The following is a 1,130,984-nucleotide window of genomic DNA, read 5'->3' on the forward strand; positions in this document are numbered from 1 at the left end:
TTTCCTAGTGCAAAACTTGAACTCACCGAAAAGTACACCAATAAGTGAATAGTTAAATAAAACAGTCTATAAACATACTGTGAAGTGCCATATGCCAGTTAAAATAGCATAAATTAGGATAAGTACCAGCTGGAAGGACCAGGAGCTGGATTGGGTATCATTTATTCTTTATTTTTCAGGATCTTTCTTTTCCCTCTGGAGATATCTGAGCTCACAATCTGGGACAATATGGCAGAATCCTTTTTTTTTTTTTTTTTGTCAGATTTTGGCTTGTTTTGGTAGCTGAAGCAGCTCAGAAACGAAGAGTTTTTGGAGATTTAAGGAGCTCCTCAAATAAGAACCTTTGAAATTGGAACTCAAGTGAATCACCTGGACTGAGCTTCCAAAGAAGATGTAGCAAAGCTGTTGGACAAACATTATCCATGAAAACAGGCATGGGAGGTGACACTGAACCTATTTCTTCAGATCAATAGGAAAGATCTCTGGATGAAGCCTCAGGAAGAGATAAGAAATAAGCTAAACCCATATAGAAAGCATATGAAAGAAAAATTTCAACTTGTATGGGAAAAGGAAACCTGTCTTCATGTCCCTGAGCATTTCTACAAAGAAACCATGAAAAATGAGTCAAAGTATTGAATGATGCATATACTGCTGAGGCTAGACTATTCACTGTGGTCCTGGAGGGTTCTGATGAAATTGGAAAAACAGCCCTTTTAAGAAAAGTGATGGGCCAGGCGCAGTGGCTCACGCCTGTAATCCCAGCACTTTGGGAGGCCAAGGCGGGCGGATCACCTGAGGTCAGGAGTTCAAGACCAGCCTGGCCAACAGGGTGAAACCCCGTCTCCACTAAAAATACAAAAATTAGCTGGGCGTGCTGGTGCATGCCTATATTTCCAACTACTTGGGAGGCTGAGGCAGGAGAATCACTCGAACCTGGGAGGTGGAGGTTGCACTGAGCTGAGATCGCACCACTGCACTGCAGCCTGGGCGACAAAACAAGACTCAGTCTCAAAAAAAAAAAAAAAAAAAAAAAAAAAGAAAAAAAAAGTGATGTTGGACTGGGCAGAGGGAAACTTATGGAAGGATAGATTTACATTTGTTTTTTTCCTTAATGTCTATGAAACGAACGGTATCACAGAGACCAGCTTACTGGAGCTCCTCTCTAGGGACTGGCCTGAGTCTCCAGAGAACATCAAAGACATTTTTTTCCCCAGCCAGAGCAAATTCTGTTCATCATGGATGGCTTTGAGCAACTGAAGTTTGACTTGGAACTTAAGGCTGACTTGTGTGATGACTGGAGGCAGCAGCAGCCAACACAAATTATCCTGAGCAGTTTGTTGCAAAAAAAGATGATTCCAGAATCCTCTCTGCTTATTGCATTAGGAAAAGTGGGTATGCAAAAAAACTATTTTATGTTGTAGCATCCAAAACTCATAAAGCTCCCAGGATTCACTGAACTTGAAAGGAAGCTGTATTTCTCCTACTTCTTCAGCGAGAAGAATAAAGCCTTGAAGGCCTTCCATTTTGTGAGAGATACTGGACAGCGGTTTATCTTGTGCCATAATCCCTTTATATGCTGGTTGGTCTGTACTTGTATGAAATGGCAGCTAGAAAGGGGAGAAGACCTTGAAATAAACTCCCAAAACACCTTCATTCATTTGTTAAAAATGAATGCATCATTTTTAACAAATGTATTTAAAGCAGGAAGTCAGAGTTTTCCACCTAAGGTGAACAGAGCCCGACTAAAAAGCCTGTGTGCTTTGGCTGCAGAGGGAATTTGGACACATGCATTTGTATTTTGCCATGGGATCTCTGGAGGAATGGGTTATCTGAGTCTGAGGGCTTAATGTGGGTGGGTATGAAACTTCTCCAAAGGTGAGGTGAGTGTTTTACCTTCATCCATGTATGTATCCAAGAGTTTTGTGCCACCATGTTTTATTTGCTCAAACGACCCAAAGATGATCCTAACCCAACCATTGGAAGCATAACCCAGCTTGTAAGAGCAAGTGTGGCTCAGCCTCAAACCCACTCGACCCAGGTGGGGGTATTCGTGTTTGGAATTTCAACAGAAGAAATCATCAGCTTGCTGGAGACATCCTTTGGTTTTCCACTGTTAAAAGACCTAAAGAAGGAAATAACCCAGTGCCTTAAAAGTTTAAGTCAATGAGAAGCTGATAGGGAAGTGATAGGTTTCCAGGAATTATTCCATGATTTATTTGCAACTCAGGAAAAAGAATTTGTAACAGAAGTGATAAATTTCTTTGAAGAAGTTTTCATTTGTACTGGTAACATAGAACATTTGGTAGTATCTTCATTCTGCCGGAAGCATTGTCAAAATTTAACTACACTTCGCATGTGTGTAGAGAATATTTTCCAGATTTCTCAGGATGCATCTCAGATCACAATGCGAAGCTCATCTACTGGCGGGAGCTTTGCTTAATGTTCAGTACCAACAAGAACTTCCAGATGATAGACATGGAAAACAGTAGCCTCGGTGATGCCTCCCTGGCAATTCTTGGCAAAGCGCTGGCTCAGCCTGTTGTAAGCCCCAAAAACCCAAATTTACTTTTATGTCTAACTTTGGAAATGATTCAGAATTATTTAAGGCAGTTCTTCACGACCCTCATCTGAAACTTCTGAGCCTGTATGGCACTAGCCTCTCCCATACTGATGTCAGCCACCTGTGTGAGACATTGAAGCACACAACATGCAAGATAGAAGAGCTGATGCTGGGAACATGTGACATCTCCGATGAAGGTTGTGAAGACATCGCCTCTGTCCTGGCCTGCAACAGCAAGCTGATACATCTCTCCTTGGTAGAAAATCCCGAAAAGGACAAAAGAATGATGTTGCTGTGCCCTGGAGACGCTGATGTTGATGTACTGCTGTCTCATCTGTGTCTCCTGTGAAGACATTTCCCACGTCCTTTTCTGCAGTAAATCCCTGTCCCTCCTTGACCTGGGGTCAAATTTCCTGGAAGATAATGAAGTGGCATCTCTGTGTGAAGCACTGAAGCACTAAGACTGAAACATACAGGAGTTGTTGTTGATGGACTGTTTCCTTACTTCCGTTTCCTATAGGGACATTGCTGCTGTTCTTATTTGCAATGAAACACTGAAGACCCTGAAACTTGGGCATGATGAAATACGAGGCGCTGGTGTCAAACAGTTATGTGATGCTTTGAAGCACCCTCACTGTAGATGAGAGTGTCTTGCACTGCAAACATAGCCGATCACCCGTGCCTGCTGTGAAGACCTTGCTGTGGCACTCACTGCCTGCAAAACATGGAGGAGCCTGAACTTCGACTGGGTTGGTTACCTTGGATGCTGATGTGGTGGTGGTGCTGTGTGAGGCTTTGAGCCACCCGGACTGTGCACTGTGGATGCTTGGTGTCACTGTAGCTGAAAGGAAACTTAACCATCTTCCCTACATCGGAAGATTTAAGGCTGCACAAATCTGCCTTTGATGAAAAAAAAAAAAAAAACTCAGAAGAGGCTGATGTCTGTGGAAGAAAAAATTCCCCACCTGACCAATTCACACGAACCTTGGACCAATGAGGAATACAAGATCAGGGGTGTGCTCCTCTGATGGGGAGCACCCTGAAGTAGTCTTCTCACAAAGGCTTTCCTTGGTCACAATGGGCTCTTCTCCTCCTGGCACCTCTGTCCTGTAATTGCACGTCATGGCAGCAGGTCTGTGATTTCAGGGCTACTCCCTGACGGTGTTCTAGCAATATGATTATAGAGAGTGATTCAGTGTGTATGTGCTGGCTGTCTTTGCCTCGGTTCTTTATTCCCTTATCTTTAGAAATCCCATCCTACCTTGCAATATTTGGAAGAACAAGTACATTAAATTAGTGCTAAATGCTCTGGAAAGCTTGGCTTTATTTTTTTAATGGATGTCTTGGTGTGTATGAGCATGCATTTGCAGGCATCGCAATTCTCTGATACTTCTGACGTAGAAGTGATGATAGAATGAATGTGTCTATAGTTTGTATTGCTAGCACCCAAACTTTCTGTTTCCAGTTTGTCCAGATTTAGATTTGATCAGTTTTCTTGTCCAATTAAAAAAAGCATTCCCAAATCTCTTATTCTTTCATATATGACACTCCAATAGATTTTTTCTAAAAATTCAGTATTACTCAAATGTATCTACACTGTTTATGTATATTTTAAAAGACAATATTAAACACCTCACTGCCATAACTTTTTTTAAAAAAACCAAATAACATAAAGTAGACCTATATGTGCTAACATAGAATTCCATGACATACTGTTGTATAAAAAGTCTCTAGTAGTGGCCTGGCGCCATGGATCACACCTGTAATCCCAATACTTTGGGAGGCTGAGGTGGGCAGATAGCGTGAGCCTTGAAGTTCGAGACCAGCCTGGACAATATACAGAGACACTGTCTCTACAAAAATACTAAAATTAGCCCGGCATGGTGGCATGCGCCTCTAACCCAAGCTACTCAGGAGGCTGAGGTGGGAGGATCACCTGAGCCTGGGAGGTCAAGGTTACCGTGAGCCAAGATCCTGCCACTGTACTCCAGCCTTGGTGACAGAGCAAGACCCTGTCTCAAAAAAAAAAAATCACCAACAGGTATATTTAGTATATTATCATTTATGTTAATTCCCTCTTCTTTATGTAGGTTCCATATAAATTTATAGGAAAGGAAAGCACCAAGTAGTTAGCAGTAGTTACGTGATAAGGCTCAAGCATTCTTTGTTCATCCCTAAACCTGAATCCTGAAACCCCCCAATCCTCATACCCACCCACAGCCCTGGGACTGTGTTATCAATGTTGTCCTAGTGATACAGAATGGCTCCCAACTAAACTCCACCCTCAAACCTGGACCCTCCACCCTGAGTAAAAACAGCTGACCCTGATACAGAAGGGCTGGGCTCCCAGCTAAACTCCACCCTCAAGCTGGAACCCTCCATCCTAAGCGAAAACAGCTGATCCTGATACAGAAGGGCTGGGCTCCCAGCTAAACTCCACCCTCAAGCTGACCCTCCATCCTAAGCGAAAACAGCTGATCCTGATACAGAAGGGCTGGGCTCCCAGCTAAACTCCACCCTCAAGCTGGAACCCTCCATCCTAAGCGAAAACAGCTGATCCTGATACAGAAGGGCTGGGCTCCCAGCTAAACTCCACCCTCAAGCTGGAACCCTCCATCCTAAGCGAAAACAGCTGATCCTGATACAGAAGGGCTGGGCTCCCAGCTAAACTCCACCCTCAAGCTGGAACCCTCCATCCTAAGCGAAAACAGCTGATCCTGATACAGAAGGGCTGGGCTCCCAGCTAAACTCCACCCACAAGTCTGGACACACGGCCCTAAGTGAAAGCAGCTGACCCCATTCCAAATGATTGCCTTTTTGGCTCACCCTGCCCCCTGTCCTGTGTACCTAAAAGCCAGACCAGGTGGCAGGAAAAAAAGAAGAGAACAACACAAGCTGCTGATGGGCCGGGATACAAGCGGCTGAGTGGGGAGCTGAGAAACAGCAACTGAGCGCAGGAGAACTTCAGATGGTGCAGCTTTGGAGGCGAGCTCAGCCAGAGACGGCTGGGCTTCAGGGAAAGATCACCTTCTTCCTGCACCATCTCCTTTCCAGCTCCCCTTCCATCGAGAGTCACTTCCACTGTTCAATAAAGCCTTACACATTCATTGTCTTTCAAACAGTTCATGTGACTTGGTTCTTCCTGGACACCCAACAAAAACTGTGTCAAAAAGGGCAGGTGCAGGAGTCTGTCATCCTAACTCTTCACTGAGCTGTTAACACTTAGCTGTCCACAGACTGCAGGCTGAGTGAAATGTACCACTCCGGGAGGGGGTCAAGGTCAAGGGAAAAATCCTGTCTCCACAGAGTCTTCAACCTGCTCCCCAAGGGTCCCTGATTCTGGAGTACACTCCATTGGGAAGTTTCCTCCTGACACTGAATAGGGCTGACCTGTGTCACTAATAGGGTATTATATATAGTGTGTGACATCCAGGGCCACACACACACTCTCTCTCCTCTCTCTCTCTCTCTTGCATCACTTGCTCTGGGGGAAACCAGCTGCCACGTTGAAAGGACCCTCAAGCAGCCCAGTGGAGAGACCCATGTGATGGAGAGCTGAGACTTTCTGCCCACAGCCAGGAACAGAGGCCTCCTTCCAGCAGCCTGTGAGTGACCCACCTTAGAAGTGGCTCCCAAGCCCCATCTGAACCAATAGTGCAGCCCTGGCCAACATCTTGATGGCAACCATGAGGAGCCCTGAGCTGGACCAATGGCTACGCCAGTACCAATTTTTGAGCTACAGCAACTGTGTGCCATAATAAGTGTTTGTTGTTTCAGGCTGCTAAGCTTTGGAATAACTTGTTGTGTGGATGCATCAGTTATCTACTGCTGTGTAACAAATTACCCCCAAACATAGCAGCTGAACACAACTAACATTCAGTATCTCACAGATTCTGTAGGTAAGAGGCCTGGGAGCAGCTTAGTCAAGTTGCTCTGGCTCAGGGCCTCTCATGTTGCTGGCCAGGGGTGAAGTCATCTCAAGGCTTGATGTGGAGAGGGTTGGCTTCCAAGCTTTTTCACGTGGCTGTCAATGAGCCTCAGGCCTCTGTCACCTGGGCCTCTCCGTGGAGCTCTTTTGTGATGTGGCTCCTGACTCCCTCTAGAACAAGCAATGACAGAGAGAGAGAGAGAGCACACCTGTCACCTGTAGGAGCACGTTCAGGCTACCATACCAAGACACCATTGACTGTGTGGCTTACACAATAGGAAATCTATTTTCTCCCAGTTCTGGAAGCTAGAAGTCTAAGATCAAGGTCCCAGAGTGTTGGTGTCTAGTGAGGATTCTCCTCCTGGCTTGTAGATAGCAGCCTTCTCTCTGTGTCCTCACCTAGTAAAGAGAGAGAGAAAGCTCTGGTGTTGCCTTCTTTCTTTCTTTCTTTTTGTAAATAGGGTCTTGCTCTGTTCCCCAGGCTGGAGTGCACTGGCACAATCATGGCTCACTGCAGCCTCAACCTCCAAGGCTCAAGCAATCCTCTGGCCTCAGCCTTCCAAGTAGTCGGGACTACAGGTGTACACCAGCATGCCTGGCTAATTTTTCTTTTTTCTTTTTTTTGGTAGAATTGGGGTTTCACTGTGTTGCCCAGGCTGCTCTCCAACTCTTGGGCTCATGCGATTCTCCCACCTTGGCCTCCAAAAATGCTGGGATTACAAGCATGAGCCACTGCACCCAGCCATAATTATTTAAAAAGTATTTTAAACAGATGGGGGCTCACTATGTTGCCCAGCCTGGTCTCCAACTCCTGAGCTCAAGTAATCATCCCACCTTAACTTCTCAAAGCATTGGGATTACAGAAGTAAGCCACAGTGCCTGGCTTCTCTTCTTATAAGGACACAATCCTATCAGATTATAGGTCTACCCTTATGACCTCATTGAACCTTAATGAGCTCTGTAAAGGTCCTATTTCCAAATGCATTCACATTGGGAGTTAGGAGTTTAACATATAAATTGTAAAGGGACACATTTCACCTTGCATTGCTACCCAAGGTGGGAGTTACAGCCTTTTTATGACCTAACCTTGGAAGTGACATTTCATCACATATGACATGTTCCATTTATTAGAAGTGAGTAAGTCCAGCTCACGTGTGAGGAGAGGGGATTACACAAGAGCATGAATGCCAGGAGGCAGGCATTGGTGGGGGCATCATAGAGGCTGCCTACTACGTTAGCAGATAACCAGCAGAAATGGCACAAAACATCTTTCTGTAGTCAACTTCATTTCAGTCTTTTAGAAGCATTCAAAAATGTACCGCAGTTTAGAAAATAGCAGTTCTTTCTTTTTAAATTTAATCCCTGTAATAAACAATATATTCAAATGTACAAAAATAATACCTTCCCCTTCCTCTCTTCACCCCCAAAGAGGCCATTACATCTCTTCATTATTTGTGTATTATTACATGGTATCTTTATGTGAACACATGCAAATACAATGTGTATTCTTGTTTTCCACACTTTTTAACATAAATAGTTGCCTGCTGTAATACTGTATTGCAACTTGCTTTTTTTCATTGAAATGTATATCTTTCTACATCAGTACAGTTTTCTCGTTCCTCTTTTTCAGATGTGGTGCATTGCATTATTTATTCTGATGGATAGTATAATGTAATTTATTCAATCAGTCTCCTACCAATAGACATATGAGTTACTTTCAATCTTTTTCTATTACACAAAAAAGCTGCAATGAATATTCTTATGCACAGGCATTCTCACATGTACAAGTATTTGGGTGGGATAAGTTTACAGACATATGATAGCTGGGTCAAATGTATTTGTACTTGTAATTTTAATGGATATTCCCAAATTAACCCATATGGTGCTTGCATTGGTTCACATTTTCACCAGCTGTGTGTGAGAGACCTTGGGTCCCCACAGCCTCGACAATGCAGTGTGTTACTATGCTTTGGGATTTGTTCCAATCTCCTAGGTTAAAAAAATGGTATCTCAATATACTTTTATACTTGTGATATTATGAAGTCAGGTTGGACTCTTTTTTCATATGTTTAAGAGCAATTTTTTTTTCCTTTCTGTGTACTGTCTATTCATGTGAAAATGACATTTCCAAGTTTCTGTGTTTTTTTCATACTAGGTCGTTAACTAGAGTATCTTAGCCTTCATCTTTAACTCAAATACTGCGGCCCTCAAGACTACCCCCAGGCTCAATGACTTCCTAGAAGGCCCATGATTCAGCAAAGTGGTTATGCTCACAACAACAGTTTATTACGGCGAAAGCATGCAGATTGAACCCAGCATATGGAAGCAGTGCACAGGGTGGGCCCAGGAGAGTTCCAGTTGTCCTCTCCCGCTGGAGTCACAGGTACTGCACTTACTACCCCCAGCCATGAAGCATGGCAACACACCCAGACTCCCGCCGGCCAGTGAAGCCCGCCCCCCCCCTCCCCGCCTTGGTGGGCAGAGTTCTGACTGGGTGATGGTCCTGTAGACTCACCTGATCACCCTCATGACTGACCTTATTCTCCAGCCCCTACAGAGGTTGAGCAGATAACTGCATTGTCTAAGAACCCCACCATGGATCACATTGACTAATGTGGGCAAAAGGTCCCAGGTAAACAAAGGTGCTCTTGTCAGGCAGGACATCCCAAGGACTTAGAGGCTGGCTGGTCAGGAGCCAAGCCTTTCTTGGGGCAAGGTTAGCCTCTACTGCACAATCCCCACCCACTTAGATTCTGTGCATGCTTCAAGACCCAGCCAAAAACCCAAAAACCCACCTCATTCATGCAGCCTTCTTCAACATCCTCAATGAGCATGAGTAAGAATTAATTTCTGAATTTCTATGCTCCCAAAGCACTTCCATAACCCTCTGCGACAGATATTAGCCTTGCATACTGAGATGTTGTGAAGCAGCCCTTGTTGATATCGCCCTTTAGGTGTTTTTCATTATCAAAAAAAGTACACCCATCCCACTTTCAATTCCAAATATCTCATCATTCTCTGGTCTCCTCTTCTCACCTGTGTAGCTCACTGGCCCCCGTTCTTCAAATCCTTCAGGTCTTTTATTGCACCTGGATCTGTACTCCGTTGCTCCTACTTCCTTCTCACGTTTCACTACTCTCGGGGAGGAAAGGTTGACCTCCAATCAGAACACACACAGTTCATCTTCACCTCTCTCTGTGCTGAGCTTAGACACTGTGTTCCGCGGTAATCATCGAAGTCTTGTCTATACCCTCAGTGCTCTGGGCTCTCTCTTCATCTGTTAGATTCACTTGCAAAAACAGCAATTCCAGGTAAATCCAACTGCATCTACATCGCCCCTGCATGCAGGCAGCTGAAAGTAACCGGGGAAACACCCGCTCATGCCCACTGGCCTCGCTTAAATCTTCTTACCGTGAATTTCAGTGGATCCTCAGTGCAGTCTAGAAACCGCTTTATAGCTCCCAAAGCCATTTGCTTCCTGTTCACCGAGTACAATAGAAGTAGTAAGAGAAGAATTTTGTGAGCTCTCAGAGCCATATCTCAACCTACAGATAGGTTCCATCCCGTTACAATGGATGAATGGTTTGTGCTCTGATTTGACGTCAACCTTCTCCTTGGTCAGTGCATCCCATCTATCAACTAACTACGTGAGGACATTCACATTCCAGAAGTAGTTCTCTTGTCCCCTTGCAATATTATGTTTCTTCTCACCACTTGATCAGCCCTGCAATATCTTATAATATCTCTAATTTTTAAGAAAACTGCTATCCCACCTTTTCTCTTTCCTCCCCCTTCTTTATTTTAGCAACACCCATTAGAAAAACTGTCCACAGTATTTTCCTCTCTTCACTCTTGTTAAGCTACTCTTTTACTCCCAGCACTCAAGAAAAGAAGTTCCTGTTCAGATGACCAGTGATCTCAGTGTTGCTGAACTTCATGTTCAATTCTCTGTCGTCATCTTGATCTGCCTTTAATCAGCATACAGCACCATTTATCGTTTCTTGCTTCCTGAATCAACTTCTTCCTTTGGGGACCCCACTCCCTCCTGTTTCTTACCTCCCTCCACTAGCACCTCCTTCCCCATCTCCTGGGCAAGTTCTTTCTCGTTTTTCAATTCCTTAGGTCTTTTTTTTCTCCTCTCCTCTCTTCCTTCTCTTTAAATACAATCCACAGGCTGATGACTCTCTAGTCTATGTATCTGGCCTGGACATCTACCTCGGACTCAAGATTTTCACATGCAGTATCTTTTTGGATATCCCTCCTCGTATATCTAGCATAGATCTCACTTTAACATGCTTAAGGCAGAACTCATGAGTTAGTGCGCTCACACAGCCATCTTCCCCGTCTCCGTCAATGACAACTTCATTTATCCCGATGCTCCAGCTGAAGACCCTGGAGTCACCTGGACTCTTCCGCTTCCATCACGCCGCACAGTCAGTCCATCAGCAAACCCTTCCCCACAGTCAGTCCATAAGCAAACCCTTCTGGCTCTGTCAGCCTCTGAGGACTTCTCACCACCCTCATCTCTGGGGATTATTGCACTGATTTTCTACCTGTTCTCCCTTGATCCACTCTTGCCCTGCTCCAGATAAATCTACTAAAAACAAGTCAGATTATGGCACTCTTCTGCCCCAAACCTCCCCGAATTATTGCGATGGTCTGCTACCTGGTCTCTCCTCTTCCGTCTTTGACTCTCTCTCATGTATTTGTTGCAGAGCAGCCAGATTGTTTCTTTTAGGACATCTGCCAGATTGTGCCTCTCCTGTCTTCAGAATCGTCTGATTACTCCCATATCACTTAGAGGGAAAGTCAAACTCGCCCTACCCCATTCTTGGTCCCTGTCTGCTCTCTAATGTCACTTCCCACTGTGTCCTCCTGCCCACCCAGCTCATCACTCTTGCTTCAAACACTCTTTCCTGTGATTCTTTGTGTCTTTCTGCATCATTTCCTTCAGATATCTTCTCAAATACCCCTCTCTGACTACCACGTAAATAAGAGCACCCCTGCTGCAGGCATTCTGCTCGCCTTACTTATTTTGCTTTATAACACTTATCACTCACACCCACACACACTCACACCCACACACATCCACATGCTCACACCCACACACACTCACCCCCACACCCCCACACACATTCACACCTGCACCCACACCTCACACACAGACTCACACACCCACACACACATCCGCACCTCCACACATAGGCTCACATCCCCCCACACCTCCACACTTACACCTACACACCCACACACACTCACCCCGATACACTCACACACCCACACATCCGCATCCCCACACACACTCACCTCCACACCCCCCACATAGACTCACACCCACATGCTCACACCCCCACACGCACTCACCCCACACCCCCACACACATTCACACACGCACCTCACACACAGACTCACACACCCACACACATATCCACACCCCCATACAGACTCACATCCCCCCACACCCCCACACTTACACCTACACACCCACACACACTCACCCCATACACTCACACACCCACACATCCACATCCCCACACACACACCTCCACATCCCCCACAGACTCACACCCATGCACTCACACCCACATGCTCACACCCACACACACACTCACCCCACACCCCCACATACATTCACACCTGCACCCACACACCCACACCTCACATACAGACTCACACACCCACTCACACATCCACAACCCCACACAGACTCACATCTCCCCACACCCCCACACTTACACCTACACACCCAACACACCCCATATACTCACACTCACACCCACACATCTGCATCCCCAGACTCACATCCCCCCACACCCCCACACTTACACCAACACGCCCACACACACTCACCCCCACACGCACACACACATTCACACCCGCACCCACACCCACACCTCACACACAGACTCACACACCCACACACACATCCACAGCCCCACACACAGACTCACTTCCCCCCACCCCCACACTTACACCTACACACCCACACACACCCCCATACACTCACACACATCCGCATCCCCACACACAGACTCACACACCCGCACACACAACTCACGTACACATCCCTTGTATTTGTCTCTCTCCATTAGCATGTAAGTTCCAAGAGAGAAGAGACTTTATATACATATATAGTCTTTTTTTTTTTTTTTGAGATGGAGTTTCGCCCTTGTTGCCCAAGCTGGAGTCCAACTGCACAATCTCAGCTCACTGCACCCTCTGCCTCCCGGGTTTAAGAGATTCTTGTGTCTCAGCCTCCAGAGGAGCTGGGATTACAGGCACCCGCCGCAACGGCCGGCTAATTTTTTGTATTTTTAGTAGAGATGAGGTTTCGCCATGTTGGCCAGGCTGGTCTTGAACTCCTGGCCTCAGGCAGTCTGCCCACCTCGGCCTCCCAAAGTGCTGCAATTACAGACGTGAGCCACCGTGCCCGGCCCAAGACTTTATATTTTTCCCATCACTTTCTTCCTAGCAACCTGAATGGTACGTGGCATGTGGCAGTGTTCAGAACATATTTGTTAAACAAACCAATGTGCTTTATGTTCTTCTTGGGTGTTCTTCAAATTCTTTAAAGGCCCTTTCTTCTCCCTAAGACAGTCAGACTTTTGAAAGAGACTGGCCACTCTAAGGGCAGCAGATGATCAATTCTTGTACACAAGGCCAATGGTACAAGAAAGCAGCAGAGGCACCTTAGCAGGCCAAGCTTTCTCTGCCCCTGTTCTGTGCCCAAGGCAGCATGGCTGGGGGAGGAGCTGGCCTAGAAGCATCCTGTACACAGGAGCCAGATGGTGACCACGAACACCCTCCGTGGCAGAGCCCGGGAGCCAGGGACAGCTGGGTCAGGGTTTGCTTTTCTTCTCACCCTTCCAGTGAGGGCCGCTGACCGAGAGATGGTGGTGAGACTCCTCAGCGTGAGCAGTGCCCCAGACAGGCTCAGATGACTTGCAAGATCACCCGATGTGAGGGCTCAAGACACTTGGAGGAGTTGTGGTGTGAAAAGAAAGCTTCCCATTCTTGGCTAAAGGGGGATTAGGAGAAAACTGAATTCCAACAGGTGTATGAAAAGGTGCTGAACCTCACTAATCATCAGGGAAATGCAAATCAACAGCAGAGTGAGATGCCACCTCACGCCTGTTAGGTGGCTCATATGGTTTGGCTCCGTGTCCCCACCCAAATCTCACCTCCAGTTGTAATCTCCATAATCCCCACGTGTCAAGGGAGGAGCCTGGTGGGAGGTGATTGGATCATGGGGGCCTTTTCCCCCATGCTGTTCTCATGGCAGTGAGGGAGTTCTCGCGAGATCTCATGGTTTCATAAACGGCAGTTTCCCGTGGGCTTCTCTCACTCTCCCCTGCTGTCTTGTAAAGAAGGTTCCTTGCTTTCCCTTCGCCTTCCGCCATGAGTGTAAGTTTCCTGAGGCCTCCCCAGCCATGCGGAACTGTGAGTCCATGAAACCTCCTTGTTTATAAATTACCCAGTCTCAAGTAGTATCTTCATTGCAGTGTGAAAATGGGCTAATACAGTGGCCACTGGTATTAAAACTGTATTAAAACGATGAAAGGTGTGTTGGCAAGGATGGGGGAAAAGGGAACACTTACACATTGTTGGTGAGAATGCAAACTGGTAAATTTGTACAGCCTTGATGAAAAATGGTATGGAGGTTCCTCAAAAAATAAAAAAAAGAAATAGAACTCCCATATGATTCAGCAATTCCACTTCTGGGTATGTATCCACAGGAAATGAGATCAGTGTATTGAAGAGACATCTGTACGCCCAAGTTCACTGCAGCACTATTCACAGCAGCCATGCCATGGAATCAACTCAAGTGTCCACCAGTGGATGCATGGAGAAAGAAAATGTGGCATCTGTATACACACACGGGAGTATTATTCAGCCTTAAAGAGAAGGTAATGATGGTAATGATGCCATTTGGGATAACGTGGATGAACCTGGAGGACATTATGCTAAGTGAAATACGCCTGACACAGAAAGACAAACATGGCGTGATCTCACCCATAGGTGGACTCTAAAGTAGTCAAACTCATAGAAACAGAGCAGAAGGGTGGTGACCAAGAGTCAGGGGTGAGGGAAATGGGGAGATGTTGTTCAAAGGATACAAACTTACAGTCATAAGACGAATAAGTTCTGGAGACCTAATGTGCTGTGTGCTGATAGAGTTAATAGTATTTGGGAAGAGAATAACTCTCAAGCGTTTTGACCACACAGAAGGTAACTATGTGAAGGGATGGGTATGTTAACTAGCTTGGTTGTGACAATCATCTCACAGTGTATACATATTTCAAAACCTCACGCTAGACACATTTGAATATATAATATTTTTATTTGTCAATTATGCCTCCATAGAGCTGGAAAAAAAAAAGAAAAAAAAAAAACCCTGCTGTACTTCCTTCTCAGGAGACCAAATAGGCAAACACAGCCCCTTTGGGTAGGATTATGTCAGTTAAACATGGCCTTGCTGCCCCGAACTGGTGTGTGGACTTCTGGGGCTGAGACTGAGCCCATCTGACAATCTTTGTATACAGTGGCTGCCCATGAGTCTCTATCTCTGTGCCTTGCACCAAGTTGGTGCCCAGTGAATGCCTGATAAACTGCGAGCACCCACAGTGTTTGCTAAATACGTGAAGAGACATATGGTGTGTAGGCTGGTCCAGGTTAGAGGAGTATCTCGATTAGGGCACCTCGGGGGATTCTCCAATGGCTCAACTAAAGACACCTGGAATTTAGTCGGGGCAGCCCTGGGTCAGGGCCACGGTGTTAGGCAAAGTTGACTGCTGTAAATAGCACCTCAACACAGCTTATGTCCTACTCATATAATAGTGCCACTGTGTTGGGGAGCTCCTTCCACACGGTGATTCAGGGACCCAGGTCCTTTCCATCCTGGGACTCTGACCTCCTGTGTGGCTTCTTCATTCAGCTGGCAGATGGTGCAAGGGAGGGATCAGGTCGAGAAGGTGCTTATAAGCCAGGTCTTCATTCAACCATGAATTCACTCCCACTCACATTCCACTGGTGAAACCTCAGCCATTTGGCTTTGCCTAACTACAGGGGGGACTGAGAAATCCTGTTGAGCTGCGTTCCCAAGAGGAAAGGAAGTTGTTTTGGTGGATACCTCGCAGCTTCAGCCACAGCAGTGGAACGAAGCAGGTGCCTCTCCTTACCCCCTATCCACTCCCTGTTAGGTAGGATCCAGGTCGGCTAAGCATGCTGGCTTCAACAGCAGGGATGTGAGGTGAGGGAGGACAGCGATGCAGGAGGAATGGAGATGCGTCTAACACGGGGTCAGACGGCAGATTCGAGGGCTCCCTGATGAATGAGCAAACGCTGGCTCCAGCATATTTACTGCGTCACCTGTAAGTGCATTCCTTGCTGTGCAAACTTGCTAAGTATTTTTAGTAAGGCCAAAAGTTCCCCTAAGCACCGTAATTATCTCGGTTGGAGATGTCAGGAGAGTTTACCGTTAAAGAAGGAGGCGGCCGCTGCAAGCGTGATCATAAGGTACACTCAGTGCTGCTTTTATGGCTGCGGAACAGAACATTCCCGCAGCCGCCTTTACATATGGATAGGGGACTCAAGTGTCCTTTGGGGAGCTGTGGAAGGGTAATTTCTCTTCAGTAGACCAGGGTAAGTTATTCTGACCCACACGGCTCACACCTCAGGAGGCAGGAAAATAAATCAGCACTCTGAAAATCTTCCCTCATTAGGCCAGGCTCTGATGAGACCCCGTGGGTCGTGCTGGTCTGAAGGCAGCAAGCAGGCTGGCTTCCACAGAAATAGAATCAGCCTCATGTGAGAGCTTTCTTGGAATTGGGGGCAGTGTGAGGGGAACAGACCCTGGGAGCTTGGATCTTCTCAGGAAAGGAAAAGTCATTTTTAAAAAAGTGGGCTCATGGCCAGGCATGGTGGCTTATGCCTGTAATCCCAGAACTTTGGGAGGCTGAAGCGGGAGTTTGAGCACAGGAGTTTGAGACCAGCCTGGGCAACATAGTAAGACCGCATCTTTACAGAAAAAATTATAAAAATTAGCAGGTGTGGTGGTGGGTACCTGTGGTCCTAGCTACTCTAGAGGTTGAGGTGGGAGGATCGCTTGAGCCTGGGAGGTTGAGGCTGCAGTGAGCTATGACCAGACCAATGTACTCCAAGCCTGGGTGACAGAGCAAGACCCTGTCTCAAAAAATAATAATAAAATACCAAATGGGCTCAGAGAGAGGTGATCAAGTGTGATGCTCAACAAAGTATATTTGGGATGTAGATTCCCCCCAGTCGAGGTCAGGCATCACCAATGACCGGCTTTGTGATCTTGGGCAGAATTCTTAACCTCTCTGTGCCTTAGTTACCTGCATGGAGAAAGGAGGTGATAAGTCCATATCAGTCAATTTAGTTTTATTTGTGCTGCAGAAACATAGGACCCCCCCCCCCCACCCCCGCCCCACACCATCTCGGTGACTCATCAGAGATTTGTTTCAGGGCCACATTTCGTGTCTATTGTGATATCACATCTTGTTCATTCTGTGAACTGTGTTAACAGAACAGCTCTTGCCTGGGGTGTTGCTGGTCTTATGGGAGAAGAAAAAGAAGGGAAGTGAGGGATCTTTTCATGGCACTTAAAACTCCTGGGAGCAGCAAAAAAGTCACTTCTGTTCCCATTCCAGTGGACTGAGCAAGTCATATGGCTGTGTCAATGTGGGCGGGGCAGTCATGTACGATTCTCCTGTAGGGACTGTTGTTAAGGAAGGAACAGGAGTGAATATTTTAAACAACTGCACAGTCTATCCCAGGTCCACAGTCATTCATTGAAAACCTTGGTGCTCAATTGAGCTTTAAGATTTAGAAATTTAGGCAAGGCGTGGTGGCTCACGCCTGTAATCCCAGCACTTTGCGAGGCCTAGGTGGGCAGATCACGAGGTCAGGAGTTTGAGACCAGCCTGGCCAATATGGTGAAACCCCGTCTCTACTAAAAATACAAAAATTAGCCGGGTGTGGTAGCAGGTGCCTGTAATCCCAGCTACTCAGGAGGCTGAGGCAGGCGAATCACTTGAAACTGGAAGGTGGAGGTTGCAGTGAGCTGAGATTGCGCCACTACACTCCAGCGTGGGTGACAGAGAGAAACTCCGTCTCAAAAAAAAAAAAAAAGATTTAGAAATTTTAAGTTTTATGCACATACACACGCACACACACACAATCTCTATTCATCTATCTTTCTACACATAGATGGATACATAGTATATTAATTTATAGTATCATACTCAGGATTACCTCCAATCTGAGGTAGAACCCTATAATATAAAAACAATATTTCTGTAGTAAAACATGTAAGACAGCAACAGTAAGTGTGCTACAAAAGCATTTTATATAGTTTTGCATTATTCCAGCAAGTTTTCCCACCAAATATTTTGATGCAAACCTATGAAAAAAATTTTGAATTTGAGAGTGATTTTTTTTTTCAAAAAAATTTCAGAATTGTGGATAAGATATTGCAGATCTGTTAGGATGATAAAAATACTGTATAAAAGCCCTTACTGCAACTCTGGCATGTAGCAGGAACTCAGTAAATATCGATATTAATTTTTAAGAGGTAGAAGAGTTTGGAACATCCCCTTAGCAAAATCAACGACAGGTGAAAAGATGATTGAAGTAAGACAATGATGGTCTACAGAACACCATATCCAAAACCCAGGATGTCCTCAGCTTGACGTGCTCCCTGCCCTTAGAGAAAGTATGATGTCTCTATTTTTCTTTTCCTCTGAACAAGGATAGATGAATTCATCGAATTTGTCTCTACTTTACTCTGGGGTTCTTCTAAATTATTAGTTGTTCAGCAAAGCCCTTTCATCATTGCTGGAAAATTGTATCCTCCTTTGGATCTGGGGGCCTCCACTGAGGCTTTCCCTTTCTGCTGCCTTTCTCGGCCCCCAAGGTGACCTTCCCAGTCCTCCGTGCCATGTTTCTAAGGCTTGCTGAGCAATGACAGCCAACTGTATCAAGCTGTTTCAAAAATACTGGCCTAAAGCCGCTCTTCCCTGGAAGGACATTTGCATTCACATAGGACCAGAAGCACCTGAACTTAAAGGAATTTCTAAAGCAGAAATGGCTGGCCTCCAGCTACCTAGATGGAGGGAAGGATCATTTGAGTCTGAGGACTCCCTAAGGTCAGAAAGCTACCTTGGGAGAACATTTGATCGTCAATCAGATCTCTCAGCTTTGCACGAAGACACATTTGCAGCCCACCACCAATGCCGCCCCCTCAGCCCTGGTCAGTGGCCCGGCTTGCAGCTGCTTTGCCAGGGAACCCTAGGGAAACTGAGAGAGAGGCGATTCTTCACAGCCCCTTTGTCCTACTAACAACCAGAAAATCCACTCAAAGGTCACCTTTGTTTTTGAAAGATGTGACATTTTTTCAGCTAGTTAATGACACACTGGGGAATTGCAGTGTGTAGGTCTGTGGTGCTTGGTTCTGGAAAGACACATGGCTCATATTTGAGTTTCAGACTTTGGGGAAATTAGTAGGATTTTTCACTGCACACGCTCAGTCCTCAGTTTGCCTCTGTGAGTCTCAGCTTGTAACATCTGCGTGTCAGTCAGCCCTTTCCGCAGGCAGCTCCCGGGTGGACAGCTGGGTGTTCTGCTTTCCTGTAGGAATTTTTGTTAAGGTAACGTGCTCTCTCTGGATGCACCTTGCAGACACAGTGCTCATATTCTTCCTCTGCAAAGACCCTTCTCAGCTGGTCTCTTCTTGCTGCCCCTCGACAGTGCATGCCCCCAGCACTCAGAGTGACCTGCAAAGGTTGCAGACAAGGTCCTGCCAACCAAGAGCTTCTTGCTGCACTTAGAATAACATTCCAGCTGCTGCTGCTTTTTTTTTTTCTTTTGAGATGGTGTCTCGCCCCGGCTGGAGTGCAGTGGCACAATCAGCTCACTGCAACCTCCGTCTCCTGGGTTCAAGCGATTCTTGTGCCTCAGCCTCCCGCGTAGCTGGGATTACAGTTGCCTGCCACCATGCCCGGCTAATTTTTAAAATCTTTAATACGGACAGGGCTTCACCATATTGGCCAGGCTGGTCTCGAACTCCTGATCTCAAGTGATCCATTCACCTTGGCCTCCCAAAGTCCTGGGATTACAGGAGTGAGCCACTGCACCCAGCTGTGTTCCAGTTTCTATCACAGCCGCCAGGCCCTCTGCATGTGTCCCTGCCCATGGCTTCTGTCTCATCTCCCAGCATGGCCCTCCCTGCCCTCTCCTCCAGCCTCACTGGCCTCCCCAGACATGCTGCCCCTGGACCTAGCACTCCTGACTTCCTTCAACAACCTGCATCCCTCTGCTCACAAGGCTGGCTCAAATGTGCGTCCTCCATGCAGACCTTCATCAACTGCCTGTCCCCAGCAGCCACCAGCCCCAGGACTTTTTCCATAGAGCCACTCATCAGTTTTGAGATGACCTTGTTTATTTACACCCCTTTTCATTGTTTGCCCTCACTCCGCCCCTTACAATGGTGATTTCCCCAGAAGCCTCAGCCTCACGTGCTCCTAGTTTCAATCTCTAAAGAAAGGTTCTCTCTTCCTAGAATTCCCATGAAATGTCTAAGGATTGAGCCTTGTTGGCTGACAGAGTTGTGTGCTTATCCCTGAACCAATCACTGTGGCTGTTTAGATTCTATCTTCTGCTTGGACAGGTAGGAGCCACACCTCCCCTCCGGGTGGTGATTTAGGGATCCCATGCAAGAAGGGGGGTTTCCCAAAGGAAGTCCAGGGTGCTGCTACCAAGAGAAGGGGCAATACTGGGTTCGCTGCTGGATCTTGCACCGTGAGTGCTGCTGGGCCCGTCGTAGGTGCTCAAGAGATTTGAAAGAATGAATAAATGAATAAGCACTCACAGGGTTGCTAGAGAATTGAATGAGATGGCTCATGCAACGTTCTCAGCAAGGCTTTCATGTGAAGCTGGTGTCCCATGAGCATGGACTATCATTATTAAGAGGGTTTACTGGGAGGTAGTGCCTGCAAGCTGGTAGCCTCTGGGTCAAATCTGAGCCACAGACCAATTTGGTTAGGATTTCAGAATGTTCTAAAAAATGGAACCAACATGAAAACATTGGAGGGGTTTATGTTAAATCCTGATTTCTAGATAGTTTTCCATAGGCCTGCTATCCTTCAAAATCAGAAATATGTCAACGCCAGCCTCACCTTTTAGATGACCACCACTGGCTCGTGCCGAGTGGCACCTGCTCTTATCTGATGGCAGTATGTCTCCAGCTCACGGCAGCCCCCACACCTGTCAGTACTTTTTTTTTCTTGCCCAGGCTGGAGTGCAGTGGCACTGGGCTCCAGCAGTCTTTTCACCTTGGCCTCCCAAAGGGCTGGGATTAAAGGTGTGAGCCACCACTCTCAGCCTTTTCACTACTTTTTATCTGGCCCTGGTAGCATCTGAGTTTGTATGATGGATGGAGATGTGCCGATCAGAGTAGGACCTTCGATTCTTTCTTTTTTCTTTTTTTTTTTTTTTGACAGGGCCTTTCTCTGTCTCCCAGGCTGGAGTGCAGTGGTGCAATCACGGCTCACTGCAGCCTCAACCTCTCAGGCTCAAGCGATCCTCCCACCTCAGCCTCCTGAATAGCTGGGACTGCAGGAATGCATACCACACCTGGCTAATTTTGTTTGTTTTGTAGAGAGGGGGTCTTGCTCTGTTGCCCAGGCTGGTTTGTAACTCCTGGGCTCCTTTGTCAGCCTCCCAAAGTGCTGGGATTACAGGCGTGAACCACTGTGCCCAGCCCCTTGATTCCTAAATGTTTCAGTTTCTGAAGCAGAGGCTGCCTTGGGGCATGGGGCCTGCAGTAAACCCAAACTCATTTTCTTGTTCCTCTGCAGCCACAGATATATTTTTGGACCCCACACAGCTCTCTATTCTGAGCTGTAGAGCAGTGTCCTTTGGGTTTCTTTCTGCTTGAAGCGGCCCCAGTGGGTCCATGGATGTGGTGACGGTGGGTAATGTTGGCCGGCTGCCTCCCCTCCAGGAAGCTGTCAGCCACCAGCTCTCTGCACCCAGCTTGCAAGCGAGATGAGTCCACTCTTCCCGTAAATCCTAGTCGCCTTCCAGCTCTCAGATGCCTGGAAGTCTCCCTGCCATAAGGAGGCAGCATCCCACCCTGACCTCCAGCGCTCCACGGTTAGCCTGGAGAAGGGTGGGGACAAATATGAGTCTACCTGCTAGACAGGAGGATGAACAAGAAGCTCTTGGGCACTGCTGTTCCCCATCAGCTATGACCAGGACTCGTCACCCCTCAAAGCAGCAAACAACAAAGAACTCCTCATCCCTAACTTCCAGCCCCTAGATCTCCCCCTAATTCCCCACCGTGCCCCACACATGTGGGCCAAGCCAGCCTCTAACAGCCGAATGATGGTTGTAGCCTTTCCGCGCACACGCAATTTACAGTTCCTGCAGGAACTCCGTGGAGAGCCCCTCTGAGCAGGAGTGGTCTGCAGAGCAATTAGGATGAAAAAGCGTCTGGGCTGCCGATGGCTATGAAGCTTTCTACCTTGTCACACAGGAGAATTTATGTTGCTGCAGGATGTAGCAACTGAATGGCTGGTGCAGGGCTCACCCTGTAACTCTTGGCTTGTTGCAAAGGCAGATAAATGTCTCCCTTTTCTGTGAAAAGCAGACAGGAATGAACAGCTCTAAACAGGCCTATTTTGGCCATGAGTCTTTTATGAAGGGCTAGTTATTATAATTAGCTGGTGTAATAGAAACCCTTAATGGAGGTGTATTCTTTGCAGATATAGTGGGATAAAAAACTGTTTTGTTTGTTTGTTTTGCTTTTCCCCGGAGTCCCATTCTGTCGCCCAGGCTGGAGTGCAGTGGCACGATCTCAGCTCACTGAAATCTCCGCCTCCCAGATTCAAGCAATTCTCCTGCCTCAGCCTCCCAAGTAGCTGGGACTACAGGCGCACACCACCACACCCAGCTAATTTTTTGCGTTTTCAGTAGAGACGGAGTTTCGCCATGCTGGCCAGACTGGTCTCAAACTCCTGACCTCATGATCTGCCTGCCTTGGCCTCTGAAAGTGCTGGGATTACAGGCGTGAGCCACCGTGCCTGGCCAGCACTGGTTTTCAGCAACTGTCTGTGGAGCTGCATTGAGTGCTGCTGGGAGAGGCAGTGTTCCCAGATTTTACTCTGAAATCGAGAGTGAAGGAAAGCACTTGCACAGTCAAAAAAATGGAAGTATGGCCGGGCGCGGTGGCTCACGCCTGTAATCCCAGCACTTTGGAAGGCCGAGGCGGGCGGATCACGAGGTCAGGAGATCGAGACCATCCCGGCTAAAACGGTGAAACCCCGTCTCTACTAAAAATACAAAAAATTAGCCGGGCGTAGTGGCGGGCGCCTGTAGTCCCAGCTACTCAGGAGGCTGAGGCAGGAGAATGGCGTGAACCCGGGAGGCGGAGCTTGCAGTGAGCCGAGATCCCGCCACTGCACTCCAGCCTGGGCGACAGAGCGAGACTCCGTCTCAAAAAAAAAAAAAAAAAAAATGGAAGTATGATTCGTCCTCCTTGATTTGCTACCCTGTCCCCAGACACTCCCCCTTCACACACAGACTTAATGGCAACAGACATGCACACGCGTGCACACACGCACACATACACCCTCTCGGCACCCGTCAGCACCAAGAAAACAACTCGTCAGTGAAATGTCTTTTGTGGCTACCAGGATGCAAAGTGCTAGACTGTTGCCTTAGTTTCAGATTTTCGTTTGCTCCATTTTCTTTGGAGTTTCAATATGACTCAGAGCCTGACAGCAGGACTTCTTACGTTTCTTCTGTTCCTCACCCCATATCACTCCCTTGACTACTCCTGGGCTTGTCCCTGTCTGTCATGGGTGGAATGTCATTCCCCCGAAAGTCATGTCCACCCAGAACCTCAGAATGGGATCTTACTTGAAAATAGGGTCTTTGCAGATTCACCAGTTAAGGGTCTAGAGATGATATCATCTTGGATTTAGTGTGGTCCCTATATCCAATGACTCAGTGTCCTTATAAGAGGAGAAGGCCAGGCACAGTGGCTCATGCCTGTAATCCCAGCACTTTGGGATGCCGAGATGGGCAGATCACTTGAGGTCAGGAGTTCGAGACCAGACTGGCCAACATGGAGACCAGACTGGCCAACATGGTGAAACCCCCAGCTCTACTAAAAATACAAAAATTAGCTGGGCATGGTGGTGCACGCCTGTAGTCCCAGCTACCTGGGAGGCTGAGGCAGGAGAATCACTTGAACCCGGGAGACAGAGGTTGCAGTGAGCTGAGATTGTGCCATTGCACTCAGCCTGGGTGACAGAGAAGGACTCTGTCAAAAAAAAAAAAAAAAAAGAAAAAGAAAGTCCGAAGGCCAAAGCCAGCAGGCCTAAGGATAAAAGAAGACACAGAGGGTTACCCAGGGAGAAGAGGGCCATGGGATGGCAGAGGTGGGGATTGGTGTGACGTGGCCACAAGCCAAGAATTCAGGGAGCCACCAGAAGCTGCAGGAGGGAAAGGCTCCCTCCTAGGCCCTTCAGAGGGATCACAGGGCTCTGCTGACGTCTGGGATTTGGACTTCTAGGCTCCACAACTATGAGGGAACACATTTCTGTTGTCTGTGCCATTTTGTTATGGCAACCCTAGGAAGCAAATATGCTGTCTGAGGAATAGAAGGAGCCTCGCTGGTGATTGGCTTGTCATCCTGGCCACGCCACCACCCTCCTTCACGTGACTGTGTGCCTCTAGGTGGTTCTAATCATGGTGTGAAGCTGGAAGGACTTGGCGTTTGTTGAATGAGTAAGCAAGATGGTGAATGATGAGAGGGGGGTGGCTGGAGGCCTGCTGCACAGGCCATTGTGCAAATGGGGCCACTGGCACTCTGCCTCCATGCCCATCTTTTGGGCTGAGAACAAACAGGGAGAATGAACCTTGCTGCTGGCAGACCCCTTTTTCTTTTCTTTTTTTTTTTTTTAAATTTTATTATTATTATACTTTAAGTTTCAGGGTACATGTGCACAATGTGCAGGTTTGTTACACATGTATACATGTGCCATGTTGGTGTGCTGCACCCATCAACTCGTCATTTAGCATTAGATATATCTCCTAATGCTATCCCTCCCCACTCCCCCTACCCCACAACAGTCCCCGGTGTGTGATGTTCCCCTTCCTGTGTCCATGTGTTCTCATTGTTCAATTCTCATCTATGAGTGAGAACATGTGCTGTTTGGTTTTTTGTCCTTGCAATAGTTTGCTGAGAATGATGGTTTCCAGCTTCATCCATGTCCCTACAAAGGACATGAACTCATCCTTTTTTATGGCTGCATAGTATTCCATGGTGTATATGTGCCACATTTTCTTAATCCAGTCTATCATTGTTGGACATTTCGGTTGGTTCCAAGTCTCTGCTATTGTGAATAGTGCCGCAATAAACATACATGTGCATGTGTCTTTATAGCAGCATGATTTACAATCCTTTGGGTATATACCCAGTAATGGGATGGCTGGGTCAAATGGTATTTCTAGTTCTAGATCCCTGAGGAATCGCCACACCGACTTCCACAATGGTTGAACTAGTTTACAGTCCCACCAACAGTGTAAAAGTGTTCCTATTTCTCCACATCCTCTCAGCACCTGTTGTTTCCTGACTTTTTAATGATCTCCATTCTAACTGTTGTGAGATGGTATCTCATTGTGGTTTTGATTTGCATTTCTCTGATGGCCAGTGATGATGAGCATTTTTTCATGTGTTTTTTGGCTGCATAAATGTCTTCTTCTGAGAAGTATCTGTTCATATCCTTTGCCCACTTTTTGATGGGGTTGTTTGTTTTTTTCTTGTAAATTTGTTTGAGTTCATTGTAGATTCTGGATATTAGCCCTTTGTCAGATGAGTAGGTTGCAAAAACTTTCTCCCATTCTGTAGGTTGCCTGTTCACTCTGATGGTGGTTTCTTTTGCTGTGCAGAAGCTCTTCAGTTTAATTAGATCCCATTTGTCAATTTTGGCTTTTGTTGCCATTGCTTTTGGTGTTTTAGACATGAAGTTCTTACCCATGCCTATGTCCTGAATGGTATTGCCTAGGTTTTCTTCTAGGGTTTTTATGGTTTTAGGTCTAACATGTAAGTCTTTAATCCATCTTGAATTAATTTTTGTATAAGGTGTAAGGAAGGGATCCAGTTTCAGCTTTCTACATATGGCTAGCAGGTTTTCCCAGCACCATTTATTAAATAGGGAATCCTTTCCCCATTGCTTGTTTTTGTCAGGTTTGTCAAAGATCAGATAGTTGTAGATATGTGACATTATTTCTGAGGGCTCTGTTCTGTTCCATTGGTCTATATCTCTGTTTTGGTACCAGTACCATGCTGTTTTGGTTACCATAGCCTTGTAGTATAGTTTGAAGTCAGGTAGTGTGATGCCTCCAGCTTTGTTCTTTTGGCTTAGGATTGACTTGGCAATGTGGGCTCTTTTTTGGTTCCATATGAACTTTAAAGTAGTTTTTTCCAATTCTGTGAAGAAAGTCATTGGTAGCTTGATGGGAATGGCACTGAATCTTTAAATGACCTTGGGCAGTATGGCCATTTTCACGATATTGATTCTTCCTACCCATGAGCATGGAATGTTCTTCCATTTGTTTGTATCCCCTTTTATTTCATTGAGCAGTGGTTTGTAGTTCTCCTTGAAGAGGTCCTTCACATCCCTTGTAAGTTGGATTCCTAGGTATTTTATTCTCTTTGAAGCAATTGTGAATGGGAGTTCACTCATGATTTGGCTCTCTGTTTGTCTGTTATTGGTGTATAAGAATGCTTGTGATTTTTGCACATTGATTTTGTATCCTGAGACTTTGCTGAAGTTGCTTATCAGCTTAAGGAGATTTTGGGCTGAGATGATGGGGTTTTCTAGATATACAATCATGTCATCTGCAAACAGGGACAATTTGACTTCTTCTTTTCGTAATTGAATGCCCTTTATTTCCTTCTCCTGCTTGATTGCCCTGGCCAGAACTTCCACACTATGTTGAATAGGAGTGGTGAGAGAGGGCATCCCTGTCTTGTGCCAGTTTTCAAAGGGAATGCTTCCAGTTTTTGCCCATTCAGTATGATATTGGCTGTGGGTTTGTCATAGCTAGCTCTTATTATTTTGAGATACATCACATCAATACCTAATTTATTGAGAGTTTTTAGCATGAAGCATTGTTGAATTTTGTCAAAGGCTTTTTCTGCATCCATTGAGATAATCATGTGGTTTTTGTCTTTGGTTCTGTTTATATGCTGGATTACGTTTATTGATTTTCGTATGTTGAACCAGCCTTGCATCCCAGGGAGGAAGCCCACTAGATCATGGTGGATAAACTTTTTGATGTGCTGCTGTATTTGGTTTGCCAGTATTTTATTGAGGATTTTTGCATCAATGTTCATCAAGGATATTGGTCTAAAATTCTCTTTTTTGGTTGTGTCTCTGCCAGGCTTTGGTATCAGGATGATTCTGGCCACATAAAATGAGTTAGGGAGGATTCCCTCTTTTTCTATTGATTGGAATAGTTTCAGAAGGAATGGTACCAGCTCCTCCTTGTACCTCTGGTAGAATTCGGCTGTGAATCCATCTGTTCCTGGACTTTTTTTGGTTGGTAAGCTATTGATTATTTCCTCAATTTCAGTGCCTGTTATTGGTATATTCAGAGATTCAACTTCTTCCTGGTTTAGTCTTGGGAGGATGTATGTGTCAAGGAATTTATCCATTTCTTCTAGATTTTGTAGTTTATTTGCATAGAGGTGTTTATAGTATTCTCTGATGGTAGTTTGTATTTCTGTGGGATCGGTGGTGATATCCCCTTTATCATTTTTTATTGCGTCTATTTGATTCTTCTCTCTTTTCTTCTTTATTAGTCTTGCTGTCTATCAATTTTGTTGATCTTTTCAAAAAACCAGCTCCTGAATTCATTAATTTTTTGAAGGGTTTTTTGTGTCTCTATTTCCTTCAGTTCTTCTCTGATCTTAGTTATTTCTTGCCTTCTGCTAGCTTTTGAATGTGTTTGCTCTTGCTTCTCTAGTTCTTTTAATTGTGATGTTAGGGTGTCAATTTTAGATCTTTCCTGCTTTCTCTTTTGGGCATTTAGTGCTATAAATTTCCCTCTACACACTGCTTTGAATGTGTCCCAGAGATTCTGGTATGTTGTCTTTGTTCTCATTGGTTTCAAAGAACACCTTTATTTCTGCCTTCATTTCGTTATGTACCCAGCAGTCATTCAGGAGCAGGTTGTTCAGTTTCCATGTAGTTGAGTGGTTTTGAGTGAGTTTCTTAATCCTGAGTTCTAGTTTGATTGCACTGTGGTCTGAGAGACAGTTTGTTATAATTTCTGTTCTTTGACATTTGCTGAGGAGTGCTTTACTTCCAACTATGTCAATTTTGGAATAGGTGTGGTGTGGTGCTGAAAAGAATGTATATTCTGTTGATTTGGGGTGGAGAGTTCTGTAGATGTCTATTAGTTCCGCTTGGTTTAGAGCTGAGTTCAATTCCTGGGTATCCTTGTTAACTTTCTGTCTTGTTGATCTGTCTAATGTTGACAGTGGGGTGTTAAAGTCTCTGATTATTATTGTGTAGGAGTCTAAGTCTCTTTGTAGTTCACTAAGGACTTGCTTTATGAATCTGGGTGCTCCTGTATTGGGTGCATATATATTTAGGACAGTTTGCTTTTCTTGTTGAATTGATCCCTTTACCATTATGTAATGGCCTTCTTTGTCTCTTTTGATCTTTGTTGGTTTAAAGTCTGTTTTATCAGAGACTAGGATTGCAATCCCTGCCTTTTTCTGTTTTCCATTTGCTTGGTAGATCTTCCTCCATCCCTTTATTTTGAGCCTATGTGTGTGTCTGCACGTGAGATGGGTTTCCTGAATACAGCACACTGATGGGTCTTGACTCTTTATCCAATTTGCCAGTCTGTGTCTTTTAATTGGAGCATTTAGCCTATTTACATTCAAAGTTAGTATTGTTATATGTGAATTTGATCCTGTCATTATTATGTCAGTTGGTTATTTTGCTCATTAGTTGATGCAGTTTCTTCCTAGCCTCGATGGTCTTTACAATTTGGCATGTTTTTGCAGTGGCTGGTACTGGTTGTTCCTTTCCATGTTTAGTGCTTCTTCCTTCAGGAGCTCTTTTAGGACAGGCCTGGTGGTGACAAAATCTCTCAGCATTTGCTTGTCTGTAAAGTATTTTATTTCTCCTTCACTTATGAAGCTTAGTTTGGCTGGATATGAAATTCTGGGTTGAAAATTCTTTTCTTTAAGAATGTTGAATATTGCCCCCCACTCTCTTCTGGCTTGTAGAGTTTCTGCCAAGAGATCAGCTGTTAGTCTGATGTGCTTCCCTTTGTGGGTAACCCGACCTTTCTCTCTGGCTGCCCTTAACATTTTTTCCTTCATTTCAACTTTGGTGAATCTGGCAATTATGTGTCTTGGAGTTGCTCTTCTCGAGGATTATCTCTGTGGTGTTCTCTGTATTTCCTGAATTTGAATGTTGGCCTGCCTTGCTAGATTGGGGAAGTTCTCCTGGATAATATCCTGCAGAGTGTTTTCCAACTTGGTTCCATTCTCCCCGTCACTTTCAGGTACACCAAACAGACGTAGGTTTGGTCTTTTCACATAGTCCCATATTTCTTGGAGGCTTTGTTTCTTTTTATTCTTTTTTCTCTAAACTTCTCTTCTCACTTCATTTCATTCATTTCGTCTTCCATCACTGATACCCTTTCTTCCAGTTGATCGCAGCGGCTACTGAGGCTTGTGCATTCGTCACGTAGTTCTCGTGCCTTGGTTTTCAGCTCCATCAGGTCCTTTAAGGACTTCTCTGCATTGGTTATTCTAGTTATCCATTCATCTAATTTTTTTTCAAAGTGTTTAACTTCTTTGCCATTGGTTCAAACTTCCTCCTGTAGCTAGGAGTAGTTTGATCGTCTGAAGCCTTCTTCTCTCAACTTGTCAAAGTCATTCTCTGTCCAGCTTTGTTCTGTTGCTGGTGAGGAGCTGCGTTCCTTTGGAGGAGGAGAGGAGCTCTGATTTTTAGAGTTTCCAGTTTTTCTGCTCTGTTTTTTCCCCATCTTTGTGGTTTTATCTACCTTTGGTCTTTGATGATGGTGACGTACAGATGGGTTTTTGGTGTTGATGTTCTTCTTGTTTGTTAGTTTTCCTTCTAACAGGACCCTCAGCTGCAGGTCTCTTGGAGTTTGCTAGAGGTCCACTCCAGACCCTGTTTGCCTGGATATCAGCAGTGGTGGCTGCAGAACAGTGGATATTGGTGAACCGCAAAGGCTGCTGCCTGATCGTTCCTCTGGAAGTTTTGTCTCAGAGGAGTACCTGGCTGTGTGAGGTGTCAGTCTGCCCCTACTGGGGTGTGCCTCCCAGTTAGGCTACTCGGGGGTCAGGGACCCACTTGAGGAGGCAGTCTGCCCATTCTCAGATCTCAAGCTGCATGCTGGGAGAAGCACTACTCTCTTCAAAGCTATCAGACAGGGACATTTAAGTCTGCAGAGGTTACTGTTGTCCTTTTGTTTGTCTGTGCCCTGCTCCCAGAGGTGGAGCCTACAGAGGCAGGCAGGCAGGCCTCCTTGAGCTGTGGTGGGCTCCACCCAGTTCGAGCTTCTTGGCTGCTTTGTTTACCTAATCTAGTCTCAGCAATGGCAGGCGCCCCTCCCCCAGCCTTGTTGCCTCCTTGCAGTTTGATCTCAGACTTCTGTGCTAGCAATGAGCAAGACTCCGTGGGCATAGGACCCTCCGAGGCAGGTGCAGGATATAATCTCCTGGTGTGCCATTTGTTAAGCCCATTGGGAAAGTGCAGTAGTAGGGTGGGAGTGACCTGATTTTCCAGGTGCCATCTGTCATCCCTTTCTTAGACTAGGAAAGGGAATTCCCTGACCCCTTGCGCTTCCCGGGTGAGGTGATGCCTCGACCTGCTTCGGCTCGCGCACGGTGCACTGCACCCACTGTCCTGCACCCACTGTCTGGCACTCCCCAGTGAGATGAACCCAGTACCTCAGTTGGAAATGCAGAAATCACCCATCTTCTGGGTAGCTCACGCTGGGAGCTGTAGACCGGAGCTGTTCCTATTTGGCCATCTTCGCTCCTCCTGCTATTGTTTATAAGAATGAGCAATCAAAACAGGCATGTACCACAGTTTCTTAATCTACTTGTCCATTGGCAAACACTTAGGGTGTTTCCATATCTTGGCTATTGTGAATAATGCTCATTTTTGTTTATAGGAGATCAATTTATGGTATCTTCTCTCTCTCTGTCCTTCTCACTCTTTGCCATGGGGTGATGCAGCAAGAAGGCCCTCCTCAGATTCTTGTCCCTCAGTCTTGGATGTTCTAGCACGATCACTAGGTGAGGTCTCACAATAGGCCATTTGCAAGCTGAGGAGCAAGGAAGCCAGTCTGAGTCCCAAATCTGAAGAACCTGGAGTCTACCTTCGAAGGCAGGAAGCATCCAGTATGGGAGAAAGATATAGACCTGAAGATAAAGCTAGTTGCAGCAGACCCCTTTCTCTATCACAAAGTGTCAGATTAGTAAGACTCATTCTTGGGCACAGATGCCCAGGGAAGCCCCTTGAGGTCATTCTATGAATGAAGTAATGTTGCCTGCTGAAATCATGAAAAGCAACCCAGGAGTAAGTATATCTCCCATTGGCAAAAACTGCTCAGACTTCAAAGCACCCCATTCTATCACCATTGCAGAATCTCTATGGGTATGTGACTGCCCCAACCCCATTCAATTCTAAAATTTCCATGGCCACAAGCACTCCTTTTGGTTATTTAGTAAACACCAGATACTTCAGGCATGTTTAGGGGGGACTGGGGACAAAATCACAATATATAGTTGATGCTTCATTATTCTCTATTAGTAGATAATGAAACATCTATTATCTACTGCTGTTTACCTCTTTGGACATTTTTTAGCTCATGATTACTTAGATGAGAACAAGTTTTGAAAGGGAGAGGATGAAGGGAGGAGTTGAGTCTTTGGGGAGTGTGGTCCAAGGAGGCAAAGGGGACTAACAGGCAGGTGGGAAGGTGTGGCCGGTGAAGAGTCTCACACCATGGATGGCATTTGCTGTTTGAAGGAAAGGCACTCAGCAGGAAAGGCTAAGGAGAAAGACCCCTTCTGCTGTGAGGATTTCAAATCACACTTGCTTCATTTTACCCAGTTTGTAGGTGGTAGAGAAATAGGGAGATTTCAGGACCAGGCAAAATAATATTTGTTTCTTCTGCTTACAAGAATTATTGGTCAGGTGCGGTGGCTCATGCCTGTCATCCCAGCACTTTGGGAGGCTGAGGCAGGAGTATCACTTGAGGCCAGGAGTTTGAGACCAGCCTGGGCAACATAGTAAGACCCAGACTCTACAAAATATAAAATAAAGAAGTAATTGGGTGTGACGTGTGTCTGTAGACCCAGCTACTCTGGAGGCCAAGGTGGGAAAATCACTTGATCCTGGGAGGTCAAGGCTGCAGTGAACCATGATTGCACTACTGCACTCCAACCTGGGCAACAGAGCAAGACCCTGTCTCAAAAAAAAAAGGAGAAAAGAAAAATAATTCTTTATAAATCCAAAAAGGCAATTGCTAATAAGCCATTTCAGAAATGAACCATAGACCTCTCGTTCTAGTGTGAAGAGAGGCCAGTGGACATTTAAATTTGCCCTTTTTCTTGGTAATAGCATCCTGGCCTTCTTTTGGGAAAGCTCTCTTCTTGCATGGGGCCTCTAGGCCACCCCCAGGAGGGGAGGTGTGGCTCCTACCTAACCAGTCAGAAGATAGAATCTAAATGGCCATGGAGATTGGTTCAGGGATGGGCACATGACTCTTGTTAGCCAATGAGGCTCAATTCTTGGACATTTCATGGAAATGCCAAGAGGAGAGAAGCTTTCTTTAGAGAATGAAACCAGGAGAACGTGTGTTGAGGCTTCTGGGGCAATTACCATGTTGGAAGAGGCTTCCTGAGAGTCATGCCATTTCAGAGGAAAGCTAAGCCAGACGGCAAAAAGAATCTAAGTCTTGATGCCCTCCAGACACCGTTTTATTTTACATGTGACTATGAATTTCCTTTTCTACTTAAAACCATTTGACCCAAGATTCTGTCATTTACAACTGCCTAGGTGTATCCTAATAAACGTAGGCATCATGAGTATCATTAATAGGAAGTTGAGGGTTGTTTTCATCAGGAAACAGAACAAATGTAGATAGATAGATGCCTCCAAGTATGATCACGCAAGCCTTTGAAAAATAATTTCTTAATAAAACAAGCAACAGTTTTTTCTCCACAGTTCTGCATAAATATTGATTAAATTCTTCCCAGGCCTTATTTGGTCTGAGGCCCACACTTGTGATTCAGTATTGTATTTTCAACAGACATTTAATAACATGTTAAGAGTCTCATTGTTACAGACTTTTCTTCCTAGTTGATGCTTCCTGATGACATAGAGAGGCATTTTAATCTCATCAATAACTTGTCTCCAAGCTGTATTTTCAGGAAGGTTTGCTTTTGGAAGCATTCCTGCAGCCAGTTAATTCCATCTGTGGGATGTAACTTACTATTATCTCATGGATTGACCTATCATTTCTAGAAGACTAAGGGGCTTATATTTTGGGGTTCATCCAAGGTTCTTTGGGTTGCCAGTGACAGAAATGGACTTTGACTAACTTGGAGAGAAATGGGCTTTATTAGAGGGTATCTTACAAAATGGGAAAGTAGAATGAAAACGAGACTTAAAATGGGCAGGAGAAAACCAAGGTAGCAGAGCAGGAATAGGAAATAGAAACCAATGGCTGGGCTCTTGAGGGCACCAAGGAGATATCCTTTAGTGGAGGAAACTAAAGCATCCTGGTTGAGAGCTTCACCAGACTGCGTCTGACAGGGGAAAAGTGGCTGCCCCAAAGGAAATTTGGAATATTGTTGCCAGAAAAAGGTGGAAAAGTTGCTGACAGCAAAACAGGAGCTGACTACTCCATCCTCTTTGACCTCTTGGTTGACAGAGGGATTGCATTCAGAATTTTTAATAACTAGTATGAGCACTGACAAATCAGAATGGAACTGGCCGTAAACATCTGGGATGCCCCTGTTGGTGTACGCGAGCTGAACATCAGTCACAACTGCAGGTAGACATAGTTTTCACTCGTAAAGAATTTAGTTTTCTTTTTCTGAAAGCTGGATAAGTAAAAATAAAAAACACTGGTTTCTTATTTACATTGTCTTTCCTTCCTATACATTCATTTCTGGATAATTTTGGAACCAGTGTGTCTAACGAGGAGAGCCTTGGGCTAGGAATTCTGACATTCTGTCATTTCAACTCTTCGTCTTCAGCTGGGTCCTGCTGTCTTATCTTGATCTGTTTTCCTACCATAAATGTGAGGCTGGGGACCTTTAAATTCAATGAAATTCAATTCCTGTTTGCCTAGCATATCTCAGCCACAAGTGACAAATTTATTAACTGTAAAAAAGCAACAGTCTCTGAATAAGACAGCTGCTTGTCTTTTGGTTGTTTTGTTAGACTGAGAAGCAAGATCGCCCAGAACTTGAAGATTTCAGTCTCTCACATTGATAAAAGTTAAAAGTACACACATGGGCTTCCTGTTTAGCATTTCTGCTGTCAGAGCCAGCTTTAGTTAGATGAAACCCCTCCCCAAAACAAAGCCAAACACTGTCTCTTTTCATCTTAGGGAACAACAGCTTAATTGCCTTCCCCATTTAGTAACCATTTAGTAACCAAATACATTGATATGTTCATTAATGAAATGTTTTATGCTATTTGGATTCTTTGAGAGGAGAAGAAAAAAAGCTAACCCCAATCTATAAATCAAGTTAAATAATTTCTATTCCCTTCTGCAGGCAACTTTTTCACACTCTCTGTGTGTTATATTATCTGTGTGAAACAGACGCTGGCAGAGGGAAAAATGACAGGACATTCTAAGCTAATTTAATGAAGTAGCTCCAAATATTGTATCAAAATAAATGAAGTGAATAATGCAAGAGCTCATTGTTGGGTCTCTCTACAACAGTAACCATTGTGTGAGTCACACACCAGAGGCAATTCAGACGGATGGCTGAGTTTGAAGGTGCCACTGTAACATATTACATAGCAAGAAACAATAGGCAGCCTCAATTGCTATATTTAATTTCAGTAATTATTTGAGTCCAGGAACTGAGAAGAAATGGGAGAGTAGTGAAGAAAAGTTACAACCCTTTCATGTTTAAGTTTTTGCTTTAAATTTAATGAGATAGCAGCAGACCTGTTTTTGCATTTTAACTCTTCTAGATCTCTTGGTGGACTACCCATGGGAAATGTTTTTGCTCTAGGGAAGAACATTGCTCAGAAGCTAGTGCCTCTCATTCCAGTGGGATTTTGTCATTTTTTGACTGTTGAACACCAGTGATCCCTTTAAGAGAGTTGGAAGCTGAAGGTGTGAGATTCTTCTCACAGCTGGGTCAGTACAAGGCTAGGGCTTTGTCAACCTGAGTCTTCTTCAGGAATTCTGATTCTTGAACCAGAAGTGCGGGGAGGCTGGGGGCTATAGGAGGTCACACCCATGGCAGGAACAGAAGTGGCTTTTGTTTCCTCTGCTGTGGTATCCAATATCTCACTCTTTGCTGTTCCCTTGGTTCTGTTCATTTCCCAAGCATTTATCCCCAGTCATTTGTTCTCTGAGCCTCTCATCTCTTTTCAATAATGAGTCAATTTCTGTTGCCTGCAACCAAGAAATCTGGCCATCTCCAACAAGCTTTGTAGTGGCAAATGCTGTTTATTTTGGCTCAGACAAAAAAAAAAAAAGCAAGGTAGCTTATAAACATCCTGAAGGGGCTTGAAAATAAGAAGACAATGTTCAACGACTTCATTTAACTCTTACTTTATTGAACTGTTCTAAATAGTTTATATCTACTCAATCCTCACAACTATATTTTGAGATCGTTCATTATTATTCCCATTTTACAAGTTAGAAAGCTAAAGCAGAGGGATGATAAATAAATTACTTTGGTATATAGGACTGGAAGGAAAGGGCCAAGAATTGAACCCTGGTAGTCTGGTTCAAGTTTGACCTTTTAAGTGCCACATTCTATTACCTCTACAAAACAATAAAACTACCCAAACTCAAGATGATTGCAAACCACATATCTGTCAGTGGGAAGAGTCTCTTACCGTGTGGCCACAAGAATAGTGGTTGATTTGGTGGATACAGCTGATTTTGGTGCTACTGCGGTTCCCTAGACATCCCCCAAAATAAAATACCTGAGAGTAATTCTACTTCCCTATTGCCAATTGTATTTATACTCCATACTATAACATTAATATAGCAAAGTAGACTAGATATATTATTTATTTTGGGAATAGTGGAGAAAGTATTTGCTGCTTTTAGCAATAATCTGGTGGCCATGGCAGTTCTGTGTAGGTCCTGGCTAAGCATGCCATGCCCAGTCCCTCTCAAGCCCTGTAGGATTTGAATTCTTTCTGTCTTAAATAGTTCTTTCTTAAATAGTTGAAGCATAACTTTGCATAGGTGATGCTTTGTCATTTTCATATAATCTGTGGACAATATAGGGAAATACCTATAATCATACTCAAAATGGCATGTGAGATTTAGGAGCTGTGGTTTACTAAAGTCATTTTTGAAACCAGGAAAGGGATTTATGAGGTTGCTACCTCACAGCTACTTCAGAGTAACATAGCTGGGGCTGCAAGAGCCTTGGTAAACCCCATTTGAGACTACCTGTAATCCTGGACAGACAGAACACCATTTCCCACGGGGAATTAAGAGACTGTAATTAATGTCCTCCTGACCAGACCTATATAATCCTTTGCTGACAGTATATCATTTGTGCTTCAGAATTTGTAACTAGCATAAGATTTATGCATCAAATTGCTTTTTTTTCTTTTGATTTTCTTTCCTTTTTCTTTCTTTTCTTTTCTTCTTTGGAGGCAGGGTCTTGCTCTGTCTCCCAGGCTGGAGTGCAGTGGCGTAATCATGTCTCACTTCCGCCTCAACCTCCCAGGCTTATGCAATCCTACCACCTCAGCCTCCCATGTAGCTGGGACTACAGGCATGTACCATCATGGCTGGCTAATTTTTTAATTCGCTTTGTTGCCCAGGCTGGTTTTGAACCCCTGGGCTCAAGCAATCCTCCACTTCAGACACCTAAATTACAGGCATGAGCCTCCAGACACCCTGGAATTACAGGCATGAGCACTGCACACTGCACCCAGCCAAAGAACTTTTTCTTAATTCTTTTTTTTTTCTTTTTTTTTTTAATAAAGCCTTAACCTCTGTTCTTCATGGGTCCACTTAAGCCTTGCCTTGCTACCTTCTCCTCAAATACAGCTTTTGGAAAAGCTTAGCCAACTTCACCCTGATCTGGCTGGCTTGAAAATAGAATCCAATTCATCTCAAGTGGTCTTGATCCTAAACTCCTCCTTTTCAGAGCAAGGGAAAATACCAGAGCTTGCATCTAAATGGGCGGGAATAGCCTTGTTTATTCTCTAGTGAGTTAATCAGCACCATGGACAGATCTACCCATCAGCCCCTGCCTTGCTGTGGTAATGACCAAGTTGGGTGACTTCTGGGCTCAGCCTTGGTATCATAAATGCATGGTCACTACTCACCCAGCACAGTTAACAGATTGAGAAGCTGCAATTAATATGATAACTTTTCACACAGGACATTTAATCTATGGATATAAATGACAGGAAATATGTATTGTTTTCAGCTGTGGAAAACTCTGAATCACTTAGAAGTTGTAGCCTCACTTGAACAGCTGAATGCTTTGTAAACAAAAATGTAAAAAGAGGAAATTAAATTGGGTCCTCTCTGTAGTGGGCATATAGAGATATAAGTTGAGTTTGTTACCGTGTGTGCGAGAGTGTGCAGGCACACCACGTCTGTGCATAGGGTGGGGGTTACGAATGCAGGCTCTGGGGCCAGGTGCACTAATTTCATAGCCCATATCTGCTGTGTATGAGCTGTATGAACTTGGGGAACTTCCATGGCTTTTATGAACCTCAATTTTCTCATTTATAGATTAGGAATGGTAACATTTGCCACCATAGGGTAGTTGTGAGAATGAAATATGTGAACTATCCTTGATCAGTGTTTGGCACATAGTGCTCAATACATTTTGCCTATTTTTCTTTTTTTTCATATTTATAACATACAGTTGTTTATAGTTTATATTATTATCACTATTGTTATATTGATAGAACTATAATTTAGGTTTAGGAAAATGCACAGAACTGCATATTTTTATTTTTGTTAAAATTTGTATTTATTTTTATTTTTGAGATAGGATCTTACTCTGTTGCCCAGGCTGAAGTGCAGTGGCATGATCTTGGCTCACTGCAATCTCGACCTCCTGGGCTCAAGTGATCCTCCCACCTTAGCTTCCCAAGTAGTTGGGACTATAGGCATGCACCACCACAGCTGGCTAACTTTTGTATTTTTTGAAGAGACAGGGTTTGCCATGTTGCCCAGGCTGTTCTTGAACTCCTGAGCTTAAGAAATCTGCCTGTCTCAGCCTCCCAAAGTGCTGGGATAACAGGCATGAGCCACTGCACCCAGCCTACAAATGTTTAAATATGTAACCACTCCTGAAACCACCACCCAGATTAAGATATAGGACATTAGCAGTACTCCTTGAAGGCTTTCTCATACCCCTTCTAGGCAATATAACCTTAACAGTAACCACTATTTGGACTCATATCATTATATATTATTTTGCCTGTTGTTGACCTTCCTACAAATGCAATCATATAGTATATTGCTCTTTTGTGTCTTCTTTTGCTTAACATTGTGTTTGTGAGCACTCAATTCATTTTATCTGTTATTTTTATTTTAACCACACTGTCAAAGAGTATAACCTCCTTCATTTATTATTTCCTACAATCCCAACATGATTTATTTGTTAGATAGCTGCTAAGAATTGCCTATCTGAAGGTTTCACATACAGATTGAAACTTCCTGATTCTTCTGAAAATTTCAAAAGCTTGAAGACACTGGGCTTGCATTTCCACATGCCTGATGTGAAGGGGTGGTCACCCCTTTTGGAAAAACATCTCCTCAGTCCCTACCCCTTTTAATTGTCCTCCTGACACTAAACCCAATTGTCAGTTGCTGTATATCATGATGTGTGCGCTCATGTGCTTCTTATGGGAGAGTCAAGAGGGAAGCCAGTCATGCTTGTGTTCCAAGAACAATGATAGAGAGGCTCATTCTCTGTGCACGTAAAGATTCTGTGCACCTGTTTAATATGCAAGCAACGTGCTTCTGTGCTGAAGAAAATGCAGTCGGGTATGACGACTCACACATTTCATTACCTGGCTGGCCCTGGCAGGTACTTGAGTTTCCTGCCCCAGGGGGACAGTATGGAGACAACGTTGCCATCCAGATTCCAACCTTGTCTTTGCCATGTATCACCACTGGTGTAAACTGATGACACTGACTTCCCTTGTAAACCTTAATATCCCCACTGAAAAAGCCAACCACAATGATAGCCACTGTTCTGCTGCCTCTGGATCACAGCTGCCCATGCCTTCTTCCCCAGAGATCATCATAGTGCCAGAGACACTTATTTCGATGATGGTGAGCTCTGACTCTTCTGCTTCTGAGGCATATATGGGGGTCCTGGAAGCCTGGGGTGACTTTATGTGTCCAGAGAAGAGACTCCGCAGATCCTTTATACTATGGGGCCTACAGAATGCTATGTGATAACAAGAAGCCACATTGACTCTATAATAAAGATTAGGGAACCACCATAGCCCCACCCAGATGTATCAGTTAGCTCCTGCTGCATAATATACAAGCACTAAACCCACAAGTACTAAACCCAGTGTTAATAAACATTTATCCAATGCATGCATCTCTGCATTGGCTGGACAGTTCTTAAATCTTGGCTGAGTTTACTGATGTTTCTATGGTCAGCTGGCTGGGCTGTCTTATGTTTGCAGCCTTGACAAGGGCAACTGTTCTACATGACTCATTCCTCAGCAAGCTAGCCTGGGCTTGTTACTATGGAGCCAGAAAGTTCTAAAGAATGAGCAGGAGCATTCAAGGGTTCTTGACACTTAGGTTTGGAGCTGGCACAATGTTCCATCTACTGTATTTTGTGAACTTAAGGCAAGTGGAAAGGTCAGCTGAGATTCAAAAAGTGGAGAAATATACTCCCCCCAACCGACACAGTACAGAGATATATTGAAAATAACTACACAATGTATATATAATATCAAATTATCATGTTGTATGCTTTGAGTACATAGAATATCAATTAAATATTACAAACTGAAAAAAGGGAAATGATGTGCACATGGGGAGAAGAATTGGTATAATCAACCCATTATACCAGTCCACACCACTAGACAATAGAGTCCACACTGGCATCGAAGCTTGGAGACACTTATGGGGTCCACACAGGGCTGGAAGAGCCCATATCAGCCCTTTACAGCCTTGGAAGCCAGTACTATGTCCATGGGGACTGAGGTGCTGTCATAACCCCACAGAAGCAGAGGGCCCCATGAACTCCTTAGCTAGCTTTCTACTGAAGGCCATTTAGGTTGTTCCCAGTGTTTCATCACGACAGTAAGCTCTGCAAGAAATACCCTTATGCCTTTATCTGTTGTGCAAATGCACGGGTCCAACTGTAGGATAAATTACCTCATGTACTTTGAAGAGTCAAGTCTTGCCTTTTTTTCTGGCGAGCTATCTAAGTATCTGCATGCAGGCTCCGTACAGGAGCGGAGCTCCTTGCAGCTGGCTTCTGGAGGCTCATTCGTCATCGGTGGCAGCAGTGTCTGTGGCCGGCAGCCACCTTCTGCACTGAATTCATTCGCTCGCCACACCTCTGCAGTATTCAGCACTGGTCTTCCCAACAGCATTCTACTGAGTGTGACTCTCATCTCACTCTGCCACGCACACACACAGCAGAGGGCTGCTTTAAATCCAATCGCCGCTGAATGGTTCAGGAACACAGAATCCTGCAGGTCAGCATTATTATTTAAAGAGAAGATTCTTTGCCCATCACTGACCTTGAGAGCCTGCCCAGTGCATGAAGAGGAGTGCCAAATACTAAGAGGAGAACCATTGATCGGGACTGGAAGGAGGAAGGATGACAGAGAGTCGTAAATGCTTATTAATGGCTTGGGAAGGGACCAAGGCTGGGATTTCCAGCTTGAAGATAAAAGGACAGAGAGTGAAGTTAAAGAATTGGAATATAAAATTTTAGCATTGGAAGGCCAGTTCCCAAACCTGGCTGTACATCAGAATCAACTGGGGGAAGCCTTTACAAATACAAACTCCTAGGCCCTGCCCCTGATCAATCAACCGCAAATTCCTCAGAGGGGGGGGGGTGCTTTTCTATCTAGATTTTGTAAAAGCTCTCCAAGTAGGTTTCAGGAACCACTGACCTAGCCCAGCGCTGTAATCCACCCCTCAGCATCCGTGAAGGACTAACCTGGTGATATTTACAGCTGCGATAATTCCTGGTTACTGAGCGCTTCCTATAGCCAGCCAATGTGCACCATTTCCTCACCCCCCCTCACAACTCTATGATGTTTGAACAACTATCATCCCATTTCACATATGAAATAATTGAGGATTAGAGTGAAGTAAACAAGGGAATAGTCATTAAGGAATAGAGAGTCAGTAAACTTCCTCAGCTAGGAATTAGCGGAGCATAGATTCCAACCAGCGACTGTCCACCCTCAAAACCTCCACCATTTAAACCTTCATTGCATCTTCTGTACCATGGGGTTAGCACCAGCAGCAAGCTCAAATCCGTGTCCCTATGACCCCAAAGCTCCTGCTCTGAACCCACTGGCTTTGCTGCAGCAATGGGGAATATACTTTTGCCCATCAGAGATGATGCCCACTGACTTTTCTTACAACTTCTCTATGTTCTAGGTCCCCCGTCCCTAGAGAACCCAAGAAACAGAGTATATATATATATATATGTTAAATATGTGTGTTATTTATGCATATAAGTATAGGTGTACGTGTATGCATTATGTACATGTGAGTTTTCTATGTATATATACATGAGTGTAGATACACATATAACAATGTACATGCATGTATAATGTATATGTGTGGTATGTTACATAAACATAAGTACATGTATGTGTGCCTGTATTATGCACATGTATGCTTTATATGTGTGCTGTGTGTATGTGTGTTAAACACATGTGCATATATAATTATCGCCACATATATCCAGCTGAGATAACCTGAATCCAGGCCTCTCTGCCCTGCCTCTTGTTGATCCCGTGAGAGGGGCATTTACAGTGGTCTGTCAGGACCTGTGACAGACTGCTGTTTGTTTCCAGAGCCTATGACTTCTCCCCGCCATTTAGTAAAAAGACCCCCTGTGCTTTAGCCAGGCCCATGCTGCTCAGCTGGAGGCACCTCCCTGCCTCCCCTCCAGCTGGAGTGACCTGGGGACAAGTTCGTGCTAATGAAGCAGAGGGAGTTGCCTGGCGTAGGCCAGGTCCTAAAGGAGCTTGCTCAGCCACCACTGCCTTTTATTTCCTCCTTTCTCCCTGCGGGTTGGAATGAGGGCACTGAGGTTGTGACACAGTTTTGTCCCAACGGCAGGGGTGACTGGCTCTGGTGGGTGGAGGGGGTGACCAGCTCTGATGGGTGGAGGCCAGGGGTGCTGCTACACACCGTATGATGCACGGGACAGTCCCCCCACAGAGGATCATCCACCCCAAAATGCCAGCAGTGCTGGGGTGGAGCAAGGCTGTAGATGAGGGCAATTCTTGGAGGAGCATCTCGGTAGAAGGAAGTGCATCCCTAGGTGAGCTCGTTGAGTCAGAGGCAGAGCCTCCCCTGGCCATGGACCATTCCTTTCTAAACTAGCACTTGAAATAAATGTCTCAATTTTCTTTTCCCTAGAAGCCTGCCTTGTACCCTATCTGATATGGGGCCTTATCAAAATGTAGGGCATCAGAGATTCCCCAGCTGACTGTGGCCTGGATGTCACACTGGGACAACAGACGTCCTTTTCTTATCAGGCAGCATCTGAGAGGAAGACCAGTTTTATCAGATAGGATGTTTAGTTGTAAGCAAGAAATGGACCTCATTACTAAAGTAAAATACGATTTACTGGAAGGCCACTGGGAACTCGCAGAATCAACAGGGAGTTGAGAAATAGACAGGGAACAGGGTGGCTTTGGAGGCTGGAAGACAGACACTGTGGAATGATCCCAAGCATAAACAACTGGGCAAGTGGCTCCTGGTGGCATGGGTGCATTCTTTTTTTTTTTTTAATAGTATCATTAATTCTTTTTTTTAATTATTATACTTTAAGTTTTAGGGTACATGTGCACAACGTGCAGGTTTGTTACATATGTATACATATGCCATGTTGGTGTGCTGCACCCATTAACTTGTCATTTAGCATTAGGTATATCTCCTAATGCTATCCCTCCCCACTCCCCCAACCCCACGACAGGCCCCGGTGTGTGATGTTCCCCTTCCTGTGTCCATGTGTTCTCATTGTTCAATTCCCACCTATGAGTGAGAACATGCACTGTTTGGTTTTTTGTCCTTGCGATAGTTTGCTGAGAATGATGGTTTCCAGCTTCATCCATGTCCCTACAAAGGACATGAACTCATCCTTTTTTATGGCTGCATAGTATTCCATGGTGTATATGTGCCACATTTTCTTAATCCAGTCTATCATTGTTGGACATTTGGGTTGTTTCCAAGTCTTTGCTATTGTGAATAGTGCCGCAATAAACATACGTGTGCATGTGTCTTTATAGCAGCATGATTTATAATCCTTTGGGTATATACCCAGTAATGGGATGGCTGGGTCAAATGGTATTTCTAGTTCTAGATCCCTGATGAATCACCACACTGACTTCCACAATGGTTGAACTAGTTTACAGTCCCACCAACAGTGTAAAAGTGTTCCTATTTCTCCACATCCTCTTCAGCACCTGTTGTTTCCTGACTTTTTAATGATCGCCATTCTAACTGGTGTGAGATGGTATCTCGTTGTGGTTTTGATTTGCATTTCTCTGATGGCCAGTGATGAGCATTTTTTCATGAGTTTTTTAGCTGCATAAATGTCTTCTTCCGAGAAGTGTCTGTTCATATCCTTTGCCCACTTTTTGATGGGGTTGTTTGTTTTTTTCTTGTAAATTTGTTTAAGTTCGTTGTAGATTCTGGATATTAGCCCTTTGTCAGATGAGTAGGTTGCAAAAATTTTCTCCCATTCTGTAGGTTGCCTGTTCACTCTGATGGTGGTTTCTTTTGCTGTGCAGAAGCTCTTCAGTTTAATTAGATCCCATTTGTCAATTTTGGCTTTTGCTGCCATCGCTTTTGGTGTTTTAGACATGAAGTCCTTGCCCATGCCTATGTCCTGAATGGTATTGCCTAGGTTTTCTTCTAGGGTTTTTATGGTTTTAGGTCTAACATGTAAGTCTTTAATCCATCTTGAATTAATTTTTGTATAAGGTGTAAGGAAGGGATCCAGTTTCAGCTTTCTACATATGGCTAGCCAGTTTTCCCAGCACCATTTATTAAATAGGGAATCCTTTCCCCATTGCTTGTTTTTGTCAGGTTTGTCAAAGATCAGATAGTTGTAGATATGCGTAGATAGCCTTATTTCTGAAGGCTCTGTTCTGTTCCATTGGTCTATATCTCTGTTTTGGTACCAGTACATGCTGTTTTGGTTACTGTAGCCTTGTAGTATAGTTTGAAGTCAGATAGTGTGATGCCTCCAGCTTTGTTCTTTTGGCTTAGGATTGACTTGGCGATGCGGGCTCTTTTTTGGTTCCATATAATCTTTAAAGTAGTTTTTTCCAATTCTATGAAGAAAGTCATTGGTAGCTTGATGGGGATGGCATTGAATATGTAAATGACCTTGGGCAGTATGGCCATTTTCACGATATTGATTCTTCCTACCCGTGAGCATGGGATGTTCTTCCATTTGTTTGTATCCTCTTTTATTTCATTGAGCAGTGGTTTGTAGTTCTCCTTGAAGAGGTCCTTCACATCCCTTGTAGGTTGGATTCCTAGGTATTTTATTCTCTTTGAAGCAATTGTGAATGGGAGTTCACTCATGATTTGGCTCTCTGTTTGTCTGTTATTGGCGTAGAAGAATGCTTGTGATTTTTGCACATTGATTTTGTATCCTGAGACTTTGCTGAAGTTGCTTATCAGCTTAAGGAGATTTTGGGCTGAGATGATGGGGTTTTCTAGATATACAATCATGTTATCTGCAAACAGGGAAAATTTGACTTCCTCTTTTCGTAATTGAATGCCCTTTATTTCCTTCTCCTGCCTGATTGCCCTGGCCAGAACTTCCAACACTATGTTGAATAGGAGTGGTGAGAGAGGGCATCCCTGTCTTGTGCCAGTTTTCAAAGGGAATGCTTCCAGTTTTTGTCCATTCAGTATGATATTGGCTGTGGGTTTGTCATAGATAGCCCTTATTATTTTGAGATACGTCCCATCAATACCTAATTTATTGAGAGTTTTAAGCATGAAGGGTTGTTGAATTTTGTCAAAGGCCTTTTTTCCATCTGTTGAGATAATCATGTGGTTTTTGTCTTTGGTTCTGTTTATATGCTGGATTATGTTTATTGATTTTCGTATGTTGAACCAGCCTTGCATCCCAGGGACGAAGCCCACTTGATCATGGTGGATAAGCTTTTTGATGTGTTGCTGGATTCGGTTTGCCAGTATTTTATTGAGGATTTTTGCATCAATGTTTATCAGGGATATTGGTCTAAAATTCTCTTTTTTTATTGTGTCTCTGTCAGGCTTTGGTATCAGGATGATGCTGGCCTCGTAAAATGAGTTAGGGAGGATTCCCTCTTTTTCTATTGATTGGAATAGTTTCAGAAGGAATGGTATCAGCTCCTCCTTGTACCTCTGGTAGAATTCGGCTGTGAATCCATCTGTTCCTGGACTTTTTTTGGTTGGTAAGCTATTAATTATTGCCTCAATTTCAGAGCCTGTTATTGGTCTCTTCAGAGATTCAACTTCTTCCTGGTTTAGTCTTGGGAGAGTGTATGTGTCGCGGAATTTATCCATTTCTTCTAAATTTTCTAGTTTATTTGCATAGAGGTGTTTCTAGTATTCTCTGATGGTAGTTTGTATTTCTGTGGGATTGGTGGTGATATCCCCTTTGTCATTTTTTATTGCGTCTATTTGATTCTTCTCTCTTTTCTTATTAGTCTTGCTAGCGGTCTATCAATTTTGTTGATCTTTTCAAAAAACCAGCTCCTGGATTCATTGATTTTTTGAAGGGTTTTTTGTGTCTCTATTTCCTTTAGTTCTGCTCTGATCTTAGTTATTTCTTGCCTTCTGCTAGTTTTTGAATGTGTTTGCTCTTGCTTCTCTAGTTCTTTTAATTGTGATGTTAGGGTGTCAATTTTAGATCTTCCCTGCTTTCTCTTGTGGGCATTTAGTGCTATAAATTTCCCTCTACACACTGCTTTGAATGTGTCCCAGAGATTCTGGCATGTTGTTGAATCTTTGTTGTTGTGTCTTTGTTCCCGTTGGTTTAAAAAAACATCTTTATTTCTGCCTTCATTTCGTCATGCATCCAGTAGTCATTCAGGAGCAGGTTGTTCAGTTTCCATGTAGTTGAGTGGTTTTGAGTGAGTTTCTTAATCCTAAGTTCTAGCTTGATTGCACTGTGGTCTGAGAGACAGTTTGTTATAATTTCTGTTCTTTGACATTTGCTGAGGAGTGCTTTACTTCCAACTATGTGGTCAATTTTGGAACAGGTGTGGTGTAGTGCTGAACAGAATGTATATTCTGTTGATTTGGGGTGGAGAGTTCTGTAGATGTCTATTAGGTCTGCTTGGTGCAGAACTGAGTTCAATTCCTGGGTATCCTTGTTAACTTTCTGTCTTGTTGATCTGTCTAATGTTGACAGTGGGGTGTTAAAGTCTCCCATTATTATTGTGTGGGAGTCTAAGTCTCTTTGTAGGTTGCTAAGGACTTGCTTTATGAATCTGGGTGCTCCTGTATTGGGTGCATATATATTTAGGATAGTTTGCTCTTCTTGTTGAATTGATCCCTTTACCATTATGTAATGGCCTTCTTTGTCTCTTTTGATCTTTGTTGGTTTAAAGTCTGTTTTATCAGAGACTAGGATTGCAACCCCTGCCTTTTTTTTGTTTTCCATTTGCTTGGTAGATCTTCCTCCATCCCTTTATTTTGAGCCTATGTGTGTGTCTGCACGTGAGATGGGTTTCCTGAATACAGCACACTGATGGGTCTTGACTCTTTATCCAATTTGCCAGTCTGTGTCTTTTAATTGGAGCATTTAGCCTATTTACATTCAAAGTTAGTATTGTTATATGTGAATTTGATCCTGTCATTATTATGTCAGTTGGTTATTTTGCTCATTAGTTGATGCAGTTTCTTCCTAGCCTCGATGGTCTTTACAATTTGGCATGTTTTTGCAGTGGCTGGTACCGGTTGTTCCTTTCCATGTTTAGTGCTTCTTCCTTCAGGAGCTCTTTTAGGACAGGCCTGGTGGTGACAAAATCTCTCAGCATTTGTTTGTCTGTAAAGTATTTTATTTCTCCTTCACTTAGGAAGCTTAGTTTGGCTGGATATGAAATTCTGGGTTGAAAATTCTTTTCTTTAAGAATGTTGAATATTGCCCCCCACTCTCTTCTGGCTTGTAGAGTTTCTGCCAAGAGATCAGCTGTTAGTCTGAGGTGCTTCCCTTTGTGGGTAACCCGACCTTTCTCTCTGGCTGCCCTTAACATTTTTTCCTTCATTTCAACTTTGGTGAATCTGGCAATTATGTGTCTTGGAGTTGCTCTTCTTGAGGATTATCTCTGTGGTGTTCTCTGTATTTCCTGAATTTGAATGTTGGCCTGCCTTGCTAGATTGGGGAAGTTCTCCTGGATAATATCTTGCAGAGTGTTTTCCAACTTGGTTCCATTCTCCCCGTCACTTTCAGGTACACCAATTAGACATAGATTTGGTCTTTTCACATAGTCCCATATTTATTGGAGGCTTTGTTCGTTTCTTTTTATTCTTTTTTCTCTAAACTTCTCTTCTCACTTCATTTCATTCATTTCGTCTTCCATCACTGATACCCTTTCTTCCAGGTGATCGCATCGGTTACTGAGGCTTGTGCATTCGTCACGTGGTTCTCGTGCCGTGGTTTTCAGCTCCATCAGGTCCTTTAAGGACTTCTTTGCATTGGTTATTCTAGTTATCCATTCATCTAATTTTTTTTCAAAGTGTTTAACTTCTTTGCCATTGGTTCGAACTTCTTCCTTTAGCTCAGAGTAGTTTGATCTTCTGAAGACTTCCTCTCTCAACTCGTCAAAGTCATTCTCCATCCAGCTTTGTTCTGTTGCTGGTGAGGAGCTGCATTCCTTTGGAGGAGGAGAGGAGCTCTGATTTTTAGATTTTCTAGTTTTTCTGCTCTGTTTTTTCCCCATCTTTGTGGTTTTATCTACCTTTGGTCTTTTATGATGGTTACGTACAGGTGGGTTTTTGGTGTGGATGTCGTTTCTGTTTGTTAGTTTTCCTTCTAACAGTCAAGACCCTCAGCTGCAGGTCTGTTGGAGTTTACTGGAGGTCCACTCCAGACCCTGTTTACCTGCATATCAGCAGCGGTGGCTGCAGAACAGCGGATATTGGTGAACCGTAAATGCTGCTGCCTGATCGTTCCTCTGGACGTTTTGTCTCAGAGGAGTACCCAGCTGTGTGAGGTGTCATTCCGCCTCTACTGGGGGGTGCCTCCCAGTTAGGCTACTCGGGGGTCAGGGACCCACTTGAGGAGGCAGTCTGCCCGTTCTCAGATCTCAAGCTGCGTGCTGGGAGAAGCACTACTCTCTTCAAAGCTATCAGACAGGGACATTTAAGTCTGCAGAGGTTATTGCTGTCTTTTGTTTGTCTGTGCCCTGCTCCCAGAGGTGGAGCCTACAGAGGCAGGCAGGCCTCCTTGAGCTGTGGTGGGCTCCACCCAGGTCTAGCTTCCCGGCTGCTTTGTTTACCTACTCAAGCCTGAGCAATGGCAGGCGCCCCTCCCCCAGCCTAGCTGCCGGTTTGCAGTTTGATCTCAGACTGCTGTGCTAGCAATGAGCGAGGCTCTGTGGGCATAGGACTCTCTGAGCCATGTGCAGGATATAATCTCCTGGTGTGCCATTTGTTAAGCCCATTGGAAAAGCGCAGTAGTAGGGTGGGAGTGACCCAATTTTCCAGGTGCCGTCTGTCACCCCTTTCTTTGACTAGGAAAGGGAATTCCCTGACCCCTTGTGCTTCCCAGGTGAGGCAATGCCTTGCCCTGCTTCGGCTCATGCACGGTGCCCTGCACCCACTCTCCTGCACCCACTGTCTGGCACTCCCCAGTGAGATGAACCCGGTACCTCAGTTGGAAATGCAGAAATCACCCGTCTTCTGTGTCGCTCACGCTGGGAGCTGTAGACTGGAGCTGTTCCTATTCAGCCATCTTGGCTCCACCCGGGATGGGTGCATTCTATCTGCTGCTTTGTCTCTGGGTCATTTGTTTGGGAGTCCCTAGCCCACAAAAGAGCATCTGCCTGGTTCCCCTGGATCAGGCTGCACTCACCTGCTGGCTGGACACCCAGTGCTGGCAGGAAGGCCCCAACCCTTTAACTTTGGTGGCAAAACTCAGCCCCTGGCCTTTACTGTTCTATCAAGAATGTGCTCAAGAAGGGCAGGTGATGCCCCAGGGAATTTGTGAAGGTAATAGAAAAGGGGTTTGGCCTGCACGTTGTGCACATGTACCCTTAAACTTAAAATATAATAATGATAAAATTAAAAAAAATGAAGGAATAAACTAGAAAAAAAAGAAAAGGGGTTTGGAAGCTATTGTGCTGTACCCAATAATTGCTGGTTATCCAAAACATGTAGCTTTGCCACTTCCTAGCCATGTGACTCTGACAAAATTCCTTTGACATTTGGAGCCTGAAGATCAAGACTAGAATCTTTAATGGACTAGAATCTCCAGTGATTCATATTCTCCAACACAAAGTTACTGAAATCTTCCCAAGCAGGTGTATGATATGACTAATAGCTGCTCGTAGAAGATTATCCTCCTTGCCAAGATCTATATATTGACACTTAGAGCTCAGGCTATTTGTCTGTCCAATTATATATCAACAAATGGAAAATTTTAATTGCACATATTGATTATGTATCAGTTATTTGAGGAGCAGCAAGACAGATGGGGAATTATTTTCAAAACCTTCGTATACTTTAAAGCATCTCAAAAGTAGGGAAGAAGCAGGGATTTGCTAGGCCATGGACCCAGATGATTTTTTGTTGTTGTTGTTAACCATAGTTATTTTCAAATACCTAAGGGACAACAGTGAGTTTTGCATATTCCTTGAGGCTCTTTGAAACTGGGAGAACTTAGATTTTGTTTATTTATCAAAGGAGAAAAATATAATTTGGGAAGTCATCTCACTTACTGGTGCCTGAGCTCTGCGCCAGGGTCCCTCCAGGCTCAGTGACTATCTTCCCCATGGTAAATCATAGGTGACAGTCATGGCTGGGAGAATGCCCCTTGGGAATGGACAGAACCACCCCAAGAGAGCAGCAAAGTCTACCTCATGTGGTGTCTGAAGACACTGCAGGTGCCAGGGCAGGAGGATGATAGGAAGGAATCTCCTGCCCCTTAAGGACGGGGGGGCCCAGAAAACCCACCCTGAAGGTGGACAGGGATGGTTCTTTTTCATGGAACAATGGAAATTTTGAAAAGGGAAATTATGCACTGAGATATTTAGCTTAATCTGGTGACTTGAGAGATATTCTTGGTTTACATCTTCCTGAAATGATAGGGATAGAAGAAGGCGCTGGTGATTTTGTCTTCTAGGGACCTGCTAGGAAGGACAAAAATCTCTATTTTCATTGGCGTTCATCTCTTTTCTGGGGTGTAGCCTTCACTACCCTTCTTGAGGTTGGAAGACCACGATCTGTTTTGTTACAAGGCCTGGAGTTCAAGAGAAGGCTGGCTTGAGGCCTTGGGCTTAAGTAACTCCAGCTTCTCTGCAGACCCACCAGGCTAGGGGGAGGCCAACGGCTGGCCAAGGTAGAGTTGGCTCCTAGCCAGACGATGCCACATAACACAGTCTCAGGGACCCTTGTGTCCAATTCAAGATGGTCACCTCTGCTGAGTGTTTGTTTGAACAGCTCTTCCTGCATGCATGCCAAGAAGAGGCTGCTGCTTGGTGGAGGTCTTGTGGCTGCCCCTGTAAGGTCACTCCAGCCACCTTACTGAGGTGGCCCGGACTTCTGGTGGGATGGGGCTCACCTGCTCTAGCAAAGGCTTGGCACAGGGAAGCAGCGGGCACAGACTGAAGCCATGGGGCTGAACTGGGGTCATGGAAGTGGAAGTTGGGGAGTAAAAAAAGCTTTGGACATACAGATGAGAAAGGGTGTGTCTTAAGTAGCAGCAGTAACCGCCAACAAAAGCACAGGAATTGGGGTCCACAGAGGCATGCTCAGGCAGAGCCACCGGTATGTTGTGAAAAGCTGGGGGGTCCACGCAGACCTTTACCAGCTGCAAGGCCTTTTCAAGGGGTGCACAGTCCAAGTGACATTCTCTGCACGCTATAGTGATGAACTGGAGGCTCAGGGACAAGAGTGGCTTGTGTTTGTTTCCTGGCTGTATTACGGAATCAACTCTTAACATCATAAAACACTTCAAAAACGAACGGGGAGCACAGGAGCCGTTGGGCAGCCTCCACTTTTCTTTGAGCAGCAGAGGCCACGCTGAGGTTTGAGCTTGGAAGGCAGCTCACATCTGCCACTCTCAGAAGGAGAGGCAGCTGGCACGGAGCTCAGGCCTGCTGTTTCCTGACATTAAGCTGCTTGCAGTGTCCAAGGAAGCTGTGGGGAGGCACAAGGACGTGCAACCCAGAAGAGCCTGACTCTTTGGAGCTGGGTCAGTACCTCCCACACTAATGCACATCTGCATGGAGCAGAGAAGGAGGGCAGGCAGGGCAGCTGGAGGACTGACCAGCACAGGGGCCTTCTAGGGAAAGCCAGGCTTCTGGGCAGCATCACTGCAGACAGAGCAAAGCAGACAGTCAGCGGACTAATGAGCTCACACCCGCCACGAGCACAAGGAGCAAGGCAGGCAACTGTCGCTTTCCTGCAGCTGCTAATAAAAATCACAATGAGGCCTCGGGAGGCCTCTTCACGCTCAGGATGATGCATCTGTTCTGCTCCTTCAGGCCAAGATTTCTTGGGCGCCCAGGTCAGGCAGAACCTTAAAAGGGAAAAGTAACCAAGTTTGGCCTGAATCCAACCCTCGCCTTTCCCACCAAGTTCCCGCTTCCACATGAAGATGTGCTTGTTGGAATGCAGCTACTCACTAAGCCGAGCAGCATCTGATAAATTAATAAGTCTTGTATTCATCAGGTCAGGGGGCGGGCTGCTACAGTAATAAACAACCCAACATACCAGTGGTATTGCAGAACAAGGGTCTGTTTCTTGCTGAAAAGAGTCTGATGTGGACGAGGTGCTCTCCAGATTCCCTCATGTGATGCCACGTGTCAACGTGCACATGGAGAGCTCACACTGGCTCTTACCTGTTGTCATTGGAAGTGACAGCTCTCATTACTGTTCATGGCCGTTCCCAAGAATTGGCTGCGTGCCCCCACCTGAACTGCAAGGCAGCTGGGAAATGCACTGGGCAATACTGTCTGTGCCTCAACTCCCAAGCCCAAACATGTATCAAGTATTGGAGGGGCTATAGAGGAAGAAGAGACCCCTCCCTTTTCTTGGAAACATGAACCAGCCAGGAAAATGTCTACTTACCAGTAGACTGGAGTTATCAACTGTATGGAATATGACTGGCAGAAACCTGGTTAAGGGGAAGGCTTCCATTAAGTAAGCTTAATCTGAGGAGGAAGGGCTGTTTCTTTTAAACCGTGCTTCATTCACACAGGGCTAGGCCTAGAAAGAAAGCCAGCAAGGTTGCTATAGAAAGAGATGACAAGAGGTTTTATTTTCTATGTGTCTCTTGAGGGAAGAAATTGCATCTAATTTATTTTTGTCTCCCCTGAAATGACCAGTACAGAGATGATGAAGGCTTGTCTTTGGCCCAGTGAAAGACGCTAGTGTCACGTCCATATAGCAGAGCAATTGGATTATATAAAATCAATCCTCAGGCAGCATTCAGTCTCCTGGTTCTCACTAGGTGGCTAACTTAAATTTATCAGATTGTGCTTTCATCACTCATGCTCTGTAAACCATTTATTATCTATCTGTCCATCCATCCATCCGTCCACCATCATCCACATCTATCTGTCCATCTAATCAAACTTCATCCATCCGTGCATCCATCCATCCATCCAACCACCCACCATTCATCTATTCATCTAGTGAACTTTCATCCATCCATTTATCCATCCACCATCCAACCATCCAGCCATCTACCATCCATTTATCTAATGAGCCTTCATCCATTCATCCATCCATCTACCCATCCACCAATCCACCATCATCTAGCCATGCAACCATTCATCCAAAAAATGTTTATTGATTGCTGACTCTTTGTAGGCATGACTCTAGTCATAGGGTATATAGCAGGGAACAGATTCAACTATCTCCTTACTCCTCTGGAACTCACATTCTACTAGGGAAGACACACAATAAGCTAAAAGCAAACAGAACAATTTTAGGGCGCTTTAAACGCTATGAACTATATAAGATGATCAGAGTGGAAGAAAGTGGCATGGGAGGGGTGAGGCTGCTCTGATGTGTTCTCTTAGGAATAGAAGTATGAGCCGAGACATGCATGATGGGGAGGGGTGAGACCTTGAGAATCTGGGGGAATAGAGTTCCATAAAGAAGCAGTATGGGCAAAGGCCTTGAGGTGGGAGTACGCTTCTTTCTTTTTATTTTCTTTTTTTTTTTTCTTTTTCTTGAGATGGAGTATCACTCTGTTGCCCAGGCTAGACTGCAGTGGCTCGATTTTGGCTCACTGAAACCTCCGCCTCCCAGGTTCAATCGACTCTCCTGCCTCAGCCTCCCAGGTAGCTGGGATTATAGGTGCCCACCACCACGCCAGGCTAATTTTTGTATTTTTAGTAGAGACGGGGTTTCGCCACGTTGGCTAGGCTGGTCTCGAACTCCTGACCTCAGATGAGCCGCCCACCTCGGCCTCCCAAAGTGCTGGGATTACAGGCGTGAGCCACTGCGCCCAGCCGCGAGTGCACTTCTTTTGACAGAGGAATAGACAGAAGGAAACCGGTGGGGTTGGAGCGCAGTGAGCGAGTGGGCGGGTGGTGGGCGTGAGGGTGGGTGGCAGGCACCTCTGCATCACATAAGACCTTTTGGTCATATGATGGAGTCCAGACTTTATTCCAGGAATTATGGGCCTCTACTGGAGGGTTTTAAGCCAGGAGTGACATGATTTAAATCATGTTTTTTAAAGGTCACTCTGTTAATTTTCATTTAGAAAACATTGACTGCCTACTTAGAAGATACACCCAGGAGCCTCGCAATGCTCTGCCTGCAGGGGGAACAAAGAAGAGCCTGGCGGAAGCTTTTAAAGTCATAAGACAATCATCGGCCACCGGACTCCGAGTCCATTAGCATAATTGGTGAGTCAGGCTCGATTCAACATCAGGAAAAACAGCTTTGAAAAATTCAAGGTCTGGCTGTCCAAAAAAGAACAGCTACACAGAGTGCTGGCCCTGAGGGGGCGCTCACGGGGACTCGGCCAGACAGGACGGGGTCTCTGCAGTGGCCCCACAGAGGTTTTCTGTGAAGGGGCTGACTCCCACTCTTCACCACGGCCCAGCATTCTCTGGGGTCCGTTAATACTGGCTCAGGAGTCTTCTTGAATGTCTAGAAAGCAAAACTCGTGGGAATGGAATCTGGGAGCACAGAAGCCAGGAGGAGGCAATGAAAGGGCGTCCTGGGGTGCATTGCTTTGCAAGAACAGCATACATCTCCCCAGTTAATGGCAAAATGTCTCCATGCTGCCTTTGGAACCTCTCCTCTGAGTCTCTATGCTGTGGTTTAGATGAGGACTTGCTCCTCATTCTCCAGGTGCCAGGGCTGGGGCGAGGTACTTGTGACCAGGCCTGGGCCATTCCGTCAACAGATCTATGTTTAGCCAGTGACTCACGCCGGCCAATAGGAGGCAACGGAGGACTTTTTCTGAACATGCTGGGAGTTAACTGTCTTTGCTCTGCAACTGTTACCCGCACAACTTTAATAACAAGTCTAGAGCTTCCGGAGGCTGCTACGTAGAATGGGCTGTCCGAGAATGAAGACAAATAGGCAAATATAGAGGAAAACAGAGAGAGGAGAAGAGACAGGGAGCCCCTGGGCCAACCATCCGGGATGGATGTTGGATGCACTGCTGCTTGTTCCATCCTAGAAAGTAACACATCCTCTTCCTCACTCCTGCTATTTTTCCCTTAAGCCCACTTTATTTTTTCAATCACTTGCAATAAAAGGATTCTCTTTAAAGCAAACAGGAAGACAGAACTTCTTCTCTGCCATGGGGACTTCTTTTTCCCTGGAGTGGATGGGAATGTGCCCCCCAGGAAGATATGTTGAAGTCTTACCCCTTAATCCCTGTGAATGTGACCTTATCTGGAAATAGGGTCTTTGCAGATGTAATCAAGGTAAGATGAGGTCATATGAATTAGGGTATATCCAAAATCCAGCGACTGAATGTCTTAAGAAAACTTGGACACAAAGACTCGCAGGGAGAGGACCGTGCGATGACAGAGGCAGGGGGTAGAGTGATGTATCCACCAGCCAGGAGACCCCAGATTGTCGCGAGCCACCGGAAGCTGGAAGAGGAGGCATGGGGCTGATTTGGCCTCATAACACCTGGAAGGAACCACCTCTGCCGACACCTCGACTTTGGACTTTCTGCCTTCAGAATGGTGAGAGAATAAATTTCGGTTGCTGTGAGCAGCCCTGTTTGCAGTGATTTGTTATGACGGCCCCAGGAAACCAATACATCTCCCAAAACACATGCAGCCTTTGTACCCAGGACAGACCCTGCATTCTCCTCTCTCTGACTTTCTGATGAACAGATCAGCATGTTTTCCCATATACTCATATCGTTTGGGGTCAGATGTGGGGAAGGCGTGTCACAGTGTGCTTGAGAAGAAGGACCTGTTGGCCAGGCAGAGATTCCTCCGATCCAAGTCACTACTGCATCGGGCCTCTGGCCTGTCGCCCTTCTCGCCTCTGCCTCCCCTCTCCACCCCCTGGATCAGTCATCCACAGTAATCACTGGCTCAGAGGATGCCAGTCTCCACTGGGGGACACCCCGGACCCATCCGTCTTCCTGCCAGAGCATCATTTGCTGCTGCAAGGGCAAAACAAAGGGGGGCAAGGAGCTAATGACTGCACCTTGGGAAGCGCCAGTTGGGTAATTAATTCACAGTTCTGAGCTTTCCCAGAAGGAAAAAGATAAATTGTTCACTTGCACTCCCAGGGTGTCCTAGCAGAGACTCATTTGTAAAACGGGTGTGAAACCGAGGGTAGGGCGAGGCTCTGAGGGATGAGATGCATTCCTGGAAGGCCAGTGGGCCCCACCAGCCCAGTGCCAGGGCAGTCACAACTGGCTGCCCTCGGCTTGTGCACAGGCTTAGCTGCCCAGGACCTTAGGACCAGAGGCTGGTGTTACGGATTGAACTGTGTCTCCCCCGACCCCAAATTCATAGTGGAAATCCTAATGCCCAGTATCAGAGGACAATCTTGTATGGAAATAGGGTCATTGCAGATGTAATTAGTTGAGATGAGGTCATACTGGAGTAGAGTGGGCCCTGGCTTCCTTGGGGAAATTTGGAGCCGGGCATGGTGGCTTATCCTGTAATCCCAGCACTTTGGGAGGCCAAGGCGGGATGATTGCTTGAGGGCAGGAGTTCGAGACCAGCCTGGGCAACATAGTGAGACCCCATATTTACAAAAAATTTTAAAAATTAGCTAGGTGTGGTGGTGTGTGGCTGTAGTCCCAGCTACTTGAGAGGCTAGGGTGGGAGGATTGCTTGAGCCCAGGAGGTCGAGGCAGCAGTGAGCGTTGATCACACAACTGTATTCCAGCCTGGGTAGCAAAGTGAGATCCCTGTCTCACAAAAAAGAAGAAATTCGGACACAGACACACACACAGGGAGTCTGTCACATGAAGACGAAGGCAGAGATCAGAGTGATGCTTCTACAAGCCAAGGACTACCAAGATGCCAGCAACCGCAGGAGCTGGGAGAGGCCTGGAGGAGTTCCCCCACAAACCCTCCGAGGGAACCAGCTCTGCCGACACGCTGAGCTCAGACTTCAGGCTTCCAGAAAAGTGAAGCAATACATTTCTGTTATTAAAGCTGCCCAGTTTGTGGTATTTAGTTAGTTATGGTAAAGTACCTGTAGCCGGAGTCCAGGGAGGGAACTGAGAAGCCGCGAGGGACAGGCCCCCAACGGAGATGCTGATGAGGCCGGCAGCCTTCCAGCTTCCAGCGCCATCTTCCTTGGGAGTTTGGGAAACTCAGTGCCTCCAGGGGCCCCGCAGGTGGCGTCAAAGAGCGAACCAGCCAGGTGCAAGAGAAACCAAGCCGCATCACTTATTTATTCACACTCGAAAAGACACCTCGTGGACATTTCAGTTAAGACTTTCCTATCAGTTCTTTCTCAGATTCTGGGCACATAGATCGCATGACGGTTTGCATCATAATGGCGTCTTCAGTTGTGTTCTTTAGACATGACATTCTATATTTGCCTAGGAGACACACAGGATTTTTCTTCCCTTTTGTAAAGCAATGAGCTCTTTCTGAATGATCTTGAAAACACACGGCTCCTTCCCTCTCTGTTTCCCCCACTTTTGGGTAGAGCTGTGACTTGGGAGAAACACTTCTGTATTAGAAGAGTGGTGAGAGGGAGCATAAATGGAGTTGGTCAACTCTGGGTCCAGAAGACATCGTGGGTGGAGAGGACTCGAAACCTCAGTGCCACTCTGCCCCATCGAGGCCAAGTCAGATTGGAAGCCCCATTTTGCCAGTGTCTGAATTCTTAAGCGATGCTAGAAATCTAGATTTCTAAGGTGAAATCATCAAAGTTTTGAATGTTGGCTCAATTTTCTCCATTCTGCAACCAGTTTCATTGTCTTTTACAAAACTTATGACTGGCTGGGTTCCGTGGCTCACACCTGTAATCCCAGCACTTTGGGAGGCCGAGGTGGGAGGATTGCTTGAGCCCAGGAGTTCAAGATCAGCCTGGGCAACATAGCAAGACCCCCATATCTACAAAAAGTACAAAAATTCACTGAGTGTGGTGGCATGTTCCTGTAGTCCCAGCTACTCGGGAGGCTGAGGTTGGGAGGATCACTTGAGCACTCAGGAGGCAGAGGTTTTAGTGAGCTGAGATTGTGCCACTGCGCTCCAGCCTGGGCAACAAGACAGAGCAAGACCCTGTCTCAAAGCAAAAACAAACAAACAAAAAAACCCATGACTATCTGAAATTATTTTGTTTGCTGTTTATTCCCCCTACCCAAATAGATATAAGTAAGGTTTTGGAGAGTGCATGTGCATTTGCTGTATGTGTGACTCTGTCTCTAGTGCTCACAGCTATTCCTGCTACAGAGTAGAGTAGCTGCTCAGTAAATACTGGCTGAATAAATGATTGACCTATCAATCACTTGCTATTGTTTGCATGAATATAAGGATTCCATGCATCTTCTTGTTTCGTAGAATTGTCTTGGGGCTGCAGTTGATAAAGGAATCTACAATCAACTTTTTAACCCAGTCCAGAGTTGTTGTATGTACACTCGAGACCCAAAGGAAGGACAGAGAATTTTCCTCACCTCAGCCCAAAAGGAGGCTGGAATGCATGCTTGCCTGCCACAGTTTCCACTTACTTACCACCATCAGTCAGCAGGCTTTTAGGAGAGAATTGCACGTGTGATTTATTTGCAAATCCTTTCAGGTCCTGGAGGAGAGATACTTGGTACACAATGCACTTTGTCATCACGTGTCAACATCCCCTCAATGCAGGGAGCAGCACTACACGATGTAAAGGTGGAACTGGATTGTGCTGGGATCCTTCAATCAGCATTTCATTTAGAGCTGCAGCATTTGCAGAGCCATTTGCAATTGATGCCAGCCCCTTGGAGGGGGTCAGCGTGTAGAAGACAAAGGACAGCCATAAAGCCACTGAATGCAAACTTTATATTTACAGTCAGTAAGTTTATAAATATATATTACATTCTTACAATCTACAGTACATTCTACACGCAGATGGATTTGGAAGCGGGCAGCGGCTGCAGTATTCAACAGAACATGACACAGGTAAGAATGGAAAGAAATATGAGGACGTTACTGAAAGCAAAGGATTCTCATTGAAAAGGGGTGACAGCTTAATCACCCAACCAAACAAGGTAGGTAAGCTTGCGGACAGGAGCAGGTGACTTACTGGCTGCAGAAACCTCAGTCTCAAGAGCACCACAGTTGCAGGGGAGAGGGCTAAGGTTGGGAGGGTAAACTGGTGAAATTTACACACACATGATCTAAAGAGAATTCAATTCTATGGAGAGGAAGAAGGAGTAAAGACACACACTCAAAATTACAGAGATGAGATGGAGAGGAAGCAGGGAGAAGATAGGTTCAAAGGAGGAGAGAGATACAGAGACAGACACACAGAGAGACTGGAAAACAGACAACTGAAGAGCAGAGAGAGAGAGAAAATGACCAGAGGGAAAAATAGAAGATCAATTCAACAGCACGGCCTCTTCTGCCCACCACCCGCTGCCCCCGACCATCTTTTGCAGGATCCTATCTGGCTGGCAATCACCCAACACACCATTCTCTACCTTGGAGTGAGCGTGAGATGAGGCAGGAATTCTCTGATGTATCCTTGCCCCCATCTTCATAGGCTTCATAAGTGAAGGGATTCAGGGATATCCAGAGTCATGGCTGGTCTTAAGCAATGCTGAACCTTTCGGGGCTGACTGCAGGACCAAGTGCTTGCAAACCTGCATCTTCACCACATGCACTGATGCCCCTTATCCCTTCGCACCTCCAAGATGAAGAAGGTTTCTGTGCTGTCCGGTGTGTGTGAGGCTGGGCTTCCTGCTGGATCCACCACTTTCACACCCAGAACCCCCCCAACTCCACACGCCCTGCACGTTCCACACAGGCACCCCGATTTGTCTCAACAGCCTCGAGGCCACATCTTTGGACAGGAGATCTGCCATGAACAGTGAAAGACCCATCCCAAGTGGCCCTGTTTTCTTTCTAGTAAAGCAAGGGAATGTATATCCCCTGGTATGGAATTCACCGTGACTACCGCCCATGCCTAGAGACCAGCCTCTTCAAAGACGGACGGCGTGGGACATATGCCCAGGTTGCGGGGGGAGCTTCTCTACAGAATGTCACTTGGGAGTTGACACAAAACCCAGGGGGAGAAAAAAGACCCAGCAAATACTACAAACTGCCCTCTCCCTCCCCCACCCACAGGTGACCAACGGCTTTGGGGAGGATGGCAATGCAGTGGAGGAATAGAAATGGATACATTGTGAACTTGATATGAATCAAAAGAGCGTGGTTCTTTGAACCTGATTCAAATTCTATGCCCAGTATCCTTAGTTTACAAATAAAGAAGTACCCTGAAGGGCTCAGAGGATTTGCGTCCATGTGTTTGTCCTTGGCATGTAGTTACAAAGGTATTTGTGGCCTGTTAGCCCACATGTTCCCTTTCAGTCCTTGTCAGCCACTTCCTTGGCCTGTCCATGATCTGAGACAGCTCTGGCCCAGCCTTTGAGAGACAATGACTCACAATCATGCCTCCCACAGCTGACGGCGGCACTGGACTGCCTGTGATCGCGCTCACAGCAAGATGTGCTGCTCCAGTTTCGATGACACGCTTCCTCCCATTGATCCATGGATGCGATCCATGGATGCTCCACCTGAGTTGTACTTTTCTTCCATAGTCTGCAATATTGAATATTGGAGCCATGTGGATTTTACAATATCCAAATTGCTTTGATTCGAGAGAGAGAGGCTGTTCTTTCCTGGACGCTCTCAGACGCTCAGTGATTCAGAACTCGTTTTTGTTTCAAGTCTTAAAAATCTTGCCATGCATGATAAACCTCTTAAGCAAGACACTGTACTCTGGAATGTGTGCGTCGATGCGGACTCCAGGCCTCGCCGCCGAGCCGGGGTCATTGGCTGAGGCTGTATGGATAGTGTCATCCTTATTTTGTCCTGCTGCTTTGTTTCTCTTCCGGGGGCACCGTTGCTACACATCCTGGAATTAAAGGCTGAAAGGTGAGTGAGAACCAATGTCTGTGTGTGTCTGGCTTACACATTTTCATGTAACCTCTCCATGTAGTTGTGCAGCTCTTTGCAGTCCCCAGGGTCCAGATCCTGGCAGACCCACTTAATGTCATCCTCGCTACTCATCACGATGGAGTTCCTGGTGGGGTACTCGTCGTCTGAGGAGACGGCGGTGAAGGTGGTAAATTTTACCCTTTTCCTTTTTGAGGTAGGGGATGTTGGGGGCTCACTTTTCTGATCTTTCCCATCAATGATGATGGGTCCCAAAGGTTTGAACAGCTGCCCATTGATGCTTTTTTGGGAGTTTGTGCTGAGGAGATATTTACTTTCCTCGAAATCCATGCCCCTGTCAATGGCAGTGATTTGCTCATCTTGCGAGGAGGCAAAGTTGATGTGATTCTCCAACAGCTCTGTCCGGTTGCTTAACCCAACCCAGTCATGAGAGTGACTCATCCCTTCCTGCTCCTCGAAGGGAACCTGTTTGTGTCTGTATTTTAATGCAAAGGTCACACAGTTTATCAAGAAGACCAAAATGGCCAAACAGAAGACTCCCAACAAAGCATACATCCCAATTTCTAAGTCGCTCAGCCCTTTGGATGCCTGCATAAGGTCATTCCCATCCATTTCCCCATTGCTTCTGGGGAGGTCCACCTGGGCTGGGAAGCTGGTGAGGTCGCTGGGGATGGTCTGCAAGTGGCTGTTGTCATCTAAAAGGCTTTCCTGGCCTTTCTTCTTCTGCAGGATGGACCTGTCTGTCGTGGTGCCCCGTCCCTCCATGAGTCCCATAGAAGAACTGCCATAGTACTGTCCTTCCTGACTCCCCCATTCCTGCGAGGGTTTTTTGGGCCTTCTGTCACTGACATTGTTTTCCATGTGAACCCCTGCCCCTGTGTGTCTGCTGTCACTGGTGTTGGGGTTAGCATCGTTTTGGCCAAATTTAACTTTGATGTTTGCCGTTCCAACAGCTAACACACTCTTCCGCTTGGATTTCTGGCAGGATTCACTAATAACCATTTCCACCTTGACCAGGGTGCCTTGTCCTTCTGTTTCCGCAGCAATGATAGGCCACTTGAATTTGGGGTCTTGGTGGATGGAGACTACCTTCTCATCCAAAGATGTGGCCATCAAGGAGAAGTCTTTCCCATCGTAAATATCCAAGGGCGTGACTGAGCCATCACTGAACTGGACCCAGCAACTGATGGCTGCTTCCTATGGAGAAAAATATGTAAGTTAATCAAATGGGCCAAAAAGCTCATTGAGCCCCAAGTCTTAGTACAGTAGACACACAACGGCAAAACTATTGCTACAAGAACAAAGACAAACCTTTCAAACAGTGTAGAAATAAGCGATAAGAAGTACCAAGAGTATAAAAGAAAATGAATTCTCACAAAGATGCAAAAAAGCAAAATAAAACAACAACAAAATGACAAAACAGGGCCAGTATTAAACAATCCGTAAGAAGATTTGCTTTTTTTTTTTTTCTCCTGTAGGTGTTGTTATAAAAGGAAGATGGGCCCTTGGGCTGTTCAGAATCAACTTCTGAACAATAATAAATTGCACGACAAAGGAAATTACTGGTTAGTGGAATCATTTACAAGTGTTACACATTCAAATGAAAAATATTTATTACATTATTTTTAAGTTGTAATACTGAGTCTCCACTGATTACTGGCAATACAGATAAAAGCCTCTGATCTAGATGAGGTCCCACTGCAGGGCTGCAGGCTGTGGTTTTGCCAGCCCTGCCTTTTCTGGGTCTGCAGGAGTGGATCTGTCCTGGCCTCAGGCCATAGTCTTGGCTTGGAGGGAGGAGTTAAGCCTGACAGCAGGAGAGGGAGAAGCATCTTGATTGGAGAGTCTTCATCTCTTCCTCCACCCAACCCAACTGGAGGAAACTGGAAGACCAAAAAGCAGCCAGAGCTTGTTTTCACTTTGTTGATTTAGACCAACTTTCTTTGCAAATAGTTTGACCAGGCAGATCATTGGAGATAACCTCCAATTTCATGCCAGCCTTTAATTTTAGTGAAGATGACATTATGCTTGACAGCAGTGGCAGATCCATTGCTTCCTCCCTCCCTCCCTCCCTCTCAGAGAACCTGCTCCGCCCCAAGCCCGAGATGATGAACAGCACTAGGTGGCCCATGACCCTGCCCGCTGGGCCACAGCAACAGCTGATTGAAATGAGACAGCTGCTGCCATTAGAGCCATCAATCTCAGCAATGCTGAGCCAGCCAGCATTACTCTCTCTCTCTCGAACTTGAAACCAGAAAGACAAGACTGACAAAGTTATGCTTGGGAAGATGTGTAGTGGGGGCACATATAAAATTGGGGAATGAAGCCCTCTGATGGACTATGTATAAGCAAATGTTTGGGCATGGCATTTATCCATAGGAAGACAATAATGAATTAGACCAAAATAAAAACACAGGTGAGAGAGAGAGTGGGCATGAAAGTGCTGACCTTCCCTTTCCTCCAAGGTCTTGCAGCTGGGTTCTGTGAGATCCCTATAATCCTCATAACACATCCTTTGTTATTTAAGCTTTTGCTTGAGTGGATTTTTTTTTCTCTTATGACCTACTGGCCCCTGACCATGACAGAAGTAATTTTACACAGTTGTTGTTTAGTCTTTGGAAGTAAGAAGAAAGTCTCCTCAAATGTGGCTGGTGGCCTCTGCTCTTTCCTTCAGCTCAGCCAAGAAATACTTATTCTGTTAGACACTGGCTTGGACTACCTGCTAAGCGGATAACCTTGCCAAGGCACAGTGCAAAAGCTACTGGACATGACACTGACTTACCAGGTTCTCTCAATCGGCCATGAAATCTGAGCAGAGCATTCAAACGCACAACGGAGTTCTTGAAACTACCACTGTCAGAGCCAAGTTGCAGGCAGGGAGTAAGAGCCCTGCAAACCAACCATGGAGCAAATCTCAGGGTAGCGTGTTTAGCTCTGCATGTCAGGAACGGATTAGCCTTCTGGCCTTCTTCTAGCTGCATCTTATCCCTTCCTTAACGCCTAGCTGGTGGTCCGCTGATGTTATCACCCACAAAGACAGAGAAAAGCCTCAGGTTATTTCTTCATTGCTATCTGTAACTTGCCTCTCGGCTGGCATCCTTCCTTGAGAAAAGGAGGTTTGCTTTGGCCAAGAATTCGATTCTGTTATTGGGATCAACCACTTTCAAGTGTTTTCTAACCCAAAACTCTGCAAACAAAGACTGTAGTATAAGGACTAGGAGATTAGCTCATGCCTGAGAGGGGAGCATTATGTGACAGGTGCAGGCTGGGAAAATGGGAAGGCTCTTTGTGCCCCTTAGCAAGTCCAGTGTGGCACTCCTGCCTCCTCTGAACATGGCCACAGCCGCAGCTGGTGCATGAAGGCAGGGAAGGCCTGGTACCTCACCCTGCCGAGGAAGAGTGCGCAGAAAAGGCTCCTGATCCAGAAGGGAAGCAGTCAGAACAATGTCCCATATGGGCCGGAGGGATTCCAGCTGCCCCACATGAGGATGATCCCTTTTCATGGGGCAAAAGAACTAATGACCTGCAACCACCATGTTTTGTTATTAAGCAAGCTTCACCCAAATTCCTATGTTCTAAGAAATAATGTTTATCCACCTCTAATGAGGGAGAACTTACTACATTCAAAGGTCCCCTATAACAGTCCCCTTTGTAAGCCATTGTATCCACATACAAACACATGCATCACACACATACACACAACACACATACACATATACATGCACACAGGCACCTATACAACACAAGCATACACACAACAGAAAATACACAAGACACACATGCATACGGACACACATAAAGCAAAAACATATATGACACAGACCCACAACACACACACATATGCACACATACAAACAACAAATAGACACATGCAATGCATACATACAACACACGATACATTCACAACACACATATATACATGCATACAGGTGCCTATACAACACAAGCACACATGCAACACACAACACAAAACAAGCAACACAAAATACTGACACAAGACACACACATGCATACACAGACACACAAAAACAACATATATGTACACAACACATAGACACACAACACACATATACATATGCACACAACACACAAAACACACTCTATTAGCTCACACTGGTTCCAAATAAAGTAAAAGAAAATTGTGACTGACATCTCCATGAATTCTCTGTTTCTGCCTTGAGCTGAACAATGAATGGTCTGGAAGCGATCTCCCGCCACAGGCTCCCCACTCAGCAGGTCTGTCACCCTCCGCTCCAGCAGGACCTTGGCATCAGGCTGTGCACCTGCTCTGAGCCTGCACGTGCCCTCATGCCCTCATGGAAGCAGGAAGCGTGTGGAGAGCACAGGTGACCACCTGCATGCACTTGCACTATGGTGGATGAGGGGTGGGCCTTTCCTCCAGGGCTCCTGCCCCTTAATGGCTTCTCATTTTTCACATGTTGCAATCCTTATGTATATATGTATTTATTTTTTTCATCTCTGCATGGGGGAGCTGGGAAACATGAGGCAGAGGAGTCACCTGCTTCAGAAGAGCCCTTTGCAGATGGAGAAACAAACGCCCGATATATGATCCCACTCTATTGTGCGACCCGCCTGGCGTGGTGCCTGCCTGGTGTGTGATCCACTTGGTGAGGGACCCTGCTGAAGTGTGTCTCAAGCCCTCCTCCATACCTGTTTTGGCCTCTGCAGAAGTTCCTGAGCCACTGCAGTGGCAAAGATGGCCCTGTTGCTTCCTGGGCTGAGCTGCAAGGAGAGTGACAGCCCTGTCACCAGCTGCACCCCGAGGTCTGTGATGGTCACCTTCTCGTCCAGCACAGTGATGGTCTTTTCAGCGAGGATGGTGTCTGACAGAGGAGACAGGATCTGGAGGGCAGAAGCGACATGACAAGGAAAGGCTTTCTGTGGTCCAGGCAATGCCTCCAGTCACAGGAGGAAGTGCCAGTGTGCAGGCAGCGGCAGGGCAACATGTGAGCCAGAATGAATGAGAACAGGCCTTTCCCACTCACACCACCTTCTGAATCATATGTATTGCTTGAGAAAATGTAATGCATTTTTTGCATAAAGCAAGGTGGTGTCAAGGAGTGGGCAGGTAGGGCTTGGCCCTCTCCCCACACCCCACACATCAGCTCCGTTTCCCACCATGCTCCATCCTGGACAGGAGGAACTGACGTTTTCATTCGACTATTAGCTTTATGATTCTTCTACAGCACAGTGTGTATTTTGTTTAAAATTATTTATTTTACTTAAATGATTTGTTTTTTTCAAAAGCCTTCCTATCACCAGTGAATGACGGGTTGGGTGTACTGGTTACATATTGATAGCTTTCGCTCTTGCACATAAAAACCAATGTGCAACTAGAAGGCGGATCCTGCTGGTCCATCTCAATCACGCGTGTCACTGGAGGCCACACTGTACACTTTGGGAAACGCAGCGCATGATGCCTGTTGATGAGGAATATCGTTGGGCATATTCTGATAAACGTAGGTTCTGAATGTCTACGCCTGATGCCCACAACCCAAAGCCTCATTTCTCCTCTGGACACCTGGAATGACCTGGAAAATGAGGCTTATGTGCAATTTAGACCCTGAACAGGAAATCCTGCTTTTGAGGAACGTCTGTGGAATCACTTCTTCCTCCTCTCACCCTTCGCCCAAATGATAAACAGCTGTCTTAGACTCCTCACAGCCCCGTATAACAACCTTCCTTCTAGAAGAGATGGGCTTCATCCTCCATTCTCCTGCTTTCTCGACCTCTTTCTCTTTTCAAGTTTTTGGTGATATTTATGATGTAGGTCAAGACAGCAGTTTTCCCAGGACCCTTTGAGACCAGGAATCAAAGCTCCATACTTCTACCCGAATGCCACCTTCACTTTCTGGTCCGATTGGGACAATTTAAATGGTGGCGAGCATGAGAGGTGTGTCCCCAGAAGAAAGTGGACAAGTGAATTTATGACTCAGGAGGACACAGTGAGAAAAAAGAGAAAAGAACCAAGGCTCGCAGGAGTAGAGGCCTCACCAAAATAATGTTCATGTTTAATGTGTGGGAAGCTGGCCCACTTCCTCTTCCCTGACACCTGGTTTCAGAACGGTATGGCTTTTCCCCTTTGCACTTAAATTATCACTTAAGGGAAGATGTTAATACCAAATTCTCATCTCGCTGTGAGTTTCTGGGCATCAGTATCAGTTTAGCCTATAGATTTATGGTAGGGATTCAGGTCTTTCAACTTCTTAGTCAATTGTGGAGGTTGCAAGCTCTCATCTATGAGACAGATATGTTTTGTCTGACATAAATCATATTTTAAGGTAGAATTAATGACCATCATTTAGAGAGCCAGAAGATTGCATATAAAAACAGACTTCCAGCTTTTCTGGAAAATTGCAACATATGGCTGCAGTAGACTTGCGTTTCTTCTTGGCAGCTTTTGGCTCTGAGTAAGAGCTTGCCCCTTTTCCACAGGCACCACCACTCCCTGTTGTCTCTCTAACACTCAGAGGAAAATCAGCTGCTGTCTGTCTTTCAGCACACACCCAGCCTACTCTCCTCACTGATGGTAGCTTCTCAGCCTTTAGAGATCATTAGAGCATGCGACTCCTGGTCTACGGCCCAAACCCATTTATTTTCCTCCTTGGATAAAATGAAGTGTTAGATATACCAGCCAATTTTCCAGAATGGATATGTTTTAAATCTTCCACGATCCAATCTAGTCTCAGTTATAATGATTCCTCATGCACAGCTGTTTTAGAAACCTCACAGATTGCCTGATAAGACAATCGCATTGCCTGCAGATGGGGCAGCTGCTGAGTAATACACTCTTCCTTTGGCTACAATGTACACTATTTGGGTGATGGCTACACTAACAAGGCAGACACGCAATATGTCCAGGTAACAAAGCTGCACTTGCACCCCTTACATGTACACAGAAAGAAAACAATCTCTTGCTTTGTTCTCAGCTGGGAGGTAAATGACCAAACCCTTACAAGCCTCCCAGAACACTGTTTTGTTAAAGTGTTTCAAAACCCAAGTGTTGCCACTGGTCCTCTCCGTCACCCGCTCCCCAGCAGAAGGGGCCCACGAGACATATGGAGGCACAATCACTTCACTTCGTCCTTTAGCACATTTCTGAGTTGTTCAGGTTCTCATCAGGCCCGCGGCTGTGACTCGGTAGGGGCGGCCACAATATCCTGAAGCCGTGGGAAGGTTTAGGTGACCATGCTCAGTGGCGGAAAGTGGCTCAGCAGGAAGTTGCTGGCCGTGCCTGTGATTCAGATCAGGTAAGCTCACCTCAAAAGCTTGTTTACCAAGATGGTAACGCCTACCATGGCTTGGGCAAAATCATGTGTTTCAAGCGTGAGCCACCATGGGAGCCAGCCCAGAGTTTCTCCCCTATAAGTAATATGTGAGGAATTTTGAGATTCTCATCACATCATTACATGGCTTGCATTGTGGTTTTGTCTGAGATGGGGTCTAGCTCCATCATCCAGGTTGGAGTGTAGTGGCACGATCTCAGATCGCTGCAACCTCTGCTTCCCAGGCCCGAGCGATCCTTGCACCTCAGCCTCCCGAGTAGCTGGGACCACAGGCATGCACCACCACACTCGGGTAATTTTTTGTATTTTTGGTAGAGATGGGGTTTCGCCATGTTACCCAGGCTAATCGCAAACTACTGAGCTCATGACCTGCCCGCCTCGGCCTCCCAAAGTGCTGGGATTATAAGCGTGAACCACCACACCCAGCCAAAATCGCTTGTATTGCTTACTCCACAATTTCTTTGAATTTACCCATCCTAAAAATAGATACCATTCCCAGCAATGACAAACAGCTGGTTTCTCCTCTAGGTAGAGCAGAGGTGGGAAGACAGAGAGATCTTGATTTGGGGATTTTTTTTTTTTTTTTTACCTGAATGGTGGTCATCCCAAGCTCCTGCCCCATCAGGATCTGTCCGCCTTGCAGCTTGGCGATCCTGGGCTCCTCCACCTGCATGAAGTCATTTATCAGCTCCGTGATGTCCACTTGCCAGTCTGAGCCCAGCAGGTGGGCCAGGTGTCCCCCAGGGCCGGCCGCCTCAGCCACAAACTGCGTCAGGACCCGCACCATGGCGTGCTGGTACTGCAGGGTGCAGCCGCGGCCCCTCCGCTCATCATCCTCCTCCTCTTCACTGTCCCCGGCAGGCCTGTGAAAGAAGCAGTGCAGTTTGCAGACAGTTACTTGTTGGTCCTCTGTAAGGGGCCGTGTGTGGAGCCTGGTGGGGGCTGCAGAGGTAGGTAGGCCATGAGACTTCAAGGAGTTTATAGCCAGACATGCAGAGGTGAACTTCAGATACTAACCACTGCTCTGGCATGAGCACTGACCCATCAGCATGGCCGGTGCAGCCAGCAGAGTTTAAAGTGTTCACAGTGGCCCCTCACCTCCTGGTGAGGGGTTTACTACTTTGTGTAAACCTCTCCCTTTGAGTGTGGGCTGGACCTAGTTTCTTTCATCCAATGAAAAAGTTATGGCAAAAGTGATTGGATGGTCACTTTCCTGGCTAGACTTGAAAAGCCTGTGACTTCTGTCTTGCTTGTGTTTTCTTTCCTTGGTTCTTTGCAGTTGCTCACTCTGATGAAGTGAGGTGCATGCTGTGAGCCAAGCTGTAGAGATTTCCACCCAGCTAGAAGCTGAGAGTGACCTCTGGCCAGCACCAGTGAGGAACTGAGACTAGCCAGCAACCGCACGAGTGAGCCTGCATGTAGATCCTTCCCCACATGAGCCTTGAGATGGGACCCCAGCCCCACTGACACTTGGACTGCAGCCTGTAAGAGACCCTGCTCAGAAGACCCAGCTCAGCCATGCCTGGATTCCAGATCCACAGAAACTGTTTGATAATACGTGTTGTTCTTTCTCTTTTTGTGACAGGGTCTTGCTCTGTCACCCAGGCTGGAGTGCAGTGGTGCAATTTCAGCTCACTGCAGCCTCGAACTGCTGGACTCAAGCAATCCTTCCACTCCAGCCTCCTGAATAGCTTGGACTACTGTGCAAGCCACCATGCCTGGCTAATTTTTAAAATTTTATGTAGAGATGTGGTCTTGCTGTGTTGCCCAGGCTCAAACTCCTGAGCTTAAGCCATCTGCCTGCCTCGGCCTCCCAAAGTGCTGGGACTACAGGCATGAGCCACCATGCCTGGCCAGCATGTTGTTCTTTTAAACCACATTAACTTTGGGGATAAGTTTTAAACCACTAAGGTTTGGGATAAGCCACTACGTTAGACAGAATGGATAGCTAACATGACAAGGCTAGGGATGAGTGGTGTGGCTCTGTAACCCAGCACACAAAGCAGGTGAATATGTAACCCAAGGTGAGGCCAAATGTGATAAGAAAGGCAGAGAGGGCCAGGATGCTTGGAAGGAGACAGATGTCAGCTGCTCCCTCAACATCTGGTCCCTTCTGTGCAGTTTGCCCTTTGATGGCACCTTCTCGGTCTCCATCAGAACAGCAGCTGTTCCCTCTCACACTCACTCCACTGCCATGTCTGAACCAGGCAGCTGTGACAGCGTGTGGGATGCACTGCAGTGAGACTCAGCCAGGTCTTTGGGGAATCTTCCCCTACAGTTTTTTCCCTCCGCAGCGCCAACGGTCATTCTCTAATCCACACCCTCAACTCAATACCAGAAACCCCAGAGACTGAGAAAGAATCATTGCTGAAGCCAGCTCCCAACTGTCCCTGAGACCCACAGCCTTCGTCCTTGAAGCATCCCCTCTCCCAGGGGCCATGGGACCAAAGGAATGAGCTTGCAAGGAAGGGAATATAAGTTCTCCCTCAGATAAGCCCCAATTCTCCACCCCCTGCTGAGTACACAGATTCCAGGAATATTTCCTTGTCTCATAATGCATATACTTTTAGCAATCAACATGTCCCTAATACATGAATTCTTATACACGGTTTCTCTGAGATGACAAAGTCTGTGAATGAAGAGCCTGAGCTCCTACCACTCTCTTTACATGGTACTCATGTGGTTGCCTGACGGTAGATGGTGGAGACTCCTGGGACTCTACCAAGCACCATCGGGGTAATGTACCAGACACTCAGTGGACAAGCCTCAGACCTCATTTCACCAAGGCAGAGAGCTCAGAGCTTCTGGACTGGAGCGCAGAGAGGCAGTTCAGGTCAGGTTGACCCTGTCAGATGTCCTTCCAGGGAACATCTGCTGCCTCCTCCTTTCCAGCATCAATTTTCCCTTCTCCTAGAATTTGTTCATTCGTTCAGCCTTGGTGCACCTCTTCCTCTAGCTCCTCTGGCTCTAGGTGGGGAGTCCAGCCAGCCACTCAGTGTGTTTGAGGGCCTTGGCTACAGTAACTAGATAAGGGAGGCCACAAAATCCCAGTGAGGATAAGACTTAAATTCAGGACTTTGCTGGAACTAGTGGGAAGGAGAGGAGGCACTTTCTGCTGGAGTTGCAGAGAAGAGAGGATGAAAGCCTGGAACCTCCCGAAAAACGCTGATAAAGAATGAAGCCAACACAGAGCAAATCCAAGCTGAGCGGTGGAGGGAGGCTTGGTCCTTAGGGTACCACATGCATCCTCAGACCCAGTCATGCCCAAATTTACCACCCCGTACACTTCCTCCTTAGCCTGCCATGGAGTTTCAGGGACATACCCACCTCCTGCTGGAGACGATGGGCACTCTCCAACCCTTGATCTGATTGAGCTCGGTGTCGGAGACCTCGATCTGCAGCGGAAGCCGGGGCACCCACACCGTCATCTCCAGGGGGCTGCTCAGGTGCTGGTAGGTGAAGTTCACCACCACGTTGACCTTGCCTTTCATTTCTTTCCCATTGACAAAGACGTAGTCACATCTGTCAGAAACCTGTGAAGAGGTGAGAGAGAAAAGGGGAGGGAAAGGTGAGCTTTCATCCCGTTGCATGGCCCAAGGAGGAGGAAAGGGAAGTGCCCTGGCTGGTGGAGGTGCTTCCCTTTCCTCCCCTTACTATGGGGGAGGAGGTCCTGGTATGGAGCAGACATTGGGTGTTGCTTTTGAGTAATAATAGCAGACGCTGTTATGAAAGGTGCTCTCTGAGTACCCAGGCTTCCTGGGGTCCCTGTGGCTAGGTTGGTGGACTCCTCCCCAGGGGCTGCGTGTGTTGCCGACAGCTCCTGCCACATCTTCCGTAGAAGACTGCCCTTAGGTGAGTGGAGCTGTGTCCCTCAGAGTTACCCGGGAGTTATGTCCTGCTCACCCCGCTTCTCTGCCCAGTGACTACCTGGTGGGGTGAGAAGCCCAGGCTGTTTGCCTCAAGGAGGGACCCATGCACAGCACAGCTCATTCTTAAGAGCTCCTCAAGGAGCTGGCTGTGCTGCACCTGGACCTGACCTTGCTTAGCCCCTCTTCTTCCCCTTCTACTGTCTTCACTCCCATGCGGGTGTATCCTGAGAACGTCCTCAACAGGGCATGTGCAGACCACTTTCCCCTGCAGGCACGGGGTGGATTCTGAGGCCCGTCCTGCAGAGTTCCCTAGAGGGGCTCGACGAGGCACAGGGGTGGATTCTGAGGCCTGTCCTGCAGAATTCCCTAGAGGGGCTCGATGGGACTTCACAGAAGTTGCCCACCATGCGAGCTAGCTCAATGATGCACCTCCTGCTGGTTTTCCAAAATGTGTCCTGTCTTGCTGCTCACTCCCTCATTCTGCCTCCAGAGATCATTCCCCAAATAAAGCACCTGTTCTCAAGTGCACGTCACAGGCTCCGCTTTTCAGGGAATCCAAACATGCGGATTCCTTTCATCCTCAGAACAACCACAACGCTAGGCACCACTGCCATTCCCACATTCCAGATGAGGAAGCCGGCAGGAGTGGGGGAGCCTGCCTATGTTCCTCTACCAGGAAGGGCAGAGCCAGGATTTAGCCCCAGAAGTCTGGCTCCAGAGCTCAGGCTGCCAACTTCTACCTGGTGCAAGAGGGCTCCTCCATGCCAGCGCTGATGGGAAGAAGCAAGTTCAATGTAAGGATTTTGTTCTCTTGTCTTGTCTCCTAGCTTTCCTGGGGGAAGGCAATGAGTCCTTTAGTTTTCATCCTAAACAAGAATTGGGACATGTCTTCGGGAGAGTGTGGGAGACTAAATAATAGCTCCGAAAGGTATCCACATCCTCATCCTTGGTATCTATAAACGTTACCTTACTTGTCAAAAGGTATGTGACCAAATTAAGGATCTTTTCCCCTCCCAGCTTTACTGGCAAATAAGTACTTGGCAGGTACAACTGCATCACTCTAGGCTGTACATCTACAACATGATGTTTTGATCTACATGTGTACTGTGAAATAATTACAAGTTAGCTCACATATCCATCACCTCACATAGTCACGCGCGCGCGTGTGTGTGTGTGTGTGTGTGTGTGTGTGTTGTGGTGAGGACATTTCTTAAAATTCGTATATATTTAGGGCGTCCACATGGAGTTTTGTCACATGGATATAGTGCACAGTGGTGAAGCCTGGGCTTTTAGTGTAAACATCACCCAAATAATGTACATTGTACCTCTTAAGTAATTTCTCATCCCTCAACCTCCCCCTAACCTCCAACCCTTCTGAACATCCAGTGTCTATTATTCCACACTCTTTGTCCATGTGTCCACTGTATTTAGCTCCCACTTATAAGTAAGAATAAGTGGTGTTTGACTTTCTGGCTTTGAGTTGATTCACTTCAGATAATGACCTCTAGGTTCTACTCATGTTGCTACAAAAGAGGTGATTTCATTCTTCCTTATGGCTGAAAAATATTTCATTGTATATTTATATATTGTATATTTATTGTATTATATATACATACTATATACAACATATAATATATAATACAAATTTGTATCATATATACAAACTTATATATACAATGTATATTGTATATTTATATATAGCATTATATACATTGTATATAAATTTGAAATATATATTTATGTATATTGTATATAAATGTTATGAAAAGGTAACGTGTGTATAACATGAGTGCAGGTATTTTTTCAATGTAATGATTTTTCTTTTCTTTGGGTAGATACCTGGTAGTGAGAGTGCTGGATAGAATTTTAGTTCTTTGAGAATTCTCCATACTGTTTTCCATAATTAATTTTCCATACTATGTTATATTCCCATCAATAGTGTATAAGTGTGATAACATTGAAGACCCCCTGTCTTTGCAAATCCTAAGTCTACCATACAGTATTATTAACTAGAGTAGCCATGCTATACATTAGGGCCCCATCATGTATTCAGCAGCATAACTGAAACTTTCTATCTTTGACCATCCTCTCTCCATGTCACCCACTTCCCAGCTCCTGGAAACCCCCATTCAACTTTGTTTCTGTGAGTTGGACTTTTCCCGACGTATAAGCAACGTCATGTAGGATCTGCCGTTTCGCGTCTGGTCTAGTGCACTTAGCGTCATGTCCTCCAGGTTCATCCATGTTGTTGGAAATGCTAAGATTTTTTTCTTTGTTAAGGCTGAATAGTATTCCACCGTATATATACACCACATTTTCTTTATCCATTCATCCACTGAGAGACACTTAGGTTGTTTCCAAATCTTGGCTGTTATCAGTCATTAAATTAAGGGTCTTGAGATAGATAGGGAGAGCATCCTAGATTACTTGGGTGGGCCCTAAGTGGAGTTGACTGTCCTTATAAGAGGGAGGCAGGGAGAGATTTGACTGCAGCGGGAGAAGAAGGTCCTGTGACCACAGAAACAAGACGCTGGAAGATGGAGGCAGAGGCCCAGGAAGGAAGGAGGCAACTCTGGGTGCTGGAAAACGCGAGGAAGCAGATTCCCCACTAGAGCCTCTGGAGGGAGGACAGGCCTACCGACACCTTGATGTCGGCCCAGTGGAGCTGATTTCAGACTTTCGGCCTTCAGAACTGGAAGAGAATACATGGGTGTCCACCATCTCACAAAGCTGCTGGGTTTGTGGTGTGATGGTTTGTTATTGCAGCTGCAGAAAACAAATTCCAGGAGGGGGAGAATGACACACCGCAGAGCCCCGGGGTGTCCTCCATGACCGGGTGTCCTCCCTGACCGGGGTGTCCTCCCTGACCGGGGTGTCCTCCCTGACCGGGTGTCCTCCATGACCGGGGTGTCCTCCCTGACCGGGGTGTCCTCCATGACCGGGTGTCCTCCATGACCGGGGTGTCCTCCATGACCGGGTGTCCTCCATGACCGGGGTGTCCTCTATGACCGGGTGTCCTCCATGACCGGGGTGTCCTCCCTGACCGGGTGTCCTCCCTGACCGGGGTGTCCTCCCTGACCGGGTGTCCTCCATGACCGGGGTGTCCTCCCTGACCGGGTGTCCTCCCTGACCGGGTGTCCTCCCTGACCGGGGTGTCCTCCATGACCGGGTGTCCTCCATGACCGGGTGTCCTCCATGACCGGGGTGTCCTCTATGACTGGGTGTCCTCCCTGACCGGGGTGTCCTCTATGACCGGGTGTCCTCCATGACCGGGTGTCCTCCCTGACCGGGGTGTCCTCTATGACCGGGTGTCCTCCATGACCGGGGTGTCCTCCATGACCGGGGTGTCCTCTATGACCGGGTGTCCTCCCTGACTGGGGTGTCCTCTATGACCGGGTGTCCTCCATGACCGGGTGTCCTCCATGACCGGGGTGTCCTCCATGACCGGGTGTCCTCCATGACCGGGATGTCCTCCATGACCGGGTGTCCTCTATGACCGGGTGTCCTCCCTGACCGGGTGTCCTCCCTGACCGGGTGTCCTCCATGACCGGGGTGTCCTCCATGACCGGGTGTCCTCCATGACCGGGGTGTCCTCCATGACCGGGATGTCCTCCATGACCGGGTGTCCTCCCTGACCGGGGTGTCCTCTATGACCGGGTGTCCTCCCTGACCGGGTGTCCTCCCTGACCGGGTGTCCTCCATGACCGGGGTGTCCTCCATGACCGGGTGTCCTCCATGACCGGGGTGTCCTCCATGACCGGGTGTCCTCCCTGACCGGGTGTCCTCCATGACCGGGATGTCCTCCATGACCGGGTGTCCTCCATGACCGGGTGTCCTCTATGACCGGGTGTCCTCCCTGACCGGGTGTCCTCCATGACCGGGATGTCCTCCATGACCGGGTGTCCTCCATGACCGGGTGTCCTCCCTGACCGGGATGTCCTCCATGACCGGGGTGTCCTCTATGACCGGGATGTCCTCCATGACCGGGTGTCCTCCCTGACCGGGATGTCCTCCATGACCGGGGTGTCCTCTATGACCGGGATGTCCTCCATGACCGGGGTGTCCTCCATGACCGGGGTGTCCTCTATGACCGGGTGTCCTCTATGACCGGGTGTCCTCCCTGACCGGGTGTCCTCCATGACCGGGATGTCCTCCATGACCGGGTGTCCTCTATGACCGGGTGTCCTCTATGACCGGGTGTCCTCCCTGACCGGGTGTCCTCCATGACCGGGATGTCCTCCATGACCGGGTGTCCTCTATGACCGGGTGTCCTCCATGACCGGGTGTCCTCCCTGACCGGGATGTCCTCCATGACCGGGGTGTCCTCTATGACCGGGATGTCCTCCATGACCGGGTGTCCTCCCTGACCGGGATGTCCTCCATGACCGGGGTGTCCTCCATGACCGGGGTGTCCTCTATGACCGGGTGTCCTCCATGACCGGGTGTCCTCCATGACCGGGTGTCCTCTATGACCGGGTGTCCTCCATGACCGGGTGTCCTCCATGACCGGGTGTCCTCCCTGACTGAGGTGTCTTCCCTGACCGGGGTGTCCTCCCTGACCGGGGTGTCCTCCCTGACGGGGGCCTTGCTGGTTAAGCTTAGAGGGGGATGTAAGGGGCTAGGACCCCTGCTTGTTGAGCCCCTAACACGTGTCAGGGTTGGAGGCTGAACGCGCTTCCTGCTCATCTCACCTAGTGTTCACAGCCACCCCAGCAGGCACTGTTATTGTCCTCATTTCATGGGTGAGGAACCAGAGCCCGGAGATAGAACTTTTCACCAGGACACAGGGGGCAGGGAAGGGGCGTAGACCAGATTCAGCCCAAGTGGGCGCCTGTGGCCTCCTGCTCCAGGACAGCTGTCTCTCCTGCCTGAGGGCTCTCTTGCAGTCTGCCTTTTTAGAGGATAAAAACCTCCTTTTAGCACTTAAAGGGGTGTGAGGAAAAGCACAGCAGAAATGACTTGGCTGTTCAAACATTGTAAAGAGCATTTCCTATGCAGGCCCCTTTCACCTTCACGATGAGGCAGTCAATGTATGAGAGCAGCCGCTATGAGCTTCCGTCTCCAGGGTGATCGATGGCGCTGAGGAGAAACGTGGGCCCAGGTCCGGTTAAGAGTGGGTGGTGCTTGTGTCTTCAGTATCTGCCACCAACAAAAGTCCTTAAATCTGATTGAAAAGCTGAATGGCACATGCTCCAGTGGCTTTATTATCATCTGTGGCCTGGCCACAGTTCTCCTTGCTTCAGGGGCCAGGGTGTCTTTAATATGAGGCTTTTCCTCTCTCAAGTGTTCCATTTCTAACTCAGGCTGAATCCTCATAGGTGAGCTGACTTCTCAAAAGAAAGAAAGGGGCTGGGCGCAGGCTCACACCTTTAATCCCAGCACTTGGGGAGGCCAAGGAGGAGGATCACCTGAGGTCAGGAGTTCGAGACCAGCCTGGCCAACATGGCAAAACCCCATCTCTACTAAAAATATAAAAAAAATTAGCCAGGCATGGTGGCATGCACCTGTAGTCCTAGCTATTCAGAAGGCTGAGGCAGGAGAATTGCTTGAACCCGGGAGGTGGAAGTTGCAGTGAGCCAAGATTGTGCCACTGCACTCCAGCCTAGGTGACAGAGTGAGACCCTGTCTGAAAAAAAAAGAAAAGAAAAGAAAAGAAAACGGGTTGCAGAATAGAGAAAATTGAGCCAACATTCAAAACTTTGATGATTTCAACTTAGAAATTTAGATTTCTAGCATCGCTTGAGAATTCAGACACTGGCAAAATGGGGCCTCCAATCTGACTTGGCCCTGATGGGGCAGAGTGGCACTGAGGTTTCCAGTCCTTCCCACCCCACAGTGTCTTTTTGGCCCCAGAGTTGACCAGCTTTATTTATGGTCTACCTCATCACTCTTCTAATAGAGAAATGTTTCTCTCGGGTCATGTCTCCACCCAAAAGTGGAGAAAACAGAAGGGGAGGGAGCCGTGTGTTTCCAAGACAATTCGGAAAGGGTACATTGCTTTATGAAAGGGAAGAAAATTCCTGTGCGTCTCCTAGGCAAATATAGAATGTCATTGTCTAATGAACACAACTGAAGATGCCATTATGATATTCCGTCAGGCTGGTCTCTGAAGACCTTACTTATGCTCACCTGGGCTCTGGGAATCTTACCTCAGTTTACCTGGGCTCTGGGGACCTTACTTCCGTTCACTTGGGCTCTGGAGACCCTACCTAAGTTCCCCTGGGCTCTGGGGACCCTTCCTAAACTCACATGGTCTCTGGGGACCTTATATAGGCTCACAAGGGCTCTGAGGACCTTACCTATCCTCACCTGGGCTCTGGGGACCCTTCCTAAGCTCACATGGTCTCTGGGGACCTTATATAAGCTCACATGGGCTCTGAGGACCTTACCTATCCTCTCCTGGGCTCTGGGGACCTTACCTATGCTCAGCTGGGCTCTGGAGACCTTACCTATGCTCACCTGGGCTCTGGAGACCTTACCTATGCTCACCTGGGCTCTGGGGACTTTACCTAAGCTCATCTCAGCTCTGGAGAGCTTACCTATCCTCACCTGGGCTCTGGAGACCCTACCTATCCTCACTTGGGCTCTGGGGTCCTTACCTACCCTCACCTGGGCTCTGAGGACCTTACCTATCTCACCTGGACTCTGGAGATCTTACCTAAACTCAAATAGGCTCTTGGGACCCAGGTTCCTGAGCCTAGGTGAGCTTAAGAAGACACAAGCCTAGTCCCCCATGAGTGGACCTGGCCCCAACTCCATCCTGGTCTGGAGAGACAATCTGAGATGTGTTCCTCCAACAGCTGGATGGAGCAGAACTTCTTCCAGCATTCTGACATTCATCCTTGCCTTCATAGCTCTGTTCATTGCATTAGATTGTTAGACATTCCAAACTCCCCCTCTGGGAGATGAACTGGAGAAATGTAATGGTCTAGGTGAGCCGGCAAGATCTGTCATTACTTCTCGTTAAAATATGACTAACTGTACATGTCATATAATTTATTAACTACCACATTACAATGCTGATGGTTTGAAGGGATGATCTATTAAAACTCTTGAACCCCTTTCATAATCCATTTCCAGCCAGTCACACTGTTCCGTTATAGGGATATAGTTAATATTTCTGACTCTGGTGTGCATAATCCGGCACTTATGTGAATTTAATGCCATTTCCTTCTTTTCTGTTTAAATGCTGTATGAATTTAAATCTTATTTAAATATCACCAACATTCTTGGTTAAATTTATGTTCTAATATTTCTCTCTTTCCTTTTTTTTTTTTTTTTGTTCAAGAGCTACAGCTACAGTTGTTGAAATTCTGTCTTTTTTTCCCCTCAAACTTTGCAGAAGTAGACATCCTACAGGAATGCTTGCATCCAATTCTCAAGTTAGGTAGCACCTTTTTGTGCTTAGTCTCTGTCTTGGATTAAAAATGTGGATCACCTGAGGTCAGGAGTTCGCGACCAGCCCGGCCAACATGGTGAAACCTGTCTCTATTAAAAATACAAAAAAATTAGCCAGGCTTGGTGGCGGCGCCTGTAATCCCAGCTACTTGGGAGGCTGAGGAAGGAGAATCGCTTGAACTCAGGAGGCGGAGGTTGCAGTGAGCTGAGACTCGCGCCATTTTACTCCAGCCTGGGCAACAAGAGCGAAACTATGTCTCAAAAAAGAAAGATAACATTAATAATAGTGGTAACAATAATAGTAGTGGCTAATATTCATTGTTTGCTACATGCAAGGTACTGTACTGAATGTCAATAACTTCTTCCACTTAATCCTCACAACATATCTATTAGATTGGTACCCTTACCCCCATTTGCCAGATAAGAACATTGAAGCTCAGTGTCCTATAGCCATGAGGGGCCTGCCACACTGGGCTAATCAGAGAAGAACTTTAGCTCATTATACTAGGCTTATTTATTGGAAAACAACTTTCCCTAACTCAGGTATATTTGTTAATGAACAACACACCCTTTTCTGTCAAGAGATAAGCAAGTTTTAAATGGACGCACTGGAGGACACACTGGACACAGTTCCAAATGGATGCCATGCAGGACATGCTGGACCAGTTTCAAATGGATTTACTAGACTGGAAGAGGATGTGCAGGGACATGCCACAGATGGGCTTCGGGTCAGCAGGGATGCTCCATGTACAGAGGGAAAAACAGGCAACTTGAGCCTATTGTGGGCTGAATTTGGTCCCCTCCCTAAATTCTGTTTGCAGATGACATGATTGTATATCTAGAAAACCCCATCGTCTCAGCCCAAAATCTCCTTAAGCTGATAAGCAACTTCAGCAAAGTCTCAGGATACAAAATCAATGTACAAAAATCACAAGCATTCTTATACACCAATAACAGACAAACAGAGAGCCAAATCATGAGTGAACTCCCATTCACAATTGCTTCAAAGAGAATAAAATACCTAGGAATCCAACTTACAAGGGATGTGAAGGATCTCTTCAAGGAGAACTACAAACCACTGCTCAATGAAATAAAAGAGGATGCAAACAAATGGAAGAACATCCCATGCTCATGGGTAGGAAGAATCAATATCGTGAAAATGGCCATACTGCCCAAGGTCATTTATAGATTCAATGTCATCTCCATCAAGCTACCAATGACTTTCTTCGCAGAATTGGAAAAAACTACTTTAAAGTTCATATGGAACCAAAAAAGAGCCCGCATCACCAAGTCAATCCTAAGCCAAAAGAATGAAGCTGGAGGCATCACACTACCTGACTTCAAACTATACTACAAGGCTACAGTAACCAAAACAGCATGTACTGGTACCAAAACAGAGATATAGACCAATGGAACAGAACAGAGCCCTCAGAAATGCCGCATATCTACAACTATCTGATCTTTGACAAACCTGATAAAAACAAGCAATGGGGAAAGGATTCCCTATTTAATAAATGGTGCTGGGAAAACTGGCTAGCCATATGTAGAAAGCTGAAACTGGATCCCTTCCTTACACCTTATACAAAAATTAATTCAAGATGGATTAAAGACTTAAATGTTAGACCTAAAACCATAAAAACCCTAGAAGAAAACCTAGGCTTTACCATTCAGGACATAGGCATGGGCAAGGACTTCATGTCTAAAACACCAAAAGCAATGGCAGCAAAAGCCAAAATTGACAAATGGAATCTAATTAAACTCAAGAACTTCTGCACAGCAAAAGAAACTACCATCAGAGTGAACAGGCAACCTACAGAATGGGAGAAAGTTTTTGCAATCTACCCATCTGACAAAGGGCTAATATCCAGAATCTACAATGAACTCAAACAAATTTACAAGAAAAAATCAAACAACCCCATGAAAAAGTGGGCAAAGGATATGAACAGACACTTCTCAGAAGAAAACATTTATGCAGCCAAAAGACACATGAAAAAATGCTCACCATCACTGGCCATCAGAGAAATGCAAATCAAAACCACAATGCGATACCATCTTACACCCGTTAGAATGGTGATCATTAAAAAGTCAAGAAACAACAGGTGCTGGAGAGGATGTGGAGAAATAGGAACACTTTTACACTGTTGGTGGGACTGTAAACTAGTTCAACCATTGTGGAAGTCAGTGTGGTGATTCCTCAGGGATCTAGAGCTAGAAATACCATTTGACCCAGCCATCCTATTACTGGGTATATACCCAAAGGATTATAAATCATGCTGCTATAAAGACACATGCATACGTATGTTTATAGCGGCACTATTCACAATAGCAAAGACTTGGAACCAAGCCAAATGTCCAACAATGATAGACTGGATTAAGAAAATGTGGCACATATACACCATGGAATACTATGCAGCCATAAAAAAGGATGAGTTCATGTCCTTCGTAGGGACATGGATGAAACTGGAAACCACCATTCTCAGCAAACTATCGCAAGGACAAAAAACCAAACACCGCATGTTCTCACTCATAGGTGGGAATTGAACAATGAGAACACATGGACACAGGAAGGGGAACATCACACACCAGGGCCTGTCGTGGGGTCGGGGGAGGGGGGAAGGATAGCATTAGGAGATATATCTAATGCTAAATGAAGAGTTAATGGGTGCAGCCCACCAACATGGCGCATGTATACATATGTAACTAACCTGCATGTTGTGCACATGTACCCTAAAACTTAAAGTATAATAATAATAAAATTTAAAAAAAAAGGATGAATAGATAAAAATGTCTTCACGTGGAAAAAAAATTCAAATGAATCTGACTGTATTTGGAGGCAGGGTCTTTATAGGGGTGCTTAAGTAAAAATGAGGTCACTAACATAGGCCCCTAACACCACAATATGCCTGCTGGTTTTTTTTTTTTTTTTTTTTTGAGACGGAGTCTCACTCTGTCACCCAGGCTGGAGTGGAGTGAAGTGGTGCGATCTTGGCTCACTGCAACCTCTGCCTCCCAGGTTCAAGCAGTTCTCCTGCCTCAGCCTCCCAAGTAGGAACTACAGGTGAGCATCACCACAACCGGCTAATTTTTGTATTTTTAGTAGAGATGGGGTTTTGCCATGTTGGCCAGGCTGATCTCAAACTCCTGACCTCAGGTGATCTGCCTGCCTAGGCCTCCCAAAGTGCTGGGATTATAGGTGTGAGCCACTGTGCCTGGCCTGGTTTCCTTTTAAGAAGAAGAGATCGGGGCATCAGGGCACACAGGGTAGAGAGACACCAGGGATGCACAGGGGAACGGTCATGGGAGAACACAGTGAGAAGCAGCTGCCCCCAGGCCAGGGAGAAACCAAACCCGCACACACCTAATCTCTGACTTCCAGCATCTGCAACTGTGAGAAAATGAAGCTCTGTTGTGTAAGCCACCTGCTCCTTGGTATTTTTTTTGATGGGAACCCTAGGAAACTGCAATCAACTGTGCAGATAAATACAGTCAGCCATTCAGTCCCTAGAGCCTGCTTTCCTATTCCAGGAGGAAGTTGCCAGCCTGCATGGAGAGGAGGCTAGCTGGGAACCCAGGGGAGAGCCAGCTCCTGGTGGGGGCTTCATAGATCAGAGGTGTTAAAGCTGCCATCGAGGACAACTGTCTACCTGGCAGCCTTCCCAGGTATGCACATGCAGTGAGTTGTTTGATTGTGACAGTAACCCAGCAAGGTAGGCATTATTACAATCCCCACTGTGCAGATGAGAAACTGAGGCGCGATGAGATTAGGTGACTTATTAAAGTTCACACAGCTAGGATGCCTTGGATCTGGGATTGGAATCCAGGCCGGTCTGGGTCCCGAGTCGGCCGTCATATGCCTCACATGCCACAGTGGGATCGTGAGGTCTCTGGGGAGCAGAGGCTGAGACAGAAGGTCCATTAGGCCGTGATATCTGTGAAGGAGGAAGGGAAGGACCCAGGATGGCAGCGGGAGCTCTTGGATCAAGAGGAAGACCCAACAACATTTCTGCCAACTCACCGGAGGGGTCTGGAGCAAAGACTGGGTGTTCAGGGAGGAGCCCCACTTTGGTGAAAGTGGCCAGACCCTTGAACCACCATCTTTGTCAATAGCTGGGGCTATCTGAAAAAGAGCGGGACTCAGCTCAAAACACAGGGACCCCAAGGAGTTAAGCGCTGGGGGCTGCCTGCTACCAGCACTCCTTGAGGCTGAGTGACAGTGCTTTCTGGAAGAAAGTCTGAGTCTCTTTCCCCGTCAGCCACAGTGGGCCTCTTAGTTATGACATGGAACAGGGATATTCTGGAGTTTTTGGAGTCATCTATACCAGAAGATTCCATATATAGTCCATATTCTATAGCCTATTTTCTTCTAAAATCAGAAATTCAAATTCCCAGGAAGCTCTGTTATTTTTAAATGAAAACAGAACATTTTTACACAACCTCAAATTTCCACTTTCAGTCCTTTCCTGGGTCAGAGGAAATAATGCATTCGGTGAATGTTCTCTTTTCTTTGTCCTCAAAACCGTCCATGTGGCCTGGGTCATAAGATCTCAGTTGTCTTCTCACAGTCACTGATGAGCAGTCTGATAGGAAATCATTTTAATAACAAGCCACCCAAGCCGCTCTTGCCACGTGCCAGGTGCTGGTCCTGGCCAGGGTTTCTCTGCCCCTGCCCTGTCCACATTTGGGGCTGGAGAGTTCTTTGCTGTAGGAGGCTATCCAGGGCAGTGTAGGCTGCTGAGCAGCACCCCTGGCCTCCACCTCCAGATGCCAGTAGCATCCCTCTCTCCAGCGGTGACGACCAACAGTGTCTCCGGACATTGCTAAAGAACCCCTGGGCGGCAAGAGCACCCCCGGTTGAGAACCAGTATTCTCAGCCCTGTTTGTAAATGTATTTGTTTAAGCCCCATGACACAGCTTTTATGACTCTCTGTTAGACAGATGAGGGGACTCTCTAAATGAATGCACATTCTCTGTATGTTTCTTTTTCTTTCTTAAAAAAACAAACATATTTATGAACATTTACATCGCCTATATCCATAGAAGAAACTTAGGAATGAGTAACTCAAAGAGATGACTAAAATTTGAGTATATGTAGCATCTTCCACAAAGAACAATAATTTTATAGAGAAATAACAGGAGAAGGGAAATGGCCTTAGGCCTCCAATGGTTGAGAAACTACAGAAAGGTAAATATATGGGGGAAACTCATGGAGAAATGTTTGTTTGCAGATTTTTTCTGTGTCAACTCTGGGCTAATCATAGTCTAGAGTTATCTCCAGTAAAGGAGAGTTTATATTGTCCATTTACGTAGAAAAGGAGAGGGTAGACAGAACTTTTCCTCCCTTTGTTTCTTATTAATCACGTTTAACTCAACATAATTCTTATGTCAAAAACACATATTTTTGGGTAACATTCTGGTTCCCTTCAAGCTGAAAGCTTGTATTCACAAACAAAAACTGCATACGCAGAAGTGTTTAATTTTAATAAAGTCCAGGGAATCAATTCTTTCTTTCATGGATTACACCTTTGGTGTTGTATCTGGAAAGTCATCACCAAACACGATGATATCTAGAATTTCTCCTATGTTATCTTCTAGGAATTTTATCATTTTGCATTTTTACATTTAGTTCTGTGGCCCACTTTAAGTTAGTTTTTGTGAGGACACAACCCAGAAGAATAAGATCAGAGGACTGACGTGACTCAAGTTCAAGACTGCCTGGAAAACCGTAATAGCCAAGACAATGTGGCATTGCTGAAGGAATAGGTAAATTGATGAATAAGACAGAAAAGAGAGCTCAGAAACAGACCTGCATAAATGTGGCCAACTGATCGTTGACAAAGGAGTAAAGGCAACTCAATGAAACCAAAGTCTTTGACAGCCTTTTCAGTAAGTGGTGCTGGAACAACTGGGCACCAAAATTCGTAAGAATGATAGTGATGATGATGATGAGATGATCACAGAGCTTGCATTCTCATGTATTTTGCTTTTTCAAACCATGCAGTGACAAATGTCCTCGTGCCTACCTACTCGGGCACAGATGCCTTTTTTTCTAGGGTCTCTACCAAGAAATGAGTCTTACAGTAAGATAAGGCAGTATTTTAATTCCACTAACTCCACTGTCCTTCACAACAGCCCTGTGAGGTTGGTGTTATTACATCTCCATTTCTTCTAGATAAAGAACCTTGAGACTCTGGGAGGTGAACGTATGTGGTAGACTGCATTTTCCAAAGATGGCCACAACAGTCTCTCCTGCCTGCTCACGTCCTCGCCAAAGTGACCTTATTACATCTCCACTGGAGAGGTGGAGTCTAATGCCCTTGCCTTGAATCTGGGCTGGCCTTAGTGAGTTGCTTGTGTTGAGGTTCAGAAACCAACATCTCAAAATATGTTCCCTTGACATGCTGAACTGAATAAGCAGCCTCAAGGTCTCTCTGACCTTCCAACCATCACCCTCCTACCCTCTCTTAATCCTCTGTCTCCCTTAAAGCACAGGATAAAGTTCTCTGAGGTTCCCTTTTCTGCCTAAAATCTGGACCCCACAGGAAGAAAACAATGGCCTCTGGTGCCTTCTCTGAGTTTTTATCCACTGAATTCATATTGCAGGAAGAAAGATGGAAATCTGTCAACACAGCCGGATAGACTTTTGTCACAAAGCATTTCCTGCTGTGCAGGCCCTACAGACTTTGCCCCAGGCCACTGCCCATTCCTCAAGCCCATTGAATTTCTCTAAAAATCATTTACTACCCCTCTAAAATCATCCACATTCTCCCATCTTCCTTTCCCCTAAGAAGAGGGGTATATAACTGTCTGTACACCTTATTGCGTCAGGTTGGGGTAACAACTCTGTGATTTTCTCTCCATGCACACTGATTAATTTTTATGCCATTTCTCCTATTAACCTGCCATTTTTGAGTTGATTTTTTAGCAAAACTTCAGAGGGCAAAGGAGAAGCTTTCCTTTGGCCCTCTGCACTCAGCCAACAGAATTTGACAGAAGTCTGAGCTTTCTGGTGCCAGGTCACAAAAAAACCTCCCACCTATGCTCCTGGAACACTAGCCCTTCAGATGCCCCCTCACAGAAGCCAGCCTCTGTGTCATGGGAAGCCCAGGCCAGACTGAGGAGCCACATGTGGACCCTTCAGCCCACCAACAGCAACTGCTGTTCACACGGGTGGCCGTGTTGAACATCAGCACAGTTCCACCTCCAGACGGCTCTATGCAGTCTGCAGGAAAATGAAGGAACACAGGAATTCTCAGCAGATGCAGGTCAAGAACACCTTCTTCCATGTTCAGTCCCACCTTGGCAGAAATCTGCAACATCCTGGAAAGGACAGATGTTGCATTCCATTAAAAGTGGGAGCGAAACCCACTTTATTTTTTTTTATTTTTTTTATTTTTATTTTTATTTTTTGAGACGGAGTCTCGCTCTGTCGCCCAGGCTGGAGTGCAGTGGCAGGATCTCGGCTCACTGCAAGCTCCGCCTCCCGGGTTCACGCCATTCTCCTGCCTCAGCCTCCCAAGTAGCTGGGACTACAGGTGCCCGCCACTACGCCCGGCTAATTTTTTGTATTTTTAGTAGAGACGGGGCCACTTTATTTTTTATTTAATTTTATTATCTTTTTTTTTGGGACAGAGTCTCGCTCTGTCACCCAGGCTGGAGTGCAGTGGCACGATCTTGGCTCACTGCAACCTCCACCTCTCCGGTTCAAGCAATTCTCCTGCCTCAGCCTCCTGAGTATGTGGAATTGCAGGCACCTACCACCACCCCTGGCTAATTTTTTGTATTTTTAGTAGAGACAGGGTTTCACCATGTTAGCCAGGCTGGTAACTCCTGACCTCAGGTGATCCACCTGCCTTGGCCTTCCCAAGTGCTGGGATTACAGGTGTGAGCCACCGTGCATGGCCAAACCCACTTTAATTAGGTCATTGAAGGTCAAGGTGACCCCAGCAAGTTGCAGAAGACTTGGAGAGCGTCTGAGAGGCTGACGGGTTGGCTCCAGGCCATGCCTCATGGTGATCTGAGGTCAGTTCAGAGAATCTCCACCGTGGGTTTTTATGTCTGACTGATGCAGTGCAGTCAGCTGAGGATGGCAGTGAATGTGCAGAACTTATCTTTCTGTCTTTCCGAGGACAAAGTTACTGTAAAAAATCAGCCAGCCCAATTCTATCTTCCAGCAATGCTTGACATATAATAAGGCCTCAATAATTTTTTTCTGGAGTGAATGAAAGTATTGCCCATGTCTTACAGATGAGGCAGCTGAGGCTAAGTGACTTGGATAAGCCATCTTGCTGGTTCCGTAGAGGTCTCCTGATGTAAAAAGCCTCATTAGTTAAGAAAACTATCATCTAAGACTCCCTTGGCCAGTAACTTTCTTTTATGCAAAGAGAAAAGGTCAATTTACAACTAAACCTAAATGAAATGGAATTCAAATGGTCAGGGTCAAATCCTGGGGGGAGGCACTGAGGAAAGGACAGCTGTCTGGGGGTCGGTGGCAGGGACTGAAGCTGAGCAGCACCAGGCGGTGGCAGGGATTGAAGCTCTGCAGTGCCAGTCAAGGCAGGGATCGAAGCTCTGTGGCACCAGTTGATGGCAGGGTCTAAGCTTTGCAGCGCTAGGCGGTGGCAGGGATCTAAGCTCTGCAGTGCAGTCGGCGGCAGAGATTGAAGCTCTGTGGCACCAGTTGATGGCAGGGGTCTAAGCTTTGCAGTGCCAGTTAATGGCAGGGATCTAAGCTCTGTGGTGCCAGTCGGTGGCAGGATCTAAGCTCTGCAGTGCCCATGGCCCATTGGTTCATCCTGGCCGAGCCTCCAACAAACAGCCCCGTGCAGCTTCTTTGCCTCGAGCATTTGTCGATTTGCCAATTCCTGTAGTATAAACGCTCGTGATTTCATGCCGCCAACCCAAAGTCACTGAATGCAGAGCTGGGAAGAGATGTGCCACCATGGCTTTTGGTAGCTGGTATGACCAGCTCAGTGGTCTCCAGTTACTGGAGTCCCCACCATTCCCTCTTGTCTTGCCACCAGCACTTGAATTTGCAGCCCCTGGAGATGTGAGCACCAAGCAAGAAAAGAATCAACAACCCCAGCTGGCTCCAAATCCAGCATTCCAGGTTAAAACACTATCTACAAGAGGAAACTGAAACTCCTCACAGTCAGAGCTACACTCTACGTTTCCCGAGGTTGCTTAGTTACTAAGCTGCAGATCTCGGGTTTGGAGGCAGGCTTTCTGGCGGAGGCTTTCTCACTCCAAGGTAGTTGCTTGTTTCATTACCTGATGCTGTTTTTTATTTTTTCTACCTAGGCTGTGACAGTTCATTTATCATATATTCCAGGGACAATGGCATTTGTACTGATAGTGGAATCGTAGAAAATAGGAGGAAAAACACTGACAGCAACCGAGGTCCTTTGACGTATTTCGGACTATAAATAAAAACAATTAGATGCAAACAATATTTTTGAAAATATAGAGAAACCACCAGTCTTTTGGACTCCATGATTCATAATCCCCCGCTTCTCTGTGTAGATGATCAAATTTGTGATTCAAAGCTGCTGTTTTTTTTTTTTTTTCTCTCTCTCTCTCTTCATGGAATGGAATGAAAATGGAAACAAGCCAGGTCTGTGACAGCCTAGACACTTGGGGAGTGAGATGGAGAAGGTGGCAGAGATGACCCTTGCCTGGGTATTTTTTAGTCCATTTCCCTCTGTGCTGTTGGTACCTTTCTAATCCCCAAGGAGCACAAAGGAAAGTAAACGAGGCTGCATTCATGAATCAGGCCAGTGAACTGGCAAATGAGTCTTGCGTACGCAGAGACTCACTCTTCTCTTTCTGAGCCTGCTGGAAAAACACCCTTACCTTTAATCACACACATACACATGCACACACGTGTACACACTTACACATGCACACACATGCATTCACATATGTACGCATGCACACAAGCACATGCAGACACATGCATACACACACAATGCACACATGCACGCACACTCGCACACTGGCATATGCACATACACACATGCAGGCACATGCATACACATGTACTCACACAATGCACACACACACACTTGCATATGCACGCACACACGCACACACACAACACACACACACATGCACACACATACACACATGTATGGATAAAAATATAGATAAAGAGGAAAAACTGGAAACCTCAAAAAAATCTCTAAATGGACTGATGTTTCTTCTGCTACCAGGTGTTGAATTTTGTTTCTCCTTTTGCTAAAACTTTCTCTAAGCCTAATACTCCTTGGAAACAAAACCCACAATCCACTCTGCTGAAGATCTTTTTCTTTTCTTTGGGATCATAAAATATTCTCGACCCTGAACCAGCTGCAAAAGTGAAGATGAAGTTAATACATGCTTCATATTTGGCCCAAATGTCCACTTTCCTGTTTACAGCCCTTGAAGCTTTTGCAGAATCCAGGCTATGCTCTTGGGAAGATAGAGGCTGCATTGCCCAGCACATTTAGGGTAACCAGAAGCAGAGTGTGGCAGCACAGGGGAACAACAATTATTGAATTTTGTTTTGTAGAAATGAGACACAGGAGGCATACATATCAGCACATTTACGAAAGTAAACATCGTGGAAGGCAGTTATTGTCTCTGAGCTCCAAATCCACCCTTCCATGCTCTGTTTTGTGACCCTACAAAATCAGCATATGTTTGATTTACCAGCTGTTTTCTTGTAGGCTCTTCCAGTGAGGGAAATTAGAAGGAGGCCTCCAGGCTGGAGGAAGAGGAGGGATTTGCTCCTTCATCTCTTCTTCCTGGGCTCCTTGTCTTCTTGCTGTTCCCATGAGCATTAGGACAGTAATGCTTCACCCCACAGCATCAGTTCCTTCCCACAGCAGCAACTGGATCCAGTTCACAGTGTCTCCAGCACTTGCAGAACCAGGCTCATTTCACTCCCTCATGGACAATACCATCAGCCAGCCCATGCCCCCACCTCGGAGGCCTGGCTTCCACGCCCAGATTTGGAGGAGCCAGCAACAGCTGAGCAGCAAGCTCTCCTTGGAGGGAGCCCCATCCAGACACACAGGGCATCCATAAGCTTCCAAGTTGGGATAATTCCAACCTACTCTTTGTTCCTTCAGCAGCCGGGATGATGGCTGCTTTATGCATCAGGTTCCAGAGTGTCACCCAGGCCTCTGCTTTCCCTCCTGACCTCGTGATCTGCCCACCTCAGCCTCCTAAAGTGCTGGGATTACAGGCGTGAGCCACCACGCCTGGCCTAGGTAACCATCTTTATGCTAAAATATCTCCGTACAAAATCACAAGCATTCCTATACACCAACAACAGACAAACAGAGAGCCAAATCATGAGTGAACTCCCATTCACAATTGCTTCAAAGAGAATAAAATACCCAGGAATCCAACTTACAAGGGAGGTGAAGGACCTCTTCAAGGAGAACTACAAACCACTGCTCAAGGAAATAAAAGAGGATACAAACAAATGGAAGAACATTCCATGCTCGTGGGTAGGAATAATCAATATCTTGAAAATGGCCATACTGCCCAAGGTAATTTACAGATTCAATGCCATCCCCATCAAGCTACCAATGCCTTTCTTCACAGAATTGGAAAAAACTACTTTAAAGTTCATATGGAACCAAAAAAGAGCCTGCATCGCCAAGTCAATCCTAAGCCAAAAGAACAAAGCTGGAGGCATCCCACTACCTGACTTCAAACTATACTACAAGGCTACAGTAACCAAAACAGCATGGTACTGGTACCAAAACAGAGATATAGACCAATGGAACAGAACAGAGCCCTCAGAAATAACGCCGCATATCTACAACTATCTGATCTTTGACAAACCTGACAAAAACAAGCAATGGGGAAAGGATTCCCTATTTAATAAATGGTGCTGGGAAAACTGGCTAGCCATATGTAGAAAGCTGAAACTGGATCCCTTCTTTACACCTTATACAAAAATCAATTCAAGATGGATTAAAGACTTAAATGTTAGACCTAAAACCATAAAAACCCTAGAAGAAAGCCTAGGCTTTACCATTCAGGACATAGGCATGGGCAAGGACTTCATGTCTAAAACACCAAAAGCAATGGCAACCAAAGCCAAAATTGACAAATGGGATCTAATTAAACTCAAGAGCTTCTGCACAGCAAAAGAAACTACCATCAGAGTAAACAGGCAACCTACAAAATGGGAGAAAATTTTCACAACCTACTCATCTGACAAAGGGCTAATATCCAGAATCTACAATGAACTCAAACAAATTTACAAGAAAAAAACAAACAACCCCATCAAAAAGTGGGCGAAGGACATGGACAGACACTTCTCAAAAGAAGACATTTATGCAGCCAAAAAACACATGAAAAAATGCTCATCATCACTGGCCATCAGAGAAATGCAAATCAAAACCACAATGAGATACCATCTTACACCAGTTAGAATGGCAATCATTAAAAAGTCAGGAAACAACAGGTGCTGAAGAGGATGTGGAGAAATAGGAACAGTTTTACACTGTTGGTGGGACTGTAAACTAGTTCAACCATTGTGGAAGTCAGTGTGGCGATTCCTCAGGGATCTAGAACTGGAAATACTATTTGACCCAGCCATCCCATTACTGGGTATATACCCAAAGGACTATAAATCATGCTGCTATAAAGACACATGCACACGTATGTTTATTGCAGCATTATTCACGATAGCAAAGACTTGGAACCAACCCAAATGTCCAACAATGATAGACTGGATTAAGAAAATGTGGCACATATACACCATGGAATACTATGCAGCCATAAAAAAGGATGAGTTCATGTCCTTTGTAGGGACATGGATGAAATTGGAAATCATCATTCTCAGTAAACTATCGTAAGAACAAAAAACCAAACACCGCATATTCTCACTCACAGGTGGGAATTGAACAATGAGAACACATGGACAAAGGAAGGGGAACATCACACTCTGGGGACCGTTGTGGGGTGGGGGGAGGGGGGAGGGATAGCATTGGGAGATATACCTAATGCTAGATGACGAGTTAGTGGGTGCAGCGCACCAGCATGGCACATGTATACATATGTAACTAACCTGCACAATGTGCACATGTACCCTAATACTTAAAGTATAATAATAATAAAAAAAAAGAAAAAAAAAAGAAAAAAACAAACAACCCCATCAAAAAGTGGCCGAAGGACATGAACAGACAATCCTCAAAGGAAGACATTTATGCAGCCAAAAAACACATGAAAAAATTCTCACCATCACTGGCCATCAGAGAAATGCAAATCAAAACCACAATGAGATACCATCTCACACCAGTTAGGATGGCAATCATTAAAAAGTCAGGAAACGACAGGTGCTGGAGAGGATGTGGAGAAATAGGAACAGTTTTACACTGTTGGTGGGACTGTAAACTAGTTCAACCATTGTGGAAGTCAGTGTGGCGATTCCTCAGGGATCTAGAACTAGAAATACCATTTGACCCAGCCATCCCATTACTGGGTATATACCCAAAGGACTATAAATCATGCTGCTATAAAGACACATGCACATGTATGTTTATTGTGGCACTATTCACGATAGCAAAGACTTGGAACCAACCCGAATGTCCAACAATGATAGACTGGATTAAGAAAATGTGGCACATATACACCATGGAATACTATGCAGCCATAAAAAATGATGAGTTCATGTCCTTTGTAGGGACATGGATGAAATTGGAAATCATCATTCTCAGTAAACTATCGTAAGAACAAAAAACCAAACACCGCATATTCTCACTCACAGGTGGGAATTGAACAATGAGAACACATGGACAAAGGAAGGGGAACATCACACTCTGGGGCCTGTTGTGGGAGGGCGGAGGGGGGAGGGATAGCATTGGGAGATATACCTAATGCTAGATGACGAGTTAGTGGGTGCAGCGCATCAGCATGGCACATGTATACATATGTAACTAACCTGCACATTGTGCACATGTACCCTAAAACTTAAAGTATAATAATAATAAAATAAAAAATAAAAATAAAAATAAATGCAATCCCTATCAAAAAAAAGTTAAAAAATAAAAAAATAGAATATCTCTGTACAAATGACTGATGCAGATTCTGTCTCTTGATTATACTCTGATGAATACAATGGAAACTGCCATTAGCAGGTGCAGTCACCATACCTGAAAGACGTTTGTGGGCTTGGGAGAAGGTTGAGAATGACCAGGCACAGATCTCCTCCCACTTTCCTCCCCTTCTTGGGCAGATTGGAGGAGGGCAGGCTCTGCCTCCTTAAGTGTGGTATGGTCGTGTGGCGTGCTCTGGCCAATGACGTGGGAGTAGAAGCGATGGGTGTCACCTCTGATTGGAAACACTTAAGAGCCAGTGCACACTCTTCTTGTCTCCTTCTCCTGCCCAGGAGGCCCATGATGTAGGTGCCTCAATATGAAGGCCATCTGGGATGCTGAGCCGTCACTGCATGGGGAATGCCTGCCTTGGACAGTCACCACTGCTGTCTTTGCCTGAACAATAGAGGCATGTTGTGGAAGGATGCTGAGATTCTGGTGCTGTTTGTTACCTCAGCATCCCCTAACTGATCCTGACTAATTGAGATGGCAGGCAAGACCTTAGCCGTTTTGTTTATCTACTGTATCATCTAGAACAGTGCTTGGCATATAGTAGGCACACAAGAAAGAGGTGATGAATGAATGGATAAAAGTGAGAATTCATGTGCAAGAGCTCTAATAGGAAAGATGAAATGGCACCAAATTTCTGAAACCATAACAAGAGAAAAACAAACAGAAAGTTTCTGAAACCAGTGGTTCTCAGTCCTATCAGATATGATATCTCCAATGCTAAATGAATGTTTTAAAGCTCCCCTTTTAGAACACTGAAATGGAATTCACAGATAATGTCACGTACATACAAGGTAATTTTATTAAGATTAATATAATGCTCTAACTGGATATCAAATCAAGTAAAATGCACTTGTAATTTAATGATATATATTTCAACATGCCGTTTGAGCATGACCACGTGAGAAAACATCTCTTCACAGTCATTGTAAATGATGCAGATTGAATGCAGGTTGACACTTAGTAGCTGCTGAAGACATTTTCCAGTGTGGGGAAGAACTCTCTATAAAGTTATAACAAAGACAAAATATTCCCTGATTAACCCTGAGTTTACATTTGTGAAAAATTCATGGTTCTGCATATTAAACTACAGTGCAGATAACTACAGCTTTCCCCTCTAGTTTGATGGGAAATTTACAAGTTGTGAATGACACAGAGCAGTTTTTTTGAGACAGTCTCACTCTGTCACCCAGGCTGAAGTGCAGTGGCACAATCATAGTTCACTGAAGCCTTGACCTCCTGGGCTCAAGCAATACCCCCACCTCATCCTCCTGAGTAGCTGGGACTACAGGTGTGCACCACCACACCTGGCTAATTTTTTTTTTTTTTTTATTTGTAGAGATGGAGTTTCACCATGTTGCCCAGGCTGGTCTGGAACTCATGGACTCAAGTGATCCTCCTGCCTCAGCCTCCCAAAGTGCTAGCATTACAGGTGTGAGCCACTATACCCGTCCAGAACACAGGACAATTCTTTGTCACAAGAGCCTGTCCTGGACATTGCAGGGCATTTAGTACTTCTGACTTCTGACCATGAAATGCAAGAATATGCCTTGATCCTTGCAAAAAATAATCACTCCTGAAAATGTGCCAGACACTTACATGGTGTGGGGACAGTTATGTCCCTACTGAGATCTGTGGCTCTAAATAGAATATTCTATCCCTGAACGTCCTTACATCACACACAGACCTTCCACCCATCTTAGTCCACAGAGGGCAGTGAGCCATCACATCGTGGCCACTGGCTTCTCCATGTTCACCGTGTGGCACCTAGAAAACTTCCTGAAAGTTTTATTTTCCTCCTGATTTTGGCAGGTGGGGCCGAGAGAGGCTGCCTGCTTTATTTTCTGACCTGGTTTCTTGGTTGCATTCCTGGGTTTGGGAAGATGACTCAGATCTCAAAGTCCTGGGTAGTAGACGACATACTTGCAGACGATGTCCCTGGTCCTGTTTAGCTTGTGGCTGGGCTGTAATGTTCAGCAGGAGGGAGATGACTCGGCTCAGGTGAATCCTCCCCAAAGGCTGTGGCTGGCTCAGGTGCCAGGGAATGTAATGAGCCACTTGGTTCATTCAGACTCTTCTATCTCCTCTGCCAATTCTGGGGAAGCACTCCCTGGCTCTTATATAGACACACTCAGATGCATGCGGTATTTCCCAAACTTCAGCAGTGCTCAATCTACATGCAGAATTACTGCCATACCCACACATCGTCTTGAGTTCTCAATATTTTGATTAATTGTTTGAAGACTTTATTATGAAAAATGTTAACCAAAGAGAAAGATAAATTGTACAGTGCCTACTCATATACCCAATGCCTCGCTTCCGTAAGTGACATTCTGCTGTGTTTGCTCTATCGCATATCTGTCCACTTCCCAGCTCTCTATTCATCTTCTTTTCTGATTCATTTCCAAGGAAGTTGCAAACATCTGTTTACCCCTCGATGCTCTAGACTGCATGCTATTAACTAGACTTCAATAATCAATTTCTTGTTTTATGTAAAAAACACAACTTTGTACTATTACCAGAGATGGAAAACTACTATCACCGAACATGAACACAATTAAGTCCTTTTAAATAGGGATGGAAAAAGCACAATAGCGTTAGAAGACACCAATAGGATGTGTTCAGAGCTTCTGCGGGAGGAAGAGACCCCAGGCCCGAATGGCCGTGTGAGTTTTTCCTTCTAGATAAAGGTGAGGCATTGCTAGGCTCTGGATCTGGATGTCCTGGGTTAACATTGTTCCAGCTCCTTCACTCTCTGGCTGTGTGACCTTGGACAAGTCACTTAACCTCTCTGTGCCTTGGTTGTCTCCTCTGCAAAATGGGGATGGTGATCATGGTACCAACTTCATTGGGTGGTCTGAAGAGTAAATGAGTTAATATAGATAAACTCCTTAGACTTTTGCCTGCATGTAGCAAACATCCAATTCATGCAGTCACCCTCTGATATGGTTTGGCTGTGTCCACACCATATCTCAACTTGAATTGTATCTCCCAGGATTCCTGCATGTTGTGGGAGGGACCCAGTGGGAGGTAACGGAATCACGGGGGCTGGTCTTTCCTGTGCTAGTCTCGTGATAGTGAATAAATCTCACGAGATCTGATGGGTTTATCCGGTGTTTCTGCTTTTGCTTCCTCCTCATTTTTCTCTTGCTGCCACCACGTGAGAAGTGCCTTTCGCCTCCCGCCATGATTCTGAGGCCTCCCTAGCCATGGGGACCTGTAAGTCCAATGAAACCTCTTTTTGTTCCCCGTTTTGGGTATGTCTTTATCAGCAGCGTGAAAACGGACTAATACACCCTCTCCCTACCAGCGGGTGTAGTCTGATGAGGTCTATGCGGCAGCGTTGGGTGGCAGCCATGGAGGAATGCTGTTGAAATGTCCCTTCTGTCCTCAGGGGCCTTCAGAAGCCACCTGGTCAGTGTCCGAGCATGGCCAAGGTGCAGGGTGGCTGCTGGGACTCCATGCAAGGCTCCTCTATGGGCAACCTCTGCGGCAGCATTTCCTGCTTGGCTGCCCAAGGATTCCCAGTGCTTCCTGCAGTCAGGCACTTCCTGCCCGGTTCTCCCTCCTTCCCATCCTCCTTTCCCAGGGACCAGACCTGCATCGCATCCTGAAGCTCAGCCTGCCTACTCCTTCTCCATCTTTTCTTTATCCTTCACAACTGCAGTCCTCAATTAATCTCTGGTGCACTTAACTCTGTCTGCTTCCTGAAGATGCTCATAGATTCTGAGGATTCCCCATGTGCTGTGATGTGAGAGTTAGGGGCGAGGGAGGAAAACAGCCAGCTCCACTACCTGTCTACCCTCCCTCCCGACCATTGAGAAAGTTCCCTGTTAGAGATTCATTCCTTTGGACCATGAAGCCTTTTGATTCCTATTAACCTTGAGTGAGTCACGCTTAAGCCTTTTAAAAAATTTTCTGAGTTTTTGTTTGTGAAATATAACATATATACCAATGAACATGAGATATATAAATGCGTTGTATGAATAATTAGAAAGCAAACTATATTCCAGCAAGCGAAAACATAACACACTGCCCCAGAAGCACCCACAATCCACGAGTAAGCACCTCCCTCCCCCTGAGGTGCATAAGTAAGGAGAGGAGGGGCAGAGGAGCTGCCAGGGGAAGGACCAAGGATGTGCTCTATAGGTCAGCCCCCTGGCTCTGCCTCTCCTTGTTGGCAGAGATCAGCCTGAGGGCCGCGCCGCACACCACAGGCCCATGACCCTCCATCGGAGTCACCGGGCGCTGGCTGAACAAGCACCTTCAGTGAGCTCTGGATTACAACACAGCTATGAAAAGAAGCCAGCCGGTGCTCTCCCTACCCATATGGAGAGATTGCCAGGCAGATTCCAAAGTGGAAAAGTCAGAGGCAATACAGGAGGGCCTGTGTGCCCAGCTCCCACTGTGAAAACCAACCCAGCTGATGGGGATTCTTCTCTATTGCTTTGTAGGTCGTCGCTGCCCTCAGCCTCCAGATGCAGCCCCCCTGCCACCTTCAGGACCCCTGGCTCTCCCCTGGACTCAGTAGCGAAAGGGTTTATGTGCTCGGAGGGAGACCTTCAGGAATCTGTGCATAGAATGCCATAGTGCAGAGGAAAGTAAGACTATGCAGTTGTATTTGACTTAAAACCTCCGGAAAGATAAATAGGGAAGCAACAAAACCTACAGGGAACAGGGGAGGAAGAGGGATGGGGCTGCAAGCCAGGGGATGCCTGCAGCCACCAGGAGATGGGGGGAGGCAGGGAGGATCCTTTCCCAGAGCCTCTGGAAGGAGTATGGCCCTGCCTACACCTTGATTTGGATTTCTGGCCTCTGAAACTGTGAGAGAACAACTGTCTGCTGTGGAAAGTAACCTAGGTTTGTGGGAATTCGTTACAGCAGCCCCAGAAAATGGAACAGCTGCTAAGTGAGACTCCTCAGCCAGGCCAGAGAATGTGCATTCTGACGGACTGCTTCTCATTTGCACTGATCACTGTGAGTGTCTGATGGGTGGGCATCCGGCGCCCAGAGAAGGAGTTGCTCTATTATCCTGGCACTCCATAAAGAACAGGTAGAAATAAGCGCTTCTTACCAAGATGAAATCCACCCATCATTTCTGAATGGCTCAGTTTTGATTTCATCTCCCAAGGTGGGTGATAACTGATTATGAAAACCTTCCTCCCTCTCAGTCTCTCAACAAAAGCCTAGCTTTGCCGGTTGCTTTGAGCTGGAGGGTTCTTTGCTTAATATCTAGCAATGCTAGACAGTAATCTTTACTAGGCTAACAGGAATGCTGTCCAAAACGTGCATTTCGAACACAACCTCATGCCATATTTTCAGTCCAGCATTACATATTTAATGCGTGTATCCAGTAAGGGTACCATCCCTGGTGGCACGGAGGTCTTGACCAGCAGTCAGGGGTCCCTTGGCACTCTTCATCATGATGCCCGTGTTTTGCTGCTGGTGGAGGGGCGTGACAGTGTCAGGGCTAGAAAAGTCTGCTGTATCTCTGACATCATTCCTGGCTCCGTAGCCTCTTTACCTGGTTTTCCACCCCTCTTGGAGATTCATGCTAGTCAATATCCTTTTAATAAATTGAATAAGTTCAATTTCTGCGTAAATCAGCCAGAGTTGCTCTCTGTTGCTTGCAAATGAGGATTCTAACAGTGACAAAGATTGGGTATATTAGTGAGGCCTGCCTGGATGCATTCTGGGGTGAATGTATGAAAAGTTGGGAAGGACAGGCAGAATCCTCAGGCTTTGAGCCCATGTAGGAACCAGGGTTTACACCCGTGCTGTCCAAGGTAGTAGCTGCTAGTCACATGTGGCTCTATAATTTCAAATTAATTAAAATTAAGTGGCCGGGCACGGTGGCTCACGCCTGTAATCCCAGCACTTTGGGAGGCCAAGGCGGACGGATCATCTGAGGTCGGGAGTTCGAGACCATCCTGACCAACATGGAGAAACCCCGTCTCTACTAAAAATATAAAAAATTAGCCGGGTATGGTGGCACATGCCTGTAATTCCAGCTACTCAGGAGGCTGAGGCAGGAGAATCACTTGAACCTGGGAGGCAGAGGTTGCGGTGAGCCAAGATCATGCCGTTGCACTCCAGCCTGGCCAACAAAAGCAAAACTCCGTCTCAAAGAAAAAAATTAAGTAAGATTAAAGATTTACTTCCTCTGTTGCACCAGCTACACTAGGAGACTAGGAGTGCTCAGAAGCCACAGTGGCTGGGGGCTGACATATTGGTCTGCACAGGTTCAGAACATCCCTGTCATCACAGAAGGTCTTGGTGAACAGTGCTAGCTTAGAGAATAAAAGAAAAACCTCTCTTCCTTGTGACCTAAGGAAGCCCTGAACCTCTTCTTGCTGTGAGTGTGAAGGGAGAAGCCACTTTGATTCTACTGTGTGAAGTGTCCCATAGTCCCAAGGTCTTGCAATCTTTGTGCTATTGCTATTGAGGGCAGATGCTGTAATGATGTATTAATTGACATAGTTTTCTTTTTTCTTCTGAGCCAAATGTTTTTACTTCTACTCTAAAGGTCTTCTTTCTGAAACCAGCCCAACTTTTCTCCCAGAGAGTATCATGGAACTGAACTTTCAAGATCATGGCATCTGGACATCGAGAAAACAGAACCCTCATCTGGCCACCTGCTGCTTTTTGACCAATTCCCATATAAACCGCTAACTTCAGTCAGTTGGAGGGATGGATTTGAGATTTGCCTTCTGTCTCTCAGGTGATGTCACCAGCAATAAAGCCTTCTTCCCTGGCAATACTCAATGTCTCAGTGATTGGCTTTCTGTCCAGGGGGCAGATGGACCTAGGCTGAACCCCTGGTGTTCAACAACACTCCCATTTCAAATAGTTAGCGATTCACTCACTCTTTTAATAAAAACCTCCCAAGAACCAACTATGAGCCAGGATTACATCTGGGCTCTGGAGATACAGGAGGAAACAAAATGGAAACAAAAATATCTGCCTTCATCGAGCTTACACACTGGGGGAAAAATGACAATCAGTAATAAGATACATTAAAAAGACATATTAGCAACAGGTGCTAAGGAGAAAAATAAAGCAGTGAAGGGTGCTAAAGTGTTCTAGGGTGGAGAGTTTGTAGCTGTAGACCCGTCGGCCAGCGAAAACCCCATTGAAAATGTGTCCTTTGAGACCAGAAAGGAGACAGGAAGAAAGCAAAGTAAGTATCAGGGGCAGAGATAAGAGTCATCTCCTTCTCGGTGGGAAAGGGCCGGGCTGGGTGGTCTCTGTAGAAGGAGAGCAATACATGGCCTGGGGCATTCTTGGCTCTGACATTCCAAAGACATTGATCTTGACAGAAGACCAGGGGCCCACTTGCAGCAAGAGTTTCCAGCAGGTAGATGAGATTGAGACTCTCCCAGCTGGGTAGGGGATGGAATGGACAGTAAGGGCTTCAGCAGGAGGAGACCTCTGACCACCACCCAAGCAAGCTCTGGGAAGTGCCTGGAGACCATTCATTTTCCCTGCTGTGAGGGCCAAGGAACTGTCCTTTTCTGGCCTCAGGTACAGACATCCCTCAGCAACAGACAGTCCAACATCAGTTGTCCATGCATAGAAGGTACACCTGCCTGATACCTGGGGCTTCACCCAGCATTGCATACACTCTTGGCCAGGGATCTTTGGATGGGAATTATTTGTTCCCTGTTCCCAGCGGACATATGGCAATGTCTGGGGACATTTCCATTGTTACAGTGGGGAGGGGGATGTTATTAGCATCTGGTTAGTAAGGACAGTGATGCTGCTAAACATTCTATAATGCACAGGACACCCCCACCACAAACAATTATCCAGCCTCCATGGTGTCAAGTTTGAGAAACAGTTGGAAACTCCTTCCTTCCTTCCCTCCTTCCCTCCTTCCCTCCTTCCCTCCTTCCTCCCTCCCTCCCTTTTCTTTTCTCATCTCTTCTCTTCTCCTTCCCTTCCTCCTTTTATTACTGTAAAAAAACTTTTAATTTATCCTTATTTAACTTTTTATCGCATACAGCTAAGTGTACAAATCATGAACGTGCAGCTCAATGACATTTCATGAAGCAAACAAACTTACTTCATGCAGACCCACTTCAACAACCAGAACACTGTCATCCTGCCAGAAGCCCCTCGCATGCCCCTGCAGCCACTACTCTGGCTCTTATCCTCTAAGTAAACTCTAACCTGCTTTCTAATGTCGCCACCTCGTTTTCCCTGCTGTTGACCTTTGGAGTAAATGGAATCACACCAGATGTACGTGTTTTCCTAGTTCCTTTTACTTAATGGAATGTTTGTGAGATTGGTCGCATTGTTGTGTGTGGTTGTATTTTGTTCCTTCTTGTTGCTGGATAGCATTCCATTGCGTGAATATACCACAATTTATTTGTTCATTTTGCTATTTCTGGACATCTGGGTGTTTCCAGCTTCTGGCTATGACTGATAATGCTGCCATGAACCATCCTGTACGTATTTTTTGATGAAGACACTTAGGTATTTCTGTAGAGTATATACCTAGGCGTGGAAAGGGTCACAGAGCTCGTATACATCCTCTTTTATTTTCACTCAAGCTGCTTTATTTCTGCAAAAGTGCCCAGAGCATTCTTTTAAAACATGAACTTATCACATAACTACCAGTGACATCTCATGTCGCTATCCAGACATGGTCTAAAAACACACCAATTGTTTTCCATTGCTTTAGGATAAGACATCAAATTCTTAGCAGGACCCACAAGCATGATCTGGCTCCTGCTGGGATCTTTGAGCTCAGCCAACACGATTATCCTCCTGGACGATGCAATTCACCTTCCTTAGTTCCCTGAACTTGGAAGGATGGGAGAGTGTCTCTATCAAGACCCCAGGATGTGATGAAATCTTTGGGATGGAGGTCGGGTCTAGGGGAACTAGAAGGCTGTGGATATGAGAGAGGCACTGCTTGTTCAGGTGCAGGCATCGGGGACTCAGTGGAATTGGCTATAAATCTCTTACTAAAGAGGGCTGGCGTCAGGGCATATTCCTGTGTTATTAAATAATGATACTCGGAGTATATGAAGCAGGAAGTATGTGTCCTGCCATGATGAAGATATATTTTCAGATGCAGAATAAAAAAGGACAGGGATTGTGAGTCAGGGCTAGGTGGACACTGGGATCCCCCAGGCACACTGGGCAGTCACGACAAGTAAGCCCTGCTCCTACGCCAGTGGAAGCCAGGGCCTGTAAAGCATACGTCACAAACTCCAGGCAGAGGTGACTCATGGATCTCACCTGGATGAGTGTCTGCCACTTTCTGGCTGGACTGGCTGCAGAGGTCAACGCAGGGAGCTCTCAGGGGGCATGTGGTGGTGGCCACATCTCCCCTTGGCTGGATACAGCCTTCTTGAGGACATGGAGGGGCCCTCACAAAGGGGACAAAGGGAGCAGTACTGGACACAGGCATTATTCAGAAACCAAGGGACACACTCTTTTGTGTTTGGCTGAATTCAGGATAAAAATGCCTCCGCAGGCCATCTGCAGAGAAATTCCCCCACTGCCTCTTTGCAGGCACCCCGTGAGACTCCTGCCTCCAGCCAGGGCCTCCTCCAGAGGAAGACCTTACCCAGAGAAGTCTAGGGTTTGTCTCCATCTATGGAGCTGAGAAGCTTCACCTGGGGAGTCCAAGGTGCTCAACTGGCAGGTGAGTGGAAGAGAGGCTGGTTAAGGTGGGAAGACCTGAGGGAACATGGTGAGACCTTATGGCATGGCACATAGAGGGAAATGATACGTGGTCACATCCACTACTATTCTTCTCAGGGAAAGACAACAGCTGGCCAGTCCTAGTCATTTATTAGAGAGAAAGGCACATTAACACTGCAAATCTAAATCTGTATGCCCAGTGGAGAATGATAGTAATAAAAGCAAACGTTTAGAAAGACCCTGGGAAGAAAATGTAAAGACAAGCCACAGATTGGGAAACAATAGTTGCAAACACATATCTGATTAAAAAAAACTAGTATAGAAAACATACAAAAATTCTTAAAACTCAACAATAAGATAACCCAATTAAACAATAGGCAAAGATTTGAACAGACATCTTACCAAAGAATATATACAGATGGCAAATAAGCATATGGAAAGATGCTCAATGTTGTATATATCACCAGGGAATTTCAAATTAAAACAACAATGAGATGTGATTATATTCCTAGTAGAACAGCTACAATCCAAAATACTGACAACACAAAATGCTGCTGAGGATATGGAGCAACAGGAACTCGTATTCACTGCTGGTAGGAATGCAAAGTGTACAGCCACTTTGGAAGACAGTTTGGTAGTTTCTTACGAAATTAAACATATCTTGCCATTCAACCAAGCAACTGTCCTCCTTGGCATTTACCCAAATGAGCTGAAAATTTCCGCAAAAAAAAAAAAAAAAAAAAAAAAAAAAATCTGTACGTGAATGTTTAGAGCAGCTTCATTCATAATTGCCAAAAATTGGAAGCAACCAAGATATCCTTTAGTAGGTGAATGGATAAATAAACCGTGGTGTGCTATATAATGGAACATTATTAATTGATAAAAGGAAATGAATTGTTAAACCAAGAAAAGACATAGAGGAACCTTAAATACATATTACCAAGTGTAAGAAGCCAGTCTGAAATGGCTATATTCTGTATTCTATATTAGATTCTGTATATATTCTGTATGACATTCTGGAAGAGGTAAAACTATAGAAACATTAAACTGATAGCTGGTTGCTAGGGGTTCAGGGGGAGGAGGGGGGAGGAATGAATAGATGGAGAAGAGGGGATTTCTAGGGCAGTGAAAATATTCTGCATTATATTATAATGGTAAATGCATGTCATTACGTATCAATCAAGACCCTAGACTGTACAACACAAAGTGAACCCTAATTTGAGCTTTGGTAAATAAAAAAGGACCAGTTCAGGTCTGCCCCAAAAGCTGACATTTATATAGTATTTACTATTTTCCACACACTAATCTAAGTGTTTTCCACATATCGGCTTACTTAATTTTCAAGACAGCCCAATAAGGAAAGCATTATTATCATGACCTTAAGAAATGGCCCAAGGTCAAAGCTGGGACCCAGCCTTTCTCCTGGGGCTGCACTTTTAGACATCGTATGACCCTGCCCTGGGTATTCTAACTCAAAAAGACCATTTGGCTCTGAAATGATGATGTGTGATCTCAGACTCTATTGCAGTGGAAGGAAGTATACTAATAACAAAGACTACATGTCTCCTTTTAAGGATTTTTTTCTTTAATTCACAAAGCTTTGTCATATTTTACGAATGTTTCATATTTGCTTTTAAAGTCTGAATACCTCACTGGAGACTTTGTTTTCCATTGTTAATTACTATTTGTCATAAAAATGGGGAGTTGGTATCAACTCATGGCTAAAATGAAGTTGAACAGCAGGAAGCATGTGTGGTGACACGTCAGCCCCTCCTTTCCTGGCTAGAGCTCCCCAGCTCCCACCCTGAAAGTCACTGTTGCTACTGGTATTTTGTGCATCTGCCCAGAGAGAGTCTATGCATATACCAGCACTTAACCATGTATTTTCCTCTTCTTTTAAAACATAATGGCCACCTTGGTATGTTCTGTGCTTTTCCCCTAAAAATACAGCTCAGAAATATTGCAAAATTCTTCTCAATAAGTTTCAGGATTCTAACATTCTGAAGTCGAACCTTCAAAACCATACTTTTGACAATGATAGTTAGATAAATGGAAAATGGATACCAATTTTTCTTTAGACATAAGAGATGGAGATGGAAAAGGTGGTGCTTTGAGTTATTATGAAACATCCCTCACAGCTGGGGTAGGAAGCTGCCACAGGGCAGCCTCTGCCCAGCTCTGCGGTACATGGTCTCAGGCAGCACCTGGTGACCAGGATGCATCCCTCGTCAGCCCCAGCACTCCCTTGGAGCCAGGACAGTGTGTCCATCTTTCACTGTGTGTGCCTTCTGCTGTGCTAGACTCCAGGGATGGCACCAAGACAGCTCCAGTTTCCATTAAAATGGCACATTTTCTACAATGCCTACATTTAGTGATCAACCCGTGGGACTTTTAGAGGGCACTGAATGAAACAATGCTACTTCCAATTAACATCAAAGCAAAACGTACCTGGCACTGCTGTTTTGATATCAAAAAAAGATCTTTAGTGAAATGCCCTTAGATTAATGGCCATGAAATGAATTGAATTCATTGAATGTCCTGGCCATTCCAGGCAAGAGTCCAAGTCTAACAGAGTGTGTTGCCTTTGCTGTAAGAGTGTTGGATGTGGCAGGGTGCTGTAGCTCATATCAGAGGGCATCTCTCAGGCCCTGGAGGGAAGAACTTCAAGGAAAGCACAGCGTATCTATTTCGGCTGCTCAGCTACTCACATGCAGCTCATGTGTTCTTTCTCCAACAGAGGGCCTTCTACAGGGCAGATTTGATGCTCTGACAAATGGAGTGCACTTAGAAAGGCTTACCTGCCCCCGGAACAGCCTTCTCAAGAGAGGGGCAATGACATCTACGCTGCCCTTGCCTTTTAAGCATTTTCCATTGGCTGTTTCATGAGAGGAGGTGGATACCATGACTAAGAGAATGCTGCTGAGACCACAGAAATGACAGAAAGAACTTCAGCTTATAAAGTCAAAACTTGGAAATGGTTTTGACTTTTTAAAATCTTTTTATAGATTTAGGGGAATGCATGCAGTTGGATTTAGGAGTACACGTAGATATACTGTGTAGTGCTAAGTCGGTGCTATTAGTGCACATATCACCCAAATAGAGTACATATCAAAAACACACCCACACTCAGACGTTAGCCACGGCACTATTCATAATAGCAAAGTTACAGAATCAACCTGGGTGTCCACCAGTGAATAACGGGATTAGAAATCTAGTGCGTATGGACCACAGAATACTACTCCACCATAAAAAAGAATGAAATCGTATCTTTTTCAGCAACACGGATGGAACTAGAGGCCATTATCCTAACTAAGGAAATGGTGTTTCTTGACCAGGCTTTATACAAAGAGACTTAGTTGCCAAACCTGAAGGTGCTAAAATTAGGAGCAACCTGAAAGCCTGAAAAAGGTAATTTGCATCAATAATATTAATCCAAATTCAGCACTAACTAGAGCTACAAACAAGACTACACAGGGTTAGTGTAGTTTCTTCATCCAACAAATGTCTGATGAGCACCTCAGGGGAGTCAGGCGCTGTCCTTGGTTCTGGAGATACAGCCATGAATGGTAGGGATGAAGTTTCTGATTTCAAGAAGCTGAAGAAAGCTTAGTCAGGGAAACAGATGTAAATTCAACTAGTGGTGGGCTCTAAGAAAAATAAAATAGGGCAACAAACTGCAAAGGTATGAGGCAGGGGGTGCTGGCAGGAGGGGAAGGAGACAGTGGAGAGAGGTGATATTTTCACTGAGACCTGAATCTTAAGTCACGTGTCAACTGTGAAAAACCTAGGCTAAGGGTATGTAGGAAGAGGAAAAATAAAGGGCAAGAGCAGAGAAATAATAAAAAAAAGACACTATGGCTGGAGCCAAAGTGAAAGAGAGAGGAAGTTGGAGGGGCTTGATCACATGAATCCTGGACCATTATGGTGAGGAGGTTGTATATTATTAGAAGCACTGCATAAGACCATTAGGGTGTTTTGTGCATGAGAGTGAAATGGCTTGATTTACATTTTTAAGAAGCCACTACACCTACATGGTGAGGTACAGTCTATGGGGGCAAGAGCGAAAGACATCAGCAGATGCTAACATTAGAGGGTCAAAGTCTGAGAAGGAACAGGATGCTTGCATGGTGTCAGATTAATACCATCATCAAGTGATCCAAGCTAATCTCACCAATAATTAGTCATATTGGTGCCACATCTCAACATCACACAGGGATGTTCTTACTGGGAAAGTGTAAGTCCAGTCTAATCATGAGAAAGCACAAGATAGACCCAAACTGCGAGGCATTCCAAAATCTACCTGGCCATACTCTTCAAAAGCACGAAGGTTATGAAAAATTAGAAAAAGTTGAGGGGCTGTCCTAAATTGGAGACTTAGAAGACACAACTACTAAATGCATTGTGGGGTCCTGGATTGGATCCTCAAACAAAAAAGGATATTAAGTGAAAAACCAGCCTGTGGTTTAGTTAATAGTATAGATAGATAAGTACAATATTCATATAATTCTCCTGGCTTTAACAATTGCATGATTGTTACATAAATTGTCAACATTAGGAAGATTGAGGTGAAAGGTACACATAAACGGTCTGTACAGTTTTTTCAAATTATTTTTTAATTTACACACAGTGCAGTTCATTTTTTTTTGTTTCGGTATTTGTTTTACAACTTTCTATTAGTTTAGAATTGTTTCCCGGTAAAATGCTAAAGAGTAAAATAAAAATGCTGATAAAAAACAATAAGGCTTCTGTGGTAGGCAGAATAACGGCTCCCCAAAGATGCTCACATCCTCATCCTTGGAACCTGTTAATATGCTAGGTAGGTTACATGGCCAAGGAGAAGTAAGGCTGCTGAGGGAATTAAAGTTTACTAATCAGCTGATTTTATTTTATTATTTTATTTTATTTATTTGTTTTTTTTGAGGCAGAGTCTTGGTCTGTGGCCCAGGCTGGAGTGCAATGGCACAATCTCGGCTCACTGCAACCTCCACCTCCTGAGTTCAAGCGATTCTCCTGCCTCAGCCTCCCAAGTAGCTGGGATTACAGGTGTGCACCACCATGCCTGGCTAATTTTTGTATTTTTAGTAGAGACAGGGTTTTAACATGTTGGCCAGGCTGGTCTCAAACTCCTGACCTCAGGTGACCCACCCCCATTTAGCCTCCCAAAGTGCTGGGATTACAGGCATGAGCCACTGCACCTGGCCCACTAGTCAGCTGATTTTAAAATAGGGAGATTAGCCTAAATTATCCAGGTGGAACCCAGGGTCCTTAAAGTTAGAAAGGGGCAAAAGAGTCATTTGGGAAAGAAGATACGAAGATGGATGCAGAGTAGGAGTGAATAATTTTGAGAAGGACTCAACCCACTGTTGCTGGATTTGAAGATGGAGAATGGGGCCCCCGAGCCCAGGAATGCAGAGGGACTCTTGAAATTCAAAGCGGTGAGGAAGCACATTCTCTCCAAGACCCAGAGAAGGAAAATGCAGTCAAAGGAAACCAATACAGTACTACACTACACCCCGGCCACCACAGCACACAGACACAGAAAATATGTGGAGGGATAAAGATGATCAAAAGCCATGGTAAGCATCCAGGACACATTTATGTTGGTGGTTTGGACATTGGACGAGGTGTAGAGATAAAATAGTTTGATATTTTTAGAGGTGGAGTCAACAAAAACTGCAGCTAGACTGGATATTGAGGGTGAGAGAAAGGGAGGGCTCCAGAGTGAGCCTTTGGCTTTTGGCTTTAGGAAGTGGGTGGATGAAAATGGGCAGGTTGAGGGAGACGAGATGGATGGCAGGCTCATGGAAGCCCGCCGATTCTGGCCCTGTTCTTCCGAGGCAGCCCTAGAATGCAGTCACTCATCTCCATGGCTTCCACCACTGCTGCAGAGCGATGCTGGGTGACCCGCCAGTGTGACTCCATGTGGCTGTCCCTAAGTTTAGATGGCTTTAGTTTAATTGTGTCCTCACTGTAAATTTAGCATGTGGGCCACACGGCCTACTGCCCTTGCAGAGCTCACCTTCCTTCCTTCCAGAGCTGAATGTGTACTGCTCATCTCTGGGCATATTGTGCACACCAGACATACCAGATGCTGTGGGGGAAAGCAAAGTGGGTGACATAGAAGGAAAGTAAAGTGGCTTAACAGAGTTTTTCTGCTCTAGCTGGGTAAAGAGGACACACTGGAAATGTCTTCAGAGTAACATTCAACGCTTACAACCTGGTACTACCATCAGTTTTGGCACCTGTGAATTTGCTGCTAGACACCATGAGCTCCTCAAAAGGAGGGACTCGCCTGATTTATCTCTGTATCTCCAGGACTTGGTATATGGCATTCAATAGAGGATCAATAGATATCTATTGAATGATCAAGTCAAACCCCAAGAGGGTAAAAACTGAGGCATCAGAAGCTCGATTCCAGAAAATTGTTCCAATCATGCTCCCTGTGAAATTGGAAGTGGAAGATTCTATTCTCCTCTGTGCTTCGTAAGACATGAATTCCTTCTCATCAAAATTTACTTGATAATGGAGTATATGAAATAATAAATGTACCCTACATTTTCTTTTGTAGTGAGAATTATGCAAAATAGGTTTTATCAGAATTTCTGAGTTTAAATGCCTTACTTATTTGACATGAAATACTGAAGTTAACATAAAACTCATAACACATCACACCAAAGAAACATTGATGACAAACTGGTTATGGTGAATGATTTCCAGGAAAGTACGGAGTATTTAAGATTGGTCGCCTTGCATAAAAAACTTGAAAGACCCTGAAATCTTACAGCTTACATATAAGAAAGATACTTGGTAGATTTTTCTCAAATCTGAGGATAATCATAAAATATATGTAACATTAAAAATATGGAGTTATAAAGCAGAAAGGAACTTTTCTAAACTATCAATAATAAAAAATAAATTTTTGTTGACTATGCTAACATAAAAAATGAGCTATCTTTCAGTTATTTCATGAATAAAGCAGTTATAAAATCATGGCCATGACTGTTCAAAGCCAATTTAGAAAAAGGTATTACATAGGTGGTTCAAGCTGTTACTTAATAAAGACATTGTGTTATATTTTATATATTTTATGATGCTTATAGAATTTTCCAGCTTTTGACAGTTTGTAATTAGTTGTTGATTTTTTTTTCAACCTAAATATTCGGTAATTCCGTGTACATAATTTTGTGTTTATTTTCTTAGACACGTGCCCCCAGGTCAACTGTAGAAGCTTCAACTCCCAAAGAACCTGGGTCTGCCTCCACCACATCCTGCAGTTTCTGGGGATGCTACTCTCCTCCTCTCTGTTCTGTCTATGTGGGGTCTCCAGGGTCCATCCCAAGCCAACTCAGGAAATGATCCTTCAGTGATTTTCGCAAAGGATACTGTGATGGTTGACTTTATGTGTCAACTTGACTGGGTTAAGGGATGCCAGATTCCTGGTAAAACATTATTTCTGGGTGTGTCTGTGAGGGTGTTTCTGGCACAAATTAATTTGAAGCAGTGGACTGAGTAAACCAGATTCATCCTCCCCAGTGCGGATGGGCCTCATCCAGTCTGTTGGGAGACTGGATAGAACACAAAGATGGAGGAAAAGCTTCTCTCTCTCTCTCTCCTTTTACTGGGAAATCCATCACTGTCTCCCCTTGAACAGTGCCCCTCCTGATTCTCAGGCCTTTGGATTCAGAATGCGAGTTACACCTTCAGCTTCCCTGTTCTTGGGCCTTTGGGTTTGGACTGGAACTCCACCACCGGCTTTCCAGGTCTCCAGCTGCAGAAGGAGGATCATGGGACTTCTCAGCCTCCATAACTGTGTGAGCCAATTCCTATAATAAATCTCCCCATCTGTCTATCTATGTGCAGCCGACTGGTTCTGCTTCTCTGGAGAACCCCAACTAATACAGGTAGCCTCATGGTGAGTTTTCCACAAATTGTTAAACTTTCTGCAGATTTACAGGGTTACAGGGAGGGCTCCGTGGCTCCCATGTGGCCTCACAACCTCTCTTTCTCCACTTCTGCCTCCTCCCTCAAAATGACAAGCCCAGAGCTCTCTTCATCTAATGAAGACTAATCTCACCCACATCCAGGACCCCCAAGACTCACCTTGAACGTAGAGGTACTTCTATTTCCCAAAATAGGAAGCTGTACCTTAATACATTTATGTGCATAAATGTTAATTGTGCAACTCAGTGAATCTTTATATCTGTGCAGCCCAGTATCGTCTATGAGATCAAAACATGGAACATTTGAGCTCTCCTAAAATCTCTCTAGTTGCTTACTTCCATCCTTCCCCCATCCAAGTTAACCATTATTTTGGTTCCTCTCACCATAGGTCAGTTTTGCTCATCCTAGAACTTCACATAGAAGAAACTGTGCCACCTATTAGCTTTTGTTTCTGGCTTCATTGCTCAACTTCTGGCCTGTGAGATGTATCCAGGCTCTTGCCTTCAGTGTAGTTCACTCTTCTGTGTTGCTGGGTAGTATTTCATTGAATGGGCACAGAATGTGTTTGTTCACCTATTGATGGAGAATTTGAGTCATTTCCAGCTCTGGGCTATTATGAATGAATTTGCGGTGAACATCCTTGTACATAACTTTTGGTGAGTATATGCCCTCATTTTTTGGAAACTGCTTGGTCTTTGGGAAGACCTATGCATCATCCCCAGAACTTTCAAGAGCTCCCCCTCCCTCTGAGCCAACAAACTCAGTTTCCACTCTAAGAGGAATTCTGGTGCAAGCTATTAATGTAATTACATTTCCCCACCTCATTACAATTAAGCGACTGCCTCTGTAACTAATCCTAAGAGGAAGACCTGAAGAGATGGCATATTTACCTTAGGGATAAAGCCCATTCTGGCAAGGCTGGAGGGGGGATGTCTGGCTTTTATTATTGATGTTTCATGCTCTTCTGCAAGTCTGCGGAGGTGATGATGCAAATACACTCAGAAATAATGTGACATGTTCCTGGAAGTGTGTTCATTTCCAGAGGAATTATGTACTTTAATATTTGAAACATTGAGACCATCTATTAAACACACTTCTGAGATGCTATCTCCTAATAGAAATTGTGTGTGATCAGAAAGGAGAAGTTGAGGAGACATTCTGGATTCCCTCCACCCTTTCAGAATTTCACCAGAATTGGTTCAGCAGTTCTAAGCTATTTTGATGTAAGACACAATTCCCCTAGCTTGAATCTTCTTAATCGTCCTGTGATTAAGAAAAAATTTCCAACCCTGTGTAGACTAACACTTTTGTACAATACAATAAAAATATGTTTAGGTGATGTGACGATGTCGAATTACTATGAGTTTTTTTTTTTTTTTTTTTTTTGAGACAGGGTCTCGCTCTGTCACCCAGGCTAGAGTGCAGTGACACAATCACAGCTCACTGCAGCCTCAACCTGCTGGGCTCAAGCTTCCTGTGTAGCTGGGACTACAGGTGTGTACAAACATGTTTGGTCAATTTTTCTTTTCTTTTTTCTTTTTTTTTTGGTATAAACGGGGTTTTGCTATGTTGCCTAGGCTGGCCTTGAACATCTGGACTCAAGCGATCCGCTCGCCTTGGCCTCCCAAAGCGCACTGTGAACATTTCTAAATACTCACTCTTGACTCTGTACCTGCTGCATTGAGCACCAGTCATGCGGAGCCTGCAAACCTGGGCTCATACACAGAGCATACATTGAAGAGCACTGTGATGTGGCCACTTTCTTGGTCAGAGATTTCCTCTTGAAACAGAGTAAACAGGGTGTTCCTTTCTTTTCCTAATTTTCCTGCAAGTTTATATAGCACATGGTCAGGCTGGAGAACATTCCCGGGGGGCCAGCTATGCCCAACCTGAGCACCCCTCTTTTTGAGATAAGGGGCACTTGGGGATTGCATGTGCTCAGATGCTTCTCTGCCTGTAAGTTTTCCCAACACACTTTCCTTTTGTTCAATGTGTCGCTTAAGGTACATGTCTTTAAAATTAGCCAAGGGAAAATGTACAGGGAACTTAAATCCACTTATGTTAATATCTATAAATCCCTCTATATTTATATCTATGGATCCATATTCATATCTTATCTGTGGCTTCTGTCTCAGAAGCATTACACAGCCAATTAAAAATGTTTTGGTGGCTCTGTCACCTTGCAGCTATCACTTTCATTCTCTTGCCTCAGTTTCTCTCTCTTTTTTTTTTTTTTTAGCAATAATCCTGTTTGCATTTTTTGGCCCCTTCAACCTTTCTCCCAGCATGAAGTACATATAAGGGAGAGAAACATCGAGAGCAGTGTTACAGTGGGTGTCTTCTATCTTAGTTTAATTAGCTCAGATAACATCTCATATACACTAACCCACTCATGGCTGTGAACATCCCATCTGCATTGGAGGGATCTGGCTAATTGAAGAGCAAAAATATGCCTGTGCCATCAGGGTGGGGGGTGAATGGTATGGGAATAAACAGTAACATACATACGCGTTTGGCAGGGGCTTATGTTACGTATGGAATTAGCATTCCTTAAATTAATGCAGGGTTCTGCTTTAATACATTTTCCAGGAGTCAGATAAAATGGGGTAGTAATGCGATGGCTTTCTTGTATATTGCTAGCATAGAATTGATCAGTTAACTAGGAACTTTCCTCCTTGTTATTAGCATCAGGCAATTACAAACAAGGGCCCAGTTCTCCATGAAGGGACATGTCATCATTGCTAACAGCTCTGACACTGGCACGCTGAGATGCCCAGAGGGGTAAAGAGCAGCACGTCTTCAGTGATGTTGGGCATGTGATGCCCTGCAGTTGGGGACAATCAGCTGAGAGACAAGGACGCAGTCTGAACTACCTTGTTTGCTTCAGAGAAACCTTTAGAGGGAAAACATTTTGTGCCAAGGAATGACAGACCTGCCCACCACTCATGCAGTCTGAGAGCGAGAGAGCGGGATTCATCAACGGATTGAACACACTGGCTTCAAGGCTGTCCTATCACACTGACACTACATGTGCCAAAGCACACATTTTCTTGATTGAGTTTTTGTTTTTTTCAATCACTCATAGCCAAAGGACACTCTTCCTCCTCACGTTGTGATCTTTTAGAGAAAGACTAACGCACATTGTGGAACATTGCGCAAACAAACATTTGATACCTCTTTGTGACAAATGCCTCTTTGGCCCCAAATCCACACAACTCCAGAGCAGCTGAGGCTAATTTCATTATAGTGGCTGGGACTCAATTAACAGTCAGATGTGAGTAGGCTTGGCAACCGCCCCTCGCTTCCGGCAGGTCCAGAAGGTTTCCCAAGAGCCAAATTTTGTTCTTTGTTCATATATGAACGAAAGCAAACAAGCCCAATGCACAAGAAAATCTGCCATTTAAAAGTCAATGTGAACAGCCCACTCTCTGGGCATTCGCTAAATACAGGGGCCTTTAAAAAACACGTCTCCATTTGTCACCCAGGTTTTTGGACAGGTTGAATGGAGTAGGCCACATAAACACTACTTCTACACCGAGAAAGAAGGAGCACATTCAACAAAACCATGACGAGTATTTGCCTAGATTGCAGCACCTAAGTTTCCAAATGTGAGATGCCTGTCTGACCGAGGAGCAGAGGACAGTGGTTGACACTTTGCACCCGATGCCTCTTGTCTCCCGTCTCACACTCCCGGATTCACCTTCTAACTGCACTGGTTACTGCCAGGGCCAGCGGCCTGCAGACGAGGCCGGCACTCACCTCTGCGGCCTCAAGTATTTCTTGCTACGCCCTGAGGCTTCTGTGCAGCTGTCACATGGGTGCCTGGGGGAAGCTGCCTAGACCGTGACCAACTGTCCTACGTTACCCAGGCATGAAGAGTTTCCCGGGATGTGAGGCTTTCAGTGGTAAAATCATGTCAGTTCTGGACAAACCGGGACAGTTGGTCTCCCTCTTGCTCAGCTAGAGGGCTGCATGTACAAACTTGGAAGGTAGAGAGTTCACAACTCTAGGCAACCCTGGAGTAGGGGAGACAAGAGCTAGTGAATGGTCACTGCCCATTTTCGTGGCTTGGGCAGACAATTCTTTTCCTTTTTTCCCAAATATTTTTATTTTAGATTCAGGGCTGTATTAGTCCATTTCTACATTGCTATAAAGAACAACCTGAGACTGGGTAATTTATAAAGAAAAGAGGTTTAATTGACTCACAGTTCCACATGGCTGGGGAGGCCTCAGGAAACTTACAATCCTGGTGGAAGGTGAAGAGGAAGCAAGGTGGCATCTTACACGGTGGCAGGAGCGAGAGAGTGACTGGGGAAGGGCCCCACTTTTAAACCACAAGATCTCATGAGAACTCACTCATTAACATGAAAACAGCTTGGGGAAAACCACCCCCATGATCCAATTACCTCCCACCAGGTCCCTCCCTTGACATGTGGGGCTTACAATTCAAGATGAGATTTAGGTGGGGACACAGAGGCAAACCATACCAACGGGATACATGTGCTTGTTTGTTACATGGGTATATTGCATGTGGTAGGGCTTCTAGTGTACCCATGACTCAAACGGTGAACGCTGTACCCAATAGGTAACTTTTCAACCCTCACCCCCTCCCATCCTGCCCCCACCCTTGGGAGTCTCCAGTGTTTATTAGCTCCATTTTTATGTTCATGTGTGCCCATTGTTTAGCTCCAACTTATACATGAGATCATGCAGTATTTTATTTTCTGCTTCCTAGTTCACTTAGGATGATGGCTTCCAGCTGCATCCATGTTGCTGCAAAGGACATGATTTCATCGTTTTTCATGGCTGCATAGTATTCTCTGGCATATACGCACCACATTTTCTTTTCTTTTTTCTACTTTACTTTCAGATGCAGGGGATACATGTACGGGGTTTCTACTTGGGTATATTGCATGATGCTGAGGTTTGGGATACAAATGATCCCATCACTCAAGTACTGAGCATGGTACCCAAAAGTTAGTTTTTCAACCTTTGCCTCCCTTCCTCCTTCTCCTCCCTAGTAGTCCCCTGTGTCTATTGTTGACATCTTTAATTCCATGAGTACCCAATGTTTAGCTCCCCCTTATAAGTGAGAACATGAAATATTTGGCTTTCTGATTCACTGATAGTTCACTTAGGATAATGGCTTCCAGCTGCATCCACATTGCTGCAAAGGACATGATGATTTCATTCTTTTTTATAGCTGCATAGTATTCCATGGTATATGTACCATGTTTTCTTTATCCAATCCACTGTTGATGGGCACGTTGGTTGATCCCATGTCTGCTGTTGTGAATAGTGCTGCAATAAACATGAGAGTGCATATGTCATGTTGGTGGAATGATTTGTTTTCCTTCAGATATATGCCCAGTGATGGGATTGTTGGGTTGAATGGTAGTTCTGGGTTAAGTTCTTTGAGAAATCTCCATACTGTTTTCCACAGTGGCTGAACTAATTAACATTCCTACCAACAGTGTATAAGAGTTCCCTTTTTGCACAGCCTCGCCAGCTCTGTTGTTTCTTGACTTTTTAATACTAGCCATATTCTGACTGGTGAGAGATGAAATCTCATTGTGGCTTTGACTTGCATTTCTCTGATGATGAGCTATGTGGGGCATCTTTTCATGTTCTTGTTGGCCGCTCGTATGTCTTCTGCTGAGAAGTGCCTGTTCATGAATGCAACTCTAAAGTGAGCTTTTTATGCCTCCTCAGGTCCTCAGCAGGATCAGGTCCCTGTTCCCTACAGCATTATTGATTAACACATCCTCATATTTGCTTCTCTCATTCCCTGATTTATTCTCCCTAGCCCAACCTATTCTTTGTGATTATTTTCCACGATAAAGTACCTGCATGCAAGCTCAAAAATCAAAGCTCTGCTCTGTGTGTGTGTGTGTGTGTGTGTGTGTGTGTGTGTGTGTTTATTTATGCAGTGGAAACTAGAAAGACATTTGCTGAGGTATTTATTGACCACTGGGGTGTTCACTGTGATGTGTCCCTGGAACCCCTCTCTAGGAAGGGAGGATGGATTCCTTCAACCTCCAGGAGTTCTGCTGGAGGGTGACACCCTGCAGGCAGCATGCTAGGGATGGCCTCAGCTGAAGAAAACCACCCCACCCAAGGTCCCATCTCCTTCTGGGGATGCCCGTGGAGATAGAGAGGTTCAGCCTCCTCATCCCAGCTCAGGGAGGCTCTGAAGAGACCCCCCCGCCCGCCACAGGACTTGCGGAATCCTTGCTCCTGGTGACTGCATGGCCTCGACTTCCCCCTGCATCCCATCCTGACTCTGCCCCTCCCTTCTGCTGTGGAGGAACCCAAGCGCACTCTGGAATGAATGCCCTAGTGCTAACCACCGTCCGCGGTCTGCTGCCTGAGAGGACCCACCTGCCACGTTCTAGAACGTTCTTGACACTTGAGATACAACAGATAAAACAAAAAGTCTTTTTCCAATGGAACTTACATTCTGGGAAGGGAGACAGACAATAACCAGAGACCAACAGGTTCAGAGCATAGCGTCAGGCAGTGGGACACACTATTGAGAAAGGAGAAGTGGATTTGGGGCAGTGAGAGGAGAGACAGGGTGGTCAGGGGAGGCTTTGAAATGCCATGACCTAGAGAAGAATTAGCACGTCTAGATCAGGAGTACAACGGTGCATATTACAGAAATTAGCTGGAAAACATACCTATGGATTATACCAATGCATGCTTCGATGCTGACCAAAAATAAGATTATGTAGTAGCTTAGCCCACCAAGTGTGGTTCTCACCCATTGGGATTGTCTGGGGAGCTTTAAAAATGCCAGTTCTCAGGTCCCATTCCCAGAGGTTCTGATTCAACCGGGCAGTGGTGGGACCGAGGCATCAGCACTGTAAGTTACCAAGGTGTTTTTCTGTGCCCCCAGGCTAACATCAGCGACCCAAACACTCATTTGGGAGACCTACTGGCAAGATCATGGCATGCAGATCAAAAAGGGTACTAATGAAAATCCTGAAAACCAAGTATGTTTTCACATGTAATTAGATATGCACAGTCATATGCATTACATGTATGTATGCATAAGTATGTATGCACACACACACAGAAACAGGGCACTTAAGGGAGCATTTTGGACTCCAGTGCATTTTCCTGATTTTGGGGTCCAAAGATGACTGTTGTTGGAGAAAACAAACAACCACATACAAGAAATTATCCGGCCAGGTATAGTAGCTCACGCTTGTAATCCCAGCACTTTGGGAGGCCAAGGTGGGCGGATTGCTTGAGGCCAGGCGTTTGAGACCAGCCTGGCCAACATGGGGAAACCCCATCTGTATAACAATTACAAAAGTTAGCTGAGCATGGTGGTGCATGCCTGTAATCCCAGCTACATAGGAGGCTGAGGCAGGAGAATCGCTTGAACGCAGGAGGTGGAGGTTGCAGTGAGCCAAGATCGTGGCCACTGCACTCCAGCTTGGGTGACAGAGTGAGACTCTGTCTAAAAAAAGAAAGAAAGAAAGAAAGAAATTATCCTAAAAGTTTTACTATCAGGTATGAGAATCCAGCATGCTCAAGATTGTTGAGTAAAGCATAAAGAAAGCTATGATAATGGGAGCACCAGGTGATACAGATGATGTCACACTTAAATACCATCACACTCGACTTTTCTGAACTTCAGTAAAACCTGTTAGACCCCAGTAATTCAGTCAAATAATTAAATTCCCACTGAAAGCATACAATATGTGCTCTTGGAGACATTAATTGAAAAAAATTAAAAGCAAATATTTCCTTAATATTTTCCAAACTTTTATAGGAGACCACAGGGTAAACTTTTAGATAGGCTTGACTTGAAGGACTTTTAAACCTAACCCTCCTAAACTGATGAAAACAAGACTGCAGAGATTCACTGGGACAAAGTAATTATCTCTATTTACAAAAGAGTGAATTCTAAGTTTTATCCTCCACCTCACTGTTTTTTTATTTGCAATAAGTAATTTATAAGGCATTTTTACAGGAAAGACAATTTGGTGCAGTTGATTGCTCTAGACATTTTTTCTTTAAATATGCTTGCAGTAACCTGTTTGTTCAAAAGGAGACTCTGTAATATCTATCTATCTATCTACCAACCTACCTATCTATCTGTCTATCATCACAAATTCCTAAATACATAAGGAAGATCTTGTTTTGAGGAAACAAGAATATGGTCCTTAGGCCTTGCAGAATATTTAAATTATGAGCAATCATTTCTCTGGTAAGTTCAAAGCAACAATTTCTATTTCAAAGACAAATAAGGGTTTTGTTGTAAACAAACAAAAAAATAGGCCATTTGGGAATGTAAGTAGGATTTACTTGTGAACACTTGAGATCTACTCTCTTAGCAAATTTCAAGTATATAACACATTATTAACTATGGTCATCATGCTGCACATTAGGTCTCCAGAAGGTATTTGTTTTAAAGCTATAAGTTTGTACCCTTTGACTCCAATCCCTGCATTTCACTCACCCTGGCAACTGGCCTTTTACTCTCAGTGTGTATGCATTCAACTTATAACTGTGAGCTGATGGAAATCTTAATTATTAATAGCTTGATTATAGTAATTGTTTTATAATGTACAGGTATATCAGCACACCACGTTGTACACCTTAACTATGTACACCTTTCATTCTTCAATCAGACTTCAATGAACCTGGGAAAAAAGTAGCATTTAATTGACCCTGGATTAGCAGGCTTAGGCTGTGGTGGCCATGGGGATATGGAGATGAGGAGTCCCTTGGAGAGAGCTTGCTGCAGAGAGGGTAGCTGACTCCACTTCACTCCAGTTGCCGTCACGTTGGATTTGACTCAGCATTCAGAATGTTCATGCAGAGATGGCTCTCTCCTCTGATGTCTGAATGTGGCAGGTGCTGCCTGAGTGTGCCTCCTCCAAGCTCAGTCTTTGCTCCCAGAGTTCTCTTCTGGGTTCCTGAGACATCCTCAGGCTGTGCTGCAGTCGGGGGTTCCTCCCTAATCCTTCTTGCTTCCTGCTGTCCTTTCCCAGGCAGCAGATCTGCATCTATTTTTTTTCTAAAATTGTGATAAGAACACCTAACATGAGATCTACCCTCAACAAATTTTTAAGCACAGAATAAGTCTTGTTAATTGTAGGCACAGGCTGTAGCAAATGTCTAGGACTTGTTCATGTTGCATAACAAGAACTATACACCTGGTGAACAGCAATTCCCCATCTTCTGAGATCAAATGTCCATCAGTAGATGAATGGACCAGCAAAATATGGTCCACACGTATAATCAAATATTATTCAGCCTTAAAAAAGTAGGAACTATTGGCATTTGCAGCAATGCAGATGAACCTGGAGAGCACCATGCAGACCTGCTTCTTGATCTGAAGCCTCCCTTCCCTTTATCCTGCTCTTCCCCCTTTATGTTCCCAGTAAATCAATTAAACATGGAGGTCTGTCTTGGTATCTGCTTATTGGAAGACCTGAGGATAGATATGGGCTAGGTCTGATTATGATGGTGGTGGTGGACATCTGTTGCTTTTGTCTTTCTTGCGTTTATCCCAGTTATTTTTTCAGACATTCTGCTTTCCACTATTTAGCCCAGGAATTTGGTGTGTGGTGGGCCCCCAGTCCCTGCATAGGCACTTGGCTCAGGCCTCACTTAGTGAAGTACCTCATTTCCTTGTACGCGCCAATTAGGTCAGGAATGGGCAACTTAGGCCAATATAAATTATATCCTGGCTATTTTATGAAGTAGTGAAAATAAGGAAATGCTCTTTCCTCCGGAGTTGGTACACTGGTAGAATGCACGCTTGGAGCTACTGAAGACCATCTCTGCCACCTCATGGGGAGGGAGCCCACCTGAGCAAGAAGCTGGCATGTAGGGAAGCAGAGTTAAGAGATGAAGATATATATATATATCCCCAGCAATACCTGAAGCTCATAGGAACCCATAGAGTATTGTGTTGTGTGTGTGTGTTGTATGTGTGTGTGTGTTGTGTGTCTGTGTGTTGTGTGTGTGTGTGTGTCTGTGTGTGTGTGTCTGTGTCTGTGTGTGTGTCTGTGTGTGTGTGTCTGTGTGTCTGTGTGTGTGTCTGTGTGTGTGCGTGTAAACTAGTTTGATAGTTTGAATTGGGTTTTTGTCACTTGTAAAGGAAAGTGTTCTCAAAACCCAAATTACAAATGACACAATTACATCAGGCACTGGACTTTCTTTATCCACTTTTGGATATGTTTGTTTTCTTTAAGGACATGGTTACAGACAAACAGCATGGAACTGTGGAGGGATGTGATTGATTGTTGTCCCCTGCTCACTTTGTGGCTCAGGGCTGGCTCTTCTTCTTTCTTATGTCAATATCCTCAGCTCAAGAGAAGTTTTATTCATTGACCTCGATGGGGGTGGAAATGATTTAGAGCTCCTATTTCTGTCAGGCATTTTTCCAAGGATCTTGTATATATTATCTTACAGAGGCCAGTTGACTAGTGTGTGAAATAATTTATATTATTCTCCCCATTTAATAATTAAAAAACTGAAGATCCAAGAGAACAATTTGTCCAATGTGATTCAGAAAGTAATTGATGGAGTCCAGTTTCAACAGACAGACTGGGTTTGAGGCCTGGTGCTGTCACTTGTTAGAGGGGTGGTGTGGGGCACTAGGCAAAGACCTAAGTGATTCCTCTTGTGGCCATGTCTTTACTTCTCCTTCTTCTCCTAAAATAGATCTCATCCCAGGTGATATCTATTGGCACATGTCACAAGCAAGGTCAATCATCATGGTGCATGTCATAGGCAAGGCCAATCATCATGCCCAGCATCAGTGACTGGTCTAAGGTGTGCCCCAAACCCACACTGGACCAATTAGAGTCCTCACGTGATATATTATTTCAAACTTAAGTCTCTATTTCCTCTTCCTTGTTGCTGGGGACAGGTGGAGGAAATCAATGGAATTGCGTGTGGTCATACCCCCTATGATATGGAAAAGTCTGTTGAATGTGGGAGGCAGCCCTGTGGGCAGAGACAGAGAGTATGTCAAGATGGAGAGGTTGGGAAGAACCACTGAGGCATCTGGAGTTGGGTTTGTGCATCAGGTAACCCCAGAGACAAACTTCAGATCTCCTCTGCCTGCAGTTTGGATATATAAACCAACATATTCCCTTTTTTCTGTTTCTCGAAGTCAAGAGTTTTGAGTGACATGGGAATGATGGTCATGACCTCATGGGAATCACTGATTAAGGGATGACTCCTCTAGAGTTAGACTCCTCTAGAGCTAGTTACATTGTTACCCAGGTAACATGTCAGAGCTCACAGGATTGACTCCAGGAAGGTGGCATTTCAGGGAGGCACTGTTGGGGAGATCATCTCTGCTCCCCTGATATCAAGGTTAGCAATCGCTGGCACAAGTGGGTGATGCATAAGTGCATAAGGTTTTATCTGAGCATAAAGGCCTTTGCTCAGCGTGACAGCTTTATAGATTAGTAAATTGTGTTGTATCAGTTTCTTGCAGCTTCTGTAACAAGGCACTATAAGCTGTGTGCCTTAGAACAAATAGTTTTTTTTTGCTCCACAGTTGTGAAGGTCTAGAATTATGGAATTAGGATGTTAGCAGGGTTGGTTCCTTCTGAGAAAGTGAGGGAGAATCTTTTCCATGCATCTCTTCTGTCTTCGGGTGGTTTGCTGGCAATCTTTGGTGTTCCTTGGCTGATAGACCGTATCAGCTCAGTCTCTGCTTTCATTTCACATGGTATTCTCATTGTGTGGGTGTCTGTCTCTCTACACAGCATTCTCTTTTATAAAGACACTAGCCATATTGGATTAAGGGCCCACCTTATTGCAGTAATTAACTAACTATATCTGCAATGAACCTATTCTCAAATATGGTCACATTCTAAAGTACCTGTGATTAGGACTTTAAAATACGAATTTTGGGGGACATAATTCAACTCATAACAGATGGCACATTACAAAACTCCCTCAGAGTACCTAAGAGCCAGGAAATGTCAGGAGCAATTTTTATTAAGTTCATACTTGGCACCACTTTTTATAATTTTGAAGTAATTTTAGAATTAAAGAGGAGTTGAAAATATAGAACAGAGAGTTCCTATATAACCTCTACTCAGCTCCACCCAAATTGATTGAATAATTTACAGACATTATTCAAATGCTGTTAATTGACACACTCATTCCGTTACTGTTCCAGGATCCAATCTGAGATTGCCCAAGTGTCTTTACGTGTCAGAGCTCCTTATTCACCTTCAATCTGGGGCTGTTCCTCAGTCTTTCCCTACCTTTCTTGACCTTACCAGTTTGGTCAGTTATTTTGTAGAATGTTCCTCAGTTTGGATAGTCCAGTGCTTTCTCAGGATTAAATTGAGGTTAGGCATTTTTGGGAAGAGTACCACAGAGGTGATTTGCCTTTTTCAGTACATCATATCAGAAGGTACATTGGCACTACTTTAACAACACTATTTGAAAGCTTATGGCTTCTATTTAACTAAAACAAATTATCACCATCATCATAATCATCATCACCATCACAATCACCATCATCATCACTCCATCAGTACCATCATCACTGCCATCATCATCAACATCACCATCATTAATATCATCATCCCCATCACCACCACCATTACCATCATCACCACCTCCACCATCATCACCATCATCACCATCACCATCATCACCATCACCATCATCACCATCATCATCACATCAATACCATCATCATTATCACCACCACCATCATCATTATCATCACCACCACCATCATTACTATCATCATCACCACCATCATCACCATCATCATCACCATACCACCACCATCATCATCATCATCGCCACCATCATCACCATCATTATCATCATCACCATCAACAGCATCATCAGCATCATCAGCATCACCATCACAATTACCATCATCACACCATCAACACCATCATCCCATCATCGCCGTCATCATTACCACTATCACCATCATCATTACTATCATCACCACCATCACCACCACCATCATCACCATCATCATCACCATCACTATCATTGTCATCACTATCACAATCACCATCATCATCACCACCATCATCACAATCACCATCATCATCACCATCATCATCATCACCATCACAATCATCATTGTCAACATTATCACCACCATCAACATCACTATCACCATCACTACCATCATCACTATCACTATCACCATCACCATCATCATCATCATGTGCTATGCAAATTACTTCATAGTCACTAACTCAATAAATGCCCTGAAAATCTTACACTACAGGTACTATTACTACCCCCATTATTAAGGGAGAAACTGAGGGTCAGGGAGGCTAAGTCACTTGCTTAAGGTCACACTGGTGGTAAGCGGTTAAATTAGAACTTGAATGCCAGTCTTAGTGAATAAAAATTTCATCCTTCACCCCTCTTTGAGTCTGATGTTCAGTGCTGTGCTGCATGTTTCCAGCTTTCTATAATCCCTTACAGGTGGTAGTGGCTCTGTGATACCTTCTAGACAGTAGGAAATGGCTTATCATCCATTTCCTGGGAATGTTTAGCTTTTCTGATTTATTCTTTGCCCCTTCCTGCTTCATTCTTCATCCTTGGAATGTAGATCTGTGGCTGGAGGCATGATGGCTATCTTGCAACCATGAGGCAACAGACATGAGCAAGAAAACCAACCTGCTAAAGATGGTGCTGCAGAGATTAAAAATGGCCTGGCTCCCTACAAACATTGCTGAGCAGCCACAATAGCCCTGGACTCCTTGTCATGAGCAAATAAGAGGTTTTTTTTTTCTTTTAATGCTATTATTGTCAGGTATTCTGGGAAGTATGTTATTTTCATCCATGTGTGGTGCTTACTGAGGCTTAAACACAAATAAAGCTCTCTTCTGCTTAAGGTTCGAAAGTTTAAAATTTTTCTTTTCTAAAATTTTAGTTTAATTTGGGGATCACAAATTCATACAACTATAGAGGGCAAATAACATAAATAAATGAGTTAAATATGATCTAGAAGGTACCCTCCCAGGGTAAAGAAGGGCAACTGTTAGATCACCTTACCATTGCCTTGCAGAAAAAAAGGGCTCAGTGCTGCCAGGCATTCCATTTTCTAAGAGAAATGATGAAATCTATTTTTAATGTAAATTTTAAAGTAGTAATTTCAGATTTTTAAATGTTGGCCACTATCCAAAACCTTGAAGACCTAACACAATGTATGTATTGGCTAGATATGACCCAAGGACCTTCAATTTGCAAAGTCTGCAATTGCAAAATCATGTTTATTTATTTTAGGGATATAGACTAAAGAAAATATTGCAAGAAAGATGGCTAGGACCAGGCATGGTGGCTCATGCCTGCAATCTCAGCACTTTGGGAGGCTGAGGCAGGAGGATCACCTGAGGTCAGGAGTTTGAGACCAGCCTGGCCAATATGGTGAAGAAACCCCGTCTCTACTAAAAATACAAAAATTAGCCGGGTGTGGTGGCAGGCACCTGTAATTGCAGCTATTCAGGAGGCTGAGGCTGGAGAATTGCTTGAACCCGGGAGGCAAAGGTTGCAATGAGCCAAGATCATGCCACTGCACTCCAGCCCAGGCGACAGAGCAAGACTCCTTTTTAGAAAGAAAGCTGGCTAGAACTTTTTTGATCTTTGAACTGGTAATAAAAACAAACAGCAAAAACAAGCTGACAAATAGGATTTCCTCACATTGCCATCATTCATCAATGTGGATGCTGGAAACCATGAAACATGGTGACAGGAAGCTGGTTTGCCCATGCTCTGCAGCATCTTTAATTGTAGCACCCACCCTGTGATCCTGCCTTCATTCTGATGACAAATGACTACCCACAGACTCAACCTTGACATCCTGACTTTCAGCTCTGGAAGCAGCAGCCTCGTCAAACTATTTCAGGACAAGCACATTAAAATCTTCCCTTCCCCCAGCTTTGAAATCGTGTTTGCAAAATTACGTGAGGCGCACAGGGAGTAGGAGTGATGAATCCCAATTTACAGATAGGAAAACAGAGAGGGGAGAAAAGTCAACCCTCTCAAGTCTTAAAGGAGGAAGTTTGGTGTTGCCCCAGAGCAAGTGATGGGCTGCCTGACTCTCAAAATTCTTTCTTTCCAGTAGAGAGCAAAACATTTCCAGTAGTCTCTGACTTCAAAGAAAGTGTGTGTGTTGAGAGATTTGAATGGTTTTTCAGTTGCTGTCACATGCAGTGGTGATTTACAAAATATTCAACTCTCAGTACAGCATGGGCATCAACCAGTTGAAATGACGGCCTAACCAATCAGACACCAGCCACAAACCCTCTGTTCAGCAGCACCAGTGCAATCCTGCTGAACATCAACCTTGCTCATAGGGTCACAGGGACTCCCAGTGGAGTCAGGACAGCAGCAGAGAAAGGGATCTTTTTACCCAACCAATTCCACTGGCCACTAATAGAAAACACCAAGCAAAAGTACATTTCAAATCTTGTGTCTGCTGTGGATCTGGTGCCTGGTCAAATAAGCAGTTGACTACTCTGTTGTCTTTACACACCTATTTTATTACCTGTTGATGTCTGCAGATAAACATACATCATCATCATAATAATTATTATTATTGAGACAGGACGTTGCTCTGTTGCCCAGGCAAGAGTGCAGTAGTGTGATCACAGATCTCTGCAGCTTTGACCTCTTGAGCTCAATTAATTCTTCTGCACTCAAATGATCCTCCCACCACAGACTCCTGAGTAGCTGGGACTACAGGCATGTGCCACCATGTCCAGCTAATTTTTGTATTTTTTTTTTTGTAGAGACAGTGTTTTACCATGTTGCCCAGGCTGGTCTTGAACTCCTGGGCTCAAGCTATCCTCCCTCCTCGGCCTCCCAAAGTGTTGGGATTACAGGCATAAACCACCACTTCCAGTCAGAAACACGCATTTTTAAATCATCCTTGAACTTTTCCTTCTTTTTCATTTTTTTTAAGATATTGTTCACATATGGTAAAATTCAACAGTCTTATGCATATACTTTGATGCATTTGGGTAATTATACACAATTCTGTGAATGCCGCAGTCAATTGTATGGTGTACTAAAATTTATCAAGGGAGATTTTAGGCGCTGTTACCACACACACACACACACACACACACACACGGTAACTATGTGAGAAGAGGAATATGTTAATTTGCTTGATTGTAGTAATTATTCCACTATGTACATGTGTATCAAACTATCATGTTGCACACCTTAAAGATATACAATAGAAAGATATGAGACGGTCTCCCCCCAGAAACGTTTCCCCATGCACTTCTGAGCTTGGTCCCCTCCCCAATCCCTGACCACAGGCAACTACTCGTTTGCTGTCATGGTAGTTTTATTCTTTTCTAGCATTTCATATAAATAGAATTTTACAGTATAGAGTCTTTTGTGTTTGACTTCTTTCACATTGCATAGTGTTTCTGAGATTCACCGGGCATGGTGGCTCCTGCCTGTAATCCCAACACTTTGGGAGGCTGAGACGGGCGGATCACGTAAGATCAGGAGTTCGAGACCAGCCTGGCCAACATGGTGAAATCCTGTCTCTGCTAAAAATACAAAAATTAGACAGGCATGGTGGAAGGTGCTTGTAATCTCGGCTACTAGGGAGGATGAGGCAGGAGAATCGCTTGAACGCTGGTGGTGGAGGTTGCTGTGAGCCGAGATTGTGCCACTGCACTCCAGCCTGGGAGACAAGAACAAAACTCTGTCTCAAAAAAAAAAAAAAAATTTCTGTGATTCACCCATATTGTTGAAGGTATCAATAGTTCTTTCCTTCTGATCGCGAGGAAGCATTCATTTGTAAGCCCGTGTCAGAACTTGTTTAACTGTCCCTCAGTTATTGGACATTTGAGTTTCTTCCAGGTTTTGGTCATTGGGAATAATATTAAAGGCCCTGCATTTTGGCTTGGTTTTAGCACTGCACACACTATAGATGATCCTGAAGATCTTAAGTTGCATCATTCATATATAGAAATAGAGAAGTGGAAAAAAGCTTTGCTTTCTGCGAACTCAACATTGGCATTGCTAGAACTCTTGCTACCACAAGAAAGTTGATGTCCTCAGCTTGTGTGATCCTTCTCAAGTTCAATGGTCAGCCTGGTCAGATGGGAAATTATTCATTCATCCAAGAGATGTTTACTGAGCACTTTTTATGTCAGGCCCTGTTTTAGACTTTGGGGACACAATTGTGAATTAGACCATGTGTCTAATGCTGTGGCTGTCCATGTGTTTGTGATCACATGGAGATTATAAGTTAAAATAAAAGGTGAAACAGCAGATACATAAAGTGAAAAAATAGATGAACAAGATTGTTTTTGGTGTTCTGTATATGATGGAAAAACTCAAACTGTGTAACATGATGATGAGCAGTGCTTTATTTAGATTTGGTGGTCCAGGAAGGTTCCTTGGGGGAGTGCCAGTAGGAACGAAACGTCAGAGCTTAGTGAACTAAGTTGGCGAGAACCTGTAGACTTTACTGAATTTGACCGAGCATGACCCAGAATAAGTGATTAAAAAGTAGGCCTAATGCAGGAACAGAAAACCAAATACTGCAAGTTTTCAGCTCTAAGTAGGAGCTAAGCATTGGGTACACACATGGACACAAAGTTAGAAATGACAGACACTGGGGAATGCTAGAGCAGGGAGGGAGGAAGGGGGAGCAAAGTTTGAAAAACTAACTTTGGGGTACTATGCTCAGTACCTGGGTGATGGGATCATTCGTACCCTAAACCTCAGTATCATGCAATATACACATGCAATAAACCTGCACATGTACCCCCGGAATCTATAATAAAAGTTAAAATTACTAAAAAAACCCCAAAACTCTAATACTTTATATATTTATAAAGTATTAGATAATATATAACAATATTAAATATATATATAAATATATATATTTTTAAAAAATAGACTGATATTGGCCTGCATTCTAGACTTTCAAAACAAGTACCCATTTGATGGAAAAGACAAGGCTGTTAAAAAATAAAAAGGTTGGCCATAAATAATGAATCACATATTCCCTTCCATGTGAGTATACCGTATCTATAAAGAAAATCCCGTCCAACTGGTCACAGATTTGTGCAAGACCCTTGGAAGGTGCAGCGAACTTTCTGCCCCTATCGTACGTTGATGACCATCATCTGCATGTATGTCTTCTAACTCAGCTGAAAGCAACCCTGATTCTCTGGATAAGATGAATAAGATCATATCCCCCAAAGAAATAAAAACAGAAATTAGAGATAATGAATGCATGGACAGTCACAGCATTAGATCTCATTTATATGCACCCTTGTCATCTATGGGCTGGCTTTATATCCTTTATATCCTTTGATTACTGTGTGTTCTGTCTGCTTGTTAAGCTGTTTCAAGCATTTATGAAGATCTGATATAGTAGACTTGTGATTCTAATTATATGTTTAGAAAATTATGATTAAGTCTATAATCAACACTTAAAACTAATCTTTAAAATTTGTTAAATTCAGCAGTTTTAAACTTATTTGTTGCGTGACTAACACATCATTGTTTAGAGAAATGTTCACTGTTTAACGACTGGTAAGTTGGACAAGAGACAAAATACAGGTAGTCGTGGGGACTGCTTTTCAAAACCAATGATGTCATCAGGAAATTATCTCTGTCCAAGCCTTTGTTGTTCTCTGGTCATAGATATTCTCAAGCAGGCAGGCCCCTTTTGGTGGAAGATGGCTACCAGCAGCTCTAGGTACTTTTCCCAAAGCATCCACTAATTTTCCAGATGGAGTCCCATTGGAACCCCTTGGGTGACATGACCATCCCTCAACTACTCATTGTGGTCTACGTAGGAAAAAAATCTCTCAAACTGTGTTTTCCTCTGCTCTAATCAAAACAAGCATCAACACAGAAGATGTTGTTTTTCCCACCCCCCAAGCAGCAGACACCAGCAGGGTAACCTCTAATTCAGTTCTGACACTGTCTACCCAAAGATAGCATCAGATCCCACAGGTTGAGGGCTCAGTCCCATAAGACTGTCCTCTCCTTCCCACCAGTGGCAAGTCTGGTCCTCTAGAACTTCTGATTGACTGGCTTCGACTTGGGGTTTCCACCATCCCCTCTTTGGGTTTGATTAACTTGCTAGAGTGGCTCACAAAACTCAGGGAAACACTTACTTACATTTACCGGGATATTATAAAGGATATTGCAAAGGATACAGACAAAGAGACATATAGGGTGAAGCATGGGGGAGGGGGCATGGAGCTTTCATGCTTTCCCAGGATGCCACCCTCCAGAAATCTCCACGTGTTCTGTGACCAGGAAGCTCCCTGAGCCCAGGCCTCAGAAGCTTCACGATATCAGCATTCCTTCTCCCAGCATATGCGGCAGGACTGTCTCTGAATGAGGGTCTTTTGACCCATAATCAAGTAGAGTCCTGCCTCTGGCTGGTGAAAAATCGGCAGCAGAGAGATTCTGTTTCCTGAAGCCTAATATATCCAACATTAAAACGAAAGACTGTAACAAAAGCTATGGGAGTGATGAGCCTGAACTTGTAGATAAAAACCAATACATGTATGGGAAACTGAAGAGGAGTGGCCAGGCAGAGTCAATAATCCTATATTTACATAAACTGCAGAAAAAGAGAAAGGAATGCCATTTTTGGGTTCTGAGTTCTGGGTAGCACAGTATACCTGCAGATGGGAAACCTTTTACTGAATTCCTAAGCTTTGGCCTTGTTCTTGCTTTTCTCCTGAAGGTCGATACAATTTGAGAACTCAAATTGTGCCCTTCAGAGTGAGGTGAGCAGGTCTGCTAGAGGACCACAATGACCCTGCTCACTCTTGAACTCCCAGAGGAAATTCCCTGGACCATTCTTGGACCATCTAATTGGGAGCTGAGCAGCTGCCTTGATTTATTATTTAACATTTTTCTTGCGGGACCCTTATCTGCTCAAATAGCGTATCAGTGACCTGAGGGCTGAGATGTTACATCCTCCCCCACTTCTAGCCCTGTGGTTTAGCTTCAGATTCTCAATTAATGAAGTAAGGTAGGGAGAAACAAAAAAGAAGGGTGGGATCTAGGATGAAGGTTAAGCCCCAAACCGCTAGACCAAGCAGAACATGGAAAATATACACAAGGAATTATGTGCTTGTCACTCTGTGGTAGAGGTAAGTTAATGGTTCCAATAAATCATGTCTCCCAGTATCCAGACCCTTGTGCATTTCCTTCCTATGTTAACTCTGGGTGTAATGTCAAAATGATTTCTAACTTGCTTTGGTCAATCTGACATCAGCAAGCATCATAAGAACAGAGGCTTGGTAAGTGCTTGTTCTTTAGGAATCTAGGTGCCATGTGTTGAAGCCCAAGCTAGTCATGTGGTTAAAGCTCAGGGAGAAGAACTCAGACACCCACCCGACAGCCCTAGCTTAGACAGCCCTAGCTTACGGCTAGACATGGTGAGGAGGCACCTGGGACCATCCAGCCCTAGCTGGGCTTCCAAATGACTGTGGTTACTTGAGTCATCCCACATGAGACCAGCCCAAATTGCCAAATCATCCCTCTCTCTTGACCTATCTATTGAGCTTATCTATCATCTATCTATCTATCTATCTAGCGACCTACCTACTGACCTACGTATCATTCATCTAACATCTATCTAACCAACTCTATCTATCCAGCTCTATCTACCTAACTACCTGTCATTCACCTATCATCTATCTATCCAGCTCTCTATTGATTATCTATCTATGTATATATCTATCATTCATCTATCATCTATCTACCATTCACCTATTATCTATCCTGCTCTATCTATCTATCTATCTATCTATCTACCTATCATCTAATCTATCTAAAGTGATCGTTCTTTTAAGTCACTTTGGGGTAGTTTTTCATGCAGTAATATGTGTATATATACACACACATATTTATATATATGTACATGTGCTTCTATATATGGAAACATATATGAACTATTATATTAATTATTTTATGTATTCATAGACTAAGACAGTATACATATGTATAAACACACATAATTAAAAGAAAAGTTATAAAAAGTAAGACTTCCTTTTACCACACATGATGCCTCATAGTAGTTTCTATTCCTTTCCTTTTCATTTCATTGTGTTCTCTCTCTTGCTTCTTCTGTTTCTCTTACTAACTCTGATTAATAACCTACCAAGCTTGTTTCACAACTTACTACTGGATTGTTACTCCCAGCTTGAAAATCCCTGCCCTAGAGTACAGGTTTTTTACTTGGCGGGTGGGGGGTTCAGGGATGCGTTTCAAGGGGCAGTTCCTCCAGTTTCTACACAGTTTCTGTGAGCATGGGCAGGTGCATTTGCTAGGAGAGGCCACGGACTTCTGTCAGATGTGAAGAACTAACCACAGCTCCGTGCACTCTGCCTGGGTATGGCATCCGTGATCGCAACATCACAAGCTGTCAGGCGATGATCCCAAATCTCTGTCTCCTGCCAAGATCTTCTGCCTGAGCTCTGGGCTCAGTGCCAACAGCCTACCAGACATTTCCATCTGGATGTCCCCAAGGCACCCTAAAGACATTCGTTTCCAAATCTTTTCCATTTTTGTGTTACCGACACCCTCTGCCAAAAACCCAGCTTTTTCAGTCACTTTCCAAGTCAGAAGGCTGTGAAGTCATCCTTCCCCCTCCCCAGCTTTATTAAAGTCTCATTAACAAATAAAAATTGTATCTATTTATGGTGTGCCCAGGGGTGTCCAAGAGAGAGAATACAGTCATGGGTTCTTAGCCAGTAAAGCCCCTTCCTCATCTCTCTTTTCCACTTATCACTAGAGACAGAAACTAAAAACCATGGCTTCAAGCGACTAAAAGCCTAAAACAAAACAAAACTGAGCCACAACAACAAAATAAGGTGGGTACACCATGATGTTTTGGTATGCATATACGTTGTGAAATGATTACATAAGCTAATTAGCATAACCATCACCTCCCATACTGATCTTTTTTTTTTTTCTCTCGTAGCGAGAACTTTTAAGATCAACTCTGTCAGTGGTGTTCCAGTCTATCATGTTATTATTAACTGCAGTCATCGTACTGAACCTCTCCAGAACGTATTAGTCCTGCATAACTAAAACTCTCTCCCCTTTCATTCCTGGTATCTCCTCACCACTCAACACATCAAGGCAGTCACCCAAATTGTGTTGATCCCACTGATTCTACCTGCTAGATATCTTTCACATCCTTTTTTCTGATCTAGCCTTTCTGCAATTTTCCTGCTTGTAATTCTCTCATCTCTTTCCCAAATTGTCACTAGAGCTTCCCTACTGGTTTTCTGGTATGTAATTTCAATTGTCAGATCCATTTCTACCATGGCCACCAAAGTAGTCTTTGAAAATTATGTGTTATGACATCACATCAACCCTTAATGTCACCCAAATATAATCCACACACACTACACAGTAACAAATAATAGAAACTCCTTTGCCTGGGTGAGAGGTGCTTCGTAATCTGGTCACACATTACCTGTCCAGACTCAACACACACTGTCATTTTCAGCAATATTTCCCTCAGCATACTATGTTCCCATATGTTTGCACACATTTCCTGCAATGCTCTTACCCTGCTTACCCAGCTGGCAAACTGCTACATATCCTCCAGATCTCAGCCTATGTTTGACCTTTTCTGGGACTAATAACAACAGGTTACGGTGACGAGCATTTGCTGGGCGCAACACACTCTTCCAAAGGCTTCACATGGGTTAACTTGAGCCACACAACAGTCCTTTAAGAGGTACTGCTGTTATCTTCATTCTACAGAGGGGAAACTGAGGCTCAGAGGAATGAAGAAACTGGCCAAAGGTCACACGGTGAACGCGTGGGCATTGCAAAGATTCAAACCTAGCAATTTGGCTCTGGAATCCACTTTGTTAAAAAAAGAAAACTCACGTGAAAATGATTTCAAACCTACTGAAGAGTAGCAAGAATAATGCAAAGAAAAGAATACCTGGAGGCACTTGACCCAGATTCAACTGCCATTTTGCCCATTTGCCTTATTTTTAAAATTATTCTCTCTCTCTGTATGAGAGAATATGTGTGTGTGTATATATATACACATATATATTTACGTATATGTATACACATATACACATGTGTATGTATATATACATATGTTTATGTATATATACATATGTGCATATGTATATATATACATGTGCATATGTATATATATACATATGTGTATATGTATATATATACATATATATTTTTTCTGAACAATTTGAGAGTAAATTACATATATCATGGCCTTTTGCCCTTAGAGGATACGTGAGCATAAAAATCCTCTTATGTAAGTACACACTCTTGCATGACCAAGAATAAGTATATTCTTTCATAACTACTGCAGTATAGTTATTAAATTCGGTGAACACTTCATTTAAATGTATCCATTCCTCCATCCAGTTTCCAATGCTGTCAACTAACCTATCATGTCTTTATAGTTTTTTTCTCCCTCCAGTACAAGACCCAGCCTTGGATTGGGTGCTGTGTTAGACAACGTATTCGTGTTAGACATTGTATTAGTGTTAGGTACTGTATTCTTCTAGGGCATCATATCCTCAGGTGCAAGGTGTCTATTTGACCTTCAGTCATTTCGTTACTCTTGATCACCTGGTCAAGGTGTTGGCTGCTATGTCCACTCTGTAGTTGCTATTTATTTTTTCTTGTAAGCAGCAAGCTTTTTGTGGGACACACTTAAGCCCACAGGAACTCCTGCTACACCAGATTTCCTATTCCCCACCTTGGGTTTAGCATGAACTGACGAATCTGGCCTAAACCAACTTTCGTGTGATGGCTTCAAAATCAGGACATTCCATGTCCAGTACTTTCTCCGTGTTGGCCATGGGCACCTGCAGAGCCCATGCGCTTAAACAGGATGCCATGGTTTCCTTCCTTCTCCCAGGTAGGCTTAGACACCCTCACCTACATCTCCAGGCTACCATAATAGTAATGGGCTGTTTTGCCATTGTTTTGTCTACCTCCTTCTCCATGAAGCCTATGAGCTTATTGAGGGCAAGCACCCCATTTTTTTCTCTTTGTATCCATGGCACCTATGAGGAGCTTGTCCTAAAATTGGTGCTCAGTATTTGCTTTTGACTAAGATAAAATCTATAGCCCCATGTGGGTGGCAGAATAATGGCCCCCAAAGAGGTCTACGTCCAAATTGCTGGAACCGGTAAATATGTCACCTTACATGGCAGAGGGGACTCTGTAGATGTGATTAAGGGTTTTAAAATGGGGAGGTTATCCTGGTTTATCTGGGTAGCCCAATGTCATCACAAGGGTCCTTAAAAGAAGGAGGCAGGAGGTCAGAGAAAACGGAGTAGGCTGTGTTGTTGGTTTTCATGGGAGGTGCCATGAGCCAAAGTAAGTGAAGAGCCTCTGGAAGCTGGGAAAGGTTAGGGACAGAGCTCTCCCTAAGCTCCCCCTGCAAAGGACCACAGCCCTGCCAGTGCCTTGATTTATTCCCCATAGGACCCATGTTTGGACTTCTGACTTCCAGATCTCTAAGATGATAACTTTGTGCATTTTTAAAAAAGCCAGCCTGTGTGTGGTTATTTGTTACAGCAGCAATAGGAATTGAACACACCGACTTCAGTGGGAAATTTTCTCCCCATCCCCTCCTCCACAGCTGCATGCCAGGGCTGGTAAGGTGACAGAGGCTTCCTGGCAGGCCAGGGGACACCCCTCACCCCGCCCCCACCCTCCCCAAGAGGACATCCCTGAGGGTTTCTAGCTCTCCAAATTGTCTTGCAGAACATCAGGCATCTGCCTAAACAGCCCCGGATGGCGCTGGCTCCTTTCTTGTAGGAAGGGAGGTGTTCTCCAGCGTGGGTCTCCTCAGCTTTGACAAAAAGGGACTTTTTTTTAATGAAAAATGCTGCCCCTCATATGCCCCATGGAATACTATGCAGCCATAAGAAAGAATGAGTTCATGTCCCTTGCAGGGACATAGATGAAGCTGGAAACCATCATTCTCAGCAAACTAATACAGGAATAGAAAACCAAACACCGCACGTTCTCACTCACAAGTGGGAGTTGAACAATGAGAACACATGGACACAGGGAGGGGAACGTCACACACCAGGGCCTGTTGGGGGGTGGGGGGCAAGGGGAGGGAGAGCACAAGAACAAATATGTAATGCATTCGGGGCTTAAAACCTAGATGACGGGTTGATAGGTGCAGCACACCACCATGGCGCAGGTACACTTACGTAAAAAACCTGCACGTTCTGCACGTGTATCCCAGAACTTAAAGTTAAAAAAAATGCTGCCCCTGAAAAGTAGAGCTCAAGGCTTTCTGTCCCTGAAACAAAAGCAGGAACATGCATACCCCACATTTTTATGACTGCTTGGGACTGAAGTTAGAAAACAACTCATCGGACAGTCAGACATTGCTGGAGGAGTCAGGAGACGTGTTTCTATTCTGTCCGTCTCCAGTGTGTGCGGCACCTCTCAGGGCACTGGGGACCGTGTAGATTTGCTGACTTTGATAATAAAACAAAAGGGAGAAGAGAAGAGTAAAACAGGGTAAAAGAAGAGATCTGGGCAATAACGGTAGGGCTCCAGCCCCGCTTTTCAATCCTGCCTCACTCACTCCAAGAACAGCTTGAGCTGCCCAACACTGGGGGGCTGGGAGCCAACCACAGTGGGTGGTCACCTCATTCTGGTGTCTGGCTATGGGGGCAGATAGACAGCGGAAATAGAAAAGGAGTGAGACCAAGCTCCTGTGTGTCCTGAACACTCCTCCTGTAGCTAACTACCGGCTTCTCCGGTGTGTAAGACTTTCATGCTTACTGGTTTTTCTTTCTGGGAATAGCCCAGTGCTCTTTGTCTGAAACCTAATGTATGCCCAGCAACAGAGGGGAACAATGACTGACGTATTCATTGCATTTCGTCAGATGTAAATTACAGATGGCAGCAGGCAGAAGCTGCGCCTCCTGCAGAGAAGGGTCATCGTGTCCCAGAGGACAGCACAGGCCAGGGGCAAGCCCACATATGTGGGTGCTGGGGCTCACTCCCGGCAATCTGGGAAGGCCTAAGAACAAAAGGTATATTACAAAGCCATCTACTGCAGCATCTATTTGATCCCAGGGGAGCCCCATCCAGAGTGTGCTGGGTGGAGGAGAAGTCACTCCAGCTTCCCAGGACCCCGTGGGTGGGAGCTCCTAGAACAGCGACGAACAGGGGGCTGACGACAATGCCGACGGCCAACACTCACTGGGGACTCTGTTATGCCAGTCATTTTGCATAGTGCTTTACAAATCATCTTTATAATGTATTTGTGTTTTTATTACTTTTCATAAAAATAACTAAGTATGTTATAATGATTTATGGTTTATTACTTGTACATTATTTCATGTAGTCTTCAGAAAATACCCTGAAGTGAGGTGATTTTACTAGCCCCATTTCACAGAAGAGGAGACTGAGGCTTAGCAGGGTGAAGGAAACCTGCAGAGGCCACCCAGGTGACCAGCAGGAGGGGCAGAATTCAAAGCCAGGTGGTCTGATCCCAGAGCTTGTGCTCCTGACCCTGGGCTTCTCCAATTGAGAGCCACAGACACTGAAGATGTGGCAGGTTCAGTCACAGAGAGGCTGGCAGGCTACGCCTTCAGCCAAGTCTTCACTTCTTTCGTTCAGTGTCCCAGAGCCTTCCCTGCTTCTCTTCTCACTGTCCCCGTGACAGGGTCAGCTGTGGCCCCGGACTAAAGTGATCTAGAGGTGGGGTTTGGCCTGCCAGGGGTCCCTGGGCTCACCCTGTCTCCTGTCCGCCCCAACCCCAGAGTGCCAGCTGGTGTTCTCTCCCCTGGCTGGTGGTGGCCAGGCCTGCCCTGTTCCCCTGCCCTGAGTGGCTGCCGGCTTGTATCTGTCCCCTGGAGGATCCCAGAAGCCCAGGGCTGCTCTCATGGATGTGGTCACGTCACTACCCGGGGTTTGCAGAGCACGCATCTAATTTTCCGACTTCACGAGGCACATCCACCAAGAAGCTGCAATCTCCCCAAGAGAAGACTATCGAAGCCTTTGTCCTAATGCAGGGCATGGACTATGTTGACAAATTAGTGAACACAGCCTGCCTCTGCCACAGCGATCCAGAGGTGTTAATAGTGGAGTAGCTCTGGTGTCCAGCAACATGACTCAGGCGGGGTTATTCGCCTAGGTTATTTCATTAAAGACATTGGAGAGAAGTGAGCCAGGACTCCCTTCAACTGCTGGTGATATTTGTTGGGGTTGCCTTATTCTGGGTTAGATACCCAGTGAGCATGATCAACTGAAGGGGACGTGAGGTGCAGAGAGGGGGCTGGGAGCGGCTGACCCTCGGTGTCTCCGACACCATCACACCCGTCTTGTCTCCCTGACATGCCTCAGTTCCAACCTGCCATCGTCATGCGACGCTCACCACACCCAGGGGTGACATGCGGCTGAAAGGCACCCATATGGTCACGGCGCGTGTAATATTATGGAATATTTCTCTACTAATTGACAAGTAGGCACAGCCCTCCATCTCCCCAAGGACTCCATCCACCTCCTCAGCTTCTTCAGACTCTTTCTTGGGATTCGCTAGACCTTCTCATTACCCGGCAGCTAAAAGGAAGAGCAGAGGGCTTTCCAGATGTTGCCCCCCGTCTTCTGTCTGCTTCTCTTCTGATTTTTCTGTGCTCTTCTGGTTCCTCTGCGAATATTTGTATATTACCTGGACGAATCCACATGCCATTCATAATACTTAGTTAATGTGGACCACGTGATTCAACCTTTTTTTTTTTTTTTTTGAGACAGTCTTGCTCTGTTGTCCAGGCTGGAGTGCAGTGGTGCAATCTTGGCTCACTGCAACCTCTCCCTCCTGGGTTCAAACGATTCTCCTGCCTCAGCCTCCCAAGTAGCTGGGACTACAGGCGCCCGCCATCATGCCCAGCTAATTTTTGTAATTTTGGCGGAGATGGGGTTTCACCATGTTGGCCAGATGGTCTCGATCTCTTGACCTCATGATCTGATCTACCCCCGCCTTGGCCTCCCAAAGTGCTGGGATTACAGCATGATTATGGCCTTCAATGTAGTTTTAAATCAACTCACCTAAAACAAGCAACCAAGAGGCTCTATGGCCAGGCTGAAAAGTTTTCTCCAGACTCCATCACACTGGGTAATGGGGGTGTTGTCACAGAGCATTTCTCCACATCTCTGCTAACCTAAAAATTCTCCCAGCCTGGGTTTTAACAAAGCAGAGCCCCAGGTCCATCTCATCTCCAATTTGTCTTGTAATCAGTGTCAGGGGAGGGAAGACAGGAGCAGCTGGCTTGTTATCTCACTACTGCTCATCACCTTCCTGCTCAGCAACTCAGCAGCATAAAATGCTGCTCGAAAATCCCCCAGATTTGACCTGACATGAGCCTGGGCTCCTGTCTGGAGGCTTTTTAATAATGAGCAGTTTGCCTGGGCTGAGGGCCATTTCCATAATCTCCACCCGCCCCTGCAGGCATTTTGCTCACTAGATGGGGAGAGAGGTCTCCCAGGTGGAGGGAATTTGGAGCAATCTCAAGGAAGAGTCTGTGGGCCTGGGTGTAGGCTTGTTTTGCTCTTCTGTAATTTAGAGATTATTTCCTGGATGCCTGACATTGTTGGTCATTTGCCCTCACGTTCGTTTCTCTCCCTTCCCCTGCTCCGCTCTGAATCCCAGGCTCTGCAAACCGTTTCCCGGGCTTCCTTGTCAACTGGTGTCCTGGTAGTTTCAGCCAACAGGAGGCACTGGTGAGAGAGGGGAGATGCCAGGGTATCTTTCTCCCTCTTTCTTTCTGTGCTTTGGGCAGTGTCTCTTAGGAGCTGAGTCCTTCCCATCCCTCCAGCTCCCACCCGGCACTTCCTGCCAACTCTTCCGAGCTCTGGCAACACCACCTCCTCCCTTTGTCTTTGCAGCCTGGGCAGTCGTATTTGCTTCCTGCTATGACTATCTCTAGGTTTTCTCAGGCTCCCCTCTTTGTCCTTCCAGCCCATCAACACTGGCTCACATCCTAAATCCCAACCCTCGAGTCCTTTGCTGTCGTTTCTGTTGTCCTGACTGGACTTTGCTCCACACACCTATTTTGTGTGCAGCCCTGTGCCAGACACTGGGAGGAAAGGAGTCAGCCGCGATAGAATGCAGTAGCCGCAAGTCAGAGAGCTATGCCTGTGGTTCTTCGGGGAGTTGCTGCTCACCAAATGCAGAATTTAAATGTGGTGTTGGCTCACGGCATACAAAGGTTGAAAACGATGGAATGAGAGATTGCGGGCCTAAATAGATGGGAATAAATGCTCTGAAGGTTTTGCCGTTTCCCCTGTAATGCCGGGTCTCGGTGTTTGGGTCATCGTGAAATGTCAGAACACTCCAGGCTGTGCCGTGAAGAATGGAAGGAGAGCAGTACATACTAATTATTTCTACCTACAGCGTTTCTGTGCCTCTCTTAACGATTTTCACAAGCTGATCTCATGAGGCATTTTCATACTCCAAAACAAATATAAAATATTCCACCTCAAAATTATATAAGTGACTTTTGAGAACTCCAAAATCAGGAGGGTGGCTTTTCATAGAACCCCAAGCTCAGTGGTTTGGGGTGCCTCCAGCAGTAGGGCCAGGGGCTCAGGTGTGCATCAGTGACAGAAGCAGAAGCATCAGGCGGACGTGATTGCAATGGCTTGCTGGGGTGGCGGTTCTGCAGCTTTTTCCATGTGTCCTGGATGACTCTGCTCTCATTTCGGCTGGGAATCATTTCCCGGCTCTGGAAAGTTTCTCCAGAAGCGCACTGATCAGGAGCGTGGGACACCTAGATGGAAGGAGATGACACAGCGTGGCTGAGGCTTTTGTCCATTCCAGGCAAAACCATTCACGACATTCCTTCAGTTCCTGGTTCCTCTTTCATTTTCAAAATCTTCTCTGGAAATCACAATTACTCTTATTTAAAATTTGTGACACAGGCGTTTCATCATCTTTTCTTTGGTAGCTGAGAACAGCTTGATAGATGGATGGTGGTCCCACAGACCTCATTTGGAGATGCTCTGAAGATCCAGTGAAGGGGAGTGAATGTGAGGTGGTGCATTTGTGGGATGACAGCTCAGTGGGACACAGCTCAGAGGGAGGTGAGGAGAGAGCATCAGGAGAAGAACCAGGTAGCAGACACAAGAGGGCTGTGCACTCTACTCACGTCAGAGTGCTGCCTTCATTCTCATTTTTAGAAACCACAGAAAATATGCTTACATTTCCCCAGTTTTGCAACTCAGGGAGCTAGGATGAGAGGATATTGATGTATTCATTAACTCAACAAATATGGACTGCTTAGCACCCATTGCGATACAAGGCTTCTAGAACTGTATAAAAATCCCCTGCTTTCGGGGAATGTGTCTTTGACATCCAGCATCCTGAGGTCATTTAATGAGTGTTTGGCGATTGAGTACAAATCATAAATTTGTAAATAAGATGTAATATTTTAAAACTTAATAACGATGATACTTATATTCCAAGGATGGATCATATTGTTTGTGATTGTTCCCTGTGATATCTATATCTGGTTCAGTAACAGATGGTTGGTCCCCTAAGCCATTTTTCTCAACCACTTGGTTCCTTTTCTTATTATATCTTTTTTATTTTTTAAATTAGAACTTTCTGACTCCTTAGAGATGGCAGCTAGAGTCTGTTGGTTCTCACAGTTCTAGAAGCTTGAAATGTCCACAGACCCAGAGCATTTGCCCTGGCTTTTAGTTGCCAATTGCTTTCTGAGAATTATGCAATTGCTGTTGATTTCTCTGTGCACGCCACTGAAAAGACACTTTCTCAGTATGTTTTAGATCATGTTTACACTTTTCTGGCATTACAGGATCAAGATCAGGAAACATACTGTTGACTAAAAAATAAAGAACAGAACGTGAAGTCAGCCAGCATTTCTGTTTCATAGATGTGCTGTGCACAAACGAGAGATGCTTGGTATAAAGCACACACATCAATGATTCCTTACATTTGTAAAACAAAACATTTGCAAGAATGCACAGATGCCAGTAATTGGTTTCCCACATAGAATGCCATCTGATAAAGGAACTCACTAATACCATATTGCACTTTCTCTGCAAGCATCTCTGGCATTCAATTTGCACCTGACTTTCCAAGCTTCTCCAGGTTGGTGCGATCTGTACCCATTTTATGCTACAGGGAGTACATGCATCTTGATGGTGATTATGGAGTGATTTTATTTTCTTTACCTTTAACCACAATGTTAGTTTTGTATAAAAAGCATTATTTTTGCTTACTAGAGAGGTACTTTTTTTGAAATGTTGTGAATATTGTCATGACTTTATGCTGGTTTAATAAAATCCAATTTTCAGAGAGTCATTATCATTCTTCCTACTCATTCTGGCTTAGGCATTTTGTGTTGCTATAACTGAAGGCTACAGATTGGGTAATTTATAAAGAAAAGACATTTATGTCTCACAGTTCTTGAGGCTGGGAAGCCCAATATTAAGGTGCTGTCATCTAGCAAGGGCCTTCATGCTGCATCTTCCTACAGCAGGGGGCAGACGGCCAAAGGCCAAGAGCAGGTGGGAGAGTAAGAGACAGGAAGGGCTGGATGCATCCTTTTATCAGGAGCCCATTCCCATTATAACCAACCCACTCCCAAGATAGCTAACACATGTACATGCCTATGATAACCCACTCCACAAATAACCAAACCACTGCTGAGATAACTAACCCACTCCTGTGATACCCAACACACTCCCAATATAATGAATCCACTCCCCCAGTAACCAACCCACTCCCAAGATAACTGACATACTCCCAATATAATGAATCCACTCCCAAGATAATCAACCCACTCTCATGATAACTAACCCATCCCCAAGATAAGTAGCCCACTCCTGTGATAACAAACTCCCAAAATAACCAAACCACTCCCGTGATAACTGACCCACTTCTGACATAACTAACCCACTTCCATGATACCCAACCCACTCCCAATATAATGAACATACTCCCACGATAACCAACTCACTCCAAAGAAAAATAACACACTCCCAATATAAACCAACCTATTCCCAAGATAACCAACCCACTCTCACGATAACTAACTCATCCCCAAGATAACTAACCCACTCCCAAAATAACCAAACCACTCCCATGATAACCCTCTCCTGAAGTAACTAACTCAGTCCTGTGATACCCAACCCACTTCCAATAAAATGAACATACTCCCATGATAACCAACTCACTCCCAAGATAAATAACCCACTCCCAATATAATAAACCTACTCCCAAGATAACCAACCCACTCTCATGAGAACTAACTCACTGTTGAGATAACTAACCCATTCCCATGATAACTAGTCAATTCCTGAGATAGCTAGTTCACTCCCATGATAACCAATCCACTCCCAAGATAGCTATTCCGCTCCCAACATAAATAACCCACTTTTGTGGTACCCAACCTACTCCCCAGATAAATAACACCCTCCCAATGGAGTGAATCCACTCCCAAAAGTAACCAGCCCACTCTCATAATAACTAACTCACTCCTGTGATACCGAATCCACTCACGAGATAAATAACACTCCCGAGACAACTATCACACTCCTGTGATAACCCACTCCCTCAATAACCAAATCACTTCCATGATAACTAACCCACTCCCAAGATAACAAACTCACTCCCATGATAACTCACTCTCAAGATAACTAGCCCACTCTCAAGATAACTAACCCACTTTTGTGATAAGCCACTTCTGAGATATTAACTTACTCCTGAGATAAATAACCCACTCCTGAGATCATTAACACACTCCCCAAATAACTAACCCACTCCTGTGATAACTAACCCACTCCTATGATAACGAGCCCACTCCTGAGATAACTCATTCACTCTCATGATAATCAACCCACTCTTGAGATAATGAGCCCACCCCTACAATAATTAATCAACTTCTCCAATAACTAGCCCACTCCTAAAATAACTAGCCCACTCCAGAGATAACTATCCCACTTCTATGATAGCTAACCCACCCTTGAGATAACTCACTCACTCCCATCATAACTAGCCTACTCCCAAGATAACTAACCCACTCCTGAGATATCTAACCCATTCTGGAGATAATGGCATTAGTCCACTTGTGAGGGCAGGGCCCTCATGACCTAATCACCTCTTAAAGGTCCCACATGTCAACATTGGTGCATTGGCTATCAAGTCTCCGACTCATAAACTCTGGGGGACACATTCAAACTAGAGCACATCCTATTATTTTCAATGCTTGATCATCATACTTGCAGATTCACCTGCCTCAGTACATTCCTATTTACATTTGACATCTGTCCACTCTTTATGTTCACATCATCATTATGGACATAAAACTGACATTACTATCTTAGTTACTAGTTTTTCATTTCAGTTAACCTGTGTGAAGCCATTGATCTATTTTTATGAATTGAAAATATGATGTAAACACAATGGAAGCAACAGACACTGCAAACTTTACAAATGCAAATGAAACACAAATTATATAAAATTCCATTAGCTGATAATAATTTTAGCCTGATAACTGAATGCTGGCTGAAAACAAAACCACAGACCATCTGGTCTTTGTAATGCCTACATAACTTTAAAATAGTAATGATTATTAAGAACATAATGTGGCTTCTTTGATAATCGTAATTAATCTTATCTTTCAAATTTATGACATATATAATTTCATTGCTTTTTCCTCTGCAGCTGTCAATCCACTTGCTAGAATGCTAGATATTCTCTATTAGGGAGTGAAGGCCCAATTAGGGGAGTGAATGTTTTAGCATGGCATGCTGGTGGAGGTATTGTTCAGTTTGGATGGAGAGATAGAATTTGTCAGAGGGGTGGAGATGAGATGCGAGATAAAGTAGGGCAACATCATGAAGCACCTGGTGCTGACAGAGGGGTAGGTGAGGTTTATATTTTAGAGAAAGATTACCATATGGAGAGTGGTTTGGGAAGGGTACCATTCAGAGACCAAAAAGTTACGTAGGGAGTTGTAGAAACTGAAGTGAGAGATGACGGTAGCAGGGCTTAGAAGAATGGTGATAAAGGTGGAGAGGAGAGGACTGCTCTAAGATGCATAAGGAAACTGAATACACATGTACATTAGACCTAATGGCTGACTCTGTGTTTGCACACACGTGTGCATGCTTTGCAGGGGAGAGGAGGCAAAATGGATAAGAGGGAGAAATCAAGAAGGACTCCTTTTTCCTGAAATGGAAAACACAAGTGCATGAGCAGGTTTTTGAGAAAAAAAAAATAATGCATTTGCTTTTAGACATCTTGAGTTTAAGTTATCTGTGTGATACCAAGTTGGAATGTGGCACAGACAACTGGAACTCAGAACATAAAAGTGGTTTGGAATTTCTTATTAGGTAATCATCTGTTGGCATAGAAGTATATCCAGGCATTGATTGAATCTATGCAAACGTACAAAATCCCTCAGGGCATCCTGAGAAATGAAGAGGCAGAGGATGGAGGCCTAAAGGATATCTGTCTTCAAGTGTTGCCAGAGGAAGAGCAGCCACATGAAGAAAGTTAGGAGAAACACTGGAAGAGCACATTGGGGAATTTCAGAAAAAAAGAGTCTTTCAAGAAGAGGCAGTGATCAACGGTATGAGTCTATTTTCACAATGCTATAAATATACTGCCTGACACTGGGTAATTTATAAACAAAAGAGGTTTAATTGACTCACAGTTCTGCATGGCTGGGGAGGTCTCAGGAAACTTACAGTCATGGCAGAAGGTGAAGGGGAAGCAAGTGCCTTCTTCACAAGGTGGCAGGAGAGAGGAAGCAAGGGAAATGCCCCTTTTAAACCATCAGATCTTGTGAAAACTCCTGCACTATCACAAGAATGCATGGGAGAAACCACCTCCATTATCCAATCACTTCCCACTAGGTCCCTCCTCTGACATGTTGGGATTACAATTCCAGATGAGATTTGGGTGGGGATACAGAGCCAAACCATATCATCAATTGTTTCAAATGTAGCTGAGACTTCAAGTAGATGAGGATGGACAATGTACTTCTTGGTTTTAACAGCAAGTATTTGGTTCTGTTACCCTGGGAAGTGGAGTTTTAATTCAGTGATAAATAGAGTGCACTAGGTTGAGGCTGAGAGTGGATGTGGATTAGAAGGGACCACATGAGTGCAAGTGATGCATTCATGTTGATGAGCTGTGAAAACCTGAAACCGGGCAGTGGCTGGAGGGACACCTTATATAGAAAGTCAATTCATTTTTTCCTTTAACACGGAGGAAATGTGAACATGTTCATAACTGGGGAAGAAACACACGAAGAGAGATAAATGACATATGCATAATAGAAAAGAGAAAACTGACCAGACACGGGCACTCACACCTGTAATCTCAGCGCTTTGGGAGGCTGAGGTGGGCAGATCACTTGAGGCCAGGAGTTTGAGACCAGCCTGGCCAACAGGGCAAAACCCTGTCTCTACTAAAAAATACAAAATAAATTAGCCAGGCATGGTAGTGCATGCCTGTAATCCCAGCTACTTGGGTGGCTAAGGCATGAGAATCACTTGAACCTGGGAGGTGGAGGTTGCAGTGAGCCTAGATTGTGCCACTGGACTCCAGCCTGGTGGACAGTGAGACTCGGGCTCAAAAAAAAAAAAAAAAAAAGAAAGAAAATTGATAAGACAAGAGTAGTGGGGATTCAGAGGAAAACAGATATGGTTCTAAGACAGGAGGGAGGCTGCCTCCTCCACTGTGATGACAGGGGAGAGTTAGAATGGCTGTGGATACAAGTGGGCAGCCAGGGAATCTGTTTCTGTACAACAGTTTCTCATCTCTCCGTGAAGTAAGAGCTGAGATGCTGCCTGAGGTAGAAGAGATGGGATAGTAAAACTAGAAGAGCATGGAGCAAGGATGAAACACCCTCCATTGAAAGGAGAGGAAAAAGCTTGTTGAACAGGGATGAGCTCTGATTTGGGGGCTGCAAATCACTTATCTCAGTGGATTGTGTTTCTGAGGAATCTATGCTTTGCTACTGCATCAACTCCTGGTGTATGTTGGGGTCATATGGACACTTGTTTTGGCCTCAACCACATCCATTTTGTCTTCTATTTTTCACAGAATTCAATTCACATTTTTCTTGTAGAATCATCTCTCTCCTACTCCCAGGCCAAGTGGGCTGGAATAGTTGGCTTGGGAAGTGGCATGTGGCCCAGGCCTCACCAATCACTAAATCCCATTCCATCTGGTTGCACTGATTGGTTCAGAGATGGACAAATCACCCAAATTGAGCCAATAAGACTCAGTCTCAAGACTTTAGTTTGCATTAGTAGGTGAAACAACATCTCTTTCCATCTTGTTGCTGACACAGCAGATCATGGAACTGAATCTGCTGACATCCCTCTTGCTTAGGAATGAAACTAACATGAAGGAAGCCAGAGACAAGCCATAGAGAGAGACTGATTCCTGATAGTAGTGTTTGAACCCATGTACCCAGCCATTCTATGTAGCCCTTGACTTTTTAGTTACAAGAGCCAACAATTTCCCTCATGTTTAAGTTTTCTGACCTTACAAATGAAGAGTCTTGGATGCTTTAGAAGGACATAGCCTGATAGATAGACAGGTCACAAAAATGGAAAGTTCTTAGAGGTTACTACAAAGAAAAAAGAAACAGGGCTTGGGGACTACTTGAGTATCAGAGATGGAAGACAGGAGTGGTCAAAGGTGACTTTCAGAGTTTTCATGTGTGGGTGACCAAGATGACGATGATTCCATTTAAAGAAATTTCAGGCCAAGAGCTGAGGGAGATGAGTTTGATTTTAGATGAACTGAGTTGAGATGCGGTTGCATCACTCTCTGCAGAAAAATTCATCCAGCATTTGCAAATACTATTTCGATGGATTCTGCCCAGAGCATACTATGCGCTAAAAATGCATTGAATGAGTAAAAAAGCAATGTGATAAAAAACTCATAAAATAATTATTTAAATATCTCTATCTTCTGGTGGGTATGTGCCTGCTTCCTTCCCCAAACCTGTATGGAAACACATCTGAGGAACAGCAGGAAGGAGGGATGTCATTCTGGCTTCCTCCTGGGAGAGTCCAAGAGGAAAGACTGTGTACATATTTTGGGTCATCATTTATTCTAAATAAATGGTAAAAAGGACCTTGATTCCTTTTGTTTAAAATAATTCTGAAAACAAAATACCTGAGCAGAAGTATTTAACTGAACATCTCAGACTTTTAGAGTTGGTTTCCAAATATCAAAATCCAGGACTTTCCAGTGAACTGAGCTTTCCATGGACATTTAGTATCGTAACCGACTTATCTCAAGAAAATGTTTCAGAGGGCTGGGTGAAAACTTAAGATTGCAGCCGTGGGGAGATGGTGCAGGGTTGGAGTGAAGTACTGATTTACTTTTTGTACCCAAACAGCTATTAAAGTAATTTCCTAAATCTATCAAAATAATTTCCTAGACCCATCTTCTCTATTACGGCTTTTGCCTGTCTCTGAGTCCTTCTGCTGGACAGAGATTAAGTTGGAGAGTCATTGAAATTGTTACCCAACTCGTGCCAGCCTCTCCCCTGGCAAGGTGTAGTAGCCACAGGCCCCCTGGAGGCTGACCTATTTTGCCATGTCAGAATTGCTTAATTCTGAAAATATAGTGTGGGCAGGCACCTATGTCCTGAGAGTGGAGCATTGAAAACGCTGTAGTCTTCTAAAGCAGGATCCTCACACTGCCACTTTGTTGCTGGGGAGGAGGCAGACTTTAAAATCATATCGAAATGTTGAATGACCCAGAGAGGGGGATTCCTCTGGAGTGCAAAGCAGGTCTGTGCTTGCAGACCTGTGACTCTTGCTTAGCACAAAGCCCTGACAATTTTGTTGGGAAACATGTGGTTCCTCCTTTTGCACAGTATGATGTCTTGGAGAATAATGGGTGAGGGTTATGGGCTGAACTGTGTCCCCCCTCAATTCCCTATGTTTAAGCTCTAACTCCAATCTGGCTGTTTCAGAGACAGGGTCTTTAGGGAAGTAATTAAGGATAAATGAGGTCATAAGGGTGGGGCCCTAATCTGATAGGACTGATGTCCTTATATAAAAATAAAAGAAAGGCCTCTGAGAGCTTGCATGCTCCATGCACTGAGGAAAGACCCTGTGAGGACATGGAGAGAAGGCAGCCGTGCACAAGCCAGGAAGAGAGCCCTCACCAGAAACCAACCCTGCTGATATCTTGATGTTAGACATCCAGCCTCCAAAACCGTGAGAAAATAAATGTCTGTTGTTTAAGCCACCCAGTCTATGGTATTTTGTTATGGCAGTCGGAGCTGACAAATACAGTGAACATGGAAAGTAAAGTGAGCATTAATATTAGCACCAGTGATGAGTGATGCAGTTTGGATGTCCCCTCCAATTCTCATGGTGAGATGTGATCCCCAGTGTTGGAGTTGGGGCCTGGTGGGAGGTATTAGATCATGGGGTTGGATCCCTTATGAGTGCCTCGGTGATGTGTGCTCTTGCTCTGAGTTCACATGAGATCCAGTCATTTGAAACTGTGTGGCACCTCCCCGACTCTCGTTCCTGATTTTACCAAATGATGTGCCATCTCCCCCTCTGCCTTCCACCATGTTTGGAAGCTTCCTGAGGCCTTCTTAGAAGCAGATGCCAGAGCCATGCTTCCTGTACGGCTTGCATAACTGTCAGCCAATTAAACCCTGTTTCTTTATAAATTACCCACTCCCAGGTATTTCTTTATAGCAAGGAAAGAATGTTCTAACACAATCTGTCATTGTGCCGACTTGCCAGGGACCTGGGCTAGCACAGTCATCCCCCCAGCATCAGCCAAGTGGCCACTGGACTGCGCAGGACCAGCTCTCAACATTGACACTGTGTGGCTGCAAGGTGCAACAGCAGCAGGGAACCTCCGACACCACGTCCTGGGGGTGGATCCCCAAGACCTTACTTGCACCCTGCAGGCCCCTGAAATTCTTGGGCAAGACACAGAAGGGGTGGGCTTTGTACAGAAGATTCTAGACAAACTGATAATAAGGCAGGTGTGCCCTTAAGAAATTAGTTTTCAACAATACAAGTTGTAATTGTGTTTGTGTCTCAAAATTGATGAAGCGTTTCATGAGCTAACAATGCTAAAACAGCTGCAGTGATTCTTGTTTGAAATAGCATTTTTCATTTCTCCCTCCTACATTCAAACAACAGCTATTATGAGTTAAATGAGTTCTGGGACTCTGCTGCTTCCCCATCTTCTGCCTCTGCAGATTCATCCTCTGCCGTTCTCTTCCCCCACCTCCCCAAGGAAGCTGACTTCTATGGGTCGAATCACCAGATCCTCTCTTCCCACTAGATCTGGGGTTGGGTTTGGCCACTGGAAGGCATTGACAGGATCAGAGGAGGACAGAAAGGCTGGTGTGTTTGCTGCTTCCCCTTCCCCACTGCTGGACTGCTGCTGGGCAGTGGTGGGTGCCTCTAATTCTTCATGGACAAAGCTTCCCCTCCCTGGGAGGCTTCCCTCTCTGCTATTGCTGTATTGGGGCCCAGCACCAACTCCCGCTCCCTGCCCCTCCGGGCCTTGGGGTGTTAATGGCTTCCCATTGTTATGAATCCCTGGGTGCTTCCCCATCCCGGCATATCCTCTGAAAATGCCCCTTCCTTCAATTCTTTCCAGTCACCTCTGTGAGGTTCCTGTCAGTCCAGACTGATACAGCGATAATTGGCTACTTTATTCTAATCCAGGCTTATCTTGTTTACTCCTTCATCCTCCTCACCTGGAATTGCAATCTACTCCCTGGGAAGAGAAACACTGAGATGTCCCAGCCGGATGGAAGTTGATACCAAATTATTGTCTTTTCTTTGTTCAAGTGCGTGACACCAAATGGGTTCCCAGGCCTTCCCTGGTGGGAACTGAGGATCCAAATACTGTGCATGACTTTCTCCAGCACTTCAAGGAGTTACCCAGTATGCAGCTCGATTTATATGCAAATTCTTCAGAAAAAAACCAACAAAACAGCCTGGACTGAAAAAAACCACAACACAGCCTGGAAGCTGGTGGGAGATAATCCAGCCCCAGGTTCTGTGCCCCGCAGGAGTGCATTTCCCGGTCAACTCATGTCAAAAGTGGAACGTGACAGCCTTTCCTCTGACCTTAGTCAAGGCTTAGCCTCACTGGTGCTGACTGCTCTCCATCGGCCTGGTATGATTAAAACAGGCTTGTCCCCAACAATGTGATACCACGACCCACCCACCATAATGGCTGCAATTAAACAGCGAAAATAATCAAATGTTGGCAAGTACTTGGAGCAACTGGAATTCTCAGGCTTTGACAGCATGAAGTCTGACAGTTTCTTGTAAAGTTAAACATATACCCAGCTGTATTGGTCCATTTTCATACTGCTATAAAGAACTGCCCAAGACTGGGTAATTTATAAAGGAAAGAGGTTTAATTGACTCATAGTTCAGCACGAGGAACTATAGTTCAGCCTCAGGAAACTTACAATCATGGCGGAAGGTGAAGGGGAAGCAAGGCACCTTCTTCACAAGGCGGCAGGAAGAAGTGCTGAGTGAAGGGGAAAGAGCCCATTATAAAACCATCAGATCTCATGAGAATTTACTCAGTATCACAAGAACAACATGGGGGAAACTGCCCCCATAATTCAATTACCTCCACCTGGTATCTCCCTTGACACATAGGGATTTTTGGGATTACAAGATGAGATTTGGGTGGGAACACAAAGCCTAAACATATCACCAACCTATTCTACTCATAGGTATTTACTAGAGAACAATCAAAACATATGTCTTCATGAAGGTTTGCATATAGAACATTCATACCAGCTTCAGTCATACGAGCTAAAAGCTGGAATCCCCTGAGGAAAATAGATAATGGTATATTCATACATGGGAAAATTACTCTGCAGCAAAAAGGAAAGGACTATTGATTCACAAAATAACATGAGAGAATCTCAAAAATATGGCATGGAATGGAAGAAGCCCTCCATATGCACCGAATGATCTGATTTATATGAAATTCTAGGAATAGGCAGACTAATCTATTATGAAGATGTCAGAATAGTGGTTGCCCCTGGAGAGGGTAGGATGGGCTTGGAAGGGAGCTGAAAGAACTTTCTGCAGCAGTGGTAGTGATGTACATCTGGATGACTGTTTGGGTTGCAAAGGTGTACACGTGTCTCAAAGCTCATCACTGGGCACTCTTAAGATTTGTGCATTTCATGGTGTGTAAAGTCTACATAAAAATGAACTATAAAAAATTGAACTCTACGTAATGATAGACAAACAAGTGTTTATATATAAAGTGTTGTGATGTCTGCAACTAACTGAAATGGACAAAGAAATGGATCAGTTGTTTTAGGGATGAATAGATAGGTGTGTGACAAAACAAGCACAGCAAAATGTTCATTGCAAAATAAAACAAAACTTGAGCCTGTCTCTACCCTGTTTCTCTAACACCACTCTCCACATGTGTTCTCCCCTGAACTGGAAATTGACCAGTATTAAAAATAAAAATTTGGCCATGGGCAGAGCAGTGTCAAACATTTCTTCTTTTTTTTTTTCCCCTACAAAAGAGATACTCTGCCATGTTAAAAACAAAGCATGACAAAAAGTTAAAACATGATATGAAGTGTGTCATCCCACAGAGCCTTGACTCCTTGACTCCTTCTGGCTAGACTTTTTCTAGGTTGTTTTCCTTTGTGTAAGTATAGAAAAAAATAAATCACAAAAAGGATGCTGGCATGACCCCGGGCATGATGCTCTCGATAAGAATAATAGTGGCTATTCACGTGACGCTGACTATGGGCTGAGCCCTGGGTTATCCTGTTTATATGCATTATATGCATCTTATTTTAGTTCTCACAACCACCATTGGAAACAGCAGCTATTATTATCGCTGTTTTGTGGGTGATGAAAGTCAGGTTCAGCGAGGTTACATAAGTTGCCCAGTTACAGAGCAAACCATTATGGGAGCTGGGACTTGACAACTGGTCTTTCTAATTTTCACAGCAGGCACCACAAACTCAAATGCCCACAGGGCTTAGGCAGGTAAAAATAAGTAACGTGGGCTCTATGTAAATGGATGCACCCGATGGGACCTGCTAACTCTCATTCGACTGAGTGTTGCGGCTACAATGGGGATGGGGGACTGTGGGAAGCTGGAGAACCCCTGCTCCGTCTAAAGGGCCACATATGTTTCGTCTCCGGCTACTGTTTGACAGGCATGAATGCGGGCGGAGCTCCATCTAAAGGGCCACGTATGTTTCATCTCCGGCTACTGTTTGACATGCATGAATGTGGGCGGATGTGGCAGGCTTTTTAGTATCTCAAGTAAAGGCCAAATTTAGATTCTATCCTGAAATGTGTAAGTATTTAAATGTTGTCAACTAATTTAATATTAAGACACTGTATGTTAGCCACTGCTATGTGATTACTAAAACACAGAAACGAAGTCAAACCAAATGTGTATTGAAGCAGACTATGCAACCTCCAGTAAGAAGCTCATTACATAAACCGCCAGGCCATCCTGGGACTACGCAAGGACATATATATACACATACACACACACACACACACACACACATATACACACACACACATATATATATATACACATATACATACACACACACATATATATATATACATATATATATATATATATATATATATATATATATTTCAGTTGTCAACTCGGAAGACACAAGTACATTTTCCTGGGCTAGCTCAGCATCTTAGAAACCACACCAGTTGCTGGGCGCAGTGGCTCACACTTGTAATCCCAGCACTTTGGGAGGCCGAGGAGGGCAGATCACTTGAGGTCACGAGTTCGAGACCAACCTGGCCAACATGGCAAAACCCTGTCTCTACTGAAAATACAAAAATTAGGCATGTTGGTGCATGCCTGTGGGCCCAGATACTTTGGAGGCTGAGGTGGGAGAATCACTTGAAACCAGGAGGCCGAGGTTGCAGTGAGCTGAGATCATGTCACTACACTCCAGCCTGGGTGATAGAGTGAGACTCTGTTTAAAAAAAAAAAACAAAAAAAAAACCAGTGCCAACATGGGTAGCAAACAGAGCTCAGGAACCTAGAAGTTTCCTGAAGCACAGAATGCTGAGACGAGGAGGCCTCACCATCTCGCAGCAGGTGGGACCACTGCAATTAGCATCTCCCAGGAACCAGGGGCCCACTTTCCATAGCAGGAAGGGCAGAAACGTCGATTTGCTAGAAGTCTCCAGCTATGTGGCTGTTGGCTTCCCCACGCAACTCATTTAAGTAGCTGGCACCTAAAACCAGACTGTTGGTGCCTGGGCAGTCTATTTGTCTACCAAGTGACAAGGTTGCTTTTACACCTGCCTGGGAAAAAGCTGCAGGAGTGACAGGAGTCAGGGGCCTCTGCAGGAGTACAGGAGCCACTGGTCCTGGCATGGGGTCTCCATAGGATGAAGAAAGATCAGGGGACCTTTGTCTTCTCTTGGTGCTTCTTGATTTATCATTTCCCTCACTGAAGACTATTCCTTAACACATACCTTCTGACACTGTGGAATTGGCACAATACTAGATACAGCTTAGATCTAGAGTATGTACATCTATTTAATATTAAAATAATTTAACAGTGAATTCAAATGGCAGTTTGCCCAATTGGGAGGCCCCCACAACCACCCCACCAAGCCCCAGATTCAGTGTTTCTAAGATATGGGAGCTCCAGGAAGTGAAAAGAACCACACTTTATTCGGAATCCTAAAGGAGGGCTGCACTGAGCATAAGGACTGGTTCACTGTCACCATCGAGAAATGTTTATGAATGGTTGGAGGGAAGCTTTTAGAGGAAGAAAGCTGTCAAAAAGAAGTCTTTCTCTTCTGGGCTTCCTCTGAGTGGTTTCCAAAACAATGGAGCTTTTTGCAAAAGGTAAAAATTATAGCCATATTCACTGAGATAAAATGACAAGTTCAGAGTTAATAGAAGGAACAGTCATGATGATTCTTGGAAAATGTGTTCCCTTTTGAAAACAGTGAAGGTATTGTCCCTGGAAAAATTGCAGCTTTCTCTAAGAGTTTTAACTATGGTTTCCACTAAGGAGTCTGCTATTTGGGCTCCTCAATCCATCTCCTCTTTTGGGATTTTTTTTTTACCAACAAGAGCTTTATTGATATATAATTCACATACCACACAAATTATCCTTTAAAAGTATAAAATTAAGTGATTTTTAGTATATTCTCAGAGTCATGAAACCATGACCACTATGTAATTTTTGCCACACCCAAAAGAATCCCCATACCCATTATGAGTCACTTTCATTCCTGCTCCTGCCAGCCCCTGTGGACCCCTAATTTACTTTCCGCTCTATGGATTTTCCTATTCTAGACATGTCATATACATGGAGTTATATAAGACATGCCTTTCACGTCCAGCTTCCTTCACCTAATATGACGTCCTCAAGGTCCACCTGTATTGTGGTTCCCAGAGCTGTGATGGACCCTCAAGTTCACCTCCCCCAGGGGGGTTCCACCTGGGCTCTACAGACATTTAAGGTTGGATAATTCTATGTTTCGTGGGGCTGTCCTATGAGTCATAGGCTGTGTAGTGTCATCTCTGTCCTCTACCTTCCAGATGCTGGTGGTATCTCATCTTATTTTGATGGGAACCCAAAAGGTATCCAGATATTGCCAAATGTCCCCTGGGTGGGGAATCACCCTTGGTTGAGAACCGCTGACCTAACTAACTCTCTTCTCAAACTCTACCCAACTCCCATCACCATTTAAAGAAACAAAACCCTGGAAGGCTGACTGACTTCCTGAAATCCCACAGTTAGCTAGCGGCCGATAGAGGGACTAGAGCCCTAGCTCTTGATATCTACTTTGTATCACTCTAAGAATCTACCTTTCAAATATACCTTTGCTGAAATCAGGCTGCTTTTTACCCAAATAGCATTTTCGTAAAGCCGTCTTTAAACTTCAACCCACAACCAAACCATCCAAAGAGCTTGTTAAAATGCAGATCTCCAGCCCCCAGCCCTAGAGTTTGTGATTTTGTAGGTCTGTGGTGGGGCCTAAGAACTTGCATTTCTATTAAGTTATCAGGTGATGCTGATGCAGCTGGTCTGGGGGTCCTGCTCTGAGAAGAACCATTGGAGCATTCACTCATCCTTTACTTGTCTGTGGACTGGGAGTCTCAAACACAATTATCTGCTGTGGCCAGGCAGAAAACACAACTGTGAGACATGAATGGTGTGAGGATGTTGTGGCTGGAGCTATGGCAGCCATCATGTGACAGTGAGGACTGAGTCAAAGGAATTCCTGGGAAGCCAGCCTGGCTCCCCCTGCATGGCACTGCTACATAGCTGTATCTAGGACTGGCAATCTCTGAGCTTGATGTCATGCAGAATGGATGATAACTCCTATTATTAACCACTTTTACTTGGTTGTTCTGTTATCTTCTATCTGATTGCATCTTAAATGACACATTCCCCTCTTAGCATGCAAATACAATGGGACAAGCTACTTCATCGATTTTTTTGTTTATCTCTATATTTCCATCATCAAGACGAGGGGCTGAGCAGAACTTCATCAATAAGAGGGGATTCAAGAAGCACTTAAATGAATGAATGAATTGTACTGCAGGGGCCATCTCATGCTTTGAGCATCTGTGTATAACATCTTCACATTTATTTTTATTTTTTCAAAATGCCATGTGTCTAAACACCACTTCCACTATTCTACCTTTTATTCTTTTACAAAAACACCCTTAAGCTTCTTCTAAGCAAAATATTTGCAATCCCAGTTTTGATATGTTACTTATATTTTCTAACACATTACATCAAATACACAAATGTTCTATTTCAACAAGATCTATTTAGCACCTGCAATCCTCACGCTTGCTGTGGTTCTGATCATGTCTACACTTTTCAGATGCCACACTGGACCACGGCCAGGGCTTAATTGGGTCCAGGCAGTCTGACTTCTTTGTGAATAATCGTAAAGTCTCCAACTCCCTTTCTCATCTAGAGCTGCTCCTTCCAGGTCAGGGGTGAGGCAAAGAGGAGGAGCTGTTCCCACATGCTCTTACCATATGCAAACTGTGAATAAATAAAAGATGATGAGATCTCAGGCTGGCAGCAAAGGTCCTTGGAGCAGAAAGTAATTCACCAACAGAGTTGGGGTATGAATTGCAGTGCAGAGAGCAAGCAAATAAGCCCTGAAAATATTTGTTGATACAGGCACACCTTGGAGATATTGTGGATTTGGCTCCACTGCAAGAAAGCTTATATCTCAATAAAGAGAGTTACAGGAATTTTTTGGTTTCCCAGTGCATGTAAAAGTTATGTTAACACTATACTGTAGTCTACTAAGCATGAAATTGCATTATGTCTAGAAAATAACACTCATGCCTTAATTTAAAAATATCTTATTGAGGGCCAGGCATGATGGCTCACACCTGTAATCCAGCACTTTTGTGGGCCGAGGCAGGCAGATCACTTGAGGTCAGGAGTTTGAGACTAGCCTGGCCAACATAGTAAAACCCAGTCTCTACTAAAAATACAAAAATAAGCTGAGTGTTGTGGCGCACACCTGTAGTCCCAGCTACTAGGGAGGCTGAGGCAGGAGAATTGCTTGAACCTGGGAGCCGAGATTGCACCACTGCCCTCCAGCCTGAGCGACCCAGCGAGACTCCAAGTAAAAAAAAAAAGTGTTATTGATAAAAATGCTAATGATAATCTAAGCCATTAACAAGTCATAATCTTTTTGCTGGTGGAGGGTCTTGCCTTGAGGTTGATGGCTGCTGGCTGATCAGGCTGGTGGATGCTGAAGTTTGGGGCGGCTGTGGCAAGGACTGAAAATAAGACAACAATGAGGTTTGCTGCATTGATCGACTCTTCCTTTCATGAATGACTTCTCTGTAGCATGCGATGCTGTTTGATAGCATTTTACCCACAGCAGAACTTCTTTCAAAATTGGAATCATTCCTCTCAAATCCTGCTGCTACTTAATGAACTAAACTTATCTAATATCCTAAGACCTTTGTTGTCATTTCAACGACGTTCACAGTATCTTCCCCAGGAGTAGATTCCATCTCAAGAAACCACTTTCTTTGCTCATCCATAAAAAGCAACTCTTCTTCTGTTCAAGGTTTGTCATGAGATTGTGGCCATTCAGCCCCATCTTCAGGCTCTACTTCTACTTCTAGTTCTCTTGCTGTTTCCCCCACACCTGCACTGACTTCCTGCACTGAAATCTTAAACCCCTCAAAGTCATCTAGTGGGGCTGGAAACAACTAAGTTCTTCCAAAGCCTTGTTCATGTTGATATTCTGAGGTCCTCCCATGAATCACACATGTGCTTAATGGCGAATAGGGAATCCTTTCCAGAAGGTTTGCAATTTACTTTGCTCAGGCCCATCAGAGGAATCACAGTCTCTGGCAGCTATAGCTTTACAAAATGTATTTCTTAAGTAGTAACACTTGGAAGTCAGAATTACTTTTTGCTTTGTAGGCTGCAGAGTGGATGTTGTGTTGGCAGGTGTGAAAACAAGATTCATCTCGCACATCTCCATCAGCACTCTTGGGCGATGAGGTGCATTGTCATTAAGCAGGAATATTTTGAAAGAAATCTTTTCTTCTGAGAAGTAGATCTCAACAGGTAGGCTTAAAATATTTAGTAAACCATGCTACAAACAGATACGCTGCGATACAGGCTTTGTGGTTCCATTTACAGAGCACAGGCAGAGTAGATTTAGCATAACTCTTAAGGGCCCTAGGATTTGGGGAATGCTAAATGAGCACTGGCTTCAATAAAGTTACTAGGTGCATTACTCCCTGACAAGACAGTCAGCCTGTCCTTTGGAGCTCTGAAGCCAGGCACTGACTTCTTCTCTCCAGCTATGAAAGCACTAGATGACATCTTCTTTCCCTGGAAGGTTGTTCTTGCTTAGTGTAGCCTCCTTCCCCAATGATATTAGCTAGATCTTCTGGAGAACTTGCTGCAGCTTCTCCATCAGTACTTGCTGCTTCACCTTGCACTTTTATATTGTGAAGATGGCTTCTTTCCCTAAACCTCATGAACCAATGTCTGCTAGCTTCCAGCTTTTCTTCTGCAGCTTCCTCGCTCCTCTCAGCCTACATAGCCTTGCTCTGGATTAGGCTTTGGCTCAAGGGAATGTTGCAGCTGGTCTGATCTTCTATCTAGACCACCAAAACTTTTTCATATCAGCAAAAGGCTATTTCACTTTCTTATCATTTGTGTGTTCACTGAAGTAGCATTTTTAATTTCCTTGAAGAAGTTTTCCTTTGCATTCACAACTTGGCTAACTGAGGCGAGAGGCCTAGCTTTTGGCCTATCTTGGCTTTCCATCTGCCTTCCTCACTCAGCTTAACCATTTCTAGCTTTTGATTTAAAGTGACAGACTCTTCCTTTCATTTGAACACTTAGAGGCCACTGTATTAATTGGCCTCATTTCTTTTTCTTTTTTGAGATAGAGTTTCACTCTTGTTGCCCAGGCTGGAGTGCAATGGTGAGATCTTGGCTCACTGCAACCTCTGCCTCCCGGGTTCAAGTGATTCTCCTGCCTCAGCCTCCTGAGTAGCTGGGATTACAGGCATGCACCACCACACCCAGCTAATTTTGTATTTTTAGTAGAGACAGGGTTTCTCTATGTTGGTCAGGCTGGTCTCAAACTCCCGGCCTCAGGCGATCCACCCACCTCGGCCTCCCAAAGTGCTGGGATTACAGTGTGAGCCACTGCACCCGGCCTGGCCTCATTTCAATATTGTGTCTCAGGGAATAGGCAGGCCCGAGGAGAGGGAAAATGATGGGGGAATGGTGGGTTGGTGGAGCAGTCAGAAGACACACAACATTTATTAAGTTTGCCATCTTCTATGGGTGGGATTTGTGGGGCCCTAAAGCAATTATAATAGTAACAGCAAAGATCACTGATTGCAGATCACCATAACAGGTATAATAAAAAAGAAAAAGCTTGATATATTGTGAGAGTTGACCAAATGTGACACAGAGACATGAAGTGGGCACAAGCTGTTCGAAAAATGGTGCTGACAGACTTGCCTAACACAGAGTTGCCGTGAACCTTCAATTTATAACAAATGCAATATCTTGGAAGCAGAGTAAAGCTAGGTAAGCCTATATAAGATTAATAAGCCTTGGATATAAGAAAAGTCTTCAAAATGGGCTGTTTTCAGCAAAACTACTTTGAGATGAAAGATATGATACGTTGTACTCCCAGAAATATTTCTTACCTTGTACCTAAAATTTATAAAATAGGATATTCCCTAATGATAGGTTATTTCTCATATAGGCTTAAACAGCCTCTGTCTAGCTGGCTCTTTTTGTCCAAAGTCATGCTTTTTCTCACCAAAGATTTTCAGCCTGAGGGATTCTTCATCTGATGAGTGGATGATCTTTATAACACCTTCAGCTTCTGACTCTCATATTGCATTAAACCAATCTTCTTTTGTGATTTATGTTTACGCCAGTGTTCAATTCTAGCACCTTCTCCTTCCTGCATTCTCAATTTCCTCTCAGATTCTTTTTATCTCGATAATACCATTTTTGTAGCTAAGTCATAGGCTGTCACTTAGCATTTATGAACTGAGAGGTAATGCATGTGATAACTTTATTTTTGTGAATATCCATAATGACTAATGCATTGATTGAGTCCTTAGGATGGAGTCTCAACTTCTAGCCCACCCATCCCCCAGTTGCCAGCATTTTTAACAATCCGCATGTGCTGAGGAGGTGATGAAAATCTGTAATCCTTTTTCAGGGTTTTCAGATGTTCCGAAGAGAGACACGAATATCTCCAAATTGCTCAAATTTTGGAGTAATTTTAAGTTGTGGTTCAAGAAAAGAGGGAAATACGAATTTATTTTAATAAAAATTGGACCAGAACAAACGTAGCCTGGTTACATAAATACTCAGCCAACATAATAATTAGGGCATCTGAAATAACGATGCCCCGCTTTTCTTTATTTTATTTTACCTTAAGTTGCAGGATACATGTGCAGAACATGCAGGTTTGTTACATAGGTATATGTGTGCCATGGTGGTCTGCTGCACTTATTAACCCGTCCTCTAAGTTCACTCCCCTTGCCCCCCACCCCTCAACAGGCCCTGGGGTGTTTTGTTCCCCTCCCTGTGTCCATGCGTTCTCATTGTTCAACTCGCACTTATGAGTGAGAACATGCAGTGTTTGGTTTTCTGTTCCTGTGTTACTTTGCTGAGGATGATGGTTTCCAGCTTCATCTATGTCCCTGCAAAGGACATGATCTCATGTATTTTTATGGTTGTGTATTATTCCATGGTGTATATGTACCAAATTTTCTTTATCCAGTCTATCATTGATGGACATCTGGGTTGGTTCCATGACTTTGCTATTGTAAATAGTGCTGCAATTAACATACATGTGCATGTGTCTTTATAGTAAAATGATTTATATTCACTTGGGTATATACCCAGTAATGAGATTGCTGGGTCAAATGGCATCTCTGCTTCTAGATCCTTGAGGAATTGCCATATTGTCTTCCACAATGGTTGAACTAATTTACACTCCCACCAACAGCGTAAAAGTGTTCTTATTTCTCCACAGCCTCACCAGCATCTATTGTTTCTTGACTTTGTAATAATCACCATTCTGACTGGCATGAGATGGTATCCATTGTGGTTTTGAATTGCATTTCTCTAATGATCAGTGATGTTGAGCCTTTTTTCATAGGTCTGTCGGCTGCATACATGTCTTCTTTTGAGAAGTGTCTGTTCATGTCCTTTGCCCATTTTTTGAGGGGGTTGTTTTTTTCTTCTAAATTTGTTTAAGTTCCTTGTAAATTCTGGATACTAGACCTTTGTCAGATGGGTAGATTGCAAACATTTTCTCCCATTCTGTAGGTTGCCTGTTCACTCTTATGATAGTTTCTTTTGCTGTGCAGAAGTTCTTTAGTTTAATTAGACCCCATTTGTTAATTCTGGCTTTTGTTGCAATTGCTTTTCACATTTTTGTCATGAAGTCTTTGTCCATGCCTATGTCCTGAATGGTATTGCCTAGGTTTTCTTCTAGGGTTTTTATGGTTTTGGGTTTTACATTTGTCTTTAATCCATCTCAAGTTAATTTTTGTATAAGGTGTAAGGAAGGGATCCAGTTTCAGTTTTCTGTATATGGATGCCCCGCTTTTCAAGAGTGATGTGGTACATTGCAGTAAAGGGAGCCCAGGATTCCACACCAAGGGCCAGGGTTTGATACCACCACTTATTGCCAATCTGGTATTGCGTATGTCACTTACAGTATGTATCTCAGTTTCCTTATTTGTATTACAAATATTTTAAGTGAAAAGGTTGTAAGAGAAAATTATTCCAAATCATGTAAAGTTCTTATAAATGAAATCATTATGAAAAGGCCCCATCTCTACTAAAAACACACAAACAAAAATAACCAGGCATGGTGGCACATGCCTGTAATCCAAGCTACTTGGGAGGCTGACGCAAGAGAATCACTTGAACCTGGGAGGTGGAAGTTGCAGCGAGCCAAGATCACACCATTTCACTCCAGCCTGGGCAAAAACAGTGAAACTCCATCTCTAAATAAATAGGCAAAGCCATCTTGCTGTTGTACCTACTTAGCCTGTGTAGCTTACATAATTTATTACTGATGCAAATGCAATGGTACTTTGTCCATCTAACTTCTCAGAGTTAGTGTCCTTAGTTTGCAAAATTTATTTTTTTATGTCCAAAATCCTTCTAGGTTTAGTAGAGTTGAAACTCTTATAGGGTTTAAGACGTGAAGTAAAATGTCTGGCAGAGTCCACATTACCCTTGCATACTTCTTACTCCTCACCCTTGCAAAACATCAAGTGGAGTCTGGAGTAATTCCAACATATGTGTGCTCCCTTCCAGTGAACACACTGGTCATAGTTTCCTTTGGTTGAACTTGGGAGCCACTGAGGGGGCTTATGTTCAAGGACCACGTTGCGTGGAACTAGACATCTTCAAATGCACATGCAGAGAGATGTTCATACCTCCAGAGTTATCTGAGAAGGGAGACTGTCAGGAGGAGAGCAGATTTCAACTCCATTCTTGCCTTTGCCACCAGGTATCTGCTCAGTGTATGAGTGGTGGCAAAATCTCCCTCACTGTTGGGATTATTATTTATCTCCCTGTATATCCCACCCCCCAAGCTTATGTAAGCAATTGGATTCCCACAACAAATTTACATACAGTGTGACTCCACCATACTGTTTAGAAGAGCAGGTGTAATTATTTCACTGAAGAACAGAGGGATGTAGCCACCATTGGGTTGCCATAGGCTGTTGTTGGGACCCGTAATTCTAGCTCCTGGAACTTCAGGAAATTTTCCCTCTGCTTGGCCAAGGCCACAGAGGAAGGCGAATAGCAAGAAGATGGTCTTTCCTTCTCTGATCTAGGGAGGGGACTCCTTGCCTCCTGGGATTTGCAGAATCCTCCCCAAATTGCTTTGATGGCTCTCGCTACCACACAACACTGCAGAGAATAATTACAGTGAATTAAAATCCACTTCAAGACTTTTGCCAGGGCCTCTGAGAGGACATGAAATGTCTTCCTGTTGGTAATTAACTTCGCTGAAGGGCAGCCAACGAGAGCAGGCTGGGCATCACTTATCACAGGTGGGAGGACCAAGTTGAGTGATTAACTCCTAAGAAATAGAACTCTGTCCCTGGCATGTGCCATGGGCATTGCCCAGTGACAGCTGTTAAGAAGTAAAGTGCCAGGCACGGAGGTGTATTTAGTCTGAGAACAAATGCTGCGATTTGGGAAAGATCCTGTTGAGCATATTGGAAGGGAAATGCAAACACAGCCAGGACTGCCCCCAGCCGTCTTGACCGCGCTTCAGGCTGAGAACCTTCTCTTTGGTTTGGTGCATGGCTTGAAAATTCCTTATGGATGGAGGCACTCACAGTGCTGAAAAGTAACAGGCTAGCACAACCACATAAATTTTAGAAAATGGGGAATTAACTAGACAAAAGAAAAAAATGAAAATATTTATAAGTGGAATTACAAGTAAGAGTATCTCATTCTTGCTTATGACTTAGATTTTGAAGTCAGTGCGTTCATCTATTTTAAAAAATCACCAATATTTATTGGGGCCTAATGAATGCCTAATGAGATACATCCCCCTATGGGCTATGTCGTCAATAAAACAAACAAAAACCCAGCTCCAATGAAGCATATATTCTACAGAGGGCAGGGAGACAATAAACAATCACTGAAATAAATCAGCAAATTACACAGTATGTCAGAAAGTGATAATGATAGGGAAAAGTAGATTAGGATGAGGTGGTTGCCAGTGTTTGGATGTTTAAAAGTATATGTGGCCGGGGATGATTGCTCACACCTATATTCTCAAAACTTTGGGAGGCCAAGGTGGCAGGATCACTTGAACCTGGGAGTTCAAGACCAGCCTGGACAACATAGTGAGACCCCATCTCTACAAAAAATGAAAAAGTTAGCCAGGCATGGTGGTGTGTACCTATAGTTCCAGCTACTTGGGAGGCTGAGGCGGGAGGATTGCTTGCACCCAGGAGTTGGAGACTGCAGTGAGCTATGATCGCACCACTGCACTCCAGCCTGGGCAATAGAATAAGTAAGTTCCCTGACTCTTAATTTTTTTAAATTTTAAGTTCTGGGTACATGTGCAGGATGTGCAGGTTTGTTACATCGGTAAATGTGTACCATAGTGGTTTGCTGCTCAGATCATCCCATCACCTAGCTATTAAGCCCAGTGTCCATTAGCTATTCTTCCTGATGCTCTGCCTCCTCCCTCTGCACCCTCTGGTAGGCCCCAGTGTGTGTTGTTCCCCTCCCTGTGTCCATGGGCTCTCATCATTCAGCTCCCACTCATAAGCGAGGACATGTGGTGTTTGGTTTTCTGTCCTGCATTAGTTCACTGAGGATAATGGCTTCCAGCTTCATCCATGTCCCTGCAAAGGATATGATCTTGTTCCTTTTTATGGCTGCATAGTATTCCAAGGTGTGTATGTACCACATTTTCTTTACCCAGTCTATCACTGTTGGACATTTGGGTTGATTCCATGTCTTTGCTATTGTGAATAGTGCTGTGGTGAACATACATGTGCATGTATCTTTATAAGGGAATGATTTATATTCCTCTGGGTATATACTCAGTAATGGGATTGCTGGGTCAAATGGTATTTCTGCCTCTAGGTCTTTGAGGAATCACCGCACTGTCTTCCACTATGGTTGAACTAATTTACACTCCCACCAACAATATAAAAGTGTTCCTTTTTCTCCACAATCTCACCAGCATCTGTTTTTTTTTTTTTTTTGTGACTTTTTAGTAATAGCCATTCTGACTGATATGAGATGGTATCTCATTGTGGTTTTGATTTCCATTTCTCTAATGGAGATCTCTGACTCTTACAAAATTAATAAATTAAATAAAATAACATAAAAGCACATGTGATTTTAAGGAAAAACAAGAAACATAGGCCTTCTTAGGGTGATATTTGGGCAAACACTTCAAGAGGGTAAAAGATGGGGGCAGTAGAAATTACTGCTGAAAATCACTTAAACTGCTTTTACCAATTGTAGTAATATGATGTGGTCAATTGCAAAAATGGCCCCAAATTCCTCCATGCCTATGTATACATGCTTTTGCAACCAGGAGCTTTACTGATTCTCCATCAGGAGGTGAAGTCTATGTCTGCACTCCTTGAACCTGGGTTTGGCCAGGTGGCTGCTGTGGGTCAAAGGAACACCAGCAGATGTAATACAAGCAAGGGGTTACAAAGCACTTGTGCAGCGGGGCTTTTGCTCTCGCCACACCCGGGACTCTGGGACCACTGTGTGAATGGCCCAAGCTAGGCTTCTTGATCATAAATCATACAGCCACAAATCACACCCACACCAAATGGGGCCAAATGCCAGCTGTGTGAAAGAGGACATGCTGCTTGGGGACCGTAGACAAACAGATGAGTGAGCCCAGAGTTCAGAGTAGAACTGCCCATCAGCGTACAGAAACGGGATGTTCAAAGTGTGATCTCAAAGGAGGATGGAAAAAGCCATTTGCAGAAGAAATGGGATGGGCAAGGGGTTAGCAGGAGGAGTGATTATCTATTGTATTGCTCCAACAATGAAATAAGCTTGAGACCCAACTTTGCAGATGTGGGGAAGGGTGGTCCCTCCAGAGGTAGCCTTTTTTTTTGTTTTTTGTTTTTTGTTTTTTTTCTAAGAAGGTCAAGGTGCAAAGCGACAGCTGTAAGGAGATTCCAGAGCCTCCCCAGTTTGGGAGCCAAGAGACAGGGGATCCCTGGTGTCTCTTCTGTGGGAGACAAGGGTGATGGAGTAATTCTCTCCAGTTGTTTCATATCCAGAGCTGCAGGGCGATATTGCTGCTGCTACTTTAACTTTTATTCCACTAAGGCTGGTAGGCAGTTCAAGGGTAGTAAAATTGCTTCCCTATGGAAAATGAACTCACAACGAACCACAAAATTCACGGACTTTTCTACTTTTCAGTGCTCACAGAGAAACTTGGTTATTTATTTATTTAATGAAATGTGAACTTCGGTTGGATGATGGTCTGACAGCTTTTATGTTGTCACCAGCTTCAAAAAAGTGACACCGGCCGGGCCCGGTGGCTCACACCTATAATCCCAGCACTTTGGGAGGCTGAGATGGGTGGATCACATGAGGCTGGGAGTTCGAGATCAGCCTGGCCAACATGGCGAAACTCCGTCTCTACTAAAAATACAAAAATTAGCCAGGCGTGGTGGCTGGAGCCTGTAATCCCAGCTACTCGGGAGGCTGAGGCAGGAGAATGGCTTGAACCTGGGAGGCGGAGGTTCCTGGGAGCCAAGCTCGCATCACAGCACTCCAGCCTGGGCCACAGAGCAAGACTCCATCTCAAAAAGAAAATAAAAAAAAAAAAAGTGACACCATGGAGGTCAGAGCTGCTGTCATAAATGGCAGAATCTGGCCTGCTGGACACCTGCCACATGCTGGGACTTTGACCACTCTCTATGGACCATTAACCCAGTAAGCACAATTCAACGGGTATCCAGTGCATTCGTAAGCAGCACAGATAGTGGGGAGGAGGAGGAGGAGGAGGAGGAGGAAGCAGTCTGCACTTCATATTTGTTCTCACTCTGCATGATTTTCCTGGGGAATCAATCCACTCACATGGTGTCCACAGCCAATTTACAGGATTGCAACGCCCAGCTTTCCATATGCAGTCTATGGTTCTGTGATGAGTCCCTGCCTCACTCACGTACATGGGTTCCTGTGTATGCATTTATTCATTTGCTCACATACTCAGTCATCCATTCATGTGTGTTTTGTTCAATGTTACCTACTGAGCACCCACTGTATACCCTGCAGGGTTCTAGCCATCAAGAATATGATGAATACGAGACAGACACAGTCCTTGCTTTCACAGACCTTATGGGAAACATTTCAGGCAGTGCTAAGATTTGTGAAGGAGATTATGGGGTTGAGTAAGGAGGAGAGTTAAAGAAGCAGGCAGTCAGGAAAGGCCTTTTTGAGAAGGTGACATTTGGACCCAAATGACACGAAGGAGGCCGTTTCCAGATCTGCAGGAAGAACCTTCCAGACAGGAGAAAGACAGGGCTAGTTCCCTAACTCACTTCCCTTGTCTTCTCTTCATCAGGAGTTGGCCTCTGATGGCCAGTGTGGCTGGGGCATGGTAAGCAAGGGGAACGTGGTACGAGTCAGGGCCGGGGAGAGCCATAGGGGCCAGATGATACTGAGCCTTCCGGGCTACAGAGAGGAGTCTAGAATGTTTTCTTGGTGGGATGAGAAGATTTAGAGAATTTCAACAGGGGTAGAGCATGATTCGATGGAGGTTATGGGGCCAGGAGAGGAGATATGGAAACCAGTTATGAGGATGCTGCCATTATCGGGGATATGAAGGTGGTGGCTGGACTCAGGAGTCGCTGTGAAGATGGGGGATGTGGACAGATCCAGGAAATGCAACTGGCACCTCATACTCAATTCAAACCCAACTAAGTCCAATTTTTCTCTCCAGATTTGCTCCTTCTTTGGCTAAATGGCAGCTACTGTTCTCCATCCTGTCTCCTGAGCCAGGCTTCTGAAAACAATCTGAAATTCCTCCTCCTCCATTTCTTCCAACATCCCATCAGTCATCAAAGATAGATTCTATTTTCCCCAGGCCTCTAAAACACACCTCCTTCTCTCCATCTCTACTTTATCAACTCTTGCCCAGACAATTGCAATCACATCCAAATTGATCTCCCTGCCTCTGGTTTCACCCTGCTAGGATTCATCCTCCAACAGCAGAGAGACTTTTCTGAAATGAAACTCTGAACATGTCATTCCACTGCTTAAGGACATTCAGTGGCTCCCCCAGTCCTCCTAGGATAAAATCCCAACCTTGGCTTGATGTACACAGTGCTCCTATATGGATCCTTCCACAGTGCTCCTGCATCGATCCTTCCCACCTCTCCCACCTCATCTCCTTTTGAGGCCCCACCCCAGCTCGAGACAAACCTGACAGGCACAGAGTCCAGGCTCTTTTTTCCCTATCTGTCCTTGTGAAAGCTGTTTCCTCTGCTTAGGATGCCTTTGTTGGAAGAGACCCTATTTATTCTTAGAAGATTCCATTTCCAAGTCATCATCTCTGTGATATTTTTCTTGATCTTCCTCTTCCTCTATGTAGAAGTGACAATTCCATCCTTTATTTGTCCATTTTCTTTCATCTCCTGGTAAAACTTTATTGCACTGATTTGAAAAGCTGCTTTTCTTTCAGTAGAGACAAACTTCTCTGTTTTCTCACCACCACCAGTGTGTCTAATTCATCTCAGTGTCTCTAGCACCTAGCAAAGTATCTGACAATATCAAACATAGAATCAAGGTGGCTACAGGCAAGAGTGAAGGGATGAGGGGTTCATCTGCAACCATTATGGATAGAAAGAGGAGCTGGCCAGGCGCGGTGTCTCATGCCTGTAAACCAAGCACTTTGGGAGGCAGAGGTGAGTGGATCACCTGGGGTCAGGAGTTCGAGACCAGCCTGACCAACATGGTGAAACTCCATCTCTACTAAAAATACAAAAAAATTAGCCGGGTGCAGTGGTGCACACCTATAATCCCAGCTACTTGGGAGACTGAGGCAGGAGAATGGCTTGACCCTGGGAGGCAGTGGTTGCAGTGAGCCTAGATTGTGCCACTGCATTCCAGCCTAGGTAACAAAGCAAGACTCCATCTCAAAATGAAAGAAAGTGGAGCCATGGACAGTTAGTCATCTCACTGCTTCACCCTGCAACCAGAACATAGGCAAGTCTCAAACCATTTGCACTTGTGCAGGTCCACACTCTGCAGGGAAGGCTGGTAGGAGACAGACTCAGGAAGAGTGGACGCTGCAGTGCCATGTGGAAGGGAGCGTGCTGGCAAAGTCGCCTCTTCCTGGAGAAGAGTTGGTTGTGTTTTCTGTGAAGGCCCTGGACTAACTGGACAAGTCCCACCCATCTGATGGAGGCTAATCTGCTTTTCTGAGTCTATGGATTTAAATGTTAATCTCATCTAAGTACACATCTTCCCAGAAATACTTGGGATGATGTTTGACCAAATGTCTGGGCACTGTGGCCCAGTCAAGTTGACACATAAAATTAACTAACACAAGGGAATTGGATCTTCCAGTTGTTTATCTGCTGTGGAGAAACAAATCACCCTAAAGCTTAGCGGCTAAAACAACCACCACTGTATGATTTCTCAGGATCACGTGAGTTGACTGAGGCTCCTTAGGGAGGTTCTTCTGCTGGCCTTTGCTGGAGCTGCTCATGGGGTGGTGGTTAGGTTACAACAGGTGTGGCAGGGATGGCTGAGGGCTGAGGCTTCTCTCTCTCTCTCTTTGGGGCTAAATGAGGCTTCTTCACGTGGCTGCTGGCTTCCAAGAATGACTGCTCCAAGAACAAGCCCCAGTGTGCAAGCACTTACCAAACCTCTGGTTGCATTACGTGTGTTCATATCCCTCTGACCAAAGCGGGCCAGGCCACATGGCCAAGACCAGGGTCAATATAAAGGAGACTCCGGAATGGCACAACCACCAGCAGGCCTGGTTAGTCTGGAACAGCCAAAGTAACAGTCTACCATACCAGTCAACACGTGGCTGAGCCAAAGAGTCCTTCATGTCACAGGGGCCTATTACAGGTGAGAGTGGCCGCTGTCGAGAGGTTGCTCCTAAAACAAGAGCCTGCTCATCCGTCATTATCTTCTGCCTATGGTCAAAGCTCTCTGTGGCCGAAAGCCATTTCTAGCCTTGGTTTTCAACTCTGTCTTGTGGGTAGGAGCTCAACTCACCCTTTCCTGCAGCCCAGGCGTATTTCCTTCTTCACGCCACCTGAGCTCCTAGACAACAGGATTTCTAGAAGGAGCCTTGCTAGTGTTTTGGGCCTGAGGTTGATGCCAACGGTCTTTCAGCCACACGGGACTTGTTTTGTTTTTTAACATGCATTTGTTGCGGCTACCTAAAAGATGAGAGGTTTTGCCTGAAAGTCTGCATTTCTGTTTTCTCTTGAAGAGTCCCTAGGTCTAGTAGAACTGGGCCAGTGTCTTGTCAAAGGGACGATTCTTTGGAGCTGGGTGGTGGCTGTCCCCTTGGGTAGGGACACGGATGATTCTTTGGAGCTGGGTAGTGGCTGTCCCCTTGGGTAGGGGCACGGATGATTCTTTGGAGCTGGGTGGTGGCTGTCCCCTTGGATAGGGGCATGGACGATTCTTTGGAGCTGGGTGGTGGCTGTCCCCATGCTGTCAGTTCAACAGAGACCCAACCACTCACTGTTGTCTCCGAAACAAAGGTGCCTGTCCATTGTTTCTTGTCATTGCAGTAATGCTGTGGCTTCCTTTCAGAAGGGGCAAATCTTTCTGTGGCCATGTTTTTACCACAGTGAGAAAAAAAAAGCTAGGCTGGGAGGACAGTGTGTTCCTTAGGAACGCCCTCTGAAGACCCACTATGTCACCCACTCATGTCACCGTCTCACCCCTGTCACCACCAAGTCTGCAGTTTCCGTTAAGACAACATCTGATCTAGGCCAGGTCTCTGCAGGCCACCCGCAGCAGCCATGCAGGCGGAGGGGCATGGGGAGTCTCTTCTTACTCATGCTCTCACTGTCAGAATTCTTTACCGCTGATAAATTACCAACATCAACACAGAAATCGGTCACCTTCCAAGAGGGCCTGCCTGTGTGTGCATTTAAATAGAGGCTGGAGTTTCGCAGAGCTGTTCTCATCCACAGGCTGTCCTTTGTGCGGGCTGTTTACAAACAAAACAGAAAAGCACCTGCCTACGGGATGGGGTTGATTTCTGGGCCGTCTGGCTGATCTCAGCACCCTGTCGCTCCAGGGCACATTTCATGGGATTCCCATACTCTATGGGACTAGCCCAGAAGGGCTGGGGTGGTGGATTTTGGGCTGGGGTGAGTAGCCCACACTGGATTTAGTCTCTCCGTGGCTATTACAACACGAAGTTCACTGCACTTCAGGCACAATCCACTCTCAGAAGATACAACTTGCGCTCTGGCGCCTGCGGCTGTTTTCTTTGTTCGGTGTTCCTGTCTCTTCCCGGTTGCATGGAGACCATTAATCTAGTTGAGGTGCTGAGCTCTGATCACATGGGACACACTTTCTCTTTCTTAGACAATCACCTTTGGCTGTTTCATCAGAAATGTGATATTCTGGGTTCCAGGGGAAAGAAAGGACGAGTGTTTGGGGTGAGGGTGGGGGTGGGAGTGTGTGTTTCTGCTTCAGGCTCTGGGCTCAAGAATCATGACCCCAGCTGCCCCAGAGCTGAGTCTCACATGAGAAGAGAAGGAACTAATTTGCTAAACAAACCACAGTGGACCTAGGTGGAAATTATTTCACTAAATCTCAAGTCTAAAATCAATTATCGTGAGCCGAGCTGAACCTGCGCTGAACTTATTTATTTTCTAAAATTCCAGAATATTCTCTGAATTAAACTTGCTGCTGAACTGAAAGGTTAGAATTCCCAGTTCTCCCTCCAGGAGAGAAGATCCTGGAGACCATCTGTATGACCTCACAGAACTACAGCAGAGATGAACAGACCATCCAGGGCGTGAGGACCCTGGCATTCCAAAACACATCTCTAAGCTTTCAAAGAAATGAGATTTCTGTGATCTGTCATCACCAAGAATAAAAATGTAGCAGTTACAGAAAAAAAGAATCCTATTTTCAATTCAAAAGAACTTTTGAAAACAAAACAAAATAAAACAAATAAAAATGGGTGAAAACAAGTGAATGCATGTTAAATTCCCGACTAATGTGTCCACGCATAAAGTGAATATTTTTCCCAGTTGTTTAGAAAGTCAGTTGTTTACAAAGTCATCAACAGAAGATGATTTGTTCTTTTATTTTTCATCACTTTTATTTTATTATTTTATTTTAATTTTATTATTTTTATTATATTATTTTATTTTCATCTGACCTACAGAACAATAGATAATTTAGTATGACCAATATTCAAAATTGGCTTCTCAAAGTTGGTTATTTTTCTTTAGGAAATGTTAAAGTTTTATGTCCATATCTTATCTATCTGTCTGTCTGTCTCTATCTATCTGTCTATCTATCTATCTGCCTGTCTTTTATCCATCATCTGTCTGTCTGTCTATCTATCTATCTATCTATCTATCTATCTATCTATCATCTATCTATCTGTTTTTCTCCTTACTAGTGAGGTTAAGCCACTTTGCTTTGAAATGGAGTGCATATAGAACTTCTGATACAATCCAGAGCCCTGGAAATGTTCTTGTTTTAATAAAGTTCTTTTGCTCTGACAACACCCTGGAAAACCTCTAGTTTGAGTTGCCAAAAACCATACTTTCTCAGATCTGCTGGAGGGTTGCACCAGAGAGTCAGAATGTGGCTCTGAGCTCCTTGACCCCTGCTGACCACAGACCACAGAGATGTTTGGATTCTGCCAGACCCTTCCATTAGGAGCCTCTGACTGTTCCGCTGCGGGGAGTCCACCCAAGGCCCCCATGGGGATGCTATCATCTCATCTATTGACAGTGCAGAAGCCTCTGCACGTGTAAAATTCAGGTGAGCAAAAGGCCACCTTGGTGCATCTCCAGCTCACATCCTGCTCATCTGGAGTCCTGTGTAACTTATCCAGGTTGGCAGCTCCCTTGGCAGCCCCTGCAGAGACCCCTCAGCTTTGCCTCCTTCTATGCCTCTGCTGATGCAAGGACTCTGACTGTCATCCCTCCCAGGCCCCCTGGTTTCCTTGAGTTCCACTGAGAGGGGTCCAGATGTCCTCTATGTAGAAGAGGGGGCCCAGGCTTTACTTTCTTGCACCTCCCCACTTGACCCTCTATACCATTCTCCAGTTTTCACTGGGCCCCTTTCCTGGCTTTTCCTTCCTTTGCCTCCTGGGTCATCAAGCGCTCTGCTTATTTGTGACGGGCAACCCTGTGAATCCTGGAGCCAGACTGCCTGGGTTCAAGCTTGGGCATACGACTTCACTTCTTTGTGCCTCAGTTTCCTCATCTGTAACACAGAACCTACCCCATAGGGATGTTATGAAGATGAAATGAGCTAATACATGTAAGTGTTATCCAACAGTGCCAGGATCAGAACAATCACTCCGCAGGAGATTTAGCATTGTAATCATTCTTTGCTAAATGATAATAGCAACTACAACGTCATTGTGAAAGTGACAATTCCATTTTTTCAGAACTGATTTTGTCTAATGCTAACATTTCAATTATGAAATTTAAAAAACCTAAGTAATACATTTTAGACACACTATTTTTGCATATTATAAAAATATGAGGTAAATCATAAATTTCTAACATAATGCATATTGAACACCTATTGTCAATTTAATATAAATAATTAGCTGCTCTGGGCTCTCCTACTTCTTTGATCTCAATCCCCTCCACCCAAGAGTATCTGTGTTCTACTTCTTCCCAGGCACACGGCTAGCCTGGGTTTCCCAGCCTCCTTTGCAGGAGCATCAAACACTGTGTGTGGTTTTCCACCAGAGGGCAATAGAGGAGTCCTAGGGGGATGGAGGAGCCATAAGATGGAAAGAGCTTGGATCCCTGAGTCACCAGGTGGAGGAAGACAAAAAATACTGATATTGGACTGTTATATAAGAGGTAAATCAACTCCAATTGTGTTAGGCCACACACAAAATTGGGAGGATTTATTTGTTACAGAAGCAAGCCTCTCCCTAACAAATACAGGGGGAGGAGGAGGGATGGGAGAACATTAACTCAGAATAACAGCCAAGAACTTGGAGATAAGGTGAGTCTGGGAGGACTTGGCTGAGGGTGTCAGGGATGTGGTAGTGGAAGAGCAGGGGAGAACCAGAATGAAAGTCTGAAATATTATTACTTAAGAGTTACTTAAAAACTACCACAGTTTATCATCCTGTATCACAATTACTAAGCCAGTCATTTAATGTTTTCAAATTGTAATGGACCCAGCTGTGCAATGGGAATGTGTCTTCTTTGTACTGCTGCATAGTCACAGTCAGCAGGACATCCTATTTCTCACCTCCTTCTAAGAAATGGTAAGTCATTCTGTGGCACTGGAACTTCCCTTGTTCCTTTTCCTGTGGAGTCATCCTTCCAAATAGGACAAAACGAAGCAATCACACATTTCCACAAAGAGATTTACCTGCACTTACTGCTGACGGAAACAGTTTCTCCACTCTTACGAAGTCGTATAGTAAAGAAGTATTTTCTGGCCACTTGTGTGTAACCCTCACTGTCACCCTATCCTGTATTATTACTTACTAATATGTTTCTTTACACCAACTACTTTTACAATTTAGTCTGGTCTAAAAGAAGAATATTCGTGAAATCATAGTTGGATGTACCAAATATATGTTGTCTTAACATGACGCGGTAGACTGACAGCAACAATGGCTGCAGTTTTAATCTCTCTCCCACAACCCACCCATCCTCTTTGCAACAGAACTCTGCAGCTTCTTCCAACAAGAGTTGAAGACTGTTTTCTATCCCTTGAACGTGGACATGGAGACAAATTTTGGCCAACAGACTTGTGTCAGCCCTGAGACAAGGCCCCACAAGCCTATGGAAGCTGTTCTTTCTCCAAGACTCTGCTGTTGCCTTGTTAGCAGGTCCCAGCTGGCCTCCTGGAGGGTGCAGCTCAGGGGGCCCAGTCACCTCTCGACACCTAGCCTGCCAAAGCCACCAACGTATGCATGAGGACTTCCTGGATTGGCCAATACTCCAGCTGACTGCAGATTCAAGCATAGCCCAGCTGACCCGCAGGCTTCTTGATGAAATAAATGCTCACTCTTTCAAGCCATCAGAGGTTGTGAGTTTTGTTATGTAGCATTATTGTGACAGATACCAGATACACATGGGCAATATGGCATGCTGGCTTCATGTGCTCTGACCCATGCATATCTTGCTAGCCCTGTGGTTTCCAACTAGGGACAGTTTTGGTCCCCAGTGGGCTTGTGGAGACACATACTAGCTGTCAGGCACAGGTGTGTCTGGAAGCAGAGGATGGATATTTGAAGGGCAAAAGATGAAACTAGATGATTGATAGATAGATAGATAGATAATAGAGATAAATGAGAGAGAGAGGGAAGGAGGGAGAGGGGGAGGGAGAGAGGGAGAGAGAGAGAGAGAGAGAGAGAGAGAGAGAGAGAGAAAGAGAGAGATCTCAGCTTTTATGAGCTTAATCAGAAATGAAAGTGTTGTTAGGTACTAACTGAGCTCCCATGTACCTTGAGTTGATTAAGGCTGTAGCAGAGAGTGTAAGGTTCCTGGCATGCACCGTTCTGACTTCTGAGTGCTTGAGTGGCTGAGACCACCCACTTTCCTGGAGGACCTACAGTGCCATTTGGTTACAACAGAATTGATGCTACTCACCCTTTACTGGTCAACAAGGTCAACAAAAAAGTAGGGATTGCAGGATAAGAGAGGCTATTTTACAGGGAAAGGGAGGAATCCAGAAGGGGAAGTGCGTCTGGCCTTCAGGTCCCCATGAGAGAGGAGGAAGTCCCTGAGAGGTGATTTTCCATGAAGCCGTTGGAGGGAAGCCCTAAAGATTTGCTCATAGCCTTTGGAGGTAGCTAAACCACCACCCTTCAGCCTCAGGGACAGGGGACCAATTCCAGTCTGAAAGTTTGGGATCCCAGGCCATTATAGTACCAGATGCTGCCTGGAGATAATGGAGAGGGCAAAATGACAGGCTGATGGGAAAGCTCTCTTTCAAGTTTCCAATCCCTGGGAAGTAAGGAAGATGGACCTGGCTCAGGCCTCAGAATCAGGGCCAAGAGATTAGACAACTTTGTGGGGGGTGAAGACTGCACATGGTGAGGAAAGAGGGCTACCCTCCGGGGTCACTGCCAGTGTGGCTGGCTGTGAGGGCTGCTGTGGCCTGGAGAGCTGCCCATAGCCCACCGTGCATCTGACCCAGGGTGCGTGAGGTCCATCCGGAGGAAGGCTGGGAGTCCCCACGGGAAATCACAGGAGAATGCACTTCACATTTCCCTCTCCCATTTTGTCACCTCAAAACTGAAGAAGTTAGTCCACAAGGAAGGGTTCAGGTGGCACAACACCATTTAAATTTCAAGAGAAGCAAGTCTGGTCTGCTGGGATATTATTAAGGGAGTCTGTGGCAGGCAGAGTCAAGCTTGGCAAAGACGTCAGTGTCCTCATCCCTGCAGACTGTGAATGAGTTAGGTTACATGACAGGGGAAAGTGAGGTTGCTGATGGAATTGGAGTCGCTAACAGCTGATGTTGAGATGGGGAAGCTATCCTGATTATTCAGGTGGGGCAGTGTAATCAAAGAGCCCTTAAAAGTGGAAGAGGGAGGCAGAAAATGAGAATCAGAGGGAGGTGAGACTAGAGGAAAAAAGTCAGAGATGCAACACGGCTGGCGCTGAAGATGCAGGGAAGGGTCTTGGGACGGCCTGCAGATGGAGGAAGGGAGTCTCAGGCTTGCAGATGGAGGGAGGGGTCTTGGGGGCCTGCAGATGGAGGGAGGGGGTCTCAGGCCTGCAGATGGAGGGAGGGAGTCTCAGGCCTGCAGATGGAGGGAGGGAGTCTCAGGCCTGCAGATGGAGGGAGGGAGTCTCAGGCCTGCAGATGGAGGGAGGGAGTCTCAGGCCTGCAGATGGAGGGAGGGGTCTCAGGCCTGCAGATGGAGGGAGGGGTCTCGGCCTGCAGATGGAGGGAGGGGTCTTGGGGGCCTGCAGATGGAGGGAGGGAGTCTCAGGCCTGCAGATGGAGGGAGGGAGTCTCAGGCCTGCAGATGGAGGGAGGGGTCTCGGCCTGCAGATGGAGGGAGGGAGTCTCAGGCCTGCAGATGGAGGGAGGGAGTCTCAGGCCTGCAGATGGAGGGAGGGGTCTCAGGCCTGCAGATGGAGGGAGGGGTCTCGGCCTGCAGATGGAGGGAGGGGTCTTGGGGGCCTGCAGATGGAGGGAGGGGGTCTGGGGCCTGTAGATGGAGGGAGGGGTCTAGGGCCTGCACATGTGGGGGCCTCTGGCAGCTGGAAAGTCAAGGAGAGATATTCCCCTAGAACATCCAGAAAACAAGGCAGCCCTGCTGAGACCTTGATTTTAGCCCAGCGCAACTCAGGTTTGTTTCTAACCTACAGAACTGTAAGATAACACATTTGTGTTGTTTTAAGCCACTAAATTTGTAGTCCTTTACAGCAGTGGTGGGAAACTAATACAGATTCTGAGCCCATATCCTAGCTCTCTGTTCTCAGTGGAGCAGCCCAGAGCTCTTGCTGTCCTGCCGGTGAGACCCCCTCAGACCTCAGGACAGGCTCCGGGTGCTGCCTCCGCACAAAAGGTGTAGTCTCAGGTGTGGCCTGTGGTCTCCAGCAAGCTGTTTCCCCTCCTTCCAGACCCGGCTCCAGACGCCCCCTCCGGGTCACTGCCAGTGGTGCTGATCTCTGACTCCTCAGACCTGGCTATTTCCTCTCCAAGGGACGTGGGCCTTACTTCCTGCCACAGTGCCTGAACTCTTCTTCCTTTCTGACCATCACATGACTTGCTCAGTTAGCCTATGTGGAATCTACTCAAAGCCACCTTTTCAGTGAGGTACATATGTTTATAACATATGCTATACATATATGTGTGCATACATACACATATCTTGCCGAAAAGACACAGAGAAGGGAAATAGGACACACACACACACACACACACACACACACACACTTCTACATAGGATATGGGATGTATACATGTATATTTAAAATAGGTTATGTATAAGAAATTACACATATAGAATACAGAATAGAGAGATCTATATGAAAATATCTCCCATTTTCCTTTCTATGGAGGAAACTATATATATGAAACTATTATAAAGGATATATATGAAAATAAAATATACATAAATATAGCTATATATAGGTTATATAGGAGATGAGATATATGTGGATGTATGTGTGTATCCTAGTTTTCTCCTCTGTAAAGGAAACTACATATATGATACTAATTATATAAGATATAGGAGATATATATGTATATTTATATATATCTCAGTAGGAGATTATACATATATCTCTATATCTCCTATTTTTCTTCTCTAAAGAGGAAGCTATATATATGAAACTGTATCACAGGATATAATGAACCATACACACACACAGAACACACACACACACATACACACACACACACGAAATATCTCCTGTTTTTGTCCTCCAGTTGGAAACTCATGAGGGGCAGGGACTTTTTTGTTACTGCTTAATCTCCAGCACTCTGATCAGTGGCTTGCATGTATCAGAAACTCAATAAACACTTGTTAAATTATTTATGTTTATGCCAAAGACTCTTCATTCAAATCAGTTACAAACATTTTAATTTTGAATTCTGTACGAAAGCTTCCATCATATCTTCTGAACCCTGGGTCTCTAAAGTCTGAACCTGGCCCTGTAGAAAACAAATTCACATCTAGTGGAGGCACAGTGTTCACTTCTGGTCTTCACCAGGGCCTGAGTCTTACTCTTGGCTGGACCTCGAATGGTTCCTACTACCTTGACCTGCGTCTGCACTCACTGGGGAGGTCTGGAAGAGACCCCTGGGGCCTCCATCCTGGGTGACTTGTCATGATAAATGTTGCTCAAGAATATCAGAATCCAAATAGAAGTTCTCATTTGGAATTTGGAATCCACCGATTGTCTTCCTTGACTGTAGCCATGACCTCCAAAGTAAGAAGTGTATCATCACTAGTTTTACTTAGAAGAACTTTGAGCTTGGTTTTCATCTTGATCACACACACTCATTATGTGATACTTGTTTTTCCTCTCTTCTTGGATCAAAGACCTTCCCATGAGGGGAAAGATGGCAGAAGCTTCTGTAACTGACTCTAACATTGAAATCAAGATTCTGTGGCAAATTCTTATAAGAGAAACTTTAAGGCCCTGAAAGACTAATCATGAAAAATACCCCTTTTGGATAAATATAATCTCAAATTTAGGGTTGTTCACATATTTTTGCCATTGGTGTCTCTTCTTATTAATCTTTATTCTCTTGTATCAGAGGACAGGGCTGGCTGGGTACTAATTATCTATCACTGCCTCCACTGGTGAGATTTTGTGGCACAAATGGGGGGTTTGAATTACAGCGGGTGTGTTGCACACTCAGATACATTTTAACTGTGATGTGCCTGGTGGTAGCTGGGCGCCTCGTTTTAGCACCAAAGGAGGTTCAAATCCTAAATCACTATATACAACACTACCATTCTAATGTTGGGCTTCAAAAATTATATAACAGGCCAGGCGCGGTGGCTCACGCCTGTAATCCCAACACTTTGGGAGGCCGAGGCGGGCGGATCACGAGGTCAGGAGATCGAGACCACAGTGAAACCCCATTTCTACTAAAAATACAAAAAATTAGCCGAGCGCGGTGGCAGGTGCCTGTAGTCCCAGCTACTAGGGAGGCTGAGGCAGGAGAATGGCGTGAACCCGGGAGGCGGAGCTTGCAGTGAGCCGAGATCGTGCCACTGCACTCCAGCCTGGGTGACAGAGTGAGATTCTGTCTCAAAAAAAAAAAAAAAAAAAAAGATACAACAGCTTTATGCCAATTACATGCACTCTGTATGTGATACAGTGTTTAATTGCCTGCATGTTTAGTTAGAGGTTTTAAGGTGACATATGGCATATAACTCATGCTTTAATGCAGCTGTTGCCAATATGTTTTCCTTCTTCACATAGCAATGTTTTTTTTTTGTGGTCACAGAACTGAAAGTAAATAATTCTCCATCGCAGAAATGGAGGCAAATCAGCACGTTAACCCTTACAGGCAGGTTAGAAACCCAGAAGGTGCTATGCCTGCAATTTGGGCTGCTGCCACCAGGTGGCACCATTACAAATCCCTTGACCCATAGTATCTTGCCCATCATGCTTTAGAGCATTTTGCAAATAACACATCCAAAATCGAATTTTACTAAAATAACCTATTAAACACAAAGTATGTGTGTTAAAAAGTCAATTTAACTGGAAATACCATAAAAGGGAAATGAAGGATATAATACTTTATATCTCATTGGATGTTCATCAATTTTTAATACAAAGATGGGTTTGTTGTCCATTCATTCAACAAATCATTATTTATTAAGCAACTGCTACATACCAGGCCTTCTGGTAAGTCCAGGAATATAGAAATGAGTAAGACATGTTCCCCAGTCTTGAATTCCTCCAACGCTATCAGATGTGCCCACTCATGGATAACTGAGGACTACAATGTGTGCTAAGTGTGATGAAGTCACATTTTACCTAAGAGTTAAAGTCTACAGAAAGGTAAAATTTGCCTATAGTGAAGATTTTTCTTGAACGTCTCTTAAACTGAAGCTCTTCTGACCATGTCTCTTGTTTGGACTCTAAAGCCTGACTTTTGGCATTTTGACCTTCAGGGGTTAGGAAGCAATCATTTGCAATCCTCATGGTTTGCTTTCATTACCTACCCAGTACCTGTTAAAGGAACCCTTGGTCCATGGCTCCTTGTTTTCATTTAAGCTGATAAAGAATTTCAATTTGCTGTCCCATTTTTTTCCTCTCCATGTAGAAAACAGAAAATATGGAGAAGCAATTAGGGCTGGGCCCCTCTCTTCCTAACCTCACCCCTGTTTTCTTATCTTTACATCCAGAACACTAACCCTGCAGCTATTCTCACCATAGGTTTACTCTTTTCTGAACTGGACTGACAGAGCCATCTGAATACAATCCTAAACATTACCCAACAACAGAAATCCAAATAATGCATGTTCTCACTTATAAGTGGGAGCTAAACTATAAGAACTTATGAACACAAAGAAGGAAACAACAGACCTGGGGGTCTACGTGAGGGTGGAGGGTGGGAGCAGGGAGAGGAACAGAAAAGATCACTATTTGGCACTTGACTTAATTCCTGGCTGATGAAATAATCTGTACAACAAATCTTCATGACACGAGTTTACCTACGTAACAAACCTTCACGTGTACCCCCAAACCTAAAAGTTCAATAAAAATAAAAATAAACATTATCCATTAATTCAGCTCTTGAAACTTCTGCTTATTTTTATTTGGGCCTGGAGGGAGTCTCATCCAACAACCAGGGTATATTTTCACTTTTTTATGTGAAGGTTCAGGAAAAATTCACCGTGCAGTGAGTATACAGGTGTCTCCTTATCCAAATGAAGAAAATGTTCAGAGTTGTTTCTATGTTTTTTTCTACTGAAGAGAGGAGTCTTCCTCCTCCCCATGATAACCAGAATCCTCTATGTGACAACCAAGAGAGATGGCCCTCTCTGTCCTCATCCACTGTGACTTCTTAGATAAGATCTTTCTTTCAACAAATATTGATAGCCCAGTGGGCAGCAGGCATTTTTCCAGGCACCGGGGAATAAGTAATGATCAAAACCAACCAGTCCTCACCCTTGTAGAGGTGGACAATGAACAGATAACAAGCAAAAAATATAGGAAGGCTTTGGTGATAAGTTCTATGAAAAAACATAGGGCAGGGAAGAAGGATGGGGAATGTCAGAGGTGGGGCACTGCTGTTGAAACTGGGGAGATTTGAGCAGAGACCTGAAGACAGTGAGGGGGAGCTGTGTGCATCCAGTAGGCGGGAGAAAGGCAGGGTGAGGTCTCCAGGCAGGCACAGGCCTGGGAGGTTCCAAGAGTCATCAAGAAGCCCAGTGTGGCCAGAAGGAGAGTTGCAGGAAATGAGGTGAGGATGGTAGGGGCTAAGAGGGAGGGTGGGGAGATGGAATAGGCCTTAGAGGCAGTTGTAAGGAACATAGCTTTCACTGGGCGGGAGACAGAAACCATGGGAGGATTTTGAGTGGAGAAATAATGTGATGTGGCCCATATTTTAAAAGGATCACTTTGACTCTCGGGTGGGGAGTGGATTTTGGGGTGGGGGACAAGATCAAAAGCAACAAGGAGAAGCTCATAGGAAATTCATATTACCTTGTGACCCTGACCCACTTATCTGGTTCTAAATAGTTAAACCAGGGAAGGCTTTGTGCAGACAGTCCTGAAATTAAGAACATAGCTGAAGGCATATTCCTACTTATAAGGGAATTTAAGCATAATTGAAGTGACTCTAATTGATTAATTTTCCAATGCAACCACATGTGTTTTTTTGTGGCCACAGAACTAAAAAGCTGTTAGAATCAAAATTTGTCATGTTAAATGGATCGTGTCCATTCAACAACAGAAAAAAACTGAGGAATAAAGAGTTTACGGGGGCCAGGTGCAGTGGCTCACAGCTGTAATCCCAGCATTTTGGGAGGCCAAGATGGGCGGGTCACTTGAGGTCAGGAATTTGAGACCAGCTGGGCCAACGTGGTGAAACCCCATCTCTACCAAAAATACAAAAATTAGCTGGGTGTGGTGGCACACGCCTGTAATCTCAGCTACTTGGGAGGCTGAGGCAGGAGGATGGCTTGAACCCAGGAAGTGGAGGCTACAGTGAGCTGAGATGGCGCCACTGCACTCCAACCTGGGCGACAGAGTGAGACTCCATCTCAAAAAAAGAAAAAAAAAAGAGTTTATGGATCTTGCCCTGGTTGTTGTTGTTTGTAAATATCAGAGCGAGGATTTAAATCCATGCAATTTGACTCAGGAGCTAAATGCTTAAGCAGCATGTTATAATCTTTTCATGCAGCAACAGGCAGGTAGGATGCAGTTGTGGTTTTATCTCTAGAAAGGGCATGTGTCCCTCAGTCTGTGCAATCCTCATGATTCCTTATTGCTTTCACTCATTTAAATTATCTCCTGCCTCTTGTATTCTTCTGGGCTTGTGATTCCTGGTATAAATGTTCTCCAAAATCCTTTATATAAATTCTATGTAAGTGGGGTAGCATGGGGAGGTCATGTGGTTTCTTTCTAGGTCTAAGATGCCCATGATTGGCAGTATTGGGGATTGTCAACCAATGTCTCAGCACAGTAAAATGATGTGGTGTATTTGACTGGTGATGTCTGCCCTGGGTATGGTCCTGGGAGGAGTATCTTGTGTGAGGTTTATTTGCTGATGCTGTTCTAGACTAACCTAAGATATAGGGTAAGGTTGGTCCATCTTTGACCCATTTTCTCTCATTTTTTGATGTGTTCCCATTTCTCCAGGAGGTATAATCTCTGCTTGTCCAGATTTGACTATCAAAAAGAAAAGTGATCTAAACAATTCATTATGACAAAAATTTCCAGGAATTGATATATACAATCTCACCTAGAAATGCATTAACTTTAATGAAGGATTGTAGGGAGAGATTAATGCCTAATCCAATGGCATGAAGTCTTGTTGGAAGAATTGCATGCATCTGTGGAGGAGTTACTTTTGGCTGGGGAAGTAGGGTGTCAGTAAATAATCATGTAAGTCACCACCCGTGAAGAAAAGGCCCAGTAGAGTCCATGAGCAGAGATTGGCACTTTCTCTACAGAGGACTGGATGGTAAGTATTTTCAGCATTGCAGGCCATATGATTTCTCTCACAACAGCTCAACTCTGCCCTGGTCACATAAAAGCAGCTACTAACAAGATGTAAATGAGTGGGTGTGGCTGTGCGGCAATGAAACTTTCTTTATGGATACTGAACTTTGGATTTTATATAATTTTTATATATCCACTCTGTCACTGTAGCACAAAAGCAGCCATAGACAATACTCAACAGGTAAACATGCCCAATCTCATCCCCAAGCAGGCAGAGTTTGCCGACCCCTATTCTAGAAGATGAGCGATAGAGCAAGATAGAAAAGGGCTGGAAATGGGTACCACGTATGTGATCTCTGATGATGCATCAGAACTCTCTGTGTCTCAATTCCCTCACCCCAAAAATGAGGATAAAAATAATACCACTTTCAATGGAGCAGAACAGAGAGCCTAGAAATGAATCCATGCTTGTAAAGTCCATTGATTTCCAACAAAGGTTCCAGGAACACAAAATGGGAAAGGACAGTCTCTTCGATAAATGGCACTGGGAAAACTGGATATCCACATGCAGAAGAATAAAACTGGATCTTTATCACACACCACATCCAAAAATCAACTCAAAATAAAGACTTAAACACAAAACCAGAAACTGCAAAACTACTAGAAGAAAACACAGGGGAAACACTGTATGAGTTGTGTCTGGGCAATAATTTCCTGGACTTGACCTTGAGAGTACAGGCAACAAAACAAAATAGACAAATGAAATTGAATGAAACATAAACATTTCTACACAGCAAAGGAAACGATTAACAGTGTGAAGATATAACCCATGGAATGGGAGAAAATATTTGCAAGCCATACATCCAATAAGGGTTAACATCTAAAATATATAAGAAATTCAAACAACTCAATAGTAAGGAAACAATCCAATTAAAACATGAGCAAGGGAACTGAGCAGACATTTCACAAAAGAAGAGCTACAAATAGTCAATAGATACATTTTAAAATGCTCAACATCACGAATCACTACGGAATGAAGATTAAAACCATTCCTTGGTTTTAATATCACCTCACATCTGTCAGAATGGCTATTATTAAGAATTGTTAAAATTATAAAATTATAAAAATCATTAAGAATTATTAAAAAGATAGCAAGTGTAGGCAAGGATGTAACGAAAAGGGAACTTTTGTACACTGTTGGTGGTACAGTCATTATGGAGAACCATACGGAGGTTACTCGAAAAACTAAAATAGAATTACCATATAATCTAGCAATCCCACTTCTGGGTATATACCCCAAAGATCTGAAATTAATATGTGAAAGAGATGTCTCACTTCTATGTTCACTGCAGCACTACTTACAATAGCGGAGTTATGGAATCAATCTAAGTGTCCATCAACAGATGGATGGGTAAAGGAAATGCATTACATATAAACAATGGAATACTAGCCAGACATTAAAAAAACATTGTATCATTTTTGACAATATGCATGAAATTTGAAAACATTATGCTAAGTGAAATTCACAAGGCCCAGAAAGACAAATACTGCATGTTCTCATTTGTGGAATTTAAACTAAAACAATGGATGTCATCAAAGCACAGAGTAAAATGGTCACTACAGACGTTGAGGCTTTGGTACAAGGCTTCAGTTAGCCAGAAAGAATAAGTTATTTTTTAAAAATCTATCTCACAGTGTGGACAATATAGTTAACAATAGTATATTGTACATTTCAAAACGTGTCAAGAGAGTAAATTTCAACTGTCCTCACTACAAAAAATAAGTATCTGAAGTGAAGGATATGTTAATTAGTTTGATTTAATTATTTCACATTTTTTCATAAATCTTAACATCACTTTGTGCTCCATAAATATATATAATTATAAACTGTTAATTTATAATAAGATAAAAATTAAAACAGAAAATATGTGTTAAACTATAACTGATAAAAATATCTATTTCATGGGGTTGCTGTGAGGATTAAAGAAGCAAACGCTTACCTGCTATGAAGTAAGCATCCAATAAGTATTAAAACATCACAATTTCTATTCTCATTGCTATAACACGTCCATCTACCTTTTTTTTTTTTTTTTTTTTTTTTTGAAACAGGGTCTCGCTCTGTCATCCAGGATGGAATGCAGTGGTGCCATCATGGCTCACTGCAGCCTCGACTTCCCAGGCTCCAGCAATTCTCCTCCATCAGTGTCCTTAATAGCTAGGATAACAGGCATGCACCCAGCTAATTTTTGTATTTTTGGTAGAGATAGGGTTTCGCCATGTTGCTCAGGCTGGTCTCGAACTCCTGAGCTCATGTGATCCACCCATCTTGGCCTCCCAAATTGTTGGGATTACAGGTGTGAACCACCACGCTCAGCTAACTCTAATTACTTTTAATCTGCATCAGGAGTGAAATAATCCACTAACAATTCTAAAATCACACATTAGGTTTTAGAAACAGATTGACATAGCAGAAGAAGAACTTACAAGATGAGCCTACAGATGGGAACCAGAAATGTTGTTTTCTCTAAACTAATATATTTACTCCTGTATTATCCATTTTTAAACTGCTCTAAAGAAATACCTGAGACTGGGTAATTTATAATGAAAAAGAGGTTTAATGGACTCACAGTTCCACATGGCTGGGAGGTCTCACAATCACAGCAGAAGGTGTAGGAGGAGCAAAGGCATGTCTTACATGGTGGCAAGCAAGAGAGCTTGTGCAGGGGAACTGCCCTTTATAAAACCATCAGATCTCATGACACTTATTCACTATCATGAGAACAGCATGGGAAAGACCCGCCCCCACGTTTCAATTACCTCCCACTGGGTCCCTCGCATGACACATGGGGATTATGGGAGCAACAATTCAAGATAAGATTTGGGTGGGGACACAGCCAAACCATATCAACTCCTAATCCAGCAATAACAAAAATCCTAACGTTAGGAAGTCAACTTTAGGAAAGAATCACCACTATTTGCTGTCCAAATAGAATGCCGTGATTAAAAATCAATAATAATGCCAGGTGAGTATGCAAAGTTTATGTGGTACAGTTCATCTTTATCTTCCCCTAACTCTCCCTGCCATGAATCCACTTGGATCTCCACTTAATGGAGGGGGGACCAAGAGGGCCAATCCCTGTATCCCGCAGGTGGTCACTCCCACTCTGTAGCTACAGAGTCCTTTCCAATATTGAAGGATTACTATCAAAATGACCACCTTTTGCCACATGATGGATTGAAGAAAGTGTCTATTGGGAGGCCAGTCTAATCCATTACCCCTGCCGAATAAAAGAGCCTCAGAGATACTCCTTCACTAATCAAAAGTGCATCTCTTGTGTTAGTGCATCAAAGGTATCATGCTCATACATGGGGGATGCTATTGTTATGTGGCCAGTCTGCTCCCTGAGAACTCTTCCCTGCAGGTGACACAGGGAAAGTCTTCAAAGGCGGCAGCAGGGATCAGTGAGGCGGCGCAATCCCTGCAGCTTCTCCATTCCTGAGCTGAATATTTGAAGCCATTTGGCTAAACTCTTGGGGTGGGGACAAAAAAGCTGATCGGGAGTTATAGGATCTGCAGGTGGAGAAAAAAAGAAGGGACTATTTAGGAAACTGCCTCCTGGGGGCTGTCCCTGTGGCTGCGCAGGTTGTCGGGCGCCCAGCTGGATTGCAGAAAGAGAACTGCTGGGAGCCGGCTCTCCACCACTCTCCTCTCCTCAGGAACAGGCTGCTGGAAGAGGAGCCAGGCCATTCAGGCCCCAACACTGAAGCACTCCACCAGGGATGCTGAAAATAGCTGCAGAAGAGCTTCTCTGATTTTCCACTCGTCTCTTCCTCCCAGTTGTTTACTCAGCTTGTTAAGCGTTGTGCTCCCATCCCCGAAATTACACTCCTTCTCCTCACAGCAGTTTGCTGCACTCACAGAAAGATTCCACTTTGATCCACCTTAGGAGAATGTGTCAAGCTTTATACACCTGATTTCCACTGGTGTGTGTCTCTGGTGCAGAAGCAAGGGTGGATGTTGATGCTGTTGAAATGCTGTATAATAAAGCAGGTTCACCAAGAGCAGCTGTAATCAGGTAGGGCTACAGCCCCCTTTGATTTTTATCAGTGGACATTTCTGAAATATTTGGTGGATACTGGTTTATTCAGGACCTGTTAATGAACACTTGAGTCTGTAAGTTGCAACAACAAAAACAAAAACCTCAGCAAATTTTTCAGGAGTAATACTTGAGCCCACGTCAATCTTCCTCCTAGTGTGTGCAGTGTGGCTGGCTTTAGGAGAGAGTGGCTCTCCCACCAGCTGATCTGTGGGTTCTTACAATGTCCCCAACCCCGAGGCTATCCCACTCCTAAGTGGCTGCAGGGGACATGGGTTGCTTTTGCTGCAGAGAGTCCACTGCCCTTCTCTGTAGTGACAATACACAGGTTGGCCCTGGGGGACCCTACTCCCCAAACTCCTCATTGAGTTCATGTGCTTTGAGATGATTTAGGGCTTGGACAACCAGTATGTTTGGATCCCTGGGCTGCAGTGCTGGGCTCAAGGATAAGGTGACCTAAATAGGTCCCATAAGAACATATCTCAGGATTTATACAGGAATGTCCTAGAAGACAAATACTCTTTTCTATTGGATGTGAACCAGTTCTGAGGCATCCATCTTGCTCCCACAAGGACAGCTCTGTGAGAATGAAACTCATACAGAAGAAAGAGTGTCTATAAGGAAGAAAAAGAGAGAAAGATTGGGGGTAGGGGGAGAAAGAGAGAGAAGGAGGGAGGGAGAGGAAGAGAGGGGATGTTCCGGTGATATATTTTGGAGTTCTAAATAAAACACCCTAAGCTAGCGCCAGGCTGGACTTTTCAATCATGTGACAATTTTTTTTAACTTGTTGATGTAGGTGGCATTTCCCATTATTTCCAACCTCTGAGAATCACAGTGTATATTATTGCAAACATCTGAAATGCTTTCACTGGGGACCTGTTGCCTTCTTGAAAAAAAAAATAAAACAAAACGAGCATCCTTGGGAGGCAGAAGAGAGCATGGCTTGACGCAATTTACAATTCAACGGGAATGAGTTTTCAGTGGATTTCCTGAGAGGAGGTTTTGATGTGGCTGGGGAAGCCCACACCAGCCTGTTGGGCTTTTGGCTGAGGAAAGAAGAGAAAGCAAATAAAAATAAAAAGACTGGGGCCTTTAAAGGCCGACCTTCTCTGCTCAGAGGCTTTCCAGGGGCTGCACAGGTGGCTGTGACACATCTCTGAGAATCCCTTGGCTTTCTTTCTTAACAGCCTCCAAATGACACCAACACATCACACGTACCAGGTGACTCTTTGTCAACATCTGTGATTCACAGAGCACCACAATGACAACTGTATGAGCTGTGGGTTTTGATTTTTAAGTTGTGCATCGGGCTTTGAGGCTTATTGGTGGATGTAAAATAAATGCTGTGAGGTTTTTCATTTTTCGTTGCACCCTCTATATTTCCAAGGGTGGTTTCATGAGTCATTCTCAGAAACAAAGAGAGGAAAAACATTTCTTTCTCAAGAGTTCCTGCCCAAGTCTGAAGCCTGCATCTCATTGGCTCTGACTGGATAATGTGTCTATCCCTGAGCCAATGGCACGTCCAGAATTTGCCATGTTCTGATTGGCCACCCTGAATCACATGGCCACTCCTGGAGACTGGAGATGTGGCCACCTGCAGAAAGAACCGCCTCCTATTTCCCTTCCTCATGCCATTCCCTCTGTCAGCAGGGCATACTGGGTACAAATTCATCCTTCAGGTATTACACCTCCAGGGAAAACTTGAGTAATGCAGTTATGTTTTCCCTTCAGTGTTTAAACTACGTGAGGCAGCTTTAGGCTAAACGTTACACTAGGCACATAGTAGTTGCTCAAGAAATGTTTGCTGTCAAACATATTTAAGCAAATGTTTGCTGACAGCAAACATTTCTTAACCACCTGCTACATGCCTAGTGTTAAGTTTAGCCTAAAGCTGCCACATGTAGCTTAAGTTTGGCCCAAAGGTTTCTCCATGCCTACTGAACAGTAACCTAACTGCACGTTCAACCACACTGTACCTGCTTTTGTATCAATCGCTGAGTGTCAGCCAACTACAGGTAGCCAACACCGCAAACCATGTTCAAATACAGCAGATGCTGAACTGTAACTAACCCGGCTGCATCTGCACCTCACTCTGTTTTCTGTGGTCCACTTTCCTTTTTCTGTCTATAAATGTTATCTGACCACATGACAGCTCCAGAGTCACTCTGAACCTGTTCAGATTCTGGGGGTTCCCTAATTTGTGAATCATTATTTGCTCAATTAAACTCTGTTAAATTTAATTTGTTTAAGGTTTTTCTTTTAACACTAGTGTTGACTGACAGCCAGGAGGGCAATGCTTGCTAGAGCTTCTGGTCCAGTGGCCCTGCTTCTGTGGGAACTCAGCCAGTGGGTGCAGCCTCCTGTGGTCCCAGGAAGCATGTGGAGGGCAGGGCAGGCATTGTTACCCACCCCTGCCACTGGTAGCCAGGCAAGCCACTCCTGCTAGAGCTTCTAGCTCAATGGTCCTACTTCTGCCTAAATTTGCCAAGGGACACAGCCTCCTGTTGCTCTGGAAACATCTGGATGTCTGGGCAGGGAACTCCACCCTCTCTTGCCTCCCATAGCCAGACGTGTCACACCCAGAGAGCTTCCAACACAGCAGTCCTGTTTCTGCCTGAGCTCTAAGGACAGGCGGGCACAACCCCATATTTCCCCAGGGAGCATATGGGCAGCAGATTAGGACCAACCTGGTAAGTATACAGCTTGTCTGCCAATTGTGGCTCCTGCCTGAGGGGGCCTCATGGACCAGAATACTGAACAAAAGAAATATGGGCATGAAAACAGTAATCAGAGGGGGCTCCTCAGAGACCCAGGAGCAGACTAGAATTGAAGCCAGTCAACCGAACCCACCTTATGCCATAATCAAACCCCCTAGAACCTCAAAGAAGAAAAGAGCCAAAAAACCCATCCAAAGGACATCAACTTCATATACTGAAGAAATATCAGCCCACACAAATGAGAAAGAGCAAACACAAAAACTCTGGCAACTGAAAAAGCTAGAGTGCCTTTTTTCTTCTAAATGACTGCACTAGTTCCCCAGCAAGGGTTCTTAACAAGGTTGAAATGGCTGAAATGATATAAATAGAATTCAGAATATGGATAGAAACAAAGATCACAGAGATTCAAGAGAATATCAAACCCAATCTAAGGAAATTAAGAATCACAATAAAATGATAAAGGAACAAAGTAGCCATTATAAAAAAGAAGGAAGCTGATGTGATAGAGCTTAAAAACACACTACAAGAATTAAATAATGCAATTGCAAGTATTAAAAGCAGAATAGACCTAGCTGAAGAAATCTCAGAGCTTGAGGGCTGGCTGTCTGAAATAATTCAGTCAAACAAAAATAAAGGAAGAAAATGAAGAAGAACAAACAAAGCCTCTGAGGAAGGCTTATGGGATTATGTAAAGGGACCAAATCTACAACTCACTGGTATCCCTGAAAGAGACAGGAAGAAAGCAAGCAACTTGGAAAACATATTTCAGGATATCACCCATGAAAACTTCCCCAACTTTGCTAGATATGCCAACATTCAAATTCAGGAAATGTAGAGCACCCCTGTGAGATATCACACAAGAAGAACGTCCCCAAGACACAATCATCAGATTCTCCAAGGTCAAAATGAAAGGAAAAATGTTAAGGGCAGCTAGAGAGAAGGGGCAGGTCACCTACAAAGGGAACCCCACCAGGCTAACAGTGGACCTTTCAGCAGAAACCCTACATGCCAGAAGAGATTGAGGTCCTATATTCAACATTCATAAAGAAAAAAATTTCCAACCAAAAATTTCATATCCAAACTAAGCTTCATAAGTGAAGGAGAAATAAGCCCCTTTTTCAGGCAAGCAAGTGCTGAGAGAATTTGTTACTACCAGACCTGCCTGACAAGAGGTCCTGAAAGGAGCACTAAATATGGAAAGGAAAGACCATTGCCAGCCAATTTGAAAAAACACTTCCATACACAGAACAGTGACATTATAAAGCAACAACACAAACAAATCTATGGCTAACAACATGAAGACAGGATCAAATCTGCACATATCAATACTAACTTTAAATGTAAATGGGCTAAATGCCTCAATTAAAAGGCACAGAATAGCAAGCTGGATAAAGAAACAAGACTTAATGGTATGCTGTCTTTAAGAGGCCCATCTCACATGTAGTGACATCCATTGGCTCAAAATAAAGGGATGGAGAAAAATCTACCAAAGAAATGGAAAACAGAAAAAAAGCAAGAGTTACAATCCTAATTTCAGAAAAAAAAAAAAAAAACTGACTTTAAACCAACAAAGATAAAAAAAAGAAGGGCATTATATAGTACATGGTTCAATTCAATAAGACCTAATTATCCTAACTATACATGCATCCAATTCAGGGGCATCCAAATTCATAAAGCAAGTTCTTAGAGACCTAGGAAGAGACTTAGATCCCTATGCAATAATAGTGGGAAACTTCAACATCCCATTGACAGTATTAGACAAATCATTGAAGCAGAAAATTAACACAGATATTCAGGACCTGAACTCAACACTTCACCAAATGAACCTCATAGACATCTACAAAACTCTCCACCCCTAAACAATAGAATATACATTCTTCTCATCACCACGTGGAACATACTCCAAAATCAACCACATAATCAGACATAAAACAATCCTTAGCAAATTCAAAAAAAAAAATTGAAACCATACCAACCATACTCTCAGACCACAGCACAATGAAAACAGAAATAAATACAAAGAAAATCACTCAAAATCATAAAATTACATGGAAGTTAAACAACCTACTCCTGAATGACCTACCCCTTCCTTACACCACATACAAAATTAACTCAAGATGGATTAAATACTTAAATGTAAAACTCAAAACTATAGAAACCCTGGAAGATAACCTAAGAAATACCATTCTGGACACAGAACTTGGCAAAGATTTCATGAGGAAGATGCCAAAAGCAATTGCAACAAAAACAAAAATTGACAAACAGGATCTAATTAAAGTTAAGAGCATCTGCAGAGCAAAGGAAACTCAACAGAGTAAACAGACAACCTACATACAGAATGGAAAAAAATATTTGCAAACTTAGCATCTGACAAAGGTCTCATATCCCGCACCTGTAAGGAAAATAAACAATTTTACAAGCAAAAACCAACCCCACTGAAAAGTGAGCAAAGGACATGAACAGACATTTTTCAAAAGAAGACATATATATGGCCAATAAGCATATGAGAAAATGCTTAACATCACTAATCATTTGAGAAATGCAAATCAATACCACAATGAGATACCATCTCACACCAGTCAGATGGCCTATTATTAGAAAGTCAAAAAATAGCAGATGCTGGTGAGGTTGTGGAGAAAAGGGAATGCTGATACGGTGCTGGTGGGAATGCAAATTAGTTCAGCCACTATGGAAAGCAGTTTGGTGATTCCTCAAAGAGCTAAAAACAGAACTACCATTCAATCCAGCAATCCTATTATTGGGTACATACCCAAAGGAATATAAATCATTCTACCATAAAGATACATGCACGCGAATGTTCATTGCTACACTATTCACAATAGCAAAGACATGAAATTAACCTAAATGGCCATCAGTGCTAGACTGGATAAAGAAAATGTGGTACATATACACCATGGAATACTATGCAGCCATAAAAGAGAATGAGATCATGTCCTTTGCAGGGACATGGATGGAGCTAGAGGCCATTATCCTAACTAATACAGGAATAGAAAACCAAATACTCCATGTTCTTGCTTACAAGTGGGAGATCAACAAGGAGAACACATGGATACTAGGAGGAGAATAACACACACTGGGGTCTATGGAAGGCTGGAGGGTGGGAAGGGGAGAGGATCAGAGAAAAATACCTCTTGAGTACTGTGCTTATTACCTGGGTGATGAAACTATCTGTAATCAAAGCCCTGTGACACGCAGGTGACCTATTAATATATAACAAACCTGTACGTGTACCCCCAAACCTGAAATAAAAGTTAAAAACACACAAAAAGAAAAAAACAAACAAAAAACCCCCCACTACTGTTGTGATAAGAATAGAGCAGCAAACAAAGTGGACCCAAACAGCACCGCCCTCACGGAGCTTAAGTTCCAAGGAGGACAGTCAGAAGATGAATACAGCACCGCCCTCATGGAGTTTAGATTCCAATGAGGACAGTCAGACGATGAATACAGCACCGCCCTCACAGAGCTTAGGTTCCAACGAGGACAGTCAGAAGATGAATACAACAAACAAAAATATATAGTGTATCTGTGAATACATAAACGTATGCTATGTATGACATATACGCATATATGAATAGAAGTTCAGCAGGGATGGGGAAGGCAGTGCTGTGGGTGTCTGTGAAGATTTTGCTGACGCTGCTCAGAAAAGGCCTTGGGGAGAAGATGAGGCGAGGGAGCCGTACAGGCATCCAGGGAAAGAGAGTTAAAGGCAGAGGGAGGAGAGGGGATGCCTGTCCTGTTACAGGAGTGGCCGAGTCTCCAGTGTGGCCAGAGTGGAGGCAGCCAGAGGGGCTGTGCCTAGCGTGAGGCCAGCGTTACAGCAGGTATGGCTGCAAAGGTTTGATTCTGTCTCTGTAAATACTTTGGCTTTTACTGTGAGGAGGGGAAGCCAGTGAATTTTTTTTATATAAAAAAAGTATTGATCCATAATTAATGTACATATTTTGGGGTCCACGTGGCCATTTAATACATTCATAAAATTTGTGGAGATCAAATCAGTGTAACTGAGATAGCCTCCACCTAAGATATTTGTTGTTTCTTTATGCTAGGAATGTTAGTATTATTCTCTAGCTATTTTGAAATATGTAATAGATTATTGTAAACTGTCATCACCCAACTGATCTATCTAACATGAGGTCTTATTTCTTCTTTCAAACTGCACATCTGTGTCCACTCATCAGCCTGAGGGGCCGAGCAGAGGAGTGACATGGTCATATCGCCCGTGACCGCCCTGGCTGTAGCACTAAAGAGGGGTTATGGGAGAGGAGGTAAGGACAGGCCCTAGGTCACCAGCAAGGTGGTCAATGCTTTGAGGTGATTGTGTCTGGGATTGGGGTGGTGGCAGGACCCGAGGAGGGCTGGATCCTGGCTATCCTTGGAAGGCACTGCCAACAGGATTTGATGAAGGCTTGGGTGTGCAGAGAGGGGAGAAATGTAAGATGAGCCTAGATATTGGCTGGAGTCAGTGAAGGAAGTTGTCCTGTGCTGATGTGAAGAAGATTCTGGAATGAGTAGGTAGGAGTGCTGTATGATGTCATGTGTTCCGCTGCCCTGTTGCTTTCTGACATCTCTGCCTTCTCTCTGAAACCCATAAGGATGGACGTCCATCTCATTTATGTGGTCCTAGAGTCTTGAACAGTACCTAGCACTTAGTGGGGATTTGATTCGCATTTGTTGACTGCGTTTTAAGTGAGCAAAAATGCTCCCTGAAGGTTTGCTTCAGAGCAGAGTGGTTACACCAATTCCTGTCCGGGAATTGTCCTGTGCTCCAGCCATGGCTAGGACTCATATGGAGGGAGTCTCCCGGAGCCTCGTGAAGCCCTTCTCGCTGTCCCGGGCTTTTGTTGGCAGCCTCCTCCTTTGAGGAGGTGCCTGCTGCATCTGTCACTGCAGCCCTGTCTCTGGAGTGGGCGGAGGCAGCCTGGGGAACCCATTTATCTCCTGCAGGCTGGAAGTGTGCTATGAGGTTCCTGGCAGAGCAAGACTCCATCTCCCCAGCCTCCTCCATCCGTCTCCCAGGGTGCCTTTGTTTTGAATCATTTTTGATTTCAATTTAAGAAGAGAAAGAAGAGGCTGAGACGAAGGAAGGAGGGGTGAGCGCTGTTCATCCACATCCCTAGCTCATGTGGAATTTTGTGGGCTGGGCAGAGGAATGGAGAATGATTTCCTCTTCCTCCCTTGGCCAGTACTGTAAATCAAAGCTGGGAGTAGTTGTACACCTTATACCACCATTGATTTTACACGAATGCTGTGTGCTATAGAATCATCCCGGAGTGTGGCCGCATACCCATCCATCTAGGTTCTAGGGCTCCTTCCCTTCTTCTCCCCTGCCTGGGGTGGGTGGAGGGTAAGCGGGTCCCTGCCTCCCACGACAATCTCCCTGGGGATCTGGGAAGAGGCCAAGGGCATTCGGCGAACACAGAGTGTCAAGGGACAGCCTCCCAGACTCGGAGTCACCAGCCAGAGCACTTTTTCATTCTGTCCAATATTTGTGCCACGGAGAATGTCCTGATTTAAGTGGCAGGATAACCAGAATGGGATGGGAGGGATCCTGTGGGACCCAGAGGTCCCAGAGGTCCCAGAGGTCCCAAGCTGGTCCAGGAGCACAGAAGCTGACATGACAGCAGGTTTCTGCAGGGGCGGGGAGGTGTCAACTTGCCTTAATCACGTCTTCATCAGACGATCTACACTCCACAGACTCCAGCAGCTCTGTCACTGTGCCGTCGTCCTCCACGGAGACCACTTTCACCGGGACGGCCACCGTCTTCCCCGTGAGGATGGCTGTGTTCAGGATTTCTGCCTCCTGGAAGACCAAACACACCCTTCCATCACATCCCCTCCTGAGACGGCCCAGTCCCTGGGAGTATGCCGCCTGCCTTTCCTCAGCCTCCCTGCAAACAGCACTGGCCTCTTCTGCAGGCTCAGAAATCCTGGCAGTCCGCACCAGCTGGCTGACCGTGGCAGCCATGAGATAATGTTCTGTCCTCACCCAGATTTCCACAGGGCAACTATGATGGGGAAGGGGTGGAGGACAGAAAAGGTGGCGGAGGAAATTTATTACTAATATTGTGTTTGGCAAACACTTATGTGTCAGGCACCCTTGTAAGTGCTTTACAAATATCGGCTCGTCAATCCTCATAGCATCCTGATAAGACAAACATTCTTCTTCTTCCCAGTTTACAGATGGCACAGAGAGCTTTTGTCACTTGCCCAGGGTCACCCAGCTAGAAATTAATGAAGGCAGGATTTGAACCTGGGAAGTCCAGCTCCCGAGTCCATGCATCAGCTAACTCAAATAGGTCTAAACGTGGACATGACGACGGTAGCTTAAGCCGCCGAAGGATGGCCAGAGGGGCCTGGTGTTGTGAAAGAAGCTTGATGAGCAGCACCGCACCACCAGTGCGAGGTATGTGAGGGAGACAAAGGCAGGGAGAGAGCCCTCGCTCTCTGTGCTCTCTTGCTCTGGCTTGCTTTCACTCTGTTTCAATTTTCTAGGCTTTTATTGGGTCCTGGCCTCCAGACGTGTCTGGAATGTTGCTGTGGCTCCAACAGCACTCCCACATCCCCACTGATGCGACCCACGATGCACCACACACATCCACACTCACCCAAACATGCGTTTTGCTGTAAACCCTTCTTTCATCGAGCAGCTCAAGACAGGTGTCTTTAGGGATGTCCCGGCTTGCCCCAAGTATTTGCTTTCAGAATTAAGAATGTCCTGAACCTTTCCCCTTGGTAGCACCTAACAGTTGCTGTTTTACTTTTACTTATAGTTATTTAATCCCTTTATCTCTCTTCCAGACTCTAAGCTCCATGGGGCTGTATCTGCTTTCTGCTCACCAGCACCCAGCGCAGAGCTTAGCTACAACGAATGGTGTTAATGTTTGTCAAGTGCATAAATAGGACTCAACAGGGAAAGGACTGGGATTTACATCCTCACCTTCTTGCTCCCCAGCTCCTCACACTGTATGCATGAATCTCCTTTTTTCAGGCACACCTATGCCTCGGTGGTGTTTCCCAGACATCGAGCATCTCTGGATCTCATGACACCCTGCATCTCTCTCTCCAGCACACCCATGCTCATCCTCAGTGACTCCTCTAGAATTCTTGTGATTTTTTAACTGGTGGGGGACAGAGAGATCATAGGAGCCCATTTTTCAGATAGAGAAAACTGAGCCTCAAGACCCGGTAAGTGAATCTCATTCTTCTCTGCAGAGATTGCATTTTCTATCACAAAAACGTAGAAGTCCCAATATAACCCCACATCTCTGTATAATACAACTTCCAAGTCCTAGCTCACAATGTTCTTTGCTCAGTTTCAGCTCATTACATTCCAGTGGTGTCCCTAAGAGGTGTTTTATCAACATGCCACATTGCGTTTCTTCTGTTAACTATGAACGTATCTGTCTTTTCCTTGACACAATAACATCAAAAGATCTGGGTGGGTGCTAGTTGCTGGTTAGGGTGGATCTAAAACAATTGTCATTTTACTTTCACTCATGGTTATTCAATCGCTTTATTTTCCTTCTAAGACTGCGAGCTCAGTAGGGCTGTATCTATGTCATTTTGAGAGATGAGCTTGCAAAGATTCTTGTTACTTTGATTCTCATGTGAAATGTAAAATGCCTGTTAGTAGAATGCCAGCAGAAGGAATAGAAGTTTATCATCCTAAAATTACATAACTATTTTCATTATGTTAACTATTTCTTAGATAAGATCTTATTTGTCATTTATGGGATGAGATTTGTCTATAACCAGCTCACTGGGGTTAGGCTTTGGATGTAGCAATACATATATTATTCATTATTTTAATTCTAAAAGACAAGACTCCAATTTGGAATGCTCCTGAAGTTCAGAGACCATGTTTCAAACTGTTGGAATATGCATAGGCCTTCAAAGTCCCATTATCCATACACTTTTTCTCCTCTGTGGGTTCCCAGCCTGATTTTACTTTAATTCGAATAAAAACATGGCACAAACATGAAGGGGCAAAATCAGTATATGATGCTATTTCCTGCTGCCTCTAGGCAGGAAAAATTAGCTTTAATGGCAAAAATCACCATTACTTTTGCACCAACCTAACTTTTTTTTCTACTCTAAAGGGGGAGGATCAAAAGGAACAAGTGGTATTCTGGAAAAAAGTGGAACAATGCTGTTTAACTTGCTGGCCGAAACTGGCTCATCACAAAGGAGAGAGACAGACGAGGGAGCAGTGTGGCCACTTCTGACATCAGTCTCAGGGAAAACAGTTTCTCACATTCGTGGTAAAAACTGAAGAGCATCTCCACTCTAACGATAAAAATCAAAAGGCCTTTCATGTTTTTGCACATTCAGGTTAATATAATGAGAAATGACGCTGGGAATGACTGATGAGCAGCTGTAAGCCCATATGTCTGGGGTGTTGCCTTTTTCTCTGAATAGCATACGTGTTTCTGCCTACCAAGATCTCAGCGTGGCTGAGTGACTGAGCCTTCAGGCTTGGTATTTCCCTGCCTCCTCTGTGTATTTCCAATTCTTTGACGTCACGAATTTTCTGTTTTGGACAGCTTTGCCTTTTCCAGGAGGTGAATGGTACGGGGATGACTCACAGAAGTCTTCAGATAAGAGGAGGACAAAAGAGACCCTTGTTCAGTGGCAGAAGTACCTGTAAAGCCTTAGCTTTGCCTGAGATATGACCTATAACTGCTCTGATTTTTGGACCCCAGAAAACCCTTGAAAGCTCAGCTTCCTTATTGCTGCGTGGTCACCTTATCACAGCACTGCAGAGCCTAGGAAATAAAGGCACAGACTCTCTTTAGAAAACATATCTCCTTCCCGTCAGTCAATCATAATCCTTATTGTCACTTCATACACCCTTTCTGCTACTTGGGCATTATCTGTGTGCCAGTAAGGATCTCTGACAAAGCACTACAGAACTTTAGGCACTCCAGAGTCAAGGAGGAGGTAGAATAGCAGAGAATAGGCTGGATGTGGCACTGAGAAGGTATCACCATTAAAGTGAGGCTTCAGATATTTTTCCTGGGGGCTCACTGTCATCCATTATAGGGAAACAATAACAGCCCCTGTCTTGCTAGAGAAATAATGACCCATGTCTTAGTTTGAGCCAGCCTGGAAGTAGATCCTGGGACAAAGATTCAAGAGCAATTTATCTGGGACATTCAGGAAACTTCAATAGGAGAGTGTGCAAGTGACACGGGGAAAAGGAGGCTACTAACAAGTTGTGTAGATTAAACCAGTTATCACAGTGGGCACCTGGGGCTGATCCTGCAGGGGATGATGTATTTCACGACATATATTGTATATTCTGTGTGTGTGTCTTAGTTCATTTGTATTGCTATAAAGAAATACCAGGCTAGGTGCAGTGGCTCACACCTGCAATCCCAGCCCTTTGGGAGGCTGAGGCAGGTGGATCACTTGAACCCAGGAGTTCGAGACCAGCCTGGGCAATACAGTGAGACCCTGTCTCTACAAACAAATAGAAAAAAGTTTATCCAGGTGTGATGGTACATGCCTGTAGTCCCAACTACTTGAATGGCTAGGTGAAAGGACCACCTGAGCCCAGCGAGGTCAAGGCTGCAGTGAGTCGTGATTGTGCGACTGCACCACAGCCTGGGCAACAGAGCGAGGCCTTCTCTCAAAACAAACAAAACAAAACAAAACAAAACAAAAAAACCTAGAGAGGCTGGGTAATTTATAAGAATAAAAGGTTTGCTTGGTTCCTGATTCTGCTGGCTGAAAGATTGGGCATCTGGAGAAAGCCTTGTGGAGGAGGGCGAAGGGAGCAGGCATGTGCAGAGATCACCTAGTAGTAGAGGAAGCAAGGGAGAAGAACAGGGGAAGTGCCAGGCTTTTAACAATGCTGAGAACTCCATCACTGCCCCACGCCCACTGCCAACCAGAGAGGGACTTTACCTACTCATGAGGGATTCACTCCCATGACCCAAATACCTCCCATGGCCCTACCTCCAACCCGGGGGATCACATTTCAACATGAGGTTTGGGGGAACAGACATTCCAACCGTAGCAGTGTGTAAATGTGTATGTATCTCAATAGATTGAAATCTATTATGATGTATTTCCCTGCAGGGGATTTCTCTAGAATATACACCTAAGAATAGTTTCGTTGAGGGCTGAGGGAGCTGGGGTATTTATACACCAAACCTAAGTGCTGCTCCTAAACAGACCACTGCTTAGCACTTCCAGCCCACTGCATGTGCAGACAAAACAGACTTCTACTATTTCAAAGGAAGCTCCCGATGGATGGTGACACTTGGACCTGGTCTGGAGAACACTGCTGTGCTAGGGTACAAGGGAAATGTGTAGGGCCCTAACTGAGTCTGCTACAACATCACTGAAGTAATCTGTCATGCAGTGGTCTGATGGATTGGAACCAGAATTAGAGTGCTTTTTATTTTGATTTTTGTTTTTTTAAATTTCCTCATGTTTCTGGTATCCTGATGTTATGCTTCAAGTATCAGCATAGTCATTTATTCATGTTGACCTTTGAAAATTAATTGTAAAAGAGACAAGGAAAATAATGGATAGAGAAAAACACTGCACAAGGGAAGCTTTTAAACATCTTAAGAGATTGATCTCTGTGTTAGACAGTTTGTTGCCCATTCAATGTCTGTTCTGCCTTTCTTTCTGACAAAACCCCAATTTCATTTGTGGCTGTAACATGCCTGAATAAAATGACTATAGTTTTTGGCTGCCCTTAATCTCTGACACATTTCTGGCCCAGAAGATATCAATAAAAGTCATTTAGTGAGACTTCCAGAAAATTTTGTGAAAAAACAAACAAAAACTCAAAAGAAGACAGACACACAGACAATACTCACATAAAAAAGCTCAACATCATTGATCACTAGAGAAATGCAAATCAAAACCACAATGAGATATCATCTCACACCAGTCAGAATAGCTATTATTAAAAAGATTTTTAAAAACCCACAGATACTGGTGACATTGTGGGGTAAAGGGAATACTTATATACTGTGGGTAGGAGTGTAAATTAGTTCAACCTTTGTGGAAGACGGTGTGGTGATTCCTTAAAGAGATAAAAACAGAAATACATTTGACCCAGCAATCCCATTACCAAGTATAGACCCAAAGGAATATAAATCATTCTACCATGAAGACACAGGCATGTGCATGTATACTGCAGCAGTATTCACAATAGCAAAGACATGAAATCTACCTAGATGTCCATCAATGGTAGACTGGATAGAGAAAATGTGATACATATACACCATGGAATACTATGCAGCCATAAAAAAGAATGAGATCATGTCCTTTGCAGGGACATGGTTGGAGCTGGAGGCCATTATCCTTGGCAAACTAACACAGAAACAGAAAACAACATACCACCTGTTCTCGCTTATACCACATGTTCTCGCTTATAAGTGGGGGCTAAATGATGAGAACACATGAACACATAGAGGGTAACAACACACACTGGGGCCTATGTGAGGGTGGAGGTTGGGAGGAGGGAGAAGATCAGGAAAAACAACCAATGGGTAGTAGGCTTAATACCTGGGTGGGGAAATAATTGGTACAACAAACCTCCATGACACATTTCCCTTTGTAACAAACCTGCACATGTACTCCTTAATTTAAAATAAGAGTTACATAAAAATTAAATTAAGGTGAAAAAAATAAGAAGAACTAAGCAGATTCTGAAAGATGTCTTTCCTTTCTTCCTGCCCACTAGGCACAGATAATGTTGGAGTTAAACCGCATCTTGTGACTCAAAGGTGGTGGTATGTGGTTAAAAGACACGTGGTTTCAGTGTAGTGAACTATTAATAGTTAAGTGCAGGGACTCTCTCTTGGATTGTGCATTAGTCTGTTTTCACACTGCTGATATACCCAAGACTGGGTAATTTATACAGAAAAAGAGGTTTAATGGACTCAGTTCCAGGTGGCTGGGGAGGCCTCACAGTCATGGCGGAAGGTGAGGGAAGAACAAAGGCATGTCTTACATGGCGTGGGGCAAAGAGAGAAGGAGAGCCAAGTGAAAGGGGAAACCCCAAATAAAATCATCAGATCTCCTGAGACTTACTCACTACCATGAGAACAGTGTGGGGGAAACCGCCCGAATGCATGATTCAATTATCTCCCACCAGGTCCCTCCCACAACATGTGGGAATTATAGGAGCTACAATTCAAGATGAGATTTGGGTGGGGACACAGCCAAACCATATCAGACTGCCTGCGTTTGAATCCTGGTTGTGACACTACCAGCTGGGTGGCTCCAAGCAAGTTACTTAACTCTTCGTGCCTAATTCTCTTCAGCTATAACATGAGCATAATGATGGTATGTACCTCTTGGGTTTGCCCTAGATTTGGTGCGTTAGTATTTGTAGAGTGTTTAGAACAGCACCTGGTAACTAATAAATGCCCTCCCAAATGTCTGATAAATAAGCACAGATGAATGATGACCATGGTGTGTTGAGTACTAAGTTCATGTCCACCTGAATGTGAGCTTATTTGGAATCAGTATCTCTGTAGATGTGATTAGTTGAGACATGGTCTTAATGGATTAAGGTGGGATTGTGGGTGTCCTTACAAGAAGAGAAAACACAGACAGACACACAGGGAGGATGGCACAGGAAGATGGAGCCAGAGATTGGGGTGATCCATCCGTAAGCTGAGGAATATCAAGAATTGGCACAACCCACAGAAGCTGGAAGAGGTAGGAAGGATGCTTCCCTAGAGCCTCCAGAGGGAGCATGGCCCTGGTCACACCATAATGTTAGACTTGCAGCCTCCAGAACAGTGATGGAGTGAGTGTCTCTTGTATTTAGCCATCACGTTGTGTTACTTCATCACTTCAGTACAGCAGCACTAGGAAGCGAATACAGTGACTAGTCAAAAAGGAAGCGCCTGGATGCCAGAAGCATGGCCACACTCACCCTGGGCATCCACCTCCAAGCATGTTTGCAGAGAGAATTAAGAGCTTGCTCATTCTAACCATTGATTTCCAAGTTCTGTTACTCACAGATAATCACCATCTTAACTGATGCAACCTGAAAGGGGACCGCCTCATGATTTCTTATCGGTCTTAAGCCAAAACGAGTAAGTTAAATTGACTTATTTAAATTGACTTATTTTTTTGTAACGGGAAAAAACATTTTTTGTTGTTGTTGTTGTTGTTCTTTTTTGTCCCTAAAGTTATTACAGCCTCTTTAGAGATCACTTGCCATTTTAATATATGGTTGTGAAATGATCCCATAAATGTTAAAATAGATGAGTACGGTTAGAAGAAATAAAAATAGTGTAATGTGAGCTGCATCAACTGATTCCTTCCTAAACAAAAGCATCAAAGTGCTTAACTATACACCATGGAATACTATACAGCCATAAAAAAGAACGAGGTCATGTCCTTTGCAGGGACATGGTTGGAGCTGGAGGTCATTATCCTTAGCAAACTAACACAGGAACAGAAAACAACATACCACATGTTCTCACTTATAAGTGTGAGCTAAATGTTGAGAACACATGGACACAGAGAGTTGTCACAGAGAGGACACAGTGCTTAACATCACAGTGATTAATGCACCCAATCTGAGCACCCCATTGGAGGAGGTTAGAGGGGGCAAACATTCCAAACAGCAAATGAAACGGAGCGCCACCTGAACCTCCAGCCTTCCCTGCCCTGTGCAAAATTGGCTCGGGGAAGGCATCAGAGGAAGATGGAGGCTTATCCAACCAGAACAGCTCACAGCCCAACACCTCAACCTCTAAGCAGTGTGTTCCCATCACTTAACTCTGTGTGAGGCACATTTGAGAAAGGGGAATTTTGAAGAAATGGACATAAAAGCTAACTGGCCCATTAAGCTTGAAGACTTGCAAAAAGGTAGCATTTTTTACAGAGGTTAGCTGTTAATAGACATGAGACAGTAGGCATAAACTTTCAAACAAACAGGATTTGCGTTACATATTGAGACATTTCCTCATAACATTTTTTAAGGAAAACAATGAGTCACTAGGATAGATAGTTTTTGCTTTTCCTACCTCCTTTTGTATAAGAGGACATCCATTTTCCTTTGGGAAGCTATCACTTCTCCTGTGCATGAAGCTTGGTGGGGGCACAATAACGCTCTCCCCTGGTCAAAAGTAGGCAGGCATCTCCGGAGCTAGGACCAGCAGCCTCTCTCCCTGGGACTTGAATTACACTCAAAGGGAGTGAGGCCGGGTCAAGAATAGCTGAATTTCATTTGTCTCATTTGTGGCACCTGAAAAGTCTATGCCCTTTATCCTGATCTATCTCTAGCATTGTCCTGGTTCCTACCTTTTCTGAGGGCTTTTTGTCCAGCTTTTAAATTCATCCTCTGAGAGAGCCCCTATTCTTGCAATAAATTCATTTTTAAAAATGTTAGGTAGTGAGAATCAGTTTATTTTGGTTACAGTGAACAGTTATGGGTCACTAAGGATGGGGATACATTCCGAGAAATGCATTGTTAGGCGATTTCATCGTTGTGTGAACATCATAGAGTATATTCCACAAACCTAGAAGGCAGAGCATACTACACACCTGGCCATACGGCATAGCCTATTGTTCCTGGGCTACACATCTGTATGGCAGGTGATTGCACAGAATGCTACAGGCAGCTGAAACACCATGGTAAGTATTTACCATGGTAAGTATTTGTGTATCTCAACATAGAAAACTGAGAATAAAAATACAGTAGCATAATCTTATGGGACCACAGTGGTATACGCAGTTCATTGTTGACCGAAATGTTGGTATATGGCACATAACTGTACCCTTTTGAATGAAGTTGACCAGCAAGGTGATTAGATCAAAGTATATTGGTTTTTGAGGTTTCATTCTAAACTGTCATTGAGATGCAAACTTTTTGTTTCTTTAGCAAGTAGCAATCTCAGTCACCAAAGTGCAACTTGGACATCTTGTTCATTTGAATTCCCCCCAAAACAGGCCTAAGACAAGTTAATCTCTTTGCAGGAGGCGGGAGTGAGGCGTAAGCAGCAGGAGACAGTGACAGGGGAAGCCAACACAATGGTGTGTTGTCAAGGTTGCAGTGGTGCCCAGAGGAACTCGATTTACAGAGGGAGGATTCTCCCAGAATTGTCTGACTAAAGGCTAGAAGCCTGCATTCCTGGGGTTACAGGTTTCCCCGGGTGTGTAAACTCCATGCTTGGGAATGGGCTCCCATGATGTCAGAAAAACCCTGGAGCAAAACATGGAAAGATGTCCATAATGCCTGGAGGTGGGGCCAGCTCAGGTGATATGGTTTGGCTCTGTGTCCCCACCCAAATCTCACCTTGAATTGTAATAATCTCCATGTGTCATGGGAGGGACCTGGTAGGAGGTAATTGAATCATGGGGGCAGGTCTTTCCCATGCTTTTCTTGTGATAGTGAATAAGTCTCATGAGATCTGATGGTTTTATAAATGGGAATTCCCCTGCACAAGCTCTCTTGCCTGCCACCATGTAAGACATGCCCTTGCTTCCCCAGCCATGTGGAACTGTGAGTCCATTAGGCATCTTTCCTTTATAAATTACCCAGTCTTGGGTATGTCTTTATTAGCAGTGTGAGAACAGACTAATATGTCAGGGAATGACAAGTCTTCGCTCACATGGGTGCAACTGCCCAGCACGAACGAGGGCCAAGAGGGCGTATAAGGGCACCGGAGACAGCAGCTCCAGAAATGGACTCAGTTGCTCCCATGCAAGGAGAGAAATTCCCCATGATAAAGTAGGGAACAAAAATGTGACTTACTTTTTGAAAAGGGGGCACACCTGGGCCTGCAACTTGCATGGAGGTGTGTGGCCAGCATTTACACTGATTTAAACAGCAGGTTTCAGAAGTAATTCTTCTTCACTCATGTGCTTATAAACCTTGGAGAGGCTGAAAGCTCACTTGATAAGATCATATCAAATACTTCATTAAATTAAGGATACAAACATGGTGGTAGCCCTGCAGGTCATCCAGAGATCAAGGCTCCACATGCCCTGGATGAAGGCTCCACATCAGTAGGGCTGACACCATACAGGGAGCTGGCCTTGCACCTTTTGGGAGCACAGTTCGCCTCTGTCTGCCATTTCCAACATTCTTACTCTCTTCCTGGTGTGTGGGCAACTTCTTGAATTGCTAATATATTTGTTCTCTAAAATATGTACTTCATTTCTCATCATATTTACCCATTCCTCAAAACATCTTGCAAATAATATTCAGTTTTAAGAATATTGTATCAGTCAGGGATGTTAGTTGCAGACAACAGAATCCACTCTAGCTCTTTCAAGCGGAAAAGGATTTATTCAGGAATATGGATGGGATTGAAGAAACAGATTTCAGCTGAGTTCCCAAGAGCAATGCCTGGAACCAGAGAGTGGGCCACCAAGAACCTGCTGCTTGTCATGACTAGAAAGCTTACAAATCAGACAGATGGTTCTAGAACCTCATTGCCTCTCCCACAGTCTGAGCCAGCAAAATGGATGCCCACACACTTCCTTTTCCCCACGTTGGAAACGAAATCTCACACAGGTGCATCCAGTTGGCAGGGACTGGATCGCAAGCCCATATACCCTCACAGACACTTTGCTGCCTTTCAGGAAAATCTGAGCCAAGTAGATTTTTGGAAAGTACCTTGTGGGGATGAGATTTACACAGTGGAGAGAGCTCTCAAAGCTCAGAGAGAGTATTTTGTGGGCAGCTGCAACAGTTTTCCACTACATGTGTCAACATTCCATGGCCTCGTGTTCTCCTGATGTTATAGTACAGAAACTCATGTTCTGCTAAGTCTATTCATTCTCTTAAATATTGGAACTATGTACCCTCTATGCTTCACCCCATCTCCCAGCGACATAAAGAAATGGTACCTTGTAAGATTCTTTTGTCCACCACAGACTAAATTTGAGGACATTAAATGTCAAACGGATACAAGAATTGTGAATTTACGTTTCATGGAAAAAGAAATAAACCTCTTAAAGACAGATGTCCAGATCAGGTATAAAAAGATTTTTTTCCTCCTGTTATATCATATTCAGGCGTAATATTTAAAAATGAAAAAAAAAAAAAGCCCAACAACCACCCCTGGGATGGCATAGCCACTGACCAATCAGAGGAGATGCCTGGCCAACCATGCTTGATGGTGTTGGGCCAGCCATGCAGGTGAATTCCAGTTTACAGAGGACAAAGGAATGCTCCGAGAATATGCCATTTGTTCCTTCATATTTTCCAGGTCCTTACAGTTCAGAAGAGACCTGTGAACACTTCTAGCCACTAAAATGTACGGGTCAATGTTGTTTGTTACTTGTGGGTTGAAGCAATACAGCTTTCATGTTCAATTGCCTATTCTTTCTCCTCACCTGACACGGCCACCAAGGAGGCTCTGTGTTCCAGATGATGCAGTGAGGAGATGCTGGAGCCTCCATTAGCCTGGTTACCTGAGTCACACGTGGAGAAGAGCTTCCTCCTGACCCACACAGGACATACAGCAGGAGGAATAATTAGGCTTTTCTTGTCTTAAGGCAATGTGATTTGGGAGCAAGTTTTTATTCCAATATAACCCAACTTATCCTGATTAATACACAACACTTTCCAAATTCAGCTTCAGCAACTCACTCTATACCTAATCATTAAATTCTGGGCTGTCCTTCTGGGCAGCAGGATAGATTGCTCAGATATGAAACCTCAAAATTTCCTCCATAGGCTGGGTGGCTAGCCCTTCATCTCCTGGTTACTGCCCTGATTTCTGCTGTAATGAGCTTGGGCAGGTCCAGCCTAAGTTAGTATGAAGGTCTCACATCCCTTTCTTCCTCAATGTGTCCTCCTAACTGTGGTTGACTTCTTAAAAAAACCTTTTCAATCAATTTCCCAACAAAGATCAGTAACCTAATCAGTAGAATAACAACCAATCACCCTGTCCTTGTCTTTTGCTTGTTTGGCCAAACTCTGTTATTTGAGCCCCTACTCCTACCCCTGGCCTCCCAAATAAATAACAAACGCTGCGACAATGATGGGCTGTGGGTTTTTTATTTCTTCCACATTAAACATAAGAGCTATTAGTTGACCATAGAAATACTATATCTAATTAGCAATAATGCTGTGTTGCTATAAATAACCTGTGTGCTTCTTTTGACAAGTGCAGAGTATCAGTCAAATTGGCACCTGCATTGCAAATAGATTTATAAACCGCTCTGTTTCTTAAAGTACATCAGCTCTTGGGTTTCGTGGCTGTGGTATGGTATGCAGAGGGATTGCATTTTGGCACTCACACTAAAATGAAATAAAATAATAAAATAAAATAATTCTTCTACCTTTGGGGAGGCAGCAAGATTTTATGCTGCAGATCCCACATGAGGCTGGGCATGTGGTCATGCCTTCTCCCTGTGAGGCTGGCTTCTCAAAGCCATTGAAACAGCCAAATGCATGGTGCTCTTCCCTTCCTTTTTAACGTAAATTTCAAAATCTTATCAAGGTTATCCAAGCTCATTGTTAAAATGTTACCCGTCCAAAAGCATTTACAATGAAATGCCATAGCACGTATCCACACTTCCCTAACTCCATTTTTGTTTCCTTCAGGCAATTGTTTTCAACTCTTCTATGTTATAAAGGTCTTCCCCCATATATCTAAATAATATGCTATATTCCCCTTTTTTGATATAGCAGTTTTAGACTTTAGCTACTGATTTCCTGGTATGATCAATGAAATTTTATCTCTGACTGCCTTCTACTTTCTCTCCTTTCTCAGGCAATATGATCATGTTCCCCTTTTGATTTCTCTATTGGCTGTATTTATAATTTCAAGGAAATACACCTCTAATCAAAGACAAACACTGCATCGTCTTACTTATAGGTGATATCTAAAGAAGCTGAACTCACAGAAATGGTGAGTAGAAGGGTGGTTGCCAGGAACTGGGTGAGGTGTTGGGGGAAATGGGGAATTTTGGTTAAAGGGTACACATTTTCAGCTATAAAATGAGTAAGTTTTGTAGACTTGATGTACAGCATGTTTAGTATAGTTAATAATAATATATCACATACTTGAAATTTGCTGAGAGCACAGCTCTTAAACGCTCTCACTACCAAAAAAAGGTAACTCTGGGAACTAATGAATTTATTAGCTTGATAGTGGCAATCATTTCACAATGTATATATGTATCAAGACATCATATTATACACCTTAAACATACACAATGTTTATTTGCCAGTTATACCTCAATAAAGCTGGGGGGAGAAAGAGATAATGCCTTGGTCCCTGAATAGTTTAAGAACATGTCTGCAGATTCTTCGACATTCCTGCCATGTGGAAGTGGAGTCTGGTTTTCTCCCCTTCAACACAGGCCGGTCTTAGGACTCACCTCTAGCTGTATCACCTTTTGGAACCTAGCCCCGGAAGTAGCAAGCATCACTTCCTCTAGAATGCAGTGGAAGTGATGGTTGCTACTTCCGAGGCTAGGTCCTAAAAGCCAAGACAGCTCCAACCTTGTTTTCTTGCTGGGGGCACTTGCTCTTGGAACTCAGTCACCATGCTGTGAAGAAGCCCTGGCCACATGGAGAGGCCACATGCAGGTGATCTGGTCAATAGCCCAGACTGTAATCGGTATCCCCCACAGCAGATGTGTAAATGCAGAGGCTTTTCAGAGGACCACGTAGACTCTACCTTGCTGCACTCAACAGGAGACCCTGAGCAGAAGCCACCTGGCAGAGTCCTGTAGACCCCCGGAGCCATATGGCAGAACATAATATAAATGGCTGTTGTTGTAATAAGGATACTATGGTTTGCTGGTTTCTTGTGCAGCAATAGATAACTGATAACCCCCGCCTCCCGCTTTGCAAGACGAGAATATTAGCCCTGCTAAAGCTCCTCTTTGGTTCATCTCTGGTGTTAGCTTCCTAACTTTTCTCATTTCTAACTTTTACTTTTATACTCTCAAGGATGATAACGTCTACATTGTGTTCTGAAACATAATGAAGTCATCTGTGCTTCGTACAAAGGTTGGATCTCAGAGTTGAAATCCACTAACATATCTATTATACTCTTACAAATATTGTTCACTGTGGAGCAGGCTTTCTCAGACTTGACACTATTGATATTTTGGGCTGCATAATTCTTTGTTATCAGGATGTTCCATGCCTTATAAGTTGTGCATTGCAGCATCTCTGGCCTCCACCCACTAGATGCCAGTAGCATCCCTCATCCCCCTAGTATGACAGCCCAAAATGTCTCCAGTCATCGCCAGTGTCTCCTGAGGGAGAAAAATCACTCTCAGTTAAGAACCACTGCGGTGGGGCGAAGAATTGTCCTTGGATTCTGTTTCTTTTCATTATAATACTTTGTGTCTCCTGGAGTTACTCATTGCCTTCCTTTTTTTCCTCTTTAGTTAATATAATTTACTTTGTTCATAATCTTAGGTTTTGCCAAGCTCTTCACTGACCTTGCCATTTTCCCGGGGATCCTCCCATCAGAATATTTTGTCTTCTGTTCCGATGAATATGTTCTCTAGACCTGCTGCATAGATCAGGACTTCTTTTTACTTGATACAAAATTTGTTTTAAATATACACATTTAAAATGGGAGAAATTTTCAAAATGCAGAAACGAATGCAAAAATTCTTGATTTTCTTGATTTTCTTCATGTCACCAGCAAGTACGGACTCCACTGTATACAGTGAGCTTTGTGCAACCAGAGCTGGCTTTAGGTAACAGACAAACCTTTCAAAAACAGAATATAGTCTATTTAGAAATAATATTTTATTGTACTAGTGGAGCTTGCTATTAAAAATCAGACTAAGCAGGCAGGGCACGGTGGCTCATGCCTATAATCCCAGCACTTTGGACGTCGAGGCAGCAGATCACTTGAGGTCAGGAGTTTGAGACCAGACTGGCCAACATGGCAAAACCCCATCTCTATTAAAAATACAAAATTAGCCAGGCATGGTGGCCACGCCTGCAGTCCCAGCTACTCAGGAGGCTGAGACATGAGACTCCCTTGAACCTGGGAGGTAGAAACTGTTTTTTTCTTTTCCATTTTATATATTTTTTAATTATCCTAAGCAAACTCAAGGCCCAACTCAAATGCTACATCTTCCTTGATCTCCCCAAGTGGAAATAATCAGTGTGCATATTGTTTATATTTTATTAGAGACATTATATAAAATAAATACGGAAACAGGAGAGCTTAGGGTGAGGAGTGCGAGCTTTGGGGCCAGACAGCCTGGCTTTGAATCTCAGTTCCTATGCCTACTAGCTCTGTGACTTTCGGCAAAATAGTGACCGTACTGTACTGCACTGTGTCTGTTTTCTCATCTGCGAAATCGGGACTGGAAAAGTTTCCATGCTATTGGGTTGAAGGGAAGGATTTCATACATGAAAGGTGGTTATTGCCATGACTGGCGCATACTAAGCAAAGCTACATGTTCACCATTGTTGGCGTCATCCACGCTGCCTGACTTTAAGAACTCCTCAACCAGCCTGGGAGTGGAGACAGGCACCTGGCCTGAGGGATCTGAGTCCTAGCTTTACACAGCATCAGATGTGGGACTTTGGCCAAGGTATGTCAGTTCTTGGAGGCCAACTTTCCTCATCTTCACTGTGGAGTTAAATGAGATGCAGGAGAATCGCCACCCGCACAGTCTTTGGACTCGGGTGGCCTGTGTTCAAATCCCAGCTTTGTCACTTCCATGTTTTGTGACTTTGCAAGTTACTGAAACTCTCTGCAGCTCATTTTTCTTATCTGAAAAACAAGGTTCCAAGTAGTATCTACCACAGAGAGTTCTTATGCGGATCCAATGAGTTAACGCAGGCAAAGTGTTAAAGCAGTGCTTGGCATTATTAATTTGTAAATAAGGCTGCTTATTAGTAGTATCCTAACATATGCAATGACTTACATGGATTCAATTACGTTCCTGGCAAAAGGAAAAAGCAAGAGAGAGAGGAAGAGGAGGGAAGAAGACATAACCTGCCGTGCCTTTCAATGCACTCAAGTTTGTCCTGCAGTATAGGAGGCAGGAACCTGCTGTTTACCCAGTGGCCCCCAGCCCCCACAGCCACTCACAGTGTGAGCATCTCACTGCAGTCAGTAGCTTTAGTATTAAAGATACATATTTTTCACACCCAGGATCCCTGAGCACAAGCCAACAACTCCACTTGGTGCTCAGCCAATGAACAATAATGTGTCAATGCTGAAAGAAAGACGGGAAGTTTCGAGCCGTAGAAGCTGTATTTTATGAGTGGTTTGAGGGACTTTCAAGGGTGATGTTGATTGCGTGTTATTTTCGCATCATGTGTTTGCTCTGGAAACTAAACTTCTTTCTGGAATGGGACTTCATTGCCAAGACCAGTGAACTCTCAGTGAAGCATTGGAGGCTTGCGATAAGAAAGGGTGAATGAACTATAGGAACATGAGTTCTTGGCCGCCTTCATTCCTATGCAAATTGACATTTGGTTTCTCTCTGGAGGAAATGCCTGGCCAGGATCACAGGGCAATGCCTGTGGGCATGGGCCTTGAGCATCTCTTCTCATGCACACCTACCTATGCATGTGGGTTTGCAGAGCCCACAGGTTAGGACTTAAGAGGCATCTCAAGGGACAGGAAGGTTCTCATACCATTTGCCCCTGTCTGCCGCGGCACCAGACCTTGGCCCAGACAATCATCCCAGGATGTGGTGTCAAACTCCGGTTCTAACCCGGGGCCTTGGAGGTGGTAATGGTCACCTGGTAACCTAGGACCTCACACCTAAGCCAGAGGGCGAAGTGACAGCTCCAGGTAATTGCTGCCTTATAGGAATGTGAACCAGACTGACCCATGTCCTGATTTTCCCAGAGGAGCCAAGAAACAATATTGGTAGGTGAGATCTCCTAACTTTTACATTTGGCTCACTTTTTGTGAAATGTTCTGTGAAGTTTGAACAAACACATTTGCAGGGTGCACTGGCCTAAGGGCTCCCCTTTGTGACTTCATTAGGAACTCTTGCCCTGCTGTCTGGACTCAGCAACGAGGTGAATGTTTTCCCAGGACCCCCGATTCATTTCTCTGGGTCACCCCACAACCCCTGCTGTCTGGGAATAAGGTCTCCTTCATTCTGAGCCGCCTGAAGAAATCTCCTGTATCACAAAAGCACTGCTTCGTTTTGCATAACTAATTTCAAATCTTATTTAGCGTCAAGTTTCAGAATTAAGAAGCTAAATGACAGCTGTTTAATTAACTCCTTAAGCTGATTAGGCAGTGCTACTGAAATCCCCTCAAGGAGGAATTTCTAACTCTGGGGAGAACCTAGGCCATGTTACTGCCTCTGTTTAAATTTAGTAAGCTGCTAAACCCATCGACCACACGTACCTGACATCCTCAAGCATGTGGCCAAATATGGATTTTTATTTATTATGTTAACTGCTACAGAAGATGCCAAGTGATAATAACAATAACTTCCTTTGATCCACTAAGAAAATCTGTCATCTGTCCTGCGTTAGGAAATATATATATATATATATATATATATGGCGCAAGTCGGAGTTTTTCCGAAGACACTTGATTATGTTATAAATCCCATGGGTTTCAATGCACTGTGTTAGGAGAGGGGTTTGGATTAACCTTGGGCCCCCACATAATGGGTTGTACATCCTTCTCTTCATTAATAAGAGAAAGCCACATGAATGAGTTTAAGACCTTAAGCCAGTTTTATTCTTAAGATTGATGTTTTTAAAGTGGAATTTCCAAGGAAGAGGAAACCACAATATTTACCTGATTTTATTTTTATTTATTTTTTAATATATATATATATTTTATTATACTTTAAGTTCTAGGGGACATGTGCACAATGTGCAGGTTTGTTACATAGGTATACATGTGCCATGTTGGTGTGCTGCACCCATTAACTCATCATTTACATTAGGTATATCTCCTAATGCTATCCCTCCCCACTACCCCCACCCCACAACAGGCCCTGGTGTGTAATGTTCCCCTTCCTGTGTCCAAGAGTTCTTATTGTTCAATTCCCACCTATGAGTGAGAATATGCGGTGTTTGGTTTTTTGTCCTTGCGATAGTTTGCTGAGAATGATGGTTTCCAGCTTTATCCATGTCCCTACAAATGACTTGAACTCATCTTTTTTATGGCTGCATAGTATTCCACGGTGTATACGTTTATTACCTGATTTTAAATGTGAGGCTAAGGCTGCCTGGGCATCCCAGGACATCGACGCTGTGTACAAGATGATGAATTTGTTTCCCCCTTTATAATCCTTAGCTGGGCAACATTGGGTGGATGGTAACAAAACATGGTGTAGACAGTGTGAAGAAGCATGAGACGTGTGTTTTGGAGAACTGCCATTGACCTAAGGTTGTTAGAAACCGCAGTTTAACTTTTGAATTGAGTTTAGCGGGATGAGTCCAGTAATCCGGTGGGGAGTGGTGCGGAACCCACAGATTTTGTGGGCTGGTTTTGCGTGCTGAAAATGTCAGCTCCTTGCTCAAGACCTAGAGGTTTTCCATTTTTGTGTTGTTTTGAGTTTTTGTTTTGGGCAGCTTTATTGAGATAAAATTCATATACCATAAAATTCATCTGCTTAAAGTGTGCAATTCATTAGTTTTTAATATAGTCACAGATACGTGCAGTATTACCACAGTCAATTTTTGAACATTTTTATTGCCTTAAAAAAAATCCTATGTCCTTAGCTACTTCCCCACCCCTCACTACCACCGTGCTTCAGCCCTGGCAATCACAAATCTACTTTCTGTCTGCCTGAATTTTCCAGTTCCAGATGCTCAACCTGAATCGAATCATGTGATGTGTGGTCTTTTGAGACTGGCTGCTTTCACGTACTGTGATGCCATCATGGTTCATCCATGCTGTAGCACGGGTCAGTGTTTCGTTCCTTTCACAGCTGAATAATACTCCTCAAGGCACACAGGTTTAATGCTTTCCATTTAACAAAAATCAATTCCGATGCTGTTATGATCAGTTAATCAACTAGGGTTCCAAGGACCGCATCCCGCCCATGGAAATGATTTGTTTGGACTGTACAGATTTAATTCTTTTTCAATGGATCACAACATTTGAAAATGAGAATATCTGCATAAGATCCGGACTTCTGGTTTGTCTTGGAAAATCAGAAGTTCAGCAATTCCGGGGCATCATTCAGTGAATGTGTCCTTGTGGCCTCTCTCCTCTTCTCCAGAGCTGACGTCTCCATTGAATTGGGAGGTCCAGGATTCTCCGGGAGGGTCTGAATCCAGGCTCCCTTGCTGAGGTGCCTCTAGACGAGCAACACACGTGTGATCCAGCTGTGCCAACGTTGTCCAGTTCCAACAACGGAGGCTAAAACTTATAAGAAATGTGACAGGCACAGGGTAAACACTCAGCTTCGGGTGTAACTTTTTAAAATAACAAGCTACTCTTTGTATCAGAAATACTAAATCTGGTGATTTATCAGTCTCCTTGATAAGAAAAGTCTGACAATATGATGCTGTTGAGTACACTCAGCATATATCAAAGATCGACAACTACGGATGTTGATAATGAAGGTTCTTTTAAGAAACGTACACTTCATTTATAGCTTCCAAACATCAATTCCATGAAACCCAGCATGAATATTTAATTTATGTCTGTTGATAGAGTCCTCTTGATAGCATAAAGCATCTGCTCTTTGAAACTGAGGGAGGTTTTGCCTGCAGCCTCTAAGTAAATGGGTTCTCAGTCCTCTACTATATCACTACAGAAAAATGCATGTCAAATTGTCAAAGGCTACAGAATTTTCTGTAGGCTGGGAGAAGCCTATCAGTTTTATGGGACATGAAACTAAGGAATTAATTCAATTGGTATGGAAAGGACATAGAAAATTGATAAACATCAAAGAGCTGCTCTCAGACTTCATTTAACTAAATCAGTAAACCTAAAAGTGGGTCTTGTTTAGAATTTTAACCCTCTAGAGGCACCGAAAGTGCTTATAAGTCCTTTTTTAACCTGCAAGCCACAGGGATTTCAGCAAGACTTATTGGTGGGGCTGGGAGCCAAGTCTTGATTATCTGTGCTGATGAGGGTGCAGTGGTGTGGCTAATCCCAAATAGTGTAAAACCCAAAAGTCATTTGCAGTTTGGCCCTGGAATACATTAAGTGCATTTTCTTGCCTTCACCAGACAACTTCTTAATTATGTTTCTTTTAGGCTAGTGTAAAAATGAATTTACATGTCTTCTGCCCACACTAATTGAGAAGAGGGTAGATGCAATTAAGATTATTCTGGGAGGCAGGATAAAATCAATCTGGGGTTTTAAATTGGTCACAGTCACCCATGCATTGACTTAGACTTCATAACCTGCTGACCAAGGAAATGCATCTGAGGTCTATGCTTCCCTTTCCTGAGAAAGGAAGAACATCAGCAGTCTCTGCTACTTCCCCAGCCTGGCCATCCCCTTCCTCAGCTCCTTCTGTGTAGGGGTCTCCCCAGCCTAGCCATCCCCTTCCTAAACTCCTTCTGTGTTGGAGGGGGGGGGCTCCCCAGCCTGGCCATCCCCTTCCTCAGCTCCTTCTGTGTATGTGGGGCTGTGATTCTATGATTCATGTCCTGTCCTCCAACCCCACTGATGACAGATGAAAATCATGGGGACTTGGAGAAAATGAAGATGATTATTAGACCCTTCTTCAAAATGTAGCTCTGTGATCAAGATTATGGACACTGGTCTCATTCTCAACTGTCTGAAACTACGGAGAAATTTATGCTACAGCAAAGCAGCTCTGTTTTCGGGGTGTCTACAGGATGGGGTGAAGCCACACTACTGTGGAGACCACACCCTAGAAGATGATCTCATCCAGTCCCAGGGTGTTGATGTTCTGATCAGTTCCAGATTCAGATCTCCCATCTGAGAGCTCCCATGAACTCAAGAGTATTCTTCTGCCTAGCTGATGTCTCCACTGGGTGTCTCAGAGTCACTGGGTTCAAGAAGCAACTCTTGACATCCTGTCTCAAATCTGCTCTGCTAACAGTATTCAAATCTCAGCAAATGGGGCAACAGTGCCCTAGTTGCTCAATCTGAAACCTCAGGAGTGATGGCTTATGTCACATCCATGAGATCATTGGGTTAGCACTGTGCTCAATGTACTGCAAACCTGCCAGCCACTTCCCTCCATTCCATGATCATCACCTTCAATGAAGCCACCATGATATGTAGCCAGGGTTAGGAAAAATCTTTGAAACCACTTATCTTGTTTATTTACTCCATAGCATTCGTCACTCTCAGAAATCCTCCCTTTTCTCTTGCTGTGAATTTACTGTCTGTTCAACCACATCAGAATATAACCTTTAGAAGGGCAGGTCTTTCATGCTGTTCAACACAAAGCCTAGGGCTAAGTTCAGGCAGCCTCATGCAAGCGCTTCCTGGCATGCCAGACTCAAACGTGTCCTTGAACATAACACAGGGCTCTTAGGGCACTCCTTGAATCAGCATTGAAGTCTTTTTCAATTAACTTCCATTTGTAACAGAGAATGTGCATTATGGCCATGTTCTCTTTGATATTTTAATCCACGTTGGAAGCAAAATATATCATTGGTGGGTCCCTGTGCATATCTCCAGGGCTTTACATTTCCTGGCTGGAATTGGCAAATCTTGTCCCATTCCTGAAGCTAGAGGTATAAAATGTGTTATATGTTTACAGCAGTCAAACGTCATCAGATTTCCTCTAGTTCAGAGCAAGAAAATAACCAATTGTTCTTTTATTGGTTGGGAGGTCCACACTATAACCACTTTGTGATACATCATTATTATTTTTTATTTCATTAAGCCGGGCTTTGGCAGAAGCATCCTAACTGACATTCAGCCAAGAAAGCAGCTGTGGCTGATGAGCTCAGCTGGTGGGAGCATGGTGTTAATGAGGCTGAGGTCGTGGGTTCAATCCCCACCGGGCTATGGGTTTGTTGAAAATCAGCCAGCTGAAATGGTGACCCTAACTATGGCCAACAGCTTAATAATTACATGAGAAAACATGAACATAGAGCCAAACTATCTTTTCTTCCTAAGGTCCTGGGGCACCTGAGGTTGGTCCAGAGAAGTGGTTCTCAACCAAGTCTACAGAATATAATCCTCCATGGAGCTCTGACAAAATTTCAATGCCTTGGGCCTGCTTCTTCCAATTATATCAGAACCTCTGGGGAGTGGGACACAGGCACCAGTATTTCTTTTTCATATCTTTGCAGGTAATTCTCACTCAGTGGTTCTCAAACTTAGCTGTACATTGGAATCACCTGGGGAGATTAAACAACACTGGTAGTGGGTCTCACACTCTGATTCTGAATTCATTGTCATGGGTTGCAGCCCGGATCTTGGGAGGCTAAAAATCTTCCCACGATATTCTAATAGGCAGCAAAGTGTGAGCACCACTGAGAGTGAGTTTTGTCCATGAAAAATGGTCACCTTCCTTAGTGATTCCAGAGTGCCTTCTACTCTGCTGGACCTGTGAACACACATGCACTCAGACATGGTTCAAGACATGTGACTGGACAGAGAGGGCAAACTGGCAAACTAGTGTTAGGCAACATGTTTTCTGCTTGATGCTTAAGAAATGTTAAAATACAATGATGGTGCCATAAAGTAAACACAGAAGTAAGGGAAAAACACTCTGCACAGAGCTGAGGTCAGAAAGCACCATGCTAGCTCTGCCTTGCAGGTGAGACTGCCTTCTGGTCCAAGGAGATTCTAAGTTGCCATCCACATGAGACAGGATGCCAGTGCAGAGCATGGCCTCATAGCTCAAATGTCTTCACCTCCCAGGGCTTCTGTGACCACCGAACGATTACTATTTGCCCCAGGTCCCCTGCTCACAATCACATTCTGTATTAGTTTGTTCTCCCACTGCTATAAAGATACTACCCGAAACTGGGTAATTTATAAACAAAAGAGGTTTTTATTAACAAATAGTTCCACGTGGCTGGGGAGGCCTCAGGAAACAATCATGGCAGAAGGTGAAAGGGAAGCAGGCGCGTCTTACATGATGGCAGGAGAGAGAGAGATAAAGAGAGAGAGAGAGAGAGAGCACAAAGGAGGAAGTACCACACTTTTAAACCATCAGATCTCATGAGAACTCCCTCACTATCATGAGAACAGCACCGGGGAAATCACCAGCCTGAGCCACTCGCCTCCCACCAGGTCCCTCCTCTGACATGCAGGGATTATAATTGGAGATGAGGTTTGGGTGGGGACACAGAGCCAAACCATGTCACCTCCCCATTCAATCTCCACCACAATGCCTCCTTTTTCATTTCTGTAGCACCTAGTTAGAAATTATCTTATTCTTATGTTAATATATGTATAAGTAAATGCATATTTATTTTGTTTATTTATGATTAACTTACTTTTAAAATTGTCCATCTCCTGTTTTAGACTACAAGATATATGAGGGAGGGGGCCCTGTGTGTCTCCAGCAGCTGCTGAGTTCATCCCAGTATACGCTATCATCATCTGCACGCAACAGTTCTTGAGTGAATGAATGAATGAATGAATGGTACCACAGTTTCAGAAAATGGTTTCTTTCCCTGAGTTATTCTTCCTTCCTATATTCAAGCCCCTCAAATGATTATTTACCCTTTGAAAATTATGTTCTACTGTAGCAGCTTTGGAAGTTCTTATATCCTGCCTCATGATAAGATGTATTTTTGGTGAGGTCAGGATTGATTCTATAAAAAAACATGCTCCCTCGTATGTTGGAGGAAGTCTGAAAAGAACAAGGTGATTATGTCAATGTAACATGGAAGCATAGCTTGAAATCACAAACTGATATTATTAATTTTTATTTTTTAACTTTTAAATTTTATTTATTTATTTATTTTTGAGACAGAGTTTCACTCTTGTTGCCCAGGCTGGAGTGTCATGGTGTGATCTCAGCTCACTGCAACCTTTGCTTTCCAGTTTCAAGCGATTCTCCTGCCTCAGCCTCCTGAGTAGCTGGGACTACAGGCACCTGCCACCACGCCCGGCTAACCCTGGCCTATAGATGATATTATTATTATTTTTTACACGATTGGGTCTCTGTTTTCAAGGGTCAATGGATTCAGTAAAAAAAAGTAAAGTATATATTTTTTGAAAAAATCACAACCTACCCAATTTTTGGAAAGGATGTTCTAAGCAAAAGAGAAAGAAAACCACATCAAATGTAAAAACATATCCTGACTTTCAAACCACATCTTTAATGAGGGTTGTAAAGATTATTTCATTTTCTCAACCATTGAGTTAGATATGTGCATAAACATAGGTTTTGAAATGTAAATTCTGCTTGGCAAAATATGACTTTAGAAGTTGACATTTAGAAAACTTCATAAAAGTGATTGCAGGAGAAAATAAGAAATGTACTCCAACAGCTGCTTTAATGCAATGCAGGAAGGATGCTAAGAAATTAAGGAATGGAAATTAAAAGGAGAGAACAGGCATGGAGAATGCACTGCTGGTCATTTGCAAACCGAGGGGTGTTTGAAAATGTGGAACCCGAGAAGCTATTATGAAGAGACATGATCTGTCTTGTAATAAAATTCTTAGAATTGACGTGCAAGTAAAGGATTCCAATCCTGTCTCATTGTAGGCTCCGTAGCAACTGCTAAATAGCTAATCTTTTCACACCCGTTCCAGGAGAATTTATGTTAATGCCCACTCTGTGTGTTCAAGAAAATAAATCTAGGCTTGACTTTGGCTTTCAAAGTGTGTGCCTTGAAAAAGCTACGTTTCTCCACATCTGATTTATAATGACCTGCAGGCTTGTTCTCACCTGCCCCAAACACAAAACCAGTATATTTTTTCTGCTTTTACAAAAATGAAGCATAGTGCATGAAGTTCCCTGTTTTGTCTAAATCTCGTTAAAATATGCTAAGCTCACAAAATCACAAATCCACACAGGATGCCAATACTAATGACTTATATATGTTAATCTGATAGGTTTTAATAACTGATAGAAATATAAGTACTATTATTGTGGGAGAGTATAATGATTTTCATTCACAAAGGCAATCTATGTGGGTGAAATCCATTATCTTAAAAGTATTTTGATAAGGATAGATGTATGTAGAAAGAGTTAGGCATCTTATATGCAATTGTTAAACTCCATTAAACATGCTCAATAATTAGTTGGCCAAAGAACCTCATTAGATGTACATTAAATGTGCTTAAGCCATATTTGAGACACTTCATTAAAAGTGACACAGTGAGCTTTACTGCATAACTTTAATAAAAATTCTAGTCAAATTAAAACTAGAATTTAAGCTACTCTCATTCTATCTTTGAGGGCGGACTACTATATTGAGTTTTTTCCCACAGTACACCAGCCTCCGCTATGCTAGGCATTCCATAACTGCTTTATTCAGGTATAGTTTACCTATAATAAACTCATCCTTTATAAATTGCAGTTCAGTGAGTTTTATTAAATTTATGCATTTTTTCCTTCTTCTAAGAGATCACTTTCAATAAAATAAGAATAAATAAAAATAAATGTACGCAATTGTGCAACAATCACCATAATCCAGATTTAGAATATTCCATCACCTCAACAAAGTTCATTCACACTCTTTTGTGGGCAATTCTTTCTCTCAGCCCCTAATGGGTTTTTTTTTTTTTATTATAGCTTTGCATTTTCTGGAAATTACATATATGTGTAATCAAATATTATATAGCCTTTTGTGACTTTCACTTAGCACGATGATGTTGAGATTAATCCTTGCTGTTACATGTTATCAGTGGTTGATTTTTGTGGCTGAGTAATATTTTATTATGTGGTTATATCACAACTTGGTTCCATATTCATCAGTTGATGGACATTTAGTCGGCCTCATTTAGGATATTATAAATAATGCTGATTTGAATACTCAACCTATACGTTTCTGTGCAGCCATATGTCTTCATTTCTTTTTGAAGGTGGAATTGCTGGGTCATATGGAAGTTTATGTAACTTTTAAAATCTGCCAAATGTTAGGTAGTGTGACACCTCTGGCTTTCTTCTTTTTTGCTCAATACAATATTGTTTGGCTATTTGGGGTCTTTTGTGATCTTATATAAATCTTAGAATTAAAAAAAACATTTCTATGAGAAATGCCATTGGAATTTCAAGGGGGACTGCATTGAATCTGTAGATCACTTTGGGTAGTGTGGACATTTTAACAATATTAATTCTTTCAATCCATGAACGTGGAATATCTTTCTATTTATTTGCAGCATCTTCAATTTCTCTCAAATATGTGTTACAGTTCTCAGTGTACAGATTTTTCAACTCCTTAAGTTTATTCCAAATAATTTTATTATGATGCTATTTTGTGTGTGTGTGTGTGTGTGTGTGTGTGTGTATGTGTGTATGTGTGTGTATGAGAGAGAGAGAGAGAGAGAGAGTCACTAATGGAATGTTTTCTTTCTTTCTTTTTCAGATAGTTCAGTATTGGTGTATGGGCCGGGTGCAGTGGCTCACGCTTGTTATCCCAGCACTTTGGGAAGCTGAGGCAGGTGGATCACAAGGTCAGGAGTTCAAGACCAGCCTGGCCAATATGGTGAAACCCTATCTCTACTGAAAATACAAAAATTAGCCAGGCGTGGTGGCGTGCGCCTGTGATCCCAGCTACTCGGGAGGCTGAGGCAGGAGAATTGCTTGAACCTAGGAGGCGGAGGTTAAGGTGAGCCGAGATCGCACCATTGAACTCCAGCCTGGGCAATGGAGTGAGACTCCATCTCAAAAAAAAAAAAAAAAAGAAAAAAAAAAGAAAAGAAATGAAACTGGCTTTTGTATGTTAATTTTGTATTTTGCAACATTACTAAATTTGTTTATTAGTTCTAGCAGTTTTTCGTGGCGTCTTTAGGGTTATCTATATATAAGGTCATGTCATTTGCAGAGACAAGTTTACTTTTTTCTTTCCGATTTGAATGCCTTTTGTTTTTTTAAAAAATCACTTCATTGCTCTAGCTAGGAGTTCCAGTACTATGTTGACTAGTGTGATGAGAGTGGGCATCCTTGTCTTGTTCCTGATTTTAGAGGAAATGTGTTTAGATTTTCACCCTTGAGTATGATGTTAGTTGTGAGTTTTTCATATACAGTCTGTATTATGTTGAGGTAAATTCCTTCTATACCTACAGTGATAAGAGTTTTTATCACAAAAATGTATTGAATTTTCCAATTGTTTTTTCCTGCATCTTCTGAGATGATCATGTGATTTTTATTCTTCATTCTGTTAATGTGGTATATCACATTAATTGGTTTGCATATGTTGAAACATCTTTGCATCCGGGGGTAAATTCCACTTGGTTATGTTGAACAATCCTTTTAATATGCTATTGAATACAGTTTGCTAGTATTTTCTTGAGGATTTTTGCATCTACATTCCTCAGGAATATTAGCCTGTGGTTTTCTTTGCTTGTAGTAGTTACCTCTTCTTCAATTTTTTGAAACTCAAAAGTAAAAGAATTCTTATTTTTCTCTTTTTGTCATGCCCTATCTTCCCTGAAGCAATATATATACAATAATCTCTTTCCTAAGTGTGAAGGATCACAGGACAGAGTTTAATGCCTGAAAAAAAATTGATATTGAGTTAATTTTTATACATGCTGTAAATTTCTTTCTGAGCTCTGCTTTATTCCATAAATTTAGATCTATTGTGTTGAAATTTTATTTAGTTCATGATATTTTCTAATTTCCTTTGGGATTTCCTCTCTAAATCATTGGATATTTAGAAAATTATTGTTTAATTTCCATATGTAAATTTCCCAGATTTCTTTCTGTTACTGATCTTAAATTTAATTTTGATGTCATTGATATTATGCTTTGTAGGATGGCAATTTTTAAAACTGTATTGGTATCTGTTTTATGGCCTAGGATATTGTTTAACTGATGTTTTATGTGCACTTAAAAATTTGCATCCTGGCTGGGTGCAGTGGCTCATGCCTGTAATCCCAGCACTTTGGGAGGCTGAGGCGAGAGGATCACTTGGGTTCGGGAGTTTGAGACCAGCCTGGCCAACATGGTGAAACCCTGTCTCTACTAAAAAATTCAAAAATTAGCTGGGCACGGTGGCAGGAACCTGTAATCCCAGCTACTTGGGAGGCTGAGGCAGGAGAATCGCTTGAACTCTCCCCAAAAATGTGCATCCTGATGTGGTTCAACGGAGTATTCTAAATATGTGAATCAGGTCAAGGTGATTGCTAGGCTCTCACTTTTAGCAGGGAAAGATGATGGGTTTTGCCTCTCCATCTCAGACGAGTTTGTCACTTCTGGCTGATAAAGGGTCTGATCCTCACCACCATCCCCATATCAAATCTGTCTCTTCCCCTGTCCTAGTCCCTGTGAAATCTGTGGGTTTTGCCCTCCTGATGGTGGCGATAATGGGCACTACAGGTGGATGGGTGCACACAGGCAAGACGGCCCCAGACTTGTTGACATTTTTATTCAATGCAATAGAAGGTTTTTAAGACTAAAATCTTCTGCATTTGATATCTGAGCTTAGTCAATTTCCAACTAAACTTTAAATTATTATTTAAAACAATTTTAAAATTACGATAAAATACACATAATATAAAAGTTTCCAATTTAACCATTTTCAAGTGTATAGTTCAATAATGATAAGTATATTCACATCGTTGTGTAACCTATCTTTAGAACTTCATCTTGCAAAACTGAAACCCTACTCACATTAAACAACAACTTCCCTTTACCTTTTCTCTCAAGCCCCTGGCAATCACCATTCCACTTTTTGTTTCTATAAATTTGCCTACTCTAGGTACCTCATATAAGTAGAGTCACGCAGTATTTATCTTTCTGTGACTAGTTCATTTCACTTAGAAAAATGTCCTCAAGCTTCACTTATATTGTAGCATATGTCCAAATTTCCTTATTTTTAAGGCTGGATGATATTCCACTCTATGTATAGATCACATATTGCTCATCCGTTCATCCACTGATGGACATTTGGGTTGATTCTACCTCTTGGCTATAGTGAATAAAGCTGCTATGAACATGGGTGTCCGAATATCCCTTTGTGACCTTGCTGTCAATTCTTTGGGATGTATACACAGATGTGGAACTTCTGGATCATAGGGTTATTCTATGTTCAATTGAGGAATTGTCATACTGTTTTCCACAAAAGCAGTACCATGTTACATTTCCACCAATAGTGCACAAGACTTTCAGTCTCTCCTCATCCTCATCAACATTTGTTATTTTCTGTTTTTTTTTTTTTTTTGGACAGTAACTATCCCAGTGGGTTTGAAGTAATATCTCACTGTGGTTTTGATTTGCTTTTCCCCAATGATTAAGGATGTTGACCATCTTTTCACGTGCTTGTTATTACCCATTTGCACATCTTCTTTGGAGAAATGTCTGTTCATGTTCTTTGCTCATTTTTAAATTTGTTTATCTTTTTGTGGTTGAGCTGTAGTTGGAGGAATTATTTATATATTCCAGACATTAACACTATAATGGTTAATTTTATGTGTTTAAGAAATCCTTGCCAAATCCAATGTCACAAAGCTTTTTCGTTATGTTTCTTTCTAAGTATTTTATAGTTTGAGAGGTTTTACATTTAGGTCTTTAATCTAGGTTGCGTTAAATTTGTAGATGGTGTAAGGTAAGGGCCCAACTTCATTCTTTTGTGTGTAGACATACAGTTCTTCTGACACCATTTGTTGATGAAATGACTGAACAGTGTCCTCGCAAAAGATATGTGCAAGTTCTAACCCTCAGTACCTTTGAGTGGGACCTTATTTGGAAACAGGGTCTTTGCAGATGTAGTCAAGTTAAGACCCTAATCTAATGACTGCTGCCCATATAAGAAGAGAGAGATTTGGGAATAGACACGGAAGCAGAGAGAATGCCATCTGATCACAGAGGCAGAGATGGGAGTCATGGATCTAGGCACCAAGGAATGCCAAAGATTGCTGGCAACCACTGGAGGTCAGGAAGAGGCAAAAAAGGATCTTCCCCTAGAGTCTTAGGAGACAGAGCATGGTTCTGCTAACACATTGATTTCATTCTTCTACCTTGAGAAATGACAGAGGATACTTTACAATGCTTCAAGTGATTCAAGTTTGTGAAATTTCTAATGGCAGCCCTAGAACGCCAATACACTTGGTGTAGAACAATTTTGATTTTAGTTCCCTGGTTCTGGGCCTAGATGTTCACTCTCGATGTCTGAGCAAAAGTGTTCTTCTCTTTGCAAGGAAAAGGGAGAAATGGCTGTCAGTTTTGCAATCAGTGATGTCTGCCTTCCAGTCTAAAGAGGTAGACTTCCATTTTCTAGCATTAGGGATAAAAGTTGACTCAGATTTATTGTAGAACACTTGGAAAATATACGCAAGCATAAAGAATAAAACAGCAATGAGCAGTAATCCCGCCACTCAGAGCCACTGCTAAAGTTTTGTTGTGTATCCTACAGGGCCCTTTTAACATATGTGTGTAATTATTTGCTTTATGTATAAAATGACCCTCTGCCTCACTTTTATGCCGCTGGATACCTTCCATTTTCCAATTTATTGCTAATATAAGTTTGTTCAATGATAGTCTTCAGTTTGAGAAAACTGGTTTGAATATCCCCCCACAGTGGCAATTATTATGATACTTAAGTAGACGCTATATTAAAGGCAGGCTGACGTAGCTGAAATACAGTAAAATCTTAGAAAATTTTTGCTGAATGAATAAGAAGGTTAGAATTGTCCCAAATGAGGATGTATCAACCTAGACCATATATTGTTTTCAAACTATAACAGCATATAAAGGAAGAATGAAGAAGGTTGTTAGGACCAGCATGCAGAATGATTTCTTCGTGATTTAAAAATCATAAAAAGCTTTATGATTTTGAATGTTAAATTCACTTGCGTTATCATTGTCCTTTTAAAGACATTGTCTTCCAAGATAGAACTCTTCAAGGTTGAGGCGCTGGAACGTGTTCATACTTGCACTTAATGTCTAATTCCTAAGGCACTGAGAGCTCAATATACTCATGCCTCAGCCGATGCTCTTCCACCAGAAACTTGGTCCGCTTCAGGTTTTCTGTCTCAGAGGAAGACAACACCTTCTAGCTAGGTGTTGAAGCCATAGCCTGAGGCTTCTGAGACATCTCCTCAATCTCCCTGTCCATCCATCACCAAATCCTCTTTATCCTGCCTTCTGAATCCCAGTTTAGTCCAAACCTTTCCCTCTATATCCATCACGTCCATCGCAACCCACAAACTCCCTCATTCATGCTGCCATTTTCTCCTGCCTGTGTTTGGGTGATATAAATAGTTTACTAATTGGCATTTCCAACTCTAAATCTTATTCAATAATATGTTATTTATACTCCAGCCAGGAAAGGCCCTTACCATGCTTCAGCCCTCTTACCTCAAAAAAAAAAAAAAAAAAAAGGAAAGAAAAAAACTCCAAAACAACCAACTTTCCAATCAACAAGTGAAGAGACAATCCATAGAATGGGAGAAAAATATTTGCAAACTATCCATCTTACAAGGGATTAATTACAAAAATTTATAAGGAGTTCAAACAATGCAACGGCATAAAACAAATAATCTGATTGCCTTGGAACGGCAAAATTCTTCCATGAGACCCTGAATGACACATATGTTTCGCTCTTCTCCATACACACCGGCACAACACTCTTCTTTGCTCTCTTCTTTGGCCCCACCGACCTGCTTTCTGATCTGTGTCTGCATGCCCTCTCCTACGGCAGATTCTTTGTGTATGCTATTTCCTCAGCCTAGAACACCCTCTCCCTCCCCTGTTATCCTGGTTCCCTCCCATTCATCCTTTACATCTCTGATTAAGCACCACTTCCTTGGAGAAGTCTCCTCTGACTTCTCTTAATAAGCCAACCTCAACAATGATAGTTCTTCTGGTTTTATATCTCTCCTTCATAGCACTTGTCATAGATAAAATTTTATATTTATTTCTGTAATTATTTGATTAAGATCTATCTTTCCTGCCAGATACTGTGCTTCACAAGGGCATAGACTATGCATGTTTTGTTTACATTTTGATAACAAAACAGTAGTCTTCAGTTCCTAATAGAATGCTTGGAGAGGAGATTATCAAAAATACTTGCTGAATGGATGGCACATATTAGGTGTCCATAATTATAAGATGTGTGCATGAAAGGGAGACAAAATGTATTTAAACAACAGAAAAAAATGCATTGGACCCTGTAATTGCACTATTCTGAGGGCTCTTCTGTGTGTGAGAGCAAAATCCCTTGAATATTAAGCAACTGACCCTGGGGATTCGGCCAAGGGGCACTTAGTGGCATTCATTCTAAGTATTCTCAAGGATCTCCACTGAGACACTAGAGTCCCTAAACCATAATGCCCTTCCAAAAATGGCCCTTGGCCCTATTTTCTTAGGTTTCTTGGACTTCAGAAGAATGGGGTTTTACAACTTCTCTCATTGACAGTTTCTACAGTTTAACCCTCCATTATTCAATGGGCTTCCTTATGTCTAATAAAGTTGTTTTCAACCAAGAAGAGGAGCAAAGTTGTAGAAGCATATTATTTTGACATTTATGCACACAGTGAGTGCATAGAATGCAGGCATATGGATAGATAGCTAGTGACCATTTTTATGTCTACGTAGACCTTTTGCTTTAAAGTCTGATTTTCTTGATAATTATATATTTACACCAACTTTCTTTTGGTTAGAATTTGATTAGTATAGTATATAACTTTCCAAGCTTTTATTTTCAATATTTTTATGTCCTTATTTTTTAGTTTTTCTTCCCTGACAACACTGGTCTTTTAAATGTAGAATTTAATTCATTTTCATGGGTTATCACCACTTGTATATTTGAATTCATTTTTTGTGCTTTTCAATTTATTATTTATTTTTGATTTCTATTTACCCAGGCTTTTAAAGCTTAATTTATTTCTTCTCTGTTTTGTTTTTCTTTGGATGAAATTTTTCTCTCTTCCTTCAATTTTTCTTCTTCTTTTTTAAGAAGTTACGCACTATTTTTTCTTATTTTCGGTAATTATCCCTGAGATTTTATTTCTAATGAAGTCCACTGATAAGTTCTTTAATCGTTTAAACTGTTATTGAGCTCTTCCAAAATGCTAGGAAATAAGAATATACAAGTGAATAAAACAACAGGCTTGAGGACGGTTCAGTCCAGTAAGAGAGGCAGTATTTCTAAGCCAGAGGCAGCAAGTTCAGGCTGCGGGCTGCCTGCTCCCACATCTTGTCTGTTTATGTCATTGCTAATGGATCCCATTTTTGCTGCAAAGTCTAGATATAGCTTCATAATGCTGTTAAAAACCAGTGGTTGGAGTTAGCTCTCCAACACAAGGCAAAGCAAAGCAAACACGTATGTGTACACACACGTGTGCACACACATATACTTTAGCCTTCTCAGGTCAAAAATAAATGAGCTATAGTACCAATCATTAAGTGCTTTATCAGATGTAATGTAAGCAAATGGACCCTTCTATTTGTAGTGACTGAAAGCACTTTCGTTTCATTATTCATTGTAGTATTTCTGATTCTATTTTACACGAGGATTTTTAAGTTTGTATCCATGAGAATCAGACCTTGGATTTATGAACAAGTCTATTATTATTATTATTATTTTTACTATACTGCAATTGCAGGGTAAGCATACTTTGCATACATTTGCATATGTGGCATAATTACTTGATATCTGTGGATATGTTTGTATAGGTTAGAAGCTCTGGGGGTGCAGAGTCCGGCTTAACCTTGTCCTATTCTTTACACATGCATGCAGCATGTGTAAACAATATTTTTTTTGCAACAGATATATTTTTTGCAAACCAGATTAGAACGACTGGAAACAGTTTGGCCTTTGGCTTATTTCCTTCCTAACACAGGGCTTCATCTCCACAATGATTTTGCTGCTTTCATTATTATCATCTGGCAAGATTTGATTTCAATTCTTGTAAAGGCGAATTTAATGCAAAGTAAATTAGATTCTTTAATGGGATTTTCTTTAGCATGAATGAGAAATATAAAACGTCAATATCAAATAGCAAATTACTCTTGATTAACTTTTTATTGGTTTAGTTAACAACTGATTGAATACACCTTAGATAATTACTTCTATTAATGCTACATCTTGGCATTTTAATTAACTGTTTAAGTGTTCTCATTTTCATTGATTTTATTTTCTTTGGTAAATGAAGTGGGTACCTGGCTTAGGTATATACCTAGAATCTCAGGGGGAGGAAGTGCGTTTGGGGGGTTCTGTGTTGGACGGAGGTGCTATGTTGATAGTCATTCTTCCAAGGACTGGAGCAACAGTGAGGGAAATGAGCCCATGAACAATGAAAAAAATTATTCCGGCCGGGTGCGGTGGCTGACGCCTGTAATCCCAGCACTTTGGGAGGCCGAGGCGGGCAGATCACAAAGTCAGGAGATCGAGACCATCCTGGCTAACGCGGTGAAACCCCGTCTCTACTAAAAATACAAAAAAATTAGCCGGGTGTGGTGGCGGGCGCCTGTAGTCCCAGCTACTCGGGAGGCTGAGGCAGGAGAATGGCGTGAGCCCGGGAGGCGGAGCTTGCAGTGAGCCGAGATCGCGCCACTGCACTCCAGCCTGGGCGACAGAGCGAGACTCTGTCTCAAAAAAAAAAAAAAAAAAAAAAAACAAACAAAAAGGAACAAGGTCTCTTATTCATTTGTTCATTCAGCAAACTTCTTGCTCCTACGGTGCATAGACAATGCTTACGCTATGGCTAGAAAGATAAAAGTTTGAAATTGTAAACACCCATGCAAAGGCCTTGTGAGAGTATTTGTATTTAGCACTCACAAAACCCATCCGACTAAGTGGTGGTGTTTTTTTATGTTTGTTTGTTTTTTGTTTTATTTTTGTTTTGTTTTGTTTTGTTTTGTTTTTGAGACAGAGTCTTGCTCTATTGTCCAGGCTGGAGTTCAGTGGTGCAATCTCAGCTTGCTGCAATCTCCACTACCCAGGTTCAAGTGATTCTCGTGCCTCAGCCTCCCGAGTACCTCGAATCACAGGTGTGGGCCACCACACCTGACTAATTTTTGTATTTTTAGTAGAGATGGGGCTTCAGCATATTGGCCAGGCTGGTCTCAAACTCCTGACCTCAGGTGATCCACCTGCCTCTGCCTCCCAAAGTGTTGGGATTACAGGTGTGAGCCACCACGCCCGGCCTGGTGTTCTTTTGTGAGGACATTAAAGCTCACAGAATTTAACAGGAGCTTAGTTTACTTCAAATTCTAAGCCCATATTCTTTTAATTAATGCTTATTTTACAGAAAAATCAATCCTGATATATTACTAATAACTAGAGTCCATAGTTTGTATTAAGGTTCACTCTTTGTAGTGTATAGTTCTATATACACAAAGCATAGTATCATGTATCCATCATTATAGTATCCCACAGAACAGTCTCACTGCCGTAAAAATTTGTGTTCCACCTATCCAACCCTCCCTCCCCCAACTCCTAACAACTACCGATGTTTTCATTATCTCCACCGTTTTATCTTTTCCAGAATGTCATATACTTGGATCAATACAGTGTGTAGCTATAGCTTTAGACTGGCTTCTTCCACTTAGGAATATGACTCTCAGTGTCTTCCATGTATTTTTATGGCTCGATAGCTCATTTATTTTTAGTGCTGAATATTATTCCATTGTATGTATGTACCACAGTTTATTTCTTCATCCATTAAGGGACATCTTGGTTGCTTCCAAGTTTTGGCAATTATGAATAAAGCTGCTATAAACATCTGTGTGCAGCCAATATTCTTTTTATTATATTAGAACTTTTTTTTTTTTTGGAATAAAGATTGCTCTCTCCCTTGGCGGATTTCTGATATCAGCTGAGACATTAATAACTTCCATTTTTCCTATATTTATGGGTTGTGATGTGTTTGTAAAAGGCAGTGAGAGTGGCCAGCAGGGCAGGCCCCAGCACCGTGGTGGCTAAAAATGAGTGGGAAATCAGACGGTAGAGAAAGAAGAAAACAGACAGAATGCAAACCAGAACGTGAAAACAGGCATCCTGGAAAGCAGATCTGCCTGCAGATGTGTTTTGTTTGGTCAGCCTGGTGTTTTAAAAGAAACAGAGTTAGTCGCCACCCTATAAATAAAGATGTTTCATGTAAAAATACACAATTCTGGCTTTTACGAAAAAACTAGAAAATCTGCCACTCTTGGGTACACTTCTGGCATGACGTCATCTGTCTGCACTGAGAGGCAGCTGCCCCATGAACTAGAAGACGTAGTTGCGTGGTTTGTCATGTTGGACCCTCTCCCCACCCCGGCCCACTTCACAGCATCCACTGGCTCCTATAAGCATTTGAAGTTTTCCTATCACAAAGTAAGTCTGCACATCCACCGAAAGTTATGCTCATGTGCAGACTGTAAACCGAATATTGCTGCTGTCTTGAGTCACAAGAACAGAACCTGTTCCTTCTACACATACTCAACATCAGCTGTGAGTATATAGAAGATAAAAATTAAAAATGAGGAAACAGAGGCAATACTCAAAATCTGGGGAGGAGTGTCCACGAGAAGAGAAAGGCGGAATGACGCATGCTGGCCTAACAGCACCAAGGCTGAGCACCACGGCCGCTCTGCTTTTACACATAAGAGGCCAAAGCTGGTGGAAAGAGAAGCTGAACCTGACGGGAAGGAATGGGTTAATAACTCAACAGGTCACAGATGAAAGTGTGCACCTGGGGGCTGGACACAGTGGCTCACACCTGTAATCCCAACACTTTGGGAGGCCGAGGCAGGTGGATCACTTGAGGTTAGGAGTTTGAGACCGGCCTGGCCAACATCGTGAACACCTGTCTCTTCTAAAAATACAAAAATGAGCCGGATGTGGTGGTGCATGCTATATCCCAGCTATAATCCCAGCTACTCGGGAGACTGAGGCAGGAGAGTCTCTTGAACTTGGGAGGCAGAGATTGCAGTGAGCTGAGATCACACCACTGTCCTCCAGCCTGAGCGACAGAGCAAGACTCTATCTCAAAAAAAAAAAAAAGATAGAAAGTAGGCACATGGTATCAAGAGGATTGATATGTTTTGATATGTAAGACAGACATATCTTCTGTGGCAATAGGAAAAAGTTACATACCCAATGCATTATTCTTCAGCAATATGCTAGTTGAGTTCATTTACTGGAAATGAAGGGCCTTTTTAAGGTTCAGAATAAATTATATACTCATCCAGTCATTTATTTTCTGTTCATTAAGCTGGTATCAAAGGTATGAAAACTGTACCAGCTATAATACGGATTTTCTTGTTATGTTTCTTCCTCCTTAATCAAAAAGATGTTTCAAAAGCCTTCTAAGTAGCTGATTTTATTTTCTGCAAAGTATATATCGGGATATTGCTAAGGTTAAAATTCTGAGAGTCAATGTACAGGTTTTCTTTGGGAAGTACACAAATTGCTGTCAATTTATATCTTTCTAACTCTTCAAATTTGGGGTTAGTCGTTGGGGTTGGGATTTATAGAGTTTTTCTACATTTCGGGCCTTGGAGCATGAGTGGGCAGTTCTCACATTTGCCATGGTGAGTGTCACGATCTGGTTCCAAAATGGTGCCATTTATAAGGGACAACTAGACCAAACGCCCAACTTGTCCCTCTCTGGCTTTAGGGATTCTCAGCACACGACAGTCTATCTACCGTGGGAAATGGTATTGAAATAGGTCATGCTCTGGATTTGGCGACTACATGACTTTTCCAGCATTTGGATGACCATAAAAGCCAAATCCTCAGCAGCTTTCTCACCTGTAATAGTGTTCTGTGGCTTCTCATTCTGTCTTCACAAAGACAGGAGACAAGACGTTGCTACAAATCATGCTGGTAAGAGTCACACGACTGTGGAACAAACGAGAGACACAGTGTTCTTCAGAATGGAGAGAACAGTCAGGTTCTCAGCCCAACGAGGGTTCTGCTGTCCTTTCCCTTTGTAATGTTAATAGGGGGGTGCCCCCTCACCATCTGAAGTCCAGGTGAGGAGGTGGCTGGCAAGGAAATAGAAAACGATATGCCCCATAGCTTTTAATTCTGGCTGGATAGAAAAGCATTGCTGAAGTTGGAGGCTGCCAGCTTCAATGAGCAGGTTTTTTTTTTTTTTATAATGATAATAATAATAAAACTTGAAAAAACATGAAACTCGGGTACTTGGAAGGCAACAAAGCTCCCAAATGGCAATTATACCTTAATAGATAAGTAAGGTTGCAATGATTGAATATTTGCATGCCTTTAGCATAAAATTCAAGCCAAAGCTATCATTGTTCTCTACCTCGATATCATTAACTAAGTCTTCTACAAAGAGTAGCAAAGCGCTTTCACATAGATTGGAATATCTAATAATTCTCAGTAATTTTAACTCGGAATTTTAAAACTGACTGCTGCTGAGGAATCTTTATTTGCTGAAACGTTTGCTGAAGAAAATAGCGTTTGTTCACTTAATGCTGAAACCGTGTCATAGGTGGCTGGTTTCTCTATCAACTTTATGATAATAAACTCAATATGATCTGCTGATCCCACACTAATTAACTGAACTCTCACGAAAGGACTTCTGCAGAAAGTCTTAAAATAGGGATGTCATTCTTCCTTGCAAGTAAAATATCCGAAAAGTAAAACAACGGTAACACTAATGGATTAACTTTCAAATCCAATGCATAACATCCTGGTACTGTAGCATGGAAATTTCTGAAATTGCTAGATCCCCTCAATTGCTATTTACTGCTACATAACAAACATAGAAACAGGGGCTGATTTTTTTTTTTTTATTAGAGTACTCACTTAAAATTTTTTTTTAACTTTTAAGTTCAGGGGTAGAAGTGCAGGTTTGTTACACAGGTAGACTTGGGTCATGGGGGTTTGTTGTACAGATTATTTCATCACCCAGGTATTAAGCCTAGTATCCATTAGTTATTTTTCCCAATTTGCTCCCCCGCTCCACCCTCCACCCTCTGTTAGACCCTATCGTCTGCTGTTCCCCTCTCTGTGCCCATCTGTTGTCATCATTGTGAGAACATGCAGTATTTGCTTTTCTGTTTCCACAATACTTTGCTATAAGGATAACGGCCTCCAGCTCCACCCATGTTCCTGAAAAGGACATAGTCTTGTTCTTTTTTTATGGTTGCATAGTATTCCATGGTGTATATGTACCACTTTATATACTCAAAGGAATATAAATCATTCTATTATAAAGACCCATGTAGGCATATGTTCACAACACCAAAGACATGGAATCAACCCAAGTGCCCATCAGTGATAGACTGGATAAAGAAAACGTGGCACTTAAAATTTCTTTTCAGGTGATGTCGGTGATCAGAGGAACTATCTCATCCTCAAAGATCCCGGGATATTGTATACAGCTCATTAAGCAATAATGAAATCAGCTTGGGACCTGCCAGGAGCCTGGGCCAGCGTAGATGCTTTGTAATGTTTTACAATATTGAATGGGCACTGAATTGTAAATTTAAAAAATCATGTTTACAATTGGCACTTCCTACAGATACCCTAAGGTGCCTTCCAAGTCTCCCTTGACTTCATGAGCTCCCATCCTCCTTCATATCTAGGCACCTTGCAGTTGCTTAAAGAATGATTTTTAGCACATACTATTATACTATCTGCAATTATCATGCCCATTTGTTAGTTTGCTCACCATCGGTCTTGCCCTCCTAAAGGATGCACAGACAAGAAAGAAGGGAACAGAGAACACGCAGTGAGGGAATGAGGTGGCAGGTACTTGGGTGACAGTTGTGTTGTCCAGGTAAGGTTGACATTCATTCATTCATTCACTTATTCATTTAGTCATTCGACAAATATATATTGAATCCCTACTAAGTGCCAGTCTTGGTAATAGCGCAGGTAGACAGTCAAGGCTCCTGCCCAAGGGAGATTTATCCATTTCCATGTCAGTCAGGAGTCTCAGTTACAATAACAGATATTTACTTCGGCCGATGGAGACAGAAAAAGAGTTTAATTGAAAAGACCCCGAGTAGCTCACAGAATCGCTGTGAACATCTGAGAACCACATTTGGAAAAGGAACCGTGGATCAGCCAGGGTCCCAGTGGAAGCAGACGGCACACTCAGGATAATTTGAAGCAAGTTTAACAAGAGCTTAACAAAAATGTTAGCAGGGTGTGACAAGGGCAGGAACAGCAGGCCCCGTGACCTTAAAGGGCAAGGGGAGAATGTCATTACCAGAATCCAGAGACCAGAGAGAGCCTTGTAGAGGAGGTGGGCGTACCCCGCTGAGACCTCCAATCAGAGGAGCAAGCCACCCAGACGAGACTCTGCAAGGAGGTAGGCTGGGTGCCAGATGCCCCAAATGGAGACATCAAGGAGACAGCAATGGAGACGTCAAGGGAAACCCTGCAAGAATGCAGGCGGGGTAGCAAATACCCCAATTACAGCCTCCTCCTGCCCTCACACCTCCTCTGGCTCTTCTCAATGACCGAGCCCAACCAGAAGCCAACAGGGCAAAGGAATTCATGGCTAAGAAAATGAGACTGACATCACAATGTATGTATCACAATTTTATGCAGATACGTTCTAGGTCCTTCAAAGTTCTCATCTGTTTCCATTAAAGAGAAAGTTATCTATTTTATTGCTCAATATATTCCTGGAAATTCTTCTTTTGGAATTACCTACAGAGTAAAACAATTTATTATTCGTGTAAATTGCGTGGAGACCAGCACTCACTTCAATTTCCTCAACAGCGCCAATCCTTCCTAACTCTGATCCTCCTGTATCTCTGACAAGGCTTTGGGATGAACCAGAACACCCCTGTGCGTGGTGGATAAACAGCTGTGAGGACTTCAACTGTCCTTCCTCTTAGATAGAACATCCACTCATGCTTAATACAATGTGTGATTCACTCATTTTCTCTAGGGGTTTGTTCAAAGTGATTTAATGACAGAGCTGCCCACACGCATGGGATTGTTCCAGTGGCTGAGTCTGGGGAGGATGACCAAGCCCTCCAAAGACAAGAACATGAGCTCCACTGGAGTCTGGCTCTGGTCTTTTGGGGCAGTTCTTACCTATCCATGCTCATGAAGTGGGAGAATGTAGTGAGATACCAAATCATACTATTTCCATGCCCAGGATTTCCTTGTGCAGAGGAATAATGTTTTAAATAGAGGCAGTTTATGTCAGCAGGTGCGTACGGTGGTATTGTGTATAATCAAAATTCATTCTGAAGATGTGCTTAGTTGCACATACGTTTTATTTTGCATGGTTCACTGTGCAGCCTTGTGCAGCAATCACCATGCATGCTAAAATTTGGAAACACTGAGCAAGACTAAAGAAGAGAAAGCTGGGCGCCGTGGCTCACGCCTGTAATCCTAGCACTTTGGGAGGCTGAGGTGGGTGGGTTGCCTGAGCTCAGGAGTTCGAGACCAGCCTGGGCAACACGGTGAAACCCCGTCTCTACTAAAATACAAAAAAATTAGCCGGGTGTGGTAGTGTGCGCCTGTAATCTCAGCTACTCGGGAGGCTGAGGCAGGAGAATCACTTGAATCCAAGAGGCAGAAGTTGCAGTGAGCCGAGATTGCACCGCTAAACTCCAGCCTGGCGACAGAGTGAGACACTGTCTCAAAAAAAAAAAAAAAAAAAAAAAAAAGAAGAGAGAAAAGGGAAGCTGTTACGGAGACCCTTGGTCATTGAAACTCTTCTGCTTTGAGTTAATTATCATATCCCTTACCCGAGGAAGGATGGATAAAAAACTCTAAAGTGTTCCTGTTTGCCTGCAGGCATCTCGGCATTCAATTTTATACTAAGCCCCTAAACTTTAAAGCTCGTTCAAATTTGTTTCTTTTTGAAGACTAAATAGGTTAGAGGAGTTGCATGCAGCATGAGTATTTAAGTTAGTGTTTTTGACAACGTATGGCTCTCAATTAACTCCATGCTCCTCTTCTTTCGGGCCACAAAGTTGGAAAACATTTCCCAGCTTCCTTTGCTGTGGGGTGTGGTCATGTGTCTAAGAATGGAATAGGAGGGAATAATGTGTCCTATTTCAGGACCAGGGCCTTTCAGAGAGCAAGTGAGTCTACTCCATGTTCTTTTTCTACTTCTGCTAGTTGGACCGTGGATGCAGTGACCCCTTGATCATCAGGCAACAATGAGGTATTGTGGGAAGGCAGAAACACAAGGTGGAAGGAACCTAGGCTCTTGAATCACCCTGTGGATGGGAGTTCCTTGGTAACTGGAACACCCACCCTATACTTTTATGAAAAATAAACCCCTATTGTGTTTGAGACATTGCATTTGGGGACTTACTTGTTAGAGCAGTTTGGTTTAGCCTAGCTAAAATATGTATATTCAAATCATATACATGTTCAATAATAATTTGTGTATCTGGATCTACATGAGTAGTTAAGATCCTTTCTGGCTTTTATATTTCAAATTCACAAAACCTTAGAAATGCAGGATTGTTTAAAATAAAACCAAAAGATGGAGCTGGGACATAAACATACCATCTCAGCCCAATAAAGAAGGAGGAATAATATAGGCTGTGGGCAAAATGTTTTGTCTAAAAGCAGAGGATTGGGTGTGGGCTTTGCTCCTCCCACCTGAGGTGGAGGAGCAATTTCCTTGGGTGTTGGATAATAAAAGAGAGAAGATGAGTTTTGCTCCTCAAGGTTCCTGGTGAAACTTCTTCCTAAGTGGGAAGCAGCAAGAATCCAGATCACTAGCTGGTGGTGAAGCCAGGAAGATAAGACCCAGAATTGTCTCTCAGAAAGATTCTACATTCTGGCAATCATTAAAAAGTCAGGAAACAACAGGTGCTGAGAGGATGTGGAGAAATAGGAACGCTTTTACACTGTTGGTGGGACTGTAAACTAGTTCGACCATTGTGGAAGTCAGTGTGGCGATTCCTCAGGGATCTAGAACAAGAAATACCATTTGACCCAGCCATCCCATTACTGGGTATATACCCAAAGGATTATAAATCATGCTGCTATAAAGTCACATGCACACGTATGTTTATAGCGGCACTATTCACAATAGCAAAGACTTGGAACCAACCTAAATGTCCAACAACGATAGACTGGATTAAGAAAATGTGGCACATATACGCCATGGAATACTATGCAGCCATAAAAAAGGATGAGTTCATGTCCTTTGTAGGGACATGGATGAAGCTGGAAACCATCATTCTCAGGAAACTATCGCAAGGACAAAAAAACCAAACACCGCAAGTTCTCACTCATAGGTGGGAATTGAACAATGATAACACATGGACACAGGAAGGGGAACATCACACACTGGGGACTGTTGTGGGGTGGGGGGAGGGGGAGGGATAGCATTAGGAGATATACCCAATGCTAAATGACGAGTTAATGGGTGCAGCACACCAACATGGCACATGTATACATATGTAACAAACCTGCATGTTGTGCACATGTACCCTAAAACGTAAAGTAAAATAATAATAATAAAATAAAATAAATAAAAATAAAAAATAATGTGATAATTGAAAAAAAAAAAGATTCTACATTCCTCAGTATTGCCTAGAAACTACCAGAAAGCCTTGAATCATGTGGCCAAATGACTGAGACAGTGGTCGTCCAGTAGCTAAATGGCAGACAACTTGAGGACTAGATGTGCGCACCCCACCCAAAGCCTGAGCACTATGAGCTCATTCACTTCAACCTTTTACATGACCTCAGAAGCAAACACAAAGAGACTGAGGTTAATTTCCAGCCAACCCATAGAAAATAGCGTCTTAGAAAAGTAATTAAGTTGAGTTACAGAAAAACAAATAAATAAATATTTCTTGATCAACTGTGTCTGTCCACTGGGCTTTATACCTACTATTTCTGACACTGAGCAAAGGGGATACCTTAGGCTTACCAGCCAGCAGTGAGTTTTCTCCTCCATGTCTCAACTGAACTCAGCATCTTGCAAAAGAAGCATAGGTTCAGTTGGATCATTTCTGGTGCTATCTGGGGGCTGCCTTTCTCTTTTCTTTTCTTTTGTGGCATGGGGAGGGACCTACTTTCATGTAAACTTAAATATTCCTAACTCAGTGGATGCACTTCCAGGGGAGACTGGCTCTGGTGAGTCCTTCCACGGGAATTAACATGGGGAGAAATACAGGCACAGTAGCAAAAAATTAACTTCCTACCAAATCCTTTTGAATCTAAAAAGCTATCTGAAAAGAACTGGAAGTCAGTGAACAACGTAAAAGCCCAAAAGGAAAAAGGAAACCTTTCTGATTCAGCAGTGACCAGGCATAAGGATGCTGACTTCCTTGGATAAAGCAAAAACGGACTTGGTGTATCAATAGAACCAACGTCTTAATTTACTGTGGGAGATGCAGGGCCCAAGATGCCTAAATACACGTATCCTCTAGCCAGGACTTTCTCCACATTCGGGGAGTTATGGACAACCAAAAAAATCAGAAAATTGAAAGAATACATCGGAATCAAAATAGGAGAAAAGATGTGTAGTGTTCCCAGAGCAAAGAAAACATAAATGTTTGAGGTGATGGACATCCCGATTACTCTGATTTGATCATTACACATTGTAAACCAGTATCAATATATCACATGCGTGCCCAAATATGTGCAACTATTATATATCCACACAAAAATTAAAAAGGATTTATAAAACGGTGTCTGTGCTTCTTAGCGTCCTTGAGAAGTGCAGAGTGGTTAAGCAGGAGGTTCAAGTGACTTGGTTCAATCCCAGCTCTGTCACTTAGTAGGACTTGCTCAAGTTATTTAATCCCTCTAAGCCTCAGATCCCTCAGTAATCAAATGGGGATAAATATGAGTATCTAAATTATAGATTTGGGAGAGTATTAAATGAGATTATGTCTGTAAAGAGCTTAACGCCGTGCTTTGGGACATGCTAGGACTCAGTGAATGTTAGGGGGATTTGCTTATCCTTAGAGGGGTACATCTGTCGTGGAGACGGGTCTCTACTGACCACATCCAGCACAGGCACCGCCAAGGCACACTTCTTTGTTCCTCCTTTCTCATTTCCCCCCATAGCCTCATCCTCTTCTGATTTATATGATATTTCTTTACAGATGTTAGCCAGGTTGCATTCCAGTCTTCCTGGCCTTGAATTTTCATCTCACCCTAGGCTGTCCATATGTAGTAGTTAGGTGGTATGATTTGGATCTGTGTCCCCAACCAAATCTCATGTCAAGTTGTAATCCCCAGAGTTGGAGGTAGAGCCTGGTGGGAGGTGATTGGATCGTGGGGGTGGATCCTTCACAAACGGTTTAGCACTGTCCCTTTGGTGCTGTTCTCACGATAGAGTTCTCACAAAATCTGGTTGTTTAAAAGTGTGTGGCACCTCCCCCGCTCTCTCTTCCTCCTGCTCCAGCCATGTGAGACGTGTCTGGTCCCCCTTCACCTTCCACCGCGACTGCATGATTCTAAGTTTCCTGGGGTCTCCCCAGAAACAGAAGCCACTGTGCTTCCTGTAAAGCCTGAAGAACGGTGAGCCAATTAAATATCTTTTCTTTATAATTATGCAGCCTCAGCCATTTCTTTATAGTAGTGTGAGAATGGACTAATACATCAGGACTGTTTTTGGGGCAAGACACAGAACACCCAGCTCAAGCTTAAACCGACAAGAGAGTTGATTATTTCCTTTTACTGATGTGTTCACTCAAGGTTTGACCCAGTGGCTGAAGCTGGTGCCCCAGGAGGAATCTGATTTCTCTTCCTCTCATGACTGTGCCTTCTACAGTGTCAGCTTTATATAGTTGCAAATTCAGAAAATAAAAATATAAGATGGCCAGTTGAATTTCAGATGAATAATAAATAATTTTAATGCAATTATGTTCTAAAACTACATGGGACATTTTGCATGGTACATAAAATATTTTGTTTATCTGTGTTTATACCTGGCAATCTTATGACTTTACGTGTCCTCAACCTTCACCTGTCCCTCACTCCACCCCCAAACCCATCCCATCTCTGTTCTACAGATTCAGCACTCAGCACTCTTGATAGTAAAACAGCTACAGCATTTCCAGATTCTACATTTTCAAACAACACACTTGGAGAGAGAGGGGGAAAAACAGAGGAAGAGGGTTCTCTTTTACAGAAGCATCAGGAGATATCTCCTTATCGCTCATTGACTATCATTGAGGTAAACACTATTCAAGAACCAATTGCTATGTCCTTGGGGAGGGTGGAGTGGCTTAGATCAGTCCAGGACCACCTCTGCTGTGGGCAGCGAGTTAATACCACCAAACCACATGGCTGGTGAAAGAAAGGAAGAAGTGCTATTCCATAAGGAGAGAGATGGGTGTGGGTTTCAAACAAAACATGTCAGGGGCTTGACTTGTACTACTGATTGATTGATTTATTGAGACAGAGTCTCACTCTGTCCCCCAGACTGGAGTGCAGTGGTGCAATCTCAGCTCACTGCAACCTCCGCCTCTGGGGTTCAAGCGATTCTCCTGCCTCAGCCACTTAGCACATACGATTATACTATCTGCAATCATCATGTCCATTTGTTAGTTTGCTCACCATCTGTCTTGCCCTCCTAAAGGATGCACAGACAAGAAGGGAGCAGAGGACACGCAGTGGCGGAATGACATGGTGGGCACTTGAGTGATATAGTTGTGTTGTCTAGGTAAGGTTGCCGTGTGACATAGCTGTAGCTAATTCTGGGTATCCAGAGTAAAATCCATTTATTTATTTATTTAGAAACAGAGTCTTGCTCTGTTGCCCAGGCTGGAGTGCAGTGGCACAATCTCGGCTCATGGCAACCTCCGCCTCCCAGCATTCAAGTGATTCTCCTGCCTCAGCCTCCCTAGTAGCTGGGATTACAGGATCACGCCACCACACCCAGGTAGTTTTTGTATTTTTAGTAGAGATGGAGTTTCGCGATGTTGGCTAGGCTGGTCTTGAACTCCTGACCTCAGGTGATCCTCTTGCCTCAGCCTCCCAAAGTGCTGGGATTACAGGCGTGCACCATCACGTCTAGCTAATTTTTGTATTTTTAGTAGAGACGGGGTTTCACTGTGTTGGCCAGGCTGGTCTCAAACAGGATCTTGACCTCAGGTGATCCACCCGCTTTGACCTCCCAAAGGGCTGGGATTGCAGGCGTGAGCCACCACGCCCGGCCTGTTTATATTGTTTAATTCTCAACAGGAATTTTAGCTTTGAGCCTTATTGAGATCCCAGGTACCATAAAAAAGCAATTTCTTGAGCAGATTCTTCAAGAGCCCACTCTGATGTTTTAGCAGCTGGCCAGAGAGCTATGGTGTGGCACATGGCATCAGACTTTCCCTGGTCTATCCGAGTGAGGTATATTAGTCCACACACAACATATCATGGGTGTCTGAGAAGAAGGGTGTCTCCCAGAGAAATAAACTCAAGGTAAACTGAGCTGGCCAGTGGCAGATGAGTCAATTGATCATGGAAGTGGGAAGCATTTTTATGGGCATCCAGGCATCCCCTGTTTCTTTCTTTTTTTTTTTTTTTTTTTTGAGATAGAGTCTCACTCTGTCGCCCAGGCAGGAATGCAGTGGCACGATCTCGGCTCACTGCAAGCTCTGCCTCCCGGGTTCACGCCATTCTCCTGCCTTAGCCTCCCGAGTAGCTGGGACTACAGGCGCCCGCCACCACGACCGGCTAATTTCTTTTTGTATTTTTAGTAGAGATGGGGTTTCACCATGTTAGCCAGGATGGTCTCAATCTCCTGACCTCGTGATCTGCCCGCCTCGGCCTCCCAAAGTGCTGGGATTACAGGCGTGAGCCACTGTGCCCGGCCCATCCCCTGGTTTTGACAATGATTTGCCTTTCTTTCGCTCAGGGCACCTGGATTTTCAGCTGAAGAAATACATCCCCTTCCCTTCTCAGTCTAGTCCAAGTGTGAGTGTGTGACTCAGTCCTGGCCAGTCAGGGCTTTGCATTCTTCTAGATGCAGGGGTGGATCTGGGGGTGGATATGCTACCCATGCAGATGTAGGGAAACACAAGAATTTCACTAGGGCTTCCAGGAAATGCCACTGCAGTGAATGTAGGAAGGTGTGAGCTTGACCTACAGAAGGCATCCCAATACCACGTGGGGAGATGCTGTCTGGGCATGGAGATAACTCTGAGAAAGGGAGGAATAGCAGACCCTAGTGACATTGCTTGAGCTCCTGGGTCCAGCAACACCTGGTGTCAGAGGCTCCCCGGACAGTACCACTGCATGTTAATTTACATGAGATGTAGAATCACAGAAGCCTTTTTTGCTCAAGCCATTCTGGGTTGGGTTATCTATCTCTTGCAACTAAACTCATGCAACAATTAAAAGAGGGATGCACAATCCCACCACCTTCCGTCTAAACAGGACCCGTTTGCTCATAAAACTAGACACATGTGCTGGAATTATTTGACTCTAATCCTTTCCGGCTGGCTGATCTTGGGCAAGTTATTTAAATGCCCTGAACTTCATTACCCTCATTTGTAAAGCTGGGCTGGTTCCCACTTCATTTACAGGGTTGTTTCAAGGATTCAAGAAGATAATCTATGTATAGCAGATAGTACATATATAAATATATAAGGCATAGAACATGCTAGCAAAGATAATTATTATTATTATAATCATCATTATCAATAGTAATTGGAGCATCAAGCACACATATTTGTGGAATGATACTATTCTTGATGTTTTCTGCAAAAATAGAAACGTTCCAGTCTATGCCTAGAAGTTGCTTATCCTCAAATTGAGAAATAAATCACTCATAATATACATTGGCTTGTGAACACCCATTGGGAGAAATATCTTTTGAGTGGTGAAGTTATGTGACTGTCCTAAATTAATTCAAATTGACATCTGTGAAGGGAAGGGTAACGACCCAGGCCATGTGTTCACTTTTTACCTTTGTGCCAAAAGACAGGCATTTTGCTAGTCAGTCACGTAATATGTGTGGCTGGCTTTGCATGCAGTCTTTTGTTCATTCTTTCATTTTCTCATGTAATATCATTGTGTACCAAGCACGGTGCTAGGCTTGAAGGGTACTGGACATGGATCACCTACTTTTAAGGAACTTATAGTGAGATAAGAGGACTGAAAATAAGCAAACAAATAAATCTGCTAGATGAATTCAAATAATAATACATGCTGTAAAATAAACAAAAAGAAAAGGTGGGCGATGTGTGCCTTTAGTCCAGCTTCTTAGAAGCCTGGTCTGAGGTGGGGATTTGGGTGTGCATGAGTCATTGAGGGAACACTGTCAGGAAACAATTATAAGGATGTGAGATAATGAGGTAAGCCAGGATGTGTCTTGGGTAGAGTCTAGCCGTGGCTGAGCATTAGGGCTTCTGGAGCATTAACCATACAGCAGGGTTGTAGACACTCCAGGGCCTCTTATCTAGTCATCACCTTTCAGCCGCCCTCAGTAAGGCCATTTCCTTCATGGTTAGGTGGCTCCTGAACATTGCGAGTCATTTCCCAGAGAAGGTGGGCAGCTGTGTGCCCTTAACAGCCAACACTCACTGCAGGAGGATCTAGGCTGAGCATCAGCAGTATCCATACGGTGAGTGTTGGAAGCTCATCTGGTAATGGTCAGCATCCTTGCCTGGGTGACATCTGAGCTGTTGCCTGAAGGAGAAGAACCAGGCATGAGCAAACCTGGGAGAACTTGTTCCAGGCAAGGGAGGAACCCACTGGTTACTGCAAAAGCCCTAAAGTATAAATAAGCTTGGTATGTTAGGAAAAAAAATGATCAAGGTTGGAGCACAGTGAAGTGCAGAAGATGAAGTTGGAAAGGGAGGCAGGATCCAGACCGTATCTTCCCTGTAGTGCTGGGAGTGTGTTTTTAATCTTAGTGGCAGGTTTAGGCATGAAAGTTCATAACCTATCTTACATATTTAAGGAGAACAGATGGTAATTAGAGTCAGGGATGGAGCTGGGAGCGAGGTAGGAGGCTCTTGCAATGGCCCAGGTGTAAAATGGAGGTCATACAGACTAAATTGGCAGCTGTGAAGACAGGAGGTGGAGAAGTGGATAGATTTGGGAACCATTTTAGAAGAAAAGCTAATGTGACTTGAAAAGTCACATTATTTAGGAGCAAAGCTAATGTGACATTTGTGTGTGAGGGATCAGAGAAGAGTTCAAGTTGACTTCTTGTAATTTGACTTGAGCAATGGGGCTGAGGTTGGCGCAATTTACTGAGATGGGAAAGATGAGGGAAAGAGCCAAATTGGGAAGAACTGGAACCAAGTGTTTTCATTTGGCCATGCTAAGTTTGAGATGTGTTAGACCATTAGACATCCTTAAGGAACTATCAGATAGGCAGTTGAGCCTGAAATGAGTCTGAAAGTCATGGGAAAGTTTGTGCTGGAGATAACATTTGGGAGTTAAAGCTTCGAAATGAAAGAGGAAAGAGTCTACCACAGAGGCTTGGGACACTCTAAATTTGGGGGGTTGAGAAGAGATAGCCAAGGAGACTAGGAAGTAGTCCTTGAGGTAGGAAACAGCAAGCGAGTAGGGTGATACAGAAACTGAGAGAACATAGTATGTCTGACAGATGAGGGAGGAACCACTGGATAATATGCCCCTGAGAGGTGGGCTGAAATGAACAAAGAGGAGCAACCACTTCCTTCGGCACCCTGGACAGCATTGGTGGCCATGAGAAGGGTGGCTTCAATCAAGTGGCTGGGGTGACAACTAGCCCAGACTGCACAGAGAAGAACATGAGAGCTGAACAAGTGACTAGAAGCTTGTTTTAAAATGTTCACAGGAAAATGGCTGTAGCTCAAAGAAGGAGGGATCTAAGGAGATTTAATTTTTATTTTTTTAATTTCAACAGTTTTTTAGGGTACAGGTGGTTTTTGGTTACATGGATAAGTTCTTTAGTGGTGATTTCTGAAACTTTAGTGCATTTTCACTGGAGAAGTGCACAGTGTACCCAATATGTAGTGTTTGTCTCTCACCCCACTCTCAACCTTTCCCTGTGAGTTCCCAAAGTTCATTTTATCATTCTTATGCCTTTGCATCCTCGTAGCTTTAACTCTCACTTATAAGAGAGAACATATGATATTTGGTTTTCCATTTCTGAGCTACTTCACTTAGAATAATGGCCTCCAGCTCCATCTAAGTTGCTGGAAAAGACATTGTATCATTCATTTTTATGGCTGAATAGTATTCAATGGTGTATATACACCACATTTTCTTTATCCACTTGGTTGCTGGGCACTGAGGTTAGTTCCATATCTTTGCAATTGCAAAATGTGCTGTTATAAACATGCATATGCATCTATCTTTTTCTTATAATGCCTTCTTTTCCTTTTGGTGGATACCCAAGAGTGGGATTGCTGGATCAAATGGTAGGTCTACTTTTAGTTCTTTAAGGAATCTCCACACTGTTTTCCATAGTGGTTGTGCTAACTTACATTCCCACCAGCAGTGTAAAAGGGTTCTAAGTGAGATTTTTTTAAAAGGGCTGTTTATTAGTTTGCTAGGGCTACCATAACAAATACCATAGATTGTGATGCAGTTTGGCTGTGTCCCCACCCAAATCTCATCTTGAATTGTAGCTCCCATAATCCTCACATGTCATGGGAGGGACCTGGTGGGAAGTAATTGAATCATGGGGGTGGGTTTCCCTGTGCTGTTCTTGTGACAGTGAATAAGTCTCATGAGGTCTAATGGTTTTATAAAGGGCAATTCATTTCCCTGCACATGCTCTCTTGCCTGCTGCCATGTAAGATGTGCCTTTGCTCCTCATTTGCCCTCCGCCATGATTGTGAGGCCTCCCCAGCCATGTGGAACTGTGAGTCCACTAAACATCTTTTCCTTTATAAATTCCTGAGTCTTGGCCATTTCTTTACAGCAGTATGAAAATGGACTAATACAGACTGGATGATTTGAACAACAGAAATTTATTTTCTCCTAGTTCCAGAGGTTGGAACTTCAAGATCAAGGTGCTATCAGTGTTTCTTTCCTGTGAGGCCTCTCTCCTTGGCTTGCAGATGGCCTTGTCCCTGTGCCTTTGCAAGGCCTTCTCTCTGTGTGTGTCTGTGTCCTAATCTCTGCTTACGAGGACACCAAGCATATTGGATTAGGGCATGCCAGTATGACCTCATTTAAGTTTAATTACCTCATTAAAGTCCCTATGTCCAAATACAGTCACGTTCTGAAGTCCTGAAGGGTAGTATTTTAACATAATGAATTTGGAGGGGAGACCCATTTTCAGCCCATAACAGGATACTAAAACATATTTTCTTGACAATAAAAAGGGATAAATCGATGATTCAGGAGAGAGGGAGAAATGTCAAGTGGAGGCATCATTGAGAGAGTATGGGCTTGGGGGCACCTACAGAGGGATGGGTCTTTTTTCTGGAAACCCCTGGCTGAAAATTTGCATCCAGAGCCTGCCCTTGGATGCCCCTGCCTGTGATGGTTTCTTGTGTTCTATTTGTAAAGGGATGCACCGATAAAGCAGAATATACGTCAGTTAATTTCTTATGGTAATACCCTTGATCAAGGCAAAGGACCGTAATTGAATAAGCAATTATCTTTGAAAATATTAGTGCACAGAAAAGCATAACAAATGAATTTGCTAATTATTCTTCCCTGCCAAAAACATCAGCTGATTTAGTCTTTAGTAGTAACATTATAACCCTCATAGATAGATCATTAGCTTGCTAGGTACCTACTGAGTTTTAGGCACTTTTAAGGAATAGGCAGATGTCCCAAACTCAAGTTTTTACAGGGCTGGGAGGGGAGCATGGATGAGGACAGGCAGCCAGGTAAGAGCTGTGGGACTCTGGAGAGCACGTGCCATGTCTGAAGCAACAGCAGATGTTGTCAAGGAAAAGGTGGGCTCATGGCTGTCTGAGTGGTCTCGCAGGAAATGCCACAAATCTGTATTTTTATGCATAATCTCTTATGTTTTGAATACTGATGAGTAATTCCAACTTTTAAAACAAGGCAACATGGCCCAAGTAAGATGAGACTGTCTCATTGTTGTGACCCTAGAGTCTCCAGTTTGTAATCTCAGACACTGGGTCTTTATTGCTACTTTCAGCAGCCTGCAATCTATAAGAAGGAGAGTGGTGTGGTCAGAAAGTCTATGCAAGAGGTGCTCAGAATATAGGACAAAGGATAACAACAACTCATAGTTCAGTTCTAGATATCTTTTCCAGAACACTCCTACCCTCCCCTACCCTGTTCAATGACCAGGAGGCTGACAGCATGAACCATCAACGGCACCCTTGGTCTCTGGCTTCTGGTTGGGGTTGGGGTTGGCCAATGGGGAGCTCCAACAATAGAGCAGACAGGAATGAGAAAGTCGCGTCTGAGAACGTATTCTCCATTTCCCTGAGCACTTACTCTCTGCAGGGTTACCGTGGGCTGGCTGTGTCCTTTGTCTAAAGGCCAGAGCTCCCCTCCAGTGGTGCACTTCACAGAGCAATCTCTCTGGGTCAGAGCATCCTTTACCTTTGCTTCTTCAGACCTCACGGTGGGAAGTCTGCTTGCTGTTCCTAATCCTGCTGCATAACATTCTGCTTTGTTGTGTCCTGATATTCCTTTACTATACTCTGTTCAAATGACCCAACTTGGGTATCTTTTGGTTTTGTTTTCTGGTAGGATCCAGAAAGAACTTGGACAATAAGGTTGACAATGTTCTAAGTGCCTAGCTTACTTCACCAAATGCTATCTTATCTCTATTTTGCAGAAAGTAATACTGAAGTATAAAGAAGGCAAAGAGTTTGCCCAAGATCACCCAAATGTAAGAGGTGGAGCTGAGATTTAAACCCAGGCAATCCAGCTCTAACTTCTGTGCTCTTGACCATATATGGAGGGAAGTTAGGGAGAGAAAGATCTAAGGAGGCCACAGTGATCAGGAGGACCTTAAAGATTAAGAGAAGATCTAAATCGCATCTTGAAGGATGGGCATATAGAGAGGGAGGGAGGAAGGGAGAAGGGAGGAAGAGCAGATGCCATGAGCAGAGGAAGGCATTTTGGGGATGTGTGGCTACTGAGGCACTTGTGCTTCCAAAGGATTAAAATATACATCCCAAAGTAGAGGAAAAGAAAGCAGAAGGTGAGTAGCAAGCAGAAAGACACCTGCAGTCAGGGTTCTTCAGAATGGAAAGGAAGTGTCTGAATGTGAGATGGGAAGTGTATTCAGTACTGTGTGAGCTGCAAGTGACAGAAAATCAATCAAAAATAGATGAAGCAAGAGAAAAAAGGGACTTGGTTCCTGTAACTGAAGATAGCGGGAAGATGCAGCTTCAAGGATGTTGGCATCCATGGCCAAGGTAAGGTCATCAGGCTCCGTACTCTGTCTCTTGACTGAGTGCTTTCTTCAGTGCTGGCCGTCACCTGCAGGCAGCCCCATACTTCAGGTGGACATCATCCTTAAGAACTTTTCTGGTAGGGCAAGATGGCTCATGCCTCTAATCCCAGCACTTTGGAAGGCCAAGGCAGGTGGATCGCTTGAGGCCAGGAGTTCGAGACCAGCCTGGGCAACATGGCAAAACCCAGTCTTTATAAAAAATACAAAAATTAGCTGGGCATGGTAACACGAGCCTGTAGTCCCACCCACTTGGGAGGCTGATGCGGGAGGATTGCTTGAGCCTGGGAGGTGGAGGTTGCAGTGAGCAGAGATTGTGCCACTGCACTCCAGCCTGGGCGACAGAGCGAAATCCTGTCTCAAAAAAAAAGAAATCCTCCCCCAAAACCAGTACATTTTGGCGTGGATGCTGTGATCAGGGAACACTTCTACACTGCTGGTGGGAATGTAAACTAGTGCAGCCACTAAGGAAACAGTGTGGAGATTCCTTAAAGAACTAAAAGCAGAACTACCATTTGATCCAGCAAACCCACTACTGAGTATCTACCCCGAGGAAAATAAGTCATTATCTGAAAATGATACTTGTACATGAATGTTTATAGCACCATAATCCACAATTGCAAAATCGTGGAACCAACCCAAATGCCCATCAATCAATGAGTGGATAAAGAAATTGTGGTATATATATGATGGAATACTACTCAGCCATGAAAAGGAACGAATTAACAGCATTTGCAGTGAGCTGGATGAGACTGGAGACTATTATTCTAAGTGAAGTAACTCAGGAATGAAAAACCAAACATTGTATGTTCTCACTGATATGTGGGAGCTAAGCTATAAGGACACAAAGACATAAGAATGATACAATGGACTTTGGGAACTTGGGGGTAAGAGTGAGAAGGGGGTGAGGAATAAAAGACTACAGATATGGTGCAGTGTATGCTGCTTGGGTGATGGGTGCACCAAAATCTCACAAATCACCACTAAAGACTTACTCATGTAACCAAGGACCACCTGTACCCCAATAACTTATGGAAAAAAAAATCCTCCAAAACAAAACTTTTCTTTCATAATGGTTCCTACAAAATCCAGGAAGGACCTCTGAGCTGCCAGGTGGGTCACACACTCACCTAGGGGACAATCATGATGGCCAAAGGGATGTCAGGCTTCCATGGACCAGCCAGGGTCATGTGACACACTGGAGCTGGGAAACAGAGTTACTCCCATCAGAACCATGTAGACTGAGGGTGGGAGTAGCCTGAGTCAATAAAGAAAAAGTGGTTTGAATGCTAGGAAGCTAAAAGAACAAATGTCCAGTGTTGTGGTAGATGGGGGAGCCAAGGTGGCTCTTGAAAATGGGCAAAATGTGGGGCGGATCTCCTGGGGAAATGTGATTTTGGTCCGAATTTGGCACCTAGAACTATAAGCATGGTAAGTAATCCACCACACCCTCTGAAAGAACTGTCTGCACTTCCTCACCCACACCCTCTCCATTGCCCTGGGGGTAAGCCCCGGTGTCCCTCCCGGCCCTCATGGCTGCGCACGGAGGGTCCTGCCGTTCGGGCTCCCCATGGCTTCTGTGATGCCACTCTCCTCTTCTCCCCTCATGTCTTTCAACTCCAGCTGTCCTGGCCTGCTTGGGGCTCCTCAACACCCTCCCACTTCAGGGCTTTTGCGGTTGCTACACTTTCTGCTTGTAGTGCTCTTTCCCCAGAAATCCACATGCTCAGTCCCTCTCTTCCTTCACATGTCATGTTCTCAGCCAGGTCTTCTCAAACCAGCCTAACCCAAATTTCTACCTCCTCCCCTCCCAGGCACAGCTGTCCCTCTTACAATCTTTCTCTTCTACTTTGTAGCACACATCCCTCACAGGACTCATCTCATTCATGATCTCTTCCCAAGTATAATATAAGCACTGCAATGGGGGACCTTTGTCTGTTACATTTACTGCCTGGCTTGGCATGTAGTAGGTGCCCAATAAATAGGTGCACTGAGTGACTGAATGAACTCCCTTTTCAATCTGCTCTGAGAGATTTTTGTCTTGGCTCCTCTATGTAGACTTCTCTTGTGAAGGCCACTGATGATGGCCTTTGTGCTGCCATATTGGATGGTCATTTCAGTACTCGTATCTTTACTGACCAAGAAGCAGCATTAGGCATAGATGTCTCCTGCCTCCTTGAAATATGTTCTTGGCTTAGCTAATGGATGTCCTACGGCCACACTGGGGCTCCTCTCTCAGCCTCCTTGGCTCGCTCCTCCTCCTGTGCACAGCCTGTCAGGGGCTGGGTACCTGTGGATCAGGACTTGGCTCTTTCCTTCTATCCCTCTCCTTTCCTTTCTCCTCTTCCCTCCTCTCCCCTTCCTTTCTCTTCTCTCCTCTTCTCTTCTCCTGTTCTGCCCTTCCCCTCTCTTCCCTTTCTTTTCTCACCTCCACTTCCCCTCCTCTTCGCTCCTTCTCTCCCCTCTTTTTTCCTTTCCCTTTCTCTTATCTCCTCTCCCCTCCCCTCTCCTCTCTATCCTTCCCTTCCTCTCCTTTCCTCTTCATTTTCTCTTCTTCCCCTTTTTCCCCTCCCCTCCCTTCCCTTTCTCTCCTCTCCTCTCTCTGTGCCCTCTCACCAGTGACCTCATCCAGTTTACCAGCATTAAACAGGACCACTCTGCCAATGAGACCAACGTCTGTTATCTCCTATCTCAACTTTTCAGAGTTCTTATCAGCCAACCTCCTACATCCAATCCATTGCCCAACATTAAGATTGACCTCCTAAATGCACCACAGATCCCTCTACTCCCTCTGTCTCTGCTATCACCACCCAAATTAAAAGAATCATCACATCTCACCTGGGTAAGCAAATGTCTCCAAACAGAGCTCTACCTCCTCTCACTCTTGGACATCCCAGCCCCAGTCTGTTTTTTACCCAGCACCAGAATGACCTTTAGATGGTTACCACTCCCTGGCAAAAAGTCCTCCAGCTGCTTCTGATCACACCTTGGGATCAAACGAAGGTCCTAGCAAGCCCCACAATCAAGCCCCTTCCTAAGTCTCTGGGCTGGTGCCATTTCATCCCTTCTCTTCCTCATTATACTCCAGCCACACTGGCCTTCTTTTATTCTTTGAACAGGCTCATCTGGTCCCTGTTGAGGGTTTTTTTTCTTTTTCTTTTTCAGGCAGGAGAAAGAAATAAAGGGTATTCAATTAGGAAAAGAGGAAGTCAAATTGTCCCTGTTTGCAGATGACATGATTATATATTTAGAAAACCCCATCGTCTCAGCCCAAAATCTCCTTAAGCTGATAGGCAACTTCGGCAAAGTCTCAGGATACAAAATCAATGTGCGAAAATCACAAGCATTCTCACACACCAATAACAAACAAACAGAGAGCCAAATCATGAATGAACTCCCATTCACAATTGCTTCAAAGAGAATAAAATACCTAGGAATCCAACTTACAAGGGATGTGAAGGACCTCTTCAAGGAGAACTACAAACCACTGCTCAATGAAATAAGAGGACACAAACAAATGGAAGAACATTCCATGCTCATGGATAGTAAGAATCAATATAGTGAAAATGGTCATACTGCCCAAGGTCATTTATAGATTCGGTGCCATCCCTATCAAGCTACCAATGACTTTCTTCACAGAATTGGAAAAAGCTACTTTAAAGTTCATATGGAACCAAAAAAAGAGCCCGCATTGCCAAGTCAATCCTAAGTCAAAAGAACAAAGCCAGAGGCATCATGCTACCTGACTTCAAACTACACTACAAGGCTACAGTAATCAAAACAGCATGGTACTGGTACCAAAACAGAGATATAGATCAATGGAACAGAACAGAGCCCTCAGAAATAATGCTGCATATCTACAACTATCTGATCTTTGAAGAACCTGACAAAAACAAGCAATGGGGAAAGGATTCCCTATTTAATAAATGGTGCTGGGAAAACTAGCTAGCCATATGTAGAAAGCTGAAACTGGATCCCTTCCTTACACCTTATACAAAAATCAATTCAAGATGGATTAAAGACTTACATGTTAGACCTAAAACCATAAAAACCCTAGAAGAAAACCTAGGCAATACCATTCAGGACATAGGCATGGGCAAGGACTTCAAGTCTAAAACACCAAAAGCAATGGCAACCAAAGCCAAAATTGACAAATGGGATCTAATTAAACTGAAGAGCTTCTGCACAGCAAAAGAAACCACCATCAGAGTGAACAGGCAACCTAGAGAATGGGAGAAAATTTTTGCAACCTACTCATCTGACAAAGGGCTAATATCCAGAATCTACAAAGAACTCAAACAAATTTACAAGAAAAAAACAAACAACCCCATCAAAAAATGGGCGAAGGACATGAACAGACACTTCTCAAAAGAAGACATTTATGCAGCCAAAAAACACATGAAAAAATGCTCATGATCACTGGCCATCAGAGAAATGCAAATGAAAATCACAATGAGATACCATCTCACACCAGTTAGAATGGCAATCATTAAAAAGTCAGGAAACAACAGGTGCTGGAGAGGATGTGGAGAAATAGGAACACTGTTACACTGTTGGTGGGAGTGTAAACTAGTTCAACCATTGTGGAAGACAGTGTGGCGATTCCTCAAGGATCTAGAACCCAGACATCCCATTACTGGGTATATACCCAAAGGATTATAAACCATGCCTCTATAAAGACACATGCACACATATGTTTATTGGGGCACTATTCACAATAGCAATGACTTGGAAGCAACCCAAATGTCCAACAATGAGAGACTGGATTAAGAAAATGTGGCACATATACACCATGGAATACTATGCAGCCATAAAAAAAGGATGAGTTCATGTTCTTTGTAGGGACATGGATGAAGCTGAAAACCAGCATTCTCAGCAAACTATCGCAAGGACAAAAAACCAAACACTGCATGTTCTCACTCATAGGTGGGAATTGAACAGTGAGAACACATGGACATAGGAAGGGGAACATCACACACCGGGGCCTGTTGTGGGGTGGGGGGAGGGGGGAGGGATAGCATTAGGAGATATACCTAATGCTAAATGACGAGTTAATGGGTGCAGCACACCAACATGGCACATGTGTACATATGTAACAGACCTGCACGTTGTGCACATGTCCCCTAGAACTTAAAGTATAATAAATTTCTTCCCTCTTTTTTTTATTCTGCATTCTGATCTCTGTGTCACTGTTTCTTTCTTTTTACTTGGATCTCAGCTTGTATAGTGATTTTTTAGAGAAAACCTCCAGGCCACCCAGTCTAAGTTGGTCCTTTCTATCCCATTACCTGATGGTATTTTTTGCACAGTACTTTTTCTGATACTTTTCCTCCCTCCCTTCCTCCCTTCCCCTTTGCCTTCTCCTTTCCCTTCCCCTTCCCTTCCTTCTTCCTTCCTTCCATCTCCCCTGTTAGATTCCTAGTTACATGAAAGCAGGACTTTTGCTAGCCCTGTCTCAACACTCTGGCTTAGAATGGTGCTTGGCACATAGACGCTCAATAAGTCTTGGATGAATGAATGAGTGAATGTGTTTGTGAGATGTGAGGTACGTTCACGGAGGCCGTGGTAGTGAGAGACAGAACTGGGAGACAGAGTATCAGGATAGGATGACCCACGAAGAGGAAAGATGAGCCTGGAGACCTTCTCACTTAACAAAACCCCCCCAGTTACCACTGTTCTAGGGTCTGCTTTGTTCCTGCCTGTTCCGCTCCAGCTCACTTGCATCCTGGTCTCTCGTGTCTCGTTATTCGGTCGCAGTTGCATGAGCTTCCTCAGAGCAGAGGCTGGATCTCATTTTTCACATTATATACAGAACCTAGCTACTTGTTAGTAAAAACGTGGGAACAGGGCTTCAGCTATTGCCACTTAATGATGGATAGCAATGCAACCAAGGCGTCTGAAAGGAAAGGCAGTGACGTGAACCTGAGGGATTCCATCTGATGGGTGAGTGACAGTGGCAGGCAGAACAGAATGGGAAAATCAAGCGAGCCACTCGGGAAAAGCCGCAGGCCGAGGACGAAGGGGTCTCCTAGGAATCTGATAAGCTCTGGCTTTTCAGAGTCTCAATTTGTCAAGTCTCGATTCCTTCCTCGGTTCCAGTGTCCTGTATGCAGATAAGGTTGTCCTGCTTCTCCCTTTGTTCTTTTCTCATTTTTCTTCTAGCAATAATTTATCATCTGTATCTCTGCCGAAAAGGTAAGTGTTGTCAAGAGCAGGTTCCTCTAAGCAAAGCTACAAAGCTATATTGAGACCATAAGCTCAGCTCTCACAAATCTGGTCTGGTTACCATAGAAACCCTGTAGAACACAGGGTACCACTTGAGTTTAAATTCTCAGACTCAAGAGTCAAAGATGACTTCTGGAAAATTAAAGTATTTAGACAATTTATTTGGGAGATGACTGTATCGTTATACAGGATGGCATTAGTGTGTCATGTAATCTTACCACATATTTCCCCTGAAAACAATGCGTGCCAATGTACCGTACGTACACAAATGCCGTTTGAATCACGTCTAGACAAATCTCCATCAATTAGTAGAATGAAATGCAATTGCATATTCCAAGGGCTTCCCTTGGATCTTTGGGAGTGCATTACATCCTTACAGTCAAAGTTCCATATTGTGTGTGTGTGTGTGAGAGTGTGCCAAGAGAATGGCTGTATCAGGCAGCTTGCAGTTCAAGTTAAGTCACAAGAATTATGCACTTTTTTGTTTCTCTGTGCAACTGGGTTCTAAAGTGTTCCATTAACAAAAGGCTGTGGTGCTTTCAAATCAGTGCTCATCCTCCAATTTGGTACATGTCAAAATATTGGCATCCCTTTGGAATTCATCACAGATAATTACAGTCATGACAAGGTTTAACTTGTATTGTTAAAAAATGGTTGTTGTTGAGTATCTTGCAATGGCATCTCTGTGTCTTGCTTTCTGATGGGCAGGAATGTTCCTGCCACCTGTGGTTGCACCCTGTGACGGCTGCCTCAAAGGCGTTATTGTTAGGAGCAGAGTAACATAATAACGTTTGTGTTTTATGATGCCAGATACTTACATACAAAGATTTTTTTGGAGTGCATTTTTCCCAAAGCAATAGGTTTTAAGTAATGTTTGTGAAACTCACTTGAAGAAAAAAATCAGGCCATGTTTTGCTGGGACTGACTGATGGGGATTTGTTAGGAAAAAAAATAAGACACCCAGACACCTTGCTGCCGGAAGACTGGGAGCCCCCTCCGTGGATTTTCAAGATCATTAGTCTCAGCTTCGTAACACCAAAGCTAAAATCAGAACAGAACCCTTTCCTGTGATTCTCTGACTTGAAATCTTAGACCTCTCCTATAGAAGAGACCTCAGAACAGTTTTTCTTTTTTCTTTTTGATTTTTTTTTAAATTTTACTTTGAGTTCTGGGACACATGTGCAGAACATGCAGGTTTGTTACACAGGTATACGTGTACCAGGGTGGTTTGCTGCATCCATCAACCCATCATCTAGGTTTTAAGCTCCACATGCATTAGGTATTTGTCCTAATGCTCTCCCTCCCCTTGCCCCCCACCCCCTAACAGGGCCCGGTGTATGATGTTCCCCTCCCTGTGTCCATGTGTTCTCATTGTTCAACTCCTACTTATGAGTGAGAACATGCTGTGTTTGGTGTTCTGTTTCTGTGTTAGTTTGCTGAGGATGATGGCTTCCAGCTTTATCCATGTCTCTGCAAAGGACATGAACTCATCCTTTTTTATGGCTGCATAGTATTCCATGGTATATGTGTGCCACATTTTCTTTATCAAGTCTATCATTGATGGGCATTTAGGTTGCTTTCAAGTCTTTGCTATTGTGAACAGTGCTGCAATAAACATACATGTGCATGTGTCTTTCTAGTAGAATGTTTTATAATCCTTTGGGTATATACCCCATAATGGGATTGCTGGGTTAAACAGTATTTCTGGTTCTAGATCTTTGAGGAATTGCCACATTACCTTCCACAATGCTCCAACTAATTTATACTCCCACCCAACAGTGTAAAAGTGTTCCTATTTCTCCACATAGGACAGTTTTTCTACAGCAAAGTCGGGGTGATTGGATGCCAGGTACTAAAACATCTCAAGAGTGATGCTACAATGAGGAAAAGAATACCCAAGCCACACAGTGCTTTGCTATTCCAAGTGTGGTTTTAGGATCGGCAGGGACCGCATGCCCTGGGCACTTGCTGGGAATGCAGGATCCTAGGCCCACCCCAGACCTGCTCAATCAGGGTCTACATTTTAGACAGATCAGTAAGTTGTGTGTGCATCAAATCTGAGAATTACTCCTCCAGCAAGCCAAGGAACCAAGCCATCAGTAAGTCTTGACTGTAATACTGGAGAGTCACCTACAAGCTTCACTGGATGAAGTCACTGGAAACATGTTTCCATTGAATTAAGGAAATTAGGAATTAAGTTCCTAATCTGAAATTCCACAAATTTTAACAATGCAGTCCCATGAGGTTCTTGATAAATGGGGTATTTCTTTATTTTGTGAAACAATATTGTTATTAAGAGTATTTGCATTTTTTATATGTGTTGGCTGCACGGATGTCGTCTTTTGAGAAGTGTCTGTTCATGTCTTCTGCCTGCTTATTTGTTTTTTGCTTGTTGATTTGTTTAAATCCCTTATAGATTTTAGATATTAGACCTTAATTGGAGGCATTAGGGAAATGCAAATCAAGACCACAGTGGAATAGCATCTCACACTAGATAGAAGGCTATTATTAATAAGTAACAAAATAGGCCAGGCACGGCGGCTCACGCCTGTAATCCCAGCACTTTGGGAGGCCAAGATGGGCAGGTCATCTAAGGTCAGGAGTTCGAAACTAGCCAGGCCAACGTGATGAAACCCCATCTCTACTAAAACTACAAAAATTAGCCAGCTGTGGTGGTGCATGCCTGTAATCCCAGCACTTTGGGAGGCCAAGGTGGGTGGATCACTTGAGGTCAGGAGTTCAAGACCACCCTGGCCAACACAGTGAAACCCTGTCTCTACTAAAAATACAAAAATTAGCTGGGTGTGGTGGCATATGCCTGTAATCCCAGCTACTTGGCAGGCTGAGGCACGAGAATCAATTGAATCTGGGAGGTGGAGGTTGCAGTGAGCTGAGATTGCGCCCCTGCACGCCAGACTGGGTGACAGAGTGAGATTCTGTTTCCAAACAAACAAACAAACAAACAAACAAAAAACAAGCAAAAGAATAATAGACGCTGGTGAAGCTGTGGAGAAAATAAAATGCTTATTCATTGTTGATGGAAATGTCAATTAATTTGTCAAGCACTGTGGAAAGAAGTTTGAAGATTTCTCAAAGAACTTAAGGAACTTAAAACAGAACTACCACTTGCTCCAGCAATCCCACTGCTGAGTATATACCCAAAGGAAAATAAATCAGCCTGTCAAAAAAAAAAAAAAAAAAAGCACATGAACTCATACGTTCACTGCAGCACTACTCACAATAGCAAAGAGGTGGAATCAACCTAGGTGCCCAGCCATGGTGGACTGGATAAAGAAAATGTGGTCCATACGCACAATGGAATATTATGCAGCCATAACAGAGAACGAAATCATGTCCTTTGCAGCCACATGGATGCAGCTGGAGGTCATTATCCTAAGCCAATTAATGCATGAACGAAAAACCAGTTACCAAATGTTCTCATTTATAAGCGGGAGCTAATCGCCGGGTGCCCATGGACATAAAGATGGGAACAGTAGATACTGGGGAATAGTCGAGTGGGGAGGTAGGGAGGAAAAAACTGTCTATTGGGTGCTGTGCTCACTTCCTTGATGATGGGATCGATTGTACCCCAAACCTCAGCATCACACAATATACCCATATAACACACCTGCACATGTACCCGCTGAACTTAAAACAAAAGTTGAAAAAAAAAAAGAGTGTTTGCATCTGATTTCTAATTCAGGAGTCAATATGTTTTTATGTTGCTGCTTGTAGGTATGTGAAAATACCACTAATTTAGACATACCCTATACTTCCTGCAGTTAAGAAGATACATTCTCTTGGATGTGAGTTTCCTAGTTGTAGAAAAAAAAGATTAAATTACCAGATTTATTCTAAAAAGATATGGAGCTGAGATGATGCCGGAAGTCTTATGCGCATGAGAGTTAAAAGGAACTGGGAGAGTCTCTGTTCCCCCTGTGTCTCCATCCAACAAGGGCAGTCTTTCCTCAAACCTGCCAGCTTTTCAGTGGATAGGCCAGAACAATGTGTGCTCTGATGTATGGAGCCCCTGCAGCAGCATTCTTGGGTCTAGAGTTTATCAGCAAATAGAATTAGAAGCAACTTTAGTTAGCACATGGATAGTGCATTAAACTAGCATTGAGATACATGGCGAGGTACAGGTCTTCTCTCCCCGATTCCAGCCATGGTTCTGAGTCTTTTACAGAGGTGGTATCAGTCTGGTGCCCATATGGTCTCACAACCCTTTAAACACTGCTCATCCTACCAATCCTACTTCCTCATCTTTTTTTTAAACAAAGAGCAGTAGGCCTTTTCCTGGCAAGAAGATGCTCTGGAATTGTTTTACAATATATTTATTTTAACAATTATTTGGCCGGGTGCAGTGGTTCACGCCTGTAATCCCAGCACTTTGGGAGTCTGAGGCGGGCGGATCACAAGGTCAGGAGATCGAGACCATCCTGGCTACCACAGTGAAACCCCGTCTCTACTAAAAAATACAAAAAATTAGCCAGGCGTGGTGGCGGGCGCCTGTGGTCCCAGCTACTCAGGAGGCTGAGGCAGGAGAATGGCGTGAACCCGGGAGGCGGAGCTTGCAGTGAGCCGAGATAGCGCCACTGCACTCCAGCCTGGGCGACAGAGCGAGACTCCGTCTCAAAAACAAAAACAAAAACAAAACAATTATTTTACTACAAATGATAACAATAATGAAGGTGATGTAAAATATCTTTGAAAATATATTTATTAAATTAAAAGTTGAGTCCATTGGCCAGATACAGTGGCTCAGGCCTGTAATCCTAGCACTTTGGGAGGTTGAGGCGGGACGATTCCTTGAGGCCAGGAGTTTAAGACTAGCCTGGTCAACAGTGTGAGACCCCACCTTTTTAAAAACTTAAACAATTAGCCAGGTGTCGTGGCACACAGCTGTAACCCCAGCTAATTGGGAGACTGAGGCAGGAGGATCACTTGAGCCCAAGAGTTCAATTGCTGTAGTGAGCCATGATTGCACCACTGCACTACAGCCTGGGTGACAAAGCAAAACTCAGTCTCTAAAAAATATAAAATAAAATAAAATAATAATAAAAATAACTCAAGTCTATTTAAAGAAGAGCACTAAGTTTATAACAGAAATAGGAACATAGAACTACCCCAAATCATGAGACTTATACTTGAATAACTAAAATTTGGGTAATGTTGCTGTGAGGAAACAATGATATATCTATTCACTCTCTAGTAGAGACATATTTCTGTGCTTCTTGCTAACTCTGACAAGAAACTAAAAAACACAAACTACACGCTCAGGAAACTTCATATCCCCTGGAGCTGAGACACACAAAATAAGTCATTCTAGACAGATACCAGGTAGCCCAGACACCACAGTTCAGGGGATGCTGGAATAAGGAGATCAAGGTCAGGGCCGCCTGCATTCCATGTTTGTTCAGCAATCACTTTCTGGCTTCTCCCGGGCTCAGGTCCCATGTGAGTTGCTAAAGCAATGCCTGGAAGCGGGGATCTCACCTGCCTGGAGGAGCACCATCTAGAGGTGTCCCAGAAAAAATAAAGAACGAGAGCAGGTCCCAGAAATAAGAGAGAATAAGGTTGCTACGTTTGGGGTCTTGACATTTTCAGACACCTTCTAGAGTGACCCCAACAAGCAAGCCTAGAGGGCTGTGAGGTCGAGTTGGAAATCAAGAGTGATTTGGTAGATAGGAACAGCGTGGGCCATGCTGCAGTCCAGGCGTGTTTAGCAGGAGTTCAATCTCTTATCCCGCAGTCTGCTTTCCAGGCACGTGGATGCACAGGTTTGTTTGTTTGTTTGTTTGTTTGTTTTCTCAAGACAGAAGCAGGTCTTCCAATATTAACACATGATAGCCAGGTTCTTCCCCCAAACTAGATTTCACCCTCCACCCTCCCTAACCCCTAAAGGAAATTGCCAAGGATTTGCCCACTCGGGGAAAATGATACTTATGTAATTCATTGACCATTCTTCCACGTGGAATTTCTCTTCGTATTATTACCCAAAGATAAAACGCTTGCCACCTAAGGCACCATTTTCTTGAATAGCAGCTTTCATGGGAAACTCAGTTATCGGCAACTCTGAACGTTATACTGTCAAAGCGTGGAGAGCGTGCCAATTTTTTTCTCAGATAGCTTTCAAGGACACTTACAATAAATATATGAAAGAGAGCTACTTATAAGCCAGGGATTTATGGAATTTGTCAGTTGTTTGTGTCCCTCCCTTTGTCCATAGCATTAAGATTTGCTGTTTGTGCGGAATTATCCACTGACCTAAATCCTAGCAAGCTATCAAAGTCTGTTTCCCAGATAAAGTCGTGCAGGCGTGTGATACATTTATCAGTTCCAGGCATGCAGCCACTTCATGGAGGTGGCTTTTTGTGTCTCCTCTCAGCACCAGACAAAGAGGAAACTACAAATGAATCACAGCCCACTTACGCCGATAGTTTTAAACAATTACTAAGTGTTTATTATTTAAAAAGTACAATAACAGGATCCTTGCCTCCTCGTTTCCTGCAAACTTTTAAAGTATAATGACATGCAATTTGTTTACCTAATGCACAGCCCTGAGAATTAATGACAAGGCCAAACGGATTTATTGTTCTTACATTATGCAAAATGCTCTGGGTACATCATGCCTCATTATGCAAAATCAAAACCATTGCTATTCACTTGAGTGTGTCTCAATGTGTCCGCACCAGGTGCCCTTCGTGACTGGCTGCTGTGTCTGTCAGAATCCTGCTGCCTAAAACTTCAAAGTAAGAAAGTAACCCAAGTCTTGGAGGAGATTCTAAGTCTGACCAAAGGCTAAGGCTTCCAAAGCCAGCATAAATGGACGAGCACAAAGGGGCTTAATAATATAAAGGTGAATTTCAGGGCCTTAGAACATGGGTGTGGGTGAGAACAGTGGGTGTGTGGAGAACAAAAACTATGGAAACAAGCCTGGCTTTTTCCTTTTCTTTTATTTTTTCTCACTAAAGATATTTGTGCTTGTGTGTCTGAGTCTCTTTAGAAGAAGAGATGTATTTTCCTCAACAATGAGGTCCAGACTTAGAGGTATTTGTGTCAAATTAAGGCTTCCACTGTATTTTGAAATGTTTGATATGAAAAAGTTGTATTCACACAGAGATCTACTCTTACTGCCACAAAGAATTTCAATATTAAATTTGTCGAGGAAAGAAAAGGATACCATTTCAACGGCTGTCCAGTTTTGAATGCTTGTACAAATGATTTTTAAAATTCTTTATCCCTTACTCATTGCTGCTATCAGGAATTTGAAAGAATTATTAAAAATGATTTGATGTAGCCATTTCAGGAATAAAGCCAGATATTTAAAAGTTGTGCTCAGTCATGCAAACCAAAGTTGCTCATTTAAAAATTTAAAAGATTACATTTGAAAGTTAGAAACAAATTTAGTATCTCAATTTTTTAAATTGCCCGTATTGTGTTTTTCTTATCAGAATCATATCATATGAAGAAAAAAACAACTTTTCCAGGAAGCCTCATAGATTCTCCGGAAGCCTCTCCTATGTCCTCTGGTGACACTCATGATGTGAATATGACAAAGTTTGGAAAATACTGACCCAGAGGATGGATCCTTAGGCTTAAGAACTCCCTGGTTCATCTCACGGCGTCTTTTAAAACTCCACTCTCTATACAGAGAGCAGCAAATGTCCTAAATGACCACCAGTCTTCTGGTTGCCCACCTTTCTTTTGCAGTGAGAAACTCCAAGCTTGAATGAGAGATCGGGGAGCCCAGAACCAAGCCAGGAATCAGCAGAAAAGGACTGGGTCAAGGATGAGTCTTCTCAAAGACAGACCTCGTCTTCAGCCAGCTAGGGTCTGGTTCTAACTGCTCACTCCTTTACATAAGCCCCAAGCTCCCAACTCCAATGGAAACGATGAATGTGCATTGATTTGGGTGTTCCCTGTGGCCTCTCTGAGAAACGCAGCAGCCAAGTTCATATCGCGGTGATGGACTTCCTAGGTGCTGGGCAAGGGAGACCCAGGGCACAATCATTTCCTGGCCTGGGAATTACTCAGTGGTAACTGGGTCACCATGCACATGAAACGCAGACCACACTGAACATATACAGTCCAGGCTCTGCTACATCATGCTGTTATGTAGCTGCTGGGGACATCTGGAAGGTCAGTGAAAAATCTGGAGAAGCAAGGAAGCGACTGGTTCAGAAAGAAGCCACCATGATCTTATCTCATGCCATGCACTCCAAGGCTCCATCTTAACCCCCGTCTTGCATCCGGGTCTCAGCCAGGCTTGGTTTCAGGAGGAGAAGACAGAACTCTTGACTGTCTAGGGCCAAGAAGCCATTTGACTGTGTTTGAATTCCTCTTTAGGAAACATGAAATGACTGCCGTTCAAATGAGGTCCCTCCAGCATTAAGAACTTCTGTGGGCTTTGGCTCTGGGAGGAATAAAGACAATTTTGCCTTTTAAAAGGGACCAAGCTTCCTTTCCCTTCAAGGAAACCGCTAAACGGGTCCCAAACTGTCCAGAGAATAAAAGAAATGCAGAGAAATTAGCAGGAGACAGGATACGTGTCATGGGTGTTAACAACTAGCTTAATTTGGGGCAATATTTAGATATCATTTTCTTCCTGTTGTCTGACTCAAAGGTCACAGACATAGGCCTGGATGGGGCCAAGAATGAAGTGGTTGTGTAGGTCCTGAGGCCAAATGCAAATTATAAGGACTGAGTGGAGGTGCGCCTCCAGGCTTCGGGTGGTTGGTATCAAGCAGGATTCCAGCCGGTGTGGCAGTTTCTAGTTTTATAAGAGAACTCAGAAATGCAAACTTTATGTAAATTTTTCTTATGTTAAATTTAGCCACGAAATTTAATTAAAAACAAAACAAAACACACAAAAAGAACCTGTGCAGCCCAAATACAACATTTCTGACTCATGGGACGGCAGTCTGCAGTTTTCAATTTAAAGGGAAAAGTTGATATCACCTAATTAATGTTTAAGAAACACACATAGGAAATAGGATTTTCTCTTGGAGGATAACAGTCAGTGCCTAAATTCAGTGGAGTGATAACACGTTAAGTAAGTGTAACTCTAATGGACCTTGGCGAAATACTAAATTCTGTGGCAAAGGATTCTTTTTTCTACTTCCTCTTCTTCCTAAAGAATTTTTTTTGGGAATGGGGACTTTTTACTTATTTAGGAAAGAACTGAAACCTGCAACAGAAGTAGCAAGCCACATTTTACATCCTTTGAAAAAGAAAGTAAAAATATCGCTCTTCTCTAATAGCGATATTCTTTAATATTTGATTTCCTTAACTTGATTTTTTTTTTTGAGGGGGGTATAAAATCGAAAACCTACAAAATCTTTCAGTAGAGAGATCTGGTAATGAATTAGAGTGAATCCTTTAAGGGAATACACCCATTGGCAATCCCACCATCCTCAAATGTGGAGCTATATTCTCACGAGCGAAAACTGGGAAACTGAAAAAAATCTTCCGTTCATTCTTCCCCCCAGCACTGCTGCACAACTTAGAAAAATCAAGAACAGCACAAGCGTCCGATGGTGATCTCATGTTTTACGCAGCCACGTGCAATTCACTTCTAAATGACATGACTTCATAAAGGACAGAGTCAGATAATTCCATTGTATCTGAAGTTAAGTATGTTAATGTGGCTGAATTAATTTTCTTGGTGTTAAAGTGCAAACTAGGCTAATAAAAGTGACACATTGACTTTTCCAGAGAATGATGTTCTGCTTATAAGGAATGGCAGCGTAAATGAAAATTAGCCTCAAGACAATGTTAATTACACTTTATCCATTAGTAGGAGGGTAATTGAATCACTCATTTCACAGCAAAGAAAACCCTGCTGTCTTCATAAAGGGAAACTATAGTATTTAATGTTCTAATTAAGGCCTAACAATGTAGCTGAATATAGAGGAAAGAAAGTGAAATACACATAGTACAGGAGAGATAGAAACCATGAGTGCCATCTTGTTGAATTCTTTTAGTACTCTCTTCATCCCTCTAATTTGTAACTAGACATTTCATAAAAGGAGTGAAAGACTGGTGGGATAATTTTAACATAAAGATTCTGATCTATAAAACATGTGCAATATCCATGACACATGCATTTACCCTGGGAATGCACAAAACGGGTTTATTACTGCAGATACGATTTAAAACAATATGATTACACATAGTGTTTGCAGTGGATTCATAATATAAGATTTGCTTTTTTCCAAAACAAATAAATGAAAATCAGATGATTGTTTCCTTATACAACAGACTTTTCCTTAGGACGTTCACTAAGTCAAAAGCACCTTCCATACTCCACCACAGAAAGTGAGAAGTCAGGAACTATATTATTAGCTCTTATGGGTCTCCAGGTTAGTGACTGCATATTTTGGGATTTCTCAGCCTCCATAAGTATGTAAGCCATTTGTTTGTAATATCTATCTATCTATCTACCTACCTATCATCTATCAATCATCTGTCATCTATCTTCTATCTTAGCTTATCTATCTAATTATCCATTTTATCTATTCATCCACCCATTTATTCATCTATCTATCTTCTATTATCTGTCATATATATAATATATATACACACAAACATATATCCTATTGGTTTTGTTTCTCCAGAGAAACTTAATACAGGATTCTAGTATGATGTCAACTTTTGGAACTTCCTAGGTCTCTTGGTGGGCTGGTAATATCTAAGGTCATTTTCGCCACAATATTTTGAAATTTATTTTCTTAAAATGTGGTCCATCTATACTCTTTACTCCTTTCTCTGGTGAATATGAAACCCCCAGGAAATAAGGCCACTTTCTGAGATTCTTCTTACTTCTATAGTACCAACCAGGCCTTCTTTGCTAATCAGAAAATAACTCAGGATAGCAATTGTCTTCGCCATACTCTATTCTCAGAGAAATGGAACAGTCATTAAGGCAGGTCAAGAATTAAGAGCTTTGTCTTTCACTGAATACATACCCAACGGATGCCCCATACTGTCCTGATCCCTACTTTATCTTACCCCCACTTCAGATTTATAGTCTTAACCAGGAAGGTGTCATTTGTAACCTCCATCTGGTCAGGATGTGCACACACACACAACTGTGGCACTTCTATGTTTCAGGTTTTTTTGTTTGTTTGTTTGTTTTTTTACTGTCAATCAATAAATAAATTCTTTTTTTTTTAAAAAAAAAAAGAAAGAAAATGAGAAGTCTGCTGAGCAGAGTTCCTGCCAAGGCTGCTTGTGGTTATGTCTTGACATCCCAGAGGCTTGTTCGTGAATTCTGTTGATGGAGAGGCATTTGTTTTGCACTCTTTGGCATAATATGGTTAATCTACATCATAAACTCATGGAGACCAGAAGGAATCTTCCTGACGCCCCCGTAGCAGACCACACTGCTTATCTGTATTCAGTTATCCTCTATGATTGCATAAACAGTATAATTAATTCTTCCCCACCCTCTCTGCATCCACTGTGAAAGCTGGATGATAACAGCTCCCAGCTCCCATTGGCCAAAAGCCAAGACCTGCCTTTGGCCAGCCAGTGGAAGCTGTTTCTCCTGGTATTACCTGGGAGGTTATGGCTCCCTCAAACCTCCTCAAACTACCGCCAAAGCCTGGTTGAAAGGGAAAACAAAAGACCAGGTGTCTTTCCTCAATGGGGCTCAACTCAGTGATGGCATCTATGCTCCAGCCCTCCCTGTGGGGTTGGTGGAGGGTAGACCTCCGTGAACCCGCTCCATTGCCTGGTTTCCTGCCTTGCCTGATTCCCTTCCTTGTCTCCTTATAGGTTTCTCCTAAGAATACTCCCTCCATCAATCCCTTCCACAAGAAACCTCATCCCAGCCTCCACTCCTACAAAACCCAACCTAAGATGAAGTCAGAGCTACAACATCCACAACCAAAAGATGAGATAAGAGTGAGGAAACACTGAGGTTTGCTGAGAAGGCAGCTACTACTTGTCTCAACCCTGGTCTGAATTCTAAGGGGAATAATGGCATCTCCAGGTGGGATTGGGAATATGAGACCAGAGGGAGCTTATCCCTCCCCCTAGTTCCAACCCAGGCAGAGCCCGGTTGCTGACAAGGCTCATAGTACCCCTGGAAGACAGCAGCTGAGCACATAAAAAAATATCTGCATGAAAGTGAGGTTGGGGACAGATTCAGAGTTTCCTGCAGCTCCCAATGGCATAGCAGTGAAAGTCCTCACATCTGTAGATGGCACAGATCTGAGGTCCAGATGAACACCAGCTACGATCCGGGCTGACTAAAAACCGAAGACCAGGTGGAACGATTTTCCTGGAGATTTGGCAACCCTCTCCTGACCTCCATGTGTGGCAATAAGAAAACTGCACTGAGTTTATATTCAATCCTGAGGCAAGTGTGAGTTTGGATTTTGGATCATCTGGGAGGTAGGTGGAATGTAGGTGAAAATGGAAATTAAGTTGAAAATTAGAAAACTCCACAGAAATTTACATTTCTTGCATATCTGAGTTACTGAGATGACGGTTGTACCCAGGAGACCTCAAGCGTGCTTCAGATCATGATAATCTATTGGAGGACATAGCCAAAAGCACAGGCAATGGAAAAGAAAGAATCTCAACTATGATTGCTGGACTGGTGATGCTTTTCTCACTCGTGGGGCCAGATGAATGCACTCTGGTCAGTAAAGTCTTGTGGTCATCATGTCTGCCTTTCTGGTCATCTGTTCCAGAATGCATGAGTTTTCTGGGTACGACAGGATAAAGAACTTCTGATTCCCAAGTCTTCTCAGGGGCTCTACTTATACTAAGTATCTGAGGGGATTTGCCAGGCAGGAGCTGATACCTATAGATCTGTCATTCACTGACTCATTCATTCATTCATACACTCATCCATTCAATTTTTCATTTGGGCATTCAGGAATCAAATAACTACTTTGGAGCATCTACGATAAACTAGGCATTGTTCTTGGCTCTGGGCATTCAGCAGTGATGACAACAGAAAAGGAGTGACTCTGGTAGAAATTACCTTCGACCTTCTCACTGCAACCTCTGCCTCCCAGGTTCAAGTGATTCTCCTGCCTCAGCCTCCCCAGTAGCTGGGATTACAGGTGCATGCCACCATGCCCAGCTAATTGTTGTATTTTTAGTAGAGACGGGATTTCACCATGTTGGCGAGGCTGGTCTCGAACGCCTGACCTCAGGTGATCCTCCCACCTCAGCCTCCCAAAGTGCTGGAATTACAGGCATGAGCCACCACACCCAGCCTTATATTAGCTATTTTTAAACTCTTGTCTCCTAAATGTTTTCTCATGCTTGCATAAATATAAAAACATATCTCTACTGAATTTTTTTTCCCAAAGTATTGAATGATTTTCAAGACATGTCTTTGAAAATGGAATTGTCCTCCCTTCGACATGATGGGGAGACAGGGCAGGTGAGGCAGTGACTGCAGATGATTAGGGAGCAGGGCTCCTATACTCCAACACTCTCAGGCCGATACACAAGATGAGAATGTCCACTGCCCTAAGACAGAGGCATTTTGTCCAAGTGCTTCTGTTCTCTCCCTCACTGACACTGTGCCTCTGGTGGAAGTGAGCCTCCAAAGACAGCCTCCGACAATTCCTCCTCTCTGTGTACATGCACACTGTGGGGGAGGAGCTAACTTCCCCCTGACCCCTTGAATATGAACTTGCCCATGATCATTTGACCAATGGAAAGCACTGGGAGTGACATTCAAAAGCTTAAGCCAATGAGCAGCTTCTTTCTTATTCTTGAAACTCATTGTTAGAATCCAGCCACGTGGGAGGCACCTGATGGAGGACAAGGCTCTCCTGTGCAGCCTTGGCTCAGCTCACAGCTGGCAGCCAGCAGCTGGATGTGCATATGAGGCCTTTAGACCATCGGGGACATTTCGGCCTAATCTAGTCCCCGGATGCCTGAAGATCCATCTACATCATCTGAAACAGGTGCAGCCTTGGCTCAGCTCACAGCTGGCAGCCAGCAGCTGGACATCCACATCAGGCCTTTAGACCTTCAGGGACATTTCGGTCTAATATAGTCCCCAGATGCCTGAAGACCCATCTACATCATCTGAAACAGAAAACCACTCAGTTTGTCTCAGTCAACTTACAGAATCATGCAAGAATAATAAGAGTCATTTTAAGGCACTCAGTAATATTTAGCTAAAATAACTCTTTAATTTCTAGTGATGTCTCTGAACAAACTTGTAGGTTGAGGATTCTTTGACCACAAAACCATGACATCTGCCACACTGGCCTTCAGTGTAAGATGGAATGGAATATGGATTCGTATTTGTCCCCACAATTCCATGACAAGGTATATACCCTGAATAATTGAAAACAGGTGTTCAAACAAACACATGTAAACATATGTTCATGGCAGGACCATGTACAATAGGCAAGGGTGAAAACAGTCCAAATGCCCATTGGCGGATGCATGGATTAACAAAATATAGCATATAAATACAATGGAATATTATTCAGCCATAAAAAAGGAATTAAGTGTTAATACATGCTACAACATGGATGAACCTCAAGGACATTATTACGGCAAGTGAAAGAAACCAGACACAAAAGGTTGCATATTGTGTGATTCAATTTGTAGGAAATATCTGGAATAAATAAATCCATAGAGACTGAAGGCAGATTGGTGGTGCCAGGGGTAAGGGGAAGGAGTGGGGAAAGACTGCTAAGGGGTGCATGGCTGTACCGTGGAGTGATGGACACGCTTTGGAGAGAGATGTTTGCACAGCATTGTGAATATACGAAATGCCACTGAATTGTTCTCTTCAATGTTAATTTGATGTTATTTGACTTTCACCTCAATAAATTATATTTACAAAAGCAATGGAGGTTTTTTCCTATGCCACTGAGTCAACATCCCCAAGAGGGGATGTGGCCCTTTGTGTAGGAAGGACAGGTAGTGCTGCAATCCAAGATTGAGACCATCATGCAGAAGCAAATCAACAGGAAGATGAGAGAGAGGCTCTAGGCTGGGTGTGGTGGCTCACGCCTGTAATCTCAGCACTTTGGGAGGCCAAAGTAGGTGGATTGCTTGGGGTCAGGAATTCAAGACCAGCCTGGCCAACATAGTGAAACCCTGTCTCCACTAAAAGTACAAAAAAAAAAAAATTAGCTGGGCATGGTGGTGCATGCCTGTAATCCCAGCGACCCGGGAGGCTGAGGCAGGAAAATCGCTTGGACCCGGGAGGCAGAGGTTGCAGTGAGCCAAGATCATGCCATTGCACTGCAGCCTGGGTGACAGAGTGAGACTGTGTCTCAAAAAAAAAAAAAAGAGAGAGAGAGAGAGGCTCCCATTATCATCCCAGAAATGGGATAACCACTTCCAGACCAGCTACCATTGGTGTATTACTTGACTGGGGAAAAAATATACTAAAAGTGGAATGACTAAAATTTACTTTCATCATTGTTTTTTCAAATAAGTTTCTATTTTGATATAGCACAGCCATTTACATTTAAATCAAGCTGCCTAAAATACAGGTGTGAAAAGTAACTTTTTTTTTCTCCCTCCATCACTGTAAAACATGTAATTTCAACCCACATCACTCTTCTCACCCCAGTAGTTTCTCCATTCCACTTCCCCCATCAGTCCATCACGACCTGTTGTCAGAGATGAGTCTTCCAATCTAGATTTGCTTTAGTCACAGTGTGTTGTCGTAACTTTATTAACTACTTCTCACAGCCTCACATTTCTATTGATTCAGATAAGATGCTTTTTAAAAAAATATGCTATTAAATCCATGATTTTCTTCTTGCTAACAAGAAAGATTTATTTTAGATGAACGGTTTACAGAAGGCTGTGGCAACCAACCTCCTCAGTGTCCAATTCTGGAAAGAAAGTTTCTCTAGTTTTAGGTTCATTAGGAAGGAAGTTAAACTAAAAATAAGACAACTAGAATTTGAGTTTCAGACATACCAGCCTGCCACAATCTACTTTAGATCATTATAGGAAAAATAGCTGACGGCAAAGCAGAAGGAGTACAGAACCCAAAATATACGTGGGCATTGGTGTTTCATGTATGGTGTTTAATAAAATTCAGAAAACATATCACCATGGCTATATCTGAAGCTGTGCTCATCTTCTTATAGTTCAGCTGAGATATTTTTTAAGGACACTGGGCATGGGTAGTCTACTGGGATTGTGACCAAGGAGACAGGTTCAAATGAGTACATTGTAGGATTGTTTTTAGGCATGAAAAATTAAGAGCACAGTATATGGCTAAATAAATAGAAAGGTAATCACACTATGAGATTCTGTTGCAGAAGTGATAATGTTATGTGTTCATCACTGTTTCCCTCCTCCTGGGCACCCAGGAAAATAAGATTCCTCAGCCTCTCTCATTCGTAGGTTGGGAGCATGTGCTGGAGCTCCGGGCAATCAGGAATGTGAGCAAGGCTTGACCCATCATTTCTGTTCAGAATCCATTAAGAGCAAATGTGTGATCTTAGCATCTAGACCTTAAAGTGTAAATAACATTGGCCAATAAAAGGAGACAGGGAGCCAAGCATGGTGGCTTATGCCTGTAATCCCAGCATGTCGGGAGGCCAAGGCAGGTGGATGGCTTGAGGCTGGGAGTTTGAGACCAGCCAGGCCAACATGGTGAAACCCCGTCTCTACTAAAAATACAAAAATTAGTCGGGCGTGGTGGCGCATGCCTGTAATCCCAGCTACTTGGAAGGCTGAGGCACGAGCATCACTTGAACTTGGGAGGTGGAGGTTGCAATGAGCTGAGATCACGCCACTGTACTCCAGCCTGGGCAACAGAGTGAGACTCTGTCAAAAAAAAAAAAGGGAGAAAAGGGGCCAGGGATTATTTGGAGCAATGGCTGATTCCAGCCTAAAACAGAAAATGTATGTGATAAGCCAGGACCTCTTATAGCACAAAACAAGGAAAGTGCTCAAAAAAAGCATGGTGGCAGGAGATGACTTGAAGTGCTATGAACTGATGAATCCGGGATACTTCGAGGAAGAAAATAAATACTGATAGTAATGCTCTATAATCCATGGCATAAAACAAATATCCATGAGTTCAGAGCTGATGTAAGCACAGAATTGAAAATGTAAATTAATAAACAGGAAGGGAATGATGGTAATACAAAATCACCACTTGGCAAACAGCACAGCAATAATTGCTTTGGACAAGAATCATCAATAGATGCTAAAATTTGTGGGCAAAATATGGCAATTAATAGGATATTTACATAGCCTCAAAGCATTAGGTTAGTGCAAAAGTAGTTGCAGGTTTTGCCATTACTTTTATAATTATTTTAATTACTTTTGCACCAACCTAGTATCTCCACATTTATTTGATGCATAGGGAAAATAGGAACCTTACAGTGGAGAAATCTGGCAGACAGCACCTGAACCAAATGCTCCAAGTTAACCTCACCTGTAACAGGACATATTGGCATCATATTCCTTTTGATCTGATGCTCCGAGAACTGCCCAGCAAAACTTTCATGGTATTCATGTTAAAAAAGGTTGATCTTTTGTGTGTGGCTATCTACTTTCCCTAGCACCATTTGGTGAAGAGACTATCCGTTTCCCACTGGTATTTTTGACACCCTTATCAAAAAACAGTTCACTGTACATGCGTGTATTTATTTCTGGGCTCTTTGTTCTGATGCATTGGTCTATGTATCTGTCTTCATGCCAGAGACATATGGTTTTAAGCACTGTAGCGTTGTAATATATTTCAAAATCGGGAAGTGTGATGCCTCTAGCTTTGTTCTTCTTTCTCAAGATTGTTTTGACTATTTGGTGTCCTCTGTGGTTCCATGTAAGTTTTTAAAACCTGGATATCCACATGTAAAAGAATTAAATTGGACCATTATCGTGCACCATGCACAACAACAACTCAAAATGTGTTAAATAGTTAAATAGGGGAAAAGCTCCATGACATTGGTCTCAACAGTGATTTCATAAATATGACACCAAAAGCACAGGCAACAAAAGCAAAGACAGACAAGTGGTATTGCATCAAGCTAATAAGCTTCTGCACAGCAAGAAGAAAAATAAACAGAGGAAGAAGGCAATCTATGAAACGGGAAAATATTTGCAGGCCATATATCTGATACGGGGTTAATTCTTAGAATGGTAAACTCATACAGCTCAATAGCAACAACAACGACAACAACAACAAACCACTAAGAACCCAATTTTAAAATGGGTTAAAGACTTAAATAGACATTTCTCCAAAGAAGACATACAAATGGCCAATAGGTGTATGAAAAGGTGCTCAATGTCTCTAATCATCAGAGAAATGCAAATCAAAACCACAATGAGATATCATCTCATGCCTGTTAGGATGGTTATTATTATGAAGACAAAGACAGCAAGCGTTGACAAGCATGTGGAGAAATTTGATCCCTTGTACACTCTTGGTAAGAATGCAAAATGGTGCAGCTGCTATGCAAAACGGTAAGGAGGTTCCTCAAAAGGATTACAAATAGAACTGCTAGGTATTTATCCAAAATAATGGAAAGCAGGATCTGGGAGAGATACTAGCACTCCCCTGTTTGCTGTAGAATGTTCACAATAGCCAAGGCATGGAAACAACCTAAATGTCCATCAGTGAATGAGTAGATGAAGAAAGATTAGTACATACACACAATGGGATATGATTCAGCCTAATAAAGAATAAAATTCTGCAACATGTGACAACGTGAATAAACCTTAAGGACATTATGCTAAGTCAGATAAGCCAGTCACAGAAGGACAAATACTGTATGAATTGTATTGTATTATTTTAGAGACCTCCTGTGAATGGAGGTCTCTAAAATAGTCAAACTCATAGAAGCAGACAGTAGAACGGTGGGTGCCAGGGATGGGGGTATCGGGGGGAATGGGTAGATGTTGCTCAATAGGCATAAAGTTTAAGTTACGTAAAGTGAATAAATTCGAGATATCTGTAAAACCTTGTACCTATAGTTAACAGGAATGTATTGTGTACTTGAGATTTTGTTAAAAAGGTAGAACTAATTTTAACTGCCCTGGCCGGGCGCCATGGCTCACACCTGTAATCCCAGCACTTTGGGAGGCCGAGGCAGGCAGATGACCTGAGTTCAGGAGTTCAAGACCAGCCTGGCCAACGTGGTGAAACTCCGTCTCTACTAAAAATACAAAAATTAGCCAGGTGTGGTGGCAGGCGCCTGTAATCCCAGCTACACAGAAGGCTGAGGAAGGAGAATCACTTGAACCTGGGAGGTGGAGGTTGCAGTGAGCCGAGATGGTGCCATTGCACTCCAGCCTGGGTGACAAGAGTGAAATTCCATCTCAATAAAAAAAAAAAAAAAAAGAAAAAAAAGAAAAAGAAAAGGAAAAGCAAAAAGAACTAATGTTAATTGTGCTTGCTGCAATTGAAAAATCCAAAAAGCACAACTTGACTTCAATCACAAAAAAATTAACCAAACTCAAATTGAGGGGTAATATGCTAATTGGTTAGTGCTGATTAAATATGACAAAGTCAGGGGTCTAGCACCTTCCTGCAGTCCCAGCTATTTGGGAGATTAAGGAGGGAGGATGACTTGAGCCCAGAAGTTTAAGTCCAGCCTGGACAACATAGCAAGACCTCATCTCTGTCAATCAATCCATCAATTAAGACAAGGCCATAGAAAACTAAGAGTGTAAGAAATTATTCTGGACTGAGAGAGACTAAGCAGACGCAGCCACCCTGCACAATGTGCAGCTCTGGATTGGATCACGCATGCCAGAAAAGGGATAACTGTTGGAATTTGAATGGGTCTGTATTTATTAATAGGTTCATATCAATGTTTATTTCCTGGTTTTGATCCTTGTACTGTGGTTGTGTAACATGTTAACATTTAGGGAAGCTTAGTAAAGGACCTCTGAGAACTCTACTATTTTTGAGACATATACTTAAGCTCAACTTATTTTAAAATGAAAAGTTCGCAAGAGAGTCAATGTTTTTCCTCACCTCTTTGTTACCCTTCCAGGTTAATCCTGGAAGCCATGCACTGAGGTGGGAGCATCTTGAAATGGGAAAGCCTAGATCCCTAAGTCACTGCATGGAAGGGCATCCCGACCACCTAGACTCAACTTTACGTGAGTGAGAAACAGGTTTCTGCTGTGCTAAGACGCTGAGACTTCAAGTAACAGGTTATCGAAGCATAACCTACACTATTCTAATTAACACACCTGAGCTGCTGCTAGCAGTAATAAGCTAGGTCTTTGTGTACACACATGCATAGATCTCAAGAATTATTGTTGATCAAAAGAAAAGTAAGTTGCAAAACAACAGCTACAGAGGGAAACCATTTATGTTGAAATAAAATCATGAAAATTTGGTATAGGTTTTATGTGTGCACAAATGTGTATAAAAGTATAGAAAAAGGTTTAGAAGAATATACAGTTTGAAACTGTTCATTTCTAATGAGGGGACAAGGTTTCAGGATGTGGGTGGTAGCCTTATTTGCAATATTTTAAACATGATAATATATTCAGGAATCATTTCTGTAATTAACATTCACAATAAAAGCAGACAGTCTGTTAAGTTGTTGACCTCAACTGAATGATCTGTAACCCATGGCAAGGATACATTTTCAGTGTAGACCTCATTAATTTGGTAGGGCCAGGTTCTCTATTTACTGTATAATGAAGTTGCATTTTCCCAGAGGATTCAGTCCCAGAGTCAGAGCTTAAGGCAGAAATTGCATAAAGTTCATTACTCTTAAAATTTTCCTTAAATTGCCCATAAAGTATAGTGTCGAAGGTTTCATGTATCCAAAGCAATAAAGTGATTTTCCTGGACATGAATATTAAAGAACTACTGGACTACACTGAAGAGAGACACCAAATGGAATTTTCGTTGCAGGTATCTGGACTAAATCCTCTGATTTTAAGTTAACTATAAACTCCCCATCAGTCAATGGGGCACGGCTGGAGAAATACCTCTGCAGGATTTATTCTATTTTGTTTTAATATTATGCAGCCCTAATTTTAATGCATGCTAATAGATGTGTTCATTATTGAGGAATTCAGTTAAATAATGAGGTTTCATCTTCCTGGGTTTCATTTCTAGAGGCAGCTTGTAGGTTAAAAGTAATTATGGTGCAACTTCACTTTACTAGGCTTTCTTAAAGAGGAATTTATCTTATCTATAATCTTTCCATTTGGATCCTCTTTACAATGATCTCAAATAATTGCAACTCTCCTGTTTTCTTCTTGTTCTAGATGTCTTTTCGCCTGAAACTGAGCTATTAAACTGAGACCGAGTCCTCCATCTCTTCCCTCTCCACCTGGATGGGTCAACTTTCAAGGAACTTAATTACTTTTGTAACAGAACAAAGGCTACGGAAAATGTCTGTAAAATTTGGAACACAGGCTATGAAATTAGAATCCAAGCTCTCTGCAAAGAAATATTGATTTAGTTATTCTGACAGCACGTGGTCAACAGGTTTCTCCTCAAGATCCCCCTGCTTCCCTCTAGAATTGTGTATGGTGTGTGGGTGGAGGAGTTGGAAAGGGGAGAAACTCTAGGGGAAAAGGGGTTGGAAATGGCTATGGGGCTATTGAGGTTCAGAGAAAGAAAGCCTGATTTCTGTTCTAAGCAGAGGCTAGGAGGCTGGGGAAGGTCAAAGCCAACATCACAATAATGGAAGAATGGAGAAGGACATAAGGTTTGCTAGGAGCAATCAGAAGGATAGAATACATGGGTTTTAAGGGGGATGGGGGGAGTAAAATGGGAGATCGAACATGGGGCAGGAAGCCTTTTCATATGAGTCCACAGCCCCCACCACCATGGAAGGGAGAAAGTATCATGGGTTGGTATGATAACGGCATGCCTATCATGTTAGGATGAAATTAATAAGCATGAGCTGGAAGAATATTAATAAAGATCAACATTCACATCTATTGGCCCTCTTCACATTTTCCCCATGATTTAGCAAAATAAATTCATCCACATCAATAAGAAGATTCCTAAGTCTTCCTTTTTGTTACACTGATAGGCAAGAAGCTTGGTCTTCATAATAATATTTTCTCTGCTCTTTCCAAAATGTAGTCCTAATGTGGTCAGCAGAGAAACAATGGAAGAAGCCCATTAGCTCCCATTAGCGTATCTGAAAGTAGCTGTAACTGACTCCCGAGGAGCCAAAGATTCTTATAGAGAAGAGGGAGCTATGCAAGCCCTTCATTGCTAATCAAATCACACCCATGAGCGCAAATGAGATTGATCCATCCTTTATGGAGAATCCTGTAATTAGAGAAGGGCCAGGGTTAATGACCAAAGGAAAACAGACTAGCTCACTGCTACACTCCTCATGAGCATCTCAATTCAGTTTCGGATTTATAAACCTAACCTCTGGTTCCTCCTATCCTGCCACCTATTATTGTTAATATAGATGAGTATAGACACATGCAAGGATAATCACTCAGAAAGTGCAATTGATAATATTGAAGATTACAAAGAAATAACTTTTAATAGCACATAATTACCAATAACACAGACATATTCATAGTTAATTATGCCATTGCGTGGGATGAGATTTGAGAAAGTAGAGGAGAAAATGAAAAAAGGAGAGAAAGACCTTTTCTTGGCTTTCGATTTCCAAAAGTCTAGAAAAAAGGTACAGGAAATGCTAAGGATCTGAATGAAGACTCAGTGCCTACTAACAAGGGCTGCTCCACATCCACAAGTTAGTCCTCAAACTAAAAGGGAGGGAGGGTAGTCAGTGGAGAAGTAGAGATATTGGTGGATCTGTTTCCCAGAACGAGCCGAGGAGAGAGAGGATCTGAGGGCAGAGGGGCCCTGTTTTCTGTTCCCAGGGATGTGGAGGGTATCCAGAGAGAGAAATTGACAGAGACTTGACTAGCCTGACAGGGCTTTGCATATCATCCTGGAGATTTCCTGTGCCCTAGGGTGGTACGGAGGCAGTGCAAGCATCCTCATGTGCCCAGGAGTATTGCAGAAGTAGCCCCAAGAGCCTCTGGACCCAAAAAGTCAGTTCACCATGTAGGTGGGGTGAAAGAGGTCATCCTGATGGCTTGGGAGCAGCAGAGCCAATGCATTAAAGCCAGACGGACACCTGGGTCTCAGAAGATGCTTTACATGAAGAAGTTATTCAGTCAGATATTTCCATCCCCACATGCTTTGGAAGTGTATTCTGGGGCAGCAGTCCCCAGCCTTTCTGGCACCAGGGACCAGTTTTGTAGAAGACAATTTTTCCAAAGACGGGTGGCGGGATGGTTTTGGGATGATTCAAGTGCATTACTTTTATTGTGCACTTGATTTCTATTATTCTTACATTATAATATACAATGAAATAATTATACAATTCACCATAATGTAGAAGGAGTGGGAGCCCTGAGCTTGTTTTCCTGCAATGAGATGGTCCCATCTGGGGGTGATGGAGACAGTAACAGATCATCAGGCATTAGATTCTCACAAGGAGCGTGCAACCTAGATCCCTCGCATGTGCAGTTCACAGTAGGGTTAGTGCTTCCATGAGAATCTAATGCTGCCACTGATCTGACAGGAGGTAGAGCTTGGGTAGTAATGCGAGCCATGGGGAGCAGCTGTAAATACAGATGAAGCTTCGCTCGCTTGCCCATCACTTGCCTTCTGCTGTGTGGCCCGGTTCCTAACCAGCCACGGACCAATACTGGTCCATAGCCTAGGGGTTGGGGACTCCTGTTCTGGGGCTTCCCAGAGCATAAACACAACCAAAAATGAAGAGGAGAGGGGGGCCCCACAGTAACTGAGATTCCATTCCTGAAAACGAGCAGCATTTAGAAACTTGAAAAAGAAATTGGGTTGCACCCTTGTAAAGTTATAAAACTATTTATCTTGCATTTTTGTGTTTGTGGCACAGGACACTATTTCCATATATGGATCATCAATATTTATATAATTAGAACAGAGGGAAGTATATGAACTAAAGTTCCATGTTTTTACCATGATTCAGAATACCCTTCAAGATTTTTAATGCCTTGAATACGAATGATGGGTATTGGTAATCAATGGCTGGCAGGTCTTTATGTCTGTCCCCTAATCTGTAAAACAAGGTCATTAGATGAAATATGTTATAAAGTGAAACAATGCAATGAAGCTTGTAATAAAATCATCAATTGCCTTCCCTATCTGTCTTGGTGATTGGGGCTTAAACAAGGAAGGTAGCCTGGGGAGAATCTCACCATCATATATGAATCTTTACAGCTGTGCCCCATGCTTAACACAGGGCCTCTCACCCAGTCTTTCAGCTGGGACAGGTGCCCCGATGCCAGAACATCTCTCATTTACCCTTTCCAGAGGGCTACCTTCAGTCTTCCTGTGGGAGTTTAGGGGACAGGTGACTGGATGCAAGGGCTAAGAGAGGGGATCCGTGGAGTCTAAAATGTTTCTTACATACAGTTCTAACTTGCCTTCCTGTTTTCAGCTCTATCACACACTGTATATTTCCAAGATACCAGGAACCTCCAGGTCCCAAGCATTTTTATTTTCTCTACTTTTTTCAATGTTTGCTCCCATCACCCCCCTGCAGGCAGTTAGCTACCTCTGCTCTGCTAATCTAGTTACCAAATGATAATGTACTTTCCATCTTTCAAAGTTTTCTGAAATATCTCCTATGACTGTGTACTGTTTTCTCCAGTTTGGTGGGATTTTTGATAAATAATCATTTCCTATTGTGATGGTTCATTGTGTGTATCAGCTGGCCTGGGCCACAGGGTGCCCAGATATTTGGTCACATGTTACTGAGTGTTTCTGTTAGGGTGTTTTTTTGATGAGATGAACTTTGAGTAAAGCAAATTGCCCTCCATAATGTGGGTGGGCCTCATCCAATCAGTCGAAGGCTTACATAGAACAAAAAGATTGGCCTCCTGCAAGGAAGAGAGAATTCTCAGCAGACTGCCTTTGCATGTTACCTGCAACACTGATTCTTTGTAGTTCCACAGAAGACGACCACTACGGAACACTGCTGGCTAGACACTACGGAACACTGCTGGCTAGACACTACGGAACACTGCTGGCTAGACGCTACGGAACACTGCCGGCTACACACTACAGAACACTGCCGGCTACACACTATGGAACACTGTTGGCTAGACACTACAGAACGCTGCCGGCTAAACTCCAGGGAACACTGCCAGCTAGACTCGTGCTGCAGATTTTGGACTTCCCTGCCTCTGAAATCATATTAGCCTTTTTTTTTTTTTTTTTTTTGAGACAGTATCTCGTCCTTCTTGCCCAGGCTGGAGTGCAGTGGCGTGATCTCGGCTCACTGCAACCTCCACCTCCCGGGTTCAAGCGATTCTCCTGCCTCAGTCTCCCAAGTAGCTGAGTTTACAAGCACGCACCACCATGCCCAGCTAATTTTGAGCCAATTCTTTATAATAATTAGTTTTGTACACACACTCACACACTCTCACACATAAAAAGTCATCCCACTGTATCCACAAGGGATTGGTTCCAGGACACCATGAATAGCAAAGTCGAGGATGCTCAAGTTCTTATACAAAAGTCTTAATATTTGCATATAACCTTTGTACATCTGATTATACACTTTAAATCATCTCTAGATTACTTATAATACCTAATACAATGTAAATGCTATATCAATACTTGTTATACTGTATTTTTACATCTTGTATTCTTTTTTATTGTTGTACTATTACTTTGTATTTATTTTTCTGAATATTTTCCACCTGTGGTTGGTTAATCCACAAATGTGGAACTCGAAAATACGAAGGGCCAACTATACTCACACACAAATGAGCACACACACATACACTCACATACATATATATGAACATGCACACACATATATACATCTATATGAACATGCACACACACACACACACATATATATATATATACATATGTATATTAACATGCACATACACACATACACACATCCTGTTGGTTCTGTTTTTCTGGAAAACCCTGACTCAGGCAACTGTAAATATAAGTAAACATTCCACTATGCTTCACTAGCTTGAACAACACTCTTCTGATTGCTTTTTATGCACTGCGTGATTTTGAGTACGTTATCTCATTTAAACCTCCCAATGTCATTATGAAGAGATGCTTGGTGAGGTTAAATGGTTTGCAAAAGGCAAAATGGAAAAACAAGTATTTTAATATAAGCACAGTGTTCTATTCACTGCAACAGAGTTATCACCCCGGTTACTTCTAAGTCCATCCTAGAAGCAACAAGATGTTCTTCGTGCCAAATAGGAGAATACTTTGTGTTACAGACTTTGCCTTTATGCTCTTCCTGATCAGCAGACAAGTGTCGGCAGCTTCTGAACCCTATTCCTGTTTCTTTCCTCAAGTGACAGATAAATCTGGATATAGGCTGTAATTCTGTTTTCCTGAAGTTTCCTACACCTTCCCATCCAAGGTGTGAGATACGTTAAAGGCACTAAAGAGAGATGAAGTGCCAGTTTCTCCAGACTAACTCATAAACAGTAGCTCAGTCTGTGTTTCCTGGAAAACAGAGCCTGAAGCCAGCAAAGGTTATGTGCTATTAATGTCTGAGGGGGTGTCAGCCCCCAGAGCAGGGATTGGGGAAAGGAGGGGTGAGTCAGGGAATCAAGGAGGCTGGTGTGAGTATACACTACCAAGCTCATTAGTATTTGGTATCAAGCACCAGACATTGCTCACTGTTGCCAGACTTTCTGGAAGACAGTACAAAGGAATGCTTCTCAGAACTCTCCATTTGGGGAGGAATTTATCAACCAGTTTCCATTTTTCAATTGGTCAGTAGTTTGCTCTGCAGGGTGCTAATTCCTCTCTGCCTCTGGGTAAAATGTATGTGCCTGTCCAGAGAAAGTTTCCTGTTTCAGAGTCTACAGGAGAGCCCTAGGGAAGGACAGCCTGGACACGCAGGGAGACCCCCGTCTTTAGTGTCAGAGGAAAGTCCTCAGAGTCAATGTGGAGTTTGTTGCCACAGTAGCAGGGGGCTGGAAAAACTGGCTGAAGGTCCTGGAACCAGGTGGGGCAGACAGAATCTGAAATAGAGCAAAGCTGCATTTGGTGCACGTTCTTTAGTCCAGTTCTCTCATCCTGACCCCCACAGGCCTTCCCGAGTGATTTTGGCCTGGCTAGGCCTCACAGTGGGTTCAAGGCAAGCCATTTGCTGCCAGCAGCAGAAAGCAACTTCGGATCATTTAAGCAATACAGGGATTTACAGGAAAGATATTGGGACAAACTTGAGAATTTAAAAAATAGCTGAGAAAGCAGGTCTGCAGAAGGGCAAGAACCAGGACCAGAAAGGGATTCCAGCAGCAGGTCAACGCCTCTGCCGTTAGTAAGAATTGGCTTCAAAGCACCCCAGGCTCTGTGGCTTTCCTTTCCAGTTTAAGGTGCTCGGGAGAGAATCTGATCGGGTCAGCTGCACAGGGTGTTTCTATGCCTTAATTACTTATCTGCGGCCAGGGCACAGGATGGCAGATGAAGGGTGTCCCTGTGAGCATCCTGCATCAGACTGGATAAGCGAGGTTATCAGGTCGTTATCAAACGACCTCATCGCCCTGGTGCTTTAACAAAGGTTGATTTCCTCGTCAGGCTGCACACCTGTCACAGGTCGGCTGGGGACGCTGCTCTCCCCAACCCCATGTTCTGGGACCCAGGCTACTTAAGCAGCCAGTATCTTGAACATGGTCAGACACCAAGCCAGACAGAAAGATCACTCTGGAGGCTTTTGAGCTGGTAATTAAATGTTTTTTAGGAAGAACTGGTTATTTGACTTACTCAACCACAAGGGAAAAGAAAAGGATGATGCCACAATCTGGGTGGGGAGACATGGAAACATTTGAAAAACAACATTAATACATATCACCAACTCATGGGTGGGATTCATACATATCATCACCAACTCATGGGTGGGATTCATACATATCACCAACTCATGGGTGTAGAGGGTAGGACTGTTTCCAGCAGAAGACAAACGAATTACAAGGCAGAGAAAATGATCAATGTCTATCATAAGCAACGACAGGCTTGAGGAAGACTGAATTCTTTATCTCAGAATTTTAGAGCTAAAGTAAACCTACAGCTTGCAAAGTCACACTTCTGCTTTTTAATGTTTTTTATTTTTTAAAATGCATCAACACATCGCAATTGTATATATTTATAGGGTTCAGTTTGATATTTTGATACATATATATGTTGTATAATGGTCAAACCAGAGTGTTTAAGCATATCCATCACACATTTATCATTTCTTTGTGGTCAAAACATTCAAAAGCTCTTGTCTAGCTACTTTTTAATATAAAAGGCCTCACTGTTAACCGTCATCACCCCACCATGCAGTAAAACACCAGAACTGCTTCCTCCTATCTGATTGTCACTGTGTACCCATTAACCAGCCTCTCCCCATCCACCCCACAATCTTTCTGTCTGGCTCCCCTATTTCTGGTAACCAACGGTTCTACTTTCTGCTTCTGTAATACAACTCTTTTTATCTTAATTTTAGATTTCACATATGAGTGAAATCCTGCGGTATTTGTCTTTCTGTGTCTGGCTTATTTCACTTAATGTGATGTCCTCCAGGCCCATCTATAGAGAGCCAAAGAAGGAGAATGGCCATTTGGTGGCTTAGTGACAGGCACTGAACAAGATGGCCCCGTCAAAGGCTCTTCTTTATGAGCACTCATTATTAAATGTGCTGACGATAAACCTCCTCTTAGCACGAGACTTAAAAGACACGGTCACTGGCAAGGGCTTTTGCCATTCAAAACACTTGTTCTATTAAGAACTTTGATGTCAGAACCTCAACTTTCCTTCATAAAACCGACTTCACTGCACTCTCAGGCCAAGCGCTTCAGAAGGAAGTTCCCAAGGTCGATCTGTGACTCAGGTATGGCTCATCAGAGCCAAAGTGGTTCAGATATGACATCTGATTTAGTCAACCAGAGCCATGAGATGTTGGCTGGAATTCTCGGGAGATAGGTTATTTTGTTTTCTGCAAGGACTGTGAATGGAAAGAATGGTAGGAACCTGGAGGTGCTGGGGTCAGCCTGTGTGTGGCCAAGGCAACCATACAGGGAAATCCAGAGCTAAAATGTGAGAAGAGCAAAACTGGTGCTGATGATACTGTTGGAGCTCCTGGATCAAGCCATACCTGAAATCCATATGCAGACTTTTTTATGGAAGTCAATAAATGTCTCTTTTCTGTTTCACATAGTTGAACTTTTTTTTTTTTTTTTTTGCCAATTGCAAGAAAAAATTTCAACTGTTTTTCATTTAATTGATTTTCTCCAAAGCACATATGGGTTACTAAACAACTTAAAGACTCATTTACAGATAGCTAAGAAAGCCCAGAGAATGTTTTGTATGTGACAATTCATGGGAGAGCCCCACCCCACCTCTCATCAAACTGGACACATTGAACAATCAGGTTTTTTTTTTTTTTTTTAGCTCTTGGAACATGTAGAGACTATTAACAATGAAATATAATTTTCACTGCTTTATTGGTATTAGATTTAATTTACTGCTGAGAAAAAAGGGAAATGACAATTACACCATTTCAGACGTCCTTCAGGGCGTTCTCATGGTGGTGCTAAAAAAGAGGAAGCTAATATTTCTATGAACCTTTTGTGCCGTAAAGTTAAACAGGTCTCTTCAATGAACCATGCTGGACTGAATCCTTTCCAATTACGCTTAATCATTTTCATAGGCAAACTTCAGACCTCAAGGACTTCCCTTGTGCTTTTGAAATCTGATATTATTCAAAGCCATAAATATATCTTTGGTGCTTAAAAGGTTGATTTCTTTTAAAGGCGAAAAAGTGAAGAAATAAACCTCACACCTTTTCTTTTGTGAGTCTCCGCATATTTGGAGTTTGGGCACAAAGGAGATTCTTGGAATGGTGGCTGTTCTAATGTGCCATTCAAAATGTACTGGGGAACCAAGTCATCGTAGAGGAGATGGAGAATACTTGAGCCAGCTACTTAATTAAGATGCAGGAGTGTGTGGTCTGAATCCAATACTCTCAAGGCCGACCAACACTCAGAGAAGTGATTAACCTGCAAAGCAAGGCAAGTTGCCACATAGGAACCCTATAAGAGGAGAGGGTTCTGAGAGCCATACAAATGGGAACGTCATCAATCTATTGAGATAAAAAGACATTCGATGACTGCTCCGTGGCCAGGACTTGGGATGAAGAAATGTGACGATGAATATCACTGAGCACCCACCTAACTTAGGAGTCCACACACGTGCAATGCACCTGTTAAGGTTTTTGCTATGGATGCTGTAACATGTTGCCACAAACTTAGTGGCTTGAAACAACAAATTACTATTTTTCGTTTTGGGAGGGTAGCAGTATAAAACGGTGTGTTGGAAAGACTGTGTTCCTTCTGGAGACTTCAGGGGAGAATCTCTTCCCTTGTCTTTTTTTCTTTTTCCTGTCAATGCTGAATATTTATTAACAAAGAGATACTGGCATTTTGACATTTCTAAAGACTTGCTTTGGACATTAACATTTGCAGTGGATGCTTTAAAACATAAACACTTTGAAGCTATACCTACAGAAAAACTAGGAAAATGTAATACAGAAACGAATAATTACATCAATGATAGTTGCTGTTAGAAATATTGTGTCAAATGTACCCAGAGGTTGCCTGAATCTCATAGCTCGTGACCCGTTCATTTCATTCCTCCAATCTGGTGCTTCACTTCAACCTTTCCTTTATCCTCACACTCCCTACTGTAGTTACCCCACTCCTGTCTCCCTCTTATACAAGGACTCCTGTGGTTACATACATACAAATGATCGAGAATCATCTCCTCACCTCACATCTCTAGCCACGACTCCAAATACCCTGCTGCCATGTAAGTCAACACTTACACGTTCCAAGGGTTTAGGATGCAAACACTTTGAGGGGTTGCTATTTAGTCTATCACTGTCCCGAGAGCAGAAGCTGGAAAGCAAGGAACTCTCCCCTTCCAGAAAGGACTCTCCCATTGAAAAAACTTCCTGGTTGTGCTGTCCTGTTTATTTAAGCTTCTTGTTAATGCTCGACTTCTTCCAAGATTTGGTCTTATCTAGTCCCTATATTATAAATGTCTGAATCCCCCTTCAGGAGTTTGTATACAGCACACACCTTATGAGCTATGGGGGCTCAAAGCTGCATCCTCTCACCTCCTTCTCTCCCTGTGTTTCCTAACATTTGCTCAGTAAATGTTGAACCAAGATGCCATTAGCAATGCTTAAAAAAAAAAGAGGCTCACCTAGGAACTTTAAATGTCCATGCTAATTACTTCCTCATGCGACCTGCTTCAAAAGCACAGACATTACTCCAATTTTCCAAATTGGGAACTCACACACATGTAGGCAAGAATATGAGGCCTTCAGTTTCATCCATAAAGACAGTCACAGCAGCAATCACAGCTGCAACCATGAGCGCAAAAGCTAACATTTATTGAGTACCCACTTTGTCTTGGGCACTGTTCTAGGTGATTTTATGCATTATTTAATTAAAGCCACCCTCCTCCCCAAGTCTGGTGGGTGGGGGTCATTGTCTCCACTTACAAATGAGGAAACTGAGGTTTAGGGTGATTAAATGAAACGCCCAACACCAGAACAGACACAGGATTCACCATCAGCCTACTCTGATTTCAAGGCTCTGACTCTTAAGCACCATATTCTATTGTCTCAGGTGGTGATGACGCTGAAGGGAACATAATATTTTAGGCACGTACATTGGAAAAGACTATAATAGCACCAATAGATCTTTTCTTTAAAAAAAAAAACGTATTGTCTACAGCTTCTATCTAAAGGACATAAACTACAGCTACTGTGAATCCCAGTGGTTTTCTGGGCTCAAAATCTTGAGAAGCAAGAACAAGGTCTATCCACATCCACCAGGCTTGTCTGCCACTTTATTTTTTTATTTTATTTTTTGACGAAGTCTTGCTCTCTTGCCAGGCTGGCGTGCAATGGCATGATCTCGGCTCACTGCAACCTCTGCCTCCCAGGTTCAAGCGATTCTCCTGCCTCAGCCTCCTGAGTAGCTGGGATTATAGGTGTGCACCACCATACCCGGCTAATTTTTGTAGTTTTCGTAGAGATGGGGTTTCACCATGTTGGCCAGGCTGGTCTTGAACTCCTGACCTCAAGAGATCCAGCCGCCTCGGCCTCCCAAAGTTCTGGGATTACAGGCGTGAGCCACCACGCCCGGCCTCTGCCACCTTTTCTATGGCAAGGCCAGGATATGTCTCCGAGGGCTCTCCATTAGGCAGCCCCTGGCACACAACACGAAGCTCACCTTCCTTCCAGCCCTGATCTGTGGGCCAGCTGCTGATGCTGTACTGCAGGCTGGAGTCTGTGGGTCAGCTGGGCTTAGAAGGCAGTGGGCCTTAGTTCCAGCTTTTGGGTTGGGCTCAGGCCCATTCCAGATGCTTCCTTTTTCTCCAGGACCAGCAGGCCACTGGAGCGTATTTTTCTCATAATCATGGCAGAAGCACCAGAGGGAAAACCTAACCCCATAAGCACGTGTTCAGTGTCACCTCCTTTTACATCCACCAACAGCCCCTTGGCCAAAGCAATGCACACAGCGAAGCTCGAGCTCAAAGTCATTGGGAGAAGGAAAGCCTCCACCCATGTGAGACCAAAGGAAAGTTGTGGATATAAAGCAAGGGACAGAGGCCTGGATCCCAAAGACAACCCACTGCCAGCTGTGCATTTCTAGTCTCGTTTTCCTTGCTGTAAGGCTCTCAATCCCATGTCTGCTCCAAAGGCAGAAGAACCAAGGAGTAGAAACCAATGTCTTCTACTCCACTTACAAGCACGGGTCCTTAATTCCACCTCCCCACATGTGTTCAATCCATCAGCAAGCATTGATGGCTCCATAGCCAACACATCAACCGGTGCCACCCAGTTTTCACCATCAGGGTGTCCCTTGCAGCCTCCACCATCATCACTCGCCGGGACTCTGCAGAGCCTCCACCATCATCACTCGCCGGGACTCTGCAGAGCCTCCACCATCATCACTCGCCGGGACTCTGCAGAGCCTCCACCATCATCACTCGCCGGGACTCTGCAGAGCCTCCACCATCATCACTCGCCGGGACTCTGCAGAGCCTCCACCATCATCACTCGCCGGGACTCTGCAGAGCCTCCACCATCATCACTCGCCGGGACTCTGCAGAGCCTCCACCATCATCACTCGCCGGGACTCTGCAGAGCCTCCACCATCATCACTCGCCGGGACTCTGCAGAGCCTCCACCATCATCACTCGCCGGGACTCTGCAGAGCCTCCACCATCATCACTCGCCGGGACTCTGCAGAGCCTCCACCATCATCACTCGCCGGGACTCTGCAGAGCCTCCACCATCATCACTCGCCGGGACTCTGCAGAGCCTCCACCATCATCACTCGCCGGGACTCTGCAGAGCCTCCGTATTAGTCAGGGTTCTCCTGAGAAGCAGAGCCAACAGGATATACACAGATGTGTACGAGAAGATTTGTTATGGAAATTGGCTCATATGATTATGGAGGCTGAGAAGTCCCATGATCTACCATTGGCAAGCTGGGGACCCAGGAAAGCTGGTGATGTGATTTGGAAGCAGAAATCCTGAGAACTGTGGGTGGGTGGGTTGAGGGGGCGGGTTGAGCATAAATCTCTGTGTCTACAGACCTGAGAACCAGGAGCTCCAATGCCTGAGGGCAGGAGACGATGGAAGTCCCAGCTCAAGAAGACAGAGGGGAAATTCACCCTGCCTCCACCTTTGTGTTCTGCTTGCGCCCTCGATGGCTTAGATGGTGCCAGCCCACACTGCAGAGGGTGGATCTTTACTTGGTATACTGATTTAAATTCTAGTCTCTTCTAAGGAAGAAACACCCTCATACTCATACCCAGCAATAATGTCTTACCGACTATCTGGCTATCCGTGAGCCCAATCCAGTTGCCAAATTTCAACCATCGCAGTCTGTAAGCAGAGTCATTGACACCACACAGTGGCTGGTGTGATCTTTCAAAATGTCAGCTCCTTGCCTGACAACTCTACACTTGCAACACCATGCAAAGACCAGGTCATGGCCTGAGCGATCCCATATCCTCCGATACCGTGCAAAGACCAGGTCATGGCCTGAACAATCCCATATCCTACAATACCATGCAAAGGCCAGGTCATGGCTTGAACGATCCCATATCCTACAATACCATGCAAAGGCCAAGTCATGGCCTGAACAATTACATATCCTCCAATACCGTGCAAAGACCAGGTCATGGCCTGAACAATCCCATATCCTACAATACCATGCAAAGTCCACATCATGGCCTGAACAATCCCATATCCTGGTGTCACCATGCAAAGTCCAGGTCACAGCCTGAACAATCCCATATCCTCCTAGCTCTTTCCCATTTATACGGCGGCATCTTGCAAAAGTTCCCCTGCCACACCCCTAAATACCAAACATACTTGGATCTTTTTTTTTTTTTTTTTTTTTTTTTGATAGGGTCTTGCTCTGTCAGGCTGGAATGCAGTGTCGCAATCTCAGCTCACTGAAATCTCCGCTTCCCAGGTTCAAGTGATTGTCATGCCTCAGCCTCTCAAGTAGCTGGGATTATAGGCGTGCGCCACTATGCCCAGCTAATTTTTGTGTTTTTAGTAGAGACAGGGTTTTGCCATGTTGACCGGGCTGGTCTTGAACTCTTGCCCTCAAGTGATCTGCCCACCTTGGCCTCCCAAAGTGCTGGAATTACAGGCATGAGCCACTGCGCCTGGCCAAGCTCTTTCTTGGCCCTCAATGAAACCTTTGCCAACTACAATATCTACAAAACCATATATCCATTATACACTTTCCACTAACTAGACTGTTCTTATTTTATTATTACTTGGGGAATGCCAGTACATCCCAAGAAAGAAGTTTAACTGAGAGCAGGGACTTTACCAGCCTGATTCATCACTATATCCCCAATAACAAGCACAATGCCAGTTTACATTAGCAGCCCCCTAAATATTGGTTGAATTGAAAAATAATCAGAGACAAATGAACACAAACTTCAAATGCACTCCAGAAAGCTGGAGAAAGAAATTGCTCAAGCCTAAAGAATATTGCTGTATTACTGGTTCAACAAATTCAACACTCTCCTGTATACACATCTGATATTTAGGAAATGGAAGCTTGATTGAGTTTCAGGGAGTCTAAGTGCCACTGCCTGTCCTGAGGCTTGGCAAAGGACCTCATGCCACCTGCAAATAGCAAGACATCAAATTATGTATTAGTTACAATGCAAAGGTAAAGGAATTGAGTATAGATGTATGCCCCCCAAAAACCCCACATGAAATTAGAAAAAGAAGTGGCCTGTTATAAAGCCATCCAAATGTATGGTATACTTAAAAAAATATATGCCCAGCAACAAATAGCTCAAGCAATGTATTGCAATGTTGATGAAAGGCTACATGCTATGAATCTGAGCTCTGGAGCTTGACTGCCCAGGTTAGGATTTTGATCAGGTTTCTTAATCTCTCTGAACCTCAGTTTTGCATCATTAAGATGCGGATAATAGCACTGCGTCTCTCACAGGGTGTCATGGACATTACAAGGTCCGGTCCACGCAAGGTCTTTGTGAGCAGTGCTGGGTGCATAGTAAGAATCCATCTGGGTTTGCTATTATTAGTATAAATAAATATTAATTTGGATCAAATTGTAGATACAAAGCAGAGAGAGAAAAAAATCATAATTAGAACTGTTAAATAACACTTGTTATAATTTCCCCGTGGTGCCTTCTCAAAATAAGGTCTTCTGTAAATGCCACTTCAAATCTCAGAGCTCAGCAACTCACCCACCAGCCAGCTGTCAGGGAACGGGTTTAACTCAGAGAAGTGGTTCTGTTGAGCCACTTCTTTTTCTCTGACAATGTTGTCTCAGGGCTCCCCAGTGGAAAAGTTACAATGCTTATTATAACCACACTATAAACAAGGCCCGGGTTTATATAACACCTCGGTTACCAAAAGCTAAAAAGTACATCTAAGTGTTGTAGTTATGTCTATTTTCACAACATCCATGCAAAATTAAGAAAGTTTGATAATATTATCTCATTTGTAGATGAAGAAATTCAAAAGAAATCAAGTAACTTCTTCTGGCTTATGCAGTAGATAAGTTGGATAGCTAAAAAGAGGTCTGAAGACAAGCTTCAGCATAACATGCCTTCCATAATTTACCCAAATTAACATTTTAATCTATCTACTTACATTTCACCTCCTTCCAAAACATATTAACAAAGGAATTGGTATTATTATCCATAGTTCAAATATGTTCTCCCAGAATGCATTCCGTGGCACAATACAGATGTTGATTGTTGTGGCTTGGGAAACTAGGAATTCCACTGGCAAATAGGATTTTATGATAAAGAACCCTGTGCAACACAATATTTTAATTCCTCCTATGTGGCAAATGATCATTATTTATGGTTCTGAGTGGTCCTACAGCAGAGAAGTCTGCTGACTTTGGTTAACCCAGTATTTCGCATTCTTGGCAGAGCATTTTTTTAAATACAAAGTCAATAATATTCAAAGCACCAGTGTTCTATGTCTCATCCATTTAGGAAATGCTGACTTAGGAAATCACAGGGCAGAGCAAATCTAGACAACAATGAGAACTCCAGGACCAGGTTAGGGCACTAAAGACAGTCTGCAGACCTGGAAGTGAGCGCCCGACTGGCCAAGGAAAAGCGGGAACATGAGCAGTTCTAGGAATCCGCTAGTGAGCGACGGGTAGGTCTGGAGATTGTGGAGTTTTTGGAGATTTGATGAACCTTTAACTCAAACTGCCTCAAATATTTTAAGATTTGACATAAAGAAGTAACATAGGACAATAGACTGATTTTTTTTTTTTTGTCTAAGCAAATTTAGCAATCCCAAATGTAAGTCATGACATTCTTAGAGGTACTATTCAAATTTGTTTTAAACTTAGTGCTACTAGTTCCAAAATGGGTGCATATGTTAATGCAGAAGGATTTTAAAGAGTTTCTAGGAGATTTAGAGAGAAACTCGAGCACCCTATGAAAAGAGTATAATCCAACCAAGTGACAGTGACTGGGAAACACCTATTGAACCCAACGGAAAGTGGGAAATCAGTATCTTATTATCACCTGTCATTATTATTGTTACTATTTTTTCAACATCACTGAAAATACCACAGCTGAACCCTCTGCCTCATGCTTATTTGCTAATTCAAACCTGGAGATTTCTTTTCAGGCAGTGAACATATGATTTAAATGGAGTTTAAAACCTTAGCCCTTCTATTTCCTAGGTTTCTCAAAATGTACATATCCAAAACAAAATGCTTGATTTCCCCCTTAAAACCATCTCATCCCTCTCTTCTCCTGTCCCATACACAGGTCCTCCATACAGCTGTCTGCTTGAAATCAGACACAGAGGCTTCCTCAGACATTCTCTTCTTTCCCTCAACACTCACATAACCCTGGAGGAACAAGTCTCCTGATCACTTCCTTGTTGCTGTAACTGCAGATCATTCGAATCTGCCCTCTTCTCTCTGCACCAAGACAGTCCAAGCCACAACTGGCTTCTTAGCTGGACTCTGCCACAGTCTTTGCAAGTGGTCTTGCTGCTTCCATCCTGCTTTCTTTCAATGCAGTCTCTGCTCACAAATGATTTTTAAAAGCATAAAATGTATGATTTTCTTATTTTCTCTTGATATCCCCCACATCCTAACTATTACACTAGGAATAAAGTCTAGACACCATCTCCAAACTTATCTTGAGACATTTCTCTCGAACTCATTGCATTCTGGCCACACTGGTTACTTCCAGTTCTTTCTCTCCTTCGAGCTTCCAAGGTAAAATTCCCTCTATCTGCAACATCCATATCCTTTGCACCTTGCCTGACACCTCTTTAGTTCTTCAAGCCTCAGTTTATAGGCTGACCCTATCTGATCTTCCAAATGAAGGATTCCTCTTTACCTAATCTTTAATTCTCGATCACAATATTGTTATATGTTAAAGCATGCTGTTTGATACCTGCAATTTTTACTGACTTATTCATTTACTTGTTCCTTCTCTGTCTCCTACATCCTTACTGCTCACTCCATGGGAGTGGGAACCATGTTTTCTTTACCCTACATTCTAGGCATGATACGTAAACATCCATAAAGTATCTGCATGGGTGAATAAAGAAAACTCTACAAAGGATTTTTTGATGTGAAAGGAATCTAATTTGCATTTATGGTACGTCGTGTACATAACTTGCAAAGCATCCATGAAAGGGCAATTCATTAATTAATTCCCTTCCATTTCTCTGCCACAGAAACTACTTTGGCCAACGTTTCAATAAACAAGCAGGGCTTACTTCCTATCACTTGCCTTCAAAATACTCGATGACCCATTGCCTTGTTTAGAAATCATAAATTGAATATAGAGGCAAAATAAAATGATCCTTCAGAAAGAGCAGAACACCTCTTAATTCTTAAATGAATACTAAAACACAATAAATAGCACATACCACTGAGATGGTAAATGGATTTATTAACTGGAGTTTGGGAAAAGAAGGAGCCAACATAATTCAGCCAATTTTGGGGCTATTCTTAGATATACACTTATAGAGAATATTTGATGGAATAAAAATGTCCTAGGTAAGATGTCTTTATCTGCCTGGAAGAGGTAAATAGTAGCTGCAGATGGATATTGATCAACTTACCATTTTGGATGTTAAATGACTGGAAGAGGAGCAAGTAACTATAGCTTTTAGTCTAAATTTGCAAAGAAGGGTACCTTAGGGTAAGCTGCTCATGTGAGCAAAACGCCAAACACCCTTGGTCTTCATAATCCATAGGGTACTCTTCACAGCCTCAGTTTGCCCACTCATGTAAAGAGAACTCTACCCTCCCTCTCTTTATCTTACTTTTGTAACCTCTTGAACAAACACATTCAAAGGTCACTTATGTAGTTTGGTTCTTGATAGCAAAACACACTGTGAATAACTTCTTTAAATAGGTAACTCTTCTTAGGTCCTGTATTATATTAATATATTCCCTCTGGTTCTTTTTGTAAGTTTAGTTGATTTTTCATGTTCTTTCTTTAGTTGTTGGTGGCATCTTTGTTGTTGTTGTTAAATGCAAAGGGAAGGCATAGTCCAATTATCTATCTAATTACTAGTTCAATAATTACTTTATCACTACTTAGGCACCAAATTATCTAAATAGCTTTTGTCTCTACAGTCCCCTCAGATTTGTCCCTTGAATATATGTTGGCCCTTTCTCTTTTATAATAATACACAAGGGAGTGGGTAAAATCCTTAGGAATAAAGGTATTGTAGGATTGTGATTGCTTTTAAAGATCCTATGTAGACAGTTATCCAGCCTACAGTCCCATCTCACCAGAACCCCACCCGGATCACTCAGAGGAGAGTTGCACTTTATGCTGGGTCTGTGAAATGGGATCTTCTTTTCCATTGTTGCTGGTGTTCACTAACCAGCCTGCAAACATTAGGAGAGCAAGGTGTCGTATAGATAGAAAAATTTAGATGTGTTCAATAAAGCTCTCATTGGGAAGAGAAGCATGGTGCGTTTCAAACTCATTGAAGTTGAATAAGTGTGGGTGGTCAGGCCGGAAAATCGAGGAATCCTGAGGGAAAAAAGCAAAGCTACATTTAAAAAAAAACTATAAGAAAATAGATACAAAAGCCATGGTAGAGTCGTCCTCTGCAGCTGGAGCGTTTCCACAAGACACCCGACTGAGCTGGAAGGGCCCGGTGTGGAAAAGTCATTTGTCACAAAGCATGGTCAGAAAAGGAAGCCAGACTCCTAAGCATTTCCCAAAAAAAAAGTGCTACAGCCAGAAAATCTAGATGAGGGCTGGCCGAGGAGGAAAATCTAGATGAGGGCTGGCCGAGAAGGAAAATCTAGATGAGGGCTGGCCAAGGAGTAAGACTCAAGTTCTGATTCACAACTGTGCGTGATTGCTACAGAAAGAAAAGCCAAAGGACTCTACAGGCTAGTGGTGGCTGTGAGGGCAAGGAGGGTGGGTGGGAGGTGGCAGGAACCAGGTCAGGAGGTAGGATGCCAGGGAACCGGTCAGGGCCTCCCCAGAAAACAGAAGGGCATTGTGAGGAGGATTTATTCAGGAACAGGGGATAGAGATGAACCACAGACATGCTTCAGTAACCTGGAGCTGGCAGCAGCTAAGCTGTTACCAATCCTTGGCCTGAGAGGGAGGAAAGACAAATAATTTGCTGTTCAGTTGTGGGACAGGCCCAGCCCAAGGGGACCTTGCAGAGAGAGAACCGGAAAGGAAAGTACTGTGACCTCACTCTCCTCCCTCCCTCTGAGCTCCTGCTGGGGCTTCCAGAGACTTTTCTTTGGCTGAACCCAGGTGGAAGCCAGAAGGCACTGAAATGCTTTAACAAAGATTGTGCAAGAGAGGGTGGAGAATGGGCCTTGGTAAGCAAAGAGAAGAAACTCAGTACATCCGGTAAAAGGAAGGCTTGAAGAACATGGTATAAACCATCCAACTCCTCATTCCCATTTAATTTGTCAGAGTCATCAGATTAGAAGCAATATTGATTAGGAAGGAATTGGACCCCAATTTAATGAGCACTCTGCACACCTCAACCAAGCCTTTTAAAGTGAGCTCCAGCCTCCGGGCTTGCATGCATCGTTGTCCCGAACAGACAGATGGAATTTGTAGTTGTGCTTATTGAACATGCGAGGAACTGGAGGGAGAAAGAAAGGTCCTAGGATAATTCTCATTGAACAAAAAGGAACAGGCCGAGGCAGGCGGATCACGAGGTCAGGAGATCGAGACCATCCTGGCTAACACGGTGAAACCCCGTCTCTACTAAAAATACAAAAAATTAGCCGGGCGTGGTAGCGGGCGCCTGTAGTCCCAGCTACTCGGGAGGCTGAGGCAGGAGAATGGCGTGAACCCGGGAGGCGGAGCTTGCAGTGAGCCGAGATCGCGCCACTGCACTCCAGCCTGGGCGACAGAGCGAGACTCCGTCTCAAAAAAAAAAAAAAAAAAAAAAAAAAAAAAAAAAAAAAGGAACAGGACAGAAAGTGATCAAAAAAACTGCGGATCAATAAACCTGAAGTCAGCATAGACACAGGTATATGTTGTTAAAAGTATCATGAGCACTTTAGCAAAGAACTGAAAATTAGTAGCACATGGTATGCTTCCAGTAAGGACATATTACCTATGAATAATCAGTTATTGGTTGCTTGGATTTTATAGGCACCATCATGTGTTCATTCAACAAATATTTTGAATGCCCACAATGTTCCAGTTGATGTTCTGGATGTTGTGAATAATGCACTGAGAACAGTGGACAAGCTCCCTGTGTTTAAAAAAATTAGAATCGAGTGCAGAAGAAACTCTTCACAGGTAAACATAAAAATAAAGAGGGTAATTTCAAGTAATTAAAGGCATGAAAAGCATATAAGCCACATGACGGGAAATACAATGTTGTGAAGAAGTTGGTGGTGGGGCGACACTGATTACCTCATTAAGGAAAGCTTGCAGAAAGAGGATACCCTGAGTGATGACTGGCTGTGAGGCATGCTGGTAGAAAACCCTTCAAGGCACAGGCCACCACTGATACAAACACCCAGAGTAGGAACAAATGTGGCTTGTTCCAGGAATACCGAAGGAGAGAGCGTCTAGGGCTCACCAGCAAAGGAGTCAGTTTTAGGAGATGAGATCAAACAGGCTTGTGGGGACCAGGAAATGAAGGGGTCCTTGGGCCTCAGTAAGCACTTTGAATTTTATTCTAAGTGTGGACGCAATTGTGTGCAATGGTCTTCAGCAGAAAAAAAGGCTATGTGACTTGTATTTTGGAAAAGATCACCCTAGCTGCTATAGAGGGAATGGACCAGGTAGTGGAGTGGGGTCGCAAGACTGGCGAGGAGACTTTTTAGACAGTGCAAGAGATGAACATGTCTTAAGCTTAGAAAACAGCAGAGGAGATGAAGATAAATAGTCAAATTCAAAGGTGTACTGTGGAGACAAAGCAGACAGCTGCGTTTAACAGTTGGCTTTGGGGAATAAGACAAATCAGCACCACGGAGAACTCCTATCTTGTTTCAGGAACTGGATGGAGTGAGGGACAATTTGCTGAGAGAATGAAGCCTTAGGGGGAAAAACACTTAGGGAAAATAAAAGATTTATTAAGTTTTAGAATATGGAAAGCATGTTATATCTGGAATATTGGACAGGCATGTGATAAAATATGCTGTCTCTGTGGACAATGGGAAGTGAGCTGAATCTGAATGAGAGGACATCTATCATTCATTCATTAACGTATTTATTCATCTGAAAACATTTTTGTACACCTGCTGTATATTAAGAATTTTTTAGAATAGTTTTTTTTGTTTGTTTGTTTTGTTTTTTGTTTTTTGAGACGGAGTCTCACGCTTTCGCCCAGGCTGGAGTGCAGTGGCACAATCTCGGCTCACTGCAAGCTCCGCCTCCCGGGTTCACTCCATTCTCCCTGCATCAGCCTCCTGAGTAGCTGGGACTACAGGCGCCCGCCACTATGGCCGGTACTTGAACTAAATGTGTGAACAAAACAGACACAAATTCTTGCCCCCTCCATCCCCAAAGGACATACATTCTAGTTCAAGCAAACAGACAATAAGCAGAAAAATAAATAAAATAGATGAAGCATCAGATGTTGGCTTAGACCAGGGTATTTGCATGAGCAATAGTCAGATTTGAGGTATATTGTAAAGGTGGAACTATTAGGATCAACCGAGACTGAATTCATGTCTGAGAACAAAAAATTCCAGAGTGTGGGCCTGAGCAACCAGAGAGATATCATTGACTGAGATGGGGAAGGTTCCAGGAATATGTTTGGAACATGAAGATCAAGAGTTTGATTCCGGACACACTAGCTTGAAATGCTTACTAGAGAGCCAAGAGGAACTGTTGAACCTGGGGTTCAAGGAAGAGTTTCAGACAAGAGACATACATTTTATTTTATATTTTATTTTTCCATAAGCAATTTGGGTACATGGGGTATTTGGTTACATGAGTTAGTTCTTTGGTGGCGATTTGTGAGATTTTGGTGCACCCATCACCCAAGCAGTATACACTGCACCATATTTGTAGTATTTTATCCCTTGCCGTCCTCCTACTCTTCCCATAATCCTCAAAGTCCATTGGATCATCCTTATGCCTTTGCATCCTCATAGCTTAGCTCCCACATATCAGTGAGGACATACAATGTTTGACTTTCCATTCCTGAGTTACTTCACTTAGAATAATAGTCTCCAATCTCATCCAGGTCACTGAAAATGCTGTTAATCCATTCCTTTTTATGGCTGTGTAGTATTCCATCACATATATGTATATGATATATATATATGTGTGTGTGTGTGTATATATATATATATATAAGTTTCTTTATCCATTTGTTGATTGATGGGCATTTGGGATGGTTCCACGATTTTGCAATTGTGAATTGTCCCACTATAAACATGCATATGCAAGCATCTTTTTCGAATAATGACTTCTTTTCCTCTGGGTAGATACCCAGTAGTGGGATTGCTGGAACAAATGGTAGCTCTACTTTTAGTTCTTTAAGGAATCTCCACACTGTGTTCCATTGTGGCTGTACTAGTTTACATTCCCATTAGCGGTGTAGAAGTGTTCTATGTTCACTGCATCCACACCAACATGTACGGTTTTATGACTCTTTTATTATTGTCATTCTTGGAAGAGTAAGGTGGTATCACATTGTGGTTTTGATTTGCATTTCCCTGATCATTAGTGATGTTGGCATTTTTTCATATGTTTGCTGGCCATTTGTATATCTTCTTTTGAGAATTGTCTATTCATGTCCTTAGCCCACTTTTTAATGGGATTTTTTTTCTTACTAATTTGTTTGAGTTTGTTGTAGATTCTGGATATCAGTCCTTTGTCAGATGTATAGATTGTGAAGGTTTTCTCCCCTCTGTGGTATGTCTGCTTTTGGATTCTTAGTCATGAAATATTTGCCTAAGGCAATGTCTAGAAGGGTTTTTCCAATGTTATCTTCTAGAACTTCTGTAGTTTCAGGTCTTAGGTTTAAGTCCTTAATCCATCCTGAGTTGACTTTTTTATAAGGTGAGAGATGAGGATCCGTTTCATTCTCCTAAAAGTGGCTAGCCAATTATCTCAGCACTATTTGTTGAAAAGGGTGTCCTTTCCCCACTTTATGTTTTTGTTTGCTTTGTTGAAGATCAGTTGGCTGTAAGTATTTGGGTTTATTTCTGGGTTCTCTATTCTGTTCCATTGGTCTGTGTGCCTATTTTTATACCAGTACCATGCTGTTTTGGTGACTATGGCCTTACAGTATAGTTTGAAATCAGGTAGGGTAGTGTGATGCCTCCAGATTTGTTCTTTTTGCTTAGTCTTGCTTTGGCTATCCAGGCTCTTTCTTGATTCCATATGAATTTTAGAATTGTTTTTTCTAATTCTGTGAAGAATGCTGGTGGTATTTTGATGGAGATTGCATTGAATTTGTAGATTGCTTTTGGCAGTGTGGTCATTTTCACAATATTGATTCTACACATCCATGAGCATGGGATGTGTTTCCATTTGTTTGTGTTGTCTACGGTTTATTTCAGCAGTGTTTTGTAGTTTTCCTTGTAGAGGTCTTTCGACTTCTTGGTTCAGTATATTCCTAAGTTATTTATTTATTTATTTATTTATCTATCTATTTATTTTTGCAGCTATTGTAAAAGGGATGAGTTCTTGATTTGATTCTCCACTTGGTTGCTGTTGGTGTATAGAAGAGCTTCTGATGTGTGTACATTAATCTTGTATCCACAAATTTTGCTGAATTCTTTCATCAGTTCTAGGAGCTTTCAGGAGGAGTACTTAGGGTTTTTAAGGTAAATGGTCATATTGTCAGCAAACAATGACAATTTGACTTCCTTTTTACCAGTTGGATGCCCTTTATTTCTTTCTCTTGTCTGATTGCTCTGGCCAGGATTTGCAGAACTATGTTGAAGAGGAGTGGTGAGAGTGGGCATCCTTGTCTTGTTCCACTTCTCAGAGGGAATGCTTTCAACTTTTCCCCATTCAGTATTATGTTGGCTGTGAGTTTGTCATAGATGGCTTTTATTACTTTAAGGTATGTCCCTTGTATGCTGATTTTGCTGAGAGTTTTAATCATAAAGGGATGCTGAATTGTGTTGAATACTTTTTCTGCATCTATTGAGATGATTATGTGATTTTTGTTTTTAATTCTGTTTATGTGGTGTATCACATTTATTGACTCACATGTGTTAAACCATCCCTGCATCCTTGCTATGAAACCCACTTGATCATGGAGGATTATCTTTTCGATATGTTTTTGGATACGGTTAACTAGTATTTTGTTAAGGATTTTAGCATCTATCTTCATCAAGGATATCAATCTGTAGTTTTCTTTTTTGGTTATGTCCTTTCCTGGTTTTTGTATTAGGGTGATGCTGGCTACATAGAATGAATTAGGGAGGGTTCCCTCTTTCTCTACCTTGTGGAATAGGATCAAAAGGATTGCTACCAATTCGTTTAATGTCTGGTAGAATTCTGCTGTGAAAGTGTCTGGTCTTGGACTTTTTTTGTTGGTAATTTTTAAATTACCATTTCAGTCTTGCTGCTTGTTATTGGTCTGTTCAGGGTACCTAATTCTTCCTGATTTAGGCTAGGAGGGTTGTAATTTTCCAGGAATTTACCCATCTTTTCTAGGTTTTCTAGCTTATGTGCGTAAAGGTGTTCATAGTAACCTTGAATGATTTTTTGTATTTCAGTGGTGTCAGTTGTAATATCTCTTGTTTCATTTCTTCGTGAAGTTATTTGGATTTTCTCGCTTCTCTTCTTGGTTAATCTTGCTAATGGCCTATCAACTTTATTTATCTTTTCAAAGAACCAGCTTTTTGTTTCATTTGTCTTTTGTATTTTTGTTGTTGTTCTTTCAATTTTATTTAGTTCTGCTCTGATCTTGGTTATTTCCTTTCTTCTGCTGGGTTTGGGTTTGGTTTGTTCTTGTTTCTCTTGCTCCTTAAGGTGTGACCTTAAAATGTCAGTTTGTGCTCTTTCAGTCTTTTTGATGTAGGCGTTTAGGGTTACAAACACTCCTCTTAGCACTGCCTTTGCTGTATCCCAGAGGTTTTGATTGGTTGTGCCATTATTGTCATTCGGTTTGAAGAATTTTTAAATTTCCATCTTGATTTTGTTTTTGACCCAATGCTCATTCAGGAGCAGGTTATTTGATTTCCATGTATTTGCCTGGTTTAGTAGGTTTCTTTTGGAGTTGATTTCCAGCTTTATTCCACTGTGGTCTGAGAGAGTCCTTGATATGATTTCAATTTTCTTAAATTTATTGAGGCTCATTTTTATGCCCTATGATATGTCTATCTTGGAGAAAGTTCCATGCGCTGTTGAATAGAACGTGTTTTCTGCGGTTGTTGGGTGAGATGTTCTGTATATATCTGTTAAGTCCATTTGTTCCAAGGTATAGTTTAAATCCATTGTTTCTTTGTTGACTTTCTGTCTTGATGATCTGTCTAGTGCTGTCAGTGGAGTACTAAAGTCCCCCACTATTATTGTGTTGCTGTCTATCTCATTTCTTAGGTCTATTAGTAATTGTTGTATAAATTTGGGAGCTCCAGTGTTAGGTGCATATATGTTTAGGATTATGATGATTTCCTGTTGGACAAGGCCTTTTACCATTATATAATTTCCCTCTTTGTCTCTTTTAACTGCTGCTGCTTTAAAGTTTGTTTTGTCTGTTATAAGAGTAGCTACTCTTGCTCGCTTTTGGTGTCCATTCGTATGACACTCCTTTACTTTAAGTTTATGTGAGTCCTTATGTGTTAGGTGAGTCTCCTGAGGGCAGCAGATAGTTGGCTGGGTTCTTATGTATTCTGTGGTTTTTAGTGGAGCATTTAGGACATTTATATTCAATGTTAGCATTGAAATGTGAGGTACCCTCGCATTCATCATGCTCTTTGTTGCCTGTGTACTTTGGTTTTTTGTTGTTTTTGCTTTTTAACTTGTAGTTTTGTTTTATAAATCCTGTGTGATTTATGCTTTAAAGAGGTTCTGTTTTGATGTGGTTCCAGGATTTGTTTCAAGATTTAGAGCTCCTTTTAGCAGTTCTTGTAGTGGTGGCTTGGTAATGGCGAAGTCTCTCAGCATTTGTTTGTCTGAAAACGATTGTATCTTTCCTTCATATATGGTGCTTAGTTTTCCTGGATACAAAATTCTTGGCTGATAATTATTTTGTTTGAGGAGGCTGAAGATAGGCCCCCAATCCCTTCTAGCTTATAGGGTTTCTGCTGAGAAATCTGCTGTTAATCCGATAGGATTTCCTTTATAGGTTACCTGGTGCTTCTGTCTCGCAGCTCTTAAGATTCTTTCCTTCATCTTGACTTTAGATAACCTGATGACAGTGTGCCTAGGTGAAGATCTTTTGGCCATGAATTTCCCAGGTGTTTTTTATGCTTCTCGTATTGGAACGTCTAGCTCTCTAGCAAGGCCAGGGAAGTTTTCCTCAATTTTCCCCCAAATACGTTTTCCAAGCTTTTACAATTCTCTTCTTCCTCAGGAAAGCTGATTATTCTTAGGTTTAGTCATTTAATATAATCCCAGACTTTTTGGAGGCTTTGTTCATATTTTCTTATTATTTTTTCTTTGTCTTTGTTGGGTTGGGTTAATTCAAAGATCTTGTCTTCAAGCTCTGAATTTCTTTCTTCTACTTGTTCAATTCTGTTGCTGAGACTTTCCAGGGCATTTCACATTTCTAAAAATATGTCCAAATTTCCTGAATTTTTTTGTTTTTTTCTTCAGTTATCTAATTCCTTGAATATTTCTCCCTTCACTTCTTGTATCATTGTTTGGATTTCCTTGCATTGGGCTTTGCCTTTCTCTGGTCCCTCCCTTATTAGCTTAATAACTAACCTCCTGAACTCTTTTTCAGGTAAATCAGAGATTTCTTCTTGGTTTGGATCCATTGCTGGTGAACTAGCATGATTTTCGAAGGGGTATTGAAGAGCCTTGTTTTGTCATATTACCAGGGTTGGTTTTCTGGTTCCTTCTCATTTGGGTAAGCTCTGTTAGAGGGAAGGTCTAGGGCTGAAGGCTGTTGTTCAGATTCTTTTGTCCCATGGGGTAGTCCCTTGATGTAATACTCTTCCCCTTTTCCTATGGATGTGGCTTCCTGTGAGCCAAACTGCAGTGATTATTGTCTCTCTTCTGAGTCTAGCCACCCAGTGAGTCTACCTGGCTCCGGGCTGGTACTGGGGGTGGTCTGCATAGAGTCCTGTGATGTGATCCATCTATGGGTCTCTCATCCATGGATAACAGTGGCTGTTCCAGTGGAGGTGGCAGGGGTGTGCAATGGATTCCATGAGGATCTTTAGCTTTGGCTGTTTAATGCTCTATGTTTGTGCTGGTGGCACTTCCCAGTTGTAGTAGTGTGGAGAGGGACCAGCAGTGGGCGGGACCCTAGATCTCCCAAGGTTGTATGCTCTTTGTGTTCCATTACCAGGGTGGATAGGGAAGGACCATTAGGTGGGGGCAGGGCTAGGCATGTCTGAGCTCAGACTCTCCTTGGGTGGGTCTTGCTGCTGCTGCTGCTGCTGCTATGGGGGATGGAGGTGAGATTCCCAATTATTGGAGTTGTGTACCTAAGAGGATTATGGCTGCCTCTGCTGAGTCACGTAGGTTGTCAGGAAAGTGGGGGAAAGCTGGCAGTCACAGGCCTCAGCCAGCTCCCACACCAACTGAAGGGCTGGTTTCACTCCCATTGTGCCCTCCGCAACAGTCTGTCTCCAGGCGGAGGGTGAGATGGCTTGAAAACTTGCCCTGGGCTACCTGCCTTCCAGCTGCGGAAAAAAAGGTCTTGGTTCTTCCCCGCCTGTGAAGTCTGCAAGCCCTCTCCCGAGTTCTGGCCAGGAGGCTTCTCGCCCCATTCAAATTGTTACAAAGTTCAGCTAAAGAATTCCTTCTCCATGTGGAGTTTTACCCCCTGCTCCTCTGGCCACCCTCCCCATAGATCCTTGTGGTGCCAGGCAGGAATGGGCTGCTTGGGGACCCAGCGAGCTCCCAGGGCCTTTCTGCTGCTTCCTCTACCCCTGTATTTCGCTTGGCTCTCTAACTTGACTCAGCCCCAGGTAAAGTTAGAAACTTCTTCCACAAACAGACCTTCAGCTTCTCCAGTGGGGGTGTGTGTTTGGGAGAGGAGGGTCTCCCTTTCCCACTTTCACAGTTGGGGCACCCACAGTATTCGGGGTGTCTCCTGATCCTGCAGGAGCAGTCCGCTTCCTTCAGAGGGTCTCATCACTTATGTCCTTAAAGTGACTGTGAGTAATGTGATCACATTTCTGAATTATCAATAAATAGATGATATTTAAAGCCACAAGGAAGGATGAGATCACCCAAGGACTCGAAACAGGCAGAAAATCTGGACTGTTCAGAGCAGTCCAGTGTTTGTGGGATGTGTAGATAAGAAGAAACAAAGAAAGGAGATTTAAAAAAGAGAAGCTCATGAGGTTGGAAGAAGATGTAACATGCACATTGTCCCAGAACCCTTGGTATTCCGCAGAAGGTATTGTCCTTTCCTGTTCCAAATGTCAGTTAATAAGCTGAGTGAGGAAATTGATGGCATGCGAATCTCAGTTATACATGATACAGAACTGAGAGTTATAATAAAAATGCTCTATCACAGATCCAAGATCCTAAAATATTTCAACAGGCTACAATGATGATGGACTGTGTCCAGTGAGATGATATTTTAGAGAGAAATGCCAAATTTAACTCTCAGGCTCAAAATCCTCACTGTACAAGAACAATCACCATGAATATGTAGCTGAGGACCAGGCTGTGAAAAGGACAGAGAGAAACTTAGGAATTGGGAGTCAATAATGCAGTGCACCTTTCCAAAAAGAGTCACAGAGAGTTGGCTGGGGTTAATCAAAATAGGGTGCTGAAAATGATCTGCTAAAGTCTAGTTCAACTCTCTTCTTTGTCAATCCATACCTGGAACACCATTTTCAGTTCTGGGACTACAGATTAAGTTTGGGTCCAAAACTGAGACTGATAGACAATTTAATGCTGAAAAGAAGATAAACCATCATCTCTGAGGATACTAATCAACCCAAGAGTATCTGGAGAAGAATGTGCAGAGTAGCTACAGAATAATAATAATTAGTAGAACCAAGAGTTATTTAAACCCAAGAAAGAGACATTCTATGGGACACTGTGCAGGAGACTACTGTGAATTTCCTAACCCTTTTTAAGCAAGAAAAACTATACTTTCCAGTTGTCTCATAGCTAGGAAGGGCTAGAAAAAGATGATACTAGAAGAGACTGGAAATGTAGGCAGGGGTTAGACCACGTAGGCTAGGTTTTGTTTGCCATGTGAAGTATTCTGGTGTCTCATCTAAGAGCCAAAGAAAGTCATAGATATGTTTTAAGTATGAGATAAGGACATCATCAAAAATGAAGTTATAAAAGATTACCATCTACAGTATAGAAAATAGTGTGGAGAGAGATTAAGAGTAGTTGAAACATTTGTAATGGTTTACACTAGAAAAAAGAATAGTTTGGAGTACAATAGGGGCAGTGGATACAGGAAGAAAGGGATAGATTTGAAAAATACATAAATCCATCTTTTTTCAGGTAAAATCAACAGGACTTGGTATTGGGTTGGATATAAGGACATGCGAAAGAGGAGTACCAATAATGACTTAAATGAATAATAAAATGAAAGCGAGCCACCCACTAGACATTATTTATACAAATCTATCTATCTACCTACCTACCTACCTACCTACCTGTCATCTATCTCTGTATACATAACATTTATAGCTTTATTATCTTTTTCTCTATCATCTATATTCATAACCATACTTTACCCACATATTTATCTATTATGTCTATTTATATAGAAAAGCATGGGTTTCCCTAAGAGGTAATGCATTATTTCCTGTCCCCAGAGAAGATAAATGAAAGCTAGACAATTTCCCAGTGGAGATGTTATAGAGAGAATTCCATTATATGATGGAAAATTCATAGGCTGTTTTAAAACATATTATCACTGATCTTCCTAACAAAAAGTCAAGAATTCTATTAAGTAGATGGGGTCATTGTGACATTATTTCACAGATAAGAAGAGGCTGATACCAAAATAGAAACTTCCCAAAGTTACTGTGATCAGGGGTGACAGAAACATAGGTTTTTCGTCTTGAGAGCCTCACTTATTTTCTCTCGTTATTCAGAAAGCTTCTAATATTCCATGTCCATCACTTAGTCATGCCCCAGCTCTGCTTTGCCATCCTCCATTTTGAAGATAAATGTGGTCCTCACGCCTCAGGACCATGGCATGAGGCAGATCTTTTCTTTTTTTTTTTTGAGACGGAGTCTCACTCTTTCGCCCAGGCTGGAGTGCAGTGGCGCGATCTCAGCTCACTGCAAGCTCCACCTCCCAGGTTCACGCCATTCTCCTGCTTCAGCCTCCCCCGACTAGCTGGGACTACAGGCGCCCGCCACCACGCCCAGCTAATTTTTTTGTATTTTTAGTAGAGACGGGGTTTCACCGTGTTAGCCAGGGTGGTCTCGATCTCCTGACCTCGTGATCCACCCGCCTCGGCCTCCCAAAGTGCTGGGATTACAGGCGTGAGCCACTGCACCCGGCCGAGGCAGACCTTTTCAGTCCATCCATGCGTGGGACGAATGTTTCCTTCCTGCTCTTTGTCGGACACACAGATATGTCTATGTCTTTTGCTGCATTGGCACTGTATATTCTTACTAGTATAGTTCCATGCTTAAATCCTGGTGGTGTAAAAGCATCAGTGCTGGAGTCAGACATCCATTTTAGTCATGTGACTTCCAGTAAGTTATTTTCTTTCCACCAGCCTTAATTTTCTCATCTGCAAAATAGCCACGATGGCCATTTCTCTTGATGGTAGAGCATTGATACAATGACCTTTTCAATCTATCCATACGTGGGACGAATGTTTCCTTCCTGGTTTTTGTCGGACACACAGACATGTCTATGCCTTTTGCTGCATTGGCCCTGTATATTCTTACTAATATAGTTCCATGCTTAAATCCTGGTGATGTAAAAGCATCAGTTTTGGAGCCAGACATCCATGTTACTCATGTGACTTCCAGTAACTTATTTTCTTTCCACCAGCCTTAATTTTCTCATCTGCAAAATGGCCATGCCATGATGGCCATTTCTCTTGATGGTAGAGCATTGATACAATGTTTTGTGAAGAGGCTGCATGGTGTGAACCAGGTAGCAACATGCAACAACTGTCCAGACACTTAATAAAGAAGACATTCCGTTTATTTTGTAGAGCTGAATCGTTTCTCGGTGGTTGAATTGCATGTTTATTACTATCTCCCAATTTTATTACTACAAGGCAAATTCCTTTAAATCCAGGAAGGATTTTTTTCTAGAAAGATATGGGTTCTAGGTTCCATCATTACACCAAGGTTGTTACACTAGAAGGCTAAATTTGCCACCTGTTTGATATCTTAGGAAAGAATTTAACTTTTCTGTTTTTCAAAGATGAATCTGTTGCATACAGTAAGAGGTGTGTAATACTTAATACTCTCACATTAAGTAAAATAATTAACTGGCTAGTCACACACATTTTCAAAATGGGAATGACAGATTTAATAGATAGGACTCTCAGATCTCTGTTAACATGCTTTGCAAAATCCTTTCCTTAATCATTGCATTGCTTTTCCATATGTTGTCTTATTATACTTGCATATAACTGCAAATTCATGAGGACGAATAGGCTCCATTTCCATTTAAAAATTGTCAGGAAAATAGATCTGCGTGGAACCATACAGTGCAGTTTAAGTATTTCCTTCCAGTTTGTTGCTGACAGGTTTAGGAAAAATAAGTTCTGTAAAAAGTCACTTTGAACTGTAACTACCATATCCCTTAGGTAGTAATTTTAAAGAATTCTACTGCAGGGAGGCCTTTCTGTTGTTTAATGATACAGCTACCCATAAGGCATTAAAATGTCCCTTCTTCCCATTCCTATTTACCTTACTCGTGTTTTTACAATTTAAAAAAAAAGCGTAAATAGCAACTTTTCCCATCTTTTCTGATCTAGGCATAATATTCTCTGATGCACACCATCGTTTCATTAGAGAAATTGATATAAATCCACCTGCTATAGCCTTGGGGATTAACACCAAACTCTGTGAACATGCTGCAAAGAGAAAAACAAACAGAAAAAAAATATCTAGCATTAGATGAATTAACAAACCAAAAAACCACTGCTGGTGAACCGAAGAAAATTAAATTGATTCTGAAGAAAAGTGCTGATTCTTTAGGAAAATGTGATTAGAGGTAGCCTGGCCTGGAGCTTAAGATTGTCAAAAAACACTGTTACATGTTTGTCAAATCCTTTTTGATGGGAAGTTCACAGGTTATAAAAAAAATACATTTCAAAGCTTTAAATCTTAGCTGAAGCCTAATCCTCAATGTTGCATATCACCAACCAAGCACTTTGATTTAGGTATCAATGACCAGCTACACTGGACAGGTATGCTGGCTTCATTCAGGGTCACAGTGCTAGCCATGTCATCTTGAAGGCAGGAGTCATCTCTTCCCTGTCTAGCCACGTGTGTTTCATTAATGAGGAATAGTGGGTAGGTCCTTTCTTCACATGCCTCTCTATTATTTTGATTTTTCAAGCACATTTTCTATAGGAAGTAGGTTTTATTTTTTTTTTTTGAAGGTTTTAAGATTTGTTTTGTAAATAAATGGAAAAGCAGTTACCTCCTTCACCCAAAATTCCATATAACCATATCTGTCCTGTGATTTTTTGGCTGAGGATTTTCTTTTTTTCAAACTTCATGTGTTTCCCAGCTTCTGCTCCTTTCTATTGGAAGCCTGAATTTATCCAAGTATCCATCTTTTACTGACTGCATTTACAGGAAGCTGATCTTAGTGAGTTATGGTGATACTGTCCCCATGGTTATGATGAGTTTAGGAAGTCTGTCTTAGCCTGGCCTGGGTATCTGGTGATTGTTACCAGTTTAGGGTAGGTTGATGGCCTAATTGGACACAGTCTGACTGTTCGCATAACCAAGCGAATCCAGTCTTAAACAGTGGACCAATACATTCTGATTTCTGCATAAACCAGTTTGGTTTGAATTTGAAAAGGTCCTAACAGATGCAGCATTTTGCCATTTGGTGCCTGCCTGATAGAAGAGTTTAGACTCCACACACACAACACAGCTATTATTACTTACTATGTAAAATATCATAGATTTATTTAGTCTTTTCATCCCTAGAGGACATTCAACGTTACTTTTACCTTAATTTCTTGAAAAACTTGCAGAAGAAAAAAGTGATGGTCAGGGGCAGTGGCTCACACCTGTAATCCCAGCCCTTTGGGAGGCAGAGGTGGGTGGATCACGAGGTCAGGAATTCAAGACCAGCCTGGCTAAGATGGTGAAACCCCATCCCTACTAGAAATACAAAAAATTAGCCAGACATAGTGGCGGGCACCTGTAATCCCAGATACTCAGGAGGCTGAGGCAGGGATTGCTTGAACCTGGGAGGCAGAGGTTGCAGTGAGCCGAGATCGTGCCACTGCACTCCAGCCTGGGCAATAGAGCGAGACTCCATCTCAAGAAAAAAAGAAAAAAAGTGATAACTACTTTAATTTTTTTGCATGTGAATATCCCCAAACATGTCTTCTTTGTCATTGCTGTTAAGAGCAGCACATGTATTTACTGTAAAGCCACTGAGTGTCAGACCCCGTGCTACGTGTTTGACTTCCACACTCATTACAATTTACATCACCCTGTGAAGTAGAGGCACCATCATTATCCCCAGTTTGCAGATGACAAAAGTGAGGTGCAGAAAGGTCATCTACCTCACCCAAAGTCTGCTCAGTTACAGACTTTCAGGCCAGGTATCTGAATTGGCCCCATCTGATTCATTCCCCAGCACCAGCATGGTTACTGAGCTTCTGCCGCGGGATGGACAGTAGTCCAAGTGCTACAAACACAGCATGAACACAACTACCCCTATTCCCTTGGGGATCAGACGCTGGACAGAAACAAGGTTTGTTAGGTGCAAAGAAATACCATGGAGAAAAGGTAAGTGAGGATAAGGGAATACAGAATGTGGCAAGATATTCTTTAGACGGGGTGGTCAGAAAAGGCCTTACTGTTGAGGCTGGATTTTGTGCGCCATGATCTGAACCACACATTACAGAATACCAAAATCAAATTCACCCTAAAACATAAGCCTGGCAAAGCTGGATGGCACCTGCAAATTAGGTGGATCCAAAGGCTTGTTGGAATTTTGAGTTAGGCTTTAGGTGGTTCTTTCTTGTGAGAAATACAACAAGTCTCACGGATACAAGAGAGGACTGTGGGCTTGGCAGCTGGCATAAAACCTGAAATATGAACCCCTCATGCACTCCAGCCTTCATGAAAGGTGTTTTCACCTTCTGGTAGTTGCTGACAAGATTTTAGATGCTATGGAGTGAGTCAGTCCTTAGAAAGCAATTCAAGAGGCAAGGAATCATTGGCTCTGAGCAATTAGTCACAGTAGGAACCTGAGAATTAGTCACAAACATGCCCTTAAATCAGTTTCCAGTTCTCCTTTCAGTTCTGCCTTCAACCCTTATATGAGTTTAATTCAAAGGTCATTGCCAGCTACAGAGCAAACAAGCTCGACACTGTCCAGTGGACACCACCAAAGAGAAAGACGATGAAGTTCACCAAAGAATGTGAGGAACATTAAGAAAGATGAAGGAAGACTAGGCATCATGAGTGCTGGAGGCCCCCCGGGACTCTGAAAGGATGGAAGGCTACACCATCGGGAGGCTTCGCTCATGACAGGGATTAACAGGCTCGGGGCTGACCTATCAAACCTGAGATCCCTTCAGAATGATCAAGCAAAAATGCAGCTCAAGCTACCTGCCTTGGTTAATCCCGTGGACACTCTCCATGGGGTGACATATAGTCAGAATTCATCTCTGTTCTCCGTGGAAAATACACTTTTCTCACGATAACACTACTTTTTTATTTTTAGGGAACCCTTCATTCAAGGAGATAAAAGTTTATATCATAATTGGGGATTGTAGGGGGGGATTTTCAACCCCCAGAATGAGGAACTCAGGCCTGGATAAGCAAAGGCTACACTGACATTAGACCTGGGATAGGCAAATCACAGCCTGCAAAAGCTGTCATTTTTGTATGTCCTGCAGCTACTAATGCTTTATGCATTCATATACGTGGTTAAAAAAAATCAAAAGAAGTACACTGCTTTGTGACACATGAAAATTATATGAAATTAAAGTTTCAGCTCTCACAAAGTTTCAGCTTTTTATTGGAACTGTTACACCCATTTGCTTACATGTTTACGGCTGCCTTCCGGCCCCACATGCAGGGTGGAATCGTTGCACAGAGACCATGTGGCTTGCGAGGCTGAAAATATTTAGTACCTGTCCCTTCACAGAAAGTGTTTGCCAGCTCCATTGTTTTCAACTCTATTTGAGCTATTGCTCCTTTTATATAACAAATATTTATGTAACAAATAAAGTAGCACTTACTTTACTGTCCTGAAATAAGAACCATAATTAACATAATCTACCAATACACATATTTTAAAAATTGGTATAATATTTTCACTGAATTATAAACTATAAATAAAAGAAAATAGTTTATAATAAAATAATAGGTACTCAAATACATAAATTTTGGGGGCAGGAACAGCACCGTAAGTCATAATGGTGCACTCAGATACTTGCGCCTCTATGCAGAAGGGAGTGAATGAGACAGCTGTTAAGTGCAGACTGACACACGTGGCCGTGTTGACAACCCAAACATCATAACCGGCAGTGCTGCTGTTGCCTAGCGAGAGAGTTCAGTGACAATAGTAGGTGCTTCTGATGGAGCGCACGGCCATCGACAAACTGTGTTTATTAGGGAAGGGACTTCTATCTGACCTCCTCTCTCCTCTCAGTGCCTTACATTGGCTGAATTCAAGCAGAAGCCAGTGGGCGGGGCAGCCTGTTCCATGAAATCCGTAAAGGAAAGACCCCAGGGGCACACAGCAGGGTGGAGAACAACAGACAGTGGGTCCGCATGGCAAGTGGAGAGTATACCAACCACCATCATCTCAGTAAACGATGTGAATTTCCCTGATCCCCCCAGCCAAACTTTTAGATACTGTCTAACCTGATAGCCACTAGCACACATGGCTGTTTATGTTAATATTAACTTTAGAAATTCAGTTACTCAGTGACACAATCCACATTTCTAGAACCCAATAACCCACATGTGGCTGTGGCCACCATACTGGATGGCTTAGATTATAGAACGTTTATATCATCTCGGAAAGTTTCACTGGACAGTGTCTAGTCTAGACTCACATTTGCTCTCTGCTGTTCAAACACACTCCTTGTCCAGTCTATAAGCAAGTGCTGGTGCTATACTTAGGAAATACATCCTGACACCTTCCACTTATCTTCACCATCCCCATCATCACCCTATTCCAAGTTGTCATCCTTTCTACCTGGACCACCAAAGGAGCCCCCAAATGGTCTTTCTATTTCCATTGTGGATCTCTCCCTGCAAATCTGATCTCCTCATAGCATTCAGAGTGATATTAAAAAATAAATCATGATCATATCAGATATAAACATCTTGAACCAGAAATCCCACTGCATGTGCCATGCCTGATGGGGTCTCTAGTACCCAGCTCCCACCTACCCTGAACTCATCTCCTTGTACCATTTCCCCACTCACTATCTCCAGTTGCACTGGACCTTTTTCCACTCGAAAGCACTCAGGGCTGGCCCCTGCTTTGGGCTTCGGCACCCACTTTTCCTTCTGTCTGGAAAGCCAGCTCCTTTCACAACTTCCCAGGCTGGGCCCTTCCTGGAGCAATGTCTGAGCTCAAATGTCATCTCTGCAGGAACAACCTAGTCTGAAAGAGCACATCTCAATGAGTCTTTCCCTCCATGATACCCTGTTCTATTTTCTTCCAAGCATGTATTAATTCTGAAATTATCTTGCTCAATTATTTTTGACACATTTCCCAGCTGCTTCCCCTGAGTGGCATGAGCTCTGCTAAATCTCAAGACAAAGGCAAGTGCCCAGCACAAAGTGAGCTCAGGAAATGCTTTTCAAATGGACTGTGCTTCTGCGGTACCTCTAAAATGAGTTACATCATAGCTTATTTGTTCACTGATAGCAACTGGTTGTACAACAGCTAGGGCTGTAATAACCACACGGTGAGCAACAAAAGCAATAACTCTTCTGCATTTGTTTTGTACTATGGGCCTTTAAAAGCATTGAAGTTCAGCCGACACCGCCATCTCATTATAAATCACCTCTGGAGAGGATGGTTCATTAGGGAACATCAGAGGCAACAGATTGGGCTGAAAAGAAAAGGCAGTGGCTTTGTGCATAATAAATAATTCATTTTCAGATGACTTTTTCTATTTCAATAAGACTTCTCAATTTCATATTTTTATGAGTACACCTCCTTGCATTTGCATTTTCCAAAGATCTTTTTGCATATGGAACTGATCAACAGCCTACGCTCTGTTTCCCGTGTGAGAGGGATGGAGTGGACTGGTTATGAGCTTAGACTCTGGAGCTCATCCATCTGGAATCTAATTTCAGCTCAGCTTCTTAGCTGGGTAGCTTGGGGCCATTCTTCCAACTCTGTGTGGCCTCATCCATCTGTGAAATGGGGATAATAGTCATATCAACTTCACTGGTTCATTGTGGAAATTAAATTCTTTATATATATAAAGAATTTATATATATGTAAAGAACATATATATATAAACAATTTATATATATGTAAAGAATATATATATATATAAAGAATATACTTTCATACGTCTGGAATCAGAAATCCTGCTGCTGCAGGTACCATGGCTGATGGGGTCTCTAGAACCCAGCTCCTGCCTACCCTGACCTCATCTCCTCCATATATGTGTAGAAGTTCCTAGAACCATGCATGGTACCTAATGAACAGTAAGTATTTGGTGTAATTACTGTGAATGCTGTTTAGGGAGCAATGGCTACTCAACAAACACACAATGCAAGAAGGTGCTTTAGAGAAGAGATTTTTTCAAGGGCTGTCTTAATTTGCACTTGGTTGAGAAAGTATAAAAATGAAAGCCATAGTGTGCTGTGCAGTGTGACTGAATTTTCGAAAAGTCTGAGTAAAACAACAGAGGGTATCTGGCATATTAATTAACAGGCTCTCACAAGAAAAGAATGCTATGAACAGTCAAATAAAAAGAGCCAAGAATCTGCTTTTATGCCAAAAATTCAACAAAAATATTATTCAAGCCAGGAAAGGAAGCTCCTTTCCCTAATTTGACAGCCTTTTCTTAAGTCCAGATCTTAGTGGGTGACTGTCACCACACATTACTTGTACTGACTTCAAAACTGCAGGGAGATAGGTGGCCTGGGTTACCATCTCCTCGCAAATCCATGTGTATTCCAATGAGGGATAAGGCTGTTCTCTTACACGCCTTTACTGAGCATCTACTATGGGCTGGTCCTGTGCTTTCTGCTGGGGGATATCAGGAGGACAGGGGTTGAGCATAATCACAGTACTGGAAGGATGTAACACAAACCAGGAGAATACGTGTGCCAGGAGAATACATCCCAAAGATTCTGAAGATGAGGGGAGAGTATGGTTGGTGAAAAGGAAGTTCATTTTATTTAAGAAGAGAAATGTACTTGATTCAGTGAAGCTTATTTAAAATGTATTTCATCAGAAGATTTACAATAGTAAAATTATATGGTTCTAAAAATATAAGTTTTGCCTGCTAAGATCACAGAAATGGAAATTTTCTACCGAATCACAGATTTAAAGAACATGCCTTAATCGAGAAGATTTAGGAAGATGCAGCTGAGATAAGGAGGGAAGAGATTCCTTAACGATTACATGATTGTAATCCCAAGAATCATATAAGGAAGGAACTCAGCATTCAACCAAGTAGGTGGAGGGTCAGGCCAAGAATAATCTGCTTAGCTTCACCTGTAGTTACCTGGGTTATGGAGTCCCCTACTCATGCTAATGAGAAAACAGCATCTGAGTATGAAATATCACACGTCAGGAGGGGTTTACTGGAGTCTAGCAGCTTCCAGTTTGGAAAAAAGGCTTGGAGATTGGACAGGTTTAGGTGGGTGCTAAGGTTTGAATGTTCCCTCCCCAAATCATGTTGACACTTAATCCCCACTGTGGCAATACTGAGAGGTGGCCCTTTAAGAGGTGACTGGGCCGTGAGGGCCCTACACTCGTGAATGAATTAATCCATTCGTGGATGTGAATTAATCCATTCATGGATGTGAATAAACCCATTCATGGATGAATGGATGAATGGGTTATCATGGGAGTGAGACTGGTGGCATTGTAAGAGGAGGCAGAGAGACCTGAGACAGCACATTAGCATACTCTGCCCCGCTCCATGCGACACCCTGCTCTACCTCGGGACTCTGCAGAGAGTTCCCCACCAGCAAGAAGGTCTTCACCACCTGTGGCCTCTTGCTCTTGGACTTCTCAGCCTCCATAACTTTAATACATAATTTTCCTTACAAATCGCCCAGTGTCAGGCATTCTGTTGTAAGCAACAGAAAATAGACAAATACACCAAGGATCAAAGAATAAAATGAGACGAGGAAGGACTTAGAGTGCAAATCAAAGGGACATACTGAGCCTATGTCCTCCCAAGCTTCTTGGGTATGGCTCCTACTTAAGATGGCTCCAAACACATGATCTCAGCCAGCAAGAATAACTCAACAGTGTCAGAATCCTCCGACTTGCCCGCTGCCCTCATTGCGTGCAAGGAAAACATGGGTGCACAGAGTAGAGGAGCCAACATGGATCCTGTCTGAGCACGAGGATCAAGGAAGACCCTGTGGTGGATGTGGCATGGGAGCTGGGCTCTAACGAGAGAATTCTGAGATGCTTTTCCCCTTTCCATCAGAATCACGTTTGAGAAAGAGCTCAGAATGTGATATTGAATTGCACTTCCTAAAGAGCAATGGCACATTTGATTCTTCACTTTTGTTTAAGAGCTCTGCGGTCTTCCCCAGGATCTTCAGGGCTGGGTTTGGCAGATGCGTCTGTATGTATCCTTATGCCATTGTGAACGCCACGTAACACCATCAGCACCAGGTCCCTGTAGGGCTGGAGTTCTCCTTTGATTTTTTTCAAGGATAATACAGACATTGTCTGTCCTGACCATGTCTCCTGATTAAGTTTTATCTCAAGTTTCAGATCCATTCTAATAACTAAAACTTAGTGGTCATAGCTGAGACCCAAAGCAAAATGAGAAGCTGGTCAAGAGACCCGCCTGGGAGGGCACATTCTTAAAATCCCACAGGAGAGCAGAGTCATTCACCTCTACTTCCTGCACTTACAACGGTAACCACAAGTATAATATCCAAACAGCCACTACCCAAGAGGAAGAAAAGAGTTTGTTTTATTTTAAAATGAAGAGGACTTGTAACTATGTTTTAAAGGACTAGCTGATAAGGCATTCAAAAATTGATAAAGTATATACCTATCAGTGCCATGACCCCTGAACACTGGTGTAAACTTGAAACACTTGTTTTAGCCAAAACTCAGGAGGCAGTTAGGAGAGAAGGACGTTGAAGAACTTTGAGAAACGGAGACCTTTCTCCTTGGAAAGCTGAGTCACTACAAAGGGGACTCCAACTTTTCCAAGACATGCAAACACCAGGCCGGGTGCAATGGCTCATGCCCCTAATCCCAGCATTTTGGGAGGCAGAGGCGGGTGGATTGCTTGAGGCCAGGAGTTCGAGACTAGCCTGGGCAACCTGGCAAAACCCCATCTCTACTAAAATATAAAAATTAGCTGGGCTAATATCTGGAGAAGAGTAAACACCAGTCTCCAGATTCAGACACTAACGTGGTTACAGATAAGCACTTGATAAATGAATGCTAATGCACCTTTAATGACCTTTTCCCTCAGAATTTGCCTCCCTAAAAACAAAACCATATTTACTTACAACATAGTAAGGCATGATTTCCTGAACTGAAAAAACAATGTAATAAATCTCATAAAAACCTACAACTGGATTAAGAAACTAAAAAGTTTCAAGACCCTAGACATTAGGGGGAAAAAAGGCAAACTATTGAAGAAGACTTCAAGAAAAAAATACAAAATATTAAAAAAAAATTGTTTCTAAAAAGTAGCTTTCGATGCAAGCACCTGGCGGCATCTCATCCCAGAGCTTTCCTGGAGATGAAATTACACAGCACACAAAGAATGGAGAGGCCACCAGCTTCAGCTCAAGTGGACCTCAGATCCTTGACAACAGCCACAACTGTGCTCCCTTCCAGCATTATTTTTGAAGACTGTTGATCTACTTACTTAGTTGTGCTGTGTGTGAATATTTTAATATTTGAGATTTTATGCCTTTTTTGTCTTGGATATAATTAGAGGGAGATGAGGGATTTCCATTATGCAAAAGATAATGGATTTGACTACATACAAATTACACAAACAGACAGAAGTCTGTGCAAGCCAAAAAAGTCTGACCAGCAAAGTTAGCAAATGGTAAACTAGTAAGAGTACCTGCAATATGTCAATGGAAAAGTTAGGATCGCTAATATATAGAAATAGAAATGTGGTTACCGGTGTCTGGGGAGGAGGGAAGAGGGAGGAGGAATTTGTGTTTAGTAGCTATAGTTTCAGTTTGCAAGATGAAAAAGTTCCAGAGAGCCATTGCCCAACAATGAGAAAATACTTAACATTACTAAACTATACACTTACAATGGTTAAGATGGTAGCTTTAATGTTATATGACTTCTACCATAATAAAAAAAGATTTATAACAAAGGTCTAAGAATAAATTGAATTCCCAAGGAGAAGAGAAAATGGGCAAAGAACAAATGCTTAATAGGAAATAAACATGTCATCTAAGAAGGGCAAATTAAAACAACATTGAGATATAAGTTTTGCTAAATTTTAATATTTCATGTTGGAGGAAGCTGCAGGAAAATGGGTATCACTATGCATAGCAAGTGGAATTTTAAACTGGTTAAGCTTTCTGGAAGGCAGTTTGGCAAACATTATGAAAAAGGAATACAATATTGCATATCCTTTGATTTGAATTTATTTCTAAAAGTTGACCTGAAGGAGTTCATTAAAAATGTGTGCAAAGATTTTTGTACGAAAATATAAACCATAGGTTATTTTATAACAAAAAAGCTCTTAAATTTTAATCTTGTGTGGTAGTGTCATGGAGATATACGGGGAACTTTTTGTTTGGGACTAAAGCTAGGATGCATCTTTTATTCCTGTGTTTTCTTCACACCTATATCCAATGCATTGGGAAGTCTTGTCTTCTAAGGCGGACGCTGCTGCTCCACTGCTATTATCTCAGCCAGGACAGTCCAGGACAGCACCAGACATTTCTCCATGTGCACTCCCTTCTCCCACTGTTGCATGCTTGCAGCTGGGCATCTGGCTCCTGGAATAGCTCACTCTCTCCAGCCTCCCTTGCAGCTAGATCTCAGCACTTGGCAGAGCTCCTAGACTGATGGGGTGGGAGCAGAGGTGGGGTGCTCGGGATGGAGAGGAGCACACTCTCCCCTTTCCCACTTATAAAATATAAAAAATTATAGGCCAGGTATGGTGGCTCATGCCTGTAATTCCAGCACTTTGGGAAGCCGAGGCAGGTGGATCATCTTAGGTCAGGAGTTCAAGACCAGCCTGGCTAACATGGTGAAACCCCATCTCTACTAAAAACACAAAAATTAGCTGGGCCTGTTGGCAGGTGCCTGTAGTCCCAGCTACTTGAGAGGCTGAGGCAGGAGAATCGCTTGAACCTGGGGGGCAGAGGTTGCAATGAGCTGAGATCACGCCACTGCACTCCAGCCTGGGGGACAGAGTGAAACTCTGTCTCACAAAAACAGAAAATAAATAATGAAAAAAATTTTTAAATAATGTTTGCCTTAACTGCCTTTTAAATAATGTTTGCCAAACTGCCTTCCAGAAAGCTTAACAAATACAAAATTCCACCTGCTTTGTGTAATGATTCCCATTTTCCTGCAACTCCATCAACACGGAATGTTAAAATTTAGAAAATAGCTGCAATGTGGGTATGGTTGTCATTAATTTGGAGGAAGAGTGATGGATCTAAAATTTCTTTCACATATTTCTCAATAAAGATAGAATGAACAAAAGCAAAGTAATTTAATAACGGCAACCACATCCCCTGCATGACAACACTCTTTTACCAACCAAGTCAAGGTTAAAATAAGGCACCTTGCTCTGGGAAGACTCAGAACCACTACCAATACAAAAGGTAGATCAGACAGCAGTCTGGCTCTCCACTTAGTTCGAAAGGAAGCCACTCAGAGCCCATTGCTAACAACTCAGCCCACCACGTTTTGTTTTGTTTTGTTTTGTTTTTGAGATGAAGTATTGCTCTATCACCCAGGCTCGCTCTGTCACCTCCGCCTCCTGGGTTCAAGCCATTCTCCTGCCTCAGCCTCCTGAGTAGCTGGGACTACAGGTGTGAGTCACCAGAGCCGGCTAATTTTTGTAGTTTTAGTAGAGACAAGGTTTCACCATGTTGGCCAGGCTGGTCTTGAACTCCTGACCTCAGGTGATCCACCTTTCTTGGCCTCCCAAAGTGCTGGGATTACAGGCATGAGCCACTGCACCCAGCCCCACCAAGTTTTAATCCAATACATTTAATTCAGCTCAAGAATCAGTGGGTGCCTACATACTGCCTACCACTCTTCTTATGTTGTAAAATATGGGAGCTGTGGATAAGTCCCTTACCTGAAAAAATTTATAACATTATTGCCAGAGTATTGCATATATTTTAAATTCAGTAGTTAAGTAATCATAATATAGATAACACTTACTGTGTGTTTGCTATAGGCTGGGTACTCTAATAAGTACTTTTTTTTTTTTTTTTTTTTTTGAGGCAGGGTCTCACCCTGTCACACAGGCTGGAGTGCTGTGGTACGTTCTTGGCTCACTGCAAGCTCCGCCTCCCAAGTTCAAACTATTCTCATGCCTCAGCCTCCCAAGTAGCTAAGATTATCGGCATGTGCCATCACACCTGGCTAAGTTTTGTAGTTTTTTTTTTAGTAGAGATGGGGTTTTGCCATGTTGGTCAAGCTGGTCTTGAACTCCTGGCCTCAAGTGATCTGCCCACCTCGGCCTCCCAAAATGCTGGGATTACAGGCATGAGCCACCGCACCTAGTCTAAGTACACTTTAATTACTGTTTTATCCTTACAACTTTATAAGTAGGTATTATCCCTGTAACTCCCTCTACAGATGAGGAAATTGAGGCACAATGAAATTAAGTATGGTTGCATGAATAGCTAGTGGAGACCATAATTTGTTATGTTATTCTTTTTCCTGGGAGACTCGTAATGACCAATGAAAAATGGAAAACAGGTACTAAGATGAGGGACCTCTTTGAGCCTCAGTTTCCTCAAGTGGAAATAAAGGAGAATTGTCGAAGATGCTGTTCATTGCCTTAGAATACCTTTTCTTTTATTTCCTTGTAACAGAATTTGAGCAATCTTTCATGCTAAAAAAGTAGGTTTCTCAGCCTTCCTTACAATTAGATGTGGCTATATAACTAAGTTTTGGTGAATTGGATGCAACCAGAAACTGTATGTTGGATTCTTGTAAAGTTCTTTTGAAAAGGAAAAGAGACTGGCCCTGTTTGAACTTTGGCCTTTTTAAGTTTTGCTGGTCTGCAGAATATAGATGTGATGGCTGGCATCCCAGCAGCTATGTTGGACCATGAGGTAATCATGAGGATGGAATCCATGCACCTGACTGCTGAAGTAGAAGGAAAGATGGGGCCTGGGTCTCAGATGTCATGGAACACCAAACCAGCCCTAGACCACTAACCTTAGGAACTTCTTTACATGAAAGAAGAAATCTGTACTTAACTCATAATTAGCCAGAGGGTAAGTTAGGGTGCCTGGGCAGGGAGCTCTGTTGCTCTCAGCCAAATGCAATTCCTAATTGGTACACATGTCAAGGGGGTCTCCACTGAGATTTTTGTTTCTAGCTCTACCATTATACATTCTTAGAACATTACATAGGGCTGGGCACGGTGGCTCACATCTGTAATCCCAGTACTTTGGGAGGCTAAGGTGGGTGGATCACGAGGTCAAGAGTTCAAGACAAGCCTGGCCAAGATGGTGAAACCCTGTCTCTACTAAAAATGCAAAAATTAGCCAGGCATGGTGGTGGGCACCTGTAATCCCAGCTACTGGGGAGGCTGAGACAGGAGAATCAACCCCGGACGGCAAAGGTTGCAGTGAGCCAAGATCGCACCACCGCACTCCAGCCTGGGCAACAGACTGGCACTCCGTCAAAAAGAAAAAAAAAAGAACATTACATGTAGCATAGCAAGAACAGGTGCTGTAGGATGGGAAATGTTTCAGAGGCTGTTGAAGGACAGAGAGAGGGCTCTTGTGGGACTGAGGACTCGTATAGGCCATGAGGAACGATGGGGTTTAGAAGAGGCAACAGCAGCATCAGGGCCACCAGAGGCAGGAGAAACGCCGAGTGTGGAGTGTGGGAAACAGCATGCAGCCGGGCCTGGGCCGAGGGCAGCAGCAGGAGGTGCTCAGGGAGAGCTGCTCAGTCTCCTCAGACCAGAGGTGTGGAAAGGAGCAAATTCAAACCACTACTTGCTCAAGACAAACGGCGTTGCCATTCCCAGTGACAGAACCACTGAGAGTCCAAAGCAAAGGGCACGGCCGTCTCACACAAAATAATAACCAGGGAGGCCCAGCGCCTCTCAAATAAAACAGTAAGAGCCCTTGTCAACTACAGTAACCCAAACACCTTTACATTTCCTAATGAACAACACAGTAACCAGTTTAGTGTCACCGGGCAGCTGTCCAGTTGCCTTGGACTGAAGACCTGATTTCTGGTGTTCTTTCAGCATGACAGAAGAACGCTGGTCAATATTTTCTAATTGGTGGTCTGGGGGACCAGGCGGGTGTTTGCCAAATGTCTCAGCACATTTCACTCCTATGCTTGATCTACATGGACTCCAGAGCTGTGTGTGTTCGAGATCCACAGGTGTCTACATCATATGCTACAAACACATCTATCGAGTCGTCAACAATTTTCACACAATAGCAGACCCAAATCTAATACCTGGAGTTTATTTTCTAAATAATACGTTAAGAAAATTGGTTTATATTTGTATAGATATAGATATAGATACACACACGCACACACACACACACACACACACACACACACATAACGATTGGCTATTGGCAGTCAACTTTGTGGTTTCGTTTCTCACTGTCCTGATTCTTGGCTCCTCCCCTTTTCCCCACCCAGCCTGGGACTCAGTGCGGCGCCGGCGCCTTCCCCTCCCCCGAGTTCAGTTCTAACAGCCCAGGGCGGGGCTTGCTTACCATAGCCAGCGGCACAACTCCAATCAAGTCCTTTGGGCTCACATAGATCTTGGACACTCCCAAGTCAGACGTGATCTCTCCGGGGTACTCGACCTGCCACGTGACCAGCTGTGTGGCTGGCAGGTCACCAGGCTCTTCCACCTCCACATCGATCTGCATGACCTCGTAGGAGGCGCCATCCGCACTGGAGAGAAGACACAGAGGAGAACAGCTTTCAGGGACTGATGAGGTATGGCACGCTTGGCAGAGAGTGGGCGGCCCTTGGCCATTTCTCTATGTACCTCCACATGGAACCAAGCGCACACATCTCTGCAAAGAGCATTCAGAGATGCCATTCCAAAACGAACAAAGGAGCTTTAATATGCTCTGCAGCATTAGCCTGGGCTTAGATACTGTCACTCCAGGTTCCAAAGTCCTTCTGTTTGTGGGCTGCTCAGCTGCCCCAGAGCAGGTATTTGTGGATAATTATGGGAAATAGTGATTGCATTTCTTAAACACTTCCTTTCCCATTCTCCATTTAGGAGAACACTTTTCCTCACTCTCACAAATTTCTAGGCAACTTCCATTGGATTTTCCAAAGCCACAGCCAGATTGAGTTGGTTGCACAGAATTTTAAGGATGTCTGAGGGTGACACAGTTGTGTTATTGGCAGTGATAAGACAGAATTGCACAGAAACAGGCAACGTGTGCACAACAAACCAGGGTCAAGGGGGTCGCTGTGATGAGCATGGAGAAGTCACCAGATATTACGTGGAGATGGGAGTCATTGCGACAAAGACTGGTTTCTAGACCCTCAATTTTCCTATAAGCATACATCTAGAAACAAATCCACCTAGGACTTTCTGGATTATTTTTACAGCTATTTAAGTAATTAATTAGCTGCCTGCCTCATCATAGTGATTTTTGGTATGATGTCTGCTCTTCTATGTGACAGGTAGAAAAATGTAGATTTGGTGCCTGCCTCTGCCTGAAAAGGAAGTGACCAGGGTGTAGCTGAGAATGAACAGAGGAATCCGCTGAGAGAGGTACTTTTTAAAGCCTCAGTGGCCAAACAACGTCTACGTGTCAGATCTATTTCTAAAAGATTTGAATTTTACACCTTTGAGAAATGATCACTGAACTCTGACATGTAGGAGAATAAGGTTTGTTCTTTTATATGTGACAAAGCTATTGACATTTTTATCACACCGTCAATCTCACCCAAGTTTACCGGTAAGAAGCTCAGAGATAAACGGTGGGGCTTCCAGGGAGCCTTGTTCTCAATAGGAGGGATGAGATGGAAAACTAGAAGATCAGGGGAGATTCTAATGAACAGAGAAGGAGGGCGAGAGAGACAGACAGAGAGAGAGAAAGGAGGGAGGGAGGGAAAAATGGAAGGAGAGAGAGAAGTAGAAAGAAAGGAAAGATAAAAGCGATCACTTGAAGTCAGGAGTTTGAGACCAGCTTGGCCAACAGGGCAAAACTCTATCTCTACTAATAATACAAAAATTAGCTGGGTGTGGTGGCATGTGCCTATAATCCCAGCTAGTTGGGAGGCTGAGGCATGAGAATTGAACCTGGGAGGCAGAGGTTGCAGTGAGCTGGGATCACACCAGTGCATTCCAGCCTGGGTGATGAAATGAAAATATGTCTCAAAAAAAAAAAAGGGAAAAGAAAAAGAAAGATAGAAGAGGAGGAAGGGGAGGAGGAAAAGAAAGAGGAGGGGAAGGAGGGGGCCGGAGAAATGAGATGAGAAGAACTGCCAAAAGAAAGAACCCCAAATCTCTTCCATGGAACGGGGTAGCTGCAATGGGCTGTGAGTAATGAAGGGGAAAAGACGACAGCTGGTTTTTGAATCCTACAAAACGCACTCCCTCTTGGCTTTTGAAAGAAAGTGGTTTAATTCTTTGAGAAGCAGCTGCTGTGATAAAAATCCCCTAGGCCACGGTGGGCTTTTTTCTCCCATACCTTTCTTTACATAAGAAAAGAATGCCACTGTCTCTTTGAAGCCCCTGACTGGCATTTCTAGTCACAGCTAGAGAGAACTTGGAATTAAGATGCTAGAATGCACCTTCGTTTTTGTATTCGAACTTGACAAGAATTTTGGTATGACTTTCCCATTGATGAAATGGGATAATCTCCGTCTCCGAGTCTGTGGGCCTCGCCTTCTGTTTTTAATCACAAAGAAAGGAATTTATATAACAGAATTAGCATTACTTGCGTTTGAGCTGTGTGAACACCGGCATAAATGTAGCTCATTGTACACAATAACTGCCCATATGTCCACATCACATTCTACCCCTATTTCCTTCCAGATTCCTTGACCTCAAATAAAAACCAACAATCCTTGCCCGCAGTAGAATACTGGATGCCTCCCACCCCACAGCCCCATACTTCTGTTTTTAGAGTTTGTTTTATCAGGAAAACCTTATACATCTCTTCATATATGTAAGTTCTTGCCATCCTAGAAGAGCCACCTATAATACCCTTCAATTAATAGAAGGTAATAAGTGCTCCCTTTACTTCATCTAATTTTACTCTTCCTGTAACCTTACGTGATTGTTCTATACATTTAGATTTTCCCTTTTTCTTTAGATCCCTTTCCCAGCCAAGATGTAAAAGCAACAAGGTCTTTTTTCAGCCAACTGCCCTCTCTATGAAGTGGTGATGAAAATATTCTATGTTGGGAATTCTTTTTCTTTTTTTTTATTATACTTTAAGTTCTAGGGTACATGTGCACAATGTACAGATTTGTTACATATGTATACATGTGCCATGTTTGTGTGCTGCACCTATTAACTCGTCATTTACATTAGGTATATCTCCTAATGCTATCCTTCCCCCTTCCCCCCACCCCACAATAGGCCCCGGTGTGTGATGTTCCCCTTCCTGTGTCCATGTGTTCTCATTGTTCAATTCCCACCTATGAGTGAGAACATGCGGTGTTTGGTTTTTTGTCCTTGCAATAGTTCACTGAGAATGCTGGTTTCCAGCTTCATCCATGTCCCTACAAAGGACATGAACTCATCATTTTTTATGTCTGCATAGTATTCCATGGTGTATATGTGCCACATTTTCTTAATCCAGTCTATCATTGTTGGACATTTGGGTTGGTTCCATTACTGGGTATATACCCAAAGGATTATAAAACATGCTGCTATAAAGACACATGCACACGTATGTTTATTGCGGCACTATTCACAATAGCAAGACTAAGTTGGGAACTCTCAATCCAGGACTATACCAACCTTCAGGAAGGTTGTACCTTGAGCTTGTGGGGAAAACGTTGTATGCGCGTGATTTTCTGGAAAGATTCCTTAGCTTGCATGAGTTCCCCAATAGTTCATCTACAGTACGATTATGGACCGAGTTCCTGACAATTTCCTTTATAAATTCTGCACATGGTGATCTCGTTGGAATATCTCATCACATGTATCTTAGTGTGACAGTGGGAATTTGAATTTTAATGCCCCTTTGTAAATATTTAGCACTTAACAGCTTTCCAAACTCTTGCGTAGTAGGCAATATTTATCACTTCTCCATGTTTCACTCTAAAGACAAGGACTGTGCCTTTGCAGTTTGTGTGTCTGACAGATGGTACATGTCCTGAAAATGGTGGTCATATTTATCTTGTTGCATTTTGTGCTTACAATAGAGTGTAATTCCTGATATTCATCAGAAGGGAATCTGATGTATTGTAGGAGATAAATACAGTTGGTTAAAGAGAAGTTTATAAAACATATCTGGTTAAAGCAGTGATTTTTCCACCTCCCATGCATTCAAATTGCCTGGAGGAACTTTACAAATAAAGCAATGTCCAGGCATCATCCTTACAGATTTCTGATTGTTCCTGAGTGGAGCCAGGGTCAAAGGTGTTCAAACCAGAGCGACTCCATCCTGAATGAGGGCTGGAAAATGAGGCTGGCCCTTGCTGGGCAGCATTCCCAGAAAGTTAGGCATTCCTAGCCTCTAGATGTTTACAGTTAAGGGAACAAATTAATAATGTTTACTAAACAGACCCAGACTTGGGAGTGTCCAGATATCCCAATAGCTGGAGAAAAAAGACATTACTGAAGTTGCTTATCAGCTTGAGGAGATTTTGGGCTGAGACGATGGGCAGGATACAAAATCAATGTACAAAAATCACAAGCATTCTTATACACCAATAACAGACAAACAGAGAGCCAAATCATGAGTGAACTCCCATTCACAATTGCTTCAAAGAGAATAAAATACCTAGGAATCCAACTTACAAGGGATGTGAAGGACCTCTTCAAGGAGAACTATAAACCACTGCTCAATGAAATAAAAGAGGATACAAACAAATGGAAGAACATTCCATGCTCATGGGTAGGAAGAATCAATATCGTGAAAATGGCCATACTGCCCAAGGTCATTTACAGATTCAATGCCATCCCTATCAAGCTACCAATGACTTTCTTCATAGAATTGGAAATAACTACTTTAAAGTTCATATGGAACCAAAAAAGAGCCAGCATCGCCAAGTCAATCCTAAGCCAAAAGAACAAAGCTGGAGGCATCACGCTACCTGACTTCAAACTATACTACAAGGCTATGGTAACCAAAACAGCATGGTACTGGTACCAAAACAGAGATATAGACCAATGGAACAGAACAGAGCCCTCAGAAATAATGCCGCATATCTACAACTATCTGATCTTTGAGAACCTGATAAAAACAAGCAATGGGGAAAGGATTCCCTATTTAATAAATGGTGCTGGGAAAACTGGCTAGCCATATGTAGAAAGCTGAAACTGGATCCCTTCCTTACACTGTATACAAAAATTAATTCAAGATGGATTAAAGACTTACATGTTAGACCTAAAACCATAAAAACCCTAGAAGAAAACCTAGGCAATACCATTCAGGACATAGGCATGGGCAAGGACTTCATGTCTAAAACACCAAAAGCAATGGCAACAGAAGCCAAAATTGACAAATGGGATCTAATTAAACTCAAGAGCTTCTGCACAGTAAAAGAAACTACCATCAGAGTGAACAGGCAACCTACAGAATGGGAGAAAATTTTCGCAACCTACTCATCTGACAAAGGGCTAATATCCAGAATCTACAAAGAACTCAAACAAACTTACAAGAAAAAAACAAACAACCCCATCAAAAAGTGGGCGAAGGATATGAACAGACACTTCTCAAAACAAGACATTTATGTAGCCAAAAAACACATGAAAAAATGCTCATCATCACTGGCCATCAGAGAAATGCAAATCAAAACCACAATGAGATACCATCTCACACCAGTTAGAATGGCGATCATTAGAAAGTCAGGAAACAAGAGGTGCTGGAGAGGATGTGGAGAAATAGGAACACTTTTACACTGTTGGTGGGACGGTAAACTAGTTCAACCATTGTGGAAGTCAGTGTGGTGACTCCTTAGGGATCTAGAACTAGAAACACCATTTGACCCAGCCATCCCATTACTGGGTATATACCCAAAGGATTGTAAATCATGCTGCTATAAAGACACATGCACATGTATGTTTATTGCGGCACTATTCACAATAGCAAAGACTTGGAACCAACAGAAATGTCCAACAATGATAGACTGGATTAAGAAAATGTGGCACATATACAGCATGGAATACTATGCAGCCATAAAAAATGATGAGTTCATGTCCTTTGTAGGGACATGGATAAAGCTGGAAACCATCATTCTCAGCAAACTATCACAAGGACAGAAAAACAACCACCGCATGTTCTCACTCATAGGTGGGAACTGAACAATGAGAACACATGGACAGAGGAAGAGGAACATCACACACTGGGGACTGTTGTGGGGTGGGGGGATGGGGGAGGGATAGCATTAGGAGATATACCTAATGTAAATGATGAGTTAATAGGTGCAGCACACCAACATGTCACATGTATACATATGTAACAAACCTGCACGTTGTGCACATGTACCCTAAAACTTAAAGTATAATAATAATAAAATTAAAAAAAAGACATCCCTAATTTTGTTTTACCGATAATAATGTTGCCGGGCGTGGTGGCTCATGCCTGTAATCCCAGCACTTTGGGAGGCTGAGGTGGATGGATCACTTGAGGTCAGGAGTTCAAGACCAGCCTGGCCAACATGGTGAAGCCTCATCTCTTAAAACAAAAAAAACAAAAAAAAACAAAAAAAAAAAACAAATGAGCCGGGCATGGTGGCGTATGCCTGTAATCCCAGGGGAGGCTGAGGCAGGAGAATTGCTTGAACACAGGAGGCAGAGGTTGCAGTGAACTGAGATCATGATCGTGCCACTGCACTCCAACCTGGGTGACAGAGCGAGACCCTGTCTCAAAAAAATGAAGAAAGATAATAATATTGATTCTTGCAAAACATAGTAATTAAGAAAACTAATCCTTTGTCACAAACCCTTGTAGCAGAACACATTTCTCCATATATACAAGCATTGTTCCTAGGGTGGACGCCTTCCTCCTCTTACTTTCGGGAATGTCCTACTCTGTCTGTGGAGTAGCTGTCCTTTCGCCACTTTACTTTGTTAATAAACTTGCTTTTGCTTTGCACTGTGGACTCGCCCTGAATTCTTTCTTGCGTGAGATCCAAGAAACCTCTCTTGGGGTCTGGATCAGAACCCCTTTCCTGTAACATATTTCTGGTGACCACAGATGGGACTACAGTGCAGAAAGCCTGGTCCAAGGACTACCTTTGGGTAAATGTTGGGGTCCTGTAACCTACTTCTGGCAAACCCCAAATGGATGATACTGAAGAGGCCCCCGCCCCAAAGGAAAATCATCTGCATGCACCAACTGGCTAACTTTGGGTAAGTGGGGTGCATATACCTGGGTAAAGAATGGGATTGGGTTAGAGGCCCAACTTAGGGAAGTCAGTCTCTCCTAAGACAGAATGGGTTAGAGGAACCTCTTAATAAAAGGCAAGGATGCTTGACCAACCTTGGCTTAGAGGCCTGACTTTGGGTTAGGAGCTGACTTAGTTGCTTCTAAGATTTAGGGGGTTGGAGGCTCCTCTCAGTAAAGTCCCTCTTGGCTAAGAGCAGGTTTGGCACCGCAGGCTCTGCTCTTCATATTAACCTGCCTTTTTCTCTTGCTGCATGAATCAATTTCTTGGTTGCTGTCTCTGTTTCACTGTCATTTTCAGGAGACTTTATTTAACGGGTCTTAGGGATTTTAACTTACTCTTTTCCTACGTGCCTCCCGATTTCCGTCCGTCTGCTTGCAAAACATTGGGAGCAAAAAGCATTGATGGCTCCGTCTCTAAAATTGCTGATTGAGATTTGGTATTTAACAGCTATGAGCAGTAAGATTAGATAGATGTGGTTACGTTTTGTTGCCACTATGCCGACTAGGTGTGATTGAGAAGCACAAGGATGGAAATCAGGGGACTCTTCCCTTTGCTTTTTGTTTCATTTCGCACACTGAAAAAACTTCTTTCCTTTCTTGGATTTGGGCAAACTGGCTTTGCTCATCCACTATTGCCCAGAACCTGCTTGCTCTGGTCCTTCTCATCTAAATCCTCTTCATTTCCTTTGCCTTATTCGACATTTTTGTTAAAGTCCATGTTGTGGTTTATCTAAGATTCATGGCTCAGTTCACTTACGTTATTTGGATAATGTGAATAAGAGAATTCAATTTTTGGCAGGGATCCCCTCATTAATGCAGCTGGCCTTCAAAACCTGTCTTAACCTTGTTAGTGGAACTCGGCCAGTGGCAATACAATCTCGCAGGTTTGGAACTTTTCTTTCAGCATCACCTGCTTCCTTCATGGGAACCACAGCATCGATTCCAAAGAACTCACCGCTAGAATGTATTCTCGAACACTGGGACCAGTTTCAACGGAATGGGCTTAAGAAGACAAAACTGGTGTTTCTATGTAATACTGGTATTTGGCTTCAGTATTATTTGGAAAAGCAAGAGAAATGGCCTCCTGCTGGAACTATGGGCTTTAATACTATACTTCAAGTGAGTGTTTTGTAAGTGGGAGGGAAAATGGGATGAAATATCATATGTTCAAGCATTTTTGCTGCTCATTCAGGATAAAAACCTGCAGCAGGTGTGTGCATGTTTGATGAGAGGAAAAGAAAAAGAGCTAGACATGGTTCTGTTTATGTGATGGATTACATTTATTGATTTGAGTATGTTGAATCAGCCTTGCATCCTAGGAATGAAGCCAACTTGATTGTGGTGGATAAGCTTTTTGATGTGCTGCTGGCTTCAGTTTGCCAGTATTTTATTGAGGATTTTCGCATCGATGTTCATCAGGGATATTGGCCTGAAATTTTCTTTTTTTTATTGCGTCTCTGCCAGGTTTTGGTATCAGGATGATGCTGGTTTCATAAAATGAGTTAGGGAGGAGTCCCTCTTTTTCTGCTGTTTGGAATAGTTTTAGGAGGAATGGTACCAGCTCCTCTTTGTACCTCTGGTAAAATTCGGCTGTGAATCCATCTGGTCCTGGGCTTTTTTTGGTTGGTAGGCTATTAATTACTGCCTCAATTTCAGAACTTGTTATTGGTCTATTCAGGGATTCGACTTCTTCCTGGTTTAGTCTTTGTAGGGTGTGTTTGTCTAGGAATTTATCCATTTCTTCTAGATTTTCTAGTTTATTTTCCTGGAGGTGTTTGTAGTATTCTCTGATGGTAGTTTGTATATCTGTGGGATCAGTGGAGATATCCCCTTTATCATTTCTTATTTTGTCTATTTGATTCTTCTCTCTTTTCTTCTTTATTAGTCTGGCTAGCAGTCTCTATTTGTTAATCTTTTCAAAAAACCACCTCCTGGGTTCATTGATTTTTTTGAAGGGTTTTTCATGACTCTGTCGCCTTCAGTTCTGCTTTGATCTTACTTATTTCTTGTCTTCTGCTAGCTTTTGAATTTGTTTGCTCTTGTTTCTCTAGTTCTTTTAATTGTGACGTTAGGGTGTCGAGTTTAGGTCTGAACATATCTCACAATAATAAGAGCTATTTATGAAAAACCCATAGCCAGTATCATACTGAATGGGTACAAGCTGGAAGCATTCCTTTTGAAAACCGGCACAAGACAAGGATGTCCTCTCTCACCACTCCTATTCAACACAGTATTGGAAGTTCTGGCCAGGGTAATCAGGCAAGAGAAAGTAATAAAGCATATTCAAATAGGAAGAGAGGAAGCCAAATTGTCTCTTTGAAGGTGACATGATTGTATATTTAGAAAACCCCATTGTCTCAGCCCAAAAACTCCTTAAGCTGATAGGCAACTTCGGCAAAGTCTTAGGATATAAAATCAATATGCAAGTATCACAAGCATTCCCATACACTAATAATAGACATGGAGAGAACCAAGTCATGAATGAACCCCCATTCAAAATTGCTAGAAAGAGAATACAATACCTAGGAATACAACTTATGAGGGACGTGAAGGACCTCTTCAAGGAGAACTACAAACTACTGCACAAGGAAATAAGAGAGGACACAAACAAATGGAAAAACATTCCATGCTCGTGGATAGAAAGAATCGGTATCGTGAAAATGGCCATGCTGCCCAAAGTAATTTACAGATTCAATGCTATCCCCATCAAGCTACCATTGACTTTCTTCACAGAACTAGAAAAAAACTACTTTAAATTTCATATGGAACCAAAAAAGAGCCTCTATAGCCAAGACAGTCCTAAGCAAAAAGAACAAAGCTGGCAGCATCACGCTACCTGACTTCAAACAATATCACAAGGCTACAGTAACCAAAACAGCATGGTACTGGTACCAAAACAGATATAGAGACCAATGGAACAGAATAGAGACCTCTGAAATAACACCACACATCTACAACCATCTGATCTTCAACACACCTGACAAAAACAAGCAATGGAGAAAGGATTCCCTATTTAATAAATGGTGCTGGGAAAACTGGCTGGCCATATGCAGAAAACAGAAACCAGACTCCTTCCTTTATACCTTATACAAAAATTAACTCAAGGTGGATTAAAGACTTAAAAATAAAACCTAAAACCACAAAAACCCTAGAGGAAAACGTAGGCAATACCATTCAGGACACAGGCATAGGCAAAGACTTCATGACTAAAACACCAAAAGCAATGGCAACAAAAGACAAAATTGACAAATGAGATCTAATTAAACTAAAGAGCTTCTACACAACAAGAGAAACTATCATTAGAGTGAACAGGCAACCTACAGAATGGGAGAACATTTTTGCAATCTATCCATCTGACAAAGGTCTAATATCCAAAATCTACAAGAAATTTAAACAAATTTACAAGAAAAAAACAACCCCATCAAAACGTGGGCAAAGGATATGAAGAGACACTTCTCAAAAGAAGACATTTATGCAGCCAACAAACATGAAAAAAACCTCATCATCACTGATCATTAGAGAAATGCAAATCAAAACCACAATGAGATACCATCTCCTGCCAGTCAGAATGGCGATCATTAAAAAGTCAGGAAACAACAGGTGCTGGAGAGGATGTGGAGAAATAGGCACACTTTTACACTGTTGGTGGGAGTGTAAATTAGTTTAACCATAGTGGAAGACAGTGTGGCGATTCCCCAAGGATCTAGAACCAGAAATACCATTTGACCCAGCAATCCCATTACTGGGTATATACCCAAGGGATTATAAACCATTCTACTATAAAGACACATGCACACGTATGTTTATTGCAGCACTATTCACAATAGCAAACACTTGGAACCAACCCAAATGCTCATCAATGATAGACTGGATAAAGAAAATGTGGCACATATACACCATGGAATACTATGCAGCCATAAAAGCAAATGAGTTCATGTCCTTTGCAGGGACATGGATGAAGCTGGAAACCATCATCCTCAGCAAACCAACACAGGAACAGAAAACCAAACACCACGTGTTCCCACTCATAAGTGGGAGTTTAACAATGAGAACACATGGACACAGGGAGGGGAACATCACCCACCAGGGCCTGTCGGGGGTAGTGGGTAAGGGAAGGGAGAGCATGAGGACAAATACCTAATACATGCTGGGCTTAAAACCTAGATGATGGGTTGATGGGGGCAGCAAACCATAAGGCACATGCTTACTTATGTAACAAACCTGCATGTTCTGCACATGTATCCCAGAACTTAAAGTAAAATAAAATAAAATAAAGAAAAGAAAACTGGCCATTGGGAGAGGGATTGCCCAGCATCCCAGAGGGAGCCATTGGCACCTGAACCAATGATGGCCGAAATAGCCAGGCAATCCTGAGTGACGGGGCCCGAGACCTTCCACCACAGCTCCCATTGGACAACTAGCCATATCTCTGGAGGAGCCTCGGGTAACCCTTGATGTGGCAGGTAAGAATAGTAACTTCCTTCTGGAATGCTTAGTCGGTTTTCACCCATTGTAATGGGCCTCAGTCATCCCAAAACTGTACTGTCAAGGGGACAGATGGACAAGTCCATGGATGCCATTTTACTTATCCTTTAAGCTGCTCTTCAGGGACTTTGGTTTTCTCCTGAATGCCCCACTCCCTGTTGGGAAAGGATCTGTTAACTCAGCTGCAAACAGTAGTATCTTTTTGAAATTATAAGGCAGACAGAAATTGCTCCTTCTCCTTTCCTGTGAACAAATAACCAGGCTTTGTTGCTAGATGCTCCGGATATAACACTTGAAGTATGCCAGACTTTGAATCCAGCTACCTATTTGCCTGAACCCACAGGCACCCTAGGTCATTCTTGTATTCAAGTTATGGAGCAAGTTTACTCCAATCATCCATATTTAAAAGATGAGGCTCTAGATAATCCTGAGGTAGAATGGTTTATAGGCAGAAGTAGCTTTGTGCACCAAGGAAAAAGGACAACAAACTGTTAATACCAGGTGCTAATCAGTGGAAAATAGTTAAGCATTTGCATGACTCTACTCATTGGGGAAGAGAGTCCTTGTTTCAATTAATGTCTTACCTTTTTATAGGAAAAGGCTTATTTAAAACAGTAAAGCAGGTAACTTGGGCCTGTGAACTATGTGTCGGGAATAATCCAAATAACCAACCTTCACCTCCTGCTCTAGTAAGGCCTGTTCAGCACACGGGAACATACCCTGGCAAAGATCGGCAAGTAGGTTATACTCACATGCTCCCATGTAAAGAGTTTAAATATTTATTAGTATTCATTGACACATTTACCAGTTGGATCAAGGCTTTTCCTATCCGGTCTGAAAAGGCAATTGAGGTTTCTAAACTCTTGCTAAAGGAAATAATTCCTAGATCTGGGCTGCCTAAGGGCTTACGGAGCAATAATGGCCCATCTTTCCCAGCGACAATTACCCAAAACATATCTTCAGCCCTAGGAATTCAGTACCACCTTCACTTGGCATGGAGGTCAGTCTTCGGGGAAAGTAGAAAGAGCTAATCAAACTCTAAAAAGGACTGTTGCTAAACTATGCCAAGAAACATCAGAAATCTGGCTGTCTTTATTACCTGTAGCCTTATTACGGGTTCGAGTGGTCCCTAAGGGAAATCTGCACCTCAGCCCTTTTGAAATAATGAATGGAAGACCTTTCTTAACTACAGGCCTCCTAATAGACATAGATAATTTCAAGCTACAGATTTATGTGATCAACTTAGGACAAGTGCAAAACACACTCCTTGAATATGGAAATCAAAGACTTCTCTTCCCCAGCTAAGGAAGAGAACCTTGTTACAACCCAGCAGGGAAGTTGGATCCTATTAAATACTTGGAAGGAAAGATCCCCAGCAGATCAACTTTCTCCCAAAATGGAAGGAACCTATCAAGTTTTCCATAGTACCCCAACTGCAGTTAAACTTCTGGGAATAAATAGTTGGGTCCACTTATCTCGAATTCAGCCTGTCTCTTATGAAGTCCCACAGGCCAACGGAACACAAGAGACAGATCCCGTTTATTCCCGTGAGCCAATCAGTGACCTCCGACTCCTGTTCAGGAGAAATGAAGGGGATGGGTAACATAAATACATGGATTTGTATTCTACTTTTGGGTATAAGTTGGAATCAGGCAGAGAGTGACTTATTTACTGAGTGGGCCCAGACTTCAGCCTCTCTGCATAATCAGACAAACTGTTGGGTATGTGGAGAATTGCCACTTTCCTCCACTTCCAGTTGCCCTGGCATATTCAACCAACCAACCCAAGTTCATGGGGATTTTATTATGACTGGGAAACTGAACATCATAAACATAATCCCTCTTTTCCCATGTATCATAGCCACACGGGCCTTAGCCCCTTCCCCTCCTATAAAGAGACAAGAAGGCACCTTTTTAACCTAATTAGAAAACAGCTAAACTCCACCCCAACTTTAGGTTATGCTATACATGACGAATGAGGGCAAATGACAGCTGTTCCAGTGCAGGTATCAGGCAAAGCTCCTGCATGTTTTGAAAGCCTCAATAATAGTCACCACCAGACTGAAACCCACGATATAGGATGGCTGTCACCTCAACAATGTAATCAGACCCTTCTTCTAACAGACCAGATGTGGATGGGATGGCAAGATAATCTGCCAAAAATGGATGACTACCCTTCTCTTCGGGGATGGTTATGGGCTTGTGGAACACATGGCTGGCCTGGCCATACTTACCTTATAACTGGACTGGAAGATGTATGTGAGGTCGTGCTTATCTCCCAGGATGCATCCTCACCAAATTGGACTCTCTCCCATCTAACTGGGAAATGGTAAAAGCTCACCATAGGTGACAAAAACGGGCATCTCAGTGGTTCTATCCGATGGCTATATTTTCCCCACAGGCACCTACAATCAGTATCCAGTTACAAGTTAAAGCCTTAGCCAAGCACACTGCTGCAGCTTTCAATAATACACGCCCTGGCCGTACCTCCTAACTGAGGAAACTTCTCAGATTAGGCAGGTAGGCTTACAAAACCCTATGGCTTTGGACATTTTAACAGCGGCCCAAGAGGGAACTTGTGCTTTGATCGAAGCCGAATGTTGTGTGTACGTTCCAGACTATTCACATAAGATTACCCAGGCTATGAAAGCTTTAGACACTCACATCTCTGCCATTGCTGCACTATCAGTCAACCCTATCTCAGTTTGGTTCCAACAACTGCCCAGTTCTTGGAATGCCTTTCTGCTTAGTTTACTTGGAATGATTTTACTCATCGTGCTTTGCTGTTGTGGAATATATTGTGGTTGTGCTCTTTGTGTAAGAATGAAAGACAAGTTCACTCAACGCTTTCTTAAATTGGAAACTTGTTAATCTCCCAGATATCACCTTTTGTTGGAACTTGGAGTTAAGAACAACCCTCACCATACCAGTGCTCTCTGACTGAGCTTCTCTCTACCCTGAATGCAAGACACCCTCGCAGTTAGGCAGGAATATCATCACTCCTATTCAGCCTGAAGAAGTTACAGAAGATGGATCCTCATCCCTCTGCAACTCTTCAGATTAAGGATCCTGTTGTAAAGGGAAGAGGGAGATATGTCAGAGGCGTTCGAACCAGAGCGACTCCATCTTGAGTAAGGGCTGGAAAGTGAGGCTGGGACTTGCTGGGCTGCGTTCCCAGGAAGTTGGGCATTCCCAGCCTCAAGATGTTTATGGGTAAGGGAACAAATTAATAATGTGTACTAAACAGACCCAGAGTTGGAGTGTCCTGATATCCCGATATCTTGAGAACAAAGACATTCCTAATTTTCTTTAAAGATAATAATATCGATTCTTGCAAAATATAGTAATAAGAAAATTAATCCTTTATCACAAACCCTTGTAGCAGAACACACATCCCCAAATATACAAGCTTTGTACCTAGGGTGGACGCCTTCCTCCTTTTACTTTCAAGAACATCCTACTCTGTCTATGAAGTAGCTGTCCTTTCACCACTTTACTTTTTTTTTTTTCTAGCATCAGAGTGAACAGGCAACCTACTGAATGGGAGAAAGTTTTTGCAATCTATGTATCTGACAAAGGTCTAATATCCAGAATCTACAAGGAACTTAAACAAATTTACAAGAAAAAAACAAACATCTCCATCAAAAAATAGGCAAAGGATATGAACAGACCCTTCTCAAAAGAAGACATTTATGTGGTCAACAAACATATGAAAAAAAGCTCATCATCACTGATCATTAGAGAAATGCAAATCAAAACCACAATGAGATACCATCTCATGCCAGTCAGAATGGCGATTATTAAAAGGTTAGGAAACAATAGATGTTGGCGAGGCTGTGGAGAAATAGGAATGGTTTTACACTGTTGGTGGGAGTATAAATTAGTTCAGCCATCGTGGAAGACAGTGTGGCAATTCCTCAAGGACCTAGAACCAGAAATACCACTTGACCCAGCAATCCCATTACTGGGTATATACCCAAAGGATTACAAATCATTCTACCACTTTACTTTCTTAATAAACTTGCTTTTGATTTGCACTGTGCACTTGCCCTGAATTCTTTCTTGTGCAAGATCCAAGAACCCTCTCTTGGGGTCTGGATTGGGACCTCTTTCCTGTAACTCCAGGAATCAGTTTCTGTCCTTTCCCCCTCCCTCCCTCCCTCCCTGCCTCCCTCCCTCCCTTCCTTCCTTCTCTCTTCTTTTTATCCTGGAAGATTCCAACATGCAAACAGGATTGTGAACAACCATGTTAGAGGTTTATCAAAGCTTAATTATATGGATATCTGTGCTCTTGGAAGTATTCAGTAAACAATAGCATTAGAGGTGGAATGCACTAAGTCTACTTGGGGGAGATGATTGGTAAAATGTATGAAGCAAGGAAAATTTAAAAAACATGAATTTTAGATGTCTGTGAGAATGAATAAAGAGGTGACAAGAACAGAGTTTCAGGCAAGGGGACATAGGGTCTGAAGGAACCCAAACTGTTCAAACATCACTTCCGAACAGTTTGGATTCAGAAACAAGAGTCCCATCCTGCCAGCCCCCCTCTTCTCCTCCACATCGCTGAGTCAAATAGGTAGCTATCAGGGTGAACAGGGCTTGATTTGGGGGCTCCATGGAGAAGGCAGCATTGCAGTTGAGATTGGGCAGGTTTTGCTTGGAGGACAAAGTGCAATCATCAGGAGAAAGGCACGGGGCTATGTCAGACTTGTGAACCTGGAAGCATTCTGGGAATGGGACCTGCCTGTAGTTTAGTTTTGCCCACTGGTGTGGTTGCTATTTTGTGTTTAGCACGGGTAAACCAAACATCTTCCTTCCCTGACCTGCTTGCCATCATCCATTGTATGGAGGGCAATGAAAAAGGAAGCGGAGTAGTGAGCCCAGCCTCTACATACAGCTCAAACACCTCCTGACTGACTCCACAGGTGTGGATTTGGAGGCATCTCTCGGAGGTCTAATCTTCTCGCACGGAGCCAATGAACAGCTCCTTCCCAACACAGACAGCTCTTCTCATTCCCCAATAATGCTCACTAGTGCAGACTCCTTTGTGCATGGGACTCAAAATCTAAACCTTTCCACCAGAAAGGGATGCACTTAAATAGATGAAGTCAAAACTGTTGGCCATAAGCAACAGCCTGAAATGTCCTTTTAGAAGACAAGGGTCCAGCTCAGCCCAGGCACAGACAAGGACCCTGTCCTTCAGGGCTGAGGCACAGAGACCTGAAAACAAAAGCTAAAGTGAACCTTGCAGGCCCTCCTCAGCAGACCTCAAGGCCAATAAGGAATATCTTTTCCAAAAGAATAAGACAAATCTTATTTTAGGATTCTCCTGCATCTATTTCCAGAGTGATGCAAAAACTAAACTTTATTGGGTATATATATATATATATACATATTTTGAGTCAGAGTCTCGCTCCGTCACGCAGGCTGGAGTGCAGTGGCATGATCTTAGCTTACTGCAACCTCCACCTCCTGGGTTCAAGCAATGCTTCTGCCTCAGTCTCCCGAGTAGCTGGGACTACAGGTGCGAGCCACCACGCCCGGTTAATTTTTGTATTTTTAGTAGAGACGAGGTTTCACCATATTGGCCAGGCTGGTCTCAAACTCCTGACTTTGTGATCTGCCCACCTCAGCCTCCCAAAGTGCTGGGATTACAGGCGTGAGCCACTGCGCCCAGTCTTTATTGGGTATTTTTTTAATGTGCCAAACACTGCTTTAAAAGCTTTTTATGTCTTACCCCATGTAATCTTCACAGTATTCCAATGAATAAGGTGACATTATTACTCCCAGTTTCCAGGTAAAAAATCTATTCTCCATGAAGCTAAACATTTGTCCAGGGTTACCCAGCTAATAAACGGAGGAGTCAAGAGATCTGACAGCAGAATGTCCACTCTTGATTTCTGCCTAATATGCTCCCACCTCTTCTTCCAGTGCAAGAACATGCATGCTTATAAGAATGAAGACCACTGAAGCACCTTTCCATCCCCCACTATAAATGTAGGGAAGTATGTTATGCAGAGCTTACCTGAGACCCAGAAACTGATATGAATGCTTCAAATAAATTCTGCAGAAGCAAAGCTGGTACATTTTTGTCACAAGAGACTTTGCAGTTAGCTTTGCCTTTAAAATCTTCTACCAACTCTTTAAGTCCGATACTGTGTCTAAAAATCAAATAAAGCTGTGGAAACTACCATATTAGACAGGAAAGCTTACCATTCATTTGGAGAGATCAAAAATAGACATTGTGGACTTTGTACGACAATGTAGACACTGACCTCTGAGAGTAAGAACTATTTAGAGCTAAGTATTTGAGATGCAAGTCAATGCATCTTAAACCTACCTGTATGCTTTTTTTTTCCAGAATAGAAACTCAACATAGTAGGATAGGTCCTTAAAAAGCACACCAACAATCAAACCTCACTCTGCAACCGCCTACGTGGGCAACTGGGTGCCAGCGCCTGTGTGAGTGCTTGGGGTAAGGTGGAGGGGTGGGTGGGGGAAGCGGAGAGTGAAATTCTATTTCCAACTTAAGTTTTTCCAGATGGTACTCTAAAGCATAAATTGGTAAAATTTTGAAAACAAAAGTGAAGTTAGAGAGAAGGCGAATCTAGTATCTGAACGACCCTTTCCTTGGAGATGTTCTTCCAACAATTCAGAACACCTTCCAAAGGTTATCTGAATGAGAGAATATTTATTTTTAGGCAGCAAATTATGGTGGATAGTGTCAGCATTCCACTCAAATCTCTGCATTTCACTTTAAAAAGCCGTTCCCGTGTTCCTTCACACTGGCTTCAATGTGTGCTTTTGTTCTTAACAATCTGTACCTGCAACTTTCCTTGATGACTCTTTTTAGTTTCTGAAGTCTCCTTGCCCACAAGCGCAAAGAGCCTAAAGTGCCTGAGAGTTCCTGGCCCTTGGAGGGGCCCTCACGCAGAGTCCGATGCTGGAGGTGACAGCCCTGCTCCTGTGCCTCTAGCTGGGGTATCAAAGGCAGCAGGATCGCTTGCCCTCCAGAGCCACCCCCGACGGGATCAGGGTGAAGCTACCCTGCACGCGATTTCATCTGAAACTTCATTTGGGTTCTCCACCCATTCCCGTCGTACTTTCCCTGAGCATTTACTGGGTTCTCCTGGAAGCGCTTCCTTCATAAATCAGTTGCACACAAATCCCAATCTCACAGTCTGCTTCTAGAGAAACTGAAGGGATTTTTTTTTTTTTTTTTTTTTTTTTTTGAGACGGAGTCTCGCTCTGTCGCCCAGGCTGGAGTGCAGTGGCGGGATCTCGGCTCACTGCAAGCTCCGCCTCCCGGGTTCACGCCATTCTCCTGCCTCAGCCTCCCAAGTAGCTGGGACTACAGGCGCCCGCCACTACGCCCGGCTAATTTTTTTGTATTTTTAGTAGAGACGGGGTTTCACCGTTTTAGCCGGGATGGTCTCGATCTCTTGACCTCGTGATCCGCCCGCCTCGGCCTCCCAAAGTGCTGGGATTACAGGCGTGAGCCACCGCGCCCGGCCGGGATTTTTAAAGTAAGGCGGATGCCGAAGTCAATTAACAAATGCTACACGAAAGCTTCTGGCAATAAATAAGAAACGAGGCCGGGCTCGGTGACTCATGCCTGTAATCCTAACACTTTGGGAGGCCTAGGCGGGAGGGCTGCTTGACCCCAGGAGTTGGAGACTATTCCGGACAACATGGTGAAACCCTGTCTCTACAATAAATAAATAAATAAATAAATAAATAAATAAATAAATAAATAAAATAAAAATACAAAAATTAGCCAGGCATGGTGGTGTGTGCCTGTAGTCCTAGCTACTCATGAAGCTGAGGTGGGAGGATCGCTTGAGCCTGGGAGGTCAAGGCAGCAGTGAGCTGAGATTGTGCCACTGCACTCCAGCCTGGGTGAAAGAGTGAGACAAAGAAAGGAAGGAAAGAAAAGAAAGAAACAAAACAAAGGAAGGAAAGGAAAGGTAAGGAAAGGAGAGGAGAGGAGAGGGGAGGGGAGGGGAGGGGAGGGGAGGGCAAGGCCGGGCCTGATGGCTCACGTCTGTAATCCCAGCATTTCGGGAGGCCGAGGTGGGTGGATCACGAGGTCAGGAGATCAAGACCATCCTGGCTAACACAGTGAAACCCCGTCTCTACTAAAAAACACAAAAAGTTAGCTGGGCATGGTGGCAGGTGCCTGTAGTCCCAGCTACTTGGGAGGCTGAGGCAGGAGAATGGCATGGACCCAGGAGGTGGAGCTTGCAGTGAGCTGAGATTGTACCACTGCACTCCAGCCTGGGTGACAGAGTGAGACCGTGTCTCAAAAAAAAAAAAAGAAAAGAAAGAAGGGAGGGAGGGAGGAAGGAGAAAGAAAGAAAGAAGGAAGAAAGGAAGGAGGGAAGGAAAGAAAAAGAAAAGAAAGAAAGCGAGCAAGCAAGAGAGAAAGGAAGGAGGGAGGGAGGGAAGGAAGGAACGAAGGAAGGAAGGAAGGAGAAAGAAAGACGGAAGGAAAGAAAAAAAGAAAAAGCGAGCGAGCAAGCAGTAGAAAAAGGAAGGAGGAAGGGAGGGAAGGAACAAAGGAAGGAGAAAGAAAGAAGGAAGGAAAGAAAGGAAAGAAAGAAAAGAAAGAAAGGAAGAAAGGAAAGAATGCAAGGAAGGGAGAAAGAAAGGAGAGAAAGAAAAAGAAAGAAAGAAGTGAAGTGGCAAGGAGTTTGTCATTATTTCAGATCGAAAGAAAGAGAAAAGAGAGAAAGAAAGAGAGAGAGAGAGAAGTGAGTGATGTGGCAAGGAGGCCATTATTTCAGGTCCCAAGAGGTGCTAGCTCCACTTTGGAAGAATTTTCCAGACTGCGTCAATCTTCGTCGGCAATGGCACTTTGGAAATTTGCATCAGACATACCCATAGGCTACCAAAGGTCTCCCCAGTGGAAGATCTGCTGTCATCCTCTCCCATTCCCGCCTTGACATCTCATTATCAAGATGAAAGTCAAGATATTACTCAAACAAATTGTTTCCTCTTGGACATTATCACAGGATTAAAGTTTCCCATTACTGACATCCTTTTTCTGACCTTTTCATCAGCATTTTCAGTATAAAAACTTTTCATTATGAAGTCAAATATGCATGATCCTTTTAATGTACGTACTTTATAATGAGATTTTTGTCATCATAAATTTGTCTTCTTGTGTCCTCTATTTCTATCTTATAATACCCTGAGGTCTGGTAACCAGAGTCATTCTGGAAAAAAACAACTGGAAAGGTTGTAGCTTGAGCCAAGTCGTGCTGCACATCTTCCTTTTATTTCTGGGTTTCATTGCTCGGTTTTCCTTTATTTTCCTCGTTCATTCAATCGTTCAGTCATTCCAATGACATTTCTGGAACCCTTGTTGTTTGTTGGTTACTGTTCTTGGTGATGGAGATATAGGTTAAAGATGAGCTAAAGAAGATGAAGATCAGGTGGTGGCCTGGGACTGGCTCCTGGGCGCTGATTCTGCACTCTCTCTACAGCTCCACGTGCAGCGACATTACTTTGGTAGTTTGAAATTGGCCACGGTGGAGTATTTATACTATGAAAATTGGCAGACACCACAAATCAGGGCTTCTTTATTCCAGCTCCCAGAGGACACTGCTGAAGACTGTCACTTTTCTAGAGCATACAGTCTGTAGGGGAGGTGGGAGGTGGACATTAAATAAACAATCACATCAACCAACATAAATTGGCAACTGTAAGAAAAGAAGAGCAGAGGTATTTGGTGAAATAACAGTCTATCTCAGAGGACCTGAGTGTAGCCAAGGAGGCCAAGGACAGTTTCTCAGAGGAGACCATGCTTGGGATGTGAACCCCAATGAAGAATGGGTAGAGGCAAAGGGAATTCCAGGGAGAAGGAACTGCAGGCACAAATGCTCTGCTGCTGGAGAGAGGAAAATGGACCAGAAAAACAAAGACAAAAAAACCCAGGTGGCTGAACTACCCAGAGGGCTTGGGATTGAGGAAGGAGATGCTGTTGAGCTGTGGGTAGAAGAAATTTCAAGCTTTTTTTTTTTTTAAATGTCCATTTTAACTTTATTCACAGTATCATAGTAGCCAAAGGTGAAAACAACCTCTCTATTGACAGATGAATGGATAAACAAAATGTAGTATATCCACATGATGGCATATTATTCAGTTACAAGAAGGAAAGAAGTTCCGAGTCATAGTACTGCATAAGTGAACTTTGTACACATCATGGGAAGTGAAATAAGCCAGACACATAGTACAATATTGTATGATTCCACTAATATGAAACATCAACAATAGGCCAATCCATAGAGACAGAAAGTATATTTAGAGGGGCTGGGCCGGGGGACAATAGAGTTATTGCTGATGGTTACAGAGTTTCTGTTTGGGGTAATGAAAATGTTTCGGTGGTGATGGTGGTACAACATTATGAATGTAATTAATTCCACTGAATTGCACACTTAAAAATGGCTAAAATGGCAAATTTTAAGGACATTTCAAGTCTTTTCAAGTCACATTGAGCGTTGTGTCTTTCACAGTCAGCAAACTCTGGCCAGTCAAATCCAAGCCATAGCTTGTTTATGCGCAGTTCCTGAACTAAAAATGGATTTTATATTTTTGAACTTAAAAAGAAAAGAATATGCAGCATAAAAAGTATATGGCTCACAGAGCCTGAAATATTGCTATCTCACCCCTTCCAGGAAAAGCTGGCCAATGCCTGGCCTTAACTGTATAAGAAATGGAAAATTATTAAAACTTTAAAAATAACCAAATAACATTTACTTCAATATGAAATGCTTCACTAGGAGACATTATGAGGTAGTCAAATACTTACTCCCACTGAGAATGAATAAGTTTAATTTTAAGAGTTGACTTGAGAGTATTCTGAATAAGAAGAAATGGAAAATAAATGAAAGGGCAGAAGTCACACAGGCACTGGAATAAAAATTGCCATAAGGATAAGAATTCAGAGACCAGGCTTATTTGTATAGATAATAATAAGCACAAAATAATCTTAATTTAAACAGGAAAAAATAGGCCAAGCTAAATTATAACTTGTTGCAGTGGGAAAAAAATGAGAAAAAAAAAAAACCCCATTTTTTTCAGATGAGCTATGGGTCCTACAAAACTGTCCATAGGAAACTGGAATGTCACACAGAGTAAGGGACAATTCTTCATGATATGAAACCACTGCACATGCTGCAGGACACCTGTCAACCCAGGCCCTGCCTATCTATAATGGCCAACAGGAAACCCCGGTGATGATGACAGCCAGAGACACACCCCACAACCTCCAAAGAGATGATCACAGCCAGAGACATACCCCACAACCTCCAAAGAGAAGCTGAACTTGCTTCATGTCTAAGATCCGTAGGTGAGTTTAACTGTACTTAGGGGGGCCCTTCTCCAGCCTGGGTGGGCTTCTGGTCAGAAGTGGTCATTTTATGTTCTTTCTTCCAGCAGAAAATGCTACTTTTCTGCACTGAGATCTTTCATGTAAAGACCCGAAGGTGGGTTCAATGAGGATGGAAAGCACCAGGTGGGGAGTCTCCTTGAGGAATGGATGGGTTCTTAAAAGAGACGAGGGGAGCAGGCAGGGATTCTTTGCTCTTTTCACAATGGGATAGTGGGACAGGCTCCACATGAAACTTGTAGCCACACCCACCTTCCATCTGATCACCCAGCTGGGGGCTCTGGCCAGGGATCTGATCACCCACCTGGGGACTCTGGCCGGGGATGCTGAGTGGGTTTGCAGCGGGAATGCTCTCTAGATCAGTCCATGGAAGGGTGAAGATCAGGAAAGGCTGCTGTCAGGAAGTCCGTCCAAACAGGGATGAGGTCAACATGGCTGCCATCCTCTTAGCTAAGCCATTCCTGACCCTTTTCCTGGACGTCTCCCACTGTGCAATGGCGGCTTTTTCCTGCCTTGCCCTGATGACGAAGGTGGCTTGTTGAGCCTGTGTCGCGACACATAACTCCTCCTTGTGTAGGCTCACTGCTGGGCTCTGAAAAGGTGTGGCCAAGCAAGCAGTCAATCTGTGAATGGGAGCGCTCTTATCTAGAAACACAAACGCAGCTTCCTGTGTTCACGGCATCCTGGGGTGCACCGGGACACTTCCACCTGCAAAGCAGTCCCCTTGAGTCCTCCATATTCAAAGGGATGTCCACTGAGCAATTAATGGCTTGAAAACAGTGTTTGGAGTGTTGGGAATGTATCAGAGGCAAACCAGAGAGGATGTATGTAGAGCAGCTAAGAAATTCAAATGAAATAAGACTGCAGGAGAGACACAGGTGAGCTTGCATGGACAGCAGGGGAACTGGCAGGACTGATTAATGCTCATGGTGTATAGATATGAGATTCTGTTTAGATCTTTCTAAGCTCATGTTGATAGAATCACCCTCTTCCTGCCCAATGTCTCTCTCCACTGGCTACTGCTTACTGCAGATTTGCAAGGGAGCAGACACCACAGAGATATTCACTGTGCCCAGCCCCATCATCACAAAACTTTTAAAGCATAGAGAGCAGCTTTCCCTGCAGAAATAAAGGGCAAATGGAGAAACTGCAGGCAGGGAAGACATATGAGTAAATACAGGGTTTTCTTGTATCTTAGTATGAGTTATGGAATGTGCCACTGACATAAAGTCAGGCCCCATTTAATGATCTCTTCCCACTTAGTATTTGTAACCCAAATGTCCATGGCAAATGCTATTGTTGACTGCTGCCTCTATACACAAGACAATAACATGCAAATATCACACAACTCTATTGCAAAGGGATATTTAGAATCTTTTAAAAGATGTCATATTTAATAAAAACAGTGAGTAAAATCTTGGAGAAAACCATTTGTACTACTTGATCCCCACATAAAATGATTGACAAACAAGAATAGGGTAGAATTAAATATGTTAGGGTTCAAAAAAGAGGCAAATCAACAAGGATGATGACAAATTTGGCACTTCAAAACACGCGATGTGCCTGACAAAAGCTCAAGATAAGCCTTTTAGAAAACTTGATGAAGACATAGATTACTTTTTCAAAATCAATCAAAATTGAAGGAGCATTCACGATCTTGTTTACTTATTTATTTATTTTTCTGAGAGGTTGCTTCTCCAACGCAATCCATACTGGTTTCACTTAGTCTTTACCTAGGAATAAACCCATGGTTCTAATTATAACTCTTGTTTACGATAAAATACCTTATCTTTTCAGTTTCAAGTGTCATTTCTAAAGATAAGTCATTTCTAAAGATCGGTTCCCAATCAAATCTTGTTGATTCCTGTTTTTATTACACTCTTTCAACTTGTCTTGCATAGAGTGACTTTAAATGGTCTTTCATGGATACCTATTAATCCTGGTTAAAGAGAGTTTCCAACACTCAGAAGTACAAGGCAATTGGGGCTGTGGTGGGAGGAAGAACTAGGAGCCTCAAAAGTGAGGCAATATTCTATTTAAAAGTGAAATGTCCTTGAAGTCCTCTTGGAGCAGCCCCCACCCACCCGCCCACCCCCGTCTGAAAGTGTTTTCCACACGTGAGCTGGAATCTCTGCTACAGACAAATATAGAAACAAAATAAAGCTAACTCTTTCATCTCCACATCATGACATTTAAAAAAAAAACATATTCGCCTGGAAATGAAGATATATTTTATTTTTATATATTTCTTTTTTGTTGGGAGTCTTTTTCTTATTTTAAAAAAACAATTTGTATGCCACAGACACATTAGCATTCTTGCTAGGGCTGCAGACTGTTCGAGATCACATCTTGCCTGCATAAACAGGTATCTGGGATGCCTTAAACTCTTTCTGCTCAGCATCTGTGATGAAGCCCTAGATGAGACTTGGGCAGAAAACACAAAATCAGAATACGGTAGAATTGGCAAGGAATGTAAGCAAACCAATTATACACAATTAGTTTCTGAATATCTAAATCTCTCCACTTCAGGGATTAGAAAAGGGGTCTATCTTTGAAGTACCAGCTCTGCCTGCAGACTCCTTCAACCTTCTAACTTTAATTGACAATTGCACATGGTACAGCATTTCCCAGTTGACTTAGTTCTCAAGAATTTTTAATTAGAAGTTTTTCATCTGCTACATCTGGCAACTCAGTGCTTCTTCATACACTCCTTCCTCCATCTTTGTTTATTGTGTTAGTATTTTTAGAGAAAACACATTCGGAACAATTTCTCTACACTCCATCTAAGCAGAATACGTCACCAGGTCAAAAGAAGGCAGCTTTGCTTGACAAGCGTCTTTGGTGTCTAGCCTTAGGGAAAGCGACATCACAGCTCACATGTGACAGTAACTGGACTGTCTCCAGCAAGCAAGTGAGCTTGTGTCCCCAAACGTCTGCACCTGACAGCTAAATTGCATGTGGCCTCTGAAGCATGTAAAATCTAACACCGTCAGCTCAATACTGAAATAAGTGACGAGCAAAGACCATTTTCCTTATGTAGCCACGATCTCTTTAAGCATGCAGTTGAATTGCTAGAGTAAAAGAAATGCTTTACATTCATTTGAAAATGCAAACAGGATTATTAATTGATAGTGATGATCACTGCTAAATCTACTAATGGTTTTCTCAACTCCCATCTGATATGACAAATGAAAGTGCTGAGAGGCTCAGATGTTTGATTCTTTTGTGGTAAAAAAAATAATTCCAATATGTATCTAGTTGATTCCTCATATGAAAGAGATGATTCTGTTTCTTTAGGCTTAGCTGTTAAATTCCCAAGTGAAAAAGCTATGCCACGTCTATGATCAATACATAATTGTGTTTCGGCCTTCAAGTGCTCAAGGTCTGAGGTTGAAGAATTAATTTGCTGGTTGAGGTTAATAGAATGTCAATTAATTTCTTGGTATAAATGTCAATACATTCAGTTAAGCCTTGTGATTTAAATATAATTAAAGATAAACTTTAAGTCAATGTTGGCTTTTTCGTTTTGGGTATGGTGAGGGATTTACTAAAATCTCAGAAAGCCACAGGGAAAAAGGATTTGATCAAGAAGTTTGCTTTTCTCATACAACCAGTTAGGCATGTTTGTTATCAGTTTCATGTGAAGGAAACAGAATGAACTGCATCTTCTTTTATCTCAGGCTTCAAACATCCATCTATTAACCTTAACAGTTCATGTCACTCACGAAGAGTTTTTAGTGTGGAAAGTCATTTGTTCATCATGAACACTCTCCAGATAAGATAGCAGAATAAGCAGTGAAATGTAGTGGTTGAGTAAATGGACTTTAGAGTGAATTACACTTGGAATAGAATCCCGATATGGTATTAGTTGTGTTATACAATACTTAACTCCTTGAGCCTCAGGTTTTTAAACAATAAAATGGTCAATAATTGTAACTCTCTTTGAGTGATGGTCAGTCCTCTGGGTATAGTGTGCAGATGGTACACTGAACAACTCTAGGTGGTATCATTCACGTAGTTCATGTGGTACATCTTTAAATTGTTCAGTGTACAACCTGTACAACTGTATGAGGCAGTCCTAGCACTCGCAGTGTTGATGAACTGAGATCATTTATGCAAAGTATTTAGGACTATGCCTATGCAAAGCTTGTAGAGGGATTTGGGGAGACGTATAGCGTAATTTTGTAGTTGCAATCGGGAATCAAGCCTGAAATAAGTTTTGTTAGTGTTTATGGGGGCTAAGGTGATGTTAACTGCTATTCCCAGGAAAGTTAGTGCTTTTACCTCACTTTGTCTGGCATTGGATTCTGACATCTCCCCTCACCATGGGCCCTTATACAAAAATGGAAGGAGTAGACCTCTTACTCCTTGAAGAAGGTGCATTCATTCCAGGCATCATTATTGCAGGTGTTGTTCAAGCTGCTGGAATGACCACAATCGGAAAGGTCTCTGCACTCATGGAGACCACATTCCAGTGGATGTGAGAACTCTGATGGAAATACACTGAAGGGAAAAACAGTCTCACCTAGACTGGAGAGGGTAGCTTATGTTTATACAAACACTTTCACTTTCATTTGTCATGTCAGATGGGAGTTGAGAAAACCATTGTTAGATTTAGCAATGATCATCACTATCAATTAATAATTCTGTTTGCATTTTCAAATGAATGTACAGCATTTCCTTCTACTCAGGCAATTCAACTGCGTGCTTAAAGAGATCATGGCTAAAGAAAAATCACCTTTTCTTGTCATTTATTTCAGTATTGAGCTGATGGTGTTAGATTTTATGTGCTTCGGAGTCCACATGCAATTTAGTTGTCAGGTGTAGATGTTTGGGGACGCAAGCTCACTTGCTTGCTAGAGGCAGTCCAGCTGCCATCACAGGTCAGCTAAGGTATCTTATCTGACCTGTGAACACTAAAAACTCTCTGTGAGTGACATGAACTGTTAAGGTTAATAGATGGATGTTTGAAGCCTGAGATAAAAGAAGATGCAGTTCATTCTGTTTTCATTCTCTTAGGTGCCTAATCTTTCCCTAAGATTAGGCACCAAAAACCCTTATCAAGAGAGAATTTGTCTTAAGAGACTTGACTAGTCCTATCCAAAGCTAAGGCCTTAAGAACAAATTGGAGAATAATAAATGCCCGTCTTAGGAGGGTTTCTTGAAAGCAGTCAACGGGGTAGCATTTTGGATGCAAGGTGTTTGTTAGGGATAATCACATGTCAAAGGAAGAAAGAGGAACCAGGATGGAGCAGGGGGAGAAGAGACCCCTTCTGCACTGAGATGCAAGCCCAACCAAGCCCCTGTCACCCCGCAGGGAGCCTTGGAGCAAGAACTGCGTGTAAGAGGATCCCAGAGGGCGAGGAGGCAGGCAGGTCTTTCTACCTTACCTCAATGTGTCAATCACTGGGTGTGTGCTTCTCTGGAAAGGGAATGACCTTGGATGAGGCAGCTCCTGGCACTAGAGGTAGAACTGATGTCTGAGAGGAGCTGAATGGAGGCTGTCTGCTGAGCACACGTGCCGCAGGGGGGCAGCCCAGCCTTCCTGGACAGGGAATCCAGGCAGCGCATCTCCTTCCCCCTGCAATGTCCACCCAGCACTGTCCACCCGCCCCGCACACCCACACCTACCGAGAGAGCAGTCCCTCAGAGGGAACTTCCCTAAACTTTAGTCACTCAGGGCTTGATGTACTCATTCTATATTTTAATAATTCATATAAAAATAATTCTTAAAAACTTCTTAAAATTACTAAATAAATAAAATAATTAAAATTCTTAAAATAAAAAAAACACTCACCCGGATATTATCATATCATCTTGTATATTTTGTTTTAGTAAACACAGTCTTAGGGAAAAGCCCTGTGTTATTGTTTGGTCTGTGTCCCCGCCCAAATCTCCTGTTGAATTGTAATCTTCAATGTTGGAGGTGGGTCTGGTGAGAGGTGATTGGATCATAGGGGTGGATTTCTCATGAATTCTTTAGAACCATCCCCTTGGCACTGTCCTTGCAAATATGAGTGAGTTCTCACAAGATCTGGTTGTTTAAAAGCGTGTGGCACCTCCCTGCTCCCTCTCTCTTGCTCCTGCTCTGGCCATGTGACACGCCTGCTTCCCCTTCACCTTCTGCCATGATTGAAAGCTTCCCGAGACCTCCCCAGAAGCTGAGCAGACTCCAGCGTTGTGCTTCCTGCACAGCCTGCAGAACCACGAGCAAATTAAACCTCTTTTCTGTATAAATTGCCCAGTTTCAGGTCTTTCTTTATAGGAATGCAAGAATGGACTAATACGCCGTGTGAGCTCTAGGACCAGGCATCGCTGGGATGCTCCTGTCCTAAGACGTGATTTGACAGGCATTAACTGAGGTCTTCTGGTGTGAAAGGAGCCACAAGTATGCAAAGACAGGGCCAGCATGGCTTTGAATGAGAGGCAGGGCAGGGTTCAACAGGAGGGGGCCGAGAATCCTTCAGCAGAGAACAAATGAACCTCTTTCTCGGGGAACCACACACACAGAGAGATGGGCTGTCAACAGATGGGATGAATCTCTAGGAAGATGCTGTGGTTTTGGGGATTTAGGGTGGAATTCGCACTATGCCCAGTGGGAACGCTTGCCTGCTCACAAAAGAGCTGCAGTCCCGGAGGAAGCACGCAGCGAGAAGACAAGGATCTTCAGCCTCTGAGACAACGAATGGACTGTGCCACACCATGCTGACAGGCACTGAAAACCAACTGCATGGAGGACACCGGCTGAGCACAGGGTGGCCCATTTGACGGATGCGACTAGCAAGACCTGCACAAGACGACCCTCAGCCAAGGACAAAACATGGTGCTGAAGCCTCAGTACAATTGACGCCTTCATTTGCTGGTGTATAGAATAAAGTGCTTATTGTTTGTGGGATTTATTTACTTATTTATTTGCACATTATCTGTCTGTCTGTCTATCCATCTATCTGTGTACTTACCACTTTCAGGTGGCTAGTGGCGGGCAGGAAGGTATGAGTGAGAGAGGTGGCAAGAGAATAAACACTACACACATTTGCTTTCTTGAGTGTCCATGGATCCTTTCCTTTAGGGAACTTCCCCTCCCTGATGCATGTGCCTCAAATGCAGCAGCCAATTGCATTACAGGTGTGGGCATGGACCCAGGTTGTCCCAAAGACCCTGCCCCGCCAGTCTTCAGAGTCCCATGGGGAATACGACACTGGTGTGTGTGCCGGGGGAGCAAGGGTCTTCTTCAGGTGTGACGGGCTGCAAGGTCAAATGGATGGAGTTGCTTGTGGCCATCTCCGCGGCCAAGAGGATGAGTGGTAGCCAGAGGCAGAGAGAAAGGCCTGGGGACATAATTTGAATACTTGGATCCAGCCAGCACTGATGCCAGTCCCAGCCCTGGATGTTTTTCGTTAGATAGATAGGTTAAGGAAGCTCTTTCTTTTTCCATTTCTTTTCTTTTTTTTTTTTTTTTTCGTTTTTTTGAGACAGAGTCTTGCTCTGTCACCCAGGCTGGAGTGCAGCAGTGCAATCTTGGCTCACTGCAATCACCACCTTCCCGGTGCAAGTAATTCTCCTGCCTCAGCCTTCTGAGTAGCTGGAATCACACGCACCTGCCACCACGCCTGGCTAATATTTGTATTTTTAGTAGAGATGGGGTTTAGTAGAGAGCCTGGTTGGCCAGGCTGGTCTTGAACTCCTGACCTCAAGTGATTCACCCACCTCAGCCTCTCAAAGTGTTAGGATTACAGGAATGAGCCACAGAGCCTGGTCTCTTTTTCCATTTCTTTAAAATTTGGGTTGCTGTTGTTTATAATTAAAATACCGAGTGACACTCCTGTTATCTGTCTGGTGGCTCAAAGCTAAAGAAATGTAATGTCTGTCATATGCAGTTAAAACTCCAACTGAAGATCTACATATGCAAAATGTGTGTGTGTGTGTGTGTACACATACACAAATACATATGTATATATGCACACATCATGTATAAATACACCTTACACATATGTCTGTATATCTGTGTGAAATATTCCTTAACCCCTTCCACATTCTCCATCCTTGTTTGAGCTTATAAACTGTGTCCTATAACCACGTCTTTTGCATTACCATTCTGTTCATTTGTTTAATTTAAATACCTATTTGCATATTGGCTTCTTTTAGCAGCGAGTGAATGCTTTGAGGATAGGGAGTCTCTCTCCCTCTCTCCCTCCCTGCCTTCCCTTCTTCATTCCTCTCCTTCCTTTCTTCTGAACTGTTACTTATTATTATTATTTTTTTTACACTCCACCATACAGACCCCATAAGTTCTGGGTCCTCCATTGACGAGCATTCAGTGACTACCTGATTCGATGACTGTGGGCAGTGTTGCAAACTATTGACTCAAAATCGGCTCCCTCTTTCCTCCTTACCAACAGAGACCAATTCATTCAAGTTGTCAACCTTTCCACCAAAAAAAAAAAACCCAAAAGGCTCTGACATGAGGTCATGTGTATATTTCTGGCCAATCGGCTGTAAGCAGAAATCTACTTCACGTAATTTTCAGAAAACAAGTTCTTTGCCTGATAAAGAGGTGCAGTTTTAGAGGACATGTATGCCTCTTATCCTCCCTGTTTCCTCGTTCCCACCTGGAATACTGATGTGATGCAGGAGGCTCAGCTGCCATCCTGTGACAGCGAGGCGGCACAGCAGAAAGATAGAAGGTTGAGACCCTGTGGTATCAATCAGCTGTGATACCAGCCAAGGAGTAGCTACCTTCATCTTCTTGTCTGAGATAAACAAATCCCAAAGTTTAAAGGCTATTCGACTTGGACCTTTGTTCTATGCAGCTGACTGACATCCAAACAGCATAGAGGGCACATGCCTCTCTCTGTATCTGGGCATATCTGTGGTGTCTGTGTGCAGACCTGCCAAAATACAGGAAACAAAGCTGGGAAAATAACGTGTGTCTTCCACGACAGAAGGTGACAAAGAGCTCACTGCCCACCTCCCTAATCGATGATCCACCTCTTTAAAATTTCACTTGATTAAATTTATCTGTTCCTCATGCTGCTTTTTTTTTTTAAATTAATTCAGATATCAGTCCTGCTGTATTCACAGTCGGACACCTCAGTCTTGTCAAGTGGATTAGGTAGGAATCATGGCACTCATCCTATGAAACACTACATTCATCTTTGCTGGAATGTTTGGGGATATGATGATAGGAATTGACCATCAGGTCTAAAATGCTCACAGGAAGCTGGGTCTCATCAGCGGAAGCTGGCTGCCTCTCTGTCTTTTATTCTTGAAACATCCCACCTAGCCATTGAGAGGCTGTTTGGGGCAGATTTAAATAGTGGGGCTCTGTCTGCCAGAGGGCTAATTTGCAAAGATTGCTGCATGATGAAAGTGACATGAGACATGACAATTGGATCTTTCAGCAGCAAAGAGAACAACTGAAGTACAAACTGTCATCTGAAGCTACAAATAGGAAAAGGGAGGGAAGAGGCTTCTCTTAAAAAAGAGATTAAAGCCAGGTGAGATCAAGCAATTTTCGCATGCTTGTAAGCTCTCTGTGCCTTGTCACACATATAAGGATATGGTACCGGGGAAGGGATCTCAAATTCAAATGCTGCGGAAGCCAGGTGGGTCACACAGTGGGAGCACAGCCAGCGTGGGACAGTGGCAGGGGTGGGGGCTGTGGCCAACTGTGGCCCTGATTCATGGGGCTCCCCTACCCAGATCCACCTGTCATTCTTGGATAGAATATAGGGTCAGTGTCTTCTGGTGTTTTTTCTCCAGGAGAAAGTCACAAATCTAGTTCTCAAACATTGAAAGCCTTGATTTTTAAACACTGTTCACAAATTCAAATTTTCTTAAAAACACCATGCAGGCCAAACAAACAAGCCTTCACACAGGAATTGACACAAAGTCCTCTGGTGTGCAATGTCTTCAGAGAGACATTGAGAAACATTTCATCCTCTGTTGCCCTGGAGCCATGACAGTTAATGATTTTTAAAGAATTGTCCTTATTTTCACAAATCCATGGTTCCCAAATGAGGCCCGCCTGTTTGGTCTTTCGTGTGAATGAATGAATTGCTCCTTCACTCTATAGTGGCAGCTCTGCCAGCTGTGAGGCTTGGTGGGAGGCGGGAGGCTGGGATTCAGAGCCCCTTGCACACAGAACAACTTGTATAGTCAGGTTCATTTATGAATGGCCTCCATTAGGTTCCAGCCTTAGTGTTGAAGGTATAATCTTTCCCCTCCAGATTTTATATGAGTTCACTCTTCTTCATAAAGACTTCTATTCACAATAGCGAAAATATGGAATCAACCTAAGTGTTCATTAATGGATAAATGGATAAACAGATGTGGTTTATAGACACAGTGGAATATTAGCCATAAAAAAAGAATAAAATTCTGTCATTTTCAGCAACATAAATGGAACTGGAAGTCATTATGTTAAGTAAACTAAGCCAGGCAGAGAAAGACAAATATTGTGTGTTCTCACTCATGTGGGAGCAGACATAGTGTCTCTCATAAAGGTAGAAAGTAGAATAATAGTCACATGGGGCTGGAAAGGGAAGATGGGAGGGGAAATAAAGAGAAGTTGGTTAATGAACACAAAAATACAGTTAGATAGAAGAACTATGTTTTAGTATTTGATAGTACAATAGAAAAATTATAGTTAACAATAATTAATTATATGTTACAAAAAAATAGCCATAGGAGAAGAATTGTAACATTCTCAACACAAAAAACAGATAAATATTTGATGTGATAGACCCAATTACCTTGATTCGATCATTATATTGTTGTAGGTACCACCAAAATATGTACAACTATGACAAATCAATAAAAAAGTACAAAAGACTTGCTAAAACAAAGTCACACTGACTAAGTTTTCAAAAATATTACTTTTTAAATTATTGTTGTTACTGTGGTGATGATGGTGGCAGTGATGATGATGATGAAGGTGGTGTTGGTGACGATGATGATGATGATGGAGATAATGATGATGGTGGTGGTGATAACGATGGTGATGATTATAATGATGGTGACAATAATGATGTGATGATGGTGATGATGAATGATGATGGTGGTGATTATGATGATGATGATGGTGATAATGGAGATGATGATGATGTGATATTGATGATGGTGGTAATGACGATGATGATGTGATAATGGTGATAAAGATGACAGTGGCAATGATAATGGTGGTGATTATGATGATGATTATGATGATGATGATGATGATGGCGATGATGGTGACAATGATGTGATGATAGTAACAATGATCATGGCAGATTGTGGTGATGATGATGGTGGTGATGGTGATGGTGGTGGTGATGGTGATGGTTATGATGGTGTGGATGATGATGATGGTGACAATGATGATGTGATGATAGTGATGGTGATGATGATGGGGTGTTTAGAACTGGAAAACATGGAAGTCTATACATAGCTTTACGTATCTGCTGAACCTAGTTCAGTGTGTGGTGATATCAAGAGACTTTCCAAGTCTTGTCTGTCCCCATGTTTCTTGCTGTGTCACATCCATGAGTTGTGAGGCATGTTCTGGGGAATAAGATATATGCTACAGCCCAGATCCTGAGATGCCAGCATTCTTGTTGTTGTGATAGTTAGCATGTGGACCAGTGTGATGGTCATTTTATATGTCAACTTAAGTTAGCTAAGGGATGTCCAGGTAGCTGATAAATGTTGTTTCTGGGTATGTCTGTGAAGATATTTCTGGAAGAGATTAGCATTTGAGTTAGCAGACTGAGTAAAGAAGATGGACCCTTACCAGGGTGGGTGGGCAACCTCCAATCCAAAGCTGGAAATGCCAAGGAAACAGATTCTTCCTCAGAGCCTCTACAAGGAAGTAGCTCTGCCAACAGCTTTCCTTTACCCCAATGAGACTGACTTCAGATTTCTGACTCTAGAACTGCAGGAGAGCAAATTTGTATTGTTTTAGGCCAGGGGTCCCCAGTCTGTGCACCATGGGCCAGAACCAGTCCATGGCCTGTTAGGAACTGGGCCACAAGGTAAGAGGTGAGTGGTGGGCTAGCAAGTGAAGCTTCATCTGTATTTACAGCTGCTCCTCATCGTTGATGTTACCACCTGCATTCCATCTCCTGTCAGGTCAGGATCAGCAGTGGCATTAGAGGCCACATGGTAGGAGGTGAGTAGTGGGCTAGCAAGTGAAGCTTCATCTGTATTTGCAGCCGCTCCCCATTGTTTATGTTACCACCCACATTCCACCTCCTGTCAGATCAGGATCAGCAGTGGCATTAGATTTTCATAGGAGTGCAAACCCTGTTGTTTGCACTACAGGGATACTATGCTGTAGTGCAAACTATGCATGTGAGGGATCTAGGTTGTGTGCTCCTTATGAGAATCTAATGCCTGATGATCTGTCACTGTCTCCTGTCTCCCCCAGATGGGACCATCTAGTTGCAGGAAAACAAGCTCAGGGCTCCCACAGATTCTATATTATGGTGAGTTGTATAATTATTTCGTTATATGTTACAATGTAAGAATAATAAAAATAAAGTGCACAATAAAGGTAATGTGCTTGAATTATCCCAGAATCATCCCCAAACTCCACTGGTCTGTGGAAAAATTGTCTTCCACGAAACTGGTTCCTGGTGCGGTTCCTGGGGACTGCTGCTTTAAGCCACTAAGTTTGTGGTAGTTACAAAGGTCATAGGAAAAAACCCAGGAACCCACTTGTTGTTAGAGAGACCGACTTCCTGGTTCAAAGCCTGGGATAACACACTATTGCAAATACTTAGAAAGTCAGGTGCCAAGCTCCTGTGCAGGTGTGTGTACTTGAACAAGAACATTTGAAACAGACCTTTGGAATATGACAGCACTTCATCCTTTCTGTGAACAAATCCTTCTAATGGACTTGACTCACCCCCACCCCACCTTCCAACCCTCATTCCAATAATAACTGCATTTAAGTGATAAAAGTTTGGGCCTCATAAAAAGTTAGAAACAGACTGGGACCTTGCTCTGAGAATCATAATTTTGTTTTAAAAAATTTAAGCCAGGCGCGGTGGCTCACGCCTGTAGTCCCAACACTTTGGGAGGACGAGGTGGGTGGATCACGAGGTCAGGAGATCAAGACCATCCTGGCTAACACAGTGAAACCCCGTCTCTACTAAAAATACAAAAAATTAGCCAGGCTCGGTGGCGGGCGCCTGTAGTCCCAGCTACTTGGGAGGCTGAGGCAGGAGAATGGCGTGAACCCGGGAGGCGGAGCTTGCAGTGAGCTGAGATTGAGCCACTGCACTCCAGCCTGGGCAACAGAGCGAGACTTGTCTCAAACAAACAAAACAAAACAAAACAAAATAAAAAAAACAACAAAAAAACATTTAAAAGCGGCAGGAAGCATGTTTAAAGCAGGCATACACATTTCCTTCTTATGTTCAGTGGTTCATCTGTACTGCATTTAGGCTAAGTCTGGAGAGAAAAGACCACGTGCATCCTTAAAAACTCCAAGATATAAAATAAAGCCAAACGGCCTAAGAATTTGGTGAAGTAACATTTTGGAAAAACTGATTATCATTCGATTTCCCATTCTTTCCTTTGCTGCATTGGGGCAGAAAAGCTACGTGGTGCTTAGTGCTTCTGGGAAGGCAAGGAAAAAATGAGTCAATTCCTGGCTTCTAAAGCCTAAGGCCTTAGGGAAATATCAACATAATACATAAATGAAAGAAATAAAGAATAAAAAGGAATGTGTAAGAATGAGTTTCCCTCATTCCCCAAAGAGTAAAGATGCTGTCTTAGTCAGTTAGAGTAGCTAATGAAATACCATAGACTAGTGGCTTATAAACAACGGACATTTATTTCTCAGCATTCTGGAAGATGGAAGGTCTGAGATCAGGGTGCTAGCATGGTCAGGTGAGGATTAGGGCTCTCCTGGCTTGAAGGCAGTGCCTTCTCACTGTAACCTCACACATCAGAGAGAGAGAGAGAGAGAGAGAGAGATTGCCCCTTCTAGTAATGATTCTAATCCTATCATAATACTACGGTCCACCATCATGACTTCATTTAACCTTAATTACCTTAAAACAGCTCTATATTCAAATACAGTCACATTGAGGGTTAGGGCTTCAACAGATGAATTTGGGGATGGACACATTCAGTGCATAACAGATGCCTTGGGCTGGGAGTGGAAGGGGATTCATAGGTGAATTTAGAGGGGATTCGGAGGTCTCTGTGGTGAGAAGTGAGAGGCTGGAGCTGAAGGGAGCAGGTGGAGGAAAGAACCACGGCATAGATGTTCAGCCTTGTTTTCAGGAAACAAGGTGCCACCCAAGGGCTGTGCTAGACATTTTCTAGAGGCTGCCCGTGAGTACTTCCCTTGACAGCCACAGCATGAGGCCTTCCACGTGGCCAGCAAGGACACCAAATTTTGCTCCGAGACTGTTAGACACAGCTTGCCTTACTCAACGTATATAACCTGCAGACCCGACAATATGTCAAGAAGCCTCAGAGAAAGAGGATGGAGGCTGGTATGGTGGCAGTGACTTCGAACACACTGGTGTAAAAACTGTACTTGGGTGGGGCCTTAAGGTCACTCCTTGGAGAACAGCCCACCCACAAGCCATGAGAGGTGAAATATTTCTAGCTACAGGACATCAGAGCCGTCCCTACCTGGCACCCTCCCTACCGGGGCACATTTCTCAGGGACCTGACCTAGTCTAAACACTTAGGTTAACCATGTCCCTGCATGGCAGACCAGAGGAATTTTCAAAGCGGGGTAAATCTCAGCCACAACACTCTGCTCCGGGAACTTGGGCTGCAGTACAGCTTTCTTTATTTCACATCATTTCTTCCACAACAAATTCAACAGGAATGTGCCACTTTATGCAAGGGAGATGATAAATCAACATCAAATATGTTATGCTCAGCCTTATAATAATTCAATAAATTATTCAGTACAGCAGTTACTAAACACAGAACAATTTACCAACAGCCCATTCATGAGATTTTATGGTTCAGGTTAAACATCTGTGGTTGTGTCTACACTGCAGACAAAATTCGTGTTTAGAACAGTGGTTTATGATGTTGGGTGCATATTGGGAATCATCTGTGTCATAAGGTGATACTGATGCTTGGAGTCCCACCCTGAATAGAGTTTGACTTAATTGGTCTGGGGTATGCATTGGGCGTGCCTTGGTATTTTAAAAAATTCCTCCTATGATTCAAATGTAAAGCAGTTGAGAACTACTGGGGTTGTGTTTTAGCTGTAAAGGAAATCAAACTGTATGGAGGAGTTAATCTTATGAGATTTGTGGAGTAAGTATGGAGAGCATGCCCTTTAAATCAGTTGTCCTCAACCTGGACGGTCCAGTAGAATCATACACCAGGACATCAGAACATACAGCAAATATATACCATGACTCAGCCTGGGTCTCCATCCCAGAAGTATTGATTTCATTGGTCTGAGATGTTACCTAGCATCAGGATTTCAAAAGCATCTGAGTGACTGCAACATGGAGCTACTGATTTAAACTGTGGTTCTCAGCTCACTCAGCATGTTAAAATAAGCTGAGAGTTTTACAAACTCATGTTTGAGCCCCAGCCCCAGAAGTTCTTATTTTAAATCGATCTGGACTATAGCCTTGACAATAATTATTTTTAAAGCTTCCCAAGGAATCTTACAAGCACCCAGAGTTGGAAACAAGTGGTGTTAAACATTTTTGGGCAGAAACAGTGATGCTTGGTTGGAACTAGGGTGAGAATGTGATGTTAACATTTCAGAGATAAATGTAGGCATCAGGGCTCTGGTTCCTGGAGAAAAAAGACAGCTATAACTTTTCAGGGGGAAATACAACAATCCCATTTTTAATAGGGTGGCCAGGAAAGGTGCCATGGGCTCTGTATTAGTCCATTCTCATGCTGCTAATAAAGACATACCTGAGACTGGGTGATGCATAAAGGAAAGATGGTTAATGGACTCACAGTTCAGCATGGTTGGGGAGGCTGCAGAAAACTTAAAATCATGGCAGAAGGGGAAGCAAACACATCCTTTCTTCTTCCCATGGTGGTAGCAAGGAGAAGTAGAATGAGTAAAAGGAGCAAAGCCCCTTCTAAAGCCACCAGATCTCATGAGAACTCACTATCATGAGAACAGCAGGGAGGTAGCTGCTCCCATGATTCAATTACCTCCAACCAGGTACCTCTCACGACACACGGGGATTATGGGAGACACAATTCAAGATGAGATTTGGGTGGGGACACAGCCAAACCATATCAGGCTGAATTTGTAAGCTTAAGCCCTAACCCCCAGTACCTCAGTATGTGATGACTTAGAGACAGGGCTTTTAAATAAATCAGGGTAAAGGAGGTCATTAGGGTAGGGTGTGTTAAAAGTAAATTAAAATGGAGACTAGTCCTGAATAATCCCTGAGCAGACAGAAGTGGAAGTGGTTAGGCTTCATAAGTGACCTTAATCTTGCTGGGTGTGCAAACGTAAGTGAAACTTAACGAGTTATTTCTTGTAAACGTGTGTTAAAGAAAAACAGAACTTAAGTTCAACCAGTCAGAAGCAACCAATAGATATACAACTAGGGGCTTTCCACTGGAATGGAACAAATAAGGCAAGTATACAAATATAACCCATTAAATGTTTCCTTTGCTTTACTTCCTTGTGTGTCCCATAAGTCTCCACCTTGCGTTTGCTCAGTGGAATTCCTGAACCACTTCTGGTTTGAAGCTGCCCAATTCATGAATTCCTGTTTTAGCAAACAAACTCTTTAAACATTGTATTGTGTCTCAGTTTACCTTTTTAACAAGTCCTGACCTAATGTGACTGGTGACCTTAAAAGAAGAGGAGATTAAGAGACAGGTGCACACAGAGGAAAGAACATATGAAGGCATCGGGAGAAGGCAGCATCTACAATCTTCAGAGAGAGGCCTCAGAAGGATCCAAACCTGCCTGTACCTTGATTTTGGCCTTCCAGCCTCCAGAACTGTGAGAAAATAAACTCCTGTTGGTGAAGCACTCCCAGTGTGTGGTGCTTTGTTTTGGCAGCCCAAGCAGACTCATACAGAAGGCTTCTTTGGGGTTTGGGCATTTCCAAGGTGTCATAATTCAAGATGGGGTGTGAGTCAAGGGGAGGTCTTAGAGAAGAGCATTCCAGGCTTTGAAAAAAGCATATGCAATAATTTCTCCATCTCCATCGAGAAATGCTGTTAAAACAAACAGCAGAATAAAATTAACTGTTCTTCTTACTTGCTGAGATGTTGCCCAGGGGATGGTCTACCATATTCCAGTGTCCCTTTTGTGAGAATCCACAAAAGGAATCTTGTTCTGGTCCTGATATTTAGAGGAACTGTGTATCTCTCCAGGAACCAGTTTGGTTTCATTTTGTGGTGAGTGTAAATCTTTGACTCAATTGCCTTCTTTTGTCTGTTGAGTATTTACAAAGAAATACGTGGTCCACCTTCCATGACTGTGCAGACCCACATGCTGTGATTTCTGTTATGCATCCTGACTTAGTTTTCCTTTTTCCCATCCATATTTTCCTTCCATGTGGACACCCTTAAGTAATTATTTTACTTTTCTATGGTTAAATATGGTAACCTAGTCACTTTAAATCATTTGTGGAATGAAGTCAGGTTTAAGCGATAAAAGATTATCTTAGTATTTTTGACCTGGGATCACCATCTTCACAGAAAGTCAACACATCATGTTATCTTGTCATCTTGACAGCTTCTGCTATTGATGAACAAAGTCCTGAAATTTGCACATACCCCTTTCAAAGACATTTAATCACTACAGCCTCTTTTCTCTTTTAAGGCCATATTGAAATAATCATTTCCTCAAAGTGAAACTTCAAAATATACTGGAGAACAATTAGGTGCCCTGCACCTGAAAGGGGATTGTAATTAAAAGATGAGAAGATGTTTCACTGGTGAGAACATGCACGTGGTCAGCTCAGTTTTGTAGAGGCAGGCGAGGCCAGCCTTTGAGGCATCTTCCATGTCTAACGTGGATATTCCAACGTTGATCAAAGCAACACTACTTTCAGCTAGGCAGCTCTCTGGGAGCAGTTTCACCACCCAGCACTCTTGAAACTAATTGAAAGCTGTGGTCAGGCTGTGTTCTGAAATGCAGACACTTTTAAAGTTCTCAATAGCTAGGAGTAGATTTCTCAGGAGCTAATCAAAGGTTTTAGGGGGAACCTGAGATGAATAATTTCAAAGTAGTTGAAAGCTAGAGAGCTTTGGTTGAAACAGAAAATTAAATAATGGGGTCTCTCCATGCTTTGCTAGTTCCTTCTCAGGTCTGTCTGCCCTGAAGCACATATGGTCACAGCTCCTGGCTGGTTCTCAATGGAAGAGTGACGCTCCATTTTTCCATTCAGCCACCTGCAGGAATCCATTTACTTGCTATAGAAGCTCGGTGAACTGTGGCAGAGCTGAGTGATTTTAAAATGTAGCCATCAGCACCATTATTGCTTCTTGTACTTTTTCAATGGGGACTTAGATTCCATTGGAAAGTTCAATCAACAGGAATGGCGGCCGTTGACGGTGTAAATTTTGAAATGTCTTAAGCAGCTTCAGAGAGGAAAATAACAAATGCAATGTCTCGGCGTTCTTTTCAACCACAATGTGCCTGCGGATTTTGTCAGGAGGTTATCACTCAGGAAGGGGGGGACACTTAATCAGAGAGGCCTCCTGAGAATATGCTTTTAATTCATCAATGGATTAACTTTAATGAACCTGATTATGGGTAATAAATCGTGTTAAATATGTTATCCTGGGGAAAGTTCTCATTCTAATATGTGATTTAATGTCATGGAAATACTAGTTAGTCCTGTCTTTCAGTACTGTTTATTTGAGATCTGAATTTGGCCACGACTCTGCTGTCAATGATAAACACATGCACACACACAGAGTCAGGAATATATGGGTGGTTAAATTACAGGCTTAATCACTGTACTTGATAAGAACAGAAGAAGGAAAGAGACTGCACAGTGTTTACAGCAGTGCCTGTCTCCTAGGAGACAGCAACCACTAATGAACTATGAATAAATGAATGAATGAATGAAACTGTGATAAAGATGTCTCTGTCCGTAGCAAGACATCTGGACTGATAATAACTGGGAAACACAACTGTTGAGCTATTTGAGAATTAAGCGTAAAACCTACATTACCTGACACGTCTGTAGTGGTAATGACCTATGTCCAGATTTCAGTATATCCTGGCCTGTCCTACCCTGGCATAGTTGAGTCTTTAACATCTGAACCTGGCACGATGACGTCTTTGTGCCTGTGTGAGTCTGACTGTTTTTACTGGTGCTGTCACTGGGCAACTATGACCCTTTGACAATGTAATCATCAACCCACTGCAAGGAAACTTTCAGGGAGGAGCACAAGTCCTGGTATGCTCTGAAATCTGTCTACTCACATCTCCTGTTAATACCAATAAAGTGCCAACATCTGACCTGCAGGAGTGGTAATTTCTGGGAAAGAAATTCTGAAGACAATAGTCGAGAATCCTTTTCACAAAATGCTGCCTGTTGAGGTAAGAGGGCCACACTTTGGGAAATGGGTCATGATAATTTACATTTGTGATTCAGAAAAGTTATACTCAACGTGGAGAGGTTGGAAATGCCATAAGCAATTAACTTTGCTTTTTATTTTACTTTCATATATTTATAAGAGTGACATACGTTTTAAGAAGTTGATTCTAAATGAGTCTAAAAGAGACCTTTTATTAAGTATAAAAATAAAACATGGTGTCATAGTTGAAATGACATAACTTTTGTCTTATTGGTGATCAAAGTAACAATGCATTTTATTATTGATGGCATTTTAGATTCAATAGAATATGGTAATAACAACATCCATTTACATGAAACTGCAATTAATAAACACAGCCTTAAAAACTTATACAAATGCATACTAAACTGCTCATTAGCCTCAGAATTCACTTAGCAGGCAAACGTCTAGAAAAAAAACTTCCATTTATTATAGGAAGTGATTTTAAAATGATCGATACTCAAAGTCTCCACTTTCATCATATTGATAATTAAGTTTTTAATTGTAACTTATATTGATATAATTGTAGTTTCACATGATCACGTAAGAAATATTAGAAAAAGACCCGTTTGCCCTTTGCCCAGCTTCTCTCAATTGTAACATCTTCTAGAATTCTAGTGCAATATCACAGTCAGCATATGGACACTAAGATAATCCACAGATCTTAGATTTCTCGGTTTTACTTGCAGACGTTGTGTGTGTGTGCGTGTGTGTGTGTGCATCTCTATTTAGTTCTATACCATCTCATCACGTGTGTTGGTTTGTGTCTCCATCACCACAGTCGAGACACTTGGCAGTTCTATCCCCACAAGGCTCCTTCCTGTGGCCTTTCCATAGTCACCTCGCCCTCTCCTGTCCCCCATCCCCATCCCTAATCCCTGGCAACCGCTATTGTGTTCTCCATCTCTAAAACTCCACCCCATTTCAAAAATGTTACGTAAGTGGAATTATACAGTATGTAACCTTTTAGAACTAGAATTTTTTTTCACTCAGCATAACTTTCTGAAGATTCTTCCAAGCTGTTGCATACATCATTAGTTCAATCCTTTTTTTGTTGCCAGATGAAATCTTTTCAAATAAATAAATGGATATTGAATCCTATGAGAATTGTGTCAGATGGCTGTTTGGATAAGGGTGTAAAGAATGTGATTTGTGTGGGCTCCTAAATAATCAAAGACCTCCTTCAAGCCTGGTAGTAGCAACTTTGATACAAATCATTCCAGTCATTTGATCACTCCAGTGAAATGAGAAAAGGAGTAAAGGATAGGGATAAAAATCCAGGTAATTCCAGAAGCCCACTGTATTCAAAGCCATCGTTGCTGGCTCTGCATTTTCTGTTTAAGCCAAAGTTGATATTAAGAGAAACTATGCCAATTAGTATTTTATTTCTTCTTTTCTCCTATGAGCTCTTATAGCTATACAAATAAGCAGTGATAAAGTTGCCAAATAAAACCTAGAAAAAGAGGGAGATTAGGCTCTGAATGACTGATGAAAGGATTATCTAACTTTGAGAATACTGGAAAACACTTCTTTTCACATTTCCAAGCAACTTGAAATTGCAGCTTTTCACTGTAATCAGGTTTGGGACATCCTTTTTGTTTTTAAAACTTTACTAAAGAAACACTTCCAGAGAGCCTACTGCCATCTCATAGGTAAATTTTTATTGATTCCCATTTTGCATGAAATGTAAACTCAAACACAACCAGGTTGCGAGATTTTCCCCAACATTCTGTGGCTTTGAAGTGGAAAGCCAGGATTAGATTCCACGCAGTCTGACTCAGAGTTCTCTGCACACTCCTTTGTATTTCTGACTTTTTTCTTTTCTTTTTCCTTTCCTTTCTCTTTCTTTTTTTCTGAGGTATATTAAACCTACAGGAAGGCACATGTGGTACAGGTATGGAGCTTGACAAATTTGCACCAAATGAATTTCTCTTGTAATCAGCATCTGCACCAAATCACAGGAAATTACCAGGGTTCCAGAGGCTCCTCTCCACTCACTACCTGCTGCCCAGCATAACCACTTCCTCGGCTTCTGAAAGCATCCACTGGTTCTGCCTGTTTTGGTACTTTATGTAAATGATTACACAGACCGTATGCTCCTGTGATTGGCTTCTTTCACTGAACATGAGCTATTGCTGTGTGCAATTGTAGATCATCAATTCTCATTCTACCGTGTCCTTTAAAAAACTGTTGCTGGTGGTACAAGTCTGAAAATCTATTAAATTTCAGCAGCAAGTGAAATTTCCATTCTACTACCAAAAAATAATTTAAATTCAGCAGTCCATTTAAATATCAAATCCTCTCACTTCTATCTGGTAACCAAACAAATTCAGAGACTGGTTTACAAGGCTCTGTCTTTGAAACTTACCACCTTTCAAGCTGCTCCCATTTTAATCAAGATTAGAAGATGTGTCACAGTTTTTTTAGCACTTAAATTCCTTCCCGTCCATTAAGTTGACAAGGAGTATTCAATTACCAAGTATTACTATAATCGTCACTGGAAAAGCATCTCTAGGCAATACTTACAGCTTAGAGACTTGCTCCAGCAAAATAATAATTGTTAGTTGTCCTTCATATTGAAAGACGGTGCCAGATCTGAGGATCCTCCAGCAAGATGGCTTTTAGGTAGGTGGTTTGTGAAAGGTGCAGCCCGTCTACTGCAGAAATCCTGACCATTTGATAACAGACACCATACAGTCCTAAATCTCAAGTGTAAAAGAAAATATTGATTCAAGTGAACCGGCCAAAGAGGGAAGAGGGAGGCCCTAATTCTGAGCACCAAAAGTCCATTTTTACACCATAGCATCTCATTCGTCTACCTTGCAAGGGATCTAGAAAGCTGGGCTCTTTTTTATGAATACAGAGGCTTTTGAAAAAGTCAAAAGTGAGATTTGAGGTGAACACATGTTTAGACCCCAATCTATTGCACTGAGAGCCATATACCCAAAGACAGGGGGAGAAGTCCTAGTTTGATTTTACGGCTGGTGGTGCTGTTGCGGTCCGTGTTTCCGCTCAGTCTTTTGGTAGAATTGTTATTCAATCTGTACCTTCCTGTTTGTGTTTTCTGTTGGTCTGGGCTTAGTGGCAGAGGACATAACCCACTCTGTTTGTGGAAAAATATTAATGACACACAGGATCATTGGGTCGCTAGGCTGCTTCTAGCTTCTAGGAGTAAGTCCCAAAGCACACTGAGGAGTTTGCTACTCTGCTTCTGACCCCATTACAGAGCTGTGGAGTCCAGCAGGCTACCCACCAAATCAGGAGCTGCCCATCTGAGCCGCCCACTGTCGTGTGCACCATCAACGGAAGATGTGCTGCCTCTCTCCACATGCAACCTACGTTCCAAATGTAAATTTGTATGTGTGCATCTGGTTGGGGAAATCTAAATCACACCCAGAATGCCTCACTGCAAGGGACCCTGGGAAATGCAGTTCTTAGATGCTCACTAGAAAGGCTGAAGAACCCTAAGCCCACCAGCCCTCAGTGTGCAGGATTTAGACACACAATCAACAGAAATACAGAAATGCCCGTTTTAGCACCTCATGTAAACCCTACACTTTTACATTTCATGTCAATCCTCTAGATAATCTTTTTGTTGTTATTGAGGCGGAGTCTTGCTCTGTTGCCCAGGCTGGCATGGAGTGGTGTGATCTTGGCTCACTGCACCCTCTGCCTCCTGGGTTCTGGTGATTCTCCTGACTCAGCCTGGGATTACAGGTGCATGCCACTACACCTGGCTAATTTTTGTATTTTTAGTAGAGACAGGGTTTCAACATATTGGCCAGGCTGGTCTCGAACTCCTGACCTCAAGAGATCCATCTGCCTTGGCCTCTTAAAGTGCTGGGATTATAGGTGTGAGCCACCATGCCTGGCCTCTAGGTAACCTTTTATTTGAAGTTGAGATTTGCCTTGATTAGTACAATGGTTCTTGCCCTCACTGGGCGTCAGATTCACATGGATAACTTAAGAAGTACAGAAGACCGGGTCCCAAATCCCAGAGAGCCTGATTCACTCAGTCTGGGCAGGCCCAGGTCATCCCTGGATAATTCCCATAAGGACCCGGAATGAGGAACACTGGGTTAGACAACACCGCAGTCACCCAGTATCCTCTGCCTCCCGAAAGCTGTAGAACCTCGTAGACTTTGTAGAAGACTCTCATTGAGCTCAGGACTGAATTGCCGAAAATACATAACACATCGTAAAAAAAGATCTGAGAAATGCTCCGAAGGCTGGAACAACACATGCTCATCACGAGCAAAGAGAAGTTGCACCAACAGTGGAGGACATTTTAATTAGCCAAACCTTATGTATAAAAATGAAAATGCAGCACTCAGCTGCCAAGTCAACTACTGAACATTTAAAAGAGCTTATTGAAACTTTAACAGTGACTTAAACAAAACAAAACAAACAAGTGAAAATAAACAAATGGCGGCTGGCAACACATTGTGTCACAGATGGATGGGCTCCACCACGCTGTCCGAGGTAAATCACAAAAGACAAAATAAATAAATAAATACATAAACAACATTAGGCAGAACTCCCAGGGCTGTAGACCACTTTTTAAAGTCTTCAGACAAAAATTAAAAAAAGTCTCAGAACTCAAGGTACTCCATGGTTCCTGGAAAACAAATGAAATAACACTGCTCTGTGCTTTTTTTTTTTGGCTCCGCAGATTGATGATGAAGTGGCCCAGGAGGGACTTTAACCACGTTCGCATTATTTTAGAAGGGAAAGGAGACCCATTTCACTTCTTCCCAAGCTAAGCCCCTGGCTACTCCAAGTGTGGTCCATGGGCCAGCATCCCTAGACCTGGTTAGAAAGGCAGACTTTGGTCCACTGCAGACCTCCTGAGTCAGGATCTGCATTCAAACACAGTCTCCAGGTGATGCGTTCACACGTACGCGACAGTCTGTGAAGCACAGGGCAACACTCTCCCGTATTCCCATCTGTTTAGAGCACATGCTTCCATGTCAAAATCCTAGTTAAGAATTTGTAGTTTAAGAATTTCTAGTTAAGAATTTCTGAGTTTCTATAAAAGGAAGCACCTTTCCCATTTACTAGATTTGAGCCCATCAGCCCACCTGCAACAGAAATGTGTGTTTACTCACGCAGTCTGAAACAGTCCCATTCACCTCAAATTGTCTATTATAACAAAACATCCCTGAATCCACAGTTTTGTCCATCCTGCCATCCAAATGAGCATTTTACACTGTTAAAGTTCTTTTTTTTTTTTTTTTTTTTTTTTTTGAGACGTCGTTTTGCTCTTGTCACCCAGGCTGGAGTGCAGTAGTAGTGCAGTGGTGCGATCTTGGCTCACTGCAACTTCCGCCTCCCGGGTTCAAGCCATTCTCCTGCCTTAGCCTCCCGAGTAGTGGGGATTACAGGTACGTGCCACCATGCCCAGCTAATTTTTGTATTTTTAGTAGAGGTGGGGTTTTGTCATATTGGCCAAGCTGGTCTCAAACTCCTGACCCCAGGTGATCCGCCCACCTCGGCCTCCCAAAGTGCTGGGATTACAAGCATGAGCCACCGTGCTTGGCCCTAAAGTGCTTCTTAAACATACTGGATTATACATTTACTAGGACACTTAGAGGAAAAGACTTTTACATCTTGGTTATTCCCAGTGACCTGAAAATAAACAGACTGTTCATTTACCTCCTGGCCACCAACCAGCCTAGTAAGTGCTATATAACTGGTTGATTTGCAAGAGAATAAAATTGGAATTTCCTTCTTCCTTTAAATATGCAGCAAGAATTAGTTGAAAACACATATCAGATCTTCTGTGTTCTGACAAGAGAGTAAGGAGATAAGATTAACTGCTAAAAATGTCTCTCCACTTTATCTTTAGGTTTAATAATTTAGAGTTTGAACTGTTTGCTCAGAAGGCAAACAATATCTTCTGCTGCATATTTTATGACTGAATTTCAGAAAGCAACAGGCCAGCAGCCAAACCCCTGGTGCATACTTAACTTACTCTCCAGAGAAAAGATCTACTGGGGAAGAGGCTGGGGATCAATTCTGACATTGCACACAGAGGCCCCAGAAAGATCAAAACCTTAGAGTGAGTGCTGGGACCTCTTAGCTAACATCCACTGCAGACGGGGCACCTTGTGCTGCACACAGTTCCCCACCTGCTCCTGCTAGCTCCTGTCTCTGATTTGTCTTTACAAATGGCTTATTGGGACAGTCACTTTCCTGCTGGCTCACAGTGGTAATGGCCTGAGTGACCAGCTAGCTTATGGCAGCATACACCCTTGATCTCATGTTAACATCAGGATATGTGACACTCTTTAATGGAACTGAGAACATTCTCTTGCCCAATTAATGGAAACTGTTATCAGTTACTAAAGTACCATGGAATAAGAACAACATAATTGTCTACTTCTCAACCCTAGGAGGGTACTAACACCAACACCAAAACCAATGCTAACACTAATGCTAATGCCAGCACTAACACTAAAACCAATGCTAAAACTAATGCCAACACTACTGACACTAACAATAACACCAGCTCCAATGCTAACGCTATCACTAATCATAATACAAACACAAATACTATATGCCAACACCAACACCAATACTAACACTAATACCAACGCCAACGCCAACACTAACACCAACACCAACACCACCAATGCTAACAGTATCACTAATCATAATACAAACACAAATACTATATGCCAACACCAACCAATACTAACACTAACACCAACGCCAATGCCAACACTATCACTAACACCAACACCGACACCACCAATGCTAACAGTATCACTAGTCATAATACAAACACAAATACTATATGCCAACACCAACACCAATACTAACACTAATACCAATGCCAATGCCAACACTAACACCAACACCAACGCCACCAATGCTAACACTATCACTAATCATAATACAAACACAAATACTATATGCCAACACCAACCAATACTAACACGAACACCAATGCCGATGCCAACACTATCACTAACACCAACACCGACACCACCAATGCTAACAGTATCACTAATCATAATACAAACACAAAAACTATATGCCAACACCAACACTAACACCAATGCCGATGCCAACACTATCACTAACACCAACACCAAAACCACCAATGCTAACACTATCACTAACACCAACACTAACAATATACTCACACTATACTAACACTAACAGTAGTACTATGTGCCAACACTAAGACAAACACCAAACACCAACACGAACACTAACACCAGCACCAATGTAATACTAACACTAACATGAATGCCAACACCAACACTAATACTAACACCAACACCAGTGGTATGTGCCAACACTGACACTAACTCCAACACCAACACTAACAATAATACCAACACTAACACTAATATAACACTAACACTAATGCTAACACTAATAATAATACTAACACTAGTGCTAATAGTATGTGCCAATGCCAACACCAATACCAACACTAACACCAATGCCAGTGCTGACACTAACGCTAATACTAACATAATCACCAACATTAATACCAACACTAACAAACACTAACATCAACATCAACCATATCACTAACACTAACGCCAACACTAACAGCAATACTAACACTAACAGTAATACTATGTGCCAACACTAACACCACTCTAACACTAACGTTAATGCCAACACTAACAATAACACTAACACCAACACTAATACTATGTGCCAAGACTAACACCAACGCCAACACTAACACTAATACTAACATCCATGGCAATATAACACTAACACTAATGCCACCACTAACAATAATACTAACGTTAATGCTAATGCCATGTGCCAACACTAACACCAACACCAATACTAACACCAACACCAATCCAGCACTGATGATAATATTAACACCAACACGAATCCTAATATAAACACTAATAGCAACACCAATACTAACACCAACACCAATCCAGCACTGACAATAATATGAACACTAACACGAATCCTAATATAAACACTAACACCGACATCAATACTAACACCAACACCAATCCAGCACTGATAATAATATGAACACTAACACGAGTCCTAATATAGACACTAACAGCAACACCAATACTAACACCAACACCAATCCAGCACTGACAATAATATGAACACTAACACGAATCCTAATATAAACACTAACACCGACATCAATACTAACACCAACACCAATCCAGCACTGATAATAATATGAACACTAACACGAGTCCTAATATAGACACTAACAGCAACACCAATACTAACACCAACACCAATCCAGCACTGATGATAATATGAACACTAACATGAGTCCTAATATAAACACTAATAGCAACACCAATATTAACACCAAGACCAATTCAGCACTGATAATAATATTAACACTAACACGAATCCTAATATAAACACTAACACCGACACCAATACTAACACCAACACCAATCCAGCACTGATGATAATATTAACACTAACATGAATCCTAATATAAACACTAACACCGACACCAATACTAACACCAACACCAATCCAGCACTGATGATAATATTAACACTAACACGAATCCTAATATAAACACTAACAGCAACACCAATACTAACACCAACACCAATCCAGCACTGATGATAATATTAACACCAACACAAATCCTAATATAAACACTAATAGCAACACCAATACTAACACCAACACCAATCCAGCACTGATGATAATATTAACACTAACATGAATCCTAATATAAACACTAACACCGACACCAATACTAACACCAACACCAATCCAGCACTGATGATAATATTAACACTAACACTCATCCTAATATAAACACTAACACCGACACCAATACTAACACCAACACCAATCCAGCACTGATAATATTAACACTAACACTCATCCTAATATAAACACTAACAGCAACACCAATACTAACACCAACACCAATCCAGCACTGATGATAATATTAACACCAACACAAATCCTAATATAAACACTAATAGCAACACCAATACTAACACCAACACCAATCCAGCACTGATGATAATATTAACACTAACATGAATCCTAATATAAACACTAACACCGACACCAATACTAACACCAACACCAATCCAGCACTGATGATAATATTAACACCAACACTCATCCTAATATAAACACTAACAGCAACACCGATACTAACACCAACACCAATCCAGCACGATAATAATATTAACACTAACATGAATCCTAATATAAACACTAACACCGACACCAATGCTAACACCGACACCAATCCAGCACTGATGATAATATTAACACCAACACGAATCCTAATATAAACACTAACACCAACACTAACACTAATATTAATACAAGCACTATCACCAAGACTAATACATGAACAGTAAAACCAGTACTAAGAACAACACTAATACTAACACCAACACTGACACTATATTAATACAAACCTTAAGGCTAATACTAACACCAACACTAACAAACACTAATATTAACACAAGTACCAATACTAATACTAACACTAACACCAGAACTACTAACAGTAATACTATGTGCCAACACTAAGTGGAACACCCACATCAATACTAACAACAATACCAACACTAACACCAATCTAATACTAACACTAATGTCACTGCCAACACCAACACTAACACCAACACAAATGCTATGTCCCAACACTAACACTAACTCCAACACCAACACTAACAATAATACTAACACCAACACTAATACAAACACCAATACCAACACTAACACTTAAACTAAAACTAATATTAATATGAACACTAACACCAACAATGCTGACACCATGCCAGCACTAATGCAAATGCAAATACTAACAGTCATGCCATGTTATAAATAATAACAGCTAACAGAGATGGACCCTTTCCTGTATGTGGTCTAGGGCTAGCTGAGTATTTACTCACTTCATTCATAAACAGCTCTTTGAAGTAAGGACTATTACTTCTTCCACTAAGAGTTGAAGAGACGGAGGCAGAGAGTGGCTAGGTTTTTGTCCAAGGCCAAATAGCTGACCAGGAGAGGAGTAAAGATTGAAAAACAGTCCATTTGATTCCATGGTGAGACTTTTAGTTGCTCTTCTACCACGGGCAGTTTGAGCTGTGCCTTCATCGCACTGACTCGTTTCTAGGAGAGCTGTGATATGGCCGTTCCTGTCGGCGCACACTGGCGTTTTGTTGTCATCCTGTCACGGGACCAGCTGGGGAGGGAGAAGACTGTGTGACAGGGATTGTCGCTGTTGTGTGCGGCACTTTCAAGTGCTCCTGGAAGCTCCTTATCTTTCCAGTTGCCAATAGCTTTTCTGTAGATCATGGTCTACACCAGTGGCTGACTGACCTTGGCCCACGGGCCAGTTCGGGTCCTCCGTCTTTTTTTGTGCCTGAAGTTCTATTGGAACACTGCTCCACCCTTCCATTTACAGATCATCTATGGCTCCTTATTACAATGGCCCAGTTGAGTAGCTGAGGCAGGAACCACGTGCCCCACAAAGCCCCAGATATTTACTCTGTGACCACTTCTTGTCTACAATTACCTGGCTGAATGTCCATCCCCTCACCTCCCACCTTTCCTTCTATGGCAAGCTGGCTGGAGTCCACACTCCTAACCAGAAACAGCTTTCTGATCTTTCTGAATTTGCTAGAAAGCATATGGATAAAAGGCCCATCAACTCAACTTAAACTGGCTTCAACCATAAAGAAGAACTGAGTGCTTTGTGTTCCTGAGAAGTTCAGGGTTATGCTGATTTTGGATATAGAAGGAGCCAGAAGGTCCCCTGGTCACCACAAGCCTGCGATTACCTCCTATTTGCTGCTTCCAAAGGCCTCTCTCCTTGGTCCTCCTTCTTCTTGCTGGTGACTCTGGGACCACTCGCTCTGCCCTGTCCATGTCACCTGACCCTACCTTGATTAACCCCCTCCATCCCAGGGTGCTGTATGGAGAGGAGGCCTCAGGAGTGAGGACATGAACTCAAGGGCCTTACTGCATTCTCACCCTGGCTCTATACTATTGGTTGGATGTAGGCTTCATAACTTTCATTATCTCCATCTTAGTTTATTTGTAAAATATTGAGCTTAATATTCCCTCCCTCACAGGATTTGTGAGATTTAAATGATTTAAAATGCACTAGTACTCATACACACTCATGCATATCTAGCACACAGTACAGTACGTACTCTATAACTGTTCATTCTTATAACTATTGAATCATTAGATCCTCATTCTCTTCACAGCTGCTTCCTCCCTTGTTCTAAGTCATTCCCAATCTTTTGTCGTTAATGCACTTCTTGCAATTTCATTGTTTTCCTTAAGTGAGCTCGTTCATTCCCCAGCCCTCACTTTTCCTCACACGATGATAACAATAAGGAAATAATAATAAAATGATCAACAGATCACATTTATTGTGTGCTTGCAATATACCTGTTTAAACTTGAGTGCATTAACTGATTTGATTCCCACAACAAACTTCGGGAGATGAGGGAAGGCAGAGAAAGAGACACATGGAATAGGAGGAGAAGGTCCACTGTGCCTCTAACTGGAGTTCTAGAAGGGGAGAAGGCATGTGAAGAGGGACTGAGAGTTTTTAGAAAGTAAAGAAATGGCAATCTTCAGATTTAGGCCAGAGCAATGAGAGACAGAGAACCTCACCCTCGAAAGGTTCTCCTGCACGGGCGGTGCCTGGACAAGCCCAGTGAGGTCTCAGAATTCAGAATTTCTCCCCCCGCCCTGTGGACTAAGATCTCATCATTTGTTATACCCCAGTCCAGTAGTTCTCAATACTGGTTACACATTAAAATCATCAGCAGTGCTTTAAAAACAAAAACAAAAACTCAACATATCCTTTTGGGTCCTACTCCAAGAGATTTTGATTAAATTATTCTGGGGGTAGAGCCCTGGCATCAGTATTTCTTTTTTTATTTTTTTTAGATAGAGTCTCGTTCTGTTGTCCAGGCTGGAGTGCAGTGGTGCTATCTTGGCTCACTGCAATCTCTGCCTCCCGGGTTCAAGTGATTCTCCTGTCTCAGCCTCCCGAGTATCTGGGATTACAGGCGCCCACCACCATGCCCAGCTAATTTTTGTAGTTTTAGTAGAGACAGGGTTTCACCATGTTGGCCAGGCTGGTCTCGAACTCCTGACCTCAGGTGATCTGCCTGCCTCAGCCTCCCAAAGTGTTGGGATTACAGGCGTGAGCCACCATGCCTGGCCTCAGTATTTCTTTTTTTTGAGATGGAGTTTCACTCTTGTTGCCCAGGCTGGAGGGCAATGGCACAATCTCGGCTCACCGCAACCTCTGCCTCCCGGGTTCAAGTGATTCTCCAGCCTCAGCCTCCTGAGTAGCTGGGATTACAGGCATGTGCCACCACACTCAGTTAATTTTATATTTTTAGTAGAGACAAGGTTTCTCCATGTTGGTCAGGCTGGTCTCAAACTCCTGACCTCAGGGCGATCCGCCCACCTCAGCCTCCCAAAGTGCTGGGATTACAGGCATGAGCCACCGCCCCCTGCCTGGCCTCAGTATTTCTTAAAAGTTCCCAGCTGACTGAACAACAAGACTGGGGGAATCAGAGTTCCCTGGAGCCATTTCCAGAATCTGCACACTGGAGACCTTTCCTCTGATCCTTCCTCCTCAAAGAGATTCTGGTCTCATGGGCCTGCACATCCACATGCAGCATGCGCTTGTTGACAACACCCTCCCTGTAAAAAAGCTGAGAGGTCAGTGGTTCACAAAGTGTGGTCCCCGGGCCAGTGGCGGCTGTGTTGCTAGGAACCTCGTTACAAATGCTGACTCATGGTGCCCTACCATATATACAAAATCAGGGACCCCAGGCCAGGGCCCACCACCCTTGATGGAACAAGCCCTCCCCCAACCCTCACCCCAGTGATTTTGATGCACATATATTCTGGGACCATTGTGATGTGATATTCCCATTTGTAAACATCTGCACTACACCCAATATGGCAAACTCGAATGTCTACAAAAACTACCAGGTAATTCAAGTGAACAGACAGGGCCAGATACAAGGAAAATAAAAGACAAGACCCATCGAGGATGCATGGCCCTCTTGTTGTCAATGTCAATTATGATAAACTTGGAGGGTATGCATCCCACCTGGAGAGAGCAACCTCTACTTGCCTCCAATCTACGTTACAGGTGCAAAGATAGTCCTAGAACGAACAGACTTTTTTTTCCCTAAGGTGCTAGAAGCTCAGATATTTAGAGGGAAAGTTCCTGATTTTTCAAACAAGGCATGTAATTAACATTTCCAAATGGCTCAAACCACACTCTGTAGGCCAGTCAAAGCTTTATCTGTGCAGCAAATTCAGCCCGTGGCTAGAAATTTCTGATTTGAAGGCAAGGGCCATGTCTTCCTTACCATGTTTGCCCAGTGTGTGTGCTTGTGAAGGTTTGCAATACACATTGGTTGAATGAGTGAGTGAATGAGTGAGGTGAGTGAATGAATGAGCCAATGCTTGCCCTATCCAGGATGTTGTTTAAAAGTGTCAATCATCTTTTCTGGGGGGCAACTGGTTTAATGGATCAAAATTTAGATGCAGTGGCTTCTTGGGGATGCTTTCCTGTTTCTTTCCAGAATCACAGGGGCTGAAGGTGGTGGCTGAGAGTGCGTTAAGGGGTTTGCTGAAGGCACACTTAACCCTCTTCAGTTTAGACAGCAACAGGCCAGTCTGTGACTTTCCTGTTTTCTTTTTGAGGAGAGCCAAATTCACATAATTGCCTTAGGCTGCTGCTCAGAAACTTGGCTCAATAAGAACCACTCTCTTTCACCTCCCCTAAGAAACTTTTCAAAAACTCGTCCTGAAAAGTCCTGAGTGGCTTCCGCTCATGAAGATGAATAAATAAACTCCAGCAAGCTTAAACACTTGAGCAAGCAACCCACGCCAAACTGAGGTTGTTTTCCTCTTGCAGGTAATATTCATCACTCAGAAATGCCCATCAAAACTTGCAGTGACAGGTGTACAACAGAAAGAGCCAAGAAATGTTATTGAAGTTACTGTGGCTGAGACATTCCCTGGGAAACATAAACATCCCCCCAGAAACTCCGCCACTCATCTCTCAGGCTTCTCAGAAAAGACATCCACCCCACTGTCAAGTAGAAATATTTTTCCTGACAGGATCATCATTTTAAAATTAATATTTAAAAAAGCAACGATGTTTTCATTGTCACCATTTCCCCCTTAACAAGGCAAAATTAGAAACGGAATTAAACAGCTTCATTCTCAAAGTGGTTTTGTGGCACGGCACGTTTTTCAGCAACAGGCGGAGGATGCTGTGCCATTGATCAAACTGTACAATCCTCAGTGATGGGTGGGAAAAAAACCTGACCTCTGAGCGGGAGTTGCAGCTTTTACTGTCAATTACAGTTTCTGCTCAGATACATGAAGAGATTTTATCCTCTGCTGTCCACTGTTCCCGTCAATACATTTTTGTAAGAGCTGGGAATACAAACCCTGAACATGAAGGGAGCCCGTGAGGACTGCCTGCCTGGGCGGAAACACTACCCTGAAGCCCAAGTCCTTGACCCAGTTGGTCAATACAATTATTGAGATCAGTTGGCTCGAAAATGACAGTAAGTGTTTTTCTCACTGATCTCTACTAAGGAAACAGCTACACCTCTCCGGGCCTGCGTGAGTTCTTAGAAACGATTGTGAGGTTCCTGTGAGAGGTAGAATAAAGAACTCCCAAATATAGGCCATCCTGGAGAAGGGGGAGACAGAGGGACACCCGTGAGGAGGACTGTGAGAAGCAGGGTCTAGCCGCGTAGACGCTGGGTGGCGTGCAAGGCTCAGCGGGGCTGGACTGTGCACATACAATGCCCACAAATGAAATTAATGACATGTGACACCACGCCAGCTCAAACACATCGCATTAAAAAGACCACATACTGTATGATTTCATTGACAGAAAACATCCAGAAGTGGCAAATCTATCACAGAAACTTTAGTGGTTGCCTGGGGATGGAGGTGACAGATGGGCTGCAAAAGCTCACGGGAATCTTTTGGGGGTGACAGAAAGCTTCTGAAACGGAATTGTGGCAATAGGTACACTCCTCTGTAAACACACGAACAGTCTTTGACTTGTATACTCAGAAGGGGTGAATTTTATGGAATGTAAATTATGCTTTGATAAAGCTCTTAAAAAGAATCACATGGAGGCTATCCGTAGTCCTTCCGCCATGCCTCTGTATAAGTGTTCCTCCAAAAATGTGAGTACCCCCAAATTACCTCAAAACTTCCATCAGCAAATATAATGGGAGACACAAAAGAGAAATTAATTTTCATTATGGAAAACTAGAGGTAGCAATTTTTACCCATTAGATGGGTGCAAATGGAAATGTTTGACAGTATTAAGGATAGCGAGAATGAGGAATGGTGCTTGATATGAGGCTGATGGGTTTTTGAATTGGTAAAGCCACTTTGGAGAGCAATTTGTCAGTATTTGATAAAACAGAAAATACTCATAACCTGAAGTCCAGTAACTAAGTATATACCCATTTCTTATGGGCATCCACAATTAAATTAGATTTAATTGTGGTCTTGATGCCCAATCTGAATTATTTCTTATGGGTATATATTTGGTTACTGGACTTCAGGTTATGAATATTTTTGTAATGTTCTTATGGAGATTTGCACAAGGACGTTCACTGCAACGTTTTATCCTAGTGAAAAAGGGATAACAACAAAAATGTCCAGACAGGCAAATGTGCAATAAAAGAATGGGTATTCTTTTCTGTGGATTGCAAATGAATATATATATTTACATATAAAAAGGATATGAGATGTACTTATAAGATAAAATACTATTATGTCTGTATATGTATATCTACATAGATATATCTGTATATCTACATCTACATACATGTACATAGATATCTATATATCTATAGATAAAATATATATCTATATACTAATCTATATATCTAGATATATTTCTATATAGATATATCTATAACATACTGCTATAGATATATCTATATTGATACATTGATATGTACATATGGCTATAAATATATATTTATATAACATTTATAATATACTATATAATACATTATATTATACACATACTATATATAATGTATTATAAAATAATATATAATATATATCATATAAATATATATTATATAAAGTATATAATATACAGTATATAAGATATATATAATTATATAGCTATACACTATATAGATATTATATGTCTATATATTATGTATCTATTATATCTAGATACAGATATAGGTATGTCTTGGTATGAATAAATCTCAAAACCAAATTCAATAAAAAATAGTGGAATATGTTCACTATCATTATTTATGTAAAATTAGCATAAACACACTTACGTAAAGGACACACATTAAACATACTGGCAGAAGTGCCCAATGGAACAGCGGGTAGAGGCATGGGATTGGAGATGATGGTTGTGGCGGACACTCTTAATTATCTCCCACATTTTATTTCCCATCCTCTCTTTTACTACTAAAGCCCCCACATTGTAGACTGGACACACATGCACTACAGTCACGTGGTTAGGGGTGGACCCGTGACCAAGTTCAATGGAAGATGAGAACAAACATTTGTGCAATTTCAAAGTCACATCCATAAGAGAAATTGGCTTGTGTGCTACTTCCTCTTTTCCTTTCCTACTGGCTGGAAGGAAGACTCAACGCTGCTGGGCCATTGTTGTCTACGTGGACAAGGTCACTAAGAGACTGGAGGAGACCCGCAGGATGCAGGGAACTGGGGCTTTGGAAGTGCATGGAGAATAGACATGCTTTCCTTTGGTGGGGGCTTAGCAGCCTGGGTTTCCCTAAGAGACAGAAGTAAACCTGTGATTTTCCTCACTCATTGCTAATGATTCTTTCTTAAAGCACCTAAACTCAACACTCCACATAAAGGCATGGCATGTTTAAAGATGACTTTATACCCCCAATTTTTTATTTCTTAAAAATGTCCAAAAGCAAATACAAAAAAGCCATATTCTTGTTAATTTTTATGGAGGCAATCTATGCCTATCTTGCCTATATGTTTGCTATGTCTTTAGGTTTTTGTAACCTGACAATGTATCCAAGAAGTATGAAGGCAGTCACATTGCTTGTACACCTGAGATGGTGACTTAAAATTTGTTTTCACTAGGAATATATCACCTAAACATACTTACTGGTTTATGGGTGAATCTATTTAATATCTCATATCTTCTCCTAAGTCCCGAGCAGAAAAATAACCCCATTCTTAATCTCATAGGCATATCGACAATATTGTCCTGTTTTTCTGGTTCAAAGATGTAGATAGAGCCCATTTTCTACCTTCAACAGCTCACCTCTCTCAGAACATCTCAACATAGAGAACTTAATAGATGTTTATTAATCTCTTCAAATGGTCTTTTGTAAATTCTTCTTTGCCCTGTGAGCTTTCAGAAGAGAGTATTGCTTGTCTGGGAGACTGAGTTTGCCATACCCATCACTCACCAAGTGTGCGTTTGTCACTTGGGTTCAGAAATTAGATTTAATTGTGGTCTTGACGAACAAGAGTCTTTAAAACATGCCCAGTCTAAATTATGTTATGCATGTAAACTTTCTGACGAACACCGTAAAACTACATGAAATCTAGCTCTGGAAAGCGATCACACTGGAATCCATGAGAAACTTCACATTTTCTCTTTTGGGTCCAGATGATTGCATTAAGCCCATCTTTGGATGGAAGACAAGCAGAGAAAGGAAACTGGGAACTTAGAATTCAGGAAAACTATAAGAATGGTATCTTTCTATTTCTTCTCCGATGCCCAGAAATGTGTCTAACATAATCAGTGATTGTGATTGGTTGATTGAATGATTTTCACAAATAATTTTACTGTCCTTTATCTGTCAAAGCTTTTCTTTCCAAAGTTTTCCTAGAATAGAACTGAAAGGAAAGGTCCACAGTAGTATCCAGTTTTGAGCATTCACACCTGCACTGGCTGCACTGAACTCTACTTTGATTCATCTCAGGCTGTAGAGCCAGAAAGCATTCAAGATACCAAAAACTCACAGGCAGAGGCAGAACCGACGGCCTTTGCAACTAGGGACTTTTCTTTGGGGCCAAAACCTCTCTACATGGGAAAATCCTAGAAAAACAGGTGTATGTAGCATCTGAAAGTTAGGTGCTTCAGTTCTCTCAGCCAGACCCAACACCCCATGTTGCTTTTATGCCACAAACACTAATTGCATTCCTATTGTTTGCTAAGCACTGTGCTGAGGACAGGAGACACGTTTGTGGGCAAACTGATATAAACTCTGCCCACCTCTGACACTTTTGGCTGCAAGTAAGAGAAAGCACAACATATGGTGGCTTAAATCATAGAGAAATTTTTTGTTTAAAAGAAGTCTGGAGATAAATGGTCTCAGCTCAGTGATACCATCATCTTTCCCTTCCTCTGAACTACTATCTTTAGTGCCTGTTTTCCTCCCTGTGAAGCTTGTCACTTCATGGTTGCAAGATGGCTGCCTAAGCGCCAGACATCACTTCTCACTTGATTGTGTCTAAAACTGTAGGGAGCAGAGCAAGAGAGAGCTCTTCCCTGGGGCTCACTTCTTGTATGTGGGAAGCACAATCTTTCCAAGAAGACAATCAGCAGACATGCCTTTATATCTCCTTGGGCAGTACCAGGAAACTTGTTCATTCTATCATAAGGGATGATAGAAAAGTATCTGGGTTGGCCCAAATAATGTGGACAGGCAAAGGAGGAGGGGGTTGGCTATGCATGATGAGGATCACATCTTCACCTTAGGGAAAGACACACGATATATAAATTGTAATTGTAGTAAATATTATAGCTGGGGAAGATTGGATGTCCAAATAAAGATCTTCTGTTACATCCTAGCCACCAAGCAATTCATTCCATGGGGAAGCTTTAATTATGAAAAAATTTAATCTGAGAGTTTACTCCTCTCTCCCTAAGGAGAACACTTCTTAGACAATGCATATCTATTTATGTATTCATCCATCCATCCATCCATCCATCCATCCATCCATCCATCCATCCACTGATTGTCTTAGTCTGTTTTGTGCTGCTATAAGAGAATACTTGAGAATAGTAATTCGTAATAAATAGAAATCTATTTGGCTCATGGTTCCAGAGGCTGGGACATCCAAGATCAAGGGGCCACATTTGGCAGGGACCTTCTTGCTGCATCATCCCATGGCAGGATGTGGAAGGGCAAAGGAGCACACACATGGGACAAGGGCATGGGGACTGAACTTATCCTTGTATCAGGAGCCCATTCCAGTGATAACCAACCTACTTCTGCAGTAGCTAACCCATTCCCATGACAATCAACTCACTTCTGCAATAGCTAACCCACTCCAGTGATAACCAACCCACTTCTGCAGTAGCTAACCCATTCCCATGACAACCAACCCACTCCTGCAATAGCTAACCCACTCCAGTGATAACCAACCCACTTCTGCAGTAGCTAACCCATTCCCACAACAACCAACCCATTCCCACGACAACCAACCCACTCCTGCAATAGCTAACCCACTCCCATGATAACCAACCCACTCCTGCAATAGCTAACCCACTCCCACGATAACCAACCCATTCCTGCAATAGGTAACTCACTCCTGAAATAACTGCATTAATCCACTTGTGATGGCAGAGCCCTCATGATCTTCTCACCTCTCAAAGGTCCCACCTCTCTACACTGGTGCACTGGGGATTAAGTTTCCAAGACATGAGCTTTGGGTAACACATTCACACCACAGAACGTATTTACCTGTCTAATAAAGAATGAGGACGTCTCAAAAAAAAAAAAAATTCCAGTAAGATTTTACAAGGAATTTGAGAAAAAGTGGTTATAACAATTATATACCTGAATAAGATATGCAGTTCTACTAAGAATTACACGAATTTTGAAAATAGAAAGCAAAGAGAGAGGAATTAACATATATTGCAAAGCCATAATAGGTAAAACTGTGTGGCTCAAAGGAACAAATATACACTGATGAACAGGGAAAGCAGTTTGGAAAGAGTTGTGTGTGTGCGTGTGTGTGTGTGTGGGGGGGTATATACATTTTTCATATAATGAATATTTATATTATAGAAGGTGATATCAAAATTAGTAGGAAAACATTATTTCATAAATATTTGGTAAAGTGTGATTGTGATGATAGATCATTATGCAAAAAGAAAAATTACAATTTTCTCAAATTGCATACAACAATACATTCTAGACAGAGAAATATGGTTTCATCTAGTATTTTCCAAGAATAGGTTCCAAGGAATGAGGAGAGCCCTGACAGCTTACCTTGTGTCCCAGAAATAAGTGAGGCCCCAAATTCAGAATGGGGAAAAGGCCAAGTAGAGGGTGAGGTGGGAAGAAACACAAACGGTCAAAACTCCAAAAATAGTATCCAGTCGCAGACACATTAGTCAAGAGCATGTCCTCTGAATTTTAAAACCTGCTGGTATCTGCTAGGCCTGGCAAACCTGTAGCCTGCCAGTGGGTTTACAGCGCCAAGCTTGTCAAACCCAGCTAATTTTGTTCTTGTTGCTCTGTTTTGTTTTGTTTTAGGCTTTTAGCAGCCTGAAGCCATGGTTTTTAGTTTCTGTCTCCAGTGATAAGTGGAAAAGAGGGATGAGGAAAGGGCTTTACTGGTCCAACCAGAAACAGAAACTAAGAACCCATGACTGTATTCTCTCCTCTGGACATCCCTGCCAGACACGGTCCTCCATCCTCTTCACATGGAGAGCTGCCTGGACTATTTTGACGACAAAAACTACTGGTTCTGCCCCTCAAAAATCCAATTAATGAACCTCAGCATCCAATTTACTCAACACCACCATTTTCCAATCAGTATGATAAAAAGAGAGTTGTAAAATTTATACTTTCTTAAAGAAAAATTCTTGGGGAAAATATGTAATCTTTGTGCCAAGCTAAATATATAATATTTTTCAAATTAACTATAAGTTGTTCCATTTGAGTGGGAAAGCAACCAATATCTTGGTGTGAAAAATGTGAGTCATATCACGTTGGTCATTTAGAAAGTATTCAATGAAGAAAAATATAGCAAAATGTATTCAGGTGTGATTTTGCAAAGGTGAAAAAAGTTTAGCACACACGATTAAGTGTGTGTCCATTTGTGGCCCTGGAGTGAGGGGCTGTGAGACTCTCCTCTTCCATTACACCACTGAAATGCACCCTGAATCTCACCATCCATTTCCCTTTCCCACACTGGGCCTGGCCATCACAAAGCTGCATGGTTTTTGGCTGCAGAATTAAAGCATGTCATTCTCAAACTGCCATGTGTGACCACTACAATCTACTGGGGAGGCTACAGTGAAAGGCTTGAGATTCTGCAGATACCCTCAGAGCAGGTGTTTACATAAACGCAACAGTTACAGGACCACCCCATATGCCAGCCTTGGCATAAGATGTGGTTTATAAGGACAGGGCATGGTGGCTCATGCCTGTAATCCCAACACATGAAGAGGCCAAGGCAGAAAGATTGCTTGAGGCCAGGAGTTTGAGACCAGCCTGGACAATATAGTGAGACTTCATCCCTACAAAAGGTTTTAAAAAATTAGCTGAGCATGGTGGCATGAGCCTGTAGTCCCAGCTACTTGGGAGGCCAAGATGGGAGGATGGTTTGAGCCTGGGAGGTGGAGGCTGCAGTGAGCTGAGATCACGCCACTGCACTCCAGCCTGGGTGACAGAGCGAGACGCTGCCTTAAAAAAAAAGAAAAGAAAAAGAAAAAGGTGTGGTTTAGGTACATCAACTCATTTAATCCTCACCCTAACCGTGTGAGGCAGGTTGGCTATTCTCCACTTTGCAAATAAGGAAGTGAAAGCACAGAGAGGTGAAGCTGCTCCTCCAAGGTCACAGAGATAATGAGCTGGGATTGGAGCCCAGCCCTCTCGCTCCAGTCTGTGTGCCCTTCTCTCCACTCCTCAACCTCCACCTCTGTTCTCCTGCCTCCTCACTCTCAGCATCTAGCACAGGGCCCTGTACTCTGGAGGTGTTCGATAACGTGTAAAGATTTGAATTGATCCAGCCAGGGCAGCCTGAGGAATGACATGCTTCCTCTCCTCTCCACAGGTCCCCTGGCTCTGTGACAATGAGTGGCTGCAATTCAATACAACCAGGTACATGAGGGAGGGTGGCACGTTCTCAGTGAAGCCTGGCTACGAGGGCTGCATTTTCTTCCATTTCAACAACCCAAGCTCTCCAAAGGCAAGAAGTGACTCCTTTAGGCTGCCAGGGTGAAATGTGCTGTTGAAGCCTCAGGTTTCCTATGCATACCTCGATAATCTGCTGTCGGAACTTGATGTTGCTGCATGGCTAGAGAATGGCAGAGAGAAAGACGGGGAACTCTTCTGAGAGTCTTGGTTATGAACTTCAGCAGCTTTCCCAGAAGCACGTCCCTGAGGTCTGCACAAAAGAAATCAAATCCAGGTGTTGTCTAGAAACAAACCTTTGTTTGAGCCTGTACAGCTCTCACTCGACGGCATTTTCACAGGAAAGTAGGAAGATTGGCTGTAATCATCCGTCCCAGTAGGAAGATCGGCTACAATCATCCCTCAGAATCCCTCTGAAAAGGTGTCCAGTGAGGGATGGGTCACTGCACTGTACACGGGTCTGTGAGACTTACTTACTTCAGCACTCAGCTGGAAATGTTACATCTCAGCTCATCAGCATGCCCTAACCCTTTGGTACAAGGACAGGCACCATTTCTTTTTCTTTCTTGTCTTGAGACAGGGTCCCGCTCTGTCACCCAGGCTGGAGTGCAGTGGCGCAATCAGAGCTCACTGCAGCCTCAACCCTCTGGACTCAAGCGATCCTCCCATCTCAGCCTCCTAAGTCAGTTTTTTAAATTGAAGGGTAGAGAAATTCTTTCTTTCTCACTGATGGTGATGTCAAGAGGATGGGTGAGGGGTCTGGTGGGACAGCCACCATCTGCAGCAATGGAAGAGCTTGTGTGAGATTGAGGACTGGGTCCTGGGGTGGGACAGCCACCATCTGCAGCAATGGAAGAGCTTGTGTGAGATTGAGGACTGGGTCCTGCAGGGTGTTTCTCACAGCACCCACAGTCACCTTTATTTCTGAACTTTGACTTATGTAAAACAGTAAATTCTGCTTTGTTTTGCTTGTTTGGGCTGTGTTTTCTGCCACGGGCCACTGAAGAAGACTCCACTGACAGAAAAGTTTTCCAGGATTGTGGCAGGCACTTTGCAAATTCAAACTCAGTACTACATACAAATAATTAGAGGAATTAATTATAACCAAACAATATTCTTCATCTGGAACTTTCCTTCCAAACCAACTCAGTGCCCAGAGGAAAGAGGTCCCATGACTTGAGTAATTCCTCTCCATTGATATCAAAGACTTGTCAGCGAAGGTGATTGCTCCAGCCCGCGGAGGTTAGAACATTCATCTAGAATGCCGGAAAACAACTGGCTTTCGAAAATACTCCCAGGCATGTCTCACTTAGGAGAATTTAGACACATACTTTAGAATACACACATAACTCGCTGGAAGAAGAGAGTACAGCAAGGACTAAACTTGCAACACAGATGTTAGGGGTGACTGCAAAGCATTCATGTGGAGTGAGTAGGAAACGGCATTAATGCATTTAAAACAGATTTTAACCTAGGAAAATTCAGCTCACACACAATTTTGGAGGAACACATCTGTTGCGGAAATGCAATGAACTTGAAATGGCAAAAGCAAATCTGACAAAAGCAAGGACCCTTCCTGAGCAATCTGCTAATATTCATGAAATTACCATTCATTGACCCTCTACTTTGTGCCAGGGAAGAACACGGGGAAAACGAGAGCAACAAGGCCCCTGCTACAGACATTCTGTTGACTCGCATGGAGTTAGAAAATTAATTTTAAAAAACTAGTAAATGATAGCAGTACATGTATGAAGAAGAAAGGGAATAATGAGGGTGCTTACTAGGAAGGTAGGCAGAGGAGACTCTGCAGAGGTGACATTTAAGCAAAGACCTAAATGAGGTGAGGGGTAGCCAAGGGATATCAAGAAGAGCTGGTTCCAGGCAGGAGGAGTGGCGAGAGCTAAGGCCTTGAGGTTGGCATGTGCTTTGCGTGTTGGAGGGTCAGCAAGGATGCCCGTGTGCATGGAGAGAAATGAGAAAATAAGAGATGGATAGGTGATGGGGTCAGAGAAAAAATGAGCCAGAAATTGTACAGCCTTGAGAAAGACTTGAGGTTTTACTTGAGTAACACAGGATGGGGATGCAGTTGGAGGTTTTTCTTTCTTTTTTAAAAAGAAAATTAGTAGGGAAGGGTATTAGGCCATTTTGCATCGTTGTAAATACCTGAGACTGGGTTATTTAGTTATTTATTTATTTATTTTGAGACAGAGTCTTACTCTGTTGCCCAGGCTGGAGTGCAGTGGTACGATCTCGGCTCACTGCAACCTCCACCTCCCGGGTTCAAGTGATTCTCCTGCCTCAGCCTCCCAAGTAGCAGGGACTACAGGCACCCACCACCATTTGGCTAAATTTTGTATTACTGGTAGAGATGGGGTTTCGCCATAATGGCCAGGCTGGTCTCGAACTCCTGACCTAAAGTGATTCACCCGCCTCAGCCTCCCAAAGTGCTGGGATTACAGGCGTGAGCCACCATGCCCGGCCAAGACTGGGTAATTTATAAAGAAAAGAAAAAGGTTTAATCGGTTTGTTTCTGCAGGCTGTACAAACAGCATAGCACCAGCATCTGCTCCTGTGGAGGACTCGGGAAGCTCCCAATCATGGCAGCAGGAGAAGGAGCCATCACACGGTGAGAGTGGGAACAAGGGAGAGATGGCAGGGGGCAGGGGGGTGTAGGGGAGATGCCATACTCTTTTAAACAACCAGATCTCCTGTGAGATACCTGAGCAAAAACTCATTCATCACCAAGGAGATGGTGTTAAGCCATTCGTGAGAGATCTGTCCCCACGATCTGATCACCTCCCACCAGGCCCCACCCCCAACACTAGGGATCACATTTCAACATGAGGTTTGCAGGGACACAGATCCAAACCCCATCAGGAAGCTGCCTGACTTGCATGCTAAAAAGATCATTTATTTTTTTAATATGAACATGGATGTCAGATAAGCATAGGGCTATAAGATAAACTGACTGCGGGACCACAGGGTGGATGTGAATGAAATGAGGATAGGACTCCTCCATGTATATCTTTCAATATCATTTTAATTTTTGAAACTTTAAATGTATTTGTGTTCTTGTCAGCTCAGGCTGCTATAACAAAATACCAGAGGCTCGGTGGCTTAAGCAACAGAAATTTGTTCCTTAACACCTCTGAAGGCTAGAAGCCTGAGATCAAGGTTCTGCTGATTTGGCTCCTGGTGAGGGCTCTCTTACTGGCCTGCGGACAGGTGCCTTCTCGTGTGCTTTCACAGGGGAGACAGACAGAAAGCTTTCTGGTGTCTCTCCTTATAAGGGTGCTAATCTCATCACGGGGCTCTACCCTCATGACCTTACCTAAATCTAATCACCCCAAAGGCCCTCATCTCCAAAAACCCCACACTGGAGTTAGGGCATCAACATGTAAATCTTGGGGAGACACAAACATTCAGCCCATAACTATTAGGGATTGAACAAATACATAAATATGAGGATCCCCTGGCTGCTGTGGGGCAAGCAGGCTGTGGGTCCCCGACAGAGGCATGGAGGTGGGTCGGGAGGTCCTGAGTGGCCCCACTGCAGGTGCTGTAGTGTGGACTAGGGGTGCTGTTGGGAGGAGATGATGAATAGCAGACTTGGGGTATCTTTTTGGGAGCAGAAGCAGCAGGATTTTCTGTGGGCTTGGGTACATGGAGTAGTCAGGATGACTCCTTCAAAGACCTCCAGATTTCTTTCTGGTGCCCTTATGAGAAGAGATGGAGGATTTCATAAGGAAGACTAGTCCTGCTTCCATTGCAACCCCTCCCATCGTTCATTACTATAATATTTAGGTGACTGTCCTTGAATCTTAAAAAAACTGGGGGGCAAGATTTCATGAAAGATACCAGGTCTTTTTCTTTAGTAAGCTTTCTTTTGCCTGAAGGGAAAATCTCATCAGATTCTCACTCATTTTTTAGATAATAGCATGTTAGACAAATCAATTAAATCCCTCAAACATCTATAAAACCCAATTCATTAATTCACTCCAAAACCTTACAAAAATAGAAGTATTCTTTCTTCATAAACACACATTCATTTCATGATGATTCGATTAAAATAAAATATTGTACATGTTAAGACATAAGTCAGATATTTGCATCTTAGAACAACTCAACTTCAGCTTTACAACATACACCTTTTGAAAACAGCACGTTTGTATACATTCACCAAGTGAATGAGACACAAAGAAAGTTTTGTAAGTAGTCTTCAAGACGTATTTTTTACAAAAATATATCCATATATAAACACACATACATGAGCATATACATGTGTACACATATGTATATGCAATGTAGATAGGAACACACGTGGGCTGGGCGTGGTGGCTTACGCCTGTAATCCCACCACTTTGGGAGGTCGAGGCGCGTGGATCACGAGGTCAGGAGATTGAGAGCAACCTGACTAACATGGTGAAACCCCGTCTCTACTAAAAATACAAAAAATTAGCCAGGTGTGGTGGCATGTGCCTGTAATCCCAGCTACTCGGGAGGCTAAGGCAGGAGAATGGCGTGAACCCGGGAGGCGGAGGTTGCAGTGAGCCAAGATGGCACCACTGCACTCCAGCCTGGGCAACAGAGCGAGACTCCACCTCAAAAAAAAAAAAAAAAGATATGTACACATGGGTACACACATACACACCATGTACTGGGCAAGCACACGGACTTTCACTAAAGAGATAACAGAAAATGGGCTACTTCGTATGCCTCATAGGCTATGCCTTGTGTAATTAAATTAGACTCCAGTGTGGATGGCAGCCCTGCGCCTCCACTCACTCTGAGCTGTGCAAGTGCACGGCTATCCTATAGCCTGTACGCCCAGCAGAAGTATCCCTGGTTATGCACGAAACTGAAAGATTTTGTCTGCAGCCTCTTAATTTTCCTCCCTGTCTCGTATCTGCCTGCTTCCAATCCACCGTGCATATTAATGACAGATTTATTTTCCTTTGACAATGGTCTCTGTTAGATAAAGCAGAAGGTACTTGATCAAAGAATAACCGCTACAGGAAAAGGCTACTCTGAATGAATTTTAAACCAGGTTCCAACATTTCAAAGTCAAAAATGAAAAGAAATTTTTAAAGCTTTGATTAAGACTTGGACAATGAAGCTAAAATTATTAAATTAGCTTGCTTCATAGCACTTCAGCAACATTAGCTTATAATTACAACCGCAGGCTAATTCTTAGGAAAAACACAAAGACTGCAGCCCAACTCCATATCGAATTAATATAATGAATACAGAGGAGAAAAATGTTAATCTGTGAAGTATAAACCTTTAAAATACAACACAACACTTGTAACACTCTTTGTCACTTCTTCGTCTGTCAGAATTCTGGGATCCTTGGAAATGGGAAGTGATCCTATCCTCTCTCCGTCTCTGGGAAGCCTAGAGGAAAAGTCACCAGGTGGAGCTTTAACTTCCGTTATTTATTTTATCAGAACTAAGTATAAAAATTTCTAAATAACCTTAGTGGAATGACCTTCAATATCACCACTAATAGATACTAAATTATTAAAATACATGAATCTGTTTCTGGATTTTGAAAATCTAAGCCAGGGACCCATTTTTCTTAATCTTTAAGTTAAAAATCAGCTAATTTTGGCCGGGCATGGTGGCTCACACCTGTAATCCCAGCACTTTGGGAGACCGAGGCAGGCGGATCATGAGGTCAGGAGATCGAGACCATCCTGGCTAACACGGTGAAACCCTGTCTCTACTAAAAAAAAAATTAGCCGGGTGTGGTGGCGGGTGCCTGTAGTCCCAGCTACTCGGGAGGCTGAGGCAGGAGAATGGTGCAAACCCGGGAGGCGAGCCGGGATCGCACCACTGCACTCCAGCCTGGGCAACAGAGCGAGACTCCGACTCAAAAAAAAAAAAAAAAGCTAATTTTAAGGTAAATGACCACAGATGGACAGTGGTTTCCATACTGGAAAAGACTGGAGAGCTTTCACCTGTAGCCTAACTTCACCCCACCTCCTTCTTACCCTGGGGCTTCACTATACTCTCACAGTCTTTCTGCTGCCTGCGTCCCTCCGTCTGCCTGTATTAGAATCTAAGTGATCTCCCCCCTCTGGTTTAATATTAGGACCCAGGATAGCACCTGACATGCATTAGCCTTTAACACACATCCACCAAACAGGAGTTTTTCTATCCCTGTATCAATGGCATGAAAGCATGTAGTTTTATAATTTGGAGAAACTGCTTTTTCTTCATTATGCCTATTCTATAACTAATTGTGGCTATTTTAAGCATCTGTTTTTCTAGAGGAATTTTAGAATTATTTTGTTATTTTTCTGAAAACCCTGCTAGAATTTTTTAAAATTATAGTAAGAACACTGAACTGCTAGCATTTGAATGAGTGTCATATTGCATTTATAGATTACTTTGTGGTGAGTCAATCACTTTTTGATAGTAGCTTTTTTTTTTTTTATCATTTCAGAATAGGAAATGCCAATACTGATGTCTTAATCCTTATCCCCTTTAGCAAAGTTGGGGAGTGCTTTTTTTCTACTGTTTTCAAAAAGTTTTTCTTGAGGTTATTCTTTGGTAGTTTAAATTTTTACACAAGGCAATTTTTATATACCATTGAGAGCTATTCAGAAAAAAAAAATGCTCCAAGTCCATGGGTCCTAAAATTTCTGGGTCACGAACCTATTTGAGAATAAGAGGGTTTACGATATTTATGAACTCTCTGTAATAATAAAGGTATGTATATATCTATCTGTGTTTGCATATACACTCATGTGCACAAATGTGTGTTTGTGTGTCATATTTTGTCAGAGTTTCATGGATTCCAAGCCTATTTATCTACCACACTTAGGTAAATCTGCTGCAATACTTTTTAAGGAGAGAGACTGGGACACATACAAAGAGAGAAGTTCTCTCTGTTTTTGTTTTTGTTTTTGTTTTTCATTTTTTGTTTTTTTGAGATGGAGTCTTGCTCTTTCGCCCAGGCTGGAGTGCAATGGTGTGATCTCGGCTCACTGCAACCTCTGCCTCCAGGGTTCCAGCGATTCTTTTGCCTCAGCCCCCCAAGTAGCTGGGATTACACGCACCCACCACCATGCCTGGCTAATTTTTGTATTTTCAGTAGACACGGGGTTTCACCATGTTGGCCAGGCTGGGCTTGAACTCCTGACCTCAGGTGATCCACCTGCCTCAGCCTCCCAAAGTGCTGGGATTACAGGCATGAGCCACCGCACCCGGCCAGAGAAATTCTCTTTTATTTGAAGTGTTCATTACATAGGTCTGTCTGTATTCCAGCCTACTCAGGTCTCTCCTGGGACAAAAGAAAGGCATAAAGCTAAGGTAAAAATCTGTGTGTCGGACACTCACACAACACTACATTCCCTTATACACACACACACATGCACGCACGCGCCTAGAAGAGGACAAGCCTCTGACGCACTTCTGGAGAAAATGTTCAAAGAATGTGTAAAAACTTTCTACGTTTTTTAATCATTTCCGCTCTAGCAGCTAAACACACCATGTGAGAGAAATTTTCATCCTGTGGGAGCTGAGAACCTGGTGGGTGAATCATTCGTGTAAATTATGAATTACCACTTTCAGCAATTTGAGAGGCTGATTTGTCACCAACATTATGAGATGCTCCTATATTGTTCAATTCCTATAAAATAAATAAAAGCATTTCTTTGCATATAGAGTGTGAAAACAAGAGGTACTTATAAACAGTAAAGAGTAAATACACATATTTGAACACAATATTACTTTGTATTGTTATGTTACCGAGCTTCCCCATTGCCTATTCCAGGGAGCGTAAATACCTCTGATCTGCATAATCTTGCATGAGGAAGCTGCATCATGCTTGCATGAGAAAGCTGTTCCATGTCTGCACACGTGCAGACATAGCAGAGACTCTGCTTGATGGGGACTATGAGTTAACGTAGACTTCTGAATCTTAGTATGTGTATGCCTAAGAACGTCACTTAAAGGTTCTAAATGCTTCATTAGAACATAGACCCTCCTCTAAAGAGAAACATGGATTCCTCTGCCTTGTTCCTTCTGGAGCACTGCTACCCAGTGGAACTTTGTCCCATGATGGGTGTGTCCCAAGTGTGCCCATCCACTATGGCAGCCATGAGTTCCATGTGGATCCTGAGCACTTGAGAGGTGGCCAGAGCCACCGAGGATCTGAGCTTTTCATTCTAGTTAATTCTAACTTAAATGACCACAGAGGGACAGGGGTTTCCACACAGGAAAACACAGTACAGAGTTTACCGGCATGCAACATTAGTGTATTCGTCCATTCTCACACTGATGATAAAGACATACTCGAGACTGGGTAATTTAAAAAGAAAAAAAGGTTTTGTTTGTTTGTTTGTTTGTTTGTTTTCAGATGGAGTCTCACTCTGTCTCTCAGGCTGGAGTGCAGTGGCACGATCTCAGCTCACTGCAATCTTTGCCACCCGGGTTCAAGTGATTCTCCTGCCTCAGCCTCCCAAATAGCTGGGATTACAGGTGCGCACCACCAAACCCAGCTAATTTTTGTATTTTTAGTACAGATGGGGTTTCTCCATGTTGGCCAGGCTGCTCTCAATCTCCTGACCTCATGATCCACCCGCCTCAGCCTCCCAAAGTGCTGGGATTACAGGCGTGAGCCACCACCGTGCCTGGCCTTCTCAATGAACTTCTAATGTACTTGTCTGACTCCAGAAAAAAAATTTGATGTTAATTTTATTGGAAGTGAATTGAATTTATATATTTTTTTAACTTTTAAGTTCAGGAGTACATGTGCATACATTACATGTGCATACTTTACATATATAAACTTGTCTCATGGGGTTTGTGGTAACTTAAGAATTGACACCTTCATGATATTAAGACTTCTAATTCAAGGACATGAATATCATCTCATTTCTAGCAGTTTTGTTGGACATTTAAGGGTATTTTATTAGTTTCTTATATTTAGGTTTTCAATTTTTTTAAGTTTATGATGAAGAACTTCATTTTAAATTTTTTTATCATTTTAAGTGGGGTCTTGTTAACTGTTTTGTTGTTGTTTATAAATATGAATGCTGATAATTTCATGCTTATCTTTATCAACTCATTATTTTATTAATTTTTCTGTCTGCTTTTTAATGTTTCCCATTGATTCCTGGCAATTTTCCAGGTACATAATTATGTCACCTGTAAGAGAGATAGCTTTACATTTCCCTTACCCATTCTTATGCCTATAATTGCTTTTAATTATCTGATTGATGAATTCGTTATCACCAACACAGTGTTAAATGATGGTGGAGAGAGCAGATATCTTTGTTATGTTCCTGACTTTAGTAAACTACTCTGCTTTAGTTAGTTATCGGTTTAGCTTTGTTTGGTTTGGGCTTGTTTTGTTTTGTTTTGAGACAGGATCTCCCTCTGTTGCCCAGGCTGGAGTGCAGTGGTGTGATCTTGACTCACTGCAACCTCCACCTTCCAGGTTCAAGGGATCTTCCTGCCTCAGTCTTCCAAGTAGCTGGGACCATGCCCAGCTAATTTTTAATTTTTTTTTATAGAGACGGGGTCTTGCTATGTTGCTCAGGCTGGTCTTGAACTCTTGGACTCAAGCAATCCTCCCACCTCCGCCTCCCAAAGTATTGGGATTACAGGTGTAAGCCCCCATGCCCAGCCTAATTATTGCTATTTTAAACAGCAGATTTCAGCTAGAGTTGATATTTCTGAGCCATAACCTTCTCTGAGGCTCTGAGGGGACAAAACATCTCTCAGCTCTTGTCTCCCCTCATTCTGTGACATCATCATCTCGCTTTCATCGGCAGTCCGTCTTCCACAAATATTTCGAGATCACTTCTTCCCTAATGTTCTCACTCCCATTGTTTTCATCGTGTTATCTTCATTGCTTTCTTCCTTTCTTTCCTATATTGCATATGGTACCTTGGCCGGGTAAGATGTGAATAGGGTTGTTTAATCCTCCTCCTTCAACTAGAATTACCAAATGAAATTTTGACTGTAATGCAATACTCTAATAATCCACATTTTTTATTTTTTTGAAAATTACTCTGTTACCAGTAATCTACATTAGAATGTTAGAACAATTAGCCAAGATATCAGAAAATCCTATTTCAAAGCCACTTTAAAAAAATACAAAATATTTCTCTGTCATTCAAATTTATTTAAAAAAAAAACACCCATTGCTTGTGCAGAGTCCAGATTCCTAACCTGAAGACAATATGACGGGATATGATGGGGTTGTCTCCTGAAGCATGAACAGCTTAAATAAATTGATTTGTTTATTCAGGAACCTTCTGTAGAAGGCATCGCTAGCTGTCTATGCAAAATCCATTTTCTTATTTTCCCCTTACTAAATGAACATTAATTTTGTTTGGGTTGGCAATGAACCTAGCCTTAAGAAAAGCAAACAACAAGTGCCCTCTTTATGATGGGGGGTGGGTGTGGCTTTGCCTAATATTTTAAAATTCAGAAGTCTACTGGGAATTTTGAAAACATTTTGCTTTCCTGCTATAAGTGCCACCCCTCCTCCTCATTCTTCCTACAGAGAAGGAAGAAGAGGGAGAGATCTTAAAACCATGAGGGGCCGGGTGCGGTGGCTCACACCTGTAATCTCAGCACTTCAGGAGGCCAAGGTGGGCAGATCACTTGATCAGGAGTTTGAGACCAGTCTGGTCAACATGGTGAAACCCCATCTCTACTAAAATACAAAATTAGCTGGGTGTGGTGGTGGGCACCTATAATCCCAGCTACTCAGGAGGCTGAGGCAGGAGAATCACTTGAACCCTGGAGGCAGAGGTTGCAGTGAGCCAAGATCATGTGATTGCACTCCAGCCTGGGAAACAAGAACAAAACTCCATCTCAACAGCAACAACAACAACACATGAGGAAGAAAGCCACACTTTTAGGATGGAAGAATGGAAAGGCAGAGCCAACCTCCAATGACATTGAGGAACTCATGTGCCCGTTCTGAGCAGTCCTCACCTGGACTCATTTCCATGAGAAAAATAATCTCTTACGATAGACCACAGTAGTCCAGTTTCTGCCACTGAGAGTCAAATAGTATATAATTAACACATTCTCTAGTAATTATTCAATATTCAATAGTTTGAGATTTAACATTTCTAAGGAACATAAGTGATATGGTCTGGCTGTGTCCCCACCCAAATCTCACCTTGAATTGTAACTCCCATAATTTCCTCATGTTGTGGGAGGGGCCTGGTGGGAGATAATTGAATCATGGAGGCAGTTTCCCCCATACTATTCTTGTGGTAGTGAATAAGTCTCACAAGATCTGATAGTTTTATAAGGGGAAACCCTTTTCACTTGGCTCTCATTTTCTCTCTTGCCTGCCACCACGTAAGACATGCCTTTTGCCTTCTGCTATGATTGTGAGACCTCCCCAGCCATGTGGAACAGTGAATCCATTAAATCTATTTTTCTTTATAAATTACACAGACTTGGGTATGTCTTTGTCAGCAGTATGAAAACAGACTAATATAATAAGTGACGTCATTTCCAACAATTTGGGCATAAAATGGATTTGGGGGATGGTGTGATTTTCTCACCCTAGAGAAATATAGTTGATATTGGAGAGAATTAGATACATCCTTTTCTTTTTTTGGCAAGCACCTTCCTAGTAACATTAGTCTTTTGAAAATGATAACACATTTCCTAAGGTTTTGAGTTCCACAAATATTTACTGTGTGCCAGGTACTTTGCAAAATGAGTAAGAAACTCTTACCTTGATCTTGGGGAGCTTACACTCAATTCTAGGGGACAATCAAACCATATGGTAAATTTTATAATAGAGGTTTGCACAGTGCACTATTGAAATATCCAGAAATAAGTAATATTCCTTTCATGAAAAGTCATACAAAATATTAGAAACATCTTAGCTGGGCATGAACGAACAATACCTCATACTCAGTGTGTGCTCACACAATTAAATGAAATTAAAATATTTGACCCTACTTCCAGCCAGAACACAACCGACACAAATCTATGAGTGCAAGGGCACTGTGGTGCTTTCTTATGCAGAAACAAAATCAGGTCACCAAAATTAAACTTCTTTGCCTTGCTAACTTCAACTCAGTTACCATGTGAGCACCCTGCTGAATCTCTCCGCATAAAGTGGGCGGCTGTGTTATTCTTTCTCTCAACACCATACGCTTTTTTCTTCTTAGCACTTATTGGCAATTTTAAATTATACATTTGTTTTTGTGATCATTACCCTAATTAAATTGAAACCTTTATGAGAGAGAGAATGAATCTTCCGGCTCATTATGGTTTCCTAGCAGCAAACACATAAGATGCATTCAATAACTATACGGTGGACAAAATGAATTAATTTCAAAGTTGTGAATATGTGATAGTCATTTTTTAACTTATTCAGAAGTCACTCCTTCCTTTGCAACTAGAAGGTCTTGTTTGACACAGAGGCCATTTCCCCCAGCTTTACTAAAGAATGATTGACAAATAAAAATTGTATATATTTGGGTTGGCAATGAACCTAGCCTTAAGAAAAACCAACAAGTGCCCTCCTTATGATGGGGGGATGCAGCATGATGTGCTGATAGACACATATGTTGTGAAATGATGACCACAATCAGGATAACTGACATATTCATCACTTCACCTAGTTACCATTTTTCTTTTGGTCTGGTAAGAACACTTGAGATGTCCTCTCTTAGCATATTTTAATTTTACAATACATGACTATTAACTATCGTTACCATGCCACACATTACATCTCCAGAACTTACTCATTTTACAACCGAAAATTTGCTGGACACTTTGACGAGCATCTCCTTGTATCTGTTCCCCCACCCCACCGCCCAGTCTCTGGTCACCACCATTCTACTATTCTACTCTCTGTTTCTGTGAATTCAACTCTTTTAGATTCCACATATAGGTGAGATCATGCCGTATCTGTCTTTCTGTGCCTGGCTTATTTCCCTTAGCACAATGTGCTCTAGGTTCATCCATGCTGTCACAAATGACATTTCATTCTCACTTCATGCTGAATAAAATTCCATCACATGTGCACACTCCATTCCTTTATGCATCATCCACTGATGGGCACCTAAGTTGTTTCCGTATCTTGACTATGGTGAATTATGCTGTGATGAACAATGAGTGTGGGAGTGGAGGTGTCCCTTCAGCATGCTGATTTTATCTCCTTTGGAAGTCCACCCAGAAGTCAAATTGTTGGATCGTATGGTTGTTCTAGTTTTAATTTTGGAGGTAACCTACCTACCATTTTCTGTAATGCCTGTACCAATTTATATTCCCAGCACCAGTGTACAAGGCTTCCCTTTCCCCACATCGTCACCAACACTTGTTTCCTCTGTCTTTTTGGTAACGGCCATTCTAACAGGTATGTGAGGGGCTATCTCATAGTAGATTGGTATACGGGCCATTTTTGATAGAAAAATTGTCCAGGCCGAAAAGAAGTTCTGTTCCTACCATTTGAAAAATACATAAGAAACACAAGTGAGCGGACATAGATATCTAATATTTTCTGCCAGAGATGAGATTTGCTTCTCAAACCACATCTGACCCACAGGAACTGTGACTCACAAGATGCCTGCTGTGATCAGGCCAAAGTGGAAGTGCTTTTCTTTCTCAGCAGAGTCTACCTGTGCACATCCCATCTGCTCAGGTCAGGGCTTAGGTGGTGCCACAGAAACACCTCCTCTGCAATGATGTTGTCTATCTCGGTTTCCAGTCAGGCCACAAAGCTCACTGAGGATGGCAGGGAGGGCAAACAATGCCCATCCTTAAGGACCATCCACACAGGGAAATGCATTGATCAGACTGGCATGGTGGCTGACACCAGCACCCAACCCTCCCTTTCCTTTTCAACCAGAGCCTGGTTCTCCTTTGGGGAGTTCAGATCTTTGCTCTTCTCTGTTAATCATTGGCCATTCTCAGCTTAGAGACACATTCTGCTCGGCTTAACACTGCTATTCTTCCCCCTTCTGTACTGAGGTGCATGGTGTCTTCCAAATAGTCATGCCTACTCAGGACCTGAGAATGAGGCCTTATTTGAAAATAGGGCCTTGTGAAATTTAAAGTACATTTTTCTAATTCTGTGGAGAAAGTCAATGGTAGCTTGATGGGAATAGCATTGAATCTATAAATTACTTTGGGCAGTATGGCCATTTTCACAATACTGATTCTTCCTATCCATGAGCATGGAATGTTTTTCCATTTGTTTGTGTCCTTTCTTATTTCCTTGAGCAGTGGTTTGTAGTTCTCCTTGAAGAGGTCCTTCATGTCCCCTGTAAGTTGTATTCCTAGGTATTTAATTCTCTTTGTAGCAATTGTGAATGGGAGTTCACTCATGATTTGGCTCTCTGTCTATTATTGGTATATAGGAATGCTTGTGATTTTTGCACATGGATTTTGTATCCTGAGAATTTGCTGAAGTTGCTCATCAGCTTAAGGAGTTTTTGGGCTGAAATGATGGGGTTTTCTAAACATACAATCATGTCATCTGCAAACAGAGACAATTTGACCTCCTCTCTTTCTATTTGAATACGCTTTATTTCTTTCTTTTGCCTGACTGCCCTGGCCAGCACTTCCAATACTATGTTGAGTAGAAGTAGTTAGAGAGGGCATCCTTGTCTTGTGCCGGTTTTCAAAGGGAATGCCTCCAGTTTTTGCCCATTCAATATGTTATTGGCTATGGGTTTTTCATAAGTATTTTGAGATATGTTCCATCAATATCTAGTTTAATGAGTATTTTTAGCATGAAGGGATGTTGAATTTTATTGAAGGCCTTTTCTGCATCTATTGAGATAAACATGTGGTTTTTGTCATTGGTTCTGTTTATGTGATGGATTATGTTTACTGATTTGTGTATATTGAACCAGCCTTGCATCCCAGGGGTGAAGCCAACTTGGTCATGGTGGATAAGCTGTTTGATGTGCTGCTGGATTCAGTTTGCCAGTATTTTATTGAGGATTTTCACATTGATGATTATCAGGAATATTGGCCTGAAATTTTCTTTTTTGTTGTTGGTGTGTCTCTGCCAGGTTTTGGTATCAGAATGATGCTGGCTTCATAAAATGAGTTAAGGAGGAGTCCCTCTTTTTCTATTGTTTGGAATCATTTCAGAAGGAATGGTACCAGTTCCTCTTTGTACCTCTGGTAGAATTCGGCTGTGAATCCATCTGGTCCTGGGCTTTTTTTGTTGGTAGGCTATTAATTACTGCCTCAATTTCAGAAGAGCCCCTATAGCCAAGACAATCCTATGCAAAAAGAACAAAGCTGGAGGCATCATACTACCTGACTTCAAGCTATACTACAAGGCTGCAGTAACCAAAACAGGATGATACTGGTACCAAAACAGATACGTAGACCAATGGAACAGAACAGAGGCCTCAGAAATAACACCACACATCTACAACCATCTGATCTTTGACAAATCTGACAAAAACAAGCAATGGGGGAAAGGATTCCCTATTTAATAAATGGTTCTGGGAAAACTGGCTAGCCATATGCAGAAAACTAACACTGTACCCCTTCCTTACACCTTATACAAAAATTAATTCAAGATGGATTAAAGACTTAAACATAAGACCTAAAACCATAAAAACCCTAGAAGAAAACCTAGGCAATACCATTCAGGACATAGGCATGGGCAAAGACTTAACTACTAAAACACCAAAAGCAATGGCAAAAAAGTGCCAAAATTGACAAATGGGATCCAATCAAACTAAAGAGCTTCTGCACAGCAAAAGAAACTATCATCAGAGTGAACAGGCAACCTACAGAATGGGAGAAAATTTTTGCAATCTATCCATCTGACAAAGGGCTAATATCCAGAATCTACAAGGAACCTAAACAAATTTACAAGAAAAAAACAAACCCCATCAAACAATAGGCAAAGGATATGAACAGACACTTCTCAAAAGAAGACGTTTATGTGGCCAAGAAACATATGAAAAAAAGCTCATCGTCACTGGTCATTAGAGAAATGCAAATCAAAACCACAATGAGCTACCATCTCATGCCAGTTAGAAAGGCGATCATTAAAAGTCAAGAAACAACAGATGCTGGAGAGGATGTGGAGAAATAGGAACACTTTTACACTGTTGGTGGAACTGTAAATTAGTTGTTGAACTAATGGTTGCATTGTGGAAGACAGTGTGGTGATTCCTTAAGGATCTAGAACCAGAGATACCATTTGACTTGGCAATCCCATTACTGGGTATACACCCAAAGGATGATAAATCATTCTACTATAAAGACACATACACGTGTATGTTAATTGCAGCACCATTTACAATAGCAAAGACTTGGAACCAACCCAAATGCCCGTCAATGATAGACTGGATAAAAAAAAGTGACACATATACACCATGGAATACTATGCAGCCATAAAAAAGGATGAGTTCATGTCCTTTGCAGAGACATGGATGAAGCTGGAAACCATCACCCTCAGCAAACTAACACAGGAACAGAAAACCAAACACCACACGTTCTCACTCATAAGCGGGAGTTGAACAATGAGAACACATGGACACAGGGAGGGGAACATCACACACCGGGGCCTGTTGGTGGGTGGGGGACAAGGGGAGGGAGAGCATTAGGAGAAATACCTAATGCATGTGGGGCTTAAAACCTAGGTGATGGGTTGATGGGTGCAGCAAACCACCATGGCACATGTATACCTATGTAACAAACCTGCACATTCTGCACATGTATCCCAGAACTTAAAGTATAATAATAATAATTAATAATAATAAAAGAAAAGTGGGGCCTCTACAGTTGTAATTAGCTAAGTTAAGATGAGGCCATGCTGTATACGGGTGGGTTCCAAATCAACAGTCAGTGTTCCTATACGAAGGCCAGGTAAAGATGCAGAGATACAGATAGAGACACAGGGCAGAGGGCAATGTGATAGCAGAGTCATGCCGAGTGACAATCAAGTGAAGCAACGACAGCCAGCACAGGCCAAGGGCTGCCCCACCGCAGCCTGAGGATGCAGGGAAGGAACCTCCCAAGAGCCTTCCACGGGAGCAGGGCCCCGCTGACACCTTGATTTCAGACTTCTAGTTTTCAGAACAGTGAGACACTAAACTTCTGTTGCCTTTTCCCACCCAGTTTGTGGGACTTCGTTATGTAAAAAATGGGTGGAGAAAACTAATACACCCTATTTCTTCTATTTCCTTGAGAGTCCCCAACTCCAAGCTACACCTTCAAGTTTGGGTGGGACTCAGGCTGTCTCCATGTTCTTGGGGGTGGGGTCACCGAACCTCTGCCTGGCCAATCAGTAATGACTGTGATGGGTTCAGAAACGGGAATGTGACCAGTTTCAGCCAGCAAGAGTAAATCCTAGCAATTCCATGGGACCTCCTGCAAGAGGCTCTTTTCCCTGCGTATTAGGGGATGAAGATGAGCGTGCAGGAACAGCAGCAAATATTTTGCCACCATGAGGGAGACAGGTACTAGGAGGGGCACTGTGCACAGTGTAAGGATGAAAACTTTAGCAGAAGGAGGATGGTAAGGGACAGAAGGAGAGAGAGAGAGAGACTGTTCCTGATAACATCCTTTAAAATATTCATTAAAGTTTTGCTGGAAACCAGAAATACCACTTAACTTCTCAGTTGCATAAGCTAATAATATAATTCTTTATGGCTAATCTGCCTCCGGTTGCATTTTCTGCTACTTACAATGAAGAGAATACTAAATATAATGTCTTTTGAATAAGTCTATATTGTGATGTCTTTACTGCATCTATAATTGAATCCTGCCCCATTGGAAGCAGTTGTCTGCTATATGAATATAAAATGCCAAGTCTATGGCCTTTTGTTTTAGATGTGGCAAGTTATGTTTAGAGATTTCATATAATTGTGTCTCAACTGATTTTAAGGTAAACTAATTTATGTGGGAGGGGGTGGGTCACTTGAGGCTAATTTATTTTCTAGGGAAGTTTTTAAAATATTCCCAGTTGACCATAGGTCATCATCTGCCCAAAATGAACTCAGAAAATTAACATTATTGTAAATATACATTTAAGGCACATTGGGTGAATCAGTTTCATCTTAAAAGGCCACACTTGGAGCTTGGTACTGAGGTCCCAGAGGGCTGTGTTGAGGAGGACCTGAGCCCACACCAGCTCAGAGGAAAGGTGTGCTGTGGGCAGTTGCTGGTGTCTGCGATAGCATCAGCAGGAAGAATGCTCCCACCGATGGTGTCCCGGCTATAGAAAACACACAGCCAAGACACTGTACCGTGTTTCATATTCTCTAAGTATCCCAAACAACATTATGAAGTTAATTTCAAATTATTGCACGTTCTCTGTTTTTTTTTTTTTTTTTTTTTTTTGCAGTATCTGGGCCACTGCCATTTGTAAGGATAACTGTCAATCATCTTTCCTACAAAACCTGCTTCTGACAGGTTTACAAATGAGTGCTGTCCGGTCCCAAACCATCTCAAATACCGTGAAGCACAGTTTCCAGACAGAGTATCATCGAAGGCTGTCAAATAAATGAAGAAAACAGCAGGGGAAAAATTCTACCCAACAGGACAGCCGCAACAGGCAAAAGGAAAGCAATTTCTTGTGCTGGGTTGGTTGTGTGCTTCTCAAGAATCTGAAGTCCTGCAGGAAGTTACAAAGGCAAATAATTAACCCCACTGCCAAGGATGTGTGGAGCCCAACCAACGCTCAGCAAGCTGGCAAGCGATAAAGACCCCTGGTGAACACCTTCATTTTTTGCTTCACTCTGAAATCTGTCTCCAACTAAAATCACACAAAGTTAACTGCAACCTCTAATACCTTTTGACATTGAACACTTCGTGGGAATGTATTTGCTGGTGAGACAACCCAGGAATGTTTTTGTGTTTCCAATACAATTGTTAGGTATGGAGTTTGATGTGGGTTTTTTATATAATCTCTAACTGGCTAATTCCCCTCTACTTTTATTTATCTAACAGTCCGAGCTGTTGGTAGATCTACCTTTTTTTTTTTTTTTTTGAGACAGAGTCTCGCTCTGTTACCCAGGCTGGAGTGCAGTGGCGCAATCTCAGCTCATTGCAACCTCTGCCTCCCGGGTTCAAGAGATTCTCCTGCCTCAGCCTCCTGAGTAGCTGGGATTACAAGCTCCCGCCATCACACCCAGCGAATTTTCATATTTTTTGGTAGAGATGGGGTTTCACCATGTTGTTCGGGCTGGTCTCGAACTCCCGGCCTCAAATGATCCGCCTGCCTCAGCCTCCCAAAGTGCTGGGATTACAGGCGTGAGCCACCATGCCTGGCCTAGTGGATCTATTTTTAAAGTGAGGAGATCATAGTATGTATCACAAGACAATTGTATTCAGCATCCATTAAAATAACCAAAGGTTTCTTCATTTACTTCACAAATCAGCTACACTAATCCAGTGGTTCTCATGTGAGGGAGATTTTTGCTCTCCCTAGAGACATGTCTGGATACATTTGTGCTTGTCGCACCCCATGGGGGAGCATGCTATGACATTGCTTGGGTGGAGACCAGAGATGCTCCTAAACATGTTTCAGTTTCCAGAACAACTATCCTCCCAACCCTTAGAAACAAGAACTACCTATTTCAAAAGGTCCACAGTGCTGAGATTAAGAAACCTGAATCAATAGATTTTCTACTAGCAGCCCTGATGTCCTAATGTTGACTTCCTAATGGGCTACATTCTAAAATAAACTTTACTTGGCTATATTTTTGATACACTGCTGGATTTGTTTGTTAATGTTTTATGTATGGCTTTTGTACCCGTGTTTATAAATGACATAGCAAACATTTTTCTTCATTTTTGAATGATTGCCAAGTTTTGTCATCATGGTAAAGATAGACTCATACAGGAATGGAAAATCTTTCCTCATCTCAAATTTATTTAAAGCAAGTTTTAATTAGCATGCAATAAAATTCAGTCTGAGTTGTGGCAAATGCACAGGTGTGTGTCTACCAAAGTGAAGGTACAGAACAATGCCATCGTTCCCCCAGATTCTTTCCTTCTCCTGTGCCTTCGCGGTCAAATCCTTCCCCATCTTCCCTTTTTAAAACTATAGTTTCAATTATAAAATTCACTCATGCTCATTGCAATTAAACCATACAGCAATGTTAAAAAAAAAAAAAAAGCTTTTCTACTTTTCTTCTCATCTCCTACTGACACTAATGTTAATATTTAAGGGAACGTTTACATATTTGGGTTTGACGAAACATTCTAAGCAAGAGACAAAAAAAGAATATCTATACAATTTTTTAAATTTTATTGGCGAAAATCACCATAAACAAAACAGAAAGAGGGGTATATTATTGCTGTATCAATGTCACAAATATTGCTTCTCACATAATAAGAAGAGAACACCTCCAAAGTGATAAAGATAAACAACTTGATAGAACAAAAAATTAGCAGAGGATGTCAATGGGCAAGTCACAGAGGAGGAGTTGCTAAAGGCCAGTAAACATCTGAAGAATGCTCTTTCTCATCAGTGGTCAAATAAATGCAAAATAAAACCACAAAGATAACAGTTCCCTCATCAGATTAGCAAGAATTAGATTAACATCTAGGTCTGAAAAGGTTGCAAATAAATTAGTGTCTTGCCAACAATGTCAGGCAAATAAATTGCATTAACTTTCTGGAAATTAATCTCGCCATGTCTATCGAAGTCAACAATTTACATATTCTTTGAGCCATAAATCTCACTTGTGAATTTATCTACACAAAGAAAATCACCAGTAAGTAAGGATAAGTGCAGAATTATTTATACTGATAAAAATATCAGGAAAAGACTACTGTCAACAGGTAAATGATTGAATACATTATGATAAAATGATTCTGTTTATTATGCAGGTATTTCAAAGAGAAAGAATTCAATCTTTCTCTATACATACATATATGTGTATATATATATATATGTATACATATACGTATTATGTATACATACATACATGCAGAATAAAACCAAGGAAAACTAGAATCAACGAAGGAAAGTAAGCCACAGTGGAACAACATGGCTGTCTACAACCAGTGACAACTGTGTCTTCACTGCCTCATCAGAGAAAGCACATATACATGTATATACATATATATATATGTACATCTTTATATAAATATAGATATTTCTATATATTTACCTGGAAGAGTACACAGAACAATTTCTAAATTAAAAAAATAAATCTCAATTCATATGCACACACATACACACATATACAAACCCTCATTTAGAGTCACATGTCTGACATTTTAAGTCTGAAATCTATCACGTGATGATTTCCTTTGTTTTCCTTTTCCTACACATAAACAGGAAACAGTGCTCTGCAAACTAGAATAAAACTAAGGAAAATCAGCCAAGGTGGAATAACTTGGCTGAGTGCCTATAGCCGCTGATAACTGTGCCTGCACTGCCTTGTCAGAGGAAGCCACTCTCTTCTGCAACATCCGGCAACACGCTCACTGGGGATCTGGTTCTTCTAGGGTTGGGTTAGCAAATGGATTTCAAGAGCCAAATCTGGATGATTTGTAGGGGATGTAGGGGTTGTAGGGCTCTATGGAAAAGGACACCATGATTAATTATCAATGTCTTCCACAGGAGGGGAAGGGGACTGGTGAATGAGAGTCTGTGTCACTCACCTAGCCCAAGATGCTGTTCAGGTAGGCATTCTATGACGGGAAAGGGAAGCGCTTGTACTCATGAGTAGAAGAGCTAGTATGCTAATACGGACAGACCCTTAGAAAATGCCTTCCTCAACACGAACTTTCAATATTATTTATGGTAATACCCATTGACTCGGACTAGAAATATGTCACAGCTTTTGACAAGGAAAGCTACCACCCACTGCTTCCTAATTTTTAAAAAGCAATGTTTTCCAATCAGAGCAATTTAGAGCATGAAATAAATTTCATTAATGACAAAGAAATTATAAATCTTAAATTCCTTCAGTTCGTAACAGCCTCATAGGTTAGGCTGCCCAGGTAGCTTTGGCTGAGAAAATATTTGACATTTTTAGAAAATGACATAAAAATTTTCCAGCCTTTTGTTACCCGTTCAGCAAAGAAGCCTTTATTGTCTTCTATAAGTACTACATTTTTTGATACTAACGACAGTTGACTATTATTAACATATATCATTATAACTATAATTCATACTAATAATTCTAATGAAATGTAGGAGCATCTCTCTGTATGGATGATTTACTTTCAAAGAAGCGATCTGTAAATTTTTTTGTAAAAAAAAAAAAAAATCTATGACAAATATCGCATGAGCGGGAAGCATAGTTTTTAAACACTGTTTCTCAATAAAGTATTAGTTTCTCCTTAGTTCACACCAAGAATGTAGGTGGTCACATTCTCTAGTCACGCACTCAAAAGTTTTCCCATACATCCTCTTTTCCTTCTCCATGATTTTTGCTTAGGAAGGCATTTTCCACCCATTGGATGATACTCTCTACCTTGCAGGATGCTTTCTGTTTTCAAAGACATCTCGGGAGGCCGAGACGGGCAGATCATGAGGTCAGGAGATTGAGACCATCCTGGCCAACATGGTGAAACCCCGTCTCTACTCTCTATTAAAAATACAAAAAAATTAGCCGGGCGTGGTGGTGGGCACCTGTAGTCCCAGCTACTCGGGAGGCTGAGGCAGGAGAATGGCGTGAACCCGGGAGGCGGAGCTTGCAGTGAGCTGAGATCACGCCACTACACTCCAGCCTGGGTGACAGAGCGAGACTCCATCTCAAAAAAAAAAAAAAAAAAAAAAAAAGACATCTCAACACACATAATGAACTCCTCACTTTGAATCTGTTTGAGGATTATAAAACAAGTGTATTGAGACATATTTAGAACATTATTTACTTATTTAAAGCGTATAAAAAGACTTTAAACTCGTCAACTTGTAAAACCATCATCCTAAGTGAATTTTAGGACGTTTTCATCACCCTAGAAAGATTCCTAATGCCAATTTACAGTCCATCCCGCTCCCCACCTGCAGCCTCAGGCAACCACTAATCAATCTACTTTCTGTCTCTATAGATGTGTCTGTTCTGGACATGCGGTCTCTGGTGTCTGCTTCTTTCCCTTAGGGTAATGAGTTTGAGGTCACCCATGTCAAAGGACGTATAAGTAATCCATTATTTTGTATTGCTGAATAGTATTCCATTTTATGGATATAACATACATCAGCTGAAAAATGTCTGTGTTCGTTCCAGTTTTCAGCTATTATGAATAATGGTGCTAAGGACGTTCATGCGCAGGTTTTTAGGTAGATCTGTAATTTCATCTGTTGTGCAGATATCTAGCACTTGAAACTGCTGGCCCATATGGGAAATTTTTGTATTTAATGTTTTAAGAAACTGAGGAAGCTTCCCAAAGTTGCTGCACTATTTTCCATTCCCACCAGCAACATACGTGGGCTCCTGTTTCCCCAGATGCTTGCACTTTTTTTTTTTTTCTAATCTCTGCTTTTGCTTCCATCATAGTAGAAACATTTACAGTCTTCCTGACTTTACGTTAATTGACATGACTGGCTTAATGTTCTTTGCAAAACATCTTGGAAACACAATAAACACGCATATGACTAATGAACAACCTGGCAGTCAAGAACAAAGTGGCCACACAACCCCCTAATACATCCTAAAATGCCTTCTGTTTCTGGAGTGGAATGTTGCTCCTATCTGACACAGCCAATCAATAGAGGTAACACTGGAACACTGATGTTGGGGAGAGGATGTGGTATTTGCAGCTGACATTTATTGAACATTTTCTAAGAGCAGGTTTCTACTGAGGTCATTACCTGCTTCATTGTGCGTAAACAATAAAGATCCATGTGAAGTAGTGATAATCGTCTCTAGTCTACAGACTTGGAGACTAATGTTTGGAAAAGTTGAGTCGACTTCCCAACGCCACATAGGCAATGGAGCAACGAGCCAACATGGAAAGAAAAGCTGTTTTATCACGAAAGCTTTGGCAGGACAATATGACAAATGGCAGATGCTTTGAGAATAGGATGTTGCTATGGGTAGTGCCCAGTATTTGCAGGACCCACAACACTGGCAGCAGAAAGATAACCACTTCTCCAGCCAGCTGCACTGAAGATCGCTATTTGTATTAGATGGAGATTGTGTTCAGCTGCCTGTAACTCAAATCAGAGGAAGAATTCATTTTTCTCGAAGGGTCTGCATGGCAGCTCCTTCTCTCTTCATGTCCTGCTGTCTTCCCTGCATGGTTTTCATCCCATGACTGCCTCATGGTTATGAGATGGCTACACCATCTCCCTCCCCCTGCCAATATTTAGGAAGGGAAATTATGAGGAAGAAAACAGCAGGAGAAAGGAGGTTCCCTAATCAGACAAGCAAAACCTCTCCAGAAACCGCTGGGGAACTGTTTCCTACGACCACACCTAGGAGCAAGGAGGCTCAGAAATAAATCAGTTTAAATGCCTATTATTCTCCTGCACACATTCAGGATTCTGTAAGTAAGAAGAAGGATAGCAGAGTTTGGGGAAAGCAATTGGCAGTGGTTGCCACACTGATGTCTCAGTCAGGTCATCTTCAGGCTCCAAAGGTCCTAGAACTATCTCAGGAATCTCCATCACTGTGCCAAGAGGCTGAGCACACTCCCTCTCCATCATGTCTCAGATGGTTAAGACATTGGAGCAAGCGCTTATTGAGCATAAGGTTCGAAATAATAATACCAACATTGGCAGCTGACACATGTGCTTACTCTAAGCCAAACTCTTTATATATATTAACTACATTTAAATCCCACAACAATCACAGGAGGGAAGGATTATTATCACCGTTTTTCAAAGAGGAAAACCGAGGCACAGAGAAGTAATTCCCCCAAAGTCACACAGCTAGGAGGTGGCAGAAGCGGGAGCTGTGGCACTGTGCATGCAGCACGCCTTCAAAGCGCATGTGTTACTCATTCTCACCCGTGGCCTCTCATAGGTGGAATGTGCAGGCTAGCTTAGAGATACACAGCTAGAGAGCTATAGGGCCTTGGGAAAGTCACTTTCCTTTACTAAAGCTTAATTTGCTCCTATAAGACAGGGGCAGTGGAGCCAACCTCAAAGGATGTTTGCAAGAAATAAATACGATCCCATATGGGAAGCACACATGCTGGATGATCCTTGTCTTGTCAGTGCTCAAATATACTCTTGTTTGCATGTTTACCATCTATATGTATGGATTTGAATCCTAGTTAGAGTTAAAACAAAACTATATGGATGGTAAAAGACAGGAAAACAAATAACATACGGGGTGAAGCCTCAGGTGGGGCATCATAATCACGCAGCATCATTCCTTCTCTTTTTCAGATGAAGTCCAATGCTAAGGACGCATCAAGAAAGGAAGCCTCCTTCTCACTCATAGGTGGAAACTGAACAATGAGAACACATGGACACAGGAAGGGGAACATCACACACCGGGGCCTGTTGTGGGGTCGGGGGAGGGGGCAGGGATAGCATTAGGAGATATACCTAATGTTAAATGACGAGTTGATGGGTGCAGCACACCAACTTGGCACATGTATACATATGTAACTAACCTGCACGTTGTGCACATGTACCCTAAAACTTAAAGTATAATAAAAATAAAGAAATAAATAAATAAAAGAAAGGAAGCCTCTGTGTTGAGACTGGTCCTAGTCATTCGGATGCACTATGCATCCCAGTTTTTGTTAGTAAAAGGTAAAACTAAAGTGCACTTTAAAAAATCACATTCCTGGAAGAAAGAAAATCTTGTAAATTTTCTAGAGGAGGAAAATTAAAAAAAAACAAAACCAAAATCAAAATCAAAACCAAACCCAAACAAAACAAAACCAGGTCTTAGGGTACCGCAATGCAATAGATATTAAAACTGATTTTACTTTAAGGGAAAATTTTACTTTAATTGCTGTATTAACAGATCTTTCAGGTATTAAGTCCCGCTGAGTTGATCCGAAACACCTTATCTTATCTTATCTCTCCTGCAGTTGCTCTGTGTTTTCAATCCTCTCTCGGATAAACAGAAATTTCTCCATGGGAAATTTACACTTCTATAAAAATTCATATATAATAATGAATGATTCCACCTACCCAATAAACAAAAACACAAAATCCATAAAGAGAAGAGAGGAAACAGGGACCACAAGCAAACAAAAACAAAAGAGAAAACCAGGAAGATGAAAGGTCAGAGGTGATGTCCTAGAAAATAAGAAATCTGTTCTTTCTTACAAATACGGAAACCCATTTTAAAATTGGATACTTTAAAAGTTATTGTTTAAATGGGATAATTCAGCATCCAGGTGTGCTTTACATAAAGATGTTACAGCACAACAGCATCTTTTTACTTTTATGAATATTCAGAAAAATCTGTTGTGTAAAACACCAACAACAGTAGTAACAACAAGAAACAAAAACCATCAAGGCTGGAGTGTGAAATTGAAAGGCTGAATGCCAAGGCACTGAAGGATTCCAATTTGCATTTTTCTATTTTGCAACTTTGTGTCTAATGTGACACATGTTAAAGAATTCTTAACCTGTGTTATTACTTGGAGGAGGAATTTCACCACTACGTATGCTGGAGAGATTTCAGAGACTTTGATTTTTTATTTATTTGTTTATTTGTAGCCCTGGGACAAAATTCTTATTTTCCTTAGCTGAGAAATATATTAGCAAGCATCAGCTCTCAATTTTACATATTCATGGTAGCTGATATAAAACGGTATTTGGCTTCCAGAGGCATTATGTGTTTTATGTAAATGTGTGTCTTGGGCATTTTCTCAAGGGAAAAGCTGTTTCATCACTTAGTCCTTACTCCCTAAGAAAGCACTTGATGAGAACCATGAATTAATATCACGACTGAGCGAGAGGGGACCAGGGAAAATTGCTTCAGCAATTGCTTGGAAGGCTCCCAGAATTTGGCCTGGGCATAGCTGCAGAAATCTTTGGAAACAGAAGACTCCGTGAAAGTAAATGAGGAAGTGTGAATTTTGCCACTTAGTTGCACTAAGCAGTTTATACTCACTGTAGTCCACAATCCTTCAAGTTACTCACAGTAGTCCAAAGTCCTTCAAGTTACTCACTGTAGTCCAAAGTCCTTCAAGTTACTCACTGTAGTCCAAAATCCTTCAAGTTACTCACTGTAGTCCAAAGTCCTTCAAGTTACTCACTGTAGTCCAAAATCCTTCAAGTTACTCACTGTAGTCCAAAGTCCTTCAAGTTCCTCACTGTAGTCCAAAGTCCTTCAAGTTGGCCTGACCAAGTAGTTGTGGATTCTGCTCTGCACTTGATGGGAAGAGCCTGGATTCAGAGTTAGACGAGCTGAATCTGTCAGTCAGGGGACAGCTGCCATTCACAGAAACCACTCTAGTAGTGTAAGCAGAAAGGGATTTAATAGAGGAAATTGCTTTATAGTTTTTTGTTTGTTTGTTTGTTTGTTTGTCATTGGTGTTGAAGAAACAGGCTATGGGATTTAGGGATGACTTCTAGAAAAACCCCAAAGAAGAGGCCCCCCCAGGGAGCTGGTGCCTTGGCTTCCACAAGGAAACAGGAAAACTGGGAAACCTTTCTCACCTCAGCCTCCCAAGTAGCTGAGACACAGGTGTGTGCCACCACACCCAGCTAATTCTTTCTTTTTTTTTTTTTTAATATACTTTAAGTTTTAGGGTACATGGGCACAATGTGCAGGTTTGTTACATATGTATACATGTGCCATGTTAGTGTGCTGCACCCATTAACTCGTCACTTAGCATTAGGTATATCTCCTAATGCTATCCCTCCCCCCTCCCCCGACCCCACAACAGGCCCCGGTGTGTGATGTTCCCCTCCCTGTGTCCATGTGTTCTCATTGTTCAATTCTCACCTGAGTGAGAACACGCGGTGTTTGGTTTTTTGTCCTTGCAATAGTTTGCTGAGAATGATGGTTTCCAGCTTCATCCATGTCCCTACAAAGGACATGAACTCATCCTTTTTTATGGCTGCATAGTATTCCATGGTGTATATGTGCCACATTTTCTTAATCCAGTCTATTGTTGTTGGACATTTGGGTTAGTTCCAAGTCTCTGCTATTGTGAATAGTGCCACTATAAACATACGTGTGTATGTGTCTTTATAGCAGCATGATTTACAATCCTTTGGGTATATACCCAGTAATGGGATGGCTGGGTCAAACGGTATTTCTAGTTCTAGATCCCTGATGAATCACCACACTGACTTCCACAATGGTTGAACTAGTTTACAGTCCCACCAACAGTGTAAAAGTGTTCCTATTTCTCCACATCCTCTCCAGCACCTGTCGTTTCCTGACTTTTTAATGATCGCCATTCTAACTGGTGTGAGATGGCATCTCGTTGTGGTTTTGATTTGCATTTCTCTGATGGCCAGTGATGATGAGCATTTTTTCATGTGTCTTTTGGCTGCATAAATGTCTTCTTTTGAGAAGTGTCTGTTCATATCCTTCGCCCACTTTTTGATGGGGTTTTTTCTTGTAAATTTGTTTGAGTTCATTATAGATTCTGCATATTAGCCCTTTGTTTTTCTTATTTTTTGTAGCGATGGGGTCCCACTGGTCTCAGACTCCTGGGCTTAAGCGATACTCCTGCCTGGAACTCCCAAAGAGCTAGATTACAGGATTGAGCCACCACACCCAGCCCAGTTCTACTCTTTAACTAGTATGTAACATCCCTAAATCCCACTCAGCCTCAGTTTTCTCATCTGTGAAATGGTGACATTAGAGGGTTGATTATGAGAATTCAGTAGTCCCTGACATCAGGCAGATACATAATAAACGCTGGTGAACTTGGCCTTCCCTGCGCCTCAGACTTCCCCAGTTGCCAATAATTGCAGTCGATGGGATGGAGGCTTACAGAAAGAAAAAGGTGTTCTTTTATTCACTCCTTAAAATGGGGGAGGTAGATAGGGAAAGAGCTCAGGAGAGTGGGGGGAGACAGGTACACTTTTAAACCAAATTAGTTGGATACCAGCATCATCCTCTGTCTGGGCTTCCAGGCGCATGCCTGATGGAGGGAATCTGCTCTATGATTAAATATCAATCACAGTCAGCTGAGGCCCATTGGGTGCAATCCCAGAAATTCAGACTTGTGTTCTCTGTCTTGGGCAGGGGGCTTCCAGGAATGGAGAAGAGAGCGGCTGCTACGCATTGTTATAACAGCAGCTGAGATGGTTCCCTTCCAGCCTCTACCTCATTTAGTTCTCACAAGTAGCCCTTGAGGTAGCTCCTGCCATTATTCCCTGTTTACCGATAAGGACGCGGAGCTTCAGTAACTTACTCGACAGTTCCAGCAGCTAAGCCTGGAGTCTGTGTTGTTCCCACTGCCATGTGCTACATCTCTGGATTTCCCAAATCGTTCTCCCTCTCTGCTTCAGATTTTCCAGAAGCCAAATTTCTTCCCTGTTTATCTCTCACAGGGGATTTATGGCAAAGACACATCTGTCGTATCTAGGCTGAGAGCCTGCACATCCAGATGCTCGAAGTGTCTCTTGGCTTCTCCAGAACTATGCACACGGGATGCCTTTTGGGGACTGAGTTGCATACTGTGGGCTCTACTTCACAAAAGTAGATCCAGGTTCTAACCACATCACACCAGCGTTATCACTCCTGCCCTGGTGCAAGCCAAGGTCACCTCCCTCCTGCATTTTACAACAGCCGCCTGCTCATGCTGCTTCTACCTTTGAGCCCAGCAATTTACCGTTCATGCAACATCCATATATGAATTCTGATTATGCCACTCTCCTGCTGGAAACCTCCATGGGTTTCCCATCTCACTCTGGGTAAAAACTTAAACCTGCACATCCTGCTCAAGTCCCTATAAGGTCTAGTCTTTGCCTATGTCTTTGGTCCACCTCCCCTCATGCCCTGTTGCTCTTCTGCACCCTCCCACTGGCTTTCTTGCTTTCCTTGAACACACCAAGCACATGCCTGCCCCAGGACCTTTGCACTTGCAGTTTCCTCTGTCTTTAGTGCTCCTCTCCCACATATATGCAAATCTTTTAGATCTCTGCTCAGATGTTGCAACGTCAGAGAGAACTTCCCCTATCACTTGATACAACATTTCACCCTGACCACAATTCTATATCATCACCTTGCTGTACCCATCTCTAGACTCTTATCACTATAATTATGTTGCATATGGATGAATGAATGGATGGATAGGTGGATGGATGGATGGATGGATGGATGGATGGATGCTTGGATGGATGGATGGATGGATGGATGGATGGATGGATGGATGGTTGCATGGATGGATGGATGCTTGGATGGATGGATGGATGGATGGTTGCTTGGATGGATGGAAGGATGGATGGATCAATGGATGGATGCTTGGATGGATGGATGGATGGATGGATGCTTGGATGGATGGATGGATGGATGGATGGATGAATGGATGGATGGGTGGATGGATTTTATTTCCATTTACTATAATGTGAGCTCCACGAGAGAAGAGTGGGTTTTTGTTTGTGTTTTGTTCAATGCTGCATCTACAAGTGCCTTAAATCATGTCTGAGACATAGCAGTCATTTGCCAAATACGGGTGTATAAGTAAGACAACTTTTCTTCATTGGCATGGGCCATAAAGGAATGAGAGTGGTCTCAGCATTCCCTTATGTGACTCTGTAGTGTGAGACATCTTTGGCGTGAAATTCAAGTAATATATACCAAGAGTAGACATTTGCAGTAACCATTTCTGGGCCACCTCCTTTTAATTAATTTAAAAAATACTCAAGTCTCAATTACCCATAGCCCAGGTAAAAGAAATGTGTGTTAATTCTATGTGGGCAAATTAAGGAGGATACATGTTTTCTATGGAAACTTTTCTTTTTGTATAATAAACATATAATGCATGAATCATTAGTGTGCAGATGGATGGGTCAGTGCAAGGTGAACAATGTTACAGATCAACACACATACCTCAAGCTGAACTCTGCCAGAAACCCATGGCCCCTTGGGTCACCTTGCAGGTAGAACCTACCCCCAGGGTAAACATTACCCTGACTTCTGGCAACATAGGGTAGTTTCATCTGTTTAAAACTTTTATAGAAGTGGAATCACATGATGTGTACACTTTTGTATTTCGCTCCTTTGTACTCAACATGATGTCTCTGAGGCTCATCCATCTAGATTCCCATCACTTACACTTCATCTTTGCTGCATACTGTTCTATGCCACAAGTTACTTATTCATTCTACTGGTCATGGACTTTACGTTGTTTCCAGGTTTTAGCTATTACAAATAGTGATACCAGGGACATTCTTGCCCATGTCTTTGGTAAACAAACATACACATTTATCTTGGGTATATATATAGAAGTAAAATTGCTGAGTAATTGAGACTGCCTCTGTTTAACCTTAGTAATTATTACCAAACACTTTTTCAATGTTTAATACCAATTTAAACTCCTAGAAGCAGTGTATGAAGGTTCCAGTAATTCCGCACTCTCAATTAATTGGTAATATTTGATATAAAATTGTTTATTTCCCCTCATTGCTTTCTTTTCCTTCACCTGGTTCAAGCATTTCTCGTTGATCCTCCTTGTGTCAGGAGAGCTTGACACATGGGCAAAAAATAACCCAAATACAATTACAATTTTTCCCTTGCTGGTACTTCTTTCTTCCAGTTTGGGCTTTTGTGGAGATTATACTTGTTGCCACTAAAAGAAACATTTAGAGAAGCAAGAGTATCCCCCAGAAATTAAAAATACATTCCCCAGAACTGGGGAAGCAGAGAGAAGACCCTGGGTCTCCAAGAGCAAGGCCAGAGCGTGGCTGCCAGGAGGTGCTAAGGGAGGTGGTGAAACCCCACGAAGGGATGCCCATCAGCAGGAGGGGACACACGGAGATGGAGTTCCCTAGTCTTGGATAACAGCTGCTCATGGCAGGAGTGCATCTGAGAGTTACTGGGCCTGAAGAGACCATATGCCAAACCAAACTGACAGTCAGAGTCTGGAAGCAGAAATTAATTTGAGTTGCAGAAAACAGAGAAATTGATATTTCTCGCACTGTTAAATTTGTGACTTGAGATTCAGAGCTTGCAACTAAGGAAGAAGAGAAGTGTCACTAGGGATACTTTCGCAGGGAAACAGGCTGGAACGTCATTCCTCATATTATTTCTAGGATTATGCAAACATGATCAACATTCTAGATCTCGTTTATAACAGAGGTGAGCGACCTGTAGGAGGAAAAATGTTCTACTTAGGTTGGAAGAGGAGGTCCAGTGACAGAAGAAGATGGAAGAGACAAACTCCCTCCCTTCTGGGATTTCTCCCCCTAATGAATGAGAATGTCAAATAGACCAACCTGCTTTAATAGTGTACAAGAGATAACATCAGGTAACGGATGAGAACATGAAATTTGGAGTCAGGTAGCTTGAGCACAAATTGTGACTGAATGAACATGGCCGAATGAATATGGACGAGTTACTTAAAATCTCGGTGCCAGTTTCTTCATTTGTATTTGAGAGTGCCAATAGTGATACCCTCCTCATACGTTTGCTGTGACTACTACAAGTTGTTCTACATAAAATTCTTAAAACACAGCCTGACAACAGATGGCATGCTAAGGGGGCGTGTCTCAGTACTGACCCAGGCCACCTAACCCAGGGCTGCAGAGGAGGCTCCCAGAGGAGGTAAGTCCTGAGACGAATCCAGGATTTAGCCATGTAAAAAGGAGACGCAGACATTTTTAAAGTTGTAGTTTTTTTTTTTTAACTGTCACATAATAATTGCACATATTTATGGGGTACAATATGCTGTTTGGATACATGCATACTTTGCATAACGATCAAATCAGAGTAATTAGCATATCCATCACCCATATCCATCACCCCAAACATTTGTCATTTCTTTGGTGAGAACATTCAAAACCTTCTCTTCTAGCTATTTTGAAATATACACTACACTATTGTTAACTATATCACCCTACAGTGCTGCAGCACACCAGAACTTATTCCCCCATCTTACTGTAACTTTGTATTCATGGCCCAATAGCTCACCATCCCCCAGCCCCAGTACCCTCCCTAGCCTCTGGTAACCTCTACTTTACTGTGTAATTCTATGAGATCAGCTTATTTAGATTCCACACAGGCGTGCGAATGTACCGTATTTGTCCTTCTGTTCCTGGCTTATTTCACTGACTATTGAGTCAATGTCTAGGTTTTTCCATGTTGCAAAAGATAGGATTTTATTCTTTTTTAATGGTGGACTAGCATTCCATTGTGTATAATATAGACCAATGTGTTAATCCATTGATCTGTTGATGGACACTTAGGTGGTTTCCATATCTTGGCTATTGTGAATACTGCTGCAATAAAAACTGGAGTGCAGATAATCCTTTCAACATCCTGATTTCATTTCCTTTGCATATATACCCAGAAGTGGAATTTCTGGATCTTACGGGCATACCATTTTTTAATTTTTTAAGGTGCCTACATACTAATGTCCATAGCGGCTATACTAATTTACAGTCCCACCAACAGTGTATATGTGTCCTCATTTCTCCACATCTGTGCCAGTATTTGTTATTTTTTGTCTTTTTGATAATAACCATTCTGGGGTGAGACAATTTCTCATGGTGGTTTTGATTGGCATTGCCTTGATGATCAGCCAGGTAACCTCAGCATTTTCTGCTTGCCACCTCCAGCAAAGGAATCCTGCTTCTGCAGTACGATGTTTACCTCTGTTCCAGGATGATGAATCCCAAGCCTAGTTTTTCTCCCCTGAAGATTCTCCATGCTTCTTAACCTTCATTTTATGGTTAAGTCATTCAGTGCTGATATTTGTTGCTTGTACTTAAAATTCTGACCAATGCACTGCATAAAAAGGGAATGTCTATATTATTTGGAATGAGGACAGTGCAGAGACTACAATATGATTATCAAATATCGTTTCTTCATGTATTTTCTACTAGGAGAATTCTGATTTTACTCTGATCAGCCAAAAACTACATTTTCCAGCGTCCCTTGTAGCTAGGAACAATTGTGATATCATTTTGGTCAATAAGATACAAGTGGGGAGACCACACTGGATGGATTTTAGGAACAGCTCTTTGAATATGGATGACTCAACTGACATGTGTAATTTACTCTTCAGTCTTCCCCTTTCTTCCTGTCTGAAGTGCAGCTGTGAGGGTCGGAGCCACGGCAGCTATCTTGAGGGCACGTGGATGAGAATCTCAGCCTAAATCTGGCAGAGGAAAAAGCCACTATCTTCTCAGAATCTGGTATCCTGATGATTTAATGAAGACCATAAAACAGTCCTGGAATCCCTTGAAAGTTTGTATCCAGACTACTTTCCTACGAGAGAATAGTATTCCATCACTCCATTTTCTAAAAAATTGTTATTTGGGTTTTCTGATACATGGTGTCAAAACTAATCATAGCTACCGCATGCATCATCGAAAGGTATGACATTCTCATATATATATAATTATATTTTATTTTATACTCAGGAGTTTTTAAAACAGGATAATATGGTCTTATTTGTATTTCAAAAGACCAAGCGTAGCAGTGGTGTGAGGCAGCTGGGTGAGGATGAGCACTGATATGCAAGACTTTTAGTTGCAGCATTATTTGTGATAGTGACGATTCAACAACACTGTAAGTTTCCATCAAGAGGGGACTTCTGAGTGGTATTTAAACAATTTATATAATGGAATACTCTTTTGCAGATGAAGGGAATGAATTAGATGCCTTTGTATCCACATGAACAGATCTCCAAAACATATTAGGAGGGATGAAAGCAAGTTTTAAAATATTTTAACACGTCACTTATAGAAAACCAAGTGTGTGCGTTTGTGATTTTTCTATAATGGTACACATACATGTATACCGACATAAAAATGAACTTGAAGTATATACATTCAACTTATCATAGTTACCTCCTCAGCTTGGGTCAGGTGAGGAAAAAGCAAGAATGAGATTTAAAAAGTCTTCATTTTTCCTATAATTTGATACATTTAAAAAATAGTAAATAATGTATTTACCACATTTATACACAGAACAATTACTGAGGATAAATGTCTATCATAGAGACTGCTCCATCACTAACCCCTTTGTTTCTTTTTCCTTTTCATCATAAAACCTCTTGGATTTAAGTTGGGGACATGTCTTCTAGCCAGAGTCCACATTTCCCAGACTTCTTTGCAGCCAGGTGTGGCTGTTGAGAGTTAGGGTCAATGGAATGTGAGAATTTGAATCATTTCATGGATGATAAGGTCCTTTGCCCAGGAAGTTGAGGAGGGAGATGCCCTCTTTCTGCCAGTTGGGAACGGAGCAACTATAATGACTTTGAAGCCACAGGTTAGGAATAACAGAGCCTCCCCACCATCCTGGAGCCCTGAATACTCCCAGGGAGCAGAGCCCTTGCACCTTCCCCCAAACAGCTCCATGACAGAGAAATACACTTTGTCTGCTTAGAGCCACTGTATTTTTAAGTATTTGGGGTATAACAGCCTATTTAAGCACAATGCCTAAATGTTAATAGAGGTTAAGTATGAATGAACGGGCATGGCCAGTGGTTAATTCTACTTTGCACGTTTTCATACTTCTCAAATTTTAGACATAAATTTTGGAAAATACCTTCTGACATGATGAAATGTTGGTAAGGATGTGAAGTGATGAGAATTCTCTTACACTGCTGGTAGGAATGTGAACTGGCATAACCACTTTGGAAAAGTGTTTGGCAGTACTAAAGCTAAACATCCCTATACCATAGGATACAGACATTCCATTCCTAAGTACACACCTTCAGGAGCTGAATGCTCATTTCTTTTTTTTTTTTCTTTTTTTAAATTATACCTTAAGTTCTGGGATACATGTGCAGAACGTGCAGGTTTGTTACATAGGTATACTTGTGCCATGGTGGTTTGCTGCACCCATCAACCCGTCATCTACATTAGGTATTTCTCCTAATGCTATCCCTCCCCCAGCCCCCCTCCCCCCGACAGGCCCCAGTATGTGATGTTCCCCTCCATGTGTCCATGTGTTCTCACTGTCCAACTCCCACTTACGAGCAAGAATATGCAGTGTTTGGTTTTCTGTTTCTATGTTAATTTGCTGAGAATGATGGTTTCCCCTTCATCCATGTTCCTGCTAAGGACATGAACTTATCCTTTTTTATGGCTGCATAGTATTCCATGGTGAATATGTACCACATTCTTTTTAAAATCCAGTCTATCACTGATGGGCATTTGGGTTGGTTCCAAGTCTTTGCTATTGTGAATAGTGCTGCAATAAACATACGTGTGCATGTGCCTTTAGAGTAAAATGATTTATCATCCTTTGGGTATATACCCAGTAATGGGATTGTTGGGTGAAATGGTATTTCTGGTTCTAGATCCTGAAGACACATGTGCAGAAAGGTGCAGAGACAAGTTATGCATAACAGTCCCACACTGGAAGCAACTCAAATATCCACCCATAGAATAGACAAATAATGTGTTGTATATTCATATAATGGATACTATGCAGCAACAACAACAAAATGAAAATACTCATTTATAAAAAACATAGATACATCTCCCTGATGCTATTTTGATGAAAAGAAACCAGGCACAAAATAGTATGTACTATATGACTTCATTTGTATGAAGTCCAAAAACAGAGACACAAGTCCCTGGATTTAGAGGTCGGGATACTTCTTTTCCTGGGGTGGGTGTAGGTACTGGCTTGGAGGGGACATGAGGGCATCTGTTGGGAAGAAGGAGATGTTCTGTCCTCGGATCTGACACCTGTATAAGCGACTGCATCATATGTTCCATTTCATTGCACTGCATATTACGGCTTTTGTGCTTGTGTTGTACATGGGATAGCTCAGTGATGAGTAATTTTAAAAAATATCCCTACATCACCATTCAATTAAGTGTCGAAAAGAAATAAAACTGCAAACAAAACATGAAAAGGATCACTGAGACGTAATTTCACAGAGCAATAAATCTATTCATCAGTTCCATGTACAATAGGACACATGGAATCTGCTTTGAAGGTTTCTTATTGCAATTCTCTGCAGGATCACTTTGGCCATCTCTGCTGTCCGTGATCTTCTCATTCTAAGCCTCCAGGTTTTATGCCCAGCATAGGATTAAAAATAGTCCAGTAGCTACAAGATGTACACTTTCCTTGCAAGACTTTCCTCGACAGTCAATGTTGCTGGGAGCCAGGTAGAAAAGAGAGTGAAGGAGCATTTGGGACATTGGGAATTACTGAATAAATGAGAGTAGTCAGAGAGTTTCTGTCTAAACTAAATGCTCATATCTGGTAACAGACAAATCCCAGTAAGAATAGCTCAGCCGAAATATCTGATGGTCAATATTCTGTTTGTATTTTATTATGAGTCATTATTTTTAAACATTTAGTTTTTCCCTCCTCTTTTTCTCTTTACCCCCTTTCTCTCCTCCATTCAAGCATCAACTATTCTATTCTGTTCTCAATGTCCAGCATAAAGGTGAATGGACATAAACTGTTCTCCAAGCACTGGAGTTGTTTTTTGTTTTTTATTTTTGAGACGGAGACGGAATCTCACTCTATTGCCCAGGTTGGAGTGCAGTGGCATGATCTCAGCTTGCTACAACCTCCCCCTCCTGGGTTCAAGTGATTCTCCTGCCTCAGCCTTCTAAGTAGCTGAGAACAGGTGCCCGCCATCACAACTGGCTAATTTTTGTATTTTTTAGTAGAGACAGGGTTTCACCATGTTGACCAGGCTGGTCTGGAACTGCTGACCTCAAGTGATCCACCTGCCTCGGCCTCCCAAAGTGCTGGGATTACTACAGGCGTGAGCCACTGTGACTGGCCTGGAGTTTTTTTTAAGTGTTGTAAATTTTACTAAATTTTATTTTCCAAATATGTGCTGACCTTTCTTTGGTAGGATTATCCTTTCCTGCCTTGTGGAAATCAGGCTTGGATGTGTGCTTTGCTTTAATCCATGACAGGTGAGCGAAAGTGACGTATGGCATCTGGGGCAGATGCTTGAAGGATTATGTCATGGTTCCAAGATCTCTGTTTTCCGTGTTCCCCAAGACAAACATGTCCCCAATGGGAGGAGCTATTTTGCTCTCATCCCAGAATGAAAAAGAGGTGTTATTTGGCGAAGCCTGACCAAGTACGGGTGTGCAATGAGAGGACAACGCCAACCTCTGTTGTCATGAGCCTCCGTGATTCCAGCACACTTCTTACCTAAACTCACTTTTACCAAAGCTAGTCCAACAGGAAACAAAATGCTCCTGAGCACAAAAGAAGTAAAAGATTTTGGAGTATCCATGATAACATGAAAGTGGGACTTTCTGTTCTCAGGATGAAAAAACACTTCCTCAAAAGGGGCAAGGTGGGTATTTGAGAGGAAAACAAGGGGGTAATGGAGATGGTGAGTGTCTGAACCAAAAGGCCAGTTCTGTTTCTCTGTGTTCCAGAGACTGGATGCTACAAACTCTGAAGAGATCTGGAGAGTGAAAAGACGGCCATTCTGTGACTCACTTTTTACTTAGAAGTCAGAACTCAGACAGGAAATGATCATGTGGCGCGTGGAGGCAAATAAGATCTTAAACAACAGTGTGGGGTTTCTCTAGGCTCGGTGACCTAAGAGCAGAATACACTTCTCATATATCCCATAATAGCATGGGCATATCTAAGAGGTTATTGGGTTTGGAGGTGACTTGTGGATGGGAAATATCCATAGTGTAGATAAATCTGTACCAACCCATAGCTGAAGCCCAGGCAGACACAAGATGCCTGCTGATGTCTGCTGGCTACATGACGGATGCAGATACCCTTTTACTTCCCTCTCGAACGCTGACAATGGCAAGCTACGCAGGATGTATAGAGAGTTCTACACACAGGCTTGAAGCCTGGGTTGGCAGGGGGAGTGCGTGGAAGAACCTGAGAGAATGGAGACTAATGTGCATCTGGGCAACAGAGTGGATGTTTGCAACAGAAATTAAAAATAACCATGGAAACATCATGTGAAGTCTTGCTCATGTGGGTTTTTAGATCGGATTTGCATCCATTATTATGGCATTTACCAATTATCGTTGAGGTCTTCACTTGTCCAGCTTTGATGAGTGCTTTGATGCATTGGGTGACATATAAGTCAGGGTCTAGTCGAGCTACCATCTAGAGTTCAATAGAGGGAATTTAATCCAGGGCACTGGTTTAGAAGATGCTGGATGTTCACTAAGATTTGCAAGATTGCATGCACATACCTGTATATATGCAGCATTTCTGTAAAAACTTCCAAACAACCTCTCACCTGAGGTTTCAGCATCAGGAAAGGGTAGAGTCTCGTGACTCTTAAGTGCAGGATCATTTCTCCATTAACACATATGCAAGGAGCCTTCTCCCAAGAGCGAGTGCACTAGTTACCTGGGTAGATGTAGACCCAGGTGTTGCCCGCACGGTATGAGAAGAACTAGAAACCATAAGAGGAACTGTTAAGGCCACTTGTGAATGGCGCATCTCTAGTGATGAAGGCAACAGGCAGGAGGTGATCCCAAACCAGAAACTAGAGACGCCTGCGAGGAGCTGAAATCAAACCAGAGACTGTTTGCGGGAGCTGGAGGTACAGAGGAGATACAGCCACTGTGTGAGACACTGTCCAAAACACAGAGAAGGAGAAATAGCCTGACTTCTGCTTTCTCCTTGCCCTTTAAACTCCCACTCTTTGATCCAGCAATCCCACTACTGGGTGTATACTCAAAGGAAAATAAGTTGTTCTACCAAAAAGAGCCCTGTGCCCATATGCTCACTGCAGTACTATTCATAATAGCAGCTACGGAACCGACCCAGGTACCCAGCAACAGTGGAGTAAATAAAGAAAATGTCACACATATACACTGTGGAATCTTACACAGTGATAAAAAAATAATGAAATCATCGCCTTTGCAGCAACATGGATGCAGTGGGAGGCTGTTACCTTAAGCAAAGTGGCGCAGAAACAGAAAACTCAATAATGCATGTTCTCGCTTATGAGAGCGGTGCACTGGGTACTCATGGACATAAAGATGGCAACAGTCGGCCTGGAGGCTACTAGAAGCAAGAGATAAGGAGAGAGGCAAGGCTTGAAAAACTACCCATTGGGTTCTATGCTCACTTCCTGGGTGACAGATTCAATTGCACCCCAACCCCCAGTGTTACCCAATATTCCCATGTAACAAACCTACACATGTACCCCCGGAATCTAAAACAAAAGTTGCAAAAGAAAAACAAAAGCCTGCAACGCTTGTCTTTCATTGGCCAAATCTTTCCAGCAGCCAGTGGGCAATGGAGCCTGAGAATCAGAGTTTGCATTGACACATTCTGTTAGATTCAGAGCAGAGAAGGGAAGGTGTGGAGAAGGGATATGTGAGCACCGTGCGGGCAACACCTGGTCCTACATCTACCCAGGTAATTAGTGCACTTGCTCTTGGGAGAAGGCTCCATGCGTATGTGTTAATGGAGAAACGATCCTGGACTTAAGAGTCCCAAGACTCTACCCTTTCCAGATGCTGAAACCTCAGGTAAGTCACTCAAGAGTCCCGACCTCCTGAGAGATGAAATATGCAAATTAAAGGGGGAAGCTAGGACTCCAAAAGTGGTTAGTGAGTGGTAGAGTCTTCTGAATATCTACTGCATATGCATCCCATTCTCCTTCCGTCTTGTCACAGAGTATCTTGAGTGGTATGACCAGCATGGTCATCTAGTGGGATGTGCTAGAAGCGGTTATAGTCTCAAAGCTCAGCAAAATCTAGAAAGGCATTTATCTGATGAATAATACTGGAATCCATGCCCAGCCTCATGTAAGTCATACTTGGGTAAGATTGGATATAGCCTAAAACTGGACCAGAAAGGAGTCAAATACATCTCATGGATGACCCAGAGTCCTTCAAACGCCTTATGTGTATTCATCTTGGTGTCTGCAAGAGGTACTGTTTTGGACGCCATGGTGTGCTGCCGAGGTCACTCCTGTAGGAGGGAGGTGACGGTGGCTGACAACCTCTGAAATTTCCCCCAGCTGAAGACAGCATACCTCGCCCAAGATCATGCTCCCTCCCAGGTGAACACATCCTCCAGTGACTCCTCAGGGTGGGGTGGAGAGGCCAGGCACCCTTGCTTCAGGGTGGGGCATCTTTGAAGGGCCAGCCCACTCCAGAGCTCCCCTTGGGGTCGGCTGAGGCTGTTGTTGAAACTGCCTCAGAGTTCAGCTCCTGCCTCTTTCCAATCCGGCTTCCTCCTCTCCTCTACAAGTTGCTTCCAAGGGTAAAACCCCCAAAGCACCCTGCACACAAATCTCCATCTCAGAGCCTGCTTCCTGCGCAACTCCTCTGAAGACAAGTGTGTCTTTCAGCAATGAGATTCTGAAGGTGAGCCGCCTCCCCGACCGTATCCCACACCTCAAGGTCTATGTCAATCTCTGGGCATCGCAAGTCTCTAGTATTTGAACTGTTAAGTCCCATTCTGATATCATCAAAAACTGCTTTATACACACTCTGATCTGATGATAAATATGAGAAGATAAAAGCTGAGTTTGGTGAGCGATGGCCCACAGCCGAGGAACCGTGACGCAAGGCTGTCCTTGGATACCCTCTCCATCTCCCTCCCTCCCACTCCTGGACTTGTTGTCCCTGGCTCCAGTTCTGGCTCTCCCCCTTCTCCCTTCCTCTTTCTCTATTCTTTCCATCTCCATTTCCTTTCACCCCTCACTCATCTCTCTCCCAAAGTTAATATATTTCTTAATTTCCTAAACAACATTGTTCTCCCTTTCCCTGCTTTCAGCTCCCCCTTCTCTGGAGTGCCATCTCTCCCTGCTTCTGTGCACGTAGTTCAGAGGATGTGTGTCCTTCTCAGATCTGAATATGAGTGTGCAAGCCAGGCCTGATCAATACACGTTTCACATTCTTTGTCGATAATGATTGTTTTTTGGTATGGCCACGTGGCCCAAATGACTGCGGTCATCAAAACTGCAAATTTTAGTTTTCTGAATTGACAAGGAAAAGATTTGCTTTCTTAAGAATAAAGGTACAATAAGGTCACACACCTACAACTATCTGATCTTCAAGAAAATTGACAAGCAATGGGGAAAGGACTCCCCTTTCCCCAATAAATGATGCTGGGATAACTGGCTAGCCATATGCAGAAAATTGAAACTGGACCCTTTCCTTCCACTGCAGAGAAAAATTCACTCAAGATGGATGAAAGACTTAAATGTAAAACCCACAACTATAAAAACCCAGGAAGAAAACCTAGGCAGTACCATTCAGGACATAGGCACAGCAAAGATTTCATGATGAAGACATCAAAAGCAATTGTGACAAAAGCAAAAATTGACAAATGGGATCTATTAAACTAATAGATCTTCTGCACAACAAAAGAAACTACCAGCAGAGTAAACAGACAACTTACGGAATGGGGGAAAATTTTTGTAACAATACATTCGACAAAGGCCTAATATCCAGTATTCATAAGGAAATAAACAAATTTAGAAGAAAAACAACAAGCAACCCCATTAAAAAAGTGGGCAAAGGACATGAACAGAGATTATTTTATTTTATTTAAGTTCTGGGATACATGTGCAGGTTTGTTACGTAGGTAAATGTGTGCCATGGTGGTTTGCTGCACCTGTCAGCCCATTGCCTAGATATTAAGCTGGACATGCATTAGCTATTTTTCCTGATGCTCTCCCCCTCCCCACCCTCCTCTGACAGGCCCCAGTTGTGTTGTTCCCCTCTCTTTGTCCGTGTATTCTCATGAACAGACACTTTTCCAAAGAAGACATACATGCAGCCAACATGCATATGAAAAAGGCCCAACATCACTGATCATTAGAGAAATGCAAATCAAAACCACAATGAGAGGCCATCTCATACCAGTCAGAATGGCTACTATCAAAAAGTCAAAAATTAACAGATGCTGGAGAGGTTGTGGAGAAATAGGAATGCTTACACACTGTTGGTGGAAATGTAAACTAGTTCAACCATTGTGGAAAACAGTGTGATGATTCCTCAAAGAACTACAAACAAAACTACTATTTGACCCAGAAATCCCATTACTAGGTATATACACAGATAAATGTAAATTGTTCTATTATAATGACTCATGCACATGAATGTTCATTGCAGCACTATTCACAAAAGCAAAGACATGGAATCAACCTAAATATCCATCAATGAAAGACTGGATAAAGAAAATGTGGTATATAAACACCATGAAAGAACAATATCATGTCCTTTGCAGCAACATGGATAGAGCTGGAGGCCATTATCCTTAGCAAACTAATGCAGAAACAGAAAACCAAATACCACATATTCTCACTTATAAGTGGGAGCTAAATGATGAGAACACATGGACACAAAGAGGGGAACAACACGCTGGGGCCTATGGGAGGGTGGAGTGTGGGAGGAAGGAGAGAATCAAGAAAAATAACTAATGGGTACTAGGCTTAATACCCGAGTGACTGAATAATCTCCACAACAAACCCCCAAGATACAAGTTTACCTATCCTGCACATGTACCCCTGAACTCAAAATCAAATTAAGTTAAATTTTATAAAAAGGTACTAGACTGTAAGCCTCTAGATTCTGGGGACTGTCTTTTCACTGCCTTGTCTGTTTGTCTGAGACTGAAGCTAACCTAAAGGAAAGGGAGATGAAGGAGAGAGGTGAAATTATAATCTCATCCCATGAACCCCTGGATCCAGCTGTGCCTGAAGCCCCTCCCTCTGAATTTTCCAGGTCATGGGTTCATTAAGCCAGCATGGGTTGGACTTCTGTCACTTCCATCTTAAAGCTCTGGAGTTCACCCAAATAAACCACCCATAGTCACAGTTCACAGTATCACCTCCATTGGCAATTTGTATTCTTACTTGTTGCAGGTCAGGTTCCCAAGTAGCAGACGCTGAGATGCATTTATGTGCAGGAAGTTATTGGGATAAACCTCTGCAGGGGAATGAAGGAAGCAGAACAAGGTAGAGGGAAAAATCAGACTGTGATGCCGGTGCAGCAAAGTCCTCAGCGTATCCCCGGGGAGGTGTAGACCTGAGGTGTCCCTGCAGGGTTACTCCAAATTGGTACCAGGGGCTGGGACTTTATACAGCTCTACCAGTCGCTGGCTCAGAAAAGGGAGAGAAGCTTGAGCAAGGTGGCTCCCTGCTGTTGAGGGCAAGTGCAAAAGACGGGCTCAGGTGATAGGTGTTGGTTCTCAATGCTTCTAGCAGCTGGTGGATGTAGGGGGATTTGAGAACCAGAATACTGAGCTGGTGGAACTGGGTGGTCACAAAGCCACTCACCCATGGTATGCTGAGTCCTTGAGGGCACACAGAAGGGGGCACTGTTAGAGAGGATGTGGTGTGACTTGGTTAGCCCTTCCATCCCTAATTCCTAGGAATATCAGGTATCCCTGCAGAATATTGATGTCAGGCTTTTTGCAACAGGTGTTGTGCACTGTACCCTCCGGAGCTGTGCTAATTCCTAAGCAGAAACACTCTGGCGTATTCATTCAAAGATATTTATGGAGAATACGATGTCTCAGGAATTGGGTCATAGCAGGAATGAGAGAGACAAGATCTCTGTCCTTATGGGGAATAAAGGCATTAAATCCTTACACACATAACCCATGTTTATTAATTGATATTTAATGTCCATTTTGTCCCGTTAACACTTCTCAAATCTCTGCTCTTGAAGATCTCAGTCCTCCCTACCTCCTGAGCAGAGATGAATGATAAAAATATTCACAGCATTACTGCTTCCCATGCCATGGTGAGGACAGGTGCTGTGTAAAACTGATTAAAAGAGGGAAATTAAGAGCTGCTGTCAAAAATATATTCCAGGCTTTGATTTTTCACAATTTCCCCCTCTCTTACTTAAAGGAGGAAAAAATGCTGTGGTGGTGATTTCTTTATTAGAAACAGCGATTGTGCCTGCCAAGTTTTAATCAACTCGCCTGGCCGTGAGACCCGGCTGGCATTAACTGTCTTTAGGAAATAAATGCTTCGGATATGGAGCATAGTATTAGCAAGCACACAGCAAAGTCCCCAAGCGGACCACACAGAGCATTATCTAACCATCAATTCAAATCTAAAACAAGCTAATCTGCAGTGTAGAGAATCCTGCTACTCACACCAGAGTCCCCAGAGCAGAACCTGCCCTTCACCAGCCCAAACCAACCATCTCTCTGTCTCTCTCCTCTCATCTTCCCTGACACTGGGAAAGTGACTTGGTGGAGTAGAAACAATTGCAGCCACACTCTCAATTTGCTTTTCCAACCACCGTCCAAAACCCAGCACTTTATCCAATTTTTTTTACTGAAGAGGCATTTCTATCTCAGGAAATTGTCTAGGTCAGTCTTCTCACTTCAGTCATTGTAACTGACACTATTATGCAAACGTAACCCTTTCATTCAATTCACTTGCTTTCTTTACTAATACATTCATTTTGAAAGGAAGCATTATTACACTACTGTTAAGTGAAAACTGGTATCGTTTGCAATAAATAGAAGGGAGCCCTAAACACAACCAATAAGAAAATAAAGTGATGTTATTAATCCTAACTACATACTGCCTGCCGAGGGCTCCGCATCTGGACTCGTACTCTCCCATGAAGAATAACGTAAGCAAACATGAGGATTTAAAGACATCTTGTATGGAACAAAGCCTTTCTCCTTGAGGTAACCAGAATGATGGGAAAAAAAGCTGAAAAGAGGTTAACTTTCTTGCCAAAAGGTTCATTGCTATCTAAATGATGTCTGTGCACTGTACAAATTAGCTCACTCTCTTTTGAAGAACACTGGGGTAGTAGTGAAGTTTTCTACATATGCAATAAAATAAATGCACGGTCCTTCCGCAAACCAGAGTGTGTGGTGATGTGGAAACAGCATCAGGTTCAGGAGACTTTGGTTCCTTGTCAACTCCACCACTAAGGAGCTGAGTGATGCCGGCTTAATCACTTGGCCCATCTGGGTACTATTTATCTGATTTGTTATAATCTGCAAGGTGTCTTTCAGCCTCCAGCAAACAGTGAGTGCTTGACAACAAGAATTATGTCTTATTTATCTATATCTTCAGGATAAGCATGAAATGAGATCGTCTGTGGCGTTTTCAGCGTAGTGCTTGGCTTCGTAGATGCTCAGGAAGTTTCTGCAGAATGAATGCATGAGGGAATATGGCCCACGGACTGTAGTCTATGTCAGACACTTCAGCAAGCACCTCACTCATTAATCTTTTTATTCTTTACAATCATACAGTGTGGTGCCCATTATGTTTGACGGATGCAGAAACTGAGGCTTAGACTGGCTAAATGATTTTTTCTTCTCTTTTCTAAGTTATGGGGTATATGTGCAGGTTCGTTACACAGGTAAACTCATGTCACGGGGAGTTGTTGTGCAGATTATTTCATCATCCAGGTACTAAGCCTAGTACCCACTAGTTATTTTTCCTGATCCTCTCCCTCCTCCCACCCTCCACCCTCCAGTAGGCCCCAGTGGGTGCTGTTCCCCTCAGTGTGTCCATGTGTTCTCATCATTTAGGTCCCACTTATAAGTGAGAACATTCAGACAACTTGATTTTCTGTTCCTGCATTAATTTGCTAAGAATAATGGAGTCCAGCTCCATCCATGTTGCTGCAAAGGACTTGATTCTCGTTCTTTTTCAAAGCTGCATGGTATTTTATCGCATATACATGCCACATTTTCTTTATCCAGTCGGTCATTGGTGAGCATTTACGTTGATTCCAATTTTTTTCAAAGTATATAATAAATAGTGAAGTACATTTTAAAAACATTCTTATTTTAAAAAACTTTAATCATACAGGAAAAATAAAGGGGCTGATACAATGAACACTTGCCCTGCGTGTTAACAGCCATGAGTTCTACCATGTCTGCTCATCTGATGCTCCAAGCCTAAAGTATTTTGAAGTAATTTACATGAAGCATATTAGTAATTTCTACACTATATTTACTAGTTGTCCCAATGCCAGTAACGTATCATAAATCAAATATTTTTAAATGCTCAAAAGTAGTGAGACATAGTAGGTGTCCTGGATCTCTGAAAGAAAGATAATGCCTCCTGGAATTCCACCCAGGCATCAGTAGTGAATAAGATAACGGTGAAGACTTTGCAGCTCTGCCTTACCTGCAGGCCACCTTCTTGTTTGTTTTTCTTTTATCTTCCGGATAAAGTGAGATTTCATGGTTCACAATGGGAATGGAGTATTGTTAAGAGGGAAGACCCTATGCATTGGCTTTAGGAGCTCCAGAGTTCAAATGTGAGAGCAGTCACCGCATCAGTGTTTGACCTGGGGAAAACTGTGTAAGCACTTGGACCCTTACCTACTCGATGATATAAATGAAAATAAATCAACTTCTTAGGAATGCTTTGAGAATAAGTTAGGTGATGTTTAGAGCCATGCTTAGTCCTGCCTGGTGTTAAGGAATGAATAATTAAGGAATGAGTAACCAACCAGCTCAGCTTCTAATCACCGTGCAGAGTTAGGTAAGGCTGTAGTCTAAGTTTCCACTAAACCCGCCAGACTTTCTGAGCCTGCAGAGCAGGAGTTCTAGGTACTGTGGTGCAACACATATTGACAGCTTCAGATTTTTGTAGTTCTCTCCTTGGTCAGGCTAGACAGCAATATGGGTACACGGAGTCTCTGCACATGAGTGTTTACTTGTCCAAATTCAACTTCAGATGGTATCGACCACCAAATCATACAACACCAGGAGTGACAGGAGGTGGAATTCATGTCCCATTTTCCAGCGTCTCATTGTGTGAAAAATCTCAGCACACCAAGTGTGAATCCAGTATTTTAAAATTTGTAAGTTTGATATCGTGTGGTCCTCAGGGAAAGCCAACTACTTCCTCAGGTACACACACAAAACACAGCAACCCCGACTCCCCAGACAGAAGCAATGGTCTGTTTGGTGCTGGATGACATATGGATATGTTGGATCAGTTTGAAGTGAGTCCGTGGGTCTTGTGATCAAAAGATTTTCAAAAACAATTTTGACTCTAAAAGAGTTTCATTGTGGTTTTGATCTGCATTTCTCTAATGATCAGTGATGAGCTTTTTTCCATATGATTGTTGGCCACATATATGTCTTCTTTTGAAAAGTGTCTTTTCATGTCCTTTGCCCACTTCTGCACGGGTTTTTTTCTCGTAAATTTAAGTTCCTTATAGATGCTGGATATTAGACCTTTGTCAGATGCACAGTTTGTAAACATTTTCTCCCATTCTGTAGGTTGTCTGTTTACTCTGTTGAGAGTTTCTTTTGGCTGTGCAGAAGCTCTTTAATTAGATCCCATTTGTCAATTGTTGCTTTTGCTGCAATTGCTTTTGGCATCTTTGTCATGAAATCTTTGCTGTGCCTGTGTCCTGAATGGTATTGCCTAGGTTTTCTTCCAGAGTTTTTATAGTTTTGGGTTTTACATTTAAGTCTTGAATCCATCTTGAGTGAATTTTTGTACAGTCTGTATAACAAACCCCCATGTCGTAAGTTTATCTATGTAACAAACCTGTACTTGCACCCCTGAACTTAAAAGTTTTAGAAAAGAGTTTCAATGATGCTTGGATTTCATAGTCTAATCCCATGTAAGTGAAGAGGCTACATGAAATTTCAAGTAAGAGTAAAATGCACTCTAGTTTCAAAAGAAAAAAACAAGCAGTACTATGCTTCAAAAAATATTGACATTTATGTGCTATTGGCAGCATCAGCTGTGAAACCAGGATTTGCAAGTTCGTTGGCATCCCTGCAACAGGGTCCCCATGAGAGCCCATTCAGGCAATCACTGAGCACCCAGAAGGTCATTTCAGCAACCAAAAGTTTCCATCGCTTCTTTTTTTTTTTTTTTTTTTTTTTTGAAACAGAGTCTCACTCTGTCGCCCAGGCTGGAGTGCAGTGCTGCAATCTCAGCTCACTGCAACTTCTGCCTCTCGGGTTCAAGCAATTCTCTGCCTCAGCCTCCCGAGTAGCTGGGATTACAGGTGCCTGCCACCACACCACCACACCTGGCTAATTTTTGTAATTTTAGTAAAGACAGGGTTTCACCATCTTGGCCAGGCTTGTCTAGAACTCCTGACCTCGTGATCCACCCTCCTCAGCCTCCCAAAGTGCTGGGATTACAGGCGTGAGCCACCGCGCCCGGCCAATTTTCATCACTTCTTATGAGGCCTCCTTGGGCTCTGGAAGTGTGACGTCTCTTCCTTCCTGATGCACTGAAATCCAAATGACGGTGCTGCCCTCTCAGAAATGCTCAATTCATGGGCTTCCTACAATGTGAAGCTTGGCTAAGGTAAATAAAATGCACAGATGCTAGAAAAGAGTTTTTAAAAAATATACAACAGAAACAAATCTGCCAGAATTTACCCAGCTGGCAAGTTAGAACTCTGATAAGCAGGCATTAATCATGGTAGATGAGTCGCTAAAGCCTAGATCTGTGCAACTGCATAGCTGCACCCCTGCACGTGTCTTGCTTTCTCATGTGAACATTTTGCTGTATATCTGGTTCCTGCAGAATGAGCATTAGTTACAGTGACTAGATGCTTTATAGAGAAGTTTGGGTAGCAATCACAGGGAAATAAATCATGTAAATTAATGAAATGTTGAAAAATAGAACTAGTATGTGGATACTAAGCAAAAAATCTCATGATAAAATATGTGAAGCCAAAGACTAAATTTGAATAATAAAGCAGAGGTAAAGTGGATTTATTAAAGATGTCAAGAACTAAAAACCTGACCACAGAGGCATGCCCAAATTGACGTTATTCTCATGTGACAAGAAATCCAGAGAAAAGACAGCCAGGACTGATATGGCAGCTTCATGATATCAACAGAAACCCAGGCAGGAGGAAAGGGCAAAGGCAGAAAGAGTATGCCACTGAAAACTATCCCTCTAGAAGCCTCACCTAGAAAATTCCACCTGCACTTGATTGGCAAGAACTGGGTCACACGGCTATACTAGCTGCAAAGGAACCTGGAAGTTGTTTTACCTGGGAGCATTGCTACCTCTTACAGTGAGTAAGGATGAAGGGCAGAAAAGATGGTGAGTAGGCAAGTAGCAATCTGCCATAGAGACATAAAGCCCAGGATACACAGGACATCTTGAATCTGGGTTCCTGGAGGTCAGTTTAAAGAGACGAAATGCTATTTCTAAGCCTTGGTGAATTTTTCCTGGCTCCTCATGTCCTCTGAGACACCATGCAGGAATCATGATAGATGATACCTTTACACCGTTCCATCTGGCCCACTTTACAGAACAGTGAAGAGAATGATTGGATTTTGCCTGAGAAAAGGGCAGTGCGTAATAGCGCCTGTCTTGGAAAAAATGAATAACATGCCGAACACCGGAAGAAAGGCATTTCTCTGTTAATTGTGAGGACCACTATGAACGTACTTGGGTTTGGCAAACATTTCAAACTTACTTTCTAGTTGGTCAGTAAAACCTGGAAGCCATCTCTGAAAAAGTAGCTGCTGTTTCATCTTCCGTGCTTACAAAGTGATTTGGCTCACATTCCTTCCTCTTAGTTTTAGTGAATGTTAACTTAATTCTTGCAAGGGGCTTCATCCTTGTCACACCTCATCAGTGATACTCTGGGAGCCAAGTCTACAACTGAGGGTCCCTGTCAATGTACAGGTAAATTAAGGGGGTTATCAGGTCAGCACTAACATTATCCTAATGTAAACATCCTGGGAATTCATAATTTGATAATTGTTCTTTTTCTAAAACCTTTGTTGATCCATGGCTTCTGGTGAGAGTATTTTTAAAAGAAAGGAAGAAAAAAAGAAGAAAAGAAAGAAGAAAGGAGGGGAGAGAGAGAGACAGAGAAAAGGGTAGGCAGAAATTTGCAGATTTTTCTGCCAATTTCGTCTGATTTACCCTTCTCCCTGCACTTCCTTCTTGTGCAATAGTTAAATCAGGTATAACATATAGTTTCTTTCGTAACATTTAAAAATTATCTTTGTATCCCCAATCTTAGTATAAATCCAGACAGGTTGTAGATCAGGGGTCCCCAACCCCCGGGGCCATGGACCCATACTGGTTGGTGGCCTGTTAGGTACTGGACCCCACAGCAGGAGGTGAGTGGCAGGCGAGCGAGCCTTACTGCCTGAGCTCTGCCTCCTGTCAGATCAGGGGCAGCATTAGATTCTCATAGGAGCACAAACCCTATTGTGAACTGCGTATGCAAGGGATCTAGGTTGTGCATTCCTTATCATAATCTAATGATAAATGTAGTGTGCTTGAAACAGTCTGAAACCATCACCCACCTCTCTGCAGTCCACGGAAAAATTGTCTTCCAGGAAACCAGTCCCTGGTGCCAAAAAGATTGGGGACCGCTGTTTTAGATGATCTAAGAAGGCGTGCCTACTAAACGAAGCCCATATCTGCTGGCTTTTGCAGCATGGGCTACTGGCTTTTGCGCAAGGTGTCTCTTTGCCTGGAATTCCCTCCCGCAGGGTCCCATCCTTTCTAAATCCAAACTGCATTCAAAGAAAGGGCTAAGTCTGCTCCTTTCAACTGGAGAGTTCCTTTTCTACTAACAGCACAATTTTTATATTATTTGGCTACAAATGATGGAAACCTCACACTCTCTGAAGTCAAAAAAGTAATTTATACAGGGATTTATTGACATGTGATGAAAAACTCTAGCAGTGGCTGGACCCAAAGGTTCTGGTTGTATTGAGGATGTGCTGTCTTCTCTCCAACTTCACCTGTGCACGAACGCTGACTGCTGTGGGCAGGCCCCAGCAGCTCCAGGCTCCACCTTCAGTGAACTTGGATCCAGGGACTGAAGATGTCTCTTCTTTGTTTGCTCCCTAACAGTTTTAGAGTTGATTCTCATTGTCTCTCCTTGACTTGGCTTGCGTCCTACGTTGACTCTTTGCCTCTTGAACTAATCACTGCTACTACTGTGTGTGCATCTGCGTGTTCCTGTGTCTGTGTATGAGTCTGTGTGTGATGTTCTGTTTGGTGTCACCTTGCTCTCACATCTGCCCTAAAACTTGTTTAGTGGCAGTTATCCCTTAACCAGATGAACTGAGAGTAAGAGAAGGATGGTTTTCCAAAGACCAGTTGGAGTTATCTTCTAAAATGGGTACCAGGCAGCAACTACAGCAATGTTCATGTTATGGCACCACTTGGCTTACACCATGTATTATAAATCTCTGTCTAGTTTGATTATCCTTCTGCCCAGAATTTAATTCTTTGAGGTTAGCTTTTGTGTCCCATTGAACTTTGTTTCCTACCGAGTGCTAAGCAGAGTGCACTGAATACTATGCACTTAACTGAATGACAGGTCCAAGCATTGCTATTGAGACTACACTATGGAATTATGGAAAAGATTAGACTTCAGATTTAGAGGTCTTGGTGTAAGGCACTCCTCTCAGTATCAAAGTTCCATTTCCATGTTAATGGTGTAGAGGGTGTGGCTCAGGTGACAGATGTGGGAACCAAAGCCAACAGGATCAATAATGTCAGAGAGGAAGTCAAGGCAGGGGTTTCTTATTCAGATTTTTCCTTGTGAGAACATCCCATAAGGGGCTGTAACTGGCTTTAAGAAGTCTCCTATTTTTCTTCCAGTTGGGGGATAAAGGAGCTGTCAGATGGTTAAGCTAAGGCATCCAAGACACAATGATACTTTACAGGCAAGTGGACAATATTTTTAACAACATGCAAAACCAAATGGCCCTTGAGTTCATGTGTAAGTCAAGCTTAAGAAGCCTTGCATTTGCATTTCAAAACAGTAAGAGGTTTCTCTTCAGAAATCACCTTTTTAGCTGTTGCAGGAACCAAGGACAGCGGGGTCTACAAAAGAACTGATTCCACCATAAGAGGATTGACTTTCTGTCCGTGTCTCTGCCTCTCATCTCCAGTTTGTCATCACTTAGCTCTGAGCCATCCACAAGTGCCATTACAATCCAAGATGGCAGGCAGTCAGTCTGTTTTCCTTGATGAACTCCATGGCTGTATATCCTGGTAGTGACCTCCCTTCTCTAGTTAAGGACAACCAAATGTAAGTGGAAGAAACCCAACTAATTAACAGTCAACCCGAAGAAAGCTTAAAAAGGGTCCAAATCAACACTCATGGTTCAGCCCCGTCTCTCAGGACCACATGTGGTACTTCTGCAGCAGACAGATGCATGTGACCAAAAGCTCAGAGTGTTCACCAATGAATAATTCTGCTGCTGATTCTGGAAGGGAAACTGCGTCTATCCAATAAGCATGCTATTAGGTTCCAGCATTATGAAAGTGTATTCAAAGACAGGCTATAAAGCCATGGGAATAAGACACTCAGAGCATTGAGACAAGAACAATGCCTTAAAGTAGTAGGAATGAGCAGAGCTCTGGAGGTAGACATCCTGGATCCAGACCCCAGGTCCATCATGTACAGGCTTTGCATCCTTGGACAAGGTACTTAACCTTTCTGAGTCTCTATTTCATCAACTTTAATTAAGGATAATCATAGCATTTATCTTATATCGTGGTTTTGAACCAAATGAGATGATGTATGTAGGATGATAGAGTTACTCTTTTAAAAAACACAGATTTGAGGGGGAAGCACACGTATATAACGTGATTATAATGCAATTTGATGACAAAACATAAATAGTAGTAAAAACATGAAAGAGAATGAAAATAGCTTTGGGAGAAGGAGCTGGGGAAGGCTTCTAAGGAGGGCACCATTTCACTGGGTATTGTATTATTACCAGGAATTCTCCAAGGACAGAAAGGGAAGGAGGGGACTGTAGACAGGATTTACAGTGTGTGCAAAGGCACGGTGGCTCAGGAGCACATTATGTGTCTTGGAAGAAGGTCAATGTACAGCTGGAGCTTAGAAAGCATAAAAGAGCATGTCTGGAGATGCTGCTTGTAAAATGGGTTTAGACCATATTAGAAGAGACCATGTCTAATAAAAAGGAGGTTAAACTGTGTCCTCTGGGGAGCCAGAGAGTTTTAATACAGGGTTATACACTGACTCCATTTTTTAATTAAAGGACAACCCTACTCTCTATGTGAAGAATAGACTCAAGAGGAGAGACAGTGGAGGCAGGGGGATGATTTAAGTGGCTATTGCAATAATCCAGGCAAGATACAATGGCAGGAGGTGAATAGTTTCAGGAGATGTTAGCAGACAGAACCATGTGACCGGGTGGATGGGCAGGTAGGATATTGGAGAAGTTAAAACAAAACCTTTGAAGTAAAATAAAAAATTCTGTTTTAGACTTTGGTTTTGCCAGTTGTTAATCATGTGTGTATATATTACTCTCCCCACTAATGCCATTTCTGAATGTCTAAACTAGAGATAACTTTAGTGGTCCTTTCTCAAGATCACCAATAAGAGAGTATATGAGCACAGTGCCAGGTACAGGGACATCACTCAGCAAACGTTACCTGCTGTTACCACCAATTTTATCACTGTTGTCATTATTATTATAATCCAGTGACCATGGCTGAGGAGAGAGAACAGATGGAAGTTGAGTCTCTAGTTCTCCCACTACTGGTGAAGCTGTCTCCCAGGATGCTATGGCTTGACATTGACCAACCCAAATATCTTCACTTCTTTCTTACCGCTGACTTCCCAGTGTCTGCCAGATTCTTCCAGGGGCAAATGGAGCTGTCCCTCCATGTGGCTCTCATGATGCAGGTAGAATAAAAACTGTTCTTTGTTCACAAAATTGACAATCTGAGTTTGTCCCAGAAAAGGGAAGTGGCCAAATCACCAAGCCATAGGTAACCATGTCTTCTTCATCTGCTCTCTTTTACCCATAAACGGCAGATGGAACTGTTTGTTTCTCTATTGATTCCTCATCCACCCAATGGTCATCCCAGTCCACTCTTGTTTTCTCTCCTCTACGAGCTGCATCTCTCGGGTTCCTGGTTTTGTGTTTCTGGTTGGTTTCAGCCAGAGGAAAATACTAGCAGGATATTAACAGGTAAAAGAAAAGAGAGTAGGGAGCATCGTATTAGACTTTTCTCTACTGCTATAAAGAACTACCTGAGACTGGGCAGTTTATAAGTCAGGAAACAACAGGTGCTGGAGAGGATGTGGAGAAATAGGAACACTTTTACACTGTTGGTGGGACTGTAAACTAGTTCGACCATTGTGGAAGTCAGTGTGGCGATTCCTCAGGGATCTAGAACTAGAAATACCGTTTGACCCAGCCATCCCATTACTGGGTATATACCCAAAGGATTATAAATCATGCTGCTATAAAGACACATGCACACGTATGTTTATTGCGGCACTATTCACAATAGCAAAGACTTGGAACCAACCCAAATGTCCAACAATGACAGACTAGATTAAGAAAATGTGGCACATATACACCATGGAATACTATGCAGACATAAAAAATGATGAGTTTATGTCCTTTGTAGGGACATGGATGAAGCTGGAAACCATCATTCTCAGCAAACTATTGCAAGGACAAAAAACCAAACACCGCATGTTCTCACTCATAGGTGGGAATTGAACAATGAGAACACATGGACACAGGAAGGGGAACATCACACACCGGGGCCTGTTGTGGGGTAGGGGGGAGGGGAGAGGGATGGCATTAGGAGATATACCTAATGCTAAATGACGAGTTAATGGGTGCAGCACACCAACATGGCACATGTATACATATGTAACAAACCTGCATGTTGTGCACATGTACCCTAAAACTTAAAGTATAATAATAATAATAAAGAAAAAAGGTTTAATTGACTCACAGTTCCACAGGCCATATGTGAAGCATGGCTGGGAGGCCCCAGGAAACTTACAATCATGTCGGAAGGGCAAAGAAAAAGGAAGCATGTCTTACCATGGCAGAGGAGGAGAGAGAAAGAGAGTGAAGAGGGAGGTGCCACACACTTGCAAACAACCAGATCTCATGAGAACTCACTCACTATCATGAGAACAGCAAGGCGGATGTCTGATCCCATGATTCAATCACCCCTCAGCAGGTCTCCCCTCCAACACTGGGGATTACAATTTGACATGAGATTGGGGTGGGGACACGGATCCAAACCATATCAGGCATGGATTCCCCACTTCCTCCCTGGTGCATTGCCTGATCTTGGACAGAAGCTGTGCTTCTCCATGGTTAGAGAAACACCTACCCACGGGCACTTCCTCCAGGCCTCCAGCTCTGATGAGCCTCTGATAATATCGTACTCTCCCCTGTCCTTTCAGACACAAAGGAGACAGCTCCTCTAGTCTCTGGTGCCTCAACGTCCCCTCTTGGGTCTTACATGGTGCCCACATCTCTGTAAATAGTCCCTCCACTAAATTTTCCTCTATTCCCTAGCTGAGTGTCTCTTCTCTTCTCTGCTGAGTTCTTGACTGCAACAACAATAAAAGGAGCAAAAGTCTCAGCTGGGCTACTAATCTTTGGGTGTAAGTCCTCCCTCTCCACTGCAAAGGATATAAAAAATTTAAACAATAAAAAATGGTGTTGGCCTTTCACAAGCTAGCATTTGCCTATATCAGAGTGGGCAGAGGTTTTTTTTTTTTTGTCTTTTAGATAGAGTTTAAGTTCACTGATAATGATACCATAAGACACAAGCTAAATTTGTTAAGATTTGCTGCTTTTTCTAAGAAAAGACCGTCTCAAATGGTTTAATCAGATGTGTCTGGTCTGATAAGGATAATTACACAGTGAGACTGTGGGCATCACACAGAGAGAGAAATAGATCTGTAAAAACCGCTAATGAAACTTGGACCTAAGGGGATTTGAACTCACAACCTGACAGCTAGGAATTAAATAGTCCAGGAAATTGGCAGTGGGCTAAACAATGGAATTCAGACGGGGCCCCTAGCAGGTGCTAAATTATTTCCCTGAGCAGGCTCATATTCGGCCGATGCGCCGAAGACAGGGAAGGAACACACACGTAAATCAGCTCTTGATTTCTGACACGGTTTCACCCAGTTGAAGTGGAGAGAGATGACACTCAGCTCACGGGGTGGTATCCAAGACCCATTGAACCTTGGATGTCAGAGCTGGAAGGCATCTCAGAAACCTCAGTCTCCACTCTCTCCATTATACAGAAAAAGAAAAGGCATTTTTCTCAATTACCAAGAAAAATCCTAAGGCTAGCTTTTGCTGAACTAGATTTGGAACATCACATGCTTCCAGAATAAGCACATCAGGGCTCTGTGCTCAGCGGGTTGTAATGGCACCAGGAACACTTCTTCCCTCCTCCCTGAAGGTCTCTGTGACTTTCCCTTCACCTTGGCTCATGGTGAGACCCTGCTTGACTAATGTTCCAGGATGGCTCAGCACTGCACCTGGAAATGAGGGCAGAGTGAGGCCTGGTAATCGCTGGACTTTCATGAGAGGAGCCTGTCTGCAGTGAAAATATCAAGAAAGCATTTGTTTTGTGCAGTCTTCAGGTTTAGAAAATCTTTCCTCTTCTGCGATGATTTCTTTGGACACACTTAACAATGAGTCATGCAAATTCAGTCACTGATCTCTCCAACGTTTATGGAGCTCAGAGAACTTCCCAGGAGTTGTTCTAGGTACTGATGCTATGCAGGTAATGAGACAGACAGAGCCTTTCTCTCCTGAAGCTTCCATTCCAGTGAGCAAGACAGACCATAATAAGATGCGTTCCATTTCAGATGGGAATACTTATTTTGAACAATGACAAAAGTGTGCCAAGAGGAATTCTAGAGAAGTGGCCAGGAGCAAGGCTCTGTGTTCAAGTTAGTGTTTCTGAATTTTAAGGGATGTAAATATTTGGAATTCAGAGAAGAAAAGGAAATTCCCGGGAATTCTCAAGGATTCATGAAATCATGGGTTATTCGTAAAACATTTTTAATGTTTTTCATATTTTTTACTCACTTTTATCCATGTATAACAGATCAGAAATATTCAGTTAAGTTGCATTTACAAATATCTGTAGCCTATAGTGAACAGGCAAACACTGTAAAACACCAGCACGCATTCAAACACAGTAAAACATCAGTTTCTAGAAAACATCCGATTAGGATTTCATATTAAGATTAGCAGTGATGCATAGAAGCATAGAACTGGGTGTCAAAATTGCCAATTTAGGGACTTACTTGCTTCCAAGGTGTGTTATTTTTGATACATCCTTCCTGGAGTGTGTATAAAGTATACTATGACTGCAAGTGTATTAGCTTTTCTTTTATCAGCAACAATGACTCACTTTTGGCAGCAGACAGAGCCACCAGCAGACATCATAGTACGGCCACAACTACAATCAAGACTGACCCATGAAATCATACGGGTTCTACTTCTACGTGCTCCTGTCCCAGTGACCCCAAATGTTAACTTTGATGCTGGATGCCCTTCTCTGTGTTCCCTGTGCTTGTGTATTCCCGTGATGTCCGTGGATTCTTCTGATCTAGACACATCTCTGTGGATAGTTAAGGTTTCATTCACACTTGAGAACTGCCACACATCTCCTCAATTTCTCCACTGATTATTTCCAGGATTGGAGATTTGAAAAAGCGGATAAGGTCCTTGAGAAATGTCAGGAAGGGATTCCTGCATAGGAACATGAACTCAGGCTGCCGGGATCTGAGTAGCAGCTGTGACATCTATTAGAACACACCCGCTTTGTGATGATGGGCTTGTTACCTACCTCTGTGTGACTGTTCTCTCATCCATGAGATGGCATCATAATTAGCACATGTGGCATGAGACTGCAGTAGATTAAATTCTCTAATGTATATAAATGAGTTCTAACTGCATTGGGCATCCAGTTAGCGCTCAAAAAAATGTTAGCTCCTATTAAAAAGTTTGCATTCGGGAGAGCCAAATACCACATGACGATGACCAGGGATGGATCTCTGAAGACAGAGTGCTATATATGACATGTTTCTTATGTGTTTCTATGTGTGTGTGTGATTAGTCCTTATGCAATTCAGTTAGTTAATGGCTTAAGGGGATCATCAAGAACTTTTTTTTTCCCACTGGGGCACTGATGGGCACCTTCATTTACAGATGACTGTGGATTTAAAGGCAATCCAGACTGCCAGAGACAGAGAAGCCAAAGTGCATCTGGGAAGCAAATGTGTGACTGCACATCACTGGACATCAAGTGTGGATTATGTGGGTTATGCTGATACTGGCAGCCAGAGGTGGACTTTAGTGACCCTTGACATGGGTATAGGTTCCCAGTATGGGTTAGAATAATGGCGGAGCTGGAAGTTTTAATGCTACTCTGCTGATAAGGGTTGAGGGTGGTGGGGACCACAGTCAACATGAACTAGAAAGAGTAGAGGTGCAGAAGGAATGAGCTGGGTGGAGGAGGGGAAGAATAGAAAAATCCACCACAGAGGCTTGCAGCTCAAGAGATCTTACCCAGGGTGAAAGTCTTAGTCCAGAAAGATGACAAGAGCCAGGAGAAGGACCCAGAAAGGGGACTCTGGGAACCAAGCCCAGGTATACAATTGTACCTGAGAATCTCAGGGGATGCAGATGGCAAAGAACAGGAGTAGAAATGTGGACTGAGAAACCAGACGGAAAGGCTCTGCTAGCCCAGCCACCTAAGAGGGGAGAGGAAGGGTTTAGTTTGTAGAAAGATGAAGATGGACTGGTATGAAAAACTAAAGAAGACAAAGAGAGCCCAGGAAAACAAGACAGATTATTTTTCCTTGTATCACATGAATAGACTGATCTAGGATCTCATCATTGTTTTGACTTATTCATCTTCTTACAGGTCTTCACATCAAACTGGAAGACTAGAGAAGCTGAACATATGAGTGAGCTCAGCTAAGAGACCAAGGAAAGAGGAGAAAAGAGGAACCAAGTGATAGGTGATTGAAAGATATGACTAGGCGGGAAGGTAGGTAGAGAGGTGGGTGGGTGGGTGGGTGGATAGATGGATGGATGGACGGGCGGACTGATGGATGGATGGGATAGCTAATTAGTAGATAGATAATCAGCAGGTACATAGATAGAGAAATAGCCATATGGGTACACACATGCATGAACACTGTTACCAAATACGGATAAGTTCAGGAAGACTAAGAAAGAACAAGGAGACATTCTAGGAATTCCACAAAGGTTATCTCCTTTGATGATTGAAAATCGTAGGGGATAGGTATTATTATCTCATGTTACACATTTTAAAAATTGGGCAAAAAGATTTAAGTAACTCACTCAAGGCCACAGAGCCAACAGGCTGTGAGCTGTGATTTGAGTAAGTTCTAAATAATAGAAAAACCCAGGCTTTTCTACTGTAAGAAAAGTCCTTAGACAGGAATGGTGGGAGAGAAGGGGAGAAATAAACAAACTGAGGCAGAGTGAATCTTTGGGGTAAGATTATTAAAGGCGCTTCTTGTTCTGAAGTTATTGACGAAAGGGAGTGTCGGGGATGTGGAATAAAGACGCACTTAGGAAGCACACTGCATTGGAAGAGACGCTCAGGGAAACACAGAGACAGGCAGATAGACTGAGTCAGAGATAGGAACACAAAAAGAGACGCTCAAAGGTATCCTGAAGAAAGGAGTATGGCTTGATTTTCACCTTAGACTCAGCAAGGAGTTTTAGAAATTGAAATAGTATTACAGACAAAAAAAAATTGTTACAATCTGAGTTCTAATTTTCACATATGTAAGATAAAAATTCCACAGTGCTTAGGACAGGATTTTACCACTGCTCCTACAAGGACATTATTATCAAAGCTATGTAGTTAACAAACACTATTCACACTACCACTCTGACAGCCCTCTGACTATTGTGGGGGGAGAAGTATAACTACCCAATTAATTTCACAATGGCACTAAATATTCCTCTTTGTTATACAGAAATTGCTTGCACAAACAAGGCTCTGGCAATTAAGTTTTGGCTACCCTTGGGATATGGTAGTAAATAATTATTTTGTCTAATTAATAATTTCAAATTGATTACAAACGAGACTTTGAGAATGGGAGGTTGAGGCAATAGAGAATTAACCCATTGGATTCCAAGCCTTTCAAGTAATAAGACTTGTCTTCCATACGCAGGCCAGTCTCGTGTCTCCCACTGCTTGTATGAGAAGGGCAAAGAGAGAGGTAGGTTCTTTTGCCTGAGACTCAATGAACCCAGCCTGGGAGTCCTCGGAGCCCACAATAAACTCCAGAGATTTCAAACTGACCCTAACATTTGAAAGTCTTAAAGAATCTGATCCAAGGGACACACACAGGAAAACTGAATCTAGACAGCATCACTTGTTTCCAAGACAGTCTATCAGATTGTTCTGGAGAAGAGCGCTGAACCTACACAGTGCTGTCCAGAATCAAACTCTGCTTTTCTCTCTTATGAGCTTCTGAATAAGTGTATCTACTTAGAAGATGCAGGAACTGTGTGAAGTTGCACAACATCTTGGAGCCTCATTTCCTTATTTTATTTTATTTATTTTTTTTGAGCATTCATGAGTGCCATTTTATTTTGGGTCTCCAGAAATACTGACAGATGTAGCAATAATCATTATCTTTAAACTTCACATTCACAGGTAAGCCTATCTCAGCTTTCCATATGGCAAAAAACATAAGCAACCCAAAACAGCCTGTGTCCTGGGATCCCTGTCCTATTTATTTATTTATTTATTTATTTATTTATGTATTATTATTATTATTATTATACTTTAAGTTTTAGGGTACATGTGCACAACATGCAGGTTTGTTACATATGTATACATGTGCCATGTTGGTGTGCTGCACCCATTAACTCGTCATTTAGCATTAGGTATATCTCCTAATGCCATCCCTCCCCGCTCCCCCCACCCCACAACAGGCCCCGATGTGTGATGTTCCCCTTCCTGTGTCCATGTGTTCTCATTGTTCAATTCCCACCTATGAGTGAGAACATGCGGTGTTCGGTTTTTTGTCCTTGCAATAGTTTGCTGAGAATGATGGTTTCCAGCTTCATCCATGTCCCTACAAAGGACATAAACTCATCATTTTTTATGGCTGCATAGTATTCCATGGTGTATATGTGCCACATTTTCTTAATCCAGTCTATCATTGTTGGACATTTGGCTTGGTTCCAAGTCTTTGCTATTGTGAATAGTGCCGCAATAAACATACGTGTGCATGTGTCTTTATAGCAGCATGATTTATAGTCCTTTGGGTATACACCCAGTAATGGGATGGCTGGGTCAAACGGTATTTCTAGTTCTAGATCCTTGAGGAATCGCCACACTGACTTCCACAATGGTTGAACTAGTTTACAGTCCCACCAACAGTGTAAAAGTGTTCCTATTTCTCCACATCCTCTCCAGCACCTCTTGTTTCCTGACTTTTTAATGATTGCCATTCTCACTGGTGTGAGATGGTATCTCATTGTGGTTTTGATTTGCATTTCTCTGATGGCCAGTGATGATGAGCATTTTTTCATGTGTCTTTTGGCTGCATAAATATTTTCTTTTGAGAAGTGTCTGTTCATATCCTTCGCCCACTTTTTGATGGGGTTGTTTTTTTCTTGTAAATTTATTTAAGTTCATTGTAGATTCTGGATATTAGCCCTTTGTCAGATGAGTAGGTTGCAAAAATTTTCTCCCATTTTGTAGGTTGCCTGTTCACTCTGATGGTAGTTTCTTTTGCTGTGCAGAAGCTCTTGAGTTTTATTAGATCCCATTTGTCAATTTTGGCTTTTGTTGCCATTGCTTTTGGTGTTTTAGACATGAAGTCCTTGCCCATGCCTATGTCCTGAATAGTAATGCCTAGGTTTTCTTCTAGGGTTTTTATGGTTTTAGGTTTAACATTTAAATCTTTAATCCATCTTGAATTAATTTTTGTATAAGGTGTAAGGAAGGGATCCAGTTTCAGCTTCCTACATATGGCTAGCCAGTTTTCCCAGCACCATTTATTAAATAGGGAATCCTTTCCTCATTGCTTGTTTTTCTCGGGTTTGTCAAAGATCAGATAGTTGTAGATATGCGGCGTTATATCTGAGGGCTCTGTTCTGTTCCATTGATCTATATCTCTGTTTTGGTACCAGTACCATGTTGTTTTGGTTACTGTAGCCTTGTAGTATAGTTTGAAGTCAGGTAGCATGATGCCTCCAGCTTTGTTCTTTTGGCTTAGGATTGACTTGGCAATGCGGGCTCTTTTTTGGTTCCATATGAACTTTAAAGTAGTTTTTTCCAATTCTGTGAAGAAGGCATTGGTAGCTTGATGGGGATGGCATTGAATCTATTAATTACCTTGGGCAGTATGGGCATTTTCACGATATTGATTCTTCCTACCCATGAGCATGGAATGTTCTTCCATTTGTTTGTATCCTCTTTTATTTCATTGAGCAGTGAGTTGTAGTTCTCCTTGAAGAGGCCCTTCACGTCCCTTGTAATTTGGATTCCTAAGTATTTTATTCTCTTTGAAGCAATAAAATTCAACAACCCTTCATGCTAAAAACTCTTGATAAATTAAGTATTGATGGGACGTATCTCAAAATAATAAGAGCTAGCTATGACAAACCCACAGCCAATATCATATTGAATGGACAAAAACTGGAAGCATTCCCTTTGAAAACTGGCACAAGACAGGGATGCCCTCTCTCACCACTCCTATTCAACATAGTGTTGGAAGTTCTGGCCAGGGCAATTAGGCAGGAGAAGGAAATAAAGGGTATTCAATTAGGAAAAGAGGAAGTCAAATTGTCCCTGTTTGCAGATGACATGATTGTATATCAGAAAACCCCATTGTCTCAGTCCAAAATCTCCTTAAGCTGATAAGCAACTTCAGCAAAGTCTCAGGATACAAAGTCAATGTACAAAAATCACAAGCATTCTTATACACCAATAACAGACAAACAGAGAGCCCAAATCATGAGTGAACTCCTTATTTTATTTTATGAGACAGTCTTGCTCTGTCACCCAGGCTGGAGTGCAGTGGAGCTATCTCAGCTCACTGTAACCTCTGCCTCCCAGGTTCAGGTGATTTTTGTGCCTCAGCCTCCCACGTAGCTGGGATCACAGTCACGTACCACCACACCCAGCTAATTTTTGTATTTTTAGTAGAGATGGGGTTTCACCACGTTGGCCAGGCTGGTGTCGAATTCCTGACCTCAAGTGATCCACCTGCCTCAGCCTCCCAAAGTGCTAGGATTACAGGCATGAGCCATTGCACCTGGCCCTCATTTCCTCATTTTAAAGTGGAGACATTCATAATATCTACGGCACAGGATTAATGTAAAGGGTGTTTGAGACAATGCAAGTAAATTGCGTGGCACATTCCTTAGCACATAACAAGCAAGAAGAAGTCATCACTATAGATTTATTATTGATAATGCTTTTGTTATTGTTATCATTATTTTCTGCAGATTCATTCCAAATAAATGACAAAGAAGAATGTTTCTGCTCTCTCATGCAGGTCACTAGAAAGTTGGTGTTACACGGAGAACTGGTATAACAGTGGCTGGTAGATTTTTCCTTTTTTTTTTTTTTTTTTTTTTTTTTTTTTTTTTTTTTTTTTTTTAGAGATGTGGTCTCACTCTGTCACACAGGCTGGAGTGCAGGGAGTGGCACGATCATGGCTCACTGCAGCCTTGAACTCCTGGGCTAAAGCAATCCTCCCCGCCCCCGTCCTAAGCCTCTCAAGTAGCTGGGGCCACAGGCACGCACTACTGTGCCTGGCAACTTTTCCTTTTTAAATAACAATTATTTTAGCTAAGCCTCAATTAATCATTGCTCCTCATAACAACTGTTATGAATCCTCTATCACCTATAATAACACTTGCCAATAATGTTCACTCATTAGCTCATTCACTTAACACACACTTATTAGGTACATTCCCTGGAGAAGACACTGTTCGACAGGCACTTCAGGCTCCAAGAGGGAACAGCACACAGTCTTCTGACTATGATGAATGACTTGCAGTTTCCCATTCACTCTGCTCATTGCTTACTTGTTCTCATGTATTATTTCCTTAGGCTTGAATGCTCTTTCCATCCTTCCCCTGTAGCTTGTTTCCGGAGCTCATCTTCATCCTTCAACACTCAGCTTCAACGTCACCATCTCCAGGAAGACTATGCAGATATATCCAGGTTTGCATGAACAGAGTAAGTTCTCCAAGGTGTCTATTGACCTACTCTGCACTGCTGTAATTATTTACATCTCCCCTTTTGGTTGGATGAATAGTCCTTAAAAGGCAGGAACAGTCCCTCAGAGCTGAATCTGTGATCTGACACACGGTAGGTGCCTAATAAAAATATACGTCAAATGAATAACAGAATAAAATTTAAAATATGCATCTGTAATTAAAGTCCAACAGATAAAATAAGTACTGTTTTTGTAAGTGCTTGCAAGAAACAGACACTAATGCAACTCTGGCTTAGACCAAAGAATAGTAATTTGTTGGATTATATGACTGGGAAATTCAAAGGGTGGGTCTGGATCCAAACATGGTTGAATCCAGGATTGAAACTTTATCATCAGGACATATTCTTGGCTCTGCTTTTCTCTATCTCAATTTCCAAGCAGACTCTCAAAGATGGTGAAAGGAAGCTGGGGGCTTAAGAGAAACCAGTTCCAGGTCCCCACTGGAAAGATGGGTGGCTTCCCTATAGCTCCAGCCAATGTCCTGGGATGGAATTTCATTGGCCATGCTTGAGTCACATGACCATCCCTGACCAATCACTGTGGCCAAGAGGTTGAGCATTCTGATTGGCTGGGGCTGGGTGACATCACTTGCACCTGCTACTGTGGTGGAACCCAGAGGAGATTAAAAGGGAGGAGGCTCCTCTGCACCCTCGGGTATCACAGGAATTTGGGATGATGACAGAGCAGACATGCCAAGGTCAAGTCATTTGAATTTGGCTTGAAAACCAGAAAGAATTTAGGCATGTGGGGACACTCTGTGTGGGAAGGCATGGCAGAATGACCTGTTCTGTGCTTGAACAGCTGTAATGGACTAAATGTTTGGAAATACAGGTTAGATCCAGGTCCCAAAGGGCCCTGATTGCTAGGCAGCAGGATTCCAATTTGCTCAGAAGGCAATGGAAGGCCACTGAAGCTTTTCACTCGGAAGGAGGCAAGCCCAGAACCGCGCTTTAGAGGGATTAATCAAGCAGCTGTGTGTAAAATACCCTGGGTAAATGTCCGAAAAGCATTTCAATAGCCTAGGTAACAGATAACGAAGCTCTCAATGTGCTGAGAAGAGCACACACGTGACACTTGGATTCAGGAACAGCTGAGGACAGAATTGACACTCCTGAAATATATTTTTCTACCCAGGCCAGCTCCTCCACTTCAGCCACTCTGCATCTGAGGCTGGCATTTAGTAGATAAAGCAAAGACATTTTCAAGGGCTATCATTACTGTGCATTACACAAAGCTTTGTGTGTGTGTGTGTGTGTTTTCTCCCCTGGCTTCTGACTCGGAGGAGTGGCTTTTTTCTTTCTGTTGCAGAAAGAAGAGGGGTGGTGAGCAAAGAAATGAGCTCCATCTCTATCTGTAGACTCTGACCCTGGCTGATTCCTTTGTGCACTGTGACAAATGGAGACACAGAAGATGGAAAACCACATTCCTAATTTCTTTCCCTGACAGACACCTATTAGCATTCTGTATTGCAAAGAAGACCTGAAAGACGTGGATGCAAATATCATCAAGGCAGCATCTCTGCATCCACAGGAAGACAATTAAACACACACAAGTTGCCTACACCTCCAGCCTCAGACAAGCTCCAAGGGCTGCCTTGAAGTCCTTCAGTCAATAAGATTTTTTTTTTTGTTTTACCTTTTTGTATCCTCAAAATAAAAGTCACAAGACATTAATAAAAAAGCAAGTTGATCCATAAATAGTTCCCCAGTTTTATCTCAGTGATTATACTTTTTCCTCTTGATGCCTCCAGTGGCCTCCTCTTTCTGTCTCTCTACTTCGTAAGATATTTTACACAAGATACTTTGAAAACAACTCTTCCCTCTGACAGCCATATATTTCTAAGTGCTCCAAGCTGAAGGTGTTGGTGCCTTTTATTTTGCTTCATTTTTATGATTTGATAAATCAATTTTAATGTCATGTTTTTAAAATCAGGCTTCTTCCAGATGGAAACAGATGTTTTGGTTTCTTGACACTGCTTGTTTTCATATGGCATTCTCTGAAGGAAGCCAAGTGGTAATGACAGGTGGAGTGACAGACACTCTGTCTCCTACACTGTGCCCCAAACCTGCACATCACCTAAGACATTAAAGCAACAACAACAAAATAAATTTTTCTCTTTTCAACTTAATGAAGAAAACTGGTACCCAAACCAAGGACCTTCAGATCTAAGAGAAAGAGCACTGCTGTTTGCCTCAAAAGTCTCTACTACCTGCTCAATAAATCAGAAAGCAAGAGTGACGTTCTGTTTTCCGTTAGTGGAGCAGCCCTTTACTCACTCCTCGAATCAAGAGATGAAAAGTGTCTTCCATTTTTGGTTTTCACTCATGGTAGACATTTCTGGTTCTGACCCTTAAAACTTATTCATAGGATGCCAACTCTGTGATAACCTTTCTCAAGCTCTCAAGATGTGCCCCCCGTGTCACCTGGGAGCTTGTTAAAAATGCAAGTTCTCCATAACTACTGAATCAGAAATTCTGGAGGGGGGGCCAGCCATCTGTGTTTTACCAAGACCTTCAGGTGATATGGATGAATGTTAAATTTTGAGAACCTCTCCTATAGGGTAACTGAGAATTTTAAAATTAGAACATTCTAACAAGATAACACAATGTACAGTCCATCCATCACTCAAGCAATCACTGAGCCCCTGCTCTGTCTCAGGTATACGGCAGTGACCACCTCACCGGACCCAGAGAGTGGGAACCAGTAACTGGTCATTGCTGCCACTCTGGTGTGGCACTCCCTCTTTTATAAGGGAAAAAGGAGATTTTAGAAAACAGAATGGACAGACTTTAGCTTCTGTCCTTTAGTTTTGTCCTTTGTCGTCTCTGTTGAAGATTTAAACCACAGAGTCACCTTCAAAGTGAAATACAAAAAATATTTTGCATTGTGATACTAAGAAACTTGAAGTCAAAACCTTAGGTCTCTGTTGGATGCAAAGTTAACTTCTGTGAATTGCCTGCTCCTTTCCAAAGTCTGCACTGGGGGGTCATAATCCCCTTCAAGCCTTTGTAAGATATGCTGAGTGGAAAAGGTATTGACTATGTAATTTTCCAGAGGGATGAAATATGGCTGCCCGGCCTGTGTACAGTATGTGAATCAACCTAGAATCTATACATGGGGAGATACTGGACGGATCAATCTTTATTCCTAGGCAATCAAGCAGGGAATCATCTCCAGATCTCTCTATAGACAGCTCATAAAATGGGGTTCTAAATTTGTGGTGTGGACTATAAAAGCGATTTGTTTTGGGAGAACAGTCACATAAGATGAGCGCATTTGGATGATAAACTTCACAGACAATTCCCCTGGGCAACTGTGCAAGATTTTGTAGGAGGTTTCTTTGTAAAGTTACCAAGGCAGCTTCTAAGATTTTGTTTTTTTAAATTTTTGGTGTGGTCAGTTATGTTAGGCAACTGAGGAGACTGCCAACACGTGTAGTGTAGTTTATGTAAGAGAAACTCTGAGGTCCTCGGAATGATCATTTGTGAAGCCCTCCCTACTTTGCGCCAGGCATATACTAGGGGTTGGGCTTATGTTTCCTGATTTACTTCATCCTCCTGGTGATTCTCTGTGATGGGTACTTTTTCTTGTCCTTATTTTTCAGGTGAGGACATCGCTGCTTGCACAAATAAAGTGGCTGTATTGGTGTCTCCAAAACTCCCCATTGTTTAAGGGGGTTATAAATATTGTGCAAATCGTAAAGAGTTTCGGCATCATGTCTCATGACAACATGAAATTGACAACATGAAAATTATTTTTACAATTCTATAAACTGCTTCTGACATAAGAAATTGACATTTATGAAACTGGTTGCTCCTCCAAAGGCCTGAAAATGACCCACAAGTTGTCACAGCACCTTTTGTCCTTAGAAACACAGAGGAAGCTTGTCAGTTGTGAGAATTTTGAGGTAACCAGGATGGGCTATGCATAAGTCAATAAATAACCACAAAAGTTGGTCTGTGGAATAAGAGGAAAGAAAGAAGTAGAAGAGAGTAGAGATGACATCATGAGAACACAGAGAGGCTCAGATAGAGAAAATGGGTGCATGAGCATTTCTGGGATCTAGGAAAGCTGACCACATGTCTTTGACTCATGTTTATTATCTGGATCTTTGCTCTAAATCCCTCATGGCATAAGCAAGCAGAAGTGAGTTTCTCTTCCTTGCAATCAAATCCCACTTAATTAGGAATCCTAATTAGGCTCCAGGAAAAGCACCTCTTATTTTGTTGCACTTCACTTTATCGTGTTTTGTAGATATTACTTTTTTTTTTTTTTTAACAAATTGAAGGTTTATGGCAACCCTGCATTGAGCAAGTCTATCGGCTCCTTATTCCCAGCAACATGTGCTCACTTTGTGTCTCTGGCACATTTTGATAATTCATGCAATATTTTAAGTTATTATTATTACAGTATCTGTATGGTGATCATTGATCTTCTGTGTCACTGCAATTCTTTGGGGGCACTATGAACTGTGCCCATAAGATGAAGAACTTAATCAATAAATGTCATCTGTGTTCTGCCTGCTCCACCAACCAGCTGTTCCTCCATCCTTCTCCCTCTCCTCGGGCCTTCCTATTTCTGACAAACGACAGTAGTGAAATGAAACCAGTTACTGACCCTACAATGGCCTCTAAGTGTTCCAGGGAAAGGAAGGCTCCTCCATCTTTTACTTTAAATCAAAACTAGAAATGATTAACCTTCATGAGGAAGGCATGTCAAAAGAGGTGATAGGCCAAAATCTAGGCTTTTGTGTCAAATAGCTAACCAAGCTGTGAATGCAAAGGAGAAGTTTTTGAAGGAAACTAAAAGTGCCACACCAGTGAATACACAAATGATAAGAATGTGAAACAACCAACCTTATTGCTGACTGGAAAAAGATTTAAGTGGTTTGGACAGAAGATCAAACCAGCCACAACATTCCCTTAAGCCAAAGCCTACTCCAGAGCAAGGCCCTAACTCTCTTCAGTTCTGTGAATCTTAGAGAGGTGAGGAAGCTACGGAAGTTGGAAGTTGGCAGAGGTTGATTAATAAGGCTTAACAGAATCAACTGTCTCCATGACATAAAAGTGCAAAGTGAAGCAGCAAGTGCTGATGGAGATGCTGCAGCAAGTTATCCAGAAGATCTAGCTAAGACCACCAATGAAGATGGCTAAACTGAACTACAGATTTGCCATGGAGAGGAAACTGCCTTCTGTTGGAAGAAGATGCCATCTAGGAGCTTCACAGCTGGAGAGGAGAAGTCAATACCTGGCTTCAAAGCTTCAAGGGACATGCTGACTCCCTTGTTAGGGGCTAATGCCACTGGGGACTTCAAGTTGAGTTCATGTCCTTTGCAGGGACTTGGATGAAGCTGGAAACTATCATCCTCAGCAAACTAACACAGGAAGAGAAAACAAAACACCTCATGTTCTCACTCATAAGTGGGAGTTGAGCAATGAGAACACATGGACACAGAGGGGAACATCACATACTGGGGCCTGTCGTTGGGTTGGGGGGACGGGGAGGGAGAGAATTAGGATAAATACCTAATGCATGCGGGGCTTAAAACCTAGATGACGGGTTGATAGGTGCAGCAAACCACTATGGCAGGTGTATACCTATGTAACAAACCTGCATGTTCAGCACGTGTATCCCGGAACTTAAAGTAAAAAACAAACAAACAAAAAACAACCCCATCAAAAAGAGGACCTGTTTCATATGCATGAAAAAGGTGGTTTGTGGACATAGTTGAAATGACAACAAAGGATTTACAATATTGCTTCAACCTAGTTGATAAAACAACAGGTTTTGAGCGGATTCTTCAATTTTGAAAGACGTTCTACTGTGAGTAAAATGCTATCAAATAGCATCACATGCTACGGAGAAATCTTTCATGAAAACAAGAGTCAATCAATGTAGGACACTTCACTGTTGTCTTATTTTAAGACTTTTTTTTTTTTTGAGACAGAGTTTCACTCTTGTTGCCCAGCGCAGTGGCCTGATCTCGGCTCACTGCAACCTCCTCCTCTTGGGTTCAAGTGATTCTCCTGCCTCAGCCTCCTGAGCAGCTGGGATTACAGGCATGTGCCACCACGCCCGGCTAATTTTTGTATTTTTAGTAGAGAAGGGGTTTCACCATGTTGGTCAGGCTGGTCTCGAACTCCTGACCTCGTGATCCACCTGCCTCGGCCTCCCAAGGTGCTGAGATTACAGGCGTGAGCCACTGCGCCCAGCCAAGACTTTTAAGACATTGCCACAGTCAGCCTAACCTTCAGCTACCACCACCCGGATCAGTCAGCAGTCGTCCATGTCGGGTAAGACCTTCCAATAGCAAAACGATTAGGACCCACTGAAGGCTCATTAGCAGTTTTTGGCAATAAAGTGATTTTAGTTTTTGTTTTTTTTTTTTTTTTTTTTTTGAGACCAAGTCTTGCTCTTGTTGCCCAGACTGGAGTGCAGTGGCATGATCTCGGCTCACTGCAACCTCCACCTCCCAGGTTCAAGTGATCCTCTCGCCTCAGCCTTCTGAATAGCTGAGACTACAGGCACTCACCACCATGCCTGGCTAATTTTTTGTATTTTTAGTAGAGATGGGGTTTCGCTATATTGGCCAGGCTGGTCTCGAACCCCTGGCCTGCAGTGATCTGCCCGCCTCGGCCTCCCAAAATTCTGGGATTACATGTGTGAGCCACTGCACCTGGCCTGGTTTTAGTTATTTTTAGCTAAAGTATGTAATTGCTTTTCAGACATAACACTATTGCACACTTGATAAACTATAGAATAGTGTAAACATAACTTTTCTATGTACTGGAAAACCACACACAAAAAATTGTGTGATTCACTTTAGTATGGTGATCTGGAACTGAACCTGCAGTATCTCCGAGGCATGTCCATAGCAGATCTTTATTTATTCACATGCCTAGCAAAACACCTGGTACATAGTAGATGCTCAACAAAAACGTCCCAATGAGCAAATTCATTCATTAAATACACATTTTTGGAAACCACATTCTTGTATAACCAACAAACCAGGCATCTATGAACCCCTGAGCTGTGTTGTTTTTTGGAGACTTTCAACGGCATGGCTTGGGCTTTTAAACATGCAGTGACTGGCAAAGCAGATCACTGCCTTTCACCTGCTCCTTTCTGTAACCCTTCGCCTCCGAATAGTTCCAATATCTGCATTAATTCAGGTCAATGAGCAACACAGTCGGTTTCTGGGCACTAACCAATCTTTTCAAAGGCATGTGCATTGTCACAGGGGACTCGGGAACAGGAGTCTCCAAAACCACAGTAATATTTTTACTATTAATAAAGATGTATGCCCTTCTGCTCCCTCCTAACACATTACATATTTATCAATTTATTGAGTGCTTGCTCTGGGCCATGTACAATGGCACCCTAAGTACTTTATTACAATTAATTCTCACATCAACCCATTAACTGGGTGAAGTCATTGTAATGATTCTCAGCTGAGGGTTGAAGAAACCCAAACTCAGAGGTGAGCTATTTTGCCCAAGTTCACAGACCACAAGTAGGATCACTGGTGCTCAAAGGAAGTTCACAACATCGCAGTCTGCAGGCTTGACTTCCAGCCCAGTGTTCTTCTGCTGGGACTAAATCTGCTGTCCCTGACTGACTGACTGTCAGAAGTTGACAAGACCCAGTGACAGAGCACTGAACTGCCAGCCTTCTCGTCCCTTCGCGTTGACAGCTGAATATCCCATTGACGTGGATGCTGTCATCATTAACTTATAGGCTACAGCGTGGGTGAACTGGGGGAGTGCAAAGGTGAGGGCTGAATCATGGGAGGGCTCTACATGTTCAGTCTGCCCACTCATCTTGTCCAATTCTGGTCTCTGATCATGATGCCAGCAGATATTTTCTGGAAGCGATGACATTGACCTCCAGAGGATGACAGCATATTCTACTTTCTAAGCATCTGAGAGAAGCAGAAAAAAAGTGAGTCCTGGATGCACAGAAGGCTGGGGCTTTGGCCAGGCTGCATGCCATAATCCACTCACTCTGAATATTTATCCAGGACCTACTGTGTGCCTGAGATGGCCTGCTAGATGCAGAGACACAAAGATGCATAAAAGTCCTACCGAAGCTTGAACTTTGAAGGGGTTAACAGAAAACACACAAGAGGACAAAAACTCTATGTATTACTATAAACTGGGCAATTGCTATCAAAAGCCACTGTGAGATAGAGAATAGCTGTAGGACATCCAGTAATCTAGGATGATCAGGAAAGTGACATGGAAATTGAGGCACAAAGAAGAAGTCAGACTCAGCTGAACACATAGTAGAGGTCCTGGTACTGGAAACAGCTGGATGTTTCTGGAACCACAAAGAAGGCCACTGTGGCCGGACCTTACTGGACCACAGTGAGAGCAGTGGGATACTGGACTTAGGCATTCCATCCTTGTGTGAATTTCATGCCTACAACTCTTCATGTAGCAGAATCTATAAAAAAGGGACTCCTTCCACAAACTGTTTCCTCAATCTATAAAAGATAGGAAGGACAGGTCTAAGAAACAGAGACAGAAAATAAAGGAGTCAGGTCTTCTTGAAAAAGAGAATGTGTTTTTAATCTGTCCAAGGCAATATTTCTTAAAGCAGTTGGATCCCATGCCACCTTATTAAAAACAAATATTTTGTTTTGCCTTCTTTTGTCTCTACAATGAAATCTGTAGATAATATAATAACCTGCTTACATAATTCAAAAGAGGTATAACTGCTTCATCGTATAATAATGAGTGAAAGGAAAGTGATTTATAACAAAGCAATGTGCATCCCACTCTGCAGGCGTCCAGCAGAGCTGCAGGACACAGTGAAGGGTCTGCACCGTGTAAAGACAGATGCTGTGAGCATGACCTGGTGTGCAGTGATGGAATATTCTGGAAAGTTGAACAACTTTTGAAAAAGTTCTAGACAAAGCAAAATACAATCTGACCTCGATTTAACCGGCAATTGCATTCCTTGACAATTTGACTGTATTAAAATTATGCAGAAATACTTCCTATTTATATAGAGAATGGAGTCAAGTTTTATGCTCACGTATTTGTAAGCGGGTGTTCCCTCTCCATCAGTATCCTGTGGGTGTTTGAGTACCATGTCGGGAAGCAGGACTGTGCTTTCTGTTGAATGGGACTGTCCTCCACACTGTGGGGGGTTTAGTATCCCTGCTTTCTGTCTGCTCATACCAGTTGGCAACACGCAGCAAATGTGGCAATCAAAAATAATGCCTCCGCCATGTTAATAAAATACCCCCAGGCATGTGTGTGTCCATCCACATGGGAATGTACACACGGTGGGAGGAAACATTCTGGACATTTGTAGGGCTATTGCCTTTGCTTGGAAATCACTATGCTGAGAAGTATTGCTGTCAGGGATCAGAATGAAGAAAGAGACAAGAGCAACTTCCCAAATTCTACAAAACCAAGTCATCCACAGCCATATTTAAATATCATTGCGGACCCACTGCACGTATGCCAAGTGACTCCCAACAGGCTTATCTCTGTCTGACATTGTTGGTGCCCCACACCTTCCTGAGGTCACAGAATTGCTTGCGTGTGCCGAGCCTGGGGTCAGGTCACTCAGACACTGATCTTCCCAACACTCCTTGGGTCCAGGGGATGGCCCCTAATGCCCAAGTTCACGCTGAGGCTCAAATTCTCTACATTAAGAAGGAGGACCCACCTGAGCCTGCCAAGTTGAAATACCATAAGGCGCGCTTTCTCCACCTCGACATTCTGGGAGAGAGATGTATTTGTGGTGGGGGCTGGAGTGCATTGTAGGATGCTCAGATCCATTAAATGGGGACCAGGCTTGACAATCTCCTGGCAGATAAAACCAATTAGGCAAAGTAAGCAAAGCTTAATCTCGCTTCAATCTCAAATGCCAGGGAAGCTTAACTCAGATTATTTCTTATAAATTCCTCCGATAATCACAAACAAAACTTACGCTGCCTTCCAGTATAAGATGATCAATTTCTACCAATCGTTTTTTGTCCAAAAACCCTGATTGTGACAACCAACTTTTATAAAGGATAAACAACTTCCTCGTTCTTGCTTGATAATCCATGCCTCTTAATCATTTTTGGTTTACGATCTCCTGGTTTCAGGACGGTGCTTTTCTATGCACAAGAACTTTAAAAATTAGTTTCATTTGATTTTATTTTTAACAGGGATGTTTAGTAGCATTCCTGGTCTTTACCCATGAGATGCCAGCAGCAACCCCGTCTCCTTGGTCGTGACAATGAAAAATGTCTCCAGACATTGCCGAAGTGACACAAGCTGAGAAACACAGTCGTAAGATGAGACGTTTGATTTCTTTTGAAAATAAGGTAAGCTGACTCTTCAGTTCCTTTAAGACCCCCCTCCTCATCCTGTGTTTTGTAAGCTCAGCATGTTGACATACACCGATCTCATCTAATGCTCTAGACCCAAAGGGAGAGGCCAACGGCAAGACCAATACACTAGGCATTTGTTAAAGTGTCCCTTTTGCTTTACTTGGTCTCCATGCTCTATTCCAAAACTATCTGCTCCTCTTAAACCTTGGTTTTAAGGCCTAAACTTAGAGAGAATCATGTTAAAAATAGACAAACAGGACTGGGTGCCGTGGCTCACACCTGTAATCCCAGCACTTTGGGAGGCCGAGGCGGGTGGATCACCAGGTCAGGAGATCGAGACCATCCTGGCTAACACGGTGAAACCCCGTCTCTACTAAAAATACAAAGAAATTAGCTGGGCGTGGTGGTGGGCACCTGTAGTCCCAGCTACTGGGGAGGCTGAGGCAGGAGAATGGCATGAACCTGGGAGGCGGAACTTGCAGTGAGCCAAGATCACACCATTGCACTCCAGCCTGGGCAATAGAGCAAGATTCCATTTCAAAAAAAAAATAAAATAAAATAGACACATACACACACACATATACAGAGAGAGAGAGAGAGACAGAGAGAGAGAGTCATGTGTTGTTTAATGACGGGGACATGTTATATGTGTCCTCAGGCAATTTCATTGTTGTGTGAACATCATAGAGTGGACTTACACGAACCAAGATAGTCATGTCTACCACACACCTAGCCTATGGCTCCTGGGCTACAAGTCTGTACCACACATTACTGTACTGAATACAGTAGGCAACACAATGATAAGTACTTGTCTATCTAAACATGTCTAAACATAGAAAAGTTACAGTAAAAATATGGTATAAAAGATCTTTAAAAGGTGCGCCTGTATAGGCCACTTACCATGAATAAATCTTGCAGGTCTGGAAGTTTCTCTGGGTGAGTCAGTGAGTGAGTGGTGAGTGAATGTGAGGGCCTCAGAGATTACTATACTCTACCATGGACTTCATAAAAACTCTACACTTAGGCTACATTACATTTATATTTTAAAAAAGTAATTGTGCTACAACATTAAGATGACTAGGGCATCACTGGGTGATAGGAATGTTTTGGTTCCATTATAACCTTACGGAACCACCATCTCATGTATGGTTGAGCTTTGACAGAAGCATCACTATGCATTGCATGACTACATATGTAGACTCAAGGAATAAAATTAAACAAGGCTGACTTTTAAATGGCCCTTGATTTTTGGAACAGTTCAGAATATCCAGCCAAGTATTTCATTTGGAAAGAGACTGGGGCAGATAGGGGTTTCTCTCCACCCCATATCCCAAACCCTCTTAGATTTGCTGAGAGAGAATTTTGGCACGTAGATTGTCTTGGTTTCAGACTTGGCTAGGTATGTTGCTGTGTTCAGTACATCCTTTTCCGCTCTTTAGATCAGAGGCTGGAATGTGCTCTGATCCCCTCCCTTCAAATCTGGGAGAGGGTTCTGCAGGATGCTGACACCTAATTTTAGAATCCGAGCTTTAGTCCCTTGAAAGGGACTGAAGCTAGAATAAGAAGCTACCTGCTTGTCATTTTGTATGTGTATTTGGCATTTTGCCCCTCCAAACTCACACTGACTTTTAAAATATGTTAAAAATAATTACAAAAAAGACCTACACATGCATGAAGATATATTTGTGGACTACTGCTGGAGCAGAATTAATTGTTCCCTCCTCTTTGTTCTCTTACGTTCTGCGTGGACTTCTAGTGCATGATTTTGTACTTTACACTATAGTTAGTTGAGACCATCTGCAGTACCCAGTGTTCAGACAGAGTTCTTTGAGGACAAGAGTGTTCTCTAAATCATTTTGAGCCCAACACAATTCCCAGTATAGGGCTGATGCTTAATCAATGGGCACTAAATGAATTTGATTTCATCTGTTGAAAGGCATGCTGAAGACCACTTTCTTTTCATTAAGGGGAGTAGAATGAGATTGTACCATGTGAAAAAGCTTTGGTGAAAAAAAATTGGCATCAAATTTAAGGATCCTGGGCTATTGTTAATATATCCTGATTTCCAGAAGACAGAGAATCTTTATTACTAGTTGAACTTCTCTGGAGAGAGTGTCAGAATCTGGAATTTCTTGGTGGGGGGAATCCTGGCTGCACACGGCTGGCCTTCATTGCTCTCTGGCATACGTCCTGAGATCCCACCATCGCAGGCGTGAAACTCAGGACACAGGAGCATATAAAAGAGCAAAATGCAAAATATGATAAAAACCAATGCCTGTCCTCATGGTGATTACATTTTATGCAGGCAAGAGCACAGAAAAGAACATGATAAATAAGTTAACCTTACAGTATGTGAGAAGCTGATAGTGTCATAAAAAAGTAAAGCCCGTGTGAGGGTCTGAAGAACGCTGGGGGTGATGTGAGTTTAAGGGAGGAGTGAAGAAAGTTCTCACTGTGTCCTAGAGATTTGAAGAAAGTTCTCACTGTGTCCTAGAGATTTGAAGAAAGTTCTCACTGTGTCCTAGAGATTTGAAGAAAGTTCTCACTGTGTCCTAGAGATTTGAAGAAAGTTCTCACTGTGTCCTAGAGATTTGAAGAAAGTTCTCACTGTGTCCTAGAGATTTGAAGAAAGTTCTCACTGTGTCCTAGAGATTTGAAGAAAGTTCTCACTGTGTCCTAGAGATTTGAAGAAAGTTCTCACTGTGTCCTAGAGATTTGAAGAAAGTTCTCACTGTGTCCTAGAGATTTGAAGAAAGTTCTCACTGTGTCCTAGAGATTTGAAGAAAGTTCTCACTGTGTCCTAGAGATTTGAAGAAAGTTCTCACTGTGTCCTAGAGATTTGAGCAAGCCTCCTGGCAGAGGAGGGTCCAGGCAGCGGGGAATACCAAGTGCAAATGCCAGAAGCCCTAGTGTGTGCAAGGGAGAGGAAGAAGGTGCATGGAGCTGCAGAGGGGTGCAGGGGGTGCAGAGGGCACCAAGCAAAGTCAGAGAAGGAACAGGGGAGCCATACTGTGCAAACCCCTGTGGGCCACTGAAAAGACTTTGGTGCTTACTTTGAGTGCAGTGAGGAATCATTGAGGTCTGGAGCAGACAAGTGTCCTGATGGGAGTTTAAAAGCATCCTCTGGCTGCTGTGTTGGGACTCAAATGCAGGGAGCAGACAGGGAAGGACAAAGCTCAGCTAGGCGGTCCTTGGTCATCCGGGTGAGTGATGCTCTGTGAATGAGCAAAATCATCAAAGTGCTCCGGGTAGAGCTTTGCAGCAATGCTGTCCCACAGACCTTTCTGCAGTAATAGGGACGTTCTCTAGCATATGACCATCTGGTTCTGAGTCATACCTTCTTTGAAACCCCACACTCCATCTTCCTTAGGGACGGTTGGAGGATGACAGTTTCCAGGGACTCCAGATAAATGTGTTCCAAATATGAGAAAGTTGGGCAATGCTAAGTGTTGGCAAGAACGTAGAGAAACGGTAGCTCTTCTGCGTTGCTGTTGTAACTGGAAAAACTTGCTCGAATGAAGTGCATGTGTCCCCTATGGCCCCGCAATCCACTTCTGAGATGTGTCCCAGAACAATTCTCACAGAGGACCAGAGGGCACATGGGCAAGAATTTTCACTGCAGCATCGTGTGTGGAGCAGAGTTTTGGAGACAACCCGGACCCCTTTGCTGGGGAGCAGGTGAATGAAACATGGCGGATGAACACTATGGGATACTACGCAGCAGCTAGAAGCAACTAACCTGAAATGCACACAGGAATGTGAATCAGCCTGGGAAAGCACAGGGCCACATGAGAAAAGGAGGAAACAGAACAAGGTCCAAGGTGCCTCTCAAGTCCAGAATTCTAGAACAGGTCATTCCTTTCAAAGTAGAACTTAAGGAAGAGTTTAACATACAAAAAAAAAGAAAAAAAAGAAAAAATCTGCTGGGCACGGTGGCTCACACTTGTAACCCCAGAACTATGGGAGGCCAAGGTGGGAGGATCAGTTGAGACCAAAGTGGGTAGCATTGTCTCTACAAAAAAATTTTAAAAATTAGCCGGGCGTGGTAAAGCACATCTGCAGCCCCAGCTACTCGGGAGGCTGAGGTGGGAGGATCACTTGAGCCTGGGAGGTTGAGGATGCTGTGGGTTATGATACCACCACTGCACTCCAGCCCGGGTGACAGAATGAGACCCTGTCTCCAAAAAAAAAAAAAAAACCCACAAAACTGTAAGACAAACTAACCTATAAACAGAGAAAAATACAAAACAATTTACAGAAGAGGAAATGCAATTTACCAACACATACTTGAAAAGATTTTCAATCTTACTAATGGTAAAGGAAATGGGAATTTAAAAGATAGTTTTCAGCTGTAATATTGTCAAATTAGAAAAAAATAACATTTGCTATGAGCATCAATTTAGGAAATGAGCTCTCTTATACATTACTGGTGATAATGTTAATTGCCACAACCTTTTGGGAGAGTGATCTAGCAGTGTTTATAAAAATTAAAACTGCACATATCCTGGAATCCAGTAACCTTGTTCTTTTTAGCCCTTAATGAATCAGGCACCCCCTATTCACACCATTAGGTAACCCTCCCAGGCACCCCCACCACCACCTACACACATACACACACATTGGTATTGGGCTTGGCCGTGAGGCCTGCGTTGGCCGCTGGAAGTTTAGCAAGCGGGAAGACTCAGAGGCTTGATTTTCTCAGACCTCTCCCAACTGGAACCCCAAGACCACCATGTTGTTAGGAACACAGAGCCAGTCATGTGGACAGACCATCTGTTGTAGAACAGAGGTACCCAGCTGACAGCCAGAAGGAGGTCCCAGCCATATGACTCTAGCTGAGCTGTCTCAGCCAGCCCCCAGACACACGGGCATTCCCAGCTGAGCCCCCAGGTGCCATGGAGTACGGCCAAGCCATCTCCACTGTGCTTATGCGTTTATTGCATCATTGTGTGTAGCGTGGCAAAACACTGGACGTAACCAGAATGTCCCTCGGTTGAGGAACGGTTGAATTAACTGTGGTACATACATGCTATAGAATTCCATGAGAATTACAGTGATAGAAATCTTTTGTCTACCAATCTGAAGGCATAACAAAGCATACCCATGCTATATTAAATGAAAAAGCATATTGCAGCATCATATACAACTCTAGTTTTGTAACAATATGTTTAAATACTTAAGTAAATGGAAAATAAATGTTTGTAGAAGCGTAGAAAAAAATGGAAGACTTCACCAGGTTGTTGACACCATATTAGGAAGGTGGGATGAGGTGGAGATTGCTGAATTTCTAAAGAAGTTTTTAAAGTACTTTACTCATTATATGTACTACTCTGGTAATTAAAGAAAATCAAATGAAGAAAATGGTACAGCAAAATAGCTTTTTAAAAAGATCAGCATCTGAAAACTTGTCTATCAATTTCAAACAAATTCTGAGAATACATTTGAGGGTACTTGCAAAGTTATTTTACTAATTTTAAATACAACATCTTTTTTTTTTTGCCAACTTTAGATTTAGGTTAATTCTGAAAAGTTTCATTAGCCTTTTTTCACCTGGGTTAATACAGTTAACCCAGACTCATTTAATACAGTTAATTGGCTCTCTTCCTAGCGTGCTCCTTTGAAAAGAGCAAACATCTGGTTTTATCTCTGAGAACATATTTAATCTGTGTGTGTGTGTGTGTGTGTGTGTGTGTGTGTGTGTGTGTGTGTGGAAGAGGATGCATGAGGCATGCCAAATAATCAAATCTTCAAAAACTCCTTTTACTGCGAAATTCAAATGACCTGAGAGCTTAACAAAAAGAAAGAAAATTGTGTTTTCTAAATGCCCTTCTCATTAAACAAATGACAAAAAACACAAAATCCGCTGTCAGATATCTGTCATTACGCTTCTATCGTGAACGTACAGTCTGCATGTCTGATAGAATCTGGCCAAATTTGTGCCAGTGTGCTTGACTTTTTCTTTCTTTTGTCTAATACTGTGGTTCTCACCTTGGGCTTCCTATTAGAAGCTTCCAGAAGGCTTTGAAAAAGTACAGACGCTTGGGCCCCATCCCAGAAATTCTGTTTTAATTTGGATGAAGCTTACACCTTGCAATTTGAAAAACACTGATTCTAACACACACCCAAGGTTGAGAGACATGGGTCTGAGATGAATCTGAGTAACACGCATTCTCGAGGAACTCTTACAATATTCTAACCCTGTGTCTTCTGAATCAATGTGACACCATCAAATTATATTTCACATAGTTTTACTATTAACCATACTTAATTGAAGTTGAGTCATCTGAAAATTGGTAAAAGAAAAAGCCAGTTAATCTGAATATTCGGTTAGCTTGGAACATCATTTTGAGTGAACACAAACGCTGCCAGCAGTTGGCTTTTCACAGAGGCTGAAACGAAACGTGTGGCTTCTGCCAAAATACCCACGTCAACGCTCCCCTTCGTGGTGACGCAAATGTCAGCACAAAACTCAGTGCCCCAATTAGGGGGCATTTCATGGCTGCGTGAGAGCATTTCAGCAGAACTGTAGTGTTTCATTCACAAAATCCCTTCCATAGGGTCATTCTTGATGAAAATATCTGCATTTCTCAATGATTTTGCTCTAATTTAGTTTGCACCTGCCAAAACATATGTATACAAACTATATTTAAAATCTTGAACTTGCTCTGAATTGATCTTTATTCAGTTACTTATTTCTCTTTTTTTTGAGGCAGAGTCTCACTCTGTCACTCAGGCTGGAGTGCCATGGCGTGATTTCAGCTTACTGTAACCTTCACCTCCCGGGTTCAAGCGATTCTTTTGCCTCAGCCTCCTGAGTAGCTGGGATTACAGGCGTGCACCACCATACTTGGCTTATTTTTGTATTTTTAGTAGAGATGGGGATTCACCATATTGGCCAGGGTGGTCTTGAACTCCTGAGCTCAGATGATCTGCCTGCCTTGGCCTCCCAAAGTGCTGGGAGTCAACGTGAGTCACCGCAAGTCACCGCTCCTGACAGTTACTTATTTCTAAAATCTTGGGCACTTGCTTTGTTGCATCAACTGTCCCTTAACTCTTCACCTGGACCAAAAACTTGTCCAAGGGTAACTTTATATTCTCTACAGGGCTAGGCACACAATAGAGTAATTAAATGTCTGCTCCCTTGATTCATATTTTTGCTCAGCAATTTTGTTTGCTATAAAATATCATCTCGTGCTCTAGAAAGGTCGCAAAGATTCTAGCATATTTGGAGAAAAGTCACCCAGCTCTCCATGGATTTGACAAGTGCCATATTTACTTTATCAGTGGTGAAATGGACTTCATTTTGTTACTTATCTCAAAAGATCTAACATGCTCTCTTCCAACACTGAATGTGGAGAAACAATGGAATCTTCTTTCTTTCTTCTGTCTTCAGTTTCTGGAAAAGTTAGAGGCAGTTTAGCCTTCTCAGCTCATTTAAGGCATGCTCTCCATGGAAACTTAAAAGATTATTAACTAAAATCACACCCAAACACAGCTATCTTTTGTTTATTAGAAATAACTGGCGTGTATCAGAAAGAACAAAAGATAAGAATTCAAAACATTAAGAATTCAAAATTTTTTTAAGGTAGCAGTGATTACAAAACAATGACATTTATGGGTTCTTACTAAGCGGTTGGGTGGGGCTGCCCCTGGGCCAATGTTTTAGAGGACTCTGTTTCTTCACAGAGGGCCAAAGGGACATGGTCACCTGCAGCCTCTCACCTCCTTCTAGCCAACATTCCAGGTGCCCAGGCCTGTTAAGACCGTGAGATAAGCTTGCAGGTGCAAGCACTGAATTTGGAAGGTGATCCCAGAAACCAGTGCAGGAGAGTGTGGTGGTGAGATGGGAGGCAAACACATATACGTGGTACATTACTGAGCATGGGGGGTCACTGCAGGGTGCCAGGCTCAGTCCCACGGGGAAACCCAGGAGACAGTGGGAAACATACCTCAGACAACCCAACAGGAGATGAGGAGGCAGGGATATTTATCCACCATCTCCTGTCAGTCACAGGTGGAAGGTGGCTCCAGGAGGCATTACCTCCCCACACTTTCAGCCTGCCCATGGATGAGCAGAATGGATTCCAGCCACCAGGGAAAACTCCCAGGAAAAATCACAGGCACTTGGATTTGGAGTCTGAGGTCCACATTCAGGGCTACAGTGAGTGCTGGGAGGCTACGGGTCAGGCACCATCAGTGTCTGCCATTGCAAGACCCTAAAATGTGTTGTCCAATGGGCCAAACCCACTTCCAAGTCTGTGCATCCCTCTTTCCTGGGTCCACCCACCTGAGGATGAGGCAGGCTGCCAGTGTACTCCCTACAGGAACAAACGCAAGACCAGGTGGCAGCTGTTTGCAGAGGGCACGCCAGAAGCCATCAATGCAGGCAGACCTCTCCACAGGAACATGCCCCTTTGTGTGGCAAGGAGGTGAGGCAGGAAAAGAGGTCAGCCGAGGCTGGTTCTTCTGGGGCCAGCAGGTTCAAAGGCAGAATCTGAGGAATTGAGTCCAAGAATTCTGAATCCTTACCTGGCATCCTAGGTAGTTAGGAAGGTATATTTGTCATGGTGGGAGAACAGAACATCATTTATTTATCAGTTTGTTAGCCTGATTTATAACTTCTGAGTATCTAGACATGTTGTGTGTAGCAGATGCTGTTGGTGAGCCTCCACATTCCCCAGGCTTCTCCACTTCGGTGCACCCAGCCTGATGTCCAACAGCGAGAGCTGCTTCTCCTGCCTCAGGGCTTCCTGTTGATGCCGGAATCTGCTTTACTGCCAGAACAGAAGGTGGAAAATGTAGAGGAACCAAGCTCGTGGGAGCCACCTTCCATGGAAGACTGATCGGTGTCGGTATTACCTGTCCTCTTCCTCACTCCCAGGAGGAGACAGCCCTGAGCTGCTCCAGGAGGAGTGGAAGCTACAGCTGCCCGCTGCAGTCCCTTGCTACATCACACACCTTTTATCAGCTACAGGTTCCTTCTTTGTCTTTTTCTTTCCTTTACTGGTATTTTTCTTCATCTCCATAAAAATTTTAAAACGCCCTCTAACACTTGTCTCAGGTCTTTCTTCTGGGTGAATCCAAACCAAGCTGGCAGAGACCCGGTTATGTACTTGCCCAGACCCCATACATGTCACGGGTGGGCCTGTGTGTTTACCACTTATTCTCCTACTCTTCACTGAAGCCCAATGAAGAGGGTGATACTATGATCCCCATATAAAACCGAGTCTCTGAGCCCTAAAGTCCCTTTTCCAAGGTCCCAAGCTAATAAATAAGATAATAATGATAGTAATAAAGCCTGAAATCTCGGCTCTGTCCCCACTCATTGTGTGTCCAGGGATCATACACCCTAAGTCATACCACGGATGTGAGGATTGTGATGTCCATGTGGACACGACCCCAGCACCATAGAATGAGGTGCTTACCTCCATGCCTGTGGTTCTTCTCACTTGTTTACCAATTCTTTCTTGTATGCTTCCTTCCCTCCCTCCCTTCCTCCTTTCCTTCATCCCTTCCATTATTAAGCACATTATTAAGCACATGGGGGCACCTAGCTATGTGGCAGGTCCTGTTTCAGGTGATAGAAACAGCCTTGAACAAAAAAAAGTAAGTCCTTGTCTTCATAGAGAAATAAATGAATGAATAAGCAAACAAATAAGAATAGTTAGCTACTGATAAATGCCATGAAGGATACGAGAGGCCTGTATTGCAGCGTGGCTGGAGAGTTGATGTCTGCGAATGTTTGCGTATGGGGGGGGGGGTTGTGGGTGTAGCTGTGTGACAGTTGGTTTTGGTCAGATCTCTAAAGAGGTGATGTTTCAGCTGAACCTTGATGATAAGGAGCCACTCCAGCTGTGAGAAGACTAGCAACATTTTACAGGAAGTAAAGGATGTGTAGAACAGCCCCAGCGTGCATGGGAGAGACAAGGCGTGAAACTGTACCTGCAGCTCCAGGGCAGAAGGAGAAGCAGCCCCAGATGCCGTCACAGAGGCAGGTGTGGCTGGATCTCCTAAGGCTTCATACACTGTGGTACGATGTTTGGCTTTCATAATGAATGCAGTGGGAAGTGCAGGAGGAACTGAAGGGACAAGATGTAATTTAAGTTTTATAAAATCACTCACTGTCATATAAAAATGAGAGCAGGAGTGGATGAGGAAGACTGGTTAGGACAATTACCTCACCCTGGGACATCAATCATCCTGCATTCCCACGCTTTGCTAGGACGGCAGTGCCTGGAACTTCCTACAGAACCTGGTGAGGCCACCTGCTATGGTTTGAATGAGGCCCCTCCAAAGTCAGTGTTGAAAGTGAATCCCAATGTGGTGATCTTAAGAGGTGGGGCCTTTTAGGAAGTCATGGAGTCATGAGGGTTCTGCCCTCAAGAGTGGATCTGTAATCCCAGCACTTTGGGAGGCCGAGGCGGGCGGATCATGAGGTCAGGAGATCTCCTGAGACCATCCTGGCTAACATGGTGAAACCCCGTCTCTACTAAATATACAAAAAAATTAGCTGGGCATGGTGGCAGGCACCTGTAGTCCCAGATACTCGGGAGGCTGAGGCAGGAGAATGGCGTGAACCCGGGAGGTGGAGCTTGCAGTGAGCAGAGATTGCGCCACTGTACTCCAACCTGGGCAACAGAGGGAGACTCCATCTCAAAAAAAAAAAAAAAAAAAAAAAAAAAGAGTGAATCTGGCCTAATCAAGGAGGCTTTAGGGAGAACTTTAGGGAGAAACGGCCCCTTGTTGGCTTTTCCATCCCGTATGCCTTGTGAGGACATGGTGTCCTCAGCACAGCACCCAGGTGCCATCTTGGAAGCGAGAGCAGCTCTCACCACGCACCAATGCCGGCACCTTGATCTTGGACTCCCCAGCCTCCAGAACACTCAGAAATAAGTTGCTGTTCTTTATAAATAACATGGTCTGTGGAACTTTGTTACAGCAACACAAACAAGCTGCGACTCCATCATGTCTTACCCTATGCCCCTTTCTGGGTTCATGTCCATGGGCCTGGTTTGTCTCCTGGCACCAGCCCTGCAGCTTCCTTTGGATGCTTGCATTCCAATCACTAAACTATATGATGTTAACATGTACTTTCAATTATCTTCTTATTGTCGGGTGTGGTGGCTCAGGCCTGTAACCCTAGCACTTTGGGAGGCTGAGGCAGGTGGATCACTTGAGGTCAAGAGTTTGAAACCAGCCTGGGCAACATGACAAAACCCTGTCTCTATTAAAAATACAAAAAAATAGCTGGGTGTGGTGGCATATGCCTGTAATCCTGGCTACTTGGAAGGCTGAGGCATGAGAATCCCTTGAATTGGGAGGCAGAGGTTGCAGTGAGCCAAGATCACACCATAGCACTCCAACCTGGGTGACACAGCAAGACTCTGTCTGGAGGAAAACAAAAACAAAAACAAAAACCAGGTATGTTTGGTATTCAGGAGTGTGGCGGGGGAAACTTCTTCAAGATGCGGCCAGACAGGTGGGCAGGGGCTAGGGGCAAGGAGGATATGGGATCTTTCAGGCCATGAGCAAACTTTGCATGGTTAAAAAAAAAAAAGCCAAAACAATAAATTCTCTTCTCCCCAAAGCACCTTCCGCCTCATTTGGCTCCCTGGCCAGCCTGCCTGGGTGATAGATAGGCTCATCTCAACCAGGCCTTGTTTTGTTCAGAGCAGCGGCAGTTCATGGGCCAAGGCTAAAGTTGCAAGCCCTCTTGGGAGTTGTCAGAGTCATCAATAATGTCAATAGTCGTCAATAGCCATCAATAACAATACAGCCAAATGCAAATCAAAGGAAAATGTAAACTGAACACCAGGGGACATAGTTATTGACTCAGAATTTCTCTCATTCTTAACATTCTCCGAAAATTAAAATTATGTTGAAGGATTCCTTTTTCTCCTTAAGTAAGGGATAAGGCAAATTGGTCTTCTTGAATGACTCTTTTTTCTCTGTGTCACATCAATTGGACAAATATTGGGTCATTCTCCACCCTGGGCTCAGAGCCAATTTAGAACTGTGGAAATAGCAGACATTGGCATTTCTGGTCTCAAAGAATCTATGGGGTCTGGGGAATACATATCATCCTTGATCAATGTTTATTGAGTGTGAGGCAGTGTTTGGGCCTTGTGTTAGTCACTGAAACAAAACAATGGTGTAAGCTTTTTTCTCCTGGGTCATAATTTTGAGATACTGTTATATGCCTACAATAAAATGATAAAGAATACTTGCATACATTAGGCAACACACATTTACTGGGCCCTGTGGTAGTGACAATTGCAGCTGTAAATGTTATTTGGCCTTGGCCTTTTAAATAATGTCAGTTTTATGTATTTTATTCCTGAGAGACCATTTGAGGAAAATGGAAATCATTATAGTAGAATGTAATTGTCTCTTTTAAAACTTTTATTATTTTCTAAAATATACAAATACTCTTTCTAAATAGTAAATGAGTTCATAATTACTGATAGCAAGTGGATTTTAAAAATCATTATTATATAATCCTACCATTCACAGATAATTACATTAATATTTTGGTACAGATTCTTCTAAAGTCTTTTCTAGCCATAATACAATAATTTTCCAGACAACTGGTTGACCTACCAATATGAGGAAAGAGACTAAGCTCTCCAGTTCACTATACATCTGTCAATAACAGAGAGGAAGAGAGGGAGAAATTGTCCAGTCAACAGGGACCCTTGGGGACACAGATTAAATCTATATGCCCCATGGAATTAGGGTGAGGGCGCTCTTTATTAAAATGCTCTGGGCTTAACCATATATCCAAAGTATTTTTCCAAATGCATGTCATCACAGCTAATGGACACACTGCATTCTGTTCAATGTAGCTACTATAGTTCATTTAGTCAATTTCGTATTACTGGATTTTTAAGTGGTTTTCTTTTTCTGGTACCAAGCTACTCCACACAATACTCAAAACAAAACAAAACAACAACAACAAAAAACTCTTCTACATCCATCTCAGTGCACTCAATAATATTTGCCAAACTATTCAGTTTAGATGTCTATGTGTTTGATGTCTGAACTAGAGGTTACAAACTGATAACCCACAGGTATGTCTTGTTTGGCCTTGATGATATTATAAATATTTAAAAATTTCACCTGAACATCATAATTTCCTTTCCTTTTTTTTTTTTTTTTTTTTTTTTTGAGACAGAGTCTCGCTGTCTCCCAGCCTGGAGTGCAGTGGCGCGATCTCGGCTCACTGCAAGCTCCGCCTCCCGGGTTCACGCCATTCTCCTGCCTCAGCCTCCCGAGTAGCTGGGACTACAGGCGCCCGCCCACCACGCCCGGCTAATTTTTTTTTTTTTTTTTTTTTTTTTTTTTTGTATTTTTAGTAGAGATGGGGTTTCACCGTGTTAGCCAGGATGGTCTCCATCTCCTGACCTCGTGATCTGTCAGCCTCGGCCTCCCAAAGTGCTGGGATTACAGGCGTGAGCCACGGCGCCCGGCCCATAATTTCCTTTTCATGAAAGAACTCTGGTGACCCATGACCTCAGTCCCAAATAGCAGCAGCTGGCAGATCTGAGTTTCGGCGACCCCGTTAGTCTGTGCCCCCGTTTGCCACGACGCCATCCTCCCTGTAGCTTCACATCCAGTTTCTTTAATCATTTACATTTCCTGCCTACCCCCTACTCTGATCCGGCACGTTGCTCTGTGACCCCTGCTGGTTCCCACGGATTTCTTAGTCCTTTAATGACACCAGCTTTATGGCAGCTTTTGAATGCTGGAATCTGGGCCAAAATATGGGGTCCCAACTCTAAAAGTACCAAATATACGACTTGATACAATGGAGCCTCTTTGAGACTGAATTTTCCCTTCTGGTACCATCACCTAGTTAGGCTTACTTGCATGGGGCTTGTGAGCATCAAATGCGATAATTCATGATGAGCGCTGAAAAGTCGCTAACGAACATGTGGTTCACTCATCTGCCCAGGGGAGGCTCTTCCTGCACTGCCAGTATGCACAGTTCCATAAAAAGCCCACGGCAACAAACAACAACAGGACCCCACTGATTTTATCATATTTATTTCACCAACACTGTTTGGCTGTTCACCAAAAACCATTTTCTTTTCGTTGTGGCCCAGAGCTAAACTCCAGTTTCCAGCCACCCTTGCGGTAGAGGTGGCCCCAGGACTGAGACTTGCGGATGGAGGATGGGGTGGAGGGAAGCCTTGCTCCCACATTTAGGTTGTGCCAACCAGCTTCCCCCGGTCCTCCCCGCTGTCTCCTAACCCTTCACTCCATGCGGTCACTTAGGTAACCATGGAAACTATGCATTGAAGACACTGGAACCAGCATTTGAAGAGGAGATACCATCATCTTGCAGGAGCCTGGGTTTTTAAATCTTTGCTTATTGGGGCCAGGTGCTGTGGCTCAGGCCTATAATCCCAGCACTTTGGGAGGCCGAGGTGGGTAGATCACTTGAGGCCAGGAGTTCAAGGCCAGCCTGGGCAACATGGCAAAACCCTGTCTCTACTAAAAATACAAAAATTAGCTGAGCATGTTGGCACATGCCTGTAATCCCAGCTACTTGGGAGACTGCGGCAGGAGAATCACTTGAACTCATGAGGTGGAGGTTGCAGTGAACTGAGATCGTGCCACTGCACTCCAGCCTGGGAAAGAGAGTGAGATTCTGTCTCAAAAAAAAAAAATTGCTTATTGGAAAGCTATCTCTAAAGAATACTTGTTTCGATTTTATACAAGTTAGAAAGAAACTTTACTTGGGCAAGTGGCATTATGAATTGGGTTTGTTTATTAACACAGCTAGTGTTCCTTACCTAAGAATTTGTAAGGTCTAAAAGAGTGTCAGGTTGACAAACTTCCTGGATGTAGTTTTAGTGTCTTCTCTTTTTCTTTTTTTCTTAAGTTAAAATTAGTACAGAAAATTAGCAAATGTCAGTTTCAAGCCAATTACAAATAGTTTTGGTTACAAATGCAGTACTTGGAAACTGACTGACTAGGAAATACTTCCTGGGAGATGCATCATTTTGCTCACAGAGTTTCCTGAAAAGCAATTAATTTTTATTTTAAGAAAACATGAGAGAGATTTTCAGTACAAAGCAATGAAATCAAGAAAGAAATTTGTCTATAAAGTGATGGAACATAAGTACACTTAAATATATAGTAGAGAACATCTCATTAGACATCAGATCATTAAATACACTAATAGCATGACAATTGGTGCACAAAATATAACTACATGTAGCCCCCATTCTCTAAATCACATTGCACACTCCACCCAAGTGGAGTAATAACATCTTGTAATTTTTTGCTGCTTTGCTCATTAGAAGTTCTGTTTTCTCAAAAGAACAGAGAAAATACAGTATACACACTGTCAAAAGTTGACTTTAGTAATGCTCCTGGTTGAGTTTTGCGCTTTCATCTGATGACAGTACCACCTTCTTCTTTGTATTTGTTTTGGCAAGTGGGGAGTTTTCTGTTTTCCACTCTCTAGAGTCACGCGAGACTGCTTTACCCTCAAGTCACTAAGGTCTACCCATGAACAAAGCACGGGCAATCGGGACTTCCTGTACTCTAAGGCTGGGGTTGGGGAGAGGCATGTGATCCAAGCCAGCTCACAGAGATGTGCATCGAGAACTTTCGCTGGGATGGCTGCTAAACAGCTAATCCCCCTTTTCCTGAAATGACTAGATGGATAGCGGCGCCAAGTCACCCCGCGGAACCTCCTGAGAATAATTAAGCTGACAGGAGGAATTCTCAGCTCGGAAATAGGGAATCCACGCCCTCCTAAACCACCTGTGCCCCTGTATCCAGCTGTACTTGAAGGTCAACATGTGCCTGTCGTTTCCAGGTTCTTGAACCAATAAATTCTCTCTCTCTTTAACTTCATGTCTCTCTCTTAATCTTAAGATTCTGTAACTAACAACCAAAGAATCCAAAAATTAATCCAACAGTTAATGGAAAAATATTTGCTTACAGCTACCATTATTGACAGTCTATTAACTCATCACAATTAATACAACCCACTTTAATATCTAAGACAGCATTGAAGATGATATTAGTTCACATTTCTGAGACACTTGCTACATGCCAGGTATTATTCTAAGTGATTTACGTGGTTAGTAATAAATACACATTACTAAAATATCCAAACAGAACAAATTGGTGTCCCATTAAAAGTAAGTCAGGAGAAACCTCATTTCCTAATTGTCTTCTTCAGAATCAGTACCATAACCAGTTACTCTGTATTCTTGTAGGTCTGTACAATAAATAGGATAAATAAACAAATGCTGTAAATAAATATGCATTATAATAATACAGCTATATGTATGCATGTATTGATTTTTGACACACACAATACCAGCTGCCATATAGATGGACTGGTTATCATGTGCTAGGCTCTATTCTAAGCACAAGACAGTGCACCTATTATCTTACTGAATCCTCACCACATGCAGGAGGAAGGTCATCCTGGAGGAAGCTGGGGCTGAGACACCGATTAATCTGGGAAGCCAAGCAGGCAGGCTGCCTTCAGAGCATGAATTCTTCACAACCACCCTGCTCTGTTGACATGTTTGGGGATCTATAAATAATCCCAATTCTCCACCCGGGTTTGCAAGAAATTGAGAAAGAGAGAAAAGCATCAGAGACTCGAAGCTCAAACTGTGCTGTGTTGTGATTAGGGCTGGGTGGCAGGATGTGCCTTAGGTATAATGTCAAATGGGCATTCTAAGCTTCTTCCCTTCTGTGTTCCCTCCCACCATCCAGTCAGGAGCTCAGGAGTTCCACCTGGTGAAAAGTGAGCATCCACGAACACACGCTCATCCAACAAGCCTGCCTCACATTCCTGGGGAGTGGAGAGGACACTGAAGATATAAATCCCCAAGGGTCAGGCATTTACATGGAAACTTGAACCAGTGGAAGTCAACAATCAAGCATGTTAGAGAGCCGCGCTTCTCTTGTGCCTCTGTGTGGAAACCAGGGTAAGCGATTGGCGTTTCTTTAGCATCATCTTGTTTGGTTTATGAGGAAATAAGGAGCAGAGGACTTAGATATGCCTAAGGTCAAGTGGCAGGATCAGAAAATCTCTGGCTCTAAAACGTGCATTGCTTCTACTGTGATGAGCTTCTTCCCAGAAATATGCTGGGTGGAAAATCAAGGCCACCTGTAGGCACACTTTTTATTGCTGGCATTACTCATGCATCCAATTTTCTTAACATTACAAGCATATGCCTGCCATGTTGACAGGATATGTAAATTTTATAACATTTACATATTAAGAAATGTACAAAGCAGTGTAAATCGGCTTATATATAATAGATTTTTCAGCTTTGATCATTGGCATTGCCCCAATTTCTATTCCTCTGCCTCTGCTGGTCTTTGATACTACTCTATAGTAATTACCATCTCCCCTCAAAAAAAGAGAATGGAACATGATATGTCCCTCCTCCAAAAGTTCTCATATCCTCCTACAACTGAATAAAATCGGAAGTCATCATCCTGGCCTCTGAGTCCCCATGTGATCCAATCCTTACCTACCTCTCTGCCCTCTTTTCCTGCCTCTCTCTCTCCCTCTCAGCTACAATCATCCTGGCCTCTTTGGGATCCTCAAACACTTCAGACATATGCCCTGTACTCAGTAGTGAATGCCAGTGTCTACAGCAGTAATGGCACATGGCACATGCTTAACACATCTCAGCTGAGCAAATGAGCAGTGAGCAGGCACATACGCTTGGTGTTGAGGGAAGCCCGGTGAGTTAGGGCTGACAAGAGGCTCTCTGTGCCAGAAACATAGGCTGCCTGATAGGGAAAAACAGAAGGGAGTCTCAGCAGAGGTTGGCTCTGGTCAAATTTTGAGAAGCCTTGTTACCTTTACAAAGGGGGCAGGAGTTTAGCCTTAAGATAATACAAAAGCTTGGCTCATCTATTAGATTCACACAAACAAGAGATCAAAGCCAATGTTAATAATTTCAAGGATATAAGCAACCCATAAGTATCAGCAAAACGAGGTGCAGTTTAGGGCTGTTGCGTAGCTATCCGAGGTCTTCCTCCTCACTCTGCACACACCTGGCCTAGGCTGACAATGGAGACCTCCCAGTGGTGTCCACAGTGATGTCACTCAGACAGAAGGGGGAGATCGGTCCTCAAGCACCTCTGTTTTACATTCAGAGGGTTACACAGCAGATGGGATTTTCCTAGGAGCCATGCCCCATACATTCACACATTCTAGCTGATGGGGGTGTGCCATCAGCTATCCTGGGCAACCTACTAAAAGCATGAGCTAGACAAGGCCACGCCCACCAGCAGGTACAGAGAGGTGGCATGAGTGAGCTGACAGAAGGTGACCCCGAGTCACGTCCCTTTCTCCCTGAGCTGCTCCCACCACTCCCCTCCAACACTGGGAGAGAACAGATTGTGAGCAATGGGTATGTCACAAGCCTAAGACAATGGGGAGTGCCGAAGGCTTTGACGGGGTGGGGACAGGGGTAGTGATGGGCTCTGACAGTGTTTCGTGGGGATGTCTCTATCAGCGCCTGAAGAGAGGCACTGTTTCAGGTTCCTGGAGGGGAGGGCTGGGTTCCAGGTGTGTCCCACTCTGCTGTAGGATTAAAACCACAGCCTCTCCATAAATGTCAGTCAAAGTGATTCCAAAGTAATGGGGAGATTCAGTTTTACTTTTACAAGTCCATTATGAAATAAATAGCAAACTCAGTAAGGCAGGGGGCTTAGAAATTCAATATGAACACAAAGAGAACCTCGCACCCTTTTTTGTGGTGGGAAGAGATTTGTCTGCAGGCTGCATTCATGAAGATATTGATTGGTTTCATTCACTTCACTATTCCTCATAGTGGAGTACCGGATGTAACATTACATGCAATGAATACTTTCTTGAGTGAGTTTATTAAGTGAATACTCGCACAAGTTTTTAAAAGCATACTAAGCTATTTAAGAATGAGAGCTGAGAGAGTTAGAAGTATTCATAAGACGGACGGCAGGGGTGAGTTTTCAGGTATATGTGCACTCACAGAAATTACTAAGCACCTTAGTGGGGAATCTTTAAAAGCAGAAGAGCCATTCCCGACTGGTTTTAGAGAGCAATGGGCAGGATATCTATCACCGGCTGTGACAAGGCTGGCTTGGTGAAGAAAGAAATGTTTGGCTGACTCAGCTGCGACCCCCTGATGTCTAAAGAGTAAGGGCTTAAGAAGATCATAAAGGAGGAAATTATAATATTCAACGTGGGAAGTGACTCAGGCATGAATAATGATCAAGGTAAGGATGGATTTTGGAAATGTTCCAAAGATGGTAATAGGCAAGTGGACACAAGAAATATTCACATGGGAGGAAAGAGAAATATATGTTTTAGCAGTAACAATATTATTATATTTCCCTATTGCAACTTACATTAAAAAAAAAATGCAAGCAATGAGCCACCAGGAGAGAGAAATAAAAATGCAAAAGGCTTGAATGCCTTTTTCAGAGTGAACACTACCTATGGACCGAACCAGAAGTGCAGAAGACGATTGACAATCACTCGTGCTCACTAATTACCCTGGGCTGCCCCTCACTGAGATTCATCCTCCGCCCTCTTTTGCACCCAGGGAGTAACCCATATGGAAGACACTGCTGGGTGATACCAATGGGTAGGCTTGGGCCTCCAGCTCCCCACGGGACTCTGCCAGTGGGAGTTCCTGTCAGGAGAACAGAGGGCTGGATGGGCTTGGGTTTTCCTTCTTGCGTCTCTGCATTGTACCATATTGCTGGCCGGGCGCAGTGGCTCACGCCTGTCATCCCAGCACTTTGAGAGGCTGAGACGGGTGGATCACCTGAGGTCAGCAGTTGGAGACAAGCCTGGCCAACATAGTGAAACCCCGTCTCTGCTAAAAATACAAATATTAGCTGGGCGTGGTGGTGGGCTCCTATAATCCCAGCTACTTGGGAGGCTGAGGCAGGAGAATCACTTGAACCTGGGAGGCGGAGGTTGTAGTGGGCTGAGATGGAACTACTGCATTCCGGCCTGGGCAACAGAGCAAGACTGTCTCAGAAAAATAAATAAATAAAAATAAAACATACTGCTGCTGGTGCCTGTATTCCTCTGAATTCCTTTGAAACTCTAGCTTGTGATAAGTGGCCCCTGCTCCACGACTCCACCTCTTACTGAGCACAGCAATGCTGTTCCCTCCCTTTATCCCTCCAGGCCTCAGGAGTGTAAGGGCTTTCTGCTGCTGCTGACCTCCAGGCACAGCCATATGGCTGTTTCTCCTCCTTTAACCTCTCTAATTATTCTCTTCACTAAAATCATGTCTGATCTGGAAATGGCAAATGTCTATCTAGGGCTAAAAGCAGAAATCAGTTGTTCATTGGCTTTGAAAAGCTTATTAGAGCAATCCTGTTATTTGATTTTGTTTTTTTTTTTTAAACAGGGTCTTGCTCTTGTCAAGGCTGGAATACATTGGTGTGATCACAGCTCGCTACAGCCTCGACTTCCCCGACTTAAGCAATTCTCTCACCTCAGCTTCCCGAGTAGCTGGGACTACAGGTGCACACTACCATGCCCAGCTAATTTTTTATGTTTTTAGGAGAGATGGGGTTTCACCATGTTGCCCAGGCTGGTCTTGGACTCTTGGGCTCAAGTGATCCACTCATCTCCACTTCCGAAAGGGCTAAGATTAGAGGCATAAGCTACTATGCCCAACCTGATTTTATTTTCCCCTTATACAGCCACAAAATACTGACACATTTCCCAGCTCTGGTTGTTTTTTTCTCCTTTGAGCAGTGAAAATTAAACAGAAAAAAAAATTCACACTAACATCATTCCCTCATGGTTCACTTTCTCATGTGAACCCAGAGAGTAAACAGTACATAGGAAGCTTTAATAATGAAATGTTTTCAATGACTTCTCAGAGGGATAAATATCTCCAAGCACTGTCAGAATGAAGAACTGCAGGGGTTTAAGCTCCAAGATGAGATGTATCTGTCCAAAATCTTTTATTTGTTTGTTTGTTTTTGAGATGGAGTCTCACTCTGTTGCCCAGGCTGGAGTGCAGTGGCACGATCTCAGCTCACTGCAACCTCTGTCTCCTGGGTTCAAGGGATTTTCCTGCCTCAGCCTCCTGAGCACCCGGGGTTACAGGCTCACACCACCACCCTCAGCTAATTTTTGTATTTTTAGTAGACACAGGGTTTCATCATGTTGGCCAGGCTGGTCTTGAACTCCTGGCCTCAAGTGATCCACCCGCCTCAGCCTCCTAAAGCGCTGGGATTAGAGGCATGAGCCTGTCCAAAATCTTTATGAATAGAAACAATGCTAACTGTAATTTCCAACATCTTTTTCCTTCTCAGAATTCTCTACTGGTTAACTTGGTCAGAACGCAGAGTTTTGGATAGATGCGTCAAATCCAAATACACTTTGGGGCAAATGAAATATTCCGCTTGGTGTAGGTGAATGTCTGCATTAAGATCCTCCTGTATGTCTTCATCAGTTAAGGTTCTTTGGTTGCAAGCAAGAGAATTCTATATAAAGTTGTTTAAGAAGTCTAACATGAGAATATAGGACTACTACATTATGGAATCTAAGGTGGGGACATAGGGGCACTCCAAAAACAACTAAAATTTGGAGCTCCAAATGGGCAGGGCTCTCTCCCTCCTCATCTCTGCTCCCTCCAGGGAATCACTTCATTTCTCTCTTTCTCTAGCAGCTCCTTCTGTTACTCTACCTTGGAATAATATGCCTGCCAAATAGGGTAACGTGCCAGCCTGCCTTCATTCCTTCAGAAATATATATGGATTGCCTATCATGTGCTCTGTAATATTCTGGGAGCTGGAACTAGTATAGGAAGAGAAAAAGGAAAATAACATTATTGCTCTGTGAACCTTATCTTCCAGTGGAAGAGACAGACAATACTGAAAAACAAAAAACATATGCAAAATATTGCACTTAATTTACCCTTATAAAACAAATAACATAATAAAAGCAGATAGTAGCATGTTGAAGGTTCACGTGGTCTTTGCATTTGTAAAACCAACATCCCTGGAAAGAGGTGAAGAGGTGAGGGGTGGCATTACTCAGAACAGAAACTTGTTGAACCAGGGGAATGAACATAACAGGATCAGAAATTAGTACATAAAAGGAAAGCCATGAATATGAGATAAAGTATGCTTCAGCTACTCTCTGTGTTTCAGTAATAGAAATGTGATATTCTACCAGTTGATTTTGGCCAGTGAGATAAATGATGACACAGGCAAGATCAGGAGGACACAGAATTTTGACACCCTTTCCCCCATAGGGACACATACACTGAGTGCACAGATGGAGTGGAGTCCCAGTGTGAGATTCCGTCCTAGGGCCCCAGTAATGGGCATCTTCCACAGGCTGGTGACATCATTAGGGAAATGAAATTAAACACATGAACACGTGTTCTGGGACAGTGGAAACATGGCTTGGGAAAGTCCACTTCAGAGGGTCTTTAGGTTAAATATGAGGAAGGAATTTAAGTAGAAAACACAGAGTAAGACCGTATGAGGCAGAGTCATGGGGCGATTAAGGAGTTATCCTGGCCTTGAGGGTTCTTAACGTTCCCCCTTCAATCAGTTACCTCCAACACATACTCTGAGCAGGGAGGCAATTCACCTGACCTCATCTGTCCCCCACTTCAGTCGGTTACCTCCAATACATACCCTGAGTGGGGAGGCAATTCACCTGACCTCATCTGTCCCCCATCAGTCAGTTACCTCCAACAAATACCCCTGAGTGGGGAGGCAGTTCACCTGACCTCATCTGTCCCCCATCAGTCAGTTACCTCCAATACATACCCTGAGCGGGGAGGCAATTCACCTGACCTCATCTGTCCCCCACTTCAGTCGATTACCTCCAACACATACCCTGAGTGGGGAGGCAATTCACCGGACCTCATCTGTCCCCTACTTCAGTTGGTTACCTCCAACTACATACCCTGAGTGGGGAGGCAATTCACCTGACCTCATCTGTCCCCCATCAGTCAGTTACCTCCGACAAATACCCTGAGCGGGGAGGCAATTCACCTGACCTCATCTGTCCCCCATCAGTCAGTTACCTCCAACAAATACCCTGAGCGGGGAGGCAATTCACCTGACCTCATCTGTACCCCTTGTCTCCAGCTGGCTTGAGGCGCCTCTAGCCTGGAGGAAACTGCTCAGTCTATGGATGGCTTAGTAAGCTGCCTAGATTGCTAACAATTGTGTAGACTGCATTCTCAGTTGCTCTTTCTCTACCCTTGGCTGCTACCACAGCAGGTAAAACCTGCCCAAAGGGACCTGGATGGGGTCTACCTTAGACAGAATGTGATATTTACGTCCCTCGTTCAACTTTTGATAAACACAACATGGTATTAGGTATATATGGGCATCACTTTAGGCACAATGACCCGCTTTTCCTCCTTCCCCCGTCCAAATGGAAAAAGAGAAAGAAAGTGTCTAATTGCTCCTGGGCTGCATTCCTCTGCGATAAAAGAAACTACACATTCAGTTTCTGAACAGCCCAAATGACCCAAAAGCTTAATTGTATTTGTGTTATTATGCATTTAATTCCTGCACCGATGACCCCAGTCCTTTGTAGGTACCTGATAAACCATCCACCAAGCAGTAATGAACTTTTTATGACGGATTCCAGTGGATTACAAGAAAACTGGGCAAGTAAAATGAGCTTCGCTTCAAAACATTGTAATTTCAATTATAACAGTCTTTACATCTTTCCTGGTCTGTCTTTAGTCTCCCCTGTAAATGAGGATAAAGTTTGAGCACCTTTTGTCTACGATACCATACATAAAGAACAGAATCTTGAAATTGCAGCATCAAGACAAGATTTATTCCCAGGCTATAGAAAAAGGTGCAAAATGAAATAAAGCTTCTAGGATTCAGGGGAAATTCATATTTAAAATGACAACCAAAGTGAAAAGCATTTCACAGAGATTGAAGGACTCACGATCTATCCCCTCAGATTAGAAAAAGGAGGCGGGAGAGAGAGAAATGGAAGTTTACTTAGACGATCCTAAAATACAATCTCATGTCTCATGATTTCTGAGGCTGCTAAGAAAAGTAGCTTAGGGAACCACCCTGCAATTTCTCTTTTGAAAAAAAAAATCTGATTCTATCGCAGAGATGTGCTCATTTCTCATCTTAAAACTTTCTAAAACTTCCAAATTTCCAGAATATCCTCATAGAAATACATGGGAACAATTATTAAAAGTTAACAGCAGATTTTTTTAATTTTTTTTATTTTTTTTTGAGATGGGTGTCACTTTGTTGCCTAGGCTGGAGTGCAGGGTGTGACCACGGCTCATTGCAACCTTGACGTCCCTAACTCAAGCGATCCTCCTGCCTCAGCCTTCTAAATAGCTGGGCCTATAGATGCACACCATCACGCCTGGCCAACTTTTGTAATTTTTTGTAGAGATGGGGTTTTACCATGTTGCCCAGGCTGGTCTTGAACTCCTGAGCTTACCCAATCCGCTCACCTCGGCCTCCTAAATTGCTGGGATTACGGGTGTGCACCACCATGCCCCGCCAGCAGCAGCTCCTAAATTCAACAGGGGATAACAACCATGTGAGGGCTTGTCATCATCACTATCTTGGGTGTCATCAAAACTGGCTCCTAAAAATCTAGGCTCAGAACAAAATCCTCAAACCGTTACACATTCAAGTCCTCCATCTGTGAAATGAACATCCCAGACTTACAATACCCATTCCCAATTTCTGTGACTTTTTTTTTTTTCTTTTGAGAGATGGAGTCTCGCTCTGTCGTCCAGGTGGAGTGCAGTGGCACGGTCTCGACTCACTGCAACCTCCGCCTCCCGGGTTCACACCATTCTCCTGCCTCAGCCTCCCGAGTAGCTGGGATTACAGGCGTCCGTCACCACGCCCGGCTAATTTTTTGTATTTTTAGTAGAGACGGGGTTTCACTGTGTTAGCCAGGATGGTCTTGATCTCCTGACCTCGTGATCCACCCGCCTCGGCCTCCCAAAGTGCTGGGATTACAAGCGTGAGCCACGGCGCCCGGCCTTCTGTGACTTTCTTAATCCAAGTTCGCTACCATTGCTACCATCAAGGTTGAATATCAATCATCAGACAATAGCTTCTCAATTAGGCATGCTAATTACTTAGCTGATAGTCAGAACTGCAGCATGCTGTATAGGACTGCACATGGCAGAAGCCCAGCGTCAACCAGTTTAAGCAAATACGTATTATTGACTCATGTACATGAAAAGTCTTGGAAAAATATTGACTTCGGGCATAACTAGATCCAGGTGTTCAAACATGGCCATAAGGATTCTCCACCTCTCTTTTAATTTGTCTTTCCTCTGTGAGTACCCTTTTCAGGCAGAGAGCAATGCTATATGATATCAAATTAATCTCTAGAAGCCTCAAGTTTCTATTCTACCAGCTCCAGGTAGAAAAAAGAAACAGAAAGAAAGAAAGTTTATTCCCTGCAAAAGTTCTGGCATTGATATTCATTGGACCTAAATATATCACTCACTCGTCTACAGACCAATACTCATGGCCAGGGGAATTAGCTAGATTTGGATCATGCCACTCCCTCCCCTAGAGTCAGATGGTGAGGTTAGCTCTACCCCAAGAAAATGAACAGAACAATGGGGAGCTGTTGTTCCCAGGCTTATTTATTTGTTCGTCTGTCCTTTGCCACTAGAATGTAACCTTCATGAGGGCAAGAACCTTGACTGTCTATCTTATTGCTATATCTCTGGTATCTGCAATAGTACATATCACACAATAGGTGTCCAATAAATATTTAACGAGTGAATGAAAAGGGGAATGAGTGCTGGTCATTTAAAAGTCATAGATGCTCAGTACTGCAGAAAATTTATAACCTCGCAGTAAGAATGAAGATTCTTGTTACAGCTGACAAACCTGTACTTCCTTCCAGGTCACAGAGGCTAAGTCAAAGTGATTTTATATTATTTACTATTTTCTTGGCACCTTTAATATTTATATGTCACATGTAGAAAGTCGACAGAAGAAATCTAAAGAGTCCACAAAACTATATAAGAAGATAAAAACCCAAAGAAGCAAATGGATTATGGATAGAGTATTCTGAAAGCAGGCAGGAAAAACAAGGTGCTTGTATCTTTGTTTAGGGGACTGGGTGTTGGAGACTCTCAGAAATTAGGAATTTAAGCTGAATGATAAAGGATGAGTATATTTTGAGAGAGAAAGAAGAAAGGGAAGACATTCCAAGCAAAGAAAAAGCTTATGTAAGTACACAGCAACTGTTTTTTAAACAATTTAAAACATTTTATTCACATATTTTAAATCTAGAATCTGCAGTCATTTATAGATTGCAAATCACAGCACCATAATTTAGTCCCCACAGGTCATTCATCCTGTGAATAATATCCATAATAATCTAGAAGGTTAACTTTTTAACCTACTTTACTAATTTATTAAGGATGGAGTTTAAACACAGGTTAAAAACAAGATGGGAGACAAGCAAAAAGATTGACCCCAAGCTTAGGGAACAATTATTCTTCTCTCTGCAGTTACATCTGAGCATCTAATAATTATTTCTTCATTTCTTTCACTTTTGAAACACAACCTTCCAGATTTTCCTCCTCCTCCTCATCTTCTTCTTATCACCATCATCACCATAATCACTATTGCCATCATCATCATCATTACTGTCATCATCATCACCATCATCACTATTGTCATCATCATCACTATTGTCATCATCATCATTATTGTCATCATTACTGTCATCATCATCACTATTGTCATCATCATTACTGTCATCATCATCATTGTCATCATCACCATCCCCCTCATCACCATTATCACCACAACCATCATCACTGTCACCATCACTGCCAACACCATCACCACCCTCATCACCGTCATCATCATCACCATCACCATCATCATCATCCTGTAATTCTTCAGTTGATTCTCTTATGTCCTTCGAGAATTCCAAAGTTTCCATACCTCCTAAAAATTCATCTGAAAGTCTATCGATTTAGGGAGGATTCCTTCTTTTGCTACCTTGTAGAATAGTGTCAGTAGGATTGATACCAATTCTTCTTTGAATGTCTTGTAGAATTCAGCTGTAAATCCATCTGGTCCTGAACTATTTTCTTGGTAATTTTTTTATTACCATTTCAATCTTGCTGCTTGTTATTGGTCTGTGCAGGGTATCTCATTCTTCCTGATTTAAGCTGGGTGGGTTTTATCTTTCCAGGAATTTATCCATCTCCTCTGCATAAAGGTATTCATAGTAGCCTTGAATTATTTTTTGTATTTCTGTGGTGTCAGTTGTAATATCCTCTGTTTCATTTGTAATTGAGTTCATTTGGATTTTCTCTCTTCTTGGTTAATCTTGTTAATAGTCTATCAATTTTATTTATCTTTTCAAAGAACCAGCTTTTTGTTTCATTTATCTTTTGTATTTTTTTGTTTCAATTTCATTTAGTTCTGCTCTGATCTTGGTTATTTCCTTTCTTCTGCTGGGTTTGGGTTTGTTCTTGTTTCTCTAGTTCCTTGAGGTGTGACCTTAGATTGTCTGCTGTGCTCTTTCAGACTTCTTGATGTAGACATTTAGGGCTATGAACTTTCCCCTTAGCACTGCCTTTGCTGTATCCCACAGGTTTTTATAGGTTGTGTCACTACTGTCGTTCAGTTCAAATAATTTTTAAATTTCCATCTTGATTTCATTGTTGACCCACTGATAATTCAAGAACAGGTTACTTAATTCCCACATATTTGCATGGTTTCGAAGGTTTCTTTTGGAGTTGATTTCCAGTTTTATTCCACTGTGGTCTGAGAGAGTGATTGATATAATTTCAATTCTCTTAAGTTTATTGAGGCTTGTTTTGTGGCCTATCATATGGTCTATCTTGGAGAAAGTTCCATGCACTGATGAACAGAATGTATATTCTGTGGTTGTTGGGTAGAATGTTCTGTAAATACCTGTTAAGTCCATTTGTTCCAGGGTATAGTTTTTTTTTTTTTTGAGACGGAGTCTCATTCTGTCGCCCAGGCTGGAGTGCAGTGGCGCAATCTTGGCTCACTGCAAGCTCCGCCTCCCGGGTTCATGCCATTCTCCTGCCTCAGCCTCCCAAGTAGCTGGGACTACAGGCGCCTGCCACCATGCCCGGCTAATTTTTTTGTATTTTTAGTAGAGATGGGGTTTCGCCATGTTAGCCAGGATGGTCTTGATCTCCTGACCTTGTGATCCGCCCACCTCGGCCTCCCACGGTGCTGGGATTACAGGCATGAGCCACCACGCCTGGCCTGTTCCAAGGTATAGTTTAAGTCCATTGTTTTTTTGTTGACTTTCTGTCTTGACCTGTCTAGTGCTGTCAGTGGAGTATTGAAGTCCCCCACTATTATTGTGTTGCTGTCTATCTCATTTATTAGGTCTAGTAGTAACTGTTTTATAAATTTGGGAACTCCAGTGTTAGGTGCATATATATTCAGGATTGTGATATTTTCCTGTTGGACAAGGCTTCTTATCATTATATAATGTCCCTCTTTGTCTTTTTAAACTGCTGTTGCTTTAAAGTTTGTTTCATCTGATACAAGAATAACTACTCCCGCTTGCTTTTGGTGTCCATTTGCATGGAATGTCTTTTTCCACCCCTCTACCTTAAGTTTATGTGAGTCCTTATGTGTTAGGTGAGTCTCTTGAAGGCAGCAGATAGTTGGTTGGTGAATTCTTATCCACTCTGTGAGTCTGTATCTTTTAAGTGAAGCATTTAGGCCATTTACATTCAACATTAGTATTGAGATGTGAGGTTCTATTCTATTCATCATGCTATTTGTTGCCTGAATACCTTGTTTTTTTATTGTAATTTTTGTTTTATAAGTTCTGTGAGATTTATGCTTTAAAGAGGTTCTGTTTTGATGTGTTTTCAGGCTTTGTTTCAAGATTTAGAGCTCCTTTTAGCAGTTCTTGTAGTGCTGGTTTGGTCGTAGCAAATTCTCTCACCATTTGTTTGTCTAGAATCAATATTGTGAAAATAACCATATTGCCAAAAGCAATTTACAAATTGAATGCAATTCCCTTCAAAATACCACCATCATTCTTCACACAACTGGAAAATACAATCCTAAAATGTATATGGAACCAAAAAAGTGCCCACATAGCCAAAGCAAGACTAAGCAAAAATAACAAATCTGGAGGCATCACATTACCCTATTTCAAACTATACTATAAGGCGATAGTCACCAAAACAGCATGGTACTGGTATAAAAATAGGCACACAGACCAATTGAACAGAATAGAGAACCCAGAAATAAACCCAAATACTTACAGCCAACTGATCTTTGACAAACCAAAGAAAAACATAAAGTGGGGAAAGGATACCATATTTAACAAATGGTGCTGGGATAACTGGCAAGCCACATGTAGGAGAATGAAACTGGATCTTCATCTCTCATTTTTATACAAAAATCAAGAGAAGATGTATGAATGACTAAATCTAAGACCTGGAACTACAAAAATTCTAGAAGATAACATCAGAAAAACTCTTCTAGACATTGGCTTAGGCAAGGATTTCATGACTAAGAACCCAAAAGCAAATGCAATAAAAACAAAGACAAATAGCTGGGGCTTAATTAAACTAAAGGCTTTTGCACAGCAAGAGAAACAGTAAGCAGAGTAAACAGACAACCCAGAGTGGGAGATAATCTTCACAATCTACACATCTGATAAAGGACTAATATCCAGAATCTATAACAAACTCAAACAAATTAGCAAGAAAAAAACAAACAATCCCATCAAAAAGTGGGCTAAGGACATGAATAGAAAATTCTCAAAGGAAGATATATAGATGGCCAACAAACATATGAAAAAATGCTCAACATCACAAATGATCAGGGAAATGCAAATCAAAACCACAATGTGATACCACCTTACTCCTACAATAATGGCCATAATAAAAAAATAAAAAATAAATAATAGATGTTGGTGTGGAAGTGGTGAACAGGGAATACTTCTACACTGCTGGTGGGAATGTAAATTAGTACAAACACTATGCAAAAAAGTGTGGAGATTCCTTAAAGAACTAAAAGTAGAACTACCATTTGATCCAGCAATCCCACTACTGGATATCTATCCAGAAGAAAATAAGTCATTATATGAAAAAGATACTTGCACGTGCATGTTTATAGCAGCACAATTTGCAATTGCAAAAATGTGGAACCAACCCAAATGATCATCAATCAACGAATGCATAAAGAAAGTGTTGCACATAAATATAATGAAATACTCAGCCATAAGAAGTAATGAATTAATGGCATTCGCAGCAACCTGGATGAGATTGGAGACTACAATTCTAAGTGAAGTAACTCACGAATGGAAAACCAAACATCGTATGTTCTCAATCATAAACAGGAGCTAAGCTACTAGGATGCAAAAGCACAAGAATGACACAGTGGATTCTGGGGACTCAAGGGGAAAGGGTAGGAAGGGGGTGAAGGATAAAAGACTACAAATTGAGTGCAGTGTATACTGCTCGGTTGATGGGTGCACCAAAATCTCACAAATCACCACTAAAGAACTTACTCATGTAACCAAACACCACCTGTTCCCCAATAACCTATGGAAACAAAAAACATTAAAAAATAGAAAGTCTATTGATTTTCATGTCTAACACTGTATATGTTAGACACCAAAACTCCACCACATATTCTATTTGGTCCACTATCAACTCAGCATCATGGCCTGCAGACTATCCTTCTTTTGTGTACTCCTGAGTATACAATTCCAACCCATCAGATTTGTGATAAGCTGATTTATCCTATCTTTAGGAAGATGGGAACAGCAATGGAAGCTCTCACTAGATTTGGGAACAGCTGGCAGTTATGATGGAATTTATGGGCAAAACATGTTGAACAGAGTATTAGAATCTAGACTGTAAAGCGTTATCAATATTGTGCTATAGAGTTTAACTTATATTATAAAATACTCTCTACAAGTTATACAATCCATTGAAACCATCATGCTTTGGAAATTTTTTCAAGTGTAAGCATGGAAGAAATATCTTATTAAAAAAGAAACTGGGAATATTTGTGGAGAAAATAAATGTGGTTCAACAGCAACAGTGGCAACAATTAGGCATGAATTGTGTGCTAGCTGAAGCACTGGATAAGTGAAAATACAAAAGTATAAAGAAAGCAGACAATGACTATTAGCTCTTATTTGTAAAATATTTGCTCTTCTCCTTCTCTTCCTCTTCCTCCTCCTTCTCGTTGCAAACAGAACGTATCGCAGAAGAGAAAGAGACTATTCAAATTCTACAGCTAGGACATCCTGCCTCATGACCGTAGGAAAATTTCTTCGTTTCTTGTCCTTACATTTCCTCCCCATAAAGAGGAAATAAGAATATCGATCTCACCAGATTATTATAAAAATTAAAGGAGCTATTGCATATATCACACTTCTTGTAAATGTATCCCCCAAAATACACATACTGAATAAACTAAGAGTCTCAAAAAAAATCAATGAGTAATCACATATTAAAAAAATGAGTGGTGAATGCTGGGTCTAAGGGGGATACGCATTGATGAAAATTGCAGTGTGATTTCTCCTACGTAGGGAACTGGACTCCATTCCCACTGATGGTTGCTACAGCATGACAGACCCAGTGTTGCAGATCTTATCATTTTGCATGAGAAGCCAGAGATCTACATTTGGATATAAAATGTCCCAATTTGAAAACATAGTGTGGGTGAACTAAAATGTATCTGAAGACCTGATCTGGCCTGCAGTTCACCATATTGCAATTCCTGATTACACACATTATTTACTGAACCTACCACTTTGAGCAATTGAGCCAATTGAATGATTCAGAATGCCTCAGCTTGCTGTGCAGAAATGTAGAAAGCTATGCCAGCTGAAATTTTCTGAGGCCACTTTTAGAGAAACTTGTTCTCTCCTACTTTTCTCCAAAGTGCCATTCTGAAGTCTCAGAAGGTCAATGAGGGCTTAGTGAAATATTAATTCACTTTCAAGTTAATTTTATTAAATTTATTAAATTAAATTTATTGAATCACAATTTACAAATAATAAGTGCACACCTTAGTTTTTAATTTTTGTGGGTACATACTAGGTATATATGTTTATGGGGTACATGAGATATTTTGACACAGACATGCAATATGTAATAACCACATCACAGAGAATAGGGTGTCCATCCCCTCAAGCTTTTATTCTTCATGTTACAATCCAATTATATTCTTTTAGTTATTTTAAAATGTACAGATAAGTTATTACTGACTATAATCACCCTGTTGTGCTATCAAATATTAGGTCTTATTCATTCTTTCTATTTTTTGTATCCAGTAACCATCCTTACCTCCCCTTCTGCCCCCAACTACCTTTCCCAGCCTCTGGTAACCATCCTTATACTATTTCCATGAGCTCAATTGTTTTGATTTTCTGATACCAAAATAAGATGGAACATGCAATGTTTGTCTTTCTGTGCCTAACTTACTCACTTATAACACAATAATCTCTAGTTCCATCCATGTTGTTGCAAATGATAAGAGCTCATTCTTTTATGGCTGAGTAGTACTCCGTTGTATATATGTACCTCATTTCCTTTATCCATTCATCGCTGATGGACACTTAGGTTGCTTCCAAATCCTGGCTATCGTGAACAGCACTCCAAGAAACAGAGGACTGCAGATATCTCTTTGATATACTGATTCCCTTTCTTTTGGGTATATACCGAGCAATAGGATTGCTGGGTCTTATGGTAGCTCTAGTTTTAGTTTTCTAATGAACCTCCAAACTATTCTGCATAGTGGCTGTATTGATTTACATTCCCATCAACAGTGTACAAGGGCTCACTTTTCTGCATGTCCTCACTAGCATTTATTATTGCCTCTCTTTGGGATAAAAGTCATTTTAACTGTAGTGAGATGATATCTCACTATAGCTTTGATTTGCATTTCTCTGATGATCAATGATGTTGAGCACGTTTTCATATGCCATTTGTATGACTTCTCTTGAGAAATGTCTATTCAGGTCTTTTGCCTATTTTTTAATCAGATTATTAGATTTTTTCCCTATAGAGTTGTTAGAGCTCCTTATATATTCTGGTTATTAATGCTTTGTCAGATGGGTGGTTTGTAAATATTTTCTCCCATTCTGTGCATTGTCTCTTCACTTTGTTGATTGTATCCTTTGCTGTGCAGAAGACTTTTAACTTGATGTGATCCTATCTGTCCGTGTTTGCTTTGGCGTGTGTGCTTGTGGGTTAGTACCTAAGAAATCTTTGCCCAGATCAATGTCCTAGAGAGTTTCCCTGACGTCTTCTTGCAGTAGTTTCACTGTTTGAGGTCTCAGATTTAAGTCTTTAATCTATTTTGATTTGATTTTTCCATATGGCAAGAGATAGGGGTCTAGTTTCATTCTTCTGCACATGGATAATCAGTTTTCCAAATCCATGTACAATTGTTTAAGAAATAGTCTTCTCCCTGTAGTTGTATTCCAGCGTCTAATAATTATTTTTTGCCATTTCTTTCAGCACAATCTACTGAAGAGACTGTCCTTTCCCTAATGTATGTTCTTGACACCATTGTCAAAAACGAGTTCACTGTTGGTATATGGATTTACTTTCAGGTTCTCTATTCTGTTCCATTGGTCTGTGTGTCTGTTTTAATGCCAGTACCATGCGGTTTAGGTTACTATAGCTCAGTAGTATAATTTGAAGTTAAGTAATGTGATTCCTCCAGTTTTGTTCTTTTTGCTTAGGATAGCTTTGGGTATTCTAGGTCTTTTGTAGTTTCACATAAATAGCGCACCCATTTTAAGCATATAGTTGGCCGAACTTTGATAAATGTATATAGTCATGTAAATACATCATAATAGTGATATAAAATATACCCACCAACCCACCAAGTTCTTTTGTGCACCTGTGAATTCAATTCCCTTCTCTTCTCTGGTCTCAGTAATTCCTAACCTGCCTTCTGTCACTATTGATTGGACTTCCCTTCTATAGAATTTCACATAAATGGAACAGTACAGTACATTATCATTTGTGTCTGGCTTCTTTCAGTCAGCCCCAATTTTTTTTGCAATGCATCTGTGTTATGTGCACCAGTGTGTCATGCCTTTTTATCTTTGAATCTTATTCCATTTATGGATATATAGAAATTTGTTCATCAATTCACCTGCTGTGGACACTTGGGTTATTGTGAAACAACTACTATGAATGTGCAAGTATAAGGCTTTGTCAGTCTTTTAAAATTTAGCCATTGTAGTGGATGTGTGATGGTAACTCATTGTAGTGGACGTGATAGTTTAAATTTGTATTTCTTTCACAGCCAAAGGTGCTGGGAGTCTTTTCATGTGCCTATTTGCCATCTGTATATCTACTTTTGTGAAATCTCTGTTCAAATATGTTGCCCATTTTTTAACTGGGTCATTTGTCTTCTATTCTGGGTATGAGTCCTTTGTCAGCATTATGATTTGCAAATATTTCCTCCTGGGCTGCAAAATCAGTTTTAATACTGAAAACAAAAATATTCTGTGGTTTATATATTGTTTTCACTTTTATCACCTCATTTTATCCTTAGAAAAATCTTGCCAAGAAGGGAGAAGACATTTTATACCTTAATGTTTCAGATGAGGAAAATAAGACTCAGAAGAAAGTTGCCCATTTAATGTCACACAGCTGTTAAATAATAAATATGGGATGACTAGCTACATTTACAGTGTGTTTAACTACCCAGAATTCACCCACTTGCATGTAAGCTCTATGAAATGTAGGCATTTTTGTTCTTCTGTTTTTTGTTTTACCGTACAGCATCTGCAGTGCTTAGAACTGTGCCTGACAAATGGTAGCTACTCAAATAATTCCTGATTAAACTCCTCTTTTCCTAATAAGACCATGATCCAACTGGTAGAAAGCTGCCTCTTACCCCACTACTTTCTGAGTTTCAGTGGCTCTCACCCTATTCCTGTGTCTCCGGCATGCACCTGAATTGCAGCAACAGGATTGGCCCAGGGAGAGGCACAGGACAAAGGCTGGTGTCATCAGAGTAAATCTCAAGATTTCTGGAGGAACTACTGGAGAGAGACTTTGTAGTGTCTTTTTTACTGAACTCAAAAATGGGACAGTTTGATGTCAGAACTGTTGTATTCCATTTATCGTCAAAAGAGACGAGCCCTTCTTAGAATTATAGCCAGCACAGAGACGAACAAGATGACAGAGAGACATTGAACATTGGTGACATCTTCTAAGTCATAAACCCAGCAATATTGTAGTGTAACAAAACAGCATAAATATTTATTAGCTATACAGTTTCTGAGGGTCAAGAATTTGGGAGCAGCTTAGCTGGATTGTTTTAGCTCATGAGTTATCATCTGATGTTGGCCAGGACCGTGATCAACTAGGGGCTAGGTGCTCTGTTTCCAACGAGGCTCACTTATGTTTCTGGTCAGCTTGTGCTAACTATAGCAGGAGTCCTCAGTCCATCCCCATATGGGCTTCTCTACTGGCTACACGCATGTCCACATGTCATGGCAGCTGCCTGGCTTGTCCCAGAGTGAATGTCTCAAGAAAGAGCAAAGCAGAAGTAGAAATGTAGTTTAGGATCCAGCTTCAGAAGTCACATGCCATCATTCTGCTAGGAGTTCATTAGAAGCAAGTTACTACATCTAACCCGCATTCAAAAGGAGGGTTATTGGACTCCACCTTCTGAAGGCAGGAGTGTCGAAGAATTTCTAGACGTATTTTGAAACCACCACACCAGCCATATTTGAAGGTCAGTGTCTTAGTCCATTTTGTGTTGCTAGAAAAGAATATCTGAGGCTGGGTAACTTATAGAGAAAAGAAGTTTATTTATCACACAGTTCTGCAGGTTGAGAAGCTCAAGGGCATGGCCCTGGCTTCTGGTGAGGGTTTTGATGTTGCAACACAACACAATGGAGAAGGTCAAAAAGGGAGCATACATGTGTGAAGAGGAGAAAACTTGACAGGCTTTGTAACAACCCACTCTTAAGGGAACCTAACCACTCCCTCAAGAACCAATCCAGCCTTTTGAGGGTGAGAGCTTACTACCATGAGCACAGCACTCAGCCATTGATGAGGGATCTGCCCCCATAACCCAAACATCACCCGCTAGACTCCATCTCCCAACACTGCCATAATGGGGACCAATTTTTTTTTAATTGACCTGGAAAGATGTTCTTCACGTAGTGGGAAAAAAACAAAAACAGGTTTGTTTGTTTGTTTGTTTTTGAGACAGAGTCTCACTCTGTCGCCCGGGCTGGAGTGCAGTGGCGCGATCTCGGCTCACTGCAAGCTTCGCCTCCCGGGTTCACGCCATTCTCCTGCCTCAGCCTCCCGAGTAGCTGGGACTACAGGCACCCACCACCACGCCCGGATAATTTTTTTGTATTTTTAGTAGAGACGGGGTTTCACCGTGTCAGCCAGGATGGTCTCGATCTCCTGACCTCATGATCCGCCCGTCTCAGCCTCTCAAAGTGCTGGGATTACAGGCGTGAGCCACCGCGCCCGGCCAATGGGGACCAATTTTTATTTTTATTTATTTATTTATTTATTTATTTATTTATTTATTTATTTATTTTTTTGAGACGGAGTCTCGCTCTGTCGCCCAGGCTGGAGTGCAGTGGCACGATCTCGGCTGACTGCAAGCTCCGCCTCCCGGGTTTGTGCCATTCTCCTGCCTCAGCCTCCCGAGTAGCTGGGACTACAGGCGCCCGCCACCACGCCTGGCTAATTTTTTTTGTATTTTCAGTGGAGACGGGGTTTCACTGTGTCAGCCAGGATGGTCTCGATCCCCTGACCTTGTGATCCGCCCGCCTCGGCCTCCCAAAGTGCTGGGATTACAGGCGTGAGCCACCGAGCCCGGCCAATGGGGACCAAATTTTAATATGAATTTTGATGGGTGCAAACAAACCATATCCAACCGCAGTAGGCTACTTCAAGACTTTTTGTTTCCTGCACCCATAATTCTATCGCTGCCACCACCACCACCAGCATCTCCATTACATCTTTTTCTTCATTTCTTCTTTTTTCTCCCTTGAATAAACTAGTTGGAGCTGGATTTTCTGTCACTTTCAATAGACAGAGAGACTCTTAACTGATATAGAAATCAAAAATATATCTTCTCACTCTAACTGTAGTGTTCCTACTGATAAACCACAGCTGACAAATTATGGTCTGAGTTTTGACATTGAAGGGCTAGATTTTTATGTTGCGTGTAGAGCACAGGGGATTCTTAGAACATCAATAGTATGTGCACCCATCTCTGATCATGCTAACCTCAGTGAATTGAAATGATTTATCTGTGCATGTGAGCTGAATGAACATGCAGGACTGTTCATTCATCCCGAACATTCATCTTTGCATCCTTAGGGCCTAACAAAGTGTGTGGTGTAAATTAGATGCCTAATATACATTTGCTGAACAGGAGAGAACGGCTGCAATTTCACTGTGTGAAATGATCATTGATGTTTAAGATGGTTAGAATTTTGCTTTTATGATCCATTCTCTTGATAGCTATGATTTGTCTGAAGCTGAAGCCCTCAGGAAGGAATGCAACACCCTCCAACCCCCTGAAATTGCAGCACTGTTCCTATGGGAAAATAGAGTCCAGCGTAAGACAATATACTCCATGATTAGTGATGTTCCAGAATGCCTGGTGATGGAAAACAAGGACTGCCTATAATAGAATTGCTCTTTAGTCATTCAGAGAGACTCATTTAATCAAAGCCTGCTAGCATAAACTGCTGCTTTACAGCATGAGGCCCTTCTGGAAGAACATTAACTCTTGCATCTCCCCAGAGCCCCAGTTCAGCATATTTCCAATCAATATTTGCTCCGTAAGCACTGTGTGTACAGGACTAGCCATTTTATTTTACTTATTTCTTAATCTAGATGCCCACTGACTTTCCCAGAAGAAACCAGGCAACCACAGACTTAACGTTCCCCAGAAATCGAAACGCTGTGTCTTGTTGCTGTCGGTACACTGGTTTTCAGCTCTGCACGGTTTTTTGAACTAATTTCAGAAAAGACGTTTTGTACACATACCTTTCCCCACATATTAGTTACAAATAAAATGAATATGAATAGATAAATGAATGAACAAATGAATGAACAAATTGGTAGGGCACTACCAATGTGATTGAAAGTTGACATTTCAAACCCTTCTGGCCTTATAAAATCTTAGAGTGACTTCTATTACTGAATGTGGTCATGATCCTAGGGCCCAGAACATAATCCCCCAAAATATGGAACTTTGGCGATTGGGAATACTGCAGAAGCAGAAGCAGCAGCAAGAATGCCACTATGACCTCCTCCTCCCATTCTCCCCTGAGCCACGGTCATAAAGGAATTCTCTGACCTACCTCTCCAGAGAGAAGGTTGTAATACCCTCATTCCAGAGGGGTCCTGCCCTATATCTGAAGGCCAGGGGGAATCTAAACAAGCAGTCTTGCTATATCCCCAACCCCATTCCAGTCTATTACCAACGGACCATATCCCCTTCTGTCCAATCACCTTTCTATGTAACTGTCCATTCCTCATTGAACCCATGCATAAAGCCACAGTTTTCCCTGGGTCTTTGGATTTTTATTTCTGAAGGCTCCCGTGACATGTAAAACCTTGGTTAAATAAATTCGTTATGCTTTTCTCTTGTTAATCTGTCTTTTTTCATAGGGGTGTCAGCCATGAACCATGCAGAAAGTGAGGAAAAGATATTCCTTTCTCTCCCCTACAATGACATTGACAATCAGACAAGAACCACGCAAGGTGCTTTTCATGCATTCACTTCCTCCATCCTCAGGACTGCTGGATGTGTCATAATTACATCCATTCCATGTGTGTGGACATCAAGAGGCTACACATCCTAGACAATTGCACAGCTGATTGGTAGCAGGGCATGGACTTGGACTCAGACCCTGTGAACCCACATTAACATTCACTTAATCATTTCACTTTCCTCACTCCAGGGGATCTGACCCAACTCCAAAAGTCTATAAGTGCAACGTCTGACTGAGGGATCCAGCTCTGAACCTGCCTCCCCAGTGTTTGAAACCTAGTTCCACCATGTATTAGTCTGTTTTCATGCTGCTGATAAAGACATACCCAAGACTTGGTAATTTACAAAGAAAAAGAGGTTTAATGGACTCACAGTTCCACGTGGCTGGGGAGGCCTCACAATCATGGCAGAAGGTGAAAGGCACATCTTACATGGTGGCAGACAGGAGAGAAAATGAGAGCTAAGTGAAAGGGGCTTCCCCTTATAATACCATCAGATCTCGTGAGACTTATTCACTACCATGAGAACAGTATGGAGGAAACTGCCCCCATGATTCCATTATCTCCCACTGGGTCCTTCCCACAACATGTGGGAATTATGGGAGCTACAATTCAAGGTGAGATTTGAATTGCCAAACCATAACACATCATCACTGCAGAACTGAACTAAGGGGATGTACTAACTTCTGATGGCTACTGTAACAAATGACCACAAATACAGAGGCTTAACATAATGTGGATTGACTCCTTATAGTTCTGGAGATCAGAAGCCTGAAATCAAGGTGTTGGCCAGGCTGGTTCTTTCTGGAGGCTTCAGGGGAGAATCCATTGCCTTGCTTTTTTCAGTTTTAGAGGCTTCCACATTCCTTGGCTCCTGGCCCCTTCCTCAAATCCATCAAACCTCCAGTTCCATTACCACATCTCCTACTTCTGACACCAAATCTCCCTCTGCCTCTCTCTCCTCTGTAATTACATGGGACCCATCAGATTAGTCTCATCTGGAGGTTCTCAACTTAATCACATCTTCAAAGACTCTGTTGCCATGTAACCTATATATTGACAAGCTATAGATCCCGGACACAGGCATATTTGGGGTGAGGGTGAGGGTGGGAGTGGGAGTGGGAGGTATTATTCAGCCCACCACAGAAAGTAATGTAAGTTACCTAAATTTTGCTGGGACTCAGCTTCAAGATCCATCAAATGGTGATGATATTTTTTTTACTTACCCTTAGCATTAGGAGAATCAAGTTGGTTAAATTGAAACAAGCTCTAGGTAAATCCCTTTGAAGAAGCTGGTACATATTTATCTATTAACAAATGTGATGCATTAGTACTCAGATTACCAGTTCAAAGGGTCTAAAGGTAGATATAATACTTCAACGAAAAGGGGTGAGTCAGAGGGTCTGAGGCGTGTCTACAGATAAAGGGGGTGAGGAAGACAGAGAAGCCAGGGCCATTCAGTGGGGAAGACATTAGCTGCCTGCTGTTCCTACAGTTCTCTGGGATGGCAACTGCTGACCCCTGAGTGGGGTGGACCCATGGGAGCATATTTAAGGGCGTCAAGCTGCATCATTGCCTGATGTTAAAATAGCACTGGACAATAAAAACTACATGAAATTTTCCTTCCCCATGCAAAATTCAATCCACATCTTCTCGTAAATCCTGCCTGAGGTTTCTGATACAGTTTCTTAGGCTCATAAGCCCATCTCAAGGTCATTCCAAAATTAGTTTGGAGGTAGTTTTCTATGTGGCAGGCATGGTTGAATAAGGAACAAGGAGAAATTATGCTTGGCTTCTTTCTGATGATATTTATGCTGTAAAAGAAAATTCGACTTCTAATACCATCCACTGCCTTGAAACTTATCGGTGTCCTTAGTTTCTTTGTATTATTTTAATATACAGCCTAAGATTATTGTACAATAGAATGGATTCATTCTAATTTACCTGGCAAAAAGATAGTCACTTAAATGCCAACACAAAAATGTATTGATGAATATAACTACAAGATCATCACAAGGCAATAACTTTCAAAGAAAGTTTTTTCCCCCCTAAGGAGGATAAACAATTTCATTTTCTAATACCTTGACAGTTCCCTTCATGTTAACCTCAATTTCATAGTTGAAGGAAATGCATAGTTTTTCTGTTGTGAGTTTATAAGAACAATAGAAGAATCAAAACCCCTGCATATATTTTTCTAATTAATAAAACTAAGTCATGCTTATTGCAGTAGATTTGGCAAGTATCAACAAATGAAAGAATGAGACTCTAAGATCATGAGAACACACATTTTGTTTCGTTTGCCTTTGGTGTCCTCCTATACAGTACAGTGCCTAGCACATGGTAGGTTCTCAAAATTTTATGGTTTGAATTCAGGAGGAAATAAATATCAGTCACAATTTCACTGTTATTAAAATTGTGTTCTATTTCACTTTTAGCCTCTTGACTATATTGTGTGTGTGTGTGTATATATATGTGTGTATATACATATACACATGTGCGTGTGTGTGTGTGTATATATATACACACACACACACATATATATAAAAATATGCACATATAACATTTTGGTTATTAACAAAATCAGGTTGCTACTCTATATGTTTTATTTCATGCCTTTTTTAACATACCAGTAAATTGAGAGCATTTCCTCATGCCAATAAATCTTTTAAAACACCATTTTGTCAGCTCTGTTACATTTTGCTTGTGAAACTGCTATAGTTATTTAATCATGCCTGTATTCCTAGCACTTAAGGATTCTAATTTTTTCTATTATCAATAACAATGTGAACACCGTGCTTAGGTATAATACTCCTGATTATTTACTTAAGATAAATCCTAAAATGTAGAAACAAAAGGTTATTAAAAATTTTAATGAAGGTTGGCACACACTGACATATCTCTTTTCTACATAGGAAGTTCTTTGAAGCTTTCCATTGGTTACAATTCCATTCATGTGAAGTTTGAATAGAATACACTTTCCCAGTTACAGCCCAAGGAGGTTTTGGCTTTTACATGTTAAAGATACTTTTTCCCTTTAATTATGTCTTACCTGTTTTAAGAAATCCGAGCTCCTTTTAAGGAAGGGGTTATTAGTCTGGTGTGGATGGAGTTAGAATTCAGGGCTCTATGAACTTGGCTGGGGAAAAACAGCCCTTTATTTTTCCTACCCTGGAACTGAAATTTAGCACGTCCTTCAATGTTGAACCTCGGGGACTACCAGAGTAGCTGTGACTTTTCGCCAACAGAAGCCACAGTGATCTTCATAGTCTATTGGATTTGTAAAAGATATTTCAAAATGTACCCTGCCCTGAACACTTACTTGAAATCACAGTAGTTATTACACATGCTGCTAGGCTTTGTTTTCAGAGTTTTATTAAGGAAGCTCATAAAATACCTTATCACAATTTAGAAAATGTTTTGAAAGCCGCATTTCAATATAGCTGCATTCCTCAGGATTCCTAAGAATTTTATTTTAGGAAATTAAAAACATTATTCTGAGGAAAGATTCATAAATGTCACAGAATTGTCAAAGCAATCTATGACACCAAAAACAGATAAGAATGCTTTTTTTTTTTTCTTTGAGATGGAGTCTTACTCTGTGGCCCAGGCTGGAGTCCAGTGGTGCAATCTCGGCTCACTGCAACCTCCGCCTCCTGGGTTCAAGCAATTCTCCTGCCTCAGCCTCCTGAGTAGCTGGGATTACAGGTGCCCACCACCATGCCCAGCTACTTTTTGTATTTTTAGTACAGACAGGGTTTTACCATGTTGGCCAGGCTGGTCCCCAACTCCTGACCTCAGGTGATCCGCCCGCCTCCGCCTCCCAAAGTTATGGGATTACAGGTGTGAGCCACCGCACCTGGCCAAGAATGCTTGTTTTAAAGGTATCAAGGAAACAACCAGGAGAAAACATAAATTTCCCATATAAAATACATTTTGCAACTTATAAAGGGCTCTAGGAATATGATGTATGTGCACATATATGTATAGATAGATAAGTATCTTGTACAGTACTGTTTTTGTTAGTGTGGGGCATCTGTCACCATAGGTGTGTAAGACAGTGTTCAGTGAGGCCGAACTTGATTTTTGGTGGGTGTTTAAGCAGAACAGACATTAAATAATCTTAGGGCCTCCCAACTCCCCTACTCTCTTTCCAACTGTGCGTTTAGCTGGAGAGAACAATAGTACACAGTGAAATGCTTAATACCATGACATTTTGCTTTCAATCCATTGATTCTCTTAAGGAGAAAGGCTTACTCTGGGGTGCATACGTCTCTAATCCTTCTGTAAGACCTCCCAACTATCTGTTCTAACACAGAAGAAAAAGCCCCAGAACTGGCTGCAAACAATAGTCTCCACATGGAATTCATTAGTAGTGACTCCTTTCATTATTTGATTTTCACAATTAACTTCTAAATCCAAATTGTCCTAGTTTTTCCATTTTTATAACTTCCCTTTGGAATACATTTACTTGAATTCAAAAGTAAAAGGAGTTAAAGGAGCATGTAAGTGACCCTGAAAGTTTGATGTAGACACGATAAATATTGTGAAAAGATTGTTATTGTCAGAGTTTCAGGAAACCTGGACCAAGCTTCACCATTTTTATACCTTAAGCCCTCCAACTTTTTAATGATTTCAGGTAAAAGAATGATCAAGGCACGCCACGATTAAGCTGTACATGTTGAGATCATCTCTGTGTCTTGATATTAAAAACCAAATCCAATCATCCTCTCCCATCAGTGCTTTCAGACACTCACGTGGTCTCATTTCTTTTCAAGACCTTCACACAGGTTTTCTGCCTGTAGATCTGCTATAATAAGGACCTATAGACCAAACAAAATGTTGCTCTCATCCATGTTACACTTGCCTCCAGGAGTGAGTAATCAAAACCACATTCAGCAAGTTTCCCAGACTTTGAGAGTTGTTCAAAAACAATGCTGAGTAATTGTAGACAAAAAACACCCAGTGGCTGAGATTGATATTGACTTAACTGAGGAGATACTTTCTTATATTTACACAGTCCCAGTTGATGTCTCTTGTAGACTTTGAATTTGATCCTGATACAATTACATCACATGTTGGTATTCTGTCCACAAAACAGAAACCCATTTTACTCTGGAGGATTTTCGAATTCAGGTTATAGGAAAGGGGTCACTGGTCTTGTGATACGAGTTGAATTTACACCCAGCATCTCTTTTCTGTGGTAGAAAAACTGGATCTACCTTTAAGACAAAAGATTAAGTGTCTAGAACTACCTGCATTTATTAATTGGAATCATTTGTTTAAAGAAGTAAACGTCTTCAAAATAGCAAGGTGAAAAAGCTTTTAACGCTACCCCTGATTAGAATGGCTGGTGAACGGATCATTTATTTCTTCTACTGCTGATCACAGAGCTTTTAAATGGAAGTTAAGAGTTCCTTTTAGAAAAAGCTCTAAAAGGAAAAGAGCAAGTTTATATAGAAAATAAAAAGAAAATCAAAGAGCAGTTGAGAAAGAATTAAGGTAACCAGGTACTTCGTAACTTAGTGTGTCCCACTGAGAAGCTGAAAATCTATCAATTTAAAATGCAGTCTAGAAACTGAATATCAGCGGAATCATCAACGTGTCCCCTTGTGTCTGGCTTCCTTCAGCGTCACACTTCAGGCCTTATCTATGTTTTCTCAACGCTTCTGTCGCTTGTTCTTTTTCATTGCTGAGTAGTATTCCGTTGCTTAAATGTACCACGGTTATTTATCCCTCACCAGCTGGCAGACATTTGGGTGATTCACAGTTTGGGCTATTATGGAAACAGCAAAATTATAGACAGAAGAGACCATGGCTTGCCTAGAATTGGGATAGAAATAAAAACTTCATGCAAATGGGTAAAAGCTGATTTTTTTTTTTTCCGATGATGGAAAACTGGGTTGCAGTGACGGCTGAACAACCAAAGACATTCTTCTAAAACTCATTTAACTGTGTGCCTAAAATAGGTCAATTTGACAGTATGTAATTTATAACGCAAGAGCTTAACGAAGGTTCTAAGTAGGAATCTAAAGTCATATGCCCGTATTGCCAGTTTCTCTAACTGATGTCAGTTAGTCACCAGGGTTAAAGGACTAAGATGTCACCAAAGAAAGTTCTTACACTGATTGACACACATCATGGCAGGTGAAAGCTGTCAGAAGAAAGTTGCTTTTAGAAATGATAGAAACCAAACTGTATATATTAATACTTAAAAAATAAGACATCCTGTCCATAAGAAACAACACTTAGAATGAAATTTTTAGGACATAAGAAAGATGATACTTTGCACCAGTTGGACTGTAAATAAAGCTTCTTCAGATGGATCCTATAATTTTTCTTTCATTTCTTTTTTTAATGTTCCATGAAATACTATTATCTTTCTAAGCTGTTCCCCAGGACTTCAAGCCACAGATCATCCACACATAGCATTTGTTCCATCAAGCTAAACACACCAGGGGAAACTGGAGGTTTCGGCAAGTTTGATAAAATACTCACGGTAAAGGGTTGTCATGGAGCGTGAAGGGACAGACCCGAGACCGTGCGGCCCACACAGTTAAGTCATCAAAGGAAATGGCTGTCGCAAAGAACACTCCCTCATCATCAAAAACATCGAAGACTATTTCGGAGAGATGCAGAAATCTATTCGCTTGTTGACAATGAACACCCATCAGAAACAGTGACTGCAAATGTTCATGATCCTTAACAAATAAAAAAATACTTTAGATTTTACGGTGTGTGTATATATATTACTAATACATATGTAAATATAGATATTGGTATGGATAAGATATAGATATAAATATGGATCTGTAGATATAGACAAAGCTATACAGATTAGATATATATGTAGACACAGATTAGATATATATGTAGACATAGATTAGATATATATGTAGACATAGATTATATATATATATACATAGATTAGATATAGAAAAATAGATGTATGTAGACATAGATATAGATACAGACATAGAAATTTTTTTCTCTGTAGGACTGCTACTGACGGTTTCCATGCTCAGAGAGGACACTAAGGGCTGCACATGTGTGCATACACACGCACGTGCACACACACACACACAGACACACACACTTATTGAAGCTGCAAGTTCAGACATGTACATGAAGACAGATAGTAGCACATAGTTTTCTACATGGAATGTCATGTGTCACTTTAGATATTTCTGCCACTGCAGGTGTTTTTGGTAGTTCCATTGAAATGGGAGCTTTCTCTTTCCTCGAAGCAACATCTAGTGGCCTTCGTAGGACTCTGAAATCACAAACCGACAGCAACCAAACATGAGCCATGATCTACAACCCCGGAGTGTATTGATGAAGCATTTTGATGAACACCAGCAAATGGCATAATGTAATTATTGTTGCTATTAGGTTATTATTTATGCCACACGCATGACTCTTGTAGCTGTAGCAAGAGAAGCAGTCGGTATTTTAGTATTACAGCACTCTGGAGATCCTATCAAAAAGCCACGGCAGCTCCGGCTAGCAAAGACGCGTGGCGGTAACTCAGTGCCGTTACCCACGAAAAGTGGATGTTCAATAATTTAATTCTAAATTTGGTGCTCTACTTGGAAACAGAAGATATTAAATACCAGATATATGGATATAATAAAAGCAAAGCAATACGAGGGTAAATTAAGGCAAATCTCACACTCCCTCATTGCTACTGTATAATGAGATTGAATGAGCGTCAGGAAATGGTGAGTGAGTCAGCCTGAAGTCTGATTTCACAGAGAATGGGGTTCATCATTCCCCTTGACTGCCAGGCCATATGCTTGAATTACTGCTGCCTCCTGGCTGAGTTTAAATGTTTCTCAAGGAGGCAATGTAGATAAGCTTACATTTACTGGGGCAAAACTCAGTGCTATCTTAGGAAGATTCTAAAGCTCTATTCCCCACAATGTCCAGAAAATATCTTTGCATACTTCACCTGAACTTGCATTTCTCAAACACTGGCTTTGAACAATGAGAACACATGGACACAGGAAGGGGAACATCACACACCGGGGCCTGTCGTGGGGTGGGGGGAGTGGGGAGGGATAGCATTAGGAGATATACCTAATGCTAAATGACGAGTTGATGGGTGCAGCACACCAGCATGGCCCATGTATACATATGTAACAAACCTGCACATTGTGCACATGTACCCTAAAACTTAAAGTATAATAATAAAAAATAAAAAAATAAAAAGGTGAAAAAAAAAGAAAGAAACAGCCATGTCCTTATGCCATCTATACCTGTATTAACTCAGTATTTTTCTCTAAAACAACACATTGCTGGGGGGTTCTCTTCATAATTACATGAGCGGTAACATATCGTACATGCTACTATTCAAGATTTTCTCCCCGTTCAACATTACAGTTTCAGGTTAATTTCTTGCTGATATACACAGATCAATGGCATCCCTCATAATTGCTGCATAAAATTTATTACATGAACACAACTTTTTAAAATTAATTCACATCTTGATGGGCATTTAGGCTGTTTTTAACTGTCTGCTATTACCAAAAAAACGGCTGCAATTACAGCCCTGTATCCATCTCTCCAGATTGATGGCTAAGCTTTTATCTAGAGCATATATTTCTAGAACTGTAATTTCAGGGTCACAGGACGCAGGTTTTAAATCTTATTAGCCAGATACTGACAAATATATCTCTAAAGTGGAAGAACCATTTTACAAATCCCCAGAAGGGTATAAGAGTTCTCTGTTCTTCCGGGAGGCGGAGGTTGCAGTGAGCGGAGACTGCGCCACTGTACTCCAGCCTAGCGACAGAGTGAGACTCCGTCTCAAAAGAAAAGAGTTCTCTGTTGTCCCTCATCCTCAGAAAAACATTTTATTATTTTCATATTTTTTTCTTTTTTCTTTTTTTTTTTTTTTTTGAGACGGAGTCTCGCTCTGTCGCCAGGCTGGAGTGCAGTGGCGCGATCTTGGCTCACTGCAAGCTCCGCCTCCCGGGTTCAAGCGACTCCCCTGCTTCAGCCTCCTGTGTAGCTGGGACTACAGGCGCCCGCCACCACACTCAGCTAATTTATTTGTATTTTAGTAGAGATGGGGCTTCACCATGTTGGCCAGGATGGTCTCGATCTCCTGACTTCGTGATCTGCCCGCCTTGGCTTCCGAAAGTGCTGGGATTACGGGTATGAGCCACGGTGCCCAGCCGGTTTTTTTTTTTTTTTTTTTTTTTTTTTTTGCTAATATAATTAATAGAAATGATATCTAGTAGTTCTGAAAACAACATCTTGGTCTGTTGTATCCCTAATGCAGAAGTTATTAAAACAAACTTGAATGGAAATGCTTCTGACAGATTCTAAATTTAAACATAATGGGGAAACTTTGTTATCATTGATACAGGCTCGGTATACCACTAATGTGATTCATCTTGTACTTTGGCAAATTTAAATTTAGACTCTGGAAATAAAAGCATCCTTCATGGTCTAGGAGGACTTGGGCATGTGTGCTGCATATACTACATGGGTGCTTTAAGAATCTAAAAATGATGAAGAGATGGGTTTCTTTTAATGGTTCTGTTGATTATTTCAAAGTGTGTGCGCATGTGTGACTGTATTTGATTCTCACAACAGTCCAGGGAAGGCTGGCATTGTTATGCCAATATTACAGAAGAGGAAGTTGCTTTTCCTCTCTGGTCATCTGCCAGACAGACATCACTGCGACGCACAGCATAAAAATGAGAACGAAACATCACATTTTCTGGATCTCACATTTATGTTCTTCCCACTCTCTTTGCGGAATCATCATTCGGATGGTAATACATACAACTGTGGTAATCCATAGTCAATAGGGAGGATATGGAAACTATTTAAGGCATCATAAATCACAGTTGCCCACAAAAGGAAAGTCACGCCATTTTGATGACTTCATACCACTGTCTCAGGTTTGTTTTTGGTTGGGTGATACTCAGATTCTGGGTCTCAGAAGAGCTGATTGTTTCATTTAGTGGATAACAGCCTGCTGGAAAATTAACAAGCATTTCTTTAAGTTTCTAACATACACACAACAACTGTTCTGGTAGCGTGCTAATGTGAGTTTCCCCACCCTATTATATTGTACTGCAAATTTCTAAGGGATCCTAATAAAGTGAAGGAGGTAGTGAGGTACTATGCTTTTTTCATCATCCTATGGAAATCCCACATGTGTATTCTTTATAAATTGACAAAATAGAGGTTGCTGGTTGCCCCACTCCCCCAGGCTGCTCTTTTTTTCTTATTTTTTTCCTCGAGACAAAGTCTTTGGCTCTGTCTCCCAGGCTGGAGTGCAATGGCATGATCTCGGCTCACCTCAACTTCTGCCTCCCAGGTTCAAGCGATTCTCCTGCCTCAGCCTCCTGAGTAGCTGGGATTACAGGCATGCACCACCATGCCCAGCTAATTTTTGTATTTTTAGTAGAGACGGGGTTTCACCATATTGGCCAGGATGGTCTCGAACTCCTGACCTCGTCATCCACCCACCTCAGCCTCCCAAAGTGCTGGGATTACAGGCATGAGCCACCACTCCCAGCCTCTTCTTTCTTTAGAACAGAACACTGATTTTGAACTGGGCACACTGCTGGTAATAAATCATGTTTCCTACTTTGTTTTGAAGTATGGTTTGGTCATGTGATTAAGTTCTTATCAGTGAGATGCAAGAGAGAGAAATAGGGTTGAAAAGAGCTTCCAGGAAGGTTGCCTAAAAAGAGTCAACACAGTTAAGAAGACCCTTTTCTGTCTTTTCTTTTGCCTGCAATGCTGATGCAATGACAGACAGTCCTGAAGCAGTCTTGATCTATGAGGATGTAAGCCCTCCATTCACATGGTGTTGAAGAAAGAAAGGTGCCTGGGACCCTAGTGATACTGGAGAACTGCCATTCCAGCTGTGGCCAGCCTTAAGCTTCTTTTATGTGAGAAAGAAAAAACTTCTGTCTTGTTTAAGATATTCCTATTTGTTTCAGAAAACAATCTATTTAAGGCTGGGTACGGTGGCTCATTCCCATAATCCCAGCACTTTGGGAGGCCAAGGCAGGTAGATTGCTTGGGCTCAGGAGTTTGAGACCAGCTTGGGCAACGGGGCAAAACCCCACCTCTACTATATATACAAAAATTAGCCAGGTGTGGTGGTGCACGCCTGTAATCCCAGCTACTTGGGTGGCTGAGGCAGAAGAATTGCTTGAACCCAGGAGGCAGAGGCTGCAGTGAGCCAAGATCGCACCACTGCACTCCGGCTTGGGCAACAGTGTGAGACCTTGTCTCAGGAAACAAAACAAAATGAAACAAAACATTCGTTTTAAAATGAAACGTTATTTACAAAAAATGTAAAATCAGTATGATAATGAACAAATAGATAATTATGAAAATAGATTAAATTTATCTACATACTCTTGCCTATCTATAATGTACCAGCTAAGGATAGAGGCTTTAAAGAGATACTAGCCCTTAAAAGAGATGAACTTCTCTTCAATCAAGTCTTGCTGGAGAACTTAAATAAATGTAAGTTTTTCTCATTCAAGTATACTGATCCTCCTTTCTACGTGACACCTAAAATCATTTACATATCAACCGTGGTGAGCTTTGGGAAACACTTGTCTATGGAGAGAACTACAAGGAAATGAGAACATGTGGCTTTTGTTACATATTTATCTAAGTTAACATAGGAGTATACTGAGCAAGATTTTGCAAATGCAAAATGCAATTTGATGGACACAGCATAATTGGTTATCCTGCAGGCAACGCTTAATCAAAACAGATCTGATAGCTGGGGTAACATTCACATGTTCATACTGTTATGATCAGATTCTCAGCAACCTAACTTCTTCAAACAGGGAAGGATGCAGTTAAACTTAGATAAGAGATCTTCGCTCACTCCTGGTGAGTTCATCACTAGCACAAAAGTGTCTCCTTAATACACAAAATTAAACCTGTCACAGTGACTTAACTTCATTAACACAACTTCCTGATCCATGGCAAATTATTAGCAATACAAAATCTATGACTCTCAAGCTAATTAACACTGCTTCTTTTGCATTATGATGATCAGATTCTGACTTTTAAGAATAACTAGAAAACACTCAAAGAGGGTAGCAGGAAATTATAAAGCAAAACAGCTTCTGAAGCAAAACCTACCAATATTATTAAAACATCTACTCTATAATCCATTTTCCAATTATCCTTAAGAAAAACACATCTCATCGCAGTCCATTCACTATCTGTAATCACGGAGCATGATTTCTCTTTGTTTAATTCTCCAAAGGCAGAAGTAAAATGAAAAGTTTCAAAGCGAGGATAAAAGTTGAATATATGAATGAATACATCATATTTTAAAAATCTCTATTTTAGTTGCAGATGTCTTATGAAATAGGTAATACATGCACACAGCAAAAAAAAAAAAAAAAAAAAATCAAACAGTTCAAATGGTTCACTGTAAAAAGTAATTTACATTCAGCCTTTTCTCCCAGCTTCCCAGTTCTCTCCAGTAGAAATCGCAGTTGCCAGTCCTTTGTGTAGACTTCTTGGGACATAGTGTGCTCACAAAAGTACCCTTCTCTGGGTTTCCCCAAATGCAGCATTATACATGCAGCTATGCACCTTACTTTTTGAACAAGCATACAGAAAACCACTAAATATGTGTGCATACAAATTTGTATCATAATACATACATACCAGAGATATGGCCTAATTCTAGAACAAATTATCAAATTGAACAAACATTTATAGACAGCCCACTGTGTGCCAGACACTGCTGTATGAGCTGGAGCATAACTGGAAAAAGACCTGCTCCCAAAACTATAAGACTTCCGTTCTAGAGCTTCCTCATTAAGCAAAGCCTTCCTAGCTGCTGTGTAAAATCCCTACCTCAACACATTTGTCTATCAACAAAACACCTGTAAAATGTACATCTATATGCATGCATGCATTTGCATACCTATATCACATATATGTGTTCTATATGCATATATAATATGCTGTATGCATGTACACACATATAACATATTATACACATATAACATATTGTGTGTGTGTGTGTCTGTATGTGTATAACCTTTTTCCATCATCCAGACCCATAGTATGAGGAAACATATCCTGGCCTCCAGAAGACAAGAAGAAAAAAGATAAAAAAGGAAACAGAAAACTGGCATCAGAATGTACAAAGAGATAAGGAATGGTCTTCACTTAGAATGAAGAATTAGGGCTTTTAAAAGAAGAGCTTTATATTCTATTCAGGGTCCTCGTTTCTTAAAGAAGATACTGACACAGATGAAAGAAAAATAAATGGCATCCACCATGCATTTCTGCATTTGGATGTCCTCTGAATGTGCTGAGATTCTGGAAGCCTCTGGAACTATAAAAAGGCAGCTTACATTTCAATGGGAAGGAGCCACCATTGGGCCCCCCCATGCTCTCTCTCTGTGTCCAAGATGAACTGAACTATTTGTCAGAAGTTAACAATAAAAAGGGCACAAATATTTTCTAATGGTTCAACTCCCTCAGTCTCTCATAGACAAGACTACAACTACTGCTTCTACTAATACATAAAAAGAGATGGCAAAAGAAATCACAAGAGAAAATGAAAGTTCACCGGTTGAGATTCTTTCCCCTAAATTTATTATTTTCTTCTGATAAAGAATAAACACATCTATTCATCCACCCTCTCATCCATCCACTCATCCATCCATCCATTTGCCCATCAATCTATCCATTCCTCCATCCGTCTACCCATCCGTCCACCCCCGTGTCCATCTCTCCCAATTTTTGCTAACTACAAAACACAAAAGAAATATTTTATTGAGATAGCACCTGATTTCCAAATTATATTACTGGTACAGATGTGTTTCAATTTGTGTATCTATAAGTTCACCCAGTTCACCAGTATGGCACACTATCACTACATAAACATATCACTACATACATATCTAGGACTGAACTCAAATACAGATTTTCTCTTTTCCCTCTCATTTGCTGTACAAGCAAATCTTCAAGAATAAAAAGGAAAGGCCCAAACGAGAGCTGCTGATAATCCAAATTCCTAAAAACCAACATCGAGCAAAGAAGTACAGAAAAGAATCCAAATCAAATCATCCCCACATTGGTTTCAAATGCTCCTTGATCATAAGCCAAAAAAAATCATAATAGTTATCAGCTGAGATTCCTGAGCTCCCTGCTAGAATAAATAATAAAAAATAAGGATATTTTCCAAACACTGAGCTAGGAAGTTTAAAAATGCACTCCAGAAATAATGCATGGCATATCGGAATTCATCCTTTCATTATTGTTGAAATTTTCAATAGAATCCTGAGCAAAAAGCAACATACAGGTGACAAAAATATGTGACCAGACTAGGAAACCCCCAGAGCCACAAATGAGATTTCAGGAAAGTGCAATAAAACAAGAACTACTGAGTTTCCGAGCCTCCCTTTGCCCAGCTGTGAATTGATTGTTTCTAATTTGGTGGCTATCAGAGACAGATTCAGGTTTTAATTTCTCCCTAGAGTGATCCACAATTCCCTGCAATTCTACTGCAGATAGTTCACTGTACCATCAGAAAATGCCTGCCCGTGAATACAATCATATGCATTGTATTTAAATATACACTGCAAACGTGGAATGCACCCGTGTGAAGAGAGACGTATAGGCTCTGGTTTCTAACACTTGCAAAATGGGCCGTTTCATGAGACATGCAGAGTTTCAGTTCCTCCAATAACATGGACTAGAAAGAGGTCATGTTGAAGAGGAACATGGTTTGTGGGTCAATTCCATCTGCATGGTGCAGTCCTTGCAGGTGATACGGTGCTCTGCTGGGGTTTTAAGTAGGTCTGCTGTGAATAACAGCCCACCTTTCCCAAATGAAAGATTCCATTCATCTACCTGGAGGCCCTGATAGAATAGACGACACACACCAAATGCAAACCACAGTGGAAATGGTTGTTAGCAATCTAGGAAAAAAAAAAAAAAATCAGGCCACATTTGCAGCTGATCTGAATATATCGGAGGCCAGTTGGGACTCACCTGTTTTCTGAGCCAGCTGCTTTCTTCTGACAAACGATGACAGCTGGTGCATACTTTCCAGTATAATCCGTGCGCTCCTTGACATCCCAAATGGAAGGGCTGCTGGCTCGCACGCCGATGATGTTCACGCCTTTCTTCACCTTTGCCCTGTTGGAGACAGCACGTGTGGGTCTGAGTCAGCTCTGGGGAATCCCCGGGTCATGCTGGTTCTGGGAACACGGGGAGCTTAATTGCTCACCGTTGCCTGGCAGGTGTAAGCTCATGTATACTAGGATTTAAACACAAATTTGCAGTCGCCTTCCAACCCATCTGCCCTAATTTCTTTCCGTTTTTCCTACCTTTACTAAAGAGCTAGAGATGGTAGACTGACAGCCAGCAAACATTAGTTACAGAAAGAAATAGAATATCCTTGCACTAGCTTGTATCTTTAAATAAAGCCAAGCCAAACACAAACACAGAACTACCTGAAAACCCTTAGCCTGGCCAAACTCAATAGAAAAAGGCAATGAAAATGCAAAAGTAAAGACTGAAATAAGAACGCACATTCATTGAATGTCTCCCAGTGCCAGGCCCTGATGGACACTGTGTCTATATTATCTGATCTTCCTAGCAAGGTTCCAAGCCCAAAATGAGGGGGCTGAGGTTCAGATAGGGGAAGGAACAATGATGGCCTCAAGTGATCCACCTGCCTCAGCCTCCCAAAGTGGGAGCTACTGCGCCCAGCCCTGTTTGCTTTTTATAATCTTGTCTTCTTACTGTATGCTTTCCATTCCATATGTTCTTTCCAATTCAGGTTTCTAAAAGAAACATAGAATAATGAAACCCCATCTCAACTAAAAATACAAAAATTATTTGAGTGTGGTGGTGTGCCCCTGTAGTCCTAGCTACTTGGGAGGCTGAGGTGGGAGGATCACTTGAACCTGGGAGGCGGAGGCTGCAGTGAGCTGAGATCGACCCACAGCACTCCAGTTTGGGTGACAAAGTGAGATCCTGCCTCAAAAGAAAAATAATAATAAATAAAATATAAAATAAAATAAAATGCAAACAGTTTGATTTTGATTTACAAGCTGGCCTAGAAGTTTGAAAAAGCTAATGTTTCCTGCTGTGTTTTCTCTTAGTCCCTCAGCGGAAAATAGGAAAAGTCTTGAAGCGAGAGTACCAAGGGGAACCTGGAGCACGCTGATGGTACCTGACCTAGGCAGACGAGGATGGTGGGAGCGGCCGACTTGGAGTTCCTCCAGACTTGTAATCATTGTGCCTATATAAACATGCAGTAAGGCAATGGTGCCAGAGCCTACATCTCAAAATCCCTCTCTGTCATGCCAGAGGAGAAAGTGAGACCATCTTCTGCTATTAATATTAGGGACAAAAGGCGAGGGGGAGATGACACTCATAGGACCAGGGCTTTGAGAAAAAGCAGGACACGTCTGTCCCTAACACCAACAACGCTATTTCCCATGGAAACAATTTTAAAATGTAGTGTGCAGAAAAGACCTGAGGCTGCAGGCTTGAGACTGCCCTCCTTAGGAAAGCCTGCTGGCAAGGGTGGCTGGGAACTTGGATTTGGGGAGCGTTCCCTCCCTTTTCATGGTCAGAGGGGCTCACGGTGCCTAGACTGGGCAAATGAGGTGGTTTATGCTGGACACTTTGTTGTCTTCTAGGAGCATAGAATTTTGGTACGTGCCAGGCAGAGGGTGCCCCCATGAGCAATCCCCAGTGAAAACCCTGAACTCCTGGGCTCAGGTGAGCTCCTCTGGCAGTGCTGTCCCAGCCATATGCTGGAGGAATTGGAGGAATTAAGCACATCCTGCGTGACTCCACGGGGAGAGGATTCCTGGGAGCGTGAGCCTGGTCTCCTCCCCTGTGCCTTTTCCCTCTGCGGACCATGCTTTGCTTTCCTTGGCGAATACATCGGAGCAGTGATTCTCACCACATGCTGAGTCCTGTGAGTTCTCCTAGTGACTCGCTGGACCTGGGGGTGGTCTTAGGAACCCCCAGGACACATACTGATTTGGCGAGTCCACAAAGAGAGAAAGAATTGCTTCTAGGTGTGGCCCTACTGCAAAAGTCAGCATTTTTAGAAAATGATCATCACGTATAACATTATTTCTGTGGGGAAAATGCACGTTTGATGTTTTAAATAATCATTATGCATGCAAACACTTTGAATGCAGTCGTTTAAAAACTGGGAATCGCATGCAGACGCCAAAAAGCCATCTGACCTTTCTAGATACTCAGGTGAGACACTGGGCGAATAGTTAGGATTCCTGCCTTGCAGAAACTCATTTAAATTGTAGGCAACCAAGATGTGGTAGCGAACAAAAGTACAATCCGCTGTGGACAGCTACTATTATACTAAGATGAATTCTAAAGGCTGTCCCAATTACTCTGCAGTGGAATTTTATTGAATCAACATTGCTTTAAATAAATAGGTCATCAACCTGGCTGTGACAACCTTTTCATTATACAGGAGATATCAGTACATAGGCCTTTTCTGATATATAATGGGCTTATATGTTTCTGAAATTTTATTCATAAGTAGGCTATGTGGAATTCAGATGATGTTTCTCCAATGAATCCTTTTCAAGTTCTTAAGAAAGGACACAGTGGCTTGTTCAACCCATGAAGTATTCAACATTTCTTGCTAATAATTCCACTGTAGCAAATGAAGCTATAGTCGGTAGCATTATTTCTGCAAAAATGTTTTTTCCTGGAATTTTATACAGGACACTGGGAACTGTCTTTCAGAGACACAGAACATTTTCATAATAGAACACACATTTCTAGGGCATGTTTTAGATGTTCAGAATTGAAGAAGGCATACTCAAGAGGTATCCTTGTGTGTGAATATCAAGGAAAATCTATGTAATAAACTGGATGGTCATTCTTCGGAGATGTAGACACGGTATTTACTGAACACGGTGTGTGTTGGGTTAATAATTTTGAAGCACGAATCTCAGAGCTGTCAGTGGCACCATTTGGAACCATTAAAGTAGTTCCTAGAACACATGCCCCTGGGCTCCACTGGGTCTGAGCCAAATACTAATTTCTCCCTTTGTTTATGACAACTGAGTTACTTACATTCATTAATGGAAGTTTTATAACCTACTTGTGGTTCAATAAATACAGGTTACACTGACAGCCTCATTACACAGAGATAAACATAGCACTTGATTTTGAAGATACTTTGCTGTAGATTTATGCTTAATAATATATCTACCATGGTGATGGGGGAAAGCCATAATTTTCCCCATAGTATGCACATGCACTGTGATTGGGTATCAACAAAACCTGCCTGGGGTTAAAGGTATATTGTGTTTTTAAAACATAATAGAACTGCAGGGACTGTGTATATTTTATATACATATATATATAAAAATATATAAATGCAATTTGTATATACATATATGTATACATAATGTAGAATATGTATATATCATCAACACACACACACAGAGTTTCAAGTACAGCATCCAGGGTTCAGAAATGTGGTGCGCAATTGTTGCTTTTGCTCCCCATACCCAATCTCTTTCCTGGATAGCAGTATCTTCATTTTGCTTATATGACCCACCTCTCTGCCATTCTATACCACCATGGTAGACTTGTAAGTCAAGAGTTTCTCCCTCCAACCCTGGACAAAAGGTGGACACATGACCTAAGCCAGTCCAGCTGAAAGATTCTCTCTGGAATATAATCTTGAACAAAGAGACACAGCAAATAAAAAAGGTTGGGGGAAATTCACCCAGCCTTGTGGCCCTGCTACAACTGTCTATTGCTTCCTTCTCTCTGGTTTGCAGGAATTAACACAGCTAACATTTCTGAATCTGGTTCTCAGCCTTCCCTTTAGGCATACAAATATTCCCCATCCTCCCATCCAGTCCCTTCTTGTTTAACGTAGCCTGAGTTATTTATGATCATTTCCAATTATATAACAAGGGGAGGCTAAGATTCAGTGACTTCAAGAACAAGGAAGTGTATTTCCTCCTCCTGTGAACATCCATTGCTGGTAACCCAGGTTGCTGGGTGTCTCTGTTCCACTCAGTCATTTGGGGATCAAGGCTGAAGGCATCTCTACTGTTTTTAATGTATAACTTCTAATGTCTCTGTGCTCATGACCATCCCAGCCAAGAGGAAGAGGGAAGAGCAGTAGACCAGAACAAGGGATTTCCTCTTAAGCAGGTGAGGTGGGCACTGCATGCCCAAATTCACTCACCTCCCATTGGAAGGAGCCTAGTCTCATGGCCACACCTGACTGCAAGAGCAGCGAGTGCTGGGAAGTCAGTCTTTACCTGGACAGCCGTATCCCCACTGTGACCCTGTCACTATAGTGGAAAGAGAGATGGATTTGGATGGAGGATTTGCATCTCCCTCCACCACAACCACCAGGGGACTCCAAATGATGGGATGTGTCAGCCTCCTAAAGTCTATAAATTTGAGTTCATTATCCAAAGCACTGTGTACAGAGACTTAGGCTGATGACAACATTGCCCCAAAGAGAAACTCCCTACTTACGCAATCTTGTCAGTGGAAGTGTTCTTAATATGCAACCTGAATACAGGCATATTCATGTATGAAATTCACACTGGGGCTATTGAACTAATACAAATGTGTGCTATAAAGAACACATAGAGACAGAAAGCAAAATTGATGAGATAAAAGTGGGATAAAGGGGAATTTCAGTGTTTTGTTTGTTGGGAGATTCATTTAAGATTTGTGTGCGTGTGTGTGTGTGTGTGTGTGTGTGTGTGTGTGTTGTTAGAAAAAAATGAAAGAGGAAGAGAGAGCAAAGAGAAAGGAAGGGGGACAGGGAGAGAAGTTTTGCTATATAGAGTTCAAAGCCCAAGAAGAGAAATTTGGATTGTGTGTAAGTCTCAGGCTATTTGTTTATAATGAACATAGTCCTGTTAGAAACTATTATTGGCTAATCAGCTATCCGCAGGCTAATACTGGCTTTAATCAATAACTGACTGTAGAATTCCAGGGAATTGGAGGAAGGAAGATACGAAGAGATCCAAACTTCTGGACTGCTTCTCTCACTTCTGAAATGAAAGATTTGTCTACATGTGTCTCCCCCAGAGATTCATGTGGCCACATAGTCTCTGCATAGATAAAATCCTGGTAAAATCTGATATCTCCATTTTTGAGTCCATATAGGCTCAATCTATGGAACAATACACAGTGTGCACCCACCAAAGGGTGCCACACTCCTACGCATGTAGATTTGGTGATAGCATTCCTCCCAGTTAATTGATGGAAACATGCCCTTTGGGGTCACAGCAAAGCTTTTTTGAATTGCTCTTTGTCTCCATACTTACTTTCTCTCATTAATAGTGACAGAGCATAAAATAAGCTTCATTTTTTTTATAGGTCATAGCTCTATTAACATATTGTGCAATCACTCTTGGCTTCTAATTTCCAGTTGACCAGAAAAACAAATTTATGGAAACGCTACTTTCCACTACATCAACATGTTGATATATCACATAACATTTTGCTTATATGATGAAGCACTTCCAGCCCGATCTGGACGTCTTGGCCCTGCCCTCGCCAGCAGTTACATGGATATGCCTGCTTACAATGCCACTGTCAGTATTTTAGGAATCATGTCCCACTTTTCACTTTGGGAGACACTAGGTCCCTCTTTCTATTACTGGAATATATTTGCTAAGTCTCCTTACTTTGTGACTATTCCACTATAGCCAGTTAAAGACCAACAGTGAAGCAGAAGAAAGAGCTAAGCCTAAAGTAACAATGTGAATGATATGTTTCCAACTTCTTTGTCATGCACCCCTATCAGTAAAAATATTTTCATATGCGGCCGGGCGCGGTAGCTCACGCCTGTAATCCCAGCCATGTGGGAGGCCGAGGTGGGAAGATCACCTGAGGCCGGGAGTTCAAGACCAGCTTGACTAAGATGGAGAAACCCTGTCTCTACTAAAAATACAAAATTAGCCAGATGTGGTGGTGTATGCCTGTAATCCCACCCAGCTACTCAGGAGGCTGAGACGGGAGAATTGCTTGAACCCGGGAGGCAGAGGTTGCGGTGAGCCGAGATTGTGCCACTGCACTCCAGCCTGGGTGACAGAGTGAAACTCTGTCTAAAAAAAAAAAAAAAATTCATATGCAACCTTTATATAGGTTTTTATGTTTATAAACTTTACAGTTGAACCATGGGTTGGACTATTGAAATAATGTGTGCTACAAAACATACATGAAAATGCACATTTTAAACCTTGAGACTAAAAATAATCAGTTGCCAAGTCCTGATTTTAGTTGATCCTCCAATGAATCATTTTACATTCCCCTTAGGATGTGCTCACCCCACGATAAAGGAGACACTTGAATCCCCTAGACCCTTTAATTCCCAAGAACGGGGTGCATGACACACAGCAGCGGCAGCCATGTGACAAGGAAGCTCAGCTCTAAGTGTTCATGTCAATATTCACATGGGGCTTAAATGCTCCTGCCAGCTCTAAGTGTTCATACCTTCACTTGTACAAGGGAATCTGTTTTCCCACTGCCCTTCTGGTGGGTAAAGTTAAATTTAGAAGTAAGACCTGTGACTTCAATGCAACCCATTTTTGCTGTCTTGCTAACTGTGAGGCATTACAAGGGCTCTAAACGGACATAAGGAAGTAGAGAACAGTTCGAGGAGACCAAAGAGAAGAGGAATTGGTTCACAGAAGAAATGGGGGGTCTCCACACCCCCACAGGGAAAAGCCAAGAATGCGGAAGCATGGGGGTGTGGCCTCCACTGCACTGAGGGAAAATGATGAGAACAGTTTTCAGTAACTGGTGGATTAATAGAACATTAAAATCCCTAGAAGCAAAGCTCAGCCTGTCATTAATTAGAAAGCACAAAATACACTAACGTTGAAAACTCAAAACTGCAGAGTCCTGGCCTCATCGACGCGGCACACAGGCCAGGTGCTGCCAAAGACAAATCTTGACTTTTATGTGAAATTCCAACATTTGAAGACACTGTCCAAGACAAAAAGACATCTAAAGATTTAAAGCAGAGCGATGTCCTCTGTCACTTCTGAGATTTACGTGAGCTGTAAATGAGGAAGTTAAATATCTTCAGAATGAATGAATGCCTCAATCAATGGACACACACAAAGATACAAGGAAGAAAGCAAACAAAAACAAAAACAAAAAAACTCCCGAACTTCCATCACTTTACACCTAAGCTATCCATAATTTAGTCATCATTCTTCTGTGTACGTTTCCACACCCAGTCTATAATTTTATATAAATAGGATCATGCCGAGGGCTGCCATATGGCCATGCAACTTGTGACTGGCTAACCCCAGGAGGCTTTATTCATATAGAGTATGATATGAATGGGGCCTCATACAGTGGAGCAGTGTACAACCTGCACAGCTGTGCACAGTAGCTGTGATGACAGTAGTCCCACTCTATCCTTGGAGGATACAGTCCAAGACCCCCAGTGGATGTATGAAACCATGGATAGTACTAAACCCTATACATACTATGTTTTTTTTCTACACATACCTATGATAAATTAATTTATAAATTAGACACAGGAGGAGATTAACAATAATAACTAATAATAAAATAGAACAATTATGAAAATATACTGCAATACAAGTTATGGCAATGCGGTCTCTCTCAAAATACCTTCTTGCACTGTATTCACCCTTTTTCTTAGGATGACGATGAGAGGTAATAAAATTTCTGCACAATGAGATGAAGGGAGGTGACTGGCACAGGCCCTGTGATGCAGCATTCTGCTACTAGTGACCCCTGGCAATAGGTCAGAAGGAGCGTTGGCTACTAGTGACCCCTGGCGATAGGTCAGAAGGAACGTTGGCTACTAGGGACCCCTGGCGATAGGTCAGAAGGAGCGTTGGCTACTAGTGACCCCTGGCGATAGGTCAGAAGGAGCGTTGGCTACTAGTGACCCCTGGCGATAGGTCAGAAGGAGCGTCCTCTGCTGCAAGTGATCCTGGAGCTGAGTCTTGATGTCCATGGCTGGATGTCAGGAAGAGACCATGTGGGTGACAAGGGGGCAGGTGTCTCATGCAGGAGGGTTGCGAGTACAGGACAAAGGAATGATTCATGTCCCAGGAAGGATGGGGCTGGCAGCACAAGATTTCATCACACTACTCAGAATGGCATGCAATTTAAAACTCGTGAAATGTTTATTTCCGGATTTTTTTTTTTTTTTGAGACAGACTCTTACTCTGTCACCCAGGCTGGAGTGCAGTGGCACGACCTCGGCTCACTGCAACCTCTGCATCCCAGGCTCCAGTGATCCTCCCAGCTCAGCTTCCCAAGTAGCCGGGACTACAGGTGTGAGCCACCACATTTGGCTAATTTTTTCTTTTTTTTTTTTTTTTTGAGACGGAGTCTCACTCTGTCACCCAGACTGGAGTGCAATGGCGCGATCTCAGCTCACTGCAAGCTCCACCTCCTGGGTTTACACCATTCTCCTGCTTCAGCCTCCCAAGTAGCTGGGACTACAGGAGCCCGCCACTGGCTAATTTTTTCTATTTTTTTTTTTTCTTTTAGCAGAGACGGGATTTCACCATGTTGCCCAGACTGATTTCAAACTCCTGGGCTCAAGTGATCTGCCTGCTTCAGCCTCTCAAAGTGTTGGGATTACAGGCGTGAGCTACCACGCCCAGCCTGGAATTTTCCATTTAATGTTTTCGGACCCCAGAAAGCAAAACCTTGGATTAAAGGATACTACTGTATATTAAACATGCTGCTTTGATCACAGATCACCCTGGTCTCTTTTCTCTACCAGCTCAAGAGACAAAGCAGCTCAAAGCCAGAAACGGGCTAGCCACCTGCCAACTCAGGGGAGCCCAGCGGGGAGAACGACCAAAGGCACAGAGCAAGTGACATGGCCCAGAGGGTGAGCCAAGCGTGGTGTCAAGTCTCCGGCCAGGCTGGCTGATGGCTTTGGGGACCTCCTGTCTCTCCTGGAATACATCTGAATCCACCTATTTCACTCCATTAAGCCTAGTCTGTGGGCTTTTATTTTTTTTTTTAAATTGCCAGCACAGACAGATGTTCAATGGCTTTTAAAAACCATCTTAGAGCTACATGCTTTCTGCACATCGTCTTTAGTCTTCCCAAGCAGCTGGTTTGCCTCCTGACAGTCAATGCATGAGAAGGGTCCCCGAGGCCAGGCATTCCTACAGGTGCTAGCTAGTTCATGGGAGATGTGGGATGAGTAGAAACAGGGAGAAGGGGCTGCACACCAGCCAGGAGCTGTGCCAGTGCGATGGACAGGGACACCAGCTGTTAGAGGCTCTGAAGTCAATGTCCCCACCCCCACTACTCAAAATAAGTAAATAATAATCCGTGGCTATAAAGGACTGAAGTGAGTAATTCGAGGAGAGTAAATCAATCTGCCTCTGGGTGTGTTTGTTCATTCACTGATTCATTCAACAAACTTTTTTTTTTTTTAATTGAGACAGAGTCCTGCTCTGTCACCCAGGCTGGAGTGCACTGGTGTGATCTCCACTCACTGCAACCTCCACCTCCCTGGTTCAAGCAATTCTCATGCCTCAGTCTCCTGAGTAGCTGGGATTACAGGTGTGTGCCACTACCCCCAGCTAATTTTGTGTATTTTTAGTAGAGATGGGGTTTCACTATGCTGGCCAGGCTGGTCTCGAACTCCTGGCCTCAAGTGATCCACCTGCCACCTTGGCCTCCTAAAGTAACGAGATTACAGGTGTGAGCCACCATGCCAGCCTCATTCAACAAATACTTTAATTTCTTTGCAAAGATGGGGTCTCATTATGCTGCCCAGGCTGGGTCTCAAACTGGCTTCAAGCAACCCTCCTGCCTTGGCCTGCCAAAGTGCTGGGATTCCAGGCATGAGCTATCACTGTGCCCAGCTTCATTCAACACTTTTTGAGTGCTCCCTCTTTTCATATACTCTTCACCCACTGGATATGCAGGTGAGAAGAAACATACGTTTTCTATTGCCATGGAACTAACATTCTAGTGGAGGAGACAGAACGCATGCATGCACACATTTCTTACACTGATAAGTTCCATGAAGAAACAAAGCAAAGCAAGAGGTCAGAGGGCTCAGTGTAAGGAGCGGCTACTTAGAACCACTTACCTTATTTTATTACTCATGTTTCTGAAAAACCATAAAGCCAGCAAGGAACACACGCAGGCAGGCAGAAGGGAAATACGTAGACATACACAGATGTCTTTTATGCCTGATTTGCCCTCTGCCTAATATGAGACTGGAGAAAGAACTCTCCTTGTTCCTACTGAACACAGACCACCACCCAACAACAGTCAAGGATGTTATTTAAATATTTTACAAATTGTTATGTGGGAACATTGTCTATGGATTCATAGGAATCGTTATGACTCCATGCAGACCAGGTTTTCTCATTTGGAAAAACAGAACTTTGATATAGGCTGCACCCCTCAACACACCCTCCCAGAAATGGATGGCTAAATTGGGAGGGGATGGCGAGAGAGGGTAGAGGGACCTGCATTCATTCATCACCATTTCCAGAAACACAGAGCAAACTGTTTGCCTCATTGATACCAAACCAATAAACGACAACACATTCTGAACTGCCCACATGTCAATGATTGGGATGTGGCGGCCTCATTCTTCGCATGTCACTGAGTCTCCCATCATGGGGTCATCAAATAAACCAGCAGACAGGCAAAACCAGAGTCCCGCTCCTGTTGCACATAATGAACCCTAAGCCATGTCGAGTCCTTAACACGGTGTCTGGTAGAAAATCAATTTTAGCTATGATGATGATTATTACCATTATCTTCTTTGTTACACAGAAACCTGGATGCCCTGAATACCTGAATAAAATTTTACCCCTTTTCCATCTCATCCACTCTTCTTAAAAACAAAGCCCTGACTCTTCTTAAAAACAAACAAACAAAAACAAAGCAAAACAAAACAAAAAGAAACAAAGCATAATCCTTGCCTCCAATGGGAGATATCAGATGTGAGCTCAAAGTTCTAATCAGCCTCATAAGTTCCAAATGTAGCCAAGTCAATCACCTCAGCAGAGCCAGCAGGACAAATATTTGCAGACAAGCAGCTCAGGGGGCCTCCCCAGCACCTACTATTTCAGAACACTCAACTAACTTCCATGTTCCCAGGGCTCCACGATTCACAGGGGGCTGAGATGTGCCTAGTTTTCAGGGTTTAGGATAAGACCTAATTTTACTGTCTGTTAAGAACCACAACCCCCTAATTTCATTACATTACATAATTGAACTGTATTGCTATTTTCTCAGCCTTCATGGTTACCAGTGTTTTAGAGAAATTGCTTAAATATACTTATTTAATTAAAGAAGGCATTCTAAATCAAAAGCGGAACTATGGTTAATAAACGTAAATTCTCAGGGATGTCTTTTGGGAGGTTGTTAATTTTTTTATTAACAATTTTTCATTGAAAAATGGTATAGAAACGTTATAAATATTCAAATGGCATGAATGGGGATATAAGAGAAGTTCCTCTTGCTACAGACATCTATCGTCAAACTTCTGAGTTTAGTGGGACATTTTCTAAGAGATTAACATACTTAGATACATGGATTTAAAATATATGTACACCAATGACAACACGCTGTACACACAGTTATACTACATATATGTATATGTAGGTATATATATAATGTATATACACACACGCATATACGTACATGCACACAGTCATGCACTGCACGACATTTTAGTCATCAATTAACTGCATGTACAACAATGGTCCCATAAGATTATAATATTGTATTTTTACTGTACCTTTTCTATGTTTACATATGTTTAGACACACAGATATTTACCATTGTGTTACAGTTACCTATAGTTTTAGAACAGGCACATGCTGTATAGGTTTGCAGCCTAGAGCAATAGGCTATACCATACAGTCTAGGTGTGGAGTAGGCTATACCACCTATGTTTGTGTACTCCATGATGTTTGCAAAATGACAATATCACCTAATGACGCATTCCCCAGAGTGTACTCCTGTCATTAAGCAATGCATGACAGTAAATTGATAGATAGATTAGAAAGATGGATAGATGGATAGATGGATGGATGGATGGATGGACAGCTGGACAGATGGATGAATGGGTGGGTGGGTGGGTGGGTGGATGGATGGATGAGTTGATGAGTTGGTGAGTGGGTGGGTGGGTGGATGGATGGATGGATGAGTGGGTGGGTGGGTGGATGGATGGATGAGTAGGGGGTGAGTAAGTGGGTGGGTGGGTGGGTGGATGGATAGATGGATGGATGGATGGATGGATGAGTGGGCGGGTGGATGAGTGGGTGGATGGATGGATGTAAGGATGGATGGATGGATGGATGGATGGATGGATAGACAGATAGATAGATATTCCTCAACTTATGATGGGGTTACATTCCAATAAAACTTACTGTAAGTTGAAAATATCATAATTGAAAATGCATTCTACACTCTACCTAGTGAACATCAGAGCTTAGCCTGGCCTACTGTGAGAATGCCCAGGGTGCTTCTATTAGCCTAAAGTTTGGCAAAATCATCTATAGTGTTGAATGTCTCATGTAATTTACTGAAAACTGTATTGAAAGTGAAAAACAGAATGGTGCCATGGGTGGTCCAAGTATGGTTTTCACTGGATGCTTATCACTTTCACACCATTGTAAAATAGTTATAAGTTGAACCACCATAAGCTAAGGCCATCCACACAAATATATACATAAAAACATATCTTGGGAATGTATCGATGTAAAGCATTTATAGATCCACTGCATTCTTTTTTCTACACATACTAATCCATTGTGTGCTAGTATCTGAGCAAAATCTGCTTGACTGGTGCCCCCTCGATGGACACAGAGGTGGTTCCTAATCTTTGATACCATAGCAAGTGCTTCAGGAAACTGCCATGTCCACACAACACTGCACACACATATATGTGTAGGATAAATTCTTAAAAAAGGAATTGCCAAGTCAAAAGAGATGCATGTGCTCAATTTGTATAGAACTTGCGAAATTGACATTCAGAAAGATCCTATACACGTTTATATCCACTGACAGTGTCTTAAAGTCCTTGTTTTCTTTCTTTTTGATCTTTGCAATTCTGATGAACACAGTATTTCATTAAGTCTGAGTGGTATTGAACATTTTTTCACATATTTATCTTTGAATTTTTGTTTTTAAGTTAAACGTCTGTTCAAATCCTTTGTCCATTTCCCTGTTGCTTTCTTAGTCTTGTTTTTATTGTTTATTAGGAAATTGATTTGTAAGGAAAATCCCTTGGTCCATTTGGAATTTGTTTTAGCATGAAATAAAGATCCAGCTTTATATTTTCCTGTATGGTTTTTAAAATCACACTATTCATTAAATGATTCATCCAGTACCTGTTGGCATAAATGCCATTGGTAAAATATACTAAGTTTATTTGTGTTTTTAGGCTTATTTTCTTGGACTATCCACTTGCTTTTATTAGTCTGTCTGCCTTCTCATGCACCAGTCCCTAAATGCTTTAAACACAATAGCTTATGACATATTTTAATATCTGGTAGGGCTATTTTCTTCCTATTGCTTCATTTTCAGGAATATCCTAATACCACATATTTCAGTAAGAACCACTTCTGTTAGCACATTTTTAAAGATAACTTTTCAGTTTGCAGAAAGAAAAGAAATGAAAAGAAAAAAAAGAGAAAGAAAAAATAAAAACTCACAGAAGACTATCAAAAGGTGCTACCAGACTTTGGGACAACATTCCTCCTAGAGATTAAAAGTAACACTTATCAGTCAGTTATGTGAGTGACAACCCACATCGGTAGTTCTCTGAGACTATGATAACTGGCAAATGTGTTTTCACAGACATCAGGGTGACTGAGTCACAACACCGCACCAGCGACCTCAGGATAGCTTCCTTTACAACAGCCGCATCCCTAAGTGACTTGTGGTTTGCGTTCATAGTATCCATTTTGGGCAACAGCCTTGGCTCAATGCATCCAATGAGGCTGGCCTCCGACAATGATCAGCTTTCTTCTTTCTGGTCACTGTGATTGGGTCCAAACATATTGATGAATCTTGGGAATTTTCCAGGAGTGACAAGAAAATTATTACTCCCTCCTTCCCAGCTTCCTCATTCCTGACTTGACTTGGGAGAGTGTGAGATTTGATCTACTGCACCACGAAGAGGCTGAGCATGATGTCAGCCCATGGGAAGGGAGAAAAATCAAGTCCTACTGGCATTGGGGCCCTGGATTCAACCATTCCTGAAGCAAGATCTATGCCTGTCTTTTGTTACAGGAGACATCCAGTTCTCTGCTAGCCCACTTTTTAAATGTTTTAATCATTTCAAGTTAGAATTTTTTCTTTTATTTTTCATTTATTTTTACTTTTTCTTTTATTATATTTTTAATATTTATATTTCATTGTGGTAAGAACAGTTAACATGAGATCTATGCCTTAGACACATTTTTAGGTGCACAGTAGAGTATTGCTGACTATAGGCACAGTGCTGTGCTGTGGATCTCTAGAGCTTATGCGTCTTGCATAACTGAGACTTCATGCCCATTGCACAGCAACTCCCCATTCTCCCACTCCCTGCCTCTGGCAACCAACACGCTACTCTCTGTTCTATGAGTTTAACCATTTTCTGACACCATCAGCTGAAAGCATCCGTTTAGGTGTAGAGAGTAAGTGTGGTTTCTTGCTGTCTTTACAACTTCTGAGACTTCTTACACAAGTTCCCATCTTACAGTGAAGTGGGAACAAAACTAAATGTTCATTCAATAGGGTAGTTCCACTCTGGTGAGAACACTTGGTTTAACTCTTCAGGTAAAACCGTCTCTCGGAGCTGTCTCTCTTCTCTCCAGCAAGAGGACCAGGAATATGAGGAGGAACATGGTCTACATGGGAATCATAGCAGAAGGAGGGACATGTCCAGGTGCCTCTTGGACATCTGCACTGTCTGTTCTCAGGTTGTCTGAGCTAGCGTGGGGTTCGATCATCACAGGTGCAATGGGGCACTCTGTTAGCATCTTCTGCAGAAGCCAGTGGCTGGGGTCCCCTGGGGTTTCATTTGTGTTATGGGATCCTCAAAGTCTGGTTAAGACTTCCACTGGCCTGACTGTCCCCTGTCCTGATGCCCAGGTACTCTGCCCTGCAATCATAACCAAGAATGTGCTTATTTTATTTAACAAATGTTTATATAACCCTTGTCATGTACCAAAAAAGCTTCAAACATCCACTTGTTTTTTCTCATATGAATAAAATAACAACTTTGATTCATTCCTGAAACCCTGTTGCTAAATGAAATGCTATTGAAAATACATGTCTGCGTGTGTATATTATTCATATTAATAGGAAAGATTATGATGGTTTCCATTTCAAATAGGCAGCTCCCTAGACATTAGAAACCTAAGCTACACCTGCATTCTCCTTTAGAGCACGTATATTAACATTGTCAAGCCCCAGTAATTCACAGCAAGCAAGGAGAGGATCCATTGCAAGGCTAGGATTTAAATTAAGAAGAAAGCTGCAAGGTGGGTGGATCACAAGGTCAGGAGTTCGAGACCAGCCTGACCAACATGGTGAAACCCCGTCTCTACTAAAAATAAAAAAAATTAGCCAGGCGTGGTGGCATACACCTGTAATCCCAGCAACTCAGGAGGCTGAGGCAGGAGAATTGCTTGAACCCAGGAGGTGGAGGTTGCAGTGAGCCGAGATCATGCCACCGTACTCCAGCCTGGGCAACAGAGCGATACTCCGTCTCAAAAAAAAAAAAGAAAAGAAAAAAGCTGTAGACAAGGGTAGCTACCATTGTAAGGAGAATTTTGGAGACTTCTGAAAGACATCTTTGCAAGCAGCTTAGAACCATCTATTTCCATACAGTTTATTAATAAGCTAATTAGGATTCATACAGGTTATGTTAGTTTTCTAGCCTTGCCATAACAAATTCCCACAAACTGGGTGGCATAAAACCAAAGAAATTGATTTTCTCACAGTTCAGGAGGCTAGAAGTCAGAAATCACTAGCTCTCAAGGCCTTGCTTCCTCTGGGGCTCTAGGGAAGAATCCTCCCATTGCTGCCTCTGCTTCTGGTGGCAACCAGCACTCCTTGGCATTCCTCACCCGGGGCAGCATCACCCCCGTCTCTGCCTCCATGGTTACACAGCTCCCTTCCAGCATGTCTGTGTCTTCACGGGGCCTTCCTTTTTAAATTTTTTCTAGAGACAGGGTCTCACTCTGTTGCCCAGCCTGGAGTGAATTGGTTCAATCATAGGTCACTGCAGCCTCAAACTCCTGGGCTCAAGTGATCCTCCTGCCTCGGCCTCCCAAGGTGCTGGGATTACAAGAGTGAGCCACGGTGCCTGGCCACGTGGCTTTCTCAAAGGAATACTGGACCTTGGGTTTAGGGCCCACCCTAAGTGTGACCTCATCTGAACCTAATTAAATCTGCAGAGAAGGTCACATTCACAGGTACAAGGGATGAGGGCATTTTCAGGAGCACAGTTCAACCCTCAACACCGGTCATTTCAGCGGGTTCTCTGCAAACTTCAGTGGGCAGACTTTCATGGATGCCATTTCCACCCAAACACAGTGCACAATTAAAATGTTGTTCTACAGGATGTTCTCCAACTAGAAAGTGTGAGATGAGTAAATTGCTTAAACCTGTAATGTTGAAAGAGCACTTCTCATAGTGTGCTGTTGGAGTGAAAAATCAATACCCTACTAAAAGAGTCTTGTCTGAAAACTGGTATAACTTTGTAAGAGTTGTTATGAAAAGAAGTTTTACCCCATGTTACAGATTAAGTTCTCTGCAGCACAGAGAGGTTGAGTAGCTTGCTCCAAGTCACACAGCTAGTGGGCGGCCGACTCCAGGAGCTCTGTTCTTACACACTGTGCTGTGCTGTTACTTTTGGTCACTGGAGGGTCTCTGCTGGCAAATGTGACAATTTGTGCCCTATTTCCCGTCTCTTCATAGGGAGCATGGATCTGAGTACATGGATACCGCCAGGCTACAGAGTAGAGTCAGCCTGTGCTGATAGGAATTTACACCTGGCTTCAATAAACCCTGCACATTTAGTTGTCGCTTAATCACCCCGTGGGGCAATTTCCTTCCAGAATTCAGATTACTTAGAGTGGAGGCCTGGCCTTGGGGTTCCCGCCTATATCCCTCTCCCAGATTAGGGTCTCAGCCCCATCAGGGGCAGGGGAGACACCTCCTTCACTCGGTGCTGGAGGCAGTCCGCAGCACTCTTCTCCCTTCTCTCTTTCCACAGTCCCTCAGGCCTGAATTTATGTCTGCAGAGCTGGGGTTTGATCTTTACCCATCCTGTTCGCCTCCTCCCTGCCCTTGGAGTATAATAAAATCTATTAATGTAATCTGCTAGGTCTCCCTTATGGTCTATTAAAAAGGGAAGGAATAGGAAGATTTTTCAAGAGATCCCTCTCTCAGTCACGCCATAAAATCTGGCTTTCAAGTCAACTTTCCTGCTGAGGATGAAAATCCCATATTGGATATTAGGACCTAGGTAATGGCCTGTTCTTTTTCTCTTCAACTTCCTGCTGTAGAACCAGCTATCCAACATCACAGAAGAGCCTGCTGAAACTTACAGAGCTCCCACCTGAATTTGACACATGCCTCTTCGGCTCACACTTCACATGTGACCTCACCTAACATCAAGGGGGGGTGAGGAAGTCAATCCTACCACCCCCTTCCAACCCAGGTGAATGGATGTGTTGGACTGGCCAAGAAGAAAGTGGTTTACTCAGAAATGCAGAAGAGAAAGCACATTTAAGTATTTCAACAAACGACCTCCTTTCTCATTTTACAAACAAGAAAACAGATTATTTAAAAAGCTTCCAAAGACTGGATATTTCCTTAGCTCACCTGAGTAGACTGCCAGACATGTGAAAGAAAGGAGCACCTCTGAAATTTCACATCACTCGTTGGGTGAGGTGATTGGTGAGAATTGTATCACCATTTCCTCCAGACACACAGTGAAATTCACTTCCTGATATGGTTTGGCTGTGTCCCCACCCAAATCTCATCTTGAATTGTAGCTCCCATAATTTCCCTGTGTTGTGGGAGGGACCTGGTGGGAGGTAAGTGAATCATGGGGGTGGTTCCCCCCTACTGTTCTCGTGGTAGTGAATAAGTCTCATGGGATCTGATGGTTTTGTAAGAGGAAACCTCTTTGGCTTGGTTCTCATTCTTTCCTGCCTGCCACCATGTAAGATGTGTCATTTCCTCCAGACACACAGTGAAATTCACTTCCTGATATGGTTTAGCTGTGTCCCCACCCAAATCTCATCTTGAATTGTAGCTCCTATAATTTCCACGTGTTGTGGGAAGGACCTGGTGGGAGATAAGTGAATCATGGGGTGGTTTCCCCCCTCCTGTTCTCATGGTAGTGAATAAGTCTCATGGGATCTGATGGTTTTGTAAGAGGAAACCCCTTTGGCTTGGTTCTCATTCTTTCTTGCCTGACACCATGTAAGACGTGCCTTTACTCCTCCTTTGCCTTCTGCCATGATTGTGAGGCCTCCCCAGCCATGTGGAACTGTGAGTCCATTAAACCTCTTTTTCTTTATAAATTACCCAGTCGCAGGTATGTCTTTATCAGCAGCATGAGAATGGACAAATACACTTCCCTACTCCCTTTGACTTTGGGCATAGTCACGTGTTTGGCCAATGAACTGTGAGCTGAAGGCCTGTTTGTCACCTTTGGTGGAAGCTAGAAGGAATAAAGCTTTGTTATGTCATCTTTTCCTTTACCCCTTGTGACCGTAAATGTTCTCAGAGGTGCCTGCTCTGTTAGCTCATGCCCTTGCTGAGGACAATCTAAGCAAGACCTCGGCAAGTCTGTAATGTGTGAGGGAAGTAAACATTGTCGGCCTCAAAACACGAAGGTCTTCAGGTTGCTTGTTACTGAGGCCTAACCTGGATAAACTGTGTCTTAGGAAAACCTTCTCTGGCTCTCTTTCCTGTTAGGATATAAACATACAAACTAAAAGCTGGAATAAGAATATGTGGATGTTTACCCAGCTCTGATTATATAAGAGACAAATTGACCTGGTTGTCATGAGAAAGATTAATAGAGTAGAACAGAGATAATTTTCCAGATTCTACAGCAAGCACTGGATGAAAAGGCAGAGGGCACATCTTATTTTTGACAAAGCTAATAATTATTCCATACTGGTATTTTTTTTTCTATATTTTTACACTAAAAAACCCTGAAAGAGCAACTTATGGATTTTCTAACTTCAGGAACTAAAGATGAGGATTAATTCCTCTGCCTTTACAACTGTAAAATGGGATTTGTCTAACAAGGGATTAATCACTATGTTCCCCCTCTCTGATTGCCCCTCTGAAATGGTTCTTTCTTCCGTATTTCCCAGCCTCTTGATTGACTCCCAAGCACAATGCTTGGCAGCCCACTCCTGGGCCGCTCCTTTGTTGACATTGCATCTTGGCACTTAGCAGCCCACATGCTCTAATGCGGTGATTTGTCAGAAGCCAGGTGTTCCACTCTGTACAACACTTAAGCAACCATTTCACAGCCATTACCAGTCTGCAGTAATGACACTGGGTGAAAGCTAAGTGCTAAACTGGTTGTAAACTACAAAGAACACCAGGGGAGGTGAAGACAGACACTTTGATAAACAAGAAGGGACAGCTTGTACCTTCTAATTGATCAGTTTAAATCTCCACTCAGCTTTCCTCTCACTACTTCAGTCCACTTGGTGTTCAGCAGATATGGCAGATTGTATTTCCAGAGATGACCACAACAGTATATACCTCCTAACCCTAGCACCCTTCCTCCCAACAGGCAGGAGGAGGAGGAAAGCTTGTGCCTGAGATAGAAGTCACACTATGAGGCTGTGAGTTCTGTTATGAGAGGAAGATCAGCCTCCACCATCCTCTTGTGATACTTGGAGCTCAAAGCCACCACTTAAGAAGCTCAAGGCCACCATATTGTGAGGAAGCCCCACCACAAAGTAGTGCCATGAACCAGTCTGAAACCCCAACGGGGGTCCCAGGCAAGAGCCAGCCTCAACCATTGCACATGTTTGGAGTGGGCCTTCACAGGATCCCAAGCTTCAGGGATCTGCCAGCTCCTCCAAGACTTCCTGGCTGAGGCCCCAGCCATTGTGGAGTAGAGGCATCTACTAACTTTTGTCCTTCCAAGTTCCTGACCCACGGAATCCAGGAGCATAAGAAAATGGTGGTTGTTTAGAGCATTAAGTTTGTGTGCTTTGCTATGCAGCGAGCAAAAGTGGAACAACAGTGTTCTGAAGTGAAACTGGAAAATCATTGCCTGCCTGCCCTGGGTCTGCACAGAGGCCAGGCTGGGCTTAGGAAGGCATGTCTCTCTCTTGGGAGTCATTAAATAGCAGCTCAGGGGTTGAATGTGTCCTACAAATATTGTCCCTAATGTAATTTTACTCCATTTTGATCATCTGAGCCAATAATTTAAAATTAAGACATTTGCTTTAAAAAAATCCAGATTTTTGGCTTGTCTTGGAACATAACACAATAACACTTGACCTATCTACTTTAGTATAGCGCCAATCAGTTGGGGCTGCCACCTTTAAACAGTGCCTGATTTCTTCCATCTGTGCCAGCTCCCACGATTCATGGAGCACCTCCAAACACAAACCTCTCTCTTCTACACGCCCTGCCTAATTCATTTCATTGTATTACCTGCCTGTCTCACTGAAGGTCATAGAGTTGGGAACCTCTGCTTCTGCCCTTAGAATTCACCAAGGGTCCAAAGTGCTAATGCCTGAGTAACCACAGATTTTAATAGTTTGATTATCATCCCCTGATATTAAAAATAAAGAGAATAAAGAGAACTCAACACCCTCTGATATTTTGGTTGGGGTGAGGGATATATCACTGGGAATATGACAAGTAGCATATATGGGCAGAAATGAAGTTGAGTCCTCTTCTGACCAGAAAGTCCTTATACATAGGCGAGGGAAGGGTCTCTCTTGCTCTAAATTCCTTCCTACAAAATCAGGAAAAAGTACTAGTGTTGGGCCTGAGAGTAAATGAATAAGTTGTGTTCAGGAAGAAATATCACAAAGAAATGAGGGAGGTATATCCATGTGCTATCAGGACAACTCCAAGTCAAACCATTTAAATACACTGTATGTAGATCAGCAATTGAAGGATTGAGTTTGCAACAAGAAAGTAACTTTGTAACTGTTTTCTTCCATATTAAAATCTAACATATTGTCTACCTATGCATTTATGTCTATTATCTATCATCAATCCATTATCTATATATCTGGCTACCTATCTACTTATTATCTATATACCTAACATCTATCTGTTTATATCCATTATCTATTATCTACCTATACATCTATCATCTACCTATCTACCTAGCATCTATCCATCTACCTACCTACCTAGCATCTGTTTATATTCATTATCTATTATCTCTCTACATTATCATCTATTATCTGTCATCTACCCATCTACCTAGCATCTAACTACCTACCTATTATCTATCGATCGATCTATCATCTATCTGTTCACATCCATTATCTATTTTCTATCTATTATTTATCATCTATTATTTATCTGTCATCTACCTATCTACATAGCATCTATCTACCTACTTGCCTGATATCTATCCACCTAGTATTTATCTGTTTACATCCATTACCTATTATCTATCTACATTATCATCTCTATTATCTGTCATTTACCTATCTACCTAGCATCTATCTAGCTACGTACCTACCTATTACGTATCTATCTAGCATCTATCTACCGGTTTATATCCATTATCTATTATCTATTTATATTATCTATCATCTACCTATCTATTTATCGATCAGTCATAGCTAGTGACTCACTGTTCTCCAAGTATAAAGTGTCACCTTTTGATCCTGGCATTTAAGGTCATCCACGGTCCAGATCCAACAACTACAACATGGATGCCCCAAGTCCGAGTCTCTGGGGACAAGAAAGGTCACGCCACCATCCGAGCCCCAGCCTTGCTGGTCTGACAGCATCCACCGGAGCAGCTTCGGTTACTCAACCTTTCAAGGCCAGGCTCTTCCCCTTTTGAGACTCCGAGAGTGTTGCGCGTTTGCTCCCAGCTGTGTCTGAGTCACTGCTTGTGGCTCATCAGTCAGGCTCCCTGCTGGTCGCTCTCACCACTGCTGCCCCGATGCCCAGCTCTTCACTCTGCCACAGTGGCCCGTGGTCCCTGGCTGCGTGAGTCCATCCTGGGGCTACGAGACTTTGCACCTGTGCTGCTGCTGTCAGGCTCGCCTTTCCCCTGCCCCCTCACTCTCTGCTCTGTGCGTGTCTGTGCACTGACAGGTCCATGGCTTCCATATGTAACATTTACCCCATGATAGGCACTCTTTTAGGAAAGACTCAAGGAGAAACTACCACGTTGTCACTTGGAAACACTGTACGTCTGTGCCTTCAGGCAATGAGGCTGACTCAGTGGTGGGATGGAAAATGTTTTGCAGCTGGCAGGGAGAGGGAGCGTGGATACCAGCCTGATTTGTAACACCTGCCCATTTCCATGGTGTAAATGTTCCCACCATGACTGTTTTCAAGCTCCCAACATGACAGCATTGAATGTGTCATTGGGAAGAGATGCACAAATTGGGCTCCCCCAAGCTCCAGCACACCACAAGCACTCATCTTCCTTTCATCTCTAAATTTATCACTCTAGAAAGCCCGTCTATTCCGCAGTCCTCTTCCATTTTCCAGTTCCCTGGTCATGCTATTTATGTTTCCTCATGATCACAGACACAACTCAGATTCTTTGCCCATGAGGATCCTCAACCCCTAAGTAAGTTAACGCAAGTGGACTCCATGGGAGAAATGTCACTTCCCATGCTTTGCGTATGTCCAAAAGCCAGGGCCCATCTCAAAGGAAACTCTCCAAGCTTTCTTTCCGGGTCTCTCCACAAATCTTTGATTATCCTTTAATCAACACTATCTAATCGGTCTTTCCTCAAAATTCTAGATATAGTCCCAGTTTCTCCTCAACTAGGTATATGTCGGAATTCCTGTCTTCTCCATACTCCCCCCTGTGTGATTATGTCCCTTCCACAGTTTCTATTCCTTAAAACAGTGGTGCTCACGGCTCACACTGCATCATCACACCACTCTTTGGCCACACCAAGCCAGGGTCAGAGACCTCATCTGAGGACTGCCCTTTCTCATCTGGCTGGTGGCCTGTGGACTGTGATGACAGCTCAAAATGTTTAATCAGATTTGTTTCTCCCAGTAATTTGAACCACAAGGCACTAAGTAACGATGCCAGGTGGTGCTGGGTTTCAATATGGAAAATTCATGCAAGCATGGCCTAGGATGGACAGCCATCTGCAAGTGGAAGAGAAAGGTGGTCGAGAGAGAGAAGCGTGCAGCAGAGACACTGAGAGAGAAAGAAAAAGGTGACCCTTGATTCCTGAGGGCATCACAGTTGCTTACTGTGGGTTCCATGAGGCCTCATGGTACAGTACTTTATGTTCATGAACAGCCATGTGATTTTCTTCCTTCTTTAGACAACCCTCTCTTCTGAATCTTGTCCACCTATAACCACCTTCTCTCTACTGTCACCTCTTACACAGAGACCTATAACATGGGACCACTTGTTGAACTGGATATTTTCCGCCAGTGACTTTCCTTTATTGGGAAGATAAACCTGGAGACCTGCTTTCATGGGGAATCACATCAGATGCTGCAGGAGGGAGGCCAAAGGCTTAGGAGCACCAGGTGGGTCAGACTTGAGTCCAGCTTCCTACAACTTCTCAAAGAGGTGGACTCCAACTAGATCAGATTCTCCTTCATCAGGCCACAAAATGTTTCTGAAATGCTGACGGCCTGGTCTCCTTTGGTGACTTCTCCCTGTTTTTCATGGAGTTCCAGTCGCTTGCATAATTCTCTCTTCTAGCCCTACTGTGGCCTAAAACCTCCAGCCCTCCAAAGAACATATTCTCCCCAGCTATTTTAGCATCTCTCTGTCCTTCCAAGACACCAAATATCCTGCCAATGCTTAGGCTGTCAGTGAAAACAATGACAATAATAGGATTGTAGCACATTGCTAAATTGATTGCAATGCCTTCATTTCCACGTTGGAAAAGGAAGCTGATTGCACAGAATTTAGTCTCCTTTTTATTAGTACTCAACAGCCCGATGGTATTCACATACAGCTTGCTCCATAACACCGGTGTTGAATGCATGGAAATGTACTTAGCCTACAACAGAACAGACTTGAATTCGAGAATACCCCAATGAAAAAGTAAGTCTGTTTCAGGCAGTACCTTTCACGGAACAAGCCTAAGGTGGGATGAAAGTTGGGTCTACAGAAACAGAATTACCCTGGGATGACCCTGCTTGAGCAGAGTTGGATTACCTCAAAAGCAGAAAAAAATGTCGGCCTTATTAACCATACATGTTAAAATAGCTAGGGAAGCAACCATACATTTATTTCGAAGAGTTTCATGTATAAAATGACATTCGAAAGTCATCAGAAGAAGAAAAATGTTTTTGGACCTTCTAAAACTTATTTTGCAGATCATATTTTGTTGTTGGTATTTCAAACTAATTGTCAGGGAAAGATAAGTGTGACATGCCCATCAATGTCCAGGCCTTTTAAAGTTCTTAATGGGACTCTGCTAATTCACCACATATCCTTTTATAACCCAAATACAATAAAAAACAAAAAATAAAAATAAAGAAAACACTCATTGATTATATATATTAGTTGGTGCAAAAGTAGTTGTGGTTTTTGCCACTACTTTTCTTGGAGAAAACCGTAATTGCTTTTGCATCAACCTAATATTTAAGTACAAAGATTTTCTGACAATATGGCTTTCATTGTCTGTGTCTCTCTCTGTAGATAATTTAGGTGCAAATATAGAAATGTATGAGAAAGCTGGACATACACATCAAATTTGACATTCTTGGGTGATGGGTTACACGGGATTTATGTGTTCCGACTTATGGTTTTTCCATGAAAATGCCAGTTTTCTGTCATGAATGTACATGAACTAGACACCAACGCAAAGCATGGAACAGGCCACAGGGTGCTCCACACTCCCTTTGCCTTCACTACACGAGTATCAAGGTTGCTTAAGTCAGTCCCGAGGCAGGTGCAAGGCTTTGGGAAGAACAGTCATGCTCTGTTCTGTTTCATTCTCTAACACAAACATTCCACCGCTGCTCGTCTCACCCAGCAGCTGTCTGTGCACCAACATTAGAAAAAAAGGTGCTGTTTCTGCCTCTGCCACCACCCCTGCCAACACCTGCCCACCTGACACCTGGATCGGCACCGAGCAGAGGCAGGTCCCGAAGACTCTGCTCCATGGGTCCAAGCTGAGCGCAAATCCTAGCATGTCTCTCGCCAGAACACTGGTTCTTATCATGTCTTCCCCTGGCAATGGGGTGGAGCTTTTTTTTTTCCCCCAGAGGTGTTTTAGTGAGAAGCAGAGGGTTGTCTCAGTGGTGACCGAAAATGGTAGAAAAAACCTCAAATACTAATATAATAGGTTGCCTTCCTTTTAAAGCAGTGAATAGAAATAACTTTGCAATTTTACTTGGAGCTTTTTTATACCTGGTAGTCCAATAACCTAGTTACCTTATTTGCATACATCTGGGAAATCCAATGTCCAAAACGATAGCCCCTGATAATGGAAATCTATTTAAATTTCAATTAGTTAAAATAAAATGAAGTAAATTCAGCTCCTCAGCTGCGCAGCATCACTTTAAGAACTCACAGCCACATGTGGATGGGGGTTCCCATATTAGACGGTGAAGTTAGAGAACACTGCCATCACCACAGAAAATTCTATTGGAGAGAAATGCTCCAGAATAATTTTGACAAAACTTTGTATCCCCAGGCACATTTTAAAGTTGACATTTAAAATTTTCCCTCCTAAGCTGCAAAGGTTGAAATTTTCAGTATATTGTAACTATTGACATTTTAAAATTAAACTGTTATATCCTTCTTTTAAAAGTGTTCACTGGAATCTAAATACCATGGTGATTTGATACCCACCATTATTCACTTTTAAAGAAATATATAGACAACCTCTTCCTTATCAGAGTTAAGTTTTATAGCGGTTTACTTTTTTTAGCTTCCATTTTTATTTTACTTATGCCACAGAATTTTGCTCTAATGTGTTCTATTTTTACGTTCAAATATCTTTTATTGATTACTCTGTCATACTTCTCAGCAGTAAAAATATGCATATAGATTCAAATTTATTTTTTATCTGTGCTTATAGGCTCTAAATGTTCACTCATAAATACAGACAGTATAATGGTGACTGCCAGGGTGTGGGAAATGAGAGAAATGAGGAGACGTGTTTAAGGGGTGAAGAGGTACAAACTTTCAGTTATAAGATGAACAAGTTATGGCCGGGTGCCATGGCTCACACCTGTAATCCCAACAACTTGGGAAGCTAAAGCAGGAAAATCACTGGAGTCCAGGAGTTCAAGACTAGCCTGGGCAACACAGGGAAGCCCTGTCTCTACAAAAAAATCAGAAAATTAGCCAGGTGTGGTAAGGCATGCTTGTAGTCCCAGCTACTTGGGAGGCTGAGACAGGAGGACTGCCTGAGCCTTGGAGATGGAGGTTGCAGTGAGCTGTGATCACACCATTGCACTCCAGCCTGAGAAACAGAGCAAGACCTTGACTCAAAAACAAAACAAAACAAAAGCATGGACAAGTGATGGTTCTGACATTGAGCATGGGGCTGATGGATGGGTAAATCTGATTGTGACAATGATTATACAACATACGCATATATCAAATCATTACATTGTATACCCTGGATAGGTACAATCTGTATTTGTCAACTAAATATTTTAAAATACATAAAGTTCTACATTGAGATTTCCTTTTAATTATATTCAGTATACACATAAGCAAAAAGACAGTAAAATAAACTATATATTTTAAAGAGCAATTACTCAACATAATACAGTGAACCATTTATCAGAAATGAGTGCTATCAGGAATGGGGTTACATAGTCAGGGTGGTGTATATGCTGAAGTAACAACCCCAACTCTTGCTGGCTTAACAAAGATGTATCACTTGCTCAAATTTGATGTTTATAGGGACAGGCAAGAATCCAGGCTGATGGAACCCATCTTAGGACGGATGTTGCCCTCACTACACATTGCTTTGGAATTTCCTGACCAAATGAAGAGACAGCATGAAAGATCACATTCTGGCTCAGAAATGCTTCTACATGGAAGTGACACACATCGTTTGGGCCAAAGCAAGTCATGTGACCACAGCCTACTTCATGTGGTCAGGGAAGGGTCCCATTCCTATGGGTTTCATCTGGACAGAAAAACTAAAGCAGCTTTAGAATATTTCAATTAGAGAGTGTTTAAAATGAGGAATTAGAAACCACTGGCAAGCAAGGGGTAAGGATCAGGGGGCTACAGGCGACTAGATCAGCTCAGTGGGTGATTTCGAGCGTGGGCTCCTAAGCTGCTGGGAACGTGAGCAATCTCTGTGAAGCCACAGGACACAGTGACTTTCTGTCTACCTTCCAAAACCTCATGCCTCTCATTGGCAGACCGTAACCCAGGACCACACGGGAAAAGGGAATCTGGGAAAGTCAGGTGAAGCGTGCTCTTCTGAAATGCAGAAGAGAATGTAAAGGGAGTGTCAATGACTGATAACTGATGTTCTAGTGCTGAGGCATTCTCCCCTAAGGAGACGGGTCCATGGACTGGAGAAGCGTTGCATTTACTCCAAGAGCAAGACAGCATAGCCTCAACTCAATCCCTACATTTCAATGTTATAAATGTTGTCCTGAGAAACACTGAATGGAGTGTACTTTGTCATAGTAATGGCACTCAATTATTGGAACTCCTACGACAAAAACTGTACAGTAATCCGTCATCAAGAGTGATATTTCAAGATCTGACAATATGAACACATTCTCCTCCTACTTTGTTGAATGCAAAGAATCAGAAATTACATGGATGCCAAAGGAGTTGATATCCAGTCATTAGAGTAATCCACTTTCTCAAAGACCATTAGAGTAATCCACTTTCTCAAAGACATCAGCATCCCTAAATGTCTTACAGGGCTGTCAGCCCATAAGGTTTTACAACCCAACACAATCCACCTAGATAAGTGACAAAATGGCTTTATTTATAAAGTAGGTACAAAGGCAAATGTGGAGCTGAGTTCTTTAACTCTAGGTATTTTTCTTAGGCAGATCAATTTTAGGAAAGAGAATACACAGAAGTAGAGAACTCAGAAAACAGATACTCTTGAAACTATTTACATCCATATATCCTTTGAATGGTTTTGCATAGCAACAGGTATACACGTAGCCCAATTTAAGACCTCTGCAATTAGCAAATTTCCTCAGGGGTCTAAAAGGAGACGAGAGGTCTCGTAGATGAACAATCACAGCACAACTCGCCCACACAAATGGGAAGACGCTGGTTATTTTTTCCAGCAGGTACAAAAGCCTGTGAGTCTTACGCACATGTAATATTTTACGTGTGTGAGAGGTTTCATAAGTTATTACCATCTAAGAGCATAAATGGTAAATCTCTATTTTAATTTCATTCCTCTTCATCTAACATAGATGTCATGATGTAACCTAGAATTCTTCTTGCTTCCTGAATCAGAAGTGTTTATTAAAAGTCCTTCTACCTTGGGCTCTATGCTGGAATACAATCCCCTCAAAAAGTCAACTTGATAGAATCTTTAATATTAAGCCTGCCTTAATATACTTCAATTTCTTTACAATATTTATCGATGTAAAAATCACAAGCATACCCTTGCTTTCTGTCGTGTGAATCTAATCTAAATCCAACCATCCAAGGAACATGTTCATGGAGAAAACCCCCTGGGAAAACAGGATAGCATGCACGTGGAATACAGCTGCTGGCCTCCAGTGAAAAGAGTACTGTTCAGGGTAAGGAGGGTTTGGATGGAAAACCAACAGCTGTTGAGGCCAGAACAATGTATGAATGTTAAAGGAAGCATATTTTAATTCAATGTGAAAAGTGTAACGCTGACAGCTCTATGGGCAACCACATAAAGTGTGTGGCAATATGTAGATTTCTAGGAGTGGGCTCAACTCTTCATAGGTGGGCACCAAGCAAGACATCCAGGGGTCTTAATGTACATCTTCTTTGAAAACACTTAACATTCAACATGCATCTTCTTTGTGTCTGACACTTGTTTTTTGTTGTAGTTTTTTTGCTTTTGTTTTCTTTTTTTTTTTTTTTTTCAGACAGGGTCTCACTCTGTCACCCAGGCTGGAGTGCAGTGGCACGATCTCGGCTCACCACAACCTCCACTTCCCAGGCTCAAGCGCTCCTGCCTCAGCCTCCCGAGTAGCTGGGATCACAGGTGTGCACCACTACCACCCAGCTAATTTTTTTGTATTTTTATTAAAGACAGGGTTTCACCATGTTGGCCATGCTGGTCTTGAACTCCTGACCTCAAATGATCCACCCGCCTCAGCCTCCCAAAGTGCTAGGATTACAGGCATGAGCCACTGCGCCCGGCCAGCACTTGTTAATTGCTAGAGATATACAAGAAGACAAACTAGTCCTGGTTCATACTCTCAAAGAGCTTAACACCCAGGTAGGAATAAATTAGGCAGGTGAAGGTAGCTTATGCTGTGGTAACAAATACCACCTATAAAACAAACAACAAAAGTTTATCTCCCATTCAGGTACTTGCTCACCAAGGGTGGGTGACAACCTTCTTCAGGGAGAGTCAAGAGTGGCTCTGCCACCGGGAATGCTGCCAGACACCTCCATTGGAGAAGATGAAACTTTCATGTTAGTTCTACTTGTGTCTCCCTGTAAGCCACGCGTCACTTTCACATTTATTTTTCCTTCCTTAGAGAAAATTATATGAGAATTTCTAGCTTCACAGTGATGGAGAAGTATGAACTACTTCTCTGCCCAGTAGATATTAGTGAATGGTGGCAACAGACTGCAGGGAGACAGGCATTAAACAGATAATTACTGGATGACAGATAATGGAGAGTGCAATGAAGGAAGGAAGGAAAAGTTAAAGGTGCCATGAGAAAGAAAATTGGGGACTTAATTTGGTTTGCGAGATTCAGGGAATGCCTCTCTGAGAGATGATACTTAAGGTGGAACGTAAAAACATGTCTGTAAGAGTCTATGACCTTATCATCCTGAGTCTAACCAGACTAACTATCCCTAACTTGGGATAAACAGTCTGAACCACTCATCCAACCAATATGAGAGCTATGCATAGATCCTTCAAATGCCTTGCATGGGAGCCTAGGTTTTGAATCCTCCCTGACAGCAAGCACTGCTTTTCACTTGGCAACAGAGACCAATGTATGTTCTCCAGAACTAATTTCATTCATGGAACGCTAGGCATGGAATCTCAGCTGTTCTTCATAGCAGAGGGCTCAGAGTTTCTTCATGTCACACTAATAGTTTCACTGATTGAAAATCCACAGCAGACAAGAATTGGGACTCCCCGAGATAGTGCTGGAGTTAGAATAATTTATGGAGAGCAGTCTAGCACAACATAAGCTATTTAAAGCTGCATAATATACCCACAAACTCTTATTAAGGGCTGAGGTTTTCAACCCTATGAGACAGAAACCAGTTATCATTATGCATCACCATGAAAGAAGATTAAAATTAAATCAATTTGTTTATCTCTGGGTTCTCTGCCCAATTAACATTTCAGAAAGGGAAACATTCTGTCCAGATAAGAAATCAGCCCTCATCCAAATTGAGATATTAAGAATATAAATCTCAGGAGGTTTTCAGAAATAAATTTAATTATCAAAAGGGCAGAAGACCAGTTAAGGCTCAGCTTATGAATTGTTGCTGCTGTGAGTTAGAGTCAGACTCTTTGGACAGTATCCGTTTGAACTGAAGGAAGGTGAAAAGTTTCTGTGCAAATTAATTCAGAGCGTTTAAGTGGACTTACCTCCAGAAATAGAAATGCCACTTTATTTTAATGACTGTTGTATTTTCTAAAAACCTTCTTGAGGAACATTTTACAGTGAAACACTGAAATTTTGTATAGAATATACTATGTATTGATTAATTAATTCATAAAATTCATGAAGGACTTGGGCTTCAGCTAAACAAGGATTTTTCCAAAATCCCAGGTATTTGAGTGTGGATAATCCATCTCAGTGGATTTTCATCATTTCACCAGATCCAGGTCATATCTGGGTTCATGTGTTTGAAAAGTGGCAATGTATTTGCAGATTATTCCATAGTAGATTGTAATGGATTTGAGGCACACTCTACTCTTAGTGAAGACCAGAGTGTTGCTGCAGACCAAGTTACCCAGCTCGAACGCCATTCCCTACTAGCAAGCATTTTTCCTTCACATCAGGTTATTAAACAGATCATTTTACAGGTAGATAACCTGTCAACAGAGAACAGATTCAATCAGGGAGGTTGTGAACAAGCCCTGAGTCACTGCATGGATTCTGGAACCTCATAGAAGGGTATAAATATCTGTACTCTTACAGAAGGAAGACCCAGACTCAAGATCTAGAGATCTGGCATTTACCAGCTCTTTCTCCTTGGATCATAATGTCTCTGAACCTCAATTTTCTAATACGGGAAATGGTAAGAACTTGCTTAGCCCAAACAACAGGATCAACTAAGACTGTGTGTGCAAGAACTTAACCACTGTTCTCCCTGCCACTCCCCAAATCACCCATGCCCTCTATGCATGTTAAAGGGCCCTTGCTCATGCTATTCCTGGGTGTAGAATATCCTCCCAACCTTCGTTCCACCTGGAGAAACCCCGTGCTTCCTTTAAGACCCGGTTTACAGAAAGTCCTCTTGGGAAGACTTCTCTGATTTAATCTGCTTTGACCAAATCAGATAAGCATCCCCTGTACTCCAGTAGAACTCTGTAGATAATTCTATTACGGCACCTACCATCTTGTGCTGTAATTGATATAAGCAAGGCCTAATTTATCACAGGAAACAGCAAGCGCCTTTATCTGTATACTTTTCATCAAGATAGCCCTGGCCTTGTGTGTACTACGTGATCAACAAGTATGCTGATAAAATCATCACATTTGCATTTAATTTTTTTTGAGGCCAGGGGTGCTTTGGTCTATTCCAAACATACATCTGGAATGCTAAAAGTAGGCAGTAGAGAATAACTGCAAGATAAAACTCTCCAAAGTAATGTTTAAACATATTATTCCGTCTTCTCTTGTCCATTTTCATAAAACCTTCAAGATCTTGTTCAAGGGACACAGTGACATAAATTTCTGCTGTTTTAGAAGGCATACAGCTTTAGTTTGTTCTTTTATGTATTTTTGATCCTCAGTGCTCTTAGTTTTGGGTATGTGTGCACCTGTGCATAGCTGAGGATATAGATGGATATCTTTTCCCAGCCCTCTTTCTTTGATCTCCTTCTTAATCTTTCTAAGAGGGGAGAGTGGGAAGACATGCTTAGACACACGGAGTTGGCAATGTAATCAGGCACTGTGGTCAACCTACGAGGGAGGTGACAAGAGAGATGTGTCTGTTTCTGGTAGATATTTCATTCTGAAAAATCTGAAGTGCATAAAGGCTCCCTCCATATTAAACATCAAAGGTCAAATAAAGTTGTCCTTTTAGGATAGATTCAGGACCCTGAGGGAAGGACAGCCTGGCTGGAAGAAGATCTGGGATTGTGGGGAAGACAAGAGGGAGGGTCAACCCACAGACATTCAACCCACAGACAGACATTCAACCCACAGAGAACACCCATCTGAGATGGAATCTTGTACCCAGTAATAATATTTAAAAAATACTGAACAATCAATACATTAAGAGACCAATCAGGATGGCCATGAATGCTGACATGGCGGTACTGCATTGTGCCAGATAAATGTTAGCCTTGGGACAGCGTTTGGGGATAAAGGAAATGATACAAAAGACAGAATCAAACTCCTGGCTGATAGGAAGCAGCTTCTATTTCTGAAGATGGGCAACAGCTACTTTTAAACATTGAAAATATTTCAGGTATAACTAAGACGTTTCAGGGTATTTTCATTAATTAGTCCCAAAGTATCAGGCACATGGCAGTTGTAGTGAGCACCTAGCTGACCTGCCTAGGTAATCACTAAATCTTACATAGATGAGAGAACTGATACTCAAAGCTGATGACATGCCTAAAGTCCAGGTGCTAATTAAGGGCAGCTCTGGTCTTAGAATCTAAGTCTCCTTGACTTGTCAAGTCTATTAAAACAAAACCAGGGATTTTTCTGATATGTCATGTGGCATAGTTCCTGCAAAACACATGGCAGAAAGTTTCTGCATGTTCATAAGATCTGACAGAATTAACAGACTAAAAGGAACATGATATGACAACCTGGTGCCTTCTGGCAAGGAAATCACTGAATCATCTGGGACAAGGTCATGTTTTCCCTCCTCTTTAAGCACTTTGCGGAGGAAGAAGCCCACAGTCTCCTTGGACAGTTATCTTGAGCGTCTGCTATTTTTGCCACTCAACTTTCTTTTACCCTTCTTTCGTTAAAGCAATTCACTTGTATTTCTCCAGTGAACACGTCCCTCGGCCACTCTCAAGCCATGTGGATTGGCTGGAAATGACCCTACTCTTAATTACAAGTATGTTCTCAATGGCTTAAGTCAGGGATTCTCAATGAAATATCTGTGAAGTCCTGAGGGAACCCCAAGATATTTTCAAGGGTTCTGCAAAGTCAAAACTATTTTCACAGTGAAACCAAGATGTTTTTCACATTTGTCACTGTGCTTCCATTTGTACTGATGGTGCAAAGGCAATGATGGGTATTGTTGTCAGGCTGGCATGACCATGGAAGGTAGCGAAACCCAACTGTGCTAGGAATTGGTGTACTGTTGGAGTAGGCAGATGACTAGGTATGAGAAAAGTGGGGAGCCCCTGAGAAAGGAAGGAGGAGAAATACCTATGCAGGAAGAAATGCCCCCAAATGTCCCTTAAGATGCCTAATTACTCACTCTGTGGTTAAACTGTCAGAATGTGGCTAGCCACATGCTGATGAGAAGAAAAATGGGTGAACGGGAAATTCCTAAGAGACACACAAGTGCAGAAAGTACAGATTTCCCTGCTCTATGCCCTTCCTGGGGTGGCAGCAAGGAGCAACACTGCCATCAGATGAGATTCATATTGATCACCAGCCCCACACAGGTGCATCAGCTGACAGTAAAGAAGAATCCCACAAACCTGGTTGGGAACTAGGTGGGACAAAGATGGAAACCTCACACAGAAGCAGGAAACTAGACCTAGACAAAAGCAGGGACTTGAGATAGAGGCAGGGACTTAAAGAAAGAGTTTGACCCAATAAAAACCACAGGAAAGAACTCTAAGGGCTGCTGTCATGTTGATATCTTATTGCTACAAAGAGTCTGTTGGTCAGTCCTAAGGTGTTGTAAAATTAATGCTCATCAGGTGTGCCTGAATTCCAAAGGGAGGAGGGTATCATGAGGCAGGTGCAAGCCCCTCTTTCCATTATGCCCTGAACTAGTTTTTCAGGCTAACTTTAGAAAGCCCTTGGCTGAGAGGAGGGGGTCATTCAATGGGTTGGGTGGCTGAGAATTTTATTTTTGGTTTCCAGCAGCCCATTCTGCCTGGTCTTTCAGAGCGAACTGTCTCTTTTAAGCAAACTCTGTTACTACTTAACCCTCGCTGCTACTGCAGCTCCCAGCTGGGTCAGCCCGCTCCTTTCTTGGAGAGGAATCTTATTTCCTTAATAAACCTTTTGCTTGGTTTACTGATTGGTCTCTTGGTCGAATTCTTTCTCCTAAGAAGACTGAGAACCAAGGACCCACACTTCCCAGTGATAGTGTTAGTCACGGAAGCACACTCACAATGTGAGAAGTGCCAGTTTCACTTAGGGATGTCCTTGAAGATGCAGTAAACATTATTACTTTTATTAAATATTTGTCCTCAAATGCACGTCTTTTTACTGGTCTGTGACAAAATGCGTATAGCACTATACCGCACACTGAATTCCTATGGCTGTCTTGAAGAAAAGCACTTAGGTGATTGAGCTGTAAGCTAAGTTTGAGTTTTTCAGGGAACACCATTTTCACTGAAAAGAATGACTAAGAAATTATGGTTATTTTGATTAAGTATTTGACAAAGATTTTCTGAAAAATGAACAAAGTGAGCTAGTGATGTCAAAAAATAATAAACAAATAAACTGGCAATATTTGTTACCAATGATCAAATTACAGGTTGAAGGCAGAAATCAGAATTTTGGAAAACTGGTATCTGCTACTGTGATTTCGAAAGCATCTCAACATTGCAAACCAAAAGTAAAATTCTAAGCCATCTAACCAACTGAATGAACCCCCTCCTCTTAGCCAAGGTCCTTCTGAAGTTAACCTGAAAAACTAGTTCAGGCCATTATAAAAAGAGGGGGGTCAGACGTGCCTCATTATACTCTCCTCTCTTTGGATTTCAGGCAGAAATGACCAGCATTAATATTAAAATAGAGACTGTAAGACTGACAAAACAGACTCTTTGTAGCAATAAGATATCAATGTGATAGCAGACTTTGAAAGAAATCAAAGTATTTTACCCACTAATATATTTCTTGACATATTTTGAAATGGCCCTGCAAAGCTGTCTCTGGTGGGGAAAATCTACATTCTGTAGAGAATCCCCTTCCCTTTCCAGGTCTTTTCCTGATTGAGGAGAGAATTAACTAAGAGCCTGGCACCATTTTATGTCTGATAAAAAACATTTATAATCTATTTACCTAAGCCTCTAGGATTCATCTGTCTAGTAAGAACCTTGATTTCCACAACCCCTTATCTTAACTCACACATTCCTGTCTATGGAGTCCAGGTCTTTAAATAATAACTCTTTCAACAAATTGCCAGTCAGAAAATCTTTGAATCTGCCTATGACTTGGAAACTCCTGCTTCAAGTTGTTCCGCCTTTCCAGACCTAACCAATGTACATCTTACGTGTATTGACTGACGTCATGTCTCCCTAAAACGTATAAAACCAGCTTGTAGCTGGACTACCTTGTTGACCAGTTCTCAAGACGTCCTGGGGCTATGTAACAGGTCATGGTCCTCATATCTAGCTCAGAATAAATCTCTTCAAATATTTTACAGTATTTGACTCTTTGTCAACAATACTTGCAAGCTTTCCTGATGACATTGGTGCTGATATTTAAAAGAAAATGTGATTTTTTGATATTGTAAAATGAAATGGGTCAACATTTGGAAGTGCAACATCACTAGTGAATCAATATTTTCCAAATTACCAATTCATGATATTATACAATCACGTGTAGATACAAGAACCATTCAAAATGCAAGATAGACCAGAAGTTCATTGATAGGATTTTAGAATCCACATTGCAACTAACTATAAGAAGCCACCACGTGACAAGTTTTAGTGTAGTATTAAAAAAGTATATATGCAATAATCTGAAAAAGCTATTAAAATATTCTCTTTTCCAACTACATATATATATGAGGCTGAATAGTCTAACTATACTTCAATAAAAACATTATTGCTACAGAGTGGATGCAAAAGCAGATATGAGAATTTAGCTGGTATCTGCTAAGTCAGACATTAAAGACATTTACGAAATTGTAAACAGTACCACCTTTCACAGTGATTTTCTTTTGGGGGGGATATAATTGTTTTTCATAAAATTACATCATTTATGTTACCATTTAATGGCTTTACAATTGCTTTTTAAAATAAATGTATAAATATATATTTTTTAATTTTCTCAGTTTTTGTTTATAATATGGTGCACATCTATAGGTATAACCTACATAAACAAATGACTTTGCAGAATCTCCAATAGTTCTGAACAGAATAAAAGGAGCCAGGGACCAAAAAGATTGAGAACCACCAGTTTAAGCCAATCAGCATATCTCCCATATGTCTTGATGTCTGACCACCATAGGTGGTTTAGGGATGGATTGCCATCTGAGTAGTGAGCAGTTCAGGAGGGGTTCTGGGCATTTTAAAAAGGAAAAGAGTTTTCATTTCTCTCCCATTCTGTTCACTCTGGCATGAGGTGTCTATTACAGGAGCTCTAAGTGGGGAGATGGAAACTGCTTGGGTGGCAGGAACAGTCTGAGGATACAGCAGCTTCCTGCAAAGGCAGAGTTCCTGCAGGTGTGCTGCTGCAGTGTGGAGTCCAGTCTCCTTAAAGCCACCTCACATTTGGAATTTTCAGTTTCCTAAGGCAGGCATTCCCTTGGCTAGTAAGTCCACTTGAGCAAGTTTTGTCACTTGCTACCAGGCAACTTACACGACAACCTGGAGGAGATCCTGTCACCCCCTGGTCCATAATCCAACGCACTGACAAACGCAATTCCCTGTGAGTGGAACTAGAGGAGAGTTTCATTTCTTGGGAGCAGACATACCCCAGAGTACTAAGAAACCATTGTTTTATGACACAATTTTCTGTCTGACTGTCTCTTGGGAATTATCTTTTATTATATCAACAGCATTATATGTGAATGCATCTGTTGCTTTCAAAAAATCTCAAATCGAACTATTCTCTTCTGTAAGCAGTCCCACTTGCAAATCTGTGGAGAGGCAGTTCATTTCTTAAGAAGAGTGTTTCTGAAACAAAGTGTTTAAAGTCCTTGAAACATATTAAGCAACACAAACTTCTTATGTTTGGTTCATTATTCTATATTTCATGTTATCTTATTGGTATCTCCAATTCATTATATTTAATGGTATGTTTGAAGATAACTTGAATTTGCTTGGTTTTGTTGTTTGGTTGGTTCAGCATAAAGGAAAACCACATTCAACCATAGATTTCTACAGTAACTGGAATCACAGGTCAGGAAGCTAAGATGTCAGTATAAATAGGGGCACAATCTCCACTCTTAAAGCAGTGACTCTCAAACCCTGGCATCCATAAGAGTCACCTGGGAGGGATTAAATCACAGAAGGTTGGGCCCCATACCTGAGGTTTCTGAGTTAGCAGGTTTGGGGTGAGACAGGAGAATTTGTACATCTAACAAATGCTGCTGGTCCTGGGTCCACACTTCGAGAGCCACTACCCTGGAATATCTTAGTGTGAGATAACATGGTTAGCTGCTGACTACTAAAGCTGCTGACAGCTACATTTGGAAAGATTTACAGTAGGTAACGGGAAGAACAGGCATCCTAACCTAATAACCTGATCAATGAGATCTCAAATGGGTTTACACAATGCTAAAGATCTTCTGACTTAATAGATCAATGTCTCTGCACTACAAGTGCAAAGATGCTCAGGGCAACCAGTAGCTGGAATCAAATTGAAGGTAAACTTGGATATCTGGGGAGAGTTTTATTGCACAGGTACAAAAAAAATGGACAAGAGTTTTCAGGTTGACATTACAGTGCTACTCCTGCCACCAGGCTTAGCAAGTATGTAAGTGCCACCATCTCCTTGGATTTGATCTGTAATATAAATATTCATTGAGATCCTATCACATGCTAGACTCAGTATGAAGTACATGGTATAGAGAGGCAAAGGCAAATAAAGGCATTTCTCCTTGGTATTAAGACATTTTAGGATTCAAAGGGGTAAACACAATTTTATTAAAATTTTCACAACGTAATTTGCAAAAGATGTAAGCACAAAATACAAGTACTGCTCAAGGTTACACAGCGTGCCGATTTATGTAACACCCTCAACGCTGACCCTGCAGGCTTTATGAAATGACTCCACTGAAGTGCCAGCCTAATTCTACCCAGCTCTACTGTGAGATGACTGGCTGCTGAGAACTGAAATCTGCAAACAAAAGTTAAATTATCACCCACTGGCTGCTACCGTATAAAAAGGAGGAAAGTTTTAATTTTTCTACTGGGGGTTTGGTGGTGGGTGGATGGAAACTGAACGTTTTTAGTTGAAATGGACGTATCCTACTTCAACTCTAAGTCCCTGCAGAACAGTGGGTGTGTGATTTTTGCTGAATGGCAAATAAAGCCAGCTGTTTCTTCAATTCTACGGGAAGAGACTCAAAGAAGCCGAGTGATGGAACCAATTTTTGGTAGTTTTCTGTTGGCTGATTAAATCAACCAGAAGTGCCATAGTGAGTTTAATGGTACGATACAAGAGTCTGGAGCACATGTCAGCAGACCAGTGAAGATGCTTGTGGCTTGAAGTAACAGAAGACGATCTAGAAGTTGCTTAAATAAATAATGGGTTTATCCTCTTACAAACCATAGAATCCATAGGAGGAGCAGTATCACGGTTGGTCAATTCCATAGCTCAATAAGGCTCTACTCTCAGGTTCTCCTCCTGGTCCCAAGATGTCCACTGTAGTTCCAAGCATCTCATGGTGCCACAAGGACATCTACCTTCATGTAGTTTCATTCAAATAGATAGCCTGAGACAAGGATTCGCGTGCAGAAAGCTTTTTTAAGAGGTGAATCCAAGAATCACTGGGAAAGATGAGGAGTAAGACCTAAAAGGAACCACAGGTTCGTGACCAAGAAAATTGCCTCAATGGGTCACTGGAGGTTAATCCCACTGGGACCTCTGGGAGCAGGTGTGAAACACACACCTCAGAGCTACCCTAGGGCAAATGTAACTGCCACAGGCATCTGATCGGGGCTGCTGTTAGGGGTGATAATTCCAGTGCAATTCTGGGTCCTGGACTGGTGGTTAAAGACTGCACCCAGATTAAAATGAAGAGGTGGTTGATTCTGGTAGGATTCCATCTCTGCTGTTATTGGTGGTTGTTATTCGTATTTATTTCTGAAATATTCAATTATTGTTGTTACTGGTGGCTGTAGCATTCATATTATGAAATAAGAAAACATCCCCAGAAGTTGCTCAGGTCACATGAAACTGGACCAATCACTGACATGAACGAGGAGATCCCTGAGACGGGCTTAGTAAACAATGACTCGTCTGCTGTGGCTGGGAGATCATGTTCCCCCAGCACATAGCCAGGGACAGGACGAATGCAGAAGCCAAGGGTGGCTGTGAAGTCACCAAGGAAGGGGGAGGGGCTGATGGGTCAGAAATCAATCATGTTTGCTGTAATTAGACTACGTTAGAGATAATTCTATGCCATCTGAATGTAGCCATACGTTAGAGGTAATTCTATTCCATTTGAATGTAGCCAAAGGGAAGTTGTCCTCTTTCCCGTCCCTGGATGGACACTGTTGAACAGGAATTTAATCCCATTCTTACCGCAGGGTGACCACAAAACCTCTATGAATGCTAGGAGTTATTTGCAGGCTACTCTTTATTGTCTAAGTGTTAGTTTGAAATTTAAGGCCGGGCGTGGTGGTTCACGCCTATAATCCCAGCACTTTGGGAGGCCGAGGCAAGTGGATCATGAGGTCAGTAGTTCAAGACCAGCCTGGCCAACATGGTGAAACCCTGTCTCTATGGAAAATACAAAAATACAAAAATTAGCTAGCCGTGGTGGCGCACGTCTACAGTCCCAGCTACTCCGGAGGCTGAGGTGGGAGAATGGCTTGAACCCAGGAGGCAGAGCTTGCAGTGAGCTGAGACCACTGCCAATGCACTCCAGCCTGGGTAACAGAATGAGACTCCATCTCAAAAAAAATAATAATAATAAAAAAGAAATTTAAAATGCACCTGAAGACGGAGGGAGAGGAGACACAAACAGCAGAAGTGGCTTGCATGTGCACCGTGGGCTCATTTCGAAAAAGGGGCACTGCCAAAGTGTGTCTTTCTGAATTTAGGAAGCAGCCAATTAGAAGTAAATTGACCCCATTTTTGATCTGCTATTCCCAATGCAAAGGGAAGAAAGTACACACTAACTTAGAGAAAGAAAATATTTAGGGATTTTTTTTAAAGACCATTGTGAATAAGGAAAAGTTTTTTTTTAAAAAAAGCAAAAGCTCCTTCCTGATTATGGGTTTTAGACAGCACAATCCCAGAGGGTAAATGCTTGCTAGTGGGAAATGAGGATAAAGCTCAGTTGCTACACGCACCATGAAAAGCAGCAAGGTGTCCCTGCCATGCATGCTAACGGGCTATCAAGAGGTGACCTCATCCGCAGGTACTCACCCTGCAGGAACTCAGGATGACAGACTCCCCTCTACAGGAAACTTCACTGCCTGTGGGTGACAACGGGCCTCACTGCCCCTTCCCGACAGCGCACAGTGGAATCCACGCTGACTCAGACACAGGGCACAGTCACATTTTAGGTGAACTAGAGTCACGTAGATTTGAGAGAAGGCAAAGTAACAAACGTGAGTGAAGCTTCATGCTGTGCACAGTGTCTGGAATAAGGTCGTGCTGCCTTGACGCCGCCTGTTGAATTGTGTGGAGCTGGCGGGCAGAGGGAGGCCTGCCCTGGACGGTGCCCGGTGTCCCACACAGGGTCTAAGGCGGGAAGTGGGAGATGGGATCTGGGAGGCAGGCAGGCCTGCACCCAGGGCAGAGGGTCTGTTTCTTTCTTTCTTTCTTTCTTTCTTTTTTTGTTGAGACGGAGTTTCACTCTTGTTGCCCAGGCTGGAGTGCAGTGGCACAATCTTGGCTCACTGCAACCTCCGCCTCCTGGGTTCAAGCAATTCTCGTGCCTCAGCCTCCTGAGTAGCTGGGATTACTAGGCATGCGGCATCACACCCAGCTAATTTTGTATTTCTAGTAGAGATGGGGTTTCTCCATGTTGGTCAGGCTGGTCTTGAACTCCTGACCTCAGATGATCTGCCCGCCTCGGCTTCCCAAAGTGCTGGGATTACAAGTGTGAGCCAGCGCGCCCGGCCCAGAGGGTCTGTTTGTAAACTGGGGGTGCACTAACCCCAGTACCTCTGCTTGGAAATAATTACTCCTTAGATTCTTTTCCTTGGATTCTGAGGAAAGCCAATTTCGTGGCTTTCAAGTAATTTCTTTCTAAAATCAGTCTGATGAAAATTAAATTAATTTTGTAAATGTTTCTTAGAATGCGACTTCTATACTTCATTGAGAACTGTTGTTTCAGTGAATGGATGCAATGTAGGTAACGAAGGGTTAGATAGACACATTGAAAAGATGTTACTTGGAATATTACTCATATGCTATACAAATAAAAACAATAAATAAATCCATCTGGTGGGCTCAGGAGAGCAAAGCAGCTCTGTGTCGTGGTGCTAGGTGACTGCACAGCCAGGGGCAGCCATGGAGACCCTGCGCCTACACAAAGACATCTCTCCCAGGGGCTCATCGGCCAGCTGTGGACTCACTACTGTGAGGATGGTTGTGGGCCGGGCTGGGGATGAGGAATGAGCAGAGGGCGCTGGAGAGGAAGCCCACAGGGGACCACTCCAGGGAGAGCTGAGATGAAAGCTCCTGCTTTTCAGAGGCCTGAGGAGCCAGACCTGAGAGAAGAGGGAGGCTTGATGCATCCATTGCCCAGACAGCATTCATCCGTGCTTATCATTTCATCTTAGCAGCTTCAGCTTGTGGAGCATCCACCATGCATCTCACTCAGGGTGACCGAGGGAGGTCATGGGACTCACGTGAGCTCACCCAGTTAGTAAGTGGGAGAGGTAGAATTTGCCCTTAGATCATTAGATCTCTCTGAAACAAATTCTAGAGTCCAAATTCTCCAATGAGTTTTTAAAATACAATTGTGGATCATGGTAATTTGGATGTGTGACTGTGTGTAGATTTTCTTTGTTCAAATATTCATAGTGACTTTATTTAGCATAGCCTCAAACTAGAAAAAGCCCACGTGTCCACCAAGAAGAAAATGCATAAACGTTGATGGCAAGGGCAGGCACTGAATAGTTCCACAGCAGGGAAAGATAACAGTGTCTTCCACATGCAACTACATGGATGAGTCTCAGGATATTCCGTGTGAAAGAAGTGTTACACAGAAGCGTGGATATTGTATCCTTCCATTTATAAAAAACTCTAGAAAAGGCAAATCTACTCTAGGATGGAAAAAAAAAGAGCAATAATTTCCTCTGGTTACCTAAGGATGGGAACTGATGAAGGAGATGCATAGAGGAACTCTATGGGGCCCGGGTGATGATCTTTGTCTCAATCAGAGCTTGCATGTGTTGGAACTCATCAATTGGTACATTTAAGATGTCTGCATTTCATTGTGTGTAACGTTTACAATAAGAGGAACAAACATTAAACTCGAATTAGTGAGAGGCATGCTGAGATAGTTGGGTAGAGTATATTTATGCTTGCATCTTACTTTGAAATACATCAAAAGTAAGATGGATTAATAGATGCAAGAAGGATGAACAGATTGATAGATATGTGATAAAGCAGACATGGTTTAAATGTTAATTATAGAATCTAGGTGATGGGTATATGGGTGTTAAGTGTAAAATCTGATAAACATGACTGCACGTCTAAAACATTTTGTAATAAACTATTGGGGGATATATACATGCTGGGTTTCCTCTATTCTGAATCAGAATCTTTGGGAATATTAAAACCCTAAAAGTCAAAAAACAATTAGAGAGCAAAGGCATCCTATGCACTAGAATTTGAATTTCTATTTTGACTAGGGGCGAAATGATGCTACATTAGCCAGAGCAGCGATTGTGTGCAGAGCAAAATGCATTTCACGTTTTCGTGTTTATTGAGTTGTTGAACAATGGTTAGGAGCACAGGGGTGAGATGTTATGAATGCCCTTCTGAGTGGAGAGAAAGCTGAAACTCAGAGAAGAAAGGTGAGGTATCCAGGCTCACATAAGCCGTCAGCATCCACAGCGAGATGAAAACCCGAGAATATAGCTCAGGGCTTTTTCACAATATCACGGTGGGTCCCACACATGAACAACTGGGAAATCTAAGGTTTGCTGCGCCCCTCAGTGTTCTCAGATATCAAATGACAGGTGATGCAATACAAAATAAAGTCAATGAGAAAGACCTCCAACTAAGGAAGCAGCCAGGTCAAAATGATGGAAGTTCAGAAGCAGCCGGATTGCCAGGGAAAAGGAGATGCAGATGCCCGAAACTCCACCAAACACTCTTCCTGCTTGCAGAGACGCAGCCAGAGCAACAATGCAGTCAACGCTCCTAAGGAAGGCAGCTCACTCTCTCATCGGATCTGCTTGGCGCTACATATGGAGTCTAAGAAGACCCTCTTACCACCTGGAACACATGAAGATGCTTTGCAGAAGGATAGTGGAATGTAGGCCCTCAATCCCCTAGACCCTTTCTTATGATTTTCCGAGCGTTCTCTTTTCTCTAGCTTACTTGATTCTAAGAATACAGTATCTAATACATATAACATACAAAATATGTTAACTGGCTGTTTTTGTTACTGGTGAGGCTACCCATCAACAGTAGGCTATTAGTAATTAAGTTTTGGAGGAGTCAAAAGTCATTCCGCCGGTCCTGCTCAGCTTGGCTGATGGCACCTGCGTTATTATGGCTCCCCAGCGGCTGTCTGCTGAAATAATTTATTGCCACTCGCTTGCATGCTGGTGTTAGACATCTCTCACTAAATAATGTGAAGATATCCTTGACTGCAATGGTCAAACCTGAAGTGATTACCGGGGCCGGTTGGTAAGGTAAACAAACCGGGTATCAAAGAGAAGGCAGTGAGCGCTGCGTCCATGTGCCAGACTGAGAAGTCCTGCCTTGCTAAAATCCGTAAATGCCAGAAAGCTCAGACCAATTGCTACCAAGGAGAAACGCGGGCCTAGTGGTCAGATTGGACTTTTTAATGAAAGACAAAAATTCCGTTTTTCTGGAATGAATTTTTTCTGGAATGAAACCTGTAGATTTGTGGATGGTTAATTCAATTATGTCTGCAGATAGATACATTTTTTTTTTTTTTTTTTTTTTTTTTTTTTTTTTTTGAGACGGAGTCTCGCTCTGTCGCCCAGGCTGGAGTGCAGTGGCGGGATCTCGGCTCACTGCAAGCTCCGCCTCCCGGGTTCACGCCATTCTCCTGCCTCAGCCTCCTGAGTAGCTGGGACTACAGGCGCCCGCCACTACGCCCGGCTAATTTTTTGTATTTTTAGTAGAGACGGGGTTTCACCGTTTTTTAGCCGGGATGGTCTCGATCTCCTGACCTCGTGATCCACCCGCCTCGGCCTCCCAAAGTGCTGGGATTACAGGCGTGAGCCACCGCGCCCGGCCCAGATAGATACATTTTAAGTATTTTCCAGGCCAGTCCTCACATGTGGGAGCCAATTTCGGCCCATGCGTCTTTGCATGCAAGCTCCGCTTTCTCTTTGCATACCCTCTACCTACACTGACCATCTCCGCGATAATGCTGCCCGAAAAATTAACTCCAAATGGTGTGGGTTGAAACTGTAGCAATTTCTTCTTAAGTGTTGCTTGGGTTTTTCTTACTATAACGTTTTACAATTAATAATTATCTGGATTTGTAATTAAAATAGATTCACAGAATGAGCTCCATGAAAATGGTGACTGTATCAGGGTTCTCCAGAGAAACAGAACAACAGAATATATATATGTATATATTTGTATATGTGTGTCTATAAGTATGTGTATAGGTGTGTATAAACATATATGCATACATATGTGTACATATATCTGTTTACATAAATATATACACATATATGTGTACATATATCTGTTTACATAAATATATACACATATATATGTGTAGGTGTAGCTACACAAATATGTGGAATACATATTATACACACACACACACACATATATATGCAGTTGACTTGAAACAGCTCAGAGGTTAGGGGTGCCAACCCAAACTCCCCACATTCAAAAATCTGTGAATAACTTCTGACTCCTCCAAAACTTAATTACTAATAGCCTACTGTTGATGGGTAGCCTCACCAGTAACAAAAACAGCCAATTAACATATTTTGTATGTTATATGTATTAGATACTGTATTCTTAGAATCAAGTAGGCTAGAGAAAAGAGAACGCTCGGAAAATCATAAGAAAGAGAAAACACATTTCCAGCACTTTGCAGTATTTATCGATACTGTACGTTTGTGTCGTTTGTTTACAAGATGAATTGTCTGTCTGAAATAGTGGCAACCATGGCTGCAGACCTCAGTCTACAGCACATCCCAAGCAGTTCACCTTTCTCTTGCAATGTCATAACTTTTCTCTGCTTCTTGGAAGCACTTCCAGCATCACTAGTGGCACTCTGTATGGGCCCCATGGTGTCACCGAAGGTTTACAGTATTGCACTAAACACAACGAAAAATACTTGAGAACCACTAGAGATCACTTTTTATTGTGATATGCAATTTACTGGAGATGAACTGCCCATGCCAAGATGGCTAGCAGCACACAGGGATTTAAGCAGATACTCACAACTCTCAGGCTTGCCAAAACAGCAGCAGGAGGCACCCACAAAATTACTACAGTAGTGCAGTGTATGCTGCAGTTAACTTTATGCAGTTGTGATATGTATTTCTATGTATATCCTCTTGGTTCTGTTTTTCTAGAGAACCTTGAAATACATACAATTATATATATATAATTATATAAATATATATCTATATTTATATAAATAAAATAGAAATATTCAACACTGCATCTTTACATTTGTTTACATTTCTTTTGACTATAAATGACACTGTGAAGGTCTGCCAGTGTATGCAAAAGTTTTGATAAATGTTGACTTTTTATATTAGATTTGTATAATTTTGTGGCAGTAAATACTGAAAAGAGACTAGTATCTGCATATATTATTTGCATTCATGACATACCTAACGTTCAGTTTTTGATATTTGCAGGCCACAAGGTTCATGCGCAACTTTTTTCAATTTGTCTCAAATGTTCAAAAAATTTCCACTATGTTTATTTTTAAAAATCTGCATGAGTGTACCCATGAAGTTTCAAACTCTGTTGTTCAAAGGTCACCTCTGTGTGTGTGTGTCTGTAGAGAGAGAGAATAGTTAATCGTATGTGTCAATTTGACTGAGCTAAGGGATACTCAGATAGCTGATAAAACATTAATTCTGGATGTGTCTGTGAAGGTGTTTACAAGCTGGAGAGATTAGCATTTGAATCAGCAGACAGAGTAAAGAACATCATCCTCGCCAATTCACCATCCAATCTGTTGAGGGCCAACGCAGAAGAAAAAGGCAGACGAAGGGTCCATTTTCTCTCTCTCTCTCTTCTTGAGCTGGGACATCTGTTTTCTCCTGTCTTTGGACATTGAAGCTTTTGGTTCTCAGGTCTTCAGATTCCAGAACTTGGACCGGTGCATCCTCTTCTCCCCTCTTCCTCAGTCCTCGAGCCTTCGGTCTCAGGCTGGGAGTTACATCAGCAGCCCTCTTAGCTCTCAGGCCTTCGGACTCAGAATGAATGCACCCCAGGCTTCCCCGGGGCCCCAGCTTGCAAGTGGTAGATTGTGGGACTTCTCAACCAACATGATCATATGAGACAATTTCGTAATAAATTACCTCTCATATTTCTATGTATATCTGATTGGTTCTGTTTTTCTGGAGAACGCTGAGTAATACAATTATGTGTGTGTGTGTGTGTATATATATATATGTATGTATATATATATGACTAATAATATTATATATAGGGGATAATAAAATTATATATCTATTATACAATACACATGCGCACACACACACATACACATATATGTGTACGTATATATATAAATGAAGAGATTTATTATGCAGTATTGGCATATTGGCCCACACAATATGGAGGCTGTTACATCCTACAATCTATACCATCTGCAAGCTGGTGACCCAGGAAAGGTGGTGATATCACGTGAAGGCCAGAGAACTGGGGAGCTAATGGTGTCGTTTCTGGGCTGGGTCTGAAGGTCTGAGAACCAAGAGTGATGAGGGCAGGAGACGACTGATGTCCCACTTAAGCAACTGGTCAGAGTTAATTCAACCTTCCTCAATCTCTAGTTCTATTCAGACCTTCAACGGGTTGGAGCATACTCACCCACTTTGCTGACAGGAGATCTCTACTCAGTCCACTGATTCAAATGCTCATCTCTCCCAGAAAAACCCACACAGACACACCTAGAAATAATATTTAACCAGCTATCTGGGCATCCCACAGTCCAGTCATGTTAACACATCAAAAATTAACCATCACAGGGACTTGGTCTTATTACCATTGAAGGCTCACTATCCAGAAAAGTACTTGGTAGTAGGTGTTAAATATTTGTTGAAATAAATAAATGAATGAATCCCTCTTTAATATTAAAAACAATTTTCCAAGGGAAAAATGCTTTTGAACGATGAATGCTGATCCTATCCTATTAGATGCCTTTTGTAAAGAGAGAAACATTGAATGTATGGGCAATATTGCCACAAGAGAAAGTTGAAATCTCAATGAAACCTACCTTCTTTCACCTATCCTTAGAATTTACACAGATTTTTGTTTTTAGTTAGTGTATTAGTCAGGGTTCTCTACAGGGACGAAACTAATCAGATATACGTATATATGGAAGGGAGTTTATGAAGGAGAACTGACTTACACAACCACAAGGTGAAGTCCCATGATAGACTATCTGCAAGCTGAGGAGCAAAGAGGCCAGTGGTGGCTCAGTCTGAGTCCCAAAGCCTCAAAAGTGGAGAAACCGACATTGCATCCTCTAGTCTGTGGCTAAAGGCCTGAGAGCCCCTGGCAAACCAGTGGTGTAAATCCAAGAGTCCAAAAGCCAAAGACCCTGGAGTCTGATGTTCGAGGGCAGGAAGCATCCAACACGGGAGAAAGATGAAGGCTGGAAGACTCATAAATCTGCTCCTTCTATCTTCTTCTGCCTGCTTTTTCTAGCCATGCTGGCAGTCAAATGGATGGTGCCCACCCACATTAATGGTGGGTCTTCCTCTCCCAGTCCACTGACTCAAATATCAATCTCCTCTGGCAACATCCAGAAACACCCAGAAGCAATACTTTACATCATTCAATTCAATCAAGTTGACACTCAATATTAACCATCACAATGAGAGACACATAAGCCTGGATTCTGCCAAAGGGAAAGCCTACGGTAAAGTTGGGTATGAGTGGTTTATTTGGAAATGTGATCTCAGGGTGCAGGAGGGAGAGGGACTAGCAAGAGCAGAGGAAGAGGGACAATAAAGACAAGACGCATCATCACATTGACCATCCAAAGAGGTAAGTGGCTACTTGGCCCATGGTACTTCCCAATAGGCCTTAAGGGGTCAGTGCAGAGCTGCCCACTTGAGGAACGAAAGGAAGGGAGGTTTATCTCTTGGCTCCAGCTCCCCAGTTAGTCAAGGTTGTCCCAGGAAGCACTTACTCCTCCACCTTTCTGGGATGCAAACACCTTTTCTTCAAGGTGAAAAAAACTCGGGTCGAAAATAAGACACACAGCCTAAGTGAAATGTGAAGCCATCAGATTACACCTGCACCCATCCAGCTGAAGCCTGTACAGGACTGGTCACCACATCCACGCCTGCATTCGAGTTGAAATCGAGAGAACTTGAAATAGTGCCCAAAGGTGTCCAACATGAATGTCTTGTGTTATTAAAGAAAGTTCCCCACATAAAATGTTGGAGGAAGGTTTGGTGGAATCTACAGTCATCTTCATTTAGTAACAGATGTCTACATCTTTTTAGTATCATCTTAAAAACCTACAGAAACAAATACTGAGATCCCTTTAAAAATCACAATTAGCTGGGCGTGGTGGCATGCACCTGTAGACCCAGCTACTCAGGAGGCTGAGGCAGGGGAATCGCTTAAACCCGGGAGGCAAAGGTTGCAGTAAGCCGAGATCGCGCCACTGCACTCCAGTCTAGTGACAGGGTGATAATCCATCTCAAAAATAAATAAATAAATAAGTAAATAAAAATAAATAAATAAATAAATAAATAAATCACTGTCTGTTCTGACCTTTATCCTGTTAGTGTAAATTAGATTGACATAGTTCATCACTGATATTCAGAAATTTCAAATCATGGGCAGGAGTCTGATATGGAACTCTATACCTCCAAATTGACATCAGATAATGATTAATGATTTATAGTGATAGCCATCAATTGTACCAGTTTTCTCAATTGGCATTACTCTGCAATGCACGGACAACATTACTGGCAAATGCTGTAGTTTCTATATCTGACCCTCCAAACTTCATGTTGAAATTTGATCTGCAATGTTGGAGGTCAGGCCTGCCGGCAGGGGTCATGGTGGCTTGGTGTCATCCTTGCAGTATTGAGTGAGTTCTCCCTCTATTAGTTCCCTCGAGAGTTCTTTCTAGAGATGGTTTCTTAGCAACTTTTTCTCTTGCTTCCTCTCTTGCCCACGTGATCTCTGCACAGCCAGCTCTCCTTTTCCTTCGGCCATGAGTGAAAGCCACCTGAAGTCCTCACCAGAAGCAGACGTTGGCACCATGCTTCTTGCAAAGCCTGCAGAACCATGAGCCAAGTGTACTAGGGTTCTCTAGAGGGACACGACTAATAGGATAGATGTATATCTGGAAGGGAGTTTATTAAGGAGTATTGACTCATATGATCACAAGGTGAAGTCCCACCATAGGCCGTCTGGAAGCTGAGGAGCCAGGAAGCCAGTCTGAGTCCCAAAACCTGAAAATTAGGGAAGCCGACAGTGCAGCCTTCAGTCTGTGGCCAAAGGCCTGAGAGCCCCTGGCAAACTACTAGTGTAGGTCCAAGAGTCCAAAAGCTGAAGAACATGCAGCCTGATGTTTAAGGTCAGGAAGCATCCAGCATGGGAGAAAGATGAGGTAGAAGACTCAGCAAGTTGGCTTTTCCCACCTTCTTCCATCTGCTTTATCCTAGCCGAGCTGGCAGCTGATTGGATGGTGTCACCCAGACTGAGCGTGGGTCTGCCTCTCCTAGTCCATTGACTCAAATGTCAATCTCCTTTGGTAATGCCCTCACAGACACACCCAGGGACAATACTTTGCATCCTTCAATCCAATGACGTTGGCAATATTAACCATCACACCAAGTAAACTTCTTTCTTTATAAATTACCCTGCCACAGGTACTCCTTTATAACACACGCAGACTGAGACAGTCAAAAACAGACTTCGTTTGAACATGATTTGCAAGTCATCCCATTTGCCCAGAACACCATCACTACCCACAGCATGTTTAACACTGAGAGCATCAATGAGATACAGCAGGTACAGACGGGAGGGTCAGTATCAGCTGTGCTATGCCAAAGAGAGTTGAGGTTTTCTCTGGTTTTATTTCCCGTCTTGATGAAACACGTCTGCTTTTTACATTGTGTCAGAACAATGACTTACACATCACAGTCCACATGGCCGATCCCATGTATTTTTGACACTGTGATCACAATTTTGACAGCATCCCAAGTCCCTTTTCCTTCCAGATGTTTTGGGAGCACGTAGATGCTGTACTTCTCTCAACGTTGTTGGGTATTTGGCTTGTTTCTGTTTTAATCAGCCATGCTGCAGTGGAACTCATCTGACACTTAGTTTACTTCGGAGTGTGGTCCTGGTACTTACCCCCCAGAGATGGGGTCACAGACCCAGGGTTACAAGTAACTCTATTGCTCTCAATGCAGAGTGTCAGGCACTGGAAACGTATGCACACTCACCCATTTCACTGCTGAGTATCTCTGAGGCAGGGGGTGATGAGCTCTGCCTTGAGGGCTGGCTGCTGGGGTTTGTACATTAGCTTAGTACTTCCTAGTGTTGAGAACTTAGGTAAATAGTATTTGAACTACTTGTAAGACGTGAGACTCATTTTCTTTCTTTCTTTTTTTTTTTTTGAGACAGAGTCTCACCTTGTCGCCCAGGCTGGAGTGCAGTGGTGTGATCTCGGCTCACTGCAACCTCCGCCTCCCGGGTTCAAGCGATTCTCCTGCCTCACCTTCCCAAGTAGCTGTGACTACAGGCACCCATCACCATGCCTGGCTAATTTCTTTTTTTGTATTTTCAGTAGAAACAGGGTTTCACCATGTTGGCCAGGCTGGTCTTGAATTCCTGACCTCAGGTGATCCACCCACCTCGGCCTCCCAAAGTGCTGGGATTATAGGCATTAGCCACCACGTCCAGCCGAGTTTGTTTTTTGTTTTGTTTTGGAGACAGAGTCTCACTCTGTCACCAGGCTGGAGTGCAGTGGCACGAGCTCAGCTCACTGCAATATTGGCCAGACTGGTCTTGATCTCCTGACTTTGTGATCTGCCCACCTCAGCCTCCCAAAGTGCTGGGATTACAGGCGTGAGCCACTGTGCCCAGCCCTGAGACTCATTTTGATCATCTACAGAATGAATGGGAATAATTTAAAAGAGGTTTTAGGAGATTGTGTCCATATGAAACATTTAGAATAATTCTTGGCACGTGGTAAGCCTCAAAAAAATGTTCATCGTGGCTATGTACTCTATGATTACCTTAACTTGATGGTCTAGAAATGGCAAAACTATAGTGATGGGAAGCAGATCATTGGCTGCCTGTGGTCTAGTGGAGAGGGAGGGAGGTGAGGATTTCACTAAGGAATGACAACATGAAGGAAGTTTTAGGATGATAAAATGTTTCGTGTATTGATGGTGGCAGGTACAGAAATCTGTGCATTTGTCAAAACTCACAGAACTATACACCACAATGGGTGACGTTGACTCTTTGTAAACTAAAATCTGAATTTTAAAATGGTAGTTTGCTTTTGTAGCTGAAACAAGCAGTCATCATTCTAGGCACTGCGGGTGAGAGGTAAACACACATGCTTCCACAGAGCTTGCACTCCAGTGAGAACAGACCAACAAACAAGATGAATGCTATGAAGAAAATAACCTGCGCTATGAGGATAGAGAAAGACCCGTGGGGGGTGAGCTTGCCTTAGACAGAGGAATGAGGCGGGTCTGTCTGAGCAAAGAATCCCTTGGAGACATAAATGGCGAGAAAGCATCACCCAAGTGCAGAATCGGGAAAAGGATGTAGCAGCTTCATAGGCTGTTCACCAACACACTGAGTGTTTTCATTTAATTATTTATTTCCTGATTCAACGGACCAAAGGGAAAAAAGGTAGTTTGTCAACCTCTTTGATTATTAGTTGATCAGAGTATTCTTACAAATTTTCTCTTTTATAAATAAATATTTCGGTTTCTGAAACCTGTGAGCCTTTTGTTCAATAGGAAACAGTTAATTTTTTTATTAGACCTCCAGTTAAACATGCCTCAAAAGTTAGAAATTTTAAATCACACTGTGTAGTAATAGAAAGAAAAGGCTAATAAATAGTTGGTCACAATTCATTCCTACTTTGAAAGCTTTTGATTGCTATAGTTTTTGCTGAAGGAGTACAAGGTGAAAAAAAAAATGAAGTTGTCAAAAAGTTTCAAAGAATAGTAAGATCTTTCTTCCTCTTCCACCCAGTATCTCCCCAGATGCAATTTCTGTCTCTAGTGTATTGCTAATATAAGTGATAGATTTCTCTTATTTTCAGTACTAATGTTTTTACCTAATAGCAAACCCTAGTGATTGATACAGATTGTTCATACTGCTTCTTGCTTAAAAGAATAGCCTCCTTTCCACTCTTTCTATGCAAGAGGCATAATTTGCCACTTTCACGACCTTCGAGCATGGCTATATGACTTCCTTTGGCCTCATGGTGGGTGGGAGTTACTCCCCCTCCCTTTGACTTTAGGCTCAGCCATGTGACTTGCTTTGGCCTCTGGTTCGTGGCAAGCATGAAGCAAGCCACCCGGAGACAGGCTGGGGTGGATGGAATTGCTTTATCGCACCTCTGCCATCCCAACGGAGAGCACTTCTTAGCTGGCCCATTGCTCTAAAGAGGACGAAGGAACCAGATGGCCTAGACTAGGCTCCACAGGGCTTGGCTTCAACCTGTGGGTTGGAAACACTGCATTATTTGAAAGGACATTCTTAGTCTAGGAAAGACTGGCATGTTCTCAGACAGTGTTAAAAAGATCTCCAGCCATTCAATCATACATAATGAAATTACCGATGGAAAGAAAGAACGGCTCCACATGTGTTCATATGCTAGCAAAAGAGAGGGGAATCTCTCTCATGTGGCAACAGGAGAGTGGGGACAGAGCCAGCATGGGGTGTTGCATGTGGAGTCTGCTTTAAATCTGAGAGACTCTGAGCTACTTATTTAAAGTGTATGTGGCAGTTTCCTCGATTGCAAAATGAAGAAAATACTAGTATCACTGAGGTATGGATTTGAGAATTAAAGAAATGGATACAAATAAAGTCACTAAAACAGTGCTGACATATAACACTGATCAATACACAGTGTCTTCATTATCATTTTCATTAGGAATTAAGGAGAGGCAATGGCATTTCATCCATATTAAGGAAACAAATGAAATCATCAGAATGGTAGAACAATTTAAAACATATGTTATTAAGGGAAAAAGCCAAGAGTGTTACATACACACTGTCATGCCCATGTTCTACATAGCCAAGGACGCCCACATTCTACATAGCAGGGATGAGGTTTTGTGAGGAAGAGAAAGAAGGTGGCCACACACTCAAAACCACCCATTTGTTTTGGAGGCACAATTCAGGAATCTGCAGAGAAGATCAGCAATTTTTCAACACATTTGAAAGTGGAGCAGCCGCAGGGCTGGCAGGAGCGCTGTCATTGGTTGGCTGCGTGTGGGCCGCGCGTTCCATGCGTTATTAACCGTAACTGAGGCACTTGTGGAGATTATTGGCATGTAAGGAGCTGTCTCAAATGATTCCTCAAATGCACAAATGACTGGACAGTTGTGTGATTTGCTGACATGGATTTCCAAGTTTGATTTTTCAAAATTTCATTAATTTTTATCACATGTTAAATGTTCCCGGAATTCTTTCAAAGGGATTTCAAATTGGCCATTTTAGAAGCATCTAGCACAAAGATGAGAAATATAAAAAGATTGATATTTCCTCAAAATGAAAGTATCATATAATGCATTTCCAATCAAAATACCAATGAGATATGCATGCATGTGTGTGTGTGTGTGTGTGTGTGTCTGTGTGTGTGTGAGGGGGTATATCTTGATAAATTTTAAAAATAATTTTGCAAGAGGAAAGCGAAAAATATTTGGGAGGGGGAAAAGAAAAACATAATAGAGAAAGATTCATCCTATTATATGTCAAAATGCACTGCAGAATTGTAATAATAATAATTAAAGGAGAATTGTGCTGAAATAAGAATAGACAAATAGTTCTTTGGAATAAAATAGAGGGTCTAGCAGCAGAACCAGGCACACATTGTACTGTGGCAGAGACACGGCTATGTGTTCACCTTAGTTCTTCCTGCCTCCATTCACAGGACTACGAAAGCTCCCAGCCTCCTCTGCAGTTAGGTTGGGGACGTCCAGCTGAGTTTTGCCTCCTGAATGTGATGGGAATCATGTAAGCCTCCTCCAGCCTTAGACCTTATAGTCACGACTTCCATCCTGTGGCCAACTTCAAGGCCACCTTCAAGGCCACCTTCAAGGCCATCTGCCACAGATAGAATAACATTAAGATGAAACTGTGACCTATCTTAGATTGTGCTTGTGGGACAAATTCAGGGTGTTTTTGGCTATAGTGTCTTAGTCACTTTAGGCTGCTAACACAATGTATCCCAGACTGGGTGGCTTACAAACAACAGAGATTGACTCCTCACACTTCCGGAGCCTGTGAGTCTGAGATCAGGGTGCCAGCGTGGTCGGGTTCTAGGAGAGCCCTCTACCAGGCTGTAGACAACTGATTTCTCATTGAATGCTCATGTGGCAAGGAGAAGAGAACTCTCTGAGCTACACCGGGCACTAATCCCATTCCTGAGGGCTCCACCCTCATAACCCATCTCCCAAAGTCCCACCTCCTAATAAGTGACGTGGAGTTAGAATTTCAACATATGAACCTGGGAGTGAACGTTCAGTCCATGATACACACCAATGATCTTCAAGGCTTATTTGTTACAATACCATAGCCTAGCCTATCTTGACTAATGCAGGTACATAACATGATGAAGGTGGCATTCCAAATCAATAGGGAAAGGATAGAAGACTCAGTAAATGGCTATACATGTTAAAAATAAGAAAATATGAGATAGATACCATGAACCATAAACAAAGCCCACTGACTTCACACAGTCAAAATACATTAATCCCTCACAACACAGTAGGATATAGGTGTAAAGGCCATAAAATAAGTTGGAAAATGCTAATAAAAAATCAAATGAAATAAAAAATGTAAAAATAGCATGTGCATAGCAATTTCAGCTAGAGCAAAACATATCACTACAGCACTACTCACAACAGCGAAGACATGGAATCAACCTTACATGCCCATCAATGATAGATGGGATAAAAAAAATGTGGTACATATACACCATGGAATACTATGCAGCCATAAAAAAGAATGAGATCATGTCCTTTACAGGGACATGGATGGAGATAGAGGCCATTATCCTCAGCAAACTAATGCCAGGAACAGAAAATTAAATTCCACATGTTCTCACTTATAAGTAGAAGCTAAATGATGAGAAAACATGGGCACGTAGAGGGTAAGGATACACACTGGGCCTATGTGAGGGTGGAAGGTGGGAAGAGGGAGAGGATCAGGAAAAATAACTAATGGGTACTAGGCTCATTTCCTGGGTGATGAACTAATTCGTACAACAAACCCCCATGACACGAGTTTACCTATGTAACACAACTGCACATGTACCCCTGAACTTAAAAGTTAAAAAAAAAACTCGCTCCAGAGCCCTCAGGAAATGCATTCCCAAAGCTGTAAATATGGAACGGTTTGTACTTATGCAGATGCCTAGCTTTCTCCTGAGTCACATTTCCATTAAAATTCAAACGTGACACCTTGACATTCACCTTAGGCCTTCTCGGCTCTCACCATCCCTATTCAATGGGCAGTTTCCACAAAGGAGCCGTATTTGTGTCACCACAAAGTATGACAACAAAACAAACAACAAAACATACCTTCAGTGAGATCAGGATGCTGGCCAGGGGGTATATTATTCTCCTATTGATGATATAAAAAATAAAATCGCACGCATGGTGCCTCAAACCAACAGCAATTAACCACGTTATAGCTCTGAAGGTCAGAAGTTCAAGATGAGTCTCAGTAGATTGGAATCCTGGTGCAGACAGACCTGAGCTCCTCCTGGAGACACCGGGGAAGAGCCACTTCCTCACCCTTCATGGCTTCTGATGGCTGCCCAGACTCCTTGGCTGGTGGCCCCATATCACTCAGACAACTTGCCTTATTAGTCTCCATCTCTTACTCTGACCCTACTATTTCCCTTCTGTAAAAATGCTTGTGATTTCTGTGGATTTACATAAATCATTCAGAAAAGTTCCATATATCAAGATCATTCGCTTAATTCCATATTCAAAGTTCCTTTCACTACCTAAAGCAGCACATCTACAGATTCTATAGGTTAAGCCACAGTCTTCTTTGAGGGGCTCTTTTCAGCCCTCACAGAGGACTGAGCTCGCTGGCTAACCAGCATGACTCACTTGTGCTCCGGAATCACTCAACATGTTTATAATCTCCAGACCTGAATCACTCGTCAATACATATTCACAATTGTAAATGTTAAGTTTGTAATTACTGGGAACCTACTTTGGTGTAAATATAAATGCCTTAAGACAAATAAAAGAAATGAAGAAAATGGGCCTGAAATAGGATGCATGGAGTTGCCAGAGAAGGTGGATGAAAGGTGAATTGTGGGGTTTTTTCCTTATTTTTATTTATTTATTTTTATTATTATTGTTTTTGAGACAGTCTTGCTCTGCCACCCAGGCTGGAGTGCAGTGGCGCCATCTCCGCCCACTGCAAGCTCCGCCTCCCAGGTTCACACCATTCTCCTGTTTCAGCTTCCCAAGTAGCTGGGACTACAGGCACCTGCCACCACGCCCAGCTATTTTTTTCTTTTTTTTTTTTTTTTTGTATTTTTAGTAGAGACAGGGTTTCACCGTGTTATACTCATTTATAAATCCAAATAATGTTTAATTTTAATATATTAATTATTTGCTTCTGGAATCATACCCCAAAATGGAAAGTAGCAACAAAATTACTCATTGGTACCATTCCTGAAAGCATTATCAGAATGCCTTCCTTCAGCCGTGCCTTGTGATACACAATCTGGGGTTTAAAATAGAAGAAACCTTCTTGCAGTGGTTCGAATGGCTTGGAAGCACTCATCTTTTTCTTTCCTTTTTTTAAACAAGTAGGAGACATCAGTCAGAAGCTCTTTATTTTGTGAGGTGATACGGTTTAGCTGTGTCCCCACTCAAATCTCATCTTGAATTGTAGCTCCCATAATTCCCACATGTTGTAGAGGGACCCAGTGGGAGATAATGGAATCATGGGGGTAGTTTACCCCATACTGTTCTCATTGTAGTGAATAAGTCTCATGAGATCTGATGGTTTTATGAGGGGCTTCCCCTTTCAGTTGGCTCTCATTCTCCGTTGTCTGCTACCATGTAAGACATGCCTTTCACCTCCTACCATGATTGTGAGGCCTCCCCAGTCACGTGGAACTGTGGGTCCATTAAACCTCTTTTTCTTTACAAATTACCCAGTCTCGGTTATGTCTTTATCAGCAGCATGAAAACAGACTAATACATGGGGGAAGGGATGGACAATTGGTACCTACCCGCATATGCAAGGACAAACGATTCAAGTATACAAATAAGTATTCACTTCCAGCTGTCCTTCTTGCTATCTCCTGCTCCTACCCCGTGTAGACCCCCACACATATTTCAACCAGCAACTAATACCCTAGAGAAAGAACAGTGATGCAGGTAATATACATTCTCCAGGACAACTAGCTGATCTCCTTTGGTTGGCTGCTTGATGACTTGTGGGCAGGTGGACCAAAGCTTATCGTCATGGGTGGTTGAGCAAATCTACAGCCACAGTCCCTCGGCGAGCAGACAGAGTTATCGCAGCTCAACATAAAAACATTTATTCTGTTCTTACCAGTAGGATTAATTCCATCAAGTAGTGAATCTCCTGCTGCAAGATTAGTGTGATCAAATAGATTTCATCTCCTGGATTGTTCCCTGGACTTTTATAGTACATTTCTCTTTTCTGAATTTCATTGTTTTTACTCACTCCCCTCTGAGACTAAATTAAACCATCCCTTTTCATGTATCTTGTTTCTACCCTCTCAAATATGTTCTATTATGTTCTCTTTTAGTTACCACTTAGCCAGGAGTACATATTTAGTTCCTTTAATCTTTCTTCATAAATCAATTCCTTCAGTACCTTGGTTAAAGTGTTGCTCTTTTTATATTTTGAATTTTTTTCATTCCTCTCCAAACCCTGTCCAATTTATCTGTGTCTCTCTGCTAATGAGGTGTCTGGGATGAAATGTGTTTCTCCAGGTGCCGTCTCATTTGTGAGGTTGAGATGAGCAACCCCCATCCTTGCCATTTTGTCACTTTGCTCCTGAGACACAAAGGGCCACCACGTCAGAACTGCCACATTCTGACACCGCCACGGCTGGAACAGATCGCTGCAGCAGGCTTGCCTCCACCAAGTCCCTTCTAATACAATCACCATGCAAGGCGCTTCCTCCTTCCAATTACCCACTTTTCATATTGCTGCTCCCACAGGTATACTGTTAAGTGGCAAATGCTTCCAAACGTTATTTCACTTTCTGCCCCTGTTTCTCATGGATCTTGTAAGAATCTGGCAACATGTCCAATGAATAGGACGCAGAATTGTGCTTCCATTCTTTTTCACTGGCTGTGTAAATGAAGGGTGAGAAGATCGCTCAGAAGAAAGTTGCATCTGCTGCAGCAAAGACCAGAAATCACAGAGGCTTAAATGAGACAGCCGTCTGTTTTTCCTTAGGCTGTCGGGATGCAAGCAGCCCAGAGCTCAATGGCAACAGGGCTTGGGCATCCTGTGTTTTTGCTTCACTATCATAACTGTTTTGTCCTCCTTCATCCACACAGTCCAGGACAGCTCATTTTCTAACCAGCATGGAGGAGGGAGGAGGTCCTGAGACCTCACCCCCTTGTCATGGTCCAATTTGAAAATTGCAAGCATCATCTTCAGTCATATTTCCATTGAACGGACCACCAGCATCTGACTTCATCTATGCAAAAGAGAAGCTAAAAAGTCAAGTCTTTTATTCACAGTGGTCACGCTGACCATGTGAAGCTATGGATGTGTTATGGTGAGAGAAAAGAAAGAAAAAGAATATTGAAGACATCTGGACATCTCAAGAATCCACAAAAGGAATGAAGGCAGAACGTCTCCAAACCCAAGGCATGAAAGAAAGAGGTATATACAAACTCCGAATAGCAGGCAGAAGGACTGGAATGAAGGTTGAGGAAGAAGGGGGCACTGTTGAGGGCCCAGTGAGTCAGATCAAAAGGGTAGCCAATGGCATATCCTCATCATGGCTTCCAAAGATTCGTGGGTAACCCTTAAATGACAACATCAATTATCTACTATGCATCCCTTGTATCGGAGGATGGTGATGGTGGTAAAATTCCTAGAGCATGCATCATCCATATCATCAAACAGCAATAATTTCAGAACAGAGGAACTGTGCTTTGGAAGAAGGCTTCAAGAAGAATGAAAATCCATGCTGCACTTTGCAACGGCTTCATACATTCCATTCTTTCTTTCTGAAAATAGCATGCCAATGAAACAGAATGGATTCTGTCATTCAATCAGCATTTTGAGTGAAATTGGCTTTTGGGTTTTTTTTTTCTCGGTTTTAGGAACTAGGGTGGGGCCACATCATACATTCACTCAACATATATTTATTTATCAAGTGTTTATTCCAAGCCAGTCACTGAAGGTACAGTGATAGCAAAAAATAATAATAATAAAGAAAGAAAGAGAAAAAAGAAACCTGACCTCACGAAGCTTTTTTCCCCCTCTAATGAGGGGGATTATTTGCAAATACATTAGTTAGAATTAATTCAAAGAGAAATGAGAAAATGTAAAACATGAAGAATTTTGAGTTTGAGAGTGTAGGACATGATGCATATTTAAATGGATAATTCTGACTACTTAATAAATAAGCACAAGAATGAGTAGCAATTCATCTCTTTCCTTCAAAAATTCAAGATGGGTCCAATTGACAGTAAAATACAGCACTGATAATAAAAATAGTATTGAGTTATTAACCTAAAGATTTTGCACTAAATTGAAAACTTATCTAGATAACATATTTGAAAAAAGGCTAATAAAGTTTTTTTCTTTCTAAACCACAATAATCTGATCCGATTTCCATTATAAAAAGTACCATGTTTTATTAGAATTTAAACCCCACTGATTATAAGACATGTCTTAATTCGTGTAACACTAAAATATTCACCAAAACTCTGCAGAATATAATTGTAAGAAACTACTGAATATAATGTCCATCTGATTTTAGGGAGTAAAAAAAATAGCTGACTTGGAACTGGGAAGATATGGTTCTCTCTTCCCAGGTTCCACGGATCATCTTTCTAGATGGACCGAGATGTAGCAAGAAAAACTAAAAGGCACTCCCAAATTATTGCCATTTGAAATACTACTCTTGCCTATTCTAAGTACTATGTCATTATTTTTATTTTTGAAATCTTCCCTTTCACAGGATAATCCAACTGGTCTATAGAATTTGGCAATCTCTTTCTTTGGCTCAACTTCTAAGCATTTAGGAGACAGATATGTGTACACACATACAATATGATATGTGCATAAAATACTTTTTGTGGCATGATATAAAATAAAGATTGGGAACAAGCTAAGCATATCCTAGTAGGAGACTGGTTAAATAAATCACAGTACATGTGCCCAATAAAATTATTTGTACATATTCAAAAGAATGAGCCAGCTCTACATGTTATGATATGGAAATGCTGTGTAAGATGCATTTTTCATGGACTCAAAGTAAGATGCAAAACAAACAGTGTGTGCTATGTGAACGTTTGTGAAGATGGAGCAAGGATTATAGGTCTATGTGTGCAAAAGTGGGTCTCAGAAAGAAGATGCAGACAAAGGACACAGCTCCGAAGCAGGATTTCTGGAAGACACAGGAAAGAGGACTATTTTATTAGTAAAAACCTCTGTAGTTTGTAATTGTTTTCATGTACATGTGCTGTCTATTCAACAGCAATGAGGAGGAGGAGGTTGAGGAGGAAGAGGAAGAGACACAGGAGGGTGGACACCTGGGTAAATTCCCAAATTGATGCCACATGGAGGTATGGAAGTTACAGAGACCTATGAGGTTCAGGTTTTCTGAATTTTCTTCCAAAAGCTAAAATACACATTCTATAAAACTAATCACTCTGGGGAAAAAAAAGGTTAATCGTTTAGAAACAAGGGTATGTAAAAAATCAGGGAAATTAAATGGTTGGAAAGTCCTTCTGACTTTCAAGCTTAGAAGCTGCAAGAATACTGGACTTTTTGTTTGTTTGGTTGGTTTTCTTCCTAGCACCATCATGGTGAAGTAACTTTCTTCAATGGCATCCTGGCAAAACTATCCCAACTCAAGGAAACAGAAGATAAAAAATGTGATGTGATTCCAGATATTTTATTGTACTATACAAATTCTATTACAAGCATAGAAGAAAGACAAGTAAAACTGGTCACACATTGGCTGGGTCCAAGTGTGTTTTAATATGTCCATGAAATGAATCAGGTCTCAGACACTTGAAGGCTGGGAAAAGTTTTGGACTGATTTTAAATGTGCTGAAAGTGGGTGGGGAGCAGGAGGCAGTAAAGATGTGAAGGGTGGGTTAAAAGAAAATTCTTGATGACAAACCCTGAAATATTGCACTTTTGGCTTTTGGGAAAGACCGGTAATTGTCACCAAGGAATTAAGGCCCACCTTGGAGAGGAAGATGTTTTTCCTTTACTTGCTCAATACTCAGTATTGCAGACTAAAATAAATTGGCATTGTGCCGGATGTAAAGCCTGTGCTTCACACCTTTTAAAGCACTGGGAGGTGCAGAGAAATGCAGCTGGCATCAAACGTCACGGGGAACTTACTCCTCTTGACATGTATTTTTTTTAAAATGTCAAATTCCTTAATACTTGCAGGGTTTTTAAAGTTTTTATATTTCAGTTACAATTCACCCATGCCTTTTTCTTCCCCTCATCTTTGCACATATCATCCTGATATTAGGCAACCCCCTGTTATGTATCATTTAGTGTCAGACTAAGAGGTCTCATTTTGACAGATTTCCAAGGCATGCCAACAGAAAACCAAGGGGCTCACTTCTGGCTTCCGTGGTTCCTGTGTAAGCCGGCAGTGCAAGAGCAAATATCCCTTTGACATGGAGGGTACATGAAGCAAACAGGAATGGTTCAGAGCCACAACCACGGGGCGCTTCCCAGCGCTTTCCCTGGTTATGCAGAAGTGGGGTTAAAAGCTTTTTAAAGCTGATTTGGCTTAGCAACCCCATAAGCCATATGGCCTCCTTGAAGATGATGATTCGCTTCCACGTGATTTGTACATTTCAGGTGAGTCAAGAGATTTTCTTGACAGTCATCACATAGATGGCCAGCTACATGCACACTAACGTCACATCAAAGTCCAGGGGAAATGAATATGTTGTTTTCATAGCTGCCAGGAGGAGTGAAAATCAAGAGAGATCCTCAGTCATGCACAGTAAGTTGCTTTTGGTTTCTATGAGAAAAATGTAAAAAGGGATATTTCACATACTGTCCATTAAGCCAAAATGTATAGACTGTTGGAAAGCACAGCCTTTACTCGAAAAGTGGCTAAATAATTTTTCACTAAGATTAGAGAACACATGCATAGTCCAAAATGATGGTAGCAAGCAGTCATACTTGGCATTGTAGCAATGTGTTCAAAGCTCTCCTAAGTCCTGTGGAAGTTCTCTCTCAGTACTGGGCACTTTGCCTTTTTATACTGATGTTTCACATTTGCTATTCCTGTAAGTTCCCGGTAGCAGGAGTGTTGCCTCCCTATCATCCACGGACTCCCCCTCCCCTCTCTAATGTGGCCTCTGTACATAGTAGGGACTTCATTAACACTTGCTGAGAAGGCTTGCAATATCTGGGACTACCGCTCAGTTTGTGGAAATACCACTTCCCATGGCACTCAGGAATGAACACAATGCAAATATACCTTGTTCAATAGACTCAGGGTTTATAATCACAGACAGGTACAGCTGAAAGCAAAGTATGAACCTATATAGGTTAACGGCTTTGTTTTACATAGGAGGAAGCAAATGTGATAAAGAGGTTACTTGCTCCAAGACACAGATCATGTTAAAAGCAGATTCTAGACTAGAAACCTGATCTCCTCATTAATTCTAGGTGAAATCAGATAATATGCAAAAATTAATGTGAACAGGAAGTGACATTTAAACCTATCATCCATTCAGCAACACTGTACTGAGTGCTTATCTTGTACCTACACAGCTAAAGTTCCTCAGGGTAGATTTATGGACCTTATATTCTAGTGAGGTGGGAGGAACACAGATAGTGCATACGTAGACAAGATGATTTGAAGAAATAAAATACAGTGATGTGCAGAGATATCTTTGGTGCAATGTTACTTTAGGATAAGGATTACTTCTGTGAGGTGTCTCAAATGAGCTAAGAACTGAATGACCACAGGGGGAGAGAAGAGGTGTCGTAGCTTGAAACGGTGGACCTGATCCTTTACACCTCTCAGTACCCACAACCCTTGCTACTGTGACTTTCCAATTCCTCCCAAAAAAGGGGCGGGGGATATTTCTCCATCCCTTGTCTCTGACTTAGACCCATGGGTCATGCTTTGGTCAACAGAATAAAACAGGCATGACTCTAAGCTGGTTCCCAAGCAGTCTTGTGCATTGCCATCTGTGTTCCTGCAATTTGTCTATGGCTGTAAGAAGAACATCAAAGGGTAGCCTTCTGACCCTGGGGGCCAGATGATAGGTGTGTGGAACAGAGCCACCCGCAGAGGAGCTGACCGACTGCAGATATGGGACGGAGCCCAGGCAGGGCCAGAAGAGCCACCTCACTGAGCCCAGCCTGCATGAGCCAGTTTCCAGTGGTCCCTCAGCCTCCCAGTGCCATATGAGCTAGAGAAATGCTGATTTTTATGCTGTACACGTTTTGTAAACACTTATTCTACATTATTGTTTGGCCATATCCCACTGACACACTTGGGAAGAAGTTGGAAGCAGGTGTTCTAAAAAAAGGAATCAATAAGTTCAAAGGCTTGAAACAAAGTCCTGGCTAGAGTTTGAAGAATAGGCAGCCAGTATGACTGAGAAGCTCATTAAATGTGTGATAATGTGATAGAGCACAATTTCAAACATGATGTACACAGGAGACAAATTGGGTATGGTTTTGTGGGCCATAGTGGAGATGTTATCAGGAGTACAATGGAAAAACACTGGAAGGTTATAAATTGAGAAAGTAGCTGATCTATAGCTCTTACTCATGATAACAAGCTATTCTGTAGGGCATGGGACACTGGCAGGTGAGAACAGACCCAGGCAGATGAAAGGAGGCTATTATGATGGCTCTGGTGAGACGATGTTCTTCTTCTTTTCCTTGAAGTATATTGTGTGTGTCTATGTGTGTATACATATACATGAATATACATGTATACTCGTATATAATCAGATGTATTCTATGCATTTTTTATATACAGTTGTCCCTTGGTATCGGTGGGGAATTGGTTCCAGCACGCCCTGCAGATACCAAAATCTGTGGACACCAAAATCTGAGGATGCTCATGTCCCTGATAGAAAATAGTGTCGGTCATATTGCATATAATGGCACACCCTTCTGTATACTTTAAATCATGTCTAGATTACATGTAATGCTTAATACAATATAAATGTTATATAAATCATTGTTATATTGTATAGTTTAGAGAATAATGACAATTCCTACTTTTGAATTACTTCTTCTATTTCCCCACTCACTGCTTTTGATTGAATTCCATATGCCTCTGACCTCATTCGAATGGTGTTTTTTTTTTTAAACTCCTGTTTGAATGTACCCATCACCCCATCCACCCCCCGCCAATAAAGCCCTTCTAAATATAGGACCCAGTCTGAACTCGGTAGGAAATTCTGTGATTGTCTGAGCTCCACAGCTAGTCCAAGGCAGATGGGAAAATCCTACCTTTAAGGCATTTGATGATGTGAAGAGAACACTTCAACCAATGCACCTACACGTTCTAAATGCTATGTTATGGTTGAAACGCAGGTGAGAGTGTGAATACAATATTTTGGTTCCCTGACTACACATTTTTATTTTTAAAGGGATTTCTTTCATGTTTCACTTAGGGGAATGATATTTTCGTCCTTGGACTGCCTGAGGGAACATGTTCAGTACAGACTTTTTGTTTCCAAATATTTTCTATCCACAGTTGGTTGGATCCACAGACACAGAACCCACAGACACAGAGGGCTGACTGTATACAATCAAGATAGGAGAGGACATTTTTGCTGATCTCAGTGGGAGAGGTACTTAAACAAACAACAGTGATATACTCCTGTTTACTTTATTTGTACACATTGGTAACCAGAATGTCATAAATTATTCTTCAGGCCCTGAAGTGTTAAAAAAGTATTTATAAATAAAATAAAAACAACTTTCCTATAATGAACACCCCATACTTACATCAAACAGAGCTGTAGCGCTTACCAGCATGGTAAGTAAAATGATTATAAAGGTAAGTGTTCCATCAAGATTCCCCAGAAGCAAATAACATTCACGGAGTACAAGTAGGACAGTCCCCTGAGACAGTAATATTGTCTCTGAATCCATCATATAAGCATGTTCCCTCAGGCAGTCCAAGGACTAAAATATCATTCCCCTAAGTGAAACATGAAAGAAATCCCTTTAAAAACAAAAATGTATAGTCAGGGAACCAAAACATTGTATTCACACTCTCACCTGCGTTTCAACCATAACATAGCATTTAGAAAGTGTAGGTACATTGGTTGAAGTGTTCTCTTCACATCATCAAATGCCCCAAAGGTAGGATTTTCCCATCCGCCTTGGACTAGCTGTGGAGCTCAGACAATCACAGAATTTCCTACCGAGTTCAGACTGGGTCCTATATTTAGAAGGGCTTTATTGGCGGGGGGTGGATGGGGTGATGGGTACATTCAAACAGGAGTTTAAAAAAAACACCATTTGAATGAGGTCAGAAGCATAAGAATTCAATCAAAAGCAGTGAGTAGGGAAATAGAAGAAGAAATTCTAAAGTAGGAACCCAGCCATGACATACTTGCAAAAACAACAACAACAACAACAAAAAACTACAAAGGAATTCAACTACAAATATAAATTGTACACATTTGGAAGGTGTAGAATTCTAGCACACTATAAGCCGGATTTCCTGGACAGATTCTTATAAAATTCAGAAGTGTTTTCACACATTACATCTTCCATGAGGAAAAGGCATCCTATAAAATGCTCCTTATTTTTTTATGAGCTATTGAGAAGCACAGTTTACTCTGGAATAACTCAAGGGACTTTCTTTAAGAGGGCTGTAAAGACAGGCAGGCTCCAGGTCAAAGCCCCTGGCCATATAAACACACCAAGCTTATCTCTGATGGACGTGACTGACATCTGAAAAAAGATTTTCTATGGAATGTCCACCCCAAATGGAATCATCACTTCCTTCATCCTCTGGAGCACGTTCCCAGCTCTACTGCAAAATTAGAAATAGATGATGTGTTTGGATTTTCTGTTGTTGTTGCTTCTAAGTCTTTACCGGCAATAGTGGCAGAAAATAAGTAAGAAATGCTATAATCCTAATAAATAAAAGCCAAAGAAACACTATAGAACCTAATAAATAAAAGCCAAAGAAATACTACAATCCTAATAAATAGAAGCCCAATAAATACTATCAAGAAAAGAAATTAAAAACAAAAACAGGCACGGAATAGTCACACCTCACAGAAAAACTGTATTGATTTGTAAAGATCTATGTTTTGGTAACGATTGCAGAAATTTTTCTGCTTTTCAAGAATTCATTCCCTCTTTCTCTGATACCACAAGCTGTATTTCCACCTGTCCCTCACTGGGAGTACATGTGGATGAGTGGGTTGATTCTATTCTAAGCTGAGATGGGCCTTTGATTAAGGCCTGGCTGCTCAGACCATCTCATGGCACTGCATTGTAACTTGCTTAGAAATGAATATCTAATGACACTAAACCAATCACAGAAAATGCTTATACTTCTGAAGGAGTTTGGAGAGAATCTCTTTCCCCTGGGGTTGTTGAGAGAGAAAATGCAAGCCCAGGTTTCTGGCAGCCAAATTTCCATCAAAGAGGGGACCAAGCTGAGGATGCAGAGAGGAGAGCACAGCTGAGAAGTAGAAAATAATTTATGGCTGTGGCTCTGTTTAAATCCTAGAGCCAGTCATGCTGAAAGCAGCACCACCTTTGGAATTCCCAGTTTTATGAACCAATAAATTCCCCATTTTGCTTAACCCAGTTTGAGTAGGGTTTCTGTCACTTGCAATTAACATATCCACAACTAATACATTTCAGTGAATTATTAGCAATCCTTTGTTTATAATCAGACAAAAGAAATAATAAAATGTGATTTTGAATTACAGAGGCATTACACACCAGCCACTATCTATTCTGCAAACAGGGTTTCCTTCCAGTCAAATGACAGTGAATTTAAACCTAAAACATGACTACTGAGACCACACTTTGTTTAATCCGTCAGAATTTATAATTGCTTTGAAGCTGTCACATTTTAAACATAACCCTACAACCATAAAACTGTTGACTGTCATGAATCAGTGGGATTCATGTATTGTATAATTCACACATTTTAAGTGTGTCACATATATCTAGTGCATTCAGGCATATTTTCTAGATATTGTGGGTTTGGTTCCAGATCATCATAATAAAGCAAATATCACCATAAAGTGAGTCACACATTTTTTGGTTTTTGGTTTCCCAGTGCATATACAAGTTACATTTACACAATGCTGTTGTCTAGCAAATGTACAACAACATTATGTCTAAAAAAACTATGTACATGCTTCAATTTAAAAATACTTTATTGCTAAAACTGATCATCATGACCTGGACCTTCATCAAGACCTAATTTTTTTTGCTGCTGGGAGGTCTTGCCTCCATGTGGATGGCTGCTGACTAATCAGGTTGGGGACTGCTGAAGGTTGGAGTGGCTGTGGCAATGTCTTAAAAAAGGCAACAATGAGGTTTGCTGCATCAATGGACTCGTCTTTTGACAAAAGATTTCTCTGTAGCATGCGATGCCATTTGATAGCATTTTACCCACAGCAGAACGTCCTTCAAAATTGGAGCCAATCTTTTCACACCCTGCTGTTGCTTTATCAAATCAGTCTTTGTAATATTCTAAATCCTTTGTTGTCGTTTCAACAATGCTCACACGTCCTCACCAGGAGTAGATTCCATCTCGAGAAACCACTTTCTTTGTTCATCCATAAGAAGCAATTCTTCCTCTGTTCACATTGTGTCATGAGCTTGCAGCCATTCAGTCACCTCTTGAGGCTCCACTTCTAATTCTAGCTCTCTTGCTGTTTCCACACCTGCGGTGACTTCCTCCACTGAAGTCTTGAGCCCCTCAAAGTCATCCATGAGGGTTGGAATCAGGTTCTTCCACACTCCTGTTCATGTTGACATTTGGGCTCCTCTCGTGAATTGCCAATGTTCTTCATGGCATCAAGAATGGTAAATCCTTTCCAAAAGGTTTTCAACTTACTTTGCCCAAATCCATCAGAGGAATCACTATCTCTGGCAGCCATAGCCTTATCAAAGGTATGACTTGAAAGCCAAAATTACTCCTTGATCCATGGGTTGCAGAATGAATGCTGCATTAGAAGGCATGAAAATAACATAAATCTTCTTGTGTGTCTCCATCAGAGCTCTTAGGTGACCAGGTGTATTGTCAGTGAGCAGTAACATTGTTAAAGGCATCTTTTTTTCTGAGCAACAGATCTCAACAGTGGGCTTAAAATATTCAGTAGACAGATGTGTGCTGTAAACAGATGTGCTGTCATCCAGGCTTTGTTGTTCCATTTATAGAACACAGGCAGGGTAGAGTAAGCATAATTATTAAGGGCCCTAGGAATTTCAGAGTGGTAAATGCGTGTTGGCTTCAACTTAAAGTCACCAGCTGCATTACCCAACAACAAGGAAGTCAGCCTGTCCTTTGAAGCCAGAAACTGACTTCTCCTCTCTAGCTATGAAAGTCCTAGAAGGCACCTTCTTCCAATAGAAGGCTGTGTCATTTACACGGAAAATCTTTTATTTAGTGTAGGCACCTTAATCAATGATTTTAACTAGATCTTCTGGAGAACTTGCTGCAGCTTCTCTGTCAGCACCCTTGCTACTTTGCCTTGCACTTTTATGTCATAGAGATGGCATCTTTTCTTAAATCTCATGAAACAACCTCTGCTAGTTTCCAGCTTTTCTTCTTCAGCTTCCTCATTGCCCCCAGCCTTCATAGAACTGAAAAGTTAGGCTCTTGCTCAGGATAAGGCTTTAGCTTAAGAGAATGCTGTGACTAGCTTGATCTTCTATCCAGGTCATTCAAACTTTCTCCATATCAGCAAGAAGGTTGTTTCACTTTCTTATCATCTGTGTGTTCACTGGAGTAGCAGTTTTAACTTCCTCCAAGAACTTTTTCTCCACGTTCGAAACATAACCATATGATACAAAAGACCTAGCTTTCAGCCTGTCTCCACTTTCAACATGCCTTCCTCACTAAGCTTAATCATTTCTAGCTTCTGATTTAAAATGTGAGATGTGCAACTCTTCCTTTCACTTGAGCACTTAGAGACCATTGTAGGGTAATTAACTGGCTTCATTTCAATATTTTTGTGTCTCAGAGAATAGGAGGCGAGAAGAGAGGGAGAGAGATAGAAGAATAGCTGTCTGTGGGGCAGTCAGAACACACACATTTATAAATTAGGGTGAAAATCTTACATGGGCATGGTTCATGGAGCCACAAACAATAGTAACATGAAATATCACGGATCACAGATCACCATAACAAATATAATAACAATGAAAAGTTGAAATATTGCTAGAATTGTCACAATGTGACACAGAGATGACATGAGCTCATGCTGTTGGAAAAATGGTGCCAGTAGACTTGTTCAATGCAGGGTTGCCATAAACCTTCAATTTATCAAAAAAAAAATCTGCAAATCATAATAAAGCAAAACATGACAAAATAAATTATGCTGATACTTTCATTATCACTTGTTTTGAGTGGTATAATAATGATTTATTTGTCTTTCTCATTGGAGTCCATTCACTTCTACCTTCAGTACATAGGACAGGGTTTAGCAAAGATATGGTTCTTCATTGGCAGAACAGCTACAAGGGCCAACTCTATCATCAAAGACCATCAGGTAGAAAAGTAAAAACTGAAAACTAGACCGCCTGTATGCAAGTATTATATCCACACTATAGGCTAAGAATGTGCAGACACCTACCCATATCTCAGTATTCCACCTTTCCAAAAACAGAGTACCAAAAACTATGATGGATACTAGGAAATAAAAATGTCAATATAGCTATCCGTGAGCTCACTGAATTTTACTTCCTAAAGCAGATAGAAATGTTGCCTGGAATTTCACTGGTTTATTTAAATTGTGGAGAAAAGGCAATGGTAATATGCAAAGTAAGAGAAAAGAGAAAAAAAAAACTGAAAAGTAGATAAAAAGACATAGGGAGGAGAAGATGAACTGAAGATAGTAGATTTATACCTATCCCATCCAACTCCGGTGGCAGAAATGTGTTGGCCTCTGCTACTGATACTAGTCACAGGGGCATATGACTTTTGTTTTCAACAGACCTTGTTTTTCAGAGCAGTTATAAGTTCACAGCAAAATTGAGAGGCAGGTACAGAGATTTCTCATACATCCCCTTCCCCACACATACACAGCCCTCCTCCTTATCACCATCCCCCACCAGAGGGTTAATGTGTGTATTAGTCCATTCTCGCCTGCAAATAAAGACACACCCAAACTGGGTAATTTATAAAGTACAGAGGTTCAATTGATTCACAGTTATGCAGGGTTGGGTAGGCCTCAGGAAACTTACAACCATAGCAGAAGGGGAAGCAAACACGATGGAGAGGTGCTGAGCAAAAGGGTTGGAAAAGCCCCTAATAAAACCATTAGATCTTGTGATAACTCACTTACCATCACGAGAACAGCATGAGAGTAACCGCCCCCATGATTCAATTACCTTCCACCAGGTCCCTCCCTCGCACAACACATGGGGATTATGGGAACTACAATTCAAGAAGAGATTTGGGTGGGGACACAGAGCCAAACTATATCCATTTGTTACAACTGAGGAACCTATCTCTACATATCATTATCACCCAAAGTCCAAAGTTGGCATTAGGGTTCACACTTGGTGTTACACATTTTATGGGTTTGAACAAATGTACAATGACAATGTACCCACTGTTACCATATCATACAGAGTAGATTCCCTGCCCTAAAAAGCCTCTGTGCTCTGCCCATCTCTCCCCAACCCAATTCCTGGAAACCACTGACATTTCTACTGTCTCCGAGGTTTTGTCTTTTGCAAAATGTTCTACAGTTGAAATCTTACAGCATGTAGTCTTTTCTAATGGCCTTCTTTCCCTTGGTACATTTTTTCTTTTGTAAGTTTTCCTCCATGTCTTTTCAGGGCCTGATAGCTCCCTTATTTTTTGCACTGAATAATATTCCATTGCCTGACTTCTCAACAGAAGACATTTATGTGGCCAAGAAACATATGAAAAAAAGTTCATCATCACTGGTCATTAGAGAAATGCAAATCAAAACCACAATGAGATACTATCTCACACCAGTTAGAATGGCAATCATTAAAAAGTCTGGAAACAACAGGTGCTGGAGAGGATATGGAGAAAAAGGAACACTTTTACACTGTTGGTGGGAGTGTAAATTAGTTCAACCATTGTGGAAGCCAGTGTGGCAATTCCTCAAGGATCTAGAACCAGAAATACCATTTGACCCAGCAATCCCATTACTGCGTATATACCCAAAGGACTATAAATCATTCTACTATAAAGACACATGCACACATATATTTACTGCAGCACTATTTACAATAGCAAAGACTTGGAACCAACCCAAATGCCCATCACTGATACACTGGATAAAGAAAATGTGGCACATATACACCAAGGAATACTATGCAGCCATAAAAAATGAGTTCATGTCCTTTGCAGGGACATGGATGAAGCTGGAAATCATTATTCTCAGCAAACTAACACAGGAACAGAAAACCAAACACTGCATGTTCTCACTCATAAGTGGGAGTTGAACAATGAGAACACATGGACACAAGGAGGGGAACATCACACACCAGGGCCCGTCGAGGGGTTGGGGGTAAGGGGGAAGGAGAGCACTAGGAAAAAAACCTACTGCACGTGAGGCTTAAAACCCAGATGATGGGTTGATAGGTGCAGCAACCCACCATGGCAGACGTATACCTGTGTTACAAACCTGCACGTTCAGCACATGTATCCCAGAACTTAAAGTAAAATTAAAAATATATATATTCCATTGTCTGGATGCACCACAGTTTATTTATTTATTTACCTACTGAAGGATATCTTGGTTGCTTCCAAGTTTGGGCATTTATGAATAAAGGTGCTATAAACATCCCGGTGCAGGTTATTTGTGGACATAAGTTTTCAACTCCTTTGGCTAAATGCCAAGGAGCACGAGCGTTGGATCCTACAGCAGCTTAGGTCATTTTTAATTCAGAACACTACAGATGTCATCATTTCCAGACCTGACCCAACTTTCCAGCCTCTGGTAATTGTTTTCAGTTGAATTAGAGAAGAAAAGATGCTTTCAAATCACTGTAATGCACCTAACCAATTGGAAAATGGCATCATGGAAGAAACTCCTTCCCCTCATGCCTGAAGCATTATCATACTTAGATACTGAAGCATGAGATTTAATTATCATTATCGTTATCTAAGCTTGACTAGCTTCAAATGAATTCCAAGTTCCAGTTCCAGAGACCCAGCTAAGACACAAAATTAAGACGCTATTAGCAGACTTAATATTCAACAATACAAATGCATACCTTACTAAGAAAATAGTTTAATTAAAATAGCCTTGGCCTTGAGAGAAGGGGCAGTGAACAAGAGGAGATGCAAGATACTTATTTAGAACCTCTTTCCCACTTTAGTAATCTCTCAGTATGCTAATTTTAGTATTTTCCTGTTCATTGTATAGATATGCATAAAAGTAAGTCACTTACCCTTAAAAATATACTAGTGATATAAATCTGAGACACCTTCGATTTGGCTCATTTTTAAATGTTCTCATCATTGTTCCGGTTTCAGATTTTTTTGTCATGTATTTTGTAGTTTGTGTTCTCCTGTGTGACACCCAAAAACCCATCAGTGTGCCACCAAATGCTTGGGACATGACGGGCATGGTTATCAAACTGATGTGCACTTGTGGGGACATTAGTTTTACCACGGTATTGTAGATTGGCTCATTACTGACTCATGTCTAAAAGATATATATACAAAACACAAAGGAAGAGGCAACTTATTCTCTGGAGAACACCCATGCACCCTACTTTAAATCTCTCACGTTATATGGAAGTTCTATCATCTCTCTCACATCCAGGAAAAAATGGTCTCGTCTGATCTTATATTCTCCTGAATAGTACTTGAATGACACTTGCATCCAGCACTAGAAAATCATACATCAGTTCCCCTTGGAATGATCTTATGCCCCACAAGCAGCCTTTAAATTATTATGGGAAATTAGGCATTATATATATATATATATACACACACATATATATATACACACACACACACACACACACACAAATATACATATACATATATATATATATATTTGTAGATAGAAAGTGTGCTGATGAGCAAATATTCATGTGGAAACCTTGACAGTCATTTTTTCCATTGTAAATTAATAAACTGGCAATGGCGTTTCTCATACATCATTTTTTTCATGGGTCAGAGTTGTGGTTTGCAGTTAACAGCAGCTATATTGCAAGGGACAAGTAAACAAGCTTAGATTCCACAAAGCCAGAAACAATGCAGCCAAGAAAACAGCCAGGAACCTGGCTCAGCCGCCCCATAGAGCTGCTCCAGCTGCAACTCCCCTGCTGTACTGTGGCCTCCAGGGTGGCTGTGTATGCTAGAGAATTAACAATCAACATACCATTGAGGTGGAACAAGAACTTGAACCCTCAGCTACTGTGCTTACTAAAATCAAAAAACAAAAATAAAACAAAAAAGACACTTTCTCTGCACAGTGTATCCTTCACTGGGATGGTGCTCACATCTCTCCCTGGGTCTTCACAGGGGTGCCTTCAGGGTAGAACAGTACCTCGATTCTAGATGGAACCCTAGCTGTGATAGTCTTCGGGAAATGTCATTTTAGTTTCCATCCACTCTAGTTCAGAAAGCTTCAAAGGGGCTTGGGGCAATTGTTGATCGAGCCGGTCCACAGACTCCACAGTCTTCCTTGAGTAGGGCTTGGGGAAATTGACAAAAGATACATGAGGGGTATCTAGGTCTGTCATATGTATGTAGGTAGAGAGTCCCTAAGTTAGCTCAGAGTCTGCCGCAGCCCCGGAGCCACACAGAGAAGCAGCTAAGATCTCTTGCATCCCTGAGATGGTGTGGGCGAGCTCAGTGAGAGAGAGACCTGGCAAGTAACGTAGCAACGATAAGGCTCTGATGTGAGCAGGCAGACAGCTGAGGACCAGGCTGGACAAGATGAACCAGTGACCACACCAAGGTCATCCTCCATCACTCCAACCCCAATACAGGCACTACAGAAAACACCTGAAACTTAGAAGCAACTTTTGGGAAGGATAGGGAGAACTCAGAACTAACAAAAAGACACTAAGTTACTTGTAACTGAGATAATTTTCTGCCCACTTGGGTAGAAAGTGGGCGGCAAGAAAAAAAGTTACATTAAATTGGAGGGAATAAAAACTACATATCTTAAACATCTGAGTATATTATCTGATTCAAGAACTCTCTACCAAAATGCTTGTTATATGATGTAACTCTCAAAATGCTACCTGATTCTAAAGAATGCATTTGCTCATAGAACAGTGAGAGGTGGCAGGTGCATTGTTCATTCTCTTGGATTTCCAACGAACATTTATTATGCTTTTCTGCAATTGTTACTTTCCTTGTCTATCTTGGAAATGAAGAAACTGTGTTCTCATCTCTGTGTCTCCACTGCTTAGTTTCTTTTTCTTTCTTTCTTTCTTTCTTTTTTTTTTTTGAATAGTCACTCTGCAATTGGGGAGGGTCGCAAGATTACCTTGTTCAACAATTTGTTAGAAGAACTCACAGAATGTGGCAAAGCTGGTATCCTCACCATCACAGTTTATTATAGCGAAATGATACCGATTAAAATCAGCAACAAGAAAGAAAAGGTGCTTAGGGTAGGATCTCTGGGAGCCTGGGTGTAGAACTTCCAGTTCTCTCCCAGTGGGTCACGCAGAGTGGGCTCATTCCTCGCAGCAAAAACCTGCGATCGCATGCACAGAGTACTGCTAACTGGGGAAACCCCTCTGGAGCTTGGCATGCAGAATTCCTACGAAGGGTTGCTCCCACGGTCAGGGCTGACCACCTGCAAGGCTGACCTCAACCTCTAGCTCCTCCAGAGATGAGTCAATGTTGGGTGGATCAAGCCTCCACTATAAATTCATTTTTAGCATAGACTATCTGTCTTGGCCCAAGGTCTCCAGATAAACAAAGACACTCTTACAGGCAGGAAATTCCAAGGGCTTAGAGGCTACCACCCAGGAGGCCAGACAAAGGGCCAAGCCTTTTTCTGGTGCAGTTAACCCTTGACTGCACACACTGAGTGTTCATTCAATAAATAGAATGACCGACTACAGGATGAATAGATGAACAGAGACCAATTCCAAAATGAAGACGTATTTTTAAATGCCTTTTTCTGTGTTTTGGAGTACCTGTAGATTTCATACCAGCTTTCCCCCACTACCCTCTAAGATATAGAGGCTGCTTGCTGAGTTTCTCATGGCATAAATCCAGCTTTTAATTCCACCCATCAACTTATAGCATACTTTTCAAGCCCAGAATCACTATTGCTCAAGTGTATTGTACCAGATAATCACACTCAGCCCCCAGTGAATGTGCTGACTGCGGCGGGGGAGGAGCCGACAGATCAGCGTTGTTTCTGTGGAGTCTGTGAAATATTGATTGCTGTGGGGGAAAAACAGATAACACATTGCAAGAAGAATAGAATAATCACCCACAAACCCCTGGCTTTTAAACTAAAATCACTGTGAAGGAACAGCGAAGTGTGTTTTAAGGAGTTTTATCTACCCCTCTTCATCCTGAAGCAGCAGAAATAAGAACTCTGATGTTTACTCACTTGAAGTGCACTGGCTTTTCAATTAACGGACCAGAAGAGTTTGCAAAGACTATCAAAATACCAACTTTTCTGCAGGGAGTGAGCTGTGATGCCCAGACTAGGAGACAGACACTCTCCCTTTAGAAGCCCAACCTAATTTCAGTCTGGACTAGGACTTGTTGCTGTTTTCAGTCTGCAAAAATGAGGCCTAACTATGTAGATGATGAATGAAGGTTCGGTTGTCACTAAAAAGGGTACCAAGGCTCTGAGACAGGTCAGAGCTTAGACAACCAAAGCTCCTATTTGGCAAATATCTGACACTGTTGATGAGAGACTGGCTTGCTCGCTGGATGGAAATGCAGTCAATTTTCTTCTGAAACCTCTAAGCATTCTCCTTGATATCCACTGTTTCTGAAAAAATCATGTCGCGTTTACAGCTAAGAAAGAACCTACATATTCCGTAGAAAAGCAGGTAGCCTCTTTTAATGGGTAAGCCCAAAATATCAAAGTTGATGAAGCCATCAGCTCCGGCCTTTCTCCGTCTGTCATGCTTAGCATCCTCATTTCTTCCTATTCTACAATTACCAAACAAACCTCCTCCTGATTTGGCTGCCAAGGAACCTATAAGAACAGAGCGGTTCTCAAAGTTCACTCGCACTCAAATTGCCTGGTGGCCTTGTTCAAATACAGATTCCTAGGCCCCACCCCAAATTTTCCAGCTTAGTAGGTCTGGGCTCTGAGTTGGGCCCTCAAATTGTTCTTTTTTTTTTTTTTGAGATGGAGTCTCGCTCTGTCACCCAGGCTGGAGTGTAGTGGCGTGATCTTGGCCCACTGCAACCTCTACCTCCTGGGTTCCAGCGATTCTCCTGCCTCAGCCTCCTGAGTAGCTGCAATTGCAGGTGCCCACCAACACGCCCAGATAATTTTTTTTTGTATTTTTAGTAGGGACGGGATTTCACCATCTTGGTCAGGCTGGTCTCGAACTCCTGACCTCAGGCGATCTGCCAACCTTGGCCTCCCAAAGTGCTGGGATTACAGGAGTGAGCCACCATGCCTGGCCAAGTTGTTCACTTTTCATAGGTTCCAAGGTGATGCTAATATTGATGGTTGGGAACCACCTTCTGTGAACCACTATCTGAAAGAGTCATCAACATATCACGAGAAAGAAAATTCTACCCTTCTTAGAGTAGGACATAGTGCTACATAGAGTCTTGCCAAGGACTCATCCCATCCTTTAAAAACCCCCGTGGCATGGTTGGCATCCCAAAAGAGACAAAGGCCTCTTAAAAAGCGACAGGAAAACTGACAATGACGCAATGCCTGGGAAGTCAATCCTGGTCATTAGCAAGGCTTGGACTCAGCCTTGATCAAATCTTGATCAAACCAGGGAAAGGGCTGGTGCTCTCCCAACTGCAAATGCTGGGCTGGCAGGTGAGTGTTTAAGCCAAGGTTCAGCACTACGTTGTTCATGCTCTGGTCCAGACACTGGACAAGGGCCAGTGTCTCCTCATCCCACGAAGAGGTCGGGCCCCTCTTCCCCAGTCAGATGCCCGCCTTTCTGAGCTCTGTATGCTGCCCTGGACAGCAACGTGGAACGGAAACCACACCCCTGTTACCACGTGGATCTTCCAGTAAAAACCCAATATGATTAAAGACACAGACCAGGGCCTCAGGGAACACACTCCCCACTGGGGGTTTATCCCTCAAGCCTTGTCCTAGAAAGGGGCGTGGTCTACATACAGCTCATGACAACAGTGACATCCTCTCTCCTTTAGGACTAAATAAAGTGAAAAGAGAGGGGAAGGCTGGGCACAGTGGCTCACACTTGTAATCCCAACGCTTTGGGAGACCGAGGCAGGAGAATCATCTGAGGTCAGGTGCTCAAGACCAGCCTGGCCAACACAGTGAAACCACGTCTCTACTAAAAAATACAAAACTTAGCTGGGTGTGGTGGTGGGTGCCTGTAATCCCAGCTACTTCAGGAGGCTGAGGCAGGAGAATAGAATTGCTTGAACCTGGGAGGCAGAGGCTGCAGTGAGCTGAGATTGCACCATTGCACTCCAGCCTGGGCGACAAGAGCAAGGCTCTGTCTCAAAAAAAAAAAAAAAAAGAGAGACAGAGAGAGAGGGAAAAGCAGTACATTATTGAATTGATTGAATTGACACGTGCATTATACATTCTTCTATCTTAAACCCTGTACCCCAATCTCCCTAAATAGCTTCAACAACTATATTCCCTAATATATTAAAGAGTCAATTTCCTGTTCTAACATAGGAGCTTCACTTCTACTTTCATCTTGATCACCTACTTCCATAAAGCATTAAAACAACTCAAAATACTGGAGTTTCTTTTTCTAGAAGTCTGGCTCATTCTCGTGGGGTTGGGTTTCTGTTGAAGGTACTCTGAGAAACCACCGTCCAGCCAACTGGCTGGGAGGAAGTAGCCCAGATTGCTTGCATAGAGCCATGTCCAGCATCACTTAAATCGTCAGATTTATGAATATGTGGGCTCTATTCCTTGAATTACAAGCAAGTAAGTAATTGATGATGTTAACATAAAAAAAAAAAACTTTAGAAGGCTGCTCTCTTCTTCCTTAAGTGAATTACGAACTTGTTCCTAGGACATATTAGGAAGTAAACAGCATATAATCGCAGGGATTTACAGGGCAATTAGGTTAAGCACTGCAAAAGTGCATTAGTCTGACACTGCACAAACATTCTGATAACAGACAGATCAAGGCACTGGTCCAAATTGCTCCCCAGAGGGAAGCGTGCATTCACCTAGATCAGGCAGAACCATAATATTCATCAATCCCCAAACTCATGATCTCAGCTGCACCCCAGGAATCCAAAAAAATCTATGGCAGAATTCAAACCAGGATTGCTTGAGAAACATTAGACGCCTGCTTGCCTCACTGCCTTCCTTTCTTTTTCTTCCCTTCTTTATTTTTATTTTTGCATTTACCATGTGTCAGACCCTATCCGAAGCTCTCTCCACATAGTTTAATACTTAGAACATCCTATGAGGTAGGTACTGTAGTGTCTAGATTTTACTTTTAAGAAAACGAAGACATGGAAAGGGGACCTAACTTTCTTTAGCGAGATCAGCTAACTAGTGTATTTTTCATGGTAATTAACACTAGCTACCCTCAGTTTGCATGCGGATTCTGTCATTTGGGAAGAATTCCCTTATCTGTAAATGTCCACAGCTCTTGGCATTTTGAAAGGTTCTTCCTTTTGCTGTGATCCTCCTTGTCTACAACTGAAATGGGGGTTGTGGATATTTTTCCCAGTTACTTCCTTACTCATGGAAGCTTGGGGGCCCAAGGCATATTTTAAGTGTAAGTAGCTTAGCACAACAAACTTTTTCACTTAGAAGTCCAATGGACGTTGACTGGGGCTCTCCTCCATCCAGTGACTTAAGGATCCAGGCTCCCTCTACCTTGTAATGCCACCATCTCAACACAGGGCTTCCAGGTTCACTCCATCATGGGAGGACAGGAATGGAGGAGGCACCCTGATACTGAAGTGCCTTGAACTAGAGATAATTCATCATTGATGCTCACATTTCCATCCGCTACAATGTCATCTTGTGGCCTCAGCCCAATTGTAGGGAAAGTCTGGAGATGTAGGGGAGCACAGGGCTATTGGATGAGCATAAACCCTCAGCAAAGACTGTCTTCCAGCCCCTTCCCACACATTGAGGAATACACTTAACAGCTCCCATTCTGTTCCCACTAAGAGAAACATCCCCAAGTCTCATGCTCTCACTCCATCCAGCTCACAACGCAGACACTGGGCCGTGGCCGGTCGCAGTACCCTATGGAGGTGTGGCTCTTCATAGAAAGGAGACAACTGATCTCCACCCTAGACCCAACATGCAATGGTGGACCAAGGACAGAAGAAGGAAGATGCACTCATTTGCGAAAGGAGAGCTGGGGAGCACACAGCAGACCATGGGCTGTAACATCCATCACATTTCAATGACGGGCCCTGTAAGTTCTCCCTACACTGAGCATGGGGGTGTCCTTGTTCACTGGCTGATCTTACTAAGGGGAGGAATTCCCTGTCCATCACTGCCTGCGGCTCTTTTCTCTGCTCTCCTGCAGCTCTGCCCTTTCCATCCTCCCCCTTGTCAACATCCACAGTGGGTGTAGAGGAAGAAGGAACGCCTCCTGGCCAAGTTGCATAAATTCTGCAGCCTGCTTCTTGCTCCTGGACGCTTGGGGGACCAAGAATTGTTTCACATCTTAAGCAGTAAAAAAATAAAAATAAAAAATCCTGTTAAAACTGGGCTAATGATTTCTTCGACAGGGCAATTTCCTTAAAAGTGTAGTAACGTAGTAGACTTACTCTTACAGGCTTAAAGCTTAGTAACCTTAAAAACGTATTTGCTTCTGGTCTGTTCCATAATCTATTAATTATACCCAGAGTTCTTTTTAAAATATATATATATATATTTCTGAGACTCATCTTATTTCTTTGTTTATCAGTCCCATACTGCTCCCCAAAATGTGGGAAGACATGTTGTTAATTTGGCCCCAGGCAACTCATCTGATGTACGCTTAGTCTGACCTTTTGCCCCTGAATCAAAGACCTGGGCTTTTTGGAAGGCAGAGGTTGCAGTGAGCCGAGATCACGCCACTGTACTCCAGCCTGGCGACAGAGCGAGACTCCGTCTCCAACAAACGGACAAACAAAAAAAGACCTGGACTTTTGTTGCCCAAAGGTTTTGTCAATCTAATATTTTAACATTTCATGTCTAGACAAAGTCTGTTTTTCAACTTTGTAAGGCCCTGAATTTCAGAAATCCCTCTATCCCTCATTTCCTCTTGCAAACACAATTCCGTCCTGAGCCCATCTGTTCTATTTAATAACTTGCCAAACATAAAATACTAACATTCTGATATTAAACCTTTTTTCCTAGAACTACGAGTTGGTTAGGCACAGGGTCCCAGTTGGTTAGACACATTTCAGGAAACAGCTCACCCCGTCACTTTGGCACGTAACTGCCAAGTCACTGCCTTGGTTTAGGTTTTTTTTTAGAAAGCACCTGACTTCTATTATCAATTTCTTAATTTGTCTGGTAATTTAACCTAAATATTATAAGAGATAAACCCCGAATTCCTGCATTGTAACAAAGGTCTCATGTAAGTTGATGGAGCCGCTCCTCTATCCACTGTCTCCTGGATCTGCTCCATCCTCATGCAAACAGAGAATGACAGACACTCTCGTCTCAACAGGGCGTCTTCCCCATTTGCTGTGATTGGGGAAGATAAGACTGGAGAAGGCACACCCATTCTGTCGTGCCCAGGCCCAGCAGCAATATGTCATTTTTGTTCACATCGCTGCTTGACAGAACTCAGTCACATGACCCCAGTTTAAACTATGCAGGAGGCTGCAAATGTCAGGAAGCATACGGATGTGGCTAGTGGGTGTGCCATCGCAGCAACTTCTAGGGAATTGAAAAGTCAGCATCAGAACCGAGAGGACTGTCTCCAGCACCCAGAAGACTGGCTCGAGAACCCAGGCAACTGTCTCCAGAACCCAGGGGACTGTCTCCAGAACCAAGGTGACTGTCTCCAGAACCAAGGTGACTGTCTCCAGAACCCAGAGGACTGTCTGCAGAACCCAGGGGACTGTCTGCAGAACCCAGGGGATCGGCTCCAGAACCCAACCAGCTCCAGAACCCAGGGGACTGTCTGCAGAACCCAGGAGACTGGCTCCAGAACCCAGAGTACTGTCTGCAGAATCCAGGCAACTGTCTCCAGAACGCAGGGGACTGACTCCAGAACCCGGGGGACTGGCTGTAGAACCCAGGCGACTGACTCCAGAACCCAGGTGACTGTCTCCATCACCTAGGCAACTATCTCCAGAACCCAAGGGACTGTCTCCAGGACCCAGGTGACTGTCTCCATAACCTAGGCGACTGTCTCCAGAACCCAGGGTACTGTCTGGAGAACCCAGGTGACTATCTCCAGAACCCAGGGGACTGGCTCCAGAACCCATGCTCTTGAACCCTCTATCAGTGAGGACTGCACTTGTTGCAAACAGCAGAAACCTAAGTAAAGTGGCTTAACCAAAGAGGGACTGATTTTTCTCACATCATTGGATGTCCAGAAGTAAGCTGTTTCTGAGATAGTTCCCATAGCTCAGTGAGCTCAAGGCCAGAGGGACTGATGCCCTGCTGCAAAGAGGACGGGAAGGTGGGTGAACTCTTAGTCATGAATGGCCTGGGTCACCCTGAGTTCATTTGCAAAGGAGAAAGATAATGGAATGCTTAATAACCAAGAGGGTCAGATGCAATCACTCTGCTATAATCCCTCTTAGTTCAAACAGTTCTGTCTGGAGTTTAAATCCCAATCACTAATATCTCTGAAGTATCTTTGCCATAGCGAACGGCAGTCCAAAATTCTTCAAGGAAGAAGCAAAATCTGATCCACTAGTTACAAACTCAGATGTCTACAGAGTCCAGATAAACAGAAGAAATGAGTGAAACCAGGCTGGGCGGGGACTGTGGAAAACGAAGACCCACACACACACGCCCCGCCTAACCACAGCAGCAGCTGTAAGTCACAGCCATGCACACCGGGGAATTCCAGCTCTCCCCGGAATCCAAATGATATGAGAAATGTGGATTTCATGTGATACATCTTGATTCTTAAAAGCTAGCCATGTCTAGTTAATTTTAATGTGCAGGGCAAACTAAATACCTCTCTTTGCCCTGAGAATCTTCCATTTCTAACCTCTAACTGAATCAATACATCTACCCTGGCCCCTGCATTCCGGTATTTATATCTCTTGTAATCAGAAGCACACTTGAATAAATGTCTCATGGATTCAATGACAATAAGCTCCCCTGACATACAATGTTACCTAACAGCGTATTATATGGCAACACAATAGCCATCGTGAGATTGGACACTGCTATCTACTGTCACAGGGCACAAACACAGAACAGGGAAATTTGGATTCTGTCTGGAAATGATACACTGAATTATTTCACTCCTAGGCAGGCTCTAGAACAGGGAAATGTGGATTTTGTCTGGGGATGAATCACTGAATTATTTCACCTCTAGGCAGACTCTGGAGTCCACAGCAACCTCATCATCAGGGATGAATCTTCCGTCAAGCTCACTTCTCCCAATATCTGGCCGTTTGTTTAGGTGAAAGGTTACAAAAGGAGGGTTTTCAGTTCATCGTCACAGATATGGTGACTTTGGCTCAGAAATAGCTTAATTTATAATTACATTTAAATTATATAAAAAAAAAAGTACGGCCGTGAGACCAGGCATGGTGGCTCACACCTGTAATCCCAGCACTTTGGGAGGCCAGTGTGAGAGGATTGTTCGAGCCCAGGAGTTTGGGATCAGCATGGGCAATATAGTGAGACCCCATCTCAAAAAAAAAAAAAAAAGAACAAAAAAACTAAAGAAAAATTAGCTGGGTGTGGTGGTGTATGCCTGTTGTCCCAGCTACTTGGGAGGCCAGGGTGGGAGGATCACTTGAGTCCAGGAGGTCGAGGCTGCCGTGGGTTGTGATCATGCCACAGCCTGGATGACAGAGCAAGACTCTGTCTCAATAAAATAATTAAAACAAAACAAAACAAAACAAAATAAAATAAAATAAAATAAAATAAAATAAAATAAAATAAAATAAAATAAGATAGCTGTGAGAACACAGACTTGCTACCCCCGTCCCAGAGCCAGAACTGGCTTGAGTTGAGTGGCAGCTCCTCTCTTCTCTACTGGCCCCTCCTACATTCCTGTCACCTGCCTGGCCCAGGGAGGCATTCAGATGTGCAATGGCTGGTTTGAAGAAACAGACCACTAAGCAAAGTCAACCATTACAAAACAGGAGAAACAAAACAACACATTAGAAAACAAGAGGCTGAGGCTGGGACACTTTTATTCTACTTCCTTGTTTGGTGGGTAAATACAGAAGAGAGCCAAAATTATAGTTTCACTATAAATGGGATAGATGCCATAATGCCAGAAAACCTGCATGCTGAGACTCACAATGAATTAAGTGAAAGTTGAAGAAGTTGCGGTAGCCTTCAGCCATTTCTGATGCATCAGCGCCCCAATCTCATCATTCAGTATTTGCTTACATGAAACCCAAGGCAGACTGGCATGGAACCAGAGGAGGAATAGATATTATCGGGAGAGGGACACCATGACTGAGGGGTCTTTGGCCTTCTTTTTCATTGAGGGGCACAGTGGTGTGGTTGTATTTGCTGATATGAGAGATGACATTATAGACTTAATTATTGATATGGTTTGGCTGTGTTCCCACCCAAATCTCATCTTGAATTACAGTTCTCATAATCCCCATGTATCGTGGGAGGGACCCAGTGGGAGGAAATTGAATCATGAGGGTGGTTACCCCCATGCTGCTATTCTTGTGATAGTGAGTGAATTCTCACAAGATCTGATGGTTTCATAAGGGACTTTTCCCTCTTTTGTTCGGCACTTCTCCTTGCTGCCGCCATGTGAAGAAGGACGTGTCTGCTTCCCCTTCCATTATGATTGTAAGTTTCCTGAGGCCTCCCCAGCCCTGCTGAACTGTGAGTCAATTAAACCTCTTTCCTTCATAAAGTACCCAGTCTCGGGTACGTCTTCATTAGCAGCGTGAGAATGGACTAACACAATTATGTGCATTGTGTTTTTTGTTATTGTTGAAGTTTGTTCTGTATGAGCAAAAGCTGATGTAAGGAGGCTGAGTAGACAAGGAGATGAAGAACACTGGATTTTGTCGCTGTTGTATATTTGTTTGTGGGTTTTTGTTTCATTTTGTTTTTTGTTTTTTGCATGCATCATTCATGTTCCCTACTTTTGTCTTCCCCAAATCAGCAGGGCTGAAGGCCAGGCAGTGCATTTCTCAGACTCCTGTACTGCCAGAGTTCTGAAAGCAATTTTTATTTTGTCCTTGAGATGCACTCACAAAGAATTTTCTGAATCCCATGGGTGTGAGTGAAGCCTGCAGGTGAGAACTGATGGAGAAAACAAGGCCATGGTACCAACGATTCAGAACCACTGGCTTTGCTTACAAAGGTTAATGGAAAATGAAGAATGGAAAATAATTAAAGGATCCTAAAAACAGAAACCCTAGCCACCTGACTTGGTTGAGTGACAGACATTCCCAGGAAGGTCTTCTCCCACCTACTCAACCCAGTTGTTGTCTCAGGCCTCAGCTTCTCACTTCACCTCCCTGTACCCCAGCTGTTCATCCATGAGATGGTGTCTTAGTCCATTCTGCCCACTTTAACAGAATGCCACAGACTTGGTAGCTCATAAACAACAGAAATGTCTTACTGTTCCGGGGGCTGGAAGTTTCAGATGTGGCAGATCTTGTATATACCATTCCTGAGGGGTCTTGAGGCTTCTTTTTCATTGAAAGGAGCAGCAGTGCGGTTCTATTTGTTGATGCGAGAGATGGAGTCACAGGTGCCATCGATGAACCAGGAGATAAAGTCAAGGTGCTGTCAACGGTGCCTCACACCAGAGGACCTGCTTCCTGGTTCATCAATGTCATCTTCTCACTGCATCCTCTCCTGGTGGAAGGGGGCAGCATCTCTCTGATGCCTCTTTTCATAAGGGCACTAATCCCATTCATGAGGTTCCACCCTCATAATCTAATCACCTCCCAGGGGCCCCGCCACCTAATACATGGGGGTTAATATGAATACTAGGGGGATGCATATATTCAAGACACAGCAGATGGGAATGTGGCTTTGGAAGCAGACTGGCCTCATTTCAGATCTCAAGTCTGATGCTTTCTGGTACCTCGTAGCTCTGTGGCCTCGACATCGGCACTTCACTTGCCTGTGCTTTCACTTCCCAATCCGTGAAATGAAGAAAGCCACAGCTAGTGGGCAGTGTTATGAGGACCAGAGACAACCTAGGGAGCCTGCTAAACACAGAGCCTGGAGGCGTAAAATTTAATTACATAAGCCAACGTGAAATGCCATGAATATAAATGTTACAGATGCGAGGGTCCTATTCCAGTAAGTTTTTAAAAAGATTGTGTGCTCACTTGCTAATCTCTGGACCCAAAATTGTGAGGGTTTTGTTTTTGCTATGTTTTAGAAAATCATAATATCTAAAATCATTCTTAAATTATTAAAGCAAAATAATAATGAGGTCAGAGTAGTAATGCTTCAGCCATCATACCAACATCAGAAAGCAATTGGAACCCTATTCTCTGACAAAATTTACCTGATGTGTTTGTTCGCTTAACAGACATTGCTTTTGCACTATGGTTTTGTACTAGTCAATGTTCCATCCCATGGTTTGGCAAACCTTTTCTGTAAAAGTTGAGTTACTATATTTGGCTTTGTAGACTATATGTTCTCTTAAAACTACTCATTTCTACTACAGATAACCTTCAAAAACCAGAAGAGAAGAGGAATCAAATAGTGAGAATCAAATTCCTTAAAAATTGTACAGCCTTCTGATAAAGTCACTGTGTATTTAAATTATTTAAAATGCACATCTATGTACATACATACAAATACATACTGTGAACCCAAAAGTATTTGAGACAGGTCAGGATCAAATTAGGACATTTATTTTGCCAAGATAAAGGATGTGTCTGTGACATAGCCTCAGGAGGTCCTGACATGTGCCCAAGGCGGTTGGGTACAGCTTGCTTTTATATACTTTAGGAAGACAGAAGACATCAATCTCTACATGTAAGATTTACATTGGTTCGATCTGGAAGGGCAGGACAACTCGAAGCGGGGGCTGCCTGGTCATAGGTGGATTAAAAACTTTCTGATTGGCAATGGGTTGAAAGAGTTGTTATCAGCAGAAAGGAATAACTGGGTTGAGATAAGGGGTTGTGAAGACCAAGGTTTTTTATCATGCAGGTGAAGCCTCCAAATAGCAGGCTTTAGAGAGAATCGATTGTAAATGTTTCTTATCAGACTTAAGGTCAGAGTTGAGGTTAATGCTGGAGGGGATAATGAGGCATGTCCCACCCCTTCTTCCATCATAGCCTAAAATCGATTTTCAGGTTAACTCTGAAATGCCCTTGGCCAAGAGGAGAGGTCCATTCAGATGGTCGAGGGGCCTTCGAATTTTATTTTTGGTGTACAATGCATACATACGCTCAGGAAGAGAATCGATCTGCATCCCTGTTGAAATTCTCTGATAAAAATGGTGCTCTAAAAGGGACAGGTTTTATCACACTGTGATAGCAGAGATCCCCACAGTGCTTTAAATGCATGTGCAGAAATGTCCCTGCCAATGAACGACTTATGACCTAATTAAATATGGGAACACTTAGCCAATTTCCCTATGTCTACATAATTTTCCAAGCTGTCCCTATTCCTAAGGGATTCATTTGTCTCGGGTTATCCACTGGCTCCCCCAGCCCCACCACCCATTTGATTTTTTAACTTCCGCCAAATTGCCTTCATTTAAACTCAATTAACTTTTAACAGAAAAGGTATCACTGTAATCCCATTTGCAGAACTAAATTCTTTTAATGTCCCCATTATAAATTCCTGTTTCCAGTGTTTCAAACATGAGGATCATCTGACATTTGGTTTAAAGGTCTCAATCAGGAGTGTTAATGAAACTCGTTAAACAACACTTCTTTGACTCACACCGAATTTCAGTAATCATTTTCTTCTTAAATATCATCAGAAATAGTTTAAAAGGACATTTCATTTTGCAATTGAGTGTATTATCCTAACAGAACAGGAGCATTCAGGATATGAAAACCAGAGCTTGTCTCTAGAAAGTCATCCAGAATGAGTCCTATTAGGTTACAATACCCTAACCACGGCCCAAAGCCACGCAGCCCAGGTCAGCAGTGTGTCTAAACCATACACATCAATTTCTGCTTCTGTCCCTAAACCTGCTCATCCTCCAAGTGATCCACGGGTTGCTGTCACCACATCGCCAGGGCCATCTTCGATTCTGCACATCCTTTCAAGTCCAAAAGCAGGCTGAAGCTGGCAACTCAACTTGGAAGGTCACCACAGCCACTGCTCTGCCCAAGCTCTGTCTCCTGGAGGCTGGAATTACCGTGGCAGCCACTTCCCTGCTCTTGGGCTTTTGCTTTTGCCCTTGCTAGTGTATTCTCCACACAGAAGCCAAAGACCTCCTTCAAAAATATGTCAGGCCTGCAGAAGCAGTGGCTCAGGCCTGCAATCCCAGCACTTTGGGATGCTGAGGTGGGAGGATCCCTTGATCCCAGGAGTTCGAGGCCAGCCTGGACAACATGGCAAAAGCCCATCTCTGATAAAAGTACAAAACCTAGCTGGGTATGGTGGCACATGCCTGTAATCCTAGCTGCTCGGGAGGCTGAAACTTGAGAATCACTTGAACCCGGGAGGCGGAGGTTGCAGTCAGCTAAGATTGGGCCACTGCACTCCAGCCTGGGTGACAGAGTGAGACCCTGTCTAAAGAAAATGTGGTACATATACACCATGGAATACTATGCAGCCATTAAAAGGAACAAGATCATGTCCTTTGCAGGGACATGGATGGAGCTGGAAGCCACCGTCCTCAGCAAACTAATGCAGGAAGAGAAAACCAAACACCACATGTTCTCACTTAAAAGTGGGAGCTGAACGATGAGAACAGATGGACACATGGGGGAGAAAAACACACACTGGGGCCCTCTTGGGGGATGAGGAAGAGGAAGGGAAAGCATTAGAAAAACTAGCTGATGCACACTGGGGTTAATACCTAGGCGATGGGTTCATAGGCACAGCAAACCACCGTGGCACACGTTTACCTATGTAACAAATCTGCACATCCTGCACATGTATTCCAGAACTTAAAACAAAAATAAAAATAAAAAATAAAGAAGTCAGGTCACATCATGCCCAGATCCAAGCCCGCAGTGTCTTCCCACGTGGTTCCAAGTGGAGGTTGACACCCCTCCATGGCTTTGGTGACCTTCAGTGTTTCTGGCACTCCCACTCCTCTGACCACCATCCCCCATATCCTTCCTCATCTCAGAACAAACACTGTACTTTCTAGAAGGCACCAAGCACACTCAGGCTCCATCTTTGCCATGGCTGTGCGCTCTGCATAGTGTGCCCTTCCTGATTGTCCCTCTCTCCCTTCCAGCTCTCTGTTCCAGGGGGCCTTCCTGCCCAAACAGCACCCGACTGTCCCCACCTGCCATCACCCTGGCCCTCTCATGCTGCCACGATGCTCTCTGGGGAGCTCAGCACCGCCACCCTCCCCCTGCCCCCACTGCCACATGTTGTCTATTCATGCACATTTCTCCTCTCTCTCCACTAGAACGTACACTTGAGGCCAAGACTTTGTCTCTTTACTCACTGCCATATCCCCACTGGCCAAAATGCTGTGCTTGCACCACCGATGCACCCAGTGAATGTTTGATATTAACATTCTCTCCCCACTCCTCTGCCTTGGTGTCCAAATAAAGTGAGTGAATGCTTAGGAAGTGCTAGAGAGTGAGGCAGGTGGTGTCCCAGAGCTTTAAAAGAGCGACATGTTAACTATTCCAACCATTATGCCAGCCTGGTCAATTAACACACTACATCTTCCAGTGGAGGTAGGTACTATCACTATCTCCAACAAAGAGTCTGAGGCACAGAGAGGCTAAATGACTTGCTCAGAGACACACAGCTGTTTACCTGAGGCAGGTTTCGAACCCAGGTGGTCTGGGACTAGAGCCCCAGTGCGGGTGAAACCACCTCCCTTTATGGATGCTCTTCCTTCAAGTTTTTCTTCCTTCTTTTCTCCTTCCTTCCTTCCTGTTACGTCTATGCTATGGTCTGTTCTCTCCCTAGCGCCCATTTGATTTTGGAAAAGGAGAGAAGGTTGTGCTCCTCTCTGGAGGGAAACCCTCAAGTGTTACCCAGTCTCAGTGAGGCAACTTCCTTTCGCAAAAAGAGCCTCAGTAGGTACGTGGGGGAACTCTCTCTTCTCAGAGACACACATAAAATCCAGGGAAAGTGGAAATGGTTGAAACAATAAGTGAATCGTTAGGCCACACAAAGTCTGCATTTCGAAACGGATGAAAAAGCAGAAGCCAGCAAGAGTCCACAAGCCCCACTCGTCCACTAGCCCCACAGGCATAATCTGGAGAGACCAGGGAGCTTCGGTGTGGGCGATGACGAGAAGATGACGTTGCTGTAATCGGCACCGACAGTGGGCGCGTATGGGGCAGTCAGCACGCAGGAGGGGCTCTTACGCCTTGGCAAGGGTCACTAGGGAATCCTTGGATATCTAATATATAATGCAAGAAATTGAAATGTGGATAAATTTTGGGGAACGTATACCTAGGTAGAGGTTCAAGGAAAAGTCCAGCTGACCGACTATATCCTACATCCTAGCCAGATCTAACTTCTCTACATATAGAAAAGTCCAGGTCACCACTCACCTCCCCCAGGAATATGTCCGTAACTATATCAGCAAACAGGGCTTTCCCTCTGCTCTGAACTCTACTATATGGTGTTATACAAGCCGGAGCTCTTTTCTGTTTCTGCAGTGCAGACATGCTTGGTTTCATCTACGTAGAACCTGGCGGGGACCATCCACTTCTTTTCCATGTGGTCCCAAAGGGGCTGTCAATCATAGTGCCCTTCCCACCAGCCACAGGAGTGATCATGTGACTTTGGGTGGCCAATTAGAGTGACCCATTGTCATTGCCATGGTGATTGGTTCATACATGGGCAAATGAGCCAATCAAGGATGCTAAGATCCCTCCTTTAAACTCTCAGTTAAAGCTAGTGTGGTAAACCTGGTTTTGGCTAATGGGGGAATACAAATTGGGGCTGGAGGTGGCATCTCTCCAGATACGAGGTAATGTAAGTTCATCCGCAATAGAAGAAAATGGGAATAACACATAGAGGAAATCAGAGCTGAGAGGGAGGGGGAAGGGGAGAGAGAGATGGAGAGAAAGAGACTGAGATTTCTAAGGATAGCATTGGATTCATGGGATTTACTTGTCCCTGAAGCAAGGAGCATGCTTTTTGCTTAAACCAGTCGGATTTGAGTTTTCTCTCACAGATAATATGTAACAACAACCAACTACCTTAACTACACATTTTATTTAGCACTTTTTGTTACTGTGTTGTTCCTCTGGGTGAATTCTTTGCTTTTTATTTTGTATTTTATTTCAATAGCTTTAGGGGTACAGTGGTTTTTTGGTGACATAGATGAATTATATAGTGGTGAAGGCTGGGCTTTCACTGGACCTGTCACCCAAAGAGTGTGCAGTGTACCCAGTAGGTGATTTTTGTATCCTTCATCCACCCTCCCCTCTTCTGAGTCTCTAATGTCCATTATACCACTCTCTATGACTTTGCATACCCATAACTTAGCTCCCACTTGTAAGTGAGAACATGTGGTACTTGGTTTTCCATTCTTCACTCAGGATAATGGTCTCCAGTTCCATCTAAGTTGCTGCAAAAGACATTATTTCATTACTTTTTTATGGCTGAGTAGTATTCCATGGTGTGTGTGTGTATGTGTGTATATATATATACATATATATACACATATATATACATATATACATATATATACATACATATGCATATATATACATACATATATACATATATATACACATATATATACACACATATATATACACATATATATATATTCCACATTTTCTTTACCTACTTATCAGTTGATGGACACTTAAGTTGATTCCATATCTTGGCAATTGTGAATTGTGCTGCAATAAACATACACATGCCAGTGTCTTTATTATATAATGATTTATTTTCCTTTGGATAGATACCCAGTAGTGGGATTGCTGGACAGTCGAGAAACTCACAATACACTTTTGTATAACTCTCCATCTTAACCCTAGCGCACAGCACAATGTCATGCCTATAGGCCATTCCTAAATCAAATATTTGGTTGAATAATACATGAGTGACTTAGTCATATCCCCTGCCTTTGTTTATCTTGTGTTGCTGGGAAAACTATAGAGCAGAGACTACATAAGTCTCTCTGATCTGCATGTATTATAATCTACCTTAGCTAATTATCACTTGACGAATACATAAGCTGTTTACACTTTTTCACTATTTCAATACTGTTGTGGATATCCATCTCCATGTCTTTTAGGAGTCCAATGCAAAAGCTTCTCTTTAAGAATGAATAATAAAAGGGTCAGAGGGGCTGCGTGCCTTCAACTTTCTTCAGAGACCCGGCAGAACAAAACTGGGACCCCCAAATGGGACAATTGTGAAGACTTTTATGAAGAGCCAATTCAAAGACATGTGAGTGGAACAAAGAAGAACCAGTGAGGGCCAATGAGTCATCCCCAGGTTAGGAGCTGTGTGGGACCCAGAGGAGCTTGGGGAGATAATGGTCATCAGAGCTCAGCTGGACCAGCAGGACAAGACCACTGCAGACAGCACAGTGGCATCCAGTGAAGACTGCAGCCACTGTCAGCCCACGCCAATGAGGAAGGAGATGGGCAGACACCCAGTGCTCACCTTCCTCTGCCTTCTGATCTCCTGCCAGTGCCTCCCATGGGCTGAAAGCCCCAGAAACCAGACAGCAAAAGAGTCCATGCTGTGCTCCATGCAGGTCAGCCTGTCAGGCACAGGGCAGAGTGAACCAGACAGCAAGGCAGTCCATGCTGTGCTCCATGCAGGCCAGCCTCTCAGGCACAGGGCAGAGTGAACCAGACAGCAAGGCAGTCCATGCTGTGCTCCATGCAGGTCAGCCTCTCAGGCACAGGGCAGAGTGGAGAAGGCATCTGGAGGCACAAATGGGGAGTCCCCTCCAGATGCCTCTGGGAAGCTGCAGTGATTCCCTCTGGCGACGTGTGAGCGTTTCCATTGCTCCACACCTCACAACACTCAACATTATTGCTGGCTTGACAGATGCCTTCACATTTTTCAACCTGATTGGCATGGCTACTGCCTCACTGTGCAGGTAATTTTCCATGTGTCCCTGATCATTCCTAAAATTCCTCATCCGTTCAGTCTCATTGGCTCTCCCAGGGCCCTCTCTGAGCTTGCCTATTCATACCTTTTACCCATTTTCCTTTTGGTATTGATACTTTTTCATTCATTTTTAAGAGGTCTCTACATTTTCTCGATACTACTTAGCCATTCTTTTCAATATCATCAAGTTACGGCACAGGTACCCAACATTTTTGTAAGTTTCAAGAAAAAGACACAAAACCTAATTTTCTCAAATAAAGTGACATTATTCTTTTAATCTGTTTTCCCTCTTTACAAAGTATTGTTCTTTCTTCCACCTTTGGCACCTGCACACCAAAAGGTTTGTTTTCATCATTTCCATACCCAGGGGAGCTGGGAAAGTGTAAAATAAAACCTCCTGAAGCCCAGAATTTTTCTCCTGGACTGACATGTTCACTAGCTCTGGTCTCCCCAATACGAGACACTTTCATTGCTCTAGGCTGACGATATGCTCACAGTTTTTACAGGCTGTTTCAGTGCACAGACCAGCAAAACAACTACTGTGTCTCTGACAGAGTGTGGATGAGATCTGTAACGCTTTAGGAATACTAGTCAAACATGAGGCATTTCAAAGGAAGCCCTGCACAGCACTTGCATTATTTAAAGGCAGGATTTATTACCTTCAACACAATTTGTCACTTTATACTTGTAGGATTTTTTTAAACTCCCTAATCTGTGTGGTTGCATTTAAATAATGCCCACTCAGAGGGGGTATGTGTAAAGTCTCAATTTAGGATGTTTACTGTTGATGGCTGCTGTCAAAAATTAGATACACAATTCAGTCCAACTTTAAACAACGTCACGTGTATGACTCTTCTTCAATTTAAGGTTTAAAAGCATAGAATTCACAGTAGCAGCAGGTGGCATACGGCTATTAGAAGCATAGTAACTGACAGTTGTTTTCCAATTGTGTCTTCTGGAAATCTTGTTCCTAATAGAATTTTAATTGGTGTTGAGCTGGGAAAAAAAAAAAAGCTCCACGGTCTATTAATTTTGAAAAACACTGGATCAATAAAGCTCAGCAGGTTCTTCTCTGCTCAACTTCTCAGAGCCTTTACTGGTCCCAGGCTTTGGGAATCTCCAGGAGGAAGATAAGGAATGCACTATTCTCCAAACTTATTTAATGCTAACTTGTTTGTTTTTGTTCGTGAAACCCTTAATATCCCAAAGAACATAATCGAAGACAGGATGTGCAATTTTCCCAGGATTTAGGAATATAAATACTTAAACCAAGTTTTAGACTATTTTGGAAGAAAACATCAACATTCAACAGGCTTGTGTGTACAGTATTTGCATACTACTCAATTGTACTTTTTTTCTACTTTTATGTGCCAATTTTTTTTTTCTGAGATGGAGTCTCGCTCTGTTGCCCAGGCTGGAGTGCAGTGGCACAATCTCAGCTCACTGCAACCTCTGCTTTCCAGGTTCAAGCGATTCTCCTACCTCAGACTCCCGAGTAGCTGCGATTACAGGCACCTGCCACCATGCCCCACTAATTTTGTATTTTTAGTAGAGACGGGGTTTCACCATGTTGGCTAGTCTGGTCTCAACTCCTGCCCTCAAGTGATCCGCCCTCCTCAGCCCCCATAAGTGCTGGAATTACATGCGTGAGCCACCAGGCCGGCCTAGTGCAACATTTATTATGGCAATTGTTAAATTGGCTAATGTTTTTTATTTTTAATTTTCTCATGGCTTTTATTAGGGAGCTATCCTCATCACTAAGGTTTCTGGAACTAAAAGAGCAGTATCCATGGCCCCAAAGTCCATCGACTTGTAAGGTCAGCCAAGTCAGCGTTGGCTAAGACTGATTTTTAATGTGGATACTCTACTTCTTGGCACTCAGAACCACCTGTTTCAAAAAAGGAGGACGATATGCAATGAAGAATTGGAAAAGGAAGCATATTACGTTAGTGATTGTGACTAGTGTGACAGGATCAAGCCAGCACAGGTGAATTGAGACGATGGCATCACTACACCCAAAATACGAGATCTTACACCATCTTTACACATGACGAGAACTAGGCAAGAGAGCAGTTCACCTGACCTCCCCAAACAGTCATGCACTGCACAAGGACATTTCAGCTAACCACAGACCGCCTATATGATGGTGCTCACATACGAATCATGTAAGAATATAATACCATATTTTGACTGTACATTTTCTATGCTTACACATGGAAATATTTACCACTGTGTTACAATTTCCTGCCATATTCAGTACAGTAACACGATGCACAGGTTTGTAGCCTAGGAGCAATAGGCTATACCATATAGAGTAGGTGTGTAGTAGACTGGAACAGCTAGGCTTGTGTAAGTATACTCCGTGATGTCTGCACATCAATGAAACCACATTTCTCAGAGTATGTCCCATCCTTAAGTGACCCTGACTGTATACAAAGTATCCCATAAAGCTGCTGAACACCAATGGGAGAAACCAGAAACCTTTTTTTTAGAGAATAAAAACTAACATATACACACAATATATACACACTAATATATACACAAGTATATACACTTACTATGTTACCCACAAAAATAAGAAAATAAGAAAAATAAAATTTAAAAATAATAATTTAGACCAGGCATGATGGCTCCTGCCTGTAATCCTAGCACTTTGGGAAGCCAAGGCCAGGTGATCGCTTGAGCTCAGGAGTTCAAGACCAACCTGGGCAACATGGCAAAACCTGTCTCTACAGAAAATAAAAAAAATTAGCCGGGCGTGGTGGCGCATGCCTGGAGATCCAGCTACTTTCAGGGCTGAAGTGGAATGATTGCTTGAGCCCAGGGGGTCAAGGCTGCAGTGAGCTGAGATCGCATCACTGTACTCCAGCCTGCGTGACAAAGTGAGATCTTGTCTCCAAAAAACAGTAATTTATATCACACAAAAGATTTCCGATAAGAGGAGGAATAACACATTATTATTGCAAGTGTTTTAAGACTAAATTGTAATTTTGGATTATTATTCATTTTGTTGATAAAATTCACTAGAAATCATTTGGTAAATGAGAGAAAATTTCAATAAAGCAAGTGTTAAGTAATGAATATTTAACAAGAATATCACATGTGTTCCCAGAGGACTGTGGAAAGATCATGACTTTAGAATGTGTACTTCCAGCAATTTCAGAAAACCTTGATTAGAAAGAAAAGAAATTGGTGGTTGCTACTTCTATCAGCCATAGGTTGTGTGCTGAGTTTCTGAGTGACAGATCCAAGGCAGAGCAGGGCAATGTCACAGGAGGCAGGAGGGATGGGTGCATGAAACCCTGTTCAGCCAGGACACCTGGGATGTCTCGGCAGGGGCGGAGGTGTCTGTATCAGGGACGTGTCTGTACCCTGCTGACCATTAGGCAGGAAGGCTTGCCCAGACATTCTCTTGCTTCTTCTTCATTCCACAAATAAACACAGAACACTACTATGTGCTGGGAACTCTGCTAGACTTTGGGGATTCCACAGTAAACCAGACAGACACAGCCCCCACCTTTGCTGAACACATTGCCTCATCGGGGAATCATTCAGTGGACAAGGAGAGAAATGAACAAATAAGGTAACTGTAGAACATGGTAAATGTTACTAAGGAAAAGCACAGTGTGGGGATACTCAGTGTGATGGCCATGTCTGTCTCCCTCTCTCATCTTCCCATGACCATCTTCCTACATACCTGCTGCTTTTAGAATAAAGCCAGAATCCCTTACCATGTGGCTTGGCTTCCACCACCTTGCTATCCTCATCAGTTTCCTGTCCTTCTCCTACTCTGTCTCCCTCCCTCTCCCCATCTTCCTTCCTTCATTTCTATCTCTCTTTCTCTCTCTCTCCTCTCTTTCTCTCTCATGTCTTTTTCTCTGTTTCTCATTTCTCTCTGCCCCTCTGTCTCTCTCTCTCTCCATCTTTACCTGGTTCTCTCCCTCTATCCCTTCTCTCCCTCCATCTGTATGCCCCTTTCTCCCTCTACCCAAGACTTACCCACCTTCGTGCCACCCTTGGCTCTCACCACCTGCCTTCTACCATGGTGCCTTTGCACCTGCCACTCCCTCCATCTGGGATATTCCCTCCTATCCCCTCACTGGCCTCTACTTCTCTTCCAGATCCTGTTTGCAGCATCCCTGCCCTTGGGAAACTCCTCTGTCCGGCCCATCTGCAGACCCTACTCCACATTATCAGAGCCCCAGCTAATGCTCCCTGGTGGCACTTTCCAGAATTATAATCTTATCTTCAAGATTTTTATTCACCATCTCTGTTTTTGCTCATCATTTCAGCCCCAGCATCTAGTCCAGTGTCTGACAGAGTTATACTCAACAGAGATTTCAGAAATGAATCTTTCAAAGCTCAGTTGAAATGCTTTCTCCAGAAAATATTCTCCACCCTCCCCACCTAGGAGGCATCTTCCTTGATCCCATCTCGGTTTAACTCTGCCTCTCCCATGATGTCCGTCTTCCACATTCTTCCATAGAGTTACCGATCTTCAAGTGTTTCATTTCTTATTACTTTATTCGTGGTGTTGCATTTTACTTAGGATTTAGGCCCAACAGTTAATGCCTAATAATAAAAAAAAAAAACTATACAAACAAACACCATCCGTGAAAATCCCCCGGACAGCCAATAAGCTCAGTATGCATGACCTTGTATACAAACCTTTGTGTACACTGTTTCTTGATATGGCCATTATGAAGGAGTTTTGTGGTGGCTGCCACATGACCTAGCTTGGCTTGTGTTTGGCACCTGATTTATATCTTTAAAGTAGCACACAGAGTTGAATTTGTGTAGTCAAATGTGGATCTGGTAAAATTATAATCTATTACTCAAGATCAAGATGTGCTTCTGTTTTATCTTTGAATTGAGCCAGCACTTGAAAAGGAGCTTTGCAGGTAGCAGGAAGTTGATTCATATCTGCTGGATGGCTGGTTCCATTGTTGTTGTTGTTAAATGGCATATGTGAATACAAAACAGACACACAAAAAGAACTTGCACATGACCTCCACATGTAGATTTTCCAGATATCCCAGCTGGCCTGGAACCCCTGGTTCACTCTATTCTCTTGTCAGAAAAACAGGAGCTGTCCACTTTCATTTATAAGAGCTCCAGTATGGAACCTAAGTTATATGTCACGTGTGTGTTTGAGAAAAACAGGCAGCTGTGAACAGTGGGGCTAAATGTTTTAAATTTGGACTTCAAGGCAGCTGGACATGAAGAGAAAGAAAGAAGAAAGAAAAACCACAGGACACAGATTGAGTAGATATCTCACCATCAGATGGGTAGCCAAGGAGTATTAAGGCTGAAAATGGCTCATTTTCACATTCTTGATATGGGGGTTGTTTTACTATAAACAAAAAGGATTGGTGGTTTTCTAGAACATTTCTTGGAGGTTTCCTGGAAGGTTTCTTGGAGTATTTCTAAGAAGGAGAATAATTCAAAACACTGAGAGCTAGCAAATAGAGATAGGAAAAGTTAGCCTGACCCAGAAATTGCCATGATATCTGTTATTCAAGTGATCATGGTAGGAATTAGTCATAACTGATATTTATTCAATACTTATGATATGCTAAGCAAAATAGTAAGTCCACTATGTAAATTATTGCTTTTTATTAACTTTCATTTTAGGTTCAGGGGTACATATGCAGGTTTGTTATATGGGTAAACTTGTGTCATGAGGATTTATTGCTCAGATTATTTCATCATCCAGGTACTAAGCCTAGTACCCAATAATTATTCTTCTGCTCCTCTCCCTCCACCCACCCTCCACCCTCAAGCAGGCCCCAGTGTCTGTCGTTCCCCCTCTTTGTGTCCATGAGTCTCATCATTTAGCTCCCACTTGTAAGTGAGAACATAAGGTACTTGGCTTTCTGTTTCTGCATTAAGAAATGGAATCAATCGGAATGCCCATCCATGACAGACTGGATAAAGAATTATTCTCTTAATCCTGATGGTGACCTACCCCATATGGGGTAGGATGCTAGAATTATCATTATTATTCCCATTACATAGGTGAGAACAATGGGGTGCAGAGATGCTAATTAGCTTGCTCAAGGCCACCTGAGGAGGAGGTACAAAAGCCAGGATTCAGCCTGGAGCTGTCTGACATCAAGAACTGCTTCCTTCAGCGCTACTGCGTCTTTCTCTTTCATAAACGCTCAGGTGTTAATGGATAAAGATTAAAGAACTCTGGATAAAACCATGGGCACCATCCCCAAATTATCAGTCGGCCTATCTTATGAAAAAGAGCAGAAAGCAGCAAAATGCAACCTGCAGTCGTAAAGCCTGGGTTAACAGAGAGGGGCAGAAAGGATCCTGGGTTACTCATAATCTCACAAACCTCCAAAACAACAGAGGAAACGAATCCAGACCTGACTCGAGAAGTTGCACACTAACACATTAAGGTATTCATGAGAATTACTGAGGAAAAATTCTGAGCATCCAAACTGAGTGATTAATTTCCTCATACACTTAGAAAAGCAAAGAATGTCTCATAGGAGCAGAAGAAATGGGATGGAGAGAGAATCACATGACTGATGATCCCCGGTGATGCGTCTGATAAACCCTTAGCTGGGAAAGGATCACCTAGAGACAAAGTGAGTGCCAGTGATTCTGCAAAGTCTTGTCTCCCAGGGAGCTGGAATCGTCACGGAATAGGTGTGGACTGCTAATACCTTTTTGATTGACAACCAGAGGGATACAGAATTGGTGAGCCATTGGCATCCTAAAGAAAAAGATCCCCCCACCACACCCTGGTTAATATGTTGTAACTTGACTGTAACTCCTGTACCTTGAAAAACTCAACAGATCCTCAGACTTACCACATAAGAGCCATATAATTTAAGAGTCAGGTTACATACACACAAAACAGGACCTATTCCAAGGAATAAGTAAAGGCAAAAGGGAACTCCAGGAAGACGTTCACTGCAGCATTATTTACAACAGGAGCATTATACACAACAGGAGCATTTTACATAAATACGCTAGGACTAGAAAATGACTTCAGGTATTTCGGTGCTGACTTATGAAAGACTATTAAAGGGTTTTGGAAATCATAATTAGGAATATAAGTTAGCACCTTAGGAAATGCTTATATGTAAGCGGAGAAGCTGAGCCTGAGCCGTGTGTATATATAATCATGCCTCGGTAAAAATCCTGCCCTCGGTGGCTGAGGACGGAAGGAGAACACAAAACAAGTGCCTACGGCTTGCTTAGTTGGAATGGCAGGATTGGGGGTTTTGTTTTCTTTTCTCTGAAACCTTTTTCGGCAGTAAAAACAAGGAAGACATATTATACTCAGTTCTGATGAGATTAGTTCTCAGTTCAAAAGCTGTTCATGACCCTCTTTTTTGCTTCCTTCCTGTGGAATTAGATCCAGTCTTCGGAGTTCTGTCTTCAAGACCCATTATAAAATGGATCCGACCTCCCCATTCATTTTTACCTCCTGTCTCCTCCTGGCTGTGTTTTCTTCCACCTGGGTGGGCCACTGGCCTGCAGACATGGCTGTCCGCTCTGAGCACTTTGCCAGTCCCTCCCTCGAGGCCACTCCATCTGCTTTCTTCTCTATTCTCAGCTGTGGAAATCCTACCCAACTGTCAAAGATAATCTTTGGATTCCCTTTTATTCCACCATCCACGCACGAGCTCCCTCTCCGCATCATCCCTTCCTACAGCCAACCTGTCTCCTGCAGTATGGACCCCAAGCTGCCTTATTAATACCTGAAGTCACTAACTATTGATGACCTTTGTCATCACTTGGGTGCCACTTTGTGACACTTTGTCAGCCACTTCGGTGCATTCACGCATCTTCTATGCAGTCCTCTCTTTGCTTTGACTGTCCCCCTCTATGCCCCCTAAGTAGACAACAAGTTCATTCAGGGCCAGGACCATGTCTGATTCACTTTAAATCCCACATAGGGGTAAGTAGGATGCTTGGCTTAAATGTTTTTTTCTGTATTCAATACAACTAATTTTTTTATCTTAACAGAACCATCATCTGTCCTCCAAAAGGAACAAAAAACTCCACTTTACCGTCGCATTACAGACAAAGCAAAATTCATGTACAAAGAGACAAACATCTTCCCCCTGGATATGGTTGGCTTTCCTCTGTATTTTTCTCCAATGTTTCATAACACTTATGAATTATAGATCAACCACCTATGGACATGTGGAAAATCAGACAAATCCAAAGTTTTCAAGATACATTGTTTCCAATTCTTACAAGGAGCTTTTACCTATTTAAATTCAAGAAACAATATAAATCCAATGAGCTTAGTTTTGTGGGACTCCCGGCCATAGTAGGTAGAAAACCCATTACAGCTTTCTTATATGTCACCTGAGAATGAATAGGCACATAAGTAGAACCAAATTCCCCAGGAAATTGAGCCTACTAAGGGTTTAGCAAATATTGAGTCTGCTGGTTTGTATTTCCTCATGTGCATTTTAATACCCCTTGAAGTCAAGGGGACCATGATTCACACCCGGAGCCTTCCTCCACTGGATTCATTTTGTCAGCTCTTTGGGAATTTAAGTACATCTGAATGGCATCTCTCTTTCATGGTGAGAGTGTGATGGATGGCCGGAGACTCCCAGGCTGTCAGGACCCATCACTTTCCCCATCCATCTCCCATTTAACGGTCCCCGGGCCTGACAGCTTTCTCTCACATTGGTTCATGTTCTCATTGCCAAAAACCACTAATGTTTTCTTCACAGGGAGCCAGGAACAATGGGAAGGCAAACACAGTGGATTTGGAGCCTTTTGCTCCTGAAACTTAAAAATGTTCATTCCAATGCAGTTAAGCCAGTAACTTCTGAGACATGCCTTCCCACCTAAGTTAATAGAACAATATTAAAAAAAGAAAAAAAGAACAACACCTTCTCCCCCAACATATATCTCCGTGTTGCGGAGGAAGTCCTGGAGCTTTGCTGAGACTATTATGGCTCTCAGAACCCAGCATATTAATTCTTTCCCACTCCAAACACCCGCATCCCATCCTCCCTGGCGTTGTCACGTGTGGGAAGGCCTCCACAGCAGTGGTGTCCCCTGCACTCAGTTCAGTCCCCGGCACACACACTGGGTACTTAAGAAATTGTCCAGGCAGGACACGGTGGCTCACATCTGTAATCTCACCACTTTTGGAGGCCGAGACAGAAGGATGGCTTGAGGTCAGGAGTTTGAGACCAGCCTGGACAACATGGCCAGTGTCTGTCTATACGTTAAAAAAAAAAAATTAGCGGGGTATGGTGGCCTGCACCTGTGGTCCCAGCTGCTCGGGAGGCTGAGGCAGGAGGATTGCTTGAACCCAGGATGTCGAGGCTGCAGTGAGCTGTGATTGTGCCAATGTACTCAAGCCTATGTGAAAGAGTGAAACCTTGTCTCAAAAAAAAAAAAAAAAATGAAATTTTTCAGGATGGCACTGTAGTTTAAAAGTTCTGAATTCATTGAATTATTTGTAGAGTCTTAATTGTATCTAAATCTTAGAAATAAACCTGATGCTTTTTATATGTCTTTCTTGGACTATACTAAATTATTCATGTGATCAATCATTTGTGTCTAAATTAAAATGCCAGAGACAAGGAAAATGAAACGTTGGCAGGTCAGAGTTGGAATATTGTATTTTAAAATTATGTTGTTATTTTGTTTTATAGAAAAGGTTTTATTATTTTTGCCTTCTTAGTATTCTCTGCACTAATTTTTTTAAAATTTTGCCTCTTTTAAAATTTGCCTTATAGTTTTATTAGCACCTAAGAGTTTACAAATATAAATAATTCTAAGCTACTATTCTCTGTTTCACAATTTACTTATTTAGAAACATTATGCTGCTTTGAGGAACTAGAACCATTTTGTGTAAGAATTTTTATTTTCTGGGCTCCTTATACCATTCCTTTATTGAAGTGTTTAAATTTTTAAACAAACTCAAAACTATAATGAAACACTTCCCCACAAAGTACCTACATCATTAGCATATATGTAATTACATCTACATAATAAACATGATCATAAAGAAGAACACTTCTAAATGTTTTGTCTAAATGTAACAGCCTCACCTTCCCTCGCTGTCCCAGCATCCACCACTTTGATGTAGTTTTGCTACCTCATTTGCCTCTGAAAATGTTTTTGACCTGAGGTCTTTAGTAGTCATGGAAACAGCAAACTCCTCATTTCCATCCCTCTTTCTTTCTCTCTCTTTTTTGAGAGCTGATGTCTATAACTTGATCTCTGTTGGGATCTCTATAACGGTAAGTCCTCAGATTACACAAACAACAAACAGACAAAAGAAATGGCAAGGAGAGTCATCCACAGAGAGGTGCAGGATGCTCACAGCGTTGTGCAGCAGCCTGAAAGGAAAGGGAGGGAAAGCACCCCTGTGCAGTCGCCCTCCTTAACATCTCCAAGAAGCCTCAGGTCAAGGGAAGCTGCACTGTCTCTAAGCACCAGCAGACACCTGTTCCCCAGTGCATGCCTTTACTCCAACCACAGCTAACACTGAAACCAGCGCTCAGGGGACTTGTGTTCCCTTCATTTGATGGTGGAGTGCTCTCATTACTCAAAGTCCAAGCAAGTTTTAGTTAATTAAGTTACGCAGAGATGACAATGAAATACTTGGAGAAATAGTATTGAGGAAAAGAGCCAAGCTCTGTAAAATATTTATAGAGGTTTATCCTGAGCCAAATGTGAGTGACCATGGCCCAAGACGCAGCCTCAGGAGGTCCTAAGAATGTGTGCCTAAGGTGGTTGAGGTGCAGCATGATTTGATACATTTCAGGGAGATATAAGACATTAATCGATACATGTAGGGTATACATTGGTTCAGTGCAGAAACACTGGACAGGACAACTGTCCTGATGCAGGGGCTGAGGACAATTACAGGGCATAAGTGGATTCAAATATCTTCTGATTTGCACTTGGTTGAAAGAGTTATTACCTAAAGAGCTGGAATCAATAGAAAGTAGTGTCTGGGTTAAAATAAGTATTTGTGGAGACCAAGGTTCTTATTATGTAGATGAAGTTTCCTGGGTGGCTATCCTTAGAGGCAATAGATGGCAAATATTTCCTGCTTAGATCTTTAAAAGGTGCCAGACTCTCAGCTAACTCTTCAGGAGCAGAAAAAGCCCTGGAGAGGGAAGGGGATTATCTACAGAATGTAGGCCTTCCCCACAAGAGACAGATTTGCAGGGACATTTCAAAATACATCAAAAAAATCTATTTTGGGTAAAATGCTTTGGTTCCTTCCAAGGCCTGCTATCTGTCATGTAATGCTATACTAGAGTCGGGTTAGAATTTGGTATTTCATTGCTACAAACAGTTTGTTTTCTCAGTGTTTATATCTCTGTGTTAATGTTGGTCAGTTGTCCCTGAAAAAAGGAAGGAGGGTGTAATGAGGCCTGTCCAGAACCTGCTTCCTATCACAGCCTGAGCTAGTTTGTGTAGGTTTCTTTTGAAATCCCCTCAGTCAAGAGAAGGGATTCATTCAGTCAGTTGGGGGGCTTAGAATTTTATGTTTGGTCTACATTTGTCAAAGCAAAGACTTTTGTCTAAATTCCTGTGATTTGGTTATTTCCTGACATTTTCCCAGGTAATGACCAAGTAAATTCATACAGAAATGTGTGTGTGTGTGTGTGTGTGTGTGTGTGTGTGTGTGTGAGAGAGAGAGAGAGAGAGACAGAGAGAGAAAGAAAGAGATATCAATTTGGTTCAAAAGACTGGTATGAACCTGACTGGTATGAATCTCCCTTTATTCAGAGTGAATTTTTCTCCATATTTGACAATTGGAATTGTCAAGATTTAGGACTAATGTGGACCAGTTACACTGGCAACCTGAATTTGTAGCATACCCATAATAAAGAATTATGTTATGTACATAGAAGAAACAAAACTCTCATTTCTACCTCCCCCAATATAAACACAGTACAAAATGATACACACCTAATTTTCAGCACGAATTGGAAATATGCATGCTAAATTTCCAGTCAAAGATGACTCACGTGTCGACAGTTTTAACTGCTTTAGGTAAAATCTCCTACATCACCCTACAACTGCTTTTTTCTTAAAGAGATTTAACTATAATAGCCTTTTTGAAAATGTCAACCTTATTGAAATAGAAATTACTCTGTTCATTTGTTTCAGGTATGTTGTATTCAAATCTATACTTTGTCTCTCTAAAATTTACACTGAAAAACAAATTTGTAAATTTGCCTTTGTCTCAGAATTTCATGGTGTTTTTGAATACACTGGGAAGAGTATTATTCACATGGTTTGAATCTGTGTCCCTAATCAGCTCTCATGTTGAATTGTAATCTCAGTGTTGGAAGAGGGGCCTGTTGGGAGGTGACTGGATCATGGGATTGGAGTTCTCACAAATGGTTTACTACCATCCCCCTTGGTCCTGTGTAGTGAGTGAATTCTCACAAGAACTGGTTGGTCAAAAGCGTGTGGTACCTTACCCCCACCCCCTTCCTCCTGGTCTGGCCATGTAAAGATGCCTGCTCCGGCTTTGCCTTCCACCATGAGTAAAAGCTCCCTAGCCATGCTTCCTGTAAAGCCTGCGGAGACTGGGTAATTTATAAAAAAAGAAGTTTAATGGCCTCATGGTTCTGCAGTCAGTACAGGAAGCATGATGCTGGCATCTGCTTGGCTTCTGGGGAAGCCTCAGGAAACTTACAATCATGGCTGAAGGTGCAAGGGGAGCAGGGTCTTACATGGCAGGAGAAGGAGCAAGGAAGGCAGGGGGCGGAGGTGCCACATACTTTTAAACCACCAGATCTGGTTAGAACTCACTCACCCACTCACTATCACAAGAATAGCACCAAGGGGTGGTACTAAACCATTCATGGAAAATCCACCCCCATGATCCAAACACCTCCTACTAGGCCCCACCTCCAACACTAGGGATCACGTTTCAAAATGAGATTTGGGTGAGGACAGAGCAGGTATTGAGCTGTCACTCAATACTCACTCCCTGCACAATTTCTGTGTAAGTGAAATGAAACACAAATCAGCCGTCCAGCCAGGGGCTGGAAGAGATCTTCCATCACCATCCATAGAAATGTCAAAGTGATACAGTACAGCAGAAAGAATAGTGGAGAATGGCTGGAGCCATGTGTCCTTACCCGTTTTATTAATTTGGTCTGTTTGGTCTGTTAGCATCATCATGGTTTCACCATATCACATGGGAAGCCCAAATATGCTGCCTACTGGCTGATAAAATCACCTCCAACCTTTACCCCCAAATTATGTGACACATCGGAGGGTAAGACAGACATTCTTCTAGGTTCAGCTCACTTACCTCGATTACACTACACATAAAGGTAAAGTAATAAGCCACAAATGGCAATTTAAAATTAAATTTCCTACTTTCATTGAAAAAAAATCACACTATATATATAGTGTGATTTTTTATATATATAAACATATATAAATATATATAAATATATAAACATATATAAATATAAACATATATAAATATATAAACATATATAAATTATATATAAATATATATTTTTATATATATATAAATTCAGCATATATATATATATATATGCTGAATCTCTGAAGGCGTTTAGAAAATGGACCCATGGAATTCTTTCTGCAGTTTCCGGTATCATCAGTATCTCTTGCTAAAATGTCTTCTGAGCTTTGGCAGGGGAGTACATCAACCACACAGGTGCGATGTTTGTGAACAAGAGTCCCACTCAGGTCCAATGCTGTAAGCAGTCCCCGCAATTATGAATCTAAAAAGTAATTAACACCAAAGGTGGCCACATTGCTTTCCCACTTAGAGGGGCAAATGAGAGTGCACATTAGATTAAGTACAGACTAACACAGCATATGCAAAGTCGGGAGTTTCAAATGAAAAAAACAAACCTGGATTGAAGTATCCGAGAGGATACATTTCCAACCATCAAGATAATAAGGAAAAAGGTCAACTGGAAATGGACTTCAACAGGACCTGGCAGTTTCTAATTCTTTGAGAAAAATATTAACTTTGAGACACATTAAAAATCAGGGGCGGGCATGGTTGCTCACACCTGTAATCTCAGCACATTGGGAGGCTGAGGCGGGCGGATCACTTGAGGTCAGGAGTTTGAGAGCAGCCTGGCCAACATGGCAAAACCCCGTCTCTACTAAAAATACAAAAAATAGCTGGGCATGGTGGTGGGTGCCTGTAATCCCAGCTACTCGGGAGGCTGAGGCAGGAGAATCAGTGGAACCTAGGAGGCAGAGGTTGCAGTGAGCTGAGATTGAGCCACTGCTCTCCAGCCTGGGTGACAGAGCGAGACTCTGTCTTAAAAAAAAAAAAAAAAAAAAAAAAGTCAGGAAACATTTATATCAAATTTCAGTATGTGCATGAACACAATGTCCTTCTTTACTCCAAGGGCTTTAAATGATTACTTCCTTGGAGTTCCTGCTCATTTTCTTTCTTCATACCTGTTCTGTCCAGCTAAGTGTCCCCAGTGGCCCAGAACACGGGGAGAACCTTCCACCTGTGGCCAGCATTTGCACCTGGGCCCCCTACAGACCATGTCTACACAGCAAACAACAAGCCACATTCATAAAAGTACAAGTCAGGGTGCATCTCCACCTGCTCAGGACCCTCCAGTCGCTTCTGTGCCCACTTTGAAGAATATTCAAACTCCCCGAATGTAGTTTACATGGCTCTATATGGCAGGCACTATGAGAACCTAGGCCCAAAAGTCTGGCTCGAACCTGCCTTTCTTCAGAGTAAATTTTTTTTTCTCCATTTTTTTACTGACAGCTGAAGACCATGTCAAGATTTGGGATAATTGTGAAACAGACAGTGAAGATAGTAATTTGCATTTATAAAGTGTCCATAATAAAGAAAAGGTGCTATGTGCCACAGATGTAAGACTGCTATGTATCAAATCCCCCAATACTAACATAATGCAGAATGCTGCCACATGTTTCTTGGCATGAAATAAAAACCACACGTGTGCACACACACATACACACACACACACACACACGTAGAAATTCCAAAGCAACTAGGCTATATGGTACAGCCTTTAAGGTCACTCGCCTATTAATATTTCCCCTACCATTTCTCCTTCACTTGCTTCAGGGGCCTGCACCCTTTTTCTGGAAAGAGCCAGATGGTAAATATATTAGGTTCTCCAGGCCAAGGAATCGTCTTTGTAACTATTCAGCTCTGAGAGTTTAGCAGGAAAAAAAAGCCACAGACACAACATAAAAGCGTGGATTTTCATAAAATCCACATCGGACAAAAACAAATATGCTTCATATTCACTCTCCTGCTGCTCTCGCTTGCCATAAGAATGGGATGCTTCTTCTACCCTCCATGTTCCCATGGGGGACCCCTTATCATCACCAGATGTCTGCTCAAATTCACCTTCTCCTGACCACATTATCCAAAGAATCTCCTGACCGTGCCACTTTGGAGCTTCACAGTGAGCTATTGGGGAAAGAACCATGGAAATGCTAAGGTGTTGGGCACTCCCAGCCCCTGGGGAATCTAGGAGGGACCTGGAGAGGCCACAGCCCCATCTCACTTCTGGTCATAACCTGCTATATCCACTTCCCCCACTGTGACACACAGACATTAATTCCTACATAACAAGGGTCCCCAACCCCCAGGACCAGTACCAGTCTGTGGCCTGTTAGGAGCCATGACACATAGCAGAAGGTGAGTGATGGGTGAGTGAGTGAAGCTTCATCTGTATTTACAGCCACTCCCCAACGCTCACATTACCACCTGAGCTCCAGCTCCTGTCAGCTCAGCAGCAGCATTAGATTCTCATAGGAGTGCCAACCCTACTGTGAACTGTGCATGCGAGGGATCTAGGTTGCACGCTCCTTATGAGAATCTAACGCCTGATGATCTGTCACTGTCTCCCATCACCCTCAGATGGGACCATTTAGTTGCAGGAAAACAAGCTCAGGGCTCCCACTGATTCTACATTATGGTGAGTTGTATAATTATTTCATTATATATTACAATGTAATAATAATACAAACAAGTGCACAATAAATGTAAAGTGCTGAAATAATCCTGAAATCATCCTCCCCACCCTGCCCCGGTCCATGGAAAAATTGTCTTCCATAAAACTGGTTCCTGGTGCCAAAAATGTTGGGGTCTGTTGCTATGTAAGGCACGACAAAAAGACAGTAGGAAGCCCTGCTCTATCCCACTACTCTTGGAAAAAGAACTAGCACTCACGACTTGTGTATTCATTTTACTTCTATTCATTCATTTATTCATTCTCTACCCACCTAGAAGGTAAGCTCCATGTGAGCAACCACCCTGTCTATTTCAGCTCAGCATCTCCAACACCTAGAAGAATGCCTGTGAAAGGCCCTCACTAAATACCGTTGGTGAGCAAATCCTGAATCCTGAAAGCAACAGAAGGCTGCCATCCAGCAGAGATCACAAGGTGCTACTAACGCACATCCGTACAACTTCCAAAACTAGTCCAGGTCATCTCACAAATTTCATGTCATTTCCAAAAAGCCTTCCAGAGACCCAACAGAAAATGGTTCCGAATCTCATGTTGGCCTAAGGTGGTTTCATCCAGACAAATCCCTCTGTTCAGTGCATCTGCTCTGCCAGGGCCAGAGTGACATGGAGCCCTGAGACTCCCATTCCATGGGCTCTTGTCCCTGCTTCTAGAGCAGAGGGGGCTGAGACAGGCTGAGATTCATCCCACCGCACTTGTCTTTCAGATGAGTTCGACCAGCTTGGAAGGTGCTTTTCCTTTCACAATGACAAGTCCTGCAGCAGCGCATCTGAAGGACCTATTATTCTATTTTCAGATTTTAACAGTGCAAATGTCTCATTGCAGCTCATTTTGTAACTTACTGAGCTGTGTTATATCATGCAAATTTTCCAAATACAAACCGAACATGTCTCATAGAACACTTTACAGCTCCATCCCATCTTAAACCAAGCAGAAAATGCAGCAGTTCAGAAGTGTGGGGATGACAGTATTCCTAGCAGAGAGACGGGACGCTAGCCAGGAGGCCTGCAGCTACACGACCCAGGATTAATTGAGGAAGTCTAACGGAAGGGGCCTCTGCTGTCAGAGGGAGAGGGAAGACAGGAGAGATTTTATGACAGTCTTTGAACAGTCACAAGGGTGAATGCAATCGTTTACCTTCCCAGCCAAACAAAATACTCCTAAATTCCACTTTCTGTGGTTGCTAAAAACAGTATCATCAGATATCAAGGCCAAGGGCCCTGGCAGGCTGCAATGTTATGATAGGGTTAGCCCCAGGTACAACACAGAGCCTGGTCTGGGTCCAGCATGCATAGCATTTGGAAGCGCACCTTCGAGAGCAGCAGAGTTGCTGCTTCACAGTGGCCAGATCAACCAGTAAACTCTCTCCTGCCACCCTGTCACTTCATTTCCACTCCTGACTCCTGGATGCAGCTCTTCCTTCCATCCACACTCAGACCTAGCCTCCAGTCCCCAGCTCAGCTCCCAGTTCACTCCTACAGATTGATTTCTCTCTATTTGGCTCTATCCTTTGGGGTAGGCCACCTAATTCTGAGCTTATTCTTCATTTACTATAAAATGTGCAAATTGGACAAGAACGGTATTTTCCAAACCTTAGCTATTCAAATAAACCCTTCAAGATTTTTGAATCCATTTACTTTGCAACGCAACCTCACCTTAGTTCTGTAAACTAAAAGTTGACAGCACTGTTAGAAAACTCTTCGCTTGGTGATGGTCTATCTTTACCTCCTGTCTTTGCTGCAATCAGAAATTACCCAAAGTCAGAGAAACGTTAAACACATTCTGACAACAATGGAGAATTTCTCCAAGACACAACCAAAGAATTTACAAATCTTTTTTTTTTTTTTTTTTTTTGAGACGGAGTTTCACTCTTGTCACCAAGGCTGGAGAGCAATGGCACAATCTCGGCTCACTGCAACCTCTGCCTCCCAGGTTCAAGGGATTCTCCCGCCTCAGCCTCCCTAGTAGTTGGGATTACAGGCACACTCCACCACGCCCGACTAATTTTCGTATTTTTAGTAGAGACGGAGTTTTACCATGTTGACCAGGCTGGTCTTGAACTCCTGACCTCGTGATCCACCCACCTCAAGCTCCCAAAGTGCTGGGATTACAGGCGTGAGCCACCACACCTAGCCACAGATCATTTTAAGAGGAACTACTTTCTTACTCCAGGCTTCAACTTCACCTATGCTATATTGTGGCCCCATCTAAAATCATGTGACACACCACTAGCGCAGTGTTTGGCAAACTACAGCCCACTCACCAAACCCAGCCCACCGCCTGCTTTGACGAATAAAGTTTTATTGGAACACAGCCGTGCCTATGTGCTTACATATGTTCTCTGGCTGCGTTCTCTGCACAACAGCAGATTTGCTGGCCACAGTAGAAACTGTATACCCTGCAAAGCCAAACCTATTTACTGCCTGGCTTTTACAGAATAGATTTGCTGCCCCCTTTTCTAGTGGATGGACACAATTCTGTGAAAGGAAAATCAATCTTGGGGCCCCCAAATCACTAAGCTAAAGGGAAAAGTCAAGCTGGGCACTGCTGAGGGGAAACCTGCCCCATTCTATTCAAAGTCCCCCCTCTGCTCACTGAGATAAATGCATATTCAATTGCCTCCTTTCGAGAGGCTCATCAGAAACTCAAAAGAATGCAACCATCTGTCTGTTATCTACCTATGACCTGGAAGGCCCCTCCAGGCTTCCAGTTGTCCCACCTTTCCGGACTGAACCAATTCCGAACAGAACCAATGTACCATTTTTTTTTTTTTTTTGAGACAGAGTCTCACTCTGTCACCAGACTGGAATGCAGTGGTTCAATCTCTGCTCACTGCAACCTCGTGCAACCTCGGCCTCCTGGGTTCAAATGATTCTCCTACCTCAGCCTCCCAAGTAGCTGGGATTATAGGCATGTGCCACCAGGCCCAGCTAATTTTTGTATTTTTAGTAGAGACAGGGTTTCACCATGTTGGCCAGGATGGTCTCCATCTCCTGACCTCATGATTCGCCCGCCTCAGCCTCCCAAAGTGCTGGGGAACCTATGTACTTCTTACACATATTGATTAATGTCTCATGTCTCCTTAAAATATATAAAACCAAGCTGTGCCCCAACCACCTTGGGCATATGTCATCAGGAATTCCTGAGGCTGTGTCACGGGCATGCACCCTCAACCTTGGCAAAAGAAACTCTAAATTAACTACGACATGTCTCAGATTTTCAGAGTTCACAATTCTTAGAGAATCTTCGCTTCTTCAAGTCCCTTCTCTGAGCAGGCTTCCTTTGCTCCACGTACATATTTCCATGACAGCCTCACTGTGGCCATAATTGTTTGTCCTTGCAGCTGTAATAGACTATCAGCCCCACGAGGGCAATGTGGACTCCTGGGAAGGCCGTTACCATGGGAGTGAGAGAGACCAGGCAGTGTGAATGGGGACACACTACCCACCCACAGGAGACACCTTAACCCTAAAAGTGGAACTGCAGTTACCATTTTACAGTGCCGTTACAACAATAAGAGAGTACTATATGTAACCATCAGACACAGTATAATCTCCCTCAATGAGTATTCAGTGAATAAAATGAAGGAAATTAAAATATTTTACCCTGGGCCAGGAGCAGTGGCTCACACCTGTAATCCCAGCACTTTGGGAGGCCGAGGTGGGCAGATCACGAGGTCAGGAGATCACGACCATCCTGGCTAACATGGTGAAACCCCATCTCTACTAAAAATACAAAAAAAAAAAAAAATAGCCCAGCGTCGTGGCGGGTGCCTGTAGTCCCAGCTACTCGGGAGGCTGAGTCAAGAGAATGGTCTGAACCCAGGAGGCGGAGCTTGCAGTGAGCCGAGATCGCGCCACTGCACTCCAGCCTGGGTGACAGAGCAATAGTCCATCTAAAAAAAAAAAAAAAAAAAAAAAAAATTAACCCAAACATATTTTGAAACGGCTGCTGCTTGGCCAGCAAAGATAAGTAGCCTTGCAAGGCTGTCTTCTGTGGGAAAGTTTGCAACCCTGGAGAATCTCCATTAATGCAGCCAAGCCCCCTCAGCTTTCCATCCCTTTCCTGGATCCAGGAGAGATTGAGAGTCCGATACCTCTGAAAGTCTGAAAAGACACATTTACCATCTATTATCTCTGAAGGAGGCTTCACCTACATACCAAGGCCACCTATGCTAGCCAGGCCTTTTCCTTTCTCTCTCTCTTAATCTGTCTTGCCCCTCAACCTGATTTTCCAACATAACCTGATTCTGGCTATGCTCTGAGTTTGCCTTCCTTGCTGTGGCCTCAGGGTGGTATAGAAGCTTCTATAACTTACTGTTCGCTTGAGTCTTCATTTGGAAGGCCCCCACATATACATGCTGAATAACTTTGTATGCCTTTTCTCTTATTGATCAGTCTGTCTTATGTCGGTGATTTTTCAGAGAACTTTTAGGGGGCCAATTTCTATGGCCCTCACAAAATGAATGAAGGAACAAAGGAATCAATCAATGTATTTTTAACTCACACTGACTTTTGTCTTCATTTCATGCTTAACACCCTTAGAATTATTGATAATTATAACCAGTGTTGAGATAGGGGTTTAGCAAGACTAGTTTCCCAAGACCCAGTCAGAAGACCCCATTGATAAAAGAGGATGCAATAGAGAAGCCAGGCCAAATGCACTAAAACCAAGATGGTGACGGAGTGACCTCTGGTTACCCTTGCTGCTCATTATATGCTAATTATAATGCATTAGCATGCTAAAAGAAACTCCCACTAGTGCCAGGACAGTTTACAAATTCTATGGCAACTCCTGGAAGTTCCCCTATATGTTCTAAAAGGGGGTAGAACCCTCAGTTCCAGGAACTCCCCTCCCTCCCCCAGAAAACTCATGAATATTCCACCATTTGTTGAGCATACAGTCAAGATGCAACCATATATATGGCCAGTCAGCAGCGTATCGGGGTGCTCTGCCTATGGGGCAGCCACCCTTTTACTCCTTTACTTTCTTAATAAACTTTTTTCACTTTACTCTGTTGGCTCGTACTTGAATTATTTCCTGCATGAAGCCAAAAACCCACTTGGCTTCCCAGGCTGAGCCCCAGCCTTGGGGAACTTTGGCTTATAACAGCTCCCATTACATTTTTCTGCCCCAGAGTTCACAAAAGTACATTTCGCACTGTCTCTTTTATTCTCCACAACCACCTTTCAGCAGGTATTATTTTACCCACTTTGCAGAGGGCGATGCAGTATGTCCAAGAGGATAAGGACTCTGTCTAAGGCAATGCTGGTAGGAATCACCAGTCTGACTCCTAACCTTTCTGCTACTCGGCCATGACTCTCCCAGCCATTGCATCAGCACCTCCTAGAGCTTCTTAGGGTATCTCCCACATAGGCTGTCAAGCTGAGACAGGGACAAAGGCTTTTGTATTAGGGGATATTTCAGGAATACAAAAGAAGTAGAGAGTAGTATAATGAACATTCATGTCCCCACCACCCAGAGATAAATACTCCTCCCAAATACTCTCTGGACTCTCTCTCTCCACTGAACTCTCTATTTCCCCCAAGATAATTACAATCATCAACTTGCATTTATCATTCCTAGCTGTGTTCTTATACAAATGCGTGGGTATGCGTGTATATATACAATATGTGCAAATGTGTGTATATGTATATATATATAAACATGCATTCACGCACAAAGATATAAACACACATATAAATAACATGCATTTTTTTTTTTTTTTTGATATGGAGTTTTGCTCTTGTCACCCAGGCTACAGTGCAATGGTGCAATCTTGGCTCACTGCAACCTCCGCTTCTCAGGTTCAAGCAATTCTCTTGCCTCAGCCTCCTGAGTAGTGGGGATTACAGGTGTCGCCACCACGCTTGGCTAATTTTTTGTATTTTTAGTAGAGACAGGGTCTCCCCATGTTGGCCAGGCTGGTCTCAAACCACTGACCTCAGGTGATCCACCTGCCTCGGCCTCCCAAAGTGCTGAGATTACAGGGGTGAGCCACTGCGCCCAACCACATGTTTTTATACATACATACATATATATATATATATATATACTCACAAACAAAACAGTATTATTTTGCATGTTTTTCAAATTGTTATATTGTCATAACATATTTCTGCAATGTGCATTATTTGCTGTTCCTTTGTTTTTCTGTTTTTTTTTTTTTTTTGCAATTTGTCCACTTGTGTACATGCAGCTCTAGTTTATTTATTTTAACTCACATATATTGCTGTATTGTATGCACATGCCCTGAGACTTTGATGCATTCTTTCCTCGAGGGATGCTTAGGTTGTTTCCAAGCCTTCCTCACGACAATCAGTGAATGTTTTGTAGTTGCTTCTGACTTCAGATGTAGGAGAGCTTCTGGGTGTGTGTCTAGCAGAACTGCTGGATCATGGAGGAAGGCTGCCTTCTGCTTTGCTAGATATTGCCAGATTGCTCTCCAAAGTGGTTGCACCAATTTACACTGCCACGTGCAGAGTAGGAGAGTTCCCAGGATTCTTTTTGTGCGATATTACCTTTGCCAATATAATGATTGTGGAATGGTATTGCTTATTTTGTATTTCCCTGATTACTGGAGACATTGAGCATTGTTTCATATGCTTATTGGCTGCTGGTATTTTTTATGTAAATTAATCCACACATCTTTTGCTAATTTTTCTACTGTGTTATTTTGCTTTTTCTCATTGATTTGTAGAAGATCTTTAAGCATCCTGGGTAATAATTTTTGTCGTTTTGAAACCACCTTTGTAAAGAATATAACAGTGAGAAAATTATGATGGGAAAAAAGATCTGCCCTAACCGATTTGCCTTTAACCTCCAAGCTGCCCTAGTTCATTTCTGGGCATAGGCTGCACTAACTTTGGGAGGAATTAAGTTCGTAGTTTAAATTTGAAACAAAGATGATAATAACCCCTCCCCAAAACAAAGTCCCTCCCTGTTTGGAGACCAGACCGCTTTGTAAAACCAATGCATTTTTCACAAGATTATAAATTACGGCTCAGGAGTCCTGCAGCCAGAGGCCACAAGGCTCCTAACCTTCCCAATCGCTCCTATGGATAACATCACTATTGACAAACCTGAGATTGGTGTTTGGGGTATGTTTCAGCCCTTGCATTCTGCTGGATCAGCTGGCACCACCCAGATTGGTACACTGCCTCATCCTGTCCTGTGACCTCCACCCAGGAGCTGATTCAGTGCAGGAGGACAGCTTTGACTCCCCATGATTTCATCCCGACGTAACCAATCCGCATTCCCTATTCCCTTGCCCCCTGCCCTAGAAATTTCTTTTAAAAAACCCTAGCCTCCAAATTGTTGAGGAGACTGATTTAAGTAATAATAAAACTCCGGTATCCTGTTTCGTGGCTCTATGTGTATTAAACTCTCCCTATTGCAATTCCCTTGTCTTCATAAATCAGCTCTATCAGGGCAATGGGCAAGGTGAGCCCATTGGGCAGTTACAGTTCAAGGCAAAGCCTGTTTTATGCTTCTCTTGTCACATACATTGCACATAGCCCGTGCATTAAAAAATATTTATTGATGAATAATTGTTTCACTCTTAATAATGTATCTATGTTCAATTGGTATACAAGTCAATTTTATTGGCAACAAATCACCAAAGTGGTGCCTAAACCACAGTATTTTATGAATACGCATTTGATTTCAATGAATAATGCATCAAATAAATGGGGAATTCAGCAGTAAAATTTTCATATGATATGCATTTTCACTCAAATACCATCTATAATAAATAGGGTTTTTCCTTTATAAAAAAATATATATATAATTGGTAAATTAAAACCTCAAAATGAAGGAACTGTAGAATGCGGGCCAAACTGGAGAGGTCTCCCAAGCCCCATGTTAAGCACACTTCAGAGTTCCAACTGACTCCGGAGGGAAGGAAAACATCTCCAGATGGCAGGATGCTGGGTGCTTTTGGTTTGGGTTTTCATTTCACCCTCACAATAATCCTGCAAAGTAGATGGTTTTTGACCCCATGTTCTCAAATGAAGAAACCAATATTTAGAGGGGATAAGAAACTTCGCTCAAGTCACTCCATAAATGATAAAGTCAGGATTCACACTCAGATCTCTCATTTCTTATTCAACAATAGTTTGTTTACTCCAGTCAGGTACAGGGTTCTGACAACAGAGACGAACAAGGTGTCATCAGGAATTGAATTCCATATTCCTTCACTTTCTCCTTGGTACCCATCTCCAGCTTGGAAGATGGTACAGAAAAACTTGGAATTGCTTTAATATAAAATGCCTCCACAAGCCACCAAGTAAAGTTAAATACAGATGTAACCTCAAGAAAGCACCCCCACACAGGGTAAAATACGGCATGAAATGAGACAGAAATTTTGTAATCATTTGATTGGGAACCTGATACTCCCCACCACTCTACCATCTTTGCAAAATAATTATGATAACTATAAATATTTTTCTCTCATCTCCAGTAAATTCTTAACTCTCATAAGTTACTGACTTATTTAAATTCTTTTCTTACATTTGCAAAATATTTTAAACATACAATAGGGTATAGAAATATATTCATATATATGTAAAAAACAACCTATAGAATATACTGTTCTATATAATAGAATAAAAAGGTATATATACATGCATAATCCATGTTATTCTATATAATACATAAAGATATATACACATATGTATGTGTATATGTGTGTATATGTATGTGTGTGTGCGTATGTGTGTGTGTATGTGTGTATATGTGCGTATGTGCATGTATTTGTATGTTTGTATATGTGTATGTATGTGTGTGCATGTGTGTATATGTGTGTTTGTGTGTGTGTCTATGTGTACGTGTGTGTGTATGTTTATGTATGTGTGTGTGTGTGTATGTGTATATACAGAATAATCACCCATATACCTAATACTCAGAGGAAATAGAATACAAAATATTGCAAATAGAACTGAAACCTCCATATAACTTGCATGGTGTTTGCTTCCCTCACACACCTCTCTGCCCGCTCTAAGGTATTTTCTATCCTAAACCTGCCACTTATACAGATACAAATACATTGTCAATGCACAATGCACACATATATCCATATCTGATTTTATATATAATTGTTTTGCAAGTTTTCAACATTTACATAAAGGCTATCCTATTGTACGCATCTACCTGTAATTTCATCTTTTTGCTCGATATTATGTTTGTGATATTGATACAGTTACAGTTCATTCATTTTGCTACCATAGAATACATATGGAATGAATATTGCATGATTCAGACGTTGTATTTTTGATGAGCTTGTAAGTTGCTTCCAATGTTTTACTATTAAAAACAATGGTGTTTTGAACATTCTTGTATTTATCATATTTTTTGTGAGCAAGAGTTTCTTCTAGAATAAATGACTAGAAGAAACATCACTGGGTTATTTGGCAGCTGCATCTTCAAATTTACTACACAATGCCAAATCACTTTCAAAACGATTGTAACAAGTCATCCCTTCTCTGGTGGAAGGTGAGAGTCCTGGCTGCTTCGTTTCATCACCAACAACTGGTGTTTCCAGGCTTTTTAACTTTTGTCAATCTAATGGGTGTGAAATGGTACTTTGGCGTGACTTTAATTTTCCATTTCCATGGCTTTCATTTAATTTCTTTGTTAAACTGATCATCTCTTCTCAAGTCTGTTGGCAGTGCAGATTTCCTCTTTTGTGAACTGCCTGTTCATGTGTTTTTGCTCATTTTATTTCTAATATTATTCACCATAGACCAGGTGATGGTAACTTTTGAACCATTAATACTTTATATATAAGACTACTACCTTATTTGCAGTTGGTAATGGCTGACTGACTTTTGGGTGGATAGAAAAGTTAGAAGGAGGCATGTCTAAGCCCTCAGGGCTCTCAAAATCCATATTACCTTCTAGCTATTGAATCCAACACATCATTTCAAAATATGTTATAAGCATCTGACTGTGGTGTTCCTTATCTATTTATCAATCCCGGGTAATGAATGAAGCTTTGACTAGTTGCTGTATTCCTTTCTGGATCTGCCAATAAGTTTGTTATCATGTCTGTGTGTGTATGTGTGTTTGTGTGTGTGATCATTTTGAATACTTAATCCTCTCTCCCATCCAGCAAAGCACAACCATGATGCAAAAAACACAGATTTAATTCTATTGGTTCAAAAACATAATATCCCTTTTTTAACTGAGCATATTCTTTTCTTTTGTGACCAAGTCGCATTGATACTACAGGGAAGTGGAATTGTATGAAAAGCATTGCACCAGTGCTTTTCAATTTATTTTTAACCTTGGTTCATTTAGGCAAATGACTCATGTTTCAGCTTGTTTCTTCATCATTTTGTACTCTCCAATGCGGGAATGGAGTGCACTGAACTAGTAATAACCTTTGTATAAGCAAAACTTGGGGGAAATATATACACACCTCAAGCAAACATGGTACAAATACATTGATATTTAAACCACAACGTGTCTGAAAGAGCACCTAGTGGAAAGTTATAGGCTATTAAAGAAATAGTTTATCTGGCACCATAATCACTTTAAAGTTAAACAACTCCAAACAAATTAAGCTGATAATGGTAAAATTAGCAGAGTTATTCATAATTAAGAAGCAAGGACAGCAGCAACTGGAAAGCACAAGCAACCCAAGACATTCTTTCCCTGCTATCCTGTTCACCTGAGCATCTTTGAGGAGTCATGCATGTATACAGTAGGAGTTCTGGGCATACATGTATACAGTAGGAACTCTGCAAAATTGCCAGGGGTCATGAAACTGTAGCCTTCCCAGGAGAATTGCAAAAGACTTCAGTAAATCGCAGTAAAATACCAATTTTAGGCTTTGAATTCCAAATTTCTGCAGTTCTGACAACCTACTTAGAAGACGCCTAGAAGGTAACCTTTAGTCCCAGGCAAAAATGAAGTTGGTGACACTCCAAATCATTTACCTGTGAGAACTAAAGCGAGGACCTGCAGCTCTCAGTCAGCCAGCATAGGAAGAGGCATGTATAATCTCCAATAGCACTTTAGGACTTTGAAAACTAGTTAATGAATCACTTGCACAACACATCTGCTTTGAATCAAGTCAGTACTTTGGAATCCCTTCAAGGTTCTTCCAACGTAGAAGAACGGTATAGAACTTGGGTATATATTTTCTGATAAAGTTCAGCTGGCAACCGTGGGGCTGGTTACTAAGAATTGTTGATGTAGAGCACTCATTCATTCATTCGTTCAGCAATTTTATTTTAAGCACTGGTGGCATGCAGAAAAAATGACCGTCAAAAGATGCTCACATCCTAAGCCCTGGAACCTGCGAATGTATTATGTTACCTGGCAAAAGAGAATTAAGGTTGAAGAAGGAATTGAGGTTGCTAATCAGCTGACCTCAAGATAAAGAGATCATCTTGGATTTTCTGAGCGGGCCTAATGACAAGGGTGTTTTAAATGTGGAAGAAGGCAGGAAGCTGGAGTCAGAGGGAGATTTGAAGATGCCACCCTGCTGGGTTTTAGGATGCAGGAAGGGGCCACAAGCCAGGGAATGCTTGCAGCCTCTAGTTGCTGGAGTGGCAAGAATGCAAACTCTTCCCTAGAGACTCCAGAAAAAATGCAGTTCTGCCAACACCTTGACTTAGTCCAGTGAGCTCTCCTTCACACTTCTGATCCACAGAACTGTAAGACAACACGTTTGTGCTGCTTTCAGCCACCAAAGCTGTGGTAGTTTGTTACAACAGCCACAGGAAATTAACATAAGCATCACTCTTTGCCAGACACGTGCCAGGAACTGGATGTAAAGTCATGACCCAAGGTGTCTGTTCACATGGTCTCTGCCTGCCACACCACATCCCACCCACTGTCTCAGAAGGCAGATGACGAATGAGAAAACAATCGTACGTATTTAAAATTGTCTTACATCTAGAAAGGAAGAGAACCTGGTGTTATGTTAAAGAATAATCCACCAGTGGACGCATTTTAAGTCAGATGGTCAAGGAAGCTCTGTTGGATGGGGTGGTGTTGAAGCTAGCCCAACCGTGTGAAGGGAAGAGATTGGAATTCCACGCTGGAGGTCATGAGGTGCAGAGTCCTAAGGCCTCAAGGCATTGGGTGATTTGATAACCAGGATGAGGAGGGGCTGCATGGTTTGGGCATACAGGGAGGAGAACGGCTCAAATGAAGTCTGAGAGGCAGGCAGAGATCACATGCCAGGTCAACATCATCATCACACAGCCAGGGCTTCCGGCTAAGTGCAATGTGAAGGTGCTGGAACAGCTAAGCCTGGTGATGGCCGATGGATGGTATGGGGCCCGTGAACAATGACATATCAGGAAAGATATTTCTCCATGGAAGAAGCAGCACATTATCTTTAAATTCACTCTATCTTGTTACTTTTTCTTTGAGGCTAACTGATAAGAGGAGAAAATAGAGAGCAGGAAATCTGGATAAGATAATTCGTATCAGAGAAACCAGCAGCGACTTCAGCATTGGAATGAGTTGCCCAGCAATATGAACAGCCTATCTCCACGACGCCACCAATGGCAACTGGCTGTGTACATATAGTCATGTTTCCCAACCCTTATTGTTGTCATTATCACTCCCTACAGAGCTCCTTTTAAAAATAAACCTTTTTTATTTTGGAACCATTTTAGATCTATAGAAAAATGGCTAAGATAGCACAGAATGTTCCCACACACGCCACACAGCTTCCTCTTCTTTTAGATCTTACGTGAGCCGGTACATTTGCTGCAATCAACGACCCAATAGTGGGAAGTGATTATTAACTACAGTCCATACATTATTCACGTTTCTTCCATTTTTCTCTAATATTCTTTTTCTGTCCCAGAATCTCAACCAAGGTACCAGGTTACATTGAGTCTTCCTATCTCTTTAGGAGGCTCTTAGTTGTGACTGCTTCTTAGACCTTCCTTGTTTTTGAGGATCTACATAGTTTTGAGGACTACTGGTCAGTTACTTTGTAGAATGTCCTTTGACTGGGATTTGTCTGTTGTGTTTCTCATGAATAGACTGAGGTTATTCATCTTTGGGAGGAAGACCATAGATGTGAAGTGTTATTTTCCTCACATTCTATCAAGGATACATGCCGAGCTTTGGCCACTGGGAGCTCTTTCCCTTGGCTCCTGTGTCTCTCAGACATGTTCCCATCAGTCTCAGTCTCTCTCTTTCTCTCTCTCTCTCTCACTCTCTCGTGTGTGTGTGTGTGTGAGTGTGTGTGTGTGTGTGTGTGTTCTGAGCACTTCCTTTTTGCCACTATAAGATGCTCCTGGTCTAAGAAACTTTGGTACAGGTGTTTTTCCTAATCACTCTTCTCGAGAAAATTTTAAGCCTAAAGATGTACCGTATAACTCTTATGTACTATAAATAGATCTATGCTTTGTACATGAAAAGAGTAAGATTTTCTTCCCCCCTAATAACCAATTTTATGCCTTTGGTGACTATTTCAACCCCACTGAAAAATGCATAATCAATATCTATGTTTACATTTACACTTTTTAACAGATATCAGAATGAGAAGCCCCCAACAAAATTCATGCTTTGTGACGCTAGGTCACTGTATAGTTTCCGGAGGTGGCAATCATTTGGACCCTCGGCTTGCTGAAAGTACACAACCTCCCAAGGCCAGTGGATAAATGCTGTTCTCTGGTCTATTTAGGGCTTCTCCTTTTTACTCTCAAGAGCTAGTCAAAGACTTTGGACATTTGACACCTAGAAAAATTGTGTATATCTGACAGAAAGGAAAGGCAGCCCCTTCAAACAGAGAGAGAAACTTCTAAAAACACAAACAAACGAACACATTTTCATCCAAAAACATTGTCCTTCCATTGTTCTCTCATTTAATTTCCTTGAATTCCTTTTCTTTTTTTTTTCCTTTTTGAGACGGAGTCTTGCTCTGTCGCCCAGGCTGGAGTGCAGTGGCACGATCTCAGCTCACTGCAACCTCTGCCTCCCGGGTTCAAGTCATTCTCCTGCCTCAGCCTCCACAGTAGATGGGACTACAGGCGCCTGCCACCATGCCTGTCTACTTTTTTCTATTTTTAGTAGAGATGGGGTTTCACCATGTTGGCCAGGAGGCTCCCGATCTCTTGACCTCGTGATCCATCTGCCTCAGCCTCCCAAAGTGCTGGGAGTACAGGCGTGAGCCACTGTGTCTAGCCTTTTTTTTTTTTTCTTTTGAGAATGAGTCTCACTCTGTTACCCAGGCTGGAGTGCAGTGATGCAATCTTGGCTCACCATAACCTCCGCCTCCCTGGTTCAAGCAATTCTCATGCCTCAGCCTCCTAAGTAGCTGAGATTACAGACATGCACCACCATGCCCAGCTAATTTTTGTATTTTTAGTAGAGATGGGGTTTTGCCACCTTGGTCAGGCTGGTCTTGAACTCCTGACCTGAGGTGATCTGCCTGCCTCGGCCTCTCAAAGTGCTGGGATTACAGGCATGAGCCACCACGCCTGGTCCCTGAATTCCTTTTCTACTTACCCTTCGTGGGGGCGTTGCAGGGGAGTGCAGGGGACTCTGGGATTTCACACTTCACCTAAGGCCACCGAGAGGTGACTCCACAAAACCACAAAGATGCAGTTCTCATCCTCCCAGCCACTGCAACAAAGTCCCTCATTTATTCTGTCATTGGCTGGAGGGCTGCAAATGAGCTGCTATCTGTTGAACCGGAAAATAGCATCATCTTAAAAGAGCCCTTTCTGGCACAGAGCTGCATTTAGTCTTCTTTGGATAATGCTATATTATGAAAGAAATGCAAACACACAGAAGGAAGGGGACATGTTGGTGACTTCCTGCATTCTGAGCCCCTCGGGTTACAGACAAAAAACTGGCCATGGAAATACAACCTGAAGTGACCAAACTTCTCTTTCGGTTCCTCTCAAGGCTACTTCCAGGCGTCAACGTTACTAGAGCTGAAGCTGCTTCACCAAGCCTTCATCAAACCCACTTTATCTTAAGCAATAGATTTCCCATTCTATAATTAGAGTGCAACCCCAACCATTATTCACTTAGAAAGGCCATAAATTCCATTTACTATCCAGCAACTCACGTTTCCCAAACATGCCCTATGATAAGATTTATCTGGTGTAGTTGCTAAGAATAAAAGACGAAAAGAAGGAAGATAGGAAGGGAGGAAGGGAGAAAAAGGAGAGAAGGAAGAAAAGAATGAAGGAAGGAGAAAAGGAAAGAATGAAAGGGAAGAGAAGGAAGGAGAGAGGGAGGGAAAAGAGGAGGGAGAGAGAAAGAATGGAGGGCTTGAGGTCCCCCTGGCCCTGTGGAATCAGAATGTAGAACCAAAATCTTCATGGCAGAAACAGCTGATTATATAACAGCTGAACTCAAGGGTTTGAAAGCTCCATATCTACAGGAGTCAAGGCATTTAAAGCCCTTGTCTCAGGACACAGAGCTCGCTGGTTGCACTCAAGGACTCTAGCCTCATAGTCTGTTTTTTACACCTATACTAGGTGTGGTAAAGCATGACTCTGGCCAGATGTAATACAGTAGAGGGGAAAAGACCATTTGGATGCAGAGTATGTGCCTACCTAAAATTGGCGGCTACTTCTCAGCTCTAGATCACCACTGCCATGTGGAAATGAAAGCCTGGTATTGAACAATAATTATCAAAATTAACTTTTGAGCACTTACTGTGCTTGAAACACTTTTTTTCTTTTGCAAATGAACCCATTTAATAGTTAATCACTTATAAGAGATAGGCACTATTATTTTACTAAAAAAATGTGGTCCAGACAAGTTAAGTATCTCATCTGATGTTACCTAGCTCAGACTCAAACTCAGACACCCTCACTGTCTGATGGAGACCTGTGCTCCTAACCACCACAATACACTATTTCTTTGAAATTTTCTCAAGAAGACAGAAATCTATCTCTTTTTGAAGGGTGGATTTGTAAATATCTACTGTCTCAAAGATATAAAACAGATGAACTGAAATATCATATGTGTCCAAAAGGGTATCTCTTTGATGTTGCCAGTTTGTAATCCCCAGCTTAGACTCACGGAAGTTAAAGTCCTTTAGGATAAACATGTTGGTAACTTCTAGTTCAGCTTTCATGACAAAGAGAATTCTCCTGAGATGCATGTGTTCACCAGCCCTCCAGTAACATGTGCAACATCTGTACAGGAAATGATGTCTCCACTGTGCCAGTGTCTGTGCCACCCCAAGTACAGCCCCAGAGGCTCATGGCTGAACAGAGGTAGCTGGCACTGGTAAGTCAGGGAACAATGGGATAGGATGGGGCTGATCTCACATTTCCACCGTCAACTGGTTAAGTCAGGGAACAAAGGGATAGGATGGGGCTGATCTCACATTTCCACCGTCAACTGGTTAAGTCAGAAAACAATGGGATAGGAGGGGGCTGATCTCACATTTCCACCATCAAGAAGGAAATAAACAAAGTCTCTAAGCAGCCCCTTAACCGTCAGTCAAATACATTTTTGTAGTTAAAATAAATGCTGAAGGTCATCGTTTGAGAGGGCAGCCTCCCCTTCAAGGCAACAATGCCTTGCAGTTTATAAAAATGTACGGGTAAGTTAATGGCAAACACAATGGGCCATTTGCCTTTCTCTCATTTGAAAAGCACTTGGCAACCAGTCATGGATAGCCATGGTCTGCAGGAAAGCAGCTGTGGCCAAGGGAGAGAAAACTTACCAAAGTGTGTCCTTAAACTTAGACACTGGATGTTTAACACAGGTCACTGAGAATGTTTAATTTTCTGAGCTTCTAGCTAAACTGCATTTGTTTCCGAAAAGGAGGCTGGTACCTGCATTTTACTTCATGCAGTCAACTATTAATTCAGAACATAATCATGACATTGCCATTGTGCACTAAGCACAAGGCTAGGTTCTGAGTTGCAGAGTAAGCAAATCAGACCAATTCTACTAGTGGAACTTATCTTCCAGCAGCTTGGGACAGATGAGCATTGAAATCAAACACCATGCATAAATAATGCAATTTCAGCTAGTAACAAGTGCTTGAGAGAGTAGCCAGAAAAAGCTTTTCTGGGGAGGTGACATTTGAAATGGGACCTGCTCATGGAGAAAGTAAAAACTATGCGAAGACAATAGGGAATAAACTTTCTAGGAAAAGAAAGCAGCATCAGTAATCCAGTAAACCCCTGGTTGGTTAGAAAAACCACTGTAGTTTGAGGAATTTAGATAAACAGTTGCAAATAACTTAGATAAAGTAACCTAGAAATGTCTTAGATATTTCTTCTTTCATTTCTCCTACAAAGCTTCAACAAATCCCCTTAGCCTAAGAGGGGGTGTATTACTTGCTACAAAACAATGCATGATTTAATTCTATTCCTGTAAACTTCTTACTTAGTTTTGCATCTTTGTGTGCTATAAATGCGGCCTCTACAAACAAGCATTTACAGACTAGATTAGCAAACACCAAATGGTAGATTAAAGATGGCTTCAAATTCTCTGCTACTCTTTCATCCTCCCAGCAACACGTAGCGTCTGCCCTGAAACTTGGGGTGGCCTCAGAAAACTGCTTGACGAATAGAGTATAATGGGAGTGACATGCTGGGACTTCTGAGACTGCAGCCTAAGAAGCCTTGAAGCTTCAGCCTAATTCCTTAAAATATTCATTTTTGGAAGCCTGCAGGTTACTTGGTGCCTGCATTTACTTTACGCATTCAACTATTAATTCAGAATGTAATCATGACTGCTCTGAGCCCACCAAGCTGTGAGAAGGTCAAGCCACATGGACAGGTAATGAAGGATGAGAGGCCATGTGGAAGAGAGAGAGGCCAAAGAGCACCAAGGTGCCAGATGTGTGACTTTAGCAGTCCTTTTAGCAATGAGACCCCTGTCTGGGGTCTCACTCTGTCATCCAGGCTGGAGTGTGGTAGTACAATCTTGGCTCACTGCAACCTCCAACTCCCGGGATCAAGGGATCCTCCTGCCTCAGCCTCCTGAATAGCTGTGAATACAGGTACATATAACAATACATGGCTAATTTTTTTTTTGTTGTTTGTTTGTTTGTAGGGATGGGGTTTCGTCATGTTGTCCAGGCTGATCTTGAACTTTAGCAGTCATCTTGGAAGTGGGTCATCCTCCACCAGCTGCCCCAGATGATGCCACCTGGAGTCAAGATGAACCACCCAGCTGAATCCTTCCTGAGTTTCTGACACAACAAATTGTCAAGAAAAATCGATGGCTGTTTTAAATCACTAAGTGTGGGGTGGTTACTGATACAGTGATAGATAACCAGAATGCAAGTTTTTCAGCAAGAATTCCAGCATGACAAAGCTGGTTGTTCGATCAAGCTGCCACTCACAAAGAGCCTTCCTCAAATGTCTGGCAGGAAAACAAAAAACAGTCACTTTCTTATATTCAAACTTTTTGGAAATTCTCAAAAGCAAATAAGAGTTTACTCACATCTCCTCTTCTGCTTCGATTGAGCATAAGAGAGTAGTCAGTTTGAAAAGTTGTTATTTTGTGAATTGAGAAGCAATTTGATTTTCTTCTAATAATGAATAAACGATAAATGGGTAAAAAAAAAACCCAGTAACTCTTCTCTGTGAAGTGTTGTGTAATTAGTCATATGAATAAAGAATATCCTTTCTGTAGAATATTTTAATGGCTCTTGCAATATTATCCTAAATGACACAGTGTGATATATTTTGTTCACAAGCATTTTTTCATGAAATATAATCTAGCTCTAAAAAATAGCTATTTTAGAGAATGGATTTATTTAATGGTATTCTCTAAATTTTCAGGGAAGTTACACTTTTCAACTGAGAAACAAAATTGTTCCTATCCCTAGGTCCAGACCGAGGAATTTTATATAAGTGCACCTGAGAGTTATGGGTAAAGTGGATGGGATTACCAGGAGGCACTGATGCAGAAGAAGAACCCCTTGGGCCTGGGAAGACACTGAACTGAGTTATTCAGTGAAATTATTGCTGGGTCATGGTTTTGAGTCACCATCTCTATTCCCTGGAAAGGGGAAGAGTTATGCCTGCCAGGAGGGTGATGGGAAAGCCCTGCGGAGTAACCGGAAAAGGAGATTAAGGCCAGGAGATGGATGACTCATGTATTGTAAAAGAGAGAGAGAGAGAGAGGCTCAAATTACTGTTAGTGATATGATCATATGGGTACATGGGAAAGCAATAAACAAATGGGGAAGGCAATTCATTTTGTAACCAAATGCTCTGAGACCTCCTAGAGAAGCACACAGTGGTTCACTGTGTCTGGGATGCAAGGACAGCACCAGGGAAAGACGTCATGATGCAGCGTTCTTACCATCACCCCTAACACAGCCTCTTCCTTTCTCCTGCCTCCTCTGCTGGCCTCTCATGCTCATAATACTCAAGACGGAGGTCTGATTGAATCAGCTGTGGCCACCTGACATGGAGAACCCTGTTGCGTGGACTGTCACGTCCAATGTTGTCTGTGACATAACTCACAGATGTGTCCCCTTTATGCGCAGTCTGTCTTTTGTTGGTTTCTGTGCTGACCCCAAACTCTGGTTCACTTAAATGTGTCCAGGATGGCAGGCTCAGTCGCCATGAAGCCTGCATGTAAAAAACGGGGTGTCAGCAAAGCATGAGGAGTCACTCATGTGCGGGGGGTACAGGAGCTAGTCTGCACACCTTGTACCAAAATGTACTAATGACAATACTCCTGTCTTGTGGGGCTAGGTGTGTGCCTGGTATTGGGAAGAGGCACACCTAAGGGATTTGGCAAATAACTCTCCATGACAGATAGTTTCTATCCTATGTTCTCAAATTCACACTCTCATGTTCTCAAATAGACACACAGTGGTCAGAGCCTCACTAGTGTCTCCAACAGGAGTGAGGCAGAAGGTACCTGGGTGACTCAAATGCACTCCCAGTAACATCCATCCTACATAATTTATTTTTCCAAAACCTAATGTATTTCTCCAGTCTTACTGAATCACTTACAAATAACACTGCTGAAACATAAGCCACTCCCCTGGTAAACAGGGGAAGCATCTAAAAGGAGGGAAAACGTCACTTCTAGGAGATTCGGTCTGCAGCTGTGCTGGGCTAACGGGACCTCCCAACAGTGGCCATTTGCATACAGTTTCCTGGGCTAACGGGACCTCCCAACAGTGGCCATTTGCGTACAGTTTCTTTATCTTGGAGCTGAGTGTTTTTAAAGCCATGGACGCAGGCATACTGGAGTGGCGATCTCAGGGCTGTTACATTTTCATGGAAGTGAGGCTGCAAATGGTAGTGGTTGACTCCTGTTCCTCAGCAGCTTCTGGAGTTAACAACAAAAGAAACTTACTGAAAACCTAATTTTCACAGATCGCAAAACACATTTCAGAAATGGAAAAGGCAAAGGCAGAAAAGTTATTTGGTGCTCTGAAAACACAGTGCCTTAGTGAACTACTAACCTATTAGTCCCTGCAGCCCCATCAGAAAGGAAAGTGGACCTCCATGTTATTAAACTTCTGTAAAGACCTAACTACTGTCCACATCTAAACAATGGAAGGGTGACTTGATGAATCTGATACTTATCTCAGATACTAGGTTACAGCGCAGCTACACTTGTCCTTAAAACATTCCCTCAAAAGTAGCTCTTTCATAGGTGGTAATATATATCTCCACCTACAAAAATACAAGCGCACTGTCATCAATGGCAAGGAACAAGAAAAATTCAACAATAGTAATTTCATAAAGATGTCTTTGACATTTTATCTCTGTTTTACAAATCTGCCCTCATTTGATTGGTCAGACAACAAGATTTTATTGTGTCTGCAAGTCAGTACTGTCTAGGTGTGTTGTATAGGATATTCAAGTTGTATAAAATATGGCTGGTCATATCTTCATAGACTTGATGAGCTGGAAGAGTAAATGTAATTAATATTTAATAAACAGAAAAATGATTAAGCCTTGATTATTTAATTGATCTGTGGTACAGCTCAGAAGTGTAATAGAAGCTCAGAGTGAGGAAATATTTTGCTTGGATAAGAGCAGGTGGAGTAAGCTATACTAGCAGGGCACATACTCTGGGTCTTAAATCATACATGATCTGAATCAAGTGAAAGCAAGTGTGAGCTTTCTTTTTTCTTTGCAGCCCAGGCTATAAATCCCAGAAAGAGGATGAAGGTATGTCTAACTTTGGGCTTAAATTTAGAGGTCTTTTTCATAGTGAAGATAGAACAAACTCACATTCAACTTGTGTCTGGAGGTGTTTCTGTTACAGGCAAGGAACTTTGCTGACTTATCCATGCCAGGAACCTTCTATTACCTGTTCCACCTCCAATCGCCAAGTTATTTACAAGGAGAAGGAGTGGCGAGGTTCAAGCATGCCAGCCTTCTTACTCACCACGGCTAATGACCTATGTGGATAAAATCCATAATCCTGGCTTTTTTTGGCCAAGACTCAAATCATCTGTCCTAATAATGCAGGTAGAAATACGAGTTATTGGCCAGGCCCGATGGCTCACGCCCATTATCCCAGCACTTTGGGAGGCCAAGGCAGGCGGATCACGAGGTCAAGAGATCAAGACCATCCTGGCCAACACGGTGAAACCCCATCTCTACTGATAATACAAAAATTAGCTGGGCATGGTGGCACACGCCTGTAGTCCCAGCTAATCAGGAGGCTGAGGCAGGAGAATCGCTTGAACCTGGGAGACGGAGGTTGCAGTGAGCTAAGATTGTGCCACTGCACTCCAGCCTGGCGACAGAGCAAGATTCCATCTCAAAAAAAAAAAAAAAAAAAAAAGAGAGAGAGAGAAAGAAATATGAGGTATTAACAGGATTGCATTAGGCTGCAAGTAATGGACTTCAACACAGTGTTTTAACAAAAATAATGATTATTTTTCTCATTTAAAAGAAATTCAGAAGCAGATGATCTAGTTAGACCTACTGAGGTGAATTAAGGAAGTCTTCAGAGACCCAGGCTCCTTCCAGCTCCCTGCTACACTATTTAGATTCTGACTTTCAGTCGCCTGGTCTGAAGGTTATAGTCTTTATACCTAGTCAATAGGACACCGTTCCAGGCAGAAGAAAGGTGAAAGGCAAAAGGCATAGCCCAGCAACGTCTGCCCTTTTTTTTTTTTCCTTTTGAGATGGAGTTTCACTCATTACCCAGGCTAGAGTGCAATGGCACGATCTTGGCTCTCCGCAGCCTCCACCTCCTGGGTTCAAGCGATTCTCCTTGCCTTGGCCTGCCGAGTAGCTGGCATTACAGGCATGTGCCACCACGTCCAGCTAATTTTGTATTTTTAGTAGAGATGGGGTTTCACCATGTTGGTCAGGCTGGTCTTGAACTCCCGACCTCAGGTGATCCACCCACCTCAGCCTTCCAAAGTACTGGGATTACAGGCATGAGCCACCATGGCTGGCCATGTCTGCCCATTTTTATCCTGGTAACATTGGGGTCCACAAAACCCCTTCCAAAGACTTTCACTAAGACTTCACCAGGACATATTGAATCATGCAGTCAACCCTAGCCACAAAGTCCTCTAGGAAGTGGAGATTTTAACTGGACACACTGTTCCCTGGTGTGTAGGCTAAAACAGAACTGTAAAAGCAAGGAAAAAGAGGGAAATGGATGTTGGGAACTGTTGGAAGCAGTTTCTGGCAGGGTGACCAGGAATTACTTCTGAATAATTGATGGCAAAGCAGTATGCCTCCATCTGTGGCGACCCAAGTAAAGAAACAAGAGGAGAAGAAAGACTTCTGATATCAAGCAATCCTTCTATCCACCCTCCACAAAATACGCTGCTTTGCATTATGAGAGATCCTTGGAGAAAAACCTTCTCCATGTAATCATGTGGCACATTTTACCTTTCTCTTTGCAAAGAAAGAAGTTGCATGGAATTTAGAGATTTTAGCCATTATTCTCAAATTAGGAAAAACAAAATCACTGTTTGGGGGCTCTTTAAAAAAGTGGCCTATACATTCAAAAGGGAGGAGAACTGTAACGTTTACACATCTCCTGCATGGCGTTTTTGGTGAAGGAAATTATCATTGCTCGACTATTTCATTTCTATTTTTAAAAAAATAGAGAGAAGTTTGCTAACTGAGTTTAAATGGAGGTAAGGAGACTGTAATTAGATGTATCAACGACTCACTAGAGCAATCTTCAAAAAATCAAGTTGTGATTGCGGAGCACAGCCCTCCTTGGAAGGGCAGCCCAAGCCTACAGCTCAGGCCACTGGCCTCTGGACCTTTTGGGCAAGTGAAGAATCCCACCTTTAAGGGCTGTATGAATGGGAACCAGCTTTAGCTTAGAACCAGATTTGGTAGAAAAAGAATGTGCTAATGGAGGGAAATTTAAACCCTTTTGAAATGCTTTTTCTATCTTGACATTCTACAATTACAAGAATTTTTTTTTTTTTTTTTTTTTGAGACAGAGTCTTGCTTTGTTGCCCAGGCTGGAGTGCAGTGGCACAATCTCGGCTCACTGCACGCTCTGCCTCCTGGGTTCACACCATTCTCCTGCCTCAGCCTCCCAAGTAGCTGGGACTACAGGCACCCGCCACCACGCCCAGCTAATTTTTTTGTATTTTTAGTAGAGACGGGGTTTCACCGTGTTAGCCAGGATGGTCTCGATCCCCTGAACTCATGATCTGCCTGTCTCAGCCTCCCAAAGTGCTGGGATTACAGGTGTGAGCCACTGCGGCCGGCCTAGAAGAATATTTTTAAAATGTCAAAGAGTAAGCTTGTTCAGAGAAGGTAGAAATCCTTAATTTTGGTTGGTTCTGAAATACTGTGGAATAAAACTGCAGACACAGAATCACCCAACCCCTGGACACAAAAACAATGACAGCAATGACAACTAACCCTTACTGAACAGTTGTATGTGTAGGACACTGTTCTAAGTGAGCTGTATGCATTCACCACCACGAATGTAAATGCTATTATCCCTATTATGTGGTTGAGGATCAGGTGTAGAGAGGACCCAGGCATCCTGTCTCCAGAGTCTACACGCTTAACTACTACCACATTATTAACTACTAACACACAGTTAGTGTTCACCAGTCGCAAAATTCTGTCATCCTGTGTGTGTAAAAATGGGCATGGTTTAGGCCCCAGATCCTACCCCAGACCCTACCTCAAACTTACCAGTGAGGTCCCCAGCTTGGTTGATGGGGAGCAGGTGGGGGGGGCATCTTGGGGGTGGCAATTTCCTGCAACTCATACAACAGCAGTGATTCTCCAAGGAAAGCTGGCCCAAACCTCAGCTAATTAGAAAACAAAGAACCAGAAAGAGGTTTAGATGTACCAGCATTGGAAGCTGCTCATGTCTTCAATGGAATTTGCAATTTTCAGAGCGATGCAAGCAGGGTTCAATAGCTACTTAATAAATGTGGGAGAATAGCAGGAAATGAGCGCGTGGGCAAAGACGAAACCAGACAAAAGGCCATCTTTGCGGAAAATTAAAACTAGGAAGCAGAGGGCTTCTAGGCTTTTTTTTTTCAGTCAAAAAGGAAAACATGCTGCATTTGAACAGTCTACTTAAAATACTGACCTCTTTCATACATGGAGTCACTGAAGACTTCATTATTTGCTGAGTCATCTGCAATTGATTTCATAAGGGTTTCTAGACTTTGCAACAAGGCTAAAAGACATCTTTATGGGTAGAGACTTGCTATGTCACCTTTTTCTACCTATCTCGTAGGTACTTTATATTAACTTTTATACTATAGAAAACATGTATTTTATATACAGTGCTAGGCACATAGTAGACGCTTAAATATATTTTGATGTCTTTATTGTCTAATAGTGAAGAACACATCATGATCTGTTTTAGCTATTTTGAAAATAAATCTGAATAACTGACATTTTATAGCTTTTTTTCAGTAATTGAGAATTACCTAGTTTACAATTGGGAAGCCCTGAGGGACCTTTAATATTTTTTCTCTTCTTATGTGAAATAAATTGTATTTTAATTTTCTTAAACTGAAACCACCTAAATGGGCCGATGGGCTTTGGGTTGCCTCGCAATGAAATAAATGCACAGTCGGTAAAAGCACTGCGCTGTCTTCTCCCAAAGTATTTCCCTCCTCTTGGGGATCCAGGATCTGGTATGAAATGGCACCCTTAATTTTGGGGATCTGTCTTTGCCTTCAGCTGCGATTAGACCCCAGAAATGCATGCTTTCTAGGCCCTGTTCCTCCAGGGCTCCACCCTGAGCCAGTAACCAGATTAAGAAACTGGCAAATGAAAAATCTTACAATTGCTGAATCTTCCGTTTGTCTGCATTTATGTGTGTTTTGTGTGTGTCTGTGATGTTTACATGTAAAAGAGCTCTGATTAATTGGCTTAGAAAAATAAGTGCTTAAATCAAGTATTTTGTCAGAAAAATAGAAACTAATGCCTCTGTTCACATAACTTTAGTAATCTTTTAGAAATAAAGATAGTTTTAAAGATTATTGGTAAAATAAAATGTCTTGAAAATGTAGACATTTGGTCTAAATTAAGGTCAGATATCAAATCTGCTAAATGCTTTAAGGTCAAACTATTTCCTTGACTTTTGAAAACTGTCAATTTACCTACTTTGGAGCATTAGATTATAGATGAGGCCTGGGGACCTGTGGATAGCCACGCCCGTAGCTATGCTGAAAACAGTCAGACCTTATCTTCATTTCTATCTGATGTCCTAGGCTCCACCCCAGTACATAATTAAAACTGCTTACTTATCAGGTTTTTCACTAAAAATAAAAGTTGCTAAGAGTTAACATTGTAACATGAAATTGAGTTACTGGAGAAACAGTTTTACATACAAGGTGTGTAGGGAATGTGTTTTTGGTAAAAGATAATAAGAAGGCATGATAATATGGTTTTTGTTAAAGGGAATGTAATTTTATCTAGTTCAGAGGGTTTTAAAGATTTTCTTAACTTAGAGTAACGGGACAAAACTGAAGGTTTAAACAAAGCAAAAAGGGTTTGTAAAGGGTTAATCTTATAAAAAAATTCTGTGGGTATAAACAAGGTGGCTAAGATTTAAAAGAAATTATTTAGGTTTTTTCCATAGGTTAAAACATTAAAATCATACTGATGTGGGGCCGGAATCTGGGCCCATGTCCGAATAACAGGGTTTTCTTAGAAAACTGATCTGCTGTTTGATGGAAAATTGTAAAGGGTTCTAAAAAGTTTATGAAAATCTTACCTTACGGTCAAACTAATTAAAACCAGACAGAGATATAAAATTTTATTTTAAAAACTAGCTTTAACATCAAAGATGCACTAATGAAAACATGAAATTTGGTTTTCTCTTTTGAAGACAATTTTTCTATAATGTTAAAAGATAATGAAAGGGTTTTGTTTTCTCCTTTGGTTAAATGGCAGGGGGAACAAAAGGGAAGAGAGAGAAAAGACAAATTCAGTTGGCCTCATGCTATCTTTCTTGGGTCTCGTTTGGAAAGCTAAGTCTCCTATCAAAGTAAAGGTTTTTCTTTTAAGATTTTGGAGTTATCATTTTGGCCAAATGAATGACTTACGATGACCAGGGATTGTATTTTGTGATCTCTAGTGTTTTAAACCTTTAATATTTGACAAACTTTCCAAAATCAAATTATAAATTATGTCTCTTTCTAACCTAATATTTTAGATTAGCAAAATATTTTTTTCTAACCTAAACTCCTAAAAAATTATTTTTCTAACCTAAAGTCCAAAAATAACATTTATTTTGTACAAAAATCATACAGGAAGCATTGTCAAATATGAAATGGTGCTTAGCTTTCATTGGGCTATATTTGTGCAAATGTGTTGTTGGTATATGGTCCAAAATTATGTAAAACTCCTATAATTCTAATACGACTTAGTCTATGTTATCAGTAATAATTATAATTATTATGTTAACAGACTGTGTACCACAGAGGTAACAAATTTCCTTGTCCATCGTGTCTTAAACTGGTTACCCTAAAATGTTGTTATCCACAGACCATTGTTGTCTCCTTTCGGTCCTCTTTAAAAGACAGTTTTATAATCAGCTATAAAATTTATCAGGTGCTCTTTAAATGCAGGATTCTAATAATACTGGAGATTGTGACATTAGAATAGAGGAAAAACTTTCAAATAGAAAAGCGAATGGCATCTGGTTTACTTTGGACTGTATTTGTATAAATATGTTATTAGTATGTGTCCTAAGATTATGGGAAACTTCTATAATGTTGATATAATTTAGTGTACATTATTAGTGTACCTTATTACACTAAATTATATCAACATTATAGAAGTTTCCCATAATCTTAGGACACACACTAATTATAATTGTTCTGTAAAATTGTTGTATGCCACAGAAATAACCAAAATTCCTAGTCAATTGTAGCTTAAATAGTGGCTATAGACTGTTGTCATCCCCAGACATTTTGTCTTGCTTTGGTCCTTTTCAAAAGACAGTTTATAATCAGATGTACGACCCTGACTGCAGGTCTCAGACAACTTTAAAAATTGTGCCATTGGAATAGAGGAAAAAAACAAACTTCTAGGACTCTCATGGAGAGCTAACGTGTTAAACACTGCTAAACCTTTTGTTTTCAGAGTCAAGAGAACTTATTTCTTTAGAGCTATTTGCAACTTTTAACAAGTGAGTAAAATATACCCCTGTGAACAAAATTTGAAGCATATTTGTTCCTCTCTACCTGATTTCTCCAGAATTTGGAAACTATTTGTGAATATTCTCAATTTATGGCAGTATAGTTAATTGCATACGTGCAATAAGAATCTGTTTTCTTTTGTAACAGGGCACAATTGGAGAAAGCGGTTATTTTACCAAGGCTTTGACTGGAGTGGTATGCTCCCCTTCAAGAATCAAAGTTGACTTATAGAGCCAATTAAAGCTCACTGGGGAATCTGGCCTCATACCTTGTCCACACAGAGTCCCTGTACAAGGTTCCTGACCTGTGATAAGTAAAGAATGTCACTTTCTAACAGGCTCAGAAACCCCACATTATCTTACGTCCTCAAGAGGAGAAGAATTTGCCCAACTCATAGGTATTTGAGGGTACAAACCCATGGCTGGGCTCGGCTTTTAAAAACTCTTATCTGAGATTCTTCATGGAACAGAGTTCTATCAAAGCCAATTTAAAAAGCCTAAGTGAAAAATAAGTACTCTTGCTACATTTTATGTAAATAATCAGGCCAAGTACAGTAAAGCTAAAGTTTATTTTGTAAACAAATATAAGTTTTATCATGATTTGCTTTTAATAAAAATGGGGACTGGAGAGAGAAAAATTATGCTTCAAAAGAAAGACTTTAGTACACCGTTGTTAGCTGTTCTTGAGGTTTTTTCCTGAAGTTCAGACTAAATCCTAAATTCTTTGTGGGTTAGAAGTCCCCAAACTAATGCTTTCAAATCTTTGCTTTTAAAATTGGGAGTTGTGGCCAGGTGCAGTGGCTCACACCTGTAATCCCAGCACTCTGAGAGGCCGAGGTGGGCAGATCACCTGAGATCAGGAGTTCGAGACCAGGCTGGCCAACATAGTGAAACCCCATCTCTACTAAAAATACAAAATTTAGCCTGGCATGGTGGCTCGTGCCTGTAGTCGCAGCTACTCGGGAGGATGAGGCAGGAGAATCACTTGAACCCAGGAGGCAAAAGTTGTGGTGAGCCAAGATTATGCCACTGCACTCCAGCCTGGGCAACGGAGCAAGACTCCATCTCAAGAAATAAAAATAAATAAATAAATAAATAAATAAACAAACAAACAAAACTGGGATCTGTACTCCTCATCCTAGGACTCATTATTTCCCTAATTATTTACTCATTATTTACTACATTATTTACAACCGTGGTCACTTAAACACTGGAGTAAAACTATAGATGAGGGTACTAATGTTTTTGCCATGCAAGTCTTGAACACCCAGCCAGGCCTGCAGGAGTCGCTCAGACAGTTGCAAAGTGGTTTCATTCTTCTCACCTTGGAGTTCACTCCCATTCCCACTATGTCCCCTGTCGACTGGAAGAAGCCAGAGCGATCGGCTGCCTTTTCCCATCTTCACAGCCTACACCTTAAGATTAAGGTGTTATAAAACCCAAAGGGAGGGATTGAAACCACCTTTGCAAAATCATGACTGAGGCAGTGAAAGAGATCTAACTTAACCGACTCCACCTTGCTTCTAACCTCCAAGCTGTCCTTGTTCATTCCTGGGCTTAGGCTGAACTAACTTTGGGAGAAACTTAATTCATAGTTTAAACAAAGATGGTAACAGTCCTTTCCCAAAGCAGACCTCCTTCTTGCCTGAGGACTCAATTTCCTTTATAGGACTAACATTAGTCACAAGATTAGAAATTATGGTTTGGGAGTTATGCAGCTGGAGGCTACAAGATTCTGACCCTCCCTAAGCTGCCCCTAAGATCAGGGCTTGAGACGTTTTGCAGACCCTGCACGTGATGAGTCAGCTGGCACCACCCAGATGCATAAACTGGCCCATATGAACTTGTGGCCCCCACCCAGGAACTGACTCAGTGCAAGAAGACAGCCTCGACTCCCTGTGATTTCATCCCTAAGCAATCAGCACTCCTGGCTCACTGGCTTCCCCCTACCCACCAAGTTATCCTTAAAAACTCTACTCCCCGAATGCTTGGGGTGACTGATCTGAGTAATAATAAAACTCTGGTCTCCCACAGCAGGCTCTGTGTGAATTACTCTTCCTCTATTTCAATCCCCCTGTCTTGATGAATCGGCTCTGTCTAGGCAGTAGGCAAGGTGGATCCCTTGGGTGGTTACAAAACCAACTCTATAAAGAAATAAAACATTTCTATTTTAGGCACACTTCTGAAACAATGGCTCTAAAGTCCTCCTCAAAGTACCACCAAAAATCTAAACTGAGCTATGAGCCGGAGGCAACCAAGAGCTCAGAGAAAGCAGGGAGGATATACATATTTACATTCAGCAGAAGTTCGCACAATATTTCTTTCCCATTTCCAAAAGGAAAAGAAAAAATTTGAATTTGCAAGCTTTTGTTAAAAAATCTTGGAAATATTTTTGATGTTTTCTTCTGTTTTGAGTGAGGAGTCACTAAAAACTTCCTTTGGCAAGACAGGAAAAAAGCAAAGAAAAGATGAATATTGAGATACTATATAAAAAATAATGTTTAATAATATTCCCTGCAAGGAAAATGGAAAAGTAAAAAATTTATGGCCAGAGGATAGAAGTAACTTGTAAAACACTTTTCACCTTCAGGAACTTGTATTATTCTTGGGGGAAGAGAATAACTTAAAAGGTCTTTGGCATATCCTACTTGGTGAAATACTTGTGCTTCCATCAGTTGTAAAACGGTAGTTGCAATAGGTTTCCAATATTAAATTGAAAATGAGTTTCCATGAAAAATATATGCCCTAATAAATGAAGGTAGATACATTTAAGAATAAGTAAATATGGCCAGCACCCTAACCAGGGAAGGTTTTATTAGCACTCTCAGAACTCAAAACACCAGCTGCTTAAGTCAATTAACAAAGGTTAAATATTGGTTAGGTGCCACAGGAAATGTAAGAATATGAGAAAATACAACTAGCCAACGTGGTGAGGGCAGCTATATGGAAAAGATAAGATGAGGAGGGCTGAAGCGTTTTTGAAACTTGGGGCAGGGCTGGGGAAGGGTACATGATGAGAGGTTGGGGTAGGGGAGAGGAAACCCCAGAGCAGAAAGACACAGGCAGAGTGGGAGCACGGAGAGGAAGGCCAGCCTATGGCCCAAGAGAAGGACAAGCTATTTAAAGAAGTGGAAGCTACTTTGTAAATTTAGGAGATATTGTCCTTGATCAGACCTTGAAAGAAGGAGAAAGGAAAACGCAAGGCAGCAAAGGGCAGAGTGGTAGAATGGCTTGGATTCTTACAAATTGCAAGCCTGAGGTACACAGCAGCACAGTGGGAATCAGACCACCTAGGACTAAGGGTAAAATAAAAAGAAATGTTAAGGCTTGGGCTGAGCCTGGCCGCTGCAGACCCCAGGCTGCTCCAGCAAAAGAATTCTGCCTCGTGGTAATGACCTGATCGTGCAAAAATGCAAATAAGGTGGACAGTGGTCAAGGGTGAAGACAGATTCATTTCATCGACCTTGGAAATCCAAGAACATAGTCCTGAAGGATGTGAAAGAGAGGTTGGTAAGCACCAAGCCAGCTTCTCCTCTCTAAGCCCACAGCCAGGCCTCCCGTTTTCATGGCCTGTCAGGTACATGTAGCCACGTGACCACGTTCCAGCCAAGGGCATTTGGGCAAAAGCAATGCCCACTTCCAGGATTGTAAAAATGTCCTACATAACCCTGCGCACTCTCATTTCCTATCTACCAGCTGGATGTGAAGGATGGCAGAGCCCCAAAGGGAGCCCAGCTCGTCACCTTTCCCACGGAAGGCTCCCCAATGAACACTGGACTTCCTGTGCCCAACAAGTGTACATTTATCCTGTTAAGCATCTGAGATTTCCGGGTTGGTGTGGTACAACAGTTAGTGTTCCGTACCTTGACCCAAACAAAGGGGAAGAATACGATTTAGGTAACCAAAGTTCCCCAGAGCCTGTACGTTTGAGGATGAAAGAGAACAGCTGGGTGAGGATGCACTGGTGCAAGGTAGGTCAGTGTCAGGTAATAAAAAATGAGATTACACGATTTAAGAGTATGTGAGCTTTGACAATTTTATAGGCTCATACAATCTACATATGTGCATATATGTATATATAAATATTTTGGTATACTGTTCCATGAGTTTTTGTAGGTGGTAGTTGTTGTTTTGAGACAGAGTCTCTATTGTCCAGGCTGGAGTGCAATGGCACTATCTCGGCTCACTGCAACCTCTGCCTCCCGGGTTCAAGCGATTCTCCTGCCTCAGCCTCTCCAGTAGCTGGGACTACATGCGTGCACCACCACGCCCAGCTAATTTTTGTATTTTTAGTAGAGATGGGGTTTTACCATGTTAACCGGGCTGGTCTTGAACTCCTGACCTCAGGTGATCTGCCCGCCACAGCCTCCCAAAGTGCTGGGATTACAGGCATGAGGCACCACATCCGGCCAGTTCTATGAGTTTTAAGTTTTGTTTAGATTCCTGTAGCCACTACCACAGTCAGGATAGAAAACAGTTTCATTACCCCCAAAACTCTCTCATGCTTTCCCTTTTAGGAGAACCATTCCTCCTCTGCTACGCCCTAGCAACCATGAATCGCTTCTCCATTACTATATATTAACTCTTCCAGAAAGTCTCATAAATGGAATCATACAACATGTGGTCTTTTATGACTGGCTTCTTTCATTCAGAATGTTGCCTTTAAAGTTGACTTTTTAAAAAGTATTTGGAAGAGGAATAATGAAATAAAACTGGCAGACAATGACAATGACTGGATCTGGGTAACGTACAGATCCGTTTTTCCATTCTACTTTCATACATGTATGGAAATTTCAATCATAAAAACTTTTTACATTTTGAGAAAAATAACTGTTGTACATCAGCCATGTACCAATCTGAAATTTCTGCTTGAAAGAAATCTGAAAAAAATCAAACATCCGGGACTGAGAAAAAACTAGCCCCCATTCTCCTAGTCTTCTCGTGTCCGAATAAAATTCAGAGCAGTCCAGGCAAAATGGTGTTGGAATTACACTTACATTCTTGCAAGAGACAGTGAGGAGACAGTCAAAGAACCATATTGACGATTTCTGGGTCTGCACCTGCAGGCTCTGACACTTCCAGTGTCTAATGGAGCAATCTGCAATGTCCTGCTTCTCCTGGAAAAACCAATTTCCAACCTTTGCTCCTTAGCAATCTGAGAGTCCCTTAAGAGTGTGATTCAAAGGCTCTGTAGAACAGAAATAGGCCATTTAATTCTATAAAATGGATGTTAACTAAAATGATGGAAACCTTCTGTGAAAAGTGGGTTTTGCCCCTTTTCCAAGGTGACACGGGTAGGAAAAAAGACCTAATTCTAGGCACGAGTACGGTCACCCTGTCAGCTCAGCACACAGAGAAAACCCCCGCTGACAGTTTGCAGATGACACATGAAGACTGAAATCAGTGCCTCCCAGCAATTCTCCAGCTCTCCCTGTCTGAAATGCAAGCCTCCTTGAGTTTTCTTTGCTGTAATACAGTCAAGAGTTTGAAAAGCAGAATTAAAATGAATCTTCCTCAAACCCATGCAAAGGGGCATCAGGTGCTAATTCCGGAGGCATCAAAGATTTGAAATAGGCCCTGGAAGGGACTCATTTTCTGAGCAGCACACTCAGCCTGCATAGATCTGAATCGAAGCAGTCTGCACAGATGTCCCTTCTGGCAAATAAAATGGATAAATTCACCTTAAAATGTGGCTCTTCATGCACTTAGATTTCACTTAGGTAGAGAATGTCAGAAATTTCATTTTCTTCTGAGAATGTATATTTATCCTCACCAAAGTAACCCTACTTTCAGACATCTTTTCCCAACAAATCATGTCCATCACAGCAAAATTATTCTCTTATTTGTATAATTTTTGGTTTAAAAAATGTATCAAGTCTGAACTCTACATATGTTTTATGTTTTCTGTTTGTTTGTTTTTGAGACAGAGTCTCAAAACAGTCACCTGGGCTGAAGTGCAATGGCACTATCTCGGCTGACTGCAACCTCCGCCTCCCAGGTTCATGCAATTCTCCCGCCTCAGCCTCCCAAGTAGCTGGGATTACAGGCACACACCACCACACCTGGCTAATTTTTTGTATTTTTAGTACAGATGGGGTTTCACTATGTTGGCCAGACTGGTCTCGAACTCCTGACCTCATGATCCACCCACCTTGGCCTCCCAAAGGGCTGGGATTACAGGCGTGAGCCACCACGCCTGGCTCGTTTTATGTTTTAACCCTTAGCCATATTAGTTTGGGGGACTTTCTCATGTAGGATTTGTATTGCAGTTCATTATAACAGAGCTGAGATTTTTCTGTTAAATTCTGATTGTTTTCAGCATGTATGTTTTGGATCCTGAATAAAGTTTACTCTATTTTTGTTTCCTCTCAACAGCATCTAGAAAATGGATAATATGATTGTCTTTAGAGCCAAATAAGCTTTACTACCAGTAAGGAGTAAGAAATGCAGAGAAAACACAGTGAGATGACAGTGGAAGAATTTAAATCACAAGTAGAAGCAGCAGCAAGAAAAGGGATACAAAGCTTATTGAAAATTATTGTATACATTACTGCAGCCATAAAAAAATGAGTTCATGTCCTTTGCAGGGGCATGGATGAAGCTGAAAGTCATCATTGTCAGCAAACTAACATAGGAACAGAAAACCATACACCACATGTTCTCACTCATAAGTGGGAATTGAACAATGAGAACACATGGAGACAGATTGGGGAACATCACACACCGGGGCCTGTCGGGGGGTGGGGGGCAAGGGGAGGGAGAGCATTAGGACAAATATCTAATGCAGGCAGGGTTTAAAACCTAGATGATGGGTTGATGGGTGCAGCAAACCACCAAGGCACATGTATACCTATGTAACAAACCGGCACATTCTGCACATGTATCCCAGAACTTAAAATTAAAAACCTAAAAATAAAATTATCGTGTATGTTACAAAAGGAATCTGGAATTCAACTATTTCATTCCATGATAAGAAGGAAAAGTTTCCTCAGGGCAATGATTTCCAATGAGGATGGTGTGGCCCCAGGGGACAGTTGGTAATGTCTGGAGACATTTTTGGTTGTCAGGACTCAAGGGGGAGAAAGTAGTGGGTGGATTCCAGCAACGCTGCCTAATATCCTACAGTGCTCCAAACACACCCACACACAGACACAACCAGGAATTATCCAGTCCCAGATGTCAGTGGTGCCGAGGTTGAGAAGCCCTGTGCTGGGATGGACTTGCAGGGAAAAACTTAACCATAGAGTCTGAGATCCATGACCATGAGTGAAAAACAGTGACATTTTCACATCAGCAAACTCGGGCTCTCTTAACACACAGAGAATCTTCCGGTGCCTTCAAATTTGTCATGGCCTTTGGCTTTAAATTAATCAAATCTTTCAGTCAACAGACACTTAGTGTGTGCTATGTGCCCAGCACTACACACTGTGGCCTCGAGAATATGCAAGGAAGACAAGGTCCCTGCTCACACAGAGCTCAGAAGGAGACCACAATGGCCAAAGCACAAAGGAGGCAAACCGCTGAATTTCAGGCAGTGTTAAGCTCTAGCAAAAAATAAACCACATCAAGATGATGGGGGCAGGGAGGAATGCTACTTGAGATGTAGTAGTAGTACTTGATATCTACCTGTCTGTCAGTCTGTCTGTCTACCTATTTATCTATCTATCTATCTAATCTATCATCTATCTATGTATCTATTCATCTAATCATATCTATCATCTATCTAATTTAATCTATCATCTATCCATCTGTCTGTGTTAGTCTGTTTTGCGTTGCTATAAAGGAATACCTGACACTGGGTAGTTTATAAAGACGATAGGTTTATTTGGCTCACGGTTCTGCAGGCTGTGCAGACATGGTACCAGCATCGGCTTGGCTTCAAAGCTTTTGCTTACAGAGGAGGGGGAAGGGAGCCAGTGTTTCACATGGCGAGAGCGGGAGGCACCAGACTCTTTTAAACAATCAGCTCTTGTGTGAACGAACAGAGTGAGAACTCACTTATTACTGCGGGGAGGGCACCAAGCCATTCATAAAGGATCTAACCCCATGACTGAAACATCTCCCTCTAGGCCCCACCTCCAACATTGTGAGTCACATCTTAACAGGAGATTTAGAGGGGACAAACATCCAAACTGTATCACTATCTATCATCTCTCTATGTAATCTATCATCATCTATCTATGTTTATCATCTATCTACCTAATCTATCTTTCTATGCATCCATGTTTCCATCCATCTACTCACTCACCCACACATCCATCCATCCACCCATCTACCTATCCATTCAACTATCCTATCCCGCCTTTTGCACTTCACTTTTTTCCACCTAATGTTTTAGAAAATTTACATATCAGAATAGCTATATAGTATTCTGTGAATAGTATCATGTGAATGTACATAACCGAAGTCCCTTTATGGATCACTTTGGTGATTTGCTGATTTTGCCCTATTATCTTCTGGCATTGAATGACAGTTAATACGGTTGGGCTGTGACCCCACCCAAATCTCATCTTGAATTGTAACTCCCACAATTCCCACATGTCATGAGAGGAACCTGGTGGGAGGTGAATGAATTATTGGGGCAGGTCTTTCCTGTGCTGTTCTCTTAATAGTGAATGAGTCTCACGAGATCTGATGGTTTTAAAACGAGGAGTTTCCCTCCACAAGCTCTCTCTTTGTCTCCCACCATCCACATAAGACGTGACTTGCTCCTCCTTGCCTTTGCCGTGATCATGAGGCCTCCCCAACCATGTGGAACTGGGAGTCCAATTAAACCTCTTTCTCTTCTAAATTGCCTAGTCTCAGGTACAACTTTATCAGTGGCATGAGAACAGACTGATACAACAGTGAATGTTGCTGTGAAGAGGTCTAAAGCCAGCATGGATTTCTATCTCTGGTAAGTGACAACTGACTTGGTTTTTCTTTCCAAACTTTAAAAATTTTGACATGTATTATATAAAAATAAACACACACAAACACAAGAACACACATACGTATATACGTATTAGAACATTAACAGAAATTCCATATCATATATGAACAGTTTAAAGGACAACAATAAACATCCCATGAACTTAGCACCCAGGTGAGAACTAGAACACGTTTAGTATTCTGATGTCCCTGCGTGACCCTCCCCAGTAACACCCTTCATCCTCCTTACTGGCTTCCTGTCCTAAATTTTCTAGTGATTTTGTCTTTTTTTTTTTTTTTCTATAGTTTTACCTAAATGAGCATATTGGTCCATTATCCATGAACATTATATTGTTAGTTTAATGCACATTTGTATCTTTATATAAATGTATTTTCTGCAAATTTTAATTAAATATTATAATACAGAGATTGCTCATTGATGTGTCTAGCTGTAACTGAATTATTTTCACAAACATGTAAGAATTCTATTGTAGGAATATGTCAAAATTTATTTATCCAGTACCTTCTCAATGGTCATTTTGGCCATTTTCAGTATTTGTTGATATAAACAGTGCTTCTACGAATATTTAAGTATATCTTTTGGTGAACAAGTGTAAGAGTTTCTCTCAGACACCTTAGAAGTGGAAATATGGGGTCATATCACCAGGTCATTCCCAATTATTTTCTGGAAGAGTTGTACCATTTGTTTCTCCTACCAGCAATAATATTATGGTTTCCTTTTTCCACATCCTCAACAACTTATCTTGCTATTATCAGATTGCTTAATTTTGGCAATATGGTAATTATAACATTGAAGCATTATGGTTTCAATTTGTATTTACCTGATTACGAATGGGATGCAGTACATTTTTATATAGTTGTTGGCTATTTTTGTTTTCGTTTATAAAATGTCTGTTCATATTTTTTGCCCATTTTTATATTTGGCTATTTGCTTTGAATTATAGGTTATTTATTTGAACAACAGCCATTCTTCATACATACTGCATTCTAATTGTTGGTTTATTTATTACAAATACCATCCCTAAACTTACGGTTTGTCTTTGATTTAAAAAGGGCTTATTTTAAAAATGTAGTCAAATTTATTAATTTTCCTTCAGTGCTCAGTGTTTTGGTAGATTAAGAAAGTCTAAATCCTTTTCTCTCAGAGGATATAAAGATATCCTTTGGTATTTTCTTCTACACTGATTTACTTTTTCCTTTTAATGCCCAATTGATACGACATCAATGCCTATAAATGGCATGAAGCAGGAATCTCATCCCTTTTTTCTCATTTGGATAATTAGTACTCTAGTGTCATTTTTGAAAAATATATTTTTTCTCACTGATCTGCAATAGTAGCTTCGTCATACAAAATCTCACATTTTCATAGGTCTGTTTTTGGGCTTTTTCTGTTCATTTGTTATTTATCTATTGTATTCCAGTATCATACTATTTTAATTTCTATTATTTTATAAAAAATTATAACCCATCTATATATTTTTCTCTTTAGTGTCGTATCCATTAACAGCCCTTTGATCTTCATATAAATTTAAAAATTAACTTGTCAAGTTCCCTAAAAAACCTAGTTTTTTTTTTTGTTGTTGTTGGAGTTACATTGGCTCTATGGATTAATTGGAGGTAAACTGACACTTTTGTGTCATTATGCATTTCTATCCCTGAACATGGTATATCCATTTCTTTAATTTTTTGTGAATGTTTATTCAACCTGAATTATTAGCAAATTATTTATTTTTAAAATGTTATAATCAAGATATGTTTTGTATTAATATTTTGTCATAAATTATTTTTCTATAACACAGGATACCCCTTCAATCTATAGATTTAGCTCTTCCTTAATACAGCAAAATCAAAGAAATAAAAAACAAAAATCCAAAAACTTTTATTCGTAAATATATTTTTTATTTTCTTTCTGGGATTCTCAGCTCCAAGGTCAGAATGTATTCCTATATTGGATCATCTCTGTTATTTGTGTCTGTCACCTTCTTTCTAATTCTTTTAATCCCTTTGCCTTTTTGCTTAAATTAACCAAGATTATCTCAAATTTTCTTTATGTCAATAATTCTATTTTTCACCAATGGCTATTCCTCAGTTTCAGTTTTTCTTTGGCACTGTTTTAGTCCTCAATGCATGTACTGGCTCTTTGATCTACTTTACTATCTCCTTCTTTGTTTTCTATCTTTGAACTTTCAGTTTATTAAATTTATATTTTAAAAAAAAATTCCACCCACTCTAAGAAGTTGCTTTTTTGTTTTTCTTTCAAAATCAATTATTTTTGTCTCTTATATGCTTTGCAGTTCTTCCTTCCTTCCTTTCTCTCAGCAATATATTTATATAAATGGGCTGCCATCTTCATTTTCTCCTGGTTCATGCTCAACTTGAACAACTCTGCTCAGAATTTCTTTTTATGCTGGTATAATGTGTATAAATTGCACTTGTCCATGCTTTATCTTGCAAAACATGTATCAACACCGTCAATTATACTGTTTTACTGTTTGGTATAACTAAGTGCTATTCTCCCTTTCTGTAATGTTTTCAAATGTTCTGTGCCTGAGTTCACTCAACTCTGTGTGTGCCCATGTGCTGAGAAGGGGAATGGAAATAAGGGCAAAAGGTTAGTATTATATTTCTTCCACGCGCTTGGATAATCTTGGGCTTCAGATTATCATTCCAATTTATCTCTCTGTCTCAGATCCCTGCTTTTGATAGAGAAATACATCCTTGGATGATCTCTTTTTTTATTATCAATCCTACAACTACCCAAAAAGATAAAAGGGAAAAGAAATATAAAAATTGATTTCTCACCTTTGCATAACAAGTTCACAGAGTAGAAAGAAAAATATTACCTGTTCCCTCTGTGTTCTTTTTCCACTCCCTCTGGGTCTTTCCAAAGTTTGTATCATATTTATTATGTCTTCTGTTTGACTATACTCATTTCTGAATGCTTATGATCCATCTGCCTTTGATCGCAGCTGGGATTGACACAATGACAAGCCCAGTGATTGTCTCTGCCTCTGGCATAAGATAGAGTCAATCAGAAAAGAAAATATCTCCTCAAACTGTTATACCCTCATAGCCAAGTCAGGGAACAGGACCCATCCCAGATAACTGACAAGAAGAACTTTAGTATCGGTAAGTAGTTACAGAGGTGCTGGAATTGCTGAAACAGCAACTAGAGGATGGTGACACAGCCCAAGTATGAATAAACACAGGAAGCCTCTGTTCTTAGGGTCAGAAGGACAAAGCAAAGAGGTTGTGTTAAAAGAGGCCAAGAGTAAGGTCTTCATGTAGGAACTGGAAAATTGGAGGCATGGCAAGGGCTACCTGGTGGGAGCTGGACCCACAGGTGGAGGAACAATTTGGCATGAGTAGGGACAGTGGCATGAGAGAGGAGAGAATTATCCTGACTCCACCCCTTTTCCAACCCACAAGTTTCCTATCAGTGGCTTCAATTGACCAAATGTAATCAAAAGCCAGAGCTGGGTGATGTAGAGAACCTGTGAAATGTAGATTGCAGAGGTGTACTCAGTGAAAAGCACAGCACAGCAGGGTAAGGGTAGAAAATAGATTGAAGACAGACCACCAGCTGGTGTATCTACTCTCATCTGTCTTCTTGCAAGTGGGGCTGATTAGTGACACTTTTCATGACTACTGTTTATTTATCACTACTTATCTATTGCTGCTTCAAAAGCTACTATGAAACCCAGTGGTTTAAAATGCCACAGCTTTATTCTATATCATAATTTTGTGTAGCAGGTATATGGGCAGGGCTCAGTTGGGAGATTCTTCTGCTACACATGGAGCTTGACGGAGGTCACTTGGTGGTATTGAGTTGCTGGATGGTCTGGTTTAAAGGATCAAAGACAGTCTTACCCAAGTGTCTGGTTGCCTGACAGGAGAGGCTGGAAGACAGCTCACCTGGTTCCTCTTCCTCTCCATGTAGTCTCAGAGTCTCTTACATGGTCTCCCAGAAAAACAGCTGGATTTCTAATATGCTGGCTCAGAGTTCCAAGACCAAGTGATCCTGGAGATGCTGGGAAAAAGTCAAAGCTTCCTTTGATCTATCCTCAGAAGCTCCAGATCATCACTTCTGCTACAGTCCACTGGGTAAGCAATTCACTAAGGCCAGTACAAATTCAAGAGCAGGGGATCAGAACCCACATCTCAACAGTTAGAGAGGGTCAAAGAATATGCAACTATCTCCAATCCAACACACTCTCATCCCACCTTGCATGAGGCCTTGAGTGGGAGGGGACTCTGCAGCTGTGATTGGATGCACTGAGCTGATTTTTGGAAACATCTGTCTCACTATTTAGCTGACTCCCTCCCCCAGTCTTTGTTGATGCTAATGTGTTTTTCACTTAAAAAAATCAGTTTACTTTTTATACCTTCAGATTTGAAGGAGGGACGGGAAGGTTACATCTCACTTTGCTCTGCTATCTTGCACTAGAATGTGCTGAGTTAGGTGTTTCCCTGAGTTATCAAAGAAAATGCCTCCTAAGCAGCTTTGACCATGGTCCTCTTTTTGTTTCTTCTTTATAGTTTAAGTCAGAGGTAATCTGCTACTTGTCAACATCAGCCCTCTTGGAAAACGAATCAACACTGCTTAGTTTGAAATGGCCTTAAGTAATCTGTTCACATTTCAGCTGGTCCCTGATACATTTCTTGGTAGATGGAATTGATCATGTACTGAAGCAAATGTGGTGCCACCAAGTGTGCTCAAGGTTCACCTTACTCTGTTTATACTCCACAACACCTGGACAAGGTAAGACCCCAGGAACTGAGGCCCAGTGAGCTTCAGTGACCCTCCCAAGTTGCATAAGTAGTGAAAGTGTCACGACAGGTGCCCAGAGCTGCAACTCTGTGACTCTGGGCTCTTCCTCATAAACCCCATGTGGTCTCCAGCAGGCAAACACAGCCCTTTTGTTTTGAAAATGCCATTTCTCCTGATAATTATTAGGGTGTAAAGTGCTTGGAAGGGTCACAGCAGTGTTTAATGGCCTTTGGATGTCACTGTAATTTGCAGTGACAAATAAGACTTGCAGATTTTGTTGGGAGGCTGAAGTGGGTGGATCACGAGGTCAGGAGATCAAGACCATCCTGGCTAACACAGTGAAATCCTGTCTCTACTAAAAATACAAAGTATCAGCCGGGCGTGGTGGCGGGTGCCTGTAGTCCCAGCTACTCGGGAGGCTGAGGCAGGAGAATGGCGTGGACCCAGGAGGTGGAGCTTGCAGTGAGCCGAGATCGCGCCATTGCACTCCAGCCTGGGCAACACAGCAAGACTCCATCTCTAAAAAAAAAAAAAAAAAAAAAAAGAGACTTACAGATTTTGGTCATGGTAGATACAACTTCACTTGATCCGCTCTCAGAAGCGCTGACTTAAGTTGGCACCTTGTCCCTCCAATGCAAACACCACATGCTCATCCTCACAGCATCAGTCACTCAGGAAAGGCCCTGGCAGCGTGCTTTATTCACTGGTAATCCCCAGCACCAAGCTTAATCTTCAACAAATATATGTTAAATAAAGAAAATATTTTAGTTAGCTCAGTCACTTTAGTGCTCTTAAAGAAAAAAAAAAAAGGAATCTCGCAGTATCAGTGACTGCCTTCCTATTTCGCATTTATGAAGAAGAATTTTCCAACACATGTGCTCTGGGGCTGCATGTTAGAAAGGGTAGGCTTTCAATATCTTAAATTAAATTCTCTTATAAACTATAGGGCCTCTGGCCAGTTGTTTAACCTTTTTTGTATTTCAGTTTGTGCCTCTTCTGAAAAATGTAAGTAATAATAGCACCTACATCATAGAATTGTTTTGAGGATTAAATGTGCTTAAAAAATTAAGCACTTAGAACAGTGCTTGGCACAAATAGATATTTAATGAGTGCTGGCTATCATTATTGCATTGAGCAATCTCATAAAATTTCCCAAACCAAGCCCATGATCCCTGCGTTCCTAAGAGTAACCCAGAAGTGGTACACAGAAAAATTAAACCTGGATGTGATGAGGGGATATGAAGACATTCCATCTACAACCTGGGTGGACATTCCCATGAGTGTCTACATGGACAGATGACATGTAGGACCCAAGCCCACCCCACTTCCTCCTTGCCATGCCACTATATAGTCTTCCACCACTCCCAACCCCTCACCAACCCAGAATGTAGTAATGTACCTGAGGTGGGGGCGAATTAAACTCTGATGACTGAGACTGAGTTCTCTCACCAAACACACATCTATCCTTGCCCACTCGAATCTGCAGACCAGAATTCATACCAGCCATCATATTAGTATTCTACTGGATGCAGTGATGACCCAAGAAGGAACCAAGGGCCTTTTCCCCTCAGTTGCTTTGAGTCTTGTTGAAAAGCAGACTATCAGGTAGACCTATAGTACAGGGTGAAGCTATGATGAGCTACTCCTGCATAAATGAAAAGTCAACTCAAGGTTACAAAGTGCGAACGTCAATGACTGGATGTGGACATAGCCAAAGAAGACCATGAAGAACTTTAGTTGCAAAGCAACCTCTTCTGTCTATAAATCCCCCCAAATAATTATAATAATAATAAATTCCATTTAAACAAAAAAAGGCAGATATGGTTTGTCTGTGTCCCCACCCAAATCTCATCCTGAATTATAGTTTCCATAATCCCCATGTATCATCAGAAAGATCCAGTGGGAGATAATTGAATCGTGGGGGTAGTTACTCCCATGCTTCTCTTCTAGTGATAGTGAGTGAGTTCTCATGAGATCTGATGGTTTTATAAGGGGCGTTTCCCCCTTTGCTTGGCACTTTTCCTTCCTGCCATCATGTGAAAGAAGACATGTTTGCTTCCCCTTCCACCATAATTATAAGTTTCCTGAGGCCTCCCCAGCCCTGCAGAACTGTGAGTCAATTAAACGTCTTTCCTTTATAAATTACCCTGTCTCAGGTAGTTCTTTATAGCAGTGTGAGAATGGACTAATAGAATAAACTGGCACCACAGAGAGTGGGGTGCTGCTATAAAGATATCTGAAAATGTGGAAGCTACTTTGCATCTGGGTAACAGATAGAGATTGGAAATGTTTGGAGGGCTCAGAAGAAGAACAGGAAAATGTTGGGAAGTTTGGAACTTCCTAAAGAGTTGGAGGGCTCAGAAGACAGGAATATGTGGAAAAGTTTGGAACTTCCTAGAGCTTTATTGAATGCCTTTGACCAAAATGCTGACAGTGATATGGACAATGAAGTCCAAGCAGAGGTGGTCTCAGATGGAGATGAGGAATTTTTTGGGAACTGGAGTAAAAGTCACTCTTGCAATGCTTTAGCAAAGAGACTGGTGGCTGTTTTTCCCTGCCTTAGAGATCTGTGGATTGAGAGATTGAAATGATTTAGGGTATCTGGAAGAAGAAATTTCTAAGCAGCAACGTGTTCAAGAGGTGACTTGAGTGCTGTTAAAAGCATTTAGTTTTATGTATTCATGAAGATATGGTCTTGAATTGGAACTTATGTTTAAAGGGAAACAGCATAAAAGTTCAGAAAATCAATGACCTGAAGATACAATAGAAAATAAAAACCCATTTTCTGAGGAGAAATTTAAGCTGGCTACAGAAATTTGCCTAAGTAACGGGGAGCCAAATGTTAATCACCAAGACAATGGGAAAAAATGTCTCCATGTCAGAGACCTTCACAGTAGCCCTTCTGATCACATACATGGAGGCCTAGGAGGAAAAAATGGTTTCTTGGGCTGGGCCCAGGGCCCCCCTACTGTATGCAGCCTAGGGAATTGGTACACTGCATTCCAGCCACTCTAGCCAGGGCTAAAAGGGGCCAAGGCACAGCTCAGGCCATGGCTTCAGATGGTAAAAGCCCCAAACCTTGGCAGATTCCACATGGTATTGAGCCTGCAGGTGCACAGAAGTCAAGAATTGAGGTTTGGGAACCTCTGCCTAGATTTCAGAGGATGTATGGAAATCCCTGGATGTCCAGGCAGAAGACTGCTACAGGGGCAGGGCCCTCATGGAGAACCTCTGATAAGGCAGTGCAGAAGGAAATGTGGTGTTGAAGCCCCCACACAGAGTCCCCACTGGGGTACTGCCTAAAGGAGCTGTGAGAAGAGGGCCAACTGTCCCCCAGACCCTAGAAGAAGACCACCAACAGCTTCTGCCACATGCCCTGAAAAGCTGCAGACACAATGCCAGCCCATGAAAGCAGCTGGAAAGGAGGGTGTACCCTGCAAAGCCACAGGAACGGACCTACCCAAGGCCATAGGAGCCCACCTCTTGCATCAGTGTGATCTGGATGTAAGACATGGAGTCAAAGTAGATTATGTGGGAACTTCAAGATTAATTACCGCTTCATTGGATTTTGGACTTACATAGGGCCTGTAGCTCCTTTGTTTTGACCAGTTTCTCCCATTTGGAACAGGTGTATTTATCCAATGCCGGTACCTCCATTGTATCTAAGTAGTAACTAACTTGCTTTCGATTTTACAGGCTCCTAAGCAGAAAGGACTTGCCTTTTCTCAGATGAAACTTTGAACTTGGACTTCTGGGTTAAAGCTAGAATGAGTTAAGACTTTGGGGGACACCGTTGGGAAGGCATGACTATGTTTTGAAGTGAGAGGACATGAGATTTGGGAGAGGCCAGGGGTGGAATGATATGGTTTGGCTGTGTCCCCACCCAAATCTGATCTTGAATTGTAGTTCCCATGATCCCCACGTGTTGTGAGAGGGACCCGGTGGGAGTAAGTGAAACATGGCAGTGGTTACCCCCATGCCATGCTGCTATTCTCATGATAGTGAGTGAGTTCTCATGAGATCTGATGGTTTTATAAGGGGCTTTTCCCCTTTGCTCAGCACTTCTCCTTCCAGCTTTCACATGAAGAAGGATGTGTTTGCTTCCCCTTCTGCCATGATTGTAGGTTTCCTGAGGCCTCCCCAGTCCTGCAGAACTGTGAGTCAATTAAACCTCTTTCCTTTATAAATTACCCAGTCTTGGGCAGTTCTTTATAGCAGCATGAGAACACACTAATACAAAGACTAAACATTCTAAAAAAAATTCCTTTTATAAAAACAGCTGGACTGAATCCCATAGTCTAAGGACACAGTGGAAGATAAAGGTGTTTTACTCACATTTTGCCAAAGCAAATCCCACACAAGCACTCCCTGGGAGAACTTCCTAAAGCCACAATGGAGCCAGTAACACTATTTATGTTCACACCCATTCATATTGATTTCTGTCTTCCTACATTTCTTGGATGTTCCTTCAAGAGGTAAATACTTGAAGATGAGGGTTGAGACCCTGCTTCCCACAGGACCCCATCAATGGCCCTATCTCAACTCCCAGAGGAATGAAAAGACTGTGGATGAAATGTTTCTACACGCTTTTCGGGTTTTTCCTTCTAGCTGTTTTTCAATCAAATGGGTATAAAAATCTCACTGCGCTAGCCTCCTTTAAGGTTCCTCGGATGTTATAGGCTATGACTCAATAGGAGCAAACTGCTCCTTTCAAATGTGTTTATCTCAAATTCCTTGCAAGGTTGTCCTGAGTACTGTCTGTATCAGCCTGCAGAGTCTCCGGGGCCTTGTGGATGGCACAGCACTGAGCTACGGCACCTGTCTCTTCTGTACTTGCAACAGAAGTTTATGTAACATAAGAACAGTGGGGTCTTCAGGGATACTCATGCAACATTACACAAAGCATATAAAGGAGGAATGTGAGGTCGAATGTATGCAGGTACAAATGTCAAATCTCCTTTTTTGGGGGAACAAATTAATGTCAATTTCCTAATCTCTACCATAGAGATGGTAGACTCCTCATTGAGGAGTCTGCAGTGAACATCTGTCATGTTTTAGTCACCCAGGTTCTATGCCTGCATCCTGAGAGCTCCCGGAATTATCTGAGGAGGGGTAGTAGTTGTCCCACATTGGTGCTGATCTTGGTGGGAGGGTGAATGCAGGAGCCACTGCCAACTGGGTTACTGGAAGAGTTAGGTTGTTTCCTCTTCCTCTGGCACAACCAGGGGGGTGAAAATGTGACTTAAGCTTGCCCAGAGGACATTTTTTTCCTAGCACTCTGAAGTTTGAGCCACTGACAAAGGCTGGACAGATGTTCACAGGAGCATCTAGGGCTGCAGCAGAGGCTTGTTGGTATAGGCACTCCTCGCTGCAAAACTCAGTTTAGGCTTCCGAGGTCTAGGGAGCAGTTTTGGGTCCTGCTTGGCTCTGCATCTTCTTCCCAGCCTTTCTACTCATCTCTGGAACCCCCAAGAGCCTGCCAGTTGGCCAGAGTGAATTTCTATTGCTGAGTAACAATGAACCACCTGTTAGGACATTGTAGGGAGATTACATGAAACCACAGAAAACAGACCCAGTACAAATTCAGGAAAATGGTAGGCACTCACTGTTATTACATTCCTCTCTCTTCCCCTTTCCCTAAGAGGATCAGAGCACTCACATTGTTTGACACATAAATGTGTGTGAAGCCATAAGCCTTGACCAAACACATCTGACAGCTCCAAAGGAGCCACAGCAATCAACTGAGGGAGAGGGCCTTGAGCTGGAGCCACTGGGGATTAACATCCTGAAAAGAGAATTCATGAAACTGTGTGCAAAGAGGCTGTGCATATGGTTATATGGTGGCATTTTTCACAAACAGGCATTTACTTACATGAATCAATCATACAGGAGAGAGAGAGAGAAGTTTAAATAGTTTATTTAAATGTCTACTTTCCCAAACTACCTAATCAGCTTATCTCCACAATAATGAGTTGGTAGAGATGTAACCAGTGATTCTCAACTCCAGCTGCACATAAGAATCACTGCGAGAGCTTTTTAAAGACCCTGAAACCAGGGCCTCACCCCAGACCAATGTTGGGGTCAGATGGTCCTAATGAGCCATTGCTATTGAAAACAACTACCTCAGTGCATCTCAGTTCCTGAGCTCCTCTCATGGTGCAAACACCTTAATGTGCTTGCATTTGACTCTGGGTTATTTTCCACACATGGCCTTGAAACCCACACCACTGCTTCATGTAGAGCCTAGCCAAAGAACCTAGTCTCTGACCCAATGCTAAATGGAAAGTAGGTGGGGTGGAATTATGGGGACAATGACATCCACTCATCCTTCCAATATTTCATGAGTGACTGTAGTGTGTGAGGTATTATACTAGATAATGAAGAAACAGGAGCAAACAGATCAAGTCTTCTGCCTTATGGAGCAGACCTTCTAGGGAATGGAAAACTAAATGATATGTGCAATTTAAATAATTTCCAAGAAAAAATTGACAATACAATGTCACCTTAAATCCAAATGCAGAACCTTCCTCTATGCAAGAGGTGAATTTGCTCTATGAATATTTTCTCCCACAACCATAATCTAGTCCAGGATTCTCTAACCAGAGGTTATTGCGTCCCTTGGGGATATCTGGCAATATCTGGACATATTTTTCAGTCGTCAAATGGGTGGTAGCAGTTAACAGGCATCTAGTAGTCAGAGGCCAGAGATGCTTCTCAACGTCCTACAATGCACAGACTATCCTCACAACAAAATATTATCTGATCCAAATGTCAACAGTATGAGGTTGAGAAACCTATTCTACTCAAACCAACCCTATTCAAACTTAGCCTTGGGGGTTGCCTGACTTCTCCAAGGTCACATGGTGACCTTCTAGCAAAACATGGAACAGGGGCAGCACTTAAATATCACAATTCCACTATTTTTACTTAAAAGCTCCTGCTTCTGAATTGCACCTTGATTCCTGATCAGATATAGAGAAAATATATTCTTATAGCTGAGAAAAATGGGGCACCAAAAATCTAGACATGGTTTAACTCTAAATATTATACAAGTTCTCAGAAGAAAATGTAGATTCTCTCAGCCTAGAATTGGCTTCCCTGCCTCTCTAAGTGAACACAAGCATGTCATGTCCCAACTCATGAAACCTAAATGCTCCCCAACTGCCTGCAGCATGACTCTTTGTAAACTGACTCCCAATTCTTCCAGTCACATTTCACACAACACTCCCTCTTACATCTGAACTTCAATTCTACCTATTTCTTGCACCTTTGATTTAGGGCATTGGATGAGTTTCTTCTAAGCCAATTAGCTTCTGGGTTCTAGGTTGGGATCAATACTGTCCTAGGGCTTCATGAGCCATACCAATACCCTTATAATAAATTCTCATTTTTCTTAAAACTGATTCAAATCATGTTTCTGTAACTTCCAAAACAATGGTGTTAAGAAACACAGTCCTGGGAACTACTGGTTTCAGCTCTGATGTGTACATGGCTTGGAAGTCATCACAATTATTCTTACAAGAAAAAGGAGGAAAAACTGAAAAGCACTACATTTTCTTAGACTCATTGGAGAACTGAGGTTGTAGGACAAAGCGCCACTCCCAAATGTGGAGAGACAGATACATTCAAGGAAGAAATAAATGACGGTAAAATAATTTTTTCTTTTTCTTAATTGATCAACATATACTGTTTGTTTAAGCAATAATAGTAGTGATGAATCACAGCAATGCCGCAAAGGACATGAGGGTAAACGGGAAAACTCAGTTGTAAGTTACCTGTGCTACATGGGAAGTATTACAGTGCTACATGAAATTGACTCAGATTAGTTAAAAATGTATATTAAAAATTTTAGAGAAACAATTAATATTTTAAGTAGAATCAGTACACCAAGAGAGGATAGCAAATGTAATCACATAAGATACTGGAATCAGGCAGAAAAAGGGGCAGATACAGAACAAAGAACACATGAAATTAATAGAAAATAGTTAAAAACATGATCAATATTAATCTATATGAAAAGCATTTAAATGTGAACAGACTAAATATACCAATTAAAAGAGAGAGATTGTCAAAGTAGATTAAAAAACATGATTTGCCTATATGATATTTACCAAAATTCCACTTTAGCTCAAAAGACTTTAACAAGTTAAAAGTAAAGAGAGAGAAAGATCATGCTAACGATAATAAATAAAAGCTTCAGTATTTACATAAATTCCAGACAAAGCAGATTTTACAAAAAGGAAAATTATCAGGGATAAAGAGGAAGCATTACATAATGACAAATGGGCTAATTATCCAAGAAGTTACAACAATCCTAAATGCGTATGCATCTAACAAATGCACAACAAAATATATGAGATAATCACTGATAGAACTTGAAGGAGAAATAAACAATCCCCCTATTATAGTTGGGAACTTAGCACTCCTCTGTGAGCAACTGATAGATCAAACAGGCAGAAAATCAGTAAGGATGTAGATGACCTGAACCCACTATCAATCAACTTGATCTAATTGACATTTATGGAATATTCCATCCAAAAGAAGCAGAATACACTTTCTTCTCAAAATCTCATGAAACATTTACCAAGAAAGATTACATTCTGTGCCATGTAGCCTTATATTTAAAATAGAAATTATGCAAAGTATTTTCTCAAGCCACAGTAGTAATTAAACTAGAAATCAATACTAGAAAGATAGATGGTAAGTCCAACAGATTTTTGTTAATTAAAAACACACTTCTCAATAACATATGAATCAAAGAAGTCTCAAAAAAAATTTAAAGTATTTTAAACTAAATTAAAAAGAAAATATAACTTACCCCCAATTTTGAGATGCAGAAAAGCAGTGCTTAGAGAAATATTTATAGCATTAAAAACATACATTAGAAAAGAAAATCTAAAATCAATAACCTAATCTAAAATTAATTAGTGTTAAGTGTAGACACCTAAAGAACAAATTATACCTGAATCAAGCAGAAGGAAATTATACAAATTAGAGAAAAAAATCAATGAAATTGAAAATAGAAAAGCAATAGAGAAAATCTACAAAACCAAATGTTAATTCTTTGAAAATATCAATAAAATTGATAAAATCCTACTCAGGCTAACAAGGAAAAAGGGAAGACAAAAATTACCAATAACAAAAATGAAAGAAGAGTCATCACTACTGATCCTATATAAATTAAAAGGTAAGTTTTCTTCTTTGAGATATATTGCACACCCTGGTGAATACAGTAGATAATAATGCAGTATACATTTTAAATTGCTAAGATATTAAATTTCAAATGTTCTCACCACAAAAATGGTAAATATTTGAGGTGATGAATATGTTAATTAGCTAAGTATTCCACATTGTATTCATAAACCATAATATCACTTTTTACCCATACATACAACTATAATCTTTCAATTTATAATTAAAAATAAAAATCAAAACAAAAACAAGCAAAACAACTCCGCTCAAAAAATAATACTAAATACAGCAGCTAACTCTATACCCACAAATCTTATAACTAGGATTTAAGATAGATGGATTCCTTGAAAGACACAAACTAACAAAACTCACACAAGGAGAAAGAAATACGTAGCATGAATAGCCCTATCTATTAAAGAAGAGTAAATTATTAACTCCCCCAAAAATGAAATCACCAGGCTCGGATGGATTCACCAGTGAAAATTTACGAACATTTAAGATATAAATAATACCATTTCTACACACTCTCTCCGAGCAAGCAGAAGCAGAGGGAAGATGTTCTAACCGTATTACCAAAACCATATGAAGACATTCAAGAAAAAACAAAAGTGCAAACTAGTATCTCTCAGTAATATGAGTATTAAAATCCTCAACAAAGCATTAACAAATTGAATCCAACAACATATAAAAAGAATTACACACCACACTCAAGTGGAGTTTATTCCAGGTATACAAGGCTGATTTCATGTTCAAAAACTAATCAGGATAATTCATTCACTGCATTCACAGGCTAAAGAAGAAAGATCGTATGATTATGTCAACGGCATAGGAAAGAAACTGCCCACTTTTCAATGGGGTCGTTTGTTTTTTCTTGTGAATTTGCCTAAGTTCCTTGTAGGTGCTGCACATTAGATCTTTGTCAGATGGATAGATGGCAAAAACTTTCTCCCATTCTGGGTATATACCCAAAGGAATATAAATCATTCTATTATAAAGATATATGCATGCATATGTTCATTGCAGCACTATTCACACTATTCACAATAGCAAAGACATGGAATAGACCCAAATGCCCATCAATGATAGACTGGATAAAGAAAATGTGGTACATAGACACCATGGGATACTATGCAGCCGTGACAAGAAATGAGAGCATATCCTTTGCAGGGGCATGGATGGACTTGGAAGCCATTATCCTTAGCAAACTAACAAAGGAACAGAAAACCAAACACCACATGTTCTCACTTATAAGTGGGAGCTGAACAATGAGAAAACAGGGACACAGAGAGCGGAACAACATTCACTGGGGCCTGTCGGGGGAGGGCAGTGGGGGGAGAGCATTAAGAAAAAGAACTAATGCATGCTGGGCTTAGTACCTAGGTGACAAGTGCAGCAAACCACCACGGCACACGTTAACCTATGTAACAAACCTGCACATCCTGCACACGTACCCTGGAACTTAACAATATATAATTTAAAAACAAACTTGACAAAATGTACAATAAGTTTTGATAAAGAAAAAACTCTTAGCAAACTAAGAAGGAAAGAGAACTTTCTCAACTTCATAAAGAACATGAACAAAAAGCCTATAGGTGACGTCGTACTGAATGTCGAGAAACTAGATGCTTACTCACTAAGAAGAGGAATGAGGCGTGACAAGCCCTTCTCACCATTACTATTTTACATTGTACTGGAGCCAAATGAAAGAGCTCTCAATAGCCAGAGTGGGAAAATTTGAGCAACAAAATTCATAAAATAATATTAGATTAAACCCAAAGTATAAAATAAATATCCAGGTGTTCTCACTGAAATAAGTACATTATTGAATAAATACATAAACGAGGGAAAATAAGCAAATGTCCCCTGCAGCATTCTAAATAACTTAAGCAGCTATATTGCCCTCAAGGGGGTGAAGTATCACTTCCCTCTTTACAATTGTGAGCTGGGCATAAGCACTTCCTTCCAAAGCATAGCCTTGGGAGAATGGGAAAAAAGTAACTTTACGGTGGAGAAACCTGACAGACCCAGCCTCAGCGCGGTGCTGGTGAGGTGGGATAGGTGGCCGAGGAAACGACCATGTCCTCAGGATATGGCAACCTTGGGACCTTACGATCAATAGAATAAACCTCCCCATTAGCACTGTAGTCAAGCTCATTGAGCAGAGCACTCTTCAGTAGGGAAATTTCCCCTGTAGAGAGCATGCGTATTTTGACTTTCCCTGTCCTCAGGCAGACTCTTTGCTTATTATAATAGTAAAAAAACACACCCCTGGGTGGAGATTTCGGACGCTAATGAGACATGCGATGTATGCGACGTATGAACAAGCTTGTGCAGCTACTGCGCATGTGCACCCAGAGGACCTCCCCCAGACATGCTTCCTAGTAACACCTCTTCCCACCCGCTCATGAATCATCATGTAAGGCTCCCATAAAGGGAGTCTCCCTAGTGCCCATCTTTGCTGTCTCATCCTTAGGAGCAGCCTGCCTTGAATCCTCTCTCTGGTGTACTATCTATACTAAACTTCACTTTCAAAATATTTTCTTTTGCAATACATTGCTCTATGGTGCATTTCCTTTGCTGTGTGTCTCTTGTTTAAATTCTTTTAAACTAAAAAGGCAAGAACTGGGGTCTCACAGCAGCCGTCAGCCCTGGAAGTGAACATCAACAGTAGCAAGTCCTGTGGGCTGTACGCACCCTCGATGTGATAAACATGGCACTTTGCCTCTGTGGTTTTCCTCCCCCAAACCCATGATCCCAGTGCAATCAGGAGAAAGAGCATCAGACAAATCCCAATTGAAGGACATTCCTCAAAACAGCTGACCAGTAAGTCTCAAAATGGTCAAAGCCACCAAAACCAAAGAAAGTCTAAGAAATGGTCACAGCTACAGGAGTGTTAAAGCAAAATAAATATGGCCTGAGAAGGACTCTATTTCCATGTTTGAGTCCTTGTGGATGAACTGCAACCTAGCTTAATAGGCAGACAAGATTGAAAACCTAACTTCGGAGTATGCGCCTGTAACAGTGGCTGAGTCTTGGCCAATCCCAGTGGCCATACTTCAACCAGTCATAGACTGCTGAGTGTTCAAACTGTGTTCAAATAAGGCAAACACTGAGCTGTAACCAATCCAGCTGTTTCAGCACCTCACTTCCGGTTTCTGTACATCACTTTACTTTTTTGGTCTATAAATGTGTTCTGGGCCGGGCACAGTGGCTCACGCCTGTAATCCCAGCACTTTGGGAGGCTGAGGCGGGCAGCTCACGAGGTCAGGAGATCGAGACCATCCTGGCTAACAAGGTGAAACCCCGTCTCTACTAAAAATACAAAAAATTAGCCAGGCATGGCGATGTGAGCCTTTAATCCCAGCTACTTTGGAGGCTGGGGCAGGAGAATCGCTTGAACCTGGGAGGCAGAGGTTGCAGTGAGCCGAGACCACGCCATTGCACTCCACCCTGGGTGACAGAGTGAGACTCCGTCTCAAAAAAATAAAAAATAAATAAATAAATAATGTGTTCTGACCACGAGGCACCCCTGCAGTCTCTCTGAATCTGCTGATTCTGGGAGCTGCCTGATTCACAAATCATTCATTGCTCAATTAAACTCCATTGAATTTAATTCAGCTGAAGTTTTCCTTTGAACAGGAGTTCCAGGAGACATGACCCCTATATGTAATGCAGTCTCCTGGATGGGATCCAGGGACAGCCAAGGGGGGCAGCAGATAAAAACTAAGGAAATTTGAATGAAGTATGGACTTTAGCTAATAATCATGTGTCAATATTGGTGAATTGGGACAAATGCAGCACACAATTGTAAGGTATTAATAAAAGAGGAAACTAGCGGGGACATATGGGAACACTGCAATAAGTTCACAAGTTTTTTGTTAAGTCATATCAGTTCTGAAATTAAAAGCCTGTCCGCCTCTCACTCTTCTATTTCAAGCAGCTCTATCAATCCCCACTAGGGTAACAACGGGATGTACAATCCCAGGTACAGACCACATGTCACTGGACATTGGTATAATTTGAATACACCAACATCTGTCCTCTTTGTTAACAGTGCCCCAGTCTTCACAAGAGGAAAATGCCTCATCTCATGGGATGTATTCTTAATGAAGGGTAATTCGAGGAACCATTTTACTTCATGGAAGCTGCATCTGGTCCCTCTCCTACCCCTGGCACAGCCAGCTAGTAGACAGGTGATTCAGCAGGGGCTGCATGGAGGTCTCTGCAGCTTATGTGCGGATAACGAGAGGAACTATTGAAGGAATTCACTGTGAGGGCGGGAGAGAGTTGCTGAGAGGCTGCTGTGTCCACACGCAGCCACCAACCTCCATCAGAATCTGCATGGCCAAGCTGGGTCCCATGATATCCATCCAGTAAACCCTTTTATTTATTATTTTTTCTTAAATTAGCTGGAGTGTGATTTATGACCTGCAACTTAGAATATCACTGGATACACCAGGGCACATTTTACCTGAAATAGAATAAGAAGAAATCCTATTCTGGGCCAACACAGGTTCAAAGGTTACATCATTCAAGTGAATTAAGCTCACAGGGTCAATTTCAAACCACCATATTATTTCCTAATAAGCTTTAAGTCTTCGGCATATCTGGCTACCAAAACCACCAAAGAATATCGTCTGAGCCTCATCAATGCCAGGCTCACTTCTGCCCTTTGTCAAACACTTGTATTTTATTCTCTTGCTATCTCCTTTCTAAGCCTCACCTTTGCAAGAGTATCTCCTTAGTAATGTCTCATTCCAACCTGGTCTTAAAGCCAATCACAGTGCTAGGCATATGGCACTTAACAAATTCTTGAGCATTTAAAACTGCAGAGACCTCAGCAAAGTGCACATATTTGTTAATAATCAGCAATTCATTCATTCATTCAAGAAATCTAAGGATGTCTCTGCCTTTAAGAACAGCCCCTTCTCTGAGCTTGTTCCACTGTTCTAGGCCCCCCGGCTGACTGTTGTGGGCTGTTAGGTAACCAAGGGAATGCTACACCTTTACTGGGTTCCAGCCTTCCATTCGGATCTGAAGACCAGAGCTCTTTGGAAACGGACTCCCTGTGGTGAAAAGCAACGAAAGAATAACTGGTGAGGGTGTGAAAGAAGAGCCCCAGTTCTTATCTTCCTCCAGGCCCATGGCAGGTAAGTAGAGACTGGGATGCGTCTGAGCCTTGCTCTCAGTGGGGGAGGGACACAGGAGAATGTGTGGCTAGAAGAATATAGAAGAAAAGGTTCCAGTGCTGTGGGATGCTTTAGCTGTTCACTTGAAGGAAAACATTTTCTGGGATTGAATGAGATCGTTAGATGTCTCAGGAATGAAAGAAAGCGTTTTGCTTTTCTTTTCCTGCAGATGTCACCTTCAGAAGATAGAAGCAGCAGGGTAGAACAGAGGTTGTAAGATGACAAAAAGCCCCACCTGGGTTTTCTTGTTCTTAAAGAGTGAAACACACATGCATATATACACGCATACAAATACACACACAGAAAGAAGCTAACTCCTGTGCTTCAGCCGTCGCATGCCCCTGAGTGCCCCTGAGATCACAGGCACGCCGCCGGGGAGGTGTACAGTGGGTGGTCAGTCGCTATCAACAAAGAACTCAAACCGTAGCTGCTGCGTCAGTCCATGATTTGCAAATGTGCATGATGCATATTTGCACAGTCACAGTTTGGAGAAAAGCGCCCAAGGATACTTGGCTGGATCCTTGAGGGTTATTTATAGCAGATGGCCAGAGAGAACAGACGCACACCAATTCTAAATATTTGGAAGCTATGCTAAATTAGTGTCAAATTGACTTCATTTAAAAAGATATACAGTTTTATTATTTTCTAATTATAGGGATTCAAGCTAAAGGATAATAATCTTGCCAGGTCCAAGTTAACCTCCAGCTGTTTACATAAACACATGAGACTCATCCATAATCAGAGCGTTTTAAGTATGCAGCAAGCACATTATTAATGCAACCTCTTAAAGAAACAGTGTAGCATCGTACCGAGGTAAACAGACATTCATGAAACATTTCCTTCATTGTTGTCTCATCTGTAAAACTGATTTTTCAAATTGAATTGACATTTCTAATTGATGGGCTCTGAACAAATATACTTTTGCTGTACTTCTCAAATTTTCCAAACTTTGACCTGTGAGTGGAGCCACCAAATTTAGAAGCTTCAAATGCATTTGCTTGTGAATTTGCCAAGACTTGGAGCCTCATATTGTGCAGCCACACATAGTGAATTTCTCTTGGTTTTGTTACAGACTGCCAAAGATAAAAGCCACCCTTGGACCCTAATGGATATGTTTAGTGTGTCATAAAGTCATGAGACACAAAGCTTTTTGTGAAATTCAGTGCTACACACATCACTGCTTACACACACACACACACACACACAAGCTGCATGTGGCTCTCATCTCCTGAGAGTCAAAGCTTCAGGGGATTGCAGTGTTTAATCCTGCGTTCAGAAAATCAAGTCAGTCGTTGGCGGACCTAAAAAATGGCAGACGGTATGAAACGGTGTAAGATCAAAGCTCCCCTATTCAAACTTTTTGTTTCCACCACCAAAATATTTCTCTACGTAAGCAGCCATCCTCACAAAGAATACTATGTAAGACTGTTGAACCCAGAAAAGTAAAACACAAAGCTAGCAGACCTCATTGAGGACCTGTGGCCAGCTGGATCTAGATCCGATTTCCAGAAGGACGGAAGGGAACGCTAATGAAGGCTTGGCCAGCGCAGATGTGTTCCTGTACCCTAAATCCCTGCGGCTATTCCGCGAATGGCACGTCCAGCCAGGCCAAAGGTTTTTACCTTCCAGGACTTAGCCAAGTTCAGTCATTAGATGCATGTCCATTAGGTTCTGTTTCTTTAGTTAAAATAGGCATTTCTAATACTAGGTCACAATCAAATAAACTTAAATGTGCAAGGTAGAATCAAAACGGTGATTTATTTTCTTAAACTCATCCACCCTTTAAACATAAAGGAAAAAAGGGGAGGGGAGAGGGGAAGGGAGGGGAGGGGAGGGGAGAAGGGAGGGGAGAAGGGAGGGGAGAGGGGAGGGGGGAGGGGAGGGAGGGGAGGGGAGACGGCATGGAGGGGAGGGGAGAGGGGAGGGGAGGGGGAGGGGGAGGGGAGGGGAGGGGGAGGAGATGGGGAGGGGAGGGGGAGGAGAAAGGGGAGGAAAGGGGAGGGGAGAGGGGAGAAGGGAGGGGAGGGGGAAGAGGAGAGGGGAGGGAGAAAGAGAGAGGGAGAAAGAGAGGGAGAAAGAAAAGAATAGAAAAAAGAAAAGAAGAAAAGAAAAGCTAGAAAAAGCAGCCATAAATCCCATATGAAGGGGGATAGAGAGCTGGTCATCATTGGATGAAGTTTATAAGCCCACATATGAAACATGTCTTACATACAGTTACACTCCTCATTTCAGGAGTCATAACACACATTTTATTACATTGCACATCAGGTCAAATTGTTGAGTTATGTAGCAGTGCTAGGACATTTTTAATAACCCAAAAACACTTCTACTAAACAGCTGTTGTAATCAAACTTGCCTGTGTTGAAAATAAAACTAAAACTATATAATGAAAATACAAACAAGCCTAGGCAAGTAGCTTCTCTCATACGTTATATTCCACAGTGAAAACCAGCCTATATTTATTCTAAAGTACACAGAGCTTATTTTCAATGTCTTCTCTTTGGTATATTCTTATATAAGAAACTCAACAAATTCTACTGTATATTCTTCACACGTTATGCTCATTTATTTTTTTGAACACTAAGTTCTATTTCCAGGGAGAAACAAAATGGTAACTTTGAGGTTGGTACCATATTATACTTAGAACTTACATATCTGGAATAGATTTTGAGTTGGCAAAACCGTGTTCCCTGTCCTTTCTGACAACTGTTGCCATTTCATTTGCAGTCTCATTTCAGCTGTGAGGCATTTAACTCTCCCAATTTTGAAAAGCCTTCTTGGATAATTTTAGCATTCCCAAAACTTGCTGATAATACCCTAAGCTAAGGGAAAAGGCGTACCATCAGCAGCCCCCCGGCTGCCCTATCAATGGCTTGGAAAATCTATTAAGACGAATATTCTCACAACCCAATTGCCAACCCGGAACGATCAGACTGGTCTCTGTATTCCACGGTGCAGATGGAGTTTGTAAGAACGGGAAGGCCGGCTCTACTTCGGTGAGCGATAACACAGCTTTTCTGGTCAAACAGCTTCTGGAAAACACCACCTGATCGACGGGCGGGTACAGACAGACATTGGGAAACGACTTACCTCAACGTGAAGCGATCTTCAGTGGAATTTCTGGAGATGGAAACAGGAAAAGTCAGCACGTCTCCTTTCCTCACGGTCTTTGGTATATAGTGGATGGCCACGCTGTTGTCCAGACGCAGTTCTCTCAGGGAGGGTTTCCTGTGTGTCTGATAAAGGAAGATGCTCCCGATCCTCTGCAAGGGGGGCCCGGACTCATCGATGTCACTGTGGCCTGTCCGGATCCCATTGCTTCTCCTCGCGTCTTCCCTGACGCAGTCCCCTCTCTCACCCCCTGGGTGCACGGTGTAGTAGAGCTCCACGGGGGTCCCCTCCGGCTGGTCCACGGACTTCCTCCTCCCGGCAACCACCGTGGGGGGGCTGAACCAGCTGGACAGGAGCTCCAGCTCGGCCACGCACAGCCCCAGGTCCCCCTGCAGCCGGCAGCTGCCCCGCACCTCTCGGGTCTCTCGGAAAGCAAAGACCCTCAGGCACGGCAGCTTCTCCCCGGCGCTGCGGTCGTCCCAGTCTCTGCCCATGATGTGGAACAGAACCTGCACTTTGGGCCGGCTCAGGTAGACTTTGTCCCGCAGGATGTGGGCTTTTAGTTTCCAGTTAAGAGAAAATTTGTTGGTGAATCCAAATGGGTTGGAAGGTAGCATTAAATCCTGGGGCACCACTTGCTCGATGGAGAAAGGCCCGTAGCTGGCATTGAGGACAGGCAGCCTCCTGGATTTGTAAATCAGAAATGACTCCACCCGGGACTGCAGGCTGGAGTTCCTCATGATATCCTGGTTGGCCTCCTTCAGGAAGAAGGAGACGTCCGCGTTGTTGATGTGGTAGGTCACGGGGAGGTAGGTGGGCAGCAAGGAAAACCTCTGGATGCTCTCAAGGATCCCTCGACCTTCCGTCACTGTGGGGAGGGAATCGCAGTGCAGGCGTTAGTAATGCTAAGGTCCTGTTACCAGCATTTCAGACATCTGCGTGCCCCCTTCATAACAGAGGACCCTGTCTTCGCGCCAATTATGCAATTCCTTATCCAAACCTCTTAATCCAATCTACTCGCTTCATATTATTTGTTTCAGAAGAAATAAATGCCACCAACCTAAGTAGAAAACCAGTATCATTTAACCTATAAAAAAGTTGAGCATGCAAATAAATACAATTCAAATACAGTTTTAAAATTTCCACTCGTGATAATGGTGTTTTTATGGGGTTATGGTAAAGACTTGCTCTTTTTTTGATCAAAGGAGAGATTAGCAAGTGTTAGAAAGCTGTCACAGACAAGCTACCATCGACAGAGAGGCACCGTCCCATTGACTCAACACAGACTGAGATTGGAAACAGGAATGACTTCCTCAACACATGGATTGATGCCACGTCCACATTCCACCTGATACATATTCCTTTGTGTTCCACTCATATGCACGTTCTGCATATACGCACATGTCCAATGGGAAATGCTAACAGACTTGGGGCAAAAATAGACGCAGATGCACAATCATAAATCACATGGACAGTGGACACCCGCCCCCAGTTGGAGTTAAGGGGAGAGATGCAGAGAAAATACCTTGGAAGGATATATTGGGAGGGGCCCTCTAGAAATAGATGAGATGAGGTGACCACGACACCAATGTGTCAGGGCCGGGCGTACAAAGCAATGCTCCAAGTCATCTATGAAACACTGGACCCTGAACCTAAGAAGCACGGGAAGGGCAGCACCTCGCTTCCATGCCAGCCACATCCTGTGGACACTACGCCGTCACCAACGAACAAAATCCATTGTTCATTTTTCCGCACTGAACGTATCTCTCCCTCAGGGGGAGAAAAATCCAAAATGTTATTTTCACAAGTTGCCTTACATTCTGTAAGAAAAATGCAGGCAGAGCAATTGCATAATCCAAAGAACCAATTTAAGGAGTTTTAGAAATGTAAACTATTGGCTGGGAACACTGACTTTCTAGGCAAAGCTCCACAAGTTATGCTGAAGCCCTTCTCGTCAGTCACCATGTAATTATCTTTGATTACTCGGACACTCATGGCTCCACCTTTCTCAAAGGCCCACGCAAACACACATCTGGAAGCCTGATGCCTTCCCGAGTCAGGACCCTTCTTGGCAGTCATCCGCCAGCAGCTGAGAGAGCCAAGAGCTCGGAGGCAGGGGTCCTGCTCCCGGCTTTGTGAGACGATGAGCAGGTCACTGACCCTCGTTGTTTCCCATGGACCCATTGGTAGCATGAGGGGGCTGACTGCAGCACTGTAGCCTCAGCCCAGCTGTGATAACACAGGGTGTCAGGCTGCATCCAGTTTAACTTCTAGACAAGAAGTTCAACGCATGTATTCAACCCGAGTTTACAGAAAGCCCTGGATGAAAAAATCTCTCCAATCATCGGCATGACCAAACTCAGAGCAGGCTGAGCTTCCATATAAACAACTAAGGCTTGTCTTGGACTGAACCATTTGAGACTGCTTATAAGTGAGCAGTCTGCATCCACCCAAATGACAATTTCCTAGGGTTCAACGTCATAAATATGGATTGTTTTCAAAAATCAAAATATCATAGATATAAAAAGGGACTCCATGCCTTAAAAAGATTACATGTTTTAACTTTATAGAAATAACTCCTGATTGATATTATCTCTAAACTTGTATCTTCACATGTGAGTTATAGTAAAAACAAAGAAGAGACAAAGAATATTTCAGCCCCTCTCTGGGCACCCTCTCCCCATTTGCCTAGCCACAGTTCTGTGACCTCTCTGGCTGCATTATCAAAGTCACCTTGCTGGGATCCTTTCCTTGACTGTATGATTCTGGGTTATGGTCTCCATCTGGGTTTTTCTGTAGCATCCCCAGCTTCCTGCATCAAAACACGTTATGCTTTGCTGTGATTCTCTATGCACTCCAGTGTGTGATATGCCAGGGAGCAGAAATGACACGCAAGGCTTTTTTCTCTGCTGTATTCACAGTCTTTAAGAGAGTGCCTGGTAAATGTCAGGTACTCAATAAATATTTGATAAACACGTGAATGAATAAATCAACATGTGGATTATGCTTTTTATGTCACAAAGAGCAGATTCTGTTTTTACACTAGGATGTTATTCACTGTCCTCTTGGCTTCCATCACTGTAATCGGAATCCTGGATCCTTTTATCCCATTAAGAGCTCCGTGTAATCCTGGTGATACGGGACTAAGGAAGATGGGCCTCTCCATGTAATGAGACTCCTATAAGACCTACATCAGTTGATACAGTGTCCCCTATTGTTAAAAACACATCTTGGCACCACTCAGAACAAGTACCTTGAGCTGCCTCAGCACTCTTTTGCCATTCGTGCTAGAAACAGCCAAAGCCAGACAACCAAATTACAGATGCTTAAATGTTAATGCCAGACACCAAGGCTCCGTGAACTTCCCTGTTGAACATCTGACCCCGACTACTTGAGGACATGAAACCTAACTGTGCAGCTAATTACACCTTCCAAGGGCAATGACATCGGGTCCTATGATTTTATTCAGGAAAGCAATAAGGCAATCGGGGTCACTGTGAACATCATTTGAAGGGAAGTAACTTCTTAGCTTTATTCCACAAATGGTCTATTAGTCATTTTGCCTGGTATCTGACCTAAATGTTTATTGCTTAAAATTGCTCCATTTTGACCTAAAGCTAGTGTCACTTCCTTTCTTTTTTTTTTTTAACTAATACTACAAAAATAATGCCAATTATGGTCCACGATGCACAGAATGAACGAAGTAAAACTCATTATCCTCTCATCCTTACAGGAATGGTTACTGTCACTAAAGGACATGATTTTTATTTAACATAAAAATTAGCAAAGTGTTAAATTACAAAGAAGCTATACACAGTAAATCTCAGCTAATAATTCGCTAAGGACAAAAATTACTTTTTGATTGGGTTCCGTGGCTGTAATTCTTACTTGAAGGAGAGTGACATGTTCGCATCTTGAAGCAACTCAGTGGTCTGGGAGAGATTTTGTATTAATTTTAACATTTTTGAAAGGATCATTTTTCCCTGAATAATACTTTTTTAAAAAATATGGGAGGAAGGCAATTTGAGCACAAGACTCTCAGTTTTCCCCTATGTGGACTCAAAAGCAATAACTAATCGAATACGGTAATAGGCAAAAAAAAAAAAAATCTACATCCATGCTGAAAATTAGGTACAATCTGCATGCCATAGACTGCAAGAATTACTGGGACTCACAAGGGACTCAAATACCTCACATAGAAAACAGAATGATTAGGGCAGCCAGATAAAACACAAACACCTAATTATGTTTTGATTTCCAATAAACAGAAATATTCCATAGGGCATGCTTATAATTAACAATAAATATTTTTAAATGGTGTTTTTCTGAAATTCAAATGTAGCTAGACATCTTGTGTTTTATTTCCCAAATCTGGCAATCCTCAGCATGGTATTGTCATAGAAAGAAAATAGTTGTCCGCTGAGTAGATAGCTGTAAGATATCTGATATCTAGGCAGCTGACAAATCTACCCTGATATCTGCAAGAGCAAAGGCCATGGGCCATGTGGGTGCTCCCGCACCTGACAATATTCCCAATGCTGGGAGGCAACCAGCTTTGCCATCAGCTGAATCAGAGACCCAAGCATAGGGGGCGCCGCGCTGCACAGAAAGCCCTAAAACATCAAGGCGTCTTGCTGATGCTGTTCTTCCCTAACAGAGACAGTGATGGGGGCAGGAGGTTTGACATAGCCACACTGCTCCTGGAATGAGTCCAAACCTAAAATCACTTACAGGAAACCAGTGCCCATGTGGCCCCTGCACCCAACTCACAGAAGGCACCTTGGAGCAAGGGATCTCCCCTGCTGGGCATGTCAACACCCCAGAGCATCCTCACCGTCCCCCCAGGGATGCCGGGTCATATGGTAACATGCAACGCCAATGTAAACAAGGCTGCCCTCGGTGAAGGATATGTAAATAAACAAAAACAGAAGGAGAACAGGACCTACCAATAAAAGCTGCAGAGTAACGAAGGAAATTCAGAAAGACATTCAAGAAGTAGAGGAATAACATACCTTTGAAGAGTATTTACCATAGAATATTGAAGTACCTTTTATACAAAATGACTTCGGAGCTCACAATCATCAAGAAAAGCAGAGCCTTTGTTGTTTTGTAAGGAAATAAGACTGAGATGGAAGAAGATCCTGAAGTATTAAAAGTAAGGAATTTAAAATGGTTTCAGATGCAATAACACAGATTTGAAAAATGCAGAAAATTGAATTTATCATATGAGAATGGGAGCTTTTGAAGCTTTCCCTACAGCTAAATAGAAAAGGCGAAGCAATGGAAATGATCAGTAAGAGGCTGTAACCATGTGAGATGCACATTAGATGTTCAATATTCAGATGATGGAGCTCCTAATGAAGACACCAGGAAAATGCAAAAGCAGCAGCATTAAAAGGCAAAAAAAGAAACGAAAACATTCCCGGGTTTATATACATATACAAATTCAAAGTAGATCTTTACATTTCCCTGATTCCAGAGAAAACCGAAAACACCACCTTTTAGGTATTTCTAAAAAACACAGTTGCATCAAGGGTAAAGAGTAATTCTATAAGCATTTAGTTAAAAGTAAAATTTTAAAAACTAAAAACTAAGAAAAAAAATCAGATTGTCTTCATTTGCATCCACTGTACAAAATTAGATATTAAAAAATAATGATAAATATTCACAGAAATATGATGAAGGATGTTCTAACTGAACAATTATCTAATTGAACAATTATTTGCCCTCAGGATTTTTCTGGTAATTGTGAGGGCAACAGAAAGAAACAAATGTATACCATATCTTCTGTTGCTGAAAAGAACACTGAAGCTTATTATCTGGGACACCAGAAGGTTAATCAAAGTGCAGTACTCAAGAATAGGAAAATCATGTTAAATGAGAACCAGATAAGCACTGAAAACATTTACGTGTAGAATACATTCAGATAGAGAGTTTCAAATACAGGCAAAACCCCACACATTGAAAATAGTAATAAAAAATTCAGAATCCAAACACTATAAGTAATTTAAAATTTATAAACTTAAAAATGCCAATAGACTTAGGGAACAAAAGAAAGTTAAAGTGGACTAAATTTGTATCTTCATAAGAGATATCAGTAGATATGGCTTTATTTTAGTCAATGACAACCAAATAAAAATATGTCCAACTATACTTTTCTGATAACTTAAATTTTGGTTTCTATGCTTATAGATTAGTGGGAAGAACTGAGGAGAGAGGACAGAAACAGTTTACTGAATAATCTATTGAATGCACAGATAAACAAAAATAGAAAACAAAATATGACAGAAGAACAAATTTATGAGTTATGATATTATATATAAGTGGCTTAGATTATTCCATTAAAAGACTAAGATTCTCGAGCTGGCTCAAAAGTTAAAAGAAAAAAAAGTTAAGCTATAAATTGTCTCCAGGAGAACTTAAATAAGTTGACTGAGGTATTTTAAAAATTAATGAATAAATAAACAACAAAAAGAATAGGCATAGATATTCTATAGAGAAAGAAAACTGGGGTCACAACTTTAATACAAAAAAAGTAAAATTCAAGATAAAAATAAGTAACTGAATTAAAGGTCTTAATTTTAATAAAAGACACAATTCACAATGCATAAATAGTTGTAGATATTTTATGCAAGTATATACAGCCCCCAAATTAATGTAACAAAAATCTCTTAAAATTACAAGTAGAAATTGATAGTAACTAAAATTTGCTTAAATGTTACATACCTCCTTTTCCGGTCTCTGACTTATGAAGTATAGAAAAGTAAATAATGACATGAAGATATAAATAACTAATGCTATTATAATCTCTATGGAGAATACACTCACTTAAAGTGTTCATGGGACCTTCCCATAAACTAATCATATATAAGGCTACAAGGAGACAATAATAATAATAAAATACAGAAATAATTTAAATGATATTCCATGATCATATACACGAGAATATAATTTCATAAAAACTATGAATTTATATTCATAGTTGAATAAGAGAAACCCAACTACTTAACAGTTCTTGAATCAAAATCAAAATAAACCTTTCCATTATACTATATTTACAAGCTGCTAATAATGGCAATACTACTACACATCAAAACATATGTGAAGCAGCCAAAGATGCAGTCAAAAGCAAATTCATAGTCTTCAATAGTATCATTATTAAACGAAATAAAATTGATCAACTAAACACTCAAAATGAGAAACCCAAAACAAAATCTAAATGAAGAGCTCTAAAGAAGCATTAATAAAAACAAAAGTAGGAAAATAACAATGTAAGACAACAAAATTGAGAATTAAATCAAAGAGGTGTTGCATTAGGAAAAATATATATATATATAATATATACTATATCTATAATAACATTGTAATATAATATATAATAGTATATATTATATATGTATATAATACATGTATATATGTGTATATAATATATATGTTTATATATGTGATAGATTGTTAAAAAATGAACAAATCATACATTTATAGTAATAGATTGTTAAAAATGAACAAATCATGCATTTATATAGTCTCTCATACAAAAATTTCCATAAAATAAACAAAAAGGAAGGGAAAGAAAAAGCTTGTGTAATTCTAGAAAGCAAGTAAAAGTTAAAATCCAAAGATTGGTATGAAATTCTAAAAGACACACAGTAGCATAGAGGGGCTGTCTGGTAACTGCGCTCTCAATTTTTCTATAGAATATCTTATTTTTGTCTGCTTTATCAGTTTCTGAGAAAAAGAATGTGTTGAAGCTGTCCCCAATACTTTTGGAAAGGTAAAGTTCTTGTATTTGAAACAGTTGACTCATATGTGCCATCAATATGTTGGACAGTATACAAGTATCTTCACCATTACATTTGGAGACCATGAAGGTATCTTAAGAGCAAGATACATTTCTGTCTTTATCAATTCATGGTATCATTCCCAACACAGATATTTGCGCTGGACGCAGTGCTGGGTGCAGGGGAAACAGAATTCAACAGGAAGAGCCAGATCGCTATCCTCATGAGGCTGGCATTGGAGTGAGGGGGACTGATTAAATATCAAGAAAAAAATAAACACCTGTCATATAATTTCATAAAACTGTAAGTATGAAATAAAACAGGGCCAGGCGCGGTGGTTCACACCCGTAATCCCAGCACTTTGGGAGGCCAAAGCAAGCAGATCACTTGAGGTCCAGAGTTCGAGACCAGCTTGGCCAACATGGTGAAAGCCTGTCTCTACTAAAAACACAAAGATCAGCTGGGCGTGGTGGCATGCACCTGTAATCCCAGCTAGTCAGGAGGCTGAGGTGGGAGAATGGCTTGAACCCAGGAGGCAGAGGTTGCAGTGAGCTGAGATCGCACCAGTGCACTCCAGCTTGGATGACAGAGCAAGACCTCGTCTCAAAAACAGAAAAAAGAAAAAGAAAACAGGGTGAGAGGATAAAAAGTTATCTAGCCAATCAAATAAGCTGAAGACCAACTTGAGACAGGAAGAGGGGAGTGATATATTCCCAAACACACTAATCCTATTTAGCCTTTGTGAGTCCTGACCCTTCACCAGCTAAATACAAAGCCTGGAAATTAAAGTGGAAACCACACACCCTCTGTGAGGGATTCTCAACCTCAGCACTGCTGAAGACCAGCCTTGGTCATGGGGGCGTCCTGTGCCTTGCTGAATGCCTATCGGTCTCCCTGACCCCTGCCTAGGTGCCAGCAGCTGCCACCCCCAGCCCAGCTGTCACAACCACAAATGTCTCCAGACCTTACCAAGTGTCCACTCCAAGTAGAGGCTCAGGTAAAAAAAAAAAAAAAAAAAAACACACACACACACACACACACACACAGTGCACTCATTTAACTAGGAATTCCAGAAAAAAAAAAAAATGAATACTTTGTAGTGTTAGTCCCCAATATTCCAGAGAACATTATTTTTTGTCTAAAAATCACATTTTACAGGACACCATGTACTTTATTTGCTACATCTGGCAACCCAACTTAGGGAGAAAACCACTCCAGTTGGAGAGCTGGTGCTTCAGCTTTACAGTTGAGGAGACAGTACATACCTAGATGGTACATCATAGATAATACGTTGAAAAACCACATCACATGTCCTAACCATGCAGATTAGACAGGGAACGACTGTATCAGAACTTTCCAGAGTGAGTGTGGAAGACCTACTCAGATGAGACCATGGACATCAGGCGCTATTACACCAGACTCTCAAGATAGAAAGAAACGTCAAGCCAAGCTCAGAGTGATATATTTTTTCCTTAAAAATTGACCAAGAGTTTTTTAATGGTAATGGACTGAGCTGCTGCAAGTTTCATAACAGCAATGCTCTCATATGGAACTCAAGAAGAATCATGGTCGGGGTCAAATTTCTGGGAGATGATTTGACAATGCCTAAAAGAGGCTTGAAATTTCCTGTCTCTCTGCCCCATTCATTGTATATCTAAGAATCCATTGTGAGGAAATACAGAAATACTCTGAAAAATTTATAAGAATGTTGAGTGCAGTGCCAGCCATAAAGCTGAAAAATCAGCTACAAACTATAGATCCAAAGAAAGGATATGTAACTATTTATTAGAATAGACAAGGAAATCTATTTCTTGGTAGAAAATAAACTACAATTTTTGTCTTATGAGACTGTAAAAAACTCTGTTCAGCATCCTCTTAACTACCACCTTCTCCTCAGATTCTGAATTTCTTTGCTTCGCACCAAAGAAGTAGAAGCAAAAGGTTCCCAAAGGAAAACATCTCAGAATGTTGGATTCACCGGAGTGTGCCTCCTTCCTCCTGACGTCTTGGATTTTTAATATCCTGTGTGCCTCCAAAGCTCTCTAATGCCTTTAATGCATGTTTTTTTGTTGTCGTATTCTTCAGCTTTTCTACTTGTTCTCAGTAGGAGGTTTGACCTAGTGGCCTGAAGCAGATATCACATAAATTATTATTGACTGAATAAAGAAAGAGGATGTTTAGCTTATAACACAAAAATGTATATCATATTTCATAGAATCTCAGATCCTATTAATTTTAAAGTAAACCATTATTTTATGTACCACTAAGAGGCTGAGCTATGACACAAAAATTGTAATCTCTTAGAATTTTTACTTTATACTCATTGAAAATTTATTTTAAAAGCATTTACATATAGAAGTGCTTAAGACATGAACATTTATGACCAGCCCTAGCAAATGAACTGAATCCCAAGTAATTTCAGGACAAAAGAAATGTGAAAAGATCATAAATTTTAAGACATATTCTCATTTCAGAGATAGCACGTATGAAAAGAAAGTCTCAGAATCAATGAAATGTATACAGTATACCCACATAAAGGAAAAACTGAAGAGAAGTATAGCAACCATGAATAATAGTTGTATCCACCTGGTGGGATTTGGGGTGTTAATTTTCTTCCTAAGTGTTGTGTTTTCCTTTAAATTTTCCCATTATCGCTAATGGTCATTATTAATTTTTATTTATTTATTTATTTATTTATTTTTGAGACAGAGTCTCACTGTGTCACCCAGGCTGGAGGGCAATGGTGCAATCTCGGCTCACTGCAACCTCCACCTCCCGTGTTCAAGTGATTCTCCTGCCTCAGCCTCCCAAGTAGCTGGGATTACAGGTGCCTGCCACCACACCTGGCTAATTTTTTGTATTTTTAGTAGAGACGGGGTTTTGCCATGTTGGCCAGGCTGGTCTCGAACTCCCGACCTCAGGTGATCCACCCACCTCGGCTTCCTAAGCTGCTGGGATTACAGGCATGAGCACCGTGCCCCGCCGATTATTTAATTGGAAAAACATTATGCAAAATATCTCTTGCCTATTTATTTTATCTATTTTATTGCAAACACTTAAGGCATTTCGGAGTGTCTTTCTTAGGATCACTTTTAAAACTTGAATGTAAGACAAACTAGGTCCAGAAAGAGGCGAACACTTGAAAGCCCGCAGCCATGCTCCTCTCCCCTCAGGCTTCGCACCTTGGTATTCTTCCCTTCCGCCGCCTCCTCTCAATGTCAGTGTGTTCAGCCTTAGTGCGCACGCTGCCTCTCCCATACCCACGCGCATTCCCCGGCTGTGTTCAGCCTCAGTGCGCACGCTGCCTCTCCCCTACCCACGCGCATTCCCCGGCTGTGTTTAGCCTCGGTGTGCACGCTGCCTCTCCCCTACCCACGCGCATTCCCTGGGTAACCATATCCACTCTCTAGGCTTCGATTTGCATCTCCAGACTGGAACTCTTCCTCAACCTCCACTAAAAAATCCCTCGTCCTTCTCAGCACCTTCCCTCAGAGATCTCACAAGCATCCAAAACTTGAAATGTAACGCTTCATTGGCCCCCTAAATACACTTGCATTGGTCCCCCTAAAACCTCTCTTCTCACCGATGTCCCAGCTCAGAAAATGCAACTTCCGTTGTTCCGGTATCACATGCCAAAACCTTGGCGCCATGCATGGCTCCTCTCTGCGTTTCACATCTGTGTACAATCCACAACATAAGCTCTTGGCTCTATGTGATAAATATATCTAGAATCTGAACTCCTCTCCGCTCCCAGCAGCGCTATCAATCAGGTTCCAGGTGGAAAGCACTCAGCCTGCTCAAATGGGCGGTTGTTTAAACATGGGATTATATAGGCCAGGCACAGTGGCTCACGCCTGTAATCCCAGCACTTTGGGAGGCCATGGCGGGTGGATCACCTGAGGTCAGGTGTTCGAGACCAGCCTGATCAACATGGTGAAACCCCATAGCTACTAAAAATACAAAAAATTAGCCGGGCATGGTGGCGCAGGCCTGTAATCCCAGCTACTTAGGAGGCTGAGGCAGGAGAATCACTTCAACCCGGGAAGTGGAGGTTGGAGTGAGCCGAGATCGCGCCATTGCACTCCAGCCTTGGCAACAAGAGCGAAATTCCATCTCCAAAAAAAAAAAAAAAAAAGGATGGGATTATATAAAGGATGTGGGATTATTATATATTCATATTATAAATATATATTATATATTTACATTATATATTATATAAAGGATTATAAAAAATCCATGTGTATAATGAATGAAAATAGGACTATAACAGGTAAAAGTTGATAGTGTCCTTTGGATCAAAGTCCCAGGGTTGTGCTAAAAGTGAGAGAAGTCGAGGGCTTCCTGAATGTTGAGCCCCAGAGTTGGAAACCACCTTGTGGAGCATCTGGGAAAGTCTCCAGTACATCCTCAGGTTATTTCTTATTTAGTAAATACCCTTGGCAGGGCTCTGTGGCAGGAACAAAAAGCTACTCCGCACAATATGTTTTCATCTTTATTATTTTATTATCATTATTGTTATTATTATTTTTTTGAGATGGAGTCTCACTCTGTCACCCAGAGTGGAGTGCAATGGCGTGATCTCGGCTCACTGCAACATCTGCCTCCCAGGTTCAAGCGATTCTCCTGCCTCAGCCTCCCAAGTAGCTGAAATTACAGGCTCACACCTCCATGCCTGGCTAATTTTTTGTATTTTTAGTAGAAACGGGGTTTCACCATGTTAGCCAGGATGGTCTCGATCTCCTGAGCTCGTGATCTGCCCGCCTCAGCCTCCCAAAGTGCTGGGATTACCGGCGTGAGCCACTGCAACCGATCTTTATCTTTCTTCTTAACAATAGAACTCAAGTTTTAATTAGGGGAAGAGCTACATTTCCAAGTCTCCCTTGCAGGTGGGAGTGGCCACCTCCATCACTGCCTGGTGGAGCTTGCTGCGCTCCTGAAATGTCTTTGTGCAGTGCAGTGGAACGGGGCCACGCACCACCAGTGGTTACTGGGCACTGAAAGTATGGCTGGCGCTACCAAGAAACTGACTTTTAAATTTCAATTAATTCAAGCTTGAATTTGAAGAGCCACATATGACCAGTGGCTACCATACTGGACGTCTCTAGTCAATGGGATGTGGGCAGCATGGTGTCTGGAAGATCTGAAAAGCGAGTGGGTGGGATAGCTGTGGGCTGCGTCCTCTCCTTCGCTTTCTTCCTTCCTGCTGTGTAGGAAGCAGACTGGACAGCTGCAGCCAGAAGGAACGTCTCAGACTTTGAGGAGGGAGGCTTATGTTGAGAAAAGAAGAGTGATAAGACAGAAAGGGGCTGCCAACCCAAGTGACCTTAGTGCCATCATGGGAGCCTGGATGCTTACGTGAGAGAAGGAATTTCTACTCCGATTTAGCCACTGTTACTTAGCAGCCTCGTCACTCACAGCTGAGCCTAACCCTGACTTTAAGACAGAGTCCTATTTTGGGGAACTATGTTCAAGCCACGAGATCTTCGTGTGTGACCTTCACACAAGTAGCAGCAGCACCTGGGAACGCGCTAGGATGCACATTCTCAGGCCCCTCCCCAGACCCACTGATTCAGATGCTCTAGGGGCCCAACCTCCAAAATATTTGCTTTAACAATATCCCAAGAGTCTGATATGTGCTCAAGTGTGAGAAACACTATTCAAGCCAATTTCTGTACAGAGTAGTATGTAAACATGGATACCTGACTGCACAAATATATAAAAATCCATTTGCAGAAGAATGTTTTTGTTGCTTAAATGTAGGTCTCTCTGATCTCAGATTTTTGGTTTTTTGTTGTTTTTTTTTTTAATAAAAATTGCAAGATTACCTCAAGTAGTGTATGCAAAGGAGCTTTGTGTGTTTTGGGAAGGAGGAGGGAAAACAAATCCAAGGCAACTTTTTTTTCTTAAACCATAACCAGCCAGACACAGCAGACAATCTGATGAGCAGCTTTGGTCTCATCCTCACCTTGTGTGTCTTGCTTGAGCTTTTACCTACAGATTTCACAGCTGCACTGATGAACTCAGCTGGTAACTGTGGGTGAGAGGCAGGTGTGTGAGTCCCAGCCACCATCTGTGAGATTGCAAAGAAACAAACACAGAGACAAAAACCTTCTGGTCTCCACTGAGTTCAGTGCTTCTCCAACATTGGCCTACATGTGACTCATCTACCCAGCAGGCTTGCCGTGGCTGGGCCCCACCCCCAGAGCTTCTGTTCAGCAGGTTTGGGTGGAACTCAAGAATTTGCATTCTAACAAGTGATGCCGATGTGGCTGGTCCAGGGACCCTGCTTTGAGAATCAAGTCCTAATGCATTCCTAGGTCTAGAAACTCACCTCGAAACTGTTGAGAGAACATAGATGGATTTAGTGGCACCTTTGGGACCCCAGGTAAGGTGATAGACAAAGTCCACGGGAGGAAGCACCTCTGACTGTGGCATCCTGCCCTTGCCTACCTCCCTCCAACCACACTGCTCTTCATCCTCTTCCTCACGTGCACTGAACTCAGTCCTGCCCCCGGGGCCTTTGCACTGGCTGTTTCCTGCACCTGGAGTGCCCATCCCCAGGCCCCTTGCAGCTTGAGCTCTTTCACCTCATCCAGTCTCAACACAAATGGCCCCTCCCCAGAGCAGCACTCCATGACCACTGAAGTAACCCTTCCTCCTTCTGCCATATGCCCTGGTTAGTTTATTCACATCTGAAATGGTATTTTCTATTTTTTTCTTGAGTAAAATCTGCAGACCCCCCTTTAACGGGTCAGTGGAAGCAGAGATTTGAATTGCCTCATTCAAGACTGTCATTCGGGCTGCAGGACAATGCCAGGGCACAGATGGACACTGGGCCAGGGTTTGAACAACACAGGTGGGAAAGTGGGGAGGTGTTGGTCAAACAGTACAAGCTTCCAGCCATGCAGGAGGAAACAGTCCTGGACCGCTAATGTACAGCATAGAGACTGCAGTAGACAGACTAACATGTATCATATACTTGCCATCTGCTAAAGTATCAGATCATAATAATCAGCTTGATTTTGGTAATATTTCACAGTGTATATGCATACTAAAACATCACACTGTACATTGTAAATATATACAATTTTTATTTTATTGAGGCTAATTATAACTCAATAAATCCGGGAAAGAAATTTTAGAAATGAATGGATAAAGGAAAAGTCATTGAAGAAAATAACTCAGAGTTCTGTCTCACGGTCGGAAGCCCACAGGCCTGCCCTTGGGAATGTCACCAATGCGGAATCTCCCTGAAAGCCCATTGAGACAAAGTCTAGTGAGGAGGGTGCAGTTTGGACACAGAGCGCTGACTTTATCTCGTCTCCAGCCTAACAATGCGTAAGCCGCTCCCCATCCTCACCCCCATCAGGCAATCAGTATGCAGGGAAAGAACTTCATTAAGCTGTTTTATATTAAAACTAGTAGAGTGTTACATCTCATAATTTTTTAAAAATGGTTTATATTAATGTTTAATTTGTTTAGGGATTTAACAGCTTAAAGAAATCCACAAAACAACTTTTTTCCTTCCCCATTTTCTAAGGGCAAAGTCATTTTGAGGGATGCAATCAATATGCCATAGTTCCTGAACAAATGTAAGAGAGACAGAGAAAGGTAAGGGGAGGAGGAAGAGGAGCATGAGCAGGAGGAGAGAGAAGGGACAAATCACACAACGGAAATGATACCAAGCAGCTACCTTCCCCAGGCCAAGTTCATGCTGAGGTCCAAGGCCAACTCAGGATCAGGAAAAAGGTCAGAGGTGCCTTATCGTTTCACGGGTGGTTCAGAGGAGAGTTTATTTACCAGGAGAGAATGAAGGAAAAATCTGTGCTTCAGTGAAAACTGATGCACACCTTTCTAAGTTTTCCAGTTCTGATTGTATGGGAGTTAAGACTCTGTAGATAACCGATACCAATTCAAAGTGATTCTTGCCTATAGTCATGCAAATCATTTCTATCTGGTACAGGGATAACCCACCTGTACAGGGTGGGATCAACCTGCACATGTGCAATTCAACGTTCCTTTACTCCACGGAAATCTGTGCCTCTTCGACTTCTCCTTTGAATATGTTATAACATCTGTCTGATGTCCTCGATTAATGAGTTAAATAACAAAGTTCACATATGCTTATTTACATCTATATGAGATTCATGATTTTACCTTTTTGTGAATATCATCTTTTAGCAAAGAGGAAGAGGAGACGCTGGTGGCATCTTCAAGTGTCCAAGCCTAGGCTATGACGCTAGGAGTCTCACTGAGCTCTCTCCTGCCAGGCACGGCTGCACGTCACTGAATTACCCACTGGGGCCCATCAGGGACCTGCAGTTAAGGCCACACGCATTGCCACGCAGAGAGGGTCACGAGGCTAGCGACTGCAGGAGGCTGTAGACGATCAACCTAAACAAAAGTCCTCTGAAAAACTGGACCAATAGGCGTCCAGGTAGAAAGCGGTAGATAAATCTCACTTTTTCACGTGCATCGTCCTAAAGTCTCCTAACTCCAGAGAAAGGCAGAATCTGGGGGAATTTCAGGAACTGCTTTTCTATTCTGAGTAGCTTCAGACTTGCAGTCTGAAGTGTGGTTTGAGTGCAATTTTAAAGAGATGAAACTTGGACAGAAGGAAAACAATGCCGCCTGGGAAATGGCCCAATCTCCTGTATGCAAGGGAGTCCCCGATGATGGATCAGATCTGCTCAGGCACATGCTCTGGCTCAGTTCCTTGGAAAGGTCAATGAGGTTCCCATCAGCAAACAGCCTGTGAAAAGGGCTTCAGAAGTCAAGAGAACACGTGGGAACGCCTGTGAGGGTCAGGGCAACTCTCTCTGAACAAGTAGTTAAATTAGAACATGCGTCTCTTTGGAAACCACAGCTGACCTACAAGGTGCACTGAATTTAGCCCAGAAATTAGAAACGCCAAAATGAATCCTAATATAATTGACCAGATTTCCTAAGAGTGGTGTGGTAGGTAGAATAAGGGTCCCTCAAAGACATCCACGTCCTAATCCCAGGAACCTGTGGGTAAGTTATCCTGTATGGCAAAGGGGACTTTGCAGATGGGACTAAGTCAGGAAAATAAAACAAGAGGATTATCCTGGATTATCTAGGTGGGCTCATTGTAATCTGCAAGGGTGCTTAAGAGTGGAAGAGGGAGGTAGGAGTGGAGCCGGGACCTACAAAGCTATGAGATAAAAAATGTGGGTTGGGTTAAACCACTAAGTTTGTGGTGATTTGCTACAGAACCAATAGAAAACGAATCTAGAAGACAACTATAAACGAACAGTGGCACCCATCTTCATGGTCATAGGAATTTGTGGGGAAACACATTTAGCGTCTGTAGGTAGAAATGGTGCAGGCCAACGCTGAGGTGGAGTTGTGCCAGGCCTGTGGCTAACATGCAACCCACCTTCATGTTGATTAGAAATAAGTGTCCTTGTATCCAGGCCAGTGCAGTCTCATGGCGACCAGCACAGCTCCCTGACCAGAATGTAGACTGGCCCTCAGCTCCACCAGCACAAAGCGCACTTGAGGCATGCACAACCTGAACAACCGTACACGACAGCCCTGCAAGGGAAGCACACCCGTCTTAATCCAGGAAGGCCATTTCTCTGTGTACAGATGAAGAAATTTAATCTACATTCTAAAAAGAAGGGTGTGTTCTGCTTCTTAAGTGATGTGACATCGTCATTCTGTGCTCTCTTTCATATTTGACACATGGATTCTTCATGTGTCTCTTTAAAAGTCTGCACTGAAGTTACACAGAAATGACATTCCAAGTATTTCATAAATGTTGCTACTTCATTTGCCTTTTTTTGGGTAAAAACTGGCAGAAAATCTAAGCAATTTAAAAATTAGAAATTTATTTAATAAAATTTTAATAAAATTAATAAAAATATTTAACATTAATAATATATTTAATAAAATCATATTTTGATAAAATATTTAATAAATATTTCCGTATGGGAAACACAGAATATGGGAAACACAGAATATGGGAAACACAGAATATGAGGCCCACAGAAATGTGTCCAGTGTGATTCAATGTCTCCCTGGAAAAATAATTTTTTAAATTTTAATATTTTATTAAATTAAAATAATAAAATAGTTAACATATTTAATAAAATAAAATATTTAATAAAATTGTTGGTTTTATCAAAATCTAAAAGACCCAGAGGTGTCAAAACTTAGGATCCAAGAACTCTAGCAATGCCATCTCTTGTGGCCCTCGCAGGGCTGTCATGTACGGTTGTTCAAGTTGTGAATGTCTCAAGTGCGCTCGTGCTGGTGGAGCTGAAGTCCAGTCTACATTCCGGTCAGTGAGCCGTGCTGGTCGCCATGAGACTGCACTGGCCTGGATACAAGGACAATTATTTCTAATCAACACGAAGGTGCGTTGTGTGTTAGCTGCAGAGATTTCCTTCAAAATCAATGGATTTCTTATGAGGGTAGCTCACTCCTGCTAGGGCCCCTGAGCAGCTCCAGGTTGATCCCCTGCCCCTGCCAAGGACAAGTCCAGTGAAAACGAAGTCTTCTTTCCCTTAAAGAGATTCAGATCTGGGGGCTGATGATCATTAGCCCAAACTGGGTCCTGTGTGCAATATTAAGCCAATTGCAGTGGTCAGGGAGATGGAACAGGCAAAGTGGCCAGGCTGGGTCACCAAGGCTGGGTCACATGCCCACCTGACCCTGGGGATGGACTCAGTCTCACCCATGTCCCTGGACCACTGCAGGGTCCAGGGAGGGGAGGGGAAGGGGGCTCCCCAGAGGACATGGAGGAACGAGCTGACGCCTAACAAAACATTCACGTCTGGTGCCCATGTTACCATGAAAGCTTTCTTCCCAGTTAAAGTCAATAAAACCTTTACTGGCCAGTTGTCCTTATTTTATTCTTTCTGATGTAGCTTCACACGTTTATATTTTGGTCTTTTTGGAAATTGGTTTACTTATGAAGGCCTTTTATGGAGAAAGTGGGGAGAAAAAGGAAGAAAGTGATATTTACTGGGTTTTTGCAAATGTCAGACACTTTGATTTATTATGTTATTCAATGCTCACCATGATACTGTGGTGTTTTATTATCCTCATTTTATAGGTTAAAAAAATGATAACCCAGCAGAGCCATTTGCCGGCTTTCCCTCTTACTAGCTGTGTAGCTTGGGCAAATCATTTAACCATTTTTATCCTCAATTTCTTCATTTATAATATGGGGATAACAACAGTAGCTGCCTCACACAGTTGTTGGAAGAATTACACAAGTTATTCCATGTGATGCTCAATACGTTTTAGTTAGTATATTATTAATACTAATATTTTCAGAAATGATCATCTATCTTAATAAGAAAGCCACCCATGGGCGGGGTATGGTGGCTCATGCCTGTAATCCCAGCACATTGGGAAGCCAAGGCAGACAGATTGCTTGATCCCAGGAGTTTGAGACCAGCCTGGGAAACATGGCGAGACCTCCTCTCTACAAAAAAAATGAAAAAAAAAAAAAAAAGAAAAAAAGCTGGGTGTAGTGGCGCATTCCTGTACCTGTAGTCCCAGCTACTTGGGGGGCTGAGTGGGAGAATCACTTGAGCCCAGGAGGTGGAGGCTGCAGTGAGCCGAGATCGCACGACTACACTACAGCCTGGGTGACAGAGTGAGACCCTGTCTCAAAAAAACAAAACAAAACAAACCTATCCAAAGCTGCCTGCATACTCCAGAGGTAACCTAAAAAATAAAGAGGTGAAAATTGTTACATCCAATTCAGCTCAGTAATATAAAAATACATTTCCTTGAATGGAAAAAAATATTCTGGAATCTAAATACAACAGAACTAGAGGCATACTGTGCTTGTACAGCACAATAAGAAAATGATTTATCTGTCAGTAGCTCCTGTCTATAAAGTTCTGAATTCATATGAGTGACAGATGCAGGGAAACCCTGTTTATTTTTCTAGGGAGACACTGAATCACACGGGACACATTTCTGGCCTTGAGAAATGGCCAATTGTTTCCCATATGGAAAACTCTTCTGTAAGTGCTGAATTCCATAAACATCAGGTAGCTGAGACACTTTGAAAATGAGTCAGTAAATTAGTTATTCGACCAGAAAGTGCCTATTTCAGGGCCTTCAGCTCCGCAGTGAAGCATTTGCTTTAGACAGTAACCATCATCACCTTAAACTTTTGATTAAATGTTATGCCTCTCTGTGACAAGTTTATTTCACCCTGACAGAGAAAATATCTGGTTCTAAGCTTAGGAGAGTCTCTTAAAAATAGGGCTTTTGTGGCTCACTTGTTTGTTTACTGACTTCTTCAAAGCTATTTAACGGCTGGAATTTGCCATTCAAATTTTATGAGTGATCTGGGTGCCTTATTCCGCTTTAAAATAAAAATCTCAAGCGGGCCATTAAAGACTCAAGATCAAGAATACAGTAAACGTTCTGATAGAACCAAGTCTCGGAGTTGCCCTAAGCGTGGAAGGGATTCATGTCAGACACACAACACACCATTATTTAGAAATGTGGTTTCTAAATAATCAATAAAACCTTGCACGCAGGAATGGTGTCTTTCCCTGGTGTCAGGCTAATTACAACAAAGTTCTAAACTCAAATAAAATACTGGAGTGACACAGCAACATTCCTAGTAACTCACACGGATGGACCAGAAAATGTGTTATTCTTATACACTCTACCTTTCAGTCATTACTCAAGAAATTCACGGAGAGGCAGAACATTCCCATTCTGACTGATTCCTAAATATTCAACATTTGCACTCACTCACTTAAGGATTCTAGAACCTGCCCAGTATTGCTTGGTTGGAGCATTTTCTTCAGTAAATACTGGAAAAAATGAATATAAGTAATGCCAACAATTTGCCAAAGTCTTAAAAAGCTGAAAAATTCTTCTGATTGAATTACTTTCAAAGGCAGCCTGTTCATCATTTTGTGAATGTTAAGATACGGAGGTTACCTATGCTTGCTCTGAAATGATGACAGTGCCGTGGCTGGGCCGTCTAGGGAGACGTTGGCACAATCTGGTTTACAGAAAGGGGCTGCAGATGTACCTCCTACATTAGACCTCCACTCCAGACACACCTCCCCAGTCATCGTCTCCGAATTTCTGCCAGCAATGAACAGAGAGAATCTGCTTAACAAAGCACTGTGATGCTTTCTCACTTCTAGATCTGGGATTCCACAGAGATGATAATCAACGTATCAATAATCAATAATCATTAATCACCTATAAATCAATAATCAACTCATCTAACAGAGATGAACTGAGTGGCCTCCCAGCCTGAGGGAAGGCAGTCTGCCCAGCTGAAGGAGGTAGAAAGGTATTCTACACCATGGGCACTGCCCTCCAGGAGCTGACAGCCAGGTCATGGCTTCAGAGGTGAGGAATCACTGCAGGGGAAGATGGGGCCGCATCTGCGTGTGGAGGGACCACAGGTGCAGAGAAGTCCCCTGAGGACATGGCATTTGAGCCGGACATTGGCATTCAGTTAGGATAGGTATTGGGGAGGGGTTTTTGAGGGTGATAAGTGAGTAAAGGGGTAGAGTTCAGGGACATGGGGCCATGAGGGAAGGTGGGCACGTGTGTTTTCATCCTACTTGTACCGTTACAAAGGATAGCCACTCGTGACTTCAGGAGGCTGGCCCGGTGTTCCCTCTCATCACCAAGTCATCAGATCCACGTCCAGGACTGCCTGTCCACCAAGGAATCCAACCACAAGAGGGTCCTATCTGGATGTGCTTTGTGCTGAATTTTATGGGATGCAAAAAAGGGTGGGATGCCTTAACGGGGTCTTTCTCTTGGTGCCCAGAAATACCCACATTGTGGTGATACAAACAAGAACCTAATTATGCTCCTGCCCAGAACGGGGAAGCTTCACCAATGCTAGAAGGTCCTTGAAACTAGCTCCCGGGGTCACCTGGGAGGGGCCAGTGGGCAGAGGATGTGCTGCTGGCGCTCTAGGTGAGCAGCCCGTCCTCACCAAGCCCGTCCTCTCCCTGAGCCTTCCCGTTGATCTCCTCTGAGAACCTGGGGTCCAGGACTGCCTGCTGGGGGCTTCAATGACAGATGACCATAGGGGCATGGGAGGCAGACAAGCAGAAGCTCTGCCCCATGTGGATCCTGCATGTACGGACCCTCTGAACAGAGTCCTGGGGGTATCACCCATGGGCCTAATCCCAGAGAACCGACCCCAGCAAATCCATCCCATTAGAGAGCACATCCGGCCAGCCAGCTTCCAAGCGGGCTCTCCCACCCATCACCAGCCAGTTGGCCATACCTCCTATGCAGAAGGTATAAAGCCTACTTCTCAGATGTGGGTCCCGGGAAACCCAATCTTCTTAATTTGTCTATAACCACAACTTAATTGCCCATGTAAATTTTAATCCTGCAGCATGGAGTAAACTTAATTTCAGTCACTTTGCAGTTCCCTGCCTCACTGCTGTGGCCAGCTAAATGGTGGGTGTGTTGGAGGTGGAGTGCCCAAGAGCCCATATGACAGAAAACCTACTTAGGTCCCACGCTGCTTTTCCTGTCACTAATCTTATCAATTTTCCCTTCTCCCATATCAATAAGCCATTAGTTTCCTAACTCCTCCTTTCCAATGAGAAACTGTGGGCTCCTGAAGCGCAGGCTGCTGCAGACACACAATCTGTTGTCAGAACCTATCCGGGTTGGGCCAAGGGAGCCACTGGCTCGTGGCTGTGCCTCTGGTACAAGTCGAAATGCCGACTGCCTGTCACTCTTCCCCTAGCTGGTGCCACCCCAACCTGGGCCTGCTGCAAGCCCCCGTCACATCGGTGTGAAATTCCCACGGCTTTCCCAAATCGAACCCCAGCACTGGAATTCTAAGATGGGAGAAGGCGAAGAACACTGAACATCTTCTTGGAGATTACAGAAAGGCCTAGTCCTCTGTCTCTGGATTGGGATTCTGGACACCAGGACACAGACCTAAGCTGCTTCTCCCAGTTGTGTTAGGTGTAACTGGCTTCTATCCAGGCTCCGTCGGCCTTTCTCAATGTCAAACCTGCTGGGTCCCCAAGGTGAGCACTGTGGCTCTGTGAATCATGGTCCTGCTGGAGAACCAGAGTGATGACCATATTCCTGGTTGTTTTCATCAATCCTGGCTCCTTTTTCTTTTTTTCTTTTTTTTTTTTTTTGAGATGGGGTCTTGCTCTGTCACTCAGCCTGGAGTGCAGTGGTGTGATCTCAGTTCACTGCAACCTCTGCTTCTCAGATTCAAGAGATTCTCCTGCCTCAGCCTCCCGAGTATCTGAGACTACAGGCATATGACACCACATCCAGCTAATTTTTTTGTATTTTTAGTAGAGATGGGGTTTCACCATGTTGGCTAGGCTGGTCTTGAACTCCTGACCTCAAGTGATCCGCCCACCTCAGCCTCCCAAAGTGCTGAGATTACAGGTGTAAGCCACTGTGCCCGGCCGATCCTGGCTATTTCCAATGACCCTCTGTGCCAGGTAAGTGAGATGAATTTAAGTGGTCTCTGGAAACGGCTTAACATGGACTGATAGGAAATAAAAATCCCTTTTCAATTACTTTTCCGTCACTCTGTTTAAGTCTAGGAGAACGTTACAGTTTCGTGCTAATATGTTTTTAATGCTTCCCCGACATTTGCTAATCTTTCATATAACAGAAGATGGAGAAGCTCGGCATTTTGTCTAGACAATAGCAGCCAGCTCTTTAGTACCTCTGCGTTCTGGGACTGGTTTTCAGTGACCATGTTGGTAGCTCTGTCTGTCCATGCAGTCGCTCTCTCTGCCCCTCCTCCGCCCTGCTCTGCACCCAGGAAGCCGTCCTCTATTGATGCATCACCCAGGCCCTTTGCTCTCTGGCTTCCAGTTGGGTGTGGCCAATGAGAGGAACCAGCAGGCTGTCACAGGACTAGCGGACAAAGAGGTCGGATATTTCTCTCCCCTCCTGAGGTTTTGGCCACCATTGCAGACCCCAGAAATCTCAGCTGCTGCCAACAGTCCTTCCTCCATGGCTCTGTCCTCACTGGGGTCTGTGATGCAGCTCCCTGACCTTGTCCCGACCCTTGCTCACAGGGCTAACAGCCCCTCTTGTTGCTGGTCTCTGGATACCTCACAGTCCTTCTTATCTTCTTTAATCCTGTCAACATCTCGTCTCTCAAAGTAGCCCTTTTATTGAAGCTGTGGTCAGTTCTGTCCATGCCAGGAGCCAGCACAATGGAGTTACCATCCCTTGATGACAAAGGTGGACAGAGACACAAAATACAATGTGGTTTTCCTTTTCCAAGTGTGCCAAGCTGCATAACGCCTGCCCTCCACTACCAAGATGTCCATATTCTAATGAATTCCAGAACCGGTGACTATGTCACTTACCCCTTAAATGGAACTTTGCAGATGTGATTATGTCAAGACGGGGGAGATTACTCTGTATTATCTGGGTGGGTCCAATAACATCACCAGGGACTTTATAAGAAGGAGACAGGAAAGTCAGAGTCAGAGGAGGAGATGCCACGTTTGAGTAGAAGGCACATTTGAGATGACTATGCCCAAGACAGCGGGGGCTTCATCAGCCTGGGTCCCTGAATGTTTCTGTAGAGCCGACTATCATTAGATATGCACCTTGAGCAAGCAACACTGCTCTTCATTTGCTGTGGTACAACTATCCTTGATGACGAAGGTTGGAAGCCCATCCCATGAGAGAGATTTGAAGACGAATGCTACAGGTACTGAAGATGGAAGAAAGAAACAGGAGACATAGAACATGGGTGGCTTTAAAGGCTGGAAGAAAAGAAGGAAACAGATTCTCCCCTAAAGATGCTAGAAAGACACAATCCATTTGACACCTGTACTTTATCCCAGGGAGAGTGGCTTTGGACTTTTGGCTTGCAGAACTGTAAGGTAATACATTTGTGCTATTTTTTTGTTTTTTGTTTCTGTTTTTGTTTTTGTTTTGAGATGGAGTCTCGCTCTTGTCGCCCAGGTTGGAGTACAGTGGCGTGATCTCGGCTCACCGCAACCCCCGCCTCCCTGGTTCGAGCGATTCTCCTGCCTCAGCCTCCTGAGTAGCTGGGATTGCAAGCACCCATCACCGTGCCTGGCTAATTTTTGTACTTTTAGTAGAGACGGGGTTTTGCCATGTTGGCCAGGCTGCTCTCGAACTCCTGACCTCAGATGATCTGCCTGCCTTGGCCTCCTAAAGTGCTGGGATTACAGGCATGAGCCACCGTGCCTGGCCTTGTGCTGTTTTAAGCTACTAAGTTTGTGGCAATTTCTTACAGCGGCAATAGGAAATTATACAGCTAGGCACACGGGAAGATAGCATTGTGAAGTCTCCCCTCCAGCTAGGTTGGGGATCATGTGCCTCACTTCTAATCAATGAGCTATTGATGAAACTGATAGAAACTACTTCCAGGCCTGGCCCCAGAGCCCCTGGGCTACCCTCTGGTTGTCTCTTCCCTACTCCAGTAAGCACAGAATCCACATTTGAGATAAGTGTGCCCAAGACAGTGGAGGCTTCATCAGCCTGGGTCCCTGAATGTTTCTGTGGAATCGACCATGATTAGATATGCATCATTGGCAAGAGACGTGGCTTTTCATTTACTGTGGTGTAAAGGCACAAGTATCGTTTAATAAGCTCATTGCAGTTAAAAAGTCAATTTAAGGAAACAAAGTAAATAATGGTACAACGAGTCCATCATTCACTATGTATTTCTATATGCCTACAGATAGTGTGCTAATAAGCCTGCTATCTGGAAACAAAAAATAAAAAATAAAAGCTCGCTAATTTGTAGCATTTTCCAAGTTCTGTAGTATAAATACCATCACTGTGACTTGTTTCAGTCAATGCTGGTGATGCCACCGAACTTGGATTTGGCAAGAAAGGCACACCATTGGCTCTCATGCCATGATAAGCTCTCCCCAGCCTATCTATTAAGTGCTAGGTGTTGGGAATACAGCAGTGAGCAAACTCAACCCTCACCTTCATGGGACTTACACTGCAGAGAAGGTGTTACAAGGCAAATAGTTTCACAGTGTACGTATGTGTGCCAATATATGTATAAACACATGCACACATAACAGGCAATAGTAAGAGTGGTAAGGACAAGATTTGGGGAGATAAAGAGAAATGGAGAACCACTATTTTATTTCCAATGGATAAGGCAGGCATCTGCACAGAAAAGTTAACACAGCAGACCAGAGACTGCTTTCCTTGGAAAGGCTCCTTGCAAGGTTGGCCCTTGGCTGACGTCTGGGAACCTGGCTGGTAAGTGGTTTTCTATGTTAATAAAAAATTTCCCTAAATGATAAGAGTGGTTCTCAATGTGCACAGGCTTTTTGCACAATATTTTCTATGCAGACGCAGGTCCAGACATACACTTGCCTTCTCAGAGTCTGGGATTTTGATACTTACCAGGTAGAGGATATGCATGTCACCAGTCCCTAGTAAAAACTTGGGTGCTGAGCCTCTGATGAGCTTCCCTGATAGACAACACTTCATAGGTGCTGTCTCAACTCATTGCTGGAAGAATTAAAGGCCTCCTGTGTGGCTCCATGGGAAGAGACTCTTGGGAGCTTGGGCCTGGTTTCCCATGGATCCCCCATGCACCTTTTCCCCTTGCTGACTGTGCTTAAATCCTTTCACTGTAATAAATCACAGCCATGAGTACGGCCCCAGGAGTCCTTCCAATGAATCCCCAAAGCTGAGGGTGGACTTGGGACCCTGGACACAGTGTCCCTGAGGAGGTAACATTTGAAAAGGGACCCAGATAAAGCTAGGAGGTGGCCATGTAAATACTGCAGGAGGTGCATTTGGATTGGGGGAACAGCAAGAGCAAAGGTCCTGAGGCAGGAACAGCCTCAGCTCATGAAAGGCATGGTAAAAAGAGAATGTGTGTGGAGGGAAAAGAAGAGGGGAGATGGGGTCAGAGACATGGTCATGGGCCAGATCACAAAGGGTCTGTGGACCATGGTGAAGACGCTGGGCTTTAATCTACATGTGATTATAGAGCCAGAGAGTGAAGGGATTGAATTTATGACTTGAAAGATTGTCTTGCTGCTGTGTGCAGGACGGTAGACAGAGGGGTGAGGGTAAAGTGGGGAGCACAGTTAGGAGGCAACTGCAGTAATGAATCCAAGTGAGTGCTACCAGTAGCAAGAGTTAGCATGGAGTCCTGGGGGTGATAAGTCACCAACTGTAGCAAGTTCACAGAAGCAGGTCTGAGAAGCTCTCTTAGCTGATACACCTGCTAAGAACAGGAGTTCTGTTCCCAACTCTGGCCCTGAATAGCAGCTTCCCTGTCTATCAAGTGAGAGGAGTGAGCTATAGCAGGGATACTCAACTGTGGCTGTGTGCTGGACAGTTATAAAGAAATACTAGTGCCTCCCCACCTCAGTGTGGATTTATTTGCTATGGGTGCTATGGGCATGGTCCAAACACCAGAATTTTTAAAAATTCCCAGATGATTCTAAAGCATAGTTAGGACAGACACCCATGAATTAGATGATCTCTAAAGTTCCATTGTAGATTTTTTATTTTGATGTATGATTGTCCCTATTTTGGTGACTTGACAAATGTCTTAGTCCATTTTCTGCTGCTATAATAGAATACCATACACTGGGAATCTGTAAGAATAGAAGTTTATATGGCTTATGGTTCCGGAGGTTGGGAAGTTCAAGAGCATGGCACTGGCATCCTGCCAGGATCTCTGTGCTGTGTCATAACATGGTGGAAGGGCAAGAGAGCACCAAGGTGGAGAGAAAAATGAGGGCTGGATTTCATCCTTCTGTAAGGAGCCCGTTCCCAAGATAACTAACCCACTTTCACGACAATGGTACCAATCCATTCATGAAGGCAGAGCCCTCATGATCTAATCACCTCTTAAAGGTCCCACCTCTTAATGCTGTCACAAAATTCGACATGAATTTTGTAGAAAATATTCAAACCATAGAAATGACCAAAATTAACACTAAAAAGAAAGGAAGAAAGGGCATATATCCCAGGTCAGAGAGAGGGCAAGAGGGAGAGCTGGAAAGAAGAGTGGGTCTCTCCTCCCTCTCTCATGAGCTTCCTGATGACTTTCATTGCTAAGATCCAGTTACCCAGCATGAGAAATTTTCTTCCGAGGTGATTTACAGTCAAATTAATGATTCAAATGTGGAATGTGAAGTGTGGGTGGATTAATAGGTATCACTGGAAGAAAATGTGAAATAGCAACCTTAAAAGCCTTACATATATTTTGAATGATGAAAAAAAAATGCTAAGCTTACTGAGCAAAAGCAAGGAAAAAAGAGACCCCTATTAACATTGCAGACAGCTAACCCTGCATACGTTTATACAATCTCCCTACCCTCCCACTACCATCCTTTTCAATCAGGAAATTACGTTCTTTTCTGATCACCGGCTGTATCCAGCTTTTCTCTACCAGGTCCATTATGCTGTCTCTATTTTTGCATCTCTTTGTATTGCATGTTAAAAAATATTTTTAAAAAGAGTGAGAAGCTAGAAGGATGGAGACCCCATTGACGGTACTGGGTTGGGGGAGCAGGAGGGTCCCTCAAGAATGTCCCACATCAATCCATCATGAAACAGAATATAGACACTGAATATAAAGAATGCAATAGGATAATAAATCAGGGGTGAAATCCATCAGCACAGAAAGTTCCTTAAAACCAGGACAGAAATAAAATAAACTGTATTTTATTTAATGCCTTATCAATGACAGAAATTCACATCTATTTTTCTTGTTTCCAAATTCATTTGCCAACACATTTTGCTTCTGAGTGAGAACAGCATATTTTCACTCCTTAATCTGAGTAATTATAATTAATGGGGTGTCCACTCAGTTTTGCCTGGAAATTCTTTCTTCTAGAACAATCAGCCACTTTCTCTTTTGAGAACTCAACCACACAGCACAACTCAGTAAGGAACTGGGGAATATGAACAAAAAAGCAGCCTGCAGGGCGTGAGTCTCATTTAGAATTTCCAAGGGCTGAGCAGTAATGGCTCTTTTAATTTTGGGAGTAAATTCCGTTTCCCCAGGTTCAGGCTCTGGCCATGTGGAAGGAAAAATATTTCATTTCAAATCCTTCTTTGTCTTACCTTCTAATGATTAAACCCCAGGGTTTCCTTCACCTGGTAAAGGGGCTTCTGTAGTTGCGAAGAGGGAGAAACGCAGCCCTGGTTCTTGGCCATCCCAAGAGGAAACAGACATTGCCCAAACTCAGTGCTTCGGAAGAAACCAAGGTAGATTGTGGCAGCCCCTCATGTCTTCATGTACTCCTTTTTCACAATGTCCTCATTGCCCACAGCAGATATTACCAGCTGAAGGCCCCTGAGCTCAATCTGGCTCCAAAGCTTGTTTTATCTGACTTTGCGGGGTGTTATTTAAATTTATAATTCGTTTTTAATGCCAGTATTTATAAAACAAAAGATTTTATGTAAAAATCTTGACTTAAGCTTTCATTTAAAACATTTCAAGATTTGTTAAATCTGTCAATCCATTTCCATATTGCAAAAATCAACAGAATAGCACCCTTTAGGGCATGAACTCACTAATTTGCCACAGTCTCTACCCAGCCCTTATGCCTCATTTGTATTACCTGTTTTCCACCACAGACATTTTATTTTTAAAACATCTCTGGACCATAGAGTCACTGGCAAAAACACTTAGCTCAATATAATACAGTTCTATTCCCTTGTATATGCTTAATAACTCAGTCCAGGGTTTCTCAACCTTGACGCTACTGACATTTTTGACCAGATAATTATTTGTTGTGACAGTACTGTTCTATGCATTGCAGAAAACTTAGCATCATCTTTGGCCTCTAGTCAATACATGTTAGTAGCACCCCAGTCATGACAATCAAAATGTCTCCAGACGTTGCCCCCAGAAAGCAAAATCACTCCCAGATGAAAAAACCCTGGTCTAGTCATACTGGAATACCTTTTTTTCTTTCTTGCCAAAGATTGCATTTTTTTTCCAGCTCTGAGTCTGCGACATCTGCCTGAAAAACTCCTAGTCATACTTCAAAACCCACCTCCAGAATTCCTTCCTCTGTAATGCTTATCTTTCTACTGGCATAAAGTGTTTGTTTCTTTGATCATGAGTAGAGCTATGACTTTGAGTTGTGTTACAGTTTACAAGGAAGTTGGTTAGGGTGTACACTGAATGTTGTATATGATCAAAATTGCCATTCAAATTATTTTAAGTAGTTTTAATCGCCAGAACCTGATGCTTTGGAAGCCAAAACATTAATGTAAGGTCCTCTGAGCTGGCCGCACCATGGTCAAGCTATCATGACATTCCCCTGCCCTTGTGATAATGTACTTTGTGATATTCCCTGCCCTTGTGAATGTACTTTGTAACGTCCATCCCCTGCCCGCAAAAAATTGCTCCTAACTCCACGGCCTATCCCAAACCCTTAAGAACCAATGATAAGCCCACCACACTTTGCTGACTCCTTTCTCAGACTCAGCCCACTTGCACCCAAGTGAATAAACAGCCTTGTTGCTCACACTAAGCCTGTTCAGCTGGTCTCTTATACGGACGTGAGTAACAATTAAGAAATGTCATATTTTTCCCTCCTAGTCTCTCAGTTATGTCCTTCATTTCTCTGAGGAGCCGAAAGTCTAATCTGGACAAAGAGGGTGGCAATGAATTGTTCACAGTTTGTCTTTTTTGTATACTTTATTTTAATGCTGTTATTAATTTGTATGCTGTACCTCCAGGAGATCTTCAATTTATATTATAAATATACTCTGCCATTGTAATTATGCATTTACAAATCCCCACTCCAGGGGTATGCTCCCTGAGGGTGGATGCTGTTTCAATTGGTTAAGAGCTTTATATAAACCTTCTATCACTCAGACCATGGTAGAAGGTTTATATAATGCTTTGTAAGGTCTGAATCACAACTTGGCTTCCTGCTCATTCACTCATTCATTTATTCACTCTGCACACACTGATTGCATATCTTGGTTAATAATGAGCGTCAACTTGATTGAACTGAAGGATGCAAAGTATCGTTCCTGGGTGTGTCCGTGAGGGTGTTGCCAAAAGAGATTAACATTTGAGTCAGTGGACTGGGAAAAGCAGACCCACCCTCATTCTCGGTGGGCACCATCTAATCAGCTGCCAGCACGGCTGGGATAAAAACAGGCAGAGGAACCTGGAAAGACTAGACTGGCTGAGTCTCCTGGCCTCCATCTTTCTCCCGTGCTGGATGCTTCCTGCCCTCAAACATCAGACTCCAAGTTCTTCAGCTTTTGGGCTCTCGGACCTTCAACCACAGACTGAAGGCTGTGCTGTTGGTTTCCCTACTTTTGAGGTTTTGGGACTCGGACTGGCTTCCTTGCTCCTCATCTAGCAGATAGCCTACGTGGGACCTCACTTTGTGATTGTGGGAGTCAATACTCCTTAATAAAATCCGCTTTATATATACATCTATCCTATTGGTTCTGTCCCTCTAGAGAACCCTGATTAATACACCAGGGGTGTGCTCTCTGAGGGCAGATGCTATTTCAATTGGTTTAGAGCTTTACCATTCAGTCCACGGTAGAAGGTTTATATAATGCTTTGTACGGTCTGAATCACACTGTGGCTTCCTGCCCATTCACTCATTCATTCGTTCACTCAGCACACACTGACTGAATATCTTATGTGCCAGACTCAGCAATGACCCAAACACACGATTACTGCCCTCTCGAAACATACTGTCTTATAGAGGCAGACTTAAAAAAAAATGCATAGTATCTCAGGTATCTCAAAGTGCTGTAAAAAGAGAAAAAGCAGGTAATGTAGATAAGAGGGTATGGGGGACAGGGGGAAGAGGATGCTATTTTCTCCAATGTCGCTAGCAGTGGCCATTCAGAGGACATGGCATTTGAGGAGAGACCAAAATAAGGGAGGAAGTAACCAAGGGCATATCCAGGGAGGACACTGAAGACCTGCCAGGTGTGTATGAATAACAGCAAGGAGATCCGGGTGGCAAGAAGAGTAGAGGGGAATGCAACACGTTACTGAAGGTGCAGTGGGCCGATATAAGGAAATTGAATGTTTTCAGACTTGAAGCCACTGGAAATTTTTTTTTTTTTGAGACGGAGTCTCGCTCTGTCGCCCGGGCTACAGTGCAGTGGCACTATCTTGGCTCACTGCAAGCTCCGCCTCCCGGGTTCACACTATTCTCCTGCCTCAGCCTACTAAGTAGCTGGGACTACAGGCGCCCGCCACCACGCCCGGCTAATTTTTTGTATTTTTAGTAGAGACAGGGTTTCACCGTGTGAGCCAGGATGGTCTCGATCTCCTGACCTTGTGAACCACCTGCTTCGGCCTCCCAAAGTGCTGGGATTACAGGCGTGAGCCACCGTGCCCGGCCAGAAATTTTTTTTAGTATAGGAATTCATGATGGTTTTAAAACAGCCCCATGGGTTTTCAGATGCTACCATCGAGTGTAGGCCGGCCTTAGTGGCTTGCTTCTAATTCGTAGACTCCTGTAGAAATGATGCTGACCAACTCCCAAGGCTGTCAAAATGGCACCTGCTGTCTGGGAACCCAGCCACCACCAACCCAGCCACTTGCCCTTCCTCAGATCGCATGGGGAAGCCACATGTGACAATGCTGGTGGTATTATAAAGAATATATCTGTTCTTTTTCCCTGTTCCTGGAACAAAGCTACTAAAAACCTTTGGGATTTTCTGGGTGATAGGAGTGTCTTTGTTATGCTAATGAGGTGGCTCAGGGTGGCCCCAGGAGAGCTTTAGGATGGGGCTGGTCACCAGAATGACTGAAATAGTTTAAACATTTGTCCCCACCCAAACCTCACGTTGAATTGGCATCCCCAGTGCTGGAGGTATGACCTGGTGAGAGGTGTTTGAATCAGAGGGGCCGATGCCTCAGAGCTTGGTGCTGTCTTCACAAGAGTAAAGTTAAATGGCCAGATCTGGTCATGTAAAATTGTGTGGCACCTCCCTCCACCTTGCTGTCTTACTCCTGCTTTCTCCACGTGAGATGCCTGCTCCCTCCCACTTCCCCTTCCACAAGGTGTAAATGCTCCCTGAGGCCTCCCCAGAAGCAAATGCTGGTGTTATGCTTTCTGTACAGCCTGCAGAACCATGAGCCAATTAAACCTCTTTCTTATAAATTATCTAGCTTCAGGTATTTCTTTATAGCAATGTGAGAAAGGCCTAACACAAAGATCAAGACCTTGATTACAGCATGGGAATCTGGGGCCAGGCCCACACCCAGGGAGGGGATGGGGGCTGGGCTGGAGACTGAGTTTAATCACATGGCCAATGACATAATCAATCAGGCCTCTGTAATGAAACCTCAATAAAATCTCTGGACACCAAGGCTCCAGGAAGTGTCCCATCTGGGAAACACATGGCTGTGCTGGGTATCATGGATCCCATGGGGACAGAGACAGAGGCTCTGTGTCACCCACCCCTCTGACCTCACACTCTTGGTTTGATGGGTCCTGATCTGTGTCCTTTACCATAACATTTTGATCATAGGGACAGCATTTCCTGAGTTGTGTGCCTAGTGAATTTCTCGTCTAGTTTCATCCTACTGAATTATCAAACCTGAAGGGGTGTGGGAAGGCCCAGATTGTAGCCAGCTGAGTGGGAGTATGGGGGCCTTGGGCACACCTGAATCTGTGGCTGCCATCTGAGACTGGGGAGGTCTTGTGAAAAGATTTGCCCTTAGCCTGTAGGGTCAGTGCTAACTCTTGGTAGTTAGTGTCAGAAGTAAATTGCATTGTAGGTCACCCAGCTGGTGACAGAGAATAGTTTTCAGAGCCTGATCGCCCCAGATAAGATCCTGATCTATGGCCAAAATCAACCACCAGTCACGCGGGTGAATGAGACTTCAGATAATTCCAGCCTCTACTCTCCCAGCAATGCCACCCCATACTGAAGAGAGCAGAGAAAAGCTGCCCCCATCACACTCTGCCAAGATTACAGATTCATGAGTCTAATAGATTTTGTTACTGTTTTCAGCCACCATGTTGGGGAATGGTTGTTTATGTAGCATTAGATAACTAGACCAGAGTGATGGGATCTGACATGTTGAAAACAATCGCTCTGGTTACTAAATGGAGATGAGGTGGGGGTGGGGGAAGAAAAGTGAAGAAGGAAGACAGGTCGGGAGGCTGTCATGATAATTCCAGTGAGACAGGACGCTGCCCTGGACCGGCACAGTCGCTGGGCAGGTGATGAGGAAGGGCCGTAACCTGGGTCTGTTTCAAAGGCAGAGCCAACAGGATCTGCTGATGGATCAGATGTGCCGCATGAGGCATGCTCCCCACGGATGCAGACAAGCTGGTCTTTGTGAGATTTAGCTTGAATTCCATCTTCTGGATGTATCTTCCTTCCGTTGCAAGGTACAACGGAAGAACTAGAAGATGAAGAAATGGAGCACTGACTCCTTCGTTCCCACAGCTGCAATCCAGTATCAGAGAAGATGTCCTTTAAACAGGCTGCTACTGAGAACCTCGTTTGCTCAAGACTGAAAAAGGACAATCTTGGCCAGCAAGGGGAGAGCTGTACCCATTCCTCTGGAGGAATAAACAACCTGATACTTAATTGCCTGAATTAGCTGTCTTGCCCATGCCAATCATTCTGTCCTGGTATTTGACCTAAGGAAAGTATAAGATGTCATGAACAAAGAGAACGTACTTACAGAGGCCACCATGATGTCCAAAAGAACCTTTTCCCTATTGTTTTTGGTGTTCCAGCTCCTCAAAGTGACTTTCTGCTCCTTTAACCAAAATCCTACTCTACTTTTAAGAATCAGGTCAAATGCCATCTCCTCAGTGAAGTACTTTTTTTCTGACCATCCCTGTTTTTCTCTAAACTTCTATAGCAATTATTCTTTGTTCAGTACATTGTGGAATTAGCCAGAGTTCCATGTGTATTCCTTCTATTACTATAGAACTATGTTTAGATTACTCATTGCTTCGAGTAACGCAATACTTTATCAAATCCATAAGCCCATAAATTCAACCAAAAGCAAGTTTGCCCAACTGAGGTCTTATATTAGTTGGACACATTGATTATAATCAAAATACTTATGTATATTAACAAAAATGGAAAGTTTGTTTAATTAATTTAAAAAATTAATAAATTAATTCCAGTTTATATGATTGCTTCAGGAAACAAAAGCAAAGGGTTAAACTCTAAAGTATTGGAGAAGGTGGTTTCTTTAATCACAGAGAAGTAGCCTCCTACTGAAAGCATCCCTAAATTAAATTTCTGAATTTAAACAAATATCCTATTTCTCAGTGGTAACAGCATGAAAAGATCAGAAGACAAGTAACAAAGGAACTGGAACTATAAAAGGCAAGTAACCTGATAATCATAGAAACAAAAAGGATCAAGATTCAATGTTACTTCCCATAGTCCATTAGATGCAGAAATAAATAGGAATTGCCCATTTTACAGTACGACGACAAAAAGAATTAAAAGTTAAAGGCCAGAAAGATTTGAAAGTTAAATATTTAAACTATTACAATTAAAAAAATACACAAAATTCAGAGCAACTGTTTGGACACCTCTTAATTACAGAGCAATGAGAAACTGGTTAATGAAATTGTGTTACATTCCGTATCGCAGTCTTGATCACATTTTGCATGATTGCTTACTTAATGATCTGGGAACAGAACACTGAAAGGGCAATAACTTCACCTGTCCTGCTCAACATTTATTCCCTATCACACCACCTGGCATTTAAAAGGTGGTATCCTACACACCACCTGGCATTTAAAAGGCTCCCATCCAATATATAATTGTTGAATAAAGTACAGTACTTATGTATATTAGGGAGCTGTTCAAATTATACATTAGCATAAAACATGTAATGGTGTGGGAATATTTTCAATACACATATATGTACAAATGATACTATATTTTAGAAACAAAAATACAGGACCCTATATACTTACGAAAATAAACATGTATGAAAGAACAAATTATTAACAAAATAGAAAACAGTAATTTAGGCCAAAGATCTAAATAGACATAACAGCCTAAATAAAACTCTTTAAAAATAACGTAGAGTGCAAAAAGGTAAAAAGCCATAGAAAAAAAGAGCAAATGCTGTAAGCCATCACTTGTATAAACTTCAAAAACTGGCAAAACTAATGGATGGTCAGAATAACAGTAATCTTTGAAAACAAGGGGTGGTTACTAGAATTGGGTGAGGGGAGGGTATCAAGGATATTCTATCTCTTGACCATGAATATGTGACTTTGCAACCATTTATCCATGCCATTGTCCTTATAGACCTATAAAGATCATCTTCCTGAGGCACAAAGCAAGGTGGAGATGGCTGAAGCACGAATGAGGGGCAGCAACAGGATGCTGACCACCCCCAGTCCAGCACACCTGCCCACCTCCACTGTCTCCTGTCCTAGGCCACGGAACCTGGGCCATGGATGTCACACACTTTGCTTCCCCCTCCCTCTCCCTGCACTGAGAATGTACATCCTCATCTCGCCCATCTCCAGATATCCACTCTACAATGGTGTTTTCCTTTCATTTCCATTGTTTCCTTTTTTTAGGTAATAGACAATCTCAAAAACAAATTGTATTTATTGCTGTTTCTCTAAAGAGGAACATGCCCTACAAAAGTCTCCTTCTTTATAGATTTCTCATTTATAACAGTGTGATACTTCTTTTTTATGGTACATAGAACTATTTTCTCTTGATGTTGGTTTCACATAAACAGAAGTAAATATGACTTTACTGGCTATAGAAATACAGCTCGTGGAGAGAAATGTATTTTGTATCTGAAATATTGCTCTTACCAAGTATTTTTATAAGCACCTTACACATAAAATAAAATGTCAAATAATTCAGAAACAAATATACTATGTTCCAGGGATTGCAAGGAAATTAACATGAAAAGGGACCTGGTAATTCAGGAGTCACTCACTGTTCAGGGAGACAGAAGGTCGGCAGCTGAACGTGGAGCTACAAGGCTTCTTGAGGAATTACTACTTTAAAGAAAAACAATGATGTTTTATAGTATTGAAAAAAAAACTTTCTAATTTGCCACATATAAATTTTAAGAGAAAAATGTTCTAGGAGAGACAAAAATGCTCTTGTTCATTGCCTCCCATAAAAATGAATTTGTACTTCTTAAGAGAGAAAGACAATCTTAGGCCTAAATATTCAGAGGAACATTATTATATCTGTGATGCGTGCATTAAGTCAACCTATGATGGTGCCTTTTTTTTTTTTTTTTTTTCTGAGACAGAGTTTTCCTCTGTCACCCAGAGCTGGAGTGCAATGGTGCAGTCTTGGCTCACTGCAACCTCTGCCACCCGGGCTCAAGCGATTCTCCTGCCTCAGCCTCCCAAGTAGCTGGGATTACAGGCATGTGCCACCAACGCCAGCCTATTTTTGTATTTTTTGTAGAGACAAGGTTTCACCATGTTGACCAGGCTGTTCCTCAACTTCTGACCTCATGATCCGCCTGCCTCAGCATCCCAAAGTGCTGGGATTACAGGCATGAGCCACCGCACCCAGCCATGATGTGGTTTCTTAACCTAGCACTACTGGCATCTTAGACTGGAGAATTCTTTGTTGTGGAGAGCTGTCCTGATGTTGTAGGATGTTTAGCAGCATTCCTGACCTCTACTCACAAATGCCACCAGCCCACCTTCAGGTGTGATAACCAAAAATGTCTCCAGGCATTGCCAAGTAACAATCTCAGTTGACAACCATTGACCTACAAGAAGTATTGTTTGGCCCTCCCAATGCTTAATCAGGTGGTGTTTTAATGTTTCCTAATTAGTTGACAAGATCGAACACTTGAAATATTTCACACTGAAACCTTAATTTCTTCTCTCTCTTGGGTTATCAAAAGATAAGGAATCTCCAGGCTTGCATTCCACTGCTGTATAAATTGGCTAGACACAAATCCTAGCCCCACCTAGAAAGGGCATGCATCCTCTCATTTCCTACCGTCCACACCATTCCCTATTGTCTCACCACAACTGTGTCCACTGCCACTCACCACTCAGCTGATGTTGTCCTTTTCATTTTGCACCTGCCTGATTCACTCATGTACAGACCATCTCTGGCCCCTATAAAATTTGAATTTGCAGCATCACTCTAAAAGCAAAGGACCTAGAAATGTCTGCTATAAACAAAATATAGACGTTTTAGCAAATAAAATACAAAGAGCAGTAATGGGAATTATCTAAAGTTAACATTCAAAATACTCATTATGGTCTCACAGAGGCCCAGGATAGCTGCCCAGGATCTGATTTCTTGGGTGAAAATGAGCACCATGCTTTCACTGATGGTTCAACTCTTTGGTTTGTATCCATTGTGGCAATGCCACAAAGACTCACCTGCAACCAATACAATTATAATTAAAAATCTGTTGCCATCTGATAATTTATAAGGATCATTCATCATGCAACAAAGTCCACAGCAGTTCTGTAGCCACTAATGCACCATATTGATTGGCCATTACTGAACAAGCTAAGGAGATTAAATGACTCCTCCATTCGTTTTTCAAAATCTTATTTTAAATGTCTCAGCTATAATATTCTACCAAATACCAGGGTGAAAAAAATCAATGAGATTAGAAATCTTCCTGCTACACTTAAGGGGCCATGTTATTCCTTGCTGCATAATGAATGGAATGAAAATAATCACTAGCTGCCTCCACAGTGCACACCTTCCTCCAAATACATAGAGTGGACTCTGTTGCAGGAGGGAAAAAAAGGAGACAGAGAAGAAGGACGAAAGAAACGGAGAAGAAAAAGGGAGGAGAGAGAAAAGGGAGGAAGAAAAAAGAAAAGGAAAAAAGGAAGAAAGGAAGAGGGGGGAAGGAAAACAAAAGAGGCTGGTTGTGTGAATGCAACAACATACAGCAAGTCTTTGATGTGTAGCCTGAGTAAAGACTGCAGAGATGCAGAAAAGGAGAAAACCCCAACACGCTGTAGCAAGACATGAAAACATTCATGTGGCAAGACACACTGTAAAACTTCACTCTCTTTTGGGGGAGGAAATTGGAAATCTATAGATCTCTTCTTGGAGATAGAGCCAGCTGTCCTGAATGATTCAGTCAGACCCATTTTCTTTCAAACCAAGTCTCAGCGATTTAGGGCCTTTTATAACAAAAGGCGGCCCAGGACAGAAGCAAATACTCCTTGAGCACGGTAGCACCAGAGATGTTAATTACCAAAGGAGAAGGGTCAATGCCATCTTAATAGTAGAACCTGCTTTCATTCTGCGAGATAACTTTATCTGTAGAAGACAAACAATACGTGTCTTCTACACGTACATTATACCCAGAAGTATAATGATCCAGAAGGAGTATAATGATCCAGAAGGAGTGAGGTGGTGCCATAACTGGTAGGGAGATTTACTTGGAACAGAAACTCTCACAGTCTTACCCCAAATCATGGGGCCAGAGACTGTTCCATTCCTCTTAAGAAGACGACAAAAGCTCCATCAGCATCTGCTCCAGCCCAAGGGCAGTGTTTTTGAGCTGGAAAAAGGAACAGGACTGGCCTCTGCCCTAGCCCAGCTCACTCTTAGGCGGTATAGTGAGGAGGTGGGTGGGTTATGGATATCGGCTCCCGGGTCCCAGTCCTGCATCCTGCCCTGCTCTGCTTTCAATTCTTGTGCAGCCTTTCAGAACAAGAATCGCTTCAACACACATCCAACTTCACGCTCAGGGAAACAGGTGTGGGTGGAGTCCAGGTGGGGAAAATTCCCACCGCCTGATGAACTGATGAGCCTCTAGCCAAGGCAAGGCGAGGGGATGGAGGGAGCTGTGGCCAAAAAGACAGAGGAGACGTCAACTCTTGCCTGTGGATCACCAGGCAAGACAAGAACAGATGGATGCACGCTGGCCTACCTCAGCTTCTCTTCTGTCTCTCTCTAACAAAACAGAAGAAGAATAACCCTCTTCTGGGGACACAAATGGGATTTCCTGGACTGCTGGGTCACACCTATAATGGTATCTAATCAAAATTCCTTTATGGCAAGGTATAGTGAGTTGCTGCTTTAGAAAGCTGCACTTGGTAAATGCATCCCAATGAATGAGATGGATATTCTGTGCATTCACGTTCATTCCTCAGAGGCCTGGTCCCCATGGACTGCACCAACTGGGCTTCCTCATCCTCTGGCTTCTGGCTGAGTTCAGGCAGTGGGAGGCGCTGGCAGGAAATATGAGGTCTTCTACAGATGAAGTCATCTAGCAAAATGCAAGCAGGTTCTACTATTAAGATGGCATTGACCCTTCTCCATTGGTAATTAACATCTCTGGCACTACTGTGCTCGAGGAGTACCTACTTTTCTCCTGGGCCTTCTTTCATTCTAAAGAACCCTAAAAATAATGAGCCTTTGTCTTAATGATCATATCTCCTTGTTAGTTGCTGTTGTGGCCGAAACCATGTTCTTCAGTGTATGGCTGCAGCTCCCATGGACTGGCCCCTCTCCTAATGTGGCCTCTCTCTTCTGGCCTCAGTATCCCATTCTCTTTCCCACCTTTTTCAGTCAAATGGTAGTGACTATTGACCACTCCTGCTACCCTGGGGTCAGGTTCCTTAACACTGACCATATCGTTGTAATCAGCCCCATCATCAAAATCTCTTCAATCACCCCTTGGAAGATGTTGTCCATTTCTTTCTAGGATTTTGACTCAAACAAAAGTGCAGAATAATTTTGTGACTTTCATGGTTCAAGACTTGAAGATAGTCAGGTCTCTATATCTTAAGAAACCTGTCTAAAATTCATTCAACAAACATTCATGCTTTTAGTAGTTATTATGGCCCAGGTACTGTTGCTGGGCCCTATAATGCACCTGTTGCATTATCCATTTAAATGGATAATGCAAGGTATTTGCCTGAAGGTGGTCATTGTCTATGCTGCAAATATTATTCTTCTCTCATGATACACATCCATGTCTATCTGACTAGCTGTGGAAATTTTAATCATTCAGGTGTAAGTATCTTTAATATTCTTGCACAAACTAGTTCTACTGATTGAAACCTAATCATTGATGACTGAAGAAAATATTCCAAGGCTTTCAAGGATGCCACATACCCAACATTACAAAGCACAGATTAAAACATGAATAGAACAGTACATTATTTTCTGGTTTGTGCTATACATTCTTTTGGTACCTATTGAAAAAAAAATCACTTCAAAACCAATCCAGTTCCTTAAAAATTAGTAGGGTAATTCTATGATAAGATGATATAGAGCTCACACTGATAAAGTAAGTTGATGGTGCAAGAATGTATTTATACTTTCCGGCCACTTTCTGTTATCTCAAGGATTTCCTGTACACACTATTCAGGTGACCTCAGGCCTTTGAATTTAATTATGACATTAAAGATGTAATTTTAGCATTTTAGGGCCCTGAATTATGTCCAACAGAAGGCTTTATGGAGAGCTTTGGGGAAATTATGATTTGTGTCATTTCAGCCAAAATGCCATCTCCTGAGGAATTTCTACATTGACTTTGATGTCAAGTGTTCCCCATGTGGCATGGCACAAATTCTTGAAATTCTGACAGATGTTACTTCATAGCCCATGAACAAATACATACAGGGCAAATGTAGCAGGATACCATTTTTGAAACATCAAGAGATCTCTTCTCTTAATGGCCATAAGCCTTTGGCACCTTCAGCCTCAATTTTCCAGTGGGAAATAACTTTCCTTGACTTCTCTCTTAGTTTTCTCATCTGTCAACTATGGGTATTAACAGAGACTGCTTCCTAGGATTGTTTCATTGGACGTGTTAATCTATGAAAATTAGTGCCTGACACATTGTTTATTAGTCTTCAATATGTAGAAGCTATTATTATAGAACAATAAAGAAAAATGCATTCCTTAACCACCTGCTACTCATGAGAAAAAGAGGAGTAGCAGGAAAATAACAGGGTCTTGAGAGACTCTGAAAGAATCAATAGTATACTGAAGAATATGAATAAGTCAGTGCTCAACCACAGCAACTGTGAAGAATGTTCTCTCCCTGGATGGCAAGAAGATAAAAGGGAAGAAGTGACCTCACTGCAAACTCATACGTTCTGCAAGATGGCATCCCTACAATCAGACCACTGTGGCAATTAGGACTGGGATTTTTGAAAAGGTCACTGAATTGGAAATTGGGAAATAAGACTTTAAGTCCTATCTGTGCGACTTTAAATGAGTGATGCTAGTCTTGGGGGCTTAAGTAGCTTATTTACAAAATGAGGACAGTCTTCAAGGTGCCATTTTAGCTTTGAATGTCTGCGATGTTGATACACCAACTAGGGAGTCTTGAAGTTTCATCCTTAAGAGAAAATGGCAAATAATCACTGCTGACCTGAGAGACTTTTTAGGGAAAGCTGAATCTAGGTCCATGATTGGGGTCATAACTTATTCCCAAACTAACAACATCTACATCTTTAGCATACCACAAGGTATGCAAAATAATGGCCCCAAGTAAGAGAATGTTAAGTGATTTGTTGGTGTGCTCTCCTCACAAAGGTTTAGTGTACTGTGTCAGAGACTTCAGAATGGCTTCCAATGAAACGAGTTTTAAGGTTCAAATACTAAACAGTTCTAACATTAGCCATCTGTGTTAGTCCATTTTGCACTGCCATAAAGGAATAGCTGAGACTGAGTAATTTATAAAGAAAAGAGGTTTATTTGGCACACAGTTCTGCCAGCTGTGCAAGTATGGTACCAGCATCTGCTCAGCTTCTGGTGAGGCCTCAGGAAGCTCTTCCTCATGGTGGAAGGTGAAGAGGGAGCCAACATGTCACATGGTGAGAGAGGGAGCAAGAGAGAGAAGAAGAGGTCCCAGACTCTTTTTGACAGTCAGATCTCATGGTAACTCATTAACAAGCCAAGCCATTCATGAGGGATCCACCTCCATGATCTAAACGTCTCCCATCAGATCCCACCTCCCACATTGGAGGTCACATTTCAACATGAGATTAAAGTACACACATTCAAACCATATCACCATCTGAAAAAAGTAGGTAACACAGAAAACATTTTCCTTCTGGGTCCTTAAACAATTAAGTTTTGCTCCAGGAGTAGCTGCAGAAAATTTGATACTCACAACACAAACACTGTGTACCATGAGTCTACGTCCCTGGTGTGCCTGTGAGCTTTACCCCTCAGAACTCCTTAAAACAAATTGCTGTCTGCATGCACCTGAGATAGACCCAGTGTCTTCCAGCTCTGTGGCTCTGTTGATTGGCTCCATCCCTGTGATTAAAACTGATGAAAGTCCAGGTCTTTGAAGCACTGGAATGCAAGAATTTCATCAATTTCAATTGCCTTCTGGCTTCTAGAATAAGAACCCACTGGGAAGCCAGACCAAGTAATCTGACCTGGTAAAATTGAGAAAATGAACACATTGCTTTTGTCTAAATTGACTGAAGATCCACTGGGGGAATCACACTGTGTAAGGGTCTCAGGGAAAGTTTTTAGAAAGCACATCCCAATCCACAGGGAAGAATCTGCCCTCATGGCCTGGGCCTTCCATCCCAACCTCCTCTGCCCTCCTGGGTTCAGAAATCTGCTCTCTACATCTTCCAAAGTCGTCCCATGTCCACACAGCCTCTGTAGTACTGGAAAATTCCCAACTTGTTCCTAATGATTGTGGCAAATGGAATAATACTTCCCTGATATATTTGGCCGTGTCTCCATCCACTTTTCATCTTGAATTGCAGTTCCCATACTCCCCACGTGCTGTGGGAGGGACCCAATGGGAGATAATTTAATCATAGTGGCAGTTACCCCCATGCTGCTGTTCGCACGATAGTAAGTGAGTTCACAGGAGATCTGATGGTTTTATAAGGGGCTTTTCCCCCTTTTACTCAGCACTTCTCCTTCCCGCCACCATGTGAAGAAGAACGTGTTTGCTTCCCCTTCTGCCATGGTTGTAAGTTTCCTGAGGCCTCCCCAGCCATGCTGAACTGAGTCAATTAAACCTCTTTCCTTTATAAATTTGCCAGTTTCAGGTAGGTCTTTATTAGCAGCATGAGAATGGACTAATGCATCCCCCTACAACCAAAAAAATATGCTCGTGCCCTAATCCTTGAAACCTGTGAACATGTTAGCTTACATGGTGAGAGGGACTCTGCAGGTATGATTAAGTTAGGGATCTTGAGATGAGAGATTATCCTGAATTATCAGGGTAGGCTCAAATCACCGAGGCCCCTACAGGAGGGAGACAACATGATGAAAGAGGGGACATCATAATGATGAAGGCAGAGCTTGGAACAGGAGCAGCCTCTAGAAGCTGAAAACAGCAGGGAAACAGATTTTCCCCTTGAGCTTCCAGAAGACACACAGCTCTGCCTATACTTCCACTTTAGCTCAGTGAGATGTCAGAGACAAAAAAGCGTGTGCTGTTTCAAGTCACTCAATTTGTGGCATTTTGTTACAGCAGCAGTAGGGAACCTATACAGCTATCTACAGTGTTGCCTCCCTGCTCAGGATGGGGACTGGGTGTGGATTCTGTCTGAGATGCCCACTAACTGTGTGGATAAGTGACCTCAATTTCCACACCTGTAAAATAGGGTGACAGCAGCTCCTGTCTCATGCATTATTTTAATGGCTATTATCCTTAAAACAGTATGCAGCTCATTTCAAGAATTACATAAATGTTAGCTATTACTGTGATATTTAATATCAATGTTCAACTGCTTACTATTGCAAATGTTACAATGTTGAGATCGCTCCAAGGATGTACTTTCCTCAACTCTGTACCAAAGGTATTATTGTTATAGTTTCCACTCCAGAATCTCATGTGCCCCAAAGATTCCTGTTTAGTTATTAAAAGTGGGTGTGGGAAGGAGATTTCATATTGCCCCAGCTGGAGCAGACAGTCTGAAATGGAGCCTTTGACAAACATATGCCTGTAGGTAATTATAAAAAGTAGTGCTGCATACAGATAGTATATATTTTGCAGCCCTGCCAATATCACAGTGTCATCAAGCTCTCCAGGCTTCTAGCAGATACAGGGCTGGGACTAGGGTGAGACTGAGCTGCTTAGGCCTCTAAATTTAAGGAGCGCACTCTCAGGCACACACCCTGGACTGAGTAAACTTGAGAGTGAGCACTTCCCTAAATTTTGTGTCCAGGTACCTCACTAGATTAATACACCCTAATCTAGGTCCTGAGCAAACGCAAATGAGTAGAAAAGGCCTCAACTGGAGATTCATAAAGTCTGCTAGGGGAAAGCATGCAATGACACAAAGGCAAGGAAATTATTAATATATAATCCTACTGATATGGTTGGGCTCTGTGTCCCCACCCAAATCTCATCTTGAATTACAATCCCCATAATCCCCACATGTCAAGGGAGAGACCAGGTGGGAGGTGATTGGATCATGGGGCGGTTTCCCCCATGCTGTTCTCGTGATAGTGAGTGAATTCTCATGAGATCTGATGGTTTTATTGAGTGTTTGACTGTTCCTCCTACACACATGCTCTCTCGCTGTCCTGCTACCATGTAAGACATGCCTGCTTTCACTTCTGCCATGATGGTAAGTTTCCTGAGGCCTGCCCAGCTGTGTGGAACTGTGAGTCAATTAAATCTCTTTCCTTTAAAAATTACCCAGTCTTGGATACTTCTTTATATCTATTTGAAAAAGAACTAATACCCCTATATAACATCCCTTCAAAACCAATTCTTAGAGACTGGCTGGAAGTGCTGGGCAGGCAATGTTCTACTTCATAGTATTTGCTCATTTTTAGAATATTTGCTTGTGGCAGTGACTCTTCCAAAGTCAACACCCGCAAATGCGGATGTGGTCATTGTTATAAAACCCCAAGTCCATAGATCAGAGATCTGGGGGGTTGATGCCTACCAGGTCATCTGGTTATATCCACCTTCTCATGACCAGGCCTCCAGACTGCCCTTTCACAACAGCCATCCCCCAAATGTCCTCTAACCTGTGAGTGCACGGATTCAACCCCCCTCTATCTCTTACTAATCTCTCCCTCCTTCACTTCTTTCATTTCAAGATGGAACTCATAACGGTATAACCCATTTCACAGGGCCATTAACACTAAACAGTTACCATCTGGGTCTGATGCTTAGGACTGTCTAGAGTCAGTTACTTGTATCACCATAAAGAATATCACCTGTTGTGTTCCTGCCTGGAGGTAACTCTGGAACAGAGCACCAGGTACATTTAACATGATATTTGCTAAATACACAAAACAAAAAGCAAATAAATAAATGGAGGAACCAACTTGCAAAGAGTAAAAATGATGTAAACTATTCGCCTGCGTAGAGTGAAGGTCTCTGATTCTGTGTGGATCCCATAAACCAGTCTTCCCCACATGCAAACAGAGCCACCCCAGCCCTTCGGAAGGAGAATCCTGGAGAAACTCTTTGGTGACTCAGGCACAGGTCTGGGGAGGTCTCTTAGAAGGCTGACATTCATCCAGGGACCTGGACCATGAGAGAGATCCAGAAGGAGGAATGAGCTTTCCCAAACAACATTGACGAATGAATGATCAAAAGCCAATGAATCCACTTTGCAGGTAGAGAAGCAACACTTACAAAAGCCTTGGTGAAACAAAAGGTTTGAACGATGCAATGAGAGAGAGCCAGTGCAAAGGGAGCACAGTAAGAGAATTGGCAGAGGGTCAAGGTGGGCAGTTCCAGGGTGTACAAGACCTGACAGGTAAAGAGTCTGTGTCTCATCTTTACTGCAATGAAAAGTTATCCAGGGATGTTAAACTAAAGAGTGATGTGGTTTCATTTGCATTTGAGATGACTCTTCCTGCTGTGAGAGGAACGGCTTGTAAGGTAGAATTGGGAGGACCAATTAGGAGGCTGATGAGAAAGAAGACAGCATCCTGGACCAGGGTCATGAAATTAGGAGACGGGAGGATATCATCAGATTTAAAATACATTAAAGGTGAGCTCAGGACTTGAAAAGCATTGTCAGGCGTGGGGGTGGCCAGTGGGTTGGAATGCTTTGTAGCACTGAACAAAGCTTGTTCTATTTTTCTCTCTCTCAGCAAAGAAATGCTATTTTTTATACACATAAGCCATATTTGGTGAGAGCAAAGGGATTTCATCATTTATGTAAACCTTTATCGAGGACCTCCCAAGACTCAGGTTTTTGGTGATAAGGGTAAAACCTTTTATACCCTACAGAAGCGACAGTGTCACGGAAGAGACACTCCTAAGGAAGGTTTTCTCTGCACTCCTGCCGTCTCCCCTCCTGCATCTACCTTTCCCAGCCTCCCCGACTCAGCAGACAGCAACTCTATCCGTGCAACTTGCTCAGCGACGGTCATTCTCTCTTCTCTTTGTCTCAGGCTCCTCGTCCAATTTATCACCCAATCCTATCGGCTCCACATTCACCACGTCTGCCCACCTGCCCTGCTACAACTTCTCTGGCCCCGTCTCTCATCTGGGTGCCTTGCTCCTGCCCATTCATCCGACAGTCCCTTCTCTGCACAGCAGCCAGAGTGAATCGTTAAGAGGTCAATCAGTTCGTGGAGCCCAGGGCGCTCCAGTTCCTTGAGAGTAAAAGCCAAGGTCCTCATAACCGCCCACAAGGCCCTGAGCCCATCCGGTTCCCGTCGCTTGTCCAATAGCTCTCCTTCTCCCTCCTCCCTCTCCTTCTTACTCCTCCTTCCAGCCACCCTGTCCTCTTCACAGTGACCCGGGCGGGGCAGCTGCCAGCCCAGCTTGGACCTTTCCATCCGCCTCAAGTTGACTTTTCTTTGATGTCCACATAGCTCATTCTAAAGTCTCCTTCAGGACATTGCCCAATTGGTAGTTTCTCACTTTTACACATTTGAAAGCTCCACACACACACTCAGACACACACACATTCTCACACACACAGACACACACACTCTCAGTCACCCTCTCACACACATTCAGACACACACACTCTCAGATACCCTCTCACACACACTCAGACACACACACACTCTCACACATTCAGACACACACACTCTCAGACACCCTCTCACACACTTTCAGACACACACACACACGCGCTCACATGCACACTTGACATACAGACACACACAACACAGACACACACAGTCAGATACATACACCAGACACAGACACACACATTCAGACACACACAGACATGCACTCAGACACACTCAACACACACTCAGACATACACACAGACACACACACACTTGACACACACACATCCAGACACACACACACTCAACACATTCACACACTCGACACAGACACATTTGATACACACACTTGACACACACTCGACACACATTCAGACACACACAGACACACACACACACGACACACACACACATTCAGACACACACACAGCTGAACTCATCTCCCTGCTTTGTTCTTCTTTCTAGCACTCATCACCGCGGACAGGCGACGCGTATTTGCTTATTTATTTGGGCACTGTCTGTTCCCCCTCATTAGGATGCCGTGTCCATGCAGGCAAGACCCTGTTTTCTGTGCATTTGCAACAGGGCTTGGTGCATGGTACCTGCTTGATAAGTATGAGCATTGCTCAGATGCATGGATGACTCTTTAGACAGTGGTAAGCACTGCAATGGAGGTTTGCAGAACAACCTTGGCATAGAAGCAACAATGGCCATCTCTGCCTGCTGGAATTAGAGAATGATACAAAAAGGCATTTGAGTCTGAAGAATGAATTAGGATTTTCCAGGTGCATTGCAGAAAGAAAGATTCTGGGGGAGGAAAAGAGGGAGTCAAAAGCATGAAGATACCGACTGGCTTTGATCGACTGTCCTAGCAATTTGGACGGAGAATGAGACTGAGGAGGGAGGTTTTTCATTGTGGTGGTAAACCAAATGGGCTTTGAGGACACACCAGACAGGGAGGATGTGAGAGAGGGAGCACTTCATGTTTTTGAGCTTGTCTGGGCACATGTGATGTTCTTAAATATTAACAGGGAGAAAGGGTCCAAGGAAGAGAAGCAGGGCTCATAGAAAAATACAAGTTCATCTTGAGTTTAAAGTATCTGGGCACTATTTCAACGAGGAGGTTCAATATATAGCTGGAAAGAAAGTTCTGGAACGAAGAGGAATGGGTGGATCCCGATGGAGGAAAAACAAAGTAAGAAGAGAAGAAAAACTAGGGCTCCCAGAGCAACAAAAACCCACACGTGCTAAGCCAGTGGGCTGCAGATATGTGTGATTTGACAAGCATCTTCTCCTTCAGGGTTGCTCAAAATTTTGGATGTGAATAGGTGTTTATCCAAGAAAGTAAGAAATAAAAGTGAGTCCTTCACCACAGAGGGTTTGAGAAACAAGGCTCATGTTCACTGTACTCCTCACCAAACCCCTTACTTTTTGTACCTGCACCTCCAAACACTGAGGACATCTGCCTGGACCATTCGTTCATTTGTGTTCAGGACCTCTGAGCTAAAGAAACAACTGATGAGAAGAGGCTAATTAAGGAGACAGATGAGGAGTGATCACACAGGAGAGATCAGCAGAGAAGAAGGGTGGCAAAGGGATGCTGCTGCGCTCCATCCACAGTTCTTAAGTTGCTATGATTGGTTTGTAACTGGTATCATGGTTATTGATTGTATTTCTAAGAATGTTCACACTTAGATCGATGCTAATTGACTCTGCATACATGCACACTGACACACTGCATCAGAGTCAAAGTCCAGCTATAAATGTAGCCTCAGATAGAACGTGGCAGAGCCAGAGCTCATAGCACAGCTCTAGAGCCTCCTCGCTGAACTACGATTGCCTCTCTGTAGCTGTGGAGGCCACACACACACGTGCACAGAGGCAACCTTCAGAGAAGTAAAACTTTCATGAACTGTCATTAATCAGAGGTGTCTCTTCAGGTGAGGCAACAGCTTAATTTTTAGCATGTTTTGTTTACAAATGAAGTGAAAAGAATCTTTTTTTTTTTTTTTTTGAGTCTCACTCTGTCACCCAGGCTCAAGTGCAGTGGCACGATCTCAGCTCACTGCAACCTCCACCTCCCACGTTCAAGCAATTCTCCTGCCTCAGCCTCCCAAGTAGCTGGGAATAGAGGTATGAGCCACCATGCCCCACTAATTTTTTTTTGTGTGTACTTTTAGTAGAGATGGTATTTCACCACGTTGGTCAGGCTGATCTCAAACTCCTGACCTCAAATGATCTGCCCGCCTCGGCCTCCCAAAGTGCTGGGATTACAGGCATGAGCCACCGCGCCTAGCCTAGAATCTCTCTCTTAATGGGTGAAACTTCCTTCAAGAAAGACACAGAGTATGTAGACCTGGCTCACGGTACTTGTACATTCTTGAGAATTGTCCATGTACCATTCTGTCATCTGCCAAGAAAGTCAGTTAGTGCATCTTTTCCAGTCTACATGCCTTTTAATCCTTTTCCCTTCCTGTGGCAGTGGTTAGCAAAGCCAGTGAATGTTGAAGGGAGTGGGAGAAGATGCATCCCATCCCCATTCCCTCTCCTGGATAGAAAGCATTCAGTCCGTCTCTACTGACGATGATGCCTGTGGCTTGTCAGAGGATGCCCTTTATTTTTTTATTTATTTATTTTGAGATGGAGTCTCGCTTTGTCACCCAGCCTGGAGTGCAGTGGTGCGATCTCGGCTCCCTGCATGCTCCACCTCCCAGGTTCACGTCATTCTCCTGCCTCAGCCTCCCAGATAGCTGGGATTACAGGCACCCGCCACCACGCCTGGCTAATTTTTGTATTTTTAGTAGAGACTGGGTTTCACTGTGTTAGCCAGGATGGTCTCGATCTCCTGACCTCATGATCTGGCCTGCCTCGGCCTCCCAAAGTGCTGGGATTACAGGCGTGAGCTACCGCGCCCAGCCAGATGCCCTTTATTATATGGAGAAAGTTATTTTCTAATCCTAGTGTTCTGAGAATTTTCATCATAAATGGTGTTGGTTCTGCATCTACTTATGGTTTGACCTCTCTATTCCATTAATATGGTGAAAGACTATGATGGACCAACATTGCAGAATTACAGTATTTCCAAATAACAGGCCTATTCGTAAGTGGTAAAGAATGGAACTCAGAGGCCACAAGGTCCTGTGTCATGGTTATGGAATTGTCTTACTGGTTGACTTTTAAAAGCCAAGAGTTTCACTCCCTACCAGAGGGTGGGAGGGGAGGAGCAGGGAAAGCTGGGAAGGGGTTGGTCAGCGGGTACAAAGGTATAGTACTAGAGGAGGCATCAGTTCTGCTGTGCTGCGCCATAGTAGGGTGACTAGCACTCACAATAATGTATATTTTGAAGTAGCTAGAAGAGAGGTTTTTGGATGTTTGCCTCACCAAAAAAAAAATAAATGTTTAAGCCAATGAAAATGATCATCACACAATGTATACATGTATCAAAACATCATGTTGTACCCCATAAATATGTACAATTACTATGTGTCAATCATACTTTAACAAAAAAGCCAAAAGTATCACATTTAAAATCTTTGATTTCTGGTTTCTGAAAATTCAGAAGGTTTGGCAGTGTTGGGCCCACATTTCCTCATTGTGGACATAATTCCTGCTGCCCTCTGGAGATGAGAGTGTTCCTGTATTAATCCATTTTCACAATGCTATAAAGACATAACTGAGACCTGGTAATTTACAGAGAAAAGAGGTTTAATTGGCTCACAGTTCCTCAGGCTCTACAGGAATCATGACTGGGGGAGCCTCAGGAAACTTACAATCATGGTGGGAGGCAAAGGAGGAGTAAGCTAGTCTTAACCATGGCAGAGCAGGAGAGAGCGAGCGAGTGGGCACATGACGCACTTTGAAACCATCAGTTGTCTGTGAGAACTCACTCGCTATTAAGAGAACAGCAAGGGGTAAATCCACCCTGTGATCTAATCACCTCCCACCATGTCCCTCCCCTGACATGGGGGGATTACAATTTGTGATGAGATTTGGGTGGGGACACACAGCCAAACCATCAGTCCCCACAGCATTTCCTGTGTCGCCCCCACCAGCCAGCCTCCAGCTCCCTGCATCCACCAGAGTCCCAGAAAGCACTGACTCAGGACCCTGCCCTTAAGTTGTTTGTTAAAACATAAAGATAACTTTGGAAGGCATTTGCTTTGGGGCTCCCCAGCCAAGGTGACAGATGTTTTCATTATCACTCTGTGATAAACTGCAAAGAAGTGCATTTTTTTGGTGCATTAAACATGGATTGTCCAACAAAGCCATGTCTGCATAACAAACTAGGATTTGCAACTTCGCTACAAACACCAGGATGACTTTGTCTCCTGTTAAAGTGGAATCCTAGGAGAGTTTAAAGGCATTTCTAAATAGCGCTTTTGGAAATAAAGCTGATATTAGTACAATCTCACTCCTTGTCCCTGCACTATCCTCCCTTAATACTTTCTCTTCCTTGAGATCTTAATTAAAACTAATCTCATCAGGGACTCTAATTCATACAACATTAATCTTGTATAATGTGTCATCAAACTTCAACTGTTATTTGCTTAACAAAATCCCAATTCTTTAAAATGATAATGAGAGAAATATCAATTTGCCAACACACCATCCCCTCATACTACTGGGAAGATTTTTTATGGATCATAACCCCAGCCATTCAGACAGGGAGATAAATCTATATAACTTCAATATTTAATAAAGAAATACCAAAAAGGTGTGAAAATGTTGCTATATTTTAAGTGCAATGTTTACAATTTCACACACACATGCGCACACACACACACCCCCCTCAATGCATGTATAGCATTATCGGAATATAACTGAAAACATACAAATGTAAAAAACTCCAAGAGTGTGAGACTTAAGTCAAATGTCTCTTTGTGAATACTATTCCTCTCTTTAACTCAGATTAAAGGCCCTGATTTTGTCAACATCTCTATGCAGGAATTTCTAAAGAAAGCCAGCAAATTAAATGTTCATGCCTCAAAACAGTGTAGAATAAGTCATAAGACCTTTATGTCCACATGAGCTCTGTCAAAGCATCCTTCCATGAGATTTGGAAATTTGAAACCTGTCTTATATTTCATCCAGAGGGTTTTACCTGATAATCTATGCTTCGATTAGGACTGTCTAGCCGCATGCAAGAGCAGCAGTGCTGGCCAAAGCTATGCCATTTAGGGAGGAAGTTTCACCTATGCTATGGACAATGGGCCCTGAAACAAAACTAAACTTGCGGGAAAGGACAGGGCCCTGTGCAGCTTTGGGGATCCAGGTGTAAGAACCAGGAAGGATCATCTCCAAGATGTCACAGTTGTGATACATAAGCTTTTGTCATGGCTGGTGGTTACATGTCATTCCACTGGGGACTGGCTCAGATGGGACCACTTACTACTTGGCGAGGAGGAAGGAGGTATCCTAATTGACATTTCCACCAAAACTTCATCCAAAGGAGGAAGGGTGGTCCCCCCAAAGCAACTTTGGTGAGAAGCTATTAGAAGAAAAGGGAGTGGATGTTGGACAGGCAAAAGACACAGATGTCCTCTGCCCTGTGCATACGGATTTTAGTACAGTTTCATGCCCTTGTTATATGTGACTTTCAAGACCAAAAGTCATGGCTAACAGGACAAGTAAAGTGAAACATTATCTCTCACAAAGCTGCAGATGGATGTTTAAACTTAGGCTTCTCTGTAAACCCGGGTTTACTAGAACCACGTCTGTTGGTGCAGCTATCCTGGGATTTAGGGATGTGCTCAGCATTTATATCAGAACCTCCTGGAGTGAAGGCCTCATGGGCGATATTCTTCATCATTGTCCAAAAAGTGTACAAAGGGTTGCAATATTGAAAAATTCACAAATGCAATGCAATGTGGAGAGGCTTTAAAGCCAACGGCTCTTGCATTATTCAGATCTAAAAGAAATCAGAAAGTATCTTTTTCTTGAAACTTAATCTAATTGATTAAAGCAAGAATTGTTTTGTACGAGTCTTCCTAACGTTCTCCAAATCACAAAAAGATTCCAGGAAAAACGCTGCAGCCCCAATCCTGGACTTTCACAAATCAGTGAGCACACTTATTCAAACAATTTAAAATAATTTAAAATGCTTTTCTTATCCCCTAAAAATAAGGGTAGACTGACAACTTAATTGAAAAAAGACATACACACTCATACACAATCACACGATATTCAGCAAGTACTGGAAATGAAACACTTAAAATCCGTCAATCTCAACAAAAGGAAATTAAAATGGTACATTTTTTGCGTGTTTCCTATTATGCAAGACACATTTGCCACCTGATGACTCTACAGGACAGGAATCTCTATGCATGCAGGGCACCCTGCTAACCGTGCTGGGAAAATATTTTCAAGTATTACTTCATTTTTCCCCCTATAATTCTTTCTCATCTTTGTCATAACCTTTCGCTTCATTCCTTTTCCTGATGTCTTCCCCTATTATTCCTCCACTAGAGCCTGATAACCTCCAGCCGTCAAATTCCCCTTTATGTTCTAGCATAGGTGTGAAGAATAAACAGCAACTTTGGCTTTTGAGTTTTAAACACCAAGGTCCATCCAGCCCTATGCAATAGATTTCAGAGAATACAGGCATTATCCCAAGTCTTAGAGATTAATTCTCTGGTTTGAAGAAGAAGAAGAGATATGAAGAAAAGAGCGGGAAAAGTAGGTGCTGGCAACAGCTTCTGAGAAGGATTCTTCACCCCGCCTGACCTTAAAGCTCCCTCCAAGGCAAGTTGGACAGAGAAGAAACAGAATCCCTATCAGATATCCAGGTCCAAAGCAGAAAGAATATATGCCATAAATTCATATGCAGAATCTTAGGCATCAAAAGTGATCAGAGTTCCCCCAGTCCAGCATAGCAAGACAATCAGAGAGTTGACATGTCTGGATGCTAAGTCTGGAACTTTGAGAAGCTAAGGCAACAACACTCAGAATCTCATGACCCCAAGGAAGAACAGGAGAGCTGTTACCAAAAGAGTTCATGCTCTGAAAGAATCCAGGTTGTGACTGATAGAATGAGGTCTGGACCACACAGCCAGGGACCAGACAAGAAGATGGGGTTCTTGGATGATGTCAACATGGAAAGGTTAGTCATGGCTGAGATCAGGCGGGACACAGTAGAGGGCAGAGGAGAAGACACCTTCCCTTGACCTGAAATTTAGACTCATTTACAGAGAAAAAGGGATGGCCATAAAATTCTAAAGATTAAGTTTAAAACCAAAGTGCTTTTTACTTAAGGAGCCTGAAAAATCACATTCATTACATTAAGGCAGTTAAAAGAAAGACCAAAGAGACAGCGATTTTGCCTTTGATACCACACAGTCTAGACAAAGACTCAGAGACTAAAATAGAAAAACATTTCAACTTACACTTACATAGGGACTGGAGGCATCTTGTGTTATCTTTAGAAAGTCAAGCAGAAATGGGTTTGGAAAAGGCCACCACGTTTGTCACCACTACCACACGGTGACATCTAGGCATTTTCCTATAGCAATAATATAAAAAAATTTTCCAAAACTTGGAATCAAAGCAGTTGGTAACTCCTGTCCTTTCAATGTTATTGTTTCTTAGGCTCCCCCAAGGATTATTTCATTATCTAGGAGAAAGGCACCTGTGTTTGACTTTGCTATTTGCCACTGGATTGGAGTTCACACACAGTGAAGCCACATGCTAACTTGTAACTATGGCTTTTTGCCCAAATGGACATTAACTAGTGTTGCAGCTAATTTAGCAAGATCAGTATCATATTCCTTTTCCAAATTGCTTATAAGTATCTACCTCTCCAAAGGTTTTTTGAGCCAGTCTTACCATCTCTCTGGTTCTCTCATTAATGAATAAGGTGCATAAAATCTTTAACACATACTGATATTCTATTTTTACGAAAAGTGTGCTATTACACTTTCGAGTAGTATGCTTTGACACTACAAGGGGGATAGGTTGCTGGATTAGTGCATTATATGGACAGCAGCTGGAATGGCTGCCCTTAGACTATCAGAGGTGATCTGGGTCCTGGGAGTGGGAGCCCCCTGTGACCCGATCGCTCATCAGGGTCTGGTGGTTTCAGAGGCAAACAAAGCAAATTGGTGCCACCAAAACTCATAGCTGGTCTCTAGGCACTAGTTATCTTTTTATGCCCCTTTTGTCTATTATTAGGTGAAGAAAGAAAGTAGACTGTTTCTCTAGCACCCTGTCATTAGTTTATTAATTTGAATCTGGAAAGATAGGGAAGAGAATGGGCTAGACTTTAGAGAGCATACTCTGTTTCAGAGAAGGTAAAGCAGATGAGGAAATCTCTCTCCACCTCCACCCATTCCTGTCCCAAGCACCGGTAAAACCTACCTTTCACCAATGCCCCATCTATCGTCTTAGAGTCAAACTTTCTCACATTCTGGTCATGCCCACCCTATCTCCAACACACGTGGGGAAAATTCCCCAGTGTAGTTGAGCTCACATAGAACCCAAAAATGTCCATAATACACAAATCTGAATAAAATCAAGAACAAGTGCCCTGTTTGTCCTGTGACAGGCCTATTTCACCAGGATAATGAGGTGGACAAATGCTGTATGATTCTTTTCATAGGAGGTCTCTAAGCTGGTCAGACTCAGGGAGGCGAAGAGTAGAATAGTGGGAGCCAGGGGATAGAGGTAGTGGAAATGAGACACTGCTGTTCAACAAGTTTAACGTTTCAGCTATGCAAAATGTGTAGGTTCCGGGGGTCTTCTGCTGGAAGACATTGTGCCTAGAGTTCATAATACCATACTGTACACTTAAGAATTTATTAAGTGGGTTAAATGTCCTTACCATAATAAAGAAGAGAAAAACAAACTCTGAATCAGGCATATCCACACCATGGAATATTATTTAACTTTAAAAAGGAAGGAAATTTTGACACACACTATAACATGAATGACCCTTGGGGACACTACGCTAAGTGAAACAAGCCAGTCACGAAGGACAAATATTGTATGATTCCACTTATAAGAGATCTTTAATCAAATTTATGCAGACAGAAAGTAGCATGGCAGCTGTCAAGGGCTGGGGAAGTCGTAAACAGGGAGTTTATGTTTAAGGGGTGCAGAGCTGCAGCTTCGGAGGATGCAAGAGTTCTGGAGATGGATAAGGGTGATGGCTGCACAACGTATGTGAACATGCCAAATGCCACTGAACTGTACACTTAGAATTAGTTAAGGTGGTAAATTATGTGGGATGTATATTTTACCAGAATTAAAATTACAATTTTAAAAAGAAAAGCGAACCAATTCTCTAAAGAAGAATTCTATTGAGTTTCAGAATAATTGAAACCTAGCTTGTTCACCACCTGCCTGGCTATGCAGCACAACTGTCCATGCCGCTCCAGCATTCCGCTTTCTGCAACCCTTGCTTGCTTGCCTTCAGGCTGTGGAAGGTTGCGCCCTGATGTTCCCTTTTCTGGTGGATGTCAGAGTCTCTCTCCCTCCCCAGGTTTGTCTCCCTCCCTCTTCCTGTTAGCCTTCCCATGCCACCTTTCCAACCAATGCTATTCCTTAATAGATGCTAGGTCCTGTCATGGCAGATACTTGGGGGTTACAAACAAACAGAAAGGGAACATCATCTTTTGCAATAATTATGAAAAGGAATACAGGCTGAAGTTGGGGTCACAGGAAAAATAAGAAGAATGCTCTCCAATTTGGTTATTCATCTTTTATAACTATAAAGCATGTCTTAAAGTTTTCATATCAAAAAACAGCTTTAAATGCTGCCCCAGTTTACCAGCTCGCAGACCCTGTCATTATTTTAGAAATTACTAATGCTTGTGGGATGATGGAATTCTGCTATTAAAGAATAACCCATTATGAGATGTCTTTTTTTCCCCTCCTTAATCTCATGTATTTGCAGAGGGGTCATTGCTTAAAGGTTGCCAATTTTGTTTTTCTGACTGCGTATCTGTGGTTTCAAATACCATCTATATGCCAATTACTCAAAAATTCCTATCCTCAGCCAAACTTCTGCCATCGAGCTCCAGACCCTTGCATCTCACTGCCTACACACCAGCTCCATTTGGGCGTCTTGATAACTTCCCAAACTTCACGTGCCCAAAGCCAGCCCCATGATCTTTCCACTCCCACCTACTTCTTCTCCAGTATTTTCTTAGAAAAGGGTGGAAATCTGGACAAATCCTCATGACTTCCTCCAGAGCTGCCACCCTACAGCAGCCACCTCCAAAAGGGTTTCCTGAGGTCCTTCCTTAAAACTACTCGATACAGCCAGAGCAATGTTTTGTGTGTTTAATGCAAATATAATCATGTCTCCACTTGGCTGGAAAGCCTTCAACAGGATCCCACAGCTTAGGAAAAAATCCAAAATGTGTCCACCCAGAACCTTGCTGACCTGCCCCTCAGCTCTACCCTCTCTATGTCTGCCATACTGGCTTTATTTTTGTTTTATTTTATTTTATTTTTTTGAGACAAAGTTTCACTCTGTTGCCCAGGCTGGAGTGCAATGGCATGGTCTCGGCTCACTGCAACCTCCGCCTCCTGGGTTCAAGTGATTCTTCTGCCTCAGCCTCCCAAGTAGATGGGATTACAGGTGCCTGCCACCATGCTTGGCTAATTATTTTGTATTTTTAGTAGAGACAGGGTTTCACCATGTTGGCCAGGCTGGTCTCGAACTCCCGACCTCAGGTGATCCTCCTGCCTCGGCTTCCCAAAGTGCTGGGATTACAGGTGTGAGCCACCACGCCTGGCCCACTTTTATTTTATTTTTTTTAAGTGACACCACTCTTCCTCCTGCCTCAAAACTTTTGCCTATGTTATTCCCTCTGCCTGGCATGAAGATATTTCTTCCTCTTCAACTCGAATAATTCCTACTTATTCTTTATGATTCCACTTAAGTGTAAGTTACTCAGGGAAATGCTCTCTTATCCGGATTATAGCAGATTTCATGCTGTAAGCTCTCACAATTCCTCCTTAATAAAATTAAAATTAATTATTAATGTGAACCCTTCTAGCATGTTGTCTGTTGTTTTCAACACAAGAATAAACAATCCATGAGAAGTCACACCTGTTTTATTCTCCTATTCCCAAGAGTATTCCAAAGTGCCTGGTAATATATGCTCCTAGTATACACTTCTTGTATAAGAAAGTGAATGAATGTATCTAACACATATCATAGGTAGTGCCAATTCCTTTAATAACAGATATGAAATTTGGCAGCTTCTGTACTTGTTTAAAATACTTCCAACCTAAATATTTTCTAAAGGGCTCCAGAATTAGGAGTATTAAAATTTCAGTACCTTGGAAAATTCTGCTCATAGTTATTGTTTTTGGAAAACATATTTTGGAAGCTCAGAGAAATACTGTATAATGTCCTAGCCTCAAATCTATTGAGGTGATCTAGTAATTTTATAGAGGTACAAACTGAATCAATTGAAAGGCAATAAATCCTTTGTGGTGTGTGTTTAATTTCTTTCTTTCTTTCTTTTTTTTTTTTTTTAGATGGAGTTTCACTCTTGTCTCCCAGGCTGGAGTGCAGTGGCGCAATCTCAGCTCACTGCAACCTCTGCCTCCCAGGTTCAAGTGATTCTCCTACTTCAGTCTCCCCAGTAGCTGGGATTACAGGTGTGCATCATCATGCCTGGCTAATTTTTGTATTTTTAGTAGAGACAGGGTTTCACCATGTTGGCCAGGCTGGTCTCAAACTCCTGACCTCAGGTGATCCACCTACCTCAGCCTCCCAAAGTGCTGGGATTATAGGCGTGAGCCACCACGCCGGGTCACGTGTTTAAAATTTCTTAGCCACCAAGCTCTGTTACTACATTGTGACTACCAATTTGGACAAAATTAAGAAAAACAATGTGTTAGGGTTTGGCCTTCAGTCATTTTTACATGCTGTTGATAAGAGCGTAAATTAGGACAACTTTTATGAGAGAAATCGGCTCTAAGATCCAAAGGCCCTTTGAACTAGCAGTTGAGAACGGAAGGAAGCCTTACTCCCGTGGCACTACAATGCTAACGCTAGATCAGGCACTTAGTCACCATGGGAAGATAGGCAGGTTCGTTCACTGCTCAAGCTTCAGTTTGCTTCTCTGTAAAAGAGAGTTTATTCCAACGCCTTGCTCATTACATGAGAGAGTAGGTAAAAGTCCCAGTGCCAGTGCCAGACATATTCCATCATTCAATATATTTTAGCAATTATTTGTATCCATTCTACATCTAGGAATCTATCCTAAATAGATCCTAAAGGAAAAATCAGAGATAGACAAATGTTGATGTATACAGCTGTGTTACCAACATATTATTAACAATAAACACTAGAAGCAAAGTCATTTTCCTAAACCATGAAACTATAGGTTTTCTAGAGCAGTGGGAGAATACAAGATAAGCCATGAAAATCAGATTCTCAAGACATTTAAATATTTGGTGGTGCTGTGGGCCGTGGATGCCTTCTTATTTGCCTTTTTTTTTTGAGACAGGGTCTTGCTCTGTTGCCCAGACTGGAGTACAGTGGTGCAATCATAGCTCACTGCAGCCTCTAATTCCTGGATTCAAGCAATCCTCTGCCTCAGCCTCCTAAGAAGTTGGGGCGACAGGTGTTTGCCATCACACCTGGCTAATTTTTTAAATTTTATTGTAGAGATGGAGTCTCGCTATGCTTTCCAGGCTGGCCTCGAACTCCTGGGCTCAAGCAATCCTTCTGCCTTGGCCTCCCAAAGTGCTGAGATTACAGGCATGAGCCACTGTGCCCAGCCCATCTCCTCTTTTTGAACACACGGGAAGTCTGCCTTTCCCAGTATCCCCTGAAACCTGAATGATGTTATATGACTTAAGTCTTAGTGCAACAGACAGAAATGATGTAAGCCACTTTCTTTTTTTTTTTTTTTTTTTTTTTTTTGAGATGGAGTCTCGCTCTTTTGCCCAGGCTAGAGTGCAGTGGCGCGATCTCGGCTCACTGCAAGCTCCGCCTCCCGGGTTCACGCCACTCTCCTTCCTCAGCCTCCTGAGTAGCTGGGACTACAGGCCCCCGCCTCCACTACAGGCGCCCGCCTCCACGCCCGGCTGATTTTTGTATTTTTAGCAGAGATGGGGTATCCTGTTAGCCAGGATAGTCTCGATCTCCTGAGTTCCGGATCCGCCTGCCTCAAGCCTCCTGAAGTACTGGGATTACAGGCATGAGTCACTGCGCCCGGACTTTTTTTTTTTTTCTTTTTTTAAGTTCTGGGATACATGTGCAGAATGTGCAGGTTTGCTACATAGGTATACATGTGCCATGGTGGTGTGCTGCACCCATCAACCCCTCCTCTAGGTTTTAAGCCCTGCATGCATTAGGAATTTGTCCTAATGCTCTCCATCCCCTTTCTCTGCAACCCCCAACAGGCCCCGTGTGTGATGTTCCCCTCCGTGTGTCCGTGTGTTCTCATTGTTCAACTCCCACTTATGGGTCAGAACATGTGGTGTTTGGTTTTCTGTTCCTGTGTTAGTTTGCTGAGAATGATGGTTTCCAGCTTCATCCATGTCCCTGCAAAGGACACAACTGTTTCTTTATAAGTTCTACACATACTGATTTAGTGTTAGTGGGGAAAAGAAAAAAAAAACAGGCGGGGTTTTCATTCAGCAGCAGACAATGGATGCGGGAGGAACTGGAGAGATCAGAAATGTGGTAAACGCTGGTTTGGTTGCCTCCCATAAAGGACCTCGTTCCAGTGTCATCCTCCTCATCCCCAGAGTCACTTGGATCTGTAAGCCTTGACTGTTGGTTCAATGTCTCGGTCACCATCACCAGCCCCCATCTTAGACCCCAGGATGGACTCTAGGGCTGGACCACCATGATGAAAGACGGTGGGCACGGTTCCTGCACACTTCTGGAGGCGGGTGCAGCACCACGATGGATCTGACCTCCCACCTGGCTGCCCCCAAAGGGCCACTAAGCGCCTGGAACTGCAGAGAAGTCACTGCCCACAGAGCTATGAACTAGTGATACTCGGGAGTCAGGAAGGAGTTGGCAGAACGAGCCATTCCCATCCTCCCAGGCCTCTGAGGGCCTCTCAAGACACAAGCACGTGAACAAGGCACTGCTGTGTTTTCTGGCGAAGGTCAGGCAACTTCGCAGACAACGCTTCCCACTCACTTCCCTGTTCCCTGTCACTCTTCTGCTCTCTCTCGGTTCTCCGCGGTTGGCCACAGCTCCCCTCCCTTCCACAATAAAGTATAACATGTAAGTATTCCCACGCGGTCTGCTTTCACAGGGGATTTGGGCTACGATAACTCCCAACAAGCCCTCCAATAAGCCTCTATCCCCTTTTAACTTCCAACTTCTGTTGGAAGCTACAACAGGTTCCTAGGAAGCTGCCTCCACAAATCCCTACCCCAGAAATGAGCCTGCAAGATCTCAGCCAAGTCACCAGATTGTTTAATTCTCCTGACCAGCAGCAACTGGCACGCAAGTAAGCACATGGCCAAAATGGGTCCTAGGAGAGTGAATGTCAGGATGTTATATTCAAATACTGGATTAAAGTGCTCACAACACCTCGGGCCTGGAATCAGCACTGCAATTTTTCTGTCATGAGAAACTCCAGCCTGCAGATAAAGATGAGACATGAAGAAGAAGACTAGGACAATTAGAAAAGGGAACCTGGGGCTCCAACTGCACACTTAAGCCCCTGGATCAATCTGTTCCTGATGCCAAAAGAGCTCTAAATGTTGCAATTATGTGTGTCCATTTTTTTCTACTGTCTAAACCGATTTGAGCTGCCTATTCTGTTATTTGCAAACACAACATCCTAGCTGAGGGAAGGGATGGATATGTGATTGACTAAAGTATTTCAAAACTAATTTCCTAGTCCCAATGGGAACATGAGCTGCCACTCTCTGCTTGGTTAAGATGGGCAGATTGAATTTTTTAAAAAAAATCAACTGATACTTTTCCAAAAAGATTTGTTTTTTTAAATCCCAGAACAAGACACTATTACCGCAGCGAGCCCATCCGTGTGCAGACCATCATTCCCATGATGTTTCAAATCCCTGTTCTGTGTAGGTGTTTTGCTCTGTCTTCTTTTCACCCTTCTGAAGTCTCAGGCAGGTAGACTCATTTTAAGGGCAGCATTAGTGTTCTGCCTTCATAAGCACGGAGGGGAAACAGACAGTGCTAATGGCTGGAGATGTGTCATCAAAGCTGCAAACCCTTGGGCTTTCTGTCACGCATAACTTCTCCTGACATGGAACCTGGCCCGGTTCACTGGAGCCAGGCAGTCTGTTTCTAGAGCCTTTAAACATATATTGTACAAATCAAAGGGTTTATCCTTGTTTGGGGAGATGAACTGAAAGCAACTGTTATCACTATAACAGTTCTATGCACGGAGGAGCTGAAAAAGCTGTCTAATATGTTTTGTACCACCCGTGCAAACTCGCTAGGGTGGGTGGAAAGCAGCTATTGAACTCTGCAGTTGTTGTTCTTCCTACACCCTGCTTGAAATGTACAAAAAGAAACATGCTATGCAGATGGAATCAACAGCCCACTAGCTCAGCGCTCCACGGCACCTTTTCTAATATTTGCATGTAAAAGGAGAAATACGCCTCCTAGTTCTTAAATCAGAGAGTGTAAACTGGCCATCTTTAGCTTTTTGTTGTTGTTGTTTTTCCCTGAGACAGGGTCTCACTCTGTGGTCCAGGCTGGAGTGCAGTGATGCAATCTCAGCTCATTGCAGCCTTGACCTCCTGGGCTCAGCTGATCCTCCCATCTCGGTCTCCCGAATAGCTGGGACTACAGATGCGTGTCATTATGCCTGGCTAATATTTGTATTTCTTGTAGAGATGGGGTTTCCTCATGTTTCCCAGGCTGGTCTCAAACTCCTGGGCTCAAGCTATCTTCCTGCCTCGGTCTTCCAAAGTGCTGGGGTTACGGGCATGTGCCACCATGCCCGACCAAGAACTCAACTTTTAAAACTTGAGAAATTTCCAGTGAGGATCTAGATTTCTGGCTTTTTTTTTTTTTCTGAAATAGTAAAATATCAGCAGCTTTAGGTTTGGCACTTGGAACGCCAATAATTGACTGATACTGAGCTATAAGGCCTACCTGTCCGCATACCAGCTTGCTTCACTCCATGGGTAACTGGTCCCAGAGGTTATGTGAGTTGATGGCACTTTCTTTGAAAGCATGTTCTGTTAGTATTTTTTTGCTACTGTTTCTGGGTTTTGAGACGTTTGACTGCCCAGAAAAGTTTTCCCAATGACTTTATAACTACAGACTCAGTCCAATGGGGTTCAATGATGAGTTGCTTTACAGTCACCATGGACCCCCAAGGCTGCAGGTCCTGTAAACTGAGTGTGCCCAGATGAAGCAAGTGTGCCCAATTCATGACCTCAGAGCTGGCATGAATGAAAAAGTCAGCCGCAGGTGGAACGTAAGTGCTCAGGTAAAGGAACAGGAACCAAATTAAGAATCGAGAGGTGCCCTGTTTCATTGCAGTAGGAACTTTAGAACCAAGGATACGCAGAGCCTCTTGGCATGATTTAATCAGATCACACCTCGTTGCATTTTCCTACCTTTCTCATGGTTACCCTCTGCCTAGAGAACCTGCCCCCATGCCCCAGCTTTGAGTATTGCCTCATATCTCCTTGCCAGTTAACCTTTCAGTAAAGCCTTTGCTTTTCTCAAAAGCTTGCACCATAATGGCGTCATCAGGTAGCAAGCCCATCACTTGGTAACAACATTGCTGCTTTTAGAAACACAAAGCTGTGGTAATGTCATCATATTAATTTTTCTTTCTCTTGCCTCATAAGAAGTGTGTGACATATATAATTACAATTTGTGTTGATACCCCTTCAGCATAGGAAAGGAAGAAGGAAAAAGTGAAAATATAGGACGTCTTCCTAGACTTCCACCCAAAACTCAAATGACAATATTATAGTAGGGTTAAGAAAGGTGGAAAGCAAAATTACTTCAGCACAACAGGAAAATAATTGTAAAAGAGCTTCAAAAATTACAGGCTTTTCTTTCTGGTAACCTTTTCATTGGACACAAAAAGGTTATAGAGATTTTAGTAACAACCAGTTTCTGAGAAATCAATATCACATTCCTTGTTAAAAAAAAATGCTATTACGTGTGTGTGCACGTGCATGTGTATTTGTATGTGTGTTTGTATGTGTGTGTGTGTGTGTTTATGTGATTAGAAAACTCTGTTCATTGCCTCCTAATAACCAACCCTGCCTGGGCACAGTAGGTTATACCTGTATTCCCAGCACTTTAGGAGGTCGAGGTAGGAGGATTTCTTGAGCCCAGGAGTTCAAGACCAGCCTGGGAAACAAAGTGAGCTCCTATCTCTACAAACAAATTAAAAAATTAGCTGGTGTGGTGATACAAGCATATAGTCCCAGCTACTCAGGAGGTTGAGGTAGGAGGATCGCTTGAGCCTGGGAGGTTGAGGCTGCAGTGAGCTGTGATCACACCATCACACTCCAGCCTGGGGGCCACAGCAAGACCCTGTCTCAAAAAGAAAAAGAAAACACCCCACTTATGTCCTGAAGAAAAATGCCCTATTTGTTCAGGCAGTGAGGAAATACAGTCTTTGTCAGGCAGCAGCTAGCCCTCCAGGAGCCCTAGAATCAAATCATTGCTCTAATCCAATCATGAGGATTGCATCCCTCTTGGCCTGTGATTATCTAAAGGTGGGCTGTAGGAAAATATTTGTGCTTCAGTGGAAAAGTGTGGATTGTCTAGACTCTAGAGGGCATCCTTCAGTTATCTGATTCTGTGGAGGCAATTCTACAACTCTGAAAGTTGTAGGTAATTTATAGCAATGCAAATAATTTGTCTACAGAAATTCAAATTCTGGGTCAGGTGCGGTGGCTCATGCCTGTAATCCCAGAACTTTGAGAGGCCAAGGGAGGCAGATCACCTGAGGTTGAGAGTTTGAGACCAGCCTGACCAACATGGAGAAACCCCATCTCTACTAAAAACACAAAATTTGCCAGGCATGGTGGTGCATGCCTGTAATCCCAGCTACTCAGGAGGCTGAGGCAGGAGAATCGCTTGAATCCAGGAGGTGGAGGTTGCAGTGAGCTGATATTGCGCCATCGCATTCCAGCCTGGGCAACAAGAGTGAAATTGCATCTCCCAAAAAAAAAAAAAAGACCCAGAAAAAAAAAAGAAATTCAAATTCTGTTCTGTCCACAAGAGATTAAACCAAATTCCCTCTTCCCATCTCCTTTTGTGGATACCCTTGTGTGCTTCCTTTTTACATGTGTTTCAATATCACCCATCTATACTTGTACCTGTTCTTTGGATTCTCTTTTGTCCTGGTTATAACATCTGTTTGGTATCCTCATGAGTTAAATAAACTTTAAACCATGTTCATTTTGATATCCACAGGAGAGTCATGATTTTGCCCTTCTTTGAAGATCTTCTTTTAACATGGCCGATGAGCTGTGAAGCGGCACGTGCTAGGAAGGGCTCTGCAGTAGGCTGTTCTGCTCACCAGTGTCTGCTTTCTGTTCCTTCTGGGAACATGGTAGAACTGCACTTCCTGATTTCCTTGTGGATGGGTGGCGCCCTTGGACTTGTTCTGGACAATGAGGCGGAGGCAGAAGTGCCCTGTGTGATTCTGGGTGGAAAGTTAAACATTTCTGCACAATGCTGCCTTCTTCTATTCCTTCCTACACATTGTCCAGGAAAGTTGAAATGGGGTGGCTGCTTCCTGGACCCCTACTGACTGCCAGGACCAGAAGCTCCCTGCTGACCCATGATGGACATGAAGCATGAGCCAAAATTAAGCCTTACTTGTTTTTAGCTACTACTACTTAGAGATTAGCCCTGACTTATACTCACTAGAATCCATTCCCTCCCCACAATAAAATGGTAAAGCCTTTTCAGGAGAATTCTATGTGCGTGTAACTTTTCACTCCTGTGTTCTTTGAAATTTTGAAATGTGTTAAAATACACATACCATAACATTTACTATCTTCCTCATTTCTTGCATAGTCTAATAGTGTTAAGTACTGAAGGAAATCAGAATCTATCACCCCAAAATATGCCTCTCTGACACAAATATTTTTGAGCTGAAAGCACTTAAAGAAGCAGAAGTTATAAAAAGGGCTATTTGAGCTGCCCTTTCTTACCTATAGCAAGCCACAAAAATTCCTGAGGGAGAGCTATCTTCCCTGTATCAACACAGGGAGATAATGCTTGTCTCCAGTGGCTGGGAATTGGGTCTGCAATGGGTCTGTATAAATATACTGAGTAACCCTTATCCTTTATGAGCTCTTATACCCCCTCTATGCACCTCCTAGTGACTCTCCTGAAGGTCACTATCCCTAGCCCAGGCCCCTCTGTGTTGCCTTTGTGAGGTAGGAGGCAGGCAGGACTCCAGACTGAATAAAACCTGAAAGAGGTGCAGGAAGCCCAGCTCCATAAGAGACGCCCACCAGTACCATGACAGTTTAGTATTGCCATGGCAACACCCGGAAGTTACCACCCATTTTCCAGCTAATACAGATTAGCTTGCCCTCTAACTAGCATATCATTGAAAGTGGGTATAAATATGACTGCACAGCCGCCCCTGGGCTGTTGCTCTCTGTACACTGCCCGTGGAGTAGCCCTGCTCTGCAGAAGCAGTCACAGAGCTGTTACCCAGCTGCCGCCTCAATGAGGCTGTTTAATCCTACCACCTTGAATTACTTTCCAGGAGAAGCCAAGAAGCTGCCCTGTATCAATTGCTCCAGAAAATGTATTGTTCTTTTTCTGAAAAGCATAAAAGCTTTCTGCTTTGGCTGTTTCTTTGGGCCTTCACTCTCTTGTGAGGGTTCCCATGTACCTGTACATCTATAATTAATAAAACATGCATGCTTTTCTCCAGTTAATCTGTCTCGTGTTAATTTGGCTCCTAGACCCAGCTGAAGATCCCAGTTAAGAACTAAGATGGGTAGAGGTGATCCACAGCTTTCCCTACAGTATATTCATATTGCTGTGTAACCATCACCATCACCCACCCCCAGAACTCTTTTCATCTTCGGAAACTGAAACTGTCCTCAGTAAAAAACAAATCCTATTCCCCATGTCCCCTCAGCCCCTGACAACCATCACTCTACTTCCATCTCCATGCATTTGATCTCTCCAGGAGTCTCAAATGGCTGAGATCATACAGCATTTGTCTTGTCATGAATGGCTTTTCTCACTTAGCATAATGCCCTCCATGATCATCCATGTTGTAGCATGTGTCAGAGTTTTTGTTTTTAAGGCTAAATTATATTCCACTATGTGGACATGCCACACTTTATCCATTCATCCATCAATGGATACTTGAGTTGCTCCCACCTCTTGGCTATTGTGAGTGTAGTAGTCTGTTTTCACGCTGCTGATAAAGACATAAAGATTTACCAAGACTTGGTAATTCACAAGGAAAAAGAGGTTTAATGAACTCACACTTCCACGTGGCTGGGGAGGCCTCACAGTCATGGCAGAAGGCAAGGAGGAGCAAAGGCACATCTCACATGGCAGCAGACAAGTGAACAGAACTTGTGCAGAAAAACTTCCCTTTATAAAAGCATCAGATCTTGTAAGACTTATTCACTATCATGAGAACAGCATGGGAAAGACCCATCACCATGATTCAGTTACCTCCTACCTGGTCCCTCCCATGACATGTCAGAATTGTGGGAGCTATAGTTCATGAAGAGATTTCTTTGGGAACACAGCCAAACCATATCAGTGAGTAATACTGCTATAAAATAAAGGTGCACAAATTTCTCTTTGAGATTCTGTTTTAAATTCTTTTGTATATATAGCTAGAAGTAGAATTGCTAGATCATATATTGATTCTACTTTTAATTTTTTAAGGAAATGCCATATTGTTTCCATAGCAGCTGTAAATTTTACATTCCCATCAACATTATGCAAGGTTTCTGCTGTCATCACATGTTCTCTTTTCTTGACAGTGGCCATCGTAATGGGTGTAAGGTGACAGTTATCTCATTGTGGTGAGGAGAATGTGGTTTTTAATTTTTTAAGGACGGTTCCTTAAAAATTTAAGGAACCATCCTTAAAAAATTAAAAGTAGAATTAATATATGATTTAGGAGTTCTACTTCTAGGTATATGTACAAAAGAATTGAAAACAGAATCACCTCTTCCTCTTTCTTCTGCCTGGAACGGGGCTGAGTTATACATCATCAGTTCAAGACCTCCCAATGACAGGATGAGAAGGAAATTAACATGAAAGATGGTAGAGGCGAAACAGGGACAGTGCTGGGGAGCCTGATGGCCCTGTCAGCAGCTCTGCCGATGCTGGCAACAGCCTCCCTCCAGACTTCTTGTTAAGTTAGAAAAATGCACTGCTGTTTACTCAAGCCACAAATAAATTGGGCTTTCTGCTATTTTTAGCCAAAAGCATTCTTACATACATCAGGTGATACAGATATATCGTGGATTTTCAACGAACTTTTAGGATACTGTGGGATTGCACCTGATGTTGGCAGTTCAGTTCTAAAGGTACCAGCTAAGGAGAAAATCACATTTGTTTCCAATTATCCTTGAAAAGCTCCTCGAGCCCACATCAAGTACAGTAGGATTGGTGCATGTAGGCCAGCCTGTTCAGTTGTGGCCATGGTGGAGAAAATGCTTACAGACTCACAGTTTGAAGAGAAGATTTCATCATTTTATAAGAGCTTCACTGTAGGGAGGGAAGGGATGTACTCATTAGCCTGAAGTTGGTGCCCCCTCCCCTAGGTCCCGGTATTAGTCTGTTCTCAAACTGCTAATAAAGACATACCTGAGACTGGCTAATTTATAAAGAAAAAGAGGTTGAACGACTCACAGTTCCACATGGCTGGGGAGGCCTCACAATCATGGCAGAAGGCAAAAGTCATGTCTTACATGGCAGCAGGCAAGAGAGAATGAGAGCCAAGTGTAAGGCGAAACCCCTTATAAAATCGTCAGATCTCATGAGACTTATTCACCACCACAAGAACAGTATGGGAAAAACCTGCCCCCATGATTCAATTATCTCCACCTGGTCCCTCTCATGACACGGAGGAATTACGGGAGCTACAATTCAAGATAAGACTTGGGTGGGTACACAGCCAAACCGTATCAGTCCCTGACATGTCAGAAGGTCAGGCTTTCTTGCATACCTACATGCCTAATACTGCCCTCCAAAGCAGCCTTGTTGAAGAGACGGATAAAAGCCCCCTGACTCTCAGGAAAAGAGAGTCTTGGGGAAGAATTACCTTGTAAGTTAGCCAATCCTTGGAAGGCTATTAAAAACAAGTGCTGGCAACAGGCATTTGAAAGAGGTCTTAACTGGTAAGGATTTTTGAATCTATTAAGGGGTGTTTATCCAGGGGGTAAAACATTCAAACTTGTGAAGGACTCACATAGTTGTCCAGGGAAGCAGAAAACTAAGGATCTGCTTATGAGTTAGGATTGTACATACTCAGACTGGGATTTTTTTTCCCCTGGGACAAGGTCTTGCTGTGTCGCTGAGGCTAGGATGCAGTGGTATGACCAAAGCTCGTGCCACCACACCCGACGAACGTTCTTTTATTTTTAATTTTTGTGGAGATGGGGGTCTTGATTTGTTGCTGAAGCTGGTCTCGAACTCCTGGGCTCAAGCAATCCTCCCACTTCCCAAAATGCTAGAAATAAAGGTGTGAGCCACTGCATAGGGCCCATGAGATTCTTTGTGGGTTTTTTTGGTTGTTTTTTTTTTTTTTTTTTGAGATCAGATCTTTCTCTGTCACTCAGGCTGGAGTGCAGTGGCACAATCTCGGCTCACTGCAACCTCTGACTCCTGGGTTCAAGCGATTGTCCTGCCTCAGCCTCCCGAGTAGCTGGGATTACAGGCACATGCCACCACACCTGGCTAATTTTTGTATTTTTAGTACAGACTGGGTTTCACCGTGTTGGCCAGGCTGATCTCAAACTCCTGGCCTCGTGATCTGCCTGCCTCGGCCTCCCAAAATGCTGGGATTACAGGCGTGGGCCACTGTGCCTCCCCAGGATTCTTTTGAGAAAGTGGGGAAGGTGCTTTTTTTCAGCCATATTTATGCACCACATTGGAGATAGAAATTCTTTCAGCTCATCTAACATGGCACTGGAACATATTACTGAGAATCAGGGAAATACAGATGCCACTCGACTTACAATAGGGCTACCTCCTGTTACACCCATGATAGGGGAAAATATCAGAAGTCAGAAATGCACTTGATACACCTAACCTACGGAACATCACAGCTCAGCCTAGCTTGCCTTACGCAAGCTCAGAACACTTACATTTTCCTACAGGTGGGCAAAATCATCCACCATAAAACCTATTTTATAATAAAGTCTTGAATAGCTCATGAAATGTATGGGATACTGTACTTAAAGTGAAAAACAAAATGGTTGTATGGCTGCTCAAAGTATGGTCTCTACCGAATGTGTACTGCTTTTGCACCATTGTACAGTAAAAGAAACTTTAAGTCAAACCATCGTAAGCCGAGGACTGTCTGTAGTTGTCCTGTGTTTAGTTAAATACTCGTATCTCACTGAGTTCGGAGAGGCACAGGTGAAGGGAGGTCCCTGAGGACATGACCCCTTCTTGCCTTCCATCTTGCTCCCCTTCCAGGGTTTCATGAGCAGAACAGAGGGTGCAGCCCGCACTCGGGCTCCAGCTGTGTTCCTCTCTCCCCAAACAGCTCATGTCTGCAGAATGTGTGTACATGAAGCACGCTCACCACTCTAAGACGAGGGTACTCCCCAGGCGGATGATGTACTTCTTGCCTTTGCACGTGTCATTCCTAACAGGCAGCACAGGGCAGTGGTTCCATTCCTGGCTCTACCGCATACCAACTGTGCAGGTTTGAGGGGATTAACCACTCTGTGCCTCAATTTCCTCATCTGTAAAATGTGGATAATAACAGTCCCTGCCTCAATGGGCTTCTGTGATGATTCCAGGAGATAACATACATAAGCTGCTTCACCTGTGCTGGGGGCTCAGTAATTGCCAGGTAAGCATCCGCTACTATCATTAGCATGACAAAACACAGCAATGGGTCTTAATTGCTACTTGAATGGATGCAGCTATTCATCTTGCCACTGCCGGTTGCCTATTTGCAAACTGGGGCCATGTACGTGCTTTGGAGTAATTTTGAGAGTTCATGTTTGCTAAAGGCACCTTGTTCCTTAACACCAAGAATCTAGACTCTCAAGAGCAAGAAGAGTATCAAAATGGTCCTGTGATCCCAGCGATCCAATGCACTTGGCATCTGACAGCCATTTTTATTGGGTAATCCCGGTTAACAATGGGACATTTACTACCCTTGCCTTTGAATACAGTGTGGGGTTCTCTGATGACGAGAATTCAGGTAAACCTGTCAATCATATTCACACACATATACATGCATGAAAGTTTAACAGAACCTCTAGGACTTTACAAATATTAGCTCATCAATTTGCACAAAAGCTCTATGAAGTCAGTACTATTATGCTTATTACACAGACAAAGAAACTGAGTCACAATAAAGCTTAAATAACCTAAGTTATATAAACAAAGGACGGCAGTGATATCTCCCCCAAGAAAGCAGAGTGCTGCATTTCCCCCAGTGGCAACCCTAGGGGAGAACTTGCCCAGAGGTATGCCTTTTATCATTCACAAGTGGGATCACACAGTGGAAGAAGCCTTTTTAAAAAAAAAAATTAATGTATTGTAAAACTCCCTTTGTGTGATAAACTATTGACCTGTCTCATTTTTTTAACAGGTGCACGCCATTCCAAAGCATAGCTGCAACAGAATTTTCCTTTGAGTACTTTCATACACCTATAATTTAAATTGATTAAGATATGCATCAAAAATTCAATAGTATAATTTGAGGGCTTTACAGTAAGAAAGTACAACTCTTGTAAGAAGACAAACTGTATCTTTTTAATTTAATGATGCGGACTTCATATATAGTAAGAAATTTAAGTCATTTAAATGGGAAAAAGAGTCCAGTATCATATAGGGGGGAAAAGTTGCATATTTTAAAGAAAGTAAATGTGTATTTCCATTTTAACTACTGAAATCCAGCCCACGACTCCTGGAAAGGGCTTCCTATCAACATAACATTTGCATTCCATTTCCCATGAGTCATAAATCCCGTGGCATGGTCTGCAAAGGTCCCCTGAAAACAAGGCTCTCCTGCAGCATACATGTCAGCAAACCCATGAGCTATTGTCTGTTCCTACTCTTTCATTTCCCCTGATAACAGCATCTAGATGTTTCTAAAAGCAGAACACAAAGTCAAAGGACAAATCAGAGCCTCAAAAGAGAGCCTCTAAGCCAGCAGAGGCCCAGGGCTGTGTAACTAACTGCTTTGCCTCCATTTTCAAAGCTCATTGAGCCCAGGTCCTGGGGACCTGTGAGGGCGGAAGCTGCATTGCATTTAGGCAACTCCTGGCTCGGACTTCCTCCCACATCATTTATCTTTTTTAGCATCTTTGAGGAATGGAGAAGACATAGATGCTGACAGAGTGCGCAAGATTCATTGCTGTACCACTGAGAAAAGGAAGCAAGAGCAAACAGGACTCTTTTCATCCCTGCAGAGCAGAAAATCATGAGGGAAGAGTCAGCGGTTTGTTAGAACAAACAAGGGGGAAATACAGGCTGCTTTTCTGGGCAGCAGCCACTCCTGGGTATGCAAGGATCTAGGATACAAATGCCCTGTAGGCATTCCATTCGTAGGGATTCATGCTGACGAAATAATTTGCTAAATTAAAAAAGATACAGTCATTCACTTAATTACGCATTCGACATCGTGCGCCTCCTGTATGCTATGCAAACTTCAGGTGCGAGGGCGGCGGCAGTGAGCAAGGCAGACACATTGCAATGGAGTGAAATGGAACACAAACAGGTAGACAGCCAACAGCTTAATTGTGGAGGCTGCCACGTGTCATGAAGACAATAGCATGAGATGACAGATGAGCGGCAGGTAAGGGTGGTGGTGGTGATTTCAGTGGAATCAGCAGAGCCTTCACTCATTGGAGACACTGGAGGTGAGGGCTGGGAATGAGAAAGGTTGGTCGGTTGAGTGAAGATATGGAAGCAGCAGGATGTTCCAGGCAAAGGAACAATTAGTGCAAAAACCCAGAGGGAGAGACAAGCTTCACTTCTCCCGAGAACAGAGAGAGGCTTGCGTGTCTGGAGGGTATATATTGAGAGTATCTTTTTCCACCGCTAAAGATGCTCAGAGCAGGATTAACTAGACCAAGGCAGCATAGGAGCACCCTAAATGTCTATGAATGGTTAAACAATAAGAGCACGTCACTGGATGGAATACTTCATATTCACCAGGACATTCTTGGTTGGAAGTAACATAAATCAACTTGGGCTGGCATACAGAACACGGGGCCTCACCAAGTGGTATTTATTTGAATCCCAGCTCTGCCACTTACTTGCCATGAAGACTTGGGCAAATTTCTTAATGCCTCCATTTTCTCATCCATTAAATGAGAATGCTAAGATATACAGCTCTGGTTACTAAATGAGACAATGCATATAAACCTGGTCCTTGGTACCAGGAGCATAGGATACACTGAATACATGTTTGCTACTATATTCTAAGATGGTGGTTGTGGAAACCATGGTGAACCAAAAAGCAGGAGGCTATTACAATAGTCACACACAGAAATGTAAAATTCTATCTGTTTTCAGTTCTGTGGATGAGAATTGCAGGACAGGAAGAGGAGTGTTGCCTGACCAGGGGTGTGTCCCAGGCCCCCCCAAAGAAGGGGCAGTTTATTAATGGCCACATGGGAACACATTGTACATGGCCATTAGGATACATTTTCTGTCTTTCATCTCTGCCTCTCTGAGGACTTGGATTCATTATTCTTTCTCTTTACGTCCTCATCTCCCTCTACTTCCTGGGCCCACCCTTCAGATCTCAAGGTGACCTGCCCTGGGTCCAACCTCATGAACAGTGACTGAACCTCTGTCTTGGTTTCAACTCTGTGTTTGCCAGGAAGGGATTTTCATGGCTGCTGCCTAGATCGGGTGTAACCTGAAGGTAAGGCCCATCTCCATCAAGCAGGTGGGGGGCCCGTTGCAATCACGTCGGTTGTGGGATGGGGCAGTAAATACCAGAGATCATTGGTAACAGTGAGGGAGCCAACTGTAACCGGGGTAGAGACTCCAAATATAAGACTGCCACAGTTACACAGTAATTGTAATAAGAGCAGAAACTAAGACCAAGTCTCTGATGGAATGTGATGTGAACAAAAGCAGAAAGCTCCTGTACACAATGGTCACAGCTATGAGGCAGAATGCACAGATGTGGACCAAGACTGCAAAGGATTAGGCAAAAATGAAGACACCATATGGCACCAAAACTGTCCCTGGCTTAGTCTCTACAGTGAGTCTGTTGGGATTCTAACCAGTCTACCGCTTTCGGCAGCATGACCTTGGACACGCTGAGTAATGGATCTGTGACTCGGTTTCCCCAGCTGCAAAATGGAGATGATGACAGCACCAACCTCACAGAAGTGTGAGGATTCAGTAAGTGTGGACAAATCAGGGGCACAGAACCATGTCAGGCCTTCATAAAGCACTGGGGAAATGTTAACCATTATTGTTACAGACATTTATTTGAAGTATAGTTTCCTTTCTTCAGGTTTTTCTTAGAACACAAAACAATCTCAATAAATGCCTAGCCTTAATCCACACAAAAGTGTAATAATCTAAAGAGGAAAAGATGTATTCTTCAGCTGTTCAATCATTAAAAGTGTTGCTATTGATTCTGATTTTTATCGTGTATTTATTCAAGGTATTCCTTCTCTTTCCTATCCATGCCACTCCTGATTTTCTGCAAGTAAGGCTTTGGATGTCAATGAGGACACCGTGAAATATCAAACATTTGGGCGGAATGCCACCCCAGCTGCAGATGACAAGCAGCGACCTTGCCCAGTCTCCTACCAGAGTGAGTTTCCTGCTGTACCAGAACCAGGCATGGGAGAGCCACCAGCACTGTGCAGAGGCCCCTCTCAAGCTGCCAGAGAAAAGTACAAATCGCCCCTGTTCACTGGTTGAGTGTCGCTGCAGTTTTCGAGGCTGTCACGTTTCTGCATCCGTTAGCATGTCTGTGACAGAAACTGAGGCCAACTAACAAAGGGATGGAAGCAACAAAGGGATGGAAGCATCCCTGCAGAAGGGATGCGAGAAGATAAATAAAAACAGAAAAATGCAGGAGAAAATCAAAGAGAAAAGGATAAAACTGCCATAAATGGCATCCAGTTGCGATCTGTTAAAAGGGTTCTGACTTTATTCCTGCCTCCCAGGCCCCTCCTCCTACACTCTGTCCCCACAGATCAGCACCTACAGGCATTAAATTTGTTGCACAAAAATATGCACCTGCCATAATTCCAGAGTCCCAAATATGGTGAAAATATAATTATCTATTCATTGATCTATTTAACTGTAAAGGACTCTATCAATCGTCTATCAATAAGGAATTTTATATACCAATCTATCTATCCATTTGATAATCAGTACCCCAGGCTATCCTGCTTCAATAGTAAGAAAAAAACATTCTCCTCTGTCTCGGTGAAAAAACAAGATTCAGCAACTCATGAGCCTTCAAATTGAGCTGTAATGAATATTGTGTCGTGCTGGTGATTTCAACCGAATAATTCCAGGAAGGCTGGAAAAGGGGTCGGTCTATCTTCATCCCTTTTGTCGCCTAAAAGCAAAATCATGAGAAAGAAGTCCAGAATAAAGATGGTAATCCTGGGCTGTAAATGCTGGAACCTCATCCATGATGCCAATTGCTCCATAACCACACGGACGTGAACCCCAAAAAGCATGAGATACAAGGTGAGAGTAAACACTGCCCCTGTATGTACAGGTAATCCCTCTGCTAGCTGTGGGTTCTAAGGCCGACTGCTGAAAAGATTTGACGGAAGTTGCCACTTGGGAAGCTTTTTTTGGAAGTTAAAACAGAAAAACTCAGCGCCTTCCAATGATGCTTTATTTTATTTGTCAAATATTCATTGTCACCCACCCTTACCCCAATTTCCCAAGGCAACTCTTTTCTGGTTCTTTCTCAGGGACCAGTGGTTGACTACTAGTAAAAAGGAAAAAGCCGAATATTCACCCCTCATGCTTCATACGAAATCACATCTCTACTTTGCTGCTTGTATTTTGGAAAAATTGCTTAATCCATTTTTTTCAAGCAGTAATACACTTGGTGATAAACATATTTAAATTGAATACTTCAGCAACGAAAGACTGTGTTCCTTAACCATTTATGCAAGTTCTAGCTTCTTAACTAGGAAAGAAATAGTGGCAACGACATGTCAGGTCTGTAGCTACATTTTTAAATAATGGGCTTCAAAAAAAAAAAAAAAAAAAGAAAAGGAAAAATCCCTTCCTCTTAAGGAGGAAAAAAAAGACATCTTTTATCACAAAATCTGTTCCTTCTTTAGCTGTTTTTAATCGATATCTACACCTTTGGGTAGGAAAATAAATCTGTATCTTTGAATAGCGTCATTTCCAACAACAGAGCAAGGCTCTGAGATGTGTTCTTTTTTATTAACAAAGGTGTTGTTAAATATCTGCACCATATATGTTTGATTTAGTCACTTTAGAAAACCCTAGAGAATGGCTGAGGGTTGTTAGCAGCTGGGTCTATAAATTGTAAACCTTCCCCAGGGCAAAGTGCCACTTGTGATGTTTGTTACTGTTATTTCATACGACATTTATTTAACCAGGAATAGGAAGAGTGGTGATTCAGCGGTGGTCTGATACCACAAAGGTGAAAAGCGAGTCAGGCAGGAGGTGCCGAGAATTAGGGCACACACCCTGTCTCAGAGGAAAGTTGGGGCTCAGCCCTACTCGTTGTCAAGAAGCCAGACACCCATTTTTTTCTATGTGATATCACCTAGAATTTTTAAATTAGCGATTAATCCAAACTTTAAAACAGACTCTGCGTGGGAAGAACAGAATCCACTTGCGAGCTAGATTCAGGCTGCAAGCTCCTACCTTCCCAACCTCTGGTTAACAGCTTCCTTGTTGTACCAGAACGGCCACCCAGCCTACTTCATCCTGGCTCCTAGCGTCCAAGCAGCAACTTCAGCAAGCTACTGCAACTACTGCAGAAATAATAACAGACACATACAAGAAGAACCCAGCTCTGGAAATATGATCAGGGGTTTACTGTAAACAGAAAGAGGACAACCACTTACCATGTATATATGGTAATCTGTGTGGACTTTATAGTACAACTCAGAGGAATTTCCTCTTTTCTTATCATATACCAACTTTTTACCACCCCTTTACAAAACACAAGCATTATCAATTACTGCCAAGAGCACCTCACATATAAAACAAAAAAAATCAAACACAAATAAATTTCATTTAATTCAAAAAATAAATTTTAAATCAGAAATCACTCTAGGCTGGGTATGGTGGCTCACCCCTGTAATCCCAGCACTTCGGGAAGCCGAGGTGGGAGGATCACTTGAGCCCAGGAGTTCAAGACCTGCTTGGGCAACATAGCACATCTCTACAAAAAATAAAAACAAAAAAAAATAGCTAGGTGTGTAATCCCAGCTACTTCTAAGGCAGGAGGATCACTTGAACCCAGGAGGTCAAGGCTGCAGTGAGCCATAATCACACCACTGCACTCCAGCCTGGGCAACAGAGTGAGACCCTGTCTCAAAAAAAAAAAAAAAAAAAAAATCACTCTTTACCCTTATATAATTTTTAACAATCTAAGAAAAGAAGGAATCAGAAAAAAAAAACACAAATATTTTTTATTTCTCCCATTCTTTAAAAAAAATTACCAGAAATTGCCCCCTTTAAATTTCAAAATTTTCCTAATTTTACTGTGCCAGCCCGACTCTCATACCTCACTGATTATATCATTCCCACACCTGATGCTCCAACAACCCAGGGTATACTTTTAGCTCAGTCCTATAAAAGGCTTCATAACCTGCACTGATCTGGATTCAACGCAGCTGCCGATGGACAAGAAAAACACATCTGGAGACTCTGCAGCCGTTCTTTCCAGCTGTTTGTGACTCCCGAAAGACACGTGAGCACTTGGCACCATCAGGCACACATCAGTTCGGCTCTCTTCCACCCCCAGGCACAGTCATCCTGAGCATTGAAGACACTTTAGAAAATGGTTGGCAAGTTGCTCTTGCACTGGGATAATTTTAGACAATCTGATACTTTGACGCTAAAAACATGTTTGGAATTGGTGACTGTAAACAATAATCGTAGCTTGAACTCTGACCCCGGCATGGTTGTATTTTGACTTACCTGGGTAGGATGCACTATGGAGGGAGCTGCTATAATCCTAATACTGTGGTGCTTAAACTTTTCGACATTATTTTGCTTTCTGTCTTGGGAGGGAGGTATTCTTCTATGTCTCTATTAGCCACTTCTGGACTTTTCCATCATCATTATATAGCTGCTTACCTCGCCTGTGGCAACAGACACTGGGTTTGTGAATAACAGGACAATGATAAAGGCTATGTGAGCAAAACGGAACAGCAGCTTAAAAAAGATAAAAGTTTCTTTCTCTCTCACGTAAATACTATCTAGTGCTAAGCACTCCTGGGCTAGAATTGTGCCTCCATGGCTGAGAGGGAGCCTGACCCCTTGCCTCTTTTTCCGTCAATGTCCTTACCATTCTCATACAACGAGGCGACTGCAACAGCTCCAGGCATCACATTCCAAATCCACCCAGCAGGAAGGATACAAGGCCTTAGGAAGGATCCATCTGGAAAGCCCCATTTGATGCTTTAACATGCAGAGTAGAACGGCTACACCCAGCTACAAGCAGTACCAGGAAATGAAGCTTTTATTCCAGCTGGCCATGTGCTCAGTGATTTTTGTTTGTTTGAGACAGGGTCTCACTTTGTCGCCCAGGCTGGAGAGCAGTGGTGTTATCTCTGCTCACTACAACCTCCACTTCCTGGGTTCAGGTGATCCTCCCACCTCAGCCTCCCAAGTAGCAGGAACTGCAGGTGTCCACCCACCATGCCCAGCTAATATTTTGTAGAGATGAGGTCTCATCATATTGTCCCAGGCTGGTCTCAAACTCATGGACTCAAACCACCTGCCTGCCTCAGCCTCCCAAAGTGTTGGGATTACAGGTGTGAGCCACCACACCCGGCCCAGGTTTTTGTTATTGTTTTGGGTTTTTTTGTTTGTTTCTTTTGTTTCTTGAAAGGAAGAAGAGCAGGTATTGGAAGAGACCATCAGAAGGCCCCTCCACAGTCAGGCCCCACCCATTTTTAGACACAGCTCTTGTTCTGGCGAGTCTCATTACTTATGGTTTATTCTGGGAACAGGATTTAAGGGGTCGCCTCCCCACTCAAACTCATGACGGCCTTAAGGTCTCTATGCCACTTGGGGAAGACAGAGAGAAATGAACTGAGCTGCGAGGACAATAATTAAAAGAATCTGCAGGTGAAGCACATTACTATTTTTACCAACGTGCTTTTACGCATTGACTCCAGAAATCCTTACAACCATCCTCCGAGAAAGCACTGTCAGCCCCATTTCATCCATGAGGAATCAGGAGCCCAGAAGACTAACTGCCCCAGGTTTCACAGTTAGGAGTGTGAAGAGCCGACTCCACACCCTGAAGCTAAGAGCAGACTTCTTAGCTTCAACTAAGACGCTTCTCCCACACCCACCCGCAAAGGGGCATTCAGATGTGTCTCGCCCAAACCATCCAAGCCCGAGCACCGGTCGCTTTTCTGCCTTTGAGGTTTCTCACTTGAAAGACATAGTTTGATCTCCCCGTCCCGCTGTGTGCTGGGCACTGTGGACAGCGTTGACCCTCCCCCTCCGAGCATGAACAGGTGAGTAATGTCTGAAAGAGGACACTCAGGGCTTTGGCTTAGCTTGTAGAATTTGTTGGTGGGGAGGGGGGGGGCCGGGGGGGCACAAAATGTTTTTAAATCTTTTGTGGAAATTATTTACCTTTTAAAATGGGAGATTTTTGCATAGAAATCTCGACATCTACCTGTCCTCAGGAGAGAGGAAGATCCAGGAACCCAGAGCCCTCATTCCTGGATAGCGACCTTTGTGGTAGCTGAGGGGCAGCTGTCACTTCCAGCCAGGAGGCATCTCTGTGGAGACCCTGCTGCCATCTGGCTGCTTCCCCAAACTTTGCTTTACTTGCCTGGCTTTGAGGGCACTTGAGTTTATGACCCATGGGAAGGCGGGGCAAAGACACAGATAGTTATGCTACAGGAAATGTCCGTAATTGGTGAATTTCAGGCTACCACAAGCCCCCTGTACCTGCTGCATAGATAAATACCTGAAAAGGACCTCAGGGCCATTCATCCGGTACCTTTTTACCATCATTAAATTGAAGAGAAAATTGAAACAGTGGCTGGGATCTCTCTTTGATCTACAGCAAAGGGATGTTAATAACCATGTTTCTGGGGAGACAGCTGATTAACACGGAACTTAGCAGTATTCCAGTAACAGCCATAGTCAGGAACATTCGTAGTGAATTAATTTCTAACCAGCTCCTGAATCCATAAATGAGAGGATGATTTGAGTTGTCTGGCCACTCCCTGCTGGGGGGTGACAGCAGCTTGAGCTCTGTGGGCTCAAAGGCATCTTTTGGGGGCACAAAGTGAATGACAAGGAGTTATGCCATCAAAAGCTTTGTTGCAAAATATATATTTTAAATCTATAAACTCCTAAGAGCAGAGTTTGGTTTTAAGTCTCTTAATGATTGTACAGATGCTAACAGTACAGAAACCGCCACATGTCTTCTTCTTGGCTCTTTATGCATAAATGTTTAGGTGGTTCATCTGTCTTAATCTATGGTTGCGTCACAAGATTTCTGACTTGTGTTTCATAGAAATAGTTCTAAACACCCAATCAGACAGGCACTGCAAAGCAGGCTGAGAAAACTCTGATGATGGTCAGGTATGAGACATGTTTCTCAGTACGTTAATCGGGGTACCATAAACAAGTGATTGTAACATATTTCAAAGACGTTGTATATTATAAATGTATACAATGATTATTTGTCAATTTAAAATGATAATAAGGTCATCCAAAAATACAATAGCTTACATAAGACACAGGTTTACTGTTCTTTTTTCCCCCTCATGTAGAGAGTCCTGGCCTAGTAGGGTAGTTCTGAAACTCTCAACATATGGCTTCTACCTCTGGAACCAAAGTGGCTGCTTTGGTTACCACTATCACATCTGCATCCCAGCCTGTAGGAAGCAAAGAACCAGAGAACACACATTTTGTCTTTTTAAAGGAAAGGCCTAAGTAGTACATGAGTTGCTTCTCACATCACATTGGCAACAGCTTCATTGCAGCGTGGCTTCACTGAGATCCAACAGAGGCTGGGAAATGTCATCTTTAGCTGGGCATCCATGGGCCCAGCTAAAATCCGGGAGTTAACTTATTCAAGAAAATATGAGAAAAGATCCTGTTTGGCAATTAGCAGTCACATTTACACTGGAGACAGGAGACCTTGAATTTTTTTAAGAAGTTCAAGATGCTACCCTTTCTGCACACAACCTCGTATGTAATGCAATATTAACTCTTGGAAAAGAGGATGGAGGAGCATTCATGACGAGGTTAATGTCTCATATGATCCCCAATGTAAGAATAGACATGTGAAAACATATAGCATAGTACAGGCTGAGTATCCCTTACCCGAAATGCCTGGAACCAGAAGTGTTTTCGATTTTGTTCAGATTATGGAATATTTGCATCACACTTACTGGTTCAGCATCCCTAATCCGAAAAATCCAAAATCTGAAAGCCTCCAGTGAAAATTTCCTTTGAGCACCACGTCGGCACTCAAGAAGTTTCCAGTTTTGGAGCATGACGGATTTCAGTTTTTCGGATCGGGAGATGTTCAACTGTGTTTCAGACCATGGGCTCTGGAATTGGAAACCTTGGTTTGGAATACTGCTTCTACTAGTACCTTGTGGCAGTTTGATCTTAGACAAGTTGATTTACCTTTCTGTGCCTTTGTTGTTTGTACAAATGTGGTGGGGTGCCCGTGGGGGTGGCGGCTGATTGTACCTGGCTTATGGGATATCATGAGAATTAAGTAGCACAATGCTTACAAAGGCCCTAAAATTGCGCCTGGCCTCAGCCCCATTCCTGCCTGTGCCCCAGCCACTGGGAAAAGGGGAAGGGAAAAGGAAGCTCAGGTGTATTCCTGATAAATCCATGTAAGTCACACAGGTGTATTCCTGATAAAGCCAGGTAAGTCACACAGGTGTATTTCTGATAAATCCAGGTAAGTCTGATAAATCCATGTAAGTCACACAGGTGTATTCCTGATAAATCCAGGTGAGTCACACAGGTGTATTTCTGATAAATCCAGGTAAGTCACACAGGTGTATTCCTGATAAAGCCAGGTAAGTCAGTCCCACGGCCTCCCCTCGAGGCGTAGGAGGCAGAGAAGTGGCACCTTAACACTTTTTTTCCTTCTCAATATTCTGAGGAGGAGACAGGCTCTCTGTGATATGGCTCAATTCATGTTCATGATAAACCCCTAATCATATTTTCAGAGCTGGATTCTTCTTGTTTGTGTCTGTTATTTCTGTAGTAGTCGCAGTAGGTTGGTGAAGTCTTTGCTAGTAAACGTCGCCCTAAACTTAAAAATCATAACATCATTCTGCTTCTCTGAAACAATAGCTGCAATTTCTCAGGCTCTTGAAGCACTAGGATTTCAACATTAATGCAAGTGCTTTAGAGGAAGAATTGCCACCACATTTACATGCACAGATCTCTTTCCAAAGCTCTTCAAATGTACAACCCTGAGAGCCCCAGAATCAGTTTAAATCAATTCGGAATGTGCAGGTAAGTTAACAGTGTTGAGCATCCATCTACCTTCAGAGGGTCAGAGGGTTGGAAACACACTAGAAAAAGTCTCATGTTCAGAGACACGAATGGTCAATAATATGGTTATAAATATCATCTTAATTCTGCAAATAATTTTACTATTAATAAATTCCTTTGCCACATACACATCCTCCTACAGTATTCTTAGAACACTCCCATCTGATGGTGTTGGACTTGCCTCTTTCCTCACAGGATCTATGTGTGAACAAACGAGAATTATATTCCAGGCGTACTTGTTTTCATTGTAGGGCCCTGATGTGCAGAGGGAGTGCTGAAGAGACAAATGCCGCTGGGAAAAGTGGCCTCATTTATTCAAGATCTGATAGGTGTTTCCATTGGAACCAAATGTTCAGAACGTCTGCACATTAGAATATTTTGGTTTGAGCCCAAATATTTCTATTTGAGATTTATGGAAAATGAAGACAGTGGATGGCACTAGACCAGCGTGTAAGCAGGAGTAACATCTGTGATATTTAGCGACTGGCTAAATGCTTGCTCGCTGTAAGTTGTGTCCCCACATACGAGCAAAGATCACTTCTGCCTGTGTGGCAGAAAGGGTCACAAATTCTATCTGAAAGTCTCTGAGCAAGCCACACCATTCTAAACGATCATCACATCTTTGAGTAATTTGAACAGAATTTGATCTTTTATGGTTGTTTTTTCCCCATCCCGTTCCCTCTTCCAGCATTGAAGCCCTTGAAATCCTAGATGATTCAAGAGCCCTGGAAATTGGAGCTATTATTTCAGAGAAGCAGAATGATGTTATGATTTTCAAGTTTAGGGTGACATTAACTAGCAAAGGCTTCACCCACCTACTGCAACAACTGAAAAATAACAGACACAAGCTTTGGAAGACCTGGTAACTGAGGCCATCCCCCCGTGAGACCACGAGCTGGCATTTAGGGCTCACTCTGTGGGAAAAACTCATCTTGAAATCCTGAAACTACTCTCTGAGTGGAGGAAGCTCATTCCAGGAATGTTAAGTGCAAACTTAATAATCAACACAGAAAAAAGCAAAACATGTGTCCCACCTCACGTTCAGTCTGGGCCACAAATAGACGCTAGTGGAGGTCACCGACTTATTTTTAAAATATTTTTTTTTCAATTTTTAAAGTAACTTTTAAAAATCCATTTTATTTTTAATGTTTTTCAGACTTATTTATTCTCATAAATCCAGAGATAAAAGGCGGAGCACAAGATTCTTTGCATGCCTTAGGGCTAAGGTAAGCCCATTTTCGGCATCTGTGCTGGCCATATGTATAAAGCCTATATAATTTCCATCTCTTTTTCTCTTTCTCTCATCTTTGTTTTGTCTCTCCCCTTCCTTGGAAAGCACATTATTTGAAGTCTGTTCGGTTGAAAAGTGTATCATTCCATTCCCTCCTATTAGCAGGAAGCATCCCCTGGGTGAATTGAAGATCCATCCTTTTCTGACCTTCCCAGTCTTCTGGGAGGCTCGCCCTGAAGTGGGGAGTGTTGAGGTGTAGAGCAGAGGAATGTAATTTTCATGCCACTGTCCATACATGGTGAGGAAGCCATTCTATATAAAATGTCACGCTGAATGCACACAGGCAATTTTCTGAGGGATGGACCACAGCTTTCTGTCTAACCTCAACATCATCTATGGCACCAGCAATGGCAAACAAAGGCTAAAAACCAGCAGTGTGAATTTCATGAGGCCTGAGGGTGTTTCTTTAGGCCCACTCAGTGGCACGTTTATTTTCGTTGCCATCGACATATCATGAACTTCCACAATCATGAGCTTTCATATTAAAATTCAACTTTCTTAATTCCCTTGCACCAGCTGGGATCAGTGGGCTCCTAGGGTGAAGACCACTGAGTGCTGCTGTGTGTAGGCGCCGTCCTAGGGGCCAGGATTGCAGCAATGAGCCAAGCAGACAGCGCCCTGGCCTTCAGGGAGCTCCCAGCCAGGTTGGTCATCCTCAGCCTGATGTACTCCTCGCTCTACTTAGTATCAGACTCTAAGAACCACTGCTGCTACCGAGTTCCCATCTCAACTCTGCCACTAACTGGGTTTGATGTTTGCATTTGTATAGCTTTAGGACTTGAGCTTTCTCATAGGTAGAATGGAAATAACAAAATCTACCTCTGTGGGATTTGTAAGGATTAAGATACCCTGAGGATCACGTAGCGCACAGTACATGCTAAATCAACGTTATTTCTTGACTCCAATCACCATCATTCCCTCACTTCACAAATTTGTCAATGAACATTGTATGCACTAAACCAAGTAACTTTTAGAAACCACAGAGTCTGTTTAGATTTACAGCTTTCTTCATGTGGTGTTTGTGTGAGGGCCTTTGAAACGCAGGCCAGAAAGACAGCCCCAGCCAGGAACCAACCCTTCTGGTGCCTAGATCTCCAACTTCCAGTCTCTAGAACTGTGAGGAAATGAATTTCTGTTGTTTAAGCCACTCAGTCTATCGTATTTTTGTTTCAGCAGCCTGAGCTATCTTATACAACACCTTATATGGAATGTGTGTTAGCAAAAGGGACCACCTGACTCTTTCTTGTGGTCAGTATTTAAGCCAACTCTTTAAACCAAGTGCCACCATGAACATCAGATAAAACATAATTTTATCACTCGAAATAGCAGTTTATGATTGGCGCAGTTTTTTGTTTTCTAAATTTTAACCAGCCCTCTTCCCTGTCTTTATAAATCAGAATTCCTAAGAAATAGTTGATCAAGGTGATAGCAAAATATGGCTACTCAAATGACTGTGTGTCAAATGCATGGTGCCAGGCCCAGTTTGTGCCCCTCTCAGCTCAGCATCCTTCCACCCCCCAGGCCTGGGCTATGTCCACCACTCCCTCTTCCTCTGAGGCTCATGCTGCCCTGCCTCCTCCAGGTGGAGGGCTGGATGCCCACCAGCTTCCCTTGCTCCCGTTATGGGAGCTGCAGCGCCCCTGGGGCCCACATCCGACCTGCCTAGACCTGCAGAAGCTCTGGTTCCTCTGTCTAAATCTAGGCTCCAACGAGACCCTGTACTGTGGGTGTGGAGTTGAGCTTCCGCAGCAGTGACCCCATAAGGCCCAGTAGCAATACAAATGCACAAGGGAGGTAACACCTCGTGGCGAAAATGGGGCCTGCTTTTGTCACAAGGGAAAAAAAACCATACAGAAAAGGGAACTGTAATTAATCAGCTTCCTGAAAGGAGCGAAGACGAACCTTCATGGGTATTACGTGTAATGTTGTGTTTCTTCCCACACTCCAGGGGCATGAAATGCTCTTCATCCAACTGGATGGTTTCATGTTGCCATAAGAAATAAAGAGAGAGTGGCCAGGCATGATAGCTCACGCCTGTAACCCCAGCACTCTGGGAGGCCAAGGCGGGCAGATCACCTGAGGTCGGGAGTTCGAGATCAGCCTGGCCAACATGGTGAAACCCGGTCTCTACTAAAAATACAAATATTGGCTGAGCTTGGTGGTACATGCCTATAATCCCAGCTACTTGGGAGGCTGAGGCAGGAGAATCGCTTGAACCCGGGAGGTGGAGGTTGCAGTGAGCCAAGATAGTGCCACTGTGCTCCAGCCTGATCAACAGAGTGAGACCCTGTCTCAAAATGGGAAGGGAAGGGGAAGGGGAAGGTGATACAAAGAAAGCATGAAGAGAAACAGTGACAGCATGAGCTCCAGGGGCATCGGAATGTGACGGGCAAGTTGCAGAATGATGAGGGGCTGTGAGGCCACCAGGATCCCCGCTGGTGCAGTGAGAGGGTCTGTGCAGGGCACTGGGAGCTGTGAAAAGCTTTGCCCCAAATCAGGTGAAATTCAACCAAGAAAATGCCACTCACCCTCCTCATTATAATTTCTATCCCCCTGCCAAAATGTGAACCATGCTACTCTGAAATTCCTTCATTTATTCTGTTTTGACCCTTAATTTATAGATATTAACATTTTGGCTTCTTATAGTTGATCAAAGTCAGGAGGAAAGAGAGACTAAAGGGAAGTAAGTAGAAGATAGGAAGGAGAGAAGGAAAAAGAATGTTTTTCTTTGAAAGGAACTTGCCATGTCACCGAGGGCATTAGAGCATCTCTGAATTCTAGCACCAGCTCAGCAGACAAGCTTTGTGACCCTGAGGATATTTTATCTCCTTTCTGAGCCTCTGTTTCCCCTTAGTTAATGGAAACATTGCACTTAGATCATCCTAAACTTCTGTCTCTTAATCTACAGAAAGAGCGAAGTTTTATTTGCCCGAATTAAATGGAAAGTAGAAATAATAGTTAATTCTCTTTCCCAAAACCTCAGTCCTATCCATTTCAAGAAGGGCCACTTTCCTCCAGAGAAATGAGTTACAAACCATCCCAGAGGTGTCTGGCAAACCGGGAGAGAATCCCTGAGTTCATATCAGCTCCCTCCCAAAATTTCATCAACAGGACAAAGCATAACAGAGCTGAACGAAGTAGAGGCCACCAGGGCAAAGAGTGGGCATGAGGACCACACCAGATGCCTCATCACACTTGGGGGAAGAGAAATGCTAATGAGGCAGGGGCAACTGGGTTTGCGGAGCAATACACAGCAGCTGGATCCTGCAGGGAAGGAGGCTGCTGCAGGACAGAGGAGGGGCCCGTTGAAGGCCCAGCCAAAAAACCTTCAGATGAGAGGGCAGGCTGGACAAGGCAGGACTCTGAAAACAGAAGAGACGGTTAAACCTCCACACTCAACCAACCAGACCCCTCGGACAAGGCCCCCACCCAGGCATCCTGGCCCAACCACTCGGGGCACAGGGATGTACACAAGCTTGAATATGCGGGAAACCAAGGCACTGAAATGGTGTAATCTCTGAATTCATCAACATCTGGAGATACAAAGCTGTGGCAAAGAGTAGGAATGTGGGTGAAAAGGAGTATTGTTGTTTTCTCTTTTACTTGCACGGACTCCTGGAATTGGACTTTCCTGAAAGGTAGCCTATGAGAGCTCTAGCATTCTCCATTTAACCTACTATTGCCTGTGATCTCACAAACTCCCCTGGGATCAATTCCAAATATCAGATTAGAAGCTTTGTGAGGGTAGGGATTTTGTCTTTTATATATTTACATCTTCAAATGCATATTGTTTAGTTGCTTGCGCAGAATTGTAAGAAACATAAAGAATAAACCCATGACCCTCTGATCTCCACTTAACTATTTTTCAAAGGAAATAATCATGATTTTTCAGCAGAAGAGATATAGAGATATAGCTATAAATACAGATCATCAAACTGAAAGTAGAAGAAAAATCAACGTGGATGTCTCAAGTATTCAAAAAGACTTTGGCACACAAAATATTTAAGCAAAGTATGACTAAGCTTATTTCAGGGAGGGAGAAATGTGAACTACAGGATGAATTGATTGACTCATGCAGTGAACAAGCATTTTGAGCATAAATTCGTGCCAGACACTATACCAGGGTATGATGACTTACCAAGGAACAAGACACTGGTCTCTGCTCTCGGGGAGTCAAGACTCTTTCTGAGGAGTTGGCAATTGACATAAATGACAGGTAGCCAAGATAGGGAGGGACCTAGGAGAAGAGCCTCCCAGTTAGACGGAAGAGCCCTGGGCAGAAGGGAGTCTGGCATGTGTGGGGAACAGGGGAGGGCAATGAGGCAGGGATGCCGTGAGTGATGGGGAACCACAGGAGATGTCAGAGAGAGGAACAGCAGCGCATGTGCTGAGCAACACGGAGGATTTGGGGTTTTGCTCTAAACCCCGTGGTTGCAAATCACGGATGGTTTTAATCAGGAATCAACAATTTTATTTTTATTTCAATAGTTTTCAGGGTGAACAGGTGGTTTTGGTTACATGGATAAGTTCTTTAGCGGTGATTTCTGAGATTTGGGTGCACCCATCACCCGAGCAGTGTTCACTCTACCCAACGTGTAGTCTTTTATCCCTCACCCTCGTCCCACCCATCCCCCCGAGTCCTCAAAATCCATGACATCATTCTTATGCCCCTTTAAGTCCTCACAGCTTAGCTCCTACTTATAAGGGAGAACAAACAATATTTGATTTCCCATTCATGAGTTACTTCACTTAGAATAATGGTCTTCAACCCCACCCAGGTTGCTACCCATAGGAAAAGAAGCCATTATGTGAAAAAGATACTTACACACGCACGTTTATAGCAGCACAATTTGCAATTGCAAAAATATGGAACCAACCCAAATGACCATCAACCAAAGAGTGGATAAGTCAAATGCAGTATATGCAATATACACCGTGGAATACTACTCAGCTATAAATGAAGGAACCAACAATTTCGATTTGTATGCTTTGAAAGATTTTCATTGCTGATCAGAGAAGACTGTAGAGGGCATAGGTTGAAGAAAGGAGACCACTTAGAAGTCTCTGACATGTGTCAAGCAAGAATATGATGGATTAGGTCAGAGTCCAGATGGGACCAAGGGCAGCAGGCAGCAGACAGGGATTGGGACACATTGAGAAGAAACATGATGTTGCCTACATTTTCACCCTTTAGCGACACCATAGGGAGCCACACAATCTTTTATCCATGAAAATTGCTCTGTAACCTTTCTAAATCTAACAAACAATTTAATCTTTCTAACATAGGGTCATCTATTAGGACATCACTTGTGTCTGAAATCCATAAATTAGCACAGAGATTATTTTTTGCACTATTTATGGTATTATGATCATGAAGCAGGAAACTTCTCCGACCCCTTTGCGGAAGGGAACTGGAGTGCGCAGGTGCTAGAACTAGCGGGCTGCTTCGACGCCAGCAGGGATGGACTCCACTCGCTCAGTCCCACTGTGTTCCACCCTTTGCAGGAGGGGGAGCGCAGGTGAGCAGATGCAGGAGCTGGGGCGAGTGCTTTTTGGTACCAGCAGGAGCAAAACTCTGTGTGGCCCCGCGGCAGCATCTAGGGGGATGCCCACGACCCCTGAAGCCCCAGTAGGAGTGTTACAGCTCTTTTAGCTTTGCCGTCGGTGGATGGCTTAAGTGTTAACAGCTCAGTGAAGGGTCAAGTGTGGCAGTCTTTTGCACTCGCACCTGAATTTTTGTCTGGCCTCTAGGAGGAATGAGGTGACATGAACAAATTGGAGATGGTAAATGTGGGGGATTTTATTGCCAATGAAAGCGGCTCTCAGCAGGAAGGGGAGCTGAAAAGGGCTTGGAGTGGGAATCTAATCTTTCCCCGGAGTAGGGCTGTCCCCGGCTGGACTCCTCTCCAAAGCAACACCATCAAGCCGTCCCTCTGAAGTCAAGCTGCTTATCTCCGATGTCCAGCTGCTTCTCCTCTTCTCCTCTGCTCTCCATAAGTGGAGCCTGGGGTTTTTACGGCACAGGATGGGGGGGCAGGGCAGGCCATGGGTAGTTTTGGAAAAGGCAACATTTGAGCAGGAAAACAGGAATGCATGTTCCCACTTTGGGCCATGGTATAAGGCTTTTTGGCTTGAGGGTCGGGCCCTCACCAGGGATCCACCCTCCTCTGCCCAGAATTTCCCTGCCTCCTGTCCTTATCAGTCATAATTCTGTTTTCCCTGCAAATAAACATCTTGTATCCTCCATAGCATGCACAGTGTCTAAACCAGAAATATGTTTAATAGATGTTCTTTAAAATGCCTTTTAACAACTCTACAAATATTCAGGCTATCTGCATCTATAAATTGCTGCATTTGTTTTCAATGGAAAGAAATTGAAAGCTGGCAATTGTCAGAGAGTCAAAAGTACTAAGACCTTTAATATTTCATTTCTGATATCTATATTCTAGTGACATATCTTTATTTCATTCTCCACTGGAAGTGTTGTAAGTTTAATGTCAATTGCATACATTTATTTAATTTCAATAGCTTGCATAATGCTGCCCAGCAAGGCACAATCAAATTAGGAGTGTCTGGTCAGAGGCAGGGCAGACAAGAGGAGGAAATCAGCAGGTCCTATCTCATTAGAATCACAAAAGCCTACATTTTTATGTGAGTTGTGTCAGGAAGCATGGCCTGAAAATATATTGGTCAAAAATTAAAAAGTGGGAATAAAACTATGGAAATATACCTGCAGCCTGACAACAAAAGAGAAATGGACCTCTAACAATTTTGTAGACTATTAATAGATGCCTATTAAATATAGCACATCAAATTACATGTTTCATCTTTTTAAGATAAATATTGGTTTTAGAGCAAAACAGTAGAGAATAATACAGCTATTCATTCTGACTCACTGTCAAGCAACAGAGGTGGTGAAAAAATTTTAAATGCCTTAAAAAGCTGTCATCGCCTTGAATTCTGACCACTTTAAAATATGCAAGAGACATATTTTAATTTAGATTCGCTTCGCCCTCCAATCACAAACATCCTACTGCTTGGAAGGAAGACACTGAATTAACCCCCCCAGTCACCAATCCGCGCTTCTCCACACATTTCCAAGAACCAAGGTTATGATTTTTCAAAATCCAATTACTAAATGAATGTCTCCATTTCAGCCCAGCTTTGAGTTTGTTAGCTACTGATTCTTTGAATGTTGGCTGCAAAAAATCAATTTGAAAAGCAAATAGTCAAACAGCCGTCAGCAGACTTAGACAATCCACAGACCTATTTTCCAGGAGGCTGTTTAACACACACACACTCCTGTATTTCCTAAACATTAGGGCAAAGACCAAAAGAAGTTATGGAGCCTCCTCAGCTGATGCTGCCCCCGACAGAGGAAAAGTAACCCATCTTTTATTTCTCAAGGGTGACGTTGTGAGGGGGCAAAGCTTTGGGGGATACGTGGATTGACATCTCAGGGGGCCATTCACGTTCCAAAGCAAATGTTTGAATTGCTCTGAGTGAAAAGCAAGAGAGATACATGACTGATTCCGGGAGGGACTGAACATCCCACTGTCAACGATGCTCTTGCCGGGGCCAGCCCTGCTTAGCATGCATAGGTTGCTCTGTTGCTTTCCTTTTTATTGCACTGGAGACAGTAGGGGATAGTGGTTAAAAGCCCCCACTCTGGAGTTCATGTCAAACACCAACTACACCTCTCACCATTGATATCATCCTGAATAGGCTATTTCATCTCTACGGGCCTTAGCTCTCTCCCCTGTAAAACGGGATCAATGTGTATGTACCCGGTTATTGCTGGAATGAGACAGAAAGTATTAAATAAGCATGGGAGAGTAACTCAATCAATGTTAGCTATTTTTATAATCACTGAGTATTTATTCCATGGATTGTCTCATTCATCGTCCGGTACATATTTACCGAAAACCTGTGAGGCACCAGGCGCTGTGCTGAGCATGGGAAACAAATGAGACACAGTGCCTCCTACAACGGGGCGTTGACGGTCAGGCAATACATACATCAATCCACCAGTAAATACACAAATAATATCTCCGATACATGCTGAGACAATAAAAAAGTGGTTCTTTCCTTGAGAGCTTTGTAAGAGGACTCTAACTTGGATGCGGGGTTCCAAAAAAAGTTCTTTAAGAAGTAAGTTTAAGGTGAAGACTAAAAATTGAACAGACATTATCGAAGGGAAGAGCTGGGGAGAGCTTACATTTGGCATTTTTTTCTGACTACACCTATAACTATTGAATTTCCATTTAGGTGGTACGGAAAACACAGAATAAAAAGAAGAAAATTAATGCCACCCATAATCCTACTACCAGGAGGGAAACTGGTGTTCATTCTACCCAATATTTCTTTCTGGGATGATACAGATTAGACGATATTATGTGCACACACATACATGCTGATGACTATACATGAGTATGTGTGTATTAAATACATCATTTTTACATTAATGCTTTTTATTCTTTTTTTTTTTTTTTAAAGAAATAGAGACAGGGTCTCACTGTGTTGTCCAAGCTGGTTTCAAACTCCAAGGCTAAAGTGATTTCCCACCTCAGCCTCCCAGACTGCCAGGATTACAGGCATGACCCAACTCACCCAGCCTGATCTTCGTATTATATCTTGAACAATTCCCCATGCCCTTAAGGATTCTCTAGTAATATAGAGAATATATTTGCAATTGGATCTTAGCATATCTTCTTGAGTTTTTTTTCCCCATGAGATAAATTCTCCAGCTGGAGTTGGGAAATGAAAGGCTAGGAATTTTTACTATTATTTTTTGAGACAGGGTCTCGCTCTGTCACCCAGGCTGGAGTGCAGTGGCATGATCATGGCTCCTTGCAGCCTCAACCTCCCCAGCTCAAGCGATCCTCCCACCACCTCAACCTCACAAGTAGCTGGGACTACAGACATGTGCCACCATACCCACTTAATTTTTGTATTTTTGTAGAGATGAGGTTTTGCCCAGGCTGGTCTCGAACTCCTGAGCTCAAGTGATCCACCCGCCTTGGCCTCCCAAAGTGTTGGGATGACAGGCGTGGGCCATCACACCTAGCCAGGATAGGAATATTTTTAAATCTCTGATAAACACAGCCAAACTGCCTTTTAAAATTTTTGTACCATTTTCCAGTTTCCGCTTATCTGAAATTTAGGAGTACCCTTCTCACCCTTCTCCAAAACATGCCTTAAACTTGTCACAAAAACGGCACCTAGTTGGCCCACATTATGTATTGTCGGTGTTCTAAAAATGCCACAGGCCTGAAACTTACTTTTCATTTTGCCTATGGTGTTGTAGACACATAGGAACTTAATTTTTGTTTGTAAGTATTAAGAACTACCAAGATGTTTAAAAGGTGTTATTTTATACACACACAAATACATACACACACATATTGGATTTTTTAACTTATTCCATGGAGATCCTTATTCTTGAGTTTATACTGCAGTATTTTTTTTTAAGTGTATGGGTTTTTTTTTTTCTTTTTTTTAATTTTTTTTGAGATGGAATCTTGCTCTGTCACCCAGGCTGGAGTGCGGTGGTGCAACCTCGGCTCACAGCAACCTCCACCTCCCAGGTTAAAGCAATTCTCCTGCCTCAGTCTCTGGAGTAGCTGAGATCACAGGCGTGCACCACCATGCCCAGCATTTTTTTTTTTTTTTTTTTTGTATTTTTGGTAGAGAAAGGGTTTTGCCATGTTGGCCAGGTTGGTCTCAAACTCCTGATCTCAGGTGATCAACCCACCTCGGCCTCCCAGAATGCTGGAATGACAGGAGTGAGCCACCACACCCAGCCTTTAGTGTGTTTTAATATCTTACAGTGCAGGTATACAACGCTCTTCTTCTTTTAAATATTTGCCTGGTTATACTTATTCATTTATATTTCTAGATAAACTTTAGAATCATTTTGTTAAGTTAACCTTAAAGAAAACACTTCTATTTTGATTAAAAAGGTAACATTATAGATTAATTCCAGAAAATGATACTGTATGATATTGAGCCTTCCATAATTTGTGTTATTTTTGCCCATTACGTTTTACAGATTTTAGCATTATTGGTCAGTTCCTTCAGTTTTGGGCATTTTATTACATTATTTGTGGATCATTTATATTTTTACTATCTGTGAGTGCGATCTTTTTTCCACATTATTTGCAAAATAATTTTTGCTGTTAATGGGAAAATGATTATTGTGGCTCTGCTGATGTTTGATTTTTTTAAATTCTCTATAAAGAGAATCATATCACTGCTAAGTAACGATTTCCTCCTGCGTAAATAGGAAAGCAGACATGCACATATATGCATTTCCGGGGAAATTTAAATCATACTAAAAGTGTGCCACACGAGTAGGCAGGCGGAGGGAACGTGGCTATCAGCTTCTCCTTTGGCACCAGCCTACCCAGGTTTGTTTGAATATTCTAAATTGTGTGTGTATTGCTTTAATACTTTTTAATATTGAGGAGGTTGATTGACTATTTCATAGTGTTCTTCTTTACACTAAAAACCTCCTTACATTAAACACATTATTAACCACTTAACATGATACTCCATTTGAATTACAGTTTCTTTCATCCCTTCCAGGAGCTGGTCATCATTCTTTTCTTACATCACTGCATTGGCTATAATGAAGTGCCTTGGTTGTTTTTAACCTCGGCACCAATGCTATGGGATGCCGGCTCACGGAAGCCCTCCCAGCGTGCACTGGGCCTGGCTATGGCTAAAAGCAGCGTTTCCCAAGCAAAAGCTGCATCTTCTCACCTGGGTGGGAATGACAAGGTCAGACAGATTCCGCTGGATCCCCTAAAGTCAGTCATCTACAGACATTGATAAATATTTAAAAAATTTAATGTTGACCAAACTTACAATGGACTCTGACAAAACAGTATTTCGTGGTGCCAAGGCTGCTGGCCCCACCTACAAACATCCTGCTAAATCCTGGGGCCAACGATAGGCCTCATGCATTCTGTTGTCACTTATATTTTGCTGTAACATATAATGCCAGCTGCTGGACGGAGACAGACACCGTGTGTAATGTGGGGAAAGTGTCAGTCTACTCCTATCTTACAGTTTTTCTCTCTTTACATCAAAAATGTATGTTGGGTTTTATCGAAATTGTAGTTGACATACATCTAGAGGTCTCCTTTACTAACACGTTTCTTAATATGACATCATTCTTACATGTTTGTCAAAACCATTTGGTGTCATTAATGTGTTATATTATCCCACCTGACTTATTATTTTATTGGAGGCTTTATGGATGAGTTTAATTATTTTTATGAATGAGACTTTTCTTTATGATTTTTCTTACTATCATTTTTAGATTTCAGTGCCTGGATTACGTTGGCTTCCTAAAATTCATTAAAATATTTTTTCCTTTTTTCCCATGTTCCATTTCTATTACTTTCTAATTACATCAAATGGAAATAAATATCCCTTTAAAAATTAAAGAGGGCCAGGTGCGGTGGCTCACACCTTTAATCCCAGCACTTTGGGAGGCTGAGGAGGGTGGGTTGCTTGAGCCCAGGAGTTTGAGACCAGCCTGGGCAACATACTGAGACCCTGTCTCTAAATAAATAAATAAATAAAAATTAATGAATACTAAAATTAAAGGAAAACATCATATAAAACTCTTTGGGCTAAATCTTTTTTGGGGGGATGATGAATGTAACAATATTTTTATTCAGTTTGAATCTTTCCCACCTACTCATTTGTTCCAATTTTTGTTTTTATTTTTTAAAAAAGTTAACCTACGGATACCATTTACTGCTTCTGTTGTTTTCATTTCTAGAAATACTTTTCTAATCTAATCCTGCTCTTTTTTCTTAATTTATGTGTGTTTAAACATTTAGGTTCAGGGGTACATGTGAAGGTTTGTTACATAGGCAAACTCCTGTCACACAGGTTTGTTGCACGGATTAATTAATCCATGGAATACTAGGCAGCCACAAAAAAAAGAAAGAGTTCATGTCCTTTGCAGGGACATGGATGAAGTTGGAAACCATCATTCTCAGCAAACTAACACAGGAACAGAAAACCAAACATCGTGCGTTCTCACTCATAAGGGGGAGTTCAACAATGAGAACACATGGACACAGGGAGGGGAACATCACACACCAGGGCCTGTTGGAGGGTGGGGAGTAAGGGGAGGGGTAGCATTAGGAGAAATACCTGATGTAGATGACGAGTTGATGGGTGCAGCAAACCACCATGGCACGTGTATACCTATGTAACCAACCTGCACGTTCCGCACATGTACCCCAGAACTTAAAGTCTAAGATAATAAATAAATAAGTAGATCCAGCTCTTTTAATCTTGCCTTCATCTTATTCCACTACCTCGTCTCAATGACCATCTCTTGCTTTAGAAGGCCTCTCTCAAATATTAGCTAGGCATCTTTTAACACCGGCTTGTTTTCTACAGGGACACTTTCTTTCCAAACTGTACCTCTTCTCAACGCTATGCTCTTCATCTTTCATGTGACCAACTCACTTCATATTTCAAAGTTCTGTTTGTTTCTCTTTCTTCAAAGGTGAGTAGAATTTCCCCACAGCCCAGGCATCGCGGGAGGGTGGCAATGGCTTCTGAGGACACTGTCTTGCTGTCCCCTCTTTACTTTCAGGGTCTTTCACTTGCCTGTCTCCCGGGAGGGCTACCCACAGCTGAATGTTTTCAGTTACCTGTTTCCTGTGAATTCACTGCCCTTTGGAATAATTTCCCTCGTTCCACTGTATAGCAGTTTTTCCTTGAAGCATGGAGTTTTAGTTGCAAACGATACAACATATGCCATGTAACGTTCATATTCCCTGCACAGGAACACCCAGAGCATGCAGTTTGCAGGGACCTGCCGGGCTCAGCCTTCCCACAGAGGTCACTGTGCGCATCCACCTGCAGGATGCTTCACTGCACAGCTGATCAGACCCAGAGTGGTGCTCGTGGAGGGGCTCTGGGTTGGGAGGCAGGTAAGGTTCTGAAAGTCCCGGCTGTGACTTACATGAGAGACCCTGTGTGTGTCGTTACACATGGTTCTGAGTTATGGAAATCCACAGTCTTCCTGTGTGTTGTTCCCCAACCCAGGTGGAAGCCATTGTGCCTGGGGGCTTCATCACAGCTTTGCCAACAGACATGTCCCTGGATAACCTGGAAGAGGGCAGGCATTCTGAATTCTGGGCTGCACACCTAGATGGCTAAGAATATCCAGTGAACACTTAGTGTGTAAATGAAGCTGGAGACAGGAGATTTCGGAGATACTAGTTGATCAATGCATCCTTGGTATAGTTGTTCCCTCTAAATCTCATGTTGAATTGTAATCCCAGTGTTGGAGGTGGGAACTGGCGGAAGGGGACTGGATCATGGGGATGGATTTCTTATGAATGGTTAGTACCATCCTCTTGGTGCCATCCTCAAAATAGTGAATGATTTCTTGAGAGATCTGGTTGTTTAAGACTGTGTGGCACCCTCCTCCTCTCTCTCTCGATTGCACTCTTGCCATGTGATGTACTGGCTTCCCATTCCCCTCCTGCCATGACTGTAGCTCCCTAGACTCCACCGGAAGCTGAGCAGATGCCAGCACCATGCTTCCTGTACAGCCTACAGAACCGTGAGCCAATTAAACCTCTTTTCTTTATAAATTATCGTCTAGGTACTTCTCTATAGCAATGCAAAAATGGCCTAACACAATCCTTTAAAGAAAAACGGAGTCAGATTTTTTTAAAGGTCTTTCTCAATAGTTTAGCAAAAGATGTGGAAAGGGTTAAATGGATGTGTGTTTATAAACATTCTGGAAGAGCCAAGTAGGTTAACTGCTTTTCAATTCTGTAAAATAATTAGAAGCGCTAAGCTAATGTAGTAGAAACATATTATACATTTCTTTAATTTTTATAAACTTAACTATATGAAATCAGCTAAATTAAAGCAAAAAAAATTAAGTTAAATGGTGCAGGATTGTTGTCCTCTACCATACACTAATCTAATGGGTACATGCACTGTGCCCATTAGGAGATGAAAGATAAGGACCCACAGTGAGCTCCGTGGGTCTTCCTGCCCATGTTCCCCTACCTGGGCGAGCATCCTTGGGAGGGAATGAATGTGCAGAAGAGAGAAGGGGTGGAGGGAGATAAGACTGAGAAGGAAGTCAGGGTTCTGGCTTAGAGAAGGGGTGGAGGGAGATAAGACTGAGAAGGAAGTCAGGGTTCTGGCTTTCCAAAGAGGGCTCGCCCCAGAATTCCTAGTTTCTGGCTTGAGCAGAAGTTGCAAGCTGACATCTGAAGGCCAAATCCAATCTACCAACTGTTTTTGCTTGGTATGCACAAGATTTCAAACATTTTTGCAATTACTCACAAACTCTTAACGACTGGAAGAGTTCACATAAAAATATGGATGTCGGCCGGACGCAGTGGCTCACGCCTGTAATCCCAGCACTCTGGGAGGCCAAGGCGGGCGGATCACAAGGTCCGGAGATGGAGACCAATCCTGTCCAACACAGTGAAACCCCGTCTCTACTAAATATACAAAAATTAGCTGGGTGTGGTGGCAGGCGCCTGTAATCCCAACTACTCAGGAGGCTGAGGCAGGAGAATCACTTGAACCTGGAGGGTGGAGGTTGCAGTGAGCTGAGATCGCGCCACTGCACTCCAGCCTGGGCACACTCCACCCTGGGCAACAAGAGCGAGACTCCGTCTCAAAAACAAACAAACAAACAAAAAATATATATATACACACACATATTATATATGTATATATATGTGTATATATGTGTGTGTGTGTATATATGTGTATATATATGTGTATATATACATATTATATATGTATATATATGTGTATATATGTGTATATATGTATATATATACATATATATATAGATGGATGGATGTCAAACTTCTTTTGGATGGAGAAAGTTCTGGGCTCAGATTCCGAGGTCAGCCATCACCTGGAGCTGCAGGTTTTCCTCGTCTCCACCGAGCATGTGACCCATAGTGAGGCACAGATGGTGTTTTGTGTCAGCTGCCCTGGGTCACCCAGTTGGCCCGTCGGTCTCTCACACTTGCGCACTTCACTTATTCTCATGATCTGCCTGGTCCTCGTTAGTACCTGTGTTTTCCATCCCTGCTGTAAAGGAATCTACAGGCTTTGGTACTGGGGAGTAGCAGGAAAACTGCCAGGACCCCATGGAAGGGCGGAGGGAGACTCCTCCCCCACAGACAGAGGTTGAGCACAGAAGGGACTGGGGCTTGTCCTCTGAAGATCTCGCGTGTTAGACAGCTCTGCAGCCTGGGGGCACAGGCTGCCCTCTTCTCAGGAGGCTCTCCCTAGGAGTCTGTCATCTTTCTGCCAAAACTCATCCCATCCTGAGATGGTGGCACAGAAATACTTGGGTCACAGGACATGCTGCCTCAGGCACGTGCGTACAGTCATTTTATGAGCTTTAGAGCTGAAAATGTCCTTGATCATCGAATCCTAAAAAAAGTCTTCTAGATGACCTAGGGTCCAACCCCAGCACATCTCCCCTGCCATGACTGAATTTCTCCTAACAAGAGAGTCTCTTATCATCTAATTTAATCTGTAGCTGTATTGGAATTGCCCCAGAAAGGACGTGGATTTAAGTAGGGCACAAATCTTGCTATAATCTTTCTGAGTTTTTAAAGGGGAAGAGGAAATGCATAGAGAACAGGGTATATTCAGAACCAAAACTTTAAGTCCCAAGCTCCTAGCTTAAGGAGGTGCGGGCAGAGAGTGTCAAAAGGATGAAGAAAATCAAGGGTTAAAGCAGCAAAGGAAAAAAAAAAAAGGGCGGGGGAGCCATATATTGAGCCTATGATACGCCAGGCCCTGGGCTAGATTCAGGTGCTCTGGAGATGAGAGTCCTAGCCCCTCTCCATGGAGCTATGCAGTTATAAATCCAGATATTGAATATGTAATTGTGTCTCTATTAGTGTTACAAAAGGGGAGCAGTGGAGGCCATAGAATCCTATAATAGGTGGGTACCCCTTGTAGAGGCTGGAGGACTCAGTAAACAAAACATCCCTCCCTCCGAGCACCTTTGCTCCCAAACGTCACTGCAGGATCACTAGAACGTGATTTGCCTGTTTAAAGTAATTACCAGGGAGGAGGAGCCAAGATGGCCGAATAGGAACAGCTCCGGTCTACAGCTCCCAGCGAGAGCGACGCAGAAGACGGGTGATTTCTCCATTTCCATCTGAGGTACCGGGCTCATCTCACTAGGGAGTGCCAGACAGTGGGCACAGCTCAGTGGGTGCGCGCACCGTGCACCAGCCGAAGCAGGGCGAGGCATTGCCTCACTCGGGAAGCACAAGGGGTCAGGGAGTTCCCTTTCCTAGTTAAAGAAAGGGGTGACAGACGGCACCTGGAAAATCAGGTCACTCCCACCCGAATACTGCGCTTTTCTGACGGGCTTAAAAAATGGCGCACCAGGAGATTATATCCCGCACCTGGCTCGGAGGGTCCTGGCCCACAGAGTCTCCCTGATGGCTAGCACAGCAGTCTGAGATCAAACTGCAAGGCAGCAGCGAGGTTGGGGGAGGGGCGCCCGCCATTGCCCAGGCTTGCTCAGGTAAACAAAGCAGCCGGGAAGCTCCAACTGGGTGGAGCCCACCACAGCTCAAGGAGGCCTGCCTGCCTGCCTCTGTAGGCTCCACCTCTGGGGGCAGGGCACAGACAAATAAAAAGACAACAGTCTGACAGCTTTGAAGAGAGCAGTGGTTCTCCCAGCACGCAGCTGGAGATCTGAGATGGGCAGACTGCCTCAAGTGGGTCCCTGACCCCTGACCCCCGAGCAGCCTAACTGGGAGGCACCCCCCAGCAGGGGCACACTGACACCTCACACGGCAGGGTATTCCAACAGACCTGCAGCTGAGGGTCCTCTCAGTTAGAAGGAAAACTAACAAACAGAAAGGACATCCACACCAAAAACCCATCTGTACATCACCATCATCAAAGACCAAAAGTAGATAAAACCACAAAGATGGGGAAAAAACAGAACAGAAAAACTGGAAACTCTAAAAAGCAGAGCACCTCTCCTCCTCCAAAGGAACGCAGTTCCTCACCAGCAACGGAACAAAGCTGGTTGGAGAATGACTTTGACGAGCTGAGAGAAGAAGGCTTCAGACGATCAAATTACTCTGAGCTACGGGAGGACATTCAAACCAAAGGCAAAGAAGTTGAAAACTTTGAAAAAAATTTAGAAGAATGTATAACTAGAATAACCAATACAGAGAAGTGCTTAAAGGAGCTGATGGAGCTGAAAACCAAGGCTCGAGAACTACGTGAAGAATGAAGAAGCCTCAGGAGCCGATGCGATCAACTGGAAGAAAGGGTATCAGCGATGGAAGATGAAATGAATGAAATGAAGCGAGAAGGGAAGTTTAGAGAAAAAAGAATAACAAGAAATGAGCAAAGCCTCCAAGAAATATGGGACTATGTGAAAAGACCAAATCTACGTCTGATTGGTGTACCTGAAAGTGATGGGGAGAATGGAACCAAGTTGGAAAACACTCTGCAGGATATTATCCAGGAGAACTTCCCCAATTTAGCAAGGCAGGCCAACATTCAGACTCAGGAAATACAGAGAACGCCACAAAGATACTCCTCGAGAAGAGCAACTCCAAGACACATAATTGTCAGATTCACCAAAGTTGAAATGAAGGAAAAAATGTTAAGGGCAGCCAGAGACAAAGGTTGGGTTACCCTCAAAGGGAAGCCCATCAGACTAACAGCGGATCTCTCGGCAGAAACCCTACAAGCCAGAAGACAGTGGGGGCCAATATTCAACATTCTTAAAGAAAAGAATTTTCAACCCAGAATTTCATATCCAGCCAAACTAAGCTTCATAAGTGAAGGAGAAATAAAATACTTTACAGACAAGCAAATGCTGAGAAATTTTGTCACCACCAGGCCTGCCCTAAAAGAGCTCCTGAAGGAAGCGCTAAACATGGAAAGGAACAACCGGTACCAGCCGCTGCAAAATCATGCCAAAATGCAAAGACCATCGAGACTAGGAAGAAACTGCATCAACTAACGAGCAAAATAACCAGCTAACATCATAATGACAGGATCAAACTCACACATAACAATATTAACTTTAAATGTAAATGGACTAAATGCTCCAATTAAAAGACATAGACTGGCAAATTGGATAAAGAGTCAAGACCCATCAGTGTGCTGTATTCAGGAAACCCATCTCACGTGCAGAGACACACATAGGCTCAAAATAAAAGGATGGAGGAAGATCGACCAAGCAAATGGAAAACAAAAAAAGGCAAGGGTTGCAATCCTAGTCTCTGATAAAACAGACTTTAAACCAACAAAGATCAAAAGAGACAAAGAAGGCCATTACATAATGGTAAAGGGATCAATTCAACAAGAAGAGCTAACTATCCTAAATATATATGCACCCAATACAGGAGCACCCAGATTCATAGAGCAAGTCCTGAGTGACCTACAAAGAGACTTAGACTCCCACACATTAATAATGGGAGACTTTAACACCCCACTGTCAACATTAGACAGATCAACGAGACAGAAAGTCAACAAGGATACCCAGGAATTCAACTCAGCTCTGCACCAAGCGGGCCTAATAGACATCTACAGAACTCTCCACCCCAAATCAACAGAATATACATTTTTTTCAGCACCACACCACACCTATTCCGAAATTGACCACATACTTGGAAGTAAAGCTCTCCTCAGCAAATGTAAAAGAACAGAAATTATAACAAACTATCTCTCAGACCACAGTGCAATCAAACTAGATCTCAGGATTAAGAAACTCACTCAAAACTGCACAACTACATGGAAACTGAACAACCTGCTCCTGAATGACTACTGGGTACATAACGAAATAAAGGCAGAAATAAAGATGTTCTTTGAAACCAACGAGAAGAAAGACACAACATACCAGAATCTCTGGGACACATTCAAAGCAGTGTGTAGAGGGAAATTTATAGCACTAAATGCCCACAAGAGAAAGCAGGAAAGATCCAAAATTGACACCCTAACATCACAATTAAAAGAACTAGAAAAGCAAGAGCAAACACATTCAAAAGCTAGCAGAAGGCAAGAAATAACTAAAATCAGAGCAGAACTGAAGGAAAGAGAGACACAAAAAACCCTTCAAAAAATTAATGAATCAAGGAGCTGGTTTTTTGAAAGGATCAACAAAATAGATAGACCGCTAGCAAGACTAATAAAGAAAAAAAGAGAGAAGAATCAAATAGATGCAATAAAAAATGATAAAGGGGATATCACCACTGATCCCACAGAAATACAAACTACCATCAGAGAATACTACAAACACCTCTACGCAAATAAACTAGAAAATCTAGAAGAAATGGATAAATTCCTTGACACATACACTCTCCCAAGACTAAACCAGGAAGAAGTTGAATCTCTGAATAGACCAATAACAGGATCTGAAATTGTGGCAATAATCAATAGCTTACCAACCAAAAAGAGTCCAGGACCAGATGGATTCACAGCCGAATTCTACCAGAGGTACAAGGAGGAACTGGTACCATTCCTTCTGAAACTATTCCAATCAATAGAAAAAGAAGGAATCCTCCCTAACTCATTTTATGAGGCCAGCATCATTCTGATACCAAAGCCAGGCAGAGACACAACAAAAAAAGAGAATTTTAGACCAATATCCTTGATGAACATTGATGCAAAAATCCTCCATAAAATACTGGCAAAACGAATCCAGCAGCACATCAAAAAGCTTATCCACCATGATCAAGTGGGCTTCATCCCTGGGATGCAAGGCTGGTTCAATATACGCAAATCAATAAATGTAATCCAGCATATAAACAGAGCCAAAGACAAAAACCACATGATTATCTCAATAGATGCAGAAAAGGCGTTTGACAAAATTCAACAACCCTTCATGCTAAAAACTCTCAATAAATTAGGTATTGATGGGATGTATTTCAACATAATAAGAGCTATCTATGACAAACCCACAGCCAATATCATACTGAATGGGCAAAAACTGGAAGCATTCCCTTTGAAAACTGGCACAAGACAGGGATGCCCTCTCTCACCACTCCTATTCAACATAGTGTTGGAAGTTCTGGCCAGGGCAATTAGGCAGGAGAAGGAAATAAAGGGTATTCAATTAGGAAAAGAGGAAGTCAAGTTGTCCCTGTTTGCAGACAACATGATTGTATATCTAGAAAACCCCATTGTCTCAGCCCAAAATCTCCTTAAGCTGATAAGCAACTTCAGCAAAGTCTCAGGATACAAAATCAATGTACAAAAATCACAAGCATTCTTATACACCAACAACAGACAAACAGAGAGCCAAATCATGAGTGAACTCCCATTCACAATTGCTTCAAAGAGAATAAAATACCTAGGAATCCAACTTACAAGGGATGTGAAGAACCTATTCAAGAAGAACTACAAACCACTGCTCAAGGAAATAAAAGAGGATACAAACAAATGGAAGAACATTCCATGCTCATGGGTAGGAAGAATCAATATCGTGAAAATGGCCATACTGCCCGAGGTCATTTACAGATTCAATGTCATCCCCATCAAGCTACCAATGCCTTTCTTCACAGAATTGGAAAAAACTACTTTAAAGTTCATATGGAACCAAAAAAGAGCCCGCATCACCAAGTCAATCCTAAGCCAAAAGAACAAAGCTGGAGCCATCATGCTACCTGACTTCAAACTATACTACAAGGCTACAGTAACCAAAACAGCATGGTACTGGTACCAAAACAGAGATATAGACCAATGGAACAGAACAGAGCCCTCAGAAATAACGCCGCATATCTACAACCATCTGATCTTTGACAAACCTGAGAAAAACAAGCAATGGGGAAAGGATTCCCTATTTAATAAATGGTGCTGGGAAAACCTGCTAGCCATATGTAGAAAGCTGAAACTGGATCCCTTCCTTACATCTTATACAAAACTCAATTCAAGATGGATTAAAGACTTACATGTTAGACCTAAAACCATAAAAACCCTAGAAGAAAACCTAGGCAATACCATTCAGGACATAGGCATGGGCAAGGACTTCATGTCTAAAACACCAAAAGCAATGGCAACAAAAGACAGAATTGACAAATGGGATCTAATTAAACTAAAGAGCTTCTGCACAGCAAAAGAAACTACCATCAGAGTGAACAGGCAACCTACAGAATGGGAGAAAATTTTCGCAACCTACTCATCTGACAAAGGGCTAATATCCAGAATCTACAATGAACTCAAACAAATTTACAAGAAAAAAACAAACAACCCCATCAAAAAGTGGGCGAAGGATATGAACAGACACTTCTCAAAAGAAGACATTTATGCAGCCAAAAAACACATGAAAAAATGCTCATCATCATTGGCCATCAGAGAAATGCAAATCAAAACCACAATGAGATACCATCTCACACCAGTTAGAATGGCAATCATTAAAAAGTCAGGAAACAACAGGTGCTAGAGAGGATGTGGAGAAATAGGAACACTTTTACACTGTTGGTGGGACTGTAAACTAGTTCAACCATTGTGGAAGTCAGTGTGGCGATTCCTCAGGGATCTAGAACTAGAAATACCATTTGACCCAGCCATCCCATTACTGGGTATATACCCAAAGGACTATAAATCATGCTGCTATAAAGACACATGCACATGTATATTTATTGTGGCACTATTCACAATAGCAAAGACTTGGAACCAAGCCAAATGTCCAACAATGATAGACTGGATTAAGAAAATGTGGCACATATACACCATGGAATACTATGCAGCCATAAAAAATGATGAGTTCATGTCCTTTGTAGGGACATGGATGAAATTGGAAATCATCATTCTCAGTAAACTATCGCAAGAACAAAAAACCAAACACCGCATATTCTCACTCATAGGTGGGAATTGAACAATGAGATCACATGGACACAGGAAGAGGAACATCACACTCTGGGGACTGTTGTGGGGTGGGGGGAGGGGGGAGGGATAGCATTGGGAGATACACCTAATGCTAGATGATGAGTTAGTGGGTGCAGCACACCAGCATGGCACATGTATACATATGTAACTAACCTGCACAATGTGCACATGTACCCTAAAACTTAAAGCATAATAATAAAAGAAAAAAATAAAAATAAAAAATAAAAAAATAAAGTAATTACCAGGCCAGGCACGGTGGTTCAGGCCTGAGATCCCAGCACTTTGGGAGGCCAAGGTGGGTGCATTGCTTGAGCCCAGGCGTTTGAGACCAGCCTGGGCAATATAGTGAGACCCCAACTCTACAAAAATAAACAAATAAATAAAACTAGCCAGGCCTGGTGGCACACACCTGTAGTCCCAGCTACTTGGGAGGCTGAAGCAGGAGGATCATTCAAGCCTGGGAGGTGGGGGTTGCAGTGAGCCAAGACTGCACCACTGCACTTCAGCCTGGGCAACAGAGCAAGACCCTATCTAAATAAATGAATGAATGAATAAATAAATGAATAAAGTAATTGCCAAATGAAAAAGAAAATGAGAGGATTTTACATGAACATGAAGATTTTCTGAATTCCCTTGAGCACACAGGATGGGACAACGTGACCACAGTGGATGTCCATTCAGTCACGACCGTAATTAGCAAGGACCCTGGAGCAGCTACCCCTGTAGCCAGGACAAGCCTGTCCCCAGGGAGCGGAGTCCACCCGCATTCTCCCCAGTGCCTTGCTTCTGACCTCCAGCTGCGCCTGCGTTCTGTTACCGGCCTGGCCATGACAGGTTTGAGTTTGTGACACTGGCCATCAATGTCTCCCCCAGGTGGCAGCCACCAAAGAGGCCACAATGCTCTTCAGTCTCCACTAAAGTTCACAGGTGGGCAGACATCGCCATCCCAATCCCCACCACGGCCCGAGTCTCCAGACTCCTTTACTAAAATAGAAATAGGATGTTCCTTATCCACTGGCCACATGCTGTAGTTCTCCTCTCTCTAAGATGCTCATGTATAAACTGCTTATATTTGGCACTTGCTGATGCTTGATTTAATATGTGTATTTTTGCAAAGTTAAGAGACGATGCGTTGATTGTTAACATCTGTCTTCCGACTCTCCTTGTCTTCTACCTGAAAGCAATTCAGGTGTGAAAGGCGGGCAGGCTGGAGCAATTCTGATTAGGTTCGGCCAATCTAGATGGAAATAGCCCCATTTGGTTGAAGTCCAACTGCAGCTGATAAACAACCTAATAGCCATTCACGTCCAGCCACCCTCCATGATTCCATTTCTACTCCTCTTAAAGCAATTTGTGCTATCTGAGATGGCGCCCTGGCTTAGTATTCAGCATCATAGGAGGACGTTTACTTAAGGGTGCTGGTGAAAACTGAACAATGAGTTCCAAAGCAGCAGCAAGTCTTGGGAATTTGCATGAGAAAACCACAAGAAATGTAATTATTTTTGCTAGCAAAACTCAGAGTAGGGTTGTCTTCTTATTTAATACCATGTCATTACAAATTATAGAACTCAATTTAGGAAACGGTGATTTAGATTCTAAGCTGAAAGGAGCTAGTTGCACACCGAACATTATTGTTCATGATAAAAGAAATTTAAATTACACAAATATCATGGAGCACAGCTTAATCACACACGTCAACACCATTCTCTCTCATCGTCTCTAACGAATGAGCCCTATCCTTTATTCAAGTCATGAGAAGAGCAGAAGTCAATATTATTAGATCGAGAATCTAGATGCAGAATAAAATTGGGGACTCCACATTGTCATAACTCACATATTAAAAGAAAAACACTCTCGGGTTGGTTCAGAAAACAAACTCTTTGTGAAACTGGGACAGAATAAAAATAAAGACGGGTACAGGGATATTCAGGAAGCAGGGGTTGCTACAGTAATATCAGAAAAACTTAAATTCAAGATCAAAATAAACGAAGACCAAGGAAGTCACGTTATGAATGTGAAGGATAAAGTGTACAAGGAAGATACAGTGAATATCACCTTGTCAGGATTTCCTTGAAGAGCATTGAAACGTATAAAGCAACAGCTGATAAGAATAGGAAAAGGAGAAATTGGCCAGAACACAAGAGAAGTTCTGAGTATTTTCAAACCTGAAACCAAGAAACCAAGAAAAAGTCCAGATATTTAACAAACTCCTTTCAGCTCTGATAGGTCATAGGAAGGAAGAACAGAATGAACAAAGGCGGGAAGGAAGGAAGCCATAGAGAACATGAATAAAATAAGCAATAAAGTTGAGTGAATACTTTTTTTTTTTACAAAGAACACAAAGATATTAGAGAATATGTTTTTCAGTGTCCAAAAACATTTAGAAAAATTGACCACAAGAAACATCAATAAATCTCTGAAGTAAAACTAGGATAGAATAAACTTTTGGACTGCAATGTGGTAATGTTATTTTAAAAGAATAAGGAAATAATAGCAATAAGCCAACCACTTAAAGTTTATGAATGTGGCCGGGCGCAGTGGCTCACGCCTGTAATCCCAGCACTCTGGGAGGGCAAGGCGGGTGGATCACCTGAGGTCAGGTGTTCGAGACCAGCCTGGCCAACGTGGTGAAACCTCGTCTCTACTAAAAACACAAAAATTAGCCAGGCATGGTGGCGGGCACCTGTAGTCCCAGATATTCGGGAGGCTGAGGCAGGAGAATCGCTTGAACCCAGGAGGCAGAGGTTGCAGTGAGCTGAGATCATGCCACTGCACTCCAGCCTGGGCGACAGAGCGAGACTCCATATCAAAAAAAAAAAAAAAAATTTTTTTTTGAACGCTCTGAGCAAACCTTGGGTCCAGGTGGAAACCAAAACTGGAATGCAGGTTGGGGATAAATCACTCCAAGGGGAAGGAACACGGGAGCCGGGATGGACACCCTGGGGTGCCAGCTGGGAGAGTCAGTGCGTGAGGGGTTTCTGAGACGACTGTCTGGGCTGGAAGGTAACCTCCTGCCGCTTCCTGCATGAAGAAATGGGGCAGCTTTGCGCTAAGATTTAGCTTCTAAGTGAACACATCCTCAACATTATCAAGTCCTTTGTTTTTGTGAATTTTCTGACCTTACTCTAGCTCATTTGTAAAGTGAATTTGAAATTCTAGGAAAATGGAAGCTGATGTACATGTTTGTTTTTTTAAAACAGAGAGTTCTTTAAAAAGTCTAATAATAAAAAATAATAAGCCTCCAGTTAGCCTAATCTAGGAAATATGAGCAGAAAATATACATGATGAAAAGTAGCAATGAGAGAGGGTAAATAAACACAGATGCTCAGAAAATTTCAGGACTTATCATAAAAAACCCTGTGTTAATAAATTTGAAAATCTGGAGAAAAGAAATATTTCTAGGAAACTGTAGAACACAAAAATGCACTCTGGAAAAGACATGACTAAAATGGAAAGTAAATGTCTAACAAATTGTAACAAGCTATCAAGGAGTCCTCGCTATGGAAAAGCACGTATAATTAGGAGGAGGAGGAGAAAGGGAAATCTCTAGCCAGCCAAAGGGAGAAGCAATTTTCCCAGCGTAATCTACCAAAAACCCACAGCAACACACAAACATTAAGTTGGCGGTGCCGTATCACTAGCATTTTTATTAAGAACAAAAGCAGAATATCTCTAACGCCAGCACTCAGCATTGGAAGTTATAGCGAAGACAAGAAACCCATAAAAAATAAATGAGCAACGTATGAATTTGGAAGATTAAAAAAATCATTATTTTCAGATGAAATGATTGTCCATATATTTTTTTTAAAATGCAAGATACTCCACTGACAAGTCTGAAATAGTTTTTCCTTATTTTAAAAAAATCTAAAGAAAAAAATCACAAAATGTTAACATTTATTCATTTTGGATGGTCAGTAAATGAGGGACGGCTACATTGTTTTTGGTAGTATGTGTGTGTAACATTTACCAAAAAAAGGTAATGAGGATGGGAAATGAGGCCCTGGTGGTCCTGCATATAAATTAATTCACATATTCAAGAAAAATATATACATACACACACACACACACACACACCCCCCCACACTCTTTAACCTGTGCCTTACCATACAGAAAGTAGAGCGGCCCCCAAAATACCAGTGCAAAGATGTGCAAAAGAAATAAAAGTTAAAAAAATCTAAGTAAGTTTCAGCAGTATCTTGACTGAGTGGTATCATTCCAGGAATAACAAAACATTCAAACAAGTATTAATTTATCTTTCAACGCGTTAATAGGTTGAAGAAAAAACATAATCTTGAACAATGTCCAAAAAATCGAGTTGAGGAAAATCAAAATTATTCCTAACTAAAAATTAAGCCCCAAGCAAAATACAAGACATAGGTATTTGTCAAGAGGAAATAAATTCATTGATATTGGGCACTGATGGTATTGCGTGTCTAGAACATTCAAAGTAACAGGAAAGTTATGGAAAATAAGATCATTCAACAAGGGCGTCAACACAACTAAAATAAAAGCAAGAACGTGTTTATCTAAAACCATAACCAGTTATAAATGTAAGGACAGAAAGATTCCATTTTAATATTCAATAAAAATACAATATCAATGAACGGATTTAACAAGAAATTTGTCATATCTTTTTAAGACAATGTTTAGAACTCACCGAAGAACATAAAATGTTTGGGGAAAATGACCTGGATTTATGTAAAAATGTACAATATTATAAAGATATCAATTCTCTCCTAAGGCAATCTGTATGCCCAACACTTAGTGAGTGTCAGGGATGGGGTGGGGTGGGCTCGGTCCTGCCTCCCTCCTTGTTCTACCTCCTTGGAGGCTCACACCCAGCAGACTTCATCCTGCTTCTGCCTCCAGCCCCTCCCTCCATCCCTCACTACCCAATGCTTGAAGTCCTGGCTTCCAGTGATCCGGATACTCCGGGACCACATTCTCAGGGACCTCAAGCAAGAGGACTCTCCAACTCATGGCTCTCAGTTCCTTCACCCCATCTTTATCATTTGGGGATGCAGAATTGGGACTCCAAGAAGGCTCCTGACCAAATCCCAGGGCCTGTGCGTACAAAGATGCCACCTCTGTGAGTGTGCGACCTTACCTGGCAAGATGGACTTCGCAAATATGAAGAAAGTTACCGAAGAGCTGAACTTAAAATAGGGCGATCCTCCAGGTTTATCCTGTGGACCCGATGCTGTCACATGAGCCAGGAGAAGACGCCAGACAGATACGGGGAGCAGGGCTCAGCATGCTGGATTTGAAGATGGAGGGGACCCCAGGAGAAGGAATGTGGGTGACTTTTAGGAGCAGAAAGCCACCCCAGCTGATGGCCAGCCAGAGCACTGGGACCTCAGTCCCCCAACTCCAAGACACGGGATTCTTCCGCAGCTTCAGTGAGCCTGGAAGCCAGCTCTCCTCCAGAGCCCACAGCTCAGAGCCCACCCACCTGACACATATATTTCAACCTCGTGAGATGCTGAGCAGAGACCCAGCTGAGCCCACCTGGACGTCTGCCCTACAGAACTGGAGTTAATAAGCACCAGCTGTTCCAAGCTGCTACCTTGGTGGTGATTTGTTACACAACAATAGAAAACTAAGACACCTTCACTTTCACAGTTACATTCTGAGAATGCACCATTACACAATCCTACAACCCAAATGCGCACATTCCCATAACGTGTCATCACCATCAGCTCCAGTCCCAACCTTTCTCCCTCTTCTATTTATCTCTTTCTCTTCCCCCTTAACCGACCTCTCTCTGTGTGTCTCTGACAGTGGTGTTTTCACCAAAGAAGACTCTGCTATCACTGACACCACGTGTAACATCATGTTTGAAACCGTTCATTTGCTTAAATTTGCCAGGATGGGTTATCTCGTGGACATCTAAAAACCCAACACAATCATCTTCTAGTGTTATGCAACCTTTAAAAACTCATTTTCCCTTTAATACTCTGCCATTGTTCCATCATCTTTGGCAAACTTCTCTAAGAATCGTCTCCAGAAGCTGTCTCCATTTCCTCGTTAGTCTTCAAAACTTTCCAATCTGGCTCTGTCTCCACCACATCATTGAAAGTATTCACCTGTGTCTCCCAGTCAAACGGACAGTGTCTATCTTCTCTTGACCGCTCAACAGCATTTGACACCATTGCTTCTTTTCGTTGTATTGATACGTGCCTCTCTCTTGAAATCTATAATGCCACAAATTCTTGGCTTTTCTTTTACTCCACAGATCACTGCTTCCCAATCTCTTTTCCTGGGCCGTTTGTGTGATCCAACCAAGATGTGGCCCCCCTTAACCTCTCCATACTGTCTCCCTAAGAGTTCTTCCATTCTTTCACTCTTAAAACCATCTACAAGTTGTCACCTCTCAAATGTGTGTCCCTAAGCCTGACAATTCTGCTAAACCCCAGATTTGTAAATTCAGTGCCTAGTAGACATACCCATTTGCATGTCACAGAAGTTTCTGAAATGACCACAACAAATCTTATGCATTTATCCCGACTCCTGCGCCTTCCACTTCTTTCCGTCTCGGCGCAGAACACCATCACAGCAACGTCTGCTCAAAGCAGAAATAGTTGAGTCATTCTTGATTTCCTCCTTTCTCCCACTTTTTCATTCAATCCATCTGTAAATCTTATTAATTTCACCTGCTAAATATCTCTGGAATCTGTCCAACTGTGTCTAAATCCACAGTGGTCACTCTAGTCCACGCTGTCCTCATCTTGTTGGTGGACGTTGCTAAAATGCGTCACTGGTTTCCTCACATACTCCCGACCTCTGCCAAACACACACTTCACAACTGTCAGTGAGAACTTGAAACAAACATAAATAAGACCATCCAATTTCCCTGCTTAACACCCTTCATTGGCTTCCCATTTTCCTGTGAATAAAATCTAATGTATTCCTGCAAATAAAATAGAAGGCAGGCAGTAATGGATGCCAGTGAGGATGTGAAGAAAGATACACTGTTGGTGGGAACGTAAAGTAGTCAGTCCAGCCACTCTGGTAAATCTGCCCTCCCACATTCACTGCAGCCAACTCACAATAGGCGAAATATGGAATCAACTTAAGTGCCCAGTGAAGGATGGACGGATACAGAAAATGTGATATATATATATATATATATTTTCAGGACTATTTCAGACATTGGGCAATGTCCAAAAAATCGAGTTGAGGAAAATCAAAATTATTCCTAACTAAAAATTAAGCCCCAAGCAAAATACAAGACATAGGTATTTGTCAAGAGGAAATAAATTCATTGATATTGGGCACTGATGGTATTGCGTGCCTAGAAAATTCAAAGTAACAGGAAAGTTATGGAAAATAAGATCATTCAACAAGGGCGTCAACACAACTAAAATAAAAGCAAGAACGTGTTTATCTAAAACCATAACCAGTTATAAATGCAAAGACAGAAAGATTCCATTTTAATATTCAATAAAAATACAATACCAATGAACAGATTTAACAAGAAATTTGTCATATCTTTTAAAGAAAATGTTTAGACCTCACTGAGGTCTGATGGAATGATGGAATTCCATCATTTGCAGCAACATGGACGGAACTGGTCCCTATGTTAAGTGAAATAAGCCAACCACAGACATACAAACACTGCATGTTCTCGCTCATATGTGGGAGCTAAAAGAGTGGATGTCACGGAGCTAGAGAGTAGGTTGGATTGGCAGTTACCAGAGGCCAGGAAGGGGTGAGAAACTGAGGAGAAAAAAGAATGAAACTGGTATCACCACTGAACTGTACACTTAAAAATAGTAAAGACAGTAAGTTATATAGGCATATTTCACCTCAATTTTTTAAAAACTAACGCCAGGTGCGGTGGCTCACGCCTGTCATCCCAAAACTTTGGGAGGCCAAGGCAGGCAGGTCATCCGAGGTGGGAGTTTGAGACCAGCCTGACCAACATGTAGAAACCCTGTCTCTACTAAAAATACAAAAAATTTACCTGGGCTTGGTGGTGAGCACCTGTAATCCCAGCTACTTGGGAGGCTGAGGCAGGAGAATCGCTTGAACCCGGGAGACAGAGGTTGCAGTGAGCCGAGATCACGCCACTGCACTCCAGCCTGGGCAACAAGAGCGAAACTCCCTCTCAAAAAAAAAAAAAAAAAAAACTAAATAAAAAACATCTGAAGTTCCTGATGTAGGGGTCCTATGAGTTTGTATTGAACTCAGCTAGGCTTCTTCCAAGCCTTCCTTTGAGCTGTCAACCGCTCTACTAACTGAGCTCTAACCACTCTGAGCTCCTTTTAGGTCCTCTAACCCACTGAGCTTTTCCTCCTCCCAGGACTGTTGCCCAGTTCTCAACATCTAAGATGCCTTTCTCCTGCTATCCATTTAATTGCTACCTTCTTATCCTTCATGATTCAGCTTAAACGTTGCCTTCACAGGGGCTGTTCCAGACAAACCTAGCATAAGCCCCCACATGCCACATTCTCCATCAAATTATATCCTCATTCCCTTCCATTTGTAATTACTTTTTTATCTGTTTGTAAATCTGTGGTCAATCTCCCTCATGAGCTTAAGAGCTCCCTGAGATTGGAGCCTTTTCCTGGAACGTATTAGATGCTTAATGAATATTTGTCGTAACAATATTTTAAGATGTATTCAAGGATTTTAATTGCGCTAAGTAATTAGCCTACGGGCATTTGTTAAGTCAAGGTTAGTATATACATGTGATGGATTCATACGCAGCTATTAAGAGAGTAATTTAGCTCTTAGTTCTACCACAAAAAAAAATCCACAGAAAAAAATCCAGAATGCATTGTTGAGTGAAAATAGCAGGTTTCAAAATAGTGTACATGTGACTCTTCCAGGCATCGCTTGAGAGACTCATTAAGCAACATAATAAATAAGTAATTCCCTGCCACTTCTCACAGTGGTACATAGAATAGAATGTAGAATGTAGCTAGAATTGCACGTGTGCAGAAATCACAACCGAACCCAAGCCTACAGCTATTCTGGGGGGGTGACTGTCTCACCGTTCCAGGAGCCACCCCCACCCTGCAGGGGCCCGACTGCATTTCTAGAACACCATCTAGCCGATATTTTAAATCAGACCATTGCAAGCACATCTTTTCAATTAGATGCACGTGCAACAGATGTCAAGGACTTAATTTTTCTTTATTACAGGATGTGTTTATGTGTGCGGGGGATCTGTGTTGCTGTCTGAATGCTCCCCCGGTTACAAAAATTAGTTTTATTTTCTCCAAGTGATGAGATTTCAAGTATTATTTATTTTCTGCTTTCGGCTTGTCTACATTGTTGGAATTTTCTACAATTACTTTGTATTTTTTAATAACTAGAAATGGAAGCTATTTTCCTTTGGAAATATGGACAAATGTCACGACTGAATACTCGTATGAATTCAATGTAAGTGAAGGAAGGCTTAGTTCTTCATCTGAATCCAGATAGCCCGGGAAACCTTTAATTGGCAACTGCAAGCCAGATGACTGACGGCCTGTGGTTGTGTTTTGTTTTTCCTCCCTTCCTTGCCCATGTTGTGTGGAACACGCTGGTGACCCAGTTCACCTGCAGGACAGCTGTTCCGCTCATGGTGTGCACTTGCCTGTCATTTAATCCAAACAATAAACCTGCCATGCAGGCAAGTAGAGTCGGGGTGTAAAAAAAATTTTCCTAGTTCCAGTTCAACACTTCAAAAATATATTTGCTAGGGGCCGTGTTCATCTTTTTTGAGAATGTAGAAAATGATGTCAGTCAGAATGCAAATATTTGTATAAAATATTTGTATAAAAACTTCAACATCTTCTGATTATCATTTATTACAATGTGTTAAAAGAGCTGTCATTTATACACAATAAATTCTGGTGAAGTGGAACCGGGAGGAGTATGAGATCCACTTTGGACAGAACAGCTGGGTGACTTCCTCCGTATGCGAGATCACCATCGCCCCGCTTCTGAAAAACTCTGGGCCTATTTATTGCAAAAGGCCTGCACAACTGCCTATCCAGCTTATACCACAGAAAGACTAAGTATTCATAACAGGAAAACAGGAGTAAAATAAAACACACAGAGACAGAAAAGTCAAAATAAAACAGCAGCAATTTCCATCTTTGAGCATATACAAGAGAGACACAAATGATGAAAACCATAATTACGAGATGAAATGGAAGAAAGATCTATTTTGTAATCACAAGTCTTCCCGAGTCTTGGGGAAAAGGTTCATTTCTAAGACGTGTGTCACGGACTTATTGTGAATTCACCCTGACACCATTTATTCCATAGCTTATGTTTCTTCACTGATATGAGGACTTTGATTACAGCATTTGCTAAAACGAACGCAGATGATGTTCTCATGCGTGAATGAATATTTCTAAAATACCGAGATAGTTTCATCAAAGACAAGAATTCTGGAATTTAATCACAAACAGGAACATAAATAGATACCATATTTTCCTATTCAAATAATGAGTCAGCTCTTATTATAGTCATCTAATTTTATCAAGAATAGCACTTGGCTAATTAGACAGGAGTCAGTTTAATAACTAGCTGGCATTTATAAGAATAGAAATGGGTTCTATGAAAAATTGTTTACGACTGCAAAAGAATGGTGAAAGCTGGTATAATGCATGAAATCGGAGCAATGATAAGTTAATGAGCAATATGCAATGGCTGCAGTCAAAGTTCCTGGCAGTCCAATCCCCACTGCACCTTAATATATGCAAGCATTCATGCACTTAGTGTGTATTTGTTGAAGGCCTGCTCAGCGTCAGACACAGTGGGCTTTTCCGTAGCTGTGCAGATGATGTCTTTCTGCAAGGACCAAGGAACTGAGCATTTGACCAGGTCCACAGAGTTCTGCTAGTCAGCCTTCACCGTGAACACACAGAACCAGACGCCGTAACAAGAAGTTCACACACTTAGTTTCTGCAATGGAGAGCATGGAGAAATAAAGTCTGACTCTGGGGCACCAACCGCTCGCTCTCTCTCCCCACTTCTCCAGGATCTGTTGGTAAAACCTCAGGTCTCACTCCTTCCATTTTCAGTCTGAGAACCCAAAGCCACATTTTAGCAAGCTGGGAGAATGGAAAGAATCACATCATAAAGATAAGATGGTGTGTGTGTGTGTGTGTAGTATGGGGTGTGCCTCTGTGTAATGTGGGGTGTGTCTGTAATATGGGGTGTGTGGGGGGTATGTGTGGGGGGTGTGTATGTGTGTGTATCTGTGTGTATGTGCCTTGGGGTGTGTGTGGTGTAAGGTGTGTGTGTGGTGTGGGGTATGTGTGTCTGTGTGTATCTGTGTGTCTGTGGTTTGGGGGTGTGTGGGGGGGTCTGTGTGTGTATCTGTGTGTATGTGGTTTGGGGTGTGTGTGTATGTGGTGTGAGGTGTATGTGTGTGTGTGTGGTGTGGGGGTTTGTGTGTGCCTATGTGTGTGTAGCTGTGTATATGTGGTTTGGAGTGTGTGTGTGTGGTGTGAGGTGTATGTGTGTATATGTGTGTGTGGTGTGTGTGTGGTGTAAGTGTGTGTGTCTATGTGCATCTCTATGTGGTGTGGGGTGTGTGTGTGGTGTGAGATGTATGTGTGTGTATGTCAGGTGTGTGTGGTGTGGGGTGTGTGCGTTTCTATGTATGTGTATCTGTATGTGGTTTGGGTTGTGCATGTGTGTGTGTGGTATAAGGTGTATGTGTGTGTGTATGTGTGTGTGGTGTGGGGGCTGTGTGTGCCTATGAGTGTGTATCTGTGTGTATGTGGTTTGGGGTGTGTCTGTGTAGTGTGAGGTGTATGTGTGTATATGTGTGTGTGCGGTGTGGGGTGTGTGTGATGTGTGTGTGTCTATGTCTGTGTATCTATGTGTATCTGCTTTGGGGTGTGTGTGGTGTATGTGTGTGTATGTGTGTGAGGTGTGTGTGATGTCGGGGGTGTGTGTGGGGTTTTAAGTGTGTATGTGTGTGGTGGGGGGGTGTGTGTCTATGTGTGTATCTGTGTGTATGTGGTTTTGGGTGTGTGTGTGGTGTGTGTATGTGTGTATGTGCGCATCTGTGTGTATGTGGTTTGGGTGCATATATGTGTGTGGTGAGGTGTATGTGTGTATGTGTATGTGTGTGGAGTGTGTTTGTGTGTGTGTATATGTGTGTGTGTGGTGTAGGGGGTGTGTTTATGTAAATACTTTCTTTCAAGACAGCAAGTTGCCTTTCATTTAACGGCCGTATCAGTGGGTGTATGCACCTGCACACACAGACTGTGGCTGAATTAGTGCCACTTAAAGTAGAACGTGCCGGGGGTGGTAGCTCACACCTGTAATCCCAGCACTTTGGAAGGCCAAGGTGGATGGATCACTTGAGCCCAGGAGTTGGAGATCAGCCTGGGCAACATAGCGAGACCCTGTCTCTACAAAACATACAAAAACTAGCTGGGCGTGGTGGCCTGCACCTGTAGCCCCAGCTACTCAGGAGGCTGAGGTGGGAGGATTGCTTGAACCCAGGAGGTCGAGGCTGCAGTGAGCTAGGATTGCACCACTGTACTCCAGACTGGGTGACAGAGTGAGACTCTGTCTCGAAAAAAAAAAGACAAGAAAAAAAAATGTCCCATCTCTCTTTTCCTCCTCTGCTAAATGCACACAACTGCTGTCTTGCGGGAGACAGCCTAGAAAAGGAACGAAAACATAGGTTCATGCTGCCCCACATGAGAACACGCGCTTAGAGTGGAAATTCCATAAAGATAGTGAAATTTGTTCATCCCTTCTACCTACCCCACAGTGCCAAGCACTGCACTTTGATCATGGCATTTGATGAATGGATTCATGAGAGGATCAAAAGGAGCTACAAAGGAGAATTGGCATCTGGTTTCCCCATCAATTGTGATATTTATAATAATTGAATAAATAAGATATACTAAAATATCGTAATACCATATACGATTTACTTTAGCTGCTAGGTCGGGGAGTCGCTATCTCTTCAGATCTCCGTGCAAGCAAGCCCCCAGTTCCACCAGGGATGGAGGTACAACTCCACACGCCCCAGGTTCTTCCTGCGGCATTCAGCACAAAACTTGCTTGTGTAGACTCTATTTGCTGTGCAGACTCTGGAGTCTGCGGACCCTGACCTTGAGTCACACTTTTGCCTCTTCATGCATCATTTCCTCCTCTTATGAAACGGGGATGAAATTAGCCCTCATCGCTAACGGTATGTGTGGCATGCTCTGCAGTGCCTGGCACGTAGTTAGTGCTAAGTGTTAGTTGCTGCTGGTACTGCTGTTCGTGTTATTATTCCTAGTACCAGCACTATGGCCTGCTACTATTATTAACATAATCATCAATATTATTTAAACATGTTTTCCTCCTATTCTAGGCAGGTCTTTCACCGGATTCAACCAGAAAGAAAAGTGCTGCTGCTACCCAAAGTGCTCATGAGTGGGAGACGCAGTGTCCTGGAGCTGAGGCTGGAGCAGGGGACAGAATTCCAAGACCGCACGTGCACCGTGGACATGACTGCTCTCAAGACGTTTGTTCATGGCAGCTGAGGTTTCTCTCAGCCCTTCCTCCATGAAAAGCTCAGCACCTCCTCCTCCCCTGGTTCCTCTCACCTGGCACTCTTTTTTGTCTGAAGCTAAAGCAAGCTCCTTACCTTCCGCATGGAAGTTCTCCATCTCTGCAACCTTGGCCATAGCAGAGACCAAGTCCCTCAAGCAGCCTGAATCCTTTTCAGGAGTTCTTTTGAAAGACCATCTTGCCTCCCTTAGGAATTTAGGGGCCAGTTGTTGCAAAGATGGTGCTCTTAACCCACTCAATGTCTTTGCAAGGCCCCTCTCCACCCATTATTCCATTTGCACGTCCCAACAACCCTGTGTGACAATGGGGGCCATCAGTGCTCTTTTGCAGGTAAAGTAACAGAGACTCAGAGAATCTACGTGGTTATTCGAGTCTGGCAGAGCTACGGCACAAGCCCAGGTCTTCTGATGCACACTCAGCGTGCGCATCCCCTCTGGAGCAGTTAACCATACATTATAAATATCTCAAGCACAGATGCAGACACAAGGTTATTTGAGTGGAGTGTTCCTAATCAGAGGTATACCAGAAACTCATTTAATTCAAAATATATTTACTTATGTTTTCATGCCCAAAACTTTCAGCAGCCTTTTGGAAGCATCAGCTGAAAATATATGGGATGAACGGTTCCATCATGAAGGAGCTCATATTTCAGGTGTAAAGAAATGATTTATATGCATGCAAAAGCTAGAGGAAAAGGCAAAATTGAACAAACTGTTCCTCAAATTTTATTTTATTATTTGTTTTTGGAGATAGGATTTTGCTATGTTGCCCAGGCTGGCCTCAAACTCGTGGGCTCAAGCCATCCTCCTGCCTTGGCCTCCCACGTAGCTGGGACTGCAAGTGTGCACCAACACGCCTGGCTGCCCCCAGATTTTAATTAAAAATTCCAAAGGGATGCAAGAAAGGCTCAAACCAAGTGCTGATGAATCTGACAAGTAGCAAAGATTATATGTCAGCCTCTCTGGCCTGCTTCTCAACCACCTCTCTTCATTTTCTTCTCCCTCCTCCTTTCTCCTATATAAACCCATTTTAACAATGGATCTGAAATTAGCCATTTTAAAGCAACATTCTCTGATTCCAATTCTGATTTTCTATATTCCAGAGTGAAAACATTCCATGATCAAAAATGCTTAAGAAATAGGGGGTTCGAGAAATTAAGACAGATTCTCTCACCGCAGGACTTAGATTATTTGACACAATGGTGTGTATTGTGTGTTCGCATTTGTCAAGCATCTTTGGGCACAGAGAACTTAATTTCCTGGAGAATTCCACGGTGTTGGTGTCCTCTGAAACGCACGTCAGATGCTCCCCACAGCTGGAGAATGACTAAAGGACTCCAAAAGGTTGGCCTTCTGGGGGGTTTGAATTTTAACAGGTGGCAAAGCTGTCAGATGGAATCTTCGTCCTCAGAAAACAGGCCAATGGAACTACTTTGAAGGCACCAGAAGTCAGTCTGCCAGCCCATAATTTCAGGGTCTGCACATCGGTTGCCTGGAAAGGAAGCCACGTAAGGATTTCCCACAGGGAAAGCTGGACTACAGGCAGGCCTCAAAAACCCATTCGATCTGAAGAAATATGGAAACACTGGAACAGTATTTCTGGCAGAGGCAAAAGTGCCAATCAAAACGTGCAGCGGAACTCACAGAGCCCATTTTGGACAGTGCCACTCACCCTTCAACACACAGGTGCATCACCTGGGATCTTCTTAAAATGCAGCCTGTGACTCTGCCCGTCTGTGGGCTGGGGGAAAAGGGCAAGAACTTGCATTTCTTGCCAACTTCCAGGAGATGTGATACTGGTCACTGGACCACCCCTGGGATTTAGGGAGTCATGAAGCCTGCTGGTCTTTCGAAGTGGGGAGCAGGAGTGCTGCTCTTAAGTGGCCAAGACCACAGGTTTCCTTTGTTGAAGAAATATTTTTTGATCTCCTGCTGTATGCTGGGCACCATGCTAGGTGCTGAGGATATAATAGTGCAAAAGACAGACGTGATCTTTGTACTCATGGAGCAAATTCACTGGGGGGTGACAGGAAATAAATACATCAGAGAGACAATCTGAGACACACGCTGGAGGATCAAAGACAAAAACAAAACCAAGAGACGGGAAAGAGGACAGGAGTGGAAGAGTCAGCCATGGAGAGGGTGACCAGGGGCACCGTCTCTGAGGATGGGGCACTGAGCAGGGCTGGAGGGGAGAAGGGCTGAGTGGCTAGAGGAGCTGAGAGACCTGCCGGGGTCCTGAAGACCACCCTCAGGTTGGCTGTCTCACTGGAGGACTCACAGGACTCAGCATATGGTTGCACAAACAGCTGGGACTTATTACAACAGAAGGTCAGACCACAAAACCAGCAAAGGACCAGGGTAACACAGGTGGAAGTCAGGGCAAGCCAGGCTCAAGCTCCCAAGGGTCCCTCCCCAGGGAGTCACACAGGACGCACTTAACTTCTTCAGCACTGAGCTCTGACAACACCTACAGTGTCCCCTACCATGGAAGCTTGTCAGAGGCTCAGCATCCGGAGTTGTTGATATGGTTTGTGTATCAGTCCATTCTCAAGCTGCTATGAAGAAATACCCGAGACTGGATAACTTATAATGAGGTTTAATTGACTCACAGTTCCACACGGCTGCCAAGCCTCAGGAAACCTACAAGCGTGGCGGAAGGCACCTTCTCACAGGGCGGCAGGAGACAGAATGAGTGCCGAGCGAAGGGGGAAGTCCCTTATAAAACCATCAGATCTTGTGAGAACTCACCATGACGAGCATGGGGAAAATCACCCCCATGATTCAATTATCTCCACCTGGTCTTGCCCTTGACATTTGGGGATTATTGTAATTCAAGATATGATTTTCAGGAGACAGAGATTCACACTGACATGGTTTGGCTCTGCGTTCCCACTTGGATCTCATGTTCATTTGTCACCCCCAATGTTGGGGATGGGACCTGGTGAGAAGTGGATCATGGGGCAGATTTCTCATGAATGGTTTAGTACCATCCACTTAGAACTGTCCTCGAGGTAGTGAGTGAGTCATCGTGAGATCTGGTTGTTTAAAAGTATGTGGCACCTCGCACATCTCTTTCTTGTTCTTGCTTTCACCATGTGATGTGCCTACTCCTCCTTTTCCTTCTACCATGATTGGAAGCTTCCTGAGGCCTCCCCAGAAGCAGAAACTGCCATGCTTCCTGTACAACCTGCAGAACTGTGAGCCAAATAAACCTCTTTTCTTTATAAATTACCTAGTCTCGACTATTTCTTTATAGCAATGGAAGAATGGCCTAACACAGTTGTTTTTGGGGGCTGGTCATGTGGACATTTCTCCCCAGCATATGCTGAAATTCCAGACTCCTAGAAGAAAAGCAGGTGTCCTGCATAAGCCATATTTTTTATACAAAGAGTTTAGGCGCAGTACGCCCCTTTCATCAGTTAGGGAATGGTGGGAGTCCTCCTAAAATCCACATTTCCGTGGACCAGCCAAGGGCCAGCCTTGCCAGCAGCCTTTGTAAGGAGAGCGGGCTCAGGCCTGTGATGCAAACTCTTTTATGCACATTGGCCTTTCAGCCATGATGCTCCTTCTGTGCAAGGGCCCAGGGAAGCAAAAGCAGGCTGGTCAGGAACACAGAGGCAGGTCAGTGTGTTTAGAATTCAGCTGTAGGAAGAATCGTGGAGAGGAAGGAGGTAGAGGTGGAAGTGAGAACAAATTTGCGGCTCTATCACTTGCTAGCTATGTCACATTTAACTTCTCCAAACCTCAGTTTGTTAATATGTAAAATGGGAACAATACCTATCTTATAGGGCTTAATATAAGGTATAAAGCAGAGTGCCCAGATATTTGTTAAAACATAATATGGTGTCTCTTATTATTGGTTTTAAATTGGGGGCCTGATTTAATCTCATTCCCGTTAAAATAACTAACATGAATAGAGGCCTTAGCATGAGCCAGGCGTTGATGTAGGAAAGTGCTTCTCATCGGTGAAGTCATCCCATCCTATGACAGCCCTGTGAGGGACAGACACTCTACCGTGGGCCAGTTTACAGGTGAGACAGCTGAGGCACAGAGCGCGGTGTCCAAGGTCACACAGCTATGGAGGGCTGCGCAAGAATTCGAACCCAGGAAGCCCACCAAAGCATACAAGAAACCAGCTGGATTACAAAATTTCAGTTCATAAGGTAAAGTTTTGAAGCAGTTTTAATCTTCTTCCAGTAACGGCTCTCAACTTTATTCCATCAAATCTCTTTCTACTACATAGCAGGCTCCATCATCAACATTTCAGGCAACTCCATAATTTTTCAGGTACTTTTTGAGTTTTGAAAAATGTTTATTATGGCTAGGAAGACTCAGTCCTGTTCAACCATATTTTAAGCTATCAGCTTCTAACCAATATTAGATTGTGTTACCGACTCAATGCTTGTGCCCTCCCCCGCCCCCAGAATTCCTATGTTGAAGCCCTCGCCCCAAGTATGACGGATTCAGGAGGTGAAGCACTTAGGAGGTGATGAGGCTTAGATGAGGTCACAACGGTGGGGGCCCCCGGGATGGGACTAGTTCCCTTATAAGAAGGGAAAGAAACATCAGAGCTTCCTTTATCCACCATGCAAGGGCACAGCAAGAAGGTGTCCATCTGCAAGACAGGGACAGAGCCCTCACCAGAAACTGAATCTGCAGGCACCTTGATCTGGGACTTGCAGCCTTCAGACCATGAGAAATAAATGTCTGTTGTTTGAGCCACCCAGTCTGTGGCACCTGTTCCACCATCTGAGCTGACACTTACAGATTAGCCATTTGAAGGTCCGGATGGGTAAGAGGATCCTGCTGTCTCATCACCCTCCCACTATCTGGCAAGTATTTCTTCTGTTGCTGAGGTAGAGAGCAGGCGAGAGAGCTCTTTTTCCTTAAGGGATGGCCCCTGGATAACTGGTTGTTTGCTATTGATCTTTAACAACTGTTCCCTATTTGCTCACTTCGTTCCTTTAACACAGATGGGCAGTCTTTTTTTTTTTTTTTTCCCTGAGATGGAGTCTCACTCTGTCACCCAGGCTGGAGTACAGTGGCATGATCTCAGCTCACTGCAACCTCCACCTCCCCGGTTCAAGCTATTCTCCCGTCTCGGCCTCCCAAGTAGCTGGGATTACAGGCACAGGCCACCCGGGTAATTTTTGTATTTTTTTTTTTTTTAGTAGAGATGGGGTTTTGCCATGTTGGCCAGGCTGGTCTTGAACTCCTGACCTCAGGTCATCTGCCCGCCTTGGCCCCCCCAAACTGCTGGGATTACAGGCGTGAGCCACTGCGCCCGGCCCAGTCACTTTCTTCCGTGTCTCCCTGGGTGGGCGACTGCTTCAGGCTCAAGCTCCTCTCCCGTCCTCCAGCTGGGCAGTGCACTCTGCTGCCTCCACCGCTGCTATCCCTCATTTACTCATCAATTTATCTGCTAATAGGGTTACTGGCGAGAGGCTTGAGCTCCAACCACCTTCCATAATGTCCTCTTGACCCATCGGTGACGCCAGCCTCCCCTGCCATGCCCTGGGGACACAAGGCCCTCCACCTGCACTCTCCCAAGCCCAGTGTCTCTTCTCTGCCCCTTGCTGCATCTGGAGCCACTGTGTGTGCTGCTGGGTGGGTGGAGTCATCACTTTCAGACAATTACCCAGGAGGGGCTGCATGGTATGGGGTGGACTGTGCCCTCGGGACGCCCACTGTGGCTGCCATCCAGGCTGCACACAAACATTCCTTCCAGGCCCACACTTTAAAGCGAGGGGTATAACCAGGTGCAGTGGCTCACGCCTCTGATTCCAGCACTTTGGGAGGATGAGGCAGGAGGATCACTTGAGCCCAGGAGTTCAAGACCAGCCTGGCCAACACAGCAAGACCCTATCTCTACAAAAAAATTAAAAAATTAGCTGGCATGGTGGCGCATGCCTATAATTCCAGCTATTCATGAGGCTGAGGCAGGAGAATCATGAGCTCAGGGGGCAGAGGCTGCAGTGAGCTGTGATTGCTTACTGCACTCTAGTCTGGGCAACAGAGCAAGACCCAGTCTCTAAAAAAATCAAGTTAATAAAATAAAAAGTATTAAGTCAGTAGTGGTCCTGAGACTTGCTGCATCCCTGAACTGTGCAGAAGGGCCACATGTCACTTTCAGGTGACAACTTCAAGGGCCGCACGTGTCTCCACTGTGACCACGGGAGCAGGGGCCAGGATACAGCCTCCATCGGCTTGAGTCCCTGAGTGACCCTCCTAAGAGGGGCCCATCCTGCTGACCAGAGCTGAGCACACAGCGTGGGTGAGAAGTACATCTTCTTTGGGTTAAACCGCCTAGAGGTGTCGTAGGGTTTTGTTTGATACAGCATGACATAGCTGATTTCTTGACAGAAAAGAGACAGGGAGAAACAGCCCACACTGCAAATGACAAGTTCCCTTGAGTCAGCCTTTCACCGTGCCTGTCGTTCCTCATGTCTCTAGAGGTAAATGCACTGAATGAGTGCAGCCCGCCTTGCTCCTGGGACACAAGAGTCTTTTATCAAGAAGAAAAAGATCTTCTTTGAACTCAACTTTGTACTCATGAAGTGCTGGAATCCTTCCGCTGTGATAACGACCCGGTCAGGAAAATCATCCCAATGCCCCACAGCGGAAGGCTATTTACCTAAAGAATTTCAAAAGCCAACAGACAGGGATTGGACTGGATTTTGTAGGTATGGACACATTCCAGCCTGGTAACCAGGTACGAATGGACTAGCAGGGTCAGAGGCCTGAGACAGCAAGATCCATCCGAGGACTGGGTGAAATGCAGGTGTGGGGAGAAGCTTCGCTGGTCAACCAGCAACAAGGATGGAGAAAAAAAGTACAAAAGGAAAAAAAATCAAAACTCTGCTTTGACCTAGTTGTGAAAGAAAAATAGAGTGAAAAGCAGTTTGATGATGTCTTTTCTCAGAAGCTGACTAAATAAGTCTTGTCTTGAACTGAAATGCAAAAATAAAAAGGGGCTGTGCTAATAACTATTCTAAAAATTACACCATAATGAAATATGCAAAATACTAAATTATGAATTGATTTTAGTGATCATTATTTGGTGGTTCAGAAGGCAATTTAACATCTCATAACAATCACTCTTAATAATAGCAATTAATAATTAAGCGCGTCTCTATATTTGATCTTCTGCTAAGCTCTCCCCAGGCTTGACCTTTTAAATTCTTAAGGCTGTCTTATGCAATGAGTGCTATGATTATTCCCATTTTGCAGATGAAGACACTGAGGCTTGAAGAAACTAAGTAATTTGCCCAACAGCACCCAGTTAACAAAGGGTCCTCTCCAGTTTCTAAGCCCCAAATTCATGGTCACACCCCCAGGCAGAACTCTGGAGCACTGGCTAAAAACTGTAAGCAGCTGAACCAAAACAGGCTTTCTTCTCCCTTCCATGGTCCTCATATAAGCAAGGAGTAGAATTTGCAAAATACTAATGGGTATTTTGCAACTTTTTAACTATTTTACTTCTATGGCTGATTAGACTGAGTCCACAGTAATTTCTGTCCTTCCTCATTAGTGGTTGCTGGAACCCACGTTCTGAGCCTGCGGTGTTTCCTGCTGTGGCAGTTCACTAAATTAAATTTCAAAACATTCCTTGCCATAGACCCAGACATCCTTAACAAACAAATTCCAGCAAGTCTCAAGTGTAAAAAGGTGTCTGAGGAAGTTCTTGTTTGTCACTGGAAGTTAATCTTTAGCCCCCTCACCTCAGTTAAGTGCATTCCGAGCTAACAGATGCAAAGTGCTTGGAATTATGTTTTTAATGTGAGTATGGAAACTGAGAAAGCACAGCCATTAAAAAATAAAATATGTATAAGCTGCCTGCTACAGCCACTAAGTGATAAAACCATAATCTTCCTAAAGAAATGGGCCACATGTTTGTTTATATTAATGTTAATAACTTGCTAAGTAATGATAAATGTATGATAATTTATTCTAAGTAAAATGAAGTGTGCCCTAAAGACAGACTCTGTAAATGAAAGCTTATGCTCACCCAGTTTAGAGGAGGAACATTAATAACTTATTCTTTTACTGCAATGAGAATGATTGTATGCAAATCATATGCAAAGATACCCACAGTAGCAAAATAAAGGCTAAGCAGGGGGCCTGGGACAGAGAATTATTGGCAGAGGTTCTGTGAAATGATCTCTCACCCTCTTTGCAATGGCTCAGGAATTCATCTCACCGAGCCAGAGAATTTTCCTTAGCTTGTTCTTTGGGCATATTTAAGATTCAGGATTATTAGTCTTTGCTTCTCCATTACATAAATAGAATTAATAAAAGCCGCCTAATGTTATATTGCATACATTTAGAAATCATTAAGCCAAACAATCTTTGTGAATTTAGAAATTATGTAAGTATTATCTTTATAAATAATGTTAACAATTCTGATTTATCCATGTAGATAAACCCCAAATATCTATTAGCATTCACAGCAGTCTTCCTTCCCCTCCCAATATCACAACCATTACCTATTACGTTGGTACAATATGAGCACTCAAATTAAATTCATGTTATTATTTGTGGGAGATATGGTTGGTTGGCTACTCAAAAACATTTTATCCTCCCTGTGGGCTAATGAGAAGTAAGGAAGAAGAGAAGAAAGGGAAGAAAGGGAAGGAAGGAAAGGAAAGAAGGGAGGAAGGAAGGGAGGGAGGGAGGGAGAAGGAAGGGAGGAAAGGAGGGAGGGAGGAAAGGAGGGAGGGAGGGAGGAAAGGAGGGAGGGAGGGAGGAAGAAAAGGAGGGAGGGAGGGAGGGAGGAAAGGAAGGGAGAAAAAAGGGAGGGAGAAGAGAAGGATGAAAGGTATCCTCTAGAGGAAAAAATTATTCCAAGAGAGAAACAGGCAAAATTATCTATCCCAGAGCCATCTGCACCTTGCCTGTGAAAGAGGTGGAAGGGTATAAAGCCATACTGTCACTATGAGGAGGTGGCCGAGGGAATTAATTGCAAGAAGCCAGTGTGAATCTCCAACACCACTGTGCTTCTGAACCAAGGATGCTGGCAGCTACCAACTTCTAGACTTCTTTTTATGTGAGACAAACAAGCCCAAAGATGGCTAAGGCTCTGTTGATTGAATTTTCTGTTACTTGCAGCCAGCAGCATTCCTAGCTGATATGTTATTCCTATAACAAACCAGTGGCATCAAAGCACAATGAGAATCAGAAAATGAAAAAAAAGAAAACCAGAATCATGGTTAGAATAATCGTGGTTATTATAGAGTTCAGTGGCTTTTCTGAAATACGACGGCCACAGGGAGAGGCATCACCCCAGAAAGGGACATCTCCTTCCTCTTCCTCTTCCTCTTCCCGGGAATTTAGGGATGATGGCAATAAGACTTGTGAAATCCAATTCCACTACTGAGTACAGCACAATTTTTCCATGACAAATGTGCTTTTATGGGATTGGCAAGGTGGAGAAGTTGGCACCCAATGCTCCCCTAAGGAATGAGACTAAAGCTTGCCAAGCACACCAGGTCACCCAAACTCAGGGCCTCCTTGTCTACAGAGGTCAATGTCTGTCCTGAGCCACTCCTGGGACAGTCTCCAGACCTGGGGTAACAGCTGAGTCACCTTAGCCCCGTGTTTTCCCTTCCTGCTTCTGCCAGGAAATGCCAGGACTAAGTCTCAGGTGCGAACTGAGATGAGGCTGGAAAGCTTCACTGCAGAGCACAGGAGATGGGGGAGCTTTTGAAGCATCAACCTTGTTCCTGAAATAAGGGTAGGTGATTCTCCACACTTCATCTGAAATCATCCAAAGCCAAGACAGCAAAAAATAAGGGTGTCTTTTCTGAGAAACCCAGAGCTTTTACCATCAATTAGAACGACTCACCCAGGTCAGATCCTGGACTGCTGCAACCAACTGAATCAAATCTCCAGCTAAAACCTCAGGTTTTAAGTTTGTTTGTCTCCTTTCAGGTTATATTTCATTACTTACTTGTGAAAAAGAATCTAGAGTGTGATCTCACTCAGCTCCAAGCCTCTCAGATACAGAGTGGCACAGAGCTCAGGCTCTGAGCTGTTTCCTTAGACACAGTGCATTTGCACCCACACCTGCATCCTCCAACTGCAAATTAAGGCTGATGGCAATATCTACTTCATTCAGTCAATGGAAGGATTGAAGAACCGTATACATACATACACACATACACATACATACAAACATATGTGATACACACACATATCCATCAATACATACACAGCCACATGAGAGAGAGAAAGAGAGACGATAGATGACAACATACACACTCATATATCATCCAGAAGAGCTGTGAAAGGAAAATATCTTGGGCCCTCAAAATCACTAAAAGCTAAAAGGAAAATTCATGCTGAGAACTGCCCAGGACAAACCTGCCTCTCATTCTATTCAAAGTCATCCCTCTGCTCATTCAGACAGAGGCATATTCTGATTGCCTCCTTCGGAAAGGCTTAGTAGAAACTCAAAAGGATGCAAGCTTTCCTCTCTCACCTACCTGTAACCTGGAAGCCCCCTCCCTGCTTCCAATGTCCCTGCCTTTCTGAATGGAACCAGTATCCTTCTTCCATAAATTGATTGATGTCTCCTGTTTCCCTAAAATGTATAAAACCAAGCTGGGCCCCAACCACCTTGGGCACAAGTTGTCAGGACTCCCTGGGGCTGTGTCACAGGCACTCGTCCTTAACTTTGGGAGATAAACCTCCCAAAATGATTGGGCCTTATCTCGTCATTTTTCTCTACGTAGAAAGCACTTTATAAAAGTTAGTTATTATTATTACAACGATTATTTAAAAACTCAAACCTAAGTGTTTAACTCAGGAGTTTCAATAATTGGTGATGGAAAAGTCAACGTAGTTGGGTGTTGAGAAGTGATTTTTCTACTGCATGCTACTCAAATTTCTAAGTCACGAGAATTCAAGTGTTGGAGACACCCCAGGACTCTCCGTCTGGCTCCCCTCCTCCCCTTCCCTCCCTCCTGGGCTCAGGCTAGGAGTTGGCTCCACCCACAGGCAGGCTCTCTCTTTCCAAGCTCCTTCTCTCCAGGCTTCTAGTTTCTAGAAGTTCCACCATGAGTCCTGAAATTGAACCTCATTGGCCTGTTTATTTCTGACCCCCTGGGTCACATACCCTCCTCTGGAGCCAGGAACTGGGACCCAGCCCACTCACCAGCACATCACTGAAGGGGTGAAGAAAGCTGGTTTCCCAAAAGGGAACTCCAGACCCCGATACCCACAGAAGAGAGAACAGACGCTGACATGGGCACTGACAGATGACCCTTTCAAGGCTGGAGTCAGGGTAGACAGCCATTGTCCCTCCCACACATGCACACCACTGAATACGCAAATGCGATTGCGTGTGTCTGCTTCCATCACAAGGCGCAATGATATTTTATATAGAGAGACTGTGGTCTTTGATGCCAAGTGAGTGTGGGTTTGAGAGGCGCTCTGAGGCCCGACAGCTTCTGATCCCGGATGGGGATTATGCGGCCGGTGCCTCGGCTGGCTCAGCCGTGAAAAATAAAACAGGGTGGATTCCAAACGAGACGACACACGTGAATGCTTTAGACCATGACCTAGCGGTTTTCTCTATTATTCTGTATTCTAAGGAATGAATACGCAGTTATAACAATGATTAGCCTCCTGCTTCTAGTTTCAGTAGGAAACAGAGCTGGATTCAGAGCCGACAGACCTCACCAGCTCTCAGCTCTTCTACTGACCAGCAGAAAAACTGAGCAAGCCATTAAACCCAGGGTGCGCATCTTCCAGCCTCCCAACAACCCCCAGGCTGTTTGTGCATGACCTCCAAATAAGCACACGTTGAAGCATTTTTTTTTCTTTTCTTTTTCTTTCTTTCTTTTTCTTTTTTTTTTTTGAGACTGAGTCTTGCTCTGTTGGCAGGCTGGAGTGCAGTAGCACGATCTCAGCTCACTGCAATCTCCACCTCCCGGGTTCCAGAGATCCCCCTGCCTCAGCCTCCCGAGTAGCTGGGACGACAGGCACCTGCCACCATGCCCGGCTCTTTTTTTTTTTTTTTTTTTTTTTTTTGTATTTTAGTAGAGACGAGGTTTCACCATGTTGGCCAGGCTGGTCTCAATCTCCGGACCTCGTGATCCGCCCGTCTCAGCCTCCCAAAGAGCTGGGATTACAGGTGTCAGCCACTGCACCTGGCCGTTTTGTAGCATTTTTAAAGGGTTGGAAGAAGGAACAGGAGGAAGAGATATAGAATAACGGAAAGAAAAGAAGGAGAGGAAAAAGGGGGAGGGAAAGAATGAAAAGGAAGAGGAGGAAGAGAAGATGTAACAGAGGCCACATGTGTTTTACAAATTATATATATACATAAAATATTTTTGTAAAAGGATATATCATAAATATTATATATTATATTCTATAACATGGTATATAACATATCGAATAGGACATATATTTACTACGTAGCTCTTTACAAAAAAGCTTGCAGACCCTGCACTAAACCATGGAGCCTGTTTGTTTATGAAATGGGGAGATGACATCCTCGCAGCTTCCCCCATAGGTCCACTGGGAGCATCAAACAAGATGATGCATATCTGAGTATTTTTGTGGCTTCTGCAGCACTAGGTCCATCCCAGCATGGCCACCTCTGCCTCCTCCCAGGCCTCTGCCCGGCAGGTGAAGGGCTGAGGTGCGCAGGCTCAGAGATAGTCAGGGGACGCTGCAGGCATTTGTTCCATTCCGCCCGTCACTGTTGCCACAAACCCGGCCATGATCTGAGAGGAAGGCTTTCTTTATGGAGCCGTCACTTTTCTGAATCCTGGGGGAGTCCTTCAAAGGCACCGTCTCCAATAATCCCACTTTCACCTGTCAGAGAGCTTGTTTTGAATTCAGTTTCAACCCCTTCAATCCAAGTTCCACCTTGCTAAGAACTAGCAAACTCATTTAACTCTTTCTCGCAATCCCCCTCTACTCCCTACCTTAGCTGGTCACTCTCAGAAAGTCAACCTTGACCTACGGGTTCTTCACACTGATGCCTCTCGCAAATTACAAATGCCTCTGGCCGATGTCCAGACTTTGACCTTGAAGATGCTCGTGCCTGAGTGCAGGCTGTTCTGTGGTTTAGTGTGTGCTCCACACACAACTCTACTTGGCTTTCATAGACCCCGTAGATATTTTTCCAGATAAATTGTCCTCGCATTGATGTGTGACCCATGCAACTGAATTGTTTTTAATGCAGGCCTCAAGTAAGCTACAGTCGGACACACACAAAGGCAAACCTTGTTCCCTTTCTGCCCTTGTAATTCCTTCCTACACCATTAAAGAATATTTCTGGGCTGGGTATGGTGGTTCATGCCTGTAATCCCAGCACTTTGGGAGGCTGAGGTGGGCGGATCATGTGAGCCTAGGAGTTTGAGACCAGCCTGGGCCATGTGGTGAAACCCCATCCCTACAAAAAAATGAAAAACAAAAACAAAAACAAAAACAAAAAACAGCCAGCTGTGGTGGTGTGCACCTGTAGTCCCAGCTACTTGGGAGGAGGAGGTGGGAGGATCGCTTGAGCCCAGGAGTTCGAGGCTGCTGTGAGCTGTGATCACGCCACTGTTCTCCAGCCTGGGCAACAGAGCAAGACCCTATCTCAAAAAAACAAAAAACTCAGAATATTTGTTTCATTTCATTCCTGTTTTTAATGTGAATTTGTGTTTTTCTAAGAATAAAGCTGTACCCATGTGAAATTCACAGCCCATTGCCACAGGCACCGTCCCCAATTTCAGCTCTAGCTTCCACTCCTCTGCCCATGGGCAAGGCATTTAACAAGTCGGTGTCAGTCTACAGGAAACTCCTCTCAAGCAAATAGCATAACTAGGTCTGGGGATCTCGGCTGTTGTTCCTAATGCCTACATGCCTAAAACTATTTTTTTTTTAATTCAAGCATGTCGCATATGAGCAGTACCCAGGATTCCTCACTTTCAAATGTGCTCTCCACAAGATTCTGACACCCAGCCTGGTTGGGGGAATCACTGAGGGGGTGTCATCTCTGTTCTTCCTCCCCAGGAACTTTCGGATCACTGTTCAAGGACTGAGGCCCATCTGCTCCATAAGGGATTGTAACCGAGTGGCCCAGACTTGAAACACATTTTACAGTTTTTCCTTTCCCTTCCTTCTTCATCTCAGAATGTAGCCTGGAAATACACTTTAAGACTTCACTTCCCTCCTTTCCACCAGGCACTCGGATGTGCTATTCTCCCTCCTCCAAGTATGCACTTACTTAGAAATTCTAGGGGCTTGTTTTGAAACAAACCAGTCCCGAGACCCAGCTGCTGCTTAAATGGAGTTATGGACAATTAGTCCACCACCACCATCGGGCCAGCATCAAGATAATGGCAACCAAACCTCAGGACAGGCAATTTCTCAAGATAGCCATTGGAACAGGGCACATGGACCTACACCCCGCCCCCTCCCTCCCATACCACTCCTGCATATCTCCCATACAGTTTTCCTTCCTAAACCCCCTCTCTCAGCCCTGAAAGATGAATGGTCTTTTGAGGACATGAGCCTGACCATGCACCAGCTGCTAGCACTGGAATAAAGCCGCTTTCCTTCCACCACTCCTCGCTTCTGTTCTGGTCCCTGGGCAGTGAGCAGCAGGACCTGAGTCGGTTTCAGGATGAGCACGATTCCTGTGATGAAGGCATCAGGCGGCAGGGCTCACAGTGCAGACCCACAAATGGAACCCCGTCCACAGAGGGCTCAGGCCAGCACAGCGTCTTAAAATCATCTGAATCTCACCATTTTGAAGTGGAAACCACATGCTCTATTCCCCACAGGCTGCACATTGGGCCGTTTTATTCATCAGGAACTTGGGGCATGGTGGATGGAACCTATGAGCTTTTTGGTATCTGAACAAGAACTGATAAAGATGGTAAATGGATACTATGGAGAATTGAACAGAAGGGAGAGGAACAAACAGCAACGTGCCCAGATCTTAGGAAACACATGCTTACTGAATGAAGCAGGTAAAAAAGGAAGCCAGGATAGAGTGTAACATCAGCCGTATGCACTAGGACACATGCCCACATGGCCATCTGTCTTTATTTTACAAAGACACGGGATATTTGAGGCTCAATAGCAAAGGCATTAGGATCGGCACCCATGGGAGATGAGAAACAGCCCTAGTGCAAGGAGATGCAAGAAAAGTAGAAAATACAGCAAGGAAAGGGCTTTGCTGGGGTTAATGACAGTCTGTCCTCAAACTGTTAGGTTAACTCAATTTTCTGTCCATGAGGTTTTGGGGTTTTGAGGGGTTCGTCTTTGTTTTTGTTTTGAGATAGGATCTTACTTTGTCACCCAGGCTGAAGTGCAGTGGCGTGATCTTGGCTCACTGAAGCTTCGACCTCCTAGGTTCAAGCGATCCTCCTGCCTCAGCCCCTCAAGTAGCTGGGATTACAAACAAGCGCCACCAGGTCCGGCTAATTGTTTTATTTTTAGTAGAGACAAGGTTTCACCATGTTGTCCAGGCTAGTCTCGAACTCCTGACCTCAAATGATCCACCTGCCTCGGACTCCCAAAGTGCTGGGATTACAGGCGTGAGCTACCACACCGAGCCTGTGCATGAGGTTTTAAAAAATCATGCGCAAAAAAGACTGTAATATGAAAAATTATTATGTTGGTTGTAAAATGCTAAATCCTTGAAATGTATAGTATAGTTGTGTGATTAAACGGGGCAGGGACATCTGTGGCACACCTAATACTCACGCGCCTTCCCATATTTTCCCCAATGCCTTGCAGGGATGAGTCCCTGGGACCAGCTATGCTCCTACTCACTCTGAGCAGAAATGATCCAGCCCCTTCATTGCTGGAGCACCTCAGAGCTTCAGTCTGACCCTCTAGGGGCTCTCTTCCCCACCATGGGAAGGTGTGGAGCCCTCCTGGGCCAGATGGTACAACTCCCAGATGCTCAAGCTTCCATCAGCCTGTTCCCTGAGCAGCAGGACTCCACTGTCTTGTACTAAACATATAACTGAAATGAGAAATACAACTCTGTTATGTCCTGGGATGTCCCAGTACCCAGCACATCCTAATACTCCCAGCTCATGTAACTGTGTCAATGCATCAATTGCCATTGATTGGTTATATATTTACCTGTTAGTCATGTTTCATATGGAGTGTGAGTGCATGTCACATGTTTAATATGACTGTGATGGAGCCTCTCAAAGGAAGGATGGTTAGATCTTACAATCCTTTAAAAATCCTTTAAAAAGCTCTGTCTGCTCCAACTACCATTTCACATCTGGCTTAATCCTCCAGTCTAATGTGCTCCCTGACCTCTGCAGACATTTGGAGCTGAGACCTTGTGATCTCAGCATCCTCTTGAGACAGGAGAGAGAGAGAGTTCTCCATCAGCTGAGTCTCAGTATCTCTGCAGTGTTTCCTATGATCAGCAGAATTGGTATTTGTTAACTAAATGATTCTGATAACTAAGTGGATTGCTTGTGTCTCCAGGAATGCAGAGTGTGTGTGTGTGTGTGTGTGCGCGCGTGTGTGTGTGTACCCCGAATACTGAGAGAATGTCATATTACCCAAGTATATGCTACATTTCATAAATGTAAAGATGTATACATTAGCTCTTTATTAAGTAAAAGTAGTGTTTCTATAACAACATAATGGCACTACCTTCCTTCTATGTGCATAAAATAAACATCTCCCATGAATCATTAAATCATAAAAAGGGCCCCCAAAACCATAAAAAGAGATGAATTACTGCAGTAAAATGACTCTCTAGGTGTGTGTTGATATTTACACACACAGCTACTAAAATCCAGCAGTCTGAGGCAACGATTATTGTACAGTACTTATATCTCTACAAACTTAAAGATTTGGACAGCTTGTTAAAAAACACATTGTAGCTATAGCCATTTACAGACTAATTAAGGCAATCATTAACAAATCTATCCCTCTAATTGATTCCAAATTTTGCAAAGCAAAGAAGAAAATGTAAATGAAAAAGAAATCTATTCTTAACCTACAGGAGAAAGGAATTAGGTTCAAAGACACTCTCTAGGAAACGGAAACCATGACACGTTTGTTGTCGATAAACAGCGCTGTATGTGACCACTGCCACTTAAAGGAATGTATTCCAGAAATAATTATGTAATCCAGGCAGTAACATATGTGTTACCCAAGTCTAGTAATTATTTTTTTATAGATGCTGCTTGCATTATTTAAAATATGCATGTTTGTGGAAAGTATTTTGTGACAATTTTCTTTGTTGACATCTCCCTAAAAGAATTTATTCTCAAGGATATTCCCTTTTCATGGGAAGTAAGCCTGGAAATACCAAAACTAAACACAGGTCCACGGTGCTATTTACAAGGCAGAGAGTCCTGTACTGAAGATCTTAGTACAAAATTCACACGTCCAGATGAATTTTGTTAAGTTGCTAGGTTTACAAACAATTGCTTTTTAAAACTTTCTACAGTTGCAGGTAAAATACAAACAAAAGACACGCACATACACAAAAAAGAACAGCACCTTTATCTTCCTCAATGAGGCAACTTCTCCAAATAGAAGGATTTATGCTTTAAAAGGTGAAAACCAAGGAGAAGTAATTTATTCCCACTCCAAACTTGCTCAGACCTTTCTAATAGTGATTTTCCCCCACCAAATGAAAAGCTTGCTTTCAATGTCTTCGATCTGCTGTTAACATTTTTAACCCAAAACGTAAACGCAGATGATTTACTTCCCAACCACACACCCATGTCTCTCTCAGAATGAATGAGCTACAGCATCACAATAGTTCCTGGACTTCCTGCCTCTCCGGAGCCCACGAAATATACATGAAATGGTTTCGTGCCACCTGCAAATGAAAAAGTCAAATAAAATTTATAGTTTGGAGGCAGATTTCCAAAAACCCTGGAACGGCTAAGTTAATACATCTGTCATATATAATTACACACAAAATGTAATCCAAAACATCTATTTTTTTCTTTCTCTCTTCAGACAAGAATAAAGCAATTGCCCAGACCTGAGCTTAAATAGCTGCCCCACCAAACAACGATATTCACCTCTGACGTTTTCATGCACCAATAAAATTTGATCATTCAACGTGCTTTTCAGGAGCAGTTGCTCTCTCCATTACACAAACTGCTGCACTGGATTCCTGGTCTTTTTAAAGGATGACCATAAATCAGGATTAAAAGCCACAGGTGAGCTGCTGTTAACTCAGAATGTCCACACTGTCTTTCCTAAATCACTCATCAACCCAGGTATGACCAAGGAAAAAGGACTGCCCAAGGTATGCTCTAGAATAGAAAGCGTCTTTCCAACTCTCTTCCGAAAAATCTGAAAGACTGCATTTATGGTCTAGATGCAATTTGAGAGAATGCAACGGTTCCTTATCTGGAAAGAGAGAGACAAAACATTTATAAAACTTTGTCTGTCAGAGCGGCCAGTTCAGGCATTGCACTTTTCCCTACATCTGATTCCTTAGTTACTTAAATTTTAGATTGCCTAACCCCCTTCCACTGAATCCAAAGAAAGAGGAGTAAGAAAAGACAGGCTTAACACAGATGTGGCTCTGTAACTGTTGGTTAAACTGGGTAAAAAATATTTGTGCCATATATGATCAAGTGTTATTTTAAATATAGAAAGAGCTGTTAGAAAGTAATCAAAAAGAGAAATACCCTAACATTGAAAAATAGTATTCATAGGATATGAATAGGAAAGAGTGATTCTCCAAAGAAAAAATGCCAGCGGCAAACAAGAACACTATTTAACCTAGTAGTAATCAAAGACAAGCAAATTAAAAGACTAATGAGATATTCTTTTTTCCCCTTAATTATAAAACTTACTGTTGGCAAGGGAACAAGGTAACTGATATTCCACACACTGCTATATTCCATTTAGCAGTATAAACTGCTGTCATTTTTTGGAGGTCAGTTAAGAATAGGAACTTTTAAACTTAAAACTCTTTTTTTTTTTTTTTTGAGACGAAGTCTCCCTCTGTTGCCCAGACTGGAGTGCAGTGGTGCAATCTCAGCTCACTGCAACCTCCACCACCGGTTTTGAGAGATTCTCCTTCCTCGGCTTCCCAATTAGCTGGGATTACAGGCGTCCACCACCACGCCTGGCTAATTTTTTTTTTTTTTTTTTTTTTTTTTTTTTTTGAGATGGAATCTCGCACTGTCGCCTGGGCTAGAGTACAGTGATGCGATCTCAGCCCCGCAACCTTCGCCTCCTGGTTTCAAGCAATTCTTCTGCCTCAGCCTCCCGAGCAGCTGGGATTACAGGTGTGTGCCACCATGCCTGGCTATTTTGTATTTTTAGTAAAAACGGGGTTTCACTATGTTGGCCAAGCTGGTCTCGAACTCCTGACCTTGTGATCCGCCTGCCTCGGCCTCCCAAAGTACTGGGATTACAGGTGTGAGCCACCGTACCCGGCCCTAATTTTTGTATTTTTAGTAGAGACAGGGTTTCACCATGTTGGCCAGGCTAGTCTTGAACTCCTGACCTCAGGTGATCCGCCTGCCTCAGCCTCCCAAAGTGCTGGGATTATAGACATGATCCACTGTGCCCGGCCTTAAACTTCAAACTCTTAAAGTACATAGGTAGTTTTGGCCCCAGGAATTCCCCTTCTGGGAATATGCCTTAAAAAAAGACTGAGCATATTTTTAAAAACATATATGAATATAAGGAGAGCTATCACAGCACACTATTGAAAACACTACAAACACTGAACCAGTCCATAGCAGGTCACTTGGAAGACCTGAAGGGAAAGAGAATAGGAGCTTCAACAGAGGCGATCCGGATCCAAAGGAACCACTGGGTGCTGTGCGGTTACGTCTGAGGCCATCACCCGCTGCAGAGCCAAGCCTGCGGCGACTGGGAGGTGAGGTGAGCGCTCATCAAACCCAGCTCCCACACAGAACGTCCGTGAGTGTCTGATTCACACAGGGTTCATGCAGTGTGTCACTCCCTGGCATCTACACTCCTCTTTGCTAAACTCAAATGCACCCCTGATCAGTAAAAACTATTTTAATACACCCCCTAAATATGTGTATTATTACACCTATGAATGTACTAATATATTATGTACATTAAAAAATATGACCTCAATTTTTTAAGTGTTTAGGATACAATGTAAATTACATATAAATCAAAGCTCTGTTTTCCTTGCACACACCCTGGGTGAGAGACCGCCGCTCCCGGAGGCTCTTCGTCCTCTGCAGAACACACCTGGGGTGGTGAAAGGTGTCGGCTGAAGCATGGAGCACATCCTCCGGGCTCCCCAGTGACCTTGGGCACTGCCCCCCAACAGAGCTTCAGGCCCCTCCCCCACTATGGCCCCGAGGATGCCCCTCCCAGCCTGTCTGAGGAGTCATGCCAAGTCCCTGGCACCCAGGGTTAAATTCCTTCATTTGAGCACACGTCCGGCGGCCCTTCATTGTAAGCTCTCAGTAAACGGTTCCCCGGAAATTAAAATACAAAAATTCTCCAACTTCAATCCATGAAATGAATTATAATTAGAGAAAAATAAAATATGTTTTAGTTTTAATTTTCTATAATCTTAAAAAATATTTATGTATCTATCTTTTATGTCTCCGAGAAGGCACACACAGAAAGTAAAAAGCCCAGGGCGGGGGCTGCGCAGCCTGCCCTCAGGCCTTCCTCCAGCAAGGAGGCTCCCAGTGCGGCCGCCCGCTTCCCAGGCCAACTCCAGACTGTGTTCCAGTCCCACCCTGGCAGCCTGGGCAACACCAGCGAGCTTCTGAAGCCACTAGCACCTCAGTTCCTCATCCTCAAACATCAAACAAGGACCCCCGCCTCATGGGATTTGTAACAATTAAATAAGACAATACTCGAATGCAATGGTTGCTTAATGCTTAATAAATATAGCATTAAAAGCTTAATAAGGAAAGCATGAAATGCTTAATAATTATCACCTAGAATGGTTATCGTCACTGATGACTAAATTTAAGAACAATCATTAGCTGAGTGTGCTGTTTGGTTACAGAACTGGGGGAGTCTCTGGCAGAGTATAGATTAAGTGTATTCAACTTTGTCACAATAAAATGTAAAAAGAATCAAATTTTGGCACTGCGGATGCATAAACACGCAGAGTTAACACATTACATATTAAATACTATATCTGACATGTGCGCACCCCTGTGTATATACATAATTCTACTTTTTTAAAGCCTCAACAATGGAGTTACCAAAAGTTTTCAGCGTGCTCTCTACTATCCTTTTCCCCCTTGGAGAGCATCAAATCTCAAAAGGAAGAAAGAAAAGATTCACATAATTCTAAAAAAATCTATTTCTAAGATTAAAAAAGAAAAAAAAAAGAAATTGCCATAGGTGGTTGCTTCCAAGCCCTCGTAAGATTGTCTAATTAGATTGAATGAGTTTTTATTTCATTCATTCGGGGCTGAGACATGATGAAATCCCAGTTTAATCAACCCTTGGTCCCAGGGCTGCTCAGAAAAAAACTTTTCCTCAAAGCCATGAACTTCTGCCAAGAGCGTGTTAATTTTAGCTTCTGTATTTCCTTCTTCCCTCTGTAATAGTAATGAGGTGCACTGAAATGTTAATATTACTTGGGATGTTCATTTAAACTCTTTCTTAAACTTTTGCCCTAAGTTCTCTTTTTCTAATAGGCAAAGTGATGTTTTGCCAAGCGAGAGGCACAGATGGAGAACTCAACGACGAAGTTGTGAAGGTGAATGCGTCACTGCTAAAATATTAATTGTATTTAAATGAGAATGTCCTCTCTTTTCCCCAAAATACCAAAGCAATCAACTCAGGAATAGTCTACTGAATAAATGGGTTCTAGTCCTTTTAATAAAAATAAAATTAATATATAAGAAAATTAAGTAATAATAGTAATGGCTGATATTCGTTGAGCACCTCCTAAGAGCCAGCCCTTGCTCTAAGCACTCGTGGTTTTCGTGTTTTTTTTTTTTTTTGAGACGGAGTCTCGGTCTGTCCCCCAGGCTGGAGTACAGTGGCGCGATCTCGGCTCACTGCAAGCTCTGCCTCCTGGTTTCACGCCATTCTCCTGCCTCAGCCTCCTGAGTAGCTGGGACTACAGGCGCCCACCACCACGCCCGGCTAATTTTTTTTTTTTTTTTTTTTTTTTGTATTTTTAGTAGAGATGGGGTTTCACCTTGTTAGCCAGGATGGTCTCGATCTCCTGACCTTGTGATCCACCCGCCTCGGCCTCCCAAAGTGCTGGGATGACAGGCGTGAGCCACCGCGCCCGGCCAGCACTCCTGTGTTTTCACCTGGATGTCTGACCCCACAATTGCAACATCTCATTTTCCCAAAGTGATGGAGACCCCTGGGGACAGACACAGAGATTTCAGGTGGTTTAAACGCTGGCATTCAATAGGACTGGGTCGTTCTGTGAAGAAATTATTCTCTTTCCGATGTCTTGCCAATCCTACTGATGCCATTGAGGCAGAAATATTTCTTTTTTTTTTGGTTTTGTTTTATATTTGTTTTGAGATAGAGTCCTGCTCTGTTTCCCAGGCTGGAGTGCAGTAGTGTGATCTTATCTCACTGCAGCCTCAGCCTCCTGGGCTCAAGCACTCCTCCCACCTCAGACTCCTGAGGAGCTGGGACTACAGGCACATGACACCATGCCCAGCTTATTTTTTAATTTTCTGCAGAGACAGGGTCTCACCATGTTGCCCAGGCGGGTCTAGAACTCCTGGGCTCAAGCGATCCTCCAGCCTTGACCTCCCAAAGAGCTGAGATTTCAGGCGAGGGAGAGATTCCTGCTTCCTGCTGGTGTATCTTTAATTTCCCCAGCATTGCCGATCTCCCCTTTCAGTGGACACAGAGCAGGACACGGTATCTGCTAAGAGACGAGTCATCCTGTTTGCTTTTGTTGTGTTCAATTTTTAGCCTCTATTTTTCATAAATAATCCTGGCTTTCCACTTATATTAGTTATGTAAAATTTTATGATAAAATATTTTATTATTGAAAAAGTGTCTCATTACAAAAGAGAACATTCAGCAAATAATAGTACTGTTGGTTCCAGATATGGCAAAAAACGTAAAACACAAATGAGTTAAGTTTGGAAGTCTCTAACAATGTTACGAATATAGTATATTCTGTAAATAGTACTGCCTGTAAGATGTTGTTTAACTCTAACAGTATTTTTTTCAATATACTTGCCCATAGAGCCCACTTTTTGAAGGAGAATCTCCAGTGTGTCTGATCCACATAAGACTGTTTTCCAAAATAAAAAAACATTTTAATAAAAAAAGAATATGACCAAATAATAGATTAAGAATTTTCAGAAAGCCTCAATTAGAAGATAAATCTATCTAAAATATTAGAGTTTATAAATACGTTGTCAAATATTTACTAGATTCTTCCTCATATAGACCATGTCAAATTTATGACACGATTCCACCCCATAAGTGATCATAATTGCATCGAATCACAAGACATAAATCAAACACATGGAATGTAGAATGCAAAAATGATTTATTGAAAACCACTACACGCTAAATGATATTGACAGATTATTTATGCAATCAAAAACAAAAAGGATCAAAATAACCTGCAGAAACAAAAATAAGCAAACAATCTCAAGAGGTGCTGACCTTGTACGAGCGGAAACAGGGACACAGGCAGGAAGGGACCTTCACAGTATTAGAGTCTATAATACAAATACATCACATTTGTAACAACAACAAAAAATACCAGCTACTCAAAAAACTACTACTGACACACTAACAAAATAGATATTGAAAGACACTTTCACTACCATCTAACTGACCTCTCCCTGAACCTATCAGAACTTATCAAATGGCCAGGCATGATGGCTCATGCTTATAATTCCAGCACCTTGAGAGGCCGAGGTGGGGGGATTGCTTGAGCCCAGGAGTTCAGGGCCAGCCTGGGCAATATAGTAAGACCCTGTGTCTACAAAAATTAAAAAAAAAATTTTTTTAATTAGTTGGGTGTGGTGGTGTGTGCCTGTAGTTATAACTACATGGGAGGCTGAGGCAGGAAGATCACTTGAGCCCAGGAGGTCAAGACTGCAGTGAGCCATGATCATGCCACTGCACTCCAGCCTGGGTGGCAGAGTGAGACTCTGTCTCGGAAACCAACAAATAAAAAGAACTTATGAAGTGCCATGGAACAGGCATTCTTCCATTGGGTCAATGCTAGCCCGCATATTTCAACACATCTGAAGAGGGGATAAATCTTATGAATGACACTTATTTTTAATGACATACAATAACTTATGCCAATTCATCTTTACATGCTTGAAACAATTGAGGGAAGGGGGAAGGAGAGAGAGCTTGCATGAGAAGCATATAATCTGAAGAAGAGGTGAGCCTGCAAGTCACTCTGCCAGGTGGGCATTTGACCTGGAGTGTGTGTGAGATGAGGTCTCATGCCTACCCCCTCCACTCTCCGGATCCCCCATATCTCTTGTAGTGTATCTTGCCAAGACAAATGTAATCCCAATGTTTAGGGAGATTATTCATCACTATTAAAGATTCCAGCAATTTCACGGATGTTCATCTGAACAGACAAAGCTCATCGGGTTTAAAAGAAAATCTTGCAGTGCTGGACTTTCTAAGCAAAGCCTGTGAGCCCTTATGCACCTCTAAATAATGAGAAGAACGATGCTGTGCTTGGAGAAATTTCTTCAGTGTAAGCAGGTGTCTGAAGGCCACAGTAGTGAAATCAATGCTTTCAGTTCCAACAGAATCATAACCTCTCCCTTATATGGTCCCAGAACTCATCTTTTGCATTGTCAAGGGGCTGAATCACAGTCCTTAATGAACTAGTAACAATAGGATTTTGAGTCATAAAATCCACTTTCCATTTTGGCTTGGAGTGGTGGAGGTCACACTAAGCACCATCCATTTGAAGGAAGGATAGAGTCACCTATTCATGAGACAGGAGGGATTTCAAAACATCTGGTGATGATTATGCTCTATAATCAGCTGACATTTCTACTTCCTTTACCTCTGATGCAAGTGCAATGAGATCCAACCAACTCCCACGGAGCCAGCTGGTAAAATAATTAAAGTGCTACCTTACCCTGTGTTTTCAAAACGAGAAGTTTACCTTTTGGTGTACAGAGAAACGGTGATTTTATTTCAATATCTAGAAGAAAAACATACGTACTCAAGGGAAATAACATGAAATTAATATGTATGGATACATATATTTAAAATACGCATACCAAGTAAATCTGTTTTGTGGCTAATATCCCAGGGCTAACTAATAATCAAAACAACACTTCCCTATAAGAATGTTTAAATGCAGATTTATGTTCCTGAGAAATGTTATAGCCTAAGAGGAACTTCTAAAGGCAGATAAAACCTGAATGTCTTTCTTTGTGCCGCTGTTTTAGAGGTATCAAGAGCAACATGTTTTACATTAGTCAGAAATAAATAACAACAAAACCATTCACAACCTTTTTGGGAAATGAAACACGTCTGAGACGGAAAGGGCCACGCTTGCAATACTATACTTGCTCTTTCTCTTACTACATGGAAATTCTAGAGATACTGACTGTGTTTAAATATTATCCTACAAAAGCCCCTCAGCTGCCCCACTGGTAAGGTCTGTCTCAAAATTTCATTACAAGTTCATATTAGATTTAACCCAAATTAAAGTGATTCTCAAAGCAAAATCACTATTATAAACAGTATCTAGTAAAATTCAAATCAAAATGACACAGGGCAGATAAGCCCCAAAATTGGGGCTTAACCCAGGAGGGTTCTTGGCATTGCCCAGGAAAGAATTCAAGGGTGAGCCAGTGGTAACTTTTACTGAAGCAGCAGTGAACAGCAGCAGCAGAGGTCCTGCCCCTGGCAGAGCAGGGCTGCTCCACAGGCCGTGCTCCCAGAGCAGCAACTCAGAGGCAGCTCTGCAGTCGTACTGATACCCACTTTTAATTACATGCAAATTAAGGGGCAAGTTATGCAGCAATTTCTAGAAATAGAGTAGTAACTTCCAGGTCATTGGGTCGTTGCCATGGAAAGGGGAGGCAGCTTTTGGGTGTTACCATGGCAATGATAAACCAACATGGACTGGTGGGCATTTCTTATGGGGAGGTGCTTTTGCCTTGTCCCTGTTTCAGGTAGTCTTCAATCTGGTCCACAGCCCAAGCCCCACTTCTGGAGTCAAGTCTCACCTCCTACCTCAAACTGACCTAAGTTTATCTAATTATTACTCTGTGTGATCAATTTTCATTTAATTACCCATGCACTTATCATGGCCTTTCATTCATTCCTGCATTTGCATGCTTTCTTAGAGCTGGTTTTCCTTCTATTTGAAAATGCCTTTAGCATCTCTTTCACTGAAGGCTGACTAAGTCAAAGTCTTTCTGGTTGGTTTTTCAAAAATACTATTATTTAGTCTTCATTTTTAAAGAATATATTTTCTATATATAGAATTCTAGGTCCTTGGGTTCTCTTCATCTTAAACACATCACTCCATTGTCTTCTGAATGTCATTATTTCTGTTCAAAAGTCAACTTTAATCTTATTGTTGCTTTCTTTTACGTTAATTGTCATTTTCCTCTTTTTAGCAAGTCCGTTATGATATACCCAGGTGTGATTTCCTTTACGGCTGGACATCATATCACTTCTTGAATCTGTGGCTTGATGTTGCTCACTAGCTTTGGAAAATTCTCTGTTTCTCTCTTTCATCTTTGCTCTTGAGAATATATTCTCCTGACCTGTATTCCAGTTCACTCATTCTAATATTCTCTTAAGCCAAAGTATTATATTTTTAACTTTGGTTATTCTATTATTCAGTTCTAGAATTTTTATTTGATTCTTTGTATATATTTTAATTTCCTGCTAATCTTGTCATGTTTCCTTTTATTGATTTATTATAGTTATTTTTAAATCCACTATGAAAATTCCAGTATCTGGATCATCCATGAGTCGACTTCTGCCCCCTCTCCCTTGGCCTTAGTTTCTTGTATGCCTGGGAAACTTTTCCACTGGACACCAGACAATGTATTACAAAAAATTATAAATACTGTGGATTACGTTAATTTACCCCAGAGAGAATTTATTTTGTTGCAAGCAGGCAATTAGAGTAAGAGGAGAGATTCTTAATCCAGCCTGTGCTTGAACTATTTCAAAGTAGATGTTGAGTTTCAGTGAGGATTAATCTATTTCTGGTTCACTTGTGTTCCTGGCTTCTGGCTGTTTGGCAACTGCAACCAAGAGCCTGGATGTTGACTGGCCCATCTTCCTGGGCAGGTCCTGAACTTCATTTTTGTCTCTCTAGGTCAACGTTATTATGAGTTGTTGCTTACCTCCTCAGCCTCTTTGCTGGCACTTTCTGTTCAATTCCCCAGCCTTTTGTCTGCTGTGATTAATTGGAAATGCTTCAAGAGAAACAGTGGTGCAAAACACTGGAATCACTCTGAGGCTTTTTCCTCTTCTCCAGGTTTTTACCCTCAGTCTTGGCTGCTGTGATAGCCTTGAACTTCAATTTTAGTCTTCCCAGGTCTGAGGGGCTTCCAACGGCTCTGGTCAGCTCTGTTCACCCTTGGCCATGGCTTAAAATCAGCAGAGGCATCAGCTCAAAAGGCATTTCCGAATATTAGGAACACTGACTGCATTTCTCTTCTGTAGTGGAGTACAGATACCTGACACTCCTCTAATCCAGGGGTGAGGTCTACGTCCTTGCTCTATGACCGCTTTGACCTCCCTGCAGAACGGGACTGAGGTGACGTTCTGCTAGTCTCCTGGCTCAAGCCTTAGAGACTGGCAGCTTCCACTTCCTGTCTTTTGGAACACTTGCCCTGGAAAAAAAAGATGTCGTGCAAGAAGTCTGACAACCCTAAAACTATCACGCAGTGCGGAACCCCAAGGTTGCCACGGGAGAAGCTCCCAGACATGCATGGGGCAGCCTTCAGAGGACTCCAGCCACAGCCACCACCTGCCCGCAGTAGTGTTAGGGACTCCAAGCAGAATGACACAGCTGAGCTCATCGGCTCCAAGAACCTGAAATGGGGGTGTGTCTGCTCAAATTAAAAGCACTTTATGTAAGTTGTGGTTTAGCAATGACTTTGCATAATGTGTTGATTGATCTGTTCAATTAACTCCAATAAGTGAGAGTTGACTCCCCTCTGGATGCTGAGCATTGTGATTTCTTCCAGCAGGATTTCCTCTCTGAACCAAGGGTGCGTCCTTTGTACCTGACATCTATTAGGTTGGTGCGAAAGTAATTGCAGTTTTTTGCCAATAAAACACTCAAAAATCGTTTCCTAATGGTTCCTTTAGAAATCACCACAGCGATTCTGTAAAGATTTCCAGGGCATATGGTCCCTAAAGGATCATCCTGAAATGAAGCATGAAGGAATTGGGACACAGAAGTGACAATTTTTCTTCTTCGATAGATAATAAGAACTGTCTCCCGGTACCGGAATGCTTCAGCTTGGTCTTAAGATAAAAATGTCTTGTTTGAGTAAGTTGGTCCTAGCACTTAAAAAATCTGAACATCAAAAAGACACGTTTTCCAATGGGGAAAAAGTAGAAAATTATATCAAGAAGGTAAAATAGTCTACATGACTCTTAGCAAGGACTATCCTGGGTAGAGGTGTAGGACAGTCATTTGCAAATTAGATATTTTCTGTTCAGGAAAATGTGGGCACTTTGGTCTTTTCACTGGGTTTGTCTTTTTGATGAGTTACTTTAATTTCTCCTGTTTCTCAATTTCATGAAAATTCAAAATAATTCTGAGGGATCATTTTAATTTCTCCCAAAGATTGATTCTTGGAGTCTCTTGAGTTGAAACCAATGAGACGTTCAGGTCCCATCAGCACATGTGAGTCAACACATCCCTGAAGTGGGAGGACAACCACGTGAAGAAGTGAATTCTCCTACCACCACTATCTGTCCTACTCATCTTCCTCTTTGCTTCCCTCAACTTCATCCCACTGTTCCCGTTCACACCCTCTTGCCTCATCCCAGCCAAGTTGATTTCCCTTCCTGCCTCTCGTATAATTGCAAATTATCATTTTAAGGCTGGAATATTCATTCACTCCCAAGACTGGAGTAGGGGCTTAGTAATTAAGGAGAAATGTTCCAGAGAAAAACACATTCTATGTGGTCACGGACAGGAGTTTATAATGCAAGCAGTCAGACCTTAAGCATCCCTGGCTTTCCAGTCTCCACTTTTACAAAGGGACATCTCAGAGCTTCAGTAGTGGTCTAGTCATGTTTAATCAATTTTCATTTCCCAAACCCAAGTGTATCCCATTTTGACATCTCTATATATAAATACGCTGCTTTTTAAAACATTTTAAAGAATATAAGCAAGGTTTTCTAAAATACATGCCTAAATACCAAAAAATACAAGCATAAACCATACTTGTTTTTCTAGGGGAAAAAGCAAATCTCCCCGCTTAGTTTGAGTCATCAATCCAAAACTGAAAATAAAAGCCTTGAGATGCAGTTTGCTCTGACTTTACAAAAATCGAATTCCTTTCTATATAATAATTGAATTTGAATCTACTCGAGTTATGTGAACACAGCTATAGATGATGACTATTTATACCACATAATTACTAAATTACAATACCATTGACACTCCCACCAAAGAAAAGTTTTGGCTTCATCATTTACAAAAGCTAACTGGTCACCCCGTGACTGTTGCTGGTGAGGAAAGCAGGGGAGAGAAACTGCAGGGAAGGAACTGAGCTTTACTGAGGCCAGTTCCCTGCCAGGCAACGCGGTAGCCATTGCATACACATTCTCTCCTCTGAATCTTACAACAGTCCTATAAATTATGATATCAGTATACACGATTACACAGATAAGGGAGTTGAATCAGAAAATGTTCAGATTAAACAATAATAAATACCAGAGCCGAGGTTTTATCTTGGTGCTGCGTGACCCCTGAATATACCCAGGGGCTTCCCACCATTCCACACCACCTCAGCCTGCCTGTCTTGTCAAATGGATGGGGATATTTGCATAAGTTCTTAACAGCAAGAGAAAAATGCTCACGCATATAGCAATAGTCTTCCATTTGGTAAGAGCCTCCACTGAAATGTGGAATTCCCATATATTTGTGGATTTGAAAACTATGATCCTAGACTTAGTTTCTTTCTGAAGGTATTTTGTGGGAGAGCTGAGGAAGCGAAAGGCCCAAGTCTGAAAGAAGTGGTGGATCTCTCTCTCTCCTCTCTGTCTCCTGTGCTCACATTGATTTTTGCAAAGCTCCAATCTGGAAGGACGAGGAACACGTGACTCACAGACAGGAGGAAGGAGCTAGGGGAGTTCTTCCCAGTTCTGGGTGGAGAACACTCCACAGGGCCCCCAAGTCATAATTCAACCCTGAGCCCTTTAACAAATGTGTCTTTGACTGGGGCCAGGCCTGCCCCCACGGAGGATGTGCACCAGGCACTTAGTTCCAAGTTCACGGGAAACTTGGCCACGCAAAGATGAAACATGTTAAGGGGATGTGGGTGGGGCAAAAATGTCAGCAAAGGCGACATCAAGATTCCTCTAAGTACACAATGCACACTTCAAGGGCCTCAGGGTGGGTGAGGGTTGGTTCCTGTAGTTGTTAACATTATTTTGCTTTGGTTTGTTTGCTTGCAGGGGTCTAGGTATGGACAGGGTATTTTATACATATGTCTTCTATAGGAATCAGGACGTTTTCTACAATACTTCCCAGAGTTGAATAAAGATCAGTAATTGGCATCATTCAATCAGGAAACTTTCTGCAAATCCATCAGCATCTTCCAGTGAGAGGACAAGCTGAGGCTACATGTTTAGCACAAATGCTTTTAATTGTTACCAACGATGATTTATTCATATTTATGCAATGCCACACACACTGGGGACTTTTCCATGTGAGGACACAAAATAAATACTTTTCTTAGAAATTAGATTCTTTTGAAAGAAAAAGCTCACCAAAAATAACAGCAGCTAGGCATTTTTTATTGGTTCCAGCAGATTCCACCAGGATGAACATCCAGTCATCAGCAGTTATTGGTGTGTGTTGATCAGAACACAGAAATAAAGGTGAAACTGAGGTCAATATTTACTTCAAAAAGGGAACGACATCTCAATATTCATGCAAATATTAGCTCGGAAAATATAGCTTTCATTCTGAATGCTTCTCTCCAAATATCTAGCACAGATGTAGCCAGGTAGATGTTCCTATCCATAGGGAAAACTGACTTCTAGAAAGTTCATCAGCATCTAATTTGCGTATACAGCTAATCCAAGCACATGAAAAGCTACATTTTCTTTATGCTGAATAGTTTCCCAATTATTTGTAAATTAGTTGACTTGCTTTTCACATTTAGAATTTTAAAATCTCCTAGCTCATTATAGAGACTCTTTTAAACCAGTCAGAACAGATTTCCTTCTCGCAGGCTACTATAATAAATATTAAATTGAAAAATTGTTCATTTACCACAAGGTGCCACAATGTTGATTAAATTGTACGCACGCCAGCATTAACACTGCTCTAGGTTGGAGATAATTGGAACTGTAGTGACATGCAAAGGGCTGTACAAAAGCACAAGAATGTTTACTGCAGCATGATTTGTAATAGTGAAAAATTCAAGGCAACCAAAGTGTTAGCAGTAGTAAAATGAATGACAGCACATTAACACTGTTTTATTTTTAAGTGATGTGTGCACCCATGTTCACAGCACTGCTTCCCTACAGCACTGCTTCCCTACAGCAGTGCATGCTGCACACTGCAAAACTCCAAGGGAGACGCCTGCAACACTGTCTATGTCAGGGGCCAGCAAACTTTCCATAAAGGGCCAGAGAGTCAATATTTTAGGCTTTGTGAGCCACAGGGTCTTTGCCACAACTACTCAATTCTGCCACCAATGTATGAGTATGGCTATATTTTAATAAAACTTTGTGTTTGCCCACCATAATTGGAATTTTGTGCAATTTTCACATTGTAAAACCTTATTTTGAATTCTTAACCATTTAAAAAATGTAAAGACTTTTAAACTCACAAAACATACAAGAACAGGTGGCAGGCTGGGCTTGACCCTCGAGCTGCAGCTTGCAGCCCCTGGTTTATGTGGAAGTCATCAACTGATGTCATGCCACCCACAACCTGCACAACCTCACACAAAAGCCTTGTGCAAATGTGTAAAGCCTGAAAAATGCTGTGCCAAATTCCTAATACCTGTTACTTCTAGGGTCTGGGGAGGGGGAGAGAGGATGCAGAAGAGTTTACAAGTTTTATTTTATTTGCTGAGTGTATATATTTTTATCCATAGAAATACACAACCAAGGCTAGGCGCAGTGGCTCACACCTGTAATACCAGCACTTTGGGAGGCCGAGGCGGGCAGATCACTTGAGCCCAGGAGTTTGAGACCAGCCTGGGCAACATGGCGAAACCCTGTCTCTGCAAAAAATACAAAAATTAGCTGGGCTTGGTGATGCATGCCTGTAGTCACAGCTGCTCATAAGGTTGAAGTGGGAGGATTGCTTGAGCCCGGCAGGTTGAGGCTGAAGTGAGCTGAGATCGCACCACTGCACTCCAGCCTGGGTAACAGAGCAAGACCCTGTCTAAAAATAAAAAAATAAAAAATAAAAAAAAACAATGTACAACCAATTCTTTGTAAAGACTCTAAAAATGGGTGGGTCTCAAGCCTATTGTGTATTTAGGGGGCAGAGATTCCCATGGCAGTCAGATCAGGGGTGATCTCTGGAGATGGGGAAGGAGTGGTATCTTGGAAGCAGGACATCGAGGGGTGAGGACAAGGTTTCATTCATGACCCTGCATCAGGCTTATACAAGGGAATGCTTTATCATAAGTCATAAACTGTCATTTGTGTTTTATGCGCTTTTCACTGTGCCTCCAAAAGAAGATTCTGTGGTAGGCTAATCATTCCTCATTCTTTGGGAGACTTTCCAAACTTTTCTGAAGCTGAATCAGGATGCTGAGATTGACCACTAAAAATTATAATAAATTATGCAGCAATAAAATATCAAATCTAAAATATTACTCTTTAATTCACGTCACTGCCACGAAACTCCAGTGTAACATGACGGAAGACTGATGGTTGCAAACATCCTCCACTCTAAACATCCCTCAGGTCTGAAGAAAGATCTGAGACCCAGTCACAGCTTAAGAAAGGCCTGTGGAAAAGCCGCACCATCAGAGCATGTCTTTGCCATTGGCACCACCTCCCTTCAACCCTCCCAGAGTCCACAGTCACAGAGGGAAAGGGGAGAGACTGATGTGCAGAATCCACTCTGGTCTCAATTTAACTTCAGAAATCGATGATGTTTCTAGATGAGGAGAATGGTTTCCTTGGACAATGAAGAGAATGTCGTGGTGTCCTAAATCCCCAAAGAGAAGCGCAGAGGATATTGACCAGGAACAAGAGGCCGTTTGAAAACACAGGAAGGACAGTGTCACGGGGCAATGAACGAGGGCTCTCACCCAAGGTCAGCCTGCACCCAGCCGTGAGCCTCCAAGAACACTCAAGCCTTCAAGCCTTCCTGCTTGCCTGTAAGTTTACCTCCCTCTGCTTTAGTCTAAAGCTTCTTCCCATATAAACTAAAATCATGTGAACCCATCTGTTTCATTATATGAGTCTTAACTGGAACCGATGGTTTGAAAGCATGAATCCCATGACACTTGGCACATGGGAGGTCGTGGCTGAATGTTGGATTTGCATTTGTAGGGCCAACGTGCTCTCTGAGGAGTTATGGAAGACAGCTCCTGTGTAGTCGGCAATTATCAGTGGGTCCCCTCTGAATGCCAGTGCCTTTGATCATTGGACTCAGTTTCCGTAGGAGTTGCATCTTCCAGGGAGTGGAGGATGTGTTCTAGGGGAGAGGGGAGTCTTAGGTTTGACTCATAAGTTTACTGCAATACACTCATCACGCAACTCCACTCCATCCCCCCACAGGCAACAGGACTGAACCTACTGCAAGTCAAGAAACACACAGAAGTTTCCAGGTAACAGAGTGCTGGATCAAAGTTCTGGGCAGGCTGGAAAAGCAATGCAATAACGCAAAGAAAAGCCACCTTGGGGGGATGGGCCTCCGTTTCCTCTTTGGTAACTCGAGGCGGGGATACTACTAATGCCCATGGCAGTCCTCGTCACTTTCACCCCACGTTTCCCATGTTACGTCACTGGCTGTTCTAAGTGCACAATGCTTAACGTGGGGAATAAAGTGGGAGGTGGTTAAGGCTTAAACAGTGGTCCCTGGGGACACAAAACGTTCAGCTATCACTGAACTTTCACTATGTCCCAGGCACTGTCCTTAGCTGTTTCCAAATTTCACTCTTGAAATTCTCACCCCGGCCTCTGAGGCAGGCTTGACCATCACCTCATTGTACAGAAAAGGAAATGTGACACAGGGCCAATGTCACAGGCCAAGGAAGTCAGAGGAGCAGGATTCAGCCCCAGAACTCGGCACACAGTCAATGCTCACGAGTGGGATGTCAAGCTCTGATCGCCAAGTGGGGCAAGAAAATCATTCCCCACAATTCCCCACAGTTCTTCGGGAAGAGCACTGAAATGGATTGAGTTTTCTAAAAATAGTCTCATGAAAGAGTGAGAAAAAAACTGACCTTGTGGAACAAAAGCAACATTGCAATGAGAACGGCCCACCAGGAGAATGAGGAAACTCTTTTCTCCCCACTGTCTGACAGTAACGTGGACTGTGTGCCAGCTGCGGGCCAGGAACTCTCTGGATCGTTGATACTCATCAGCTCCTCCTAAGTGGATGAGGTAGGTGTTGTGCTAGCACCCATTTTAAAGATATGGAAATGAGACACAGTTAGATAAAATCCCAGCTCATCTTCACACAGCTAGCAAGCACCAGAGCTGGGATCTGAGCCGAGCCATCTGGCTGGAGACTCCCTCCCTCCTGACTGTGCTGCCTTACTGAAACAGCCTCGGTCTACCAGATGACTTTTCAGAAGGCACCATCCAGCAACCTTGGACCTACTTTGTTTGCCCACATGGTATTTGCAATGACTGGATGTTTATGCCCCTCCCCCAAATTAATGCTGAGATCTTAACCGAGGTGATGCTATTAGACGGAGAGCCCTATGCAAGACAATCAGGGAACAGAGTCCGGGGAACGGGATGGGTGCCCTTATAACAGAGTCCGGGGGAACGGGATGGCTGCCCTTGTAACAGAGTCCGGGGGAACGGGATGGGTGCCCTTATAACAGAGTCCGGGGGAACGGGATGGCTGCCCTTGTAACAGAGTCCGGGGGAACGGGATGGGTGCCCTTATAACAGAGTCCGGGGGAACGGGATGGGTGCCCTTGTAACGGAGTCCGGGGGAACGGGATGGGTGCCCTTGTAACAGAGTCCGGGGGAACGGGATGGGTGCCCTTATAACAGAGTCCGGGGGAACGGGATGGGTGCCCTTGTAACGGAGTCCAGGGGAACGGGATGGGTGCCCTTGTAACGGAGTCCGGGGGAACGGGATGGGTGCCCTTATAACAGAGTCCGGGGGAACGGGATGGGTGCCCTTATAACAGAGTCCGGGGGAACGGGATGGCTGCCCTTGTAACAGAGTCCGGGGGAACGGGATGGGTGCCCTTGTAACAGAGTCCGGGGGAACGGGATGGGTGCCCTTGTAACGGAGTCCGGGGGAACGGGATGGGTGCCCTTGTAACGGAGTCCGGGGGAACGGGATGGGTGCCCTTGTAACGGAGTCCGGGGGAACGGGATGGGTGCCCTTGTAACAGAGTCCAGGGGAACGGGATGGGTGCCCTTGTTACGGAGTCCGGGGGAACGGGATGGCTGCCCTTGTAACGGAGTCCGGGGGAACGGGATGGGTGCCCTTGTAACGGAGTCCGGGGGAACGGGATGGGTGCCCTTGTAACAGAGTCCGGGGGAACGGGATGGGTGCCCTTGTAACGGAGTCCGGGGGAACGGGATGGGTGCCCTTATAACAGAGTCCGGGGGAACGGGATGGGTGCCCTTGTAACGGAGTCCAGGGGAACGGGATGGGTGCCCTTGTAACGGAGTCCGGGGGAACGGGATGGGTGCCCTTGTAACAGAGTCCGGGGGAACGGGATGGGTGCCCTTGTAACGGAGTCCGGGGGAACGGGATGGGTGCCCTTGTAACAGAGTCCGGGGGAACGGGATGGGTGCCCTTATAACAGAGTCCGGGGGAACGGGATGGGTGCCCTTGTAACGGAGTCCAGGGGAACGGGATGGGTGCCCTTGTAACGGAGTCCGGGGGAACGGGATGGGTGCCCTTGTAACGGAGTCCGGGGGAACGGGATGGGTGCCCTTGTAACAGAGTCCGGGGGAACGGGATGGGTGCCCTTGTAACGGAGTCCGGGGGAACGGGATGGGTGCCCTTGTAACAGAGTCCGGGGGAACGGGATGGGTGCCCTTATAACAGAGTCCGGGGGAACGGGATGGGTGCCCTTGTAACGGAGTCCAGGGGAACGGGATGGGTGCCCTTGTAACGGAGTCCGGGGGAACGGGATGGGTGCCCTTGTAACGGAGTCCGGGGGAACGGGATGGGTGCCCTTGTAACAGAGTCCGGGGAAACGGGATGGGTGCCCTTGTAACGGAGTCCGGGGGAACGGGATGGGTGCCCTTATAACAGAGTCCGGGGGAACGGGATGGGTGCCCTTGTAACGGAGTCCGGGGGAACGGGATGGGTGCCCTTATAACAGAGTCCGGGGGAACGGGATGGGTGCCCTTGTAACGGAGTCCAGGGGAACGGGATGGGTGCCCTTGTAACGGAGTCCAGGGGAACGGGATGGGTGCCCTTATAACAGAGTCCGGGGGAGCGGGATGGGTGTAACAGAGTCCGGGGAAACGGGATGGGTGCCCTTGTAACAGAGTCCAGGGGAACGGGATGGGTGCCCTTGTAACGGAGTCCGGGGGAACGGGATGGCTGCCCTTGTAACAGAGTCCGGGGGAACGGGATGGGTGCCCTTATAACAGAGTCCGGGGGAACGGGATGGGTGCCCTTGTAACGGAGTCCGGGGGAACGGGATGGGTGCCCTTATAACAGAGTCCGGGGGAACGGGATGGGTGCCCTTGTAACGGAGTCCAGGGGAACGGGATGGGTGCCCTTGTAACGGAGTCCGGGGGAACGGGATGGGTGCCCTTGTAACAGAGTCCGGGGGAACGGGATGGGTGCCCTTGTAACGGAGTCCGGGGGAACGGGATGGGTGCCCTTGTAACAGAGTCCGGGGGAACGGGATGGGTGCCCTTATAACAGAGTCCGGGGGAACGGGATGGGTGCCCTTGTAACGGAGTCCAGGGGAACGGGATGGGTGCCCTTGTAACGGAGTCCGGGGGAACGGGATGGGTGCCCTTGTAACGGAGTCCGGGGGAACGGGATGGGTGCCCTTGTAACAGAGTCCGGGGAAACGGGATGGGTGCCCTTGTAACGGAGTCCGGGGGAACGGGATGGGTGCCCTTATAACAGAGTCCGGGGGAACGGGATGGGTGCCCTTGTAACGGAGTCCGGGGGAACGGGATGGGTGCCCTTATAACAGAGTCCGGGGGAACGGGATGGGTGCCCTTGTAACGGAGTCCAGGGGAACGGGATGGGTGCCCTTGTAACGGAGTCCAGGGGAACGGGATGGGTGCCCTTATAACAGAGTCCGGGGGAGCGGGATGGGTGTAACAGAGTCCGGGGAAACGGGATGGGTGCCCTTGTAACAGAGTCCAGGGGAACGGGATGGGTGCCCTTGTAACGGAGTCCGGGGGAACGGGATGGCTGCCCTTGTAACAGAGTCCGGGGGAACGGGATGGGTGCCCTTATAACAGAGTCCGGGGGAACGGGATGGGTGCCCTTGTAACGGAGTCCGGGGGAACGGGATGGGTGCCCTTATAACAGAGTCCGGGGGAACGGGATGGGTGCCCTTGTAACGGAGTCCAGGGGAACGGGATGGGTGCCCTTGTAACGGAGTCCAGGGGAACGGGATGGGTGCCCTTGTAACAGAGTCCGGGGGAACGGGATGGGTGCCCTTGTAACAGAGTCCGGGGGAACGGGATGGGTGCCCTTGTAACAGAGTCCGGGGGAACGGGATGGGTGCCCTTGTAACAGAGTCCGGGGGAACGGGATGGGTGCCCTTGTAACAGAGTCCGGGGGAACGGGATGGGTGCCCTTGTAACAGAGTCCGGGGGAACGGGATGGGTGCCCTTGTAACGGAGTCCGGGGGAACGGGATGGGTGCCCTTATAACAGAGTCCGGGGGAGCGGGATGGGTGTAACAGAGTCCGGGGAAACGGGATGGGTGCCCTTGTAACAGAGTCCAGGGGAACGGGATGGGTGCCCTTGTAACGGAGTCCGGGGGAACGGGATGGCTGCCCTTGTAACAGAGTCCGGGGGAACGGGATGGGTGCCCTTATAACAGAGTCCGGGGGAACGGGATGGGTGCCCTTGTAACGGAGTCCGGGGGAACGGGATGGGTGCCCTTATAACAGAGTCCGGGGGAACGGGATGGGTGCCCTTGTAACGGAGTCCAGGGGAACGGGATGGGTGCCCTTGTAACGGAGTCCAGGGGAACGGGATGGGTGCCCTTGTAACGGAGTCCAGGGGAACGGGATGGGTGCCCTTGTAACAGAGTCCGGGGGAACGGGATGGGTGCCCTTGTAACAGAGTCCGGGGAAACGGGATGGGTGCCCTTGTAACAGAGTCCTGGGAAACGGGATGGGTGCCCTTGTAACAGAGTCCGGGGAAACGGGATGGGTGCCCTTGTAACAGAGTCCGGGGAAACGGGATGGGTGCCCTTGTAACAGAGTCCGGGGAAACGGGATGGGTGCCCTTGTAACGGAGTCCGGGGAAACGGGATGGGTGCCCTTGTAACGGAGTCCGGGGAAACGGGATGGGTGCCCTTGTAACGGAGTCCGGGGGAGCGGGATGGGTGCCCTTGTAACAGAGTCCGGGGGAACGGGATGGGTGCCCTTATAACAGAGTCCGGGGGATGGGATGGCTGCCCTTGTAACGGAGTCCGGGGGAACGGGATGGGTGCCCTTGGAGTCCGGGGGAACGGGATGGGTGCCCTTGGAGTCCGGGGGAACGGGATGGGTGCCCTAGTAACGGAGTCCGGGGGAACGGGATGGGTGCCCTTGTAACGGAGTCCGGGGGAACGGGATGGGTGCCCTTACAAAAGAGTCCTGCGGGAGGGTGTTCATCCGTTCCACCACGTGAGGACACGGTGAGAAGGTGCCATCTCCGAACCAGAAACCAGGTTCCCAGCAGACACTGAATCTGCAGCTGCCTTGATCCTGGAATCCAGGATAGAGACTGTGGTCGAGAACCATAGACATAGACCCCTGCTGTTTATAAGCCACCCATCTATGGAATTTTATTAGGTTGGTGTAAAAGTAATTGCAGCTTTGCCATTAAACGTAATAGCAAAAACCGCAATTACTTTTGCACCAACATACTCGGCTCAAAATGATTAAGACAGTGTTCTCTTTTCTTTTCACTGAATTAATTGCCAATATTTTAAAATTACAACATGTGATGGTTAATATTGGATGTCAACGTGATTGAAGGATGCCTATAATACTTTGCATAGCTGGTAAAGTATCATTTCTGGGTGTGTCTGTGAGGGTGTTGCCAGAGAAGATGAACAACTGAGTCAATGGACTGGGAGATGCAGACCCACCCTCAGTGTGGGCGGGCACCAACCAATCAGCTGCCAACGCGGCTAGAAAAAAGCAGGCAAAGAGGGTGGGATAAGCTGGGTTCCTGAATCTTCTGGCCTTCATCTTTCTCCCATGCTGGATGCTTCCTGCCCCAGACTCCAGGTTCTTCAGCCTTTGGATTCTTGGACTTACACCAGTGGTTTGCTGGGGGCTCTGGGGCCTTTGGCCACAGGCTGATTGGTGGTTGCACTGTCGGCCTCCCTGCTTTTAAGGTTTTGTGATCAGACCGAGCCACTACTGGCTTCCTTGCTCCTCAGCTTGCAGACAGTCTATCATGGGACTTTGCCTTGGATCTTGCGAGTCAATTCTCCCTAATAAACTCCCTTTCATGTATACATCTCCCCTGTTAGTTCTGTCCCTCTGGAGAACCCTGACTCATACAGAACATTTCACATAAAAATGTGCATTTATACTTTCTCATGGAAATTCTGGGGTCCTGGTCACAGGGGACTCACACTGCCCTTGGCATTGAGAAGCAGCTGCCCCTAGACAGGACACGCACACCCTAGACTAACACGGCCCCACTCTGCCTCTGTGGACATTTGAGAATGCAACTGGCTAAGAAAAACTATGCAAAACTTGGAAATAAGGCAAAACGATTACTGCATGCCCTTTCAAAATCATGCTAGAACATTCGACAAGTCCACTGAAATGTCATGGGAGACTCTAGGGAAAGAGAACTTTATTTGACATACCATTTACTATTGATCAGGGCCCAAACTCTGTCAATTTAGATGTTAACTTGGAGTAGATTGATACATTACAAATGACTTTTGTCCAGTAGAGATGGGAATAATTTCTGTCTTACAGAAAAGAAATCCTCAAAGGGGACTGTTCTATTGCCCCAGGGCATTAAACTCGTCTGCATCAAACTTCTCAATCTCTTAAAGCGTTCTTTTTCCCTGTGTATATGTATGCATAAATATATATACATATGTGCGTATATATATAAAACTTCTCATAACCTAATTTTATCTAGCTATGTCATCTTGTTGGCTTCTGTATTAGTCCATTCTCACGCTGCTATAAAAACATATCCGAGACTGGGTAATATATATAAAGGAAAGAGGTTTAATTGACTCACAGTTCTGCAGGGCTGGGGAGGCCTCAGGAAACTTACAATCATGAAAGAAGGGGAAGCAAACGTGTCCTTTTTCACAGGGCAGCAGGAGAAAGAAGAATGAGAGCTGAGCAAAGAGGGAAGCCCCTTATAAAATCATCTGATCTCATGAGAACTTACTCAGTATCACAAGAACAGGATTGGGGAAACTGCCTCCATGATTCAATTATAGACACCTAGTCCCGCCCATGACACATAGGGATTATGGGAACTACAATTCAAGATGAGATTTGGGTGGGGACACAGCCAAACCATATCAGTTTGCTTATCAACAAATGAAGCAATTATTGGAATCTCCTTCACTATGTTATGTTTTTAACCTTTTGAAACGCTTTCTGAAAATCTTTTTTATAGAATTATACTTTGAGAAATCTGTGACCATTCCAGTGGAATGAAATGAAAAATGCTCTGCCTTGCAGAGTTGAAACCACTTTTGCAAACATTTTAACAGTTAGAAATAGATAACTTTGAGAAAATTATAAGAAACATAGAGGATGTGATCTAACCAACCCCCACCTTACCTTTAACCTCCAAAACTGCCCTTGGTTACTCCTGGGCTTGGACCAAGCTAACTTTGGGAGAAATTTAGTTTATAGTTGGAATGACAATAGCCCTTCCCCAAAATTAAACCTCCTCGGTAAAACCAATGAAAGCCCACCAGGTTAGGAAAATGAGAGGAGCCTGAATTCTGCTAAGATGTAGGCTTAGTTAAATGATTACCAGGCTGGGCCCAGTGGCTCACGCCTGTAATCCCAACAATTTGGGAGGCCAAGGTGGGTGAATCACCTGAGGACAGTAGTTCGAGACCAGCCTGGCCAACATGGCGAAACCCCATCTCTACTAAAAATACAAAAATTAGCCGGTCATGGTGGTGCACTCCTGTAATCCCAGCTACTAGGGAGGCTGAGGCAGGAGAATCACTTGAAATCAAAGGTTGCAATGAGCCAAGATTGCACCACTGCACTCCAGCCTGGGCAACAGAGAGAGACTCTGTCTCAAAGAAAAAAAAAAAAAAAAGGATTACCAGCCATTATTCTGGAGGTCACAAGATTTGCAACTTCCCCAATTTCTGGCAGATAACATCACTACTGTAGAACCTAAGATTGGCCTTTTGAGATGTCCTTTCAGGCTTTTGCATTTCTGATGACCAGATGGCCCCACCCAGACCCAAGACTCTTGACTTAACTGCTCCTGTAGCCACACCCAACACACAAGGGTCATATACCTACAATTGCATCCACAACCAATCAGCAGCATCCCCTCCCTAGTCCTCTGCCCACCAAACTATCCTTGAAAAACCCTAGCCTCCAAATTCTCTGGGAAGCTCATCTGAGTCATGATAAAGCTGCTGTCTCCTGTTTAGCTGGCTTTACATGTGTGATACTCTTTCTCCTTTGCAATTCCCCGGTGGTGATAAATCAGGTCTGTCTGGGAAGTGGGAAAAATAAACCTGTTGGCCAGTTACAGAATGGTTTTGAAGGCTGGTTTAGGAAGCCACACAATACAGATGCTCTCAACTCTAAATTTCAAGCCTCAAATCAGGTGGAAACCTCAAACTTCGGGAAATTAATCCTTGCTGGGGCTGGCTGAGGATTTCCATGCTGAAAGCAGACCCAGCCTTCAGGAGCCAAGAGCGAAGGCGTTTTCCAGGGGGCTGTGTGTTTGCTGACACTCCACTGCACAGGTGTCTCTCTGCACAGAGCAAACCTGCCCTTTCAATTCACTCTGAGCCACTAGTTCAATCTTTTCCATCTGTGCTCTCTGAACTTTCCATTTCCAATAGGTTCAGACTAATTCACGGCAGCCATGGGGGTTGATCAGCTATGCCTCTCCCATCACATCCAAGGGCTGCATGTTGACATCCTTAAAAGAATTTAGAAATAAATCTAATAGAGTGCCTTTCATGCTGGAGGACTGTTTATTTGAATTCCATTAAGAGCGGACACAAGTATAAGTAGAGAATGAGTCTGGGCTTCAAAAGCACTTAGCCAAGCCATTTACCCCCATGTTGGATAAAACCATTCCATTGTAATAAAATAAAAACACGACTGAAAGCTGACACAGCCTAGGCTAAAAGCTTGATGTTTAAGAAGCATCAAGATGAGCTTAGTTAAAAAAAAAAAAAGCTATAGCAGCTCAGCCACAGAACAGAAACACATCACAACATGCTTTGCATGTTGATGGAACTGAACGGCCCTGGCTGGTGCAGTTCCGCCTTCCTCAGCGAGGGAGGGATTCCAGGGCAGATGTAAATGGGAACTTAAGGCCATTCATCAATTCATTCAGAGAACCGAGGCATTGAAAATTGTGGAGGAGCTTGGGCTTGGAATTGGGAACAGGCCGGTTATCAGACAAATGTGGGCTGTGTCACATTAAAGTCACTATAATTTTTAGCTTGGGCAAAAGTATAAATTACAGACCTTGGTGTCTGTCTTAGAGCATTGTGAAGCCTTTACAGAACAGGGAGGCATGGATTTGTGGACAGTGCTAAGGAATCAGCTAGCCAGCCACCCCCACCCCCAGCCCCGATGGAAACTAATAGGTTTTCCAGATGCAAAACCATGTTCTTCCCAAGGGAATCAAAGAGTACACCTGCTCCCTGCACAGTTATGGGTGCAGAGACCAGGGTGCAAAGTGTACAGCATCTCACATTAACACGGCGAGTCTGGTATTTTTAAGTTCACTGTTGGTCAGCTCTTTTGTAAAATGAAGAATTCTGTTTTTTCATACACCTTAATTTTTCTACCTTATAATGATGCTTTTTAAAATATCAACTTTGCTAAAGCAGGCCTTAAAATCTCCCATTCAAGCAAAATATTAGTAAGCCTTGCTAGTATTACCCTCCGTATAAAGCTTGTGTCCTAAGGGCTGATAGAAAATAAGAATTCAAAAACATTGGGATTGGGGTAAAATCAGCTGTCCTCCCCAGAAAAGAAGCAAGATTTCTGTGTAGTCTTATATCCCCACGATATTTTAATACATGAAATGCTAGCATCAGAACATCTAGGTATTGTTTGTTTCTGTTTTTGTTTTTTTGGGGGGGGCAGGGGAGGAAATTGTAACAGGAATCTTTTCTGCCATTTTCTGGTAACTGCCCACAAGAACTAATATAGCCTCATCAGTCGGCAGAGTTTATCCCTCTAACAGCAATGATAAGTTTAGGGATATGGTGGGTTTTAAAATAAGTCTGAAAAACTTTTTATCACTCATCCCTTTAAAGTGTGAGCCCAATTGCGCTACCACTAGCACCAGTGAGGGCTGGACCTGCTAGTTCACTTCTAAAGAACAGCATGTAGCTGAGATGACAGAATGTGAGTTCCAAAGGTGGGGCATAAAAAGCACTGCCACTCCTATCTTACTCTCTGGGGGAAGCCAGCGCCATCTTGTGAGGAGACTCAAGCAGCCCCGCAGAGTGGTCCAGGTGGAGAGAATTAAAACCAAAGCATCAGCCATTTGAGCAAACCACTTTAGAACTGGATTCTCCAGCCCCTGTCAGGCCTTGAGATGATTCCAGACGTCAGCCTTGGAATCTCTCAGCAGAGGCCCCAGACATCATGAAGCAAAGACAAACCAGCCCCACAGGGCTGCGTCTGAATTTCTCTCCTATAGAAACAGCAAAATCATATGTAACTATCCTGCTTTAAGTCACTATCAGAGTTTTGGGGTAGTCTGTTTTATAGCAATTGATTAATACACATGCCCACAGGCAGACCCATAAGACTCAAGGAGTGGCTGTTTATTTTGACCACTGAAAAAGATAAGGTGTTTTTCCTGCTGAACCTGAAGTTTGGAGGATGTAATTGGAGACCTGCTGGAAGCCACCACATAAGGAGACTGCCTGAGAAGGAAGCCACTCCCGAGGACAGCAGAGACAAGAGATGGGGACAGACTAGTGGCACTGATGTTGGGTCCCTGGATCAAGCTACGCCTGAAGGTTATTCTGACATTCTTACTTGTTTGGGCCAATAAATCCCCTTGCCACCTGCATTGTTACCTGAAGTAAGTTTGGGTTGGATGTCTGTCATTAGGTACTCAATGCCCCCTGACACTGTACATTCAGCATGCTCTGCACTGTCTCTCACATAGTACTCTAGATAGTCCGTGTCCTCTGAGTGCAATGGCTAGGTCTTAAAGTGGCCACAACCAATTAGACAAGGTTCAGTCGTGCAAGATGGGTCCACAGAAGTGAGCTCCATCCAAACTCTATGTGAGCTCATCATGAAGCCTGTAATCACAGAACTTATGCTCATCATGGAGCCTCCAATGTCAGAACTTATTTTCCAGTGGAAAAAGTTGGAAATCCAGATAATAAGCAGACACACAAATAAATGCCCAGGATGAGCTGAGGTGGAGGTAAGTGCCGTAAAAGTGATGCACTGGAAACCCCTGTGAGCAGGCTGGGTGGAGGCGACCTCTCTCATTGGTGACAGTCTGCTGGCACTGGAGTGCTGAGGGGTAGCTCTGCAATGGTGCAGAAGCCTGCAGGACAGAGTTCCAGGCAGAGGGAACTGCAGAGAAGGAAATGAACTTGGAGGCAGGGGTTCCATGAACAGAATAATGTCCGGTGTGGCTGGAGCATAGAGAGCAGAAGGGAGAATACCAGGAGAATATGAGTAAACACAATCCTACTACTATGGTCACAACCAATTACACAAAGGCTTGGTTGTGCAAGATGGGTCCACAGCAGTGAGTTCCCTCCAAACTCCGTGTGAGCTCATCACGGAGCCTGCAATCATACAACTTCTGCTCAACAGTTCTACGAACACTCCAAGAGACAGGAGTGATTACGTCTTGCAATGAGCAGGCATGGAGGGAATCTGGGTTTCATTGTGAGTGCAATGGTCTGACTTCTGTATTTTAAGCATCCTGGCTGTTGTGTGAAGAATGAACTGTGGGGAGCAAGGGTGTTCAGTCTGACACACGGAATATACTGAACGCATCGCAACTGATGACTGCTTGGGCATCCTCTATGCCCGGCACTGGTCTACATGCCTGATGGATATTATGTCACTTAATTCTTGCAGTCCCATGATGGAGGTATTTTATAACTTGCATTCAGCAGGCAAGGGAACAGGGGTACAGTGAAGGCAGTGGTCACGGGACTAATGAGTCAAGAAGCCTGGATTTGAACCAGAAGTCAGGCTCCAGAGCTACATCGTGGTGTGACTCTCTTGCAGTGCTATAGGTCTGGGGTTGTCTGGCTGTCTCAGATCGTGTGCCTAACGACTAAGACATCGTTAAGTTTGGTGTTTGTTTTGGTTTGGTTTTCCTCTCACACTGCTGTGGTTTTACTCCACACCCCCTGGGTTTAAAACTGTATGCTTATTCTCAAAAGATGGCACACAAATGGCCAAGAAGTATATGAAAAAGGGTTCGACATGACTATTCACCAGGGAAATGCAAATCAAAACCACAATGAGATATTACCTCACACCTGTTAGGATGGCTATTATCAAAAAGATGAGAAATGAGTGTTAGCATATACACCATGGAATACTATGCAGCCATAAAAAATGATGAGTTCATGTCCTTTGTAGGGTCATGGATGAAGCAGGAAACCATCACTCTCAGCAAACTATCGCAAGGACAAAAAACCAAACACTGCATGTTCTCACTCATAGGTGGGAATTGAACAATGAGAACACATGGACACAAGGTGGGGAACATCACACACCGGGGCCTGTTGTGCGGTGGGGGGAGGGGGGAGGGATAGCATTAGGAGATATACCTAATGTAAATGACGAGTTAATGAGTGCAGCACACTAACATGGCACATGTATACATATGTAACAAACCCGCATGTTGTGCACATGTACCCTAGAACTTAAAGTATAATAAAAATATATTAAAAAAAAAAAGAAAAATGAGTGTTGGACAGGATGTAGAAAAGAGAGACTCCTGGCACACTGTGGGTGGGAATGTAAGTTGGTAAAGCCATTACGGCAAACAGTACGTAGGCTCTTCGAGATATTAAAAATAGAACTCCCATATGATCTAGCAATCCCACTCTGGGTATATATCCAAAGAAAATGAGTCAGCACCTTGCACAGACATCTGAACTCCCATGTTCAGAACTTCTGCTCATCATGCAGGGGGATTCACAATAGCCAAGATGAGTCAGCCTATGTGTCCATTAATGAACGAATGGATACAGAAAATGTGGGGTGTATATATACATGGAATATTACTTAGTCTTAAAAAAGAAATCCAGCCAGGCACAGTGGCTCATGCCTGTAATCCCGGCACCTTGCGAAGCTGAGGCAGGCAGATGGCCTGAGCTCAGGAGTTGGAGACCAGACTGGGCAACACGGAAAAACCCCAAAACCCTGTCTCTACAAAAAAAAAATACAGAAATTAGCTGGGCACGGTGGTATGTGCCTGTAGTCCTAGCTACATGGGAGGCTGAGGCAGGAGGATGGCTTGAGCCTGGGAGACAGAAGTTGCAGTGAGCTAAGATCATGCCACTGCACTCCAGCCTGGGTGACAGAGCCAGACTCTGTCTCAAAAAAAGAAAAAGAAAGAAAGAAATCCTGCCATTTGCAACAATATATACATGACACTGAAAGACACGAAGTTAAGTGAAATAAGCCAGGCACAGAAACCACATGATCTCACTCACATGCAGAATCTAAAAAAGCTAAACTCAGAGGAGCAGAGTAAAATGGTAGTTGCCAGGGCTCAGCAACACTGGTGAGAGAATAGGGAGATGCTGATGAAAAAGGGAAAACCTTCTATTATGCCAGATGAGCAAGTTCTAGAGTTCGAATGAACCGCAGAAGGACTAAAATTAATAATTCTGTATAGTGTCCTTGAAATGTACTGAGAGGATAAATCTTCAGTGTTTTCCTCATAAAAAGAGAAAGTAAAACAAAGAAAACCGTCACTGTAGAAAGGGATAATGTGAACTAGCTTGACCGTGGTGACAATTTCACAATGTATACATACAGCAAATCATCAAATTGTACATCTTCAATAGATACAATTTTTGTCAATTTTACCTCAATAAAGCTTAAAAGCTAAAATAAATTTTAAAAGGTATATATTTAAGCCAAAACTAACCTAGTGAAAAACAACAGTTGACAGGGGCCAGAGATGGGTTGGGGTTGCTGGAAAAGGAGCAGAAGAAACTTCTAGGGCAATGGAAATGTCTGTGTCTCTACTAAGACAGCGTTTCTATGGTACACACGAGGCAGTGTTTCTATGGTACACATGAGACAGCATTTGTACGGTACACACATGAGGCGGCGTTTCTATGGTACATACATGAGGTGGCGTTTCTATGGTACACACATGAGACAGCGTTTCTATGGTACACACATGAGGCAGCATTTCTATGGTACACTTGAGACAGCATTTGTATGGTACACACATGTGACAGCATTTCTATGGTACATACATGAGGCAGTGTTTCCATGGTACACACACGAGACAGCATTTGTATGGTACACACATGAGGCAGCGTTTCTATGGTACATGAGGCAGCGTTTCTAGGGAACACACATGAGACAGCATTTCTATGGTACACACATGAGACAGCGTTTATATGGTACATACATCTGTCCAAAAAGCCAATAACTATATACTTGAAACGGGTACATTTTATGATATGCTAATTATACCACAACAAAATTGATTTAAATTTTTTCTAAATCAATACTAACTTGTAGTAAATAACGTATTAGGATTTGCTCAAGTATATCTTCCATGCACGATGACAAGCCATATTACAGCCTCCAGCTGAACCCCCTAGAAGACATAATCGTGAGTCGAGGCTTCCTGTGTCAGCCGCTGTGGTCAAGTCAACTCCATCTGCACAATTTCATGCAGCAGCAGCACCTGAGTTGATTCAACCCATTCTCTATGCCCTGTACCCCTGTAAGCAGGTGCCATCTGCACATTCAGGTGCTTCAAGTCAAACAGCAGGTGTTTCAAAAGTGTGGGACTGCAGAACTGGCTTTCTAGGGCCGGGACAAGCTGTTCTTCTAGAAGTTCACTGTCCAGCTGCTTGCGATGCAAGGAACGCGGCCTCTCTTCCCACCCTGCCCCCAGGGTGTTTTGGCTACCATGCAGCAGAAGGAGCCAGGTTCGGAGGTGCCTCATCTGGCAATCACCAGGCAGGGAACAGGGCAAGAAGACGGACATCCAGGAAAGAGAAAACCAGCTTCGCATAACAGACTCAACCCCAGCCGCAGACCTCCAAGAATCTGAACTCTGCTTAGCATCTGTGGGTTGCAAATTGGCTGGGTTTTCATCATATCTGGCCCTTAGAACCGGTTCCTCAGCCACTGTGTTTTTATTTTGCTTTGTGTTTTTTTTTTTTTAATATGAATGTCTTCAGGCAGCACAGGAATCTGGGGTTCCCACTGCACCCCATTATACATTGTCTTATGCCCAGCTGATTCCCATATTAAGCTGCATTCCTGGTGCGTAAATATCTTTGAATTTCTCAGCTTTGGTTTAGACAAAGCATGTTCTTCTTGGGGCACAGGCATTGAAGCCACCAGACACCCAGTGAAAACGAGCAACAAGTTGTGAAATTACCTGCATTTTCAGCTTCAATCCCTTGGCATACCTGGGGGCATTGGTGGTAGGACCTCCATGGATACCAAAATCCTCGGATGCTCAATTCCTGATATCAAATGAAATAGTATTTGCATATAACCTATGCACATCTTCCTGAATACTTTAAATCATCTCTAGGTTACTCATAATACCAAACACAATGTAAATGCTATTTAAGTGGTTGTTACGCCGTATTGCTTTCATATTTGCATTTTTATTGTTATATTGTTATTTTTATTGTTTGTGGGTTTTTCCTGAATATTTTCAATCTGAAGTTGGTTGACTCTGCAGATGCAGAACCCACGAATACAGAGCACTGTCTGGAAAGTGAACAACAAAAAGTATTTTCCTAAGGAGTCATAAAAATCCTTTTTTTGTCTGAGTTAGGAGCAATTATCTTGATGGCGCTTCTTGAACTCTGCAGTATCAAGTGGAGATTTACGTAAGAGGAGGTTTAGATGGTTAATGATAACCGTTCTGCCAATGGGTCATTGCACAGTATCATACACATGAATATGCATGTCTCCATCTAGACATCTCTAGAGCCACATCCACTTGTTGACTGATATCATACAGAACAGATCAGCTCCTTGTCACTGGTTCCCAGCAGAGAGCTTTAGAAACCCCTGGCACTTCCTGAGTGATGTGTTCTTGGTATTCATGAGGAGCCTCTTTCCACCACACCTGGGTTTCGTTTGTTTGTTTTGTCACCCAGGCTGGAGTGCAGAGGTGTGATCATGGCTCACTGCAGCCTCGAACTCCTGGGCTCAAGCAATCCTTCAGCCTCCCGAGTAGCTGGGATTACAGGTGCATGCCACCATGCCCAGCTAATTTTTGTATTTTTTGTAGAGACATGGTTTTGCCATAATGCCCAGGTTGGTCTAGAACCCCTGGGCTCAAGAGATCCACCCACAGCAGCCTCTCAAGGTGCTGAGATTACAGGCATGAGCCACCATGCCAGCCACGCCTGGGTTTATGCTAAGGAGGTGACTCATGGGTGAACCCTTAGATAATTTCAAGGGAGGGGCTGACAGCACCACAAAGACCATGCATGGGTTTACAGTTCCACTCCCCAAACCCCTGAGGAAGGCCACAGTGATTTCATCGACTGCCCTTACATAATGAAACCCCACATAAAACTCTGGACTGCAGGCTCAGCAGAGCTTCCTGGTGGTGAACATCTTAATGTGTTGAGCATGATGCCCTGGATTCCATGAGGAGAGAGCGCAAAAGCTCGGCATCCCTCCCATCCATACCCCAGAAACTGCCCTAGCTATCTCCTCCATGTGGCGCTTCCTGAGTTAAATCCTTTATCAGAAAACTGTAATCAGAAGCACAGCATGCTTTTGGTGGCTTCTGTGGGCTGCTTTATTGAACCTAAAGAGAGGTTGTAGGAACCCCAAAATGTGTAGGCACGTTGGACAGAAGTGCAGGTACCTTGGGTATTTTGGCTCAGGTTTGGTTAAGGGTATAACCTTAAAATAGAGGGAATCAATGGACAAAGCCCCTCGCCCCCTACAGCTGGCATCTGGAGTGAAGGAAGTCTTGTTGGGGACCCAGCCATTAACCCACGGGGTCTGCACTAACTCTAGGTGGTCAGTGTCAGAATTGCATTGAATCGCAGGACACACCATTGGTATCAGAGCTGACATTAGAACACCTGTGGAGAGAGACACAGACAGCAGGCAGAGTCGCTCAAATGCTAATGAGGCTTCTGTCCCAGAAATCCTGGTCCTGTGAAATGTGCCCATTTCCCTTTGGAATTAGCCTGCTGACTGAGGGGTAGCAGAAATCTATTGTTCACCACACCTGCAATTTCAATGTGGGCCTTAAGCCAGAGAAAATTAATATGGAACTAAACAGTGATTCGTTCCAGGTGCGCCCATGCTCCTTTTCAAATCCCGTGAGAGTGAAGTCAGAAATTCTTCGGAAACATTCTCTTGGTTTTATGCTGAAGTTGCTGGGAGGATGGAGGTCATCCTGAAGTTGACTGTCATCTTGATATCATGAGGGCAAGTCTGCCCAAGAGTGAAATCAACACAAAATAAAATAAGGCAAGCTGTGGAAAGAGGGTGTCTCGATGACATATTTCACACTGTGTGTGTCCAGCTGAGACAGAAGGCAGAGTACCTCAGCCTTGTAGTTAAAAAGGCAACGAATCCCCCTTTCTGTTTCAGATAGTCTGAGTTGTGTTTTCTGTCACTTGCATCTGAATGGTTTCTGAAAAATACACCAAGTCGAAATCCACTTAAATGTTTCTAGCAAGCAGAAGCAACTTAGGAAGTGTCTCAATATTGGTTCTATTCTGTGGTATCCTGGAACTAGTTCATACTGGCTTGCAAAAGCCAACTGTAAAATCTTCAAGAATTTAGCAAGTCAGCTGCTGAACTCTCGGTAGTTTGAAATTAGCCATGTGGGCGTGAGAACCAATTTTTATTAAACATGTACCAGCACACCATGGGCTCCAGATCTAGGGTCAAAAACCTATCTTCAGAGGCTATATGGGAAGTTCCAAGCCAGTCTCTGAACCCCACTAAAAATCCCCCATGGCCCTTCCGGCCTGGATGTGATCTTTCCATAGGCAGCCTCCATAGGCCAGGCCTACAGGAACGGAAGAGGAAAGGGATGGAACAGACAATGTCTGCAGGAAGGCCTGTGTGGGTCCACACTCCCCAGCGAGCTGCTTCCCTTCATTTACAGCTCCACTCAGCAAAGAGGCGGCTCCTTAATGCTATCAACTCTCCCATGCTTCCAGGACATACCCTGCCAAGTCCCTTCCACCAACCTCAATCACAGACCAATAAAAGATCACTTTCCAGTTTAGTGACGTCTCAGTGTCACAGCGGGTGACACAAATAGGATTAAATTCCTCTATTCAGTTGCTAAAGAGACAGACAACAAAGCCTCTCCTAACACCCAATCTCTTTTTCCTGATAGGAGTAAATCTCCCCAAGACAAAGTGGGCCTTGGGAGGCACAGAACTCCTAATCCAGTTTACACAGGGGGAGGACAAATAGGAGACACTGACAGCATCGTGAACGTGAACTTCCCAATGGAACAACTCTCCTGCTCTCCAGATTAAACATCACGATCCCCTGCCGTGCATCCCCTGCCTGGGGTCCCCAGCTGTGGCATTATCTCCTCAGCATTCACTGTTCACAAAGGCTTTTCAACTGACTGCAGAATAACGTTAAGAACTAATGTTCTATCAAGTCTAAAAGCTGCAAAGGTCAAACTTGCTCCCACCAAGGGAGAAAACAAACACGAAGGATGCTGTTTAGAAGAGTCATGTTGTTGGGGTCTGTGTCTATCTGAAAGCCACCAACTAATGTGGTTAAATCTTTGGAGCGAAAGTCAGTAAGCAGCAATCCCTGCACCATTTTCAAGTACCTTTGTAATGTACCGACGTAAGCTCCAAGGTTCTGGGTTAAATGGCGCACAGGATGTTGACCGTCCATGCGTGAATGAGTAAGCTAATATCCACCATGTCAACAAACCCGTTAATAAAACATGTACCTCATGCAAGATTCAAATATGTTAGAGCTGGGCAAGAGATTGGAAATGATGCTGTTCATACTTCACGCGAGGCAGATGAAGAAAGAGAAGCCTAGGTGCCTCTCAATAAAAAGCAAAAAGCATTATTCCCTTGTGAAAAAAATGATCCTTCATTCAGCGTGAAGAAGGCGGCTCTCCTATGAACACCTCACTCTTAATCTTGTTGAAAGACCCTGAGCAAGTCACGCGCCTGGAGTCTGATAGACCCATTACAAAAAGAAAGGTAGGGAGACGCTATGAAATTCTTGCGCCCCAATTATTGCAGAGGGGACACCGTTTTGATTGAATTGCTCAGACGGTTATTTTTCTTTTAATTTATCGCATCAGACATATGCAGCACGGACTATCTTCAGGCCTCTTTGTTTCATGCTCTAAGATCTGATAGAAGAGGGGGCCTCCGAACAGATGCATTATTCTGATTGTGATTAACAAAATGGAAAGGAAGAGTGTGTGCCAAGGGGAGAAAGCTGTTGGGATTGTCATTATCACACCATTTCGCTGATTTGCTGCAACTCAAATAAGGGCAGAAATGAAGACAATTAAAAGAGAACCAGACTGCCGTCGCCTACATTACTATAAAAACAAACAATAGGAATTTAAGCTGATTCGTCAAAAGCAGCAGGAAATTTCAGCAACAGAATTTTTAAAATCCCAGTTCTTTGCAGAACCATTTCAATGGCTAGACGCTGAACCAGCGTGAACCTGGGCACAAAGAATGGATCTGTCTTGTTGAGAATCTTTACTACCTTGTTTCAAATTACCTCTTTTACAAAGAGACTGAATGAGTGGGTCAACCACAAGGGATCAAATGCGCCAGAAGTAAAACTCACAAAGGCCTGATTTCACAAAAGCAAAACTATGCCCTTTGTTTTCATTTTTCATTTTTGTGGTTAAAAAACACACAGAGAGAACTAGAGAGGGTCTTTCTTGTGTACAGATTTTATATCATTTGCCAGAGAAAAGTATTCTAGGCTGAACTGAGAATTCATGAGACGATAAATTTTAAAAATGTAAAGTGAATCAGGCAACTTTTAAAAAATCCTTCCACTAACTCCCCATTCATTTGCTCTAAGTGACTTGTTTCCACCCATCTTTGATTCCATGATCTACCACTCTTCCTCTCCCGCACTAAACCTCAGGCCCTGCTCAGACGGGGATTACAACAGAAGGCTACAAACTTTCTAAGATGAATACATCATGAAGCACCAACGTGCAGCACTTTGACTGTAGGTAATGAGGCCGTATTGTGGACTTGAAATTCACTAAGAAAGTAAATATTAAGTCTTCTTACCACAAAATACGATAAATATGTGAGGTAATGCATATGATAAATAGCTTGACTTATCCACTCCACAATGTACACATATAGCAAAACATGATGACGTACACCATAAATACATACAATTTTTACTTAGTTTAAAAATAAATCGGGAGGCTGAGGCAGGAGAATCACTTGAACCTGGGAGGCGGAGACTGCAGTGAGCTGATATCATACCACTGCACTTCAGCCTGGGTGACAGAGCGAGACTCTGTCTCAAAAAATAAAAAATAAAATACATAAATAAATTATTTTAAAAGTAACTGTGTGAGGTGATGAATGCGTTCATTAACTTGATTGTGGTAATCATTTCACAATGCATATGTATATCAAATCATCATGTCATCCTCTTTAAATATACATAATTTTGTTTGTCAATTATACCTCAATAAAGCTAGGTTAAAAAAAAAAAAAAAACGGAGGTCAAAAAGCTACAGTCCCTGGACTAAATGCAAACTGACACTTACTTTTATACAGCCCCAAAAGTAAAAATGTTTTTCACATTTTTCTTTTTTTTTTTTTTTTTTGAGATGGAGTTTCACTCTTGTCACCCAGGCTGGAGTGCAATGGCGCAATCTCGGCTCACTGCAAATTCCACCTCCCGGTTCAAGTGATTCTCCTGCCTCAGCCTCCCGAATAGCTGGGATTACAGGCGTGCGCCACCACGCCCAGCTAATTTTGTATTTTTAGTAGAGACGGGGTCTAGAACTCCCGACCTCAGGTGATCTGCTCACCTCGGCCTCCCAAAGTGCTGGGATTACAGGCGTGAGCCGCCATGCCCGGGCTGCACATTATTTTAATGGCTAAAAAGAAATGAAAAGAAGGATGATATTGCATCACATATAAAAAGCATGTGTAATTTCAATAAGTAAATCAAGCTGTATTCTAGCAGAGGTACAGACATCGGCTTACATGTTGCCTGGGTGCTTTTGCACCAAGACGACAATTGAGCAGTAGTGACAGAGACCGCATGGCCTGCCTGCAAAGCTGAAAGTGCGTGCTGGCTGGCCCTTAACAGACAAAGTGCGCAAGGTCGTGGCTTAGAAGCCACATTGTATTCACCCTGTAGGGCTTTCACACTGGCCCTAGAAAGCGCTGATGTCCGATGGCCTCACAAGTGCCTCAGGTGCTATCTGTTCAGGCTGCCTTAACAAACCGTCATAGACCAGTGGCTTAGAAACAACAGACATTTATTTCTCAGAGTTCTGGAGGCTGGAAAGCCGAGACCATGGTGCCAGCGTGGTTAGTTCCTGGTAAGGGCCCGGCTCTGCGTTGCCGACGTCCGACTGCTTGTGGTATTCTCACCAAGTCATGGAACTGGTGCTATCCTGAGTCCCATTTAGAGAGGATTTGTAGGTTCAAATTTAACAAATGTTAAAGGGAGACACACGGACATCCAGCAGGCATGGCGGGGAAGAGAGGCGTGGCCTCTGTGGCTACTCTGTGGCCTGGAGCTGCAGTTCAAGTCACAGAACAAGGGAGGCTGGCTTGGGGATTTGGCAGGGAGGCAACGGGAAAAGCATGCGCCTCATCCCAGGGAGGCAGTGAGAATGCCAGCCCAGCCAGGGCTTCCGATTTTCGAGAGACAGCAGAAATCCAAATTTATCTTAATTTTCTTGATTTAAAAAATGTTGACAACTCAATTAAGAAAACAACACCAACAAAATTCTGTTGATCAAACACAACATGTCCATCAGCAGCGGGTGGCTGACCAGCTTCCATTTTGTTAATTCTGGCCTGGAGATTTCCAATTTAATCAACATGGTAGTGTCCATCCATCCAGCCATCCGTTCATTATTTCCAAGAGCTTCAGTGTATTCTAGGCTGTGTTTTCAGCATTGTTAAAATGCTGAGACTTCATTCGACAGACCTAAAACATGGTTCCTGGTCTCCAATAGCTCACTACCTAGTTCCAGAAACAAGACATATAAATAAAAAACCTAAGGAAATCGACAGAAGGGAGGCCCTTAGGCTGCGTGTAGATTCTTACTACTAAAGCAGCAAGAAGTGAGCCGAGAAATGTTATTTCCATTCCAAATCCAATTATCTGGTGATCTAAACTCGGGTCTTAGCATCCTCATCACCAAATCCTATCATTGGGAAGAAGAACTGCCATCGTTTTGTTGATCCTAACAAAGTCCAAAAGAAAGAACAAGCAAACCATTATTTCCAATTCAGCAATCTTTCCATACCTGGAAGCTTGTTTTGAGATGCAGCAGAAATGATGGCTAAGGATTATTGGTTGACTGTGATTTCTCTACAGTAATCTCCACGGCTATTACACTACCTCTTTCATGAACACATTTGTCAGGACCTTATCAGCAACAAGTAGCATAAACCCAAGACCAACTTGCTTAAAGAAAAACAAGAGAATTTATTGGCTCATGTAACTGAACAGCTCTGGAGGTATGGGTTATGGCTTCAGGTATGGCTGGATCAAGCCTCAACAACGATATCATGTTTGTCTTCTCTCTGTCTCTTTGTGTTGGCTTCATTATCAGGCTCTCTGGGGTGGCTTCCAGCAGCTTCAGCTTGGCCTCATCCTTACTGCTGTTAGTGTCCACAAAATGGGACCTTATTTCTTCCAAGATTTCCACCAAAAGTCATGAAGCTCTCTCTCCTCTACTGGAATTAGGTCAGGTATTAACGCCTGACTCAATCACTGTAGCCAAGTCAATCTGTTGACTGCCCTTTCCTAGTTCTCAATCTCTGGAAGCAAAGATGGGCTGAGCCCAACCTCACTATATGAACTGATACAGAGGAAGGGAGGGTTCCCCAAAAGGAAACAAACTGTTGTTATGAGCGTGGGAATAGATGCAGAGCGTGGGAATGGAGTGTGCAAATGCAACTTCTATCCGTGAAGAAGAGACTATATTCCCTCCCCAGCCCAAAACAAGACACATTTTACAAAGAAACAACCTCCTTCAGATGTTATGAAGAAAAGGAAACTATTAATATTAGTTTAACTATGAATATTATATTTATAATTATGTAATATTATAGTATAATACTATATTAAAACTATTAATATTATTCCAGAGCTGAGACAGAATGAAATAGAAAGTTCACCATGGCCGTGGTACAAACACTTTCAGAGAACCACACACTGTGGGTAAGAAGAACTTCAAAGAGATTTCTGTGACCTTCCTTAAATCTCAAGCATTTCATGTACACGTGTCAGACCAAGAATCCACCTGATCAACAGCTGACTCTAAGGGCCGCTGGCTAGCAGAAGGAAGCACCCATTCCTATTTGTTCAGCTGAGAAACATCCTTAAACGCGTAAAACAGATAAGGTCACAGAGAATCTCATTCATCTGGCTTCCCACAGTCAGCCTGCAAACAGACATGGGTCAGAACAGCAGGGACAGCAATTTGAGAATAGCGGCTTAATAATACCTATTAACCAAACGCGCGCGCGCGCACACACACACACACAGAGAGAGAGAGAGAGAGAGAGAGAGCGCTATAAGCTGAAGCCCATCTTGCAGCCTCTCTAGAGAGCTCTTAGGCAGTGATGACAACTCCTTTTGGAAAGCTTACTCCTGGGTGTCTTCATACTGGCACAGAGGTAGCTGTTTCTCTTCCAGTCATGCCAGGATAAGTTATTCTAATGTCTTCATATTAACCACTCCCCATGAAACACTGGTAAGGCTGCATGAAATGATCTTCAAGCCTGGAGTGATTCCTAAAGCACAGAATCTATATTATAGACTGGGGTCAGTTTGTGGCAATTTTGCCCTGAGAACTGAGACCATCTGCATCCACAAGGCGAGAACTAAGACCAGCTATTTAATATATCAAAATGCCTGTACTGTCTGTTCCAGGAAATTCCTGCCCAGGAATACAAGACTGTGAAATAATACATGATCTCACTGTTTGCTTCAGGAAATTTTTGAAAACGGATTTATTTAAACAATAAATGGCTCACCTGGGCTAAAAGCTCACTTATGAAAAGACTGTGCATCAGGATTCACCTCAGGTCCCTTGTTTTGGTGTGTCTCCTCTATTGAAGGACCTACCTTAAGCTACTCGGGCTCAAACCCCAAATCTCTTTTAAGTATCTATTCTCGACCTTCCTTTCCTGAAATCCTACTGAGATTCTCAGTGATTGCTTTACGTTACTGTAATTAAGCTTTGCTTAATGAAGGAGTTATAGTATGGTGATCGGGAGGTGGACAGCTGCCACCTTCACTTTCTCTGTCCTATTCTGTGCTGTGGGTTCACTGACTCCTGCAAGTTACATCCCAAGGCTCCATGTCGCTGGTTTTAGGCTGGGATGGACCAATGACAGCTACTGGCAGGAGACTAGAGGATGGAAAAGAGAGCCCAGGGCTGTCCCCCTTGCCCTAGGCCTGGGGTGTCACCCCAAGTGTCTGCTGCAGATTGCTTTTTTTTTTTTTTAAAGACACAGTCTCGCTTTGTGCCCAGGCTGGAGTGCAGTGGCATGACCTCAGCTCATTGCAACCTCCACCTCCCGGGTTCAAACGATTTTCCTGCCTCAGCTTCCCCAGTAGCTGGGATTACAGGCACCTGCCCAGCTAATTTTTGTATTTTTAGTACAGAAAGGGTTTCACCATGTTGGCCAGGCTGGTCTTGAACTCCTGACCTCAAGTGATCCACCTGCCTTGGCCTCCCAAAGTGCTGGGATTACAGGTGTGAGCCGCTGCACCCGGCCTACAGATTGCTTCTTGGAAGCACCTGCAGGATACACCTGTCTTGGCACCTGGACCCTGGAAACACCATCTCCTCCCTCTGCCCTCCAGCCTAGAGAGGGCAGCAGCTCCCTGTTGTAGCTACTCTCTCAGTTTCTTCCCCTTCCACTGTTTGACACACAGCTTCTTCATCATTTGTAGAACCAATTTATTTTACCAAATTCTCTGTGATGGAAATATGTGAAATGCAGTCTATTTTCCTTGTTAGGCCCCAAGTGATATATTTAAAAACTCCACTGGGGAAATAAATGTCATAAAATCAATCCCAGACATAAGAGTTTGTGTTCCTTTCCTAGATCACAGTCTCACTTCCCCAAAAAGTCTATGCCTCAGTCCTACACATTAGAGTCAGATGGGAAGATTTTTAAAACAGACTGGGGTCCCACCTCAAATCAAATACATCAGAATCTCTGGGTCTGCTGGCTGAAAACAATGTTTATTAAAAGGCTTTGTGTAAGATGCAGAGAACTGGAAAAAGTATCACTTCCATCCTAACACAACATCAAAGTGGGATAAACTACAAAATAATAGTTTCTTGAACACATCAAAGAGCTGAAGTTGCAGAGAAACCAATTAGCGTGAAATCAAAGGAAAAACAGAGTCCTGCAAAGCGAGAAGAAACGTGAGTAATGGCTCAGTTGCAGCAGGAGGAAGAGACTCCAGGTGCCATGCCAGGAGACGATGGTGGAAAAGGTGGAAAAGGTGGACAACTCTGAAACACCTAGGGGGAATTTGGCGATGCCATAGAAACTAAGAAAATGCCAACAGAAATGCTAGAAATAATATAATCATGAAAACTCACAATCAGAGATGAAGAATACCTTCAATAGGCTGATTTATAGATTAAAAATGACTATGAACAGAATCAGTGGTAGGAAAGTAGGTCAATAAGAAATTATTAATAATGGAAATACTGAAAAAGAAGACAACCAAGAAAACAAACGGAACAGAGCATTGAAGACCCTCTGAGGCAATATGAAACAGTCTAGCATACTTGCAACTGGAATTCCAACAGGAGGGGAGAGGAAAACAGGAAAGAGGAGCTATCTGAAGAGGAAACATGTGATGATTTTCCAAAAGTCATAAAAGATTCAAACCACAGACCCCAGAACCTCAGAGAATCCCAAGCAGGATAAATAAATTTTAAGGGACATCTTGACACATCATGTTTAAACTTCTAAAAAAGAAAAAGAGAAAATGTTGAGGGCAGCAAAAAAAAAGACACATTACACACAAAACAACAAAGAAAAGAATTTCAGCAGACTTCTTGTCAGAAGCTATACAAGCCAGAAGGCAATGAAGAGATATCATTAAAGTACTGAAAGGAAAATCATCAACCCAGAATTCTATACCCAGTAAAAACAGCTCTCAACAATGAGGGTAAAATAAAAATATTTTCTGAAAAGTAAAAACTGAAAATGCATAACCATCAGACTTCTGATATAAGATATGTTAAAGGAGAGTCTTCAGACAGAAAGACTGTGTTACAGGCAGAAATGAATATCTGCACAAAGAACTGAAAACTTCCGGATGTGATTAAAATGTAGGGAGATATAAAATCCATTTTGTCTTATCTTGAATTGCTCTAAAAATAACTGTATGAAGCCAAAATAACAACAATGTATTTTGGGTTTATAGCATGCCCAAAAATAAAATAAATGGCATCAGTAAAACCAAAAGTGGGAAAGAGGAATTGGAATATGCAGTTGGCAGGTGATTACACCACACGCGAAGTAGTAATATTGCTCAGAAATTAGATTGTGATCAATTAAATGCCTGTATTGAACACCCTATGGCAACCACTGCAGAATTTTTTAAAAGATAAATAATAACCCATTAGTAGAGATAAAATAGAGTTATTAACCATATTCTAAGAAGCATGCAGAGAAAAGGGGGATGCCAGAAGGCCACAAAGAACAGATAGAACAAATAAAACATTGCTAGGAAGATTGTAGATGTAAATCCAAACATATAAAATTATATGAAATGCAAATTGTTTAATCAGACCAATTAAAAAATACAGATTGTCAGAATGAGTATAAAGTAACGCCCATTTACACGCTGTCTACGGGAACACATTATGAACACAAAGACATTAACTAGTTAAAAATAAAAGGATAGGGAAAATACACCAAGTGACCTGAAGTAGTTATATTAATAATATAAGAAAAATAAACTTCCAAATAACCAATAACACTGGGGAAAAAGGATATTACATATTTATAAAGGAGTTGATACACTTAGAATGCATAATAATCCTAAATGTATATGCAACTAACGACAGAACTTCAAAATACATTCAGCCACAACTCACAGAACCATAAAGAGAAACAAAAAAATCCATAACTATTAGAGCAATGTTGAAGAGGTACTCCTCTCAGTAATAGAAAATATACATAAAGAAAATTCATAAGAATATGGACTATCTGGTATGAACCAACTCATCTAATTGACATTTACAGAGCACTCCTCACAACAGCACAAAATAACATTCTATTCAAGAGCACAACAAGCATTGAGCAAGGTAGACTGCATTCTGGAAAACTGAAAAAAACTCAAAAAATATAAATGCATTAACATCCTACAAAGTATAGTCTTTGACCAAAATGATATTAACCTAAAAATCGATATCAGAAAGGTATCTAGAAAATCCCCCAAACATCTGAAAATTTATGACAAATATCTAAATAACATGAATCATAAGGAAGTTATAAGGGACATTAGGACACAGATAAAAGAGTTCCTAGAGAAAAATGTAGACTATTAGGAACTGATGTAAGTAGAAAAGTCTCAAAAACTGATCTAATCTTCCACATAAAGGAGTAAGATAAAGAGGAGAAAATTAAACTCAAAGTCACAAAAGAAAAAATAGTATTAGAGCAGAAATCAATAAAACAACAAAATAATAAAGAAAAATCAATGAAAATGAAAAGCTGCCTCTTTGAGTTAACAGATAAAATTCATAAATCTCTAGCCAGACTGACTGAGAAAAAAAGAGTAAAGAAACATATTGCTAATAACAGGAATGAAACAGGGAATTATCGCTACAGATCTAAAACTACAAAAAGGCTAATAAAGCAATATCATAAACAATGTTATTTCTATCTATTTGACAATGTAGATAAAATGAACCAATTCATTAAAAAGAAAACACTAACAAAATTCAGCCACTATGAAGTAGATAATTTGAATAATCCTGAAACTATCAAAGAAATTGAACTTACAATTTAATAGCTTCTGAAAAAAAAATTCAGACCCAGATGGTTTCACCAGACAATGTAAACCAAACATTTAAAGAAGTTCTAGCTCCAAATGTGTAGTCTCTTCCAGAAAATAGAAGGAAATACTCCTCATCTCTTTTACGAAGCCCGTAGTACCCTAACACCAAAAGTAGACAAAGACAGTATATAAAAGAAAACTACAGCAAATTTCTTTCATGAATTTAGACAGAAAAACCCTCAACAAAATATTAGCAAATCAAATATATCAATATATAAAATAATTATATGCCATCACTAAATTGGGTTTGACGAGGAAAATAAGGATAGTCCAGTATTTGAAAATAAATCAGTGTAATCCACCACGTCATCCAGCTTACTAAGACAAGTCAGGAATAAGTTCTAGTGGTCTAAACCACTGTAAGATGACTAGTTAACAATAATACATAGTTTAAAATAGCTAGAAGAAGGACATTAAATGCTCCCAACACACAAAAAATCATAAACATGTGAGATGATAAATATGCTAATTATCTTGATCTGATCACTATACATTATATGTACTGAATCATCACTATGTACACCATAAATATGTACAATTATTATGTCAATTGAAAACACACATAACATTGTTTTTAAGAAGGAAAACCAGATGATCATGGCAATTGGTGCAATAGAAGTAGTCTGGCAAGGTTCAATGCCTGTTTATGAAAAAAATACTCTCAGCAAATTAGCAACAGAGCAGAACTTCTTCATTTTCACAAAAAGCATCTAAAAGAAACCTACAACTAACATCATACTTAACGTTGTAAAATGTGATGTCTTTCCCCTAAGTTTGGGAATAGAGAAAAGATGTATGCTCTCACCACTCTTATTCAACACCGTTCTGGGGACCCTGGCCAGTGCAATACACAAGGGACAGGGAAAAGGGAAAGAAGGAGGGGTGTGGACAGGCATAAAGACTGAAAAGCAAGAAACACAATTATATTCAAAAATGACATGGTCATGCATGCAAAACATTAACAGATGTCTCACAAAAAAATTACTAAAACAAGTGAGTTTAACACATAAGGTCAACATACAAAACTCAATTGCATATCTATAAAATTGCAATAAAGAATTATAAATTCAAATTTTTTAAAGAATATTATTCCCCAAAGCACCCAAAAATCTGGAAGACCAGTAGAAATCTAAAAACTACGTGCAGCATCTGTAGGCTGAAACTAAAACAGTGCTGATAAAAATCAAAGAAAACCTAAATAAATTGTCAGACATACCATGTTTATGAACTACAGAACTCATTATTATTAAGATGGCAGTTCTCATTATCATTGAGGTGGATTTTCTGCAGGTTCAATACACTTCCAATCAAAATCCCAGCAAGATATTTTTGTTTTTATTTGCTTTAGAAATTCACAAGCTAGTTCCAAAATTTCATTTCAAATCAAAAGATTTAGAATAGACAAAACATTTCTGAATAAGAATAAAGTTAAAAGTTTCACATATCTGATTAGCATTTCAAGATGTCTTCTAAAGAAAATTAATCAGGACAATGTTGTATTGGTGAAAAGACAGAGACACACATGGGGGAACAAAAGAGAGCTCAGAGTATATCTACCATATACGGTCAGACAACCTTGACAAAAATGTAAAGTCGATTTAAAAGAGAAATAACAAACTTTACAATAAATTATGCCAGAGCAACTGGATACTCAAATGCAATAAAAGTGAATATTGACCTATACACCCCACCATACACAAAAATTAACCAAGACTGGATTATAGACCTCAATGCAATAAAATCTGTAACAGTGTTTATAAAATTAGAGACAGGATCTCGCTCTGTCACCCATGCAGGAGCACAGTGGCTCAATCGTAGCTCACTGCAATCTCAACCTCCTGAGCTAAAGCGATCCTCCCACCTCAGCCTCCCAAGAAACTAGGACCATGGGCATACACCACTATGCCTGGCTAATTTCTTGATTTTTTGTAGAGACGGAGTCTCACTATGTTGCCCAAAATGACACAACTATTAAACTTATGGAAAAAGCACAAAAAAGAAATGCTTTATGACATTTGGTTTGGCAAAGACTTCTAAGATATGGCAATATCAGTTACATAATAGAAAAGAAGATAAACTGGATGTCTTCTAAATAAAAAGTCTTCTCTGCAAAAGACATGTTAAAATAAACAACATGCTATAGACTGAGACAAAATATTTTCAAATCATGTATATGGTTTAAAGACTTGTCTACAAAATAAACAAACAATTCTCAAAACTGAATAGTAAAGCCACCCAAATTATTTGGCCATTTTAAAATATCAAAAGGATTTGAACAGATATTTTACCCAAAAACATCTACAGATGGCAAATAATCACACTAAATGCCACTCAACATCATTAGTAATTAGGGGAATGCAAATTAAAATCACAATGAAGTACCACTACACATGTATTAGAATGGCTACAATAAAATTACAATATGAAAATATCAAGTGTTGGCAAGAATGTGGAACAGCTGGAACCTTACACATTGCTGGCAGAAATGCCAAATGGTTCAACCATTTTGCAAAATAGTTTGGCAGTTTCTTATCATGTTAAACACACACATCTCATGTGACCCCAGCAATGTCATCCCTGGGTATTTACCTACATACCTACCAAGAAATGAAAGCATGTGTTTACACCAAACCCTGCACACAAATGCTTATAGTGGTTTCATTCATAACAACCAATACTAACCACTCTGGTGTCTTTCAGATAGCTAATGGGTAAACAAACTCTGGTACAACCATACCATGGCATACTACTCAGTAATAAAAAGAAATGAACTACCAGCATACCAACAACTTGTAAGAATATTAAATGCATTAGGCAATGTGAAGTAAGCCTAGCCCAAAAGGCTACATAGTGTATGACAGTTTATTTAACATTCTGGAAAAAACAAAACTATAGGGACAGAATCAAATGTGTGGTTCCCAGGGGATGAGGAAAAAGAGAGGGGCCCATTATCAAGGGGCAAGAGGAAACTTTTGAGGGTTACAGAAATGTTCTGTATCTTGATTTTGGCAACGGTTACCAGACCATATGTATTTCTCAAAATTCACAGAACTGTTCAATAGTAGAGGGAATTTTACTCTATGCAAATTATACTTCAATTAGCCTGACTTTCTCCACTCACCATATCTTCTTATGTGAGTCTAACGTGTAGCCAGAGTGCAGAATCACTGCCTCAACCCTTGTACACACAACAGATGGCTTCCCTTGAAGGACCTGCTCCAGGGTTCTCAACCTTGATTGCATATCAGAATCACTTTGGGAGCTTTGAAAACTACCAATGCTTGGAACTGATCCTGGCATATTCTGATGTCATTGGTCTACACCGTGGCTCAGGTGCTGACTGGACTGTTGCAAAACTCTAGAAATGATTCTAATGTGTACCCAAGGCTGAGAACCACTCGTGTAAAAACAATGGTCTTCCCACACTACTGCTCCTGCAACTCCTAATAGAACACTTTTTAAACTCTGTACCCACTTGCAAATTTCAAAAGTGGTATCTAATATTTTTCATCCAGTTTCAATAGTTGCTAAGGATGAAGTTTCTAGTGTATTGTAAATCTTGACATTTTAAAATGAAACTGTTACATCACTCTTTTAAATGTATCCATTGGAATATAAATAACAGAATGGCTTGACACCCACGACCATCCACTTATAAAACCCATGAAAAACTCTTCACTAATAAGAAATGTTACTTTGTTCCATTTTCTCCTTGAACTCATGTTTCCATTCCAGTTATTTCACAGAATTTTAACCTAATGTAATAACCTTGAAAGTAACTGTCCATTACCTTATTATGTCTTCTTACCACAAAAATGTATGGTTATATATTGAACTTAAACTTTTTAAAGTTTCTCCTCACTGTAAGATTCTCATTATGCAAAAATTTCTTTGGATTGGTGTCATTACAATTATGACTGTTACACAATCAAAACAATGAAAGGTAAATACATATATAACACATTTTAATAAATACCTTTTAAGATAAAAAGTATTTTTTATTGCAAATGTATCTCTTAATGGGCTATGGGATGGTAGTGTTAAGCTCCTTGATTAAAGGAACTGTCTAATTGTACTTTTGCAACTGTGGAGGCTTTTACTTCTGAGGGGAATGAATCATAGTAAGACCGGAGATGGAAGAGAAGTGTCTTGCTATTGTAAAATCAAAGAACTGTGTGTGAGAGAGAGAAGACAGAGGATGAACAGGTGATTTTGAATTAACCTGGACAGATCATAAAATATACAGAATATCAGAAAATATACAGACGTTAAGGATGTAAAACAAATTCCCTTTAAAACATCCCCATTCCCAAACTCCTAGGAAGGTCTTTGCATCGCCCCTCCATTCATATAATGTAGTTTAAACAGCACTGATCTACATAAATAACCTAACAAATCATTAAACAATCCTTCACACTAAAGGTAAATAACTTGGTATTGCCATGCATCGCCAGGGCCAGGGAGAACACAAATGAGGGAAGCTCTTAGGAGTCAAGAAACACAGGGCACTCTTTGATATGGTCTGGCTGTGTCCCCACCCACATCTCATCTTGAACTGTAGTTCCCATAACCTCCACGTGTCGTGGAAGGGACCCGGTGGGAGGTACCTGAATCATGAGGGTGGTTACCCCCATGCTGCTGTTCTCCTGATAGTGAGTCCTCACAAGATCTGATGGTTTTATAGAGGCTTTTCCCCCTTTTGCTGGGCACTTCTCCTTGCTGCTGCCATACGAAGAACATGTTTACTTCTCCTTCCACCATGATTGTAAGTTTCCTGAGGCCTCCCCAGCCATGCTGAACTGTGAGTCAATTAAACCTCTTTCCTTTATAAATTACCCAGTCTCGGGTACGTCCTCATAGCAGTGTGAGAACAGACTAATACACTCTTGTATTTCATATCCCTACTTTTGAAAGAGATCTGAGTATAGAGAACTATTTCTCCACTCTAAGAAACACATGAGTTAAAACCCAGTGATCAGTAACCAGGGGGAAAACATAAAAACAGCACTGGCAGGAGGAGAGGAGCCTGTGCAGACCGCCCGCCCCTCCCTGTCTACCGTGGAGGCAGCTGCTCAGCTGGAGTGAATTACTCACACGTGGCAATCCCAGGCTAGTGCTGCTCCTACCTCCAGAGAAGCAGGAAAATCCACTTCTATGAAAGTCCTCTGGTTTCAAAATATTGACAAGACATTCACAGTGCAGCCACATTAAACATATTTGTAAGCCACAGTATAACACTTGACATTGTCTGCCAATCACAAACCACACCTCTGACATCAAAGTACATAAAGAAACTGGATGACAAAATAAAATTTTCCTCTCTATTTGTTGAACACATATTGCCCCATAGCCTCCACTGCTGCGAAGTTCGGTTCCTACCCTTTTGATTCACGTGGCACCACTTTAATTTTAAATTATAAAATAATAATAATAATAGTTTCCTTTTCCTATCAAAAATCTCTTTAACACATGCAAACAATTCTAGGAAAATTACTTTAAGATAGTAAAAAAATGTGACATTGGGTCCAAATGCAAGCTGCAAGTTTTTGTTCTTTCCAAAGTTTAAATATCAGGCTATCTATAATATCAGCATATCTAGGAAATCATTGTCCTCATTGTCTTAGGGTTGCATTTATCCAAACTACAGGCAAAAAACAACTCCCTAATGTATTCTCCCTAATTAAGTAAATCAAGCAAAAACTCCTTATTGGAATCAGATATGCAGAACTTAACGAGATAAGGCAGAACTCATTTGTAAGCTGGGATTTTTTTTTAACACAGCTGTACTCAAAATCACTGTTTTCCCTCCTATTGTTGACACTGTTCCCCTGAAAATGTAAATAATATTATTTGAGCTGTTCTCTCTCTTTCAATAGAATTCTCAGTAGTTTTACTGATCTCACATTTCAAAATATTGAATGCTTGTAAAACAAGCAATTGTGTGTTTTGATGCTTGCTTTTAACAGCACATAATGCAAATATTTAATCACAACAGTAATTTCCATTGTGCATAGTTTTTACATCTAATTAAGGACTCTGAAAAATTACAATCATTGAAAACAAAAGCTTACATTTCATTTACACAAACACCCAAAGGATAGAGTAACTTCTCCAGGAGGGTAAAATTCTACTGAAGTCACTATTGAGGCAACAACATAAAGCCCTCTTTTTGGTTAAATATTAGAGAAAATTTGAATATTTGAATCTTAGATTAAAAATTATAACAGCCCTGTCTGGGCGCGATGGCTCACACCTGTAATACCAGCACTTTGAGAGACCGAGGCAGGAGGATCACCTGAGGTCAGGAGTTCAAGACCAGCCTGGACAACATGGTGAAACCCCATCTCTACTAAAAATACAATAAAAAAAATTAGCTGGGCATGGTAGCATGCATCTGTAGTCCCAGCTACTCAGGAGGCTGAGGCAGGAGAATCACTTGAACCCAGGAGACAGAGGTTGCAGTAAGCCAAGATCACGCCATTGCACTGCAGCTTGGAGAGCAGAGCAAGACTCCGTTTAAAAACAAAATTCTAACAGCCCTAAGGGTGGACTGTTGCTGTCCTGTTAACCACCCGGTACCCACTACCTTCTCTTTGGTAACAGTGTCCCAACTTGTTTTCCATAATATAACTCTTCCCCTACTTTCATACCACGTGATTCAGGTAGGTCCTCCCTCCAGGCTCTAAAGTGAGCTGGTTCTATTTATTTATTGCATAAGTTTAAGCCAGTCATCATAACTAGCCCATCCTTCTGGCCACAGTGACTTGAGTCGGGGAAGTCCCAAGAAGCATTATGGTCTTATAAGAGGCAGGCCCAGAGCTTTGATGGAACTAAGAGAAACGTTCTTTCTTTTTACTAAAGTTAGGATAAGATGTAATTCTGAGCTAGGAAGCCATTTTGTCTAGATGAGGGAGAGTGTCTGAATAGAACACAGGAAGGACAGCTAAGAGATTCTAGGTCCGTAGAGCCTCACTTGAGCACCTGGATCAAGCCTTGCCTGATGCCATTTTTGTCCCCAGAATCTCAGTTAAGTGAACAAATACGTCTCCTTTTGACTGGTAGTGTTGACCAGATACCTATATGTTCTTCTACGTTCCCCAGTCCTCTCTGCAGTTGGATGGCAGTCACGTTTCCAAATGCCAGCCAATGAGATGTGGGCAGAAGTAATAGAGCCCACATCTGGATGTTAAATGCATCCTACATGGTCCTTGAACCCTCCTTTCCCCAGTTGTGCTGACCTGGACTCTGAGTGAACAACAAATGAACCTTTCCCATATTAAGCCACTGAGACACCGGCATTACCTGTTCCTGCAGCACAGCCAACCTGGCCTAACTAATGTACCCCTTAGGCAATTTGAGAATTTCCTCTTCACCTGCTACTAAAATATTATTAGAAAAGTTTTCCTTAAATCCATGAAATGAGCTGGAACTCTTCCATTTAATCCACAGTTTCTTGGACATTATCTTATAGTTTGCTTCAGATTCTAAAGAAAGATCCTTGTAACGGAAGATCTGCTTTGCTTTTTCTCTTTATAGCATCTGTTCAATGCTGACCAGGACAGTAGTCCAGAGGCCTTTGGGATGACAAAAAAAGGAACAGTTCTTCCTCTTGAGGGCCTCCTGTTCAAAGAAACACAAAGAATACTTTGAAATGCTAGAAAAGTAAGAACCTATCTAGAAAAATCATAACCAAATCAGCCATTTATTGAGTATGCATCTGTCAATATCATGAACGGGAATGCGAGAAACACAAAATTAGGATCCTTGCATCCTTTCCTAGAAGCCTCATGAAAAGAGAAACATGACATGTACGAGATATTCTAACGTGGCTTTTTGCAAGGTCAATAGTATCAAAAATCAACTTTAATAAGATGAGTATTTCTGTGAGTATGATGAGTATGAAGATTGGCACACAGAACACCAGTTCTAGGTCCCTTCTGGAGTAACTCCTTGAATCAAAGAAGCCCCAGTCCTATAAATTGGATGTGCAGGGATCTCTCAGAGCTTGGGTTTTTGGCCTGGCCTAGGTCCTGTTGAGCAGGTGCATCCATCTGGAACTTGGCGCAGGGCAGTGAGTGACATGAGGCCATGGTTTCACATGGGATCCGCCCTGCTTACATATTCTAGAGTGCTGTCTTTGGTTATTTACGGGTAGTCCTGCCGGGCCCTACACCATAGGTGCTGAAAGGAAGGCAATGGTACTATTGGGATTGGGGCCAGAATAGGAACACACTGTGGCTGGGAGTTCCCACTGGCTGCTGGTGTTCCTGGCACCCAACCCTGGCTCCCTGGTACTCAAGGAGTCTAGCTGCTACCTCCTATGCTCTAATAAAACTGTCTCTACCACAGTGGGATCTGTTGTCAGCAGTGAAGACCATGACCAACACAGAAGAAGCACAATTGTGGAAAAGAGATTTCTAAAGAGTTACACGAAAGCCAAAAATGTCAGTCCTTCCTCACATCACGCAATCAGCGAATTCTTCTGCAGCTGTATTATACAGCTTGCCAGAGATATTTATCACTGTCCATGCCTCATTTTCCCCCACTAGACTCTAATCTCATGAGGGCAGAGTTAATCTCATATTCATCTCTGTATCCTCAGAGTGTATCATATTACGTTTATAATTTGTCCTCAAAATGATTGAATAAATAGATTCATACGCTTGGTTCCTTATACCTCTGATGTTTCCTGTTGAAGATAAAATACTCGAACCAAATAGATCCTAGGACGGAACGTGAAAGTTTCATGCAGGCATTAAGGCAGCAGGGGCCTCCCGAATTCCATGGAGGTCACCGAATCAGGGAACTCTCATTCCAGATGAAAATATAGAGAAACCTGTTGCCCTGACTGCTTGATAACAGCGACGCCCAAACAGCAGGTCCTAGAGGAGCCTCCTCTTCCCCGGTGACTCGGTGGCACCCTTGCCATTCCATCTTTAAATGCATCTCCTTCTTCCTCATAACCTTGAAGCCAAAGTCTCTTTACCTCCACGTCATCTGTCCACTGACGTCCTCTCACTGGGGCCCACTTCAGAAAGCACACCTGGAAGAAACTGCTGGATGCAATTCTGGGTCCTCCTCACTGATCAGACTCAATGACCTCATCCACTCTAATCCCTCACCCCTCAAGAGCCAACTCATCTCGGGGCAAAGGACCACACTTTGACCAAAACAGAGTTCTGGGGGCCTTGAGAGCAACATCATCAAAGAGCAAGACCTCTATTCATGAAGACTTTTGAATAGTTTTCTAGGCATACAGAAGCACTGAGGAAATGCCGTTGGGTGCGGCTGAAATTGACACTTGCCATTGCTAAGAGCATCAGGTTCAGCGGACTGGACACTTTCAAATCCGGCTAATATCTGTGCAAAATGGTGCAGCCCTTTCAGGAAAGAACTTGGCAGCGAAAGCTCTCCTCATACTTTTTTGGCCCAGAGATTAAGTAACTGTGAGGCTATCTAAGGAAGTAACTCAAAACTTAAATTATGCACAAAGATAATTATTTCTTATAATAGTAGAAAAGTATAAATTATGTAATTGTCCAGCAAACATAGAAACTTTGAAGCCATGATACAGACATTAAATTTATACTCATAATACATTTTTAAACATGAGGAAATACTTATGTAAACACATGAACTCGAAAAAGTTGAAAACAAATTATAGGTACCACATAGAGAGTGAACAAAACTGGCTTAAAAATTCATAGAAAAACAACTAGAAAGAAATATATCAAAAATGTGAAGCAGTCATCTTTGGGTACTGAAATTGTTTCTTTTTACTTCTCATTTCAAAAATAATTTGAAGTAGCTCACAAAAAATAAATGCAATGGGATAAATTAAGAAGGCAAGAAAACAGACAGAACAAGGATAGAAAAATCAAATAAAGCCAAGGAAAAAACTTATTCACAGGAGGCCTGTCTTAAATTCCCATCCTTACAAACAGCAAATTTAGCTCTGAGAGTCCTAAAAGTTAAAGCAAAGCTAAACAGGTGGCCACTTATAAACTTCACAGTGCTCTCTGGATAAAGTATAAACTATTTCCCAGGATTAATGCAGCTGTTTTTCTCCTGATACTAAGGCCCAAGAAAATTTTCTCCAACGTGTCCTAGAAGAGGAAAAATCTATGTTTAATAGACAATATTCTTAAAACATCTCTACCAATCTTTCTTGACTATCACTCAATACTGTCTAATAACCTCATGCCAAAGTATAATTCAATTTAAAGGATTTTATGAGAGTCAAATTGCCTAGCTTTCTACTTTTCTGGCTTGATCTGAGTGAACAGATGGGCCGAAGGATATTTCTTCTTCTTTCTCTCCTCCCCTCTTCCCTTCTCCTCCCTCTCCTCCTCCTCGTTTTTTCTTACTACCTTTATGGACATTCTATACCTTTCATAAATGCACTTGCATAACTGTAAAATTTGGATTTTTTTCCCAAGTATTATTACTTATTTCCTAAGTAATAATAGGAATTACTTAACTAAAACACAATCTCTATACACGCAGGCCACATCATCTCCCCATCATTTATGGCTACAAGCAGCTGTGTTGGAGATGCTACAATTTGTTACTAGGAGCCCAGAACCCTGGGCCATCCATGCCTTTGTAGTCTTTGCTTGGACACATTCAAAATGGACACACTCACGAAGTGGCCTGATTTATGCATAATGGCGCCTGTTTTAAGGACTCTGTTTGTTTGTTTGTTTGTTTGTGACAGAGTCTCACTCTGTCATCCAGGCTGGAGTGCTGTGGCATGATCTCAGCTCACTACAACCTCCACCTCCCAGGTTCAAGTGATTCTCCTGCCTCAGCCTTCTGAGTAGCTGGCACTACAGGCACATGGCACCACGCCCAGCTAATTTTTGTGCTTTTAGTAGAGACAGGGTTTCATCATGTTGGCCAGGCTGGTCTTGAACTCTTGACCTCGTGATCCGCCTGCCTCGGCCTCCCAAAGTGCTGGGATTACAGGCAGGAGCCACCACGCCTGGCTTAAGGACTCCTTTTTGTTGACTTGGGCTAGTTATTTCAGATTCCTGTACCTCAATTTTTGCCTCTGTAAAATGGAGATGCTACTACACAAAGGATGGTGGTGAGGATTTCATGAGTGAATGAAAGTACAACATTTAGAACCCTGCCTTGCCTAAATGAGCATTCGATCAATGATAATAAAAATCAGGATTATGATTTCTTTTGAGTAAGAAGCTCTCCCACCCTCCCCACCCTACCCACCCTGCTCAGCTTCCATCCATTCACAGGACCTTCCTCTGGTGTTCCAGCTGGATCTGCTTATGCTATCTGAAGCCACAGAGACAGGCACATCCTTCTTTCAAAAGACAGACATCTCTGTAGTTAAAAGAAGTCATCGCTTTTCCAAGTCAAACTCATGGAGTTTCTTCAATATTACTTGCTATGATAAGGGGTCTAGGTTTCTCATTTTCTGAATGAGTTAAAATTTTCCATTTTTCCCCTTCAGCAGAAGGAGACCAATGTAGCACAATTCTCTGGATTTGATATCATCCATCCATTGCCAATGCAATATGGTGAAAATACTTTATTTGTCCTATAAATTATAATTGTGTGAACTGAGCCAGCAAGACAGCAGCCCTATTTTCTGTTCAGCCTTCACTCACACATCTGGAAACCACACCTGGTCCTGCCTTGGGTCCAGCCCTCCTGCCATGGGGCACTTGACCCTTGCTCCACACCTTCCCATCCCTCAGTGGATGGATCGAAGGGGAGCATGATTTTCACGCCCTACAGAGCTTATCCCGAGGCTTGTCCACAGAAATGGGAAAGAAGCCTTCTCTGATCCCCACCAGCATCAGATGAGGCTGGGCGTGAAGTCATTTGTCCATCACACTGTCCAGGCCTGTATTATTCTGTTCTCATGCTGCCAAAAGAGACACATCCAAGACTGGGTAATTTATAAAGGAAAGAGGTTTAATGGACTGATAGTTCCACATGGCTGGGAAGCCTCACAATCATGGCAAAAGGCAAAGGAGAAGCAAAGGCACAGCCTGCATGGTGGCAGGCAAGAGAGCGTGTGGAGGACAACTCCCATTTATAAAACCATTAGATCCTGTGAGACTTATTCACTCCATGAGAGTGTATGGGGGACACCGCCCCCCATGATTCAATTATCTCCACCTGGTCCCACCCTTGACATGTGGGGATTATTACAATTCAAGGTGAGATTTGGGAGGGGACTCAGCCAAGGGGATATCAAGGCCTATCCACCAGTAGAGCAGAAACAAAGAGGGTCTGAAAGGTAGAGAGAGATGAAGCAGGTTCTGGTGGGATCCTTAAAGACCCCGGGTCAGCCTCATCTAAAATCAGCACAACTCTGGACTCCTAAGTCTCTTAAGATAATTCGAAGCTTCATGTAACAGAGTCCTGATGGTGTGGAGTCAGGATAAAGCATGAGGATATTCCACATCCATAATGATAAAACTATGATTATTCATGAGTGCTCCTGGCCTTCCAGGCCTCCGCTTCCATAAGACACATTGACAAGACACCCCACAGAGCTCGCACCTTCCTTGTTGGTTTCTTGTAGTTTCTCTTTTTTTTTTCCTCTGGCAGTTTCATGACTGTCAACTCTTATTAAGCTTATTTTCATACGAATCTCCAAGTCTTTTTACACGTGTTCCTCTCAAACTCCTCTCTCGTACCTCCCAAGTCAGCGTGTGTGATCTACGTTCAGCATGTTGCAATATCCCCTTTGTCTCACATGTTAGATTGTCCTCATCTCAGGTGAGCTTTTGGTCACAACTCTGCCACGCAAAGGCCTTACCACTCCACCCCTTCTGTGTAGCTGCTCTTCTGAGGTTTGCGCGAAGGAGCTCATCTGTTTGGACAGCCACCTCTGATACAAATGTTCACCTGGGCAGGGCTGGGGACAGAGTCCTGGGGTCTCCTTGGAACGTGCTCAAGGTTCATACCACACCATCTGCTACCATCTGAGCTGCTGGGAATCCACCAAAGCATAGCACCCCCCAGGTACACGTCACCGTTGTGTGGACAACAGTGCTGGGGTGAGCGCTAATCCCAGTGCCCAGCATCAGTAAGCACCGAATACAGACCTCTTCATTTGTTTGTAACGTTACTGAAATCTCTATCTTTACTCCACATTCTATCCAGTAGCAAAACAAAGCTCTGTAGATACTGCCACACTCCCACCCCACCCAATGATTTCAGGGATCACTTCTAAGTTTTGAGAGGTTCGGAGTGACCACAACAACCAGGAGGGCTTTGTGATTGGTACAAATGATATCTTGTCTCCTGTGGTCAGTCCACACAGACTATGGTTTGTGCCTCCCTGGTCTTGACCACAAGGCCTCCTCGGGCCAATTGGGCTTCCTCAGCCATGCCTGCACAGCCCTGGCTGCCAGGAAAAGATTCTGCTATTTGAGCCATGCTCGGGCATGCTGCCTGGTCACCTCATACGAACATTCCTTCTGCTTCATCTCCAGGCTATTTAGGACAGAGTGTCTTCATTTGTGGCTCTCCCAATATATTCACGAAGTCAATCTAGAATATTTTTAATTTGTCATTGGAGTGACGTGGCACAGAGCAGCTGAAAAGCCCACCAGCATCTAAGCTGCCCTCCAAATTCTCCTGCCCTTTCCCCTAGTAAAAAAAAAAAATTACTTGGTGAAGGAAGAAGAGAAAGGCTGAGAAACCATATGCCTGGGAAGATAGGTTCTTCCAAATCTTTTCTCTATTGCTGGATACCAGCTTTTGAAATCAAAAGTCAGGAATTTGATTTCTCTGTCTCTCTTTTTTTTTTTTTTTTTTTTGTTTGGAGACAGGGTCTCACTCTGTCACTCAGGTTAGAGTGTATTACATGATCACAGCTCACTGCAACCTCCACCATCCAGGTTCCAGCAATCCTCCCACCTTAGCCTCCAGAGTAGCTGGGACAACAGGCACACACCACTGCACCTGGCTCATTTTTTTTGTTTTGTTTTGTTTTGTTTTTGTAGAGATGGAGTCTTGCTTTGTTGCCCAGGCTGGTCTTGAACTCCTGGACTCCTCAAGTGATCCTCCCACCTGGGCCCCCCAAAGAGCTGGGATTACAGACATGAGCCATCATGCTTGGCCTTGACTTTCCTGTCTCGTGCCTTCTGCTGTTCCAAGAGGCAGTGGCTGCCAGGTGTTCATCTGCACGAGAAAGGAGAGGCCAGGGCAGCAGGGAATGAGAGCAGGCAGGGCAATGTCGCCATCTGTTTTGATATCAAAATACTTTATTGCCACAATATCCTGCCAAACACTCTTTGAGTCTCGGCAGGCTATTTTATCACTGAAGCGTCTTCCCATCTACCAGTATAGCTTTCCTGACCAAAATGCAAACAAACAAATAACAACAATGAAATCTGACAGACATCTTCTTAGTGAATCTGCAGAGGGAGATTCCCATAAACATAAACATTTAATGTCACTCTCGTGAAAAGAATAACTTAATGTCACTAAAAGTTAAACACTTTTTTGGAACCTCTTGTCTTTCCAAATGTACATCTGAATCTCCCTTTATTTATATACTTTACTTACTTCCTAAGAGTGGAACCTCTTGTCTTTCCAAATGTACATCTGAATTTCCCTTTATTTATATACTTTACTTACTTTATATACTTTACTTACTTCTTAAGGGAGGAGAAGTGGCTATTTGAATTCTCTTTCAAAGGCATGTTTTTTACCTTTATAACTGTTGACTGATCTGTTCTAAAACTATGTACTTCAGTCGCTTTTCAGATGCATGCCACAGGTTTGTTTACTTTCAAGGTCAAGGGCCTTCCTTCTCCATCAATTCTTAATTTATGGAGGGGGTGCACCTTGGGTGACTCCTGAAACCAATGTTTAAGGACAGAGGTGACGGAAGCACCTAGCCTCTGACTGTGGTATGTACCCCTTAATTCTTCCTACAGCAGATTTTTCTTTTAAATAAATGACAAAGTCATCTAAAAATATTCCGAGTCTTTGGTCCCATGTCACAACAAATCCATGCTGGTTTCCTCTTCGTTTTGTGAGAGGCCGCACCATATCATCTCCACAATTCATTCAAGTGTGCTGTCTGGCGTCAAACATCAAAATCAACAACGCATATGTTCACAGCATCAAGCATCCTTCTTCTGCAAACAGGAAGAGTCTGTGTCTTCATTCCGCATGCTTCTTCCTCATTCTTTATAATTTCCCAGAGACCACTGATGTGTCACCTACACTTTTGGTCCTGGAAGACCAGAGGCCATGTCTTAGTCTTCCCTGCCCAGGACCCTACACATGTTAGGGACATAGATGAATAAACAGGTCCTGAAGACAGTCCACTGGGCATGTCTGCAAGTTCTTTAAGAAGCTTGACCTAGGGAGGTGGGGGAGGAGGAAAATAAAAATAAAAAAAACAAAAAAGAAGCTGACCTAGGAGATAACCAAACCATTCCACACCATCAGAGAATCTCTTCTACCTCCCTGGTGGTCTTGGAAGTAAATCCCCATTTTAATCCCTTTCAGGTGTTATTTCTGATTGCTGCTGGAAAAAATAATGCTGAGAAAACTAAATAACATGATGTTCATTTATTCATTTGCTCAACAAATATCAAGGGTCATCTGTATACCAGGCTCTGAGCTAAAAACTAAAATGGTCTCAAGACCTCTCTGCACTCAGCCCCTGGCAAGCCTGGCACCATGTAACAATTCTGCCTGACAAACCGCCTGGTTTTTAGTTATTCCATATAATTATCAGAAGTCAGCAGAATGGCCAGGGGTATGGGTTCTGGCATCAGAATTCAGACTCTGCCTGTCTTTTATGTTGCTATGACTTGGAGAAGTTACTTAACATCTCTGAACTTCAACTTCTGGTCCAGTACATATCTACCCCATTGAGTTTATCTGCAAATTCACAAAAATTATCCTCATAAGTCACTCCGCACAGTGCCTGCCATACAACAATTACTCAAAACATTAGCTGGTATTATTGACCAAAGTATTTCCTGCGGCGCTCTGAATTACTGGAAAAGGCAGCATCAAACCACTGCACTGTCAGGTAAATGATTTCCAGCAATATTTCACACTCTTGGAAGCACAGTTAAAAATTGTATTGAGCCCCTGCAATGTCCAAAGCACAAAGCTAAAAATACTGGAGAGAAATCAGAGATAGAAAAAATACCCATTTTTTTGTCCCCTAGAAGAACTTAAAATTTAGGAGAGGAGGCAGAAAATAGTTGTAGAATGTCAACCTTGTGAAAGGCAGAAGTGCACTCCCCCAAAAGATATTCACATCCAAATCCCTGAAATATGGGAATGTTGGTTACTTTATTTGGAAATGTTAAAAGGCGACGTGACTAAGTCAAGATGGGAGATTATGTGGATCACTTGGGATCCTCCCAGTCCATCCGGTAACGCCAGCCCATCCTTCAGACAAGGCGAGTCTTCCCAGTTACTCTAAGTCAACTGCCAAATTATCTGCATCCAGAGACACTCGCCCCATCCTCCAGAGCACACCCACAGTGCTAACTTTATGTTTTTCTGTGTAATTCACATGTTCCCCTATCTCTCCTACAAATGGCAAGTTCTCTGGGAATAGTAACCATATCAACCTGTGCTTTTCCTCACTACGGTACTCCCTGTGCCCAGCACGGTATGGGGTGCATTGTTGGTGCTCAGAAGGCAGTTACTGTTATGAAATAGGAAAGGAGAGGGAACAAAGGAAGAGGGGAATGATGAATACGAAACTGCCCAGGTCTGAGCTTACAACTTAAAGCAACGGAGTAATGGTATGAGGCACTTTGACATCTAGAGGAATGACTGGCACTAAACATCCCTACCTAAGGACGCTTTAGTACCTGTCCTGTGTCCTCACAACACTTAGAAATAGTTCCTGCTGAGCTCTGTGTTCACTGAAGGCATGTGGCCTTTGACATTTGTTGAATGAATATGCAGATGGATGGAATGATGAATGGATGGATGAAATGATAGATGGATAGATGGAAGGATGGGTGGATAGAAGGATGGAATGATGAATGAATGGATGGATGGGCAGACAGACAGATGGAAGGATGGATGGATGGATGGATGCACGGATGGATGGATGGATGGATGGATGCATGGATGGATGGATGGATGCATGCATGGATGGATGGATGGATGGATGGATGGATGGATGGATGATGGATGGAGGGATGGATGGATGGATGGACTGGTAGATGGATGGGTGGATAATGGATGGATGCATGGATGGATGGATGGATGGATGGATGGATGGGTGGATGGGTAGATGGACTGGTGGATGGACTGGTGGATGGATGGGTAGATGATGGATGGATGGACGGATGAATGAACGGGTGGATGGATGGGTGGATGGGATGATGGGTGAATACATGGGTGGAAAGACGGATAACACCTGGATTAACAGAAAAATTGATAGATAAATTCTAAATATTGTGTAGCATAGCTTCTATAATAAAATATTTTTGAAATTTTTGTTGTTTACTCATTTTTTCTTGGCTCTTAGAATATAACTAAGTTAAACAGATCCTCAAACTTGGAATTCTACCTTTCTATGCACATAAATATTTTTAATAAAATCACATTTTGATTTAACTCTTTAATTCATACAAAACAAAACTTAGTGGTCTCTTCATTCTTTGTCTTTTCAATTTGACAGAATTTGAATGTAAGCAAAAAGCCACACTCTCTCTCTCCCCCACTAACTGGCTCCCTTCTGATATTCTTTCCTCTCCCAAAAAGTTCCTGACCCCTAAAGAAGTTATCACTGTACTTTGAAGCTCTTTTTGGTCCACAGCTTCCTTCAATAAGGGTGGTGCTGTCCTACCCAGAAGCTTCACTCTGACCCAATTAACACCCCAGTGTCATCAAATTGTGTCAAATGGAATTTCATGATGCAGATATTATTTATAAGCTCAGGGACAGTTCAGTTCATGTCGCAATGTATTCATATCACCTCTCCTCTAAGATTCTCTGATCCCTTGAAAGTTCTCACCCAGCTGGAAATCGAATATGAACTATATTTAACAGGATTTTAATTGGAAGTAAACACACAGACACACCACACACAGACAATGCAAAGTGCCTAAACTGTCTGGGGCTGATTGAAAAAGAATATTACCAAGTATTAAACATCCGTTTCAGCATATTATTAGAGGCCAGAAGCTCTACATATGGAAGCAGTTTCAGGAAGGCGCTCCAAGAAGCCCACTGCCCAGGCCATTGGCTGCACTCAGCTGGAAGCAGGCAGAGCACGTGCCCAGCGCCACCCTAGGCACAGGGAGCACGACACTGCCGCAGCCCCGCTCGCAATGTTGCAGGTCTCTCAGCGTCTGCTTCTTTCCTACCAGCATGTGCAAGGGAACATAACTGGGAAGGATGCACGTGAGGACTGTAACAAGCAACCTAAATGTGGCAACCCTCTTGACTTTGTATTTAAAAATCACCTTGCCCTCTGCCCAACTCCAATCTCCTCACCCATTTTTCCTCTCAGCCCACCCTCCATACACCTGCCCCCTCCCATAAAGTTCACAGTAATGCATTAAAGCTCATCTGCAGGCTAGCACCATTGCAAACTACATCAAGCTGCCAGCAAAGCTAGACCTTAAACATTTAAGGCCATTCCCCAGAAAAATTAGGGGCCATAGGACAAGGCTGCTGGGGAAACTCCGTGTGTCATACCATACTTCCTAGGTCCCAGGGGCATAGAAATACAAGCAACAAAACTTTATGTTTATTTGTTTTTAAAAAATATCTACAAGAGGGTGGGTTTGTTCTATAACTAATCATTTTCTGCTTATGAAATATAAACGTGTAAGGCTCAAGCATATTAACCTGGTATTAAAATCTGCCCTTTGTTTCATTCAAAAATTCCTATTTGGAAAGACAATACAGTAGAAATGATAATATGTGGAAACAGATATTTAATACTTGATAATATTCTTTTTCAATCAGCCCCAGACAAATGAGGCACTTTGGGGTATGTGTGTATGTGTGTGTGTCTGTGTGTTTACTTTCAATTAAAATCCTTTTCAATATAGTCCATACTTGATTGCAAGATGGGTGAGAACTTTCAAGTGATCAGAGAATCTTAGAGGGAGGTGATATGAACACATTGGGAAAAGAATGGCCCTGTCCCTGAATGTATAAATCACATCTGCATCATGAAATTCCATTTTATGCAATTTGCTAATAGGGGTGTTGATTTTTTTCTTGTTCTTTGACATATTGTGACTAATCCTGAATCATCTACCATGTGCTCAGACTCTGCTAATTGCTGTACAAAGTCTCCACACAGAACTGATTCACTTTTGAACTGTCTGGCTGACTTGCTTAAGTTCAATACACAAAATATGTCATATGCTAGGCTTATCGTAAACATTTTACGTGCTAATTTTTGGCCACCTAGTAAAGAGGCTTCCACATCACACAGGACCTCATTTAAGGACATGTTCAGTGTTCCCAGTTGAAAAAGTTCACAAGTATTAGGCTAAATACAATTCTCTTCAACACTGCTCAGTCTAATAAAGAAATCAGTAACAGACCTATGTACCTAAGTGAAAAAACACAATAGTGAGGTCCTATTTCCAAAGCTATTCTGTACCTTTCTTAATACAACCTTGTTATTGCAGCATAAACACAAAGAAGTCTGGACCTATTATAAAACCAAGTGAGAACCAACCCCCCCCGCCCCAAAAAAAAAATGCTGGGCTGTTGTTGCTGTGGATTTTGGTTTTTTTAACCTCACGTCTGCCTGAGTCAGGTTCACTGAATTCATCAACCTTTTCTTTGGTTTCCTGTGCACATTATAAATCCAGAAGGCTCTGATCCCAGGGATTGTTCTAACTCATAATTAGGAAACGTGAGCCCATTTCAACCACACTTCAAAGACAGGGAAGGAGGGGGAACGTAAATTCCTCTTTCTAAATCGAACCATCACAGAACTCGGCATTTCAACTGTCTTCATCTATTATCAGATCCAAAGCAACATAACCTCAGTGATTCTGGAAGAACTCAGAGAACAGACAATTCATGTAATTAAAAGACTTTGTGCGTGATAATTGGCTTTGAAGTTTCTGAGAGAGATCTCATCTCAAAAATCTTTGCAGAAAAATATGGGTACAGGGTTCTTGCAGCACGTATTAGAGACTGCTGAGACGCTTCACTCTCCTCCCAGTGTATCTATCTGCAGGAAAGGGGCACGGGTGGGGGAACCACACACAAGCAGCCCAGGTCAATCATGAGAAAGAATCTCCCGCACAAATCACACCATTTCTCTTCAAGGAAGAATGACTGTCCAGAGCTTCCAAACTTGCTCTTCCCATGACAGACAGGGATGCTGGCAGAAGAGAAGAGGAAACATTGAGGAATTCCTGCCTTGACACATGGCTTCAAGTCAGGGCTCCGCTGGGAAAATTCGGGTCACAACTTGTAGCTGAAACTCCACGTGCACCCTGCGGGGCCGCTGCTGCTCCCAGCACCCTACGGAAGGGTGAGCGCCAGACCCTGTGCCCAAACCTCACAGCGGCAGACCTGGAGAAACCCATCCCCCTTCTTCAGAGCCGCCCCCCAGGCTATATTTTTGGCAGCCTATAATACACAAAATAGTATTCCCATACAACAGGAGTGCTCCAAAATTATTTCCAAATAGGTCAGTGCCACCAGGGAAAGTCAATCCCAAATTCCAGAAATCTCCCTGGTCATCTCAATCCCCTCCTCCCCCGACAGCCGGCTCGGCCCTCCAGAGGCCACCTTTCCTCTCAAGGGTCCCCACGCCCTCTCCCTTTACAGAAAAGGCTTTCAGGAAACAGCCTTCCTTTCCTTTCGGCTCCTTAGTAGTCTCACCTAAGGCCTCCCACCCAAGTGCTCCAGGACAAGCACCTTCGGCCAAGGGGCGTCCGAGGAGCTTGGCTGCCGCACGAGCGCACGTTCACACGCGCGCACACACACATGCACACAAGCGCGCACACACACTTGCACACGAGCCCTCTCTCCCGGCCGCCCCCATCCTCCACACACTCCCACACACTCACTCCAGGCGAAGTTAGTCCCCGGGCCCTGGCGGCCGCGGCGTCCTCACCTTTGGAAAACAGGGCGGCCAGGCTGATGAGTACCGGCGACCAGTGGTGCCACAGCGTCCCCATCTCAGACGGGCACATCCTGGAGACCCGGAGCGCAGATCCTCCGCTCCCCGGCGCCGTCCAGGCGAACAAGAGACCGTCTCAGTCCCCTAGAGGCCCGCAGCGGGGCCGGTGGCGAGGGAGCGCCCGGCTAGGGGCCCGAGCAGCCCGGGCGCCCTGCTCCCTCTTCCCGCCAGTCCATGGCCAGGCCGGGAGGCGACGACCGCGCGGGCTCCTGAGTTGCTCTCCGGAGTCCAACACGCGCGCAGGCAAACCCCACCTCCCTCCTTCGACCCCAACAGAATTTTTTTTAAATTTTAATCCACAGGGGGTATTTCCTTTCCTGTTTACCCGAGCGAAGAGTGGCCCCCGGTGGCCCAAGGAGGGGCGCCTCCAGGCGCAGGGCTCCGGCGGCTCCAGCTGCTCCCGGGCTGGCTAGCGGGCGCTGGCGCAGGCGGCGCCGGGGTGGCGGGGCTGCGGAGCCCGGGACGCGGGCAGAGGCGGCTCGGAGCCCCCCGGGCGGGTGGCCGGGCTCGCTGGGCGGCCCGGGGCTCCCTGGCCCGCAGCCCCCATCCCAGGCCGGCCGCTGCGCCTCGGGGCTCGGGCGCGCGCGCGCTCCGGCACCCAAAGTTTGGCGGGTGCGGCTGCTCCCCGGCCGCCGCCTCGGCCCGCCCGGCCCCGGGCCCGGCTGGGGCTCGCGGGGCTCTACGCGCGCCGAGCGCACTGCAGGCTCCGGAGACGCGGGGCTCCCCCCTGCGCCCGGGGGAGGCGGGCCAGATGTGCGCGGAGGAGGGCCCGCCGGCTCGGGGACGCGGCCGAGCAACGCAGCTGCCTCCTGCCAGCAGGCGCGGGGGCTCCGCTCCGCAAGGACCGCATCCGGAACGGAACGGAGGCGATCGCCACGGTGCCCGGAGCCGGCTGGGGCTTTCGCCTTAAAAATTTGTCTGCTTTTAAAAAGCCCCACCCTTTCGGAGTGACAGCTGTGAGCCCCAATCCGCAAAGTAAATCCCACCTCCCCCTGGCCGCCCCACGCCCAGCCTCCCGGCCACCCTCCCTGCGAGCGCGGACGCGCGGTGGCGGCGGGCGAGGGCTCCCAGCGCGGGCGCACCCCGGGGACGGAGCCACCCACTCTCCCAACAGGTGTCCAGCTGGCCACCGGCCTCTCGTCGTCATCAAAACCTCAGGCCCAGGGGAGGTCCTCCAGCCCGGGGGCACCTGAGGCTCTTCGCCAGGGAGAGCGCAAGGATGGCTGGAGAAGGGCCCTCGCCCCGCCCTGCGCATCTCCCAGGGATCGCAGTGAGGAAGTCTCTGACACGCCACACTGAGGTCATGCTGGCCCCAAGCCCCTTCCCAGAGCGATCCCCCAAGTTAGTGTCCCTAGAAACATGTCGTGTGCTCCCCAGGGCTCACTGGGAAAGGAAATGGATCCATTAGGAGACAACATTGCTTTGAGAAGATAAAAGACATGATTCTCAACACCGCCCGGAATCTCCAACTAAGACATTCCCACACCAAGATCCCTAAGCACCGTCCTGTAATTTGTAGCCCAAGAACTGCTTTGCTCCACGAGAGCCTTTAAATTAACCCCATCAAAGCTCAGAGGGAAGAAAAGCATTCAGAATTTTTAAGGAATATTGTAAACCAACAAGCCCTGAATCTAATGAGGTGAATTCACCTCAGTAGATAAAAATGGGTCGTTATCATCTGACTGAGGGGGCAATGGACTTTTTTATCCTGTATGCCTGTAGTTGCAGAAATATACCAATGCTTTAAGAGTTTTTAGCTTTCAAAGTTTCAAGGAAGATCAAAAAAGCCACTGCTGTTCTACCGAAGATTGTTTTTCTGGGTTCATGTCCTTTGAGATGTGCTCTTGTCTTTTATTCTGTATCTACTTATCTGAATATATCTGTCTTTCTGTTTTTTCTTTTGTTTGTTTCTTAAACTTGTTGCCTTTTCTCTTTGTATTGCTCTCCTGTAAAATTCCTAAGAGTCGACGCTGCAAAGACCCTAAGAGATTGTCTCTTTCACTGTTTCTGAAGTTTGAACCAGCAGGAGAGTCACTGGAAAATTTGTTAGACCTGGGTTGCTGGGCCCACCCCAGAGCTATCTCGGCAGGTCAAGGTGGGACTTCCGATCTCCGTTCCTAAAAAGTTCCAGGTGATGCTGATGCTGCCGGCCTGCGGAACACGTGCTGGAACCACTGGTCCCCTTTCTCCTTCACCTGAGTGATGAGAGAGCTGAGCTTTCGTCTCTTGGACACCTTCACCTGGTCTCTGAGTGTCAAAATTGATGCCCGCACTGAATGCATAATCCAGGTTCCATCCTTAACGCTACAGTGGGTCTGAGTCTATTTGTAAATCATCTATTTGTGACACTGAGTCTATTTGTAAGACATTTCTCAGACATATTGACTAGAAACAAGTGGTCCCTGTTCTTTATTAAAAACAATCATTTTATGTTTCTCTAAATCAAATTGAGTTTTTCCCCTGAATTGCAATCATCAAATAACTTTTCTTTTTGCCATTGCAGAAGGTTTCTCTATCTGTAATGTGAAGACAAAAGGTGACTGTCAAGTTCCAGCTGCTGCCTAAAATGTTAAACGGTTTCTTCATTATGCGTAGTTGGCGAAACAAAAGTTTTTTCCACTCTTTGGTATGGAAGATTTTTTGGGAAGATGCAACTTCAGATACCTAATCAGTGGCTAAAATAAGATGCAAGAATGGCTTCTTACTTTTTCTCTCTCCAGTATGCCATTCTCCCTGGTACATCTAATCTTCTTTGGGTAATTAACACAGCTAATTGTGGGGAAGCAAAACTTAGACTTGGAGATGGACACTGAGGGCTCATAGGTCCCTAACTCCAGCCCCTGCCCCAGGACAACTTCCCATCAAAATCGCCTGCCTTGTCTCTCTCAAGTTACTTGTAAGAAATCTGCTTTCCTCCAAGAATATGTGTTTCATCTGCGGGGCCATAAATCAAGCTGTAAGCCTAATTTTGTCGGTAATTAAATTGCACTAATTGTTCATGCTGTGTGGATGAGGCTTTTACACTAAGCAGTTTTTGTTGTTATTTTTCAATAAAACAAAAACATTCCCTGTAGCAGTTTTTGAGAAATGGCAACTTTGAGCGTTGATAAAGGCAGAAAGGAGCTGGAATTCAAGTACTGCAGGGGCTATGCCACTGGTGGATGAGAGGACACTTTCAGGCCCTCTAAAGATGGGGCCTCCTGTAAAACTGAAGCCATTCTCTTCCAGTCCTTCTGACTGCATCCAGGAGAAAGGCTCAGGCCTGAGCTACTCCGGAACAGCCTTTTAGTAATTGCAAATGTCCATGTTTTTTAAACAAAAAAGGAAGCTCTTTCTGCACAATGACAACATCTAGCTCAAGTTACTAACATCGATTTGTTTTTATTTTGATTATTATTATTTTTGTTTTCTCTCCTTTTACTTGGTGATGCATTTTGTTTAAAAAATATCAAGTTATGTATGTTTATGAAGATGGGAAATGAGTAATGGATTTAGCAATCACTACTGACACGGGTGCAGGCACCGTCTTCTCTCTATGACAATACTCCGGAAGATGGTGAGAAATGAAGTTTGGGAAACCTTAGCATGAAGTGAGAGCTACCAGATCAATCCCTCCTGAAGATGCAGAAGAGACTTTTTGAAACTCCCTGTCTTCCCAGTTTTCCAAAATTCATGAAATGACTGGGAAATAGAAAGGCCTGGTTCAATCAACTGTCTCTTTCACTAGTGGGGAAAGCCTTCTGATGTTGAGGGCACTGTAAACACTGGGAACATTGCACACCCTTCCTGGTAAGGCCAGCAGGAGATCATCCTTCCAGAAGGAGCACCTCAGCGGAATCCATGCTGTGCCCTTGAGGAAGGTGTGTGTTTGCCAAGACCTGTCACTCTCTCCTTCCCAGCGCATGGATGACTACTCTTCTCAGCCCCTTGCAGTTGACCAACTAAATGTGAGCAGAAGTCATGGGGGTCATTTCTCTGGTGGGGCAGTGAAAAGCTCACCTGTGACTCCTCATTCTGCACCTGCCCTGCCCTGGGAGAAGAGTGGACCCTGTGTTTGAGATGGTGCAGCTGCTACAAGGTGAGCCTTCCAGCCAGCAGTCCAGCAAGTTGATGAGAGAGCAAAGTCCCCCGTCAATCCACATTAAGAAGTATGGTAAAAGAAATTAATTTTTATTGTGTTAAATCATCAAACTTCTTGGTTCTTCCAGGTTAACCATACTAAAATCCAGACCTACTTTTACTCTCCTCTCTCTGTCCTTCTCCCTTTCTCATCTCTTCCCAGAGCTCCACAAGCAGATGTTAAAAAGTTGGAATATTCGTGCTCTCCCAGGTGACCCATGGTGTCACCAGGTAACTGCCAGGTGAACCTCGCAGAGCAGCCTCTTCTGCAAAGACCAATAGGATACTGCTGCATTTTCCTTAAGTTACTGATTTATGGATCAATACAGAAAGGTCAGCAGGCCTTGAATAGTCTTCTTTGAAGTCACATGCTGGACTTCTTGGTACAAATTATGTATTTGTACCTCTAGCCTGATTAGTCCCTGAGTGTTTCTCGGTCAGGGGTGAGGTCAAGGAGAAGCTGCAAGGCTGCCTCTGCAGGAAACCCTTTGTTGTAAAGACTGCCTGGATTTTGCATGCACTGGAACCTGTGACAGAAGCATGTTCCCTCACCCCTGCTTCCTCTACCTGCTGGAGACACAGCCAGACCACATGCCCTGGCCTTCCTAAGGTTAACTGTCGCTATGGTTATGTCCAAAAGAACCTGGGAGGAAGGGATGTGCCTCCCTTTCAGGGGGAGAGTTTGGGAGCCTGTGAAACCCTCAAACTCTCTTCCTGCCTTTTCAAGCTGAATGCAAAAATTCAAGGGAGAACCCCCAAGCCTTCAGCAATGGCAGAGTTGCAAGTTGGAATGAGTCTGGTTCCGAAAATGTGGAATGCCACTTCTTTTGCATGGAATTTTGGGTGAGCAAGAAATAAGATGACATGGTGTTAAGTCATGGAGGTTCAGGGCTTTGTTTGTTAGAATGAACCATTCCAGGCAATACAGGGTGTATTGATCTCATCACTGCCAACAGAAGCAGGAGTGGGATATAAGGAAACACCTCTATCAGCTCCTGAGACTACAGCGAAGCTTTGGCCCATTTTACAGTATGAAGAGAGTCCAAAGGAGGGAGGAACCACCAACCACCACCAGCTAATGAATGCATGAGGTGCTCTGTCCCCTGTACCAGGAACTAGGGAAAAGGCAAAGGATGCCCTTGGAGAGCTGGAATTCGATCTCTTGGACGCATGAGGTGCTCTGTCCCCTCTACCAGGCACCAGGGAGAAGGCAAAGGATGCCCTTGGAGAGCTGGAATTCGATCTCTTAGGGTCTTCAAAGAATATTGCAGAGAACAAGTATCATCGGTTCCAAGAGAGGGTCCTCCTGGGCTGGAGCAGTCTGAGGAATGGGATTTATATGGATTCCTCCTTCCATTCAATACTTATTTATTCAGGGTGTACCGCTGGCCAGGCCCTAGAGGCTTCACAGTGAACAAGCCGTTCACGAAATTTATTCCCATGGGGACAGACAGGAAACAAGCACACCAAAGAACAAGATGCTTTCAGGAAGAACCTGTGAAGAACTCAAGTATCATAATGACTTGCCCTTTGGAGAGGTCGAGAAAGGCTTCTTGGAGCAGCGTAATCTCTCTCATGAGAAGGATCCTCAGAGTGCAGACCCGGGTCATACACCTGCCTGGTGGCTGGGACAGCAGGTGCAAAGGCCATGAGGCATCACAAAGGGTGGAGGAGCAGAAAGCCCCATGTGGCTGAACTTAGTGAGCCAGGGAGAGCATGGTGGGAGGGGAGGTACAGGGGAGGCGCAGGAGACAGAGGATGCAGGGGCCTCGTCAGGACTCAGGAAGCCAGAGTGAAGCTTCAAGCGGGGAAGTTGTAGGAGCCCATTCACATTTTCGGAAGATCTCTTGGCGTACCAATAGTACCACAGAGGCAGGGGCTAGGCACAGGTGCGTCTGGTAAAATGTAGCATGCCAGACTCCCATCCCTTCCACGGGGCCCCTGTTCTGCTTCCCACTGGGCCAAATCCAGAGGCCTCTGCGTGTGCCAGGCAGGTGGCTGCAGGAACAATCGCAGGCCCAGCCCAGGGAGGCCGGCCAGACAAGACCCGCACAGCTCAGAGACAGCACAACATGCCGGGGCATCCTGTCGGCGTTCAGAGCTATGAGTGTGTAGTGGCCCCTGGAATGCTGAACCTGTGTCTCCTTTCCACTCTGATGTTTGGTCTCTCTCTTCTTTCTCAAGAACGCCTGTATTAATTTCTCATCTAGCAAGTCCCGACCCTGCGGTTTCAGAACATGCCCTGTGCTGGGCCGGTGGGGTTTTCTAGGATGGAGAAAATGAGGTGGTGGGGTTGACTGACACTGAGGTCCAGGCCGGACTTGGAAATCCATCTGCCAGCACGTGGTTTGTGTGAGCAGCTGTGAGCTCTGTTTAGGGTGTCTCCCTCTGTGATCACTGAGAACTGGCACTCTGCAGCCCACTTGCAGGGTGTGGGCCTTCCCTTTATGGGGGCTCGGCTAACAGCACACAATAAGAAGGAAGAGGGGGTGTCCCACCAGAGATCGGCCTCCCCAGGAACAGACTCAGTCCCTGTCCATCCCTCCAAGAGGACTTGACCTCAAACAAAAGAGAAAACTGGCAATCATGTGGCCTGCAGCACGAGCCCGTAATGAGTCCATTTGACGTGCATCAAAAAGATCAATTTACTTCTCGGAGCTAAGCATCCAAACGATTTGATTTCTTTTGTCCGCTTAAAATCAATGTGTCTAATGGACTTGAAGGGCTGGGTTCTTAGATGACAGAGGCCTTTGTCAGGGAATCAATTAACCCATTGCAGAGATCTTCAGTTCAGACGTACACATCCCACGATTATTGTTGAAGAAAATAGCTCCTCTGCTACTGTACCAAAAAGGAAAATTAAAAAGTGTCTATGAAATGGATACACAGGGAGTTAATCCTGCCCTAGAGGAGCTCTTAGTGGCCAACAAGGGAAAGGGTTTATCCAGCAATTTGTTGAGTTTGCCAACATCAAAGAGAACGTAAACACGCAAGATGCTGTTGCTTGTCAATGTATACACCAGCTTCAAAGCTGAAGTCTGAGGATAGTGTCAATGGCCCAATTTAGACGTTATTAAAGGGTGCTTTGGGGAGTGAGCACATGAATTGAAATAAAAGGGTTGTGGCTACTTCTGGTTTAGAGGAACTCAATTTTTTCTCTTAATAAAAGCCCCCTAATTTCCTCAAGTAATTAACTTAATGTTCACTCCAATTTCTTTGTGAAAACTAACTTCGCTGAGCGGTGTGCCTTTCTTTGTGTGAGATTTCCATGGTAAGAGAGTAAAGGGCCACTTTTGTCCTCTTCCCTCCCCACAGATGAGCCAGTCCAAGTCGGAACGAAGAGACCCTGCCTCCACATAGCACAAACGTCTTTAAGAAGACTGCCTCTAACAATCTTTTTTTTTTTTTTTTTTTTTTTTTTTGATTCAGAGTCTCACTCTGTCACCCAGGCTGGAGTGCAGCGGTGCGATCTCAGCTCACTGCAACCTCCGCCTCCTGGGTTCAAGCAATTCTCCTGCCTCAGCTTCCCAAGTAACTGGGACTACAAGTGCCCGTGCCCACCACCACACCCAGCTAATTTTTGTATTTTTAGTAGAGACGGGGTTTCACCATGTTGGCCAGGCTGGTCTCCAACTCCTGACCTCAAGAGATCTGCCCGTCTCGGCCTCCCAAAGAGCTGGGATTACAGGCGTGAGCCACCGCGCCCAGCCTGCATCTAACAATTCTTACATGCCAGTGTTTGATTTTGTCAGAAAGCCTGTGTTGGCTTGGTGTTGAAACGGATCTGCTTGGGATTACTCCCTTGGGATGAAATATGGCCAGTTCTCTGTCAACAAATGTTTGACTCATCACAGGAGAGATTCCAGTCTCAAAAAAAGTGACTGAGGACAATAGTGAGCTCTCTGGGTCTGGAAATAAACGCAGCAGCAGGAGGGTATTCTTCTGTATTTGGCTTACAAGGTAATTTTAAATTACCCCAAATAGTAGAATATGTGACACCAGATTGATGGTATTTGACACTAGATTATTATTTTAACAGGTCAGAAAGGTTGAGGGGGGCACCTGGAGATTGGATCCTAAAACATTTTCTTGTGCACAGCCAGGGAGAGCAGCCGTGCCTGGCAGTGGGACCCACACACAGCTGGCAGCAGACCTGGCGCGCTCAGGCGCCCTGCTTGTGGCATCAGTGGACCTGCAGTGACCCCTAGTGCTCCAGAGGTGGCAGCTCAGGACAACTATTTCTTCCTCCAAGAACAAACGCATTGACATCTCCCTTCATACCCAACATGCACACGTTGTCAGGTCTTCATGGGTGAAATTATATTTTTAAAAACTGGCAATGAGTCTTATCATCCCAAATTAATAAATAACATGGCCAAGCTCACACGCTTTCATTCAGGAAATCCTGCAATTCGGTGTCTACAGCTATTATCTTGCACCCTCCATGCTGCCTAAAATATAAATTATCTTGCAATTGACTTAAAAATTGAAACATGAGAATTTATATCATATACATTCTTGAGTCAAACTTCAGTCATTCTTTAAAATCTGCCAAACAACTGATCACTTTCCAGTGAGTACAGCCACCCAACACTGAGATTTTATAATGTTGGTTATTCACATGGATCGTTTCCAGACTAGAGGCTGCCAGCAGGATCCTCCACTTTTCCCTTGTCCTCCATCACCACCCTACTGTCTTAGACTGCTCAGGCTTCTATAACAAAAATACCGTGGCTGGACGGCTTTAAAAAAAACAGACTTTAATTTATCACTTCTGGAGCCTAGAAGTCCAAGATCAAAGTGCCAGAAGATGCAGTGGCTGGTGAGGACCTGCTTCCTGGCCCGTCGATGGCACCTTCTCCTTGCCATAACCTCACACGGTGGGAGAGGAGAGACCAGGGGGCTCCTGGACCTCTGCTTTCCTGACTTAATCACCTCCCAAAGCCCCATCCTCCTGACACCATCACACTGGGGCTTAAGATTCCCACAGATGAATTCTGGGGATACATAGTTTATAGCAACTGCTTTCCAAGATAAAATGAGTCACTGGAAGAAAAGCAAAAATACTGATTCCTTCAGTGTTGCATAAGAAAAAAGAAAAAGAGAAAGAAAGAGAGAGAGGAAGACGGAACAAAGGAAGGAAGGAAGGAAGGAAGGGAAGGAGGGATGGGATAGAGGGAGGGAGGGAGAGAGGGAGGGAAGAGAGGAAGGGAGCGAGGGAGGGAGGGAAGGAAGGAAGCAGTGGGGAAGAGTCAGGGAGCACGCTATGTCTTGCCCTGGAAGAACATGATTTTGCGTGTGAGTTAGAGACAAGAGGGTTTGTAAGAAATTCGGAATCATGCCAGTATTGTGGAGAATCTTAGGGTTGGAGCATCCCAGCCATCACCTAATACAATCTTCTCACATTAGAGCTGAGGAAAAAAAAAACTGAAAGAGGAAAGTCATAGACACAGTTATTGTTGCCTTTTAAAAACACTGCCATAAGGATACAATAATTTAGAAAATAAAAATCCAGCCAGGTACAGTGGCCCATATCTGTAAACCCAGCACTTTGGGAGGCCAAGGTGGGAGAATTGCTTGAGTCCAGGATTTTAAGACCAGCCTGGACAACCTAGTGAGACCCTATCTCCACAAACAAAAAAAGGAAGGGAAATTATCTGGGTGTGGTGGTACACGCCTGCAGTCCTAGCTACTCTGGAGGGCGAGGCAGGTGGATCGCTTGAGTCCAAGAGTTCAAGACCAGCCTAGGCAACATAGTGAGACCCCATCTCTAAAACAATAATAATAATAATAATAATAATAAGCAAAAGTAGCTGTGTGTGGTGGTACATTCCTGTAGTCCTAGCTACTTGAGAGGCTGAGGCAGAATGATTGCTTGAGGCCAGTCGTTCAAGGCTGCAATGAGCAATGATTTACTACACTCCATCCTGGGTGAGAGAGTGAGACCCTGTCTCAAAAAAAAAAAAAATCTAACAAGAAAACACTTCTCATTGCCAAAACTGGCCTCTCCTAGTCAATATTTTCAGTTTGATCTGAAAGTGGCTATTCATGAGTATCCTTGGCTGTTTCTCAGGGACTGTTTCAAGTGAACTAAACTCCAAGCTGTTTAGGTTTGTTTTTCTCTTCTCTTTTCTTTTCCTTTTAATCTGGAACTCCTGAACTGGGACCACTTTGGAAATAACTTCTATAAAATCCATTATGAAAAATCTGTGCTTAAAACACATGTATTTATCAGATATTTCAAAATGCTTTCTAAAATTAGCCTTCAAAAAATGACAATTTAGCTAAATATTCCTTGCTAACAAAACTAGTGTTCATCACATATGTGCCTACCTTGAGTGGATGCCTATTAATAAATTGCAGATGCTCTGATCATCCACCTTCTCGTGCTGGATGAAACCCACTGTGTTTCAAATGCAAAACAGTGCAGTAGCTGAAGATTAATCTAGAGGTGGCACCTAAATCGGACCAAGTGCAGAAGATTAGTCTAGAGGTGGCACCTAAGTCGGACCAAGCGCAGCACTGTCTGAGGACCTTTGAACCTGGAAGGAATGAGAATCTCGCTTTGGATATCTGGAATATATGATGCGAAACAGGGACGTTGCTGCTCAAATTTCCTGCCCCAGGATGGAGAACTAGAGGAAGTAACACGTGAAGAAGGATATTTAAGAGACAGAGAAAGTTTGGCTGCCATTGTAGTGCCTAGTTCTCATCATTACTCATGTTCCATGAAACACTTCAGTTTCCACATAAATCCCACTTTTTTGTTTTTGAGATGAAGTCTCACTCTGTCGTCCAGGCTGGAATGCAGTGGTGCGATCTCAGCTCACTGCAACCTCCGCCTCCTGAGTTCAAGCGCTTCTCCTGTCTCAGCTTCCTGAGTAGCTGGGATTACAGGTGCACTCCACCATGTCCAGCTGATTTTTTGTATTTTTAGTAGAGATGGGGTTTTACCAGGTTGGCCAGGCTAGTCTCAAACTCCTGACCTCAAGTGATCCGCTCCCAAAGTGCTGGGATTACAGGCACGAGCCACTGCATCTGGCCCATAAATGCCACTTTTTGCTTAAACTGGTCTAGATTGAGTTATCCTCTCACTACCAAAAGATCATCTCTCATCTGTCATCTCTCATCTAACTCAACCTCCTTGCTGGGCTCCTGCTTCCATCCTGATTTAACAAATACTGGAGAAATAGGAGTCAGATCTTGTCACTCTGGCTCAAAACTGTCCCATAGCTCCCAGCCCACTCAGTGCAAAGCTGAAGTCCCTGCAATGCCCTGCAAGGCTGTACATGAGCTGCCTCCTGTTTCAGCCAGCCAGGCTCCTCCTCCATCAGACACCAGCATCGTACTTGACAGACGCCTCTGCAGAGACTGCTCCCTCTGCTGGGAACAGCCTTCCATCAGATACCCGTAAGATTCTCTTTTCTCACGTCATTCTAGTCTCTGCTGAATATCACTATTTATTTATTTATTTAGAGACAGAGTCTCACTCTGTCGCCCAGGCTGGAGTGCAGTGGTGCGATCTCAGCTCACTGCAACCTCCGCCTCCTGGGTTCAAGCGACTCTCCTGCCTCAGCCGTCCAAGTAGCTAGGATTACAGACATGCACCACCACGCCTGACTAATTTTTGTATTTTTAGTAGAGGTAGGGTTTTGCCATGTTGACCAGGCTGGTCTCAAATTTCTGACCTCAAGTGATCCACCTGCCTCAGCCTTCCAAAGTGCTGAGATTACAGGTGTGAGCCACCGCACCTGGCCGATACCACTTTATTACAGATGCCCTCCCTGGACCTGACATTTGCCTAGCATCACCCATCTCTTTCTATCTTCTCCTGTGCTATATTTCATGACATTCATCAACACCTAAATAGCCTATTTGTTCGATGTCTCACTCCCCACTCCCCCAGAGCTAGAATCTAAGCTCCCTGAGAGCCATAGCTTTGGCTGTTTTGTCTACTGGTCTGTTCTTATGGCTCAGGACACTGGAGAATCATGCAGACCCCCTGTAAGAGTGTTAAAATCAATTCCTCAATCAATGGCTTTTCTTCTCCCACCTCCTTACTTCACCCAGCCTGAAAGAAAATGTGTTCTTCCTCATATTTGAAGAGGAGACTTCACCTACTGTTTTTTGATGAAACAGTCATTTAGCTTAGTGAACATTCAATAAACTCAAGGGTGAAGTTCAGTTCATCGGACCACCCGTTTCACTTATGGGGAAGCTGAGACTGAGAGAAGCAAATGACTTGCCCCGGTTGTATTTTTTCCCATGGAAGGGGAGTCCCTATGAAATTCACGATTACTTATTATTTACCAGTTCTTCTTTCACTCAACACATTTTTTTTTTTTTTTTTTTTTGAGACAGAGTCCTGCTTACTCACCCAGGCTGGAGCACAGTGGTGCAATCTTGGCTCACTGCAACCTCTGCCTCCTGGGCTAAAGCGATAGTCCTGCCTCAGCCTCCTGAGTAGCTGGGACTACAGGCATGTGCCACCACGCCCAGCTAATTTTTGTATTTTTAGTAGAGATGGAGTTTCGCCATGTTGGCCAGGCTAGTCTCAAACTCCTGACCTCAGGTGATCCGCCTGCCTCGGCCTCCCCACTCAATGCAATTTCGAGGCAGTGCTGCAGGGTGGCTCAAGTGGAGCCCCTGCTGGGGATAGGATTAGCAGCTATGTGACTGCCAAGTTACTTCCCCTTTCTGAGCCCTACATTCCTCGTCTTAAAAAATGTAGACTAGGCCGGGCGTGGTGGCTCACACCTGTAATCCCAGGACTTTGGGAGGCCAAGGTAGGCGGATCACCAGGTCAGGAGATTGAGACCATCCTGGCGAACACTGTGAAACCCCGTCTCTACTAAAAATACAAAAAAATAAGCCGGGCCTGGTGGCAGGCGCCCGTAGTCCCAGCTACTCAGGAGGCTGAGGCAGGAGAATGGCATGAACCCGGGAGGCGGAGCTTGCAGTGAGCCGAGATCGCGCCACTGCACTCCAGCCTGGGCGACAGAGAGAGACTCCGTCTCAAAAAAAAAAAAAAAAAATGTAGACTGTACTTCCACCTAAGTCGTTGGGCGGTTATACAATTAACTGAAGATATCATAGAGAACGCCTGCATGGCACCCAGCATATAGTTAGCCTTCAAAAGGAAAGCTATTGATAGTTACTATTTTCTACAGAAATAGGCATTTTTTTTTTCAAAATGTTTTGTTTTCCTTTTCAGTTTTCTATTTGGCTATCACGTAACTTACTGGGTTTCTGCAGAGTCAAGTCCAGGCACAGATTTTCTTAGCATGACGTTAAATTGTCTCCATGGGGCTCGAACTCCTCAGTGAAGGTCTTATTGGTTTTATGCTGACATCCGATCTCTGAAAACATCAATGAACAAGAAGAGGAACAATTCCTATAAATCTACTTTACTCATGCTGGAGTTTGAAAATAAGTTTGATCTTTTGGCTAAAGTTTTGCTATTCTGCATAAAAACTTCCAAGGCTTGGAAAGTTAAAACACACACACACACACACACACACACACACACACACACACAAAACACCTTTATGCAATTGCGAATTTTCCACGATGAGGAGTCTACAGCTCTCAGTTCTGTTTGTTGATTTTTCATTGCAGTGTACACGAGCTGGGGAAAAAATGCTGACTGGGATATAGACCAGTCTGTGGTGTAACATTTTCAGGTTTCGTACTTGCGTTGTTGCACCTCTGAGTTCAAGTTGAGTGTCAGACTTACCATTTTCAATGGTGTTGCTGGGGCGTTTATGTAACACGTGCAGCAGCAGGAAAACACGGCTGCTCACATGGGCGGGGAGATGGTGCCCATTCCTCACCAGCTGGACACCAGCCCCGTCCCGTGATCAACTGACCCTGGAGCTAAAGATAGAGGTCCCCCTTGTTCCCTTCCAAGACCAGTGAAGGTGCCCCCTTCCTTTTCCTCCTCCAAAACGTGCTTCCCCAGGTAGCTCTGCCTTCATGCTGGGTGAGGGAAGCCAAGACTATGTGAACTGATGTTAAAATGAATAAGAAATGATTCCTGGCTGCAGCCCCAAACAGGTGAGTACCTGAGCCTTCAGAAACTGCAGGCACCAGCCCACTGGTTACCCCTGCTTTCCAGTCTTCCCAATCATGGCCCAGTCAATGTGGAGGAGAAACAGCCCATCCCTCCATTGTGAATTTCTGACCCACAAAATACGTGATCATTGAAAAAAGTTATTTTTATGCCATGGAGTCAGATCAGCCTGACTCTCTTCACCCCAAATAGGAAGGACCATAGTCCCATTGCTTAATCAGTCCCTGAGACCAGAGTTTTGGAATCATTTGGTTGGATTCGATTTGAGTCACAGGCGTTAATCCACCACACCACATGTACCATGGGTAGGGAGAGCAGCTTCATTGGGAAAAACCATGATGTGGTTATGGAAACAGATGGCCTATGGGCATCCAGTAACAAAGTCCTGTATGTGCCTGAGCTACCAGGAGAAGAGTATTGGTGTGCCCAAGGGCAGTCAACCATGTCCCACAATAGAAACCCTGAAAAGTCTTAGGGATGCCTGTTCATTTTGCAGATGAAGAAACCAAGACACAAACATTTTAATGTCAGGTCAAGGCTGCAGGTTGCACCGTGGCAAAGCCAGGCCCAGATGCAGGTCCCCTGACCCCTGTGTCCAGCTCATCCTGCTGCTCTGTCTGGGCTTTCAGCTCTGCATACTTCAGACACAACCTTGCGTGCTGATCTCCATGTGGAGATGGAGGCTCAGGCCTGTTGACTCCAACTTCGGATAAATGGGATAATAAACCAGAAACTAATTCTGTGAGTGTCTGCTGAATTTTACCTCCCCCAGTTCAAATGCTGAAAGCCCCCAAAACTTGCAAGGTGTAATGTGAGGGGCAGAGGTGCCTAACTCATCCAGATGGTTCAAATCTCTGTCTTTGTTAGAGGAGATATAATCCAAGCCTCAGTTTCTGTACCTGCAAACAGAACTTGAGGGTGGGAATGTGGCTCCTGAACCTTTAGCCAGGAGGTATTTTGGGGTTAATGGGGTGTATGAGACATAAGCTTTTATATTCCTGGGTTGATTTGCACAGTGAGGTGAAGCTGGCCAGGAATGTTTTCCGTGCAGCCTCTGATTGCAGAAGTAGGGAATGGATTGTGGTGGATTTTAGCAGGTGTATCCTCCCAGGACCTCCTTGGTGATCCTCCTGTAACTGCCTGCCCCTGCCGTGGGACTGGGCACGTGGCCTGCACTGGACCTATCCAATGAGGTCATCTGCCTGTCCTGGGCAACAGTGACTGGTCCAGGGAGTGGAGGTGTAACTCAGGAGGGCCAAGCAGAGCCTTTCCCTGAGAATTTTCAAACTAGAACATGGAGACAGAAGCCTTTATTTCTCCCTGGGGAAAGGCTAAAAGGATGTAAGGTCTAGAGCCACTAGTAACTAGGCCCCCACCTGATCAAATGCATAGCCCGGAGATTAAGTCAACGTTTAGTGGGGAAAAGGGAGCAAATCCTGAGCATTTGAGGACCTGATTCCTGTTCTTGACACCAAGTCTGTACCTGCTCTCTAAGCAGTTTTGCAATGTGAGCCAATGAATTACCACTTTGCTTAAGCCATTTAGAAATAAGTCTCCATCATGGGATGGCACAGTGTCTTCCCCAAGCTTACCTAAGAAACGAGTCCTAGGGAAAGAGGTATCAGCAAGTAAGAGAAGAACTAAATGCAGTGTAATTTGAGCATTAACGTCTATGCTTTCATTTGTTCTTGGGGACCAGTGTAGCCTGGAGTTACAAGAATGGATTAAATTGGAGATGATATATAAAGTTTCTGGCTCCTAAGAGTTATTCAAGAATATTCTCTCTCTTTTATTATATTAATCACATGCATAAGTGGTATCATTTTGCATCAGTAATAGGCCTCTTTCAAGGGGCATTGACATTCCATTGGCTTTGTAGTTGCAGTTTCAACTACAATGGATATTAAATTTTGATTATTAATTTTGTCATTAATCTGTAAGTCTGGCTCGTGTTAAATCTTCTGAAGAGTAGAACCCTCACTCATTAATTGGCCATAGAATACAAATAATTATTTGTCCTTCATTGTCAGATCTAAGGTTTCTGTTGAAAATGTCTTTCATCTGCCAATTCTAAATAGATTTTTCACTCTTAAACCCAGTGCAATTTATCTTTTTCCCATTAGTCTATGGTAACCATTTCCAACAGTGTTGCAAGTGACCTGCTAATTGTACATCTCAAGGATGTGTTTGATTTCTCATTTGTCTTATTTTTCTATAACATTAACACTGTCTACTTGTTTCTTCCTGAGGCTGTGATCCCCTAGTTTTGTAACAATATTTCTTGTTTTTTTCTTTCTTTGTGATTCCTCCCCAGTATTCGTTTGTGGCTTTCTTTTTCTCCACCTGCTTCTTATGTGTCCCCCAGAAATATATTCTTTCTTCAGTTCTAAACACTCGCCTTGGCATCTTTTTGACACCACAACTTGAAACACAAACCATGAAGAGGTGGCCCCTGTATCTATCCAGGAAGTTGCTCTTGAGATCAGGACTGAATTCCACCCTGCCTATGGGATACCTTTTTTAGATAATGAAAACTTAGATTTTCTATAATATCTCCAAAAATATGCCCTCCCTCCCATTTTTCTATTTCCTCTATCTGTAAATGGTCTTACATGTTCTGCACAGCTCACTGCATTTGAATGTCTTCTCCAGGGGTTCACTCCCCTGGCCACTGTGGATAATTATTCATCAAACCCTGTCGGTTCCCAGTGCATCTGCACCACACTGCCCTCCGTCAGACCACCACGATTTCTCACATAGGGTGCGAAAGTATTCTCTAGATTCTTTTTGCCCTGCTCATTCTCCTGAAGCCTCCACACGATCACCAAAATGATGTTACAACACTACAAACATAGTCATGTTCTCTTCCTGCCTAAACTCCTTCATGACTTTGCAATGCCCTCCGGATAATGCCTGGACCTGTCACATGAGCCCTGTCTCCTCTCAAACCTCACCCCCAACCTCTCTTCCACATATTCAGGATTTCAAACTCTCCCAGTAGACACCCCTTGGAGTTACTGTGGTCTTTCTCAACTCCACTCCTGTGCATATATGATTCCTTTTTTTTTTTTGGAAAGAAAGCATTTCCTCTGTCTACTGGGTGCACTCTCCCTTAAAGACTTAGATGAGATGCCCTCCTTCCCCACAAGCCTGCTCTGCCTTCCCAGGAAGCCACACCAGCTCTGTGCTGTCAAACACTCTGGACACACCCTCTCTTATGTGTGTGTCATGTTGCCATGCTTCTTACAAAAAAATGTGGTGTGCAGGGTACGTATCTTCCTCATCTCTGCACCCTCAGTACTTTCCATGGTCAGTGTCACCTAACAGCTCCCTATTAAATGCATGTTAAATGGATTAATGCATCATTAATTACCTAATCTTGATATTTTCTGTTTTTGAGAATACTGACAGCATGAATATAAGAGAAGTTTTGTAGATGAAAACTGAGAAGAAAAGAAATAACACAGTGCATATGATCCCCAGAGCTTTCATTTTTCCAGAAAGGGGACTGATTAGGACAATCTTTGCTGGACTGGATGCACCAGGAATGTACTCCAATAGGTGTGTGCTACCTCTGACATGCTCTGATTGTTTTTTCTTTTACTAGAAAGAGGGAAAGGGGTGGGAGCAGCTAAGGGATCATGTAACAGTGAAGTGGTCTTGTTGAAAGGAGACCTCCAGGAATCAGACATTGATGTCAGCATGTTTTTCTATTGAGCTACCTCAGACTGGCTGAGCCAACTCTTTGCAAAACTAAGAGGAGGAAGTGAGCCTCCAGGGAGTCCAGATTGTCTGTTTTGTCTGTGAAGATGCTATGCTCAGTTTGGGACATGTGTCTGAGGTGCCCATGAGTCATCCAAGGGTGAAGTCCTCCATATCTTAAGTGCATGGATCTGCTGCTCAGCAAAAAGTCACAGCTAATATTTTACGCTTCTCCCAGATGTTGAGATCAGCCCAGTGAGCTAACTCAGGTATATATTATTTATCACACCACTTTCCTGCCCTTTGATGTATTTTGTCATTTTTTAGTTAACAAGTGTGAGTCTTGCTATCATCATGAGGTGGTACCTTCTTCTGGTATGGGAATGGAATACTTACATGCATGTAGTGTGAATCCTCTCCCCACTAACAACCACAACCCAGTACCAAAATAATCTCAAAATATTTTAAATATTTTTCTTTCTGATTACAAAGGTAATATGCCATCACAATAGGAAATTTGAAAAATACAATGTAACACCAAGAAGCAAAACTAAAATCACCCATTGTTGTAGTTACAAAATATTTCCAAAAAGTATTTGATCATCGTCCACTCAATGAAACCCAATTCCCCTCTGAGTCAGTCTGGGTCGAACACTATGACTCACTCCTAATCTATAGAATGCAGCAGAAGTGACAGTGGCTGACTTCCAAGGCTGCACATAAAAGGTGCCATATCATCCTCCTTGTTCTCACTTTCTTGGAGAATGTGCTTTGAGAGAAGTCAGGTGCCCTGTCATGGGAATCATAAAATAGTCCCATAGAGAGGATCATGTGACAAGAAATGAAGGCCTCTTGCCACAACAGCATGAGTGAGCCATTTGGAAGTTGGATCCTCCAGACCCGGCTGAGCCTTCAGATGAGACCGCAGCCCCAGCCACCATGCTGACCACAGCCTTATGAGAGATTCTGGATTGAGACCACCCAGCTAAGCTGCTCCAGAATTCCTGGCCCACAGAAACAAGGAGATGAGAAATGTGGCTTTAAGCCACTCAATGTGTGGCTTGTTTTATAGCAATAGATACTTGATAGAACCATAACCAGCCACCCAGCAGAATATGTTGATAATTGTCCTGGCAGTCATTGTCTATGCGCATTTACACTTGCCCCTGCCCCTAACCTCCCCAACATGAGATCCCACACTAAGTATTATTTTGTGACTGGACTTTTTGTTCCCATTTGCTGTGGTTTATCATAGTTATAGAAATTCCAGCTTATGATGTTACCTCTCTATACCAAACTACTCACTCTTTACTCTTGGAGATTAGATTATTTATCATTGTTTGCAGTTATAAACAGGCTTTGGATATTATAATAGATATATTTTCCTTAAGATAATACTAAGAGTATAATTACTAGATAAAAGAGGATGTACATTACTAAGTCTTTTGATAAATATGTCCAACGTGTCTTCCAGAAAATTTGAGCCAGAAATGTACAAGGCTACCTATTTCCCCATATTCTAACAAAGTGGTTCTCAACAGGTGGCAATTTTGCCCTCAGGGTATATTTGGTAATGTCTGCAGATATGTCTCATTGTCCCAGCTAGAGGGGGAAGGTGCCCTGGCATTGAGGGACAGGACAGAGACCTGGGATGCAGGATAGCCCTCCCCACAACAAAAAATTATTCCAAAATATTAATAGTGCCAAAGATAACAGGGTGTTAATGTTGTAAAAGGGATTTGCCAATGTGACAGGTGAAAGGTCATATCTAATTATTGTTCTAAATTGTGCTTTTGCTTTTATTTTTTGTTTTTGCTACTAGGGGACATAAATAGTTTTTAATCCTGTTATATCAGTTGACTACTCATGACTTTTCCCCATTTCTTCAATAATGCACTAGTCTTTCAAGGTGGCTGGTAGGAGCCCTTAATAAGATATTAATGCTTTGTCATACACAGCAAATATTTTCCCCTAGTAGCTAAATGCCTTTTAAATTTTATTTGGGACATATAGAAACTTGCTTGTTTTTTATGTAGTGAAAACCATAAACCTTATCCTTTGTGGTTTCTTTCTTTGCTCTTAGGTTTGGGAAAGCTAATTTCATATTGAAAGATGATCATTAACCACCTCTATTTACTTGGTTTCATTTTCTTAGATTTAACTTTTCAATCTATTTGGAATTTATTGTGCTGTATGGTGTGAGGTGAGGATGTAATTCTCTTTTCTTACACAAATAACCAATTGTTCCCTTGCCAAAGATTAAATCATTTATTTCTGCCGTCTGAACTGAAATATAAACAGTGTGTTTAAACTTCAGAAGAGACTTAAAACAGCATTTATTAGATTGTGGGCATTATGAGACGATAAGTCACAATTTTCATTATGCATTAACGTCATCTTAATCACAAGAAATCACAATTATAGAGATATGATGAGTGTATTTCATCTGAAATTGTACTCCACATGAATGATTCAGAGTTTAATATTTGGCAGCCAACCCCAAACCAACTTGTTTTACTTTTCTAACCTATTATCCTTAGATGTAGAAAAAGTAATTGCTTCATTTCAAGTAACTCATTCTTTGCTACTACATAGACTGAGCCTATAACAATAGAATATTTTTGTATTTCATGGAGATTTAATCAAAGCCATTTCATGTGCAATGGCAGAAATAAAGCTTTTTCTTCTAGATCCTCACTGCAGAATTTTAATAGTCATATTTAATCTTAGTTTAACAAGTAGTAATCCCCCCAAGTTTACAATTGCCATCAGAAAGCACTGTGAGATCTTGTTGCAGTAGTAAGGTTTTGTATTGTTTGGACACATGGCTGGCAAATGGTGCAATGAAATAGCTCTCATTAAAATAAGGAGGTGACTTGCAAGGTAAACTGGGTCCTATTGCCATTTTTATTTTATTTATTATGTATTTATGTTTCCAGATGCATTTATTTATTCCTCATTCCTTGGCAAGTCGGACTGAGGTGATGTTTGCTTCAGAGGAAAGTGGTCTTTCACCCTAGGAGCTCTTAATCCATAAGGAGGGTGGCCTTGTGGACAGGGTGTTTGTTTGGAGCCTGAGCATTTACAAGCCAGCCATGGAGTCTCAGGAATAATCTAGGCTGCCTTCTCACGACCACTGCCTTCAGCTAATGGATGCAGGAGGCGCTCTGTGCTGCTCCCCATCCACTCAGAGTGATGCTTTCCCCCGAAATCCCTCAGCCCCAAACGTGCTCAGTTTCTTCCTCTCTTATACCATCTGTCCTCAGCCTTTACCCTACCCCTCCCTTCCACACATTGCCACCTACATGGTTTGCTGTAACCGATATCTTTTGAGGCAGCCATATAGGTCTGCAGATCCTTGTAAATGTGTCTGCAGTGCCGGGCTCCTGGAAGGCACCTGCGCACGGGTGAGACTGCCTTTGCCCACGTGAGACCGGGCTCCTGGAAGGCACCTGTGCACGCGTGAGACTGCCTTTGCCCACGTGAGACCGGGCTCCTGGAAGTCACCTGTGCACACGTGAGACTGCCTTTGCCCACGTGAGACCGGGCTCCTGGAAGGCACCTGTGCACGCGTGAGACTGTCTTTGCCCACGTGAGACAGGACTCTTGGTAGGCAACTGTCCCAAGCTGGGCTGCTCAGAGAGCCGGCCTCCCCAGGTTGCGGAAGTGAGGCAGGAGGCAGGCTGTCTGTCTGAGGAGCTGCAGACAGGTGTCTTCTGTTGGCTACATGAACTGAGCAGCAAAGGAAGAGAAACCACAGAGAAAGAAGTAAAGAACCGGTGGCCAGAGAGCAGTGGGCACACTGGCTTCCAGTTCCCAGTCCCTGTAATAAAGCAGGGCCTTTCTAGTTGCATTCCGTGAGAAATTCCTGTAGATTTTAGTAGAGATAGAGACAGAGATAGAGATAGAGACAGAGACAGAGACAGAGATGGAGATAGAGACAGAGACAGAGACAGAGATAGAGACAGAGACAGAGACAGAAATGGAGACAGAGACAGAGGTTGAGATAGAGACAGAGACAGAGACAGAGATGGAGATAGAGACAGAGACAGAGATAGAGATAGAGACAGAGACAGAGATTGAGATAGAGACAGAGACAGAGACAGAGATCGAGATAGAGACAGAGACAGAGACAAAGATAGAGATGGAGACAGAGACAGAGGTAGACACAGAGACACAGAGATAGAGATAGCTCTGCTGAAGTTTTCTTGAGGTTTCTACTATTTCCAACCAAACATACAAAAATTCCCCACAAAATTTCCCACAAAACTCTTCCCATGATAAAATGACTAATTTGGCTTGCTGATCTATAGTGATGATATTAGGATTGCCAGAGAAATACTGACTGAGATCATCATCCAGTCTCTATTATAAAATCATAAACATATTTTATTGCTATGCAAAGAGAATATTCCATTGTGATCTAGATGTATGTGTACGTAGATGTTTATTTGAATTGGATAAATGGTGGCATGGGAGACTGAGAGACATGAAACTAAATAATAGATTGAAAATTAAGCCTACTGTCTAATGGATTAAAATAAAAATTTTAAATAGCAAGAAATAACCAGTTAGCAAGGAAAAAAAAAAAAAAGGAGCGAGACCAAGATGTGGAGCAGCTGGGACTCTCCTACATTCATGGTGGGCTTTTAAAATGCTGAAGCCGCTCAGCCAACAAAAAAGAATGAAACAGGGACACCAGCTACAGCATGGATGAGCCTGGAAAACTCTCTGAGTGAGCAGCCAGGCTCCAAAGGCCATGAGCCATGTGATTCCATTTTCATTAAATGCCCAGAATGAGTAAATCTGTAGAAATAAGAAGTTGCTTCGTGGTTGCCAGGATTGAGGGGTCGTGAAAAGTGGGGGTGACCGCTAAAGGGTATGAGTTTTCTTTTCAGCAATGACGAAAATGTTCTAGAGTTACATCATAGTGATCACAGAACCCTGTGAATAAACTCAAAAGGGTGACTTTTGGCCAGGTTTGGTGGCTCATGCCTGTAATCCCAGCACTTTGGGAGGCCCAGACAGGTGGATTGCTTGAGCCCAGGAGTTCCAGACAGGCCTGGGGGATATACTGAGACCATCTCTACAAAAAAATAAAAAATACAAAAATACAAAAATTAGCTCAGCGCAGTGGTGTGCACCTGTAGTCCCAGCTACTCAGGAAGCCAAGGCAGGAGGATCACTTGAGTCCAGGAGGTGGAGGCTGCAGTGAGCCAAGATCTCACCACTGCACTTCAGCTTGGGTGACAGTGAGACCCTGTCTCAAAAAAAGGGAGAGGTGACTTTTATATTGTCTAAATGATGTCTTAATCATCTAAAAAGAATAAGAAAAATAAAAGAACCAAAAAGGAAAAGTACGCGCTGCTTGCTCATTGGGCTGAGCCCACGTCCCTCCCTGTTCGGGGCCTTACTTCCTGCTGGGGGCCTCAGTCTCTGCGCCCAGGCCGTCCTGTGCAAATCTGCCTGCTGCCAGAGCCGGACCCCGAGCGCCTTGGGGTCAGAGGCGTGTCTTGGGTTTCAGAACCCGCCAGCACCATGCAAAAGTTAGGACATGGCCTTTTTTTGTCGCCCAACTGATTCTCCGACTGAGATCCACAAGTGCAGTCACCCCGAGGACAGGGAAGTTGGTTGTGCAAAATAGGAAGACAAGATGGCAGAGGCAGACAGGAAGAGCATGTTTTCTTGGCAGTCAGAGGCGAAGCCCCAGAAAGCCCAGGTTCTTTGGGCTGGCCACGGAGAAAACGGAGTACACGGAAAAATGAAAATGGACTTCCCACAGACCCAGACAGACCCTGAAGTAGGGAAGAAACCAGGACTGGGAGAAAGCCAGAGCATCCAAGACTAAGGAAGGCCTCCCTGTTAAATACCCATCAACATCTTCAATCGCATACCTGCACCCAGTGGCTTCCTTATCACCTGGAACACCTGCTGCAAGCGTTTCTGCGCACTGCAGTCATTCGACTAGGGAACGGGCTGCTGTTGGCATCTTGCACCCTGGAAGACAGATGCATGGGATAGAGAAAGGCCATTGGCTCCAGAGTCCTCCGCTCCCCTCCAAGACCCCTCAAGTCGGTAGGTGACAGTTACAGAAATGACAAGTCATATAAAAAATGAGCACCTCAAGTCTGTGCTTTCATCACAGATCCTAGGCAACCGCTTTAAGAACGGGAGCCCAGTGACTCACAAACAGAGCACAGCCACCAGAAAGAAAACAGTCCTCCACCCACACCCCGGCCTCCGCCATGGAGCGTGACACAGAGACAATGGAGCGTGCTGGAATCTTCTGGAAGAGTGAGTCAAACATTGAAAGCTTAAGATATCATCAGAAATGACAAGCATTTAAACACATTTCTCAAAATTCAACAAATGAACATTAATGTGTTTCGGCTGCACTATATTCATCCTCAACATTCCTTTGAGAATGTTAACATTCCTTTAAGACAACACACTTTCCCCTAAAGCCGAGCATTTTTGGTGCTGCTGACCTCACTTCTAGGCCTTGGATGGGCACAGGGCCCAGGAATGGTTGGAAGACAGACACACAATCAGAGGCCATCAAACCTTCTCCTGGTCTTTTGCTGGAGGCATCAGAAGAGGCGCTCGCTGCCTGAGATGCTAAGAGACTGGGAGGTGGATTTGAGCAGCTCAGTTTGCCATCCCAGCATCATGAGGGGAAACAATGGTTGCAAATGGAAGCAACTCAGAGGAATGGGGAGCTTTCAGATGAAAAGAGGTCCGTTGTTTGAGCACCTGAATCCAGCCATGCCTGCAGCTCGTATTTCCTATACACTGTATGATGATATGAACCAAACTGCTTTTTTTATCTTAAGTCACTTTGCATTGAGTTTCTGTCATTTGCAACCAATTGTCCTAACCAATAAACCAATAGATTGCCCATTGGGGATTAAAAGCAAACTCATTGCATGACCATCAGTTGACACTGTATCCTTTCTCAGGAGTAATTCTGAAACATGTCTTTACCATTGTATTTCTTCATTCATTCTCAAAGTAGAATTTTATACAGTCATTATGATTATCATTATGCTAGGTTTAGGGGAGGTTATTAAGGGGTGGCCAGGTACAGTGGCTCATGCCTGTAATCTCAGCAGTTTTGGAGGCTGAGGCAGGTGGATCACCTGAGGTTAGGAGTTCAATACCATCCCGGCCAACATAATGAAACCCCATCTCTAATAAAATACAAAATTAGCCGGTCATGCTGATGCACACCTATAATCCCAGCTACTCGGGAGGCTGAGGCAGAAGAATCGCTTGAACCCAGAAGGCGGAGGTTGCAGTGAGCTGGGATCACGCCATTGCACTCCAGCCTGGGCAACAAGAGCAAAACCCTGTTTCAAAGAAAAAAAAGAAAAAAGGAAGAAAAAAAAGCCAGAGGCTGGAATGGCCATAGCCAATCGATTCATTTATGACCTTGGAACTCTCTTAACCCTTAATTTGCAATCTTGCTGTGAGAATGAAATCAGGTCATATTTCTAACTTGCATTGCACAGTATTTTACACACGGTCTATACCCCTCAAATGTGAATCTGCATTCTTAAAAAGAGGGCTAAAGTGCGGTTCCTGCTCTCAGGCAGCTTACAGTCTAAGAAACATTTTTGTAAGAAATGATGACATGGTCATTTTTCGATAATGACAACGGCCACATATGGATTGCAAAACATGTATAAAATCACTTACCTTAATAAAAGCTATTATCACAAATGAAAAGTAATCCAGAAAAAAATAAATATTGATCCAAAAAGCAATGAGAAAAGTGTTCTATTTCATTTAGGGATGGCTAATTAACTCCTGGCAGTCTTCAAAGGAAGTGAAAATGACACACAGCCTCAAAATAATTAAACTCCCCCCACCCCAAATTAAACAATCCCATGAATAATTCACTCTCAAATATGTTTTCTAAAACAAAAATGAAAAACAAAGGTCTGTTTCCCAAATGACATCAGACATGCACAGAAAGCTCCCAAGATATCAAATTAAATAAGCGCCATTAATAAATAATTTAATTGCTTTGGCTAATGTGTGAGGAAGCAGCGTTTGCATCCCAAAAGCTTGGGGGCCTTCAGAGAAGTAAGAAAAGAAAGAAATTCAGATCTCATGGGGGCACAGTTTATATTATAATAGTGTATGACTATAATCATTACATTTCCTTTTTATATTAAATTATTATCTAATAACAAAACATCTGGGTGCTAATGAGGTTTTCAAAAGTAATTTTTCTTTCATCGTGTCCATTCCATGCAGGCCTCTGAGTTTCAAGCAGGGAATTGAACTCAGGGCTTCCCAGGCCCCCACACGGTGAATGAATTCTCTTCTTCCTGCCTCCCTCCATCCCGCACTACCACTGCGGTTGCCTCAGACAGCTCCCCTGCCCCTCCCCTCCATGCTCTGCTCTGCCTCAGTGATCCCGACCCTTGAAGCTTGCTTTCTCCAGGATGCCTGGCCTCCTGGTCTCTGACTAGGTTGGCCAGTGAGGGTTTGGGCAGGGGACTGGAAGGCAGGAGGAGGGACGCCTCATGGGCGGCAGTTCTTGTTAAGGAGTGTCACTCTCTGACCTCACAGTGTCCTCTCCCTGTTTCCCTGTTGTTGTCCCTCCAGCCCTTGCATGGCACAGGCTCCCTGGTTTCCTCACGACCTCTGGCATTTCGGCTCTTCCAGTAATTCTCATTAGTGGCCCAGTTAAGTCACCCCTGAAGGCACCTGGCGTGGACTCAGTTTTCCAGGTCAGACTCAGACTAAGGTGCTGATCCACCTTCCTCTTCCCAATGCACTCATTCCCCAGTGCCTCCAAATGCCTGACAGCAGACCTCTCTAGTTCCTGCCCTCACAAAACCTGTGTTTCCCCTGAATTGTGTCACTCTACTCAAAGTGACCAAAGGAAAAAAAGCAGTTTGGTTCATATCACCATACGGTTGATAGGAAATACGAGCTTCAGGCATGGCTGGATTCAGGTGCTCAATGAACTTCTTTTTATCTCTGAACAAACCCCTTCCAGAGCAGCCCGGTAGCCTGGGTGTTGCGCTCTTGCCCACCCTGACCCCGGGCCACTTCATGGTGCTCAAGGTTGTCTTCCATCTCCTAGGTCACGGGGATCTCCTTCAGGTCGCTGCTCTTCCGCACGCAGACGGAAAACTTCATCTGCTGAAGCTCACACCTGTGGAGCCTCTTAAATTTTCACCTGTGAGACAACCCATCAGTTTTTTGAGAGCTGGTTCAATGTACCTCCTCTCTGCCATCATCTCCATGCTGGCTTTGGATCAGCCTCTGACAGGATGACTCAGGATGCCAGGTCTTCTTCTTTCCCTTGAATCCTTGCCCCTTAGAGGTTATGAACAGGGAGCTTTCGTTACAGCTTAAATACCAGGTTTGTGATCTTGGACACGTTACTTAGAAGCTCTGAGCTTGATCCAGTCTATCATTGTTGGACATTTGGGTTGGTTCCAAGTCTTTGCTATTGTGAATAGTGCCGCAATAAACATACGTGTGCATGTGTCTTTATAGCAGAAAATTTGGCACATATACACCATGGAATACTATGCAGCCATAAAAATGATGAGTTCATGTCCTTTGTAGGGACATGGATGAAGCTGGAAACCATCATTCTCAGCAAACTATCGCAAGGACAAAAAACCAAACACCGCATGTTCTCACTCATAGGTGGGAACTGAACAATGAGAACACATGGACACAGGAAAGGGAACATCACACACCGGGGCTTGTTGTGGGGTGGGGGGAGTGGGGAGGGTAGCATTAGGAGATATACCTAATGTTAAATGACGAGTTAATGGGTGCAGCACACCAGCACGGCACATGTATACATATGTAACAAACCTGCATGTTGTGCACATGTACCCTAAAACTTAAAGTATAATAAAAAAAAAAAGAAGCTCTGAGCTTGGTTTCCTCATTCTTGCACCAAATTGTTCCTGACTTCCTACAATGTAGAAAGGAAAGAGTAGCCCATGAGATGACACAAATCATGCCTCAAAGCAGTTAATATTCTAGCAAGCTAGATAAGTAGTCATAATTAGCCAGACTTGTGATGCTATTAATTATTCAATTATTATTGTAAGAATAAATACAAGAGAGAAATACAGGAACATATCACAGGAGAAAGAAGATAATGTTTTTCTTCTGAAGCCACCATATTCTCCCTCATATCTTAAAACATCAAAGCTTTTTGTCACTTGTTAATGAAGGTGAGAAACTCAGTTCTGTGTATTGCTGCCTAATGGCTGAATTTGGTGTATCTCTAAACAAACAAACAAATAAACCCCTCAACCTAATTTCCATCGTTAATTCTCTCTGTGAAGGGGCAGGACTGCAAATGGCAGGGGGGAAGAGCTCTTTCATAATGATTGACGTAAAGGCAATTTTTTAAATTTTTTAAAAAATAAGTGGGTCATCCTTCCTCTTCGCATCAAGAAAATTATTTAAGCCAAACATCAAATGTTAACTTTCGCCATTTAATGTTTCACTCACAAATGAAACTTTCATCATCCAACACAAACTGCGTAAGGAAAACGATAATTTGTTAAACCACGGAACTGAGAAGGCTCAGCTCTGTCTGTAGGGCCGGCTTCACCTGAGCTCAAACAATGTCATAAACAGCTGCTGTCTCTCTCCCTGTCTTAGCTGTTCTTCTGTGCAGACTCCACGCGCAAACAGGCTCTCTCTTTCCCAACGTGCGGTGACCACAGAAGCCTCAGCCCCGTGTGCTCCCATCTTTGTGTCCAGGGCTGTCTTCTCTGAAGGTTCTTGCAAAGCCCTGGGCCTCGCTCTGATTGGACCAGCATAGGCCTCATGCCCGTGCCTGCACTTGTCCCTGTGGCCAGGAAGACACTGTGCTTTTCATCCAGGCCTTGGTCTTTCATCCCTAGACCACATCTACTGAAACTGACACCAGGCTAGATCCACAAAATGTGGTGGCTGTTGCTGAAATTTGGCAGTTTAGATCCTGGGAAGGCAAACCAAAATTAGCTACCCAACCTCAAAAACAAAACAAAAGTCTTGGGCTGGGCATAGTGGCTCACTGCTGTAATTCCAGCACTTTGGGAGGCTGAGGCGGGCAGATCACCTGAGGTCACGAGTTCGAGACCAGCCTGGCCAACATGGTGAAACCCGGTCTCTACTAGAAATACTAAAATTAGCTGGACATAGTGGCAGGCACCTGTAATCCCAGCTACTCAGGAGGCTGAGACAGGAGAATCACTTGAACCTGGGAGGTGGAGGTTGCAGTGAGCTGAGATCGTGCCACTGCACTCTAACCTGGGTGACAGAGTAAGATTCCATCAAAAAAAAAAAAAAACTCTTGAAGGTAGAAATTTTCGCCCTTGCTTCTATGAAGTTCTCAATCTCTAGAAAAGTAAAAGGTCGCAAGTTAAGCAGGAGGCCCTACTTCTATCCGTCACTGTGCTCCTTGTTACCATAGGTGGTCACTGCCACTGAGCCTCCATTCAGGGAATGGGCTCTGTTTGCACCTCTGCAGCTCTGAACTCAGGGCACACCTAGGCAGCCAATAAAACCTGCACGCAAACCACATTTTCAAAAAGCATCACTTGTTTTCTACTGACCTTTTGACAATGTAAGCAATTAATTCAGACAATTTTCTGCACAATTAATCTTACAGACAGGTTCAAAAGTCTGTCACCTTGCAGCAGGAAAAAGCACTACTGAAAAGAAAGGAAAACTAACCTTTAGTTTCAAGGGTGTGTATGTTCTCCAAACTCACCAAATTGTATCCATTAAATACATACAGAACACCTCAATAAAATGGTTTTAAAATAATCTATAACATTTCTGCCATTTTTTGGATAGGATACATCACATTTTCCCTAAAGAATATGAAACTCTGGGGGCAGTATTCATCGTCAGCTGGGGCTGCCGTAACAAAGTCCCAGAAGCTGGGTGGCTTAAACAGCAGAAATTTAGTTTTCCTCAGTTCTGGAAGCTGGAAGTCCAAGACCAAGGTGCTGGCAGGGCTGGTTCCTCCTGAGGCCTCTCTCCTAGGCTTGCACCGTCTCCCTGTGTCCTTCCAGGGTATCATTTCTCTGTGCACGTCTGTGCCCTAATGTCCACTTCCCATAAGGACATTGGTCAGACTGGAATCGAGCCCACCTAATGACCTCATTTCAACTTAAGCACCACTTTAAAGCTCACATCTCCAAATGCAGCCCCAGCCTGAGGGGCTGAAAGTTTGGGCTTCCACAGAAGGATCTGGGGGACCCAATACAGCCTGCAACAGTTGGAGAACTTGCTCAGAACCCACCCCAGACCCTACCCCCAGAACTCCCCTGGACACGGCTCCCCACGGCCCCACCCCTCAAGCCTGGACAACCTTGGTGCCCTCCTGGCTTCCAGCACCCACCCAGTCCTTCACGCCAGGCTGCTGTTTCCCCAAACAAGTGAGTGTCCTGCTCCCTTCCAGCACCCCTGACCTTCTCCTGCCTCAGATTCTTTCATGCTGTTCTCGGCTCCTAAATTCAGGCTCGCCTTAAAGCTCGGCCCACGTTTCCATGATAAAGCACTCTGTGATTATTTGCTGATTCCACCAATATTTTTTTGAGTACCTGTTGTGTGCCTAACACCGATGGCATTCAGAGCTGGTGCACAGCTGTGAGCAGAACACAGACCCTTAGGGAGCCCCTGGCCTGCTAGTGGAGATGACCCCAATCCAGGGAGATGTGGGAGCACTGAGGAGAAGCCCCAACCCTGGGGTTCATGGAGGGCTTCCTGGAAGAGGAAGCAAGGTGAAATCAGAGGCTGCAACGTATGAATTGGTTAGAGGGGTGGGGCTGGAGGAGGGAACCATAATTCAGCCCATAATAAGGGCTTAGCCTTGGTACTCTTAAGAACAGTATCCTTTCTGTAGTAAGGAAAATGGTGATATGGTTTTGCTGTGTCCCCACCCAAATCTCATCTTGAAATCCCAAATGTTGTGGGAGGGACCTGGTGGGAGGTAATTGAATCATGTGGGCGGTTCTTTCCTGTGCTGTTCTCAGGATGGTGAATAAGTCTCACAAGATCTGATGGTTTTAAAAACAGGAGTTTCCCTGCACAAGCTCTCTCTTTGCCTGCTGCCATCCATGTAAGATGTGACTTGTTCCTCCTTGTCTTCCACCATGATTGTGAGGCCTCCCCAGCCATGTGGAATTGTAAGTCCCATTAAACCTCTTTCTTTTGTAAATTGCCCGGTCTCGGGTATGTCATTATCAGCAGGGTGAAAATGGACTAATACAAATGGGATTTCATTTGTGCTTAAAATTCTACAGTAGCATATTATTGCTTTTGCCTTTAATAGGAGGACATATTTTAACTACCCTTCCCTGAGGCTGATTGCAAGGGACATAAGGGAATTCCGATTTAGAGACACGTACCCTTTGACAGGATATGGAACCATGTGGCAAGGGCCTGGGGTGGACAGCTATAGTGTGTGTGGCCAGCGTCCCTTCTGGGAACAGCACCTGCTCTCCCTGGAAGAACCTCTCTCCCCATCACACATGGCCTTGGTGGGCATGTGACACAGGCTAAGGCTGCTGGGTCGTCTCTTCCAGCAACATGAATCTCTAGAGGCAAAGATGGGGAGTGGTTGGAGTGGGTCCAAGCGGAAGGAACTGAGACCTTGATCCATGGACCTCTGTCCCTTTTAAACTGCCAAGGAAAGCAGCTGATAGAAAGGTAAATTGACCTAGGGTCAGGGCCAAGGGTGAGAGTGGAATGGGTGGGGCAGGTGTACCTGGCTGTGGTTTCAAACAGAAGCTGAGAAATATAGACTTGGGGAGAGATATTTACTCCTCAAGTGCCAGAGAAGAGAACCAAAGATGGCAGCTTGCCCTGGGAATGGAAATAGAGCCCGACAGTGATGGGGTCATTAAACCTGAGCTAACACCCAGAATAAAAGCAGTCCAGTTGTAGGAGTCGGATTGAAAGCTGAGCCGCAGAGCCGCTTGTAGGCCGCTGTGTGTAAATGGATATATTTCCAATCCACTCGCGCTGTGGGGGTTCCTCCATGCACCAAAACCACCTCTGTGCCTTTTACAGCAGGAGACTCAAAGGGAAGGAATGAACAGCTTTAGAAAGCATGAAATCAAAGGAAGATCAGGAAGAACCTGTCTTTCTGTGGGAAAGTACTCCTGCCTTTTACTTTTGAAGAGTTGCATCTAAAAGGGACCCTTCATGGCATGAGGCATGAGGCATCTGCTCCAGGCCAGAATCCTCCACGTGTCCCTCAGGCCCGACTGCACCAACCAGGCAAAAGCCCATGCATGGCAGCGTCTGAAGGGAGCTGCAGTAGAGGGCTGGGTCCCGAGCCGGCCATGCTCACAGATGCATCTGCATCCGGGGGCCTCTCACCAGCAGACCACTTTTCCCTCCTTTGAATCCAGTCTTTTTCCACTTCTAACCCTTCCCTGTCTCCCTCTCCTCAAACCCTGGGTCCAAATGAAAGAGCTGGGAGCCTTTCGTTTGGGGCTCCTGAGCTGACCCAGCTGAGCCTCGCAGGTGCATTTCGGTGAGGGATGGACCTTTGAGCAGCCAGCACGATTTTCCCTTTGCCTCTTTGCTGCACTGTCATGGTGCCTGATGAGGGAACGCTTGACACTGACAGTGGACTCATTTTCTAATCATCCATCTCGACACCTGGAAGTCTAATGAGACCCCATTCAGCGTGGCTTTCTCCCGCTCCTGCTCCACTCCCTACCTCCTCCTGTTGTCCATAAAGAAGGGTGTGCCAGGGAGAGTACACTGAGTCCGGGGAACAGGCATCAGGGGATGCCTGCAGGACCAGCGGGAAGACTGGGCACATCGTATGGACAGTCACCCCCGGAGGACCCGGGAGCAGCGAATATTTGATCATCGTTCCAGGGACTTTCTGGAATGAATGAACGTTGGCCTCTCTTGGTCTTTTTATCAAAGAGTTCAGGATTTGGATTCCGGGGAAGGTCATCTCCCAAAAGACTTGGAAAGAACGGGTTAACAATCACTGGGTTTACAGGGATGCTGAACTGCATCACTCGGTAAATCAGTTGTTCTCAACGAGGAAATTCGTGTGCTACTTCCAAAAGAAAGCGAAGAGATGCTGAGCTGCCTAGAATGAAATATCCCACTGCAATAAGCTCCCTAAAGAAGGAGAACTTCAAGAGCCCTCGAAGAAACAATGTAGAAAGATTGGGATTCTCACCGACAGCCCTATTCCTTTCAAGCCTAAAATACATGAATGAAGATTCAGACCTGTAGGTAGAGGGAGAAGACTGAGGTAGATGGAAAGAGGGCAAAGGAGAGCATCTTAGGGATAAGAAAATGTCGGGCAATGGAAGTCGTCATGCACCATTTTTCTTGCTTTGTTATCTTCCTGGAAACCATCGGTGTCCTCTTGCCTTGATGACGCTGTCTCCTTTCCTGCACTCAAGTTCCCTCATACTGAGGGCTGAGTTTATCACAGACTGGTCTGCAGCAACTCTCCTCCTTTCTCCCCAAACACCAAGTCACTGAATCCAACTCACGTCAGTGGAGGGGTTCTCCTTTTCCCCTTTGAGATTGCAGTATGAGTGAACCACACACATTTCCACCAGTGTCTCCTTCAACCGTCTCCCCCTCGACAAGAACCCTACCTCGCTCAGTATGCATAAATGCATGGCTCCAACTCTGGGGCATCAGATCACCCTCGAGAGACGCAAGGTGCCTAAGGGCTTGAGCTTTGTAAAAGCAGGAACCTGGGGTCTGAGTCCCCATTCTACCAGGCATTAGTCTTGTGACCTTGAGCAAGCTATTAAACTTCTCTAAGCCCATGCTTCCTCAGGCATGAAATAGGGTTGACAACAATAACTTCCTTGGAAGATTACGTGAGGATCCAATGAGAAACCATGAGTTAAATACTTAGCACGGTGTTTTCACAAGAAGCGTTAGTTGCTGTAATGCTATTATCCAGTTTACTTTTACCATACAGCAGAACAGTAAAATAATCCATCACTCTTTATCACTTTCTCTCCTTATTCTAATAAGTCATTTGGTTCCAGGAAAGAACACAGAAGAGTTTGCAGGTAAGCTGGGGACTTCCCAGTTTAACCCCAAAGTAGAGTTACAGATTGAAATCGGACTTGAAAGGCAGCTGTAAAAAGTGTTCCATAGACTTGCTATTACAGGTAAACACCAACTTACAATAAAGAACCCCAGAACACTTCAAGAGAGAAACTTAGACCCCAGACCTGGAATGAAAGAGAGACCCCCACATTGCCAGCATTGGCAATAGATTTATGTTGGAGCCAACAAAAACGCCTGAAAAACAAACACAATCCCCACGCAGGTTTCCAAACTGCACGCTGCAGGCTGCTACTGGGGAAGATAATTCATCATCATAAAAACAAACATCCATTTTACACTTGCATGGCAATGCGGATGTCCTTATTTGCATAATGATGGTGATTTGCATATGAGGAAAATTTGCCTGAGTGAGTCTTGAGCTCAAAATACATTCAACTATGATACCGTTGGTACAATTTTCTCAAGGATCCCAATTTAATACTATTTATCTAATGAAAGGAAAAAAATAAATATTGGCTGTAACATCCCATTATGCTTGAGAGTTGGTTTTAAATTACACTTGAGTAGAGTGAGGGAGTGGTGTTTGTCTTCCTTTGAAGTGCATATTACAAAGGAGAGTATTGTCTAGAGGTGAGAATTTCTTCACTTTAACAGTTGCTAAAAATGGGCATCTTCAGCCACACACATGCACAATTATCTGCAGTAAGCATTTGGTCCACGAACGCAATTACTTCTACCCTAAGTTAGCCACAAGTTGAGAGCAAAGATTGTGTCTTAAAGATAGATGCTCTCAGAAAAAAAAAAAAAGAAAAGAGAGACATCCTCAAGGTGAATTAAAAGGCACATTCCTCAGAAACCTGCAGCACAGGCAGAAACGCAAGCAGAGCTGGAAATGCTTCTGGACCCTGCATCTTAGGGGAATGGCATTGGAAGCGATCTTCCAGCTGGCTCACCAGAGCTGGTGAGTGCAGCGTGTGCCTCTCTGGGCTGATTGTGCCTCCTGAGCTTCCCACGTGGCCGTCTGAAATGTGCTGTGTGTCCCTCTTTGCTTCCTTCCCAGGGTGGGTGGACAGAGATGTTGCTGAATCTCCATTTCATAGGGAGGGGCCCTGGTGCCATCAAAGCCAAAATAGCCTGTGTCTCGTGCCCACACGCCTACAGTGCCAGCCTGATGACCACACAATTTTCATCACTGTCCTTCCCACTAGAGTGAATGTTGCTGACGGTCATCTCTTTGGCTTTGCAGCTGTGGCCAGGGCCAGGCGAAGGGAGGAGCAAAGAGTCCTTCCATGTGACACAGGCCATCTGGACGACTGTCTTTTATACCTTATTGACTGCAATTCACAGCAAGAAATAGAGTATTCGACATTACTCCCTAAAAGGCACACAGATGCACATGGGCACACACACATGCAAGGCAGTAGAACCAAAGCTAAACCTCAGAAAACAAGGCTTACACTGCTGCATTCACATGTAACTTATTCTAGCATTTTCCATCTCATCCCACCCCACGCCATGCCATGCCATCCCATCCCACCCCATCTGTGTTAGGCGATTCTTGCATGGCTGTAAAGAAATACCTGAGACTGGGTAATTTACAAAGAAAAAAGATTTAATTCCTTCAACGTTCTGCAGGCTGTAGAGGAAGCACGGTGCTGGCATTTGCTCGGCTTCTAGGGAGGCCTCAGGAAGCTTATCATCATGGCAGAAGGTGAAAGGGGACTGTATGGTCTCACATGGCCAGAGCAGGTGCAAGAGGGGGACTGTTGGGGGTGGGGCGGGAGGTGCCACCCACTTTTAAATGATCAGATCTCATGAGAACTCACTATCATGAAGAGAGCACCAAGCCATGAGGGATTCACCCACATAATCCAAACACCTCCTACCAGGCCCTACCCTCAGCACTGGGGATTACAGTCCAACATGAGATTTAGGTGGGGACAAATACCCAAACTACATCATCATCCCATCCTTCCCTATATTAAATTACACTCTGCCACGCTTTGCTGTATCATGTTATGCCGTTTCATTTATTTTTAAATGATGACCACATCCCATTAACATGAGTTCAGCACTCACTAATGTGCCACAAAGCACTGACTGAGATTCTAAAGGACAGGGGAAACAAAACACTAAAACAAAGATGTTGATGATAGTTTATTATATTCATATGATGGTTTAGATATTTATATGATGGCTTTTATATGATATTTATATGATAGTTTAGATATTTATATGTTGGTTTAGATATTTACGTGATGGCTTTGTATGATATTTATGTGATGGTTTAGATATTTATATGATGGTTTTTTATATGATGTTTATATGATAGTTCAGATATTTATATGTTGGTTTAGATATTTACGTGATGGCTTTGTCTGATATTTATATGATAGTTTAGATATTTATATGTCAGTTTAGCTGAATAAACCATATTCCAAATGCTTCAGGTTTGTTTCTGCTTCCCATTTGACCTCCTTTTTCTATGTCTTAAAAAGAAGTAATTCTTTGGACCGATTACCTGTGAATTACTGTGCTAATTTTTATGGAATAACTAAGGCTTAGGCTCAGAGAAATGAGAGAATGAATCAATGAAGGCTTTAGAAAATGATTTAAATCAAGAGCTTCTTAAACCAGCACTGTGGTACAAGCATAAGAGCTCTCCTCTGGGGTTTAGGATGAATCCAAGCTTTAATCTTTAAAGGAAGAGGCATTTTGCACTGATAAATGAGAAGTCTTCTGGTCCACAGTGAAATATCTGTATGCAAGCCAAATGGTGGAACGAACCATCCAAAACTGCCTGCAATGTCAGGTGTGTGACAAAGGTGATTAGGCTTAACCCAGCTTAGACTTCGGAATCCCTCTCAACACAGACCATCAATCAACCTTAGTTTTAAAAGTACATGAAGTCCGCGTGCGATGGTTCGTGCCTGTAACCGCAGCACTTTGGGAGGCCGAGGCCAGTGGATCGCCTAAGGTCAAGAGTTTGAGACCAGCCTGGACAACATGGCAAAACCCCGTCTCTACTGAAAATATAAACATTAGCTGGGTGTGGTGGCGGACACCTGTGGTCCCAGCTACTCGGGAGGCTGAGGCAGAAGAATTGCTTGAACCTGGGAGGTGGAGGTTACAGTGAGCCGAGATCATGCCACTGCACTCCAGCCTGGGTGACAAGAGCGAAATTCCATCTCAAAAAAAGAAAAGAAAAAATACATGAAATGTATTTGAACCTCAAGTCTGTGCGAAGGTAGATGTGAAGGCTTCCAAAGAAACATTGAGATGTGTGGTAAATCCTGATATAAGTGAATATTGTTCTTTTTATCTAGGAGATTCTGGTGTTGGATAATCATGGTGATTGTGTGAAATGTCTTTTTCTTTAGGAGGAAACAAAATTTTGCACAGCAAGTAGATTATAGCTGTTGATGCCACAGCGAGTGGTGGAGAGGGGATGGGTAACTATGTGAGATGATGGATGTGTCCATTTGTTCCACTACAGTAACCATTTTTTTTTTTTTTTTGAGATGGAGTCTCACTCTGTCCCCCAGGCTGGAGTGCAGTGGCGCAATCTCAGCTCACTGCAACCTCCGCCTCCTGGGTTCAAGTGATTCTCCAGCCTCAGTCTCCCAAGTAGCTGGAATTACTGGCATGTGCCACCACACCCAGCTAAATTTTTGTATTTTTAGTAGAGACAGATTTTCACCATGTTGGCCAGGCTGGTCTCAAACTCCTGACCTCAGGTGATCCACCCGTCTCAGCTTCCCAAAATACGGGGATTATAGGCGTGAGCCACCGTGCCTATAGTCACCATTTTACTACATATATGTAGCTGATAATGTCATGTTGTAGACCTTAAATATATACAATGACATTGGTTTTTAAAAAAGATTAGATTACTGTAAATTAAAGAAAAGAAAAACTCTCACATATTGCTGGCAGTTATACAACCTTTAAATTCCCTTGCAGCTCTGGCCTTCAAAAATTAAACTAGAATCAAAGGCAGTGGTGATTTTTATTTCACCAAGTCCAATCATGGAAAAAGTATTGCTTAATTATGAGTAGGGGTATGTACTGACTTCTCCAAATCAACTCAACAATACTTACTAAGCACCTACTGCATGATTACCGAAGTAGCTTAGTTGAGCAATATTCACAGTTTATAGTCACCTTTCTAGTGGCTAAACGAGGCTCTTCGTTAAAGCCTCTCCGGAATAACAGGTTTTTGATAAAAATATTTGGACCATGTGATAAAAATGAGCTGCAGTCTCTAAAAACAAGAAAGGTAGGAAAAGAAGCAGGTAATTGGTAGGAAATGAAACCAACAGGACCCTCTAGTGTGTCTGTAGGTTCTTATAGAGGACCTGATTAAACCAGGAAGGGGGACTGTGCCTGCCCTGAGTTGTCACTCCCACGCATGAACCAAATGCTGCTTTGGTCTCAAAGGCCAATCACACCGATGGGCTGAGGGAGCTGTTCAGCGGATTCCAGAGGTGAACTCTCCCCCAGCGACATTTTGCTATTTCCATATAAAACACTGAGACGACTCCCACGCCGACCACTGCAGGGAAGCTCCTTCCTCTTTCTGCAAAGTTTCACATGTGTGGGGCAGGGCAGGCTAACACACATGCTTCACTAATTCACAACGCTCAGACATGAGTGGCTGAAACAACAAAGCTGCATCTCTCCCTCCCCCCATCAGCATTTCTCCAGGATGGCGCCTGCACCTCACTGAGACTTCAGAGTAAGGGGAAAGGGGCAGAGAGTCCGGCACCAGCAAATAAACACGCTCCATTGGCCAAAGAAGTCACAGGGCCATTCCTAACTTCATAAGGGTGGGCAAGTACGATGCAAAATGGAGAAGGACCAGGAATTGGTGAAACACGGTAATGCTGCTACCCACGTAAGTTCAGAGAGGCTACCTGGGACACGTCCACCTCCAGGTCACGCCTTCCCTTCCACTTCGCTCACGTCTTCAAGATTTAAACAGCGATGACACAGAGAGGGGAAAGTCATGTTCACCTTTCCATTCATTTAGCAAACACTTATTGGAGTGACTCCAGGAACAATTCCAGCCCAGAGGTAGAAGAGTAAGCTGCCTCTGTGGTACCAACAAAGAATCAACAAACACAAAAACAGGTACCTACTGTATCAGCGCGGTAAGATGGTGTTTTTGAAAAGGCGATAGGAAGTGAGGGAGCAAGCCATGTGGATATCCGGGGGGAGCAATCGAGGGCAGCAGAAGAATAGGGCGTGCAAACAGGCTGAGATGAAACATGGATGGTTTTTTTTTTTTTGAGACTGAGTCTCACTCTGTCGCCCAGCATAGAGTGCAGTGACATGAACTCAGTTCACTGCAACCTCCGCCTCCTGGGTTCAAGTGATTCTCATGCCTCAGCCCCTGAGTAGCTGGGACTACAGGCACATGCCACCACATCTGGCTAATTTTGCATTTTTAGTAGAGATGGGGTTTCATTATGCTGCCCAGGCTGGTCTCGAACTCCTGACCTCACGTGATCTGCCCTCCTCGGCCTCCCAAAGTGCTGGGATTACAGGCATGCACCACCACACCTGGCCTGTTTTGTTTCTTAAAAAAGCAAATAGGTCCATGCAGACAGAGCCAGGTCAATGAGAAAATAACTGGGGGAACCATGGTCAGAAAGAGGGAACTGATAGGCGGAGGAGAGTGGGGTACACAGCACACGGGGTCGTGCAGCCCACAGAAGGACTTTGTTCCCCGAATGACCTAAGAGGTCGCTGGAGGGCTTTGAACAGAGTTGCAACGTTGACTGACATGGCTGTCTCGTGGAGCAGACGGCGGGAGGAGAAGGGCAGAAGCGTGAAGACCAGCGGTGGGAGATGGCAAAAATCTGAGAAAGAGACGGTGATGGCTGGACCAAGAAGAGCCCGTAGGAGTGCACAGGAGATAGAAAGTGGATTGGGAGGTAGATTTGCTTTATTATTTTTTGTTATAAAAGTCATTCCAGTGAGACATTGAACTTCTCAGAGAAATAGGTATTTACGCAGGTAGAGGCAAAGATGCTTATTGCCTATTGATTACCATAATGAGAACCCCTGGACAATCTCAATGTCAATCAATAGAGAAGTGGCTACAGAAAAAAAAACTCACAAAAAATAAAAACAACAGCAACAAAAACGATTGAAGATTTGAAGTATTCGATTCTGGGAATACTTGTAATTAATGCTCTATGTGTGACTACTTGGAAAAAATGCCACAACATAGAATGTGTATTGTGTTTTCCCTTATATATTTTTTTAAATGTTTTATTTTTAATTTTTATGGGTACATGGTAGGTGTGTATATTTACGAGGTACATAAGATATGTCCATACAGGCATACAATGCATAATAATCATATCAGGGACAATTAAATTACTATTGATTATTCATTTTGACCTTATGTTTTAAAAATTAAAGAAGCTCAACAAACTCCATCTTGGATGTGCAGGCTAATGTTTTTTATTAAATTTGGCAAGTATTGGTAATTATTGCTTATAATATTTTTTCTGCTTTTTTCTCTCTCCTCTCCTTGTCAAACTCCACTCAGATTTACCGCCTCACTAATCCCTCAAAACAGTTCCTACCAAGACTTTCATGTGTCAATGTTCAGTCCTACTCTCGCCTGAGCAATAAGCAGCATTTCACGTGGCTGGTGGCTCCTCCCTCCTTGAAACATCTAGGCTGGATGAGGTGGATCGCGCCTGTAATCCCAGCACTTTGGGAGGCTGAGGCAGGCTGATCACTGGAGGTTGGGAATTCAATTTGAGACCAGCCTGGTCAACATGGTGAAACCCTGTCTCTACTAAAAAGACAAAAACTAGCCGGGCATGGGGGCGCGTGCCTGTAATCCCAGCTACTTGGGAGATTGAAGCACGAGAATCATATGAACCCAGGAGGCAGAGGTTGCAGTGAGCTGAGATTGCACCACTGCACTCCAGCCTGGGAGACAGAAGAAGACTCCACCTAAGAAAAATAAAAAAAGAAAGAAAGAAAAAGAAAAAAAAGGAGAAACACCTCCTGCAACATTTCATCTCAGTAAGGCTCCCTCCCGATTAGCCTTTTCCATCTTCGTCATTTGTGTTGGTTCTTCCTTCCCCAAATCCCTGCTTTCTGAAAGTTCCGTGAGGATTTGGCTATTGGGCATCTTTTTTTTCCCCCTAATCCACACACACTCGCCTAGATAATTTCTTTTGCTTCTTATGGTTTTAAATCTATGCGTTGGTGACTCCCAGAGATCTTTTGCAGGGCCTTCCTCTCTGAATTGCAGATTCTCACATCCAGTTGCCTATGCCCCAAGCTTGGACATCAAAATCTTGAACTTAGCATCTTCAAAATTGGTATTTTGGTCTTCCTTCTGTGGCCTTCTCCACCCACAGACTTTTCCGTCTCAATCCATAGCAGCTCCATCCTTTCGGTTACTCAGAATCTTTGCAATTATGCTCGACTCTTCTCTGCCTCTCACATACCACGATCCCAAGCATCAGCTAATCCTATCGGCTCTAGGATTCGACAATATTCAAAATCCCACCACTTCTCACCACCGTTCCACCACCCTGGTCCAGGACACCATCCCCTCATCCTGGATGGCTGAAGTTGCATCCTCACGGTTCTCTCTGATTCAGCCCTTCAGTCCCAGATTCTATTCTCAGCATAGCAGCCAGAGTGGTCCTCAAAAAACATGAGTCAGACCTTGGTCCTTGTCTGCCCCCAAATCCCGTAATGCCTTCCATCTCATGCAGCATAGGATCCAAATTCCTTACAACAGTCTACGTGACCCTATGAAACCTAGCCCCTGCTATGCTGATGATCTCACCTCCCACCTGAACAGCAGCCTTACTGACCTCATTGCATCTTGCTCCTCTCTCTGCAGCTCTCCCCGCCAATGACTTGCTCTCTCACCTTCAGCTCTTTGATCAAAGGCCGCCCTGTGTAAACCAAGCCCACCTCTCCTAGTACAGCCTCTCCAGTTTTCCCTGCGTGATTTTTCTCCATGGTGTGGTCAGTTACTCCATCTGCTATTTCTTAATTCATCTCTCACCTTCCTCTGCTTGAATGTAGGTTCCACGAGGCCAGGGACTTCATCTGCTTTGTTTTTTCCTACCTTCCTAGGACCTAAAAACAGCATCTCACCATGACATGGGACTTTCCACAGGTTGACCAGGCACTTGCCACCCTTGCCTCTTCTGAGGACATCTTGGGAGGCCCCGGGCCACAAATACCTCCCAACCTGGCGCCTGCAGTTCCAGCGGCTCAGAGCCCTTGTCTGTATAAACAGCTGCCTCCTCCTTTAGCCTTTAATTAAAACGCAAATACTCTGAGTGAAGTAACACATTATTTAACATGTTACTTCTTTAACACTTCAGCAAAGAAGAGATCAGATACAGTTTTCTTTTGGCCAGAAAAAGGAAACTTAGAAGCAGAAAAACGAGGCTTGCCCTCCCAAAAAGAGAGATGGGGCATTGTTTCCATTGCAGGAGTTTACTCAGAGTTCCGTGTTTTTAACAGTTGCCAAATTTAGAGTGGATTTTTGGTGCAAACTCTTCGATAAATCATAACAAAATTGAGGACGTCAGTGTATTCGTTTCCCAGGGCGGCTGTAACAGATCCCCACAAACCTGGGGGCTTATAACACAAATTGGAGCCCCAAAGTTCAAAACCAGCTTCATGGGGTATCAGCAGGTGTGGGCCGCCTGGTTGCTCCGTGGGTCCTGGGGGAGAAACTGATGTCTCTGGTTCCTGGAGGCCGCCTGCATTCGGAGACGTGTGGCCCCTTCCTAGGGGCACTCCAATCCATTGCTTCCGTCCTCATCTCCTCCAGTTCTGTTGTCAATATTGCTCTGTTTCCTGCTACTAAGGAACTTGAGATTGCATTTTGGGCCCACCCAGATAATCCAGGAAAATCTCCTCATCCTCAAACTCTGAATTTAATTGCACCTGCAAAGTCCCTTTTGCCATGAAAGGTGCAGTCACAGGTTCTGGGGGTTGGGACTTGGATGTCTCTGAGGGGCATTATTCGGGCCACATGGCGGAACTCTCCCATGTGTGCTGAGGTTGATTTCTTACTGCTGACATTTTCGACACAGATGAAAGACTGAAGTAGCCCAACCCAAAAACTGACGGGGGAGATTTAGGATCTTAACTAAATCTGACATGATTCTGGCAAGGAAAATTTCAGGGGTAACTTTCAAATAGAGAACATTAAGGTGTGGCACCAAGAGTTCAAGGAAAGAGTTCATGAAGGGATGCTTCTTGAACATCATTGATAAACCAGCTGCCTCGTCTTTATTTTTAGCACAGGAGGTGTCACTGGGATTATTATCGAGTCACCCAAAGTGACTGTTCTAAAAGGGACAGCCATCATTTAGCTACACAGTTTATTCCTGATACATTCATTTAGAAATCAGTCCCCATTGCTTGCCAATCACAACTTTTTTTTTGGTTCAGGGGGAGGCTGCGGCACAAGATGAAGTCTTTTTTGAGATGAAGTCTCTCTCTGTTGCCCAGGCTGGAGTGCGGTGGCGCAATCTCAGTTCACTGCAACCTCTGCCTGTTGGGTTCAAGTGATTCTTTCATGCCTCAACCTCCCAAGTATCTGAGATTACAGGTGTGCACCACCACACCTGGCTAATTTTTTTGTATTTTTAGTAGAGATGGGGTTTTACCATGTTTGCCAGAGTGGTCTCAAACTCCTGACCTCACATGATCCACCTGCTTTGGGCTCCCAAAGTGCTGGGATTACAGGTGTGAGCCACCATGCCCAGCCAATCACAACATTTATAAAGAAACAAACAAAAAAAGCCATGCAATTTTAATGTCGTTTGACTTCTTCAGAACAGTCTTGAGGTCTGTCCTCCGACAACCATCTGTGTTTCAGGAACAGAAATGAATGTAATAAGGGGTTGCAAAGCATACAGTTATATTTAATATGAATATTTGATAGTAATGGACTTTTTGAATAATAACCCCAGTGAAAGAATCATAAAATATGGACAGGTTAGACTGAATAAAAACTAACTTTTCTGAAGACTAATATGCACAGACATGCACACACACGTGGATACACACACACTAATGAGGGAAATGAAAACCTGCAGAAAATATTTTCATATGAAAAAGAAATCATATTTTTAATATATAAAGAGTGTTTGCAAATCAATAAGTATAAGATGGAGTCACATAACTGGAATTCTACAATTTTAGGGAAGGGATACTGCTGTCAGTAAATCTTCAGTGCTGTCTTAAGTTGGTTGTAGTTTTCAATTTCTAATAATTTTTGTCTGACAACCTCAAATTAATGTTAATTTAGCTTCATTATTGTCAATTTACTTTCCTATCAAGGAATAATGGTTAATGTCGTCATATGTATTAAAGCACACTTACTTATTGGGCCTATAATTTCTGACAAATGTTGTAGCTATCATTCTTTCATCTGGGACATATTTATGTGCCCTTGTTAATCAAACAGATGCATATACAATTCATATCCTCATACGCAAAATATGCTTGCACAGTGAGATTTTTTGGCAATATATTTCAGTGTTATTTAAATGATGAGCAATATATTCTTACATGCTAAGTATAATAAACTAAAGGCACAGAGCTATTTTAAAATTCCTAGGTCATAATCATGGCAAACGCTTACAAGCACTTATGATGTGGCTGGCTGTTTCCCCACCCAAATCTCATCTTGAACTGTAGCTCCCTTAATCCCCAGGTATCATGGGAGGGACCCAGTGGGAGGGAATTGAATCACGGGGTTGGTTACCTCCATGCTGTTCTCATGATAGTGAGTGAGTTCTCACGAGATGTGACGGTTTTAGAAGGGGCTTTTCCCCCTTCACTCTGCACTTCTCCTTGCTGCCACCATGTGAAGAAGGATGTATTTGCTTCCCAATTTACTGTATTAGTCCATTCTCATGCTGCTATAAGGACATACTTGACACTGGGTAATTTATAAAGGAAAGAGGTTTAATTGACTCACTGTTCTGCAAGGCTGGAGAGGTCTCAGGAAACTTACAGTCATGGTGGAAGGGGAAGCAAACACATCCTTCTTCTCATGGCGGCAGCAAGGAGAAGTGCAGAGTGAAGGGGGAAAAGCCCCTTGTAAAACCATCAGATCTTGTGAGAACTCACTCACTATCATGAGAGCAGCACACAGGTAACCAACTCCATGATTCAATTACCTCCCACTAGGCCTTTCCCAAGACACTTGGGGATTAAGGGAAATAGAGTTCAAGATGAGATTTGGGTGGGGACACAGTTGGACCATATCATCTTACTAAGCCAAAGGCATTTTTCCAATCATCTGACATACTTTATTTGATTTTTGCAACTCAGTGAGGTAGGTAATGCTATTTTTCCCATTTAAAGATAAGGAGACTGAAGGCAGAAAGCTTAAGTAACTTCCCAGGGTCACCTAAGTAGAAAGTGTCAGGACAGGAATCCCAGGCAGGCTTTCTAGCTCTTGAATCTGTGCTCTGAGCTGCAATGTCATCCTGTCTCTTGCAGGGCGTCATCTGGTTGTATCTAACCAGGTGCATGAGACCGTGATCATCCCATAAACCAAATAACATACAGCTTAGGAATGTTTCTCTTCAATTCTTTTTTATTATCCAGTTCCCTTTCTATTGGAAAGTAGAAATAAGTGAGGCAGGTGGACTTAGAAGTCGTTTGCTGAAATTGGCCATGTGATGGCAGGGCATGGTGGCTCATACTTGTAATCCCAGCACTTTGGGAGGCCGAGGTGGGTGGATTGCATGCGCCCAGGAGTTCAAGGCCAGCCTGGGCAACAGGGCGAAACCCCATCTCTACAAAAATACAAAAATTAGCTGTGTGTGGTGGTTTACGCCTGTAGTCCCAGCTACTTGGGAGGCTCAGGTGGGAGAATCACTTGAGCTTGGGAGGTTGAGGCTGCACGGAGCCTTGATTGCACCACTGAGCTCCAGCCTGTGGAGTGACAGAGCCAGACTTTATCTCCAAAACACAAAAATAAAAAATTGGCCAAGTGAGAATGGGTTGGAGAACCCACAGCTCCTCTTCACTGGAGTCTCACCTTGCTTTGGGTGGCTTTGCTTGGCTTCCTTGGCAAACAGCCAGGTTCCAGTTCCTCCCTACAGTCCTTTCTTCCTGGAAAGCAATGGTTGCATTTTTCCATCCTGGGAAAGGTCCCAGGGCTCCCAAGAGCAGAGCAGTTGAATCACTGGGCCCAGACAGGCAGTAGTGCCTTCTCACTTCCTGAGGCTCACCGCTTCCCTTCTATGGATGAGAAAGGGGGACCCAGGGCCAAAGGGCTTCTCCCCAGGTCACCGTCTCACTCCCCTGGTGCCTGATAATTAATTCAGCAGCTGGAGCTCCTGTTACCACCAAAGATTCATTGAACTCTTCCACGTGGAGCTTGCAAGTCAACTGACAAGACACCTTGAGCTTCCCCCAGATGTTCGCATCCCAGGGTTCCGTCATTAGGCGGGACGAGCTCCGTGCTTATTAGTAGAAAAAAGAGCAATCCACTGAAAGCCGCAGCACCATCTGGAGGAAAATCGATGTCTCTATATTTAGGCCAGATGGGAGCAGCGTCAACGGAACCGAGCGGCACATGTTTGTACCAGTATGTGCCAACAGCACGCGTGACACCCCACATCTCATTTCATTATTTACCAACTTAGAAAAATAACGTGTAAGCCAGGCTACAGGCAGGGCCTGTTTATTGAGAATATGGACAGCAGCCCATGCAAATGACAATGTGAGACGTGACAGCAAACACCACCAACAGACAGTTACTGCCATACTATTGCAACTAAAACGCAATTTTTGGATTCTGTCTGGAGCTCTGTTTTAAGGCATGACTCCAGTGGCCAGTTTTTGCTTCCATAAATGAAGGGATGTTTTGTGCCAGACGTCATTGTCCTTCTGGCCCTCAATGGGGCCATTTAGAGCTTTGTGTCTGTTGTGTGAATGTTTATCTAAGCCCCAACTATTCTGGAGATATTTGTTAATTTATCCTGCATTCAATGCAAGAAATATTAATATGAACTATGAGTGAGGGAGCATTGCTAAGTGGACCACTGTATTTTTTTCTGTTCAATATTCATTGCCTGTATTTCTGGCAAAATAGTGTGTCAGTCTCTTTCTGGCAGGTTCACACCAACCATCATCAGGTCACATGAATGGGTTTCTTCATCCCTTGCATTAGAGGTGGTTATTGTGTCAGCCCATCAAAGCATCCCATTGCCTTAGCCATGGTGGGTTTAGTCATGTTGCATGGCCCAATGAGAGCTAAACAGGTGCAGTGAGACTTGTGCTGAGCTTTTAGGAGTGAGGCAGGTTCTTTCTTTGTCCTGAAGGGGAGAACATGTAGAGTTCTCCCCTGCAGCAGCCATCTTGTGACAATGAGGAGCATTTGGGGGAAATCAGACTCTGATGCTATTTTTTCCGTGCTCGTAGATTGAACCATACATAATATGAAGATGATCCATGGAGTTTCCAACTGTATGAACCACAAAAATCTCCTTTTCTTCTTATGCCAGTTGGAGTCAAGTCTCTTATGCAATGGAGACTTGTCTCCATTAGAAATTTCCAATGGAAATTTGAGCACCAGCCCAGTGATCAAAATATTCCTCCATAAGCAAAATAACTCTTGATATTAGTCAACTATGGATGGCCAACGTCAAAGAAAATAAATTATTCTGACACTTGTTAAAAATGATAGAAAAGGGGCCAGGCACAGTGGCTCATACCTGTAATCCCAGCACTTTGGGAGGCCAAAGCAGGGAGGATCATTTGAGTGCAGGAGTTCAAGACTAGTCTCGGCAACATAGTGAGACCCCGACTCTTAAAAAAAAAATACAAAATATTAGCTGAGTCAGGCATTAGCCTAGGACCAAAGTGAAGTCTGTGAGGGTCTGCCCTGGCCCTTGAGCTGAAGATATGATGGGAGAGACAAGCTTACCTTCCCAATGCTGATTTGAATGAGCCAGCAGAAAGACAACCAGAAGTGGCAATCACAATTTGTTCTCCTGAGAGACAGCCTGTCTTAAAATGAAGCCCGCATGAGGAAAGCAGTACTGAGGAATAGACAGTAGCACAGGTTTCTAACCACATCTTATGAGCCTCCAATTCCTACCCTCCCTAAAGCCAGGACTTTCTGAAGTCTACACTTCCCATTAAGTGAACAAGTGGATGATTATTTATTAAGCAAACTAGAGTTCATTGTCTATCATTTGAAAGTGAAAAGATTTTATTCGTCAACACATGAATATTTCAAAAAACTCAATAGTAACCTTAGATTTAGGATGATCAACTGGGCTGGTTTGTCCCTGAATCCTCTAAGTTTAGTGCTGGAAAATCTCACATCCTAGGAAACCTCTCAGTCCTGGAATATCAGGATGGTTGGGTCCCCCCTAGGTCAGCCTGTTAAAAAAGGTTAAGGAAAACTGATTTTCACTTTACTGCAGGTGTGTATGTGGATAAAATGAAAACCAGAATCAGCTAGGATTCACTGAGCACTTATCATGTGGCAGATGTTCTGATTAGAACTTCTCATATGCTACTTCAGATACACATGACAGCCTTGGAGAAGGGAATCTTAATATTACTCCCATTTTGCAAATGAGGAAATTGAAACACAGAGAGATTAAAAAATAAAGTTCTTAAAGATGTGCAACTTGTCCTGTTCTTAAACTGCTGGTTTCTCTAGAACACATTAAATGGAAGCAGATGATCAATAGCTTTGACCAGAAACTTCAGAGTGTTGGTGGTAGTGCAGCGGGAATGACAAGGAGCTTGGGGCTCCTCCCGCTCTGCAGGACCCAGTTTGATGTAGCTATTTTCAGTGGGAAGGCCATTGACTCCAGACAGTGGATTGAGATCCAAGCAGGTTTGAGTTTCTGTTGACGCATGCTGTATTTGTTAGGCTGTGAGCTGCAAACAACAGAAACCAAGTTTAGCTAACTTAAGCAGAAGAGATTTATTCAGAGGACCTTGGGCAACTCACAGACTCTCTGGATTTAAAAGCCATGCAGACAGGAATAATGGCAGAGGTGATGTTGGGGATGTGGTGTGAGAATGAGGCATACATCCCAGCCGCTGTGCAGATGGAGTCCTGATGCAGTCTGCCTGCGGGTTGCTGGTGTGCACCCTCTGATCCACAGCAGAATGGAGATGAGACCACATTTTAAACTTTCTGGACCGGAGCCACACAATCTGCTTTTGAGTGTGCTAGCTGGACTCTCAGGCAAGCCTTCTCCTCATGGCGGCCCCAGCCAGCTCTTGGTTTACCTCTTTTTCTAGAGTAATTCCAGATGAAAGAGACCATTGTTTCCTATATTAGATGTAATGGTCCCCACCCCTCCCATCTGCCTAAGATATGTCAATCTGAAATCTGTGAATGTGAACTGACTTGGAAAAAAAGGTGTCTTCATCAGTGTAATTAAGTTAAGGATCTTGAGATGAGATCCTCTTGGATTAAGATGTGCCTTAAATGCAATGACAAGTATCAGAAGAGAAGGCCAAAAAAAAAAAAAAAAAAAAAAAAGAGGCCACATAGAAGGGAAGGCATGAAAAGATGGAAGCGGAGATTGGAGTGATGCGTCTACACGCTGAAGAGTGCTAAGGATTGACAGCAGCCACCCACCAGGAGCTGGGAGAGAGGCATGGACGCATTCTCCCTAAAACACTCCAGGAGGAACCAACACTTACGCTCCTTGATTTCAGACTGTGAGATGATAAATCACTGTTGTCTTAAGGCACCCAGTTTGTGGTAATTTATTACGGCAGACCTAGGAAATGAATGCACTTCTTAAATGTCCCCTGCAAAATTTCCAAAATTGTATTTCATTGGCATGTTTGGGTAACATGCCCAACTTGGACCAATTCCGTATGGCCCTTGGATGTAGCTGAGCCACTGAAGTAATGCCTCAGCACTTCTGCTTTGTGAGAAAAATAACCAATTATATAAATTATTAGCAATGACTGTGTTTCTAATTAATACAAGTCTCCTCTCCATAATACAGAGGAGGAAATTGAGACACAGAGGGATGACGTGCCTTTTGCAAGCTGGTGAGCAGCTCATCCATGCCCAATAATCCAGGGTGCAGAATAGGCCAACTGGCCAAGTCTGGGATACGTGCCATCTTCTGGAGCCAGATGTTGGGAGTGTTTTAGCCTTAAACAAATGACATGAACTTGGCTTGAAAGTAAGATGGTTCCCCAAAGTAAAAGCAAAGCATTGTTGACAGAAGTAGAGAAAAGCAATGCTCAACAGCTGTTTTGGATTGAATTGTGCCCCCCCAAAGTCATAGGTTGAATCCCTAACCTCCAATGTGACAATATTTAGAGTCTTTAAAGAGGTAATTAAAGTTAAACAAGATCATAAGGATGAGAACCTAATTCAATAGGACTAATGTCTTTATAAGAGGAAGAGACATCAGATCTCTCTCTCTCTCTCTCTCCCTTTCTCTCTGTGCACACAGGGTTAAGGCCGTGTGAAGACACAGCAAGAAGGTGGCCATCTGCAAGCCAGGGAGAGAGCCCTCATTAGAAACCAAACCTGCGGGTACCTAAATCTGGGATTTCTAGCTTCCAGGATGATGAGAAAATACACCTGTGCTGTTTAAGCTACCCAGTCTGTGGTATATTTGTTATGGCAGCCTCAGCTGACTAATACCATAGGCAAGAATAATTAATACATTTTATAAATCTCATATAGCTAAGAACCACCTGCTGCCCACCACCCTGGGTAGAAGGTTAACGAGAACAGAAGATTGTGCAGCCACTGCAATTGCACCCCGTCAATGTTCTTCTCTTCTTCCTGGGCACACAGTAAGACTGCATTTCCAACCCCTCTCCCCACAGCCAGATGGAATCACGTGACGGATTATGGGTCAATGAAACGCAGAGAACTGATACACGTTACCTGAAGGCCTGGCCCTTAAAAGCTACTCATGCATGGTCCCCTTAATCTTTATGGACTGGCTTGTGAAAGGGATCCGGAGAAGGTTCAAGCCATGAGTGGAAGGGGCCTGGATCTTTGAGTGTCTACACAGAGAAAAGACTCTCTGTCTACACAGAGAAAAGACTCTCTGACAAATCATGTTGTGTTGTAATGTGAAGGAGAACTAGACTTACTGTGTTAAAACACTGAGATACTCGACTTTATCTGTTTTTCTAGCCAGTATTACTTATCTTCATTAATCAGAAAGAATCCAATCAATATACCAAATAGTCAAGATTTGGGGGTTTTAGTTTTCTAGTCGTATGATTACCAGTGACATTCATGCTTGTTTCTGAGGTTTTCTGTGTTTTTCAGATTTTTAATAAAGGAAATGTTTTCAAGTAAGAAAAAACGTGTATTCTTATAAAGTTGGCTATGAAGGATTTGTAATGACACGGCAGCCACTTCACCGTGCATGACTTTCTACAGGCATGATATGAACTCTATTCCCATGCTGTGCAAAGCATCTGTGAAGGTTCCTCATCTATGTGTAGTTGGTTTTTTTTTTTGTTTGTTTGTTTGTTTTGACGGAGTTTTGCTCTTATTGCCCAGGCTAGAGTGCAGCGGTGCAATCTCAGTTCACTGCAACCTCTGCCTTCTGGTTTCAAGCAATTCTCCTGCCTCAGCCTCCCAAATTGCTGGGATTACGAGCATGAGCCACCGCACCCAGCCTATCTTTGTGTAGTTTTGATTGTGAGGAACAGAATCCCGCTCAAACTAGCTCAACAAAAGGAATTTAGTCAAAAGCAGGGACCACCTTGCAGAACCCAAAGTTAAACTAAATAAAGAGAGCAGGGAAACTCCATGGCCTCCCCAGCAGGAGCCTGTGGCCTCTCATGCTTGTGCCCAGCCATCAGCGAGACTTCTCACCAACCCCCGTCACTTCCTCTCTTGAGGACCGCGAGCTGCCATGTGTCTCCACTACCCATATTTGAGGTTCCTCCTCCACCACCTCCAAGTGTACATCACTCTACAGGAGCAGGATCTCTGGGAGACTCAACCTCTGTGTCAGCTTACAGTCTCAAGAGAGAGGCCTGTATTGGGCTCTGTCTCATTTGAAAGTTGCTTCCTTCCGGGTTTGATGTGCAATTGTGTCCTGTGCAGGCATAATCTGACCTTCAGCTGCCAAAGCACACCCTTCAAAAGACCTGTGGGTGGGCAGGAGAATTCCAGAGAAGAGAAGGGTATGACAGCAATAATTGATATGTCTAGTACCTGGCTTGCCTAGAAGAAAACACACAAAATTGTAAGATTGGATGTATCACTACTACCATTTACTAACAGTTGTCAAGCAATAACTACCTTCCTGGCACCATCTCCCACTGTAATGGAAAAAATAAACTTTAATAAAAATTTTAAAGGGATAAAAAGAGATCCCAGCAGTAGTAGTAATATTTAGAGACAAGTTACTTAAGACATTAAGAAGTTCATCAAGATCTCATCAAGAAAACATTAAACTAACATGATGCTGAAATACTGATCAGGCCAAAAATGCTATGATTCTGTGGAAGTATATACAACTCATACAATATTATGAATATCTACTAAAATGAGGAGAGGCATTTCTGGAATATCCAACATGAACTGTTGCTAGGCCAACACAACAACAATCATCAATAATTATTGAGCATCTGGGTATTTCACAAGTGCTTTTATTTAATCTTCCCAGGGCCATTTAGCTAACTCAAAATCCATTTTAACTCCCCCTTTTACTGCTGCTTCAACTCAGGATGAAAAAGTAGATATCTCTTTCCCTACAGCAAAGGGAAGCCTTGTGACCTTGTACTGGTCAATAACATACAGCAAGTTTGGGCCAGGTGCGGTGGCTCACACCTGTAATCCCAGCACTTTGGGAGGCCGAGGTTGGTGGATCACGTCAGGAGATCGAGACCATCTTGGCTAACGCAGTGAAACCCCGTCTCTACTAAAAATACAAAAAATTAGCTGGGCGTGATGGCGGGCGCCTGTAGTCCCAGCTACTCGGGAGGCTGAGGCAGGAGAATGGCGTGAACCTGGGAGGCAGAGCTTGCAGTGAGCGGAGATCACACCACTGCACTCCAGCCTGGGCGACAGAGTGAGACTCTGCCTCAAAAAAAAAAAAAAAAAAAAAAAGGTACAGCAAGTTTGGTAACGCTTGTGCTTTCTTATTTCTTATTTATTTTCTCATTTAAACAAACGGGGACAAAAAAAGAGAGGAACAGTATGGCTACCACCATCCTCAATTAATCCTGCCTTAAACACTGATATGATGACAGGAGCTGTGGCAGCCATCCTGTGAGCACGAGGAAAGGATGAAGGGATGCATAGGCATAAGGCCCTTGGACACAGCTGAGCCACTGGAGCGATGCCTCAGGACTTCTGCTTTGTGAGAAAAATAACTCTTTACTTGTATCAACTATTAGCAACTAGTGTGTTTCTAATTAATACACATCTCATCTCCATATTGCAGAGAAGGAAACTGAGACATAGGGGGGTTACGTGGCTTTCCCAAGCTGGTGAGTAGCTAAGCCAGTGCCCAGTCCAGGTGCATCAGGATCTGGAGTTTGTACAATTAATATCCTACTCTATGGAAAGAGATGAGTGGAAAGACAAAATTATGAGCATTTGTCCAGTCCTATTTAGAGCAGACTCATGTCACATTGGATGAAAAAAATTAGGTCACTAGAAACCATTCTTTTTTTTTTTTTTTCTGAGGCAGAGTCTCGCTCTGTTGCCCAAGCTGGAGTGCAGTGGCATGATCTCGGCTCACTGTAACCTCCACCTCTTGGGTTCAAGCGATTCTTGTGCCACAGCCTCCCACGTAGCTGGGATTACAGGCATGCACCACCATGCCTGGCTCATTTTTGTATTTTTAGTAGAGACAGGGTTTCACCATGTTGCCCAGGCTGATCTTGAACTCCTGACCTCAGGTGATCTGCCTACCTCAGCCTCCCAAAGTGCTGGGATCACAGGCATGAGCTACCACGCCTGGCCACTTGAAACCATTCTGTATAGTGAAACAGGATAATCTGCCCTGCCCATCCCGTTTGTGTGTCTGTGTGTAGGGGATGTAGCTGGCGAATGAATCAGAGAAAGAGACAGGTGTGAGCCTGCTTTCCTGAGGCTTCCATCTTAGAGGAAGGCAGGCAGATGGCCAATGGCAGGATAACACACATGCCAGATGATTTCAGAGTGAAGATCCCCCGGGAAGCAGCAGGCGGAAGGGTGTGGACCTCTGCAAAGGGCTCTCCCGACTGTGAAGTCACAAATGGGCTTTCTCAAGTACCTGGAGCCTGGCTGTGTGGGATCACATCCCACAGCCGGGTGGTCCCTAAATGAGCTGATTCTCATCAAAGCCGAGAAGCATAGTCAGGTGTGGTGGCTCACGCCTGTAATCCCAGCACATTCAGAGGCCAAGGTGGACGAGCCACTTGAGGCCAGGAGTTCGAGGCCAGCCTGGCCAACATGGAGAAACCTTGTCTCTAAAAAATAAAAGAATAAAGAAGCAGCAGAACTTTGTAGAGTCCCTCCAGGAAGCAGTGCCACGAGGCCTTGGGGCTGCTTACTACAACTGAAGGAAGTGTAAGCGACCGCCTCTCTGAGACAGCCAGGTGGGAAGGGGTCCCCAGAGAAACTCCAACCTGCCTGCACACTGGGGTGGGGCCACAGAGGTTCACGCCACTTGCACCAGGGAAGAGCCTGGCCCCTCCTCTTCCTGGGTGGAACCTGGGATTCAATCTGCGAGGCAGGAAGCATATACTAGCAGGATTCTTGCTTTGGCTTTTCGGAGAGTCCCTGTTACCTTTTTTTTCCTTTTCACCCAATAAACTCTATTTTTATTCCCCTTCAAATCATCTGTGAGCCTAATTTTTCGTGGTCATGCGACAAAGACCCTGTCTTTTTTTTTTTTTTTTTTTTTTTTTGAGACAGAGTCTTCGCTGTGTAGCCCAGGCTGGAGTGCAGTGGCGCGATCTTGGCTCACTGCAAGCTCCGTCGCCCAGGTTCATGCCATTCTCCTGCCTCAGCTTCCCAAGTAGCTGGGACTACAGGCACTCATCACCACGCCCGGCTGATTTTTCATATTTTTAGTAGAGATGGGGTTTCACCATGTTAGCCAGGATGGTCTCGATCTCCTGACCTCATGATCTGCCTGCCTCAGCCTCCCAAAGTGCTGGGATTACAGGAGAGAGCCACCGTGCCCAGCCTGGCTCCTGTCTTTAGCTGAACTAAGGAGAGAGTTCTACAACATTTCGGGCAGTGATTCTTCCACAACATTCTGTAGAGATTCCTCCAGAACATTCTGTAGAGATTTTTCTAGAATGCTCTATAAGAATTCTAGAACATTCCATAGGGATTCTTCTAGAGCATTCAGTTACTAGGATAGCGGCCTATAGACACAGAGCCACTCTTTTACACACCTCTTGGGTTTAATGCATGATTCAATATATATTTCATAAATATGGAATAATATTGGTGCTCAGCAGAGACACAGCAACCTTGGATGCGGTAGAGGAGTTAGCTGGCTTCTCTTACATCTTTTCTTGCCAAAAAGAGTCTGGAATTATCAAAGACACCAGTGACCCCTTCAGCTCACCTTGGACAGATTCCAGAGACAGGAATGGAAGCCGTCCTGGTGTGGAGAGATTTTATTAAGGAGGAGCGTTCCTCACGTCCGTGTCCACACTGCTGAGATGGGTTCACAGGAGTCCCTGCCTTTGAATTGGGGTCTCTCCTGTCTGCACAACAGGGAATTTATTGGCTCAGAGAATCTGAAGAAGGCTGTGTGATTGCCCAGCAGGAAGGGGGTGAACGTGAGCAGAACTGGAAAGGGGGCTAGAAGGCCAGATGGGCCCTTCCTCACCATCCCCCACCCCTCTCTGTGCACATCAGTCTTATCCTCTCTTACTGTGGACCTGAATTCTTTTTTTTTTTTTTTTTTTTTTTGAGACTGTTTCGCTCTGTCACCCAGACTGGAGTGCAGTGGCGCCATCTCAGCTCACTGCAACCTCCACCTCCCAGGCTCAAGCAATCCTCCCACCTCAGCCTCCCAAGTAGCTGGGACTACAGGTACACAACACCATATCTGGCTAATTTTTTTATTTTTTGCAGAGAGGAAGTCTCATTAGGTTGCCCAGACTGATCTTGAATCCCTGGACTCCAGCAATCCACCTGCCTCGGCCTCCCAAAGTGCTTGGATTATGCGTGTGAGCCGTTGCACCTGCCACATACCTGAATTCTTTATTGAGTGGAAAATATGGCTGACCACAACGCCCAGATTTTATAGACAGTAGTTCCACTGCCTTTGGGAATCCAGTTCTTGTTCCCAATTTCAGGTATTAATATCCTAGGGAATTCTCTGATGTGCTTTTGGGTTTACCGGCCTCCCATGGACCATTCATGTGTAGGAGGCATGAAGGCCAGGGCACGTGAAAGCATGCCTGCCGCCCTGGACACTGTTCAGCAGGTCCCAGAAGGAGCCTATGTTTACAGAGTAAGAGGAGAGGCTGACCAGCAAACAGAAGGGTCTGATTCATCCCCAAATCACGAGACGAGCAAGGTGAGAGCATTCTCCACTGTTCCCCTTTGTTGCATCTCTCTACCTCATGCCTCTCCAGCTCCTGTTTGCCTTCAGGCCATTCTCACAGGCAATGCTGAGTGGAATCAACTTCCAGACATAAGGCATAGAAGCCACACTACGTGTGGGTTGCTTGCATTGATAGAAAAATTTCCAGAAAGCTGCTGGCCATCTCTTGTGTTATAGAGAGAAAGAAATCTCTTCATCTCACGTATAAGGCCAAAATGGGAGTATTATTAATGCATCTTAATGCTGACAATGCCATTTTGTGCCACCTACACTGACACTCATATTTGTTTTTGTGATTTATAACAGCAGTATTGTTTAATTAAATGTTAATTGCACCAGGACTACAAACGTATATTCTCTTTGAAATTCAGGGATAATGCTGAAGTTCCCATCAATTATTCTCTCAAACCCACATCTTCTCTTTTCCCCAGGCTCAACCATTGATTTGTTTGTTTTGTACCTTGTTGGACAGCTCTATAAAATTGCATACATGTATTGGAGCCTAGAACCTGAGAGGTTTAAGTATGTTGTGTGTGTCTGTGTGGGTCTTCTTTGAAAAGTCAATAAACTCTGGGTACTTTGGTGCAACTTTTTAATTCAACAATGGATCATGGATATTTTTTATGTTATCATATGTAGGTTTAGCTCATTTTAAACTACATTTCCCTATTAATGGATATTTTCAATTGTTTCCACTTTTTCCTTATTAACCTGTGCTGAAATACTCATGTGTGGAGGAGAATATTTCTCTTGTTGAAATTTCTGAGAAGTGAAATTGGTGTATGCTTTTAAAATTCCAAGTCCTGCTCCTACCAGGAGTGAGAGTGTGAAAAGATACCTGTTTCCGATACCCTCGTCAGCACTTGATACTAACAATCCTTTTAACTTTTATTACAATGTTCTCAAATGGTGGTTTAGAGACATGAAAGGCCATCTGTGAACACTGGGTTTGTACATTCCAGGCAGGTAATTGGCACTTGTAAGATGGGAAAATAGTTTGAGTAAAGCACAGCATTTCATTAACAAAAGCTGACTTTTAAAATCAAATGATCTACTATTTGCAGGATTTTAGCCTTTTGCTCATCCCAACAGTTAACTGCAAAATTGACCGTCTTTGTAAGTTGTTCCCAAATGATATACACTCAGCTCCCAAACAAGATGTCATTAAGGAGCTTCACTCTCTGCGCTTGATGGAACAGCAGCTGCTTCTTTGTGAAAAAAAAAATAATAATAAATAAATAAATAAACAAACCCCACCACAGTATACTTTTTGAAATGGTCTTAAAGTCGAGAAACGTTTGTGGGACATGATTCTGCAACAAATGGAACTTTGGATTTGTGTGTTGGGTGGAAAATTGGACTGGAAGAAGTTTAAAATCCTTTCCAACTTGGACAGCCTGTGTGCCTGTGGTTCCCTTGGTGATTCTCAATCATAAGGATGACTAATTCATTCAACAAAATATGACTTTATTTCCTGCCATCTGCCCAGCACTGCTCAGGATGTGGGGATGAATCAGGGAATGAGACACATGGACCTGGTTTCATGAGGCTTCCATCCTAAAGGCAGGCAGGCAGGCAGGCAGGCATCGGCAAGATAATGCACCTGCCAGATCATTTGAGAGACTGGGAAGTGCTCACGAGAGATAGGCAAGCTGTCTTGATGGAGACGGACTGGAGAAGGAGGTTAGGAAGCTAGGAGCTGACATGAAACTACATTTCCCTACTACTGGATAATGGTCAGGAGGATGCACTCTAAGGGGGCTAGGGATGAACATTAAATTCCAGGACGAGGTCCTGAGAGAGGCTCTGCTCTGTTACCTGACAGTCTAGGAGGGGACAGTCTATGAGGGGACCATCAACCCTTGCTTAAGGGCAGGACACCAGACTGAATCATGTCAGCATCGCTTCCAGATTCGAGATTCTACAGTTTTCTAAAATGCTGGCAAATCTGAAATCTGAGCTCTTCTCCCCACAGACGCAGGAGTCCACGATGTGAGTGGCATCCACAGCTCCCCGTGGTGATTTGAAGGAATGCCCCTTGGCATCACCAGCCTCATCCTGACTGTGGCCATCACTGGAAATTCATATGCAAAGAAAAGAGTCTTTCTTTTCTTTCTTCCTTCCTGCCTTCCTTTCTTTTCTTTCTCTCTTCTTTCTCCCTTCCTTCTTTTCTTTTTTTCTTTTCTTCCTTCTTCTTTCTTTCTTTATTCCTTTCTTTCCCTTTTTTCTCCTTCCTTCCTTCTTTCTTCTTTCTTTCTTTCTTTTCTTTCTCCTTCCTTCCTTCCTTCCTTCCTTCCTTCCTTCCTTCTTCCCTTCCTTCTTTCTTCTTTCTTTCGGTGGAGTTTCACTCTTGTCACCCAGGCTGGAGTGCAATGGGGTGATCTGGGCTCACTGCAACCTCTGCCTCCTGGGTTCAAGTGATTCTTCTGCCTCAGCCTCCTGAGTAGCTGGGATTACAGGTGCCCACCACCACACCTGGCTAATTTTTTTTTTTTTGTATTTTTAGTAGAGATGGGGTTTCATCATGTTGGCCAGGCTGCTCTCGAGCTCCTGGCCTCAAGTGATCTGCCCGCCTTGGCCTCCCAAAGTGTTGGGATTACAGGCGTGAGCCACTGCGCCCGGCTGGAAAGAGCTTTCATTGTGTTTTACCAGGTTGGTGTGGTTCACTTTTATTGCAGTTTTTGAGTGACAGTGGAGTAGTAGGACTTGGAGGGTAGATTGTCAGCCACTCATAGCTGTGAGACCTAGGAAAAGTTCCTCCACTGTCCCGTGCCTCAGTTTTCCCCTCTGCAAAGTCCTCATGGATTTGGGACTGGTGGGTTACTTCACATAGATAAGGCATTTGATGTCCGCCGCACAGTGAGCCCTCGACTCAAACTGGCTCCCCTTGCCAGGGCAACCCTCCCTCTGTGTCCCGTGTGGTGCCCGGCTTCCTTGGGGCAGGCGTACAGTGAGATTTAGGGTCCAGGTGGGTTGGCCTTTAGTTCTGTGTCCATGAAGCTTGCCTCACAGGTGGCCACTGAGTTGGTGAGCATCTCCCTGCAGGTCCGTCCCTGGTACATGCAAATCTGCCTGTTGTGTGGTCTCCTTAGGCACATCCTTCTCTGGGGTTTTGTCACCTTCATGACGATGCCAAAATACCCACACAGCACTTGGCCTGTAGAGAATCCCCTCCATGATCCCTCCTGCTTTTTAATTTTTTTAAGAGACAGGGTCTGTCACCCAGGCTTGAAGGTAGTGATGCAATTATAGCTCACTGGGCTCAAGAGATCTTCCCACATCAGTCTCCTGAGCAGCTAGGACTACAGGTATGTGCCTCCATGCCCAGCTATTTTTTTTTTTTTTTTTTTTTTTGTAGAGACAAGGATCTCGCTATGTTGTCCAGGCTGCTCTTGAACTCCTGGCATCAAGCAATCCTCCTACCTTGGCCTCCCAAAGTGCTGGGATTACAGGCATAAGCCACCATGCCTGGCTTCCCCTCCTGCTTCTGAATTAGACAGTATTGATCTCCAAACCCTCTCTGGGACATTGATGTTTGGAACAAATTCAAGAAGTTTCCCAGGCTACTTTTGCTCTCTTCTCTATCATATCTATGTCTGAGGCTGACTTTCTGCTTGAAAGGGAGTGAGAGGGCACAGGGAAAAGATAGGTGTAGAGAAATATGTCAAGAAGGGCATCCCAGCTATGTGGGAAAATGTGCCTAGGCAGCTATCAGGGCTGACGGCATGTTGCTCAGGGCCTTGCAGGACACAGATGTCACATTCCAAAGGGACGATGGAGGGGAGTTTAGTGAAGGCACCATTGTCAAGGGTGGAGGCAACATGAGACTAGTAGCAGTAAAGCCTGATGCCACCCCAACACCTGCAGGGTCAGGGGAGCCTTCCCTGCAGGAGCCGAGAGGATCCACAGTGAGATGCAGCCAACCCATGGAGGCCCTGCAGGGGAGAAGCCAGTGGAAGGAATATAACAGCCTCTCTACTCCTGCCCTCCGTCTTCTGCCAGAGTGTCTCACTGGTTGGATCCCAAATCCAACCAAAGACAATGAAACCTATGAATGCATTTATAAAACATCCCCCAAGACATAGAGCAGTGAAGAGTCTAAGGGGTAAATGGGAAGTGTCTAGTGCAACAAGCTTGTGCTCTAACCCAAACTGATGAATGCTGGGGTCTTCTCTGCTGGAGAGAGCTTTTGCCACATTTCATGCAATTTATACATTTAAGGGACCAGACTCAGGAATCCAACTTTCCTGTCTCCCAGACTCTTGCCACCTAAAAATAGACTGATGAACAATTTTTGTGTAGAAAAGCCAAAATCAATTCAGTAATGGCTACTGCTGCCTTCAACAGTGGAAAAGGTGGGGAGAAGGAGGCAGCACCCTGAGAATGCATGAAGGACTGTGAGGAATGGGCTTTCTACTCACAGGTAGAATCCTATTTAATCATAAGCTCGAGAGCAGGTTTTGCTACCTTCCATAACATCCATAAATTATCCCCGTATATTTAAGAGTCGGGTTCATTGATTTATAATACAGTTCATTTATAAAAACCAAACTTATTTCACAGATGACAGCAGCTACTTGAAATGCTCTTTAAAGGGAAGATGGCCTAAAAATTATCCAGTTTGGTCTGAAACAAATTATTCACAAGGAATGCAGTGTCAGCAGGAAATGGGCCACGTATTAGTCGCTGACAGGATGAGACCATATCAGTATCTGATAATTATTCCAGCACTTCAGGATGGAAACACACTGATAAGATGGGGAGTGGGGAGCGCCAACGGAGGCCACAGATGCCCAGCAGCAGAGAGACATCATGCATGGTCTACCATCTGAAAAATATATTTCGGGGGCTACTGATTTTTCTCTTTTAAAAGAGGCAAAGTGGGTATATTGAAACGACCTGAATGTTAGAGTATCACCCAGAGTTTGTGGTCTCATGGCCGTGGAGAACAAGGACATGGAGATATGAAGAGTGAAGTTAAAAGTGGAAGTTTAATTGGCAAAAGAAAGAACAGCTCTCTGCTGCAGAGAGGGGTCCTGGAGAAGTGGGTTGCCGGATCCATGGTGAAACACAGGGGGTTTTATAGATCAGCTGGTGAGGAGGCAGTGTCTGGTTTACATAGGGCATGAAAAACTGGTTGGACCAAATGTGCCATTTGCATAGAGTGTGAAAAACTGGTTAGACCAGAAGTGCCATTTGCACAGGGCTCGAATCTCTGGCAGCCCCCACCCTAATCTCTTACTATGCAGGTGGGTCCCCTGCCTCAGCTGTGCCATGTTGCCCATTCCTTTACTGTACACCTGGTAACAAAAAAAGGGAAGATGGAGCCTCCATGTTGGACACACCTGGCCCCCACGTAGCCCTTTTCTATTGGCACAGCTGCCGGCATTCCCCCGTGCAAGCTTCCAGCTTGCTTATCTATGTTTGCAGCTTGATTTTTCAGGCTGCTCTTTGTTAGACAAGAAATGTTTTCCTGGGCTGCTTTGTGTTAGAAGGGAAGCTCTGCTGAGGACTCTTTCACTCTATCTACCTAAATAATTTCTTTCTACCTCCTTTATCAGTATTATCTATTGCTGTGGAATGGATGACTATGAGCTTAAGGTCCTAAACAACATACAGTTATTATCTTGTGGTTTCTGTGGGCCAGGAGGCTGGACATGGCTTTGCTGAGTCTGCTGAGAATTGTGATCTGATCGAGGTATCACTCAGGGAGGAGAGCTCATCTGAACGTGAGGCTGGGGAAGGAGCTGCTTCCAAGCTCACCTAGGTTATTGCAGAAGTTCCTGTGGGCTGCCCTCCTTCCTGGCCTCATGGATCCCTGACATGGCCTCTTGCTTCATCAAGCCAAGAAGAGAGTCCTAGCAACCTGGGTCTCCCAATACCACACAATGCAAACATGCATATCCCATCACCTATACCACCTTCACCTTTACCACCTTCTACTGGTTAGAGCAAGTCTCAGGTCCTGCCTGCCCTCTGGGAAGGAGACCACACAAGGGGGTGAACATCAGCAGGAACAGGATGGAGACCACAGTGAGAAAGGCAGAAAACTATCTTGGGGGAAGAAAAGGAAGCTGGAAAGAGAAAGGAGAATGATAGCACGAGACACAAAGATGGATATGTGAAAGTTGCAGGAAAGTGGCTTTAAGACATTTGTTATTTCCGAATATCTGAGCCCTTCGCAGAAAGTAAAGCAATGAAATTTCACTGGAACAAAAGCTGAGAAGAAAGGCCCAGCCCTTATTTTATTGAGTGTTGTAAGAGCAACCAACACCAAGAGGTCAACCAGAGAATTCCCACTGACTTTACACCAAAGGACTTTTCTCTGTTTTTTCCCAAGAAAGCCCAGGCAAAGAGAAATTGTTTTGCTGGCTCCTTCCCATTTGCATCTCGGGCCTCAGGGAGGCACCGGAGCGCCATTCAGACAGACCCATCAGCTCTAATCTCCTTTAATAACTGAGCGCTCCCACCCTACAGCGGCCCTGGGAAGCATTAGAATGAGCTGGGGATGGAAAGCATCCCCTCTGTTTTCCAGGATTTTAATGGAGTTGTTGAAAAGGAGGTTTTGTTCAGCAACTTACTGTGCCCCAGGAGGCCTGCAGCAGCCAGGCTGGCTACTGACAGAGTAAGGAGGAGACAGACTCAATATTGTAAATGTCCACTGAAAGCTCCGAGAGGAAAGAGAGGTAGCAGGGAGCAGGGAAGGCAGGAAGGCTGGGAGAGGGTGGTAGAAACACTGTCACGATGGTGAGTTCTGTCTGCTGGAAACCAGACAGGCTGTTCATCCCAGTCTGAATTCCTGACACAGTAACTCAGCTCCGAGGAGTTTCAGGGTGATCCACCCAGCTCTGCTCTACTTATGTAAGGAAACAAAAAGAGAACTCCTCCCCAACCCCCATCATGTCACTCGATATTTCTTCAGAGCCCTTTCCCTTCCTGATCACAGGAGGTCAGGCAGAAAGGCTTCTCTTTGGCTTCCGACAGCTTCTTTTTCTCCCTGAACTTCACAGGAAAGATTATGACAGTGCTGCCCCAAAGCAGGAGCTATGGTCCTCTGATTCTCTGTGGAGTAATTAGATCACATAGTGAGAGCATTTCTCCTTTGTAAACCCTCCAAGGTCAGAGTCTCTTTGGGCACTGGCATGGCTGTGATGCTCCCGCTCTCGCTCGCCTCCCTTCTAGCACAGCAGGGCCAGGAGTTCGGCTTGCAGCCTTGGCATACGGCAGCACATATCTAGAATGGTGCTCATTGCAGTTATTTCTTATGGTTGACTTCTATTTATAAAACATTGTAATGACTGTCCAGTCAGGTAGCAGTAACATTTTTCTTTTACATTACATTTATGGAAGTTAAAACGGTGATTCTGTGAAGCTGGAAACTCTGCAGGTTGTTAAACTTCCTATGTGATCTACTGTAAGATAAGTCATTATCTAATGGACCACCATGCTGGAGGGTCTGTTGTCAACTCAGCCCACCACCCTTCCAAGGTTGAGAACCTCGTGTCCCAGGATCCCTTTCCAGGCACAGTTCAGGTGTGCTAAAAAGGGGAATTTGCACAAGAAGGCACAAAAGAAGTAGAAGCTTGTATTCTCCAGGGTCAGTTGCAAGCAGGCAAGTAGGCAGATAAGAGATTCACAGTGGCTTCTGGACACACTGCTAAACCATTCACTTCACTGCAGCCAACTGAAGTGGTTGGTGGAGCTTGGTGGACTGTCTTGAAGCTTATAATCGTTCCTAAAAAGTCTTGGAGAATCACTGGCTTTGCTTCCACCAGAGGCGTTCAATGTCAGCTCCTCTCACCTTTCACAGCAGCCTCTCTACACACTCTTGGAAGGATATTTTAAGGAGGTGAAATAATTAATGGCTCCTCTCTAAGCAATATTGGGGGTGGTTGAGTTGGGTGGTTATGGTGAGATATTAATCGGTCAAAGGTCCATCCTCATTCAAACTCATTTTTGTTATCATCAGCAGCATCTTTAGTGGTCAGAAAGCACCTAGACACATGTCATGTCACAGGAGGTCAAGCACATGAGTGACCTGACACACCCACTCCACCAAGAGCAAAGCATCTCAGCGGCTTCTTCATTGAAGGATAGTCACTTGCACATTACTGGACACAGAGAGCATCCTGTTGGCCATTCTGCATCAGCAATGGCACGATGAATACACACTAGTGTTGAGTGGAGACCAAAGTGAGCTCCAGTCAGGGGTGTTGTGATGCTGACAGCGTGGGTCCTGCAGGCAGCATCAGCCTGAGGAGCAGGGTATGAAAGGCAGGGCTTATTAACAGAGATGACTTTCTATTGCTTTGCTGGAATGAAACATTAAAATTATCTTCAGTAATAGTCACCAAACTTTCCTAACTATGAAAGAAATGTGTTTTACAGTCATCTCTCAGAAAAGTTTGCCTTTTAGGCACATTACAGGATTGCATTTTGCAACTTCTTCTTGTGCAAGTGGGTCCAAGCATGATTAGATCTCACCCAGCACAGGCGCCAGTGAGACTCTCCAGTCCTGTTTTTCTGCAGGCAACTGGCAACTCTTTTGAGGTGGTATCTGCTCCCTCAACCTGGGTCCTGAGTGACACTGATGAGGAGAGCAAGCCCTGCTGATCAGTTACAAACATGCAGCACAGACAAGCCATGAAAAGGTGTTTTTAAGCTACTGAGATATGGGGATTCTTTGTTACCACAGCATAACCTATCCTATGCTGATTGATATAGTTATGTGTCCATGTTGGTTTTATGTCAAACAATGCACTGATATTTGGCATTATATTTTACTCTCTTTCATTTACCTCTAAAATATTAGCTGCAATCCAATGGTTTCATGACTCATGATGGGTATGAAAAACATAGTTGCAAATGTACATGTGTTTTTGTGATTGGTTGTTTGATCTCTGCCTCCCTGCCTACATCATAGCACCATGAGGCTGGTGGTATTTAGTGAATGAATAAAATTATTCTATCTAGTTATTTAGATGTCCTGACCCCACTGATGATACTTTTCAAGTTGGCCTATAAGCCCAGCACGGACTAAGAAAATGAGCACCACCTCTCATGGGGAGAATGAGTCGATTTATCACTGAGAAGATGGGCATAGTGGGGCAGCAAGGCTGGGAAGACTATTAATAACAAAGCCAGGATTAACTGGCTTTAATTTTGCATGTGGTTTTTACCAAATATCAAGAGAACGGAGCTCCTTATGTTACTTTGTTGTCTTGAGATGCTCACATATAGAGCTTCTCTTGGAAATAAGCCTACACCTCCCTGCCTTGTGGGGAAATGGGCTGGGATCCATGTCCATGCAATAAGAAATTGAACATTAACGTAATGTCAAAGAAGGTAAGCTTAGAATGAAATCCATTCAATTATTGTACATTCGACTTTAATCTGAAAGAAGCTTCTTCGTTGCCTTGGCTGCACTGCAGGTAATGGAAAGGTAAAATTGGCTTTAAACTTTTATTTTATTCATTGTAAGATAACTGATTTCAAATATTGAACTTCCTTCAGAGAAACAATAAATTACTTTCTGAAATATAAATTATGCCAATAATGGATGAGCTGGATATAAATGGAATTCCATCGTCCTTGGAATGTATTCGTGTGTGCATTTTTCTACAAATGGAAGAAAAGAGAATTACAGTGGTGAAATAAAACAGTAGCACCGGTATATTATTATATGTTCTCTAAAGATATACAGCCAGTGTGTTGTGTGAATTAAATGAACCACAGAGGCTGAATATCCTCAGGAAGATGAACCTCAGACTTTAAAATAAAAAGGGAAACATGAGCCTCATCTTACTTATAAAATAAGTGAGCGCTACCACCTAGAACATTCCAGGCAGTTCTGCTCTGAGTTCCTCAAGAAGGTATTGCAGAGCTAGACAAGGTCCTAGTAAGACCAAGTGATTGGTAGAGTTAGTAGCTTCCGCAAAACAGTATAAAGGGGTTTCCCTTTCATCTTGTTTTCTGAAAAAGTACAGTGATGATGCAAAAAGAAGATGTCCTTTAAGAAAGGTACCTGCACTTTGTCCTATTCACTCCATGGATCTAAACAGAACTCATCAGTAGAATGCACTGTTTCTCTACTTGTTTTGCAGGTAACAGCTGGCCATTTTGGACAGGTGAAAGTGAAGCCCAGATTCAATTCTAAAAATAAGAAGTGGAGATAGAGGTGACAAACTTTTCTGTGTGAAAATGTATTTTCTCATCCAAGAAATATTTATCAAGTACCTGCCATATACCTGGCACTTCTCCACACACTAGGGAAATGGCAGTGCACAAAATGAACAAAAGTCTACATCCCATGAAGATTTTCTCCTAATATTAATAGAAAGATGCCATACATTGGCCTAGGCAAAGATTTTTTGGATAAGAACTCGAAAGCACAGTCAACAAAAGCAAAAATAAACAAATGGTATTACATCAAACTAAAAAGCTTCTGCACAGCAAAGGAAACAATGGAGTAAAAAGACAACCTGCAGAAGGGAGAAAACATTTGCAGCCTCTGCATCTGACATGGAGTTAACATCCAGAATAAAAAAGGAATTCAAACAACTCAACCACAACAGAAACAAACACTCGAGTTAACAATGGCCCAAAGACCTGAACAGACATTTCTCAAAAGAAGATTTACAAATGGCCAAACAGTATCTTTAAAAAGGCTCAACATCACTAGTCATCAGGGAAAGGTAAATCAAAACCACAATGAAATGTCAACTCATCCCAGTTAGAATAGGTATTATCCAGAAGAAAAAAAAAATAACAAATGCTGCTAAGGACGTGGAGAAAGTGGAACTCTTCTGCACTGTTGATGGGAATGTAACTTAGTACAGCTATTATGGCCAACAGTACAGAGGTTCCTAAAAGACTTAAAAATAGAACATATGACCCAGCAATCCTACTACCAGGTATATATCCAAAGGTAATGAAATCAGGATGTTGAAGAGATATCTGCACTCCCATGTTTATTGCAGCGCTATTCATGACAGCCAAGATATAAAATCAACCTAAGTGTCCGTCAGTGGATGAATGTGTTTTAAAAATGTGGTATAGCTGCATACTATTCCATGGTGTGTATGTACCACATTTTCTTTATCCAGTCTATCATGGATGGGCATTTAGGTTGATTCCATGTCTGTGCTATTGTGTCCTTTGCAGGGACATGGATGGAACTGGAGGCCATTAGCCTTAGCAAACTAATGCAGGAACAGAAAACCAAATACCAAATGTTCTCACTTATAAGTGGGAGCTAAATGCTAGAAGACATGGAGACATAGAGGGGAACAGCACACACTGGGGCCTACTGGAGGGTGGAGGGTGGGAGGAGGGAGAGGATAAGGAAAAATAATTAATGGGTACTAGGCTTAATACCTGGATGATGAAATAATCTGTACAACAAACCCGCTTGACACAACTTTACCTATGTAACAAACCTGCACGTGTAACCCTAAACTTAAAAGTTTTAAAATGTGTTCTATATACCCTATGGAATACTATTCAGCCATAAATATAAATGAAATCCTGTCATTTGCAACAACATGGATGAAGAGCCTGAAGGACATTATGTTAAGTGGAATAAGCCAGGCACAGAAAGACAAATACCGCATGATCTCACTCACACATGGAATCTAAAAAAGTTGATCTCATAGAAGTAGACAGTAGTATTTACCAGAAGCTGGGGTAAAATTATTATGTGTCAATTAAAAATAAAATAAGACTAAACAAAAAGATGTCATAGTATGTTAGAAGGTGATAAGTGTTATGTAGAAAAATATATTGGAAAAGGGGGACAAGGAGTGTTGAGATGAGGGTGGATCCTGGCCTTAGATAAGATGGTCAGGGAAGAGCCTACTGAGAGGGAGACAGTCAAACAAAAACCGTATATTGATGCAGAAGACAGCATGCAGAAATCGGAGGGATGGACTTGCAGATAGATGCAGAATTTTTCAAACCTAGTGCTGTGTGAGGCAGCTGTCCTGGGTACTGTAAGATATCCAGCAGCGTCCCTGTCTTCTACCCACTAGGTGCCATAGCACCTCTCCCCCATTGTGACAAAAATATCTCCAGACATTGCAGAATGTCCCCCAGGAGGCAAAATCGCCTTTGGTTGAGAACCACTGAGCTAGAAAAAATAGCAAATGAGAAGGCGCTCAGTTGGAGACCTGCCGATGTTTTCCAGGAACAAGGGGGCTGGTTTGCCTGGAATAGAGTGAACAAGATAAATGCATGAGAGATGAAGTCAGGAAGACCATGGAGGCCACAAGCATGAGGCCCGTGGGCCATTCTGACACTGAGGTCTACTCCACATGAGGTAAGCAGCCACTGGGGGCTCTCAGTCTATGTCAGGGTGCAAGCAGTGCTGGACATCACTGCCTCTCCAGGTCTCGTCTCTACTCTTCCCTGCCCTCCTCCACACCATTACCAATTGCACCCAAGGGCTCCTATGGCCTTTGGCTTCCTGTCAGACTTGGCCTGTGGTAGCCAGAGAGAGGCTCTCTCTACAGCTCCACTCCCTGGGCCCTGGCTACCACCTCCTTCTTTGCCTCTTCAGGTCTAAGATAGTAATGGCTCCCGATTGTTAAGACCCACAAAGCACTGCATCATGCATGCCCTTGTTTCCTCTTGCTCCTGTCCAGCCCAGTGGATATCTATGCTCCTGTCCACCCCAGTGGATATCTATGCTCCTGCCCAACCAGTGGATATCTATGCTCCTGCCCAACCAGTGGGTATCTATGCTCCTGTCCACCCCAGTGGATATCTATGCTCCTGCCCAGCCAGTGGATATCTATCCTCCTGTCCACCCCAGTGGATATCTAGGCTCCTGCCACCCCAGTGGATATCTATGCTCCTGTCCACCCCATGGATATCTAGGCTCCTCTCCACCCGAGTGGATATCTATGCTCCTGTCCACCCGAGTGGATATCTATGCTCCTGTCCACCCCAGTGGATATCTAGGCTCCTGTCCACCCCAGTGGATATCTATGCTCCTGTCCACCCGGTGGATATCTATGCTCCTGTCCACCCCAGTGGATATCTATGCTCCTGTCCACCCCAGTGGATATCTATGCTCCTGTCCACCCAGTGGATATCTATGCTCCTGTCCACCCGAGTGGATATCAATGCTCCTGTCCACCCAGTGGATATCTAGGCTCCTATCCACCCGAGTGGATATCTATGCTCCTGTCCACCCCAGTGGATACCTAGGCTCCTGTCCACCCCGGTGGATATCTATGTCATATGCCCTCCGTGTTCTTCTAGGACTCTGATGAATGCAAAATTCATGAGTAAACCTAGAAAAGAGCAAAAAGTACAGCTGGCTCCCCAGGCTTCCCAGGGTTGAGTCCAGCTATGGGGACAAGGTTTATGTCTCCATTTTGCCTGGATGCATCTAATTTGAGAGTTGTCTCAAAGAAGCAGACAGATCCACACAACAAAAGAACACGCTTGGGTTTTAAAATAAACTTTGTTAAATAAAAAGGCTTTAAACAAACTTTGTAGCTGGAGGCCTTCTGCCATATTTACAGGCACCAGCAACACCGTGGTAGCTGTTTCCAAGATTTGCAGCCTCCCAAACTCCTGCAGAGGCTGGTGACAGGACTGGCAGCTTATCTGCGATCTGGGGGAGGGCAGAGTGCTTCCATTTTGTGCCTGTGGAGTTCTAATTCCAAACACCACCACCAGCAGCCTAAAAAGACAAAAGCAGAAATTAGAGTGGTCTCAGATAAGCAGGTAGCTTGGGAAGAGAGATTGGAAGGGAAGGTTTGAGGAAATAATCTAACAGTCTAAAGTCCGTTAAAGTAAATATAGACCATGCATTTTTTTTTTGTTTTTTTTTTCTTAAATTATATAAAGTAAGTCATGGAGCAGGAGGGAAGGCTAGGTAATATAATAATGACATAATCAGTGTTGAGGCCAGAGAAATGTGGACAAGCCAGGCCATGAGAAAGTTTCGTTCAATCCACCTGGTATTGTCTGAATGTTAGAATTCTAGACTTCCACATCTGAGAGCTGGAGTAGATGTACTTTTCCCTATTCCTCCTGCTAAGTAGAGCTAACATCCATGCTTTACATTATCTGTAAAGCAAACAGGACCCAAGGAACAATAGGACGGTGAAATCTCTGGTTTTATTTTTGCCTCATGTAATCTAAATTGAGTGCTAGAGATGCTGATGCTTCAGAAACACCAATGGATGCAGATGAAAAAGGCCCTAAGTCTGCTCTTTTTATCTCAAACATAAGGAAAGAAACAGACTAGCCAGACAGAAAAGTTTTAGATAATTATGCTGCTTCAGCCACATACCACAGAAAAAATGATGACCCATTCTACCACTGCCAGTCAAGATTGAGACTTGACCTTCTCCACTAGTCACGGTGAAGGAGACCAACCTTCCTGTGTGTCAGTGGGGGACAGATGAGGAGCAGCAACAAGGCCCACTATCCCCTTCCAGTGAGCGTGGTGCTGTCAGTGGAGCCCTGAGAGTTCAGAGAGTCTGAACTCCCACCCTCACCCAGCAGCAATGAGGAGCCCCTCTCCCCAGGGGTCAAAGGAGACAGGGTGAGGAACCTGGATAGAAATGAGGCAGCATTGTTCTCCTCCATCCCTCCAACCAGAATGACATCAGAGAAAGCTGCTGAAACAAGATTAAAATAATATCCAGAGTGCTGTAGCATAATGCTTAAAGTGAGCAGGTTTGAATTTTTAAAGTCCTTCATTATACTAAGAATCAGGGAACTATCAACTCGAACGAGAAAAAGCAACTAATTGATGCCAACATGTAGATGACACACAGAATTATGTGGCTAGGATTTTAAAACAGCCATCCTGAAATTACTTCAATAAGTGATTCAAAGCACACTTGAAGCAAATGAGAAATAGAAACTTCAGCAAAGAAATAGAAAATAAACAGCAAATAAGTAGAAGATACAAAGAGAACCAAATAGAAATTACAGAACTTAAAAAGAACTGAAATAAACAGCTCAATGAATAGGCTCAACAGCAAAATAGAGGTGACAGAGGAAACAAGCAATTAACTGTTATATAAGACAGAACAGCAGAAATTGCTCAACCTGTTCAGAGAGAAAATAGACTAATTTTTTTTAATGTGAGACCCAGAGACACACTGGGACTATACCAATAGATTTAACATTTATGTCTTTGGAGTCTCAGAGGGGAAAAGAAAAATGGTGAGGTTGAAAAGGTACTTTAAGAAAAAATGGCTTAAAAGGCCCCCAAATTTGGCAAAAAAAACAAAAAACAAAAAAAAAAACAACAAAACATAAACCAACAGGTTCAAGACTCAGTTGACCCCAAACAGGACAATCTAAAGAATTTCATCCCAAAATGCAGTATAGCCAAACTTCTGAAAATGAAAGAGAAAAAAATCTAGAAAGCAGTGAGAGAGAAACAATACCTTATATATAGGGAGGAAACAATTTCAATAAAAGAAGATTTCTCACTAGAAACCTTGGAGGCCAGAAGAAAGTAGCAAAACCTTTTTCAAAGGCTGAAAGAAAAGAACTGTCGACTCAGGATTCTCTATCCATTTAAAATATCTTTCAGAAATGAAGGAAAATCAAGACACTAGCAGAGGGTGCAGAACTAAGTGAATCTGTTGTCAGCAAAGGTGTCCCAAAAGAACGACTAATGGAAGTTATCTTAACAGAAAGTGATAACAGAAGAGATCTTGGAATATCAGAGACAAAGAAAGAACAATGGAAAGAAGAAAAAATGGGTATGTATAATAGGCTTTCGTTCTCCTCAGTTTTCTAAATTATATTCGAGATATGAAGCAAAAATTATAACACTGACATGGTTCTCACCGCATGTAGAGGAAATATTTAAGATAATCATGTATGAATGTGGGAGGGTAAAGGACATGAAGAACATGAAGGGAAGTAAGGATGACTTGAATGGGTAAAACCAGTAGACTGTGGCAAGTTATATGTATAAAATAAAATACCTGGAGCAACTGCTAAGGTCTACACTGTGCAATACACTCAAAAACACTATAGAGAAATCAAAACAGAATTCTAAAAAATAGTCAAGTAATTCACAGGGAGTCAGTAAAAAGGAGACAAGAGAAACAAACAAAAAACAGAAATTACAAACAGAAAACAAAAAATAAAATGAAAGACTTAAACCTTAATATCAGTAAAAGATGAGTTAGCAGATGAGTATTCAAAGGCATACAAATTGATATGATGGACTTTGGAGACTCAGAAGGTGGGGAGAGTGAGATTGGAGTATGGGATTAAAAAATTACATATTGGGTACAGCAAACACTACGCGGGTGACAGGCGCACAGAATTTGCTACTATGTAATTCATACATGTAACCAAAAATCACTTGTACCCTAAAAGCTATTGAAATGAAAAATAAAGACAAATTAACAAAATTGATTTATTAAATGACCCAATGATACACTGTCTATAAGAAATTTATTTCAAATATAGCTACATAAGTAGGTTGAAAATAAAGAATGAAAAATGATATGCTAAAGAAACATTAATCAAAAGGAAGCAGGTGTGCCTATATTAATATCATATAAAGTGGACTCAGGGGAAAAGAAATTTTCAAGAGACAGAGAGAGACATTATACAATGATAAAATAGTCAATCCACCAAGCAGATAGAGTAATCCTAAATGTTCATGCCTCAAACAACACAGCTGCAACACAAGCAAAACAAAAACCAATAGAATTAAAACGAGAAATAGACAAAACAACAATTATAGTTGGAGACTTCAACAACCTCTCTAAACAACTGATTGAAAAACTAGGCAGAAAACCAGAAAAGATGTAGAAGAACTCAACAACATCATCAACCAATTGGATCTAATTTACATTTATAGGATACACCACCAAACAACAGCAGAACGCACGTTGTTTCCAAGTGTCCACCAAACAAATACCAAGATAGGCCATTTCCTGGGACATAAAACACACCTCAACAAATTTCAAAGAATTGAAATTATACTAGCTGCATTTTCGGAGCACAGTGGAATCAAACTAGAAATCAACAACAGAAAGGTAATGGGAAATTCTCTACACACTTGAAAATAAACACACTGAGAAAATCTCAAAGACTCTCAAAAAAATACATTGGACGGAATGAAGTGAAAATAAACATATCAGAATGTGTGGCATGCAGTTAAAGCAGTGCTGTGAATACAATTTACAGCACTAATATTTTACATTACAGAAGAGAAAAAGTCTAAAATCTGTAATCTAAGTTTCCACTTCAATAGCCTAGAAAAAGTAGAACAGCGTAAACCTACATCATGCAGAAGAAAATAATAGAGTAGAAATAAAAGAAATGGAAAACAAAACTAAAATTAAAAAAAGAAAAGATAGTGAAAATCAATGAAACTACGAGCTGGTTCTTTGAAACAACCAATAAATGCAACAAACTTCTAGGAAAACTGGCAGGGAAAACAGAGGGAGAAGAAAAAATCACCAATATCAGGAATAAAACAGGGACTAAAACTACAGACTCTGTACACATCGAACGGATTAGGAGAAAACACTGCAGACAACTCTACACACATAAATTTGACAACTTGGATGAAATGGAATTTTAGGTATGACAGATCTTGTTGCCTCATAAAAGGAAGAAAGAGCTTTGTGCCTATGTGATGAGATTATATCTTGATGTACAAATTTGCACCTTTTTTTAAATTTTTTTTTATTATACTTTAAGTTCTAGGGTACATGTGCACAATGTGCAGGTTTGTTACATATGTATACATGTGCCATGTTGGTGTGCTGCACCCATTAACTTGTCATTTACATTAGGTGTATCTCCTAATGCTATCCCTCCCCCCTCCCCCCACCCGACAACAGGCCCCGGTGTGTGATGTTCCATCATTCTCAGCAAACTATCGCAAGGACAAAAAACCAAACACCGCATGTTCTCACTCATAGGTGGGAACTGAACAATGAGAAATTTGCATCTTTCATAAGTACTTTCTTCACCTTTCATTTTCTCATTCTTCTAAGTATCTGTGAATGCCAGAGACCAGCCCTGTGGCCAGCAATCTTCTGATGGCCCTGAGAATCTGCCCTGCAACATTATCTTCCTGCCCACTGTGCCATCATCCTAGAAAATCTATTTTTTGGTATAAATTTAAGGGGCACAATTATAATTTTGTTACCTGGCTATATTACATAGTGGTGAAGTTTGGGCTTTTAGTGCATCTATCATCTGAATAATATATCTTGTAATCATTAAGTAATTTCTCATCCCTCACTCTCCTTCCATCCCCGCACCCTTCCAAGTTTCCAACGATTATTATTTTATTCTCTATGTCCATCTGTACACATTTTTTAGCTCCCACATGTAAGTGAGAACATGGGGTATTTGCCTTTCTGAGTTGTTTCACTTAGGATAATGACCTTCAGTTCCATTCACTTTGCTGCAAAAGACATGATTTTATTCCTTTCTATGACTGGATAGTATTCCATTGTGTATATATACCACATTTTCTTTATCCAGTTATCTGCTGATGGAGACTTAGGTTGATTCCATGTTTCTGCTATTGTGGATAGTGCTGTGATAAACATATAAGTGTAGGTGTCTTTTTTATGTAATGATTTTTTTCCTTTGGGTGGATGCTCAATAGTGGGATTGTTGGATCAAATGGTAAAGTTCTATTTTTAGTTCTTTGAGAATGCTCTATACTGTTTTCCATAGAGGTTGCATTAATTTTAATTCCCACCAACAGTGTATGAGCATTACCTTTTCTCTGCATCTTTGCCAACATCTGTTATTTTTTCTTTTTAATGATAGCCATTCTGACTGGTATAAGACGATATCTCATGGGGTTTTAATTTGCATTTCTCAAATGATTAGTGATGTTGAGCATTTTTTTCATATGCTTGTTGGCCATTTGTATGTCTTCTTTTGAGAAATGTCTATTCGTGGATTTTGCCTACTTTTTAATGGGGTAATTGAGAAAATCCAATGTTAAACGGACATTTTTTAGTTGGCCAAATACAAAACACAGGATTTAGATTTTTGGACATTTTGAAGGAATGATGGATGCATGAAGAAAGAGCTTTACACACAGCCAAGGTGGGACATGACTCTTTGGAGATTGCTCTGCAGAATTCACAGCAGTGACACATCACCTCTCTGTTGTGTTGGTGTAATACACTCTGCAACAGGTCACCCAAACTCCCAGGCATTAGAAATCAAACTCACCTCTATAAACCAAAGATTTACAAAGGAGCTACTAATATGAACTCTCTTCAGCATTTTAGATAAATATACCATGTATCATTATTTAACATAATTATCAGCATATTGCTAAATAGGTCTTCTTTCCTGCTTGGTGTTGAGTAAAATTGAATCAAGATGGTGCAGTGGGAAGACTATGCACTTTGTGTAGGGTTCTCAAAGGACTGTGTCCTGACTCTGTCATTAATAAGCTACCTGGCCCCTTGGGCATAACCCTGCTCATCTGTGAAATGAACTGACAGTAAAAGGTTCTTCCAGATCTTATGCTTGATAGATCTCTGATGATTCATATTCTTACATAAAAGTCTAAATTGCCTGGAATTATTAATTTCTGATCTCATCCATTCCCTGCTCAGAATCTATGCATCGCTCCCCACTGCTTTTAAAATTACCACCCAAATCCTTAGCCCCAGCTTCAAATCATGCGATGACCCTCAACATTGTCTTTCTTCTTTCCTAGTGATGGGTCACCAGTCTCATTTTTCCTTTGTGCCTGAATGAATATCCTCCTCTGTCTTGCTAACTCTTAGTCATTCTTCAGTTCTCTAGTCCAACATTCCTTACTCAGAAAATCTACCCTAACCACACAGAATGGACCAGCTCCCTGTGTTATAGGCTCTGGTACATATTGGTACTTTTCCACATAGCTTTCATGGCAGTTTGTGTTGTGGTGGGTTTCAGCAGGTGTATTTGGATACTGGCTCTCTCATGCTAGACTGATAAGACTGCAAGCTCTTGAGAAATAAATGTGTCCATTTTGTTCACCATTGTACCCCGACCAGCATGGCACCTGGAGGATGAAAGGGAAGAGGGATACAGAAAGAAGTTGGGGGCAGAGATAGGGGAAACAACCTTCTAGACAAAGGAGGCAGCAAACACAAGGGTCCTGAGACAGAACAGATGTTAGTGTACAGACTGGAGAGTGAAAGAGGTAAAATCCAGAGGCAGAGAGAAGCCAGATCCATGTGGGGTCATGCAGGGGATCGTGAGGAGCCGGATCGTTTGACTAATTAAAACGGGCTGCCCCGCAAGGATGGCAGAAAGAGACATGATTTATGTTTCAAGGTCAAATAACCACTCTGGCTCTATGTGAAAACTGGATTGTGTGGAACATTCATAGAATCAGGAGGCTGGTGAATTTGCCCAGGTGAGAGATGGGCACTTAGGGGAGAGTGGTTAGCAGTGAAGATGGAAAGAATTGGGTAGTTAGGGTTAGATTTCTGAGACAAAGCCTATGGGACTTGTGGTAGTTTGGTTGTTGGTGTCAGGGAAGGGAAGCATCACAGAAAACTCCTGAGTAACACCTTGACAATGAAGAGGCTTAAGGTGCCATTTACCACGTAGGAAAACCATGGTTGAGGGCCAGGTGATGGCCTAAATCATGTCCCATCTCCCACCCAAACTCAGGTGCCAAGGCCATAATCCCCAATGTGATTGCATTTGGAGACAGGGTCTGTAAGGAAGTAGTTGAGGTTAAGTGAGGTCATAAGGTTGGGGCCCTAATCTGGTAGGACAAGTGCCTTGATAAGAGGAAGAGATGCCCGGGGTGCACATGCACAGTGGAAAGACCATGTGAGGACACAGCAAAGGGCAGCCACGTGCAAGCCACGGAGAGAGGCCTTGGGAGAAACCAAACCTGCTGACACCTTGACCTTGGATGTCCAGCCTCCAGAACTGTGAGAAAATAAAGTTCTGGTGTTTAAGCCACCCAGTCTGTGGTATTTTGTTATGGCAACACTAGAAGACCTATACATTAGGTCTTGGAGGAAAAAAAATTGTTTTTAATATATTTCATGTAACATATTTTTAAACAATCAAATGGTGATGAGAGCCTTACTGTAGGTGAGACGCTCAGAAAAAGGTCTGGACTGTAAACAATAGGTGCTCAATGAATGTATGTTGAATGAATGCATGAATGAGCCATTTCTGAAAACTACCAGAATGGCAGGTATTTTCTTGCCACTAAGTATGTGGTTTTGAAGGACCATGACCTTGTAACCAGCCAAGAGAGGAACAAGTGAAACCGAGACCATCCAATTGTGTCTTTCTCTTGAGTCTATCCATGATGGACAAGACTCAGTGAGAGCCAAATTTAAAAACAGAACCCAGAGGATGCCCTAGGAGTCCACGCTATCAGCATCCCAGCACATGCAGGAGTGTAGCCAACTCGAGGGGCAGGCATGGTCATACTTAACTCACTTTTGTTCATTCATGGTGCTATGACTGGTCAGTCAGTGCATGAGTCTGTCTTTTCCTAAACTTTAAGCAATTCTCTACTTGTGACTCCTACCAAAGACTGAAAGACGCAATAGTCCTCTGGGAAGACCTCTTGTATCCATTCTTCAGTGGTAAACCAGAGAAACTGATTTGGGCTAACTTAAGCAAGGAGAGAACATAGAACAGTGGTCCCCAACCTTTTTGGCACCAAGGGACCAGTTTCATAGAAGATAGTTTTTCCATGGATCAGGGCAACAGGGATAGTTTTGGGATAATTCAAGCACATTACTTTTATTGGGCACTTTATTTCTATTACTCCTACATTGTAATATATAATGAAATAATTTTACAACTCACCATCAGGTAGAAACAGTAGGAGCCCTGAGCTTGTTTTCCTACAACTAGATGGTCCCATCTAGGGGTGATGGGAGACAATGACAGATCATCAGAGGCAGTTAGATTCTCACAAAGAGCACACAACCTTGATCCCTCACATGTGCAGTTCACAGTAGGGTTCGTGCTCCTATGAGAATTTAATGCTGCCACTGATCTGACAGGAGGAAAAGCTCAGGCAATAATGCTCATTTGCCTGCCACTCACCTCCCGCTGTGTAATCCAGTTCCTAACAGGCCATGGACCAATACCAGTACATAGCCAGGGGGTTGGGAACTCCTGAGATAGGTGATAAAGTAGCTGAATAGTTAAAAAGCGTAAGAACACAGTTTCAAAGAGCACAAGAGCTAAGGAAACAACCGGCCATCTTCTTAGGATGTGGCCACTGGAATGAGTCTATTTTCCATTGTTGCAACACTCTGCTAAAGACTCAAAGTTGAGAAAGAGCTGATAGACTAGAATGAATTTTAGGTTCACTTTTGGTGAGGGAGTACTAGGATCTTTGACTAACTGTCCCCCACACAAGACCACATGCATTAAGGAAGAGCTCATTCTTCAAAAGATAAATTGGAGTGTTACTACCGAAAGAAATTGAATGGATACATGTGGGCAAAAATAGGTTGTCCACACAACCCAGGAGACAGGCAAATGGGACCGATCTATCACTATGTGAGCGGATCAGTTGACCACACCATGGTAGCTCAATTATGGGTGAGAGACAAAAACGTTCAGTAGCTTTACCGGCTGGAAGGACAGTGATTGAATGTGAGTTGATGACTTGCATAGTGCTGATGGAAGCTGTAGGAAAAGGCAAGGAGGAAGAGGGAACAGCATAGACACAGGATTGTCTTATACCCTGGGGAGGAGGGTACTCTAGTGTTAGGTCTTCAGGAACCTGGTTTATTGTTGTTGCTGTTGCTGTTTTTCTACCCAACTATCAGATGAAATAGCTACTTTATTGCATATTCAAACTATCCATGAGTTAAAGATGGAGATAGGAATGGAATTGAGAATGAGGCTGCAGATTAAGACACAAATGAATGGGGAGAAACAGGTACAGAAAAAGATAATGTTGCAGTAATGCACATCAACTGGCTACTCCCTTCTCAGCCTCCATCTCCCCTTCAGGAACAGGACCCCACTCTTGGTCCATGTAGCTCCAGAGGGGTAACCTACATGAGGAGGCAGCCTAGTTCACTGCTGAATCCCCAAACCTAGAAAGGCACCCACAGCTGAACAATAATTTCTTACATTTCCTCAATGAATACCAAGATTAACAAATTGCAAACCATATGGATCACAAATTCTTAGATTATTTTTCTTTAGCTGTTTCTGTAAATCATGAACTCTTCTCTTGTAGAAGGCTTTCACCGCAGAGCCTGCAGAACAAAGATTCTTACTGTCATTCTTTCCACAAATCTACTGACAGCTCTATTAGGGCTTGGTTCAGAAAATAATTACACACTGGCTTCCGCTCCACCAAAAATCCAAAGGAGTCAGTTTGGCAGGCGCCACAGCCCTGTCGGGCTGGACACTCATTTCTTCTTCTCTCTTCCTGAGTTAATCCCTCAACTGGCAAAATGTGCTGCTTTATCATTGGAGTTATTTATTTCACAAGGTCTGGAGACGACAGGCAATGCCAAGTCGGTTTTGTCCCTGGCCAATTATGAATGAGGCTGCATATCTGGCCTCTGTGCCCAGCCAGCCTTGTTCTGCTTCTTGGCCTCTGCTTCTAGTGTGCTCCATCATGGGCGCAAAGGTTGGGTCCAGCCATCAGCTGAGGGTGAAGGAGCCTATTCATCTTCTCAGGTGAGCTGAAATTGAGGTCAGACTTGGACACGAGGTGGCTAATTAGAAAGAAGCCCAGCTGCTGGGGAAAATAACTGCTTAAGTATACGATGGTTCTGAGTGTGGGCAGCTCCCCTGGGTATGTAAGGGTCGCTGGACTCTTGCTGGCCACAAACAACTCTGCTCGGTTCCACCCCAACCAGTAGCCCCGACCCACTGAGCAATATTTTTTGCAAAGGAAGATTTTTCTTCTTACTGTGGTCATTTTGCTCAGTGGAGTGGTTCTGCTTTTGTAGTGCAGAACAGTTCTCCACTGCCAAATCTGGTCCCTGTAAACTCCTCCTAGCTCAGCCAATTTAAGAAATTAAGTGACGGAAATCAAAACAGGAGGAAGGGAGAGAAACGTGTCATGAAGAGGAAAAAAAAAAGAAAAAAAAAACCACACACACAAGCATCACATTTTTTCCCTTTCTTTGAATATCCTGAAAATTGCAAAAAAAAAAAAAAAAGTGTTTTTATGTGTGTGTGTGAAGTTGGTGAGACATTCCTCTCTCGGTAATTTGAATCTAAACAGCACGTTGCTTTCAAGCTCATAATAGCCGAAATCTGAGGAGCCACTGCATATGTATGTTTTAAAAAGCTGCAAGTGTTTGGAAAAATAGGTGTCTTTTGCACCACGTGCCACACCTGAATAAGAAAGAAGCCCTGAGGGCAGGTGCAAAAGCCTCAAGAACATACTGCAGAAGAGGGCAGTGGCGGAAAATGTGCCTGAAGCTCAATTGCTCTAGAAGCCAAGAAAAGGGGGCTGGCCCATGAATTCTGCTTGGCCAGAGCCAGCGGATGCAAACATTTCCTCCTCCTGCCAGCCCCCCACGCTCTGTGGGAGATGGTAGAAGGCCAGGATCTTCAAAGGGAGATCAACAATTGGCCCTCAGCTCAATATCAACTAGAAGCCAGGATAGCTAATTTGTTTGGCTCATTCCCTGAGACCCTCTAATATTCAGAAAAGGAGGCCTGGGACATTTTTAAATGAAGTCCCAGAAGAGAGAATAAAGTATCTAAATCATTAAGGATTTCCCAGGAATTTCACTGAAGAGTTTGGGGATGGCTGGATGAGGTTCAAAATGACTTTGGAGAATGGGGAGAAAGAAAAAACCAAAAAGAAAATAATCTAGTCTCACTTTTTTTCGATTTTTTTTCCTTTGTGTTTTTAAAGAAATCATGTTCTACAGAAAAAGACAACTTCTAAGGCAGAAACTCAATTGGCATTTATTTCCTTTGCAGGAGGAAGGCTGGTGATTTAAACACAACTCATAATGGTGTGGGGAATCTTTTCTGTAAACATTCTAATGAAAATAGAAATTAAGCTTACTATTACTTGGTAGAAACACAAATATCAGCTTAGTGACCAACCAGCTTCTAGTTACTGGAATTGGCCGGTGTCTCCCTCCTCCCCCTGTAAATTAAAGACCGCATTCATTAATGAATAATTAAATACATAAAAGTATATCTAAGCTGAACATTACTGTCATCTTTGCTAAGTGTCTTTTTAGTTAGGTTAATCTCATTTTGATTTCATTAACACCATTCTCTCCCCAGTGGTCCCTATATTTTGTCAGAGGCAGGACACAGAAAACAAATACTTTTCTCTGTGCATTTTGCTGCATTTCTGTTTATTTTGAAAGACTCCATGAAATAATTACTTCACTTCTACCACCAAGGCCCAAACTTTTAGAATGTCTCCAGAGTACCAATCATATAGCAATTTAAAAATCATAATACTACTTATCACTTTAGTTTCCTTGACTACTTTTGGCATGGTCACTTTGAAATATCACTCATTTGGAAAAAAGCAAAACCAAGTACAGGCTGAATATCCCTAATCCCAAAACCCAAAACACTTCCAGCCCCAAGCATTTTGGATAAAAGATACTTAACCTGTACTCTGCAAATTTTCCCTCCATGTATGTGATCACAGTGGAATTGTGTTTTTTTCCCCCTCAAAAGCTTACAGCATATGCAAGTTAACCACAAATCTAGAAGACTCCATGAAGTCAATGAGCTGAAATACTGTCAGACAAATGGCACACAAACATTAACTACAAGCTCAATTATGGAGAACACAGAACAGCAGACTCCTCTTGAGGTTATTAGTGACTGTGATGCTACCATCTTTAATTATGCCTCTGCTGTCTATTCCAGAACACTAACTCTTTAGAAAAGTAATGCACAGAAATTCTTTATTAATCACCAGTGGGAGATGCACTCACCCAAATAGTTGTAGTTTGCTAATGTGTTTACTTTCAAAATCTTGAAACCTATTAAGAAATCTGCCCACAGGAAAACTCACTGACTGCTAACACCAAATCAACTTTAATGATGGTAGAAAGCTTTGTTGTTACCAATTACCCACGGCATAGCCTTCTAAGAAATGGTTGGGGGAGGGAAGAGAAGGCTGAATCCATGGACGTATTTAGACTGTCTATTGGATATTTGCATGAATAAATTCCTCTGCATTTGAGTTGCAGTTGAGAGGACTCACAGTTTCATAGGTGGATAGAGTCACATCGGGATGCCATAGACTCTATTCACACCTAAGACACTCATCATCAGTTAAATGGAAGCAGGTGAAAGTGGAAAAAAAATCAATGCTAGCTTCCCTATTCAGAACTTACAAGAGCTTTTTAAAAAGATAGTGTGCATCAAAGAAGGGGGAAATAAAATGGGAGATAGGCAGACTTCATGGGAAGATGACTTTAATTCTATCAGAGGTAAAAGAAAAATGGTCCTCTCTGAAAAGGTAACAAATGAATGGAAAATATAGGACATGACAATTTGATAATCAAAGCCCCAAGGCACCCTTGGCTCTCATGCCCAAGTCTCATCTGACTTAAGGCTGCCATGCTGTAGGGAAGCCCTGTGTAGGTGTTTCCAGCTTAGGCAAAAGACATGAGAGTGAAGGGGCCTTTAGATGACTTGATAATTTCAGTTCCTAGCCAGAAGTCTTCCCAGTTGAGACCCAGGACATCAGGCAGTAGAGAAAAGCCACCCTTAAGGAGCCCTGTCCAAATTTCTGACCCATACATCCCATGGCCATAATAAAAAAAATTAAAGTGCTGAGTTTTGCAGTACACTGCTATGCGGAAATTGCATCTGGAAAACAGGGGTTTCAAGTCTTGACCTGAGGGAAGGAGCTGAGATTGTTTTGAAGAACTTTGCAGTGTGTGTTCAGTTCTCAGGCTAATCATTTATAAATTTAAATGACAAAAATTGAGAGGATAGGGAATTAGTTCAAGACAACTTTTAGCCCTCTAAGAGATTCTTTGGGGGTATTTGGGGAAATTTAAATATAGACTAGATAATAGAAGATATTATGGAATTACTGTTATTCTGGTAAACAGTGATAGTAGTATTACAGTTATGCATGGAAAATATCCATTACTATTTTTAGGAGCTGTTTCTGAACTATTAAGAGATAAGGCACCCTGTGTCTTCATGTCTTCAGGTCACTTTCAAGTGTCTCAACTTCAGCAAGAAATGAGAGAGAGAGGAAGAAAAGAAGTAAACATGGCAAAAATGTAGCAATTATTGGATCTAGATGGAGGCTATTTGGATGTCCAGTGTAGCACTCTTTCTCTATTTCATAGGGATGAAAATAAAATGTGGAAGAAAAAAAAGTGGGAGGGGAGAAGAATTTTCATTGACCTCTCAGAATTGTGAGAAGCGGAAGAATGAAAATGACTGCAGAATAGAAGACTGAAAACTCTCATAGAATTACTGTCAGTCCTGGTCCAATACACTGATCAGTTTATTTAGAACCAAGATGACAGGCAATTAGCTATATTGATAACACCTGGAATTTAGCAAAATAGGCAATTAGTTCAATAATAGTGATCAAAACAGAGCCAGGGCTTATCTCTCCCCTAATGATTATATGACAGCAAACCTGAATGCCTATAGGGACTAGGAAAATCCCTGAATGCAGAAACTCAAAGGTTTAGGATGATAATGAAAGAAAATTGTAAGGGCTTTCTGGACCCAGCTCCAGTCCACTGTTACCACCCAGGGACATCAGCCAAGTGTTCTCTGATCTTCCAATGTTTTTCAAAGCCAAAAAGTTACAATTGTTATACAAGACCTTATAGTTTCAAAATGCTGACAATGAATGTAAAAATGTGAAAATACAGTGCAGGCCAAATAAAAGACAACTCCACGTCTCATTATTCAACCCAGAAGCTTTAGTTTGAGACTTATGCTACATTGCATCGTGGCTGATTGGTTGATTCCACTTTTTGCCCCTCACGGTAGTATTGGATACAGCTAAAATGCAAGCTGTAGAGGCTGAAGTGATGATTGCCTTGGTGTGACACCCTGCTCTCCTCTAGTGATGATACCTGCCTCTCTGCAGCTACACTCTGCAGAGTGTAAAGTGTCTCCACTATAGGTCCAGGACTCTCCTTTCCTCCATAACGTCTTCCCCACTAAATGTCCAGGATCCCGTCCTCCTTCCCTGAGAGTTTAATTACATCCTGGCACCAGCCAGGGGAAGTTTCGCCCACAGTGTAACTTGAGTCGTTAGGAGACAGATTGATGCCATTGCTGTGGAGTGGTCATTGAGTGATGGATTGGAGGAAGGACAGCAAGGGTGATGGCTGTGTGGATGACTGGTAGAGAGTGGGCTTCCTGGGGAGGCTGTGTGTAGCCCTGCCTGTGAAGTGGTGTTGACTGTGGTTCTCAAAGCCGTCTCTCCCTTGTCACATCTCTTTGCTCTTTTCTCCTTTATCCCATTCTATTTCAGGGAAATACTTTCTAGTCTTGGTAGAAGGAACTCAGGATGTCATTTATTGTGTTTATTTTATACCTCAATTTCTCTTAGAGCCCAGCTTCTAAGGTTCAAACTCTTTTTTATGCCGCTACATTTCTTCTTTGAATTAATGCCAGTTGCACAGACACCCCCGACCCCATCATCCAGATGGAAAATAATGCCAAGTATAAAAAGATAGAAGATAGCAAGAAGAAAAAAAGATCAATATACTAAACAATATTTCATACAACATAAACAGAATAGATAAAAATCGGAAATTCAAAAAAGAGAAATCAAAAGTAGGAAAATAAATTCGGGAAAAAGATTAGTCCGTTAAAAAACTCACTTTAATTACCTTGGAGAGGGCCATTGATTTAACTCAGAGCTTCTCAGAATCTATATTTATCATGAGGTCCTACCTGTACAAACATCAGACTTCATGTCAAATGCAGATACCCCTTCCAAATAGAAGTCAGGTTCCAAAAAGGTTGGCTGAGGAAAACTTCAGGGAGATAGAACTATGTCATAGTTAAAGCTTGCTCCCTTTTGTTGCTGTTGTTGTGTTATTGTTATTCTCTAATTGGAGAACAATGGTCAAACCTATGACCACATGTAAGCCAGCAACCCAGAAGACTTGGGTCTACATCCTGGTTAGAGAGTACAAGGCTCAGGCTCTCAAAATCTCGGTTGCCCACCCCTTTGTGTACCAGGTACAAGCTGCCCTCCAAACATAAATGCCTCAAACCTATAACACTTGTTCTCCAGTAAGTATAACAAGAGAGTCTCTTTTCTCTAGACCCTGCTAGAACAATGGTCATAGCAGGGTCCAGAGATAAGAGATGGCTTGGTCTCCAGCACCATTTGGTAGCAGGGGAGAATGGAGGGAGAGGGGCTCAACAGTCATGGCTATGAAGCCATTATGTATGCTATGCTTTGAATGTATGTGTCCCTCCAAATTTCATATGTTGCAACTTAAACCCCAAGATGATGGTATCAAGAGATTGGGCCTTTGGGAGGTGACTAGGTCATGAGGGTGGAGCCTTTATAAATGAGATTAATGCACTTATAGCAGGACTGGGGGAAATTAGTGAGGCCCTTTGCCCTTCCGCTCTTCTGTCATGTAAGGATGCAGCAACAAGGCACCATCTTGGAGGCAGAGAGCAGCCCTCACCAGACACCAAGCCTGGTGCCTTGATCTTGGACTTCACAGCCTCCAGAACCATAAGAAATAAATTTCCATTGCTTATTAATTACTCAATCTCTGGTATTTTGTTGTAGCAACACGAACAGACTAAGACAGCATAAGTGGCCACATTGGGATGTCTCAGTTCAATGATCTAACCAGTTCAAACCTAGGCTTATGAGTCTACATTGGGACTGACATTCTATGGCTTTGCTACTGAGAGAATGTGCTGATCAGTAAATGTGGTTTATGGGATATCAGCAGATCTGATCTAACTGTACAAGTGGCACAGCTTATTTAGAGGTAGAAGCGGAAAGGTCTTTGTGAAGTCAGCACTTTTTTCAAGGTGCCAGAATCAATGAAATCTGGACTTATATTCACAAGACACACAGATGGTTCTCATGTGCATTTTTAAGATCTAGAGCTGTCCTGATAGTTATAACATCTCTTCTCTCTGGAAGCTGCAGATTTAGGTAGAAAGGAATCTTTTCTTGTGGCTCTTGGATGTGAAGCTTATGGTTCCATTTCTCATTGAGCATTTATAAATGAACCTTATGAATTATTATTTTAAAAAACAGATGCCAGGTTCCATTAAGATAAATATATAGGTATTGTTGCTTCTTTCCCATGTGTTGTATCTTTTTGTTTTGTTTTGTTTTCTGAAGCTGTTACTTAAAGATTCACCAGACCTCAGAAACTTGTCAGTAATAAGCCTTTTCATTTGCTTTTACAAGCAGCATGCAGAACTACCAAGATCACAAATAAGCTGCCTCCTGTCCCTGGAAGTCTCCCAGATCCTCTTCTGCTTTTCCTTCTCTCCCTGCTGATCTTTTCTTTCTGGGCCATGGCTCTAACCTCAGGCTCTCAGCCCCTGATTCAGATGTTTGGTTGGGAACAACAGTTTGGAGTCCCCTCTCTATGTCCTGCCTCCAACCACAAGCACCTGCCCCCAAACTTCTCCAAAGCATATCACCTAAGGACACTAACACCAAGCAGCCCCTGGACTACCACTGAGGTGCCCTTGAGTGCCTTAAGTGCTGCAGCTAAAATCATATTATTTGGGTAAAGAATTACACAAAACAAGAAGAGGTAAGAAATCAATTTCATTCTCCACTACCCTAAACACATGCACACGCACGCACGCACACACACACACGCACACCCCAATTCTCCTCTAGTGAAGGTTTTTTATCAGCAGGTAGAGGTGGTAAACCCTCTTCATTCAAACACACATAAAGTCAAGACACTGAGGCTCCACCTCATCCCAGGTTTGGGGGAGGGCAAAAAAAAATGCCATGTTGAGTGAGGAGAGGGCATGGGTGGCCATGCTGGGTGAGGAAGAGGGTATGGGTAGCCATGTTAGGTGAGGAAAGGGTATGGACAACCATGTTAGCTGAGGAGAAGACATGAGTGGCCATGTTGGGTGAAGGGAGAGTATGGACAGTCATGCTGGCTGAGGAGAGGGTATGGACAACTTGTTAGGTGAGGAGAGGGTATGGGCTGCCATGTTGGGTGAGGGGATAATGTTGGTTAACATTTACAAGATCCTAAGCACATTGGGCTCATAATTCCATTGCATTGCCTATCTACTTCCCCTTTTCCCACTGAAGAAGAAGCTACTGATATAACCGTCTTTGTGCAACCACAATATTTTTCTTTAATCATTGTTTTGAGAAAAACGTATTAGGAGAAGCCTTATAGGTACCCTAGGAAAGGTCATCCAGGTAATGATAAAAAGCTTCACAGAAATCATGAAGCTCCTGAGAGAATAGAAAATCCCAAGTGCTTTCTTCCTGAAGGGCTTAATAAACCAATCAATGGCTGGCTCTGGCCTCATCTTTTCAGCCTATTTGTTGCACAGATGATGGAGAAGTTTTGATACTTGCAGTGACAGGTGGCAACTCACAAGCTAATGGGAGCTGGCTGATTTGAAGGCAGAGGCTGTGCAGTGTATCATGTTCCGTGACACTTAGTGGCTATACTCTGCTCCAAACAGAGAACACCAGCCAATGAAGTTTCTTCTGAGGCAGGAGTCAGCAAACTTTTTCTGTAAAGAGCCAGAAAGTCAAAGCTTAGGCTTTATGGCCATATGGACTCTGTCACACGGATTCAATCTGGCCATTGTGGCACCAGAGCAGCCATAGACATTAGTTAAACAAATGGGCATGGCTGAGTGCCAATAAAACTTTATTTACACAAACAGGCAACAGATCAGATTTGGTCTGTTCATAGTTTACTGACTCCTGTTCTAGGTCACCATTAACTTCAAGATATTTAGGGAGACATAAATGTATACTGTATTTCCAGCTGTCATTCAACTGAGCTGTATTGTAAAAAGAGTAGACAGCATAGCTGGTAGATGTTTCTGATGGAGGATAATATTTTGATTTTTTTTTCCTTGTTTATACTGAGACCCTCATGTTTTCAGAGAGTGAAAATAAGTCATCGATCACCTTAGGTAGGGTGGAGTATTACAACAGAAACAAATAACAGAGACACATGGCTAGCTTTTGTTTCTTCTTTAACAGTTTATTTTTTCTGAGCATTTTAAATGACAGAAGAGATTCTGGCTCCATCCTCAGATTCAGCATCCATGGTGGTAGCTGCTGAGAGAAAAAATGAGAGCCCCTCTTCCTCCTCTGGCCAAGGTAGTTTAGGTAGAGCACTAAGATGTCAGAGAAAAAGCTGCCAGGAGACTCGAGTTTCCTGGGGGAAGATGAGGAGTTCAAGTACTTCCCTCTGAAGACTGGGCTGGTGAGGATAAGAATGAAGATGCCCATGACTGGGATCCTGATGAGAGTGATGACAGCATAACGTATGTCTATTTCCATCCTTTAGAGCTGAATCAGAGAAACACATTGCAAGACTGGAACCCCATGGCTTGCAGCAGAAGCACTGAAACAATACAAACTCAAGCTGTTTGTCTTTGAGACAAAGAACCCAGGATGGGACAACTCAGCAAATATGTTTCCTACCCATTCTACTGGGATTTATTATTGTCTTATAACACAAAACTATCTGACTAGAAAATAATTATAGAAATAATACACACTTATTTTAGTATATACATATATGCATGTGTGTGTGTGTATATATATATATACACACACACACATACTTACATTCTTAGTTTTTGAGTTTCAAACTGAGATCTACTTGCTGAAGAAGAGGATTGTAGACAACGTTGAAGAGTTCATCTCACCTTCTCTCTTCCCAGACTATATGCAGGTCCTATAAACTGAGGAAAATAGAAAATAATGAGGTAAAGGGTAAGTCAAACTCTCACTTTCGAATCACAGCCAGTGATCAGGAAGAGAAGCCTTCACCTCTATCACACATCTGGTTATTTTTGTTGTTAGGAAGCATGACTGCAGAGCTATGGGACTTTGTACCAGTCAGCTAAAGCTAGGTTATGATGCACTAACAAATAGCACCAAAATCTGATTAACGGATATGAGTTTCTCTTTCATAGGACACATCCCTCAAGAGTCAGCAACAGCCCTTCCTCAGTGTTCTTCACTCTGGGGCTCGGACCAAAAAAGCAGCCTTTTGAAGGGAGCAGGGTAGAGCCACAGCATGGTTCTCAATGCCTCCTTGCACGTGGTATACCTACGTCTGTTCAGGTTTCATTGGTCAAAGAAATTCACATGCCAATGCTTGTCATCAGTGAGGCAGGGATGGATCTTCCCACAGGGAAGGCAGAAAATAGTTAGAAAAAAAACTATATTATTTTTATACCAATTTGTGGCCAGAAAACTCCCATTTTGAATTGATTCATGCTCTGAATGTCTCCAAGGACTAATTCTAAATCATTGATTTTCATCCAGTAAAGCCAACTAATGTTCTTAGAATCCGGGACTGGAAAAGTCAGCAACCCAGAAGACTTGGGTCTACATCCTGGCTAGAGAGTACAAGGCTCAGGTTCTCAAAATCATGGTTGTCCATCCCTTTCTATAGCAGGTACAAGCTGCCCTCCAAACATAAATGCCTCTATCCTCCCAATCAGGATTGCAACCAGCCTGGCCACATAAATTAATCTCACTGTGACAGACTGCAAATCCTCAGAGGAGGGCAGCCTAGAAAATAGGAGTGCAGCTTTTTTCGTATGATTTGCTTGTTTTATAAAATTAGTCAGCCATGTGGCTGTGTGTGTCACAGCATAAGATGACAATTCATAAGAGAGAAATTGTCATTTTTCATAATTCAGAGGCTAGAATGATTGCACTGTTCCTCCAAAAGATGAATATTCCCAGCCATTATAAAAGCATAATGGCATTTGACAGATGCACTGGAAACACCATGGAACCCAAGAGCCATTTGTCACTGCTGGCATTTAGATTGTCAGAGTCTTTGAGTTCTGTCGGACCTTAACATTTTGATTCGGATTAGAAACAATAAAATGAAAAGTGCCGTGTTAAAAGAAGTACAGGTAACCATAGAAATGTGTAAGTTTCCTACTTTTTCAAAAACCTGCAATGAAAACCCACATGTACATGTCAGAAAAGCTTTTCCTGCATGTGGGATGGTCCCAGTTTGAAGTTTGAATCCTGAAGCCATTGAAAGCTCAGTTCTTCATGAGTACCCAGCCCCCCTCAGGGTTAGATCAGACATGCTTTAGACAATGACCACCAATGAGCCCAGAAAACCCCCTTTGTAGGGAAGAATTTGCTTCTAGGATCCAGGATTGGAAAGAACCCTATTATATCCATGCAGTTATTCAGAAAATAGTTTTGAAGGATGGTTGCAAAGAAGACAAGTAGGTAGTATGGTATCACAAAAACCGACTTGGACTAAGGTTATGGAGGATTGGGCTCTAGAACTACTTTTTCCCATTTACTATTTCTCTGACCCTAAGAATTTCACCAATCCTCCATTTCTTCTTCACCTTGGAAGCAGAGGATATAAAAACTGTTTGAAAATTTGTAATTTGCAAAATGCGTAACCATTTTCTGAATATCTGCATGGATATAGTAGGGCTCTTTCCAACCCTGCATCCTAGAAGCAAATTCTTGCCTACAAAGGGGGTTTTCTGGGCTCACTGGTGGTCATAGTCTAAAACGTATCTGATCTAACCCCAAGTGGGGCTGCTTACTCAACAAGAATTGTGCTCTCAATGGCTTCAGGATTCAAACTTTGACCTATGGGTGGATATATCAGATCAGAATTATCCTCATTGTCCTGAGGATCTGAAGAATGTGTATGGAGGCGGAAGAGTAGGTGTCTGAAGCATTCGGTGATGGTCAGTGCAGCCACCAGCAAAAGGTTGGGAGCTGAGGTTCATCATCATCTCCCTCACCATCATCACTATCATCACCACCATCATCATCATTAACATCGTCACTATCATCATCATCACCATCATCATCATTACCATTACCATCTTCGTCACCATTACCACCATCATCACCATCATCATCACCACCATCGTCATCACTACCATCACCATCATCACGATCGTTATCGCCATCACCATCTTCATCACCATGACCATCATCATCACCATTACCATCATCATCATAATCATAACCATCACTATCTTTACCATCATCACCATCATCACTGAAGCAGAGAAGGGGGAAAACCTTGAAGCTTAATTTTCCCCATAAATATCATTCCCCTCATAAATATTTTTAAGTCCCCACCATCCATAAACAAGTACCCAAAGACCATTCCCAGCTCACAAACATATTTTATTTGCTGCACAGAATGTGGCCACCCTGTTGTTGTTGTTGTTGTTGTTTAAATCACTGCAACATTTTTAAAGTGAGAGATTTCATATCAATGTCCTAATTTCTCTTGAAAATTGGCATATTGAACCACCCTGGGCTCTTCCACTTGGCAACCATTGGCTGCAACTGAGAAATCCTTGCATCCTTCAGAGAACATAATCTTTGGAATTCACTACAGTTATCACCACACGCTACTGACTGAGGACTATCAGCTGAAATAATCCCCATTGCCTGATCTGTTCTTGTCAGTGTATGGATGTTCTACTCCTACATTTCAAAATTATTTGGTTTAAATTCTAATTTGCCAATTTCTCCTTTGATGGTGTAACTGCTATAAATAAAAATAACATTTAAGATATTCATGTTTTCAACCCGACCAGCCCAAACACTTAGTATAATTTTAATTGAACAGCATTCAGGATTCAAGGTTTCTGTTCCCTTCCCTGGCTCACAAAGGCACAAATCTTTATTCCTAGAAGCCAAATCAACAATGATGCTTAAAATATATATTATTCAATAAGGGTGTTGTCTCCATATGGCAAATAAATGAAACTGCCTGAAAGGGTTATTCTATGCTCTCAAGGTAGAAATGGCCTTTCTAGGTTAGACAAATGAATTTGATGATATAAGCCATATCAAAAGGCAAATGAAAAAATTGGAGAAATTTTACAGTTCAAAAATACAGAAACAAGGCTAAGTATTCCATATATAAAGATCTCCTACAAATCAATAAGAAAAAAATGTAAAAAACCCAATGACACTGTTTCACAGGGATGATTCAAGTGGAGAACATGTATGCTCTTCAGAACTGCATGTGTGCAATTCAGGCAGGTGCTTGCATCACACACACACAGTGAGACTTCTCACTGCCTTCCTTTGGATTCACAGGTCTTTGTGTAGGCTGATGTGTGCTGGAGAAAGTCAAGTTATTCTTCCTGTGAGGATGTTTGTGCATTTGAATTCTAGCTGCCCCATGTGACCACTGATCTCCCAGATGGAAACATCTCATCCTGGGACCATTGAGAAATCCAGATGCCAGAGCTGGAGTCTGGAATTAAAAGCTTCAGCCAAACTGTTGGTTATCTGTAATGCACCCCAGCTGACTTAACTTGTCTCTTGGCTGAAAGTATTGGTGGGTTAGAGGCTATAAATGCAGACTGAGTCTGCACTCATTGGGCAGAGATTAACCAGACAGCTAGAGATGGGGATGGCGGGCTGGTCTCAAAGACAAAGCCAATACTTGATGAAAAGTGATAGGAAGCTGAAGTTGGCCTCAGGACACACATGCCCACTTGACTGTCTTCCACAGTAGTTCATGCTCCTCAATGCTCAAATACAAGCAAGTCTCCATGGAAGGCATCAGGCTTTCCCTCATCTTGCTACCTTTTACATATGACAGCTTCTCTACCCAGAACAAAGCTCTCTCCCTTTTCCTGCAGCCTGACTCCAACTCATCCAATGTTCGGGGGACAGAGACTGCTGGCTATTCCCAAGATGTATGCTTCCTTTCTTCTGTTAGCAGAAGGAGCCTAAAGTGTAGCTGGGAACATGGCTATTCCGCTCAAGAGTATTTATTTCCACCTCCTTTGCAATTAGCAGTGGCCATATGCTGAGTTAAGGCGAACGGTATTCAGGAGCAAGGCCTGTGGGCAACATCTGGGTCTTGTCATTAGAGAGAAGGGCTGTGGTGTGCCACCAAGATCTCCTCTTCTGGGCTGAAGTATTTATCCTCCTGGCTGCTTGAAGAGAGTGAACAGTGGAGTCCTGCCCTGGGAATTGCCTTTCACTTAGGCAAGCAGCCTCACTCCACAGCCACAGACCCAGCCCACATCCAACAACTGGCCAATGTACAAAGACCCAGCCTGCTTGTCCAATTTGGGACATCTCTAAATCAGCTCAGGTCTTCCTGCAACTGCATCTTAGTTCACTTTCATTTCTGTGCAGCCTTGCTTCCTTCACTGCCTTACAGGTGCTCTTCCCGTGAACACCCCCGGTGAATGTCCTATGCCGGTATCCCAAACTTGGTATCTATTTCCAGGAAACTCCATCCAAGAAGGGAGCGGTAAGCTGTAACAGGCAAGGTGAGCCATCGTTACTGTGCAGAGGTAGCAGAGGAAGGAAGGATCGTGCCTCCCTAACACCATAATGCCACCTACCAACCCTGGGCCAGGTGCTCAGAGTGCTACAGTGGAGAGAAATAAGTGACTTAGGTTTAGTTTCTCTGTTTGGCGATCTCTGCAACAGCCTAGGCAGAACTCACTGATAAAACCTACCTCAAAGGTAACCTCCCACCAGCCCCAACCTACATTCATATACAAACTAAGGTATTCTTTGTAGGAATTTACATAACACTTGCGCACACTCTTTGCTGCTCTGGGTCAGGAATGATGGTATCTTGTTTGCCTTCCTAAGCAAGTGGTCAGCTCATTTTGGCCAGACCTGTGTTTTGTTCAGCTTCTATAACCATAGCTCCTGCTAGTACAGAATGAATACTCCATAAATAATTATGAATGAATGCATAACTTTCTTTCATTCAGGGCCTCCTATTTCCTAAGAACCCCATCCAATTTGCTGTACCTAAGCAGAAGTGTAAATTGATCAGCGTCTCTTGACTCCTTGCCACATTGAAGAATTATCAATAAAATCAATAGCCAAACATTTGCTAAGGATGCTTCATGTGAACGTGTTTCAATTTCTTCTAATAGAAATCCTGTGAGATAGGCATGTGTGTTGTCCCCATTGACAGATAGGAAACAGGCTCAGAGAGAAGGTGATAAGACAAACTAGCAAGTTGAGAGGCAGGACTGGAAGTCAAATCTGCCTGACTGCAGAGCCTACATGTCTACTATTGTCTAAGATCTGACAAGCTCATTCACCCTTTTGTGATCACGCCATCTGCAACTCCTCCCAAGGCACAACATTGAAACCCACACAAGGAAGTTCCCGTGGTGACATTTCAAACATGAGGACCCATGTTTAAACAGAGAACATCTCTCTAATCTCACCAGCCCAGACCTGTCCTTACATAGAGAGTTGAGGAGAGAACTTCACAAGCCATAGTCTTTCAATACACACCCACCATCCAATCCCCATATATACCAATCTCTTTAATACCAATCTCAGTGTAATTAACTCCAGCCACTACAGCAGATGAGCCTGAAACCTCAGTGGCTACAATAAATGTTTATTTTGTGCTCACATCAGTGTCAAATGCAAGCCACCAGTTCACAAGGGCAGAGGTTCTCCAGTTGTGACTCAAGGATCCAAGCTGTTCCCTGTGGAACACATTGCTCCCAAGTTTTCAGTAGCAATGATAGAAATAATTGGAAAAACTTGTAAAATGTTTTAAAGCATGGAAATCAATTGCATCTACAATGAGCAACATCGATTTGCATTACTGCAGAGAGGAAACATTTGTGTTGCTCTCAGATAAGAATCACATGCACTGCTGTATTCTCTAAGTGAACTTCTACAGTTTTAAAATAGTTCAGTCAATAGAAAGCCAACCACAGAGGAACACCTAAGAGTTAATTTTTGCCTATTAAGTTTTAAATATTTTTTATAACAGATATAACATTGAATCCATACTGAGGTTATTCACTTTTTTTTTCTTTTCTTTTTTTTTTTTGAGATGGGAGACTCACTCTGTCACCCAGGGTGGAGTGCAATGGCGCAATTTTGTCTCACTGCAACCTCTGCCTCCCAGGTTCAAGCGATTCTCCTGCCTCAGCCTCCCGAGTAGCTGGGATTACAGGCGCCCACCACCACGTCCAGCTAATTTTTGTATTTTTCATAGAGAAGGGGTTTCACCAGGTTAGCCAGGCTGGTCTTGAACTCCTGACCTCAGGTTATCCACCCACCTCGGCTTCCTAAAGTGCTGGGATTACAGTCACGAGCAACTGCGCCCGGCCTGGTTATTCATTTTTTAATTGCTTTTCTAGTCTAATAAATTTTTTTTTTTTTTTTTTTTTTTTTTTGAGACGGAGTCTGGCTCTGTCGCCCAGGCTGGAGTGCAGTGGCGCAATCTCGGCTCACTGCAAGCTCCGCCTCCCGGGCTCACGCCATTCTCCTGCCTCAGCCTCCCCAGTAGCTGGGACTACAGGCGCCCTTCACCACGCCCGGATAATTTTTTGTATTTTTAGTAGAGGCGGGGTTTCACTATGTTAGCCAGGATGGTCTCAATCTCCTGATCTCGTGATCCGCCCGCCTCGGCCTCCCAAAGTGCTGGGATTACAGGTGTGAGCCACCGTGCCTGGCCTTATTCTGATAATCAAATCAACAAGGAAGTCTCCTTTGGGAACTTGGGAAAATTAAGGGCCAGGCCTAGAATGGATTACGTCACTTCTGCCCACATCTCATTGGACAGAATTAGTCATATGACCTCACCCAGGTCAGGGCGAGGAATAGAGATGTGAGTTGCTGTCTCCACAATGAAACTCAGAGAAATGTAAGTCAAAGGACTTGTAGAAGGCCTCTGCTTCTTTACTTGTAAAGTGGAGGGAGAGAATGGCTTCATCAAAGATTCCTATTTGGGAATATGCATCAAAATGACCCAGAGAGTTTTTTTGAAATTCGGATTCCTGGATGCTGCCCTAAAAGTTCGGACTTAAAATAATCAGGAATGAAGTTTTTGCATTTCTGATGCCAACACCCCTGCCCAGCCCTTCTCAGCATGACTTGGGTTGAGAACAATTAAACCAGGTGAGTTCTAAACCTTCTTCCATTTTTTATGTTCTTTAATTCTGGGGTGCTCTTTTGGATCTATAGGTAGAAAAACACAAAGAGAGGACTCACTCTCAGGGATATTAAAGAGCCACTTCTTTGTCACCAGGTTCCCAAAAGATAGAGGTGGGTCTTAGGACTCTGTATCTCTGCCTAGCAGAGCCTCATTGAGATTTCTGCATCTGCTTTCTCTGCTAATCATTCTCTGGACCTCATCTTGTTTTTACATTTTGCTCAATTCACCAAAACTCTGTGCAGCATCTTGGTGCAAGCATCCTACCTAGGAAACCGCCCTCCACCTCCTTGCCCATAGTCTTTTATAGGACCCAAAATCAATCTGCATCCCCCTATCATTTCGAACAGCTCCACAATTATCAATATGCATTTATCCTCTACATATAAAATATTGAAATGTCAATAACGCTTTGTTCTATAAAACACAAGGAGTGCTTACGTATTTTAAGGTTCATAAAACTTTACTTGAATTGATAGATAACTGGCATAAAGTTGATAATAGCAGTGGTGCTGAATCAGAAGAAAATTGTGATTTTTTTTTATAGTGACCTGAGACGTTCTTCCTTTTCCTAGAGAAATTAGCCTGTTCTCTTTGACATTATCTTTAGTGAAATTAAACTACAGGAAATAAATAAATAACTGAAAATAAAAACAAAAGGAAGGATGAGAGTCAGGAAGGGGATGCGAGGGGTTAACTTGGAGCTATTGAGTAAGAGGAATTGTCTGGTTCCTGGGTTCCAAGGAGCCCTCTCTGGAAAATATAACCTAAGAACTAAAGGACGAGAAGACCTGAGCACGAAGAGTGATGCATGGGTGGTGGGGGCATGTGGGTCACTTGCTCTCATTCCTTTCCATCCTCACCCTGTTAATAATAAGGAGGAATCATCTGCGTTCTGCTTACGTGATGCATGTGGGAGACATGAAGCCCACCTCCCACAAGCTGCCTTTCCAAACCGGGACAACACTGGTTCTCTGGAATAGGTGAGAGACCAGAAGAGAGTGCTGGCATTTGCCATCCATAAAAACTGGGGATTCATCAATGATAGACTGGATAAAGACAATCTGGTACATATACACCGTGGAATACCATGCAGCCATGAAATGGAATGACATCATGTCCTTTGCAGGAACACGGATGGAGTTAGAAGCCATTATCCTCAGCAAACTAATGCAGGCACAGAAAACCAAACGCCACATGTTCTCACTTATAAGTAGGAGCTGAATGATGAGGACACACGGACACACTGGGGGGAACAGCACACACTGGGACCCATCAGAGGTGGGTGGTGGGGGGAGAGAGAGCATCAGGAAGAAAAGCTAATGGATGTTGGGCTTCATACCTTGGTGATGGGATGATCTGGGCAGCAAACCACCACGGCTCATGTTTACCTATGTAATAAACCTGCACATCCTCCACATGTAGCCCTGAACTCAAGATAAAGGTTGAAGAAAAAGAAAGAAAACCCAGAAATTATCTCTCAACTGAGTCAGTAACTGCTCCAGAGGCAGAGTCTTCCTTTCACAGCTGATGCCCTCAGATGTACCCTCCTCTTAGGAGGCTCCTGCTGGAAGAGCACAGATCCACATCATACTTGATCAGGACCTGGTGTCCATATGTTTATGAACTTCAGAAATCACGTGGAATGCACATCATGGACCCAAGGAACTGCCCATCTCAAAGCCAACATTCGCCTAATCTGCCACTGAGATTATTGTCTGCCTCTAACAGAAGACTCAGAAATGCTCAAGACCAGTGCAAAGATACCAGAAGTCACAGAGCTCCACTCCTGTGCTCATCACCCCTGAAAAAGACAATTCTTTAGCATGATATAGAAATGTAGGCATGCTAAGGGAAGCAATGCATATTGGCAAGAAGAGGCTTATCTACGTAGGATGACTTTGGCTGTAAGCAACAGGGATAAAAACGGCTTAGGGAATAAAAAGAAACTGTATTGTCACATATCATAAGAAGCTCACTGCTAGCGCAGGCTCTATGCTTGGTGAATTCACAGCCCAGTAGCATCATCAAGGACTCGTGTTCTTTCCATTTTCCCACCCGCCATCCTGATCCTCCCTTTATTTTAGTGACCCCATGGTCACACAGCATAGTGGCTGCAGTTCCAGTGTATGTCCAGAAACAACACCATCGGCAGAAGAAGATGCAGCTATGTCTTCCTTGTTTACCCTTTTACGAGAGAGGCTACCTTTCCCAGACACTCACATGCATCCCCTCATGTCTCATTGTTTGGGACATGAACTTGGTCAAATATCCATCCTGACGAGGAAAACAGGAACAAGATTGGTTTAGCCAAGTGACTCACACACAGGACACTACAGCCACCTTCTATCTTGGAAATTTTCGTTGAATGAAGGAAGATTTTTTTTTGTCTTTTAGCAGAGTTGGACAGAAGCACTTAAATGTTAAAGTGATATTACTAAATGTTAAAATTTATGTTGCTAAATTTCTTAGAGAGTTCAAGAATGACACTGATTTTTTTAAAATTGTGTGCATACAAATAAGGTTGGAAGAGACACGTCAGAGAGTCCACCCACGTCTGTCTTCATAGACTAAAAGGATACATTATCCAGAGTTTAGGTCTTCTGTCTGGACTCCAAGACAGTGAACGGTTACAATAAGTTCATGCTTTGAGGTGACAGATGGCACCATCATATTCTTCCAGACGTAACAGACTCTAGTGACAGGTGACACCGACACAGATATAAACTCAGCTTCTCAGCCTCCCTTTATCCCTCTAGACCCATTCTTTACCCCTCTGCCTATTGCAGGTCCCAGGAAGCTGCATTCAATGGAAGTTTAGCCCATGGATGTACCTGACATGAGGCTGATAGATCAGAGGAAAAAGAGATTAGGTATTTTCCTCCCGCCCTTGCTGCCAGCCACATTCTCTCAGCACACCATCTCCTGCAGCTCACAGTCACTGGGCTCCAGAAATAGGCTGCCTCCCCAGCCCTTTCAGCCTGGGGGATGGTCACTCCCCTTTACTCTGTGGGTGCCTCCTTGTCCTTCTGGGATTCATTAACTCTACTTGCTCCTCTGGACACAGTTCCTTCATGCAGCTTGCTCCAATGAACTCTCCAAGAGTGGGGTCTGTTTCCTTGCAGTATTTTCCTTTGGGAGGTGTGAGGCTGGGAGATTCCTCTTAGCACTGTGTATTGCCTCATTCTGCTGACAGGAATGGGTATTATCGGTTCAATCAAAGCATAATAACGAACCTGGGCAGAGGTTCATGGCAAAGAAGAGACCGAGCTCCAGGTGCTGCTTGGAAAACCAGTGCCCAGCAGCTCAAAGCTTGGAGAATTGCAGCCACTGAAAATTCATTTTTCAGTTGAACCCGGAATCCTCATGATGAAATGATGTTCAAAGGAAAGGGCATTCTTTATTCTGTTGGGAGAATCTGGTTCATCCTGAGCTCCCAGCACCATGCCGATTTACAGGAACAGTCAGAAGAAGTTCCACAGTTTGCCCCTACAGTCCCACAAAGAAAATTTCCCCCAAGGCCCTGCTTTGCCCGCTGCTCTGAGTTTTATTACTGTGCTTAAACATGGAGAGGGATCTACGAGCATTGTCCAAATCCCCCCTCCTTGGAAAACTGTTTTACATAAATAGCTAGAATGACAACACGTCCCTGGACTGCTTCACATCAATGATTGGAGAAAGCTTCATCCTTACCACCAACTCCCCTCCAACACTCACATGCCTATTTTGTTCTTATATGCCTGGGTCATTCTGTGTAGTATAAAGGAGACATTTCTGGAAAGATATCTCAAAATGAAGGAAAAAAACTAGGACTTTTAAGGACTGGAAATAGCAGCTACAGTGGTTTGGATGGGGAAAAATGGGACTGAGGACATGGGAAAACCTGACCTCTGTAAGCCCCATTCCCGCATCTGTTGAAAAATCAAGCAAAACAGGCCACAGGATGATCGCATGAATTCCATGTGATAACATGTGTGCAGAGCCAGGCATGCAGCAGGTGCTTAATAATGTGAGTTGAATTATAAACCTCTCTCCATAACTAAATCGTTGTCATAATTATTTTAGTTATAATGGCTAAAAATAGCTCAAACTTATCTAGGAGTCAATTATTTGAAAACTCGAGGGATAGATGGGTTTCAGGAGCCGCTTGATCCAGGAACACCCACAGTGTCTCAGGGACTCAGTGTTCCTGTCTCCACATGAGCTTTTTCCCCAGATCCCACACGGTGGGCAGATGGCAGCCAACAGCTCCAAACCAAATGCCATTCAGGTCAAGCCTGGGGGAAAGTGTGAGGGAGTGTTTCTTTTGCAATAGGTAAATAAAACAACAAAATCAACTTAGCTTCTTTCAGTCCCATAGGTTCTAATTGATTACATGCTTATCCCTGAACCAATATCCTTAGGGGCAGGAGATGCTGATTGATCAGGCCTGAGTCACATGACTACTCCTGAACCAATATCCTTAAGGGAATGTGAAGCTCTGATTGATCAGGCCTGTGTCACGTGACCACTCTTGAGCCAATATCCTTAGGGGAATGAGATCCTTTGATTGATCCGGCCTGAGTCACGTGACCATTCCTGAACCAATATCCTTAGGGGAATGTGAAGCTCTGATTGATCAGGCCTGAGTCATGTGACCACTCCTGAGCCAATATCCTTAGGGGAATGAGATCCTTTGATTGATCAGGCCTGAGTCACATGACCACTCCTGAACCAATATCCTTAGGGGAATGTGATCCTCTGATTGATCAGGCCCATGTCACGTGACCACTCTTGAGCCAATATCCTTAGGGGAATGAGATCCTTTGATTGATCAGGCCTGAGTCACATGACCACTCCTGAACCAATATCCTTAGGGGAATGTGATCCTCTGATTGATCAGGCCTGAATCTTATAACCACTTCTGGAACAGGAGCTGGGTTCAGCTCCACCTGAAGCACATGAGCTGAGTGAGAGAAGGGGTGACCTTTGCCAAGGCAAATCAATCCCTCCGGCCTGGAGAAGAGTAAACGGATATCAGAAAACCAGACGACTGTTTTCCACTATAATCCACCACCCACAAAACAGTCTGCTTGGCAGAAAGTGTTGTTGGATATTTGTTTTTGTCTCCTTAACAATCCCCTTTGCCCAAGAACAGTAACCCCTTTCTTCTGGAAACTGGCCCTTGCCTCCCTGTCTTTGAATCTGGCTTACACGTAAGCTATATAGTGTTTTTACTTGACGAGAAAAGGCTTGGCAGAGAACCATTTTCTAAGCCTCAGTTTCCTTATTTGTAACAGGAAATAAGAATAACCCTTGCCTCATGGAGCCATTTTGAAGATTAAATGAGATAATCTGTGTAGACCAATCAGAAGATTAAATGAGATAATCTGTGTAGACCAATATCCGAAATATTGGAGGTGCTTCATCAACTTTAGATGTTTTTATTACGAGTAGACTGATGGCATTTGGAAAGAGTAGAACATAAAGATAATTCCAGGTGGGTTTGGAAACTTATTTCTAGAAACAAGGCAAGTCTTAGACTTACCTCCCATGTTCTATCTTCCAAATATTTTGGTGCAGCCTGATATTGTAATCAGTCTTAGACTCTTAGATAGCTGACGTAAGATCATTCTTTTTCCCTTAGTCAACTGTTTTTGTGGCACTGCTAAGAACTTGTCTTTGTAGTGTTGCATGCTCTATTCAAAACCCCCTTGAGGAAGAATTGATGAGTTGAAGTGTTTTCAAGGACTATTATGGATCTGGAAATGTACAAGTGACCCAGGGATTTGTCATTCCTCTGCCATTATAGTCTCAATGTCTATGCAAAGAATGTTCCCATCTGAACCTCAGGGCACCTGGCAATGTCTTGCAAGGCGGGTTTGCTGCCCACGGCCTTGAGACACCACAGTCCTGTAGGATGCACCTGTCCACCCGGTTAGGAACAGTGTACAGAGACAGCTCTCCCTACACCGAGGAAATGTCACATCTTCACCTTACAAGATGTGACACTTTCCATTTCAACCGACAAAACCCAACCCAGCCTCACCTAACCCAAAAGCTAACTTATTAACTCAGATAACCGTGAAGCCCAGGGGATGGCCAGATTACAGTGGCTGGATCCAGATTTCACATAATTATCACCAGGAGGTGGTGTCTTTCGGTGACATGGTTCTATTAATCGCTTTAGCTGTTCCAGGCTCAAACTCCACTTGGTGGTGGGATGCCTCACCCCACCTTTGCGTTCCCATCCTCATCCTCAAAGCCTCACCACCCTCGAGGGTCCTCAGTAGGTCTTTGGTAGCCAGATCTGCTGCTCTGGACTGTGGGTGGCTCTGGTCCAAGTTCCCTTGAGTTGCCAGTGTCCATGGCCTTCAGAAACAGACAGAGCTGTCAGAAGTGGCAGGGAGCCTATAGCTAGAAGCAAGGAGGGGGACCGACAGCTGAAGGCCACCAGAGAGACCTTTTGTAACCTCAATTAAAACAAAAACAAGAAGGTAGAGAGGGGACTCCTTAAAGCTCCTTGCAAGCAGCAGTATGTCAGAAAATTGTGTGGGACATGGAGCACTTGCTGAGTATTTTAGATCTCCATGTATTTTGCACAAAAAGAAAAGGTAAGAAGCTTTTAATACCAGAAAGTTAGCCGTACCAGTGGTGCTAAGGAATGCTCTTCTCCAATCGAAGCTCCAGAGCCACTCTCCAAAGCTCACCTGGAACGGCTCATCAAATGCAGTGATCAGGGCTGGTCGCTGGGGCCTTCCCGTCTCCTGTCTGCCGCTGCAGCAAACAGAGGGGCAGCTCTCTGCTGCCTTGAGGCTGAGAGGGGGAGCCTCCCCTTGAGGGTGGAGGGGGAGACCTTCCCCACCCACTCTCCCAGAAATATTCCTGGAAGTGCCTTCTCTCTACTCCGCCACTTCTGGCTCATCCCCCAAACCCAGCTCCTCCCTCCAGTCTTTGTGTCCTTCCCCTTCTTCAGGAGGCTAAGATGATAGACACAGCAGAGCTCTGGTGCACGATTTTACGCAGAGGGTGGCAGCCATTTTCAGCTGATGCCCCAGCAGTCTCTTAAGCAGCATCACGCAGTCTCCATTTCTAATGCTACACATTTTCCCCTATGCAGCTTTGTGGGGCTACCCATCTCCAGCGCCGGAACTGAGCCACGACTGGCTTAAGAGAAGCAGTGGATTCGTCTGACTGGTCACAGTTCACACAGGAGCAAACGCCACACAATACAAAGCTAACAAAACTTTTACTAGATATAGGGGGACGGGGCCTTTATTGACGTGATCTGCTTCCTTCCTATATGTGAACCTCTTCCTGGAAGCCTGGTGGCCCAGGGACTGCTGGCAGCCACCTTGGATGATGCCATGAGTTGGGGCGGAACCTCCCTGAGAAGGGCCTCTCCCCCAAGGAAAGCAAAGCCAGGGGATGGAGAGAGGGAACCTGGACCCTGCTGCTGACATTGGAGCCCTGGATTCCTATATGCAGGCACTAATCTCAATCTGGATTCCTATATGCAGGCGCCAATCTCATTCTGGATTCCTACATGCAGGTGCCAATCTCAATCTGGATTCCTACATGCAGGCGCCAGTCTCATTCTGGATTCCTGTATGCAGGCGCTAACCTCATTCTGGATTCCTGATCTCATTCTGGATCCCTGATCTCATTCTGAATCCCTATATGCAGGCACTAATCTCAATCTGGATTCCTATATGCAGGCACTAATCACATGCATGAGGCTCCACCCTCATGGCCTCATCACCTCCCAAAGTTTCCACCTGCTAACACCATCACCGTGGAAGGCAGGATTTCAACACACAAACTTGGAGAGACACAGACGCTCAGGTCCTAGCCGTGCTCTGAGCAACAGGTCTTGATTCTGCAGGAGCGTCTCAGGAGCATGTGGAATGCCTGCCAGCACTGCCCGCACCAAGGGCAGGGTATCAGAGCATCTCTCCTGCAGCTCCCGCCCCGCTGGCTGAGTGGCCACCATGGGTGTCTCGCCCCTCACTCCCGGGACGCACCCCACATCGCACGTGGGTGCAGCAGGCTGAATACCCCGTGCTGGGCAAGGGCCTTGGCAGGTGCCTGGTGGGAGGCTTGCGGCTCCGAGCCAGGCTGTGCTCACACACAATCGCCCCCCAAATCTATGGCTGCAGAGCGGGCCCAGGGTAGAATACAGGCACCAGGAGGCAGGCATGAAGCATGAAGCACGAATGTCTCCAGGGCATGTCTTGTTGGTTTACCACTTAATAACCATCACCATCCCCGCTTCTTTCTTCCCATCAGAGTCTGAGTAGACCAAATGGTTGATTCAAAGTCTACTCAGTGAGTAGAACAAATGGCTGATTCAACGTATTTTCTGCCCCCACCTCCACTGCCTTCTCTCCTGGGAGGGCTATTTCTCCCGTCCATATGCATCAGCCTTGGTCACATGCATTGATGAGGCCCATTTTCCCCACTCATTCATTCAATAGCTGTTTAAGCTGTGATATGAACCAGGAAGGGCCGGGCCCTGCGTCTCAGACCACATAGGCTGGAGGAGGAGAGACGGAGCGGACGATTGCAGAGAAGACCATAGGAAATGCAGGGGACCTCCCAGGGCCACCCCCTCCAGCTGCCGGAAAGGGAGGGGGGCAGGCAAGCCGGGCAGGAGGGAGTGAGGTTTTGGCTGAGAGCTGCCAGGGAAGAGAACATGGCCTTGGGGACCACTTACCTCGTGCCTCAAAACCGCACTCTGTTTCAGAAGATTGAGAAGCCACGTGTCTTTAAGGACAGTGTTCTGGGAAGCTAGGCAGCCGCATTTGCTCTGCCTTTGAAAAGTTGAGGAAGCACGTTTTATTTCTATGGGAATGGTCTAACAATAACCAAGCAGTCAAATGATCGCTTTTTCTTAAAAACGTCCTAAAGGAACTAAGCTCCGGCCAGCACCACCACCTGGAGCTGCACCGTGTCTCCCGCGGCAGGACAGGAGTCCAGAACTCCCCTTGTCCCTTTGCCCAGTTCCCATCACGAGAGGGGCTGGGGTGGGCAAGCAGTGGGTATAGCAGCAGGTGCGGCTACCCTCGGCCTTCCCTGGAGGGACCCCGCTGCCCAGAGACCAGCACCTCTGAGTCCTGATTCCGCCTGGAGGGTTGAGTCCTCCACATTCAAACCCGGCAGTCCTTTGGTACAATTACCCCCTCTACCCCCGACTCAGTCAGATGGAGGGGGAGAAACTAAGACATGGCAATATGAACCTTCTCTGGAACGTTCCAGGTCAGTGGCCACGTAGCCAGACCAGGGGGCCACTCTTAGAGACAGCTGGAGACTGAAAACCAAGGAGCGACACGGGAGTGTTGTTTCTAGAGATGCCTTGGGACTGAAAATGCTCTCAGGCATGTGAACATCTGAGGGACCCCACGGCCTGCGCTGGGAGCACCTTTCTGGCACCCACCACCCACCTCCAGGCTAAGTTCTAAAGAACATTGCTCAAAAGGCGCTTTTGAGCCCTCCCTCCGTTCCTCGAGTTTGCTGAGCCCCCTCTCTGGACCATGGTCCTCAGCTCCACAGCCTCTGCTGGATGAGGTGCCATTATTGTCAGGGGGGCCAGACCTCCCGTTTGCCCACCGCACACCTGTGGTCTCCCTGTGATTAACAAGAATGCCCCCTTGGCCTCTCAGGAGTGGTGTTCTGCTCAGGATAAATCCTGTGTTGTCGTTGTAATTACTACCCCCATTTTATACAGGAGAACACACACCCTGGTTTTCCTTTAGGAAGCAACATCCACCAAGCTCAGGCTGTGATTCAGGTGTAGATGTCTGGGCTCCAGGGATGTGTGCACGAGACAGGCTGGTCCAGTCAGCCTTTTCATCTGCTCAGGCATGGCACAGAAAAGGCCGGCCCTGCCCTGAAGCCAACAGAGGCAAAGGGCTCAAGAAGATGGCAGAGACTTCTGCCCCGATAGGCAGCGTTGCCTCAAGTCATCAACTCCTGACCTTTTCCGCTTTCTGTGTCATTTAATGGAGCTGTGTATTTTTTCCAACTCGATTTCATTGAATTTCTGCATTTGTAAAGGAAAGGGTGATTAGCACTGTGATGACGGATACAGAGATGGATTCGGGGGTTGCACGCCTCACCCTGGAGGTGCTCGCAACGGGCTCCCCGGCATCACCACCACGCAGCGCCTGTGCTGGGGGTGCCCACCCTGCAGAGCCCCACCATCCCCCCGGTGTCTGCTCAGCCCTCGCCCTGCACCCACACGCCCCTGAAGCCTGGGCGGGCTGCCGCCTGTTGGATTTGTTTCAAGGTGCAAAGGAGCTGCAGTTGGAGAAGCTCTGCCTCGGTGCCTCCTCTCTCCTGAACACCAGGTTTTCCATAACTTGGCAGCAGCATCTGACTTCCAAGGACGGCCCAATCAGAGCCCTTTCTTGAGGTAATAATGCTTCATTTTCTCCCTTTTCGTGGAGTGGGGATCATCTCCCACACCCTCCTTCACAGCTACGCGCATCATCAAAATTTAACTTCCTGCATCTGTGTGAGATAAATAGGGCTTTGCAGAAATGGGCTGCAAACCAATATTCATCTCTCTCCTCCAAAAAAGCTTAGGCCACCAGCCAATGGTTTTCTTTCTAAAGGAAAGGAGAGGAGAGGCGAACCTTAAAACGCCGTCTCACGGCTGATCTGCCCTGCTTCCAGGTCAAGCCCAAGCGAGGGCATGAGGGAGAAAGCAGGGGACGTAGAGACAGCCTGGCAAGAGCTGAGGCAGGAGGAAACGAGCACCTCTTTCTCCTTCCTGAGCATTGTTAGGAGGGAACGAGCACCTCTTTCTCCTTCCTGAGCATTGTTAGGAGGGAACGAGCACCTCTTTCTCCTTCCTGAGCATTGTTAGGAGGGAACGAGCACCTCTTTCTCCTTCCTGAGCATTGTTAGGAAGCAGCAGAACAGTTCGTTTGTTTGTTTATTTATTTAGAGATGGAGTCTCGCTCTGTCGCCCAGGCTGGAGTGCAGTGGCCCGATCTCAGCTCACAAACTCCGCCTCCCAGGTTCAGGCGATTCTCCTGCCTCAGCCTCCCCAGTAGCTGGGATGACAGGCACATGCCACCACGCCCAGCTAATTTTGTATTTTTAGTAGAGACAGGGTTTCACCATGTTGGCCAGGCTGGTCTCTAACTCCTGACCTCAGGTGATCTGCCCGCCTCGGCCTCTCAAAGTGCTGGGATTACAGGCGTGAACCACTGCGCCCAGCCACAGCGGAACATTTCTATCCGTGTCATACAATTACTCAATGAGCTCCCAACGCTGCACAACGGCCCCTCGGCATCATTTCCTTAGGAATGTGACACACTTGATTCTTTTGCTTATTATGTAAAATATTTTACAGGATTTAAATCATATCAACAAACTATTGATCCAAGATATGGGAGATACTTCCCCCAAATGATTCAGAACTGGTGCCTTGTAATTATTGAAGAAACATTGGTAAAATGTTCAAACTAACCAGAAGCATAAAAAGAAAAAGATGAAAGCCCCCTCCTGACTTCCTATGCTTCACTCCCACCTCCCACCCTCCGTGCACACACTCAGGTTAAGCACTGGACTTTTAAGGATGGATCTGTTTGGAAAGCTGGCTCTAGTTACAGTAATCGCAGTAACGAACGCAGAATCCCCCTTGTATGACTCTGTTCTCACGCTGCTGTAAAGAACGGCCTGAGACCAGGTAATTTACAAAGGAAAGAGGTTTGATTGACTCACAGTTCTGCATGGCTGGGGAGGCCTCAGGAAACTCACCATCATGGAGGAAGGGGAAGCAAACACGTCCTACGTGTCTGGAGCAGGAGGAAGAGAGAGCAGGAGGAGGCAACATCCACTTTAAAACAAGCAGGTCTCTCATGACCACTCACTCACTATTGAGAACAGCAGGGGAGAAGTCCACCCCTTTAATTCAATCACCTGCCAGCAGGCCCCTCCGCTAACACAGGGGATTACAACTCAACAGGAGCTTTGGGTGGAGACACAGAGCCAAACCGTATCACCTTGGCTGGAATTTTGTGGTAGAAGTGTAAGAAGAACCCATTAAAGAAAAGAAATTGGGTAGAGGCTAAGGCAGAAATGCTGAGGTCTAACACAACTGTCCTGCCCCATCCACCATGAGCCCCGCCGGCAGTGCCTCTTCCTGGCCCCCACTGGTGTTTCCCTCTTACTGTGAAATGGGCTGAGGTATCTAGGAATCTGTCTTTTCTCTACTTTCTCTCCTCTTGCCAGCTTTGCCATCCAGGGGCCCCTGTGTGTGCTGCGGATGTGAGTTGGAAAGCGCGTGACTATGGTGAGGCGCCTTTGAAACGTAGGGGCCTGTTGGTTACAGAAGCTGGTCCCTCCGTGCCCACACCAGGGTTGCTCTGCGTCCCACAGTACACACAAAGGGCCCCTGTATGGGTGAGTTTTCCAGCAGGCTCTAACAGGACATGCACAATTGGTTTATAAAAACCCTCAACTTCTACAGACACCGCTCTCATGCCCGTGTGTTTAAAGTGATACGTCCTGTTTGAAAGTACTCTTCCAAGGGGGGAGAGCAGTTTTGTAGGAAGTGAACCATGCAGCGGTGGGCTCAAAGCTCAGGGTCCTCCAGCCTCAGGCTTCCTCTTGGGAACATGGCATGACGCCTGTATCAGGCAGGGTTCTCCAGAGAAATAGAACCCACAGGCGGCGAATGTGTGTGTGAGTTTGTGTGAATGTGTGTGTGTGTGTATGTGAAAGTGTGTGTTTGTGTCAGTGTGTGTGACTGTGTGTGTGAGAATGTGTGAGAGTGTATGAGTGTGTGAGAGCGAGTGTGTGAGTGTGAGAGTGAGTGTGTGTGAGTGTGACAGCGTGAGTGTGTCTGAGTTTGTGAGTGTGTGTTGTGAGAGTGTATGTGAGAGTGTGTGTGAGTGTGTGTGTGTGTTCGGGGGAAGAAAGATATAATGATAATGATGATAGATTAGATAGATGGATCAACAGATACAGGTATAGGGAGGTAGGTAGATAATAGACGGATAGAGATATATAGGTAGGTGGGTAGATAGATGATAGAGGAATAGGTAGATAGATAATAGACAGAGGTATAGGTAGGATAGGTAGGTAGATTAGATAGAGCTATCGATCGAGAGACAGGTAGATAGATAGACAGGTGGATAGGTAATTGATGAATAGATGATAGACGGAGATAAATGGCTAAGTGAAGAGAGATTTTAAGGAACTGGTTCCTGACTGTGGAGGCCTTCTTGTAGTGGTGACTTGCAGGGGACGCCAGCAGGCTAAAAACCCAGGCAGAATTTCTATGTTATAATCTTGAGGCAGAATTTCTTCTTTAAAACGTAGGGGCCTGTTTGTTACAGCAGCTTGTCCTTCTATACCCACTCAAGGGGCTGCCTCTGTGCCCCATAATAGACACAAAGGGCTGGTGCACAGGTGAATTTTCCAGCAGTCGCTAACAAACGGTGCATGCACAATTTATTTTGTAAAATCCTAAACTTCTACAAAAATCCCTTTAATGCCCGTGCGTTTAAAGTGGTCTGTCCTCCGTTTCTTCTCTAACAGATTGGGAGAGGCTCGTTCACATTACAAGGGTAACCTCCTTTACTTAAAGTCAACTGATTATAAATATTAATCACATCTGCAAAATATCTTCACATCTAAATAGTATTGGGCCAACAACCAGGCACCACAGACTCGCGAAGTTAACGTGCAAAATCGACTACCCTTATACACTCCATAGCACTGTCAGTTCCTAAGATTGGCTGTGGTGCAAACTATGCAAAAATTAATAAGTATCAAAACTTGACATTTTCTCCAGTCGGCTTCAAGGCGGAGCAAGTCAGACTAGGACGTGATTTACAGCCTGGGAAGTCTTCCGTGGAAACACCGGGCTTTCTGTGCATGAGGTCAGGGCCAGGACGGGCACGCGGGTAGAAGATCATCTTGAGCGTTCTAGACTCTGACAGACGGTCCTTGTGTCCTTGGCTCTGCTGGTCCTGAAATAAACTGCTTGGGACGGGGGCTGGGAGTGGCAGGATTAGGGGAGAGGAAATTAAAGAGAGAAGGAAGAGGATGGTGCCTTGAAGGACAAGGACAGGTCAAGGTCAAGCCAAAGCAGGGAAGCCTCCGGAAAGAGGGCAAGGAGAGTGGCGGGGTGCGAGCGGGGCGCTGCGGAGGAGGCTGCAGCGGCAGCGGTGCGGGCAGGAGCTCTGATGCGATGCGATGCGATGCGATGCTGCCCCCCTGTGTCCTTCGACGATATTGCTGCGGGAAGCTTTCTGTGCTCAAGACCTCGTCCATCCCTCCATCAGCTCAGACCTTCTCTGCGAATAGCTCTCCGGGTGGTAAAGAGATGCATCACATTTAAAACTTCGAGACGTCCTGGATTCACTTAGAAAGATGGGAAGAGGCTCACGCCTGTAATCCCAGAACTTTGGGAGGCTGAGATGGGAAGATTGCTTGAAGCCGGGAGTTCAAGATAAATGCGAAGATCCCACAAAACTGGGAGCATCCCACATGTGGAGATAGCTAGACTGCCTGTTTAGATGGGGCACCGCTTCCCGTTCACCCCCGCCCTCCCCGCTCCCTAGGCACGCTGGAGGGTAACACCTGGGATCCCCCGGCCTAAGGGCAACACACAATTCAGGTTAATTTCACCCATCAGAAATTAGGAATTCAGTAACAACTCAAGCCAAGGAGAGAGAGGATGCCAGGTGGCGCTGTTACGTCCTTCTCGTGCCACGAACCCCAGCCACCCTTAGACTGAGCTGGCGTTTACACAGCGACGGGCTCTTAAAATCAAAGTCACTTCATCAACACTGCAATCCTGCGAGGTGTGTCATAAGGAGCCCTTTCTCCAGATGTCAACAGTAGAGCTCAGACACGACCCCTAACATGCCCTAGACCACGCACCCCAATGACCTAAGCTGAAGCCAGCCTGTCACCAGTCACCCTCCACCTCTGCGTCACCTGTCACTGGAGACCAGCCCTGTCTGACAGAAACACAACGCGAGCCACATACATGATGCTAAATTTTCCAGCAGCCACATTTTAAAAAGTAAAGAGAGGCAGGTGAAATTAACCTGAATTGTGTTGTCCTTAGCCCAGGAGATCCCAGGTGTTACCCTCCAGCGTGCCTAGGGAGCGGGGAGGGCGGGGGTGAAAGGGGGGCAGTGCCCCATCTAAACAGGCAGCTGCTTCTCTGTCTCCACATATGGGATGGGAGGGCCCAGTTTTGTGGGATCTTCCCATTTTTCTTGAAGTCCTGGCCTCAAGCAGTCTTCCCACCTCAGCCTCCCAAAGTGCTGGGATTACAGGCATGAGCCTCTTTCCATCTTTCTTTCCCTTTTTTTTTTTTTTTTTTTTTTTTTTTCGTGAGAGGGAGTCTCACTCTGTTGCCCAAGGCTGGAGTGCAGTGGCATGACCTCGGCTCACTGCAACCTCTACCTCCTGGGTTCAAGCAATTCTCCTGCTTCAGCATCCCGAGTAGCTGGGATTACAGGCATGCGCCACCACACCTGGCTAATTTTTGTAGTTTTAGTAGAGATGGGGTGTCACCATATTGGCCAGGCTGGTCTTGAACTCCTGACCTCGTGATCTGTCTGCCTCATCCTCCCAAAGTGCTGGGATTATAGGCGAGAGCCACAGCACCTGGCCACCTCTTCCCGTCTTTCTAAATGAATCTGGGACGTCTCGAAGTTTTAAATGTTATGAATGAATTCCAATTTTTCTCAAATCCTAGACAGACCAAACAAGCTGTGTGCGTGTTGGTTTTGGCCTCTGGCCTGCCAATTTGCAATCTCTGTAGTGCAGTAACATCCCTGGAAAGGGAGACCAGCCATCTCTCGGGAGCCTTCGGGTGGGACACCCACATTTTAAACTGAGACATAAGTTTGAAGGGGGCTTGGCTTGCACAGCATCAGCACTTCCATGGTGCTGGCAATACATTAGGCACCGTTCTAAGTGTTTTACTCATACCAACTCATCTAATCTGTGCAAACACACTATGAGGTAGATGCTGTTATCATTCCCATTATACAGACAAAGATACCAACGCTCAGAGAGGTCCAATAACTTGCTCAAAACCACCCAGATAACCTGGGATTTGAACCCAGCACCCAGCATTTATGCGCTTAGCCGCTATGTGTTAGTGCCCGTCTGCTGAAAGATGCCTGCACAGGCTCGGGGTGCCCTGGCACTACAGCCATGGCCAACAAGAGGTGTGAGGAGTGAGAGAGGGAGCCAAGGTGGAGGCTGGACAGCCTTCGATGGAGACAGAGCTATGTGTGTCCCCCAGGGTCCGGAGCTGATTCTGTCTTCCTCTGATTCCTGCCTTGAAAGGGTGTGTGGTGGATTATATAACTGGATCCCAGCTCCTCCAGCCCTCTCCCCCTCCCTGGCTTCTCCGTGGGTAGAATGCACCTCCCACTCCATTGCCCCTGGACTGCCCAGGGGATGGACCTTGGCGGATGGAATGCAGGCACCAGGACAGTGCGCTATCCCACCCCCCCCAGGGAGTGGCTGCTCCTTCAGTGTGGGTTCTGGGCCTGTTTCAGCTTGATAAGCCCCTCAGGGTCTGAAACCAAGCCAGCTCAAGTGCAGCCAACCCACAGAGCTGTGAGCAAGAAATAAATTCTTTTTGGTGTTTTGTTTTGTTTTTGAGACAGAGTCTTGCTCTGTCACCTAGCCGGAGTGCATGGCGTGATCTCGGCTCACTGTGTCCTGGGTTCAAGCGATTCTCCTGCCTCAGCCTCCTGAGTACCTGGGATTACAGGTGTGCGCCACCACGTCCAGCTATTTTTGTGTTTTTAGTAGAGACGGGGCTTCACCATGTTGGTCAGGCTGGTCTCAAACTCCTGAACTCAAATGATCTGCCCGCCTCGGCCTCCCAAACTACTGGGATGACAGGCGTGAGCACTGAGCCCAACCATAAATTCTTTTGGTTTCAAGCTCCTGATAGTTGTGGGTTACTGCTATGAAGCAGTGTCGCAGGATAAACCCGCTGAGTCCAGGGAGGCCACACGTCAGCTTGCATCACGGGACTCCTGGGAAAGAAAACCAACCTAAAACGACAGACTGCTGCGCAGTAGAACCTGTTTGGTTCTTCTGACCAAAGCAGGCCATACCCAGTATGATCTCCACGCCAAGACTCGCCCAAAACTCATCGGGGCTAACAGATGAGCCACCTGTGAAGACACCAAGGCAGGCCGTGGGCCGGTCGCAGAGTTTCTGTAAAGCCTTCGCCACCGCCATCGCCATCGGGGATGATCTCCACTCCGTCCGCCCTGTCACAGTGGTGCCAGATTTCAGCCGCCAGCTTCGGTTCTTACGAGCGGGCTCTGACGGGCTCATGCTTGGCCACAGCAGCTGGTCAGTGTTTGAATATTAATAGGACATGGGTTCTCATATTTGATCCACTGTAAAATGCCTCTCCCACCCTTGCCCTTTTGCAAAGCCACCTCTCTGAGTCAGTAATTAATTTAAAGGATTCACAATAAGAGGAAAAATCATACATGCCCGTAGGGGCAGGCAAGCAACGTAAACAGATGAAGGAACCGGATGGTGGTTTCTGCACAGACACCCTCCGTCTGCGTATTAAACACGCAGGAATACTCTTCCCTTCCACAGAGAAAGAACTTTGCTGTCTCGCATTTTTCTGGTAACACCTAGCTGTCTCGAACTGCATCTCTTTTTCTCGTTGTTGATAGAAACAGGGACATAAAGAAAGCTTCTTCTCTTCTAAGAGGAGCTGCGGCCGAAGCACAAGGATGAACAGCTGCGGATACTCGGCTTTGGTGCCAGGAAGACCGCGGGGCGTGGCGGGGACCGGGCCCTGCGAATGGAGCAGCTGAGACTCAGCTCCGCGGAATGACACAAGCCTGGGGCTGCCAGCTCTTCCCATTTTTCAAAAGAAGCTGGAAATGGGTTTTCGTTTAAAATACCCTGGTTTTCGAATCTTGGCCTGACATGTTTTTAAACACCGTATGAGCCAAGCAAAACACATCTGCAGTTTGTATTCAGCGCCACGGGCCGTGGATTTGGGACCTCTTCTGGGGAGTCTAACAAAGGCACTTTACGTCCCAGCGTTGCTATTTCCTGGCTAAACGACCTTGGGCTACAAACAAAAGGCTCCAGGCTTCGGTATCATCCCGTGGAGAGTGACGGTGCCTGCTTCGCGCAGTCTGTCTGAGAATCAAGTGAGATGAGAGACACAAAGTATCTAAAAATCTACTTTTCTACCGGTGCACTTTCAGGTTTATTCAAATTACAGAGAATGCCAGGCGTGATTCTCCAGCCGAGTCTATGAAAAACAAGAAAAAGAAAAGCTTAGCACTTCTTAATGTGTGCGCAGCCAGACACAATGACAGGCTTGATGTTTTCTCTGTGAAATGAGTTATGAGTCATCTGACTCATCTGACAAGGGAATCTGTTGAGATGGAAAAAACAAAATATATGAGTGATCAGTGATGCAAATAAAGCAACACCGTCACGGGCCTTGCCCTGGAGCTAATGGTAATGGTGGCGATCATGATGATGATAATAATCAGAATCATAAAATATACTGAAGGTAAAGATGTACCAGACACATCCCAAATATTTTACCAGTGTAATAATAATAATTATTATACAATGCTTACTTTGTGCTGGGGAAATGTGTGGGTATTAATTCATGTAATTCTCATAGCTACCTTAGAAGGCAGGTACTATTATTTTTCCCATTTTACAGATGAGAAAACTGAGGAAAAGAGAAGTGATGTGGCTTTTCTAAAATCGCTCAGTTGGTAAATGGCAGAGCTGGGATCTGAACCTGGGCATCTTCCTCGGAAGCCCGTGTGATGGTCCTTACACCTCCCCAGGGAAGGGATTCGGCTAGCTGGTGGTGTTTCCAGGCAAGGAGGGCGGCCAATCAGAGGCCCCGCGGAACGGAACTCCAGGGGCAAGCCCAGGCCATCCGAGCATGCACCTGTCTTCGTGTCCACTTTGCTTTTCCGTTCCTTGTGGCCTTTTCACTGTCTTCTGATCATGAGCCCATAAACACTGTCCATCCACTGCAGATAGGGGCAAGCCACAGACCTGACTCTGGGAAGGCAGCTGAAGACAACCAGGAAGGATTTGGAGGCCCTGAAATCGACAAGATATGAAAGGACTAAGGGAGGTTCAGGATGCTGACGAGGAGGAAGAGGCTGCCTCTCACCTGGACAGGTGACAGCATCATTTAATACCTGTATAGGACACTGTCACCTATGCACAGGTGCCTTCCTGGCCATCGGCAGCCTTCCCATTCCCTTATATGCCCGTGTTATTTATTCAAGATCCACAGTGAAAGGGCATCCTCACCAGCATCCTCCTGGGTCTTGCGGGGAGAGGGAGGATCTAGCTCCTTTAAGGACCAGAGTGGGAAGTCGGCAGCAGGAATGACCCAGCCATAGAGCCGTATACTATGATGGAGCCGTGGGTCCCCAAAAAGAAACTAGGGGGCTGTTACCAAGAGGAAATAGATGCTGACCTGCCAAGAATGACAAGTGTCCCCTCGGCCATCCTATCCACAAGGTTAGACAGGTTATCCATGGCCTTTCTGGTTCTGTATTAAGAGCCCTAGCTATGTCGGGCACCCACGCCTGTAATCCCAGCACTTTGGGAGGCCGAGGCGGGTGGATCACAAGGTCAGGAGATTGAGACCATCCCGGCCAACATGGTGAAATCCTGTCTCTACTAAAAATACAAAAATTAGCTGGGTGTGGTAGCGAGCGCCTGTAATCCCAGCTACTCATGAGGCTGAGGCAGGAGAATTGCTTGCACCTGGGAGGCGGAGCTTGCAGTGAGCCGAGATCGCGCCACTGCACTCCAGCCTGGGCGACAGAGCAAGACTCCGTCTCAAAAAACAAACAAACAAAGAAAGAAAGAAACAGAGCCCTAGTTGGACTCCTCACACGCATTGTTCACCAAATCCTTGGTTGGAATATGGGAGGGGAAGCTCCACACTGAGGAACTGTAAGGCAGCCCAGCTCCGCTTGAGCATTGACATGGACGGGAGATGAGGTTCCAGGGCCTCAGGAGCTTCCATTCAATTTAACACTCTTCCGGAAACATACATTCAAGGAATTTTTAGCAAGAACTTATTCACATATGTGCAATTAGGAGAGAAGACCGGTGAAACAGTCATCAGCTCTTTGGTTAAATTATAATTATCAATCTTGTACATGATAAACATAACTTGTATTTGTCACTTAAAAATAAGTAAATACTTTTTTAAAAATACAATAATCAATCTCATTAAATTATAGAGGACATTAGCTCCTTGGAAATGAAAATCTTTGAAATTAATTTGCAAAGAACAAAATTTTGTAAACTGTAATTTAACCAAAGTTATAAAATATAATTTCAAATTAATGTGATCAGCCAGCTTTGGCTTAGAGGGCGGGTATCTGGAGAGAAGGTTAAAGGAAACTTTCCTTTTAAAATGATGCAGTGCTGGGTATGGTGGCTCATGCCTGTAATCCCAGCTACTTGGAGGCTGCGGCAGGAAGACTGCTCCAGCCCAGGAGTTTGTGATCAGCCTGGACAATATAGTGAGACCCCATCTCTACAAAAACTTTTTTTTGTTTGTTTTTGAGACAGTCTCACTGTGTTACTAAGGCTGGAGTACAGTGGCGTAATCTTGGCTCACTGCAACCTCCGCCTCCCAGGTTCAGGCGATTCTTCTGCCTCGGTCTCCTGCCTCAGCCTGGGATTACAGGTGCCCACCACCATGCCCACTAACTTTTGTGTTTTTAGTAGAGAAGGGGTTTCTCCATGTTGACCAGGCTGGTCTGAAACTTCTGCCCTCAGGTGATCTGCCCACCTCAGCCTCCCAAAGTGCTGGGATTATAGACATGAGCCACCTCACCCAGCCTACAAAAACTTTAAAAATAAAAATTAGCTGAGCATGGTGGCAAACGCCTGTAGTCCCAGCTACTCAGTAGGCTGAGGTGGGAGGATCACTTGAGCCCAGGAGGTTGAGGCTTCAGTGAGCTGTGATCCCATCACCACTGCATTCCAGCCTGGGTGACAGAGTGAAACCCTGTCTCTTAAAAAAAAAAAAAGAATATAAGCCCATGGTGTAAGAACAATTGATTTATACAAAAAGCAGACAGTGAAAAGAAAGTGACTCTCTCCAAACTTTTCATCGCTCTTTCTCCTCTCAAAGACTACCAGATCCTTACATAGACTTGTGGAAATATTCCAAGCATATGACTGCATGTATTCATACAGAGCTCCCTCTTGCTCATAATAAGTGTATTGCATATTATTTTGTACCTGTTCTCTTATTTATTTATGATTTATTTTGCACCCCCATGTTGATTGATAAATTATTGATTGATTGGATTTTGATGCAGGGTGTCACTCTGTCACCCAGACTAGAGTGCAGTGGCCCGATCCTGGCTCACTGAAGCCTTCACCTCCGCAGCTCAAGCGATCCTCTCATCTCAGCCTCTCTCTTGAGTAGCTGGGACTACAGATCCACACCACCACACTTGGCTAGCTTGTTATATTTTTGTAGGGATGAGGTCTCACTATATTGCTTAGGCTGGTCTTAAACTCCTGGTCTTAAGCGATCCTCCCACCTTGGCCTCCCAAAGTGCCAGAATTACAGAGGCCTACTGATTTAGCAACCAATAGATCAGTGGTTCTGGGCTACAGGCAACCAACTCCCACTCCACCTGTGACACTGGACTACAGGCAACCAACTCCCACTCTACCTGTGACACTGGACTACAGGCAACCAACTCCCACTCTCCTTGCCAGACTGGGCAATGTCTGAAGACATTTTTGATTGTCACAACTTGGGGGAGAGGTTGCTATGGCATCTAATGGGTAGAGGACAGGGATTCTATTCTGTTAATGTCCTATAATGCACAAGACAGCCCCACAACCAAAAAATGATCCAGCCTACATGTCCATAGTGCTGAGGTTGGGAAACCCTAGCTTGTGAGAGGTGACAGCGTGCTGGCAGTCCTCAGAGCCCTCGCTTGCTCTCGGCACCTCCCCTGCCTGGGCTCCCACTTTGGTGGCATTTGAGGAGCCCTTCAGTCCTCCACTGCACTGTGGGAGCCCCTTTCTGGGCTGGCCAAGGCCGGAGCCCACTCCCTCAGCTTGCAGGGAGGTGTGGAGGAAGAAGCACGAGCGGGAACCGGGGCTGCGTGTGGCGCTTGCGGGCCAGCTGGAGTTCCGGGTGGGGGTGGGCTTGGTGGGCCCCGCACTCGGAGCAGCCAGCCAGCCCTGCTGGCCCCGGGCAATGAGGGACTTAGCACCCGGGCCAGTGGCTGCGGAGGGTGTACTGAGTCCCCCAGCAGTGCTGGCCCACCGGCGCTGCGCTCGATTTCTCGCCGGGCCTTAGCTGCCTTCCCACGCGGCAGGGCTTGGGACCTGCAGCCCGCCATGCCTGAGCCTCCCACCCACTCCATGGGCTCCTGTGCAGCCCGAGCCTCCCCGACGAGTGCCACCCCCTGCTCCACGGCGCCCAGTCCCGTCGACCACCCAAGGGCTGAGGAATGCGAGGGCAGGGGGCAGGACTGGCAGGCAACTCCACCTGCAGCCCCGGTGCGGGATCCACTAGGTGAAGCCAGCTGGGCTCTTGAGTCTGGTGGGGACGTGGAGAGTCATTATATCTAGCTCAGGGATTGTAAACACACCAATCAGCACCCTGTGTTTAGCTCAAGGTTTGTGAGTGCACCAGTCGACACTCTGTATCTAGCTGCTCTGGTGAGGACGTGGAGAACCTTTATGTCTAGCTCAAGGATTGTAAATACACCAATCGGCACTCTGTATCTAGCTCAAGGTTTGTAAACACACCAATTAGCACCCTGTGTTTAGCTCAAGGTTTGTAAATGCAGGAATCAACACTGTATCTAGCTGCTCTGGTGGGGCCTTGGAGAACCTGTGTGTGGAAACTCTGTATCTAACTAATCTGATGGGGACATGGAGAACCTTTGTATCTAGCTCAGGGATTGTAAACGCACCAATCAGCGCCCTGACAAAACAGGCCGCTCGGCTCTACCAATCAGCAGGATGTGGGTGGGGCCAGATAGGAGAATAAAAGCAGGCTGCCCGAGCCAGCAGTGGCAACCCGCTCGGGCCCCCTTCCACAGCGTGGAAGCTTTGTTCTTTCGCTCTTTGCAATAAATCTTGCTACTGCTCACTCTTTGGGTCCACGCTGCTTTTATGAGCTGTAATACTCACCCCGAAGGTCTGCAGCTTCACTCCTGAGCCCAGCGAGACCACGAGCCCACCGGGAGGAACGAACAACTCCAGACGCACTGCCTTAAGAGCTGTAACACTCACCGTGAAGGTCTGCAGCTTCACTCCTGAGCCAGCGAGACCACGAACCCACCAGAAGGAAGAAACTCTGAACACATCTGAACATCAGAAGGGACAGACTCCAGACACGCCACCTGAAGAGCTGTAACACTCACCGCGAGGGTCCATGGCTTCATTCTTGAAGTCAGTGAGACCAAGAACCCACCAATTCTGGACACACTTGGACCAATGAAACTGCGGGGGCCATGTTGTGGCATTGGATGGGACACTGCCCTTATCGGGTCTCCTTTCCAGGATGGTCACTCTGGCAGGGAGAGAGTTGGATGGATTGGAGAGATTAGGGAGGACACACACACACACACACACACACTCTTAAACTGTTTCTAATTATTTGCTCTTGGTTGGGATGAAAAAGATACCGTGTCTGTTGACTTGTGAATGGGGGGCATTCCTGAAGAGGGAGGGAGGAGAGAGACAGAAAGAGAGACGAAGAGGAAGGGAGGGGGGAGAGATGGAAGGACTCATGAGTGACTGTCACAGGCAGGACCCCCCAAGCATTTGCAAATCCTAGCTCACCTATTGCCCTCCTATTTTAAAACTCCTTACTCCTAAATTCTTAACAAGAACCTGTTACCAAAGAATACCATTTTAACTCCACCTAGGCTGAGTGACAGCACAGCACAGGGGTCAGGACCAAGGCTTACAGAGCAGCCCAACCACCTGCCCCTAGGCTCCAAATCTGAATCCTGGATTCAGAATATTCAGGTGTGTATGCAAAGAAGGAAAGGCAACTTCTGTGACTGAGCTACAGGAAATGGAAAGAAGGAAGCCCCCCCTCCCCACGGAAGTAGCTCACCCATATGCTAGAAAAGAAAACCAAATTCTATCTGGAACTGAATCTGATCAGATTGGATTTTCCTCTTTTGGCAAGTGGGGGCTTGGCATTGCAGAGAGAGGTGGAAGAGAGAGGAGGGAAACGGTGCCCCGGACGATTTTCTTTTCCCTCCTGTAAGCTGAGCTTCCGGAGTCACCCCCACTCACCTGTCATGGGCAGCACCCGGAAGCTGCCGCTATCGGGCTGGTCAAAGCTACTGGGGACATGCAGGATTCATTCTGCTTTCATTAAGGACCCCTAAGCATCCTGGCCCAGCCAGACAGGAAGATGCAAAAGAAAAAAAATCCGAGGACAATGAAGCAGTGAGTGAATCGGTTGTGTTAATCTAGGGAAGAAGCCGGTCCACTACCCTCCCCACCTTGGCCAGAACTGGGTAACGCAGAGACCTGAGTCACGGGAAGAGGGTGCAAGATGCCCCTTGGAGGGCACGGCCCTGGGTCCTCATTGGCAGCCGGTTGCACGGAGTCTCTACTCGTCTCTCCCAGGCGTGGAAAAGGCCTCCCGGAATATCTGCAGCTCCAAAGATCATGACTTCAACCTCTGATGAAAAGACAACTCCAACTTCATTTTGGGGCTTACTGTTGTCTCCTTGTCGTGGAAGTATTTTTTAACCTTAGGAAAGTTTAGAATTATATGTGGAACAGAGGCAACTATTGAAATCATAGTATCATGTCATGTTACCTATAAGAACAGCTCTATGGCCAGGCGTGGCGACTCACGCCTGCAATCCCAACACTTTGGAGGCCAACATAGGAGGATCGTGTGAGCCCAGGAGTTAGAGACCAGCCTGAGCAACATAGTGAGACCCCGTCCCTAAAAATAAGATACAAAAACTTGGCCTGGCCTGGTGGTGCACGCCTGTGGTTTCAGCTTCTCAGGAGGCTGAGATGGGAGGATCACCTGAGCCCAGAAAGTTGAGGCTGCAGTGAGCCATAATTGCACCACTACAGTCCAGCCTGAGCGAAGAGTGGGATCCTGTCTCTTAAAAGAAAAATAAGGCCAGGTGTGGTGGCTCATGCCTATAATCCCAGCACTTTGGGAGGCTGAGGTGAGATCACCTGAGGTCAGGAGTTTGAGACCAGCCTGGCCAACATGGCGATACTCCATCTCTACTAAAATACAAAAATTATCTGGGCATGGTGGTGGGCGCCTGTAATACCAGCTACTCGGGAGGCTGAGGCAGAAGAATCATTTGAACCCGGGAGGCGGAGGTTGCCATGAGCTGAGATCATGCCATTGTATTCCAGCCTGGGCAAAAGAGCGAGACTCTGTCTCAAAAAAAAAAAAAAAAAAAAAGAAAAAGAAAGAGAAAGAAATAATGAACGAACAGCTCTATATTTGGTATAGAGTTTCTGACAATAGTCTTCTGACTCCAGCTGAAAATATGTGAGTGAGCATTTGATTTGGGGTTAGTAATTTTAAGCTGAAAAGTTTAAGAAAATGTGAAGTTTAAAACTGGTTACATGATTTGAGATGTTTAACAGAATTTAAGATTTATTCAACTTTTAAGAGTTAAGTATGTTAAGTAGTAAGAAAAACGGAAGTGTTTTTGAAAGATGAGATTATTCCATTAACATATGCTGTTGAAAACATTTGATGAAAGTTAATTAACAAAGTTGCTAATGTTTTCTTCAAGCATAATGTGAAAGTTGGCTAGATTCACATGTAGACTAATGAGGTTTGTAAAATGAACATGGAAGATTAAAGGAGAAGTTGCTTTTTGTGTGTTTTTGGTTTTGTTTTTAATTTACAATTTAAAAAATTCAAAAGCTGGTCTCAAAGACACCACCTTGAGACCAGGTTCAGAGCTTTATCATAACCTTAATCCCCTACCCACCTACTTCCCGAGAAGTAAAAACCAACTCCAGAAAGATTAACACGGAAATGGTGTTTTAAGGGCAATTTGAGGGAGAAATAAGAAAGGGATTTGCATCGTATGGCAGGGTAATAGTTTAATATTTCATCTTAGGCCTCTCACTGCTTCCCCTCACTGTGTCTCTCCTTTCAACGCCCTCTCCTCACCCTGTTTACTCTTCCTTGGTCATCTGTGGACGTGTATTCTTCCATGCATTTTTGTTTTTGTTTTTGAGACAGGGTCTTGCTCTGTTGCCCAAGCTGGAGTGCAGTGGTGGGGTCATGGCTCACTGCAGCCTCGGACTCCCAGGCTCAGGCGACCCTCCTGCCTCAGCCTCCTGAGCAGCTGGGACTACATGCACGTGGCACCACACCTGTCTAATTTTTTTGTTTTTTGTTTTTTTGTAGAAGTAGGGTTTCCTGATGTTGCCCAGGTTGGTCTCAAACTCCTGGGCTCAAGCCACACAACTTTTAAAGTAAGCTTATCCATTTCCTCAATGGATTTTCACTAGGATTCTATTGAACCCATAGAATAACTTGAGGGGGCGATGGCGTGTACTTTCTGTTACTTGCAAACCACAGCTTCCAATCAAGATGCTTCTCATCTCCTTTGTAAAAGTAAAGATTTCTGGCTGCACTTTTAGCCCTTCAGGTGCAATGCATCTTTGGAGGTTAAGCATTTAGTTCAGTCCCCCGGGTATAATTGGTGCTGGGTAAATATTTGTCATATAAGTTAATTTCATATCTAAACTCATCCTACAAGAAGTTGAGGTTTCAGAGCAACTCGTCTCATCCTCGTATAACTTACCTGGAGCAGCTTAGCCTCTAGGTGGCACTGCAGAGCCGGAGACCTGAGTATCCAGCCTTCATTAAATAAACCATCTCAAAGAAAAATGAATAGGGAGTAATTTGGGGAGATTAGATGGCTTGGGCTGGGACTCCTACCATTGCTCTCGCAATGCTCCATCTCTGGAGCTGGGGGGAACGTCTCAGTTCAGAAATTCCAGAACCATTCATCAACCCTTGGCGTTGACATGAAATGAAATAAAGTCGTTAGCTTGTAAAATACAGGATTTCGTTCTCCCTATATCTGTCAATCTGTTTTATGGTTGGTTCAGCCCTGCCATAAAATGTGAAGGAATTAGAATAAATGCTGGATTTACCGCTCCTTGAATACGCTTTCTGAAATGATACAGCCACGCGATACGGACACTCGGAGCCAGACAAGAACTTCTCTGTGCAGATTGTATACTCTAGTCCCTCCGGAGTTCATGAGCTTGGCCAAGGGGAGCTGCCTGTAGCATGTCTGCAGGGAAAATTAACATAAAACCGAATAAGTGACATCTTCAAGTGACTTCATCAATGGGAGCTAAGTCATGCCAAAGTTGTCTACTTGGGGCAGCGTAAACAAAGAAAGAAGTGACATACACCAACATCGATGGAGCCCCAAACATTATTCTGAGCAAAAGATACCAGACCAAGAAGTGGGTGTGTATTCTATGATGTCATGTATTTAAAATTCTGGCAAAGGCAAATCTAATCTATAATGGCAGAAAAGAGATAGGGAGTTATCTACAGTTGGGAACGGGGGTGATGGAGGGGCACAGAGAACTTTAAGGGTGATGCTAATGTTCTTCTATGTCTTTATTAGGATGGTTACCTGAGTTGTATATGTTAATCAAAACTCATGAAATCATTGCAATTAATGAGTTCAGGTGAGACTCACCTGAAGTAGGTGAGATTTATTGTATATAAGCTATACATCAATAAAGTTCATTTAAAAAAATCAGGATGTCTGACTTGGCACAGAAACTCCAGAGCCATGTTGCCGTGTGTGGACAGTAACTAATAGTGAATATACTCAGAAACTTTTTAAAAAGTTGTTCACTTCCTTATTTGATAAAGTATTAATTATCAGCAAATGTCAGCAATGCAGGCCAAGGGGCTTTGGGCAACAGCCAGCAGTGTTCATTAGCCTTAACCATCTCTGAAATATTTTCAATAAATGCATAGTTTATTCTTCCTCTACATCCCTAGGCTGTGTTTCTATGAAAGGCTCCTTGTCCTCTTGGAGATGGCTTCATTAGTCTTGGTAACAACTAACTGGTCATCTGGAAGTCAGCATGAGCTGGACAGGAAGTCAAGGACGGTCACCATTCATTTATTCATTTATCTGTTTGTTAATTCACTATTTCCTGAGTACCTATGAGGCCAGCTCTGTGTTCAGCAATTTTATGACAGAAAATGAGTTCGGATCTATCCTAAGAAGTTCACATGGATTAATTTAGTATTTATTAAATACTAGCTGTCTAATTGTTGTATGTAGAAAAAAGTTTGTGCTTCAATGGAAAACTATTATTTGTCACAGAGGACACCCATCTGATTATAGTCTTTCATTGTCTTTGAGCTATATTACAAATCTTTAAGTTGAAGATAACCGGCAGAAATGCAAAAATCATTCATATAGAAATGCAAATCCTATAAAGGCTAGAGATCCTATAAGAGGAGGACGGTCGGTAGACGTCCAGTTGACCTCCTTCCTCTGAAAGAATCAAGCTTGCCTTCATTTGAGCAGACATTTCAGCATTCCTGATCTATAAATGTGTCTGTTCTTAGGATTCTCTTTAGAACTGGTGGTAACATCTGTCGGGTTTCATCATTTACTAGTGAGCAGAATAGAATGTAATCATTAACATGCATTCATTTGTAAATCTGCATGACAGTCACGATTTTACCTTTTTTGAGAATTATCTTTTAACACACGATATACAGGGAACACTAACAATTAGCGCAGTTGGGGAGGTTACTGACATCCCAGATCACTGGGAATGGGGCGCTGGCTCCATTTGGTACCATCTCAAATTCTGGAACAAGGATTCTCTCCCCCACCATCCCCACACATCCAGTCCTCGAATCTGGCTCTCTGGGGCTTATGTTTTTCTCTCATGATATTGAAGGATACAGGCTAGGGTGGCCTGCACTGGCTAAAACTCCTAGAGGCTGGGGTGTCACTCCTGGTAGATGCTCCACAAGCAAAATCCTGGCTGCTGTCATCAGGGGACCCTCAGTGGACCCCAGGGGAGGTGGCTTGCACGGCGTCTCTGTGCAGGGCTCAGTGGGGGCACAGCAGAGTGTGGGCACGTGGGCTGCTGGCTGAAGGGCCCACGCTCATGGGTGTTAGGGATGACAAGGGTCACACAGGAGGCAGAGGTCCCATAGCCCCACGGTTCCTAGACCTGACTCAGGAAGCGAGCCCCATGTGAGGCCGGCCTGCGTTTCAAAGGCGGAGGTGCTAATAATCCCAAAGGAGGACCACTTTCTCCCCAAATCAGAGATCGTGGAAAATGACAAGGCAGCCCACCCACCGTCCACTCACCCGCAGGCATCTCCACACCTGTCGTGGCCCCTGCAGCCAAGGCAGGCCTGTGTCCATCTGGCTGTCTGGACACAAAGGAGGAAGGGCCTGCCCGTGGTCAATTTTCCACCCGGCCCCTCCCCTCCTCACTCTTTCCAACAGCGCTCCCTTTGTTGGGAAGGGTGTGGTGGGGAACTGACCATGGGGGAGGCCCTTTCAAAGAGGAAATAAGGTGTGCCGGCACACCAGCACACGACGCTTGACCCCACACCACTCTGAGTCTGCAAATGCCCGTCCAAAGGCTTAGGTTGCAAATCACTCGCTCTTCAACACCTGTCTATCGCAAGCCTCCGATGCACTGTGCACTTTCTTATGGTTGCTGGAGATGGATACACAAACCATCAAACAACAATCTTTTGACTTCTGCTCCTTCGTTGCAGAATTTGGGAACCTGTCATGACCTTTCACCACCAGAAAAGACCACCCTGACTGATGAATCTGGGCAAGTTACCACTGTACGGATTGTGAGGTCGGTGACCGAAACTGCCGTTGATCACATGAATATATAAATGAAGAAATAAATGACAGAACCCATGAGAAGATGCTTGCTCGTGGATTTTAAATTTCCTATTGGCTAGTCTGGAATCACTTGGGGGTAGAACAAGATAAAGTTGGCTGTATCACCTATGCAAACATGGTAACAACAGCACATTGACATTAGAAAGTAAAACACTCAGTATTCTATGCAACAAGTTGGCAGATTACAACCCATGGGCCAGCTGCGTGCTTTTGTAAATAAAGTTTTATTGGAAAGCGGCCATGCCCCTTCATCTAATGTGTTATAGTGGCGGAATTAACTTGCTGTGACAGAGACTGTAAGTCCCCAAAAGCCTAAAGTATTTACTGTCTGGCTGTATACAGAAAAAGTTTGCCAACCCCTGATCTATGCTAAATACCTATTACTGTCATTGTTTAACAGCTGGAAACGGAAGCCACCTTAGTTATTTTAGGGAGAAAGGGAATTTAATAAAGGGAATTGGCAGTTTATAAAAGCAGTGGAAGGACTGTAGTTGAGGACAGCACCCAAGACCTCCAGAAATAGCTCCTAGAACAACCCCACAGAACCAGGCAAGGCAGGGAGTGCCTCCCCTTAGGGGTGAGGGAAACAGTACATACTACACTCTGGGACCAGGAAGCCACGCCTATGGTCCCCATAACTGCCTCTGGGCACCTGTGGATTTAGAAACTGTGCACTGGCCTCAAATGCAAAAACAATTTCCATCCCCTCTCTAATGATGTTGCCTGTAGGAACATTACAGTGGGTAGCTAGTCGGGCATGAGCAGGCAGGAGAGGGCTCCCCGCCACACAGACACACATACACCAGGAGTGTTGGGGGCCATCAGGTGGTGGTCAGGAGGTTGTTAACTGTCTCTCGAAAGTAATAACTGATCACAGCCAACACCAGGGAAAGGCAGGCTCCTAATAGATAGAAAACAGGTGAAACTCATCAGCAGTTTCCCAATAAGATCCTGGGAGTGGGGGAAGAGACACCAGACCCCGGGAGTAGCCAACGAATAAAACCCAAGTCAAACAGTCAAGCTGCACACTGGTCTTTTGAGTCACCTGCTTGGCCCTCTTCCAAGTGTACTTTCCTTTCCTTCTTGCACTAAAGTGTTTTGATCAACTTCCACTCCTGCTCTAAAACTTGCCTCTCTCTCTCCCATCTTGTGCCCCTCCTCAGATTCTTTTTTCTGGGGAGGCAAGACTTGAGGTTGCTGCAGACTCAGATCCCTTCCACGGCGAACAGAAGCATCACAAGGACGGCTTTCTCCTATGTGAAGGCTGCAGAAGGAGATTTCAGCTGTTGCTCAGGACGGCTCCCTGGCATCACCGGGAGTCCTGAGAGCTCATCGGAATACCGATCACAATGCTGGTGAAGCCAAGCGTCGCGCAGGGGCTCTGGGGAGAAGACGCCCAGGTTAACATAGGAGGTCGTTAGGCAGCACCCTCCCTTCCCGCATCTCCCCCCAAAAAAGCCTCCGAAAATTGCTCCGTGCCCACTTTGCAATAGAAAGTTCAGTGCCAAAACCAAAAAATAATGGATCATAGTGTCTTCTCAGAGTGGTGTTGGCAACACCAAAGGTTGCGGCAGAGGGGCAAGTTTTGCATCCTTTTCCTATTTTTGTTAACAAAACTGACAAACTATAGACCCCACAGCAAGCAGAGGTGGGGATGAGGTTACACTCCTGATGTTTTGGGTTTAAATTTATTACCATCATAATGCATGGCTCTCAAGCAACAGAGTGCTATACTAATAAGTGTAATAATAGATTTGAGCTTAGCGTCATAGGCTGTGAGAGAACAGGGTAGCAGAACCACACCTCTGTCCACCTCCAGGCTGAACACCAGGGGCTTTTCCCATCAGGGTCTCTGGGTCCACCTGCAGGTCAACTTTGAGAAACAGCCGCTGCTGCTGCCCTCTAGTGGCGATTCTCGGAACGGGCACTCGGAGAGCGAATGCTGTTTCTTACCTCACTGCTGGTGGGAAAATTAGATGATCAAAAACGCCACAAATATCTTTGGCTTAACCTTGATTCAAATTAAGGTCAAAACTCCTGGCCACAGTTACTAATCACTTGAGGGAGTAAAAAGCAATCGATGTAGCTTTTTTGTCAGTTGGCACAGGCTTTGAAAACGCAAAGCCCTATTTGTAAGATTAGAAGGTTAGTAAATGTTTGCATATCAGTTAGCGTAACATTTAAGGTCAATATATACTTTTTCTGGGTTTTGGCATCAAATGTTACTTAGGAGACGAAGAACTTTCTCCTTCTCTTGAAAGATTTATTTATTCCATGAAGCATGCACTTACAACCTTCAGTCTCACTGTCATGAATTTGCCTGAAGGGGAAAGAAAAAATGAGCTTCCTAAACATAATTTTATATGTTTTTAATTTTTTTCCAGAACATTAAAGTAGTTAAAAATATTGAAAACTTGAAAAGCAGATATATGAACACTTACAGAAAAAACGTAAATATAGTTTTATACCAAGATAGAATTCATTATCATTTTACTTCACTTAGATTAATTTAAAACCATTTAAGATCACCCCCAGTCAAGAGAAACTGTCAAACATGACTGCTGTCCCCATCGAAAGTGAGACAAGCAGAGAAGTCGTCTCTGAAGATATTTGTGGTGAGTTTGCTTCCCTGTCTTTCTTGCTGCCTGAGGTTCCGGCCTGGCACAGCTCTCAATCAGCCCTTATTCAAAATGTTAGATTTTGAGCATCTTAGGTTTTTTCATTCATTTTAAATTTTGCCCCTGAGGCAAGTGCGTTACTCACTTTCCCCGTGGTCTCCAAACTCGGAATCTTCTCACAGAAGATTATGCTGCATGGAAGATTGTTGTAGAACACTAATCAATCACTAGGTGTGATAACACGTTTTTCAGAAGAGATCAATTTTCCCCAACCTTGTGATCATTAACTTATGAGCTATGCCTCATTGATCTAACACTGTTAAAATCAATCAACCTAAAAACGATGTTGATATGGTTAGAATTATGGACATAGCCAAGGCATTCTTCCTGAAAAATAACTTTATTTTCAAGGAAAAATTGACAAGGGACTCTAATAAAATGCTTGGCAACACAATAAGCCATTTGGATTTTTCCATGACAGCATTTCCATGCTTCATTGGTATAATAACAATAAAGAAATGAGTCAATAAAACAGGCCACACAGATGATGAAAGATCGATTCAGTATTATTTTGCTGACATTTTAGATTTAATCTTCACATAATCTGGCTTTAGCAGAAGTCGCTGAAATCAATATGTTTCTTTTTAGCTATGTGGTTTTATTACCTTTTCTTGATTAGTATATTAACTAGCAGATTAGAGCATACAAGATTTCCTACAATATATTCAATTCACAAAAATAATGTTTCCCAATTCATCCACTTCAAAATGACCTTAAACTCCTGTATAGGAAAGATGAATTGCTTTTTTCTGGCAGACCTGGGAGCTGTCTAAGGGGCTCTTGGATGGACTTTGCAGCCATATCACACTCCTAAGAGGTGTGGGTTTAGACATCAACCTCTCTGCCCTGAACCACATTCTCTGTTGAACTTCCTCACCATTGATTTTTTTCTTAAATCTGAGGGTCAAAGCTTTCTATTATTTTCATTATATTTTTATCTCACTAGTTCTAACCTAATGCTCCAGGCAGTTGGGAAAATATTATCTAAATATCTGCTTTCATGGCTCATCTCTAAATCGGATCAGTAGGCTGAGCCTTTGCTAAAATGATTGAAAAGAACAAGAACAAGGTGAGATCTGGGTGTCCCTGCAGCAAAGGCTGCCTCCAGGTGAATCTTCATTTAGAAACAGAGCAGCCAAGAACACACGGGAGCCATCGCTGTTGCTTGTCCTAAATGCATTCTCTCGCTTGCTAAAATTCAGATACAGGGGACTGAGGCATTCTCTCACTTGCTAAAATTTAGATACAGGGAACTGAGGCATTCTCTGATCAAGAGACTCATCTCTGAAAGAAAATGAGATTGGCTTCATTTTCAGGCTTTCTCTCAGGAAGTGAGAGCAAACGCATGCTTCCTTTGCATGAATGCCATCTTCCTTCTGAGGCTCTCAAATGGGGTAACTCTGCTTCCCTGTTAGTGAAGGACGTTTCCGTGGTCAGCGGCAGAAACCATACAAAATGCACTTAAGAACAAACAGAAGTGACAGGATTGCATGACTGAAAAGTTTACAAGTAGTTCTGGCTTCAGGCATCGCTGGATCAAGGGGTTCAGAAATTCTCACCAGGACTCAGTCTCTCTCAAGCTCTTGTTTCTGCTTTCACAGGTGGTGACTTCATTTTCATTTCTAGGCAGGTTTGCCCTGTCTAAAAGCCAGATACGCAGTATATCTAGGCTTCATCATATTAGCTATAATTCCAGTGGAAAAAAGAGATTAAAAAATACCAAGAATCAATCCCCTTGGCCTGAGCACCCAGTTAGGATCAATGATCAACTCCTAGATCAATCACCATTGCTGCCTGTGGCAATGCTGCGAATGGCCCAGCCCCGGGTCCCATGCCACTGCTACAGGAGAGAGGTGGGGTTGGACCCACACAGGTCAAATAGGATGCTGCCTCCAGGAAAGGGGCACTAGGTTCCAGGAGGACAAAAACACAGATGTTCCCTCCACAGTGCAGTCAGAGCCCTGCCATGACCTGACAGCAAGCACTCAGATCTGTAGGTTTCCGAGACCCACGTCATCTCCCTGTTGAGAGTGGAGTTCACATTCACTCGCCTGCTGTTTCCTGGTCCCATGCTGATCCTCCTGGTCCCATGCTGATCCTCCTGGTCCCATGCTGATCCTCCTGGTCCCATGCTGATCCTCCTGACGGTCACTCAAACATCCATCATCCAGTTCTCAGCGACCACAGTCACTGGCATGGCTAGCACTGCTCTTGGTCCTCAGCTTCCTCAAGTCATTCCCTGTGTGTTTTTGGCTTTGACGCCCTTCTGCAACTGTATTCACATCCTCTTTCTATATGCATGTATATATTATAACTCATGGCTCGGTCATGCTCCTTTATGGAAGAGTTCCTTTTAAAAGAAATGGAGAAAATGCTTAGAAAAAGTGTATTTAAAATAATGTTTCCCCTACTTTTATCCCTTTCGGTGGCATTTCCAAAGAAAATCTAGGAGTCCACTTACTTCTCAATCCCTTCAGCAGAAAGAATTTCAAAACAGTGGGCTCACACTTCTGTGGCATTTTCAGTCTTCTTCACATTGGAACTATTTACTCATGGTATGTTTGTGGGCGTCCCTGCCTTCTGTGGACCAGGAGCCCCTGGGGAGTCTTGTTCCTTGCTCCTGGTGGAGCCTGGTCAGCACCTCACTCCGTGGCTTCGCGCTTCGCAGACACAGCGCACCTGTCATCGGATGAATTGATTGGGCATCTTGTCGAACACCAGCACGGGTTGTGCTAATGATTCTTAGCTCCATTGCAGCATAGCTGCAAATCAATCACTGTCTTCCAGAATTCCTGGATATTTCTTTTTTTCTAATCAGAAAGACAGTAGCAACACCTGGTGCCGAAGAAGTGTAGAGATGCTGATTTGTGTTTAGAGCATGCTCAGAGTTGACCTTCTCAAATCAAGAGGAAAATAAAGAGAAAAAGAGAGAATTCCTCGGCCCTGGCCAGAAATGGAGGGTGGACTTACAGCCAGGTGCTCAGGTACCAGATTGGTGGTTACTCTTCTGGCCTCGAGGGCATCAGCGTTGCTGACATGAACACAGCAGCCCCTTTCAGTCAGGTTTTGCTTTCAGTTACCCACGATCAACCACCGTCTGAAAATATGCAGTGGATCACTCCAGAAATAAATCATTTATAAGTTCTAAACTGTGTGCCATTCTGAGTAGTGTGATGAAGCCTGGCACAGTCCTTCTCCACCCTATCCCTGACATGCATTATTCCTTTGCCCGGCATGTTCACGCTGCAGACACGACACTCCGCGCCCACCAGCGGCTCAGCAGCCATCTTGGTGGTGAGCTGGACTTTCTCTGTATCACAGTGCTTGCATCCAGGTCACCCTTATTTGACTTAAGGATGGTCCCAAAAGACCATGTGCACGTGGCAAAGGCAGCCGTAAAGCACTTTTTTTTTTTAGTGAAAAGGTGAAAGTTCTCCACTTAATCAGGAAATAAAAGGAATGATAAGCTAAGGTTGCTAAGATCTTTGGTAAGAACGAACCTTCAATCTATGAAGTTGTAAAGAGGGAAAAATAAATTTGTGCACAACATCCATAGAGGTAAGCACTACCCGAGCTTTCAGGCATTCCCTGGGGGTCTTGGAACTCGTCCCCGGTGGATAAGTGTATGACTGGGGCTCTGCTTCCACTGGAGATCAGGATGTCTTCAATGTCTAAAAGAATGCACGAGACCCTGAGAATGCACCGGGAACATGCTCCCCAAACATATCCTTGCTTGTAAAATCACCCACTATTCTCTGAATATCCTCTCTCAACAATTAAAGTGACAGTTCTAAGTTATCACTCAGAGGATGTGGGGCCAAGTGCAGATATTAATTCTAAGAAATTCTTAGGCTGGGTGTGGTGGCTCACGCCTGTAATCCCAGCACTTTGGAGGCCGAGGCAGGTGGATCACGAGCTCAGAAGATCGAGACCAGCCTGGCCAACATGGTAAAACCCTGTCTTTTCTAAAAATACAAAAATTAGCTGAGCGTTGTGGTGTGTGCCCGTAATCCCAGCTACTCGGGAGGCTGAGGCAGGAGAATTGCTTGAACCCAGGAGGCCGAGGTTGCAGTGAGCCGAGGTCATGCCACTGCACTCCAGCCTGGGCAACAGAGAGAGACTCTGTCTCAAAAAAAAAAGAAAAAAGAAAATAGAAAAAGAAAAAGAAAACGATAAAAAAAGAAATTCTTTGCAAACAAAGAGTGAGAAACGCCATGGAAATTCTCCTGCGGGGACCTGTGTGATGACAATCAGATGGGTCATGCGGCCTTGAAGTTGTCGCTCTTCTCCTAGGTGAAGTTACTGGCACTGTGAGCAGAACCTGCCCAAAATGGCAGATCTCCATGGGGCCTCAAGGTCCAGTGTGAAGCGCAAGTCCTGCTGGAAAGGAAGGCGATCAGGGCTGGCAGAGAGCAGCACGTCACATGGCTCGGCAGGTGCTCTGCGTATGACAGCGCCTGGGAGAAATGGGAGATGACGTGCATTGCAAGCTGGACACAGTCCATGCAGGCCCCACCTCAAGATGGGCCCCACTTTAGGGGAGACCCTACTTGCTTGCTAAGAATGTCAATTAATGCCCCGTTTCTTTCTGCGGCCCAGAGAGCACCCGGCACGGCTCCCAATGCTGATGGCATCTTCATCGGGCAGCTCCTGGGAGGGCACTGGGATGAGGAGTTTGGCCAGGGAAAGGTAGCCAACTGTTCAAACTGTCCAAATCATGCAAACACAGAGCTGTAACTAATCTCTTATCATGCCTATTTTTATGGTTATTTCTTGACGAATTGTTAAACAAGGGGTGGATTATTCCTGCCTCCCCTTTCTAGAGCATATAGGGTAACTTCCTGATGTTGCCATGGCATTCCTAAACTGTCATGGCGCTGGCGGGAGTGTAGCAGTGAGGACAGCCAGAGGTCACTCTCATCGCCATCTTGGTTTTGGTGGGTTTTAGCCGCTTCTTTACTGCAACCTGTTTTATCAGCAAGGTCTTTATGACTGCTATCTTGTGCTGACTTCCCATCTCATCCTGTGACTTAGAATGCTTAACCTCCTGGGAATGCAGCCCACCAGGTCTCAGCCTCATTTTACCCAGCCCCTATTCAAAAGGGAGTTGCTCTGGTTCAAATGCCTCTGACAAATCTGGCTGTTTCTGTCCCTTACTTCTGTTTTCTGTACTTCACTTTCCTTTCTCTGTTGATAAATCTTCTTCCGCCCCATGGCTGTGCTGGAGTTTCTGGGCCTAGCCTGGCTCAGGAGACTGCCTGATTTGTGAATCGTTCTTTGCTCAATTAATCTCCTTTAAATTTAATTTGGCTAAAGTTTTTCTATTAACAACAGCAAGGGCTGACTGATGTATCTTAGAGCAAAATCGTGTCTCTTCAACAAGGCCCTGCGTGATGTGGGCCCTGTCTACCTCTTCAACTCACTGTGTATGACAACACAGACCTGCTGTCTGCAGCCTCAATCATCAAACCTGTTCCTGCTTCAGGATCTGTGAACTGGCTCTTCCATCCTCCCAGGAATCCCTCTCCCGCATACCACCATTCTCCCGCATCTCACCATTCTCCTGCATCCCACCGTGGCTGGCCTCCTGGGTTGATTTTGGTGCCAGCTCTCACATCTCCTCCTCCAGGAGCCCTCCCCAATGTCTCCGTCTAATTGTTCCCCTCCATGTTCCCCTGTCACCGGCCCTGTTCCATGTTTCCTGGTAGCACTCATCACTACCACTTTTTACAGATGTCCTCATGTGTTTGCTCTGTATCCCGTGTCTCCTCCCTCCAGATCATAAGCTTTCTGAGAACACAAGCCATGTCTGACTTATCACTGTTGCTGGCTCCAGAGCCTGATCATAGCAGCTGTTCAATAATATTTTTTAAACTGAACCTTAACTAGTTTCCATCTCAAATATATATGCAGAGAAGATGGTTATTACACCCATAAGTTTACCTATGAAATCAACAAACTAGTATATATGCCTTGTTAAAGTCCAAAAAGAGAAGGTTGTCAGGAGAATCAAAACAAAGCCAGCCCGAATGAGGAGTGGTTGTGAGGTCTCCATAAAGAGCCCGCCCTAGGAGGTGGGTTGATCTGGGGCCCCGAGAGCAGGCAGGAGCCTGGGCTCCCAGCAGCTGAGGGCCTCCAGGTCTGTTTTCATGTAAACTAGTGAACGATCCCAGCTTCTCAGGTCGGTTTTCATGTAAACTGGTGAGTGACCCCAGCTTCTCAGACCTCCTCAATCCTGCTAGGGAGCTTTGATGGTTTGGATCAGGAAAAAAAAAAAAAGTCTTTCTAGATGAGAACTGAAGAGACAAATCAGCCTTCAAATTGGGCATCTCTCTATACCTGTCCCACCTGCATGGAAGAAAATGAGGAAGTGTCCTCCCTCGGGAAGTAATAATCCAGATAATAACATGCTTGCCTGACACCATTCCTTTCATCTTAGCATCTCGGAGCTCTTAGAAATATTAAGGATTTAATGGGTGTCACTGGGACGCAAAGCCATTCCAAAGCAGCCGGTATCTCAGGTTCCCATCTGGGAATGGGCTTACTCTGGTCCATTATAATGACAGCCCTGTAAGCAAGGTGCTATTAGCCTGTTTCCCAGATGTGGGGGAGTGAGAGCCAGGCAGGGCTGATAACATTGCCACCTACTCCCTGCCTCAGGAGTGCCATAGAGGCCAGTGACATCGTGGGTGCTTCAGGTTGGCAGGGACTCAGGAGGTTGGAGTCACAACTGAATGAAGAGGAATCAGAGCCTGGGAGTTCACATGCAGACCAGCAGGACAAAGGCAGTCCATTCACTCCACGAGAATGCACTGCACAAAAAGACAATCCAGTGGGAAAAAAAAGTGGTCAAATGACTTGAGCAGACATTTCTCCAAAGAAGATATACAAATGGCCAATAATCACAGGCAAAGATGCTTGTATTAGTCTGTTCTCACACTGCTAATAAAGACATACCGGATACTGGATAATTTATAAAGGAAAGAGGTTTAATTGACTCACAGTTCCCCAGGGCTGGGGAGGCCTCAGGAAACTTACGATCATGGTGGAAGCAGAAGCAAACACATCCTTCTTCACATGGCAGCAGCAAGGAGAAGTGCCGAACAAAAGAGGGGAAAGCCCCTTATAAAACCATCAGATCTTGTGAGAACTCACTCACTATCACAAGAAAAGCAGCATGGGGGTAACTGCCCCCGTGATTAAATTACCTCCCACTGGGTCCCTCCCACAACACATGGGTATTATGGGATTGCAATTCAAGACAAGATTTGGGTGGGGACACGGACAAACCATTTCAGTGCTCAACACCATTAAGTCACGAGAGAAATGCAAATCAAAACCACAATGAGATACCACTTCACATCTCCTAGGATGACGCTACTCAAAAAGGCGGAGAACAACAAGTATCAAGAAGGATGTGGAGAAAGTGGGGCCCTCCTGCACGACCGGTGGGAGTGGACAATAGTGCAGCCACTGTGAACAGCAGTTTGGTGGTTCCTCAAAAAGTTCAATGTAGAATTACCACATGACCCAGCAGTTCCAATCCTAGGCTTAGATCAAACAGAATGGAAAACAGATACTCAAACACAACATATTCACAACGCATTCATAGCAACACTATTCACAATAGTAAAATGATGGATTAGTGGGTACGAATATGGAGTTTGATAGAAGAAATGGGACCTAGTGTTTGGTAGATCAGTAGCGTGACTACAGTTTCCAATAATCTCTTGCATATTTCAAAATAGCTAGAAGAGAAGAAATAGAATGGTACCAGCATGAAGACAATATTTAAGATGATGGAGATCCCAAGTACATAGATTTGATCTTTACAAATTATTTGAATGTATCAAATTACCACATATGTCTCAAAACTATGTACACCTATTATGCATCAATTAAAAAGCTTTTAAAAAAGTAGAAACAATGGATGAATGGATAAACAATTGTGATATATCCGTAAAGTAGAAGATTATTCAGCTGTATAAAGGAATGAGGCTCTGATATGTACTACAAGATGTAGGGGCCTTGAAAACACCACGCTAAGTGAAAGAAGCCAGTCACAAAAGGCCACATGGAGTATAATGCCATTGATATGAAATGTCCTGAATTAAATAAAGCCACAGCGGCAGGAAGTGGATTCATTGTTGCCAGGGACAGAGAACAGGGAGAAATGGAGAAGGACCACTAGCGGGTACAGAGTCTCCTTTCGGGGTAATGAGAATGTTTTGGAAATAGGTAGAGGAGGGGGCTGTACAACATTGTAAATGCACTAAATGCCACTGAGCTGTTCGCTTTAAAATGATTAACTATGTTCTATGAATGTCAATTTAACTTTTTTAAATGCAGAGTTTCTTTACAATAAAATGACAATCGCTGACATTTACTGAGCACTTCTATATGCCAGCCTCCATTATCATCACTGGTCTCAGATCAACTCAGTTAATCCTCCCAGCAACCCTGCCAGATAGGGACTATTAGTCTCACTTGCAGATGAGAAAATTGAGACACAGAAAGTTAATAAATTGCCCAAGTTTCCCAATATAATAAGAGGCAGAGCCAGCACAGACCCAGGCATCTAAACAACCAGGGGTCCTGCACCAGTAACCTTTGGCACTAGAAATTCACACTGATCACTGGGTGCCTGCTCTTGAGGTGCTTCTATTCTGAAGGGTGGGCACAGATGATGAACTAATTGCCAAAAAAAGCCTCCTTGCAGGCTGTGAAAAGCCCTCTGATCAAATGCAAATACTAACTATAGTTCAATTTGGAACAACACTTTTGCACCGATTGCAACTGAGATTGGCTAAAGATTCACGAGTTTGGCAAACATAACCAGAAGCATTCCATGAAGATTAACTGTCTCTCATGGAATGTATACTAAATATGATTGTATACTTTTTACTGTTTGTAATTTGTGTACTACACAGTTTTTATATTAGTAAAATTTATTATATATGTGTATATAGATGTAGGTATGCAACACACAGATGTATATATCATATGCACATCCCACCCCCAGCCTGGAACTTGTTATTAAACATTTTCTAGCAAAACTATTCCCTACTCATGGAATTTTCATTCTCCTGTCAGTCTCCAGGGTGAGCAATGTAGGGATCACAGAACAAATTCAACCTAAAGAAGAAAACTGTCTGAATATAAGCCCAAAGAAGGAAGTTAAAGAGACCATCCTTTGAGAAAAAAGCATTTAGTGTTGGGGACCAACCTAGGCTTTCATTTACCCAATAGCGTGAGTTTAGGCGATCTATTATCTAGATCTATTATCTATTATCTCTATTATATTTAATCTCAGGAAGACTCAGTTTGTTTATCTGTAAAGTAGGGGACACAAGAGGAATGAGAGTTGTCATGAAGATTAATAGTCGCTAAAATATGTTGGTTCTAAGGGCTGACCCTGAGCTAGGCATTCTACATGCATTCTCTCTGAATCCTCAAAATACCCCTAATATCTACCCATCCCTCTGGAATGGGGAAGCAGCGGCAGAGGGAGGCGAGCACAGCCTGACCCCAGGGCGCAGAGCTGCACAGAACGCGTCCACGCTCCGACCGCAGAGTCTGCTCCCAGCTGCTGGGCACACCCCTGGCTCAGAGGCGCACAGAGTCAAGCCTGATAAGCGGTATTATCCTGGAGGCAAGGCTGCTTACTGGCTCTGGCTTGGTCGCCTGCGTCCGGAACCTGAAATCCACAAAGGTGCACACAGATGTGGGTCGCTGCCTTCCCAACAGGCTCCTGCCCGGTTCACCTGGGGAAGCGCAGGGCTGCGGGCACAGGATTCTCCCATCAGACACCGGGAGAGCATCTCCGCGGCAGCTTGCAGGGCCCGCTGTCTCCACTAGGGGGCGGCGTACGCGCGTCTCTCGAAGCCGGGACCCGCGCGGGGAGGCTGCACTGGCTGGAAACAGCGCCTGGGCGCTCCCGCGGCTCCCACCTCAGAGATGTCCCCAGGTGCCCCACGCCCCCCGCGCGAGCCCCGACACGCGAGCCCCACCGCACTCCTCAAGGGCTTGTGTGGATCCTTTTGTCCCCACCCCCAAGGAGCTCCTCTGACCCAAATTCCTGCTGAGCTCACTCCAGGCCAACACCCCGAGCCACGCGCTTCCCCAGGGAGGATTCCAGCCCCCTCCAGTACGGCCTCAGCCGAGGAGCTCCCGCTGGGCCGAATGAGGCCCAGAAAACACGACCTGCCAGGAGCGGATATCATCCACACACAAACACACTGGTGCAAATGCATACACACATGCATACACACACTCATACACATGTTCATGCAAGCCCATGTGCAAACATGCATGTGGCATATGCACGCACACACATGCATACATTTACCCACACCTACACGCACATACATGAACACACATGCACACATGCATACATTTACCCACACCTACACGCACATACATGAACACACGTGCACACACATGCATACATTTATCCATACCTACACGCACATACATGAACACACGCACACATATGCATACATTTACCCATACCTACACGCACATACATGAACACACGTGCACACACATGCATACATTTACCCATACCTACACGCACATACATGAATGTGTGCGCACACACATGCATACATTTATCCATACCTACACGCACATACATGAACACACACACACATATGCATACATTTACCCATACCTGCATGCACATACATGAACACACGCACACACATAAGCATACATTTATCCATACCTGCATGCACATACATGAACACATGCACACACACGCATACATTTACCCACACCTACACGCACATACATGAACACATGTACATACACATGCACGCGTGCATGCATGTGCACACATATATATGGACTTACACAGGCATGCACATATGCATGGTGCATATACATACACTACATACACACATGCACACACGCATATAGCTGCATACATATACACACATGCACACAATACACCCACGTATACACACATGCACGCGTGTGCATATGTACACCTGCATACATATACACACATGCACACATGCACTATATACGTGCATACATAAAAACACATGCACATATATACACACATATACCCCTGAATACATGTACACACATGTGTACATGCATAATACACCTGCAAACATATACACACATACAAATGTGTAGCACATACATTGCTCCAAATGCACACATACGCACATGCCTGCATATGTGTTTGTATGTGTGCACACACACCTCCCAAACAGTGGCTGACATCTGGTGGGGATGGATAAATATTTGCCAAATAGGTGAAAGTACACATGGACATCACAGGGGAGGCCCTCTCCCCCACAGGGCCTTTGGACCTGCCAGTCCTCTGCCTGTTTACTGTTTTCTCACCTGGCTGAATTCCACTTAGACAAGATGTTGCAACAAGGGCCTGCAGAACACACCTGGCCTACAGTTGTGTCTTGTATGGTCCACTGACTATTTTAAAAAGTTACAAGTTGGCAACATTTAAAAACTGAGAAATCTGATACAAATTCGCAAAATCCTGTGACCTTGGAAGATCATATATCTGGCAAGATAAACTCCTATTCACATCCCAGGGAGTGATCAAAGCTGGGCAGAGGATGCCTCCCCAGATGGCGAAGTTCCCTTTGCCACCGCCCGCGCCTTCATGCTCTATTGTGCCTCATCGCTCACGCGTCCACACTACTTGCTCAACACCTGCAAATGTGTGCATTTTTAGCCTCTGACTTCACCTTGCTTCCTCTTCCAGGAAGCCATCCATGAACCCCAGGGTTGGGGCTTCTCCTCGGTGCTCCCGCATCTCCCTGGATGGGGGTCGTCTCTACCAGCAGGCTGGGGGATCCCCGAGGGTCTGTGTTCTGCTCACAGCTGGATCCACTTCCAGCTCTGAGTGCCGTAGGTGTCAGGCACACAACAGGTACTCAAAAAATGTTGATGGAATCGGCAAATAATCGCAGAGCACGTTATCATGGGAATCTGGGCTGAGCTTTATAAGGGGAGCTTGAATTTAGGAGCCGAGAAGAGAATGAAAGAATCCGAGGCAGGAGAAGGTCAGGGCTGCCGGAAGGGAGTAGGACACTCACTCGTTTGGGGAAACAGTAGCCTGGTGTGGAGGTCCGGGCGGGTGCTGGGAACCACGAGGGCAGCGAGGTTGTCCTGGCAGAGTAAATGTTCGTTGTTTAGCCACCAGTCTGTGGTACTAAAGATGAAGCAACTAGAATCCTTGGGACAAAAGGCAGGTCTAAAAGTGTCCTTTGAAAGAACCCTTAGGAAAGTCACACTAGCATTTCCAGGAGCCGTGCGGCCAGTGGACCCAGGTGTGTGTGGCGTCTGCCCTCCCCCACCGCCACCTGACTCAGGAGGTACAAGAAGCAGAAACAGCCAAGGCCTGGTGTCCTCAAATAGGTGGCAGAATGACGTGGACCCTGAATAAGACGATGAGGCAGGAGAGAAGAGTGGCCTGGTGACTCGGGAACAGTCAGTGGCTGCGGTCTGCATGCAGGACTGAGGGAGCTGCCTCCAACCCTCCCCACTCCTGCTCTCCGGGGGTTGGCGGAGAAGCTTCCAAGGGCTGTGCGCAAAGGCAGGAAGTCCAAGATCCTTTTAATGAGTTTACTCAGCCTTTGGAATATCAAGTATTTGTTTTCCTAAGACTGGAAAGAAAGGGTCAACAGCCGGCCCCCTCCTGAGCAGCCCAGCTGCTTTGTCCTCAATTTGTTTGGGCCTCTAAAGAGCTCACGTTTATCAAAGGCCGTTTCGCACCTGAGGCCCCGAGTTACTGCTGCCTGGAACACAGGGCTTTAGTAATCCGCTCAAATCCCCAGGCCAAACAGTGGCACCAAACAGATCTCCTCCGAAATCACTTTGAACTTCAGTCCCAGGAGGCATTTTGGCTTATGCAGGATGGTCTTTGAAGAGGAAGTTGCTCTCTGTCCTCTGTCGGCGGCGGGACAGAGTACGGATCCAGGCGTGACTGTGCTGCAGATTTGCCAGCCTGTCCTCCTTCGCGCCGGGGCAGCCTGTCCGCCTGGGCTGCCCTCCGGGGCTCCTTTCAAAGGCTCCACTTCCCAGGGTTCACAGGCTTCAGGGCAGGAGCTGACCTAGACCACAGGCGGTCGGCAACCCGACCTCGTTTATTCCTTTGAGTTTTGAGGGTTGTTTTGGGGGGATTTTTTGGGTAATTTCTTCTGACACACTTACAGAAAAGTTGTAAGACTGGCAGAGAGCATTCCTGGATCCTTTCATTCAAATACCCCAAGAAGGAACACCTTACTACATTTAACTACATTTACTCTCTCCCTCTCTGTTTCACACCCTTTCTCTTTATACACACACACACACACGCCTACACACACACACACACATAAAATTTTTCCTTAAGTGTTTTAAAATTTAACCTCTAATGATATAATTAAACTCATTCTCCTTGTAAAACATTAAACCCTTCCAGACAAGGAGAACATCCCACTGACTCTACCTAAAGAATCCTTCGCTTTTCATTTTCCTGCATGGATGTGTGCCCCATGGAGTGACCGCAGGGTGGAACTCAGAGCTGGAATCTCTGCCCCATCTCCTGTGACACATTTTCCGCCTGTCTGCCAATGTGTTTTTATATATCCTGCAACTTAGATCTCTCCCTCAGCAACTTATCTCAGAGATCTCACCAAACTCGTATGTAAAGTCTCTGCCATTCTTTTTTAGCTGGTGCCATTAAAAATGTTTTACTCATCAGATTGGCAAAAATATTAAAGTTTGACATTATCATGTACGGGGAAAGGTGTTAAGGAAAGGTTCTCATTGGTGGGGGTGTAAATTGGAGCCACTTTAGGGCAATTTGGCACACATTTTAAAACTCACAGTGCACTCACTACGACCCAGCGGTTCCAGGTATCTGGATCTAAATGAGATCCCTCCAGTGGGCGGGCGTGGGCACATGGAGGCACGCAGCGAGCTTGCCCACGGTGGGGCTGGAGCAAAGAGTTGGAAGCTGGAATGCACCTCGGTAGGGGGTGACCAGGGACATCTCTGCAGTTGGGGAATACCATCAACCATAGTTCCCAACGTCAGATTCCCATGAAGGTTTCTTTAAAAAAACAACAAAACAGCCGGGTGCGGTGGCGCACGCCTGTAATCCCAGCACTTTGGGATGCTGAGGCAGGTGGATCACTTGACGTCAGGAGTTCGACACCAGCCTGGCCAACATGGTGAAACCCCGCCTCTATTAAAAAAAAAAAAATTAGCTGGGCATGGTACCACATGCCTGTAATTCCACCTACTTGGGTGGCTGAGGCACGAGAATCTCTTGAACCCAGGAGGCAGAGGTTGTAGTGAGCCAAGATCGTGCCACTGCACTCCAGCCTGGGCGACAGAGCAAGACTCCATCTCAAAAAAAAAAAAAAGAAAGAAAACAAAACAAAAACAACAACAAAAACCGAGACACCCAGTTCACATCCTTAGATTTTACTTTTTATTAATTTGGTCTGGGATAGGATTCAGGCATCAGTATTTTTTTTAAGTTCCTTAATGATTTTAATCGTCAGCTGGGACAGAACCACTGAGGTCCCCTGGCAGAAATGGCTCCCATATGATGCCAACAGAAAGTTTCCTGGCCGGGTGCAGTGGCTCACATCTGTAATCCCAGCACTTTGGGAGGCCGAGGTGGGTGGATCACGAGGTCAAGAGATCAAGACCATCCTGGCTAACACAGTGAAACCCCGTCTCTACAAAAAATACAAAAAATTAGCCGGGCGTGGTGGCGGGTGCCTGTAGTCCCAGCTACTTGGGAGGCTGAGGCAGGAGAATGGCGTGAACCCGGGAGGCGGAGCTTGCAGTGAGCGGAGATCACGCCACTGCACTCCAGCCTGGGCGACAGAGCAAGACTCCTCAAAACAAAATAAAAAATAAAAAGAAAGTTTCCCCATTGGCCTGCAGGTGGCATGAGTGAGCAAGACTTGGGTAAAAAAAGAAAAAAACACGGAAAACCTCACTGGGTCATTTCACTGCCCCGGCACTGCTACTATCCTGGGTGCTGTTCTTCGTGTTTGTGGGGAACTTTGCAGAGCTCCTTGATTAAGCCCAAGTCCCCACTGACCACAAACCAACACAGGGCCTCCAAACGGGGCCCCAACCCCACCTGCCTTGAGCAGGTCCTGCTGCACCCAGGCCCCTGATAATGGAGATGACCGCAATGCTCTCTGCTCACCGCTTTGAATGCATCATTTCATTTATTCCAGCTTACAACCCTAGGAGGTCGGGACTCATACCCACCCCACGGCAGGGATGCAATTTTCCTCTATGCAAATTACCAAAGAGGAAGCTGAAACAGCAATGTGGTGACTCTGAGCCACAACTTGAGGTTAGACGGCCTCTTTGTTCCCAAAGTGTGTTCCTGAGGTACCACGGGGCGTGCAGCCAACTCATCATAGCACATGCAAATGTTTTCTTTTTTTAAGGAAAACAGGAACATCTGTCAGACACCTTGCAAATTACTTCTGTTAAGTTATTTGGACCTGAGGACTTCATAAATGAAACAGGTGTTTCTTTCTCCTAGGGCACTATGAAAACATCACTAAGACACGAAGGTGCTGGTGGACTGAGAAGGTTTTGGGGAATGTCTGTCTCAGATCTCATGATCACACTACACCATAGCACTGGTGCCGCCCCTGCTGAGTACCTTTCCTGGTTCCCTACCGCCACAAGAATAAAGCCCCAAATCCACATCCTGGCAATCGGTACCCCCACGGGTGACAGTCCAGCATCCCACAGCCAAGACCCTACCATGCCGGACCACTGGACGTCCCCTCCTCTGCCAACACCATGCCACGCCAGACCACTGCTATTCATTCCCTCCTCTGAGACCCTGCCACACCAGACCATGGGATGTTCCCTCCTCTGCTGAGACCCTACCATGCCAGACTACTGGACATCTCCTCTGCTGAAACCCTGCCACGCTGGACCACCAGCTGTTCCCTCTTCTGCTCTGACTTTGCTCCCTCCTCCTCCTGAAAGAATATGTCACCCTCTCGACTTGTCAAGGTCTGCACTTGACCCTCGAGGCTAGCTCAAGGCCCATCGTGGCCAAGTAACTTCCCAAGAACCTGGCTCTGGAACCCAGGGGGATTTGCTTATTCTTTCACCTGACTTTTGAGGACCCAAAGGGCAAGGGCCAAGCCCTGTTATCTTGGTATCCCTGCATGTGCTGTGTATTTCTCATTAAAATACAAGCTCCTGGGTTCAAGGCCTCAGTACAGTTGAGCAGGTTGTGCACTGCACAAACCTTGGCTGAGCAGAAAGCAGGGACTGAAGTGTCGAGTCTGTAGGCAGGAAAACACCTTATGACTAATCCACAGAGGTGTGTCATGGACTGCAGTGGCCCATCCATGTCAGATATCCTTGTCTTCATCACCACCCTCCTATATTTTGGGCCCCCAACAGCACAAATCCTCATGCCTATTCACTGAATAAACAACAAAGTCACATGTGTGAGCCCTATTCTGTTAAAAACTCTGAAATCTTCCACAAAATGCAAGCTTTTCTAATAATAGCTAAGTGACATTTACGCGTTACGAACATAACTTACTTCATTACAAAAAACCCTTAAAACCATAAATTAAGCACTATTATTTTCATCTTCATGTTTAAATCGAGCAAATAGAGTCAGAGAGGTTACATAAGCTTTCAGAGACCACACAGCTCATAAGTGGTGGAGTCGTGCGAACATCCATCCAGGGCATGTGAGTTTGCACATACCATGAATTTAGAGCTGATGTTTGTGAGTCGGTGGTGGATTCTTCCTGACCCTCGGGTCATAGCCAAAGTGTCTTCCTCATGTGAGCAGACCCTGCTGTGGGAGAGGTCTCTTGAGGGGCCAGTTCTGCAGGATTCAGGGGCCCTATGCAACCAGGCCTTCCAGCGAGTGTGAGCACCCAATCCCCTGCATTCAATCCCTTCCTGTGTAAGGTAGCTGGAGTGACTTCTATTCATGTAACTGAATCTTGACTGCTACATTTCCTCTCTCACCTCCAGAATCCCAGTCTTGCTGACACACGTCTTAACTTCACCCCTTTCCCATTGGCAAGGTCTCTGCCTTAATTCAGGTCTGCACGGCTCCTCCCTGGAAATCGCAAGGCAACGCTCTTTTGATTCACTGTGGCTCCAGGTTTTTCACCTCTCCAATCCCACCTCGCAAACCCTGTTGCATCCCTCCCTGGGTGGGTTCAATCTTGCTGGGGAATAGGATCCAATTCACAAAGACTTAACACTATAAAAGGCCAACCTTATCTCCTAAGCCTGACAGCTGACGCGTTGGCCACTGGGTGTCGGGCTTTCTCGTAAAGGTTTGCCATGTCTTGTCCTAAGGACATCCTGAGGGAGGTACAAGTTGATCACTCCTCTTCTGAGGAGTCGGGGTTGGAGAGGGGGCGTGTGGTTGGATCTCACGTGTATTTGGTAATGGAGGGCCCTGAGAGTCGAGACCCGTCAGTTTCATTTTACCTCAAAAGCACTTTTGGCTGCTTCTCAGAGAAAGGGATTCACTTTCTATCACAATCTGCACACATCCAGTGACACAGGGTCAGGAACCTACACACGTGCCATGCATCAGCCCTGTGATATTTCCCATTCTAGTTTATTTCAGTCTGGGCAATTCTGTTCCATGCCAGCCTAGCCTATTCTATTCTATTCTATTCTATTCTATTCTATTCTATTCTATTCTATTCTACTCTACTCTACTCTACTCTACTCTACTCTACTCTACTCTACTCTACTCTACTCTACTCTATTCTATTCTATCCTATTCCTTTCTACCAATCTTACTCTACTCAATTTCACCCTGTCCTATCCCAGATTCTAACTTACCTTATTCCCTACTCATCCTTCCACCTTAGCTTTGCTTTTCTAGACTTTTTTTCTCAACCAGGATCCAGAGAGAATTAAGCTTGAACGTTCTCAGCCATTCATTGTATATCAATCATCAACCTTTATCCTAGGCACCTAGAGGGGTACTAGTTATAATCCATTTTTGTGAGAATTGAGAAAGTATTTGCTTAGATCATTTTCTACATGTTATGGTTCAGATAAGAAACTCTGGTTTGAAGTCTAAAATGATCTCACAACCACTAACGGGTCACTCACTCTATCTGCCTGCCTGCCTCTCTTTGAGGTTTATAATAGAGCCACACCCAGGCAGGGTTAACATTTAAATAAGCCCCAGATTTTCAGAACCCTGTCTTGGCAGTTGTTTGTTTTATTAATATACTAGGAGTTCCCCAAATTGAATTGGCCTCACCCTCTCAACCTCCAAGATGCTCTGTCCCTGCCAAGACAAATTTGTAACTCCCTGCTTCTCAAAAAATAAAGATCAGTCTCCATACTTCGATGTTGAGGATCTTCCGTGGCTCAGCCGCAACCTGCCCTCCTGGCCCAAGGGCTGCTGTGCCCTGCCCACCTCTCCTCTCTGTCCCCTGAGCACGTTGTTCCCTCGGTGGACTCTGGGTAGCCTTCCTCCTACAGCCCTGGCCGCCCCTCCCCTCCACAGCCCCTTCACACTCAGGTCACTCCCTAGAGGAGGGGACAACTGCCCCTCTGTCCTTCCAAAGCCATTGATGCAATGATCCCACGGCCATGTGTGTGCAGAGACTGTGCTGGGCAGTGGGAGATGCAGTGATGAGAAGGCGAGACCAGATCCTGTCCTCAGGGAGCTCAGAGTCTCATTACGGAATAATCATGGTAGATAGCATCTTTATATGCTACTGATTATGCTTCAGATACTGTTCAAAGCACTTTACACAGATGTGCTTACTAAATCGTGGAAGCAAGCCCATCAGGCAGTACCATTATTCTTCCCAGTTTGCAGATGAAGACAGAGGCACAGAGAGGGTGAGCCACTTGCTCAAAGCCACACCGCTTTTCAGTCATCAAGCTGAGATTTGAATCCAGGCAGTCAAGCTACAGAACCCATGGTCTGAAACAATTAAAAACCAGAGTCTGTTCATCAGAGAAGCATAGCGAACATCTGTTATCTTCCAGGGGAACGTGACTTAGGCTTGAGGTCAGGAAAGGATTTTCTCTCTTTAGACTCATGCCCCGGGTCAAGACCATCTATAAACTGATGACTCTAAAGTTATTTCTTCAGATGCACCTGCACACCTGCCCCATCAGTATCGCCATGGGCATGCCCGAGAGGCCTCTCAAAATCTTCAAGTCCCCAAACAAACTCTTAGTCTTCCTCCACACACCATCTCCTTCCACACTTGTCCCCACCAGAACAGTTAACACCCATCCTCCTGATAGCACAGCCCCAAGCTTCTGAATCATCTGACTCGCGCCTCTCTCTCTCTCTCTCTCTGTTTCTCTCTCGCACACACCCCTGTCTCTTTTCCCACCCAAATATTGCTTCTCTGAGACCAAAGAGTTTTGTGTGGGTTTTGGGGTTGCTTTTCTCTGTTTGCTTTAATCACCCTATGCCCGGCGTCTAGATCAGGGTCGGCATATGCATTCTCTGCATTCTCTGTCCCTGGTTAGGTAACAGATACTTCAACCTTTGCAGACCCTGCGGTCTCTGTGGCAAGCATTCCACCCTGCCGCCAGGGCACACAGCAGCCACAGATGATATCTCGGTGAGGGAGCGCAGCCGTGTTCCCATAAAGCCTTATTTGTAGACACTGAAAGTTGACTTTCCTCTGAGTTTCATGTGTCACGAAGTAGTCTTCTTTTGATTTTTTCTAATTATTTGAAAATGTAAAAATAGTTATTCGCAGGCAGACTAGATCTGGGTTCAGTCCCAGAGCCGTCGTTGGCTGCCCCCTAGCCTGCCTGTAATAGGTGCTCAATGAATATTTGCTGACTGAGTGGGGAACATGACCTTGGATCTTAAATGTGAGATAAGAGAGAATTGATCAGATGACGGAGAGAAATAACCATCCAGACAGAGGGGGCGGCATGGGACAGGTACAGGTGCGGAGGGGAAGGTGGCCCTTTCTGGTGCTTGAAGGAAGCTCAGGGCAGCTGGAGTGGAGAAAGCCAAGTGCTGAGGTTGAGGACTAGCATTAGCAGGGTCGCGAGGACCCTCTGTGCGTGGACATTGTTGAACAACACTGGGTAATAACGACCAAGGCTGAGCCAGGGCTGGTCCGTGTGGGGACTTTCCCACGCGCCACCACAGTCACTGCTCCCTGTCAACACTCCTGTTAGGTGGGCACCACTATTATCTCAATAGACAGATGTAGAAATTGGGTCACAGAGAGGTTGAGTAACTTGCCCAGGGTCACACAGCCTGTCGGTGGCCAAGCTGGGATTCAAACCCAGGCAATGGGCTCCAACACCCTTCCCCCATTCATGGGACAAGGCGGGCTTGCCATAGCAAATAAAAATTCAGGGCCGGGCATGGTGGCTCATGCCTGTAATCCCAGCACTTTGGGAGGCAGAGGTGGGTGGATCACCTGGGATCAGGAGTTCGAAACCAGCCTGGCCAACGTGGTGAAACCCCATCTCTACTAAAAATACAAAAATTAGACGAGCGTGGTGGTGGGTGCCTGTAATCCCAGCTACTCAGGAGGCTGAGGTGGGAGAATCTCTTGGACCTGGGAGGTGGAGGTTGCAGTGAGCCAAGATCACACCATTGCACTCCAGCCTGGGGGATAGAGTGAGACTCTGTCTCAAAATAATAATAATAATAATAATAATAATAATAATAATAATTCAGGACTTCATGTTAATATGAATTTCAGATAAGCAATAAATGATATTTTAGTATAAGTATGTCCTATAAAATATTTGAGGCATACTTATACTAAAAATTGTTTCATTGTTTATCTGGATTTCAAATTTAACTGTATTTTTATATTTTCTCTGGCAATCCTGTGGCTAGGGCGAGCCCTGGGCACAGGAGGGATCCCTGTAGATGCTTAAAGACATGAGGATAGGAAAATGTTCTTATCTGCACCCCAAGAATGCCAGCGGTGGCAGGAGACAGGCAGCCCACGTGTGGACTGCAGGATCCTGTTTCACAAACTGAGATGCTCAGAGAAGGGCAAGCTTGAGGCAGGAGCGTGTGCACGCGGCAGGCTCCCGGGGCTGCACCTGCTGAGGATCTAGCGCCCCACTTTCCTCTGCATTTCTCCATTTATCAGCCACCTGCCACAGTCTGTCATTCCCCAGGCTCAGGAGGAGAGTTGGAGGTGGCTTTGTGAGCCACACAGAACAGGGAGGAAGCACAGCCGCCTGGCCTCCTGCTGTCGAAAGGGCGTGGCAGCCTCTAATTCAAACACAGGCAGGCTGGTCCTGGCCCCTGGGTGAAAGACAGCCGGCCCAGGGTTTTCATTAAGGAGGTAGAGAAGAATGCTTTCTTGGCCTGCTGCCCTTTCTCCTGCCACAGAAGAGGGGTCGGGAGCTGTGAGTGGGCTACAACTGCACCCCAGAGCTCCGGCAGGGAGCCCAGTCCCCGGCTTCCGGGCTGACAGTCCCCGAGACAGAGGCGGCCTTCATCCCTGGCCATCACACTGGTGCTTCAAGGCAGACAGCTGCCTCTTGCCGGAGCAAAGCGTTTACTAACTAATTTGTCAATGGCCAGCCTGGAATTCACCCTCTTCAGCTTGATCATAAGAAAAATTTAGCTCAAATTTAGAACTGCTGAACAGTTCAGAGGCCACGGTGTCAAGTGCTACCTGGAGAGGTGGGGAGCTACCCACTCCAGTGCTGTTTTCCACTTCATGAGGACCCTGGTGGTACCTGCTCAGCACTGGGCATTGTGAGGATTCCTGGGAACCCACATTCACGTAGTGCAAAGTGGCCCAAACCTTGAAAAGGCTGGAAACCAGTATGCGTGTCAGCTGGGTTGAAACAGGTACATGATTCAGTGAGACCAGGTGTGTACAATAGGGAGTAGTGGAGACTGGGGCAAATTGGGACTGCAGGCCTCATCTGAAAAGGGGAAGCCGCTGCTCCGTTCCGCTGAATGTCGCCATTTGGTGAACGTATGCTGGGACATATGACTTTTCATTGGTGTTGGAAATCTAGATTTAAAAAAAAATGTAAAGACTCAAATTCTGGGGAAACAGAAAACATCTATGGACCAGGTTTGGCCTAAGAACTGCTAATTTACAACTTCTGCATAAATCACACTGCAGTCTGTGTGTGGACTCCGTACAGGCATACACACGTGTGGACACCCAGGACTCCAACTCGTGAGGCCTGTGGGGAAATGTCACATGCAGGAGACACACACACACCCACACCACCACCACCACCACACACACACCACACATACACCACCGCAACCACAAACACACACAACCACACGCACAACCACACGCATACACAAATGACCACACACACAACCGCACACATATAAACACACCACACACAAAACCACAACCACACACACAACCACAACCACACACAACCACATACACATACAACCACACACAAGAACATACACAACCACACACAACCACAAACACAACTACACACACAACCACACACCACCATACCACAACCACACACACAAACCCCACAAAGCCGCACACCACACACCACCACAAACACACACCACCACAAACACACACAAACACACACACCCAACCACAACCACACACACACACCACAACCAAACAAAACACTGCACACACACCACCACAACCACACACACAACCAAAACACACACCACACACACCACCACAATCACAAAAAAACACAGATACAACCACACACATCCACACACACAACCAAACATACACACCACCACATCCACACACACAACCACACACACACCACCACAACCAAAAAAAACCACACACAAACTGCCACAGCCACACACCCAACCACACACACAACAAAACACAACACACCACCAGAACCACACACACAACCATACACACAGTCACACACACAACAGCCACAAACACACACAACCACACACATGCAGACAACCACAACCACACACAGCCACATACACATCACCACAACCACACACAACCCCACACACACCACCACCACCCACAACCACACACAGCCACATACACATCACCACAACCACACACAACCCCACACACACCACCACCACCCACAACCACAACCACACACACAACCACACACAGACAACCAACCACTCACTTCAGAGCAGATCCTGAGCTGGGAAAGCAAAGGTAGCCGATCCTGAGCGCCCCTACCTGCCAGGACGTACCCATGGGAGTCTCCATGCATCGGCCCCTCTCATTCTCTCACCAGTCCCAGCAGTGAGCACCATTATGATCAGCCTCCTTTTGCAGATGGGGAAACTGAGGCACTGAGTGGTCAAGTCACTTCCTAAGGTCTGAGAGCTGCTCAAGGGTAGCCAGGCTGTGGAGCCGGCTGGACTGGCTCAGTAGCCCTGCCACCTGCCCAGCTGCTCAGGGGCTGCTTGAGTCCTCGACAGTGCAGGGGGACTGGAATCTGTTCACTGTTCCCGGCATGGAGGGTGCAGCAGTGAGAGCAGTGAGGGTGGGTAAGGAGGCGCAGACTCAAGAGGTTGTGGGACCCGCCAGAAAAGAAGGGGCCAAATGCTCCCCTACAGTCCTGCAAGGCATACTTTTTTTTTTTTTTTTTTTTTTTTTGAGACAGAGTCTCACTCTGTTGCCCAGGCTGGAGTGCAGTGGCACGATCTCGGCTCACTGCAACCTCTGCCTCCCAAGTTCAAGCAATTCTCCTGCCTCAGCCTCCCGAGTAGCTGGGACTACAGGCGCCTGCTACCACGCCCGGCTAATTTTTTGTATTTTTAGTAGAGACAGGATTTCACCATGTTAGCCAGGATGGTCTCAATCTCCTGACCTCAGGTGATCCCTCCCGGCTAGGCCTCCCAAAGTGCTGGGATTACAGGTGTGAGCCACCGCATCTGGCATACAATTTAAAGGTTACAAAGGAAAAGGAGAAAGAGAAGAAAAGAGCACTGTCATCCTCAGACATATAACTAAGAAGCCTGGAGAAGATCCCAGGCTCTGACAAGGACACTTGTCTTTCTGACCATAAAACCACTTCTGTTTCTTGAGCACTTACTAGGGGCCAGGCACTGGGCTAAGGAAGCCCTAGGGGGCATCCACACTGCCAGGCAGGTTGTATTATCCTCCCATTTTATGGACAGTTCAACTGAGGTTTAGAAGGATTAAGTAAGTTGCTGGAGGTCACGCAGCCAGAAAATAGCAGATCCAAGACTCCTGCATGGCAGTAAGATGCCTGGGCCCTCGGGGGAGCTTGTCAGGCTGGTCCAAAGCCATCCAGCCCACTGTTCTGTGATTCCCCATCAAAGGTGAGTGATGTGGTTTGGGTCTGTGTCCTCACCCAAATCTCATGTTGATTGATAATCCCCAGTGTTGGGGAGGGACCTGGTAGGAGATAATTGGATCATGGGGGGCGGATTTTCCCCTTGGTGTTCACATGATGGTGAGTACCAGTTGTTTAAAAGTGCATAGCACCTCCCCTTTGAGCGCTCTCTCTCGCTCTGTCTCTCTCCTGCCATCATGTCAGATGTGCCTGCCTCCCCTTCGCCTTCTGCCATGATTGTAAGTTTCCTGAGGCCTCCCCAGCCGTGCTTCCTGTACAGCCTGCAGAACGGTGAGTCCAGTAAACCTTTTTCCTTTATAAGTTACTCAGTCTCCGATAATTCTTTATAGCAATGCGAGAATAAATGAATACAGTGAGGCTTGGCTTAAAGGCAACAAAGTCCATATTAAGGACCTTCTTCAAGGGAACTTTTTCAAGGAAGGCATCTCCAGCAGCCCAGATGACTACCACGGGATGCTATTTACACACGATTCCTCGTGATGCGTGTTATTCACCGTCGCGCCGGGCTTGTCCACTGGTCTGTTGACTTCATGAGGACCAAGACCTCGTCTGTTTCACTCATGATGATATCCCTAGCACCTGGCCAAATGCCTCGCAGCTGCTGAGACAGGAGACACGGCACATTGGGAGGGGTGGAGGAGTGTCTCCCAAAAAGATATGTCCAAGGAAGCGACCTTATTTAGAAATAGGTCTTTGCAGGTGTAATCCAATTATAGATTTGGAAATAGGATTATCTTGAATTGAGGATGGGCCCTAAATCCAGTGATTGGTGTCTTTATAAAAGAAAAGGAAGGAGGACGTGAGACCCAGGGGTGCAATGGGGAGGCACTGTGAAGACAGAGCCGAGGCGGGAGGGATGCTTGCCTCGGCCCAAGAATGCCAAGCACTGTCCGCAGACACCAGAAGCCGGGGAGAGGTGAATGCTTTTCCAGAGGGAACCAGGGCTGCCAACACCTCCATGTCTAACTTCGGGCCTCTTGAACTGTGCAAAAATAAATTTTAGCTGTTTTCACCCATCCAGTTTGTGAACAGTTGTTGCAGCAGGCCTGGGAAACTGATACATGTATTTTCTGAATGAAGAAACATCTAAAAAGAACTTCTGCTGGCAGAAAGCCTGTAGCCCAGGAAGTAGATCTTTGAAGAGCACCTATTCTGCATTCAGGAACCACCTGGTGAAGTTCTTTCTGAGGAATTTAGATTTTGTGTAGCCAGGCGTCTTCCAGAAGTGTGGTGAGGGAGTCATTGCTGAGAGACTTGTGCAGTGAATATTCCAACTCCCGGGTTTGATGGCATTCCTGGTTGGGGGTGGTGGCTGGCACCTGTAATCCCAGCTCTTTGGGAGGCCAAGGCAGGAGGATGGCTTGAGCACAGGAGCTCGAGACCAGCCTGGGCAACATAGTGAGACCTTGTCTCTACAAAAATGTTTAAAAATTAGCCTGGTGTGGTGATGCATGCCTGTAGTCCCAGCTACTTGGGAGGCTGAAGTGGGAGGATCCCTAGAGCTTAGAAGTTCAAGGCTACAGTAAGCCAGGATCATGCCGCTGCACTCCAGCCTAGATGACAGAGTAAGACTCCATCTCGAAAAATAAGAACTGAAAATAAAACCTAAAAAAAGAAATAAAAGTAAAGGTGTCCCTCTTTCCTCCTGTGAAATGCACTAACCCTGACCACACTGAATGTCAGAGAGTGGTGGTACACTCACGCCCCTTCCACCTGTTTCTGAGACTTGGCTGTCTACATTCCCAAACCTGCTTTTGCCAGCTGTATCTGCAACTGGCAGTGTATGGTTTAATGAAATATAATCTCAACCAATGGGATATGAATGCAAAAATCATTTCTAGGAAAAATACTTTCAATGCTTTGGAAAGATTTAATAAAAGCAGGTTGCAAAAACAAAAAAAAAAAGCCATCAAAGTACATGTAGGCCAGACAAGTGAAAGATTTGAGTGATAAATCACGAAATGCATGCAAGAACCCTGTGCTCATGCTTTTCTTCACAGATCCCTTTGCGTCCTCAATCCACGTTACATAAATAGACGTGAAGTCACACAGATACCTTTTGGACGAGGTTATGCAAGAAAGAAAAGCGGGACATCAATCAGGATGTGCACACTCAAAGAAAAGATCTTGTTTGTCTCTTGAACTATTGGCAAATAAATGCACATTTCTATGTTTTTGTGTTAAAATAGAAGCCTTAAATCTTCATGGATTAACTCACCATCACAGATGCATTGGGCTTCTACTGTTTCCAAGTCATGGATGGCCGCCTAGAATTTCTAGGCAGGGATAATGTAATGCTGACATGGGCAGTGTAAAGATATTATTTCTGAAATCTGCAAAGTCTGCACACAAGTAAAAAGGAGTCTCCTTGACGGTTTTCTGTCAAGCGCTCCGGGGGAGGATTTACTGGACACACGGGTTTCTCTGCCCAGCCGTGCAACTCACCGTCCTGCTCACGATCTGGTGTTTGTTGTTCCATCCTCCTGGCTTCCCCACCTACCTGGTTCCCCTTGGTGTGTCTGGCTTACACCACCTGCCTGGCCTGCCCACGTGCAGAGGCCATTGGGAATACAGGTGCAGCCCAGCTGTGGCCAGGACGCAGGTCTCGTTTAGTGAATGCGTAATGATCTGAAGACAGAAAGGTCATCCTGGAGGAGACACCCGTGCCAATACCCCATAAAAACCCACCGAATCTTCCTCTTCCTTTTTTTTTTTTTTTCCACAGATGGAGCCTCACTCCATCACTCAGGCTGGAGAACAGTGGCACAATCACAGATCTCTGCAGACTCAACCTCCTAGGCTTAAGTGGTCCTCCTGTCTCAGCCTCCCCAGTAGCTGGGACTACAGGTGCACACCATCACGTCCAGCTAATCTAAAAAAAAAAGTATTTTTAGTAGAGATGAGATCTCTATGTTGCCCAGGCTGGTCTCAAACTCCGGGCCTCATGCCATCCTCCCACTCCAGCCTCCCAAAGTGCTGGGACTGCAGGCAAGCACTGTAAGCCACTGTGCCCAGCCAGAATCTTCCTCTTAAAAACACAAAAATGGGGACAGTAGATTAACATTCCTCCTGGATACCCTTGGAGGTGAACTGTGAACCACCCCCAAGAATATTAACTAAATCCACAACCATCTTTGAATATTAGCCTGGGAACAGATTACAGGCAGGTCTTCTGGGGCAAAACGTCCATACCAGCCCTCAAACATCAAAACTTTTCCCCTTGAACCTTGCAGTGGACTCCCACAGGCACTTCAGCAATGGTGATTCAGATGTGCAGAGAAAACAATAATATTTTCTAGGAAATTCTGGGGGAAGTCTCTGCTGCGTTTCCGCTGCTGTCTGTCCTGCTGATAAAAGTTTTGATGATGTGGCTTTTTTATCTGAACAAGCTCCAGATGAACGTAGCAGAGGTGCCACATGCCAAGATAATTTAAAGACGATTTTAAAAGAAATACACAGATGAAAAATTTGTTTCTCTCTGCCCTGGACTCTATATGAATGCGATTTGAGGACATCCAAAGCTGAGTCCAGGGTGTTACCACTTAAGCTGAGAGAGAAAAACATTGGTGGGAGATTCACAGAAAGCCAGCATTTCCCCTTGTGGTAAGACTGTAGAAAGCCACGTCCCCTGAAGTGGCTTGAATAGTGTCATTCCCACACCCTAGATTCATGTCCACTCAAAGCCTGTGAATATGACCTTATTTCAAAATAGAGTATTTGCAGATGTGATTAGTTAAGGGTCTCTAGATGAGATCAGTTGGATTAGGGTGATCCAATGATGAGTGTCTTTATAAGGGAAAGGAGAAGGAGATTTGGACACTGAAAGACAGAGAGAAGGAAGAAGCCACATGAGGACAGATGGAGCGACTGGAGTGAAGCGGCCACAAGCCAAGTATGCCTGGAGCCACGAGGAGCTGGAAGAGGCAAGAAGGATTGTGCCCTAGAGCCTCTGCAGGGAGCATGGTCCTATCCACACCTTGATTTTAGACTTCTGGCCACCAGAACTGTGAAAGAATAAATTTCTGTTTTTTTAAGCCACTCAGTCTATGGTAGTCTGCAATGGCCACCCTGAGAATGAGTGCATCCTCTTGGTCTAACACGTATGCATTTCCTCTGCCAATAATCTTGCGTTTGGTCCTCATAGAACTCTCCACCTATCCACCTCCTGTTTATCTTCTTTGTGTCTACATTTTTGTCTGCTCCTTCTTCCAGAGAAAATGTAGAATCACTCGGTTCCATGAACAGGACCATTGGTGTAAGACTAGGTCAAACCCTGACTTCACCACTTATGAGCTCCTTGGTGTGGGGCCACTGCCTTCATCACGCTGAGTCCTGATTTTCTCATCCATAAAGTGGGCATAAAAATAGTCCCCAGCATGGGATTGTTTGAAAGGTTACATGTGACACTGTGAGCCCTGAGTGGATGGACTGCCCAGCATTGAGCAAGTGCTTGTGAGCAGTCCTGCAGATGATGGCAGGTGTGTTGGTGGGATGTTCTACCCAGGCCCCTCCTGCCAGCACACACTGTGCCATGATGGGGCAGTCTCGTCTCATAGTCCTTCTTTTCCTCTTCCTCCAGCTGTATAAGGAGGAGAGAGTCAGGCCCATCACCATGCAGGGGGGTGATATGATTTGGCTGTATCCCCACCACAATCTCATCTTGAATTGTAGTTCCCATAATCCCCATGTGTCATACAAGGGGACTGGTGGGAGGTAATTGAATCATGGGGAGCAGTTACTCCCATGCTGTACTCTTGATAGTGATAGAGTGATAGAGTGAGTTTTCATGAGATATGATGGTCTTATGAGGGGCTTTTCCCCCTTTGCTTGGCACTTCTCTCTCCTGCTGCCATGTGAAGAAGGACATGTTTGCTTCCCCTTCCACCATGACTGTAAGTTTCCTGAGGCCTCCCCAGCCAAGTGGAACTGTGAGTCAATTAAGCCTCTTTCCTTTATAAATTACCCAGTCTCTGGTATTTCCTCATAGCAGTGTGAGAACAGACTAATACAGTGAATTGCTACCAGTAGAGTGAGGCGTTGCTGAAGAGACACCTGAAAATGTGGAAGTGACTTTGGAGCTGGATGACAGGCAGATTGGAACAGTTTAGAGTGTTCAGAAGAAAATAGGAAAATGTGGGAAAGTTTGGAACTTCCTAGAGACTTGTTGAATGGTTTTCACCAAAATGCTGATAGTGATATGAACAATGAAGTCCAGACTGAGGTGGTCTCAGATGGAGAAGAGGAACTTCTTGGGAACTGAAGCAAAGGTGACTCTTGCTATGCTTCAGCAATGAGACTGGCATTTTTCCCCTGCCCTATAGATCTGTGGAACTTTGAACTTGAGAGAGATGATTTAGGGTATGTAGTGGAAAAAATTCCTAAGCTACAAAGCATTCAAGAGGAAACAGAACACAAAAGTTTGGAAAATTTGCAGCATGATCATGCAATAGAAAAGAAAACCCACTGGGGGGAGAAATTCAAGCCCGCTACAGAAATTTGCATAAGTAATGAGGAGCCTAATGTTAATCCCAAAGACAATGGGGAAAATGTCTCCAGGGCATGTCAGAGACCTTCATGGCAGCCCCTCCCATCACAGACCCAAAGGCCTAGGAGGGAAAAATGGTTTCCTTGGGCTGGGCTCAGGGTCCCCCTGCTCTGTGCAGCCTTGGGACATGGTGCCCTACATCCCAGCTGCTTCAGCTCCCGTCTTGGCTAAAAGGGGCAAAGGTACAGCTCAGGCTATTGCTTCAGAGGGTACCAGCCCCAAGCCTTGGTGACTTTTACATGGTGTTGAGCCTGTGGGTGCCCAAAAGTCAATAATTGAGGTTTGGGAACCTCCACTTAGATTTCAGAGGATGTATGGAAATGCCTGGGCGTCCAGTCCAGCCAAGTTTGCTTCATGGGCAGGGACCTCATGGAGAACCTCTGCTAGGGCAGTGTGGAAGGAAAATGTGGGGTCAGAGCCCCCACAGAGAGTCCCCACCGAGGCACTGCCTAATGGAGCTGTGAGAAGAGGGCCACCATCCTCCAGATTCCAGAATGGTAGATCCACCAACAGTTTGCACCATGCACCTGGAAATGCTGCAGACACTCAAGGCCAGCCATGAAAGCAGCCAGGAGAGGGGCTATACCTTGCAAAGCCAAACAGGCAGAGCTGCCCAAGGCCATGGGAGCCCACCTCTTGCATCAGCATGACCTGAATGTGAGACACGGAATCAAAGGAGATCATTTTGGAACCTTACAGTTTAATGACTGCCCTATTGGATTTTGGACTTGCATGGGGCCTGCAGCCCCTTTGTTTTGGCCAATTTCTCTCATTTGGAATGGCTGTATTTACCCAATGCTTGTACCCCCATTTTATCTAGGAAGTAACTAACTTGTTTTTTATTTTACAGGCTTATAGGCAGAAGGGATTTGCCTTGCCTCAGATGAGACTTTGGACTTAGACTTTTGGGTTAATTCTGGAATGAGCTAGGACTTTAAGGGACTGTTGGAAAGGCACGATTGGTTTTGAAACGTGAGGACATGAGATTTGGGAGAGGCCAGGGGAGGAATGATATGGTTTGGCTGTATCCCCACCGAAATCTCATCTTGAATTGTAGCTACCATAATCCCCACATGTCATGGGAGGGACCTGGTGGGGGTAATTTAATCATGGGAGTGGTTACCCCCATACTGTTCTCGTGATAGTGCATTCTCATGAGATCTGATGGTTTGATAAGAGGTTTTTCCCCCTCCTGCTCAGCACTTCTCCTTGCTGCAGCCGTGTGAAGAAGGACGTGTTTGCTTCCCCTTCCGCCATGATTGTAAGTTTCCTGAGGTCTCCCCAGCCATGCAGAACTGTGAGTCAATTAAACCTCTTCTCTTTATAAATTACCCCGTCTCAGGTATTTCTTCATAGCAGCATGAGAATGGAGTAATATAGGAGGGCTCTGAGCAGAGCAAGCAGGGTGTCCTAGCTGAGTGCACCCCTCAACTCCGTTCCACTGGTCTCCTCAACGGCAAGGCTCCCCCTGCCCCGGGGAGCCCCCTCTTAACTCAGGAGGGCCTGGCTGACTCTGTCTTTCTCCCACATCTCCAGGGCCACTGCTAGCTGGGTGCGGATCTCCAGGGCCACTGCTAGCTGGGTGCGGTGGCTCCAGCTGGTTGTCTGGACCTGCCCAGATTCTCAGGCAGAATCAGAACATGTGCCAGGCCCAGATAAGCATCTGTGTTTGCAAACAGACAAGCACGGAGGCCTGCTCCCACCCAGCTCGCCGCCCCAGTGTTATCACCAGGCCTGAGATGCTCAGAAGTGCTGCCAGCATCTCAGGAAAGCAAGCTGTGAATTCCCGGGGCCACCGGGAGCAACTGCTGCCTGGCTCTCAGCTTCTGGCCACCCTAGCGTCCAGCTCAGGTGTTGGGCAGGGACCAGGGGTGTCTGGGCAGGAAGCTCAATGCAGGAGCTTGGCAGCCTCTCCCAGGGCTAGAGCATGGACGTGGGGGCCGTGCATCCCTTCCCACCCTCCTGTTGCCAGTGGGAGTTAGAAAACACAGCTAGTGCCTGGTAAACTGTCCCCACGACATCCAGGCTATGGCTTTAGCAGCAGCGAACCTATAAGTGGGGCAGCTGTGATGGACACAACTCCAATATTGTCCAGCTTCCATCCCTTGCTACCCAAGATTGGGAGCTCTGCTGGGTCCAGGGTGACCACAGCCTGGCATGGGAGAGAGATGAGGGACAGAGGGAACAGGGAGGTTCTGTTCTAGGATGTGGGAGGGACGATGTTATTAGAGCACAGAGTGAGGAGATCAATCCTGAAGGGTTATGTGGGAGCCACAGGAATGAGAAATAACAATAATTATTATAGCTCACCAGGCACTCTTCCAAGTTTATCTTCATTAAATTATCTCAACCATTTTATGAAGTAGGCACTATTATGACCATTGCTTTACAGATGAGGAAACCGGGGCACTAGAAATCAACATAATTTGTCCCAAATTACCCAGGGAATAAATGCAGAAGTGGATTTTGAAGTCAGGCAGCCTGTCTTCAGACGAGGCTTTTAAATTTTACATCATACAGATGTCCCTGACGCCACAGCCGAGAGACCATGGGGGCTGGAATGTTGACCCCACAGGCAGGCAGCTTCCTTGGGAGCCACCACAAACTCGATACCTTTCTAGGGTTGGGAGCTAAGTGCCCCATCTTTCCTGTTCAAATCCATAGAGGCCTGTCCCCTGCAATCAGCCAACCACACATGCCCACTGCCCACCCTACAGGACTGATGCCCTCTGGCCTATCCTGCCTGGCTTGTCCTATGAACAACCTCCCTGCTCGACACTGTGGTGCCTCAAGGTGTCCCACAGGAGGCGCCTGAGACCCTGGATGCCAGGAAGGGGTTAGGTGTGGAGAGGGGACCCTTTTCCTTAAAAATTTGATTGGCTGAACAGTGAAAACATTAAAGGAATCAATTATGGGTTCAGTTCATAATTTTGTTTCAATCTCTGAGTTACTGATCAAAACGAAAACAAATGTTTTGCACAAAATTCATCATGCATTGCTTAACTATGAGGAGACACTTTCTGAGAAGTGTGTCCTTAGGCGATTTTGTGGTTGTGTGAACGTCATAGACTGGATTTACCCAAACCTAGATGGTGTCACACACCACACACCTGGGCTGTATAGTGTGGCCTATTGCTCCTGGGCTACAAACCCACAACATGTTACTGCACTGAACACAGTAGGTGATTGTAACACAATGGTGAGTATTTCTGTATCTAAACACATCTAAATAGAGAAAATGTACAGTAAAAATACCATATAAAAGTTTAAAAATGGTGCATCTGTATAGGGCATGTACCATGAATGGAGCTTGCAGGCCTGGACGTTGCTGTGGTGGGTGAGTGAGTGGTGAGTGAATGTGAAGGCCTAGGACATTCCCGTACGTGACTGTAGACTCTGTAAACACTGTACACTTAAGATGCTCTGAATCTAAGAAAAAATAAAGTGCGCCATGACGTTACAACTGTTGCCACGTCACTAGGTGATAGGGATTTTTCAGCTCCATTGTAATCTTACGGGACCACCATTGTACATGTGGTCTGTTGTTGACCATATCGTTGTTCTGCGTAGCGCGTGACCGGAGTTTGGGCAATGCTGTCCTTGTGACAGACAGGACAGAGAGAAAATAAACTAACATAGAAGTCTCAAGGGCAGCGATTTGCTCAAAATAGCTCACACTGGCTCACGAGGGCCAAATGTTAAATTTTCAGGAATGTGTGAGTCTATTGTCATCAGGTTGGCAGGATGCACTTGGCCATGCTGCAAGTATTTACACCATGGAAACTGGCAGGTGCTACAAACCAGGGCATATGGTTTTAGGGAGCTAGTTGTTAAGCACTGGCCAGCACACCACTGACTCAGGGACAGGATAAGGATGGGGGCTCGGAATACCTGGGTTCCAGACTCAGTTGTGCCACTCATCCATCATGACGGTGGCCTCCATTTCCTCATCTTTATAAAATAGGAACAGAGGCTGGGTGTGGTGGCTCACACCTGTAATCCCAGCATTTTGGGAGGCCAAGGCAGGCAGATCACCTGAGTTCAGGAGTTTGAGACCAGCCTGGCCAACATGGTGAAACCCCATATCTACTAAAAATACAAAAATTAGACAGGTGTGGTCATGTGTGTCTGTAATCCCAGCTACTCGGGAGGCTGAGGCAGGAGAATTGCTTGAACTTGAGAGGTGGAAGTTGCAGTGAGCTGAGGTCGTGCCTTGCACTCCAGCTGGGCGACAGGGTGAAGCTCTGAAATAGGAATAGAAATAACTGATTCCACTGATCACATGGAATTATTGTAAGAAGCAAACCAAAGGCGGTGTTCTCTCTTTTTCTTAACCTGAAGGTTTATGGCAAGGAAGATAGAGAAAATGTTTTTAAAGAACAGATCCCCAGAATGTCTTGGGAGCGAGCCTGCAAGCCATGGACTAGCACATTTTTCTAAATGAATCAATGTCTATGGCCCGACCTGAAGCCAGTTCTACTACCTCCTGGAGCATCCAGCACCCCGCCACCCAGCCTTCCCTCTGCTCCCCTTCCAGAGTCCCAGGAGCTTTTCTGACACTGCTTGGCCCTGCCAAAACTGTAAAGGAGGGAGGCTGCAGGCAGCTGGGAGAGGAGGGTACTTGATATGGTTTGGATGAGTCTCCTCCAAATCTCATGTTGAGCTGTGATGCCCAGGGTTGTTAGTGGGGCCTGGTGGGAAGTGTTTGGGTCATGGGGGTGCGTCCCTCACGAATGGCTTGGCCCTACCCTTGGAGATGAGTGAGATCTTGCTCTGTTAGTTCACTGGAGAGCTGGTTGTTTGAAGGAGCCTGGCACCTCTCTTGCTCCTGCTCTTGCCGTGTGATGCACTGGCTCCCCTTCACCTTCCGCCATGATTGGCAGCTCCCTGAGGCCTCACCAGAAGCAGATGGCAGTAGATGGCATGCTTCCGCTACAGCCTGCAGAACCGTGAGTCAATTAAACCTCTTTTCTTTATTAATTGTCCAGCCTCAGGTATTCCTTTACAGCAACATAAAATGAACGAACACAGTAGTCAAAGCCAAGGTGTGTGCAGGCATTGGCAGCACAGCCAAGGGCTGTCAGCTGCGTGGAAGGACCCAGGACCCAGCGTGGGCTTGGCTGCTGCCAAGTGTAGGATCCTGAGGGTCTTGGTCATTTTTCTGCTGCTTATAAGAGAATACATGAAACTGGCTAATTTATTTTTAAAAAGGAATTTGTCTCTTACAGTTATGGAGACTGAGAAGTCTAAGGTTGGAGGGGCAAGCCTGGTGAGGTCCTTCCTGCTGGTGGGGCCTCTATGGTGTCCCAAGGTGGCGTAGGACATCCTATGGCGAGGGACTGAGTGTGCCGGCTTAGCTTTCTCTCTTTTCTTATAAAGCCACCAGTCCCACTGCCACCATAACCCATCAATCCCTGAGCAGATTAATCCATTCATGAGGGCGGAGCCCTCTTGGCCCAATCACCTCTTAAAGCCCCCACCTATCACTTCTGCCACATCGGGAATTAAGTTTCTATGCTAGAGGAGACAAACACTCAAACCGTAGCACTGGGCTTCTCACTCAGCCTCCTCGAACCTGCTTCAACCCACATCTTCACAACAGGGAAAGACGGTGTACATCAAGGACAGTCATTTTCAAGAAAGAGTGGGGAAAGGGCACGCGTGTCCATCACAGAAGGGGGCTGGGTCCCTGGCCACACTGGGATGTGGTCTAATTTGGAAGCAAACCTGCTCATTCGTGTTCATGTGTTTCCACGGTGAGGCTTTGGTGTTCTCTCTCTCTCTCTCTCTCTCTCAGTTTTAATGATGAGAAGTTGGTGATTTTGAGGCTGAAAAGGAGACTGACAGAGTAAAAGTCACCTTTCATCATCACAGTGGGTGCGCTTAACCAGTGTCTGAGGATACTGAGGCACCCGAGGGGCTCGTGGCAGGAGGGGAGGTGCTCAGAGACTACCCACCCTCATGCACAGGGCCCCCTCTGCTCCGTGGGGGGCTGCCAGGCTTCGAGGGATTCCAGTGGGTATCTGCTGCCTCTTAAGAATATCTGTTGAGATAATAAGATTTGATAACCTGCCTGCATCTGTACAACCAGCACCCACGTCAACACAGAGAACTTGAGCTCCCCAGAAGCCCCCGAGCTCCCCAGAAGCCCCCGAGCTCCCTGCCATCACTGGCCCCCGGGGTCCCCACTATTCTGCCTTCTGGCACCCTCAGTTGGTTTTGCCCACGTGTTAATTTTATCTCAGTGGGTGGACTCCTGCAGGATGGACTCCTGCCTCTGGTTTCTTGGCTGGACTTCATGTCTGAGAATTTTCCATGTTGCCTCTAGTTGGAGGTAGTTCGGTTTCACGGCTGCCTTGTATAAATTCACCGCCACTTACTTACCTGCGCACCTCCTGACGGGCATTTGTGTTGTGTCCAGCCTGGGGCCTGTGTTAGTCTGCTCAGGCTACCATAACAAAGTGCCACAGACTGGGCGGCTTAAAGCACGGACACGTATTATCTCATGGCTCTGGAGGCTGCAAATCTGAGATCATAGCAACAGCAGGGCTGGTTCCCTCTGAGGCTGTGTGGGGAGGGAGGACGTGTTCCAGGCCTCACTCTGTGGCTTGTAGGTGGGCGTTTCTTTCTGTGTCTTCACATCGCCTTCCCTTTGTGGGTTTCTTTGTGTCCAAGTTCTCCCTTCTGATGAGGACTAGGGTCTACCCTACTGACCTCACTTCAGCTTTGTTACTTCTGGAAAGACCCTCCATCCAAATAAGGCCAATTCCAAGGTCCTGGGGTCAGGACTTACCGCAGCTTTTTGGGTGGGGGACAAAATTCAACCCCATAACAGGCTGGTACCAATCATACAGCGGTGGATCCCTCTATATTTTCTTTGATGAACATACATGTGCATTACTGTTGGGTGATGAGTCCATTTTATTTTTACTTTTTAAAAAAGACTGTTGCTTTCATTTGAAAGAGAGCTTAAAACAATCCCAGATCCACCTAGCACAAAATGCTGCATAATTGGTATCCCTAGGAAAGGCTCAAAAGCCCTAATGTGTAGAAGATTGGGCCAAACATGGGTTGTTTTTATTTCTTCATGGCTACGAGCAACGTGTGCTTGGAAGATCCTGGGCTACGGAGCTCTGCTGTGAGACTGGGCATGAAGTCTTTCAGACTGGTTGCCAACTTTGGGAGAGCTAACATTTATTGACTGCTCACTGGGCTGGGCTCTGTGCTGAGGGCTCCACACGCTGTTCCTCCCATGATTCTGCCAGGGCTCTCCCTTATTTGGAGGCAGATGAAGAAACTCAAGGTCAGAGAAGCTAAGCCCAAGGTCACACAGCAAGTAGGTGGCAGAGCAAGGACCTGAACTCAGGTCTGTCTAAGTCTGCATCCTGTGCTTTCAGCCATGAACTCTGACTTCTTCACTGCCCCCTATAACAGGAAGCTGCCTCCATGAGAAAAAACGCCCAGCTCAAAAAGGCTTACCCACTTGGATATTTATTAGCTCATATTACCAAAAGTCCAGAAATAGACAAACCCAGGTTGATAACCTCAGTGGGTCAGTGACCACTTGGGAACTGGTTCTTCCCATCATCTCTTGGCATCCTTGGCAGGTTGGCCTTGACCTCAGCTTTGTCTACTCAACGTGGCAAGGTGGCTGCAGCACCCCCAAGTATCATCACCTCAACCAGCAGCACCCACAGGTCCAAAGGTAGAATGTCCATCACTGGCCCCTTTAAGTGCAGCAGAGTTCTTTCTCAGGAGAGCCTGCCTCACAGCAGACGTCCTCTCATTGGTCAGAATGATGTCACGTGCCCATTCCAAAGCCAATCACCGGCAAAGGGAAGTGAATAACCATAATTGACTTAACTAACTCAATTCTTCCCCAGCCGAGGCTGGGTTAAGGCCTCACCTCCCGCAAGCACAGGCTCCCCGAGTCAGAACGTGACCTGGATTCCCTTAGCCCGGAGGACTGAGGGCTGAGAGCCTGGCAACAGCGTCTGATTGCTGCCCGTCAGCAGCTTCACCGCGAGCTAATCTGGACTGCAGTCCGACCTCCCGGGCTCCCTCATGCTCCACGTGATTGCCATGGTCAGGAAGGCAGGAAGCAAAAAATGCAGCTCACCATCCAGACGCCCTGCCTCGTGCTCCCGCGGACTGGCTGCGCCCCAGACTCGGGTTTCAGTAGAATCAGGATGAGCCTGCTGGGCAGCCGGGTCACAGGCCCCTAACTCACCTGCAGACCCACGCAGATCAGTCTTCGCAGTGAGCTCAGGGCAGACCTCAGCTTTGCTCAAGCCCGGCCCTGCCACAAACATGCCTCACCTCCTGCCACCTACCCTGGCCGTTCCTCCAGCCAACTGGGCATGAGAATGAAAACTCCCACAAGTTCCATGGGAATGCATATTTGATGAACTGGAAAAATATCAGGCTAACTAAATAAAAGTTGGATTTCCCTGAGCCTCACTTGCTGGTCACTGCCCTGTCACTTCTGAAAGTCATGTGGACTCCATTATTTGTTTATTTTTTTGAGACGGAGGCTCGCTCTGTCGCCCAGGCTGGAGTGCAGTGGCGTAATCTCGGTTCCCTGCAACCTCTGCCTCCCGTGTTCAAGCGATTCTCCTGCCTCAGCCTCCCGAGTAGCTGGGATTACAGGCGCCATGTTAACCAGGATGGTCTCGATCTCCTGACCTCATGATCTGCCTGCCTCGGCCTCCCAAAGTGCTGGGATTACAGGTGTGAGACACCACACCTGGTTAATTTTTGTATTTTTTAATAGCGATGGGGTTTCACCATGTTGGCCAGGCTGGTCTTGAACTCCTGATCTCAAATAATCCACCCACCTTGGCATCCCAAAGTGCTGGGATTACAGGCATGAGCCACCACACCTGGCAGGGCCCCATTATTACATCACACACAGAGAGGGTTCTGAAAGGCAGCAGGGGCTGTTGAGGGTGAAAGTCAGTTGTCTTCTGGGTGCAGCTACAGCTATTCCACCTGTCATGCAGGTAGCCATCCACAGTAAACCGTCAGCTTTTCTCCCTTACATTTTTCTCTTTATACTTGAGAATTATGTTTTCACTTGGGCCATAAAGACATTTGGGCTAAGTCACAGGAAATAGGACGCTGATAAATGAGGACTGCAGTTTCTTCTCTTGAACCATTGAATACCCCCCGCAGGAAGTACACGGGAGAAAATAGGAGGGAGATTGTTTGCGGAGGGCTGCAGCTGAGCAGTAAGTCCACTTAGTAGCTTCTCCCTTATTCCTGCCCTGCAGGCAGATAAGCCCAACAAGTGAAATGAACCCCAGTTCCCAATCACAAGATTATGTTCTGGGACCACTAAACTGCAGTTGTGGAAAATGGGCCTTACAAATACAAGTTGTATTAATCTGTTTTCATGCTGCCTGGAAAGACATACCCGAGACTGGGTAATTTATAAAGAAAAAGGTTTAATCAACTCACAGTTCCATGTGGCTGGGGAGGCCTCACAATCATGGCGGAAGGCGAAAGCCATGTCTTACATGGTGGCAGCAAGAGAGAGAATGAGAATCAAGCAAAAGGGGCTTTCCCTTATGAAACCATCAGATCTCATGAGATTTATCCACTACCTCGAGAATAGTTTGGGGGAGACCACCCCCATTATCCAATTATCTCCCACCAGGTCCCTCCCACAACACATGGGAATAATGAGAGCTAAAATTCAAGATGAGATTTGGGTGGGGACACAGCCAAACCGTAGCAACATAAAACAAGCATGGGAGAAAAGATGTTTCCAAAGGATCGTCCATATTTAGTTAGCCAAGACTATAACCACAGCTGAAATCTAAGGTTTCTGATGGAGAAGAAGACCTTAGTAATTTGGTTTTTGTTTTGTTTCATAGAAAGAACACTGACCATAAGATCTGCCCTCTTAACACATTTTTAAGAGCGTGATACAGGATTGTTAACAATAAGGAACATGGTTGTTTGTTTTTCTCTTAATTGCTTTTTTATTACGAAGCTAAATGATTTTTAAGAGCGAAATTTGAATATAAAGAAAATAATAGGGCTTTTGACTTTTCTACTACAAGAAGGTGGCTTCCTCAAGGCATATGATTGCAATCCAAGCGATGCTATTTCCAGATGGTAAACAACCCTCTTTTTTACAATCATGTTGCCTACAAGTCTAGGCAGACAACCCTTGGTACTTACATACACCAGGTACTAGAGAAAAGCTGGAAAATGCAGCCAGTGGTCTCAAGGCTTTCAAAAATGAGACCTTAATAAAGAGTTAATATGAACTGAGTGTTTATCCTTGAGCAGGTACTGTATACACGGCACGTGGGTGAGCTCACTGACTCCACACAACAACCCTGTGAGGCAGATGCTATCAGCTCCTGCATTTCACAGATGTGGAAACCGAGGCAAAGTGAGTGCAGCACCTTGCTCAGGTGGTCCTGCTGGTCCACGACAGAGCCGGGTTTTGAAGCCGAGGGGCTTGGCTCCAGGGCCCAGCTGTCTACACTGTGCCCCAGTGCCTCGTGTTAGCATATTCAGTGTTATTTTAAGCGGTTCCACTCTCAATCAGAATGACAGCATCACAGAGCAAACATCACGTAGGCATTGGTCTAAACCCAGTTGGCACAAAAGGCCCCAAATTGAAGTCAGAAACTGAGTTCAAACCCAGATTTGCAACCACTGGCTTGGTGACTGTAGAAAGCCACTTAAGCCCTCTGTATCTGTATTTTTCTTATCTCTAAAAAGAGTGTAAACCTGACACGTGGCCCAGTGATCTCAGAGTGTAGCCCTGAGGATCAAATGTGGTCACGCGCGTGCACGCACTGTGAAGATGGGGCCAGCTTTCCCGGGGAGAGGCATGACAGTGGCAAACACTGTCCTACTTTTAACAGACACCGTCCTACTTTTAACAGACACCACACATCGGCTCTGTCCCAGGTACATGCTCGTGAATGAGCCGAAAGTACAGAAACTTCCAAATGATAGAACCTCAGCTTAGTGTTGGGAAATGAGTGAAAACCAAACACCCTCGACACACACCCTTAAAGAAGACAGTCTTAATCTGTTAAGCGTTGCAGTCCCAAGTGAGAGCAAATGTTGCAGGCAAGGGAAAGGGATAACTTGGATTTTCGGGTGGATCACCTGAGGTCAGGAGTTCAAGACCAGCCTGGCCAACATGGGAAACCTCATCTCTACTAAAAATGCAAAAATTAGCTAGGTATGGTGGCAGGTGCCTGTAATCCCAGCTACTCAGGAGGCCCAGGCAGGGGAATTGCTTGAACCTGGGAGGCGGGGGTTGCAGTGAGCCTAGATCATGCCACTGCACTCCAGCCTGGGTGACAGAGTAGGGTCTTTCTCAAAAAAAAAAAAAAGTAACTGAAAGAAAGTACCAAATCAATATTTTACTCAATGATTTATGTTCCTGTAAGAGCTCTGGCCATCTTGCCAGTACACATTGGCACGGGTGTGCACACTTGTCATCAACGCATGCATCATCAGCTGTAAGCAAGAGCCTGCATTTGAATGTAGGTGTGTCCTGGCAGGCCTGAGAAAGCATCAGAGCCCAGAATGAATTCATTTCCTTAAGGAGTTTTAGGAGAAACTTAAGCAATGAAGATGAGAGTTTTGCATTGGTGCCCAGAAGGTTTGGCGAAAGCAACAGGATGCCCTTCCCAGAGGTGGCTGTAGGGGCCTGTGTCTGGGCACTAGAGGATGGAGGCAGTGTGAGAGCCCTATGGGCACTGCTGAGGGGTGCAAAGTGGCTCTCCTTTTGCCAGTTAAGAAGGCGGCTGTGGGGTGCATGCCCGTCAGGCCTGTCATAACCGGCACGAATGATGTTGTCCGACAGGCATGGGGATCTACACAGGAATGAAAACAACTCCAATTTCGGCTACTTTCTATGTGCTGACCGTTGCACTGATGGCTTTAAATATTTTATTCTAAAGCTGTTTCTCACCACGACCCTATAGATGTTATTGTCTCCATTTTATGGCAACGGAATCCCAAAAGGGCAGAGAGGTGGTGAGTGCAGCAAAGGAAACTGTCAAGCAGTCATGAACACGGGGGTCCCAGGAAGCAGAGATCTGGTACGGGTTGTCTACTGCTGGGTCACAAATTACCTCCCAAACTGAGCATCTTAAACAACAAACATTCACTGCTTATTTCTGTGGGTCAGGAGTTTGGGAGCAGCGTAGCTCAGGGGTTCTGGTTTAGGGTCTCTCTGAGGTTGGCCAAGGATGGGCTACCGCCACTGAAGGAGGAGAAGGGGGATCTGCTTCCAAGATGGTGTGCTCACTGGGCTCTGAACGCTTGCATGTCCTCGTGACATGGCCCCTGACTTCTCCCAGAGGGAGTGATCCCCAGAGAGAGCAAGAAGGAGACTACCCTGACTTCCATGACCTAGTCACAGAAGTCACACACCATTGCTTCTGCCATGCTTTATTTCTTAGGAGTGAGTCACTGAGTCTGGCCCACACTCAAGGGGGAGGAATTAGTTTTCACCTCTTGAAGGGTGGAACATCAAATAATGCATTATATTTTAAAGCCACCAGAGATCTCTTTAGAAAATGGGGCTCCACATTGGCCTGTGGGGCTAGTGAGCTGGTGAAGGGCTCCCCCTCCACCCCCGAGGCGGGAGGCACCTGCGGAAACTCAGCGAGGTCACACGATGTGCACATCTCCACTTGACATGAGACACCATGGAGATCAGGGGCCATAGTGTTTTCCCTCCTCCCTGTGCTTTTAGCAGTTTCTAGTCATTTCCTTGTCATCCTCACATTGCTATGAACACTTAGTAATGTGAACACAAACCTCCCAGTGGACTCACATGCTCAGAGGGCACTCAAGACTGGGGGAAGCAATGCAATCACAGCAGCATAAATATTCCTGAAGTCTGGGAGCCTCAAGACAGAAACTAGGTCACCAGGGCCTGCTAGTCTGGAGGAGCTGGTGTGCTCCCTTTAGTGTGCATGTGAATGAAGACACCGTCAGAGATATTCCTAGGGGCCACAAATTCTCCTGCATCCTTGCTTGCTCCTCCGAAGGGAGGGTCAGATGACGTGTGCAGCCTGGCCTCAGAAAGCTTGTGGGCCAAGTCGAATAGTTGCAGATGGGCTGGGACGTCCAGAGTCTGTTGCTCTGGAACAGTTGCTTACAAGTCAATGTATGTCTTTCATTCACCCACAAAACCGCACCATGCAACTCCTATGAGCAATGAAATAAGAACAAGTAATAAGAGACAGTAACCAGGAGATCTGGGACAGAAACACCCACGTGGAGCTATAGTCGCAGTGGATCCTGTGAAGGAAGGGCGTTGAGTAAAGGGACAGAAAGTGACAGAATGTGTTTCAGGTGGGATGGCCAGGGAAAGCCTTGCCACAGAGGAGGCCTACAAGCAAAAGCCTGGTGGGTGGGGGGTTAGGGCTGGAGCAGCTAGGTGCCTCCCAGGGGCAGATGAGGACCTCACAGGCCCCCGCTGGGACTTCAATTGTGTTGTAAACGTGGTTGGGAATGGTGGAGGAGCAGAGGGAGCAGGACCTGTTCTAAGTTTTAGAGGAATTGCTCCCAGCAGAGAACTGGCTTTCAGGGCAAGAATGAGAGCAGGGAGACCAGCAAGGGGGTATGGTCTAGAGAGGAGGATGAGTCTGAGGTGGGGAGACAGAGGTGGAGGGAGACTTCGGTTCAACGGGGATCTGTTTACAGGAAAAGATGACAGGAGTTCCTGATCGATCCAAAAGACAAAAGACAGGGGGTGCAGACTCTGCTGGGATCATCCAGGGCCACAGGGTAGTAGGAGCAACTTCTGGAAGACAGAACTGAGACGGTTTAAGGGATGTCACAGGAAAGAAGAGTTATAGTGTGCAGTAGCTCATCCATTCCTCCCCATGATCCTATGAGCTCGGCCCTGCCATTGCACCCATTTCCCAGATGAGGACACTGAGTCCTAGAGAGGTTAAGTGACTTGCTCATGGTCACAGAGCAGGAGGTGGCAGAGCCAGGGCTCACATGCAGGTATCTCAGGGAAGGACACCCAAGCTTTAAAAAAAAATTTAAAGGATACACTGTCATCCTATTTACTAACAAAATTTAACAAAATGAGACTACAATATTCCTTCTCCAGATGCTGTGGAGTAAATGCAGGATGAAGTCACATTTTCATAATTTTAAAACAGTTCCTAAGATCATCAGTCAGCAAAGTGAAGAACGAGAACCTATTGGAAGGTTCCCTAGGACCTTTCTGTGAATGTCCTGCATTTTCTTTTGTAATACTTTCCATCTCTGGTAAAGTAGATCTGCTTTAAAAGTACTTTATTGTGTTTTGTTCCCGATTATAAAAGTAATATGTATTCATCCTAGAAATAATCACCACTCACAGTTTGGTGTATTTCCTTCTAGTCTTTTTTCCCCTAAAGCATGCATAAGTGCTTGTTTTTGCACGTGTAACTTAATACACATTATAGTGTGTGTCCCATGAAAAGCACGTCTCAAGGAAGTGAGAAGTTGTCTTTGCAAACCCTGATGAGGTGTGAGAGCCCTGGCCAGTGCCAGACAAAGGCAGTCCCAGGAGCCCTCTAAGAATGGAAATCCTGCCCTAGTGGCCCCACGGCTCTACACGCAGACAATATCCGTTTGCTTTTCCTCTTTTACCAGAGAGATTACATCACCATCTACACATTTTTTTTTTTTGGTTGCTGTTATAGACTGTTTTTGAAACAGTTTCCAGACTTCCTGTAGGCTGTTTGTTTTGTAAACGCTTATCCATCTGTCCTTCTCCTTGAGTAAATGGGTCCAGGAAACACCCACTCTTTAGGAACACTCCCCCGTCCACCATTGGGCTTTATTTAATGTGGAGCTAGATCTATATAAAGCAAAATAAAAATACACAAAATGAAAGTGATAGTGATAAGGATGGTGGTGGTCATGGTAGATGCCAGTTTCAAACACAAGTCTATGCCAGGTGCAATGCACTAGTCCATTCTCACGCTGCTATGAAGAAATATCCAAGACTGGATAATTTATAAAGAAAAGTGGTTTAATTGACTCACAGTTCTGTATGGCTGGAAAGACCTCAGGAAACTTACAATCACGGCAAAAGAGGAAGCAAACATGTCCTTCTTTACAAGGCGGCAGGAGAGAGAAGTGCTGAGCAAAGGGGGGAAAAGCTCCTTATAAAACCATCAACTCTCTTAAGAACTCACTCACTATCATGAGAACAGCATGAGGGCAACTGCCCCCATGATTCAATTACCTCCCACCAGATCCTCCCATGACATGTGGGGATTGTGGGAGCTACAACTCAAGATGAAATTTGGATGGGGACACAGCCAAAACATCATGCAGTGTTCAGAGTTTGGCATGCATTTGGTTATTTAAGAGTCATCACGATTTCCTTTTTCTCAAATGAGGAAACTGAGACATGAGCCCTTTGCCTAAGGCCACATAGTTGGGAAGAGCCATAAATCCAGTAACTAGTCTCTGCAATTCTCAAACCCAAGCTCCTAATCACTTATATAAATATTGCCTCCAATGAGATAAAGAGAAAAAGAGACAAATAGAGAAAAACGACAGAGATCGATTCAAAAAGAGAGAGAGATGGCAACACAGACACAGGCATAGGATGCCTCTTGGGTTAGATGACCATAGAAGACAAGAGATGTATCTGTGCACAAAAGCTGATGGTCTCAATGCACAAGAGTCACCCCCACACACCAGGTAGTTACACAGTAAACTTGGGCAGAAGGTGAAAAAATGCCAAATGAATGAGTTACTAAAGTTACCAGGAGGGAGAGATCAATATGGTTTGGGGTACAGAAGAAAGACCTATTAGAGGAGGTGGCCATGAATCTAGCTTTGGGGAATGGAGAGGTCTTAGGACCAGAAGGAAATCCTTTGATATTCTTCCACTGAGAGATGGAGTCTTCCTCTCCTACCCTTGAATCTGAGCCAGCTTGTGATTGGGTCCACAAAGCTGGTGTAGCTCCCACCTCATTTGCTGGAACATTCATGGTCGGAGCCCTTGGCTGCTGTGTAAGATATTCAACTGCCTCATAACTGGAGCTTTCACATGAAGATGCTCTGATAGACAGTCCCAGCTGAGCCCAGCCTTCCAGTGAAAGGTTTCAGAGCAAGAACGTTTTCAGTTCAGCAGCATATTAATAACCACCTGAGCAAGACGCAATGAAAAAAGCAAGATGATCATTTAAAAATGTATTTATAGGGAGGCTGAGGCAGGAGGATCACTTGAGCCCAGGAGTCTGTGAACAGGTCTCAAAACAAAAAAATGTGTACACACGCACACGCACACACATACACATATAAGTACATATATACACATATATATTTCCACAAAATCTGTTCTCACAGTCAGAGTTGGCGCCATTGGAACTAATTATTGTGACTTAACTCCTAATGAGTTTACTTTTCTCACGTTACAAGAATTCTGGAGGCAGAACTATTCCAGCTGCTCTGAACCAAGCTCCTCTGCTCCCCTTGCACAGCTGTACTTATATTTGACTTTGTCTTCATGGTCGCAAGGTGACTGGGCATTGCAATCATGTTTCAGAAGGTGAAAGTCCAAGGTCAAACAGACAACCCGATCAGCCTACACCCCTGAGAAGAGTTTCCCTGAAAGCCCCACCCCAAAACATCTGCTTGTATCTCGCTGGTCAGATTTGAGTCACATGACTTCCTTAAGCTGCAAGGAGTTATGGGAAATTGAATACTTAAGTAACATTGTGCTCCCAAACCAGTTGAGCTTCTGTTGGGAGGAGGAAAAAAAGACTGAATATTGTTGATTTGTCCTTTAACATTATTTTACTAGTTTATCCCATCAGAATTAAACTCCATGGAAGCAGGAATCCTGTGCTTCCTTCTCTGCTTTCTAGGGACCTGAACAGTGCCTGAGACATAGTACATGCTCAATAAATATTTGCTGCATTTTGTCAGTTAAATCCATACCAAGGCTCGTGGCAGTCGGGACTCGAAGGTCAGGCAATTAAGAAGAGTGAGATGAGGTTGGAAGGGAGGCTGGGGCACCCTTAAGTGCCCAGCTCTGAAATGCCAAGAAAGTACAAACGCAGAAACAGTAAATATTTTTATGACTCATGAGTCAGGAACAAACTCAGGTCAGATTGGTTGCAACAGATCTAGAGAAAAAGCACATTGTGCTTCAGAAATTCATTTAAAGAAATTAGAGTGATGGGGCAAAAAGGCCCCAGGAGTCTGCTTTCGGTCTTCTGCGTGGGGCGAATGCCTGTTTCCTTCTCTCAGATGTCCCTCTGAGTCGGGTTTGAAGTAGATTGCTGCCGAGAAGCAAGTCTTCAGAGGCTAATTGATTTCACTCTTGGGAAAATTATCCTGACATTCAGCCTAAAGTTTCCTTTCCTTTCATCCCCTTGCTTCTAATAATGCCTCGTTGGATCAGCATGAAAAATTGGTATCCCTCCCTGATGTTTACCCTGGATGACCCTTATCAAGTCAGCCTTCATCATCACAGCCCAGGCAGTTTTTTTTGTTTTTGTTTTTGTTTTTTTGAGACGGAGTCTTGCTCTGTCACCCAGGCTGGAGTGCAGTGAGCAGTGAGTGCAGTGGCGCGATCTCGGCTCGCTGCAACCTCCGCCTCCTGGGTTCAAGTGATTTCTCCTGTCTCAGCCTCCAGAGTAGCTGGGATTACAGGCGCCTCCCACCACAACTGGCTAATTTTTTTGTATTTTTAGTAGATACGGGGTTTTGCCATGTTGGCCAGGCTGATCTTGAACTCCTGACCTCGGGTCCACCCGCCTCTGCCCCTCAAAGTGCTGGGATTACAGGTGTGAGCCACCACCACGCCTGGCCAAATCCAGTTTTTTAATTTGTCCTGGACAACACCACTCAGATTCAAAAGTCATGGGAGGAAAAGTTGGCCAAGTTCGTATCATGTGCCTGTGCCTTGGTTAGAGGAGGCAGGGCAAGTTGCAACATCTCCTTTGCACTTTCCCCCTGCACTCTGCACCTTTCAGCTGACTGGAGTGGTGGATGCCCAAGGTGATCTTGGAAGCACATGTTAAAGATGGAGGAGACTCACTTAGCCTGGGGCCCCACAAGACCACGTGGAGCAGAACGTTCCGCCTCCTCATGCCTTGTCTATTGCATGAATGAGACACAAACTCCTTGGAGTTGAGCTATTGATTCTGTGGCCCATTCGTTATAGCAGCTTGATCTACCTTAAGCAATAAATGCTGTTACTAAAATACGTGTGAGCAGTGGCTCAGTGGCCAGAAAACAGCAAGTATCCACTATACTCACAGAAAAGAAACGAAAGTGAACCTTTAGGCCGGGCGTGGTGGCTCATGCCTGTAATCCCAGCAGTTTGGGAGGCCGAGGCAGGTGGATGACTTGAGGTTGGGCGTTCAAGATCAGCCTGGCCAACATGGTGAAACCTTGTCTCTACTCAAAATATAACAATTAGCCAGGCATGGTGGCGCACACCTGTAATCCCAGCTACTCGGGAGGCTGAGGCACGAGAATTGCTTGAACCCAGGGAGGCAGAGCTTGCAGTGAGTTGACATCATGCCACTGCCCTCCAGGCTGGGCGCCAGAGCAAACTCTGTTGGAAGAAAGAGAGAAAGAGAGAGAGAGAGAGGAAGGAAGGAAGGAAGGAAGGGAGGGAGGGAGGGAGGGAGGGAGGGAGGAAGGGAACCTTTAAACTCACTTGCATCAAAGTACCATGCTTCGTGTAGTTCATTGTGTTAGGAAGAATTTGTCCGATTTGGGGAGCTGGAAGACCCAGCTTCTCAGGTGTCATCTGTAGCAGGTCACATGTAACCCAGGTAGATGAACCTAAAAGGCGCTAACTACGGATATCACTGGGTTCTCTCTTCCACATCCTCCCCACCTCCCCAGCTGGTCTGTGAATTCTAGTGAATCCTGACTAACGGGGCTGTTATCTCGGCTAAGCATTCTGATTCTCCTCTGGGCACATGATTTTGCCTAATCCAGTGATAACAGAAGCTAAAGGATTTACACACCTTTTCCCTTGCCCTTGAGGTTACTAAAAAAACATAACTCAGGAAACTTGGCCCCACTGGGGAGCTGACACTCTGACACAGAGACACAAGACCTTTTTGAAAGCTTGTGGGAAAATCAGAAAGAGAAACGGCTGGCCCGTGCGAGCATTCCAAGCCCAAATACTATAATGAATTTTGCACACATCAGTGGGTTCTGACTCTGTTGCCAATTAAACCCTCTGTGGGGGGGATGCAGTCCACTTAATCTTCCCTGCCAAAGACACAATCCCCCCCCCCCCCAAATACCGCAGTGATGGAGGCAGGGGGCCGTGAAAACCATGCTGTGAAGACAACCCAAATTCTACCTACTTTTCCAAAGTTTTGTCATTGCCGACTCTGCGCATCGGTAAGAAATGACCAGATAAACTGAAAGGAATGAGCCTCTCACTTACCTTTTTTGACAGAAGTTGGAGTCTGTGTATTTAAAATGCCCGAAAATGAACAGTCCAGCCCCACACAGGGTAGGTGTCTTGTGTGATAAGAACTCAAAGGGAGCTTCTGAAATGATAAGGAAGGGGATCGGGAGTTACCGGCGTTACGGCATGAAGTGTCGCTAACAATGTCATTCAGAATCAAAAGGTGGCTGAGTTTTCTTTCTTTCTTCCTTTTCATAAATAATACTAGCCAACAGATTATAAAGTCAAAAATTATATTTAAAACAATCCTCTTTAGAAACCCAGATTAATAAAAAAAACAGTGGCCCCAAGTTTAGCGACTGTGCTGAGCTAGGGGCAAACTGATCATACAGAAAAGCCGTGCTTTGGAAACAGGGCATTCTGGCTCCATGGCAGCCCTGCCCTGGGCTGGGCACCGGCGGCCACAGAGCCTCAAGTTTCCAGCCTGTAAAATGCAGACAGTAATTCACAGACACTGTGATGCTTCTGGCACATTGACTGTGGGCTTATCACTGTGAGCTGCCATCCTCATTATAACAAGGATGTTTAAACAGCATTCCGCTGCATTTCGTATGAGAACTTAGTTAACTAACTCCCTTTGCTTGTAGAGAAGTGTCTATGGTTGGCCTGGTAAAGTCTGACAGAAAAGAAATACAGATTAACCAGCTTTCTATAGTATTGCTGTTTACACATGCATAAGAAATTTCATAATTATTTTATTCATCGCTCATGACAACCCTATGAGGATGGTAGAACGGGTATCTTTTCTGTATTTTCTCTTTACAGAGGAGAAAACTGATTATATATGATACTCATTATGCATATATGATTATATATTATATGTAATCAGTTTTCTCCTCTGTAAAATATTTTTACATGTATTATCTATGTGTGTATATATGTGTGTTTATATGTGTATGTATGGGTGCATGTGTATGTGTGCATGGGTGTATAATATTTGTGTGTGCATGTACCTACATGTGTGCACATGTGTGTATATGCATGACACTCTAACACAGAGACACAAGATCTTTTTGAAAACTTGTGGGAAAATCAGAGAAACGGCTGGCCTGTGAATGTGTATGTGTGCATGAATGTATAATGGATGTGTGTGTACCTTCATGTGTGCACGTGTGTGTATAACACACACACATATACCAAGGTCAAGTAGACAATAGTAGTGGTAACCATTTATTCACTGAACCAATAATGTTTGAGCTGAAACTTTCAAAATGAGTAAAACTGTCACGAGAGAGCACTCCAAACCAGAAACCAAATATGGAAGACATAGCATTCATACAACCCAGTGTAAAACTCTGTAAAACTCTAGTGACAACGAACAAAAGGCAAGTTAGAACAGGAAGAAAGTGCTTGCAGGGTGTGTCACTGGCAAAGGCTTCGGACACAGATGTCTAATGTGCTCCAGTGAACCAGGAAGAAAAAGAAAAGCAACCCCAAACCAAAATAGGCAAGAGTATAAACAGGCAAAACGCTGAGGAGAAAGTACAGGCGCCCAGTCAGTATTCCACTTTTCAGATTGGGGAGGATGTGAACGTCTAAGAACAGCCCCCGGTGTGAGAGAGTACGTGGGAACTCCTGCCGCGCAGGCACGGGGATGGGTCCCAGCAAACGCACGGTGTATTTCCAGGTGTAAATCGCCCACACTCTGACCCAGAAACAACCCCTTCTGTTCAGTACCCCAGAGGTGTGCCCAGGGAGGCCTGTGCTTGGATTTTCTGAACCTGAGAAGGTCTGAGAATGCTGGGGGCTGGGTCTTGATGGGGAGATGGGGAGTTATGGGTGCGCGGTGCAGGGACGCGGAGATGGGGAGGATTTTGAAGAAAGAATCGACAGACGTGCATTTAGAAAGATGACTCTGTGCCATGTGAAAGACAGATTGACAGAAGAAAGGCTGAAGACCTGAGAACGCTGAGTATAGGACAGGGGAGTAGATTCTACTGGGAGGCAGGAGAACAGCTGGAGTGGTCTAGGGTGACAGCGAGTCCATCCATTGACTGGGTTTCCTAGCTGCAAGCAGCAGAGGCCGGCTCTGACTAAGCGTCAGAGTTACTCATTAAAATGATATTGGTAGAGCTGGAAACCCAGGCCTCAGACTGAGCTTCCCAGAACAATGCCCGAAGCCACACAGCTGACCTGGCCGGATGAGAAGGCGCTACCTCTGTGCTGCCCCAAAGAGCACTAAAGAAAACCATCAGCTGCCAGGAAGTCTGCCTGGCAAATGTCATGGCCCCTGGAAGCCGGCTGCCTCTGCAGCCACCTGGCCAGCAAACTGCCCCCAGCCCACGCCTCCTGTCTCCGATTGCTCTCGCTTCCAAATCAGAGTCATGGACGTATGGGATAGGTGGGTGCTCGGTCGTAAGCCCCATGCCCCAGCGGCAGGAGAAGCTGGGTATTCCAGCGTTGGAGGCACTCTCTTGGGGAGAGGGGACTCCCAAGGCTGGCAGGCTCTCAAATGTAGTAAGAGTGTGCAAAAGGTGTATGACAAGTGCCCTTTCCAGACAGTGGGAAGTCAGGGGGTGCCGTTAGGCAGGAGCCAGAGAACTCCAACCTCCACGGGAGGGAAGATGGCAGGTCTGGTGCCAGCACCCCTAGCCCAAGGAGCCAGGGACCTCCAGGAGAAATGCACAGCAGAAGGTCACAGGACGCAGGGCTGGGCATCGTTAAGAGCCAAGTGGAGGCTGAGTCATGGGTGTGGACGAGACAGGCCAGGAGGGGCACAGAGAAAGACGATCAGGCCAGGGCCGCCATCCTCATTATAAACAAGGATGTTTAAACAGCACGGCCCTGCATTTCCTATGAGGACTTAACTAACTCCCTTTGCTTGTAGAGAAATGTCTACATTTCTGGGAAGGTGCTGGGAAGGCCTGTAGCAGGGAGATGGGGCCCCAAGCAGGTCTGAGAAGGAGAGGTGGTAGGTGGTGCAGTGGTGAGCACAGCAGAGCAGGGAGAAGACTCTGGAGAAAGAGAATGCAGCAAGCCAGCCTCCTGGGAAGCCATCTTCTTCCAGGGCTGCTTCCTGGGCAGCCGTATGTAGGCCTCTGATTTCCATTCCTAAATGGTAATGCTAGTGATTTCTTTGAGCTGGTGGGGTAGGGTGAGAGGGCTCTTGAGCAAGGGAGAGGAGCTTGGTTTTCAGCACAGAGCCTTGTCCTTGGAAACGAAGGCTCGGCTGCAGGTGATCATAAGCACCCCTCAGCTGCATGAAAGGTCAGGATTGACATTGTCACTACTACTGCTCGGGAACACACAAGATAAGCAGACTCTTTCCCTGGCATTTCTGGGTCTTATATTCGATTGCATTGTTTTAGAGAGTAGGGCTTGTGGGCCTACCTGAGCTGCAGTCCGGGTCTCCATCCGCAGCCCTGATGACTCAGCACCAACATTGGAGAATTCCCCGTTCTGCAGAAAGACATGGGTCGCCAGGACAGCTGGGCCTGCTTCCCTCACTGCTCCCTGACTCAGGATGCGATGGGCAGGTGCCCAGCCTGTAGCCCACCCTTAAGAGTGTGTGAATCACCACCCTGGCGTGGGCTATGCAGCCAGATGGAGTGGGCTTCTATTTTGGCCTTTCTCTTCCCAGCAGTGTGATCCTGAGTTTTCGTCTTGGACCTTAGTGTTCTCAACTGTGAAATGGGACAGTAATGGCACTGCTGTCTGTGGTTGCCAGAGGGAGCGTGTGAGTCCATGGGTCTGGCTAGGACACAGCCTGGCACGTCAGACTCCATAACATTAACAGTCAGTCATCAGATTAGGGAGGGAGATGGAGCTGAAAGAAGGGACTCCAGGGCGGCTTGGGGTTTTAGCAGGGCCCTCTGCCCTCCCCTCTGCCCCCACGCTTCCCTGCACGAGGGCTTTTTGCTTCCACCCAGAGGTGCAGGGGGTGACTCCCGCCCCTTCACTCAAATGCCCCCAGGAGCCTCATTGCTCTCTGGTCACCTGCCGGAAGCAGGGGGAGAGGCCGGGAGACTCCGGAGCACGTCAGACCTAAGCCCAGAGCCCAGGAGGGCCACCTGCTTTGAGGCGGCCAGGGGGTATTGCTGCTCAGACCCAGGGGCCTCTGTGGAGGGTCTGGGTGGCCCTGGGGGCAGCTCCAGGCTACCTGTGCCGGGTTTTCACTTTGACAATGAGAGGAGGGTGCCTTGGAGGTGATTGGAAGCCAGCATGTGTCACCCAGCCCTGCAGAGAAAGGAATCACAGCAGACAGCCCTGCCCAGCCGAGAAGAAGAGCTTGGGCTAGCCAGGAAAAGAAGAGGCCAAATCCCAGCCTTCTAGCAAAGGTGCAGAAGCTTCCAGCATGTCTTCCCTTTTCTCTGCTCTTCTTCACTTGTCCACATCTTCCGGGCAGTCAGGGGAGACAGCAGGGAAGGTTCTCCCACTCCCACCCCACCCCAGAGCCCCGAATTTCCCATTACTATTTTGCTAAGGGATGAGATGTAGCTTCACTTCCTTCCTCGCCACCAAGGGAAGGGACAGGACGTTCGCTGCTCCCCCAGTCAAAGCTGGGGCTGTGCTCCTCTGCCTCGCTCGCTCACTGGCTTTCAAAGGCCGTTTGCTTTATTTTATGTGCGTTTCCTGTGCTGCTCACATTTTCCTGCCTTTGTCTTTCATGTCCAAACTGCAGAGATTCACGGGGACAGATTATAACTTTCTTCCGAGGTGAGATCAAAGGCTCTGTGAGAGGCCTGCTTGTCTTTTTCTGGCAAAGCAAACTTCCCCACATCTGTTCTGGCCGGCTCCACTAGGAAAAAAAAAGCTATCAGGGTGCTGCAGAAGTCAGGACAACTTCCCAGGGATGATTCTCAGCTCCCGCCCTGGATGTCACAGTTTAGCTACAGAAACCGAGTGGCCCAAATATCTGGAGGCTGAAGATAAATTGACAAAGAGGCGGGCCGCGCACGCTCTCACGCTTCGGCAGCTCAGATACCTGTTACCTGGCGTTAATTGCATTTACAGCGGGAGAGAGAGCTTGGGCTCTCACCAGGTACCAATTGCACGTGTGTGTTTAACTTTTTATGGAGACTTTTATTAACTTTTCATTCTGGAAATGCATGCATATCCTCCCTGTGCAGCTTGAAAAATGTTCACAGCGTGAACGCCCGTGTCACCAGCGCTCAGCTCAACACACAGAAGATCACCCATCCTCAGGAAGCTGCTTCTGTGCCCCAGCTTGTTTACTGAGTGTTTGCATAAAATATTCACTGATTCATGAGTGTGGGTCAGTAATAAAAGCCACTCCACGTTGTTATTCCAAAGAGGAGTGAGTTTATCCCCAAGATTAGTTCTAGAGTCCCTGGAAGGAGAGAGAGAGAGAGAGAGAGAGGGAGAGAGTTTGAGAAAAAAGAAGAGAGCTTTCTCTCTTTCTGTCTCTCAAGTCAAGGACACAGACCTGGTAGAAAAGGCCTTGCTTTTTCAATTACCCAGGTTCTTGGTGCCCACACGAGGAGTAAATGCTATTGTTTTGACTTTCTCCACCCGACAGGCCAGTCGCCACAGGAAGGAGGAGAAGCCCAGCCCAGCTGGCTGCTCAATGTGGCACCTTCATCGTCTGCCTACTGGCTCACTCACCTCCTCCTGCTACCTTTGATCTGGGTGGCGCTTCTGCTCTCAGCCAGGGAAATGATAGTGTGGTTAAGCAGCACTGTTAGGGGCCTGGGTCCCGGGCTGGGACCAACCTCCCCACACCCAGAGGGTGCTTTCCTCCTAGCTCGGGCCCTGATATACACCAGGTCTACAAAAGTACGGCGTTGAGCCGTGTCGATCCAGGTGATGCTTTAAATATTTTCCAGCAAGGCTGTGAACGGTAAAAAGAGAATTCAGAAGCTGGCTGAGAGCTGGCCTGGGCAGCTGGCATCAACGTGTGCCCACCTTGTGCCAGGCTCTTTAAGTGCATGATGGCACTTCCCCTCACGTTGACTCCGTAAGGAAGGCAGGATCACACCAGCTGGAGATGATGAGAATCTTGAGGCTCCGAGAGGTGGCGGGGACCTCGTTAGCATGACACAGCTGCAGGTGACCAGGAAGCCCACAAAAAGCTGCTCAGCATCATCAGAGAAGTGGAAATGAAAACCACCCTGAGGCAGTGGAAGCAATTGAAGGCCCACCACTGACGCGTGGACAGATCGGCCGCACTCCATCCGTCCAGTGGCGTAAGACTCAGCCATAAAGAGGGGCGAGGCGCTGGCACAGGCTAAAGCACGGAGGAGCCTCGGAAACACGACGCTGCGCGGAAGAAGCCACGCACACACGGCCGTGTATTGCGTGATTCCACGGATGTGACACGTCCAGAACAGGCAAGTCCTCGCGAACAGAAAGCACACTAGTGTTTGCCGGGGGCTGGTGGGTGGGGCAATGGGGAGTGACTGCTTACAAGGTGTGGGATTTCCTTTTGGGGATATGAAGATGTTTTGGAACTAAATAGAAATGATGGTTGACCAACATGGTGGATGTCCTCAATGCCACTGAATCATACACTTTTAAATGGTTAATTTTCTGCTGTGTAAATTCTATCTCAGTAAAAACATATGTAAATCAAAAAGAGAGAGAGAAAAAACCATACTGCGATGCCCTTTGACACACTAGAATGGCTAAAATGCAAAAGGCTGACAGCACCAAAGGCCGGTGGGAGGCGGGGCCGGTGGGAGGCGGGAAAGAGAGCTTGGGCTCTCACCAGGTACCAATTGCACGGGGAGGCTGTGCTCACACATGCCTGGCAGGAGTGGAAAATCCGTAAGTGCTGTACCAGGTCATCAGGGCTACCGTCAAAAAGGACCACAGGCTGGGCAGCTGAAACAACAGACATTCATTCTCTCACAGTTCTGGAGGCTGGACGTCCAAAGTCAAGGGCGACTTCCCCTGAGGCCTCTCGCGTGACTTGCAGATGAAGTCTGCTCCCTGTGTCCTCACGTTGCCGCCCCTCTGTGCGTGTCTGCATCCTCATCTCCTCTTTAAAAAGACAATTTATGGATTGTCTTTTTAAAGACAATTTATGGATTGTCCTATGGGATAAGGGCACAACCTAAGACCTCATTTTAACTTAATTACCTCTATAAAGACCCTATCCCCAAATATGGTCAGATTCTGAGATACTGGAAATTAGGACTTCAACATCTGAATTTTGAGGGAACCCAATTCAGTCCATAGCAGCCACTTTGAGAAATCGCTTGCCAAGTCAAACGCATACTTACCATACAACCTATCGGTTCCACTCCTGGTATTGATCCCAAGAGAAATGAAACATATCACCAAAGACTTATACATGAATGTTCAAAGCAGTTTTATTTACAATAGTCCCAAACTGGGGACCACCCCAATGTCCAGCAGCTGCTGAATGGACATAACTCGTGGTATGCGCATACAAGGGAACAGAGCTCAGAAGTTAAAAAGGAATGAACGACTGCTTCACTCCAAAACACAGGTGAATCCCAAAGACACCGTGTTAAGAAAGCCAGGCTCACAAGAATTCATGCAGTATGACTCTATTTTTATGAACTTCTGGGACAGGCAAAACTAATCTAGTGACAGACGTTAGAATGATAGCTGCCGGCTGGGCGCCGTGGCTCACGCCTGTAATCCCAGCACTTTGGGAGGCCAAGGCAGGTGGATCGCTTTGAGGTCAGGAGTTCAAGACTAGCCTGGCCAACATGGTGAAACCCTATCTTTACTAAAAATACAAAAATTAGCTGGGCATGGTGGTGAGCATCTGTAATCCCAGCTACTTGGGAGGCTGAGGCATGAGAATCTCTTGAATTCGGGAGGCAGAGGTTGCAGTGAGCCAAGATCACACCACTGCACTCCAGCCTGGGCAACAGAGTGAGATTCCATCTCAAAAAAAAAAAAAAAAAAAAAAGTGATGACTGCCAGGGGTGGTACATTGATTGGGATAGGGCAAAACGGAGCTTCCTGGATTGATGAAAACGTTCCGCGTCTCATAGGGTGTTGGTGACATGAATATATACAGATTTCACAACTAATAAGGCGGAGGCAGGAACATCACTTGAGGCCAGGAGTTCAAGATCAGCCTGGGCAATATAGTGGGACCCCCATCTCTACAAAAAAAAAAAAAAAAAAATTATCAATTAGCTGGGCATGGTGGAATGTGCCTGCAGTCCCAGCTACTCCGGAGGCTGAGATGGGAGGATCCCTTGAGCCTAGGAGTTCCAGGCTGCAGTCAGCTATGATCACGCCACTGCACTCCAGCCTAGGCAACAGAGTGAGACCCCATTCCAAAAAAACAAAAAACAAAACAAAACAAAAAAACAGGTTATGTAGCAGGTAAGAGGTAAAATTCAGTTCTGTCTGCCCAAAAACTCATAGTTTGTGTCCTTTTTTGGTCCTTTTAAAGCCTGTTTTCCTGAAACAAAATATAGGACACCATGACTATCATTTTTCAAAATATTTCTCACTGTATCAGTTCATTTTCATGCTGCTGATAAAGACATACCCGAGACTGGGCAATTTACAAAAGAAAGAGGTTTAATTGGACTCACAGTTCCATGTGGCTGAGGAAGCCTCACAATCATGGTGGAAGGCAAGGAGGAGCAAGTCACGTCTTATGTGGATGGTGGCAGGCAAAGAGAGAGCTTGTGCAGGGAAACTCCTGTTTTTAAAACCATCAGATCTCATGAGACTCATTCACTATCATGAGAAGAGCACAGGAAAGACCCATCCCAATATTCCATCACCTCCCACTGGGTTCCTACCATGACATGTGGAAATTGTGGGAGTTACAATTCAAGATGAGATTTGGGAGGAGACACAGCCAAACCATAACACTCACCAGCTCTCCGAAATGACCCCTGGCATGCAGGCATTCACTCACTCACTAGTTCACTCAGGTAGGTGCCTATTGTGTGCCTACTGAGTGTCTACTGCATTCCTACTGCGTGCCTACAGTGTGCCTACTGTCTACTGAGTGCCTACTGTGTGTCTACTGCATGTCTACTGCATGCCTACTGAGTGTCTGCTTAGTGCTTACTGCATGCCTACTGAGTGCCTACTGTGTACCTACTGTGTGTCTACTGAGTGCCTATGCTGTGCCTACTGTGTGTCTGCTGCATGCCTACTGAGCACCTACTGAGTGTCTACTGCATGCCTACTGAGTGTCTGCTTAGTGCTTACTGCATGCCTACTGAGTGCCTACTGTGTGTCTACTGAGTGCCTATGCTGTGCCTACTGTGTGTCTACTGCATGCCGACTGAGCACCTACTGAGTGTCTACTGCATGCCTACTGTCTACTGAGTGCCTGCTGGTTGCCCACTGTCTACTGTTTCTGAGTGCCTACTGAGTGTCTACCGTCTACTGTCTACTGTGTGTCTACTGCATTCCTACTGAGTGCCTACTGTGTGCCTATTGTGTGTCTACTGCATGCCTACTGAGTGCCTCCTGTGTGCCTACTGTCTACTACGTGTCTAGTGAGTGTCTACCGCATGCCTACTGCGTGCCTACTGCCTACTGCATGCCTACTGAGTGTCTACTGCATGTCTACTGCGTACCTACTGAGCACCTACTGAGTGTCTACTGCATGCCTACTGTCTACTGAGTGCCTGCTGGTTGCCCACTGACTGTCTACTGTTTCCTGAGTGCCTACTGAGTGTCTACCGTCTACTGTCTACTGTGTGTCTACTGCATGCCTACTGAGTGCCTCCTGTGTGCCTACTGTCTACTACGTGTCTAGTGAGTGTCTACTGCATGCCTACTGCGTGCCTACTGCCTACTGCATGCCTACTGGGTGTCTACCGAGCATTTACTGCGTGCCTACTGAGTGTCTACTGCTTGTCTACTGAGTACCTACTGAGTACCTACTGAGTGCCTACTGCATTCTACTGAGTGTCTACTGTCTACTGAGTGTCTACTGTCTACTGAGTGTCTACTGCATGCCTACTGCATGCCTACTGAGTGCCTACTGAGTGTCTGCTGCAGGCCTACTGTCTACTGAGTGTCTACTGTCTACTGAGTGTCTACTGCATGCCTACTGAGTGTCTACTGCATGCCTACTGAGCACCTACTGAGTGTCTACTGCATGCCTACTGTCTACTGAGTGCCTGCTGATTGCCCACTGTCTACTGTTTACTGAGTGCCTACTGAGTGTCTACTGTCTACTGTCTACTGCGTATCTACTGAGTGCCTACTGCGTGCCTATTGAGTGTCTACTTTGTGTCTCCTGAGTGTCTATTGCATGCCTACTGAGTGTCTACTGCATGTCTACTCTCTACTGAGTGCTTACTGATTGCCTACTGAGTGTCTACTGCATGGCTACTGAGTGCCTATTGCAGGCCTACTGCCTACCGAGTGCCTACTGCGTGCCTATTGAGTGTCTACTGTGTGCCTACTGTCTACTGAGTGCCTACTGTAAGCCTACTGCATGCCTACTGCATACCTACTGAGTGCATACTGCATGTCTACTGAGTCTCTACTGAGTGTCTACTGAGTCCCTTGCCTGCTGCATGCCCGGTGGGCTCTAGGCACCTTAACTGCAGGAGAGGAGGGCAGCCCAGGTCCTGACTCCCACACCACCGGCATTCCAGGGGGATGACGACCAGCACACAAGGAAGCAGATAAGACCGCCCGACGTGATGGGTGCTATGGAAGAGGGAGCCAGGGGTGGCCCAGCAGGGCTTCTCACAGGGGGAGGGAGGAAATTTCGTCCCCAAAGGGCATTTGGTGATGACTGGAGATGTTTCAGTTGTCACACCTGGGAGCAGAGATCCTGGTATCCAGGGTTGGAGGCCGGGGATGCTGATGAATTCTCTGCAGTGCACGGGATGGCTCCCACCAGAGAACCACCCAGCCCCAAATGCTGACGGCATGGAGGCCGAGACACGGTGAGAGCGATGCAGGGAAGGGGGCTGGCAGGGAGGGCCAGGGTAGTCACAGAGGCCGCTCTGAGGAGCTGGGCTTTGAGCTGAGTCCAAGGCGTGGAGAGGCAGCATCCTTTCCCTGAGGGGCCAGAGAAGGAGCATTCCAGGAGGAAGGGCAACTGCCTGCCTCAGGTAGGAGAGCTCTGGACCCTGTGATCAGAAAGGGGACGACAGGCAGAGAGACACCAGGTTCCTTGCTTTATATGAATTTAGCGAAGTGCTTGGCATATAGGTAAATGTTCAATATTGTTCCATCCAGTTCAGTTTCAGATATCTCAGTGGCCAGTGCAAATCTAGCCTCACAATCTCAATGTCCCTGGATCTATTCAGAAGCAGCGCGCCTAGGACCGACCTGAAGACGGCTGTTTGAAAACCAGCAGGGTTATTCTATTCCAGGATTGTCATAAACCAGTTAACCTGCTACCTCCAAGTGTCCCGTATTTATATGTATTTTCTAAGGGAGGGGAATCCGCTCTCAGATTGCCAATTCCGAATCTCAAGATGTCCTTTGTACTCAGAATGAAAACACGTTCTTCCGTTAAAGAGATGAAACAGAATGAAGACCTGGGTGCTCCCAAGGTCCCCGATTGTGTGTGTAGTAACAGCCGTCTAGGAGGGAATCCAAATGTGGGGGATGACAACTATCAAAAGGCACACACTGTAAAAGGTGCCATAATTTAAATTGCCATTGATATACTCATTATGAAGCCACGGATCAATTTCTCTGTAGTGGGCGATAGACTTCAATGTAGTTTTGTAATTTAAATGAGAACTTGGGCCCTCTCATCCGGGTCCTTGAAAGATTTCCCTTTGAAATCCGAGCCCCTTGTAATACCAGTTTCATTTACTTTTATTGTTCCAATGTGCATCGCTGGTGACAAGACCCAGAATGCTGCCTGGTTATAACACTGGCTTTCAGGTGCAAGCAGATAAATCACCTCCCTGGACTGTGGGGCACAAGCTCAAAGCTCAACAACCGTGTTGATGAACACGTGGAAGTGTGGCCACTTTGTTTGCTAAGAAAGGCTGGATTGTTAAAACGTTTGGGGTTGTGTTGAGAATAGACACCTTCTTCCCTCAATGACAGACCTGAAGTCTACCTGTGTATCACCTGCCTGCTTCCTGGGCCGCCTCCTGTCTTTCACTGTCTCCATGCTGTCTGTGTTGTGACTCAGTTTCAATGCCTCCTCCTCCATGCAGCCTTCCTTGAATTCCGCTGTTGCAGCTGCATCACATCATTTTGTTATTGCGGGTCACACAGGCAGCCCAGGAGCATTTCTAGCTCACAGACATGTCCCTTTAGCTCACACATTATTTTATTTTTAACCTGAACTAAGTTGTCAACATTTTCAAGTTGGAGATGTCATATTTTAAAAACCCAGATTTCCAGTTTGTCTTTAATAATATGGAAGATTTGGCAAGATGGGATCACACTTCACTGAACGAAGTCTTGATATGGATCTTACTGTGCACCAGGAGCTGTTTCAGGGCTGGGGCTTATGACCTGCACAACAAATCGATAAGCAGGTGCTGTTAAAACCCCCATTTCCCGGCTGGGGACGCAAAGGCCAGGAGAGGTGAAATGACTGGTCCAAGTCCTCAGAGTTTGGGTGTGAGTAGCAAAGCAGGGAGGAGAGCCCAGGTAACCATCTCCAGGCCCGTAGTCTTCAATGAACTGGGCCACTGTGCTCCCTCCCCGCAGGGCTACATTCGCTGGAGTGGATAGTCTACAATTTCATGTCTCCAGCAAAAGCGAGATGATAGGAAAATGGTGTAGCCACTGCAGAAAACAGAGTGGTAGTTCCTCAAAAAAATGAAAACTGGAAGTACCCTATGAACCTGCAACCAACCCCACTTCTCAATAAAACCCTGAAGAAGTGAAAGCAGGGACTTGAACAGGTGTTTGGACACCCGTGTTCACAGCAGTGTGAGTCACAAAAGCCGAAAGGGAGAAGCAGCCCAGTGTCCACCCCTAAGTCTCCATGCAGAACCAAACTGTGATCCATCCTCACAGTGGAATATTATTCAGCCTTCAAAAGGACAGAAATTCTGACATGCTCTGTGACATGGGTGAACCCTGAGGCCATTAGGCTGGGTGAAAGAAATCAGACACAGAAGGACAAATACTGTCTGATTCCACTTACAGGAGGTCTCTAGGGTATCAGACTCATAGAGACAGAGAGTAGGAGGTGGGTGCGAGGGATTAGTGGGGAGAGAATGGGGAGATAGTGATTAATGGGGTAGAGTTTCAGTTTGGGAAGATGGGTAGGTTTTGAGATGAATAGTGATAGTTATACAACAATGTGACTATCCGTACTGCCAATGAACTGTACACTTAAAAATGGTTAAAATGATAAATTTTATTTTAATTTTTTGCTGTTTTAAGTTTTCCTTTTAGTTAAATTTTAAATTGTTGTGGGCTGGGTGCGGTGGCTCATGCCTGTAATCCCAGCATTTTGGGAGGCCAAGGCGGGTGGATCACCTGAGGTCAGGAGTTCGAGACCAGCCTGACCAATATGGTGAAACCCCATCTCTACTAAAAATACAAAATGAGCCGAGCATGGTAGGCAGGCGCCTGTAGTCTCAGCTACTCGGGAGGCGGAGACAGGAGAATTGCTTGAACCCAGGTGGCAGAGGTTGTGGTGAGCTGAGATTGCACCACTGCATTCCAGCCTGGGCGACAGAGCAAGACTCTATCTCAAAAAAAAAAAAAAATTGTGGGTACATAGTAGGTGTATATCTTTATGGGGTACATGAGATATTTCGATACAGGCATGCAATGTGTAATCATCATACCATGGAGAATGGGGTGTCCACCCACTCAAGCATTTGTCCTTTGTGTTACAAACAATCCAATTCTACTCTTCTAGTTGTTTTAAAATGTACATAATTTTACAGAATGCATATTTTACCACAATAAAACATTTTTTAAAGTGGGGCAGTGCAAAAGTAGTTCAAGGAGGTCACATGTTTTAATAAAAATAGTGTGTCTATGTTGAATAAATACCATCTGACCCATTCCACTCAGCTTTCACTTCCCCTGACCCTTCAGGTCTCTGCATTTCAGCTCCTGATGTAGCTGGGAGGAGGAGAGTGGGTATAGCAGTGCTCATGCATGTGAGTGAGAGAGAGATCCCGGAAAGGAAAATCGCACAGAACAAAACCCGTAACCTTCAACAATAAGCCTAAGGTATCCCAGCCTCCAGTCTACGTGAAAGGCTGATCTTAGGCCGGAGCTATGGCACGCAAATCTGTAGGGGCTTATCAGGTAGGACCCCCACATTGTGAGTGATAAAACACTATGCACCTAATTTAACCCAGCCACTTATGGGAGGCAGGTCTGCCCCGGGAAGGATTATGGGAATCTGTGGAAGTGTCTTTGTTTGGTGCAGTGATTGGCAGTGGCTACCTGCACTTGCAGGGCAGGGGCGGAGATGTTGGAGGTCTCTCGATGCCTGAGGACAGCCCTCCCCAATAAATAACTGTCCCATCTTCCACAAGGAGAAAGGCCTGTTTGTAATCATCTGACCCTACAACCAAACCCCATTTTGTAAATAAACACAAAGCATGTTTGCACGATTTCAATGTACATGGAGTTTCCGGCGTTGTAGTTACAATGGGAAAGGAGGGAAGCTTGCACTGTGTTTAGTTTGGAGTGGTGTCAACCATCAGCCACTGTCTTGAAAAACATCGTCATCCACGGCAATGCCCTGTGTGGTACTGGAGTTCCCAGCACCGTACACGGACACCATCTGCAGCTTGCGGCTGTCAGACATGCTGTGATTACAGATATGTACATCCTCAAAAGGACATATTTAGCCTTTACTGCAAAATGTCAAAGACAGATGAAAATGTCTATTTTAGCTGAATATGGTCCTACTTCCCTTATAGCCAGGTTTACTTTTTTCTTTTTGTTAACTTTATTTTTGTTTAATTGATACATAGGAGATCTCCCTAGTTTCCCACGCATGTGTAATTTAGTACGCCTATCATTTGTAAAGGCCAAATCAGATAGTTGGGATATCCGTCACTTTATATATTTGTCTTTTTTTAGGCTAGAAACATTCAAATAATTCTCTCCGAGCTATTTGGAAATATACAAAAGATGATTGTAAACTAGAGTCAGCCTACTGATCTAGCAAACACTAGGTTTTATTTCTTCTGTCACACTGTATATTTGTATTCATTATTATTTTTATTACTCTTGAGATGGAGACTCACTATGTTACCTGGACTGGACCCAAACTCTTGGGCTCCAGTGATCCTCCCGCCTCAGTCTGCTGAGTAGCTGGGACTACAGGCAAGCCCCACCACGCCTGGCTAATTTTAACATCTTTTTGTAGACAGAGAGTCTCACTATGTTGCCCAGGCTGATCTTGAACTCCAAGCCTCAAGCAATCCTCCTGCCTCAGCCTCCCAAAGCACTGGGATACAGGCGTGAGCCACTGCATCCGGCCTTATCCTATGTTTTTAAATAAAAATAACTAAATAGAAACAGTAATAAATAAATACACATGGTAACATTTTCTTCCCACATCCTAGTGTTCTTCCCTGGCGTGTGGGGGACTATTTATAAACACTTCAGAAACCGTCGCTCGTGGGGGAAAATGTGCAGGAAACCTCCTTGTCCCATTTCCACTTACAAGCCTGTGTCTGATGTCTGGGCTTCACTGAAGCTCGTGGAGGGAATGAACACAGGCACTCCTATCCCCAAACAACAGCAGTGCCTACCTAGCCCATCATGGGTGGGCTGGGATCTAGGCTCATGCCACAACGCTTACTCAGAACATTCATCACTTCTTCATGGTTACCTTTTCAGATGACCAAGTCTGGAAGGGCCGTTTCATTCATTAGACAACAATGGGTCACCAAGAACCTGCAGATGTACCAGGAACTGTGCTAGGCCCTGGGGGTGTCAGGGCGGCATCAAAGCGACGGTGGCCCTGGAGAAATTCAATCCTTGAGCTGCCTGGCTGTCCCTTGGCAAATGACGGGAGCACCTTGGCCCTCTCGTCTCCAGACAGGGGAAGAGAGAGGGCTGTTTCAGGAATTTCAAAGGCATCTTCCTGAGCTCTCATCTGGGAATCTCTTTAGGCTCAATTAAGAAGAAAGTGAAAAGTTACATGTGTTCAGCTGAGGGTGTGGAAAGAATGTGTTCTAAGAACCAAATGCTCTGAGGTGTGTTGGATTACGCATTCCTTGGGTCTGTGAGTGACAGTGAAACGCAGGACACAGGAGAGATGAAGTCACTGGGCTTATCAGTCCGCAGTCGCTGCTGAGGAGGAAAAGGTCCTCGGTGCTAGATAACAGCATTGCTGGGTGACTGCATTGCTGGGCATGACTTGCCTGACTGCACCGGCACATTTAATATTTGCCAGGTGCCAGGGAAGCAGGAGCTCCAGGGAGGACAGGTGTGCCTTCTGAGAAATCTGATTCATCGTCTGCCCTTGTGCCTGCTGCAGTGCCTGGGGCATGGTAGGTGCTCAGAAATGGAACAGGAAATGCCAGAGAGATGGTCAGGGCATGATCGTGGCTTTCAGGTAAACAAGGAGGAGGAGATTTGTTATTCCTTGAGCCATTCGCTGTTATTTAAGGAACACGCACTGCTGGTGCTTCCAGAGTCTGTAGATTTGACACAAGGACTCTTACTTATGGTTCTCTTGAAAAACAACCACCATGCTGCCCTGGGCCAACCTCTGCATGTGAGAGCTGTTAGGCAGAGCCAGCTTGCCAATGGTGCCTTGGTAGGCGACAGTCCTCACCACCCCTAGATGCTAGCCACCCTGCCCGCGGCGGGCCCCTTTGTGTCACCTGTCTGGACCCAAAAGCATTTGAGTTCGCAACCCTTGCCCTAAAAGAGGAATGAAGAATTCTGTCAAACTGACAACAATGCCCCAGAGGAGGCTATTTCATTTTATTTAAGATCCATTTCATAAACAGGAAGGGCACCAATTTGTTTGTTCTGGGAAAATGACTTTTCAGAGCTGAGCTCACAGCAGGGTGGCTACCCCCAGCATGCCCTGGAACAGCAGCCAAGCCAAGGTGTGAAGAGGGCCTGGAATCCCATCTGCCATCACTCACTGTCCTAGGTGTGCTGGTCTCCACAAGGCCTGTCCCACCTCCTGGGATGCTGTGAGGCTGAGTGAGCACGTATCTGAGAGACTAGAACTCTAAGGGGCTTCTGAACAATCAGCCTGCGCTCAGCAAAACTACACACTGCTGCACAAGCCATGGTGTTGATCGCAGTGGCTGAAAATAGGGAAAGCATCAACGACGCTGACCTACAGGATCCACAAATGAAGCCACAGAGAATGCTAACTTTATGTCATCAAACCACAAATGGTGGCCTGGCGCGGTGGCTCACGCCTGTAATCCCAGCACTTTGGGAGGCCGAGGTGGGCAGATCACAAGGTCAGGAGATCGAGACCATCTTGGCTAACATGGTGAAAACCCATCTCTACTAAAAATAAAAAAAAAATTAGCCGGGCGTGGTGGTGGGCACCTGTAGGCCCAGCTACTCGGGAGACTGAGGCAGGAGAATGGCGTGAACCCGGGAGGTGGAGCTTTCAGTGAGCCAAGATCACGCCGCTGCACTCCAGCCTGGGGGACAGAGCGAGACTCCGTCTCAGAAAAAAAAAAAGAAACAAAAATAAACAAACCACGAATGGATTGGATACTTAGTGACTGACACAGTCGAGACTCCAGCAAGCATTTCCGCTTGTCAGATTGAGTAAAACATCCATAATTTGCTCTAATTGGCCCCAAACTTTGGTAGTGCCTGCCTTGGACTATACGTGGTCTCTGAGCACCCTCCTTGCCACTCCAAAAAATACCCAAATGTTTTTTTGCAACTGGAATTGGCCAAGACCCTCCTGAAGGTACTCGACTGAAGGAGGTCTGGGGCTTTCTGGCACAGGATGGGACCATCTCACTTGCAGCTGGAGGTTCTTCTGCCATCTGGCTCTGTGGCCTCTGATAGGGCGTGCACATTCCTGAGCCTGCCTCCCTGTATTAAGTGTTCCTGGTGGGTAGTGGGAATTAAGTGTTCCTGGTGGGTAGTGGGAATTAAGTGTTCCCAGTGGGTAGTGGGAATTAAGTGAGACAATGTATTCAGAGTGACCAGTGCAGAGTTCACCCACTCTCTGGAGTTAATAATCACTCCCTCCCAATAAACAGGAAGCTGGAGGTCCCCAGCCATCAGTCCATGAGTGCTGAGCCTTGTGGGGGTGAGAGGCAGTGGGAACCAGGAAGGACCTGCTGACGAGAAGGAGAATTCCTAATTCCTGAGCACCTACCGTGTGCCTGCCCTGAGCCAAGCACTGAGTCCACTTTCTCCTGCCATCCTCACTGGGGCCTCTGAAATGCAGCTGATCTTATGCCTCCAAGGAAGCTGAGCCACAGGTGGTCTTGGTCAGGCTTTTCAGTTCGTTGTGATAGAACCAGAATTCAAACCAGACGCAATGTGTGTGTCCTCCAAAATTCATATGGTGAAACTCTAACCTCCAATGGGAAGGTGCTAGGAGGTGGGGGTTTGGGGAAGGTGATTATCTCATGAGGGTGGAGGCCTATGAAGCAATCAAGTGCCCTTATAAAACGGACCCCAGAGAGCTGCCTCGCCCCTTCCACCACGTGAGGACACAAGGAGAAATTGACAGTCCAGAACCCAGAAGACAGCTCTCACTAGAATCCAGCCTAGCCAGCTCCCTGATCTCAGACTTTCATCCCCCAGACCCGTGAGGAATAAATGTCTGTGGCTCCTAAGCCAGGTAGTCTGTGGAGCTTTGCCTTAAGGGCCAGAAAGGACTGATGAGATATGTCGACTCCCAGAGCTGCACCGTTAAAAGACAACATCAAAATCTGAAGTCCCAGAGCAGCCTGATGAGACCTCAGCCCAGCCCAGAGGACAAAGTAGAAGCTGTCCTTATGGCATTTGGTAAATAAAGACATCAGTGCAAACCGAAGCACTTCAGAAAGATTTCCTAGAAAAGGCAGGAACTAGGCTAAGCCTAGACTATGTTGCTTTTGGATTATTCACTGAGCCTTGCTCCCCAGGAATCTATCTTGCCAGCCTGAATAATAAACTAGCTCTTTCCTCAAAACTATTTGTGTCTGGGCACTGCTGTTGCAATAGACAAAGAAGCAAAGTCCATTTTCTAAGGAAATGTTGACTATGAGAATAATTCCATTTAGGAGCAATCAGAGCCATCAACCTCTGGCTAGAATTCTACTCGGAACATGAAGATCTTTTAAAAATTTGCCTCTAGGCAAAAATAATTCAAGTCAAAGGAACCATTTGGATGCATTCATCTGTTCTCTTCCTCCCTACCTCCAGTCTGCCCCTCTCAAACCACACATTCTTAAAAACACCTTCCCAAATCATTTTCAACTGCCTCCATCTATCCCCACCGGCCTTTATGATCTTTAGACATGCAACCAAATGCTGCTCCCATGGCAACAGCCTGAAGAAAGTAAACTTTTAATTATGCCACATGAAAATGGAGAGCTCCGTGAGTCCTCTCTGCCTTTTCTTTTAGTGCAAATACAGTTCCGGATTCCATGGGCGGTCTTGCTTTCTAAAATCTCCAGACGTTCAAAGGAGGATGATCATCACGCTTTATCTCTAAGTGTCTTCATGGAAAGTTTGCATCTAGTGTGTTTCAAAGTCCCCCAAAGAGAAGCTTTCATATTCAAGAGCAAAGTAACTGAATTTGAAACTTTTATTAATAATGTAAAAGGCTTGCGTGACACGCAGAAGCTGGAAAAATATGGGGAAATCAGAGGAGACTTTGCTTTATCAAAGAGCAGCCAAATAAAGGTTGGGCTTGCTTCTGCGGTGGGAGGAGGGGAGAAACGCCTCCAGGGAGGAGGTCAATGTCTTTTTCTCCACTTGAGTGCTAGGACTTTGGGACTGAGGACCACCAATTCAGTCCTAGGGAATGCCTAGGCGTTTTACAAAAATACACGTGGGTATCAATTTTCAATCCAGCCCTGCTGATACCCCCTAGGGGAGCAGAGAGCCTCTCTAAATGTTTTCCCGCAATTCCCAGGCATGACCTCCAGGTTGTACCTAGAGGGAAAACGGGTCATTTGCTTCTTGTTCTTAAAGCGGCAAATTGCTCATCTTAGCAGCAGGTCACGCACTGAAAGCCCCTTGCAGAGGTCTGTGCCGGCTTCTTCCAGATCTTTAGTTTGGTTTTAGAACTTGTGGCACCTTTGATTTTACCTTGTGTTTTCTCGTAGAAAAGTTCGGTTAACAGGTGGGTACAATAACTCCATTAACTTACATCACGTTTCTCTTTTTCCCAACCTAATCTGTAATTCTCTAAGTTCTAGGAATTTTTTTAAGTCTTTGCAAATGAGAAGGAAGAAAAAGAATCTCAATTGTTATGCCATTTAATAATGGTGAGCCTACTTGTGGAAATTTAGGTAAAGGTATGATTTGGTATTTTTTTTAACCTAATAAGTATCACATCGTATTAAGAAATTATTAGATTGAGTCACAGATTTTTGGAAGAATATTTATATATATACATAATAGAATTTATATGGGTACCAGGAATATAATTCAGCCAGGGAGAGGACCATGTCTGGAGACCACCAGTCTTTTATTTCCATGTATTTCTCAAAAAGGAAGGCCAGGGGGCCTGCTCAAATCTAGACACCTTTATTCTTAACTTTTGGTTAAAGTATAACATACAGAGAAGTTATAAGTCATGAATGTGTCATCCAAAGATTAATCTCAAAGTAAACACACCTACGTACCCAACACCACTCTCAAAAAGAGAAGGTCACCGGCCAAGCACCTTCTAAATAGGTATGCATGTTGTCAAAATCACTCCCAAAGCATTTTCACCCATTGACCCTCCTTCAAACAGTGGGAATGAGAGTTTGTTTCTCCACGTCTTCACCAGACTGGTGACAATCAAACTTCTCAATCTTTACCAATCCGAGAGATCAAAAATGGTTTGTCAGTATCATCTTTTTATTTTTGCTCTTTGAGGCGGAGTCTCCCTCTGTCGCCCAGGCTGGAGTGCAGTGACGCGACCTCGGCTCACTGCAACCTCTGCCTCCTGGGTTCAAGCGATTCTCCTGCCTCAGCCTCCCAAGCAGTTGGGATCACAGGCGCCCACCACCACGCCTGGCTGATTTTTTTTGTATTTTTAGTAGAGATGGGGTTTCACTATGTTGGCCAGGCTGGTCTCGAACTCCTGACCTCAGGTGATTTGCCTGCCTTGGCCTCCCAAAGTGCTGGGATTACAGGCATGAGCCACCACACCTGGTATCCTCTTTATCTAGACTTTTAAAATGTTGAGTGAAGCTGATTTTGAGTGAAGAAATTTCTTGTGTTTATTGACTTCTGTGATACACCTGATTCGTTGTTTTGTTATAACAACAAGTAAACAAAGCCAGCCTGATCTACCCATCAGGATCTGTTTAAATAAATTATGGGAACATAGTAACCATAGATGACCTCAAATCACTTAGAAAGAATGAAGTACAACTATATTCTCCACAAAAGTACCTCCCAGATATAGATTCAATGAAGAAGGCAAGAAACCAAAAACATACAGTGGAGGATTCAATCTTGTTTGTTTGTTTGTTTGTTTGTTTTTTGAGATGGAGTCTTGCGCTGTCACCCAGGCTGGAGTGCAGTGATGCGATCTCGGCTCACTGCAACCTAAGCCTCCCAAGTGATTCTCCTGCCTCAGCCTCCCAAGTTGCTGGGATCACAGGTGTGCGCCACCACGCCTGGCTAATTTTTGTATTTTTAGTAGAGACGGGGTTTCACCACGTTGGTCAGGCTGGTTTCGAACTCCTGACCTCGTGATCTGCCCACCTCGGCCTCCCAAAGTGCTGGGATTATAGGTGTGAGCCACCATGCCCGGCCTTAATCTTGGTTTTAAAAAGAAAAAAGGATGTGTATATGCATCACAGAATTCTGGAAGAATATTCTAGAAATCGTTCCAGTAGTTATCTCTGTCAAATAGGGCAGGGGAAGGGGTGGGGGAAAATTTTCACCTTTAAATTTAAAACAAATGTATTTGCAATAGTTTTAGATTTACAGAAAAATTGTAAAGATAGTACCGAGGCTGTAAACCTATAAAACCACTCTTAAAAATAAAGTTTATTAGTTTAAATTTGTTAAAAAGTTAATACCGAGAACTCCCGTGTACCCTTTAGCCAGTTTTATTTCCCCAAATGTTATCCTCTCATCTTCCCATGTCCATTTGTCAAAGCTGAGACACCAGCCTTGGCACTCACTACTGTCTGAACCTCAGACCTCATTCCAACGTCCCCAGTTCCCCCTTAGGCTCCTGTTCCTGTTCCAGGGTCCCGTCGGGAGCTCATGCTGCAGAGGGTCATCCTGGCTCCTTCGGGTCCTCCTGACTGTGGCCACTTCTCAGTCTTTGTTTTTCAAGTTTGTCAGGCATGTTATAGAACATCCTTCAGGTGGGGTTTGTCAGGTGCTTTTCGTCACAATTAGACTGGGTTTGAGGGAAGAACGCCGGAAGCAACGTGCCCTTGTCTTCACATCATATGGGGCAGTCACGAGGTGTAAACCTTGGCGACCAGGTGGCATCTGCCAGGTGTCTCCACTTTTCCCTTTCCCTGAGCTGTGCAGAAGTGAGTCCCTAAGTGCTGGGGGAGGGGGCGTAGGAAGGGTTAGTTAAGCTCCTCCTCCCCCGGGAACATCCACTCATTTTATTTGTCATTCTTCTTTTACATTTAAACCCTTCTGCGAGGTTTCCCTTTCAACCTATGCACGTATTATTCCATAATTTAAACATATAGTTCCCCAAACAAACAAACAACTAGAAACAAATGTAAGTCGCTGGACAAAACTCAGGGGTCGGATTCCCTGGCCCTTAGCCAAAAGCAAAGCTTTCCGTTCTCCGGGAAAGAAAATAAACCCAGTCCCCTTTGAGATCCAGGGCAGGGGAGAGGAAAATGACTCGGAAACCCTGTTGTGAGAAGCACGTTGCTATCCCGGATGAAGGGCCATTTCAGCCCTAAGCTCAAAGCCGGAGCTCCGACCAGCACTCTCAGGACGCCTGGGTGCTGGCCACGTGGTTGAGCCAGGCAGGAGGAGGCGTTGTCAGGGGCACAGAAGAAACCAGAAACTCATTAGCTGGGACCCCAGCCGGGACCTTTGCCCCACTGGTGACCTTGGGAAAGCCTCTTAGCTTCCTTGGCCACTTCCGTGGTGGTCGAGTGAGGATTCCGAGTTCTGCCTGCCTGCGTGAAAAATATCTTTTGATGATTGATTAGCTAATGCTTGGAAACAGCTCCGGCACTGGAAGCCAGTTCCCCAGAAAGTGCTAAGCAGTGTTATTAAGGGATCAAACAGGAAGGCCTTTGTGTGTGATGCCAAGATGATTTTGTTAAATTATGAAACTTGCTTTGATAAACTGCCTGGAGGTGCCATCTGTGACATGCTTAATGTTTTTTTCCCCACTTCCCTGAGCTTATTGAATTATTTGTACACAATTTATTTTACTTTCATAGGGCATTAAATTACTCTGAGACCTTGAAATATTTTACAGCCAATTCAAGGCATCTGGAGGCTGTCAGGAGGGTTTTTGATGGATTTTGTCTTTAGGAGATGAAACAGGGGGAGTATTCTACAAATGAGGGAGGGCGGGACCTGTTGCATGTAAAAGTTGCTTTCAACTCTGTTTAACATGGGTGCTTTAAATTTTCAGCTGCTGCGGAAATGCTTTTATAAAATACATGAAGGAATCGAGGTACATTTAATCATCTCTGTATCTTAATCAGGAACATTTATCAAAGCCCTTTATTAGGGGAAATTTGAAATGTATACCAACGGAGAGAAAATACGATGGCTCCTGGTGGATTTATTACACTGCTGCAGCGATCCTCAAACTGAGGCCGGCCTCTGTGGTCTCTATGCCTACTCCTTCCATGAACCCCACGGGGAAGTCTGAAGCAGCTTCCAGATACCACAGCGGCATTTCATGAGTAAATAAGAATGCTATTTTTGAGTAGCCCAAGAGTTGTGCTGTTCTCACCGGGGATGCTTAACTATGACCTTGGAAAAGCTCCTCCTCGCCCTGGCAGGGGTCAAAGTCGCTAGGAGGTGGGTCACTGGCTGGAACAAGCCAGGTGTGAAAAGTCAGCGCTCGCAGGGGACCCCAGTCTTGAATGTTCACCTTCCAGGACAGCGTCTTCTGACGGGTCCTGGGCATGAGCGCCGCGCTCCTCGGGAAGCACACAGAAGTGTTTTTATTGGATCATCTGTGATGTCGCAGAGTGGGGAGTCAAGTCGCCGGCACTCCCTGACAGGCTGTGCTATTCCAGGCACCCTCCTTTAACCTCTAGCTGCAAAGCTTCCTCCTCTAACTTTCCTTCTGCTGTGCTTTCCCGAAGCTGACAGCAGCACCTTGACCGCAGTGTTATGGTTCTCAAAGTTTTCTGTCCATTGGAATCTGCCGGGCAGCTGGCTAAAAATCTTGACTGCTCTCATACATCACTGATGGACGTGCGGGTTGATACAACTTAACGGGGAATGCAATGGGGTCAAAACTATCCAACATTTCAAATGCATATACCATTTGACCCTGAAATAGGAAACTGTCTTAGACAGACTTGCCCACGTGGATTTTTTATTACACCAAAATACCTGGAAGCCATCTAAAATGGCTAGCCACATAAAAACATGGATGGCAGTCCCTCCGTACGATGTAATATAATGCAGGCATTAAAAAGGAAAAGGGAAATTTTAAAAAAGAAAGGAGCAAGGTGCAGAACTACGGAAACAATGTTACCACGGGAGGAAGGAAGACAGAATACATGTGTATGTCCTTGTGTGTAGGTATCAATATATAGATACTATGATGGTTCGTTTCATGTGTCAACTTAACTGGACTAAGGGATTCCCAGATAGCTGGTTAACATTCTTTCTAGGTGTGTCTGTGAGATTGTTTCTGGAAAAGATTGTCATTTGAGTTGTTAGATTGAGCAAAGAAGGTCTGCTCTTGCTAGCGTGGGTGGCATCATCCAGTGTGTGGGAAGTCCAAATGGAGCACAGAGGCGGAGAAGGGGCGAAGTTACTCGCCCTGTGTGATCTGGAACATCCATCCTCTCCGGCCTGCAGGCATCAGAGCTCCTGGGCCGCCGGCCTTTGGACCCGGATCAAGACTTACACTACCTGCCCCTGCTTCTCAGGCCTTCGGACTTGCACCAAATGACTCTACAAGCTTTTCTGGTTCTCCAACTTGTAGGCAGTAGATCATAAGGCTTCTTGGCCTCCATAGTCTCATAAACTACTTCCTATAATAAATAAGTAAATATTATATGTATGTGTATATAAATATATGTGTGTGTATTGGTTCTGTTTCTCTGGAGAAACCTAATAGAGATACACTTATGTGTTTATCTTCATAAAGGAGACGGAATATATTTACACACATAGATTATATATATATAATAGACACCTACTTGCCTATACTCATATCCACCATTTAACCCTTTTCCCATTTGCACTGAGAATACCCGCCAGCAGCACTTGCCTATACTTACATCTGCCATTTAACCCTTTTCCCATTTGCACTGAGAATACCCGCCAGCAGCACTTGTGGGTTGGTGCAGCATTCACCCCAAGATAACTTTGTCACGAAATATCTCACTTTTATTATCATTTTCACATCGCTCTAGTATATCGACGTTGGAAACAAAAGACATCGTTCTATTTACAGCATTCTGTTTTTAGCAGTGACAATTCCATTTGCAAAATATAGTAATTCTCGATCACTGGAAATGTCGTATCCTAGAACACGTAGCATTTCCATGTGTGATGTTAACATTGTTCTTGAACAGTTATTGGCTGAGGATTCACTCGATGAATCTGATTTTTCTGAAGTAGACAATTCTGATGATTCAGATGATTCTGATGTTCATTCTGTTTAGAAATAACTCCCTGAGGCCAGGCGCGGGGGCTCACGCCTGGAATCCCAGCACTGTGGGAGGCCAAGGTGGGTGGATCACTTGAGGTCAGGAGGTTGAGACCAGCCTGGCCAACATGGTGAAAACCCATCTCTACTAAAAATAAAAAAATTAGCCAGGCTTGGTTGCCAGCACCTGTAGTCCTAGCTACTCGGGAGGCTGAGGCACGAGAATCACTTGAACCTGGGAGGCAGAGGTTGCAGTGAGCCAAGTTCAAGCCACTGCACTCCAGCCTGGGCAAAATGAGATGCTAGCTGAAAAATAAATAAATAAATAAAAACTCCCTGGACAGGTTTTATATTTTATTTCCCCATGGAAAATCAGACAGACTTGCTTCAGCCTCAAAGAGTGTGTTTATGTAAAATTCAGTGAGTGCTGGCAGTGAGCTGCACTTTTTTTTCTAAACAGGAAAAGTGTTTAACACATGCATGTATAGGCCTAAAATAGCTCTGTAGAGATACCCAAGCAATTGAACCAATGTCCAGTTGCTTCTGAGTAGGGGAACGTAGTGGCTGGAGGTCAAGAGTGAGTAGGAGAAAGACTTATGTTTTACAATATATTCTTTGGTACTGATAAATTTGGTACTATATGCATATATTCCCTTTACATAAAGATAAATAAAGTTATTTGTTTATGTCCATTGCCCGGACTCCTCTCCAGACCTACTGAAGCAGGCTCTTCAAGCATCCAGCCCAGGCATCCGTTTTTTTAACACACCTGTTCTTGTTCTCCTGACACACTCCCTCGTTGAGAATCTCTGCCCTCGGGCTCTGCACTTCTGATATAGATTAACATGCATTTACAGCGTGGGCAAGTGGCTATGCTTTGTCTCCCAAACTACCTAAGCTTTTGAGGGCAAGGACTGAATTTTTTACATTTATGCATGGAAGATGGGAAAATGTTGAATATATTCACTTCAATAAATGCCAAGAATACAGCAGTACCATAGCCTGATACTCAAACTACTGCTTGGACCAACTGTGGTAGATAAAAAATGACTACACATTCTTTGCTCCCTCTCCCATTGAGAGGTGGAATTAAATTCCCTTTCTCTTGAACATGAGCTGGCCTTGGTGATGATTTGCTTGATCCATAGAATAAAGTAGAAGGAATGCTCTGAGCCTTCTGGGACTATGGGATAAGAAGCCTTGCAGCTTTCACTCGGGCCTCCTGGAACACTCACTCTGGGAGAAGCCAGCTACCGTGAAACAAGTCAGTCTATCCTGAGCCCACCATGCTGTGAGGAAGCCCAAGAAGCTCTGTGGAGAAGACTATGTGGAAGGAGCAGAGACCTCCAGCCAGCAACCCCAGCTGAGCTCCCAACTGAGAGCCGATACCAACCTGCTGCCCACATGAGTGAGCCATCCAGGTAGCAGATCCTCCAGCCAGATGAAGTAGCCCAGCCAACACTGCATGGAGCTAAGATGAGCGCCCACTACCAAGTTCCACCCAAACTGCAGATTCATAAGCAAAATAAATGATTGTTGTTTCTTTAGGCCACTAAGTTTCAGAGTAGTTTGTTTTTCATTAATAGATAACTGGAATACTCTCTGCGCAGTACAATTGTATCCAAGTGTCCTATTATGCAATTTGTGTCAAAAGGTTCTATTAGTTCGCACTGGTGAATAATTACAACCATTTTTGGGCATTCACCACTTGCCAGCCTTCATGCTAAATACACTCTTTAAAACTTATGAGATGCATATTATCTCCATTTGACAAATTCTACAGAGAACATAAATGCAGTGAACACCACCAAGAGACATCTACTCAGCCTCCCTTTTCTTGAAACAGGCTCTCTTCAACCATACAGTTGCAGCCAGGGACTGCCAGTAACTGTGTTCAAACAGTGTGGACCAGCATCCACACACCAGCCAATGACACCAGGAAAGGGTGTTTCACCTGAGTGGGACCAGAGTTTCTTCCCTGGGAATCGGGAGGTGGAGCTACGAGGTTGTAGGCTTGATTTGACTTGAAAAGAAGACTTGAACATAGGAGAGACGCTGGTGGCATTGCCACCCCGCGGACTGAGAAGCGATGAGGGTCAGGTCTGAACCGTGAGCGGAGTGTGTGGCAAAGACACGCAAAGAAAAGTGAAGCAAGAAGCCAGGCCCAGGTCCAGCCACTCCGCACCTCCTGGGTTTCCACGTTGGGTCCCCACTCTCTTTCTGTGGGCTCTGCTGTTTTTTATCAGTTTTGAGGAAAGTGAATCTGCTTACATTCCAAGAGTAACATTTGCCCAGGACCCCACCGCCGACAAGCAGTAGAGCCAAGATGGGAAGCCCGGCCTGTGCTCCTGGCCTCCTGACCCCTCAGTCGCTGTGGGGGTGGGTGGGCCCTTTTCTGCGCTTTCTACAATTTAATGAAAATTCAGCGAAGTTCAAGCATCCGCAAGAACACTCAGCTTTTCCTCTAGCACTACAAGTGGGAGCCCTCTCTCCATTCATCCTGCTGATTTTTAGATACATTTTAGATGAGGTAGCTGACGTCCATATCCTCCACTTGTAAATATTGAATATGCAGACCTTCCTCAATCTCCCTCCATAACAGAAACAAACACCACACATCCCCACTACTCAGTGCTGACAACTCTTCCTGCTTTGTCCCCCCTTCTGAACAGCAAGAGTTCGTAACCAGCAGCAGAACAGAGCAGCAGAACATACTCTTCAAGACCCTATCTTTACAGCATTTTACGACAGCAACTTTAAAACATGCATTCAAGTTGGAAGATTTACAGCACAAATACCCACTGCACCCATGGGTAGCATGTACCCTTTTCACCATTAACACTTTCCCAGTTCAATCTATCACATGTCTCCTCATTATCCATCCCTCTATCCAACCATTACTGCATCTTATTTTTAATATCATTTCCCCGTCCTTTGCAGACCTCAGTCTCCTCCCCACCTCACGCATCAGCAAGCACCTTTCTTTGACTGTGCTCTAGAACCGTGACCTCTGAGGTACCTCCCCACCACCCCATTGTCAGGGGCAGTTTTAAAAGGAGAAAGAAAAAAACAACTTTGGAGCAGAAATTTAGAAGAAACTATAATGTTTGTGATATAATTCATAAAATCATTGAGTGGATCGATTTCTCCTTGAGATGTCCTCCATATTAACTGTCCCTGTGTAAATGCACAATGAAATTAAAGGAAATACAATGTAGGTTTGCCTCTCTATTACTGCATGAAATTAAGTAGCAGATTTGATTTTTGCAAAAATTAACTTGTATTTCACGAGCGCCACATTATACAGGCAACTTACCAACTATACTACACTCATCCTTTTTTTCCCCCTCTAAGGAGCACTTTTATTAGTTACCAGATCTCTAACATAAAACATGTGCTTAAGAGAAAACAGCCCTATGATCCCTTCCCCTTCGCCTAAGGTCTGTCGTTGGCATCTCCCGACTGACAGAGATTAATGGGCCATTCCCCACGTGTGTTTTCCCTCTGTTTCATGCTCCACAAGTTTTATTTTTCTTAGCAGTTGTAAACGTTTGGAGATCAGATATGACTCGTAGACCTTAGCAGCACTGAGCTTAAAGAGCATTTCAGGAGAAAAATGGGCAGGAATACTTCTCACCTATAATCAATACATGATGTAATTCTCTTGAAGAGTATTGGTAATTGTCATAAAGATTTATGGAGCACTTACTACATGTCCAGCTCTATGCTGCACTTTGCACGTAGCTTCTTATCTAATCCTATCAAGGACAGGGAGGCTGTGAGCAAGTTGTTCCCTTCTTTAGGATCTAGGGCCAACCCATTAAGTTGAAATTAACTTAATAAAGGGACAATTTCTCTGTTGGCTGCACAAAATCAAGTTTAGGACTTTTGGTGAAAATGAACTTTTAGTGATGTGCCTACCTTCGGAAAGAATAATCACAGGTAATATCCATTGCACACTTGCAATGTTCCGGGTGCTGGACCAAGCACAGAGCTTTCTATCTGTCCCATTGACTTTTGTGATGCCCTGAGGTAGGTCCTGGTGTCTTCTCCATTTTACATGTGAGGAAGGTGAATTCGCAAGAAGCTAAAGACATCTAAGTATCTCTAGAGAGTAAATGTTTTGAAAGCCGGCTATCTGGCATATCAGTTGGTTCCATTTCTAAGTTTGAAGAGGCCAGGAATGGCGTCATTCATTCCATTGACAGAGGTTGATCGAAGACCTCCCAGGTGCAAGCAGGTGTGAATGCTGGGTGAGCTCAGACACACAGCCTCACGTCTTCTCCCCGGCATCCAGCACAGCCGGATGCGTTGTGGAAGAGTCACTCATCTGTTTCTGTGCCGGCCCACTGTACCTCCAGCCAGTGTAATTTATTTTGTTCCTCCTTTTTGATAATGGGTGCATTGCTCTTTGTCTCCAGACAGCATTTTTCACTCCTTCCTCTCTCTTGTCTGTAAATTAGTTGGTTGTATCTCCAGGAAGCAGAGACCAAACCAGAAAGCATCACTCCAGATGTCTAGCAGGGAATGCCCCTGGGGTCAATACCCACAGCACATGGTATGTGCCAGAAATAGCCTCAGCAGTGTTTCCCATCCCAGCACTGGTGAGTCCTCCAACAAGGGGTGGGGTCTATGCTCTATTGACTGTGTATTTTATTTTCTGTACCCTGAGGCTTTGACATCGGGGCCTTGCTGACCCTGGAGAGACGGGCCCTCCCGGGCTTAGCCAATGCCTAGCAGTAGTGAACAATCCACCGGCAAGTGCTGTTTTCAAATGCAAACCAGTCAATCCAGAGTCCATACCCCAACCACTCCTCTGCGGGGCTCTCACACCCTGGATCATTATCCACCTGTTCCAATCATGCCAAGACCAGGCACCAGACAACCAGGGAGGCTCCTAGGCCCAGTACCTACCGGAGTTACTCAGGCCAGTCAATGATAAGCACGCTTACCCTGCCTTGCCTGATGCATTAGTTCATTTTCATGCTGCTAATAAAGACATACCCGAGGCTGGGTAATTTATAAAGGAAAGAGGTTTAGTGGACTCCCAGGTCTACATGGCTGGGGAGGCCTCACAGTCATGGCAGAAGGTGAATGAAGAGCAAAGGCACGTCTTACATGGCGGCAGGCAAGAGAGGGTGTGCAAGGGAATTGCCCTTTGTAAAACCATCAGATCTCGTGAGACTTATTCACTACCACGAGAACAGCACAAGACAGACCCACATCTGTGATTCAATTACCTCCCACTGGGTTCCTGCCACAACACATGGGAATTATGGGAGCTACAGTTCAAGATGAGACTTGGGTGGGGACACAGCCAAACCCTATCACCTGCTCCTCCTACAGAAATTCCCAGAAAGGCTCTGGCCCACAGCTTCTCCCTCTGCCTCTGCCTCCTGCTCTATCTGGTGCTCCCGAGTGGCCTGGCATGGCCTGGCATGGTGTGGCATGTCCCCTCCTCTTGGGAACTGTAACAAACTATCTTTTCAAAGGCCGTCATCTCCTGATTTGTTGGCCTTACTATACTTCAAATGTTCTATTATACACTGTATTTAAAACATGCCCTTTCCCCTTAAACTGGATCTCTGTGCCTGTCTTTCTAATGAAGTCTAGCAGGACCAGGGCTGCCTGGCTTCCAAGACTAGGCTGTGAAAGGTGACACATCCTCTGCCAGTGCTCTCAGCAGGCACACTTAGGATGTGTGCACCACCGTGCAGGGAGTCCAGGTGCTCTGGGGCATACTCTGGAGGTTCGCATGGAGCAGCTGCCGAGAGCTGGAACGGCCCAGAGAGCCCAGTGCTCCAGGCCCAGCTGCGTATTCCCCGGGTGCCAGCCCCACACCCTCTTTCTGCATGGAAACCACTCCAATGTGTCTAGAATTCTGTCATTTATAATAAGATGACCGTGCTCTAAGCCCCCAGAGTTTGGAAGGATTCTTTACACAGCCGGAGGGGTGTGGGACAGCACCTGCTGGGGAGGAAAGAGGCAGGCTGGGTGATGGGAAACATCGAGGTAGGTGCAGCCCCATGGAAGCAGCAGCAACCCCCAGAGTCCCTGACACCGGGCCCTGCAGAGTCCTCTGACGCTGAGGAGAGGGGATGCACCTACATGCCCCCAGAGGCCTGCCGTCCCTGCAGAGCAGCACAACCTTGGGGCAGGGAAGACTGTAGGGGTGACTCAGCCTCAAGGCCTCCACTGTCAGGTCAGCTGGGGAATAGGACTGTGTCCACAACCGGTGGGATCTGGTGGCATGGTGTCCATCAGCCCCAATGCTAACGGTGCCTCCTTGGCGGCATCTGTTGGGGTCATACAGAGGAGTGCCCATGAAAGGACGGGTGTTTGCTGTGTGGAACAGTCTGGTGGTTTCTCAAAAGGTCAAACTCAGAAGAACCCCATGACCTGACCAGTCCACCCAAGAGAAATGAAAGCGCGTTTCCTCACCCAGATGCACACACAGAGGGATGTTCACAGCAGCACCATTTCCAGGAGCCAGAATGTGGAAACAGCCCCAAAGTCCTTCAATGGATGCCTGGATGAATAAACGTGGTGTACACATGTGACGGAATATGATTCAGCCACGAAAAAGAATGCGTCACCAACACAAGCAACAGCCTGGAGGAGCCGGGAAAACATGCTTGGAGACAGAAGCCAGACACGGAAAGCCACATGGCCTGAGTCCATGTGTGTAAAGTGTCCAGAGGAGGAAAGCCTGTGCAGACTGGAAGGAGAGGACTGCGTGCCACGGGCTGGGTGAGGGGACGGGGACGTGGGGAGTGACTGCTCAGTCGGTACGTGGTTTCTTTTGGGGGTGATGGAAATGTTCTAAAGTTTGGTAGTGCCCATAATCACCAGACCCGTGAATATTTTAAGAACCATGAGGAGTTCGAGATCAGCCTGGCTAACATGGTGAAACCCCGCCGTTTCTACTAAAAATACAAAAAATTAACCAGGCATGGTGGCACATGTCTGTAATCCCAGCTACTCAGGAGGCTGAGGCGGGAGAATCGCTTGAACCAAGGAGGCGGAGGTTGCAGTGAGCCGAGATCACGCCTTGCACTCCAGCTTGGGCGGCAAGAGCGAAACTCCTTCTCAAAAAAAAAAAAAACAAACAAACAAAAAAAAAAAAAAACACACCATGAAATTTTTACATATTAAACTGGTGAATTTTGTGGCTTGTGGATTATATCTTACTTTATAATAGATACAGAAAGCTCTGGTGGCAGAATGCCAGGGCTAGAAACCCGATTGCCACCCACAAGCTCTGTGACCCGAAGGAGGTTTCTCAGCCTCTCAGGGCTCAGTTTCTTCGTCTGCAACGTGGGGGCAACAATTGGGCCGACCACGCAGGGCCTGGACTGAAATGGCCGATGTGTGCACAGAGTTTAGGGCGGTGGCGGGCAGGTGGGCTGTGTGCCCTCCGTGTCGGCCGTGACTGCCTGCCCTCCCTCTCTCCCTCCAGTTCCCATGCCCAGACCCTCCTCCCTCATTCCTGGGCAGCTGCGCACAACGCCTGCTCATCTTCCGGCTTCAGCTTCAGCCTGGAGGAGTCTGTTTCGTTTGCCTGAGAAAGCATTTGCTCATAGAAGCCTGCGTGGATGCGGCAGGCAGCAGGCTCTGGCCACGCCGCCTCCCGCAAGCCCCCTCTGCCGTCTGTCCCACTCTTAGACGGTAGATGCTGTCAGGACCCCTGCCCGGGACTTGGGGCATGGAACTATCTGCAGGTCTAGCTGGAGGCAGGGTCAGGATTCCGCTCACTGGGCTGGAAGGTCCGTGGGTAGGATGTTGTGTGGCTCCGAGCTGCACCCAGAACCTAGCCTGTCCCCGGCAGGCAGGAGGGGCTCCCCAAACACTTATTGGGTGAATAGGCTGAGACTTCAGCAACTGCCTGCAGGAAGGTCCCTGGGGACAAACACTGTTCTACGGCCAGCTCTCCACAGTGGAGGGTACCATTGGGTGCTTCTAGGGGTTCACTCGGCTCGTCTGCGAGCTGGGCAGATGGGCAGGGCTCCGGGCCTGCCATACAGAGGCGGCCTGGGCTGTGTGTCTCATTCACACTATCTTGGAGCATGAGCCGGCTCAGGCTTCCCCTCACTGACCTGCCCAGCCTTTCTCCAGAGCTGCAGGGTTGAGGCTGTGGCTTCAAAGAGCAGGGAGGCCTGACAGAGCCCCTGCAGAGAGGCCAGGAGGAGCTTGGCATGCCCCCTGGGCTGGCCCAAGGGCAGGGCAGACCCTTGACCTCCCCATGGGGGCTGCTGACCCTGGAGCAGAGGCACCAGAGGCCGGGCTTGGCCTGGGGCCCTACCAGCTGCAGGTCATCCCTCTCCTCCGAAACACACGGCCATCTCAGAGCCAGAGCAAGGGCGGTGCGGGCTGGGGTCTGCGGTCCCCACTGGAAGGTCACCAGGGGCCCAGGGCCTGCTCTCAAGTTTGTCACAGTCTGTTTAGAAAACAAAATATGGGGCCAGGCACGGTGGCTCACACCTGTAATCCCATCACTTTGGGAGGCCGAAGCGGGTGGATCACTTCAGGCCAGGAGTTCGAGACCAGCCTGGCCTACATGCTGAAACTCTGTCTCTGCTAAAAATACAAAAATTAGCCAGGCGTGGTGGCGCATGCCTGTAATCCCAGCTACTCGGGAGGCTGAGGCAGGAGAATAGCTTGAACCTGGGAGGTGGAGGTTGCGGTGACCTGAGATCGAGTCACTACACTCCAGCCTGGGTGACAGAGCAAGATTCCATCTCAAAAAATAATAATAATAAATAAGTAAATAAATAAAAAGAACATGAAATATGGGCCAAAATAAGATTTCAAAATTGTAGTGTATTTTATTTTCCTGCACTCAGAAAGTGTGAGAGTTGACTTGACTTTGCCCAACCTGGAACACCAGGGTTTCTTCAAAAGAAGCAGTGGTGTGCTCTCAGGAAGGTCTGAAGCCAACGGGGCTGGAAGGAGAGCGATTTGCTACTTATACCTCGAAGATTTAATTCTGTTTGAAGGCCACCGCTCCAGTGCCACTTCCTAGAGATAATCGTGCGGTTTATAAGGAACTATGAGACTCATTTTAGAAAGCGCTTCCAGGAGGCTGAAGCTGGGGGTCTGGGAGTTTGACGGGCCCTTCCTCCCACCTGCAGGGGCTGCAGGCGCAACCTCATTGAGGGATGAACAACCTTCTCTGGACGTGAAGCTGGGTGGGAGGGTGGGGGACGAGAAGAGGCTGCAGAGGAGGCGGGGGCTCTGAATCCACCCAGCCAGGCCAGCCCTGTCTCTGTGACTACAAAGAATGTTCTGGAAGGGTTAGGGTGCTGTTTGCCTCAGGGGAGAGGGCGTGGTGGGAGGGCTGCTGGGCTGGCAGAGTACCAGGGGAATTCCCAGGAACTCCTCTGGCATCTCTGAGACCCAGCAGGGCAGAGGGTGGGCGGGGCTGCATGGCGCAGGGGCTCCCAGACCTGAGCTGTGGAGGTGGGGCCCTGTCTGCCCCCTCACTTTGGAAACCTAGTAGGGTTTGTTTGCTTGTTTTTTGTTGTTGTTGTTGTTGTTGTTGTGTGTGTGTGTGTTTTTTTTTAAAGAAATTTGCTGTTTTCCAGGTAGCTTCATAGAAAGCCAGGGTCTCTTTCCTCTATAGTTAGGTTGTTTACATTGCAAAAGCCTAATCCTCTTGCTAGGTTGATATTGTGTCTCGTGGGCTCCTTAATGAAAAGCATTTGTCCAGGATTATTCCTTCACAGCAAATGAGAGCCTCCAAGACAGCTCCACTCTGAGAACCGGCCTTGTGGCTGGGGCACGAGCACCAGGGGCCCCAAAGAGGGGGTCAGGCTCGAGCCACTTGTGTACGTGTGCTACTCCTGGCCTGAGCACCCCAGGCTGGCTCTGAAATCTAGGGTGAGCAGAAAGGGAGGCAGATTCTCACTGTAAGAAGCACGGGGGAGAGACCCCATTCGAGTGGGCTGTTTCCCTTTTGGTTTTGAGCCTGTAGTTTCCCCCAAAGGATGTCCACATCCTAATCCCTGGAATCTCTGGACATGTCACCTGACATAGAAAAAGGGACTTTGCTGTTGTGATTAAGGACTCTGGGATGAGGAGATGATCCTGGATAATGTAATCACAGGAGTCCTTGAGGAGGAAGGCAGGAAGGTCAGAGGAGGAAGCAAGAGGCCAGAGTGATCCCAGGAAGGGGTCGAAAGCTGCGTTATGCAGGCAGCTCCAGAAACTGCAAAAGGCTGGAAACAGACTCTCCTGGGAGCCTTTGGAAGGAGTGCAGCCAGCCCTGATTTCAGCCCTGAAAGACTCATTGCAGACTTCCGGCCTCCAGAGCTGTAGGAAAATGAAGTTGGTTGCTTTTTTGTTTTTGCTTCTAGAGGCAGGGTCTCGCTCTGTGGCCCAGGCTGAAGTGCAACAATGGTGGCAATAGTGCAATGACGGCTCATGGCAACCTCAACCTCCTGGGCTCAAGTTATCCTCCCTCCTCAGCCTCCCGAGTAGCTGGGACCACAGGTGTGCACCTCCAAGCCTGGCTAATTTTTCTTTTTTTATTTTTTGTAGAGACGGGGTCTTGCTGTGTTGTCCAGGCTGGACTTGAACTCCTGAGCTCAAATGATCCTCCTTCCTCAGCCTCCCCAAGTGCTGGGATTACAGGCGTGAGCCACTGTACCAGGTCAAGTTGTGTTGTTTTAAGCCATCCAGTTGGTGGTTATTTGTTACAGCAGCCACAGGAGACCCACGCGGCCAGAGTCCCTCTCCTGCCCTGCCCCCGATGCCAGTCAGCCACTAGGCTGGGAGGGTCCTGCCCTGGGAGAGTCCGGCATGAACACAGGGACCAGGTGCAGCAACTGGACTCCAGACAGGAAGCACTCTGTCCTGAGAGCTGCCCACACCCAGATTAGGGTTTGGATCCCCCAAGAAACCCCCATCCAATCTCTTCCCCGCCTCCTTTGGCCCCCAGCAGACCTGCTTCTCACTCACGTTCCCTTTCTGCCCCTGCTTCAGCTTTTTCCTAGACCGCCTGCCTCCAGCAGAACGAATCAAGAAGATTACAGGGCAGGCGGGTGTGAGAGCAGCTCCTGGGGCGAAACTAGACGAAAATCCCCTGGCCCTGTTTCCCCAAACTTCCCTTTGATTTTTAATTTTTTTCAAAAGTTTCTTCATCACAAAATTTCCGGATGTGACATCCCTGGCAGCTCACACAGCAAGTTTTGGCAAAAACCAATGTCTTACTTCTCGCTGGGCTGCAAGAAATTAGAGTAATCGCCCCCAACACACAAAGGCATGAACTCCCGATGCAATTAAGGAGAGGTGAGGGGATCAAAGGAATCATGGCTGTGGATGAACTCTCCTTCTCTCGTTTTCCCTTAAAAGTCACGAGAGGCAACTTGCAGTCTAGTTAGCTTGGGGGCACCCGGGGTTGGGGTGTAGCAATGTGGGCAGGAGATGGTATCCTTGGCCTCAGCAGATGGGGCCCCTAAGGTTGTACTTTTTGGCGTGGCTCTGCCAGAGATTATATGAGCTCCAAGTTCTGGAGCTCCCTTCCAGCCCCGCTTTTCACTTTGGCGCAAGAGGGCAGTTAGGGCAAGTTCCTAGTTGTCCCCAAGGCTCCTCTGCCCCTCAACTGTGACGTGGGATGGTGATACCACCTAGCTTGCAGGGCTGGGTGCAGGTTTAAGGAGGCACGATTGAAACCTGGTGCCTGGCACAGAGAAAGCTCAAAAATGCAGGGTGCCACCCTTCATGTCATCCTCACCTCCACCCCATCGGCACCGCCTCCCACGCAGCCCTCCTCAGTGACGACGGCGGGTTTGGCTTCATCCCCTTCCATGAAGATGAGCGCGGCTCCCTCTCCTTTGTGTTGGATCTGGGGCCCTGGGGAGAGCTGGGCACACGGCTGGTGTGTAGTAGCGGCTCACTGCTGGGACACTGCTGTCTGCTGAGGGTTGCTCACTTGGCTGTGGTTGCTGCTCTCAGGCCTCTCATGGAGCCACCGTGACACACCCCCCGTGACACACACACCCCGTGACACACACCCCCCGTGACACATCCCCCGTGACACACACCCCGTGACACACACCCCGTGACACACCCCCCGTGACACACACCCTGTGACACACACCCCGTGACACACCCCCCGTGACACACCCCTCCAAGCCAGGGTGCAAGTTACATCCCATCGCCAGGCCCAGCACCATCCACACAGCAGCCCCACACGTGGGGAGCGTCGCTGTGGTTATGGCCGACTTGCCGTGTAGGCTAAGATTGTTCCCCTTACACACACAGACATCCTCTCTCTCACACCCTCACGCAATCCCACACTCGTATTCACTCCCACATTTACACACGTACACGCTCACAGGCATGCATACAGTGGGGCATTCATTTACACACACACCCATGCACACACACACATCCTCACACACACCCACATGCATCTTCACACACTGTGAAACACACACCCACACCCACACACTCTACGGGGGTCACACAGGCCTCTCCAGCTGCGCCCTCCCTGCACCGTGCAGACCCCCAGGTCTGGCCTCAGAGGGGACACGCAAGCCCCACTGGCAGCAGACCTCCGGTGTCCCGTCCCCTGTCTGGGCTGGCGAAAGTGCAGGTAGCTCCTTGGTCGCCTGACCCAGTGCCTTGGATGCTGCCCGTGTGCTGGGCCGGAGGACACCATTCCCTCGCGCACAACAAGCCCTGTGAGGCATCACGGAGGGGACGGGAGCTCACACCTCAACCTAGAGACCCCGTCTACTCACAACCACTTTTAAGGAATGCAGCTAAACAGGGGGCTCAGATCCCTGTTCAGGGCCCTTCTCACGATCCCACCGTAACAGCCCAGCCCTGCGGGTGCCTGGCTGCAGTCTCCTTCTCCCCAGCACTTCCAGACCTGGCAGCCCGGCCCAATACCAGCGGCCGTGGGGCCTGACCTGGACTGAACCCCGGAGCCCGGACAGGCTGGTCACTGCAGGGCGGGGCCTGAATTCTGCAGCTGCTCCTGAGGCCAAAAGCTGTTCTGAGGGTGGGGTGGGCTGCCAGGCTCCACCGACGCCCTCCCGCACTGCAGGCGCCTCTCTGGAGCCTCACATATGTCCACCATCAGATTCCATGGTCTGCGGTCTGTGGAGACGGTGGGGACCGACTCTCTCAACACCTCTGTGTGAACTGGATCCCCTGGGGGACTGGGGGGAGTAACAGAAAAGCTCACAGAGTGCCCCTGAGCCCAGAGCTGTTTCTGATCTCTCCTTAAAAGCGATCTCCGTGGAAACAGCCCAGATGACCATCAGTGGACGAATAGATACACAACTGTGGTCCATCCACACAACAGAATATCATCCAGTCACAGAAAGGGAGGAAGCGCTGATCCATGCTACAACATGGGTGAACCCCAAAAACATGATAAGAGACGCCGGATACAAAAGGCCACGTAGCATGTGATTTTACCTCCACGGAATGCCCAGAAGAGGCAAAATCTGCAGAGACAGAAAGCAGAGGAGCCAGGGGGAGGAGCTGAGTGTTCGGGAGAGGGGAGTGAGCAGTGACCGATCACAGGTTCAGGCTTTCCTTTGGGGCGATGACAATGTTAGGAAGTCGAGAGAGGTGTTTACACAACCTTGTGAAGATATTAAGTGCCACTGAACTGTGTGCTTTAAAGTCGTTCATTTTATGTTACATGCATTTCAACTCAATTTTTTTAAGTGACCTCTGATTTTTAAAAGACGAGTCAATATTCCCAGTGACTCATTTGACCATGGGAAAATCCACTCTTTTATGGGCCAAATGTTTGCAAGGCTAGAGTTCTGTCTGAAATGGAAACTTCATCAACAGCTGGGCATTCGGTGGCCAGGCTTTTACTTGGAAAATTGGACCAGATTTCTTGGCCATCATCTTAATTATGTGTTCGACACAGAGGGACAGAAATTTCTAAATCACAACTTCCTCTGAGTGGAGAAAATCAAGCCCCAAATTCTTAAAGGGATATAGGAAAGCAAGTCTCCCGGCCATGCTTTTTGAGAGGGATGTTGGTGAAGGGCGTTTAGTCCTCCCCATCATAGAAGAGGAGAATCTGGCCACCCAAAATGTGGGAACTGGGTTCTGTGGACTGGGAAGGTTCAAAAAGAGTATCAAAAACGGGGGAGGTTCGCCTTTCCCAACTGCAGCCAGATGGCACACAAGGCTCTCCTGCATGTGCTTCCAGAATGTCTCCAGGCAGACAGAATGTGTCCAAATGCTAGGAGGAAAACAGAGTACAACAGCGTCAATGACCACAGCAGTAATGGAAACCATGCTAATAATCATAATACCCTCTACCAAGCCCAACCCCATGTGTCATCCTACACAGTAGCTAGGACGACATTAGTACCCCATTTCATTCTCCCGTGTCTCAGTCTCTGTATCTGAACAACAGGACAAATAACAGTGTCTACTTCATTATGCTGTCATCATTATTGAATGAAGGTTCAACTCTCCATATTCCATTTTTTAACAAAAGCTTCAACTCACATTTATTGGCAAATGTTGATGTCATCCAGGTCCAGTTCCATGCTGCCAACAGAAGATCCATTCCTTATCTTCCAGCGATGCGCTGTACTTCTGAACAGCTTCGCCTGCATTTGGTAAGCAAGAGTCGTCAGTAGCCTGGAGTCAATGAGAAGTTTACAAAGTTGTTGAGAGGTCAGGCTTTTGTGAATGAATTATAAGAGGATAATACAAAACAAAAATAATAATAAAATGCCCTAGGGAAAAATAATTTATCCCATGCCAACTAGGTCTTGAGAAGGTCATTTCTAAATTACTGTCTCAAACTGAATTATAAACAACTACTGAAGGCAGAGAAAGGGGGGTGGGGAAGCAAGTGTGGACGGGGCGCAGAAGGCTTCAGGAAAGACAAAACCAGGGGGAGGGAGTCAGACTCTGGAAGAGGAGGCTGTAAATCTGTGGGTCTCAGCCTGTTCAGGTTGCTGTAACCAGCTACCATAGACCAGGTGGTTTACAAGCAAGAGAAACTTATTTCACACAGTTCTGAGGCTGGACATCCAAGATAAAGGCAGATTGGTGTCTGCCAAGGGTCCTTCCCACATAGACGCAGGCACCTTGCTGTGTGTTACACGGTGGGAGGGACAAAGGGGCTCCCTTGGGCCTCTTTTCTAAGGGCACTGACCCCATCCACGAGGCTCCACCTTCATGACTGATCACCTCCCAGAGGCTCCACCTCCTAGAACCATTAGCTTGGAGGCGAGAATTTCAACATAGGAATTTTGTGAGGGACACAAACATTTGGACCATGGCATTCTGCCCTCTGCAGAGCTGGCTGAGGTTATAAACTGCCCACTGTGCAGAAAGGACCCGAAGCAGAAAGCATGCCCAGTCTCAGCCAGGATGGAATAGTTACTGCAGCATGGACAAGGAAGGCATGTCAGAAAAAAAAAAAAAAGCCATTGCCATCACCATCGTTATTATCACCATCATCGCTAGCGTTTCCTGAGTGCTTGCTGGTTCCAGAGATGGTGCAAAGTGCCTTGCACGCATCATGTCACTTAATCCTCCCAACAGCCCGGGGACGTGTGTTCCACGGTTACCCCATCTGCTGGATGAGGAAACTGAGGCTCAGGGAGGTTAACAATTTGCCCAACGTCCAACAGCAGCTGGAGAGCCATGGCAAGGCTGAACGGTGAATGCCTGTGCAAGGGAAGCCAGGCTGTCTCCAGGGCTCCCGACAGGGGCTGCGTTTCTGCTGGGAATAATTGCCGGATTCCATTTGCACTAGGATGTGCGAACTCACTGTTGTTCACTAATTCTAAGACACCTTCTTCGTATTTAACACCCTCTAAAGCTGGGGTGCTGTGTCATGGTTTAGTCTTAGATGGCAACAATAATGGAATCAATGGTATCTTAGACTTAATGAAAAGTTGGGTTGCCAGGCCCAAGTTCCTAGAACTGTTAAGTTTTTGTTTTATGGCAGGCATTTATTTTCTTCTTGTGGCCACTAGAGTTTTTTTTAAAAAAAAAAAAAAAAAAAAAGAAGAAGAAGAAGAAGAAGAAACTTCTAGAGCAGGAATGTCCAAAATTTTGGCTTCCCTGGGCCACACTGAGTGTCTTGGGCCACACATAAAATACACAAACACTAACGATAGCTGATGAGCTAAAAAAAAAAAAAAAAAAATCACAAAAATTTCTCATAATGTTTTCAGAAAGTTTACAAATTTGTGTTGGGCTGCATTCAAAGCTGTCCTGGGCCACATGCAGGCCATGGGCCACAGGTTGGACAAGCTTGTTCTAGATAAAGAAAAAAAATGTGTGTGTGTGTGTGTGTGTGTGTGTATACATATATATGGGCTATTAATAAACCACCCAGTTTATGGTGCATTGTTATATAAATAACCTAATGTTCAGATTTCAGATTTTCTATTGCTCTTTAACAAATACAAAATTTAGCAGCTTAAAAACATGGTTTTCTTGCAATTCCATGGGTCTGGAATTCAGCAGGGCTGGGCTGGGTGACTCTTCTTTTCTCCTTGGCCTGGACAGGGCCCATGTGGAGGTATCTGGTTCTGAGAAGAGGCTGTTCCGGAGGGTCCATGTGACTTCACTCACACCCTGGCAGGGAGGGCTGGAAGGCTGGGCTCAGCTAGGACTATGGGCTATCCACATGGCCTCGCCAGCATGCTGGCCTCAGGTAGAAGTATTTCTTCTGTGGTGGCTGAAAGCTCTGGAAGCACGTGTTCCAGGAGACCAGGCAGAGCCGCAGGGCCTATATGGTATAGCCTTGGAGGACATGCATCCTCACCTCCTGACCCTGTGTGGGAGAGGACAGCCTGGATGGTGTAGCCTTGGAGGACATTCATCCTCACCTCCTGACTCTGTGTGGGAGAGAAGGATCTGGATGGTGTAGCCTTGGAGGGCGTGCATCCTCACCTCTTGACTCCATGTGGGAGAGGATGGCCTGGATAGTGTAAACTTGGAAGGTGTGCATTCTTACCTCCTGACTCCATGTGGGAGAGGACGGCCAGGGGGGTGTAGTCATGGAAGGCATGCATCCTTACCTCCTGGAGACGTGCCAATGCCTAGCCTGGAAAGGGTCCCACCTGCCTCCTGACCCCGTTTGGGAGAGGATGGCCTAGAGTGTGTAGTCTTGGAAAGCATGCATCCTCACCTCCTGATTCCGTGTGGGAGAGAACGACCTGGATGGTGTAAACTTGGAAGGTGTGCATTCTTATCTCCTGACTCCGTGTGGGAGAGGACTTCACCAGGGCGCAGGTGCCAGAGGCTCCCACACCAAGGATGAAGATGGTCACCTTCACAACCCGTTCCGACTCACCCAGTGGCTACTGTTGGACACCTACTCTCTGTCAAGCATTTTCCTTGGCAACAAGTAAAAAAGACACTCAAATGATGTCCTCAAGGCCGTTACGCTGCAGTGACATAAGAGGCAAGTGACCTAAGAAAAACAGGATCCTTGGAAATAGTGATAATCACTCTAAAGAATGAAACAGGGGCTGGGGCCTGTGACTCATGCCTCTAATCCCAGCGCCTTGGAAGGCAGGTGGATCGCTTCAGCTCAAGAGTTGGAAACCAGGCCAGGCGCAGTGGCTCACATCTTTAATACCAGCACTTTGGGAGGCCGAGGCAGGTGGATCAGGAGGTCAGGAGTTCAAGACCAGCCTGGCCAACATGGTGAAATCCTGTCTCTACTAAAAATACAAAAAATAGCCAGGTGTTGTGGTGTGCGCCTGTAGGCCCAGCTACTCAGGAGGCTGAGGCAGGAGAATTGCTTGAACCCGGGAGGCAGAGGTTTCAGTGAGCCAAGATTGTGCCACTGCACTCCAGCTTGGACGACAGAGCGAGACTGTCTCAAAAAAAAAAAAAAAAAAAAAAAAGGAGTTGGAAACCAGCCTGACAGACATGGCGAAACCCGTCTCTTTAAAAAGTACAAAAAAATTGGACGTGCTGGCGCGTGCCTGTGGTTCCAGCTACTTGGGGGGCTGAGGCAGGAAAATCGCTTGAACCTGGGAGGTCAAGGCTGCAGTGAGCCAAGATGGCACCATTGCACTCCAGCCTGGGGGACAAAGTGAGACCCTGTCTCAAAAAGAAAAAGAATGAAATAAATAGGAAAACATAGTGGAGCCTGGAATGTTAGAAAGAATGATCACGGAGGCGTCCTGAGGAGGTGACCTGTGACAAGCAATCTGAATGATGGCGGGGAATGGCTGTGGGACTCCCTGGGAAAGTGCATTTGGGGATGGGGAAGAGCACGTGCCAAGGCTGCAGGGTGGAGGAGAGTGGGCTGGAGTCCTCCAGGAACAGAGGATGGGTCTGTGAGGGCCCGGAGTCACGGGGGCTGGGAAAGGGACCAGGAGGAGATCCTCAGGAGGTGAGAAGCCAGACCAGGGGTTCTCAGGGGCCATGGCACAGGGTGTGGATTTTATGCCAGATGCATTGGGACCCATCCTAGCGCCTGCCTGGAGGTGGAGTCACTGAGCAGCTGGGTCATGTGTGGCTGGTGACCAGCAGGGCCTATCTGGAGGAAGGGCGGTGTGGCGAGCCCAGCCTGCCCTTAGCACACACACACGCACACAGGGGTGAGGCTGGGCTGCACCCACCCGCCTCCGGGCCATCCCCTGCACCTCGGATGACTCCTCCTGGGCGTGTCATTCCTGCCCACGCTTGGCTCACGGACCTCACAGCCACTTGGGGCCTGTGCTTCCCAGCAACAGGAAGCCTCACGCAGTTTAGAAGGGGACCTGGGCCTCTGCCGCAGTCAGGGCAGGGAAGGGCAGGGGTGGGGGTGGCCAAGCGAAGCTGGCTGGGAGAAAGCATCACCTGGAGACGCTCCAACGCCCAGCTTGGAAAGGGTCCCACCCGCCTCTGCATTCGTTTGGATGTGTCTTTCGTAAAAATCAAAGAAAGAAAGAGATGCTTGTTTCAGCTGACGACAGGGAGCTCCAGGGTTGCCCATAAGTTCAGGAGACGCCGTTCTGTCACCCTTGATATTCCCAAAATATCAAACCTTCACTGGTGCAGCCTGCTGCACTGGGTGTTTCATCAAGCTTTCTTGATTTTTAAAAACTTTTTTACAACCCCTTTAGCCCTCAACAAATATGAAGTCCACATCAAGTGCATAATAAATGTCTGCTAATTGAGTGACAGTGGTAGGCAGAATAATGGCACCCCCAACCAAAATGTCCACATCCAAGCCCCTGGGCCCGTGAATATGTCACCTTACATGGTAAAAGGGGCTTTGTGGATGTGAGTAGGGGTTAGGGACCCTGAAATGGAAAGGTTTTCCTGAATTACCCAGGTGGGACCAGTCTAACCACAGAGGCACTAAACGTTGGAGGACTGTTCCCAGCTGTGGTCACAGAGAAACAGGATGGCAGAAGAAGGGTCAGAGAGATGAGAACTTGGTGGCTCTGAAGCTGGAGGAAGGGGCCACACACCAAGGAACGTGGGTGCTCCTAGTGGCTGAAAAAAGAGGGGACTGGATCTTCCCTGAGAGCCTCCCCAAGGAACACAGAGCTGGCGACTCCTTGATTGCAGAACTTCTGACCTCCAGAGCTGTAAGAAAATAAACATGCTTATTTTAGTGGCTTGTTTTAAGCCACTAAATTTGCGGTAGTTCATTAGGGAAACCATAGAGTCTCGTCCAGTGACGAACTCATGCCTCTTCCCCCTATTCTGTGGCGAGATGCACATTCTCCTGGAAGACCCATTCTATCATTTTTGAGATAGGATTTTTTTTTCTCCCACCCAGGCCTTTTTCAGTTGCAAGTTCCTAAGACCAAACTCAAATGTCTAAAGGAAGAAAAGAAAAGGAATGCATTGACTCTGATGGCAGGAGAAGGATCTGGGCACGGCTAAATTCAAATGCAATCGTCAAAATCATCTCTCAGCCCTGTTCTCCTCCAGGTGTCCTCATTCTCAGGCAGTTTGCTCCCCATGATGTCCCTTATGCAGGCTTCCCAGCTGATATCCTCTGTGCTTCAAGCCCAGTGGAAATGAACCTTGTTTTTCTCGCCTGTGTGAACTGAAGTTCTCAGCCTGGTGGCTATTGGCCAGAACTGGGTCACATGCCTATCCCTGACCCAATCACAGTGGCCAAAGAGATGCAGTGCTCTGACTGGCCAGGTCTGCACATGACCATCCCTGCAGAGCCACAGGGCTGAGATAAGGGGAGATGAGTTCCCCGGAAAAAATGTAAAACCCCGTTTCTGGGAGATGGGAGAGATGGATGCTCAGTGTCAAAACAAATGTCTCCTGTGGGAATATTGACAATTCACTGGTTTTGCAAAAGGCCATCTGGAAGCCCTTTGATGAGGCAGTGTTTGAAAATCTGCAATGCCATTTGCAGAAATGATGCTCCCACTGAGTGTTTGGGTTCACCCGTCCCGGTCACTCCAGCACGAGGCATGGACGTCACCACCGACCCTTGCTTCCGATGGGAAAGTCCGCCTCCTGGGCCTGGGCATGGGCACCTCACCCTGGGGTCTCTCCCAGGCCTGGTTCCGCCCTCTGGGAATCCCTCCTGATTGTTTTCTGTCCTGCTGGGACTGGGAACATTCACTCTTGTGTTTGTTTTCACAGAGTTTGCAAACTTGAGCCTTGGCCTTGAACCAGGGAAATAATCGGCTTTTTCCATCCGCCCACTGCCATCCCCAGCTGGCCCCTGGAAGAGCCCTGGGAACGCTGTGGGTAGGACCTCTGCTCAGCTGGAGAGAAGGGTATGCCAGTCAAAGCTCCCAGCTGAGCGTGGCTTGGTCACCACCCCTCAGCACCGCCCGTCACGGCTGAGCTCTGTGACTGTCACCCAAGCCAAGTCCTTCCCTCCCATGAGCGATGATTTACACTCTTCCAGCTACCCCAAGACCTTGTTCAGATGGTCTGAAATGGCTCCAAAGGTGCGGATCCCGATGAGACTCAGAGGCCAGGGCCCAAGCCCCTCCCCACCCCATTTTTCCCATCAGTGTCTGTAATATCACCCCACTTTCAAGGGTCAGACGCTACAGTACTGAAGGCCAAACACACACACCCAGGGGACGTCAGTCCTTCAGCGCAGCAACAGAAGGTGACTCACAGCTAATTCTGCTTAGGCTACACTAAATTGGCACAGCCAGACTAAAATACTTTTGACTAATTCATTTGGCAGGAGCATCAAAGCCCAAAAAGGATTGAGTCCAAGTTTCCCCCTCTTAAAAATAAAATAAAACAGAAACAAAAACAAATCCTGGCAAGAAGAGAGGCAAAACCCTGACTATCTTTCATCTTCTGTGTTCACAAGAATGGAGATGCCACAGGGCATGACCTGTGTCTGGGCCGTTCACTGTGACATCCTGCTCCTAGCATCCTGCCTGGCCCAGAGCAGGTGCTCAAGAAGTGTTTGCAGGATGGTGTTGTTAGACAAGAAAACACCCTACACTTAATGGCATAAAACAACCGTGATTTTACTCATGGCTTCTGAGCAGCCAGAGCTTGGACAGGGCATGCTTGGGCTGTTTTCGCTCCGCTCCATGGTCTGGGGCCTCGGCTTTGAGCATTCGTGTGTGTCCAGGGCTGACTCAGTAGCTAGAGTGCAGACCTGGAGGTGTCTCCACTCACACATGTGGTGGTTGTGGCTGACTGTCTGCGGGTTGGGACCTCAGCTGGTTTGTTGACCACAGCACCTACTCACGTGGCCTCTCCATGTGGTCTCTCCGCATGGGCTAGCTTGGGCTTCCTGGCAATATGGCGGCTGGATTCCAGGAGTAGTATCTTCAAAAGAACCAGGAGGACGCTTTGTTACTGTCTATGGCTTATCCTCAGAAGCATCTTATCCTCATAGCATCACTTCTGTCATCACAAGCCCACTCAAATTCAAGGGGAAGAAATACAGGCTCCTCCTCTCGATGGGAGGGTTGGGGTCAGAGTCACCATTTGAGATGAGCCTGTGGGATGGCAGGTGGTGTTTCAGCTGGTTTGAGGAGCATGGTGTGCGACAGATGGTGGATGGATGAGACCCAGATGGGACACTAAGCCAAAGCGTCTTTGAGGTGACTTACTCAACGCCCCTGAAAGTTTTCATATGTGGCCTTAAGTATAATGGAGCATCACTACAAGTGGTCAGATGGACCTAAGGTTTGGAGTTGAATCACCATCAACCTTTTAACCTGCGTGGCAAGGCAGTGTTGTGGTTAAAAGTGAAGCCAGGCTGGGCATGGTGGCTCACACCTTAATTCCAGCACTTTGGGAGGCCAAGGTGGGCAAATTGTTTGAGCCCAGGAGTTCAAGACCAGCCTGGGCAACATGGCGAAACCCTGTCTCTACAAAAAAAAAAAAAAAAATTAGCCGCTAGCCAGGCACGGTGGCATGTGCCTGTAGTCCCAGCTACTTGGGAGGCTAAGGCAGGAGAAGCACTTTAGCCCAGGAGGCGGAGGTTTCAGTGAGCCCGGATCATGGCATTGCACTCCAGCCTGGGTGACAGGAGTGAAACCCTATCTCAAAAACAAACAAATAAACAAACCCAAAACAAACAAACAAAAGTGACGCTAGATCAAGGTCAGTCTTCTAGCCACGAGGCTGTGTTATCATTTTGCAAGACGTTATCATTAGGAAAACTGGCTAAAAGGTACATGGGATCTCTATATTACTTATGAATCTACAATTATCTCTGTAAAAATTTCAATTAGAAAAATGTGGAGCCAGGCTGCCAGGATGTGAGGCTCGAGTCTGTCACTCACCAGCTGGGCAAACCCAGGTCCACAACTTACTCTCTTTGTGCCCAGTTTCCTTATCTGCAAAAGGAGGCTAATAATAATAATAATAGTAATAAAAATATAAGCTTCGTAGAGGTGTGGGGATACACAAAGCTAATCCGTGGAAAAGGATCAGGAAGAACAGCTCATGCTGAAACATCCTCATGGAATTTCACCAGCTTCCTCGTGATAGGAGATGACTTTCCATGGAACCCACAGGCCCTGAAGATGACCCACATAAAAATTAGGAAGAAGCAGGAAGAGGGAGCCGGTGATGACTGTCTTGGAAAAGTCACATCCTGGAGACATCTGTCCAAGAGATCCACTGGAAAGTTGTGTGTTAGCCAAAGCAGTCCGCTGGCTGTAGGCATCGCCCATGACATGAGCAGAAAGAGCCAAGGTGGACAAAGATAGCAAGTGTTTAAAAGAGATGGCCTGTGGCGTCAGGAGGCACAGGTCCCTAGGACGGAGAGCCTGCATGCCGGGCCCTCTCCCAGACACTGAAAGGTCTGAGCGTGGAAAGGAAGACATTCAAGTTCATGATTTGGAGGGGCGTGCTAGGTGCCAAGCTCTCTAGCTTTTTTCCTCATATTTAATACTTACAGCAACTTCTAAGACAGCTTTTATGACATTCCCCACTTGATGGATTAGTTTGCAGAGGTGCAGAGAGGACAAGAAATGTGCCTAAGGCCACCCAGCTAGGAAGTGAAGCAAAACAAGAGTTGAAGCCAGCTGGCTGGCTCCTTCGTCTGCTCCTGGCTGCCTGCATCAGAGACGACCCCTCAGGCCGGGGGTGCGCACCTGGCTCTCACCTGCCCCCGATACCTTGGTGCTAACTCCTGCCTTTGCGTTTTTGCCTATCCTGTGTTTGCAGATGAGCTACTTGCCCTGCTGTGTGCACGGATGGCTCACAGTGGGTGCAGGCGGCCTGCGGGCACAGTCCACGCTGTGATTAGCAGCAGCAGAGCCCCTGGATACCTCTGCCCAGAGCTCCGCGGGGTCAGCCATGCAATGGCACCATCGGATGAGCTGGCAAGGGCCTCCCAGACAGGCGGAAAGAGGGCTTGGCAACTGCACCATGTGTATGTAAGTCCCAGCTGGGTGTCCCTGGTGTCAGTTTCTCAGTCTGTAAAATGGGCATCATTTGGCTGTTCCATGGATTAAATGAGGGGATACGTGCAAAGAACTTTAGGTTCCTCAGAGAGAAATCCAGATAAAGTTAGCAAAAGAACAGGAGTGGCCCCAAATCCTGAAAGCCCTTGGCACCTTCTTCCTGTACTCTAGACAGATGCCATCTCCCTGGCACCATCTGTGCCCACACCCACAACCCCACCCATCTGTGAGGGGGTGGGGGTGGAGGGCATTCTAAAGGTTTTTTGGGATCCTCCCCAGCAAAATTGGAGCGGTTTGTTCATTCTCGAGTCCACTCCACACTCTCTGGGCCCTGCTGGGCATGAAAGGAAACCACCCTTCTTGCCTCCCTCACTGTCTGGCTGCTAGGTGGGGTCAAACAAAGGAGGCCCTGGCAGCAGAAATCTGGAGGCCAGGAGCAGGGAGAAGCCGGTGTCTCTCCTTCTCTCTCTGCTCTGCGGAGGCAGCTTTTCCTCATGGGACAGGCGTCTTCCAGGGTTCCTGCTCCTGTCCAGGTGGCCGTGCTTGGCTCTAGCTCGGATGGGCCCAAGTCAGGTGACATAGCTCCTCCCGATGTCCCTCCAGCCCATGGGAGGTGGAGCTCCCTGCTTCTGCCTGTCTCCAGGCGCTGAACCAAGCCTGCCTGTTTTCTCACTGTCCATCACCGTGTCTCCAAGCCCCTGGACTGGATACCCTGTGTTTCAGCTTCCTTAGAGTGACTTTTGATGTCTTCCCTGGACTCCAGACTTCCACTTAGAAGCAGCAGGAGTGCTTAGAATCCACAGACCTCCCCTAGTCCTGTGTGAGTTACGTTTCCTCTGCCAGGAAGAGGAAACATAGAGCCAGGTGACTTCTTCCATTGTCCTTTATTTTTATTCATTCATATATTCAGCCCGACTGGCTGAGCACCCATAATGCGTCTATGTGATGCCATCTGGGAGCTTTTAAAGAGTTTATTAATAGTTTACACAAAAAGTGCTTACGGGGTGCATGGGTGTAACCCACAGACTAGTGGGATTGGAGCACAGATGGTGCTGTGTGTGGGTACTGAGGCCAGCCAGCGGGGAGGGGTCCAGCTGCTGACCAGGGACCCCTGAAGCCACTGGGCAAGGCAGAGCGAGCACCCTGGGCAGAGCCAGGGCTGTCTCAGCAGGACCGGCCAAATGAGCGAGTGAGTGCTCCTTCCTCCTTCCCAGAACATGGGTGGCTTTGAACAGGAGGCAGGCACGATCTGCGGCTGCCGTCTGTGCAGGCAGAGAGCAGCTCTTGGTGGGCCTATTCATTCTGTTTGACACAGCAGAGGGACAGTGCTCTTTGAAGACTCTGTTGGGGATCGTGAGAGGTGGATTAAGGGTCTCCCCAAAGATGTCCACACCCTCATCCCTGAAACCTGCGACTGTGTCACCTTACAGGGTTACAGGGACTCGCAAATGAGCTGGAGAGATTTTCCTGGGTATTCTGTGTGGGACCAATGTCATCCCCAGGGCCCTTAGAAGAGGGAGGCAGGAGGGCTGGAGGCAGAGGAGGAGAGGCGACCAGGGAAGCGGAGGTCGGAGGGATGGAGGGCGGGAGTCAGGAACGTGGGCACCTCTGGAAGCTGGAAGAGGAAAGGAAATGGATTTCCCCCCGCACCCTGGAGCCTCCCTGGGGACAAAGCCCTGGTGACACCTGAGTTTAGCTCCGTGAGACCTGTTTCAGACTCCTGACCTCCGGGACTGTAAGGTGAGTCATCTGTGTTGTTTTAAGCCCTTGGCTTGGTGATTTGTTACAGCAGAAATAGGAACTCATTATATACGGGTAATAATGGCTGACCTTTACTGAGCGCCTCGACTGGGAGCCAGCCACTTAGAAATGATCCCTTTGATCTTACAGTGCCCCTGTGAAAGGGTATTGTTAGGCTCATTTTACCGCAGAGAAGCTGAGGCTTACTGCAGACAAGCAACTTGCCCAGAGTCAGAGGAAAAGGAAGTGGGCACCTGAGTGAGACTCTGCCAGGCTCTGCTGGGAGCCCTTCATGTGTACAGGCTGATCCCAGGCTCACAGCAAGCCCGTGAGGTCCAGGCGGTCGCCATTCTCCTCATGCTTACAGATGGGGAAACCGAGGCACAGCTCATCTCCGAGGTCCCCGTGTTAGGAAACGTCAGAGCCAGGATTTGAACTCAGGCAACTTCTCGCCGGAGTCTGTGCTCTGGACCCCACGGGGAGGGGTGAGATGGAAGCCAGGCATTTACAGAAGCCAAGACCAGGGAAGAGCATGGACCTTAGACCACAGCACCCCTGAACCATCGAGCCCCTGCCACACTTCCTGGAATGCTCTTTGTGGAGCATTGAATAGTGTTCACCCAAAAGTCATGCCCTCCTCCGAATGTAACCTCATCTGGAAATGGGGACACTGCAGATGTCATGAAGGTAAGGACGGAAAAGAGCGCGCACTGGAGTAGGCTGGGCATGAAATCCAGGGAGAGAGTCCTTCTGGGAAGGAGGAGAGCAGACACAGAGACACACAGGAGGGCGACACGGAGGCACAGGCGGAGACTGCAGTGGAATCATGCTTCCACAAGCCGAGGAACACCGACGGCTGCCGGCACACCACAGCTAGGAGCGCCAAGGGCTGCCGGTACACCACACACCACAGCTGCACAGAGGCCTGGGACAGATGCTCCCATGGAGCCTGCACAAGAAGCCTCTCTGCCCACACCTTGACTTTGGACTTGAAGCCTTCAGAGCGGTGAGAGGAGAGGCTCCTGTTGCGTGAGGCCGGCAGCCCCAGGACACACACTCTTCCCGTGGGGCCAGCTCCTCCCTCCCCAGCACCACGAGGCGCCCCGGAGAATTGGGCTCTTGACCCGGGCCAGGCAGGAAATGCAGGCTTGCTCTTTAAAACACATTAAAAGGGATCCTGCAAAGGTTAAAAAAAATAAGCAGATGAACAAGATAAGCGTTCCCCTGGGACCTGAAAGACGCAGAAGAACAAGTAGGAGGAACATTCGGAGGAGAAGACCTAGCTGCAGCTGGGTCCTGGCAAAGTTATCGGGTTCTGCTCCCTCTGCCTGGGTGAGGTACTGGCAAAGTTCTCCGGTTCTGCGCCCTCTGCCCAGGTGAGAGCCACCAGGTCCTCCTGTTTCTGCAAGCAACGGTCCCCAGCCCACTCCTCATGCAGAGAACTCCCTCTTGGTGCCAAGGCCGATGGGGTGCCCCCGCCACTACCCAGCTATCCCTGCTGCAGAAGCACAGGGCGGTCAGGGCAGGCGGAGTTCTGCAGCATGCACCCCCCAAGCCTGGGACCAGGCACACCGACAGCACTCCCCAGCATATCCCTGCTGATGCAGGCCTGGGGCCCGGGGGGTGTGGTGTGTGTGTGTGATGTGTGCATGTGTGCGTGTGTGTGTGTGCTGTGTATTATATGTTTGTTATTCAGTGTGTGTGCATGTGTGTACAGATGTCCGTGTTTATGTGTGTACACGTGTGGTGCACACATGTATGGTTATGCATGCATGGGTATGCATTTGCATGTGTGTGATGTGTGCATGCACATATGTGTGTATCTGTGTGTGTATGCGCATGCCTGTGTATGTGTGTATATTTGTGATATATGTATGGGCAGTGCAAGTGTGTGTGCTGTGTATTATATGTAGGTAAATTGTGTGTGCCTGTGTGCACAGGTGTGTATGTGTGCACGTGTATATGTGTGTACATGTGTGGAGCTTAACCCTGTGATTGTGCACATGCATGTGTATGTATGTGTATGATATGTGTAGGTGCATATGTGCATGTGTATCTGTGTACATATATGTGCGTGTGTGTTTATGTGTAGTGTGTGTATATTTGTGATATGTGTATGTGCAGTGTATATGTGTATGATGTATTATACATGTGTGAATCTGTGTGCATGTGTGCAGATGGGTATGCAGATTGTCATATGTGTGTGGTGTATACATGTGTGGTTGTATATGCATGAACATGTATGTGCATTGTGTGATGTGTATCCATGTGCATGCCTGTATGTGTGTGTACATGCTTGTATGTCTGTATTTGGGTGATGTGTGTATGTGCATGCATGTGTGTATGTGCCTATGTGTGTGTGCATATGTGTGTGCGTGTTTACATGTCTGTATTTGGGTGATGTGTGTGTACATGTGTGCATGTGTGTGTGCACATGTGTATATCTGTATTTGGGTGATATGTGTGTATGTGTGGGCATGTGTATGTGCGCTTCTGTATCTGTTTATGTTCATGTGTATCTGTGTGCCTGACATGTACATAGAGGTACGTGAAGCTGTGTGAATCACATCAGCAAAGTCTCTTTTGCTGTAGAAGGTGACATGGTCACAGGTTTCAGAGATTAGGGCCTGGATGTCTTGGAGTCCACGGCTAAGCCTGCCACAGAAGGCATTCCACAATCCCCCCGCCAGGTCATCCTCAGTTTCCCCTTTCTACGAGTCAGAAAAAACAAAATGACACTCAGAGGTTCAGCTCTGCCTACAGATGCCTCTGTCTACCCTAAGTTCTTAACAAATCCTGTTTTGTTACCAAGACGTACAAATCAGGTCATTTCACTCCCACGCCCAGTTGTCCAGCTTCCCTTGAGGAGTCAAGGCCTCAAGGCTCTGCTGGCCACCCTCTTCCATGGGAGTAACTGGCTGGGATTCCCTGGGGCTGCCCCTTAGAGGAGGCCTGGACAGTCCAGTTTGCCACAGACCTCACCGCTCCCTCATACTCCGTTCCTGAGAGCCGAAGTCTGCCAACTTTTCCCACACACTTGCACTTTCTCTGAAATGTCTCCTCATAGTGGAGTTAGGGAAGACTGGGGCGTTTCTTGCACGTACAACTCTATCCCAGGCACAACCCAAGCTGGATGTGCTGGGTGGGTGTTTTTAACCCAGGACTCAACCCTCCTTCATGCTCCCAGCTGGGCCCCGACGGGCATTGGTGCCTGTGACCCCCCCACTCTCAGTGTCTGACTTTCCATATTCTTTGTCTGCTTTTCTAGTTTGACCAAGGAGCTTATGTTTTTAAGTCATGGAATAAAACATGGATTACTATTGTGGGTTGAACTGCATCCCCCAAAAAGATCAGTGGAGGTCCTAGAAACACAGGACTTCAGAATGTGACTGTGTCTGAAGACAAGGTCATTGCAGATGTAATTGTTAAGATGAAATCATACTGGAGCAGGCTGGGCCCACTCCAGTACGACCGATGTCATCATAAGAGAAGAGACACAGAGACTCCACGTGGAGACAGAGGCGGAGATGGGAGCAATGTGGCCACAAACCCAGGGTTGCCACAACCAGCAGAAACTAGGAGGAGGCGAGGCAGGAGCCTCCCCTGCGCCTCCAGAGAGAGCCTGGCCCTGCCAATACCGTGATTTCGGACTTCTTTTAACCTCCAGAATTGTGCAAGAATAAATGTTGCTTGTTTTGAGCCACCCAGCTTGTGGTCCTCAGTTACAACAGTCCCAGGAAACTAATACATCTAGTAAATAAAATGAGAGCGGTTTCTCTGCATGAACTGAAATGATGGCGGGCTCTGCAGGGACAGTTCGCAGACATCTGCAAACAAATACTGTCCAAACCGTGGTAAACAGCCGTCTTTTATTTCGGCGAAAGCCTTTGGGCCAGTTTTCGTATGTTGTTGGAAGCACTAAATCTCTCGCTGGCAGAGATCTGCAAGCAGCTACAAGCCAGCGGCTCACCTGCAGCAAAACGCCTGGAGGCAGGTCCATGCAATGCCCACGTCTTGCATGTCATTGTGCAGTTAAACAGCTCCTGAACCAGAGAGCAGCTGCGCCCAGACAGCTTCCCGGGTGGTAAGAACTGTATTTGACCTCCTGGCAGCACAAACGACTGAATAACAATTAAACAAAACAGGACAGTCTCCGTGTTTCAAAATGCGCATTTAAACCTAAAAGAAACACGGTGTGTTTACTTTCTGAGCCTGGCCTTCCCTGGGTGCACAGTGAGCCACTTCTGAAAGCGTATGGGCACACCCGCTACAGAAACCAGCTTACACTGGCTCGGTTGCCAGTCCTGGGGCATTTCAGAAGAATTGAGTCAGAAAGGTGTTTTCTGTGGGTGATTCAAAGGCTCCAGGTCTCCAGAAATTTGTTGCATGAAATGGAGAATAAGTAGGCTCGGGCTCGGACTTGGCCGCGTGCAGCTTCAGGGGTGAAGCTGCTTGGAGGCCAGGGGCCAGCCCCAGTGCTTGGATGCTGGGGTGCAGATCCGGGAATGGGATGATAGCCAGGTGGAAAGGGGGAGGTGGCTCCTGGGTCTTGGAGAAGAGGGTGAGAATATAACCAAAGATTTGTCTGAAAGCCAGACAGTGGAGAGTCAGCTTGGCTGTGAATCATACCTAGTTTGAGCATAAAGATGAGAAGTGAAAACAGAGATGGGGAGGTAAAAAAGGAGGGGGAGGTGAACAGAGAGGCTTAGGTCCCCATCGATAACAGTAGCTAATGACACGTGAACACGGGATCTCTTTGCTTGCTTTTCTTTTTTTTTTTTTTTTTAAGACAGGGTCTTGCTCTGTCACCAAAGCTGGAGTGCAGTGGCACAATCATGGCTCACTGCAGCCTCAACCTCCCGGGTTCCAGTGATCCACCCATCTCAGCCTCCAGAGTAGCTGGGACTACAGGGGTGCACCACCATACCTGGCTATTTTTAGTATTTTTTGTAGAGACGGGTTTTTTTGCCATGTTGCCCAGGCTGGTCTCGAACTCCTGGGTTTAAGTGATCTGCCTGCCTCAGCCTCCCAAAGTGCTGGGGGATTACAGGTGTGAGCCACTGCATCTGGCCAAGGGATATCTTTTGAGATCTTCTTGCCCCAGAGCTTAATTTCAGAATCCAGCGTGATTGTTAAAGAAGAAAATAAACGGGCTTTTTCTATTTTACCTGGAGCATGTCACCAGGACAATTTTCATCCAAAGACCTAGTTCAATGGGGCTCCTTCCCCAAGCTCCCCACACACGCTCCGGGAATCGATTTTTTTTACAGTTGTCTGAAGTGCAAGTCAAGCTTTTGCACACACACTCTCTCTCTTTCTCTTTTTCTCTGTCTTAAATTGCCAGAAATGTACAATTTTCCTAATGGAGAGTTTATTTCAGGCTCATCAAGATAAAATAAATTCCGCTGGTGTGCAGCCGGCCAGGCGCAGGGCAGAGCGGCGGCAAGCGGCCCGCGGGCAGAGGGGGCAGCGAGGGTCCATGCTCAGCGTCTGAACGTTACATTGGCATCTGGGGAGGGGGGGGGCTCCATGTGTGGTCACGTGAACTCCGAGAACGAACCTGGCTGAGCACAGTCGACCTTGTCACTGTCATGACCCAAGGTGTCCTCTGTGACTGGACATGGGGCGGGGTGCGTTACGTAGATGACTCGTTAAGCTCTAGTGGCTAACTCAGTGCGTCCATGAAGGCTGTGCGGAGATGCGGCCGGCAGAAGGCAAACATAGATGACGCTGGGGATATCGGTGTAAATACGGGTATGGCCAGTTGGTCGATACAGAAGGGTTTGTTTGAAGGCCTTCGCTCACACGATTGTGGCTGCTGGCAAATCCAAAATCTATAAGGCAGGCTGGCGGCTGGAGCCTCAGGCAGGATTTCTACGAGGCAGAATTTCTCCTCCTTCGGGAAACCTGCTTCCCCTCGGAAGGCCTTCTGTGGGCTGCGTGATGTGCTCCCACATGCTCAGGGGCAAGCTCCTTTATTGGCTGTAGGCATCGGCCACATCCCCAAAACACCTGCCCAGCAACCCTGAGATGACTGCTTGGGTTCGTCTCCAGGTACGCTAAGCCTGCCCACATAAAACTGACTGCCACACACTGACGTTCTCCGGTGAGAGATGGGAGACTCAGAGAGGCCACTTCCTTTGCCAGGGTTGTAGAGCAATGGAAGGGCTTGAGTGGTCAGGTCTTTGGGTCTCATTGCCTGTGGTTCTAAACTAGCAGAGTGTGGAATGCCTCGGCTTCCACTGACCCTGTGGCCCCGGCAGGGCCTCCACCATCAGGACCGCCGAGCACGCCCTCCTGCCAGGAGCGACGTCCTCCTTCCTGAGAAGTTTCTCGTGGGTGGGAGGGATGGGAACCGGACTCTTGACACCTCCCTGGTGCCCCAGCCCCACCCTCGCAAGGCGGACCACCCAGAAGGTTCTTCCGGCCCCTTTTCCAAAGCCCTCCTGCCTCACTTAACCCAGCCCAGGTTAACTGATGACTGTGGGAAGAGATGTTTCCAGCAGCACACTGTCTTGTAATCCAAGGGGCCCTGGAAAAAGGGGTTTCGCAGCGGCACTGTGGTCTCAGAGTCCATGCGAGAGGAAACACATCTGTCCCTGTATTTTCCGCAGACACCCCCCCTCGCCTCCCCCACGTCCCCACAGGCTGTCATATTGTTTCCAGTTGTGTTTATGGTAAACTCAGGCCATAACACGCCTCTGTCGTTGTAAAAGATGGAAAGAGTCTTAGGAGAGAAATTTTCATCCCAGGCCTTTCAAGCGGCATTTTCCCGGTGGTAGAGGTGAATGGGAAACATGAAGCAGCTGCCTGCAGGAACGTTTTTCCCTCTGTGGCAAGGATAAACAGTGAAAGGCGTTTGCTGAAGATGGAAAGAGACACTGTGCAAACCAATATGCACAGCTCCTGAGGCCTGTGCTGGGGGCCGTGGCTTGCTGACGTCTCTCCAAATACGCAAGTCAGAGAAGGGCTGACTCACAGGTCATGGATTGCAAAAAATATGGCACAAGCCTGACTTCGAACTTTCAAAGGGACAAGGACGTGCACGCCACAGCCACAGCCCCAGACCAGGGTGTAGGCCGTGGGGCTCCAGCTCCCTTCTGGGCATCACTGCTGTGTGTCCTTGGGAGAGTGTCTCCGCCTCTCTGGCACCTCCCTTCACTCTGGAAACCTGTCCATCAGGCCAGGGGACTGGGGTGGCGTGCGGCCTACCTCCTCCCACCTTCCGAGCCCAACCCCAAAACTGGATAAGCAGTCAGCTTGCACTCTGAACCCAGAACTGAAACGAGGATTAAGCTTCGCTTTGTGCGTGCCACAAACCAGACACCACATCCAACCTCCGGCTCTAGGGCCAGGAACTCCAATCACCAAGCATTTTTGGAAAACCAAATCAAAGCTAGATGGCTTTTCTAACATGTTATATTGTATTAAAGATTGAAAATGACATTGAGAAGTAAAAATAAATTGGAAATAACTGGAAAAATCTAAATGTCCAGTAACATTGGGGGATTCATTAAAAATTCTGACCCAATGGAACGTCGACGAGCCACCACAATGACCTTTTTAAAGAATGTTCCCTGCTGGGCAAAGATGCTCATGAAATCTTACTTGAAAAATAAAGTAGGCCATGGAAAGGTATGTACAGTAAGATCACACTTAGGAAATTATATATAATCGGGGTGCTCAGGCTTTCAGAAAAAAAACCAGAAGAGGCACACAGAGTCACAGGGCACAGAGTCTGGGTGGCGGGCCCCTATGAGATTTTCACTCTCTCTATGTATGCGTATTTTGTGTGTTATACATTTTATATAATGAGTGTATTAATTCTGTGATCAGAAGGAAGTCAGTGTTTTTGTGTTTTGTGTGTGTGTGTCTCAAGGCAGCATTATAAAAGGGACTAGGTCATCAGCTTCCTCAGCTACCCCACGGCAAACCGCCCTTGTTCTTTTTTTAACTTACAACAGCTCAGAAGCCAAACTTCAAACTGCTCTCGTCAAGGGTTTTTTCCTTCACACTAAGAGCCAGAGACATAGCAAGGAACCCGGCCCTGAAGCAGTGGGCACAGGCTGCTGACCGGCTCCGCCCTGCCTCTGGGACCCTGGGCAGGCTGCTTGACCTCTCTGGCCTCAGTTTTCCGAACTGTGAAATGGGAGCATTAATGACAGGATCAACCCCTGGGAAGCGCGGGTAGGGTTATATAATGAGAACACCGGTAAGTGCTGGGTCATAATTGGTGTCACCATAACTAACATAAATGACAAGAGAGGCAGCCAGTGCCTGCACGCCCAGGCCATCTGTCTTTCATCCCTGGGCTGCATCTCTACCCAACCCTGCTCTAGACTCCACAGAGAGATGCAGACCACTCCCTCTCCCCACCAAAAAAAGAAGAGAGATATTTTGTGTCTTTAAAGAGGCAATGTCTTCCGATGTCCAAGTCAAACGGAACAGAAAAGTCAGGCCACACTCCACCGCCTGACCCTGGGATGCAGATCACAGAAGTTCAAGGGAAGATGGGGGTCAGGGCAGATGCAGCCAAGGCTGGTTCCAGAGAGAGGGCAGGGCTGGGAGCTCAGTGGGGAGCTTCACCGGGCTGGAAGCAGAATCTCCTCTATCCTGGTGTCCTAGGACAGGCTTTTCATGACATATAGTGGCGGCACTAACTCACGCCACCCTCCACCCATGGTTACAGCCATCATCCACTGCTTTGCCACAGGTGGCTTTGGAAGGACCTGAGCAGGGACCTGTTGTATAAGCTGTTCTAGGTGAGCTCACCTGAGCCCTAGAGTCCTGCCTTCTTGTTCCCAGCTTTAATATTGGCCCAGGGGTCAGCAGAGCCATTTCCTGTGTGTCCTCGGGGGCACGGCAGTGAGGAAGGAGGACCTCCACGGCTTACCCAGACACCTCCCTCCCTCTATCCGTGCAAATCCCGCGACTACTGTAATGTCCTCCACGGTAAGAAAGGGCCCCTCGGTCCCCTGTCAAGGCGCTGTCTGCTGCAGGTGGTGCCAGCCTTGCAGTGCTGTGGTAAGAGGGGCATGCTTTGTGTTAGAATGCCAGTCTCTGCAGAGTTGGAAAGCACCCTCACCCGTGGTACACGGTCCTGTCTTCTCCAGACAGAAACAAAGAACACCCACAGGACAGCCCAGGCTTCACCCAAGCAGCGCCCTGGAGAAGGGAGTGATCTTGTCTCCTTCCTGCGTCATCTTTCAAATGGAACAGGATCTGGGGGCAAGACCAGCAAATCGGAGCTGCCTGCCTGGGCCTGGGAACATCAGCGTGGGATCTCCCGCCCTTTCCCCTGCAGCTTCAATCCAGCTAGGGCTCCGTTCCCTCTGGAAGGTGCTAAGTGGTTCTGGGTGTGATAAGCCTTGTCTGGTCATCTGGCCATGCTGGGAGACCTCGCTGCTTAGTGGGATTTCAAAGGAGAGGGATGTTGGAAGTGGGAAGTTTATTATCATTACTACTACTGTTTTGGTGAAGTGCCCATGGCTGAGTGAGTTTTAAACATCCAAGGGTGGAGATTTGGGCCCGGCATCATCATTGCTTCTAAGGAAAGTCAGAAAACACCACATGTATATGGAGCATTTGCGTTAGACATCAGAAGCTAGAGGCGGCGCCCTTCTCTGCAGCACCCTCAGCTACCCTGGGCCGGGGCACCTGCAGGGAAAACGCTTTCATGGTTTAGAGACATAGACGAGCCACACAGCCCTGTGTCAATCCAGTGGGGCCAACCCTGCTCGGAGCCTGCTGCAAACAGGCCTGTTTGTGTTGGCCGATCCGTGCCTCCATCAGCCAGGGTGACTCACCTGCATTTAGCTTGGAGCGAGAACCAAAGGCCAAGTCCCGGTGAGAACCCTTTCCAGAGGTCCTAATCGAGTCATCTCACGGGGCTTCGCAAGCAGTCATTAGGCTGAACAACTCCTGACTGTACATATAATTATGCTCCTTGCACACAGGGAAACTGAGGCCAAGAGACTTCACTTTCTCAGTTCTGTAATTGGGCTAGCATCCAGACTCTCTTGTCTCGTTGTCTAACCCAGAAGCAGGGGTTATTCTGGATGAACCGGGAAGTTTCCTCCCAAGTCTGGTGTCTGGATCAGACATCACCTGCTCTCTACCAGGCAGCCGTGCCAGCCACAGAAGGACGGTCGGGACAGTAGAACGGGGCTCATGAAGAACTGGATCCCAGCAGATGTCCTGTCTACAGCACACGGTGGCTACTCGCCTGAGCCAGACCTATGCCCAGAAGGATATTTTTTGAGAAGCTGAAAGCTCTGGTTTTCATGTGAAATATGACGATGTTTTAAAGTTCACTGACAGATTCAAATGTCTTTAAAACACTGCACAGTCCAAATGCAGCAGGTGTGGAGTAGATTCAGTCCTAAAGAAATGAATATGGGGCCGGGCACAGTGGCTCATGTCTGTAATCCCAGCACTTTGGGAGGCTGATGGCCTGAGCTCAGGAGTTCGAGTCCACTCTGGGTAACACGGTGAAACCCCGTCTCTACTAAAATACAAAAAATTGGGTGCGCATGGTGGTGTGCGCCTGTAATACCAGCTACTCGGGAGGATGAGGCATGAGAATCACTTGAGCCCGGGAGGCAGAGGTTGCAGTGAGCCGAGATTGCGCCACTGCACTCTAGCTTGGGCTACAGAGTGAGACTCCATCTCAAAGAAAAAGAAAAAAAGAATATGGACCATTTATCTAGATCAGCACAGTCTACTAGAAATATAATGTGAACCACAAATGTGATTTTAAATTTTCTGGTAGCTACTTTTAAAAAGTAAAGAGAAGCGGCCGGAAGCGGTGGCTCACGCCTATAATCCCAGCACTTTGGGAGGCTGAGGCGGGCGGATCATGAGGTCAG

The 1,130,984-nt window shown here is 43.7% G+C and overlaps 1 protein-coding gene, 12 long non-coding RNA genes and 2 pseudogenes across 26 annotated transcripts, besides 35 other annotated features; 10 read left to right on the forward strand and 5 right to left on the reverse strand.

The window, feature by feature from the left end:
- On the forward strand, positions 206-4,083 carry NLRP9P1 (NLR family pyrin domain containing 9 pseudogene 1; annotated as a pseudogene).
- Positions 8,615-15,948, forward strand: LOC105370073 (uncharacterized). The gene is made up of 3 exons (XR_945538.3): positions 8,615-8,871; positions 14,225-14,395; positions 15,689-15,948. It is a non-coding gene; the product is annotated as an uncharacterized LOC105370073 (long non-coding RNA).
- Positions 36,933-37,133: a silencer, noted in NCBI's record as "peak2046 fragment used in MPRA reporter construct". NCBI's record gives its function as "represses an SCP1 promoter by STARR-seq MPRAs in K562 erythroleukemia cells {active_cell/tissue: K562}" and the evidence as "EXISTENCE:reporter gene assay evidence [ECO:0000049][PMID:32103011]".
- Positions 51,457-51,962: an enhancer, noted in NCBI's record as "H3K4me1 hESC enhancer chr12:129549080-129549585 (GRCh37/hg19 assembly coordinates)". NCBI's record gives its function as "activates a minimal SCP1, AML or CMV promoter by ChIP-STARR-seq in naive H9 embryonic stem cells {active_cell/tissue: H9 hESC(naive)}" and the evidence as "EXISTENCE:reporter gene assay evidence [ECO:0000049][PMID:30033119]".
- TMEM132D (transmembrane protein 132D) lies at positions 58,648-890,947 on the reverse strand. Its single transcript, NM_133448.3, has 9 exons — positions 890,183-890,947; positions 686,732-687,620; positions 517,981-518,127; positions 324,556-324,739; positions 196,442-196,585; positions 71,419-71,624; positions 68,681-68,954; positions 65,456-65,647; positions 58,648-61,981 (listed from the first exon to the last, which is right to left on the reverse strand). The coding sequence occupies exons 1-9, from the start codon at positions 890,259-890,261 to the stop codon at positions 60,797-60,799; spliced, it is 3,300 nt and encodes a 1,099-aa protein (NP_597705.2). The 5' UTR covers positions 890,262-890,947; the 3' UTR covers positions 58,648-60,796.
- Positions 60,678-69,697, forward strand: LOC124903086 (uncharacterized). Its single transcript, XR_007063612.1, has 3 exons — positions 60,678-60,763; positions 61,828-61,997; positions 69,371-69,697. It is a non-coding gene; the product is annotated as an uncharacterized LOC124903086 (long non-coding RNA).
- Positions 84,148-84,317: an enhancer, noted in NCBI's record as "experimental_25393 CRE fragment used in MPRA reporter constructs". NCBI's record gives its function as "activates a minimal promoter by MPRAs in K562 erythroleukemia cells, with activity observed for both the introgressed and non-introgressed 12:129581856 variant alleles {active_cell/tissue: K562}" and the evidence as "EXISTENCE:reporter gene assay evidence [ECO:0000049][PMID:34662402]".
- TMEM132D-AS1 (TMEM132D antisense RNA 1) lies at positions 96,612-100,220 on the forward strand. Of its 2 annotated transcripts, NR_104172.2 has the most exons (4): positions 96,612-96,679; positions 97,915-98,061; positions 98,342-98,437; positions 99,987-100,220. It is a non-coding gene; the product is annotated as a TMEM132D antisense RNA 1 (long non-coding RNA). The 2 variants fall into 2 exon arrangements; NR_104173.2 differs by lacking the exon at positions 98,342-98,437.
- Positions 195,523-199,584, forward strand: TMEM132D-AS2 (TMEM132D antisense RNA 2). The gene is made up of 5 exons (NR_110058.1): positions 195,523-195,875; positions 196,480-196,645; positions 196,959-197,188; positions 197,852-197,970; positions 198,885-199,584. It is a non-coding gene; the product is annotated as a TMEM132D antisense RNA 2 (long non-coding RNA).
- Positions 196,593-197,792: an enhancer, noted in NCBI's record as "BRD4-independent group 4 enhancer chr12:129694216-129695415 (GRCh37/hg19 assembly coordinates)". NCBI's record gives its function as "activates an origin of replication core promoter dependent on BRD2, P300/CBP, MED14 and CDK7 cofactors, and independent of BRD4, by STARR-seq in HCT116 cells {active_cell/tissue: HCT116}" and the evidence as "EXISTENCE:reporter gene assay evidence [ECO:0000049][PMID:35650434]".
- TRI-AAT11-1 (tRNA-Ile (anticodon AAT) 11-1) lies at positions 218,575-218,649 on the forward strand (annotated as a pseudogene).
- Positions 320,598-320,784: a silencer, noted in NCBI's record as "fragment chr12:129818221-129818407 (GRCh37/hg19 assembly coordinates)". NCBI's record gives its function as "represses an EF-1alpha promoter that drives an FKBP-Casp9 reporter gene in an ReSE screen in K562 erythroleukemia cells {active_cell/tissue: K562}" and the evidence as "EXISTENCE:reporter gene assay evidence [ECO:0000049][PMID:32094911]".
- Positions 323,217-324,149: an enhancer, noted in NCBI's record as "H3K4me1 hESC enhancer chr12:129820840-129821772 (GRCh37/hg19 assembly coordinates)". NCBI's record gives its function as "activates a minimal SCP1, AML or CMV promoter by ChIP-STARR-seq in primed H9 embryonic stem cells {active_cell/tissue: H9 hESC(primed)}" and the evidence as "EXISTENCE:reporter gene assay evidence [ECO:0000049][PMID:30033119]".
- Positions 324,150-325,082: an enhancer, noted in NCBI's record as "H3K4me1 hESC enhancer chr12:129821773-129822705 (GRCh37/hg19 assembly coordinates)". NCBI's record gives its function as "activates a minimal SCP1, AML or CMV promoter by ChIP-STARR-seq in primed H9 embryonic stem cells {active_cell/tissue: H9 hESC(primed)}" and the evidence as "EXISTENCE:reporter gene assay evidence [ECO:0000049][PMID:30033119]".
- Positions 412,537-412,706: an enhancer, noted in NCBI's record as "experimental_25486 CRE fragment used in MPRA reporter constructs". NCBI's record gives its function as "activates a minimal promoter by MPRAs in K562 erythroleukemia cells, with activity observed for the non-introgressed 12:129910245 variant allele {active_cell/tissue: K562}" and the evidence as "EXISTENCE:reporter gene assay evidence [ECO:0000049][PMID:34662402]".
- Positions 412,537-412,840: a biological region, named in NCBI's record as "Neanderthal introgressed variant-containing enhancers experimental_25486 and experimental_25487".
- Positions 412,671-412,840: an enhancer, noted in NCBI's record as "experimental_25487 CRE fragment used in MPRA reporter constructs". NCBI's record gives its function as "activates a minimal promoter by MPRAs in K562 erythroleukemia cells, with activity observed for the introgressed 12:129910379 variant allele {active_cell/tissue: K562}" and the evidence as "EXISTENCE:reporter gene assay evidence [ECO:0000049][PMID:34662402]".
- Positions 433,374-433,543: an enhancer, noted in NCBI's record as "experimental_25513 CRE fragment used in MPRA reporter constructs". NCBI's record gives its function as "activates a minimal promoter by MPRAs in K562 erythroleukemia cells, with activity observed for both the introgressed and non-introgressed 12:129931082 variant alleles {active_cell/tissue: K562}" and the evidence as "EXISTENCE:reporter gene assay evidence [ECO:0000049][PMID:34662402]".
- LOC105370074 (uncharacterized) lies at positions 445,327-455,567 on the forward strand. The gene is made up of 6 exons (XR_007063613.1): positions 445,327-447,682; positions 447,791-447,898; positions 448,509-448,634; positions 449,797-449,844; positions 453,702-453,830; positions 455,179-455,567. It is a non-coding gene; the product is annotated as an uncharacterized LOC105370074 (long non-coding RNA).
- Positions 540,154-540,653: an enhancer, noted in NCBI's record as "H3K4me1 hESC enhancer chr12:130037777-130038276 (GRCh37/hg19 assembly coordinates)". NCBI's record gives its function as "activates a minimal SCP1, AML or CMV promoter by ChIP-STARR-seq in naive H9 embryonic stem cells {active_cell/tissue: H9 hESC(naive)}" and the evidence as "EXISTENCE:reporter gene assay evidence [ECO:0000049][PMID:30033119]".
- Positions 594,006-595,205: an enhancer, noted in NCBI's record as "CDK7 strongly-dependent group 2 enhancer chr12:130091629-130092828 (GRCh37/hg19 assembly coordinates)". NCBI's record gives its function as "activates an origin of replication core promoter dependent on BRD2, BRD4, P300/CBP, MED14 and CDK7 cofactors, with strong dependence on CDK7, by STARR-seq in HCT116 cells {active_cell/tissue: HCT116}" and the evidence as "EXISTENCE:reporter gene assay evidence [ECO:0000049][PMID:35650434]".
- Positions 686,655-687,155: an enhancer, noted in NCBI's record as "H3K4me1 hESC enhancer chr12:130184278-130184778 (GRCh37/hg19 assembly coordinates)". NCBI's record gives its function as "activates a minimal SCP1, AML or CMV promoter by ChIP-STARR-seq in naive H9 embryonic stem cells {active_cell/tissue: H9 hESC(naive)}" and the evidence as "EXISTENCE:reporter gene assay evidence [ECO:0000049][PMID:30033119]".
- Positions 757,958-758,541: an enhancer, noted in NCBI's record as "OCT4-NANOG hESC enhancer chr12:130255581-130256164 (GRCh37/hg19 assembly coordinates)". NCBI's record gives its function as "activates a minimal SCP1, AML or CMV promoter by ChIP-STARR-seq in naive and primed H9 embryonic stem cells {active_cell/tissue: H9 hESC(naive and primed)}" and the evidence as "EXISTENCE:reporter gene assay evidence [ECO:0000049][PMID:30033119]".
- Positions 758,542-759,125: an enhancer, noted in NCBI's record as "OCT4-NANOG hESC enhancer chr12:130256165-130256748 (GRCh37/hg19 assembly coordinates)". NCBI's record gives its function as "activates a minimal SCP1, AML or CMV promoter by ChIP-STARR-seq in naive H9 embryonic stem cells {active_cell/tissue: H9 hESC(naive)}" and the evidence as "EXISTENCE:reporter gene assay evidence [ECO:0000049][PMID:30033119]".
- Positions 814,395-814,896: an enhancer, noted in NCBI's record as "NANOG hESC enhancer chr12:130312018-130312519 (GRCh37/hg19 assembly coordinates)". NCBI's record gives its function as "activates a minimal SCP1, AML or CMV promoter by ChIP-STARR-seq in primed H9 embryonic stem cells {active_cell/tissue: H9 hESC(primed)}" and the evidence as "EXISTENCE:reporter gene assay evidence [ECO:0000049][PMID:30033119]".
- Positions 837,836-847,574, reverse strand: LOC124903085 (uncharacterized). Of its 8 annotated transcripts, none has more exons than XR_007063610.1 (4): positions 841,483-842,208; positions 840,504-840,731; positions 840,169-840,239; positions 837,836-840,035 (listed from the first exon to the last, which is right to left on the reverse strand). It is a non-coding gene; the product is annotated as an uncharacterized LOC124903085 (long non-coding RNA). The 8 variants fall into 8 exon arrangements; XR_007063606.1 differs by adding an exon at positions 840,834-840,897 and having other exon boundaries at positions 837,836-840,239; XR_007063609.1 differs by adding an exon at positions 846,013-847,574 and having other exon boundaries at positions 837,836-840,731; positions 841,483-841,654.
- Positions 840,262-841,461: an enhancer, noted in NCBI's record as "MED14-independent group 3 enhancer chr12:130337885-130339084 (GRCh37/hg19 assembly coordinates)". NCBI's record gives its function as "activates an origin of replication core promoter dependent on BRD2, BRD4, P300/CBP and CDK7 cofactors, and independent of MED14, by STARR-seq in HCT116 cells {active_cell/tissue: HCT116}" and the evidence as "EXISTENCE:reporter gene assay evidence [ECO:0000049][PMID:35650434]".
- Positions 858,686-859,657: an enhancer, noted in NCBI's record as "OCT4-NANOG-H3K27ac-H3K4me1 hESC enhancer chr12:130356309-130357280 (GRCh37/hg19 assembly coordinates)". NCBI's record gives its function as "activates a minimal SCP1, AML or CMV promoter by ChIP-STARR-seq in naive H9 embryonic stem cells {active_cell/tissue: H9 hESC(naive)}" and the evidence as "EXISTENCE:reporter gene assay evidence [ECO:0000049][PMID:30033119]".
- Positions 885,258-885,759: an enhancer, noted in NCBI's record as "H3K27ac-H3K4me1 hESC enhancer chr12:130382881-130383382 (GRCh37/hg19 assembly coordinates)". NCBI's record gives its function as "activates a minimal SCP1, AML or CMV promoter by ChIP-STARR-seq in naive H9 embryonic stem cells {active_cell/tissue: H9 hESC(naive)}" and the evidence as "EXISTENCE:reporter gene assay evidence [ECO:0000049][PMID:30033119]".
- Positions 922,959-923,128: an enhancer, noted in NCBI's record as "experimental_25552 CRE fragment used in MPRA reporter constructs". NCBI's record gives its function as "activates a minimal promoter by MPRAs in K562 erythroleukemia cells, with activity observed for both the introgressed and non-introgressed 12:130420667 variant alleles {active_cell/tissue: K562}" and the evidence as "EXISTENCE:reporter gene assay evidence [ECO:0000049][PMID:34662402]".
- Positions 936,582-936,751: an enhancer, noted in NCBI's record as "experimental_25563 CRE fragment used in MPRA reporter constructs". NCBI's record gives its function as "activates a minimal promoter by MPRAs in K562 erythroleukemia cells, with activity observed for the non-introgressed 12:130434290 variant allele {active_cell/tissue: K562}" and the evidence as "EXISTENCE:reporter gene assay evidence [ECO:0000049][PMID:34662402]".
- LOC105370076 (uncharacterized) lies at positions 944,505-962,712 on the forward strand. Of its 3 annotated transcripts, XR_945543.3 has the most exons (4): positions 944,505-944,789; positions 946,288-946,735; positions 958,947-959,078; positions 962,328-962,712. It is a non-coding gene; the product is annotated as an uncharacterized LOC105370076 (long non-coding RNA). The 3 variants fall into 3 exon arrangements; XR_945542.2 differs by lacking the exons at positions 958,947-959,078; positions 962,328-962,712 and adding an exon at positions 947,827-947,977; XR_945544.2 differs by lacking the exons at positions 958,947-959,078; positions 962,328-962,712 and adding an exon at positions 947,194-947,325.
- Positions 984,155-984,793: an enhancer, noted in NCBI's record as "NANOG-H3K27ac-H3K4me1 hESC enhancer chr12:130481778-130482416 (GRCh37/hg19 assembly coordinates)". NCBI's record gives its function as "activates a minimal SCP1, AML or CMV promoter by ChIP-STARR-seq in primed H9 embryonic stem cells {active_cell/tissue: H9 hESC(primed)}" and the evidence as "EXISTENCE:reporter gene assay evidence [ECO:0000049][PMID:30033119]".
- Positions 1,005,061-1,005,917, reverse strand: LOC124903087 (uncharacterized). Its single transcript, XR_007063614.1, has 2 exons — positions 1,005,788-1,005,917; positions 1,005,061-1,005,124 (listed from the first exon to the last, which is right to left on the reverse strand). It is a non-coding gene; the product is annotated as an uncharacterized LOC124903087 (long non-coding RNA).
- Positions 1,010,808-1,011,309: an enhancer, noted in NCBI's record as "H3K4me1 hESC enhancer chr12:130508431-130508932 (GRCh37/hg19 assembly coordinates)". NCBI's record gives its function as "activates a minimal SCP1, AML or CMV promoter by ChIP-STARR-seq in naive H9 embryonic stem cells {active_cell/tissue: H9 hESC(naive)}" and the evidence as "EXISTENCE:reporter gene assay evidence [ECO:0000049][PMID:30033119]".
- Positions 1,020,734-1,029,264, reverse strand: LINC02418 (long intergenic non-protein coding RNA 2418). Its single transcript, NR_024457.2, has 3 exons — positions 1,029,149-1,029,264; positions 1,021,944-1,023,939; positions 1,020,734-1,021,832 (listed from the first exon to the last, which is right to left on the reverse strand). It is a non-coding gene; the product is annotated as a long intergenic non-protein coding RNA 2418 (long non-coding RNA).
- Positions 1,032,010-1,032,954: an enhancer, noted in NCBI's record as "NANOG-H3K27ac-H3K4me1 hESC enhancer chr12:130529633-130530577 (GRCh37/hg19 assembly coordinates)". NCBI's record gives its function as "activates a minimal SCP1, AML or CMV promoter by ChIP-STARR-seq in naive H9 embryonic stem cells {active_cell/tissue: H9 hESC(naive)}" and the evidence as "EXISTENCE:reporter gene assay evidence [ECO:0000049][PMID:30033119]".
- Positions 1,034,266-1,034,560: an enhancer, noted in NCBI's record as "tiled region #1535; HepG2 Activating non-DNase unmatched - State 13:Ctcf, and K562 Activating non-DNase unmatched - State 12:CtcfO". NCBI's record gives its function as "activates a minimal TATA promoter and a strong SV40 promoter by Sharpr-MPRA in HepG2 and K562 cells {active_cell/tissue: HepG2 | K562}" and the evidence as "EXISTENCE:reporter gene assay evidence [ECO:0000049][PMID:27701403]".
- LOC105370077 (uncharacterized) lies at positions 1,054,165-1,058,203 on the reverse strand. 4 transcript variants are annotated; one of them, XR_945550.1, is made up of 4 exons: positions 1,058,168-1,058,203; positions 1,055,288-1,055,373; positions 1,055,058-1,055,170; positions 1,054,165-1,054,269 (listed from the first exon to the last, which is right to left on the reverse strand). It is a non-coding gene; the product is annotated as an uncharacterized LOC105370077 (long non-coding RNA). The 4 variants fall into 4 exon arrangements; XR_945546.2 differs by lacking the exon at positions 1,058,168-1,058,203 and adding an exon at positions 1,056,124-1,057,903; XR_001749395.2 differs by lacking the exon at positions 1,058,168-1,058,203 and adding an exon at positions 1,055,715-1,057,903 and having other exon boundaries at positions 1,055,058-1,055,158.
- A 53-nt stretch (positions 1,058,204-1,058,256) lies between these two features.
- On the forward strand, positions 1,058,257-1,059,607 carry LINC02419 (long intergenic non-protein coding RNA 2419). The gene is made up of 2 exons (NR_146538.1): positions 1,058,257-1,058,560; positions 1,059,209-1,059,607. It is a non-coding gene; the product is annotated as a long intergenic non-protein coding RNA 2419 (long non-coding RNA).
- Positions 1,062,520-1,063,047: an enhancer, noted in NCBI's record as "NANOG hESC enhancer chr12:130560143-130560670 (GRCh37/hg19 assembly coordinates)". NCBI's record gives its function as "activates a minimal SCP1, AML or CMV promoter by ChIP-STARR-seq in primed H9 embryonic stem cells {active_cell/tissue: H9 hESC(primed)}" and the evidence as "EXISTENCE:reporter gene assay evidence [ECO:0000049][PMID:30033119]".
- Positions 1,074,360-1,074,877: an enhancer, noted in NCBI's record as "H3K4me1 hESC enhancer chr12:130571983-130572500 (GRCh37/hg19 assembly coordinates)". NCBI's record gives its function as "activates a minimal SCP1, AML or CMV promoter by ChIP-STARR-seq in naive H9 embryonic stem cells {active_cell/tissue: H9 hESC(naive)}" and the evidence as "EXISTENCE:reporter gene assay evidence [ECO:0000049][PMID:30033119]".
- Positions 1,074,878-1,075,395: an enhancer, noted in NCBI's record as "H3K4me1 hESC enhancer chr12:130572501-130573018 (GRCh37/hg19 assembly coordinates)". NCBI's record gives its function as "activates a minimal SCP1, AML or CMV promoter by ChIP-STARR-seq in naive H9 embryonic stem cells {active_cell/tissue: H9 hESC(naive)}" and the evidence as "EXISTENCE:reporter gene assay evidence [ECO:0000049][PMID:30033119]".
- Positions 1,099,969-1,100,469: an enhancer, noted in NCBI's record as "H3K4me1 hESC enhancer chr12:130597592-130598092 (GRCh37/hg19 assembly coordinates)". NCBI's record gives its function as "activates a minimal SCP1, AML or CMV promoter by ChIP-STARR-seq in primed H9 embryonic stem cells {active_cell/tissue: H9 hESC(primed)}" and the evidence as "EXISTENCE:reporter gene assay evidence [ECO:0000049][PMID:30033119]".
- Positions 1,117,663-1,118,180: an enhancer, noted in NCBI's record as "H3K4me1 hESC enhancer chr12:130615286-130615803 (GRCh37/hg19 assembly coordinates)". NCBI's record gives its function as "activates a minimal SCP1, AML or CMV promoter by ChIP-STARR-seq in primed H9 embryonic stem cells {active_cell/tissue: H9 hESC(primed)}" and the evidence as "EXISTENCE:reporter gene assay evidence [ECO:0000049][PMID:30033119]".
- Positions 1,118,181-1,118,697: an enhancer, noted in NCBI's record as "H3K4me1 hESC enhancer chr12:130615804-130616320 (GRCh37/hg19 assembly coordinates)". NCBI's record gives its function as "activates a minimal SCP1, AML or CMV promoter by ChIP-STARR-seq in primed H9 embryonic stem cells {active_cell/tissue: H9 hESC(primed)}" and the evidence as "EXISTENCE:reporter gene assay evidence [ECO:0000049][PMID:30033119]".
- Positions 1,118,698-1,119,215: an enhancer, noted in NCBI's record as "H3K4me1 hESC enhancer chr12:130616321-130616838 (GRCh37/hg19 assembly coordinates)". NCBI's record gives its function as "activates a minimal SCP1, AML or CMV promoter by ChIP-STARR-seq in naive H9 embryonic stem cells {active_cell/tissue: H9 hESC(naive)}" and the evidence as "EXISTENCE:reporter gene assay evidence [ECO:0000049][PMID:30033119]".
- LOC124903088 (uncharacterized) lies at positions 1,120,304-1,127,754 on the forward strand. Its single transcript, XR_007063615.1, has 2 exons — positions 1,120,304-1,121,492; positions 1,123,385-1,127,754. It is a non-coding gene; the product is annotated as an uncharacterized LOC124903088 (long non-coding RNA).
- Positions 1,124,096-1,124,265: an enhancer, noted in NCBI's record as "experimental_25699 CRE fragment used in MPRA reporter constructs". NCBI's record gives its function as "activates a minimal promoter by MPRAs in K562 erythroleukemia cells, with activity observed for the non-introgressed 12:130621804 variant allele {active_cell/tissue: K562}" and the evidence as "EXISTENCE:reporter gene assay evidence [ECO:0000049][PMID:34662402]".
- Positions 1,125,050-1,125,219: an enhancer, noted in NCBI's record as "experimental_25704 CRE fragment used in MPRA reporter constructs". NCBI's record gives its function as "activates a minimal promoter by MPRAs in K562 erythroleukemia cells, with activity observed for both the introgressed and non-introgressed 12:130622758 variant alleles {active_cell/tissue: K562}" and the evidence as "EXISTENCE:reporter gene assay evidence [ECO:0000049][PMID:34662402]".
- Positions 1,127,755-1,130,984: the final 3,230 nt, after the last annotated feature.

This window comes from Homo sapiens, chromosome 12 (assembly GCF_000001405.40).
Source record: "Homo sapiens chromosome 12, GRCh38.p14 Primary Assembly".
Taxonomy (NCBI): Eukaryota; Metazoa; Chordata; class Mammalia; order Primates; family Hominidae; genus Homo; species Homo sapiens.

Coding starts and splice junctions, on each gene's coding strand:
- TMEM132D (NM_133448.3), bottom strand. CDS start 890,261: ATGTGCCCGTCTGAGATGGGGACGCTGTGGCACCACTGGTCGCCGGTA. Junction 196,586..324,555: donor GAGTTGTGCCGCTGGCTATG/GTAAGCAAGCCC, acceptor TTGGTCTTCCAG/GAGGCAGAAATCCTGAACAC. Junction 65,648..68,680: donor TTGGGATGACCACCATTCAG/GTAAAAAAAAAA, acceptor TCTGCCCTCCAG/ATCCTGTCTCCTCTGTCAGA.